This window comes from Capra hircus, chromosome 2, assembly GCF_001704415.2.
Source record: "Capra hircus breed San Clemente chromosome 2, ASM170441v1, whole genome shotgun sequence".
Taxonomy (NCBI): Eukaryota; Metazoa; Chordata; class Mammalia; order Artiodactyla; family Bovidae; genus Capra; species Capra hircus.
The window spans coordinates 68,419,483-69,572,915 of record NC_030809.1 but is presented as its reverse complement, the minus strand read 5'-3'; the positions used below and the strand labels follow the sequence as shown (position 1 = coordinate 69,572,915).

At 37.0% G+C, this 1,153,433-nt stretch overlaps 1 protein-coding gene across 2 annotated transcripts; it reads left to right on the top strand.

Annotated features, from left to right (window-relative positions):
• Positions 359,058-1,130,679, top strand: DPP10 (dipeptidyl peptidase like 10). 2 transcript variants are annotated; one of them, XM_005676208.3, is made up of 26 exons: positions 359,058-359,365; positions 544,289-544,403; positions 587,937-588,032; positions 750,086-750,180; positions 771,751-771,825; positions 964,464-964,516; positions 964,617-964,698; positions 1,000,269-1,000,389; positions 1,010,932-1,011,086; positions 1,018,180-1,018,277; positions 1,026,448-1,026,571; positions 1,041,474-1,041,512; positions 1,051,943-1,052,050; positions 1,073,022-1,073,113; positions 1,073,522-1,073,569; positions 1,077,094-1,077,215; positions 1,078,540-1,078,587; positions 1,088,176-1,088,274; positions 1,088,382-1,088,451; positions 1,106,786-1,106,980; positions 1,107,923-1,107,977; positions 1,123,368-1,123,467; positions 1,123,721-1,123,779; positions 1,123,888-1,123,960; positions 1,126,609-1,126,682; positions 1,128,557-1,130,679. In XM_005676208.3, the coding sequence occupies exons 1-26, from the start codon at positions 359,294-359,296 to the stop codon at positions 1,128,689-1,128,691; spliced, it is 2,403 nt and encodes an 800-aa protein (XP_005676265.1). In that variant the 5' UTR covers positions 359,058-359,293; the 3' UTR covers positions 1,128,692-1,130,679. The 2 variants fall into 2 exon arrangements, with proteins under 2 accessions (XP_005676265.1, XP_005676267.1); XM_005676210.2 differs by having other exon boundaries at positions 359,058-359,604.

Below are 1,153,433 nucleotides of genomic sequence, written 5' to 3'. Positions count from 1 at the left end.
AACCATATGGAAAAATATATCAAAAATATATCAAAATATATATCAACTGAATCATGTTGCTGTATAGCAGAAATTATTACAACACTGCAAATCAACTATGTTGTTGTTTGCTGGCTAAGTCCTGTCTGACTCTTTTGTGATTCCATAGCCCACCAGGCTGCTCTGTCCATGGGACTTCCCAGGCAAGAATACTGGAGTGAATTGCCATTGCTTTTTCCAGGGGATCTTTCAGAGCCAGAGATCAAACCCATGTCTCTTGTACTGCAGGCAGATTCTTTACCATTAAGCTACCTGGGAAGCTCATAAAAATCAACTAAACTTGAATAAAATTTAAAAAATATATAGCTAGGAGAAAATCTGTGGCCCCATCTCATCATAGTTTATAATCCTATCAGAGACAAAGAGAATAATATAGAGAATACTTTCTATATATCACAGAATATTGAATATAGTTCCCTGTGTTATATGCATAACTGAATCACTTTTCTGTATAGCAGTAATTAATACAACATTGTAAATCAACTATGCTTCAGTAGAAAATAAAAATAAGTAATAGAGAATACAAATAATTAGTACTCAATTGTCTGGTGAAAGCCTATAACCAGAAACCCCTTTATTTTAAATCTAGATAACTGAGAGGATCCTATTGTTGAGTGACAAGTAGTTTTATTCTCTTTCAACTTTTATCCCCTTTTCATGGCTGAAATGAAACAGATCTGTTATCAGTCACCTGTGGCTTTGGGTGATATCTTGGCTCTTTCCTGGAACACTCTCCTTCCAGCCCACCCCTAACTCTCTTTTAAGCCTCTGTAATTCCATGGAAGTCCACCCAAATTATTCTTGCTCTAATAGTTCCTGATTCCTTGCCTTGAAATGATCCCTTTCTCCTCTGCCTTCCATAGCACTTCAGGCTCTATTTGTGACACATGGTACATTCTGTATAGTTAATTCATAGTTATATTATAGTTCTCCAGTCATCCTTCTTGAGGGCAAGGTTCTTCTCTTATGCCCCATAACAGTTAGCAGAGACCTGGAGATAAGCAGTCAAAAAATATCGGTGAACCCATAAGCACATATCAAGAATCTGGACATTTCAATCTGGAATGTTAAATATTTTGACTCGACTTGTGGCATAAAAGTCTCAGTTTTCTATCAAAGGAAGTAAAGATCTCGAAAAACAAGTGGAGAAAATACAGGAGCAGCTAAGTAGCTATGCAAGATGAGAGTAATGAGAATTAGTCAAATGAGAGTAATCTACTCTACGGCAACAATAAACCATTAAACCTCATGGCAATTAATAGTATTTCTCACATGATCCACCACACATGTTATTGAAGGAGATAATTTTACCATTACATGTGTGCCATGTGCTTAGTTGTGTCCAGCTCTTTGAGACCTCATGGACTGTAGCCCACCAGGCTCCTCTGTCCATGGGATTGTCCAGGCAAGAATACTGGAGTGGGTTGCCATTCCCTTCTCCAGGGAATCTTCCCAGCCCAGAGATCCAACCCATGTCTCCTGCAATGGCATGTGGATTCTTTATCACTAACACACCTGGGAAACGTTTTTTTTTTTTTTTTAATACCATAAATAATGCTTATTTTCCTAATCTCTGATGCCAGTTTCCTCATCCCCCACTGAACAGCCCCTAAAACAGTGCCCCACTCAGTGTAGGTTTTGGGTACAATAGCAGCCCACTCAAGGTCAGTTCAGTTCAGTTGCTCAGTCGTATATGATTCTTTGAGACCACAGGAAGCATGCCAGGCTTCCCTGTCCATCACCAACTCCTGGAGTTTACTCAGACTCATGTTCATCGAGTCAGTGATGCCATCCAACCATCTCATCCTCTGTCGACCCCTTCTCTTCCTACCTTCAATCTTTCCCAGCATCAGGGTCTTTTCCAATGAATTGGCTCTTTGCATCAGGTGGCCGAAGTATTGGAATTTCACCTTCAGCAGCAGGCCTTCCAATGAATATTCAGGACTGATTTCCTTCAAGATTGGCTGGTTTGATCTCCTTGCAGTCCAAGGGACTCTCAAGAGTCTTCTCCAACACCACAGTTCAAAAGCATCAATTCTTCTGTGCTCAGCTTTTTTTATGGTCCAGCTGTCACATCCATACATGACTACTGGGAAAACATAGCTTTGACTAGATGGATTTTGGTGGCAAAGTAATGTCTCTGCATCTTAATATGCTGTCTAGATTGGTCAGCTTTTCTTCCAAAGAGCAAGCATCTTTTAATTTCACTGCTGCAGTCACCGTCTGCAGTGACTTTGGAGCCACAAAAAATAAAGTCTCTCACTGTTTCCATTGTTTCCCCATCTATTTGCCATAAAGTGATGGGACTGGATGCCATGATCTTAGTGTTCTGAATGTTGAATTTTAAACCAGTTTTTTCACTCCCCTTCACTTTCATCAAGAGGCTCCTCAGTTTCTCTTCACTTTCTGCCATAGGGTGATGTCATCTGAGTATCTGAGGTTATTGTTATTTCTCCTGGAAACCTTGATTCCAGCTTGTGCTTCCTCCAGCCCAGCATTTCTCATGATGTACTCTGCATGGTAAGTTAAATAAGCAGGGTGACAATATACAGCCTTGACATACTCCTTTCCCAGTTTGGAACCAGTCTCTTGTTCCATGTTTGGTTCTAACTGTTGCTTCTTGACTTACATACAGATTTCTCAGGAGGTAGGTAAGGTGGTCTGGTATTCCCATCTCTTGAAGAATTTTCCAGTCTGTTGCGATCCTCAAAGTCAAAGGCTTTGGCATAATCAATAAAGCAGAAGTAGATGTTTTTTCCGGAATTCTGTTGCTTTTTCTATGATCCTGCAGATGTTGGCAATTTGATCTCTGGTTCCTTTGCCTTTTCTAAATCCAGCTTGAACATCTGCAAGTTCACAGTTCACGTACTATTGAAGCCTGGCTATGAGAATTTTGGTCAATTTATGTTTTAAGGTCAATTTAGAATAAACAGTGCTGTGGTAACAAATGCTAAAATCTCACTGGCATAACAAGTTAAAGGATAAATTTTACTTATGTAAGTCCAATGTGAATGAGTCAATGGAGCTTCTTCTCTACCTTGTGGCTTCACCACCTGAAACATGTATGCTTAAGCTCTCCACACTGGAAATGAGACAGCAGAAAGACCATATGGGTACTTATAAGGCCAGACCTCTAAGTGGCCATAGCTCTCCCACCAAATTCTTTGGCATGCACTCAGTCACATGCATCCTGACTTCAAGGAAAGCAAAGAGATATTTGAAAACCTGCTGAGCAATAATAGCATTCACAACAAAATTCTATAATGACATTGAACTTCACCTATTTCCTAAGACAAGGCTGATATTTAAAATTACTGAAAGGTTCTCACAATGCCTTTCCAAGACCATGCCTTTTGTCAGTCCTGTAAATCCTAAAGGTGTATTTCAGGGATGACCATTCAGCATTCTTGTGTCTGATCCCAGCAGATTTCTTCTGGTTCCTGGAACCTTGTATAGTTCATTCACGCATTTTGCTCCACCCCTCTCCATATTATAGATCTCCCTGGGCTTGGGTTAACTCTTCCCTATCTGGTACATCCTTAGACTTTCCTTAGGTTCCTTTATATAGTTATAATTTTACATTTTATCAAATACTTTGAGGATATTTTTGTTATTGTTAATTATAGTTCATGTAATTAACCACATTTTAATATATAAAACTATACTCTGTTTTTTTCTAATATTATGATATATATTTTAATGATTTAATATGATCAACTCTGATAATAGAGTTTTGATAAGTATACTATTAAAAATCATCCTTATTAACAGAAATACTTCATCTCACTGAAATTTAAATTGTCACTTACCTTATCTTAGCAATTATATCTGGGATGGCAAAATTGTATAGTTTGTGTTGCCACATGGGGGATATCTAGATGAATGAAAATTAAATACATTGTATTAAAATACGATGTGGGAGAGATGAATTTAAGTTGGAAAATAGCTTCCTTGTGATCTTAGTTTTAACATTCCTCTCCACAGAATTCTATAATAGATCCCACAGAAAGTAATGTCTACTTAAGTGACTTTAGGTAAACACACACATATGTAGTATTTCCATGAGTTACTCTGTGTATCAAATTTTATTAGCACTCATCAACAAAAGTTGTTAGGACAGAAATATTATGGTTATTTGAAAAAGAATTATTGTTCATTCAGAGTGAGAATAGTACTATGAATAAAATGAACTCTGCCAATTTAGCATTTTATGTTAAGCAACCAAAGATTTACCCCTTATGTTTTTTTAAGGAAATTTTGATACTTATCAACTGTCATACATATTAACTTTCTTTTAAAGCTACTTTATTCTTCTTTCATCCTTTTCTTTCCACTCACCTTTATTCTCTTCTCTTTGTAAGTACCTAAATTGAGAGAAAATCAATTTCAGAACAGTGAAGCCAAAGGGGAGAAATTTTAAAGACTCAAAGTCCTTACTTTGAGTAAATATTTCAGAAACATGAAAAGTGTAAAATTCTGATCAATCTAAGAAGACTCAGAGAAGATACAGGATTTTAAAAATTATTTTTAATAGACTCTTCAATAACATTGCATATTCAAGACACATAATAGAAAAAAAAAAGAATTGGGGCAATTTTATGCATGACAAGAGAGATATGCTGGTCTGCACAGCATTTCAGGAAGTGTGGTTCACTCCATGTTTATGTAAAGCTAAATTCAGAGCAATCTCTCTCTCCTTACAGAAATTCACATTAACTCTATTAAACAGTAAAGCAATGTAAGTAAGTCAGTACTCAGTAGCAGTTTTGAGGAAATCTTTCAAAAATATTCATAAGACACACTTATCTTGTGAGCTGGCCCTCTAAGAGCAATTAGGGATTAACTGGATGGATGGAAGCTGTTTGTTTTGGTTTGGATTGATTTGGTTTTCCCAACAGAAGAGATTAGTAAGAACAATTTTTGAAAGGAGGGAGGAATACAATCTATAAAAAGAGAAGATTAAGGAAATCTATTCCTCAAAGAAGAGGCATGCATACAGAGGGCCAGAGGAGTTATGTTTGGCTAGTTACTAGGACAGATTGTAGAACTGAATTCATAGTTCTAGGAAGCAAATCCAAGGTTTTCTGATTCTGACCCATACTCATTTCACTACATTTCTCTGCAGCTAACTAAATAGATTTCAGATTTTAAAAGACATTCAAATCCCCCAAACATACTCCCTTTTCATCTTATTTAAAATAAGGAAACAAGTGAAAAGAAAATCTCCTTTAAAATTCCAATATTCAAAGTCTTCTGCTTAATGCATTTATTCAAAAAGAGTTGTCATCCTGTTTAGAGGTTGTCTGTTGTTTTTCATCCTCTAACTGTGTTTGATGCCAGAAGTCACAGAGTATTTATGCTCTGTGGTTGTTTTTTCTCTCACTAATCAACATAAGGGAAAGGAATTTTATTGTCACACTATTAAACAACTTCTTTGACAAGTTTGTGGTTTTAGTGTGATTTTTCATAAGTCTTGCATGTGACTCACTTAATTATGACTGGAATTCTGGGCAGATGGACTTTTCTGAGCCATATTTGCATCTGCGCCAAGGGCACATGAAATCAGCCTTACATATGCAAAATATATTAAACTAAACAAGTTATTCTAGCGAAGTGGAAGCTGCTAGGGATAGGGTATATGTCATGTTTATTTCTGTATCTCACACTGAGCCTAATCCAGGACCACAAAGTAGAGATTCAATAAAAAGTTTTGAATATATACTGTTTTTTTAAACCACATGGTATTTAAGTAACTGTTTATCATGAAACAATAACTATTAACTAGTTACCTATCAAGAAGGGAAAATGATCAAAATAATTGTGTAATTAAATTAAACTTGACATTTTCCGCCCTCATATTGGTTTGTAGATATATTATCAGGTTAAATATGATTGAAATTCAAGCAAACTTAACTTTGGCAAGTTGGATTATTGACCATGTAAAGTTGGTAGCCAAAATAATAGTAATAATAATAGATACCAAGTAAGACCAGGTAATCTAGGCAGTATAGTGGGGTTTGCTCCAGAGGTTTAGAGTTACCTTGTGACCCGAGGCAGACATCCATAGGACACAATCAATTTGAGCATGATCTAGTTAATGATTGCCTTCAGGAGACTGGATTCAGAAATTGATACTAATTTATTTCAAATGGAGGTTCAGTGTGAAAGTTAGGGATGAGGAATGGATTGAAATACAGCCAAGCTATGATTGGCATCTCTCCTGGGAAGATAAGTACTAGTTTGGGTTCAGAGTCAATTTCCAGGATTGAAGAAAAATTAGAATGTTAGATCATTTAACAGCTCTACCAAGGAACCAAGAATCAAAGTGAAAATTCAATCCTATTGAACCAGCACAGATTGTAAACATGGAAAGTCATGAATAGGAGGTACACGAAAATCTAGGAATTTGCTGCAGTGTGTCAGTGCAGGTTCTGTCAGAGGATAAAGGAATCTTGGATAAGTGGAGAAAATTAGAGAAGAATCCCAGCACAAGGTGAGGCACACCGAGGTAAAAGGAGTATGACATCACTCCAAGACTGACTCAGTGATGAGGGAAAAGACAGCTAACTGATTTCCATAAGCTTCACATAGGAACTGAACTAGAACTAGAATGATTATATAATCTATTTTCTATACCAATTTACCTTTGAGAGTAGCAGAAGCCACTGTAATGATTATTCTAGAACCACATATGAAAGCTTGAGTTTTCCTGGGCAGACCAGGACATAATGCCATTTTAAATACAATAGAGTGTATAGAAGATACTGGAAATTGCGTTTTACAGATTTTTCTGAGTGGAGGGAAGGATATATAAGAAATTGCATTATTTTGGCAACAATTATATCTTATCTAAAGGTAAGGATTCTTTAGTCTTCCTTTTCAGAAAGCACCAATGAGGAGATTGGATTCAGTGGAGCTAATGACACTCTAATGAGTCAAAACAAAAACAATACCCAGTTGTGCATGTGACTGGTGATAGAAGCAAGATCCGATGCTGTAAAGAGCAATACTGCATAGGAACCTGAAATGTCAGGTCCATGAATCAAAGCAAATTGGAAGTGGTCAAACAAGAGATGGCAAGGGTGAACGTCGACATTCTAGGAATCAGCAAACTAAAACGGAATGGAATGGGTGAATTTAACTCACATGACCATTATATCTACTACTGTGGGCAGGAATCCCTCAGAAGAAATGGATTAGCCATCATAGTCAACAAAAGAGTCTGAAATGCAGTACTTGGATGCAATCTCAAAAACGACAGAATGATCTCTGTTCATCTCCAAGGCAAACTATTCAATATCACAGTTATCCAAGTCTATGCCCCAACCAGTAATGCTGAAGAAGTTGAAGTCAAACGGTTTTAAAACACCTACAAGGCCTTTTAGAACTAACACCCAAAAAAGATGGCCTTTTCATTATAGGGGACTGGAATGCCAAAGTAGAAAGTCAAGAAACACCTGGAGTAACAGGCAAATTTGGCCTTGGAATGCGGAATGAAGCAGGGCAAAGGCTAATAGAGTTTTGCCAAGAAAACGCACTGGTCATAGCAAACATCCTCTTCCAACAACACAAGAGAAGACTCTACACATGGACATCACCAGATGGTCAACACCAAAATCAGATTGATTATATTCTTTGCAGCCAGAGATGGAGAAGCTCTATACAGTCAAAAAAAACAAGACCAGGAGCTGACTGTGGCTCCGATCATGAGCTCCTTATTGCCAAATTCAGACTTAAATAGAGGAAAGTAGGGAAAACCGCTAGACCATTCAGGTATGACCTAAATTAAACCCCTTATGATTATACAGTGGAAATGAGAAATAGATTTAAGGGCCTAGCTCTGATAGAGAGAGTGCCTGATGAACTATGGAATGAGGTTCTTGACATTGTACAGGAGACAGGGATCAAGACCATCCCCATGGAAAAGAAATGCATAAAAGTAAAATGGCTGTCGGGGGAGGACTTACAAATAGCTGTGAAAAGGAGAGAAGAGAAAAGCCAAGGAGAAAAGGAAAGAGATAAGCATCTGAATGCAGAGTTCCAAAGAATAGCAAGAAGAGATAAGAAAGCCTTCTTCAGTGATCAATGCAAAGAAATAGAGGAAAACAACAGAATGGAAAAGACTGGAGATCTGTTCAAGAAAGTTAGAGATACCAAGGGAACATTGCATGCAAAGATGGGCATGATAAAGGACAGATATGGTATGGGCCTAACAGAAGCAGAAGATATTAAGAAGAGATGGCAAGAATACACGGAAGATCTGTACAAGAAAGATCTTCATGATGCAGATAATTATGATGATGTGATCATTCATCTAGAACCAGACATCCTGGAATGTGAAGTCAAATGGGCCTTAGAAAGCATCACTATGAACAAAGCTAGTGGAGGTGATGGAATTCCAGTGGAGCTATTTCAAATCCTGAAAGATGATGTTGTGAAAGTGCTTCACTCAATATGCCAACAAATTTGGAAAACTCAGCAGTGGCCACAGGACTGAAAAAGGTCAGTTTTCATTCCAATCTCAAAGAAAGGCAACGCCAAAGAATGCTCAAACTACCGCACAATTGCACTCATCTCACATGCTAGTAAAGTAATGCTCAAAATTCTCCGAGCCAGGCTTCAGCAGTACGTGAACCGTGAACTCCCTGATGTTCAAGCTGGTTTTAGAAAAGGCAGAGGAACCAGAGATCAAATTGCCAACATCCGCTGGATCATGGAAAAAGCAAGAGAGTTCCAGAAAAACATCTATTTCTGCTTTATTGACTATGCCAAAGCCTTTGACTCTGTGGATCACAGTAAACTGTGGAAAATTCTGAAAGAGATGGGAATACCAGACCTCCTGACATGCCTCTTGAGAAACCTGTATGCAGGTCAGGAGGCAACAGTTAGACCTGGACCTGAAACAACAGACTGGTTCCAAATAGGAAAAGGAGTACATCAAGGCTGTATGTTGTCATGCTGCTTATTTAACTTATATGCAGAGTACATCATGAGAAACGCTGGGACTGGAAGAAAGCACAAGGCTGGAATCAAGATTGCCAGGAGAAATATCAATAACCTCAGATATGCAGATGACACCACCCTTATGACAGAAAGTGAAGAGGAGCTAAAAATCCTCTTGATGAAAATAAAAGAGAAGAGTGAAAAAGTTGGCTTCAAGCTCAACATTCAGAAAACTAAGATCATGGCATCCGGTCCCATCACTTCATGGGAAATAGATGGGAAAACAGTGGAAACAGTGTCAGACTTTATTTTTGTGGGCTGCAAAATCACTGCAGACAGTGACTGCAGCCATGAAATTAAAAGACGCTTACTCCTTGAAAGAAAAGTTATGACCAACTTAGACAGCATATTCAAAAGCAGAGACATTACTTTGTCGACTAAGGTCCATCTAGTCAAGGCTATGGTTTTTCCTGTGGTCTTGTATGGATGTGAGAGTTGGACTGTGAAGAAGGCTGAGCGCCAAAGAATTGATGCTTTTGAACTGTGGTGTTGGAGAAGACTCTTGAGAGTCCCTTGGACTGCAGGAGATCCAACCAGTCCATTCTGAAGGTGATCAGCCCTGGGATTTCTTTGGAGGGAATGATGCTGAAGCTGAAAGTCCAGTACTTTGGCCGCCTCATGCGAACAGTTGACTCATTGGAAAAGACTCTGATCCTGGGAGGGACTGGTGGCAGTAGGAGAAAGGGACGACTGAGGATGAGATGGCTGGATGGCATCATGGACTCGGTGGACATGAGTCTGAGTGAACTCTGAGAGATGGTGATTAACAGGGAGGCCTGGCGTGCTGTGATTCATAGGTCGCAAAGAGTCGGACACGACTGAGCGACTGAACTGAACTGAATGACATTCTGTCAGTGATGTCCTGGATGTTTGTAGTGAGCCCATAGAAGTAAAGCTGGCAGGAAACTCTTTATGTCCATATACTTTGGGGCTTCTGAATTAAAATGAATTAGATGGCCAGGAAATGAGTGAATGAGCCTATAAGAGAAGAAAGAGATTACTTAGGATGGAGAGGAATCACTCATGAAACCAATGTACACAGATCAGGATATGACAGATAAAGGTCTTTCCTTACCCAAGGAAGTCTCTGAAGTGACTGCGCAAGAAAAAAATTTTTTTTTCATGTCTTAAGGATGCACATTTAAGTCAATGGCATTTATGGAACTTTCTGTCACTGCTCACCAATCCTATAACTGGATAAAAGTATCAATTTTATTTTATTATTTATCTTATTTACTAAAAGATTCATAGAAACTCAGAAACTTACGTTTCCAGCAATATATTCAGTTCAGTTCAGTCACTCAGTCGTATCCGACTCTTTGTGACCCCATGAACTGCAGCACACCAGGCTTCCCTGTCCATCACCAACTCTTGGATCTTGCTCCAACTCATTGTTCAAGTCGGTGATGTCATCCAACTATCTCATCCTCTGTCATCCCCTTCTTCTCCTACTTTCAATGTTTCCCAGCTCAGGGTCTTTTCAAATGAGTCAGTTTATTGCATCAGGTGGCCAAAGTATTGGAGCTTCAGCTTCAGCATCAGCCCTTCCAATGAATATTCAGGACTGATTTCCTTTAGGAGGGACTGGTTGGATCTCCTGCCCAAAGGACTCTCAAGAGTCTTCTCTAACACCACAGTTCAAAGCATCGATTCTTTGGCTCTCAGATTTCTTTATAGTCCTACTCTCACATCCATACATGACTACTGGAAAAACCATAGCTTTGACTATATGGACCTTTGTCGATAAAGTAATGTCTCTGCTTTTTAATATACTGTCTAAGTTTGCCATAGCTTTGCTTCCAAGGAGCAAGCACCTTTAATTTCATGGCTTCAGTCACCATCTGCAGTGATTTTGAAGCCTAAGAAAATAAAGCAACATGGAAGGCTGCTTTAAAAAATAACTAGAAATGCTGAATAAAATATTACAAATGTTCTTTCAATGCAATTAAAAAGACAAAAGTAAAGAAATAAGTAAAGAAATAATTAAAAACCTGAGACACAGAATGACTGCTGACCAGACCTAGAGCTAGAGAAAGGAGAGACACTAGTAAAAATTAGAGGTACTCTGTAATAGGGTACAGTTGGCAAAATCTGCCCACTTAAGGAGAATAAGGATTTCTGGATGGGGATGAAAACAAAACTTTGGGCAGAAAGTTGTTTGAGGCTCATGCCATTGGTACTGAACCCAAGTCCATGCTCCTGATGCACAGAGAAGACAAAACGTTAAGAGTTTGGAGCAGAGAATGGGTTATTACAGGGCCAAGTAAGGAGATGGGTGACTCATGCTCAAAAAACCTGAGCTCTCTGATGGTTTTGGAGGGAAAGTTTTTATAGGTTTCCGAGAGGGCTGCAGGGTATGTGCTTTCTTCCTACTGAGGTCTCAGGAATGTGCTCCAGGAATCTTGTGCTCAGCCTGAAGTTGCCATCCTCCACCTGGGTGGTGGCCTCAGTTCCCAGAGAAGAACTCAAAGATATCATTATATGCAGTCCTTGAAGAGGAACCAGGACCGGGCCACAGGGTTGCACTATCGTTTTTTGACTGCTCCTCCCTTGCTTCCACATCTCCTCCTTTCCCTAATTAGCAACTGTTTGAATCTGCCGTTTGGAACTCAGGTAAGGTTGTGGAGGCTGAATGAAGCCTATTTCCTACAAGCAAGAAATGGAGGACACAGAAAAGATTTGAACCAGGGAGAGCCCCACAGATGCCTGCTTGGTGTCACCATGCATATGCCCTCACCACGTTTAGGCTTTTAATTTCCACTAGCTCCTTTTATGTTCTGAACTGCTCAAGATGATAGATGAATGTTAAAGTAATCCCAGGTTGGTAATACCCACATGTGCAACTATGTGTATTATAGCCCACCAGGCTCTGTCCATGGAATTCTCCAGGCAAGAACACTGGAGTGGGTTGCCATTTCCTTCTCCAGGGGATCTTCCCAACCCAGGGTTTGAACCCAGGTGTCTTGCATTGCAGGCGGAGCCTTTACTATATGAGCCATGAGGGAATACCCACTTGACACTTGGCATCACCGATGCAATCGGCATGAACTTGGGCAAACTTTGGGAGATGGTGAGGCACAGGGAGGCCTGGTGTGCTGCCATCCAGGGGATTGCAAAAGTTGGACACAACTAGGCAACTGAACAACAACATCATATATTCCTCATGTTAGTATCACTAATCTTCTGTAGAATAAATGTGCAGCCTCAGGAAGATTTTATAAATTGCTATTTTAATTCTGGTTTGAATCCTTGTTCTTTTTTTCACAATGATGAATAAGGTTTTTGACTCCATGCCTTCCTGTTCCATGATTGTTCAACAAAATAAAGATAATTTAGGAATGGACAGAGGATGCAGGGGTTTCCTGAACAAACACAAAGTCATTTTCTAGCCACTGCTTATTTTTAGAATGTGTCCTTAAATTTCAGTGTTTGCGATTATCATTGGGAAAGCTTATCTATATTGACCTTTACTATCCTTTTTAACATCTTAAAAGCTTCAATCATATCTCCGCTCTTCAATGCTTTTTCTTCAAGTATTGTAATCTCAGTTTTCTAGCTCTCCAAAGTAATATAACCTCCTTTCTCATTTGTCATTCTGCTCCAGTCAATCCTTTCTGCCTCCTCAATGTCTTTTCTGAAACATTATTCCTTTCCCTACAGAGGGAGATTGTCTCAAATGGTAAGTCACTGAGTGTATTTAATCAGCCACCATTACAGTGTCTGGCTTCCCAAGACATTTTTGTAGCCTATTTCATAAATTTATTGTTCTTAAAAGCAAACCTAATTTTGCAATGAAACTACCCAATCTCCTTTTCATCAAAAACCAGGATAAAATATGTCTTTGGTGTAAACAATGCTGTTCAGCTACTTTGATCTAATTGCGATTGGTTTACATTGTATGTTCTTTAAAATCATTCCTTTGTACTTCTTACAGCAGGTATCACTTTGATCCCCCTCTGCTCCCCCTTTTCCTCTATTTCTTATCTATTTTGTCATGCCTTTACTTGTTAGTGGCCACATTCCTGTAACTTGTAGTTGGCTGTTTCCCACTGCCCCTGATAAACTGCACATAATAATCTTTGTGCAGTGTTCATGTGTTTTATACTTGATTCTTAGTACAACTCTGTGAAGGAGGCAGCATGGCTACTATGCCCCTAAAGAAGAAGCTTCATCACGGGCTGAATGTTTTGCCCAAGAGCAGATAATAGGTTACACAAGAGCCAATATGAGAAGCCAGATGCCCCCATTCCCACTTTTCCCCACTAAACTAATAACTTGAAAACTAGAGATATTTTTGACATCTGAGTCTAGTAAGGGGATATTAATAGGTCCTTGGTAAGGCTGAGAGATTACCTTCTGGAGACTAAAGTATAGGGTAGCTTTGCATATATTTACATAATCATGTCAAAGGTCCCACTATTCATGTACATTTCAAGATTAAATGTAGTGAAGCTACTGAGGTGTATACAGTTCTCCCAAGAGCTGCCTTTGGCAGTCCCCAAGAATATTTCTCATTTTCTGAAACAAATGATTCTATTTCTACTTTTTCTATGATCCTCCTTTATCAACCTTCCTTTCTTTTTCCTCCAAGCTTCAGTGATACATGCTATCAATTTATATATTTATACATTCAAGTTGAATACTTACACAAGATAAAGTACATAAATTCCAGGAACAAAGTGGTATAAAATTAATATTGAGTAGAGCCAGGGGTTGGAGGGAGTAAAGGAGGAAGAGAGCATTACCTAAGTTACTCACCAAAGTCTGTTCTAGATGTATATCATCTGCTTTCTCAGCAAACCTATTCTCTTGTAACACTCCTCATGATGCAGTAATATTTAACTCATTTTACAAAAATCAAAAAGAAACTCTGAAGAGTAAATTGAGTAGTTAGTAAATTAAAGGAGAGGGATGTCTGATTCCAAAATCAATGCCATTCCCACCATATCAAACTCCATGGGATAAAGCATCTCCACATATGACATCATCTTAAGGGCCTTCTAGGCATCTGGAATAGTCAATCAAAGCATATTAGGTTCCTCCCATGGGTGGGATGCTGAGAAGACAACACAGAGTCTTCCTAATCAGAAAACCTACCAATTTTCTGACTAGGAAAACAAGGATAGCAGATACTAAATGATGAATAAACACTGCCTGACAACTTAACAATGTGCATACATGGGGACAGGAAATACACAAGATCTTCCGTTTTCTGTATATTCCACTCAATTTTGCTGTGAAATTAAACTGCTTTAAAAATAAAGTTTATTCATTTAAAAGAAAAACAATCAGGCAGAGCTGAGGATTCCTTGAAATTTTTATAGTTCCCAGAATACAGTCTTATTGGAATCACTAATCCAACCCAATGCATAGAAAACATCACTGTGAGGCAAAGAGAGCCACCAAGAACAGACCTGAGGTCTAAGCAATTTTTAATAGCAATTTAGTTGTTTTTCAGCAACTTTTGTGTCATTGGGTCCCCTCAGAGTGTTGCCTCACTCAGCTGGATGGTATATGAACCACAGAATGAATTGCAGCAGCTTGGCAGGTTGACATCTGCAAAAGGTGTGAAGAAATATCATTGGGTTGTCAAGAGGTGTGAAAAATCTAGCCATCAGAATATTGCCAATCACTTCTAAATGGACACTTTTTCAAGAAGCATGTTTCCTTTCTTGTTTCTCACTCTCTCTCATGGCAGGGCTAATGTCTAATAGTTTAAGGTGTCAGAAAAAGCAAACTCCATCTGAAACTGTTTATTTTCCTGGCTAAGACTTTGAAGAATAGACCATGAGGAGCCTGGGGAGATAACTGTTTGTTTTGTTTTTTTTTTTTATCATCACATCTTCCTTCTGACTCACTGCAGATATTTTTTTCCCATAGAAATACATTTTTATATATTGGATCTCACTGAGAATAAATTTAAGAAAAAGACAGCACTAACATAACCAAGCTAGGGGCCATCACAGCTCAATGTTTTATTATTAATTTCAGTATAAGAGATTATTGGCATCCTGTACCTCTAGTGGTATATTAATAAAATCAATCATTATTTTGCAAAAAATTCTTAATATACTTACCTTGAATTAGGGCAAAGAACCTGTCTCATTCCTATATTATATTAAAAAATCAAAATATCAAGCCTTGACATTCAAGTTGTTTTTATGAATTTAAATATGCTGATTAATTACTCAACAAATACAGTAGGAGAAGGTTGGGAGGATCTACTTGATTAGAAAGTATCAGAAATATGAATCTTGAAAAACATATTTTATTATTATTATTGTAACTTTATTCATTTTTATTTTTTGGCTTTGCCCTCAAGGCATGTGGGATCTTAGTTCCCACCAGGCATTGAACCTGTGCCCCCGCCATTGGAAGGCAGATTGTCAACCACTTGACCACTAGGGAAGTCTCAGCATCTTTAAAGAAACAAAAAAAAAATCATCTTTCAAATGCAAAAACATATCCAAAAGTCCACTACAGAACAATATGCAAGAAACTTAACTGTCTCCTTATCTCTTCTTTTGTGCAATTTAGAACCAAACTGATAAAGTGCAGTTTTACTGTTTGCTAAATATAAGCTCTACACTTGGATTCTGATTTTTCTGTTTTAAGCTCAAGATTCAACATGGCCTAAGTTTTTGTCTTCTGACTCCATCTCTGCAACCAGCTCAAACCTGACCATGGTTGAGACCTCATGAGCGCTGCCTGCTTTAATCAAGCCCCACATTCTCCATCCATAGACTGCAGTTTTAGAGCTGTCCATAAACACATGAAAGAGAAAAAAAAAAATCTTTGCGGAACACCCTCATGACTTCTGGCTAAATTGTCTTTAAATTGTGCTTGTTGGGGCGGTCAAGATGAAAAAAGGGACTTATAACAACTTGTGTTCATATCATCAGACATTTGCGTCTGATTGTCATCAGTTCAGTTCAGTTCAGTCACTCAGTCATGTCAGACTCTTTGTGACCCCATGGACTGCAGCCTGCCAGGCTTCCCTGTCCATCATCAACTTAATTCTTTCTAGAAAACAAAGTCTGATTGTACAATCCCTTGCCTAGTTTTTTTCATTAGCACTGCTACCCTTGCTTACTTTCTAGACCTTCGTATGGTATAGTCCTTTGTTACTTTCAGGAGCTTGCATCCTGCTGGACGCTATCTCAAACTCTGCTCCATGCATATTAATTTCTAACCACTCTGTGATCTATACTGGTAAGCCCAGTCCATTCTTGTCCATTTATGTTAAGTACCAATGCAGAAATGATGTCTGACTTTCTTAAGCTACGTCCATCTCCTTTCTCCTTGTGTTTCAATGGCTATCTTTGACCTCTGAATCCATAGCCATTTAGTTTGAAAATTTTTTAAGAAAAGGAACACACTCTTAGTTATCTCTGTGATTCCAGTACCTAGGACAGTGCCTAACAGCATTGAGGCAATGGATAAATATTTCCAGAAGGACTTACTTAGTAAATGAACAAGCAAAGAAGCAACTGATCTATAGAAAATAAATATCATGTGAGTGCAACCAGAGACACCCTTTTGCATAAGTGAAATAAGCAATTATCTCCTTTACTTACATTGTGTGATTTTTAACAGTCTTGGTAAAAATTCATCTGCATAAAAGTTGTCTCCTAATGGGCCTTGCCAGAATAATCACTCCTTTTTGTAAAGGTGTTGGTTTTAATAAATAAAATGCACAAAATAGATGGTAGGCCAATGCCATAGTTGTGGAAAGAATGCTGAACCATGATTCAGGTAACAGGGTTAACCAACATTGCCTATATCTACTAACATTAGTACCTAAAAATAATACTATAATAATAACACCACCACCTGTGATGCTGAAAGCTCGACTTCTGTGCATCAGTGCTGAATGGAACCTCAGAGATAATTTTTGATGAAGTAGAAAAGAATAGCTTTATTGTTTTGCAGACAAAGTGAGGCACAGTGGGCTCCTGCCCTTGAAAACTATTTGTCCTAACCCAGGAGGATTTGATGAGGAGTTTAAAAGTAACAGTTCAAGGGTGGAGTTTCTGATAAGATTAGGGTGCCCTGCAAGGCCTGTACTCATTGAACTCATCTAATCTGGTCTCAGGTAATCTTCTTGATGAGCTTCCCTGGTTCCTTTAATGGAGCCTCAGATGGTTTTTGGCTGTTTCTCCATTGCTTAGAACCATTTGGAAGTTAGGGAGGCTGGAGTCTGTTCCCTACAGAAAACAAGGAACAGAAGTGTTTCTGTCCCCAGGAACCCCACAGGATCCTGCTCCATACCACTAACAGCAACAGTAGCTGCATCTGAAAGAGTGTAAAGACAATGAGAGGGAAATTGATAGGTGTGATAAAGTCAGTCTCAAACTAGTTGACTTATGCTACCAGAAAGTGTCAGACCTAGGAAATAGTCTTATATGTCTAGAACATTAAAAAACCACTGAGAATCATGATACCTGATCTTGCATGCAGGAATGTTGGGGGGCAGCACCAATTTGGGATTTTCAAAGGATAGCCCAAGTCCATAGACCAGAACCTAGAGTAACTTGACCAAAAAATAGAAGATGACAAGTAAGCCTACCATCTATCCATTGTTCATGGACAATAAAATTTCCCATAAAAGTGAAATCTCTCAGTTGTGTCCAACTCTTTGTGACTCCATGGACTTTACAGTCCATGGTTCTCCAGGCCAGGATACTGGAGTGGATAGCCTTTACCTACTTCAATATTCTTGGGCTTCCCTGTTGGCTCAGCTGATAAAGAATCTGCCTGCAGTGCAGGAGACCTGGGTTCGATCCCTGGGTTGGTGAGATCCCCTTGAGAAGGAAAAGGCTCCCCACTCCAGTATTCTGGCCTGAAGAATTCCATGGACTGTATAGTCCATGGGGTTGCAAAGAGTCAGACATGACTGAATGGCTTTCAATTTGTGATTCAACAGGGAAAATATTCCCACAAGAAACTGAAAATCATTGTCAGAGACTGTGTGTGGAAATGAGGTCATATTTACTCTATACTAGTTAAAGCCAAGAATACAATATCAATAGGATCCAAAATTCATGAAGCCCTTCAGGTTCTAGCAAAGAAGTGTAAACTGTTCTGTAGAGACACTTTCACAATCCAGGACACATAGTACTCAAAGTGCAAATAAACCAACTCCAACCAAAAATGAGTTCCAGTAAAAATTACAGTCCCCTTGAGTAAATAAGTAACAATAAGGGAGAGTCAGAAGATAAGACAGATGGAAAAACGTTGCCCCAAGGACATTAAGGAACATTGTTATTTGACATTCCAAATTTTTGAGATTCAAGTACCTGGGGTCACATAGATATCACCAGGATCTTCACAGATGACCACCTTGGTGGGAAGTTGAAGAAAAAGTTCACGGTGATAAATATCATGCAACAATGACTACATAAGTCTAGTCTGCCTGTGTTTTGTTTATTGATTTGAGAGAATTGAGAAGATTTGTGTTTCAGGGAAAAGGAATTTAAAGATCAGGAAGGTTTTAGACCAAAAGTGACTACAAATTAATGACCTCAAAGATATTTTACAGGTTGACTTCAAAGATAGTAGCTACAGGACTCTGGACCCAGTGAAAGTCTCTTGGTGCCAATATTAAGTTGTCCAGTTGGCCTTGAATTGGTTGGGCTGTCTTTGGTCTGATTCCTCACATATACATTTACACAGACTACCAAGCTTTTATTGATTGACTCCCCAGGACCTCATTCTCTTTGAAATTATCACTCTGGATCTCTGTGTTTGCTTTGCTGTCTTCTGTCAGGTCTTATGCATGTGGGGTGGGGCAAGAGGATTTATGAACACTTTTACTTAAACTTACTTCTTTTTTTTAATTTTTATTTTTACTTTATTTTACTTTACAATACTATACTGGTTTTGCCTTACATTGACATGAATCCACCACGGGTGTACTTGAGTTCCTAAACATGAATCTCCCTCCCACCTCCTACCCCATATCATCTCTCTGGATCATCCCCGTGCACCAGCCCCAAGCATCCTGTATCCTGCATCAAACATAGACTGGTGATTCTTTTCTTACATGATAGTATACATGTTTCAATGCCATTCTCCCAAATCATCCCACCCTCTCCCTCTCCCAGAGTCCAAAAGTCCGCTCTACACATCTGTGTCTCTTCTGCTATCTCGCATACAGGGTTATCATTACCATCTTTCTAAATTCCATATATATGTGTCAGTATACTGTATTGGTGTTTTTCTTTCTGGCTTACTTCACTCTGTATAATCGGCTCCAGTTTCATCCATCTCATTAGAACTGATTCAAATGTATTCTTTTTAACGTCTAAGTAATACTCCATTGTGTATATGTACCACAGCTTTCTTATCCATTCATCTGCTGATGGACATCTAGGTTGTTTCCATGTCCTGGCTATTGTAAACAGTGCTGCGATGAACATTGTGGTACATGTGTCTCTTTCAATTCTAGTTAGAGATCTATGTTCCACAGAAAAGTGGATATCAAAACACAAATATTTTTCCTACTACCAGTAGCCAAAAGGTAGTTCAGGAACAACAATCTATGTAGTCACAATGTGCCCCAAATAATCTGGGTAACATAGAGTTTTTCTCTTACTATTCTTGGCCCTGATCCCAGGCACTTTTTACTTTTAGGGGGCCAGTTACCTTATTCTAACAGTCTTGAAAAAAATTATATCCATATTCACCTAAAAATAAAAGATGCAAAAAAGGCATTTAAAAGAACATTCTTTCTTTTAATGGAATAGAATTTCTTAATATGAATAATGAATATTAGGAATTAAAAATAACTGCTGATTCTTTTTTAAGTTGCATTGCTTAATACAAATAATTTTTTTAAATCATGATCAACGTGTCTTAATGAAAAGGCATTTTATTATTCCCAGTAATAATTCATTAATCTTATGTTGGTAAAAGTCTCAATTCAGATATCGGAGACTAGAGCTAGAAGACAGAGATGGAGAAAAAATTTGTGGAAGATGCTCACAATGTTTTTCCTCAATTTCTGCTTTCAGACTGAAAACTGGAATTCTATTTCTCTCAAACAATATTATGTTCAGAAGGAAAAAATATATAATCTTAAGGGCCCCCTTTCCCTAACATAACAATATTCAGAGACTCACATGCCAGATCCTTCATATTCTTGCTTATTGCATTTAGTCTTAAGGATTGTTTTCCCTGCACTGTGAGCAGAAATGTTATGTTAGTGTATTTTTTCCATTTTTTTAAAAATTTCTTTGGAAACCTTCCAGAGACTGTTTTGTTTAGAATGCTTTGTTAGAAAGAAATTTATACCATTTATAACACTTTGAATCAGAAATGTTTATGTGATGTGAGTGAATTCTCTAGACAGAATTTTATGTAACTGTTTCATTTTGATTTAGAACCTTGACTCATTTTTCCCTCATTATTTTTTTATTATAAAGAGGGTAAAAGGCAGGTGAAGGGAAGATCAAAAGCTAATTAAAAGTAATCAAAATTTTTTCTTTTGAACATTTCTTTCTGACAGCAATTTTAGCTCCTATCATTTGTAGTATTTTTAAAATCAATGTTTGGAAAATTATTACCCTGATCCTTATTCAACGTTTAATGATTTTCTTATAGATACTGTTAGATGGGAATTTGTGTGTTATTGAAGACAAGGCTAATACCATTAACAGCTACCATGTACTGAATACTTATTCTGCAGCATGAAGTACTGTGGAAGTGTGTTCAGCCTATAGTTTAACTTAACCCTCAGTGCAACACTGTGATTTTTAACATGCTCTGTCGACAGGAGCTATTTTTACACTGGGTTACTAATTTCATGAACTCAACAAGATGTTGAACACCAAATATGTGCCAGTCAAACAATGTGCTAAATTTTAGGAGTTTAAGTAAAAAGAGGTAAAAGTATTCTTATTCTTAACATTATCAGTTTATTGCCATTGCATAACAAACAATTTAAGTATTTTAAAATATCTATGTTGTTTGGTAAACAAAGATAGGTCTCAGTTATACAATAATTTACATAATTTGATATTTAGGCTCAAAACATACATTGCATGTGTGCATGCTAAGTCGCATCAGTCATGTCCGATTCTTTGCAAACCGATGAACTGTAGCCTGCCAGGCTCCTCTGGCCATGGGATTTTCCAGGCAAGAATACTGGAGTAAGTTGCCATGCCCTCCTACAGGGGATCTTTCTGGCCAAGGATCAAACCCCTATCTCTTATGTCTACTGCATTGGCAGGCGAGTTATTTACCACTAGTCCTACCTGGGAAGCCCAAACTTACACTCAGTTCAGTTCATTTCAGCTCAGTCGCTCAGTCGTGTCCGACTCTTTGTGACTCCATGAACCACATGCCAGGCCTCCCTGTCCATTAACAACACCCAGAGTTCACTCAGACTCACATCCATCCAGTCAGTGATGCCATCCAGCCATCTCATCCTCTGTCATCCCATTCTCCTCCTGCTCCCAATCCCTCCCAGCATCAGAGTTTTTTCCAGTGAGTCAACTCTTCCCATGAGGTGGACAAAGTACTGGAGTTTCAGCTTTAGCATCATTCCTTCCAAAGAAATCCCAGGGCTGATCTCCTTCAGAATGGACTGGTTGGATCTCCTTGCAGTCCAAGGGACTCTCAAGAGTCTTCTCCAACACCACAGTTCAAAAGCATCAATTCTTTGGTGCTCAGCTTTCTTTACAGTCCAACTCTCACATCCATACATGACCACTGGAAAAACCGTAGGCTTTACTAGATGGACCTTTGTTGGCAAAGTAAAGTCTCTGCTTTTGAATATGCTATCTAGGTTGGTCATAAATTTATTCCAAGGAGTAAGCGTCTTTTAATTTCATGGCTGCAGTCACCATCTGCAGTGATTTTGGAGCCTCCAAAACATAAAGTCTGACACTGTTTCCACTGTTTCCCCATCTATTTCCCATGGCATCCCATGGGACCGGATGCCATGATCTTCGTTTTCTGAATGTTGAGCTTTAAGCCAACCTTTTCACTCTCCACTTTCACTTTCATCAAGAGGCTTTTTAGCTCCTCTTCACTTTCTGCCATAAGGGTGGTGTCATCTGCATATCTGAGGTTATTGATATTTCTCCCAGCAATCTTGATTCCAACTTGTGCTTCTTCCAGCCTAGAGTTTCTCATGATGTACTCTGCATATAAGTTAAATAAGCAGGGTGACAATATACAGCCTTGACCCACTCCTTTTCCTATTTGGAACCAGTCTGTTGTTCCATGTCCAGGTCTAACTGTTGCTTCCTGACCTGCATACAGGTTTCTCAAGAGGCAGGTCAGGTGGTCTGGTATTCCCATCTCTTTCAGAATTTTCCACAGTTTATTGTGATCCACAGAGTCAAAGGTTTTGGCATAGTCAATAAAGCAATAATATATTTTTTTTTCTGGAACTCTCTTGCTTTTTCCATGATCCAGCAGATGTTGGCAATTTGATCCCTGGTTCCTCTGCCTTTTCAATAACCAGCTTGAATGTCTGGAAGTTTAAGTTCACGCATTGCTGAAGCCTGGCTTGGAGAATTTTGAGCATTACTTTACTAGCATGTGAGATGAGTGCAATTGTGTGGTAGTTTTAGCATTCTTTGGCATTGCCTTTCTTTGGGATAGGAATGAAAATTGACCTTTTCCAGTCCTGTGGCCACTGCTGAGTTTTCCAAGTTGCTGGCATATTGAGTGCAGCACTTTCACAGCATCATCTTTCAGGATTTGAAATAGCTCAATAGGAATTCCATCACCTCCACTAGCTTTGTTCATAGTGATGCTTTCAAAGGCCCACTTGACTTCACATTCCAGAATGTCTGGCTCTAGGTGAGTGATCACACCATCATGATTATCTTGGTCTTGAAGATCTTTTTTGTACAGTTCTCCTTTGTATTCTTGCCAACTCTTCTTAATATCTTCTGCTTCTCTTAGGTCCATACCATTTCTGTCCTTTATCGAGCCCATCTTTGCATGCAGTGTTCCCTTGGTATCTTTAATTTTCTTGAAGAGATCTCTAGTCTTTCCCATTCTGTTGTTTTCCTCTATTTCTTTGCATTGATCACTGAGGAAGGCTTTCTTATCTCTTCTTGCTATTCTTTGGAACTCTGCATTTAGATGCTTATCTCTTTCCTTTTCTCCTTTGCTTTTCTACTTCTCTTCCTTTTCACAGCTATTTGTAAGTCCTCCCCCGATCAGCCATTTTAGCTTTCTATGCATTTCTTTTCCATGGAGATGGTCTTGATCCCTGTCTCCTGTACAATGTCACGAACCTCATTCCATAGTTCATCAGGCACTCTATCTATCAGACCTAGCCCCTTAAATCTATTTCTCACTTCCACTGTATAATCATAAGGGATTTGATTTAGGTCATACCTGAATGGTCTATCAGTTTTCCCTACTTTCTTCTATTTAAGTCTGAATTTGGCAATAAGGAGCTCATGATCGGAGCCACAGTCAACTCCTGGTCTTGTTTTTGTTGACTGTATAGAGCTTCTCCATCTTTGGCTGCAAAGAATATAATCAATCTGATTTTGGTGTTGACCATCTGGTGATGTCCATGTGTAGAGTCTTCTCTTGTGTTGTTGGAAGAGGGTGTTTGCTATGACCAGTGCATTTTTTTGGCAAAATTCTATTAGTCTTTGCCCTGCTTCATTCTGTATTCCAAGGACAAACTTGCCTGTTACTCCAGGTGTTTCTTGACTTCCTACTTTGGCATTCCAGTCCCCTATAATGAAAAGGCCATCTTTTTTCGGTGTTAGTTCTAAAAGGTCTTCATAGAACCATTCAACTTCAGCTTCTTCAGCGTTACTGGTTAGGGCATAGACTTGGATAACTGTGATATTGAATGGTTTGCCTTGGAGACGAACAGAGATCATTCTGTCATTTTTGAGATTGCATCCAAGTACTGCATTTCGGACTCTTTTGTTAACCATGACAGCTACTCCATTTTTCCTAAGGGATATCTGTCCCCTGTAGTAGATATAATGGTCATCTGAGTAAAATTCACCCATTCCAGTCCATTTTAGTTCGCTGATTCCTAAAATGTCGATGTTCACTCTTGCTATCTCTTGTTTGACCACTTCTAATTTGCCTTGATTCATGGACCTGACATTCCAGGTTCCTATGCAATATTGCTCACAGCATCAGACCTTGCTTCTATCACCAGTGACATCCACAATTGGGTATTGTTTTTGCTTTGGCTCCATCCCTTCATTCTTTCTGGAGTTACTTCTCCACTGATCTCTAGTAGCATATTAGGCACCTACTGACCTGGGGAGTTCCTCTTTCAGTATCCTATCATTTTACCTTTTCATACTGTTCATGGGGTTCTCAAGGCAAGAATACTGAAGTGCTTTGCCATTCCCTTCTCCAGTGGACCACATTCTGTCAGACTTCTCCACCATGACCTGCCCGTCTTGGGTAGCCCCATGAGCATGGCTTGATTTCATTGAGTTAGACAAGGCTGTGATTAGTGTGATTAGATTGACTAGTTTTCTGTGATTATGGTTTCAGTGTGTCTGCCCTCTGGTGCCCTCTTGCCACACTTACCATCTTACTTGGGTTTCTCTTACCTTGGACGTCGGTATCTCTTCACGGTTGCTCCAGCAAAGTATAGCTGCTGCTCCTTACCTTGGAAGAGGGGTATCTCCTCACTGCTGTCTCTCCTGACCTTGAACGTGGAATAGCTCCTCTAGGCCCTCCTGCACCTGTGCAACCCCCGCTCCTTGGATGTGGGATTGCTCCTCCCGGCCGCTGCCCCTGGCCTCGGATGTGCCAGGAGGGCGATTAGTGTGGGTCAAGGTGAAAGAGCTTGAGAGCAGAATGCAGGGAATGATAAGGAAAGGCAGGCTGAGACACGGTGGAGTACAGGGCTGCCGCGTGGCCACAGGAAGGTGGAGGAGGAAAAAATTGGACAAACGCTTAGGATGACAAAACACCTGTCTGGAAGGAGAGGCGGTGAGCTGCCCGTCTCTGCTGCACTCCCTCTGGGTACATGGAAAGTTCATAGGTCCATGCTCGACAAAAGAAGCGAGCCTGCGGGCACTTTTCTGCAGGAAGATCCCCTTAGTTTTGCTCGACTGTTGGGGCTTTCGGAGCCCTTCGTTGCTCTTTCCCAGCGTGTGTCTGTTTTCAGTGAATCTGGGTGGTATTGGCGGTTTCGGATCGCGAGGCAGCCGGGCCCACAGCGTCCCCATACCCACGCGCCAGTGGTAGGAGAAACGGTCTTTAATGCAAAGGTTTTAAACCTATGTAGATGATAAACCTCAGCGCAGGAACAGTGCATCCATGTCCCTACAGTGCACATGGCTGTGACTAACACAATTGCACATACAATGTCAGGAGACTTGGGGACCTCTGCAATGCCATCTGGGTACTCTTACGGTTCTAGGGTGGCTGGAAAGAATTGCGAGACATCAGAGTTGTGCATGCACCCTCTCTCAAGGAAGCAACTGTATAAGCTTCAGGGACAGCTCTGCAGCACCTTTGCTCTTTTTTTTTGATGTGGACCATGTTTAACGTGTTTGTTGAATTTGTTACCATATTGCTTCTAGTTTTTGATGTTTTTTGGACATATGGGATCTTTTCTCCCCAACCAGGGATTGAACCTGCACACCCTGCATTGGATGGCAAAGACTTAGCCACTGGACTGCCAGGGAAGTCCTGCCTTTGCTCGTTTCTTTGCCCACTACTGGGGCCAGCCAGCATCCAGGTCATCATTATGGCTCATTTTCATCATCATTTACCTCTTTATTGGCCCTATTGCTCCCATTTTCTCCTTTTTCTATCTGAATATCTAAATTGCTACTGGAGTTATTTTCATGCAAATCTGATCTTGTCACCTCCTCTCTTAACACCTTTCAATGGCTCTAAATGACCAACAAGGTGAAATACAAGCTCCTAACTATGGTGTGCACAGGAATTTATGACCTGAACACCACTAACCCTTGCAGCTTCATTTTCCCCAATCATCATCCCATGCCTGCTGTCTCTCAAACATGCTATGCCTGTTTTTTCCTGAAAAACTTTATTGCTATTGCATCCTTTCTTTTAGTAAAACCCATCTCTATGTTGAACTCCTAGTTACTCATTTAGAGTCTCCAGAGCATCGTTCAACATCTCTTCTCTGGCCCTTCTTGAAGCTAGCTCTCGTGTTCTTGGTCTGCTTCTTTCCAAGAGAGTTCCTGTAATATTGTGGTTATGATCATCCCTGAATCAGTAAGCTGGCACTGCTTTTGGTTCCAAATTTTGCCTGCTGATGTTTCTATTCCAATCATGTCTTTCAGTACCTGATGCATTAATAGAACACAATAAATATTTGTATAATGAATCAATATAACCAAGGCTCTGTGTCTGAAAAAAAATCCAGGTGTTTACTTTAGCTCCCCAGTATGCTACTCTTCTTGTTACTTCTATAAAGTAACATTCAATCACTTAGAAAATTATATGTATATATATATACATGTTGATATATATATATATGCACATCCATACTGTGTGTGTGTGTGTATGTGTCTGTGTGATCTAAGGATTCCACACACTTGTATCAGTCACATTTTGATTAGGTGAACTTCTGTCTGGACTCAAGATAACTAACTATCCACTACACTTCCCAGGTGGCCCAGTGGTAGAGAATCTGCTTACCAGTGCAGGAGACACAAGAGATGCAGTTTCAATCTCTGGGTCAAGAAGATCCCCTGAAGTAGGAAATGGCAACCCACTCATGTATTCTTGCCTGGAAAATTCCATGAACAGTGAGCTACAGTTCACAGGGTTGCAAAGAGTCGGGCACGACTGAGTGACTGCACTCGCACACACACACTCTTAAAAGTAAGGTATACCTAACTAAAAACATCAGATAAATAAGCCTTCATAGTATGATTCTATGTAAATGAAGTTTATAAATAGGCAAAACTAACCTATGGTGATAAAGGTCAGAATAGTGGTTATTTTACTAGTTTAGTGGTGTCTGTTAAGGGGCATGAGATGCCTTCTGGGGTACTGGAAATGTTCTCTAATTTGATGTAGATGGTAGTTACCTAGATGTAAACATATGTGAAAATTCATCAAACTGCCAATGAAATACTGCTACTACTGTGACTACTAGTATTGATTTTAAAAGCAAGGCTGGCTTTAAGACTAGGTGAATCAGCTATATGTGTACATATATACCCTCCCTCTTGGATCTCCCCCTCACCTCTCCATCCAGCCCCTCTATGTCATCACAGAGCACCAAGCTGAGCTCCCTGCACTATGCTGCAGACTCCCACTAGCTCTCTATTTTACACATGGAGAGTGTGTTTTGCACATGGGAGTACGTACGTCAATCCCAATCTCCCAAATAATGCCTCCTCTGCCTCACTATGTTCACATGTTCATTCTCTTTGTCTGTGTTGTGATAGGTGGTAAAATAGGTTAAAACTATGTCCACATACCAAATGCTCTGATCTTCTACCACTCAAGAGTAGGGCCTAATTTCCCTCCATTTAAGTGTAGGTTGCCCTTAGTGACTTGCTTCTTTGAATAGAAAAAGCCAGTGAGAAATGATAACGTGCAATTTCAGAGTCTCAGTTATACTAAGGCAGTGAAGATTCTGTCTCATTACCTCCCTTTGGAATCACTTGCTGTGGACAAAGCCAGCTGCCTTATTGTGAAGGGCTCTCTGGAGAAGGTCTTCTTGGGAGGAGTAGAGACCTCCCTAGATCGTGCTGGGAAGTGAAGCAGTCTTCCGACCAGCACCTAAATGAGCTGAAACATAGATTCTGTAGCCCAGGGCAAGACATCAGATGTCTATAGTGAAAGTGAAGTTGCTCAGTCGTGTCCGACTCTTTGCGACCCCATGGACCAGGCAAGAATACTGGAGTGAGTTGCCATTTATAGCCTTTGCTAATATCTTACCTGAGACCTTCTCAGAGACCCTGAGCCAGGACCACCCATTTAAGCCACTCTTGGATTCCTGACACCAGGAACTCTATAAGATAATTAAACATTGTATTATTTTCGGCTACTACATTTTGAGATAGTTATTTATCATGAATTAATGATTCATTTTGAGATCATTAATTATGCAGCAATAGATAACCAAACGGGTTGCACAGAGTAGGAAATGACTGAAGCATCTTAGCTGCAGCAGATGACGAATATCTATTGGAAACTAAGGCCCAAAGTGTGGCTTGTATTCCTCACCCAGGGAGATTGTTCAACCAGAATTAAAACCTAGATTCCTCTCTGATGTTACCACATCCTGGAGCTGTTGTGATTCCTAGAAGAGAGATTTTTATACAGCATTTAAAACAATTTTGACACACAGTAAGTTGTCAACAATGTTAGCTTTTTAATTATTATCTCTCGCCGTCTATGGGGTCGCACAGAGTCAGACACGACTGAAGTGACTTAGCAGTAGCAGCAGCATTGACTTCTACTAGTTATAATCCAATATGAAATAAATGTTCGGAGTTTATATCTTCACTTAACTCAACTGCCATTAAATATTTTGCATAGAAAAATGGGTAAAGAGATCTTCCACCCACTGTGCACTGATTGAACGGGTACTAATGGAAAACATAAAGCACCTCTGGCAGAGAGTCCTGTTGATTCTCAAAAGCTTCGAGAAGCCTTTATAATCTCAGAGGAACAAGAACATGTGTCATAGTCAGAGGGCAGATATGACCTTGAGTGGCAAAGAAACAAGGTTTCGAGAAGCTCTCAACAAAGAAAAGCTTCCCCTCTCCTTTATTGTGGAAATAGTAAAGACTTCAAGGATAGGGCTCTTGAGTATTGCTCTTGAGTCATCAAAAAGTAGAATTAGGTATTGGTTTATGCACAGAGGTATCAGACATATGGCATCTTCATTTCTTTTATGCTCTTCAGTTCATCACTGAAAAACTCATATTTTGCCTTATTTAATTTGGGGAGCAAAAGTTTGGGATTGAGTATTTGATTATTTCACAATGGGAGAGTTTATACATGTATGCCTTTTTATAAACATTATCTAATCCACAAATAATTTGCAAAATTATTATTTTGCAAAAAATATTATTGTGTAAAAAGATCGTTTGTGTGAAATCACTGGTCTGCTTCTACTTCTTTAACTTTTCACAAAGAGGAGAAAATATGAATGGTATCTATTGATGTCACAATACAGCAAATTCCTTTTCTATTTCAGGTAGATCCAATTTGACACGGGATCAAGAAGAGAAAATGGCAGGGAGGAAAAGAAAAAGGAAGGAGGAAGAGAGGAAAAGGGAAAACTGGGAATAGAAGAAGGAAAGAAAGAAAGGAGAGAGAAAGTTACACAAGAATATTATAAAAAATTGGAGTAACACCGATCTCACTGTAGAACCTTTTTGAGAACACCATTTGACATAAGACAGGCACACATTTAAGAGATCTTTTTGGTATAATAGATGCTGTGTGAAGCTGTGAAGCTCGCTCAGTCATGTCCATCCAACTCTTTGCGACCCCATGGACTGTAGCCTACCATGCTCCTCCGTCCGTGGGATTCTCCAGGCAAGAATACTGGAGTGGGTTGTCATTTCCTTCTCCAGGAGATCTTCCCAACCCAGGGATCTAACCCGGGTCTCCCGCATTGTAGGCAGATGCTTTACCATCTGAACAACCAGGGAAGCTCATAATAGTTGTTACTGAAGTTGAAATCTTAGAACCTCCCCCGAACTTTATGTTTAAAACACAGAAACAAACAATAAAGAGGACAGGCACTTCTTAAAGGGGAATTAACTTATACATGTTTATTCAAGTTTAAATTTCTATTTTACAACTGTTTCTATACAGCCCCCTAGTGACAGTTTTGGAGAATGGCATGGCAACCCATTCCAGTACTCCTGCCTGGAGAATCCCATGGACAGAGGAGCCTGGTGGGCCACAGTCCATGGGGTCACAAAGAGCCTAACACTACTGAAGCAACTTAGCGCACACGCATGCAGTGATAGTTTGAATTGTTAAGTTTTATTTATTAAAACCTCAGATGTTGGAGTTTTTAAATGCCATTATCAAAAAGATAAGGGTTAACAAATGATGGTGAGGATGTGGAGGGAAAGGAGTCCTGTGTACTCTTGGTGGGATTATAAATTGATACTATTGAAAATCATATAAAGAATCCTTAAAAATTTAAAAATGTAACTACCATATGATCCAGCAATTCCATTTCTGGCAATGTATCCAAGGGAATGAAAACTAAACTCAAAAATATATCTGCACCTTCATGTTCATAGAAACATCATTTATAATAGCAAAGACATGGAAACAACCTAAATACCATTGCTGGATGAATGGATAAAGAAGTTGTTTTATATATAAATAAAACACATACAGTGGAATATTATTCAGCCATAAAAAATCCAAGGAAATTCCATCATTTACAACATGAATGGACCTATGCATTATGCTAAGTGAAATAAGTCAGAGAAAAACAAATATAGTCAGCACCTTGTAATGACAGATTTCCCATTCAGAGGAACAACTGTAAGGGACTAAATTATACTTGGATTTTGGTATCCATGAGGGTTAGGGAGGGCTTCCCAGATGGTGCACTTGGTAAGAAATCTTTATGCCAATGCAGGAGATGCAAGAGATGTGGGTTTGATCCCTGGATTGGGAAAATCCCCTGGAGAATGCCAGAGTCCAGCTCCAGCAGCCAGGGATTCAACCTGAAGAGATGGATGATGTCGGCGAGACAATAAGGCAGCCTCTTAGTTTTCTTGGACTGTCTATTTCAAGCTTAAGATTCTCCTTTATACTTTTACAAAAGCATTAGGTCAGAGGTTTGACATTTTTAGTCCCCACTGACCCAGATTTGTTGTCTCCATAAATCACTGTTGCCCTTCAAACAGAGTTCTTGCTTCAGCAATTCTGAATCAGCTTTACCATCTATTATCTACTTCCTCTTATGTGTCCTACAGTTAACTTCTGATTACTTTGTAACTCATGCTACATTCCTCAGTTTATTTCTTATCTTTCTAAATCCTGTTTGCCCCTAACATCCTGAGCGCACTATCTCTTAAAAAGGCTTCTAGCTATTAGTATCTCTAAAATTCCTAACCTCTATAAGCTATAGTAAAATATGCTAACATTACAACATTCCTTAAATCTTTAACTTCTAACTATTTTAATTATTTCTAAGCCCTAAATTCAGTAAACTCCTTTGCCATAAACATTTTCCTCACAAATAGGCTTCAGATAGCAATCCTTCCCATGGCCTCAAGCTGCAGCCTATGTGCTCATCCTGGAACATTCTTTTGTAAAAGTCCTTGAACAAACGTCAGTGATTAACTTTATGAATTATTTTCTGAGCACAGCTGCAGAAGGCTTTGTGCCTTCTCATGCTCCTCTCAAGAACAATAAGCACCTTAATATTCTTTCCAGTCAACTCAGCTGAGGAGAGGAAAAAACAAATTAGAATCACAAGGCCTAACTCTTTCATCCCGGGTCCATGCCTCTATTTTGTCAATAATGCCTAACGCGGCTCCTGACAGGAGAAGGAAATGGCAACCCACTCTGGTATTCTTGCCTGGAGAATCCCGTAGAAAGAGGAGTCTGGTAGGCTTCAGTCCATGGTATTGCAAAGAGTCAAACAAGACTTAGGATCAGGGAACCAGTCCCCTATGGATATGTACTGATTACACTTAAATGTGGAATCAAAAAAATAAAATAATAATAATAAAGGCAAAGTCACAGAAAAAAGGGATAAAATTGTGGTTACCAAAGTTCAGGGGGAGGGGTAAAGGAGTTGAAGATGGCCCAAAAGTACAAACTTCCATTTATAAGAAAAATAAATATTAAGGCTATAATGTGTAACATGATAGCTACAGTTAAATTGCTGTATATATATGAACACTGCTATATTTATAATGGTACGTACAAAAGTTATTAAAGAAGTAAATCCTACAAGCTCTATTCACAAGGAAATATTTTTTCTTTTCATTGTAACTAACTATATGAGATGATGGATGTTCACTAGACTTATTGTGGTCATCATTTCATGATGAAGAAGAGTCAAACCATTCTGATTTACAGATGAAGTTTCCACATGATATTGTCAATTATATCTCAACAAAACTGGGGGGGGGGGAGTTTAACTATTGATAGCCTATATATGAACACACCTTCCCTTACTGATAACAATGTTATAATTATATAAACATCACAATGTTTTTGTATTTCTTTCACATGGAGACCAAGGTGACCTTGTTATCTAGTGTGCATGTGCCATGCAAAGTTGAGTAGAGACAAATAGGGATTCCTGTACCAGCAAATCAGCATTCTAGACCATATAAATAATTTATGAGAAAATTTGTTAAGTCCCATAAGTCTATGAAATTTATGAATTCTATTTTTTGACAACTTTATTTTTTTAGTAGCTTATTTTAGTGCAGAATCCTGGATGGGATACTTGCTATCTTTGATCTGAAATAAATATACTCCAGACAATGTCTTGAATACTAGTGTTGCAAATTGTTTTTGACAAGGGTCACATTTTCAGGCATTCCTGCAGCTAGAAGAAATGTCACAGAACAAGCTATTAATATTTTATTTTAATTTTCAATTATTTGTATCCTAAATATATAAAATCTTCTACTGAAACAGCAAGAGAAAGGCAAAAAAAAAAAAAAAAAAATCCAGGAAAGAAGAAAACTAGGAAGAGGTTTGAATACTTCAACAGGCACTTTATATAAGAAAATATTGAAATGGCAAATGTATTAAAAGGAGCTCAACTTTATTAGTTATTAGTGAAATAAATTAATAAAGCCATAAGATATCACTGCATACTCACTAGACATGGTTAACTTCTTAAAACAGTTGAAAATAACAAGTGCTATTGAGGATTCTCCAAAGGCTCAGCACAAAAAGAATCCGTCTGCAATGCAGAAGACATAAAAGACATGGATTCGATTCCTGGGTCAGGGAAGATCCCCTGGAGTAAGAAGTGGCAACACACTCCAGCATTCTTGTCTGGAAACTCCCATGGGCAGAGGAGCCTGGCGAACTCTTGTCCATGGTATTGCAAAAAGTCAGACATGCCTGAACAACTGAGCACAAACAGGCAAAAACTGAGGATTCAGAGAAACAGGAACTCTCATAATATGTTGGTAAAAGGATTAATGGGAAGAAATTCCTTTAAAAGTTGTCTTGCAACATTTCCTAGAATCAAATACATGCATAATCTTGATCAGCTAATTTCATCCCTAAATTTGTGTAGATTAGGATGTGTAAATAATGTCATCAGACAAGTAGGAAGATTTTCAGAGAAGCATTGTTTGGAAATGGCTAAAACCTGGAACTACTTTAAATATTTATCAAAAGCATAAATACTCATTAAAATAAGATACTATTTAGTAATGAAAATGAATGAACCACTGCTATACACTACTTAGACCTCAGAAGTGTAATAATTTGTGAAGAAGCTAAAGTTTTTTAAAAACACACAGTTGCACAAATTTCTACATTGTAGAAATTTCAAATACATGCAAAATTAGTCTCTGGTATTAAAAATAAGAATTGTTATGACATCTGTATTGGCAGGGAGGATGCAGGAGAGTTGATTCTATTTTTATCCAGGTGGTGGTTATATGAATGTGTTCAGTGTGTGATAACGCACCTGGCTATTCACTTGTCATCTATACATTTTTTGTACTTCAAACTATAAAACTCAGTGGACAATGATAGTAATAACAGTAGTAATGACTACTATTTTTGAGTGCCTTATGCCTATCTATTATAATAAATATAACAGCAGTTAATTCTTACAAGTATTTTGCTAGATACATATTATTCCCTTTTGTAAGTAAAGGTACTGAGGGTCCTATAACGATCTTGAATTTTCTGTAGGTAGAAATTCACAGAAGCAGAATTTTAACCTAGGTTCATCTGAATCTAAAGCCTACAATTTTTCTTTCTATAGTGGCTGATGTTCAGTAAAGTTAATTTCTAATTCATCCAATAGGGCTTCTAGATTGATACAAGATCCACTTGTACATTATATAAAAATATCACATCCTTATCCTTAGCCTAGAAAAGAAAAATGCTCCTGGTTATTTTTGTTTGTTTATTGTGTGTGGGGGGGAAGGATACTACCTTTCCACCCCAATAAGAAAGTTTTGAGTCCATTTCCTTACTTGCTGGTTGGCCTATTGCACACTTGACCTTACTAATCAGCAGGAACCTCTATCCCCTGGAATTGCTTGGCATGTAGCTTTCCTGTATCCCTTGGCCCAGTCCCTGTGGATGAATGCTTAGGCAGCTTGCCAGCTGGGTTGTTTTTCTTCTGTTTCTTTTCCTTTTTGTCTTTCCATTTCTTGTCCTTCTTTTTTGGATGTTGGCTCAGGGCTTCCCTAGTTGCTCAGATGGTAAAGGGTCTGCCTGCAATGTGGGAGACCTGGATTCGATCCCTGGGTCAGGAAGATCCCCTGCAGAAGGGAATGGCAACCCACTCCAGTATTTTTGACCTAGAGATTCCCACTGGACAGAGGACCGTTTTGGGTTACAGTCCATGGGGTCACAAAGAGTTGGACATGACTCAGTGACTAACACACTTTCCAAGCTCTGGAGCTAATTTCTTTGCCTCCATACAACCATCCCAGGCCCTGGAATTCTTCCTTGGGCTTTTCCAGTAGGGAATTTTGGATAAAAATTAGTGGTAGTGCTCACATTATGAAGACTCACAGGTAAGAAGAAGAAGCTAGCTGGCAAAAAAATCATAAGATACCCAGCTGAGGTAAGTCCATAAAGAAACTTAGAGATGCCATTAGTTAAATCATCATTCACTGGGTAATTTGGTAACTTGGCTTGGTAACTCCTTCCTGAGCATTTGCAAGGCAGGAATGGGGTGGTGAGCAATACCCACCTCTTGTCCACAAGACCTTCAGAAAATTACTGGGTTTTTTGAACCTCAGTTTTCTCATATAAAAACTTGGGATATATACGTAAAACTCATAGCTCTATGACAACTTAATGAGGCAGTCTATGTAAATGTACTTTGCATTTACATAATTAGAAAACTCTGATAATTAGAAAACCTGGCTTCCCTAGTGGCTCAGAGGATAAAGAATCTGCCTGCAAGGCAGGAGACCCAGGATCAATCCCTGGATTGGGAAGATCCTCTGGAGGAGGAAATGGCAACCCATTCCCCTATTCTTGCCTGGAGAATTCCATGGATAGAGGAGCCAGGCAGGCTACCATCCATGGGATCACAAAGACTTGGACATGACTGAATGACTGACACACACATTTTGCATTTACATAATTAGACAACTGAAAATATAAGAGTTAAGTTAATATTATTATTTGGGGCTTCCTCTGTTGGCTCAGGAGTAAAGAATCCATCTGCTAAGCATGAGATGGGGATTTGAACATCCCTGGTTCAGGAAGATCTCCTGGAGAAGGAAATGGAAACCCTCTCCAGTATTCTTTCCTGGAAAAGTCTATGGACAGAGGAGCCTAGAGAGCTATGGTCCATGGGATCGCAAAAGAGCTGGACATGACTTCAGTTCAGTTCAGTCGCTCAGTCGTGTCTGACTCTTTGCAACCCCATGAACCGCAGCATGCCAGGCCTCCCTGTCCATCACCAACTACTGGAGTCTAACCAAACCCATGTCCATTGTGTTGGTAATGCCATCCAACCATCTCATCTTCTGTTGTCCCCTTTTCCTCCTGCCCTCAATTTTCCCCAGCATCAGGGTCTTTTCTTTTTTTTATTTTTTATTTTTAATTTACTTTACAGTACTGTATTGGTTTTGCCATACATTGACATGAATCCGCCATGGGTGTACATGAGTTCCCATTCCTGAACCCCCCTCCCACCTCCCACCCCATATCATCTCTCTGGATCATCCCCGTGCACCAGCCCCAAGCATCCTGTATCCTGTATCGAACATAGACTGGTGATTCATTTCTTACATGATATTATACATGTTTCAGTGCCATTCTCCCAAATCATCCCACCCTCTCCCTCTCCCTCAGAGTCCAAAAGTCGGTTCTATACATCTGTGTCTCTTTTGCTGCCTCGCATACAGGGTTATCAGGGTCTTTTCAAATGAGTCAGCTCTTTACATCAGGTGGCCAAAGTATTGGAGTTTCAGCTTCAGCATCAGTCCTTCCAAAGAACACCCAGGACTGATCTCCTTTAGGACGATTAACAAAAACAACAAATATTATTACTTAGTTTTTAAATCCAGCCTATCCCTGAAATTTTTCAAGTCCTATCCCTGAAATTCTAGGATATAATGATACATTTTAAGGACCTTTTGTATCCTCGTTTTCCTCTTTTATTATTTTTAAAAATAATCATTTGGAGTGTTTTGTGTTTCCAAGAGTTAATTCACCATAATCTGTCAAATGAAGTTGACTACATGATCTGTCCAATAGATTACTAATTAAATGTATATCAGTTGTATTAGGGTTGAGTATTTCCTTTAAAAAAGCTTGCAAAAATGGCAGTATCCTTTGTGTTTCACTTAGGCCAGTAATTGAAACTTGTTGTTGAAACTGCCTGTTGAAATTCTAAAAATGATCAGATTATTTTATTAGTGTTACAACTGAGTTCCAGCTAAGATTTTAATAAGATGTAAAATAATACTAGAATTATTATTGTACCTTCCACTCATAGGATAGTTATAATGGACTCTGTGGGTGCTATTTTTTTTTTATCAAAACAACCCCTCCAAGCTGCTATTTAATATCCCCATTTTACACAAGTGGAGAATTTTGGAAACCCACCCAAGGGAATTTAGAAAACTGGATAGCTTTTAAAAGGCAGAGTTCCGATTTATAGTGAGTTTGTGTGACTCCAGATTCTTTTCTCTTGTCCCCACATAGAGTCTAAGAAGCCCACCCTTTGTTCAAAATTTCAACAGGAATAGTATCTGAAGATGCAATTTATATTTGTACAATTTGTAATAACTGATTGATCAGTGAATTATTTAGTGAATCAGTAAGTTATTAAATGTATGTGACCACACCATGTTATTTTTTTTACAAATGTTATTATATATTTTACTTAATTGAAAGTAGGTTCAAATTTATATCCTAATAACCAATTTGTTTCAACAGATTATGCAAGAGAAGAAATAATCAAGCTAGTTATTTGATTTTAAAATAGCAATGATATATTTGATTTGAAATAGAACTATATTCTAAAACTTATACAGTACTTTTTTTGCAGAGCTCACATATGTGTGTGTGTGTGTGTGTGTGTGTGTGTGTGTGTCCCTGTGGTTTTCTTTGTCTGTTGTCTCTCTCATTATCCCTCTATCTACTTAACTAGACTCTCAGCCTCACAAGTGATTTGGGGCATTTTTCACTTCTCTTTCAGTTGTTTTGACATAACCTTATTGATTTTGAACTGAATTCCTGGCAAATATTTTGTTATCAGTTACCAAAATTTCAGGGGTAGTCTATACCAGGGCTTCTAAAACATTTTAGATATTGATACAATGAATCATCTGGGGATCTTGTTAAATGCAGCTTCTGAGTCAGTTTGCCTAGGTTGGGGTTTCCGCATATCTACAAAGACTCAATGTGATGCCTTTACAGGTGTCCTTGGACCACTCTGACAAGCAAGGGTCTGTGGAAACCACATTACATAACAGACTGATTCATTGGAAAGAACTTTTGAATTGGTTGTTAAGAATCCTCGCTTCTCATCCCATCCTTCATAGGAATTAGCTGCATGAGTTGATCAAGTCACAACTTCTCTAATGTGGCTGAATGACCCCATGATTGTCCCTACCTTGGTCAGCTTTCCTGCTCTGACATAAAATCATAGTATTAACTATTATAGTATTAACTATAATACCACTGCTAGTTACACCACCTTACTGGGTACCTGCCATATGCCAAACCTTGTGTTCCCAGCTATATGTATGCTATCTTACTTTTATTTTCATAAAAACACAACAGAATAAAGATTTCAAATTTTAACTTTGGCTATATAATAAAATGAGGAAGACAGGCTTTATTATTTAGTGAAAAAATGATTGAATATTATTATTTTCTTTTTACTTTAGCCTACTTTTCTATTTCTCACTATTGTTTTACTTCATTTATGGTAATGCAGCTTCATGATTCAAAATTCAAAGTGCATTAAATAGTATCTGATGAAAAGTATTCTTCTAGGTCCTTTCTCTGAGTCACTAGCTTCTCCTCCCTGGAGGCAACAAATATTTGACTTGTAAATTCTTCCTGAGATGTCTTATGTTTGTATAAACAGAGCTTTTTTTCTTAGTTTTTCTTATTAATTCATTGTATTTAAAATTTTCTACATGAGGAGATAGGAGTTAAACCCCTATGAATCAAAAGCCCATTGCTTTCAAACTGGACAACATACTGTCTTACTAGTGCACAATTTGAGTGTAAATATTTTATTGCAAAAGCAAAAGCTTCAAGTCCAAAGAGTATCCCTGACTTGAACTACATTACTACCTTAGATCCTGCATCACAGGGAATCACAGCCCTGCTGGAGCCAGAGGCAGGCTCCATTCCTCCCTTGTCAGCACACTTTTATTGACCAGATCCCCACATTCACATGTTACACAGAGCCTTCAAGAGCAGATGTTACCACACTCAAAGATGTAATTTCCCCACTATCATGTGATGGGGGTACCCAACTTTGGTATTTCATAACACTCAATAGTCCATAGTCAGTAGACCATACCATGAAGACTATGCCAAACACTTGGAAGTTCTTTTCTCACTAAAGTTAAGAATATGATTCCCAACTAATTGAAAAATACCAGTAATGTTTTCTAAACAAAACAACCAACTTTAAAAATTCAATTCAGTTTCCCAACAAATAAATACAAGGTTATTATAATGAGTGCTAATTTATTTTTTACTTACGTGTCAGAGACACTCAGTGAATAAGTTTAAACAAGATGACTCTTGAACTAAATCTAGCAACAGTGTTAATGCAGTAACCATGGAAACATGTGTCCGATAAGGTTGAATGAAAAAGCTGGTAGACTGGCTTGTCCAGCTAGTAGAGCTGCTGGCTTATTTACCCCATACTTTGGCAAGTTTGATACCCCTCAATAAGCAGGGTCTGCTTTTCACGGCTCTTAATTTTTCTAATGTAGACTATTCTACAAAAATAGCTAAGTAACTCTGGGCAAGTTTCTTAATGACCACCTTTCTGTGGTCCTTCTTTTTGTCATCTATTCAATATGATGTTTGAACCAGGTTGCTGTAGTTTGTTTTGAAGGTATACAAAGTTTTCTCTTTGATATGTAAAGATAGGACTTCCAAAACAAAACAAAACAAAAAAAGTAAAGATGAGTGTCCTTTACTAGGAAGTAAGGTATCCTGAAAGAATAGAGACTGTATTTTCCCTCAAAAGCAAAACAACTGGCTGATGATTTTTAAAATCAATTAGTACAAATAGTTTTACATGAATGTATGATAAAAACCAAAGGTTTGATTAATATTTCCTTCCAAGCCCAATGACCTTTGAGTCTATGAAAAATACCTGCAAATCGGAATTTCACTACTCATTTCAAAATTTCTTATCTCCATATAGTATCATTGTAGACAGTAGCACTGGATATACAGATTGCAAAGTCCAAAAAGAATAAATGTGAAACAAAATAGACTTTGAAAACTCTGCAGGTACAACTTCATTTGGAAAGTTATCACGTACAACTGAGTGAAAAGAAAAAAAATAAAAAAGGGCAAATAACTCCCTGCTCATGTAAGATAAAAAGTATCTCTTTCTCCACCATGAGATGATGGAATTGCATTTTGCTATTTTCCCCTGGATGTTAGAACAGTGTGATACCATATTGGCAATGTATATGCTAGCAGAGTGGAAAAACCTAAATCTTACACTCGGGAACCAGATGCTGGCAACATTTTTGGCAGATGGACTGTGATTTTCTCCCCTGTGAAATCAAACATTCCAGTTAATATGGTTCTCTGATTTGAGGGACAATTATAAAAAGAAAAAGAAGCTGCATGAGTTGCAGACAGAAAAGTGAAACCGAAAAAAAAAAAAAAAGGGAGAGGTAAAGACAGGTGAGAAAAAAATATATCAGAAATAAATGTGAAAGCTATAAAGCACGCACTCAGTTGGAAAGCAGAAAGGGAGAAATATAGGCGAAGATGATTGAACAGGAACAATGTAGAAGAATCAGTGATATTCAGCAAACATCAAGTGATGATGCATGAAGTTTATTTACTCTTTGTAATGAATCTCTCATAGCACTGGCTGCTTTAAACTCAACCATTTGGTAGTAATATAAATTGAGAATGTTTATTTTAGGACAAAAAAAAAAAACCCCTGGTTTTTATTTTATAGATTTGTTGTGTTCCCTCATTCAGCAAATAAGAATTAAACACCTCATATGTGCCAAAGAGACTGTGGTTGGATTTGTGGTAGGTAGATTTACCAGTGATCCTATGAGTATGTGTGCAGACATACACACACCGGTAAAGACATCTAAAAACCATCTCAAAATCTCAGTTTTCCAAGTTAACTAAAAGTTTTCAGTGTGTGATGTGTTCCCTTGAAACAGGTGTCCCTTACCTTCAGGACTGTGTTAAATCACTTCAATCATGTCTGACTCTTTGTGATCCTATGGATGGTAGCCCTCCAGGCTTTTCTGTGCATGGGATTCTCTAGGCAAGAATACTGGAGTGGGTTGCCATTTCCTTCTACAGGTAATCTTCCCAATCCAGGGACCAACTCTCAGTTTATCCATCTTCCTTGAAAAATGGCAAGGGATGGGTTAGCTAAAATCTGACTCCTCATGAGGGTGCTGGGTTCGGTTGTCATCTTGGTTATGCTGGGAACTACATTTCTGAAGTTTCCTTTCCTGTGTGGGTTCCTTTGGACTATCCTGGTGGCTCAGTGGTAAAGAATCCACCTGTGTTACAGGAGACACAGGTTTGATGGGTTTGATCCCTGGGTTGGGAAGATCCCCTGGAGGAAGAAATGGCAACCGACTCCAGTATTCTTGTTTGAAAAATTCCATGGACAGAGGAGCCTGGTGCGCTACAAAGTCCATGGGGTTGCAAAAGAGTCAGACATGACTTAGTGACTAAACAATAGCAATGATTTCCTTTATCTCAAGTGTTATAGTCAATTGAAAATAAATCTGCATGAAACTGGGGAGGTGATGTATAACAGCCATCAAGTTCTGAAGATCGCCTTTAGTTAGTGGTAGTGACAGGCAGGGAGGAGCTGGCTGTTTCTGGTTTATCTTTGCTCTTCCCTTATCCACTCCCAGCTATTTTTCTCCTTTACCATGCTGGCTGAACAGTCATGGATCTTAGTTCCAACACTAGATGCGTGGCTGAAAAACTCACAAAGCAACTAAACTCCTCATAAATTTCTCCAACAGTACCTTTCAAAATCCCAAGAATACTGAAAGCTCCGAATGACTTGTTAGACACTGTCAAGGCTGGTTATTGATTCTGCATCCTTATTTGGACTTTTACTTCCCCATCTCCTCCTACGATGGTATGAGATCTAAGTATTAAAATGCATAATTTCATAGGTGGATCTGCTTTCCCAAATTAACCCTGATGAATACAGACAGGGTGGCCTACATTGCTATATGATTTGAGACAGGACAAAATTGAATTGAAATTCAATTACTTTAGACACTGAAAGTCAATGGCCATGGTTGAGGACACAACAATGGCATTTCCATTTATTGGTTTCTAATTAAAAGGAGAAAATATTATTTTTTAGCAGTACAATCCTCCCTCCCATACCATTATCCTTGTGCCTGCCCTTTGCATGAGTAAGGGGAAAGTGTGGATGAACTGATAAACTGATAAAATCTAATAAACTGTTTGAGGGCAGGGGATGGATTTCTCAGTCACATTTGCCTTACGTAGCTTATTTCTCATCTAGAGAATGGCAGTTTAGTTAACTGAAGAATGTGTGTGTGTGCGTGTGTGTGTGTGTGTGTGTGCATTCAGGGGACAATTTAGGGACAGAGATAAAATGCTAAGACAGTAGAGGATACTGAAAATCCTGTTTTAGAAAAATAGACTAAACAGAAAGGAAGAGCTAATGCAAGAAGAAAAATATAAAGAAAGAACAGAAAGTCCAATAAAGATTTCCTTTCAGTTGCTTGCAGGATTCTATATCATATAAACTCTTTCATTTTCCTATGGAAGCCAATAAAATTGATGTGTCTCACTCTTGCACAGTATAGGTTTACTTTATCAATGTGACATCTGCAATGAACACAACAATGGTTAAACAGTTGCTGGATGCTTATTTTCCAGGCACTGCTCTAGCAGGGTGAATAGAATGCTGACCAAGAACCACATGCTTCAGTCATCAAAACTGAGGGTAGGGACACCATTAGCAACTCACAGTCCAGGCATAAAATGTGGGTTAGTAGAAGAAACAGTGAAGATTATCAAGACAGTGCACACAGCCTCACAAGTTCTTAAAGTCCCCTGGGATGTGTGCTTGAATTCCTCATGGCCAGACACCCAGATACTCCATGGATTGTGCTTCTGAAGAGGAAACTCATCCTTGTGCTACTTTACTTACTGATAGGGAGCTTGGGAAGAGTCAGGGAGCAGGCAGCCAACCTAAGGCGTAGGTACAGGAGACATGTGGCCTGGGAAACACCTTGCTGGGAGGAGCACTATCCAGGATTTGGACCTCCAGTTTGTGGAGGATGTGCCTACCCATGCAGTATTGGCTATGAGCCTTAAAGCTGCTGATCCAGCTTGTTGCTAAAAGAGAAAGATGTGGTCAGAGCGGAAATTCATTACAACGGACTTGCGCTCTTCTGTAGGTCTTTTCTAAGAAATTACTCACTTGAATCATTAGAGTATAGAAGTGAACTACTGCAGGCAACCAGAGAACTCATAAGATCATTGGATATTAGTTTATCCAACAGGATTCATAGAGTAAATTGAGTGAAATCAAGCCTAGGGCCCAAGTGGACATATCTTACTCTATTTTTAGCCCTTCAAATGTAAAAATCCAAAGACTGGGATAAAGATGTTAACACTAGCAGGAACTCTTGGAACAAATTCAAGGAGATTCACTCAAGTTAAATTTGGAGAGATAGTTTATGCTGTCCAACTTCACAGAGACCCTTCTACTAGATGATTAAACCCTCACTGGGGTTTAGCTTAGGCACCATCTAGACAAATGTCCTGGAGGAGGGCATGGCAACCCACTCCAGTATTCTTGCCTGGAGAATCCTATGGACAGAGAAACCTGGCTGGCAGGCTACAGTCCATAGGGTCACAAAGAGCAGGACACAACCAAAGTGTCTTAACACTCACACAGGCAAAGACAAGTGGCCTGAGAGGACATTTACAATTCAGTTCAATTCAGTTTACTTAGTCATGTCCAACTCTTTGTGACTCCATGAATTGCAGCATGCCAGGCCTCCCTGTCCATCACCAACTCTCATAGTCCACCCAAACCCATGTCCATTGAGTTGGTGATAACATCCAACCCTCTCCTCCTCTGTGATACCCTTCTCCTCCTACCCTCAATCTTTCCCAGCATCAGGGTCTTTTTCAGTGAGTCAGCTCTTTGCATCAGGTGGCCAAAGTATTGGAGTTTCAGCTTCAACATCAGTCCTTCCAATGAATAGCCGGGACTGATCTCCTTTAGGATGGACTGGTTGGATCTCCTTGCAGTCCAATGGACTCTCAAGAGTTTTCTCCAACACCACAGTTCAAAAGCATCAATTCTTACACTGCATATTCATTTTGCCAAAGTAAAAGTTATAGCAATATACCATTTTATGCAGATGTGTACCTCAAGTAAAACATACTGTAAATGAATGACTAAAATGCATTGAAAATTCCTGTTTAAGTGGCAAATACTTAGTACTTAATTTAAAATCCATTACCTTGGAGAAGCACTTTTCCGTGTCTCAAAATGAGATTATCAGTGTCGCATATTCTCTTTCTCTCTCTCTCACAGATACACATTTGAATAGCTTATTTATTAACCTTATTTATGCATTTTTTTTGCTCTGGTATATTGGGAAGCATCTGACCCACCTGATGGTGGTTTAGTCACTAAGTCGTGTCTGACTCTTTGCAACCCCATGGACTGTAGCCCAAAGGTTCCTTTGTCCCTGGGATTTCCCAGGCAAGGATACACTCCTTGAAGGGATCTTGCGAACCCAGGGATCGAAGCCATGTCTTCTGCATTGCAGGCAGATTCTTTACCACTGTGCCACCTAGGAAGCCCCTAACACACCTAATACATTTCATTTTTTAAAGTAAATTCCTTATGCATATCAATTGAAAATTAAAAGGCAGGTCTCTAAATTTGTTTTCCTATATGTGAACTCTTGCCCTAATTTTTAGAGAACATTTCTGGAAGTGTTTTCTTGGGAGGCAGCTGATCATCCTATGTGCAGAGTATTTTTTTTTTTCCTATAAAAAAGAAACATTTCTTTCTAGAGTGAAAGGTCATTCCTAGAAATAATAAAATCTGGAAAAATATACAAAGGACAATAATTCACCCTAGACTTGTGGAGTGGGTATAGAAACTTTTTCTACCTATTCTAATTGTAAGCAAAAGTTACTGAATATCTGATACTATGGAAACAATGACAGATGCTATTAAAGTTGTGCTGTGGTTATCAAATTATATTTTCATATCGAGGACCGTATACACCCCGGGAGAGTGCATTTTTGCTGCAGGAGTCTCAGAAGCAGGGTGAGCATTAAGCCCTGAATATCTTAGTTATCCATACTAATTGGTCTGAAAATGACAGTAATGTAAAAATCTCAGGGTCAAAGATCTGCATTATTTACTGTGGAACAAGGTTTCAATTCTTTAAGTAGAATGAAGGAATAAATATTTGCTGCGTGACTCTCTTGCAGAAAAGGTGAGATAAATTCATTAAAAAATCTGTTACAAAGACTGACTGAAAACTGATGGTCTGCTTTACACATTAGAACTTAAAATGCAGGACTCAATAATGGGAAAGGCATTCTTAATCTCTTCACTGTTATTTAATTTAACATGTTGAGCAACAAGTTCATTAATCATTTCATATTAATATTCAAGTGAGAAAGAAGATGCTGGAACACATTCTATTCCAAATAGCAACTCCATTTGGCTGGGTGTTGTCTTAGGCATGATGGGGAGGAAACAGGAAGGGAGATTAACTTTCTGATATACTTATTTCTGCTTCATTATTCTGAAGTCTCTTCTGAGCTATTAGGCAAACTTCACTGGTGTAAAGCCAATCTTGACATCTGCCCAGTTCTAATAAATAAAACCTCTTATTTCATAAGTTTACATTTGTTTATTCACTATATAATCACCCTTATAAATCATGGCAAAGGAAGAATAATCATTAATTCCATCCTTGATTTTCACTCACCTTTGGGGTAGCTCATGATAAAGGAAAAAGAAAATGATTTATTGAGATCTTGAGCTGGGCTTGGTACTTACTTTTTAATATTCTTTTCTAATAAGTTAGTGTACACATGAAAAATCCCCTATGTTCTATATACTCAATGCAAAGTAATTTTATGTAGAAAATGTAATATAAGAAAGGCACTATGTGATTTACAGTATTTAGGTTGCCTGTTGAAAGATTAAATAGATTGTGATTAGTAAATATGAGTTTTATGAAATATTAATGATAATGTGTTGAAAGCCTTAGAAACTCAGTCTAATTTAATTCTCACAGTGACCCTGGGAAGGAAATCATTTTATCCCCATTTAATAGTCAAGGCAGCTGAGATTTAGAAACGTTAAGTAACTTACCCAAGGTCACACAATGAAAAGCAAAATTGAAAGCCTGTATTTTTGTCAGACATGCCAGAAATGGAAGTGGCTTCTTCAGTATATTGATCACCCAGCATTTAGTAGCCTCTGACCTAAAGAAAGGAGAAAATCTGCACTGCTACAAGTCTAGGACTTTGCCTTGACCTCTGTGGTTATAAAGAGGAGCCTTGCATAAGTGCATATAGACTCAGTCAAGCTGAATGAATTAAGCTGAAGCTCTTGTACTTTGGCCACCTGATGCAAAGAGCCAACTCATTGGAAAAGAAGACCCTGATGCTGGAGAAGATTGAAGGCAAAAAAGAAGGGAGGCAGAGGATGAGATGGTTAGATAGTATCACTGACTTAATGGGCATGAATTTGAGAAAACTCTGGGAGATGGTGGAAGACATATGAGCCTTCTTTGCTGCAGTCCATGGGGTCACAAAGAGTCAAACATGACTGAGCAACTGAACAACAACAACAATAACAACATAGCTCAAACTTAATCGTACATATGCCAGCTTTATACTCTATCGGTTTATTAATTTCACTGGGTTAGGGGAGGTTGTCACTGGTTTTCTCCTTGACCTGACATGTAATTCAGTCATTTCCACAAGGCATCTTTTGTTCTGTATAAGGGGAAAAGACGTAGGAAATGAAATGCAGGGGCCCTTCAATTTCTTTCCTTTCTTCAAGGTCTTTTTTTACTTCTGACTGAAATCAAGATGACTTGTTTCTCCAGATCTTGGTGCCGTCTCCAAAACAAGCAGATTCTTGGGGTAGCTCAGCATATAATTAGAAATCTGGGATAGATGGTCTCTTTAGCTCCTTCCTGCTTCTCATGTCCATCACAGAAGATCCTCATCTTTTGAATGATCTCATTCAATACAGTTTGCATGGTGGGAACTGTTTAATTACCCTTTCTGGAACCCTTTGTTCCAAAACCTCTTTCTAGTTTCCAAAAGATAATGCAATCAAAACTGGACTTATTGGGTTTTAAACATCTTTCCGAATCCCTTCTTTTTAAGAACACAAATACCAGTTATGCTTTTTAGCTTCTTTTGCCCTCTGGGCAGAAAATGTCATCCAATTATGTTGCTACAAGTCTCCTTATGCCTCTTTCCTTATAAGTTAGAATCTCATTAGATTTTATGAAAAGTTTCAGTAATATGCAGCGTGTTGCAATTATGAGATTTGGCATCTGTCTTAATATGATCTTGCACAAACTTTGAGAGTATTTATTTATGGTGGTATGTCTCATTATACAGCTTGCTGTAACTGAAACCATTTTTATGCCTACACCATGTCAAGGAATGAAGGAAGGATCTCCTGACAGATTGCTCTTTTCTCTTCTGAAGAAGTTCAAGAGCACAGCAGGATGCTGCTCAAGGCATCCAAAGAAAAATGAGGTCAGGGGGTCACCAGTAAAGGCTTTTGCATCTGGTTATCTCAGGCTTCACATCTGACCTTCAGCTCCCCAAGCTCAGAAACTCAGTCTTCTTGGGAGTATCCTAGACTTGATTAGACCTAAAACAGTGATTCAAATTAACACATTGAATAAAATGATATTCAAAACAAGAACAGCCAGGTATGAAGCAGCAATTGCATGGATTACTGTCAGAGAAAATTGATCTCTTAGTCAATATGCTCTCGTTAAAGCCACATTATGGTCAAAAGTTGCTTAGTAGCAAGCAGTATTAGTTTGCTATGAAAAATATTCAAGAGCCTCAAGGTGTAATAGGCTGATATATTTACCTAAAGAACTATGTGCTAATCAGGCTGTACAGACTGAGTTTGACTAGGATCCCTTCTTCCAGGCACTGCTTGAATGGTGCCAGGATTTGACTCTGTCTCCTTACTATTCTCATGTTCATGAATTAACTAATTCATTTTTCTGACAGACACTTGATTTTTTTTTCTTTAAAAAAAAAAGAGCTTTGGATGTGGTCATAGATAAATATGGCTAACCTTCAGTTCAGTTCAGCTCAGTTCAGTTGCTCAGTTGTGTCTGACTCTTTGAGACCCCATGGAATGCAGCATGCCAGGCCTCCCTGTTCATCACCAACTCCCAGAGTTTACCCAAACTCATGTCAACTGAATCAGTGATGCCGTCCAACCATCTCATCCTCTGTCATCCCCTTCTTCTCCCACCTTCAGTCTTTCCCTCTTCAAACGAGTCAGTTCTTTGCATCAGGTGGCCAAAGTATTGGAGTTTCATCTTCAACGTCAGTCCTTCCAATGAACACTCAGGACTGACAAACTGATGGACTGGTTGGATCTCCCTTCAGTCCAAGGGACTCTCAAGAGTCTTCTCCAACACCACAGTTCAAAAGCTTCCATCTTCAGCACTCAGCTTTCTCTACAGTCCAACTCTAACCTTGAGACCTAATATTTTAAGAGATTTTTGTAAGAAGGACCATTATACCTTAGGGTGATTCTGACTTCATCCAAGGTACTGATTTGTAGTTTAATCCTTCCAGGGCAATCTTATTTTCTGCACTGAACTGCCTTCACCTTCAATTTAGTCCATGATGAAATACTGGAAATGGTCAGTTTATCATATACGAGTCATGTGACCAGCTTCAAGAGACCAGGAATAAGGCAAAGACTCATACATGCCATGGGCAGAAAATGACAGAGCATCTAGCTTCTTATTAAATTTAGCTGATTTCTAGAATCCGCGGTAGATCTGGGAGGTGACCACCCTAGAAAAACCCCCAAACCAAAAATTTCCTGGATCTTACAGGAAGTTTCAAGGCATTTGATTTAGGATTCAAAATAAACTTTAAAATAGATGTAAGCTGAAAGGGGTTGTTAAATGAATTTGAGCAGTGTTTATAATCATGAGTTTTAGAATCAGTGAGAGCTGGCCCTGAAACATTTTAGCTGTGTGAATTTGGTTAACAATATGTCTAAGAGTCTCTATTTCCTCACTTACAAAACTGCAGAAATAATATTGTTTACCTCACTCACTAGGAGGGCTAGGAGAGTTAAAGAAGATAGTTTGTGAAGAAATTTTATCAGTGTCTGCACCATAGAGAACACTAGGTAAATGAAAGCTTGGGTTATATTTACTAGATTTAGGTGTTGGTTTTATTTTATTTGAGAAGGATTGTCAATCGATGCCTTAAAATGAACACTATGCTTCATTTATAGAATACGTATATGCAATAGGGAATGAATGTGGGCATTTATTGGACTATGAGAAGCTATATGTAAAATCTATATTTAATTTAAAATCCAAGCATATTTTCTTAACTGATATGCAGTATTAGCTGTAACAAACATGTGTGCCTTAGAGATGAACCAGTTCAGAGTACAGGCACTGGAGACCAGACGCCTGGGTTTCATCCCGTCTTCTTTCCCCACCAGCTATCTAGACATAGTCATTTTGGGTACCATCCTTGTAAGCATAAAATAAGAATAATGGGGGCTTCCTTTTGTGCTCAGCTGGTAAAGAATCCACTGGCAATGTGGGAGACCTGGGTTCTATCCCTGGGTTGGGAAGATCACCTGGAGAAGGGAAAGGCTACCCACTCCAGTATTTTGGCCTGGAGAAGTCTATGGACTGTATGGTCCATGGGATTGCAAAGAGTTGGACCTAACCAAGCAACTTAAATATATATATATATATATAGGAATAATGATTCTAATTTTCTAACAGTGTGAGTATTGAATGAATTAGCTATAAAACACCACAAAGAATATCTGGACCATAATGAACACTCCATAACGGAGCTTATTATCATACAGTTGATCTTATTTAGCCAAGACAATATGTAGATACCAGTTTTTACTATAAATTGGTCTCCTATTATACCTTCTACTCTAAAGTCTCATTTTCTCTTCTATTCAAAGCACATTTACTCATCATATTTCTGCAGTTTCCTTGGAACTTTTCCAAGTTGGCTTTTCATATAAGACCGTATAGGCAGAGAAGCAGTCAAGTATGAACTCAGTCTCTAAGATGGAATCTCTAACATATCTTTGCCAGTATAAGGACCTACTTTTCTGTCTAAAGAGTAAAAAAGAAAGAAGGAGGAGTGAGAAAGAACAAGCAAACAAATGGAAAATCATCACAATCTAGGGCTGATAATTAGCTGTTAATATTTCTGTGGGTTCACTAGTTGGCAGCAGTGGGGGAAGATGCAGCAATATGCATGCTATTCATTCATTCAACAAAAATGTACTGATCACCTTCCAGAGCCTGTATTAGCTGTCTGGTGAATGATAGATAAAAGCTACTGTCTTACCCCCGGAGATGTTTCAAGCCCAGAGAGGGTCACCAATTGTGTTCATTTGCTAGGGCTGCCATAAGAAATTGCCACAAATTTTGAAGCTTCAAAATCAGAAATTTATCGTCTCACAATTCTAGATGATATAAGTCCAAGATTAAGGTGTCTGCAAGTTTAGGTTCTTCTGAGGCCTCTCTCCTTGATGTGTAGATGTCTGCTGATGTCTTCATATGGTCTTCTCTCTATACCTGTCTGTGTCCAAACTTCTCTTTCTTGTAAAGACACCAGCCATGTTGAATTAGGGCCCATTCTAATGATCTCATTTTAACTTGAAAGAAAATGAAAATGAAAGTCGCACACTCGTGTCCAAATCCTTGCAACCCTCCAAGGTCAGAATACTGGAGCGGGTAGCCTTTCCCTTCTCCAGGGGGTCTTCTCAACCCAGGGATCAAACCCAGGTCTCCGTTATTGCAGGTGGATTCTTTACCGGCTGAGCCACAGGGAAGCCCAAGAATACCGAGTGAGTTGCCTATCCCTTCTCCAGTGGATCTTCCCAACCCAGGAATCCAACCGGGGTCTCCTGCATTGCAGGTGGATTCTTTACCAACTGAGCTATGAGGGAAGACTCATTTTAACTTAATTGGCTCTTTAAACAACTTATCTCTCAATACAGTCATACTCTGAAGTACTCTGGGGTTCAGTTCAGTTCAGTCACTCAGTCGTGTCCAGCTCTTTGTGACCCCACGAACCACAGCACGCCATGCCTCCCTGTCCATCACCAACTCCCGGAGTTCACTCAAACTCATGTCCACTGAGTCGGTGATGCCATCCAGCCATCTCATCCTCTGCCGTCCCCTTCTCCTCCTGCCCCCAATCCCTCCCAGCATCAGAGTCTTTTCCAATGAGTCAACTCTTTGCATGAGGTGGCCAAAGTTCTGGAGCTTCAGCTTTAGCATCATTTCCTCCAAAGAACACCCAGGGCTGATCTCCTTCAGAATGGACTGGTTGGATCTCCTTGCAGTCCAGGGGACTCTCAAGAATCTTCTCCAACACCACAGTTCAAAAGCATCAATTCTTCATTGCTCAGCTTTCTTCGCAGTACTTCCATAAATGAATTTTTAGAGGATACAATTCAGTCTCTAATACTGACTAATATATAAGGAAGAGGGGTAGTGGAAACTGGGGAAGGAGAAGGTAGGGAAGGATAGAAACCCTAGAACCTTCTGCTAGCTCACTTTGAGGGGCACTTGCAGAGCCAAGGCGGTCCCCAGGTCACCACACAAGCCAGTCTCTCCTCCCACTTCCAGAACTTTCTTTTACAGGTTAAAAAGATTGACTGTCCTGACTCTCATCCTTCTTCACCTATTGCTTTTAGAGAGTGAGTTAGTCCTGGGTTTTTTCTAGCTGCAGAAAGGTAGTATGTTCTTATATATCTTCTCCCCAGTCATCAGAAGTAGGCACATGGCTGTTTGGAGGTTTTCAACCACAGAGAAAAAGACAGGTAGAAAGTCATAGTTACATAAAACAGCCAGAGTGTAATTCATTCTTGATGTTTGTAAAACTCAAATTTAAAGTTTCTTGGTTCTTCCTCTAATCTTGGACACATTTCTCAACCAAGAACACTGTCGCCCTGGACACATGATTTTTGTTCTTTGAAGTGTAAATGTAGCATAGTTTCTAACTTTGCTTCAGTATATCATTAGGTCCTATTAAATTTCTGATCATGAGCTGCTGCTGCTGCTAAGTCGCTTCAGTTGTGTCCAACTCTGTGCGACCCCATAGACGGCAGCCCATCAGGCTCCACCGTCCCTGGGATTCTCCAGGCAAGAACACTGGAGTGGGTTGCCATTTCCTTCTCCAATGCATGAAAGTGAAAAGTGAAAGTGAACTTGCTCAGTCGTGTCCAACTCTTAGCGACCCCATAGACTACAGCCTACCAGGATCCTCTGTCCATGGGACTTTCCACACAAGAGTACTGAAGCAGGGTGCCATTGCCTTCTCCACTTATCATGAGCAAACTTCTCAAAGCCTTAATTTACTTTTCAGTAGAATGGTTATCATAATATTTTATCTTTTTAGTTTCTTTGTAAGAAGTAAATTATATAATGCATGAAAAATACTGAATATAAAATTGAATCAGAAAAAAAGAATCAATTAATTCTCTTATTTTAGAACAGAACACACAAAAGTGATTATATACAAACAAGAATATTGGGAAAGTTTGTAGTTTAAAAATTTTACTCCATATAGTAACAGAACATTTTATTTTGGGGACAAAATTCTATTATTTGTGCAATAGAAGCTATAGAAAGTAGGAAAATATTTTAAAATTTATTTTTCTTTACTTTAATATATTGTGTTGGTTTCTGCCGTATATCACCATGAATCAGCCATAGGTATATATATGTCCCCTCCCTCTTTAACCTCCCTCTCACCTCCCACCCCATCCCACCTCTAAACTCTTGACTAAAGTAAGTATTCAAAAAGTTTATGAGACTTTAAGAGGTGAAGATGTCTTTGTAGGGGGTGAATGTTATAAAATCGCCAAAAAAAGTGATAATTATCATAACAGAGGATGGTTTTCATTTTTGCTAAAAATGGACTTCAAGGGTCAAGTAAAGAGAATGTTTAAGAATAATGAAACAGGTTTATAAATTTATGGAACTAATGCAAATTTCATTTTTTGTGCAGATGAAATGCCTGTTTTAAATACATTTTCTCTTACCACAGGACATCCGTGAGCATATTTTCCTGGATGTATAGCTGGGAACAGGGAGAAGAGAATGAGACATTTAGCACAGTTTAGTAGCTTAATAAGATTTGTTGTGGAACTTGTTGATCAAATGTGAACCTTCGGAGAACAGAGGCAACATTCTCATAGGATCATAAAGAAAACTAATGGAATTAAATCCACTCTCCTTTTCTATTCTTTTTTCTTTCTTCCTTTTTCTTTTTCTTTCTCTTCCCTTCCTTCCTTCCACTCTTCCACACCCACCTGCTTTTATTTGTCTTTCATGTATTGCCTTATGGAAGATGATAAATATATGGCTTCCCTAGTTGTGATCATTGATGTGCCTTAGAAGGAAGTTGGTGTTTATTGTCTAGCTTTCCATATTTGGATCATGTCAAATAATTACATCAGCATACCAAGCTCTTCACCTTCTCTGGAGAATTTGCTAACATTAGGCCCTTCAGAAAAAAAAAAAAAGATATTATCATTCCTTATAACAGGGAAAGAATATTGATGAAACAATGACAAAGAAACTCAAGATGTTGTGAAAACTCTAAACAGCCCCCATTTTTTTCCAATCAAAGTGTGCTATATACATCAGGAATAAGAGAGATTAAAGTTGATAGGAGCGTCCTAAGGAAGATTTAATTAAGGAAGCAGAGTTTACTTTGAACATTGAAAGATAAAGAAGTGAACCCATCATTGTTGTTGTTGTTGTTTCAGTCGCTAAGTCATCTCTGTGACCCCACGGACTGTAGCCTATCAGGCTCCTCTGTCCATGAGATTCTCCAGGCAAGGATACTGGAGTGGGTTACCATTTCCTTCTCCAAACCCATCATAAGTAACTCTTAAGAACTAACATTTACTAAGTTCTTACTATACGCCTAGAACTATACTCAGCACTAATTTTTAAATTTTGGAAATCACAGCAGCTCTCTGATACACATTCTATCACTACCAATATTTCACAGGTGAGGAAATGAAGCTTAGTACGATCAGCTAGTCCAGTGCCACACAGCTTGGAAATGGAGGAACAGGCTTTTAACTTGGACACTCTGACTCTGGAACGTCTATCACTAACCGCTCCTTTGTACTACTAGTGAGAAGGCAGGCGGTTTCTTTGCTATTCAGATATGCCAGATTAAACAGCCTCCAATACCACATCTTTATAAAATAAGATCCACAAGAACAAAAGCATTGAGACATAGTTAGCCTGTAGACAGTGTGTTAAGCCTTCCACGAGAGTATTGGTAGGGTGATTGTTTTATATAAATGGGGATTTTGTAGTTTGCTTTAATAAATACTAATTCTCAATGACTTTTAGTCAGAAAAAGTACTTGTCAAAGTTTTGAAGGGAGGAGGATGAGAGGAAGGGATAGTTAGGGAGTCTGAGATTAACATGTACACACTGCTATATTTAAAATCAGTAACCAATAAGGTCTTACTGTATAGCACAGGGAACTCTGGCCAATGTTATGTGGCAGTCTGAATGGGAGGGGAATTGGCAGGAAATGGATACATGTATGTATATGTCTGAGTTCCTCTGTTGTCTACCTGAAATTATCACAACAGTGTTAACCAGCTATATTCCAATATAAAATAAAAAAGTTTTTAAAAAGTTTTGGGAGTTATTTTTGCCAGTGATATGACGTTTTCCTTCAATACTCATTGATGTATTAGACATTTATTGTGACTCTCCATTGGGTGGGGCACTCATTCTAAAGAAAGGAGACAGAGATGGGTAAAACACAGATTCTACTTACAAAAGTAGAATCTTTTTACAAAAAAATCACAGCCTCTTTGGAGAGTAGATACATAAATGCATAAATCATTACATAGTATAGTGAAAGCCATAATGGAAGTTACTAGAATTTTTTTCTGACTTTAGCTTATTGCAGAACTAAAACTAATATCTTTGTTTTCGCTCTGACTTGGAATAAATCTTACTTTGCCTCCTGAGACTGTGAAAGCTCTGTTGAGAAACTAATAAATGTAGCCCAAATTCTCGGCAGTCTGCTAGATGAGAAATAACAAATTTTGAGAAAATGAAAAGGAGTAAGGTAGTGCAGCTTACTAGAACTTAATTCAAATATTCCAAGAAAAATTCAAGCTCTGGTTATCTAAATAAGCAGGCGAAGACAGTTAAGAAATTAGCATAAGTTAAATAATGAAACATTCATAATTGCACAATTGAATTATTAAAATCCTTGGCATAAACACATTTCTGTGTTTTATTATTGTTAGTAGTCATGTATAATTTAAAGGGATACTTTAATTAGAATATCAATTATTTTCAAATATATAGATATATAATAAAAAATAGACAAGGATACCTTTAAACCTATAAGTTTCAGCATCACTCTATGTCTAGTGAAATATGACATTTTAGAATGAGGTTTCAGAAGTTCCAATATACTTATATATTTAAAATTTTTATACAGTGGAGTGTCTTGGTCATTTTTTTTAGGCTTTTGACAGTATATTCAGTATTCTTGCAAACTACAGACAAAGTAAATGACTGTTCACATATTTGACAAGGAATTTATAAAGAAAAATATGAGTGATATAAAATACAGAATATAGTATAATGAAAAGGCACAGCAAATACTTTCTGTTTTATATACTCATCTTTCTCAATTTCTATAACTATCTTCCAAGGTATTATGTGATATTGGGAGACAGATGAATTGACAAGATATAGTGAAAGGGATTTTCATTACTGACATCACCAGCAAAGCAGGAAAATCCACAGATCAGAGTAGACAAGTCAGAAAACTCTTTGCTTTGTTCAACAGGCTTCCATGCACAAACTGCTCTGTGGTTTCTAGGTGAGCCTCATTCAGCCTGCAGCTTTCCTTTTATTATGGAAGTCAGTGTAGCAGTGGGGCAAACTCTCTTTGAACTCCAAGGGGTTTGGATTTTAACTGTGGTTCTGCCTTTTATTAGCCTTGAGATTTTTAACAATGTTTCATCCTTCTTTTATAAAATGTGAAAAAATGATATGCATTTCCTATCATGGTTGTAAGGGTTAAATTAGATGATACATGTCATCATAGGGTTTTTGTTCTACTTTGCCAGTTACGCAAGCCCCCAACTAGGTATCCTTGGACCCTCAACTTTGTTCAATGCTGTTAGTAATCCATTGGAAAGTCTAGTTAACTTTGCCTCCAGAACAAATCTTGAATTTCTTCACTTTTCTTCCTCTTCCCTTACATCCTCTAAATCAATTATTAACACTGGAAGTCGGGGTCTGCTGCATAATTTGCAGGGCCCTGTATAAAATGAAACTGTGGCGTCCCTTGTCCAAAATGTGTGAAAAATATGACACTATAAATATTAAAGTATAAAGCTTTTTCCCTGAAGTTTCTTTTTCTTTTTTTTTTTTGCCCTGGTGTTTATTTTCTATCTGATGTCTTTTTAGTAATGAAAATTAAAATATTAAATTATTAGTATAAATCTTGCCATTTGTCTTCATATTGCACAAAGCCATTTTTAAAGACAAAAAAAAGCATTTAACTCATCTGTAGAATTACCAAAATTATGTAATTAGTATTTTATAACTTGTGCGTGTGTATGTATTTTATTCTTACCAGGATAGTAGAAATGCCCATAACTAACAACTATTTTTATTTTACTTCCTCTTACTACTTGAATGTTCACATTCTAAATTAATTCTGATTAAGAAAGAAGAGAAAAAAAAGCAATCAATGATTGTATTTTTTATTTCACTATCCTTCAACATCATTATTTTCAGATACACAGTTGGCTAATACAGGGGAGTAACAGAAGTAAGAAGGGACAGATTTATAAGGATCCTTAGTTGCATAGAAAGAAATTGCCTTCCTTCTGCATTTAAAACAACTGGAAAGTGTGGTCACTGGAAATGGAAAGTGCGATCCCTGAGGCTTTCAGGCCCTGCTTTTTCAACTGTGTATATAACATAGGTTATTTTCTACTTACTTTGAGTCTCGCTGGAACTTCACAGATCATGGATCCATCATGTATCTGTGCTCATCAGATACAGCAAACCCTGTGTATGGATAGGCCAGTAGTGAATGTGGGACATCACTGAGCAAACTTCCTCTACTTAAGTGCATACTTTATTGTGTCAACAGATTTCACTCACAATTCATAAGTTCAAAGATAAAATTATTAAGAATTTCAAGACATTGACACCAGGGCAATAAATCTATTGTGGCTTCTTTCTCAGTATGGGTGGGTGGGATCCTCTGAGATTGCACAGGTCATAAGATAATGAAGTTAACCTTGTTAACACTGGATAGTTCCTTCTATGGGTGTTGCTGTATGCCTTGCAGGATGGTTGGTCCTGCATTGTTGGTCTCTACCCACTAGATGCTAATAACAACTTCCCCCTTCCCATTAAAACAACAACAACAACAACAATATATGGTTACCAGTGGGAAGGGTGGGGAGGAGGGATAGATTGGAAGTTTAGGATTGACATGTATACACTTCCATATTTAAAATGGGCTTCCCTAGTGGCTCAATGGTAAAGAATTCGCCTTCCAAGGCAGGAGATGAGGGCTCAATCCTTGGGTCCGAAAGATCCCCTGGAAAAGGAAATGGCAATCCATTCCAGTATTCTTGCTCAGGTAATCCCATGGACAGAGGAGCCTAATGAGCTACAGTTCATGGGGTCACAAAAGAGTTGGACAGAACTTAGTGACTAAGCAACAATAAATATTTAAAATAGATAACAAACAAGGGCCTACTAAATAGCCCAGGGAAAAGTCTGTAATAACCTAAATGGGAAAGGAACTTGAGAAAAGAATAGATACATGTGTTAGTATAACTGAATCACTTTACTGCACACCTGAAACGAACACAACATTGTTAATCAACTATACCCCTCTATAAGATAAATAATAATTAGATATTGCAAATGTCTCCTAAGGAAAGATACCTCTCTCTCCCATGGAAAACCACTGCTCTAGATCAAATCTTGTCTCTTGCTTAGTCAATAGTTGGACTCCCTAACCAGTCTTCCTGGCTCCCAAGATTTCCATCCCACATTTCATCCTCTACATGCCAGAATGATCTTTTAAAAGACCTTGTCATTCTTCTACTTAAAGCACTCCAGTGCCCGCTACTCCCCCACACACCTCCTCTCACATGCAGCATAGACACATACTTGCAAATGCAACCATCCCTACATATTTAGTAAAAATCCAATCTCCTTATTCTGTCTCAGAAAGTTCTTTGATGAACTTTCCCCAGGTACCTTTCCTTCTTCATGTACCTCTAATTCCATTTTCCCTGCTGCCCTCAGCCTTCTTTAGGTTTCTCAACATGCCAAACTTGTCCATACATCAGGATTTTTGTACCAGCCTGAGCCTATGCCAGAATGCTCTCTGCTGTTCTCTGTGTTGCTGACTCCTTCTTGTGTTTCTGAATTTAAAAATGACTCCCCTAGAGTGGCTTTTTTTTTTTCAATGTGTCCTACAGCATGTGGGATCTTAGTTCCCCAACCAGGGACTGAACCCACAACCCCTATATTGGAAGCACAGAGTCTCAACCATTGGGCCACCAAGGAAATCCTAATGTGAGCTTTCTTGACCATCAAAATAATGTAGCCATCCAGTCACATTCTATAATAACACTGCATTTCTATTTTCTGTACAACTCTTCTATTACTTTTTTTTGCTTTATTATTTATGTTTATTTATTTGCTTCATTGTTTATGTGAAAGAAATGGCAACCAATTGCAGTATTCTTGCCTGAAAAATTATTTGGGCAGAGGAGCCCATCAGGCTACAGTCCATGGGATTGCAAAGAGCTGGACACAACTGAGCTACTGAGCACATCTATTTGTTGTATTTTTCTTCATACTCCCTCAATGGGGACACAGAACAAGAGCTCAAGAAACTGTCGCTGGATGTCTGTGGAATGAGTACAAGGCCTGTAATTACTAGGTGTTGAAAATATGAAATATGCAAAGGTCATAGTATCTCTTTTCTCTCTTCTTCCACTACATGATTGAGGCTCACTGCTTTCAAATTGAAACACAAACATGTCCCAGAATCCTTTTCTATTCAACAGGCCATGACAGCCATTCCTTGTAGGTTTTATTAATCAGTCTGAAGGCTGCCTTATTTCACTTTTGTAGTACATATGTACGTATGTGTCTAACTCTTTGTGACCCCATGGACTGAAGCCCACCAGGCTCCTCTATCTATGCGATTTGCCAGGCAAGAATACTGGAGTGGGCTGCCATGACCTTCTCCAGGGGATCTTCCCAACCCAGAGATCAAACCCAGGTCTCCTGCTTTGTGGGTGGATCCTTTACCGTCTGAGTCCCTGGAGAAATCTGCACAGCTCAGGAGCAAGGAAGCTACTCTACTCTGTCCCCAATACTAAATTCAATACACCACTGAATACAACACAGGAAAATCAGCTAACATTTGTGTCATTAGAGACATTTTTGTTATTGGTGTGGCAAAGAAAGAATATGTGGCAGAGGGACAGGAAACTGGGGCTCAAATTCTAGGTTTTGCCATCTAATAACCATTATCATTTGTACCAGCTCACTCTCCAGCTTTCGCCTTTTCATCTTTAAACATGGGCTCAGTTCAGTTCAGTCACTCAGTAGCGTCCGACTCTTTGTGACCCCATGAACCACAGCACGCCAAGCCTTCCTGTCCATCAACAACTCCCAGAATTTACTCAAACTCATGTCCATTGAGTCGGTGATGCCATATAACCGTCTCATCTTCTGTCGTCCCTTTCTCCTCCTGCCTTCAATCTTTCCCAACATCAGAGTCTTTTCAAATGAGTCAGCTCTTTGCATCAGGTGGCCAAAATACTGGAATTTCAGCTTTAACATCAGTCCTTCCAATGAACACCCAGGACTGATTTCCCTTAGGATGGACTGTTTGGATCTCCTTGCAGTCCAAGGGACTCTCAAGAGTCTTTTCCAACACCACAGTTCAAAAGCATCAATTCTTCGGTGCTCAGCTTTCTTTATAGTCCAACTCTCACATCCATACATGACTACTGGAAAAACCATAGCCTTGACTAGATGGACCTTTATTGGCAAAGTAATGTCTCTGCTTTTAAATATGCTGTCTAGGTTGGTCATAACTTTCCTTCCAAGAAGTAAATATCTTTTAATTTCATGGCTGCAATCACCATCTGCGGTGACTTTGGAGCCCCCAAAAATAAATTCAGCCACTGTTTCCACTGTTTCCCCATCTATTTGTCATGTAGTGATGGGACCAGATGCCATGATCTTCGTTTTCTGAATGTTGAGCTTTAAGCCAACTTTTTCACTCTCTACTTTCACATTCATCAAGAGGTTCTTTAGTTCTTCTTCACTTTCTGCCATAAGGGTGGTGTCATCTGCATATCTGAGGTTATTGATATTTTTCCTGGAAATCTTGATTCCAACTTGTGCTTCTTCCAGCCCAGCGTTTCTTATGATGTACTCTGCATATAAGTTAAATAAGCAGGGTGACAATATACAGCCTTAACATACTCCTTTTCCTATTTGGAACCAACCTGTTGTTCCATGTTGAGTTATAACTGTTGCTTCTTGACCTGCATACAGGTTTCTCAAGAGGTGGGTCAGGTGGTCTGGTATTCCCATCTCTTTCAGAATTCTCCACCGTTTATTGTGATCCACACAGTCAAAGGCTTTGGCATAGTCAAAAAAGCAAAAGTAGATGTTTTTCTGGAACTCTTTTGCTTTCTCGATGATCCAGTGGATGTTGGCAATTTGATCTCTTGTTCCTATGCCTTTTCTAAAAACAGCTTGACAATCTGGAAGTTCACAGTTCATGTATTGCTAAAGCCTGGCCTGGATGATTTTGAGCATTACTTTACTAGTGTGTGAGATGAGTGCAACTATGTAATAGTTTGAGCATTCTTTGGCATGGCCTTTCTTTGGGATTGGAATGAAAACTGACCTTTTCCAGTCCTGTGGCCACTGCTGAGCTTTCCATATTTGCTTCCCTATTGAGGGCAGCACTTTCACAGCATTATCTTTTAGGATTTGAAGTAACTCAACTGTAATTCCATCACCTCCACTAACTAAATCTTTACAATTTTACAAGTTCAAAAATTTTATAAAATTTTATATGCTTATAAGGATTGTTTTAGAGTAAAAAAATTTACAAAAGTATCAAGAAGATGGTAAATAAAAAGAAATATTCTCCAGTAATATATTTGTTTTATAAAATTCACTAGAGCTGATACATAATCTTCTTTAAAAATTGAAACTTTGAGAACTTTGTCAAAGAACGTGTACCCCAAACTTAAACATTAAGTATACTACATCAGAGTTAAAGCAAATTAATCGACTTTAAAAACACCTCCTTTTTAATGGCCACATCCTTAAGAAAGACTACTTTGGAAAGGACTGGTCTTGCTAAAGTAAACTCTGAAAATTAGACAAATAAAAGTTTATCTCCAGTACAGTTTTTCCCAGTTTCTGTGTGTGGAGGGGAAGAGGGGTTTATATACAAATGGATTCCTTCAACCCTAATGAAGACAAGATGTAGTGCTTGCCCTTGGCAAAACTGTGGTTGACCATTTATCTTGGTGGCACTCTGTCAATTCTCCATCACCCCAATATACCTTCCACTCACCCACCATCAATTTCTGCTTTTCCGCTGAGGGAAAAGATTTATAATTGTCAAAAGCCAGGCAGCTTCTTCAAGGTGCTGCAGGGCCATAGCTATGATGTTAGTTGGGGCCAAGAAGGACAGGAAGTGGTTGGCATTATTTGGCAGTTTGCCTTTCTGGTCATCACACTCTCTCACCTCCTTACTTGATTGTACCTCTGGTTCTGTTTTGTTATCAACATCCTGCTGATATGAAAACCCTATAAAAGACTTTTGTTGAGTCCTCACAAATACCTATGATTATCTGTTGCAGATTCCCTCCCTTCTGCCTCCTTGGTCGTCGAGGTAACTGACTACTGTTTGTGGGTTATTGATGGGGCCAGCAATGCCCCCATTTGCTGTGCTTTCTATTTGCCAAGTTTCTTGTATATTTGTCATATTAGATTCATGACTTCAGAGCTGGACAGTAGTTTAGGGTTCATTTTTCCAAAGCCTGACCCACTGCAGAAATTCTCTCTTTTGTATTCAAAAGATAATCCATCTTAACAGCTTCTACTTGAAACACATTCAGTGAGAGTGAACTCACTAGTTTTTTCAGGCAGTTCATTCTACCGTTAGACACATCTAATTGACAGAAAGTAGCTTCTGATCCTGACTCACACTAAAACTCTGGCTTCTACTCACTGATTCCATTTCTAACACATCTGAAACAACACAGAATAACCACCCCCCGCCCCCTCCACCGGTGACAGATTAGCTGTCATATTCTCTTAAATCAGGGGTTCAAAACTTGTGTTGTGCAACCTGAATGAAGTTCATAATTATAGTTTGTTTGGCTTATACAATGATGTCCCTATTCTGTTTTAAATTTTAATTGACTTATTTTTATGTAGATATCATCTTATTGTGCTTCATATGTCAGTCATTTTTTTAAATGTTTTACAAATATTAACACATTTACTACTCATAATAGCCTTATGAGGTAAAGTTACACTTTTTTGTAATTGTATTATTATCCCCTTTTTAATAATGAAAAAACTGAGACACGGAATTCAAGGCAATAGTGGAGCTGGGATTCAAACCCAGGCAGCCTGGCATTAGAGTCCATGCTCTTCTTAGACAGGAAGCTATGCTGCACCCTTTAAAATATTAACATATTATGGAGTAATCTGTATTTCTGCCTTCTCTTGAAATGTGAAGTATTTTCATTATACTAAGTTCACAGTCCCATAGGCAAAAAAGCACAAGAAGTGAGATCCAGCCTCCACATTTACACGGGGAAAGAGATGTTCAATTTGCCTCAATTTTAAACTGTTCTCTTTTTTGTTTGTTTATTTTCTTGTGAGGTTTTTGGACAGTTAATTTTTTTTTATTTATTCATTCAAATTTTCTTAGGCTATAGTTGATTTACAATGCTGTGTTAGTTTCAAGTATACACCAAAGTGATTCAATTATGCATATATCCATTCTTTTTCAGGTTCTTTCCCATATAAGTTATTACAGAATATTGAGTAGAGTTCTCTGTACAGTAGATCCTTCTTAATTATCTGTTTTATATATAGTAGTGTGTATATGTTACTGTCAAGCTCCTAATTGATCTCTCCCCTACCTCATGTTTCTCCTTTGGTAATCATAAATTTGTTTCCAAAGTCTGTGAGTCTGTTTCTGTTTTCATTCAGATAATTTTAAATATTAGATTCTACATATGAGTGACATCATATGATATTTGTCTTTCTCTGACTTACTTCACCTAGAGCGGTAAACTCTAGTTGTGTCTAAATTGAATCCATGTGGCTGCAGATCACGTTATTTCGTTATTTTTATGGCTGAGTAATATTTCATTGCATGTATGTACTACATCTTTATTCATTCATCTGTTGATATCCACATAGGTTGTTTCCAGATCTTGGCTATTGTAAATAGCATTGCAGTGAACACTTGGAAACATGTTTCTTTTCAGATTTTGGGTTTGTCTAGTTATGTGTCCAGGAGTGGAACTGCTATACCTAATGATAGTTCTATTTTTGTTTTTAATTTTTTAAAGAACTTCCATATTGTTTTCCATCCTGATTGTTAAATTGTTTCTATATTCTCTAACCTACCCACTTGTCGATGCTTTCTATCTATTTTCTCAAATTACTTATGAGATTAGAGGCAAAATTTATCTTTCCTATATCATTTTTTTTCTTCAGTCATTTTTTGTGGGTTCAGAATTCAAGGTTCTTGGATGAAGAGAGACAGTAGAAAACTTCACTAGACAAGGATAGATTTGGGAAGCCCACTTGTACTTTCTTTTTGTGTGCTTATATGAGATGTCTTAAGGAGAAAAAAAAAAAAGCTGACCTGATAATATAATAGTTTATAAAGATCACGGTATGTGCAAGAATAAAACTGAAAATGTTTGAATGTATTTTAATAGTGTCAGTGATTTGAGAGCCTGTGGGGAACATGGCACTGTCAGTGTGAAAAAGATTACTGGCTAGACCTCCATCCCAGACAGGATCTATTCTTTTATGCTATTGAATACATGTCTTTGCCATTGAGAATAATGGAAAAAAGAGTGAAGTGTGCCTCTAGAAATATTAGATGAAGAAACGACTAAGTCACATGTAAAATCAGCAATCAAATATACGAATGACCACTGAATATTTACAAAATAACAGTGAACTAAAGGAGAAGGAGGATCAAAAATGTCTTTGTTTAAATATAGACAATTTTCAGAATAATATATTTTAAGAAAACTTTAACCATATGAGTACATTATGATTTTGCTTAAGTAATTCTATAAAAGAAACCAGATATTTATACATGATGGATTTATCTGTAAAACTTGCTTTCACATTTTCTTCTTCCTTTGATTCATATATTATAACATTTTACATAGGTAGAATATGCACCTTCATTTTCTTACGTATGTTTTGCTTTACCCTCTTTTTAAAAACTCATTTCCCTATGACCACGGTATTGCCATGAATACAGAGCAATCCAGCCATCTGAAGTCAGGCTCATGAAATTGTTCCAGGTCAAGGTTTCTTTCTGCTTTCCCTAAACTTCATAATAAATATAAATTTATTAATACCCTTCATTTCTCAAACATCTTTGGTTTAAATCTTTAATTCACTACTTTAGCTCATATAAATGAAAAGTCTGTATTTTGATTCTTTGCATTGGACACTCTTTTGATGTTCATATCAGATATTAAACCCAGATTGCAGTTTTTCTTAGCATCAAGACCCAAAGCCCAAGGCCTCAGTTTCAGTTTAACAAGGTATAGAACCTGTGTCTACTGCACTGGGAGGCAAATTCTTTACCACTGAACCACTGGGGAAGCCCACAGATCAGACAGCTTAAAAGAAAATCAAACAAGTTAAGTGATCTGACCATGATCAGTAATATGATGGAATATTTATGATTATAATTGTAGTACTTTAGTTTGGCTACAAGTAAGAGATAACTGAAAATTATAGTAACTTAAACATGAGAGAAATGTCCAGGGCTTCTTTGTTCTATAGTTAGGCACAGGATTAGGGAGCTGGATTCCTTCTGCCTTATGGTTCCATTATCCCTATACCCATTCCCAAAATTACTTCAGGGTCCCAGATGGCAACTGGAGCTCCAGCCATTTCATTTCTACTCTGGGCTTATAGAACAGAAGAATGAATCAAGAAAGTCATGCCTTCTCTACCTAATAGCTTTTCTGAAGCTTTGCAGTCATACTGAGTTTGAATCCTGGCTCCTTCAGCTATGTGCCCTCAGGTGAAATATTTAATCTTCGTGAGCCTTGCATTCCATACCTGTAAAATCAGGATACAGATTTACTGACTAATGGAAGTTTTATAACATTTAAATTAAATTGATCAATTTAAGGTATGTAAAATTAACTGTCTGACCCAGAAAATTATCATAATCATTGTTATTAATGAAATTACTGTTATAATTATGATTCTTCCTAAATGATTAACCTTATCTAATAATCTAAAATTGCCTTAAACCCCAAACTTTTTCTATTGTCATCTCTGTTCTTTGTATGTTACTTACCATGTATTTATGTGGTAAAGTATCTATACAGTACCTGCTAACAAGTTTTAAAAAATCAGATTAATTCTTTTCATATCTTTTAATGCCTAGGTTGTTCTTTTTTAAATATAAATTTATTATTTTAGCTGGAGGCTAATTACTTTACAATATTGTTTTGGTTTGGTCACCATGGGTGTACACGTGTTCCCCATCCTGAACCCCCCTCCTAACTCCCTCCCTGTACCATCCCTCTGGATCATCCCAGTGCACCAGCCCCAAGCATCCTGTATCCTGCCTCAAAACTGGACTGGCAATTCGTTTCTTATGTGATATTATACATGTTTCAATGCCATTCTCCCAAATCATCCCATCCTCTCCCTCTCCCACCGAGCCCAAAAGACTGTTCTATACATCTGTGTCTCTTTTCCTGTCTCTCATACAGGGTTATTGTTACCATCTTTCTAAATTCCATCTATATGCTTTAGTATAGCGTATTAGTGTTTTTCTTTCTGACTTACTTCACTCTGTATAATAGCCTACAGTTTCACCCACCTCATTAGAACTGATTCAAATGCATTCTTTTTAATGACTGAGTAATACTCCATTGTGTATATGTACCACAGCTTTCTTATCCATTCATCTGCTGATGAACATCTAAGTTGCTTCCATGTCCTGGCTATTATAAACACTGCTGTGATGAACATTGGGGTATATGTGTCTCTTTCAATTCTGGTTTCTTTGGTGTGTATGCCCAGAAGTGGGATTGCTGGGTCATAAGGCAGTTCTATTTCCAGTTTTTAAAGGAATCTGCACTGGAGAAGGCAATGGCACCCCACTCCAGTACTCTGGCCTGGAAAATCCCATGGATGGAGGAATGGGAGGCTGCAGTCCATGGGGTCGCTAAGAGTTGGACACGACTGAGCAACTTCACTTTCACTTTTCACTTTCATGCATTGGAGAAGGAAATGGCAACCCACTCCAGTGTTCTTGCCTGGAAAATCCCAGGGATGGGGGAGCCTGGTGGGCTGCCGGCTATGGGGTCACACAGAGTTGGACATGACTGAAGCGACTTAGCAGCAGCAGCAGCAGCTGCAAAGGAATCTCCACACTGTTCTCCATAGTGGCTGTACTAGTTTGCATTCCCACCAACAGTGTAAGAGGGTTCCCTTTTCTCTACACCCTCTCCAGCATTTATTGCTTGTAGACTTTTGGATCGCAGCCATTCTGACTGGCGTGAAATGGTACCTCATTGTGGTTTTGATTTGCATTTCTCTGATAATGAGTGATGTTGAGCATCTTTCATGTGTTTGTTAGCCAGCTGTATGTCTTCTTTGGAGAAAAGCTTGTTTAATTCTTTGGCCTGTTTTTGATTGGGTCATTTATTTTTCTGGAATTGAGCTACAGGAGCTGCTTGTATTTTTTTGAGATTAGTTGTGTGTCAGTTGCTTCATTTGCTATTATCTTCTCCCATTCCGAAGGCTGTCTTTTCACTTTGCTTATAGTTTCCTTTGTTGTGAAGAAGCTTTTAAGTTTAATTAGATCCCATTTGTTTATTTTTGCTTTTATTTCCAATATTCTGGGAGGTGGATCATAGAAGATCCTGCTGTGATGTATGTCGGAGAGTGTTTTGCCTATGTTCTCCTCTAGGAGTTTTATAGTTTCTGATCTTACATTTAGATCTTAAATCCATTTTGAGTTTATTTTGTGTATGATATTAGAAAGTGTTCTAGTTTCATTCTTTTACAAGTGGTTGACCAGTTATCCCAGCACCACTTGTTAAAGAGATTGTCTTTTCTCCATTGTATATTCTTGCCTCCATTGTCAAAGATAAGGTGACCATAGGTGTGTGGATTTATCTCTGAGCTTTCTATTTTGTTCCATTGATCTATATTTCTGTCTTTGAGCCAGTACCATACTGTCTTGATCGCTGTGGCTTTGTAGTAGAGCCTGAAGTCAGGCAGGTTGATTCCTCCAGTTCCATTCTTCTTTCTCAAGATTGCTTTGACTATCGAGGCTTTTTTGTATTTCCATACAAATTGTGAAATTATTTGTTCTAGCTCTGTGAAAAATACCGTTAGTGGCTTGATAGGGATTGCATTGAATCTTTAGATTGCTTTGGGTAGCATACTCATATTCACTATATTGATTCTTCCAATCCATGAACATGGTATATTTCTCCATCTGTTAGTCTCCTCTTTGATCTCTTTCACTAGTGTTTTATAGTTTTCTATATATAGGTCTTTAGTTTCTTTAGGTAGATATATTCCTAAGTATTTTATTCTTTTCGTTGCAATGGTGAATGGCATTGTTTCCTTAATTTCTTTTTCTACTTTCTCATTATTAGTGTATAGGAATGCAAGGGATTTCTGTGTGTTGATTTTATATCCTCCAACTTTACTATATTCATTGATTAGCTCCAGTAATTTTCTGGTGGAGTCTTTAGGGTTTTCTATGTAGAGGATTATGTCATCTGCAAACAGTGAGAGTTTTACTTCTTCTTTTCCAGTTTGGATTCCTTTTATTTCTTTTTCTGCTCTGATTGCTGTGACCAAAACTGCCAGAACTATGTTGAATAGTAGTGGTGAAAGTGGGCACCTTTGTCTTGTTCCTGACTTTAGAGGAAATGCTTTCAATTTTTCACCAGTGAGGATAATGTTTGCTGTGGGTTTGTCATATATAGCTTTTATTATGTTGAGGTATGTTCTTTCTATTCCTGCTTTCTGGAGAGGTTTTATCATAAATGGACGTTGGATTTTGTCAAAGGCTTTCTCTGCATCTATTGAGATGATCATATGGCTTTTATTTTTCAATTTGTTAATGTGGTGTATTACATTGATTGATTTGTGGGTATTGAAGAATCCTTGCATCCCTGGGATAAAGCCCACTTGGTCATGGTGTGTGATCTTTTTAAAGTGTTGTTGGATTCTGATTGCTAGAATTTTGTTAAGGATTTTTGCATCTGTGTTCCTCAGTGATATTGGCCTGTAGTTTTCTTTTTTTGTGGCATCTTTGTCAGGTTTTGGTATTAGGGTGATGGTGGCCTCATAGAATGAGTTTGGAAGTTTACCTTCCTCTGCAATTTTCTGGAAGAGTTTGAGTAGGATAGGTGTTAGCTCTTCTCTGAAAATCTAGAGTAAATGTTGGATTTTCAAAAATACAATATTAAAGAAAAGAAAAGGGAAAAAAAGTCACAAAAATTATTTAAATATATAGATATATAAAGTTTGCTTTAAAAAATAGGGTCTCTCTTTTTTTTTTTTTTTGCAAAGTAATAGTAGGTTACAAAAATGAGAATTAAAAGAGTAATAGAGGACTTAAACATTAAAAAAAAAGATAGTAAAAAATAGTAAAAATATATTTAGGACTTTCTCTGATGTTGTTGTGGGTATTGTGGGGTCAGTTCATTTTTGGATAGTTCCTTGGTCTGGCTTATATTTCTCAAGATCTATAGGCCCCTTCCTATGTAGTCAGTACTAACGACAGGGTTTTAATCTATTGCACCTGTCACTTTCAAGGTAGTTCCCTCCGTTTTAGCTTCTTCTGTTTGCTTGTCCCTTCAGTGTCTGATTTCTGCCCTTACACAAGGGGACGGTGGTGGACAGTTTTTTAGGCTCACTTGTGCAGTCGCATTGTGGGGATGGAGGGACGCTGCAAACAAATAACACTGCTGTGTGTTCGTGTGTTCGCAGTGTCTCGGCCACATTGGGCCTGCCCCTGCTTACAGTGCGTGTGCCCTCCCTTCCCACATTGCTCAGGCTCTAGGTTGCTCCGCTGGGAACCGTCCAAGGCCGGCCCTGGGCTGCATGAATCTCCCAGGTCTAAGCTGCTCAGGTTCAGGCACTTGGACAGTCCTCAGGGGCGCAGACTCAGTTGGCTCTGCGTTTTGTGCCCTTCCCAGGCCCAAGCAGCTCAGGTGATGGCGTGTTTGGCAGGCACGGTCGCTGTGACTTATCGCCTCCCCGTCCCTACTGCTCAGTTTCCTGGGTGTACAACCAGCGCACCTCAGGCGGATGGTGACCGTCCAGAACCCCAGCAAGTCTTGGTTAGCAAAGAAGCCTGCTTGCAGTTTGGTAGATAATCCCTCTCTGGGGCTGTGATTGCCCCCTTCTGGCTCTGGCTGCCTGTCATCAGAGGGGGATGGTCTGCAGCTGGCTAGCTCTGTTCTGTTCTTTGTTCTGTGAGCAGGCCTGGTGGTGTCTTAGGTTAGGGCTTTTCCCGTGGTAGCTATCCCACAGTCTGGTTTGCTAGCCCAAGTTAGTTCCCTCAGATTGCCCCCAGGGAATTCATGTCCGGTCCTTACTCTAAGCACTGCAGCCTGCGCCTCCCTGCCCAGCCCCCACTTGCTAGCAGCGGGTGCAGGCGTCTGCGTTACTTCTCTGCTGGGGGAGTTACCGTTGGACACATAGTCTGTGGCTTTTAATTATTTATTTATTTTTCCTCCTGATTATGTTGCCTTCTGTGGTTCCAAGGCTCACCACAAACTCAGCAGTGAGAGTGTTTCCTGGTGTTTGGAAACTTCTCTCTTTTTAAGACTCCCTTCCCTGGACAGAGCTCCATCCTTACCTCTTTTGTCTCTTTTTCTCTTTTATATTTTTTCCTACCTCCTTTCAAAGACAATGGGCTGCTTTTCTGGGTGCCTGATGTCCTCTGCTGGAGAAGGCAATGGTACCCCACTCCAGTACTCTTGCCTGGAAAATCCCATGGATTGAGGAGCCTGGTAGGCTGCAGTCCATCGGGTCGCTAAGAGTTGTACACAACTGAGCGACTTCCCTTTCGCTTTTCACTTTCATGCATTGGAGAAGGAAATGGCAACCGACTCCAGTGTTATTGCCTGGAGAATCCCAGGGACGGGGGAGCCTGGTAGGCTGCCGTCTATGGGGTCGCACAGAGTCAGACATGACTGAAGCGACTTAGCAGCAGCAGCAGCAGCAGATGTCCACTGCTGGCATTCAGAAATTGTTTTGTGGAATTTACTCAACGTTTAAATGTTCTTTTGATGAAGTGGTCTCCCTGTCCTATCCTATTCCTCTGCCATCTTAGGACTGCCCCCTCACCATTCATCCCTAGGTGTTTTTTTTTTTTTTTCCCTCCTTTTTTGGTATGTATTTGCAAGTATTATTGTCTCAACTGTCTCCCTATCTCTATTTGCTCACGTGTATCTTTGACCCAAGGTGAAAATTTAAAGAGAGAAGCATTACAACATCAATGTCTACTTATCCATATTTAATAGTGAATGATCTGGAAAGAGAAGATGGTTGATTGTTTGTATATCCCACCCACTTCATGCTTGTGCCCAGATGACAAAATAAAATGAAGATAACATTGCTAAGAAACTTTAAGGACAAGGAAAAAAAAGTAGATGTTTTCATAAATTAATCAATAGACTTCAGAACAGGAAACAGCTTTGAGATGATTTTCAAATGACTTAGGCAGACAATTTGCCAAGTGGGAAAAATATCACTCAACATGATTGATTAGAGAATCCACTTAAGACAAGTAAACTCATCTGTTTGTAGATAGAATCCAAATGATCCATTGTATATCCATTCCCATAAAGACAAAATATACTTGGCCAATTAGTCTTTCATTTGTATCATATAGCCCGGCATTTCTACTTGGAAGGAATGGAATTACCAGGAGGATGCATCATTCCATTTCCTAGGAATAAGTGGCAATTTGGCAAATAATGTTTTTGACTAGATTGTGAAAGTCATTCAGTTAGTTGTGTCTGACTCTTTGCGACCCCACGGACTATACAGAGAAGACTGTATGAGACAACACAAGAGAAGACTCTACTCATGGACATCACCAGATGGTCAATACCAAAATCAGGTTGATTGTATTCTTTGCAGCCAAAGATGGAGAAGCTCTATACAGTCAGCAAAAACAAGACTGGGAGTTGACTGTGGCTTAGATCATGAGCTGTTTATTGCCATATTCACTTAAATTGAAGAAAGTAGGGAAAACCACTAGACCATTCAGGTATGACCTAAATCAAATCCCTTACAATTATACAGTGGATGTGACAAATAGATTCAAGCGATTAGATATGATAGACAGAGTGCCTGAAGAACTATGGACAGAGGTTTGTGACATTGTATAGGAGATAGGAATCAAGACCATCCCCATGAAAAAGAAATGCAAAAAAGCAAAATGATTGTCTGAGGAGGCCTTATAAATAGCTGTGAAAAGAAGAGAAGCAAAAAGCGAAAGAGAAAAGAAACGATATACCCACTTGAATGCAAAGTTCCAAAGAATAGCAAGGAGAGATAAGAAAGCCTTCTTCAGTGATCAGTGCAAAGAAATAGAGAAAAACAATAGAATGGGAAAGACTAGAGATCTCTTCAAGAAAATTAGAGATACTAAGAGGACATTTCATGCAAAGATGGGCATGATAAAGGACGGAAATGGTATGGACCTAACAGAAGCAGAAGATATTAAGACTAGGTGGCAAGAATACACAGAACTGTACAAAAAATATCTTCACGACCAAGATAATCATGATGGTATGATCACTCACCTAGAGCCATACATGCTAGAATGCAAAGTCAAGTGGGCCTTAGGAAGCATCACTATCCACAAAGCTAGTGGAGGTGATGGAATTTCTGTTGAGCTATTTCAAATCCTAAAAGATGATGCTTTGAAAGTGCTGCACTCAATATGCCAGCAAATTTAGAAAACTCAGCAGTGGCCACAGGACTGGAAAAGGTCAGTTTTCATTCCAATCCCAAAGAAGTGCAATGTCAAAGAATGCTCAAGCTACCACAAAATTGCTCTTATCTCACACACTAGTAAAATAACATTCAAAATTCTCCAAGCTAGGCTTCTTCAGTACATGAACCGTGAACTTCCAGATGTTCAAGCTGGATTTAGAAAAGGCAGAGGAACCAGAGATCAAATTGTCAACATCCACTGGATCATCGAAAAAGCAAGACAGTTCGAGAAAAACATCTATTTCTGCTTTATTGACTATGCCAAAGCCTTTGACTGTGTGGGTCATAATAAACTGTGGAAAATTCTGAAAGAGATGGGGATACCAGACCACCCAACCTGCCTCTTGAGAAATCTGTATGCAGGTCAGGAAGCAACAGTTAGAACTGGACATGGAACAACAGACTGGTTCCAAATAGGAAAAGGAGTACGTCAAGGCTGTATATTGTCACCCTGCTTATTTAACTTATATGCAGAGTACATCATGAGAAACACTGGATTGGATGAAGCACAAGCTAGAACCAAGATTTCCAGGAGAAATAATAACCTCAGACATGCAGATGCTGCTGCTGCTGCTAAGTCACTTCAATCATGTCCGACTCTGTGCAACCTCATAGATGGCAGCCCACTAGGCTCCCCCATCCCTGGGATTCTCCAGGCAAGAACACTGGAGTGGGTTGCCATTTCCTTCTCCAATGGGTGAAAGTGAAAAGTGAAAGTGAAGTCACTCAGTCATGTCTGACTCGTAGCAGCCCTGTGGACTGCAGCCTACCAAGCTCCTCTGTCCATGGGATTTTTCTAGGCAAGAATACTGGAGTGGCTTGCCATTGCCTTCTCCGAGATATGCAGATGACACCACCCTTATGGCAGAAAATGAAGAATTATAGAACTTCTTGGTGAAAATGAAAGAGGAGAATGAAAAAGTTGGTTTAAAGCTCAACATTCAAAAAACTAAGATTGTGGCATCTGATCCCATCACTTCATGGCAAATAGGTGGAGAAACAGTGGAACCAGTGGCAGACTTTATTTTTGGGGCTCCAAAATCAGTGTAGATGGTGACTGCAGCCATGAGATTAAAAGATGCTTGCTCCTTGGAAGAAAAGTTATGACCAACCTAGACAGCATATTAAAAAGCAGAGACATTACTTTGCCAACAAAAGTCTGTCTAGTCAAAGCTATAGTTTTTCCAGTAGTCATGTATAGATGTGAGAATTGGACCGTGAAGAAAGCTGAGCGCAGAAGAATTGATGCTTTTGAACTGTGATGTTGGAAAAGACTCTTGAGAGTAACTTGGACTGCCAGGAGATCCAACCAGTCCATCCTAAAGGAAACCAATCCTGAATGTTTATTGGAAGGAATAATGCTGAAGCAGAAACTCCAATACTTTGGCCACCTAATGGGAGAATTGATTCATTTGAAAAGCCCCTGATACTGGGAAAGATTGGAGGCAGAAAAAGGGAACAACAGAGGATGGGATGGTTGGATGGCATCACTGACTCAATTGACATGGGTTTGAATAAACTCTGGGAGTTGGTGATGGACAGGGAAGCCTGGTGTGTTTCAGTCCATGGGGTGGCAAAGGGTTGGACATGACTGAGCGACTGAATGCTACTGAACTGGACTATGAAGTCCCCGGAATTTTCAAGCTAGGATACTGAAGTGGGTAGCTGTTCCCTTCTCCAGGGGATCTTCCCAACCCAGGGATTGAACACTGAATTACTTATATCCTTTGGGTTTGAAAGATGACTGGAATAGTAGATGAGTTTATAGGTAAATTGTTTTATCAATTGTTTCTATACTTGTCTCTTTCCCTACTTCTTCTCTGACCATCAAACTGAAGTCAAGATAAATTTTCTCACCATTAACCACCGTACAGGCAAGGCAGGGAGCTAAATGTTTTATAAGATAGAGTTCCTGCCCTCAAGGACTTTACTATCTAGAGATGATTAATGCTTTTGTTATTTCACTAGTTTTCTGCTCAATAAACTGTCTGCTCTTACTACTGTTCTTATTATCATCATCTCATGATTTCCTCCTTTCTGTTTAGCATTCCATTACAAACCTATCTGACCAACTTATCTAACTCTTAAAAGTATTTAGCCAGCAGTCTCTAAGGCAATATTAAGAGTGGGAAAAGTGAAAATGGCATCTTTATATTTGCAGTTTACCTTTTCTCTCAAATTATGCAAAGCCAGTTTGCATAATTCTCAGATGATTTCAAAGTAAAAATGGGAAAGCTGCAGTGTTAGTGGGAAAAAGAAATCAGACCTCATTTCATATGTTGTAACTCACAGCTTCCATAGGAGTGCATGGGTGAGAGGGTGCCTTTGTGATGATTGAACTATCTGACAGGAAAAAAGAAACAAAAACAGAAATTGGAGTTTGGAATTGATTCAAAAGGGTAAGTGACTCAAGAGGCCTTTCAAATAGTTTTTCTTAAAACGGTTAGTGGAGTAAAATGAGCATGTCCTGTCTTTGGCAGGAGGTTTGCCACCCTATGTGTTTCTCTGCTGGCTTTAGGACACAGGGATTTCTCTCTCCTTCTCTACATGCTTTTTCTTTCTTTTTCTTTCTTCTTCTTTTTTTTTTAATGTGGACAATTTATAAACCATTCATTGAGTATGTTACAATACTGCTTCTGTTTTGTCTTTTGGTTTTTTGGCCATGCCATGTGATATCTTAGCTCCCCAAACAGGGATTGAACCCTTGCTCCCTGCATTGAAAAGCAAAGTCTTAACCCCTGGACTGCCAGGGAAGTCGTGGAATATCTTGAAATAGGCAGAAGAGGCCATTCTCAGTAACTTAGAAAATTTGGCACTAATAAAGATGAAGATGATTGTATATAATAGGATTTCAGGATTTTAGCAACCCCAGTTTAGATAACAAATGCCATCGCATAAAGTGTTTTATGACATGCAATATAAGGGATTATACTTATTCCCCACGGAGCTTTTTCATCTCCATTTTACCTACTCTTAGGATCTGTACTGAATGACTGAAGTAGTTGGAGCTGTGAAATTTATTCCTTCCAAACACTAAGGGGAAAAAGTTGAATAAATCTGCATAAAAGACATCCATAACATAAAATTGAGGAGCTTAACTTACTTGTTAATCATTGCTTTGTGCTGTTTGCAAAACAACAACCAAATGTGACCCTAGACAAAATAAAGAATATTGCCTCATTAACAAATTTGGCAATACTATAGTGACAGTAATCACATTTTTATTCTACTTTCATATTCAAGACTTCAAAGAAGCTTAAAAAATGTTCATTAATGAAGCAGGTTGCTACATGCCAAGGAGCTGCATCAGCACTGTCATATATAATTTTGTGAGCATTATCTAGGAGGGCAGAGTTAATTTCAACTTCAGGAAATACACACACACACACACACACACACACACATGCCAGATGAGATTAATGAAAATGGTCTCTTAAAAATAAATAAGTTCCTCAATAAAAGGGGGAAAACATCCTACAGTGCAGTTTGTTGTTTGGATTTTAAGTGCTATGGTCAGTAATTAATGAGCAATAGTATTTAAATAACTTTCCAAAGACTGGATTTTTGCTGAATACAATTATATAAGATATCAAGAAAGTAATACCACATGGACTAAGTTTTTCAAACTTATTCAAAAAAATAAATGAGTAAAGTACCTCAAAGGGTTTACTTGTAAAAGATGAATGAGAGGGACAAATCAGTTTTAAAACCAAGGACGATGTTAATGTCGTAGAACTACAGGCATTAATATTGAAAAAGGGTACAAAAATGAGACAATCAGCAACTCTGGTTTCTTAAGATTTAAGCAAAGAATCAGACTGAAGAGACGTGTGCACTAGTAGCCTTCTGAAGTTCATTCCTTGCTTATCTTTGTGATGTTGGGGTGACTGCAATTCTGACACAGGATTTATTTACTTCATTAGCCTTAGTTTTACTTTACATTTGATCATCTTTTGTGTTGGAGATGGAGCTGGTATGACCTGTATAGGTTTCCTAGGTGGTGCTACTGGTAAAGAACCAATCTGCCAATGCAGGAGATGTAAGAGACTTGGGTTCAATCACTGGGTGAGGAAGATCCCCTGGTGGAGGACATGGCAACCCACTCCAGTATTCTTGCCTGGAGAATTCCACAGACAGAGGAGCCTGGCAGGCTACAGTGCATAGGGTCACAAAGAGTCTGTCACAACTGAAGTGACTTAGCACATTAGCATGCATGAACTGTATATTTTGTGGACTGTTTGTGTTTCTGTAATTATAGACATATATCCTAGAAAGTAATTTATTTTTACTTTAAAATTAAATTGGAAACCTCACTATAGAGGAGGAGAAGGAGTGGCTGCAATGCCATTGATGAGATGCTATTGCTTCCCTGGTGGCTCAGACAGTAAAGAATCCACATGAAATGCAGAAGACTGGGTTCAATCCCTGAGTCATGGCTAAATCAACTGATAGAGATTACAAAATCAGTCCTTTAGTCACTGGATATTAATTTTTCCATAAGATATTTCAGAAAAGCCCCAGTGATCTTTTTGGCCAACCCAGTATATCACGGGTCATTCAGGGAATATCACTTCTTCAGAAAAACTCAGAGATACCAGAGCACCTTCATAGTATGTTAATAGTCAATAGCACATAAACGGAGAACAAAAAATTGGGTTGGTATGTATAAATCCAAAGACTGACCACCATGATAGGTCATGGTGTCCAAAAACTATATCAGCCATATGGCCCAGTCTTGTCCCTGTAACAAGTATGTGTATTTATACGTTTGCTTTAAAAGTGTATTTACCATTTTTTTCCATTCAAAATTTAGAGTCATTTAGAAATAATATGTATAATAAAATGAAATTAATTCATATAAAGAGATGAAATAAGTAAAATAATATTAAAAGGAACATACATGAAAATCAAGATTAGGAAAATATGAATTATAGTAAAAAGCTAAGTAGAAGAAAGGAGAATATATAAAACTTATTCGAGTGTCAAACTCACACAGTTGCTAGAGCTTGCTTTCCTGATGGATGAAGCTAAAAGAAAGGAATAAGCCAATCTAAGTCTTCCCTTTAAGCATAAAAAGATGAAATAGCTATTGTTCCAGTTAATAAACTTTTAAATGTGCTGCTTAGTTCTAAAATGCTAAATTTTATTTTCACATACTCTTTGAGACAAGGAAGGAAAGTTCTTACTTCCCAAACTGTAAGTAAAAAAAAAAAAAAAAATGCAGGCGTAGAAAAAATGAGATGCCAAATTCAGAATCACACAATTACTTACAGAAAGTTTTGAATTTAAGACCAAGTTTACTGGCTTCTGATCAAGTATACTTTTCCCAACATCCTGGGTTCATTCCCTGCTTGAAGACTAGATGAAGAGCAGCTACACATTCTCTAGGATTGAAAGTGAAAGTGAAGTCGTGTCCGACTCTTTGTGACCCCGTGGACTGTAGGCCATCAGGCTCCTCAGTCCATGGGATTTCCCAGGCCAGAATACTGGAGTGGGTTGCCATTTCCTTCTCCAGGGGATCTTCCCGACCCAGGGATCGAACCCAGGTCTTCTGCATTGCAGGCAGATGCTTTAACCTCTGAGCCACCAGGAAAGCCCAGTTAGAAGAGACTAATTTTGTTTCCCAAGGGTCAAGGGATATGGAAACAAGTAAATATACAAAAACGTGTATTTGTATTTCTTATAGGCTACACTCACCATATCCCACGTAGTAAACAGAGGGTAATAGGTGCTCAAAAGTATTGGCTGATTAATTAAATGCAATTTCCCCCAGTAGCATCCATAATTTCCAATACAAATCAGTAGAGTTAATATTATGAAAGGGCATAACTGTTTCCATGAGTGACTAGAGTTTCATTCTAACTAGGAGTAAATATGAATAAACAGATTGCTATTTGTTTAAACACCCTCGTTTCAATTCCTCTGGGCATGGCCTGGCTTATTTTACTAAACTTCTTTCAATACAAAAGTCAAATCCTCCCTTATTTACTTGATCAATGACAGAGTATTCCTAAGATCAGTATTTTGCTGGAGAATGTAAAGTAGATATATATTAACAATGGCTTGGGATTATAAAGCAGCTGGCTTGGGAATATACCCTGGAAAAGGAAATGATAACCCACTCCAGTATTCTTGCCTGGGAAATCCTATGGACAGAGGAGCCCGATAGGGTGCAGTCGAAAGTGTCGCAAAGGGTCAGAAATGACTGAGCATGGGTGGGTCAACGGAACATCAAATGATGTCTGAAGATTTTCCAAAAGCCAGCCTGATCTCATCTGGCTGGAGACAAGGTCTCAGATGTCCTTATTCACATGTTTAGCATTTGGTTGGAATAATGGGAGCCACTGGAACTCCATGTTTCAAACATCTAATAGATTAGGATTCTTTACATGGCAATTGGATTCCAAAAATAATCTAGAGAGTAAAACTCAAAAAGTAAAACAGTTCCAAGTATTCTACAAGCCTCTGCATGGATAACATTTGGTAATAGGAGGAATTAGATTGATTGGGGCTCTTTCTTTTTGCAGCCTTCTGCAATATTAGCCTGGTTGCAGATTTTTCTATTTATCTTGTAAAATAGAAATGAGTTATCAAATTGACTTGGCTCTTTTTCCTGTTAGCATATTAGAGATATCTTATAAATCAGATGGATAAGATTGCATCCCTTTTAGGACACTGCACTAGGTGATTGTCATTGCTGTTGTTTGGTTGCTAAGTCATGTCTGATTCTTTTGCAACCCCATGGACTGTAGCCTGCCAGACTTCTCTATCCATGGGATTTCCCAGGCAAGAATACTGGAATGGATTGCCATTTTCTTCGCCATGGGATCTTCCCCACCCAGGGATTGAACCTACATCTCCTACATGGTAGATGGATTCTTTACCAGCGAGCCACCAGGAAAGCCCCGCAACTAGATGAGAAGAGAGTGTTAAAAAGGGGCCCTCCATGAGTCAATTAGTTTTGTATACATGGTGGTCTCCTTGACTAGATCATGAGATCGCTGTCAATGTTTTAAAATTTCTTTCCATCTGGGACAGATTTTGTAGAAGAGAATCTCTACTGTTGCTCACTCTTCTTTTAAACTGGAAGACCATTGTTCAGAGAAGAAGCAAAGCTACAGAAGGTTGGCAACCCAGTGCTGCAGCTAGACTAGTATAGATGCTGGGGTCAACAAGATGAGTGGTGGTCCCTTCACTCCTATTTTTAACGTTTATTAGGCATGAGAAGAAGTGATTTTCTATTTGAAAATCTTTACTTTTATTAAAATGTAAGGACTTATTGAGCATACTCAGTGTAAAATGACCTTTTAACTTATTTGAGTTTGCCTTCAGTTTATTCTTTCCATTGCTCATAAATTGCTATTATTCATCGCTGATGCTCTAGACAGTCTTGAGACACTTAAATCTTTTATAAAAAATCGAGGAGGTGTGAAAACACATTCAAAAGTATGTTCTAGATGAAGACCATAGAGGGTTATGGTTTAACATGTGGACTATGAAGCTGACTCCTTAGCTGTAGTCTAAGCTCTTCCACTTGCTATCTGTGCCACATAAGCAAGTTATTTAACATTTTTAAGCATCAGATTCCTCATGTGAAGAACAGGGATGGTAATTTTAACCTCAAATCACTGAAATAAGAATTGAAATAATATAAATAGTTCTTAACATATTCCCAGTACTCAATAAATTAGAGCTATTATATTTAGTGTTATTCATAATAATTACTGGGCATTATAAACTTACATTTCTTTAAGTATATAAGTCTAATGAAATGACTTTTGCTTGTGGACAAAAAATAGCACTGAGAGAATCTAATGATATTTGCATAAGAATGTGGCCATTTAAGGCTTCCCTGGTGGCTCACTGGTAAAAAATCTGCCTGCCATTGCAGGAGTCATGGGTTCAATCCCCAATCTGGGAAGATCTCACATGCCAGAAAACAATTAGGCCCATGAACCACAAATATTGAGCCTGTGGCCTAGAGCTTGGAGTCAAAACTACTGAGCCCACGTGCCACAACTATTAAAGTCTGCAAGCCCTAGAGGCTATGCTCTGCAATAAGAGAAATCACTGCGGTGAGAAGGCTGCATATGACTAGAGAGCAGCCCCACTTGCTGCAACTGTAGCAACGAAGACCCAACACAGCTATAAATAAATAAATTCATTAATTAATTTAATTAAATTTTTAAAAAAGAATGTGGCATTTATTTTTTAAATTCTATAAGAAAATATTCAGGAGCATTATTTGTAATACCTGAATAAATATATTTCTGAGGCTCTTTTGAAATACAGACGCCTGCCTTCAGTTTTTTGGTTTTTTTTTTTTACTCTTTGAAAGAGAAGTTCAGGAGTTCCCCAATGGCTTAGTGGTTAGCATTTTGGGCTTTCCCTGCCATGGTCTGGGTTCAGTCCCTGATTGGGGACATGAGATCCCACAAGCTGTACAGTGTGGCAAAAATAAATAAATAAATAAAATAAGATAAAGAGAAGAGAAGCTTCACATTTACAACAAAATTGGGAAGGAGGTAGAGAGATTTCCAATATAGCACCTGTCCATCACTCATCAGAAAGTTACTTTTTTTTTTTTTTTACCAAGAATAAATCTATATTAATACATCATAATCACCCAAAGCTCATAGTTTACCTTAGGGTTCACTGCTGAAGTTCTACATTCAGTGGATTTGGACAAATATATAATAACCTTTATCCACCATTATAATAGCATACAGAGCATTTTCATAGCCCTGAAAATCCAACAGTCATGCATGTACGTGAGAGCTGGACCATAAAGAAGGCTGAGAATCAAAGAAAGAATAGATGCTTTCAAATTGTGGTGCTGGAGAAGACTCTTGAGACTTGGACAGCAAGGAGATTAGACCAGTCAATCTTAAAGGAAATCAATCTGGAATATTCATTGAAAGGACTGATGCTGAAGCTGAAGCTCCAATACTTTGGCCAACCGATTCGAAGAGCTGACTCATTGGAAAAGACCCTGATGCTGAGAAAGATTGAAGGCAGGAGGAGAAGGGAATGACAGAGGATGAGATGGTTGGACAGCATTATTGGCTCAATGGACATGAGATTGAGCAAGCTTCAGGAGATGGCAAAGGACAGGGAAGCCTGGCGTGCTGAAGCTTATAGGGGCGCAAAGAGTCAGACATGGCTGAGTGACTGAACAACAACAAAAATCCTCCATGCTCTCCTTATTAATCCCTTTCCCTCTCATTCCTGGCAACCAGTAATCTTTTATATTGTCTCCATAGTTTTGCCTTTTCCAAAAGGTCATGTAGTTAACTTTATACAGTATATAGTCTTTTCAGATAAGTTTCTTTCACTTAGTAATATGCATTTAAGTTTTCTCCATGGCTTTGTATGGTTTGATAGCTTATTTCTTTTCAGAAAGTAAAAAGTGAAAGTGCTAGTCACTCAGTCGTGTCTGACTCTTTTTGACCCCATGGACTGTAGCTCACAAGGCCCCTCTGTTCATAATTCTCCAAGCAAGAATATTGGAGTGGGTAGCTATTCCCTTCTACCAGACAGTAGCCCATTTCTTTTCAGGGTTGAATACTATTCCATTGTTTGGATGCACCACTGTTTATCTATTCAGCTATTGAGGGACACCTTAAGTTGTTTCTGTTTTGGCAATCATGAGTAAAGCTACTATGAACATCCATGTGCAGGTTTTTTTGGAGGACCTAAGTTTTCAACTTCTTTGAATAAATAGAAAGGGAAATAAATGGTAAAACTATGTTTAGTTTTGTAAAAAAATTCCAATCTGTCTTCCAAAGTGGTTGTACCATTTTGCAGTCTAACCAGCAGTGAGAAATTTCCACATCCTCACAAGCATTTGATGTCAATGTTCTAAATCAAATTTTGGACATTCTAGTAGGTATGTGGTGGTATCTCACTGTTGTTTTGACTTACATTTCCTGATGATATATGATGAGCAACATATTTTCATGTGTTTATTTGCCATCTGTATATTTTCTTCAGTGAGATATTTGTCTCTTAAGGTGTTTGTCCCATTTTTTAATCAGATTGTTTTATTATTGTGGAGTTTAAAAGGTCTTTGTATATGTTGGATAGCAGTTGTCTATCAGATGTATCTTTTGCAAATATTTTCTTCCAGTATGGCTTCTCTTATTCTTATATTGTCTTTCACAGAACAGACATTTTAATTTTAATAAAGTCCATTTTATCAATTATTTCTTTCACGGATCATGTATCTTTCTTTCTTTCATGGATCTTTTGTGTTGCATCAAAAAAGGCATCACCATTCCCAAGGTCATCTAGGTTTTCCTTTCTGTCATCTTCTAGGAGTTTTGTAATTTGTGTTTCATATTTAAATTCTGATCCCTTTTGATTTAATTTTCAAGAAGGGTGTAGGTCTGTGTCTAGACATTTTTATCTTTTTATAGTGGATGCCCAGTTGTTCCAGTACCATTTGTTGAAGAGACTGTCTTTGTTCCATTGTATTACCTTTGCTTCTTTGTAAAAAATCAGTTGACTGTATTTATGTAGGTCTATTTCTGAGCTCTTGCTTCTGTTCCATTGATCTATTTGTCTATTCTTTCTCCAATACCACACTGTCACACTTCTTGATTACTGTAACCTTTTAGTGAGTCCTGAAGTCAGACCATGTCAGTCCACCAATTTTGTTCTTCTTCTTTAACCTCTCTTCAGTTTTAACTCTTTTTCATATTTCATGAGTAAAAAAAGCTATTCATCCTAGACATCCTTTTTATTTTTCAAATATAATACCAGGAGTAAAACATTTTTCTAAACTCTTGATACTTTATCCTACAAAAATTTGAAACTCAGGCTGTCATTGTAATCATGCCTACAAGTAGATTAACTTTCTTATGCAATCTATCTGCATAGTAGCTTATATTCTAAAAATTATAATCTATAAGTCAAGGTAATTTTGTCTGACGGTGATTGTAAAAAATATGTGTCTATTGAAGATATAGGCTTACTATTATATCTGCATTAGTATCTGTGGTTAACTTAAATTTTTACACATTATGTTATTTACACAAGTCATCAAAATTCTATATGTATATATTTTATCTACAGGTATAAAATGTCCTCCATGGATTCCTAGTGACTAAAATTTAGACTACTCAAATAAACTCAAGGGAAAGAGCTATAAACAATTAAAAGTATATTGTTCTAGTATTATACCCTTTTAAAACATGTTCACTTTATTTTCAGGGCACCATTCGAATGCTTTTTTTTTTTTCTAGTTATCCAGTTTTAAAACTATCCAATTATTGAATGATTTAAAACTCCTTAAGAGCAAGATTCATGTCTTATATTGAAAAGACCCTACAAGTCTTGGAGTTCATTTTATATCTTGTCTTTCAACATTTGTGCCATCCTAGATGGCACTTCCTCTAAAGGGGAAATTTTTCATCTTTAAAATGGTAATAATTATATGTACTTCAGAGAATCTTCAAAGGATCACAGCATCCAAATCAAGGGACTATCACAAATGTTATTGTTTTTCCTATATTACTGTTTGGAGGAAAATATTGCATATGACCCAGCAATCCCACTGCTGGGCATACACACCAGGGAAACCAGAATTGAAAGAGACACGTGTACCCCAATGTTCATCGCAGCACTGTTTATAATAGCCAGGACATGGAAACAACCTAGATGTCCATTGGCAGATGAATGGATAAGAAAGCTGTGGTATCTATACACAATGGAATATTACTCAATTATTAAAAAGAATGCATTTGAATCCATTCTAATGAGGTGGATGAAACTGGAGCTTATTATATAGAGTGAAGTAAGTCAGAAAGAAAAACACTGATATAACATATTAACACATACATATGGAATTTAGAAAGATGGTAATGATGACCCTATATGGAAGATAGCAAAAGAGACACAGATGTAAAGAACAGACTTTTGGACTCTGTAGGAGAAGGTGAGGGTGGGATGATTTGAGAGAATAGGGTTGAAATATGTATATTACCATATGTGCAACAGATTGCCAGTCCAGGTTTGATGCATGAGACAGGGAACTCAGGGCCGATGCACTGGGATGACCCTGAGGGATGGGATATGGGGAGTTGTGAGGGGGGTTCAAGATGGAGGACACATGTACACTCATGGCTGATTCATGTGAATGTATGCTAAAAACCATCACAAGTAATTAGCCTCCAATTGTAAAGTAATTAGCCTCCAATTAAAATAAATAAATTAATTTATAAAAAATAAAAAAGGAAAGCATAACTGTTAGTGTCATGGAAAACTTGAGTTTGAGTAATAGCTCATGTGACATACTAGTGACCTGACTTTGCATGTGTCACTTATACCATGTGTCTAGGCTTCTCATCTAAAAAAAATGAGTATCATAATAGTTATCTCTGTATTTGGTAAGACTTGATACCAGTGTTCAGCACAGAGTGGCATCCTCTAATTCTTCTTTCGAGCATAGTTTTCCAGAACAAAGTAGAACCCATCAAGTGTGTTAATTAATTGATCCTTATATCTTTGAATACATCATTAAAAAACACTAACTAAGCTGTTAGATTGTAGTAGATAAAAGAAGATACACTCACTGGAGATGTTGGCACAAAGTGACAGCCTCAAACTGTTCGCCGATCTGTATAATGATTAAAATCAAAGAAAATGTTACTTTGAAAACTAAGTTTGGTAACTATATTTAACGGAAAACAAAAGATGATCAAGGAAATTCTAGTTAACAAAAAGAATTTAAAGTTGAAATTAATTTGTAGCTAGAACATGAAATTCACTTTGAGAGTGATTTAAGATTGGATTGAGGTCCTCTAGATGGAACTTAAAGAGTTATTATTTCCCTGCTTATAAAAATTGTTACTCTTTTATATTAAAGCATTTCCTTCTGTAATGATGTACTGAGAAACTGAAAAGATCTTTCTTCTTTGCAGTAAAACTCACACAGGATCTCCATGTCTGTCTTCTCAATTCCTTCTTATAATAGAGGTGTAATCATGAGAAATTCCATTAGAGATAACTTTACCCAGAATCTTTTCATTTACATGGTAGGATGTACAATCAGCCCAACTTTGGGAAACTCTGCTTCTGGAATTATCTCATATCCTTGTTAGGGGCTGAATTGTGTCCCCCTAAAATTCTTATGTTTAAGCCTTAGTATCAATACTTTACAATGTGACATATTTGAAGATAAGGCCTTTAAAGAGGTAATATGAAGTCCCTTGGACTGCAAGGAGATCAGAACAGTCAATCCTAAAGGAAATCAACCCTGGATATTCATTGGAAGCTCCAATACTTTGGCCACCTGACGTGAAGGGCTGACTCATTGGAAAAGACCCTGATGCTGGAAAAGACTGAAGACAAAAGGAGAAGAGGGCAGCAGATGAGATGGTAGAAAGTATTACCAACTCAATGGACATGAGTTTGAGCAAACTCTGGGCAATAGTGTAGGACAGAAGAGTTTGGTGTGCTGCAGTCCATGGGGTCACAAACAGTTAGACATGACTTGGCAAATGAAAATCATGAAGTGATTAGAGTGGACTCTAATCCAATGTATTGGTGCTCTTATAAGAAGAGAAGATTGGGACACAAAGCATACACAAAGGGAGATTATGTGATGCTATCAGAGAAGGAAGTTCATCTACAAGTCAAGGAGAGAGGCCTCAGAAGAAATCAATCCTGCTGACCCCTTGATCTCAGACTTCCAGCTTTCAGGATTGTGATAAAATTAATTTTTGTTGTTTAATACCCCAGGGTGTGGTTTATAACTGTCCTAGTAAATTAATACATTCTTGATCATACTATTCCTGGTGCTGGATTTATAAAAATTCCCTTTATTATATAATTCCCTAATCTATTCAATCTGAAGAGTGATCTTCAGATCTGTATTTGCATGACTCTAAGTAAATTTTAACTTTTTTCACACATTTTTACTTATTTGTTGCTAATAATAAAATTGTGATTTGAACTTAGGACCACAGCAGTTATCAACTTTATTCATAATGTAAATTTCAGACTTCAATATACAAAAAAAAAGAAGAAAGTTTAATATACATTTAACATTGCAATCAGTTAAATTTGTAGGGCAGTTTTATAGGGATGTTCTTTTTATCTTCTTGCATAGCAATTGAGTTTTTATGGAAAGCCCAAAGAAAATTATTGTCGAAAAAAAATTGTTTTCTCAACTTGTCTCTATATAAATCCAAAATGTTCATGTTAAAACTGATCAGTGAAGTCATCATAACATTTCTTTCAGACATGTGGAAATTTGAGAGATGACTGTCAAAACTGTTCCACTTTTTATTCATGTTTTGCTTTCTAAAGTAAGAATGACTAATATTTTAATTGAAAGGCATTTGGCAAAAGAGAAATACACACTCTATATGTTTTATTGTGTCTTTTTCAATGTTCTTAAAGTCAGCATTCATTTGCAAAGGTCAAGTTCTCCATGCCCATCCTGAGAAGACTAAGGACACAATTTTACCAGAGCCTATTGGTCTGATGTTGCCACAGTCCCTTTGTCATCAGGTCCAGATATACACGTGAACATACCATGTCTTCATCACTCGATTTCATAGTCTAGTGGAGAGGCAAACATGCTCTAATATTATTTATTATCACACGTGTGAAGAAAGATATTTGCATATTGTTGATCTAGTTTGTTGATCAGAGCTGATCAGCTTCCAGCCTTCTCTGATAACTTTGCATAATCTCCCCTTTGTGTATATGTCCCAATCTTCTCTTTTTATAAGAACACCAATAACATTGAATTAGGGTCCACCCTAATCATTTCACTTTTTTGTTCAGTTGTTGTTGATCAGAGTTTGTCAACAAGCTAGAAGTGCTCTCAGGTCAACTTATGCATTAGCCGTCAAACAGATTGGAGGAATGGACACATTTTCCATGTGATTTTATGTGCTTACAAGGTAAAGAGAAAGCATGTTTTACAAGACATAAGATATAGGTGAGAAAAGGCGATTTGGTCATAAAAGGCACAAAAAGCAATACTGAGGGGAAAATAGAGATAGGAAATAGACTATGATGTACTCTTCCTCACCACCCACCCCCCCCAACACACATGAAAGTAGAGAGGAGGAGTCTTGGGAAGAGAGAGTTTAAAATGGAATGCCCACAAAGGACAAAAATTGGAGTTTGGTTCATATGCAGAATAGCCCTCAATATCTCCAAACCAATTTCTCAAAAAAAATTAAAAATGAACCACAATTATATTAGCTAGAGCAACCAGTGTTATAGCCAGCATTTGGATGTTTATCAACACCATTCATTCCTGAAACATTTATTGGATTCCTACTATGTTCCAAATTCAATGGCAAGTTAATCAAATTTGGAGCCAAGTAAGCTCTGACAATGCATATCAACTTAGAAATAGCAATATCTTAATTTCTCCTATTTAATGAGTATATTCTGTGTGTAGCACACTGTGGCAGGGAACAGTATGGACAAATGTTTTTATCCTGCTCAAGAGAACACAGCCAGTTATAGCTGGTACTTGTTTCCAACTGTCAGGAGTTTTGGAAAATCGCATCCCGATGAAAGATGCTATTGTGTAAAATCAAAATTAATATTTTTAAAAGAGACAGAGGGAAAAATAAGTCCTCAACAAATTCCAAGGCCTAAAGAACTACTCATTCCAACTAGTTCTGCATAAAGAATATCTGTCAAGAGTGGTTTGATGCCAAGTGTCCAAACATTGTGATAGTGACACAGCTGAGCGTGGAGAGAGCTGTGTCATGAGCAGGAGATATTCCAAGGATGTGTTAAAGGAGAAGCTCAAGGGGAAAAAAAAAAAAAGGCACTATAGGGTCTCAGAATAAGCTTTGTCATAAATTAGGTGACAAATGCTGTTTGCCACGTGTACTTAATATGCAATTAGAAACCTAATTCTGTTTCTCTTTACTTCTCAAGGCTATTACAAGTTTGATGTGGCACACAGGTGTTAAAGTACCTTAAAAATGTTAAACACCAGATAAAAGGCAAGGCTTATTATTAAAAATTAAGCTTAACTGCATTGAGAAATGCCACAAGTAGACAACCATGCAGAAGGGTTGTCTTCAAGTATGTGGCTATGGGGAATGAAGTAAAGATGGAACATTAGTCTGAATTGTGCTCACATCAAAGCCATTGCCACCAGCAGTGCTTTTATCAAAAAGGAGCATAATCAGTCATTAGCAAACAATTTCAAATCACGGCAAGAAAACCATGTGACCTTGCTAAAGAGTCATTTTGTGACTCCTTTAAATGCATTTTTTTTTTCCTGGTGGATGATTAAATAGGCTGTTAATCTCTTTTTAGCTGTGAGTGATTGAAGGACATTGAGTCAAAATGACAATTTAGACAAGAGGAAATCTGTACTTATCTTTCAATATCATATGATATGTTAAATGATGATTTATACTCCAGTCCTTCTTGGCAGGATGTACCTCCTGCTGAGAATGTCTTTCAGGCTATAAAAATAACATGCGCCTTTTTTTCTGGAGCTAGCATCAGCTCTACATGAAGCAAAATCCATACCCTCCTTTAAAACTAGAATCTACCATTTCACTGGGCTGGAAACTAAGTCCACTGAAATGGTCAGAGGTGGCTGGGAGACTTTCCCTACAATTAGTGTCTTAAAAATTTCATGTTCATTTAACAAATATTCATTAATCACAAACTTGCTTTGCTAAGTACCATGGACCACCCACCATGATAAACCTCAAGTTGATCAGATAGCGTAAGGAAAATAGCTCATGTATATCCGTTGTTGTTGTTGTTTAGTTGCTGAGTCATGTCTGACTCTTTTGCAACCTCATGGACTATATAGTCCATCAGGCCCCTCTTTCCATGGGATTTCCGAGGCAAGAATATTGGAGTGGGTTGCCATTTCCTTCTCCAGGGGATCTTTCCAACCCAGGGATCCAACCCACATTTCCTGCTTGACAGGCAGATTCTATACTACTGAGCCATCTGGGAACCCCTGTGAATATCAGTATATTTAGTTAATATTTGTGTTTAAGTTTCTGACCCTGCTACCCTGCCAATCTTCCCTTACCCTGCAACCAAGTTCTGACACACACATACCTTGAATGTAGCCAACCAGGCTTAACATACCAATTACCTCAGAGAGAAGTTCTCAGAGGAGAACAAAAGATAGAGTGAAATGCTCAATTGTTGAATTAAATGATATGATCCATGAAGTTATTAGACCAAAAAAAGGAAAAAAGTGTCTGTTCCAATGTCTAAACAAAACTAGACAAAGGATCTGGAGGCTGAGGGACAGAATGTTACCACAGATCATACATACCAGTATGGAGTCAATAAGGACAGCCTTTTGAGCTCTGGCTCCAGGAGCACAGTACAGAGAACCAAGGAGAAAACCTCATGTTTTCATGCAGATAAACTCTGTCCCTTTCTGGTGACAGTGAATCATATTAGTTGTCCTCTTCCTTGCCATTTGCTGAAGATCGCCAACCAACCACAGCAGATAGCCCCTCGGACGGTTTAGGCCCTCAACCCTTTCATTTTACCTTTCCCATGTAGACAAGCCTTCTTTCCAAACACCAGGACAGAGAATGGAGTCCTTTAAACCAAGAGAAACTAGGCGAGATGGGGTTTAGAGAGCAAACTAAAGGTCTTCCACTGAGCTGTAGCAACAGTAAAACCAATGTCCATTGGACATAAATATTTTAAGTGTATTCCATGAAATGCAGATGTGATAAAGCACCCTCATGATTGAAAATGATGAATTTTTTAGTTAAGCTTTCAAACACTTTATATTCTAAGTGCCCCCTTGAATGTCCCAGGACTCCAAGCAATGCTGACTAGGAAAACTGACAATTTTCAAAATTTAAATGATCATAACTTAAAAAAAAACAGCACGCTAATGCTTTACGTAATGCAGTTTGCAAAATACATACTCATCGTCATACCATGCATTATATGTACCTAAAATAATAAACTTGAGAACAATATGAACCTTAACAGAGATACCTATCAAATGGTACAGAGGTTTAAAGGAAACAAATCTCATTCCAACCAAGGTAGTTAGGAAAGGTGTCAGGAATGTGGGATTTAGACTTGGTCTTGAAAATCAGGCAGCTTTTCAACATTTGGAGGTATATGGGGGCACAGAGAAGTTATCCTAGGATGAGGAAAGAGCAACACAGTCACATCCATGGGAAAGAGAAACAGCAGGAGCAACAGTAAATCTCATCTTGGCTACAGAATGGTAAACTCAGAGTAACAGAAACATCAAGGTGGAAGAGGATGGTTGAGACCAAAATGGAGAATCGTGATTTCCAGAATAAGAAGTCGAGTAGAAAACCCACTCTAAGTTTATAAACAAATTAGTAACTCTTCTAAAAACTTAAACTTCATTTCAAAAAATTAACATATTAATGATAAAAAATATTCTCATATTATGTTCATATAATATAAAGCCAACACTGCAGTTAAAATTGTGGAACAAAACTGGAGCTATCTTTAGTACTGCCCTTTGCTCCTGCCCCACTCCAGTTTTCTTGCCTGGGAAATCCCACGGACAGAGAAGCCTGGCGGGCTACAGTCCATGGGGTCACAAGAGTCGGACATGACTGAGCGACTGAACCAACCATCCATTTGCTTCTGCTCTGTACAAGCACACCAGGGTCAACTCAGGGTGGCTCTGACCACCTACTCATTTGGCTCCCTGCCACATAAGAATCTACACTATCTCCTTACATTCCTCCACAAGTATCTCCCATTTTCCTCACCTCTCTCTGCTATTCTCAATACACCTCTCTACTTTTCGGTCATTCCACGTATTTTAAACAAAATCCCATGAGAGAAGACTGTCTAGCTGGTACATCTTACTTAATAATAACTGAGTTTTAGGTAATAAGTGCTGTTACTTGCCTTTTTTTTTTTTTCCGGCATAAGGTTTTGTTATTCTTAGAGGACCTCTTCATGAATATTTCCATTTTTCAGGAGAAAAAAGGAAAAAGTCAGAGTACTTTGTACAGTGTAATGTGGAGATTTCAACCAATACCTGCCAGATTACAAATGCTGTGCACACTTTTTAATATGCTGAGAATATTTTACATCTACCTCTCCAGAAACAGTGTTGTTTAATCCTTCAGTCACTCTAAAGAAAACAACAACAATAGAGTTTAAAGAAGGGTAAGGATATAAATTCAGCCTTGAAAAATCCAGAGGCTATCAAATATTGGCCTATTCCCTCCATGCAAAAGACCACTCTGCTAATAATAACTTTGGAATTGGCTAACTTTAAATCTACTTTATTGACCACTATCCACTGAAAAAGATTACATATTCTATTTTTTGTCAAAAGTATGTTTATGACAAGGGCTTCCCAAGTGGTGCTAGTGTTAAAGAACCTGACTGCTGATGTAAGAGATGTAAGAGACATGGGTTAGATCCCTGGGTCAGGAAGATCCCCTGGAGGAGGGCATGGCAACCCACTCCAGTATTCTTGCCTGGGAAATCTCATGGACAGAGGAGCCTGTTGGGCTATAGTCCACAGGGTTACAAAAAGTCATGCACCACTGAAGTGACTTAGCACAGCACAGCGTATATTTATGACATACCCCATACTAGAGCAACAGGATAGTAACTGCAGTAGTTGCTTTACAGTTACACTCAACACGCGTAATTTTTATTTTTATTTTTTAATTTTTTGATGTGGATCATTTTTAAAGTGTATTGAATTTTTTATATTATTGCTTGTCTTGTGTTTTGATTTTTTGCCACAATGCATGTGGGATCTTAGCTCCCTGACCAGGGGTTGAACCTGCATCCCCTGCATTGGAAGGTGAATTCTTAATCACCTGACTGTCAGGGAAGCCCCAGCACATATAATTTTTCTGACTGTTATTTAACAGATTTTTTTTTAGTAGCTGGCTTTATATGTTTATCAAAGTTTACTTAATAAGAAACAAAACAAGTCTAAAATCTACCACCAAATATTAGAATAAACTTACTAATAAATATTTTTACATATCAAATTATTTTTTAAAAGCCTGAGTTAGAACTGCATAGAAAGATATAAAAAGACAATAAATGATTAAGTAATAATATGTAAAAGATGGGAAAGTACATACTTTGTCACAAAGAGAGAATAAATATAGAAAAGAAATAGCATGATGCCAATTAAGTAAAAGAAAAAATTCAGTTGTTTCTTGCTGCACTTATTAGAAATATGACAACTAGGCAAGCTACTTAAACTCTGTAACTGTTTCTTAATCTATAAAAAGAGACAATAACGGTTCTTTATATATAGTTGTTGAGAAGTTAAAACTGTTTAATTGTAAAGGATGGAGGAAGTATTTAATATGCAGTACAAGCTACATAAGTATTGTCTACTGTCATTACTAAAAGACCTGAAAATGAGGGCTATGAATATTTAGCAAATTGTTTGAAAGTAAAATAATGAAGTATGAGTGCTAAAGTATTAAACATATGTAAAATTCACAATCAGTGGAGACTTTTGCAAATGTGACTGGCCATTTATGGTAATGAAGTCACTATGGTAATAAATAGGAACTCATCAACTCCCTCCCTCTTCTCCATGGGAACACAGAACATTTTTTCTCAACTCTACTGCAGTTGGGTGAAGCCGTGTGACTGACTTCCAGCCAATGGAATATGAACAAGTGATTTGTATGCTATTTCTAAATGTAAAATGTCAAACGTCCTAACAAAATTCTCTGTGCTTTTTCATTCTTCTTAAACCAGACAGATGCCAAATGATTGAGCTGAAGATTTTACTGACTTTGGAAAACTAAAGGAAGTCAGGATCCCGTAATGTAATGGAGTATATAGCTGCCATTCCTCAACTTGGCATCGAAAATAATGGATTGTATTATAAAACAGGAACATTTATTGTTTTAAGCCACTGAGAGGTTGAAGTTGTTTCCCAAAAGAATTTGCCTACTGAAACTGACACAGTGAGAAAAAATTATTCAAACAGGAGTTAGAACACTTGAGTCCAAACTATACTTCTAATATTTATTAGCTGTGTAACTTTGGGCAATTTATTTAAACTCTTTAATCTTTTAGTTGCGGCAAAACTCCCATTATAACAGTTATGAGTTAGCATGGAATTATAGAGCTTGGAAAAGTAGGGACCCTATAAATGATAGTTAAATCTAGATTTAACAGCAACTTAGTCAATATTTACACAGCACTGAGGTATCTATTGGAGAAGGAAACAGCAACCCACTCCAGTATTCTTGCCTGGAGAATCCCAGGGACAGAGGAGCCTAGTGGGCTGCCGTCTATGCGGTCGCACAGTCGGACACGACTGAAGCGACTTAGCAGCAGCAGCAGCAGATGTATCTATACTACATAGAACAATTGGTTAAATCACATTTTTTCTAATAATACATCTATTAAGTTGGTGGAAGCTTTTCTTTTCAATCTTATGTGTTGATTTCATATATATACAACTCTCAAATTGCTTTCTTCATATACATGGCATTAACATTTTGAAGAAAAGGCAGTATTTTCTTCCTGATGTCTCTGCACCAATTTGTCCAATCTCATCTCTAATAGAGTAGCCTGTATTTAATATGCACAACAACTGCAAGTCATTAATTCTCTAAGTCTCTTCTAAGTCAATTCTCTGGGTGCAGACTAGAATCTTAATGTAGTTTTGGTAGTCAGGAATCTCATCTAATTTATTAAATCAAGAGAGGTGTGACACACGAAAAATGTGTATTAACTGTTTAGATGAATATTCTTTTTCTTTCAGGGATAGATTTTCTTTTAAAAACCATCATAAACAAATAGGTACCCAAGGAAGGCTATGCATAGTAGTTTAATCAATATAGAAATTCTACATATGATTATACTTGTTATACATGCATACATTTTGCAGCTAGTTGTCGTCTATTTTCTAGAGTCAGCTAGATGGTGGTTAAAAGCAAGTTTAGTTTATTTTCCATTTTAAACTTTTTATTGAGAAATAAAATATACAACCAGAAAAAAATGCATTAAACATTGATGTAAAGCTTAATAGTTTGCTATTAAACAAGCTATTGTGAAACTACTGCGTAGAACAAGAAATACAATGGCACCTCAGATGACGTGCCCCTCCTCAATGAAAATCTTCCCTCTCCCCTAGATGAAATCAATCTCTTAACTTTCATGGTAATGAACTCTTCATTTTCAGTATACTTTTACCACCAAATTAAGCATCCTTAAACACCATAGTTTAATTTTTATAGATTTTTGAAGCTTATATTATGGAATCTTCACTATTAAGTTTTTCTGATTTTTATCTTTAACTCAAGAATATATTTATGAAATTAATCCATGTTAATAAATATGGACATATTTCAGGCATTTTTATTGCTGGAGAAGTCACAATTTTTATATCTGTTTTACTCTTGATGGACATTTGTTGTTGTTGTTCTTGTTCAGTCTCTTAAGTCATGTCCGACTCTTCACAATCCCTTGGGCTGCAGCATACCAGGCTTCCATGTCCCTGACCATCTCGAGTTTGCCCAAGTTCATGTCCATTGAATCAGTGATGCCATCCACCTGTCTCACCCTCTGTCACCCTCTTCTCTTTCTGCCTTCAATCTTTCCCAGCATCAGGGTTTTTTCCAATGAGGAAAGCTATGACAAACCTACACAGTGTGTTAAAAAAAGCAAAGACATCACTTTGCCAACAAAGGTCTGTATAGTCAAGGCTATGGTCTTTCCAGTAGTCGTGTATGGATGCACATTTTGGGTTGTTTCAATTTTTAGCTCTTGCAGTTCTGTTGCCGTTAATATTTTGTACATATCTCCTTGTGGCCATGTGTATGCCTTCTATTAGGTATATTCCTAGAAGTAGGATTTCTAGCTCAGAAGTCTGTAATTTATATCCCTACCAACAGATTATGAGAACTCCGATGGCTCCCCTTCCTAGCCAACACATGGTGTTATCAGTCTTTTTAATTTGGTAGTCCAGTGAGTATGTTGTGTCATCTTACTGTGCTTTTCATTATCACTTGACTGATTATTAATGAAATTGATCAGGTTTTCACATATGTATTAACAATTTGGAATTTCTCATTTGTGAAGGATCTATGCAAGTTTTTGCTTTTTTTCAATTAGGTGGCTGATCTTTCTCTTCATATATTTGTACCAGTGCTGTATCCATTCTGGATGTCATCTTTTGATCATTTATATGTTGAAAACATTTATTTCTCATTCTGTATAATTATCTTTTCATTCTTCCATGTTTAATTTGATCAAAAAATTCTCTTTTTTTTTTTTTTTTTTTTTTGGTCTCTACCACGTGGCTTACAGGATCTTAATCCTTGACCAGGGATTGAGCCCAGGCCGTAGCGAAAGCACCAAACCCTAACCACTAGACCACCAGGGAACTCCCAGAAGTCCTTCATTTTACTATATAATTTATCAACCTTTTTTTTTTAATGGCTGTTGCTTTTTGAGATCTGTTGAAGATGTCTTTTTCAGACGTGAAAGTAGAAAACTTGTTTTCCTATGTAATCTGGAAATTTTGTAGAAAAATGCCTTTTAAATTTAGGCCTATATTATTCTTAAAGTTGATTAATTATATGATGGGATGTAGTTGTCAAATTTAATTTTTGCAGATGGATAGCCAGTTATTCCTAAACCATTAATTGAAAAGGACTGTCTTCTTGCCACTGCTCTACAATGCCACCTTTGTCATAAATCAAGTGTGTCTACAATGAAATGATGTACTTCCAGAGTCTATAACTGTTCAGTAGTCTCTTTTCAGTCTTTGTACCAATACCACATTTGCTTGATCACCATTGCTTTAAAATAAATCTTGATATGAAGTTGAGAAACTCCTATGTTCTTTTTAAAAGAGTCTTTGCTATTATTGGCCCTTCATTTTCCTGTGAACTTCAAAATCAGCTTTGCTAAATTACACTCCATTTCCAGGGGAAAAAAGCATGCTTCTGTTTGAAATCAGTCTGCATAAATCTCTACATGAATTTGTGGAGAATTGTGATCTTCATATTAAGCCATCTAATCAATGAACATGTGTTATATACTGAATTGTGTCTCCTCAAAATTCTCATGTTGAAGCCCTAAGCTTCAATGTGACCATATTTGAAGATAGTCTTTAGATGATTATTGAGATTAAATTAGATCATAAGAGTGGGCCCTAGTTCAATGGGATCATGACCTTTTAAGAAGGAGAAAGCAATTTGTCTTCACCTACATGTACTGCAGAACAGCCATGTGAGAAGAAAACACTATGAGAAGAAAACCCTGTGAGAAGGTAGCCTTATGCAAGCCAAGACAAGAGGCTTCGGAATGAAATATACTTTGTTGGCAACTTGATCTTTGACCTCCCAGCTTCCAGAACTGTGAAGAATAAATTTCTCTTGTTTAAAGCAACCAATCTGTGATATATATATATGTGTGTGTGTGTGTGTGTGTGTGTGTGTGTGTGTATGCATGTCTGAGCTGAGTAAGGGCTTCCTTGGTGGTTCAGATGGTAAAGAATCTGCCTGCAATGAAGGAGACATAGGTTCAATCAAGAAGGTCAAGAAGATCCTTTGGAAAAGAGAGTGGCTACCCAATCCAATACTGGAGAATTCCATGGACAGAGGAGCCCAGTGGGCTACAGTCCATCGCATTGCAAAGAGTTAGACATGACTGAATGACTAACACTTTCACTTACAAGCTGACTAACAGACTTTGGTGCCAGAATTAGGATGCTGCTGTAACAAACATCTAAACATATGGAAGTGGCTTTGGAACTGAGTAATGGGTGGCAGCAGGAGGAGTTTTGAGGTGCATGCTAGAAATATGGATTTTAAAATCCGTTCTGATGGGATCTCAAATGGAAATGAGGAACACATTACTGGAGACTGGAAGAGAGGTACTGTTTGTTATAAAGTGGCAAAGAACTTGGATAAATTGTTTGAGTTCTAGTGTCTTGTGGAAGGTAGAACTTAAAAGCATTGAAAATGGCTTTTTAGCTGAGGAGATTTCTAAACAGAGTACTGAAGGAGCAGTTTGCTTTTCTTGGCTGCTTATAGTAAAATGCTAGGAGAGATTATTTGAAAAAGAAATTGTAACGCAGAATGGAATCAGAACTTGAAGATTTTAAAAATTCTCAGCCTATCTATATTGCAAAAAATGAGGAAGCTTGTTCTGAAGACATTAAAGGTATGTCTAGGTGATTATTTGCTCAGCTGTGTCAAACTCTTTGTGACCCCATAGACTATAGTATTCCAGGCTCCTCTATCCATGGGATTTTCTAGCAAGAATCTACCCCGCCAGAGTGGGGTGCTATTTCCTTCTCCAGGGGAACTTCTCAACCCAGGGCAGAACCCAGGTCTCCTGCATAGCAGGCATGGCTATACTATCATTCAATAAGGAATGTATTGGATTATATGAGCTGAAATACAGCCGTTTCAATTGAAAGGGATGGAGATCGGAGGACATGAGGGCAAAGTTAAACTCCTTTGAGTTGACAGGACTAGCTGATATAGCTATTTGATATGATGTGTGCATTCTTTAAGACGAGGGGAAGTGACCTCAGAGGTGATCAGATGTCATCAGGGCTATCCCCTCATTTTTAACAGACCAGATGAATTTTTCCTGGAGTCTTGGAGATCAGATTACCCAACAGAGTCAGAGGTTCCTATTCCCAGATATATGAAATCTTTATCTTGTTATATATGACATATGTAATGAAATCTTGGGGCTTTTCATGTGGTACAGTGGTAAAGAATCTACCTGATAATGCAGGAGGCACAAGAGACACAGGTTCAATCCCTGGGTAGGAAAGATCCCCTGGAGAAGGGAATGGCATCCCACTCCAGTATTCTTGCCTGGAGAATGCCATGGACAGAGGCTCCTGGTGGACTATAGTCCATGGGGTTGCAAAGAGTCAAACATGACTAAGTAATTGAGAACAAACAGTGAAATCTTATTTCTTATTGCTAGAATAGGGAACTGGAATATTTTGTTGACTTTATGTTCAGCAACCTTGCCCAACTCTCTTATTAATCATATAATTTATCTGAAGTTGTCTTATATTTTATACCCAGATAATTTGGTCATCTTATAATAGCAACTGGTTTCATTTTTCTTTCATTAAATTTTGAAAAAAAAAAAAGTAAGTAATGATAGATTTTCATTAAATATAAGACTTTAACATTTTCATTAAGCATGTTTCTTTTTGCAAAAACATGTATAAAGGCATTTTATATTTTTAAACAGCTTTATTGATATATAATTCACCTACTCTTTAATTCACACATTTAACATGTAAAATTTGATGTTTTATAATAGATTCATGGAATTAGAAACCTTCAAAATAATCTAATTTTAGAACAATTTTAAGATTCTCCAAGATATCCATTATCATTAGAAGTCATTTCCCTTTCCACCTTAAGGAACTATTTATCTAAATTCTATAACTACACATTTATTTTATTTATTTATTTATTTATTTATTATTTTTACTACAAAAATATTTATTTTCATATTGGTTATGAATATGGTTTCAATATGGTTATTTTCATATTGTATTGTTTATCTTAGCCTATAGGCATAATACTGTTTTAAATATTGATCTTGTGTCCTCCAACATCATTAAATTTGTTTATTATTAATAGCTCCAATAGGTTTTAGTGGATTTAGTAGGATTTTGTATTTATAAGATTATGGCATCTGCAGTACAGGACATTTCTTTTAAATAAAATCATATAATATTGTATTTTTTATGATTAGCTTTTCACTTAGCATAATATTTTCAATGCTTATCCATTTTGTAGCAAATATCACTACTTCATTTCTTTCATTTATTGCTGAATAATATTCAACTTCATGGATAGACCAAATTCATTTATACTTTTATCTATGGCAGGTGTCTGGGTTGATTTCATTCTGGCTAGTTTGATTTTTATTACTTTGAATATTTGTGTACAAGTTATTTATAAAGATACAGGTTTTCATTTTTCTTGGGTACATGCCAAAAGAACATATTTTGGGGGTCCTATAAGAGCTCTCCTGGAGAAGGAAATGGCAACTCACTCCAGTACTCTTGCCTGGAAAATCCCGTGGATGGAGGAGCCTGGTAGGCTACAGCTTATGGGGTTGCAAACAGCTAGACACAACTGAGCAACTTCACTTCACTTCACTTCACTTTATAAGAGCTCTATGATTTTGAAAAACTGCCAAGCCACCTTCCAAAGAAGCTGGACCAGTTTGCCTTCCCTCCAGTGTGCAAATTTTTCTACACTATCATCAACACTTGCTGTTCTCTGTCTTTTGTACTTTAAGTATCCTGGAAATTGTGAAAGTGTATGTTGCCATGATCTTGATACAAGATTTTCTAATGACTAATGATTTTGAGCATATATTGAGATATTGTATACCTTTGTTGGAGAAATGTCTATGAAAATACTTTGCACGTGGTATCACATCTTCACTTATTTGGTAGAAGTATACACATCTTTATTTTGGTTTATTTTGGTTCATTCCTAACTCTTTATTTTTTTGAAACTGTTTTAAAAATATTTATTTTCATATTTTATTGTTTATCTTAGCCTATAATACTGTTTTAAATATTGATCTTGTGTCCTCCAACATCATTAAATTTGTTTATTATTAATAGCTCCAATAGGTTTTAGTGGATTTAGTAGGATTTTGTATTTATAAGATTATGGCATCTGCAGTACAGCATATACTCCTTCCTTTCCTATTTCATTGCCTCTTATTTTGTTTTTTGCCATATTATTCTCATTAGATCCTCCAATACAATTTTGGAAAACAGTAGTGAAAAATGGGCATCTTTGTCTTGTTCTTGATATTGAAAAAGCAGTCACTCCTTCACCATTTAAGTATAATATATTAGCTAGGATTTTTTTTTAAGGCAACCTCAGATGGCTTTAAGTTCACTTCTATTTATAGGTAATTGATTATGTTTGTTAGGGAAAGGCGTTGAGTTTTGTCAGATTATTTTCTTCTACCTGTTGACACAATCATATGGTTTCAGTCCTTTAATTTATTAATATGTCATTATATTAACTGACTTTTGCCTGATTCCCTGGGGTAAATCCCACTTGTTGAAATTAGTCAAACAGTGATATTTTGCTCAGAATTTTGTGTCCACATTTGTAACTGAATTTGGTTAAATGATTCTTGTCATAGTTTAGTATTAAATTTATATTACCATCAAGTCTTTTCTTTTCTTTTTACAGTTTCTTGGATGATATTTGTGATTGCAGTATTATACCTTTTTTTTATTTTTGAAAGAATTCTCTAGTACTGTTATTTAGGCCTGAAGTTCTCTTGAAAAAAGCTTTTTTAATTAATTTACTTAGTTATCTTCAATAGTGTGCTCAGTTCAGTTCAGTTCAGTTCAGTCACTCAGTCATGTCCGACTCTTTGTAACCCCATGAATAGCAACATGCCAGGCCTCCCTGTCCATCATCATCTCCTGGAGTTCACTCAGATTCACGTCCATCGAGTCCGTGATGCCATCCAGCCATCTCATCCTCGGTCGTCCCCTTCTCCTCCTGCCCCCAATCCCTCCCAGCATCACAGTCTTTTCCAATGAGTCAACTCTTCGCATGAGGTGGCCAAAGTACTGGAGCTTCAGCTTTAGCATCATTCCTTCCAAAGAAATCCCAGGGTTGATCTCCTTCAGAATGGACTGGTTGGATCTCCTTGCAGTCCAAGGGACTCTCAAGAGTCTTCTCCAACACCACAGTTCAAAAGCATCAATCCTTCGGTGCTCAGCCTTCTTCACAGTCCAACTCTCACATCCATACATGACCACAGGAAAAACTATAGCCTTGACTAGATGGACCTTAGTCGGCAAAGTAATGTCTCTGCTTTTGAATATGCTATCTAGGTTGGTCATAACTTTTCTTCCAAGGAGTAAGCATCTTTTAATTTCATGGCTGCAGTCACCATCTGCAGTGATTCTGGAGCCCAAAAAAATAAAGTCTGACACTGTTTACACTGTTTCCCCATCTATTTCCCATGAAGTGATGGGACTGGATGCCATGATCTTAGCTTTCTGAATGTTGAGCTTTAAGCCAACTTTTTTGCCCTGCTCTTTTACTTTCATCAAGAGGCTTTTTAGTTCCTCTTCACTTTCTGCCATAAGGGTGGTGTCATCTGCATATCTGAGGTTATTGATATTTCTCCCGGCTACTCTTTACTATGCCCAGTTACATTTCTAGGAATAGGTCCAATCCACCTACATTGTCAAACTTACCTTTTAAATTTTAAAAATTTCTTAGTGTGAAGTTTTTTTCTTAGTGAAATATATTGTAGGAAAACAGACCTGTGTGAAAATCCGGTTTCAGTCACCAAGAGAACTTAGAAAATTTGATTTCTCTCTTTGGCCTTCAATTCCCTAATCACTAATGTGTGGAGAAGTAATAATACCTATCACATTTCTGGAGGAATGTTGTCTATCTAAAAAACCCCTAGTGATACAGATTATCTAAAATTCTAGAAAAATCTTAAATAATTCTTGAGCTGGAAGCAAAGTCAGAAAAATCCTCAAGCATTCTCAGACATCAGGAACAGAGAGCTAGCACTGATCTTGAGCATCCTGTGATGCAGGTGGTAAAGAATCCACCTGCCAGTGAAGGAGAAGTAAAAGATGCAGGTTCCATCCCTGGGTCAGGAAGATCCCTTGGAGGAAGAAATGACAATTCACTCCAGGATTTTTGCCTGGAAAATCCCAAGGACAGAGGAGCCTGGCAGGCTACAGTCCATAAGACTGCAAAGAGTCAGACATGACTTAGCAACTAAGTATAGCTATACAGACATAACCTAAGTACTGACCACTGACTTTAGAGAAAGTAAGACATATTAACTATGATTTGTTTCTATGAAAACTGAAACAATTTATTTTGCCTGGTATTCCTGAAGCCTTTTGTACGTCTATTGAAATTTCAGCATTTACAATGGACTTGAGTCATGTTATTTTTCTTGGCAGAGGTAGTTTAAATATATTTTTATTTGTTGCCTATTTGAGATGGTACAAGGCTCTGTTTTGCTTACAGCAACTCTTTAGATTTACTAAAAGCCTCTAAGTAAACTGCCCTTTATTCTGGAATTAATATTTTATTGTTATTCTTAGCAGAGAACATCTGCTTTGCATCTCTGCATTTTTTATCATTTTGTCAATTACTAAGTCTTCAAAGAGCGGTATTTTCTTTCCTTGAAAACTGGTAATTTCTTTAAAAGTTGAAAGTATTCATCAAATCCCTTGCTTTTGAGCATGCTCTTACCTATTTGCAGAATTTTAAATCTGGAAGAAACCTCACAAATCATGTGGTTTAGCCTTCTCATTTTACATCTGCTAAATGTGAATGATGAAGCCACTTCTTCAAGGTGACACAGTCTTTCAGGGGCATATCCAAAGTTAAAGCACTATTTCTCATTTCCAACTCAATATTTCTATTACATTCTTTTTTTTTTAACTGATCTGTTTGTTGTCATAAGTCACTTATTTTGTGTCTAAAGTTGTGCTGTGTGGTATAATGGGACACAAAAGAAAAGAAATAAATGATAAATAGGTGAAAGATAGTAGATAGAGAATAGATACATAGATTAAAGAACTATAGGAAATAGACACATAGATGATAGATAATAGATACATACATATATACATAGTAGATAGATAAAGAATGATAGATGACCCTTTGATTTGGAAATTCTAAAAAAGTTTGTGCCTAAGAAATCTCTACAAACAGACTTTAAATATTTATCCTTTAAAATATAATGGTTCAAAGTGAAAAAAAAATCTAATATTATACAGGACTTAAATGTTAGTAAGTTTATTCAACATAGTTTTGTTTACTAAGGTAATCTAGAAAAATCATTTCTTCTAACTTCTCTCCTTCATAGGCTTTAAGAAGTATATAGCTTTTTTGTTGCTGTCTGTAACATTCAAAAGTGGCTACTATGCAAACTGTAGATAAGAACTTTGCATTTTTGGATATGTATCTCATTCAGTAGATATTAAGCTCTTATAAATCAAAGAAGATCTTTAATATGTTCTCTCTTCTTTCAAGTGACTAGTATACGTCTAAGCACACATATGTCAAATAAATGTTTGAAATCATAGACTTACCTTTGACCTCCATTTATAGAAAATTCTCACCTTTGAGTTAAATTTCCTGATATTTGCATGTTCTCTATTTCACTTGAATTTATCTTTTAAAAAATTGTCTTGGATGTCCTCCCTGCATCAAGGTGACAAGTAATAACCTCCAAGAGGACATGCAGTCTGTTTTTGAATGATTTTCTGTGGATGACCCCAGTGAATTCATTCATCCGTCTATTCTATTATTCAGTAGAAATTTATGAAATACACACTCTCTGCCAGGTATGATGCTGAACACTAAGAATCAAACACTAAATAAGTCAAAAAAGATCTCTCTCCTCCTGGATCATAGTGGGAAAATAAATAGTAAGCAAATAACACACAGAACAACTGAACCATTATTGCGAAGTTTATAAACTGGGTATTTGATGCAAATTATAGGAGAATGGTAGCAGCAATTTTGGATAGGATGTTCTGGAATGTCCTCTCTAGGGCAATACCATTATCCTGTCGTCAAAATGAAGAGGAGAAGCCAGCCCTGCTAGAGTCTGCATGGGCAATCCCAGCAGAAGGGCTGCCAATGCCAATGGCACTGGGGAATAAGCCTAGTGGTCAAGAACTAAAAGAAGGTTAGCTCACACTGGACTCTGTGGGCTGTTAGAAGTAGGTTGTACTTATTCTTAATGCAATGGGCAGCCTCTGAAGTGTTTCAAGCAGTGAGTGACAGTGAGATTAATGTTCATATAAATCAAGCTTGCTGCTCTCTTTGGAGACTGGATGGGAGAAGACAACATGCAAGCAGGGAGATGACTTAGGAGGCTATGGGAGAAGCCTTAGTAAGGGATGGTGATAACTTCAAATAGGTATGGGCTGTAGGAAGAATATTTTGTGTTCCTGGATGTTGGGACTTTCTGATCAAGTTTTATTAAAACTTGGGAACTCACATTGAGGGGTGGGGGAAGAAAGTTTTAGAAGTTAAATTATATCAATATCTAATCACTCATAATTTATAAGATTTATAAGAATTGGAAGAAACAAAATGCAGTGCAGTTATTTCTATGAGCGTGTGTGATAAGTAACAACCAATCTGCCTGTGTTCTAGGAAACCTCATGTTTTCATTCAGGATAATATTAATAGGTATAGATATTTAAAAACTTAGCCCTAGGTTCACGGAGATCAAGAAAAATAGATGGACTGGAAATGTATCTTAAAGGAAAACCAGCATTCCTGATGATTAAATGAGGGTTGGAGAAGGAAAGGGAGGAGTCAAGGATGACTCCAAGTTTTATTAAAGTAACAGAATGATAAGTAGCATTTATTTATTGAGATGAGGACCAGTGAACAGGGCTAGGTTGTAGGCTAAGTAATAATTCTATTTGGGCCAGTTTACGTGTGAGATACCTAGAAGGCATAAAAAGTAGTTGTCAAATTATATAGTTGGACATGCACATATATGGCCAGGAAAAAATAACAGTATGTCGTAGTTTTAAGAAAATTTGAAATCTCACAGACATTCTCTAATCTAACAGAAGTCCTCAGTTATTCACAAGCAGGTTATTTTTCAAGAAACAGTTTAGTGATGACTTCAGCAGCTTCATGTGACCAGAGAGATCTGAAAGAATAAGCAGAATTCCCTAGATTAAACCACAGACTAGTGTTTTGCCTTTGAAGCTGCTAGATTATAAAAATTGGTGTCTTCTATAGTTCTGTAATTCTATCATTCTAATTAATTTTATGGATTTCTCATTACTGAATGCAGGTTGATAATTCCAGTTACAACTATATTTATAATCTTCCTATAAGGTGAGATCCAACCCATTCGACTTTCTTTTTAACAAGATTTAATACAGCCACATCTTGCAAAAATCATCAGCTATCATTAACTACTGCTTTAAATCAAACCAACCTAAAATTCTCTGTTTTTAGATAACTGTTACTAGACTTCTGCTGGTTGACTGGCATAGTGTGGTGGTTTGTATTTGATTCCTTGTGTAGTTGCAGTCAGATCTTTTTTGGGCTGGAATCACCTGATGACATCTTAAATCACATTTTCAGTGAGCTGGGATGGTGTGATATTGTGAGGTAAAGAAAAAATAAATATATATTTAGTCTTTGTCCCTGTTTTTGACAAAGAGCTCCTAAAACTCTTAGAATCCTCTGAGAAGTACAATCAAGGTATCTTTTGTTATGTTAATGATGAGATTTTAGGAAAGCACCTAAGGATGGGGGCTGGTTGCCTGAAGAACAAATCACAAGATTAGAGGGTTGACATTGTCAGTCCTAGTTCCCACCTCATCTTACCCAACCCCCACCTCTGGGGAGGGAAGAAGGACTGGAGGCTGAATCGGTCAGCAATGACCACTGATTTAATTAAACACGCATATGTATGTTGTTCAGTCACTCAGTCGTGTCCAGCTCTTTGTGAGCCCATGAACTGCAGCACACCAGGCGTGTGTATGAAACCTCCTCCATAAGAACCCAAAACTATTAGATTTGGATAGCTTCCAGATTGGTGAGCACGTGAAGATCAGGGCAGAGTGCTGTGCTCAGAGAGTATGGAAGTCCTTGCCCTTCCCCCATACTTTGCCTGATGCATCTATTTCACTTGGCATTTCCTGAGTTATATTCTTTCATAATAATAAACCAGTAGTGGGGGAAGTAAAATGTTTCTCTGAGTTAACCCTAACCCTAACCCTAACAAATTAATGCAGAGGTAATTGTTGGAAGTTCCAATCTGTAGCCAGTCAGTCAGTCAGAAGCATAGGTGAGGATCTGAGCTTGCATTTGGCATCTGAAGTTGAGAGAAAGGTAGTCTTGTAGGTTGTTGTTGTCCATTTGCTAAGTCGTGTTCAACTCTGCAACCCCATGGACTGCAGCAGGCCAGGCTTCCCTGTCCTTCACTATCTCCCAGAGTTTTCTCGAATTCAAGTCTAGTGAGTCGGTGATGCCATCAACCATCTCATCCTCTGTTGCCCCCTTCTCCTTTTGCCTTCAATCTTTCTTACCCTCAGGGTCTTTTCCAATGAGCTGGTTCTTCACATCAGGTGGCCAAAGTACTGGAGCTTTAGCTTCAGCATCAGTCCTTCCAATGAATATTCAGGGTTGATTTTCTTTAGGATTGACTGGTTTGACCTCCTTGGAGTCCAAGGGACTCTCAAGAGTCTTCTCCAGCACCACAATTCGAAAGCCTCAATTCTTTGGTGCTTAGGATTCTTTATGATCCAACTACCACACCTGTACCTTACCACTGGAAAAACCATAGCTTTGACTATATGAACCTTTGTCAGACGAGTGATTCTACCTCCAGATAGTGTCAAAATTGAGTTGAATCATAAGACACCCAACTAGTGTCAGAGAATGGCTTGAATGCACAAGGGAAAACCCCTCCCACATTGGGATTGGTGACCAGAATGTTAGAAGGCTAAAAGAGATGGTGCTGCTTAGGCATCTCTCCACATAGCCTTTTCATATCTTTATGATGGGCTTCCCAACAGCTTGGAAATATCAGGATAGGGACTTCATGGCAGCTAGCTTTTCTCAGAGTACATTGTTCAAAAGAACATGCGGGAGACGACTATGTTTCTTTCGATCTAATCACAGAAGTTACACTGTATTCATTTCACAATGTTTGATTGTTTGAAACAGTCATAGAACAGCCCAGATTCAAAGGACTGGATTAATTGACTCCATCTCTCTCAGTGGCAGAAAGGCTTGCTTACAGAAGTATTGGAGAGGATCCATAACATCTGTCTTAGCAACAATCCACCCCAGCATCTTGAGCACAGCCTGCTTTGAGTGGAGCATATGGTTGCTTACCAAATTTCAGATCTCAGTGAGGGATGCCAACAAGATTCAATAGTGAGCTGGTATTAATAATTAGAGCAGAGGTTCTAAAGTAAGTTTGTAATTCTTCTCCTCTCACTCACCTCTGACACATTGTCCTTACAAGTACCAAGAGGCACAATGGAATATAGCTCAGGTATCAAAAGGAACAAAATTGGCCATTTGTAGAGATATGGGTGGACCCAGAGACTGTCATACAGAGTGAAGTAAATCAGAAAGAAAAAAACAAATATCAATTATTAAGGCATATATGTGGAATCTAGAAAAATGGTACTGATAAACCTGTGTGCAGGGCAGAAACAGAAATGCAGGAATAGAGAACAGAGGTGTGGACACAAGGAGGGGAGGGGAGGGGAAGGTGAGACAAGTTGAGAGAGAAGCCCTGCCATATATATACTATCCTGTGTAATATAGACAGCTAGCGAGGAGCTACTGTGTAGTACAGGGAGCTCAGCTCGGTGCTCTGTGGTGACCTAGAGGGGTGGGGTGGAGGTGGGGGTGGAAGGGAGGCTCACGAGGGAGGGGATCTGTGTATGCATGTAGCTGATTCCCTTTGTCGTATAGCAGAAACTAAGACAATATTGTAAAGCAACTATACCCAATGTATTAAAACACACACACACACACACACACACACACACACACACACACAAAAAAAAACTAAGTACTAAGCTGCTAGCATATCTGATGGTTTTCTACTTTGGCTGTGCCTTCTCCCATCTTCGTGTATGCTATCTCACATGGTCACAAGAACTACAAACTACTACTACATATTTATATTTTTTTCCCTCACTCCATTTTATTTCCTCACATCTCAAAGCACATGGCACAGAAGCCCTCCTGTCTACTATAGAACAGTGATCTTTACATTGTGGTCTGTGTATTCATTCAGGAGCAGAAACCCATGATGACACAGGAAGACCTTTCTTTAGTGCGTCTGAACCAATAGTTTTAAGGAACTTCATGTCCATATCCTCAACTTTTAGATCTGATTTTTGTTAGAATTTATCAGCTTGAAAATAAATGAGCATTCAAAATATTTTTCTCCCAATTATCAAAAATAGAAAAACAAATAAACAATAAACAGGCAAATAAAACTTTTCACCCATATAGTAAACATGCCTGTGATGTTGTAAAATCATCCCTGGGTTGTAAAACTCACCAGGGTATGAAACAAAAGTGAAATTGAAATCCTGGCCAAGGAAAGTATATTTTAATATTTAATTTGGGCAACGTAAATTCATCAGGTTTCCTGTCTTTTCCCATCTTGAATATTTCCTAGAGGGAGGGATGAAGCTTGCTATTAGAGAAATATTTTGGCCTATTTGGGGATGCAAGTAAATCATAAAGCTGAAGCTGAAGTTAGTGAAGCAGATTCTTTGAAATGTAGTTGGAATGCTTTGAAGGACTATCACATTTTTCGAAGTACATAGTGTGAAACACAAGTAAAACTTCTTCAAAGGGCTTCCCGGTGGCTCAGACGGTACAGAATCTGCCTGCAATGTGGTCCTCTGGAGAAGGGAACGGCAACCCGCTCCAGTATTCTTGTCTGGGAAATTCCATGGACAGAGAAGCCTGCTGGGTTACAGTCCATGGGGTTGCAAAGAGTCAGACATGACCGAGTGACTAAACACACACAAAACTTCTACATAATATATTTCAGATTATGTGTTTAATTCAAAACATAGTTGAAATACATTTTATCACATTGTGAAAAAATTATCCATATGATTTTATTTTATAATACTTTCCAGCTGCTATTGATGATATATTAATTTAAATTCAGTTGAAAATATATAAATGTAAATTAAAAATGTGTAGGGACTTCATAGTTTAACAAAAGTTTTTAGGGATCATATGAGTAAAGTGAATTGATTACCTTTGCTTTATTCTCTATCATTTTCTTTATGAGGTGTTGTTGAACGATTTTCTATTAGTTTGACTTTGCCTCTGAAGTTTAGGGATCATGTATCTTTATCACACTGTATCCTACAGTGCTCCACATTTTGTACACATTCAGTTTCACTTTTCACTTTCACGCACTGGAGAAGGAAATGGCAACCCACTCCAGTGTTCTTGCCTGGAGAATCCCGGGGATGGGGGAGCCTGGTGGGCTGCCGTCTATGGGGTCGCACAGAGTTGGACATGACTGAAGCGACTTAGCAGCAGCATGAATGAATGGATAAATGAACCAAAGCACAGGTATGTATGATGCAGTGGCCTTTTTCTTATTTAATCTGATCCACACAGTCCAGGAGTTTTCTTTTACCTTATAATATCTTTATTTAATAGTAGAAGATAGGTTTTTTGTTTTATTTTATTTTATTTAACTTTTTATTTTATGTTGGAGTATAGCCAATTAACAATGTTGTCATAGTTTTAGCTGGACAGAACTCCAAGAAATTTTGAAATTTATGATAATGCTGTTATCCATTTTCCAAAGTGTTAGATGTAATAGCTGAACTGTGTGTATGCTACATGTTATTTGATTTACTATGTGATGTTTTAATAAAAGCTTTATTGAGATATGACTTACATAGAATAAGTTAGCCTTTTTAATTTTCAGTGTAAAATTCAGTGGTTTTTAATGTATTCATGGACTTGTGAGATTATTACAAACAATTTTATAATATTTCAGCACCCTAACAAGAAACCCCACACCCAGTAGCAGTCACTTCTCTCACCCTACATAAACACTAATGTATTTCTATACCTTTACCTATTTTGGACATTTTATATAAATGGTATCATACACTACGTCATCTTTTGTGATAGGCTTCCTACATTCAGCATAATATTTTCAAGATTCATTTTTTAAAAAATTTATTTCATTTTTTAAACATTGCTGTGTAATATCTTATTGAACAAGCATACTGCATTCTATTTATCCCTCCACTGATGGGGATTTGAATTGCTTCTACATTTTTGGCTATTATGAATAAGCTTATATGAGCATTTATGTACAAATTTAATATAGCTATATGTTTTTATTTCTCTTAGGCATATATATGGGGTCAGAATCATTTGGTCATATGGTAACTCTGTGCTTAACACCTGAACAGACTGCTAGCTGTTTTCCAAAATGGCTGTACTATTTTGCAATCCTGCTAGCAATGTATGAGGGTCCCACTTGTTCCATACCCTCACCAAAACTTGTTATCTTCCTCTTTGACTATGACAATCCTAGTGGATTTGTGGCTTTGATTTGTATTTCCCTAATTATTTGTTGGGGCTCCAAAATCACTGCAGATGGTGATTGCAGCCATGAAATTAAAAGATGCTTACTCCTTGGAAGAAAAGTTATGACCAACCTAGATAGCATATTGAAAGGCAGAGACATTACTTTGCCAACAAAGGTCTGTCTAGTGAAGGCTATGGTTTTTCCAGTGGTCACGTATGGATGTGAGAGTTGGACTCTGAAGAAAGCTGAGCACTGAAGAATCGATGCTTTTGAACTGTGGTGTTGGAGAAGACTCTTGAGAGTCCCTCGGACTGCAAGGAGATCCAACCAGTCCATTCTAAAGGAGATCAGTCCTGGGTATCCTTTGGAAGGAATGATGCTAAAGCTGAAACTCCAGTACTTTGGCGACCTCATGTGAAGAGTTGACTCATTGGAAAAGACTCTGATGCTGGGAAGGATTGGGGGCAGGAGGAGAAGGGGACGACAGAGGATGAGATGGCTGGATGGCATCACCGACTTGATGGATGAGAGTTTGAGTGAACTCCAAGAGATGGTGATGGACAGGCAGGCCTGGTGTGCTGCGATTCATGGGGTCGCCAAGAGTTGGACATGACTGAGCAACTGAACTGAACTGAATAATTAGTGATGCTGAGTATCCTTTCCTGTTCTTATTGTCCCTGTTGTTACCTTCTTCGGAGAAATAAGTGCCTAGTCAAATCCTTTATTAATTTTTACAATTTTTATTATATGACTTTATATTCAGGTATGACAGTCACTGGTTACAAGTCACTGATCAGTTGTATGATTTGTAAACATATTCTTCCATTCTTTGGAGTGTTTTTACTTTCTTAGTGGTTTAGTTTGTAGCATAATTTTTTTTTTAATTTGGATACAGTCCAAATTGGGCTTCCCAGGTGGGGCTAGTGGTAAAGAACACACCTGCCAATGCAGGAGAAATAAGAGATACAGTTTTGATATTTATGTCAGGAAGATCCCCTGGAGGAGGGCATGGCAACCCACTCTAGTATTCTTACCTGGAGGATCCCATGGACAGAGGAGCCTCGTGGGCTACAGTCCATAGGGTCTCCTAGAGTTGGACACAACTGAAGCGACTGAGCACATATTCACAGCCCAGGTTATCTATTTTCCTATCATCACTCATGCTTTTGGTGTCATATCTAAGAACATCATTTGATTTTTGATTAGCCTTGTTGAAAATCAATATAAATCACTGCTATCCTAATTCATTTGCTCTGTGTGGCTCTCTTCACTTATAATGTGAATCCTGTAGACTTCCCCAGACCTTTAGCTGGAACTGTGATGGGTTTGCTCTAAAACAAGCCCAAGTCTTTGACAGAGCTGGGCTATCCAGAATTCCCCTTCCCATTGTTCAATTGAGAAAAACTGTGCAAAAGAATTTTTGTTGAAAGAAAAGAAAGAGTAAGTGCAGAAGAGAGAAGAAGCAACTTAGAAGATAAAAACTAAGAGTCTCACCAAGTAAAGAATATTTAAGATAAAACCCAGGAACATTAGAGAGTATAATATTTGAGAAAAAGAAGCCAGGTTAGTCTGATGAAGGAGACACCAGCTACTTTGAGGGGTGGCATTCTCTCTTATTTTCTATCCATGGAGTGGGATGTTCAATTGACCAAATGCATTCCAACACCTCAGGAGAACCAAACACAAGACAACAACAACAAAATAAAGCAGCAGAAGTGAAATTAATTGTAATCATTTTGTAACTGAGCAGACCCTATGGCGCCTTCCCAGAACAGACCCTTCCCTCACATCCTTGCTTTAGTTCCTCTCCGAAGTACCTGAATAATAGTATCTAATGCACACTTCCTTACTGGTTTTACAGATGCTAAAACCCCTACCAAATGAAAGAAACTACTTAATGACCATGAACACAGAGCCCCCAGACCTACTGGCACCTAAGGATAGATGATGTTGACCACTGTGACACTGCCCTGTTACTTTCTCATCAGCCAGTCAGAAAATTGTGCAGAATTGATCTCCTATCTTGCGACCATCCCCCTCCCCCTCACCTGGTCTTTAAAAATGCTTTGTTGAAACCCATGGGGGAATTTAGGTTTTTGAGTACTGGCTATCCCAGGCCTCTTCTACAGTATCCTACAATTACTGCTACACTTTCCTTCACCATAGCCTGGTATCAGTAGATTAGCCTTACTGCTTGCAAGCAAGTGGACCTAAGTTTGTTTTGGTAGCATTTGGTTCTGAAAAGTTGTGCTTCTCAGACTTCAAAGTGTATAGGGTCACTTGTTAAATTTCCAGGTTCTGATTTAGCAGGTAGGGGCTTGAAAGCCTTCATTTTTAACAAGCTACACCTGATGTTGATGCTTCATGATCACACCTTGACTTTCAAGCTATAACAGGCAGAGGAGACAAAGAGTTAATTCACTTCTTCAGAAGGAAAGGAAGTTTCACTCTTCAATCAGGCTCTGTTTATCAAGATGCTTTTTTCTGCATGTGTTCAGATTTAAAGGTCAGATCTGTTTTCTTCTCAGCAGCTGCATGGGAATTGCTCATCTTGCAGTTCTTGTATGGGGTTTGATTACCTAAGTGGACCAAAAAGATGCAGAATAGCTTGGAGAAAAACTCTTTCAATAACGTCCAACACTCAAGGGTTCAAACTAACTCTTAAAGACAAGCTTGCAAAGGCAACTGTGGATGACATCTCTGGTCCACTTGAGAAATGAGAGGCTACAAACTCCTCAGGTGTGTGTGGGGGGGGGGGGAGTGAGTTTGTCTGTGTGTATGTGGGATGGTGGGTAGGTAGATTTTAGCCCCTACCACAAGTACTAAAGCTCTCTCAAGAGAGAAGGCTGTCCTCAAAGGTGTCACTGAAAGCATCCACAGGTAATCTAAAGCCCCACTGTAAAAATCAAAGAAGTCTGTGTTGCATAAATACTCAGGCAGACAGCTGAAAAACTGTCCTGAATGTCTAACACAGACTAAGCACACAGTTGATGTCCTGAGGACAGAGCTTAACAAGTTTATAGTCTCACAAGTACACAGCTTGGTGGGGAGACTGACAGTTATCTAGACAATTGCTACATGGTCATTAGGTAGTAAACAGAGTTACACAGATTGGAGAGATATCCAGCTCAGCCTCTGGAGACAGAAAGCTCAGGAATAATTTCTCAGATATGATGCTTGAGTTTGACCCTTCCTTTCTTACTTTCTTGCCAAGTGCCTTTATGCAGCTATGCAGCCCAAGAACTCTCCTACCAAGAAGAGAGGGCCTGAGGAAACTCTTTTACCTGGTATTATTGATAGGAGCATATCCTCTGATACTTGGTCTGATAACCTGCACTTCAAAAAAATTTTTTATTGCAACCTCTTAAAATTAAAGAATGAATTAATAATTATAACATCACCTGTTAGGAAGGGGGGATATTTAGGGTGAGAGGGTCTAAACTAGAATCCTTAAAATCACACCACTGGGAAGATTACTGACATTTATCAGAAGCCGGAACATTCTAGGAAAACCCTTCCCTGGAGCAAGAGGTCTCCTCCAGGTTGAGCTCATTTACCTGACCTGACTTTGGATTTTGGGTTAGAAACATGCATCAGGGAAATGTTAACAGTCTGCTACCCTGTCTGACTACAAAAGAACAATTGGAAGACGTGACAGATACTTTCCTCCTTGGGAGAAAAAGGTAAACTGTATGTTTCCTACATGGACTCCCTGGCAGATAATTTTATATGGAATTGTGCCCTGGAGGAGACAGGTGAACCCTTGATCACTAAGGTCAGGACTGAAAGATAAAGTGGTCTAGAAGCAAAGTCTGGTGGGTGCTTAAAGTGGCACCAAGTCATGGAATGATTTTCAACTTCAGCATCAGGAAGATTAATTTCTAAGTAGCATCCCAGGCTAAAGTGTGAATAGATGAATGCAATATGCCATGGGATACTGGATTAGCAGCCCTGAAAACTGAGGGTGTCCCCCTCGGGACTGGGAAGCTGGATAGCAGGAAAGGGAGTTTGAATGAAGTAGAAGAAATAGGGGCTATAATCAGATAGACTGAGTTTAGAAATCTGCTCCAGTTTTTGTTAAATCTGTGACTTGGGTAGTAACTTAACCTAGCTGCATGCCAGGGTCTCATGTGAAAAAAGAAAGTAGGATATTGAATATCCCAGTTACGGATATTCAGTAAAATACCAGACACCCAGTTCAATTTGAATTTCAAATAAATAACAAGTAATTATTTCAATATAAGTGTGTCTCCAACATTGCATGGGGGCATAGTTACACTAAAATCTATCTGTTGTTTGTCTGAAATTCATAAGAGCACTTTGTCATTTTATTTGTTAAATCTGAAAACCTGAGAATCAGTGAGAGTAGAAAGTCAATGCTACTTTCTCAATTTGAATCTTTGGTCATTAGTGATGAACTCAATTTCCAGCTTATCTTCCCTCCCAGGAGGTCAAGGATGGGACTAAAAGTTCCAACCTTTTAACCATGGGACTAGCTCCACTAACAACAAGCCCCCACTCTTAGAAGACCCAAGGCTTTTCAAAAATTACCTCATTAATATAGCAAAAGATGACTTGATCCTTCACTGCTGCTGCTGCTGCTAAGTCACTTCAGTCGTGTCCAACTCTGTGCGACCCCAGAGGTAACAGCCTACCAGGCTCTTCCGTCCCTGGGATTCTCCAGGCAAGAACACTGGAGTGGGTTGCCATTTCCTTCTCCATTGCATGAGAGTGAAAAGTGAAAGTGAAGTCACTCAGTCATGCCTGACTCTTCACAATCCCATGGACTGCAGCCCACCAGGCTCCTCCGTCCATGGGATTTTCCAGGCACTTTGGAAATTCCAAGGGCTTTTAGAAGCTATGTTCCAGAAAGGGAGCAAAGACCAAATATATACTTCTTATTATAAATCACAAAATCACAGCATGACACGCAAACCATTCTTACCCACCCTGGACAACACTTTAGCAGCTACATGTCTCCAAAAGCTCCGTTGATGGGAAATGAAGAGTACAACAGTCCAAGTCAGCATTTGCAGGTGAGTATTGAGAATCTAAACTGTATTATGAGCTGAACACAGAATTCAGAATAACTGGGCAGGTACAAGAAAGTCTAATAGGGCTTAACATTCCCTGCCAAAAAGGCACAAAATACAAGCAAATATTATGAAGAACTGACTAACCTGGCTGGAATGGAATGTATAGAAATGTGAAGGCAATCAAACAACAGCAACAACAAAAGTTATCAAAAGGTGAGGACGACACAACAGAAAAGAGCCAGGCATGCATTCTTGCTAAGCTGCTTCAGTGGTGTCTGACTCTTCGGTAACCTATGGACTGTAGCTTGCCAGGCTCCTCTGTTTATGGAATTTTCCAGGCAAGAATCCTGGAGTGGGTTGCAAGATTCACTATTTTTTCATAGAATTGTCTTTCCACATTAGTTCAGTTCAGTTCAGTTGCTCAGTCGTGTCTGATTCTTTGCGACCTTGTGAATCACAGCATGCCAGGCCTCCCTATCGATCACCAACTCCCGGAGTTCACTCAGACTCACATCCATCAAGTCAGTGATGCCATCCAGCCACCTCATCTTCTGTTGTCCCCTTCTTCTCCTGCCCCCAATCCCTCCCAGCATCAAAGTCTTTTCCAATGAGTCAACTCTTCGCATGAGGTGGCCAAAGTACTGGAGTTTCAGCTTCAGCATCATTCCTTCCAAAGAACACCCAGGGCTGATCTCCTTCAGAATGGACTGGTTGGATCTCCTTGTAGTCCAAGGGACTCTTAAGAGTCTTCTCCAACACTGCAGTTCAAAAGCATCAATTCTTCGGCGCTCAGCCTTCTTCACAGTCCAACTCTCACATCCATACATGACCACAGGGGAAACCATAGCCTTGACTTGAGGGACCTTAATTGGCAAAGTAATGTCTCTGCTTTTGAATATGCTATCTAGGTTGGTCACAACTTTTCTTCCAAGGCATAAGTGTCTTTTAATTTCATGGCTGCAGTCACCATCTGCAGTGATTTAGGAGCCCCAAAAAATAAAGTCTGACACTGTTTCCACTGTTTCCCCATCTATTTCCCATGAAGTGATGGGACCGGATGCCATGATCTTTGTTTTCTGAATGTTGAGCTTTAAGCCAACTTTTTCACTCTCCTCTTTCACTTTCATCAAGAGGCTTTTTATTTCCTCTTCACTTTCTGCCATAAGGGTGGTGTCATCTGCAGATCTGAGGTTATTGATATTTCTCCCGGCAATCTTGATTCCAGCTTGTGTTTCTTCCAGTCCAGCGTTTCTCATGATTAGTGTCACTTAAAGTTGAGAAATTCCTCACAAGCACTATAATTGGACTTTGATCCCCAACTGAAGAAATAGGCAAATTTAGTCATTTACAAATACTTTGTTGATCAGAAATAATTGTCTAAGTTATGTATGTGTGTGTTTTCAAGTCCAAACTCTAGACCAAGTATCTTAAAAATTTCCATATAATATGTGCTGGCATCTGTATTTTAAACAGTGAATCTCATGAAGTAGCAAATCTGAGATCCTCTGGGCTAGATATTAGAAGCATCTAGGGAGTTTATTTGAAAACACCAATATTTCAGAATCTATGAGGGTGAAGTTCTCCTGGCACAACTCTTTTCTAAAAACTCCATGAGTGTTTTCAATGGACAGTCAGGGCTGAGAACCACAATCAGTGAAAACAGGGAGATTGGCATAAAATCTGATCATGTATGTTTCCTCCAAAGGGAATGTGGGAAGAGGACTCAAAATTTATTGAGGTGATTTGCATGCAACTCAATCCTGATAATATAAGTAATAAATAATGATTTTTGAAAAATTAAAAAATACTTAAAAGTATAGAAAAGTAAAGTCACACAACAGGACAACATTTGTCCTACCCAATTTCCTCTCAGATAGACAGATAGAAAATCTTGCTCTATTGGATATTAGTAACAAAATTACTCTTTATATTTACATACTATTTTAATATATCTTTCTCTACTAATATAATGTATATATATTTGCATATTCTTATATTTTTCTAAAATGAAATTTTAAGGACTGTCAGTCAGACGCAGCTGAGCAACTGAGCATTCACTCACATCCACTAATGGATGTAAGAAATTATTAAGCTGAAATCTTTTGTTTCCATATGTGTTCTTAATATAAATTCACTTCAGTCGTTCAGTCAGGTCCAACTGTGACCCCATGGACTGCAGCATACCAGGCTTCCCTGTTCATCACCAACTCCCAGAGCTTGCTCAAACTCATGTCCACCTAGTCGGTGATGCCATCCAGCCATCTCATCCTCTGTCATCCCCTTCACCTCCTGCTTTCAATCTTTCCCAACATCAGGGTCTTTTCCAATGAATCAGTTCTTTGCATCAGGTGGCCAAAGTATTGGAGTTTCAGCTTCAGCATCAGTCCTTCCAATAAATATTCAGGACTGATTTCCTTTAGGATGGACTGATTTGATCTCCTTGCTATCCAAGGGACTCTCAAGAGTCTTCGCTAACACCACAGTCATAAGCATCAAATCTTCGACACTCAGCTTTCTTTATAGTCCAACTCTCACATCCATACAGGACTACTAGAAAAACCACAGCTTTGACTAGATGGGCTTTTGTCAGCAAAGTATAATATAAATTATGCCACCACAAATATTTTATACATAAACCTTTGCACACACCACTGATAATCTTCCAGTATTGAAAGAGCTTAACTTTTCTATATAGTATACGTAACCTCTTCTTCTATAACATGATAAAACATGTAAATTTTTCCCTCAGTAGCTGGAAATGTTTTCTGAGTTAAAGGGTGATCATAGGATTTTGAATTTCTCTTCAGAAATATAATAGCAACTTACCACAAATTGTCTGTGTCCATTGCTTTAATTAATATAATGATTTATAAATATATTTAACATCTGTACATAGTTGTTATAATTTGCATGGTTCAGAAATAATGACTTTGAAAGTCTTTTAGCCTAGTCATTCCTTTTGAGAAATTCCTATTTATACTTTGCCCCACATTTTTTTTGTGTGGTATTTTAACTAGATAATTTCTATGAGATCTTCATAATGGTAAATATTCAGCTTATCTTCCTTTTTTTAACTCTCATAATGTTTTTCCCTCTTATGCTTCTACATTTTTTTATGATTTAAGGTGAAAGATGTTATTTAGTCAAAGCTATCAATCATTTTTTTGAGATTCTTGACTTTGACATCATACTTATTATTCCCACTCCACATTCAAATAGTTATTAATTTATTTTTAAATTCTCTTGTGGCTTCACATATAGATTATGATTTTTCCATGCATGTCTGTGTGTATTCAAAATTAGATGTGGGTACATGTATGTGGATCTCTTAAATCTTGTAGAATATGTTGGAATAAACTAACGTGAAACCTTCTTGTTCATTTATAAAAATAATTATCCATTTCCCTAACTACCAATATAAAAATAATTTTAGTTATATTAATATGTGTACTACATTTATCATACACTGAATGTTTCTACACTTGTGTTTTCCTTCCATTTTATATTTTACGTAATTGCTCTGTCAGTCTATTCTGACATGCATTTCACACTGTTTAAATGATTTCAATTTCATAATGCATGTGAGTACCGTTAAGCACAAACTCTCTGCCCTATTTCTCTTTTATAATAAATTTAAGCAATTCATGGTAAACTTCAGATGCTACTTGCAAAAAAATAAATACATATGTATGGAATCTAGAAAAATTGTGTAGATGAACCTATTTCTAGGACAGGAATAGAGAGGCCGACATAGGGAAAGAACATGTGGACCTGGAGGTGAGAGAGACAATGCGAAGGTCAGAACAGAGATGTATACACTCCCATGTGTAAAGCAGATAGCTAGCCGGAGCCTGCTATAGCTCAGCTTGGTGCTCTGTGATGACCTAGATGTAGGGGGCGGGCAGGTGGTTGTTAGGAGGGAGGTGAGAGGGAGATCCAAGAGGGAGAGGATACATGTATACATATAGCTGATTCACTTCATTGTACAGCAGAAACTAGCACAACACTGTAAAGAAATTATACTCCAATTTAAAAGAAAATAAAAGGTGAATTCAATATAGATAAAATGCGCAAAAAATTTCAACTCATATCCAACAATATCTAACCTAATTCAGATTTTCCTTTTAATTCTCCTACTCACATTATATAAACACCTTGGAGCTTGTGTTTAGTTATCTGAGGATAAATTCTGTGATTTCATCCATTTTTCACCTTCTCTACTTAAGAGGTAACAGTTAACTTTACAAAATACTTTCTATCTACAGAACTATTAACCTAAAACAAATAGATTGCTAGTTATTTCCTCAGGGGAAAAAAAAAAGTTTATTCAGCATCAACAGATGTTTGTTATTAAGAGTCTGAAACTATAGTGAGTCAGGTGCAAGTCTCCACATGGTAATGGAAAAGAAATCTGGGAGGGCTTGAGTAAACAAGAGTCCTGATTCTGGGAAAGACTGAAGGCAGGAGGAGAAGGGGACGACAGAGGATGAGATGGCTGGATGGCATCACTGACTCAATGGACATGAGTCTGAGTAAACTCTGGGAGTTGGTGATGGACAGGGAGGCCTGGAGTGCTGCAATCCATGGGGTCACAGAGTCAGACACGACTGAGCAACCAAACTGTACTGAACTGAATGACTTTTCCTTGGCTGAGTTATCAGGAAAGAAGAGGAATCTTTCTTCTTCCTGTTGGACTCTGCTGTGGGCATGGGGTGTGAGAGCTCCCCCTTCTGGTGCTCCAATTCTCTTTAAAGTTTCTACTTAGTAATTTTTTACAACTCTCACTAGATATACAGCAGGCCTCCCAGGTGGTGCTTGTGATAAAGAATCCACCTGCCATTGCAAGAGACACAAGAGACATGAGATCAATCCCTGGCTTGAGAAGATCCCCTGGAGAAGAGAATGGCAACCCACTCCAGTATTCTCATCTGTAAAAACCCATGGACAGAGTGTTGGAGAAGACTCTTGAGAATCCCTTGGATAGCAAGGAGAACAAACCAGTCAATCCTAAAGGCAATCAACACTGAATATTCTTTGGAAGGACTGATGCTGAAGCTGAAGCTCCCATACTTTGGCCACCTGATGAGAAGAGCTGAATCACTGGAAAAGACTCTGAAGCTGGGAAAGATTGAAGGCAAAAGGAGGAGAGGGCAACTGACTCGATGGATGTGAATCTGAGCAAACTCCAGGAGACAGTGAAGTACAGGGAAGCCTGACGTGTTGCAATCCGTGGGGTCACAAAGAGTCAGACACGATTTGGTAACTGAACAACAAAGAGGTACATTAGTGGTCTCTGGTTGCCACTGCAAAATATCACAGACTGGACAGCTTAAAATAATAGCAATTTGTTTTGTCAATTTCTGGAGGCTGGAAGTCCAAGATGAGGCTGCCAAAATGGTTAGTTTCTGGTGAGAATTCTCTTCCTGGTTATGAAAATCCACCTTCCAGCTGGGCTTCACATGGTGTTTCCACAGTCGGTGTGCATGGAGAGACAGTGAGGAAGCTCTCCGGTATCTTTTCTTACAAGGAACTAACTCTATAATATCATTTCCCCAAATAATGATCTCATTTCTCATTGTTTCCTTGGAGGCCCCACCTCCAAACACAGCCACACTGGAGGTTCCGGACTCCATGTGGGAATGTAGGGGGAAGCACAAACTTTCAGGCCATAATGCCAGATAAGTCTTATGAAAATATGAAGTTAAAATAAATTTAAAATATAAATCAGTATTTTATTTTATATATAGTGTGTAATTCATAGCAAAGTTTTCCTGGAATGCATTGTTTCACAAATCAAAGCATGTGTGTCTATGGTGAATCATGTAATATATATACTCAAATATTCTCATTGACATCCACAGTAAAAGACTCACCAGTAGTCTCCTGGCATTTAATTACTCACCTCACTTATGTGTTCTGACAATTTACCTAAGCTTATTTTAATCCCTGGCATTTGGACAAACATTCATAACATAAATATAAACAGTTATTTCTGAAATGCTTTCCGTCTAGTAGCATGAATAAGCAAAAGGATGCACAATCTAATACTGTCCTCTAAGGATCAAGCCTGCAAATACTATACCGTGAAATTCTCAGAAATTGTTCTCTTCCACCAAAAAACTTAAACTGCTCTTTGGCACACAACTCTTTGGATAGTCTGACTATCTTGCAATGTTCCAGTTGATACAGTAATCAGAAGCTAGATACATGTTTTATTATAAGAGCGAACAGAGTACATCTGCTTTAGGGATCAGAGAGAGAAATATACAAGATTTGACAGCTGTAGCCTACTACAGACTGATGCAAAATGAAAATTTTTGTGAGAGAAGTTAGTGTTGTGGCAGTCAGTTTGCATCTAAATATCACAATTTCCACCAGGGAGCACTCTAAAAAAAAACGAGATTTTAATAAGATTCTTACATGTTTGCATTGGTTCAGCCAATAAGCAGCATAGCACACCCCAGATCAAGGTATGAAACTTTGTCTTTACCTTGTGTTCAAGGAATGTCAATTAGGTAGAAAAGAAATTAAAATGTCAGGCCTTGATAGTATAGCATTAAATGATAAACTGAACTGCCACGACAGCAAAGCCATTATGTTAACAGTATTGTACATTACTATGACTTGTGTTTACTTCTGTGCCACACACATTTTATTCTGCCTGTGCCTTCTAGTTTCTGGCCTCTTAACATGATTAAAAGCTGTAATTTTTCCTTAAATATATCTCCTAAGTCACTAATTATGTTCTCTAAACTCTTACATTCTTATTCATGTTACCATTGCTTGTATTTTACAATGGGACTATTGTCAACTCAACAATCTAGCTGTAATGCCCAGGCAAGGCCACACATTCTCAATGCTAAATCACATTACTAAATATTTTTTTCTTGGAACTTGTTTTATTGACCACTTGTAAAAGATTTAATTGCAAAGGTGCTAAATGAGAGTCAAAGAATGTGTTCCTTTTTCTTAAGCAAATTTGCAACTGCTTTGCTTTAAAGCAAGGAATGAAGCCTGTGGTGTGTGTGGTATCAAAGAATACCAAGAAACAACTCAAATCTCTATGGGCGGCAAATGTCTTACTAACAGTTCTGTTGTGAACTGTCCACTCTCAGGGTATTAGCTGAAAGGTTCAAATTTTCTTTAATGACTCATAGTTCCTGTTTCCTTCTGTCACAATTAGATATCACTCAGTTCTAAAATCTAATCAAACAGTTACCTGCAGTTCCCTTTCTGTGAGCTATTGCTTTTTATTCCATAAGTGAACCAGATGTTCCCAGGAAATTAGCTATTCATTGGTTACTGCAAGTTAGGAAACGGATTGTTTTCTAGATATTACAGTGCAGGGGATACACTAGTCATTAGCATAAAAATTATATTATTTAAAATGTCTACACTATTTCATGATTCTCTAGATAATTCTTGACCTTTGTATTATCGGGAGACCATGGTTCAGTGGTCCTAAGATTGCTGTGTTGTCTTGCAGCACATGCTACATTTTTTAGATTAAACCAATATTATGAAATCACACTCTTAGCAAGTGACAACCCCTGAAGGAGGAAATGGCAATCCACTCCAGTATTCTTGCCTGGAGAATCCCATGGACAGTGGATCCTAGTGGGCTACACCATGGGGTCACAAAGAGTCAGACATGACTAACCAACTAAGCTCAGAACAACAATTGAAAAAAGGCCGTCATTTGCTTTCCATCTATACCAATAATAGACTCAATATTGAAAGAGCACTTCCTTAGCTGCCATTAATTATTAGGCTTCCATTAATTATAATTATTAATGTAATTATATGCATTCATTCTGTCAGTCCTATGATGACTTCTATGAGGGGACTTGAGAAGTGTGAGACATGACAGAGTTTAAGACATACAAAAAGGCTTTGGGAACAAAATGGAGTCAAGATAGAGAAATGTAGTTTAGGTGAGCTTATTTCTGGACATTTTATCAGATCGAAGTTTATGATATTGCTACACCATTGTTAAATATTTTGACCAATTCAGTTGGCCAGTTTCATATGGGAAAGGAATTTGGAGAATTGGAACATGGAGAAATGTAACAAATATTTTAATTAAACTAATTAATTATATTTAAAAGTTGTTGCTTTGTTCATTGGTACACCTCTACAGTCACCTTAGGCTCTGCTGCTATGGTCAACTTTCTCTTTTATGCCCCAATCCCAGCATTATTTTTCACAAACATTTCTAAATTTTTATGAAGCTCATGCAGCTTCAACATCTATTCTTCTTGTAATCTCTCTTATTATAAAGTATTTGAGCATATTATATCCTGGTCTATGTATTATAAATTATATATGCTAAAGAACGAGGCTTTATGGGCATTGATTTTGAAACATCAAGTAAGTCATGTTTTCTAAAACTTAGGAAGATAATTGAATTAAATTGAAGTGATTATTTTCTTTCTTTGTTAAACTTTTTTTTTCCTGAATGCAATTTAAATCATGAATTTATTGAAAATATAGACAATCTGGAAAATATTTTAAAACTCAGTTATCACTCCAGAGAAAATCATTTCTAAGATATTCCTATATTTCTTTTCATCATTTTTTAAAAATTATTGAGACTATAATATGTAGAAAATTTTCTCACTACAGTAACATAAAACATTATATCACGAATATTTTCTCATGCTTTTAATATATTGCTTTCAATGTAAGATATAACTACACAATATTCCATTGTGTTAGTGTGCTATAGCTTATTTATTTATGTATTATCATGATATAGTTCTATAATAAGCATCTTAGGATAAAATAATTTGTATTAATTTCAGTTTCTGTGTAATACATTTTTGAACAGAATATTATGTATTTGTACAGTAAAAACATTCTTGGAAACAGAATGACACTTGCTTCCCCTGGGCTTATAAATTTAGGAAAAAGTATTTTTTTTGGTGTTATTGGCAATGTAATTTATAATTACTTTTCTCAACACTATACTATTAATATGTGATTCATTTTCACACTAGTATCATGATATGTCAGAGAAGGCAATGGCAACCCACTCTAGTATTCTTGCCTGGAAAATCCCATGGACGGAGGAGCCTGGTGGGCTGCAGTCCATGAGGTTGCTGAGAGTCGAACACGACTGAGTGACTTCACTTTCACTTTTCACTTTCATGCATTGGAGAAGGAAATGGCAACCCACTCCAGTGTTCTTGCCTGGAGAATCCAAGGGACGGGGGAGTCTGGTAGGCTGCCGTCTATGGGGTCACACAGAGTCGGACATGACTGAAGCAACTTAGTAGCAGCAGCAGCATGATATGTCCATGGGATTTTCCAGGCAAGAGTACTGGAGTGGGGTGCCATTGCCTTCTCCATGTATGTGATAGTGTATATGAATTCTAATTCCACTTCAAATTTTACCTGCTTTGGACAACTTGTCTAAGTTTAAAGGAGAATAATAGTATTCCTTTTCATAAGCATTTAATAAGACATCATTGAATTTGCTCCATGAAATTGTTTGTTAAACATTTATATCTCAGTTTTTAATCAATTATTATTTATACACTACTTTTAACCTACACTTTAAGCATTCCTTTCTCCACTAAGTCTTTTAATTTTTTACCCAGCTGACACAATACTTGTTACCAGGAATCATTTATCTCATTACCTGAAGCTTTCTTGAGCTTTAAGTCAGCACCAGTAGATGCTCCTCTTTCTACTGGAAAAATTTCATATATACTAACTACCACTGTAGAAGTAGTCAGTTTTTTTACCAGGCACTTTACACATACCATCTTGTTTAGGCTTCAACACTACACAATAAATGTTGATGCTCTAGGAAACTTAATAACTACTAAATATTTTCTTAGATTTCTTTTTTTTGGTAATATTCTTATCCAGTTTTCAAATCAAGGGTCTATTAATTTACTCAGATGAATTCAAGAATTTACCCCATTTGTATAGTTGTCTCCATACCATTAATAGAGTGAATTGACTTGATTGATATTTGAGTGTTAAACCAACTTTAAATTCCTGGAATAAACCAATGTTTTATTAAACTTTTCATATACTTATAGACTTAATTTGCTAATATTTGTTTGGGTGATTCACTTTATTTCATTTATATCTACATTAGCAAGATAAAGAGGATAAGTTTTTTCACTTTTTAAGGAATTTCATTTTTTCAGGACTTTGTTTTAGACTTTCTCTGGCCTTATCAACTGCGTTTGAAAATGTACCTTCCTCTTCCTTTTCCTTGCAGGATTATGTAGAATTGGTATTACTTCTTCCTTAGATGCTTAGAATAATTCTCCAATAAAGCCTTATGAATATATAATTTTCTTACTGAGAAGATGTTTAAACGTGAATCAGATTTCTTAAACAAATCTAATAATATTCAGGTTCTTTATTTCTTGTGCCAGTACATTTCATCTAAATATTCAAATATTGTGTAATGTGGTTTTTATCTGTTTAATCACTTTTTGAGAGTGTCAAAATATTCAAGTGAACTTTAAAAATACTTCTACTTTTACTTCACAAGTTGCTCTACATAGTGATCTGAATATATTTTCATTATTATTCTTCCTTTTTTGTTTATTTTTTCCAGCTTATTGAGAAATAAAACTAAAATGACTAAATAAAATTATTGAGAAATAATTGTCATATATCATCGTAAAAATTTAAAACATAGAGTATTAGGGTTTGATTTACATATATTGTGAAATGATTACCATAGTAGCTTCAGCTGACATTCATCTCATACAGACACAATAAAAAGAAAAGAAATTTTAAAAGAAATAAGGAAAAAATTCTTATGATGAAAACTCAAGATTTATTCTCTTAGTTGTTCTTTCAGTTCAGTTCAGTTCAGTCGCTGAGTCATGTCCGACTCTGCAACCCCATGAATCGCAACAGGCTAGGCCTCCCTGTCCATCACCATCTCCCGGTCTCCCAGAGTTCACTCAAACTCACGTCCATCAAGTCGGTGATGCCATCCAGCCATCTCATCCTCTGTCGTCCCCTTCTCCTCCTGCCCCCAATCCCTCCCAGCATCACAGTCTTTTCCAATGAGTCAGCTCTTCACATGAGGTGGTCAGAGTACTGGAGTTTCCACTTTGGCATCATTCCTTCCAAAGAACACCCAGGGCTGATCTCCTTTAGGATGGACTGGTTGGATTTCCTTGCAGTCCAAGGGACTCTCAAGAGTCTTCTCCAGCACCACAGTTCAAAAGCATCAATTCTTCAGTGCTCAGCTTTCTTCACAGTCCAACTCTCACATCCATACATGACCACTGGAAAAACCATAGCCTTGACTAGACAGACCTTTGTTGGCAAAGTAATGTCTCTGCTTTTGAATATGCTATCTAGGTTGGTCATAACTTTTCTTCCAAGGAGTAAGTGTCTTTTAATTTCATGGCTGCAGTCACCATCTGCAGTGATTTTGGAGCCCCCCAAAATAAAGTCTGACACTGTTTCCACTGTATCCCCATCTATTTCTTAATTGTCTCTTAATTGTTGTTTCTCTTTATTGCTTTCCATTGTAGCTATACCTATTTACATTCCTACCTACAATGCATAGGAATTTCCTTTTTTCCATATATATCTCCTGTCTATATATCTCCTGATGACAGCCATCTCAACAGGCATGAGATGATACATCATTGTGGTTTAATTTAGACTTCCCTAATGACAAACAATGTTGAGCATTTTTGTTATGTTCCCATTGACCTTTTGTATATTTTCTTTGGAGAAATGTCTATACAGGTCCTTTGCCCATTTTTCAATTGCATTATTTTGTTGTTGTTGTTGTTCGAATTGCATGAGATTTCATATATTTTGGACATTAACCCCATATCAGATAAATGCTATTTTTCCCCCATTTCATAATTATTTTCACTTTGTTGATTCTTTTGTTTTGCACAGAAATGTCTTACTTTGTTGTAGTCCTACTGTTTGTTTTTTTACTGTGTTGTTATACTTTAAGGTGTCACATCTAAAATATCATTACCAAGACCCATATTAAAGAGGTTTATTCTTATATTTTCTTATAGAAGTTTCATGATTTAAGGTCTAATATTTAAGTCTTTAATTGATTTGGAGGTAATTTTTGTGAGTGATGTGAGAAATGGGTCTAGTTTCATTCTTTTATATATAAATATTCAAATATCCCAGCACCATTTATAGAAAAGACTAACTTTTACCTATTGAATATTCTTGACTTCCTTGTAGAATACTAATATCAGTTGACCATATATGCTTTGGATTATTTCTGTGCTGTCAATTCCATTCCATTGGTCAGTTTTATTCTTGCTTTTAAATGCCAGTACCAAACTGCTTTGTATAGTACCAAACTGTTTTTATAGTATAGCTTGTAATCAGGAAGCATGATGCTTCTTGTATTCTTTTTTTTTCTCATGATTTCTTTGACTATTCAGAAACTTTGGTTCTATATAAATTGTAAAAGTTTCTCACACAGCTGTAAAAAAAAAAAAAAATGCCATTGGAGTCTTGGTAAGGCTTGCACGGAACCTACGGATGTCTTTTTATAGTGCTGACATTTTAATGATATTAATTCTTCCAATCCATGAACATTAGAGATCTTTCTATTTATTTATGTCTTTGATTTTGTTTGTCAATGAATTGTAGTTTTCAAAAAAAACTTTTGCCTCCTTATTTAAATTTGTTCTGAAAATTTTATTGTTTTTAATGTTTTTATAAATGAGATCAGTTTATTTCTTTTTCAGAAAAAATGATATTCATGTATAGAAAAGCTACAATGTTTATGTATTAATTTTGTATCCTGCAAATACTGAATTCATTGATTAGATCTAACAATTTTTTATAGAATCTTTAGGGTTTCTGTATAAAATCATGTTATCTTCAAATAGAGACAATTATTCTCTTTCTTTCCAGTTCTGATATCTATTGTTTTATTTTCTTGAGATTGCTCTAGCTAGAATTTCTAATGCTATGTTGAATATGAGTGGTGAAAGTGGGCATCCTTGTCTTATTGCTGATTGTAGAGGAAAAGCTTTCAAACTTTCACTATTGAGTATGATGTAAACTATGGGCTTGTCACATATAGACTTTATTATGTTGAGATATGTTCTTTATATGCCTAATTTATTGTTTTTTTATCATAAATGTATATTGGGTTTTGTTAATTGTTTTTTCCTGCATCTTTTGAGATGATCATATGACTCTTCTTCTATTCTATTAATGTGATATATTGCATTGATTGATTTCTGTATGTTGAACCATTCTTGCATTTCAGGGGTGAATTCCTATTGATTACGGTGTAATATCTTTATTTACATGCTATAAAATTTGGTTTACAAGTATTTTATTGAGATTTTTTTGCATCTATATTCATCAGAGATATCTGGCTATAGATTTACTTTCTAGCAGCTTTTTGTTCTTGTTTTGATATGAGGATAATGCTGCTATCATAAAATGAGTTCGGGATTACTCTTTTCTTTGATATTTTGCATAGTTTGAGAAGGATTGGTGTTAATTCTTCTTTAAATGTTTGGTAAAATTCACCAGTGAAGACATCTGCCCCTAGGCTTTTCTTCATGGAAGACTTCTAATTATTGATTCAATCTCCTTACTAGTGATTCACCTATTCAGCTTTTCTATTTCTTCCTGATTCAGTCTTAGTGAGTTGAATGTTTCTAAGAAGTTTTCCATTTCTTCTAGGTTGTCTAGTTTGATGGCATATGGTTGTTCATGTAATCTTATACCCCTTTGAATTTCTATGGTATCCTGTGTAAAGTGTTTCTGTGTAATGTCTCTTTTTACATTTATAATTTTGATTTGGATCTTTTCTCATTTTTCTTTGATTACGTAAATGTTTGTGAATTTTATCTTTTCAGAGAACTAATTCTTAGCTTTTGTTTTCCTTCATAAAAAGTTGATAACTTAAAATTATCTGCCATAATAATGACCTGATATAAATTTTTTCTCCAATTGATGTATCTCTTGGTGGTATTATTTCAGTGGATCTTTAATAAAATTTTCTGAGAGCCATTTTCGATATTTGTGAATTTGAATTTAAGTTCTATTATAATTGCATATTCATATTTATGTGAGTTTATTTATATTAATGTGAAGTGTACATTATGAATATGAATTATGCATATTCATATTTATGTACATTTATTTCAAGTATTATATTTTATATGCCATGCTATTATCTCATTTTTATATTTTGTTGATTAAAACAAATCTTCCTGTTTCAATTTACATATTTTGTTTTCATTATCCTGCTTTTTTTTCTCAGCTTTTACAGGCCCCCACACACATTTGTTTATTTTTCCTAATCTGTTTGTAAACATATCATTTATCTCATCTGTATATCTTTATCTACAGATAGAAGAAAATATCTGTCTATCTGTCTACTGTCTATCTTTCATCATTTTTTTTCCTCCAAATGAAAACAAGTTTTTGCATTTTTCACCATTTATTCTTCTGCCTGCCATTTTTATCCCCAAACAAGTCTTATTGGGTATCATCTTTTCATCATTGCTTTGATTAACATTAAAATTTCATAAATTATCTAATTTTTTCATATTCTCCATGTTTCTTTGCTTTTCACTGTTGTTATTTCTTTAAAAATTCTTTCAAAGAGGATTTTAATGAGATGAAGTTTCTGAGCTTGTGTTACTGAGAAAACTTTCTTATTCTTTAAAAATAATAATTCTGATAGACATACACTTTTGTTCAAAGCCTCTTCTTTTTGCTGACATGTACTTCTTTGTAGCTGTAATCTTTATTTCTCAGGAAGTTTTTAGAATTTTCTTTTGGCTTTGGATATTATTAAGTTTAATTTTGCATGTTTCCAAGTATTTTCCCCTCCAACCTCTTATCTTTTTGGTTGAGTATTATTAGAAAAGCAAAATTCAGCTGAGTAAATTATAAAGATCTTATTGGCTTTATTCAGTGATTCATGGGCAGCATTCTATCCAGCAGATAGAAAGGAGAGTTGAGGAGTTGTACAAGATGAATTATTTTAAAGACAGAGGAGAGCAAGGCAAGGAAGTTATAATAGCAAAAAGCAGATTTGTTGTGGCAAGGTCACTTTCCTTTAGAGGATGGCAGGGGTCTGTCAGCCAGATTACCTCACTAGTGACACCTGATTGACTGACTTAAGATTCCATTTCTATGAGAGGTCAAAACTATAATTAACTCTTGGTTTGGTGATGTGAATCTTAGCTAAAGTGACTCCATTTTGTATTATTTTGTCTTTTTTTTAACATATATTATGAACCCCTTTAGACTGATGTCTTAATCCTAATTTTTTTAAAATCAGTCATTATTTCTTCAAATATTATTCTTTTTAGTTTTTCTTTCATGCTGCTGCTGCTGCTAAGTCGCTTCAGTCATGTCCGGCTCTGTGTGACCCCATAGACAGCAGCCCACCAGGCTCCTCCGTCCCTGGGATTCTCCAGGCAAGAATACCGGAGTGGGTTGCCATTTCCTTCTCCAATGCATGAAAGTGAAAAGTGAAAGTGAAATCGCTCAGTCGTGTCCGACTCTTAGCAACCCCATGGACTGCAGCCCACCAGGCTCCTCCATCCATGGGATTTTCCAGGCAAGAGTACTGGAGTGGGGTGCCATTGCCTTCTCTAAGGATATGAATAGAAATGTTAATATTTATTTAATAAGATCTCATGAAAGAAACGGAGAAGGCAATGGCACCCCACTCCAGTACTCTTGCCTGGAAAATCCCATGAACGGAGGAGCCTGAAAGGCTGCAGTCCATGGGGTCGCTGAGGGTCGGACACAACTGAGCAACTTCACTTTCACTTTTCACTTTCATGCATTGGAGAAGGAAATAGCAACCCACTCCAGTGTTCTTGCCTGGAGAATCCCAGCGACTGGGGAGCCTGGTGGGCTGCCATCTATGAGGTCACACAGAGTCGGACACGACTGAAGCAACTTAGCAGCAGCAGCAGCAGCATTCATATCCTTCATATCTCTTACTTCACCTTTTCTCTCGTTATTTTTATTTCTTTATCCCTGACTTCTGGAAGAGTCCTTGGACATCTTTGTTCAGCTCGCTAGTTTGTTCTTTAGTTGAGTTCATCTGGTTACTTATGCTTTATTTTAGTAATTTTAGTATTTCTTTTCATATTTAATGCTTCTTTTTGCTTTTTCTTTAAAATTGTTTTATATTTCTAATACACTTCTAGTATTGCTTCTCTCTATGAGGATATTTATAATGCTTCTGGTGACTTTAGGAAGAGAGTTGAAACACTTCAAGACAGAGAAGTTGACATAGCAAAATGTGAGTTGAACTATTTACATTTTCCCCCCTCTACCCATTATAGACAGTTTTTTCCCTCTGGATTTTTTTTTTTTTTTAATTACACTATCAAGTACTGTTTTTCTTTCTCTAGAAAGAGAAAGTTTTGCCAGAGGCATGACTGGCATACCTATCGCTGTTGTTAATCACTTCCCACCCCAGGTAGGCTCTAGATTTTCTCAAACTGGAGTATTTATCAGACATACATGGTAGTTTTGTTAAAAATAAGTTATTGACACAACCCTCAGAGGTTTTGAGTCACAAAGGCCCAAGTTGTGGGGGCCTGTATGTTTGTATCTTAATGTCTTAACCCAAATTCTCAGGTTTGATTTGGGCTAGTCCTACTATTTTTATTTCTGTTTTGCTTTCTCTTTTTCAATCCTAATGATAGAGACATTGGTTCACTAAATACAGTGGTGAGCTGGGGATAGGGAGGAAATAATGTGAGAATTCTTCCCCATCCACAACTCTAGACCACTGGGTAATTTCTGCCGTGTTGATACTCAGCTATCTTTAATCTCCCCAAAGAGCTTTAAACAGTTTTAGTGTTACTGTCTGTGCATGCGTACTAAGTTGCTTCAGTTGAGTCCAACTCTCTGCCACCCCATGGATTGTAGCCTGCCAGGCTCTTCTGTCCATGAGAATCTCCAGCCAAGAATATTGGAGTATGTTGGCATACTCTCCTCCAGGGGATCTTCTTGACTTAGGGATAGAACCTGTGTCTCGTGTCTCCTGCACTGGCAGGTGGGCTCTTACCATTGGTGCCACCTGGGGAGCCCAATGATATTGTCCATGGTTCATAAAATTCCCTTTTTGTGTCTTCTTCCTTTCTAGAAGACTTCAGGATAGTGAGCCAGCAATGTATATTGGTTCATCGTCTTTTCAGAAATCTGACGGTTAACTGTGTTGTTGTTCAGTTGCCCAGTTGTGTCTGACTTTTTGTGACCTCATGGACTGTAGCTTACCTGTCCTTCACTAACTCCCAAAGTTTGCTCAAACTCATGTCCATTGAATCAGTGATGCCATCCAACCGTCTCATCCTCTGTTGTCCCCTTCTCCTACCTTCAATCTTTCCCAGCATCAGAGTCTTTTCCAATGAGTCTACTCTTCACATCAGACGGCCAAAGTATTGGCGCTTCAGCATCAGCATCAGTTCTTCCAATGAATATTCAAGGTTTGTCATAGCTTTTCTGCCAAGGAGCAAGTGTTTTTTAATTTCATGGCTATAGTCACCATATGCAGTGATTTGGGATCCCAAGAAAATTAAGTCTGTCACTGTTTCCATTGTTTCCTCCTCTATTTGCCATGAAGTGATGGGACCGGAAGCCATGATCTTCATTTTTGGAATGTTGAGCCTTAAACTAACTTTTTCACTCTCTTCTTTCACCTTCATCAAGGAATTCTTTAGTTCACTTTCTGCCAATAGGGTGGTGTCATCTGCATATCTGAAGTTATTGATATTTCTCCCTGCAATCTTGATTCCAGCTTAAGCTTCATCCAGCCTGGCATGTTGCATGATATAACTGCATTTAAGTTAAATAAGCAGGGTGACAATATATAGCCTTGACATTATTTTCCCAATTTTGAACCAGTCCATTGTTCCATATCCAGTTCTAACTGTTGTTTCTTGACCTGCATACAGGTTTCTCAGGAGGCAGTTAAGGTGGTCTGGTATTCCCATCTCTTTAAGAATTTTCTACAGTTTGTTGTGAGCCACACTATCAAAAGCTTTAATGTAGTCAATGAAGCAAACATAGATGTTTTTCTGGAATTCCCTTGCTCTTTCTATGATCCAGCAGCTGTTGGCAATGATCTCTGGTTTCTCTGCCTTTTCTAAACCCCTTGTATATCTGGAAGTTTTCGATTCGTGTACTGTTGAAGCCCAACTTGAAGGATTTTGAGTACTACCTTGCTAGCATGTGAAATGAGCACAGTTTTGTGGTAGTTTGAATATTCTTTGTCATTGTCTTCCTTTCAGATTGTAATGAAAACTGACCTTTTCCAATCCTGTGCCCACTGCTGAGTTTTCCAAGTTTGCTGCCATATTGAGTGCAGCACTTTAAGACATCACTTTTAGGATTTAAATAGCTCAGCTGAAATTCCATCACCTCCACTAGCTTTGTTCATAGTGATGTTTCCTAAGGCCCACTTGACTTCACACTGCATGATGTCTGACTCTAGATGAGTGATCACACCATTGTAGTTATCTGGGTCATTAAGAAAGTTAATGCAATATTTTAAAAATCCTGAAAAACTCATTGAACACTATGTTTATATATCCATATGCAATTCAGTCACTTTGATAACCACTTAAATTTAAAATAACCATTCTTAGCTGTCTATAGCTAACCTAATGTATCAGAAATTCAACTGTCTTGTCTCCATGAAACAATGTAGTTCAGTGATATTATTTCCTTCAAAGTCCTTAGAAGCCTTTTGTCATTAATCTCAAATTGCCACGAGAACTGTTTTATGTGAGCAGAGAAGTGATGTTTTGAATACAGTTCTTTGAATAATTTTTAGATTCTAACATATATGCTATTTAGAAAACCTCTGAGTTTTCTATTCATGCAATGTGCATAAAGCATCCCATTTATTTATTTAGTTTCTAAAGAGGCAACATTAACAAAAGAAAGGTATTTTTTTCCAGATCCTGAAAAACTTTGCCAAATGACAACCCTATTTTGTGATAGGGTTTCAAAAAAACTGTTGGTCTTTGCAAAGACTAGAAAACAAATGACATGGAAAAACAATATATGACAATGAGACAGATGTGAGCTTATATCTGGTAATGAAAGCCCATAGACTGCTTATTTGGTGGGTTGGACTAACATTTACATTTATGTCAATTCTATAGATTATAAGGAGAGCATCTCTTGTTGGGATGACAATGACAAGATACAATGCTAGAATGAAATCTAATTGTGATTAGCTATTGCACTGGAATGTCAATGAGGGGCTGCTTTGTTTGAAAGCTGGCATTGGCAAAGTTATCAAATTGGTTGGTTCATTAGGGAATACAGTGCATTAGTGAGCTATTCAGCCTTACTGATCATATATATTAAAAAGCATGCCTTTGTAATTTTCCAACACCATAAATCAAGGTAAGATTTAATATTCAACACTTACAGGAAGGGGCAATTGTTTATTTTACAAGATTTAGCTCAAGTAAGCTAACCCTCCAAATATATTTGGGCTAACTTTTTATTTTCATAATTTACTTTATACTATTATTATGTTTACTATGTTTGGTTCCTGCACAGAAAGTGTATAAGGAATGTGAACATGGTACAGTGATGAAAAAGGCAACCCCTGCAGATTTGAGTTTCCTGTGTGCTTAGTAAATAAACTATACTTTGTTGACTTTTAATTATATATGCTTAAAAAGTGATTGTAACCAGCCAAATTTGGCATTTATTTCCCAGGGTGTTTATTTGAGTAAATACTCTAGATTATTAGAAGTAAATCTAAATATTGTAAAATACCCCAAAACTAGAGTGAAAATGAAGCTTTTTAATAATGAAAGAACATAATTTTTTTAATAATAAAATAAAAATTTTATTTTCTTATACTATTCCAGCTCAAATATCTTCTTCTTTGATTGACTCTTCTTTGATCTTTCCTATCCGATTTAATATCACTCATTTAATTTTGTTTCTTTCCTTTACATTTGTTGGAGCTCTTAACTCATTTGGCTTATATCTAGACTTTTCCATATACTTGTCTCCTTTGCAGTTTTCCAGTTAAAAGTAGGAAGTATAGCATTCTCTCTCTCATAAGAGAATATTATCTTCTCTTTCCCCTCATTACATTTACAGACATTTAAAATCTCGATACACTTTGTAAGTAAATTAACATTTGCCAGTACTTAGTCGTTCAATCGTTTGACTTTTTGCCACCCAATGGACTGTAGCCCAGCGGGCTCCTCTGTCCCTGGGGATTCTCCAGGCAAGAGTAGTGGAGTGGGTTGCCATGCCCTCCTTCAGGAGATCTTCCCAACCTGAGATCGAATGGAGAGATCGAACCGAGGTCTCCCGTGTTACTGGTGGATTCTTAGTAATAATTTAAAACTGTATTCCTTAAATATTAAGTTACATAAGTCATTTATTATGATTAGAGATAAACTTATTAGTTAGCCAAACTAATATACTATCTACAAATATACATATATATACTTATATACTATATATTTTATATAATACTAATATATATACGAATATATACAATAAACTGTGGAAAATTCTGAAGGAGATGGGAATACCAGACTATGTGACCTGCCTCTTGAGAAACCTGTATGCAGGTCAGGAAGCAACAGTTAGAACTGGACATGGAACACCAGACAGGTTCCAAATAGGAAAAGGAGTATGTCAAGGCTGTATATTGTCACCCTGCTTATTTAACTTATATACAGAGTACATCATGAGAAACGCTGGGCTGGAGGAAGCACAAGCTGGAATCAAGATTGCCTGGAGAAATATCAATAACCTCAGATATGCAGATGATACCCTCCTTATGGCAGAAAGTGAAGAAGAACTAAAGAGCCTCTTGAAAGTGAATGAGGAGAGTGAAAAAGTTGGCTTAAAGCTCAACATTCAGAAAACTAAGATCATGGCATCCAGTCCCATCACTTCATGGCAAATAGATGGGGAAACAGTGGCTGAATTTATTTTTTAGGCTCCAAAATCACTGCAGATGGTGATTGCAGCCGTGAAATTAAAAGACGCTTATTCCTTGGAAGGAAAGTTATGACCAACCTAGACAGCATATTAAAAAACAGAGACATTACTTTGTTAACAAAGGTCCATCTAGCCAAAGCTACAGTTTTTCCAGTGGTCATATATGGATGTGAGAGTTGTACTATAAAGGAAGCTGAGCACAGAATAATTGATGCTTTTGAACTGTGGTATTGGAGAAGACTCTTGAGAGTCCCTTGGACTGCCAGGAGATCCAACCAGTCCATTCTAAAGGAGATCAGTCCTGGGTGTTCGTTGGAAAGACTGATGTTGAAGCCGAAACTCCAATACTTTGGCCACCTGATGCAAAGAGCTGACTCATTTGAAAAGACCCCGATGCTGGGAAAGATTGAGGGCAGGAGGAGAAGGGGATGACAGAGGATGAGATGGTTGGATGGCATCACCGACTCAATGGATATGAGTTTGAGTGAACTCCGGGAGTTGATGATGGACAGGGAGGCCTGGCGTGCTGCGATTCATGGGGTCTGAAAGAGTCGGACATGACTGAGCAACTGAACTGAACTGAACTGAACTGTGGTATTGGAGAAGACTCTTGAGAGTCCCTTGAACTGCAAGGAGAGCCAACCAGTCCATCCTAAAGGAAATCAATCCTGAACATTCACTGAAAGGACTGATGTTCAAGCTGAAGCTCCAATACCTTGGCCACATGATGCGAAGAGCTGATTCATTTGAAAAGACCCTGATGCTGGGAAAGAATGAAGGTGGGAGGGGAAGGGGATGACAGAGGATGAGATGATTGGATGGTATCACCGACATGATGGATATGAATTTGAGTAGACTCTGGGAGTTGGTAATAGACAGGGAAGCCTGGTGTGCTGCAGTCCATAGGGTCACAAGGAGTTGGATATGATAATTGACTGAACTGAACTGACCACAGTTTATTTTTCCACTTACCAGTTGATGGATATCTGAGGTTGTTTCCAATTTTTATGTTATAAATAACGGTACTATAAAATTTATGTGTAAGTTTTATTTTTATGTATGATTTCATTTCTCTTGGTTATATACATAAGAATTGCTGAGTCTTACGGGTACTTTGCATTTAGCATTTGAGGAATTGTTAACTGTTTTACAGACTGGCAGCTACATTATAGACATCCCCACTGACTATATATAAGGATTTCATTTTCTCCACATCTTATATCAACACATACTCTTCCATTTCTTTTTAGTAGTAGTAGTAGTAGTATAACAATTCCAAGGATTATGTGGTGGTGTGCCCTCATGGCTTTGACATGAATTTCTCTAATTACTGTGTTAGTTGCTTACATGTCTGACTCTTTGCAACCCCATCTTTGTAGCCCTCCAGGCTCCTCTATCCATGAAATTCTCCAGGCAAGAATGCTGGAGTGGGTAACCATTCCCTTCTCCAAGGGATCTTACTGACCCAGGGATCAAACCTGGGTCTCCTGCATTACAGGAGGATTCTTTACCATTTGAGCCATCAGGGAAGGCCCCCTAATAAATAATGATATCAAATAATTGTCTTGTGCTATTGGCCATTTTTTCATCTTCCTTAAAGAAATAACTATTCAGTTCTTTTGCTTATTTTGAAATCAGATGATTTATCTTTTTATTGTCGTGTTGCAAGACCATCATTGAGGGTTCTGCAGCCAATTTAAACCATGGTCATAATTTTGTATAACATACATATCCCATTTCTAATTAGTAATAATAATAATAAGCAGGCCTCTCCTGCTAAGAAATGTTCATCATCAATTGCTAATACTACTATTTGAAGATATACAAAACTCCACCTCCTATCAAACTGCCAGCTGATATTTTAGTGCCTTCCAAAGGGCAAGGTAATTATTGCTTATGAATTTTCATTCTAAAATAGAAGGAAATTGAAAACAAAGATGTTGCTACTATGGCTCTCATTAACAAGGCCTATTTCCAAAGAAATGTTTGCAATGGATGATAGAGGGGTATGCATTTAGTATACCTCCAGTGTCTTTGGCTGCGCAGAGTGCATTTTGTCCACATACTCTTTTGTCAGATGAGATATGACAAGTTATCTGTGGGTGTAACTGATCGAAAACTAAGATATTAGAATTTTCTTTACAAAGTTAATATTTTTTACAGTTGTTAATTTTACTCATTTAAGAAAATGCAAACAGTTTTATCATGGATTTATTCCAAATAAACAGCAGAACTATGAGAAACCTAAAATATTATTTTGCATTTTTACTGTAGCTTATACAGGTGGAATCACATTATCTAGCCTCAAGACCATTTAAATGAAAAACCAGTTGCAGTTAAAATAACACTCTGAACAGTGGTGCTGGGTTATATACCTAGAGTTTCTGCACCAGTGAAATCCCATCTTACAAAAATACTGTATGATATCGACTCACTGGACATTCATTGTAATGGAATATTGGTTGTATAACCAATGTGAGTTGTAATCTTCTGTCACATGGAAGCATGTTGAAGTCCTGATGACTTTGAGAAAGATTCTATATGTGATAGCTGATCAATGTACTGGCCATACATCTCAGATAAGTTCACTGGGTAGCAATGGTTGATATCTTATCAAAAATGACAAGAATAAATTATATTTAAAGTTTTGTCTAGATTTAAGCAGACAGTATAAAAATGCCAGAAAAAGGCCATTGCCAAGCAATGGCCTTCTATGTACTCTTATAACACCTTATCGAATGTAATCAGAATACTTACCACATTCTATTTGTATCTTTGTATTTTGTAGTATGTTTGTGTTTTGCTAAAACCTAAGAAATAATCAAGGGTATGGAATATATGGTTTATTTTCATTTTTCCAGGACCTACTGTCTGACATATAAAAGATACTCAATTCTAGTTCATGAATTGACTACTAAGCCTCCTATTTTTAGAGGGGCTGCTGCTGCTGCTAATGCTATTCCTACTACTTTAATAAAAGAGTATAATAATAATAAGGGGTTTCCAGGTGGCATAGTGGTAAAGAATGCATCTGACAATGCAGGAGACACAAGAGAAACTGGTTCAGCCCCTGGGTCAGGAAGATCCTGCTCCAGTATTCTTGCCTGGAAATTTCCATGGAGAGAGGAGACTGGTAGTCTACAATCCATGGGGTCATAAAGAGTCAGACACAACTGAGCGACTGAGCACATAATAATACTACTATCAATAATACTTTAATATTACTTTATTATTAAAGCAGTAATATTTAGTATTTAATAATTTTTGAGTGCTGATTTTGTGTTATGATCTTTGTACTTTATCTCATTTCATTCTCACATGTATGTATAATATCAATACTCTTGTTATCATAATTTTATCAATTAAAAAAAAGAGGGAGCCAGAAACAATAATGCTAGAAAGAGGTCAAATATTCTCTTCTCAAGGTAGATTTTTTTGTTAATTTTCATGTTTATTTATTGGTCTGTTCATGTGCTTTACATATACAGTTTATAATTTCTTCAGGAAATGTGGAGGTAAGGATTTAGGACCTAGTATATGTTCAAGGATAAGTTATAGTTAGTGAGACCTGACTACGTGGGGAATTACTCTATACCTCATGTGTCACTATAAAAAGGAGAAGGGGAATGCTAATTTTCACTCAAGTGTCTATAAAGAAAGATCATGACTTCTTTTATTTGCCTTTCTTCTCCAAAACCACATTACAAAGCTTGTCCAGAATGAATACTCACTAAATATTATTGATAGGCAGTTTACCTGCCACACATTGTCTTGTTAAGTGAATCATAATGAAAATGCTTTGGGTTATGATGTCTGCCCTTTGAGAGAAAGAGAATTTAAAGTAACCACAGCCAATCTAAGCCTGCTGGAGATATGAATCTCTTGGCACCTATTAGCATAATCTACTTATGGAAGAGACATAAACATGGACTGAAAGACCTATAGCATGATTTCCTGGGCAATATTGTTGAGCGCTAATTTAAATCAGTTGGGTTTCTCAAAATTATTATTTCAAAGCCTCAGCTGAATCCTTCTGATGCTGAATGTGTTTCATAGAGACAATATATTTCCATAACTTGCAAAATCTTTAATGTAAGATTTATATATCTTCCGTGAGATGGATGAGAATAATTACTTTGAGTCTTGTTAAGTTCCTTTGAGCAATCCTGTTACAAATTTGTATAATAGAAAGAATTAAAATGTCACAAGACACATTTCTGTGTAACAAACCTAGCATTTAAAAATATTCTTAAGCATGGTATTTTTTTGAATAAAATCTATGGATTATCTTTGCATATATCTACACATGAGGATAGTATAGTTTTCCTGAAATTGTTACTTGACATCTGGTAATATGGAGATCCAGATTTTAGGTTCATTTTAAGTGTGATTATTTTATATAGAGGCCAACATTTTACCACAGCCATGAGGACATTGTCATTTTAAACAAAGGTGAAATCATGCCATCCAGACAAACAGGAAATGATGCAATTTTCAGCATCTGGCAAAAGGAATGCAATTCAAAAAGCGTGCTCTATTAACTGTTAGTGAGATCACTTTTTCACTTGTAAAAGAGAAAGTTTTATATCAAAGAAGGGCTATTTTTAAGTGAGATCCTTCTCTAATCAAAATGCTTAGATTTACATGCCACGAAAGAGGTACAGGTTCCATAATACAGCATTTACATTGGGGAAAGCAACTAGAGACAGATGTCTTTTGGGTGCTTCACTGAATATATGGATACTGGCTGAGCTATTATCTTTAGAAATACATAATTCGTTATTCCTGATGTCAGTCTCACTTCACTTTAACGTCAAAGTTCATTCACTGGGTCCTTGCATAGTTATTATCTTAACCACTAGTGCCACCTGGGAAGTCCTATTAAGCACCTATCGTGTCTCAAACACTGATTGAGGTTCTGAGGGTGAAACAGCAACAACAACAAAAACAAAGATCCCTGCCCTCCTATTTTCTAGCAAGGGACTCAAGACAAACAGGTGAATCATGATCCAACATTTGGCCTTGCCTTCAAGTGATGTAAACAGACACTGACGAAGCACTTTGAACAGAGGAGTGATTCAATGTGACTTGATTCTAAAAGGGATTCTCCAACTGCTTTGTGGAATGCAGATGGAAGGAGAAACAAGGAGGCTACTGCAGTAATTCAGGTGAAGATAAAATGGTGCCTTCAACTGGGATGATAAAAGTGCAAGTGGTGAGAAACAAATCAGGTTACTCATGTACTTTGAAAGTAGAGATAATAAATCTCAGTGTGGATCAAGACCAATTATGCAAAGAATCAACGGAGAAATATGCTTGCATCATTTTTAACTTGCTTGATAGAGAACATTATATTTTTTCAGTATGTATTATTTGATCTAATAAGACAAATATCAAGCTATGCATTTCTACATGATAAGTGTCAGGTAGCCTGGAGGTATGTATGTTTTCATTTGCTGTCTTCAGCTTACAACTAACTGTTTCAGGTTGGCAGAACAAACATAACTTTGCATGTGGCTTCACAGATTACAGCCATTTTTGCTCATTAGCAGGATACTGTTTTGAGTCCTGAATAGAGAACATATATATTTTTAAAGCATAAGCATATTTTGGGAAAGCACATTTGTCTTTTCAAATTAAGGAAAAATGGCCAAGATTATTGTGCTGGTTAAGACTAGATTTGTTTCAGATTAGATTTCTTTGTGGTCTAAAGATTCTGCTGTAAGTATATGTAATGGGTTAGTGTACAAGATTGTTCAAGAACACTCAGGTAACTCACAGGTAACTCATGGTGCATACACAAAAAGAAAGACAAACTCAACATATTTCTGCCACTGCAGAGGTGAAACGGTGGGCATTTCATTACATAGTCCCCCTAAGGATAAGGATAAGGGCCCAGGAGCATGCAAGGTTAGATGATGAGCAGAAGAAGGAAAGGCTCCTCCAGATTTACTTTGACTCTTGACTCTTGACACTGGAGTTGTAAGAAAATGAGTGACTATTATTTAAATGATGTATCCAAACAGAAAGGATTTGTTTGCCCAGGATGGTGTAAAAGTAACAAAGTAGTAGCATCTCATATATTAACAAAGCATTTATGTCAAATGTCATTTTCATAAATTCATCCATTCATTCATTCTTCTGAAAGAACTAAAGAAAATAACTGTGGTTCAAAGCAGTAGTCTCATTAAAGAATAATTCAACTTTAGAACATGAATAAAATTTCATATGGCATTTATTATTTCAGTAGAATCAGGTTTATAATATAAAATAATTTATAATATTTTGTATTTTATAAAATATTTTATATTTATAATATAAACAGTTTATAAACTGTTTATAATGCAGTTGGATCACTCAGTGTTCAATCAGAGAAGCAGAACCATGAAGAATTTTGATCTTTACCTAATATATACACAATATATCCATACATATATATTACATATATGGATATATAAAGGGTGTATATGAAATACATATGGGTGTACATGCATTCCCAAACATGAACCCCCCTCCACGCATGTACACCCGTGGTGGATTCATGTCAATGTATGGCAAAACCAATACAGTATTGTTAAGAAAAAAGAGAAATGCATATGGAATCTATATTTGAAAACTTCATATGATGTGTATATACACACACCTGCAGAAGCTGGAGTCCTTTATGACAACCTAAGCTCACACTTTTTCTGGGAGTCCAGAAAATTAAAGAAAGATTCAGGAGAAAGTGGGGAAGTTGTGACACAATCTGGGACCTCTGAATCTTAGCTGCAGTGTTTGCATCTGGCAAGCAAGAGAATGCTAGGAAACTATAAGGGACCAAAAATAAGTGCATATGTGGGCAATTGGGGAAAATTATTAACAACAAATATGCAAAAAGACCAAAAACCCAACTACCATTTCTGAGGAGCTGGGAGCAAAAGAGAAATACTGTGAATGATCCCTGCAAACAGCACCGCTAAGCGGGTGGGCAGACCACCTAACCCATCCCTCTGGTCTGTGCCTGGGCCAGCTCCTTTGTTTTTTGCTGTTTGGTAGCTAAGTCCCGTCTGACTCTTTGCAAACCCATGGGCTGTAGCCTGCCAGGCTCCTCTGTCCATGGGATTTCCCAGGTAAGAATACTGGAGTGATTTGCTATTTCCTTCTCCAAGGGATCTTCCCCATCCAGGAATTGAACCCATCCCTCCTGCATTGGCAGGCATGTTCTTTTCCACTGTGCCACCTCGGAAGCCCAGTCCAGCCCCAGCCCTAACCCATATAAGGAACCAGCTTGCCACTCCCCTTCAGAGAATGAGCAAAGGAACCTGTTGTTTTCACTCCCTCCTGCTGCAGCACCAATCCCAATAAAGCCTCGTCTGAATTTCTAGTCTGGTCTCCTATCAATATATGTTGATTAAAAAGTCCAAGAACCAGGTCGCTGGCAGTTTCAGATCCAGTTGCTGCCTCCCGCCAAGGCGGTGAGCCACTGAGGTCAGCAACACCATACATGACCTGCAGTGTGGCTGCTCCTTCACTCCTGCTCCCCAGTCTCCACCAACATCTCTCAGGTGACCCCGTCTAACTGAAAATATATAAGAAAGAATTCTGGAAAACATAGTTCAGCCTCAGTTCAGTTCAGTTCAGTTCAGTTTCTCAGTCGTGTCCGACTCTTTGTGACCCCATGAATAGCAGCACGCCAGGCCTAGCCGCACATATACGGTGTTTGGGCTTGTAGGATCAAGAACAGAAAAATTAGGCTCCATCACAGCCCTGTCACTAAATGTAGAATTTGCCTAGAGTCATATAAACACTCTGTGCTTATTGCCATAATCTGTAAAATCTGGTTAATAATGCATAGTTGTGAAGACTAAAGTAGATGCTGTGTGTTAAGCACATTAAAATAGTGTCTGATTCTGACAAGCAGAAACACTGATTTTATTGATTCATTCCCTATTAAAAAGCGACTGACATAATTTATTGCTTGGTTAACTTTTTAATAGTAGAATAATGTTTTTTTCCAAACAGTGTATAAGTTGGAGTTAAAATATTCCTGTGACCTCTAAAATATCTCAGTTAAAAATGAGTTTTTTCTTAGTTAAAACATCAAATGAGAATTTTTCAAAGTATTAATAATATCCAAATAATTTTAGTAAATAGTTTTAAAATAACAGCCTAGAAGCCTTTGAAACAATTCAGATATATCATTTCTTTTGAAGAAAAAAGAAGAAAGATAATTTGTTGTGAGAAAAATGCCTAAGGAAAAAATTCAGAACCCCCAGATCCAATCATTAGCCTGAATATACAAGAAGAGAGGAAAAAAAAACAAACATTTATGAGACACGTGCAAGCAGAGATGTAAAATTTGTATGGGGCACTAAAACACCACATTATAGATTCCCTGGCTCCATAACCAGGCTGACGCTCTGTGCCAATGTAAATACTCTGTTATTAAAGCTCCTGATGCAATAAAAACCCTCCATCTCTCACCGTGGCTGGCTCAGCAGGAGTTGAGCTGAGCTTAAAAGTCTACAGGACTGACCTGAGGCTTTCAAAAAAGCAGTGAGGAGGTCACTTCACTCAGGCAGTCTGCTCACAAGGGGTTTCCTGAAGTTCAAACCCCAAGGACCCTGAAGAGCCCTAGAGATGTGTAAGTTGTAAAATAGAGACTCAGCATAGCTGGACCAGGCCAGAAGTTTTCAGAGGTAAAATCTGCAGATAGCTCTTTGTCTTAGTCTGTTCGGACTGCTATAACAAAATACGGCAGACTGGGTAGCGTACAAATAGCAAGAGATCTATTTCTCTTAATTCTGGAGGCTAAGAAGTCCAGGATCAAGGTGCTGACAGATTCTGTGCCTGGTGAAGACCTGCTTCCTGGTTCATAGATGGCTTTTTGCTGAGTTCCATGCTCAATGGAACAGAGAAAATGGAGTGTGAGAGAGAAAATGGGCCAGAACAGTATGCCTGCCAGACTGCACTGGGGACCCAGTGGAAGTTAGTACTGGTAAAGTTAAAGTACCCTCATCATAAGCATCACTGCTTTGTGCTTTTCTGAAATGCAGAAAACATATGGTCAGGGGACTGGGTTTAACCAAGAGTTTTTTTTTAATATCAAAAATAAGTACAATGATATATTCAATAATTTGTAATAACCTATAATGGAAAATAACCTAATGCATACATATATGTTGGAGAAGGAAATGGCAACCCAGTCCAGTATTCTTGCCTGGAGAATCCCCATGGACAGAGGAGCCTGGTGGGCTACAGTCCATGGGGTCACAAAGAGTCAGACATGACTGAGTGACTAAGCACATAAATATATGTATACATACATATATAATATATATGTAACTGAATCACTTTGATTTGTATCTGAAGCTAAAACAATATTGCAAATCAGCTATAAAAATTCAAAGTATCTAATTTACATGTAATTATGCATGCATGTAGTCCTTGGTATTAATTAGGAAATACACTTTGAACATTATAGCTCATATATTTGATTTAGCATTAATTTTCAATCATTCAACATATTTATGCTGTAATATAGTATGAGGATTAATAAAGTAACATTTGCAACGTAAAAGATAAAGTACAATGAAATTTGGGGTTGGGGGCAAGGCAGTGAGAGTATATGCAAAGGTGTGGTTATGACTACATGATAATCATTTAAGCAAGATTTTAAAAAATGAGAATTGAAAGGAGTGAGGGGTGAAAATAAAGGATAATGAAAAGCTGAAAATGTTATACACTGCTGTGAGATAGGATGCTTGTTTTCAAAGCTTCTAATTGGACCTATGATCCACTAGTCTTAGTTATTCCATCTGCCAAAACATCTTCAGCTTTTTATTGCCACTGTGTTATTCCAAGTTATCATTAGTATTCCTGGGCATTTTCCTTGCCTCTAATCTAGTAGTAATCAAGGGATTTCCTGAAGTTCAAATCCTGAGGATCCCACAGAGCCCTAGATCAGCAGGGCTCATAGACCAAGAGTATAAGCATCACTTGGAAGCTTAATAGACATGCAAATTCTTGGACCTTCTCTTAGGCACACTGACTAACCATCTTTAGGAGTGGGGCTCCCATGATTCTTTATACACATAACATGACTGCATATTGTTATCCTGTTATTTAACTTATATGAAGAGTAGATCATGAGAAATGCCAGGCTGGATGAAGCCCAAGCTGGAATCAAGATTGTCAGGAGAAATATCAATAACCTCAGATATGCAGATGACACTACTCTTATGGCAGAAAGCGAAGAAAAACTAAAGAGCTTCTTGAGGAAAGTGAAAGAGAAGAGTGAAAAAGTTGGCTTAAAACTCAACACTCATAAAACTAAGATCATGGCCGCTGGTCCCATTACTTCATGGCAAATAGATAGGGAAACAATGCAACCAGTGACAGACTTTATTTTGGGGGACTCCAAAACCACTGCAGATGGAGACTGTAGCCATGCAATTACAAGACACTTGCTCCTTGGAAGAAAAGCTATGACCAACCTAGACAGCCTATTAAAAAACAGAAACATTACTTTGCCAACAAAGGTCCATCTAGTCAAAGCTATGGCTTTTCCAGTAGTCATGTATGGATGTGAGAGTTGGACTATAAAGAAAGCTGAGTGCTGAAGAATTGATGCTTTTGAACTGTGTTATTTGTGAAGACTCTTGAGAGTCCTTCGGACTGCAAGGAGATGAAACCAGTAAATCCTAAAGAAAATCAGTCCTGAATATTCATTGGAAGGACAGATGCTGAAGCTGAAACTCCAATATTTTGGCCACTTGATCTGAAGAGCTGACTCATTTGAAAAGACTCTGATGCTGGGAAGGATTGAAGGTGGGGGGAGAAGGGATGACAGAGGATTAGATGGTTGGGTGGCATCACTGACTCTATGGACATGAGTTTGAGTAAACTCCGGGAATTGGTGATGGACAGGGAAGCCTGGAGTGCTGCAGTCCATGGGCTTGCAAACAGTTGGACATGACTGAGGGACTGAACTGACTGTCCTTTTAGCAAATCTGAGAGAGAGATTTTGCAGTGCTGCTTCCTTTCTACACCTTGACCCAAAATTCTCTGATCCATAAAGCATTACTGATCATAACAAAAAGTGAAATAATGAGAGAGAGAGAACAAGATGGTGGAGGAGTAGGTGGACATGGATTACATCTTTCTTGATGGATACATCAGCAATAATCACTCAGACAGAGAAGTGCATGCAGGATACCAGCTGAAGGCAGAAAGGAGTACCTGACCAGTGGAATTTTCCACAGTTTATTGTGATCCACAGAGTCAAAGGCTTTGGCATAGTCAATAAAGCAGAAATAGATGTTTTTCTGCAACTCTCTTACTTTTTCCATCATCCAGAGGATGTTGGCAATTTGATCTCTGGTTCCTCTGCCTTTTCTAAAACCAGCTTGAACATCAGGAAGTTCTCGGTTCACGTATTGCTGAAGCCTGGCTTGGAGAATTTTGAGCATTACTTTACTAGCATGTGAGACGAGTGCAATTGTGCAGTAGTTTGAGCATTCTTTGGCATTGCCTTTCTTTGGGATTGGAATGAAAATTGACCATTTCCACCCTTGGACTGCAAGGAGATCCAACCAGTCCATTCTGAAGGAGATAAGCCCTAGGATTTCTTTGGAAGGAATGATGCTAACGCTGAAACTTCAGTACTTTGGCCACCTCATGTGAAGAGTTGACTCATTGGAAAAGACTCTGATGCTGGGAGGGATTGGGGGCAGGAGAAGAAGGGAATGACAGAGGATGAGATGTTTGGATGGCATCACTGACTCAATGGACGTGAGTCTGAGTGAACTCCGGGAGATGGTGATGGACAGGGAGGCCTGGCATGCTGTGATTCATGGGGTCGCAAATAGTTGGACACGACTGAGTGACTGAACTGAACTGAACTGACCAGTGGAAAAGAATATATAGAACCATGCAAAACTCTGTAGGATGAAGGGACTAGGAGGAAAGACAGGAGTGTTAGTAGGAGTGAACCTTCCCTCAGCAGGTGGGAGAACTGAAGCAGGGGTCCAGTCCCCACATTGGGGCAATTATCTGAGTCAGAGGAGAAATATTTAAGGCTGAGAGTGAAACAGCTGATCTGTGGCAGCCTAAATGGAATGACAATCAGACAGTCCTTGCCGCAGCCATACATACCTCAGACAGGAACGCTGGTCCCCTGTAAGGCGCACTGACTGGGAGCTGAAGTTTAGATATTGTGGAGCCATCCCAGAGAGACAGATTGAGAGGATGTGAGAGAGAAGACTGTGGTGGGAAATGCCGGTAGAGGAAAGCCAGACAGCCATGGAAGCAAGGCGATACTGCTGAGTCACGTGTAGGGGGTGGAGCCATCACCATAGCTTCTCTCTCCCCACACAGCCAGCATTGGCAGCTGAACATTAGAGAGGCTGGCTCATCAAATGCCTGACACACTGAACTACAGAGTAGGACCCACCCGGGGTGCCCCTTTAAGTGCCTGACATGTGGATCTACAGAGTAGGATTCCAGCCAGGGGGTGCCCTCTATGTACCTGACACACCAAACCACAGATAAGGACCCAAGTCAAGGGAGCCCTTTAAGTCCCTGAATGGGTGGAGCTACAGAGAAAGACTGGTCAAAGAGGTCTTCTGACTGCCATCTACAGGAGCCTCAAAAGAAGACTCTGATAGGGCCATAACTCCTGCAGTGGAGGCAGTCTGTGTCCCTGCACACTTGGCACCACCAGGGTCCCAGCAAGCCAAGCAGCTGTGCCACCTTCACACTCAACTCTCACTGGGGCAGAGCTGCCACAGTCAAAAAAACTCTTGAGTCTGTCCATGTGGTCATGTCCAACTCTTTGTGACCCTGTGGACTGTAGCCTGCCAGGCTACTCTGTCAGGGAGTGGGGCTCTCCAGGCAAGAATACTGGAACATATTGGCCAATACTGGTTTCCATACCCTTCTAGAACACTATATTTCCTGCTGCTTTAGACACCAACTCCCTTGAGTAACTGGTGCTGCTGTGACCCAAGCAACTGCATCACCTCTGCACCTGGCCCTCACAGGGGCAAACCCATGTCCTCCAGGGAAGCCTCAGGAGCAAATCCCAGGGACACCCCCCATGTAGAGGTGGAAATAAAACCATAATTGAAACCCAGGGGCAGTGTAGCTAAGGAAGAAGACTCAAAATCTTTCCACCAGCTGTACAAGCTGCAGATTAAATGTACATGATCAACTAGGCAGACTGTTTTTATGGAATATATAAAAGGTCATTGAGTGCTCCCACAAAAGAAATGCACTAGTTCTGATAGCCGTGGACACTGGAGGCAAGAACACACAGGAGTAGGACAAGATAAGAATCTGAGCTGCCCCCACAGCTGATCCAAAGATTAGCACAGTGTTGGAGGACATCCTAAGGAGGTAAGGTGGACTGTGACTCGCAGCGAGGGAAATGACTCTAACAGCAGTGACTCAAGAAAACCATTTATTATTCTGATGTTTTGACTTGTTCTGTAGATTCTTTTGGATTTTTTTCTTTTTTTTTCCTCTTTATTGTAGTTGTTGATTTCATTGGCACTATGAAATTCAGTTAAGCTTTTAATCCTTTTTCCCCCCCTCAGTCACATTTTTTTTATTTTTGTTATAAACCTCTGCCTCTGTGTTGGGCTTTTGCAGTTCTGTGGAGTTTTCTCCCCCACCCCCACCCCCAGCTTTTTGAATTTTACCTTCTTTCTTTTTAAACATATAATTTTTGTACATTTATTCTTTTGTTTGCTTTTCCTCCTGTTCTTTTCCCATTGCAGTTAATCTTTAACATACATATATATGTTCTTCATCTACCTCTATTTAACTTTACATATTTATTCTTTTTTTCTTTCCTTTCTCTTCTTTCTTCTCAACACAATTGTTAGTTTTATTTTCACTGCTTTATTCTCCAATTGGCAGCTTGCTTTAGTTTTGTTTTCCAGTTTTTGCTTTAGTTAGTTTTGCTCTGGCAGATATAATTTTTCATTTCCTTTGTTAACCAAGTCAATTTATTGTACTTTATTTTTGTTGGGTTGTTTTGATTGTGCTTATGGGTGTATAGGTATATGTGTATATTCAGTCACAATTTTTATTGTTATAAACCTCTGCCTCTGTGTTGGGGCTTTTGCAATTCTGCATTTTCCTTTTTCTTTTTTCTTTCTTCTTCCATTTATTTTCTTTTCTCTTTTTTATAATTTTAATTTTTAATTTTTTTAAACCCATTATATTTTTTCTACATTTACTCCTTTTTAAAAATTTATTTATTTTAATTGGAGGTTAATTACTTTACACTATTGTATTGGTTTTGTCATAGTATCATATATGAAATGAATTGCCAGTCCAGGTTCAAGGCATGATACAGGATGCTTGGGGCTGGTGCACTGGGATGACCCAGAAGGATGGTACAGGGAGGCAAGTGGGAGGGGGGTTCAGGATGGGGAACACGTGTATACCTGTGGCGGATTCATTTACTCCTTTTTTTGCCTTTCCTACTGTTTTTTCCCCCTTGCAGTTAATCTTTCATGTATATAAATCTTCTTCATCTACCTCTGTTTAACTTTGCATATTTACTCTTTCTTTCTTTTCTTTCTTTCCTTTCCTCTCAATATATTTGCTAGTTTTGTTTTCATTGTTTTATTCTCGACTTGGCACCTTGCTTTAGTTTTGTTTTCCAGTTTGTGCTTTAGTTAGTCTTGTTCTTAAGTGGTAAATATAATTTTTTATATATTTGTTCTCTGGGTCAATCTACTGTACTTTATTTTTGTTGGACTATTTTCACTTTGCTCATGGGTATAGATGTATATGTGTATATTCTATTATTTTAATTATTATTTGCCTGATTTTGTAAGCTGCCATTTGTCTGTGGTTCATCTTTTGTTTCTCATTTTTGGATATTTGTTTTAATCTCACTTAATACCATAACACAGAGAAGGCAATGGCAAGCCACTCCAGTACTCATGCCTATAAAATCCCAAGGATGGAGGAGCCTGGTAGGCTGCAGTCCATGGGGTCGCTACGAGTCAAACGTGACTGAGTGACTTCACTTTCACTTTTTACTTTCATGCAATGGAGAAGGAAATGACAACCCACTCCATTGTTCTCGCCTGGAGAATCCTAGGGAGAGCCTGGTGGGCTGCCGTCTATGGGGTCACACAGAGTCGGACATGACTGAAGTGACTTAGCAGCAGCAGCAGCAATACCATAACAAACCACCTATGGAATCTTTGTTTCTGACCAGAGATCAAGCCCTGAGTCCTTGGAGTGGGAGCACTGACTCCAAGACCCTAGACCACCAGAGAACTACCCTAGGGAGTATCAAATAGTGAGAACTCATACAAATGAGACCACTTGAATACAAGACCTAGCATCACCCAACCACTAGTAGCACCCTGTGCAGGACTCCTTATATACACAACAAACAAAACCAAAGTACAAACCCAATCATCAGCAGACAGGATTACTACATCATTCAGCCTTGACCACCAACGGAAAAGCAAACAAACAAACAAACAAAAACCAAAAACTCAGCACAAATCCCACCCTATAAGAAGCTTACACAAGCCACTAGGCCAACCTTAGGAGGGCAGAAACCAAAAGGAATAAAGAATTCAACCTTCTTTCAAGGAAATAATTCAACTTTCCTTGAAGCCTGGGAAAAGAAGAACTCAAACACAGTAAGTTAGAAAAAATAATAATAATTAAAAGGCAGAGAAATACTACACAAATGAAGGAACAAACTAGAAACACAGAAGTCCAAATAAATGAAGTGGAAATAGGCAAGCTACCTGAAAAAGAATTCAGAATAATGATAGTAAAGATGGTCAAAAACCTTGAAAACAAATGGAGAAATGCAAGAATCAATTAACAAAGAATAAACATATAGAGACAAACAACACAATTAATGAAATTAAAAATACTCTAGAAGGAATCAATAGCAGAATATCTGAAGCAGAAGAATGAATCAGTGAGCTACAAGATAAAATGGTGGAAATAACTTCTGAAGAGCAGAATAAAGTAAAAAGAATTGAAGATAGTCTTAGTGACCCCTGAGACAATATCAAATGTACCAACATTTGAATTATAGGTGTCCCAGAATAAGAAAGACTTCCCTGGTGGCTCAGACAGTAAAGTGTCTGTCTACTATGTTGGAGACCCGGGTTTGATCCCTGGGTCGGGAAGATCCCCTGGAGAAGGAAATGGCAATCCACTCCAGTACTATTGCCTGGAAAGTCCCATGGACAAAGGAGCCTAGTAGGCTACAGTCCACCAGGTCGCAAAAGAGTTGGACACGACTGAGCAACTTCACTTCACTTCACTTCAGAATAAGAAAATAAAAAGAAAGGTTATGAGAAAATTTTTGAAGAGATTGTAGTTCAAAATTTCCCCAACGTGGAAAAGGAAATAGTCAATCAGGTCCAAGAGGCACAAAGAGTCCCAAACAGGGTAAATCCAAGGAGAAATATGCCAAGACACATACTAATCAAACTAACAAAGACTAAACACAAAGACTATTAAAAGTAGCAAGGGAGAAGCAACAAGTAACATAAAAGGGAAACCCCGTACACTTAACAGCTGATCTTTCAGCAAAAATTCTGCAGGCCAGAAGGGAATGGCAGGATATATTTAAAGTACTGAAAGGGAAAAAATCTACAACCAAGATTACTCTACCCAGCAAGAATCTCATTCAAAATTGATGGAAAAATAAGAAGCTTTTCAGACAAGCAAAAGTTAAGAGAATTCAGTACCACCAAATCAGCTTTATAACAAATGTTAAATGGACTTATATAGTCAAGAAATACAAGAAAAGCAAAAAGATCTACAAAATCAACCCCAAACAATTAAGAAAATGGCAAAAGGAACATATGTATCAATAATTACTTTAAATGTAAATGGATTAATGCTCCAAGCAAAAGACACAGACTGGCTGAATGGATACAAAAACAAGACCCATATATACGTTGGTCTACAAGAAACCTACTTCAGACCTAAAAACACATATAGACTGAAAGTGAGAGGATGGAAAATATATTCCATGAAAATGCAAAGCAAAGGAAAGCTTGAGTAGCAATCCACATATCAAACAAAATAGACCTTAAAATAAAGATTACAAGAGATAAGGAAGGACACTACATAATGGTCAAGGGATCAATCCAACAGGAAGACATAACAATTGTAAATATCTATGCACCCAACATAGGAGCACCTCAGTACATAAGACAAACACTAACAGACTTAAAAAGAGAAATTGACAGTAACACTTATAATACTAGGAAACATTAATGCTCCCCCCACCACACACCAATGGACAGATCATCAAAACAGAAAATTGATAAGGAAACACAAGTCTTAAATGATGCATTAGATAAGATGGATCTCATTGATATTTTCAGAACATTCCATCCAAATGCAGAAGAATACACCTTCTTTTCAAGTGCACATGGAACATTCTTCAGAATAGACCACATCTGGGGCACAAATAAAATCTCAGTAAATTTAAGAAGATTGAAATTATATCAAGCATCTTCTCCAACCACGATGCTATGAGACTAGATATCAATTACTACAAAAAAAAAAAAAAACTGCAAGAAACACAAAAACACGGAGATTAAACAACACATTTCTAAATAGCCAATAGGTTACCAAAGAAATCAAAAGAGAAGTCAAAAAAATTATAGAAACAAATGATGATGAAAACATGACAACTCAAAACCTATGGGATGCAGCAAAAGCAGCTCTAAGGGGGAAGGTTATAGCAATACAGTCCTACCTCAAGAATCAAGAAAAGATATTGGATAGACAACCTAACTATACAGTTAAAACAACTGGAAAAAGAAGAACCAAAAAAGCCCAAAATTAGTAGAAGGAAACAAATCATAAAGATTGAAGCAGAAATACATTTTTAAAATGAAAGAAACAATAGTAAAGATTAATAAAACTAAAAGCTGGTTTTATGAGAAGATAAAAATTGACAAACTTTTAGACAAACTCTTCAAGAAAAAAAGAGAGAAGAATCAAATCAACAAAATTAGAAATGAAAAAGGAGAGGTTACAACAGACAATGCAGAAATACAGAGGAGTATGACAGACTATTATGAACAACTATATGGCAATAAAATAAACAACCTGGAAGAAATGGACAGATTCTTAGAAAAGTTCAATCTTCCAAGACTGAACCAGGAAGAAATAGAAATTATGAACAACCCAATCACAAGCACAAAAAAATTGAAGCTGTGATCAAAATCTCCTAAAAAAAAAAAAAAAAAAAAAAAAGCCCAGGACCAGACGGCTTCACAGGAGAATTCTACCAAACATTTAGAGAAGAGCTAATGCCTATCCTTCTAAAACACTTTCAAAAAATTGCAGAGGAAGGAACACTTCCAAACTCATTCTACAGGGCCACCATTACCCTGATACCAAAACCAAACAAAGACAACACAAAAAAAGAAAACTACAGGCCAATATCACTGATGAACATAGATGCAAAAATTCTCATCAAAATTTTAGCAAACAGAATTCAGTAACACATCAAAAAGCTCATACACAATAATCTAGTTGGGTTTATTCCAGGGATGCAAGGATTCTTCAATATATGCAAAGCAATCAATGTGATACTCCATATTAACAAATCAAAAGATAAAACCCATATGATCATCTCAATAGATGCAGAAAATCCCTTTGACAAAATTCAGCACCCATTTATGATTAAAACTCTTCAAAAAATGGGCATGGAAGGAACCTACCTCAACATAGTTAAGGCCATATATGATAAGCTACAGCAAACATCATTCTCAATGGTGAAAAACTGAAAGCATTCCCCCTAAGATCAGGAACAAGACAAAGGTGTTCACTTTTGCCACTATTAACCAGCATAGTTCTGGAAATCCTAGCTACAGCAATCTGAGAAGAAAAATAAATAAAAGGAATCCAGATTGGAAAAGAAGAATTAAAGCTCTCATTGTCTGCAGATGACATGATTTTATACATAGAAAACCCTAAAGATAGTATCAGAAAATTACTAGAGCTAACCAGTGAATTTAGCAAAGTTTCAGGATACAAAATCAATACACAGAAATCACTTGCATTTCTATATATTAATAATGAAAAATCAGAAAGAGAAATTAAAGAATCAATCCCATTCACATTGCAACAAAAATAATTAAATATCTAGGAATAAAATTACCTAAGGAGACAAAAGAACTGTACACAGAAAATTATAAGACACTAATGAAAGAAATCAAAGGCAACATAAATAGATGGAGAGATATTCCATGTTCCTGGGTAGGAAGAATCAATATTGTGAAAATGACTATACTGCCAAATTCTGTTTATAGATTCAATGTGATTCTTATCAAATTATCAGTGGCATTTTTCACAGAACTAGAACAAAAAATTTTACAATTCATATGGAAACACAAAAGACCCCAAGTAGCCAAAGCTGTCTTGAGAGAGAAGAGTGGAGCTGGAGGAATCAACCTTCCTGACTTCAGATTATACTGCAAAGCTACAGTCATCAAGACAGTATGGTACTGGCACAAAAACAGAAATACAGACCAATGGAACAAGATAGAAAGCCAGGAAATAAACCCATGCACCTATGGGTACATTATTTTTGACAAAGGAGGCAAGAAAATACAATAGGCAAAGACAACCTGAAGAAGACCTAAAGAGCCTCTTGCTAAAAGTGAAAGATGAGAGTGGAAAAAGTTGGCTTAAAGCTCAATGTTCAGAAAACTAAGATTATGGTATCCAGTCCCATCACTTCATGGCAAATAGATGGGGAAATGGTTGAAACAGTGGCAGACTTTATTTTTGGGGGCTCCAAAATCACTGCAGATGGTGACTGTAGCCATGAAATTAAAAGACACTTACTCGTTGGAAGGAAAATTATGACCAAACTAGACAACATATTAAAAAGCAGAGACATTACTTTGTCAAAAAAGGTCTGCCTAGTCAAGGCTATGGTTTTTCCAGTAGTCATGTACGGATGTGAGAATTGGACTATAAAGAAAGTTGAGCACCAACGAATTGATGCTTTTGAACTGTGGTGTTGGAGTCACTTAGACTGCAAGGAGATCCAACCAGTCCATCCTAAAGGAGATCAGTCCTGGGTGTTCATTGGAAGGACTGATGTTGAAGCTAAAACTCCAATATTTTGGCCACCTGATGTGAAGATCTGACTCATTTGAAAAGACCCTGATGTTGGGAAAGATTGAAGGCAGGAAGAGAAGGGGACAACAGAGGATGAGATGGTTGGATGGCATCACTGACTCAGTGGACATGGGTTTGGGTATACTCTGGGAGTTGGTGATGGACAGGGAGGCCTGGCATGCTGAAGTCCATGGGGTTGCAATGAGTTGGACATGACTGAGTCAGGAAGCAACAGTTAGAACTGGACATGGAACAACAGACTGGTTCCAAATAGGAAAAGGAGTACGTCAAGGCTGTATATTGTCACCCTGATTATTTAACTTATATGCAGAGTACATCATGAGAAACGCTGGGCTGGAAGAAGCACAAGCTGGAATCAAGATTGCCAGGAGAAATATCAATAACCTCAGATCTGCAGATGACACCACCCTTATGGCAGAAAGTGAAGAGGAGCTAAAAAACCTCTTGAGGAAAGTGAAAGAGGAAAGCGAAAAAGTTGGCCTAAATCTCAACATTCAGAAAACGAATATCATGGCATCCGGTCCCATCACTTCATGGGAAATAGATGGGGAAACAGTGGAAACAGTATCAGACTTTATTTTGGGGGGCTTCAAAATCACTGCAGATGGTGACTGCAGCCATGAAATTAAAAGACGCTTACTCCTTGGAAGAAAAGTTATGACCAACCTGGATAGCATATTCAAAAGCAGAAACATTACTTTGCCAACAAAGGTCCATCTAGTCAAGGCTATGGTTTTTCCAATGGTCATGTATGGATGTGAGACTTGGACTGTGAAGAAAGCTGAGCACCAAAGAGTTGATGCTTTTGAACTGTGGTGTTGGAGAAGACTCCTGAGCATCCCTTGGACTGCAAGGAGATCCAACCAGTCCATTCTAAAAGAGATCAGCTCTGGATGTTCCTTGGAAGGAATGATGCTAAAGCTGAAGCTCCAGTACTTTGACCACCTCATGAGAAGAGTTGACTCATTGGAAAAGACTCTGATGCTGGGAGGGATTGGGGGCAGGAGGAAAAGGGGATGACAGAGGATGAGATGGCTGGATGTCATCACTGACTCGATGGATGTGAGTCTGAGTGAACTCCGGGAGTTGGTGAAGGACAGGGAGGCCTGGTGTGCTGCCATTCATGGGGTCACAAAGAGTCAGAAACGACTGAGCAACTGAACTTAACTGAACTGAACTGATTGACGGAAATGAACTGAAAGACAACGTCTTCAATAAATGGTCCTGGGAACACTGGACAGCTACGTGTAAATGAATGAAATTAGAACACTATGGGTTAAAGACTTAAATGTAAGACCAGAAATTATAAAACTCTTAAGGGAAAACATAGGCAGAACACTCGATGACATAAATCAAAGCAAGATCTTCTATGACCCACCTCCTTGAGTAATGGAGATAAAAAGAAAAGTAAACAAGTGGAACCTGATTAAAATTAAAAGCTTTTGCACAGCAAAGGAAACATAAGCAAGGTGAAAAGACAACCTTCAGAATGGGAGAAAATAATAGAAAATGAAACAACTGACAGGATTACTTTCCATCGTATACAAGCAGCTCATACAACTCAATACCAGAAAAACAAACAAGCCAATAAAAAAGTGGGGAAAAGACGTAAACAGACATTTCTCCTAAGAAGACATACAGATGGCTAGTAAACACATGAAAAGATGCTCAACATCACTCATTATTAGAGAAATGCAAATCAGAACTACAAAGAAATATCACTTCACACTGGTCAGGATGGCCATCGTCAAAAGGTCTACAAACAATAAATGCTGGAGAGGGTGTGGAGAAAAGGGAACACTCTTGCACTGTTGGTGGGAATGTAAATTGATACAGCCACTATGGATGATGGTATGGAGAGTCCTTTAAAAATTTGGAATGAAACCACCTCTGACCCAGCAATCTGACTCCTAGGCATATACCCTGAGGAAACCAAAATTGAAAAAGTTGCATGTATCCCCTTGTTCATTGCAACACTGTTTACAGTAGCTAGAACATGGAAGCGATCTAGATCTCCATGAACAGATGAGTGGATTAAGAAGGTGTGGTACATATACACAATGGAGTATTACTCAGCCATAAAAAGGAATGAATTTGAGTCAGTTCTAATGAGGTGGATGAACCTAGAACCTATTATATAGAGTGAAGTAAGTCAGAAAGAGAAAATATGCAATCTAGAAAATGGTACTGAACAATTTATTTACAGGATAGCAATGGAGAAACAGACATAGAGAATAGACTTATGGATGTGGGGAGAGGGGAGAAGAGGGTGAGATGTAAGGAAAAAGCAACAGGGAAACTTACATTACCATATGTAAAACAGATATCCAATGAGAATTTGCTTTATGGCTCAGGAAACTCAAACAGGGGCTTTGTAATCAACCTAGAGGGGTGGGATGGCAAGGGAAACAGGAGGGAGGGTTAAAAGGGAGGGGACATATGTATTCCTATGGCTGATTCATGTTGAGGTTTGACAGAAAACAGCAAAATTCTGTAAAGTGATTATCCTTCAACAGAAAATAAATTTTTTAAAAACTAATAAAAAGTGAAGTAGTGAGAAGAAAGTAAAAAAGTGAGGATCTTAGAATTTTTGGAATAATTGAATGTAGCATGATAAATTCAGCAGTTGTTTGAATCATTGCCTTGATAGGCAATGTTCTCCAATAAAAATCTCAATAATCAGTTCTATATCTTTACTCTCTAACATTGTAGCCACTAACAAAATGTGCCATTTAAGTACTTGAAATGTGACTAAAATAACTGAAGAGCCAAGTTATTCTATTTTATTTTAATTAATTTAAATCCAAATCTAAATGTCTTATGTGGCTAGTGTCTACCATATTGGAGGGTTCAGCTGAGGGTTCTCACATTTTAGAATGCGTTACAAATCTGCATGAATTCCTGGGCTCCAAAATCCGTGATTATTGTCCAGGAGATCTGGGATATGGCCAGTGATGCTGATGCTGCCAATTCAGGGTACCATACTTAGGAAAGCACTGCCTTAGATGACAAAGCTTTCTTTACAGATTGAGGACACATCATTCATAAAACTGTCGTAGGGAAAGTACCTGTTGGTATTGCATAGAGATTCTCAAGAAATTCTGAACATAGCATCTAGGAAAAGACAAAACCCTACTCTTTGTTCTTTACTCATAGAAAATAATCACCTTGACTGTTCCCCAGCTCTTTCAATTTTTACCTGGTGACCCATGATAACATAGTCTCAGTCTTCTGTATCCTGGTTTGAGTCTTAGAAGACTTTAAAATAAAGAACTGGGAAAAAAAAGAATTGAAAATAAAAATTTAAAACCTGGCATTAAGAACTGATGGAATCTATCATGTAGTTAAAAATTCCTAAATGAGACATCCAGAATAACTGCTCTCATCATCTTGATTCTTTCTCCCCATGTATATTGTTAACAATTTAATATAATTAAATAAAGGAATTTCCCACTTTACTTATTAATAATTGAAAAAAAAAGGATTTATATATATACAAATAAGCCAAAGAATTGATGTTTTTGAACTGTGGTGTTGGAGAAGACTCTTGAGACTCCCTTGGACTGCAAGGACATCCAACCAGTCCATTCTAAAGGAGATCAGCCCTGGGATTTCTTTGGAAGGAATGATGCTAAAGCTGAAACTCCAGTACTTTGGCCACTTCACGAGAAGAGTTGACTCATTGGAAAAGACCCTGATGCTGGGAGGGATTGGGGGCAGGAGGAAAAGTGGACGACAGAGGATGAGATGGCTGGATGGCATCACTGACTTGATGGGCGTGAGTTTGAGTGAACTCTGGGAGTTGGTGATGGACAGGGAGGCCTGGCATGCTGCAATTCATGGAGTCGCAAAGAGTCAGACTGAACTGAACAGAACCGAAATGATTCCTCCATGGTTTGTTACATCATTTTATCAATAATAAAAGGCAAATCTTTTGCAAATCGTGAATTTTTCATTTTGTACATTCCCATCATTATCAACAATGTAGAGACTTCCTTCCCTCACATCTACCCTTATAAACTGTTGACATTTCCATGTTGCTGGACCGTGTAATTCAGTATGGTTTATTTCACACAATTCAGGACATTTTGTCACATTCATACATGGAGAAATACATATCCCTGTATTTCCTAGATAAATAAAATTAATAGCATTTTATTCCACTGAATTAATCTTATCAGGTATTTTTATTGGTCCAACTAATTATCATTTTTCAAAAATTAGCTGCAGTTTGGAACCATTTTTCAGTCATGTTTTGCAAAGATATTCACTTCAGCTCTAATATTTAAGGTGAGAAATTCCTCTATCTGACTTTATTAAACTGCTAAAATGCACATGGGGAAAAAGTATCAAGATGATGACAGCAGTTATTCTGAATCTTTTCATTTAGGAATTTTTATTTTTAATTATGTAACAGATTCCATCAGTTCTTTCTGCCAGTTTTAACGTTTCTCAACACCTGAGTTCCCTGATGGCTCAGAGGGTAAGTAGTCTTCCTGCAAAGCAGGATACCTGGGTTCAATTCCTGGGTTGAGAAGATACCCTGGAGGAGGAAATGGCAACCCACTCCAGTATTCTTGCCTGGAGAATTCCCTGGACAGAGGAGCCAGGCGGGCTGCAGTCCATGGGATCACAAAGAGTCACACATGACTGAATGACTAAGACACACACAGCACCTGCATTATTATTATATTTCCTATGTTTGTTATTATTATATCTGAGTTTATTGTTTAGTAGGCTTTCGTTATTTTACTGATGGATTTGTACTCCATTATCTTACATTTCTATCGCTAGTTGAGTGAAGGTACTTTATATTTAGTGGTGATTACTTAGCATACTTAACAATCAGTTCAGTTCAGTTCAGTCACTCAGTCATGTCCAACTCTTTGTGACCCCATGGGCTGTAGCATGCCAGGCTTCCCTATCCATCACCAACTCCCAGAGCTTGCTCAAACTCATGTTGATTGAGTCAATGATGCCATCTGCCATCTCTTTCTCTGTCATCCCCTTCTCCTCCTGCCTTCAATATTTCCCAGCATCAGAGTATTTTCTAATGCATCAGTTCTTCATATCATGTGGCCAAAGGATTGGCATTTCAGCTTCAGCATCACTCCTTCCAGTGAATGTTCAGGACTGATTTCCTTTAGGATGGACTGGTTGGATCTCCTTGCAATCCAAGGGACTCTCAAGAGTCTTCTCCAACACCACGGTTCAAAATCAATTCTTCAGCACTCAGCTTTCTTTATAGTCCAACTCTCATATCCATACATGACTACTGGAAAAGCCATAGCTTTGACTAGATGGACATCTGTTGGCAGAGTAATGTCTCTGCTTTTTAATATGCTTCCTAGTTTGATCATAGCTTTTCTTCCAAGGAGTAAGCATCTTTTAATTTCATGGCTGCAGTCACCATCTGCAGTGATTTTGGAGCACTGCCCCCACCCCCCAAAAAAATAAAGTCTGTCACTGTTCCCACTGTTTTCCCATCTACTTGCCATGAAGTGATGAGACCAGATGCCATGATCTTAGTTTTCTGAATGGTGAGTTTTAAGCCAATTTTTTTCTCTCTCTTCTTTCACTTTCATCAAGAAGCTCTTTAGTTTTTCTTTGCTTTCTGCCATAAGGGTGGTATTATCTGCATATCTGAGGTTATTGGTGTTTCTCCAGGCAATCTTGTTTCCAGTTTGTGCTTCATCCAGCCTGGCATTTTGCATGATATACTCTGCATATAAGTTAAATAAGCAGGGTGACAATATACAGCCTTGACCTTGTCATTTCCCAATTTGGAACAGTCTGTTGTTCCATGTCTGATTCTAACTCTAGCTTCTTGACCTGCATACAGATTTCTCATTAGGCAGGTCAGGTAGTCTTGTATTCTACCTCTAAGAATTTTCCAGTTTGTTGTGATGCACACAGTCAAAGACCTTGGCATAGGCATTAAATCAGAACTAGCTGTTTTTTCTGGAACTCTCTTGCTTTTTCAATTATCCAATGAATGTTTGCGATTTTGTCTGTGTTTTTTCTGCCTTTTCTAAACTCAACTTGAGCATCTGGAAGCTCACTGTTTATGTACTGTTGAAGCCTGATTTGGAGAATTTTAAACATTATTTTGCTAGCATGTGAGATGAGTACAATTATGCAGTAATTTGAACATTCTTTGGCATTGCCTTTCTCTGGGATTAGAATGAAAACTGACCTTTTCCAGTCCTGTGGCCACTGCTGGTTTTTCCAAATTTGCTGGCATATTGAGTGCAACGCTTTCACAGCATCATCTTTTAGGATTTGAAATAGCTCAAATGGAATTCCATCACCTCCACTAGCTTTGTGTGTAGTGATGCTTCCTAAGGCCCACTTGACTTTGCATTCCAGGATGTCTGGATCTATGTAAGTGATCACACAATCATGGTTATCTGGATCATGAAGATCTTTTTTTTTTTAATTTTTTTAATTTTAAAATCTTTAATTCTTACATGCGTTCCCAAACATGAACCCCCCTCCCACCTCCCTCCCCATAACATCTCTCTGGGTCATCCCCATGCACCAGCCCCAAGCATGCTGTATCCTGCGTCAGACATAGACTGGCGATTCGATTCTTACATGATAGTATACATGTTAGAATGCCATTCTCCCAAATCATCCCACCCTCTCCCTCTCCCTCTGAGTCCAAAAGTCCGTTATACACATCTGTGTCTTTTTTGCTGTCTTGCATACAGGGTCGTCATTGCCATCTTTCTAAATTCCATATATATGTGTTAGTATACTGTATTGGTGTTTTTCTTTCTGGCTTACTTCACTCTGTATAATCGGCTCCAGTTTCATCCATCTCATCAGAACTGATTCAAATGAATTCTTTTTAATGGCTGAGTAATACTCCATTGTGTATATGTACCACAGCTTTCTTATCCATTCATCTGCTGATGGACATCTAGGTTGCTTCCATGTCCTGGCTATTATAAACAGTGCTGCGATGAACATTGGGGTACATGTGTCTCTTTCAATTCTGGTTTCCTTGGTGTGTATGCCCAACAGTGGGATTGCTGGGTCATAAGGTAGTTCTATTTGCAATTTTTTAAGGAATCTCCACACTGTTCTCCATAGTGGCTGTACTAGTTTGCATTCCCACCAACAGTGTAGGAGGGTTCCCTTTTCTCCACACCCTCTCCAGCATTTATTGCGTGCAGATTTTTGGATCGCAGCCATTCTGACTGGTGTGAAGTGGTACCTCATTGTGGTTTTGATTTGCATTTCTATAATAATGAGTGATGTTGAGCATCTTCTCATGTGTTTGTTAGCCATCCATATGTCTTCTTTGGAGAAATGTCTATTTAGTTCTTTGGCCCATTTTTTGATTGGGTTGTTTATTTTTCTGGAATTGAGCTGCATAAGTTGCTTGTATATTTTTGAGATTAGTTGTTTGTCAGTTGCTTCATTTGCTATTATTTTCTCCCATTCAGAAGGCTGTCTTTTCATCTTGCTTATGTTTTCCTTTGTTGTGCAGAAGCTTTTAATTTTAATTAGATCCCATTTGTTTATTTTTGCTTTTATTTCCAGAATTCTGGGAGGTGGATCATAGAGGATCCTGCTGTGATTTATGTTGGAGAGTGTTTTGCCTATGTTCTCCTCTAGGAGTTTTATAGTTTCTGGTCTTACATTTAGATCTTTAATCCATTTTGAGTTTATTTTTGTGTGCGGTGTTAGAAAGTGATCTAGTTTCATTCTTTTACAAGTGGTTGACCAGTTTTCCCAGCACCACTTGTTAAAGAGATTGTCTTTACTCCATTGTATATTCTTGCCTCCTTTGTCAAAGATAAGGTGTCCATAGGTGTGTGGATTTATCTCTGGGCTTTCTATTTTGTTCCATTGATCTATATGTCTGTCTTTGTGCCAGTACCATACTGTTTTGATGACTGTGGCTTTGTAGTAGAGCCTGAAGTCAGGCAAGTTGATTCCTCCAGTTCCATTCTTCTTTCTCAAGATAGCTTTGACTATCGAGGTTTTTTGTATTTCCATACAAATCTTGAAATTATTTGTTCTAGTTCTGTGAAAAATATGGCTGGTAGCTTGATAGGGATTGCATTGAATTTGTAAATTGCTTTGGGTAGTATACTCATTTCACTATATTGATTCTTCCGATCCATGAACATGGTATATTTCTCCATTTATTAGTGTCCTCTTTGATTTCTTTCATCAGTGTTTTATAGTTTTCTATGTATAGGTCTTTAGTTTCTTTAGGTAGATATATTCCTAAGTATTTTATTCTTTTCGTTGCAATGGTGAATGGAATTGTTTCCTTAATTTCTTTTTCTTCTTTCTCATTATTAGTGTATAGGAATGCAAGGGATTTCTGTGTGTTGATTTTATATCCTGCAACTTTACTATATTCATTGATGAGCTCTAGTAATTTTCTGGTGGAGTCTTTAGGGTTTTCCATGTAGAGGATCATGTCATCTGCAAACAGTGAAAGTTTTACTTCTTCTTTTCCAATTTGGATTCCTTTTATTTCTTTTTCTGCTCTGATTGCTGTGGCCAAAACTTCCAGAACTATGTTGAATAGTAGCGGTGAAAGTGGGCACCTTTGTCTTGTTCCTGACTTTAAGGGAAATGCTTTCAATTTTTCACCATTGAGGATAATGTTTGCTGTGGGTTTGTCATATATAGCTTTTATTATGTTGAGGTATGTTCCTTCTATCCCTGTTTTCTGGAGAGTTTTTATCATAAATGGATGTTGAATTTTGTCAAAGGCCTTCTCTGCATCTATTGAGATAATCATATGGTTTTTATTTTTCAATTTGTTAATGTGGTGAATTACATTGATTGATTTCGGATATTGAAGAATCCTTGCATCCCTGGGATAAAGCCTACTTGGTCATGGTGTATGATCTTTTTAATGTGTTGTTGGATTCTGATTGCTAGATTTTTGCATCTATGTTCATCAGTGATATTGGCCTGTAGTTTTCTTTTTTTGTGACATCTTTGTCAGGTTTTGGTATTAGGGTGATGGTGGCCTCATAGAATGAGTTTGGAAGTTTGCCTTCCTCTGCAATTTTCTGGAAGAGTTTGAGTAGGATAGGTGTTAGCTCTTCTCAAAATTTTTGGTAGAATTCAGCTGTGAAGCCGTCTGGACCTGGGCTTTTGTTTGCTGGAAGATTTCTGATTACAGTTTCAATTTCCGTGCTTGTGATGGGTCTGTTAAGATTTTCTATTTCTTCCTGGTTCAGTTTAGGAAAGTTGTACTTTTCTAAGAATTTGTCCACTTCTTCCACGTTGTCCTTTTTTTTTTTTTTTTTTTGAATATTTCTTCTGTGTATTCTTGCCACTTCTTAATATCTTCTGCTTCTTTAGGTCCATACAATTTCTGTCCTTTATTGTGCCCATCTTTGTGTGAAATTTCCTCTTGTTATCTCTAATTTTCTTGAAGAGATCTCTCGTTTTTGCCATTCTATTATTTTCCTCTATTTCTTTACAGTGATCATTGAGGAAGGCTTTCTTATCTCTCCTTGCTACTCTTTGGAACTCTGCACAAAATGGGTGTATCTTTCCTTTCCTCCTTTGCCTTTTATTTCTTTTCTCAGCTATTTGTAAGGCCTTCTCAGACAACTATTTTGCCTTTTTGCATTTCTTTTTCTTGGGGATGGTCTTGATCTTTGCCTCCAGTACAATGTCATGAATCTCCATCCATAGATCTTCAGGGACTCTGTCTATCAGATCTAATCCTTTGAATCTATTTATGCATTACTTAATAATGTATAATTATTATTGATACTTAACTTCATAATTTGAAATTTTTTTATTACCAAAAATGGGGAAGGCAATGGCAACCCACTCCAGTACTCTTGCCTGGAAAGTCCCATGGATGGAGAGCCTGGAAGGCTGCACTCCTTGGGATTGCAAAGAGTTGGAGACGACTGAGCAACTTCACTTTCACTTTTCACTTTTATGCGTTGGAGAAGGAAATGACAACCCACTCCAGTATTCTTGCGTGGAGAATCCCATGGGCGGGGGAGACTGGTGGGTTGCCATTTATGGGGTCTCACAGAGTCGGACACGATTGAAGTGACTTAGCAGCATCAGCAGGAGCAGTATTACCAAAAATATACTTTTAGCCCTGAAAGGAGTCATCAGGTGAGATTTAAGACTCATATTAAATTTTTGATGCATGAACTACTAAAAGGAATAAATGATAAATAATAAAAGTTTGTTAGCTACATTCATAAATATATTAGGTAATAGTGCAAAGGATCCCTTAAAACTTACAAAATACAATTTTAAATATATCAGCTTTGTATTTATATACATTTCTCTTACGATATAGGTGGGTACAATCAAACATTAATTTGTTGCCCTCTAGCACCAATGGTTTCTCCCCTAAAAAAATTTGTCAGCTTCTGTAGTCTTTTGTAATTTCTTTATACCATCTAATGAGTTTTTGTTTGTATGTGTTAAATCTTCATTAATGAACTATAATGAGATTATGTCATCTCCCTTAGAGTTTTTTGTTTGTTTTTTAAGTAACTTTATTTTCTTCCCTTCTATCATCTTTCTTGATACTTCAATCAAACCACCCATCTGAGGGCAGTGAGGTCAATGTGTGTCTGTATGTCTGTTTTATTGCTTTTCCCTCAGTGTCTAGGAAAGCACATGGAAACAAAATGGGAAGAATAACATTATATGAGTAATGTAATAATATTATAAATTTGATCTTAGTTATCTTTTAATAATTAATATGTTTATAAATTTTATGCTTTCTAGTAATATCTATAAATGATTCACAGTACATATTGAATATCACTGATAAATTACATTGGCACAGTTAAATTATACTGACACTGAAAATATGATTAAGAGACATTATTCCATAGTTACCAAGATTCCATAAATAAATATCTGGGACAAGTGATGAATTTGCAAAAATTATTTGTAACCTATGTAAAACACAAAAAAGAAAAAGCCACACTTCATAAGGAGCCCCTAGAATTTGAAAAGTACAGAAGAATGATATTAAAAAAATGAACACGAATAGGAAAATTTCTAAAACAGAAATTCAAAATGGCTCAAATTCAATAAATAAATCCAAGTCTTAACAGTGATGACATGGCAGTTTTTGACTAAGTTTGGCAAAATATTTAGTGTTTCAGAAAATATGAGCTTGACAGGCAGTATCATGTATTCCTGATAAGCGAGTAAATTGTCCCAATCATTTCAGAGAGTAAATTGTCTATATTTCTCAAAAGTTTAAATGCTCAAATTCATTAAATGATTAATTCTACTTCTAAGACTCAGTTTTATAAAAACCTTCACTGACACAAATATTTCATGCAAATGGCCCCTGAAACACTGTATGTAATAGTAAAATATGAGAAACAGCATCATCGTCATTCTTTGGTAATATACATTATATAAAATCAATAGAATGCATTACTTGCAGCCATTAAAAATAAGAAAATTTCTGTGAAAATTTATCTTTTACTGAGAAAAACAAGTTGAAACACAACAGATCTAGTTATAATTCTTTTTTTAACAGAAAAGATGTATTATATATACATATATATACATACACATAGATATATACATATAAACATTTATTTTTATAAGTGTAAGCTCTAAAATTCTTCACTTCAAATTGTCAACTGTGACAATATCAGAGAGGAAACTTTCCTTCTTCCCTTTCTGTTCTTTGGTTGGCTTGATAATCAAATTGACATAAAAGTGACTAACAAGAGAAAGAAAGTTACTTTTATGTGTACTAGAATCCTAAAGGTATGAAGTTCACAGACAGTCAAGCCGTTGAGACATATATGCCATCCTGAGCTAAGGTGAAGGGGAGAAAGACAATTCACGGGGAAGAATGTTATATGTTTGGTAAACAAATGTTTGACATGCCCTGCAAATAAGTCTTCCAAATGTAAAAAGTTCTCTCTGGTAATAGCTCTCTCCTACTACAGGCCCTCTGTGTAAATTATTTTAGGCAGTTAAGAGAGAAGTTAATAATCAACCTCTTCTTCAGTCTATTAGGCCTTGATTGCCTTCATCTCAAAATAACTCACATGCCAAAGTAGAATACTTTGGGGTCATATATTCTGCGCCTCCCAGATAACCTCTGGAAATTGGGACAGGTAGCTAAGTGAGAGACTTATTTACCATTTTCTGTTTATTCATTGACTTCTAGATTTACTTTTTAAAAATGAGCTTCTTTTATATTTGCAATTTTTAATTTAGCTTAATGCCAATACCATTTTATATTCATAACAGTGAAGTGAAAGTGCTGGTCACTCCAATTCTGTGAGACCCTATGGACTGTAGCCCACCAGGGTCCTTTATCCATGGGATTCTCCTGGCGAGAAGACTGGAATGGGTTACCGTTTCCTTCTCCAGGGGATCTTCCCGACCCGGGGATTGCATCTGGGTCTCCAGCACTGCAAGCAGGTTCTCTACTGTCTGAGCCACCAGGGAAGCCCATAGTGTAGAGAAATATATTATTCTTATTGTCCCTTATTTCAAGAAAAATTAAATAAATGCAATTTTTATCTAAACATGTAATGTCATTTTTTTGTTGTAACTGAATAACATCGGCAGTCAAATTGATTTTAGTTGTCATATTTAAAAAACTTTCAGTAATATGAAGCATGTTTTTCTTTGCAGGGGATGGTAATGTGTTAATGTAATTTATTATTGTTTCTTTAAGCATTGTAACTAAAATAAATTTTAATTAATGCCAGTGTAGACTATTAACATTTTCTATTGCTTATTTTGATCAGTTACAACAATGTATTTTAGATAATCTTCAACTTTTCTTCCTTAATATAAATTTATAATTATCTATAAAAATTTCATTGGCCCAGAACCAATAAATTGTGATAAAAAGCCTTTATTACTTTCCTCCAGTACTAATCTTGCACATTTTATTGTTGAAGCAGTAACAATGGTTGAAGTAAAACAATGATTAATTATAAGTATAAGCCCTTTTTAAAAATTAATGACGCTTTAGGAAAATAACAAAATATTAAAGAAGATCAAAATTATTTCTTTGCTTCAAATAGAATTTTTCAAATTACACTTTCAAATCTGAATGAGCATTTATATTACTCAAGCATTATTATCCTACTAAGATATGATTTCTATATATTAACTATCCTCTAGTGATTTTAGGTTTGATATCAAAACCTATTTTCTTTGAAACAATATTAATGGTGTTCATTAATATGTTCAGAGCTAATTGTGCATTATGAATTTGATTATTAATTTTGTGTTTGTCCTAAGTGAATGCAAAATTGGAAATGAAGAGAATGCCAGTGTTCTTCACTGTTGCAGAATTGTCCTTTCCAGGAATCAGAGTGGTTAGATGGTCCAATTTCTCCCTAGAAAGATTTAATTAGTTACAGTTTTTGAAAAGTTTGACGTACTCCCTAGAAGCTTTATATTTAAGACTATTTTATAATTAAATATCATTTTACAAAAGCTCTTCTTGCTTCTGAATTATTAATGGATATTGAATTAAAATCACAAAATAATACTAACTGGTGAATATTTCTTGAATCTTAACTTATAATAAGCAGTTGGCATATGCACATCCTCACTGAAACATAGGGCAATTTTACTGGTGAATACAATTTTCTATTTAAAAGTTTTTATGCTAATATAATATAATTGGTTCCATCAAGTCATTATTATATAAATTGCATTCCCCTATGGTCATTTTAACCTTTACACATGGTTAAAGGCTTTCATCAGCTTTATAAAATGGAGTGCTGTCCAAGAATTTTACTATTGGGTAGGGGACTGCCCAGTAGATTGAATAACTAAAAACGTGAAGAAAAAGCAAAAAATGCTAAAAACAGATAACTCTTATATTGAGTTCAGGTCAGTCATGTACTTTTAAAATTGTTTCATTTGTATTAAATCTTTTAATCCTCAACATAATCTAGGAGTTTGATCCTATTATTATACCCATATTAGAGTTAAAGAAACTGAGGCCCAGAGAAGTGGGGTAATTTACCCAATGCCATACAGATAGTAAGGAATAAACCTAGTATTTGAGCCCAGATAGTATAGGTCAGTAAGCCATACTCTGACTTAACCATTAAGCTACACGACCTCTCTAAAGCAGTGAGCTTTGGGTAACAGAAATAGGTACTTGGAAGCAAGCAACATAAAAAGCTGCTGACACAGACATAAGATTTCATAACTTTAATTTTCTACCATAAACCCATTTGCCAGTCCATGGAAGTTCTGGTATCTCTACTTCTTTCATAATTTAATAGTCCACACCAATAAATCTGAGCCTCATTTTTCTCATCTTTTTGCAAGAATATGTGTATTTCATTGAAATACAAACCCTGGGTTGTGGCATGGGGTAAGCCTGGTGCACATTTGGGTAGCTGCCTTTGGGTTCAAATAGTCAGATTGAATGAGGAAGAATATTACCTAAAGCAAGTACAGTTTGCAGCACATTTGAGCAAAAAGAGAAAAAAAAAAAAAAGGAAAAGAAATTGTCATAGTTGCAAGTCCATAGATCACGTCAATCCCACAGGCATGTTAAGAATGAAGTTAGGAAAATTGCTAGTAAAAAAACCCAAAAGTTCATAGATAAAAATATGTGTTAATTGTAAAAAAAGACATCCTAATGATCAGTAATACCAAATCCATTTTTAAAAGCTTTAGTGTCATCCAATGAATGTATTTTTCTGCTAATATTTTTTCAATGAATGATAGTGCTCAGTCGTTTTACTTGTGTCCAACTCTTTGTGACCCTATGCACCTTAGCCCATCAGGCTCCTCTGTCCATGGAATTTTCTTGGCAAGAATATTGGAGTGGGTTACCATTTCCTCCTCCAGAGGATCTTCCCAACGCAGGGAGTGAACCCTTGTCTTCTATGTCCCTGCATTGCAGGTGGATTCTTTACTGCTGAGCCACCAGGGAAACCCAAACAGAAAATAAAAGGGTGAAAAAGGGAAAAATCAAAACAAAAAACCATCAGGCACCATGGTTCTTGTCAGAAATCTAGCATCATCTTAGTTTCTTCTTTCCTTCATTTCCCTACTCTACCATCAGGACCATTTAGAGAGCCCTGAGTTTCACCATGAAAATAAAGCTAGAATGAAACCACTTTTCTCAATTTCCCTTCCTCTAGCCTCCTAGTTAGCAGTGGTGCCATCTTCTCTTACTTAGACCGCTGCCAATTATCTAAATTTCCAAGTTTCCATTGTAGCCCTCCCCCAAACCCTGCCCCATGACACACTCTGGAGGATTTTAAATTAGAAATGAGACCCTATCACTCTCCTGCTTACATCCTATTTTAGTGAGAAAAAAAAAAAAAAAAGAGTGTTTTTACATAACACTTAGAGTAAAAGCTAAATTTCTTTTCAAAGCTCAGTGACTAAATAATTTTGTCTTTCTTTAATCCCATATCATTTTTTCTTTCATCCTTTCCTCACCTCACCCTTAGTTATTTCCAGTTATACTGTTTTCCTATCAGACCCTACACTCTCTCGTCTCAGGGCTTGCCACATTTTCCCCTTTCTATCTGAAATATTCTTCCTAAGCTCTTTGAATGCCTGGCTGGGTGCCACTTGGATCTCCATTCAATATCACCTTCTCAGAGAAAACTTAGTTGTACAGCTGTTTACAAAAAAACGGACCTTAAATTACATATCACACCACTCCGTTTATTTTCGTCATTAGTAATTGTAAACAGTCTAAATTATCTTGCTTACTTATTTAATTATATACATGTTGTCTGTTCCATTAGACTGTAAACCTTACCAGAGAAGGGGGGTCATTCTGCCTCCTTTAGACTGTGCTGAATAACAAGCCTGGAATATAGTAGGCATGTGATAAGTTTCAACTGAATGAATGAAATTGATGGTGAATCAGGTCAAGGGAAAGAGCCAGGAATGAGACAATGGATGATGAACATGTTCTTTGTAGATTTGTTAGAATAGAAACACAGGCTGGAGGAAATCACATTGAAACTAGCCCCCTCAAATGTAGTAAATGAAAAGAACATAGCAAAAGAATGATTGCTATATATATATATATGACCTATATATATATATATATATATATATATATATATATATATATATATATGAGTTTCCCAGGTAGCTCAGCTGGTAAAGAATCTACCTGCAATGCAGGAGACCCTGATTCAATTCCTGGGTTGGGAAGTTTCCCTGGAGAAGGGATAGACTACCCACTCCAGTATTCTTGTGCTTCCCTGGTGGCTCATATGGTAAAGAATTTGCCTGCAATGTGGGAGTCCTGGGTTTTAGCCCTGGGTTGGGAAGTTTCCTGGACAAGGGCATGACAACCCACTCCAGTAATCATGGCTGGAGAATCCCCATGGACAGAGAAGCCTGGCAGGCTATAATCCATGGGGTAGCAATGTGTGTATATATACATATATATATATGTATATATATACACACATATATGTGTATATATATACATGCACACACATATATGTGTATATATATTTAAATAATATACACATATATATGTGTACATATATAAATAAAACAACATATGTATTAATATATATTTTATCCTTTCATGAAAATGCATTGTATTTAATAGTCTTCAAATTTAATCATAACATGGCAATAATTAAAATAGGAAAACAGATTTATAAAATTAGTTGAAAGATAAAGTAGAAAGATTAATACCTACACTCCTGAGTGTTCAGGATTTGAAAGTTTTAAATAGGATATTTTGATCCCCAGTGTCATATTAACTAAAGATATACTCTGTGATGGGGCTGTCAAATTACATAGCTAAGTAGCCTTTGTAATTGAAATGATGGCATGTAATTCATGTATCACTGTTTCAGATGATAAACCTGCAGAAGCATTTGAAATAATTTTGATTAAAAGTTATTTAGAGTTGAAGAAACTTAGGCCCAGAGAGGCTAGGTAATTTACCCAGTGCCATACAGATGACTGAGCCTAGATAGTATTGGTCAACAAGCCATTGTTGGTTTTGTCTTCCTGTCTTTTTGGAAGTTAAAATGATTGAATAGTAAACTCTTTATTTTCCTTTCATTTAAAGTCCAGTAAACCCATTCCAGGAATCCTTAAAGGCATCAAAATCTGTAATAAATTGCCATCAAAATCGCTATTATTTGTAAGTGTAGGTGTTCTTTTCAATTGGTTTGGGCCTTGAGTTTATGGTAATTACCACAAAACTTAATTAAGGCTTAGCAAGCTTTTAAGAAGGAGGTCATTGCATTCTTGTTCTTTCCAGAATTCTCAACAATATCATTTTCACCCCCTTCCCTGAGATTCCATCTCATAAACCGTTTCTGTATATAATTGTGTATGAGTGTAAGAATCTTTGCAAATTACTCCCAGAGCATGAGTGTGATTTTAACTGACACAACCAATCAGATCTAGAGAGCAAGTTATTTAATAAATACTAATTTGTAATAATAATGAAATTACCACTTATTTAATAGCAGAAATGTAAATAATACAAATAAATAGCATAATTAAGTAGTAAGAGGTAATGAGACTCTGGGCTTTTAAGAATATCTGCAAGTGTAAAGATTACTTTTACAAATGTGTTGCTGTAGGATAGATTTTCTAACTGTCATTAAGGGTTTTTTGAAAAAAATTACATGTCAAAAACTCATTGAAGTGTACACTTCTTTGGGTAAGTTTTGTGGTATGCAAATTATACTTCAGTAAACCTGCTAGAAAGGTTATCTACCAGAATATTTTTCTCTACTCCACATCTTTAATATTTTTCACTCCATGTCAGAGACACTCCTTTCTATACTCATCATACCTTTCACTTCCCAACCTTCTCCTGAACCCAAGTTTCCTCACTTGTTTCAAATAATTTTTCTGGAGCCTTTCACTTGATATAACCTCTCTACTAATGGAAAAGGTTTTCTAAACTGTAACTTTGTGTAACTTTATTTCCTTATTTCTCTTTTCTCTATTCTCTCTTTTCTTCTCCTTCTTCTTTCCATTTTCTGTTATTTTATTTTTTTTTTGGTATATAATTTATTCCTTTCCTAGGAATGCTATCCTTTTTAAAGTACATAAGTTGTGAAAGGCTGTACTTTGAAGTAGCCCTTACTTTGGAAATTAGAGTTAGTAAGCACTTTCTTATGCTGCGATTAGTAGGAATTGCCACTATTCTTACTCATGAATAAAGATCCAGGAATATCTTGAGTTTTATTGGATCTCACACTATTAGTCCAAAACTACTTTTCTTTTCACTTATCTTATTGTAGTATAGTTGACATAACTTTGTATTAAATTCTGCTGTTCAGCAAAGTGATTCAGTTATACATATACATATTCAGTTATACATGTATAACTTAAAAAAAAAAGATCTTTCTACTTATGTAGAAAGATCCACAAATATCTTGGACCTTATTGGGTTGTATCTCATACTACTAGTCCAAGAATATGTTTCATTTTTTTCACTTATTTTATTAAAATATAGTTGATTTACAATGTTGTGCTAATTTCTGCTGTACAGCAAATAACTGAATATCTATGTGTATAACTGAATATGAGCACTGAAGAATTGATGCTTTTGAGCTGTGGTATTAGAGAAGACTCTTGAGAGTCCCTTGGACTGAGAGATCAAACCAGTCAATCCTACAGGAAATAAGTCCTGAACATTCGTTGGAAGGACTGATGCTGAGGCTGAAACTCCATAATACTTTGGCCACCTGATGTTAAGAACTGACGCACTGGAAAAGACCCTGATGCTGGGAAAGACTGAAAGCAGAGGAGAAAGGAAGACAGAGGATGAGATGGTTGGATGGCATCATTGACTTGATGGACACGAGTTTGAACAGGCTCCAGGAGTTGGTATTGGACAGGGAAGCCTGGCAGGCTGCAGTCCATGGGTTCATAAGAGTTGGACATAACTGAGTGACTGAACTAAACTGATGTATATGTATATGTATATGCATTCTTTTTCACATTAATTTCCATTACTATTTATCACAGGATATTGACTATAGTTCACTGTGCTGCACAGTAGGACCTTGTTTACCTATTCTGTATATAGTAGTTTCCAAGGCTGTGTCTCTTGATTGTAGAGGCTGAGTCTTAATTATTTTCACAGCCACCTCCCATAATTGAATGTCTGAAGTGGTCCCCCAAATATTACTAACCAAATTTTATACACTGAACAGCTACAGAGCAGAGCAGTTTGTTTTTTTTATATAGTTGCAGATGTTCATAACCCTGTCTTTTATCCAGTTCTGTAGCTAAGGAGGCACCTGTGGTATCAAATGGCCCTTTTGTGTATAATATTAGTATCTTTGTCCCTTTACCAAGATGAGTAAATAAACTGAGTGTATATATGAAAGTGAAAGGAGATGTCAAAAGGTCAAGACTGTCTCTTCTTCTAGCACCTTAATTCCAAATACTTTAGGACCTTATATTACAAACTATCATTTTTTTTCTTCATAGGTGCTTATTTCTTCTAGGCAGGCATTCATACTCAAAACCTTGCTTGTTAATTAAAAAAGAAATCTTTCCTTTGCTTCTCACCCCATAATATAACTCTCTTTCTTTTATTTTATCAATAACATACCATCAATATTATATATTAGTACACTTGCTCATCTATCAGCTTTAATCTTTTTTTCTTCATCATTCTTATGAAACTTCTTATGAAAAGGTCACATTGACTTCCTAATGATTAAATTAATTGTATGATTTATAATTGTACATTATATCTACCAAAATTTTTCTCACCTTTTGTTTGAACTGAGTAAATACTTAGAATTTATAATAATTGAGATACAGCTAAAAACTGTGACATTTTCAGACATTTTTATTCTCAATGGCAAGCAAACTTCAGCCTGAGTTGTCAGTGAATTAGTCAATTCAAATCCAAAGATATTTATTAACCACCTGCTACATAAAAGATATAGTGGAAATAAAATAGTAAGCCAATAAGCCAAATAGTGTTTTCCCTAGAAAGATTATTATACAGTGGTAAAAACAAACATAAACTAAATTACATTACAAACCAAACTGTGATGATAGAAGGCAAGGTGTTTTTTGTTAGAGGGAAAGATTGTTGTGACTGGGAGGATTGAAGGCTGTTTTGTATTTATTTTTCTCCTTTTTCAAAAACATTATTGAGTTTTGAGCTAATCACATTTTCTTAGTTTATGAAACATTATTGGTATGGATCTGTGCAAAATGATCACACTGTATTCCTTGTAAATAAACTCTCCACTGAGGAAAATTTTATGAAAGAGATCATATATGACTTGGACCTGGGTGGATGGATTGAAGGTCCACAGTCAGAAGAAATATAGTATGCTCCAACAGAGAGAAGGAGAATGTGGGAGCTAAGAATTGAATCTATTAAGTCTTTGATTTCCTTAAGTTTGAGAAAGTGACGGTGAATGTGTCTGGAAAGATTATCATAGCAACATTGTAAAGGAATTAATATCTTCTGTTAAAACAACCAATAATACACTGTATTGGTGTTTTTCTTTCTGGCTTACTTCTCTCTGTATAATCGGCTCCAGTTTCATCCATCTCATTAGAACTGATTCAAATGTATTCTTTTTAATGGCTGAGTAATACTCCATTGTGCATATGTACCACAGCTTTCTTATCCATTCATCTGCTGATGGACATCTAGGTTGTTTCCATGTCCTGCTTATTATAAACAGTGCTGCGATGAACATTGGGGTACATGTGTCTCTTTCAATTCTGGTTTCCTCAGTGTGTATGCCCAGCAGTGGGATTGCTGGGTCATAAGGGAATGCATGTACACCCGTGGTGGATTCATGTCAATGTATGGCAAAACCAGTACAGTATTGTAAAGTAAAATAAAGTAAAAATAAAAATTAAAAAAAAAACAACCAATAACATCATCAAAGAATTTTGAGCAGATTAGTAAGTAGATCAGATCCTCATGAGGTCATTCTAGCAGAGATATAAAAAATCTATTTGAGAAACTGAGCTAGGGAAGTTAGTTTGTAGGTGATTCATTATTGCATTTATAGCCACCATTACAATCTAAGTGAAGCAGAGCTCTTCATGCAAGTAATCCTTTCTCGCATGCTGATCCTATAGGCTTTATATTTAAATTCTGTTAAAAGTCCTCATGGTTTCCCTATAAACATTTTCACTTTTGGAGTTTTTGGTTGCCTTCACAAATAGAAGAGCAAATTTACCTGTTTATTCATTCCTAGTGCTAATAATGACAGGTCAAGTTGCAGAGTGGAAAGTGCAACTTCCTGAACTTGCCATGTATCTTCTGTTACTTGTTTCCCTTCTTCCTCCTCCTGTCTCTCACCACCTTCTTCCTTCTCTTCCTCCTTGTCCCTTTTCACTTCATCATTCTCATCATCACTAGTAATGTGCTTCTCTGGTATTTGTTTTCTTGTAAATGGTATTCTTTATTTCTTTCTCTGAATTAGCTGCTATCAAGGTGACTAGTTAAACAAGCCTGCATTAATTATTAATACTCCTTGTACCAAAGCTAGTTTTCTTTTGTTGCACAATTGAAATAGACTGAAGTCTTATGAAAAGAAACAGCTTCTTTCATGAAAACTAACACATACATGGACATACAATCATAATTTGGATATATCAACAATGCAGTTTTCAACACAATCATATAAAGAAACTAAATCTTCTGTGCTGATATTCTATTAAAATTCAAATTGATAAGTAAGAAAAAAATCACTTGAATATACATGACTATCTTTATATTTATCTATCTACCTAACATCTGTTTCCACCCTCTATCTATCATTTCACTGCCTTCCTGACATTAAATTTGTTCGTGATTCTCCAATTTCCTTTTTTCTATTTGTTACATTTATTGACAGCTGAAATTTGGGGCTTGAATTTGCTCTGATTTCTTTATTATTCTAGATACAATATTTTTATGCCCAACAGTTACCCAGTAATCCCTTCCCCATTCAAGTATTTAAAGCAATATTCTTTTTACTTTTTCCTCTTGGCATTTTTCTATGAGAGAGTTTTGACTACTTTCAATTTGAGAATCTCTCTGGTCATAGTCCAGACACCACTTTGAAGCTAACATCTTTTTTTTTTTTTTTTCCTGAAGAGAGTTTCAAATTCTTCCTCATATTATTTGACCTCAGACCAGCTTTCAATAATGCATTAAGTTTTGCTTTTCCTTATACTACTTCTGCTGATACTCCACTGCTGTTTTTCTTGCTCTGTGGGGACTCAAACTTTTAGTTATTCTCAAAACAGTTTTAGTAGGCTTTTATTAGCAGTTAACATTTATAAACAACAAACAACTAAAGGCACTTCATGTACTAGATACTGAATGTTCTGTACATTGAAAAATACATTTATTAGAGGATAAACTTTTTAAAAATATTTGTCTGTTGTGCTGGATCTTAGTTGCAGCATGTGGGATCTAGTTCCCTAACCAGGGATCAAACCCAGAGCAAGTGTGGAGTCTTAGCTACTAGATGACCAGGGGAGTCCCTAAAGGATAAACTTTCACGATGTCTCTAATAAGTGCATATCAGTTAAGACCAAATCTTGGTTATACAAATTTATATTTAGAAATATTTAGATTATTTACATACTTTTCAGAATATTTGATATTTTTATCAGTAAGTGTAGACTTGGTTGTGCTGCAAAAAAAAATCAACCCCCAAATATGAATGTCATAATGCTAGAAAATGTTACTTCTCTCTCAAGTCTTCTGTAGACTTGGCCAATTGTCCAAGGTGGTGTGTTCTCAGCTATGGTTCAATAGTCGAAACTCTACGATCATCAAGAAAGGAGTGGAGAGTTCTAGGTACTCACAGCAATTATTTAAGTCATTAGCTTACAAATGACAAAAGTTACTTTCCTTGAAAAGCCATGAGCCAAAATCATTTACAGGTTTTCACTTAGTAAAATGTAAAAAAGAACAAGGAAGAATAATTTCCTGAATAGCCACAGAAACTAAGAATCAGATATGGGTGATGACTAGAAATTTCTACCACCTTACTCAATGGATCTCTTAGTGCTAACACTGTATTAGCTTTGTTTGACCCCATGGCTACAAACCTCAGGGGGTAGATTGAATTATTAGCAAGTATTAAGGGAAAAAGAGAGAAAATTTAGTATGGCTGAAGCACTGCAGACTTGATGAACTTAAATAAATGTTATGGGACTAGGAAAATAAAGAGGATGTACTAACTGTGGACAGAAATCATTTTGAGAGCTTTTCAGTGATAAGCCTGAGAAGAATAGAGAAAAAGGTAGCTGATGGGAGAAATTATATGGAGGCTTAGTAATAATTATTAAAAACACCAAAAGACAATATCTGAATAAGCTCGTCTTCAGGCAAGTCGAAAATGGGTAGGGACCTAGCCAGAGCAGAAACAAGGAGTGAACTTCAGAGGTATCCAGGAATAGACCGCCAGCACCTGTGTAGAGTGAAAACCAGGCCAGCTATAACAGTTATACCCAACCAAAATCAATGGTCAGAAAACTGAGTCAGGCTTCATAGGACTGTTGCAAAAGCTGAGGTAAATATCAAATTGTGGTTGAGGAAATACAGTGTCCAAGAGAAGGGGCTTTTTAAGGTCTTCCTAGGGGCACTGTGAGTGTCCAGAGTGAATATACATTCTTCTGCACATCTGCTTACAATTTAATTTGGCTTTTCTTGTTTATAGTCAATAGAAGTTTAGGCATCTGCCTGGTTCACAAAGATAGCCACCCCTGACTTCCTGTTAGAGCTCCCCAGTGGAAACTTGTTGAACCTGAGATACATTAATGTCAGCCTCCTACAGAGAACATCTACAAACTCCTTCTGCAGTGGCTTCTGGACCCGACCTAGATCCTGTCTTGCACCAGGCTGGTCTTTAACACTTACTCTCATTTATTACTTCCAATCAGTCCTTTGAGTTTATGTTAAACAGAAGGTGTCTTTGTTGCTTGCAACCAAAGAATATATTTAAGACTGCCCTCCAGGCCCCACAAATGAGTAAGGTTTCTGCACCCAGGTAACTGAGAAGCATCTAAAATAAATAGCAGGTTTCAGATTCTGGCCTAAATAGTAGATCCAAGAGACATTTATAGGATGTGTTCCCTGGTGGCTCAGACAGTAAGGAATCTGCCTGCAATTCAGAAACACAGGTTTAGTCCCTGGGTCCAGAAGATCCCCTAGAGAAGAAAATGGCAGCCCACTCCAGTATTCTTGCCTGGAGAATTCCATGGACAGAGAAGCCTGGCAAGCTATAGTCTATGGAGTGACAAAGAGTCAAACACGACTGAGAGACTACCCTTTCCACTGTCAGGACTGAACTGATTTCATGGGGTATGTGTGTGTGCACACGTGTGTGTGTGCTCAGTCATGTCCAACTCTTTGCAACCCCATGGACTATAGTCTTCCAGGTTCCTGTGTCCATGGATTTTCCAATCTAGAATACTAGAGTGGATTGCCATTTCCTCCTCCAGGGGATTGTCCTGGACCAGGGATTGAACTGGCTTCTGTGGCTTCTCCTGCATTGGCAGGTGGATTTTTTACCACTGAGTTACCAGGAAAGCCCAATTTTGTGGGGGATACAATTTAAAAACAAAAGTACTAAAAATAATTTTAAAATTGAGGGCATCAGAAGAATGTGATACCATCAATAACTACAGAGCCTTAGCCTGTGAACTACTTGTGGATAGTCCACAGCATCCACGCATGAATACTTTATTTACTGCATAAACTCAGGTCTTGAAAATTCCACAAAGTAAAAGGGATATCTGACTCCTTCCCCTTTCCTGTGGTTATTTTCCTTCTGGTCAGTATTCCAAGCACATTCAGCTGTTAACAGTTCTCCAGATATATCACACACTTTAATATGCAAGTATTTGTGCCCAAGCTATTTCTCTCTTCGAGTATCTTTTTCTCCCTTATTGGAATGTTTTTCTGTCTCTTGTTTGTACTTTACTTCTTAGGTCAGTTGTCACTCTGTTGTAACACAGTGAAATCTCAGAAATCAACACCAAGAACAACTGAAGAAATAATTGCTCTTCACTGTTTTCCTGCAGTTCCTGGAATCCTCTCCTAATATTCTATTTGTCAAATTGTAGTCTACCATTTAGTATGTCAGTTCTCTACTCCAGAGTGAGATCCTAGAAGCAGGGCTGTGACTTACTCTGCAATGCATCCATGGTACTTGTTACAAGTATTTGCTTCATACTTTTTTAAAAAAAATTGCTGTATGGATGACTGAATAAATCAATAAACTACCCTTGAGGTTTTTGTGATAACATGTACACAAATTCTTTTAAACCTTTAAAAAATCAAGTTTAAATAAAATCAGTAAACTGAAAATGGTACTGTCCTCTTAGATTTACGCTATAAATTCAGTGCAGATATTGGATGGTTTCTTATTGTGTATTTACATAATGTGATTAATCCTTTAACATGTATCCATTTATTTTTGAAAGTGAAAGTGTTATTCACTCAGTCATGTTTGACTCTTTGTGACACCATGGAGGAGCCCATCAGGGAGCGCACCAGGGGGCTTCTCCAGGCAACAACACTGGAGTAGGTTGCCCTTTCCTTCTCCAGGGGATCTTCCCAACACAGGGATTGAACCCAGGTGTCCTGCATTGCAGATGAATTCTTTACTGTCTGAGCCATCAGGGAAACAAAACTAAACTTTATCCTATGCTTATTATTTGCACAGAACAAATTTGCCAATCCTATGCAAATTTGCAAATAATTCATGTTATCTCTCTTTAATCTACTTGAAGGTTGTATGACTGTCTGCGTGCACGTGTTGAGTGTGTGCATATGTATGCATGTGGGTTTATATACGTGAGTGGATTTTAAGAACCGGTTGTGAAACATAGAGAACTCCAAATTGACTCTCCAAATGTTTCCATGACAATGAAACCATCAGTCTCATCATTTCCTCCTTGATGAGCCTTATCCTTCATGCCTCTCCTCTTAGGTATTACTCCATGTTCCTGATCCATACCTTTATTCCTTTGTCTCTCTGTTAAGTTTACTCTTAGTGGGACTAATTTAGCTTTTATTTTAGGATAGTGATTTTAATTTCATTAAGCCAAGCTAGAAAATCCAATTCTAAAGTTTTTTATTTTTGTTGTTAATTTATGTTTTGTTCCACTTTTGCATAATCTAGTGGTTAGCATATATGTGTGCAACATAAAAGGATGTTTGAAATGCGCTTGAAAAAGTGCATTAAAACTCTGGGTAGAAGGTGCATGGTACATGTAATTATTCTTTAGATCAGCATAGTAATCTCAATTACAGGAGAAAATTACCTAGGGAAAAATCCCTTGTATGTATTTTTAATTTAAAATGACCATGATCAGAACTAAATCTCATAAAAACTATGAAGCAGAATTTATATTAAACAATTTCATGGTTGCTTTTTTGCATCCATCCCTCCCCTTTCATGCAACTAATGCCCTCTGGGTATCTCACTCCTCCGCCCCTCCCTCTCTACTCTATCATAAACCTACTCTAAAGAGAATTACCCATCATGCAAATGGACATTTTGCAGGTGCATTCTTCAGAGTCTCGCTCCCAAATTCCTGTCTGAGATCCTCAACTGTCACTCTTTAGCACTTATGCTATCCTCGCCACCCATGTCTATACTTAATAAACTGTCATATGCTATTCCTATAGTTCCTTTTACACATTATGCTCTTTCCGGTTTCCACATATTCTGAATATCTGAAATGCCATTATCTTCCTTGGAGGCCTGACAAACGACCATTTGTCTTTAAATCTCTGATCCTCTGTAATTACCTGCTCCCGGAAGACTCTTCTAGTGACATGGTGGTTATACAAGTTGAATTACGTATATTTGTCTACCTTATTAATTCCGATACTCTACTTACCACAGTACATTTATTTCTGAATACAGTTTTTGTGTTAGATTGAAAAAGTGCTAGGTTGAAATGCATTATGCCTCTCTGTTTCCTTTTGCAATCTTACTTTGTAGTATCTGCTCAACAGATTTTGAGCTCTACCAGACAATCTACTCTGGCCAATGTAATTTAACAAATATAATGCAAGCGGATGCCTGAAATTCACTTGCACACTGAGGTTTACTATTGCCATGAGAATCTGCCCAGGCTAGTGTGTTGGAGGATGAAGGACACATGGAGCAGACTGAGGTTGTCCCAGTTATCTCAGCCATGGTCATTTCACACCAACTGATATCCAGCAGAACAGCAGATATGCTCCTTATACAACATTATTGTGGCAAACATAACCAATATGATTGCTTAGACTCTGCTCTAAATACTAGGGAGTGAGAGCACCATGCTTTGATTAATTCTGTTGCTTTCATATGCAGAGTAGTAACTGACCTAATATGTCTCAATTGTATTGAATTTGATAAAAGCTATCATTTTCCTTTTCTCAAAGGAAGTGCTGGCATATCTTATTTCTAATAAGTAAATTTAAAAAAACTTATGCAGATGACTAATTCACCTACCACTATAGTCAGTCTTAAGCTTGTCAAAGAGAGTACATATTTTTCCTGAGTGGTCTTCATATAATGTTCTGAATTTCTCTAAAAATGATTGTGGTTAGGGCAGGATGGGGAAACAAATTTTGGAAACGTGTTCCTTTTTCATCTTTCATCTAGTGAACATATTAGGCTTTGTCCATTTTCAATGTAAACTGCATGCATAAATTGTCTCTCCTGTTTCATGAACTAGATAAGATAGTTTTTCATAGTTAGAATAAAAAATTACTAGTAAATTTACAATTCTAGAAGGTTTAACCAAATAGGTAAATCTCTCACTTTCATATAAATAATAAAGACCATACCCTTAAAATATGAATGCAGAAAATTTAGGAATTCTAGGATTTAAACTCTTTGGAAAGATTGCTCTGACCCTCCACATGAAGGACTTCCCTTTCAAGCTTTGAAAGAATCAATCTATGTAAAGATATTTCTCTAAGCTGCTAGTGCAAAGGTAATAAACATCAAGCTTACAGATGGGTGTGGAAACTGAATGGCTTTGCTTTTCTTCTAGGGGTTTAATTTATTTTTAATATCACAGGTGACTTGAGGCAAGGTGTAATCATCTGTCACTCTTCAGTTAAATGATATCCCCTCACTTCTGAAATATTCTTTGATCTTCCTACCTGTAAATCATATTCTACTTTCTTTGCTGTAGAATGCAATGCATAGATATAATAATGACATTATAAGTTGCTCAAGAGGGTGGGGAGTATATTCATTTAAAAGATGATTGAGAGACAAAATACATGCAGACATCAACTCAGACATGCCCCCCCCCCGCCTTTTTTACACTTTTTCTTGTTTTCTGGCTTCAGTCACCAGAAAATAGAAACTATATGAAATACAGGCTGAAGACAATTTTAATTTAATTTAGAAGAGGTCACATATTATCTTTTTGGCTGGCTTTATATTTTAGGCAATACTGGCACCTCAAATCTATGATTTGAATCTACAGGTTTAAATATTCAGGTTATCAATTGGGCAGAAAAATTGAAGTTTTCTGGAAGTATATACTGCCTTAATAATAATTTTATTTGTAGTGATACATTTTAGTTCACAAAAAAATTCCTAAGAGAATCAATGGGTATAGTATACAATACTAGCTTATGTTAGGAAAAGAAATGGATGGAACAATAGTTTTTGTTACTCCGATGTAAATGGATACTTGTATTTCCCCTAGTCAATGTTAAATAGTTTATAAGAAATTTAAATACTGCCAAAAGATGTCAACTGTATTGGATAAAGGTGATGTATGGGGAAAATTTTGAGAAATATCCCCTTGCAAAAATTCTAACATTATGATTATAACAATACCCACATTTATAGGTATTTTACAAAGAACCAAGAACTGGTAAAACAACACACAAAGCAAGTCAATATGAAAACAGCCTTGGTTAAATAAATCATAAATTCTAGAAATGAGTATGGTGGAAAGGAAGGAAAGGCTTCTACTAACATGAAAGAGGAGAGATGAAGAGAAAAGGGAGAGTGATCTTCGTCTGCTTTCAGTCTTGAAGATAAAAGAATCTGGAATTAGGTATCACCTTGCTGAGTTATTTTAAATGACAGGGTTCCTTGTCATGTCAAACCTTGCTTCTTTTCTCTAATAGGAACAATAATCACTGACACAGAAAATTCTAAGTTTTGAATGGGTTCAGAACAACTCATTTATGAGAGTTTATCAGAAAGAACTGTAATGCTTATCCAAACGAAGCAGCTTTTTAATTTCCAATATTTGATACCATTAAGCTGAAATTGAGTTATCTATATACAATGAGCTAAAAAAATTCATCAGTTTGGTCAAGTTCTGCCTCAGGAAAGGAGCCACATCACATGGTTTTATCAAGTCCTTCCTTTGAGAATGACTATTTATTATTTATATGGCTGACTATGACTTAATTTGGAAACCAGAAATAGGACACAGTCTGGTATCTCCATTCCTCACATTATTTTATGGAATATATTTGAGAGTCTAGCAGGCAAAGACTGCCCCAACTGAGCAGAAATTCTTTAATACGAAAGCAGCATTATCACCAATCTAGAGATAACAGCTTCTGGTGCTCATATAAGTCAGTAGGCAGGTTCATAAAGCAAACCAAAATCTATTGTCTTTCATAGGTGTCTTATCTTAAAAATACCTAGCTTTCAGGTAATATTGTGTTTTGTTCTGTTTTTGTTTTGTTTTTTGAGCTTTTCAAGAACTTTACAAGGCAGTACTTAATGCATATAAAATTTATAAATATTTTACAGATGAGAAAACTAAGGCTGGGTAGTTGGTTGCCTTGACCAAGATAACAAGTTGTTCTCTAGTCTAACCCCAAGGCTCTATTAAATAACGGCCTTCCACTTCTGTTATCAGTATCTAATTAGACAGAACATTGAGAATATTGTTTGCCAAAATCTGTAATGGTAGATTGCAAGAGAGTCCTGAACTAATTGTCAGCAAAAGACACAGTTTCCAGTTCTTTTTCAAAACAGTACCCCTACAACATTTTATATGGAGAGTGGGCTAATTGCCAGGGCATACACTAGAATATAGTATATATTGTGCCCATTGGAGACATTCATGGTATTTTGGGGTTATTTTCTAATAAATATCTTTCTGGCATTTAAATTCTGCCTAATATTTATATTATAAGAATTTTAAAATGAATATATTAAAAGGCATAAAGTGAAAGTGAAGTTGCTCAGTCATATCCGATTCTTTGCGACCCCATGGACACCAGGCTCCTCCATCCATGGGATTTTCTAGGCAAGAGTACTGGAGTGGTTTGCCATTTCCTTCTCCAGGGAATCTTCCAAACCCAGGGATTGAACCCAGGTGTCCCGCATTGTAAACAGACACTTTACCATCTGAGCCACCAGGGAAGTCCAAAAGACATAAGACTTTCAAAATAACTTAATTTGTACTTTTGATGGCTTATTTCTCTGAATATTACCAACTCTATTTCCCTATTCTTCCCTTTTTGATACATTGCTTCAAACTCATCAAAAACATATTAGTCTCTGGGTTAAATGGAATCTCTTCCTGCACTGAGCATCATGCTTTTAGTCGCAAGCTTAAAAAAAAAAAAAAAAAAAGTGAAAGCTAATTAGTACTGCAGAGTACAGTAATACCCCGGGGAGATGAGACTACAGGTCCCTGCTGATCCCATTTTCCCTCCTACCCTCCTATCATCTTCCCATTCTGTCCATTGGCTGAAACCAGTCAGAAACCAGTGGACCAGAGGGCCTAACAATACATCTGTAAGTGTAGCTATCTAGGGTACAGAATTAAGGAGACAGGGTGAAAAGTGATTAAGAGGTACAAACAAGAAACTCAATAGATTATAGCTCATATGAATTTTTTGTATTTTTATTATTTTATATTTAGTTATACCCTCCAACAATTCTAAATAAGACAGGCACTCATTTTATAATTGGGTGGTAAACACTTTTTATTGATACTTATGCTGAATGAAACATAGGCACTCAGAGCAAGGCTGAGTTCCACACAATCTCCACATCTCACCAGCTCCCCAACCAAACCCATTCAACACATATATATCTCCTGGTAAAGAACCTGCCTGCCAATGCAGGAGACAGAAGAGACACAGATTCAATCTCTGGTTTGTGAAGATCCCCTGGAGGAGGGCATGGCAACCTACTCCAGTATTCTTGCCTGAAGAATACCATGGACAGAGGAGCCTCAGTTCAGTTCAGTTCAGTTCAGTTCAGTTCAGTTCAGTCGGTCAGTCGTGTCCGACTCTTTGCGACCTCATGAATCGCAGCACGCCAGGCCTCCCTGTCCATCACCGACTCCCGGAGTTCACTCAAACTCACATCCATCGAGTCAGTGATGCCATCCAGCCATCTCATCCTCTGTCTCCCCTTCTCCTCCTGCCCCCAATCCCTCCCAGCATCAGAGTCTTTTCCAATGAGTCAACTCTTTGCATGAGGTGGACAAAGTACTGGAGTTTCAGCTTTAGCATCATTCCTTCCAAAGATCACCCAGGGCTGATCTCCTTTAGAATGGACTGGTTGAATCTCCTTGCAGTCCAAGGGACTCTCAGGAGTCTTCTCCAACACCACAGTTCAAAAGCATCAGTTCTTTGGCACTCAGCTTTCTTCACAGTCCAACTCTCACATCCATACATGATCACTGGAAAAACCATGGCCTTGACTAGACGGACCTTTGTTGGCAAAATAATGTCTCTGCTTTTCAATATGCTATCTAGGTTGGTCATAACTTTTCTTCCAAGTCTGGCAGGTTACAATTCACAGGGTCACAAAGAGTCACACACAACTGAAGCAATTTAGCACACATCCATACATCTCTCATCTTTTTATCTCTTCTTACCGAACAACTTCTTTGCTTTACAGTAAACTTGAATTGTGGTCCCAGCTCTGCCAAATTGTTCAATGACCATGAGTAAGCACTTAGACTTCAATTTCCTCTTCTGTACGAAGAACAATCTTTTTTCAGTAAAAAGAAACCAGAGTTCACTGAAACCAGAATTCACTAGGTTTAAATCCTAGCTCAGTCTTTTTACTGCTTCATATGAACACAGTAGTGTAAATCACTGAGCCTCGGTTTCCTCATCTATTAAAAAAAGTTATTATCATCCTTGTTTGTTTCCTATTACTGCTGTAAAACAGTTCCCACAAAGTAAGTGACCAAAGCAATGCAAATGTTGTCAAAGGTCAGAAGTCCAGTGCATGTCTCAACAGGCTAAAATCCATGTGATGGCAAGAATTCTTCCCTTTATCGAGGCTCTAGGCGAGAAGCCACTTCCTATCCACTTGCAGTTCTTGGTGGGAATCCTTCCATGCAGTTGTAGAACTGATGTCTCTGTTCCCTTGCTATGTCACTTTGGAAGGCTCCTGGAGATCTCTCTCTGGTCCTAACACATAGCCCCCTATGTCTCAGAACCAGTAACAGAAATTCTGTTCAAGCTACCGTTTCTCAGACCTTTCTTCTATTGTCTCATCTGTCTCTTGGACTGCAACTGAGAAAAGTTCTCCACTTTTAAGGGTTCATGTGATTACTTTGGGTCCATCTGGATAACTCAGGATCATCCCATCATCTCAAAACCTTGAACTTTTGTTATGTAATATAGTAACTAATCTGGGGATCAGATATGCAGACACCTTTTTAGGAGTCATTTTTCTGGCTACTTCAGTTCTGAATTTATTACATTTTTTATAAGGATTAAATGAGATAATACATGTAAAGCATTCAACATAGTGCTTTGCAGAAAATAGATTTTTAATAAGTTGAAACTATGACGGTACATGTAATTTTGTGAGTAGGAAAGCAGTTAGTTACCTACACAATATAATTTCAAGAAGGTGAAGTGTTTTGTTTTATTTAGCTGTTTATCTGACACATCTCACCCTTTGTCCAGGGCTTGAAATGTCACCAAAAGTAATGTTTTCCTTTAGGTTCTGGAATAACTAAGCACTGAAGCATACATTTTGTAAAGTGTGAGAAATTCAGTTGTGCTGAAAGGATGCTACAGTCTGCATTAGAGCAGAGATCATTTTGCTTACTGCTATAACTTCAGTGTTTATAAAATTAGCATGACTTACATGGAAGCAACCTAAATGTCCATCCACAGAGGAATGGGAAAAGAAGATGTGGTACACATATGCAGTAGAATAATATTCAGCCATAAAAAGGAATAAAACTACCATTTGCAGAGATATGAATGGACCTAGAGGCTGTCATACAGAGTGAAGTAAGTCAGGAAGAGAAAAACAAGTATCACTTAACATCTCTTATATGCAGAATCTAGAAAAACAGTACAGATGAACTTATTTCCAAAGAAATAGAGACACAGACATAATGAACATATGGATAACAAGGTGGGAAGAGGAGGTGAAACAAATCGGGAAGTTAGGATCGAAATATAACACATATACCCTCCTTTTTTGGATCCCCTTCCCATTTAGGCCACCACAGAGCATTGGATACAGTTTTCTCTACTCAATGTAGGTTCTCACTATAAGAATCCAAAAATGGGGGTATATGTGTATGTATTGCTGATTCACTTTGCTGTATAGCAGAAACCGACACATTATAAAGCAACTATACTCAAATAAAAGATGTTTGAAAGGAGTGAAACAAATATTTATTGAAAAAAAATGAATGAATTTGTGTGTGAATGAATAAGTGGGAGAGCAACCTTGACAGAATGGATGTGCTGTTAGGAGAGAGAGTCGGGCTTCGACAATACAGGCACTGCTTCTTCTAGAAGCATTCATCTCTCTCCCAAATTACTTCCAAGAGTCTCTCTCAGTTCTTCTGAATTGAATTCCTTGCCAATCCATTCCTGATTTTACAACTGGAATGAAATGCCTTTAGTCAAAGCTCATTACTCACAAACCTGATTAAATTCCAAGTGGTGTTTCTTTTCTTCTGTTGAATAAAACCAAGTTCCTGCAACACCCTCAGAAAACTGGTCCCAGTCACCATCTTCCTCATGCTTCACTCAGCAGCTACCCCCAAAATCTACTCTTCCCTTGCTCACCTATGTAGGTTACATACTAAATAACCTGAGGCCTTTGTTCATATCAATTCCTCTGCTTTATAGACTCATATCTCCATCTCAAAATATCCATTTCTGACATCTTGTTTGGGCTTTAGTACTCAACACAGCTGCCAAATCCTCCACGTTCCCTCCCCCAATGATGTGGCTCCTTTTAGAAAGAAATACTATGCTAAAATCAGATTTTTGGGGCAATTTTTAAATTTTCTTATTTTTATGCAATTTTAAAGGTTATTTTCCATTTACAGTTATTACAAAATATTTACTCTATTCCTAGTGTTCTAAGATGTATCCTTGAGCCTGTCTGACATCCAATAGTTTGTTCCTCCCTTTACTCCACCCCAATATTGCCTCCCCTCCCCACCGGTAACCTCTAGTTTGTTATTTACATCCGTAAGTCTGCTATCTTGTTACAGTCACTAGTTTGTTGCATTTTTATTTGGGCTGTGTTGGCTCTTAGCTGAGTCATGCAGGATCTCATGGCAGCACATGCACTCTCTAGTTGTGGCACTTGGGTTCCAGAACGTGTGGGCTCAGTAGTCGCGTCACATGGGCTCAGCTGCTCCACAGCAAGCAAGATCTACGTTCCTCAATCAGGGACCCAACCTGCAACCTCGGGATTGCAAGGCGGATTCTTAACCACTGGACCACCAGGGAAGTCCCTAGTTTGTTTTACTTTTAGATTCCACATATACAGAGTGAAGTAAGTGAGAAAGACAATTATCATACATTAACGCATATATATGAAATCTAGAAAGAGTACTGACCATCCTACTTGCAAGGCAGCAAAGGAGACACAGGCATTTTGGGCACAGTGGGGGAAAGAGAGGGTGGGACGATACGAGAGAATAGCACTGAGACATGTACATTACCATACATGAAATAGATAGCCAGTGGGAGTTCAATATATGACACAGGGAACCCAAAGCCATTGCTCTGTTGCAACCTAGAGGAGTGGGAAGAGGAGAGGGGAGAGGGTTCAAGAGGGAGGGGACTATGTATACTTACTGATGATTCATGTTGATGTATGGCAAAAGCTATCACAATATTGTAAAGTAATTATCCTCTAACTAAAAAAAAATAAAATATTTTAAAAAATAGATTCCACATATAAGTGATTCATACAGTACTTATCCTTTTCTGTCTGAAATATTTCATTTAACATAATGCCCTGCAAGTCTGTCCATGTTTCTGCAGAGGATGAAATTTCTTTTTTTTTTTTTTTTTTTATGGCTGAGTAGTGTCAGACATGACTGAGCGACTTCATTTTCACTTTTGACTTTCATGCCTTGGAGAAGGAAATGGCAATCCACTCCAGCGTTCTTGCCTGGAGAATCCCAGGGACGGGGGAGCCTGGTGGGCTGCCATCTATGGGGTCGCACGACTGAAGTGACTTAGCAGCAGCAGTGTTGTATATAAGTACTTTATCTTCTTGATTCATTCATCTGTCAGTGGACATCTAAAGGTTGCTTCCATATCTTAGCAATTATAAATTATGCTGCTATGAACACTGGGGTGTGTATATCCTTTTGAATTAATAGTCTTTTTTTTTCCAGATTTTTTTTTCTATTTATCAACAAAGGTCCGTCTAGTCAAGGCTATGGTTTTTCCAGAGGGCATGTATGGATGTGAGAGTTGGAGTATAAAAAAAGCTGAGTGCTGAAGATTTGATGCTTTTGAACTGTGGTGTTGGGGAAGACTCTTGAGAGTCCCTTGGACTGCAAGGAGATCCAACCAATCCATCCTAAAGGAGATCAGTCCTTGGGGTTCATTGGAAGGACTGATGTTGAAGCTGAAACTCCATTGCTTTGGCTACCTGATGCAAAGAGCTGACTCATTTGAAAAGACCCTGATGCTGGGAAAGATTGAGGGAAGGAGGAGAAGGGGATGTCAGAGGATGAGATGGTTGGATGGCATCCCCGACTCAACGGACATGGGTTTGGGTGGACTCTGGGAGTTGGTGATGGACAGGGAGGCCTGGCGTGTTGTGGTTCATGGGGTCGCAAAGAGTTGAACACAACTGAGTGACTAAATTGATCAAATTGATTGAATGATCATTAAGTGTGTCTGAAAAAAAATTTAAGAGTTTAATCTTATCTGTCCATTGTTATGGTTTACAGGCAAGGTAAGGTTGACCTAAAACATTTGTTAGGTAACTTGGTCTAAAATGAACCATCTTCAAAAAGGATCAGAATAAAGGATGGGAATGAGTGTGGTTGGTGGTACCCAGTGAGTGGCATCAGAGTTCCCAGTCTGCTTTGCATGTGTTTCTACACAGAAATGGGACCAAAGGTGCCAGGACATGTCTCAGATTATAATCTCAAGAGCTTAGCCAAGAGCCACATCCTCCAGGAAGCTCCCCTAACACCTGAATTCCAATGTAGTTTTGGAATTCAGTTTTGGTGCTCCTCTAGCACCCTCTGTGTAGCTTTTCCCTATCTTAAAGAATGATGTATGTATTTACTTGGCCCTCTCTCCTATCAACTCCTTTCAGAGACAAATCTTTTGTTGTTGTTGTTGTTTTTCATATCCCCTTTGTTCCTTTGCACTGTCTAAAGAAAAAGTGAGCTAAAAATAACCAAGATACAGATATCCCACTTTGCATAAATAGACACTGAGAAAGACTGACATTAAAAGTATAAGAACTTAAAGGGCACATTTATTCTTTGAGATTACATACTGGTGTTCCAGTATGTAAAGATAGGACACTGAAAGATGAACTGCCCAGGTCGGTAGGTGCCCAATATGCTACTGGAGATCAATGGAATGAAGGGATGGAGCCAAAGCAAAAACAACACCCAGTTGTGGATGGGACTGGTGATAGAAGCAAGATTCAATGCTGTAAAGAGCAGTATTGCATGGGAACCTGGAATGTTAGGTCCATGAATCAGGGCAAATTGGAAGTGGTTAAACAGGATGGCAAGAGTGAACATCGACATTCTAGGAATTGGCGAACTAAGATGGACTGGAATGGGTGAATTTAACTCAGATGACCACTATATCTACTACTGTGGGCAGGAATCCCTTAGAAGAAATGGAGTAGCCATCATAGTCAACAAAAGAGTCCGAAATGCAGTACTTGGATGCAATCTCAAAACCGACAGAATGATCTCTGTTTGTTTCCAAGGCAAACCATTCAATATTGCAGTATTCCAAATCTATGCCCCAACCAGTAATGCTGAAGAAGCTGAAGTTGAATGGTTCTATGAACACCTACAAGACCTTCTAGAACTAACACTCCAAAAATATCCTTTTCATTATAGGGAACAGGAATGCAAAAGTAGGAAGTCAAGAGATATCTGGAGTAACAGGCAAATTTGGCCTTGGAGTACAAAATGAAGCAGGTCAAAGGCTAACAGAGTTTTGCAAAGAGAACACACTTGGCAAACACCCTCTTCCAACAACACAAGAGAATACTCTACACATGGACCTCACCAGATGATCAATGTCGAAATTAGATTGATTATATTCTTTGCAGCCAAAGATGGAAAAGCTCTATACAGTCAGCAAAAACAAGACCAGGAGCTGACTGTGGCTCAGATCATGAATTCCTTATTGCAAATTCACACTTAAATTGAAGAAAGTAGGGAAAACCACTAAACCATTCAGGTATGACCTAAATCAAATTTCTTATGACTGTATAGTGGAAGTGAGAAATAGATTTAAGGGACTAGATCTCGAGTACCTGATGAAGTATGGACAGATTTCTTGACATTGTACAGGAGATAGGAATCAAGACCATCCCCAAGAAAAAAGAAATGAAAAAAAATGCACAATGGCTGTCTGAGGAGGCCTTATAAATACCTGTGGAAATAAGAGAAGTGAAAAGAAAAGGAAAAAAGGAAATATATAATTTGAATATATAAAGGAAATATAATAATTTGAATGCAGAGTTCCAAAGAATAGCAAGGAGAGATAAGAAAGCCTTCCTTGGTGATCAAAGAAAGAGGAAAACAATAGAATGGGAAAGACTAGAGATCTCTTCAAGAAAATTAGAGATACCAAGGGAACATTTCATGCAAAGATGGTCTTGATAAAGGATAGAAATGGTATGGACCTAACAGAAGCAGAAGATATTAAGAAGAGGTGGCAAGAAGACACAGAAGAACTGTACAAAACAGATCTTCATGACCCTGATAATCATGATGGTGTAATCACTCACACTCACCTAGAGCCAGACATCCTGGAATGTGAAGTCAAGTGGGCCTTAGAAAGCATCACTATGCACAAAGCTAGTGGAGGTGATGGAATTTCTGTTGAGCTATTTCAAATCCTAAAAGATGATGCTGTGGAAGTGCTGTACTCAATATGTCAGCAAACTTGGAAAACTCAGCAGTGGCCACAGTACTGGAAAAGGTCAGTTTTCATTCCAATCTCAAAGAAAGGCAATGCCAAAGAATGCTCAAACTACCACACATTGCACTCATATCACATGCTAGTAAAGTAATGCTCAGAACTCGCCAAGCTGGGCTTCAACAATATGTGAACCATGAATTTCTGGATATTCAAGCTGGGTTTAGAAAAGGCAGAGGAACCAGAGATCAAATTGCCAACATCCACTGGAAAATTGAGGAACCAACAGAGTTCGAGAAAAATATTTACTTCTGCCTTACTGACTATGCCAAAGCATTTGACTGGGTGGATCACAATAAACTGTGGAAAATTCTGAGAGAGATGGGAATATCAGACCATCTGACCTGCCTCTTGAGAAACCTGTGTGCAGGTCAGGAAGCAACAGTTAGAACTGGACAGGGAAAAACAGACTGGTTCCAAATAGGAGAAGGAGTATGTCAAGGCTGTGTATTGTCACCCTGCTTGTTTAACTTATATGCAGAGTGTATCATGAGAAACGCTGGGCTGGAGAAAGCACAAGCTGGAATCAAGATTGCCAGGAGAAATATCAATAACCTCAGATATGCAGATGACACCACCCTTATGGCAGAAAGTGAAGAAGAACTAAAGAGCCTTTTATCACTTTCACTTGATGAAAGTAAAAGAGGAGAGTGAAAAAGTCGGGTTAAAGCTCAACATTCAGAAAACGAAGATCATGGCATCTGGTCCCATCACTTCATGGCAAATAGATGGGGAAACAGTGGAAACAGTGGCTGACTTTTCTTTTTTGGCTCCAAAATCACTGCAGATGGTAATTGCTGTCATGAAATTAAAAGATGCTTACTCCTTGGAAAGAAAGTTATGACCACCCTAGACAGCATATTCAAAAGCAGAGCCATTACTTTGCCAACAAAGGTCCTTCCAGTCAAGGCTATGGTTTTTCCAAAGGGCATGTATGGATGTGAGAGTTGGAGTATAAAGAAATCTGAGCGCCGAAGAATTGATGCTTTTGAACTGCAGTGTTGGAGAAGACTCTTGAGAGCCCCTTGGACTGCAAGGAGATCCAACCAGTCCATACTAATAGAGATCAGTCCTGGGTAGTCATTGTAAGGACTGATGTTGAAGCTGAATACTTTGGCTACCTGATGCAAAGAGCTGACTCATTTGAAAAGACCCCGATGCTGGGAAAGATTGAGGGCAGGAGGAGAAGGGGACGGCAGAGGATGAGATGGTTGGATGGCATCCCCGACTCAATGGACATGGGTTTGGGTGGACTCTGGGAGTTGGTAATGGACAGGGAGGCCTGGTGTGCTCTGATTCATGGGGTCGCAGAGAGTTGGACACGACTGAGCGACTGAACTGAACTGAACTGGTGTTCCCACCATAGAGGAGTGAAGAAAAAGTGACAAAGTTTATCTTCCCTGCATTGAAATTTTGTGAGACACCCACTAGCTGTGCTTAACCTCCAGCTTAAGAATTTACCTGAAATGTGGGAGACCTGGGTTAGATCTCTGGGTTGTGAAGATCCCCTGGAGAAGGGAAAGGCTACACACTCCAGTATTCTGGCCTGGAGACTTCCATGGACCCTATTTTCCATGGGGTTTCAAAGAGTCAGACACTAACTGAGTGACTTTCACTTTCACCCACTCCAGTATTCTTGCCTGGAGAATTCTATGGACAGAGGAAGCTTGTGGGCTCCAGTCCACGGCGTTGCAAAATCTTGGACATGACTGAGCAATTAACACACACACACACAAACCAGGGGAAGAAAGAGTCTAGTAAACAAATGCTTCTTCTCTCCTCTCTCCCAGGATTCAGCACTATTTCCACTGATGAGAAAACCCAGAAAGACTACTGTAAAATCAGCAAATTTGATAGCCAGCGTTAGGAGAGGAAACATTTTCTAAAAACATGATATGATCTAAGATTGTGAGATCCTTAAATGTTGATAATGATTCTTGTTCCTCTCTGTTGCCCCATGGCCTAATCTATGCCTGGTAAATATTCTGAGCTTAGGTATTCTCATTTACCAAATAACATTAATATCTAACTCACAGAATTGTGACAGGATTATATGAGATAACAACCAAGAAGTTTTATTTAAGTATTAGTTTTCATATGATATGCATGTAGCTCCTGAAATTTATTTTTAAGCTATAAATTCACAAATAAGTAAATGTAAATGCACAATTAATACATGAAATGATTCTTAAAACTACCAGCCAGAAAAATGTAAATTAACAACAAATATGAGATAATATTTCTGTCCTTCAGGTTGTCAAATTTTCTGAAGGTTGATATCATCTAGTCTGTTAAAAAGTTATATCCCAGCCATTATTTATTTCAGGTGGGAACAGTATTACAATATTTTTTAAAAGTAGGCAGGCCTTCCAAAATTTTCTTTGAAGATTTTGATACTTAACATTTTAAAATATATAAGAAATTATCATCATGAGAAGTCAGAATTGTGTTGGATTTTCTTACATATCTCTATTGTTAGTTTTATTTTCATTTAAATTACATATTTGGCAGTAAGGGAAATTATTAGATTTTCAATGCTTAAAGTCTAAGATTTTTTAGTTTTGGGTAAAATATTAGTTGCTATAACCTGGCACTATCAGTTATCATTGTAAAATGTTTATTTTCCCCTGAAATCCCAACTGAAAAACTATTTTATGGCAAAACAAGCCAAAATAAATCATTTTACATAAATTCATTTGCTGCAGTGTTGTTCAAAGACAAAAATCCAAAATCAGACATCTTTCGTCAATAATGAAAGGCTGATAAATTGAAGTAGGTACTTCTATTTTTTAAAATAAGAGAATACACGAGCATTAACCTGGAGAGTTGCCTATAGTATGCAAGTGAGGGAAATGGAAAAGTAAAAGAAAGATAAATTGCAGAGTAATATAAATGGTAAAAATCACATTTAAAGAAATACAAATTGTATCTATATGGTGAGTGTTTACATAAATACAGAGATAGGTCTGGAAATTATATACTATATCAAACTTCTAATTTGGATTACTTCAGTGGGTAAACCTACAACCAGAACATTAGAAATAATAACTTAAAAGTTCAATTATGTTATATTTTCCAATTTCAAAAGAGTATATAACTTTTGATTTAAAAAATCTAAGAAAGTTTAAAAATGAACTTTAAAATGTTAAAGCTTGCTATAGGTAGAAATATTGACTGAAATGCAGAATGAGAAAAATCTTGAGGGTGACATAAATGTTCTTTATCTTGATTGTGCTAGAAGTTACATGGCTTTATATATTTGGCAAAACTTATCAAATTGTACCTTTAAATGGGTGTATTTATTATATACACATATTATGCTTTAATAATTTTGAAAATGAAATGGTGAGGAGTTATAGGTCTTATTTTCTTTAATCCTCGACCTCTGTACTCACAAGTACTTCCAAGAGTGGTTGAAAGAGTTGTTCTCTTGGCTTTAAACTGTTTCTGTGCTGGAAATAGAATAAACCCAAGAATATAGCACTTTTATTACTCTTTTTATTAATTCAATCCAATTCCCTGAGGAAATGCTACATATGTACTTATATTTGCATGTATTTTTTCCTGTAATTATTTTAAACAATAAGTATTTTTGGAGTAACTTAGGCTCCTTTTTCTCCTTGATCATCCCCAAGCTCAGAATCAAATTTCCAGCTGAAACAAATTGAATCTAGTGTACGCTGTAGTCTTCACGCTTGTTTTTCCTCTTGTAACTTCTCCATCTCCTCTATTCAAGAACCTAATGTTGAGCCCCATTTATAATTTGGTTTCTCCTATTTCTACATATGTATTATTTATGTGCTTTCTGAAAAATAAATTGCCTAAAATAATTTGTAGAAAAATAAGTGTGTTCTCAGTCATCCAGCTCTGTGATCTCATGGACTGCAGCCAGCCAGGCTTTTCTGTCCATGGGCTTCTCCAGGCAGTAATACTGGAATGGTTGTCATTTCCTCCTCCAGAGGATCTTCCTGACCCAGGGATGGAACCTCATGTCTCCTGAGTCTCCTGAATTGGCAGGCAAGATTCTTTACCACTGAGCCACCTGGGAAAAGTAAGGGAACACAATTTAAAAATCAAATTTGTCAGGCTTTAATTTAGTGCTTGTTGTACACCTAGGACTGCTTGGACTTAGAAAGAAAGAAATAGGCACCCCCACACAAATTAGGAGACATAAATCCTAGAGCTGAGAATTTGTATTATCAACATTTTTTTCTTTTTCGAGAATTAACAACTCTGGGGCCGGGGAGGAGCATTTGAGTTGGGGGAGGGGGCGACTTCTAAAAGAAATGTATTCTGTAATATAGAAAAGAAAAATTAAAATACTTAATTCTTTCAGGAGATTTTTTAGTACATATAGTTAGGAATAGTTTGTATCTTTTATATTGGTTCCTTTTGTCATTACAGCAAATAGCCTCAGATGCTTATAGCCCACCCTGCTGCTCATAAAACTGGTTTATCTGTGTTTATCACTTGCTCTATGAGTAGTTCTTCATTTCTGTTTGTTGCTACCATGATCATAAAATATTCTACTATAACAGTTCTTAAATGCACACTAGCACTATAAAATAGTATCTTTGGTAGGTATTTAAACAATTTTAATGTTGAGGCAAAAATAAGTAAAATTCCCTCCTGTATGTTGAATATTCCTAAGAAACATTTAAAAAACTAAAACCCTCACATCTAAAAATATCCCCAGTTGTTCTGGCCTTATTCAGGCCTATGAGTTATCCCAAAACCACTCAAAGCATTGCCATTATATAAAGAGAAAATAATGCATAGTCACTATAGCAAGTATGCATAGTCCACTATACTTTGTTTTAGAGTTGAGAAAATTAATACACATTTCAGATCTTAGTTTTGTAACATATTTGACTTTGGAGGAGCAAAACAATAAGTGGAATCTATCAAACTTTGAGATCCATTAAGTTGTCATACTTGACCTCTCACATTTTCCTTAGAGCTAAGTTAACATTCTTTGTATTATCAATAAAAATGTTATTTCTATTTATATTCAAGATCTGACTTTCTTCATTTTCAATGCTATCAGCATTTAAATAAATCACATTAGATTTTGACTTATTCTGAAGAAGTTTTAAAGTGTCATTATGAAGTGAATTTTGTGAAAGCTTTAATTTGGAAGTTAAATATTTAATAGAATATGGAGAATTTTAGAACAATTACATCATTTATGTAATACGAGTAACTCACAAAAAAATTCAAAGCATATATAATTCTCAAAATAGGCACAAATTATTTTTTTAATAAATATTTTATATTCATATAGATATTATCAATACTTTCTTATTATTTAGGAATTAGTGAATAAATGTAGAATAAATTTTATAGCAATTACAGACCTTGTTAAAACCTGACCTGTTTTATTATTATAATGGTATTATATTATCAATATATCTTATTCATCTATTCATGAATTCAACAAATATTTGCTTTGTCCTTACTATGTGTATGGACCTGTGCTAAACGCTGATAGTATGATATTTAGCAAGGTTAGTTTTGGCTTTTTAATTTTAACGAAAAGAAAAATTTTATTTTAAAGAAGAGAAAAATTGTATATTAAAAACAAGAAAAATTCTATTTTAAAGAAAATAGAATTTTATTTAAAAAATAAAATAAAACTTGATTTTAAAGAAAAGAAAATAGAATTCTATTTTAAAGAAAGTAACATATACACTTAGGATGTACTATGATGTTTACTCAGATACTGAGTTATAGGTCTTTCAAAACTTTCCACTTTATCTATCTTCAGTTTACCCTATACTTGATTTGTTAAAATAAAATGTCTTTGACTATTTTTGTGTTTTCCTTGTTGATGTTGTCACTCGTGGCTGATTCTACAAGCGTATAACTTCATGACTTGCATAAATCCTATTTTAAAATTTCCATGTCCAACCAAGTAAAGGTAATTCTGAAACCTAAGCACCAAGCTTGTAATCGATGTGGTGACACACTGTGAAAATGTGTACACATGAATGTAACAACAGAATCAAGTTTTAATTTATTCCTGCTGGTAGATAATAATAGGAAGTCAAGCAGACTGATGTGCAATAGCTATTTATCCAGCCATGCATTGTTTGTGAGTAAGCACAATGCATGAGACCTTCTTTGTGCCTCATTAAATAAGTTAATTACACAAATCAGAGAAAATTTTTAGAGATTGCGGGTATAATTTTAAAGATAAATGATGCAGTTTTCATTGCTGAGAATAAAAACAGATGTGACCATGCCCAGGTGTCAGTCACGAAACATTACCATTCTTTAGTATCTAATGTGAATAACAATTAAAAGGTCAAATGGATAATATACTGCTATTTGTAGAACATGGTCACCAATATAAATGTCTGCCTTATTAAAATAAGTCTAAGGGGCTCCAATACCATGATAAGAATTAAAAATGAGATGCATATAATTTCTGTAAATTGCATTGAAAAACTTTTTCAACAGAAGCTCCCCAAATCCATCATTTAGTCAATGAAAAATCCATTAATACATTTAGCGTATTTATTTAGCCAAACTGGACGTGCATAAATCCTTTTATTTGTCCAGCTTCTCAGTGTTCCACATGCCTTCTACTATTATAAAGGATAGTAGCCAGACAAGAGAGGCAAAACCTGAAAAACCAACAGAGAGAAAGGATTAAATGGAGAGGAACATATAGAAATGGTCATTACAAGGTGCATCATTAAGGCAGTGTCTCTGGAGGCAAATATGGGCCTTAATTCATGAATGTTATTTTTTCACTTCCAATCAGTTCAAAATATTTTCAAATTTTCCTTCTGATTCCTTGTTCTATTAACAGATTATTTAGACATATATTATTTAGTTTCAAAGATTTAGGAATTTTTCTGCAAATATTGTTACTCATTTCTAATTTAATTCCATCAAGGTCAGAGAACATATATTGTATGTTGTTAAATAGATTTACTGAGATTTGGTTTGTGGTTCAGAATGTGGTCTATCTTGGTAAATGTTTTGTGTAGACTTGAAGAGAGTCCCTTGGACTACAAGGAGATCTAACCAGTCCATTCTGAAGGAGATCAGCCCTCAGATTTCTTTGGAAGGAATGATGCTAAAGCTGAAACTCCAGTACTCTGGCCACCTCATGCGAAGAGTTGACTCATTGGAAAAGACCCTGATGCTGGGAGGGATTGAGGGCAGGAGGAGAAGGGGACGACAGAGGATGAGATGGCTGGATGGCATCAGCGACTCGATGGACGTGAGTTTGAGTGAACTCCGGGAGATGGTGATGGACAGGGAGGCCTGGCGTGCTGCGATTCATGGGGTCACAAAGAGTCGGACACAACTGAGCAACTGAACTGAACTGAGCTGAAGAGAATGTGCATTCTGCTCTTGAACAGTATTCTACAAATGAAAATTAGGGCATTTTGATTGATAATGTTACTGACATCTTTTATATTCTTGCCATTTTTTTCTCTCTGTTCTGTTAACTATTGAAAGTCTTGAAATTTCTAACTTTTGAATGTGTTTTTGCTAATTCAATTTAAAGTTAACTGCATTTTACAGAAAATTAAATAATAAAAAGACTTTATATTTCCTTGCATAGTTTTTATCTTTTCTTTTTTTTTTTTTTTTTGGTGTTTTTTCATTCTTTTGTGCAGATCCAATTTTTCCACTGGTATCGTTTTCCTTCTGCCTGAGGGCTTCCTCTAGTATACCTTCTAGTATAAATCTATAGGTTATTAAATTTAGCTTTGGTATTTGTTCAAAATTCTTTTTATTTCACCTTAAAATATTAAAACATCTTTCACTGTATCTAGAACTCTTTTTCTCTTCTGTCAGTGTTTTAAAGGTATTACCCAGCTTCCCTCTGACTTTCATTGTTTCTGCTGAGAGGTTGGCTATTATTCTTAGCTTTGTTCCACAGTATCGTATTGTTTGATTGCTTTTATTTTTTGTAAATTTTTTAATTTTTTAAATTTTAAAATCTTTAATTCTTACATGAGTTCCCAAACATGAACCCCCCTCCCACCTCACTCCCCATAACATCTCTCTGGGTCATCCCCATGCACCAGCCCCAAGCATGCTGTATCCTGCGTCAGACATGGACTGGCGATTCGATTCTTACATGATAGTATACATGTTAGAATGCCATTCTCCCAAATCATCCCACCCTCTCCCTCTCCCTCTGAGTCCAAAAGTCCGTTATACACATCTGTGTCTTTTTTGCTGTCTTGCATACAGGGTCGTCATTGCCATCTTTCTAAATTCCATATATATGTGTTAGTATACTGTATTGGTGTTTTTCTTTCTGGCTTACTTCACTCTGCATAATCGGCTCCAGTTTTATCCATCTCATTAGAACTGATTAAATGTATTCTTTTTAATGGCTGAGTAATACTCCATTGTGTATATGTACAACAGCTTTCTTATCCGTTCATCTGCTGATGGACACCTAGGTTGTTTCCATGTCCTGGCTATTATAAACAGCTCTGCGATGAACATTGGGGTACATGTGTCTCTTTCAATTCTGGTTTCCTCGGTGTGTATGCCCAGCAGTGGGATTGCTGGGTCATAAGGTATGTTTGATTGCTTTTAAGATTTTATACTTTTCAATGGTTTTAAACAATTTCGTTACAACATGCCTTCATATAGTTTTATTCATACTTTTTCTTTTTGAAGTACTTTGAATCTTTTGGATTTGTGAGTTTACAGTTTTCATCAAATTTGGAAAATTTTTGGCCATTTATTTCTTTAAATGCTTTTTCTGTATCCACCCTTCTATCCATCAGAGATTTAAATTTATGTATATGTGGTTACTTTTTGTCACAGTTCACTGATTCTCTAATTCTTTTCCCTAATATTTTCCTCTCTGTATTTCATTTTGGATAGTCTCAATTTATTTGTCTTTATATTCACAGATCTATTTCTCTATAGTGTTAATCTGTTTCTAATGCTATCCAGTGTTTTTCATCTCAAATATTATTTTAATACCTTCACATGCTATTTTATCACTGTATCATTGCTGGGAATGTTTATACTAATTTTTTCCTCCTTATAAGTCATTATTTTCCTGCTTCTTTGAACGTCTCACACTTTTTATTAGATGTCAGAAATTGTGAATTTTATCTGTTCAGGGTGCTGGATATTTTTCATTCATGTAAATGTGATCAAGTTTTGTCCTGAGATGCAGTTAATCTTATTTGGAAGTCATTTAATCATTTTGACACTTGCTTTTAAGCTGTGTTTAACAGATGAGAACAGTTTATTCTAGATCTAAGTTTGCCCCATTATAGAAACAAAATCCTCTGAGTACTCAGTCAATGCCCTCTATATTATGAGGAGGATTTTTTGTTTCATTTTGTTTCCCTTAACTCAGTTTCTTCAGCTGAAAACTTCCCCTGAAGATCTCTGGAATGTTCTGTTTATACAACCCTCACCTTTTCAATACTTTGTCATTCAAACTCATGCAGCCTTGGCTTTTCCTGAATTTCAACAACTATCTTTATCAATTCACGGAGACCTCTGGGTTCCGCCCAATTTGTCTTCTTCGTGCCATGTCTTGTACTCTCTCTCAAAGGTAAGCTCAGGCAATCTTAGGACTTAATTTACATTTTTCCAAATCACTATTCTTGATTGCCTAGTATTTAATGTCCTAAAAAATGTTATTTCATAAAGATTGCTTGACTTCCTTTTGTGCTTTTTTCTGGTTTTGATTTTTGCTTTTAATTGTTTCAGGCATGATGGTAAATCTGCTTCCTGTAACTCAAACTTATCCTGAGGTGGATATCTGGATTCTTTGTAATTTCATATCTACATTAGTCTACATTTTAGTTCCTTGGGCAAGGTTTAGTTAAGAATATAATTTTCCAAAATGAGAGTCAATATATAATATAAGATTTATTCTCTAATATTTAATTAGAATAATTTTTCAGAATATGGCCTCACTATTTTGGGGATTCCATTATCAATAAAAATTTTTGACATGTAGTCCCTAACTGGAGACTGCTTAGGTGTAAAGAAACTGCTATTTTATTTTATTTTTTTCCACTTAGAAATTTCTTATGTGAGAACTGTATAAACACCGTGGACCGCACTACTTATACGGTCAAAAGTTCAAAATTTCTTTTTCTCCAGAAGAGTATATCCAAAGATCATTGACTTAGAAAAATCACTTCAGTTCAGTTCAGTTGCTCAGTCGTGTCCAACTCTGGACCCCATATACTGCAGCAAGCCAGGCTTCCCTGTCCATCACCAACTCCCGGCGCTTGCTCAAATTCACGTCCATCGAGTCGGTGATGCCATTCCACCATCTCATCCTCTGTCATCCCCTTCTCCTTCTGTCTTCAGTCTTTCCCAGCATCAGGGTCTTTTCAAATGAGTCAGTTCTTTGCATCAGCTTCAGCATCAGTCCTTCCAATGAAGATTCAAGACTGATTTCTTTTAGGATTGACTAGTTGGATCTCCTTGGAGTTCAAGGGACTCTCAAGAGTCTTCTCCAGCACTACAGTTCAAAAGCATCAATTCTTAAGCACTCAGTTTTCTTTATGGTTCAATTCTCACATCCATACATGACTACTGGAAAACCCATATTTTTGACAATACAGACCTTTGTTGGGAAAGTAATGTCTCTGCTTTTTAATATACTGTCTATGGTTTGTCACAGCTTTTCTTCCAAGGAGCAAGGTCTTTTAACTTCATGGCTGCATTCACCATCTGCAGTGATTTTGGAGCCCAAGAAAATAAAGGCTCACACTGTTTCCATTGTCTCCACATCTATTTTCCATGAAGTGATGGGATGAGATGCCATGATCTTCATTTTTTATATGCTGTTTTAAGCCAACTTTTTCACTCTTCTCTTTCACTTTCATCAAGATGCTCTTTGCTTCCTCCCATAAGGGTGGTATCATCAGCATATCTAAGGTTATTGATATTTCTCCCAGCGTATTAATTCCAACTTGTTCTTCATCCAGTCAGCATTTCACATGATGTACTCTGCATATAAGTTAAATAAGCAGGGGACAATATACAGCCTTGACATACTTCTTTCCCAATTTGGAATCAGTCTGTTGTTTCATGTCCAATTCTCTGTTGCTTCTTGACCTGGATACAGACTTCTCAACAGTCAGGTAAGATGGTCTGGTATTCCCATCTCAAGAATTTTCCACTCTTTGTTGTGATTCACACAGTCAAAGGCTTTGGCATAGCAAATAATTCAGAAGTAGATGATTTTTTGGAATTATCTAGCTTTTTGTATGAGCCAACGGATGTTGGTGATTAGATCTCTGGTTCTTCTGCCTTTTCTAAATCCAGCTTGAACATCTGTGGTTCTTGGTTCACATTACTGTTGAAGCCTCACTTGGAGAATTTTTAGCATTATTTTGCTAGTGCGTTGAGATAAGTGCAATTGTGCTGTAGTTTGAACATTCTTTGGTATTTCCTTTTTTGGGATTGGAATGAAAACTGATCTTTTCTAGTCCTGTGCCACTGCTGAGTTTTCCAAATTTGCTGGCATACTGAGTGCAGCTCTTTAATAGCATCATCTTTTAGGATTTGAACTAGCTCAGCTGGAATTCCATCATCTGCACTAGCTTTGTGGGTAACGATGCTTCCCAAGGCCTGCTTGAAAAGTCACTTAGGGAGAATGATTTCTCCTGCAATTTAATGTTTATTTGGAGAAAGGGAAAAATAGAAATAACAAACTCTGGACAGTATCTATGTGACATCATGGAACTGATTGCTCTATCTTTGTTAATACCTAATTCTTACAAGACGTTCGACTGGCTTTTCAGAGCACATGAAGAGATTGGTTGGCGTAATTGTGTCCAATCAGAATGCATTTTCCATCTAATTAATTAATATTTTTCTCACCTCTGTTGATGTGTAAGGAGTTAGACTAGGAGACTTTCTAGATCATTCATTCATTGCTTTCTCTAAACTGAGGCTGTTCTTCTGCATGCAGATTACATATTAAGTATATGCAGTTTTATAGATGACTAGAGTGCTAAGAAGGCAATGGCACCCCATTCCAGTACTCTTGGCTGGAAAATCTCATGGACGGAGGAGCCTGGAAGGCCGCAGTCCATGGGGTCGCTGAGGGTCGGACATGACTGAGAAACTCCACTTTCACTTTTCGCTTTCATGCATTGGAGAAGGAAATGGCAACCCACTCCATGTTTCTTGCCTGGAGAATCCCAGGGATGGGGGAGCCTGATGGGCTGCCATCTATGGGGTCACACAGAGTCAGACATGACTGAAGTGACTTAGCAGTAGCAGAGTACTAATAAAAGAAACAAATAGAAAAGGTAAGAATTTGTTGTTTATCCTTTTCTCCAATGATTTCATGGAATTGCAAACCTTTACAAAAGCTCTCAAAAGTACTTTAAGAACGGTTTCTTATAATGTGAACAATGCAGCTTTTTGCAGTTTAGTATTTCTAACCTTGCTATCTGACTTGAGGGAAGATCTTTTCTCTTTCTTTTTGTTAGGTTTCGCACCTGAAATATAGCCATAATATGCTTTGCTCTTCTGTAGACTACATAAGTTAGCTGTAAAATTCAATTTGAAAAACACTACCTATTACAATCATAATATACAACCTCAGTGACATGTGTCATTGCTGAATTATTCTCTTGTAAATGCTCACTGTAATGGTAAAATGCAAAGTTTGAGTCTATCTTAGATAATTTTATTATAAAGAGTCAAATAGAATAAATAACACTTTGATGTAGTCTGCATGAGAATGAGAATAATGTGGTTAAAAAATTAAATAAATTGGCAATATTAGCTAACAATAGAAGGGAAATATCTTGGAATCTATTTTTCTTAGCAAAGGGTGGAGGGCTTTTCAAATCATATTAGCTCTGAAAATTGCCTTTATTCCTGTTAAAATACCAAGAGTATCCACACAGCAAGGCAGAGATCACACAAAGCTGAGAAATCATTCCCAGGGTATATCATTGCATTTGGCATTTTGCAGAAGGATGAAGTAAAATCCTGAGATTTTAATATTATACATTTCTGTGTAGATATTAAACATTTATATGATTCTCTAAGTGTGTATATTGAACCATCGCATAGACAAAGACTAAAATATCTCTGAAACAGTATTTGTGATTGGTGTGATTCAGAATAAGAAGATATTTCCCTTAGCAACAAATAACTGTGTTAATATTCCATGAAAAGAAAGTGAAAGTGAAGTCGCTCAGTCGTGTCCGACTCTGCGACCCATGGACTGTAGCCCACCAAGCTCCTCTGTCCATGGGATTCTCCAGGCAAGAATACTGGAGTGGGTTGCCATTTCCTTCTCCAGGGAATCTTCCCGACCCAGGGGTTGAACCCAGGTCTCCCACATTGCAGGCAGACGCTTTAACCTCTGCACCACCAGGGAAGCCCATATTCCATAAATATGATATATGTCCATCCATCAATAGGTACTTATGTTGTTTTCATATTTTGTCAGTTGTAAATAATACTGCAATAAATAAAGAGGTGCATGTATCTTTCTGTATTAGCATTTTAGTATTCTTCAGCTAAATATCTAGAAATGAAGTAGTTGTTGGATCACCTGTGAATTCTATTCTTAATATTTGATGAATCCCTATACTGCTTCCCACAGGGAATGTACCAGTTTACACTCCTACCAAAAGTGTATGAGGGTTCTTTTTTTTTCCATATCCTTTTCCACATTTGTTGTTTTTTTGCCTTTTTTTTTACTTTATTTTACTTTATAATACTGTATTTTTTGCCTTTTTGATAATAGTTATTTTAATAGGTGTGAAGTAGTATCTTATCGTGGGTTTTGATTTGCATTTCCCTGACACTTAGTGTTGTTAAACATTTTTAGTGCCCGTTGGCTGTTTGTCGGAAAATGTCTTCTTTTAAAATTTGAGTTGTTTGGTTTTTTTGTTGTTGTTGAATTGTATGAGCTTTTTACATGCTTTGAATATTAACCCCTTATCAGATATGTGACTTGCAAATATATTGACCATTTGGTAAGTTGTCATTTCACTCTGCTGATGGTTTCCTTTGCTGTTCAAAAGCTCCTTAGTTTTATATAGTCCTATTTGGTAATTTTTGCCTTTGTTTCTCTGCATGAGAAGATATCTTCAGAAAGATATTACTAAGACCCATGTAAAAGGGCGTACTGTCTATGTTTTTTTCTTGAAGTTTTATAGTTTTATGTCTTACATTCAAGTTTTTAATCCATTTTGAGTTAATTTGTGTGTATGGTATAAGATATTGGTCTAGTTTTAATCCTTTGCATGTGGCTGTTCAGTTTTCTTAATTCCATCTATCTTTTCACTATTGTATGTTCTTCACTCCTTTTTATAAATTAATTATCCATATATGTGTGGGTTTATTTCTGGGTTCTCAATTCTGTTCCATTGATCTACATGTCTATATTTATGCCAGTACCATGCTATTTTGATTACTGTATCTTTGTAGTATAATTCGAAATCAGGGTAGTGATACTTCCAACTGTGTTCTTCTTTCTTAGGATTACTTTGAATATCTTGGGTCTTCTGAGGTTCCATACAAATTATAGGACTTTTTACTTATTTTATATTTTTAAAATCTCTGGGGATTTTGATAGGGATTACATTTAACGTATACATTGCTTTAAGTAATGTAATCATTTTGACAATATTAATCCTTCCAATCCATGAGCACACAAGGTGTTTCCATTTCTTTTATTCAATTTATTTCAACAATGCTATTGTTTTCAGTGTACAGGTCTTTTAGCTTTTTGGTTAAATTGCATTACAAATTCATTTTATTGCTATTTTAAATAAACTTGTTTTCTTAATTTCTTTTTTTTTAACTAGTTCACTGTTGGTTAATAGAAACAACTGATTTTGAAATCAATTTTTTGCATTATACAACTTTCTTTATTCATTTATTATTAGATTTTTTTTTGGTAAAGTCTTTAGGGTTTTCTATAAATAAAATCATGTCATCTGCAAATGGTGACAATTTTACTTCTCTTCCAATTTGGATGAGTTTTTTTCCTTACCTAGTTGTTTGGTCAGAACTTGTTGATTAAGAGTGATAAGAGTGGATATCTTTGTCTTATCCCTGATCTTAAGAGGTAGCTTTCAGTTTTCACCATTTAGCATCATGTTAGTTGTAGCTTTGTCATATATAACTTTTACTGTGTTGAGGTACATTCATTATATACCCAGTTTATTGAGAATTTTTATCATAAATAGTTAATTACAAATTTTCTTAATAGTTATACCTTATTATTTTGTTTTTACTTTTTGAATAAAATTTTTACTTCTACTGGATATGGAACAACAGACTGGTACTAAATAGGAAAAGGAATACATCAAGACTGTATATTGTCACCCTGCTTATTTAACTTATATGCAGAGTACATCATGAGAAACGCTGGACTGGAAGAAACACAAGCTGGAGTCAAGATTGTTGGGAGAAATATCAATAACCTCAGATATGCAGATGACACCACCCTTATGGCAGAAAGTGAAGAGGAACTAAAAAGCCTCTTGATGAAAGTGAAAGAGGAGAGTGAAAAAGTTGGCTTAAAGCTCAACATTCAGAAAACAAAGATCATAGCATCTGGTCCCATCATTTCATGGGAAATAGATGGGGAAACAGTAGAAACAGTGTCAGACTTTATTTTGGGGGGCTTAAAATCACTGCAGATGGTGATTGCAGCCATGAAATTAAAAGACACTTGCTCCTTGGAAGGAAAGTTATGACCAACCTAGATAGCATATTGAAAAGCAGAGACATTACTTTGCCAACAAAGGTCCATCTAGTGAAGGCTATGGTTTTTCCAGTGGTCATGTATGGATGTGAGAGTTGGACTGTCAAGAAAGCTGAGCGCCGAAGAATTGATGCTTTTGAAATGTGGTGTTGGAGACTCTTGAGAGTCCCTTGGACTACAAGGAGATCCAACCAGTCCATTCTGAAAGAGATCAGTCCTGGTTGTTCATTGGAAGGAATGATGCTGAAGCTGAAACTCCAGTACTTTGGCCACCTCATGCGAAGAGTTGACTCATTGGAAAAGACTCTGATGATGGGAGGGATGGGGGGCAGGAGGAGAAGGGGACGACAGAGGATGAGATGCCTGGATGGCATCACCGACTCAATGGACATGAGTTTGGGTGAACTCTGGCAGCTGGTGATGGATAGGGAGGCCTGGAGTGCTGCAATTCATGGGGTTACAAACAGTCAGACACGACTGAGCGACTGAACTGAACTGAATGAAAAACTAGAAGACAATTAAGGAAGGATATCATCATTCATCATCATCAAAATTTATCATGGAAAATCTTTGCAAACTCATGTATATTACATACATATGCATGTAACTTTTTTTGGCTTTTCATCCAGATTGTCAAATTTCAGATGAATTTCTGGCTTATCTATTCACTTTTATTCTTTGATTTACAAAATTAATATACATTTAATCACCACTAAGTTCCAGGGGATATTGTAAGCAAGAAAAATTAGTGGCAAATAAGACTGCCCTTAAGAGGTTTGTGTTTCTTGTTCTGTGATTTTTAAAGTGTAGTCCTCAGATCATCTACATGAGAAGTGTCTTGGATATTTGTTAACTCTGAATATATCTTCAGTTCAGTTCAATTCATTTCAGTTCAGTCCCTCAGTCATGTCCGACTCTTTGCGACCCCATGAATCACAGCATGCCAGGCCTCCCTGTCCATCACCAACTCCTGGAGTTCACTCACACTCATGTCCACCGAGTCAGTGATGCCATCCAGGTATCTTATCCTCTGTCATCTCCATCTCCTCCTACCCCCAATCCCTCCCAGCATCAGAGTCTTTTCCAATGGGTCCAACTCTCACATCCATACATGACCACTGGAAAAACCATAGCCTTGACTAGATGGACCCTAGTCGGCAAAGTAATGTCTCTGCTTTTCAATATGCTATCTAGGTTGGTCATAACTTTTCTTCCAAGGAGTAAGTGTCTTTTAATTTCATGGCTGCAGTCACCATCTGCAGTGATTTTGGAGCCCCAAAAAATAAAGTCGACACTGTTTCCACTGTTTCCCCATCTATTTTCCATGAAGTGATGGGACCGGATGCCATGATTTTCGTTTTCTGAATGTTGAGCTTTAAGCCAACTTTTTCACTCTCCTCTTTCACTTTCATCAAGAGGCTTTTTAGTTCCTCTTCACTTTCTGCCATAAGGGTGGTGTCATCTGCATATCTGAGGTTATTGATATTCCTCCCGGCAATCTTGATTCCAGCTTGTGTTTCTTCCAGTCCAGCGTTTCTCATGATGTACTCTGCACATAAGTTAAATAAGCAGGGTGACAATATACAGCTTTGACATACTCCTTTTCCTGTTTGGAACCAGTCTGTTGTTCCATGTCCAGTTCTAACTGTTGGTTCCGGACCTGCATACAGATTTCTCAATATTTTACATCACCCCGAATATTTCTGTGTATGGGTTTCCAAAATCTGTATTTTAAACTACATCCTCATTGATTATTTTGTTCTTTTTTTAAAATTTTTCTTTTATTTTAGTACAGTTTCTTTACATTACTGTATTAGTTTCTGCTCTGTAACAAAGTGAATCAGCCTTATGTGTATATATATCACCTCTTTTTTTATTTCCTTCACATTTAGGTCACCACAGAGTACCAAGTAGAGTTCCCTGTGCTATATAGTATGTTCTCATTAGCCATCTATTTTACACATAGTATAAAATATGTATATATTTAATTGTATGCATATAGATTATATGTAAATAAACAAATATATATATATATATGTCAGTTCCAATCTCCCAATTCATTCCACACCCCATTCCTGGTTTGTATCCATACATTTGTTCTTTACATCTATGTTGTTCTTTAAAATTTACACACTGAACTATTGCCTTTCAGCATTTCCCAGTTTTAGTATTTCCTATTCCCATATCTCCTGAGTCTGCATCTTGCCATCAAAGTCTTTTTCTACTTTAAAGTCTGAGAAGGATTGATGTGATCTACATGATTTCTGAAGCCAGTCTTTTTATGTAGGTATGTTATGTGACCAAATAGTGATGTAGGAGAGACCAATAAAAATGTCCTCTGGAACTTGAATTTTACTATTACCCATTATTCTATTTTTAACATTTCTTAGGTGAATCTATTTACTACACTTTGATTAGGTTTCTTTGTTTGTTAAGTTCCAATTGACACTGATATAAATAGTGATGTACCACTTGGGCTGATCAGTTACTCTCTGAATACTTGTTATCAGCCTGATGCAGGGGCATATGGACAATGAATATATTGGCTAGACTGAAGGTCTGCATTACAAAAGTAAGAGAAACCACAGATGTCAAATGTAGTACAACCTGTCTTCAATCATCCATTCATTTATATTAGTCAGCAAATGTTTATTAAACTTTTCCTATGAGCCAGGGATTAAATAGCATCTAAATTTTAAGAAGAACAAATATTTATAGAATTTCACCATGTATCATTGATTCTTTTTAACTGTCACATGTGTTATCAAATTTAATTGTCAAAATCCTATAATGGAGGAAATGTGATCTCTCATGTCTTACAAATCAAGAAACAGAAAGTAGAATAACTTGCTTGAAGTCACCCAGCTATAATAAATTTTACTGGAAACTTGATTCCATCTCTTTCCTTAGGGCCCTCCCTTTTTGACTGCTATGCTGTATTACTGAGTAAGATGCTAGGAATTAGCTCATGAAAGTGATTAGTTAGACAAAGAGTGGAAAAAAAAACCCCACAAGTTTGCTACATTTGAGGCATACTGGAGTTTCAGTGGAAGCACAGAGGAAGTGAGAATTCATCAGGGTAGGAGGAGAGAAAAAGATGTACTAAAATAAGCAATATTAACAGTGGTACTCAAAAAGAGCATTCAGACCTTGAAACTTGACAGTTTCTGAATATGGAATTGAAAGAGCTTCAAAATACAAAATAAACAATAAACAATTTATTGGGAAAAAAAAGCACAACAATTTATTGAGTCTACCTGTAGGAGTCAGAGAAGGCCAGGAGATGGTTCCCTTGTATAAACATAAAGATGGAGGAACAGACTTCTGGACATCAGTTCAATTCAGTTCAGTTGCTTAGTCATGTCCAACTCGTTGCGATCCCATGAACTGCAGCACACCAGGCCTCCCTGTCCATCAACAACTCCCAGAGTTTACTCAAACTCATATCCATTGACTCAGTGATGCCATCCAACCATCTCATTCTCTGTAATCCCCTTTTCCTCCCGCCTTCACTCTTTCCTAGCATCTGGGTCTTTTCCAATCAGTCAGTCTTTCACATCAGGTGGCCAAAGTATTGGAGTTTCAGCTTTAGCGTCAGTCCTTCCAGTGAACACCCAGGACTGATCTCCTTCAGAATGGACTGGTTGGATCTCCTTGGACTCCAAGGGACTCTCAAGAGTCTTCTCCAACACCAAAGCTCAAAAGAATCAATTCTTCTGGGCTCAGCTTTCTTTAGAGACCAACTCTCACATCCATACATAACTACTGGAAAAATCATAGATTTGACTAGACAGACCTTTGTTGGCAAAGTAATGCCTCTGGTTTTTAATATGCTGTCCAGGTTTATCATAACTTTTCTTCCAAGGAGCAAGCGTTGTTTAATTTCATGGCTGTAGTCACCATCTGCAGTGATTTTGGAGCCCCAGAAAATAATCTGTCACTGTTTCCACTGTTTCTCCATCTATTTTTTCCATGAAGTGATGGGATCAGATGCCATGATTTTTGTTTTCTGAATGTTGAGTTTTAAACCAACATTTTCATTCTCCTCTTTCACTTTCAAGAGGCTGTTTAGTTCTTCTTCGCTTTCTGCCATAAGAGTGGTGTCATCTGCATATCTGAGGTTATTGATATTTCTCCAGGCAATCTTGATTCCAGCTTGTGCTTCATCCAGCACAGCGTTTCTCATGATGTATTCTGCATATAAGTTAAATAAGCAGGGTGACGATATACAGTCTTGATGTAGTCCTTTCCCTATTTGGAACCAGTCTGTTTTTCCGTGTCCAATTTTAATTGTTACCGCCTGACCTGCATACAAATTTCTCAAGAGGTATTCCCATCTCTTCAAGAATTTTCCAAAGTTTGTTGTGATCCACACAGTCAAAGGCTGTGGCACAGTCAATAAAGCAGAAGTAGATGTTTTCCTGGAACTCTCTTGGTTCCTCAATTATCCAGCGGATGCTGGCAATTTGATCTCTGGTTCCTCTGCTTTTTCTAAATCCAGCTGGAACATCTGGAAGTTCATGGTTCACATACTGTTGAAGCCTGGCTTGGAGAATTTTGAGCATTACTTTGTTAGCGTGTGAGATGAGTGCAATTGTGCGGTAGTTTGAGCATTCTTTGGCATTGCCTTTCTTTGAGATTGGAATGAAAACTGACTTTTCCAGTCCTGTGGCCACAGCTGAGTTTTCCAAATTTGCTGACATATTGAGTGCAGCACTTTTACAGCTCAACTGAAATTCTATCATCTCCCCTAGCTTTGTGCATAGTGATGCTTCTTCCCACTTGACTTCACATTCCAGGATGACTAGCTCTAGGTGAGTGATCATACCATTGTGATTATCTGGGTCATGAAGATCTTTTAGTCTTCAGTGTATTCTTGCCACCTCTTCTTAATATATTCTGCTTAATATCTTCTTCTTAATATCTTCTGCTTCTGTTAGGTCCCTACCATTTCTGTCCTTTATTGTGCCTATCTTTTCATTAAACGTTCCCTTGGTATCTCTAATTTTCTTGAAGAGATCTCCAGTCTTTCCCATTCTATTGTTTTCCTCTATTTCTTTGCACTGATCGCTGAGGAAGTCTTTCTTATCTCTCCTTACTATTCTTTGGAACTCTGCATTCAAATGGGTATATCTTTCCTTTTCTCTTTTGCCTTTCACTCTTGACAACCATTTTGCCTTTTTGCATTTCTTTTCCTTGGGGACGGTCTTGATCCCCGCCTCCTGTACAATATCACGAACCTCCGTCCATAGTTGTTAAGGCACTCTAACGGATCTAATCCCTTGAATCTATTTGTCACTTCCACTGTATAATCATAAGGGATTTGATTTAGGTCATACCTGAATGCTCTAGTGGTTTTCCCTACTTTCTTCAATAGAAGTCTAAATTTGGCGATAAGGAGTCCATGATCTGAGCCACAGTCAGCTCCCAGTCTTATTTTTGCTGACTGTATAGAACTTCTCCATCTTTATCTGCAAAGAATACAATCAATCTGATTTCAGTATTGACCATCTGGTGATGTCCATGTGAAGAGTCTTCTCTTGTGTTGTTGGAAGAGGGTGTTTGTATGACCAATGTGTTCTCTTGGCAAAACTCTATTCGCTTTTGTCCTGCTTCATTCTGTACTCTAAGGCCAAATTTGCCTGTTACTGCAGATATTTCTTGGCTTCCTACTTTTGCATTCCCATCTCTATAATGAAAAGGACATATTTTTGGGGTGTTAGTTCTAGAAGGCCTTGTAAGTCTTCATATAACTGTTCAACTTCAGCTTCTTCAGCATTACTGGTTGGGGCATAGACTTAAGATTCCTGTGATATTGAATGGTTTGCCTTGCAAACAAATGGAGATCATTCTGTCATTTTTGAGACTGGCTCCAAATACTGCATCTTGGACTCTTTTGCTGACTATGATGGCTACTCCATTTCTTCTGCGGGATTCCTGCCCACATATTCTGGACATATGGGACAGTATGTTGTTTAGTTCCTCCGTCATGTCTGACTCTTTAGTGACCCCATGGAAAGTAGCCTGTCAGGCTGCTCTGTCCATGTGATTTCCCAGGCAAGAACACTTGTGGTGGTGGTTTAGTTGCTAAGTCATGTCCAACTCTTTCCACCCCATGTACTGTAGCTTGCCAAGCTCCTCTGTCCATGGGATTCCCCAGGCAAGAACACTGGAGTGGATTGCCATTTCCTTCTCCAGAGATCTTTTCGACTCAGGGATTAAACCCTTGTCTCTTGCATTGCAGACAGACTCTTTACCACTGAGTCACCAGGTAAATCTCATGGAACAGTACATACAACAGCACAAAACATTAGACAACACACCATGTTTAGGCAACTAAAAATCCCTCAGGTTTGCTGAAATGTAAGTTTTGAGGTAGAAGAGAAATGAGAAATGATGGACATAATAGGAAAGAGATATATACTGAAGATAAATATACGTCATGCCAAGAATTTCAGATTTATCCTAAAGAAGATACAAATCTATTGAATAGTTTTAAAACAGATAAATCATTATATTTTACTTCAGAGAAATTAATTTTTAAAGAGTGGTAATGAATGCTGTAATCTTTTAGATAATAATGAATCTAAGTATTTTGTTATTGCACTTTTTAGTCTTCTGGGAAATACATAAAAGGAACAGCAGTGTTGCTGAGAAGGCTGTAAGCATTCTGGCCCCAGGAAAAAGGTGAACATAACATGATTTCTTATACCAGAGGGCAAGACCTTCCCAGCAGAGTTTTGACCTGGTAAATTATGTGTGCACACTTTTTCCCCCCATGAGTTAGTGAATTGAGTTGTTATTCTTGTAGGTCAGGATCTTTAAAAACTATTTTGTGTTTACTTTCATGAGCATGATTACTTTATAGCCATCATTTTGGGGGATAATGCCTAGGTTGTTTGGTACTTTGGGATCTTAGAAGCTACATATTTTTGGACACAATAATTAATGGTGCAGGACTCTACTGAGGTACAAATGTATATATCGATCAGCAAATGTCTACAGGGCAATTTTCAATCAATGCCTTACTAACAATACTAATTTCTAGTCATAAAACTATCTGACAAAGCCATCTAACTAGCTATTCAAAGATCATACACATATCAATAGAGATTATGCTAGAATCCTATTTATTCATTAGGTTCATTCAAACCACACACACATAGACCTTCTTTCAGAAAAATACACACTTTTAAAGTGTTTCAACCTGTTTCAACCTGATTTAAAAATGGACTAACTTATAATTGACTAATTTTTTGTTTTAAATTGCATAAATTTGGTCACAATTTCCAGTATAAGCCAAGGTGAAAGGAGACAACTTTACCAATGGCCCTGGTCATAGCTATAGCAGATTGTCATTCTTTGTTTTTAGTATTCTGTGATCACCTGGCAAATGGAGTAAAATTACTAACTGATGCAATCCTTTCCACTAGGTAAATTTCAAGGAATACCACTTCTGCTCCCACTGATGTGATTTCCAGTATCTGGCACTTGTACCATGTATAACAAATAATCATTGGTTTTTTACTTTGAGCTTGGCCTGGCATTGACCCAAGAGTGAAAGGTTTTTCATCATTCTTCCTCACCATGAGATGTCGCTTATGTGATAGGATAAAGCAGAGACCATCTCTAGTTCATTGATATTTATGACCCATGACAGGTATGAACTTAGGGATCCCTGCTTTATGCATTATTAAGCCATACTCTTTATACATTTTTCATAGGAACAGTGCTGTTTTTTGTTTTCCTTGCTGTTTCCTTACTTCCCCTCTTTTTCCAACACAGTGGAACTCCATCACTCTATTTCTTCCAAACAGTATATCTTTCTAGGTCACACCCTTGCTGCCTCAAGAATTTTAACGAGAGTTATAAATCTATTTCACATACCTGGAAATCTCTTGCTGACCTTATCTTTCATCATTTTTGCATGAGGATCTGTTATGACTTTGAGTAATGGTGTGTTTTAAGAAAATACATATTATATAAATAGGTTGTGCCCTGTGTTACGCAATGAGGATGCCCTGAGCCTGCTGGCCTTCTGTCAACAGGCCATTCTCTTGCTTGCTGGTTTTCCATCAGTGAAGCTTCTGTTATGAATCTCCCACCTCCTGTTTTCATAATCAAGCTGTGCTTTTCTTGCTGTCACATTACTTCTCTTTCAATCAAGAACATATGATTTAGCTAAAAGAGCATTTATTTATTTTAGTGTGGCATTAGCTTTATTTTTTTAAATCTTTTCCATAAATTTTTATTTTATCAGAGTATAATTCCTTTACAATGTTATGTTAATTTCTGTTGTACAATGAAGTGAATCAGTTATATGTGTGTATATACATATCCCCTGCCTCCCACCCCATCCCCATCTCACCCTAATAGGTCATCACAGAGCACCAAGCTAAGCTTCCTGTACTTTATAGAAGGTTCCGACTAGTTATCTATATTACACATGGTAGTGCATGTGTCAGTCCTAAGAAAGAGACCCAAAAAACAAGCCCCCCAAATTAAGCAAATGGTAATAGGAGCATACATATCAATATTATCTTTAATGTAAATGGATTAAATGTTCCAACTGAAAGACACAAACCGGCTGAAAGAACATTTAAAATCAAGAAAAGGCAGATTTGAATTCTGGATTGGTCATCTACCCACAAAGTGATTCAACAGTCCCGATCTGTGAAATGGATAAAATAAAGCTAACTTCAGATGATTGCTGTAAGTTTTAAGTTATGTAATACAAGTAAAATTCTAATATTTTAGCTCTCCTAGTATAAATTCTCATACACACCTTGGGTTGTTGCTACTGTAATATTCTGAACACTATTTACTCTCGACTATTGATACCTGGAATGTGGAATTGAAGCATTTCTTTATTTTGAAACTCTTCTGACAGATAAGAAAAGTAAGGCATAGAAAGATGTTGCTCAAAGAGCACGGGGTAAAAATAGAATACTTAGAATTGATACTTCAATTCCAAATCATGCCAGAGTCTATTTTACTACATTTTCCCCATTAATACTTTCCTACCAATATTGTTCCTCTTCTCACATCATAGTATGTATTTGTAGATCACTTTTAATTTTAACCTAATAATCAAGGACTCTGTCTAGTTCACTAGAATCTAATGTTTCATGTGAAACCTTTGAAATTTGTGATATTTTTCATGCTAAACAATTTCATAATTCCAGTAGTTTATTTCAGTAATGACATACACAAAATTATTTCACCAAGGGAGTAGACAAAGCAAATTTCCCTGGCTCAATGCACTGGGATATATTTAAGCCTTGCTAGCCAAAATAATTAAAATATTTTGTTTAAGGCATTCTGAGTATCAACTACTTTTTGAGTCTCTGATGAGTACTTCATGACCTAATAGAGAAACAAAATATTGTGTTGATTTTTTCCTTTCCTCCTTAAAACATAAGGTTATGTTGCATGATTGGTAAGCCAATATAAATATTAGAAAAAGAGGTATAATCATTTGAATCTTGTAGAGATCACATTTACTTGAGAAATCAGTTGATTGTATTTAAATAAACTTACTTTCCAAAAAACCTGTATGCAGGTCAGGAAGCAACAGTTAGAACTGGACATGGAACAACAGACTTGTTCCAAATAGGAAAAGGAGTGCATCAAGGCTGTATATTGTCACCCTGCTTATTTAACTTATATGCAAAGTACATCATGAGAAATGCTCGACTGGAAGAAACACAAGCTGGAATCAAGATTGCTGGGAGAAATATCAATAACCTCAGATATGCAGATGACACCTTATGGCAGAAAGTGAAGATGAACTAAAAAGCCTCTTGGTGAAAGTGAAAGAGGAGAGTGAAAAAGCTGGCTTAAAGCTCAACATTCAGGAAACAAAGATCATGGCATCCAGTCCCATCACTTCATGGAAAATAAATGGGGAAACGATGGAAACAGAGGTTGACTTTATTTTGGGGGGCTCCAAAGTCCATGGCAGATGGTGACTACAGCCATGAAATTAAAAAATGCTTACTCTTTGGAAGGAAAGTTATGATCACCCTAGACAGCATATTAAAAAGCAGAGACATTACCTTGTCAACAAAGGTCCATCTAGTGAAGGCTATGGTTTTTCCAGTGGTCATGCATGGATGTGAGAGTTGGACTGTGAAGAAAGCTGAGCATCAAAGAATTGATGCTTTTGAACTCTGGTGTTGGTGAAGACTCATGAGAGTCACTTGGACTGCAAGGAGATCCAATCAGTCCATTCTAAAGGAGATCAGTGCTGAGTGTTTATTGGAAGGCCTGATGTTGAAGCTGAAACTCCAATACTTTGGCCACCTAATGCAGAGGGCTGACTCATTTGAAAAGACCCTGATGTTGGGAAAGATTGAGGGAAGGAGGAGAAGGGGATGACAGAGGATGAGATGGTTGGATGGCATCACTGAATCAATGCACACAGTTTTGGGTAGACTCTGGCAGTGGTGATGGACAGGGAGGCCTGGAGTACTGTGGTTCATGGGGTCGCAAAGAGTCGGACACGACTGAGCAACTGAATTGAACTGACTTTCCAAGATCACAAAATTTGAGAGACTTCACAGTTTTGTTGTTGTTCAGTTGCTAAGTCATGTGACTCTTTGTGACCCCATGGACTGCAGCACACCAGGCTTCTTTGTCCTTCACTATCTCTCAGAGTTTGCACAAACTCATGTCCATTGAGTCAGTGATGCCATCCAAACATCTCATTTTCTGTCACCTGCTTCTTTTGTTGACTTCTTTGACCTTTGTTGACAAAGCATAACTTTTCTTCAAAGGAGCAAGCATCTTTTTATTTTGTAGCTGCAGTCACCATCTGCAGTGATTTTGGAGCCCAAGAATATAAAATTTGCTACTGTTTCTACTTTTTACCCACCTATTTGCCATAAAGTGATGGGACCATGTGTCATGATCTTAATTTTTTGAAGGCCAGCTTTTTCACTCTCTTCTTTCACCCTCATCAAGATGTTCTTTAGTTCTTATTCAATTTTCACCATTAGAGTGGTATCATCTACATATCTGAGGTTGTTGATATTTCTCTTGACAAACCTGAATCCAGTTTGTGATTCATTCAGCCCAGCATTTCACATGATGTACTTTGTATAGAAGTTAAAAAAGCAGGGTTACTATATACAGCCTTGTCATACTCTTTTCCCAATTTTGAGCTAGTCAATTGTTTCATATCTGGTTCTAACTGCGGCTTACAGGTTTCTCAGGAGGCACGTGAAATGTTCTGATATTCCCATAAGTTTAAGAATTTTCCATGGTTTGTTGTGATCCATAAAATCAAAGGCTTTAGCATAGTTAATGAATCAAAAGTAAATATTTTCCTGGAATTCCCTTGCTTTTTCTATGATCCAACGGATATTGGCAATTTGATCCCTGGTTCCTCTGCCTTTTATAAATCCAGCTTGTACATCTGGAAGTTCTCAGTTCATGTACTGTTGAAGCCTAACTTGAAGGATTTTTATCATCACAGTTTTGATAAACTGTTGTTTGTTAGAATGCTTAACACAGTATGAAGACAAACAGATATTAACAAATTATGTAGCTATTCATTGAAAATGTCTTCTTCCATGGAAAGTACACCAAAGTTCATAGCTTTAAGTTTCTAATACTTATTATATGTGACTACAAAAGATAACACAGTGAATTCTTGATTATTCTGGGACTGACTTTGTATGTTAATCAGGTTCTTGATTTTCTCTTCTCTCTCCTTGCTGCATGCTCCATGGTCACATCAGTATTCACTAGCATCTCAATTAGAATGAAGGGAAAAAATTAAAGAAAACACAAATTTAAATAGTATCCTTTTACTATCTAATTATCCTTTTAATTTAAAATTATAGAGGAAACATCTAAAGCATCAGATTTCATTTAAAGTTTTTAGAATATCTATATGCTTAATATATCAAAACATTTCCTTTTCACTAGTTCTATGGTGTTCAAAGATATATTTTGGCCAGGTGAAAAATGGGTACAGATGATAATTTTGGTTTATCAATTCTGTTGTTTCATAAGGAATTTCTGTTTTGTTTCATTTTGTCTGTTTTACTAATTGGATGAATGATTTTCTCAAGTTTGTGTATACTCAGAAGAGACATTTAGCATTGAAAGACTGCAACTGTGTGTGTGTTTTTCTTAATGTTAAATAAATTTAAACTATTGGTTTGAATTGGCCAGTTATTTTCATGTAGAAGCAATAGGCATTTTTGGTAAGATTTAAAAAAAAAAAAAACAACTTAAGTTTCTAGAAATCAATCACAGGGTAGGAAATTTAAAATTGTCTCCATCTGTGAAACCATCATTTTCACAAGTGATAATGTTTTTAAACCACACATCTTTGGTTACAAAGTATATAGATTCTCATCTAGTGAAATAAAGGTAACTACTCCAAATCATGCCACTTGAATTCTCAGAAACTTTAAAGCTTAACTAGATTTCTACTCTTCACACCCCATGGGCGTTTTTAATAAGTCACATAATGTTATTCTAGGCTAGGGTGGGGAAATAAATTAGGAATCTCTCTCCAGAGGATGCTTATGTATATTACATATAATTAGGTTGTTTCTGTGAAATCATCCTAAATCATAGTGGGTGATACAGTTTGTAATTTTCAACTGCAGGATTCATCTTAGTTTGAAACTTAGTTTAGTTTGGAAGCATATAGTGTATAGGAGATATCCATCAAATACTTTGTAAACTGAAGACCAAAATATTCAGTTGTCAAAAATAGAAAATGGTATATACAGCTATAATTAATTTAAACAAACAATGACACTATATTAATAGAAACAAGATTATTACTTTTACCCTTCTTTTAATTTTTGCATAAATTTACTGTATATAAATTTTTATTACTTTTGTTTATACTTTGTTCCTATCTCATGTATTCTTTTTTTAAAAAAAATCAGAATTGCCATTTTAAAATATTATTACAGATTCAAATGCATGGCTCTATTTGTATTTTAATTTTGTTTTTGTTTTATAAGCTCTATCAGCAAAACGCCATCTGGTATGTTTTAAACATGAACCACATCCTCATTTAATCTGGTTGATGTTTAGAAGACAAAGCTGAAGAGATATCCCTCTACATTATCTTTTAATCATTTGTTATTTACTAGCATTGGAGAATTTATAATTTTAATATTAGTAACATGCGTGTATATCATTTCATTGAAAAATTAATCTTTGATTCAGAGAGCATGTTGAAAGCTTTATTAAATTATGAATATGCTGAATAGATAGGTGACTTTCATGTCAATGTTGTAAAAGTCAAATATTTTACCATTGTGATTCTTCTAAACAGTTATCTGATTTCTACTAATATATTTACACTATACCCTTTTAAATCCATTCATAATGTCACTGCTGCTCTTTGCCAGCAACATTGAGTGTTAATTAAAATTTCACTGTATCGATCATGATGATATTGTGATTGAAAAAATACTGTGTATTCAGTCTAATCTTAGTTTCTCAACTTCAGAAAATATTTGTCTATAATCGTATTTTCATTAGTAAGAATTATTTCCAACCAAATTTTAAATACTTCTCTTTCATTCTTTTAAGTCAGTAAAACTTTCATATTTTTCCTCCTTTCTTGTTTTTTAAATGTTGTAGAGTAACAATTATCGTGTGATGCGTACACACATGTTAAAATGTTAAAAATGGGCAGCAACCTTGACATCTGAGCAATAAATAATGAAAGAATGCTAGACATTAAAAGAAGCACTTATTTGTATCTTTCAAATAAGATAGGATAACAAATGAACACTTATTAAGGACAGTTTCTAAAATTAGAAAATCTCAAAGCAATACATATTATAGATACCAGAAACTAAAGAGAAGCTAAAATATTTCCTACTGAGCTTTGCTTACTACAAAGATCACCTACCAGGCCCCAATAAATTCCTGGGTTCTCCAGCTACTTCCCACCTGATCACCCAAATCTGACTTCTTGCTCACCAGATAAAATTTGGAAAATAGCAACATTGTCTTTACGAAAAATTAGTCCACAAAATAAGAATAAATAGAACTTGCTCATTTTGATAAAGGACATTTGTTGAAAACCCACAGCTAACTTCACACTAATGGTAAAAGATTGAAAGCTCTTACACTGACATCAGGAATAAGCCAAAGGTGTCTGCTCTTATCATTTTTTTCAAAATTTTCTGGAAACTCTACCCACAGAAATCAGGCAAGAGAAACAAATAAAAAGCATCGATCTTGAAAAATAAGAAGCAAAACTATCTCTATTCACAGATGACATGATCTTACATATAGAAAAAAAAAATAAAATCTCAAATAACCCAAAAATACCTATTGGAGCTAATAAATGAGTTCAGCAAAGATGCAGGACATAATATTAATATACAAAACCTCAGTTGTATTTCTATACATTTTGAATAAACAATTTAAAATGAACCTAAGAAAACAGTTTCATACATAATACCATCACAAAGAATAAAACACTCAAGAATAAATTTAACCAAGGAAGTGAAAACATATATCGTGAAAGTGAAAGTATTAGTCGCTCAGTCGTGTCCGACTCTTTGCAAACCCCTGTGGCCAGCCAAGCTCTTCTGTCCATGGAATTCTCCAGGCAAGAATACTGGAGTGGGTTGCCATTTCCTTCTCCAGGGGATCTTCCCAACCCAGAAATCGAACCCCGGTCTCATGCACTGCAGGCAGACTTTACTCTCTGAGCCACCAGGGCAGCATGGCATAAAAACAGATATATACATCAATGAGACTGAAATGAAAGTTCAGAATTAAATCCATATATCTATGGCTAATTGATTTTCAACAGGATGCCAAGACCACTGAGTGGGAAAAGAGTAATTTTTTTAATAAAGTGCTGAGACAACTCGATACCCACAAGATAAAGAAGAAGATGGCAATGACGACCCTGTATGCAAGACAGGAAAAAAGACACAGATGTGTATAACGGACTTTTGGACTCAGAGGGAGAGAGAGAGGGTGGGATCATTTGGGAGAATGGGAATTCTAACATGTATACTGTCATGTAAGAATTGAATCGCCAGTCCATGTCTGACGTAGGGTGCAGCATGCTTGGGGCTGGTGCATGGGGATGAACCAGAGAGATGTTGTGGGGAGGGAGGTGGGAGGGGGGTTCATGTTTGGGAACGCATGTAAGAATTAAAGACTTTAAAATTTAAAAAATAAAAAAGAATTACAAAAAAAAAAAGAAAAGCAGTGCCTTTTCAGCAAAAAAAAAAAAAAAAAAAAGAATGGGTTTAGATCCTTATCTCCTATCACAAGTAAAAATTAGCTCAAAATAGATCAAAGTCATAAATGTAAGACCTAAATCTATAAGATTTTGAGAAGGAAACAGCTGTAAATTTTAGTGTACTTTGCAGTGGTTTCTTAATTATGATACCAGAGCATAAGCAACAAATGAAAAAATAAACTAAACAAATTTAAAATATATATATTTCAAAGGACATTATCAAGAAAGTAAAAAAAAAACTCATAAGATGAGAGATAATATTTGCAAATAGTATATCTGATAAGAGTCTGGTATCCAGAATATATAAAGAACTCTCACAACTCAGCACCAAAAGATAAAATTGAAAAATTGGCAATTGATCTGAATAGATATTTCTCCAAAGAAGACATACAAATGACCAATAAACACATAAAAAGATGCTCAGCACCACAGTCATTGCTGCTGCTGCTGCTGCTGCTGCTGCTGCTAAGTCACTTCAGTCGTGTCCAACTCTGTGTGACCCCATAGATGGCAGCCCATGAGACTTTCCCGTCCCTGGAATTCTCCAGGCAAGAACACTGGAGTGGGTTGCCATTTCCTTCTCCAGTGCATGAAAGTGAAAAGGGAAATGCAAATCAAAACTGCAGTGAGATACTTCACATCCACTAGAATGACTGTAAGAAACAAAATGAGAAATAACAAATGTCACTAAAAAGTGAAGAAACAAGGATCCTTGTACATTGTTGTTAGTAGTGTAAAGTGATGCAACCACTGTGGAGAAGTTTGACAGTTCAACCAAAACAGACCCAGCTACTCCACTCTTAGGTATAACTAAGAGAATTGAAAATACATATTTGCACAAAAATTTGTAAATTAATGTTCATAGCAATGTTATTCACGACAGACAAAAGATGGAAACAACACAAAATTCCACTGACTAGAGAAGAGGATAGATAATATGTGATATATCTATGCAATGGAATATTATTTAGCTATTTAAAAAAAAACAGCACTCATATACTCATGAAACCTGAAACATTTTGCTAGGTGAGAGAAATCAGACACAAAAAGCTATATAAGATTCCATTAATATGAAATTTCCAGAATAAACAGACATTTATGTCATAAAGACAAATTATATTAAGAGTTACCAGGGCCTGGGGACTGAGGAGAATTGATGGTGACTGCTTAAAGATTATTGCTTTTCTTTGACGGGTGATGAAAATGTTCTAGAATTAGAGAGTGGTGATCACTGAACAACATTGTGATTTTACTGAACCTGACCTAATTGTTAAAATGGTAAATTTTATCTCATTTTTTTAAAAATTAAAAAGAATTTTTTATAGACATTTTCAAAATGAATACAAATATGGAAAATGGAATGTATCTCATGGCCTATTGAAAACATTTCAGTTTGGTTGAATGAAAACACCATTATTTTAGACTTTTTCTCTGAAATTTGTAGCATGTTATATTAGAGTTCTAATATGTGTTTGTAGAGGTTTCCCTGGTGGCTCAGACAGTAAAGAATCTGCCTGCAATGCAGGAGACCCAGGTTTGATCCCTGGGTTGGGAAGATCCCCTGGAGAACAGAATATCCTTGCTTGGAGAATTCCATGGACAGAGGAGCCTGGTGAGCTACAGTCCATGGGATTGAAAAGAGTTGGACACGACTAAGCAATGAACACTTTCACTTCCGTGTGTTTGTAGAGTATAGAAGAGTATGTTATCTTTCCTACTAGACTATATGCACCTTGAGGGCAGAAACTAATTTTTTGTTTAATTTAGTTTTACTGTTCACAGCTAACTTAGTTATAACTGATGTACATATCAATAAATAGTTGTTGAATGACTCAATCAATTAACATCCTGGCTTAGAAGAAGAAAATTAATGTATTATCAATGGTGATATATTGCCTAATCTTGCCTTTAGATCCAAGTATTTAAAAAAAAATGATTTCTCATCATAGCTGCAAATAGGATGGAGCAGCCATTATCACGTTAGTTTCATGGAGATCATTCAATTGATGAACAAAATACTGAAATGTGAGTTAATTTTCAGGCACATTACCATATATAAAATTGCAATTTTCTGAAAACTTATGTAATATGATCAGTTATTATCTTTGGTTTCAGTACTAAATGCTTTGTGGCCCTTCAAAGACCTGAAATAATGTAAAAGAAGATAGAGAAGTGATCCACTTTCTACTCACTGAGAATTTCAAGCCATTATCTAGTTGCCACTGATGAAAGTTATACTTGGCTCTTGCTTCCTAACTGCAATTTTTAAAAGAGTAAGTCTGTTGAACTCAAATCTAGTCTCAGTTACAAACATGGTGCTTCATTGAAAGCAACACACTGAACTGTGGCTTCAATAATATTCCTGGGGAAAAATGCATTATTAGGTTCATTTTTGTAGTTTCTTATAGCAACCTAAGTTAAACTAAAGTTTTAACTGAACAACCAAAGTTAAAATTCACTTTCTTAGTTTGCTGTTGGTCTATAATATTCTCTGGGCTTCCTAGGTGGCTCAGACAGTAAAGAATCTGCCTGTAATGCTGGAGACCCAGATTCAATCTCTGGGTCTGGAAGATCACCTGGAGAAGGGAATGTCTACCTATTCCAGTATTCTGGCCTGGAGAATTGCATGAATTGATGAGCCTTGTGGGTTACAGTTCATGGGGTCTTGAAAAGTCTGACATGACTGAGCAGCTAAAACACACACACACATCATACTTTCTATATATAATTTCTTTTGAAATATTTCATGTGTTTGGTTTCCACCTTTTACTGTATTTCTTTGTTATTCTATTTCGGCATTCTTTTTGAATTGCCCACTCTCCTTCAATAACAATGCTACTATTTATTTTTGTGGTGCTTGAAATAAAACTTTGCTATTGGTCTACCTCTTCTGCTGTTTCTTGGCCAGCTTGTCTTCTTTAAGTGAATATAGATTTTATTAAAATAAAATAGATGACACAAACTACTAATGTCTAGACTATTCCAAGACCCTGTACACTGTGCTTTCCATTGTTCTTTTGAATTCCCATGCTATTTGTTCTGGTTTGAATCTATTTTTTTATAAGTTGTTGTTCAGTCACTAAGTCATGTCTGACTCTTTGTGACCATAAACTGTAGCACACCAGGCTTCCCTGTCCTTCACCATCTCCCTGAGTTTGCTCAAACTCCTGTCATTTGAATCAGTGATGCCATCCAACCATCTTATCCTCTGTCACCCCCTTTTCCTCCTGCCTTCAAACTTCCCCAGCATCAGGTCTTTTCCCATGAGTCAGCTCTTCACATCAGGTGGCCAAGTATTGGAGCTTCAGCTTCAGCATCAGTCCTTACAATCAATATTCAGCGTTGATTTCCTTTAGGATTGACTGGTTTGATCCCCTTGCTCTTCAAGGGACTATCAAGGGACTTCTCCAACACCACAGTTCAGAAGCATCAATTCTTGGGCTTTCACCCTTCATTATGGTCTAACTCTCACATCCATATGTGCCTACTGGAAAATCAATAGCTCGACTACATAGACCTTTGTCAGCAAGTGATGTCTCTGCTTTTTAATATGCTGTCCAGGTATGTCATAAGTTTTCTTCCAAGGAACAAGCATCTTTTAATTTTGTGGCTGCAGTCATCATCCACAGTGATTTTGAAGCCCAAGAAAATAAAGTCTGTCACTGCTTCCATTTTTTCTTTTTTATAAGTTGTAGAGCCATGCAATTCAACATAGGAGGTGATATAAATAAAACTTGCTCCAAAACTACCACTTAATATTTTTGGTTGTTTTAAAACTTATTATAAGTGATAAATATAAGAGAATTACTAATAACTTATCAACGTAATGATCAGAAAAAAATGGCTTGTTTTGCAGTGGTGCTAGAACTCACTTTGACAAAACATTTGATACCAGCTAAACAACAAGCTGAGAACCACTTGAACAGGTAACTTTTAAAGAACTTTTCAAACTTGAAACAATATTAATCTCCTAAATTTATAATTTTTATACTAAATATAAAAAATAAAATGGGTATTTGATTAGCATACTATCCCCAAATGTTTATTTTCTGCCAGATGTCTGAGAGTAATTTGAAGGTGACTCTTTACAATTATTTTTAGAACTGGCATAACTTTTCTGCCACTAACTTCTAGAATGAACGATTGAGTGTATCTTGATTCACCCAAGCCAGTGTAAGGGAAATTTTACTCATAACTGAATATTTTAATTTTTTACTTTCATAAATATTTGCTTTTATTTGGGCCTTTCCTGTCATATAAAATGTAGGGATTTGTTGATATAGTACTAGAAATGTATATTAGACTCACTCTTTTAAGAAGTAATGTAGCATTTAATATATATAAAATTTATAAAACATAAAATGAATAGCCATATCCACTGCCCAGTTTACTAAATAAAAGATACAGTCCAGTTCAGTTCAGTTCAGTTGAGTCGCTCAGTAGTGTCCGACTCTTTGTGACCCTGTGAATCACAGCACGCCAGGCCTCCCTGTCCATCACCATCTCCTGGAGTTCACTCAAACTCATGTCCATCGGGTCAGTGATGCCATCCAGCCATCTCATCCTCTATAATCCCCTTCTCCTCCTGCCCTCAATCCCTCCCAGCACCAGAGTCTTTTCCAATGAGTTGACTCTTCTCATGAGGTGGCCAAAGTACTGGAGTTTCAGCTTTAGCATCAGTCCTTCCAGTGAACATCCAAGACTGATCTCCTTCAGAATGGACTGGTTGAATCTCCTTGCAGTTCAAGGGACTCTCAAGAGTCTTCTCCAACATCACAGTTCAAAAGCATCAATTCCTCGATGCTCAGCTTTCTTCACAGTCCAACTCTCACAGCCATACATGACCATTGGAAAAAGCATAGCCTTCACTAGATGGACTTTTATTGGCAAAGTAATGTCTCTGCTTTTGAATATGCTTTCTAGGTTGGTCATAACTTTCCTTCCAAAGAGTAAGCGTCTTTTAATTTCATGGCTGCAATCACCATCTGCACTGATTCTGAAGCCCAAAAAGATAAAGTCTGACACTGTTTCCCTATCTATTTCCCATGAAGTGATGGGACCAGAGGCCATGATCTTAGCTTTCTGAATGTTGAGCTTTAAGCCAACTTTTTCACTCTCCTCTTTCACTTTCATCAAGAGGCTTTTTAGTTCCTCTTCACTTTCTGCCATAAGGGTGGTGTCATCTGCATATCTGAGGTTATTGATATTTCTCCCAGCAATCTTATTCCAGCTTGTGTTTCTTCCAGTCCAGCATTTCTCATGATGTGCTCTGCATAGAAGTTAAAGAAGCAGGGTGACAATATACAGCCTTGACTTACTCCTTTTCCTATTTGGAACCAGTCTGTTGTTCCATGTCCAGTTCTAACTCTTGCTTTCTGACCTGCATACAGATTTCTTAAGAGGCAGGTCAGGTGGTCTGGTATTCCCATCTCTTTCAGAATTTTCCCCAGTTTATTGTGATCCACATAGTCAAGGCCTTGGCATAGTCAATAAAGCAGAAATAGATGTGTTTCTGGAACTCTCTTGTTTTTTCCATGATCCAGTGGATGTTGGCAATTTGATCTCTGGTTCCTCTGCCTTTTCTAAACCCAGCTTGAACATCTGGAAGTTCATGGTTCATGTAATGCTGAAGCCTGGCTTGGAGAATTTTGAGCATTACTTTACTAGCATGTGAGATGAGTGCAATTGTGCAGTAGTTTGAGCATTCTTTGGCATTGCCTTTCTTTGGGATTGGAATGAAATCTGACCTTTTGCAGACCTGTGGCCACTGCTGCGTTTTCCAAATTTGCTGGCATATTGAGTGCAGCACTTTCACAGCATCATCTTTCAGGATTTGAAATAGCTCAGCTGGATTCCATCATCTCCACTAGCTTTGTTCATAGTGGTGATTTCTAAGGCTCACCTGACTTCACATACCAGGATTTCTGGTTCTAGGTGAGTAATCACACCATCATGATTATCTGGCTCGTGAAAATCTTTTTGTACAGTTCTTCTGTGTATTCTTGCTACCTCTTCTTAATATCTTCTGCTTCTGTTAGGTCTATGCCATTTCTGTCCTTTATTGAGCCCATCTTTGCATGAAATGTTCCCTTGGTATCTCTACTTCTCTTGAAGAGATCTCTGGTCTTTCCCATTCTGTTATTTTCCTCTATTTCTCTGCATTGATCACTGAAGAAGGCTTTCTTATCTTTCCTTGCTATTCTTTGGAACTCTGCATTCAGATGCTTATATCTTTCCTTTTCTCCTTTGCTTTTCACTTCTCTTCTTTACACAGCTATTTGTAAGGCCTCCCTGGACAGCCATTTTGCTTGTTTGCATTTCTTTTCCATGGGGATGGTCTTGATCCCTGTCTCCTGCACAATGGCATGAACCTCTGTCCATAGTTCATCAGGCACTCTATCTATAAAATCTAGTCCCTTAAATCTACTTCTCACTTCGACTGTATAATCATAAAAGAGTTGATTTAGGTCATACCTGAATGGTCTAATGGTTTTCCCTAGTTTCTTTAATTTAAGCCTGAATTTGGCAATAAGGAGTTCATGATCTCAGCCACAGTCAGCTCCCAGTCTTGTTTTAGCTGACTGTATAGAGCTTCTCCATCTTTGGCTGCGAGGAATATAATCAATCTGATTTCAATGTTAACCATATGGTGATGTTCATGTGTAGAGTCTCCTCTTGTGTTGTTGGAAGAGGGTATTTGCTATAACAAGTGCATTCTCTTCAAATATTTTTGTTTCTTGCTTCCTGAGCATCTCTTTCAGAAGTAAATATGATTCTGTATATGACTGTCTTGAATTTCCCTAAGTTTACCATATATATATATATATATATACTTACCATACATATTTATTTACCATATGTGTATATATATATTCATGGACTTCCCTAGTGGCTCAGATAGTAAAGAATCTGCCTGCAGTGCAGAGACTTGGGTTTGATCCCTGGGTTGGGAAGATGCCCTGGAGAAGAAAATGGCTACCCACTCTAGTATTCTTGCCTAGAGAATCCCATGGACAGAGGAGCCTGGCAGTCTACAGTCCCTAGAGTCACAAAATGTCAGACATAACTGAGTGACTTTCACTTCATATATATACACACACAACAGCCTGGGTTTGGAGGGTGAGGCATATAGACTCAAATTTACAGAAAGAATGTATGTGTCAAGGGCACTATGGTGTGGAGCTCAGTATCAAAAGAATAGCTCTGGGTTTTTATCAATATACTGTTATGTCCAGATTCTGAAGAACATGAGTCATTGAGGAGCCCCGTGGTTCTCAGTTCCTCAGTTACTATGAACCATGACAATGTAAGTTCAATGCTGCATATCTTTTCTCTCTAAATAGCCCAGACTGGAGCAGAAGGAGTGGGACACCAAGACAGAAAGCAGTAAATGGGAGGAAAAGGTGGAGCACGGGGAACAGAATGAGGGTGTCTACTCATAGCCCGGCCTGCCTTTCCAACAGCCTTGCTCACTGAAAGTGTCCTTCACCTCTTTGCTCAGCAAAGTTACCTAAAACAATTTATAACTAAGAATAAGGGATATATTTTCCTTTCTTTACTTGCCACATAGCTAAAATTATGCATCCACAAATGAAACCAGATCGATAACAGAAACCACTTCATTCACAAGCTTCATTTTCTCAATGCAACTTTCAGAGAGCCACCCCCCAAAAAACAACAACAGCAATAAAATTTTATCTTCTTTAAATGTTTCCCATCAGATCTGGAAATTTGTTTTGTTTTGGTTTGGTTTGGGGTTTTTTGCTATTTTCTAATTTTAGAATGATTTTTATAACTCAAGGTACTGTTCCTCGACTGCACTAGACATGAGACAAAAGAAATACACCACCTTGTCCTAAAAGCAGTGCACCATGACACCCCACCACCCACTCTGTGTACCAATCTACTTCCTCTGCTGTTTGAGATGAGAGTAGAGTTTTCATTGCAAAATATCCCTTCTGCTTGTATTTATTATGATTGAGAATGGAGGAGGTATAAAAACAAAGCCTTTTTACATTGAACTAAGGTTTTATGAAAAGTGAAAGTCACTCAGTTGTGTCCAACTCTTTGCAATTCAATGGACTATACAGTCCATGGAATTCTCCAGACCAGAATACTGGAGTGGTTAGCCTTTCTCTTCTCCAGGGGATCTTCCCAACCCAGGGATCGAAACCAGGTCTCCTGAATTGCACATGGATTCTTTACCACCAGAGCCACAAGAGAAGCCCAAGAATACTGCTTTTTCACATTCAACATTCCAACTACAAAAATAGGCAGATGGACCAGACCCATTTATGAGATAAGATAACCAAGAGTGAGTGACTTCCTAGGACAGTGTAGACCTGCTGTTTTTACTAGGTGAAATAACCTTTCTGTGGAAGAAGACAGAAGAGGCAGTGTTTTACTTTGTTTATTTATTTTAGTTTCTTTTAAAAAATGTGCATGTGTGTGATTCAGCAGTGGTTTGATGGCTAAGACGCTGCACTCCCAATGCAGGGAACCTGGGTTCATTCCCTGACCAAGGAATCAGATCTCACATACCACAGCAAAGATTCTGTGTGCTACAACTAAGACTTAGCACAGCCAAATAAATATTTTTTTAAAAAAATAAAAATAAATTGAAAATGTGCATGTGATCTCAAAGAATAAAACAGCACAAATGCAACAATGTGTTAAATTATTCACTTTTGGACTTCCAAGAGTTTCTGTAGTCAACAACCTCATAGATCAATAGGTAATGGGCAAAAATAATAGTCATAGAATTTAGGAGCTGGACAGAGCTCCTCAGGTCATTCAGGAAAACCCCTTCCAAGGGATTATACTGGTTCCAATGGCTCTGAGAAAACGAGCCCTATGACAGACCTCCTAGTCTGATCTAGGTTTGAGTTTTGGTAAGAATTTTCATTTGAACTCAGGGAAAGCTTACTTTCTCTTTGGTTTATCTACAAAGCAGCTAATAAGCAGTGAGAAAACTATACAGGAGTTGGAATGGTTTGGGTCTTCAATTTCTTGCTGTGATCACGTTGGGATAATGGTCTCTTATCTGCACTTGCTCTAGAGGGCTTAGGAGATTCCTTCTTTTGTTCAGCCAGGCTTTCTATGGGCAGACTTATTCATGACCAAACACGAGAAATAACCCTGGCTCTTTGAGAACATTTCCTCAGGGGTATCACAGTGTTTTATCTGCCAGTTTGGGAAATGTAATTGTCAGCCTTTCTTCTGCAGCTTACTTGTTGAAATCAAGGCTGGGTATGCATCTGAAAGTGGAAAGAAACATACTCTTTAAAGACTTTCAACACCTACTGCTCTGTTAGCGGTCTTTTCGTTTCCTGGAGACAAGAAAGCCATCTCTTAAGTTTCCAGCTCTTTGTACTATGTTTTTAGTCTGAAGCTGCACAGAGAAAGTCAGCAATCTTTTCAGCAAGACAAACTTTCAAATACTTCCGTGAATTACCTCCCTTTCACAACTACTCCCAGGCTTGGCCTTCATCTTTGTTTTTCTAGCCCCAGATTCTTTTTTTAACCTTTTAGTTTGTATTGTGTCTAGCTGATCAACAATGTTGCAATAGTTTCAGGTGAACAGCAAAGTGACTCAGCCACACCTATCCATGTATACATTCTCCCTCAAACTCCCCTCCCATCCAGTCTAGCTCCCAAATTCTGACCTATCTCTTCCTAAAAGATAGATCCTTTTGGATTTGTGTGCTCTCATCAGAACATTCTCTACTGTGTCATATCCAGTTTTAAAATGTAGCATGTGTGCTAAATCACTTGAGTCTTGTCCGACTCTGTGCCACCCCATGGATTTTAGCCTGTGAGGCTCCTCCATCCATGGGATTTCTAGGCAAGAATACTGGAGTGGGTTGTCATGCCCTCCTTCAGGGGATCTTCCTTACCCAGGGATTGAATCTGTGTCTCTTTTGTCTCCTACATTGGCAGGAAGGTTTTTTACCATTAGCATCAGGTGGGAAGCCCTTCAAAATGTAAATCTCCTAGCAGATCCCAGCCCAGCCCCAGTCATTTGCCACTAGGGATTCATTCATATCTCTACTGTCAATCATCCGCTGATTGTCATTTAAAGTAAATGACATTTAAAGTAAATCAAAATCATTTAAATCAAATGATTAATTGTCATTTAATCATTTAAAGATGATAACAAAAGAGGGAAGGAGGAAAGGAAAGAAGGAAAGAAGTTAGGAAGAGAGGGAAAGATGGGGGAGAGAGAGAGAGAGAGAAGGAGGAAAGGCAGGGAGGCAAAGAAAAATAATCCACCACCCAAATAAGAAAAGGAGTCTGCAGTGCTCTGTTATATTCTTAAGTCATACAAGCTTTTAAAAATTCCCTTATTTTGTTTTTTAAGTTCTCACAAACTATTTGATAAATACTGCAGTTATAATATTTGTTGTTTGCCTGTATAATATCCATTCTCTTTTTTCTAATAAATGTGCCTTAATTTCTTAATGGATCTAGGCTCCCTCACTTCCAGAAAAAGTGGTTTGGGAGAGCTCTGTCTAGCGTGGACTTCAGTAGAGTATGTGAGATTCTGGCCTGAACAATCAAAGCACTCTAGTCCCATGACCACTGTTTCAGATATGGGCATTCGACCCATACAGGGCCAATCAGAGCTAACCTCAGAAGTTTTATGAAAAATACCAGAAAATAAATTATATTTCAACATAATTTGGGAAGAAAGCTTGGGGCTGCTAGAAGCTCCAGGAGGAAAAAGAAGCCAAGGCAAACAAACAAACAAACAAAAAAAAGAACCAGGAAATGGAAAGACCTTCCTGGTAACTTGGAAGTATAGGGCACACCACCATGCTACAAGTCAGTTATACTAGTGAACTTTTCAGTTACTGACACTTTTTGTCTAAACCATGTTCAGGTGGGTTCTTTTATTTGTCACAGAAAGAGACACGATGAATAACATCTATTTTCCAAAAGTAGATAAATAAATTTTACCAGAGTTTCCGAAAGCAATTATTTCTCATTAAAAGCATAAGAATCATGCGTGCATTTATTTTTAATTCTTACCCTTAATGTAATTTATTAATTATATAATTATTTATTTAGCAGCTCTTTCCTCTAATGTTATACACTACATGAGAGCAAGAAACATAGTATAAGGCAACCTATTTTTCTGGTACACACCATGCATTCAATTTCTATTAATGTACAGTAAATACTAAGATAAATGAGACATATAGGTAGAGATAGATGACAGACATTATTAAATGTATATTCTGTCAGCACCCCCATCCTCTGCAGTTCAGCATTTGGTGACATATGATTTGGGAACTCATTCACAACACTTTCTATTATTCTAACAGCTTTTCCTTTCCAATCACATGCCCTCTGAAAATCTTTTTCTCCCTTCTGACTTCACCCTTGTACTACCTAAAAAAATGTTCATCTTATGCTAGTAATAAGCTTATTCAGAGAGATGCCATTCACACTCTTTAAACCTAGAAAATGTTGCTGGTAATATAGACATGATGTTCATCTGATGTGGGAGAATAGATTTAGTATTTACACAACCATACATTTTTATCATACGTTTGAGGGTCCATGCTTCCTGCTGCATCTCAAGATGGATTAGAAATTCCTTGCGATGCCTTGGCTTCCCAGATGATGCTAGTGGTAAAGAATCTGCCTGCCAATTCAGAAGACAAAACAGAGGTGGGTTTGATCCCTGGGTCAAGAAGATCCCCTGGAGTAGGAAATGGCAACCCACTCCAGTATTCTTTCCTGGAAAATCCCATGGACAGAGGAACCTGGCAGTCTACAGTCCAAGATATCACAAAGAGTTGGACATGATTGAGCACACGTGCTTTTTTGGGATGGCTTACTCCGTTTCAAACAATCAGAATCTTTTTGGTTATGTTGGAGACCTTTTTAAGACTCTTAAATTTTCATTTGTCTCCTCCCTGGCCATTATAGATACAAGACTATGAATTAACCTCAATTAACAATATTGTTAAAGGCCAACAAACATTATCCAACCTCATAAAAATAACAGAAGTATAAACACAGAGACTTCCCTTCTATTTAGGTACTTATTTAAGAAGTATCTAACCTTTGCAAGAACTTCTGGAAAAGCTTTTATGTTTTATTTGTATTGAAAATTCATAAATAAATGTAGATGAAAATGGTTCGTTTACTTCTCAATTGTGCCCAAATTAGCCAATTGTCTTTTGAAGCTGATGACTTTGAGTTGTTTTGTGCCATGGACAAGTGGCTTCCACTTTATGAGGCTGGGGGAGAGCATTATAGCGGTAGCTAATAATGCAGTTTAGGCAACAATTTACACAAATAATGCATTGATTAACTTCTATATAAGAGATAAGCCATTTTCAATTTGTAACCATAGACTTACACTGATTTAAAACTTGAGAAATTTAAAAATTCATGCTAATTAAATAAAACACATAGTGTCCATAAAGAAAAACAAAACAATAATGATGATTATAGTAACGATGATAGCTAGATAGCACTTACATAATTGATTTTTAGATTTACAAGGGGCCCTTGTAAATGCCTTATACAAATTAATCCATTTAATCTTCTCAAATACCATTTGAGACAGGTAGTATGATTATCCTAGATGAGAACTGAGAACAACATTATGCAGATTAGGTGGGAAATATTAACTGCCAAGGGTCTCAGGTGAGACTGAATACAGCATGTTGGAGAACCCAAAAGAAGATCAGATGTTGATAATTAACTTTCACATAATATTTTATAATTTGTTTTCATTTTCTTTCTAGTACAGAGTTGTTATTAAGTATATAAAATTTCCAAGCAAGAGAATATTTGTTATTGTTATTGGTTTATTTTTGACTGTTCCTTTTTAACTTTACTTTCAAAATGTTTTGTTCAGGGAATGTGACCTTCCATTAAATAATTCGTTCTGATTGTATTTGTGAAAATTTTAAATATTCTTTCCTGGGTATTTGGAGAAAAAAATGTATTAAAAGTGCAGCATTCTCTCTCTGTGTGTACATATACAGTATATGTATACTATATATGCATAGATATTAAATTAAATTGTTAGTTTGAATTTTATAATTCCTCTTTATTTTGAATCTAGTATCATCATCAAAAATGTCTGGAATGAAGTATCTTAAAGGTTCTAACACTTAGGGATCAGTACATTTCTCCTTGTATTTCTGTCAGCTTAGTTTTGTATATGTAGCTTGATAATATATGTTAGGCATAGAAGGTTTCATGACTTTACTTAAACCAATAAGATATATTTTTAGCTTGTCCCATTCATCACTGTTTTCTGTTATTATAATTGGCTCCACAGTGCTGGTGCAATGTGTGACTTTTGTTATTAAAATTTGCCATATATGTTGATATATTTTCTATTATTTATTATCACACTTTATGTTATCATATTTTACCCTCACTCCTATATGGAATATAGCTAGATTTAGGATTGTGGTTGATTTGGTTTCTTTCTTTTGTCATTTATTTATTTATTTATTTTATTATTTCTTGACTGCCTGGCTGCCTGATGCTGAAGATTTTGTTTATAATAAGGAAATAAAACTTGTGTTTATTGTACTTACTAACTTAGCCTTCCTTAGGTTGGGGTCCCCAGAAAGGAGAGCCAGAGGCAGGGAGCACAGTAAAGTCAACTGGAAAGGAGAGTCAATAGAGAATATTTATGGAGCTGATGCTTGACCTTCAGAACCACCCTTCCAGAAAACGGTCTGCATCAGAACAGGATGCTCTCGGGAGAACACTGCTCACTACTCAAAATTCTGGCTGATAGGATGTTAATTCTTCCTTGCCCTGTATTCTGGCTGCACATGGATGGGAACTGATCAAAAATCCTTAGCTACCTGGACTTATCTGTGAAAGACAAAATGCTGGGAACAGGAGGCATGAATGAGGCATGAGGCAAGGGTGTTGACATGCAATGCAGCCGCACCTGAAGAGGTTGTTCTGTGTCTGGGAGAAGAGCAGGTGAATCTGAGAAGGTGAATAAGGTGCATAAGAGGTTTTTAGTATGGTCTTCAGCCTAATATCTATCTGTGTGTTGTTTTTTTTTAATTTCATTTTAATTCATCAAATTGTCTTTTCTCACTTTTTTCTAGTTTTTCTTTAATTTTATTTTTAAGATTTTATTAGAGTATAGTTGATTTACAATATTGTTAGTTTCAAGTACACAATAAAGTAAATCAGTTATATGTATACGTACATCCATTCTTTTTTAGATTCTTCTCCCATATAGGTAATTACAAAGTACTGAGTTCTCTGTGCTCTACAGTAGATCCTTATTAATTTATTTATAGTAGTGTGTACATGTCAATCCTAATCTCCCAATTTACCCATCCCCTCTTCCTCCCTGGTAACCATAAGTTTGTTTTCTACATCTGTGATTTTATTTATTTACGTTTTGTGAATTAGTTATTTGTACCATTTTTTTAAAATTCACACATAAGCAATAACATACTATATTTCTCGTTCTCTGTCTGACTTATCATTCAGTTTGACAATCTTTAGGTCCATCCATGTTGCTGCAAAGCATTGTATATCATATGCTTAATAGTTACAACTATTTAATAGTTATAACTGTTTAACATACACATTCATAGAATAATTTTTATTATCTATTTAGAAAAGTAACATAATATACTTTCACTCTCCTATGTGCTCCATCTCTACCAGTTATCCTGTGTTGACATTCTCAAAGTTTAATTAAATATTAATAAAGTTTTTGCAATATTTCTGCATTATTCCATGATAACAATTACATATTTGTTTTCTGCATTAATGGGGGAAAATCTATTTTTGAGTTCACTGTTTTCTTTTATAGCTATATCCATTTCTCAATTCAACCCATCAATTGAGTTTTCTATTTATTTTATTTCAATTGAAAATTAAAACCTTAAAGTAAACTGTTTTATTTTTTTTTTGCATTTATTTTTTTATTTTTATTTTTACTTTATTTTACTTTACAATACTGTATTGGTTTTGCCATACATTGACATGAATCCACCACGGGTGTACATGTGATCCCAAACATGAACCCCCCTCCCACCTCCCTCCCCACAACATCCCTCTGGGTCATCCCCGTGCACCAGCCCCAAGCATGCTGTATCCTGCATCGGACACAGTCTGGTGATTCGATTCTTACATGATAGTATACATGTTTCAATGCCATTCTCCCAAATCATCCCACCCTCTCCCTCTCCCTCTGAGTCCAAAAGTCCGCTATACACATCTGTGGTTTTTTTTGCTGTCTTGCATATAGGCTCATCATTGCCATCTTTCTAAATTCCATATATATGTGTTAGTATACTGTATTGGTGTTTTTCTTTCTGGCTTACTTCACTCTGTATAATTGGCTCCAGTTTCATCCATCTCAACAGAACTGATTCAAATGTATTCTTTTTAACAGCTGAGTAATACTCCATTGTGTATATGTACCACAGCTTTCTTATCCATTCATCTGCTGGTGGACATCTAGGTTGTTTCCATGTCCTGGCTATTATAAACAGTGCTGCAATGAACATTGGGGTACATGTGTCTCTTTCAATTCTGGTTTCCTCGGTGTGTATGCCCAGAAGTGGGATTGCTGGGTCATAAGGTAGTTCTATTTGCAATTTTTTAAGGAATCTCCACACTGTTTTCCATAGTGGCTGTACTAGTTTGCATTCCCACCAACAGTGTAGGAGGGTTCCCTTTTCTCCACACCCTCTCCAGCATTTATTGCTTGCAGATTTTTGGATCACAGACATTCTGACTGGTGTGAAGTGGTACCTCATTGTGGTTTTGATTTGCATTTCTCTAATAATGAGTGATGTTGAGCATCTTCTCATGTGTTTGTTAGCCATCCATATGTCTTCTTTGGAGAAATGTCTATTTAGTTCTTTGGCCCATTTTTTGATTGGGTCGTTTATTTTTCTGGAATTGAGCTGCATAAGTTGCTTGTATATTTTTGAGATTAGTTGTTTGTCAGTTGTTTCATTTGCTATTATTTTCTCCCATTCAGAAGGCTGTCTTTTCACCTTGCTTATATTTTCCTTTGTTGTGCAGAAGCTTTTAATTTTAATTAGATCCCATTTGTTTATTTTTGCTTTTATTTCCAGAATTCTGGGAGGTGGATCATAGAGGATCCTGCTGTGATTTATGTCAGAGAGTGTTTTGCCTATGTTCTCCTCTAGGAGAAAACCTTAAAATAAACTGTTTTAAATGGCAACTGCCTTGCATAAACTGAGAAGAGTTGAGATAGGAGTGGTCCATCTACTCTAATAATTATGGTGATGAATGGCTAGGTGACCTCTCCTGTGCTTATCGTCCATTGACTCTGATCATGGGGGTCCCCTAGAGTGCTACCATATTAGCACAGGATTGATACAGAAGTCTGGGGCTATGTTTTCTTAAGTTTGTTTTATTATCTTCGTAGTTCTTTCTAATCTCCTTTCTAAATTCCAAGGGTTCCTCAAAATATCTGGTTTGCTAGCAGCATTCTTCAGTTTTCGGTGCTCATTTGAAGATGTGCACACACATGCTCACGTGTGTGTGTTTGTGTTTGTAGTCTCTTTTCCCAGTGGTACCCTCTCCCTATCTCCTACCTCTTTCTCTCCTCCATTCTGCTTTTGCTCTCAGAATTTTTCTCATTATATAGAACTTTGAATAATAGAGGAGAACTGTATACTCAGTATATTCTGGTTCAATCTCCAGTACATTTTCTGATTAACTATATGCTTTTATTTTGTTACTCTTAGTTTTCATTAAAATGTAGTTTTTTATTTTTTATTTTTTTTTTTGACATTTTATTTTATTTTTAAATTTTTATTTTTACTATATTTTACTTTACAATACTATATTGGTTTTGCCATACGTTGACATGAATCTGCCACGGGTGTACATGAGTTCCCAATCCTGAACCCCCCTCCCACCTCCCACCCCATATCATCTCTCTGGATCATCCTTGTGCACCAGCCCCAAGCATCCCGTATCCTGTATCAAACATAGACTGGTGATTCGTTTCTTAAATTGATAGTATACTTGTTTCAATGCCATTCTCCCTAATCATCCCACCCTGTCCCTCTCCCTCAGAGTCCAAAAGTCCATTTTATACATCTGTGTCTCTTTTGCTGTCTCACATACAGGGTTATCCTTACCATCTTTCTAAATTCCATATATACATAGTTTTTTAAAAAGCAATCTGGATAATTGGGTTAGTATATCCGAGTGTATTTAGTAGATGAAGGTGTGTTAGTCATTCTGTTGTGTCCGACTCTTTGAGACCCCATGAACTGTAGCCTCTGTCCATGGAATTCTCCAGGCAAGCAGACTGGAGTGGGCAGTAGTAGTAGCAGTAGCAGTAGCAGTAGTTAAGTCACTAAGTTGTGTCCGACTCTTGTGACCCCATGTAGCCTGCCAGGCTCCTCTGTCCATGGAATTCTCCTGGCAAGAATACTGGAGTGGGTAGCCATTCCCTTCTCCAGGGGATCTTCCCAACCAAGGATCAAACCCAGGTCTCCCACATTACAGGCAAATTCTTTACCATCTGAGCCACTAGGCCAGCATGATTTAGTGGATAATCTTTTTAATTTTCAGCTGGTAAAGAATCCGCCTGCAATGTGGGAGACCTGGGTTTGATCTCTGGGTTGGGAAGATCCCCTAGAGAAGGAAAAGGCTACCCCCTCCAGTATTCTTGCCAGGAGATTTCCATGGACTGACTATACAGTCCATATGGGGTTGCAAAGAGTCAGACATGACTGAGTAACTTTCACTGTCACTTTTTAAATTTTAAACTATGTTAACCTTAGCCTTTGCCCAGATACTGACTGCCATCCTCCACTCTGCTCAGTTCCTGAATCAAAGTAATACTTCAGTGATACATTAATAAACAGCAAAGTATTTGGACTTACCATCATTTTAAATTCTGTGACTTGATAAATTGCATGTTACTGCTTAAGATAAACATTAAAACCATTTAACATTGTAAGTTAAAACTGTATTAGTCTAGTCTAGAAGCCACATCACAAGTGAATATGTAGTAATTTATAAATATAAACATCTCTGTCAATCATCTTACAGATTATACAATTAGATTTGAATACCAGTTGTAATTTTTGTCACACACAAAGCTTCATGTGTGCATACTTTATGTACTTACATATGTACACATTTATATCTCTACATTATTTCTTTACTAAGGGTAATTCATGCATTGGAGAAGGAAATGGCAACCCACTCCAATGGTCTTGCCTGAAGAATCCCAGGGACGGTGGAGCCTGGTGGGCTGCCATCTATGAAGTCGCACAGAGTCGGACACGACTGAAGTGACTTAGCAGCAGCAGCAAGGGTAATTCAAGGATATTCAAAATATGAGAGAAATACAATTAAAAATATGAAAGGAACTAATATTATTTGCACCATGTAAATATAGAAATAGAGCATGCTTTAGGGATCTTATGGGATCTTGGGATCCATTACATTCCACAGTGGTTCTGAAATTGTAATGTCTCTTAAATTTTGAAAGTTAGAAGTTACCTTCAACTTAAAGCAAATTATAATGACAAAATGTTACAATAACATATGGCACTAAGAATGGATTCTAAATGGCCACCTGTTCCTAATATCTATAATTGCAACAGATAATTATTGGGAACCTGCTGCTCAGCACTGTGTTAGCCACTAAGAGTCTGAAGATGATTAAAAGGACAAAATAACAACCCAGTAGGATTCTTATGTTGCCTTTCTCAAAAATGTTATCAAATTGAGGAGTAATAGTAGTGGTATTGTTATTTTGTTAAACATCAGACTTCCAAATCTAAGTAAAATAAGAAACTGTCAGGGAATTCCTTGGTGGTCCAGAGGTTAGGACTCTGAGTTCTCACTCCTGAGGTCCTAGGGTTCAGTCCCTGGTGGCCAAGACTGTAAAGAATCTGCCTGCAATTCAGGAGACCTGGGTTCATTCCCTGTGTTGGGAAGGTCCCCTGAGGAAGAGAATGGCAACCCACCCCAGTATTCTTGCCTGGAGAATTTCATGGACAGGGGAGCCTAGTGCTACAGTTCACGGGGTTGCAAAGAGTCGGACAAGACTGAGTGACACCACCCCCCCCCACCACACACACACAGAGGGAACTAAGATCCTGCGAGCCATGCATCATGGCCGAAAGAATATAAAAAAAGATTCCAACCAGGTCCAGGAATCTTAGGGATCTGTGAAAGTCGTAATGAGTATCCTCCAAACTATTCAGTCATTTCCTTACAAAAATCAGTGTTTTACTCTTAATATCTTTGATGAGATCACAAAGACTAAAGGATCAGTTCTTCCTTGCTTTTGTTGGAAATGAATGAACTCAGTCTTTACCCAATTTAGCACAGCAATAAAGTGGTAAATGAAACTGATGAGGTTTGATGACACAGATCCAGATTCTAATTCTTGTGTCTTATCACACCCTGGTGAATTTAGGCAAATTACCTCCTTGAAAAGGAGTACATCAAGGTTGTATATAGTCACCCTGCTTATTTAACTTATATGCAGAGTACATCATGAGAAACGCTGGGCTGGAAGAAGCACAAGTGGAAATCAAGATTGCCGGGAGAAATATCAATAACCTCAGATATGCAGATGACACCACCCTTATGGCAGAAAGTGAAGAGGAACTAAAAAGCCTCTTGATGAAAGTGAAAGAGGAGAGTGAAAAAGTTGGCTTAAAGCTCAACATTCAGAAAACGAAGATCATGGCATCTGGTCCCATCACATCATGGCAAATAGATGGGGAAACAGTCGAAACATTGTCAGACTTTATTTTTTGAGGCTCCAAAATCATTGCAGATGGTGATTACAACCATGAAATTAAAAGATGCTTACTGCTTGGAAGGAATGTTACGACCAACCTAGATAGCATATTGAAAAGCAGAGACATTACTTTGCCAACAAAGGTCCATCTATGGTTTTTCCAGTGGTCATGTATGGATGTGAGAGTTGAACTGTGAAGAAAGCTGAGCACCAAAGAACTGATGCTTTTGAACTGTGGTTTTGGAGAAGACTCTTGAGAGTCCCTTGGGCTGCAAAGAGATCCAACCAGTCCATTCTGAAGGAGATCAGTCCTGGGATTTCTTTGGAAGGAATGATGCTAAAGCTGAAACTCCAATACTTTGGCCACCTCATGTGAAGAGTTGACTCATTGGAAAAGACCCTGATGCTGGGAGGGATTGGGGGCAGGAGGAGAAGGGGATGATAGAGGATGAGATGGCTGGATGGCATCACCAACTCGAAGGACATGAGTTTGAGTAAACTCCGAGAGTTGGTGATGGACAGGGAGGCCTGGCATGCTGTGATTCATGGAGTCACAAAGAGTCGGACACGACTGAGCAATTGAACTGAACTGAACCTCTTTGAAAGCTTTTTTTTTTAATTTCTCATTTGGCAAATGAGCATAACAATCAGAGCAATTAATGATTATTTTGAGGAATGTATATTTATATACATATAAATATAGGGGAATATACATATATACAGAGAAAATGTATGCTATGTATAGTTATTTTATGCTGAATAACAAATATATTTGTATTTTTTTACCATAATATCATCATACTTACCTATGTGTGCAATGTGGTGATAGTTAATAAACCAACTGTGTGTGCCTGTATAGTGTTCAAATTTGAATAAAACAGGATTGAACTTAACACCCTGGTAAATAGATATGTATCATCATAATCTATTAATATGTGTAAGCTCTAAAATGAACAAATACAATGAAACCCCACAGGCTCATAAAGGTATAATAAGAAATATATTATGTGTTGATAAGTGATCATACATCATGCAAATGTGGTATTGCATATATCTTTGTGTTTAGGAATATGCTTGCCAGCTATGCCACACTAGTCATCACTTCTTAACATATTCTGGTCCTTAAATAGCACAAGGACCAGATAAAACTAAAAAGAATTAGTCTTATCTTTGATCAATGTTCAGAACAAATATATGGCAGAGAATTATTATACAGCACACTTTTTCCAGAGGGCAATAGATTATTCACTACCATGTCAAATCATATAATTCAGCTAATTTAGATATGATAGATTACAGTAAAAAAGCATGATTTTAATAATGAGTGTAAAATAGTGTTAACTCTAATCAATCAGACAATTGTTAGCATGCTAACAACCTGATTACTATAGTATTGGCTACCAAACAGGTAAGAGTATATGCTTATAAAAAGATAACAACATTGATTACAGTATATGAGTTCACTTATTCTAGGAACAATAAGTATAAAGATAAGTGTAGAAATAATAATTTGTTAATTAAATTTGTTTTAAAATCACAGTTGCTGACTCTTACCGGCTGCTTCTTTTCACCTTTTTATTTTAAATAAAAAGTGCCTTAAATAACTTACACTTTTCTGCAATTCATTTATCAGCGCACTTAGCCTTCACCTAATAAAAATGCATTATTTGGCTTCAGCATGAAATTTCCCAGATAGTCCAAGGCAAATCTGCCAAATCGATGCCAATACTTTTCTAAGTATTTTGAAAATTAATCTTTAGAAAGGATGAAAGGTTACTTTCTTAACTTTGCAATTAAATGAATATTTTCTCATCATAAACAGAACTTAATGAATCAATGTTTATGCAATTGTCTGTTTGCCAATTAAACACTTATCCTAGAACTCATAACTAACCTTGTTCATCAAGGAGTCAGCAATAGAAAATTCTTTCTTTTCTGTCTTTTTTTTTAGTAACCTTTCTTCTGCCAACTTTTCCCTTATTCTTCATCCTAACTGTTTTTGCTCATCCTCTTTGCTTTTTACTCCTTGCTTTTTCCATTTCTCCACCCTGCTCCACTTCCTTGGCAGTGAGGGAATAGTGATACCTCATAAAAAGCTAAGTGGGAAACAGCAGGTGAAGGTGTAGATCAGGCAGGAGAGGGAAGCCACGATCATAAAGCTTGATCGCCTCGGTTTAAAACATTTAGAAGCTGAGATGGAGGAATTTTCCTGGCCCAGAATCTGGGAACTCAAAAAAAAAAAAATTTCCATTAGACTTTTCTCAAATGAAGAGAAGATTACATGTTCAGATCGTTCAATGTCATTGGCAGTGATGCTGAGGAAAAGCCAGAGAGCGAAGAGCTAAAAAAAAAATAGGGGCAGCAAGGAGAAACTGTCTAGTTGTGCACAGGAGAGAAGTTGAGCCCAAAGCTGAGATAATGAGAGTGAATTTGAAAGAGACCATCGAAGGAATACAACATTAAAAGAATCCCTGGAGGATTCAGCAATCGGTTGCAGAAAGGACAGAAGTGAGTCACAGATTAGAAACGGAATGAATGCACATTTATGCGTTCTTTCCTAGCTCCTTTCCTGAAAAGCACATATATCACCGGATGGTTATCTGAACAAGAGTCCCGCTGAAGAGGGTGACAATCAGCTTAAGCCAAGCAGACAAGTAACTCTGCTACAGGGAACAGCCCTAGAAACAGGTTTTACGATTTAGCATAGATATGTCTTTTTTCTTAAAAGAAACAATCTCAGCTTATATTTTATTCATAGAAGCCATTCTTTACTCTATCGCCTTGAGTGATTTTGGCGGTGAGTAGATGTGAGAGTAGCAGCTTTAAATTCACCTGTGCCCTTGAAACAGCAGTGTGCAGTACATTCAGCATTGTTACCCTGCCGCTCTTCTGCCAGCTTTGTGGGTCTGTTATGAAACTCCTCTTTTCAGAAAATTGTATTCTGGTGCTATTATTGAATTAACATTTTACTTAAATGTACACACACACACACACACACATATCTCTGAGAGACCATGTAAATAATCCAAGGACAGCAAAAAGTCATACTCTCTAGGAAAAATTGTTTTAATGTCTAAAAACGCCCTGCTTACCTTAGTTTCAGGGGAGACACAAAGACCTACTAATGAGGCTTACCAGGTGACTCAGTGGTAGAGAATCCTCCTGCCACTGCAGGGGATGCATGTTCAGTCCCTGGGCTGGGAAGATCCCCGGAGGAGGAATGGCACCCCATTCCAATAGTCTTGCCTGGAAAATCCCATTGACAGAGGAGACAAAAGGGCTACAGTCCATGGGGTCTCAAAAGAGTCAGGCACAACTTACCGACTAAACAACAACCACCTTAGTTTCAAGGGAGAGCCAGGGACTTATTAATAATGAGTGGACATGTTATATACTAAATAGAAAGTCAAAGTATATATTTTCTTTCAGATAGAAACAGAAAGCATGATATTCCTGATTCTGCTTCCCACATTAAAGAATAATTATTTTCTGTATAAAACATAATGTTTATCTGTACACTGAATTTTAAAAGTTGTGATATATTTCTTAAAAAAAAAAAAGTATGTGAGCTGTGCATCCAAATGTTAGCTGCACATTGGAATCCTCTGGAGAATGTAAAAATATTGAAACCAGAATTCCACCCTGAGAAATTCTGATTTGTAAAATTCTCCCTAGTCAATCTCATACATAAAAGGTGGAAATCACTATATTAGAGCCTGCCTGTGGTTTAAAAAATAATTTCTCTCCTACCAACATAACAATAAAATAAGATGTTGGAGGAAAGTTCCTTCTGAACTTTGTATGTGAAATCAATCTCATTCGATTTACAATTCTGTCACTGGATGATCCTGGTAATGAGTTGACCTGAGTCATCCCTGCATTGAAAGAACACAGTGTAGAAAGAGGAACAAGAATACTGGAATTAGGGATTTCCATGGGTGTTGGCCCAGCCATTTGTTGAGCTGCTGAGATGCTTTGAAAATGACTAAATCTCTGTTAATGTCAGTTTCCCTACCAATAAAGTAGAAGTGATTAAAATATATACTTAACAGCCCAGAAGCTGTTTATTTTTTTCACTTATTTACCTTTCTATTTTTTGGTGAGAACTCTCTAAGCAAAACTGAATTATGCAATACAATACAATGCTATCAGCCCTTCATGGGTCACTAAATCAACCCTGAATATTCATTGGAAGGACTAATGCTGAAGCTGAAGCTCCAATACTTTGGCTACCTGATATGAAGAGCTGACTTGTTGGAAAAGACCCTGATGCTGGGAAAGATTGATGGCAGGAGGAAAAGAGGGCAGCAGAGGATAAGATGGCTGGAAGGCATCACTGATTCAATGGACATGAACTTGGGCAAACTCCAGGAGATGATGAGGGACAGGGAGGCCTAGCATATTGCAGTTCATGGGACTGCAAAGAGTTGCACCCAACTTGGCAACTGAACAACAACGTTGTTAACTCTAGTGACAATGCTATGCATTAGATCCTAAGATCTTACTGATCTTATACCTAAAATTTATACCCCTCCTTATTTCATCTACCCCTTGCCCCTGGCAACCATTTTCTAATCTCTGTTTCTATGAGTTTGTTATCTTTTTTACAAAAAATTTCTACATATAAGTGATACTATTCATTACTTGTCATCCTCTCTCTGACTTATTTCACTTAACATAATACCCTCAAGTTTCACCCAACGTTTTTTGTTTAATTCCACACAGAATTGTCAGATTTGTGTTTGGAAATTATGACATCATTGTTAAGTTTCACCCAACTTTTTGCAATTGGCAGGAGTATCTTCTTTTTCATGGTGCAACAATATTCCATCACATATATGTACCACATGTTTATCCATTTATCTGTGATGGACACTTAGATTGTTTCTATATCTTGGGTACTGTGAAAATAATGCTGCTATGAGCATGGGAGTACAGATACGAGAAGCTGTTTGAATTAAATGAAATAATATGTAAAAACTTGTCACATTAGAAATATTCAGCACGTAATTCCCTTTTCCTTTACTACTGAATTGTAACCTTTCATATTCTCTGGTGCTACTTTAGGATAAAATAGACAAAATCAAGTGAAGGTAATCAAAATCAAATCTGTCTGGTTATTGCCTCATCAACAACTCTGTAAAGACTGGTACAAGGTACTTTTAAGTTTTAAGGAAGAGAAATTATTTTTTTAATAACACACACAAAGCAGATATTTTTTTCTTAAGATATACTGTTTAACTTAAAATAGTTGGTTATGAGAACTACAAGGTTATTACAAAGACAATGCTGTTGATGCTAAAAATAAATTCATATGGGTATATGTGAAATTGTTTCTCGGAATTTAGGGCACATATGCAGGATGACAATATAATGCAATTACAGAGTCCCGGAAATGTGGACCTGGGACAACAAGCTAGTTTCCTAATTCCCTGGTTTACCTTTTAGTGGGCTTTTCAGGTGACGCTAGTGGTGAAGAACCCGCCTACCAATGCAGGAGACCTAACAGACATGGGTTCATCATTAGGTCGGGAAGACACCCTGGAGAAGGGCATGGCAACTCACGCTAGAATTTTTGCCTGGAAAACCCCATGGACAGAAGGGCTTGCCGGGCTATAGTCCATGGGGTCACAGAGAGTTGGACATGACTGAAGTGACTTAGCACACACATACCTTTTAGTGGAAAATATATTTTGATCAAGTAATTATATAAATAACTGGAGCAAGTAAAACATGCCAGATGCAGATGGGAAGGAAGCAAATGTGGACATGGCAAGTAATGGAGGTTATCCAGGTGAGAGAGAGGACAGACCCTGGACCAGCGTGGGTGATGGAAACAGAGAACAGATGGTTTGTATGAACTATTTGGAAGAGAAAACCAACAGGATCTACATACAAGGAGTATTTACCTCTAAACTACTTTAGCTATTTTTTTTTTAATTTTAGCTGTTCTGAGTCTTTGTTGCAGTGCACAAGCTTTCTCTAGGTGCAGCACGCAGGCTCAGTTGTTTTGCAGAATGTGGGGTTCCTGACCAGAGGTCCAACCTGCATCCCCTGCATTGGAAGGCAAAGTCTTAGTCACCAGAGGAGTCTCTATTTATGTACTATTTTAGAATTAAAATCAATAGGATTTGAAAGAGAAGTTTATGGGTGATAACTATATACCAGACTTAAGCAGTCACATAAATGATGCTACTATTTGATAAAATTGGGTAAACTGAACAAATCTCTCATTTGGGACGAAAGATCATATTCCAAACACTTTGTGCTTGAAATTTGTTTGAAGTATCCAAGATGAGATGCCAGGTTAACAGTTGGAAGATGTCTCAGACCCATAAAGCAGAGATATGGGAAGCAGATAGACACCTATGGGTCATCAATTTTAGATGGTAAGGCAGCAAATGAAGTGATGAGTGCGGGGGATGATACTGAGATAAAGCACCCGGTGAAAAGAGTGTGCAAGTTGGTGTTAAGGGCTTCCTGTGAGAACACTGACTGCCAGTCATGCTAGTGCTTCGTGTACAATAGTGTGCATGTGTGCTTAGTCGAGTCTGACTCTTCGTGGTCCCATGGATGGTTGTCTGCTCACCAGGCTTCTCTGTCTATGGAACTTTCCAGGCAAGAATATTGGAGTGGGTTGCCATTTCCTCCTCCAGCAGATCTTCCCAACTCAGGGATCCAACCCGAGTCTTCTGAGTCACCTGTATTGGCAGGCTGATTATTGTGCATAAGAGGGAAAGGGGGAAGCCCCTTATGTACAATAGCAGAATTTAACTCATAGGTCCTCTTTCTTAGAACTTGTCTGCAAGTGCAAACAAAGCTGCTCTTTAAGAAATGTTGCATATTCAGTTGACCTTGAACAACATGGGTTTGAACTGCACAAGTCCACTTATATTTGGATTTTTTGACAGTAGATAACACAGTACTACACGACCCAAGGTTGGTTCAATCCAAGAATTTGAAAGCATGAATACAGAAAAATCCTGGGTACAGAGGAACTGCACACATGGAGGGCCAACTATAAATTATATACAGACTTTGACTGCACGGGTTTGGTGCCCCACATTATTCAAAAGTCCACTGACTTAGAAGTCTTCAAAAGACAATCAAAATTTCCAAATGGCCCTTAGATACAGCCATTGTATAGAATAATCAAGTAAAAATCTCAGATTGAGAATTATAAAGATTGATTATTTCTATTTAGAAGCCTGTCCAGAATCCCAAGATTCTTTTTTCTGTTGTCAGTTGTTAAGTCATGTCTGACTCTTTGCGACCCTATGGACTGCAGCATGCCAGACTTCCCTGTCCTTCACTATCTCCTGGAGTTTGCTCAAATTCTTGTCCATTGAGTCAGTGATGCTATTTAACCATCTCATCCTCTGCTGCCTGCTTCTCCTTTTGCTCTCAATCTTTCCCAACAGCAGGGTCTTTTCCAATACGTAGCTCTTCACAGCAGGTGGCCAAAGTATTGGAGCTTCAGCTTTAGCATCAGTCCTTCCAATGAATATTCAGGGTTAGTTTCCTTTAGGAGTGACTGGTTTGATATTCTTGCAGTTCAAGGGACTCTCAAGAGTCTTCTCCAATACCACAGTTCAAAAGCATCAATTCTTTGGTGCTCAGCCTTCTTGATGGTCCAACTCTCACATTCATACATGAATACTGGAAAAACCATAGCTTTGACTATATGGACCTTTGTCAGCAAAGGATTGTCCCTGCTTTTTAATGTGTTGTCAAGATTGTCAGAGTCTTTTCTTCCAAGGAGCAAGTGTCTTTTAATTTCATGGCTGCAGTCACTGTCTGCAATGATTTTGGAGCCCAAGAAAATAAAATTTGTCACTACTTCTACTTTTTCCCCTTCTATTTGCTGTGAAGTGATGGGACCGATGTCTTGATCTTAGTTTTTTGAATGTTGACTTTTAAGCTAGCCTTTTCACTTTCCTTTTTTACCCTCATCAAGAGGCTCTTTAGTTTCTCTTTGCTTTCTAACATTAGGGTGCTATCATCTGCATATCTGAATTTCTTGATACTTCTCTTGGCAATTTTGATCAAGCCTGTGATTCATTCAGCCCAGAATTTTGCATGATGTAACTGCATAAAAGTTAAATAAACAGGCTGACAATATATAGCCTTGTCTTACTCCTTTCCCATTTTTGAACCAGTCAGTTCAAAATGTCCAGTTCTGTGTGTTGCTTCTTGACCTGCATACAAGTTTCTCAGGAGCCAGTAAGGTGGTCTAGTATTCTGATCTTTTTAAAAATTTTCCACAATTTGTTGTGATCCACACAAAGGCTTTCTTTTTAAGTCCCTGAAGAAATTGTTATCCATTGAGGTTGTGCCAAATAGTCTCTTTAAGAAAATTATTTTCATGGTCATCAGCTGTAGTCTGTGATCTAAAATTTAATTAGGAATTCTAAATCTCTCTTCAGTCTCTAGTAATCTTAGTGACTATAAAGATGTTTGCAGCTCACTAGTTCTGCCTACCTTACTACAGAGAAAAGAGAGAGAAAGCTACAATGAAGGATTTTTCCTGTGTTAGATAACTCCCTCCCTTCCATAATGTAGATAAAAAACCTATTTTTTAGTTAACATTCTATTTCTATCCACCTTAGGTGGAATGGTTGAATTCTATTTGAAAACAGTGACTAATTTAAAACTCTAACAAGTAAAATTTAGCCCACCTGTTCTTAAATGCAATCTCACCTTCCAGGGTCAGGCATGCTTTGATAATCTGAGTTCCTAACAGAGTGAAGGAAGCAATTAAGAGCTCTGCTTTTTGTAAATCATGTTTTGTATTCAGAATCAAAAGACCCAGATTTTCCTAGCCCGCCCCGTGCACAGGATGTACTGTGAACTGAATACAGTGGGAACAGAGAAATGTCTTCACTTCCCTAAATCCTCATCTTCCTTTATGAAAATTTTGTATTTTTTGTTGTTTCTGTTGTTATTGGAATTTTAATTTTATTGTGGACTATGTCAGGCATTCAAGTAAGAATGAAATGATATAGAAAAAGCATTAGAGTCAACATTAGGGGTCATTAGAGATTAAATTAGGAAATAATTGTTTCTGATTTTTTAAAGAAGCTGAACATTACAAACAAAGTTGAAGTTCCTTTTTGTCCTCTTCACCTGCATAATTTCATTCCCTTTCTCCTTCAGTTTCACTCTTCAAAAATCAGTGCTCTTAAAAGAAAGGTTTTTGTTTGTTGGTAATGACTAAAGGTCTCCTGGACCCTTACCAGGTTCTGTACAGAGAGGAAATCAGAGAATGTAGTAAATCTATAGAAACTGACCCTGTATATGTTAAAACCATAACAATTTTGATACATATTATAACTCTCATTAGATAGTTAGGTATTCGAAAACTTACATATGTGGTTTGCAGTTTTTGTTACCTTTTTGAATAGTATTATACTGCGTGTAAAATTATACACCTGCTCTTTTTTTTTTTTTACTGAAGTATAATTGTTTTACAATACATGTTAGTTTCTGCTGCACAACAAAGTGAATCAACTGTGTGCATATGTGTATCCCTTCCCTCTTAGACCTCCCCCTTCCCCCCTCCACCCCACCCATCTAGGTCCTCACAGAGCACCAAACTGAACTCCCAGTGTACACCTGGCTCTTAATATTTCATTTTTGAGTTTTATCTATGTTAGTAGCAGTAACTCTAATTAATATCAACTGGGGTTGGTACACACTACTCCAAAATATGACACCTTGGCATATTGAATATTTTAAGCTGAAGGAGTTTGAGAAAATAGCAGAGGCAAGAAGATCACTCTGACCTTCCCTCCTTTCCCTGAAACCTTCCGATACCTGGAGAAAAGGAGCATCTTTTTCTCCAAAGACAAGGTGTTGAGCAGAATCTGAACAAACTTTAAGGCTTTACTAAGTTTCCCCCCAGTTTACTCCACCTGCCTCATGTTTTTTGACCTACCATATTTCTCTATGACTGTCAACTCTTCATCAAGTATGCCATACTCACCGTTTCTTTGAGGCTTTGTTTCCTTACGTAGGTTCCTATGTCACATATGAAAACTATATTAAGCAAATATGTAAGCTTTACTCTTAGTCTGTCTTTATCAGTTTAATTTTCAGACCCAGCTAGGAACTCTAAGATGCTCAAGGAAAACTTTTAGCTCCCCTACAGTAATGTTCCATTTATAAATATACTCTAATGTATTCTTCCATGTTCCCATAGATGAATGTGAGGTTGTTTATAATTCTAGTATTATAAAAAAATGAATCACTGAGCATTATTGTTCTGGTACATACTTTCTTGTGTTTATATGTGAGAGTTTTACATATAAGATGTTTATTTTTTGTTACAGGTTATAACATTGTTAACTTTACGTCATATTGCTAAATTGTCCTCTGAAGAGGTTGTAAAAATATACACCCCCAGTAATAGTGGGAGGCCTCATTTCTTCATGTTTTGCTAATGCCTAGTATTTTATTTTTTGTGTGTTGGCTCAATTTTATCTCAGACTTCTGTGATTAAGTCCATGAAAAATCTGGGTACCGCCACCATTGTCATGGGTATCCTCTCGATAAACACTACCAGCTCCTTGATTTTTTCAGATGAACAATTCTTAAACAGTTATGATACAGTGAGCCAAATATTCTGTGAAGTTATTAGCTGTTGTAATCTAATATATAGCTATTCATAATCAAAACAACAGGAGTAAAATCTTCCATCTATTATATTCACCATATATTAGCTAAATAGTGACAATTAGAATAAATGTAATTCTGAGTTAATAACGAAAAGTAAGAGGATAACCCAGTCATTGATGAGACCACACCAGATTCATCATGAACTTCAAGTTGTTGTTGTTTAGAGTAAGATACTCAAAATTATGTTCCTGCTTCAGTCACATACATGGTATCTTACCCCACTGATAGACTAGGAAATTGGTCAAGGTACAAAATCCTTCTTTAGCTCCCTATATTCCCTATTTAAAATAAGTTTATTATGATTTTTAATTAAAAAGAATATATTAACAATTTTTCCAAGATCCTTAGTTAATCTTTCTAAAGGATTTTTCATATGTTGATGCCTTAATAAAGTCACATTACCTTTCACCTTTTTAACCTAACTTGGGCTTCCATGGTGGTTCAGACTGCAAAAAATCTGCCAGCCATGCAGGAGATCTGGGTTCAGTTCCTGAGTCAGGAAGATCCCCTGGAGAAAGGAATGGCTACCCATTCCAGTATCTTTGCCCAGAGAATTTCATGGACAGAGCAGCCTGGAGGGTTACAGTCTATGGGGTCGCAGAGTTGGACACAGCTGAGCAACTAACTCTTTCACTTTGTCATACTAGGATCCTATAGTTTGGTGACCTGCCCAAACACACTGACCACTGATCATGAAGAATAACCTAAATGATCAAGATTTTGTTGCCCCACTTGTTTATTCTACATCTCACCTACTTCTCTATTATTTCAGGACTTTACTCCTTGATAACAAATCTGGGAAACTAATTAACCAGTATCAACAGTGGGTTAATGTCCTAGAAAATATTTACCCTAGAGAGTAGTTTTCATCTAGTTTTTAAGTCTCTCAAAATATTACTCTGTAAGCCTCAAACTAAGCTTCTCAAATGTAGAAGGGGCACAAAAATAATATTAGACTCCAGTTTATTTTAACTCACTTAGGTACCCTTAAGAAAACTCCCATATGATCATCTACCTACTTCAATAAGGCCTGAGACAATCATACTCACCATTTAAATTCAAAGCTATAAGCATAGCATGCTAATGGAACCAAGGCAAATATGTAGGTAGCAGTTTATTTTTAATGGCTATTAAGTATTGTTAAATTGTAATGAAACATTTAAGAAAATATATGTGATATTCAAATGAACACCAAATGATTTCATTTCACACTAGTCAATATTAAATTAACTCATATTACATGAAAATGTTGTACTTTACTGAAATAAGCAATAAAAGAAAATTATGCTCTAACCCACAAACATGTTATGGTTAGAAATTTGTTATTGAAAAAGAATAGGGCTAATATTGTAGAACTATTTTAAAGTCATTTATGTTTTAAATAATTAAGGGAAAATAACATCACACCAGTAGTTCCATTATGTGTTTTAAATCAATGAACCAATGAAATGCACTAAAATGTTGGCAGGTATAAACAGATTGCTGTTGTACCATGCAAGACCCACTAAAAGTTATGTAAGTAGTATAACAAAAATCTAAAAAACATATAAGTTCTATAAATGCTAACATGTAACACTGAAAGTGAAATGAAAGTGTTCATAGCCATCCAGTCGTGTCTGACTCTTTGTGACCCCAGGCTCCTCAGTCCATGGAATTCTTCAGGCAAGAATACTGGAGTGGATAGCCATACCCTTCTCCAGGGATTCTTCTCGATGTTTCAAATTTGAAAGTAAAATAATTAACTAAAAGAATTAATAACCTAAACAGCCGTGAATGTGTAATATATAAAAACTGATATGAATATTTAATTATTCCAAATTATGGAGTTGAATAAAAAAGTTCCTTTTGCCTTTATACCCACTCCCATTATTTCCACATATTCATCCAAATTAAAGATGTGTTTAGGAACTTCCTTAGTGATCCAGTGGTAAGACTCTGTCTTCCAATGGAGGGGGTAAAGGTTTGATCCCTGGTTGGGGGGCTCAGATCCACATGACCCATAGCCAAAAAAAAAAAAACCAGAAACAACACTGTAACAAATTCAATACTTTTTAAAAATACTCTACATCAAAAAATCTTCAAAAAAGATGTGTTTAAATATTATAGATAAAATAATAAAGTCATAGTAAAATGCTCAGAGTAACAATAATAATTACTATACAATAATATTTTGATTAATTTAACTTCATGATAATCATACTCAAGAGATATTTATGGGTTGCTTGATTAATGGGTGATTTTAACTTAGATTTAATCTATGATAAACTGAAGGTGGTTTAGTTTGGGTGGGATTTTTTTATTGTTCCTATTATCATTGTTTTTGCTTCATACACCAATTCATTACACTCTCCGACATAAATCACAGCAGGATCCTCTATGATCCACCTCCCAGAATTCTGGAAATAAAAGCAAAAATAAACAAATGGGATCTAATTAAAATTAAAAGCTTCTGCACAACAAAGGAAAATATAAGCAAGGTGAAAAGACAGCCTTCTGAATGGGAGAAAATAATAGCAAATGAAGCAATCGACAAACAACTAATCTCAAAAATATACAAGCAACTTCTGCAGTTCAATTCCAGAAAAATAAACGACCCAATCAAAAAATGGGCCAAAGAACTAAATAGACATTTCTCCAAAGAAGACATACAGATGGCTAACAAACACATGAAAAGATGCTCAACATCACTCATTATTAGAGAAATGCAAATCAAAACCACAGTGAGGTGCCACTTCACACCAGTCAGAATGTCTGCGATCCAAAAATCTGCAAGCAATAAACGCTGGAGAGGGTGTGGAGAAAAGGGAACCCTCCTACACTGTTGGTGGGATTGCAAACTAATACAGCCACTTTGGAGAACAGTGTGGAGATTCCTTAAAAAATTGCAAATAGAACTACCTTATGACCCAGCAATCCCACTTCTGGGCATACACACCGAGGAAACCAGAATTGAAAGAGACACATGTACCCCAATGTTCATTGCAGCACTGTTTATAATAGCCAGGACATGGAAGCAACCTAGATGTCCATCAGCAGATGAATGGATAAGAAAGCTGTGGTACATATACACAAAACTCAGTCGTTAAAAAGAATTCATTTGAATCAGTTCTGATGAGATAGATGAATCTGGAGCTGATTATACAGAGTGAAGTAAGCCAGAAAGAAAAACACCAATACAGTATACTAACACATATACATGGAATTTAGAAAGATGGCAATGACAGCCCTGTATGCAAGACAGCAAAAAAGACACAGAGGTGTATAACGGATTTTGGACTCAGAGGGAGAGGGAGAGGGTGGGATGATTTGGGAGAATGGCATTGTAACATGTATACTATCATGTAAGAATCGAATCACCAGTCTATGTCTGACTCAGGATACAGCATGCTTGGGGCTGGTGCATGGGGATGACCCAGAGAGATGTTACGGGGAGGGAGGTGGGAGGGGGGTTCATGTTTGGGAACGCATGTACACCCGTGGTGGATTCATGTCAATGTATGGCAAAACCAATATAGTATTATAAAGTAAAATAAAGTAAAAATAAAAATTTAATTAAAAATAAATAAATTAATTAAATTAAAAAATTTTAAAAAAAAAGAATACATTTGAATCAGTTCTGATGAGATGGATGAAACTGGAGTCCATTATACAGAGTGAAGTAAGCCAGAAAGAAAAACACCAATACAGTATACTAACACATATATATGGAATTTAGAAAGATGGCAATGACGACCCTGTATGCAAGACAGCAAAAAAGACACAGATGTGTATAACGGACTTTTGGACTCAAAGGGAAAGGGAGAGGGTGGGATGGTTTGGGAGAATGGCATTGTAACATGTATACTATCATGTAAGAATCGAATCGCCAGTCTATGTCTGACGCAGGGTGCAGCATGCTTGGGGCTGGTGCATGGGGATGACCCAGAGAGATGTTGTGGTGAGGGAGGTGGGAGGGGGGTTCATGTTTGGGAACGCATGCACACCCGTGGTGGATTCATGTCAATGTATGGCAAAACCAATATAGTATTGTAAAGTAAAATAAAGTAATAATAAAAATTAAAAAAATAAATAAATAAAATAAAATACACACACACTTAATTGAGTGCCTACTCTACAATATGCTGGGACACAGAAATAAGAGATTCTCCAGGACATCACAGCTTCATGTGACAAGGAAGAATGTGCTGTGTGGCCTGCCTGCCGTGGCACATTAGCAAAACACTATGGGAGCTCAAAGGTGTGTGTATGTTGAATTCGGGGCACCATCATTTTGTGGAGGAAGCATTATCTGGGTTGAGAAAAGACTAGCATTTGCCAGCTACGCAAAGTGGGGATGAAGAGGGCAGTAAAAACAGCTTGAGTGATCACATAGAAGTAGCCAGAACATCATTGTCAGGAGACCATGGTCCTTAACTGAAGTGATGAGACAAGCTTAGACAGAGTGGGAGAAGTGGCTAAAGAGAATAATCAAACACTGAATCAACAGGGCCCTTGTGTCATTTTGAGGAACTGGAGCTTGATAACCAGACAGAGAGCATTCTGTGCTAAAGAATCTGCCTGTCAGTACATGAGATGCTGATTTGATCCCTAGGTCGGGAAGATCCCCTGGAGAAGGAAATGGCAACCAGCATTCTTAACTGAGAAATCCTATGGACAGAGGAGCCTGGCCAGCTGCAGTCCATGGGATCTTGAAAGAGTGGGACACTCTGCAACTAAACAACAACAGTCTAAGAAGTCCTTCAAAAACTTAAACAGGGAAATGGCCTTGTCAGATTTGCACTTCATATAGCTCACCCTAGTTGCCTCACTGTTGATGAATACTTCCTACAATTAGAAAAGTTAAGTGGACACAAAAAGAAACTGTGCAATAATCTCCCAGGGCTTTACCTGTGGCTGTGGAGGGAGGAGTCAGAGTCCCCACAAAACACGGAGTATTCCCTTATTATAGTTTGACTCATGTTAAACTACAACAGTAAGGAAAGGATGCAAATTTACTTAGTCCTTTGCTTCCTCCTCAGCTTGGAGATAAATTCAAAGAGCTCAGGAATAGAGGGGCAAGTTTACTTTGTTGTTCAATAGCTCAGTCATGTCTGACTTTGCAACACCATAGACTGCATCACACCAGGCTTCCCTGACCTTCACTGTCTCCCAAAGTTTGCTCCAACTTATGTCAATTGAGTTGGTGATGCCATTCAACCATCTCATCCTCTGTCATTCCCTTATTTAATTTAGGGATCAACAAACTATAGTCAACTTCCTATATCCAGCCCACTCTCTGTATCTATAAACAGAGTTTGATTGAAACTCAGTTACGTTCTCATTCTTTTATACATTATCTATGGTTACTTTTGCACCATAACACCAGGATACTCACAAAAGAGAGCGCAGAGTGTACAAAGCCTACAATATTTACACTCTGGACCATGTGTAGGAAAAAAAAATGCCAATCCCTGATTTCAGAGATCACTCAGTCCCCAACATGTATGTTTTCCACAGAGTTCTATCTTCTTTGCTCTTTATTCTTATACCTCAGACATGCCTGGAATCATTTTCCTTCTGCCTGAAGTCCAACTTTTAGATTTTTTTCTGTGAAAGTCTTCCATGCTGACTGTTCTTAGCCTTGTTTGATTGAAAACATCTTTTTTTGCCAACAGTCATGAAATGTTTTACACATTAAAGAGATGATTCTTCTATCATACTTGGTTGCTGTTAAGAAGTCAACTGTCAGTCTAACTATTGCTCCTTTGAAGATAATCTTTCTGTTTTGTTTGCCTCTGGCTTCTCTTAAGATTTTTCTCTTGGCCTTTTTTTTTTTTTTTTTTCTTCTGAAGTTTCAATGTAATGCAGTTAGTTGCAAGTTTCTCTTTAATTATCCTGTGCGGGATCTGCGGGATTCTTGAATCTGCAGATTACTGTCTTTCAGAATAAAAGAAAAAAAGAAAAAGTCAACCACCACTTCTTCAGTTATATTTGCTGTCACACTACCTCTTTATCTTTCTCTAGAACTCTGATGACATATCCAGACCTTGCTGTGTTCATCCATAGTTATGTCTCCTTTGGTCTTTGTGGATAGATCTCTAGATAATTCTTTTCAACTTGTCTTCATGTAGACCAAGTCTGTCTTCAGTTTTCCCTGTGTTTTTTTTTAAGTATCCTTACAGATAATTTAATTTCTAATATACGTTTTTTCTAGAAGTTTTATTTCTTTTAAAACCTGCTTTGTCACTCTTTACAGTACCAAGTCTTCTATGGATATCTTTAAATTGATTGTTCTTTTATTTAAATAAGGTCAGCATAAGTGTTTTATGGTGGTGGTGGTGGTTTAGTTGCTCAGTTGTGTCCAACTCTTTGCAACCTCATGAATGTAGCCTGCCAGGCTCCTCTGTCTGCGAGATTTTTTCAGGCAAAAATACTAGAATAAGCTGCCATTTCCATCTGCAGGGGATCATCCTGACCCAGGAACTGAACCCATGTCTCCTGCATTTCAGGTGGTCTCCTGCATTGCAGGTAGTTTCTTATGCTGAGCCACCAGAGAAGCCCCACAACTGTTTTATAGTTGGTGTCTAATTACCTTAGCATCTTATGTCTGCATTTTGCTGTGCTTCTGGTTTCTTTTTCTACCTTTTCTACATATCTTCATAGAGTCTAGCATGTATATGCATCTAGTGATCATTTTTGGTTGGATAAGCGTTTTATATGAAAAACTAGTTTAGGGCTAATTTAACAAACAACTTTTCAAAGATAAAGTCTGTCACTGCATCAGGTCAAGACTTGATCCAGGTAATTCAGTACATGACTATAAGTATTCCCAGAATCTGCCATTTCTCCTTTACCTTCAACTATTAGCCTAAGAGTAAATTCTTTAGGGTCTTGGCTTACCAAGAAGAAAGAGTCCTATTCAACTTCTCAGTTTAGTTGAATTCTAGCCTTTGATTTTAGTCCCATTCTCAGAAGGCAACTGCCAAGATGTTAGATACCTTCAGGGCAAAGTCAGTTTCTGTGCTGGCATAAATCTCTGGGTTTTCATTATTCCTTCATTTTGGTCTGGTAATTGCTTACTGTCCTGTTGTCTGTGTGATGCGCTTTTGTGATATTTTATCCAGCTTTTTTAGTTTTCAGCAGGAGGGTACACGCCAATAGCCTGGCCCTCCAATTACTAGGAACAAGAAGTCTTTTAAATTACATTTTGAAGGTGAGGATATTAGGTTAAATGAGACCTTAATTTTCTGCTAAAGGAGACCACTTACTCTGTTGCCTTGGTGAAGCAGGGGAAGTGTCTCATTTTTTTTTTTTTTAATACTCCATGGATTTAAAGGACTATAGAAGACTTTGTGCTCTTTTTTGCTCTGACATTATAAGAGGCTCATGTTAAAATAACTACTCGAGGTCATTTTTGTCCATAAAGGGCTGTGTCTCTGGCAGATATCCAGAATTCCAAGAATGTTTTGCTGGTGCCAATGGTAGACTGAGAAAAGGGCAGTTCACTGCAGCTTCTTCCATCAAGTGTGGAGTCTGCTTTTCTTCCTCTTGAATTTGAGCTGTTTTCCATCTTACTCTTGTAGGTACAATGCTACAGAAAGGATGTTCTCTGCGTTCTGAGCAGAGCTTTAATAATCTTTGAGTACATTCACTCTTGCTTCTGGAACCCTGTGAACTTCACGTGAGGAAGTCAATGACAGACTCCTGGAGGATTTGAGACCACATGGAAAGATGCCCCACTTATTCTAGCTGGGGGAACTCCCAGTTGACCACTGACCAATGAGCAAGCTCACCTGAGATCAGTCAGATCTGCCCCAGACTAAAAAAAATTCAACCGAACCCAGTCACCTTGCCAGCCCAGGGATTTATGAGTTGAATATCTGGTTGTTCTCTTAAGCTACTAAATCTAGAAGAGATTTTGTTTGTAGGAAAAGCAAACTCACATAGCTTTATAACTGATATATTACTTAATTAAAAGTATTCAATAGTCAAATCAATGAGCCTTTTTCTGTTCTTCTCTAACAAGACCATTTTAAAGCATCTAAGAATCTTGATTATTATTTTAAAATGTGTATTCTCTTTATTTCTGTGACACCATAACCTCTTGCTTCTACTAGAACTTCTATACTGTCCTTTCTTCATTTCTTTGATGAATTTTATTATTTTTGTTTTTCTGTTTTTGCTTTTTTCTACAAGTGTTAGCATTTACCAGGCTTCAGTCTTCTTTCTACTTCTCCACCCACAAATTCCCTTGTTGGCTCTCTTCAGTTTTTCCTTTCAATGACCATTGGAATGGTTATGGTAAACTGTATCTTCATTAAAAAAAAAAAAAAAAAAAAAAAAAACCTCCTCCTGCATTACAAATTTAGATATGTAATCTCACAGCTGACTGTGAGTTATATGTCCCCAGGCCCTAAGATTTAACATAACCCAAATTGTATAATCATGTTCTTTTCTTCTGTCTGATGATTGACTGGCTGGCTCTCCCTCATTTCAGATAGTGTCATCACCCAGCATCCAGCAAGCTGCTTGAGAAATCTCAGCATAATACTGAACTCTGCTAGACTCTGTCCTCCTCATTATATCTGTGTCCTCTACTCCTATCTCATTTCCCCAGTTCAAGCCCTCCTTTTCTCTCTCTTAAAATGCTAACGGCATCTTGATGAATCTTCCTAACTTTGTTCATCTCTCTTATAGCCATCTTAAACTCATCTGCCAAAATAAGTTATTAAAAACAAACAAACAAATACAAAATAACTTTTAGAGGCTTAGCATTTACTGTAAGAGATTTGGAAAATCATAAGCACGTATGTTACAACAATTATTCTCTCTGCCTCTGACAGTCATCACTATGTGATTTCTGCATTATTTTCATGTTATGCCTAGAATCCAACTTCACACAGATGGCCATTACTGTTGGATAAGAGATAGCTTTAAGGCTAAAATCTACTTGCCTTAGATTGTCAAAGATAAAACTGGATACTCGCCAGAGTGGTAAAAACAGATTTTGATTGGTGAAATATTACTGCAATAGATGGTGTTACAAGAGCTAAACTCAGTTTTTATTGTACAGAAGTAACTGGGCATTTTAAAGGAAAAGGAAGAAGTGAAATTAGAGGCTCAATAGAATTAGGGGAGTGAAAACTTAAAAAAAAGTGGTCATTGTAAATGCCAATTGAGCCAACTGTGTCTGTTAGATGGTAAATATGGAAGTTAGGATTTTATCCTCCCATGGAGACTGGGAGACTGAGGAAACATCACATTTTAAAGGAAAACCTTTCAAGTCCTTGAGAAAGATACTTTTGAATTGTAGCAGATACATGTATATCTCAAAGGGACAGAAGAAAGAGTAGAATCGGAAAGTCCTTTTCAGCAAATGCTCTAAGAAAGAGATTTTAGGGACTAATTTCACATGTTGTCTGGGGCCTTGAATTTAGTCCAGCAGGCACTTTAGGAGGCTAAAGTCATTCGAGGGATGAGGTATTGAGTTCTATGTTTAATGTAGGAGGAGGAGAGTGGACAAAAGCAATTTTGTTGAGAGTCTATAGATTTTATAGACCTAGTCTGAGGTCTAGTCACTAAGAGGGCTCAGAGGAGGCTGGCTAGAGTTTGGTCAAGGAGAGAATCTTTGTCAGGATTAACATCCATATGCCATAACTTATATTGTAAGAATAGGGTATTCATTCAGTAAAGACTTAATGATTGTTCCAGTTAATTATATTTTGTTGTTGTTTAGTCGAATGAAGGGATGGAGCCAAAGCAAAAACAATAACCGGCTGTGGATGTGACTGGTGATAGAAGCAAGGTCCGATGCTGTGAAGAGCAATATTGCATAGGAACCTGGAATGTCAGGTCCATGAATCAAGGCAAATTGGAAGTGGTCAAACAAGAGATGGCAAGAGTGAAAGTCGACATTCTAGGAATCAGCGAACTAAAATGGACTGAAATGGGTGAATTTAACTCAGATGACCATTGTATCTACTACTGCAGGCAAGAATCCCTCAGAAGAAATGGAGTAGCCATCATGGTCAACAAAAGAGTCCAAAATGCAGTACTTGGATGCAATTTCAGAAACGACAGAATGAACTCTGTTCATTACCAAGGCAAACCATTCAATATTACAGTAATCCAAGTCTATGCCCTAACCAGTAATGCTGAAGAAGCTGAAGTTGAATGGTTCTATGAACACCTACAAGACCTTTTAGAACTAACACCCAAAAAAGATGTCCTTTTCATTATGGGGGACTGGAATGCAAAAGTAGGAAGTCAAGAAACACCTGGAGTAACAGGCAAATTTGGCTTTGGGATGCAGAATGAAGCAGGGCAAAGACTCATAGAGTTTTGCCAAGAAAATGCACTGGTCTTAAAAAAGACCCTCTTCCAACAACACAAGAGAATACTCTACACATGGACATCACCAAATGGTCAACACCGAAATCAGATTGATTATATTCTTTGCAGCCAAAGATGGAGAAGCTCTAAACAGTCAACAAAAACAAGACCGGGAGCTGACTGTGGCTCAGATCATGAACTCCTTATTACCAAATTCAGACTTAAATTGAAGAAAGTAGGGAAAACCGCTAGACTATTCAGGTATGACCTGAATCAAGTCCCTTATGATTATACAGTGGAAGTGAGAAATAGATTTAAGGGCCTAGAGCTGATAGATAGAGTGCCTGATGAACTATGGGATGAGGTTCGTGACATTGTACAGGAGACAGGGATCAAGATCATCCCCATGGAAAAGAAATGCAAAAAAGCAAAATGGCTGTCTGGGGAGGCCTTACAAATAGCTGTGAAAAGAAGAGAGGTGAAAAACAAAGGAGAAAAGGAAAGATACAAGCATCTGAATGCAGAGTTCCAAAGAATAGCAAGAAGAGATAAGAAAGCCTTCTTCAGTGATCAATGCAGAGAAAAAGAGGAAAAGAACAGAATGGGAAAGACTAGAGAAAATTAGAGATACCAAGGGAACATTTCATGCAAAGATGGGCTCGATAAAGGACAGAAATGGTATGGACCTAACAGAAATAGAAGATATTAAGAAGAAGTGGCAAGAATACACATAAGAACTGTACAAAAAAGATCTTCACGACTCAGATAATCACGGTGGTGTGATCACTCATCTAGAGCCAGACATACTGGAATGTGAAGTCAAGTGGGCCTTAGAAAGCATCACTATGAACAAAACTAGTGGAGGTGATGGAATTCCAGTTGAGCTATTTCAAATCCTGAAAGATGATGCTGTCGAAGTGCTGCACTCAATATGTCAGCAAATTTGGAAAACTCAGCAGTGGCCACAGGACTGGAAAAGTCAGTTTTCATTCCAATCCTAAAGAAAGGCAATGCCAAAGAATGCTCAAAGTACCACACAATTGCACTCATCTCACATGCTAATAAAGAAATGCTCAAAATTCTCCAAGCCAGGTTTCAGCAATACATGAACCGAGAACTTCCTAATGTTCAAGCTGGTTTTAGAAAAGGCAGAGGCACCAGAGAGCAAATTGCCAATATCCACTGGATCATGGAAAAAGCAAGAGAGTTCCAGAAAAACATCTATTTCTGCTTTATTGACTATGCCAAAGCCTTTTACTGTGTGGATCACAATAAACTGTGGAAAATTCTGAGAGAGATGGGAATACCAGACCACCTGACCTGCCTCTTGAGAAATCTGTATGCAGGTCAGAAAGCAACAGTTAGAACTGGACATGGAACAAAAGACTGGTTTCAAATAGGAAAAGGTGTACGTTAAGGCCGTATATTGTCACCCTGCTTATTTAACTTCTATGCAGAGTACATCATGAGAAATGCTGGACTGAAAGAAACACAAGCTGGAATCAAGATTGCCAGGAGAAAAATCAATAATCTCAGATATGCAGATGACACCACCCTTATGGCAGAAAGTGAAGAGGAACTAAAAAGCCTCTTGATGCAAGTGAAAGAGGAAAGTGAAAAAGTTGGCTTAAATCTCAACATTCAGAAAACGAAGATCATGGCATCCTGTCCCATCACTTCATGGGAAATAGATGGGGAAACAGTGGAAACAGTGTCAGACTTTATTTGGGGGGCCTCCAGATTCACTGCAGATGGTGATTGCAGCCATGAAAGTAAAAGACGCTCACTCCTTGGAAGAAAAGCTATGACCAACCTAGATAATATATTCAAAAGCAGAGACATTATTTTGCCGACTAAGGTCCGTCTAGTCAAGGCTATGGTTTTTCCAGTGGTCATGTATGGCTGTGAGAGTTGGACTGTGAAGAAGGCTGAGCACCAAAGAATTGATGCTTTTGAAGTGTGGTGTTGGAGAAGACTCTTGAGAGTCCCTTGGACTGCAAGGAGATCCAACCTGTGCATTCTGAAGGAGATCAGTCCTGGGATTTCTTTGGAAGGAATGATGCTAAAGCTGAAACTCCAGTACTTTGGCCACCTCATGCGAAGAGTTGACTCATTGGAAAAGACTCTGATGCTGGGAAGGATTGGGGGCAGGAGGAGAAGAGGACAACAGAGGATGAGATGGCTGTATGGCATCACTGACTCGATGGACATGAGTCTGAGTGAACTCCGGGAGATGGTGATGGACAGGGAGGCCTGGCGTGCTGCGATTCATGGGGTCGCAAAGAGTTGGACACAACTGAACGACTGAACTGAAGTCGCTAAGTCATGTCTAACTCTTTTGCAACACAATGGACTGTAGCCTGCCAGGCTCCTCTGTCCATGGGATTTCCCAGGCAAGAATACTGTATTGGGTTGTGATTTCCTTCTCCAGAGGATCACCTGAGCCAGGTTTTGGACTTGCATCTATTGCTGCCTAGCAAATAACCCTTAAATGCAATGGCCCATAGCCACAGTAATAATTTACTTCACAGGGGCAGAGCTCAGAGGGAAGGACTCATCTCTACTCCATACACCAGTAGCCAAGGAAGCTCAACTGAGGCTAGAGGCTCTACTTCCAAAATGGGTCATTCACACGATTGGCAATATAGTGCTGACTGTGTAGTCTGGGAGCTCAGCAGTAGGCGAGGAGCTTGTATTTCTGTCTATTTGCGTCTCTACATTGGGCTGCTTGGGCTTCCTCGTAATGTGGCAGCTAGATTTTAAGAGTGAGGATTCTGAGAAAACCAGGCCATAAAACAAGTTGTACGACAAAATCTGGAAAGTCCTGGAAGGTCACTTTCATCATATTTTATTGGCCAAGTGTTAAGGCCACCCCTGATTCAAGAGGAAGGCATTCTACCTGTTGGTGAGAAGAATGTCAAAGAATGGGTGACTGTTTTTCTACTATACTGAGTGCTTGAATGAATGGAGTCAATGAAAGATTCTTTACTAGCTGTCCCCTGTCTATATCTTCTGGATTTTTTTTTTATTTCTGTTAAACATATTGTGTAAAAACAAGCAAAGAAAAATCTAAAAACTTACTGCCATTCTCTTAAATACTCCTTTCCTTTCCTGTGTGTCTCCATTGATGCTGTATCCTCAACAGAGAATGTCCTTTCATTCTCCTACTATTTGCTTCCTACATAACTACATCTCTTTCAATAGTCAACTAAATTTTCTTTCAGGTATTCTTTTATTAAAGCATTCTAGATTCTCTTCCTTTGTGATTATGTCAAACCCTATATGAATCCTTCTAAATATAACTGTATGCAGTTTCAAAGATTTTTTATAATGTATCCATTCATCTCATTAGAACTCTGAAGTCAAGTATTACATTTTAAATGTCTTTATATTTCTAATATTTAGCACATCTAACAATTGTAGCCACTCAGTGGTTTTTAAAGAAAGGACATTTAAAACAATGACCTCTCTAAACTCCAACAAAACTTGTGGACTCAAAACATCTGAGAATGGGTCATTCAGCTAGGAACTATGATTCCAAAATAACTAAGGGCTCTAGGCAACATTTTATCTTCCCTCTGAGAAATTCTCAAGGAGTCCTACTCTCTGAAGGCAAGTGTTGTTTGACAAGTTTGTGAAATCAAGTTCACTGCTCTCTCAAATTCTGCCTGGTACTATGATTACAGTGCCTTAGCAGCTTGAATTTCCTGGGCAAGAGTACACTACGCTGTAATAATTCAGAAGCTGTTTTTTGTTCTTGAAACATATGGTGCTAGCTCAGATTTATCTTGGGAAAAGCTGATCAGGAAGAGAAACTGCTGAAGAGCTGAAATCTCTCCCAACAGCTAAGGAAACGATGGAGTGACACTGGCGTACTTCCTTGGAGAGCTCAGGCTCTCTGCCAGTTTGTGGTCCATATCCTGAACCCAAGAGCTGCTTCAGTTCTAATAATGATTGCCTCGAGTTGCATAGGACTGATATTATCCCACAGGGCTCATAGTTTCAAGCACACTTAAATGAACTCAGCTAGAAAACAGAGCCTCAGAAAAATGGATTAGCACTTCTAAGAAAAGAGTATTTTTATTCTTCCTACTTACAAAGCTACAAGTTGACTTGTTCACAGAGAATTCTCTTTTTGCTCCACATTAATGTTCAGTTGGGTGCAACCGTTATTCTGGGAGAACACATAGCACAGAATGTGATAATGGAGACAATGCTGTTATTGGCTTATCTCTTATAGAGAGGTTTGCAATGGGGCTGAGACCACCTGAAATGAATAACATCCTGAATGCTCAATCTATACCATCCTGTGATTTATTACTTCATTATAATAGGCTGAATTTGAGTCAATAGTTAGCTCAGGAATTAGAAAAATATCTTACTTGATTTGTTTTGTGTGCTCTTTTGAAATATTTGCTTCATCTACTCAAGTAATCCTTTACCCCACTCTCCCTCCCCTAGCCTCTTCTCCTCTCCTTTTATTCTCTTTTTCTACATATATACATATATATGTATGTGTGTTTGTATAAATTAAATAAATACATATACATGTAAACATAATATACACTATTTGCATATATGCATATTCAGTGTTGTCTGGTTGAATGACTACAATAGAACTTATGATTTGAATATTGTACACAGATTCCTTCCAGACAGAAGAGTAAAGGTTAGTTTCCTAGCATTAAGAAGAGAAAGATAGGTTAGTAAACGTGTGGACACTATGTGCCCAGGGGGAAATGTTTTGAGAAAATAATGACACTAGTAAAAAGGCATAGAGAAAGCTGGAGAAAACACCAAATTAAAAAAAGGACAAAAAGTCTCTGCTAATTTTTTGTCTGGAGGAATAGTGTTCTATGAATCTTGCATCTTCAATAATAAGAATGGATTAGCAATGGAGAACAGTTGGAATAAGAAAATATTCTGATTAAATATTTAATATTTAAATAGTTTTATTCTAATAAGGTAGATTATATTTAACCAAAGAGGTCAACAAAGTAAAGACTAGTTTTTATACAATCATAACACTAATTTGTACTTGGCTTCTCAGGGGATGCATGTTCTACATGGAATACTCTGATTCTTCTCTAATACAGTTTTCCATGTGTGTGCGTGAGTGGGTGTGTGGGTGGGTGTGGGTGTTCATTCATTCTGTTATGATGACTGGAAGCCTGTCATTTGTTGGAACAGGTTAAACATTTTCCTATAAATATTGGTAGGTTTAGAAAAGTTTCTTTCAGAAAGAATAAAAGTGATCATTTCAGCTTAGTTTTTTCCAAATCATAATAAATTACTCTAATCTGAATAAATGAGTTTGTAGTACCATTTTAGTAAAAAAAAAAAAAAAAGTTATAAAGACACTTTCTAAAAAATAATACTTCACAAAAGCCAGATTTCAAATCGAAAAATCAGAAATAGATAAAATCTGAATATTTGGTCATCTGAATATTTATCATCAAGACATAGGTTAGGAAATCTCAAAGTTCCCCATCTACCCAACTCACCCCATCAAAAAAATGTGTTTCTCTAAAAAATTTGAATTAGCTTTCCTAGCCCTGGCTCATTATAATGCTTTATTTACATAAAATGTTTTATAAACAGTTAAAATCTCTGACTTTATCTCAGATAAATAAATGTATTGTTCACATGTTACACACAGTTACACCCTTCCCCCCACAGGCTGTCTTCCAAGCTATGCTTTCAACTCCAGAGAACAAGCACTGCAGGGTGTGTAGCCTGTTCTAATTCCAGTCACAGGACAAATGTTCTCAGCCAATAAGCACTTTGTGTTCCAAGTGGAGTGCATTCTTTATTTTGCTGCACTTTCTTGTGGTGCCTCCATTTATTTTATTTTATGGTAAACAGTTTTCATCCATAATGGTAAAGAGAAACAATCTGTCAAACAGAAACACCTAGTTGAATATGCTAGGTATTAAAAGAACGGTGTTATGATGGCTGTGTGTAACTACAAGGAATGGTTGAAGGAAGAGATGAATATCAAAGATTGGTAGAAACATTTTAATGCTTTTATGGGCATCAAAAAATATCCCTCAATCAATTACAAATCACAGTGGTCCTTGAATTCAAGCATGCATCAGAATTGCATAGTAGTCTGGTTAACTACAGATTGCTGGCCCCATCTTCAGAGGTTCTGTTCCCTAAGTCTAGGGTAGGGCTTGAGAAGGCTCATCTCTAACAAATTCCCAGGTGATTCTGATGCTATAAGTTGGAGAGCACACTTTGAGAACCATTCTTCTAGAGCAACTCGTAAAGGGTTCTTCAATCTGGATTTATCATAATTACTAAAATATTATTTGAGAATTGTTTGAAAAAAGAAAAAATGGTGCTACTTACACAACTTCCACAGAAAGAACAAAAAATAACTAGCTCTGTATATTGGAGAAGGCAATGGCAACCCACTCCAGTGTTCTTGCCTGGAGAATCCCAAGGGTCACACAGAGTCGGACACGACGGAAGTGACTTAGCAGCAGCAGCAGCAGCTCTCTCTATATAGTTATTTATAGTTGCTTTTATATAGCTGTTTTATATATATACAGTTGTTTATAGTTTTTTAATATATAATTGTTTTATTATAATAAAAATATAAATAAAATATAAAATACATATCATAAGCCCACTTGGACTTACCCAGTGCTCAGGGGTAAAGACTCCACCTGAAATGCAGGAGACACAAGTTTGATCCCTGGGTCAGCAAGATGTCCTGGAGGAGGGTACAGCAACCCCTTCAGTTGGAAAATCCCATGGACACAGGAGCCTGGTAGGCTACAGTCTATGGGGTCACAAAGAGTCAGACGCAACTGAAGCAACTGAGTACACATTTATGGTAAAGCTTATATTAACTCCACATTCCTTTTCTGCTAGGCAATTAGTGAAATATTGAGTAATACTTTAGCCGCATTTAACTAAGGGACAAACTTGGTTCTGGCATGATCTGAACCTTCAGACACAGTAGACTTCCACTTTTTTCCACTGCCTTCCCATTTTGGCTACTCACCCCCAGAGTAACATCCTGGAAAACTTTCATCATCCAAACTTACTTTATCTATTACATCTTAAATTCTATGTCACCCTCTTACAACATCCTCGAAGTTTACAAACTCTGATTGCCTCCTTTTGATTTTTTTTCCTCTTCTTTTCTCAGTTTCTCATTCTCTTCCTCCTTCTTTATCTCTGAACACATCTGTACCTCAAAACCAATCACCACAACCATGAAGAAATGGCCATTATTTTTCTACCATTGCTTTCTTTGCATTCTTCTCCGTGTGGCCAAAATAATCCTTCCCCTTTGCTTTGCCATTATTCATCATCATTAGACAAATTAAAGGTAAAACAACCTGTATGTTTGCAGCTGAAATTTTGTGAATGCCAGTGTTAGTTGGACAGCAGCCATACATGTCCCTATTAGTCCTCTCTGCTGTTTTCACAGTCTGTATTTCAGATTCTCATCACTGAAGTCCCTTTCTGACCATCTTCTCCATCACACTCTGGAAAAAAAAAAAAAAAAAAAAACTTTTCTTCCATATAATAATAATAATAGCCACAAGTCAGTTTTTCCCTGCGACTTCCTTCACCCTTCCCTATGCTGATGCTTGTGCCCTCGGTTATCTGTGCCTAATTCTTTGCTTTCCACTTCTGAGGAAAACAAGAGCAGAAGCAAGAGCCAGCACATGAGTCGTGTCAGATAAATAGCCTATTTCCCTTTATATTGAATATTTCTTACCACCAGCATGCATGTGTGCTCAATCATGACCAACTCTTTGTGACCCCACGGACTATGTAGCCCACCAGGCTCCTCTGTCCGTGGGATTTCCCAGGCAAGAATACTGGAGCAGGTTACCACTTCCTACTACAGGGGGTCTTTCAGACCCACAGATCAAACCCAGTTTTCTTGAGTCTCCTGCATTGGCAGGTGGGTTCTTTACCACTTGGAAGCCCTTCTTACCACCAGAACAATGCCTTAAATCTTCAGAAATAAAGCCTCTCTATCGTATGCTGCTCTTCCATTTATTTTTAAAAACAAAACCAATAACTCAGTCCATGGGGTCACAAAGAGTCGGACATGACTGAGCAACTAAACAACAACAACTGAGGGACACATTAGAAGTGTAAGCTGAAAATAATCACTGCTGTAATACTTTATAGACAAGGCTGTTATGTAGTCATCCTGACTCCAGCATCTTGGGACATTACTGCTATGGATACTGGGTGTGTAGTATGTTGAAGACATATGTCTTGCCAGGAACTCTGCTAGGGTCTCCTATAACATTGAAATCACTTAAGCAGCCCAGGGTGTGTCTGCTATACCCACAATTTTTTTTTAAATAAAGAAACTGAACTTCCGAAAGCTTAAATAATTTGCTCTATTTCATCACACTGCTAGGTGGGGGAAGCTCTCTGTTTAACTCCAGTCTTGTCTATATTCTTGAACGCTTTCCAAAATCATACCAAGTAACTCACTTTCCAAACAATATGTGTCCATTATCACGTGATTCACACATTATCACCTCATTAATTTGTTCATTTTATTGCTCATTTCCAGAATGGTATTGCTGCTTTTTTTAACATAAAACATCCCAGCCAGTCTTAAAGAGCCAATTTATAGCTTGACTTGCATCCTGTCCTTCCCCTGATTGTCCTAGTAGAAAGTAATATTTTTTTCTATTACACTCAGGTGTGTTTGTGTCTAACATTTGTTTTAATTGAAGTATAGTTGATTTGGAGAAGTAAATAGCAACCCACTCCAGTATTCTTGCCTGGGAAATCCCATGGACAGAGGAGCCTGGTGGGCTACAGTCCATGGGGTCGCAAAGAGTTGGATATGACTTAGCAACAAAACCAAAACCACCATAGTTGATTTACAATGTTCTGTTATTAATGATAGTTAATAGTTTCAGGTGTACAGTAAAGTGATTGTTTTCTATATATATATATAATTTTTCATATTCCTTGCCCTTATGAGTTATTACAATTTATTGAGTAGAGTTCTCCATTCTATATAGTAGGTCCTTTTTGATTATCTTTTTTGTGTATGGTAGTACTCTTGCCTGGAAAATCCCATGGACAGAGAAGCCTGGTAGGGTGCAGTCCATGGGGTCGTGAAGAGTCGGACACAACTGAGCGACTTCCCTTTCAATTTTCACTTTCATGCATTGGAGAAGGAAATGGCAACCCACTCAAGTGTTCTTGCCTGGAGAATCCCAGGGACAGGGGAGCCTGGTGGGCTGCCCTCTATGGGGTCGCACAGAGTCAGACACGACTGACGTGACTTAGCAGCAGCAGCAGTATGCATATGTGAATCCCAGACTCCTAATTTTTCCCTGCTTGTACCCTTCTGCTTTGGTAACCAAAAGTTTGTTTTCTATGGTTATACTGTTTTTGGTGAATCAATTCTTGTTAGAAATACAAGCATCACCTTAGATCTCAGAATTGTACTTTGTATTTCTCTCCCTATCTGGTATAAAACTATTTTATTTTTGTTTTCAATACTTGGTTTCGATAAATAGTGTGAAAAGTGGAGGTATAATCAAATGAAAAAATAATGTAGCAGTTATTATAAGAAGACTAAAGACTGAAATCCTAGCATTTATTAGCTGTGTAATATTAGAAATGTGACTGGGGCCCCTGGACCTTATTATTGTCATCAAGAAGAATGGTAGTAATGATAAAACCACATGTTTTACCTTTTGTTGAATTTTTAAGAGGGATTCACATGCAATAATAGATATGGAAGTGTTGCATAAATCATAGAATGCTGTGTAACGGCATTTTATTGTTGCTAATAAAAAACAGTTGATTGGTTATCTGATTGACTATTATGAAGGAATACAGTGGACAACAAAAAAAAAAAAAAAAGAAAAACAAAGAAAAAAAGCTGAGACTATGATCTTAAAATACAATTGTACAAATTGTTGATGCTGTACAATTGTCTTTCCTGTAGCTGAAGTTACCGGATTCTGCTTTGCTTTAGGGCTTTTTCACTATCCATTAAGATAAAAGACTAGAAGACAAATCCAGAAAAAAATACATAGCTAGGTAAAAGTCAGCTGGAACTCAACGAAGCAAACCAAGATAAGTAAAAGTCCTCCTTGAGGTGGGGTAGAAGATTTTTAATAATTGTTAGAGTGACTAACTACACAGAGAAACAGAGTTGCTTTCAGTTCAGTTCAGTTCAGTCACTTAGTCATGTCCAACTCTTTGCAACCCCATGATTCACAGCACGCCAGGCCTCCCTGTCCATCACCAACTCCCGGAGTTCACTCAGACTCACGTCCATCGAGTCAGTGATGTCATCCAACCATCTCATCTTCTGTCATCCCCTTCTCCTTCTGCCCCCAATCCCTCCCAGCATCAGAGTCTTTTCCAATGAGTCAACTCTTCGCATGAGGTGGCCAAAGTACTGGAGTTTCAGCTTTAGCATCATTCCTTCCAAAGAACACCCAGGGCTGATCTCCTTCAGAATGAACTGGTTGGATCTCCATGCAGTCCGAGGGACTCCCAAGAGTCTTCTCCAACACCACAGTTCAAAAGCATTAATTCTTTGGTGCTCAGCTTTCTTCACAGTCCAACTCTCATATCCATACATGACCACTGGAAAACCATAGCCTTGACTAGACAGACCTTTGTTGACAAAGTAATGTCTCTGCTTTTTAATATGCTGTCTGCTGCTGCTGCTGCTAAGTAGCTTCAGTCGTGTCCGACTTTGTGCAACCCCAGAGATGGCAGCCCACCAGGCTCCCCCATCTCTAGGATTCTCCAGGCAAGAACACTGGAGTGGGTTGCCATTTCCTTCTCCCTGTCTAGGGTGGTCATAATTTTCCTTCCAAGGAGTAAGCGTCTTTTAATTTCATGGCTGCAATCACCATCTGCAGTGATTTTGGAGCCCAGAAAAATAAAGTCAGCCACTGTTTCCACAGTTTCCCCATCTCTTTGCCATGAAGTGATGGGACCAGATGCCGTGATCTTTGTTTTCTGAATGTTGAGCTTTAAGCGAACTTTTTCACTCTCCTCTTTCACTCTCATCAAGAGGCTCTTTAGTTCTTCACTTTCTACCATAAGGGTGGTGTCATCTGCATATCTGAGGTTATTGATATTTCTCCCAGCAATTTGATTTCAGCTTGTGCCTCCTCCAGACCAGCATTTCTCATGATGTACTCTGCATATAAGTTAAATAAGCAGGGTGACAATATACAGCCTTGATGTACTCCTTTTCCTATTTCAAAGGAATGCATAAATGAAATATAAATGTGATATTCTATAAGTAAAATGAAAAGATCGTACTAAACTATATACTTCTTGTCTTACTAATATTTACATTCTGTGGACTTAGCATAACATCTCTTTTGAAACAGAAGCTCCTTGAGTATTTATTGAAGTTAACATAGTTTTATTATCTAAATTTAAATGTAGTTGAATTACAAAAGCAATTAATTTAGCAGTAGTTTTACTTAGCTAACAGTGACAAAGATAACATTAAAATGGGCAAACAAATAAGTATACAAGAGTTTTGCAAGCATTTTTTTGAAAAGATGAGGTAGTAAATATTTTGAGTTTAGGGTATCCAAAAGCAAAATTGAGGATATTATGTAGTATTTATATACTTATTTTAAAATGTCTATAAATACATTTAAAATATAAATATTGTATGTGAAAGTAAAAGTGAAGTGTCTCAGACATGTTCAGCTCTTTGCAACCTCCATGGACTGTAGCCCACCAGACTCCTCCATCCATGGATTTCTCCAGGCAAGAGTACTAGAGTGGGTTGCCATTTCCTTCTCCAGGGGATCTTTCTGACCCAGGAATTGAACCCAGGTCTCTGGCATTGTAGGCAGATACTTTACCATCTGAGCCACCAGGGAAATCCTAAATATTGTATGCACTATAATACAAAATAGAAATATAAAAACACATTCTTAACTCATAGACGATACAAAAAAAGGCACAGAGCATATTTGGTTCATGAGCTCTGGTGTGCTGATCCAGAAGGAGACCTTGTACAATAAATTTGAAGATTTTATTCACAAATTTGACCTAAATATTTCTGTAGATTTGGTCCATCATAATGGAGATATGTATACAAAATGGTAGTGTAGTGATAGATTGCAATCAATCTCTTATGAATTTGGATTCAACAGTTGTAGTGACTGGTTTAATTGTGTCTTTATTTTGCCACATATGTTAGCATGATGTGGGTAATAGGGCTTAGATAAGTATGGATATTCTACTGAGGATGACATCATCAGGAGAAAAATAATCAATGGGGTTTAAAGTACACCTTAGAAAAAGGATGTGTTTAGAGAAAGGGAAAATATTCTTCCTGGCAGTAGGAGGATGTTCACAAGCAAACAGGCTTTGGGAACTATGTGAGGCAGGGTTAGTTGTTTAGGGGCATGTCAGGCTGTTGTCCTTGAGATCTGCCTTTTGGCATAAGAACATCTGCATTGGAAATATTAGACACAAGTGCTATCTATTTATGAAACTGTGCTCTCCTTTGCCAGAAGGAATTCTACACCTCTAACATGATAAAACATGCAATCAAACACACATGTGTGATGGAAATTAAATTTAACCAATTAATTTCTCTACTTTAAACAAGATTTGACTGTGGTCCATTAGTGTTGCCTTTTTAAAGGAGCCATGAGTCATTTTCCAAACTGTAAATTATCTTACATGTAGCAACTTTGAACAGCATCATAGTAAAATTTAAAGAAAATCTGAACAATTATGAAGAAGGGCAAAGCTCTTAACCTTTCTGAGTCTGTGTCCTCATGCGTCAGGTGAAGAGATTTTACCTAATGAATGCTAATGATCTACTTTTAAAATGCCAGGAAGGCATGAATTTTCTAAATATCTAACATGCAAAATTACTCACTGAATCACACAAGGTACAAAAAGGCACACATATGAACTATTTTAACACCTAGACCATAGTTCCCAAACTGTGTGTCAGAGTGCCCTGGGACCCTACAGTGAACTCACAGAGACCTCTGTCAGGCACTATGCGAACTACTGGCTAGATATAGGTCAGTCTCTGCCGGAAGCCAGTGTGAGGAATCCCGCCCGTGACAAGGTCATGAGGAAGGAAGCTGACATACGCAAGGCGTGCTCAGACTTCAGGGACCCCTCTGGAAATTCCTAAGCATGTACCCCAACAAAAATCTGCCGGCTTTTGTGCTCTGCTTTTCCACTCTTCTGACATTTTCTGGAAAAAGTCAAGTCAGGGCTTTAGTCTTCTGCATTTGAAAGAGTGTTTCAATCCAAAAACCCCTCCGATGGCTTTCTAGCCTGCCTGCAGGACTCTGCAAGTGTGATTGTTTGAGGCCTCCTGACCGCAGGAGGCACAGGAAGCTTAAAACATCCTAGGAATGTAGGGGCTTCCGAAGAGTCAAAATCTTTAGAATAGGACTGATTAAAAGTTTCATTTGTTGAGTCAATGCTTGCTGCCAAATTTTCATATCCTTTATTTTTAGATATAGTTGGTATATAGAAAAACAAGTAGTAGACCTGGTATTAGCAACATTAGATCTTCGAGTTAAGTACCTTCTTTGTTATATCCCACTGCACCTTTGTTCTATAGAGATGTAACTTTAATGCTTTAAGGAGATGCAAATTAAAGAAAAACACTTCAGGGGAAACAAAATCAACATTCATTAAGGAAGAGAGCTAAAAAGTGTTAACAAGCTTCTTGGCCAGAAGATAATGTAAATCACCTGAGACCTTTTGTATACAAAATGATGTATAGAAAGAGTCTGGGCTGCGAACGCTACATAATTCTGTGTTACCCGTTGATCTCCATGTTTTATCAAAAGTATAAAAGGCCTTCTGAACAATAAAGGATCGGACCAGTTTCTCGAACTAGTCTCTCGGCCTGGTTTCTTGGGGCTCTGGCTCCCCCCATGTCTCTCTCTCTCCTCTTCTCTCCCCTTCCCTCTCTCTGCTCTTTACTTTAACTTCAGGCTGAATCTCCATCTGGGGCGCGGAGGCTCGCCAGGTCTACTTACTTGCCCCGGCTGTTAAGACCCGCACGAAAGGGAGCTTAAGGCGAGGCACCCTTAGATATTCAAGTGGGCGCCGGTGGCCCAACGTAGATGGTGCAAATTCCTTGTCTGGAATTTTATTGGCCTTCCGCGTAAACCAAGCTATTCAGCCCTCTTCCTCCACTTAATCTTCTTATTACACTATAGTTTCTTAATCTAATCTTACATTAATAAACAAACAAGTCTTTCCACGCCAACGCCGTCCACCCTTCGAATTCCCTGGATCCACCGGGGCTGGACCCCGGCAAGTCTCAACTCATTCTTTTAATCCTGTCACATCTTTCAGGAACTAACTTTATGGCAGTTGCTGTGACAAACATAGTTCCATGTGAAAATCAGTGTGAAACAGGAAATGAGAATGGTAGTGAACAGTCTAATTTCAAGGTTTGAGAAGTTTCACAGTGACCAACAGATTGAAAGCATATACACAATTATTCACATTTATTTTAGACATTTTAGGCTTCCCAAGGGGTACTAGTGGTAAAGAACTCACCTACCAGCTTAGGAGACATAACAGACACCAGTTCAATTTCTGGGTTTGTAAGATCCCCTGGAGGAGGGCATGGCAACCCACTCCAGTATTCTTGCCTGGAGGATCCAATGGATAGAGGAGCCTGGTGAGCTACAGTCCATAGGGTCATAAAAAGTCAAGATACCATTGAAGGACTTAGCACGCATGCACACTTGCACATAGTAAAAGAATGTTAGATATTTCATTTGTCCTAGAAGCATCATGAAAATATTACTAAGTGTGCTATGAACCAGGAAAGTTTGGAAACTGCTAAGATGATCTATAAATCATTTATGGGTCATGTTTTTCTAGAGCATTTGATTTTTCTAAAGCTAGTAATCTAAATATTGAGTATATCTGTCATACTAATTGTGATTCAAAAACTTGATCATACTCACTTTCAATCTATAGTGTTCCAACCACTATCCTACATTGACTTAAACTACTCCTCAGTTCAGTTCAGTTCAGTCACTCAGTCATGTCTGACTCTTTGCGACCCCATGAATCGCAGCACACCAGGCCTCCCTGTCCATCACCAACTCCCAGAGTTCACTCAGACTCACGTCCAATGAATCAGTGATGCCATCCAGTCATCTCATCCTCTGTCATCCCCTTCTCCTCCTGCCCCCAATCCCTCCCAGCATCAGTCTTTTCCAGTGAGTCAACTCTTCACATGAGGTGGCCAAAGTACTGGAGTTTCAGCTTTAGCATCATTCCTTCCAAAGAACACCCAGGGCTGATCTCCTTCAGAATGGACTGGTTGGATCTCCTTGCAGTCCAAGGGACTCTCAAGAGTCTTCTCCAACACCACAGTTCAAAAGCATCAATTCTTTGGTGCTCAGCCTTCTTCACAGTCCAACTCTCACATCCATACATGACCACAGGAAAAACCATAGCCTTGACTAGACAGACCTTAGTCGGCAAAGTAATGTCTCCACTTTTGAATGTACAATAACCCTTGAGAAATAAGGGTTCTCAGAGAAACGTGTGCATCCCTAAAACACAATTTTTACATAATATGATGGCAATAATGGGGTGGAAAGAGGAGGGAATTTTAATTATATTCAGGAGATTTTTACATTCTTAAAAATATTTTTAATATTGTGCCATATTTCCATGTTTTCCTATGAACTAATGAGAATTTAAATGTGATGAATCATGGGTAGAAAAAGAGTGTCGCATAGGGAAGTGAACAGACCCTCTACAGGAAACTGTTACAGAGAAGTCATATTAGTGAATATAATTCCTGGTCAGGAGGTCAGTAAAATGAGAAAACAGATGTGATCGGGGAGTAGATAGGCCTTTACATGAAGGTATGGGCAATCTTTTCAAGAAAAGGGAAATTTCAGATTTTGCTTAATGTTATTAAAGGCAAGACTGAGCTTCCAGCTGAAGGAAAAGTTAACATCATTAATCATTGTACCCGGTGTACAAGGGAAACGAAACTCAGCCTAAATTAAAACATGGACCAAAGTAACAAACATGAAAAACAAAAAGAGTCATTGCTTTTCTAAGTGGACATAGAAAATATTTTTTCAGCTCCATGATGAAATGCAATGGACAGGTGCAAAGAAACAGACCATAATAAGCCACAGAAACAGAGATAAATTAGGAGTCTTGGATGAGCAGATTTATATGCAAGTGTAACTGAATCACTTTGCTATACATCAGAAACTAACACAACATTATAAATCAACTATACTTCAATAAAGAAAAAGGAAAGAAAATGAAATCAACATGAGCAGAAAAGCTGGCGTTTTAAAAATTGACCTTAACTGTGTGCAGGAAGAGTCAGAGGAGCCCCACAGCAGGTAAATATCTAGGGCATTAATAAGAGTAAATGCAGTCCAGTGAGATCCCAGGAAATGTTAATATAAACAGAGCTCCCAAATTCAAATGCAAAATGAACAGGATGGGCAGCAAGAATAAATGGACATGAGTTGTGTGAAATGCAGTGGACTAGAGCATGTTACTTGGTCAATCTCCAGCTTTTTGGATGGTTGTCAAGTGGGAAAGAGGTACCATTATTGTCAGATCTTCTAACTTTATATAAGCCAGATATTAGATTTTTATGTGAAATATACTAATCTTAATATATCAACAGCAAATTAAAAATAAAAATTTAAAGAACATAGTGACCAAATAAACACATGAAGACCAAAGAGAAATTTTGGTTTTGCATTTCTTTTGCCAAAAGTCTTCACCAAAATGAATATGTAAAGATTCATGATTATTTGATACACAGGTTTTTTTATTACACAAAATACATTGTGTGTGTGTGTGTGTGTGTGTGTGTGTGTGTGTGTCTAGAGAGAGAGAGAATGACTTACCAGCTCATCATTAATACTTACTGTCTTAGTCTATTGGGGCGGCTATAACAAAATACCACAAACTGGGTAGTTTTTAAACAACAGAAATTTATGTCTCACAGTTTTGCAAGCTGTAAGTCCAAGATGAGGGTGCCAGCACAGTCAGCCTCTGACAGCGCCCCCTTCTGAGATGTATTCTGCCAACATTTTGCTCTGTCCTCGCATGATGGGAGTGCTTCCTAGGTGATGCAGTGGTAAAGAATTCACCTGCCAAAGTAGCAAACAAAAGACATGCAGGTTCAGTCCCTGGATCAGGAAGATCCACTCGAGGAGGGCATGGCAACCCACTCCAGTATTCTCGCCTGGAAAATTCCATGGACAGAGGAGCCTGGCAGGCTACAGTCCATGAGGTCGCAAAGAACTGGACACAACTGAGCACAAACGCACATGGTGAGAGGACTAAAGGAATCCATGGGGTCTTACTCATAAAGAATCCACCCCAATCATCTAGTCACCTCACAAATTCCTGTCTCCTAATACTATCACATTAGGCATTAGGATTTCAATATATGAATTTTGAGGGAGCATGGATTCCGACCATAGCACTTAGGAGGTTTTGGTTTTCAAAATGTCTTCCACATTTAGAAAGACATCAGTTTCATAGCTGACTGCAGACCTGGGCCAACTCTTGTGACTTAATTAAATCAAACTGCATTTAAACTGAATACTTTTCTAAAGACACTGCATATTTTTCCTTTAAACCCATTTCTAATATTATTTTAAATGTAATTTTTCAGAAAATTAGAAAGAGAAATAAAAATCTGAGGATATTACCAAGGAAACATAGAGTTTAGAAAGATCTATTTGATTGCTTGGTTTAGAAGCAACTTTTCCATACAACTATATTTATCAATAACCCCAAGGTGACTGATCTATTAGAGGCCTGCATAAATAACAGTGTGTGTGTGTGTTTGCATGTGAAATCGCTCAGTCATGTCCGACTCTTCGCGACCCCATGGACTGTAGCCTACCAGGCTCCTCCCTCCATGGGATTCTCCAGGCAAGAGTACTGGAGTGGGTTGCCATTTCCTTCTCCAGGAGATCTTCCCGACCCAGGGATCGAACCCAGGTCTCCCGCATTCCAGGCAGATGCTTTAACCTATGAGCCACCAGGGAAGTCCATAAATAACAGTAGAGAATAACAAAGCTATTAATCAATATGTTTAGTTATTATCAACATATTCTATATAGGAAGATAGGATAAAATTCCAGAGAGTAATGAAAGCTTTCTACCATACATATTTGTATAAGTTTTCATAGGTTTATACTTGAAGTGGTGGTAAGCCTTTTTATCTGGAATATTTCACTTCCTAAAATTGCCAGGTAATTTGCTACCAATATAATTGACAGTATATATGAAAGTAATACATTGCAAAAAAAAATGAATGGTCATAAATTCCACCAATTTTTATTTAATACCCCTTTCAACTGTGATTTCCTAATTTCCCCAAAGAAATACAGTCAAGTCCTACAATTCCCTAGGACTTGATTGTCTCATAACTTATTTTGATCATTATAATTTGATGACTGTGATATTCCAAATTTAGAACTCTGCTACCTTCCAGCTTCTGCTTTTGCTTTTTTAGAACACTGCCTTGACAGGACCTTAAGGAAAAAAAAAAAGGATGCTAGGAAATGGCAACCCACTCCAGTGTTCTTGCCTGGAGAATCCCAGGGACGGCGGAGCCTGGTGGGCTGCCGTCTATGGGGTCGCACAGAGTCGGACACAACTGAAGCAACTTAGCAGCAACAGCAGCAGCAGCCTTCTTAAGGATGAGAAACCAAATGGGAGAGGTTCTAGCCAAAGGTGAGCACTCAGAACTAACAAGGGGAGTGAGGCTTCCTTGGACCATCTATCCTCTTAGGAGCAACGAACTGACTGCTAGAATTAGAGATCTGAAGGAAGACCTGCAGAAGAGCTAACCAACAGGACCGAGCCCAGATTGCCATCTCTAGGGATTCGGAGCTAATAAATGACTATTTTTTCTATGAAGTTTCAGGATGATTAGTTACACAGCAGAAGATAAGTAAACAATGTGTACTAATCAGGGGTCAGCAAAATTTTCTGAAAAAAAAAAAAAACAAAAACCAGTAATATCTTTAGGCTTGTGAGTCATACAGTTCATTACATAACCACTCAACTCTGCTCTTATAAAACAAAAGCAGCCATAAACATGTAAACATATGAGCATGACTGTATTTTAATAAAACTTTATTTACAAAAAGAGGTGGCTATCACACAAGTACTTATACTTTGCCCAGCTCTGATATGTATGTATTTGTATGTGCACATTGAATAGGTGTGCTTATATGCTCTCAAGAGGTCCATGAATATATGAAGTCTTTCATGATTTGTGAATAAAGTAGAAGTGTAGAAAGGAGAGAAGGAAAACAATAGGCAGATTAGAGACAGTTTGGATCAAAAAGAATGAAGACCACTAGTCAAAGTAAATAGGTTAATAAGTTCATTGTATATATACTTATTGCATGTATACTGCTATCAGTTCAGTTCAGTTCAGTCACTCAGTCGTGTCTGACTCTTTGTGACCCCATGAATCGCAGCACACCAGCTCTCTCTGTCCATCACCAACTCCCGGAGTTTACCCAAACTCACGTCCAACCATCTCATCCTCTGTCGTCCCCTTCTCCTCCTGCCCTCAATCTTTTCCATAATCAGGGTCTTTCCAATAAGTCAGGTCTTTCCAATAAGTCAGGTGGTCAAAATATTGGAGCTTCAGCTTCAACATCAGTCCTTCCAAAGAACACCCAGGGCTGATCTTTAGGATGAACTTGTTGGAACTCCTTGCAGTCCAAGGGATTCTCAAGAGTCTTCTCCAACACCACAGTTCAAAAGCATCAATTCTTCAGTGCTCAGCTTTCTTCACAGTCAACTCTCACATCCATACATGACTACTGGAAAAACCATAGCCTCAACTAGATGGACCTTTGTTGGCAAAGTAATGTCTCTGCTTTTGAATATGCTATCTAGGTTGGTCATAACTTTCCTTCCAAAGAGGAAGCATCTTTTAATTTCATGGCTGCAATATATATTTATGGATTTATAAATATTATACAATATTTACATAAAATATAAAATGCAAAGTATTTATATGCATATTTTATCTATATGTATGATACATATTGTTATATATATTAAAATACATTTTTTATTTCTATATATGTGTATTTATAAATATATATATGTACATGTATCTAATAATATCATTTTCTCTAAGAAATATTGCTAGCAAATTCATTCTTCATCTGTGTCAATGGCTCATTTCAGATATGATAGATATCTAGCTTATATTACTCTGAAACTTGTGTTTTAGAAAATATATCAATGAATGTCCATTCTAAACCTATTTCTCAAGTTTAAACTCATTCCCTTGGTGCTATCTCTTAAATAGTAATAAAAGGTTTTGTTCAAGCTGAGCCTGCCTAATCTAGACATTACACTCTTGTGAAAATAACCATTTTGATAATGAAGAGATAACCAGACTGCTAGAGATTCAACCAGGACAGTTATGTAACTGTGTGGCTGATATTCAATCAGCCACGTTATTAAGACCCAAGATACTGTAACAAATTTTTAATACACTATAAGGTGATACTAGTAATACTCTATAGTGTGGTGAGAAAAGACTTTCAAAAAATCTTTTCCACTTAAATAAATGTTTTTCTAACTTCATGTTAAAGATCGTGTCTGTGATCCTAGTTAAGGATCAAATTTTTAAAATATAGGTACTTCAGATCTGTATTTGTATTGAATTTGAATGTGAAGATCTTTGCTAGAATGCTTCGAAAGAGATTAGAAATATTGATTCTCATTTAAGTACTCTTAGATCACCAAAATCTCACTAATGAAGAATTTCTTTAGATAATGACCCTTATTGGCTAGTTAACAAACTATCCCATGAACGTGTAATACATTAATCCCTCAAACATGGCCTGAAATCTCTAAATGAGATATTTTTTGGACAGGCACCGCAAGTGGCACCCCCTCTCAAAGCTGACGGTGGTTGTTTGGTGGTGGTGGTGGTTTAGTCGCTAAGTCATGTCCAACTCTTGCAACCCCATGGACTGTAGCCCACCAGTCTCCTCTGTCCATGGGATTCTTCAGGCAAGAATACTGGAGTGGGTTGACATTTCTTTCTCCAGGGGATCTCTAAGGGATCTGCCTGCAATGCAGGCAGCTCTTGCATTGCAGGCAGGTTCTTTACCGCTGAGCCACAAGAGCACCCCCTCCCACCACCCCACCCCACCCCCCAGCCCTCACCGTCTACACAAACATCATAATGCAAGCCTCAGCCTTGGCTCTTCAGCTTTCGCCATGCTGTCCGCCCTGGACCCCGCATCTGCCAAGTATATGACTAAGTTTATGCAAGTTTTGGCAATATAATCCTTTCAGAAACTTACTAGGCATATTATCTACTCTATCCCTGTCATGTTGTAACCACATGTAAAGTTTTTTGTAGACATGCTTCCTTTTTATCCTTTTTTTTCTTTTTTTTTTTTTTAATTGGAGGATAATTGCTTTAAAATGTTGTGTTGGTTTCTGCTGTATAACAACATGGCTTCTCTGGTGGCTCAGAGGGAAAAGCGTCTGCCCACAATGCGGGAGACCTAGATTCAATCCCTGGGTCGGGAAGGTCCCCTGAAGAAGGAAGTGGCAACCCACTCCAGTATTCTTGCCTGGAGAATCCCCTGGGCAGAGGAGCCTGGTAGACTACAGTCCACGGAGTCACAAAGAGTCAGACACGACTGAGCGACTTCACTTTCTTTTTTCTATCAACCATAGGTGTACATATATCCCCTCCCTCTTACTCCTCACCACCCCCACATGTTTCTTAAACCTGATTGATTTCTCTAATTGTTTGCCTTCATACATTATATCTCAGTTAACTGTGGTGATTTGGGGACTTTCTGGCATGACTGTTTTGAGTGAGATGGGCACAGCCTTAAGAGGATCTTTGCTTCAGGGCTGCATATGAATTGTCCTATATCATTCTATTTTTTTGTTTTTTCCTCTTAGCAGTTACTGTTAGTGGCCTAAACAAAAGCTTTGATAACCATTTGGCACTCTCAAATTTGAACTCTTTAATTTATTTTGATTTATTTTAGCAATTGTTTCCCAGAGAAACATTTTAGTATATTACTATCTCAATACATATAATTACTGTTATCTTTCAAACCATTTTATTGAGAGCTACAGGCTCAGGAGCCCTACTTCTCAGTCTGTCTACTTCCTAAATCACTATTGAGAACAATTTTACCTGATGGTTTACAACCGCATAACATGGGTCTTCATTCAAATTGCTTCCAATATCAGTGACTTCCTTGCTGCCCAACCACTAAGCCAGTGCAGCATATATAGTTATTGTGTATAGTGCTTAGCCACTCAGTCATGTCTGACTATTCGCCACCTCATGGACTGTAGCCCGCCAGGCTCCACTGTCCATGGTGTCCATGGGGTTTCTCCAGGAAACAATATTGGAGTGGGTTGCCATGCCCTTCTTTAGGGCATCTTCCCAACCCAGGGATCAAATCCAGATCTCCCACATTGCAGGTCGATTCTTTACCATCTGAGCCATCAGGGAAGCCCTTTAGATAAAACAGGGCCTTATTTTCTGATACCAAAATCTCACTATCAGAAATAAGTGAATTCACTATGAGTAAATAAGTACCTGACATTCAAAAAACTAAGATTATGGCATCTGGTCCCATCACTTCATGGCAACTAGATGAGGAAACAATGGAAACAGTGACAGACTTTATTTTCTTCGGCTCCAAAATCATGCAGATGGTAACTGCAGCCATGAAATTAAAAGACACTTGCTCCTTGGAAGAAAAGCTATGACCAACATAGACAGCATATTAAAAAGTAGAGACATTACTTTGCTGACAAATGTCCATCTAGTCAAAGCTATGATTTTTCCAATAGTCCATTTTTTCCAATGCTTTTGAACTGTGGTGTTAGAGAAGACTCTTGAGAGTCCCTTGGACTTCAAGGAGGTCAAACCAGTCAATCCTAAAGGAAATCCATTCTGAATATTTGTTGGAAGGACTGAGGCTCAAGCTGAAGCTCCAAAACTTCAGCCCCCTGATGCAAAGAACTGTCTCATTGGAAAAGACGCTGATGCTGGGAAAGATTGAAGGCAGGAGGAGACGGGGATGACAGAGGATGAGATGGCTGGATGGCATCACCAACTCGATGGACATGAGTTTGAGCAAGCTCTGGGAGTTGGTGATGGACAGGGAAGCCTGGCGTGCTGGGGTCACAAAGAGCTGGACACTACTGAGTGACTAAACTGAAATAAGTACTTTGTTTTGCTCTGTTTCCCAACCAAGACTGTTTCAAGGCTTAAATAAATGTCTTGCAAATGTTTTACATGATCATAGTATGAGATCTTGTAGCTGTGTATGTATGCACACATACATACAGTAGCCATCCTTTGAAACAATATATATGATCTTCTTGGGTCTTCACACTAAGTCTCATCAATGTGATTAAGAGGAAGTCTTTTTTTTTTTTTTAATTTCTTTGCCAATAACCCAGTGAGAGGCCAATGCTTTCCAATATTTTTACATAACATCAAAAATGTCTGATTAAGCAAAAATTTTATTTAATTTTATCTTTTGTTTAAAAAAAAGTCTATTTTATAAAATCATTATCCAAATTTCCATAATCATGAGGAAAGAATCTAATTTGCCAAAAATGACTCAGAATTAATTTTATATTTTACCATTTGTCCTTAGCATCCACTCAGGCCTATGTGTACCTCTCTACTGATTGTGCTTTCTTGTAATTTTTCTCTTAGAGAGCTACTTTGTGATTGTAAAAATCCACACAAGTCAACACACCAGAATAGTTACACATCATTAATTAGGCTCTATTAGTTAATTTCAATCCTCAAAAAACAAGAGTTTATATTTTCTAACAATGTATGTGCTGAAATTGAGGACAGTCATCTGGTGAATCATTCATTCTTTTGTTTGTCTTTTCTAACCTCACAAATTTTCAGTGATTATATTGAAAAATACTCAGGCAAAGATATCAAATAAATTAAAATTCTCAGAAGAGATATTATAAACAGATGGTAACATAAAGGTTAAAACCTTTGTGATTTAAAAAATCAATAATCAAGGTTTGTTTTTTATTGTGACTTAGACCTTTAAAGCACAGATTAGATTGATTACTGACATAATCCAGTTTTTCAAACTCCTTTTTTATATTCTAAAGACATGAGCATACATATATAATTTCAATCACCCAAAGCTATTTTGGCATCACTGTGATAGCCTACTGTACTTCTGCAAATTACTTTATCTCCTTTACTGCTGTGCGATTCTTCCTGTCAATGCCGTGTCTCTGATAATGTCGCTTCGAACAGTGATTGTGTGAATGCCTGGAATCACTGATAATTCCACAGACAGCATCCTGTAGTAAAGTAGTAAGGGAATGTTTCTCTATTCTGTGCAAGTGTCTTACAGTGACTGATTTCTTACAAGATGGCTTTCTTGGCATCCAATGCAAGGACTCTCATCCCAAGAGAGAACTGTGTGCACAAATTAGAAATGGATGAAAAAATGTCTTAAAATCAACTGCATTGGAAAAATGCATTCTCTCTTAACAAACTCCTGAACTTTTACAATCCCTAGTTAACAAAGATTATCATAATTCCAGACAGAGAATTTTTTGAAGTAATGAACATGTAAATGTCTTTCGTCTTGATAATTTTTATATTACTTCATTGATTATTATAGCTTGAAGAGAACAGAAATTTCTTTCCATATAAACTACTAGATGATCCATTGCCTAGTCTAATTGTTTACAAAGTTAAATTTCTCTAAAATATTAAAATTCTAAATTTAAAAATAAAATAGTAAAATAAAGGAGAAACAAGGAGGTTGATGGAACGTATAATAAGTAAAGAGCAATAAAAAGGATTTTGGACTGGTTACAGATTTTATTTACTTTGATTTCATTTTATTTCTAAGTGCTATATCAATCATATTTTATATGGTTAACTATGTCAGGTAGCTAGAAACCTTGTCTATATGTTTAAAACAAGGCCCATAATATTAGAAAGATACTGATTTAACAATGACTCAGATTAGCTAGACAGAGGGATAGATATATAGATAAATAGATCAATAGATAGGTAGATAGATAGATGATAGACAAACATTATATATATATGTGTGTATATATATACACATATATAAAACCAAAACAAACATCTTATATGTATATATAGAGTGCAGCATCTTTTTCGGTTTTAGTCAAATGCTCTTATGCATTACTATTTGATCATAAACAGAAAATGTACTCTAAAATGCTAATTTCTAGAAAATATAATGCCTGAGGCAATTCTATAGAACTTGTGATTTGTGTCATTACAGTCTTACTTATTATAATTTCAAAAGATTTATAGAATACTTCTAGTCAGTCATTTTAAGAAAACCTAAATATGCAAAATTTAACATAAGCACTCTCTTTTTAAAAGAGATGGGAATACCAGATCACTTGACCTGCCTCTTGAGAAACCTATATGCAGGTCAGCAACAGTTAGAACTGGACATGGAACAATAGACTGGTTCCAAATAGGAAAAGGAGTATGTCAAGGCTGTATATTGTCACCCTGCTTATTTAACTTATATGCAGAGTACATCATGAGAAACGCTGGGCTGGAAGAAGCACAAGCTGGAATCAAGATTTCCGGGAGAAAAATCAGTAACCTCAGATATGCAGATGACACCACCCTTATGGCAGAAAGTGAAGATGAACTAAAAAGCCTCTTGATGAAAGTGAAAGTGGAGAGTGAAAAAGTTGGCTTAAAGCTCAACATTCAGAATTTCCCATGATTTAATGGGAAATAGATGGGGAAACAGTGGAAACAGTGTCAGACTTTATTTTGAGGGGGCCCCAAAATCACTGCAGATGGTGATTGCAGCCATGAAATTAAAAGACACTTACTCCTTGAAAGGAAAATTATGACCAACCTAGATAGCATATTCAAAAGCGGAGACATTACTTTGCCAACAAAGGTCCATCTAGTCAAGGCTATGGTTTGTCCAGTAGTCATGTATGGATGTGAGAGTTGGACTGTGAAAAAAGCTGAGCACCGAAGAATTGATGCTTTTGAACTGTGGTGTTGGAGAAGACTCTTGAGAGTCCCTTGGACTGCAAGGAGATCCAACCAGTCCATTCTAAAGGAGATCAGCCCTGGGTGTTCATTGGAAGGAATGATGCTAAAGCTGAAACTCCAATACTTTGGCCACCTCATGCGAAGAGTTAACTCATTGGAAAAGACTCTGATGCTGGGAGGGATTGGGGGTAGGAGGAGAAGAGGACGACAGAGGATGAGATGGCTGGATGGCATCACCACGATGGACATGAGTTTGGGTGAACTCCGGGAGCTGGTGATGGACAGGGAGGCCTGGCGTGCTGCAATTCATGGGGTCGCAAAGAGCTGGACATGACTGAGAGACTTAACTATACTGAACTGAATCTGATCATCCACGATAACATTGATTTACCCATTGTTTTTCATGCTGCTAGTTTTCTCTTTCACCAAGTTGTTTCCCAGGGTGATACATAGGCCCTTTGTGAATATTATTTCTGGAAAAAATAATCTAACCACTCCCAATACATGTGTATCTTAGCTAATGCAGATAAAATATGCAGAAGGAAATTGCAGATTTCTGAACCTGGAGTAGGATCAATGGGTCATAGTACTTACAGACTAGAGTTTTTCAAACTTAGATATCAACAGAGTCTTGGAGAGTAATAAAAATGGATTGAACAGGTAGGTATAATCTCGTAGACTGTGATGAACATAGGAACCTATGTCCCCTCAAAAAGAGCCAATATCTACAAATGTCAAGCAATTGTTTCCTTGCTGAAATCTGGACTATATAGTACAGCATGGGAAAAAAGTCAGAAATTCATTTTTTGAATGTCAAGTTTCAATTCAGTGTAGTTATCTAATTCAAATTGTTGAACAATATACACATCAAACAAAACACATCTCTGAGGACTGTCAACAGTCAGTTTTAACAGTATGCATAGATCATTTGTCGAAATAAACTTGTTATAACAAAAAGAAGTACTCAACATTTTCAATTCAATTTTAATATTTTTTCAACACTAGTCAGTCATGACTCCTATCATTTCTTATTATCTCATAACTGTCAACTTTTAAAAGTTATTTGCTTTGAGACTATGAATACTGTTGATATATCTATCAAAATTCCTATGACAATATCTGTGTGACCACTCATCAGTGGAAAAGAGGGTGGGTGCATAGTTGGGATAGGAATGAAAAGTTTAGGAAATTGTTTTCCAGGTTGTAACAGGGAAGTTTCTTGGTGGCTCATATAGTAAAAAATCTGCCTGCAATGCAGGGGACCTAGGTTTATCCCTGGGTCAGGAAGATTTCTGAAAAGGAAGTGGCAACCCATCCCAGTATTCTTGCCATGGACAGAGGAGCCTGGCAAGCTACAGTCCATGGGGTTGCAAGAATCAGACATAACTTAGCAACTAAACCAGCACCACCACTATTGGGGAGCTGAGGCAATTTCTCTTCCTTATCAAGCATGGCACCTCTTTATCCATTCAGGCATCTCTAGCTACATGGGGGAAGAAAACATGAATTTATGTCTCTAAGGTGTTTTAAAATAGCAACAGAATTCTAACCTAAAATATTAGTCCCAGGAAATTAAAAAAAAAAAAAAAGAATTGAAGCCATGTCCAAAATTTACCTTGAGAATTTAAAAATGTTGAAGGTATTAAAGGCACAGAAAAGGCAAATGAAAAATTACTGTAAAATTATTGTAACAAGAATTCACCTACTGCTGGAACTATTTTTCCTTTCCCATTTCTCCCCAATTCACCTCTAACCCCACACAGGCTCTGCTCCTGGTTAACTTATGGAAAAAATTAAGATGGTTTCAGGATGAAAAAAAAACTACTCAGGTTAAATCCTGACATGGCTACAAAAGGTAAGCTCTCCACGGAAAATCATGTTCTGGCTTTCTATCTGTTCCACCTCTGCTCCCTTGAACTAAACATGTTAATGGTGAGCCATTTCTCAGCCACTGAGACTGTTCTTGGAGACAAGTTGGCTTCTCATATATCCAGATCTTTAGGAGGTAGTCCTAAGCAAAGGTTCTATACCTCAGGCAATGAATCTCATCACACTTGCTTCTTATTTAGAGTCACTCACTTCAGTAAATGATGCCCTAGCCATTTTAATACTCAGCTGGCATGTCAATTGTCCTATGCTGACAAATGCATAGATGTCAGTAATTGAGCAGCCTTTTTTTTTTGTCTGCCTCTGGCCCAAGGGCCTAAACAAACCCACTTAGAAGGCTGTGAATATTAGCAACTCTTAAAATCATTGAATAAAATGGCTTCACATTTTTATTCATTTATATATTTACAATGTATATTCCACATATACATTAGAATAGATACATAACTAGTGTTGTTTCTAGTTAAAATCATATTTTAGGTTAAGTGCAGCATTTTGATTCTGTTCTAAATGGCAGAGAGAGCAAGACGTTGGCATTCATTTTGTTGTTGTTGTTCATTTTGCTTATGCTATTCTGATGTTAATTAAAAACAAATCTGGATCTAGATGAAGAGAAACTTTATTTGAAAACATTGCTAAGGAACTCGGGGGATGGACTTTTGCAGCGGGAAGAAGGAGGTTAATGCAATAGGAAGAACATAACCATGAGATCTACCAGCTTCTCAATAGCTAGTGGGCAATATTCTTCTCTTTGTAAGGGTTAAACAAAGCTAACAAAAAACAGGGCTTGAGGAAGTGAATGTGCAAGGATGAGATAGAAGGACCATAAATCAGAGACTTTTATATTGCCATCTGACTATTCTCAAGATGGGAACTTAAGGAGGGGTTACATATAAGCTCGGGCTAAAGATGGATCAAAATGCAGAAGCCTGGGAGAAGCAGAGGAACTTAACCAGAGTTTGGTTACAAGCAATTTGTTTGGATTAATCAGTGGGGGCTCAACAGTTAATCTGATCACCTACAAGGCAAAGAATGAGAATGGAGAGGATCTGTCTCTGACCCTGTCAGAAGTAAAGAAGAACATCTATAGTCTTAACTGAGTCATATCAGTTCAGTTCAGTTCAGTCGCTCAGTCATATAGGGAGGGTTGATTCATTGCAACAATCCTCTTCCTCAAAACAAAGGCATGGAAAGATTGCTTAACCATTGCTACTTTCCAGAATCATAGGACTCAGATACAACTCAGCATTGACATTAAAAATTTCATAGTGAAGTACAAAGATAAAGTTGAAAATAATCTAATCTCAAGAAACTAGAATCTACTTTAATTCCTCTTAATGACTTAGTAATATTCCATTGTATATACGTACCAACATCTTCTTTATCCATTCATCTGTCAGTGGGCATTTAGGTTGCTTCCATGTCCTGCCTATTGTGAAATAAACATTGGGATGCATGTATCATTTCAAATTTTGGTTTCCTCCAGATATATGTCCAGGAGTGGGATTAATGGATTATATGGTAAATCTATTTTTAGTTTTGATTTTTTTTTAAGAACCCTTCATTCTGTTCTCCAAAGTGGCTGTATCAACTTACAATCCCACCAATAGTGCAAAAGGGTTCCCTTCTCTCCACACCCTCTCCAGCATTTATTATTTGCAGATTTTTTCATGATGGCCATTTAATACATTCTGATTATAGTTTATGATTTGCACTTCTTTAATAATTAATGTTGAGCATCTTTTCATGTGCCTCTTGGCCATCTGTATGTCACTGTAAACCAATTATACTCCAATAAGAAAAGAAATAAATGTTCTTGGAGGAATGTTCTGTCACATAGTTTAGGAAGATAATCCATACCTGAAGGGCAGTGGTTATCAGCTGGCATTTATCCCTTCATCCCCTTCCCCTGCAGACACCTGGAAATATTTTTGACTGTCCAAATGGAAGCATGGATGCTACTGGCATTCAGTGGGTAGAAGTCAGTTGTTGTTCTGGCTTCTGTTGGACTCAGTCATGTCCAGCACTTTACCACCCCATAGACTGCAGCACACCAGGCTTCCCTGTCCATCACCAATTACTGGAGTTTGCTCTAACTCATGTCCATTGTGTCGATGACGCCATTCAACCATCTCATCCTCTGTCATCCCCTTCTCCTCCCGCCCTCAATCTTTCCCAGTATCAGGGTCTTTTCTAATGAGTCAATTCTTCCCATCAGGTGGCCAAATTATTGGAGCTTCAGCTTCAGAGTGAGTCCTTCCAGTGAATATTCAAGGTTGATTTCTGCTAGGATTGACTGGTTTGATCCCCTTGAAATCTAAAGGACTCTCAAGAGTCTTCTCCAACACCACAGTTCAAAAGTATCAATTCTTTGGTGCTCAGCTTTCTTTATGGTCCAATTCTCACATCCGTACATGACTACTGGAAGAACCATATCTTTGAGTGTATGGACCTCTGTCAGCAAAGTAATGTCTCTGCTTTTTAATACGCTGTCTAGGTTTGTCATAGCTTTTCTTCCAAGAAACAAGCATCTTTTAATTTCGTGGCTGCAATTACCATCTGCAGTGATTTTGGAGGCCAAAAAATAAAGTCTGACACTGTTTCCACTGTTTCCCCATCTATTTGCCATGAAGTGATGAGACCAGATGCCATGATCTTAATTTTCTGAATGTTGAGTTTTAAGCCAACTTTTTCACTCTCCTCTTTCACTTTCATCAAGAAGCTCTTCAGTTCCTCTTTGCTTCCTGCCATATGGGTGGTGTCATCTGTGTATCTGATATCTGTGTATCTGATATATCTGTATATTGATATTTCTCCCAGCAATCTTGATTCTGGTTTGTGCTTCATCCAGTCCAACATTTCACATGACGTACTCTGCATATAAGTTAGATAAGCAGGGTGACAATATACAGCTTTGATGTAGTACTTTTCTGATTTGGAACCAGTCTGTTGTTCCACGTCCAGTTCTAACTGTTGCTTCTTGACCTGCATACAGATTTCTCAGGAGGCAGGCCAGGTGGGCTGGCATTCCCATCTCTTGAAGAGTTTTCCAGTTTGTTGTGATCCAGTCAAAGGATTTAGCATAGTCAATAAAGCAGAAGTGCATGTTTTTCTGAAATTCTCTTGCTTTTTCTATGATCCAATGGATGTTGGCAATTTGATCTCTGGCTCCTCTGCCTTTTCTAAATCCAGCTTGAACATTTGGAAGTTCATCATTCACAGACTGTTGAAGCCTCGCTTGGAGAATTTTGTGCATTAGTTTGCTAGCATGTGAGATGAGTGTAATTGTTTGGTAGTTTGAATATTCTTTGGCATGGTACCGAAGTTAGATTGATTATATTCTTTGCAGCCAAAGATGGAGAAGCTCTATACAGTCGGCAAAAACAAGACCAGGAGCTGACTGTGGCTCAGATCATGAACTCCTTATTGCAAAATTTAGACTTAAATTGAAGAAAGTGGGGAAAACCACCAGACCAATCAAGTATGACCTAAATCAAATCAAAACTGAATTTGGGTATTGGCCACCTGGTGTTATATATGTGTAGAGTCATCTCTTGTGTTGTTTGCTATGACGAGTGCGTTCTCTTGGCAAAACTCTGTTAGCCTTTGCCCTGCTTCATTTTGTACTCCAAGGCCAAACTTGCCTATCACTCCAGGTATCACTTGACTTCCTACTTCCTAGAAACCAGGGATGCTATTAAATATTCTATAGTACACAGGACAACTCCACAGGAAAGATTTATCTATACCAAGCTTTCAATACTGTTGAGGTTCAGAAATTCTGCTTAAGGAAAAAATAAAAAAAACTAAATTTAATAACTGTGTAATTCTCTGCCATTGTCTGGCTGTGTAGACTCTCAGAAGTCAGTTACCTAGTCTGAGCCGCAGTTTCCTTATAAGTTCCCTGGGAACAATGCTGTTTATTTCATAGGGATTGTTGGGAAGACCTGGGAAATACAAGTCAGATAGAAAATATTAATTACTTATTTCCCAATTGTCCTTTCTTATACTTTTGTCCATTTCTCACATTGGCTTCTCCAAACTAACTTTTGGTTATCACCCATGTCCCAGTGGTTGGACAGAGATGCTAACTCAAGAATCTGGGGTTGAAGTAACAGAGAACAGAACTCGAATACCACCAGGATTAGCTTTCTGAACATAGGCAAAGCAACAAATTTATTCCCTCTATGTTTTAGTTTCCTTAACTGTCAAAAGGATAAAAAGACATTTTCCCTTACCTGTCTTGGGGATGAAAATAAATAAGTTAATAGGGAAAGCAATCAGCTTGCCCAGAAGAAGTGATCAATAAATGATTTTTGCTTCAACAAGATGTGAAAGCACTTTCAGAAGTTATGAGCATTATCTAAATTGAGGGATTTAAGTGGCCATTAAAATTTATTTCACTATAATTTATTTACCAGTCTTTGGATCATAAGGGTGCTCTTTAATTTTTTAGTTTTATTTTAAATTAAATAACTATCTACAAAAAATCTAAATCTATATATGGATAAATCTCAAATTAAGAGTATAAAATTTCTCATATACTCAGATCTGTTTCTACTCTGGATAGTTCTTTTCATAATTTTTGAGTTTGATTTCTTTGGGTAGTTTCCTTTGTATTGTTGTTATTCAGTTGCTCAGTCATGTTTGACTCTTAGCAACCCATGGACTGCAGCAGACCAGGCTTTCCTATCCTTTATTATCTCCCAGAGTTTGCTCAAACTCATGTCCACTGGGTCAATGATGCTGTCCAACTATCTCATATTCTGTCATCCCCTTCTCCTTCAGCCCTCAATTTTTCCCAGCATCAGGCTATTTTCCAATGGATGGGCTCTTCGCATCAGGTGGTCAAAGTACTGGGGCTTCAGCTTCAGCATTAGTCCTTCCAGTGAATATTCAGGGTTAATTTCCTTTTGGATTGACTGGTTTGATTTCCTTGCTGTCCAAGGGACTCTCAGGAGTCTTCTCCCACACCATAGTTTTGAGAGCATCAATTCTTGGGCACTCAGCCTTCTTGGTCCAACTCTCATATCTGTACATGACTACTGGAAAAAATCATAGCTTTGACTACAGATATTTGTGGGCAAAGTGATATCTCTGTTTTTGAAAATGCTATCTAGGTTTGTCAAGGCTTTTCTTCCAAGGAGAAAATTTCTTTTAATATCATGGCTGCAGTCACCATCTTCAGTGATTAGAATAAATATTTTGATTTTTCATGATTTATTAATTTTAGACAGAATTATGTCATTCCACTCTTCAAAAGGTTAATCATATAGTGACTTACCTAACTACATATGTCTCTTTTCCTTCCTGTGCTAAAGTTTACTGTTTATGCTATTATTTTAATGTTTCAAAGTTTATAAACTTCACACTTGATATATAACTTATTGTGTTCTAGTTTTACTTTGGGTTGATTTCAAAAATTTAAGTGTGATAAAACAATATTTGCAGTTTTTAAATTATGTAACTATGTAACCCAAATACTGAAATAAAACCATAGAGAAGATGTAATCCTATGATTGTTTTTCAGTCACGAAATCGTGTCTGACTCTTGTGACCTCATATACCGATGTTTTATTGCTCAAAGGAGAATATCTCAGGTGAGGTTTAGTGAGGTTTCCTTAATTTTCTTCTGAGCTTACATTTTTTTACTTGCATTTTCAGTGACCAGTAATTTGTAATCACCTTATCATTCTCTTTCTTGAATGCTTTTTTAAAAAATATTTTGCTCTGTAGTTTCTGTTGCAGGTTGGTTCCTCAGGTAGCAGACTCTTAGGCAGAGACTTGTGTTTAGGAAATTGACTGAACCTTGCTCCTAAGGATTGACCTGCTGTGGAGTGAGAAGTGGGGTGGGTTACAAAAAAGAAACAGGATTGGGGAAAAGGAAAGGCTGGGCTGTGAAACATGACAAAGTCCTCAACTTATCCCAGGAGAAGCTCTAGAGCTAAGATGCCACTTTAGAATTGCCTCAACTGTGTCAACCCACATTGGTGTGGGTTACAGCAAGGAAGGGGCATGATGTTGGGTATGGTCGGTTGTTCCCATCAACAGGAAAGTTTGGGCGGTGGGTGGGGAGGGAATCAGCTGCCCACTGTCAGCCACCAGTAATTACAGCAGCTGCGGGGACTCAGGCTCCAGACCTGAAAGGGGTGAAAATGAGACAGGGAGGAATGTGGACAGCACAGAGTGGAATCCAAAACTGTCCCCAAGGAGCTATTTCTCATACAAGATCCTTGAACATTTGAAAATTTGGATTTGTCTTTTTCTTTATGCTTTCCTGGTAATTCGTCTGAGTAGATATTCTTTTCCTCAGGTTGTCTTTTTTATCATCTTCTTAGCACATAGTTTGGATAAGTAAGTCTGCCAACCAGATACTTACTATAAGCTGTATCTGTATCCTTTTTCTCTCTATGGAAGATTGAGGAATTTCTCTTCATCTTTGAAGTTCTGAAATCGCTCAGGATATGGATCCTCTTCAATTCTAGTCAGTGTTTCTGTCTATGATATGAGACTGTATCTTTTTCTTTAGCTAAGGAAAATATTTTTATTTACGTATTTTATTTTTTCTTTCCATTTGTAATCCCAGTTCTTTTCATTTGCAACACTTATTCAATAAGACCTAGAATCCTGGATCTACTATAGCAGGAATCAGTCCTCTGATTATACTTCGCTTTGCCTTTTGCTTTTTTCGTCTTCTGGGACATTTATTCAATTTTTACTTTTCAGATCATCAGCTAGAATCTGAGCTTTATTTATTTTGCTTTTCATTCCATATGATGACTTTAAAAATATCTAGGTAATTTCTTTGTCTGGTAATATTCCTTGTCTTTGGACAACAATCTCTTTTATAAATGAAATAAATGCTTGTTTTTCTCTGAATATGCTAAGTCTATTTTGTAGATGTTCCTTTCCTCTGTACATCATTTCTATTTCTGCCAATTTAGCTCTATGTTTCTTTACTCTGGTGTTTGCTTTAATATTTTGTTCACATATTTGGCAATTCATGGTTCATTGTTTCATGAATAAAAACAAACCTAATTTGACTAGTAAAGGTTGTTCTCATAGGTTTAATCTGACACATTTAAATCTGTCTCCCTAAGTGACTAAGTTATGCATGCATGGTGTGTGTGTATCACTGTGGACTAAATTTTATATATATATATATATATATATGAATGTATGTATATTTAATATGTAATTGTATGTGTCTGTAATAAATATATATAATAGTTTGCAAAAAGGAACTGGAGATCAGTGGAGAAATAACTCCAGAAAGAATGAAGGGATGGAGCCAAAGCAAAAGCAATAGCCAGCTGTGGATGTGACTGGTGATAGAAGCAAGGTCCAGTGCTGAAAAGAGCAATATTGCATAGGAACCTGGAATGGCAGGTCCATGAATCAAGGCAAATTGGAAGTGGTCAAACAAGAGATGGCAAGAGTGAACATCGACATTCTAGGAATCAGCTAACTAAAATGGACTGGAATGGGTGAATTTAACTCAGATGACCATTATATCTACTACTGCGGGCAAAAATCCCTCAGAAGAAATGGAGTAGCCATCATGGTCAACAAAAGAGTCTGAAATGCAGTACTTGAATGCAATCTCAAAAACAACAGAATGATCTCTGTTCATTTCCAAGGCAAACCATTCAATATTACAGTAATCCAAGTCTATGCCCCAACCAGTAATGCTGAAGAAGCTCAAGTTGAACGGTTCTATGAAGACCTACCAGACCTTTTAGAACTAACACACAAAAAAGATGTCCTTTTCATTATAGGGGACTGGAATGCCAAAGTAGGAAGTCAAGAAACACCTGGAGTAACTGACAAATTTAGCCTTGGAATATGGAATGAAGCAGGGCAAAGGCTAATAGAGTTTTTCCAAGAAAATGCACTGGTCATAGCAAACACCCTCTTCGAACAACACAAGAGAAGACTCTACACATGGACATCACCAGATGGTCAACACCAAAGTCAGATTGATTATATTCTTTGCAGCCAAAGATGGAGAAGCTCTATACAGTCAACAAAAACAAGACCAGGAGTTGTTGTGGCTCAGATCATGAACTTCTTATTGCCAAATTCAGACTTAAATTGAAGAAAGTAGGGAAAACCACTAGACCATTCAGGTATGACCTAAATCAAATCCCTTATGATTATACAGTGGAAGTGAGAAATAGATTTAAGGGCCTAGATCTGATAGATAGAGTGCCTGATGAACTATGGAATGAGGTTTGTGACATTGTACAGGAGACAGGGATCAAGACCATCTCCATGGAAAAGAAATATAAAAAAGCAAAATGGCTGTCTGAGGAGGCCTTACAAATAGCTGTGAAAATAAGAGAAGCAAAAAGCAAAGGAGAAAAGGAAAGATATAAGCATCTGAACGCAGAGTTCAAAGAACAGCAAGAAGAGATAAGAAAGCCTTACTCAGAGATCAATTCAAAGACATAGAGGAAAAGAACAGAATGGGAAAGACTAGAGATCTCTTCAAGAAAATTAGAGATACCAAGGGAACATTTCATGCAAAGATGGGCTCGATAAAGGGCAGAAATGGTATGGACCTAACAGAAGCAGAAGATATTAAGAAGAAGTGGCAAGAATACACAGAAGAACTGTACAAAAAAGTTCTTCAAGACCAAGATAATCACAATGGTGTGATCACTCACCTAGAGCCAAACATCCTGGAATGTGAAGTTAAGTGGGCCTTAAAAACATCACTACGAACAAAGCTAGTGGAGGTGATGGAATTCCAGTTGAGCTATTTCAAAACCTGAAAGATGATGCTGTGAAAGTGCTGCACTCAATATGCCAGCAAATTTGGAAAATTCAGCAGGGGCCACAGGACTGGAAATAGTCAGTTTTCATTCCAATCCTAAAGAAAGGCAGTGCCAAAGAATGCTCAAACTACCACACAATTGCACTCATCTCACACACTAGTAAAATAATGCTCAAAATTCTCCAAGCCAGGCTTCAGCAATACGTGAACCGTGAACTTCCAGATGTTCAAGCTGGTTTTAGAAAAGGCAGAGGAACCAGAGATCAAATTGCCAACATCCGCTGGATCATGGAAAAAGTAAGAGAGTTCCAGAAACACATCTATTTCTGCTTTATTGACTATGCCAAGGCCTTGACTATGTGGATCACAATAAACTGTGGAAAATTCTGAAAGAGATGCCTCTTGAGAAACCTATATGCAGGTCAGGAAGCAACAGTTAGAACTGGACATGGAACAACAGACTGGTTCCAAATAGGAAAAGGAGTACATCAAGGCTGTATATTGTCACCTTGCTTATTTAACGTATATACACAGTACATCATGAGAAACACTGGGCTGGAAGAAGCACAAGCTGGAATCAAGATTACTGGGAGAAAAATCAATAACCTCAGATATGCAGATGACACCACCCTGATGGCAGAAAGTGAAGAGGAACTAAAAAGCCTCTTGATGAAAATGAAAGAGGAGAGTGAAAAAGTTGGCTTAAATCTCAACATTCAGAAAATGAAGATCGTAACATCCAGTCCCATCACCTCATGGGAAATAGATGGGGAAACAGTGGAAATAGTGTCAGACTTTATTTTTCTGGGCTCCAAAATCACTGCAGATGGTGATTGCAGCCATGAAATTAAAAGACGCTTACTCCTTGGAAGAAAAGTTTTGACCAACCTAGATAGCATATTGAAAAGCAGAGACACTACTTTGCCATCAAAGGTCCATCTAGTCAAGGCTATAGTTTTTCCAGTGGTCATGTATGGATGTGAGAGTTGGACTGTGAAGAAAGAATTGATGCTTTTGAACTGTGGTGTTGGAGGAGACTCTTGAGAATCCCTTGGCCTGCAAGGAGATTCAACCAGTCCATTCTGAAGGAGATCAGCCCGGGGATTTCTTTGGAGGGAATGATGCTAAAGCTGAAACTCCAGTACTTTGGCCACCTCATGTGAAGACTTGACTCACTGGAAAAGACTCTGATGCTGGGATGGGTTGGGGGCAGGAGGAGAAGGGGATGACAGAGGATGAGATGGGTGGATGGCATCACTGACTGGATGGACATGAGTCTGAGTGAACTCCAGGAGTTGGTGATGGCAGGTAGGCGTGGCGTGCTGCGATTCATGGGGTCGGAAGAGTCGGACCCGACTGAGTGACTGAACTGAACTGAACTGATATATAAGTAATACATATATACACACTATGTATATATGTCCTTTTTTTATATAAACTGTAAGTGACCTGAATGCTTTTTGACCATAGACATCTCTATTAGCGTCAAATTCTCATTACTTTCGATATTTTCATAAGATATGTTTGGTCATATTTTCTGCTCTTTTCTTTCCATCAGCATCCTGGTTTTTACTCCTTAGCTCCAATCCCACACCTTCGTCCCAAGAAAATACATAAAATCTGATTAGTCAGCAGTCAAATGTAGTTACATCAGTCTCACTAACGTCGTGGTGGTTTAGCTGCTAAATCATGTCTGACTCTTGCAACCCCGTGAACTATAGCCTGCCAGGCTGTTAGTTCATGGGATCCTCCAGGCAAGAATACTGGAGTGGGTTGCCATTTCCTTCTCCAGAGATCTTCCTACCCAGGAATCAAACCTGTGTCTGTGAAATCTACCTACAGTGGCCGGCGGGTCCTTCACCACGAGTACCAGAGTGTGCACTGAATCACACACATCTACCTTCCCTGCCTCTGCATTTGTTCCACCTCATCTGTTTCTGAGGTGCTTTTGTATAGGTGAAAGAGCCACTGTGTGCCACAGTTTTCAGACCTGGCCATCTGATGCTCATCTTCTCTCTACTTCCTTTATCCATGTCATAGTCTGAGGGTAATAAGTTCTTAAGGTAGAGGCTTCTGAGAAACATATAAGGTCCCACATTTGTTGTTGTTCAGTTGCTCAGTCATGTCCCACTCTTTGCCACCACATGTACTGCAGCACTCCAGGCCTCCCTGTCCATCCCCAACTCCTGGAGTTTACTAAAACTCATGTCCATTGAGTTGGTGATGCCATCCAACCATCTAGTAGTCTGCCTTCCACTTCTCCTCTTGCCTTCAATCTTTCCCAGTATCAAGGTCTTTTCTAATGAGTCGTCTGTTTGCATCAGGTGGCCAAAGTATTGGAAAGTAAGAAGGTAAAGTCACTCAGTCGTTTCCGACTCTTTGCAAACCCATAGATTGTATACTACCAGACTCCTCCGTCCATGGGATTCTCCAGGCAAGAATACTGGAGTGGGTTGCCATCTCCTTCTCCAGGGGATCTTCCCAACCCAGGGAGCAAACCCAGGTCTCCTGCATTGTAGACAGACGCTTTACTGTCTGAGCCACCAGGGAAGCCATGTGGAGGTCCCACATAGGCTACTCCAAACTAGATGCTAGCAGAGTGGCTTATTAAGAAATCAGGCTTTCATGCAGTCCTTACAATTGTGTTTTGGTTTTCTATAGCTGTTATTATTCCTGTTGTATATTGTCCTATTGAAATCATAGGCAAAAAAGTATAAAGGGCAAGCATTTGATTTAATGAAAACTTTACCCTAAATCCTAACAGTACCCATTCATACATTCTCCTACATCTACATGAATCCATTTAAAATTATAAATATTTATGAAGTGTTTAGTTATTCAGTCATCTCCAACTCTTTGTGATCCTTTGGACTATAGCCACCAGGCTCCTCTGTCCATGGGATTTTTCAGGTAAGAATACTGTAGTAGGCTGCCATTTCCTAATCCAATTTATGAAGAATAAAACCTATCTATCAATCAGCATCCACCACTGATTTTTTTTCTCAGAAGATTATATTCACATGGGCCAACAGACCCCCGACCTTTGCTCCCCAACCTGCTCAGGAGACTGTTTTTTAATGGTAATTCCATTGACTTCACTCCAGCTAGGTAAAAATAAAAGAACATTTCAATACAAGTGAATATTTTTATACTGAGGACATTGATGAAAATCTAATATAAATAATAACATTTCCTTCACATAATTTTTGCATTTTATCTAACATTAGCAACTACAACTAGAATTAGTAACATTACTTTTGGCATGCCTCTCTCCTTGTTGGAGGAGGTCACTGAGAGGACATGACTGCTGGTTGACCCTTGGAGCTGGACTCGGGCAATGGGAAGAGCCTTTCCTCCTCTCTTGTCTTTAGAAAATACATTCTCCTTCTCTAGGAGCTACCTCAAAGATGCCAGCCCTGAGGGAGTCATCTGTTAATAAAATCATGACTGTATACATGACAACCCCATTAAAGCCTCTACATAAACTCTTAAAACTGTAGTAAGCAGATGTGGTGATCTATTTGTCTTGAGGTCACCCAAGACAGTAGCTCAATGGGTAAAGACTCCACCTGCAATTCAGGAGACACAGTAGGTGCAGGTTCAATTCCTGGGCTGGGTCGGGAAGAGCCCCTGGGGGAGGAAATGGTGCTCCAGTGTGCTTGCTAAAAAAATTCAATGGACAGAGAGCTTGGTGGGCTACAGTTCGTGGGTCACAAACAGTTGAACACGACTGAGAAAATAAGCAGATGTACACAAAACCAAGCCTCATGTAAATTCCCTTGCTTATAAAAGTTGCCACTAACCAGCCTGGAGTGGTCTGCCTCTTCTTTGGTCTCTCCTTGCTCACTGTGTATGGGGGTCAATATTGAATTTCACCTGGGGAATTCCTGAGATTTAGGAAATCACTTCTGATTATGACATACAAATGTGTTTCTACTTCTGTACTTAGGAGTGTAGTATTAATGCATTGGCATAGATTATTAATTCCTTGATTTAAGTAGAAAACTCAAATAAAGGAAGTGGGATATAAATGCTTTGTTAAGAGTGAAGAGGATCCAAAGCATTTCATTACCTGCAAAGTGTACACTTGCCTATGTGTATGATAGTATGTGTGAGCTGGGGATCTGCATGGAGGGAGATTTGAAGGAGATGGTATAGAAAATTGTCCTTTCTTTATAATTTTTTCAGGAGCTTTTGTTGCTCCCCAGAGGGACTGTGTTCAGAGATAGTGAAACTGTATCACATTGTTTGAGTAAATGACAGAGCTCTGAGAAAAGGGTAAATGACCGAAGACAGAAAGGTGTGAAGTGACTTGCTTGGGCTTCAGAGTCTGTCACTCTGTTGCTGAGGCAACCATTGCTAGCAGAGAAATCAGATCCACGGTTACCTTTCTGGTGGTGCTGAGTTGTTGGGGAAAATATTAGAAAAGAATTTGGATCATCTGTTCCCAGGAGATCCATTTGAATCATCGAAGCTTAGTGTCATTTGTCTGTATCTCTTTCAAGTATGCATTCCACATATCAATTTGCTTAAACGGTGGGTGCACATGCCAAATCTAATTATCCCTTATCTCACAGAGTCATTAATCATTTCTATCCATTATTCATTGTCTACCGATAGCTACTCCAATCTTTAGTACATGAAACTTCAATACGTATTAGAATACCATGTTTATAAGTGGCATTTTTCCCTGAAATGCACTACATGGCATTTCTCAGTTAGATGAAATATTTTTGGCATGAAAACTGGTGGTGTGTTTTATGTCTAATAATCTATAAAAATAATAAAATAAAAACAGGATGCTAGAGACAATTGTGAAGCTGCTAATAATTATTCATTATAATGTTAATTAACACAGGAAAGTGAAAATATTATACAATCTAAATAGTATCCAAGAATCTCAAAACACATTGAAAAGAAATTATAACTTATCAAAAGCATCATGGATGAATGATGTGATGAGGATATTTTCCTAGCTAAAATTTTAAAAGTATGTGAAGCTAGGGTTAGCTATGGGCTTCCCAGGTGGTACTAGTGGTAAAGAACATGCTTGCCAATGCAGGAGACATAGGAGACGCAGGTTCAGTCCCTGGGTTGGGAAGATCTCCTGGAGGAGGGCATGACAATCCACTCCAGTATTCTTGCCTGGAGAATCCCATGGGCAAAGGAGCCTGGTAAGCTATGGTCCATAGCTCAGGGTCACAAAGATTCAGACATGACTGAAGTGACTTAACATCCAGGATTAGCTATAGCATTCTCTAGCTATTGAGTATCTTCAATTGCTGCATACAATCAGTATTGCCCCATATGCATTTTGACTCTATTTTCCTCCAAAATATTTGAGTGGTACTGAAATAGATGTGAACAATGATCAACTTCAAAACTTTTTTTCAGACACTTAGTCTATTGCACAGCAGAGATTTAAACAGATTTCATGACTGCAACCATAGGTATTTCATTCATAGATTAAAAGGGATGTAGTCAAAATGTGTTCAGTGCCTCCTGCATAACCAGTTACTATATATAGTGCCAGTACATATTATTTTCACTATTGCGAAGGCTAATTGTTTATATATACTGTCTATATTTCCACCTGTAATATCTATCAGCTCTCTTTCTATCAACCTATCTATATCTATTTATTGTGAAGGAAATCAAAGTTCAACAAGGTTAAGTGCCCAAGTTTCCTAGATAACAAATGAATCTGCCAAGATTTGAATCCTAGTCTGTCATATTTAAATTGTAATTTGCATATTGTCAAACCCCTCTACCTTTTTTTTTTAGTTTCATATAATGCTGAGGAAGTAAAAAATAGCATTTACTTTATACTATAATGTTAACTTAATGTTAAATGTCAAAGATTTAAACTAGAGTAGCTTAATTCATCCAATTCACCTATTTTAAAAGTGTGAAAACGATGGTTCAACAAAGGTTACTGCTTTAGACATTTATACAATTATTGTTATTGTTTCCTAACTTGTTATCTTGTTAATATTTTTACTACATCTCACACTTTCTTCTTGAGCTGCTCATAACTGGAATATCGTGTCCTATTTTTCTTTTATTTCATTTTTTCTCTCTTCTAGCAAAGATCTACATATATCATAAGATTGAACTCAAAACCTTTGTCTTCCATAAATTCTTGGCAAATTTCTAACACATGAAATGTTTTCTGTTGGAACTAAGAGAGCATATATACAGTATAATTAAACTTTTCTTACTGTGGCTTATTATTTATCCCTCCTTGTAATCATCTTTTTGTTTCTTTCTTTTTAGCTGAGACAGAAAATTTTTATCACACGTGTTAATATTTATTTTTACTTGAAGAACAGAGTCACAGACAGAAAAACAAGCTGTTAGTAGGTATTAGTAGAGTTCAGTGATCTAGCATAACACCTGATACATAGTAGGTGATTCAGTGGGCTTGACAGGCGGCACAGTGGTAAAAAATCTGTCTGCCAATGCAGGAGGCGCAAGAGATGTGAATTCGATTGCTGAGTCAAAAAGATCCCCTAGAGGAGGAAATGGCAACCCATGCCAGTATTCTTGCCTGGAAATTCCATAGACAGAGGAGCCTGGCATGTTATAGTCCATGGGATCACAAAGAATCAGACATAATCGAACACATGCATATACAGGTGGTTCAAAAAGGACATGTCATTATCTTTCAAATGCCAACTTTTGGTACAGTAAACTATCAATCACTTTTTTATATAAATGTCTTGCATGGTTAATGGGGCTTCCCTGATGGCTCAGAAGGTTAAGAACGTGCCTGCTAATGCAGGAGATGTGAGTGTGATTTGCGGGTCAGGAAGATCCCCTGGAGAAGGGAATGGCAGCCTACTCCAGTGTTCTTACTTGGAGAAATCCATGGACAGAGGAGCTTGGTGGGCTATAGTCCATCAGGTCACAAAGAGCATCACAAAGTGGTCATGCTGTGACTGTGTCACAATCACACAACTGAGGGACTAAATCACTTGGATGGTTGCTATACTACATTTTTGTCGTTTAGGGACTATTTGTTTTTGTTTGGGTTTCTGGTTTGTTTTTTTTTTTTTTTTAGTTATCGTTAGAGGTTAGGTGATGGAGAAGGCAATGGCAACCCACTTCAGTACTCTTGCCTGGAAAATCCCATAGATGGAGGAGCCTGGTGGGCTGCAGTCCATGGGGTTGCTAAGAGTAGGGCACAACTGAGCGACTTCACTTTCACTTTTCACTTTCATGCATTGGAGAAGGAAATGGCAACCCACTCCAGTGTTCTTGCCTGGAGAATCCCAGGGACAGAGGAGCCTAGTGGGCTGCTATCTATGGGGTCACACAGAGTCGGACACAGTGACTGAAGTGACTTAGCAGCAGCAGCAGCAGCAGAGGTTAGGTGACACCTAACCACTTCCCTTCCCCCACAACAGAATACTATTCTTATTCAGTTCAGTTCAGTCGCTCAGTCATGTCCGACTCTTTGCGACCCCATGAATCGCAGCACGCCAGGCCTCCCTGTCCATCACCAACTCCCGGAGTTCACTCAGACTCACATCCATCAAGTCGGTGACGCCATCCAGCCATCTCATCCTCTATCGTCCCCTTCTCCTCCTGCTCCCAATCCTTCCCAGCATCAGAGTCTTTTCCAATGAGTCAGCTCTTCACATGAGGTGGCCAAAATGCTGGAGTTTCAGCTTTAGCATCAACCTTCCAAAGAAATCCCAGGGCTGATCTCCTTCAGAATGGACTGGTTGGATCTCCTTGCAGGCCAAGGGACTCTCAAGAGTCTTCTCCAACACCACAGTTCAAAAGCATCAATTCTTCGGCCCTCAGCCTTCTTCACAGTCCAACTCTCACATCCATACATGACCACAAGAAAAACCATAGCCTTGACTAGACAGACCTTAGTTGGCAAAGTAATGTCTCTGCTTTTGAATATACTATATAGGTTGGTCATAACTTTTCTTCCAAGGAATAAGCGTCTTTTAATTCCATGGCTGCAGTCACCATCTGCAGTGATTTTGGAGCCCCAAAAAATAAAGTCTGACACTGTTTCCACTGTTTCCCCATCTATTTGCCATGAAGTGATGGGACCGGATTTTTATCAGAAGTTCCTAATACAGGCGGTTCCAGAATGCAAAGTGTGATAGAACACATCTGGGAAGGTGAGAAATTGAAACCATAATTTGGAGGTAATATATTGCATCACTGTTATCCTTGCAGCCTTCAGGTCTTCTGTGCCACCCTCCGTTAAACCATTTAATGTGCAAGATCTTTATTTGCTTCACAATTTTTACCAGATTCTTCTGCTTTTATTAGATTCTCCAGCACCCAAAACCCTGGCTTCTTGTAGGCCTGAAGAAAAAAATAGAGAGAAAAGGGCAAGTGCAGGGATGGGGTAAGACAGGCACAGAGAGGGGCCACCAGGGGAGGAAAGAGGGAACTGTTTGACCAAACCATTCATCCTTTTAAAGACATGTTCATCTACTGACTCACCAGCTGGGCAAAGAGTGCTGTGAGAGAAACGTGTCCACTTTCTTGTAGCTCTTCGTGCTTTCCAGTGTATTAACTTTGCCAAGGTGGGCACTCAATCAGTCTTTGGTCATTGATTGATGTTTAGTCATGACAGAGGGCAAATTGTTTGGTCTAGTTCATTGAAAAGGTACAGCAAGTCAAACCATGTGAACTTTTATCATTGAAAAGGGAAAAGAGAATTATAGAAGTTGGAAATTCACTGCCCACTACCATGGAGGCAGGAAGTCAAAAAAAGCAGTTTTTCCCACCAGCTTTTCCCTTTGTGTGCTTCTAGGCCAATAAACTCAGCATTTTAACATGAATTGCCTAAAACTACCTGCAAGTGTCTATATTTCAAAATGTGTCTCTATTTTATCTTTGGAGTACTGACTTGTCGATCAATCCCTGAAAAACTTCTGTAAGATCAACATAGCTGAAGACTGACCTGATCATGTTGAAGACATTTGTGGACATATGCATAAAAAGGAATGAAACTGTGCCATTTGCAGAGATGTGGATAGACCTAGAGTCTATCAGAGTGAAGTAAGTCAGGAAAAGAAAGTGTAAAAGTATTAGTCAGTTGTGTCCAACTCTTTGTGATCCTGTGGACTGTAGCCTGCCAAACTTCTCTGTCCATGGGATTTCCCAGACAAGAATACTGCAATGGGTTTCCATTCCCTTCTTCAGGAGATCTTCACAATCCAGGGATGGAACCTGGATTTCCTACATTGCAGGGAAATTCTTTACTATCTGAGCCACCAGGGAATCTCCAAAAGAGAAAAACAAATATCACATAATAGCGCTTATTTATGGAATCTAGAAAAATGTTACAGATAAACTGCTTTGCAAAGCAGAAATAGAGACACAGATGTAGAGAACGAACTTATGGATATGAAGAAGGGAAAGGGAAAGTGGGATGAACTGGGAGATTGAGATTGACATATATGTATATATATACTACTGTGCATAAAATAGATAACTAATGAGAACCTACTGTATAGCACAGCAAACTCTATTCTGTGCTCCATGGTGACCTAAATGGGAAGGAAATCTATAAAAGAGGGAATATATGCATACATGTAACTGATTCACTTTGATGTACAGCAGAGACTAACATAACATTGTAAAATAAATACACTCCAATAAAATTTAAAAAAACACACATATAAAGACTGTCAAATAAATAAATATGTACGTAGAATTAGACAATCAAAATTAACAGAGGGAAAATACTTTAGATGCCCTGTTTTATTTGATCCTCTAGTTCATGTACTTATTGCCTCAAATGCCTTCAGAGTAACCATATGGGGGACAAAGTGGAAAAACATGGAGAGACAAAACACTGGAATATTCAGTAAACTTGATTCCCAATTAGGAATAATTTAGGGAAGCATTTCAGAGATGATTTTGCATGATAATAACTTTCACCTTAGCAAAGCTTTCTTCACTAGACTTGTTGCTTCTCTGGAATAGGTTGCTGTTTTGATAAATGGGTACCCCTTTACTCAAACCCCAAACCTGAATGGTACCTTTTATCATTTTCTGTCCCCCACCTACTACATCCATTCAACTACCAATTGTGGTTGATTCTGTCTTCTAAATAGTCCTTGACTTTTTCTACTTCTCTCCAATCTGCTACTATCACAATAGTCTGAACCAACAATATCTCTCACCTAGACAATTTACTTCTTCAAGCTAATTTCCATCCCTTTCCACAATTAAATAAAATACAGAAGTTAAGACTGCAAGTTTTCAAGTCAGACTGCACACTAATCAGCTTTGTGATGCTGGGCAAGTTGCTAAAGCTTTTTATAAAGTGGAAATGTTTTCCACCTCACTGAGTTGTTATGAATATTAATATCTGAATACATGTAACATCCCTAAAGAGATCTGGTGTATAGGAGGTTCTTAGTATTACACTCAGCAGATCTAGTGATATATAAAATGAATAGCCTTTTCCCCTTTTCCAGCTTAAAACCGTTTGATGACTTCACATTATTTTTAGAATAAAGTTCAAAATTCTTAATATGGCTTCAAATGAGTTTCCTTGACTCGGCCCTATACATATCTCTAGCCACATCTTTGCCATTCCTGTGTTCATTATTTCATCTTAACAGCACTGGTTTAATTCACATTTCTTAGACATTCAGGACTTATTTTGACCTAAACCTTCACACGCACAGCTTTCTTTTACCTTCCTTGAGCTGGATCTTCTCTCATTTTCCCTTAAATTCTGATGTTCTTTCAGAATCAAACTTAAATAACACTTCCTTGTAGACTTCCTTGGAGATGTGGGCTTCCCTGGTGGCTCAGCTGGTAAAGAATCCACCTGCAATGTGGAAGACCTGGGTTCGATACCTGGATTGGGAAGATCCCGTGGAGAAGGGAACGGCTACCCACACCCGTATTCTGGCCTGGAGAATTCCATAGACTGTATAGTCCATGGGGTTGCAAAGAGTCGAACACGACTGAGTGACTTTCATTTTCACTTTGGAAATATTTATTAAGTGACATTATTGTATGAGTACTCAAAACTAGATCAAATCCCCCTCTATATGCAATTTCATAATGTCTAGAGTTAAAACTAGCTACTTGTGTAGTTATATGTTTTGTTCTTTTCTATCATGTAAATTTGATTACATTAAGCTCGTAGTGAAACAGGCAATGTCTATTAACCAGTGTAGACACTATCACTGATCTAAAACAGTGCCTGTCTAGCTGTTTAGCAAATTCTTTAATAAATTCTTAATCGATCAGTCAATCAAAGGGTTAGAAGAATAACTGTAGAGTTACTCTAATTCTGTTCTTTGATTCTCTAGAGGCTTCATCCTGGATCTACTTATCAGAAGGAGAGCCAGAGATGCCTTAGATAATTCATCCTAATCTCCCATTTTATAGATAAACCCATCAATTCAATGAAGCAATATGAAAGGCTCTCTCCACTTTTCTCCTGTCGAAAGTTCAACTGCTTCCCTATCTACTGTCACTATCCCAAATATTAACCTGGACATTAGTAGAGATTAGTTGGCCAATTTATAAAGCTGTGCATTGTTGAGTCCAAAATTTAAATGGTAAACTAATGAGATAAGTAAAATACTGCAATAAAAAAAAATCCTGAGACCATAAACAAATAGCCCCCCCACCTCATCATAATGTCCTGTTTGAAATCATTCTTAAGCATAAAATATAAACTGTGATAGATATTGTTAAAGATTTCTTAAATTACTTCTATTAATAAACAGAAAAAGGCATGATGAAGGATAAAGACAGATGCCTTAAAATCTGACTGTTCTTATTCTTTCCGATGTGGAAAAAGAAACATATTTTCAATATGAAGGAACCCAAACATATAAAATACAAACTTGAAAATCAGAAAAATTAGAAGTCAGTTACAAGATTTAAAAATATGTTTTATTTCTCTGTTTCCTTAAATAGTGAGCCACTTAAGGGCAATGTATCCGTAATTTGACTTTTTAAAATATTTCTATTAGACTTGCAAAAAGTCATATTATTAGGATCAATAAAGGGTACTTATTTCACAACTGGAATTGCATCTACTTACAATGACCAGATACAAAGTTTTGTTGCAAGAGTTTCATTTGTTGAGCATGTCTGTTTTATATAATTTTATCTTAGTCTACAGCATCACTGCTATTGACTAAAATTATATAGCACTTCATACATTTCAAGTTATTTTGTGTTTTCTGTGCTCAGGCAATCTTGACTGAATATGAATTCTCTCTTTTTGTCAACCTGGAGTAGTTGAAGTATATTTATTTAAAGCAATACTAATGATATAAATAGATGGAAGAAAGGTATCACCTGAATAGGCATTTTCAGGTAAAAGAAATGTTTATATTTGAAGTGAAGGAGACACAGTATATATTTATGAGTTGTTTTTTACACTTAAATTTCAATGCTGTTTTAGTTCTTGTTCTTCAGATGCTCTCTCTCTTGTTCTTTTTCCTATGTCACAGACATTTATACTCCTCTTTTCTCAACATAACCTTTCCTTGATTACAGGCATTGTGCTAATTACTCACTGTGATTCCAACGTTCCACACAGCCAGCTTTGTTCTCACTTCTGCAGAGACACACAGCTGCATCCATATTCAGTAGGGAGTTCTTGAAAATAACCTAAGTGGCACTTGGGAATAGATCTTCCTCCAGTGAGTAAATACCTATTCAAATAAACAAAATATACATTCAGTTAGCATATTTATGAAATGTTACAACACTTTCCAAATGAGTCTTTTTACAATGAAAGATTCATCATATGCTAATACAGTTGTAAATATTGTGCCAGGTCATATCTAAAGATACAAAAGTCTAAATGCCCATTACCCTGGGTCTTCAAGATTTTTCTGCCAGAGACAATACATGATAGCAGTACTTTGTCACTGCAAAGAACCAGGAAGCTTTGTTACTGTAGCTTTGTTTTGTTTGGTGGAAGTATATCAGCAAAAGACACCAACTGAGAGTTCTGAATGTGTTTTGTTTCCCTAAATAGAATTCTGATTCTCTTGTTAAAATAATTTAATTAGTTCCTACTTAAAAAAAAAATCAGAAAATATTACATAAGTACTGGATTTCTGGTTTGTTTGTTTTTTTTTTAAACCATGAAGATTTTCCAACTCTGGGCCCCATCTCTGTCCCAAAGCAGTGATCACTGTCCAATAGCTCAGTTAGTAAAGAATCTGTCTGCAGCGCAAGAGACTCTGGTTCAATCCCTGGGTTAGAAAGTTCCTCTGGAGAAGGGCTAGGCTACCCATTCCCATATTCTTAGGTTTCCCTTGTGGCTCAGTCGGTAAAGAATCTACCTGCAATGTGACAGACCTGGGTTCAATTCCTGGGTTGGGGAGATCCCCTGGAGGAGGGCATGGCAACACACTCCAGTATTCTTGCCTGGAGAATCCCCATGGACAGAGAAACCTGGCGGGCTACAGTCCATGGGGTCACAAAGAGTCTGAAATGACTGAGCAACTAAGCACAGCTCAGCACACAGTGATCTTTCTATCCTCAGAGGGAGGAGGGTTCTATTGTTCTCCTAATGTTAGTTAAAAGATATTTTTTCTTATATCTTTTTCCATCAAGTGTGGTAAAATTAAAAGTGGACCAAGATTCTAGTATGTTTCAAATAAATGGAGAGCAGCATATGGAGCCAGTATATTTCTTCCTGGAAGCAACAAACATTCCATATATTTAATTTGTAGCAGTGTCTGCATGAAAGACTGCATCTTCAACATCTCACCAGTCTCCCCTCCTGCACACATTTATATTAACTTACTTGCCTCTTAGGAGTTGCATTTACAGCCACTATGACATAGTGTGAGCTGACTTTGTAAAATGAGTGTGTGAACATGTGTACACTTAGGAAAAATTGGCAAAAGATACTCCCAATGTCAACTGCACTATTTCTGGTCGATGGGGTTGTGAGTGATTTTGACTTTACTCTGCTTCCCTTTTTTTATATTTTCACTGTATACTTGTGTTATTTAAAAAAAAAAAAAAAACAGAAACAACAGTAATTCTTTCTTTCTTTTTTTTTTTTTTAATTAAAGAAATGGTTTGGTCAGAATGCTAAACACCCATTCCCTGTTTGTTCCCCTCTGGATGCAATTAACACATATTTCAGTCTTCATAGAACCCAACCCCAAATGCAAGGATCTTTATAATCAACCTTGCCAAATTGATTTTCACTCAATCAAAAACCTCGTCTCCAGGCATATTGATTTTCTCATTGTCGTCTAAACACACCTGAACCATGAACTGTTTTCTTCCTCTCCATTTTTATTTATTCTGTTAACCCTCTCAACTTGCATCCCAACCAAGAATATCTTATTTTGTCAATGCTCAAAATACTCGCATCATTCAATGCCAGCTCAAAATCCTCATTAATGCCTCCTTAGATTTCTGTAGTGATCTCCCTAATTGTAATTGTACTAAACCAATTATAGCAGACAGCTTAATTTTACAATAATATTCCCTTATTTGTCTTCTGAGGAATACTAAGCCCTTGAGATATTAACAATTTTTATGATATAAAAATCCAGTGGTTTAAAAACAAAACTGAATCTTTAGAAACTTTGGTTTCTTAAACAAAGTTAACCAGATTTCTTAACTACAGTGCTAAGAACCATTAAATTTAAAATAAGAGAACCATTAAAATAGGCATGCTCTCCTATTTATATTGAAGACAAGAAGTTTTAAGATATGATATTTTACAAACTCTTATCAGCATCAAGCTCCTTTTTATGGTCTATATTTTTTGTAGAATTTCATAGAAGAATTTCTGCAGAAGACAGTTTGGGTGGTGCTAGCTTATACTGTTTATACTAGTTTATACTGTTATGTTTATGCTTTTCTTCCAAATCAGCTAGAAAATCTCTAAAGACACTGAACTTGAATTTGAGCTCTTAACAATATTTTTGTGCCTCAGAGTTCTTGGACAGTTATGAGCATATGGTAGGTGCACAAAAACCACAGGGAAATGAGAATAGCCCTAAAGATGCATTGGCTATTAGCTGAGACAGTGGAGAAACAGCAAAAGGAAAGGAATGGGGCCAGGGGTGGGGCCATGCCTAAAAGTGTGTTAGCTAATCTCTGAACATCTAACTTTTTCTCTTCGTGACACTTATTCTTTGTGACTATTCTGTCTGGATTAAATACTTTCAAAACCATGCTTCATGTGACTCTCCACTGCAAAGAGGATAAAGGATAAAGAGATAGGGTCAGTTCCATTCAAGGTGCAGCCTCATTTTTCCCTCTCTTGTTGGCAAATTGACGGGAACTTGACACCTGACATATCTTCTTTTAAAAAGAATGTAGGGAAGGTGGATGATAATGTACTCGGGTTTTTTTTCAGTTTCAAAATGTATGGCATGGTGAAAATCCTTCATGAAGTCTCGATCTTAATAAATTAATTCAAAGAAATATTTGTGCTGTCTACCTATCATCTTTAACAGATTTTGACCATTTATTTCTGAGCATGTTTATTTCTGAAGTACTTACATGTCTATGAATTAATTAACATCCTTCTCGTTTATGTTATCTTGTACATCTGATAATATCCTTAAACTGCCCAAGACTGGATTTAACGAGTCTTGTTCCATGTTCTGCAAAGGAGAGGTATACGAATATTGAGCATTTAGTACGGTCTTAATGAATACATGAACTATTCATAAAAGGCGTTCCTATTGTTCCTCTTTACCGTGTTTAACCATCCCATTTCCTGTCTTTTGTCAAACTGTCTTTATTTTGCATATATTCTGATTACACCCAAAAACCCATTCTCCTCAGTCTTCGATTCTCTATGTCCTTATTTCTCAAATAGTCACAGAACTAGTAGCATTATCACCTGACAACTTGTTCAAAATACAGAATTTTAGGTCCAGTCCAGGCATAGTGAATCAGAATATTCATATAAACAAAATCTCTTGGTAATTCTTATGGCTGCTCCTGAACATTTGAGAAGCTACATTCTAAGTGTCTTCTGAATTCCTACTGTGGTCTCAGGTACTTAGCTTACTGACTCCTTTCTTTGTCACTTTCTGTTATTGCAGGAGATTTCACCAATTTTTCTTTCTCTCTCTCTCTTTTTTTTTTTTTTTTATAGCAAGTCAACTGGCTTAGGAATCTCTAAACCATCTTCACAGTCCATCTTCTATCTTTTCAAAACTCTCCTATCTGTACATCTTCCACTCTTACTCCAAAGATAAACATTTCATTGAACCTGCCTTCCTCATAGTTAATTGAGTCACATAGAATGTCCTTCTTCAAGATCCTCTGAAGAGGAAATCACTCCATTTTTGGGGCATTCTGCAGCCCATTGCCTGCTTTTCTGCTCCATAACTCTCCTTAAACTCCTTCAAGTCACAATCACATAAAATTTCTGAAGGTATGGAGCATTTCCCAAACTTCAATTGATGTCTTACTGCTCAAAACTTTCTTTTCCCTCAATTTCTGTGGCATAGTCCTTTCCTGATTCTGCAAAGACTCAGATCTCTCATTTTCCTACATCTGCTTTCTTAATAAATATACTGTCTACAGTCATCTCTCTTCAGTTTTGCTCATTTATCTCCCTACACAACTTCTGTAGAAGACATTTTCTACCCTCAAGGTTTGAACTACCAAATTCAGTGCCACTGACTCTTTGTATCTCTGGCCATGCCTTCTCCTGGGCTCCATGCCTTTCTTTGCCTGTTAGAGAGCTCTCCTTGTCCGTATGCCCCCAATTAAACTAATTTTCTCTTCCCTTTTTGCATTCTCTGTTCCTTAGCTGGGTTGGTAGAATTGAAATGCCCTTCTCAACTCCTCCTTTCCTTTACCCTCCATATCCAATCATCTCTTAGTTCTGTCATTTCCACTGTCGTAATCACTCTCAAATCTATCCTGTGTCTCTTATCACATTGTTACTGACTCAGTCCAACATTTCTTCATTATTCCTTCCTTACACCGTTATAACTGTCTCCTAATAGATTTTCTTGCTCCTCATCTGCTGAGCTCCTTCTAATTAATCTTTCTCATGTCCTCTAAAGTGAAAAAACTTCTTTCCTCAAACTGGCGTCAACTCAGTGTGTTTCTCTTTGTGCTTAGTTGCTCAGTCATGTCCAACTCTTTGCAAGACTTTGGACTGTAGCCTGTCAGGCTCCTCTGTCCATGGAGATTCTCCAGGCAGGAATACTAGAGTGGGTTGCCATCCCCTCCTTCAGAAGATCGTCCCAAGCCAGGGACTGAACCCAGGTCTTCCACATTGCAGGAGGACTCTTTACCATCTGAGCCACCAGGGAAGCCTGGGTTTCTTCTTGCATGTTCACAAAAAGCAAGTAAGGTCTCCTGAGGTCACAACAACCTGAAAGGGACAGGTAGGTAGATAAACAACCCAAGTGAGGTGTGGTTTCTTAGGCAACATTTCTTTCTAATAACTATGTATATGAAAATAAGGAAAAGGTTTAAATTGATTCTTCATCAAGAATATGATCACAAATTGTTTTTAAGACTTCTATCTTAGCCTTTAGTGAGTTGTTCTTAAGCCCCACTAATTTCCCATCCAATTTAGGTATGTTTCATACATGTGCATCATTTTCATTTATATCTTGGACTTACCTAAAAACACAGCTCAGGAATGACCTTCTCTCATTTCCAGATTCTTCACTCTCAATTTCCTTTTTCTTTTCCCCAAACTAACTCCTCTGAAAGGGAGACTGGAAATTCAAATCTTACGGTTTGAATTCATGGGCTAGGATCAGGGAAAAAAAGGAATTATTCCAGGGGTTTGTGAAAGATTCCAAAATCTGAACAGAGGAAAACCTCAAAAATCACCAATTTATGAACCAAAGATGGAGATGATAATTACTGAAAATACTGCTGCTGCTGCTGCTAAGTCACGTCATTTGTATCCGACTCTGTGCGACCCCATAGATGGCAGCTCACCAGGCTCTGCCGTCCCTGGGATTCTCCAGGTAAGAACACTGGAGTGGGTTGCCATTTCCTTCTCCAATTACTGAAAATATCATTCATGATATCAGCACCAAAGCTAAATTCTATGAAATGCACAATCCAAGATGGTGGAAGACAAGAGCGGGTACAGGGAGAAAAGTCTTTGGCAAATACTAGTAATTACTTTGAGACACTGTATGGAATGGGGACCACTGCCTGGGAATGGCATTGACATTCAAGTACTTAGTTGGTGCAGAAGTCAGCCTGCCATGTTTACAAGACAAAGACTTGATATACACTTTCCCTCAGAGCCTTGCTATGTGGAGGAAATGCCTTTCATTTCCACCATATGCCTTGTTCTGCATTAGAAATGTGAGAAAGCCTGATCTAAATGAGGATGACCAGAGAATCTCCAGATTAATAATAAGGATGATAGCAATTCCAGGCAGAGGGCCTGGAAGATTCCTGAAATGAGGAACTATCTTATTTAAATCTGTGTTCCCAGGATCTGTCATAGAGTAGACCCTCTAAATGCATTAATATGTGAGTCTGCAACTAGAAAATCACAAACTTAAGATAAATGCTGAAGCCAAACAAATGACGATGGAGTTGGAACAAATAGAACAAAACTGAAACTCACGTTAATTTGTCCATACGTACTGTTCTGGTATTCATTTGGTTGGCAGTGCTTCCATGGATCAAAAATACTCCTCAATTGGATGCCATTTAATAAACAGGAAAATTTCTAAATGCAACTGTGAACTACATGACCAACAGAAGATTAAGTAGCCAAACCTGAAGTTTCCTAGCTACTTGAACTATAATAGAAACTTTCCATCTATTCATACCATTTAATAATCAGATATTTTGAATCCACACCTATAAACCCTCCATGTGGGCATACTGGGGACATGTTCAAAACAGCATCAGAGTCAGAATTACTAGAAGTCTTCTTAAAGAGTCCCAGTATCATTTCAATAGAAACAAATGTGCAAGCATGCTACTTCCTGTGTATTCAAATACAGAAATTGACAAACCATTCATGCTTTATTTTGCTTCCCTCAATGCCAACACGTAAACGTTAAGTTCATATGTGAAAAGTGGTGTTAATGGATAATCCTTAAAACTACAGATTAACAAGGGACATTTCTCTTTAGGGACTTAAAGATCGGGGAACTGAATTAACATTGAGTTCTTACTGGATTCCAAGGCATTTAGATAGGTTTTTTTCATTTGATCTTCACAAAAACTCTAAGTAACTGTTATTGATAGGAGACAAATGAGAAAAAATGAGTGAAAATAGCAGCAACTTCAGTTCAGTTCAGTTCAGTTGCTCAGTTGTGTCCGACTCTTTGCGACCCCATGAATCGCAGCATGCCAGGCCTCCCTGTCCATCACCAACTCGGAGTTCACTCAAACTTACGTCCATTGAGTCAGTGATGCCATCTAGCCATCTCATCCTCTGTCGCCCCTTTCTCATCCTGCCCCCAATCCCTCCCAGCATCAGAGTCTTTTCCAATAAGTCAGCTCTTCACATGAGGTGGCCAAAGTACTGGAGTTTCAGCTTTAGCATCAGTCCTTCCAATGAACACCCAGGACTGATCTCCTTTAGAATGGAATGGTTGGATCTTCTTGCAGTCAAAGGGACTCCCAAATGTCTTCTCCAACACCACAGTTCAAAAGCATCAATTCTTTGGGGCTCAGCCTTCTTCAGAGTCCAACTCTCACATCCATACATGACCACTGGAAAAGCCATAGCCTTCACTAGATGGACCTTTGTTGGCAAAGAAACGTCTTTGCTTTGGAATATGCTATCTAGGTTGGTCATAACTTTCCTTCCAAGGAGTAAGCATCTTTTAATTTCATGGCTGCAATCACCATCTTCAGTGATTTTGGAGCCCCCCAAAATAAAGTCTGACACTGTTTCCGCTACTTAATGCCAAGAACTTTATTAGGCATGTGGGCATCTATTATCTAAAGCTCATTTTGGTGTTGAGGGATACTGCTGAGATGATTGGTGATTTGCTTACAGAAATGCTACTCTTAAGTGGTAAAGCGGGGCATATGAAGATTTGCTTACTAATTTCAAGGCTTGAGTTGCTTTTATTATAAACCCCTACAATCCTTAAAATAGGTTAAGGCCATTTGGGAAACAGTGAACTGAACTACTTACCTATCTGTCATTTAATCAAATCTGTCTGCTAAAATGTCTGCCTGATGTTTTGTATTTGTCCACAGTGCCTAGCATTGTGTTCTGCCATACTTGACAACCAATACATGCTTGCTGAATTGATGGATGATCTTTTGTGTTCTGTTAAAGAACACTCATCAAACTCCAGGAACTGTTTGTCTTCATGTTAATAAACAACTGGTTACGATGAACCTTTTAAAGAAAATTAAATTGTCCTCCTCCAAAAACACACACATTTAGTAAACATGAGAATTTTATTATTTGGGGATATGTTTTTGAGGGTATTGATTTTAAATTCAGTTAAATGGCTAGAAGAATGGGAATAGGATTATGAAAAAATTTTTCTTCATGAGCCATATCTAATAATAACTATTTGATATGTAGATTTAAATACAAATTCACAGAAATCCTTATCAAATAACTAATTTACTGTCTTCTGCTTGAGTGTACAATAAAATATCTCTTAATAGATCATTTATATATATGCTACACCTATATGTTAAGTATATACACTTACCCTAGGTATATGTAACAGTTTAAGCCTTATCCTCTAGACATGAAGAAAGGAGATGACACGTATTTTGTCTGCTCTCCATTTGGCAGCTGGCTGGATAGTAGGCATCCTTCCTAATACTGACGTTGAAAATAATCATATGAAACATATTATTGCATTTAGATAGAGAAACTACGTCAGGAAGACTTAGTTGCCCAACTCACACACATTATTTAGAGTTTAAACCTACCTGTCTGATTTCAAAGTCTTTGTCTATTCTACTTATGGCACACTAATCCCAATAATTAAAATACAAGGAAGACATAGTGATGCAAATAGAGCCTTCATCCAAAAGGATCAGAATGAAAGGGTAATGGATAATAAAATATTTACAATATCTGTAGGGTTAAAGATAAGTGCATTTTTGGAAAAAAATAAGAATGACTGGAAGGAAACACACCACAATGTGAACAGTGGTTTCATTGCATTACATTTTGTTATTTTAGTAATGGAAAAATTTAAACTCATAATAAGGCAGAATGAGGGCATTGTAGGACAAGACTTTACACCAAATTAAAGGAGAATTATGGGAGAGGAGCCTTGTGAAGCCATCTGGCAGCTTGGGCAGGGAGAAGGAAAGTTCCAAGCGTCTACTCTGAATAAACACAGACAAGAGCAGTTAGCGCTTCTTTGTGAAATTATGCTTTCATTTCAAACCCAGGATAAGAGCAGTAGTCATGGTTGGGTGAGAACGTTGAGGAAGAGAACAGTGATGAAGTCTTCTACTTATCACACAGGCAGGAAAGTGCCAGACTGACTAGACAGTCAGTATGCTAGATGCTGGAGACAGAAAGGTGAAGTCATGCCAGAAGGCCCAACGTGCTCTGTGGCAAATGATCCTACTCCTCAAGCTGTTGCAGGAAGAGGGACTCGTCCCAGGTCCTGAGAGTGGGCTCTTGTCTAACACTCAGAAATGAATTGTCTGAAGAGACACACATGCTGACAAAGCAAGAGGCTTTATTGGGAAGGGGTGCAAGGGGGAAGGCAGTAGGGTAAGGGAACCCAGAAGTACTGCTCTGCCACATGACTGGCAATCTCAGGTTTTATGGTGATGGGGTTAGTTTTCAATTGCCTCTGGCCAGTCACTCTGACTCAAGTTGTGATGGTGCACACATCACTCAGCCAAGATGGATTCCAGTGAGGTGGACTCTGGGAGGCTGGCAGGAGGACTGGAGTTTCCTCTCTCCTTTGACCTTTCCCCAGTTCTTCTGGTTGGTGGCAGCTTGTTGCTTCCACATTCCTTGCCAAGACCTCCTGTTTAAGATAACTGATGCAAGTAGTTACCATCAGGACTGGCCAGGGACGGCGGATTCAGTCAGTGGTTCCCCTACACAGTTCCTTTACAGCTCCCCTGAGAGGAGGTGTTTAGGCTGCCTCTCACTGTATTCATGCGTCTTTTCCCTATAGTGCTCCTGACGAAGCACTCTCGAGATTGTGGAGAGGAGAGTAGACTGGTAATGAGAGAAAATAGAAGTTTGTGGTTTTTATTCTTCCTTCTACACAGCTTTTACTGCTTCCTTTGCCCCTTCCTTCATTTCTCCCTTCCTTCCAAATATGTGCATCCTGCAAGAATTCCCACTTACCACCCCATATACTGGCCAGGTGTGGAGAATGTATTGACTTCGGCTTTCTTTAACAATAGTACAAAACTCATCTATTTTATTAAAAAGCAAAACAAAACGCAGGTCTTATATTTCATTTATAATGCCCCCAAAGAAAAGAAGTCATGAGCATCTTCAGAGTGCTGCTATATCAAATGGTGGTGGTGGTTTAGTCACTATGTCATGTCTGACTCTTACGACCCCATGGACAGTTGCCTGCCAGACTCTGTCCATGGGATTCTCCAGGCAAGAATACTGGAGTGGGTTGCCATTTCCTTCTCCAGCTACATCAAATAGCCTACCCCTCAAAACTTTATGATTTTAAAACTGAACATTTTAAAGCTAGGAGAAATCATTTCTGGTCCCCAGTCAATGAACTTTTCTCTCATCTCCTAAGGAGGCTGACCTGAACGTGCTAAATGAGGGTCCTTTTAGTTCTAGTTTATGTGAGTAGTGATACCGAACCACCAACCTAGCACAGAAGATAACTTCCTGTGAGTCTTTGAGGCTGAGTATTCAATCTTTCATGTTTTAAGCATAATCCCAGACCATTCTGCAAAAAGATTTCTTGACTTCCACTTCAAAAATCAAAGGCAAGCTTTCTCACGGTTGTTGATTTTTATGCCATAAATGAATGTACAGGAAAGTTGCAAACCTTTTCTCTTTACCTTGGGCAGTCAAGCTTGCTAATTTGACCTCCTACTGTCATTCAGAATCTTCTACCAGGAGAAGTTTTTTAAGGAGCAAGAAGCTGAGCACTTAGGCATGGAAGATTGTTTTAATTACTTATTTTTATGGGATGGAAAGAACTGAAAGAAAAAAAAAGAGGTATCTTGTGTCTTTGAGGAGTCTTTCATGGATGAGAAACTTTAGGGTACAAAACAACAGCTTTTCTCAGTTTATCCTGAAAATAAAAAAACAATGTGAACACAAATCACAATGCAGCAAAAACTCTGAGGTGAATTCTATACATGCCCAGATCCCTCTAAGCATACCTATGTGTGTTAGATTATCTCAGAGAGAAATTGTGTTGAGTTTATGACAGGAAAAGTGCACCTGTGTGAGTTCTGTCTTAACTATTTCTGTGATAATGTAGATATTCAATGAAGATATTTAGAACAAATGACAATGTTTTTCCAGCTTTTATGTATTCTCATAATATTTACAGAGACACATCAACTGGATAGAGTTGCAGCTATGAGCGAGAAAGTAAGGCCATAATATTTCACAAATTATTCCCCCTAAAAGCTCATGTATATATTCTCAAGAGATGTCCTCAGGCACTGAGTCAGAACCAATATATTTTTATGTTATGACCTATTCTACCATACATGGCTATCTCATGTCTCAGGTCTAAACAGATTAAAATAGAAAATGTTGCTAGCAATTGGCAAAGACAAAACATTCAGAGGGATAGATGGGAAAACCACAAAGTAGACACAGAGATTTACAGAGTCAAAAAATGAGGGATGCCTATTTTAGGAGAAAACAGCTACAATAATAATCTTTGGGAGCATGGCACAGAAATGTATGTCTGAATGTTGACTGAAGTCATATTTTAAATCCCCAGTATAAGTAGGGAACCATGTAATAATTCTAGAAATCTGTCCATCCAAAATTAACTTTTAAATATTTTCACTCAAAGAGATTTCCTTTACCAATGATAGAAGATACATTTGGTATGAGATTCAGTTAACTCAGTGTTTTTAGCATTAGGTGCAGGGGTTGGCTTCGCCCTTACATGGCCCAATTGACTTTATTTTCTTTTAAGACAGAGCCAGAGCAGTTAGCATGCATGCAATCCATGGGGTGGATGGGAAGAAGAGATACTTTGTGCTAATGGAAAATTAGCTCAATAACTCAAGAGCATATCTGGCATCACTTTTGTATGTGAGAGACATCTATTTGGGTTTTCATTTTCTGATAGGGAGTGATAGAATTACAACTAACACAATAAATAAATAGATCTTTAAGAGGTACAACAAAAACATCCCTACCCTGGCCAGTGATTTGATTTGCTCCAGCACATCTATTGACTGAGCCATCTGGCAGGGAACCAGGGTTTCCACACAGCCATGGGTGGAGCCATGAAGCAGGCAAGCCTCGTAGCAGAGAGGCTCTCGGGAAAGTGCAAGATGAGGCAGTGCTGTGACTGGCTGACTGCCCAGGCTGCAGAGGCTTTCAGCACAGGACAGGAAATGAGGGCTCCATACCATTTTGTCCAGACTGTTGGACCAGGCCAGGTGTGCAAGGGATCCGGGTCCATCATCAAGCAAGGAATATCAAACAGCAGGTGGGCCAGGCAAGGGAGGGAAGTCAGTCTCTAGTTCAAAAGACACCAACAAGCATTGTAGTTTTAGAAGAAGTTCATTCACAGTAAAAGGAATGGTGCACTAGATGAGGTGGAAAATTTCCCCAGTGGAAAAGATATTGATGGGACTCCAAGTAAGACGGCCAGTCAAGGGACTAGAATTCTAGTTAGATAAAATCTAGGTAGATAAAAGCAAGGTATAGAGAAGACTGTGATTTAGAAACTATACCAACTACATTCCAGGCACAATTGTGCTATTAGACTATTAGACAAAGAACCCATTCAAAGTTCTGCTTAACTATAGGACTTAGGCTGCCAACACTTTCCATAATATCACATGTGGCTAGGCTAGACTTACACTGAGAAATGAGGGTGACCAGTATAGAGGTTGGGATTCTCTGGTGGCTCAGATGATAAAGAATTTGCCTGCAATGCAGGAGACTACGGTTTGATCCCTGGGTGGGGAAGATTCCTTGAAGAAAGGAATGACTACCCACTCCAGTATTTTACCATGGACAGAGAAGCCTGACAGTCTACACTCCATGATGTTCAAAGTTTAAGAACAAAAATGTAGAGGATACAATGTGGGGACTGGCAGAGGCACTGGTGTGCACCACACTGTGCTCAGATGAACCTTACAAACCTGGACAAATAAAGGGTTTTTATTCTAATTTGCTTTTCAAAAAGTTATATACATAAATGGTTGCCTTGCTTCATTTCCCCTCTACATGGGAAGCTGGGGTGGCTATCTAGAGAAAAAAAAAGGCTTATCAAAAATTTTTTAGTACCCTATTGAACACATCACTGCATTTTAATCTGAGACAGCGGGTGGAAAATGGCATCTGGTTAATCAGATGTTTCTAGATTATCTGGTGATATAACTTAACTCTGTTGATGATGAAATGAAAAACTGTGTGTCTTCCCTTGAGCAGCATTATAAAGCATTCTGCTTGGTACTTAAAATTGATTGTGCATTATATTGGTTAAAGAGTGACATTTTGAAAATAAAATTAAGGCTGGTTTGCATTTGTGTCGAAAAAGTTGCACATCCATTTAACACGAATATTATTTTTCTTCTAGAACACATTTATAGTTTGCATTTATAATAACTCAATGTTTTTACTCAATATTGTTTTAAAAATAAGATGAATATAGATATAATCATTCATAAGGAAAATAACTCTTAGGAGTGAGTTTGGTTGCTATATATTTCCTTGGAAAAATAAAATGCAAATATATATTTTATTAATGAGACCACAAGAAATACCATAGTAAAAATACCAAAGTGGTTTAATTTTTTTAGCTAAAAGTCTTTATAAAGCAGTAGGAAGCATTATATATTATTACCTTTTACATCTAGAGTTACATCTAGAGATGCTATCGGAACCCTGGATCAATATCTGTTTATTATGATTTAAGCTCCATGACTTTGGTGCATTATGTTTAATTTGTGAGTATTTCCTTGATTCACAACCTACAGTAAATTCTTATTACTTAGATCTTGGCAAAATGTCTTTAAAATTATCCATAACTTCCAGGTAGTAGAAAAAAATGAATTTCATATTGATGGTAAAGGAAAACAAACTGCTACCCATGTGTGATGCACATAGATTTATTATCTAAATAAGTCTTTAATTCCTCCTTCAAATATGATTGGGAGTTATATTCTTTCTAGAAAATTTCATTTTCCAAAGGAGCGTTTGCAAAGATATCAGAGCAGCAATTAAAATAGCAAATAGCCCAGCAATTATAACAGAACTTGAAAACATATGTGGAAAAAAAAACTATCTTATTTAACTTAGAGTATATTACATGATATTTGAAAAGGGACTCAGGAGACTTAATTGCCAGTCCATGTCTGACGTAGGGTGCAGCATGCTTGGGGCTGGTGCATGGGAATGACCCAGAGAGATGTTGTGGGGAGGGAAGTGGGAGGGGGGTTCATGTTTGGGAATGCATGTAAGAATTAAAGATTTTAAAATTTAAAAAAAAAAAAAAAAAAAAAAATTTAAAAAAAAATAAAAAATAAAAAAATAAAAGGCCAGGCAAATACTGTACTAAAAGTCAGTGAGTGAAATATATAGTAAGCATCTGATTGTAAATCTAGCCATAATCATCTAGAAAGATACTTATAAAATGGACATTTTGGGCCGAGTATCAAAGATTTAATAAATTAAGCTTTGTCAAGCAAGAGAAGAAATTGAGTTTCAAAGCAGCCTAGAGGGGGAAAAGTAAGAATAGAAAGATACATCTAAGGATCTAACTGAGTAGTATTTAATTGAAAGACAAATCTGAGAAAACAATAAACAAGATATTGAGAGTATTTTGTTATAAAATAGAATGATGATTGTGTGGTAATGATGCATTAATCAATCTCTGACCAGCAAGACAGTGAGCTTGGCCAGTGAACTGGCTCTAATGTGAACTTCTTTGTCCCAAACAAATGGTTCTAGGCCAGAAAACCTAAGCTCAAGGACACTGGATCCCACTAGAGAGCTCAGAGCATTTGTACATCAAACTATGTATTTATTGTGTTAGTCCTTAGTCATGTCTGACTCTGAGATGCCATGGATTGTAGCCCACCAAGCTCCTTGGTCCATGGAATTCTCCAGGCAAGAATACTGCAGTGGGTAGCCATTCCGTTCTTCAGGGGATCTTTCTGACCCAGAGATCAAACCTGGGTCTTCTGCATTGCAGGCAGCTTCTTCACTGAGTTACCAGGGAAGCCTAATATGTATTTATCAAATGCTATGTGAGAAGCAGACCCTATGCTGGGTACCTAGGGCATGGGCATGAACAAAAGAGACAAAGGACTTAAGGGATGCTATTTTAGGGAAGTTAATCAGGAAAGATCTTTCCAGGATAGCAGCACTTGACAGAGACTTGAAGGAAATGGAAAGTGAGCATCATGGGTTTTAGAAGTGTGTTCCCTGTGAAGGAAACAGCAGAGAATCTCAGGTCCTGTTTAAGGACCAGAGCAGTGGTCAGTGAAGCTGCATGGGTAGAGCAGGGGAAGAATGATGGGAGAAGATAGATCGGAGGTAGTGACAGCAAAGGGGCCAGTTCAATGAGAGCCTTTGAGCCACTGTGAAATCTGGCTTTTGTTTCACTAAGGTCATTAAACAAATTTGAGTAGAATAGGCTGCTCTGAAGAAATTGAAGGGAAGCAAGGTTGTAGGAGGGATATGAGCAAGCTTTAACAATCATCTGAATAAAAGATTTTAATAGCTTGAACCAAGTTTCTAGCAGTAGGGGCACTAAGATGTGACTGAACCCAGGCTCACTCAGCAGGATTTGCTGCTGTAGTGGATATGGTGTGTGAGAGGAGAGAGATGTGAAGAGAGGAGTAATGGATGACTCCAGGTTTTCTAATAATCAGAAGGATGGACATGCCATTTACTGCAATGGTTTATATTATGAGAGGGAAATAAATCAGGAGTTTGGGGCATGACCATTTTGAGGTGTCTACTGGACATTCAAGCACAAAAGAGAAGTTGAAGTTTTATCTTTGAAAGTAAAATATGAATGGAGTAGAGGAATATTGTAATACTACCAGATAGCCCTAAGGATCCACCAGGGATTATGAATTTCCCCAAAGGATTCTAATGTTTAGTCAAGAATGAATACTGTTAAATAGGACAAGAAGGCATGGATATTCCATTAAGTTATTAAGGCTATCAAAATGCTTTGGCAATATATTGCACTCTGCACATTAGTTTCTGAGGATGGCAGTGGGGACTGGAAACTGAGTGGCTTGGAAAAGTTCCTTAACTGATTCCATAGATTGTTCTCAACATGGAAATCACTAACATAAATCAGAAGAAAATATTTTTTCTAGTTTCTTTCAGAAGCATTCTCAAACTAACATCTGTAAACTTGACATTTATGAAGGAGGCAAAGGAAAATTCCAGAAGGCAGGTTATGTCCCAAACACTGTATTTGCTGCTTTATGCATATTATCTTTTTTAATTAAAAATTTAATTGGAGTGTAATAGCTTTGCAATATTACTTTAGTTTCTGCTGTACAATACCGTAAGTCAGCTATATGTATACATCTATCCCTTCCTTCTTGAACCTCTGTACCATTCCCCTCATCCCACTCTTCTAGGTCATATTATATTAATTGATCCTTCGAGCACACTGTTGAGATAGAGACTCAATTTGTAGGGATGAGGAAAAAAGGTTAAGGTATTGCACCTAGATAACAGGGATAGAGGTAAGATTTTGCCTTCAGTTCAGTTTAGTCACTCAGTCATGTCGAACTCTTTGTGACCCCGTGGATTGCAGCATGCCAGGCTTCCCTGTCCATCACCAACCCCTGGAGCTTACTCAAACTCATGCCCATTAAGTCGGAGATGCCATCCAACCATCTCATCCTCTGTCCTCCCCTTCTCTTCCTGCCTTCAATCTTTACCAGCATCAGGGTCTTTTCCAATTAGTCAGTTCTTCACATGAGGTGGCCAAAGTATTGGAGTTTCAGCTTCAGCATCAGTCCTTCCAATGAATATTCAGAACTGATTTCCTTTAGGATTGACTGGTTGGATCTCCTTGCAGTCCAAGGGACACTCAAGAGTCTTCTCCAACACCACAGTTCAAAAGCATCAATTCTTTGGCACTCAGCTTTCTTTATAGTCCAGCTCTCACATCCATACATGACTACTGAAAAATCATAACTTTGACTAGATGGACCTTTGTTGGCAAAGTAATGTCTCTGCATTTTAATATGCTGTCTAGGTGTCATAGCTTTTCTTCCAAGCAGCAAGCGTCTTTTAATATCATGGCTGCAGTCACCATCTGCAGTGATTTTGAAGGCCAAAAAAAAATAAAGTCTGTCACTGTTTCCATTGTTTCCCATACTTCTCCTGGCAATCTTGATTTCAGCTTGTGGTCATCCAGCCTGGCATTTCGCTTGATGTACTCTGCATATGAGTTAAATAAGCAGGGTGACAATATACAGTCATTTCTACCTGAAGAAGTTGAAAGATGTTTCCAAGTGTTTGTTATAAGGTAGAGATTTAATAACTTGTTTAACAGCATACAGTGATGTCCTCAGTGGTAAAGAATCTATCTGCCAATGCAGGAGATTCAGGAAATGTGGGTTCAATCCCTGGGTTGGGAAGATCCCTTGAAAGAGGGAATGGCAACCTACTCCAGTATTCTTGCTTGGACAGAGGGTCCTGGTGGGCTACAGCCCATGCGGTCAGAAAGAATCAGACAGGGCTCAGTGACTGAGAACACACTCATACCTCTATACAGTAATATGTTAGATTCTGGAAACACTTAAGGACTGTAAGTGTCATGAAGATTGAGTGTGCTGGATGCAGGTGTGTTCTTGTATTCCTTTATTCATCCAACTTTTACTTAGATTTTATGATGGGTAAGGAGCTAAATAACACGTAGCTCTTGTTCTCAAGGATTTCTTATGCTATTAAGAAAGTCAGATAATGGTTCATTGTTTCTGCTTTAAAGGCTGTGCTCCTCTTGCTTGTTTAACATTCATCAATTGCCTATAATCCTAGGCGTTGCGGAAATCATTTACTGCTTTCTGCAGTGATCAGTTAATCAAGCAGGGTCACAAAGGGGATCAAGCAAGGGTGCTAGTAATCTAGATCCTGGAATTCAGTAAAAGTCTCTGCTAGCTAGAGCCCAAGGTTCTAAATACAAAATCAGAGGCTGGGGACAGAGCAGTGTGTATTGATAGGTCACCTGGACCTAGCAGATGAGCCACTAGGAGGGAGACCAGGTGGAAGCCAACACTACTGGTTTCAGTAAAGGCAGAACAAGGTTGGAAATTCCAGGTCAGAAGGTCAACTGTTTCAAAGAGAAGGGTATTGCTGAAACACATGAATGAAAAAGCAAAGTTCAGAATCTCTACCTCCATTATGGATCTGCTTAGGTATCAGACTTTTCGGAGTAGGCTTTTCAGCACTCAGGGAAAGAGGAATGAATGCTCCGTGGGTGTATTGACTGCCACCAGCAGGAAGAATCAAAGCTGCAACCCCCCAGGTCCCTAGCTACATGAGTTCCTTGAAAGTCCCTGGTCTACTTCAGTAGAAGAACAACAGGCAGAGGGCTGCATACTTATTAGGGCAGTCTTTTGCTGGGAAGATCCCCTGGAGAAGGAAACAGCTACCCACTTCAGTATTCTGGCCTGGAGAATTCCATGAGCAGAAGACCTTGGCAGACCACAGTCCATGGGGTCACAAAGAGTCGGAAATAACTGAGCAACTTTCATTTCACCTTGCTGGAAAAGGGAATAGCAACCTACTCTGATATTCTTGTCTGGAAAATACCATGGACAGAGAAACCTGGTGCGCTGCAGTCCAAGGGGTCACAAAGAGCTGGACATGACTCAGAGACTGAATTGAACTGAACTGAACTGAGCGACTAACACTTTTTCCTTTTTCGTTTTCTTTTGCTAGCACATAGCTGGGCAGATAAACTTAACTCCTTTCAGAAACTAGAGGTTGAGACGTTAATTTTGAAACTAAAGAATAAGGCAACTGGAAGAGGTGGTTTATTAAGATTATTAAACCAACAGCAGCAATGACACTCCCCAGCTTAAGTTGCTATTTAAGGCATTGTAAGATGCCTGCATAGACAGATTTGCTCAACAGACCTGAAAGAGTAATAAAATATGAGGTGAAGTAAAGGCAGAGAATGAATGGATTTGATCAGCGAACAGAGCACTATCCAAGTTACAGAATAATGTCCACAAGGTTACAAATTCTAAAGGCAGGGAATGTGCAATAGGTTTAAAATGCACTGGAATCCTAAATATGCCAAATGCATTGCAGAGTCCAATAGACTTGATCCTGCTGGGGACAGTCATACCTCAATAGGGTTTAGTCTTCTGAACTTCACATCACTCGTTTGATCTGAGGGCGTAAAAGTGTGTGGCATTGCAGAATAAGCACAATTTTCAACAATCTTCCCAGATACCCAAAGGTCCCAAGCACATTTTATTCTGTTCTTTTATCACAGAACAAGTAAAGGTCAGAAGACAGAGAGACTGTCAAATGCTTCCTCTGGCAATCCAGAAATTCCTTCAGCAGATCTTTACAAGTCTTTGCTTCTCCGTAGCCTGGTTCCAGATTCATTTCACAATTTACCAAGCAAAGCAGTGGAAAAAAAAACACAGAAAAATTTTAGGCTGAGACCCTCTCTGTTGCATGACACCCTGGCTGTGTACAACCTGGGATAGAATCACTTGGTGTATTTACTAACATTTAAAAGAGTACAAGTTTTTAATATAAAACTGATAGGTTCACTCAGTTATTGTAAGGAGATGAGTACCTCATTAAAATGCTGGCCAAACCCAACCACAATTCTGGGACCTGGGAACTCAAACATTTTCTTAAAAATACCAGTGTGAAGGAAATGAGCATTATTACCCTGGAAGCAGTGAACCCCACTCTGAGACAAGAATATCCAATTCTGACCCATACTTCTAGTTGTTGGGCAACCACTTTCCCTCTTTCTATGATTTTTCTTTACTATACATTACATGTTATTCTTTGACCATTCTCATATGGATGGACTATTCCCTTCCCATGCAAAAGTTAGGATTCAGAACAAGAAGTCACTTAGCTCTTGTTATGTAGAATGGTTAAGAGTCCACAACTCGGACTTTTAAAAACTTGAATTTTCAGCCTGGGTCAGCTCTCCTATCTGGGCTTTTTATTAAAAGCTTGGTGAATTTATATGTGATTTTTTTTAAAGCAAATTTTGACTCTATGTATAGAAGAAGAAAGAGAAACATGCAGTTGTTGAGTGCATGTTCCACAAATATTAAGTCAATGGCATCAATGAAAAAGATGCTATTTTTCAACTCATCTACATCTTTACTATTTTTTTTTTTTTTTGTCTAGTTCAATAAGTTGCTAAGAGAGGATTGGTAAAATCTTCAACTCGAATTTTATTTCTTCCTTAAATTCTTTCAAATTATGCTTCAGATATTTTGAAACATGAGACATTATTAGAGGTTGAATTGTGTTCCCTCAAAATTCATAGTTTAAAGTCTTAGCCCCTAGTATCTCAGAATGTGACTGTAGTTGGAGACAAGGCCTTTAAGGAGATCATCAATGTAAAATTAGGTCAGATGGGTGGTCTCTAATCCATTACTAGTATCCTCATAAGAAGAGGCGATATGAACAGGCACAGGCATAAGGAAGACCATAGGAAGATAAAGAGAGAAGGCTGCTATTTGCAGGCCAAGAAACAAGCCCTCCAAAGGAATCAAACCTGCAGTCACCTTGATCTTGGGCTTCTAGCCTTCAGAAATGTGAGAAATTTTTCCCCTTATGGTTTAAACCACCCAAGTAGCATAATTTTGTTACAGAGGCCCTTACAAATATAACCATATATGTTTATAATAGCTATGCCTTTGGTAAATTAAAACTCTATTAATATAAAATATGCCTCGACATCTCTGATAGTATATATTGTATTAAACTCTATTTTCAGTTCAGTCACTCAGTCATGTTGGATTCTTTGTGACCCCATGGACTACAGCATGCCAGGCTTCCCTGTCCATCATCAACTTGCGGAGCTTACACAAACTCATGTCCCTCAAGTCGGGGATGCCATCCAATCATCTCATCCTCTGTCCTCCCCTTCTCCTCCTGCCTTCAATCTTTACCAGCATCAGGGTCTTTTCCAATTAGTCAGATCTTCACATTAGGTGGTCAAAGTATTGGAGTTTCAGCTTCAGCATCAGTCCTTCCAATGAATATTCATGACTGATTTCCTTTAGGAAGGACTGGTTGGTTCTCCTTGTAGTCCAAGGGACTCTCAAGAGTCTACTCCAACACCACAGCTTGAAAGCATCAATTCTTTGGCACTCAGCTTTCTTTATAGTCCAACTCTCACATCCATACATGACTACTGAAAAACCATAGCTTTGACTAGACGAACCTTTGTTGGTAAAGTAATGTCTCTGCATTTTAATATGCTATCTAGGTTGGTCATAGCTTTTCTTGCAAGGAGTAAGTGTCTTTTAATATCATGGCTGCAGTCACAATTTGCAGTGATTTTGAAGGCCACAAAAATAAGTCTGTCACTGTTTCTATTGTTTCCCCATCCATTTGCCATGAAGTGATGTGACCGGATGCCATGATTGTCATTTTCTGAATGTTGAGTTTTAAGCCAATTTTTTCACTCTCCCTCTTTCACTTTCATCAAGAAGCTCTTTAGTTCTTCACTTTCTGTCACAAGGGTGGTGTCATCTGCGTATCTGAGGTTATTGATTTCTCCAAACAATCTTTATTCCAGCTTGTGCTTCATCCAGCCTGGTAGTTCACATGATATACTCTGCACATAAGTTAGATAAGCAGGGTGACAATATACAGCCTTGATGAACTCCTTTCCCAATTTGGAACCAGTCTGTTCCATGTCCAGTTCTAACTGTTGCTTCTTGACCTGCATACAGATTTCTCAAGACAGGTCAGGTGTTCTGGTATTCCCATCTCTTAAAGAATTTTCCACAGTTTCTTGTGATCCACAGAGTCAAAGTCTTTGGCATAGTCAATAAAGCAGAAGTAGATGTATTTCTAGAACTCTCTTGCTTTTTTGATGTTCCAATGAATGTTGGCAATTTGATCTCTGGTTCCTCTGCCTTTTCTAAATCCAGCTTGAACATCTGGAAGTTCATGGTTAATGTACTCTTGAAGTCTGGTTGGAGAATTTTCAGCATTGCTTTGCTAGCATATGAGATGAGTGTAATTGTATGGTAGTTTGAACATTCTTTGGCATTGCCTTTCTTTGGGATTGAGATAAAAACTGACCTTTTCCAGTCCTGTGGCCACTGCTGAGGTTTCCAAATTTGCTGGCGTATTGAGTGAAGCACTTTCACAGCATCATCTTTTAGCATTTGAAATAGCTCAACTGGAATTCCATCACCTCCACTAGCTTTGTTCTTAATGATGCTTCCTAAGGCCCACTTGACTTCACATTCCAGGATGTCTGCCTCTAGGTGAGTGATCACACCATCCTGGTTATCTGGGTCATTAAGATCTTTTTTGTACAGTTCTTCTGTGTATTCTTGCCACCTCTTCTGAATATCTTCTTCTTCTGTTAGGTGCACATCATGTCTGTCCTTTATTGTGCCCATCTTCTCTGAGACGTTCCCTTGGTACCTCTAATTTTCTTGAAGCAATTTTTAGTCTTTCCCATTCTATTGTTTTCCTTTATTTCTTTGCATTGATCACTGAATTCAACAGGAAGTGAACTCTATTTTATCTGATATTAATTCTGTCACTCCAATCTTCTTATGCTAACTGTTAACTTTCAACCTGTTTGTATCTTTATATTTAAAGTGTATCTTTAATAAACATAAAATAGTTAGGCATTTGTTTTGCTGAAGGTTTTCACTTTCAACTCAGGTTCAGAGGATTTGTTAACAAAAAAAAACCACTTGTTATATACAAATAAATAGTACAAACATTTATTAGAAAATTATCTAATTTACTTATACTAGCATAAAAGAGAAGAGAAATAGAGACAGCAGAGGATACATCACCAAACTGGGTTTTGACCAATATCCAGAATCTAACAGTGCTGGGAAGTTAGGTGACACAACACATTCGGAGTCCCAATTGGGAAAAGATTCCAGGCAGAGAGGCAGCTCCATGGGTTGACTTCAGAGACTTCAAAGATTGCAGTTTGGGGTTCCCATTTACAATCCCAGGAAGCAAACTGATATCATCATCAATCTGTGAGCAAATAGCACCTCTGGTTTCATGTTAATGTTGTTAGTTTTGTCTTGTAAAACTTGGAATGTTGTTAAGCCTGGGGCTACCCTTCAGGGATTCAACAGTCTCAGGACTATCTTATCTATGGTGCCAGCAAGTCTTGCACTTAAAGCAGGCAGTCACTCACAGTCAGTCATAGGCAGGGCAGTGTCCAGGCAGGTTAGAATCAAGGTCAGAGGCCTGTTCTGCTTTGTCTCTGAAGTCTAAACAAGACTATTTATTTAATTTCCCTAAAAGTATTTTAAAAATCCATTTTGACTATATCAGCCTTTTAAGCAAAAGGTTTAGTCCATTTACATCCACTGCAATTATTGACATAGTTATTTACCATTTTTGTTTATTCTCAAGATAACACTTTTTTTATTTCTGTTTCTTCTTATGGTAAGTAATTTATTCATTATATTCTAGAATTCTGGACATTATATAATGAAGACCCTGAAGTCTGTTTTGTTCCTCCAAAGAATTCTAATATCTTGTTTGTTTATGAAGCAGATAAGTTGATTGGACTCAAACTGCAAATTCTGTTTTTGTTTTTTTTTTGGTAGAAGCCCAAAATTCAGTTAAGTTCTTCAATTCTTAGGTCACCTATTTGGAGTATTCTCTAAATGTCTATAGTTCATGGGTCAGCCAGAAAATTAAGCAGCATCTTTAAATGCTGTTTTACCTGCTTTGCCAGGTACAAGCTGAAGTCTGCCCTCAGATCAGATGCTCTGAAATGAAAAACTCACTCAGTGCTGCTCCCTTCTTCCAAGTGTTGATTCCCTTTCAAAATGTGTCTTTTTCTCTTTTTTTTCCCCCAATTTCCTTCCTTTAGCTATGTTTTTAATAACTATTATTGCAGTGGTTATAGCTATTATTTTGGGGAAGAGTGGTCCAATGGAAGCTCATTTAAGAAGTAAGTTAAAATAAAGTTAGGAAAAGTGCGTGGGAGAAGGAAAGAAGAAAGAGGAAGAGGAAAAAGGAAAGAAGAGAGAGATTTCCAACAAACAGTGGGCAAATTGGAAAGACCTACAGGAAGGCACCTGAGATCCAGTCTATCAGATTAAATGACATGAAGAGACAGAATAACCATTTCATATGAACCTGAGAGAAAAGTGAGAAGAGCTAGTGGGAAAGGAAGAACCCCAGACACTAGTAAGAGTTATGTGAGAGACACACACAGAAATGACTTCTAACAATAAAGCTCGTATGTAGTATAGTGCCCTCCCCTTGAGTGTAAGGAAAACCCATGGCTTGTTTCTAACAGATGGAATATGGCAAAGGTGATGGGATCTCACTCCCTTATTTATGTTCCATGATATGAGATGCCTGGTGGACAAACCAGAGTGAGATGGAGAACCAGATGTTCTCCTCCTGACTGTGAAGAAGCTAACGGCAGTGCTGTAAACTGCCTATGTAGAGGGTCACATGGCAGAAAGTATATGTGAATGGCTTCTAGGAATTGAGAGCAGCCTTCAGACAAGAATCAGTTAGCAATGGATGTCCTTCTTCATATGTATTTTTGTTGTTATTGTTGTTCAGTTGCAAAGACTCTGCGACCCCATGGGCTGTAGCATGCCTAGCTTCCTTGTCCTCCACTATCTCCTGGAGTTTCCTCAGACTCATGTCCATTTAGTCTGTGATGCTATCTAAACATCTTATCCTCTGCCCTTCTTCAATCTTTCCTGCCATCAGGGATTTTTTTTTCCAGTGAGTCAGTTCTTTGCGTCAGGTAGTCAAAGTATTGGAGCGTCAGCTTCATACAGCTACAAGGAAATAAACTCGGCTGCAAAGTGACTGAGCTCAGAAGTAGATTGTTCTCCAGGCCCAGTTCTAGATAAGAACACAGTCCAGAAAAAAATCTTACTTTTTGCATTTCTAGATCCTAAGCTGAAGACCCAGCTAAATCATGCCATGATTCCGAATACATGGAAACTTGTGAGGTAATAGATAAGTTTGTAGTAATTTGTCAGCAACATAGAAAACTAATGCAGGTTCTAAGCCAAAAAGCACTGCTCTTCAAAGTTGAGTATCTCAAAGGAAATCAGAAAAATGGCTATCTGTTCAAGACATTCAGGAATAGGAGGAAGAGGGCACACATCAGAGGGACTAAGTAAAACTGACTCTGACTCAAGATTATAATGGCAAGTTACCAATGGAAACTCTCAAAGTGACTTCAGTCAGTGGTGATTGGGAAAATTCAGTGATAACAGGGAGTCAAGAATTAGAATAACTGAGCTCAGTCACCTTGAGGCCAACATGCTTATGCTGGCATGGATTAGAACTTTCAGGGGAAAATAATTATAATATATAAAATATAATTGGTAGGCTGCAGTCCATGGGGTCGCTAAAAGTCGGACACGACCGAACGACTTCCCTTTCACTTTTCACTTTCATGCATTGGAGAAGGCAATGGCACCCCACTCCAGTCCTCTTGCCTGAAAATCCCATGGACGGAGGAGCCTGGTAGCCTGCAGTCCATGGGGTCACACAGAGTCAGACATGACTGCAGTGACTTAGCAGCAGCAGCAAGAAAAGTATAAGGAAAAAAGTAGTTAAACTTCACTACAAGAAGCTCAAGACATTGACTACTACTACCTAAGAGCTGTGCTAATATTTGGAAGGACTATTGTATACTGGGACTTCCATGGTGACTCATATGGTAAAGACTCTACCTGCAATGCGGGAGACCCAGGTTCAATCCCTGGGTTGGGAAGACCCCCTGGAGAACAGCAACCCATTCCAGTATTCTTGCCTGGAGAATTCCATGGACAGAGGAACCTATTAGCCTACAGCACATGGGGTCTCAGAGATTAAGACTTTCACTTTTACTGGTATACTAGAAATTTTGCTGATTTCATAGATCAGTATTGACCAAGAGAAATATAATGTGAGCCATATATATAATTTTTAAAAATTTAGTAGGCGCACTGAAAAGTAAAAAGGAAGATGTGAAATTAATTTTAATAGTAGATTGTATTGTATCCAACATATTACTTCATTTAGTATTAAATATAAAATGTGTTAATGAGAATAAGATAGCTTCCTTTTTTTTTCTACTTAGTCTTCAAAATCTAGTTGTGTATTTTTCACCTAGAGCATTGTGTTCATTTGAAACAAGTGTTATTTTTTCAATGTCATATTTTCATATTTAAGCACTCAAATAACAACTACATTTTTGTCTGTTTCATTTTGCTTTGTAATTATTGATTTTATCTTTAAAAGCAGTTTTAAGATTACAGAAAAATTGAGTGAAAAGTACAGGGATTTCTCATACACCCCTCACCTGTCCCATATACACTGTTTCCTCATTATTAATATTTTACATTAATGTAGTATATTTGTTACAATTAATAGGCCAATATTCATATATTATTATCAACTAACTGCCATATTTGGCATTAGGGTGCTTTCTTTGTGTTGTATATATGCTGGACTTTGATAAAAGTATAATGACATATATCCACAGTTGCAATACGATACAGAATAGTTTTATTGTCTTAAAAATCCCTGTTGCCCACCTATTTGTTCCTCTGTCTGTCCTCCCCTGAACTCCTAACAGTCACTGACAGCTTTTGCCTTTTCCAGAATGTTACATAATTAAAATTATATGGTATATAGACTTTTCAGATTAGCCTATTTCACTTAGCAATGTGCATTTAAGTTTCCTCAATATGTTTTCATGGCTTGATAGGTCATTTCTTTTTATCATTGAATAATATTCCATTGTATGGATACACAAAGTTTATATCTATTTGCCTAATGAACGGCATGTTGGCTGTTTGCAAGTTTGGGCAATTATGTATAAAGCTTCTCTAAATATTTGGTGCAGGTTTATGTGTGGACAAAAGTGTTCAACTCATTTGGGTAAATAGCAAGACATGTGATTGATGGATCACATGGTAAGAGTATGTTTAGTTTTGTTAAGAAATTGTCAAGCCGACACCCAGAGTGGTTGTGCCGTTTTGTGTTCCTGCCAGCAATGAATGAGAGTTCCTATTGCTCCACATTCTCACCAGCATTTGGTGGTGTCAGTGTTTTGGATATTCGCTCTTCTAATACATATGTAGTGCTATCTCACTGTTTTAATTTGTAATTCTCTAATATCATATGATGTAAAGAACACCTACATTTTAACAACTGCTAATACCTCCACTACCACTACTTACTAACACTTATCACTTCCTATGTACTAGACCAAGCACTTTTCACGTAGTTTCTCACAACATCAGGAATCAGATCCTATTATTTTTAGGCATTTATGCAGACAAAACAAACTGAAGTTTAGAGAAGTTAAGTACATTCTAGTAAATGGTTTCTCTGACTCCAAATCTCATCTCTTAACTACTAGTATCTTTTTCTTCCTCTCTCGAAGTGTGATCCTAGAATCTCTCACTTCAGAATCAACTAGGATGTTGATAAAAACTCAAACTACCAAACACTCTCCTGACACTACCATGGAGGAAAAAATAGCAACCCACTCCTGTCTTCCTGCCTGGAAAATTCCATGGACAGAAGAGCCTGGAGGGCTACAGTCTGTGAGGTCACAGAGTTGGACACAACTGAGTGACTGAGCACATAGACATTACTCTATTATATCAAAATCTTCACAATGAGTATCTGGAGAGAGAGATTCTGATTTATATCCAAGATTGATAGTCACTACACACTACACTATCATATAAGGATTATTTAAAATCTAAGTAGAAGTTGTGATATTTTGTTGTACTTGATTCATGTATTTCTCTTTGAATCATATTTATAAAATATAATTATTTATGTAAAATAAAGTATACTGGAAACAGAGAGAGAATAACTTCAATGTACATCAATAAGTGGTTCACTGTGTCTCCTCATCAGAGAATACATAAACAGTTTTCCCCACGTATATCAAAGCTTGTATTGGAAAATATCTACCAAAGATTCTTATTATTAGTACATGCACTTGAGTGCAGATTATAAAATATAGGAGCTCTCACCTAGATACGGATTCTAAAATAATATATCTGAATGAGGAATAGAATAAAATTGATAGTTTTATAATAAGGAAAGTGAAAGTGAAGTTGCTCAGTCGTGTCCGACTCTTTGCGACCCCGTAGACTGTAACCTACCAGGCTCCTACATCCATGGGACTCTCCAGGCAAGAATACTGGAGTGGGTTGCCATTTCCCTCTCCAGGGGATCTTCCCAACCTAGGGACTGAACCCGAGTCTCCAACCTTGCAGGCAGACGATTTAACCTCTAGCTGTAATTCTAATAAGAGAAAAAAAAGTCCATTGAATAACTCTTAGGTATCCCTCTGTGCTAGATAAATTGGACAAAATCATACAAAATACTCCTAGTGTTATGATAGATTTGTCTAATTATATGTATGTATACTCTTTTTTATTGGGTATCTATCTATCTATCTATCTATATAATACATATAAATATGCATATATATGGGACTTCCATGGTTACTCACTAGTAAAGAATCCACATGTAAATACAGGAGATGCAAGCTCAGTCCCTGGGTTGGGAAGATCCCTTGGAGAAGGAAATGGCAACCCACTTCAGTATTCCTGCCTGGGAAATCCCATGGACAGAGGAGCATGGTGGACTACAGTCCATGGGGTTGCAAAAGGAGTCAGACATGACTTAGCAACTAAACAATAACAACAATGCATGTATATGTGTGTGTGTGTGTGTGTGTGTGTGTGTGTGTGTAAAGTTTATAGTATATTTTAAACATCAACTCAGGCCAGGCAAAAATCAACAAAACAGAAAGTCTATAAAAACTTATGAATTAAATTAAATAGATATGTATTCCTTTTGACTTTTGACCCAAGACATTATTAAGGATATTCTCAATAGGATTACCTGTATTCAAATCCTCGTTATGCCTCTAAATAGGTTTCGAACATTGGATATTGAAAGACTTGGTTTACATCATTCTAAATGGAGGTAGAGATATATCTACACTGTAGAGTTGTTGCATTAAAACCATTAGACAGTGCCTGAATCACATTAAGCAGTCAATAAATGTGAGTTATTATCTTAACTATTATTATTATTCACAGGAAAAATTCAAAAATGGGAAGGGACTTGACAGAGTAGTAGAGTGGAAAGATGCTAGAATGCCAGTGTGGTGGCTAATGGTATCAGGAAGTAAATGGTATGTGACGAATGCACAGTGTAGAAATTAAGCACTCTAGGAATGGAAGACAGAACTCACTTTTCACAGGGGTGGGCACGGATGGTTTCTTCAAGAAACCTAAATGAGTTTGCCGTTGTCTTTAGGTGGAGAAAATGTGCATTTGAAGGGAGTGTGCTTTCAGGGACATACAGATTCAGAGATTTTAGCACTTCTCCACAGATGGAAGAACCTCAGTTGAACCCTCAGACAGAGCCCACTGTGCCAAGATTTGGAACGTAAGCAGAGAGAGATTCAAGATAGGTGCTACATAAGAAAGAAGCTCGGCTCCAAGTGAGAAGCAGGCATCTTTCTAGCACTAACTGAACTCACCTCCAGTAGCAACTGCACAGCCATGTATAGCTAGAAAATTGCAGACAGGACAAAAGAACCCTTTAGAGAAGATGCCCCTGAAGACAGAAGAGAAGAGGCATAGCTACCTGAAGCCACACATCCTGCCAAGAAGAGCATTAACTGTTCTCTATACACAGCCTGCGTACTTCTGCAATCAATAACAAAGAGTGGGCTTGGACTGGGCCTCATTGTTTTACCAAGAAATCTGGAATTGAGCAATAGACTCAGTCTCCCATTTTCTACATGGTGTTAGACAGAAGCTCAGTTGACACAGCATTTAACAATATGCAAATTAGTTAATGGCCTTGAGTTAACGGTCTCTCAAGGAAGATCCCAAAAAGGATGCCCAGCAAAAGATAAAACTCCTTTCTCCTTACAACTTCTTTTGTCTATCTCCTTGTTGATCTCAGTGTTTGCTACCTTGAGGAGTTCTAAAAGCATAAGCAAGGTTAACTTTCCATTTTCAAAGCCATGAACCATTTTGGAAAGTCAGGAGCAATTCTGTAGCTGTACGTACATTGAAGAGAGAGCATGACAGTGAGCATAGAGCTTTACCATCACTCAAAACAACTTGGAAGATATTATTCTAAAATGCAATACCTATCTTTTATTTTTTATTTTTTTAATAGACACATTTTATTGTTTAGTAAGAGCCAAGAACTCTATTAAGCATTTTTAAACTGCTGTTTTAAAACAAAATACATACACATGAAATCACAGAAAATTATTATAAAGCAAATACTAAAATACTATTATTTTAACCGAGCTTCCCAGGTGGCACTAGTGGTAAAGAACCATCTATGAGTGCAGGAGATGTAAGAAGCCTGGGTTTGATCCCTGATTTGGGAAGATCCCCTGGAGAAAGGAATGGCTACCCTCTTCAGTATTCTTGCCTGGAGAATCCCATGGACAAAAGAACCTTTTGGGCTACAATCTATAGGGTCACAAAGAGTCAGACCCAACTGAAGTGATGTAGCATGCACACATTATTTTAACTACCACCTACATCAATGAATAAAACATTGTTAGATATCTAGAAACCTCTCCCTCGAAAAGAAGCTCTGTCTTCTCCTTCCAAAATTAAGGACTGTTCCAACTTTTACAGTAATCCTTTCCTTATGTTTCTTTACAGTTTATCCCTTACATGTGCATCCTAAGGCACTGTAACCTAGTCATCAGTTTTCAAGTTGATATGTTTTTTTTTTAACTCCATTTTAATCGTCATCCCTTTCTCCTCCCACCACCAATTGCCTCCTTTTCTCTTTTTTAAATGCTCTAGAGTAGAGTTGTTAATTGCATATTCATGATGCAGCTTCTCAGGTTTTCTTTTTTGTATTGTGAGAAACAGGACCTTTCTCAGACACAACTTTGCTGTTTTTGGCAAGACTATTGGTGGTGTGGTGTTCTTTTATCAGGAGACACAACAACAACGACTAAAGGCTTAACATATCAAAGACTGATGCTTAACACGTCAATCCATCCATAAATATCCAATAAAAATTAGGGATTCCAAAATGGTAACACTCTAATTCTATTCAATGGTTTTGTACATTAACCCTAATAGTTTTATGGATAAGGAGATGCTTCCTCTCATCTACAATTTGGTTACCCAGTGGTACAGTTCCAATAAAGGCAGAATTAATGTTTGATTCTTTTATTTCATCTAGTTTTCATGAGAACAAATTGGTTTCCTATTAACTTCAGAAGGGGACCAATTAAGATTTAAATGTATCTGGTGGATTCCCATCCACCGTAATTTCTATCCTTACCAAAGTTCAACATTTTCTTTGGCTCAGCAAAGGCATTTTAATGCTCCCTTTTAAATCCCCTTAACATTTTCACTTTGATGCATTGGAGAGGGAAATGGCAACCCACTCCAGTGTTCTTGCCTGGAGAATCCCAGAGATGGGGGAGCCTGGTGGGCTGCCATCTATGGGGTCGCACAGAGTGGGACACGACTAAAGTGACTTAGCAGCAGGAGCCCCAGCAGCAACATTATCCTAATAGTCTTTGAACGTTTTCATGCTGCTGCTGCTGCTGCTGCTAAGTCACTTCAGTCGTGTCCGACTCTGTGCAACCCCATAGATGGTAGCCCACCAGGCTCCCCTGTCCCTGGGATTCTCCCGGCAAGAATACTGGAGTGAGTTGTCATTTCCTTCTCCAATGCATGAAAGTGAAAGTAAATAGTCTTTGAACGTTTCCATGCTAGTTTATGTCAAAATGTTTCAGGTTTATCTGGCACATTGCTTATTCCAGATACAGTGCATCTATTTCTATAAAAATCCCTGGTTTCTTTTATGATGACAATCTGGCTGTAGGTGATAACTGTTGCTACTAGTGTTGCTAGATTTAGCAAATAAAAATAAAGGACACTATGTTACATTTCAATTTCAAATAAAGAACAAATACATTGTCCCAAAATCTACACAGGAAAACTTGTACTAAAAAGTATTTGTTGTTTATCTGAAATCAAATTTAAATGGACAGCCTATATTTTATCTGACAACTGATTACAACTAGGTAGGTCATCTCGAGACAGTATTAGTCCAGGTCCTCTGAGAAGCAGGTATGATTAGCTATGCAAGAGAGTTATGGGAGGAAATCATTATGAGGAAACAAAGCCAAGGGTTTGAAAAGACAGGGGAGCCCTCAGAGGGTGATGCAGGCTTGACTTCTGTGAAAGGCAGAGAGATGAAAGGAGAGTAAGAGAACCAGAGTCTCAAATTACAGTTCAGTTAAATAAATATAAATATTTATAAATATACACATATCCCTGGTTCACATGTTATTTTCTTAAATATCTTAAATGTGTAGATTTATTTTCCCCTTAAGATAAAGTATTGCTGTGGAAAAATCGAATGATAATATTAGTTAATTTTAAGTGGTTTTTTGCCTACATGCTCTTCCAACTTTCTTCCTTTAAAACCTCTTAATTTTACATGGTGTTGATTATCCTGTGTTAATAATCTCAGGCACATTATGTGATTTTTGAAAAAGTAGTTAAAAATTTTTTTTCAGTGTCATATTTTCTTAAATCATTGTTTCTAACATTTCTTCTCCCTCCCACCTTGATTTGTTTTCCCACTAAGGAACTCCCATAATCTGTATGTTGGATCTTCCTTTGTGTCTGCTGTATTTATGGCTTTCTTTTGGAGATGTTTATTTCTTTCTTCACTTCTTTTGGTTTTTTATCATTTTTCCCTTCCCACTTTGATTTTCCTTAGAAAGTAAATATTTTACTCTTTGCAGATCATTTATTCTCTGTCATAATACTTAACATTGTCAATGCACCTTGAAAATAATCATAAGTATATGTAAATGATCAAGTATGAAAAAGTTTTATATTCCAGTAACTTTATTTATAAAATAGGAAGTGAGCTGCAAACTATAGTTTGCCAATCCTTGGTCTATTGGGATATTATTCTCCTTCTTTCTTGCAGGAAGTTTGTTTTAAAGGGAAACGTTTAAGTGAACTTTTAGATTGTTAGAAGTTCAGACAGGTTTTCTAACTTCAAATAAATCTTTTTTGTTTTCCTGTAGTGCTTAAAAAACATAATAGCTTGTGCTCTTAGATTTCCCAGACCTGTTCACCTTTTGTCTATATTTTCTCTTTCCTTCATCTCTATTATTTTTATTCTGCTCAATTTTGATTCCACTTCTAGTAATTTTTCCTCAGTGTGGGGTCCTGTGTTGGAAAGAAACCTTGGAAGGTCAATTTCAAAAGTTCAAAGGATCTAGGCTGCTTTAGCTATCTTAGACTTTGACATTGGCTTGTTAAAAGCTATGAAGTTAAGAACTATGAAGCTGTGAAGTGTTTGAGATTTTTACAAGGCTTACAAGTTAACAAGTTAACCTACCAGTTTTATGGATATTTTCAAAAAGTATGAGACTCTTGAGTCAGAGACAAAGACTTTCACTACTTATAGCAAAGAGCATGAAAGTGAAAGTCGCTCAGTCCTGTCCAACTATTTGCAACCGCATGGACTATGCAGTCCATGGAATTCTCCAGACTAGAATACTGGCATAGGTAGCCATTTCCTTCTCCAGGGGATCTTCCCAACCCAGGGATTGAACCCAGGTTTCCCACATTTCAGGAGCATAAATATCATCATATTCTGTTTGTGTAAGCTCTCCTTGTCCCCAAGTCCCACGGAGGTGAGTGACTGGATCCAGATGAATGTTCGTTTATACAGTGGGTTACAGATGAGGAACCCTGAGCTTAAGAAAGTCAAACCTTTTTCAGTAAGAAGTAAGGCGGCTCTTTGCCTTTGTTCCAGAGGAAGACCGTGCTCCCTCTTTCCAGGATAATTGCTGTACAAATAACTTTAAAAGATACTCAAGAATAAAAAAACCATTTCTCGTTAGTAGGACCTGCAGGAATGGGAGAGATCAACTGGAAATTGACTCCCTGCAGAATCCCTTTCACTCACTGTTGAAATGCACAAAACCTCTCCCAGTTATTTTTATATTGATCCACGGTGCTTTCTCATGAATACCATCCACTGACTTTTTTTTTCCCTTGAATATTTTGGGATTGTAGGTATGTCATTTGCCCTACTGCTTCCCTCTGCTTTCTCTAGATACCACGGGCACTCAGGCTGCGTGGCTTTTGGTATTTACAAATTAGTAGAGGTGTTTTGTTGAACGGATTTGTTGTAAATGTTGTGCTTCTGGTTTTGATGTCTAGTTCTCATCTAGCCTAAACCCATGCTGACATCACTGCAGTCCATCTTCCCAAAATAACCCTATCTTTTTAAAGAAAGTATGCCAAGCTGATTTTCCTTTTTTTTTTTAATTCTCATTTTGAACACCAACTTTACTATGCTATGATATAGTTGTACTCTATGATCATACTGAGTTGCAGTGGGGTGTTTGACCTTTTCTCCCTCCTCCCGACACTAAATGGTACTAAGTTTTTCTATTAGTTTAACTGGAGGTCCAGTCTTTTTCTTTTCTATTTACAAGATTACAGATTACATATTTTCCCTTCTTGCTACTATTTATGCATCTCACCCTACAGTAATTCCTGTTGCCCTCTTTTTGAATATCTTACCCAAAGACTAGTAAATCAGACAAATAAACTTGTTTAAAATGTGTGCAGAGGTTGCAAAAGAAAAAGAAAAATGCTCAGAGTTTGGGTATAATTCTAGAAGATTCTGTTGACCTTGTGGTAGTTTTGGCATTATATGGACAGGCTATAGAAATTTAAACTATATGAAGATTATAAATCTTTGTATTCAATTCAATATTTCCTCATAAGTTTACTTAGTATGGCTCCTCCTTCCTCAAATTCAGTATAAGATTTATATACAAGGTGGGAAATAGATGTCCATAGGCGCTGCATTGCCAATATAACTCTTATCTCCAAATTCATTTTTTCCTATGAGTTCTCAGTACTAAGAGGTTCAGTATTTTACAGCACATACTATCTGCTCATGAGCAGTGGAAAATTCCAAGTTTACTTGGCTTTCACTTAATGTTTTGAAACGCAGCAGTATCTGGCAAGCCTTTACCCATATCCAGCCTCAGCAGATCAGAGGGTTATCAAGATTACATAATTCCTACATGTTAAATAGAAAAACATAAAATATTCTGAGACAATAGGAAGATAGAAAAGACATATTTTCTTTGGGTGATGCTGCTCAATAAATTATATAAAAAATAAGTTCATAGGAGATTATGAGAGAGCTTAATATTGAAATGGCAAGGATAAGAATAATTTTTTTTAAAGTTTATTTCATCCACGACCTCTTTTACTTAAGCAAGGAGACTGATACAGACCCTCACCCACAACCCCTGCACACACACAAATTGTACCTCTGTGCCCAGTAAGCTTTTCTGCCCCCCCATACAAATTACAGTTTAGTAGAAAAAGTAAAATGTCTTTTGTGACAATTAGAATGCTGAGCAAGCTAATATAGAATAAAGGCATAAATTGTGTAGCGAGGTATACACTAGAAGACATGTTAATGAAGAGTGTGTCTTTGAACTTGAGTTAGGAAAGGATGTGAGAGGAGCTTAGCCCTAATCAATCAATTACAGTTGAGAAGATGGACAAGTGAATGGATCACTTCTCCACAAGGAGGGGTAACGAACCACAAAAGAGACTGCTATCCATCCTATGATGCTATTTTGACGTTCTATCAATACGATTAAATGCTCATATGAATACTACTGACTCAAAAAAATGGCTAATTAATTGGTATTTCTCTAGTCATTGGTTTGTATAAACTGTGATATTTGTTAGTGATTTTCTCCACCTCCTCCACTGATGCATGTAGTCAATTTTTAAATGCAAAAATGATAAACTTTACAAGAAAATATAGATAATGATAGTAATTGAAAAATATCAAATATAACTCAACTAGAGAAGAATAAGGAGATTAAAATTTGGAGTATGCTTTCTAAAATTATATGAATACATACTATAGAACCAATGGCAGGTGCTATACTTAATACCTAACCAAAAGGATTTAAAGTATTTCACAATTCTTATGAAAACATTAATAAGAATATAAAAGACTTAATATACCTAGATATCCCTAATAGCGTTAGAATGCCTCTTTTGGTTTTCCCTCTTTCTTTTTCTTTTCTCAATTCTCCTTAATCTCTTCTTCATCTTTCTCCTTTTTTGATTTGAATAAAGATACATGAAGTTAGTAAATATTTAGAATCATAGGATAGATATCAAGTGACTCAGTTATCTTCCCAAATAGATTCAGATGACAGATAGGTAGATGAATACAAGGATATGAGAAGTAATCTACATCAATAGCAAACAACTCATCTAGGTTAATATGTTAAACAGAGTTAAACAGTGTTCAGTAATAAGAGATGTATTTTATGTGTCTCATCTCAATAGAGGTCACATCCCAAGATGCCCTGAACTATATTTGCAAAATCTAAACCTAGAACTCTGGGATGAAAGGACTGGCTGGGAGTCCAAAGACTTGGCCTCAATTTTCTTTGGAGATGGTAGAAGGAAAGTTGCCAGTGGTAGAAACTCAGTTGGTAGAGAAGAGTGCCAGGGGCCCTTTAATGCTAGTGGATGGTCTGGAGCTTCTTATCTGAATCTTAGACTAGACTATCTTTAGTTTTCAAGAGGAAAATTCATGAGGGAGTGTGAATCTAGCAGTAAATTCTTAAAAATACATTGAGCATGGTGAGATTGTTAAAAACAGAAAAGAAAAGAAAGTAGGAATTCTCTCTGAAATTAGTCAAGATCTCAAGTTTTATCTTTCAATTTATAAAAGATTTCTCTGAATGAGAAATGTTCTTTTTGCTGTTCTGGGAATTATATAAGGAAAGGAGTCAGGTAACCACTATAAAGTCTGAGTGTAGAATTAATAATTTACTTTCCAAGGACAAAGATAAAGAGGTTACTTTGAATCATTAGAAAATCTAATCCTGTTTAGGAAGTCAGAAATATCAGAAATAACACGTTCATAGAAATGTATCTATCATAGACACATTACTTGAAAAGAGCAAATAGTATGCCAATGTTTCTAAGTACTTTTCCACATCTGACAATCCTGTCATTTGTGGACAACATCTGATTCAGGAAACATGATTTCATTTCTGAAGAAATAGGAAGATGAGGAAATAATTATCATAGAAAGGAAGGGAAGGCAATTTTACATAATTACTCTTAAAAATCAAATAAATACAAATCCCTTGTAAAGCAAGGGTACTTAAGTGAGTAGCCATTCCCTTCTCAAGGGGATCTTCCTGACCCAGGGATCAAACCTGGGTCTCCAGCAGGCAGATTCTCTACTGTCTGAACCATCAGGGAAGTGTAAAGAATCTAGTAGGTAAAAATAACAGGTAATTCCCCCCACATTCTAGATGTTTCGGTGTTGTCATTCAGCTATACATTGGAGAGAAAACATTAAAGGGGAAAATCATGTTCACTGCTTTCCTGTCTTAATTCTCATAGATGTCACAGAAGGACCGTTGGGGATAAAAGTTTGAGGTGTGTTAATGTAGCAACCAAGAGGACTGTACAGTCCTGGTCTCAGTGCGAATGAGAAGTTTGTTAATATCTTCCTGTCTCCAGTGAGCAACAAGAATGACTCTCAGGATATTGCAACTCTGTCTGCTTCCACCAGAGATCATAATTGGGCTATGAATTTTTACAACAGGAAGGTCTCCCTATCATAGACAGAGACTAACAAGTTTAGTTAAATTAATGCCCACAGCGTCTCAGAACAGGATGAGCTCTGTACATGGTTATCACTCAAATATGTAGTGACACTACCTCTTTTTCTTTCTTTTTTTATTAAAACATCTTTGTGATGGTTTACTGGTTAGAGCTTCTGTTAATACTTTATATCTTATTTCTGAGGATTGCTCAGCATCCTGGTGTTCTGCCCAGTACCATGATATGTACTTCGGGGAATTCAAGAAGCCAATTGAGGTGAATAGAGGTGATTTATAAATCGAAAGCAAATGATAGTAGAAGATGTGAACCAAAGCTATTTCTTGATCTGCGAAAAGCTAATTGGGCACATTTCAGGCCAGGTTTCAAAGGCACAGCTCATGAACTCTGTCTTCCTGATGCTGTGCTCATTACAGACACTCAATAGAGAACTGGCTAATGCTAGAGAAATCCCCATCAAAGTGGCCTTAACATGACACTGCAGATTTACTTCTGGAAAGAGAAAGAAGCAAAAAGAAGGGAGAGATTCCAGGCAACCAGCCCTTACAGAGTCTTATTTGCCTTAAGTAATTGATCCGAAACTGAAGAGTTTGTCTCTAAAGGCTCTCTGGGCTTCACAAATCCTCAAGGGAATTTGTCTTCCTCTAACTTTTCAGGGTTTAGCCAGCCTTTAATTGTTACTGTTTGTTGTCAGAGGAAATGTGGGATTTTATAACCCTGGGTCTACCCTTCTATATGGAAGACTGAATATAGCACACATGATCTAAATATTCTGGAAAAACCCATTTTTGCCATTAATGCTTAGAAATGTTAATGATATTCTTCAATGAATTTAATTATCTAAATCTCATGGCCTATGCTCAGTTAGTCATGTTAATAATTCTAGGTGAAATGAAATGTATGAGTTGGTATCATACTTTTAAAGAATCAAATATCAAGGAAAGAAAGACATTGCAAATGTTCAAAATGTCATATGTGAGAAAATTTGGGAGTGACTTGGAAAATTTAAATCAATATATTGAGGAAGCAACTTAGTGAGTTATGTTTACGTGGGAACCTGAAACTAGGATTTGAGTCAGTAAAATTTTGCCAAAGGGAATAGAGGAGTCTGAATCCTAGAAATTTTCCTGAATAATATGGCCACATGTTGCAAAATTTGGATATTTATAACCCTAAATAGAAGGGATTTTGGCGGACAATCTCTTCAGGTTTTTTCAGTTTTAATACTCTGATTCCATTCCACAAAAACTATAGGAAAACTTCCTTTCTCATTGCCTAACTGTTATAAAATGAATGCTTGTCCATGAGCTAGCTTGTTAAAGATAATATATGAAAAAAGTACTGAGAAATACAGTATAAATCTCTACAAAACTCTCCTTTAATAAATCTTTGCTTTTTAGAAATGATACACTATAAAGAAATTAATTTTAATTTTATGAATTCTAAAAATAGTATCAAGACAAGAATTGTCAGTGTACACACATGTGTAACTAGAGAGCCAGGGTAAGTTTGGTGGAATTAAGGGTCTTTTGTGAAGTAATTTACTTACCTATTGATTTTTTGTGTTATTTTTGTAAGTATTTGTCTCACTAAGATTTAAAAGTATGTAATGTAAATATTTTAACTTTTCAATGATATGTGTTTTCTCCATAAAATTAATATATCATTATAGAAATTTATAGAGAAAGATGGGCTCTTAGTGGTCATGTACTCTGAAGATTTGAATTATAACAGGTAAGGAAGCAGATCCATAAGTGACTTTCAGTTCAGTCACTCAATCATGTCTGACTCTTTGCGACCCCATGGACTGCAGCACACCAGACTTCCCTGTCCATCACCAACTCCAAGAGCCTACTCAAACTCGTGTCCATTGTGTCGGTGATGCCATCCAACCATCTCATCCTCTGTCATCCCCTTCTCCTCCTGCCTTCAATCTTTCCCACCATCAGGGTCTTTTCCAATGAGTCAGTTTTTCGCATCAGGTAGTCAAAGCATTGGAGTTTCCCTTCCAATAAACATTCATGGCTGATTTCCTTTAGGATGAACTGGTTGGATCTCCTTGCTGAACAAGGGACTCTCAAGAGTCTTCTCCAACACCACAGTTCAAAAGCATCAATTCTTTGGCACTCAGCTTTCTTTATAGTCCAACTCTCACATCCATACATGACTCCTGGAAAAACCATAACTTTGACTAGACAGACCTTTGTTGGCAAAGTAATGTCTCTGCTTTTTAATAGGTTGTCTAGGTTGGAGAAGGAAACGGCAACCCACTTCAGTGTTTTTGCCTGGAGAATCCCAGGGACGGGGGAGCCTGGTGGGCTGCCATCTATGGGGTCGCACAGAGTCGGACACGACTGAAGTGACTTAGCAGCAGCAGCAGCAGCTAGGTTGGTCATAGCTTTTCTTCCAAGGAGCAAGCGTCTTTTAATATCATGGTTGCAGTCACCATCTACAGTGATTTTGAAGGCCAAAAAAAAAAAAAAAGCCTGTCACTGTTTCTATTGTTTCCTCATCTATTTGCCATGAAGTGATGGGACCAGATGCCATGATCTTCATTTTCTGAATGTTGAATTTTAAGCCAACTTTTTCACTCTCCTGTTTCACTTTCATCAAGAGGCTCTTTAATTCTTTGCTTTCTGTCATAAGGGTGGTGTCATCTGCATATCTGAGGTTATTGATATTTCTCCCAGCAATCTTGATTCCAGCTTGTGCTTCATCCAGCCTGGCATTTCACATGATGTGCTCTGCATGTAAGTTAAATAAACAGGGTGACAATATACAGTCTTGATGTACTTCTTTCCCAATTTGGAACCAGTCTGTTGTTCCATGTCCAGTTCTAACTGTTGCTTTCTTGACCTACATACAGATTTCTCAGGAGGCAGGTCAGGTGGTCTGGTATTCTCATCTCTTTAAGAATTACTTCTGCCCATACGTCTGTGCATGAACTAGGGCATGAGACTGGGGCAAGAACTACAATACGATCACACCTAGTCTGGTACAGGTCCTCTTGTCTGCATTGCACTAGCCTTATATCTAATTGAGTAGTTTTAAAACTTTGTAGATGTTTGATTGAAAATTAGTGTTTTATGTCTTTATACAATAACTTAATCTGAAACCACACAACACTCAGCTTCAGACATTCTCTCAGAATATGTTTGTTTTTTTTTTTTTTCTTGACCAGTGGAAATTTTTCTTCAATAAGGAATAAAGTAGAAAATCCTATGTTGTAATTCAAGGACATCACATTTCAAAAAATAGAGTTATTTAAATTGGAGACATTAGTTTACCTGTGCTGTGCTTAGTCAGGTCTTTTCAACTCCCTTGAGTGTAGCCTGCCAGTTTCCTCTATCGGTGGGGATTCTCTAGGCAAGAATATTGGAGTGGGTTGCCATGCCCTCCTTCAGGGGATCTTCCCAACCTAGGGGATCAAACCCAGGTCTCCTGCATTGCAGGCAAATTCTCTACTGTCTGAGCCACCAGGGAAGCCCAGTTTATCTGTGATTAAGTTTTAATTAATGCCCTTAACTTAGATCCCAACAGCTGTAAAATAATCCTCTTAGCTTAGACAAAATAAGGACCCACCAAAAAGACAAAGACTCAAATCAAAGAAGCTTTCTTTTAAAAAGTGATACATGCACACAAATATACATTATACACGAAACATACAACTTATGTCTTGAATTGTGACCTAAGTGTATTTATTTTATAGTGAATACTGATAATGGATGTAAATTGAACAGCTTAATTCAATCAAATAAGTAATCTTAAGTAGAATGAGGATAACTGCCTTGTCCTGTGTGGCAGAAATCTTTGTATATAACTAAATTCCTGCAAGTCAGTTGTTCAATATAGAAACAAATGCAAAGGATGAAACATTGAAATAACGAAGAGAAGAGCAAAATAAAAAGACAAAAACACTTTTTGGATAATAGAGCTCCCTTTCTCACAAAACATTATATGTAAGGGAAAATCTGTATTGTCAGATTTAATGGCTAAATTAAAGTGAAAGTGAAGTCGCTCAGTCATGTCCGACTCTTTGTGACCCCGCGGACTGTAGGCCATCAGGCTCCTCGTCCATGGGATTTCCCAGGCCAGAATACTGGAATGGGTTGCCATTTCCTTCTCCAGGCAATCTTCCTGACCCAAGGATAGAACCCAGGTTTTCTGCATTGCAGGCAAATGCTTTAACTGCTGAGCCACGGGGGAAGCCCCCAATAGCTATTTTACTACTGTTTCATTTAAAATTTTTGTTTTGCACGTTTACAACTAGCACAATTATTCCTATGAAAATGGTCCAACACACTATAATAGGTCACTCATGTGCTTCATTACCTGTTTTTTAAAAGCAAGTTTTCTCTCCATTCAAATACTACCTTTTTCTGTAGAGAAAGTCATTTTATTCTCTAATCTACTCAAATCTGGTGAATCCGGCTGTCTTAAAAAAAAGAAAAAGCATATCTTAAAGGCACTATTGTTACAATTAATGCTTAGGACAAGTGTGACAATGCATACCTTAGGAACTAACAAGGCAGGATAAAAACTTATTTTTTTTAAATCCTACAACATTCCGTCAGCTGCGTGTATGTCTGTGTGCTTGCGCGCTGAAGTGTTGACTATTTGCGACACCATGGACTATAGCCTGCAGGGCTGCTCTGTCCGTGGAATTTTCCAAGGAAGAATTCTGGAGCAGGTCACCATTTCCTACTCCAGAGGATCTCCCCCTACCAGGGATCAAACCCAGGGTCATCTTTTGAGTTTGCTAGGAGGTGGCTTGTTCTTGGACTAAGTAACTCAGAAAAGGATGGAGTTGGTCCTTAGCTAATAAAACATGACTCAAGGCGACTCCTCTCCCCTTCCCCATGCATTTCTTAGGTCCCTTCTGCCAAAACCTCACAACTTGAGTTCTGAATCCAGTAATACCGGATAGTTGATTCCTCCCTTCCAGTCTCTGGCAAGAAATCTCCAACAACCAGGGCTTGAGACACACGGGCTGCTTGTAGCCCATCTGCTCTGGGCCGGTCCTTTCTACCATCCCGGGAAATCCGCGTGCTAGCGCATTTGGACGAATCTGGAGGACTTTGTTTTCTTATACCCACAGGAATTTGGCTCCAAAAAGCTACATTGACTCATTGTTTTGTATCCATGCTGCAGGCTCCCAGAACTCACTAAAACGTAAACTTTGAAAGGGAGAGAGTTGTGTTGAGGAAGAGAACGGTGTAAAGGGACTTAAAATTTGAGGATTTTTCTTCGTGTCCAGAGAGAGAGAGATAAAAGTATGAGTACTAGAGTATCATTATTTATTCAACCTTTAGGAATTCCACTGGCATTATTAACCAACTAGCCGGGGAATCCAGGCTGGAGGCGAAAGGATCCCTGTCTATAGACTCAAATCAGAAGACCGGTCGTAATCAGTCTACGACAACCTCTTGGGTCCCGATAGGTGTTGGTGCCCGGGATGGGGCTCTCGACCGACAGTACCCCTCTGCCCCTGGCTTCTCGGAGCGCTGGAGCATGCCCAGTGACAGCGCAGGAGCCACCGAGGGCTTTGCAAGCGCGCACTCCGCTTCTCCGGGTTTTAGCAGGAGCCCGCGGGGGGCGGGAGGGGGTGAGGGGACCCGCGGAGCCGGGCAGCCTCCGCCGCGCGTGTGGGGAGCTCGCGCCAGGCGCAGTGCTCTCGCCCGCTTTGCAGTTGCTCCAGAGATGCTGGCGCGCGGCTCCCGGCTGCTCCACCGGGCGCGCTGAGCTTGGCGCGGGGAGCCCCCGGGGGCTGGCGGGGAGCGCAGACTGCGGTAGAAGGCGAGCCGGGCTCCTCCGGGACTGCGAGACAACGCTCCGGCACTGTCAGGTGCCGCTCTCCAGCCGCTCGCCGCTCCACTAACTTGTCACTTGGTGGTGTCCGCTCTCCAAGGCTGTCTACGCTTTGGGGCGGGGGGTGGTGGTGGGGGGGGGGCGGGGAGAGTGGGGAGTTAGAGGGTCTGCGGTGGCCAAAGGAGGGATCCTGCAAGGGGGAGCTTGCCTGGTGCCGCTCCTCTTCCCCTCCCCATCGCTCCCCTCCCCCCACCCCGTCGCTGCCTCTTTGCCTTCCGCCAATTCGGAGAGCACGGGAGCCTGTGACATGCGATCCCTGCCAAGTGACGGTCCCCGAGTCTGAAGTGCCCGCGAGGAAGTGAGCGCCAACACGGGCCGCGGGCGATGACAGCCATGAAGCAGGAGCAACAGCCCACCCCCGGGGCCAGGGCGAGCCAGGCGCAGCCGGCGGACCAGGTGAGAGTTGGCAGCTGCGGCCAGGCCCTCTCAGGAAGGCAGACTCCAACCCGCGCTCCCCCTGCCCCTCCTCCAGGGCTCAGCTCCCACGCCTCCTTCTCCCCACCCACCCCCGCCCCAGTTCCAGGCTCTCCTCAGCTCATCCATGGACTCTGCAGGAAGTTAGAGCCTCCGAGTGCGCTCCGGGGCCAGGCGAGAGGATGCGCAAGGTGGAGAGCCGCGGGGAAGGGGGCAGAGAGGTAAAGGAGGGGTGGCCTGGGCAACCCCTCGGGCGGGCCCCCGACGGAGGGAGAGGTGGCCGAGGCCAAGAAATGGGGACCTCTTGGCTCCTACTGAAGCACGTTGGAGGAATTGCTGCTCTCCTGGAGGCTTCCACTTGCTGGGTTCGAACCCTGTTTTCACGTAGCTGAGATCAGAGCTTAGCCGAGTAGGCAGATGACCTTTAGGCCATCAGAGTTCTTCCTTTCCTTTCTGTTTTCCTTTGAGGAGACTGGGACGGGGGTGGGGGTGGGCGACGCAAAATGGGGGAAGAGGGTGTACCACGCATCTGTTGTCTGCTGGGAACCGAGCTTGGAGCAAAAAGGCATGATTAGGTGGAACTGGGAAGAGACTGGCTTTAGTGATTTGTTGAGTCCAGATGTGTTGTTTCTGCGAGGTGCGCTGTGCTGGCTGAGGGTAATTTTAGTCCGTTTTCTGTCTTTCCTCTCTGGCCATCCCGTTTTGTTTCGGTCTTTAGGAATCTGTAGCATAGCCATACTGTGAATCTCCATCTCGTCTCTGTCCCTGGGTTGGGGTGACTCGTGAGTTCGGTGTCGCCTTTTCCCAAAGTTGGACGGTCGGGAGCGCCGAGGTGCCCTGGCCGAGAGGAGGGAGGCTGTGTGAGCCGGCAGGTGATGCTGTCACGTCTACTCATTTAGAGTCTGAACCAAGAGGGTTACACTTAGGTCTGCGGATAACCACGGAGCTGGAGGATGGAGGCTCCGGCGCCGGGGTCCAGAGGTGGGCTCTTTGCCCCGAGTGCACTATTGAAGGCCTCTCAAAGCATTTCTGGAGGAGACACTTCGAGCTCATTGCTAGAAGCGGATAAAGGGGGTGCAAACAGCGAGGCTACAGTAGGACTCAGCTCTTCGCATATTCTAAGCATTGAGGAGTTAGTGAAGGGGAGCTGCCCGCTCAGAGTGGCGGGAGGCAGAGGGGGCGACTCCTGGGCTGCCGTTATTAATATTCTAGTCCTGGCTGTCGCTCCTGGCTAGTGGCCTCTCTTTCGCCCTTCCCTCCCCTTCTCATTTTGCTCACATATGTTTCACATAGGTGGTGAGGATTACTCAAAGACTTAAAGCCCCCTCCCTTTACTGAGATGGGTGTTGCAGTTTTTATAAAGCAGCTGTTTTCGTAAACCATTCTTTTTGCTCCCTACCCTGAGAAAAGTAAGAAAACACTAAAACATGTATATAACTTGTCCTTTCTCCTTGTATCTCTTTTCGGTGCTCCCTTCAGCACACATCACAAGGTAGCAACCAGTTGGCTGATTATAAAAATAATTTCAGGAGAGGAGCATGGATTTAACATCCTCTTTCAGGCTGACAGCTCTTAAATTTTATTAACAAGCCACTGAGCCTCTCTACTGCTCTTGGAATGATACTACCAGTAAGAATGATTAGTCAGGTGAGAGTCTCCACATGAAATCTTTACTCACTAACCTGTGACACCAGCTGGTTACTTGAGGCTCTGCAAACAGTTCAGTGATGGTGGAGGCGGGGAGGAAGAAGCAGAGGATACAGAAGCTGACAATGTTTATGTAAATATTGGACAAGCTGTATATCCACAGCCTTTTGTCAGAACTAATCTGGTACTTAAAATTCACATGAAGACAGAGACTCAAGCTTGAATCCGTTGTTAGTGTGCATTTTTGCTTATGCTACTTTGAATAGTCAGGGAGTGGCCATTTGTAGAACTCTTGTTTTAATTGAGTTTTTTTAAGTGCCTTTCTGAGCACTGACATGATTTTACAATGTCAATGGTATGCATATTACACTTGAGTTAAAATGAAAGAGATTGATTTCTCAAGGGAAAGGAAAGGAAGACTGAAATATACATGGCAGCATCCCACTGGGAGTTTTCCAGGCAATCCCAGAAAACACCTATGTGTAGTCTATTCTTTGTCTAAAGCTTGACATACAAAATGATGAGCAGATGATGTGGACAATTGCTGTGATGGCTTAAACTATTTCTTTTAAGATTCTAGGCTTTTTATTAATAGTATTAGTCATTGTGATTTAATTCTGCGGTTGTTAGATAACTCTTATGTGGTCCCAGATATAATATAGACAAGGTCGATTGTTCAAGTTTCTGTGATATTTCTGGGAAAAAAAAAAAAGATTCACAAAATTATCTAAAAATGTAGCTTTATGAAATCCTACTTAATGGTTAAATAGGGGGCGTGTTCCACTAAGTCACTTGCTAGGTGTTGATTTTGAGTGATTTAAGCTTTTGAATATTGCCAGAAAGCTCTTTCACTTTTTGTGGTAGTGTTTATTATGAAATCTTCAAAGATGCCTTGTCCAGAGGCCATCAAACACCCATTTCCACGAACAGCATCATGAAGACCAGAGTCTTTCTTCTCTGTGAGATGGTTATGAACCACATAATTTGATTGTTGTTGTAGCCTTCTAGAGAGTTCGACATCCCTATTTCACCTATCTACTACTGTCTTCTAGCATAGGGTGCCATGACCAGAAGTAGCCCCTCCTCTGGGAGCAGCTGCAACAAGAGTAACAGGGACTGCATATTTTTATTACTGTTCTGAATCATTGGAGATATTTTCATCATCTCAGTAGTCTTGCCTTTAAAGCTTCATTGATTAAATAAATGTTTACAACAGTTACTTCTGTTGTTTTTATAACATTCCACATTTACAAAATGTCTAAAAATAAATACTTAGCTATGGGTAGAAGTGGTCATTCCCACTTAACGTAATCAATATCCATTTTACATCAGGGAATACATAATCTTGAGTGGCTAGTTGTAACTTACTATTAGATTTGGAAATCACTTCCTGTGTGCTTGCCATGTGCTGAGTACTGTCCCCTGGGTTGATAAGGTAACATTCACTGAATGCATTTTCCTACTTGATTCTCAAAGCTGACACTTTTTAAGTTAGGTCTTCTTATAATTCCTAGTTTAGGGATGAGAAAGCAGAATTCTGTCAAGTAACTGAACAATTTGATCAACCTTGTCTTCATAAGTGGTAGAGATAAGACATAGTCATAGTCTATGGTAGTTTAAAAAAATAAGCTCTTTTAAGTCTAAAGCTCCATCTTCTAACCTTTACACAATTACAGTTCAACAGCCTTCTACTGGCATAATGCAGAAGAATTGCAAATATTATGTATGCATGTGTACAAATTTACCTTGAATATAAAATGGGTTAAGATTTTGTTTAACTCTTCAACTGTAAATGTAAATAATAAATCTTGAAATTGAAAAATTAGGTTAGTGTCCCTTAAAATAATATAAAGCCAGATATATCCTGATAAGTACATAGGAACTTAAAAAAAATGTTTCTATCATTTGCCCTTGGTAGTGATAAGACTTTCAAGGCTTCTTAAACTTACATTTTATAGTTAGACATGGTTTAGAATTTGCTCATGTTGCCACCAGGTGGCACCCTTCTGCTGAGTCCAATGGGTAAAAATATTTCCTAAAATGTTTGACAGTTCTCTCAGCTCCAAAAAACCAAACCCAACAACAAAAAAGCAAACAAACAAACAAAAAAATTAAACAAGGAAAAAATGATAACCTTACTTTCTGAAGTATGACTAAAAAGTGTATTTTTATAAACAACTGTTTGGCTGCAGAGGCAGTATTAGTTATGCATAAAAAATCAACAACAACAGTAAAACTCATTCTGGTGGAAATCACTCTCTTACTCTCTTACATAACAGCCTATTAATGAAATAGTTCATGAACAAAATTGGGGTTAAATAGATAATACATAAAATGCCTTTTGTAAAATATTAGGGTACCTAAAGTTTTCACAAAGAAATTAGGATCCAGTATTGTTCTAGCAAACCTGATTAAAATTTTCAAATAAATACTTAATGAATTCATAAAAAAGTTATTCTTCTATGTTTCCCTAATACATAAACATGTCATAATTTAGTTTATATTGTTTTTAACACAGAACTTCAAAGAAAGCTTTTAGAAATCATGTTAAGAAACTTTAGTAGAAAATGTATTACTTCTCAACATTCAATATAAAATACATAGTACATTATTGGTGGAAGAATTCTATATCATTTGGTTATAAAAGACATTTGATACAGGTGCTATGTAGAAGTATTTATAACTTGTTGTTCAGTCACCAAGTTATATCTGACTCTCTGTGACCCCATGGACACTAGGCTCCTCTGTTCATGGGATTTTCTAGGCAAGAGTACTGGAGTGGTTTGCCATTTCCTTCTCCAGGGAATATTCCCGACCCAGGGATCAAACCCATGTCTCCTGCATTGTAGACAGACACTTTACCGTCTGAGCCACCAAGGAAGTCCTATCATACCTTAATTTCTTATTACATGTGTTATATATATATATGTCTTACTGCAAATATGTACGACATTTTATCTGCTGAGTTTAGAACACACCAAAAAACGTTCCTTGCTTATAAGTTTCTGATCTCTGTTTATTTCAAAGACTGAGCATATTGCACATCTAAGAAAGATTGAAGTATATAAAAATGAGTTAAAGAAAATTGTATTATTAAATATTAATGCTGCATTATCTTATGAAGAGCATTATATTGGAAACAAAACACTGGAACCAATTTCTCCAAGTCTAAGTAAAATTAAAATTATTTCCAAACTTTGGTTTCTTGAACCATTTATGATTATATTATGTTTTAGACTTTTAGTACTGGTAGGCATATTTTAAATTTATTTATAGGTCATCATGTAGCATGCATGGCATGCTAAGTTCCTTCAGCTGTGTCCAACTCTTTGCAACCCTATGGACTGACTATAGCCCTCTAGGCTCCTCTGTCCGTGGGACTCCCCAGGCAAGAATACTGGACTGGATTGCCATGCCCTCCTCCAGGGGATCTTCCCAACCCAGGGATCAAACCTACATTTTGTATCTCCTGCATTGTGGGTAGGTTCTTTACCATTAGCACTGCCACAAAGCTAGAATACTGCAACTAGGACTGTGAGTTTTTGTGCCATCAACCGGAGTATTTATTTACCACTATCTATATGTTATGCACTGGAAATCTCAGATTCAAATTTATATCTCAGCTCTGATAGTCATTACTGTGTTTTGGGGAGCAAGATAAAGTCATTTTCTGTATTTCATCTGTGACTGAAGGTGGTTATAGATCCTCTACCTGATTGTTGTAAGGACTGAATGAAATAATAAGTAAAAGCTTTTAAATAATGCTTATCTCATACAAAGTGCTTTCATTACATGTATAGTTTGGGAACAGGAACCCAGGGAGGAAGAAACTTAGAGGATCATTGAGTCACGTACAGCTGGTATATCATTTTAGCATTTTCCAGAATATTGCATTAATTAGTACACCTATGTATATGATTACATATGAGTTTTCACATGCATAAAAATATTTTAATGATGTAGTAAATATTATTGAGTTAGGCATTGAATTGGCAGAAATGCAGACTTTACAATATTCTGTAACATCCTTATTTCCACTCAATGAAAACTCGCTTCTCTACCCAAATTGAAAAAGATATATGTACCCAGATTTTCACTGCAGCTCTGTTAACAATACCTAGGACATGGAAGCAACCTAGATGTCTTTTGACTGATGAATGGATAAAGAAGCTATGGTACATATATACAATGGAATATTACTCAGCCATAAAAAGGAACACATCTGAGTCAGTCCTCAAATAATAATAGGCTCTATGTGGATGAACCTAGAGCCTATTATACAGAGTGAAGTAAGTCAGAAAGAGAAAAACAATTATTGTATATTAATGCATGTACATGGAATCTAGAAAGAGGGTACTGATGAACCTATTTACAAGGGAGCAGTGGAGACACAGACATTGAGAACAGACTTATGGACATGGCTTGGGTGGGGTGGAAGAAGGAGAGGGTAGGAGGTATATAGAGAGTTACATGGAAATGTATATTACCATGTGCATAATAGATAGCCAATGGGAATCTGCTGCATGACTCAGGAAACTCAAACCAGGACTCAGTAATAACCTAGAGAAGTGGGATGGGGAGGGAGATAGAAAGTATGTTCAAGTGGGCGGGGACATGGGTAAACCTATGGCTGATTCATGTTGATGTTTGGTAGAAACTAATGCAATACTGTAAGGCAGTTATCCTTCAAATAAAATTAAACAAAAATTTTAAAAAGCCTCACTTCTTTACTGTCCTACTCTATAAGAGGCCATGCTAAAAGTAAACATTGGTTAAGTCTCACTAACAGAGGAATTAGCTGCTGAACATGCATATTGTTTTCAGTGCACTTGTATTGGTAATAAGCATGGAGAAAGAGAAAAGAGAGGTGTGGCTTACAGAAATATCTCAGGAGATGAGATTTCAGTTTTGGAACAGGAGAATGTGCATCTCAAGTGGAGTCCCCTGGGGAGCCCAGGGTGGGTGTGCCTGCTATCATTGGGAGTGAGACTATCATTGGGCTCAGATAATTTGAAAGATTTTTACATACATTTTTTTTACAGCTATTCCTATGCAATATTTAAATATACACAACATTTTTGATGTCTGACTATTAAAATTACCTCCATGTATTTTCATACTTGCTGAGTGACTTTGTGGGTTCTAATCAAGTAAATATCTTACTGAAACATTTTAATGGGGATATGTACTAAAATATATGTCAACCAGGAAAGGGTGGAGCTCTCCCCACTTGAAGACCTCTTTAAGCTCCAAAAGAGCAAAAATAAATAGTGCAGGAAACATAAACTTCTTCATAAACACATCTTCATGTAAAGTTAGAAATACTTCAATGAAAAGTGTATGCTGCCTCTCTTTGAGAAGTCATATAGGTCAGTACTGATTATTCCCAGCTCAGTCTTGTGTCAAAATTTGTACTTGACCTGGTCCACAAGCTTTTTGGCAACAGCCAATCTCCATTTACTTTTCTCCATCTAGACAACATGTATTTTCCAAGGCTTTTAAAATGTGTACCTACCATTCCCCTACCTGGTAGATATTCTTATCATTTATTTTGTATTCACCAAAACAAGACATCATTTCCAGGATAAGAGAGGAAGCTGGGGAGTAGGCTCAGTGGGGAGAATGGGACATTTAAGAGAGACTTCATCTACTATTCATTCATTTTCCTTAAACTGCCCTAAATTTCCAAGGTTTCAGACATGCTCGTATGTGATGGTAAATATAACACCCAGCTGCCAGGCCAAATGCAGAAAACTGGCTCATATATGAAGCTGATAGAAAAAACATTTTATTTCAAACTGTAATTGATGTTAACAGCACTCTTGGTAATGTCTTCTACATAATAGAAAATGATTTTCTTTTTCCTTTCAAGTTTGTTCATCCCATGGTTATTTCAGAATTGTTAAAGCATTAATAATTTTAAAACCAATTTTCAGATAATATGCTTTTTCCCACTAACCAGAACAGCATCTTCTGCAATATATTTTGGAATTGCCAAATGATTCTCAGATTAATTATATTTTGGAGAAGAAGGTGGCATGATGTAGGGTTGAAAACAGAGTCCTACAGATTTCAGACTGAATCTTACTTTTGCCATTTGCTGTGCAATGTAGGGCAAATGATTTAACCCCTCTGAAACCTGTTCTTCTTCTTTAAAGGAAGGGGATGGGGAGAAAGTGGCAAGGATTAGAGACAATCCATATGAAGAGTCTTGTTTAACTTCTGTTCCAGGGTAAAACTTAGTGTGTATTGGGTTGGCCAGAAAGTTTGTTTAGATTTTCCAGTAACAGCTTATGGAAAAGCCTGAATGAACTTTGTTGGTCAACCCCATATTTTTATTCTTATTGCTACTATGTATCTAAATTATCTGAGAAGATTATTGTGTTTTTTTTGCAAGGGTAATTTTGCATTCACATTAATGAAAATACTAAACATGTGTGTGTGTGTTTGTATACATTACTATGGGCTTCCCAGGTGGCTCATGGGTAAAGAATCCATCTGCAGTACAGGAGGTGTGGGTTTGATTCCTGGGTAGGGAAGATCCCCTGAAGGAGGGAACGGCAACCCATTCTAGTATTCTTGACTGGAGAATCCCATGGACAGAAGAGCTTGATGGGCTCTATTCCATAGGGTCATACACACACTCATGATCTTAATATGCTAAATAATTATAGTTGGTTTATTATAAGGCATTTGGTAAAAATTTATAACAACCTGACTGATTTGTACTATTTTCAGTTGCTAAACTGTTTAGGATCTTCTTTGAAGTGATCATGGTTTAATATTCTCTTTCCAGAAGTTTGGTTTCCAGAAATGACTGAATTTCCTTAAAAATTCTTTGCATGTGGGAACTGATGATATGTTGAGTTGAAATTTAAGAAAAGTGCATAATCAAAACTGACTTCAAATCTGGGAGAGCCAAATCAAGTCATCTATATATTCTCCAGCCAAGTTGTATGTTATCTGACTTGAATATTATTGTAATTTATCATACTTATCGATTTTTCTCGTCAGTGCAAAAACCTATGTATCAGGTTACAAGATAGCAAATGAAGAAAAGTGAGGAAACAAGCCATTTTTATTATCTTTATCCCCAACCCCCTTTTAAGATCTAAATACAGATTCGATTATTTTCTTCTGTATGAAAGTCTCTGCTCTGGAAACCTAAATATGACAAATCTAAGGTATATTATTGAGAACCTGAATGGCAAGCTCTCCTGCAATTTATTTTCAAATAATGGGCCAGAAAGACCACTCAAAGTTGCATTAATAAGGCTTATACAAGGTGGAAACAGGCCTTTTCTGCTATTGATATGTGGTTTTACTTTTTGCAAGAGTAATGGAGTAAGTGAAAATTCTGATACTCAATGATTCCATTAATCACATCTCACCTCCAGGAAAGGTTTTAATATGTGCTAATGAATGCAAGACATGGATTTTTTTTTCCATTTCACATATTTTGAAACAAATGCTAGAACTTTCTTTTTTTTTTTTTTAACAAAACAACCCTTTAAATCAGTGTTTTATGAACTTGCATAATGATTCTTCTCACTTAGACACAGGATAGAGGATTAGGAATCAAGATACCTTTGGAATAGAGGTCAAAACTATCTTTTCACAAAGAAAAATCTGAAATTCATGAAGAATGTCTCAAATGTAGAAATAGGTCATTTGTTTGGCTAGGTTGGCATGTAATTTACATTTCCTGGGATTTATGAATTTATGAATAGATAATCTATCTACTCCATTAGCTTTTAGAGATTTTAAGGGAAAAGACTGTGCATTTCACTGTTTGTTTCTTCTTAGAATACTATAAAGAGTGTTTTTAAGATATAAAGAAAGCATATTTTGAAGGTATAGTCAGCATCTTCATAAAGTTGTTCCTTTTCCCTGATCCTATGAATTAAGTGGTTTTCATTTCTTGACAAGTCATGTTGGCATTCTTAGATAGGTGTGAATTGAACCTGGAGCTGGAATGAAGAGACCCACCCTCATACTTACTGCAAATGGGGTTTGCCCAGCGTTAGCGCCCGAGCGGCGTTATGGGTGGTTTCTTTTGCATCTGCCACTCCTCCCAAATGCCTGCTTGCGCACAGAATCAGCGCTTGTTGTGGTGCAGGATGGCCCCTTTGATTTCCTGTGCTTCCCTTTGCCTCTGTACCATCTCTAAATCCAAATCCGGTTTTCTCTGCCTTTCTATATTTCTGAGATCCAGTTTCTTTCCAAGACTGATTCCTTGAGTCTAGACAACTGCAATGTCCATAGTGACCTTGCTTTCCCAGATTCTTCTGTCAAATAGCCGTAAAGTCATCAACGATAACATTTTGAAAAACTCTTCTTGTCTTTGTTTTCAGATCAGGAGACAGTCAATGTAGAGGTGAGTGTCCTGTCTCAGATCACACCATTGGTTAGAAGCGGAAGCAATACTTGATTTGGGGTCTTTCACTTAGGCCCATTTTTCATGTGCCATGCCGCCAGAGTCAGCTATTGATATAGAGTCTCTGGTGATTTTTTGGTGGCACAGACACCTTCCTTAGCATTTGACATCAGAGTAAAATGTGTTTTTTAAATTAATGTTCTTAAAGGCTTTGAATCTGTAGGTAAAACTCGATATTTCTTGGTTTCTCCATTGTGACGTGCTGGTTCTAGGCCAGTGGTCTTTAGACTCTTGGCACCTGGCCACAAAACCATGGAGCCACGTAAGCATCTTCTCCAACTAGCTATGGCAAGAGAGCACCCCAGTGCCATAAAGCCATCATGAAAATAAGCTGTGAGGTGCACTGTTCCAAGGAAACGATAGCAACTTTCACCATACATGAAGACATGGGCATTCTTAGACCTCTCCTCTTCTCCTCAGCATAAAAGAGCACCCACTGATCTTTACACTCAGCACTTGAAATTGCAATTCAATGATGAATAGGCAAGTGATTGGATGAGTCCCTTCTTGTGAATGGAGGGATGCCCCTAGGTACTCTAGAAAGCATCAAGGTGAATTTTAGAGCTTTCTTTGGAAGTTAGTAGAAACAACAGGCTTCTGATTTGCTGGAGTTCTTGGAACACAGAACCATTTCCAGAGGATGTAGTAATTTTGTCAGTGTCCCAAGTTTCAGTCCTAGATCAGAGGAACTTTTTACTTTAAATATATAGGAAGTAGTTTTGACATGTGAACTACTTTGAACTAGTTTGACAAGTAGTTTTGTGTGAATTTTGAATTCACACAAAATTCTTGTTAGTGGAAAGAACAATGGCTTTCTATTCATTTGATGATGTCATGCATACTCATCTTTGTGACCCCCATAGACTATTAGCCCACCTGGCTCCTCTGTCCATGGGATTCTCCAGGCAGGAAAACTACAGCAGGTTGCCATTTCCTCCTCCAGGGGGTCTTCCCAACCCAGGGATAGAACCCACATCTCTCTTGCATTAGCAGGTGGGTTCTTTACCACAGAGCCACTTGGAAAGTCACAACCTCAGTTTAAACTCTACTTACTAGTTTGAGCAAGTTACCCAGTCTCTTTCTGAATTTAATATTTCATCTGAAAATGGTATGATGCTTGCCTTGCTGAATTGTTCTGAAGATTAGCAATAAGATAGGTTTATTAATCAGGGGATGATGAAAATCGCTGTGCTTTTATTGTTAATGTATATTGGGTGCTGGAGAAGACTATTGAGAGTCCCTTGAACAGCAAGGAGATCAAACCAGTCCATCCTAAAGGAAATCAGCTCTGAATATTCATTGGAAAGACTGATGCTGAAGCTCCAATACTTTGGCCACCTGATGTGAAGAGCCAACTCTTTGGAAAAGATCCTGATTCTGGAAAAGATTGAGGGCAGGAGGAGAATGGGGTGACAGAGGATGAGATGGTTGGATGGCATCATTGACTCAATGGACATGACTGAGAGCAAACTCCGGGAGACAGAGGAGGACAGGGAAGCCTGGTATGCTGCAGTTTATGGTGTCACAAAGATTGAGTGACACATGTTCAACACATGATTGAGTGTTGAACAACAACTACCAGAGAGAGGCAAAGGGATGGGGTGTCAGGCTTCCGATGGATTGGAGGCTCTGGCTTCATCTTTTTTCTCTGTTACTTTGACTAAACTTCAGAGCACATGTAATATTGAGATTTTTTGTTTTTGACATGGAGATTATATGGGTTCAACTTGGCTCCAAAGCAAAGATGGATTATGTGTTGGTTAGTAAAATATCCATATATTTTTTCTTTGTAAATGCAGAAAAATCAACAGACTTTGCATTCTGAAGGTGGAGAACTGAGTATGGATTTGCCTTTCCTGATTTTTTCCCCTCCATTCCATGGTTAAAAATCCTGCTCATGCTTACGATACATTCTACATTTGGAATGTTGTTTCATTCCTATTCAGAGCTAAGAGCTGTAATGGCGAATCTAAAAAAACTAATATAGAATCACAGATGGTGCAAATATTTGAAAATAGGTAAATACAATCTAGGATTAGCTGTTTGGGCTCAGAAATGTCAGCTTTGTATTGCTTATTGGTCACACAAGACAGTTTTAGTTAAGGGGAAATCTAGGACAAAAGCATCATGGTATAAAATTTCTGGTTTGGAGCTATGCAGTATAACAAGCCCATGGTTATTACATAAACTCCAGATTGAGTCTCTATGTAACTAGGAAAGGTGTTTCAGACAGGTCACAAAGTATCAAGAGGATTTATATATGATAAAAATTAAATAAATATGATAGCATGGAACTGCTGTCATTAATATCTGCTAAATTACATTTAAAGCCAATTTTTGAGGAGAAAATATCCATTCTTATAGAAATGCTGCAGTTTCATAGTACATGACCTGAGCATGGGAACTACTAGATTGCCAGCATAAAATCTGCAGATGGTAGTTATTAGTAGCAAGTGCTGTGTGTCCCTATTTCTGACTGAGAGTTTTAAACAATATAATTTGTTTTTCTTTCACTTTTTTCCCCTATTACAGATATTAAACAATATAATTTGTTTTTCTTTCAATTTTTTCCCCTATTACAGATGGATTCTTTTAAAAGGTTCTTAGAAATAACTATGGTGATTGTGTTACCTAATTTACTGACAAGACAACTGAGAATGATATAGGCTAACTTGTTCAAGGTTGTAACCACTGATGAATTTAGAAATCAGAGTAGTTTATTAATTAGAGGTCCTCGCTTTTGGTTTGGGAGTTGGTAGGAGACTCACTCAATCATGGGATCATAGAAGCCATGTCTGGTTGTCTGTGTTGTTGTCAGATGAAGTAAAAGTAGGTGAGAATTAACGGAAAACTTCCAGCTGGTTTAGGTTTTTTTCTTTTAATTTAATTTTTTTCTAGGCAGTAAGTTTAATAAGATTAAATCTGTTATATATTGATCCTATCTGGAAGCATCAAGGAGCAGGTGGACATGAGTGTAATGGTTGGGTGAAACCTCGATTTTCTGCTATTATTTACTTCTGCTATTTTTCCCGCAGAGAATGGGAAGATAGATAGTAGATTATATACGATCTGTAAAGCAGCACTGATCCCTATCAAGTAAGAAATCCTAGCTTCTCATATGAGTGTATAGGGAACATATGTCAAGGATTTAACATTAATAAAGAAACCATCAAATGGGAAAGCTAGTTTGAAAAGCATATAAGGAAGAGACTCAGGAAATAAATGGCATACAAAATCTGCAAACTTAGATCCAAAACTGGTTAATATCCAATAGGGCATTTAAATTATAACCTTGGTGGTTATCTTTTATAGCAGACAATTTTTTTGCCACTTACCTATCTTCTACAAGTAACATCTAATAAATACTTTGGATCTGTGTCGAGAGTAAATTTTAAGTCTAAGAAAGATACGTTCTCCTAGAGTTATATAATCCTTATGTGGGTTGATTAGAAATGCCTTGGTCTAACACTATAAAGATGGACACATTTCCAAGTTCTCTAAAATCTTAACATCCCCAACCTGACAAAAATGATGCAGTCCAGGTCTACAGTTGATGTTTCAACCAACTTCTTGAGCAATTTTATGATAGCTCTTTACAAGGCTTTTGGAGCTTGAATGTCAGACCTGATTCATCAACAGCAAAGTTCTGGAATGCAGCCAGTCAGCCAATGCTGTTTGTCAGGTTTGTCCCAACAAATTGGTCCAGGTGTTTTTGAAGGATGGGAGAGAACAGTTTGATAATTTCAAATAGCTCTCTGTGGATAAGATGAAGTATTTAATAGAATAATTGCACACAGGGGGATGAAAAGCCATTCTTGAGGATTTAGCAAAATAAAGTTCAGATCAAAATCCAAGAGACATGGGTTCAATCCCTGGGTTGGGAAAATCCCCTGGAAGAAGAAAATGGCAACCCACTCAAGGATTCTTGCCTGGGAAATCCCATGGACAGAGGAACCTGGTGGGCTACAGTCCATGGGGTCATGAGAATCAGACACAACTGAGTGACTAAACAACAAACAAACAAATAAAAAAAACAAGTTGCATAATAGTAGTGGTTCTTAGAAAATGGCTGCTTTCAGAGATGCCCTTTGGAGGTGAGGCATACCATAACCACTCCCACAGTCTGATTTAAGATGTATCCTAAGTTTTCCTTCTCTTGTCACTCACTTTCCTGACTGCCAGGCTGGGGGTAGCCCATCTCGTCTGTCTGCAGATATCTGACTGAATTCCACCATGATTCCCTTTGGCCTTTTAACTTTAAGACTGAGTAGACGGTGGTCATGACATATGTCTAACTGTATTGATTTGAAATTCCATGGTAACTTAGTATGCTCTTTCTTGAGAACTGATATTTGGGCCAAGAGGAAATGAGGCCTCTGTGAAACTGAAGCGGTAGGGGTGGGAGAAAATAAACATAGATATGGGATTGAGAATCTCAGGTGAGAAGGATCTTCACATGGGGCCAGACACTTCCCTTAACCAACCCTCAGTTTTCTTATCTGAGTGAAAAAAAAAAAAGATTTAAATTTAGATGAGTATTTTTGTATTATGTACAAAGAAGTTTGGTATCATATGCATATCTCAGGTTATTGATATTTATCCCAGCAGTCTTGATTCCAGACTGAATCTGTGCTTCATCCAGCCTGGCATTTTTCATGATGTACTCTGCATAGAAGTTAAATAAGCAAGGTGACACTATACATCCTTAACGTACTCCTTTCCCAGTTTGGAACCATTCCTTTGTTCCATATCTGGTTCTAACTGTTGCTTCCTGACTTGCATGTAGGTTTCTCAGGAGGCAGGTAAGGTGGTCTGATATTCCTATCTCTTTAAGAATTTTTCACAGTTTGTTGTGATCCACAGAGTCAAAGACTATAGTGTAGTCACTGATGCAGAAGTAGATGCTTTTCTGAAACTCTCTTGCTTTTTCAATGATCCAACATATGTTGGCAATTTGATCTCTGGTTCCTCTGCCTTTTCTAAATCCAGCTTGAACCTGGAAGTTCTCAGTTCACATACCGTTGAAGCCTAGCTTAGAGAATTTTGAACATTACTTTGTTAGTGTGTGAAATGAGTGCAATTGTGTGGTAGTTTGAACATTCTTTGGCATTGCCTATTTTTGGGATTGAAATGAAAACTGACCTTTTCCAGTCGTGTGGCCACTGCTGAGTTTTCCAAATTTGCTGGCATATTGAGCACAGCACTTGCACAGCATCATCTTTTAGAATTTGAAATAGCTCAGTTGAAATTCTATCACCTCCACTAGCTTTGTCTGTAGTGATATTTCCTAAGGCCTACTTGACTTTCCACTCCAGGATGTTTAGCTCTAGATGAGTGATCACACCGTCATGGTTATCTGGGTCATTAAGATCTCGTTTGTATAGTTCTTCTGTGTATTTTTGCCACTTCTTAATATCTTCTGCTTCTATTAGGGCCATACTATTTCTGTCCTTTATTGTGCCCATCTTTGTATGAAATGTTCCCATGGTGTCTCTAATTTTGGTTGCTCTTTCCTTCTCCAAGAGATCCCTAGTCTTTCCCATTCTATTGTTTTCCTCTGTTTCTTTGTATTGTTCACATAGGAAGTCTTTCTTATCTCTCCTTGTTATTCTTTGGAACTCTGCATTCAAATGGGTATATCTTTCTTTTTCTCCTTTGTCCTTTGCTTCTCTTTTCTCAGCTGCTTGTAAGGCCCCCTCCTACAACCATTTTGCCTTTTTGAATTTCTTTTTCTTGGGGATGGTCTTGATCATAGCCTCCTATACAGTGTTATGATCCTCCGTCCATAGTTCGTCAGGCACTATGTCTATCATATCTAATCCCTTGAATCTATTTGTCACTTCTTTATAATTGTAAGGGATTTGATTTAGGTCATACCTGAATTGCCTAGTGGTTTTCCCTACTTTCTTCAATTTAAGTCTGAATTTGGCAATAAGAAGTTCATGTTATAACAAAGTTACAAAGTAAATTTAGAATTATAAAAGGAAAATAGTTTTAGTAATAAAATTATTGGCATTTTTATTATCACTGACAGAGGCTAAAGTTTTGAGTACTATTCATAAATGCCATGCAGTGGTCAAGTGCCTGTATCTCATTTTATCCTCACTATAACTTTATGTGATAGGTATTACTTTTATTCCAGTTTTGCATATGAGAAGCTACGGTTTGGAGGGTGAAGAGATTTCCAAGGTAGCACAGCTAGTAATTAGGGAAGCTATCTTTTGGTCACATACAGTCATATATATTATAATAAGTATCAGATGTTTCCTTTATCAAAATGAGGCCATAATTTGCTGTGTGTGGTTGATCAGTACATCATATTTGATTCTTTTCCACAGAAAATAGTACTAGTAGTTTTACTAGTAGTTAACAGTAATAATCCCCTTTAGAACTCTGCAAGTTTGTACCATCATCCGTATGTTAAAAATGGGGAAATTGGGAGATCTAGTGGCAAAGTAGTTAGACTAGGGCCACATACCATAATTCTATGTCATAGATTCTGCTTTTATTCTAGTTTTGCAGATGAGAAGCTGCAGTTTGGAGGATTAGAAGATTTCAAAGAACCAGAGTGGCAGAACAGAAATCTGAATCCTAACTATCTGCCTCTGGAACCCTTGCTCTTGAGTCCTCTGCTACATAGTTCCTTAAGTGTTCAGTGCATACCTATTGTGTGTGAGGCAACGTGATAAGAGTTCCCGTCTTCTGTATGTTCCATGACAAATGAAGTTTACTTTGAAATTATTAACCATGAGTAACTTTGTTTACTCAAATATTTTAAGAAAGAAAAATGTTTCTCCCATGTCCAAATGTGTTCTTCAGTTTGTGTGATATATGAAGCCAGCTTTAAAATTAGACATAGCTAATTTTAGTGTCTTTTACATGGTATCTTATGTCTACATTTTAATTAGTGAAAAATGATGAGAACTAAAGGATATAGGGTATGTCTATAAACTTCATCATGTAGAAGAACATAAAATTGACTTCCCTGTGTCTCACAATAACCTTGAGCAACACATGGGCTTCACTATTTTAATGAATGAAAAGGTGAATGCTTTCACCCTAGTTATTCAGCAACCTAAGTGTCAGATTTAAGCCTTATTTTGCAGCATTCTCGTGTAATTTTGTTTAGTCTAATGACCAATATTAACTGAATCTTTTTATATTTCCTGACTTTAAATGCAACAATCTTCATTAATTTATGAATAACATAATCAGGTGGTTCAAACATCAAAATTGGTATACGTAGAGTGAGAAATCTCCCTCCTGCAGTTATTCCCCAGCTACTGAGTTTCGAATTCTATTATTTTCTAAATAGATGATCACTATTAATGTTTACATTTTTTTTCTTTCCTTTGTTTTGGAGACATTTGTTGTATGTAAAAGCTACTCAAATTCTTTTGCTACCTCCCTTTCTATATAAATGTTAGCATATGTTGATTTAAAATGTGTAATATTTTAATTGTTTGGGTAAATATCTGGATATTATTAAAATAGGTTAACAGTTGGCTTCTTTAACATATTTACTCTTTTATTCATTATGAATTAGAGCTCTTTGTGTCCACTAAACCAATAGCCAGTTTTGGTGTATGTGTGTGCTTGTGTACTTGTATGCATGTAGAAGAACTGTGCTCTTGGGACATTGCCTGAAATACAGTACATTCCCACTAAACACCTGAGAAATTGTCTAGTGGACCACACAGTAGCATAAACTCTAAAGGCAAATAGCCAGTATGCTTTTCTAATCAGCCACACATAGTAAGTCATTTACTATCACTTAGATCACTTGTGAGAATGTTAGTCTCTTAGTCATGTCTGACTCTTTTGTGGCCCCATGGACTGTAGCCTGCCAGGCTCCTCTGTCCATGGGATTCTCCAGGCAAGAATACTGGAGTGGGTTGCCATGCCCTCCTCCAGGAGATCTTCCCAACCGAGGAATTGAACCTGAGTATCCTGTATTGCAGGCAGATTCGTTACTGTCTGAAGCTTAATCTTATTTAAATATTTAATAAATCATTTAACCTCAATTTAATAAAGGAAAGCAGTTAATGGTTATTAGGATGTGTCTGACTGTATGTGACCAAAAAGATATTTTCTCTACTTACTAGCTGTAATACCTTGGGAATCTTAACCTCTCTGAACCTCAGCTTCTCATTTGTAAAACTGGAATTAAGGTACACAATTTGTTGACATTCACTTCACTGCTGTGTACATCTATGTATGTATATATTTTTATCTTTGTAACCTTTGTCTATATATGTTAATTAGATTATTCATGGGAAATAGATGGGGAAACAGAGGAAACAGTGTCAGACTTCATTTTATGGAGCTCCAAAATTAGTGCAGATGGTGACTGCAGCCATGAAATTAAGACGCTTATTCCTTGGAAGAAAAGTTATGACTAACCTAGATAGCATATTGAAAAGCAGAGATATTACTTTGCCCACAAAGGTCCGTCTAGTCAAGGCTATGGTTTTTCCAGTGGTCATGTATGGATGTGAGTGTTGGACTGTGAAGAAGGCTAAGCGCTGAAGAATTGATGCTTTTGAACTGTGGTGTTGGAGGAGACTCTTGAGAGTCCCTTGGCCTGCAAGGAGATCCAACCAGTCCATTCTGAAGGAGATCAGCCCTGGGATTTCTCTGGAGGGAATGATGCTAAAGCTGAAACTCCAATCCTTTGGCCACCTCATGCGAAGAGTTGACTCATTGGAAAAAACTCTGATGCTGGGAGGGATTGGAGGCAGGAGGAGAAAGGGACGACAGAGGATGAGATGGCTGGATGGCATCATTGACTTGATGGATGTGAGTCTGAGTGAACTCCGGGAGTTGGTGGTGGACAGGGAGGCCTGGCGTGCTGTGATTCATGGGACTGCAGAGTGTCAGACACGACTGAGAGACTGAACTGAACTGAATAAATTAAAAAGAGAATAGCATCCTTCCCATCTCAAGCATTAGACTAAGGAGTAAGTGCCAACTGTTGCATATTCTAAAACTTTGCAGGGAATTTTTGAGCATTTCCCAGTGGATAGATAAAAAGGAAAGGGACATCTACTGTCATTTATTAAAGACAGATTTATACTCAATGAGTTACTCAGGGTAAGGAAATAAGACAATCTTTAGAAATTTTAATATAGCGTTTTAAAAGTACCATGAGTTTTCTGTAACAATAAGAAAGATTTTATATCACTAGATGAATGAATGGTGTTGTGAAGCATAAAGTCTGCTTGTGGCCAGGACCCAACACTGAAAATATCATTTCCTGTAATTTTATTACATGGTATGGAGACTTTCAGTATGTGATGATGAATATATGTCATGCTTGCATTTATGTATATCATGGAAGGGTTAACCTAATTTTTAAAATGGGAAGCATCTCTTTAAGAGTCTACTATACTTCATTTTCATTAAAATGCTAAAATTATTTACTTAGCCTAAAAATGCTATATGTTGTTGTCAGCCACTGTTAACTTATTCTCCTAATGAAGAAGAAAGAATAACCATAGTTGAGGGAGAGATGGAAGACCTTGTCCTTTGCAGAATCCTTTTTTTAATTTTCAAGAAAAAATTACTAAAATAAATGATAAATTCTTATGTCCCTACAACCTTATATAGTGAAGAAGGTGAGAACCATTTCAAACCCACAAAATCTATTCAGTCAAAACATTCCCCTCTGTTCCACCAAGTAGTACTGAAAATTATTAACAAAAACACCAGGAAGAAAAATAGCAGTGATGAAATGTTTTATTGATCCATTAAGGATGACCAGGTCTCCAAGGCTGTAGTCACTTTCACAGGGGGATGTTTTAGTTAAACTATTCTTAACAATAGGGAAAGAAAAGTTTTAAAATTTTCTTTTAAGATCCATAAAGGTTACAGAGCTATTTAAAATCAAATAACTCCTTTTCTCAAAAAATTTTAAAGAAAAATCAATTTTTTACAATGCACTTCCTAAATTATGGTAGAGCATATTTGGTGGCAGGTAATCTTTAAACATTAGGTGAAAACATTTCATTTCTAATGATTCTGGGAAGTCAGGCTACTAAGTGGGAAGCAGTTATTAGAATCTGAGACGGGCAGTAATCCTTGATGTCCTGCTTGGGATATTAGGAGAAAGTGGGTACAATTTAAGAGGTACATTGATGGAAATAGAGGTTTTATAATTCATTTTTCTTGAACTCTAAATAACCTAATCAGAAAACATATATGAAGCAATACCAGAAGAATTCCTGATTTCATACTAAGTGAGTGAATATGACTTTAAATAAATCTTAATGTGTTAACTGCTACATTTTCATACACAAAGACTGGGTAGCAGTATCATTTGATTTTATCATGAGGAATCAACACTCTTGTGCATTTAATTCAGCATCTCTTAAGTTAGTCTATTGCTTTTCCAAATTAACCTGGAAATCTTAGGTCAGAATATTGGAGTGGATAGCCTTTCCCTTTTTAAAAAAATTTTAATTAAAAAAATTAATTTATTTTTATTGGAGGCTAATTACAATATTGTAGTAGTTTTTGCCATATATTGACATGAATCAGCCATGGGTGTACATGTGTTCCCCATCCTGAACCTCCCTTCACCTCCCTTCCCATCCCATCCCTCAAGGTCATCCCAGTGCACCAGCCCTGAGCACTCTGTCTCATGCGTTGAACCTGGACTGGCGATTTGTTTCACATATGATATTATACTTGCTTCAGTGCTGTTCTGTCAAATCATACCACCCTCGCCTTCTCTGACAGAGTCCAAAAGACTGTTCTTTACATCTGTGTCTCTTTTGCTGTCTTACATATAGGGTCATCATTACCATCTTTCTAAATTCCATATATATACATTAGTATACTGTAGATTGGTGTTTTTCTTTCTGACTTACTTCACTCTGTATAATAGGCTCCAGTTTCATCCACCTCATTAGAACTGACTCAAATGCATTCTTTTTAATGGCTGAGTAATACTCCATTGTGTATATGTGCCACACTTTCTTATCCATTCGTCTGCCAAGGGACATCTAGGTTGCTTCCATGTCCTGGCTGTTGTAAACAGAGCTGCGATGAACATTGAGGTACACGTGTCTCTTTCCATTCTGGTTTCCTCGGTGTGTATGCCCAGCAGTGGGGTTGCTGGGTCGTATGGCAGTTTTATTTCCAGTTTTTTGAGAAATCGCCACACTTTTCTCCATAGTGGCTGTTCTAGTTTGCATTCCCACCAACAGTGTAAGACGGCTCCCTTTTCTCCTCATGCTCTCCAGCATTTATTGTTTGTAGACTTTTTGATAGCAGGCATTCTGACTGGTGTGAGATGGTACCTCATTGTGGTTTTGATTTGCATTTCTCTGAGAATGAGTGATGTTGAGCATCTTTTCATGTGTTTGTTAGCCCTCTGTTTGTCTTCTTTGGAGAAATGTCTGTTTAGTTCTTTGTCCCGTTTTTTGATTGGGTCGCTTATTTTTCTGGAATTGAGCTGCACGAGCTGTTGTATATTTTTGAGATTAATTCTTTGTCAGTTGCTTCATTTGCTATTATTTTCTCCCATTCTGAAGGCAGTCTTTTCACCTTGCTTATATTTTCCTTCATTTTGCAAAAGCTTTTAAGTTTAATTAGGTCCCATTTGTTTATTTTTGCTTTTATTTCCATTACTCATAGAGGATCCTGCTGTGATTTATGTCAGAGAGTGTTTTGCCTATGTTTTCCTCTAGGAGTTCTGTAGTTTCTGGTCTTATGTTTAGATCTTTGATCCATTTTGAGTTTATTCTATATGGCATTAGAAAGTGTTCTAGTTTCATTCTCTTACAAGTGGTTGACCAGTTTTCCCAGCACCATTTGTTAAAGAGATTGTCTTTTCTCCATTGTATATTTTTGCCTCCTTTGTCAAAGATAAGGTGTCCTTAGGTGTGTAGATTTATCTCTGGGCTCTCTATTTTGTTCCATTGATCTCTATTTCTGTCTTTGTGCCAGTACCATACTGTCCAGATGACTGTCACTTTGTAGTAGAGCCTGAAGTCAGGCAGGTTGATGCCTCCATTTCCATTCTTCTTTCTTGAGATTGATTTGGCTATTCAAGGTTTTTTGTATTTCCATACAAATTGTGAACTTATTTGTTCTAGTTCTCTAAAAAATACTGTTGGTAGCTTGATAGGCACTACATTGAATCTATGGATTGCTTTGGGTTGTATAATTTTTTCACTATATTATTTCTTCTGATCCATGAACATCTATTTCTCCATCTATTTGTGTCATCTTTGATTTCTTTCATCAGTGTTTAATAGTTTTCTATATATAGATCTTTCAGTTCAGTTCAGTCACTCAGTCGTGTCTGACTGTTTGTGACCCCATGAATCGCAGCACACCAGTCCTCCCTGTCCATCACCAACTCCCGGAGTTCACTCAGACTCATGTCTATCAAGTCAGTGATGCCATCCAGCCATCTCATCCTCTGTCGTCCGCTTCTCTTCCTGCCCCCAATCCCTCCCAGCATCAGAGTCTTTTCCAATGAGTCAACTCTTCACATGAGGTGGCCAAAGTACTGGAGTTTCAGCTTCAGCATCATTCCTTCCAAAGAAATCCCAGGGCTGATCTCCTTCAGAATGGACTGTTTGGATCTCCTTGCAGTCCAAGGGACTCTCAGGAGTCTTCTCCAACACCACAGTTCAAAAGCATCAAGTCTTTGGTGCTCAGCCTTCTTCACAGTCCATCTCTCACATCCATACATGACCACAGGAAAAATCATAGCCTACACTAGACGGACCTTAGTTGGCAAAGTAATGTCTCTGCCTTTGAATATGCTATCTAGGTTGGTCATAACTTTTCTTCCAAGGAGTAAGCGTCTTTTAATTTCATGGCTGCAGTTAACATCTACAGTGATTTTGGAGCCCCCCAAAAATAACACTGTTTCCACTGTTTCCCCATCTATTTGCCATGATGTGATGGGACCAGATGCCATGATCTTCGTTTTCTGAATGTTGAGCTTTAAGCCAACTTTTTCACTCTCCACTTTCACTTTCATCAAGAGGCTTTTTAGTTCCTCTTCACTTTCTGCATAAGGGTGGTGTCATTAGGTCATACCTGAATGGTCTAGTGGTTTTCCCTACTTTCTTCAATTTAAGAGTGAATTTGGCAATAAGGAGTTGATGATCTGAGCTATAGTCAGCTCCTAGTCTTGTTTTTGTTGACTGTATAGAGCTTCTCCATCTTTGGCTGCAAAGAATATAGTCAATCTGATTTCGGTGTTGACCATCTGGTGATGTCCATATGTAGAGTCTTCTCTTGTGTTGTTGGAAGAGGGTGTTTGCTATGACCAGTGCATTTTCTTGGCAAAACTCTATTAGTCTTTGCCCTGATTCATTCCACATTCCAAGGCCAAATTTGCCTGTTACTCCAGGTGTTTCTTGACTTCCTACTTTTGCATTCCAGTCCCCTATAATGAAAAGGACGTCTTTTTTTGGTGTTAGTTTTAAAGGTCTTATAGGTCTTCGTAGAACCATTCAACTTCAGCTTCTTCAGTGTTACTGGTTGGGGCATAGACTTGGATTACTGTGATATTGAATGGTTTGCCTTGGAAACGAACAGAGATCATTCTGTCGTTTTTGAGATTGCATCCAAATATTTCATTTCGGACTCTTTTGTTTACCATGGTGGCTATTCCAATTCTTCTAAGGGATTCCTGTCTGCAGTAGTAGATATAATGGTCATCTGAGTTAAATTCACCCACTCCAGTCCATTTTAGTTTGCTGATTCCTAAAATATCCACGTTCACTCTTACAATCTCTTGTTTGACCACTTCCAATTTGTCTTGATTCGTGGACCTGCCATTCCAGGTTCCTAGGCAATATTGCTCTTTACAGCATTGGACCTTGCTTCTATCACTAGTCACATCCACAACTGGGTATTGTTTTTGCTTTGGCTCCATCCCTTCATTCTTTCTGGAGTCATTTCTCCACTGATCTCCAGTAGCATATTGGGCACCTACTGACCTGGGGAGTTCCTCTTTCAGTATCCTATCATTTTGCCTTTCCATACTGTTCATGGGGCTCTCAAGGCATGAATAATGAAGTGGTTTGCCATTCCCTTTTCCAGTGGGCCACATTCTGTCAGACCTCTCCACAAAATGACCTGCCCATCTTGGGTGGCCCCACAGGGCATGGCTTAGTTTCATTGAGTTAGACAAGGCTGTGGTCCTAGTGTGATTAGATTACTAGTTTTCTGTGATTATGGTTTTAGTGTGTCTGCCCTCTGATGCCCTCTGGCAACACCTACCGTCTTACTTGGGTTTCTCTTACCTTGGATGTGGGGTATCTCTTCATGGCTGCTCCAGCAAAGCACAGCCACTGCTCTTTACCTTAGATGAGGGGTATCTCCTCACTGCCGCCTCTACTGACCTTGAATGTGGAATAGCTCCTCTAGGCCCTCCTGCACCCATGCGGCCACCATTCCTTGGACATGGAGTTGCTCCTCCCTGCCGCTGCCCCTGGCCTTGGGCATGGGGTAGCTCCTCTCCGCTGCCACTCCTGACCTCGGACTGGGGCAGCTCCTCTTGGCCGCGTTATGTACGCAGGTCACAGCCTCCCGTATGCTGATAGCAAAATCATAAAATCATAAAAAATCATCAACTCCCTTATGATTATACAGTGGAAGTGAGAAATAGTTTAAGGGACTAGATCTGATATATAGACTGCCTGATGAAGTATGGACTGAGGTTTGTGACACTGTACAGAAGACAGAGATCAAGACCATCCCCGTGGAAAAGAAATGCAAAAATGCAAAATGGCTGTCTGAGGAGGCCTCACAAATAGCTGTGAAAAGAAGAAAAGTGAAAAGCAAAGGAGAAAAGGAACGATATAAGCATCTGAATGCAGAGTTCCAAAGAATAGCAAGGAGAGACAAGAAAGCCTTCCTCAGTGATGAATGCAAACAAATAGAGGAAAACAAAAGAATAGAAAGACTAGAGATCTCTTCTAGAAAATTAGAGATACCAAGGGAACATTTCATGCAAAGATGAGCTTGATAAAGGACAGAAATGGTATGGCTCTAACAGAAGCAGAAGATATTAAGATGAGGTGGCAAGAATACACAGAAGACCTGTACAAAAAAGATCTTCAAGACCAAGATAATCATGATGATGTGATCACTCACCTAGAGCCAGACATCTTGGAATGTGAAGTCAAGTGGACCTTAGAAAGCATCACTACGAACAAAGCTAGTGGAAATGATGGAATTCCAGGTGGGCTATTTCAATCCTGAAAGATGATGCTGTGAAAGTGCTACACTCAATATGCCAGCAAATTTGGAAAACTCAGCAGTGGTCACAGGACTGGAAAAGGTCAGTTTTCATTCCAATCCCAAAGAAAGGCAATGCCAAAGAATGCACAGACAATTGTACTGCACAATTGCACTCATCTCACATGCTAGTAAAGTAATGCACAAAATTCTCCAAGCCAGGCTTCAGCAATACATGAACTGTGAACTTCCTGATGTTCAAGCTGGTTTTAGAAAAGGCAGAGGAACCAGAGATCAAATTGCCAATAGCAGCTGGATCATCAAAAAAAGCAGGAGAGTTCCAGAAAAAAACATCTATTTCTGCTTTATTGACTATGCCAAAGCCTTTGACTGTATGGATCACAACAAACTGTGGAAAATTCTGAAAGAGATGGGAATACCAGACCTCCTGACCTGCCTCTTGAGAAACCTATATGCAGGCCAGGAAGCAACAGTTAGAACTGGACATGAACAACAGACTGGTTCCAAATTGGAAAAGGAGTATGTCAATGCTGTATGTTGTCACCCTGCTTCTTTAACTTCCATGCAGAGTACATCATGAGAAACGCTGGACTGGAAGAAGCTCAAGCTGGAGTCAAGATTGCCAGAAGAAATATCAATAACCTCAGATATGCAGATGACACCAACCTTATGGCCGAAAGTGAAGAGGAACTAAAAAGCCTCTTGATGAAAGTGAAAGTGGAGAGTGAAAAAGTTGCCTAAAGCTCAACATTCAGAGAACGAAGATCATGGCATCTGGTCCCATCACTTCATGGGAAATAGACGGGGAAACAGTGGAAACAGTGTCAGACTTTATTTTTTGGAGCTCCAAAATCACTGCAGATGGTGATTGCAGCCATGAAATTAAGACGCTTACTCCTTGGAAGAAAAGTTATGACCAACCTAGATAGCATATTGGAAAGCAGAGACATTAGTTTGCCCACAAAGGTCTGTCTAGTCAAGGCTATGATTTTTCCAGTGGTCATGTATGGATGTGAGAGATGGACTGTGAAGAAAACTGAGTGCTGAAGAATTGATACTTGTGAACTGTGGTGTTGGAGAAGACTCTTGAGAGTCCCTTGGCCTGCAAGGAGATCCAAACAGTCCATTCTGAAGGCGATCAGCCCTGGTATTTCTTTGGAAGGAATGATGCTAAAGCTGAAACTCCAGTACTCTGGCCACCTCATTCGAAGAGTTGACTCATTGGAAAAGACTCTGATGCTGGGAAGGATTGGAGGCAGGAGGAGAAGGGAACAACAGAGGATGAGATGGCTGGATGGCATCACTGACTCGATGGATGTGAGTCTGAGTGAACTCCGGGAGTTGGTGATGGACAGGGAGGCCTGGCGTGTTGCGATTCATCGGGTCGCAAAGAGTCGGATACGACTGAGCGACGGAACTGAAATGATATATAGGTCTTTTGTTTCTTTAAGTAGAAATATTCCTAAGTATTTTATTCTTTTCATTGCAATGGTGAATGAAATTGTTTCTTTAGTTTCTCTTTCTGTTTTCTCTTTGTTAGTGTGTAGGAATGCAAAGGGTTTCCGTATGTTAATTTTATATCCTGCAACTTTACTATATTCATTGTTTAGCTCTAGGAATTTTCTGGTGGAGTCTTTAGGGTTTTCTATGTAAGGATTATGTCATCTGCAACCGTGAGAGTTTTACTTCTTTTCCAATCTGTATTTCTTTTTCTTCTCTGGTTACTGTGGCTAAAACTTTCAAAAGCATGTTGAATAGTAGTGGTGAGAGTGGGCATCCTTTTCTTGTTCCTGACTTTAGGGACAGGAACAGTTTTTTACCCCTAAAGATAATGTTTGCTGTAGGTTTATCATATATGGCTTTTATTATATTGAGGTATGTTCCTTCTATACCTGCTTTCTGGAGGGTTTTTATCATAAATGGATGTTGGATTTTGTCAAAGGCTTTCTCTGCATCTATTGAGATAACCATGTGATTTTTATCTTTCAATTTGTTAATGTGGTGTATCACATTGATGGATTTGCAGATACTGAAGAATGCTTGTATCCCTGGGATAAAGCCCACTTGGTCATGATGTATGATGTTTTTAATATACTGTAGGATTCTGTTTGCTAGAATTTTGTTAAGGATTTTTGCATCTATGTTCAGCAATGATAGTGGCCTATAGTTTTCTTTTTTTGTGGCATCTTTGTCTGGTTTTGATATTAGGGTGATAGCCTTTGTCTTCTCCGGGGGATCTTCCCATCCCAGGGATTGAATCCAGGTCTCCTGAATTGCAGGTGGATTCTTTACCAGGTGAGCCACAAGGGAACCCCAATCTTAGATCAGATAATATAAGTACAGTGAGACAGAGCAGTGTATCAGGAGTCTCTTAATCCCAGGATATTAGTGTGTTAGGTGACACACCAAACCCTCTGTATACCTAACAACCAATAGAGTCTCAGGACATAACCTCATAGATGAATTTTAAGGTTTACTCCTGGAAAAATCTAACTTTATCATCCTATCAATAGAAATTCATATGTATATATACATCTAGACATCTAGGATTATGCTAAAAAAAAAAGCTGTTCTGAATGGGGGACTGTTTCTGCCTATTCTTTCAGCGCATGCGTGCGTGCTCAGTTGTGTCTGACTCTGTACAACATCATGGATTCTAGTCCACCAGGTTCCTCTGTCCATGGAATTTTCCAGACAAGAATTCTGGAGTGGGTTGTTGTTTCCTCCTCCAGAAGGTCTTCTTGACCCTCATCTCCTGTGTCTCCTGCATTGATAGGTATATTCTTTACCACTGAGCCGCGTGGGAATTAAGTGTTTACTTTGGAAGCACTGAGGGTAACCTCAGGCATTCTTCCTTAAAATAACCTACCTTCCTGCTTCTGCTTTTTCTCTTTTTTTCCTTCCTTCTTTTCATTCTTTTTAAACTAAAGAGACAGGAAGTAAAACAGAAGTAGATAACAGTCTATCACTTTATGGCAACCCACTCCAGTATTCTTGCCTGGAAAATCCCGTGGACAGAGGAGCCTGGCAAGCTACAGTCTACGGGGTCTCAAGAGTCAGACACAACTGAGCGACCAAAGACACACAGCACACAATGTATTTCTGGTAGAGAATGTCACTGTAGTTTTGAGTGTATGTGTGTGCAGGCACAGATAAATAATGGAAACATCTCATCTTTGTTTTGATTTGTGAATACAGAACATTTCAATGCTGTTTTCTAACATGAAACTGCTTTACATCAAGACCTTTGAGACACATCTGTTCTTTTTATCTTGGACCCTGAAAAATAATTTTTGGATAAGCATTTTGTTGCAGAATACTTGAAATGAGTAACTGTAATTTCTTCAAGTCACAAAGGACAGTCTGGTGAATTATGGTGCTAATCTGGTAGCTGCTTCGGGCCAGACAACCAACAGGGAGGGAACACAGCCCAACCCATCAGCAGAGAATAGGTTTAAAGCTTTACTGAGCATATACTGAGGATACACAGAAGAACTATACAAAAAAGATTCTCAGGACCCAGATAACCACGATGGTGTGATCACTCACCTAGAGCCAGACATCTTGGAATGTGAAGTCAAGTGGGCCTTAGGAAGCATCACTACAAACAAAGCTAGTGGAGGTAATTGAATTCCAGTTGAGCTATTTCAAATGCTAAAAGATGATGCTGTGGTAATGCTGCATTCAATATGCCAGCAAATTTGGAAACCTTAGCAGTGGCCACAGGACTGGAAAAGGTCAGTTTTCATCCCAATCCCACAGAAAGGCAATGCCAAAGAACGTTCAAACTACCACAGAGTTTCATTCATTTCACATGCTAGTAAAGTAATGCTCAAAATTCTCCAAGCCAGGCTTCAACAGTGCATGGACCATGAACTTCCAGATGTTCAGACTGGATTTAGAAAAGGCAGAAGAACAAGAGTTCAAATTGCCGACATCCATCAGATCATTGAGAAAGCAAGAGAGTTCCAGTAAAACATCTACTTCTGCTGTAATGACTATGCCAAAGCCTTTGACTGTGTGGATCACAGTAAACTGTGGAAAATTCTTTAAGAGATGGCAACACCAGGTCACCTGACCTGCCTCCTAAGAAATATATACGCAGGTCAAGAAGCAACAGTTAGAACTGGACATGGAACAACAGACCGGTTCCAAATTGCTAAAGGAATGTGTCAAGGCTGTATATTGTCACCCTGCTTGTTTAACTTATATGCAGAGTACATCATGAAAAATGCTGGACTGGATGAAGCACAAGCTGGAATATAGATTGCTGGGAGAAATATCAGTATCCTCAGATATGCAGATGACACCACCATTATGGAAGAAAGTGAAGAATAACTAAAGAGCCTCTTGATGAAAAGTGAAAGAGGAGAGTGAAAAAGTTGACTTAAAATTCAACATTCAGAAAACGAAGATCATGGCATCTGATCCATCACTTCATGGCAAATAGATTGTTTCCAGGGGAAAGAGTGCTACACTTTTTTTTTTTTTTTTTTTTTTTGGCCTCCAAAATAACTGCAGAGGTGACTGCAGCCATGAAATTAAAAGATGCTCACTCCTTGGAAGAAAAGCTATGACCAACCTAGATAGGATATTAAAAAGTAGAGACATTACTTTGCCAACAAAGGTCCATCTAGTCAAAGTTGTGTTTTCAGTAGTTATGTATGGATGTGGTAGTTGGACTACAAAGAAAGCTGAGCCCTGAAGCATTGATGCTTTTGAACTGTGATGTTGGAGAAGACTCTTGAGAGTCCCTTGGACTGCAAGGAGATCCAACCAGTCCATCCTAAAGGAAATCAGTCATGAATATTCATTGGAAGGACTGATGCTGAAGCTGAAGCTCCAATGCTTTGGCCACCTGCTGCGAAGAAGTGACTCACTAGAAAAGACCCTGATGCTGGGAAAGATTGAAGGCAGGAGGAGAAGGGAACGACAGAGGATGAGATGGTTGGAAGGCATCACTGATTCAATGGATATGAATTTGAGTAGGCCCAGGCTGTTGGTCATGGACACGGAAGCCCTGCATGCTTCAGACCATGGGGTCACAAAGAGTCAGACACGACTGAGTAACTGAACTAAACTGACTGAGCATAACTCTGCCCTCCAGGGCAAGACTCAGTTTTCCCCACAGTCAGTCCCTCCCATCAGGAAGCTTGCACAACCCTCTTGTCCTCATCCATCAGAGGGCAAACAGAAGAATCAAGAAGTACAGTCCTATGGCTTCCAGGATTAAAATCATATTCACAGAAACCTGACAAAAATGATCTCATGGATCACAGCTTTGTGTAACTCAGTGCAGCTATGAGTCATACCTTGCAGGGCCACCCAAAATGGATGGGTCATGGTGAAGAGTTCTGACAATACGTGGTCCACTGGAGAAGGGAATGGCAAACCACTTCAGTATTCTTGCCTCAAAAACTGGAATTATTCTGAAGTTGTCTTAGGCAGATTCTGTTATTTATTTTTATTTTTTTCCATAACCCATTGCTCAATCACTTGGTGGCTTAAAATAACAACTCCTTTATTGCTCATAATTTTGTTTGTTTATCCTTGCAGAAATGGGTGACAGCTCTCCGGTTTCCTGCAGTGTCACTAACTCCACTAGGAGCTAGGCTAGGTGAAAGGGCCAAGGAGGTGTCACTCGTGGGGCTGGTATCTTGGGACTTGTTCACATGGCCTGTATCTTTCACCACACAGATAGCTTGTCCTTTGTGCCATTAGTTGTCTTCCAAAAGGGAACATTTCAAGCAGTGAAGGCAGAAATTGCAGATCTCTTAATAATCAACCTTGGAAGTTATAGAGCTTCTCTTCTGCCACTTTGTATTGGTTAAAGCAAGATATAGGGTCAACACAAATAACAAAAAGGGAAAAATACTTTATTAGAGATGTGTAAAGAATTTGCAAGCACCTCAAAACTACCACAGACTCAAATAATGTTGGTAAAAACAGAACTATATCTGAGCATAAACACTATATGAGCATGTGAAGAATTTAAAGGTGTTTAAATGGTGAAAAATATTGTAAGAATGAAAGTGATCCCATGAAACACAGAGAACAAACTGGTTCCCTGGGATGGGAACAGGTGAGGGGAATAAGGAGGTAAAACTTTCCAGTAGGAAAATAAATGAGTCATGGGTATTAAATGTAAAATGTGGGGAAAATAGAGACATACTGTATTTTAGTTGTGCCTTTTTTTAAACTTTATTTTTTATGTAGGAGGAGTATAGTTGATTAACAATGTTGCAATAGTTTCAGGTGTTCAGCAAAAGGATTCAGTTATGCATATACGTTTATCTATTCTTTTTCAAGTTCTTTTCCCATTTAGGCTGTTACATTATGTTGAACAGAGTTTCCTGTGCTACACAGCAGGTCCTTGTTGGTTGTCTGTTTTAATGTAGCACTGTGTAACTGTCCATCCAAACTCCCTAACTATACCTTCCCCTCACTTTTCTCCCCTGGTTATCATAATTTCCTTCTCTAAATCTGTGAGTCTGTTTCTGTTTTGTAAGTCAGTTCACTCATATCATTTCCTTTTAGATTCCCTTTATTATCAGTATCATATGATATTCCTTTCTCTGTCTGGTTTACTTCATCAAGTATGACCGTCTCTGGGTTCATCCGTATAGCTGCAAATGACATTATTGCAGTCTCTTTAGTGGCTGAGTAATATCGCATTGCACATATGTACCACATCTCCAATACCCGTTTCTCTGTTGATGGACTTATAGGTTGCTTCTGTATCTTGGCTAAACAGTGCTGCAGTGAACATTGGGGTGCATGTATTCTTTCACAGTGTGTTTTTCTCTGGATATACGCCCAGGAATGGGATGGCAGGATCCTGTGATAGCTCAATTTTTAGTTTTTTAAGGCACCTCCATACTGTTCTCCATAATGACTGCACCAATTTACATTGCCACTGACAGTATAGGAGGGTTCCCTTCTCTCCACATCCTCTCCAGAATATATTGTTTGTGGACTTTTTTAATGATGGCCAGTTTGACTGGTGTGAGGTGACATCTCATTGTAGTTTTGATTTGCATTTTTTCAATAATTGGCATTGTTGAACATTTTTTCATGTGCCCCTTGTCCATTTGTACATCTTCTTTGGAGAAATGTCTATTTGGGTCTTCTGCCCATCTTTTGACTCAGTTGTTTGCAGTGTTCTTGTATGGTGGTGGTGACAGTTTAGTCACTAAGTCATGTCCAACTCTTGCGACCCTGTGGACAGTAGCCCTCCAGGCTTCTCTGTCCATGGGATTCTCCAGGCAAGGATACTGAAGTGGGTTGCCATTTCCTTCTCCATTTGTATGGTCACTTTTGGTAATCAGCTTTATCATGCTGATCATTTTGTAATGTATGAAAATATCAAATCACTAATGTACACCTGACTCTAATGTAAGTTGATTGTAGTTCAATTTAAAAAAAAATTCATAATACCACTTAATATTTAAGGGTTGCAGATCAGACTAGGAATTTGAAAAGAATCTTCAGTGTCAATCAGTTCAGTTCAGTTGCTCAGTCGTGTCCGACTCCTTGTGACCCGATGAATCGCAGCACGCCAGGCCTCCCTGTCCATCACCAACTCCCGGAGTTCACTCAGACTCACATCCATTGAGTCAGTGATGCCACCCAGCCATCTCATCCTCTGTCGTCCCCTTCTCCTCCTGCCCCAAATCCCTCCAAGCATCACAGTCTTTTCCAATGAGTCAACTCTTCACATGAGGTGACCAAAGTACTGGAGTTTCAGCCTCAGCATCATTCCTTCCAAAGAAATCCCAGGGCTGATCTCCTTCAGAATGGACTGGTTGGATCTCCTTGCAGGCCAAGGGACTCTCAAGAGTCTTCTCCAACACCACAGTTCAGAAGCATCAATTCTTCGGCACTCAGCCTTCTTCACAGCCCAACTCTCACATCCATACATGACCACTGGAAAAACCATAGCCTTGACTAGACGGACCTTAGGGTCAGTGTCAATGAAAATTTTTTAAAAAGTGATATCATGTTGTCAATGCTATATTTGGTCATAGTCTATACATGTGAGCCTCTTTAGAATGTGGAAGCAAGTTGTAGTTAATAGAAAATAATCCTTCAGATGCAGTGATGCTTAAAAAGACAAGAATTTATTATTTTCACTTAAACATAGAATTATATATAAAGTAATCACATGTATCGAGGTATAGTCAAGAAATATATTTATTTGGAAATAAATTTAATGTACTATTTTATTGAAAATATCATATGTTCTAAGTAAACTTTTAACTTCAGAGAAATTATGACCATCTGTAATAATTTGTTGCCAAAAAGTAAAATATGTATCTATGAGAAGGTGTACATTTTAAAGGATGGGACGACATTGTACATAGAAGTTGGTTGTTATGGCTGCAAGGATACTTTAATTCTGACATATAATTACTTCAATGAATTCTGCCACTGTGAAATATTTCATCTGGTTACATTTCATGCTAGAAGCAGCAGCTAACCTGGGATCGATGGAATTCCAAAGATTTCACACGAAGTGAGCTTTTTCAGATGGGGGAAAATGATCCAGGAACAAAATCTTTTGGGTTCTCAGGAATATCATTCTTTGTAAAATATTCTTAAAAATTATTTCTGTCACTCCTTAGACCTTAACAGTACATGAAAATTATCCTGTTCTCCATGGTATTGCCTAAAAATGGACTTCAGTGCTAGCGCAGATACCCCTCTCCATGGTGTACATCCCTACATATGGCCCCTTTCTCCTTTATTTACCCGTGGATCAAGCGAGAGCTATTTAACTAATGGAGAAGGTGGGAAGGCCATCTCAGAAGACCCTTATGTAATCTGAGTGATGGAAAGTTGTTTTTGTGTGCTCTCCACTCCTCCACACTACCTGTTCTACTTGGAATACTGCTTCCTATTTGCATCTTCCCTCACTTTTAGGGGAGATGGGAATGTAGAAACCAAGCGCGTCCTAGTAGTAAACTTACCACCTGAGAAGAGTAGTGTGGCTTACACCACAGGGATCACAGGCTGCCAAGAGTCCTTTTCGGAATGTGAAAAATTGTGTGTGCACACACACACCCAGTGAAGGAAAATGTGAAAATTTGCACACATGTGTGCACATGCACACACACACACACACATGCACACACACACCCAGTGAAGGAAAAGTAATAAGTTGCTTGGAGATTTCTCTTGGCACAATGACCTAAGTTGTGCAAAAGTAGCTCTGACCACATTTTAAGCAACTCTTTCTTACTCAGAGCAGACAAGAACATAGAATAATATTATCCACTGCTGTAATAAAATGTTTTGGTACCCCAAAATGGCACATAAAGATTTTTTTATTTCCTAGAGATGGGTACTTCCGTTTATACTCCAAACTCTATGAAAAAAGTCCTATTCTTTTTAGTTAAATAAACATTTATTGAGTATTTATTATATGTCAAGCATTATACTATTCCTAAACTTACAAAGTCAACCTTCTAGTGGAACTTTATGTAGACACAATGATGCTACTGATGATTATTGCAGTGAGGTGCCCATGGGAATGATGGAGATGAAGATCGAGCACAAATAGGAAATTACTAAGTATCCCTGAATATCTGTAGAGATTTGCTCTTCAAAGTTTCACCTCAAAAACTCTTTTTACTTTGATTTGCTACCCTTTTATGTTGACTCTGACTTGTGGTCCTCAGGAATAAAGCTATGTGTGGCATTTTAAGCATTCTATCTGATTGGTTTCAGCTAAGTGCTCTCCAGCTACAATCTTTTAGAATCTTTTGCTCCATCCTATTTTGTATTTACCTGTTTACTGGTCTCTCTCCAAATAGCCACATCTCTTAAGGGCAGAGACTGGGATTTGTTAATTTTGAATCATTAATGAGAAAGTTTCAAAAAAAATTGTTGTGAAATTTGCATTTGTGGCAGAAATGATTTGAAGAGAAAGAAGTTTGACATTTAGAAGAAGAGGTAATCTTTATTAAGCTGGTTAGTATTGATCATAGCTCCCAATTTGTGAATCACTTTAAGGGTACTAGGGCTGGTGAAGCCTTGGTGAACTTGTTTTGACAGAAGTGATGAACATTTAGCCTTTTGTTATATAATCTCACAGGAAAAGTGCAGAGTGAGATGAGGTACAGCAGAAGGACAAGAACTCCAAAAGCTTAGAAACTCCAAAGATTAAAAGAGTGTAAAAGAAACTTGGAAGAAAAAAGTCTGGGAGAAACATAATCCCAGATGGTATGGGGCTTGGAGGGGGTTGTGTTGGAAACTTTCTGTGTGACCAGGTGACCAAGAACACAAGCTAAACTGACAGGTGAGTTAATTACATTAGTTTGAACTTCAAATCCAATCAATATCTTGGGATTTGAAGTCCAGATAGGGGGAGGGAATAGGCAACTCAAATGACTTTCTGAATAAGCAATTGAAAGAGTCTATAAAACCTAATAGTAAGAATGGTGGCCCCAAGGGCAGGACCACTATTCCTGAGGAATGTCAAGAATCAAAAAGGGGACTTCACTGGTGGTCTAGTGGTTAAGACTTCACCTTCCAATATAAGGGGTGCAGGTTCGATCCCTAATTGGGGAACTAAGACTGCAAATATCTGGTGGCCAGAAAACCAAAAGATGAAACAGAAGAATATTGTAATAGATTTAACAAAGACAAAAAAAAAAATGGTCCACATCAAAAATAAGAAACAAACAAACAAAAAAAAAAACCCTTAAAAAAAAAGAGTGAAAAAGGAAGCAGTACTTTAAACTCATGTCCAATCATCAGAATGATGGTCTTTGGCTTTTATTATTTTTATGGTTATTATTACTACTATCATCATCATCGTTATTATTTTGCCATAACTTGGTATATCAGGAGGAATTCTTGTGCTTCCTGATAAGAATTAACTGTGCAGCTGAGCTGACTAGGCTGGGCTGCACTGGCTAGAGTAGAAGAAGATACTACAAAAATAAGGAGAAAGAGAAAAATGTGAACATCTGTGGATGATGTGTGTAAAGTTCTTCCATTTCTTGAACTTTATAAGATGATGGCAGCAGGAACTTGACAACAGTAACATTCTCTTTGGAGGTTGCCCTCCACGGATGCTCCCATTTATCACAACTTACAGAAGTAGTATGTGGGAGAGCTACTCTAGACAAAGACAACCCAGCTGTAAATAATGGCTCAGGCCAATGTTGGGTCTTTGCAACAGTTGACATCGAGTTGCCTGAAGTAGTTACAATGAAAGAGAATAATCTAGCGGAAGCTATTATCCTAAGTAATATATTTTCTACAAAACAGAGTTAAGGAAAATGAATAACAGTATTTAATAATGCACAATATGAAGTCAAAGATAATTTTGAAAACCTTAAAAAATGCTTTATTGCTAAGTTCCACCATTGCTCGAGAAAAATTAAATTTTATATAGTAGTCTTTTGTTGTATGTTAGTAAAATATTGAAATAAAGGAGGAAAATAATATTGCTTGATATTTTTATTTTTAGAATCGGATCAGGATTGTACAATGAGGTGTATCACAGCTTGTTTATAACTTTTGAATTCTGAACTGGTATAAACACTGTAACATTGTTTGAAAGTATCTGATGCTTAGAACTCACAGCAGGTTAACTGGCTTGTTCCTATGGCCTGCTTTTATAGATACATTTGTTGTTGTTTCTTTGTTTTTCAGCTTTTAGACTATAAGTATACAACGAATTGTGGGAACTTCTGACCTGCTTGAAAAGCTTTGGAAGCTAAACTGCATTGTATTAATGAGTGAGAAGTTAAAGCCAAGAATTTAAATTTTTAGCACTCATTAACATAAATGTAGAACATTTCACCAGAGAAATGAATGAAATGACAAAAGTTTTAAAGTCTTACAAGAGTCTGAACTAAAAAAGAACTCATGAAATATTAACTCACCATTTTACGAAATTCATTTTGCAGAATAATTATTGCTAGAGTCCTAAAAAATGATGGAGAGTCTCAAAAATAAAAAAAAAAGTATGTAAAAGTCAAGTTTTTAGTGAGAAATATTTTAAATTTATGTCAATTTATACTAAGCTTCAAATTTTTTTAATTTCTGAAGAAAATTACATTAAGAATGCATAGAATATTTTAGAGTTATGATTAACAAACCAAGAAGAAAATGACATAAATATAGCTATTTAATGTTATCTAATTGGGCATAGATGGATGTGACTCTAATTCAGTGTAGCAGAAACTCCAGGAAGCTATTTTAACAAGAAGATATAATCCAGACAATATTACATATGCAGGTCACCATATTTAGAGGTAATTACTGTAATTATAAACCTATTAGTATAGATTGTAATGCAAGTATGTTCATTATAGGAATTCTCCAGGAATTGGAGTTCTCCAGGAATTGAGTCTTCTCTGGTGAAAAATATTAAAATTACTTTCAAGAATAAAGCTGATTACAGTATAATGGAGCAACTCCCCACCACCTTTACCTCACAATAAATGCACCCCATATTATTGTATTAGTTATGAATTTCACAGAATTCTTTAATTGGTTGAATTTCCCAAAAGTCTATTGTATTAACTTAATTCCTTATAACTCTTTGGCAAGTAAGGAGAAAGTTTCTTTTATTTCTTCCTCTCTTCTCTCTCTCTTGCTGCTCAGTAATTCCGTTGTTTTTATTCTCTTCATTCCTGGTCTTAGTTCTTTTTTTGCTTGTAAACTTGGTTTTACATGGATATTTTTCTATGTGGAGAAAATAGAATGCTCTTTATATGCTTGGGGTACCAGATACACACAGATGAACCTTATACACCAGGAACTGTACTCATCACTAAATTCATGTATTTGGAGAAGATGATAGGGCTCTTAGAGCCTAAAGTGAAATAAAGGCAGAGACAGACAAGCACACAGTGGTTTGGTGAAGGTAACAGAGTGTGCAGTGAATGCTACAGGCATCTTCTAAGAGTTTTGCTCAGCTCATCCTTCAATGTGGTAGGGAGTCAAAGAAGACTTCCCAGAAAAGATGACCTTTGACCTGAGACTTGAAACATGAGCAAAGATAGGATAAGGAGGAGGGATGGTAATTAATTCAAGAAGGTGGTGTGATGCATGAATTGTATAGGTCCTAATCATTGTTGCTCATGGAGAAATTACAAGCAATTATGTATGACTGTCCGTTTTCAAGGAAGTGGTGTGTTATGAGGTTGGGGGATGGAGGAGGCTTGTCCTAGGAATCATTGTCTCTGTAGAGTATTCATTTGGGCTTCCCTGGTGGCTCAGCGGTAAAGAATCCACTTGCTATTGTTGGAGAAGTGGGTTCGATCAGAAAGATTCCCTGGAGAAGGAATGGTAGCCCACTGCAGTATTCTTGCCTGGGTAATCCCATAAACAGAGAAGCCTGTGGGCTACGGTGTACGGAGTCGCAAAGAGTTGGATACAACTTAGTGACTGCTGCTAAGTCACTTCAGTCGTGTCCGACTCTGTTAAGCAACAACAACAAATAGGATATTCATAGCAGCTTGGGCTATTCCCTAGCAAAGGAGGAGACTGTTGGAGGACTTCAAGCAGGTGACACTCAAGGCCAATTTTATATGTTTTATTTGATAGTTTTATATGTTTCATTTATATGTAGGATGGACTTAGAGTAGTAATACTCTCCAGTGAGCAGTCTATCAATAAGTGCAGATGAGATAAAGCACCTGGGCTAAAATTGTGGTTATAAGGAATGAACAGAGTGAAAAGTTTGAAAATATGGTTTCAGTTTATCAGGCCTTGGGAGTCAAGTAGGATAATGATACATCTTCAGGGATGTATATTTAAGTATGGAACCTCTTTGAGGGAATAGCATGAGTTCAGAACGCCTCCCAGGTTTTTCAGTTTGTTGGCTCAGGGACGTGGTGGGAAGAGTCTTAGAATATATAAGGAGAAACAAGTCAACTGAGAAGTTAGTTTTTGATATATGAAGTTTGAGATACTTTTGGACATTGTTGATCTGAGACTAAGCCTTAAAAAAGGAAAGTAGATACAAATTTAGAATTATATATATGTAATATATAATATATATGTAATATATAATGTATTGTATATATATATAAAATATTATATTTTTCTGAAATTCCTTGTTTCCTCTATAATCCAGCAAATGTTGGCAATTTGATCTCTAGTTCATCTTCCTTTTCTAGACCCAGCTTGGAAATCTGGAGGTTCTTGGTTCACATAATGCTGAAGCCTAGCATGCAAGATTTTAAGCATGACCTTACTAGCATGGGAGATGAATGCAGTTGTCCAATGGTTAGCACATTCTTTGGTACAACCCTTCTTGGGAATTGGAATGAGGACTGACCTTTTTTAGTCCACAGGAAAGGGTGGATCTTCCCTGTACCTCAGATAATAAAGGATCGGCCTGCAATGCAGGAGACCCAGGTTCGACCCCTGGGTTGGGAAGATCTCTGGAGAAGGAAATGGCAATCCACTCCAGTATTCTTTCCTGGAGAATCCCAGGAACAGAGGAGTCTGGCAGACTACAGTTCGTGGGGTCGCAAAGAGTTGGATATGACTGAGTGACTAACACTTCTAGTCCTGTGGCCGTTGTTGTGTCTCCAGATTTGCTGACATAATGAATGCAAAACCTTGATGGCATCATCCTGTAGGGATCTGAATAATTCTGCTGGAATTTCATCACATCCACTAGCTTTATTAACAGTAGTGCTTCTTAAGGCCCATTTGACTTCGCACTCCAGAATGTCTGGCTCTGGGTGCTTAATCACTCCATCATAGTAATCCGGTTCCTTAAGATCTTTTTCGTACAGTTCTTTCATGTTTTCTTTTCATCTCTTCCTTATCTCTTCAGCATCTACTAGGACTCTACCATTTCTATCCTGTATTGTGCCCATCTTTGGTCAGAATGCTCCCTTGATGTTTCCAATTTTCCTGAAGAGGTCTCTAGCGTTTCCCTTCTTGTTGTTTTCTTCTATTATTAAACTGTGTTCATTGGAGAAGGCCTTCTTGTCTCTTTCATTGACCACGCCAAAGCCTTTGACTGTGTGGATCATGACAAACTGTGGAAAGCTCTTGGAGAGATGGGAATACCAGACCATCTTATCAGTCTCCTGAAAAACCAGTGTGTTGGTCAAGAAGCAGCAGTTAGAACCATGAGGAAGAGCATGTGGGAAGTAAAACTTCAAAAGAGTTTTGCTGAGCGGGGAAGGAGTAAGACTAATAAGAGTCGAAGAATCATGGAATTCAGGAGGTTTTCTTGTTTATTAAGTTTTATTTTGTATCACTTATTTGATTTCTCTTCTTATTTTTTAGGACAGCAGGAACTGAAAAATGTTTATAGGCTGCAGGGAAAGAACCAGTTGAGACTAAGACTGAAACAATGGGAGAAAAGGGGATTATTAAGGAAGTGGTGTCTTGGGGATATGTCAGGTAACTGGATCTTTCTGTGTAAAGAAGAGCTTGGGCTAATATATATTGTGACTATTCAAATTTTATCGAATTTAACTAAAAAGAACTGTGACGAGTAATTTTAAGCCTACAGAGTTGCATTAAGATAACAGGCAGTACTTCAGAAAAGTCATGCCCATTTAGAAAATTCATAAAACAGGAAATCTGAGAAAGGTCAATGATAGAAAATGGGTAGAAAACAGAAATGCAAACACTTTCTTACTGTGCATAAAGAGGCTCATATTTTCTCCTAAAAAAGAAACTCAAATTGAAATTATACTGCAATACCAATTTTCCCCATTCTGATTGGCAGGAATACAAAAGTTTGGTAATATATACTGTTGTTGAGGCTCTCAGACTTGTTGGTAGAAATGCAAAATAGTACAATTTTATATGGAGACAAATTTGGCACTATTTAGTACAACTAGATGTACTTTTGCCCTTTGACTCAGCAATCACACTTTTAGAAATCAGTTTCAAAAGATATTGGCAAAATGTAGAAAACCAGAAAGTGTACACAAGGCAACTCACTGTAGGTCTATAATAGCCAAAGACTGGGAGCAACCCAAATTTCCTTGAATAGTATTATGATACATCCATACCAATGCAGTACTTTGCAGTTATAAAAATGATTGATATCTTTCTATTCACTATTACCATCATTATATATACGTTAAATATACACATGCATTAGAGAAAAACATATACACACTCACAATGTAGAGAGAAGTATGTATTATATACTCCCATTTTCCCAAGAGGATCAATATGCATATTTTTAGAGAAATGGTGCAAAATATAATTTATACACATTTGCACACTTATCTGTTTATACTTACAAATATAAACCTAGAAAGATAAACATAACCCTATAAATATTTTTCCCTGTTACAGGAAGAGGGCAATGATGTGACAGCGACAGGCGGAGAAGTACATTTTTCTTTGAATATACATTATCTTGTAGAAGTGTTTTTGAATCTCTGTAAATACATAGTTTAAATTATGATAAACTAAATTAACAAAAGCATCTCTAAGTATTAAAAATAAAACATACTAACATATCTAAATATGCATCCAGAAAGAAGCTATTCCATGTGACTTTAAAAAGCAATAATCTGAATGTTATATGCCTAGTGGAATATCCTTAAATTAAAAAATTGTCAGGAAAATAATTGTTTATAGTTGTCATATTTTTTGAGTATTGTTACTATTTTTCTGAGACTCATTGTGGATAATATAAGCAAGATATCATGATCTCTGATGTATGGATATAAAAACTGAGAAGTTCAGAGAAGTTTGTAAACTTATCAAATGTAACATGTTAGCCAAGCTGACCTTCGGGAGGTCTTGCTTTCTCATCAGGACATCCTATGCTCTTCCTTGCTGCTAATATAAGAGCCTGAAGTGATTTTCTTTCTCTTTTTCTTTCCCCCTAGGCATTTTTTTGAATATATGAATAAATATTACATTTTTTATTGGTATATAGTTGATTTTATGATATATTTTTTAGTTTCTGCTGTGTAGCAAAATGAATCAATTATACAAACATATATATCCAGTATTTATTTTTTTAGATTTTCTTCCCATATCGGTCATTACAGAGTGAGTATTGAATAGCATGTCCTGTGCTATTCAGTAGGTTCTTATCTATATTAACTATCTATATATCTTGTTAACTTTCTATATATAGTTGTGTGTATATGTCAGTTTCAAGCCATTGTTGCTTGCTCCCTTTACAATAGTCTGTGAACACTTTCTATAATCTAGATGGTAGGGGATAGAATGGGCATTGGTGTGTGAAGTTGAATACACTAATACAAGATGGCAAAACCAATACAGTATTGTAAAGCAAAATAAAGTAAAAAAAAAAAAAGATGTTCAGTACAATAGAAAGTTCTCAGTATTGTGCAGATGCAGTCTTCCAGGTCCCCTCAGGAAGACAAAAAAATAAAATAAAAGGGTACTTCCCCGATGGCTCTGGTGCAAGGGATGTGGGTTTGATCCCTGGTCGGGAGGATCACACATGCTGTGGGGCGGCTGAGCCTGTGTGCCACTGCTGTTGAGTCTGTGTTCCAGGGCCCATGCACCGCAAGGAAGAGTGGCCCGATTGCACTGCAACCGGAGAAGGGCTGTAACAGCGGTGAAGAGCCAGCATGGCCAAAAATACATAACTAAACAGAATTATTTAAAAAAAAAGTTTTTCTGAAGGAGCCTTTGCTGTACTCTGCATAGGAAAAGAATTGCATTGGTCAGACTCCTAGGGTTGCATTTTGCCTGTCTGATAAATCTATATTGGGACACTGTCTGATGCAGATTTGGGGGTATATTTTGGGCATTCAGCACATGTTAATCATTATCACTGACTGGGCAGACTTATTTGAAGAAACAACATGTGATTAGAAGATGAGGGGTGCTCTGTAATTCAAAAGTCTATTTTGCACTCATGAGACTTTGTTGGGGATACTAATTCTGACTCCTGGTGGCTTTCAAGGAAGATTTATCTTTAAGATCATATGATCATTGTCCCTCTCCTATTTTATCATTGTTGTGTACTCTTAAAGATGTTAGGATAAAATGTTTTCTATGTTCTAATATGAGGACAAAGGGGCTTTCCCAATGGCTCAGCAGGTGAGGAATCCGCCTGTAGTGAAGGAGATACAGGAGACATGGGTTTCTTCCCGGGTCAGGAAGATCACCTGGAGGAGCTCATGGCAAACCATGGCAGTATTCTTGCCTGGAGAATCCCATGGGTTTAGACGCCTCGTGGGCTATAGTCCAAAGGGTCGCAGAGTCAGACACAATTGAGCAACTAAGCATGCATGCATGATGAAAAAGACCTCTCCCCCCCCAAAATCACACACACCTGTAGAGATGAATATTCTGTTGCGTTTGCAACTCTGGAAGAAGAGAATTCTTTTTCTTGTTTGTCTCTTAAAAGTGTGAATATATTTCTAGATATTACTTTGAGCTTGTGCTTTAAAATCTACCCAGTTATTTACTTCTTCCCCCAAGGAGTCTGCACACATTCACATTCTCATGTCTACTTGTGTTAATGCCTTTATGCCATTGTTCTGTCGTAATAAATATTGCTTTGGCTACACATACCTGTTAATTATTATGATATATTTTGATACTGAGAGTTGGATAATGATTAAAACTTGTGGGACCTCAGCTTATTCATTTAGAAGTGGTAGAAGCTTTTATTGCTTTGTCAGAATTCTTAACAGTTGCCTCTCCCTTAGTTTTATCCCACAGTAATCCTTCCTTAATGGCTCTTGTGGGGTATTTTGTGGCATTTCATCCTTAACAAACAAGTGACTCTTCAGTGGGCACTCTAATTTTCTCTCACTTCTCTTCCACATTGACTGGTGTACCAACATACAGTATATTACTTACTTTATTACTTCCAGTTTGGTGAAAAAGTGGGTTTGACATGACAACCAAATATTTAATGGAACAGAAGTATAGAGGAAGAACACGTCTTAACAGAAATATAAGAAGCAGTATTTCATGTCAATCTGAGGTGTTTTCAGCGTTGAGGAAAAAAATATGTGCCATCGAAGTGCAATTTTTTCAGAGACCAGAGTTCATTTTATTTATTAATTGTGGACAATCCATAAAGCACAGCAGTATTTTCCCAGAGCTTTCCCTCTGTGGTTTTCTAATTTATTTGAGATGTAGAAAAGAAAAATTTCAGCTGGGGCAGAAGAATTAGAGTTCAACTTAAGTATATTTGATCACTGGAGCATATTCTTCCCTCAGATGACAAATGTTTAACAGAATATATTAACATCTGCCTTGCTTGAATCTTGAATCTGTGTGCTTCTCTTACTGGGGCTTATTATGCTGACAATGACCTACTAGATTCGGTTCAGGTCAGTTCAGTCGCTCAGTCGTGTCCGACTCTTTGCGACCCCATGAATCGCAGCACGCCAGGCCTCCCTGTCCATCACCAACTCCTGGAGTTCACTCAGACTCATGTCGATCGAGTCAGCGATGCCATCCAGCCATCTCATCCTCTGTCGTCCCCTTCTCCTCCTGCCCCCAATCCCTCCCAGCATCAGAGTCTTTTCCAATGAGTCAACTCTTCACATGAGGTGGCCAAAGTACTGGAGTTTCAGCTTTAGCATCATTCCTTCCAAAGAAATCCCAGGACTGATCTCCTTCAGAATGCACTGGTTGGATCTCCTTGCAGTCCAAGGGACTCTCAGGAGTCTTCTCCCACACCACAGTTCAAAAGCGTCACTTCTTCGGCGCTCAGCCTTCTTCACAGTCCAACTCTCACATCCATACATGACCACTGGAAAAACCATAGCCTTGAGTAGATGGCAAAGTAATGTCTCTGCTTTTGAATATGCCTACTAGATTAGTTATTTTCTATTTTGTGAAAGAATATTTTTTTAATTTATTACTATCAGCTTATATTTTTAGTAAATTGAGATTTCAGTTTTCTTTTTCAAAATATAATTTTGTTAGAGTTGTGTTAATCAATGATAGCTAAAACTGATGCTACATTAAAATGTATATATATGAATATGTGTATGTGTGCATGCTAAGTTGCTTCAATTGTGTCTGACTATTTGCAGTTCTATGGACTAAGCCTGTCAGGCTCCTCTGCCCATGGAATTCTCCAGGCAAGAATACTGGAGTGGGTTGTCATGCCCTCCCTCAGGGGATCTTCCCACCCCAGGGATTGAACCTGCTTCTCTTATGTCTCCTGCATTAGCTGGTTGTTCTTTACCACTAATGCCACCAGGGAAGCATACATATATGTAAGCTACCCTTTCAGTGGGTAGCTATCCCCAGGAAAGATAACTTTTCTAAAGGATCAACTTTAACATTTATTATTATATGAGCAAAATCATGGTCAGGACCGCTGACCATATCTTCTTGGGGACTCTTAAGGCATTCAAGAATCAGCACTGAGCTCTCTATTTGTACCTCTCACATTGCTAGAGCGTAAGAAAGTGTGAGTACGGTGTGTGTAGGGCAACTGTCCTGAAGGAGCTTATCAGAGAACAATTGGAGGACAGAGCACAATAAAATCAAAACATTAGGTTTAATATAACCACAAACTATGATGAAATATAGGAGCTGAAAAGAGAAGAGCTTCCTACTGGGAGTTGCTTTATTGTAATATCGGAAATTAAGTCACATCTTAAGATATGGATGGATAGGCTTAGTCCGGTCATGGTGAGATGATGGATGATACTAGTAAATAAGTATGACATGGGCAAATATTTAATCACAGAGTACTGGGGAAATAGAGGAGACTGGAATAAATGGAGTTGGCAAATATGCACTCATAAACTTACCTTCAGCAATTGTCAAGATACCACCAGTGCAAGCTGGTCAACTTCAGCATTTTGGCCACAGTAATTTAGTTCAGAATCCAGAATGTAGGGTAAGAGATCTTATTGGCTATATTCTTCAGAAGTTAACATCTCATTTTCTGTACTGCATTTAAAGCGCACTATAAACCCTAATAGAAGACTTGGTTCGTAGCCAAAATCTGGGATGTTGGTAAATCTTGGCCATAAAATTTAAGAGTTGGCTTATTTCACATCCTGTTTTAATGAAGCAGCAGGACATTGGGGTCTTGAATTATGCTTAATAAAATGAATATACTGTGGCATTTGTAGTTGGTATGATTCAGAATTCACTTGGGTAAACTGCATGTGTCTATACTCTTTAAGATCCTATTACTAACTTTTGTAGTAGTCTTCCAAGTGTGATTTTATTAATTTGTGCTATACCTGTAGTCATGATAAATGCTCTTAATTCCCCATGTTATGTACTAGGTTATATATTAATATACAGTGATTTTCACTTTGAAATGTTTGTTGAGATTTGCTAATTAATATAGTATAGTTCCTTTAAAACTCTTTCTGTATTTGTCATTCAGTGTAATTTCTCATTAAAATTTAGTGATCACATCAACCTTATTTTCTTGGAAATGATTAATATAATTGCATCAAGATTAATAAAAATAGATTTGTCCATCCTAAATGATTAGGCTAAGACTTAAATGAGTGATCCTTAGGTTAAAATCTTGCAAGTTTTCCTCATCTCGCTAAGAGTAAAAGCCAAAGTTCTTTCATGATTTACAAGCACCCATGTTCCCTGATGGCTCAGGTTGTAAAGGATCTGCCTGCAGTACAGGAGACCCTGGTTCTGTTCCTAGGTTGGGAAGATCCACTGGAGAAGGAATAGGCTACCCACTCCAGAATTCTTGGACTTCCCTTGTGGCTCAGATGGTAAAGAAGCCACCTGCAATGCGGGAGACCTAAGTTTAATCCCTGGGTTGGGCAGATCCCCTGGAGAAGGGAAAGGCTACCCAATCCAGTATTCTGGCCTACAGAATTCCATGGATTATAGTCCCTGGGGTTTCAGAGGGTCAGATACAACTGAGCGACTTTCAGTCATTGAGCACCTTGATACTTGTCTGAACTCATCTCCTCAAACTACCTCTTACTCATAACATTCAGCTTGATGGTGCTGCTGTGGATTATCGTGAGGGTACCAAATGAAATGTATGTGTGTGTAACTGTGTGTTCTCCCAACTGGTGGTTTTATCCCTTAGTGCAACTATCTGATTCTATATGTGCACCCTGAAATTTTTGTTGTCCCTCAGTCATGCCTTTGCCTATGCTGTTCCATTAGTCTAGAATTAGCTTCTCTAAAATATCTTCAGGGAAGATGTCCTCAATTTCTCAAAGACCTTGATCAAATTAGTTCTTAATGAATCTTTTCCTACAAGGATTTTTTAAAAGTTGCACCACTTTTCTTCTAAGCACTCTTTTTCTTCACAACACTGGCTACTTTCTAATATGCTATGTCATTTTTACTTACTCTTTTTGTTGTCTATATCCCTTCCTCACACATAGAACGTAAATTCAGAGAGAGTAAGGCATTTTTTGCTCTCTTTTGCTAGAGAATCTCCAGCACCTAATTCAGTCTGGTGTGGAGTGTCTAATAAATATGCATTAAATAAATGACTAGAATCTTCATCTAAATGCAAGTCTACCATTAGTATCACTTCTAAGAAATAGATCTTATAGTAGAAAAGGATGAAACAGTTCTTAGCTTTTCTTCTAATCAGAAGTCATTATCACACTTGAAACATTCAGTTCAGTTCAGTGGCTCAGTCGTGTCCGACTCTTTGCGACCCCATGAATCGCAGCACGCCAGGCCTCCCTGTCCATCACCAACTCCCGGAGTTCACTCAGACTCACATCCATCGAATCAGTGATGCCATCTAGCCATCTCATCCTCTGTCGTCCCCTTCTCCTCCTGCCCCCAATCCCTCCCAGCATCAGAGTCTTTTCCAATGAGTCAACTCTTCGCATGAGGTGGCCAAAGTACTGGAGTTTCAGCTTTAGCATCATTCCTTCCAAAGAAATCCCAGGGTTGATCTCCTTCAGAATGCACTGGTTGGATCTCCTTGCAGTCCAAGGGACCCTCAAGAGTCTTCTCCAACAGCACAGTTCAAAAGCATCAATTCTTCCACGCTCAGCCTTCTTCACAGTCCGATTCTCACATCCATACATGACCACTGGAAAAACCATAGCCTTGACCAGACGGACCTTAGTCGGCAAAGTAATGTCTCTGCTTTTGAATATACTATCTAGGTTAGTCATAACTTTTCTTCCAAGGAGTAAGCGTCTTTTAATTTCATGGCTGAAACATTAAATGGAATCAAATTTCTAGATTTCTTTCTATTTGCATCTCTAGACAACATTTACAATCTGTCTAGAAACATGCCAGAGACTAATTACGATGACATAGATAATATTATAGTAGTAATGGCACCCCACTCCAGTACTCTTGCCTGGAAAATCCCATGGACGGAGGAGCCTGGTAGGCTGCAGTCCATGGGGTCGCTAAGAGTCGGGCACGACTGAGCGACTTCACTTTCACTTTTCACTTTCATGCGTTGGAGAAGGAAATGGCAACCCACTCCAGTGTTCTTGCCTGGAGAATCCCAGGGATGGGGGAACCTGGTAGGCTGCCGTCTGTGGGGTCGCACAGAGTTGGACATGACTGAAGCGACTTAGCAGCAGCAGCAGCAGCAATAATGACAATAATCCTAGCTAACACTTTTTAAAAATATTAAATCTTAGGCATAATTTTTATTAATTTTCCCCCAATTTTATTATGATATTATTGGCATACAGTACTGTGTAAGTTTAAGGTGTACAGCATAATGATTTGACTTATATACATTATGAAATTATTGCCAAAATAAGTTATTTTTTATTTCTATTTATTAACTTTTTGTCTGTGCTCTGTGGCATGTGGAATCTTAGTTCCCTGACCAGGGATCGAACCCATGCCCTCTGCGTTGGAAGCGTGGAGTCTTAACTGCTGGACCACTAGGGAAGTCCCACTCAATACGTTTCCTGAACATTCATCATCTTGTATAGATACGAGATTGAAGAAATGGAAAAAAACTTTCCCCAGTGATAAGAACTCTTAGGATTTACTCTTTTAACAATTTTAATATACAACATACTGCAGATCAATTACATGTTGTAGTACTTATTTATCTCATGACACTAAATTTGTATCTTTTGACTGCCTTTATTCAGTTATTTCTTTCCCTACTCTCTGGCTCTGGGAACCAAAAATCTGATATGTTTTTCTTGGAGTTTGCTTGTTTTTGAAGTATAATTGACCTGCAATACTATATTAGTTTCTTTTATGCAGCATAGTGATTTGATATTGCTATATATTTCAAAATAATCCCCATGATGGCAAGTTACCATCTGTCACCAGAGATATTACAAAATTATTGACTATATTCCCCACATTGTACATTTTATAGTCGTGACTCACTTGTTTTTCAACTGGAAGTTTGTACCCCTTTTTCCCTCTCACCCATTTTTCTCCTTACCTCTCCCATCTGGTAACCTGTTGTTTCTTCTCTGTATCTATGATTCTGCTTCTGTGTTATTATGCTTGTTCATTTGTTTTGTTTTATATTTTTATTTTATTTTTCTTGGGGTTGATCTCACAGTCATGAGATGCAAATAAAAGATGGTGATTTTTGCTCATCATTGTTTTATTTAGATTCCACATGTAAGTGAGATCATACAGAATGTATTTTTCTCTGACTTATTTCATTTAACATAATACTCTCTAGGTCATCTATGTTTTCCTATAATGGAAGACTACATTAATATATGACTAATATTGAGTTGTGTGTGTGTATGTATATACACACACCGCATCTTTGTCTGTTCATCTATTAATAGGCACTTAGATTGCTTCCATGTCTTGGCTATTGTAAACAATACTTCAGTGAACATGTGAGTAAAGTTCTTCCCATGTGGTGCTAATCATAAAGAAATCTCCCGCCAATGCAGGAAACATAAGAGCCATGAGTTCAATCCCTGGGTCGGGAAGATTCCCTGGAGCAGGGCATGGCAACCCACTCCAGCATGGTTGTCTGGAAAATCCCAGGGACAAGGAGTCAAGCAGGCTACAGTCCATAGTGTCAGGAAAGAGTCAGAAACAAATGACTGCACACACTCACATGAACATGAGTGCATATATTCTTTTTGAATGAGTGTTTTCAAATCTTTGGGTAAATGCCCAGAAGTGGAATCACTGGATTTTATGGTAGTTCTATTTTTAATTTTTTGTGAAATCTCCCTACTGTTTTCCATAATGACTGCACCATTTAACATTCCCATCAATAGTGTGTGAGGGTTTTCTTTTCTCCACATCCTAGCTGACACTTGTCTTTTGAATAATAACCATTCTAACACGCGTGAGGTGATATCTTATTGTGGTTTTGATTTGCATTTGCCTGATGATTAGTGGTGTTGAGCTCCTTTTCATGTGCCTCTTGACCGTCTGTGTGTCTTCTTTGGGAAAATGTCTATTCAGATTGTCTGTTTTTTTGTCTGCCTATTTTTAAATCAGTTTTTTTTTTTCTTTTTTGATGTTGTATGAGTTCTTTCATTTGCTTTTCACATTCAGTAGGTTACATTTTCATTTTTTGGTCACTTCCTTTACTACGCAAAAATTTTTTAGTTTGATGTAGTCCCATTTGTTCATTTTTGCTTTTATTTCCCTTATCTGAGGAGACATATCCAAAAAATATCACTAATACTGATGTCAAAAAGTGTACTTTCTTATGTTTTTTTCTAGAAGTTTTATGGTTTGAGGTCTTATATTTAAGTTTTTAATCCATTTTGAGTTTATTTTTATGCATGATATAAGAAAGTAGTCCAGTTTAACAGTTTTTGGTGTTAGCTATCCAATTTTCTTAATAAACACCATTTATTGAAGAGGCTGTCTTTTCTGTCTTGTATATTCTTGCCTCCTTTGTTATAGGTTAATTGCCCATACAAATGTGGGTTCATTTCTAGGTATTAGATTTTGTTAAACTTTCAATATATATATATATTTAAATTTTGCTAAATTTTATATAGATTTTATTAAATTACCTAATAAAAGTGTTAAATTTTTAACAAACATTTTGATCGGCAATGCAGAGCAATATGATGCCTGCTTTAAATATGACGGAAATCAACCACAAAAACTTAAAGTAACTTGTCCAGGGTTAGACAGCGGGTAAGGAATAGATTTCAGATGCCAAACAGGGATCTGCCTCAGAGTCCATGCTTTAAGCAGTGTGCCAAAGACTGCTATTAACCATTACTCTGTTTCCTGAAGTCTAGCTGTGGGGGAGTACAGGACTCTTTAACCTCTTTTCTATTTTATTTGTTTATTTATTTATGCTTTTATTTATTTAGTTGGTAATTTGCATGTATATGTACATACTTTTTTTCTACTTGGAATTCACTGGGTATTTGTGTGTGGATTTTATGATAGCCATATCTAGTCTAGAGAATATGAGTCGGGTGAATTGTTTTATTTTCTAGGGGGCAATTTATTGGCTTCTAAACACAGGGAATCAAAAACTAATCTAAATAACTATAAGTTGTTTCCATTTGACTTTTCTGTTTTGTCTTGTTATATTAAGGGCGTCATCTTTATTAGTCATTTGAACTTTTAGGTCTTAGGTTTGAAAGTAGTAAGTACCTGAGAGAACATTTTTGTTCACACAGAGCCATGTAACTCTATCTTTATTTTAATATAATACTTTCCCCAAAAGTATTTGAGAGGAAATCTGTGCTTCATTTTGGTTTTGACATATCTTGGTTCTCGTATTTGTTTTCTTTTTTTTCACCTTTTTGTGTTCATACCCTCATTTATTCTTTATCTTTGTTCATAGCACTATGTAGTTTTAAATTCATATTTAGACTAAACAATGATTTTAAGAAGGTAGTCCTTGTGTCATAATTCCCTTTTCTTTCATCGTCTTCATGAGATAGCTTAATATATCTGGCTTTCATAAGGCATAGTTTATAGGCTATATATATGAGTTTGGATATATGTCAAATAGGATGCAAAGCTCTCTACTTGACACTTTTGGGGTCAAACACTATCATAACACCCAGTGTCTTAAAAAAAGGCAGGTGTTTGACCTCCAACATAGCTGATCTTTAATCAACAGGGAACATATAAAATGTCCCTAGTGTGGAATGATGGTATTTAGATTATACATAAATGATATCAACTCTCAGTCCACTTACTATTTCTGTGCATCAGTTATTGCATCTGAGAAGCAGAGTACTTTCTGTTCTCCTACAGTTCATCTAGTTTGAAGTAAGAACATTTAAGAGTGTAGGAAAACAAACTGCTTTTTGCAGCCGAACTCTGTCTTCTCTGACAGATGGTTTGGTTGGGCGTCTTTACCATTCAGAGAAGTGTTATATTTGAAGAATGAAAGCATTGAAAGAGGCCATTTGTTTTATAGAAGCACGGTTTCAAATAACCATTACCACTGCCAATCTCTACTGTAATTCTCGGTTTTTCACATAGGTGTACAAGAAGCCCTGGGGTGATATTAAACATTCAGGCAATGTGTGTGTGTGTGTGTGTGTGTGTTTTCTCCTTAAGTCATTAAGCACCCAGCATTTAATCTTTTCTATATGCAGATTAAAAATAAAGGTTGATTAAAGAGCAACAAAGGAAGATTCATTCAGAAAAAATTGCATGATTATTGTTGGTTTCTTTAGTGCAAATAACTAATTTATTATGCAGAAGAATAAGACTTTATAAGAGTATTATTTCCCCAAGCAGATATAGCACTTGTGAAGGTTATGGAGTATCTGTTTACTCTGCTAATCTAATTCTCTGCCCATGCCTCTTGTCAATTTCTTTTTTCCATTCTGGTATAGAACAATCCAAACCTAGGACTATCCTACTGATTATACTTCAGGCTCTAGATCCTTCCTAATACTGTTCTCATATATTGATATCATGACTTGATTATACTATCTACTTGAATCATTCCACCTAATGGGAACTTGCTTTTATAACAATTTAGAATATTATTGACTTACTTGCTGAATATATTTGCATTTTCCTAAGGATTATAGGTGCTTCCCAGGTGGCTCAGTGGTAGGGAATCTGCCTGCCAACGCAGGAGACCCAAGAGATGTGGTTTTTGATTCCTGTGTGGGAAAGATCCCCTTAAGTAGAAAATGGCAACCCATTCTGATATTCTTGCCTGGGAAATCTCATGGATAGAGGAAACTGGCGGGCTACAGTCCATGGGGTAGCAAAAAATCAGATACAACTTAGGAACTGAGCATGCATGCACACAATGACTATAAAGCCTTGTCCTAAAGAAATAATGCAAATAGAGAGGAAGCAGATGTGCTTGTCATTCATTAAGAAAAAGAGACAAGCAAGAAAATGATATTTGGGAACAAGAGATAATTCTTTGTTTCTCAATTCTCAGTACTTTTTTCTAGTTTAGGTTATCCTATGAGCCCCTTTAAGAAAGTAAATGGGAACTCAGTCACTATAAAATCTAAAAGATTAAAACAGCCCACCTACTTTGAAACCATAAGGTAAAGAATCTTCCTGCAATGCAGGAGACACAGAAGATGCAGGTTTGATCCCTGGGTTGGGAAGATCCTCAGGAAGAGGAAATGGCATCTCACTCCAGTATTCTTGCCTGTAAAATCCCATGGACAGAGGAGCATGGTGGGCTACAGTCCATGGGGTAGAGTCAGATATGACTGAGGGAGCAAAGAGTCAGACACGACTGATGGAGCACAATCAATCTTTATCCGAACACATCTCACAGTTTTTAGGATATGGAGCCATTTTGGTAGCCACTTTGGAGACAGTTCAGGTTTTAAATATCACTTTTAAGCTAATGCAGTCTTACACTGAAATCTACTAAGGAGCCCATGTTGTCCTTGAGGTGTATGGAAATCTTTCTTTAATATTTTTTCTTTGTATGTATATTTGTTTTAAAAAATTTGTTGTTGGAGTATAATTGCTTTACAATGTTGTAATAGTTTCTGCTGTACAGCAAAGTCAATCAGCTATAAGTATGTATACATCCCCTCCCTCATGGATTCTCCCAGCCCCCCGAGTCCCACCTCTCTAGGTCATCACAGAGCAGGGAGCTTGCTATGTAGCAGCTTCCCGCTAGTTGCATATTTTATGTATAGTAGTGTTTATGTGTCAGTGCTCTCAATCCGCCCCACCCTCCTTTTCCTCCACTTGTGTCCGCAAGTCCATTCTCTATGTCTGCATCTCTATTCCTGCCCAGCAAATAGCTTCATCTGTACCACTTTTCTAGATTCCATATATATAAGTTAATATATGATGTTTGTCTTCCCCTTTCTGACCTCCTTTACTCTGTATGGTGGGCTGTAGGTCCAGTCTTATTCTTTATTTTTTTAATCCCTACCCCTTCTGCTCTGGATCCAGTTTCAGCCCCACGTCCTAAACATTGGGCAATAAGAGGAAAGTGATGCCCTGTTGTATTTTCAGGAGCAATATTTCTGCATATTTAGAATTGTTACCCCATCAGTAAATCTTGAGGTTAAGAACCCTTATTTGAAAAATATTGGGGAATTATAGACTGAATATCTTTTACTTCCTCATATTAATGTTTTTCTTTAAAATGTAGTGCTCTTATGTCCTGGGATGTGGCTCCTGTATTCTGAAGGTTTCTAAGTTTTATGTTAAATTAGTGCTTGTGCTTTCTCAAAATGCTAATCACCAGGATTATTTCACATTTGATCAAAACTGAGCCACAGATACATAATTTCCATTATTTAATTAATTACAAATTCAAGAAATTAGCACTGCTGATTTGAAAGTCAAGCAATTTTCTGTGACCTAGCAACTTAAAGCACAAACTTCTCTGGTTTATCACTAAATGAAAAATACCTGCTAATTAGGAATGGGAAAATTGTAGTTTGGTGGAACTGAACTTATCTCAATTTCCTGACTAAATGCCCTTGGAATTTTAAGCTCATCTAATTCAGTTTCCTGATTTTTTTTTTTTAATTGCTTAGCTTTGGTTTAAATACTTCTAGTGGACCTATTTTCCTCTACTTATTTACTGGAAAGTCTATATATCTGACAGTTGTATTTCTTTGCGAGTACTTCATTATTTTAAGTCTAAACTGGATTCCTTATAATTTTACTTGCTTTCATATTTCTCAGAGCAAGACTTTTTTTTAAACATTAGAATGTTACTGTCTAATAATGCTTTCTGTGATGATGAAATATCATATTATGTCCAATATATAGATGTAGCTATAGACTTTGAAATGTATCTAATATGACTGAAAACCTGAATTTTTAATAGACTCTTAGCTAAATTAAATTAACATACCCATTTTTGGCTACTGGCTCTAATACTGGATATCAAGAAATATTGTTGTCACCAAGGGCACAGAGTAGAAAATCTCTTGTATACTGCCTCACAGGTAATACACCATGCACACAATTTTCTTTCACAAGCATTTGAGAAAGAATTTTTGGTGTTAATATTTATTTTGGCACAGAGATAAAGTCATAAGGAAAATCTCAGAATGTGGTCAACTCAAATTAAGAACATAGGTACACATGATAATCAGTCAAGGGTGAGATGGCCTGGGGAGGTATGGAAGCGGGCATAGAAAGGGCAGTAAGACAACCAAACAGTGGCAGTTACTCAACTGCGTCGTCCAAGTTCATCTTTCCTGTGAGAATAGATGAGTCTTCAGTATAAGAAATAGGGATGGCTTGCAGTCTATTCTTTAAGTTTTTTTTTCTTTGTATTTATCCTTCTTTTTTTCCCCAAGTTGTTGCCAGTGTGTGTTATTCCAAAGATCTTTGACATTTTTCAAATCTCTGCTGATGAGTCGACTCTGTTAAGTGTGAAAGAGCTATTAAGGTGAGGAGATGGAGAGTTATGTACATATATGCTTGTCTTTTATCTTTTGTACAGTTTTTCTCCATTCTTAATTTCAGGGTAAACAGATTGGAGAGAAAGATGCTGAGTTGCATCACATTGGGCAGAGCTGAACTGATCAGAGCTAAGGGTGGTGGCCTTCCAAATTATTAAATTAGTCTACTTTCAGCCTCATTCAACTAGTGTACTCATTTTCCTGCTCTTAAAAAATAAACACACACATACACACAACACCTTGAAGTTGGTATTTTTATCTTTTTTAACCTCTACTTTCTCTTTTTGAACCTCTTTGTGTCTTACCTTGATCTCCCTGTCCAAGCATAGTACTCTTTATATCATACAATATATTTTATTATGTTCATTTCTCATTAAATTTTCCCTTCTCTCTGCCTTACCTAAACTCTTTCCCTGTCTATAGAAGTTTACCTAATTATCATACTAAAGTAGTTCATACTCAGTTGTGAAGCAGTTCCTCAGGTTAGGAATAATATCATAGAGAAAGTCAGTTATTCAAATGAATGTTTAAATGATGGACTCCTACAGGGGTGAGTGACTCTGAGCTGAGAAGATTTCCCTTGCCTACTATGAGTTGTCTTTTGTCATCCTGATTTGAACTGATTTTAGGGTTTTTGTAAAGAAAAGGAAAGCTAATTAGTGAAATTGTATTCTGCAGTTAAAATTCCATTGTGCCTTGCCTCCCTGTCTCTGCCATAAAGCTATGTATACACTGGTGGCCTCTTAAAACACTAAGTGACCGCTTCTCATTAAGCAAGGTATAAAAACACAAGTAGCGAAGAGGGTGATTTAACTCACTCCAGGGAAATCTTCTCTTCACACACATCAAGAACTGGCCAAGAGTCAGACACTGGCCTCAGCATTTGTGGAATAAAAACAAAGCCTCTAGCCCCTTGGAGCTGACAGGAGCAATAGGTATGGTGAGGACTGCGTAGATCCAGTGTGTAATTGCAGCAAATTCTATGATAGTAATGGAGAAAAATCTATTGAGCCTTTAGGCAATATAAGCAGCCTAGTCACATAAATTCTAATCTGCCAACAACCCACAAAGCAGATGTTACCACCTGTGTATTTCAAATGAGGGTCCTGAGGCTCAGAGAAGTGGACCCTCTGGGTAAAACCTTTGGCCCTATCTCTGGCTGCATCCATGCTCACAGGGAAACAGGTCATGGGAGGAAAAGGAAGCAGCTCATTGGCTTTTGCCTGCCTTCCCTATCAGATAGTGGCAGCTTCTCCTCCGGGGCGCAGTGACTCACTTCAGTGACAGGAATTCAAAAAGGGAAGAAGCAGCTTCTTACTTGTGGAGGAGACTAGTGTACACATTTTCTTGAAAGTGTTAGTTGCTCAGTCGTGTCTGACTCTCAGTGACCCCATGGACTGTAGCCTGCCAGGCTCCTCTGTCCATGGGATTCTCCAGGCAAGAATACTGGAGTGGATCACCATTCCCTTCTCCAGAGTATCTTCCTGACCCAGGGATCAACCCGCCGTCTCCTGCACTGCAGGCAGATTCTTTACTGTCTGAGCCAAGAGGGAAACCCCATACATTTTCTTATGGGAACATAAAGTTGCAGAAATGTTTCTTTGTCACAGGTGACTAGGCTACTTTCCACATGTGTTAGTGAAGGAACTCTGTTCGTGTGAATAATGAAGTAGATAACCTTGAGAAACTGATTTCATTTTTAGAAGAATCTTTAAGACCTTAAGTCAGCATTTTCTGATGTGTCTTCCACATGTGTTCATTAGCATTCCCTGAACAAGAGTTTCTTGTACAAAGAGGTGGATGTTGTCCACACTTATGGTTCCATGTGGGAGACATTTCCTACCAAATCCTTCTTACTCAGTGCTCTGAGAAGTACTACAGTAGAGAAAATACTGAATTTTGTTTAAAACATTTCTTCCCACATTTGACATTGGAATCGTGTTGGTTTCTTTTTCCTCTTCCAAAGTCAATCTATTAACATTTCTGTAGAACACATTTGAAAAATATTTCATTAAATTGAAGGGATAAATGATGTGGAAATTTCAGGCATACTAGTGGGACTAGGGAAACATATTTTGCAGGGTGTGGGTTATAGACAACCTTTTTGTTATTCAACTAGGTTTACACTTCTGGTGGTACCTGGTACTAAGCAGATATCCTTATAGTTTTCTAGGGTAATATAACCCATTGGCTTGCATGGATTCTGTAAATGCTAACCAATGTTAAATAATAATGCTAAGATGAGGCATGTGCATCCTGTCTGCTCAGTCTGAGGCAGGATTGTTGTTGCTGTTTAGTTTCTAAATTATGTCCAACTCTTTGCAACACCATGGATTGTAGCCTGGCATACTCCTCTGTCCATGGGATTCTCCAGGTAAGAATACTGGAGTGGGTTGCCATTTCCTCCTCCAGGGGGTCTTTCTGACCCTGGGATTGAACCCACATCTCCTGCATTGGCAGGTGGATTCTTTACAGCTAAGCCACCAAGGAAGCCCAGATGCAGGATAGTCTCAAAGAATTATGTGATACAGTGGTGCTATCTCTTTAACAGTCTTCAAAGATGTGATCAGAAGATCTATAGAACTAGAAAGAAACCATGACTGAACAAATACGACTCTTGGAGATTTTTTTTCAACAGCCACCAAGTGTTTTGTTGACTTTTCCAGACTTTTAAAAGTGCTGTAACTTCAACATTCAAACCTCCTTTTTGTGTGCATAATAAACATTTCTGCTCTGTATAATTTTAACTAGACCAAATGATGCTTACACTTTCCAGATACCAGCTGTTGAAGCAGCAACTTTCAAATGATTTTGCAGATTGGCAAACACATTATATCTTTGTGTGTTTTGCAGCTGTCTCTTCAGTGAGCCTTGCTTTGCTTTTTGTGGAGTAACTCATGTACGGTGACAGAAGAGTATTTGTTTTCCTCCAACAGTCTTAGCAATTAGTACTTTTCAAGCTCCAGTTTTCCTTTCATGCAACAGGTACCCTGTATTGTGGACCATTTACAAACCAAGGTAATGATGTGTAGGGTTTTTAAGGGCAACTACTTTAAGGAAATAAAGGAGAAAGAAGGAATATGCTTTGTCCTGACATGAGTCATTTAAAATTATTTACTCAACAAATACTCAACACAGTGTCTTTGTGCTGAAGGCGATCTGCTAAGTATTTTACAGCAACTGAACAGTAAATGGTATGAATTAGTTGGATAATGTATAAAAGGGAAAGTTGTTCTAAGGAAAAACCAAATTTTAGAGGTGATAGTGCATCACTTTAGTGCAACAGAGGGAAACCCGATGAAGCTAGTGCAAAGAGTCCAAAATGAGAATATCTTAAAGTAAAACTTGGAAGGCAGCAGATAGATTGTGGAAGGCCATGTTACAGAGCTTGGAACTGATCCTGAGCTAATGGAAAGCCTGAGAAGGATTTTTAGCAGGGAGATACCAAGGTCAGATTTGTGTTTCTAGGCAAAGATGACTTGGTATCGGATGGAGAATAAATTGGAGAGACTCAAACTGGATGCAGAGAAAACCTAAGGATGTTATTGCCTAGTTATTTAATAATGATTGACAAGAAGGAGGCAGTAGAAATGGAGGATCCCAATAGTTTTCTTATACATGTCTATTAGCTGATATAGACAGTTGTGAGCTAGAGGATGATAGAATTTTATTTTATGTTTATGTTTTAAAATTGACTGTGGCCCAGATTCAGTTCAGTTCATTTCAGTCACTCAGTGGTGTCCGACTCTTTGCGACCCCATGAATTGCAGCACGCCAGGCCTCCCTGTCCATCACCAACTCCCGGAGTTCACCTAGACTCATGTCTATTGAGTCAGTGATGCCATCCAGACAGATTATGAACTGCTTATTGCCGAATTCAGATTTAAATTGAAGAAAGTGGGGAAAATCACTAGACCATTCAGGTATGAGCTAATCAAATCCCATAGGATTATACAGTGAAAGTAAAAATAGATTCAAGGGATTAGACCTGATAGAGTGCCTGAAGAACTGTAGACAGAGGTTCCTGACATTGTACAGGAGACAGGGATCAAGACCATCCCCAAGAAAAAGAAATGCAAAAAGGCAAAACGGTTGTCTGAGGAGGCCTTACAAATAGCTGAGGAAAGAAGAGAAGCTAAAGGTAAAGGAGAAAAGGAAAGATAAACTCATTTGAATGCAGAGTTCCAAAGAATAGCAAGGAAAGATAAGAAAGCCTTCCTTAGTGATCAATGCAAAGAAACAGAGCAAAACAAGAGAATGGGAAAGACTAGCGATCTCTTCAAGAACACTGGATATACAAAGGGAGCATTTCATGCAAAGATGGGCTCGATAAAGGACAGAAATGGTATGGACCTAATAGAAGCAGAAGATATTAAGAAGAGGTGGCAAGAATATACAGAAAAACTATACAAAAAAAAAATCATGATGCAGGTAACCATGATGGTATGATCACTTACCTAGAGCCAGACATCCTGGAATGCAAAATGAAATGGTCCTCAGGAACCAATACAATGAACAAAGCTAGTAGAGGCAATGGAATTCAAAGTGAACTATTTCAAATCCCAAAAGATGATTCTGTGAAAGTGCTGCACTCAATATATCAGCAAATTTGGAAAACTCAGCAGTGGCCAAAGGACTGGAAAAGGTCAGTTTTCATTCTACTCCCAAAGAAGGGCAATGTCGAAGAATGTTCAAACTACCGCACAATTGTACTCATCTCACACGCTAGCAAAATAATGCTCAAAATTCTCCAAGCCAGGCTTCAACAGTATGTGAACCGTGAACTTCCAGATGTTCAAGCTGGATTTAGAAAAGGCAGAGGAAGCAGAGACCAAATTGCCAACATGTGTTGGATCATCAAAACGGTGAGAGAGTTCCAGAAAATACCTACTTCTGCTTTATTGACTGTGCCAAAGCCTTTGACTGTGTGAATCACAACAAATGGTGGAAAATTCTTCAAGAGATGGGAATACTAGACCACCTGACCTGCCTCCTGAGAAATCTGTATGCAGGTCAAAAAGCAACAGTTAGACCTGGACATGGAACAATAGACTGGTTCCAAATAGGGAAAGGACTACGTCAAGGCTGCATATTGTCACCCTGCTTATTTAACTTATATGCAGTGTATACGAAATGCTGGACTGGATGAAGCACAAGCTGGAATCTAGATTGCTAGGAGAAATATCAATAACCTCAGATATGCAGATGACACCACCATTATGGCAGAAAGCAAAGACGATCTAAAGAGCCTCTTGATGAAAATGAAAGAGGAGAGGGGAAACGTTGGCTTAAAACTCAACATTCAGAAGACTAAAATCATGGTATCTGGTCCCATCACTTCATGGCAAACAGATGGGGAAACAATGGAAATACTGAGAGACTATATTTATTTATTTATTTAGGCTCCAAAATCACTGCCGATTGTGACTGCAGTCATGAAATTAAAAGGCGTTTGCTCCTTGGAAGAAAACTTATGACCAACCTAGACAGCATATTAAAAAGCAGAGAGATTACTTTGCCAACAAAAGTCAGTCTAATCAAAGCTCAAAGCTATGGTTTTCCTAGTAGTCATGTATGGATGTGTTAGTTCAACTATAAAGAAAGCTGAATGCTGAAGAATTGATGCTTTTGAACTGTGTTGTTGGAGAAAACTCTTGAGAGTCCCTTGGATTGCAAGGAGATCCAGCCAGTCAATCCTAAAGGAAATCAGTCCTGAATATTCATTGAAAGGACACTGAAACTCCAATATTTTGGCCACCTGATGCAACGAACTCTCTAGAAAAGACCCTGATGCTGGGAAAGATTGAAGGCGGGAGGAGAAGGGGATGACAGAGGGTAAGATGGTTGGATGTCATCACCGGCTCGATGGACATGAGTTTGAGTAGGCTCCAACTGTTGGTGATGGACAGAAAAGCCTGGTGTGCTGCAGTTCATGGGTTCACAAAGAGTTGGACATGACTGAGCAACTGAACTGAATTGAACTGATAGTTGATTTGCAGTATTATATTTAGTTTCAGGTGTATAGAATAATAATTCACTATTTTTACAGATTATATTCCATTGAAAGTTATTAGAAGATAATGGCTATCATTCCCTGTGCTATTTAATATAGTCTTGTTCCTTACCTATTTTATACAAAGTAGCTTGTTTTTTCTTTTTTTTTTTTAGTATTTTTATTTATTCATTTATTTGGCTGCACTGGGTGTTTGTTGTGGCATGAGGCAACTTTAACTGCAGCATGTGAATTCTTAGTTGCATCACACAGGATCTAGTTCCCTGACCCAGGATTGAACCAGGGCCCCCTGTGTTGGGGTCTTGTCACTGGACCAGGGAAGTCCCAGTAGTTTGTACTTCTTAATCCCTTACCCCAACCTCCTTCTGCCCTTTTGTAACCATAAGTTGGTTTTCTGTATCTGTGAGTCTGTTTCTGTTTTGCATAGACATTCATTTGTATTAACTTTTATATTCTACATACAAGTGATATCAGATATCATACAGTGTTTGTCTGATATTTCATTAAGAGGATGGTGGAATTTTAGATCTAGAAGATTCACTAATCTAAACCCTTGGTTTGAAATGTGAAAACTCAGTCTCAAAGCAATTAAGTCAGCTTGCTAAAACTTTTAAAGCTGGTTAGTAGCAAAGCCAGAATCAGAACCCATGTCTCTAGGGAAACTTGCTTTGTATCACCTCTCCATTTTTATTTTATTTTGTATTTTATGACTTTCATTTAGCCTTAACTGCATAGCAAGGAGTAAAAGAGTAATTTCTTTTAATAATATTGTGAAATGCTAAAATAAGGTCTTGTAGCCGAGGGGGAAGATTGAAGGTGGGAGGAGAAGGAGACGACAGAGGATGAGATGTTTGGATGGCATCACTGACTCAATGGACATGAGTCTGAGTAAACTCTGGGAGTTGGTGATGGACAGGGAGCCCTGGCATGCTGCAGTCCATGGGGTTGCAAAGAGTCAAACATAACTGAGCAACTGAACTGAGCAGAGGGGGGGCATTTAATGGCAGCTGTCTCTTCCTCTGCCTCTTGCTATTTGACTTTGAGCAATGCATCCATTTACTTCCAATATCTGGTTTATAAGTTTTGGCTCAACCAGTCTTACTTGTCTCCATCAGTCAGTAAACAAGTATTGATCACCACCCATGCTCCAGGGACTATAATAAGTGCTGCATGTATATTTTGAGGAAAGCTCTGTCCCTAAAGCTTTGCAGCATAAGGCGAATGCACAGGGCAGCAGGGCACCCAACCCTTTCCTGGGTTCACTCCGACTTTCTGGGAATGAAAGAGGGCAGTGCCAATATCACCGTTTCAGATTGCCTGAAGTGTCAATTTAACAGTAAATCGACAAAGCTGAAAAAAAAATACTGTTCATATTTCATTTTTGTACCTTACCCTTGTGATTGGTTGTAACATATGTATTCTGAAACCCTTTCTGGAATTGGCCTTGTGGACGTCAGATCAATTCTGATCTCAGAGTTGAGGCATTGTGAATGGGTACCACGTTAGATTACTTGGGTCGGCCCTCACGCTAGTGGTAATGACAGCAATGCTTACCTCAAAGGCCCTTCTTAATGAGCTTTGACATGCCCATCTTGATCCTAAGGAGACATCCTAACTTTTGAACACATCTCCCAACTTTAAACTGCAGCTCAATTATAAAAGTTAAACATTTTCATCTTAAGGAAAATGTCAGCGCCCTCATAAAAATCCACACTGTCCAAGAGGCCAAATATAACTCTGTATGGAACACAGGCATGTTGGCAGAAAAAGAAACTTTGTACAAAGCTTGTATTCTGTATTCATTTGCTCCTTAATTATTTTTATTGGACAGATTTGCTTAGCATTAGCAAAATTTAAGATATGCACACACACACACATTTGAAATAGTTTATGCTGCTGCTAAGTCGCATCAGTCGTGTCTGACTCTGTGCGACCCCGTAGATGGCAGCCCACCAGGCTCCCCCATCTCTGGGATTCTCCAAGCAAGAACACTGGAGTGGGTTGCCATTTCCTTGTCCAATGCATGAAAGTGAAAAGTGAAAGCGAAGTCGCTCATTGTGTCCGACTTTTCGCGACTGACCCCATGGACTGCAGCCCACTAGGCTCCTCCGTCCATGGGATTTTCCAGGCAAGAGTACTGGAGTGGGTTGCCATTGCCTTCTCTGGAAATAGTTTATAGTGAGGTTTAAAAGTTTTGGCGTGTGAGATTGTGATTCTCTTTTTCAGCTGCATTCTTCTGGGTTTTGTTTTTCTAGCATTTCTTGTTTCTTTGGTATTTTTCTTGTGGGACTTGTCTACTATGATTTTTTTTTTTTTTTTTTGGTCCAGTCTAACTTTCTTCTTTTATGCCTTGCTCTAGTCATCTTGCTTTGGCTCTTGTTCATTTCCTGAGTAGGCAAACAAACCTCTGGGAAATGTGGTCTCACAGCTCAGAACAGCAAAGAAAAAATAAATAACACAGTAACTCCAAGGAAGGAACTGTGTTTCCTGGAGATGAATTCGTGCCAAAGCAGATGCAAGAAACAGCAGCTCTGGCAGGAAAAGGGAAGAGCTACAGATGTGTCAAGGTTGTAATTCCCAGCTTTAGTGACACCAATAGCAATGTATACAGAAAGCACTGTGTTTCCACAATATAGTTATATAGATGCTAAAGATACAGAGAGGGAGATTGAATTAGTCTCAGCAGTACAAATAAGACACACTCAAGACATTTATATTTTAGTGCAGTTGGTTTATTTGGCAAACAAATTCACAACTATCTGAACTGTTGTATCACTGATTCCATTTTTGTGCTGTACTTTCAAGACTAAGGTGTAATGGTTTGAATAGAGCTGTTTATTAACTTTAGTATAATTTTGCTAAATTTATGAGTGCGTTTTGGAAAGCGAATCACCTTCTTAGTTTCTTTTGGTGATCTTTATGCATTTCACTGTGCTTTTATTTTAGACTATAGAATATTCTGTGAGAATATATTTTTGAAATGAGGATCTATCAGTGGGTCACAAAAAGCTTCAATTTGCCAACATATTAATTTTTTTTTTTTTACTAATAAGATCGCAGCTATTTTCTTATTCATTTGACGTGGAAAATATTTGACTTTCCCTAAAGCAACCTTTTTATTACGTCCCTTTTTAAAGAAGAACTCAACATTGTTTTTTACATTTGAGTAACATATGTTCAATTGAACAATATAAATGAAATCACAGTCAAATAATTAGACCCCATAAATCATTTTCTTTAGGTATTCTTATTTATTCTAAACTTTGAATGGTTATGATATGTCAGCCAGAAAGATCCAGTTTGAATAAGAACATAAATAAAAATTTTTTTTAATGGCTGTGTTCTGCAATTTGCCTGAACAGAGAAAAGCCTGATGTGGTGATTAAAAGGATGGGCTCTGAAATGTGCCAGCCAAGAGGTCTGAATGCTCCTTCCTGTATAACATTGGCTAAATAAGGATGATGATAACAGGCAAGTTGGCCTCCAGCTTCTTTGTAAAACAGCACAAATACCAGTGCCAACGTGAGAAGACAGTTTTGAGACAATGTAAGAAAATCCTGTAGCACAGTCAAGCCCTAGGAAGGACTGACTAAATTGCCCTTGGTTAATAGTATCATTGGGTCTTCCCAGGTGACGCTAGGTAAAGAATATGCCTGCAATGCAGGAGATGCGAGAGCCGTGGATTTGATGTAGGTTCCATCCCTGGGTTGGGAAGATCCTCTGGAGTAGGAAATGGCCACCTACTCCAATAGTCTTGTCTGGAAAATTCCACGGGCAGAGGAGCCTGGCAGGCTACAGTCCATGTGGTCACAAAGATGTGGACACGACTGAGCGCTCTGCAGTAGTATCATTACCATTTCTATAAGCTCCTCTAGCTCTGTTTATGAGGTTAGTCATACATCATCCATTGTCAATGTAGACAAATTTTAGATTTAATAACATTGGTTGATTTAGCCCATTGAATTATATTCAATACGTAATAGGAAATATATATATATATACACACACATATATATATATAATTCAAAGAATTCCTCTTTGTGTTTATTTTCCACCCTTGTGCCTTAGATTATTGACTCTTGAGGGCCTTTCACGCTATGTTGTTTCATTTAATATGGCAGTAATATACTAAGCATCAGTTGTGTATATCAGAAGCAGTAAAGCCAATATGACTTTAGTACATTCATATTTTGAAAAATTTTTCTTCATATATTGCTTAGAATCTCTTCAAGAAACAAATGATATCAATACTTGCATGAAATAGAGTGAGAAATGAGCTATTAGATATTTACTTTTATTTTATTTTTTTTTAGGGTTGATTGTAAGAGGCAGCAAATGCTTTGAGTTTTTGAAATGTTTTCCTATCTCATTTATTACTCTTTTCTTGATTAACAAGTAAGTGCTAGTTAAAGCTATTTGATGCTATGGCTGTTTAGCTTTTTACGCAAAAAATGGGTCAAAACCATTTGATTGTTAAGTGTGCATTCAGCATTATGCAAGAGCAATAACCCAGGATACATGGCTTAGATCTGACCTTCACCTGCAATTACTTCTCAATGAAGCTCTGCCCAGGCCTTTGTCAAGTACTTGTACATTATCCGCATTATCCACTAATTAGCTAATTTACAAGTTGAGAGGTTAGTCTTTATCTGTGTTACCTTTAAACTAAATACTTATTGTTCCCTTAAGCATGTTAGTACTTTAGAAAACAAGGAGTAAACCTTTTTGCCTGAATCTGTTAGGTCGTAACTCTTCATCACAGGCTCTTTTGAAGATATGAAGAGGCTTTATATGAAGATGATTAGAGAAGCCTGAATCAACCCTATGTGTATGACATGTACTAGTGTTTTCCCTCGCCAAACGGCATTCTCCAGTTATTCAGATCAGAGGTTGCCTTTCATTACTGTAGGCAAAATACTCCCCTTTGATTTGCATCTTCTTAGATTCAACATAAACTTTTACGGCACATATCTTTGAGAAGTCCTTATTGGCATGCAAGGGGTCACTGCATAGTGGAACGTTTAACATATGAAACAAAACAATATTAAAAAATACTTTATTTATTTATTTGGCTGCACCCAGACTTAGCTGTGGCACCTAAGATTTTCCGTCTTTAGTTGCTGCATGTGGGATCTTAGTTCCCTGGCCAGGGACTGAACCTCACCTCCTTCTTTGAGAGCAAGGAGTCCTAGACAATGGACCACCAGAGAAGTCTCAAAACAATATTTTTGTGTTTGGTAGAATGATAATCTATGCAACAATATTGTAAAAGCTAGTTTCCTTTAGTTGTTGCCTATCTGAAGCACACATATATACTAAACTGCCTTTTATTTGATATATTTTTATCATAACATATTAATGTATAAATACATATTTGGACATGTTTGTCCATAAATTCTTACAGTGACATGTTTATTATTGCATGTTCTGCCTGAAATGAGTTCATGAGTTCAGTACTTGAGAAATGCATGTTATTCGCATCAGGTTTATTATATATGGAATTGCATGAGTTTATTTTACTTCTCTTTAAAGACCATATAAACAATTCATCTATCTAAGTAGAAAACTGAGCCATTCACATGACTAGCCATGCCCACTAATATTTAGTTCATCACTCTGTTATCCTTTAATTGAGTTCTTAAACAGTTCTGTTGAACTATAGGCCCAGTAAGGCCTATAGCATATAGTTGAAGATCTGATCAGCAGCTATAGTGAGAATTTCCAAGAGGAAATTTGGGAAAGTCTTCACTGAGGACTCATTTCAGGTAGCTGGAGTATATATACTTTCCTGGACATAGAAGGATGCAGTGCATTTTTATTTCACATATTTTGTTTCAAAATCAGTAAGAGATACATTGGAGTAGGAAGTTGTGTTCCTGACAAGCATTAGTTTAGAAAAGACTGAGATTGTAAACTCAAACATATTATAGACCCATTTTGCCCATCTCTTGCTTATAAGAAACTCTCTGTGCTTTTACCCTGCTTCACTGACCCACAGTGTAAAGGGATCATAAGAGTAATCAATACTCATCCTTAAGGCTTCAGGGTTTGTTTTATATGAGGTCTCCATGGAAGGATCTGTGTTTACTTTATCTGTCTTCATCCTGACTGATCATATACCACTTACTTTTCCTCTTTTCAAACTAAAATCTTATTTTTCTTTCTTTCTTTTTTAAAAATTTGTTATTTAAAATGTCTCCTCTGATATTCTTGTTCTGATGTTATTGTTTGATGATTTTAGTAGGAAAGAATAAGGCCTACATTTTTGTTTGTGAACTCTTCCTGGTTATTCTTTGACATTGTTTTTAGTTGTATGGCTAATATTTATGTTTGCTAACATCCATGTACTTAATCGCAAGTGAATAATAATAATGCATTACAGTGTATAACATATCAAGATGATTAGCATATAACTGTTTCCTGTGTACTATAATGTTTAAGTGTAAGTCTATAACACTGAAACTACTATTATCTAGTACTTACTATGATAAGTAGATTTTAGGCATATTTAAGAGCTTAATAATCTGACTCAGGTCCCTAAAATAGTGTTTGTTATACTGAAATAAGGGCAGAATTTATAGATGGAAAAAATTCAGCAAAAATATTTTAAACAAAAATATTAGAGTAAAATAACTTTTGAAAAATAGCATTTAGAATTTGGACCTCCATTTTGCAGAGAAATTGTGTTTGAGAAGCAATCGTTCCCAACAGGAGTTGGGAAGCAGACTTGAGACCGTAACTTAATTTTCTGGCAAGTGTGGCCAGTGGGTTGTAGAGTGCCATGCAAACTGAGAATGGTTGTCGCTGTGGAATGAATGGAGGTTTGGTCTGGATGCCAAGTCAACGTAAGGAATGAAAGCTACGTCCCATGAAGATGGTTTCATGACAACCCTGGCTTTCAGCACGTTGATGAAAAGCTTGATTATTCCACTTCTGCTTCAGTTGCAGGCACCCTTTCGGGGATTAAGCTTACCCAAGAGTATTACCTCATTTCCAAGTCTAAGCATCAGGTCCTAATAGATGGTATGAAATCGTCAAACCCTGTGGATTTTCAATGGCATTTTAAAATCATCTGTATCAACAGAAATGATGTTAAGATACACTGAGTTCATTTTTAAATAATTTCTACTTCAGCCTACTTTGAGAAGGGGCAGATAGGGAAATATGAATCAGTATTGCCATGTGATGTGCAATTTCTATATGAAATAATTAATGTGGCACTAAACGTGTTTGTCTGGAAGTCTTATGAGTGTCCCAATCTGTCCTTCCTCCAGGCTTCCCCCTTATTCAAAAACACTGCATGGACCTACACTGGCCATAATTTGAGCTTGTCTCCTGTCTCTGGAGAGAGGTCGGAAGTTTGCCTGGTTTTCTGTATCAGCTCATCACTGGCACTGCCGTCCATTCCCTACCTGACTACATTGTTGCTTTCCTGACAGAATTGTGACCCCTGGCTTCCCTGTGCTCTCAGGTTTCCAATCCACTCAGTCTGACTGAGGGCACACAGTTTGTTTTCCCTGTACTCATCTTGTCTAACTGAGATCACTGTCCTGTTGTTAACTACTATCCGTGTTGTGGACATGACATAATTTGAAAAAGGTTAGGGCAAAAATTTTAACCTACTCCATTACCCAGTGGGTTTGGCTTTTAAAGTCTGTGTTTTTATTCCAGATGAGACAATTTATGTTATGATGTGGTAAGAATTTTGTGGATATTTTCACTGTTGGTTATCCAGAGTTGCCTCGGAACAAAGGTGTTGGTGTAATTCTCTAGGTCTGTCAATATATTATGCTAGTATTAATGTGATGTCAAAGAGTGACACGTTATAGCATTGCACCAAATAAAGGCACATCTTGTTCTGTGCTAATCTCAGGCCACCAATAACCAATGTTGTGGCTGGGCCGGCTCTTGTGGTTCTTATGATTGCAAGACACTCTTCAGCAGTAACATCAGGAAGCTGTGAAAAATAAAAGTTTATTGTTTATAGGACATAGAAATTACACAGGCCACACAGTGAGGTTGTGGGTAAAGAGAGAGAGGGACTATGCCTGCAGTTCAGCTCTTATTGGTGTTAATCGATGGTGGGGACCTAGGGTTTCCACAGGCTCACTCTTTATTGGAGAAGGAAATGGCAGCCCACTCCAGTGTTCTTGCCTGGAGAATCCTGTGGATGGAGAAGCCTGGTGGGCTGCTGTCCATGGGGTTGCACAGAGTCAGACAGGACTGAAGTGACTTAGCAGCAGCAGCATTTTTTATTGGTGAATTTAAAACACAAAAGTGGAAATGTAAAGCTGGAAGAGAAAAAACAAGTGGCTCCAATGTCAGTTATCAAAATCAACCTAAATTTGTAAAGCAAAGGAGACTTAGGGGAGATAGTCTGAATCTTTATCTAGTGTGTCTGGCAGTGTGCTTTTCTGAGATGACCCTGTTTGAACCAGGTGGCCCAGCAATCAAAGCTTAAGTCAGATACTTGCATTGAAAAAAGGAGAAAACCCAACTTTCAGGACTTTATTCCTATCTAACAAGAGATAACATGATTTCTTTTGACAGTGAAAACTTTAAGTTCCTTGACCAACGTGATGAACATTAAGTTACAATTTTAACTCTGAAAAGAGACTCTGTAAAAGATGCAATATGATTTTATAAATCTGCAGAGTTCATGAAAAAAAAACTTTCATTTTAAAATAGGCCAGATGCTATTGTAGCTGATAGATACATGCAAAAATTTAAATCCTCCAAGGTCTATGGAGAGACCACAAAACTAAAAATTTCAGTGATTGATTTTATAACTATACATCATCTGATTTAACATAATAAAAGCATGCATTATAATTTTTGAGTTTAATGGCAAGGTACCTTTAAAATTTATATGTGTAATCTGTTTGGATTTATTCCTTTATCTGTTCAATAAGTTTCTATTCATCCTCAGTACCTAGTTTACTGAGTAAACTTTACTACTCAGTAAATTTTTAGTAAAATTTAGTAATTTCCCATCTTCTCCCAGATGAGTTATTTTTACTTCAGGGTTTTTACCAAGATACTTCATAATTAGGAGCTAGAAAGAAGTCTCAAACAGCTTAGTTTTGATTCCTAGATCTCTCATTACCAGCTGTTTGACCTTAGAAAAATTGTTTAATAACTTTAAATCTTAATTTTTTCATCTGCAAAATGATACAAGTGTAGTTGTTTAATAACTGTAACTGGCCCTCCTTATATATGACATGACAATATGGTAAGCTGCATATACAGTGTTTATCATATAAGGTTAATTTAATATTAATTCTGTTTCTGTGATGGTTATTATTATTATTTATTTAGGGCTTTGACATTTCTGTTTAACTTTTTGCTCATTTGACTATTTACCATATTATACTGAGGACTCTTTCCAGACAGAAATGACTTGGTCTATTTTGCTCTTTCCTCAGTAGGTAACATGTGTCCTAAACATAATAGGTATTTAATTAATTTAGGGTGAATAAAGAAAAAAATGCCATTCCTCTACAAAGTGCTGCCAGAGGAACTTACTAGACACACATTTCATCTTTCATTCAGTGCTACCCATCACCCATCCTAAAGCATCTGATTTCCTATACATGAAAGCCAAACTCCTTTGCAAACATTACTGAGGTTGACTCTGGTTACTTTGCCCAGCACTATTCATACTAAACTATTTTGTCTGCTAAAACACACTACTGATTCACATGTCTTCTTGCCTTTGCCTATGATTACTTATGACTAGAACTGTCTCTGCCTTATTTACCTGTCTAACCTACTTACTCCAAGACTCAAATCAAGCATCCCCCTTTCTCAAACCTCTGCTATGTTTAGGTCCATCTTCTCCATCCTCTGCTTTACTTGCTTGTCAAATGTCGCTTAATCTTTCTGTTATTCTTTTTTTTTTTTTTCCTCTCTCAGTCATGTGATTATATTTTTTGTAAGGGCAGGCAAAGTTCCAGTCTTAATAATAAATGCTTTGCCTGAGAGTTAGTTTCTTAAAAGGGTTACTAAACATGTACTGAGCTGAACTGAATATGTTATATAGAGTTATACTTTCTCCATTCAGCTTTCTGACTTGCATTCAAAAGGATACCCTTTCTGTTTTTACATTTGCTGGTATAAAATGTTACTTGAAGCCCTTATCCCAGCTGTCAAATACAGGTAAAAAAATGAACTTAAGAGATAAGTATCTTTGAGGTTTTTGGGAAAGGAGAGAAAAAAAAGGATTTGGTTGTTCTTGAAGCATGATCTCTAGCCTTACATATCTTTCCTGTGACTCTAATCAGTGTGTAGCAAGAAAGTTCTGTTGGATACTTTTTTCTAGAAAAATTGCATTCCCTTATGGTCTGGACCTAACAGAAGCAGAAGATATTAAGAAGACGTGGCAAGAATACACAGAAGAACTGTACAAAAAGATCTTCATGACCCAGATAATCACGATGGAGTGATCACTCATCTAGAGCCAGACATCCTGGAATGTGAAGTCAAGTGGGCCTTAGAAAGCATCACTACGAACAAAGCTAGTGCAGGTGATGGAATTCCAGTAGAGCTGTTTCAAATCCTGAAAGATGATGCTGTGAAAGTGCTGCACTTAATATGCCAGCAAATTTGGAAATCTCAGCAGTGGCCACAGGACTGGAAAAGGTCAGTTTTCATTCCAATCCCAAAGAAAGGCCATGCCAAAGAATGCTCAAACTACTGCACAATTGCACTCATCTCACATGCTAGTAAAGTAATGCTCAAAATTCTCCAAGCCAGGCTTCAGCAATACGTGAACCGTGAACTTCCAGATGTTCAAGCTGGTTTTAGAAAAGGCAGAGGAACCAGAGATCAAACTGCCAACATCCTCTGGATCATGGAAAAAGCAAGAGAGTTCCAGAAAAACATCTATTTCTGCTTAATTGACTATGCCAAAGCCTTTGACTGTGTGGATCACAATAAACTGTGGAAAATTCTAAACAAGATGGGAATACCAGACCACCTGACCTGCCTCTTTAGAAATCTGTATGCAAGTCAGGAAGCAACAGTTAGAACTGGACATGGAACAGCAGACTGGTTCCAAATAGGAAAAGGAGTAAGTCAAGGCTGTATATTGTCACCCTGCTTATTTAACTTATATGCAGAGTACATCATGAAAAACGCTGGACTGGAAGAAACACAAGCTGGAATCAAGATTGCCAGGAGAAATATCAATAACCTTAGATATGCAGATGACATCACCCTTATGGCAGAAAGTGAAGACGAACTAAAAAGTCTTTTGATGAAAGTGAAAGAGGAGAGTGAAAAACTTGGCTTAAAGCTCAACATTCAGAAAATGAAGATCATGGCATCCGGTCCCATCACTTCATGGGAAATAGATGGGGAAACAGTGGAAACAGTGTCAGACTTTATTTTTTTGGGCTCCAAAATCACTGCAGATGGTGACTGCAGCCATGAAATTAAAAGACACGTACTCCTTGGAAGAAAAGTTATAACCAACCTAGATAGTATATTCAAAAGCAGAGACCTTACTTTGCCGACTAAGGTCTGTCTAGTCAAGGCTATGGTTTTTCCAGTGGTCATGTATGGATGTGAGAGTTGGACTGTGAAGAAAGCTGAGCACTGAAGAATTGATGCTTTTGAAATGTGGTGTTGGAGAAGACTCCTGAGAGTCCTTGGACTGCAAGGAGATCCAACCAGTCCATTCTGAAGGAGATCAGCCCTGGGATTTCTTTGGAAGGAATGATGCTAAAGCTGAAACTCCAGTACTTTGGCCACCTCACGCGAAGAGTTGACTCACTGGAAAAGACTCTGATGCTGGGAAGGATTGGGGGAAGGAGAAGGGGACAACAGAGGATGAGATGGCTGGATGGCATCACTGATTCAATGAACATGAGTCTGAGTGAACTCTGGGAGTTGGTGATGGACAGGGAGTCCTGGCATGCTGCAGTTCATGGGGTCGCAAAGAGACGGACACTATGGAGCAACTGAACTGAACTGACTCGTATTTAATCCTGGCTTCCTTAGAGCATGACATTTGAATGAAATATGTACCTTCTGAAAATTTATTTCCTTTACACTACATGGTTTCCAGCTATAGTACTAGCATATCTTATATTAAAAGCAGTGGTCATGTCTAATATTGTTAAAAAAGAAGGTGTCTTTTAATAAACTAAGAAATGCATTGATTTTTTAGAAGTTTTTCTTAAGCTCCTCTCACCGAAAAAACCCCCGAAAACAAGAGATAAAAATTCTGGTCTAGTTTTAGTATTTTATTTGGAGACAGTAAGATCTTATTCTGTTTCTGTCCATTTGAACCAGACTTTGTGTGTGTATGTATGTATGTGTGTGTGTGTGTGTGTTCACACGTGCATGCGCGTGTGCGAGCATGCTCAGTCATGTCTAACTCTTTGTAACTCTATGGACTGTAGCCCACCAGGCACCTCTGTCCATAGAATTTTCCAGGCAAGAATACTGGAGCAGGTTTCTATTTTCTTCTCCAGGGGATCTTCCTAACCCAGGGATCAAACCTGTGTCTCTTGAGTCTCTGCATGATAGGTGGATTGTTTACCACTCTACCACCTGGAAAGCCCTGAACCAGACTATATTTCATATAAACATTTTCTTTGAGGATGCTGTGAGTAAAATTTTTGACTTACTCTCCATGCCAAGGAGATCTTCTGTAGAGTAATATATACTGGAAATAATTATAATAAAATATGCTTCTGATTTCCCATGTCTAACATTTGAGTCTCTAATGTTTATGAAGTACAAATCAATTTTGTAGTGATTGTTTTTCTGACCATAATTTAAACAGAAAACACTGCTGAATTAAACTGTATTTTAATTGAGAGAAAAACAATTGTCGATTTATCTTTTTTTACTAAAGAAGGCCAATATCATATGTTCAAACTGAAGTTCATTTATTTATTGGTCTTAGAAGCATTATCATTACACAGTCTGATATACATGATCATTGCCCACCAAAGCACTAGGATCTGTGATTAGTGATAATATGTTGTGCTGTACTTAGTGGTCTATGACTCACCAGGCTCCTCTGTCCATGGGGATTTTACATTATTTCTTTTATCAGAGTATCTAGGGTACTATTATTATTCCCATTTTATGGATGATAAAAAAGGGCCCAGATAGCTTTAAAAAGCGGAAACAGGTGTTAATTATTCAGCCTAAGGTAATACACACTCATAAAACAGGCTTGTATTTACCTGTTTGTACTTGGTAAAAAGTAGAGTAATTTTGATTTCTAGACTGTGAAGTGAACTTGAAAATGAGCAACGTTATGTTGTATTTATGTCCCCACCATTTATTATGTAATAGGGATGCAGTCAGATTTTGTATCCTGGTCTTGCATATATGTTCATATTTACTTGGTTTAATATTTCCAGCTGTGGTTCTTAGTACTTTTCCATGTTCATTTCACTTCTGTTTCAAGCCACAAACCACCTGCCATACTTAGTACAGCTCTTTCTCTGTCCATGGTCCTGAAGTCAATAAACTATTCCATAAAGAATAATAACAATAAAAAGGTTCTCTATTCATCAACTATCAGATGATTGATGTTTATCATATGTATTACTGAGATATAACCCAGAGAAGTTTGTATTTCTTGAAATATTACCCTATATTCTCAGTTTAAAAGTTCTGAAAACTTAGTAACAGGAGAATAAAATGACCTCAAATGTCATTTGTCAAGCCCTGAGAAAGAGAAAGTTAAAGAAACTGACCAGCCCCACAGTTAGCTTGAAATTGAGCTTGGAAGAAAGCATAGCTATATTGTTTTATTTCCTTGCCCTTTAATGATGCTACACTGCCTTGTCTCTTACATTAATTAAGAGAAAATTTATCATAGAAAAATATGAATTGTTGGACTTTTCCCTCAGAATTTATCATCTGTGATTAACGACTAGAAATGTGTGAACCAGGTAGTCCACCTAACTGTGATAGAGTGATGGCAGAGATTATAATAAACACCACCAATGATTAGCATTTATTGAGTGTTCACTGTGATCTTTACAAGCACCATTCAATTTAATCTTCCCTTCAACCCCAAAAGAACTAAAATTTTCAGTGTGATGATGGAGATCCTAATACTCAGAGATTTAATTGCCCATTTCCCTTGGCATTGTTGCAGGGTAAGTGTTCGAAGCCAGGTTTTCTAATACCAAAGTCTCTATCCTTAATCACTATTTTATATTGCCTACTTTGTTTCATATACCATTGTATCTATTGGTAGTTGTTAACATTGCAGACATTACCACTGCCACAGACTCTTTTTATGAGCTTGTTTGCGACAGTGGTAAGAAAAAATATAGTGTATTTCCAGTTAGTTATCTTTTGTAGATTTCCCACGTGATCCTATGAAAGACACCTTGGGTTTAGCATTGTTCTAGGAAAAATGTATTCAGGAATAATGATGTTACAAAGTAATCTGTTTGCAAAAGATTATGTGTAGTCTAGACATAACCAATCTTTGATAGGGGAGCAGTATTTCACCAACATAAATGACCTTGAGAAATTTTTAGACCTGCCTTAACTTGAAGTTCATTTAATTTTTATTTCTGAAAACAAAACACACTATACCTTTGAAGAATCTTAACAAGTTCAACAGAGAAATATAACAGTACTTCACTATTCCTATAGCATGCACTCTGCTGTGTATTTAACATAATTCTAATTATCATATCCATTCTTCAGAATATGGATCTATTTTTATATATCTATTTCTTGAAGAATAGATATAATTGGAGGTAAATGTGAAATACATAGTGCAGTACCTGATTTAGATAGATATTGTGCATTGATTATCTATATCTATATGTATAGATATAGATGGCAGTATCACCTCCCTCAAAGTTCTAGTTATCAAGAATATCATCAAGCAGCAATGTAAGCTGTTATCAGAAAATGTCAGCAAAGCTTAAATTCAATTTTACATACTCTTCAAGAAAACAGCGTATATGCAAAACATCTTGTTGCTTAGAGTACTGCTGTCATTTGTCTCACTTGTAGATTTTGTTGTCATGATACATTGAACAGATTCTGGTAGTGGGTGGGTTAGAATGTCTAAGTATTATTTTCTATCCCAAAATGTTCAATATGTTCTTTTTGGTGCATTTTTATTAAGAAACTTAATTATTTAGAGTTCCAGCTATATATGTCTCATGAGTTGTACACATGGTGAATTGTGTGCCAAGCAGTTTTGTTGAATCTGACACATTTCTACAAAGACACTGTGAGAAAAAGAAGTCAATAAGATCTACTTGCATTTTGAGTTAGAAAACCTTCCATTTAGTCATCATGTGGTTCTATTCTTTATTTCCATGAAAATCATTTGAAACATAGCAAACCCATATTTTTGAATTTGATATCTATACTGTCAGTTATCCATAGAGCAAAATAAAACTTAACAAGCAGGAACAAGATCTTTGACTGCCATGTAATAATGTGTCAGGTAATCTTATTCAGCTATGAAATACTTAATACTTTTGAATGGTACTTTACTGAATATTTCTATCTAAAACAGAATTTATTTAAATGCTCATTTTGACTACTTATAACAAGGGGATCAATTCAGTATTTCCAATAGTGTTTAAAGAAAGCTAAATTTAATTAAATATCTGTGAGGAGGAAATTGATTTCAGAACAAAAGTCACTATTTCAAATTACTAATTTGGATTTCAGTTTTGCTTGTTAGTGGAGTTCTCTTTGTATAACCAATTATAGTAAGTTAAGCTTTTCTTTTTTAAAAAATATAAATTTATTTATTTTAATTGGAGGTTAATTACTTTACAATATTGTATTGGTTTTGCCATACATCAACATGAATCTGCCACAGGTATACACGTGTTCCCCATCCTGAAACCCTCTCTCTTCTCCCTCCCCATACTATCCCGCTGGGTCGTCTCTGCACCAGCCCCAAGCATCCAGTATCATGTATCGAACCTGGACTGGTGATTCATTTCATATATGATATTATACATGTTTCAATACCATTCTCCCAAATCATGCCACCCTCTCCCTCTCCCACAGAGTCCAAAGACTGTTCTATACATCTGTGTCTCTTTTGCTATCTCGCATACAGGGTTATCGTTACCATCTTTCTACATTCCATATATATGCATTAATATACTCTATTGGTGTTTTTCTTTCTGGCTTACTACACTCTGTATAATTGGCTCCAGTTTCATCCACCTCATTAGAACTGATTCAAATGTATTCTTTTTAATGGCTGAGTAATACTTCATTGTGTATATATACCACAGCTTTCTTATCCATTCATCTGCTGATGGACATCTAGGTTGCTTCCATGTCCTGGCTATTATTAACAGTGCTGTGATGAACATTGGGGTACACGTGTCTCTTTCAGTTCTCGTTTCCTCGGTGTGTATGCCCAGCAGTGGGATTGCTGGGTCATCAGTTTAGTTCAGTTCAGTTGCTCAGTTGTGTCCGACTCTTTGCTACCCCATGAATCGCAGCATGCCAGGCCTCCCTGTCCATCACCAACTCTCAGAGTTCACTCAGACTCACATCCATCGAGTCAGTGATGCCATCCAGCCATCTCATCCTCTGTCGTCCCCTTCTCCTCCCTCCCCCAATCCCTTCCAGCATCAGAGTCTTTTCCAATGAGTCAACTCTTTGCATGAGGTGTCCTAAGTACTGAAGTTTCAACTTTAGCATCATCCCTCTAAAGAAATCCCAGGGCTGATCTCCTTCAGAATGGACTGGTTGGATCTCCTTGCAGTCCAAGGGACTCTCATAAGGCAATTCTATTTCAGGTTTTTTAAGGAATCTCCACTCTGTTCTCCATAGTGGCTGTACTAGTTTGCATTCCCACCAACAGTGTAAAAGGGTTCCCTTTTCTCCACACCCTCTCCAGCATTTGTTGCTTGCAGATTTTTGGATCGCAGACATTCTGACTGGTGTGAAGTGGTACCTCATTGTGGTTTTGATTTGCATCTCTCTGATAATGAGTGATGTTGAGCATCTTTTCACGTGTTTCTTAGCCATCTGTATGTCTTCTTTGGAGAAATATCTATTTAGTTCCTTGGCCCATGTTTTGATTGGGTCATTTATTTTTCTGGAGTTGAGCTGCAGGAGTTGCTTGTATATTTTTGAGATTAGTTGTTTGTCAGTTGTTTCATTTGCTATTATTTTCTCCCATTCAGAAGGCTGTCTTTTCACCTTGCTTATAGTTTCTTTTGTTGTGCAGAAGCTTTTAAGTTTAATTAGGTCCCATTTGTTTATTTTTGCTTTTATTTCCAGTATTCTGAGAGGTGGGTCATAGAGGACCCTGCTGTGATGTATGTCAGAGAGTGTTTTGCCTATGTTCGCCTCTAGGAGTTTTATAGTTTCTAAGCTTTTCATTTATTATAAGGGATATGTTCCAGTCTGAAAAACTACAAATTTCAAGTAAATCAAAAGAAAGACAAACCATGGTACCAAGGGATTGACTGTAGACATTGAGGCACATTTCAAGTTTATACTGAAAGCTGGAAGCGCCATATAAATTGCCATGTTCCTAGGACATTCTTATAGTTCTGGATGCAGGCCGACACTACATCTTGCATTATTTTGACATCGACATTTGGATGGGTCGGATTGTCTCAAGATTCCATTTTAAATTGTTTGTAGTTTCTGAAGTACCCATATGCTTTCTTTTAGGTGACATAAAATAAAATGTTCTGAGTAGTCTGAATTATGTCAATATGTAAGATACTAGAGACTTCATGAAATATAGAAATTATATATTTCTGACCTGAGGTGGATGAAACTAAAGCCTGTTATACAGAGTGAAGAGAGTTAGAAAGAGAATAACAGATATCATATATTAATGCATATATATGGAATCGAGAAAAATGGCACTGATGAACCTATTTGCAGGGCAGGAATGGAGATGCAGATGTAGAGAATGGACTTGTGGGCACAGCAGAGGAAGGAGATGATTGAGAGAGTGGCACTGACATATATGCAGTACCATGTGTAAAACAGATAGCTAATGGGAAGTCGCTGTATAATACAGGGAACTCAGCCTGGTGCTCAGAGGTGACCTAGACGGGTAGGATGGTCGAGGGCGGGTGAGGATGGGAGGGAGGCGCTAGAAGAAGGGGACATAGGTATTCCTATGGATGATTCACACTGTTATATGGCAGAAACAAATGCACCATTATAAGCCAATTATTCTCCAATTAAAAATTTAAAATGTATTTTTCATTTTAGTGCAGACTGCTATTTTTAGCAATAAATAGTTTGTCAGAGTGAGGTCAGTTTTCAGAATACCTGAAATAATTTAGAAACATTTACCTTGCATTGGAGAAGGAAATGGCAACCCACTCCAGTGTTCTTGCCTGGAGAATCCCAGGGACAGGGGAGCCTGGTGGGCAGCCGTCTGTGGGGTCACACAGAGTCGGACACGACTGAAGCGACTTAGTAGCAGCAGCAGCAGCAGCCGCTCCAGTATTCTTTCCTGGAGAATTCCATGGACAGAAGGGCCTGGCAGGCTACAGTCCATGGGAGCTAAAGGGTCAGACACAGTGGAGCAACTGACACTTTACACTTTTCACAGAAATATAATGAATCCTTGAGTTGCAATTCATGCTTTTTTGTTCTCTTTCTTCCTTGGGTCAAATTTATTGAGATGTAATTTGCATACAGTATGATTCACTCTTTTTGGTAGTTTTGACAACTGTATGCAGTCATAAAACTGTTAGCACAATTAAGATACAGAAGTGTTCTCTCAAACTCTCTTTTGCCCTTAGTCACCCATCCTTGACTGTAAGTCCTTGCTAGGCACTGATACGTTTCTCATCTCTACAGTTTTGCATTTTGCAGATTTTCATAGAAATAAAGTGATACAAGCTGTAGTCTTTAGGGACTGGCTTCTTTGAGTTAATGTATTTGAGATTCTTTTCTGCTGTTGTGTGCCTTAGGACTCCATTTCCTTTTATTGCTGAATACCATCCCATTGTATAGAGATACCATAGAGTGTTTAGCCATTTTATTCTTTCTTTTTATTTTTCTAGGCAGGGTTTCTGCCATGAACACTTAGCATTCTGTTAGCACTTTGACTAATTATCATTTTATATATATTTATTTTCTTTTAGGATTTTTCAAATGAGCTTTCACAATTTTAGTTTTTGAAAAGCTGGAGCTTTTGCACTTAACTATATTATTTGTAATCATTTATACTTAAATAAGCCCTAAGGTAGGAAATGACTACCCAATTCAGGATTCTTGCTGGGATAATCCCATGAAACAGAGGAGTCTTGTGGACTGTGGTCCAAGGAATCACAAAGAGTTAGACATGACTGAGCAACTAAGCAGTGAGCAAATGCTTAAATAAGTATATATTGCATTTAATAAAAAATCGTATTATAAAGTATTATATTAAAACCTCAAGATCTGGTAATGATTCATGTTCATACTTTTTGGGGATGCCTTTTTGGTATCAAATTAATTGTGAAAAATCTGAACTACAGACACTTATAAAAGAATAAAAGGAGAAAAATCTATAGTGTGGTAACATTGCTTATAGTTTGCTGGAAAATAAATATAATTTTTCTTAATCTCTAATGTCTGTAACCTTACTCTCAAAAATTGAGAACTATTGATTTATACTTAAGTTGGAAGATTTAAAGTGAAACCAAAATTAGGTTATTTAGTTAACTTAGGGGAAGCAAGCTGAGTCCGTGAAATGTGGATAGGAAAAATACGTTAATGTTCAAAATGTTAAAAAAAAAAGAAAATTGTAATTTATTTTTTGAAATAACCTGTATTCTTCCAGGGAGTTCTCTACTATTATTAACCCACATATTTCAAGTAGAGTTAAAGCTCAGTTATTTTAAGTTCTGTAGGAGAAGGCAATAGCACCCTGCTCCAGTACCCTTGCCTGGAAAATCCCATGAGCAGAGGAGCCTGGTAGGCTGCAGTCCATGGGATCGCTAAGTGTCAGACATGACTGAGCAACTTCACTTTCACTTTCCACTTTCATGCATTGGAGAAGGAAATGGCAACCCACTCCATTGTTCTTGCCTGGAGAATCCCAGCGACGGGGGAACCTGGTGGGCTTCCGTCTATGGGGTCACACACAGAGTTGGACACGACTGAAGCGACTTAGCAGCAGCAGCAGCAGCAGCAGTAGAAAATAAGTAGTATAGAATTATGGATGGAAAAAATTGCTTACACATAATTAACAATCTAAGGTTATGAAGTATGGAAGAATAATTCTAACTTGAATATCGTGAGATAAGTATGTACATATTCTTTTACCTTTATCTCATTCTAAATACATGAAAATAAAATAACACGCATTCCTCTTATAAACATGTATGTTTATCCTATTGCATTGGGCTGGCTAAAAAGTCATTTGTGTTTTTCTATAAGATGTTACAGAAAAATCCAAATGAACATTTTGGCCAACCCAATACATATATTTGTAATCTTTTTTTGTTATTGATATATTCTTCATGTTTTTCTGTGATTTTTTAAGAGTTATTGAAATATACTTGATTTACAATGTTATATTATTACTGCTACACAGCAAAGTGAGTCAGTTATATACATATATTGGGTTGGTATAAAACTTCTTTTGGTTTTTAAGTAAAAATAAAGGGCACATTTTCATTTTCATCTAAGAACTTTATTGAACATCATATTCATCATTTATTTCATTCCTCTACCTTCTCCCATTTTTCAGGCAACTTTATAATTCCATTTCCCCAAAGCTTCTATTTCTTGAGAAAAGAATAGTTCCAAACTCCTTTTACAGTTCAGAGAACTGAAATTTTTTCCATTAAGAAAATTTTGTAAAGAAAAAGGCATCTGAAGATGCAATTTCTGGTGAGTACTGTGGGTGAATCATAACTTCCTAGCCAAGGTGTAACAGTTTTTGCCTGATCATCAAAGGAACGTACAGTCTTGTGTTATCCTGATAAAAAATTATGCATTTTTCTATTGACTAATTCTGGGCACTTTCCATTGAATGCTACTTTCAGTGTGTCTAATTGGGAACACTATTTGTTGAAATTAGTCATTTGATTTTCTGGAAGGAGCTCGTAATAGAGGACTACCTTCCAATCCCACTATGTACACAACATTACCTTCTTTGGAGGAAGACCAGCCTTTGGAGTGGTCCGTGGTGGTTCATTTAATTTACTTGCCCCACAGTCTCTTCCATTCCACATTATTGTACAGTATCTACTTTTCATCATTCCATAGTGTTTTCTTTACATTTCAGTAGAGAGTTGCATGTGGAAATATTGTGAAGAAGGTTTCTTTCACTTAAGCTATGTGGAACCAACATATCAAAGCGATTAACATAACCAAGCTGGTACAAATGATTTTCAACACTTGATTTGGCTATTTTGAGTATGTCGGCTCTCTCCTGCATGGTATAACATTGATTGTTGTCAGTGAATGTCTCTAATTGATCACATCAATCACAGAGCATACAGTGCACAAATCTTTGTTTATGTTTCAGTTGTGTTTTTATCTTTCTTGAAATAAAAAAGCATATTATGCTGAAAATGTTGCTTTTTACTTCCATTTTAATATGAAATTGGCTACGCACGAAAATCACCAATTTTGATGAGATTTTTTTAAATGTATGTTGCTATGACAGCTATCACAATACAATCTAACAAAGTTGTTTTGAATGAAGTTAAAGTGCTACTAGAGCATATTATGGGGGTGGGGTGGGTGAACAGACTTTTTGGCCAACCCAAGTATGTGTAATTTTTTGTATAATTTTATGTTATGGTTTATCCCGTGATATCAATTGATTATAGTCCCCTGTGCTACCTAGTAGGATATTCTTGTTTATCCAGCCTATATGTTCCAATCTGCATCTCGGACTCCCAGTCCACCCCTCTTCCACCTCCCCTCTCTCTTGGCAACCACCAGTGCATCCATGAAAATTTTTAAGTACCCATTTTACACTATGATTTATTTTAATGCTTGAATCTTTTATATGTTATACCTACATTTAAAATTGAAAGGGATTTAAATCATCTTAGTTGAGGCAGCTCATTTTTCTGGAGAAGAAACTAATCTCTTGAATGGTTAGTGAACAGAAAAGTTCCAAAAGGTATGAGAGCTCCGTGTCAGTTAAGGAGAGTCTCCCCTATTTTTCATTTCATAGTTAATGGGAAATGAATCCTATCAGAAACAATTTTCTATACTTCTGTTTGAGACAAACTCTAGGCCCCAACTCTTTTATTCAAGAATTAGAAACATGAAATAAATCTAATGCCGGAGTACACATTTTCCTGTGGCCCCTTCCTTTCTTCCTCCTCATACTCCTTCATTCCAGATCAGTTCCATGTCATCTCATGTCAGACCAGTGCTTCTCAAACTTTGGTGAGCATGAAAATCATCTGGAGAGTTAACAATGCACACAGTAGCCTAGCTTGTTCAAACTGGGCTCTAGATTTTCATTAAATTGTACATTTGACAGTTGACATTGTCAGTTGACATTGGTTCCTATTAGAGTTTAGAATCGCTGGTTTGGAGAGTCCTGCCTGCATTGCTGCAGAAGCGCTTTCTCTCTGTTTAAGTCCAGGGAACATACTTTACCTGGCACAAATGTTCTTAATGCAAGTCCATTTTTGTTGTTGTTGTTAAAAATCTATATCATTGGCACAAAACTGTATTTTCTGCTCTCAGTCTTGAATTAAATTCAGAGTTATTTCATATAGAACTTTATTGGGCCTCATCAGATGTTTTAGGAGAGTGAAAAACACCAAGGCTTTTTACGAGCTTTGAATATATTTCAATAACACTGAGCATAGAGAAGAAGGCACTCGGGTTACTAATAGATAAGCTAGTCCTTAAAATGCAGATTGTCCTCTTTCTAGTTTAATTATTTTGCTTACAGTGTTTCACCTGGCCCTCCCTTTTAAATTTGCTCATCAATCTGCAGATTGGATTTCACAGGCTCCAAGAAGCCTGCTGTTATTTCCCCAGTGTTTTGTGCTTTCTTCTTCCTCTGAACATGTATACAGTTGTCATGTAGCCACTGTTATGAAAGGTATTCTGACATGTATGAGTGTCAGTGTGCATTCTCATTATCGTCACACAAGGCAAAGGAACTAATTTTATTCCTTTTCATGATCACTCACATTACAATCTCCCTAAACTGTATATTTCATGGAGCGAATATACTCATTTTGAGCTCTTAATCTTATGGCATTAATATTTCCTAGTAATAATAGTAATAGCTGCTGTTTATTCCATAGGTAATATATGCCAGCCTTGCTAAGTGTTTTATGTATATTACCATCTTTAGATGTCCTTACAGCCATCACTCTGAGATGTAGGTAGGTTTGTTTATTCAATTTCCCATGTGGAGCAATGTGAGGTTCAGGAAACAAATAATTTAATATGTTGAATAGCAGGTAGGGACCATAGCTGCCTCTTAAATGTAAACAGTTGGCAGTTTCATTGATAGTGTTCATAACCATCTAATCTTGACTATATGTATTTATGTATGTGTGTGCTCAGTTGTGTCTGACTCTTTGCAACCCCAGGGACTATAGCCCACCAGCCTCCTCTGTCCATGGGATTTCCCATGCAAGAATACTGGAGTGGGTTGCCATTTCCTTCTCCAGGGGATCTTCCTCAACCCAGGGATCAAACTCATGTCTCCCGCATTGCAGGCGGATTCTTTACCACTGAGCCACCAGGGAAGTCTAATCTTGATTGTAGATTGTCTTTTTTCTTTTTTTTTTTAAATGGATTCAAAGTGGCAAAGTGAAATAGGTGACTGACTGTCTTGTTGTAATTTAAGGGCTTATAGGGACAGGATTTATTCTGTTATGCAGAATCAAAGAGGCTCTTTCAAGCAACTTAAAGTTTGCAATTATGTTGGAAGCAAGCATGCATGTGTTTGTATGATATTTGTTTTCGTGCAGTTCAAATGAGGCTAGATGAGTGGTATTATGTTCTCCAGTAACTGATACCACTGTGCTTTCTGAAAGAAGACAGTCTGATTGCCTATTTCAAACACTTTTTGTTATTTAGAGAATTTTATCTGCCTTAAAAAAAAAAAAAAAAACATGGTTCTTGAATATAGTCTAAAGTAGAGTACCATGGGCTTCCCTTGTGGCTCAGCTTGTAAAGAACCTACCTGCAGTGTGGGAGACCTGGGTTTGATCCCTGGGTTGGGAAGATCCCCTGGAGAAGGAGAAGGGTACCCGCTCCAGTTTCTGGCCTGGAGAATTCCATGGACTATAGTCCTTGGAGTCGAAAAGAGTGGGAAACGACTGAGCAACTTTCACTTTCAGAGTCCCATGTGTGATTGGGACTTCCCAGGTGGCGCTAGTGGTAAAGAACCCGCCTGCCAATGCAGGCGATGTAAGAGATGGGCGTTTGATCCTTGGGTCGGGAAGATCCCCTAGAAGAGGGTGCAGCAACTCACTTCTCTATTCTCTTGCCTGGAGAATCCCATGGACAGAGAGGCGACTGGCAGACTGCAGTCCATAAGGTTGTACAGAGTCCAACATGACTGAAGTGACTTAGCATTCACACACATTTGTGTGATTGTCCACCCTTCTCCCTGAAAGTGAAAGTGAAGTCGTTCAGTTGTGTCTGACACTTTGCCACCCCCTGGACTATAGCCCCACAGGCTCCTCTGTCCATGGGATTCTCCAGGCAAGAATACTGGAGCGGGTTGCCATTTCCTTCTCCAGGGGATCTTCCCGACCCAGGGATGGAACCCAGGTCTCCCGCATTGCAGGCAGATACCTTAATCTCTGAGCCACCAGGGAAGCCCATGAGATATAAACTAGTCCTCACATCAGTAGGAAGATGAACGAGGTAGGAGGGGAAATGCTTTTTAGGTCACTTCAATCTTAAAGAAAGGGGAGTGGATTCTCACAGGTGATAGGATGAATTTGAAGATGTTTTCTCTTAGATTCAGTTGTCCTCTGGTTTTATTATGAGAGTCAGTGTTTATCATTTTTAGGCTTTTAGGCTTGCCTGGTGGCTCAGTCAGTAAAGAATCCCCCTGCAATGTAGTAGACTCTCTGTAATACAGGAGACCCAGGTTTGATCCCTGGGTCAGGAAGATCCCCTGCTGAAGGAAATGGCAACCTACTCCAGTATTCTTGCCTGTGAAATCCCACGGACAGAGGAGCCTGCAGGACTACAGTTCATGGGATCACAAAGAGTTGGATATGACTTAATGGCTAAATCACCACCACCACCGCTTATCATTTTTACCTCCAGCCCACAATAAGAAATACATTTTGCTTCATAATCTAGTTTTCTTGTCTCTGTCTTCCTTTCTCCCTTTTTTTTCATACCAACACATACACAAACACATACACCCAAAATATATTTTAAAAATCCAGTACTTAGCTATACTATTAATGCAGGCCCTGCCCTATAATTTCTTCTTTTCAGTCCAATCAGTCTTCAGGACTTTTGTTTCATGGCCCACTAAACTGATTAGATAACCTTCAAATGGGTCAAGTCTCACAATTTATAAACACTACTGTAGAAGGTAAAGGGTAATAAACACGTTGCCCTTTTTCTCCTTGATACCACGGACTCTCAGATCAATAGCTAGACTTTCCTAAAATTGGCCTTGAAAATTTTAGAATCTTAATTCTCAACAGCAGTTTTCTCTGCTGTAATTCATACACTACTGGGGAACATTTGGAGACAAGGAAAAAAGCAGTCTCTATGTTGTGGCAACTGCTCATTGTGTACACTTTGACCAGAAGATAGATCTGTGTGCATGCACACACACTCATATTTATTAGACCAGTTTTGTTGTTTTCCTTGAATATGACAATAATACATGCTTGTTGTTTAAAAATATTCTGAAATACTTGTTAAATATTTCCTATTTTGTTTTTTTTTCTTGCTCCTGCAGAGTAACAACTATTTCAGATCATTTTCAGGCCCTACACAATACACATGCACTCCCATGCACACATATTTTAGTGATCTTTGCATTTCTGTCGGGGCTTTGCTTATTCTAGAAGTTGATCATCATAGGCAATGTGACCTTGGCATCAGAGTCAGCTTTTGTGCTGAAGTTTAAACTGGCACCTCCCTGTTGCCTGGAAGGGCAAATTTATGATCTCTCTGGGATGAGAACTTGATTTTTAGACTCTATTAGCTTTTCTTCAGCTTCTCTCTCATTTCCCATGAAAATGCTTAGGTTTTTCTTTTTAACATTTTTTTCCCTTAGCTTTTATTGCACACTTGCTAATTTTATTCTCAGTGTGACCTCTCAGCTATCTACAGGGAAAGGCAAATTGCTCTAGAAAACCTCCACTCAAAGAAGTTCAGAAAATAGACTTCTCTTTGTAAGACTAATATGGTCTGGGAATGGTTTACTGGGGTGCAAAACCACTTGCACATTCCAAGAGAGCAGGAGAGTAGAAATAATGATCTGGATGGTGAAAACAATAATGAAGACTGTGCCTCAATTACTTTTTTTTTTTAAAAGTATTTGTCTTCTAAAGCATTGGGGTATAAATATTTGGTTTCTAATTTATGGAAAATAAGAACTGTGGATAGAAGGATACAATTCGTGATATAAACTCATTTAAAACAATATCATTCTATTCTAAAATGAAGTTGTCTTACTTGGTGATTTCAAAGCTGAGTATGTGATGCTGTTTCCTGAAGTGCTCTAAATTATCCTAAAGTTGAAATTTGAGGCTATTACCCTAAGAAATGCATTTTGTGGGACAGGCTTTGTGCTTGAGTCTGCAGCCTGGGCAATTTCTCTCTAAAATGTTTCAACTGCTCTCTAAGCCCCAACCCTAGTTTCTTATCTCATGACTAAAATAGTTTTTTCTTGAATAAGGGTACAGGAAACAACCAAACCAAACAAAAATTATGTACATTCTCTTGCACACATACTTCAGAGTTCTGTTTCATTGTTCATGATGATGATTGTAACCCTTTATCTAGTATTTTTTGTGTTTGTACCTGGCACTCTCCTGAACATTGTCATTAAATCCTCAAAATGAAACTCTGAGGTAGGTACTATCAACTTTTGATAAAATGAAAAAAAAAAAATGCTCAAGAAGTTTCTTACTGATGTAGCATGCTGGTAGAGCTTTTAACCCATGTCCTCAAGAATATACTCTGGACATGGTTGTTAGGCAGATGTTCTCAAGAACAGTTGCTCTTAGGTATTTAATGGTAGAGTCTTTCCAGACATCTAGTGGGAATTCAGTGGATGTCTTGATTAGTGTGTTGGTGAAAGTATTAGTCACTCAGTCATGTCTGACTCTTTGCAACCCCATAGACTGTAGCCCGCCAGGCTCCTCTGTCCATGGAATTTTCCAGGCAGGAATCCTGGAGTGGGTAGCCATTCCCTTCTCTAGGGGATCTTCTTGACCCAGGGATCAAACCCAGTTCTTTACCATCTGAGCCACTAGGGAAGCCCAGGATGAAAATCAAGGTGATAAGTATTTTCTTTGGTCCTCTTATTACCAAAGAATCCTTTTATATTATTAATAAGTTTTTCAAAAAAACACCAGGGAGTCTCATGTGCTTTCTTTTTCAGTGGCAGACATTTTGAACTAATCACAGCATTCATCCTGGTGGAAAGGAACGAAGTTTGTCAGCAGGATCACTCACAAAACAGCATTCTAGCCAGCCACCATGGATCAGTCGTGATGGCATCAAAATACACACCATTGATTGGCATAAAAATTGTACTATTGTAGTCTTCTTCCTTCCTATGACCCACCTGTTCTGATGACTGAAAAGACAATTTTGAATTTTTAACTCAGATCCATAAGAGAGAGGTTGATTTGTAAGAGACGCTTCTTAGGTGCTATGCAAGTGAAGCTGAACTCATAGGATACACTCTGTTGTGGAGTTAAGTAAGTTGGCTTTCCTTATTAATGAAAACAATTTTAACATCTTGGTGTTTCAGTGAGTTAAAAATTTTAAGGAAAGGTTACATTTATACCCTAGATTTGGAATTTGACATGAACAATTTTCATTTAAGATAAGGATCTTAAAAACCATTGTTTTCCTTGCAGCCACTTAATGTACAGGAGCAGCAACAACAACCACAATAAAAATAAAACGTTTCTGGCTTCTTCCTGGGGCTTCTGTGGTGGCTCAGATGGTAGAGAATCTGCCTGCAATGGGAGAGACCAGGGCTTGATCCCTGGGTCTGGAAGATCCCCTGGAGAAGGGAATGGCAACCCACTTCACTATTCTTGCCTGAAGAACTCCGTGGACAGAGGAGCCTGGGTTGCAAAGAGTTGAGCCAAACTGAGTGACTAACACCTTCACTTCACTTTTCATTTTCTAGTTTCTTTCTGGAAACCTAAGCTCTGTGTTGGTAAGCCCTATATATTCAAATACAGTTTTTACAAAAAGCCTTGCAAAATGTTGTTCTACTTTTAAAACAGAATGGCACCCCACTTCCAGTACTGGAAAACCCCATGGACGGAGGAACCTGGTAGGCTGCAGTCCATGGGGTCGCTATGAGTCAGACACAACTGAGTGACTTCACTTTCACTTTCCACTTTCATGCATTGGAGAAGGAAATGGCAACCCACTCCAGTGTTCTTACCTGGAGAATCCCAGGGACGGGGGAGCCTGGTGGGTTGCCATCTATGGGGTCGCACAGAGTCGGACACCACTGAAGTGACTTAGCAGTAGCAAAACCAAAAATAACTGTGATTCATCTTTCAGTAACTTGCTCTTCAACAGCACAACTCATAACTGACAAATCCTACAGGGAATACCAGGTATGTCTCTCCATATCTAAATCTTGTGATCTAACGATGAACTGAATGATATCAGGGACTTGCCATGGTAAATATAAAAAATAAGTACTATTTCTATATCTCTAAGGCAACTTTTTTACAAACTTAATATTTAGATATTTTGCTAAAATTTAATATTTTGATTGGGTTTCCCAGGTGGCTCAAGGGTAAAGAATCTGCCTGTCAAGCAGGAGACATGGGTTTGATCCCTGGTTCAGAAAGATCCCCTGGAGAAGGGAGTAACCAAATCCAGTATTCTTGGCTAGGAAATCCTATGGACAGAGGAGGCTGGTGGACTATAATCCATTGGGTCTCAAAAGAGTCAGACACTATTTAGTGACTAAACAGCAGCGATATTTTGATTAGCCCTGGTAGCTGCAAGTTTCATAATTTTCTTTCTTTATTCTTTCTCTGAAATAACACAATATGCATCATTTCTAATATCATCAGACTCTTACCTGTGCACAGATTACTGATATAAACTAGTATTGGTATTACTCATAAAATATAGTATATCCTTAGATATTGTGATTTAAGTGAATCAGTAATAGTACATCGGTTCTCCTTCCCCTCTACACTGGTCTTAGTGATGTTTGTGCTGGGAATTCTTTAATTATGGCATCATAATGAAAGAGATATATAAGCTGAACTTGTACTGTCAATCAAGCCACTTCCAGTTCTCCTGGACTTTTCATGAGCTTTATTTTTGGCTTTGTGTAAGGCAAAAACACTTCATACTATGGAGTAGAACTGTACTGATGTGGGTTTAGTCTTCATCTTTGTTAATCATTTGACTTTGATGGAATCAGTCAATCCTTCTGTGCTTAAGAATTTTATCTTGAATATGTGGATAAATTTCAGTCATAAGGTTGTCAAAAAGATTGTCACATACTTATGAGAAATTCCTTGGAAATTGTGTGTTCACTGACTTCTATTACTGTTACAGCAGTTACTTTGAAGGTAACTGCTTCAAAGTAGGTAGCACTTGGATGTATAATTTTTAAATAGTTTAAAAAATGAGCCAAGATACAGTTGTAAATAAGCTTACGTGGAAATACTTGATAGAAAAATGAATATTAATGTCTATTATGTGAATTCTTAACAGTATTTGTTGATATCTCTACCATCTCACATGAACTTTCTTTACTTCTCAAATAAATTCAAATATTGGTTATATATAGACATATATGGGCTTCCCTGGTGGCTCAGCAGTAAAGACTCCACCTGCAGTGAAGGAGATGCAGGAGACATGGGTTTGATCCCTGGGTGGGGAAGATGCCCTGGAGGAGGGATTGGCAACCCACTCCAGTATTCTTGCCTGGAGAATTCCATGGACAGGGGAACCTGGCAGGCTACAGTCTGTGGGGTTGTAAAGAGTCAGATATGACTGAGCAAATATCTATCTGATGTATACACACGCACACTCATGCACATACACACACCATACTATGCCATATCGTGTCATGCTCAATTGTTTAATGAAAGTGAAAGAGGAGAGTGAAAAAGTTGGCTTAAAACTCAACATTCAGAACACTAAGATCATGGCATCCAGTCCCATCACTTCATGGCAAATAGATGGGGAAACAAAGGAAATAGTGAGAGACTTTATTTTGGGGGGCTCCAAAATCAATGCAAATGGTGACTGCAGCCATGAAGTTTTTAATTAAAAGACGCTTGCTCCTTGGAAGAAAAGCTATGACCAATCTAGACAGCATATTAAAAAGCGGAAACATTACTTTACCAAAAAAGGTCTGTCTAGTCAAAGCTGTAGTTTTCCCAGTAGTCATGTATGGATGTGAGCGTTGGACTGTAAAGAAAGCTGGCACCGAAGAACTGATGCTTTTGAACTGTGGTGTTGGAGAAGACCCTTGAGACTCCCTTGGACTGCAAGGAGATCCAACCAGTCCATCCTAAAGGAAATCAGTCATGAATATTCATTGGAAGGACTGATGTTGAAGCTGAAACTCCAATACTTTAGCTCCCTGATACGAAGAACCAACTCATTGGAAAAGACCCTGATGCTGAAGAATATTGAAGGCAGAAGGAGAAGGGGATGACAAAGGATGAGATGGTTGGATGGCATCACTGATTCGATGGACATGAGTTTGAGTAATCTCCGGCAGTTCGTGATGGACAGTGGAGTCTGGCATGCTGCAGTCCATGGGGTCACACGGAGTCAGACAAGAATGAGTGACTGAATTGAACTGAACTGATGAAATGTTGCTTGCCAGGCTTCTCTGTCCATGGAAATTTTTAAGCAGGAATGCTAGAGTGGATTGCCTTCCCTTCTCCAGGAGATCTTCCTGACCCAGGGATTTTACCTGGGTATCCTGCATTGCAGGTAGACTCTTTATCATCTAAGCCACCAGGAAAGCCCTGTATATATATGTGTATATATATATGTTCTTTGTATTCTACTGGGCTTACATTTTGCCTTCCAGTTTATTGTAGTATAAAAGTTTTGCCGAGTGTTTTGCTTTGGTATAATAAGAAAATTCATCTTGCCAGCCTCCAGTGTTTCTTGTTACCAGCTTCATGACTGGCAGTTACAACTGTTTTTATTTTAATTGTGGAAATATCCCACTTTTGGTACTGGTTTGGGTACAAGGTCAATTATGGTATGCACATTAACCGTAGAGACAACATCTCAGTGACTGAACACGTAAGAATGGAAGTTCTCTTAATGTCTAAAAGAAAATGATGCTTAGATTTACTATATATATGTGTTTATATACATTTACATTATATAGTATATAGTTATATATACACATATATATATGCAAAGAATATGGTTATTTTTCTGCTTTCATTTTTCACATTCTTAAATTATATATTATTTTGTAAGTATAATTATAAAGAGGCTTCCCCAGTGGTAAAGAATTTGCCTGCAGTGAGGAGCTGCAGGAGATGAGGGTTTGATCCCTAGGCAATTTGGATAACAGAGAACAGCAGAGTGGAAAGTTCACCATGATTTGACTTAATGACAGGTATGAAAGTCAAAGTCTTAGTTGCACAGTCATGTCCAACTCTTTGTGACCCCATGAACTGTAGCCTGTCAGGCCTCTTTGTCCATGGGATTTCCCAGGCAAGAACACTGGAGTGGGTTGCCGTTTCCTTCTCCAGGGGATATTACTGACCCAGGGATCAAACTTGGGTTTTCCACATTGCTTGCAGATTCTGTACTCTCTGAGCCACAAGGGAGGCCCTAGTTAATGACAGGTATGGAAAACAATTCATATAAATTAAAAGGCCATAACCTAGGCAACCACCAAGTATTTGATTTAGCCAAATCTGTATCATAATGTCCTCTGGCCCAGGATGGTGACTTCTTTTTTTCCCCTTCATGCTATTTTTCATTTGACCATTTCTCTCCTCATAGCCACCAGAGAATGCTTTTTGACCATTAAGAAATATATTAGTTAGTGGTTTCAAACTATGTCTATGCCTCTTTGAATGAGGATTTGTACAAAATGTACTTAAATGTATTGGCTGAAATGAATTTTATTTTACAGATAAAAATTGTATAGTAGTTAAAATGATATAATAATACATAATATAATAAATATAATTTATTAATAAATATGCATAACACATAATGTTATTAATTATATTATTAATATTATTGATATCATTATAATAATATAATAAATATAAAAATGCAAAAGAATATTAGAGTCTGGTAGACTACTTAGAGAATCTGTCTTATCATTATTTTGAAACCCCAAATTATTATTTTGTGTTGTCTGTCATCTTTTAAGATTGAAGTATTTTTGTGTGTTGGATATTTACTGTTATAGAGACAGTGACAACTTAAAGTAAGAATTTAAATGCTTATAATGATAAGTAAATCAAAAAACCTTTTGACATTAAAAAGAATTTTGTGATATTTATTTTTGTGTACATTAATATGAGAACTGAAAATAAATGCCTGACATTTCTATTAATATATAAATGACTGTAGTATATATACATACATACATGATACAGCACCCTTTTATTTTTATTTTTATTTATTTATTTATTTTTGATACAGCGCCCTTTTAAAGTTACTTCTACAATTGCTATAATTAAGCCATAGTCTTAGCAAAATATTTTCCAAGATGAAAGGAATATAAAAATGTTTCTGGCATTAAAAAATTGCAATAAAGAAGTTAGAAATCAAAGCCAAAATAAATAGCTTACATAGTGAAAACAGTGCTTTGTCTGTGGTAAATTATTTGGCTAGGATAATGTAAAATATTTTTTAATTCTTGAAAGTAATTATTGTGAATGCTGCATAAAATGATAGGGTAAGAGAGAATGCATTTTGTTTAAAAGCTGAAGATATGAATAGAAACATATTGCACAGTAGAGTATCTTAAAATTTTATAACAATTCTGAATAAATATTAATGGTAATAAAATAAAAATAAATTATGTCCATATATATATATAGTTTTCTCCAGTCTGTATCGCAAGGCTATGTCTATCTTTACCATTGCTTTCAGATTTATTTTGCAGAATTGTAAGCATTCTGTGAGACAACAGAAGAGTTGTCATCGTAATACGTGATAGGTTTTCTCTTCTAAAAGTCTGTCACGAAAGGAATGGATTCTTATGTCCTCCTTATAAGTTTCTTAGGGAGACTGACAATGAAATCACTGTATTAATTAATTGAATATTAGATCAAAAACTTTATGAACTAGTTCAGATAAAGTTGTAAGTTTTTAAATTTAATTTTGCATTGATGTACTTCTTATTAGAAAAACATAGTCATAGTAACTCTTGGATAAGCCTTGAAACAGTTAATGGATCTTTCCAAGTACTTGTCAGCAAAGAAAAATGGAGACACTGAAATGAGCTAAATGCAGTTGATGAGCAAGTAAAAGGACCTATAGAAGAAAAAAAATGTTAATGCCATAAGGTAAACACTGCATGGGAAATTAATAGGATGAAAACTGAAAAGAGGTGATTTATACTGCTGCAAAACAGCCAATGGTATCTGACTTTGAGTTCTTTAGTAGAGTGAAAGGATATGGAATCAGATTGCAGGAGTATGTGGAAATAAGGAGAAACTAAGGGAAGTGTAGTTTGTCCTTTCAAGAAGGTTCTTGATGAAGGAAGAAAGGAGTAGTGTTTGAGGAAAAAGCATAGTCCTTGTAAAGTCTGTATGCAAAGACAACAAGCCAAAGTACTGTTTGGTTGTTACCCTTGATCCTATTCTAACTAATGGGGCTTTGCAGCCTCCTTCTATGCCTCACCATTTAGTTCAGGTTCTTCCCAAGAAGGGTATTATGTGGCAAATTATTGTGAATAGCATGTCTTGCTTATTCCAGTTCAGGGGATTGTAATGATGTTCTGTACCATTGACTGCAACAAATGTAACAAAGATGTAAACGTGCCTTCCCCAAAGGTGTGGATGCCTGCTGAATGGGTGATGCCATTTCCACGAGGAGAAATTTCGGTATAATCCCACTGAAGTCAGTATTTAGATTTGCCTTGTACTTCCAGGCTCTGACAGATTTCTGTAAAACAGCCCTTAGTTTTTATATACTCTTTTATGCTTGAATGCAATTCCCTCTCTCTAGGACTCAGGTATGAGTCCCACAGGAGAAGGGCTGGCAGATGTGTGAAATGCCAGACCATGAGGTGTGGTCCATCATTCCTGCAGTCAGATGTGACTCATGGTTTTGAACTACACTTGTGTACTTTCACCCTCTTCTCCTTTATGATTAGATTTTTCAGTAGGGGCTTTTCTTACTCCACTTGCAGACTTCTCCTTTGTGGGTCAATCTACTTGTCCATCATGAATATGCAGGAATGAATGAATTAATGTGTATACAAATTAGGCTGCCAACTGGGGTGGGCTGCTGTGTTAGTTATTACAGAGCGAATGGTGAAGTGGGTGGAGTTGAAGTTGTTACTCTTGTTTGACAGTGAATAAGGGTGGGGAGGAGAAGGGGAAGGGAGCAAAGTCCTAATGATAATGAAAAGAGCAGTACTACCGTAATGAATATTTAAAGAGGAAGCACATATACAACCTTCTTTGTGTGAAAGCAAATGTGTAGATAATACGATGAATATTAATATCTTAAGTACAAGAGTACAAATCATACTTCTGTTCCTGCACCATGATCTGAGAGGATGGAAAGAAATATTAGATATATGTTTCAATAGCTAGAAGACCCAGTAGAAAATCATGATGATGGTCTGGGTGACACTTGGAGTGGGAGACTTTAAAATAGGTACATAAATATTTTTTGCTGCACATGAATATTATAAAAGACATAATTTGAAAGTAGAAATTCTTACAAATCATTTTGAAATTTTGGTAATATGTTAATATTTTATTGAGAATTGATCAATAATTTTTGATGTCTTTATATGCTAGGGATTAAACCTAGTAGCTTTTCAACATTTAATATATAAAATGGGCTTCACTTGTGGCTCAGAGGATAGAGAATCTATCTGCAATGCAGGAGACCCAAGTTCCATCCCTGGGTTGGGAAGATCCTTTGGAGAAGGGAGTGGATAAAATATCACAAATAGATGAATCTGATAACTTGTCTTTCCTGTTTAATGAATGTCTTAATATAAAATACACTATGAGAAATATTAAGTGTTGTAAAAAGTAAATTATTAAGGAAGTTCAAGTAGATTATGTCTATATGAAATGATTGGAGAATGTCTTATAAAAGATGACATTTTACCTGGACCTTAATAATAGGTAGGACTTAGAAATACAAGGGGAAATATGGCGCATTCCAAGTAGAGGAAGCTGCATAGACAAAATGAGAGAAGTCAGTGAGCAGTGAGCACCGGAAGTGGCTTAATTTAAAAATTTTCATTTTATACTAGAGTATAGATTTACAATATTTTGTTAGTTTCAGATATACAGCAAAGTGATTCTGTTATACATTTACATATTCCTCTTTTTTTCAATTTATTTTCCCATTTAGGTTATTACATAATATTGAATAAAGTTCCCTGTGCTATACAGTAAGTCCATGTTGGTTATCTATTTTAAATATAGTAGTGTGTATATGTCAATTTCAAACTACTGATTTATCCCTCACCACCACCTTTCCCCTTCAGAAAGCATAAGTTTGTTTTTGACATTTGTGAATCTGTTTTGTAAATAAATTATTTTTGTACCATTTTTTTATGTCCAGCATATAAGTGATATCATATAATATTTGTTTTTCTCTGACCGACTTCATTTAGTATGATCACCTAATAGGTCAAGTAGTTTATGAGAAATGAGATTGAAAGTGTAATTAGAGGATAAATCATTGCATACAATATTAAGAAAGAGTTGTTTCTTAGAGTATTTTAAGCTGAGTTGTTACATGATCTGCTTTGGAACTATAGAAATAAGTTCCTGAAAATATCAAGACTTTTGAGTTATATATATTTTAAAGCAACTTCTATTGAAGAAGGATATTTCAAGTCTGTGCACAAACCATCAAAGAAAAAGAAACTTTGCTTTTCTTTCTTAAAGAGCTAGTGGAAGTGAAAAAGGTGAACCTGGTTCCAAGAGAGGAACAATGAATCGCTGGGGTCAAGAATGCTGCTGTGGTTAATGAATAGCTTCATAATAAAGATCAAACAAAAAGTCCTTACTGTTTGTGCAGGGGTAAAGAATCCACCTGCCAAGTCAGGAGACACGAGAGACACAGGTTTGATTCCTGCATTGGGAAGATCTTCTGGGGTGGGAAATCGCAACCAACTCTAGTATTTTTGCCTAGAAAATTTCAGACAGGGGAGCCCTTCACCTAGAGTCGGACACAACCGAGCAACTGAACATGCATGCATAATTATCTTGTATTTATTTATTTATTTATTTATTTATTTATTTTAAGATTTAAAATGTTTTATTTTATTTTTTATTTTTTTTTAAATTTTAAAATCTTTAATTCTTACATGCGTTCCCAAACATGAACCCCCCTCCCACCTCCCTACCCATAACATCTCTCTGGGTCATCCCCATGTATTTATTTTTATAATGAGTTACCAGACAGTAAAGAATTCTGTACAGTAATTGATCAAATACTGAAGACACAGAAATATGATGCTTTTAGCTATTGAATTTACTATTTAAGTATTCCCCGAAGGTACTAAGTTTTTTGCTGCTTCTTACTCACTGGCTTCTCAGTTACTTATGTTAAAATATATTTCATGACCCAGATCTTTTCTTATTTACCTTTCTGGCAAGGTCTGAATGTATAGGCAAGAGCCCTTTCTTCATTCTTTTGTAAAATACATATGCAGGGAGAGACTACAATGTGATAGATTCCATACCCCAAATCAGTGAATCTACTGCATACCAACTAATGACACAGCCTCTCTATTGTGCATTTACCCAGGCACAGATCTTCCTCTTTAGTTGTAGAGGTTAAGATTGAAAGTTTGTGTAAGGAGAGAACGTCACTGATGAACACATTGGACCATGTAAAAGATAAAAACAGAAGAATCTAGAAGAAAGGGAGAAGAATGGACCAGAGATGTGTGGGTGATGAATGTAGGGAAGCAGGAGTCAGAGGATGAATATGGAAAATTATGAGGCCATGGGATATGGCGCAATGATAGCTTCAGCTCACAGGACATTTAATTACACACTCTATTTTTGTTCTTAAAGAAGCTTCCCAGAAGAAATTACTGTTGCTATGAAAGTCAACCTAATAACAGCTTATATTCAAAACTGTGTTTGTATACATAGTTACTCAGTTCAGTTCAATCGCTCAGTCATGTCCGACTCTTTGCGACCCCATGGATTGCTGCACGCCAGGCTTCCCTGTCCATCACCAATTCCTGGAGCTTGTGGAAACTAATGTCCATCAAGTCGGTGATGCCCATCCCCATCCTCTGTCATCCTCTTCTCCTCCTGCCTTCAGTTTTTCCGAGCATCAGGATCTTTTCCAATGAGTCAGTTCTTCATGTCAGGTGGCCAAAGTATTGGAACTTCAGCTTCTTCATCAGTCCTTCCAATGAATATTCATGACTGATTTCCTTTAGAATGGACTGGTTGGATCTCCTTGTAGTCCAAGGGACTCTCAAGAGTCTTCTCCAACACCACAGTTCAAAAGCAATTCTTTGGTGCTCAGTTTTCTTTATAGTCCAACTATCACATCCATACACGACTACTGGAAAAACCATAGCTTTGACTAGATGGACCTTTGTTGGCAAAGTGATGTCTCTGCTTTTCAATATGCTGTCTAGGTTGGTCGTAGCTTTTCATAGACAGTTAATGGAAACTAGCAAAAATCTTCACTTCTGACAAAGTGCTATGTGTTCCCACACTGATCTAGCAAAGTCTTCTTTTATAACTGACTTTTAGAATTACATTAATGAATAGTAATAACTTACTGGAGCTTCCCAGGTGGCTCAGTGGTAAAGAATACACCTGCCAATGCAAGAGACTCAAGAAACATGGGTTCATTCCCTGGGTTGGAAAGATCCCCTGAAGAAGGAAATAGTTTGACTTTCATCCTGTCCTTCCCCTGATTACCCGGCTGCTGCTGCTAAGTTGTTTCAGTGGTGTCCGACTCTGTGTGATCCCATAGACGGCAGCCCACCAGGCTCCCCCATCCCTGGGATTCTCCAGGCAAGAACACTGGAGTGGGTTGCCATTTCCTTCTCCAATGCATGAAAGTGAAAAGTGAAAGCGAAGTCGCTCAGTCGTGTCTGACTCATAGCAACCCCATGGACTGCAGCCTACCAGGCTCCTCCATCCATGGGATTTTCCAGGCAAGAGTACTGAAGTGGGGTGCCATTGCCTTCTCTGCCTGATTACCCTAGTAGAAAGTAATACTTCTTCTATTACACTCAGGTGTGTTTATGTCTAACCCTTACCTTTTTTCTTTTTTTTTAAATTGAAGTATAGTTGATTTGGAGAAGGAAATAGCAACCCACTCCAGTACTCTTGCCTCGAAAATCCCATGGACAGAGGAGCCTGGTGGGCTATAGTCCATGGGACGGCAGAGTTGGACACGACTTAGTGACTAAACAACAACAACAATAACTATTTCAAGCATAGTTTCTGTGGGGAAGTATGTATTGAACGTTAGTGAAATGCCAACATCAGTATGTCCAAATTGTAACTGTCTTGTATGCTACTGGGGCATGTTCCACAAACTGGGGTTGCCATCTCAGATGTAGGGAGGAGAATGAAAATAAGAGAGAGTCAGCAAGGATCTGGTCCATGAAAGTGTTTCATGACTTTTTCTCCTACTGAAGTTATTGTAAGGAGGACAGAAATAATAGCAACAGCAGCATCTACCCAGGGCAAGTTTGTGTACTATGGGAATCAAAGTACTTGTATCCACTCCTTTATCTTGCTTAGAATCCACAACAATTTGAAACACTTTTCTCCTGTTTCCAACAGCTTCACTAAGAAAAGCTCCACAGCTTTCTCTAAGAAGAGTTTTGAGAAGTAGGTGTGATTGGCCCAATTTTATTAATGATGGTTTTAAGGCATATTGAGATTGAGGCTGTCTCTGCTAAACGAAACACCTCTCTTCCCTAAACACAGTTCCTGGCATGTACACACATGTCTCACTCTTCTGCCACCTTTCTAGCTGCCTCCAATGTCTCTATCTATAAATTCAGTCACTAGGGAAGAGTGAGCCTAATAAAATCTTATTAGAAAGCTTTCACTTGAACCCCCAGCCCCAAAATATTAGCACTACATCTCTTTAACAAATATCCATGGCGGCTAATTGAAGTGCAAACATAGAAGGAAAAAAAAAAGAGAGAGAAATGGGAGAGTGATGTCTACCAAATGGCAGCATAAGTACTTCTAGTGTGCACTACCATTCTCCCTCAAACAAGAAAATACCTTCATAGGAGCTAAGGATTGCAAGTGAGGGATTGTAGCACATGGGTGAAGCATTTTTGTTCAGTTTGCTGTCATGTCTGACTGTTTGTGACCCCATGCACTGAAGCATACCAGCCTTCCCTGTACTTCACCATCTCCCCGAGTTTCTCAAACTAAAGACCTTATGTATGACCTGAAACCATGAAACTGCTAGAAAAAAACAAGGGGAAATTTTTGGCATTGTTATTGACTGTAATTTTCTGGATATGACACCACAAGCCCAAGGAACAGAAGCAAAAGTCAACAAGTGGGACTATACCCAAGTGTCCATTGAGTCACTGATGTTATCTAACCATATCATCCTCTGTCGTCCCCTTCTCCTCTTGCCATCAATCTTTTCCAGCATCAGGGTCTTTTCCAATGAGTTGACTCTTTGCATCTGGTGATCAAAGCTTCAGCATCGGTCCTTCCAATTAACATTCAGGGTTGATTTCCTTTAGGATTGACTGTTTTGATCTCCTTGCTGTTCAAGGGACTTTTACCAGTCTTCTCCAGCACTATAATTTGAAAGCATGAGTGAAGCATAGAAAGAACAAAAGGTGCATAAGAAGGGTAGGAAAGATTGATCTGCCTTGCTCCCATCACTTCTCCCCCAAGCCTGAGCAACCCAACCACAAAGACAGGTGTTGGCTAATTGTTATGGCCCTAATCAGCTCCCATGGCATCAGCAATCAGTGGATTCCTGCTAATGCAGGCTTCTGGCATATCTGAGTGGCAGCTAGCTGCCACAGCCCCAGGGTGCTCCTGGGGACACAGGCTCCCAATTTACCCTCAGGAACTCAGGCTCCCCTCCATGCCAACTACTACAGACCTAGGCTTTCAACCCATCTCAGCACCAAGCTAGGTCCCATAAACCCAGCATCTTGACCCAACCCAATAAGAGGCTAGCCCTCATGATTTCTATAAAGCAGATTGAATCCTACAGACACACCCTTCTGGCCCGCTGCATTGCCAGGCCAGTCTCCAGACTGAAATTGGAACCCTGTCTCACACCATTCACAAAATTTAGCTTTAGATGAATTAAAGACCTTATGTATGACCTGAAACCGTGAAACAACTGGAAGGAAGCAAGGGGAAACAAAGCTTCTTAACATTAGTCTTGACTGTAATTATCTGGATATGACACCACAAGTCCAAGCAACAGAAGCAAAAGTAAACAAGTGGGACTGTATTCAAACTGAAAATCTTCTGCACAAAAATAGGAACATTGAGCAAAATGAAAAGGCAGGTTGTGGAATGAGAGAATGTATTTGCAAATCATATATTTAATGAGGGAATAGTATCAAAAATTACATAAGTAACTCCAATGACCCAATGGTAAACAAACAGATAATGCAATTTCTAAACAATGGACAGAGGACTTGAATGGACTTGAATTTTCCCTCTCTAAAAAAATAACAAAGCATACAGATAGTGAACAAGTGCATGAAGAAATGCTCAACATCACTAATCATCAGGAGAATGAAAATCAAAACTACAATGAGATACCACTTCCCACCTGGCTATTATTAAACAAAGGAGAGATAGCAAGTATTGGTGAGGATGTAGAGAAAAGGGAACCATTGTGCACTGTTGGTGGGAATGTAAATAGTACAGCCACTATGGAAACAGGATGGAGGTTCTTCAAAAAGTTAAATATAGAACTACCATATGATGCAGTAATCCTACTTTTGAGTTTATGTTTGAAAAAAAAAATCACTGTCTTGAAGGATATCTTCATCTACATGTTCATTGTAGTATTATCTGTGATAGCCAAGACATGGAAATAACCAAAATGTACATTTATGGTTAAAAGGATAAAGAAATGTAGAAGTATATATATGGGTGTGGGTGTGTGTGTTTACATGCAATGGAACATTATTCTGCCATAAAAAGGAAAAGCTTTTCGACAACATGGATTGACCTTGAGAGAGTTGATCTAGGTGAAATAAATCTACACAGAAAGACAAGTGCTTTATGTTTTCACTTATATGTACAGTCGAATAACAGGAACTCATATAGCTAAAGAGCAGAGTAGTGGGACTGGAGAGTAGATGTAATGAGGAAACACTGGACAAAGAGCACGAACTTACAGTTATAAATAAGTTCTGGGGATCTAGTCTCTATAGCATAGTAACTATAATTCACCATTTAAATTATATATTTAGCATTTGTTAAGAGAGTATATCTTAAATTGGCAACCCACTCCACTATTGTTGCCTGGAGAATCCCATGGACAAAGGAGCCTGGTGGGCTACAGTCCGTGGGGTTGTAAAGAGATGGACACGCCTGAGCAGCTTCACTTTCTTTCTTTCTATAGTTCCTTTTGGAGAAGGAAATGGCAACCCACTCTAGTGTTCTTGCCTGGAGAATCCCATGGACAGAAGGGCCTGGTGGGGCTGCAGTCTATGGGGTTGCAAAGAGTCAAACACGACTAAGCAACTAACACACACACACACACACACACATCTTAAATATTACCACCACAAAAAGAAATAATAATTATGTCATATCACATAAGAGTTAATTAACTGACTGGGGTAAGAATCTTATAGTTTATATGAGTATAAAGTCAGTGTTGTACACCTTTAATTTATATATGCTATATGTCAATAATAAATATCCCAGTAAAGCTGGGGGAAAAAATATTTGAGGAATTAATGGCTGAATAATTCCCAACATGTTAGACAAAATAGAAATACATGAGTTTGTACTGAGAGAAAGAAAGGAAGGAGGGAGGGAAAGAAGGAGGGGAAAAAGGGAGGGATGGAAGAAAATGAGAAAGAAAAAAGAAAAGAAAGGGAAAGGAAGGGAGAAAAGAAAGAAAAAAGGAAAGAAAGTTTTTCTTTACTGTACAAGGAATGATATTTTTCAAAAACCTAGGGCTCAGACTGTTAGGAGAAAGCTTAATGAGGAATGGTTATTTACATAATTTCAAAGTATCTCCTTACAAAATACTTAATTACAAAGAAAACAAGGCAAACTTTACAGAGGATAAATCTGATGATAGACATCACTATAATCAAGTGATTAATGTTAACATCACCATAATTAGGATAAATGATATAGTCTGCCTTTTGACATAATGCACCAAGACTGATATAGCATCATGCACGTGGCATTCCTACCAAATATGTTTAATGTGAATCTAAACATGAAGAAATATTACCTGAATGTAGATTGAGAGCATTTCACAAAATAGCCAACCTGTGCTCTTCAAAAATGTCAAGGTCAAGAAAGAAAAAGAAAGATTGTGAGACTGTTTCGGAAATGAAAATGAAAAAGACAAAGGAGATATTACTAAGTTCTAAGCAAAATATAAATTTGCATCTTGAACAGGAAAAAATGACATGGTTGTTATTGGGAAATAGAGGAAATCTGAATTTTTACTGTGGATTAGGTGATAATTTATCTTTGACACATTTTCTGAATTTTACAAATATATTGTGGATTTTACTTATACTTCAGAAATATATTTAGAGATGAACAATGACGATGGTGAAAAATATTTACTAGGAAATGGGATAGCATGTGAAAATAATCTATGAAGATTTACATATTTTAAGTCAAGTTGTTTTTAATATCATTGTTTATCGAATATATATACGTACACATATATAGTACATATACACACATATACATATACATGTATACACACATATGTATGTATATATACATACATATATATGTGCATATACATATGTATATGTATGTATATATCTATCTATGTATGCATATATTTATATATGTATGTGTGTAAATATGTATATAATATGTATATGTATGTGTAAATATATACATACATTGAATATATATTGAATATATATATACACACATATATATGTATATGTGTGTATGTGTGTGTGTATGTATGTATGTATGTATATAGGCTTCCCTGCAGTTCAGGAGACTCAGGAGACACAGGTTTGCTCCTTGAGTCAGGAAGATCCCGTGGAGAAAGAAATAGGAGCTCACTGCAGTATTCTTGTCTGGGAAATCCCAAGGACAAAGGAGCCTGACAGGCTACAATACGTGGGATCACAAAAGAATTGGACATGACAGCATGCAAGCATGCATATACATGCATATATATGTATGTATGTATATGTGTGTGTGTACACATATATATGTATATATACGTGTGTGTGTGTGTGTGTGTATATACACACATATATAGCCCGTGCAGAACTCATGTGAAGTAGTGAGGGGTCATAAATATAATAGAAATAGTTCTTACATTTGAGATAATCACAAAGTGATGGACAAGTATATATTAGTAATATGTTAGAAGCTGTTTCTAAAGAATTAGAATTGAGAACATGGGAAAAGAACAGCTTTTTTTTTTTTTTAATTTTATTTTTTTAAGAACAGCTTTTGAAAAAGTTTTAGATTGTCTTTGGGTAGTCCCATCTTCCCAGTATCAGTAAGGAAGCCTATATGGAAAATTGGCATAAGATGATACACATTCTTGACCATATCTAAAAAAGAAATACCCATGCCTGTGAACTTTGTGTTGTATCACAAAATAATGATACCCTGAAGCAGACTCCAACAGAATTTCCTCAGACAGACCACATCACCCTATAGATGAAAGAATTAATATGTCTTAAGAAAGGCAACTTTCCATTTGATTCAGAATTATTATTTTTTAAAATATACTTAGACTAACAGATACTGTGGTCTGAATTTTGCTTATAATACTAATTTGTTCAGTAAAAGATTGATTAAAATATGTAGCATTTGGACATAATGGGTAACATTTACAGAAAATTTATTTTTCTCCCTGCAAAAGTCACTCCTCTCAATTATCTTAAGTAATTCCAATAAATGATTTTATTTAAATTATTTGGATAATTGCATCTGATCAAACTTGACCCCTCATGGGCTGTTGACCTATAGGCCCTGAGGATTATATCTGAAATAATTGTCAAGGTTATTGCTTAGTATAATGCTTAACTCAGAGATACATATGCCTCACTGTTAACTGTGTTCCAAACACTTCTCATCTGATTGATCATGATTTATTGAGAGCACCCTGTTTTCTCTTGTGTGTTTACTTCAGTTCACATAACCTAAAAGGGTATGTGTGTGCAGAGAGTTGGTGGCGGGGGCAGGGGGTCAGGCTCTGTTGGATTTGATGCTAACTGAGTTGTTGATCTTATACTTAATAAAGATTTTATTTTAAATTTGATCCAAAGAATAAAAAGTTCAGATTTTTCTTTATGGACTTGAGTGAAGTTTGCCTAAATTCTTTAAAACTGTTAACATCTCTAATTTACTTTTTGGATGGGTTTAATGCTTCTCTTTCCCAATTGCATTCCTTGAAATGAAAAATATCTCTTCTAACCCTCTAGCCATAGGGAGTTTGCCAAAGACAAAGATTTTAATTTCTGACCTATGATTTCAACCTTCTTTTCATCATAATATAGGTAATAGTAATATGAATTCAATATATCTTAATATAGCATTGTTATCTGTAAAGAGTGAAAAACTAAAGTAGAAACCCCATCATTTCAAACAGGTGTTTTCTCCTAATTTACATAAAATTACATAATTTTTTTCTAAGTTATATTGATCAGTTCCTATATGTGCACATATTTGCTTTAATGGTATAACTTGGGCTTTACATAAACCTCTACATGAGGTTTAAAATTATTTAATAGGATATTTTTAAGATAATATCATCAATGGAATGATTTTACAGTATGTGAACTACCATGTGTGAAATAGATAGCTAGTGGGAAGCTGCTGTATAGCACAGGGAACTCAGCTCGGTTCTCTGTGACAACCTAGAGAGGTGGAATGGGGTGGGGTGGGAGGGAGGTCCAAGAGGGAGGGGATTATATGTATGCATATAGCTGATTCCCTTCAATGTACAGCAGAGACCAACACAACATTGTAAAGCAATTATACTCAATAAAAATGAAATATAAAGTTATAGAGAGCTCTAGAAGAATTTTCTGTTCAGAGAAGGCAAAATGTGAAAAGAGTGAGAACCACATGGGATTTCTGTTGAAACTGAAAAATATGTAGCCTGACTTTTCTTTTTCTCTCTATTCTTATTATTATTTTGAATTCTTAAGTGGAAGTAGCTGTCATTAAAATTTGGGCCTGTTTCTTTTTAAAAAGTAAATTTGATTTATTGGTGCCAGAAACATCAATAAAACAAAAATACAGTTGACCTTTCTATACAACATGGCTTTGAACTTTTACATGGATTTTTTTCAACAAATATATAGTCCATGATCTGAGATTCATTGAATCTGCAGATGCAGAACCACTCTTGTAGAGGGCCAACTGTAAAGTTATATATGGATTTAAAACTGTACTGGTGAATCAAGGCCCCAATCTCCACGTTACTCAAGGGTCAATAGTACTTTCAAATTAATTTTATTATTGTCATGGTATACTGAAATAAGATTTATCCTAGTTTATGTATCTGAAATTACTGTATTATGCAAAAGGATTAGAAACAAGAAATTTAAGCAAGTCGACAGTGAAAATGCTGTCAGTAGCTTATATTATTTGAATACTCACTGGCTGCCAGCTGCATGCATTTTTATCTCAATTTTTATGGCAACCCACTGATGGCAAAATCATTCAGAGTTGAAATAACTGATTTGAAAACAAGAGAATAAAGACAAGAACTTAGGAATAAATCAAATTTTAAAAATCTTTAAACCTCGAAATTCAGTTTGGCAAATTAAATCTTCATAATATTTAACTAAATTAATGATATAATTAAATTAAATATAGAATGTTAATAATAAACATGTACTCAGCATTTTAAATAAGAAATATAAATTTCATTCTACAGAGAGAATATCTACTTTTACCCATGTACATCACCACTGAAGTTTATGATCAACTACATTTATCAGAACATAACAAATAACAGTAGTTTAAGTAAAGTTGATCCTTACTTCTCTCTCTTATAAAGAAAATCTAGAGGTTGGCATTCCCAGGCAGGTATAGGCAGCAGTTATTTCGTGCACCTTGCTTATCTTATTTCCTGCACTTAACCCTTATCTCCAACTTGCTGCTGGAATTTCAAGCACCATGCCTGCACTCCAGTTAGCAGAGAGAGGAAAGACTACAAAGGCAGTGTGCTTCAACTATACCTTTTAAAGAGCCTACTCAGAACTCATACAACTTTTCCTTACTGTTCACTGGTCAAAGATTTTATCATATGATCACACTTAGTCACAAGAGATTCTAGAAAATACTGATATATAGTCTGTACCTGGACATATTTCTACTCTAAGAATAATTCTTTTTTCATTTTTTTTAACATGTTAAACATATACAGTTTATTTAATGTAAAATATATTTCAGTAAAGATGTTTAGAAGGAAAAAGCAGGAGAATGCATCAAGCAGATATTAACAAGAGCAATAATGAAAAGATTACTTCTGGCTATATTACATGAAACAAAACAGATTCAAAGGCAAAAGTCATCACTAGTGATAAAAGTTAACTGTGTAATGATAAAAGTTCAATGCCTACCAGACATTGTAAGTCTAAGAATATAAACTTGCAAATATATATTGTTAGATATAAAGATATAAAGTTATACACACAGATAACATCAGAATATCTTTTAGTGCAAATTCCAAGGAATATTGAGAAATTCCTCATTACCGTGGAAATTTTCAATCTCTCTCAGTTACTGGCATGTTAAATACACATAAAATCAGTGAGGAATAATGAAATTAATATGGTTGATAAGTATTCTGGCCTGGAGAATTCCATGGACTGTATAGTTTATAGGGTCACAAACTGTTGGACACGATATAGAAACTTCCACTTCACTTTCAAGGATTGCTTATTTGTTTACTTTTTATCATTCCTGAGTCAAGAAACTTGGAGATCATATGAATGTACTTGCTTTTCAGTTAAGGGTCAGATGTTCAACAAGAAAGGTTGCTGCTGCTGCTAAGTCGCTTCAGTCATGTCTGACTCTGTGCGACCCATAGACAGCAGCCCACGGGCTCCCCCGTCCCTGGGATTCTCCAGGCAAGAATACTGGAGTGGGTTGCCATTTCCTTCTCCAATGCATGAAAGTGAAAAGTGAAAGTGAAGTCACTCAGTCGTGTTCGACTCTTAGCGACCCCACAGACGGCAACCTACCAGGCTCCTCTGCCCATGGGATTTTCCAGGCAAGAGTACTAGAGTGGGTTGCCATTGCCTTCTCCATAAGGAAGGTTCAGTTCATTTCAGTTCAGTCGCTCAGTCATGTCCGACACATGACTCGCAGCACGCCATAAAATCGCAGCACGCCAGGCCTCCCTGTCCATCACCAACTCCCAGAGTTCACTCAGACTCACGTCCATCGAGTCAGAGATGCCATCCAGCCATTTCATCATCTGTTGTCCCCTTCTCCTCCTGCCCCAATCCCTCCCAGCATCAAAGTCTTTTCCAATGAGTCAACTGTTCGCCAAAACTTTGCATGAGATGGCCAAAGTACTAGAGTTTCAACTTTAGCATCATTCCTTCCAAAGAAGACCCAGAGCTGATCTCCTTCAGAATGGACTGGTTGGATCTCCCTGCAGTCCAAGGGTCTCTCAAGAGTCCTCTCCAACACCACAGTTCAAAAGCATCAATTCTTCGGTGCTCAGCCTTCTTCATGGTTCAACTCTCACATCCATACATGACCACTGGGAAAACCATAGCCTTGACTAGACGGACCTTAGTCGGCAAAGTAATGTCTCTGCTTTTGAATATGCTATCTAGGTTGGTCATAATTTTTCTTCCAAGGAGTAAGCGTCTTTTAATTTCATGGCTGCAGTCACCATTGCGGTGATTTTGGAGCCCCAAAAAATAAAGTCTGACACTGTTTCTACTGTTTCCCCATCTATTTACCATGAAGTGATGGGACCAGAGGCCATGATCTTCGTTTTCTGAATGTTGAGCTGTAAGCTAGCTTTTTCACTCTCTACTTTCACTTTCATCAAGAGGCCTTTTAGTTCCTCTTCACTTTCTGCCATAAGGGTGGTGTCATCTGCATATCTGAGGTTATCGATATTTCTCCTGGCAATCTTGATTCCAGCTTGTGCCTCTTCCAGCCCAGCGTTTCTCATGATGTATTCTGCATATAAATTAAAGAAGCAGGGTGACAATATACAGCCTTGACTTACTCCTTTTCCTATTTCCTGTTTGGAACCAGTCTGTTGTTCCATGTCCAGTTCTAACTGTTGCTTCCTGACCTGCATACAGATTTCTCAAGAGGCAGGTCAGGTGGTCTGGTATTCCCATCTCTCTCAGAATTTTCCACAGTTTACTGTGATCCACACAGTCAAAGGCTTTGGCATAGTCAATAAAGCAGAAATAAATATTTTCTGAAACTCTCTTGCTTTTTCCATGATCCAGTGGATGTTGGTAATTTGATCTTTGGTTTCTCTGCCTTTTCTAAAACCAGCTTGAACATCAGGAAGTTCATGGTTCACGTGTTGCTGAAGCCTGGCTTGGAGAATTTTGAGCATTACTTTACTAGCATGTGAGATGAGTGCAATTTTGCGGTAGTTTGAGCATTTTTTGGCATTGCCTTTCTTTGGGATTGGAATGAAAACTGACCTTTTTCCTGTCCGGGATGAAGTAAATCAATGGGTTCTAAATGATTCCATAAATCCAACACACCAGCCTGGAAAAAAAGAGTATGTTTTTCTCAAAATCTCAGTAACAACTGCTATTGGCTCCTTGAGTGTAAGGTACTCTTATTCAAGAATGTTTCATAGTTTATAGAACTGTGCCTCAAATGTCTGTACTAATTCTTAATACTTAGTGTTTACTGAGTCAAAAGGGATAGATATATGATTTTTAAAGCCATGTTGTATAGCTGTTATTTAGAACTTTAAATTTTCTTAGTGTATTCTTCATAATTTGCCTAAATTGTAAATGTTCTTTTGAGAAGTAAAGCTAAAACTTGGGAAATGGAAATACTTTTAAAATCAGAGCCTCTCTTTGAGTTCTCTAGCTCATTAAATGAGAAATTAAAAGTAGAGGAAACTGACAAGGGAATTGAGGAATACTCTGGAATTACTTTCAAAAGCTAAACATGAAAGTAAAACTGTGTCAAAACCATAATTAGTATATGCCCTTGAATTGTCCTTGTTAACAGAAGTGGAACAGTGGAAAACACTGCATAGAAGCATTGGCTGGAAATAGTGCATTTCATAGCCAATAAATCTCAACCACTTTAGCAGAATATAATTAAGAGGAGGGTTTATAATCTCTTTTGCTTAAAAAAAAAAGCAGAGCACATCTTTTTTTACATTTCTAAATTCTGTCATGGAATCAGCTGAACCTGTGTCTTTCAAGATTTCATTGCTATCTACAATTAAAAGCTGTATTGGAATTTTTAAACTATTCTAGATAGCCCAGTTTTATTGAGTATAAAAGGCAGCAGATCATACTGTTATTTTGGGGGGTCATCTCTACTCTGGCTATTTCCAGTGGGAACCATAGGAGAATTAAAGGAAACCTCTGGTGAACAAGTAGGGCTAAGTGGATCAAGAGTTAAGAGATTTGCCTTGGAATCATGGTGAATTCTCGTTCAGCCTTGAGAATTTTCAAATTGGATAACTTTTCTGTCCCAACGCTTTCTATAATCCAGTTTATCTTTTAACTTTTTTTCTTGTTGAATGAAAATACATTTTTATTTTGTGTATTGAGTGCACATCTTGGAAAGGACTAGGCAGGGAGTTTACTTGTATGAATGCCAACATTTTGTGTCTGTTCTAAATTCATCAACAAATGTTTAAATGTTTAGAAAGTAGGTAATTCTCTTGTACTACAGTTCAGTTCAGTCACGCAGTGGTGTCTGACTCTTTGTGACCTCATGAATAATTGCAGCACGCCAGGCCTCCCTGTCCATCACCAGCTCCCAGAGTTCACTCAAACCCATGTCCATCGAGTAGTGATGCCATCCAGCCATCTCATTCTCTGTCATCCGCTTCTCCTCCTGCCCCCAATCCCTCCCAGCATCAGGGTCTTTTCCAATGAGTCAACTCTTTGCATGAGGTGGCCAAAGTACTGGAGTTTCAGCTTTAGCATCATTCTTTCCAAGGAAATCCCAGGGTTGATCTCCTTCAGAATGGACTGGTTGGATCTCCTTGCAGTCCAAGGGACTCTCAAGAGTCCTCTCCAATACCACTGTACAAAAGCATCAATTCTTTGGTGCTCAGCTTTCTTCACAGTCCAACTCTCACATCCATACATGACAACTGGAAAAACTATAGTCTTGACTAGACAGACCTTAGTTGGCAAAGTAATGTCTCTGCTTTTGAACATGCTATCTAGGTTGTTCATAAGTTTCCTTGCAAGGAGTAAGCGTCTTTTAATTTCATGGCTGCAGTCACCATCTGCAGTGACTTTGGAGCCCAAAAAATAAAGTCTGACACTGTTTCCACTGTTTCCCCATCTATTTACCATGAAGTGATGGGACCAGATGCCATGATCTTCGTTCTCTGAATGTTGAGCTTTAAGCTAACTTCTTCACTCTCCTCCTTCACTTTCCTCAAGAGGCTTTTTAGTTCCTCTTCACTTTCGGCCATAAGGGTGGTGTCATCTGCATATCTGAGGTTATTGATGTTTCTCCCAGCAATCTTGATTCCAGCTTGTTTTTCTTCCAGTCCAGCGTTTCTCATGAAGTACCCTGCATATAAATTAAAGAAGCAGGGTGACAATATACAGCCTTGGCGTACTCCTTTTCCTATTTGGAACCAGTCTGTTGTTCCATGTCCAGTTCTAACTGTTGATTTCTGGCTTGCATATAGGTTTCTCAAGAGGCAGGTCAGGTGGTCTGGTATTCCCATCTCTTTCAGAATTTTCCACAGTTTATTGTGATCCGCACAGTCAAAGGCTTTGGCTAGTCGATAAAGCAGAAGTAGTTGTCTTTCTGGAACTCTCTTGCTTTTTCGATGATCCAGCGGATGTTGGCAATTTGATCTCTGGTTCCTCTGCCTTTTCTAAAACCAGCTTGAACATCTGGAAGTTCACAGTTCACTTATTGCTGAAGCCTGGGTTGGAGAATTTTGAGCATTACTTTATTAGCATGTGAGATGAGTGCAACTGTGTGGTAGTTTGAGCATTCTTTGGCATTGTCTTTCTTTGGGATTGGAATGAAAACTGACCTTTTCCAGTCCTGTGACCACTGCTGAGTTTTCCAAATTTGCTGGCATATTGAGTGCAGCACTTTCACAGCATCATCTTTCAGGTTTTGAAATAGCTCAACTGGAATTTCATCACCTGCACTAGCTTTGTTCATAGTGATGCTTTCTAAGGCCCACTTGACTTTACATTCCAGGATGTTTGGCTCTAGGTGAGTGATCACACCATCATGATTATCTTGGTCATGAAGATCTTTTTTGTACAGTTCTTCTGTGTATTCTTGTCACCTCTTCTTAATATCTTCTGCTTCTGTTAGGTCCATACCATTTCTGTCCTTTATCGAGCCCATCTTTGCATGAAATGTTCCCTTGGTATCCCTAATTTTCTTGAAGAGATCTCTAATTTTTCCCATTCTGTTGTTTCCTCTATTTCTTTTCATTGATCACCGAGAAGGCTTTCTCATCTCTTCTTGCTATTCTTTGGAACTCTGCATTCAGATGCTTATATCTTTCCTTTTCTCCTTTGCTTTTCACTTCTCTTCTTTTTACAGCTATTTGTAAGGCCTCCCTGGACAGCCATTTTGCTTTTTTGCATTTCTTTTCCTTGGGAAAGGTCTTGATCCCTGTCTCCTGTACAATGTCACAAACCTCCGTCCATAGTTCATCAGGTACTCTATCTATCAGATGTAGTCCCTTAAATCTATTTCTCACTTCCACTGTGTAATCATAAGGGATTTGATTTAGGTCATACCTGAATGGTCTAGTGGCTTTCCCTACTTTCTTCAATTTGAGTCTGAATTTGGCAATAAGGAGTTCATGATCTGAGCCACAGTCAGCTCCCAGTCTTGTTTTTGCTGACCGTATAGAGCTTCTCCATCTTTGGCTGCAGAGAATATAATCAATCTGATTTCGGTTTTGACCATCTGGTGATGTCCATGTGTAGACTCTTCTCTTGTGTTGTTGGAAGAGGGTGTTTGCCATGACCAGTGTGTTCTCTTGGCAAAACTCTATTAGCCTTTGCCCTGCTTCATTCTGTAATCCAAGGCTAAATTTGCCTGTTACTCCAGGTGTTTCTTGACTTCCTACTTTGGCATTCCAGTCCCCTATAATGAAAAGGACATCTTTTATGGGTGTTAGTTTTAAAAGGTCATGTAGGTCTTCACAGAACCATTCAACTTCAGCTTCTTTAGCGTTACTGATTGGGGCATAGACTTGAATTACTGTGATATTGAATGCTTTGCCTTGGAAACGAACAGAGATCATTCTGTCATTTTTGAGATTGCATCCAAGTACTGCATTTTGGACTCTTGTTGACCATGATGGCTACTCCATTTCTTCTAAGGGATTCCTGCTCACAATAGTAGATATAATGGTCATGTGAGTTAAATTCACCCATTCCAGTCCATTTTAGTTAGCTGATTCCTAGAATGTCGGCGTTCACTCTTGCCATCTCCTGTTTGACCACTTTCAAATTTGCCTTGATTCATGGACCTAACATTCCAGGTTCCTATGCAATATTGCTCTTCACAGCATCGGACCTTGCTTCTATCATCAGTCACATGCACAACTGGGTATTATTTTTGCTTTGGCTCCATCCCTTCATTCTTTCTGGATTTATTTCTCCACTGATCTCCAGTAGCATATTGGGCACCCTACTGACCTGGGGAGTTCCTCTTTCAGTATCCTATCATTTTGCCTTTTCATACTGTTCATGGGGTTCTCAAGGCAAGAATACTGAAATGGTTTGCCATTCCCTACTCCAGTGGACGACATCCTGCAGACCTCTCCACCATGACCTGCCCCTCTTGGGTGGCCCCATGGGCATGGCTTAGTTTCATTGAGTTAGACAAGGCTGTGGTCCTTGTGTGATCAGATTGACTAGTTTTCTGTGATTATGGTTTCAGTGTGTCTGTCCTCTGATACCTTCTCACAACACCTACTGTCTTACTTGGGTTTCTCTTACCTTAGATGTGGGATATCTCTTCAGGGCTGCTCCAGCAAAGTGCAGCCACTGCTCCTTACCTTGGATGAGGGGTGTCTCCTCACTGCCACCCGTCCTGACCTTGAACGTGGAGTAGCTCCTCTCAGCCCTCCTGTGCCCACACAGCCACTGCTCCTTGGACCACCAGGGAAGTCCTCTTATACTACAGCCAGTGGTTATATAAAGTCTGTCTCATTTCTCTTTTTAACCTTTCCCACATTCTACTCATTATAAGGCATAGGTATTTTACTTATGTCTATATTGTCATGTGTTTTGCAGCATTTAGTTATATTATTGTAACTGTTCAGAGAAAACCCAGACATCCTCCCAGAACATTCTCTCATGAAGTTCTACTTATGTAAGTAGTGGCTATGTTAACTTGACCCCAGACAAACAGTGTCTTGAAGTGTCTTATCATTTTGGGATTTCAGCTATAGGCAATTGACAAAGGATTAGGGATGACCTGGCCAGCAGCCTGCAGAACTAACACTTGGGGAAATCGTCAGGAGAGCTTAAGTGCTGAAACTGAATGAAACAAAACTGTCTTACTGAAACATGGATCTGAAAATGCTGAGCAGTAAGGTAGAAACCAGGTGTGAGACAAAGGAACCAAAACAAACAAGTGGGATTGGAGTACAGATTAAGAAACCAGAGCCAGGGTACCTTCATTTTGGTTCCTAAATAACATGCATATGTTTTCTCAAATGGAGAAAGTAGATCTCAGGATCCTCAGTTGATTTCAGTCTTTTTTGAGTGGGGGGTGGGTTGTAACCTCAGGGGTATAACAGTATTCTCCTCTTTGAGCTTTCTTGGAAACTACCCAGAGCAAATCTAAATTTATGAAGCACTGTAGTAAGGGAGTAGATCATACTGATGCTCAATAGGGAGAACTCACAGGACTCTATCGAATTTAGGAAGTGTTCAAAGCCAGGAAGATATAAAGAGTTGATATTTTCCCCTTTATATTGGGAAAATGATGACCTTTTGGTCAGAGTTTCAGAGATTGGTGAAGCTGCATTCTTTATTATATTTACTTTTTATTTTTAGTTTTAATTGAAGAATAATTACAATATACTTATGTTTTCTGTCATACATTGACATGAATCAGCGTGGGCATACCCATGTCCCCTCCCTCGTAAACCTCCCTATCACCTCTTGCCCCATACTATCCATCTAGGTTGTCACAGAGCACTGGTTTGGGTTCCCTGCATCATATAGCAAATTCCCACTGATTATCTCTTTTACATATCATAATGTTTCACCCTACTTTCTCAAGTTTTCCACTCTCTCCATCACTTAACTGTGACTAAAAGTCTGTTCTTTATGTCTGTATCTCCTTTACTGCCCTGAAAATAGAATCATCAGTACCATCTTTCTAGAAGCCATATGGTGAAGTCCCTCAGTCGTGTCCGACTCTTTGCGACCCCATGGACTGTAACTTACTAGGCTTCTCCGTCCATGGGATTCTCCAGGCAAGAATACTGGAGTGGATTGCCATTTCCTTCTCCAAGGGATCTTCCTGACCCAGGGATCGAACTCGGGTCTCCCGCATTGCAGGCAGACGCTTTAACCCCTGAGCCACCAGGGAAGCCCCTAGAGGCCATATATATGTGTTAATATATGATAATTGTCTTTCTCTTTCTTACTTAACTTTGTATAATAGGCTTTAGGTTTATCCACCTCATTAGAACTGACTCAAATGCATTCCTTTTTATAGCTGAGTAATATTCCAATGTGTATATGTACAACAGTTTCTTTATCCATTCATCTGTCAACAGACATCTAGATTGCTTCCATGTCCTAGCTACTGTAAATAGTGCTGCAGTGAACATTGGGGTATATGTCTTTTTCAGTTATGGTTTCCTGAGGGTATATGCTCGGTAGTGGGATTGCTGGGTCATATGGTAGTTTTCATTGCTAGTTTTTTAAGGACTCTCCATACTTTTTTTCCACAGTGGCTATATCAATTTGCATCCCCACCAACAGTGCAAGAGAGTTCCTTTTCTTCACACCTTCCCCAGCATTTATTGTTTACAGACAGATTTATTGATGATACTCATTCTGACCAGTATGAGGTGATACTTCAGTTGTACCTGACACTTTGTAACCCCATGAGCTGTAGCCCTGGAGGCTCCTCTGGGATTCTCCAGGCAAGAATCCTGGAGTGGGTTGCCATTTCCTTCTCCAGGGGATATTCCTAACTCAGAGATTGAACCTGTATCTCCTGCATTGGCAGGTGGATTCTTTATCACTGAGCCACCGGGGAAACCCCATCCGTAATACTAGCCCTATAATAATTCTTATTCCAATATATGGGTCTGTACCTATGTTCTTTGCTCTGTTTTTCTATATTTATGTCTATATCTATAAAGTCACTATAACTTGTAAGACTATTTCCCGCCTTGTCTTATTTTTTTTTTGACTCAAATATAATTTGCTAATTCATTGTAATTTGCTCACCCATATGAATATCACAATGATATTTTTCAAATTAAAAAAGAAGTTTCTGAGATTTTGGTAGAAACTTGGTCAAGCTGGTGATAAATTATACAGCTTTCAATTTATTTAGACTAGGTTTAAAAGAACAGGTAAAGCATTATAATTTTATGAAAAATACTGTGCATTGTTTCAAATTTCTTTCTAAATATATGTATATATATATAGCATATATAAATATACAGATAATTGATATTATTATTTTTATTTTAAATTCAGTTATATACTTGTTTCATATTTGTAGAAGTCATTTTGTTTGTGTCTGCAGACCCAGGAACTGGTTAGAGACTCTGATAGATTTGAAAATTTCTGCTTTGTGTTTTTCTAAATATAAAGAATTTCATTTATAGATAGTGACAGTTTTATTTCTTACTTTATAATCCCCTTACATTTTGTTTCTTTTGCATCTGCTGTGCTGTGCTTAGTTGTTCAGTTGTGTCCGACTCTTTGCGACCCCATGGACTGTATGTAGCCTACCAGGTTCCTCTGTCCATGAGGATTCTCAAGGCAAGAATATTGGAGTCAGTTGTCATGCCCTCCTCCAAGGGTCTTCCTGACCCAGGAATTGAACCAAGGTCTCCTGCATTGCAGGTGGATTCTTTATCAGCTGAGCTACCAGGGAAGTCCCTTCTTTTGCTTATGTCTTATTATATAGAAGTGTCAGTAGCTCTCATTCTTATTTATTTCCTGGTCTTGAAGGAAATGAGTTAAGCATTTGCTTTAGGTATGTGATAGAAACCACTTATCATGTTAAAGTTCCAGGACTATTGTAACCAGTGCCCCTGACCCCAGAACAGGTCACTGTTGACTCACGCCTTTGCCGGAGATGACTGACACCCATGGGCAACTCTGGCTCAGTCTCTTGTGGAGTCACTGCTTCTTTTTCCCAGGTCCTGGTGCACACAAGGTTTTGTTTGTCCCCTTGAAAACTCTGTTTCTCCAGTCCTGTGGAAGTTCTGTAATCAAATTCCACTGGCTTTCAAAGTCATATTCCCTGGGGGTTCTCAATCCCTTTGCTAGATCCAAAGGTTGGGAAATAGGTTGTGGGCCCTAGAACTTTCACAACAGTGCAAGAACTTTTTTGCTATAATTGTTCCCTGGTTTGTGGGTTGTCTGCTTGGTGGCTCTATGGTGGGGCTCATACTCTGTGCCTCCCAGGTCTGCTGCAGCCAGAGCCCCTGTCACCATGGCAGGCCACTGCTGACGTGTGCCTCCGCAGGAAACACTCAAATTTGGAAAACTCAGCAGTGGCCACAGGACAGGAAAATGTCAGTTTTTCATTCCAATCCCAAAGAAAGGCAGTGACAAAGAATGTTCAAACTGCTGTACAATTGTACAGTAATCTCATCTCACACACTAATAAAATATTGCTCAAAATTCTCCAAGTGAGGCTTCAACAGTATGTGAACAGAGAACTTCCAGATGTTCAAGCTGGATTTAGAAAAGGCAGACGAACCAGAGATCAAATTGCCAACATCCATTGGATCATAGAAAAAGCAAGAGAATTCCAGAAAAACATCTGCTTCATTGAATATGCTAAAGCCTTTGACTGTGTGGATCACAGCAAACTGTAGAAAATTCTTAAAGAGATGGGACTACTAGACCAGCTTATCTGCCTCCTGAGAAATCTGTATGTAGGTCTGCTGCTGCTGCTGCCAAGTTGCCCCAGTCGTGTCTGACTCTGTGCGACCCCATAGACGGCTGCACACCAGGCTCCCCTATCCCTGGGATTCTCCAGTAAAGAACACTGGAGTGGGTTGCTATTTCCTTCTCCAGTGTGTGAAAGTGAAAAGTGCTCAGTCATGTCCGACTCCTGGCAACCCCATGGACTGCAGTCTACCAGGCTCCTCCGTCCATGGCATCCTCCAGGCAAGAGTACTGGAGTGATGTGCCGTTGCCTTCTCCATATGTAGGTCTAGAAGAAACAATGGAATAATGGACTGGTTCCAAATTGGGAAAGGAGTATGTCAAGGCCGTATATTGTCACTTTGCTTATTTAACTTCTGTTCAGAGTACATCATATGAAATGCCAGGCTGGATGAAGCACAAGCTAAAATCAAGATTCCCAGGAGAAATATCAATAACCTCAGATATGCAGATGACACACCTCTTATGGCAAAAAGTGAAGAGGAACTGAAGAGCCTCGTGGTGAAAGAGGAGAGTGAGAAGCTGGCTTAAAACTCAACATTCAGAAACAAAGATCCTGGCATCCAGTCCCATCACTTCATGGGAAATAGAGGGGGGAAAAATAGTGAGAGACTATTTTATCGGTCTCCAAAGTCACTGCATATGGTGACTGTAGCCATAAAATTAAAAGACACTTCTTCCTTGGAAGCAAAGCTATGAATGACTTAGATAGCATATTAAAAAGTAGAGACATTACTTTGCTGACAAAGGTCCACCTAGTCAAAGCTATGGTTTTTCCAGTAGTCATGTATGCATATGAGAGTTAGACCATAAAGAAAGCTGAGTGCTTTTGAAAGAACTGATGCTTTTGAACTGTGGTGTTAGAGAAGACTCTTGAGAGTCCCTCAGACTGCAAGGTGATCAAACCAGTCAATCCTAAAGGAAATCAGTCCTGAATATTCATTGCAAAGACTGATGCTGAAGCTGAAGCTTGAATATTTTAGTCACCTGATGCAAAGGGCTCACTCATTAGAAAAGGCCCTGATGTTGGGAAAGATTGAAGGCAAGAGGAGAAGGGGGTGACAGGGTATGAGATGGTTGGAATGCATCACCGACTCGATGGACATGAGTTTGGGTGAATTCTGGGAGTTGGTGATGGACAGGGAGGCCTGGCATGCTGCAATTCATGGGGTCGCAAAGAGTGAGACACGACTGAGTAACTGAACTAAACTGAATTGTTGATAGATATTTAGGTTGCTCCCATATCCTGGCTGTTGAAAATAGTGCTGCAGTAAACATTTGGGTGCATGTATCTGATTATGGTTTTCTTCAGATATATACCCAGGAGTGGGATTGCTGGATCATATAGTAGCTCTCTCTTTAGTTTTTCAAGAAACCTTCATAATGATTTCATAGGGACTATACCAATTTACTTTCCCATCAGCAATGTAGAATAGTTCCCTTCTCTCCTCACCCTCTCTAGCATTTATTGTTTGTAGACTTGATGATGGCCATTCTGACCAGTGTGAGGTGATTTGACATTGTAGTTTTGAGTGGTATTTCTCTCATAATTAGTGATATTGAGTATCTTTTCATGTGCTTCTTGTCTATCTGTATATCTTCTTTGGAGAAATGTCTTTTTAGATCTCCTGTGCTTTTTTGAAAAAAAATTTTTTTTTTTAATATTAAGCTGCATGAGCTGTTTGTATATTTTGGAGATTGATCCCTTGTCCTTTGCTTTGTTTACAAATATTTTATCCCATTCTGAGGGTTATCTGTCTGTCTTGTTTATTGTTTCTTTTGCTGTGCAGAAGTTTGTGAGTTTAATTAGGACCCATTTGTTATTTCTGTTGTTATTTTCATTACTGTAGGAGCTGGATCAAAAAGATCTTGCTATGATTTATATCAGAGAGTTTTCTATTTATGTTTTACTCTAAGAGTTTTATAGTGTCTGGCTTTACATTTAGGTCTTTGATACATTTTGAGTTTGTTTTTGTGCATGGTGGTAGAGTGTGTTCTAATTTCACTCTTTTAAATACAGTCATCCAGTTTTCCCAGCATCACTTATTCCAAGAGACTTTTTCTCCATTGTATATTCTTGCCTCCTTTGTTATAGGTTAGGTGTCCAGAGCTGCATGGGTTTATTTCTGAACTTTCTATCCTATTCCATTGATCTGTATTTTGTCTTTATGGCAAATACTGTCTTGATAGCTGTAGATTTGTAGTATAGTCTGAAGTCAGGGAGTCTGATTGCTCCAGCTCTGTTTTTCTTTCTCAAGATCATTTTGACTATTCAGGGTATATAGGTTGTTTGTGATTCCATGCAAATTGTAAAACTTCTTATTCTAATTCTGTAAAAAATGCCCTTGGTAATTTGTTAGGGATTGTATTGAGTCTGTAGATTTCTGTTAGTATAGTCACTTTCACAATATTGATTCTTCATATCCAAGAATATGGTATATCACAATATCTGTTTATGCTATCTCTTATTTCTGTCATCAATGTCATATTGTTTTCTGAGTATATATCTTTTTCTGCTTTAGGGAGGTTTATCCCTAGGCATTTTGTTATTTTTGATGTGATGCTAAATGGGATTGTTTACTTGGTTTTTCTTTCAGACGTTTCATTGTTAGTGCATAGGAATATGAAATGTATTAATTTTTATCCTGCAAATTTACTAAATTCCTTGACAAGCTCTAATAGTTTTCTGGTAGCATCTTTTCTATGTATAGTATCATATCATCTGTAAATAGTGATAATTTTACTGCTTCTTTAAAATTTGGATTCTTTTTATTTCCTTTTCTTCCCTAATTGCTGTGGCTAGGACTTCCAAAACTAGGTTGAATAGTAGTGACTAGAATGAGCATCCTTGTCTTGTTCGTGATCTTAGAGAAAATGCTTTCAATTTCTCTTGTTCCTGATCTTAGGTTTCAGTTATTCACAGTTTAGATACTTTCAGTTTTCACAGTTGAGAATAATGTTTGCTGTAGTTTTGTCATATATGGCCTTCATTATGATGAAGTAAGTTTCTCTCTATGCCCACTTTCTGGAGAGTTAAATAATAAATTTGAGTGTTGAATTCTGTCATAGGCTTTTCTTCCATCTATTAAGATGATCATTTTTTTAATTCAATTTGTTAATGTGGTGTATCACACTGATTGATTTATAGATTGAAAAATCCTTGCATCCCTGGAATAAATCCTACTTGACCATGGTGTCAGTTCAACTCAGTTCAGTCACTCAGTCATGTCCAGCTCTTTGTGACCCCATGGACTGCAGCACACCAGGCTTCCCTGTCCATCACCAACTCCCAGAGCCTACTAAAACTCATGTCCATTGATTCAGTGATGTCATCCAACCATCTCATCCTCTGTTGTCCCCTTCTCCTCCCACCTTCAATCTTTCCTAGCATCAGGGTCTTTTAAAAATGAGTCAGTTCTTCTCATCAGGTGGCCAAAGTATTGGAATTTCAGCTTCAGCATCAGTCCTTGCAATGAATATTTAGGACTGATTTCCTTTAGGATGGACTGGTTGGATCTCCTTGCTGTCCAAGGGACTCTCAAGAGTCTTCTCTAACACCATAGTTCAAAAGTATCAGTTCTTTGGCACTCAACTTTCTTTATAGTCCAACTCTCACATGCATACATGACTACTGGAAAAACCATAGCTTTGACTAGACGGACCTTTATCAGCAAAGTAATCTCTCTGCTGTTTAATAATATGCTATCTAGGTTGGTCATAGCTTTTCTTTTTTTTTTTTTAAGAAGTGACTTTTATTATTTTTTATTTATATTTTTTTGTAGGGGAAGTTACATTTTTTTTAATTTTTATTTTTACTTTATTTTACTCTACAATACTGTATTGGTTTTGCCTTACATTGACATGAATCCACCACAGGTGTACATGCGTTCCCAAACTTGAACCCCCCTCCCACCTCCCTCCCCATAACATCTCTCTCGGTCATCACCGTGCACCAGCCCCAAGCATGCTGTATCCTGCGTCAGACATAGACTGGCGATTCGATTCTTGCATGATAGTATACCTGTTAAAATGCCATTCTCCCAAATCATCCCACCCTCTCCCTGTCCCTCTGAGTCCAAAAGTCCGTTATACACATCTGTGTCTCCTTTGCTGTCCTGCATACAGGGTCGTCATTGCCATCTTTCTAAATTCCATATATATGTATTAGTATACTGTATTGGTGTTTTTCTTTCTGGCTTACTTCACTCTGTATAATCGGCTCCAGTTTCATCCATCTCATCAGAACTGATTCAAATGAATTCTTTTTAATGGCTGAGTAATACTCCATTGTGTATATGTACCTCAGCTTTCTTATCCATTCATCTGCTGATGGACATCTAGGTTGTTTCCATGTCCTGGCTATTATAAACAGTGCTGCGATGAACATTGGGGTACATGTGTCTCTTTCAATTCTGGTTTCCTTGGTGTGTATGCCCAGCAGTGGGATTGCTGGGTCATAAAGTAGTTCTATTTGCAATTTTTAAAGGACTCTCCACACTGTTTTCCATAGTGGCTGTACTAGTTTACATTCCCACCAACAGTGTAGGAGGGTTCCCTTTTCTCCACACCCTCTCCAGCATTTATTGCTTGCAGATTTTTGGATTGCAGCCATTCTGACTGGTGTGAAGTGATACCTCATTGTGGTTTTGATTTGCATTTTTCTAATAATGAGTGATGTTGAGCATCTTTTCATGTTTGTTAGCCATCCGTACGTCTTCTTTGGAGAAATGTCTATTTAGTTCTTTGGCCCATTTTTTGATTGGGTTGTTTATTTTTCTGGAATTAAGCTGCATAAGATGGGAGCAAGCACCTTTTAATTTCATGGCTGCAGTCACCATCTGCGGTGATTTTGGAGCCCAAGAAAATAAAGTCTCCCACTGTTTCCATTGTTTCCCCATCTATTTGCCATGAAGTTATGGGACCAGATGCCATGATCTTAGTTTTCTGAATGTTGAATTTTAAGCCAGCTTTTTCACTCTCCTCTTTCACTTTCATCAAGAGGCTCTTTAGATCTTCTTCACTTTCTGCCATAAGGGTGGTATCACCTGCATATCTGAGGTTACTGATAATTTTCCTGACAATCTTGATTCCAGCTTGTGCTTCATCCGGTCTGGCATTTTTCATGATGTACTCTGCATATAAGTTAAATAAGCAGGGTGACAATATATGGCCTTTACGTACTCCTTTTCTGGTTTGGAACCAGTGTTGTTCCGTGTTCAGTTCTAACTGTTGCTTCTTGACCTGCATACAGATTTCTCAGAAGGCAGGTCAGGTGGTGTGGTATTTCCATCTCTTGAAGAATTTTCCACAGTTTGTTGTGATCCACACAGTCAAAGGCTTTGGAGTAGTCAATAAAGCAGAAGAGATGTTTTTCTGGAACTCTTTTGCTTTTTCAATGATCCAACGAATGTTGGCAGTTTGATCTCTAGTTCCTCTGCCTTTTCTAAATCCAGCTTAGACATCTGGAAATTCACGATTCTCCAGGTCTGGCTTGGAGAATTTTGAGCATTACTTTACTAGTGTGTGAGATGTGCGCAATTGTGTGGTAGTTTTAGCATTCTTTGCCATTGCCTTTCTTTGGGATTGGCATGAAAACTGACCTCTTCCAGTCCTGTGGCCACTGCTGAGTTTTCCAAATTTGCTGGCATATTGAGTGCAACACTTGCGTAACATCATCTTTTAGGGTTTAAAATAGCTCAACTGTTATTCTATCACCTCCACTAGCTTTATTTGTAGTGATGCTTCCTAGAGCCCACTTGACTGCATTCCAGGATATCTGGTCACCTCACTCTAGGTGAGTGATCACACCATCGTGGTACCTGGGTCATGAAGATTTTTTTTGTATAGCTCTGTGTATTCTTGCCACCTCTTCTTAATATCTTGTGCTGCTGTTAGGCCTCTACCAGTTCTGTCCTTTATTGTGCCCAACTTTGCATGAAATATTCCCTTGGTATCTCTAATCATCTTGAAGAAATCTCTAGTCTTCCCCATTCTATTGTTTTCCTCTATTTCTTTGCATTGTTCACTGAGGAATGCTTTCTTATCTCTCCTTGCTATTCTTTGGAACTCTGCATTCAAATGGGTGTATCTTTAGTTTTCTCCTTTGCCTTTAGCTTCTCTTCTTTTCTCAACTATTTGTAAGGCCTCCTTAGGCAACCATTTTGCCTTTTTGCATTTCTTTTTCTTGGGGATGATCTTGATCACTGCTTCCTGTACGATGTCAAGAACATACATAGTTCTTTAGGCACTCTGATCATGGTGTATGAAACTTGTATTGTGTCTGGGTTTAGTTTGCTAGTATTTTTTGAGGATTATTATTATTTTTTTTAATCTATGTCCATTGCTGTTATTGGCCTGTAATTTTCTTTTTTGTGTGTGATGTTTTTGTCTGGTTTTGGTATCAGGGTGATGGTGGCTTTGTAGAATGAGTTTGGGAATGTTCCTTCCTTTGCAACTTTTTGGAAAAGTTTCAGAAGAGTAAGTGGTGGCTCTTTATCTGATAGAATTTGCCTGTGAAGCTGCATCTTTAGGTTATTTAGTAATGTACCATCTGTTTACCTAGGAATATTTATTACCTATAGGTCTTTTCTGTCTCATAGTATGTCTATATCAGTTTTATTTGTGTTATTTTCTTCTTGGTCATTCATGCTTTTTCTAACATTTTACTTTGGATAGTTTTCTTTTTGTTCTTAAGTTTTAGGAATGCCTTTTGAAAATGATTCTAATAATAAAAGCAATACTAATACATGAGTTTTTAAAATGTTTATTCAGTTTCTACTGTCCACCTACAAAAAGTCCCCTACAGTCCCCTCCAAAAAGACTCCTTAACTCCTGTGCTTATTCTCACTTTGAAATTCTCTCTTTAATTTTAGAATTATAAATTTTATTTCTTTGTAACACAATTAGGTATTTCTAAAATATCTAATGAATGAGCTAGCTCACATTTATATGTGTTTTAGCAGGAGAAGGGCAGGTATTATTTCAGTGTGTCAATTTGCCACTAATCAAAAACCCTGAACTATAATTTTTCAAATTCATTGTCATTATAGACCTGTTTGGCTTAGCACCTCATCTTTTGTCATGGATCTCTCTCATTTTCTTCCAGTCTTGTTCCAGATTTCATTCATGTCACTGTAATTACTTTGTGTCATCATTCCTTTACTCACCACTATTTTATTATTATATATTTTCTGAAAAACCTAAAAAGTCATGGATATAGCTCAGTATTTATTCATTTTGGTTATATGTTCAGAATATCACATAATTTGATTCAACTATTGATTACGATGTGTATATCTAAACATTTTAACAAAGCATTTGAAAAAAATACTTATGCTTCTTTCTGCCTCAAACATATGTCTTTGTCAGTAATTGATGTATTGAAAAATGCAATGCTTAAAAAAATTGCACTAATTAAAAGGCAGATAAATCAATCTTAATATTAAAAGCACTGATGATTCTTGGATAAGTTGTGCATTGATAAATTCACTCTAATAGGAGTGCCATATGCCATGCATTTTCTTTTTGCCATACTAGCATCTCTGTATCACTGCTCTCATTAGTTATTTTTTCCCCCAGACCCTTGTAAATAAGATAAACTCATTTTAATATATTGTGTATTAATTCCCAAATTTCATGTATTTCTACAAGGGGGAAATATAAGCCACAATCATGGTACATTTCTTTGGAGCCAGCAAAGTAATCCTGCACTTATATTTCATTCCCCTGTAAGTCACAGTGTGTAGCTTGAGCCTTCCACAGTAATGTTTAAAAGTGTCAATAAAATATTAGCATATATTGCCCTCATTCTGGAAATAATATCTGTATGCTAGATCAAATCATCTTATGTCCCTAGATGTAGTTTTTCATCCTACAAATATTGTATAGAGCTTATCTACAACAGAAGTCACACTTCCTTTATCTTAAGTACTGTGTCCATTTCAGTACATAGCCCAGCCTTTGGTCCTGGGCCCAGAATGATCTTTGCGGATATGTTTACCCATGGTAGCAATGATTCTTTATCTAATGAATGCTGAAGACTCTTCTTGTCCTGACTCCTAATCAAGAGTTGTCCTTTTTAAGTACTTGACAATGATATGTGATATTCTGTCTTTTGAAGATCTTCCCTGGGACAGACTTGGTGTCTTCAAAATGATTACTGGTTGTATTACTTTAATAGCTTTATCCTATTAATAACCACAATCTGTGAAAGTCTTATTCTTGTTTTTAAAAAGTACATTCCAAAGAGTCGTTAATAGAGAATAGAGTAGAGATACTCATTAATAAGCTAGGACTTGCTTCATTGGTTTGGCACTTATTTCCATATGCTTTCCTCATATACTTGTTATATAGGTTTTTTCCCCCTCTGAGACTATGTTCAAAACTTTAATTTTCCTTCAAAAAATAGTAGTGCAAAAATTCTATATGTGTTCACACATTCATGTGTGCACACACATACACACACACAAGCCCATTTATTAAATGCAGTAGCTGGCAGCCAATAAATCTATATCAATTTCCATATTTTGTTGGTTATTATATGTCTGAATTCAAGTAATTATGAATTGCAGTAAGTTGCATTTTAATTCATAATGAGAATGGGAAGTAGTTAAATTAAACTCCATACTAAAGATTCAGTATTTTTTTTAAATTTTACTTTATTTTAATTTACAGTACTCTATTGGTTTTGCTATACATCAACATGTATCCACTATGGGTATACACGTGTTCCCAATCCTGAACCCCTCTCCCACCTCCCTCCCCATACCATCTCTCTGGGTCATCCCAGTGCACCAGCCCCAAGCATCCTGTATCCTGCATCAAACCTAGACTGGCAACTCATTTCTTATATGATATTATACATGTTTCAATGCCATTCTCCCAAATCATCCACCCTCTCCCTCTCCCACTGAATCCAAAAGACTGTTCTATACATCTGTGTCTCTTTTGCTGTCTCGTATACAGGGTTATTGTTACCATCTTCCTAAATTCCATATATATGTGTTAGTATACTGTATTGGTGTTTTTCTTTCTGGCTTACTTCACTCTGTATAATCGGCTCCAGTTTCATCCACCTCATTAGAACTGATTCAAATGTACTCTTTTTTTTTTTTTTTAAATTTTTTATTTTTTTTTATTTTTTAAATTTTAAAATCTTTAATTCTTACATGCGTTCCCAAACATGAACCCCCCTCCCACCTCCCTCCCCACAACATCTCTCTGGGTCAACCCCATGTACCAGCCCCAAGCATGCTGCACCCTACGTCAGACATGGACTGGCGATTCAATTCTTACATGACAGTATACATGTTAGAATTCCCATTCTCCCAAATCATCCCACCCTCTTCCTCTCCCTCTGAGTCCAAAAGTCCGTTATACACATCTGTGTCTTTTTTTCCTGTCTTGCCTACAGGGTCGTCATTGCCATCTTCCTAAATTCCATATATATGTGTTAGTATACTGTATTGGTGTTAATCAGTTCTGATGAGATGGGTGAAACTGGAGCCAATTATACAGAGTGAAGTAAGCCAGAAAGAAAAACACCAAATGTACTCTTTTTAATGGCTGAGTAATACTCCATTGTGTATATGTACCATAGCTTTCTTATCCGTTCATCTGCTGATGGACATCTGGGTTGCTTCCATGTCCTGGCTATTATAAACAGTGCTGTGATGAACATTGGGGTACATGTGTCTCTTTCAATTCTGGTTTCCTCATTGTGTATGCCCAGCAGTGGGATTGCTGGGTCATAAGGCAGTTCTATTTCCAGTTTTTTAAGGAATCTCCACACTGTTCTCCTAATTATAAACAAAGAAGAGTATATGTACCAAGAAAATTATGTTGAAAAACTTAAATTATTGAGGCTGTTCAAGAGTGCTAATGGATCTTTTATGATATATTTTTAGGAATTTATGTTACATTATTAATATATTATGGTATTGAGTTATGAACTGTATTAGTTTTTTATTAAAATAATGCTCCATAACAAGCCATCAAAAATCTCAAAGCCTAACAACAAATTTTTCACTGAAATGACTGTGTATTGTCTGCTGTGGCTATGCTTCACACTACTGGTTAGGTTTGTGTCTCCATGCATCTCACATTCTGGGATTGATCCTTACTTGAGGAGTAATATTTGCATGGTTTAAGGCAGGATTGCATATACCAACCAAGTCCTACATGTATATCTAAAGCTTGGCTGAAAAGATTAATTATATTAGCACACATGCCAACAGTTCAGACAAGTCACTTGCTCAAGCTCCAAGTCAGTGAAGAGGACAGGTATACACACATTGTATATTCACCCCATTTTCAGATGGAGAAGGAAGAAAGAATTGTGAACAAATAATACTATGTGCCACGTGAAATATGCTTAGTAATATTTGGTAATATTTTGTAGACTTCATGTAACAAATTCAAACTATTCTTCATGAAATATAGCAATGAAGTCTTGTATTTTAGGATTATACTGTTTAGACAGACGGTGCTATTTCAGTTCTGTAAGCTATTTAATGTTCATTTATAGATCATGTATGTATGAAAATATCAAAATTTAATTTCATAATGTATGTGAAAAGTGGTTGCCAAATTCTGGGTTGTGTAATAAAACTATGCAGGAAATAGTCATGAGAAAATCATGAATTTAGAAAACTTCTATTTATGGTTTATATTAAAGGTCCCAGATGTTCAGTCTTACACAATGAGGAAAAGGGAGCTTTTCTTTCATATTGTTAGGTTCTACAACTTGCTGGTATTACAACCTGCTATAGAAGACACTTGAGTTTTTAGATGATTCAAAGATCCTCACTGAAGCATAGTAGTCTGTGTGCCACATAGTCTTATGCCAATTTGAGCCAACTCTAGGCTGCACTGCAAAAAAAATTTAACTAGCAATTTCACAATTCCTTTTTTTCTCATTCAGTACATATTTATTGGTGCTCCCAATGTCTCCATTCTGTTCTTTAGTTTTGGTTTCTCCTTGCGTGTTTTTTTATTTTCTCTGAATTTAATTCATCTTACTGTCCTAAAGTGACAAATACTTTCATTGTAAGCATTTATTTAATATAGAATTCTGTATTAGATACTCTATATGTAAATTAGTAGGGAACATGGTCTTCTAGGACTGCTGCTGCTGCTGCTAAATCGCTTTAGTCGTGTCCGATTCTGTGCGACCCCATAGATGGCAGCCCACCAGGCTCCCCTGTCCCTGGGATTCTCCAGGCAAGAACACTGGAGTGGGTTGCCATTTCCTTCTCCAATGCATGAAAGTAAAAAGTGAAAGTGAAGTTGCTCAGTCGTGTCCGACTTAGCGACCCCATGGACTGCAGCCTACCAGGTTCCTCCGTCCATGGGGTTTTCCAGGCAAGAGTACTGGAGTGGGGTGCCATTGCCTTCTCCATCTTCTAGGACAGTGGTTTTCAAATTAAAATAAATAAATAAATAAATTGGTCCTATAAGAGAAAAAATATTCATTACAACTCCCTAAACACATTCATCCACATACGTATATAAAACAAAAATTTTGTAGATAATAGTTACTCTTACTACATGTGATACATTCTGATGTATTCTATTTCACTGGGGTAGGTTCTTGTAGCAACTCACTAAATGTATGTTACTTCCTCTAATATGTTTCATTTCACTGTAAAATGCTACTTTAAAATTTTTAGGTCCAACTGGATGTTAGACTTAAGGACAGAGGAGGCGACACTTATGCATTCATACATTCTCTGGTATCTGTGTATGTGTATGCTTAGTTGATCAGTTGTGTTTGACTCCTTCTGACCCTATGGACTCTAGCCTGCCAGGCTCCTCTGTCCGTGGGATTCTCCAGGCAAGACTGGGTTGCCATGCCCTCCTCCAGGGGATCTTCCCAATCCAGGGATCAGACCCAGTTATCCCACATTGCAGGCAAATTCTTTACTGTCTGAGCTACCAGGGAGTGCATTCATACATTCTCTGGCATCATTAACTGCTAAATAAATGGTACAGATCATAAATATTAAAAGAGTTTGGTAAAGGAGGAAGCTAATCTAATTATAATAGTGATACCAGACTTCATCAAGGATGAAGAGGTGACACTTGGATTGCATATTGGTGTTTCAAAAGGATTAATGTGAAAAAATATTTTGTTACAGTGGCATGGTCATCAGCAGGACATATTTTGGGCAGTATGAATTAGATGAGATGGATTAGATGTAGGGGTTCATTTTGAGAATCTGAGAAATAAGCATGCAATGAAAGATTAATTCCAAATTATATCTTAATATGAATGTCATGCCAAGAATCTTAAAATTTATCCTTTGGGCAATAGGAAGTTTCTTTGAGTTTCTGATTTTGGAGGCTGGAATAATGTAAAAAGAATTTAAGAAGGTGAATTTGATGGGTGACATATAGCATCAACATTTTAGTGCTGTTGTATTTTTGCAGGTTTCTTTTTTAGAAAAAAATTCTTTGGTGTTGAAGTTGTTAATTGCTGAACAGGGTTAATCTCTTACACCTTTCTGGGACTTGTTGGCATTTTGACAGGAGCTAAATTGGATAGTGTTTTAACAGTTGTGAATGTTACTATTGAAAAAGTGTCCATGGGGATCAGATGCATTCACCTCTCATATATTCTATCCTGAGAATTTTATGTGTTCTTAAAAGTGTTCTTCTGAGTGTCCACTATGTGTTGAATCTGCTCACTACTCTCTAGAGTGGTTTTATGTTTATCAATGGTCTTAATTTTTTTGAGGACTGTGATAAGAAGCTTCACATTTCAGAATGATAATAATTTGATCAGTCTTTATGTTCTAAGAAGTTAATTATTAAGAGTACTTAGAAAGACTAAATAACATGAAATATTAGTGACCATATTAGTGAAACAGGTGGTTGTTTCCTCATAAGTTATTTTGCAAAGGGTACAAAGAAAGCCCTTATGATTTTTCTTTCTTTTTTTTTGCTGGGGGAATGGGGAATAAGACTAATTATATTATGTTTGTTTTATTATAGGCAGAAACACATTCTTCCTTTAATCTTCTGGTCACTGTCAATGCCAGAGAGCTATTGAGTTTTTCCACTTATCAACCCCTGTAAGGGCTTTCAAGGCTAAAATCATCTTAGATGCCATATGTTAGTTTGAAAACTTTGCTCTATAGTCTATAAAGATGCAAATATTTATACCATGAGAAAATCTAGGGTGTTTAGAGGATATATTCCTATACAGTTTAGATTATCATATTGGAAGCAAATTATATTTTCAGTGAGATGTCTTTTCATCCTTATATCAGAAAGGCATGTCTCTGTGCCTTGAGAGAGAATATTTAAAGACATTTCTAATTTCACAAATAGGAATACTTTGGAATAGCCTAGAGTTTTCTTTAGGGAGGAAATCTGCTACACATTTGCAAGCACTACTATATGTAAAGCTTCCCTGGTGGCTCAGATGGTAAAGAATCTGCCTACAAAGCAGAAGACCTGGATTCGACCCTAGGTTGGAAAGATCTCCTGGAGGAGGGCATGACAACCCACTCCAGCATTGTTGCTTGGATAATCCCGGTGGACAGAGGAGCTGGGTGGGCTACACAGTCCATGGGGTCGCAAAGAGTCAGATGCGACTGAGCGACTAAGCACATTATATGTAAAGGTGATGTCTCCTGCAAATAAGGGATCAAATTCTTGAAAAATCGGAGTACCTGCATTATCATGTAACTGAATTTCCAGTGTTTTTCACCAATCTGTGATGTACTCAAAGAAAACTGTTCTGTATCTCTCTGCTCTTTTCTCCTACCCTCTCTCTTTCACTACCTCTATCTGTCTTTTAATCTTATCACAGTTGCTTTTCCAGTACTTTCCATCCTCAGGATATTTGCTCATATAATTTCCTCTATCTCGCATACTTATTTTCTTCCTACTGGTGAATACAATTCCTAACCATAAAAATCAATCTCAAACCACAGAATCTTTAAGATGTTTCCCCAAACTTTCATCACATTTAATCTTATGTACCCATTTTCACTGTGACTTGTGTTTTAAAAATTATAGTTCACCTTCATTTTCTACTTAATAGTAATTTATGTATATCCACTCATTCTTTCCTTAATATTCTACTGTAGGTCCAGGGCTCACACACATCATAGTCATTGACATAGAAATTTGTAGAGTTGGCAATTAATAGATATTTAGGTGATTTAACATTATTTCTATGCTGTAAATACTTAAAATTATATTTTCTGTTTATCTTTCAATTTTCATACTATTGTGGCTTCATTAGATATAATCATAAGGGTAAGACTATTCATCTTCATACCTGCTTTACTTGAACATGTTGTTTTATATGACATAGATGCTTACTAAATGTTATTTGGGAGACAGCATGAGTTGCTTTAAAGCTCAATATCTTAAACTCAAGGTTGTAACTTGAAAAGTTAACAGCATTTTACAGTGAAGTAACTAATGTATTGAGTTCCTATTAAGTTATTATAGGATACCAGGAGTAAGAATATAGAGCAACTGTATTAGTTATCTATTGCTACATAACAAATTACCCCCAAACTTCTGGCTTAAAACAACAACTAACGTTTGTTATCTCACTCTTTCTTTGATTAGGAATCTAGAGCCTGATTTAAGTTTTCTCGTGAGGTTGCAGTAAAGCTGTTGACAAGGGCTGCATTCTCATCTGAAGAGTAGGGGAGACTTCCAAATTCACCATTGTAAGCCTCAGTTTCTTGCTGGCTGTGGCCAAGAGCCCATTCTTGGTTTTTTGGTTTGGTTGTTTGTCCTATAGATTACTCCACAAAACTGCCTCATGATATGACGTTGTTTTCCCCAGGTTGAGCAATCAGAGAGACAGAGACAGAGAGACAGACAGATACTGAGAGAGAGAGAGAGAGAGAGAAGATGGAAGACCAAGTCTTTTTATGATCTAAATTGGGAGTGACATTCCATCATTTCTGCTACATTTTATTGGTTTTAAGCAAGTTACAAAGTCCAGCCCACATTCAAGGGCATGTGAGACATAAATATAGAAGGGGGATTTTGGGGTCCCATCTTATAGGCTATCTACCACAATATTACCCTCTTTTTTCAAACTCAGTTCAGCATAATGAAAATGCCCAAACTCTTTCCCCTATAGTATAATGCTTTCATATCATTTTATTGCTGCTTAAAGGAATTTGCATTTTGCTATGTATAAAGTATCCACAAATTGGTGTTACAGGTACAGCCAATTTTTTTTCACTCCATAGAGGAAACTGATTTGCACAACATTAAGAGAGACATTAACCATATTCCATATCTATGAACTGTTACTGACAGTTTTAATACGACAGGGTATTTTTTAGCTGATAAGGTTTTAGAATAAGGAAATCTTGACAGAAGTTTTGAGTGGTATATTCTTTATGCTTTCATACTGTGAAAACTATGCACTTTCCTAAGAATAGATTTTAAAGTGACACAGGGGATCAGTCTGAAAATTAACTTCTAGAGTCTTTGCTCTGCTGGTTGTAGCATTTTTTTTTTTTTTTAAGTATAGAGCACTCTCTTTTTCATGTTTGTTTGGTTTTTTTTTCTTACTGCTTTAAGAAATGTAGTGGCAAGATCTAATTTTTCACAAAAAGAGTAAGCAACAGAGATACTAGGTACTTTTGAACAGCTGTGATGTCTTCTGAAAATATTTATACATGTGAACTAGAACTTCAAAATCTACCTGACAGCTGAAATATAAATTGTAAACAAAAGCAGGTTTAAATAAGCCATAGGTGGAAAGCATTTGAGTAGGAAAGTATGAAAAAAATAGTAAAAACTGCATGATAATTTGATATCTTCAGTAAATAATTAACATTAATAGTGTAGGTTCTTTTTATTAAAATTTGACAAATAATAACAAAAATCATTAGAAATGTTATTTTGCCAATAAAGGTCCATCTAGTCAAAGTTATGATTTTTCCAGTAACCATGTATGGATGTAACAGTTGGACTATAAAGAAAGCTGAGCACCGAAGAATTGATGCTTTTGAACTGTGGTGTTGGAGAAGACTCTTGAGAGTCCCTTGGACTGTAAGAAGATCAAATCAGTCAGTCCTAAAGGAAATCAGTCTGGAATATTCATTGGAAGGACTGATGTTGAAGCTGAAACTCCGATACTTTGGCCACCTGATGCGAAGGACTGACTCATTGGAAAAGACTCTGATGATGGGAAAGATTGAAGGCAAGAGAAGGGGATGACAGAGAATGAGATGATTGGATGGCATCACTGACTCGATGGACATGAGTTTGAGCAAACTCTGAAAGTTGGTGATGGATAGTGAAGCCTGGTTTGCTGCAGTCCATGGGGTCACAAAGAGTTGGACATAACTGAGCGACTGAACTGAACTGAACAAAAATCAAAAATTAAAAATTAGTATTGTAAAATATGAAGGTGATATAATTTTTTTTAAAATTCCATGATTTCCATTTGTGTTGAGAACACTTTTATTTAGTCAAATATATGTGAAAATGTTATCTTGATAGACTTTTAAGAGTTTTAATAAAAGATACAATCAGTGTAAGAATGCATATTCTATCTACTGATTCTATTCATATACTTTGGGAATAATCTGATAATGATGAAACATGGAAGTACTAACATAATAAAATTGAATAAAAAATCTTCTCAAATAGATTGATGTTACTGTTTCACGGACAGCTGGTATTGTTATAAATCATTCTACTTACATTATCGTAAGTGCTGTCTGTGAAATGAATCAGCTTCACCACGTAGAATATACAGTAGAAACTTGCTAACAGGTTGTTAGATGAAGAAGTGAACATTGGATTGTGTAGTAATTGACAGTTAGGCTGACAGACATTGTAATGCCTAAATGGGCCTCTTCAGTTTTTTTCTAGAAAAATAATCCAGCTCGTAAGGCTTGCAGAAATGTTGTAAATGAACAGAAAAACTTTCATTTTGAACTAGAATGTGTGAGTTTATTAAAGAATAAGTATGTCAAGTTTGTGCTAATTTTAACTATGCTTTACCTTGAGCCACTGAAGGGTAAAGAGATTAAAGATCATTATGGATGTGAAATGCTTCATGATTCAAATATTTATCTCAGATATGTACTCAAATAGTAATAGGAAACAAAAATACCTATCAGATTTGCACTGTGATAGTGAAATATCTAAAAGAGTGGGATTGCTTTGCTGTAATTTATCTTGCTGCTTAAGTTTATTTGGTAAAAATGAACAAACTTCTATTAAAAGCAATTGTTTTATACATACAAGGTGCCATTTTATGATAGATATTGATAGATACATAGGTAGTTAGATATTGATAGATACATAGTTAGATATGGCGAGACAGAGAGAAAACTCCCTTGTATGAAATTTAGCTTTTCCCTTGATTGTTTAGAAATTCGCTTGTTTCCCCATTTAATGTCAGTTGGATAGCCAAGAGTGGAGTGTATTTGTTTTCTAAAAGCACATTTTTTTTCCATCTTTATTTTTATTAGTTATTCACTCTAAATATCTGTTTGAGTTTACTCTTAATACTTTCCTGTCTAACCAAGATTATCTGTACTTTTTATTTTTCACATTTTGTCTGGAGAATTTGCTTTTCGTGAGGTCTCAGAAACAACTGACATTTATGACTACCTTGGGCTTCCCTAGTGATTCAGACAGTAAAGAATCTGTGATGCAGGAGATCTGGGTTCAATTCCTGGGTCAGGAAGATCCCCTGAGAAAGGAATGGCTACTCACTCCAGTATTCTTGTCTAGAGAATTCCATGGACAGGAGGAGCCTGGTGGGTTATAGTCCTTGGGATGGCAATGTCATATATGACTGAGCATTTTTTATTTCAAATAAAGTATTTCAGAATATTACTAGAGATTTGAAATAATGTTTTTAAAAATCATCAAAATAATTGGTGTTTTTTCTGAAGCTGAAGAGCAAACATTGATTGTAAAGATTGGATTTGGAACATAAGGCCAATTTGGTGGTTTCCCCAAACTGTTCTGAGTAGAAAACTAGCGTGGTGTTCTTTCATTAGGATTCCAAGGCCAAATAAATTTCAGAATTAGAATTAACGCATTGTAGCTGCTCTGTGAACTGTTTCAGCCTTCACTATGCTCAGATGCCTCATGCATCTGCTAGCATCTGGGAAAAGTAGTGTAATAAGGTGTGTCAGTTGTTTGCTTGGGCAAAGAACTCCCACCTCCCTCTGTGAAACACCTCAGGGAACCAGTTTTCTTGTGCATACACTTTGAATCCTCAGTTAAAAGTTATTATCTTAGTCAGTCTTACCTTTGGATGATAATCTTATTATATATAATTGTATAGTTATACTGCAAAATAATCTATCGATCTATTTTTAAAGGTGATTTTAAAGCTTTACTGTTATGAACTCTGCTACTTCATGTAGTAATTCTTTAACTCTAGAACCTACAAAATTAAGCCAACTCTGATGCTAAAGCCAACACTTCTTTGACCATCACTTTCCCTAATTCTTAAGTGAAATTTGAGATATGATTTGTGATTATTGCTATAGTGGTATGGCCAGAGTATTTTTATTTCTTTTTTCTTTTCATTTTTGTTTAATCTGCAGAGAAGTTCTGACACCCTCTGGAACTCTAATGGGAAGAACTGTAGAGTATATCCACTGCTGAAAGAACTAATAAAAAATTTACACACTGGAAGCCTTAGTTAAATGAATTATTCACCGACAACTGTCCATCAGTTTATGGCAATATGAGCTGTGGAAAATAAAAAAAAAATACCAATCATCAACTCTATAAATGGGAAAATCAGAAATTCAGATTGAATCTGAATATTAACTTATGCATATAGAAAGACACCATGCAAAATATTGAGTGACTTGCTAACTTTTTATACACCTTGTTATTTGATAAACATGTAATTGGCTGCCAATTCACAGTTGTAGACTCTTTCTTGTTTTTCTGTCCCTTCATCAAGCATAATATTAATAATAGTGGAGAAAAAGCATGTTCTGGTTTCTAGTGTTAACCTTCTTCTATTAAGATTGCTCGGCACTTCAAGCAGGCAAACTGTATTCCCAGAATAGAATCCTATTTTGGCTTTCTTTTGTATTAGAAACAGTCCATTGCATCTTGACAAGGTGTTTTGAACCAAAGGAAGAGGTCAATGATTTAAACAAGCTTTCTAAAAGTGTATATATAGAAAGCTGTTTCTTAGCTTTCCAAAATTAATTTTAACAACCACCTGTAATTGAAGGCACTTCATGCAGGGGCCTTCACAAAATAGACGTTCAAAAATTGCAAGTTGACCCGTACTGCAGTAGAGTCATTATGCCTTTGAAAAGTTCCCTGGGATAAATCACACAGTGTCTGTATTGAGTTCTCCGATTAAATAATAATCTCTCCCAGGCTTTTTCATCCCTCTCTAGCTAGTCATTCATCTATCTATCTATCTATATGTGCATGTGTGTGTGTGCTAAGTTGCTTCAGTCATGTCCAACTCTTTGCGACCCTATGAACTGTAGCCCTCCAGGATCATCTGTCCATGGGATGCTCCAGGTGAGAATACTGGAGTCGGTTTCCATGCCCATATACACACATTCAAATATATTTTATCAAATATATATTTATCTATTGATGTATATTAATCAGTAAATACTATGGATCCAGCAGTTGTTGAGGGCATGTGACTTAATATACACTTGCAAAAATTTATGAAGAAAATAGTTATTAGTATTTTATATATTCTAAGTCATGGCTCAAAGAATTTAAGGACTGTTTCCATGTTGACCTAGTAAAGGAAAAAGTTACTGTATATGTCACTTTAGTAGCAAATACCAGCCTTTCTCTTTTTTTCTAGATATTATGTAAAAAAATGTACAGACAAGTTTCTTCATAAACTCACACCATGAGAACAACTCCTTGGTTTCTATCATATTCTTGGGGACAGAAACATCTTTCTTAATCTCACTCAGAGATGACTTGCATGCTCATCTTTTTCTGATAGTGAATATGTGGGGACACCAACTACAGTTTTTCTTTTCTCTTGGCTTTTAGCATAGTTATTGATAATGAGAAAATATTCAAATGGCAATTTGCCAGTTGGAGAAGAGGGAACAAAAATTCATAGAACCTGGCCAATCCAAATTTGAGACAATCACCTTTTAAGAAATGGAGAGTTCACTGTGGTTGCTAATGAATGTTGTCACTTGTATCACTTAAGAGGATAATTTATAAATGGCTGGGGGAGAATCCCAGGCCCAAATATGCTCTCTTCTCTGAAAAGCAGGCAAACACATTTTGAGCTAATTTTATCTGCATTTCTGTCTAAGAAAAAGATGTTTCATAATTCTACAGACAGGTGATTTTGTTTTTTCTAAATATGGGCTATATCTAAGAATCTGAAATCGCTCATACTCAGGACAGAACAATCCTGAGCTGAGTGTCCAAGGGGAGACTGTCATGGGAGTTGGCACATTAGTGAGAAAGGAGACATTACTTCAGAGGCACTTAATGAGGCCTTTTTTTTTTTTTCTTTTTCTGGTGATCCAAGGTACAGCGCCCATTAGAGAGATGACTGGGAATTCTGTAAGATACTCAGTGATATACAGTCACCTTTACTGGTGACATTATGAAGCATGAGACATTTTAGCAAGATCATCTTTTTTTCAGGGACATGATTATCATTCTTCCTTGTTTCTCTTTCGTTAAGTCAGTGCTAATAAAGTTTCTGATTCACTGCTGTTTCACTCCCAGAACTGCACTAATGAAATTATTTTCATAAAACTCTTGACTTGGGCTTTCTTGGTGGCTCAGTGGTGAAGAATCTGTCTGCCAATGCAGGAGACTCAGGTTTGATCCTTGGTCTGGGAAGATCCCGCTTGCTACGGAGAACTAAAGCCCGTGTGCCACAACTAGTGAGCTAGTGTGCTAGAGCCCCGGAGCCACAACTCTTGCACACTAGAGCCTGTGTTCTGCAACAGGAGAAGCCACCACAATGAGAAGCCTGCACAGCACAAGTGGAGAGTAGCCCTCACTTGCTGCAACTAGCAAAAAGCCCGTGCAGCAAGGAAGACCCAGCATAGCCAAAAAAGAAAGTGACTAAAATGACCTGCTTTTCACCTATGTCCCTCTATTTCTGCGGTGATCCAAAAGATATTTCAGCACAGAAGTACATGCCTACAGAAGTTTAAAGTTCACAATTTCAATGTCCTGTTTATTTCTTACTTACCCCAAATTCTAAAATGAATTTCTTGAACAATTTCAATAAGATTGAAAATAAAAGCAGTAATATTAAGAAATACAAATTATGCTTTGTATAATTTCACTTATAAGTTAGATATTTTTTAAACAAGTCAAGAAGTAAAATCCTAAAGAAATAATATTTTCCATGTTTTTCCTGTCTCAGAATTGGTATAAACAACCACTGTAAAGTAAAATATAAAATATGTTCTCCATTGTCTACCAATAAGGGAATCTTGGAGTATCTACTCTGTGCTTCTTAAAGACCAGCAAAGCTGTGAGCGAGGCAGATAATAAAGTGCGGTGTAATGAATAACTTTATAAAACTTCTAGCCTTTAAGGGCAGTCAGTTTGGAATACTATGCTATCTTTTAGCACAGTGTACTTTTTGATGTTACTCTAGGGATCTGAGAGAATGAGACTGCTACTTAAATCTTGCCAGGTTTTTTTTTTTTTTTTTTCTTCTGTACTCAATAGCACTTTCCCTATATTCTATACATGACATTATGTTACAGGAGAAAATGTTTTATAGCAAAGTCATTTGTGCACTTCAGTCACTATGTTCCCTTGGATACTTATAAAGAATAACTAGTTTTATAATAAAAGCCATTCTAGTGATATATATATATATATATATATATATATATATATATACTTTTCTGGATTCCTCCTATTTTTCTTTTAGGAGTTGAAAGTTAGTGAAACTATAGCATTTCTTGAGAACAACTTATGTAACTATTTGTTGTTGTTTAGTGTCTAAGTCATGTCTGACTATTTTGTGACCCTATGAACTGTATAGCTTGCCAGGCTCCTCTGTTCACGGGATTTCCCAGTTAGGAATATTGGAGTGGGTAGCCATTTCCTTCTCTAGGGGATCTTGCTGACCCAGGGATTAAACCCACATCTCCTGCACTGGCAGGTGGATGCTTTACCACTGAGCCACCAGGGAAGCCCTTATGTAACAGTATTCCTTTTAAAATAAGTTTATATTTTCGTTATTCAACATATCACGTAAACCAAATTCTATGTGTTATGTATGAAGTACTGACTTTTAACTTTCTTAAAGTATATGTAATTGATATTGTAAGTTGTTACAAAGTCTTTTCTTCATATCGTCATAAAAAAACTAAGGTTGGCAGAGATGTCAGTCTTCCCTGTGGGCTCAGATGGTAAAGAATCTGCCTGCAGTGCAAGAGACCTCGGTTTGATCCCTGGGTAAGGAAGATGCCCTGGAGAAGGGAAGGACAACCCAGTCCAATAGCTCAGTTGGTAAAGAATCTGTCTGTAATGCAGGAGACCTGGGTTTGATTCCTGGGTCATGAAGATCCCCTGGAGAAGGGAATGGCAACCCAGTCCAGTATTCTTGCCTAAAGAACTCCATGGACAGAGGAGCTTGGTGGGCTGTAGTTCATGGGGTTGCAGAGTCAGACACGTCTGAGTGACTAACACTATCACACTTTCCAGTCAACCTCCATTAATGTTGTTGATCTATATTCACAATCAGATGTTTCATTGCTGTACAGTTTGATGAAGTGGTTAAGACCATAGCTTGGGAGACAGGCATGGATACCAATTCTGGTTCAAGCTTCTCTACTTAGGGATAACTTTGGACATGCCGCTTTTTCTTTCTGAGGCTCAGTTCCCTACTCTTAATGTAGAAATAACACTTTCTTCATATTGTGTAAGAATTCAACTAAATGTCATGATTGCTCCTATGATAAAGTCATTCAGAGCACAGGCTGCCCACTGCTTATGATGTGAAACTGTTTCTTTGTGCTCTGTCTAGAGCCTGAGCTCTTTATTTCTGGAACAGTTATTGATTGTACCACTTACTTGCCTATTAAATTCATTGTTATAGATGCCTTTTGAGTCTGGCTCATCAGAAGCTATTCTTTTTTTAACAGCTTTAGAGACAATCTATACACCACATAGTTAATTAGTTTAAAATATAGAATCCAATGTGTTTTACAGAGTCATGCTGCCATCACCGTATGAAACTATAGAAGCAGGGCACTGAAAGCTGGTGTGCTGGGACAACCCAGAGGGATGGGATGCAGAGGGAGGTGTGAGGGGGAATCAGGATGGTGGGGGCACATGTGCACTTATGACTGATTCATGTTGATGTATGGAGAAAAAAACCACCATAATATTGTAAATTAATTATCCTACAATTAAAATTAATTACTTTAAAAAAAACCTTAGAAGAAAACACCAGAGTAAATCCATACTTTGGGTTACACAGTGACTTTTTAGATTTGACATCAAAAGCACCAGTGGTAAAATTAAAAAAAAAAAAAACGATATAGGGAACCCGAAGCTGGTGCTCTGTGACAGTCTAGAGGGATAGGGTGGGGAGGAATGTGGGAGGGGACTCTAGGAAGAAGGAGACAGATGTATGCCAGTGACCGATTCATGCTGATGTATGGCAAAAACCATCACAATATTGTAAAGTAATTATTCTCCAATTAAAATACATAAATAAAAAATAGGTAAGTGGAATTTCATCACAATTAAAACCTTTCTGCTTCAGTAAACCCCACCAGATCAGAAGCCCTTCTTTAGCTATGTGACTGACCCACAGACTTACATGGTCTGGAAATGGACATTTAACCCATGGTAGTTTGACATAGATTTTCTCATGTAGGAAACTGAAGTAGATACAAGAAAATATCATGAAGGGAATCTCAGTGAATCTATTACTTGTAAACTTCAGAAAATTTCGTTCATTATGTTTTACTCACTATGTAAAATGGGAAGCCCGAAAGTCAGTTAAGAAAGAGAAGGAAAAGTGAAGAAATTTTGGTCTAGAATAATGCGCTCAAATTAAAAGATGCTTTCTCCTTGGAAGGAAAGTTATGACCAACTTAGATAGTATATTGAAAAGCAGAAACATTACTTTGACACAAAGGTTCGTCTAGTCAAGGCTATGGATTTTCCGGTGGTCATGTATGGATTGTGAGAGTTGGACTGTGAAGAAAGCTGAGCACTGAAGAATTGATGCTTTTGAACTGTGGTGTTGGAGAAGACTATTGAGAGTCCCCTGAACTTCAAGGAGGTCCAACCAGTCCATCCTAAAGGAGATCAGTCCTGGGTGTTCATTGGAGGGACTGATACTGAAGCTGAAACTCCAATATTTTGGCCACCTCATGCGAAGAGTTGACTCATTGGAAAAGACCCTGATGCTGGCACGGATTGGGGGCAGGAGGAGAAGGGGACAACAGAGGATAAGATGGCTGGATGGCATCACCAACTTGATAGACATGAGTTTGAGTGAACTCCGGGTGTTGGTGATGGACAGGGAGGTCTGGCGTGCTGTGATTCATGGGGTCGCAAAGAGTCAGACACGATTGAGTGATTGAACTGAACTGAACTGAATGCGCTCAAAATGTTGCCTTTGAATCAGTACCAGGCCAAACCTTATTACTGGTTTCTACATGATAAGGAGTGTGTGCAGGAATGTCACAGTTCAGTTGGCATTTGCATTTGGTAGCAAAAATTGCCCAATTAAAAGCAAATTACTTGTTATACATGTTTAAAATATTTATTTATTTATTTGACTGCACCTGGTCTTTGGTGCAGCCTGTGGGATTTTTAGTCCTGGCATGTGGGACCTGGTTATCTGACCAGGAAAGGGATATAGTCCCCATGCATTGGGAACATGGAGTCTTAGCCACAGGACTGCACCTTGATTACATTTCATACAATCTTATTAAGGGCCAGCTTTTTGTGTGACAGTCTTCTAGATTATTGGGTCATAAATCTTTTTGAAATTATTCCTTGTATCTTTCCTACAATTTTATATCCAGTGGTAGCAGATTGCTTGCCCTAATCATGCTTAATAAATACTGATTGAATTAGTTGTGGAAAAGTGAATCCAGTTGCAAGATCTTCAATTTGGAATTATATAATGTTTGAGATGGAAAAAAAAAATGACATGATGAAAGATGTATCTTTAGGATCAGCAGGCCTGTGTGGAAATGAACATTTTTATTAGCCTTGGAAATAATAAATAGTAATGAAGCTGTTATTTCTATTTTACTAAAATATGAACAAAAACTTAAAATCTATGTCTTTACTTTTAAGCATTGGTAAAAACAAAGAATAAACATTTATTTAATTAATTTATTAAATGGCAATTTTATTATATATGTCAGTCTGGAAGTCTTAAGTCTAAGGCATAAGAATGAAGGCTTTTCCCAGGAAAACTGTGACTTCTTGAGACATATTTTATAAACCAGCCCATGTTTCATTAGTCATCTTTTATGATTTCTCACACAGACTAACATTATGTTGATTAGACAGGCAGTCATAAAATATCAGTAGTTTCCATTGGGAAACTATTTAAATGCAAAGCAAGATGTCACATTTGTTATTATGTATTCCACATATGTTTGGAAATTATCTCTCGAAGATTTCTGTAATTAATCTTGGACAATTAGCCTTTGTTCTTTACTATGTTGAGATTATGTTCCCTCTTTGCCTACTTTCTGGAGAGTTTTTATTGTAAACAGGTATTGAATTTTGTCAAAAGATTTTTGTATCTTTTGAGATGATTATATGGTTTTCATCCTTCAGTTTGTTGTGGTGGTGTATCACATCGGTGGATCCTGAAAAACACAAAAGCCTTATTGCATCCCTGGTATGAATCCCGCTTGCTCATGGCATATGATCCTTTTAATATATTGTTGGATTCATTTTGTTGGTATTTTGTTGAAGACTTTTGTATCTATGTTCATCAGTAATATTGGCTTATAATTTTCTTTTTAGTGGTATCTTTGTCTGGTTTTGGTATCAGGGTGATGGCTTCATAGAATGAGCTCAGAAATGTTCCTTCCTTTACAATTTTTGGGAATAGTTTCAGAAGGATAAATATTAATTCATCTCTCAATATTTGGTAGAATCAGCCTGAGAAGCCATCTAGTCCTGGACTTTTGTTTGTTGTAATTTTCTAAATCACAGTTTCAATTATGGTACCTGTAATTGGTCTCTTCATATTTTCTGTTTTCCTCATTCAATCTTAGGAGACTGTATCTTTCTAAGACTTTGAATATTTCTTCTAGGTTGTCCATTTTATTAATACATGGCTACTTGTAGTGTTCAAGGTTTGAAAAACTATTTTCACCACTTAATATGTTATATTATAAATATTCTGCCTCTTGGATTTGTGAGGGAAAATTTCTATTTTACTCTTGTTTTTCTAGGAAAGGTCCTATGAAGGAGTATCTTGAATATCCTGACTCTATGGCTAATATATTTTTGTTTTCACCTGGTTTCTTTCATACTCCTTTAACCACAAGAATTCTATCTTATCTCCCACAAAAGCTATAATTGAAATAACTATGTCCATAAACAGTGGAAAAGTTAATCATATGGAGATGAAGCTGGAATTTAGCCCCTAAAAACAATATTATACACACTTTTTTTATGTTTGCTTTTTTGCAGCTAGACCATAAACATAGGTTTTAATTTTTTATTTTACTTTTTATGTAGTTGCTTCCAAACAGATTTTCACTACATCCCCTAAACTTGTTTTCTTTTACTGTTTTCACTCTTAGAATAATGTGAAGTTCTTGCGTTATTTCAATAGGAACTGGAAATACATGCTTTAATGAGGCAACTTCTGATTCTGTATCAGAACTGGGTGCAATGCGTTTTTTTCATTTCAGAAGTAAAGATAATCCCCCGTGCTTGCTGGTGTGTGTTTCAGAGACTTTTTTCTTTTGCTTGTTTGTTTCTACTAGTTAGAAATGAGACAGAATTCCTGTAGAGTAATTTTATCTGAGACACCACACACTTGAAAACTTCATAGAAAAGGAGGCTTCTTCCTCAGTGGAGCTCATTTGCTAATAAATTATCTTCCACATGATCAATGCTGGTTTGAAATGGAATAACCAGTGTATCTGTGCCTCTTGGTAAAATCACAAGTCCACCAGAAAAAGAATACACCTGTAGGAGAAATCCTAGCTTCTCATTTTTAAAAAGTACGTATGATCTTACAACTTTTATTGTCTTAATTGTTATTGAAATTAATGATATGCCTCTATCAGTGCCTAGCAAGAAATGGTATTCAACAAATGTTAGTTGAGTTAGTGAGTACTTTAGTCCACTTGGGGCTTCCCTTGTGCCTCAGCTGGTAAAGAATTTGCCTGCAATGTGGGAGACCTGGGTTCGATAGTTGGGTTGGGAACATCCCCTGGAGAAGGGAAAGGCTACCCCGTCCAGTATTCTGGTCTACATAATCCATGGGGTCACAAAGAGTCAAACACGCCTGAGTGACCTTCACTTTCACTTAGTCCATGCAGAATAAGTCATAGGATATAAATATATGTGATCATTTATCCTCTGATATATATACACTACTGACACTATGTATAAAATAGATAACTCATGAGAAACTATTGCATAGCACAGGGAACTCTACTCCATGCTCTGTGGTGACCTAAATGGGAAGGAAATCCAGAAAAGATATATGTGTAAACATATGGCTGATTCACTTTGCTGTACAGCAGAAACTTGTTAAAGTAACTAGATTCCAATAAAAATTAATAGCAAGTATACATGATCATTATTCCAATATCAAAAACACTGGATATCTTAAAATACTCAGCCATTAAAAAGAATACATTTGAATCCGTTCTAAGGTGGATGAAACTGGAGCCAATTAAACAGAGTGAAGTAAGCCAGAAAGAAAAACACCAATACAGTATACTAACACATATATATGGAATTTAGAAAGATGGTAATGATAACCCTGTATGCAAGACAGCAAAAGAGACACAGATGTAAAGAACAGTCTTTTGAACTCTGTGGGAGGGGGAGAAGGAGAGGGTGGGATGATTTGGGAGAATGGCATTGAAACATGTATAATATCATATAAGAAATGAATCACCAGTCCAGGTTCGATGCAGGATACAAAATGCTTGGAGCTGGTACACTGGGATGACCCAGAGGGATGGTGTGGGGAGGGAGGTGGGAGTGGGGTTCAGGATGGGGAACACGTGCACACTCGTGGCGGATTCATGTTGATGTATGGCAAAAACAATATAATATTGTAAAGTAACTAGCCTCCAATTAAAATAAGTACATTTAAATTAAAAAAAAGTAAAAAGTTAAATGTGGAAAATTTTAGCTGTGCTTTATGATTATGAAAGTAATATCCGTTCACAATAAAGTATTCAAAAATATAAAAATGTTTATAAGGTAAGAAGACATATCAAGAATTCTAGAATTCTAACCCAGGAATAATCTTTATCATTGATTTTATATTTTTTTGTTTAAAATTTAATATTGTTGTTATTATGTTTATAAAATGTATATTCTTTACTTTGAGTTGGCAGTGTGGAAGAAGAGAATCCATTTTTGTACTTTAATGCTAAAAAGTTTATATAAACAAGTGATAACCTAGATAACCTTAGTACTGTTAAAAAAGAGATATGAGCCCTGCCAACTTGTAGCATTATTTTTAATAAATGAATTTAGGACGATAAATATGCATCACAACAGAATTGCGTGACACAGTTATGGTTGGCTTTACTGATGTATTTCCATACAATAAAATCCACCAATTTAAATGCAGTTTGATTAGTTCTGACAAATGTGTAGAACTGTTGGCATAATATTGGCATAATAATATCATTTATAAAGCATTTCCATCACTCAAGGATTTCAGGTTTTCTTCTAAAAATTTTATAGTTTATCTATTATTTTTACATCCATAATGCTTCTCAGTTAATATTTTTACATGATATAAAGTCATGATTATGGATCATTACTTTGCATGTGGATAACCAGTTATGCCAGTATCATTTGTTGAAAAGATGATCCTTTTTTCCCTTAAATTCCTTTGGCACTTCTGTTGAAAATCAGTTTGTCATTTATGTGTGAGTTTATTTTTTTATAACATTCAGTTCCATTCCCTATGTATCTATCTTGACCTCAGTGCCATACTGTCTCAATTATTCTAGTTCTAGAACAAGGTAGAAATCAGGTAGTGCAAATTTTCCAGCTCTGTTCGCCCTTTTTCATATTAGTGTGACTATCTAGATCTTTTACATTTAAATATCAATTGTAGAATCAGTTTGCAGTATCTACACAAAAACCTCCTGATAATTTGATAGATATTGCATTGAATCTATAGATCGTTATGGGAAGAAATGGTATCTTAATAATATTGTCTTGCAATTGATAAACATGGCCTATATCTCATATATCTCCTTTATTTTGATCCCTATTAATTTATCTCAATGAAAAGTAGTTGTCAATTAATGTCTTGCACATATTTTATTAAATCTATCTCTAAATATTTTATATTTTTGATGCTATTGTAACTGGTAATATTTTTAACATATATATATATATATAATTAATATGTCTGTTATGTGTTGAGTCACTTCATTGTATCTGACTCTTTGTGATTCCATGGACTGTAGCCTGCCATGCTTCTCTGTCCGTGGGATTTTCCAGGCAAGAATACTGGAGTGGGTTGCCATTTCCTCCTCCAGGGGATCTTTCTGATCCAAGGATTGAATCTGCATCTCTTGCATCTCCTTTATTGACAGGGAAACCATATGTATATATAGATATAGATATAGATATATATACACACTTCACATACAATTGATTTTTAGATAAGTGAATATCTTTTTATTTTCCAACCTGCTTACTAGTTCTAGGACTTTTCCCTATATTCTCTGGGATTGATTTTCTGTGTAGACAATTGTGCCATTTGTAAATTCAGTTTTATATTTTCCTTCCTAATATCTGAATGGCTTGTATTTACTAATTTCCCCCCAGTGGCTGATATTTGCTTTTGGTTTCTGAAAGTACACTCAAAAACTATGAAGTCTTTTTCCCTGAATCCCACTCCAAAAAGTATTGCAGAGCTATATTTATTACATTTTATACTTATAGAGTCTTACCTATAAAAAAACTTATAGGCAAGGCACTTTCAAGAGACCAGTTCTTTCATTTTGTACTAAGAGCCTTGAGGGTTTGCATCACAGAGGATCTTATCTAGCAGGTAACCTTCATCAGCAAGTGTAGTATGTCACCAGCTAAGTTCCCTTGAAATATACCAGAACCTAGTTAAATATCAGAAGCTGGATATCCTGTGTTTAGAGATAAAAAAAAAATAATATGCAAATTTAAGTTCTGTTTTAAACTAGCAGCAGATATTGAGATGTTTTGGAGTGTAAGTCTCTTCAGTAAAATACCATTCCTGTCTTGTACCTTATTGCCCACTTCAACAGCAGAGCCTTAACTCATTCTTTACATATGGAAAAGCTTTTTGCTCCTCTCCTTGCTGGGATAAGGGTTATATCTATATGTGCATTTACAGTATGATTTGGACATTTGAATATTTTCTAACTTCCAGTAAACTCCATTCACTTGCCCTTCTTTAACTGGATCCTATAATCTGGCAATGATTTTCCTCTTATTTCCTAGTACTAGCTCACTCTTCTTAATTCGAATCTCACTTCTGGTCCTGGCCTCTTTCACAACTACAAAGATAGTATAGATATCTCTATACTAGGGCTGCCTTAGCTGATGCAAATCACTCAATTGCATTAGTGTAAATAAGGCGAGGGAATATTTCATGCAAAGATGGGCACAATAAAGGACAGAAATGGTATGGACCTAACAGAAGCAGATGATATTAAGAAGAGGTGGCAAGAATACACAGAAGAACTATACAAAAAAGATTTTCATGACCCAGATAACCACAATGGTGTGATTACTCACCTAGAGCCAGACATCCTGGAATGCAAAGTCAAGTGGGCCTTAGGAAGCATCACAAAGAACAAAGCTAGTAGAGGTGATGGAATTCCAGTTGAGCTATTTAAAATCCTGAAAGATGATGCTGTGAAAGTGCTGCACTCAATATGCCAGCAAATTTGGAAAATTCAGCTGTGGCCACAGGACTAGAAAAGGTCAGTTTTCATTCCAATCCCAAAGAAAGGCAATGTCAAAGAATGCTCGAACTACCACACAATTTCACTCATCTCACACATTAGCAAAGTAAGGCTCTAACTTCTCCAAGCCAGGTGTCAACAGAATGTGAACCATGAACTTCCAGATGTTCAAGCTGGATTTAGAAAAAACAAAGGAACCAGAGATCAAATCGCCAATATCTGTTGTATCATCAAAAAAGCAAGAGAGTTCCAGACAAACATCTACTTCTGATTTATTGACTATGCCGAAATCTTTGCGTGTATCACAACAAACTGTGGAAAATTCTTCAAGAGATGGGATACCAGACCACCTTACCTGACTCCTGAGAATTCTGTATGCAGGTCAAGAAAGCAACAGTTAGAACTGGACATGGAAAAACAGACAGGTTCCAAATCGGGAAAGGAGTATGTCAAGGCTATATACTATCACCCTGCTTATTTAACTTATATACAGAGTACATCATGAGAAATGCTTGACCAGATGAAGCATAAGCTGGAATCAAGATTGCTGGGAGAAATATCAATAAGCTCAGATATGCAGATGATACCACCCTTATGGCAGAAAGTGAAGAAGAACTAAAGAGCCTCTTGATGAAAGTGAAAGTGGAGAGTGAAAAAGTTAGCTTAAAACTCAACATTCAGAAAGTAAGATCATGGCATCCGATCCCATCACTTCATGGCAAATAGATGGGGAAACAATGGAAATAGTGAGACTTTATTTTTTTGGGCTCCAAAATGACTGCAGATGGAGACTGTAGCCATGAAATTAAAAGACACTTGCTCCTTGGAAGAAAAGTTATGACCAACTTAGACAGCATATTAAAAAGCAGAGGCATTACTTTGCCAACAAAGGTCCGTCTAGTCAAAGCTATGGTTTTTCCAGTAGTCATGGATGGATGTGAAAGTTGGACTATAAAGAAAGTTGAGCACTAAAAAATTGTTGCTTTTGAACTGTGGTGTTGGAGATTCCCTTGGACAGCAAGGAGATGCAACCAGTCCATCCTAAAGGAAATCAATCCTGAATATTCATTGGAAGGACTGACACTGAAGCTGAAACTACAATACTATGGTTACGTGATGCAAAGAACTGACTCATTGGAAAAGACCCTGATACTGGGAAAGATTGAAGGTGGGAGGAGAAGGGGCAACAGAGAATGAAATTGTTGGATGGCATCACCGACTAATGGATTTGAGTTTGCGTAAGATCCGGGAATTGGTGATGGACAGGAAGGCCTTGCGTGCTGGAGTCCATGGGATTGCAAAGAGTCGGACACAACTGAGCGACTAAACTGAACTAAACTAATAAACTTTATAACCAGACAAATTAGTGAATGACAAAATCTGTGATACAGAACATTACATTTTTGGATGGACAGTTTTGAAATTCTAGCAATGAGGAAGTGATAACTACCTGCTGAAATTTTATGTTGACTGACTCTCATGCTATTTTTGTTTTTATTTATTAATATGTCTGCATCAGTTTCTTAGTTGCCTCACATGGAATCTTCATTGCAGTATGCAGGCTCCAGAGTACATCGGCTCAGTAGTTTCAGTGTGAGGGTTTAGTTGCTTGGCAGCATGTGGGATCTTTGTTCCCTGACCAGGGATTGAGCCCATGTCCAATGCATTGGCAGGCAAATTCTTAACAACTGGACCACCAGGGAAGTCCGTTCATGCTAACTCTTTTAACCGTGTTTATTATTTACTGTTTTATGTTGGTCACATTGTTTTAAGTTCAAATAAGTAGTCACTCTTAATAACTCATGCTTGTTTATCTTAGGTGTGAAGTATATGGTACAATTTTATTAGAGATTTTGACTGATTAATCAATCTAGTTAAACACTAATCGAAGTTTAGTGTTTAAATTCTGTCTGAAGGTGCCATTGACTGGATCAGGGAAGGATCGAATATCCAGCCTTGATTTCTGATCAGTCTGACAATCTCTAAAAATAGAGATGCATACCCCGAGTGTATATGCATATGATACTGAGTTGTGGTTGTCTTTTAATTATGAGAAAAATTACTCTCATTTTCTCTTCAATATCAAAGTTTTCATCTATTTTGAGTAAAGAATTCACAGAAAGAAGGAGAATCTAGATCAATGTGCTGAAAATTTTTGCTTAGTTTCTGTGTAATCATGGCTGTTAACTACCTACCCTATTAATTTTTGGTGACACGTGAAAATTACTTTCACAATAAGCCTGTTCTTTATAACACCCACATTTGTTTAACATAGTTGTGTTTCTGTTAAACCGATTGAACAGAGAGAGCCTATCAATTTATCTTTAATGCATTATCTTTTGAAAGCACTGTGAATTCTTTGTTTGTATTCTCTGAGTGGCCTTAGTAAGTAAAAAAAATAAGACCTAATATTTTAACTTGTCAGACCTTTAGGCACCAAGTAATTTTTCCTGCACTGTTAATTAATGGTACATGGTATTATCTGTGCTGTAAATATGTTAATCAGTTATAATAAAATAGGTCATACCAGCGTTTGGCTCAGTGGGAAAGAGAAAGTAAATATATTTTTGTTGTTAGAATAAAACCATGTTACAGTGTTTCTATAGGAAATAGACACTTCTGAAATAGGTTCAAGGCAAGGGAGACCTACAAGTTAAAATGTATTTTTTATAAACCTGTACCTCTAATGTATGTTGACAGAAGAAAACCTAACATTTGAGAGTTAAGTTTATTTGGAGATCATACTGAAAATCATATTCCAGAGATGTCCTCTAAGATAGCCCTGAGGAACTCTTCCAGAGAGGTAAGGAATGACCCAGGTTATATAGGAGTTTTTTTCTGGGGAAAAAATGTAATTGGACATCAAAAGATTAATGCTGTTCACAAAGAACAGACATCTCAAGTTAATAATTTTAGTACTTTTCTTTGTATGAGAAAGATGCAAGAATTGGGGCTCATTGAAGTTGTTTCTTAGGTGTGCATCTCAGCTATCTAGGGCAAGTATCCAAAGCACAGAGTATTTCCTGTTTTTCTCCATCCTGAATTCGCCCAGCAGGTAGCTTTGATGGCCAGTTGTAGTGACTAATGATTTGATCCAGTATAGAAGTAGGATGTACTTTGGACTGTAGCCCGCCAGGCTCCTCTGCCCATGGAATCTTCTAGTCAAGTATACCAGAGAGGGTTGCTATTCCCTTCTCCAGAAGATCTTCCCAACCCAGGGATTGAACCTAGGTCTCCTGCACTGCAGGCAGATTCTTTACTGTCTGAGCCATATAGAGCTTTCCTAGAAGTGGGATGGTTTACTAGAATGGCAGGCAACAACATCCTTGTCCAGGGTACCGCACGAAGGAATAGGCTCCAGTGAGGGAGGACCAATGGGTTTAAATGTTCATGTCACATTCAGTTCAGTTCAGTTCAGTCACTCAGTTGTGTTCAACTTTTTGTGACTCCATGGACTGCAGCACGCCAGGCCTCCCTGTCCATCACCAACTCACAGAATTTACTCAAACTCATGTCCATTGAGTTGGTGATGCCTTCCAGTCATCAATGTCACGTTAATTTCTACTTTATCCTTTACATCACTTCTCTTTATTCTTATTTCCCTTAAAATGTAGTTTTTCTTCCAAACTGTAGCCATAGCCCATTGATATCAAATTCTTAGGTTCTCAGTGATGTTTCCTATTCATTGCGTTTTAACATCTGAAGTGTGGACTTGTAATTAATTATCACAATAGTTAACTTAAATGTATGTCCATAACATGCTTGGCTCTGTGCTTGGAGCTTAAAACTCATGACTCATTTAAACCCCACAGCAACACTCTGAAGGTGTGAATGGAGAGACCAAAGCTTCAGAAATTTAGCCATAACTTTAGATGAATAGCACAGCGAGTCCTGGGTGCATGTCTTTCTACAGTGACACCCAGTTTCTTAACCACTGCTCTTTCGCATATCACCTTATTCTTTAGTCACTAAGTCATGTCCAACTCTTTGCGACCCCATCAGTTCAGGTCAGTTCAGTTCAGTTCAGTCTCTCAGTCGTCTCTGATTCTTTGCGACCCCATGAATCGCAGCACGCCAGGCCTCCCTGTCCATCACCATCTCCCAGAGTTCACTCAGACTCACGTCCATTGAGTCGGTGATGCCATCCAGCCATCTCATCCTTGGTCTTCCCCTTCTCCTCCTGCCCCCAATCCCTCCCAGCATCAGAGTCTTTCCAATGCGTCAGCTCTTCACATGAGGTGGCCAAAGTACTGGAGTTTCAGCTTTAGCATCATTCCTTCCAAAGAAATCCCAGGGTTGATCTCCTTCAGAATGGACTGGTTGAATCTCCTTGCAGTCCAAGGGACTCTCAAGCATCTTCTCCAACACCACAGTTCAAAAGCATCAATTCTTCGGCGCTCAGCCTTCTTCACAGTCCAACTCTCACATCCATGCATGACCACAGGAAAAACCATAGCCTTGACTAGATGGACCTTAGTCGGCAAATAATGTCTCTGCTTTTGAATATACTATCTAGGTTGGTCATAACTTTTCTTCCAAGGAGTACGTGTCTTTTAATTTCATGGCTGCAATCACCATCTGCAGTGATTTTGGAGCCCCCAAAAATAAAGTCTGACGCTGTTTCCACTGTTTCCCCATCTATTTCCCATGAAGTGATGGGACCGGATGCCATGATCTTCATTTTCTGAATGTTGAGCTTTAAGCCAACTTTTTCGCTCTCCTCTTTCACTTTCATCAAGAGGCTTGTTAGCTCCTCTTCACTTTCTGCCATAAGGGTGGTGTCATCTGCATATCTGAGGTTATTGATATTTCTCCCGGAAATCTTGATTCCAGCTTGTGTTTCTTCCAGTCCAGCGTTTCTCATGATGTACTCTGCATGTAAGTTAAACAAGCAGGGTGACAGTTTACAGCCTTGACGTACTCCTTTTCCTATTTGGAACCAAGTCTGTTGTTCCATATCCAGTTCTAACTGTTGCTTCCTGACCTGCATACAGATTTCTCAAGAGGCAGGTTAGGTGGTCTGGTATTCCCATCTCTTTCAGAATTTTCCACAGTTTATTTTGATCCACACAGTCAAAGGCTTTGGCATAGTCAATAAAGCAGAAATAGATGTTTTTCTGGAACTCTCTTGCTTTTTCCATGATCCAGCGGATTTTGGCAATTTGATCTCTGGTTCTTCTGCCTTTTCTAAAACCAGCTTGAACATTGGGGACTGCAAGAAACCAGACTTATCTGTCCTTCACTGTCTCACAGAGTTTGCTCAGACTTGTGTCCATTTAGTCAGTGATGCTGTCTAACTGTGTCATCTTTTGTGCCCCCTTTTCCTTTTGCCTTCAGTCTTTTCCAGCATCAGGATTGTTTCCAGTGAGTCAGCTGTTGAAGCTTCAGCTTCAGAATCAGTCTTTCCAATGAATATTCAGGGTTGATTTCCTTTAGGATTGACTGGTTTGATCTCCTTGCAGTCTGAGAGACTCTCAAGAGTTTTCTTCAGTTTTCAGAAAGATAACTAACAGCCACTATTTCATAAGCTGAAAGGTACATTACCAATAATATTAGAATTGTGATATCCAGATGCAGGTATTCAGTTCAGTTCAGTTCAGTTCAGTTCAGTCGCTCAGTCGTGTCTGAGTCTTCGCGATCCCATGAATTGCAGCACGCCAGGCCTCCCTGTCCATCACCATCTCCCGGAGTTCACTCAGACTCATGTCTATCAAGTCCGTGATGCCATCCAGCCATCTCATCCTCGGTCGTCCCCTTCTCCTCCTGCCCCCAATCTCTCCCAGCATCAGAGTCTTTTCCAGTGAATCAACTCTTCCCATGAGGTGGCCAAAGTACTGGAGTTTCAGCTTTAGCATCATTGCTTCCAAAGATATCCCAGGGCTGATCTCCTTCAGAATGGACTGGTTGGATCTCCTTGCAGTCCAAGGGACTCTTGAGAGTCTTCTCCTACACCACAGTTCAAAAGCATCAATTCTTTGGCGCTTTACAGTCCAACTCTCACATCCATACATGACCACAGGAAAAACCATAGCCTTGACTAGACTATGCAAAAAAGCAAAATGGCTGTCTGGGGAGGCCTTACAAATGGATGCAGGTATTAGAGAACATATAATAGAGAATAAAAGTGAAGGTATAGTAAGAGGGATAATTATATATGTGTTGACTTATTTTTAAAATTCTCTGAAACGTGTGCAAGTACACTGGTGACCTTTCTGCATAGACCTCCAATGAGGAAAAGCATCCCATTGTTAGATGAAACCCTTTTCATTTCAAGCATGTAAGCAGTACCACAGTTGGTGGATTAGAGATCGATTGATCTCAGCAAGCAAAAAACATTGTCAAATTGGTCAGTCCTCCTTTCTGGCTCTCTGTTTTTTCTAGGAATGGAAAAAAGGGCCTTACTTTCTTCTGTCTCAGAGTCTTGTACCTAAAGCTATAATTGCTACAAATAAAACCCAAGAACAATTTGCTTTGTGGTTTCCATATGTAATTACATTATAACTGCTTCTCTTTGCCCTGTAGTCACAGTTGCAATTTGTGATTAAAATATAAATGGAAATAAAGTAATGACCCATTGTAGTTAATGAAGCATTTTCTTTATCTGTAGTTTCTTTATTGCCTTTATTTCTTTTTCACAAGTTAACATATGTATGTTAATTTTTATGCATGCTGTATGCTGAACTTACATTTCCATATATTATTTATGGAAACTTTTACATTAACTCTAATAAATAAACTGTTATGTTTTAAATCATAGTCTTTACTTATTTATTTGTATTTGCTCTTTTTTTCATTACTCCAGGAGAAAACAGCCCCAGTGCTTTATTTTTATAATAAAATTCTCTGAGAAAGAGTTATTATGGGTTCTAACACTGGTGTGAAAACATCATTAAAGTTTACAAAGCAATAACTTTTAATAATATTTGGAGAGATTTTTGGCTGATGCAATTTTTGTGCTATTATTTTTGCTTCTAAATAAGGGAAACAGGATTTAATTGTTCCTGAGATCTTGTTAGATTTACAGAAATTTAACTATATTTCCTTTTATGATATAAATGTAGAGTCACATCATTTTCACATTGAAGTTATTAAATATGATTTATTTTTCTGTTAGTGATCTGTGAAGTTTAAAGTGAAAAAATATATATGTATATAAGCAGAGGGCTGAACATTGAACCAGTATTGACTCATTCTTCACAATGGCAATTATAATAGAATTTAAGGAAAGGAATAGAGGGTTTGTGTGGAGGAAGGAGATGTGGGTATGGATTAGGGGTGATGAGAGTGAGCAAAGAGAGAAGGAGTATAGAGAAGGAGAGAATGAAGTTTATTTTTAAGCTCTATAAAAATGCTCATTATTTTGATGGTCATTTTCCTGTTGTTTTTACTATCCATGAAAAATGAATAAGATCACTGAAAAGGTAGCCAGTATCACTGTGATTCTGATAGCAACGGGCTTCCCTCATGGCTCAGCTGGTAAAGAATCCACCTGCAATGCAGGAGACCTGGGTTTGATCCCTGGGTTGGGAATATCCCCTGGAGAAGGGAAAGGCTACCCACTGTAGTATTGTGGCCTGGAGAATTCCATGGACTATATAGTCCATGGGATTGCCAAGAGTCGGACAAGACTGAGTGACTTTCATTTCTTTTTTGCCTTTCCTTTTCTGAGAGCAAAGGAATTATAGTGCCCACATCCTTTTGAAAAAATTTCCTGAAGTCAGAGGACACTGATTTGTTACAAACCAGATGGGCAATGGCAGTCTGTCAAATTTACATTTCCTGCTTCCATGTGTACAAGACCTCTCTATATGAGAGTTTGCTCAATTCTTACTGAAATACTCAGGAATACAAATTCAAGTATGTATTTTTGATCTTGGAGAAATGATGACATTTTTAATAATAGGGTTTCTTTACTCTGGAAAGGTGGAAAATATAGGACTATAAATTCAGCATTTATGAAATTATTAGGGATGTGTTTAAACAGAACAAGGAATTAGCAAGTCCCAGTGTGTTCATATGAGAAAATGGAGTAAGGGTAGGATCTGTGAAGATCTCAATGAAATTTAAAAGAGATAATTATCAAGGCAAATGAGAAGTACTGGTACTTGATTCATGTGAGATTTGTACATTTTACTCTATGTAAATTTCACCAAAAAAGTTAATTCCATAAAGAGCAAGTTAATAATTCTGAAATCTAGCTGCTGGGTATGTAGCTACTCACTTTTCATTTTCTCCAAATTTTTTATATGTTTAAAAATAGTAATAATAAAATATTGGGTAAGAAAGTAGAAGTTCCTAAGACAATGGTAAGAAAATCCAAATCTATTCTGGTAAGAATAGTTGAAAAATAAATTATTTTTTTAAAAAGCATTTTGATAATCATGACTTTTATAAACAGTGCTCTCTGAAGGCACAATATTCTTCTGACTTTGTTGGAATCCTGGACTTAATAACTGTGTGTGTGATCAAGAGTATCCAGTTTTGACATACTTTTGATATAAAACGAATTGTCATACACAAATATTTGGCAGAAAATTTCCTGAAGTCATATGATCTACTGTAATGCTTCTGGGCATACAGGATCTATATGTGAAGATTGGCTCAAATCTTACTAAACCATTCAAGAATATAGGTTGATCCATGTATCTGAGACCTAAACTAAAGCAGAGATGAGATCAAAGTTGAAAATAGCCTTGAGAAAGTTGAAAATAGCCTAAACCAAAAGATATCACTGATACAGGATTACAGTCTTTCTAAATTGATACAGTATATGTTTGGGGAAAGACATTTGTTTTTTCCTTAAGTCATAACACATTGATAATTACGTACATGCAGTAAGTTTGTCTCTGATTTCTCTAAGACACCCAAATTACTTGGGGTTCAGTTCAGTTCAGTCTCTCAGTCTTGTCTAACTCTTTGTGACCCCATGGACTGCAGCATGCCCGGTCTCTCTGTCCATCACCAACTCCTGGAGTTTACTCAGACTCATGTCCATTGAGTTGGTGATGCCATCCAACCATCTCATCCTCTGTCATCCCCTTCTCCTCCTGCCTTCAGTCTTTCCCAGCATTGGGGTCTTTTCAAATGAGTCAGTTCTTTGCATCAGGTGGCCAAAGTATTGGAGTTTCAGCTTCAACATCAGTCCTTCCAATGAACACCCAAGACTGATCTCCTTTAAATAGACTGGTTGGATCTCCTTGCAGTCCAAGGGACTCTCGAGAGTCTTCTCCAACACCACAGTTCAAAAGCATCAATTATTGGGTGCTCAGCTTTCTTTATAGTCCAGCTCTCACATCCATCCATGACTACTGGAAAAACCATAGCCTTGACTAGATGGACCTTTGTAGGCAAAGTAATGTCTTTGTTTTTTAATGTGCTGTCTAGGTTTTTTCATAGCTTTCCTTCTAAGGAGCAAGTGTCTTATAATTTCATGGCTGCAGTCACCATCCACAGTGATTTTGGAGCCCAAGAAAATAAAGTCTGACACTGTTTCCATTGTTTCCCCATCTGTTTGCATGAAGTGATGGGACTGGACGCCATGATCTTAGTTTTCTGAATGTTGAGTTTTAAGGAACTTTTTCACTCTCCTTTTTCACCCTCATCAAGCGGCTGTTTAGTTCCTCTTCACTTTCTGCAATTAGGGTGGTATCATCTATATATCTAAGGTTGTTGATATTTCTTCCGGAAATCTGGATTTCAGTTTGTGATTCATCCAGCCTGGTATTTCTGTATACACTGTACATATAATATATAGTGTAAACTGTTTTGATCTTATTTTAGAGCAGCATTTTTCAAACTTGCCTACTAAATAGTAACAAGGAAGGCTACAGACTGAATATGATAACTTCTTGAAATATCTTTGAGGTTTAAATTATCTGTCTTTAAAACATATCATATAGCTTTTGCTCTCCATGATAAATCTTACTTACTTTAAAACAGCATATCTTAATATATTCATTAGGTAAAAAACTTGTGCACATCAAATGTTCAGGTAGAATGGATTCTCTGTGAATGGATTTTCAATTTATTCTGCATCTTACCATATCTTTGTCATGCTGCTGGGATCTACAAAGTAATGTGTAGCAAAAATTGGGGAGCATAGTCTTAGTGGATTACAGGTATAATATATTTTTTGGTTATTGTTTTACCAAAAGATTGCTTGCTGTATCCGCTGAACATGTAGGTGTCAAATTTAAGCACTTTCTTTTACTGATGATCTGAACATTGTCATATGATATATATTAGGCTGGGATGTTGGTAAATACCTTACTGAGAAAGATAACTAAATCTATGATATATGTCTACTATGAAAGTTTGAAAGACAAGTGAACACCAAGTTGAACTGTCACCCAGTGAAATCAACTGGTTGATCTTCATTTCTCATAACATTCCTTTTATTTTGATGGATTCACCTAAAGACAAGATCTGCTACTCAGGTTTGGAGAATAGATATACTGATGCTTAAAATCATATTAAAATGCATCTACCTCTTGGGTGTGGATTCGTATTAAACAACAGCATAGTGACTGGCAAAGAAACCACATTGCTAAGGTATAAATTGATCTAGAAAAATGACCTTGCAGCATGTAGGACTTGGATCAGTTTGGTCAAGCCTTTCTGTCCTTATTGACAGACTTTTCAGGGAAGTTAAATGAACATCTAGAAGTTGCTTGGTGAACAAGAAACCAGAGCAAGGAAAATTGGTTTTAAATTTAAGATACTTGATAATCTTAGCCCAGTATTCTCTTATACATTCATTTCTTCAGTGGAATTTTTGTGTCTAGGGGATCACAGTTAATAACTAGAAGAGCACTGCTGCATATTACCTCTTTCTGTTTGCTGAACAACTTCTCTACCTATAACAATCTAGGCAGAATATAGGCGGTGTTGCTCTTCACAAACTGGGGCCAGTTCTGTTTTTATGATTCAACCACAAGAAAGCAGTATTTTTCTTTATTCCCTAAATTTACTGTGGTACCATTATGTTATACAGAAAGTCTTCTGGAAAGGGAAGAATAAAAGGAAATGTTGAGCTGCTCAGAAACTGTGCAACTTATAGCACAGACATCATTAGAGTAATGCATCTAGTAAGAGGAGAGAGGTCGAACGGAGATTTAGAAGTGATCTTTTAAAAGGAGAGAAAAAGAAGGTGAGGAGAAGGACAGTTATGCTGGATTCATATATCCTGATGAAAGTTCAGGTTTAATCATCGAGTCTGAATCAGTACAGACATCTGTAAATCTCTGTTTTTGATGAAGGAGCAAGCCCTGGCTTTGATCAAGTACTTTTTTTTTGATATCCTTTATCTTCCTTTTAACAGCCAAATTGAGCAAACCAGATAAGGAATTTTTTACCATGGAAAACTATAATAAAGAAAACATATTTTTCCTTGGGACAAATTATCTGCAAATCTTATATCTTATAAAGAATTAATATTCCAAATATGTAAGAAACTCATACAACTCTATAGCAAAACCAAAACCAAAACAAAAAAACACCCAAAATCTGATTGAGCAGTGGATAGTGGACCTGAATAGACAGTTTTTCAAAGGAAACATACAAATGGCTAACAGGTACAGGAAAACATGCTCAACATCCCTAATCATTAGGAGAACAGAAGTGAAAATCAGATTGAGATATTGTTTTACACCTATCAGTATGATATCAAAAAAGACAAGAGATAACAAGTGTTGATGAGGATGTACAGAAATGGGAACCCTTGTGCACTTTTGGTGGGAATAAATTAGTACAGCCACTATGGAAAACAGTATGGGGATTCATCAAAAAGTGTGAAACAGAAATATTGTAGGATTCAGCAATCCCACTTCTGGGAATATGTGAAAGAACATTAAATCAGGATCTCAAGCAGATATTCACTGAAGCATTAATCTCATTAGCTAAGATATGGATACAACCAGTGTCCGTCCATGGATGAATGGATAAAGACGATGGGTATAGTTATGTACATACAATGGAATATTTTTCAGCATTGAGAAAGGAGGAAATCCTGCCATTTTTGACAACATGGATAGACCTTGAGGGCTATGCTACGTGAGATAAGTCAGGGAGAGAAAGGCAAATAATATATGATATCACTTATATATGAAATCTAAACAAGTCAAACTTATAGAAATAAGAGTAGTTACCAGGGGGAGGGTGGAGGAAATGGAGCAATGGTGGTCAGAGAATAAACTTCCAGTTATAAGATGAATAACTTAGAGTTAACAATAATATATTGGACTTTAAAATTACTAAGAGAGTAGATTTTAAATGTTCTTACAAAAAAGAAATGTTAATTTTATGAGGTGACAAAAGTGTTAATCAGTGCTCCTGTGGCAATTGTTCACAATACATAAGTGTATCAAATTAGTGCTTGGTATACCTAAATTTTATACATTATGTGTCAATTATATTTCAGTAAATTTGGGGGAAAAGATATATGCATTTTCTGAAAAGGAAGACCCTCAAAACCACTAGTAGTGTGGATTCTAAGCAAATCATCCACCCTACCCCCATTCAATAAATATTTGTTGATTAAAGAAAATAGTCTAGTGGAAGAGACATTCATGTAAAACTAGACCATCAGATGCAATTTAATAAGTGCTACCATCAGGGTAAGCCAAAGTGCCAACATGGTAGGGGGCCTCATGCAAACCTGGGGCATCAATGGATCATTCTAGAGAGACCAACAAGGCCATCACTATGGGTGAGCATAAATCAACCAGGAGGATGATCTCTGGAAAAAAAAAAAACATGCTTCTAGTTTTAGAGATTTAATTGTTTATTTACCAAATATAGGTTGAAGTTTTACTGTGCATCGGGCTCTTAAGTTAGTGCTGTGGATACAGTGAAAAAAGAAACAAGATCCCTGGAGTTTGTATGCTAGTAGGTAAATTGTATATATTTTGGATTGTTGTTGCTGTTTAGTTGCTAAGTCATGTCTGACTCTCTTGGTTCCCATGGACTATAGCCCACTAGGATCCTCTGTCCATGGAATTTCCCAGGCAAGAATACTGGAGTGGGTCTCCATTTCCTTCTTCAGGGGATCATCCTGACCCAGGAATCAAACCTGTGTCTCCTGCATTGTCAGGCAGATTCTTTACCACTAAGCCACCAGGGAAGCCCATATATTTTGTATTAGGTTTTGCAAATTTAAATCTGGGAGAGTTATTTTCTCTGCCCTATCCCCATTAGTTTGTTGCTTTTTTGAGGAAGAGAGCCTCCAAAATGGTACTTAACAGCATTTCTTCTTTGAATAACTGTTCTTAAATTTATATTCAAAAATCTCTTATAAAAAACTTAACAAAATGAGCAATGACAATGGGTCTCTTTTGGTAAACTTATTACTTGTGACTAGAATAACTTATTACTAGTAACTTAGAATCCTTATGTCAACGTATTTTATGAGGAGAGAACTCAATATTTTATGATTGGTTTGAGACATCTATTAAGCACCCTCAAATTCCCAGAATGCTTTTTTTATGCTAATAAATATCACAAGAAATTGAGTTGATAATGTCTATCATGTGGCCAAAGCAGTGATGGTTTTCCAGAGGGACAGACAGGTAGTTGGTTATCTTTTCCTGGTAGGTGGGTTGTCACTGCCCATTTCTTCCCCAACACAGACTTAAAGCTGATTGAATTTGTGACCCCATGGACTGTAGACCATAGGGATCCTGTCCATGGAATTGTCCAGGCAAGAATACTGGGGTGAGTAGCCATTCCCTTCTCCGGGGGATCTTCCCAACCCAGGGATCAAACCTGGGTCTTCTGCATTGCAGGGAAATTTTTTTTATCACCTGAGCCACCAGGAAAAGCCCTGTATATCTCTTGGAAAATGAAAATATGATATGCAAAACTTAAAAAATATCAAATTTAGATTTAAACACTCCAGTAATTCTGGCAAAATGAACATTTAGAGCAAACTTCTTTTGAAAGAGATTGGGGGATGGTCAGTTTATAACTAGAGTACTGAGGGGACATTCTGTTGAAGGCTGCAGATACTGACTACTGTATTCACAGACCAGGGGAAAAAAAGACTCTCTTCAGCACATGAATAGAAACATTGACTGGCTTTGAGGCAAGTAATTGCCTTACTCATCCGCACACAAATTTCAGCCAGAGAAGTCCTCATTTAAGCAGAGCACAAATGATGCATGATGCATACTTATGTAGATGAAGTGTAATTTACCTTGGATTTATTTAATTATTCTTGCTCCACGGGGTTTCTGAAAAATATCCAGGATACCACATTACTGCAGATTTAACTAAAAGGTCCACATCTTTGTTAATTTCTTATTTCTTCATTGCATGATGTGTACGTAGAGTATATATGTGTTAGAATTGGTCATAACCATCACAGGGCAATAGAGAAGTTGAAATAAACACATATTCTTAACATTTCCATTTAAAAGAAGGACAAGAATGTTAACATAGTGAAAATATAATTTATTTCTTTCCTTTAAAAATACCTGTATGATACTTATTAACATTTTAATGGCAAAAGCAATAAAACTAATTAAAAGCACATTTAGTTCCTGTTCTGCTCTATTTCCCTGATTTCTGTTCTTTTATTCCAGAAAAAGTTGTAAAATTGGTGTTCTAGCTGTAACTGCCTTTTTATGATATTAAATTTCTATATGTGAAGGAAGAATTAGAAAGATTTTTTTCCTACACAAATTCTATGTTTCAGTTTGGGGGAAAAAAATGGCTATACCTCCATTCTTGCCATTTAAAGGGCAGAATTGAAAATTTTAACAATAAAATGCTTAATTTTCAAAGTTCATTACACTTTTTCAGGGTTAAAAATAATAGACAATAAATAAACGTGTGAAAAAATCAAGTTATGAGCAGTGTTGAATATGTCTGTATCTATTTCAACTATTCAATTATTTTCTACTGCTGAGAATCCTGCAGAGGTAAAGAATTCATCTGCCAATGCAGGAGACACAGAGATGTGAGTTCAATCCCTGAGCTGGAAACATCCTTTGTAGAATGAAATGGCAACCCACTCCAGTATTCTTGCCTGGAAAATCCTCTGGACAGAGGAATCTGGCAAGCTACAGTCCATGGGGTCGCAAAGAGTAGGACACGTCTGAGCACCAGAGCACACACATGAGGACCCCAAAGGTTTTTCTACTGAAAGAATTCTTCCTCGCCACTGACTCTCCCCCTTGTGTGCCTAACTGAGAAGTGACACTTGTTCCTGAGGAGGGCAGCGATTTCCTGATTCCACACAATGCAGACAGACTTACTGGGAAGATTTTTGGCTGGTAATTTGGTGCTAGTGATATAGAAGTCCAGCTCAAATAAGGAAATCTGGTGAATTGCCAGATTTGTCCCCAGATGCTCAGCAGCAGCTAAAGGTCAGCTGTGTTATATAGAGCAAATTAATAATGCTGGCTTTGAACTTGGCTTGTAGCTACAGCACCACTTGTTCTTTTCAAGCAGTCCAGCTTTGCCAGTGGTGCTATTTTCTTAACCTTTGTTTGGAATCTTATTTAACTCTTGGACAATAGCAACCTTTAACTAACCACTAGAAAAGGAAGCCGATTAAATACATCGTGTTCAACCCAAGAGTTAACAATGAATAGGTTCTCCCTCAGCCTGAGGTGAACTTTTTCTGTCTTTCACCTATAAGCTCCTCCTGATCCAAGTCTTCTTAAGCTAGGAAAGGGTCAAAATAGATTTGGTCTTTAGTATACCTAATATTTAACACCATTGCGGAGGCGGTCTCCTCTCTGGATTCCTATCAAGTTCAGCTTCTTACACTGCAGTATTAATTTTTTAAGAATATTTTGTGTTATTTTCTTCTATTATTTAATAATCTGTTGATCTCCCCAACTAGATTGGCAGATTGTCACTTATTTGAAGGTAATAAACTCATCTGAATTCCTCATAATCCTCCCTTCCTTCCTTCCTTTCTTTCTCTTTCCATCCATCATCCAATATAAGCTGACATCTGTCCTTGCAATAGACTGAAACTTCAAAAATGTATGTGCTCATTAAGACTTTACAAAAGTTTTATAAAACTGTCTGTTTCAAAGGAACTGCTTTTCCTGATTCAATGACAGTTAATACTCATGAACAATTACATACAATTTTAAAATTTAAATTAGAGGTGGTTACAAAATTTAATATAGCACAAACAGTTTATGAATAATTTTCACCTGCATGATTTCTTTCAAGGCTCTCAGATATCATAAGCAAATTGGTAATGTTACTTCTTTTGTATATGTGGCAAAGCAAAGCTGTTTTATCTAGGAGATGGAAAAATGGAGATGATTTGTGGGAAGTACTGGCTGCATTAGACAGTGTCCAGTGGCATTATTTAGACATAGGCTGCTATTTCTGTCTGATGTCTAAGAAAATGAAAGCTAAGCTAAGCTAAGCTAAGCATGAGTCACACAGGTAAAGTGGGTAGACCAGGTTCTAGATTTTACTCTTTTGTCTCTCTCTATGACAAATACTCCACATTAAACATGGATAATCTGTTGTTGTTAGTTTTATATCACACTTTGATATAAAAGTAGTTTTATATCTATTGATATAATAGGACTGAAAATTAAGATTTGAAACTCTGAAAGTAACTGCAAGATAAAGTAAAAGTATTGTCCCACATCCCCCAAATAGTTTCTTAGTCTATTACATTCATAATAGCAGTGAATGTGGGTAGGTCCACCATGTATCAAAAATTGTGCTGGGCATCACAGATACAATGATAAATGACTAGCTTTACTGCCATCCTCATATGCAAGAGGATAGTTTGCTAAAATATTGGAACTTTGGGAAAACTTAATAAAAGATGATGTTTGCAGCCTTCTCAGCTGAAATCACACTCAAAGATGATTGTCTGCCTTGTTAGCTACTCATGCTGACTAACGAACCCCAGAACTTTAGCACTGTTGATCCCAGTTTGTAGATCACTGAGATTCTTTTAGTGGTCTTTAAACCACAAACATACATTTCCTGAGATGAGCCAACAACTACTCTCCTGGGGTGTCTTTTCTCTTTAGATTACAGAGACAGATAGCTAGTTCATCTCCTAGTTCTCAAATGGCTGGGATGACTCCCTGGAGATTAAAGACCTTATTCTTTACTCTTAAAGCGTAAAACTGAGCATAGTCAGTCAGTTCAAATAGTTTGTGAACACTTACTATGTGCCATACCAGTAGGGGATGCAAAGATGAGTATGTAATGGTCTCACTTGCAGATGAGGTAGAACTCAATTGAGATTGAAACAAGATTTGGTAGGAAGAAGATAATAAAAGTGACCATTGTGTCTTAGGCACTATCTGTTGGATTCATAATTATAAAATATTATGTCAATCATATATGTTAATAGAACTTGTAATTATAGAATTGGAATTTAAAATCAAGATATACCGATGCCAAAGCTGCTAACCAATAATGTATTCACCAAATTTCACTGAGGTTGAGTTACATCATTTTAATAGTTTCAGAACTGTATTGCTAGGACTTAATCTTTATAGTTGAGATTCTCAGCCTTTACTGTGCATAAGAATCTTCTGGAAGCTGGTTAAAACAAAGATTATTCAGGAGCCATAAACTCAGTAAGTCTGTGATGGAGCCAAATAATTTGCATTTATACTATCTCAGAGAGACACTGCCATTCTTTGAGTAGCACTGAACTCAGGGATGTTTATCTAATTTTAGCAAACAGCAGAATCACTAGGACAGCTTTTTAAAAGACATTGTTGGACTGGGCCTTCCATGGAGATTCAGCAGGTCCAGAATTAGGCTAAATACTTTTTATCTCAGGCATGCTTTCAGATGATGTTCAGCAGCATCTAAAGGTCAACTTTAGACTCTGCTGGTTCATGGACTGCACTTAGGGCTAAGGAACTTTCTAACTAGGTAAATGTAAATAACCTAATAAGAAACTCAATTTTGAGAGATGTAAATCCTTTGATCAAAATCAGTATTTTACCTAACGTGGAATTCTCATGGGAAAAGTAGAAAAACAAGTTGTGTAAAACTGCATATGTGAATGGCATAAATGTGAGAAGCAGTAAGTCCTTCAAGTGACAAGTGATGGTGATACGTGTGAAAGTGAAAGTCACTCAGTTGTGTCCAACTCTTTGTGACTCCATGGACTAAACAGTCCATGGAATTCTCCAGGCTAGAATACTGGAGTGGGCAGCCTTTCCCTTTTCTAGGAGATCTTCCCAACCCAGGAGTCAAACTCAGGTCTCCTGCATTGCAGGTTGATTCTATACCAGCTGAGCCACAAGGGAAGCCCAAGAATGCTGGAGTGGGTAGCCTACCCCTTCTATAGTGAATCTTCCCAACCCAGGAATGGAACCACAATCTCCTGCACTGCAGGCGGATTCTTTACCAACTGAGCTATGAGGGAAGTAACAATGATACACAAAAAGATGTTATACATATAGAGGGCAAAGCTAGGCTGCTTGAAGGATATGTGATGCCTTTAGCTACATTTTTTCCTCGAGATCAATTTTTTAATAAGCTTGTCCATACATTCATTTTAAATATTTAATGTACAAAATTAAAAATCTTTGAATGGTATAAAATGCCATTAAATGCTTTTGCTAGAAATTGTGTTCATATAGCAGAAAAAAGCGGGCCTGAGCCAAGCCTGGGGGAGCTCCAGAGTTTAAAGTTAAGTCTAAGAAAAAACTAGTAAAGAAAATGGAGAAGTAGCTCGTGATGGAGGATAAAAAATTTGGAGAGTGTGGTGTCACAGGAAAGACTTTCCTGGGAGGATGTGTTGGTTAATGGTTTAGGTTGCTGCTGAGAATTTGTGTAAAATAATGGAAAAATTGACTGTCTGATTTGGCACCATAAAGACCATGAAGTCATCTCTTCTAGGTGTCATGTGAAGCCCCAGTTGGCCTTCTTACAGAAAGAAGGTATAATGAGAAATTGGGGTCAAAGTCTAAACAGTTTGTTGATATGTGTGTCCATGGATTTTTAAAAAATATTATTTTCATTAATGTTTCTATTCTTATAAGTTTTTTTATTAGTATAGGTTTATATTACATATAATATCCAGCATGCATCATGATTATTCTTTTTCTTTTTTTTTAAAGCAGTCTATCTTCAAATGATTGTTTTTCCAGACTAATTCACAGTAATTTTATCAGATCAAGGGAAGAGTTCTTTTAGAGTTTTGTTTTTCTGGGATTGCTTTAAATTTTTAGTTTAATCTAGTAAAATGAACATTTTTCTTTTTCCATATTGAATCTTGCTTACGAGCAATTCAGTGATTCCTACATCCTTCAAGTGATCTTAGATGCCCTACAGCAAAGTTATGTGGTTTTCTTTCTTTGGACACTAAAACTTTCTAAAGTCACTTAATATATCTGCTGTTATCATGTACATTTCTAAAACTGTGGCAAAATATGCATAACATAAACATAATTTTTAAGTGTACCGCTAGAATTTTTAAGTGTACTACTCTCAGTGGTAATAAGAGTGGTGCCCCTCTAACTGGTATTAAGTGCATTCATGCCATTGTGCAGCCTATATTAACATATATCTTTAGAACTTTCTTGTCTTCTCAAACTGAAACTCCATACCCATTAAACAATAACTTCCCAAATAGAGACAGATATCAAAATGACTCTTTTACAGTTCCATCTTTCCTACTTTACATAAATGATAACAATTACAAATTTATATTGCATGTCAATTAATGCAGACAATTTTTATGCTTTTGTTTTTCAAATTCTATGTGTGTGTGCGTTAGTCAGTCATGTCTAACTCTGCAACCCCATGCACTCTAGCCTGCCAGGCTTCTCTGTCCATGGGGATTCTCCAAGCAAGAATACTGGAGTGGGTTGCCATTTGCTTCTCCAGGGGATCTTCACAACCCAGGGATTGAACCTGGGTCTCCTGTATTGCAGGCAGATTGTTTACCATGTGATTGTGGTTTCAGTCTGTCTGCCCTCTGATGCCCTCTCTCAGTGCCTACCATCTTACTTGGTTTTCTCTTACCTTGAATGTGGGGTATCTCTTCATGGCTGATACAGCAAAATGTAGCCGCTGCTCCTTACCTTGGACGTGGGATATCTCCTCACAACTGTGCCTCTGTGCCATCATAGCCGCCTGCACTGTGGAGCCACCCAAGACAGACGGGTCATGGTGGAGAGGTCTGACACAATGTGGTCCACTGGAGAAGGGAATAGCAAACCACTTCAGTATCCTTGCCTTGAGAACCCCATGAACAATATGAAAAGGCAAAAAGATAGGACACTGAAAGATGAACTCCCCAGGTCAGTAGGTGCCCAATATGCTACTGGAGATCAGTGGAGAAATAAATCCAGAAAGAATGAAGGGATGGAGCCAAAGCAAAAACAACACCCAGTTGTGAATGGGACTGGTTATAGAAGCAAGGTTCAATGCTGTAAAGAGCAATATTACATAGGAACCTGGAATGTTAGGTCCATGAATCAAGGCAAATTGGAAGTGGTCAGATGACAAGAGTGAACATTGACATTTTAGGAATCAGTGAATGAAGATGGACTGGAATGGGTGAATTTAACTCAGATGACCATTATATCTACTACTGTGAGCAGGAATCCCTTAGAAGAAATGGAGTAGCCATCATGGTCAACAAAAGAGTCCAAAATGCAGTACTTGGATGCAATCTCAAAAATGAGAGAATAATCTCTGTTCATTTCCAAGGCAAACCATTCAGTATCATGGTAATCCAAGTCTATGTCCCGACCAGTAACGCTGAAGAAGCTGAAGTTGAATGGTTCTGTGAAGACCTACAAGACCTTTTAGAACTAACACCCAAAAAAGATGTCCTTTTCATTATAGGGGACTGTAATGTAAAAGTAGGAAGTCAAGAAATACCTGGAGTAACAGGCAAATTTGGCCTTGAAATATGGAATGAAGCAGGGCAAAGGCCAATAGAGTTCTGCCAAGAAAACACACTGGTCATGGCAAACACCCTCTTCCAACAACACAAGAGAAGAGTCTACACATGTACATCACCGGATGGTCGACATTGAAATCAGATTGGTTATATTCTTTGCAGCCAAAGATGGAGAAGCTCTATAGAGTCAGCAAAAACAAGACTGGGAGCTGACTGTGGCTCAGATCATGAGCTCCTTATTGCCAAATTCAGACTGAAATTGAAGAAAGTGGGGAAAACCACTAGACCATTCAGGTATGACCTAAATCAAATCCCTTATTACTATACAGTTGAAGTGAGGAATAGATTTAAGGGACTAGATCTGATAGACAGCCTGCCAGATGAACTATGGATGGAGGTTCGTGACATTGTACAGAAGACAGGGATCAAGACCTTTCCCAAGGAAAAGAAATGCAAAAAAGCAAAATGGCTGTCCAGGGAGGCCTTACAAATAGCTGTGAAAAAGAAGGGAAGCAAAAAGCAAAGAAGAAAAGGAAAGATATAAGCATCTGAATGCAGAGTTCCAAAGAATAGCAAGGAGAGATAAGAAAGCCTTCCTCAGCAATCAATGCAAACAAATAGAGGAAAACAATAGAATGGGAAAGACTAGAGCTGTGTTCAAGAAAATTAGAGATACCTAGGGAACATTTCATGCAAAGATGGGCTCAATAAAGGGCAGAAATTGTATGGACCTAACAGAAGCAGAAGATATTAAGAGAGGTGGCAAGAATACACAGAAGAACTGTACAGAAGAGATCTTCATGACCCAAATAATCACGGTGATGTGGTCCCTCTCCTAGAGCCAGACATTGTGGATGTGAAGTCAAGTGGGCCTTAGGAAGCATCACTATGAACAAAGCCAGTGGAGGTGATGGAATTCCAGTTGAGCTGTTTCAAATCCTGAAAGACAATGCTGTGAAAGTACTGCACTCAATATGCCAGCAAATTTGGAAAACTCAGCAGTGGCCACAGGACTGGAAAAAGTCAGTTTTCATTCCAATCCCAAAGAAAGGCAATGCCAAAGAATGCTCTAAATGCACAATTGCACTCATCTCACACACTAGTAAAGTAATGCGCAAAATTCTCCAAGCCAGGCTTCAGCAATATGTGACCCATGAAACTCTAGATGTTCAAACTGGTTTTAGAAAAGGCAGAGGAACCTGAGATCAAATTGCCAACATCCGCTGGATTGTCAAAAAGGCAAAAGAGTTACATAAAAACATCTATTTCTGCTTATTGACTATGCCAAAGCCTTTGACTGTGTGGATCACAATAAACTGTGGAAAATTAAAGAGATGGGAATACCAGACCACTTGACCTGCCCCTTGAGAAATCTGTATTCAGGTCAGGAAGTAACAGTTAGAACTGGACATGGAAAAACAGACTGGTTCCAAATAGGAAAAGGAGTACATTACATCAAGCCTGTATATTGTCACCCTACTTATTTAACTTATATGCAGAGTGCATCATGAGAAACACTGGACTGGAGGAAGCACAAGCTGGAATCAAGATTGCTGGGAGAAATATCAATAACCTCAGATACGCAGATGATGCCACCCTTATGCCAGAAAGTGAAGAAGAACTACAGAGCCTCTTGATGAACGTGAAAGAGGAGAGTGAAAAAGTTGGCGTAAAGCTCAACATCAGAAAACTAAGATCATGACATCCGGCCCCATCACTTCATTGAAATAGATGGGGAAACAGTGGAAACAGTGGCTGACTTTCTTTTTCTGGGTTCCAAAATCACTGTGGATGGTGACTGCAGACATGAAATAAAAGACACTTGCTCCTGGAAAGAAAGTTATGACCAATCTAGATAGCATATTGAAAAGCAGAGACATTACTTTGCCTACAAAGGTCTGTCTAGTCAAGGCTACGGTTTTTCCAGTGGTCAAGTATGGATGTGGGAGTTGGACTATAAAGAAAGCTGAGCACTGAAGATTTGATGCTTTTGAACTGTGGTGTTGGAGAAGACTCTTGAGAGTCCCTTGGACTGGAAGGAGATCTAACCAATCCATCCTAAAGGAAATCAGTCCTGGGTGTTCATTGGAAGGACTGATGTTGAAGCTGAAACTCCAATATTTAGCCACCTGATGTGAAGAGCTGACTCATTGGAAAAGACCCTGATACTGGGAAAGATTGAGGGCAAGAGGAGAAGGGGATGACAGAGGATGAGATGGCAGGATGGCATCACCGACTCAATGGACATGCGTTTGGGTGGACTCCTTGAGTTGGTGATGGACAGGGAGGCCTGGCATACTATGATTCATGGGGTCACAAAGAGTTGGACACAACTGAGTGACTGAACTGAACTGAACTGTTTACCATGAGTCTCCAGGGAAGTCTTCAAATTCTATAAAAAGGTAAAGTGTGGAATTAGTAGCCCAAATTACAGTAATACTATTTTTTGTGTTTGTCTTATTTACCCTTATGGGTTGCTTTGTGTTTTCATCTGACTTCAAATTATTATTCCTTTTGTTTCAGCTTCAGTGACTCCCTTTAGCCTTTCTTGTGGGGCAAGTCTAGAGGCACAGAAATCTTTCACCTTTTATTTATCTGGCGATGTCTTAATTTTACCCTCATTTTCAAAGAATGTTGTTGCTGGACATAGAACTTTCTGGTTGACAGCTTTTTCTTCTAGTGCTTTAAATATATTATCCCACTGTTTCTGGTCTGCAAATTTTCTGCTGAGGAAACCATTGCTATTGCTCATAGAGCATATTTCTAGTAGCTGTTTTAAAGTCTCTCTGTAGTAAGTCCAGAACTTGTTATTTTACAGTTAATTTCTAGAGATATATTTTGTTCTCTGACTGTACCATGTTTCCCTTTTTCTTTTTCTGTAAGCCTGTGTTCTTTTGTTTAAAACTGGGCATTTAAATAAATGGCCACTTCTTCCAGTCATTAGAGACTGGATTTTTGCAGAGGAAGATGTTTTCTAATCAGTTCAGCAGGAAACCTCAACATATTCTCAGGGTTCTTTTTTTGCATTTGTCTTCCCTAGACCTGTGTGTGCATGCCCCTACATTTTCCCTTCCCCACTTCCCACAGCTTCCCAGTATACATGGTTCTTTTAAAATGTCTTGATTTCTCTAAGGGTTTCACCATAGCTTTTTCTTAAGGTGTTGAGTATTATAGTTTATTTCTAAGCAGATAATCTCTTTTCCTCAAATTCTGTTTGTCTACAGACCTCCTGCAGTTTTCACTCACCATGGAAGCCTCTGTGGCCTTCCATGCCTTCAACATGATATCTAAGCTATTGCTGCTACTTCTGTCAGGCAAGACAGAAACCAGTCCCTCAGGTAGCACACAGATAGGCTGGAGCATTCAAACAACTCCCACTCATTTCTTCTATCTGAAGAAAGGAACTGGGAATTGAGTCCCTTCTTCCTGAGCATACTGTACTATGCTAGTGAAGGAAATAGGGCATTCAGACATGCCATGACATATCCTGCCGTTTTAAATATGGCTTTTTCATGGTGGGACATTCGCTTGGTTGCTACAGATCCTTAGCTGGTTTAGAGTTCCTATAATGCTATTTTCATCAGTCCGTTGTTGTTCACTTGGTGTTTCCATGAAGGCCTGGGGCATCCTAGTCTGCCATCTTGCTGATACAGATTTGTTTGTTTGCTTTTTTAATTGATGTTTTACAGTTTTACTTGTGGTTTTGAAGTCTAAACAGGTTTAGAATCTTAGAAGATGTGCTAAACCTATAAATCATGATATTGTGAAAATATTACTGAAAAATACATTGCTGATAGCTGTCATGTTTGTTTTGTTTCTAATTTAATGGTGATCCATGTAGAAGTGTGTCACAAATAAACATAATTGTCAGGGAGTGATAAATGCCGAATTACAATTGAGATAATTGCTACTTCTTTTATAAACAAATTAATGGTGAACAAATAAAACCAAATGAGAATGTTTTTAAAATAATAAAGCAAATAGCAATAAAGACTCTTGCCTTGTATTTCTAATATTTCCAGGTTATATTGATGCTGTGGTCTGTAGGTCACACTATGAGTAGCACTAGCTCAACACCACCTCATGTACACTGGAACACAAAGCTGTAAGATATATCATTTTGAAAAAATATATAACTTGTGGTCATTTACCAAAACTATGCACTTTACGTGACATAGAGTCTTTTAATTGGAGAAGAATGATAAATTAGAAACTTGTGAATGTCTACAAGCATAATGGGCAATTTTAAGAAGTGGTAAGTGTTATCAGTATTAAATTACAAATTAAGTATGAAAAATAATTTCTATGGTTATATTTTTATTACTAATATTCATTAATAATATTATCACCAACTCCTGGAGCCTACTCAAGCTCATGTCAGTGACATATTTATTATATATATTTATATTCTTTTGGGACTTCCCAGATGGATGAGTGGTAAATAATTTGCATGCTAATGCAGAAGATGCACGTTTGATCCCTATCAGAAAAATCACCTGGAGAAGGAAATAGCAATCCACTCTAGTATTCTTGCTTGGAAAACCAATGGACAGAAGAGTCTGGCAGGCTATTGTCCCTGGGGTAGTAAAGGGTCAGAAGCGACTTGGCAACTGAACATACCCACACATTTATATTCCTTTTTCTTAATTTTTAGAAAGTTGGCTTTGCTGGTTTAGCTTTTTTTCTTTGCTTTGCACAAAGAAATTATATATCAGTCAGTATAGTTGCTCAATCATGCCCAACTCTCAGTGACACCATGGACTGCAGCAAGCCAGGCCTCCCTGTCCATCACCAGCTCCCGGAGTTTACTCAAACTCATGTCCATCACATTGGTGATGCCATCCAACCATCTCATCCTCTGCCTTCCCCTTCTCCTCCAGACTTCAATCTTTCCCAGCATCAGGGTCTTTTCAAATGAGTCAGTTCTTCTCATCAGGTGGCTAATGTATTGGAGTTTCAGCTTCAGCATCAGTCCTTCCAATGAATATTCAGGACTGATTTCCTTTAAGATGGACTGGTTGGATCTCCTTGCAGCCCAAGGGACTCTCAAGAGTCTTCTCCAACTCTACAGATCAAAAGCATCAATTCTTAGGTGCTCAACTTTCCTTATAGTCCAATTAACACATCCATACATAACTACTGGGAAAACCGTAGCTTTGACTAGATGGACCTTTGTTGGCAAACTAATGTCTCTGTTCATTAATATGCTGTCTAGGTTGGTCATAACTTTTCTCCCAAGGAGCTAGCTAGCATCTTTTAATTTCATGGCTGCATTCACCATCTGTAGTGATTTTGGAGGCACCTCCCGCCCCCCCCGCCCCAAATAAAGTCTGTCACTGTTTCCATTATTTCCCCATCTATTTGCCATGAAATGATGGGACCTGATGCCATGATCTTAGTTTTCTGAATGTTGAACTTTCAGCCAACTTCTTCACCATCCTCTTTCACTTTCATCAAGAGGCTCTTTAGTTCTTCTTCACTTTCTGCCATAAGGATGGTGTCATCTGCGTGTCTGAGATTATTGATATTTCTCCCGACAGTCTTGATTCCAGCTTGTGCTTCATCCAGCCCTGCATTTTGCATGATGTATATAAATCTTCAATAATTTCTGCTTATGATTTCTAGTCTTTTTTCCTTTGTGCTTGAACAAGTTAAAAATGCATTTGGATTCAGATAACCTATGGACATCCGTATAAACTTAACTGTTCTCTAAAGGGTAAATTTGATTGGCAGTAAATACAACATAAATAGTTAGGTTATAGATCCAGTTTAGTTTGGCCTGCTGCTCAAAACCTCTCTAGACCATCACAACACTTAGTATTATTTGCATTGTTCACACATGTTCTAACTGACCCATCTATCCACTAGATGACTGAGTTACAGACGAACTCTAAATAGTGGGTTATTAAATATTTGTTCTTGTACTCTCAAACCTCTCCTGGGCATTTAATATCCTAAATATCCCAACATTGATTCTGTGGTGCTTCCAAAGCATCCAGATGACCATGCTGCAAGCACAGCTTGCTATCCATCACCATACCCGACCTGTGGGACTGGCATGGTGTTTTCAGGTATTGGCTGGTAGGAAGTCATTGAGACACAGAGCCAATTAGCACCACTTTTATCAATAGTAGAAATTATTGACATTGTAAAAGAAGAAGATAAACTGAAGAATGGTAACTATATTTTGGGATCAGGCATCAGATAAATGAAGCTAAAAATAATTGCAGTCAAATTTGTTGTAGCAAGTAGCTCCGTTTTATTAAAGTGCTGTTAATATGTATTTAATTTATGACCCTGTATCTATATGGGCTCCTCTGGTGGCTCAGATAGTAAAGAAATCTGCCTGCAATGTGGGAGATCCATGCTCAGTCCCTGGGTCAAAGAAGTTCACTGGGATGGGAAGATCCCCTGAAGAAGGGAATGGCAACCCTTTCCATTTGGTAGCTCTGTACCATTTCAGGAACCATTTACACCTCCTAACTAATTGAGCTACTGTTTTCTAAGCACCTACTAAGAGGACCAGAATTTTTAAGTGACCTAAGGAATAGAAATTTGTCTAAGATGTGATTCTTAATTTAAGGAGATAACTTTGACAAGGATATGATGAGTGTGTAACCATGACTTTAAGCATTACCATAAATACCATCACCACCATCATCATCCTTATTATCAGAACTGTTATCATTTAGCCATTCATTCATTTCTTATCTATGGCACACCTAATATGTGCTAAATGCTGTTCAAAATGCTAGGGATATAGTGAAAAACATGATGATCTAGGTTACTGACATCATGAAGCTTCTATTCTGGAGAGCTGAATAGACAGATAAAATAAACATTTAAATAGCTTAAATTATATTATAGATATATGATTTAATATAACTTGACCTACTATATATCCAAAAATGATAATACTAGGGAGAAAAATAAAGTTAATTGAGGAATAGAAGGAGATATAGAATGTTATTTTATAGAGTGTGATCAAGCAAGCCTTCTCAAAGGAAGGAGCGCTTGAGATTGAAAAAGAGAGAAAGAGTGATGTGCGCAAGTGTACAGAGTAAAAACATTCTAAGAAGTTCACTTAGTGTGAACTTACTGTACATTGAAGTAAGACCTTTGTTGGAATAATTTAATATCTGTTATGTGTAAAAATAATCATTATTGCAGTTATTACTATTTTTTTTAAATCTAAGGCTTCATAAAATGTTGAAGCAAATTTGCAAAATCAGAGCTATTAAGCAGCAGAGTTGGTCTCAAACCTTTTGGTACAATGTATTTTAGGAATTTTTTTTAAGAAGGAAAATTTTATCTGGCTTATGTAATTAAAAGAAATTTCCAAGAGAAGAGATGTTCGAGCAGGATGTTGAATGACTGACAGTGTCTGTAATTGGATACATATGAAAGGAATTGGATGGACAAAAACCTGGAGTGGGAAGGTAATAGGAAATTTGAAGTAACTGAGCATATGTTGGAAATGGTAACCTGAGCAGTTAGGGTAGTCTTTCTCAAAAAAGATCAAGTTGGATGAGAAGACTGGTGCTTGGCTTTCAGTTCAGTTCAGTTCAGTCACTCAGTCGTGTCCAACTGTTTGAGACCCCATAAATTGCAGCACACCAGGCCTCCCTGTCTATCACCAGAGTTCACTCCCGGAGTTCACTCAGACTCATGTACATCAAGTTGGTGATGCCATCCAGCCATCTCATCCTCTGTCGTCCCCTTCTCCTCCTGCCCCTAATCCCTCCCAGCATCAGGGTGTTTTCCAATGAGTCAACTCTTTGCATGAGGCAGCCAAAGTATTGGAGTTTCAGCTTTAGCATCAGTCCTTCCAGTGAACAGCCAGGACTGATCTCCTTTAGGATGGACTGCTTGGACCTCCTTGCAGTCCAAGGGACTCTCAATAGTCTTCTCCAATACCACAGTTCAAAAGCATCAATTCTTCAGCACTCAGCTTTCTTCACCGTCCAACTCTCACATCCATACATGACCACTGGAAAAACCATAGCCTTGACTAGATGGACCTTTGTTGGCAAAGTAATGTCTCTGCTTTTGAATATACTATCTAGGTTGGTCATAACTTTCTTTCCAAGGAGTGTCTTTTAATTTCATGGCTGCAGTCACCATCTGCAGTGATTTTGGAGCTCCAAAAAATAAAGTCAGCCCCTGTTTCCCCATCTTATTTCCCATGAATTGGTGGGACCAGATGCCATGATCTTTGTTTTCTGAATGTTGAGCTTTAAGCCAACTTTTTCACTCTCCACTTTCACTTTCATCAAGAGGCTTTTTAGTTCCTCTTCACTTTCTTCCATAAGGGTGGCATCATCTGCATATCTGAGGTTATTGATATTTCTCCTGGTAATCTTGATTCCAGCTTGTGCTTCTTCCTGCCCAGTGTTTCTCATGATGTACTCTGCATATAAGTTAAATAAGCAGGGTGACAATATACAGCCTTGACCCACTCCTTTTGCTATTTGAAACCAGTTTGTTGTTCCATGTCCAGTTCTCACTGTTGCTTCCTCACCTGCATATAGGTTTCTCAAGAGGCATGTCAGGTGGTCTGGTATTCCCATCTCTCTAGAATTTTCCACTGTTTGTTGTGATCCACACAGTCAAAGGCTTTGGCATAGTCAATAAAGCAGAAATAGATGTCTGTCTGGAACTCTCTTGCTTTTTCAATGATCCAGCGGATGTTGGCAATTTGATCTCTGGTTCTTCTGCCTTTTCTAAAACCAGCTTGAACATCTGGAAGTTCACGGTTCACGTACTGCTGAAGCATGGCTTGGAGAATTTTGAGCTTTACTTTACTAGCATGTGAGATGAATTGTGTGGTAGTTTGAGCATTCTTTGGCATTGCCTTTCTCTGGGATTGGGATGAAAACTGACCTTTTCCAGTCCTGTGTCCACTGCTGAGTTTTCCAAACTTGCTGGCATATTGAGTGCAGCACTTTCACAGCATCATCTTGGCTTTAGACAATTGTTATTCTAGACTGTCACTTTTGCACTTAATTCTTTAGATAACATAGAGACATTAAAAGGCTTTGTGGGATAAAGTGATGTAAATGAAACCAAGATTGAGAAATATTAGAGTGGTAATGAATTTAAGATGGATGAAAAGAGGGAATGAGAGTAAGAGTTCATTAAGTCTGCTTTCCTAAGCAGGGACTTTAAAATGCCTTAGGTAGTGATGGGTCATTTTTAGAGGAGCCTGACATTCTTATGTGTATCTCTTAAGAACACTAGATAAATATTTTTTTACTCAAATATGTTTTACCATTTTTAAAATGGTTTTTTTTTCTACTATATCATTAGGGAAAATATGAATTTATTTGAAAGCATTGCAGAATTCAGAAGAGTGTTCATAAAACTGTCAATTTTTCAAATATGTAGAGGCTCAAATTATTCTTTGATTTATTGGTTTATGGATTGATTCAAAAAATACTTACTTCTAGAACAGCATATTATTGGGTGAGCATGGTTTCTGAACTTAAACTTTTATGGGTTGGACCTTGAGATATTCTACTCATTAACAGTGAGTGTAATTGTTATTGATCTCTCTAAATCCCTTTTTTTGATGTGCAAATTTGTCAAAATAATAGTACTTTTGCTTATTTATTGTGAGGATTTTGTGAGATTGTGATTATAAAGTATCCAGTACAGTACCCAAACACATAAAATATCTATTGTTTCTGTTAGACTGTGTTTGGTAGACATTATAGTTATATCACGTTCTGAAACCAAAAAACTCACTCTGAAGTCATTTTTCTAGTTATTTGCCTTCAGTTTCAGTGAGTGAATCAAAATCAGAATCAGTAGATATAAAATTGCAATTTCTTCTTGATTTCTTTGAAAGTGAAAGTGAAGTCACTCATTCGTGTCTGACTCTTTGCAACCCCATGGACTGTAGCCTGCCAGGCTCCTCTGTCCATGGGATTTTCCAGGCAAGAGTACTGGAGTGGGTTGACATTTCCTTCTCAAGATTCCTTTATTGGACTGAACAGTCGGTTATAATTGCTTACAGTTACTGTCTTTCCCTTTTCCTACAAATCCCCTTGAGGTAATTAATGTGGCAGTGCTTGTGATTCTTGGCCAAGATACTCACTTCTTATTGTTTGTTGCCCCTTTTTTCATTGTCTTAGTTCCTGAGATGATTGTTTCACAACTTTTTGCCCATCTTAGCCTTCTATTCGGGGCTTCCCAGGTGATGCTAGTGGAAAAAACCTACTTGCCAATGCTGGAGAAGTAAGAGATGCAGGCTCGATCCCTGAGTTGGGCAGATCCCCTGGAGGAGAGTATGACAACCCACTCCAGTATTCTTGCTTGGAGATCCCATGGACAGAGCAGCGTGGCAGGCTACAGTCCATAGAGTTGCAAAGAGTCAGGGACTGAAGTGACTTAGCATGCATACATGCACTGCTGCTGCTGCTACTAAGTCACTTCAGTTGTGTCCGACTCTGTGTGACCCCATAGACGGGGGCCCACTGTCTCTGGGAGTCTCCAGGCAAGAACACTGGAGTGGGTTGCCATTTTCGTCTCCAATGCATGAAAGTGAAAAACAAACGTGAAGTCGCTCAGTCGTGCCCGACTCTTAGTGACCCCATGGACTGCAGACTACGAGGCTCCTGCGTCCATGGGATTTTACAGGAAAGAAAGAGTACTGGAGTGGGGTGCCATTGCCTTCTCCAGCATGCATGCACGGGTTCTATTAATATATAGAGCATTGCATCTCTGATCTGTCACTCTTACTTCTGAATAGTCTTAACTGACCTGTGCATTTGAGCTCAGTTGTGACACTCCTTGTAACCTCATGGACTGTGTAGCCCAGCAGGCTTCCCTGTCCAGGCAAGAATACTGGAGCGGGATACCATTTTCTAATCCAGAGGATCTTCCCAACCCAGGGATTGAACTTGTCTCTCCTGCATTGTCAGATGGATTCTTAACCACTAAGCCGCTTGGGAAGCCCTGTGAGTAGTCTCAAGTAGAACCTTCTTATGGAGAATAACTGTTCATCACATCACATAGATTCTAACAAAGAAATTGACCTATCAACCTTCAGTCACATTGCATTCCAGAAAAGTATTTCTTGTCTGGGACAACTATTACTTGTCTTTCTTTTTTTTTTTTTTAATTTATTTTTGGTTGTTCTGGGTCTTTCTTTGTTGCTGCACAGGTTTTTCTCTAGTTGTGGTGAGTGGGGACTGCTCTCTAGTTGTAATGCACAGGCTTCTCATTGCAGTGGCTTCTCTTGTTGTGGAGCACGGGCCCTAGAGACAGACTCAGAAGTGGTGCCACACCAGTTTAGTTGCTCCGTGGTATGTGGGACTTTCATGGACCAGGGATCAAACCTGTGTGTCCTCCGTTGGTAAGCAGATTCTTTACCACTGAGCAACCAGGGAAACTGTATTGTTTGTCTTAATGTTGCTGCTGCTGCTGCTAAGTCGCTTCAGTCGTGTCCAACTTTGTGCGACCCCATAGACGGCCTCCCACCAGGCTCCCCCGTCCCTGGGATTCTCCAGGCAAGAACACTGGAGTGGTTGCCTTTGCCTTCTCCAATGCATGAAAGTGAAAAGTGAAGGTGAAGTCGCTCAGTTGTGTCCGACTGTTAGCGACCTCATGGACTGCAGCCTACCAGGCTCCTCCACCCATGGGATTTTCCAGGCAAGAGTACTGGAGTGGGGTGCCATTGCCTTCTCTGCTCAATGTTGTTACTTTAATGCTAATAATTTGATAATCTACTGTCTCAGCGTATATGGAATAAGTTTATAAATGGAAATTCTAACCAAAATGTAGGAGGGATAGAGGTATTGAACAGTAAGCATTAATAAGCATGAAGAAGAGGTGTGGAGTAAGCCATTTTAGAAAAAAAGGAGTAAAATTGATTTCTGCTGGATTTGTTTCATCAGAATGAAAGATAAACCTAAATCTACTGATCTGAGAAGGGGAAAATGTTAAGAAAACACCCTCTATGCATGGTTTCTTCTAGCATTTATTTAGGACCTAGTTTTTAAGTCCAAAGAGTTTATGGCAGAATTGAGTGCCACTGCCACTATGTGAAAATTGGCTTCAGTGCTTTAAACTGTGAGTCACAATAACCCATTTATAGTTTATCAAGTGTTTACTATCATATTTTACTTATCTTTGTAAAAGAAAGACTAGTGCTTCTTGGATCATTTGTTGTATACATAGTGAACTTGAATCCTTTATGTTTTGTTTCATTTGTCCCCAAATCATTTGACTGCTTTTCAATAAAGAAGGTTTTGTTGGGAATGGAGTAAATGTGGATTGGGGTAGAGAAAGAAACAAGAAACTTAGTGTTTTATAAACTTTATTGTAAAGAAAATCTGGCATGTATTTCAAATCAAGGTGGTCTATGCTTTACTTTGGTGAATGATGCTCATATGTTTCTAGTCAACAGAATGGAACACAGATCTGAAAATTGAAAAACTTTACTATGCATACAGTAAAAGATGCTCAAGTTTCTCCTTCTGTATCGGTCATACCTCCTTGCCAATATCATGTATGCTGCCCGGGGAGAAGATGTTATCTATTGCTGTGGAAGCAATTGTTTAATCTAGTTACTACATCCTCTTGATTTTTATGAGTGGTGGGAGAACTGTTAAAAGAGGACTTTTTACATTGACTAATGTGCACTGCTCTGCACTGAGGGGGGATTTTGAATTATTTCCCCATCACTAATCTTTTTTCCCCTTTACCAGTTAAAAAAGTAGTCTATAGTGCTTCAGGAATATTAATATTTAAATCCTCATTGTAGGGTGCATTGTAGCAAGAAAAATGTAAATGGGCACACTTTATTTCCATATTATTTTGGCAATCATTCTAGTGTTTATAGTCAATGTATTTTAATGCCATCCACATTTTGGACAGCAGGTATAAAGCTCTGCTGGTTTATCTCTTGGAGAAGTAAGATTGCCCCTCATAAGATAGCCGTTTATAATATATGCACCTTGAATAATTAAATGAGCCACCGAAGAGGAAAAGGATTCTAATCAGTTTTCAAACTGTGATTCTTCCATGCACTGAATCATTCCTTTATGAATACATTTCTCTTGGAGCATGTATAATTATGAAACTTCTTTTTTTTCTCTCTCGGTAGGAACTGGGAAGTAACAGCCCTCCACAGAGAAACTGGAAGGGAATTGCTATTGCCCTGCTGGTGATTTTAGTTGTATGCTCACTCATCACTATGTCAGTCATCCTCTTAACCCCAGGTAATCTGTCTTTATTACTCTCTTATGGTGGTATTGTGGATGATAATTTCACATTGAAATATCTAAAGAGGGTAATCTTATATGGTATCTTAGGACACATTAACATTGGTTGGAATAAAAAAATGCATAACCAGACATTTTTCAAATGGCACAGTCATTTTGTGGTTTAAATATCATGCAAGATATTTTGGGGACATTGCAATATAAAATATATGTGTGTGTGTATATATATATATATATATATATGGAATGCTAAGGAGATCTTTGGTCTCTGTTGCTACTTAGAGACTTATTATGATTGTTACTTTAATAAATGTGGAGCATATTTGACTTTTATGGCAAATGGAGATGAGGGAGTAGAGTCTGGGAGTTTCCATATGTAGGAAATAGCCCAACTGTATTGATGGTGGGAAGGGAGGATTTGATGGACAAAGAGATTTGGATCAAAAGAAAATGAGCTAAGCCTCTAAGTATGATACCTCAAATTTCTTCCTCTCTTCTTTCTCTGTTGTTTTTACATTCCCAGTTTCTGTCTAAAGATACTCTCCAAACTGCTCTTGCAAACTCTTTAAATTTTGTTCTTTATATTAAATGGTTGAATTCTGTTATGTAAATTATCAGTATGTTTAATTCTTCACTGGGATTTATTTCAGTACTTGGAATTTTACTGCTCTTTGGTAGGTGCTATTACAGAAGGCAGAGAAAGGCTGTTCACATTTTAAACTCACAAACTGCCTTCCAGGAACAAAAAAAAATTGTCATGCTGCTACAACACACCCAACTAGCTTGCTCAAAGACTGGTCACTGTATAAGGCTCAGCATTATAAAAAATCATTTCTTATACCTATAACTAGTCCAAAATAGATACATCTAGTCCAAATTATGCAGTTACAGCCTGTTGTTAAAGACTATGTATTTATAACTTCACTTCCCATTCCAGTTTTGTTATTTACAAACCCTTTTAAAATGTTGAATTTATTTCCTCATGTACAATATTTGATTAATAAAATGACCTCTTTCACAGGGTCATTTAGTCAACTGATTATTGTGGTTAATTATACAAACTGCAATATCCATTGTTCCAAATGTATAGCTTTCCAAAAATTTAGTTCGTAGTTGTTATTTAACATATGAAGAGCCTGAGAAAAAATTTGAGGGAATCAGGAAAGAGGAAAGAGGAGGGAAAGAGAATTTTAAACAAAGATAGAAAAAAGCATTCCTGATAAGAACTGGCTTATCTCTCATTCTCCTTAGGAATTGTCTCTTACAGCCTCATTTGTGCATCTGCAAGACAGTGTAATGAGTGGTGTGATGGCTATGAGTTGTTGCCAGTTGCCAAGAATCTTTGTTAAAGGAAAATGAGCTTATGTTTGGTGCAGTGTTTCACTTAAACATAGAAATTTTGACATAATTATTAAAAACTGAATGACATACCTTAACTGCTTCTATTGGTGACTGTTAACCAGATGGCAGAAATTAGTTTCATAAAATGCCTCTGTGTTTCTCTTGAATTTTTTTCTGTTTGAGTCTAGTATCCTTTTCCCAGTTGTTGACTCTTTGAGGCCACAGTGATACTTTGGTGTCTTTGGGAGATTGGTATAACAAAGACCTATAGAGTTGGTTACTTACTCTGCATATCCCTTTCCAACTTGCCCCAGTAATAAAAATACAAGATAGTTGCATTCATTTTGTCATACATTTATTCATTTATTAAAGCAAGAGTTTACATAAGATACACTTTGGTTTGAATTCTGGATCTAACAGAACTAGTTTTGTGAAATTGGCTAATAGTTTAACCTTGTCTTTAACTTCACTCATCTGTATTATGGATGCAACTCATAACGGCAGCTTTACATTGTTGTTACTAACCAAGGTTCTTGACCTCATTAATCAATAGAAATTGATAAGAAGCCAGACAAAAAATTCAGGCAAGGCTTTACTGGGGCCCCTGCTATAGTAGAGAGGAGCAAAAACAAGCAACAGTTTCCCTTTCTTGCTCACTTGCTCCCCAAAGGGGACAAGCTGGTTCTTTATATGGGGTGACACTCTCAGGTCCAGGGCTTGGCTCAAAGGGGTGACTTAGGTGTTTTGCCCACCCCTTTGGTGGTACTGTGTGCAGGGGATATGCACAGTACCCTCCTCTTGCTCTTAGTTCTTCAGAAGTGGCAGTTGGAATTTTTTGATCTTTTTGTATTTTGTTGTTCCTGGTTTGTCTAGACTGGGCATGTACACAGTTATTTTCGGTCCCTTATAGTTTTTTTTGTATTTTGTTGCTTGAGAAGATGTTGGTCCATGTGTAAGCACTGCAGTAAAGGATATTGGGTCCCAGGTCTTAGCCTGTCTCAGTGTTACCTCTCAGGGATAAATGAGCTAATAAAATTGACATGTTTGGTATAGTGTGTAGAACTACTGCTACCATTTGTTTTATTATTTTATTGTTAAGTACTTATTGACCACCAGACACAATGCAAAACACATGAGGGAGACTGCTAAGAAAAAGCATAAAGTCTTTTAGGAGTATAGATCTTCTCTGATTTCAATGTTAAGTTTTGGCATGTGGAAAAATGCCAAATATTAAATCTGGAGTCAGTCTCTCAGTGTTCTGTTCATTCATTTATTCGTACATCAATAGATGATAATGGAGTTCTTACAACTTTCTAGGTACTATAGCAGTTGGTCTGTCTCCTGCTTTGTATCTTATCTTTATATCTTCTAATCTCCTTTTTCCACAACTACACATGAGCACAACAACCACACATCCCCAACTCAAAGAGTTAATTTCATATGAGATTAATTATACAAATGGAAGTGGCAATTATTTTTTACATTAATAATGTACTAAATTTGTTTTCCCGGGAGAAGGAAATGGCAGCCCACTCCAGTATTTTTGCCTGGAGAATTCCATGAACAGAGGAGCCTGGTGGGCTACAGTCCATGGGGTTGCAAAGAGTCAGACCCAAATGTGCTAATACACACACACACACACAAATTTGTTTACCACATGTTCGAATATGTTTGCATCGCACTGTTATTTTTGGCAGGGATGTTATGAAATGAAAAATAGAAGTCAGTATACTAGAGTGGAAAAAGTATTATTACAGAAACAACCTATGTTCTATACTCTCTATAAATTCAGTGTCACCAGAATTGGAGGATTATGCAAATTGATGAAGCAGATAAATGAAATCATGGTGGTTAGGAATTTTGCTTGAGTTGTGAGTAAGCAAATACTATCCTGGCTACATGACCATCGTGGTGGACTCACACCAAACAGCAGAGTGAAATATAAGGTCAGAAGATTTAATAGTTTGTGGCCTGAGTCCTAAGCCTGGAAGTACTCCCATAAGTTATCTAGTCTTGCCTCCCTCATTAGACAGGAAACAAACAGAAACCAAACAAAACTGAGTTTTTTTTTTAACCTCTGGTTCTGAGGGCTAGCATGTACATGGAGACCATTAGTGTGGACTTTTGATTTCACGCATATATGCTTGTGTTTATCTGTGATCAGACTAGTGCTCTGATTACACAGAACCTTCCTCTTTTTAACCTCAGCAGTGCTAAACCAGACCAGCAAGGGAAAACCTGTGACTGAGGGAATAATGTGCTACACTTCCCTCTAATCTTCACTTTGTTCACAAATATGTCCTGAAGGCTCAGCTTTCTAGGTAAAGTCAGTCAGACAGATGGTAACTTTCAACCAGGAAGAGGAATCCACTCAGGAGGGGAAGCTTCTGATTGTGAAATTATTCAGCAAGACACTTGACTTTTTAGAATAAAGGACTGACTCTAGAACAATCCATCCAGCAAGGGTGGAGGTCAGAAATCCATTTGCATTTTATAGCCCTATGACCTTGGGCAAGTCACTTACCTTCGTTTGTTAACTGGGAAGAACAAAATCTGACTCCATATTTAATCTGCTTCTTTTGCTTTAACTTTGACTTCTCTGGTGGCTCAGATGGTAAAGCATCTGTCTACAATGCGGGAGACCAGGGTTCAATCCCTGGGTTGGGAAGATCCCTTGGAGAAGGAAATGGCAATCCACTCCAGTACTACTGCCTGGAAAATCCCATGGACAGAGGAGCCTGGTAGGCTACAATCCATGGGGTCTCAAAGAGTCAGACACGAGAGCTACTTCACTTTGCTTTACATTACTTTTGTTACTAAAAGGATAATGTTTATACATAATATCATGCCTCAGGGAACCCTGCCTCTCTGCCTGAATTGTAAACTAAAGTGCCTTTGTTCAGGATCCTGTCCATATGTGGTTGTCCACAAGAAGGTAGAAATTAACACATACCCTCCCTGCAGTTACCATTCCAAGAGATATTTGCAACATTAATGGTGTTTTGACTTTACTTCCTCACATTCACCACCCCCTACCCTGTTCTATAAAAGAACCTGGTGTCCAGAACTTGATAAAATGGGGTTTTTTTGGGGGAGGGGGGAGTAACTAGTCTGTGATCCAGAGAAGGCAATGGCAACCCACTTCAGTACTCTTGCCTGGAAAATCCCATGGGTGGAGGAGCCTGGTAGGCTGCGGTCCATGGGGTCGCGAAGAGTCGCACACGGCTAAGCGATTTCACTTTCGCTTTTCACTTTAATGCAATGGAGAAGGCAATGGCAACAAACTCCAGTGTTCTTGCCTAGAGAATCCCAGGGATGGGGGAGGCTGGTGGGCTGCCATCTATGGGGTCACACAGAGTCAGACATGACTGAAGCAACTTAGCAGCAGCAGCAGCAGCAGCAGCAGTCTGCCATCCTCTCAGTTGGCCAGCCTTCCAAATAATGTCTTAATCCTTTCCTTAACATTTCATCCCTTGGTTAATTGACCTGTCATGTAGTGAGGAGAGCCAGATTGGACTTGGTGACACTGTGATATCAAGTGTTTTGTTGAAAAAAGGGGCATCTATGTTTTGCCAATATTTGAAGTTATTTCTTGAAGTTCATTACAGTTGTAGTATCTATGATCTAATAAAACAACTAATGATAGTGGCTTGCTTAGTAACAGACTAAATCTGGTAAACTTTCTCACTGTCCATTCCTACATTGGAAATATATTTAATTGTTTTGAGGGGTAGATGGAGAAGAAAACATACAAGGAATTATCTAGTCTAAGAAATGATTTAGAAACTGTTGTGCTCAAAATAGCATCACATTTTGCAGGTTAATGCTAAGACATGCAAGCCTATAACCAGAGAAACACATGTTCATTGTAATTTTGGTTTGATTGCAAATTTTATTACAGAAGTAATTCGACACAGGTGTCTTAATTTCCAAGATTGTCGGCAACTTCCCTGTCTTGTGAAAAGAAGTCCTAATTATTTTTGAAGAGTGGGTTAACCATTTAAGTGTTTCTTTAATAAGTAACTATTTCTGAAACCAAAACTTTTCATTTTTTTTCTGATTAAAGGGTATAATTACTTGGATATGTTGATTAAACCCACATATCTTTTTGTTTGCACTAAAGTCACTAATAAAAGAAAGAATACCCACATTTATTTTCAGAATAGGTAACAATAGATCAATAATTTGGCTTCTCAGGTGGTGCTAGTGATAAAGAACTTGCCTCCAGTGCGTGAGACTTAAGAGATGTGGGTTTGATCCCTAGGTCAGGAGGATCCCCCTCAAGGGGCATGACAACCCACTCCAGAGCTCCTAGAGAATCCCATGGACAGAAAGACCTGGAGGACTATGGTCCATAGGGTCGCAGAGAGTTAGACACGACTGAAGCGACTTAGCAAGCACACAAGATCAGTAATTATATTCCAAAATATATGGGTGCACGTTCATGCTTAAAGTCCTGTAAACCAGTTTTAGGTAGCTATACATTTACTCTAGTCTCATATTTATATTTAATATGCAGAATGACAGTGAACATGGTTAGGAAATGTTTCACACAGGAAATAATTACCCATTTTGACCTGTTTTGAAAAATAGAGAAATGTATTTTATGAATTAGAATGTATTTGGTAGAGAATATTCATCAAGCTCTTCAGTCTTGTTGCCATATTAAAATAACCACTATGGACAGAACTGTATTCCAGCAGTTCTTCAGTGGCACTGGCCTGTTGCCCTTTGATTAATGTCTGTAATCAGTCAGTGTCAAAACAGGGTCATCAGGTTAATTTACTCTCATGGTTGACTAAAGGAAACATATAAGGTACTGAAATTGTATCTTCATCATCAGCTCTAGCTCTCACTTTTAGGCAATTTTTTTCTCCCTTTAGTTCCTTCTCCAGGTGTGCACCTGGGTTGATCCTCACAGGTCTATCAGAGTGTAAAAGAAATCAAGCATTAAGGTGTAAGATATGAGAACGCTGCTTGATCTAACACAGTAACTTAATAAGGACTGTCAATTTCCATCATATACATTTATTTATTTTCCCTAAAAGGTATCTCTAATAGGAAGAATTTTGCCATAAATTTAGATTCCATTTTGGAGAAAATTTACAGAGGTTGAGATTGCCACTGTGATGCTGATGATAGGTAAATCTTTAATGCCAGATGAGGATTTGATCTATGAAGTTAGGCTCAAATAGTTCATTTGAGCCAAAATTTAGAACCAAGGAAGTAGAGACCACCCAAGAAATGTATACAAAGCTATTGTGAAAAATAAGCAAAAGAAAAAATTGAAGTTAGCCTTTAAGGATGAGTGCCTTTCTTTGAATAAATACCTACTTATGTATATTTTCCAAAGAGAGTGAACAATCATCTCATTTACTCATCACACACCAATTTAATGGAGTAGTTTTTTAGGTAATAAGTCCAAGGTCAGCAGAATGTGGATAAATTAGGTGCCTAGTTTACAGAAAATATGCAGCAGATAGACTGGTTAAATTGACCTTGATATCAGACTGACTTGAGTCCATCTTCTTGCCTTGATGTGCATGTTAGTTGCTCAGTTGTATCTGAGTCTCTGCAACCCCATGGACTGTAGCCCGCCAGACTCCTCTGTCCATGGGATTCTCCAGGCAAGAATACTAGACTAGGTTGCCATTCCTTTCTCCAAGGGATCTTCCCCACACTGGGATGAATGTGGGTTTCCCATATTGCAGGCAGATTCTTTACTGTCTGAGTCACCAGGGAAGTTCTTGCCTTGATATGTGCCTGCAAATATGGCTTTGTAGCAAAGAATTTGGTCTTTCTATTGTCTTAGACATTAAATTAAAAAAAAAATGATTTGACCCTTTGAAACGAAGCTTTAAAAAGATTAATCTGTCCCTCTTTATCAAGAAGATAATTTTCCAGAAAACAGTTGATAAAATTAAGTACGTTATTGGACTAATGACAGCTGATTTGTTATTGTTATGCAAAAACTCAAAATGAATTTATTCTGGTTACTATTATGTCCTATGAAAATAATAGCTGCTGGTTATAGTTAGTTAAAATGTCATGTTATATTATGTTGCAAGCAATCTCTTGGCAGCTGTAATTTAAAAGGTGTCATTTAAGCATCTGACCTGTGTTTTAAAATGTCAAAGCAACGATTAAAGTCTCCCATTATGCTTTTATGAGGGGGAAATAATATTTTACAGATTTTGAGATTTGCACTACTCACTTGTAAACATCAGCATCGACCAAGATGCAAATTGTTTATTTTATTTTGTTGAATTAAGAAGGGAGATATGTTGTATTGATAGGCATAAGCTAAATTGTCTTTGCTTGTTTTTCCAAGAACAGCACAGATGAACACATTTGAATATGGTATTAACCAGGCATAATCAGGCTGACAAAGAGAAAACAATGACAGATTTTAGCAGTTTCCCCCTAGATAACATGGATTGTGGTTGCTTTTCTAATAGATTTATCTCTTAGGTTAAATGGAAAACAATTTTCTCTGGCACTAATAAAGTCAGAGTAATGTTTTTTGTCTTTGCTTTATCATTGGATTTCTATTTTTAAGTCAAATTTGATTTCGTTATTTATTTTCATATTTTTGTGTTGTCCAATCAGATGAGTAATGGATTTAGTTCATATTTTAATATGTTGATTTTAACAAGAGTCAGAGGAGAATTTGTTTTAATAAGTAACATTTATTTATCTGCTTGCTACATGCCAGGTATTGTTTTTTTTTTTTTTTAATTTTAATTGGAGGCTAATTACTTCACAATATTGTGGTGGTTTTTGCTATACATTCACATGAATCAGCCATGGGTGTACATGTGTTCCTCATCCTGACCCTCCCTCCTACCTCCCTCCCAATCCCATCCCTCAGGGTCATCCCAGTGCACCAGCCCTGAGCACCCTGTCTCATGCATCAAACCTGGACTGGTGATCTGTTTCACATATGATAATATACATGGTTCAGTGCTGTCCTCTCTAATCATCCCACCCTCGCCTTCTCCACACAGAGTCCAAAAGACTGTTCTTTACATCTGTGTCTCTTTTGCTATCTCACATATAGAGTCATCATTACCATCTTTCTAAATTCCATATATATGCATTATTATACTGTATTGTTGTTTTTCTTTCTGACTTACTTCACTCTGTATAATCGGCTCCAGTTTCATCCACCCCATTAGAACTGATTCAAATGCATTCTTTTTAATAGCTGAGTAATATTCCATTGTGTATTGTACTACAGCTTTCTTATCCATTCGTCTGCCAGGGGACATCTAAGTTGCTTCCATGTCCTGGCTATTATAAACAGTGCTGTGATGAACACTGGGGTACATGTAGACTTTTTGATAGCAGCCATTCTGACTGGTGTGAGATGGTACCACATTGTGGTTTTGATTTGCATTTCTCTGAGAATGAGTGGTCTTGAGCATCTTTTCATGTGTTTGTTAGCCATCTGTATGTCTTCTTCTTTTTTTTTTTTTGCTTTTATTTTTTTTTTATTTTTTATTTTTTAAATTTTATTTATTTTTTTATTTTTTAAATTTTAAAATCTTTAATTCTTACATGCGTTCCCAAACATGAACCCCCCTCCCACCTCCCTCCCCATAACATCTCTCTGGGTCATCCCCATGCACCAGCTCCAAGCATGCTGTATCCTGCATCAGACATAGACTGGCGATTCAATTCTTACATGATAGTATACATGTTAGAATGTCATTCTCCCAAATCATCCCACCCTCTCCCTCCCTCTGAGTCCAAAAGTCCATTATACACATCTGTGTCTCTTTCCCTGTCTTGCATACAGGGTCGTCATTGCCATCTTCCTAAATTCCATATATATGTGTTAGTATACTGTATTGGTGTTTTTCTTTCTGGCTTACTTCACTCTGTATAATCGGCTCCAGTTTCGTCCATCTCATCAGAACTGATTCAAATGAATTCTTTTTAATGGCTGAGTAATACTCCATTGTGTATATGTACCACAGCTTTCTTATCCATTCATCTGCTGATGGACATCTAGGTTGTTTCCATGTCCTAGCTATTATACACAGTGCTGCGATGAACATTGGGGTACATGTGTCTCTTTCAATTCTGGTTTCCTCGGTGTGTATGCCCAGAAGTGGGATTGCTGGGTCATAAGGTAGTTCTATTTGCAATTTTTTAAGGAATCTCCACACTGTTCTCCATAGTGGCTGTACTAGTTTGCATTCCCACCAACAGTGTAGGAGGGTTCCCTTTTCTCCACACCCTCTCCAGCATTTATTGCTTGCAGATTTTTGGATCACAGCCATTCTGACTGGTGTGAAGTGGTACCTCATTGTGGTTTTGATTTGCATTTCTCTAATAATGAGTGATGTTGAGCATCTTTTCATGTGTTTGTTAGCCATCCGTATGTCTTCTTTGGAGAAATGTCTCTTTAGTTCCTTGGCCCATTTTTTGATTGGGTCTCTTATTTTTTCTGGAATTGAGCTGCAGGAGTTGCTTGTATATTTTGAGATTAATTCTTGTCAGTTGTTTCATTGCTGTTATTTTCTCCCATTCTGAAGGCAGTCCTTGCTTATAGTTTCCTTCGTTGTACAAAAACTTTAAAGTTTAATTGGTCCCCATTTGTTTATTTTTGCTTTTATTTCCTTTATTCTTTGAAGTGGGTCATAGAGGATCCTGCTATGATTTATATCAGAGAGTGTTTTGCCAATGTTTTCCTCTAGGAGTTTTATAGTTTCTGGTCTTACATTTAGATCTTTAATCCATTTTGAGTTTATTTTTGTGTATGATGTTAGAAAGTGTTCTAGTTTCATTCTTTTACAAGTGGTTGACCAATTTTCCCAGCACCACTTGTTAAAGAGATTGTCTTTAATCCATTGTATATTCTTGCCTCCTTTGTCAAAGATAAGGTGTCTATAGGTGCATAGATTTATCTCTGGGCTTTCTATTTTGTTCCCTTGATGTGTGTTTCTGTCTTTGTGCCAGTATCATACTGCCTTGATGACTGTAGTTTTTTAGTATAGCCTGAAGTCAAGCATGTTGATTCCTCCAGTTCCATTCTTCTTTCTTAAAATTGCTTTGGATATTCAAGGTTTTTTGTATTTCCATACAAATTGTAAAATTATTTGTTCTAGTTCTCTGAAAAATACCGTTGGTAGCTTGATAGGGATTGCTTTGAATCTATAGATTGCTTTGGGTAGTATTCTCATTTTCACTATATTGATTCTTTCGATCCATGAACATGGTATATTTCTCCAACTATTTGTGTCATCTTTGATTTCTTTCTTCAGTGTTTTATAGTTTTCTATATATAGATCTTTAGTTTCTTTAGGTAGATTTATTCACAAGTATTTTATTCTTTTCGTTGCAATGCTGAATGGAATTTTTTCCTTAATTTCTCTTTTTGTTTTCTCATTGTTAGTGTATAGGAATGCAAGGGATTTCTGTGTGTTAATTTTATATCCTGAAACTTTACTATATTCATTGATTAGCTCCAGTAATTATCTGATGGAGTCTTTAGGGTTTTCTATGTAGAAGATCATGTCATCTGCAAACAGTGAGAGTTTTACTTCTTCTTTTCCAATCTGGATTCCTTTTATTTCTTTTTCTTCTCTGAATGCTGTGGCTAAAACTTCCAAACCTATGTTGAATAGTAGTGGTGAGAAGGGACATCCTTGTCTTGTTCCTGACTTTAGGGGAAATGCTTTCAATTTTTTACCATTAAGGATAATGTTTGCTGTGGGTTTGCCATATATGGATTTTTATTATGTTTTATTATGTTCCTTCTATGCCTGCTTTCTGGAGGGTTTTTATCATAAATGGATGTTGAACTTTGTCAAAGACTTTCTCTGCAACTATTGAGATAATCATATGGTTTTTCTTTTTCAATTTGTTAATGTGGTATATCACATTGACTGATTTGCAGATATTGAAGAACACTTGCATACCTGGGATAAAGCCCACGTGGTCATGATGTATAATCTTATGTTGTTGGATTCTGTTTGCTAGAATTTTGTTAAAGATTTTTGCATCTATGTTCATCAGTGATATTGGCCTTTAGTTTTCTTTTTTTATAGCATCTGTGTCTGGTTTTGGTATTAGGGTGATGCTGGCCTCATACAATGTGTTTGGAAGTTTACCTTCCTCTACAATCTTCTGGAAGAGTTTGAGTAGGATAGGTGTTAGCTCTTCTCTAAACTTTTGGTAGAATTCAGGTGTGAAGCCATCTAGTTGTGGGTTTTTGTTTGCTGAAATATTTCTGATTACAGTTTCAATTTCTGTGCTTTGATGGGTCTGTTAAGATTTTCTATTTCTTTCTGGTTCAGCTTTGGAAAGTTATACTCTCTAAAGAATTTTTCTATTTCTTCCAAATTGTCCATTTTATGGCCATTTAGTTGCTGATAGTAGTCTCTTATGATCCTTTGTATTTTTGTGTTGTCGTTGTGATTTCTCCATTTTCATTTCTAATTTTGTTGATTTGATTCTTCACCCTTTTTTTCTTGATGAGTCTGGCTAATGGTTTGTCTTTTTCTTATCTTCTCAAAGAACCAGTTTTTAGCTTCGTTTATTTTGGCTATGGTATCCTTTGTTTCTTTTGCATTTATTTCTGCCCTAATTTTTATTATTTCTTTCCTTCTACTAAACCTGGGGTGCTTTATTTCATCTTTTACTTGTTGCTTTAAGTGTAGAGTTAGGTTACTTGATTTCTCTCCTGTTTCTTCAGGTAAGCTCATATTGCTATGACCCTTCCCCTTAGCACTGCTTTTACTGAATCCCATAGGTTTGGGGTTGTTGTGTTTTCACTTTCAGTCATTTCTATGCATATTTTTATTTCTTTTTTGATTTCTTCTCTGATTTGTTGGTTATTCAGAAGTGTGTTGTTTAGTCTCCATATGTTTTTATTTCTAATAGTTTTTTTTTTTCTTCCTGTAGTTGACATCTAATCCTACTGCATTGTGATCAGAAAAGATGCTTGAGGTGATTTCAGTGTTTTTGAATTTACCAAGGCTAAATTTATGGCCCAGAATGTGATCTATCCTGGGGAAGGTTCCGTTTGCACTTGAGAAAAAAGGTGAAATTCTTTATTTTGAGGTGAAATGTCCTATAGATATCAATTAGGTCTAAGTAATCCATTATATCATTTAAAATGTGTGTTTCCCTGCTAATTTTCTGTTTAGTTTGTCTGTTCATAGGTGTTTAGTGGGGGTAATAAGTCTCCCACTATCATTGTGTTACTGTTAATTTCCCCTTTCATACCTGTTCAGTTCATTTTAGTCACTCAGTCGTGTCCGACTCTTTGCGACCCAATGAAGCGCAGCATGCCAGGCCTCCCTATCCATCACCATCTCCCGGACTTCACCAAAACTCATTCGCATCGAGTCAGTGATGCCATCCAGCCATCTCATCCTCTGTCGTCCCCTTCTCCTCCTGCCCCCAATCCCTGCCAGCATCAGGGTCTTTTCCAATGAGTCAACACTTCGCATGAGGTGGCCAAAGTATTGGAGCCTCAGCTTCAGCAACAGTCCTTCCAATGAACACCCAGGACTGATCTCCTTTAGGATGGACTGGTTGGATCTCCTTGTAGTCCAAGAAACTCTCAAGAGTCTTCTCCAACACCACAGTTCAAAAACATCAATTCTTTAGTGCTCAGCTTTCTTCACAATCCAATTCTCACATCCATACATGACCACTGGAAAAACCATAGCCTTGACCAGATGACCTTTTTTGGCAAAGTAATGTCTCTATTTTTAATATGCTATCTAGAATCATCATAACTTTCCTTCCAAGGAATAAGTGTCTTTTAATTTCATGGCTGCAGTCACCATCTGCAGTGATTTTTGGAGCCCAGAAGCATAAAGTCTGACACTGTTTCCATTGTTTCCCCATCTTATTTCCCATGAAGATATGAGACCAGATGCCATGATCTTAGTTTTCTGAATGTGGAGCTTTAAGCCAACTTTTCCAGTCTCCTCTTTCACTCCCATCAGGAGGCTTTTTAGTTCCTCTTCACTTTCTGCCATAAGGGTGGTGTCATCTGCATATCAAGTTATTGATGTTTCTCCCGGCAATCTTGATTCCAGCTAGTGCTTCTTTCAGCCGAGCATTTCTCATAATGTATGCTGCATATAACTTAAATAAGCAGGGTGACAATATACAGCCTTGACATACTCTTTTTCCTTTTGAAACGAGTCTATTGTTCCATATCCAGTTCTAACTGTTGCTTCCTGACCTGCATATAGGTTTCTCAAGAGGCAGGTCAGGTGGTGTGGTATTCCCATTTGTTTCAGAATTTTCCACAGTTTATTGTGATCCAAACAGTCAAAGGCTTTGGCATAGTCAATAAAGTAGGCCCACTTGACTTCACATTCCAGGATGTCTGGCTCTAGATTAGTGATCATACCATCATGATTATCTGGGTCATGAAGATCTTTTTTGTACAGTTCTTCTGTATATTCTTGCCACCTCTTCTTAATATCTCCTGCTTCTGTTAAGTCCATGCCATTTCTGTCCTTTTACGAGCCCATCTTTGCATGAAATATTCCCTTGGTGTCTCTAATTTTCTTGAACACAGCTCTAGTCTTTGCCATTCTGTTGTTTTCCTCTATTTGTTTGCATTGATCGCTGAGGAAGTCTTTCTTGTCTCTTCTTGCTATTCTTTGGAAACCTGCATTCAGATGCTTATATCTTTCCTTTTCCCCTTTGCATTTTGCTTCTCTTCTTTTCACAGCTATTTGTAAGGCCTCTTCAGACAGCCATTTTGCTTTTTTGCATTTCTTTTCCATTGGGATGGTCTTGATCCCTGTTTCCTATACAATGTCATGAACCTCAGTCCATAGTTCATCAGGCACTTAGTCTATCAGATCTAGTCCCTTGAATCTATTTCTCATTTCCACTGTATAATCATAAGCGATTTGATTTAGGTCATACCTGAATGGTCTAGTGATTTTCCCTACTTTCTTCAATTTAAGTCTGAATTTAGCAGTAAGGAGTTCATGATCTGAGCCGCAGTCAGCTCCCAGTCTTGTTTTTGCTGACAGTATAGAGCTTCTCCATCTTTGGCTGCAAAGAATATAATCAATCTGATTTCGGTGTTGACCATCTGGTGATGTTCATGTGTAGAGTCTTCTCTTTTGCTGTTGGAAGAGAGCACGACCAGCTTCTTCTCTTGGAAGAACTCTATTCACCTTTGCCCTGCTTCATTCTGTACTCCAAGGCCAAATTTGCCTGTTACTCCGGGTGTTTCTTGACTTCCTACTTTTGCATTCCAGTCCCCTATAATGAAAGGACATCTTTTTTGTGTGTTAATTCTAAAATGTCTTGTAGGTCTTCAGAGAACCATTCAACTTCAGTTTCTTTAGTGTTACTGGTTGGGGCATAGGCTTGGATTACCGTGATTTTGAATGGTTTGCCTTGGAAACAAACAGAGATCATTCTGTCGTTTTTGAGATTTCATCCAAGTACTGCATTTCAGAGTCTTGTTGACCAGGATGGCTACTCCATTACAACTTTTTATTTATTTATTTATTTTTTACACAAGTTATTTGCTAATTTTAATCAACACTTAACATTTACAGAGTTAATTCTTCATGATTAAAGTACATTATTGTTTTACAAAATTGCTCAATTAATATTATTGCATTATTATTTTACTGTCTCTTTTTGTGTAATTTATTTTTTTTTTATTTTACTTTAATTTACTTTACAATACTGTATTGGTTTTGCCACACATCAACGTGAATCCGCCACGGGTGCTCCTAAGGGATTCCTGCCCACTGTAGTAGATATAATGGTTATCTGACTTAAATTCACCCATTCCAGTCCATTTTAGTTTGCTGATTCCTAGAATTTCAATGTTCACTCTTTCCATCTCTTGCCATCATACTTGTTAACATTTGCCTCATATATTGAAGTGCTCCTATGTTGGGTGCATATATATTTACAATCGTTATATATTCTTCTTGGATTTATCCTTTGATCTTTGTGTAGTGTCCTTCTTTGTCTCTCTTCATGACCTTTATTTCAAAGTCTATTTCATCTGATATGAATATTGCTATTCCTGATTTCTTTTCATCTCCATTTGAATGAAATATTTTTTTCCAGCCCTTCACTTTTAATCTGTATGTGTCCCTAGGTTTGAGGTGGGTCTCTGGCAGGCAGCATATATAGGGGTCTTGTTTTTGTATCCATTCAGCCAGTCTTTGTCTTTTGGTTGGGGTATTCAACCCATTTACATTTAAAATAATTATTGATAAATATGATCTCATTGCCTATTTTTTTTTTGTTTTGAGTTTGAATATATAACCCTTTTCTGTGTTTCTTGTCTAGAGAAAATCCTGTAGCATTAGTTGAAGAGCTGGTTTGGTGGTGCTGAATTCTGTCAGCTTTGGCTTGTCTGTAAAGCTTTTGATTTCTCCTTCATATTTAAATGAGATCCTTGCTGGGTACTGTAATCTGTGTTGTACGTTTTTCTCTTTAATCACTTTAAGTATGTCCTGCCATTCCCTTCTGGCTTGAATAGTTTCTATTGAAAGATCAGCTGTTATCCTTATCCCCTTGTGAGTTATTTTCTGTTTTTTCCCTTGCTACTTTTAATATTTGTTCTTTGTGTTTGATCTTCATTAATTTCATTAGTATGTGTCTTGGGGTGTTTCACCTTGGGTTTATGCTGTTTGGGACTCTCTGGGTTTCTTGGATTTGGGTGGCTATTTCCTTCCCCATTTTAGTGAAGTTTTCAACTATTATCTCCTCAAGTATTTTATCATGGCCTTTCTTTTTGTCATCTTCTTCTGGGACTCCTACGATTTGAATGTTGGGGCATTTGAATTTGAACATTGTCCCAGAGGTGTCTGAGGTTGTCTTAATTTCCTTTAATTCTTTTTTCTTTTTTCCTCTCTGCTTCATTTATTTCCACCATTCTATCTTCCAACTCACTTACCCTATCTTCTGCCTCAATTATTCTACTGTTGGTTCCCTCCAGAGTGCTTTTTATCTCATTTATTGCATCGGATTTCTTTGGAGGGAATGATGCTGAAGCTGAAACTACAGTACTTTGGCCACCTCATGCGGAGTTGACTCATTGGAAAAGACTCTGATGCTGGGAAGGATTGGAGGCAGGAGAAGGGAATGACAGAGGATGAGATGGCTGGATGGCATCACTGACTCGATGGACGTGAGTCTGAGTGAACTCTGGGATTTGGTGATGGACAGGGAGGCCTGGCGTGCTGTGATTCATGGGGTCACAAAAAGTCAGACACGACTGAGCGACTGAACTATTGCATTAGTCACTGACTCTTTTTTATTTGTTCTAGGTCCTTGTTAAACTTTTCTTGGACCTTTCAATCCTTGTCTCTAAATTATTTACCTTTAACTCCATTTTGTTTTCAAGATTTTGGATCATTTTACTATCATTATTCTGAGTTCTTTTTCAGGTAGACTCTACATCCTTCTCTTTTGTTTGGTTTGGTGCAGTTTTATCATGTTCCTATACCGCTGAATATTTCTCTCCCTTTTCATCTTGTTTAGAATGCTGTTTGGGGTGGCCTTTCTGCACGCTAGAAGTTTGTGGTTCTTGTTTATTGTGGAGGCTCCTCCCTGTGAGTGGGGTTGGGCGAGTGACTTGTTAAGGTTTTCTGGTTAGGGAAACTTGCTTCAGTGTTCTAGTGGGTAAAGCTGGGTCTCTTCTCTCTGGAGTGCAATGAAGTGTCCCACAGTTAGTTTAGAGGTTTCATTGGGTTTGGTGTGAGTTTTGGCCACCTGTATTTTCATGTTTGAGTATTATGTTCCTGCATTGTTTGAGTATTATTGGTATGTCTTGTTGAACTTGACATGTCTTTGGTATGTCTTGTGGAACTTGTTGGCTCTTGGGTGGAGCTTAGTTTCAGTATAGGTATGGAGGCTTTTGGATGAGCTCTTGTTGATTAATGTTCCTGGAGTCAGGAGTTTTCTGGTGTTCTCAAGTTTTGGATTTAAGCTTCCCTTCTCTGGCTTTCAGTCTTATTCTTACAGTAATCTCAAGATTTCTCCCTCCATAAAGCACTGATGATAAAACATCTAGGTTAATGGTGAAAAGATTCTCTACAGTGGGGGACACCCAGAGAGGTTTACAGAGTTACATGGAGGAGAGAAGAGGGAGGAGAGATAAAGAGGTGATCAGGCAGAGAAGCAGGGGAATCAAAAAAGGAGAGAACAGTCAAGCCAGTAATCAATTCCCTATTTGCTCTCCACAGTCTGTAACACTCAGAGAGGTTCACTGAGTCCCATAGAGAAGAGAAGAGGGAGGAAGGAAATAGAGGTGACCAGGAGGAGAGGAGGGGGAGTCGAAAGGAGAGAAACCAGTCTAGCCTGTGATCAGTTCCCTAAGTGTTCTCCACAGCCCAGGACACCCAAAGAGATTCACAGAGTTAAGTAGAGAAGAGAAGAGGGAGGGAGGAGGTGACCTGGGGGAGAAAAGGGAAAGTCAAAAGGGGAGAGAGCAATCAAAGCAGTAATCACACTCCTAAGTAGAAATGCGTAATGAAGATTGGATTCTTAAAGGTACAGTATTGATAACAAATACCAAAAAGCAAAGATTAAAAATCTAGAGTCGAGGTTAGACTCTCAAAAATACAATATCAAAAAAATAAAGCAAAATCGCAAAAGTTATAGAATATATATATATATGAAATTTGCTTTAAAAATAGGGTCTTTTTTTCAAGGTAATAGTAGGTTTTAAAAATGAAAATTAAAGGAATAATAAAGAATTAAAATAAAAAATATTTAAAAATGATAATAGTAAAATATATCTAGGAATTTCTCTGCAGCTGTTGAGGACAGTGTGGGGTCAGTTCAGTTTCAGATAATTCTTTGTTCCAGCTTATACTACTTCTCAAGGTTTATAGATCCCTTCCAATGTAGCCAGTGCTAACTACAAGGTTTTAATCTGTTGCTCCTGTCATTTCCAAAGTGGTTCCCTCTTCTTTGTTGGAAACCCACTCCAGTATTCCTGCCTGGAGAATCCCAGGGATGGAAGAGCCTGGTAGGCTACAGTCCATGGGATCGCAAAAAGTCGGACACAACTGAGCAACTTCACTTCACTTCTTTGTTTATTTTGGCTTCCTCTGTTTACAAGTCTTTTCAGAATCTAACTTCCCCCCTGACAGAAGGGGGTGAAGGTGATCATCTATTTAGGCTCACTTGTTCAATTGTTCTGTGGGTAGGGAGGAACACTGCAAAGAAATATCACTGGCATGTGTAGGGAGTGCTCCCAGTGTCTGGGCCACACTGGGTTTGCCCCTGCTTACAGTGTGTGTGCTTTCCAGGTCTACACTGCACAGGCTCCAGGTTGCTGTGCATGGGAACTGTCTAAGGCAGGCTCTGGGTTGCATGCACTTCCCAGGTCTAAGCCATGGAGGTTCAGGTTCTTGGGTACTACACAAAGGCACAGACTCAGTTAGGCCTGCATTTTGTGCCGTTTCCAGGTCTGAGCAGCTCAGGTGACCAGGTGATTGGTGAGCACACTCCCTAGGTGGGCGTGTATCTTATCACCTCCCTCCTTCCAGCTGCTTGGTTTCCTGGGTGCACAGTGGCAGCACAGCAGTCTCAACTATGCTGTGTATCTCCTCTGTGGAGCGTATGTATGGCTGCGACCCTCCTGGCGGATATCAACTGTCTAGGATCCCAGGAAGACTTGATTTGCAACTGGGAGCCTGCATGCAGTTTGGTAGAGGATCCAGTCTCTGGGATCGAGGTTGCCCCTCGCCTTCTGGCTCTGACTGTCGCCCTTCTGCCTCCCTGCCTCCCTGCCTGTGGCAGGGGTTGGGCCAGTCTGCCGCTGGCTAGCTCTCCTCTGGTATTTGCTCAGGCCTTCGTTCTGTGAGCAGGCCAGCAGTGCCTTAGGTTAGAGCTTTTCAGGGGAAAGTTCTCTCTCTCTCTCTCTCTCTCTCTCTCTCTCTTTCTCTCTTTTTTCCTCACTCTCTCTCTCTGGCTATCACACAGTTTGGGTTGCTATCTCATGTTAGCTCCCTCAGATTGCCCTCAGGGCATTCAGGCCCAGTCCTTACTCTAAGCAATGCAGCCCATGCCTCCCTGTTCAGGCCCTGCTTGCTGGTGGCCAGTGTGAACATCTGGGCTACTTCACTGCTGGGAGTTGCTGTTAGACGTGTAATCTGTGGTTTTATCTATTTATTTTTTCCTCCCAGGTATATTGCCCTCTGAGATTCCAAAACTCCCCACAGACCCGCCGGTGAGAGGGTTTCCTGGTGTTTGGAAACTCCTCCTCTTGTATGACTCCCTCCCCAGGATGGGTCTCCATCTCCAACTCTTTTGTCTCTCTTTTTATCTTTTTTATTTTGTCCTACCTCCTTTCGAAGACAATGGACTGCCTTTCTTGGTGCCTGGTGTCCTCTGCCAGTGTTCAGAAGTTGTTTTGTGGTATTTGCTTAGTGTTCAAATGATCTTTCGATGAATTTGTGGGGGAGAAAGTGGTCTCCCTGTCCTATTCCTCTGCCATCTTAGGACCACTCCCCCACCAGGGGTTTTCTTAAGTACTTTTAATGTACTAATTATTTATGCTCATACCTCTAACATGAAATAGATACTATTTATTTATTCTACATTATTTGACTGAGTCTTGCAAGTTACAGTAAATTGGCTGTCACACAATTAGAATGTGGGGAAGTCGGGTTGCTACTCCAGGTCTTTTTGGCTCTAGCACTTGTCTTAAACTTGAAATAAAAGTTAAAGTCTATACTGTATCTATGGACTGTATGGGCAAGGAACGTATCAGAAAAAAATAGAGAAATGAACTATGCTTTATTCTGAACCTTCATTATTTTTAATAATTTAATTAATTCTGTGTATTTCTATAAGGGAATACAAAGCAAAGAATGAATTAAGCTGAAAGTGGGACCAAAACTAGGTAGGGAAAATTAACAAGTGGTTGATTCAAAAATACACATGTATATTCTCTTTCAGCTGTTAATTTTTTTCTGAAATCTAAAATAGACATGATAAAATATAAGTGAACCTTTTCTTTCCTAAACTGCATTGTATAAAAAATATTTACATGTCACTGTATAACTTTAACTATGTTGTCATATTTTTATTTACTTGCTTCTAATACAAATATTTACTTTAGGGGTATAATAGCCTGACCTCTGAAAATGAGGGATCAAAATAGTGCTTATGAAGCAATTTCCTTATGAGAAGGAGTTGCATCCAGTTGCCCCTCCTCCTGGAAAAAATTAACATAAATTTTCCCCCTGTATTTGTAAAAGGGGATATTTTAATATGCAGTTATTTACCAGGGACTTCAGCATCCAGTCCTTTGGTTTGAAGTGTAACTGAAGCCACTTCGTTCCACAGTTCATTTATTGGGTATGAGACGATACAGTATCTGTTAAAAAAAAAAAAAAAAGCCCTTAAGTTAAATAGTGTTTTAAACTAAATCATATCATACTCTCTGCCTTCGCTCTGGAAAATGAAATTTTGGCTGGAAAAACTTCAGTGTTTGTTCATTGTTTTGGCTTATTTTTTCACACTCTTATTCCTGGTCTAAGATTGCTCAAATGAATCTAAGTTCCATCTAAGAAACCTTTCTAGAAAAAGTGGAATCAGTGAAACTGGACTTGGGAAACATTCTTACTTAAATGGAAAACTTTGCTGTATAAGTGAGCATAATAGTTTGACTTTTTCATGGAGTGTAGATCTCTGATCCTAGACTCACAGCCTACTTTGCTTTTTCTGGGATATCATCAGATGCTTACTCCTTGGAAAGAAAATTATGACCATCCTAATGGAAAGATATACCCATTTGAATGCAGAATTCCAAAGAATAACAAGGAGAGATAAGAAAGCCTTCCTCAGTGATCAATGCAAACAAATAGAGGAAAAAAAAATAGAATAGGAAAGACTAGAGATCTCGTCAAGAAAATTAGAGATACCAAGGGAACATTTCATGCAAAGATGGACTCAATAAAGGACAGAAATGGTATGGACCTAACAGAAGCAGAAGATATTAAGAAGAGGTGGCAAGATACACCGCAGAACTATACAAAAAAAAAAATCGTCATGACCCAGATAATCATGATGGTGTGATCACTCACCTAGAGCCAAACATCCTGGAATGTGAAGTCAGTGGGTCTTAGGAAGCGTCACTATGAACAAAGCTAGTGGAGGTGATAGAATTCCAGTTGAGCTATTTCAAATCCTAAAAGATGATGCTGTGAAAGTGCTGCACTCAATATGCCAGCAAATTTGGAAACCTCAGCAGGGGCCACAGGACTGGAAAAGGTCAGTTTTCATTCCAATCCCAAAGAAAGGCAATGCCAAAGAATGCTCAAGCCACCACAAAATTGCACTCATCTCACACTCTAGTAAAGTAATGCTCAAAATTCTAAAAGCCAGGCTTCAGCAATACGTGAATCATGAACTTCCAGATGTTAAAGCTGGTTTTAGAAAAGACAGAGGAACCAGAGATCAAATTGCCAACATCCGTTGGATCATCAAAAAAGCAAGAGAGTTCTAGAAAAACATCTATTTCTGCTTTATTGACTATGCCAAAGCCTTTGATTGTATGGATCACCACAAACTGTAGAAAATTCTGAAAGAGATGGGAATACCAGACCACCTGACCTGCTTGTTGAGAAACCTATATGCAGGTCAGGAAGCAACAGTGAGAACTGGCCATGGAACAACAGACTGGTTCCAAATAGGAAAAGGAATACGTCAAGGCTGTATATTGTCACCCTGCTTATTTAACTTATATGCAGAGTACATCATGAGAACTGCGGGGCTGGATGAAGCACAAGCTGGAATGAAGATTGCCGAGAGAAACATCAATAACCTCAGATATGCAGATGACATCACCCTTATGGCAGAAAGTGAAGAAGAACTAAAGAGCCTCTGATAAAAGTGAAAGAGGAGAGTGAAAAAATTGGCTTAAAGCTCAACATTCAGAAAACTAAGATCATGGCATCCGGTCCCATCACTTCATGGGAAATAGATGGGGAAACAGTGGAGACAGTGGCTGACTTTTTATTTTAGGGCTTCAAAATCACTGCAGATGGTTATTGCATCCATGAAATTAAAAGATGCTTAATCTTTGGAAAGAAAGTTATCACCAACCTAGACAGCATATTAAAAAGCAGAGACATTACTTTGTCTACAAAGGTCCATCTAGTCAAGGCTATGGTTTTTACATTAGTCACATATGGATGTGAGAGTTGATCTAAAAAGAAATCTGAGTGCCGAAGAATTAATGCTTTTGAACTGTCGTGTTGGAGAAGACTCTTGGGAGTCCTTTGGACTGCAAGGAGATCCAACCAGTCCATCCAAAAGGAAATGAGTCCTGGGTTTTCATTGGAAGGACTGATGTTGAAGCTGAAACTCCAATATTTTGGCCATCTCATGCGAAGATCTGACTCATTTGAAAAGCTGCTATGTTGGGAAAGACTTTAGGCAGGAGGAGAAGGGGACAATGGAGGATAAGATGGTTGAATGGCATCACTGACTTGATGCACATGAGTTTGGGTAAACTCTGGGAGTTGGTGATGGACAGGGAGGCCTGGTGTGCTGTGATTCACGGGGTCGCAAAGAGTCAGACATGACTGAGTGACTGAACTGACTGAACTGCAACAACATATTAAAAAGCAGAGGTGTTACTTTGCCAGCAAAGGTCCATCTAGTCAATGCTATGGTTTTTCCGGTAGTCATGTATGGATGTGAGATTTGGAGTATAAAGAAAGCTGAACGCGGGTGAATTGATGCTTTTGAACTATAGCTTTGGAGAAGACTCTTGAGAATCCCTTGGACTGAAAGGAGATCCAAGCAGTCCATGCTAAAGGAAATCAGCCTTTAGGGAGGCCTGGCGTGCTGTAGCCCATGGGGTTGCAAAGAGTCAGACACGACTGAGTACTGAACTGAACTGCACTGATCAGCAATTTTACAGTATTAGCAAACAAGGCCAATGATTTTACTTTTCCATATGAGTTATTCCATATACCATAATATTATCCACTTTCAAGTTAACAGTTTAATGGCATTTAGTATATTGACAATGTATGTAATCACCAAGTCTATTCCAAAATATGTTATCACCCAAAAGAAAGCCCAGTGCCCACTAATAAGTTACTCTTCATTTTCCAATTGTCCAGATCCTGACTATCACTGGTCTAGCAGTTTCTATCAGTTTACTTGTTCTGAATAGTTCATGTAAATGGGATCAAACTGTATATGTCCATTTTAGTTTGAGTTCTTTCATTTAACATAATATTTTAGAAGTCCATCCACATTGTCACATCTATTCATCCATCCACAGATGGAAATTTGGGATGTTTTCATCATTTGGCTCTTGGGAATGACCATGTGCTTACATGGATTTTTTTTTTCAATTTTTTTCATTTCAATAATTTGATGGGTATGCATCCAGGAATACAATTGTGAGATTATATGTTAATTCATTCATATTTAACTTTTTGAGAAACTACCAGATTATTTCCCACAGCAACCAAACCATCTACATTTCCAACAACAATATACATATGTTCTAGTTTCTCCACATACTCACTAACACTTGATATTTTCCATTTATTATGTGATCATCATCCAAGAGCTCTGAAGTTGCATCTCATGTGTTTTTAATTTGAATTTGCTGAATGATTAGTGATGTTGAGCATCTTCTCATATACTTATTGGCCATTTGTATATCTTCTTTCAAGAACTGCCTATTCAAATCTTTTGAACACGTTTTCATCACTTTTTGTGATTTGTTGATGAGTTGTAGTTACATATTCTAGATACTAATATCTAGCTAGATATATAATTTGCAAATATTTTCTTCTGTAGGTTATCTTTACTTTTGTGACAGTGTCCTTTGATGCACAAAGTTTCTAAATTTTTATGCAGTTCACTTTATTTTTCTTTTTTACTCATGATTTCGGTATCATACCTAAAAATCCATTACTAATACAGAGCCATAAAGATTTACCTGTTTTTTTTTTTGGAGGTTTCTGGTTTTCATGTCTATAATTAGAGCATTGATTGATTTTGAATTAATTTTTGTATATGGTGTGAGGTAGGGTACAATTTTATTTTTTACATGTGAACATACATTTCACCTAGAAACATTTGTTGTTTCTCTACCCACTGAATTTTTTTTTTCATCCTTGTTGATTATCATTCACTCTGGTTGATTATATTGGTTTATTTAAGGATTTGCAATTTTAATCAATTGGTCTGTTTCTAACCTTAACCAGTATCATCATGGTTTTGAGTACTTAGTGTTAAAATAACTTTTGAAATTAAAAGATATGAGTGTTCCAACTTTGTTTTCTCTTTTATTTTTTTCCCTATTTGGAGCCTTTTACAATTCCATATGAATCTGAGAATTGTCTTTTCCATTTTTACTACAACAACAACAACAAAGGCAGTTGTGATTCTGATGTTGATTTAATTGAATCTGTGGATCACATTGGGTAATATTGCCAACTGAGAAATATTCTTGCAATTATTAAGAACAGTTGTTTTTTCATTAATTTATATCTATAACTTCTTTCATCAGTGTTTTATAGTTTTAAATGTAAATTCTTTACATCCTTGGTTAAATTTATTCCTATGTATTTTATTTTTTTACATGTGATTTTAAGTATAATTGACTTCTTATTGCTGGCATAGAGATATACAACTGAATTTTGAGTGTTGGTAAACACAGATTTATTCATTAACTATAGAAGTTTGTTGTATATTATTTGGGTTTTCTATATATATAGTGGAGAGATATTTGTGTCATTTTTGTGACAGATATTGTGTCAAATATAATGACATTTATGAATAGACATAGTTTTGTGTCTTCATTTCCAATTTAGCTGTCTTTTATTTCTTCTTCCTGCCAGGCTAGAATTCTGGTTAGAATTTACAGTACAATTTTGAATAGCAGTGGTGATATTGGCAATCATTTTCTTGTTCCTGATCATGAGGGAAAGCTTTCAACATTGACTACTACTTTAGCTGTCGGTTTTTCATAAAGACCTTATTTCCTGTTGAAGTTTCCTTCCAGTCCCAGTTTTTGAAACATTTTTAAAAGAAAAAATAATTCAAATGCTTTTTATCATCAATTGAGATGATAATGCAATTTTCCTCCTTTTTTTCTATTAATGTAGTACATTGGTTGCTTTTTTTTTGATCAGGTTACCTTACATTTTGAAATAATTCTCTGTTAATAATTCATAATCCTCTTGATATGCTAAAGAGTATGGTTGGCAATTAAAAAAACAATTCTGCCATCTGATACTCGTATTTCATTGAAGGATTTGAATCTATTTTCTTAGGGAATGTTAATTTTTTTTCATGTGTTCTTTTTGGCTTAGGATCGGGATATTTCTAACCTTACAGTATAAGTTATTAAGTTTTCCTTCCTTTTTTATCTTTTGGAAGAGTTTGAGAATAATTGGAGCTAATTCTTTCTTAAATATTTGGTAGAATTTACAAATAAAGCCATCTGTTCCTGGATTTTTCATGTTGGGTTGTTTTTGGCTATGAATTCAGTCTTTTTATTAGAAATTGCTCTGTTCAGGTTTCTTATTTCTTCTTGAGTCAGTTTGGTAGTTTGGGTGTTTTTAGAAAAGTGTCCATTTTGTATAAGTTGTTTAATTTGTTAGCACACAATTGATCAAAGTACTTTCTCATTATCCTTTTAAATTCTATAAGATTTTAGTAATGCTCTAAGTTTCATAAGTGACTTATTACTTGTGTCTTCCTTCTTTTATATCTTAGTCAACCTAAGTAGAGTTTGATCAATTGTATTCTTTTCAAAGAACAAACTTTTGCTTTTATTGATTCTTTCTATTGATTTTTTATTCTCTAATTTCATTTATAATCACTCTAATATTTTATTACTGTCTTCTACTAGACTCTAGTTAATTTACTGTTCTTTATCTACTTCTTTACATGCAAAATTAGGTTATTGATTTGAGATCTTTCTTTTTTAATGGAGTTGTTTATCTCTTTTAGTAATACTTCACTGTTGTGAAATGTATTTTCATTTTCATTGTCCCAAAGTATTTCCTAATTTCGCTTGTGATTTTTTCTCTGAAATACTGCTTGTTAAAAGTGTCTTGCTTAATATCCTCATACAAGTGATTTTTCCAGTTTCCTTTATGCTATTGATTTTTACTTTTACTCTATCTCATTTTGAAAACATATTTTGAATAATTACAATATTTTTAAGTTTGTCGAAGCTTGTTTGGTGATCAAACATATGGTCTATTCTGAAGAATGTTCCATGTATTTGAAAAGAATGTATCCTGGTGTAGTTGGATGTAGTGATATATAGATTAATAGATCAAGAGATTGATGATGCTGATATACTGATTATTTTACTGATATTGAGGTATCAAATTGGGGAAGTCAGTATTCATTGTAATGAATAGTCTCTGAAGTCTCTATTCCTTTAGTTTATATACAGTTAATCTTTTTCAAATATTTCACTGAATGTTAGGAATCACGAAATTTGGGCAGGCAGGGGGAAAAAGAAAGAAAAAAAAATTTTTTTTTTTTTTTTAAAGAGGGGACAAAAATGCACTCTCATTCTTTTCAAATTAGTCCTGTGCTGGAATACTTTTTCAGATCATCTGAATTTTTACTTTAGCCTTCACTTCATGCTTGTACTGAGCCTAGAATTTAGCCAGAGGTGAAAACTTAGGGTCTTTTCAGATCTTTTTAGAGCATGCATATGGATGTTTTGAATTCATAATTCTCCAGAAAAAGTAGTTTTCCACCTTTCCCTCCCAGCTTTTGGTTCTCTGTGTTATATCTTAACTGTTTCTTTTTCCCCATGTAGCTATAGCCTGTTCATTTGCTTAAAGACATTTTTGAGGAATATTCACTTTGCTGCCCTGAATGTTCTGAATGAGATATAACAAAAATGAGTGCTTGTATTAGTTAAGACAGTTTAGAGCAGGCAAGCACAGTTCTTTGGGAATAAGAACTACTTTTCTCCTTCTAGAATCAGAACCATACTTCAAATGCAGGCACTTGACTCAAAGATTGCCACCAAGACCATGAGGGGATGGTGGTAATGGCCAATAAATATTCCACAAACTTTTATGTTATTTTTATTGATTCAGGGTTTCCTTGACTTTTATAAACATTTGACTGTTTTCTAGACTATTGACAAAGTTTATTTTGATAGCTTTGCTTAGATTTTTTTTTTTTAATGTTATGGTGGGGAAATTGTGTTTTTGAGCAGCCTACTTCTTTATGTGCATTGATCACTCTAATAACAAATTTTACTTATACAACTTATATGCAACTAGCCTCTGTCATTTTGGATCAACCCAAATTCCTTGTTATATTTGAAACCATCAAGCATAGGTTTTATATCTTTACTATTTGTACTGTTTCCTCCACTTATTTTATGATGCATAATAGTTTATACTATCAGTACAAATAGTTTACACTATCAGTATACTACCAATACAATATTTAGTTTCCACTAAATATTGGGTAGTGACAAATAAGGCACCCATTCACTCTTGTATTAAAAATTAGAGAATATCAGAGAAATAGTTCAGAGAAGTTCTTGATGCTGAACATAATAAATACTAATATAATATAGTATAATAATTAAATCTGATGTTGTTACCAAATCAAGAAGCTCTGTATCTGTAGAGACCTAGGATAATACTATAATCTTGTTGTTTTTTAGTCACTTAGTCATGTGACTCTTTGTGACCCCATGGGCTGCAGCACACTAGACTTTCCTATCCTTCACCATCTCCTGGAGCTTGCTCAGACTCACGTCCATTGAGTCAGTGATGCCATCCAACCATCTCATCCTCTGTTGTCTCCTTCTCCTCCTTCCTTCAATCTTTTCCAGCATCAGGGACTTTTCTGAGTTAGGTCTTCACATCATGTGGCCAAAATATTGGAGCTTCAGCTTCAGCATCAGTCCTTCCAGTGAATATTCAGGATTGATTTCCTTTAGGATTGACTGGTTTCATCTCCTTGCTGTCCAAGGGACTCTCAAGAGTCTTCTCCAACACCATACTTAAAAAGCATCAATTCTTCAGTGCTCAGCCTTCTTTATGGTACAACTCTTATATCCATACATGACTAGTGGAAAAGCCATAGTTTTGACTATATGGATCTTTGTTGGCAAAGTAATGTCTTTGCTTTTTAGTATGCTGTCTAGGTTCGCCATAGCTTTTCTTTCAAAGAGCAAGTATCTTTTAATTTCATGTCTGCAGTCACCATCTGCAGTGAATTTCTAATTAGTCAGGTCTTCATTGAGTCATAACCTTAGCAGTTTGAAATGATGATAAAATAAACTTAATAAAATACACAGAAAAGTACACATAGGAGAGCTTAGTACACAAAAATTCTTTTAGACATTTGAATTATACCTATATATATTATCTGAATTAGAAATAAAAAATAATTTATCAGAATTTTTATGAAATGTTAATTTATTTTAAATGGCAAAATAAGGCTATTACATGTAAATATACATAATATGTAATGAAAAATAGTTATATTTTCAAACATTGGTGAGAAGAATGTCATTATTTTATGTGTTTGCAAATATTTCATATCTGGCTCAATAGAATTCTGAGGATTCTCCTATGTACTCTTTTGTCAATTCTTTTGCAATAAGTTGCTTTAATTGAAGTAAATGAACAACTTCTGGCCTCATGAAGATATTTAGTTAGAACCTGAGAAATTTTTTAATAGCTTTTTCACATAATTGTAGATTCCTTTCCTTGATACTTCTTGAAAATGTGGTAGAGTCTAAAAAACTAAGTGATAAATTCTCAATGGTTAGTTACAGTGTGAAACGTGAAGCCATATCAACAAAATGTCAGTACTCTTTTAAAATCCATTGGTCCATCTAGCACCTTAAAAGGATCTTTTTCCTATGCATGGTTCTCTACCATTATGTATCAGTCACTTGAAAAATGTTAGTTCAGTGAGTTATACAGACCTTCCAAATGTTGGTAGAGTTTATTGCATAGTGTTAAGAAAACAGTGACTATCACTGATAGTATAACTGGAAAATTCTCACTGAGGGAGTATTGGGAAGTGGTCAAATTCAAGGTGGAGAAGACAAGTTTTACTTGAAAGCTTGAATTTTATAGTTTGTGGCAAATACAAACAGTTGTGTTTTTTAAGTGAGAGACTCATTTTGTTTATTTTGAAGAAAACATTTGCCTGATACTTAAATCTAAATAATTAAAATTTGTTTTCATTCTTCCCACTAGAAATGATGTTCTATGGAAAAAAGAAAAAAAAAAAGGAACAACACTTCAGTTCATAACTCAAGCAAATGCCCACATGCATTTCTTTGGAACAACTGTCATGTTGTTAGGCAGTGGATGTGTTTTGAGGGGGAAAGGGTAGGGGATATAACTCCATTTTCACCACACAAATATTAAAAGGATCTCAAGTGTTGAGATTGAATACAATGAATAATTTTTAGAACTGTATTTAGGAAATTCTTCATTGGAATAGAGTTTTTAAAGCAGTTTTTTGAGTATTTGTATAAAGAACAGGATGATGACAGTATAGTTTGATGCCATAGTGTTGACTCTCAGTGAGATACCTGTAGTTTGGTTTTGCTCCAGGCGTGTTCAACCCAATGTAAAAGAAAGATGTATCTTAGTATTATGAATGTAGTTTTGACTTTTGGGACTGCTGTCCACTAGTTGTCCATGGATTAAGTACTGCTAACTTCTCCTGTAGAGCCATGTAGATCTGGAACAAAAATTTGCTGATGGTGATACCACTGAACAAAGTATTCTTGAAGAAGCAACTTAAATTTGGTTATATAAGAGCTCAAAGGCCCAAAGTAGTGCCATATCACTCTAGGGTAAAAAGAAGACTTCATTCTAATGTGTGTGTGTACATACATGTTTGTGTATAAGTATGTGTGAGGTGTGTGTTATGTGTATATATGTATCAGTCTGTAATTTGCCTTTATTTCTCACTATGTGAAAGGCCTTTATGCAAGTACATTTTTCATATTTAGGTTTCCTATTCAAATTCAGGAGATTTAATTTGGGAAAAGTCTCAAAAAGAGGTTGGAGAATGATTAGCACTTTCCATAATTGACTAATTTGACTAATTAAACCTATGAGTAAATCCTAAAGTTCTTGATTTATTTATTCAAGAGATGATAAGTTTGAGGTGGAATTTAATAAATCCTTCAGAACCTAAAAGCCACACCTTATTTGATGAACACTTAGAGTCTCTGCTGAAAATAAGGAGAATTAGTACAAAATATAACAGAACATAGGACATCTTAGGGAGAAGGCAGTGGCACCCCACTCCAGTACTCCTGCCTGGAAAATCCCATGGATGGAGGAGGCTGGTAGGCTGCAGTCCATAGGGTTGCTAGGAGTCGGACATGACTGAGCGACTTCACTTTCACTTTTCACTTTTCACTTTCATGCATTGGAGAAGGAAATGGCAACCCACTCCAGTGTTCTTGCCTGGAGAATCCCAGGGACAGGGGAGCCTGGTGGGCTGCCGTCTATGGGGTCGCACAGAGTCAGCCACGACTGTAGCGACTTAGCAGCAGCAGCAGCAGCAGCAGGGCATCTTAGAGACGCAAGCTACTGTCTTTGCCACAGTGTGTATGTATGTGTGAGTGCATGTGTGTGTGTGCATGTGTGTGCACACCCACTTGTGCGTTTGGTATGTTCAATAAAACTATATGAAGAAACCAAATATGTTGATAGCACAGATATTCTAGTTGAGTTTTAACCATGTAATCCTCATCCAACCTTGTCCTTTCTCTGCCCTAAAAGAGTTTGTTAGAGTCTCTAGAACACAACTATCCATAGTGTAATTTAGTCCAACTCTTTCTCTTTCCAAATGAAGAAACTTCTGCCTGAATAGATGGAGTGATCTAGCCAAGGGCACATATACTAAGGGTTTAACTAGGATTAGAATATAACCACTTAGCTCTGATTACTGTTATTTCAGCATTAATTCTTGTCCCTATTTGAGTATAGAAAGTGGGAGCATAAGTTCAAAACTGTGTATTGGGAGACTTTGAGAAGATGAATTGATCATAGGAGGCGAATATCTTGTAATCCATTTTTTGATATTTTGTATTCAACATAAATTTCCTGTAACTTCTCCCCATGGGTGGTGAAAAGGGGCAGAATTGGGAGTGACAGCTAAGTAAATATTTAATACCTTCCTTGCCAGCTGTCCTCTTCATTCTATTCAGTATAGACCCAGCGTTAGTTACAATTTATAACTTTCCACATAGTTGAATTTTTAAATGACTTTTTATAATTAAAACATGGCTTTTTTACATGAAAGCTACATGCTGGAAATATGTGATACTTAAGAAGGAAAGACAATTCATTGAAAGATAGTCTGATTTAGGAAGTAAATTCTATTTGAAGAGGATATATAATTAGACTTTATAAGATACAGGGTTCATCTGAGTTAAAAGTGGTTCTAGATGATAGAATTGATGAGGATAATGTATTGACTGGCCTCTTTATTCAAGAAACTTTGCTAGTGCCACAACACAATATTAGAGTAGGAAAAGGCAAAAGAAAGAGATAAAGGAAACTCTTGGCATACCAAGAGGAACAAAGGTAATTATCTGGGACTATAAAACAGATGGCTTGCACTGCACTAATTCCCTTTGTTCTTTTGTTCAAATGGATGAATAGGTGTCCAGAATACTAAGTGACAAGCTGCTTCAAGTTTCCTTCATTGACATGACTGATAATACAATTTATTTGTGATCCATAATTTTGACCGTCCAGATTCAAAATAACCAAATATTCTTTTGCAAAACGAGACGCCTGGGACTTCACTGGTGGTTCAGTGGTTAAGAATCTGCCTTGTAATGTAGGGAACATTGGTTCAATCCCTGGTCTGGGAACTAAGATCCCATTTGCTGCAGAGCAACTATGTCCATGCTCTGCAGTTACTAAACCACAAGGAAGGTACCCACATGATTCACAAAGATCCCACATGATGCAACTAAGACCTGACTCATTCAAATAAATTTTTTAAAAAAAGAGACTTTTAAGTGAATTTTACATTTCACTAAATTTTTCACCTAAAAGGTACAACTCAATACTGTACTTTTGGTAGGTACTTAGAAAAACATATTGGTAATATTTGGGCTAAAGGAAACTATGAAAGAGACAAAAACTCAAGAGGGAGGAGAAACATTTTCTTTTTGTGACTTTGAAATCTCAAAATTCAAATTTGCTTTGTACTGACATATACCTTTTAACATTTTAATAATAATAATGACAGTGGCTAACATTAAATGAGCTGATTACCTTGCCTAATGATTTCCATATACCTCTTCATTTAGTAATAAAAAAACAAAGGAGATGTAGCTTGTACTGGAACATATCTTGTAATTTCTTCTGTTTCAATGGTACATACTTTTATTCCTCAAATTTACATTCTAAATGGTATATATAGCTAAAGATGATGCTGTGAAAGTGCTGAACTCAATATGCCAGCAAATTTGGAAACCTCAGCAGGGGCCACAGGACTGGAAAAGGTCAGTTTTCATTCCAATCCCAAAGAAAGGCAATGCCAAAGAATGTTCAAACTACCGCACAATTGCACTCATCTCACATGCTAGTAAAGTAATGCTCAAAATTCTAAAAGCCAGGCTTCAGCAATACATGAATCATGAACTTCCTGATGTTCAAGCTGGTTTTAGAAAAGGCAGAGGAACCAGAGATCAAATTGCCAACGGCCGCTGGATCATTGAAAAAGCAAGAGAATTCCAGAAAAACATCTATTTCTGCCTTATTGACTATGCCAAAGCCTTTGATTGTGTGGATCATAATAAACTGTGGAAAATTCTAAAAGAGATGGGAATACCAGACCACCTGACATGCCTCTTGAGAAATCTGTATGCAGGTCAGGAAGCAACAGTTAGAACTGGACATGAAACAACAGACTTGTTCCAAATAGGAAAAGGACTATGTCAAGGCTGTATAATGTCACCCTGCTTCTTTAACTTATATGCAGAGTACATCATGAGAAATGCTGGGCTGGAGGAAGCACAAGCTAGAATCAGGATTGCCAGGAGAAATATCAATAACCTCAGATATGCAGATGACACCACCCTTATGGCAGAAAGCGAAGAGGAACTAAAGAGCCTCTTGATAAAAGTGAAAGAGGAGAGTGAAAAAGTTGGCTTAAAGCTCAACATTCAGAAAATGAAGATCATGGCATCCGGTCCCATCACTTCATGGGAAATAGATTGGGAAACAGTGGAAACAGTGTCAGACTTTATTTTTTGCAGCTCCAAAGTCACTGCAGATGGTGATTGCAGCCATGAAATTAAAAGATTCTTACACCTTGGAAGGAAAGTTATGACCAACCTAGATAGCATATTCAGAAGCAGAGACATTACTTTGCCAACAAAGGTCCATCTAGTCAAGGCTATGGTTTTTCCAGTGGTCATGTATGAATGTGAGAGTTGGACAATAAAGAAAGCTGAGTGCCAAAAAATTGATGCTTTTGAACTGTGGTGTTGGAGAAGACTCTTGAGAGTCCCTTGGACTGTAAGGAGATACAACCAGTCCATTCTATAGGAGATCGGTCCTGGGTGTTCTTTGGAAGGAATGATGCTAAAGCTGAAACTCCAATACTTTGGTCACCTAATGTGAAGAGCTGACTCATTGGAAAAGACTCTGATGCTGGGAGGTATTGGGGGCAGGAGGAGAAGGGGACAACAGAGGATGAGATGGCTGGATGGCATCATCGACTCAATGGACTTGAGTTTGAGTGAACTCTGGGAGTTGATGATGAACTGGGAGGCCTGGGGTGCTGCTATTCATGGGGTCGCAAAGAGTCGGACACGACTGAGTGACTGAACTGAACTAGAAATGGTAATCCTTTGTTCATTTTCTTGGCAATAAATTAGTAAATATTAAAAAGAATTTGAAATATATATTTCAGGATCTCAAATAACATATGTTTTGACAATATTTAGTATTCTGAGTCACAGTTAAGCATCCTAGTGAAAGAACAGAATAGGAAAATGATGCAATATCAAAGGGGAATTAGTGCTTTAGTTGTTAAATAGTAAAATAAAACTTTTAAGGCTGACTAGGATATTCACAATTAGCAAATATTTTGAGAACATATGGAATTTGGTGTGACTGCTATCATTTGCATTCAGTATTTTCAACTAGTTATATAAGGAAGGGAGTGTTACCTTTTCCATGAACTTTAAACAATCAATAATGTTTAAAATGGAAATGCACTAGAAGATGCTCTAGTGATGTTAAAGATGGAATATGATAATAAGCTTTAAGAATAAAAAGAGATTTAAAGGTAGAATTGGGAAATAAAAGTGGTGGTGTACTGGACATCCAGAGAAAATAGAGAATGCCATAAGCAGAAAGAGGAATTCTGAAAAAGTACCTGATTAGACTTTTCTTTTTATTACTGTTTTAATATGATGTTATTTCAAATTTAAGATTTACATTAAAAGAAATATTTCTGAACCGCTAATATCAAGGGAAAACCTATTAAAATTAACACAATTTCAGTAGAGAAAACACGTACTAAAAGTCACAAATTAGTTTTTCTTCAGCTTAGTACTGAAGAACTTTCTTTTCTCTTCTAAGATTATACAGTTAACTTATTTCAAAAAGCCATTTAAAAACAAGATTGGATTTTTGGAAGAAAGCACAGAAATGCCAATAGAAGTCTATGATCATAAATGACAGACTGGTACAAAGAAAAGAACATGGAGTGAATTATTTAATGTCAATTCTGTTTCCTATTCTGTTGCCAAAGATTAATGTTTTAGTTAAGATTCTATATCTTGTAACAATTTAACAAGTAATTACTGTTTCCAGTTCGTTAAATACTTGTGACCATTGTTATATTGTGCATCTCTTTGGATCTTTGTGCTCCTATTCATAATTATAATCATAATCATAGGATTCTATTAATATTTGGTCAGCAAATATTTAACATTTTAATTGCAACTATCAACATATATTAGATTTTAAGACTTTTAATATGCACCCACACTCATATATATATATACACACACATGGCAGAAGTGTATTTAGTTACAGAATAACTAGAGATAAGATATGTTACCCACTACCTTACTAATGGAGGATTAGGTCTATGAAGAGAAGCGAAAGTTGCTCAGTCGTGTCTGACTCTTTGCAACCCTATGGATTAGTCCATGGAATTCTCCAGGCCGGAATGCTGGAGTGGGTAGCCTTTCTCTTCTCCAAGGGATCTTCCCAACCCAAGGCTCAAACCCAGGTCTCCCGCATTGCAGGCAGATTCTTTACCAGCTGAGCCACAAGGGAAGCCCAAGAATACTGGAGTGGGTAGCCTTTCCCTTCTCCAGGGGATCTTCTCAACCCAGGTATCGAACTGGGGTCTCCTGCATTGCAGGCTGATTCTTTTACCAACTGAGCTATGAGGGAAACCCCAAGGTCTATGAAGTGAATATTAAATTTAATTAATATATATTTTTTTATATTAGGAAACAGATACTGATATCATAATTTCTTCCTCTGAGGATTTCTAAGAAAGGAGTTGTGCACGAGGGATCATCTCTTAAAATTATTTACAGTCTAATACCAATTTCCTTCTAAGCTACCCTCTCAGTGTCTAATGTGAGTGATTGCAATGAGTGCAAGCCATGGAATGAATGCAAGCCAGGCTTCTCTGTTTGAGTGCAACAGTGGAGTTAAAATAGGGAGAACATTAATAAAATGTATCAAATAGGTTTCTCAAGTTGATTCCAACATAAATTATCTTAGTAATCAAGTTGCAATTGAGTTATACGTGTTTGCTGATGAGATGTAATAGGTGATGCTACTAATATTAGTACTAAATATCATGCAACAGTGAGCTGAGGGTAAATGTGGAGTTTCAAGCTGATATATTATGGACAGTTTCCTGAAGGAAACAAACGAAAGCTCCACTTTTTTGTGAATGCTCTGACACTGCTCTATGTGCGAAAATAGATGGGCACTTTCATGAGCAGGCTGGAACAGAATAGGATGCTAATAAGGTCTGGAGAGGTACACAGAGCAGTTGAATTTCAATTAGGAGAAAGGTTCTTTTAGCTATAAAGAAGTAAGGATATTCTCAAAGTTCTCTCCATAAAATTGTATATTTAAAAAATTTAATTAACACAATATTAAAGTGAATAAGGGGCCTCCCAGGTGGTGCTAGTGGTAAAGAACCTACTTGCCAATGCAAGAGGCATAAGAGATGCTTGTTTGATCTCTGGGTAGGGAAGATCCCCTGGAAGAGAGCATGGTAACCCACTCCAGTATTCTTGATTGTAGAATCCCATGGACAGAGGAGCCTGTCAGGCTAGAGTCCAGTAGGGTCGCAAAGAGTCAGACAAGATTGAAGCAACTTAGCAGGCACTCACACAATGATAATGAGGAAATAAAACTTATTTTGTGAGTCATTGTAGCTTAGTAAGTCAAAGAGATGTAGGCCCCAATTTCAGGCCTGCCTCTTACTGACCACGTGACCTTTGTCAAAATCTTTAACTTTGCAGAGCTTAAGTTTCTTCTCAGGTGAGGTTACTAATATCCAATAAGACTTGAGGGAGCATCTGGAAGAGAGATGATAGATTACAAAGGATGGAGACCCCAAAAGACTATGATGAGATGTGGAGATGAAAGGAGATAGGAGATAAAAGCCAGGCTCCAAGCTTATTAAAACAGAAGCTTAATTATTCATTATGTGTTGAAGGAAGAATTCTCTATTCTAGGACTGAAAAATTCAAGAGACTTCAGTGATAGTGCTTCACAGCTAAGGAAAAATTTAAAGAAATGAGCCAAGAATAGAAAAAACAGAAAATAAATGAAGTACAGAGCTCACTCAGTAATAAATGAAGACAAATAAATTAATCCTTAAGTTATATTTGAGTATTGTTTAAATTTTAGATTTCATCACAATAATTTGAATTACTTTGATAAATTGATTTTATAATAAGTTCCAGAGGCAATTGGAGTTAAAAAATCCTTACTATTAAAATTATTAAACTATTTCAGATTACCAAAATAAATGAAGTTTAAAATCCTTAATAAAATATTGAAGTGTTTAATGATCAGTACAGTAAAAATAAAAAAAAGATCATTAGTTTAATTCATTAAAAAATATAAACATTTAAATAAATATTTAACATTAATCTAGCAGTATAGAAGTAATAATAATTTTCCATGAGCAGTTGGATTTTGTTACAGAAATAATGGTGGTTGGAATAAGGAAATTTCTTTTAAACAATTTTTTATCAACACATTAAAGGAAAATATTTTTACATAATAGGCTGTAAGTGTATCATAACATAATTTCAAATAAAAACTCTAAATGTCATAGAAATAAAAACAAATTACTTAAGAATGATAGAGATTCCTTTCCGATAACCTAGAAAATATATTAAATAATGAAATATTAAAGATGCTGCCATAATAGAAGAAAACAACAGGATTGTTATTTTTATCATTATTATTCAACATTGCTTTGACAATGAAGCTAATAAAATGATTCACTAAAATGAAATAAACATCTTTTAATCAATGGTGCTGGAACAGTTAGTTGTCATGCAATATGCCAAAAAAATAAAGTATGAATCTCTAATTATTCCTCATATGATAGACAAAATATATCTCAAGATCATTCAGGGAGTTATATGTAGAATATAAAACTATGAATCTTTCAGGATAAAATAAAATCTTCAATGTTACTTGAAACATTCTAAGTATTGCCAGCAAAAGTGTGATTTATAAAATGATAAACTAGACTTCATCAAAACTGAAAAAACAAAAAATCTTTTCCTCTGCAAAAGTCCCTTTTAAGAGGAGGAAAAGAAGCGAGAGAGTTTGAGGAAATTTGAGTTGACATATCAACAAATGATTTGTATCAGAATATAAATACTCTCTAAACTCAACAGTTAACCAATCCCACAAACAAAACAATCCGATTAGAAAATGGGCAAATGACATTACCAGACGTTTCACTGAAGAGGATATAAATATCACAAATAAGCACATTAAAAGATGTTTATTAGCTGTCAGAGTAATGCAAGTTATAACCACAATGGCATTCATTATACGCATGTCAGAATAGCTTATTAAAAAAAAAAATCCTTGCAGGAATGCAGAAAAACTAGATTTTTTTTTCTTACAAAAAAAAAATATGTACCATATGACCCAACAATTGCCTATTTTGGCATTTATCCCAAGGAAAGGAACATTTATGTTCACATAAAAACCTATAAATAGTGGTCATAGCAACTTTATTGATAGTAGACCCAGACTACAAATGATAACCCAGATTTCCTTCAACAGATGAACAGTTCAACAAACTTGTACGTTCATGCCTTGGAATATCAGTAAACAGCAAAAAGAAATGGAGTTCTGATACACTCAACGACTAAAGTGGATTTCAAAACAATTATGCTGAGTGAAAAAGGCCAATCTCAAAATTTTACATAATGCATGTTTCCACAACACCCTTGAAATTGCAAAATTATAGAGATGAAAAAGTAGATTAGTGGTTGCCAGAGGTTTCAGAGAGAGGCTATGTGACAAAAGGGCAACACAGGAGATCCTGGTGACAGAACTGTTCTTTGTCTTTACTGATGCTCATCATATTTGATACAACTACATAGAAACAAATACAGCCACATATACACACATGTACACAAAGGAATACATGCAAAACTGGTGAAATCTGAATAAAGTTGATGGAGGATATCACTTTTCTTTTTGTGCTATTGATTATGCAGATATATGTGATTGATGGAAACTGGATGAAGGGTATAAAGGATCTGTCTTTTTGTATTTCTTACAACTGCATGTGATTTGTAACATCTGAAAATTTTGTATATCTTTTGTATATGCCTGTGTGTATATATTTTTCATATAAGTGTATGTGTATATATATAAACATATGTATATGTATGTGAAAGTGGAAAGTGTTAGTCACTCTGTCCAACTCTTTGACACCCCCATGGACTGTAGCTTGCCAGATTCCTCTGTCCACGGGATACTCCAGGTAGGAATACGAGACTGGGTAGCCATTCTCTCCAAAGGCTCTTCCTGAAACAAGAATTGAACCCCGGTCTCCTGCATTACAGGTTCTTTACCATCTGAGCCACCAGGGAAGCCCCTATATATGTATGTGCTGTGTGTATGTATGTGCTGTGCTTAGTCACTCAGTCATGTCTGACTCTGCACCCTGTGGGCTGTAGCTCACCAGGCTCCTCTGTCCATGGGGATTCTCCAGGTAGTAACACTGGAATAGGTTGCCAAGCCCTCCTCCAAGGAACCTTTCCGACCCAGGGATTGAACCCAGGTCTCTGGCATTGCAGGCAGATTCTTTTACCATCTGAGCCACTAAGGAAACCCATGTGTATATAAATATATGTACATACATATATGTATAAATTTAAACTTTATGAAAAGGAAAATTTATTTTCAGGTGATATAATTAAATAAGTAGAAAAAAAAGATTTCATTTCCATTGGCATTTTTAAGTGAATGTGAAATGGTAAATAATGTAATGATTAATTCTGTGTGTATATAAAGTTATTTAGATTAAGAATGGGAAATAGTGTGTTCATAGTAACAAAACATATATGTGAGAGAAAGTTGCTCAGTTCTGTCCGACTCTTTGCGACCCCATAGACTGTACAGTCCATGGAATTCTCCAGGCCAGAACACTGAAGTGGGTAGGCTTTCCCTTCTCCAGGAGATCTTCCCAACCCATGAATTGAACTCATGTCTCCTGCATTGCAGATGGATTCTTTACCAGCTGAGCCACAAGGGAAACCCAAGAATACTGGAGTGGGTAGCCTATCCCTTTTCAGCAGATCTTCCTGACCCAGGAATCCAACCGGGGTCTCCTGCATTGCAGGCAGATTCTTTACCAACTGAGCTATCAGGGAAACCCCACACAAAACATATATACTTACTAGTAAATACAATAGGAATGTAAAGGATCTATATGAAAAGTAGAAAATGAAACAATTAGTGTATATGAGTGAACTAAGTAATTCTGAAAGAAGAACCTTTATATTACAAAATGTTTAGAGTTTTTCAATTCACTGTGTATATGTTTTGCTATTTTAGTGAGATTTCTATTTCGGTGGGTTTTAATATGATTCAAGCTCATATGAAAGAATGCATGTTTGAGAAATACTATTTGAAAAACTATTAATACTTGAAAATAAAAATTATATGGTGTGGTGTAATTGCTTTAAAGATGTTTTTTGTGTATTTGTTTTATATCTTCCTAAAAGATGCAATAAATAAAATATGTGGAATTTACCTAAGAACAAAATTATAGTTAATTTTTCAATTCAGTTGATAAGGATCATTTTTAATAACTGTGTTAGAATAATCTACTCTCCCATTGAAAGTTAGATCCTACCTTCCACTCTTAGCTGTATAAATTTCCTTGGATCAGCAAAATAAATGCCTATCAAATAGAGATGATGAAATATAATGTAAAAATTGAAAGGATTGGATTGGACAAATTATGGTGCTTTTATATAATCTCAGGAAACTTTACATTGTGAAACTTATCTATAACAAAATTGGTCTTATTGAGATATCTCATTGAATAAATATATTTTATGAAATCCTAATAAAATTAGCTTATTTTATTAAAATCCCAAACTCCTATGACAGAAAATTAATTATAGAATCATGGCACTTTTTCTTTGTCAAACAAAAAGCACTCATCATTTTCGCTAAAATGTTCTCATTCCTTCATTTGTCCATGCCATTACCTTTCTCTGTATTCTGAAACCTGGAAGTAGTGTTAGTCACTTAGTCATGTCTAACTCTTTGTGACCCCACGAACTGTACCCTGCCAGGCTCCTTTGTCCATGGTATCCTCCAGGCAAGAATACTGGAGTGGATTGCCATTCCCTTCTCCAGAGGATTTTTCCTGACCCAGGGATCAAACCCAGGTCTCATGCATTGCAGGCAGATTCTTTATCATATGAGCTACAGGGAAGTTCCACAAAGGAAAGATCCAGAAATGAAACCTGAAAGGCCCAGGTCATTTAACTTTAACATAAAAATGAATACATTTTATTTTCAAGAGAAATTTTATGTTCATGGGAAAATTGAACAGAAGGTATAGAAATTTCCCTTTTACCTTCACCTGAGTAAAACCTTCTGCATTGTTATTATCCCACCCAAGATATGTTTGCTACAATTGATGGACTTATATTGATGTATCATTATCAGCCAAAGTCCATATTTTACTTTAGGGTTCACTCTTGCTTTTGTACATTCTATGAATTTGGACAAATGTATAATTACATGTATCTGGCATTATAACTTTTCATACTGTTTATGGTGTTCTCAAGACAAGAATGCTGAAGTGGTTTGCCTTTGCCATTCCCTTCTCTAGTGGACCATGTTTTGTCAGAACTCTCCACCACGACCTGTCTGTCTGTAGGGTGGCCCTACATGTTATGGCTCATAGTTTCATTGAGTTAGACAAGGATGTGATCCATGTGATCAGTTTGGTTAGTTTTCTGTGATATTTTTAGAGTCTTCAGTGTTTACATTTTTCAGTGTGTTAAGTAGTTGGAATCATACAATATGCAGTCTTCAGATTGGCCTCTTTCACTTAATAATTTAAGATTCTTCCATGATTTTCATGGTTGATAGCTCATTTCTTTTTATCACTGCATATCACAACATCTGGACCACAGTTTATCTGTTCACCTACTGAAGGACGTCTTGGTTGCTTCCAAGTTTTAGCAATTATGAATAAAGCTACCATCAACCTCCATGTGCAGATTTTTGTGTGGCTGTAAGTTTTCAACTCATTTGGGTAAATACCATAGAACACAATTGTTAGATTATATGTTTAGTTTTATAAGAAACCACCAAACTGTCTTCCATGGTATCTGTACCATTTTTCATTCCCACCAGCAATAGTTGATAGTTGTTCATTTTGTTTTTCACTGAAGTCTTTTCTGATTGTTTTTGCAAGGTATTTTCCTTCCTTTCTTTCTGTTTATACAGTACTCTATATCCTCATTCTGACATCTATCATATTCTTTCTTGCTTTGTGTGAAGCCCTTGGGACATGGAATAGATATGTCTCCTGCACCTTACATTACTTCACTTAACACCTTGAAAATTAAGAGCCCTAATATTTGTTGAATGAATAAGGTAATTTTAAATTTTGTCATATGAGACTGTCAAGTGGAGCATTTTGTTTTGTAGATAATTTTGTGCTAGGCTTGGATCACATGATTCTCACTAGTTCTACTTGTTATCTATTTTTCAGTTGTTTCTGAGCAATTATTTTGTAGGTTAATTGCATGCTTGACTCATGTTGAAGGAAATTGCCACTTAAAGTTATTGATTATTTGCCCCAGCTTTTCTACTGGAAGAAGCAAAACCTTGCTGCAATAAGTACTGAGCCTTTAAAAAACAATATCTAATGTTGTTAGCATATATTGCTGATACTTTATTTTCAATAAGAGTTAAGGTCACAGCTGAAAGGTCACAAAGATGGTTTTATACAGTAAATAAACAATTGTTTTACAAAGAAAATAAAATATCCCTAACTTGTTTATAGACTTTTTCATCTAAAAACTTGCTTGCTGTGTTTAATGTTGGTGCTTAAATTGTGTTCTTCTGTTTCTTAGATTTTGGAATTTAAGAGGGAAGTACACCTAGTTTATGTGTCAGGGACTAATATGAATGTATACTTTTCATTCATATTCTGGCATTGTATTACTTTTGCAATTTTTGCATTTGACTCCTAGACTCAGTATTTGTTGGATGGTAATTATCTGTTGAATTTTGGCATTTATTCTGTTTATTTGGTGAACTTCCTTTCAATTTGGGAAGATTTATTTATCATATTTGTTTATAACATTTACCTCTTCATTTAAAACAAAACTGTACATTTATCATTAGAGAGAATATGTTGAAGTTATTTTGGAAAATAGTGGGCTGGATTATGGTTAAACAGTGAAAAATGTATCCTTTGAGGCACAATTCACTGTTTTCGTATTATATATCACAACATAAAGTCATGGAACAAACTTCTAAAGCCAAAGAACATTAGCATTGCCATTTTATGTTGTTACCTTATTAACATGTTTTTGAAGCAAAATAGTCCAAATATTATAATTCATTCGTTTTTAAAAGTAACATGAGATAAGTGCCTAACCTAAAATTTATTTTATTTTAGATGAACTCACAAATTCATCAGAAACCAGATTGTCTTTAGAAGACCTCTTCAGGAAAGACTTTGTGCTTCATGATCCAGAAGCTCGGTGGATCAATGGTATGTATGTATGTTCTTATATATTATGTTTATTTCATATTCTGTATGGTGAAAATTAAATAATGAGATTTGTATTAATATTTTAATTGACATTATTCTTCAATGATTTCATATACCATTTAATCAGGAATGTATACCTTGGCTCTTATGAATAGAAACCTTTTCTTAAGTCTTCAATAAAATCATCCCCCAAACATTAGATTGACTGCTCTGTATCTGCTTTTCCCTCATAAGCATTAATTATGTGACTTCAAATGCATATTATATCTCTAGAATTTCTCTAGGTAATTCTCATTGGTGTAGAAGTATAGATATGGGGAGCCTATATGTAAGTGCTTCAAATTTGACAATCAAGTTAATTTTCTTTTCTCTGTAGGTTTTCTTTTTTAAGTTTAAATGCCACAAACTAAGGAGACTCTAACAAAGCTGAAATGAGAGAAAGAGCATGGGAACATATTGCATTTTGCCTTTTTCTGGCTTGGCTAAGAAACTGCCTCAGCTTTATTTAGGTTATTCCTTATTTTGTTATTTTAAAAAAATTTTAAAAGGCATTTAGGTTTTAAATTAATTAATTAACTCACATCTCTTAGTGGCTCCAGGGACTTCAGTTTGTCTTTATGGGAGTTTGTGGGGGGAATTTCTGTGTAATCCAGTCATAAGAAATGTGTTGGTGAAAAGTAAGTCGGGGGATTCCCTGGTGGTCCAGTGGTAGTGACTCCACGTTTCCACTGAAGTTTGCAGAGGCTCTATCCCTGGTTGGGGAACTAAGATCTCACATGCAGCATGATACAGCCAAAAATAAATAAAGAACTGAAAACTGTCTTTTAGAAAAGAAAGAAGGAAGCCACGTTTCCGTTCCTTGAGTTTTACAGTTTGCTTATCCATGCTAACCACTGTGGCTCTTGATGTGCTGTGTAGTCTCTACGTTAAGCAGGACTCTTTTGTGACTCCATGGGTGGCAGCCCTTCCAGGCTCCTGTCCATGGGATTTCACAGACAAGAATCTTGGAGTGGGTTGTCATTTCTTCTTCTGGGGGATCATCATGACCCAGGGATGAAACCCATGTCCTGTGTCTCTTGCATTGGCAGGTGGATTCTCTACCACTAGGACAACTGGGAAGCCCATCACTGTGGCTTGATAGCTGTTAATCTTTGCCCTTCACTTTATTTAGACATAATATGTATATATTTTTGCTTTATTTTCAAGGCCTAGAGTAGATTATTTCAAAGCATAGAGCTTTGCCTTTTTATCTAATAAGTACTGTCTCACAGTCCATCCTTTCTTCTCTAATATCCTAATTAAGTACATTTATGTTTGCAAATTGTGTTAATTTATGAAAACTATAAAAATAATTTAATTCACTAGGGCAGGGGCCTAATCATACTTGTTTACCTATCACAGATACAGTTTTTGGAGATCAGCAAACACTTCAGGTGATTTTTTTTTTCTTTGTATAAATAAATGAAAGCATTTAATTGAATTTCAGTTTTATTTTTCTATAAACTCGTTTCAGTTGAAATTGGTTGCAAGATAAATATTATCATGCTGATGATATTACAAATAGAGAAAACATGATAGCAATTTTATTAATCTATTTTTGTGTATTTTGATTCTGAATTCTTCATAAACTTGCCATATTGCTGCCTTTGCTTTATGATAATTTCAGATTTACTAAACTGTATGACGTATTTCAGATGAGTACTGTTACATTTTAAGAAGGGATATAATTTTCTGGTATTGTTCTAATAAGTGGCTCTCTCACAAACTGCTCTCCTGATGTGCTAATGTAATTTTGCAAGTCATCTTTTTACTTGCTCGCCAGTATTTTCTATTGAAGGAGATGACCAAAAAAAAAATGTGAGTCATTAAATTTGAAATGCTGAATATTCTATTTTCTTCACCATGATTTTGATCAAACTGTTAGAAATTTGTGTAGTCTTTTACTTTGGAAAGCAAGAAAAATCATGTGTCTCATCTCCCTTCTCAGGTTAGATTGGGCTATTTAAAAAGTCATTTACACCTGTGTGTACCTGCACTTCGGTATCGAAGTACCAAAGGACTGGAGGGATGTTTAAGCAATAAACTGCGTGCTAAATTAGGCCATATTTCAATATCTAGGGCACACATTCTACTCTAATGCTTTGCAAGATATCACAATAATATTATTTGGAGTAAGTCATTTTAATCACTTTTTCATAATTTCTTTACCAATCATTGGTAAACCTGATTTTGAGACTATATCCTTGGATAAAGCTGCAATGTTATTATTGTAGTCTAAGTAAAACCTAAAATCAATAATACTTATAAAAGAATTTGACATAAAACAACCCTTTAAACAGGATTAAACAAAATCTAAGCTCTTAGAGGCATGCCGTCTTCATAAATCCTACTGAAGGAATTGATTCACTGTCAGTAGATTGTGTGTGCTGGGTTGCGTTTCGAGCAGGGGAATAGATTTGTCTTCATTTGTTCCTCTTATGCAATCCAGATCACCTTTCTGGCAATCACTAGATACTTGGCCTATTTATGTATTCCTCACAAAGCCAGAAAATACAATGGAAACTATGAGTGCAATGTGTAACCCTGGCTTCATTGTCACAGATTATGTCTAGATATAAAATGTGAGCTTCTTTTTGCTAATAATGTTTCACCAGGATTCCAAAGTATATAAGTGGATTGAAGGAGTATAACATATGCTCATTTGGAAACTTTAGTTAATTGTTAGGGGTCACCATATAAGTGTTTAATACATTGCTAGTGAAGGAGACTGAAGGCTTATTTATAGATGACCCTGATATGTGTAGGCTGAAGTGCAGTAATGTCATTCATTATGCTCCTTCCCCGTTAATATATATGTGACAGTCAGTGCAGCCTTGGATGGGTGCTCATGTTCCTGGTTAGCAGAACATCCGCCTTCCCCTATACCTACTCCGATAGCTGAAATCTCCATTTTTATAGTGTCTTCTTCCTAGTTATGTCACCTTGACTCCTGAACATCTATCTTCTTTAATGTTATTCATCTCCCACATACATTTGAGGATCATTCCATCATCAAAGAAAAATCTAATATTGAGTGGCTTCTATGCTAGGCTTTGCGCTGTATCTTTATGGATGTATTTCATAGATAGCATGTAAGTTATAATGGTGAACTCCAGAAAACTGAGGCTAAAGCAAAAAATGTATCCAAAACACAGCTGGTAAGAGTTGGAGCCTGCTTTAATCAATATGTTCAAAGTATATAACCTATCTTCTTTCACTGTTTCACTGAGGTACCATTCCCAGTTTTTAACACATACAGTAATTACCTCCTTGACAGCCTCATGGCTACAGATGTTAGTGTGACTAATCCTTTCATGTTCAATATTGCAATCATGTCATTTCCCAGGTGTATCTATATAATGGTAACTTATGTGGTCACTAAGAAAAATGTATAAGCATATTTATTGATGTGTATGGCAGAAAGAGAAGAGGGCAACAGAGGATGAGATGGTTGGATGGCATCACCAATGCAATGGACATGAACTTGGGCAAACTCCAGGAGATGGTGAGGGACAGGGAATCTTGGCATGCTGCAGACCATGGGGTCCCAAAGAATAGGATAGGACTTGGCGACTAAAAACAATGTGGTATAAAAAGTGAGCAAAGATGTCTTTATTTTTTTTTATTTTTTATTTATTTATTTATTTTTTTTAATTTTAAAATCTTAAATTCTTACATGCGTTCCCAAACATGAACCCCCCTCCCACCTCCCTCCCCACAACATCTCTCTGGGTCATCCCCATGCACCTGCCCCAAGCAAGCTGCACCCTACGTCAGACATGGACTGGCGATTCAATTCTTACATGACAGTATACATGTTGGAATTCCCATTCTCCCAAATCATCCCACCCTCTCCCTCTCCCTCTGAGTCCAAAAGTCCGTTATACACATCTGTGTCTTTTTTCCTGTCTTGCATACAGGGTCGTCATTGCCATCTTCCTAAATTCCATATGTATGTGTTAGTATGCTGTATTGGTGTTTTTCTTTCTGGCTTACTTCACTCTGTATAATTGGCTCCAGTTTCATCCATCTCATCAGAACTGATTCAAATGAATTCTTTTTCACGGCTGAGTAATACTCCATTGTGTATATGTACCACAGCTTTCTTATCCATTCATCGGCTGATGGACATCTAGGTTGTTTCCATGTCCTGGCTATTATAAACAGTGCTGCGATGAACATTGGGGTACATGTGTCTCTTTCAATTCTGGTTTCCTCGGTGTGTATGCCCAGAAGTGGGATTGCTGGGTCATAAGGTAGATCTATTTGCAATTTTTTAAGGAATCTCCACACTGTTCTCCATAGTGGCTGTACTAGTTTGCATTCCCACCAACAGTGTAGGAGGGTTCCCTTTTCTCCACACCCTCTCCAGCATTTATTGCTTGCAGATTTTTGGATCACAGCCATTCTGACTGGTGTGAAGTGGTACCTCATTGTGGTTTTGATTTGCATTTCTCTGATAATGAGTGATGTTGAGCATCTTTTCATGTGTTTGTTAGCCATCCGTATGTCTTCTTTGGAGAAATGTCTATTTAGTTCTTTGGCCCATTTTTTGATTGGGTCGTTTATTTTTCTGGAATTGAGCTGCAGAAGTTGCTTGTATATTTTTGAGATTAGTTGTTTGTCAGTTGTTTCATTTGCTATTATTTTCTCCCATTCAGAAGGCTGTCTTTTCACCTTGCTTATATTTTCCTTTGTTGTACAGAAGCTTTTAATTTTAATTAGATCCCATTTGTTTATTTTTGCTTTTATTTCCAGAATTCTGGGAGGTGGATCATAGAGGATCCTGCTGTGATTTATGTCTGAGAGTGTTTTGCCTATGTTCTCCTCTAGGAGTTTTATAGTTTCTGATCTTACATTTAGATCTTTAATCCATTTTGAGTTTATTTTTGTGTACGGTGTTAGAAAGTGATCTAGTTTCATTCTTTTACAAGTGGTTGACCAGTTTTCCCAGCACCACTTGTTAAAGAGATTGTCTTTACTCCATTGTATATTCTTGCCTCCTTTGTCAAAGATAAGGTGTCCATATGTGTGTGGATTTATCTCTGGGCTTTCTATTTTGTTCCATTGATCTATATGTCCATTTATGATAAAAACTCTCCAGAAAGCAGGAATAGAAGGAACATACCTCAACATAATAAAAGCAATATATGACAAACCCACAGCAAACATTATCCTCAATGGTGAAAAATTGAAAGCATTCCCCCTAAAGTCAGGAACAAGACAAGGGTGTCCACTTTCACCGCTACTATTCAACATAGTTCTGGAAGTTTTGGCCACAGCAATCAGAGCAGAAAAAGAAATAAAAGGAATCCAAATTGGAAAAGAAGAAGTAAAACTCTCACTGTTTGCAGATGACATGATCCTCTACATGGAAAACCCTAAAGACTCCACCAGAAAATTACTAGACCTAATCAATGAATATAGTAAAGTTGCAGGATATAAAATCAACACACAGAAATCCCTTGCATTCCTATACACGAATAATGAGAAAGTAGAAAAAGAAATTAAGGAAACAATTCCATTCACCATTGCAACGAAAAGAATAAAATACTTAGGAATATATCTACCTAAAGAAACTAAAGACCTATATATAGAAAACTATAAAACACTGATGAAAGAAATCAAAGAGGACACTAATAGATGGAGAAATATACCATGTTCATGGATCGGAAGAATCAATATAGTGAAAATGAGTATACTACCCAAAGCAATTTACAAATTTAATGCAATCCCTGTCAAGCTACCAGCCACATTTTTCACAGAACTAGAACAAATAATTTCAAGATTTGTATGGAAACACAAAAAACCTCGAATAGCCAAAGCAGTCTTGAGAAAGAAGAATGGAACTGGAGGAATCAACTTGCCTGACTTCAGGCTCTACTACAAAGCCACAGTCATCAAGACAGTATGGTACTGGCACAAAGATGTCTTTAAAACAGAGTGGATAGTATATGGTTCACACTGTCTCTCCTCTATACCAGTGAATGTTTACAATGTATTTTGACCTGTATTTTTTCTTTATTGCTTACTCATTTTTTCAAAATTTAATTTGATGAATGTATACGTTTATGTGATTTTATAACTATTTTTATTTTTAAATTTTTAATTCAGTTTTTATTTTACATGTGAATTTTTATTTGCAAGTGAATTTGCAAGTAAAGTTGTGTTTGTCTTAAGTGTACAGCAAAGAGATTTAGTTATGCATATATATATATATATCCGTTCTTTTTCAGATTCTTTTCCTATATAGGTTATTACAGAATATAGAGTACAGTTCCCTGTGTATAGTAGGTCATTGTTGATTACCTGTTTTATATATAGAAGTGTGTATATGTTAATCACAAACTGCTTCATAAATAAGAAGTTTCATGGGTCTCTAGACCTCCAGCAGTCTCCTGGCAAATATAACTTTGTAAGGCTCAACTAAAAATTGTAAGCTTATTTCTCAAAAAAATCAAAAGGATCCCTTTGCCAGTTGAATAAATTTCAAAGTCTTCTCAGTGTATTCCAGGCCTCTCAGAATCAGGCTTGGCCTCTTTCCTACTCCTCTGCTGTACATTATGTTTCAGAGATATTGAACTACTTGATACTTTTCATAGGTCTCAAAAGCTCTTTTGACTTGGTACTTTTATCCACACAGTTTTCTCTACCTGGAATCCCTTCCCCAATCAGACAGCCTACATTTTTATCCCACTTGAAACCTGATTTCCAGGTGGAAAGACAGCGACAGTTCCTTTTCCTGCCAGCAGTAAGGGACATCATTTTCCTGTAAACCCCAGAGGCTGATTCTCTCATATAGAAATTTCTGCCTTGATTATAACATATTTAACCTACTCCAAGACAGTGCCTCTAAAACTATTATGAAAGACCACTATGTTAAAATTTAATAATTTGTTTTTATTTCTTATTTGGCATGAATCTATGTTTTTGAAAAATACAATAAAAAGTGAATTACTAGAAAACAAAGTGATAAATAGGCATTTCATATACAGTCTCCAAATTTATCTTATTATAATCAACCATTCAAAAATTACATTGCAAAAATATAAAAGTACCACAATAATAATGGGCTCCAAAAAAATTTTTCATATCCTGCTTTGAGAGAGGATATACAGGCAACTCATAGAAAGGATTGTTATTGGTAATTTTTTATAATTTCTAAATCAGAATTAAACAAATAGTGAGAGAAATAGTGATTATTCACTTTACATGCCAGATTTTGAACAGGAACTAGTGTGTCAACAGTATTCAAAGGTTTTAATGTAGGAAATGAACTACCTTCCTTCTTATTAACTAATCTAAGTTAGATTGACAACAGTAATCTCAGAGGATGATGTATATCTAGACTGTCTCTATTTTTTTTTTTTAATAACATTATTGGCGAGAAGAAATCAGTCTCTAAAATAAGGATTATAACAATGGCAGTAGAGATCTTATAGCAATTTTAGCAATTTTGGGATGTTCACTTTAAAGTTTTACACAAAATGAATCAAGTGATACTGTATTTTTAAACTCTATCTTCAACTCTTTACCACTAGCTAATTCCAAAATTTATTCTGTAGTTTATAAATCATTTATCCATCAAAAACAGATTTTGGATTTTAAGTACATCTGGAGTATAGTGAAAAGACTACGGTTAAGTCCATAACGCATGCTGGAGATGGGGAGACCCATGAAACTTTTTCATGGGAGAAAGCCAAGCTTCTGTTCAGGTATTAATAAATTAGTTCATTTATCATGCATTTGGATCTTGCAGCACTGTCAAATTGCTACCAAAGCATCTAAATGCTTATCCTCAGTTAAACTTACCCCATTGTGGACCAGTGGTCAACAAATCCCAGCTGGGTGCAGTCTAGCAATGTCACTCTAAGAGCAGCTCAGTTCTAAGAGACAATAAACCCCGAGAAATAGGACTTGTATCACATTGATGTAAAAGTCAACCCAGCAATTAGCACATTGCTGGGATCCAACTAGGATTCAAAATAGATCAGTTAGCACAGTGAGATACATTTCCTGATATATGAATGTGGGCCCATTTGATCCACAATCAGTATAAGTTTCTTTCTGGTTCTCTTTCTTATGGTATGCATAGATTTTTTTTTTTTTAATCTATATGAAGTTGTCTGCAAATGTCCATCCCATATATGAGACTTAGCAGTGTGGTTTTTTTTTTTTTAATGGCTACCTGGGATGAGTGATCATGTGTGAGGCTCTGGATATAATTGTAATTTTATTGAACTAAATGTTGGAGCCAGCTGAACTTATCTACCACATAATACTCAAACCTGTTATCTTCAAAATGATGTGTCAAAGTATGACATATTGAAAATATGAAAAGGTCCTTAAAAGGAGATTAACCAGATAAAAGAAGATGAAAAAAAATTCAGCTATTTTAAAAAGCCTCTCAAAGCTTGGTTTCTTTATCTATATTTGGGATAATATTTCCTATAGGTAAGAGCACAATGAAAACAAGCTACAGTTTGTAAAACACAAAGATAAAAGGTAAATGCAAAAAAATAAGAACACACTTATGAAAAGCAAAAATCTGGAACCTAATAAGTCTTCAAATGCTAGAGATCCTGATGATAGCTTTTAGAGATGCTCTGGGTAATTGATAATTCTTTAGTACCTCCAGCAGGCTTATGCTGATGAATTATATTCAAGATTTTTAATATAAAGTAAAAAGCCATTGTTGTAATCTTCATGAAAAATAAAACAAATTGCTGAAATAGTACCAATAATATTTACAGTAATAAGGGAACTCATAGGGAAATCAGACAAAATAATCAGATTTGTTTATTTGCTTCTTTGGCACTGTTTTAGCATGCACGGATTTTTGTCCCTCAGTTCAATTTTATTGTGTTGCATAAAATGTTGGATTTATTTGTGTGCAAGGAGCTAGTTACACTTCTGACCACATTATGACTCCCAGCCCTGACCTGAGTCAAAATTTTAACTCTTTTAACTTATTTTTAATTTTGCTCTCTTTTTTTAAATAACCATCAGCAAAACTGATATTTTTAAAAAGTAGAGTTGAATTTGTGACTATGAGTTTTTGAGGGTAATTTATATTTTTATTGAAACATAATTTAATTAGTTTATCATGCCTGGTATTTTTTAAAGTAAGGATGTCAAAGTATCTTACCTTACTATCAAGAGTAGATCACTTCCTGCCAAAATTAAAGTGTACATGATAATATGTCATTAAAGCATATTTACTTTTATACAGATTACCAAAAATGTTCTCTTTATTACTATGGGATTTATATGCTCCACATGCTTTTAGGAACATTTAAATTAATCTGTATTAAAAACATTAGAAATCAAAAATAAAATTAAAATATTTACAATAAAAATCAAAGTGTGGTAATTTTACATACCAGCTGCAAGTATTCATACTTTTGTTTGAAATTAAAATCTAGTGTTTTTAGGAAATATTTTAAAGATTCCAGCTTATGTTAAAGTGATAGTATTTATACTAAATGATTTACCCATAAAATCCAGTGTTAATATTTCAGGGGGGAAATATTAGGAAAATAAAATTTCTATGTTTTAATAACACATGGATTACTTAAGAGTATTTAAAGGGAGTTGAAAATATAAAGTGAACTTTAGATTTTGAGAACTAAACTTTCATGTTACAACCTAATTTTTATAGTGAAAGTGAAAGTGAAGTCGCTCTGCGGTGTCCGACTCTTTGTGACCCCATGGACAGTAGACTATTAGGCTCCTCCGTCCATGGCATTTTCCAGGCAAGAGTACTGGAGTGGGTTGCCATTTTTTTCTCTTCTACTTTTTATAGTAGAAAATTATATTTTGATTTTTTAAAGGGAACAAAAATGTCTGTGTGAGTGGTAAGAAACAGTTATGCTTATATTCATCAAGCATTATTGAATTCCAAAACTACATGCCCTGCACAGTTCTGTATATTGCAGGTGGAACCTGTTGACATTTAGAAGGTTTGCAATAAAACAGATTGTGTACTTACAGTGCATTCCACATACTCATGGTTCGTCTTGGCTTTTTGGCCCAGGAACTGGGTTTGTCAACACAAATGTAGATGAATAAACACTTTGACATTGACATCTATTTTTCCCTCATTTATCCATCTATCCTTTTATTTATTCAAGATATATTTACTGAGGATAGACAAAAATTCTTCTGGATACAGGATGTAAAAATGAATAAACAGTTTTTTTGCTCAGGGAAATTATGAATGCATTCCCTATTGTTTCATCTTTTCTGATATATAGAATGTGAAGAAGTAAAATTAGTAATCAAAAAGCTGTGATTGGAGTAGAGAGTAGAGATAATTGGAGAGCTGCCAGAAATGTTCATCCGTTTAGACTATGAGGTTTGGTTAACATTCTTTTCCCCAGAATCCAAACCATATCTCCATTTTCAACACTTCTGTCCCTAATATGAAACAGGACACACTCCAGCACATTTTGGTTTTGGAACTCTTATTCTCTTTGCTTCTCCTTTACTGATAACAGTTTACTCTTATATGTGATAGTAGTTATGGCTAATATATACATGAACCACTGACATGTTTAAAAGAAATAAAATATAATTATGGTACCCAGGGAACTCAGAAACTAGATGAAGATAACATACCTGAAATACTCAGACAACAATTTGATGATAAACTCCTGGGTCATTACTGAAGGGCGGGGGGCGGGGGGTGGCGGGAAAAGAACTGTAAGAGATCAATTTGACTTAATAATAACTAGAGTCATCTTTATGGAAAAGGTGAAGTTCAGCCTTAGTGTAGAAGTCAGATGAGCCCAAGAGAAGAAAGAGGATGTCCCCGGAACAACAAGGAAGTATTATGACAGGGTCATAGGGATTGGCATAGTGTGTAAGACTATCTGTAGTGTCGTATGCCTGTGTGGTTTTAAAATTAATGGTGAAAAAAGGCAATCAACTCAGATTGGTGTATACTTCGAATATCAATACTATCATTTTACTATACCTGTTATACTTTGGTCTACTTTAGCAGAATCATATTATTAGATTGTGATTTTAAAATAGAAGAATTTGAAGTTACTCGGATCATTACCAGCTATATCATTTTCCTCGGAACTAGGATAAGAATTTCACCTGCTATGTCTATGACACATTCCTGCTTACATTTACTCTTCCACTTTTCTGAGATGTTTCAATATGCCTTACATATTTGTGTTTCCATGAAAAACTGTTTGGAGGCAGAGTGGGCATTACTTTTGTGTTATGCATAAGTTGAGACACTGTGTTTTTTTCTTCACTTCTCTCCAATTCAAAATCAGCACTTAAGTCTGGCCAGAATCCAGGTTTTCCATGTTCAATGTTGGGCAGAATACATCACTATAGAGAAAACGTCTTCAGTGAACTATTTTTGTGTTTTCTTTAAACTAATTTTTAATACTGTTTCAGTTCAGTTCAGTTCAGTTCAGTTGCTCAGTTGTGTCCGACTCTTTGTGACCCCATGAATTGCAGCACGCCAGGCCTCCCTGTCCATCACCAACTCCCGGAGTTCACTCAGACTCACGTCCATCGAGTCAGTGATGCCATCCAGCCATCTCATCCTCTGTCATCCCCTTCTCCTCCTGCCCCTAGTCCCTCCCAGCATCAGGGTTTTTTCCAATGAGTCAACTCTTCGCATGAGGTGGCCAAAGTACTGGAGTTTCAGCTTCAGCATCATTACCTCCAAAGAAATCCTGTTTATAAACTATCAAAAACACATATCTGGCTTAAGGAGAGACATATTAAGAGAAAGATGAGTAATAATAAGAGAAGATTTCCTTTGACTCATATCTGACAGTTTGACCAGAATTTTTAGGTAAGTTTGAGAAAGTATAATCATTTTTGTATCATCAATTGTAACTGTAAAAAAAAAGTCTTGCAAAGAAAGTAAAACAGTGACATTTACACATTAAGGTTTTAATTCAACATGCTTTGCCTGAGTCATGTTTTGTGCTTGTGTGTATGGCGGGGGGCAGGGGAGAGTACATTTGTTTCTAAGGCTAATTTTACTTAATCATGTTAGTCATGTAGTCAGAGGGGATGAGGCCATTGAGACCATTGGGTAACACACAGTCAACTATTCTGCTATGTTATATTGGATAAACAAGTATTAAACACACAGGTATATTTCAGAAAGTCTTTAGTTAGAAGAATTGCTTGAGATAATTTTGTTTAACATTAAAAGGCTAAGATTCTCTATAGTAATTCATTTCAAGCATGAGCATTTAGTCAACTGAAATGTTCCATCCTGTTCACAGTGGTTTGGTTTCATGTATGCTCAAAGAGGCATATACAATAGTATATCTAGCATTTTACTTCTATTTCTTTTCAATATTTATCTTTTATTTTTGTTTTTGGTAAAAATTAAATACTATTTTTATATAGTCCTGTAGGGCTGCAAAAAGTTTGTAATATATTATTTCATAAATTTATTTTTAATGTCAATAATATGTTTTTTGGAGATTTATCTAATAGGAGCTAGTAACCATGCTTGCATTTTTAACTTAGCATACATGATGTTTATAGTTCTCTAATTTAAGTGAAGATATGTTCATTTTATCAGAGAAGGCAATGGCACCCCACTCCAGTACTCTTGCCTGGAAAATCCCATCGATGGAGGAGCCTGGTAGGCTGCAGTCCATGGAGTCCCAAGGGGTCGGACATGACTTAGCGACTTCACTTTCACTTTTCACTTTCATGCATTGGAGAAGGAAGTGGCAACACACTCCAGTGTTCTTGCCTGGAGAATTCCAGGGACAGCAGAGCCTGGTGGGCTGCTGTCTGTGGTGTCGCACAGAGTCGGACCCGACTAAAGCGACTTGGCAGCAGCAGCAGCAGCATGTTCATTTCATAAATCAGCAAACTGAAGTTTCAAGCAAATATGGCTTTATCAGGTCCACACAGCTAAAACGAGGCAGATTCAACCTTTAAGGTAATATATCCTACTATTAATTTCAGGCAACAATGAGCATAATAACTATAAACAAATTAAAGTTTTAGAAATATTAAGAAAAGATATAACATATAGAAAATAGTTTTTAGATGTAAGATTAAGCATAAACTATTTAATGTTGGAAAAGTGAAACTTCTGTAATCAATTTATACAAGAACTCTGAAATAAGATGTGTACAGAATTTAATGTGGAATTTAAAATTTAATGTGGATTGAAAATAGAGTATTACACTGGGATTCAGGAGCCTGGCTCAGTAGCTGAATATTTCTGTTGGGAAAACCTCGTCACCATCGCTGTGCTGGACCTCAGGTTCTTCTTGATCTGTGGGTTTGATTGAATAACACAGTCAATTAGATATCAATGAGATGGCACCAGTTTTCTTACTTGAGATCACCTAAATTTGTATGTGGTTGCACAATTGGCCTTAAAGTAATTGGCAATGTGACTACAATGCATACTTCTGAACTTTCTGTTACCTAGTTCAAGTGGAAGTTTTATTATTATTATCAGCAATAGTGTTAGACGAATTTTAAAATTCTCTGTTATCACTTTCAAAACTTGATTCTACTCCATATCAATTTCTAACAGACTTACCAAATGACACCAGTTAATCTGATGATGCAATTTATGCTGTCTTGTAAGATGCCAAGGTTTTAATCATATATAATGATAGTAGCTTAATGACCTGTGCATTTATTTATGAGTTAAAATATTAGTTGTGTCTTGTTTCAAATGAGCATTGAGAATTGGGGGCAGTGAAGAAGGTCTGAGAAGGGGATATTCTGATCATGCCATTTATTATACAATTTTTATAATTTAACTTTTTCCATTATATGTAAAAGTGAAAAAATAGTGTAATGAACCTCTAAGTAATTATGATCAATTTGTGAATGATTACCAAAATGCTATGGTAATTCTTCAGCCAAGGATACAAATATGAGTGAGAAATACAAAAGACTGGAAAAAGGAAAGGAATAAATCTAAATGAAGCAGAAAAGGAGAGTTGTTGTTGGAGATGTGCTAGAGGGAAGGATTGCATGCTGATCTGGAATGATCTGGAATGCTGATGGAATCATGATCTGGAATGATCTGCATGCTGATTCCATGGTTTCTGGAACTGTGCTAATTCTGAATGATATAACATACTTTAAAAATAAATATTTATTTATTTACTTTGGGCTGTGCTGGGTCTTCATTGCTGCACAGGCTTTTCTCTAGTTGTGGAGACCAAGAGCTACTCTCCAATTGTGGTATGTGGGCCTCTCTTGTTGTAGACCTTGGGCTCTAGAGTGCATGGGCTTCAGAAATTGTGGCACGTGGGGTCATTAGTTGCAGCTTCTGGGCTCTAGAGCACAGGGTCATAGTTACAGCACATGGACTTAGTTTGCTCCACAGCATGTGGGATCTTCCAAGATCGAGGATCCAACACGTGTCTCCTATGGGTTAGAACTCCAGTTAGATTCTTTATCACTGAGCCACCAGGGAAATGGATACATTTATCTTTAAGGATAAAGGCAAGGAGATTAAACAAGAAATATGAGTGTGAATTCTTGCAATATGATTGAAAAAAGTCAGACCTCGAGAAATAAGAAATTGGAGGTGCTATCAGAACCATTGTTGGATGCAAAAGGCAATCCTGTTAGGAGATTTCAGAGTTAACAAAAATGAAAGCCTGTGGGGATGGATGTCTGCTCAACTGCAATATGTTACATGTAACAAGCATAGTCTTCCATCTTTTGATGAGGCTAGTTTAAGTAAAAAATAGTGATTTCTCCAATCCTTATTAATGTTACAGAGAGGTTGTGTGATCATGTGATAAGGATGCCTTAGTAGGATTCATATAATTGATAGAAAATTGTAAAAGATCTCTGAGTGTAACTTCACTTCTGAGACTTCATAATTTTTTCTCCATGTCAACATAAAGTCATGGTATAAACCACTGTTTTAATAGTTCTTTGGTTTAGGAAACCAGTTGGTACTTTGGCCTAAAACCCTAAGGAACTGTGTCAGCCTTCACAGAAATTCCTCTGCTTCTTGTTTCCATACCAGAAACCTCCAGTATATGACATAACACTGTTTTCTCTTTGTTTTGACTGGCCATATGGAGTTTCTGAAACATAATTTAAAAGCTGATCTCATTTTGCACTTTCAGTTGATAACACCTTCACATACTTCTTTGTGCTGTCAATACTTGTGCCAGTTTTAATGAGCTTGAATATTCATTACAGAGTTGTGTACTCAAACCATTAACCTGTCACTTCTTTGTTCTTCCAAGTAGCATCTGAAAGCAGGTAGCTTGCACCTACCTGGTCCCTGATGATATTCAATTTGTAAGTGAAAAATTACACACATTAATTAGTTGTATGTGTATATGTTTCCCCCTTTTTCCTAGGAGTATGTATGTTCACTAGGTTTTCTGTCATTAACAGTTTTGCTAATTGTTTAATTTTTCTTTTGATGTGTCTAGTTTAAGTAAATAGTAATGATTTCTCCATTCCTTATTAATGTTACAGAGAGGTTGGGTGATCACATGATAAGGATGCCTTAGTAGGATTCATATAATGGATAGAAAATTGTAAAAGATCTCTGAGTGTAACTTTAGTTCTGAGACTTCATAATTTTTTTCTCCATGTCAACATAAAGTCATGGTATAAACCCATGACAAAATACTTTTTACATTGCCATCCTTGGGTTTTAATTCCACAAAGATGCTACTATGTTCAAAATATAAAAATTATAAACTCTCTTAATAAGAAAAGAGAGTAGCACCTCTTGTAGCACCAAGTACTGCATAATCTTTTCTGACTATTGATTTTAGATGACATGTTGACATAGATGACTATGTTGCTCTCTGAGGTCCTCCCAACCATTGAGGTGGAGAAGCAACCTGTCTATATGTCAGGGCAGAATGTTTGACAAAGGAAAGGTTAGGCCTCCAGCAACTGGAGCTTTACATCTGTCTCTGGTTGAGCTGGTAGGCAAGTCACTTGACTTCTTCAAGCAGCCAAGTCATTACTCATAAGACTGAGAGGATAATTTGTCTTTTACTTCCTCCTAGAGCCACTGTGAGCATCACCTGGGATGTAAGTTCTTTAAGAATGTTAAATCGTGTAAAAAGTTCTGTCTCTGTTCTTATTTACAGAGAACTGATATTCATTTCACTAGATAATATGGCCTTGGCCAAGTCAACCAATATGCTTGGCATTACTTTTATGAAAGTACCATAGTGAGAATCACAGCACCTAATTATTACTTGGGTGTTGAGTATGTGCCAGGAAATTGGTTGTTTGTAATGTTCGACTTTAATCCTCGCAACAATGCTCTGAATAGTTTTTATGATCTCCACTTCACTACTGAAGAAACCAAACCCAGAGACCTTAGAAACTATCCCAGGTTCCCATAGCTAGTAAGTAGTGGACCTGGGGAGAGATTCCTCAGGTTATAGGATGAGGAGAGATTAAGGATACAAAGTTTCAGTTATGCAAGATGAATACAGTCTGAGAATCTAAAGTACAGCAATGTGATGGCAATTAACACTATTGTATTGTTTTTCTAGATATCCGCTAAGACACAAAAGAAAATAAAAGAGAAATGTTAACTGTGAGGTGAAAAGTGAAACGGAAAGTTGTATCTGAATCTTTGCAACCCCATGGAATTCTCCAGGTCAGAATACTGGAGTGGGTAGCCATTCCCTTCTCCAGGGGATCTTCCCAACCCAGGGATCAAAGCCAGGACTCCCACATTGCAGGTAGATTTTTTAACCAGCTGAGTCACAAGGAAAGCCCCAAAATACTGGAGTGGGTAGTCTATCCCTTCTCCAGTGGATCTTCCCAACCCAGGAATCAAACTGGAGTCTCGTGCATTGCAGGCAGATTCTTTACCAGCTCAGCTACCAGGAAAGCCCTAACTGTGAGGTAATGGATGTTAATTAGTTTGATTGTATTGATTAATACATAGTATATATGCATATATAAACCAACTCATACATATGAGTTTGCGCAAGCTCCGGGAGTTAGTGATGAACAGGGAAACCTGGCATGCTGCAGTCCATGGGCTCATAAAGAGTTAGACATGACTGAGTGACTGAAATGATATGTAAACATCAACTTGTATACCTTAAATATATACAATTTGCATTTGCCAATCATGCCTCAATAAAGTTGGGAGAAAAAAATTTTAATTACTTAAAATTTAGTAAAAAAAACTGCCAAGATAAGAGTACAGAAGAAAAAGATCACAAAACATGCTACTTTAATTTAGGGTTTGTTGTGCTACTTTTTTTTTTTTTTTTTTTTTGCTTCATTTTACTTTACAATTCTGTATTGGTTTTGCCATACATTGACATGAATCCACCACAGGTGTACATGCGTTCACAAACATGAAACCCCCTCTCACCTCCCTCCCCATAACATCTCTCTGGGTCATCCCCGTGCACCAGCCCCAAGCATGCTGTATCCTGCATCGGACATAGACTGGCGATTCGATTCTTACATGATATTATACATGTTTCAATGCCATTCTCCCAAATCATCTCACCCTCTCCCTCTCCCTCTGAGTCCATAAGTCCGCTATACACATCTGTGTCTTTTTTGCTGTCTTGCATACAGGGTCATCATTGCCATCTTTCTAAATTCCGTATATATGTATTAGTATACTGTATTGGTGTTTTTCTTTCTGGCTTACTTCTCTCTGTATAATCGGCTCCAGTTTCATCCATCTCATCAGAACTGATTCAAATGTATTCTTTTTAATGGCTGAGTAATACTCCACTGTGTATATGTACCACAGCTTTCTTATCCAACTTATGCAGCTCAATTCCAGAAAAATAAACGACCCAATCAAAAAATGGGCCAAAGAACTAAATAGACATTTCTCCAAAGAAGACATATGGATGGCTAACAAACACATGAAAAGATGCACAACATCACTCAATATTAGAGAAATGCAAATCAAAACCACAATGAGGTACCACTTCACACCAGTCAGAATGGCTGCGATCCAAAAATCTGCAAGCAATAAATGCTGGAGAGGGTGTGGAGAAAAGGGAACCCTCCTACACTGTTGGTGGGAATGCAAACTAGTACAGCCACTATGGAGAACAGTGTGGAGATTCCTTAAAAAATTGCAAATAGAACTGCCTTATGACTCAGCAATCCCACCGCTGGGCATACACACCGAGGAAACCAGAATTGAAAGAGACACATGTACCCCAATGTTCATCGCAGCACTGTTTATAATAGCCAGGACATGGAAACAACCTAGATGTTTTGCTACTTTTGTTTTGTTCTGGCCAAATTTGCCAAACGTCCTGCTATCACTCCCTATCTGCTTTGAAATCCCACCTCTTGCTATCATATTTGAGGGCACATTTGTCAGTTCTTATTACTTATAGTTCCTGTTACTCATTGAATGAGCTGAAAAGCCATGGCATGTGCAACTCTTGCATAGTCCCCATGGACTACAGCCTGCCAGGCTCCTTTGTCTAATGGGATTTTCCAGGTAAGAATATTGGAGTGGGTTGCCATTTCCTCCTCCAAGGGATCTTCCTGACCCACGGATGACCTGCATCTCCTGTGGCTCCCGCATTGGCAGATTCTTTACTGCCGAGCTACCTGGGAAGCACCACCCCCCATCTCCAACCAACTGAGTGACTTCATGTTTATTAAGTTTATTTAAACCAAAATAAATATAAATATTAAACATAAATAAAATTGTTTATTTAAACAATAAAGTTCTTGTTTTTTAAAAATCCTATGATTCATTGAATGAGCTGAAAAGCCTTGGTTACACATGGCTGGTATTTGCTCTTACCAAACTACCACTTTCTCCTCTCCAAAACTTGCCATATCAAAGAATAGTGCTCAAACCATGGGAAAGGTACACACTGTTGCATGTTCCCCAGCTGAGTTTATGTCCTCAAACCTTTCTTTTCTATAGCAGAAGTAGAAGCTTCAGTTCTGCTTGAAATTCAACCCTGGCTTTCCTTGTCTTCTCTATATTTTGAGAAAGCCTCCTGGACTAGTTTATGCTCAGCTGTTTGAGACCTTCACTGGTAAAGTCAGTTTCCTCAAGCAGGACTATTAAATTTTGTCTGTATTTTCAGATTCAAAAAACAATGTCTGGCATGTAGTTATTTTCACAAATGAATTGATAATTAGGTGCCACACACAGACCCTCATTTTAATTTGAAAACAGACATAATTGTGAGGGTAGGCTTTAAAATGTTTCCTCACAGTTTTAGAAGCAATATATATAGTAGAGGACATTATTTCTTCTTTCAACAATCAAAGGAAGAAAAGCATTCAGTTTATTTAAAGCTTAACAAAGGAACTAAATTATCATGATCAACTATCATGACCATTCATAGTGTGGATTTTGATTACTGATGGGTAAACTCCCATATCAAGTTACAGGCAGTTATTGGCTCTTGAAGGCCTTAACTATATTTATTCTTCATATAATTGTATACTATTTGAATTTCCATTTTATTCTTTACCTTTTGTCTATGGTTATATTTGCAACACACTATCATATTTCATTTTAATTTACTAAACAGATTTTCAATTTATTTTAATTTCTTTTTAAGGAAAATATCTAGTCTTCCATAAACAGGTTAGTAACAGTCATTATCTCTCCCTCTCAGTCCCCAAGATTATATTCTGTAAATTTTTTACCATAAACATTGTGTTCCTGCTTATCTTTGAAGTAAAGACTGTCTGTCTAGACTCAGCATTTATTCCTATTGATTCTGCTGGGTCTTCCAACTATCCACATACAGAATAGGTGAAACTGTATCTGCTTTGATACTTTCTAGCATCTAAGCCGGAGAAGGCAATGGCATCCCACTCCAGTACTCTTGCCTGGAAAATCCCATGGATGGAGGAGCCTGGTAGGATGCAGTCCATGGGGCCACTGAGAGTTGGACACAACTCAGTGACTTCACTTTCACTTTTCACTTTCATGCATTGGAGAAGGAAATGGCAACCCACTCCAATGTTCTTGCCTGGAGAATCCCAGGGATGGTGGAGCCTGGTAGGCTGCTGTCTATGGGGTCGCACAGAGTCGGACACGACTGAAGCAACTTAGCAGCAGCAGCAGCAGCATCTAAGCAGACTTCAGCTTAGTGATATCTTATGAAAATGAATATTGCCTCTTTTCGCATCTCTTCAATTCTTGCCTCTCTAATATTTTGAAAGTGAAAGTCATTTGGTAGTATCTGACTCTTTGTGACCCTATGGACTGTAGCCTGCCAGGCTCCTCTGTTCATGGAATTCACCAGGCCAGAATACTGGAGTGGGTAGCCTTTCCCTTCTCCAGGGGATCTTCTTAACCCAGGGATTGAACCCAGGTCTCCTGCAGAGCAGGCGGATTCATTACCATTGGAACCACCAGGGAAGTCCTTTTCTGACTCTTTAAACAGTACTAGTGAAAAAAATCATGTTGCATTCCCAAGAATCCCCTTTTAGGAAGGTTCTTCTTGCTTGTATTCAGGTCTGCATCTCTTTAGTTATAGGACTACAGATTACAAAACATATGGGCTCCATCAATATTTTCCCTAGTCCTTCCTATTTCCCAAGTATTTTCTAAAAGCTGATATTCTAATGGATATTGTAAGAATGACACTGTAGGGGGGAGAGATTGAGAAAGTATGGTAAAGCATGTAGGATATTTTAAATAGCACCTAAGCAGCAGACTTAATTATCTGGTTAATACACTCACTTGAATTTTAGATCCAAGTGATGGACAATGGTAGCAAATGGGAGCAAAAGACTCATGTGTTTGTGGGTGTCTGTGTGCGTATGAGTGTGTGTGTGTGTGTGTGTGTGTGTTAGATATTCATTTATGACAACATAGCCTGGTAATCCAAATATTGGAGTTTTTAATCCAACTCTTAAGAAGATGATGGAAATTCTTCCCAGTATCGCAAAGGTTGATGGTTCTATTTTTTAGTGTAGTGTGATAATTGCTAAATACAACTGTATTTGTTAAAGTGTATAATTTGGTAGTTTCCTAGGCGGTGCATTGGTAAAGAAACTGCCTGCCAGTGCAAGAGACATAAGGGATGCGGGTTCAGTCTCTGGGTTTGGGAAGATCCCCTAGAGAAGGAAATGGCAACCCACTCCAGTATTCGTGCCTGGAGAATTCCATGGACAGAAGAGCCTAGTGGGCTACAGCCCCAGGGGTCACAAAGTTTCAGACATGACTGAGCACACACAGTACATAATTTGGTAGAATTTTGGGAGAACGTCTGGAAAGTCCTGCTAGTAAGATAACCATTTCATGTGAATAAACTTTGGACATTTTTTACTTTTTAAGTTCTGAATGACATTTATTCTGTTTTGACTTCTTTTAAGGTTGTTCAGATCACCAAAAAATTCCTTGTAATTTAAAGGAAATTTAGGATCAATAAATCTCTGAAAGTCTGATGAGACGCAGCATCAAGGCACTTCTATTCACTAGAAAGGAGTTACAATGACTAATTAATAAGCACTAATGAGCTTCTGCATCTTTACATGAGTTATATGCTTGATAATTTTTTATTTTGAAGTTTTAATGAAATTAAAATTCTACACAATAGCTAATAAAGGTAGCTTTAATATATAAAAACAGAAGATATTTGAGAGACATTTTAATAGAAAACTTGAAATTATCCCATGTCCTGGATTGGATTTTAAGATTTCCAATTGACATCTATTTAAGAATTAAAAAGAAAAAAAGAATACCCATGCCCTAGCTTTGGTTCCATTTCATGTGTAAATTTGGGAACATTCTTAATTTTAGGGATCTCACTTAGTTGAAGGCCTTTGGTGAGTTCAAAATACTGTTGCAGGGACCTCACAGTAAATTAGAGTTTGTGATAATTATTAAAGAACTCCCTGGACTTCTTACAGCTTTGGTTTTCCATCTCTTTTTGTCTTGAGACTTTGTTCTAACAAAAACACACATGAAAGGAGTGAGAGAGAAGAGAAAGATAATAACTCCTCTGAATAAAGTTTAAATCCTGCAGGAGGTCTGGAGTTTGCCAAATGTCTCTCCTTTTTTCCTGGCAGCCCCTGGAGGCCTTTGTGAAACCTTGAGGGCTTCAAGGAGCACAGGATGGAAACCACAACACACAGCATGTTTTTAAGATCAAAGGATATGTTCAGACACTTGTTGTAATATGCAATGTGTCCAAATATAATGTTCAGTATTATTTTACAAGTAATTTATTTCTTTGTAATGTATCCATCCATCATTTTTTCCAATTCATTACTTCTTTTAAAAATCTGAATTAGTATATGATACTTATTACTTTGTTAAATTAATTGGTATTAGAGTATAGCTGATTTATAATGTTATATTAATTTCTGCTGTATAGCAAAATGAATCAGTTATGCATATACATTTAGATTAATTTCTCATATAGGTCATTACAGAGTACTGAATAGAGTTCCCTGTGCAAAGAGTAGGTTATTATTAGTTATCTATTTTACATATAGTAGCGTGTATATGTTCAGTAAGTGTTATGGTAAATTAAGTCCCTAATTTGAATCAAATTTGATCAAGAGGGAAGAGAAGAAATATTAATCTTTAAAACTGTAATATCACAAGTTTAAAGTAGGGCAGTTTTAGTGCTTTATGTGATTTAATGCTATGTGGTGTTTTTAGTGGAGGTCTCTGTGTTATGCATTTGTATAGATATGAGTTGGTTAAAGGTTGTTTTTCTTTTTTCCTTGAAGCATTAAAAGTATTTGCTTTGAGTAAAATTTGAAATCACTGTGGAAATTTATGATGTTTACCAACTGCCTTTATATGCTCGTATTACTGTATGGTTAGTTTATATCTCATTATTTCTGTGATTGTCAGCTGGCCAAATATATACTTTTATTTGTTTTACTTGCTGATGAAACTGAACCATTTTCACTAATTATAACAGTTACTGCAAATAAGCATATTAGTCACTTAGTCATGTCCAGCTCTTTGCAGCCCCGTGGACTCCTGTCCATGGAATGGGCAGGGCAAGCCTGTCAGGCTCCTCTGTTTGTGGGATTTCCCAGGAAAGAATATTGGAGTAGGTTACTATTTCCTCCTCCAGGGGATCTTCCCGACTCAGGGATCAAAATTGCAAGCAGATTCTTTACTGTCTGAGTCACCAGGGAAGCCCATAATCAAATAAATAAAGGACATGATTGATGAAAAGGAAATGTTCTCAAAAGTATTTAAAAAATTGAGATTACTTTATAAACTGATCTATATTTTCACAATGAAGCAGAAAATTAAAACTATATTTTTGTGAATAGCAACAACAACAAAACACTTGCCTCAATATAATGTCATGAATTTCCTTTGCTTTTTAAAAAATTTTACACGAGTAAATTACTTCATTTTCTTCTGCAGTTTTGATTACTTAAATATATACTTACTGAGTTCCTATATGTGCCACACCTATATATGGTTTTGGAAATACAGATGAATGAGGATTTATATATTAATTCAAGGGTAAGTTAGAGATGTAGGCAAATAATTTCAGTAAAATGTTTGGGTATCATGTGAGGAGAGAAATATACTGAAGACAAAGTTTATAGCAGAAGAAATATTGACTTTCTGTGGAGGAGCTTTTACAAAAGAAATACAGCTTATGCAGGGGTTTCAAGAATGAATAGAAATTTCTAAATGAACAAAAATGGGTCAGAGAGTAGTACTGGGTGAGGGAAAAATGGTGTCTTTACATGCAGAGATGCAGCCCAAATGCTTTTCTGTTTAATATTTGAGAAATGTCTTTGTTTCCATGTTTCATTCATCAACTGGCTGATTGTTTTACCCAAGACAAATAAATGAAAAACACAAAACTTTCTGTTAGTGGTAATTTTTGTAAATCTATCTGTAATACATACAAAGGTATTTGGAGAATAAAATGTTTTAGATCAAAATTTTTAGATTTGACTGTGCAAAAGTTTGGGTTCCAAAAAACTGTCTATGAAACTATAGAAGCAGCAACGACATGAAAAGCTTTTCTGATGCTCTGCTTTAACCAGAATAGTTTCACCTTAAACTGGTTTTAATATTGAGGTTCTTCATTTAGGAAAGAAAAAAAAAAAAAACAGCATTCTATCACAAAAAGTAAATGCACAGGCAAGATACATTTAACGGAACTCCCTTATAGACTTAGACTTGTGGTCATTTTTTTCATTTCTTTTTTATATATTTTAGATGACAGGATAATTGAGAGCTTGTTTATAGACCTGGAAATACTCATCCCATGAAATCCATATTTTCAGGTCACTCATTTTTTCCCCTGATAATTTTAGAAAATGTCAGGGGAAAAAGGACACAGTGATTGATCATACTTGGATAGAGTTAATCCATGAAAAATTGAAAGCTTGATCTTAGAAACGGTAATGTATAACAATTTTCAGAGAAAAATAAAATAGTTAAAGGCATGGAGAAAGAAAATAAACATGGAGCAAAAGCTGTCTAGTGTCAAGTATGGACAAAAAAAAAAAACAAACATAGAAAGTTAAGGTTTAATTCCTGTGACAAACCTATACAGCATACTAAAAAGCAGGGACATGATTTTGCTGAAAAAATGTCCGTCTAGTCAAAGATACAGTTTTCCCAGTAGTCATGTACGGATGTGAGAGTTAGACCATAAAGAAGGCTGAGTGCTGAAGAATGGATGCTTTCAAACTGTTGTGCTGGAGAAGACTCTTGAGAGTCCCTTGGACAGCAAGGAGATCAAACCATCCAATCCTAAAGAAAATCAACCCTGAATATTCATGTGAAGGATTGATGCTGAAGCTGAAGCTCCAAAACTTTGGTCAGCTGATGTGAAGAGCCAACTCACTAAAAAAGACCCTGATGCTGGGAAAAATTGAAGGCAGGAGGAGAATGAGATAATGGAGGATCAGCTGGTTGGATGGCATCATCGACTCAATGGGCATGAGTTTGAGCAAACTCCCCAAGATAGTGAAGGACAGGGAAGCCTGGCATGCTGCAGTCCCTGGGGTCACTGAATCAGACATGACTGAGCAACTGAACAACAACCTGATTTTTAAATAAGCATTTTTAAACAAGAAGATAAATTTAAATAACAGTACGTGTCTTGGAGCCCTCCACCTGTTTGTATCACATAGTGTAGATAAATACGCTTAGGAAACATAAGATAAACCAAGTATAAGAGTGGGCTTCCCTGGTAGCTAGAACAGTAAACAGTCTGCCTGCAGTGCAGGAGACCCGAATTCTATCCCCAGGTTGAAAAGATCCCCTGGAACAGGGAATGGTACCCACTCCAGTATTCTTGCTTGGAGAATTCCATGGATAGAAGAGCCTGGCAAACTACAGTCCATGGGATTGCAATGAGTTGAACACAAATGAGTGACTAACATTTTTACTTTCAGAGTGCATCAGAATCACCTGGAACTGTTAGAATACAAATTGCTGGTCCTCATCCCCAGAGTTTCTGATTCAGAGGGTCTGGGTTAAGCCTGAAAATATGTAGGTGACACTGCTGGTCCCATGACCAACACTTAAAAGATAAACAGATCATATGAGTTTGAATTACTGAAATTCTGTCTTCTTCAGATAAGAAGAAAATAATGACCATATTTCTACCTACAGGGTTGTGGAGGTCTTCTTTATTAAACAAATTTCATAGTTTTGTTTTGGAAATTAAGTTTAGAAAGTTTGCCATAATGACTATAACAATATCCCTTACTGCTATTTTAACTCAATTTTTAGGTACATATAGCTTCTTCCTATTAATATTTTCCACAAAATTGATTTATGTTTAATTATAAACAAATTTAACTTACTCTGCATTTTTTTGCTTTTGTAGTATACTACTCTGTGAATTTAAAATTTTACATTTATATTTTCAAGATGAACTCAGTTGAACCTATGTATATCTCTCAAAAATTTTTTTCTATAATTTGCATAACTTGAAACCAGATGGCAGAAGTGATCTCTTATATAAACATATGATATTTGTAAATTCATCTTTTCAAAAACAGTCAGCCAAGACTTTACATTAAAAGATATGAACCTGAAGTCTTTAAGAAATACCATTTGAAGATTATTGATTTTTAAACCGTTTGCCTTATTAAATCTCTTTTTCTTTCCCTAAAGATTTCCAATACTATAAGTTGTTTTACCGTTTTCAACATCATTATGTAAAAGTATATTGTAAAAACATTATGTAAAAATACTTTATGAGTGTTACTTTTTCCTGAGTATCATTATTTGGGCACAGACCCAAACCTACTGATAATGCTGCCATCCTCACAGTGCAAGAGAAATATACTGAAGGGGGAATAATCTTGATATTCAAATATTTGAAGAAGTAACATTTGAAAGGGATATAGATTTTGGTTTAACATAGGGTCAGTGGAGGGAAGTTATAGGAAAACATATTTTATCCTAGTGTAAGAGAAAATATCTAAATAGAATGATTGGGCAATTAAATAATTTGCTAATACTCTCCATAAACGTCTTCAAATTATGAGTATGTGCTTGTAAGAAATCCTGCCCTATAGGTTCTAAACGAGTTTGAGTGTTAGTATGAATGCTGTCCTGATTTTTTTATGGTTCTTATAATTTAAGCTAGTTTCCCCCCACCCCGCAAAGCTCGTTTTCTTTGTTATTTTCTTAGCTTTTTAAGTCTTTTTGATATTCATGTAGGTAAGAGTTTAAAATTCCTTGGAGCCTTGCATTCTGAAGTTTTTTTTAATTAATACATGCAATTTTGTTGATCATTTTATTTAAACCATAGACATAAGTTGAAGAAATGCTAGTCTCAACATGAATTATGGAAGGAATATAACTGAAAAAAAAAGAAAGACCAAGGGGTGCATGTGAGGTCTTTTGGTTTTAAAAATAAGATAGTTTTTGAAAATTGCCATTCTTTGGTTATTTCTTTAGCTTCTAGGTGTCAGTCTACATGGTGAATGGAAAGGTAATCATTACCCTTCAGAGGTAAGAAAATCTCCACAGGTTTTATAGAACTTATTTGATTTCAATAAGCATTAAAAGGTTTTGTAATTTTTGCACTGTCCCACATTCAGTGTAAAGCCAGGATAGATTCTGCTCTGAGCTCAGCAGGATGAAACTCTTAGCAAGTATGAAACTCTCTTAATTGGCCCACATCCTTTCAGCAGGACTATTACTCAGTCAGAGGCCATTATTTGTGATAACCCACTATTGACTTGGCAACTAGACCGGGGAAAAAGGTTGTTAATAAACCCTGCTCAGAGACCAGATTAGTTGACCAGTCCTGGAGTTTATAATCCAGTATATGGAATAAACATATAACCATCACTGAAGTCAGACTAATTTAAGCACTCTACCTGAGGCAGTACAGTATATGAGGGCCGAGTGTAGCGCTAGGATCAAGCTTGTTTTAAAATCCTAGCTTAGATGTTTACATTATGAGACATTATGCTAATTATTTAACTCATTTTGGGCACTAGAAATATAAACACGATCAAGACATAGTATCTGCTTACTTTTAAGGAAATTATTACTGGCATATTTGTAAATGCAGTCAGCTATTGTTATTACACTTTGTAATATCCACTATGTATAATTGTAATGGACTTTGATAGTGCCACACTAAAGATGCTACATCTTGGAAGCCGCAGAAGGATTGCCTGACTACTTAAGGAGGTCAGGGCAAGTTTCCTGGAGGAAAGCCCAATTGAACTAAAACTAGTAGGAAAAGTAGAATTAATAGCTCTTTAGTAAATATTGTGTGTCTATTTATGTCAAACACATAATTTCCATAATAGTGGCTGAGCTCAAAGTCCAAAGTTAATGCTATCAACCTATTTGCAATATTGTGCAGTGTTAGACAAATAGAATAGTGAGTCTTCACTGTCTTACCTCAAAAAAAAAAAAAAAGGATTATATGGAAACTATGGAAACTTATTAGAATGCTAGTTGACAGTAGAATGAGGGTGGAGGATCTGAGCATTATGCCAGGGGACTCCTTCCCATAAAAAACTAGCTGGAGAAACTTGAAATGGGAATACTGTTTCAAAAAAGAATAGTTAGAAAGATAATATAAAATTATGATGGATTTAACACTTTGTATTTTACCAGTAGAGTTTGACTAAAGAAATTCATTAGGTTGTTGAGGGTAAAAGCTTGAAAACAGGCATTGGGGATGAATGTTGAAAGAGGGAGTAGACGAAGAGAGTGAAGCCCATTCTTGCGAGCCATGAACATGTAATGAACATTTGAAACAAACACACACATATATATAGTATATATATTTCAAACATATATATATATATTTAAAAAGACAAGTGCTTGTTTGTGCACACTAACTAGAGACTTTTAAAATAAATCACTTCTCTTTTTACTGATACACCATTTTGTTCTAAAATTGTGATAATCAGATGGAAGTGGGGGTAGGTTTCATTTTGAAGTGTAAATTCTAGGTGTGAACATCTTTAAGTATTTTAAAATTTGTCTTCACTGTTAGGAAAAGGTGTGATTTCACAATATTCTTTGCAAAGCGTAGAAAGACAAAATTTAGAATATTATCAAGGAAGTAGTCTATCACTTTTTTTTTCTTTCTCTTTAGCTCTGCTCTTCCAGACTGGCTTTCCAATCTTGAATTTCACTAATAAGCCCTACTGCTTCTAATGATTTCTTTCCAATGCTGTGTCTGTATTTAATTCTTATTATTAGGTCTGCTTTCTCATCTGAATTTGCTTTCAATGGAGAAGAGGCATCAAATATATGTAGGAATATTTCACGGTTAAGCAGAGCTTGACTTGAATGTAAATTTAAAAAATGCATAAACTGAAATAGTTTATGCTTCTGTCTATCTGCATTTATCCCCATCAACCCAATTATTATTTTAAAGGAGTCCATGAAAAATAATGGAAGAAATAAAAAGAATGAGGGAAAATATTGGGAAATAAATAATTTAAGTTTTCAGCTTGGGAAACTAGAAAAAGAAGAGCAAATTAAATCCCAGGAAAGTAAAAGCAATACTATGAATTAAAACAGAAATCAATGAATTACAAATGAGAGAAGAATAGAGAAAATCAGCAAACAGAAAACAAGTTCTTAAAATGATCAATAAAATAATAAGCCCCTAGCCAGGCTAACTAGCTAAAAAAAGAGAGAGGAAAATATTTACTAATAAAGGAAATAAAAGAGGGGTATCATTATGGACACTATGGACATTAAAAGGATAATAAATGGATACAATAACCAACTTTATACACAAAAACTTGATAACTTAGATGAGATGCACCAATTCCTTGTCTGTCAAAACTCACAGAAGAAATAGACAATCTGAATAGTTCTATTTAAAAAATTGAATTAATATCTAATAACCTTCCAAAATAGAAAGCACCAGGCTCAGATGGTGAATTCTACCTAATTTAAGGAAGAAATTACAGTAAACCAACTCTCTACAGTCTTTTCAGAGGATAAAAGCAGAGAGAATGTTCTAACTTACTCCGAGGCCCACATTACTCTTACACCAAAACCAGATAAAGAAAGAACAAAACCATAAAAATATAGATCCATATTTCTCAAGAATATAGATGCAAAAATCCTTAGCAAGCCACATCTAAAAAAGTAGAGAAATTAAACACTGTGACCAAGTGGTATCTATCCTCAGGTATGCAAAGTTGGTTCAACACTTGAAAATCAATAGGTGCAATCCATCACAGCAAGAGGCTAAAAAGAGAAAAACTACATGATCATATTAATAGATGCAGAAAAATGATTTGACAAAATCCAACACCCATTTAGTAAATCTTTAATCCAATTTTCTGTTGATGCGTAGAGCTGTGTTCCCTCCCTGCTATTTACCTGGGGCCAAACTATGGTGGAGGTAATGAAGATAATGGTGACCTCCTTCAAAAGATCCCATGCATGTACTGCTACACTCAGTGCCCCCAACCCTGCAGTAGGCAACCACTGACCCACGCCTCCTCTGGAGACTCCTGGACAGCAGAGACATTACTTTGCCAACAAAGGTCCATCTAGTCAAGGCTATGGTTTTTACAGTAGTCATGTATGGATGTGCACCTCATGCGAAGAATTGACTCATTGGAAAAAACTCTGATGCTGGGAGGGATTGGGGGCAGGAGGAGAAGGGGATGACAGAGGATGAGATGGCTGGATGGCATCACTGGCTCGATGGACGTGAGTCTGAGTGAACTCTGGGAGATGATGATGGACAGGGAGGCCTGGCGTGCTGCCATTCATGGGGTCGCAAAGAGTCAGACACGACTGAGCGAATGAACTGAACTGAACTGAACTGAACTGCAGTGTTGGAGAAGACTCTTGAGAGTCCCTTGAACTGCAAGGAGATCCAACCAGTCTATTTTAAAGGAAATCAGTCCTGAATATTAACTGGAAAGACTGATGTTGAAACTGAAACTCCAATAATTTGTCCACCTGATGCGAAAAACTAACTCATTTGAAAAGACCCTGATGCTGGCAAAGGTTGAGGGCAGGAGAAGGGGACGACAGAGGATGAGATGGTTGGATGGCATCACTGACTCAATGGACACGAGTTTGAGTAAACTCCAGGAGTTGGTGATGGACCGGGCGACCTGGTGTTCTGTGGTTCACGAGGTCACAAAGAGTCAGACTCGACTGAGCAACTAAACTGAACTGACTGAACACCCATTCATGGTAATACTCTCAGGAAACCAGGAATAAGAGAGAATTTTTTAACTAAGACTAAAGGATTGAATTTTAGGATTTATTAAATTTGTTTTTTAAATGTTTGTCATACTGTATGATAATTAATGGTTAGACAATTTATATACCTTATATTCATTACTTAAAAATCTCCTAGGAAATTAATTATACCAGGCAAACATTATTAAAGAGGCATGGATTGCTAAAATATTATTAATTAAAAGGATCAAATGAACATAATAAGACTTCTTTGTTTCTTCTGCTCCAAGTAAAAGTAGAAAATTCTATGTTATGGGATAAATTCATTTTTAATATATTTTTGTCAATCAGTAAATATTATTGGTTGCATGTTAAGTTCTCAAGAAAAAGCTATGAGAAAATATGAAAATATGAAAGGCATAGTTTAAAATTTTCAGCTTTAATTGTGAAATGTAGTATGTATGTGTATTTATACTTTTATATTCTTTTACGATATTGAAAGTTCCAAACATGCAAATCAGTAGAGAGAAGAGTAAAACAAAACTTCAGCAATTCCTGGGTCTGTTTATTTTTGTATGCATTCCACACTTTTGCCTGCTTACTTCTGTGTTCTTTGTAATGGGAAACAGACCCAGTGAGTTAGGATTTTCAACCTTCTCCTTCCTTCTCACCTGATTCTAGCAGTGGGAGACACAAGGAATGGGACTAGAGGTCCCCAACAGGTTTCTTCCTCTCCTTTCATACTTACTAGCTTCAAAGAACATGTTAACATGTTGCCTTAGTAACCTCATCAACGTTTTCCTTAATTTTAAATAAATAACCACCATTGTGCTGTTTTACCCATAAATACCTCAGTAATGCATCTGGAAAAATAAAAACATTGTCCTCATAACCAAACTATCATCATCACATGTAACAAAATTAGCAATAATTTCCATGCCATTTTTATAGCATTTTTAAATAATCTTAAATGTCCTTGGTCCTTTATATTTGAATTGTTTGAAACATACTTCAATGAAGAGCCCCACATTTTAGTATATCTCATACAATATTTGGGGCATATTTGTACCAAAAGAGTAATTTTCATTTATCTCAATTTCAAATTTAACTAAATGTTTTATGTTTTTATTTGGTAAATTTAGCAATTATACATCTAATTTGGTTATTATGTTTTTATAGGTTATGAGTCTTTGCCAAGTCTTGGTTCAGTTGCCAGTAGTAAATATAATGAGATAGTCAAGGTTATGTGGCACTTATATTATATAATTAAGGATGCTAATCAAGCAATAAACAATTGGATGAATAAGATCTTGACAAACACCATAAAAAAAAAAAAAGTGGTGAATGTGACTGGAAGATGGGGACAAATGCACTCTCAGGGAAAACTCCTCTTAGGAAATGACATTGACCTGACTGAAAAATTACAGAAGGCAGCCAGACAGGTGCAAATTCTAAGAAAATGTGTTTTTAGAATAGAAGATTGAAGACGTAAACTTCCTGATGTGGGAACAAATTTTATATATATATATAAAATATATGTGTATGTATATATATATGTATATGTATATATATATATGTATATGTATATATATATATATATATATATATATATACATATTTTCCTGAAGACTGCAATAAGGTATTTGTTTCTGGACTGTCTTGAATAAATTAGGAAAGGATTCTGAGATAAGAGTCGAAGAAGTAGAAAGGCACCATCAGGTAGAAAGACACCATGATATTTAGAGGATTTTTGTGTCATCAAATGGGCTTACCTGGTGGCTCTGATGGTTAAGAATCTGCTTGCAATGCAGGAGACCTGAGTTCTGTCCCTGGTCAGGAAGATCTCCTGGAGAAGGGAATGGCAACCCGCTCCAGTTCTTACCTGGAAAAGTCCATGGACAGAGGAGCCATGGAATAGCATTTTGGGCTCTATGCGTAAGTATAATGGGGAGATTTAAAGTAGGTGAACAAGAAGTTATTTTCTATGGGAAGATATAATTCTGGCTGCAGAGAACTGTTAGAGGCGAATGGTGGACTTTGGACTAGCTTGCAGGGGGTAATTATGGTAGACTAGCAGGAGATGGAATTGGTTCAGGCAAGAGTAGCAGTGGAAACAATAGAGGAGGTAGTCTGAAAACCATGGCCTTCCTGGATGATTCAACCAGCTGTACTTAACCTCTTTCCTTACACTTCTAATAGTCTCATGAGTAAAACACCCACTGTTACCACATCTAAAATGCTATATTGAAATTTCTGATTATGCTATGTTCTCCCTTCCCAGACCTATATACCTCTTTGGGACAGACTAAATGGTTTTTCATAGCATCTTGCTCATATTCAGTGCTCAAATCATATGTGGAGAGGAAATTATTTAATGGGAATTTGTTTCACATTCCATAAATACTTTTTAATGACTGGCTCCTGCAGTTCTATTAATTAAAAAGCCAATATATAAAATATATAACTATGGCTATTATATATGATATATATTATATACAACATTTATATAAAATATATTGCTATATATCAAGCATATGATATGTAATTAAGGCATTATAGAAACTTTAAAGCCAATTTGTTTTTTAACCCTTGAAAACTAAGTTTAGAAAAATATGTTTGTAAGCCACTTGGGATCATAACAAAAGTAATCAAATACACATTTTTAACCTCTTGAACAAAGCCAGATGTAATTTCCTCAATTTTCATGACTAAATTGTATGTCTGGTATTAGACCTCATCTTTTCTCCTTTTTCACTGAAGGCCAATCCTTGTTATTTTATAATCTGTTATATCTTCACACCTATCTACTTAATGAAATCACTTTTCAAAATGTCACAACTGCACTGTGATAAAAAAAAAAAAAAAAAAGGCACCCAACTGCAACATCCCCCCTGGCTGCAATTAGATGCCCTTACAGTAATATCTCACACACACACATTCTATTGGATTTCAGCGACATGAAATTTACCATAATTTCATGAAGCAATGTAATGTCCTGGTTCTTTTAAAATTATGATTAGTAATTAACCATTTGTGTCATAACTTTAATTTTTATTTACCTTTAAAACTCCTGGAAGGAATCATTTCTATTTTGTTAAATTTTCTTTGCCTCAGATGATCTTGAGGCTTGGAATTCGACAAGTTTATCATGAATAGGTAACTGACATAATGAACTAAATAGTAGCTTTCCTAAACCTAATGATACAAAGTCAACTGTGGTTACCTCCCTAAGGGTGTTGAGGGGGTAGGAGGATGAGAAGAGTTCTGGTTAGAGGTATACCCATAAATTAAAACACCCACTGCTAACAAAATTGCACTCACCATGTTCTAGGGAAGCTCAACATAATGAATGAGGACTTTGGGACTTTTTTGAGAACATTATTCATAAAAGTAGTATTTGATATACAATTATCTTATAGCCTCTGTGTGAATGCTTATTTGTTAAACATGTGAGATTTATAGAATTAGCTATCAAGGCTTCTCTGTAATTGACTAGTATTTCATTATTTAGCACAGCTCCTTTGTTGTAAGACAATGTTTAATCTATCCTGTAATTACGTTCTTATCAAATCAAAGCTGGTGTATACCTTATTCCCCACAGGCTATAGGAAAACTTGAGAATTCCTTTGTTATTAATGGATAAAATCCATCTATATTCAGCAAGATTCTTCTCAAAACCCAGTTCCTCATTTTGTTACATACTTTTGCCTCTCTAGTTCTTACTTCAGTGAATGGAAACTTTTAGATACTGAAAACTATTTGTTACATAAGTTGAAGGAGGAAAAATAACTTGAGTTGAAACTAGGACAAAAGCAACTTTTAAGAGTTTGTGTTTATGTCTCCATGGACTCTTGTTGAGTACACAAAAGCACCATGCTGGAGTATAATCACCCAAGGAAATAAAGCTAAGCTGAGACAATCCCCACAAAGGCTATTTTTAGTCAGTAATAATTATATGTTAACCAACTGGTATTTTCTGCCAAAGGGGAGATGACATTTCTGTTGATGATAAGTTCCATGTTCTTTAGCTGCATCTTCATAGCACAAAGGGCTTTCACTAAATTTCTCAGCAGTGTGGATTAACTATCAGATGATCTTGCTCTTCTTGTCACTGCTTTCTCTTTTATGCTCTGTTTGATATAAATAGGGGTATTGGACATTTCTCAAATGATCTTTATTGTATCTTTCCTTCCACATATCAGTTGCTCCCTTTAACACTCAAGTTTATTGTTGAAAGAGAAATAAACTGGGTCTCCTCTCCCCCATCCCTGTTTTTTTTTTTTTTTAATGTTTTGATGGTTGATCCACATGAGAGCACCATTTTTCCTTCAAATAACTTTATAGGATAATTGACGTGCTAAAATTTCACACACTGTACAAGGTGTATTTTGTTGTTGTTCAGTTGCTAAATCCTGTCTGACTCTTCCATGACCCCATGGACTATATATAGCCCACCAGGCTCCTAGTCCATGGGATTTCCCAGGTACGAATACTAGAGTGAGTTGCCATTTCCTTCTCCAGGGGATCAATAAACTGCATATCAAAATTATCTAGATCTCATAAAAACTAGAATTAAGTTTCTCATTTTAGTAAAGAAGTTGAAACTAGAGATTATATCATGTGTCTGCATGATACTAGAACCAAGTCGCAGGATTACTGACTGTATCCCAGAGTTCTTCTGTCTTCATAGTCAGTATCATCTTACATTAGTTATCTTTTCCCTCAAAAGGAACACACACATAAAATATTATGCTTTCTGTCATTGTTTGAAATCCCAGTATTGATTTCATGAGGACCATCAGACAAAAAATGTATAGTTAAAAGGGAAAATAGAGAAGAACATAGAAGAAGGAGAGCTGCTCAGAAGGCTGATGTATATGAGTTTTACAAATCCATGAGTGTATTAGTTTCTTTAGGAACCCAGAGTAGAAGTCAACATTTACTTAACATGTGACATATGGCACCATTATTTTTAATTATCCTGCCTGTTTTGGGAATATTTTACTGATCCAGAGTCTTTTAAAGCATGGATATAAAACGGCGAAATAATGATGAGCTACTAGGACCTCTCCCTGCTTATACTGAAAAAAAAAAAAAAAGCAATTTTTAATAACGCCAACAAATATAAGGCTTCCCTCATAGCTCAGTTGGTAAAGAATCTGCCTGCAGTGTAGGAGATGGTGGTTAGATTCCTGGATCGGGAAGATCTACTGGAGAAGGGATAGGCTACCCACTCTGGTATTCTTGGGCTTCCCTTGTGTCTCAGCTGGTAAAGAATCTGCCTGAAATGCGGGAGACCTGGGTTTGATCCCTAGGTTGGGAAGATCCCCTGGAGAAGGGAAAGGCTACTCACTTGAGTATTCTGGCCTGGAGAATTCTATGGACTACACAGTCAATGGGTCACAAAGAGTCAGACATGACTGAGCGACGTTCACGTTGACTTTCAATAAATATAAAGGCCTTGCAATTGAATACCTATCAGTTGACCAGTGTAACACCCTTATATGATCACGTTGATCTTGGAGAATGATTATGTTCTGAAATCATTCTATTTCATGACTGCTAGAATAGGCTGTATTCTAGGTACTATGAGAACATTCAGGGTGAATATTGACATCCAGAAGAAAAAGATTTTTGAAATAGTATATGAAATGGCTATGTTCATATGTCAGACAGATCTACCTATGAGACTTGAATCTTTAACTTTTCCCCCCAATCCATATACTTTTATTAGTAAATGACAGATCTAGCTCTGCTTTTGTATAATTGTTGATATTCATTTCTGGTCTGAACCTGAAGGAAAACATGAAAACCTCATGACTGCACCACAGGATGCACACAGGTTTGAATCCTCATCTTAATAAGTTTAGGAGCTTCATCAACTATTCTCTCTAAACTAGTTTTCAGATCTATACACGTGGGATACCAACATCTAAACTATGATATATACTGAAATATGTGTGAAACAATGTGACTTTAGCATATATAAATAGTAAGTAATATTTATCATAATTATAAACATATATTTGTAAATAATTAGTCCAATGTTTATAGCCTGCCAGGCTTCTCTGTCCATGTAATTCTCCAGGCAAGAATACTGGAGTGAGGTGCCATTGACTTCTTCAGGGAATCTTCCTGACACAGGGATTGAGCTCTCATCTTTTGAGTCTCCTGCACTGCAGGCAGATTCTTTACCATCTGAGCTAGCAGGGAGGCCAAATAACTTTTTATCATAATTATATATCTGTAAATAATTTAGCCCAATGTTCATTTTATTAAACTGAAGCCAAAATTAAAACAGAAAAAAAAAATTTTTTTCTCCTCCAAGTGAATGAGAGAAAAGTACAAAGGGAGTTGTAGGGGTGATAAACGAGGAAGTCACTGTATTTACAGTTGCTGTTTAGTCACTCAGTTGTGTTTGACTCTTTGCGACCCCATGGACTGCAGCACACCAGGCTTCCCTGTCCTTCACCATCTCCTGGAGCTTGCTCAAACTCATGTCCATTGAGTCAGTGATGCCATCCAACCATCTCATCCTCTGTTATTCACTTCTCCTCCTGCCTTCAATCTTTCCTAGCATCAGGGTCTTTTCTAATGAGATGGCTCTTCACGTCAGGTGGAACTTCAGCTTCAGCATCAGTCTTTTCAATGAATATTCAGGATTGATTTTCTTTAGGATTGACTGGTTGGATCTCCTTGCAGTCCAAGGGACTCTCAAGAGTCTTCTCCAACACCACAGTTGAAAAGCATCAATTCTTTGGTGCTCAGCCTTCTTTATGGTCCAATGTTCACATCCATACATGTCTACTGAAGACCATAGCTTTGTCTCCAAAGACCTTTGTCGGCAAAGTAATGCATCTGCTTTTTAATTTGCTGTCTAGGTTTGTCATTAGCTTTTCTTCCAAGGAGGAAGTGTCTTTTAATTTCACGTCTGCCCTCATCATCTGCAGTGATTTTGGAATCCAAGAAAGTAAAGTCTATCGCTGTTTGCATTTTTCCCTATCTATTTACCATGAAGTGATGGGACCAGATGCCATGTCTTTGTTTTTTGAATATTCAGTTTTAAGCCAGCTTTTTCACTCTCCTCTGTTACCTTCATCAAGATGCTCTTTAGTTTCTCTTTGCTTTCTGCCATAAGGGTGGTGTCATTGCATATATGAGGTTGTTGATATTTCACATGGCAATCTTGATTCCAGCTTGTGCTTCATCCAGCCCAGCATTTCACATGATGTATTCTGCATATAACTTAAATAAACAGGGTTACAATATACAGACTTGATGTAATCCTTTCCCAATTTGGAAGCAGTCCATGTTGCTTCTTGACTTGCATACAGGTTTTGCAGGAGACAGGTATGGTGGTTTGGTATCTACAGTACACCAGTTCAGTTCTTCATTTCAATGTAAGTAGATCTTAGTGAATTAATGAGCTAGACAAGAAGATTTTCTATTATCAGAACCTGAGTGTCTCAACAGAAATAGTATTGACCTAGAACACCGGGGACCTGTGTTTTCTCAGTACGTTCTCCCTGTATGACTCAGGACCACTCAGCTGGGTGTCCACCGTCTCACAGAGTGCACGTGTGTACTCATTCATGTCCTGCTGTTTGTGAACCCATGAACTATATAGCCTGCTAAGCTCCTCAGTCCATGGAATTTTCCAGGCAAGAATATTGGAGCAGGCTGTCAATTCCTTCTCTAGGGGATCTTCCTGACCCAAGGACTGAACTCCCTGTCTCTTGAGTCTCCTGCATTGACAGGCAGGTTCTTTACTACTGTTCCATCTGGGACTGAGTCCTGAAGATATTTCTAGACACAAATTTCCATGGTTCTGTGAAAATCCATATTCTCCACTTGTTAACATAAAAAAAAAATTTCCAGTTTGTGTTGTCAAATGGGAAATACATTCAAGGCCTCACATTTTAATATCATCTTGGATTATTTTGCTGTCTTTCCCCTCAAGCCTGGAATTACTGGCAAGCTGTAGCATCACTGAAACTTACTGAGGCTCTAATCTTCAATGACCTTTTGTTTTATAAGCTGTGCTGGTTTTATTTTCAATGACTACTTCCTTTTAAGGAGTGGTGGTCACTTTGATTTCATGTTAATAGAAAAGTCAAAAAATTGTCAGTCTTAAGGATTTATAAATTGTTGACCTGTGCTTTGTTATTTTCCCAGTTTCCCATTTTCAATTTTTATATTTCCCATACAAAGCTGTGTGCTTTCATTGAAAAAATACATAATTGCATTCATAACTGCAGAATATTACATATAGAGAAAATTTACTTCAGGTTACAGGTGAAAAAAATTCTATGCCTAGTGAATTTAAACATAAAGGACATTATTTTCAGGACTATCTATTAGATGAGCAAGCAAGTTACATATCAGACTATTTTAATATAATTTCCTTTCAGTGGTCATGATTTAAACTATAACAAATCCTAACATTTCCATACAGATATATTGTTTTATAGTTCCATTCTTTACATTTATAGTCTCCATTACATGAGATATTCAGCATAGTGAAAACAATAGCTACAACTCTAGAATTCTAGTTGCTGCTAGAGTTCCCATGGCAGGGTAAATTGGGACATGTGGAGAAAGGAGCACTTGAATTCATTATTGGTCAATTCAGTTTCTGGGCCTTTGTATGTCTTCAGTAAAAGAAAGAGATAGAGCTTTGGAACTTGTTATTTTTTTCAATTCACATGAGGCAGGCCTTTCTTTGGTCTGGCTTGGTTAAAGGACTTAATATAGTAACAGATCAGCCTCTCAGATGTGCTCTGTCTGGCCTGGTTTTTGAAGACAGCAAAGTCCAAGCTGAGATGCATGAATTGAAATAGTCCAGGCCAACTCAGTGAAGATAGTGTATTATGGCACTCAAGCCAATGAAACACCATATACTATGTGTAGGGCCATAGCAGAGAGAATATGATTTATTTTAGGACCTGAAAGAAGTTTGTAGTTAACGGTAGGTAGACATAAGTTAGTTAGATGTTAAAGTTGGGACTGACAGAGGGAAGTAGATGAGTTTAGACCATTATACAGAAACTGACTTCCTCAGAATTTCCTCAAATGTATAAAGAAATTCAGAATTCATTTTTAAAGCCATGCAGAGACACCTTAGTATTTTAAGTGAAAAGTGACATCATCAAATTTCCATTTTAAAAATTGGAATGTAAAATTATTAGAGTCTTCATATTTCAGAACTTCTGAAGCTGGAGGACAAAAAAATGGGGCAGGCACTTTAAGTAAGAATACAGTCCTTGCCTCAAAATCACAGTGTTCTTGAAACGTAAGTGGAAGGACTGATGAAACCCACCTGACTGCTCTTTAATTTACTCTTTTGGGAATGTGGAAGATGTTACAATTATTTTTTAAATAAAAGTATCATCTTATTATAGGCTGCTATGAGTAATATGCTTGTGCTTAGTCAATCAGTTGTGTTAGACTCTGCAACCTCATGGACTATAGCCCACCAGGTTCCTCTGTTCATGGAATTCTCCAGGTAACAATAGTGAAGTGGGTTGCCATGCCCTTCTCCAGGAGATCTCCCCAAACCAAGGATCGAACCCAGCTCTCTCACATTGCAGGTGGATTCTTTACATTCTGAGCCACCAGGGAAGCTCATGAGTAACAAACAAGAGAAAGAAAAAAAAATCCCCATTAAATGTTACCTCTCCATGAAACTAATGAAATGGTTGAATAATTTATTTGTAAGGCATTTATTCTAGCGAGATACAATTTTCTAATATGAGAGCAAGTTGGAGATTTAAAACAGCTATCAAAATAGTTCACATTGGGTGAAATCATTTTTCCTGAATTACGAGACCATTATAAAATAGGAGTATAATCAAAGGGATTATTTGAAGGTTAACCCTCTATCCAACCCAGGCTTCCTTGAACTCTAATCAAATAAACTGATAAGAAGCCAGAAGAGAATTTCAGACAAGGGTTTGTGTGTGTGTGTGTGTTTGTAGTTGATTTACAGTGTTGTGTTGATTACAACTGTACAGCAGTGATTTAGTTACACACATATATTAAGTATGCATATATACATTCTTTTTTTTCATATTGTTTCTCATTATGGTTTATCATAGAATATTGACTAGTCCTCTGAGCCATACAGTAAGACCTTTATTGGTGCTTCTGGAATAGTGCAGGGGAATAAACACAAGAAACAGATATCCTTGACTGCTTTTCCAGGAGCCAAGTTCAGATCTTAAATGGAGTGAGGGTTGAGCAGATCTGATGCGTTCGGCCAGAGGTGTGCTCTGGGCTGTCCTTTCTTCCTCTTTCTCTTCCTGGGTGCTCTGTGCAAGGATCAGTCACATCTCTTCAAACACCATGAACCAGCTCACTACTGCCACCCCAGGAAGATGGAATAGTGGTCAAAATTCCCCTTTTGAGCATGCCTGATGCTGGATGTTTTGAGCATGCATGATGCCAGTCTGGTCTAAGCTGCCTTTGTGGTCGCCACTTCCAGTTTCACCAGCTGGTCAGGTGCCTCCTGCTCTGAGTCAGTTTCCTGTTTGTTCAGGGAGACACTGTCCATGTGGTACTGTTTTGGCAGGTTCCAGCTTATTTCAGTATTAAGTGGGGCAAAACTCAACCCACTGCATGGTACAGTGATGCATAAAGTTTGCATTTGCTTGAGACCCCAAACTGAAGACAACTAAACAGCAATATTTCTACATTTATGCGACATGCCATTTTCTCAAATATACTAATCCAGGAAAACTTTCTGGCCCATAACCAGGGCTATCTCCACTGCAACTCCTGGATACTACTCTGCAGGGAAGGCCATGTGGAGAGCCTGGGTTTGGGGGATGGTCACTGGGGCGGAAGGCATGGCTCCTTCCTTTCTGCACATCTGGCCAGCAGAGGATCACATAACTTTACTGTCCCAGGAGCAGAGGAACTGGGTTAACTCCAATGGCGATCTCCAACTTCAATAGGGGATTGCCTCCTATTCTACCCACTGAGACCCCCCTCCCCAGACCCTGTCCGGGGCCTGATCATGCCATCCACTCTGGGGCCCTGCCTGCCTGCCACATCCTCCTTCAACAGTATGCAACTCCGAGCTTCCCCAAGGCTGCTTTCTCACTTCCAGAACCCACAGACCAGCTGCTGCTGCTGCTGCTGCTAAGTCGCTTCAGTCATGTCCGACTCTGTGCGACCCCATAAACGACAGCCCATCATGCTCCGCTGTCCCTGGGATTCTCCAGGCAAGAACACTGGAGAAGGCGGGTGATCCCAAAGACCCGCCGGTAACTCACTGGACCTCCAGCCCAGCTGTTTCACCTTTCACCTACTTAGGCGTGGGGTCCAGCCCGCCCTCCCTGAGGATGCGATCCACATGCTCATCTTCTTGCCCTCTTCTTCCATGTCGCTGGCAGCGGTCGCAGCTGCATGGCTCGCCCCAGGAGTGCAGCACTTCTTGTTGCAGCCACCTACTCGCCTGGCCTCTATGTCTCCAGCGCTGCTGCCTGACTGCAGTCTCTGCCCATTCATGGGTGTCTGCCCTTATATGCGCTTCCCGGTGGTCCCAGCACTTCCCTATGGAGGGTGGGCCCCGCCTTCATACCTACCATCTTTAGGATCAGACTGTCTCAACCTTACTCTAATTTGCTTAGGACAGCACACAGATTTTTTTTTTTTTTTCATGCATGTAGGATCTTAGTTCCCTGGCCAGGGATCTAACCTCTAACCCAAGATACCTGCAGTGGAAACTCTTGGGATCTTAACCACTGGACTTCCAGGGCAGAGATTTTATTCTCCACAGGTCAAATGACTATATACTCCTCCAAATATACTTTTTATAATGTATTTATCTTACTTGGCTGTGGGACTTCCATAGAATTACAGTTCTAATAATTATCTAGAATTTCCTGCTGGGGCTTCCCTAGTGGCTGCACCATAAAGAATCCACCGGTAATGCAGTAGATGCTGGTTGAATCCCTGGGTAGGGAAGGTCCCCTGGAGAAGGAAATGGGAACCCACTCTAGTATTCTTGCCTGGAAAATCCCATGGACAGGGGAGCCTGGCTGGCTACAGTCCATGGGGTTGCAAAGAGCTGGACATAACTCAGTGACTAAACAACAACAGAATTCCCTGCTTAGAGTAATGGTATCTGTGTTATCCAAAGTTGAGAGTGAGTGTCCCGAAAGAGTTAAAAATCAAGAATGATTCTTTTGACCATAGAGAAATGAATGATTTCTTCTTTCCATCCAATTGTTTGTCTTCTACTTGTGTAGAAAAAAAAAAAGTACTCTCATGTTCTCAAAACTATTCATGTATTACATGTATTCATGTATTACACTCTTCACCTCTGAATTAATTTGCTAGGGTTGCCACAATCTAATACTACAGACTGGGTGGCTTAATGAGAGATTATTATGTCCTCATGGTTTTGGAAGCTGAAAGACTTAAATCAGAGTGCTAGCTGACTTTGTTCCTTACGGACTCTCTCATAGGCTTACGGATGGCTGTCCTCTCCCTGTCCCTTTGCACGGTTGTGCCTCTGTGCGTATGCTCCTAGGGTCTCATTGTGTGTGTCCACTTCTCCCCTTCTTGTAAAAACACCAGACTAGGTTAAAGCTTACTCTAACAGCATCATTTTAACTTCTAATTTAAAGATCCTATACCAAAATTTAGTCACATTCTGAAATACCAAGTGTTAGAGCCTCAGTGTATGAATTATGGGGGGATATTTCAGTCCACAACAACTATCAAAAGTTGATAGTAAGGTATCACTGACACCTTACTATCAGTTTTTAAATGCCTCTGATTTTCCACCTAGGCCCTCCCCTATTGCTTTATTTTACTAATTAAAATATGCTAATTAAAGTTGCTAATTAAAAATACTGTTCAATAATTAAAGTGTCTTTGCATATCAAATTCATTATCCACTAAAGGTCTATACCTTTAGTTTCCAGTTCCCTACATCCTACCTAGTACTGACTTTATAACTCAGCTCAAAATTTTCACAAATTCTTTTGTAAGTAAAAATCTTTGCTGGAGATAAAATTCGTGGGTAACTGATAGACACTTTCCCCTTAATTTTGCATTATTTTGCATTGAATTCTGATTATTCCATATATTTCCATTGTCTGCTTGTCTAGATTTTAGTTGAGGATGAAAATGACATTTTATATTCACTTTATATCTTAATAATGTCCAGTAGAGTGTTGTATACATATTATATTCTCAAATGATCCTATTTGATTGAATTTCTGATTAGTGAAGTATGCAGCTACTTCAATCCATTTATTTTTAATGTTACCTTAATTGGCTTTGTGAATTCCCAGCACTTTCATTCAGCACTGATCATCTACAGTGCTTGAATGAGCTAATAATTGCATGCTTTGGGTAGCACTCTAGGCATGAGGGTTACCTCAATGCACTGTAATCCATTGTGTACCTCAGTGCACATCTATTGCCTCATAGACTGCCAAGCTTGATTTTACTGATGTGGATGGATGGTTCATTTTTCTTTGTGTGTCCTTTCAAGAAGATTAGCCTGCCTGAAAAACAATTATTTCTTTTTAACCAAGGTTATATCAGCATATATGGCTTTTTTGTGATAATCTTAAAAGTTATGGTCACATTTGAACCATGTTTGGTAAAAGATTCATATTGACTTCCATGAATTATCAATGTTTGTTTTCAGAACACTGGTGGAATAATGTTTAGGAATAAGTTGATACCTGAATTCAATATCCAGTAACCCAGGTCAGTTCCTTTTGTGATTTGTTAAAATGGTAATTCTTTAATCTAACTCTTTCACCTTGGAATAATATACAAAATATCAGTATGCATAAAGGGCTCTTGGAAGTCATTGCTTATTTATTGTTCCTCTTTATGTTTGTATAGTCATGCACCTAACGAAAGAAACAGCACACAATGTCAACAGCTCCTACTGTGTCAGTCTTTTACTGTCCCAACATATGCCCTAATATTTAAAGAGCAATAAAAGTCTGCTGCTTCCACAGCCATTCATTAGGTTTGGTTGTTGCAGTCAATCACCCATAGAAGTCAGAGTCTTATTAGTTTTTTTTCTTCTTCATTGAACAATCTAGCCATCATTCTCCTTTATCATTAAAGGAAAAATGAACTTAGGAGACTGCCCAGACACTAAAGTGCATTTGCAACAAGAGAAAACCCTCATCATTTTACTCGAGGAAAGGTACCTCTGTCATGTTGAAGGAACAGTAAAAATGAGGTTAATGTTATTGATTAATGCATTAGCCTATCTTCTTTAAAGTGGATTGATAGTTTCTAGTTTTAAAATACATGTTCATTCAAGAAAAGAATTATATGAGTAGTTTACTGAAATACTTAGATAATTTTGGATGATATTCACTCTGGTCTCAGTGATTTGATTACTTTTGCTTAATCATAATTAGTAATGCCAATAAGATTATTTCAAACCTGATATACCTGTAAATTCAAGAAGTTAAAGAAAGATATAAGTTGGTCATGTTTGAGCATCCTTGGTGGGTTATATAACCTTGAAATAATTTCAACTAGGTTAAGGAGAGTAATTAATTTTTTTAATAAGCTCATTATAGAGAAAAACTAGAAACATAGGCAATTTTATATTTACTTTATAAGATAAAAGTAAATACTATTTTAGTTTTATTTCATTTGAACTAAAACAATTTCATTGATAATAAATTTTGCATTTCTCCCATCATTCCAGAGTCATAATTATAAGTGAATAATGTTAAATTTTAATTCTTCTGATATTCAGATCAAATTTTTATATTTGTGTTAATATATATGAATTACAGAACATGAGTTTGGATGTGAGCATCTAAATATCATCATGAAAACTATACATAAGTACTCTTATTAAATATAAGTTGTAGCACTGCGTGATTCACTGACGAGGCAGGGAGCTAATGTGTTGTCACTCAGGCTCAGCTTCCTCGTTAATCTCTGACCAGTTGCTGGCCCAGAGTTTTTTTCCTATGCTTTTGGCCAGAATTTTTGATTATTCAGATTTCTTGTCCACCTCCTTTGAGGTAGGATTTTTAGAGTTAGTGTTTGCTAGGTCTCTCTATATTCCCCTCACATGTTTGTTTTCCTAACCAGTGGTCCTTGCTCCTGACCGCATGCCTCTCTGATCAGCTGCAGTTGTCACCTCAGCACATCGCTGGGTTATTAGTGTGAGTTGATCTCATAGAATAACATCACATAGAACAAATGTTCATGACTGTTTTGTAATTTGATAAAGTGATGAAATTTATGGATATGTCTCTCATAAAGATGTTCATCACACAAGCAGTTGCATAACATTTCAGGACTGATTGTTGAACTTGACCTTAGAACTCATGATGTAGAGGTGCCTCTGGATGCATTTCCTTGGATATTTTCCTTAAGTGTGTTTTTTTTCCTTCTTTTTTCCCTTGGTTTTATTAAGCTTCTTATTTATAGTAAGGGAAGCAGTGCTTAAAAACTAGATTATTTTTTTATGTAAGAATATGTGGCAAAATTTATTACAACTTATATGATTTATTAAACTAACTCAATCCTGAAGCAAATGCATTATTAAGTAGTTAAAAAATTCATGACATGTCCTTAACACAGTGAGAGTGCCTTGGAGGAGCTCATTCATCCGATAAATATGTGTTTAACAAACTGCTTGAAATGAATCTCTTTTATGGATTTTTGTAATTATTGTTCTTATTTAAGATTTATATATATGTGTGTATATATATGTGTGTGTGTGTGTATTTATGCTGTATGTGTGTATATATGCTGTATATATATCCACACACATACAGCATAAATAACAGAATCTGTTTTTCACAAAGGGTTATGGTTTGGTTTTGAATGCACATAGTCACACTCCTTTGTTTGTGAGTATGTAATAAAATGCTTTGTTGCTTCATTAAAGCTACTCAGTAGGCTGTGGTGTCCTAGACATATTCTCTACATGGCACATAGCTGCCTTTCTATTTTGAGATTTAAAGGAGCACTGCATTGAAAACTTTCTGTGTTTTCTTATTCTGTATAGGATGCTGAGCTCTAAGTTGCAAATGTGGATCTTAAATTTTAACTTTTCTGAATTTTCAGCCAGATATTTTCAAAACTAAAGGGCTATGCAAAAAAACAAAACAAAACAAACCCACATTTCCTGTGTCATCTTATAAAGAGGTGCTTCTGCTTAGGTCATATTCTGAGATATATGCAATCAGTGGCAAGCATCCTCAATAACAGATTGTAAATCTGTTATGACTACAGACACATAGAGAACACAACTGCCTAAGAACTGCAGTTTTCAATTCTTTTAGCACTTAATTATGTTTTAGTTTAGTTCACTATCTTGTGTTCTACTCTTTGTAACCCCGTGGACTACAGCACACCAGGCTTCCCTGTCCATCACCAACGCCCAGAGCTTGCTCAAACTCACGTGCATGGAATTGGTGGTGCCATCCAACCATCTCATCCTCTGTTGTCCCCTTCTCCTCCTGCCTTCAATCTTTCCCAGCATCAGGGTCTTTTCCAGTGAGTCAGCTCTTCACATCAGGTGGCCAAAGTATTGGAGTTTTAGCTTCAGCATCAGTCCTTCCAATGAATATTCAGGACTGATTTCCTTTACAATGGACTGGTTGGATCTCCTTGTAGCCCAAGGATTTCTCCAACGCCATAGTTCAAAAGCATCAGTTCTTCAGTTCTCAGCTTTCTTTATTGTCCAACTCTCACATTCATACATGACTACTGGATGGGTCTTTGTTGGCAAAGTAATGTCTCTGCTTTTTAATATGCTGCCTAAGTTGGTCACAGCTTTTCTTCCAAGGAGCAAGAGTCTTTTAATTTCATGGCTGCAGTCACCATCTGCAGTGATTTTGGAGCCTCCCCCCCCCCAAAAAAAAAAAAAAAAAAAACAAAGTCTGACACTGTTTCGATTGTTTCCTCATCTATTTGCCATGAAGTGATGGGACCAGATGTCTTGATCTTAGTTTTTTGAAGGTTGAGTTTTAAGCCAACTTTTTCACTCTTCTCTTTCACTTTCATCAAGAGACTCCAGTTTCTCTTCTCTTTCTGCCATAAGGGTAGTGTCTTCTGTGTATCTGAGGTTATTGATATTTTTCCCTGCAATCTTTATTCCAGCTTGTGCTTCATCCAGCCCGGCATTTCTCATGATACACTCTGCATATAAGTTAAATAAGCAAGGTGACAACATACAGCCATGACGTACTCCTTTCCCAATTTCTAATCAGTCTGTTGTTCCATGTCTGGTTCTAACTGTTGCTTCTTGATCTGCATACAGATTTCTCAGGAGGCAGGTCAAGTGGTCTGGTGTTCCCATCTTTTGAAGAATTTTCCACAGTTTGTTGTGATCCATACAGTCAAAGGCTTTGGGGTAATCAATAAAGAAGAAGTACATGTTTTTCTGGAATTCTCTTGCTTTTTCTGTGATCCAATGGATGTTGGCAGTTTGATCTCTGGTATCTCTGCCTTTTCTAAATCCAGCTTAAACACCTGGAAGTTCATGGTTCACATACTGTTGAGGCCTGGCTTGGAGAATTTTGAGCATTACTTTACTAGCGTGTGAGATGAGTGCGATTGTGCAATAGTTTTAACATTCTTTGTCATTGCTCTTCTTTGGAACTGAAATGAAAACTGACCCTTTCCAGTCCTGTGGCCACTGCTGAGTTTTCCAAGTTTGCTGGTATATTGAGTGTGGTAGTTTCACAGCATCATCTTTTGGGATTTAAACAGCTTAACTGGAATTCCATCACCTCCACTAGCTTTGTTCATAGTGATTCTTCCTAGGCCCACTTGACTTCAGATTCTAGGATGTCTGGCTCTAGGTGAGTGATCACACCATCGTGGTTATCTGGGTCATGAAGATATCTTTTGTATAGCTCTATGTATTCTTGCCACCTCTTAATATCTTCTGCTTCTATTAGGTCCAGACCATTTCTGTCCTTAGACTTGTGTTATTGCTAAAGCATCATATTTTTTGACTCTATACTGTGAATCAGTGTTTATTGGTATCACCTCTTACCTCATTATTGCTATTTCTACTAGTATCATCATCCCTAAATATGATAATTTTGTGAATGCTCCTACTCTGTCTGACATATAGAAAACCACTTTATTTTAATCATGTTGCACATGAAGAAACTGAGATCTAGTAATTTTTAAACAACATGCACAAAATCACACATACAAAAAATGTATTGGAAAGATAAATTTTTTTTCAGTAATCCACATATGTAAACCAAAGACCCAGAATAATAGTATCCTAAACTACTGCTCAGACTATTACCAGGCCCTTTAATTAAATAAACCATATTGTTTAGTTATGATTTATAACCTACCTAAACTGTTGGAATAATCTTATAATTATTCTGTTTTCCAGCTACATTATTTATTTGCCTGTGAAAGAATCTTGAAATTTTGCCTTAGAATCAATCCACATACTATATGCAGCAGTTTTATGCATTCATTTACCCTTTATTTTAGAAGTTTTGATATATTAACTTATATGCTTTTTATTTTTTAAAAATGTTATTGGATTATATTATGTTATTATAGCTGATTTTCAAAGTTTTGTTATCTTTAGGTGTACAGCAAAGTGGATCAGTTATGCTTAAAGGCCTGTTGATATATCTGAGTAAAAATATTACTTGAAGACAGGAAAAAAAAGTTTGTTTCATCATAATTCCACCCAACTCCTCTACAAAAAGTCTCAGATAAGTCTCTTGACTGACTGAATTTACCAAATAAATATGGATGAAAAGAAGTAAATGAATCCCATCCAATAAAGGAATTTCAGATTAATTATTTAAAGAACCTAGAAGTAAATACTCTTATTTAAATTACAATGGACTTTTGGTTATGGCAGCATGAAGATGTTGCCAAATTATCCCTCCTGTCCCACTCCCCAAATAAGTATAAAATTTAAAAAAAATATGTCAGAAACAACATTTGAAGGTACTGGATATCAAGCAAAAGCAGATGAAAGGTTAGGAAGAATTTACTCATAATTAATTCAAGAGCTATAGGCTTGAAGACAGAGTTATCTATGGCTTTTTTTGACTAAGTTACTTCCATCTTTACTTCACACCCCAATAGGGTCAACAAAAGCTATTGTTTTAACCATTGACATGAAGGCCACAAGCTCCAAAGTCATAGGGAACGGATTCAGTTTGGAGTTGTCAGTGAAAACCTATGGTTTTGGCAGCTAATGTGGGAATTTAATAGGACAAAATTGGGGAGGAGGAGAAATTTATATATTTGTTAGTCCAATGTGGTCATCCTGATTGGGTGAGCAATAGACCAGCCTGAAATTTAATTGCGAGATCCTAGAAATCGTCTCCGTAGAAAATCTGAGATAAGTTCTTCACTTATCACTGGCTGATGGAAAAGTCTGCACATTTGTCAGGGAAACCTGTGAAGGCTTGAGAAATATAAATGATGCAGACTTGAGAACTAGCTGCAATTCTGAATGTGTTTGCCAAACCACTCACTAATCAACCTGAAGAAGGTATGCACCTTATGGGAACAATGATTTAGAGCATATCTATCCAAATAATGAGATGACCAATAAACCATAAAGACACGGGGGAGATTAGCTTCCCTGGTGGCTCAGAAGGTAAAGTGTCTGCCTGCAATTCTGGAGACCTGGGTTTGATCCCTGGGTCGGGAAGATCCCCTGGAGAAGGAAATGGCAACACACTCCAGTATTCTTGCCTGCAAAATCCCATGGAGTGAGGAGCCTGGTAGGCTACAGACCATTGGGTCACAAAGAGTCAGATACAACTGAGCGACTTCATTTAAGCATAAACATAATGAGAATAATAATAATAATAATGAGAAAAATAAGTAAAGAATCACAGGCTGCTCATCATGGGGGTGACAGATTCTACAATAAGATTAGGAATTTAATTTAAAGAAATACAAAAACAACTCACAGGACTATAAAACTTATTTTAGACTTGTTATCGTATGTTCTCAAAAATGTTAAAATTTCACCCCCAAGTTATGAGAAATTCAAAGAAACATAAAGGACTGTATCGATGAAAGCTGATTGATAGGACCAGGTGTAAAATTTAACAGTACAGAAAAAAAAAAAAAAAACCTCAAAGCAGCTATTGTAAATATCTTGAAATTAAAGGAAACTGTATTAAAAAAAAATAGGAGATATAATGGCAGTGAATCCACAAATGAATACCAATAGAGAAATATAATTATAGTTTTGAAATGAAAATTTGAAAAGTGCAAATATAGTTTTATATTTGAAATAACTGAAATTAAAACGTGATCAATGTATATACTAGATCTAAAGTTACAGGAGGAATAATATTCAGAAATCAGATAATAGATAAATATGATTTTGAAATCTGAATAACAGTGAGAAAAAAATTGAAGAAAAGTAGAAACTCTGAAACAGGTGAGACAACATAAAACTATTAACGTCACAGTAGAGATTATTGGAAAAGCAAGTAGATGAGCAGAGACAATCAGTAACCAAAATTTGTTGTTTTTTAAAGGGAGAAATGGCAACGCGCTCCAGTACTCTTGCCTGGAAAATCCCATGGACGGGGGAGCCTGGGTCGGCTGCCGTCTATGGGGTCGCACAGTGGGTCGGCTGCCGTCTATGCGGTCGCACAGAGTCGGACACAACTGAGTGCTTTCACTTTCATTTTTCCCTTTCATGCATTGGAGAAGGAAATGGCACCCCACTCCTGTACTCTTGCCTGGAAAATCCCATGGGCGGAGGAGCCTGGTAGGCTGCAGTCCAGGGGGTCGCGAAGGTCGGACACGACTGAGTGACTTGTCTTTCACTTTTCACTTTCATGCATTGGAGAAGGCAATGGCAACTCACTCCAGTGTTCTTGCCTGGAGAATCCCAGGGACAGGGGAGCCTGGTAGGCTGCCGTCTATGGGGTCGCACAGAGTCGGACACGACTGAGGCGACTTAGCAACAACAGCAAAACAGATAAATTTTAATTAGACTGATTAATAAAGAAAGAGAAGAAAAAAACTACCTAATTCAGTAATAAAAAAGAGAACTCAGTATAAATTATTCAGAAATTACAAGAAAAACACTATAAGAATAGTATTTGACAATTATAAAAACCTAAGTAAAATGGATACATTTATGAAGGACTGAAATTACCAAAAGTAATTCCAAAGGTGGGGGCAAGGTGGGCAAATCAAGAGATTTAAGTCAAGTCCAAAAAAAAAAAAAGTTATTAAGTAGTACTCTTTCCTTAAAGAAAGCCTTTATGTAGATGTGGATTAATTCTATCAAGCATATACAGGAGAATACCTAGTAATGCTTTACAGACTATTTGAGAAAATAGAGAAGGAACACTTTTCAATTTATACTTTGAGGTGATTATCACCCTGACACCAAAACCTGACAAAGATGTTTCAAGAAAATAAAACTACAGAGAATATCCTTCGAGTATATAGAGAGCAAAATTTTTAACAACGGGCTGATAAACTGAATTTCACAACATGTAAAAAGGATTATACAACTTGACCAAGTGGGGTTTACGACAGGAATTCAAGATTAGTTCATCATTCAAAAAATCAATTATTATAGTCTTAATACAAGTGAGAATCAAATAAACAAGTGAGACGCTCAAATTTTTCTCAGTTGATACAGAAAAAAATTGATTAACTCTAACACTTATTCATGGTGAAAATTTATCAAGAAACTGTATAGAAGAGAATATCTTCAAATGAATAATGAACACTTATGAGAAAGCTATTCCTAGTATAAAAAGTGAAAGGACGAATAATTTCACTGTATGATTGGAAAAAATGTAAGAGTAGCTAAATTCATCGTTTTTACTCAATGTTGTTAAGGAGTTGTACCAATGCAATAAAATAAGAAGTAGAAATTAAATACATAAAGTTTAGAAAGGAGAAAGTAGAAAGGTTTTTATTTTTAGATGACATGATATTGTATGTAAAAACTCTAAAACATCTACAAAACAATCAGTAATATATAATAAGTTAATTTAGAAAAGTGGCAGAATTCAGTCAATATACAATAAATAGTTTTTTCCATACTAACAATATCTGATAATCTAAAATATGAAATAAAGAAAATCCTATCCACACTTTTAAGAAAAAGAAAATATTTATGAGTATATTTTTTAAGTAGTGTATGTTCTTTAGAATAAAAGTTGCAGAATGTTGTTGAAGATAATTAAAGAAGATCTAAATAGGTGAAGATATTTGCCAAGTTATTGAATTAGAAGATTCATTATGTTTCAGATGATGACTATCAGCAAGTTAATTTGTAGATTAAATGCAAATCTTATCAAAATCCCAGCAGGCTTTTTGTTGTGGAAATCAAATTACATGGAAATGCACAGGACATAGAATTAAACAAATAATTTTGGAAAAGGAGAACAAATGTAGAGGATTTATACAATTGATTTAAAAACTTATCGTAAAGTTACATAATACATGAGATACTAGCATAAAGTTATAGGTCATTGAGAAATTAAATAGGTGGTCTAGAAATAAAACTGAATATTTATGGTCAACTTAATTTTGACAAAATTGCCAAGATAATTCAATGGGGGAAAAGAAGATGTTTCAACATGTAGTACCAGAATAATTTTATGTCCTTGCTTTACATAAAAATTAACTTGAAGTGGATTATAGACCTAAATGTAAGAGCCAGAATTTCAAAACGTTCTGAAAGTGTCAGAAGAAACTGTGACTCCGGGAAAAGTGATTTTCATTTTTTTTTTGAAGAAATGGCACCAAAAGCCCAATCAAGAAATTATAAAATTAAAACTACTTCATAATATTAAAAACATTTGCATTTCAAAATACATTAAGAATATAAAAGGTAAGCAACTTACTGGAAATAGTATTTGCCAATCATATATCTAAGACTACCTTTATTCATAGAAAGTGAAAGTTGCTTATTGTGTCTGACTCTTTGCAACTCCATGGACTGTAGTCCATGCAATTCTCCAGGCCAGAATACTGAAATGGGTAGCCTTTTCCTTCTCCAGGGGATCTTTCTAACCTAGGGATTGAACCCAAGTCTCCCTCGTTGCAGGCAGAATCTTTACCAGCTGAGCCACAAGGGAAGCCCACCTTTATTCATAATATATAAGGAATTTTGACAAATTAATAATTTAGCCAAAATGTTAAAAATATATCACATTTTTTAAGTCACTTAAGATGATATATGAACAACAAATAAACACATAAAATATACTCCAACTTCTTAGTTATTAGGCAAGTACAAATTTTTATCCATATTTGATTTCACTTACCACTTAATGGAATGGATATAAACAATCAGAATGACAATGTGAAGAGATGGTGAAAATATGGAGAAAATGCAGCCCTCAAACACTTTTTGATGAAAGTGTAAGGACAATATAACCACTTAGGAAAACAGTGTAACAGTTTGTTAACATGTTAAACATTTGCTTACCACATGGCCCAGCATTTCCTCTCCTTACCATCTACCTAACAAAAGAGAAACAAATGCCCATTTAAAGATCTATATGTTCATATAGCAATACAGTACACATAATAACCCCAAACTGGAAACCAGTGGTCATCAACTGGTGAATGGCTAAACAAACCATTACATCAGAAAGTGGAAGGCTAATTATCAGTAAAAAGAAATAAACTATTTCAATATGCAACAACACATATGGACCAAAAACCATTTTTTAAGTGAAAGAAGCCTGTGTATTATCTGATTTAGTTTATATTAAATTTCTTTATAAGGCAAAATTATAGAGACAAATATCAGTGTTTCCAGAGGCTGTTTGTGGGATTGACTGGAAATTGATGTAATATTTTTAGTAATGAAAGTATTTTAAAACTGGTTCGGGATGATGGTTGGACAAAGGTATAAATTTACTAAAACTTCTCAAATTGTATAGTCAATTTTATATTATATAATTTATACCTCAGAAAAGGTCTTATATTTCAATTCATTTCCTTAAGATTTGTGCATGGCATGTTTGTTATAGCTTAATATAATTTTAGTGAAAAAGTAAATCTTATCTTCTTATTCATAAATACAAATAAGTATTTATATATTGTTATTTCTGTTGGGTGTCCGTTTTCTATGGAAATAAAATTATAAATGTTGGGTAATTTTTCAAATAACCTAACAGTTTTATTTTAGGTCATGATACCATTCATCCCAAGTTTTCTTACTTCCTGTTGGTTATAATTTTCCTAGTTTCTGTATTATTCCTCAAATATTTACTTTAAAAAAAAGCAATTGCAGAAACAGCATTGCTTTTCAAACATTAAATCACATCACACATTTACATGAGCATCTACTGTGAACCATGTGTGATGCTATGCTTTAGAGATAAAAACTGACTTAGGAAAAAAAAAAAAACTAAAACAGTATTTTGTTCCATATAAAACCTCATTTTAAGATCCAAATTAGATTGCTAAAAGCATATAAACTGAAAGACTTTGTCAGGGACTGGTAAGGGTTCAGAGGAAAGGGAAGGTTCTTCCTACTTGTATTCATATTGAATTGACTATTCAGAAACAGCTGCTGTCTACTTGATTAAATGACTACCTATAAAGATTTTGTTATTACATTGGAAAAAATTAAAAAGACTCATGCTATAATATTTGTATCACTTTAAATCACCCATTAATTACAGTGTAAATTCTAGATTTATGAATAGAACATCTTTAGACAGTTTGACTGAAAAAGGCAGACTCTGAAGAACAGCAACAACAAAACACCCTATAAATACAGGTCTGTACTTGTAGAGTCACTGAAATTTAAATTTCTTCTGAATTCTTCACCATGAAGGTTTAATTAGCATTTTCATTTGAATAATTAAAGCATTAATGGTACTGGGTTGACAGCAGTTGATTTTTGCAGTGATATGATCCTTTGTAGTGACTCTGGGTGACTATATTAGTTTTCCTTGACACAAGACTAAGCTCTTCTGATCTATTCATTGAAGTGCAAATACCTGAAATTATTCATCCTTTTGTAATCAATGTATTATTAAGCTTTTCTTCTCACTTACTATTTTTTAAGCTTATTGTTTGGGAGAAATAAAGATCTTTGACTTTTATAGAGAGAGATGAATTTTATAATCTCAGTATGTGACCACTTAATGTCAAAAAAATGTGTGCCTTCACTATATTATTTAGGGGGATTCAGAGAGTCCCTGTTGTACCAAGGCATGATAGGTATTCATGATTGTTGTACTTTTTAATATTAATACCTTAAATGTGTCTTAGTCGTGTCTGACTCTGCAATCCCATGGACTGTAGCCCACCAGGCTGCCCTGTCCATGGGATTTCCCAGGCAAGAATACATTAAGTAATTGCCTGTAAAATACGAATGCCATCAAGCATTCTGCCACATATAATTTCTCTTTTCTGGGATGTCTGTGTATGCCACAGCCAGATGCTGTTTTCTGAGGAGTGGTTCCCTATATAGGGGCCACCCCAGGGGCCACCCAGTGTTGTGCCATGGAGCTCTAGCATTTGAAACACAGCTCAGTGGACCAGTGAGGAGTATCTGAGGAAAAGGCAGTTTTCAGTAGATGAGCTAGAAGATCACACAGGAACCTGGCCCACAAAATCTGCTCCACATCTTTATCCTGCTGAGTAGTAATTGGCAGCTATTCAGCTACTTTTTCTTCTGCTGTGTGAAATGTAGGAGAAACAGAGGCAAGGAGAAACAGAAACAGGAAAAAGTAAGTAAACAGAGACCATGAGTCAGAAAATTCATAAAATAGAGTTAAGTAATTGTGAAAAAGCAGAAAATAGTGGCAGAGCCCCCACAATAGTGGGACACTAGAATAGGTTATCTCTTCACAGTGAGGTTTGAGTAAATTAGGTTTCTTTCTTTATATTTTCTCTGTTTTAGATAGCCTACAATAAGAGAATGCTGCTTTCATGATTAGAACAATATGTACAAATAGCATAAATGCATCTAAAATTTTGAAAAAAATTACTAGCTTGATTTAACTAGATTTTCCTTTGTTTATCATCATGACTCTGCAAAAGCTTCTGCATCTGTTCCTTTATGAATGAAATACTGATTGGGCAAACTGAAATATAGTTTGTTACATCTCATATTTAGGCTTCTGTAAAAAATGTAGTTTCTGAATAAAAGGCAGACATAGGTTTCTACCCTGTGTTTCAGTGCAGGGACAGTTTGTAGAGGATGAGGAGTTTCAGCATGTTAGTCATCAAGTTTAATTCTCCAGCTGTCATTTTAGCCATTTGGCTTTGTCTAAGGAAGATAATTCTACATTTCTCAGTGATTTTTTTTTTTTTTTCCCATTGAGATTTCTCAGTCACAGCGGATCTCTTCGACATTGTCACTGGAGCCAGAGGAACTTGATATACACGTCTGATTCAGAGGTCAACATGTCAGAGACACAGTTTTGTTTTGTTTTCTGAGGAGGAGTCATTAGTTTTTTTCCTTTCATTAGTATAAACTAGATTTATGCCAGGTTCATTCAGGTGCTACCAGATGATTAATAAGAGTATCTAATCACCATGTCCAAAACTCTATCAGTGTGACATGAGACCTCAGAATCTTGCTTCAAACCTAGACTTTAAAAATAATTTAATCTAACTCTGTTACTGTAGAGATGAGTCAGTGTTGTCCGAGACAAGTGAAGTGACTTGCCACAATCATACAAAAGCATATGATAGAGCAGATTCTAGATCTGAAGCCTCCTCTTTCTAGCCAGGTGCTTGTTCTGCCGTGCTGTAAGAGAGGTACATTACCTTCGTCTTTTGTCCCAGCATGTACTATATTTTTGATACAGAGTAGGTGCTCAATTAAAATCACTTATAGGTATCAGTGAATACTGAGTACATTCTATCACTTATCAGAGATATGCACAATTCATCTTTGGAGAAGCTTTTATTTCCACAGTATACATTGTTACAGCAATTTTTAAGACTGAGATATATTTAACATCAAATCGCCTTCATTAATATACATGGACTTGTGCCTGGCACTCTGCCTGCCCAAAGAAAATAATATAAAATTAGCCTTACCTTTCTAAATATTTAATCTCTCACATAGTCCAGAGAGAGAGAGAGACTTCAAAAAAGTGCTAAGCTCCTGAATGCCTAAGGCAAGGCAAGTATCAAAGACAAACATGCAGAGCCACTATTCCCCAAATCAACATCAAGACATAACGCTGTCTTCAGGAAGACCCTGAGAAGGAAAGCACTGCTAGTGACCCGAATTTTCCAGATTATCACTGATAAGCCATGTGAGTCAAGATGGGGACAGATTTTCTGAAGTGCTGTCACCAGTATCAACTTTGAGCCTTCCCGTGTCATCTGACAGCTTCACCATTATCTTAGATCTGGACTTTCCTTGTATCCTTTTCTATTCTTGAACTCTCACTTGTGTCTGGTGATCTCGGGTCTATATTTATTATTAGCCTGTCTGCCTAGTAAGAGAGATGTTTAATTCTGATCACATTTCTCCTCTTGCCTTCCTAACAGGAGTTACACTTTCTTTTCTCTTTGTCATTATTCTTTCAACATCTGTATGTCTAGCTGTACTTTGATCAATTTAAGGTACAGAGGCATAGATGCCAAAGATAGATACAGAAACAGCTGTTAAGATGGCGTCTTGGAATTTTTAGTAAAGCTAGGTCTTTTGGCATCTGTGCCCCTGTACATTATTATTCGTTCAACAGTTGTTTCTAAACGGTTGACTTCTAAAGTCCATCCTTATGTTGACCATCCTTTAACCAAGTTCACTGCTTAAAATTAAAATAGAAGGTAGCAGGGTCTATATTAATTTAAAGATCCTTTAAGGGATCAAGGCCAAAAGCTGGATAAATGAAATATTGCCAAGTGCACAGGCCCAGAGATAACTGCACCTTTCTTTAGCAAGAGTTGTACAGACTATCACACTCAAATATATGACTTTCCCTTAATTTTGTGCTAATATATAAACTGAGGGTCCTGCTTGTCTTTGTAATTACCATTTGCATGATATATATGCACATGCCATAGTGGGGTTTGTGTATATATATGTCAAGATAGGGATCCTGACTTTGTCAGTGGGAAATAAATCTGATTGTGTAGATGACCTTGCCTACATACTTGATATGTTTATGTAAATATATATACATTCATGTTTATTTTAATATCAGAATATTTGAAAATTACAGTGAGTTTTTAATATAGTAGCATTCTAATTCTAGGATTGTTGCTATTTCTCTGTACAGCTTCAAAAGTTATCAATACACATATCTGAAAACAAAATTGTCAATTTGAAGTCATTTATGTTTACTCTGTCTTCTGAGAATATCAGACTAATAGGATTGCTAGGTACCCCTCCAAAACTGAAATTATACTTTGCTGTTTGCAACTAGATTATATTACAAAATCTGCTGCCATAGAATGACTACTCCAGTAGCTATTGAGCAGGCATTTTTCTTAGCCAAGTCATAGAGTGAAGTAAAGAGGTAGGCATTATGTTGATTGAGTGCAAAAGCTAGTATCAGTTCAGTTCAGCCACTTAGTTGTGTCTGAGTCTTTGTGACCCCATGGACCGCAGCATGCCAGGCCTCCCTGTCCATCACCAACTCAAAGTCATCTCCATTGAGTCGGTGATACCATCCAACCATCTCATCCTCTGTTGTCCCCTTCTCCTCCTGCCTTCAATCTTTCCCAGCATCAGGGTCTTTTCTAATGAGTCAGCTCTTCGCATGAGGTGGCCAAAGGATTGGAGTTTCAGCTTCAACATCAGTCCTTCCAATGAATATTAAGGACTGATCTCCTTTAGGATGGACTGGTTGTATCTCCTTACAATCCAAGGGACTCTCAAGAGTCTTCTCCAACACCACAGTTCAAAAGCATCAATTCGTTGGCACTCAGCTTTCTTTATAGTAGGAGCCCCTGGCTGCTCACACAGTAAAGAGTCTGCCTGCAGTGCAGGAGACTTGGGTTTGATCACTGTGTTGGGAAGATCCCCTGAAGAAGGAAATGGCATCCCACTCCAGCATTCTTGCCTGGAGAATCCCATAGATGGAGGAGCCTAGCACTCACATTCATACATGACTACTAGAAAAACCATAGCTTTAACTAGACAGACCTTTGTTGGCAAAGTAATGTCTCTGCTTTTTAACATGCTGTCTAGGTTGGTCACAACTTTTCTTCCACGGAGTAAGTGTCTTTTAATTTCATGGTTGCAGTCACCATCTGCAGTGATTATGGAGCCCAGAAAAATAAAGTCAGCCATTGTTTCCACAGTTTCCCCATCTATTTGCCATGAAGTGATTGGACCAGATGTCATGATCTTAGTTTTCTGAATGTTGAGCTTTAAGACAACTTTTTCACCCTCCTTTTTCACTTTCATCAAGAGGCTCTTTAGTTCTTCTTTGCTTTCTGCAATGAGTGGTGTCATCTGCATATCTAAGGTTATTGATATTTCTCCCGGCAATCTTGATTCCAGCTTGTGCTTCTTCCAGCCCAGCGTTTCTCATGATGCACTCTGCATGTAAGTTAAATAAGTAAGGTGACAATATACAGCCTTGATGTACTCCTTTTCCTATTTGGAACCAGTCTGTTGTTCCATGTCCAGTTCTAACTGTTGCTTCCTGACTTGCATACAGAATTCTCAAGAGGCAGGTCAGGTGGTCTGGTATTCCCATCTCTTTCAGAATTTTTCACAGTTTGTGGTGATCCACACAGTCAAAGGCTTTGGCATAGTCAGTAAAGCAGAAATAGATGTTTTCCTGGAACTCTCTTGCTTTTTTGATGATCCAGCGGATGTTGGCAATTTGATCTCTGGTTCCTCTGCCTTTTCTAAAACCAGCTTGAACATCTGGAAGTTCACGGTTCATGTACTGCTGAAGCCTGGCTTGGAGAATTTTGAGCATTACTTTACTAGTGTGTGAGATGAGTGTAATTTTGCAGTAGTTTGAGCATTCTTTGGCATTGTCTTTCTTTGGGATTGGAATGAAAACTGACCTTTTGCAGACCTGTGGCCACTGCTGAGCTTTCCAAATTTCCTGGCATATTGAGTTCAGCACTTTCACAGCATTGTCTTTTAGGATTTGAAATAGCTCAACTGGAATTTCATCCCCTTCACTAGCTTTGTTTGTAGTGATGCTTCCTAAGGCCCACTTGCCTTCACGCTCCAGGATGTCTGGCTCTAGGTTAGTGATCACATCATTGTGGTTATCTGGGTCATGAAGATCTTCTTTGTATAGTTCTTCTGTGTGTTCTTGCCACCTCTTCTTAATATCTTCTGCTTCTGTTAAGTCCATACCATTTCTGTCCTTTACTGAGCCCAACTTTGCATGGAATGTTCCTTTGGTATCTCTAATTTTCTTGGAAAGATCTCTAGTCTTTTCCATTATTGTTTTGCTCTATTTCTTTGCCCTGATCACTGAGGATGGCTTTCTTATCTCTCCTTACTATGCTTTGGTACTCTGCATTCAAATGGGTATAGCTTTCCTTTTTTCCTTTGCCTCTCCCCTTCTCTTTTTTTCACAGCTATTTGTAAGGCCTCCTCAGACAATCATCTTGTTTTTTTGCATTTCTTTTTCTTGGAGATGGTCTTGATTCCTGTCTTCTGTGTAATTTCAAGAACCTCTGTCCATAGTTCATCATGCACTCTATCAGATCTAGTCCCTTAAATCTATTTCTCACTTCCACTATATAATCATAAGGGATTTGATTTAGGCCATACGTGAATGGTGGTGGTGTTCCCTTCTTGCTTCAATTTAAGTCTCAATTTAGCAATAAGAAACAGTATAGATTCCTGCTTCCCTGGTGTGCAGAGTGCACATTGAGATTTTGAAAATAGAACTAATTAGTGTGTTCCTCCCTTTATTCTCATAATTTGCCAGTATTGGTTCCATATCTATTTAGAGTAGAAGACAAATCATCTTTTAACTGGTAGCTTCCTCATTGTGTAGCTAACACATGTGGATAAGCAAAATTAAAATCATGGCTTAATCTAGCCAAAAGAGGTGCATGGAAAATTGATGGTACCTTCTAGATGATCTTGAACCGCACTACTCTGACCATTTTCTTACACTTAACATTTCTGTGTCAAGTACTTTACTAACTTAGGTGTATAGGTCATTTGTATGCCTTCCATGTTGCAAGTTGTTACTAATTCTGAGTTCTGGCTTTATATGTGATAAACATGATAAGCCATTTATGTATGTCCACTGAGGGCTCAAAGTCTTCCTTGTGAATTAGATTAATAAATGGACAATTATAAGGCTATGTTCCATTTTCATGAATAGAAGTTTACACAAGAAGATTGAAATCTATGAGAAAATTTATAGAATTTAGACATAGAGAGGATAGTTCAAAGCAAGGAACTACATCAGGTTGGGGGATGGCGGAGTGGGGTTCTTCACTCGTGTAACTGCTTCCTGGTAACATCCTACTGGTACTTTTATCTTAGATCATTTCAGAGACGTGTTCTGTAATATTTATACAGGGAGAAAATTCTGTTGTTGTCACTCATGCTTGCTATATAAGACTGATAAAATCTTGTGTCACCCTTTTCTATGGGGAATTGATGTTGTAAATTTAAGTGGACTCTGGTAAAAATATTTCAGAGCTCCACAACATAGATTCAAGTCTTTGAATATGAATTTGTTGGTACCGTGCATTATAGGTTGTCAAAGGTCCACTAGAAAAAAGATAAAGTCAGTGGATTCAAACTCCCAAATAATGGGAATATGTTGCCTTTTCTGGCTCTTAGGTAGTGGTGTCAACTTGTTTCCAATGTATGTGCCTGTATGTTGTGGGAATGGAGTCAATTTGGAGGATCTTGGGAAAGGATTTGTAGTTTGGAAAAGGAGTAACCTCATATAAATCTTTGTAATAGTTTACTTAAATATTAATAATAAATATCTTACCAATATACTTGATTTACCAAACTCTTCTATAACTAGTATTTCCAGTGCTCAATATATATTAATTCTTTTGATCATTGTAACAACTCTATGATGTACTTTTTATATCATCCCATTTTGTATATAAGAAAATAGAGGCAGAAAGAGGTCAGGATTGTCTAGGACCACAGCTACTAAGTGTCAGAGTCTGGTATTCTTTTCAGCATTGTACTTAATGCCTCTGAATTTATGATGCCCTGCTCTTTCTTTCATCTGGTGCTTGGTGTTTGTTGTACTTATGTTAATTTTTCAATTGAATCATCTGTGTTTTGTAGGTATTCAGTCATGCTTTCAATATAAATTATACCATTATCTAGAATTTTTCTCTATTTTTTTTGTTTTGCTTTGTTTTAATATAATTATGTTGACCAATACCTCCAGAATAATAGTTGTGATAGTAGGCATTTTGCCTAAATGGAATGCTGAGGTTGTTTCCCACTCTATCTATGATATAGGCTTTGAGTTCTAGCTAGCTAGATTTCATAAAATTAAGGTTCATGTGAGGAAGCAACTTCGGTAATCCAGGTGAAGAGAAGTATTGAGAGTTTGACTCATTCTGAAGGTAGAGTTGATTGCTTGATTATTGGGTTTGGATTTGGTATGCAGGGGGTCTTTCTAGGTGGCACAGTTGCTAAAGAACACGTCTGCAACACAGGAGACACAAGAGACATGGGTTTGATCCCTGGGTTGGAAAGATCCCCTGAAGGAGAAAATGGCAACCTATTCCAGTATTCTTGCCTGGAAAATTCCATGGATAGAGGAGCCCAGCAGGCTATTTAGTCCATGTGGTCATAAAGAGCTAATCAGAACTGAGCACACATGCAAGAAAATTAAACTATTGGTTATACCACTATAGAGATTATTATTGACCTTGACAAGAGCAGTTTCCATGGAGAAGTAAAGGCATAGCTTGACTGAAGTGAAACCAAGGAAGAATGAGAAGAGACATTAGAAAGAGTTCTTTCAAGCAATTCAAGTAAGGAACACCCAGAAGAGATGGTAGCTATCGATAAAAGAAGATGTAGGGTTAACTCACTGTTTTTAATAAAATACACTGTAGCATGCTATACATTGATAAGAATTATCTAGGAAAGAGGGAGAGATTGGTGCAACAAAGACAAATGTAATTGATAGAAGTTTGTCCTTCAGATGAAAAGGATATAATTTAGGTCTTGAAAGGAGGTATGATCAGAGAGTGGAACAAGGTAGTTAATCCCCTGTCACAGGGAAGACAGAACATAGGAACAGACAGATATGCGGACAGGATGCCAGGAAATAAGATAGCACTATTACGGTGGCTGATTTTCTCTGGTGAAGACGTGCCATCTGGTGAAAGTAAAGAGGTCTTCCCAGGTGGCTCAGTGTTAAAGAATCTGCCTGTCAATGCAAGGGATGAAGTTTAAATCCCTGGGTCGCAAAGATCCCGTGGAGTAAGAAATGGCAACCCACTCCAGTATTCTTGCCTGGAGAATCCCATGGACGAGGAGCTTGGTGGGCTACAGTCCACGGGGTCGCTAAGAATAGGACAGACTGAGACTGAGCACACTTGCATGAAAATGAAGAAGAGGGAAGAGGTATTTGTAGAAGAGAAAAATATGAATTGTCTAAGAGAGTGGTACATTTGTATAATCTAAAAACACCTATTCCTTCAAAATGATACTTTTCTGTCATCTTCCAGAAAATTGGTGAAATGCACTAATCAACAATGACTGTGAATGTATTATAAATGGTGCCCTCTATGGTTGGGCAGTGCCCCAGAAATGTATGTTAATGATAGTTTAAGGAAAATATAGTAAGAGATCATAGTAGTCATTTGCTGAGTGAATGAATATAAATATAATACTTGTCTTTAAAAGAAACTAATGAAATCCAAGATGGATGCCAAAGATTATACGTATATTTTGGTCTTTGAGATATATCAAAATTAGGAGTATAATTAAAAGATAAAGTCCACCATTAGCTTCATGATTTAATGTTTTGCCCAGTTTATCACTGTATCCAAATTATTAGAGTAAGTTTTCAAACATTTGCTTTAAAATAGACCATTCTTTTCTATTCTTTATGAATTAAATAGAGCCCATTTCCCTCAAAATATATGTACAGCTTGAATTCTATAGAAAAGAAAGAACTGAAATGCCTTTAAAAATACCTAAGGCCATTAAAACGTCCCCTGGTGATATTTAAAGTGAGAAATAGGGCACTACTTATTTAAGTAGTATATTAATAATGTGGAAATGGGTTCAATCTTCCCCTCTTGGGGTTCTCGAACTTTCCTCTTGCAGTTGTCTATATCCTTAGATGACATATATTGTTATTAACTGAGAGCTAAAGAATGTCTTACGAAAGTACTTTTTACTCAGGTTAACATACTTCATGTAAAATACCAAGTGTGAGTTATCAGAGGAAGAGGTGAGGTTTTGGTGTTTTTCCAGATTATTGTGGTCCAATTCATAGAAAACCCAAATCCTGTCCTGCCTATCATGAATCCTCCCCATGGAGTTCCTGTACATGGAGAATCTATATATTTAGGTATGAAAGTATCAACTTTAACAATAGCCTTGTACATGTTTCATCCTCCAGTGCAAATAGCTGGACTAAGAATGAATTGGCACAACTGACCTAGACTCAAGGCTTGAAGGAAAATTTTCTATTTTCCCTTCCCCTTTATAAGCATGCTTGTGGGAAAAAGAAATATGACTTTTTGCTTGCAGCAAAGAGAAATCTGAACCAAAAAGAATCCATTTATGTTGATGCCACAGAATAGAGTTGAAGTGGGACTGAAAGAGAAGGGATGGAATGAATCATGGATAGTTGATTACTAAGGCACTATTTTATTTTATCTTAATTTTTATTGGAATATAATTGCTTTACAATGTTGTGTTAGTTTCTGCTGTACAGTGAAGTGAATCAGTCATAAATTTACATATATCCCCTCCCTCTTGGACCTCCCTCTCACCTAACACTCTAGGTCATCAGAACACTGAGATGAGCTCTCTGTGCTTTATAGCAGCTTCCCGCTAGCTATCTATTTTATAGATGGTAGTGTATATATGTCAATCCCAATATTATTGCCCCAAATGCCTTATAGTCTCACCAGTGAGATTTACTACTCATCCTTCACAGAAAGATCTGGAATAAACTGTGTAGAGCTAGGATCACTTTGAGAAGTATACCAGAAGCCAAATGTAATGTTCTGAAGATGTTGAACCTCATCACATTTTGACCTCAATTGGTATTATTTGCAGAATGGCAATTACTTTGGAGGCCATTTATTTTAACTCACTGAAGGTATCAGTGAAGTAATGGAAATCCAGAGGGCTTAAATGTCTTGTCCAGAGTTTCAGATAAATTTAATAGAACCAGCACCAGAATTTGACTCTTCATTTGTGAATTTTTTGATTGATATAGTTCATAGATAAAATCTCTGACTGCTTTCATAGGATTCAGAAATGTCTGATCAATTGGTGGGAATACACCACTAACAGTCTGTTTCAAAGAAAATACTGAAATGTGTCCTGGGGGATAACTATGCCAAAGGTGACTTCTTTGTGGTTCCATCCAATAAGTAATACTGAGTTTAACAGACTCTTTTATAAAAGGGGATGGAGTGAGGTTGTGAGGTGGATTATTCAGGCAGCTGAATATCTGCGATCCCCACTTATTGCTCTGACACACCCAACATGTACTAGAGATCAAAGAACTAGAAACTATGGATAAAAGAGTGAAGAAACTGTTTTCACTATAGATAGTTTAAAATATAGGGATCACAAACTATATTCCTGGCTCTCTGTCAAACAGTTTGATGAAAACAGTAGGATTCTCTCCTCTTTGGCGTGAGACATCATGTTGCTTGGACATGTTGTGGGCTCCCCAAAATATAGTGAAGTCATAACTTTGGCTTATCAGGGATGAAGGATTAGAAGCTCTTGAAAGCAACACTGGGAGAAGTCCTCTGAAATAGAAACCTCATCTGAGATCCTAAAGATGGATGGTTCTAGCTCCTTTCCAGGTATCAATGGCAATAGTATTGATCCAGAAGCATCAGCAGGAAGCTCTGTGACAGCAGAGCTGGTGGGGAGATACCAGTAGAGGATCAGGGTAGAATAAGTGGGAAAGTTTCAGATACCTGAGAAAATATCAAATGACTAAGAGATGACTCAGAGAACCCTAGGATATCAAAACAGCATGTGCAAATAGAAGCCAAAAAGAAGTAACTGATTTTACAGTTAGTATGGCCCAATTTGGAACTTTTCTCTCTGTGTACATCTGAAACTGGAACTGGTGGCAAAAACATGGGTCCACAGCTACACCAACTTCAGAAGTCAACATTCATACTTTTATTCTATGATGCAACAGCCCATACCGAAAAGTGTTACTTCTTTTCTCTGTCTCTCTCTCTCTAACTGCATTTAATTTATCAATTATTTATTAAACCATGTTCTTGAAAGGCAGACATGACTCAGATGGTAAAAAATCCGCTTGCAATGTGGGAGACCTGGATTCGATCCCTGGGTCAGGGAGATCCTCTGGAGAAGGAAATGGCAACCCACTCCAATATTCTTGCCTGGAGAATTCAGTGGACAGAAGAGCCAGGTGGGCTACAGTCCATGGGGTTGCAAAGAGTGAGACAAGACTGAGCAGCTAACACTACCTGTTATCATTAATAGCTTTATACATATATATATATATATATATATATATATAAAATGTTAAACCTGAAAATCATCTTCAGCAATATCAGCTCATTTTATTAATCTGGTTCAGTTAGACAAATAGTAAATAATATAGGTGGGAATTCCATAAGGTGCTAAATTATATATACATTTACAATTATTAAATCTACTAAAATGTAAGGATATCAAGTTCAAGGGCTGCTTTCTATTTCAAAATTCCCTTCCAACTATAAACAACTTTATAACCCTCTCCCTCCAAAATCCCGTATAGATTAGGTGATATAAATAGGTTATTCAATTCACTAGGTTTTATTCCTGGAACACATGAGAAGTGACTGCTCTGTTGTGAGACTCTCTGGGAGATTCTTTAGCAAACTCAGCTGGATTTGAGGGAGAACATTGTTAATGCAAAGCTATATAATGAGCTATGTTACTTTGAGATGAGACCAGTCCTTTGAAGGATCATTCGTTTGAGAGGCAGAAAGAAAACTTCCTTAATATTATGAAGTGCTATATAGATATTTGATAGTAGAAGCATCATAGAGTACTCAAATTTGAGTCATTTCTTTTTTCTTCCTAACCAATACATTGGTATTATTTATTTGAAACAAGGGTATTTGAGAAAGATATTTCATTTTAGGAGATTTTCTTAGCCTGATGGTTTAGTTAAGAAATCTCTGTGACTATGCCAGTGGTATATTTTTTTTTTTGTGATAAGAAGGTGCATTATTTTGCTGAGCAAATGGCAAAATTAGTTACTCTAGATAAGCAAAACTTGCTGGAAGATCGAAATTGCAGATGATGAAAGTTGTACTGTCCATGGATCTTAATTTTCCATGACTTTCATTCTTTCCCTATGTATTAGACAGTATCTTGAAATTTTTTTGGCCAGTCAATTAAGTTCAGTGACTCAGTCATGTCCAACTCTTTGTGACCCCATGGACTGCAGCATGCCAGGCTTCCCTGTCCATGACCAACTCCCAGAGCTTGTTCAAACTCATGTCCATTGAGTCAATGATGCCATCCACCATTTCATCCTGTCGTCCCCTTCTTCACCCACCTTCAATCTTTTCCAGCATCACGGTCTTTTCAAATGAGTCAGTTTTTCACATCAGGTGGCCAAAGTGTTGGAGTTTCAGCTTCAGCATCAGTCCTTCCAATGAATATTCAGGACTGATTTCCTTTAGGAGGGACTGGTTGGACCTCCTTGCAGTCCAAGGGGCTCTCAAGAGTCTTCTCTAACACTACAGTTCAAAAGCATCAATTCTTTGGTGCTCAGCTTTCTTCATAGTCCAACTCTCACATCCATACATGACCACTGGAAAAACCATAGCCTTGACTAGACGGACCTTTGTCATCAATGTAATGTCTCTCCTTTTTAATATGCTATCTAGGTTGGTCATAGCTTTTCTTCCAAGGAGCAATCATCTTTTAATGTCATGGCTGCAGTCACCATCTTCAGTGATTTTGGACTCCAAGAAAATAAAATTTGTCACTGTTTCCATTGTTTCCCCATCTAATGCCATGAAGTGATGGAACAAGATGCCATGATCTTTGTTTTTTGAATTTTAAGTTTAAGCCAGCTTTTTCACACTCCTGTTTCACTTTCTTCAAGAGACTCTTTAGTTCCTCTTTGCTTTCTGCCATAAGGGGTAGAGTCATCTGCATATCTGAAGTTATTGATTTTTTTCTCCTGGCAATCTTGATTCCAGTTTCTACATCATCCAGCCCTGCATTTCACATGATGTACTCTTAACATAAGTTAAATAAGCAGGGTGACAATATACAGCCTTGATGTACTCCTTTCCCATTTTGGAACCAGCCTGTTGTTCCATGCCTGGTTCTGATTGTTGCTTCTTGACATGCATGCAGATTTCTCAGGAGGCAGGTGAGGTGGTCTGGTATTCCCATCTCTTTAAGAATTTTCCACAGTTTGTTATGATCCACACAGTCAAAGGCTTTGACGTAGTCAATAAAACAAAAGTGGATATTTTTCTGGAACTCTCTTGCTTTTTCTATGATCCAATGGATGTTGGCAATTTGATCTCTGGTTGCTCTGCCTTTTCTGAATCCAAATTGAACATCTAGAAGTTCTTGTTTCAAATACTGTTGAAGCCTAACTTGGAGAATTTTGAGCATTACTTTGCTAGCATGTGAGATGAGAGTGCAGTTGTGCAGTTATTTGACCATTCTTTGGCATTGTCTTACTTTGGGATTGGAATGAAAGCTGACCTTTTCCAGTCTTGTGGCCACTGCTGAGTTTTCCAAATTTGCAGGCCTCTGAGTGCAGCACTTTCATAGCATCATCTTTTAGGATTTGAAATAGCTCAGCTGGAATTCCATCACCTCCATTAGCTTTGTTCATAGTGATGCTTTCCAAGGCCGCTTGACTTTGGACTCCAGGATGTCTGGTTCTAGGTGAGTAATCACACCATCGTGTTTATCTGGGTCATGAAGATTTTTTTGTATATTTCTACTGTGTATTCTTACCACCTCTTCTTAATATCTTCTGCTTCTTGAAGATTTTTAGTAAATAATCACAATTCATATACCTTTCATTTTTAATGCTATGTAAACTTAAGTTGATAATAGAATAAATAATTTCTAGTGCTCTCAGTTCGGATAGTGGTTTAGTTCAGGTAAGAAACTAAAACTGTAAAAATGTGTTCATGTCCCTATGACATTCTCACTGTTGGGACCATTTGCTCAGATTCATTTATACATGTGAAAACTTTTTAATTATTTAGCATTGAGAGAGAAAATTATGTTCCTAGAAATACCATTTCCCATCTATGTGTTGCCACAGTCCTGAAAATATCCTGAGTTCTCCCTAGGATATTGCTATTCAGCTGAGCTATAACAGGAGATACAAATTCAAATAAGAAGTTTAAATTGTCTAGTTGTTGTTTAGTTGCTAAGTCACGTTTGACTCTGTTGTGATTCCATGAACTGTAGCCTGATAGGCTCCTGTGTCCATGGCAATTTCGCAGGCAAGAATACCGGAGTAGGCTGCCATTTCCTTCTCCAGGGGATTTTCTGTCCCAGGGATCAAACTTGCATCTCCTGTGTTGGCAGGCAGATTCTTTCCTGATGAGCCACCAGGGAAGCCCCAATTTGTCTAGTAGCCACACTGAATTTTAAAAAAAAAAGGTAAAATTAATTTTAATAAAGAATGCTACTCAATCCAATATAAGTTTAAGCATTTACATCATGTTACCAATATAAGAATTATTAATGATATATTTTAGACTCCTTTAAAACTGTGTTGTAATTTGTACTTATAGAATATTTCAACTCAGACTAACCATGTATGAAGCACTTGATAGTAAAATATGGTTAGAATGGCAACACTATTTGGAAAGAGAAACTTTAGGGTATGTTTTTTTATGGATATATAAAACTATTATTTTGAGGAAGCATCATAAGAATTATGAGTTTTAAAAATATTAATTAAAAATTCAAATGATACATGCTGTCTTTTGTATAATATCATGTAAGAAAAAAAAAATCAAAGTTTTTTTTTTTTTTCCCTGTTTTTTAATATGGATGTTTTGCTTGTATACATAGCTCCCCCTGTCTGTGGAAATTTTCTCCAGAAGAAAAGAATTGAAAGGAAAATAATCGTTTCGCCTAGAATAGTAGCAGAGAAAACTGCGGGAGAAAGAGGATGTTCTAGTGTTACTTAAAGCAAATTTTAGCTTAGGCATCAGTCATCATAACATATTAATGTAAGGAGCATTTACTGAGAGAAGTGCTATAATGTTACAACTGTGCAACTAAGTGGCAGTGCCTTGTAGAAATGCTATCTGAGACTAGTTGACAAACAATATTTGGGAAGTATGATTGCTTTATTATTTGATAACTATGCTCATCTACAAGGAAACTTTATATATTGCCTGTTATATTTGCTTAACATTGTTACATATTATATTTAACTCATATGAATTAATCTTTAACAAATAAAATGGAAGAGTAGGAGGTCTCAAAGCTTACATCTCCCACAAAAACAATAAAAAATAAACAACCTGAAACTAATGAAAGTAACTCAGGGAAACTCTAGACTACAAAAGCGTAGCAACAAATACCCTGTGATCTCAGACATGAGGATGATGGCAAAGGAAGGTATATCAAACAGTTTATCTACATCATCCCATCCTTCATGCGGGTGGTGCAGTGGTAAAGAATCCACCTGTAATGAAGGAGATGCGGAGACACAGATCCAGTCCCTGGCTCGCAAAGATCCCTTGGAGAAGGAAATGGCAACCCACTCAATTATTCTTGCTCAGAAAATTCCATGGACAGAGGAGCCTGATGGGCTGCAGTCCATGAGGTCGCAAAAGAGTTGGACACAACTGAGCGACTAAACAACAGCATCCTCCAGGCCAGAGCATCTTGGTGTCAGGAGAGAGACTCTTGGAGGAGTTTCACCCCATGTAATGGGAAAAAGGAGAGGGAGAACCCCAGCAAACCAGTGTGGACAATTGCAGCATGTGCTACTGAGGACTCCCACAGGCCCTGGACCAGAGTTGTCTCTGTAGTGAGACCTGCCTCCAGGGGCCCAAATGCCGAGCTCTTTAGGGTTGGGTTGCTGTGGTGCCTGGCCTTATCTGGGGCCAGAGCTGCCACTGCTCCATGCTCCTGCCAGGTTCCAGGTTCTTGCTTTGTCCTATCCATATTGGGGCAGCCACTACTGCTCTGACACCCCCATTTCCCCAAATCCAGGACGCAGATTATTGTGAAGATCCACCTGGCTGATTTTCCAGTTTTAGCAGCAGGACCTCTGGGTCCCAACACATGGCTTTACTAGGCCACTGCAGGGGACATGCTACTGCTGTTCTCTCACTGCCCTCTGGGGCCAGAGTGGGGACTTTGACTCACCATATCAGGCTGTGCCACTTTGCACCATGTATCCTAAGCCCAAGCCACCGGTGTACCCTGTCATCCTAGAGCTGCAGTCTGCACTGATGTTGACCCCAACCGATGAAGATGCATGACTACTGTGTGTTGTGTGCTCCTGGGAAATAAAGACATTGCACCCTTCCCAGATGACATCCTTCCAGCCACCTTCAGGACAGACTTTAAGTCTGTCCACACTGAAGCCAGTCTGAAAAGGCTGAATGAGATGACTCTTTCAAATATACAGATATCCATGCAAAATCATTAGATATGTGAGAAAATAAGGAAACATGACACCACAAAAGGGATGTGATCATTTTCTACTAACAAACCCCAAAGAATTGGTGATATGTGAGTTACCTAAAAAAAAAAAACCAAAAAAAACACTCAATGTGATTATTTTAGGGAAGTTCAGTGAGATTTAAGAGAATGGAGATAGACAGCTCAGTAAACTTTGAAAAACAATATATGAAAAAAAAAGTTAAGAAAAGAGTGATAAATCATATTAAAAATAAGGAAACAAATTCTAGAGCTGAATAATTCAATGAATTAAATTGACAATACAATAAAGAGTTTCAACAATAAACTTAAAGAGGCAGAAGAGAATCTGTGAACTTGAAGACAGATACCTTGATATTATCCAGTTGGAGGAGAAAAAAAATATTGGGATGCAAAACAGTGAGGAAAGCCTATGTGAATTATGGGACACCATCAGACAGAAAATATTCACATTATGGGAGTATTAAGGAGAAGAGAGACAGAAAGGGACAGAAAACTTCTTTAAAGAAATAATGTCTGAAACTTACCAGGTCAAGGAGAGACATGTCCTCAAAGAGAACTTAACCAAACTGATTCATCCAAAAAGAACTTAACCAAAACATATTATATTCATGCTGTTAACCATCTAAGACTAAGAATTTCGAAAGTATAAAAATGGCTCATCACACAGAAGGGGATTCTGTTAAGATTATTTTATTGATTTCTCAGTAGCAACCTTGCAGTCTAGGAGAGAGTAAAATGACATATTCAGAGTACCCAAATGGGGAAAAAATATACAAAAACTCAATCAGAAAACTTTGCTAGCCTAAGAAAAAAGAGAGATGGCTCAAATTAATAAAATTATAAATTATAAAGGAGACTATTTCATCACCCTGATACTGAAACCAGACAAGGCCATTATAAGACAAGAACATTACAAGCCAATATTCCTTATGAACATGATGTAAAACTCTCAACAAAATACTAAAATACCATTCAAGAATACACTGAGAGGATCATACAGTGTAATCAAGTGAGATTCATCCCTAGAATGCAAGAATGTGTCAATGTATAAAAGTCAGTTATTGTGATACAACACATTAACCATATTAAGGGCAAATATCATAGATCATTTCAATAGATGCAGAAAAAGCAGCTAGTAAAATTAAACATCTTTTCATGATAATACTCTCAACAGATTTGGTAGAAGCAATGTTCTTCAACACAGTAAAGACCATACATGACATGCCCACAGCTAACATAATGCTCAGCGGTGAAAAGCTAATAGCCTTCCTCTAAAATCAGGAACAAGATAAGATGCCTACTCATGCCATTTCTATTCCACCAAGTACTGGAAGTTCTGCTCATAGCAGTTAGTCAAGAAAAAGGGAAAAAAGGAATCCAGATCAAAAAGAAGTAAAATTATTTCCATTTGTCGATGACAGGATCTATTTAGAACCCTCTATAGACCACATACATACACTCACACACACACACACATAATGAAATACCTTTGAGGAATAAAACTCTGGAGGGCATTATGCTAAGTGAAATTAGCCAGATAGATTAAAAACGTATATTTTATGGTATTACTTATATGTGTTATTTTTTTTAAAGTCAATTTCAAAGGAACAAAGGACAATATTGTGGCTGCCAAAGGCTCGGGGAAGGGATAAAATGGGTTAAGTAGATCAAGAATAGGGGCTTCTCTGGTAGCTCAGATTGTAAAGAATCTGCCTGCAATGCAGAAGACCTGGGTTCAATCCCTGGGTCAGGCAGATGCTCTGAGAAAGGAATGGCAACCCATTGCAGTATTCTTGCCTGGAGAATCCCATGGCCAGGGGAGCCTAGTGGGCTATGTAGTCCATGGGGTTGCAAAGAGCCAGACACGACTAAGCAGTTAACACAAAAACAGGTTAAAGAGTATGAATTTTCAGTTATAAGAAAAATAAGTTCAGGGGATACAATACACATCATAGTGACTCTAGTTAATAGCATGGTATTATATACTTGAAAGCTGCTGAGAGAAGATCCTAAGCCTTTTGCCACACAGAAGAAAAGTTAACTATGTGAGCTGATGGATGTTTTAATTGTAATGTTCTTGGTAATCATTCCACAGTGTATTTATATATCAAATCATCACATTGTACAGTTTAAAAATGCACATTTATATCTGTCATTTAGTCCTCAATAAGTTTCAAAAAAGTCTATTGTTGTGTCTCTTAGAAGTCTGTTTCTTCAAATTATTCTTTTCTTGTCACTTTGTTACTTTTGCTTCAATATTACATATTGTTTTTTTCTAGTAGGATATGTTTTAAAATAACAAAAAATAAATATAATTAAAATTTAAAATAGTCCAGAAGAATATACAATATCTAATAATGTTTATGTATATATGTTAGAGATTCAAAAATGTATTTTAATGACAAAAATGAATTGGTGGTAGCTGATTTATACAGCTATCATTCCTTCTCTGCTAAAACTTCTGTAGAAGCTACATCATTTGCTCAAGATTATTTATTCTTGCCTCATAAAATACTGTTGCCTAAAGCTAAAGTTTCTCTGCCTTGCATTGTAGTTACTTTTATTTTTCCTAAAGTGTTGGCAAGAGAAGGATGGTGGTGAACGAGGCAGAGGATGCTTTTATCACCAGTGGCTTGCTACAGGCCACATTTTTTCCTGGGAGACTGACTAGGCTGAGCACTAAACATGAGAGGGACCTGAATATTTCATCCATACAATTTGAAGTGTTATAAAATTTTCAAAAAAGTGGAGCAGTTTAAGGCTGATTTATCCAATAGAGAGATCATGGATATCCATAGCAGAGTGTGTATACTAAAAATACTATTGGATACTCTTTGTAAAAGTATGATTTTCACTTCTTTTGAGGAGAGTAGATGACCTAACATTATACTTTCTAACATAATTTTAACATGCAAGCTTTTACCTAGCAATACCTCTCCTGCTGCTGCTGCTCCTAGTCACTTCAGTCGTATCCGACTCTGTGCGACCCCGTAGACGGCAGCCCACCAGGCTCCCCCATCCCTGGGATTCTCCAGGCAAGAACACTGGAGTGGGTTGCCATATACCTCTCCTGGGAATTTTCAAAATGATATTTCTTACAACATTATTTATAACAATGAAGCAAAACTAAAGTTCTACAGATAAGAAAGTGGCTAAAAACTTAAATAGTTCCTTAGAATATTTTGCTGCTTTTTAAAAAATGAACTACATGTATATAACAGATGAGATATAGTTCAACCCATTTATTTTTAAAGATATATGACTGCCTAATAGGTAGGAGAACTAAAGAGAAAGGTGTAAAGGATTAATGACTGTATAAAAGAAAGAAAGAAAAGATGCATGGAAAATAAATTAAGGAGATACATGTTAATCTTTAACTGTGGTTATTTTTGTGAATAAAATTATAATGAATGAAGGAAGAAATTTTTTCTTTATATATTTAAGGTTTTTTCTTTTCTTTTTTTTTAATTTTTTAAATTTTTTAAATTTTAAAATCTTTAATTCTTACATGCGTTCCCAAACATGAACCCCCCTCCCACCTCCCTCCCCACAACATCTCTCTGGGTCATCCCCATGCACCAGCCCCAAGCATGCTGCACCCTACGTCAGACATGGACTGGCGATTCAATTCTTACATGACAGTATACTTGTTAGAATTCCCATTCTCCCTCCAAACTCCTTATAATACTTTTGAAATATGTTATATAATAAAAACATGTGAATATGCTATTCTTACCTGGAGGCTATTATTGTGTTTAGAATGGAATTATATTTATTATATACCCCTCACTTTATTTGGAAAAAAAAAAAACCTTAAGCTTTATTTGAATACATAAAATTTAACAAATTAACATAAATATTGTGTTTGGGGGAAATAAATGATAATATAGGACATGATCATAAGATAGAGTAGTAATATGATCTAAAAATACATAGCATAATGTCTAATAATGTGGTCCCATGCTGTCTGGCATAGAAGAATAGTTCAAAAGAAAGATTTGTTTTATGTGCATAATTATAAAAGCCAACTGACATTTCTCAGACACAGTATCTGTAGTGTCTCCAGGATTTAAAAAACATGCATATTTTACAATTAGAATACACATTAAGTAAGAGACTGCCCACTCTCCCAGCATCAGATCTTGTCTGGCACCTTTGCTTGGTCCATTTTGTCTTAATACATAACCTTCTCCTAAGAAAAGCAAACAAACAATTAGGCTGAGGGCATTAACAGTGTATGGATGATAATGGAGCAGACATTTATTAACAGACATTTAGAATCTTGAATGATTCATGATTATCACACTCCACTCTAGTGAATAAGACATGCCAATTAGTACTATGTAAACTTCCCTGGTGGCTCAGATGGTAAAAGCCTCTGTCTAGAATGCGGGAGACCCAGGTTCAATCCCTGGGTCGGGAAGATCCCCTGGAGAAGGAAATGGCAGTCCACTCCAGTACTATTGCCTGGAAAATCCCATGGACAGAGGAGCCTGGTAGGCTACAGCCCATGGGGTCAAAAGAGTCAGACACGACTGAATGACTTCACTTTCAGTTTTAACCTTTTTTCATTTTTTGAATATGTATGTAAGCAGCCTAGGCCAGGTTCAGAGGAGTGCGTGATTGGAAAGGGAAAGGTAGTGTGTCTGACAAAGGATTGAAGGATAATCCGGTTCTGTTGGGGAGGTCTTTCAAAAAAATAGGGGTAGGGCACAAGAACTGTGTAATATCTATTTTCAAATACTTAGAAGGAAAATGCAAAGGGGGAAATGAATGAAATGAATAAATAAACCAGGACCTGAAGTTGGAGGTTAGAGGGCAGTAGATTTGAGTTTGACTTAAGAAAAGATTGTCTAAAATAGTGTATCTGCTCACTGGTGACATTAATTGTTTCAAAAAGTGATGTTTGCTAGTTCGCTTTGACTGAATTGTTACAAGACCAGGGCTCAAATATTGGAAAAGTTACTAAACTAGACCATTCTAAGATTTCTAAAATGTTTCCAGATCAGTAGTCAGTTCTTTTTTTTTTTTTTCTTATTTAGTTATTGAGTAATATGAAACTAACGTGAATCATTGTGAAACATTATGAAACATACCCCTAAAACAAAGCATAATATTTTTGTTTCTTAATGTAGCACAGGGAAAAATGAGATTATTTAACTTTGGAAGAATGAAAATAGTAGCATTGTGATTTCTCTTCATAGATTTTTAGTCTTTGCCAATCAAAGTTTTCAAGTACTTGTTGAATTCAGCTGTTTACCAGAAGTAGGATATTCCAAATAACAACAGGAACAAAGAAAGATTAATATATTCTAGGGAAAAAAAATTCCCATAGACGGAGGAGCCTGATTACTGTTCATGGGGTCGCAAAGATTGGACACGACTGAGCGACTTCACTTTCACTTTTTCAGGGAAAAAAATTAGTAAATAGTACTTCTTTTACAGCAGATATGAAGAAATAGCTAAATTGATAATCCCAGGTTTTGGTTTTCTATTGAATTTTCTAACTGAAAAGCCTCGGGCAATCCCTTTTCAAGAATGGGATTCTTTTCATATATAGTTTAATAAAGACAGTACAACGCCAAGATCCTTGAAATGGCAGATGAGCAAATTGCTGTGTGTTTTACTGCTCACTCAACTCCTGCATTGGTAGTATTTGACAAGTAGGACTTAAATGGGAGCACTTTTTAAAATTCATTCTTTTCTTTAGAGAGGGCGGTTACTCTGAAAACTTACTGAAGTAAGGTGGCATAAATTTCCCTCCTCATTTATTAGGATCCAATCTGCATGCAAACTCTGCCAGGCACGTTATACTAGGTTGGTTAAACAGATATGATACTAGCTCTTTAAGAGAATGAAAATCAGATGATATCAAAGTAGAGATACAAAGCTATTATTTATACCAACACACTGTCATTCTTCATGAACAAATATCTTGCAAAAGAAGAAGAATCTAGGGGTGCTGTAATAAATATTAGATGATCTATTCTGACCAGAAATCTAAGCAGTCAAGCTAAGCATGATAGACTTTTAGGAGCGTAGAGAACAAATCTATGAACCTCATTAGATCAAAGAGAAAGAGGCAAATACGTGCATCTAGGTGTGGTTTAAGGCAATAAGGAGTAAAGGACCCAGGATCAGGGAATATAATAGAGTCAGTGCCTACAATAGAGTCAGTGCCTTATGAACACATCATGGAATCAGAGTGTCAACAAAATTTTCCCTATATTAGTAGATAAGGATCTAGATTAGGTAACAAAATACAAGTGGACTGCAAAAATGAAGTTTGATTCTGAAGTTATGTAGAGATGGTGCTTACCAAAATCTATCTACCTAATGCCAGTGTTCTGTCAGTAAGAATCATGAAAAGCAAATGGCTCTTTACAGCTTTAGGACTGAGATTCTAAATATGATAGAGAAAAATCACAGGACGTTCCTTACTCCTCTGTGGGTCTTGACTTCACCATTGTGCTAATGATACTCACTTCTGGTCTCTGACACTTTGGTGGTCTAACCAGCTCGCTTTCCCTTATCTGTGACCCAACCAGCACAATGTGCATGCACTGGGTGTCAGCTCTCCAGCCCGGCATTTTCTCTGACTTCCTCGATTTGAATGTAAAAATAGGACAAGTGGGCACTTGTGTCTGCCTAAATATTCATGTGAACTACATTTTGAACACTAGCATTCTAAATCTCCGTTACTGTAGGATGTCTATAAGGTTGGATTTGGAATTTGATTAGAATAATAGCAAAATTATTGCTAATAAGGCAAATAAGCTGTTTTCAAAGCTGAACAGAAAGCCCATCTACTTTATCTGGGAAAAAATCATGTCAGTAAGCACAATAGTCAAAGCTGTATAAATTACACATGCTCTAAATAGAGAAGCGAACAAGGCACTCTTGACCAAAAAAGGGGATTTCAGATCATTTTTCCTTACTCAGTTTTATACTCTGAAATTCACTGCTACCTGTCAGTTGCCTTTCCTCAGCCAATGGCAAGCCTACAGACAAGTACACTTAATTATATTAGCTGGAATGTTCAGCTCCACGGCAGCCCTCATCAGTTCATTGCTCTTTTATTTAAGCTGTTACAGACTTTGTTATAATCTAAAGAAAAGGAGAGGCAATTTCTTCTAGGAAATAATGCCTGAAATAAAATACTTGATTTCCAAAAAGAAAGATATATGTAAATATAGAAAGAGTTGGTCTGCTGGTTTTGCTGCAGTCTGTCTGAGGGACTTTAACTTTCACCTCCAGGATGGGTCTTAGCTTTGTCATCTGTGACATGAGAGGATTAGATTTGCCCATGTGGAGGACCATTCCTTTCTTTTAGACTAGAGAATTCTTGATGAATAGACCAAATGATTGGCTGACCGGAGTTCAATTTTGTATGTTTGAAATAATTTGAATTATGTTTGAGGGGTCTTTGTTTAAAAGGCATATGCAAGTGAATGTGTCTGTATGTGTGTGTATCTTTTTGTCAGTACTTATCAACAGTGGGCAGTTGTGCCCTTCATTGGACACTGAACAATGTCTATAGACCATTTCAGAGACCCAGAAATGGCATATTGTGTCTTCTGGTTGGAGAAGCCACAAATACTGCTAAACATCTTATTGTGCACGGTACAGCCCTCCCACAACAAATGGTTTTACAGTCAAAAATATTAACAGTGACAAGGTTGAAAAATCCTGCAAGTAGTTATGGCCCAGGTTGACAGCATACCCCACATTTCTGGATATTGTAACAAGTCCAGTTGTGATTTGTCATACAGACTACACAAAGCCGGGTCTTTCCCTAACCCCATAAAGAAAGGATTTCTCAGTTTTGTCTTAAGTGCTAGGGATTAGAGGCCAGGTTTATTTTGGTGCTTAAGATTTCACCTTATTGTGAAATTAACAGTCATGATTCGAGAATTCTGTACATGTATTTCTTTTTGGGCTTCCCTTGTAGCTCAGTCGGTAAAGAATCTGCCTTCAGTGCAGGAGACCTGGGTTCGATCCCTGGGTTTGGAAGATCCCCTGGAGAAGGAAACAGCAACCCACTCCAGTATCCTTGCCTGGAAAATCTCATGGATAGTGGAGTCTGATGGTCTGCAGTCTATGGGGTCGCAAAGAGTTGGACACGACTGAGCAACTAATACTTACTTATTTCTTTTTGTTATTAGTTGATACATTATATCCTTCCTAATGTAGAATTTTTAAAAATATTTCAAGGTCTATGAAAGCAATATGTTATCCATTTTTATGTTGTAGCATTAGTATGTATTAATACAATTAATATTATGGGTTGACCTTTAGGTTTTCTATACATTTGAAGCCAACTGAAAACCAATAGATATTTTCATTGATTTCTATAATTTTAATGATTTTCTATATTTAGGTAGAATTAATTTGGCTATTTGTGTGTATGCTGAAATAAATATATGCAAAAGCACATCTATAAATAAAATAACTAAATTTTTATTTCTATGATATCATTACTTCCAATAGCATGATACTGTTTTGTTTTTTGTGTAACACAAATTTTTATCTAGCTAAGGTCTATATTTACTAACTTTTTAATATACTCTTGATTTCACTTTAAAAACAGACTATCAGGCTAACATATGGTTGTCCTTCACATTAGGTATATCTACAGGGCCTCAGAAAATGAATACATTTGGTATTTTGCTCCTATTTCTTTTATTAACTCCATTTATTTCTTTATTCCCTTTAACAAGAGGACTGGTATTTTCAAAGATGAAGTTATCTAAGTGAGCTTCTCACTAACTTTAATAAAGATTTGTCCTTCATGTACCATTCATCTATCATGACTAATATGCTCCTATCCAAATTCAAATTTTTACCTTATAAGATTTTGTAAGTTTCTAGTTACGTGAATCATAGCCTGTCTCTAACAGTCATTTTACATTTCTTTAGATAAATAACATCTATATACTGTGAATCAGTTTCTTCTTTAATAATCTGGTCACAGTTTTCTGCTCAATTTACCCCAGAAATGGTGGGTTAATTAAAAATAAAGCACTTTGAGAAATATCTGAGATGCAATAGATGTGGGTTCGATTCCTGGGTTGGGAAGATCCCCAAGAGGAGGGCATGGCAACCCAATCCAGGATTCTTGCCTGGAGAGTGGACAGAGGAGCCTGGCAGGCTACAGTCCATAGGGTCGCAAAGAGCTGGACATGACTGAAGCATTTTAGCACACATACACACACATACACACGGGTGATGTTGGTAGTATGTTTACATCAGATAGCAGTACCAGGAGCAACAAAAACATGAAATGACTGGGGCAAAGTAAACAAAAAAAAACTATGATATAAAAATGTTCCTGGGTAATTTTCCATTCAGATTATGATTCAGCTATAATTGGAAATTTGAATAATTCCTTCAAAAATCTCTGTCACCAAAGCTTCTGAAATACAAGCTCACTTCAAGGTCAAGTAAATTATGTCCTTTATTGTTAAAGTTGACCAAACACCTGCAATGTACCACACATTGAATTATGTCCTGGGAAATACCTGGATGAATCAAATTGGTTTCTTGTCCTCGAGAAGCATCCGGTTCAGGTGAAATGGAGTGACAGATGCAATAATAGTCATATACAGCGGGAGTGGAACACAAGGAAGCATGGGTCAACTCTTCTTGGTAGGAGGGCTCAATATCTGTCCAAACGTTTCCTCTACTGTGTCTTGTCTTTAGCCCTCCTGCCAAGAGGAGTTTACCTGTGCTTCCTTGTGTTCCACTCCTGCTGCATATGATAAATATTCGGGGATAATTTTTACTTCAAAGCCATGGCCGGTTTTGAAGCAAAGACCTTTGGTAAGTGGTGTAGAAACCATTAATGAAGACAGGTATGCTGTTGCTAGTGCTGACTAGACTCTAGAAGAGAGGCATCTACCAATGGTTTTTGGGCTGTGGGTAACCTATATCATCTTTGTGATCATGCACAGTTTGAAAAGCTGTACAAAAAAATCTTTAAACAGTTTCTTGGGATTAGAGATTATACATATGAAAAACAATGTAAATATTATCTTTATGTTTGATGCTAAATGGGTTATTTTTGTTTTCTAAAGGGATGTTTTATTTACCAAGAAAATAAGTTTCACTTTTATATGTGCAAGTGTGCACGCACATGTGCGCACACACACACACACTTTGGTAAGAGTAAATGTATACTCCATATTTCCAGGAAATATTTAGGAAATTTCAACTATTATTTTCTTTCCCTTTTAAAGTTATCAGTAATATGAACAGAAATGTAACACATTTTAACATTTAATGTTTTATTCGTTGTATTTGTTTCTGAACTGTTATGGTGTTTGGAAATGTGTGCCTTTTACAATTGCATGTTAAAATTCTTTTCCAAGTGCCTGAGTAAATTTGGTATCAACTTCAAAAATGCAAAGTATTTCTTTCTACTTTATCACATAAAGTGCATAAAATGATATTTTTAGCAGATAAAGACTATTTGAAGATAATTTAAACTGAGGAAACATACTCTGCAAGTATAATCTGAAATATTTGGGGCACTGTCTTATTCAGAGTCAAGAACATCAATTTGGTTTCAGATTGCAGTCTATTTCTACAGCAGTGAGACAGAGTGCTTAAGAGCTCAGCCTCTGACAGTCGATGGACCTAGGTTTTAATTCCTGCCACTATCCTGTGATTAACTGTGTGCTGGCATGGTGCTTAAACTTTCAGATCTTTAGCTGGTCCTTAAGTATTGTTAGGCTAAAAATAATACTTTTTAAAAGGGTTGCTGAGACAGTCTAACAAGACTGTGTGTGTTTATGAGCACATGCATGTACACTTTGCAGAGTGGTCAGTAAAGAAGAAGCATTTGATTTAAGGTTAACTTATTATTGTATTATTATTTCATTATTATTATTAATACAGTTTTGTGCTGAAATAAATCCCTGGTCCCTCAGATGGTAAAGAATCCAGCTGTAGTGTGGGAGACCCAGGTTCAATCCCTGAATTGGGAAGATCCCCTGGAGAAGGGAATGGCTACCTACTCCAGTATTTTTGCCTGGAGAATTCCATGGACAGAAGAGCCTGGCAGGCTACAGTCCATGGGTCATAAAAAGTTGGACATACCTCAATGACTTTCATATTCATATGCTAACATGCTAATACATTGTAAAGTGCTTCCCAGCTGGCTCAATGGTAAAAAATCCACCTGCCAAGTAGGAGACACAGGTTCGATCCCTGAGTTGGAAAGATCCCCTGGAGGAGAAAATGGCAACACACTCCTGTATCCTTGCCTGGGAAATCCCATGAAATGAGGAGCCTGGTGGGCTATCTTCCATGGGGTCGCAAAGAGTAGGACAGAACTTAGTGACTAAACGCATCAACAATGCACTGTAAATCAGGTTTCTTATTCTCTTTTCCAGATATGTACAGATGTCCCTTGTTTGACATGAATATCCAGGATATCCTTGAAGAGAAGGATATGACAAAACAAACATGAAATATGTCCACGGAGTGTGCAGGAAGGAAGAAGAGTAGTTGCCTCTATTTGAAAAAGTAGAGTCAACCTTTGTTCACATGACTTTCTGTGAGACAGCCTACTTCTTTTTAGCTACTTTCTAGGTGTTAATTGTTATGACTTTCCTCAGGGCCTTTTTGTTGATCAGCCCTCTTTTTAACCTTTCGTCCTCCTGCACCTTCCTTCTATCCTGAGCCTTGTAGAGTGACCACTCTTCCCTTGATCCTACAGTCTGCTATTCCTAGTGAAATACATGGCATATATTAGATGGTGATGTTTAACTGGAGTCTTAAGTATATACATGAGTTCAGTTCAGTCGCTCAGTCATGTCCAACTCTTTGCAACCCCATGAATTGCAGCACGCCAGGCCTCCCTGTCCATCACCAACTCTCAAAGTTCACCCAAACCCATGTCCATTGAGTCGGTGATGCCATCCAGCCATCTCATCCTTTGTCGCCCCCTTCTCCTCCTGCCCCTAATCCCTCCCAGCATCAGAGTCTTTTCCAATGAGTCTACTCTTCACATGAGGTGGCCAAAGTATTGGAGTTTCAGCTTTAGCATCAGTCCTTCCAATGAACACCCAGGATTGATCTCCTTCAGAATGGACTGGTTGGATCTCCTTGCAGTCCAAGGGACTCTCAAGAGTATTCTCCAACACCACAGTTTAAAAGCATCATTTCTTCGGCGCTCAGATTTCTTCACAGTCCAACTCTCACATCCATACATGACCACTGGAAAAACCATATTCCCTTAATAGGTTGTAAATCCTCCTTATATTATTTCTATATCCCATAAATCTAGTAGTTTTTAGGAATTTCATATAGTTTCTATGTGTGAATGAGTGTAACAGATTCTCTGTGTTGTAAGAGGATGAACAGAAGCTGTCTGATTGCTGTAGTATACAAAATATCCTTGGGTTAAAATGATTATCTATATTGGTATACTATTGAACTATTCCTGCAATCAGATAAATGATCAGAAAGTGTGTCATGATCACGTGCTATGAGCCCAGTGGTCTATTCGGTAATCTTAAAAATCCAATGACATAAATTCATGTGAATTAACTGTAATGAAATACTCCTCTGAAGAAAAAAACTGATCTTTCTGAGGAGGAATCCATGACAGTAATTTCAGTACCACAGACAGCAATTCAGGATCCCCTGTTCCATGGTCTTGCAGAGGGAATGGACATCTGTATGCTATGTTCAGCTAGAGAACATAGTCACTTCAGCATTTGCTTAGACTCCATGGAAATGGGATGTGGGTGGAAGCAGGAAAGGTAATTTTCTCAGTGAAAGCCTTAGGAATTCTCACGAATTTTGAAACTTAAAAATGAGTCAAGAAACCTAAGGATAGCCTCACAGAAGAAAAATGTGTATAGCAAGTTGATTTTGGCATTGAGAACAGGGTCATACAGAGTATCAAAAATAGAAAATTTGTTTTAGTCTGGTCTTCTCTTTTTTCCCACTGAGGACTCCCTGCCAATGATAGTCTTTTATCATCACTCCCATCTTTGTAGAAGTATAACTTTTTTATCTTTCTAAAGCTTACTCCTATCTATTATCATTTTTTTTGTTCTTTCATTCCCTCTAAGTATCCCTCCTCATTGTTTTTACATAAGCTTTTCTATTCTTAATCCCTTCTCTTCATTCCTTCTACATACTTAGAATAACCTGCACTTCTTTGACCCTTCTCTCAAGCTTTCCTGTTTCCCCACTGCTTTACCAAAACAATTATAAGCAGCTTATTTTACTATTTCAGTCCTCATTGATTGTCAAGGCTTGTGTACAAACCATCCAATTTATCCAAGTGATTTTCAAATCCCACTAATCATCAAAGACATTTAATCCTAAGAAGTTTTAGGCTACATTCATGGAGATTAGATTTTGACAGCTCTAAGTTTGTTTCCAAGAAAGTCTAACTTTATCAAACACATTTGATAATCAGGAAATATATATGCTATCTGTTTTGTAGTTAACCTCTGGCCTCATACCTAATACAGTTTAATTATATTTTGGCTCAATTATTTAATGTTTGTTGATCATTTCTTCTAAGATTTATTAGAAACCCCTTGAATATTAAGGCCATGTATTGTATCATTTTATCTAACTATAGATAATAATTAAAGCATTTTAAATTTAGCTAATTTTAAGGAAATAAGTCTCTCTCTCCATATATATATATATATATATATATATATATATATATTTACTGTTTACATCTTTAATGTAATGGAAGAAAAAGTGAATTTTAGCTTCTAGGGTGAGGCACCTAATGACAAGGGATTTTGGATTGTATAAATAAGAGAGAAGTGGCCTCACTGATGGGAGTATTGTATTAGCTAAAAAGACATGAGGCTGGGGAAGAAACATCTCTGAAGTTCTACTTCCAAAAGTCATACTTGCTAAGTAATCATCCTGGTATAAAATACAAAAAAATGTGCAAATATACAAATATATGCAAACAAACACACATCCACGAGAGTAGACTTCTTTTTGCAGATCTGCTATTATGAATTCCCTTTCCGTGATTTTGCTAAATATTAATAGCATCTGTCCTCCAACACTATGGTTCAAGTTTCAATTAGTATGGTATATTAGCAGTATGCAATTTGCAAAACATACATTTTACTGGTAGCTCAGTAGTCCAGAAATCACTATGTAAATAAGAGATTGCATCATGATTCATGACCAATTATGTCCTTTCTTAAGGTCTGTCTGTCTGGTCACTTAACATCTCTTATTTAGTTCACAGGCAGACAGCAAAGCATATTTTTATGTCACTTCCTTATCTCAAGTTGATAAGTCCATGTGACATTTTACAAAAATGAGTGAACAAAATAAGAAACTGGCCAGCAGAGATAAAAGTGCATCAAACAAAACTGATAATGCTGCGAGTGAAATTTGAATGGAATGCAAATGTAGTAGCTGATGTAAGGAAGTTAATACTGACAACATTCAAGAATACATAGAAAGCCAGAGGAACTTAGTGAAGGGCAAAGTGAAAGTGAATGTCACTCAGTCATGTCTGATTCTTTGTGATCCCATGGACAGTAACCTGCCAGGCTCCTCTGTCCATGGAAATCTCCAGGCCAGACTACTGGAGTGGGTAGCCGGTCCCTTTTCCAGGGGATCTTCCCAACCCAGAGATCGAACCCAGATCTCCCACATTGCAAGTGAATTCTTTACCATCGCAGCCACCAGGGAAGTCCAAGAATACTGGAGTGGGTAGGCTATTCCTTCTCCAGCAGACCTTCCTGACCCAGGAATCAAACTGGGATCTCCTGCACTACAGGTGGATTTTTTACCAACTGAGCTACCAGGGAAGCACAGTGAAAGGGAACCTGTGACCATGAATGAGGGGAGTGATTTTGAAAAAGTGGATGAAGATGTCACAGAGGAAGTGATATCCCCTGAAAAATTTCACACTAAAGGAACTCTCAGAGATATTTCATGACATCTCAGGCAAAAAACCAGAAAATGTTAGAAGCATATCTAAACATAAAAAGGAGTATTATAACTCACCATGTTGTTTAAAAGATACCTTATTATCATTAATTTATATAATGAGAAAAATACAAGCATAGTTCAAAATATTCAATAAATTTCAATATACCTAGTGTTTTAGATTACATCATACTAAATAAGTAGTAGTTTTACTACTTCTTTTCATTTCCCCATATAACCAATGATAAGAGTTTTTTTAAAAAAACATTTTGAAAACATTTATCAAGTGCCATGGAACAATCATAAGATCACTTTAAGATCCCATTAAGATCACTTTGCAAAATCAGTCAAAGCTTTCATGAACATTTTTGCAGTCACACGTACTATATACAGAAAAGACTGTGTGAATATTCTTTAAATGAATAATCTAACTTGCCACAAGGTAAAGAAAATCCTTTGGATTAGTGAAAAATGCATGTGTTTTTCAGAATATGTATGTTGGTGTGGATCCTAAAGTTTGAGCTTTTATGGGGCAAGAGCATTCTAGAAAAATGGAAAAATATGAAAAATATACCACAATACAATGGCTTGAACAAAGGGAATGTTACTGGGTTTGAAAAAAATGAAGTAAAATATGAAAGGAATGAGGTTCTGGGGCTTGTTTTGTCTATCAGATGAATGTAATTTTTCTTTAAGTGAAAGCATTTGGACCAATGTTATAGTGAGTGACAGTATCATTTTTTTTGTTGTTGTTGTTCTTTGAAACACCTTAGGTAACAGATTATGGCAATAAAGATAATTTTTTCAGACATATCAACAAAAATCTATTGTGATGCAAAAATAGCATGAATATATTGGGTGTGGAATGGTGATAAAATTCTGAAATCTTAGTTAATAAGTGACCACTCTACAGTGACATGTTGAACATATTTTATATGCCTACCTGTTTTTACTATTGCATATAAACAGTGGATAAAATTGATGGTATTTGGTTTAAATTTTTGTCTACAGATCTTGCTGTAATAGCTTAGACATTTGATATGATTGAATATTTAAAAAAAATTTTTTTTAACTTTACAATATTGTATTGGTTTTGCCATACATCAACATGAATCCGCCACAGGTGTACACGTGTTCCCCATCCTGAACCCCCCTCCCACCTCCCTCCCCATACCATCCCTCTGGGTCATCCCAGTGCACCAGCCCCAAGCATCCTGTATCCTGCGTCAAACCTAGACTGGCGATTCATTTCTTATACGATATTATACATGTTTCAATGCCATTCTCCCAAATCATCCCACCCTCCCCCTCTCCCACAGAGTCCAAAAGACTGTTCTATACATCTGTGTCTCTTTTGCTATCTCGCATACAGGGTTATCATTACCATCTTTCTAAATTCCATATATTTGTGTTACTATACTGTGTTGGTGTTTTTTGTTTCTGACTTACTTCACTGTGTATAATTGGCTCCAGTTTCATCCACCTCATTAGAACTGGTTCAAATGTATTTTTAATGGCTGAGTAATACTCCATTGTGTATATGTACAACAGCTTTCTTATCCATTCATCTGCTGATGGACATCTAGGTTGCTTCCATGTCCTGGCTGTTATAAACAGTGCTGCGATGAACACTGGGGTACCCATGTCTCTTTCAATTCTGGTTTCCTCGGTGTATATGCCCAGCAGTGCTAAATGCTAACGGATATTCTCTAGACAGGAAACACAAAAAGGGTGTATAAACTCGAACCCAAAACAATAAAGTAAATGGCAATGGGATCATACTTATCAATAATTACCTTAAACATAAATGAGTTGAATGCCCCAACCAAAAGACAAAGACTGGCTGAATGTATACAAAAACAAGACCCCTACATATGTTGTCTACAAGAGACCCACCTCAAAACAAGGGACACATACAGACTGAAAGTGAAAGCCTGGAAAAAGATATTCCATGCAAATAGAGACCAAAAGAAAGCAGGAGTAGCAATACTCATATCAGATAAAATAGAGTTTAAAACAAAGGCTGTGAAAAGAGACAAAGAAGGATACTACATAATGATCAAAGGATCAATCCAAGAAGAAGATATAGCAATTATAAATATATATGCACCCAACATAGGAGCACTGCAATATGTAAGACAAATGCTAATAAGTATGAAAGGGGAAATTAATAATAACACAATAATAGTGGGAGACTTTAATACCCCACTCACACCTATGGATAGATCAACTAAACAGAAAATTAACAGAGAAACACAAACTTTAAATGATACAATAGACCAGTTAGACCTAATTGATATCTATAGGACATTTCACCCCAAAACAATGAATTTCACCTTTTTCTCAAGGGCACACAGAACCTTCTCCAGGACAGATCACATCCTGGGCCATAAATCTAGCCTTGGTAAATTCAAAAAAATTGAAATCATTCCAGGCATCTTTTATGACCATAATGCAGTAAGACTAGATTTTAATTACAGAAAAAAAACTATTAAAAATTCCAACATATGGAGGTTGAAAAACATGCTTCTGAATAACCAACAAATCACAGAAGAAATCAAAAAAAGAAATCAAAATATGCATAGAAACAAATGAAAATGAAAACACAACAACCCAAAATCTTTTGGACACTCTAAAAGCAGTGCTAAGAGGAAAGTTCATAGCAATACAGGCATATCTCAAGAAACATGATTAAATGTTTTTGATCTTGAGACAAACTGTAAATTGAATATTTTAATTTATTGTTCTAAAATGACACTGAATATAACTTATATAAGCGTGTAATAGAATCCTTTGGTGATATAAGATTAAAGCACTGAATTAAGTGCTAGATTGTTGTTCTTACTTAGAAAATGCCTGTTTTAAGATAATCAATAGATTCCTGGCTGCACTCATCAATGCTCAAATATTAGATGTAGTCTATCAACCATTTTTAAACACCATTTATTAACGACCATTTAGAGCCTTGGATACAGCAGAGGACAGGGTGAGTAATAAAGAGACAATCATAAAAAATGGAAATGGCATGAACTAAGACTTGGAAGTTTTAAAAACAAAGAAAGTTAATTTATCTAATGCAAAATTTTCTTGATCTAGGTCTGAAACTTCATTCAATTTGTGTATATGACTATGTTTTGAAGAACATATTGGGATTTGTATGAAGCACTTTCAAAATAACCTATATTCAGTTTAATTAGTACTTTTGCTAACAAAATAATAATAATAATAATACATTATATTAATTACTGATACAAAATTTAGGGCTAATAATCTATAAAATGAAAGTGAAAAAGGAGAGTGAAAAAGTTGGCTTAAAACTCAACATTCAGAAAACTAAGATCATGGCATCTGGTTCCATCACTTCGTGGCAAATAGATGGGGAAACAGTGGAAACCATGAGAGACTATTTTTTTGGGCTCCAAATCACTACAGATGGTGACTGCAACCATGAAAGTAAAAGAAGCTTGCTCCTTGGAAGAAAAGCTATGACCAACTTAGCGTATTAAAAAGCAGAGACATTACTTTGCTAACAAAGGTCCATCTAGTCAAAGCTATGGTTTTCCCAGTGTTCATGGATGGGAAGTTGGACTATAAAGAAATCTGAGCACTGAAGAATTGATGCTTTTGAACCATGGTGTTGGAGAAGACTCTTGATAGTCCCTTGGACTGCAAGGAGTTCCAATGAGTCCATCCTAAAGGGAATCAATCCTGAATATTCATTGGAAGGACTGATGATGAAGCTGAAACTCCAATACTTTGGCCATATGATGCAAAGAACCAACTCATTTGAAAAGACCCTGGTGCTGGGAAAGATTGAAGGCAGAAGGAGAAGGGGACGACAGAGGATGAGACTGTTGGATGGTTTCACCGATGCTATAGACTTGAGTTTGAGTAGGCTCTGGGAGTTGGTAATGGACAAGGAAGCCTGGCGTGCTGTAGTCCATGGAGTCACAAAGAGTTGGACATGACTGAGTGACTGAACTGAACGGAACTGAAAATATGTTAATTTTATAAAGATATATAATAATTCACTAAAGGAAGCTTAGCATTTCATTGGTGATTAATCATGTGACTACATGAAGGTAAATCATAATACAATTTATGATAATTCAGTTCAGTTCAGTTCTGTCACTTTGTTGTGTCCAACTCTTTGTGACCCCATGAACCGCAGCATACCAGACTTCCCTGTCCATCACCAACTCCCAGAGTTTACCCAAGCTAATGTCTACTGAGTCAGTGATGCCATCCAACCATCTCATCCTCTGTCATCCCCTTCTTCTCCTGCCCTCAATCTTTCCCAGCATCAGGGTCTTTTCAAAAGAGTCAGCTCTTCACATCAGGTGGCCAAAATACTGGAATTTCAGCTTCAACATCAGTCCTTCCAATGAACACCCAGGACTCTTCTCCTTTAGGATGGACTGGTTGGATCTCCTTACAGTCCAAGGAACTCACAAGAGTCTTCTCCAACACCACAGTTCAAAAGCATCAATTCTTTGGTTCTCAGTTTTCTTTTTAGTCTAACTCTCACATCCATACATGACTACTGGAAAAACCATAGCCTTGACTAGACACAACTTTGTTGACAAGTAATGTCTCTGCTTTTGAATATGCTGTCTGGGTTGGTCATAACTTTCCTTCCAAGGAGTAAGTGTCTTTTAATTTCATGGCTGCAGTAACCATCAGCTGTGATTTTGGAGCCCCCCAAAATAAAGGCCGCCACTGTTTGCATTGTTTCCCCATCTATTTGCCATGATGTGATGGGACCAAATGCAATGATTTAGTTTTCTGAATGTTGAGCTTTAAGCCAACTTTTTCACTCTCCTCTTTCACTTTCATCAAGAGGCTTTTTAGTGCTTCTTCAATTTCTGCCATAAGCGTGGTGTCATCTGAATATCTGAGGTTATTGATATTTCTCCCGGCAATCTTGATTCCAGTTGTGCTTCATCCAGCCCAGCGTTTCTCATGATGTACTATGCATATAAGTTAAATAAGCAGGGTGACAGTCTACAGCCTTGATGTACTCATTTTCCTATTTGGAACCAGTCTGTTGTTCCATGTCCAGGTCTAACTGTTGCGTCCTGAGCTGCATACAGGTTTCTCAACAGGCAGATCAGGTGGTCTGGTATTCCCATTTTTTCAGAATTTTCCACAGTTTGTTGTGATCCACACAGTCAAAGGCTTTGGCATAGACAATAAAGCAGAAATAAATGTTTTTTCTGGAACTCCCTTTTTCTATGATCCAGCAGATGTTGGTAATTTGATCTCTAGTTCCTCTGCCTTTTCTAAAACCAGCTTGAACATCTGGAAGTTCATGGTTCACGTATTGCTGAAGCCTGGCTTGGAGAATTTTCAGCATTACTTTACTAGCGTGTGAGATGAGTGCAATTGTGTGGTAGTTTGAGCATTCTTTGGCATTGCCTCTCTTTGGTATTGGAATGAAAACTGACCTTTTCCAGTTCTGTGGCCACTGCTGAGTTTTCCAAATTTGCTAACATATTGAGTGCAGCACTTTCAAAGCATCATATTTCAGTATTTGAAATAGCTCAACTGGAATTCCATCACCTCTAGTAGCTTTGTTCATAGTGATGTTTTCTAAGGCCCACTTGACTTCACATTGCAGGATGTCTAGCTCTAGGTGTGATCACACCATGGTGATTATCTTGGTCGTGAAGATCTTTTTTGTACAGTTCTTCTATGTATTCTTGCCACCTCTTCTTAACATCTTCTGCTTCTGTTAGGTCCATACCATTTCTGTCCTTTATTGAGCCCATCTTTGCATGAAATGTTCCCTTGGTATCTCTAATCTTCTTGAAGAGATCTCTAGTCCTTCCCATTCTGTTGTTTTCCTCTATTTCTTTGCATTGATCGCTGAGGAAGGCTTTCTTATCTCTTCTTGGTATTCTTTGGAATTCTGCATTCAGACGCTTATATCTTCCCTTTTCTTCTTTGCTTTTCACTTCTCTTCTTTTCACATGCACATTACCAGATGGTCAACAATGAAATCAGATTGATTATATTCTTTGCAGCCAAAGATGGAGAAGCTCTATACAGTCAGTAAAAACAAGACCAGGAGCTGACTGTGGCTCAGATCATGAACTCCTTATTGCCAAATTCAGACTGAAATTGAAGAAAGTGGGGAAAACCACTAGACGATTCAGGTATGACCTAGTCACTTATGACTATATAGTGGAAGTGAGAAATAGGTATAAGGGACTAGATCTAATAGACAGAGTGCCTGAGGAACTATGGACGGAGGTTCATGACATTGTGCAGGAGACAGGGCTCAAGACCATCCCCAAGAAAAAGAAATGCAAAAAAGGCAAAATGGCTGTCTGAGTAGGACTTCCAAATATTGATAATTATGTTTCCTAAAATGCAAATATTTTTAGAATTGTAAGAGATGTCAAATATTATTTAATCTTGCCCCCTACATGATTCCATCTGATAAATAAGTTCTGTGGAAAAGATGTATTTGAATCGACCTCAAATGATGTTAAGACATTCTCTAACACTGATTGAGAATTTTTTCTGTGAATTATTTTTATCTAGTGTGAAGACCAAGTAGCAAACTTAACTCTCTGTTTACTGTGTAGCTCCTTTACAAGTCAACCACCCTTTGCTTTAACCACTAAGGAAGGGTTCAGCTTTAAAGAAGAAATATGTTTTATGAATTTTACACTTTTCTGGGCATGTTTAAATTGTGGCCCAGTTGTTTACCCACCTGTATCTCATGCCTACTTCCTTATGGAGCTGCTACTTATTTGTAATACAATATTTATTGGCCCAAATAGCTGGAATCTGTCTTAGGTCCCCTCTAGAGACTTCAATTCATGATATAGATTTAAAAAACTGTAGTCTATGAAGTCCAAGTGAAGTGAAAGTGATTAAAAGAGATACTTTCCCAGCCACATTATCTGTATAAGTGATATATGTTAACAGATCCTCAGATTGAATCTGAAAGAGCAGAGTTTCATTCCCCAAGTTTTAAGGTTGATAAGCACAGCTTTTGTATTGTTTAAGGTATTTTTTTCTACAACAATCTCAGATAAAGGTCTCCATGGTGCTTTTAAAAATGGAAAGTGACGCTGGATAGGAAAGCAGATGGCAGCTTAAATATTCATAATTTGGTGTTCCCTTACCTTAATCATGCAGTAAGCAACAGCTTGCACCACAGTGTGTGAAACATATTAAGAATATGACTAATATATTTAAGTTCACTCAGGAGGAAATTGGTGTGAATTTTGAAGGTGATAAATGACTCTCTTGGTGGTACTGTAAAAGCTGTCACTAAAAAATGAACAAGAATTGATAGAATGTTTTTGTTGTATCTCAGTCTTAATTCAAACAATTTAATTTTAATAACATGTATTTTAGTTTACTAAATGTATTCTAGGCATTTCATAGTGCCAAACAAGTGATATGCATGGACATTGAGAATATAAGTAATATTTATTTTATAGAATGTATTAAAATATTGTTAAGGCCATTTATATTACTAGGGTTTCAAACTGAAAGAGAGAAATTTTACTATGGATGAAATTTCAAATTAAACAATAACTATAATAAAAATAGTGGGATCAAGCACATGAAAAGATGTTACACAACACTACTAATAAAATGCAAATCGAACCACAGTGAAATATTACTTCTCATTAACTAGAATGACCATTATAGAAAATAAACAAAAAGCGGAAAGTAGCAAATGTTGTCAAGTATGTGGAGAAATTGGAACCTTTATGCTTTCCTGATGGGAATGTAAAATGGTATAGCCACTATAGTATACAGTATGATGAGAAAAGAAGAAGAAGAAGAAGGAGCATAAAATTACTGTAAGATCCAGAAATTCCTCTTCAGGTGTATACCCAAAATAATGGAAAGCAGGCACTCAGGATATATGTACACCAATATTCATAACAGCATTATTCACAGTAGCCAAAAAGAGGGATAACTCAAATGTCCATCAGTGGATAAATGGATAAACAAAGTGTGGTATACACATGAAATAAAAAAGTATTTAATCTTTAAAAGGAATGAAACTCTGATACATATAACAACATGAACACATTTTGAAAACCTTATGTTAAATATAAAGAAAGCTGAGCACCAAAGAATTGATGCTTTTGAACTGTGGTGTTGGAGAAGACTCCTGAGAGTCCCTTGGACTGCAAGGAGATCCAACCCGTCCATCCTACAGGAGATCAGTCTGAATATTCATCGGAAGGACTGATGCTGAAGCTGAAGCTCCAATATTTTGGCCACCTGATATGAAGAACTGATTCACTGGAAAAGTCCCTGATGCTGGGAAAGATTGAGAGTGGCAGGAGAAAAGGATGACAGAGGATGAGATGGTTGGATGGCATCACCGACTCAATGGACGAGTTTGAGTGAGCTCCTGGAGTTGGTGATGGACAGGGAAGACTGGATGCTGCAGTTCATGGGGTCGCAAAGAGTCGGACATGACTGAGTGACTGAACTTAATTGAACTGACCCACTACTGAATTATAGAGTTCCTGGCTTTGATTTTAATAGTAGTAATTGCGTACTATCCAAAAGACATAGTTTAGGTACTACTTATCCTAATTTTTCACCTTATGAATCAACAAATTCTTTTGATTATCATTTTTTTGTATTAGTAGTATTCCTATTAAATAAACCACTTGCCCTAGAGGAATTTGTACTTAAATTTAAAATGTGTATGTATTTCCATATATTATATGAAAAGTGAATTTTACTAATAAGAAATTTTCGCCTTTAAAGAAAAAATGTTACTTCATTAAAACTATAAGAATTATTAAACTGACATTGTTTTTCTTTTACATTGGTTTTCAGGAAGTTTGATGGCATATTCAACTATACAAGCCCTACAGAACTTCCTGTATTGGTTTTATTTTTTTCTCCTTTTTAAAAAAAGATATTTCTCATGTATCTGTATTTTCTTCTTTGTAATTTGGTGTTATGAATATTTTATTATTTGATAGTAGTTTTTTATTTCAACTCCAGCAAGATTTTGAGGGAACTGATAAACCCAAATTCAATAAAACAGAACAATAAAGCTAGTCACAAGAATAAAATTGGAAAATAAAGAAGATGTAGTGTTAATAACCAAAAGTGTAGTTGAATAATCATGCTGTGTGGATCCAGAGACAGGAACACACACTTCCAGCTGAGTTCTTCAGCATGCCATGATGTGTATGATTTAGGTTTAGCAACCTCATGTGGGACTTGAGAGATTTTATTACCTGAAGTCGTGAGGGATAAGTTGGGAAAGAATTTCGCATGTGACCAATATATGTCCATTAGCAATTCAAAGTCATATGAACTAATATCTCCTTTAGGAAACTTTTCTACCTCTCTCTGTTCATGCTTAGGATCTGTGATTACTATGGTTTTGAGGTTGAGCTATACATATGTTAGCAAGATTGCGTACCTATGTTATACTCTAGATCTGCTTTTTTTTTTTTTTTTTTTTTAGCAATACAGCAGCCGCTAGGCACATGTGGCTATTGAACACTTGAAATGTGACTGTTCCTTGGCTTTGAGTTTCTGAAATCACACATAGTATCAATTTAGACCTCAAATTTGTTCAAGAACCTAGACCTAATAATTTGATTTATCATGGGACACTTTATTTTTTTAAATCCCTCTTAGACCCAGATTAAAAAAAAAAAAACGTTCTTAGTTTCTTGCTCTGGTAAGTAGAGATTTTTTTTCTCCACTTGGCTTGCACTCCTGTGAAGTCATCTGTTTAATACAGTAATCTCAGTTCTGCCCTGTATGGACATCAAAATCCAATTCCTTTATCATAACTAGCCCAATGATCCCACTCCTACTTATCAGGGCTGTTACTAGTCAGACTGGCTGCCTAGTACTCTAGGTTTTCTTTTCTTTCTTTTTTTTTTTTTTCTTTAAATCTCATAGCTGTACTATGTCTGTGACTCCCGTGTGTGTGTGTGTGTGTGTGTGTGTGCGTGTGCACTGACCCCCCCCCCACCTCATATTTGATCCAATCATTCTTGGTTAATTTACAAGTGTTGCTGAGTTACCCTAATTCTTGATGTGTTTAATAGTGTGCAGTGTGCATTGCTTAAAATTTTTAAAACAGGATCAAACTGGTGTTTGAGGAAGATTAGTTTGGTTACTCACGTGTGAACATGTGAGTAGATTATAGAAAAGAAGACAGTAACTCACGAAGCCTTTTATTTAATGCCTTTGATGATTACTGAGATATATCAGTTTTAAATTGAACACAAATCTAGAGGAAACAAATTGATAAATGAAGTCTGTCTTTTGTGAATATAAATAGAGTAGTTCCCCTTTGCAACTATATTAAAAACTATTATCACAGACATATTTTTCCTAGAGATTTCATGAGTGAAAAAATACAACATGAAAAGATTGAGCAGTTAACAGCTGCAAAAATTATCAATATTTTGTCCTTCGTTTATAGAAGAACAGTTGTCTTGAACAGTTAAACTATGTGGCTTTAGTTTTATCTGAGAATACACAGTTAGAAAGTTAAGGAGAAAAACAACATTGTCTGAATAAGAAGGAATGTTTTAACAAGAATCAAGCCTATCCATATGGATGGTGAACTATTTTACTTATTTATCCATTTTTATTTTAAATTTTATATTTATGCTGACAAAAAGTCTTTTAAAAATTTAACATGTTCTATTAAATCTTTCCTTTGATTTGGGTTTAAGTTACAAAGCTTGCCAAGTGGCTCAGTGGTAAAGAATTTGCCTTCCAGTGCAAGAGGTGGAAGAGATATGGGTTCAGTCCCTGGGTCAAGAAGATCCCCTGAAGTAATAAAGGCGACCCACTCCTATATTCTTGCCTGGAAAATTCCATTGAGAGAAGGAGCCTGAGAGTCACAAAGAGTTGGAGATGACTGAGTGACTGAGTACATATATACACACTACTGAGATGCATGATTTTCATTCATACCAGTGGCTCACATACTATTTTGTATAATATTGTAGAATATTTAAAATTCTCCAGCATTTTGAATTCTGCAAGGCTTGAAACAATCTGATCACATGGACCACAGCCTTGTCTATCTCAATGAAACTTTTAGCCATGCAGTGTAGAGCCACCCAAGATGTATGGGTCATCATGGAGAGTTCTGACAAAACGTGGTCCACTGGAGAAGGGAATGGCAAACCACTTCAGTATTCTTGCCTTGAGAACCCCATGAACAGTATGAAAAGGCCAAAAGATAGGACACTGAAAGATGAACTCCCCAGGTTGGTTGGTGCCCAATATGCTACTGAAGATCAGTGGAGAAATAACTCCGGAAAGAATGAATAGACAGAGCCAACACAAGAGCAGCACCCAGTTGTGGATGTGACTGGTAATAGAAGTAAAGTCCAATGCTGCAAAGAGCAATATTGCATAGGAACCTGGAATGTAGGTCCATGAATGAAGGCAAATTGGAAGTGGTCAAACAGGAAATGGCAAGAGTGAATGTCAACGTTTTAGGAATCATCAATCTAAAGTGGACTGGAATGGGTGAATTTAACTAAGATGACCATTATATCTAATACTGTGAGCAAGAATCCCTTAGAGTAAATGGAGTAGCCATTATAGTCAACAAAACAGTCCAAAATGCAGTATTTGGATGCAATCTCAAAAATAATAGAATGATCTCTATTTGTTTCTAAGGCAAACCATTCAGTATCACAGTAATCCAAGCCTATGCCCTGACCAGTAATCTTGAAGAAGCTGAAGTTGAAATGTTCTATGAAGACCTACAAGACCTTCTAGAACTAACACCCAAAAAAGATGTCCTTTTCATTATAGGGGACTGGAATGCAAAAGTAGGAAGTCAAGAAACACCTGGAGTAACAGGCAAATTTGGCCTTGGAGTACAGAATGGAGCAGGGCAAAGGCTAATAGAGTTTTGCCAAGAGGACACACTGGTCATAGCAAACACCCTCTTCTAATGACAGAAGAGAAGACTCTACATATGGACATCACCAGATGGTCAACACCAAAATGATTATATTCTTTGCAGCCAAAGATGGAGAAGCTCAGCAAAAACAAGACCAAGAGATGACTGTGGCTCAGATCATGAACTCCTTATTGCCATATTCAGACTTAAATTGAGGAAAGTAAGGTAAACCACTAGGCCATTCAGGTATGACCTAAATTAATTAAAAAATACAATCAAGTGAAAAATAGGTTCAAGGGACTAGATGTGATTGACAGAGTGCCTGAAGAACAATGGACGGAGGTTGGTGACATTGTACAGGAGACAGGGATCAAGATCAAGACCATCACCAAGAAACATAAATGCAAAAAGGCAAAATGTTTCTCTGAGGAGGCCTTACAAATAGCTGTGAAAAGAAAAGAAGTGAAAGGCAAAGGAGAAAAGGAAAGATATACCCATTTGAATGCAGAGTTCCAAAGAATAGCAAGGAGAGATAAGAAAGCCTTCCTCAGTGATCAGTGCAAAGAAATAGAGGAAAACAATAAAATGGAAAGACTAGAAATCATTTCAAGAAAATTAGAGAGACCAAGGGAACTTTTCATGCAAAGATGAGCACAACAAAGGACAGAAATGGTATGGATCTAACAGAAACAGAAGATATTAAGAAGAGGTGGCAAGAATACACAGAAGAACTATTCAAAAAATATCTTCATGACCTAGATAATCACAATGGTATGATCACTCACACAGAGCCAGACATCCTGGAATGAAAGTCAAGTAGGCTCAGGAAGCATTACTATGAATGAAGCTAATGGAGGTGATAGAATTCCATTTGAGCTATTTCAAATCCTAAAAGATGATGCTGTGAATGTGCTGCACTCAATATGTCAGCAAACTTGGAAAGCTCAGCAGTGGCCACAAACTGGAAAAGGATCGCTTTCATTCCAATCCCAAAGAAAGGCAATGCAAAATACCGCTCAAACTACTGCACAATTGCACTCATCTCACACACTAGTAAAGTAATGCTGAAAATTCTCCAAGCCAGGCTTCAGCAGTACGTGAACCGAGAACTTGCAGATGTTCAAGCTGGATTTAGAAAAGGCAGAGGAATCAGAGATCAAATTGCCAACATCCGCTAGATCATTGAAAAAATAAGAGTTCAAAAAATGTCTACTTCTGCATTATTGACTATGCCAAAGCCTTTGACTGTGTGGATCACAGCAAATTATGGAGGATTATTAAAGAGATGGGTATACCAGACCACCTGACTTACCTCCTGAGAAACCTGTATGCAGGTCAGGAAGCAACACTAAGAACTGGACATGGAACAACAGACTGGTTCTAAATAGGAAAAGGAGTACATCAAGGCTGTAGACTGTCACCCTGCTTACTTAGCTTATATGCAGAGTACATCATGAGAAACACGGGGCTAGATAAAGCACAAGCTGGAATCAAGATTGCCGGGAGAAATATCAATAACCTCAGATATGCAGATGACTCCCTCCTTATGGTGGAAAGTGAAAAAAAACTAAAAGCCTCTTGATGAAAGTGAAAGAGGATAGTGAAAAACTTGGCTTAAAGCTAAACATTCAGAAGACTAAGATCATTGCATTTGGTCCCATAACTTCGTGGCAAATAGATGGGGAAACTGTGGAAACAGTGAGAGACTTCATTTGAGGGGGCTCCAAAATCACTGCAGACGGTGACTGCAGTCATGAAATTAAAAGACACTTGCTCCTTGGAAGAAAATTATGACCAACTTAGATAGCATATTCAAAAGCAGAGACATTACTTTGCCAACAAATGTCCATCTAGTCAAAACTACGGTTTTTCCAGTAGTCATGTATGGATGTGAGAGTTGGACTATAAAGAAAGCTGAGTGCAGAAGAATTAATGCTTTTGAACCATGATGTTGGAGAAGACTCTTGAGAGTCCCTTGGAATGTGAGGAGATCTAACCACTCCCTCCTAAAGGAATTCTGTCCTGAATATTCATTGGAGGGACTGAAGCTGAAGCTGAAACTCCAATACTTTGGCTACCTGATGCAAAGAGCTCCCTCATTTGAAAAGACCCTAATGCTGGGAAAGATTGAAGGTGGGAGGGAAGGGGAGGACAGAGAATGAGATGGTACACTGGATGACATCACTGAGTCAATGGACATGAGTTTAAGTGAATTCTTGGAGTTGATGATGGGCAGGAAGGCCTGGCATGGTGTAATCCATGGTGTCACAAAGATTTGATGGGACTGAGTGACTGAATTGAATTAAATTAGTTGGAACAGTTTCCGTAGCACTTTCAACCTTCAAAGGCAGAAAGTACACAATTGGTAGTAAAGGCTCCCCTCCCGGACTTTTATCTCTTAATGTGAAAAGTCTGTGATTAACAAACATTTTGTTGGTGTTCTGTAAAGAAAATAGGGTTCAAACTCTTAGACTTTGTAACTTTGCAGCAATGTTCTTAACACTTAAATTCAAGACATCTTTATTCACTACAAAGTTGAGTGCCTGTTGTGTGAATAAGCAGTAATGAACTAAACAGACACTGCCTTTGCTCTAATTGAGGTTAGAATTTGGAAGAGAAGATGGACATTACATTTGTGAATATAGCTATTCTATATCTTACCTAAGGAGAAGCGTAGGATTTTACAATCGGTGTTGTCAAAGTTGTTTAAGTGAAGATGGTGTTTCTCAAGGGGGTTCCCAGGTGGTGCTAGTAAACAACCCGCCTGCTAATTCAAGAGACGTGAGACTCGATTCCATCCCTTTGTCGGGAAGATCCCCTGGTGGGGGGCATGGCAACCCACTCTAGTATTCTTGCCCAGAGAATCTCATGGACACATGAGCCTGGTAGGCTACAGTCCGTAGCATTCCACAGAATTAAACTCTACTGAAGCGACTTATCACACACTGTTCCTCAATATGCAGTTCCAAGACAAGTAGTATTAGCAACACCAAGAAATTTGTAAGAAATGTAAATTCTAGGGCTGCACCTGAGACCTGCATGCAGGTTGTCACTTTAGTCGTGTCTGACTCAGTGTGACACTATGGACTTTAGCCGCCCAGGCTCATCTGTCCACGGAATCCTCCAGGCAAGGATAATGGAATAGGTTGCCATGCCCTCTTCCAGGGGATCTATGCAACCCAGGGGCCAAACCTACATCTCTTACCTCTCCTGCATTGGCAGGGGTTTTGTTTACCACTAGCACCACCTGGGAGAAGGCAGTGGTGACCCACTCCAGTACTCTTGTCTGGAAAATACCATGGGTGGAGGAGCCTGGTAGGCTGCAGTCCATGGGGTCTCAAAGAGTTGAACACAACTGAGCGACTTCACTTTGACTTTTCACTTTCATGCATTGGAGAAGGAAATGGCAACCCACTCTAGTGTTCTTGCCTGGAGAATCCCAGGGACGGGGGAGCCTGGTGGGCTGCCGTCCGTGGGGTCACACAGAGTTGGACACGACTGAAGCGACTTAGCAGCAGCAGCAGCAGCTGCAGCAGCACCACCACCACCTGGGAAGCCCCCATCTGAGACCTACTGAGTCAGAAACATTAGGGATAAGTCTAGCAGTTGTGGTTTTAACAAGTACTCCAGATGGTTCTAAAGTTTGAGAAGGACTGATCTAGGTCATGGTCTCTCAGTGTGGGCATGGCTGGTATTTGAGACAGATAATTCTGTGTTGTGTGGGCCTACCTTGTGCATTGCAGCCTGTTTATTAGCACCTCTGGCCTCTAACTAGTAGATGCCAGTAGCATTTCTCAGCCCTTCAACCAAAAATGTCACCAGATATTGTCACCAAGGGGCAAATTCTTGTTGCCAGTTCCCCCTCCTCGCATCTCTCCATCCACTCACATGTTAGATAAAGTTCAAATAACATGCTCAGCTCTTTATCTTGTGATCAAATAGTGTGCGGTTAAGTGCCCTGAAACAAATGAAATAGGGATTCTGCCACATTTATTCAACAAAGAATCCTAAATTAATTTAATCTTAAATCTAAACAGAGAGAATCTAAGTTTTGGTCATGCTGGTCTCTCCTTCGTCACTTGCTTTCAACTTTCTTATTTTTATTTTCAGTTCTTCCCTATTTTAACATCTGTATTTTTCTTATCCTTCTCTTTTTTAAAGTAAGGAGTGGATAAATACTGTTATAGATTAGTCCTGTTTTGACCTTAAATAGTAACTCATTCTGTTTCTTTTCTAAATTTAGCAATTTGATGAATCTCATGTAATTAAAATGAAGTTTATTTTCACAGAAATTAGACAAGCACCTGCTGTTTCCTAAGACTTTGAACATAAAGTAAAGAAAGTGAAGGGTGCAATTTTCATTTTATCTTAAATTAGCAAAAAATCAAAATATTCCCACTGTTGACTTATATTGTCTAGAATCCTCTATCAGTCATAGATTACTTGGGAATTCATTTATTTTCAGGTCCTTTTTTAAAAACAATTTACTCATCCATTTTATTGATATTTTAAAATTTTTCTTAAGCCCTGGTTTTTGGATAAGGTGTTCTAGTTTCTTATGACTTTGAAGCAAACTCCAAAGCCCTACCCTAATTTGAGGATAGGTTGTCAGAAGTCAGATAAATAAAAGTAGTTGCAATGAAAAAGCAGAGATCTCTCCCCATCCAGCAGTCATTCATTTTGAAAAGTTCATAAACATGTGCATACGTTCTGAAATTGTTAATAGACCCAGCCCAATTGCATGTTTCCACAAGTTAGTTATGCTAGCAGGCCCATAACAGGGCTTATAGGAGTTAATTCTCAGTAACATTTGGCTGATACTGATAAGGATCAGAGAGGGGTCAAGGATGTTTTATCTCCACTATTAACATTCTTGAGCAGGATGATAGTTAATAAGTTGTTTATCATAGGTGATGGGGATGATGATGGTGATCATAAATAATATGTATTAATAGCTGGAAAAATTTCAGACAGGTATGAATCAAACATAACATCATCTGGAAATTTTTTTTTTCTTGAGAGTTCTTTGTTGATGACAATGCAGTGTCATGAGGGGAGGATAGTAGCCCAGTGCTAGATAGCCCCAGTACCCTGGGGATCAGGTATACGTTATAGAAAGGGAATCATAAACACAGACGGGGAAGGTGGGGATTGAAGAAAGTGTGGTTGATTGGGGTAGGCCTCATCGTAACCTGAATTTTCGAGGATGCAGCTTGTAACAACCTTTGATGCCCTTAGGCTTACTCACAAAGATAAAATCTCATGTCCCCAGTGAATCCAGAATCAGAACACAGCTGGACGGTCAGGGACAGTCAGAAAAGAGACAGAATAAAATGGTGAGTTAAGAACAGGCAGAAATGAGGAATGGCAGGAAAGAGAGCCAGGATGTCTAGAAACAGCCAGGGAGGCCAGAAACCATCAGGAAACAGAGAGCTGGAGATGGTCAGGTACAGACAGCCAGGGCAAAGGGAGCCTGAGCCAGGAGAACTGAAAAAGTCTGCTGAAGCAGTGTTACCCATCTGACAGCATTCCCTGAGGGTCGATGTGGCCTCAACCGAGCAGAAGCTCTCACTCTGCTTGTAATATATTTATTTATGCATACTGATGTAAGTGCCTCTCATAAACCAGGAAAGAGATATATAACTACAGGAGGGGTCTGGGTTCACGGGGGGAGGCTTGGCGCAGAGCAGTGGAATATTTTCTGTGCAACAGGGAGGCAGTGTACCCAAACACCATCCCAAATATTAAAAATATTAATTTGCCTTGTAATAGATCCTTATAAGGATTTAAGCACAAGGAAAGGAGGATGGGGAAGCCAAAGACAAGATTTGGGGTGGGGGGATGGCGATGGAAGCTGACCTCATTGTCCCCAGGCCAGATAAAAACATGGAGGTCCTTTGTTTCATGGTAGGGAGTCCTCAGTTCTCTCCTCCTTTCTCTCCTTCTCCTCCTCTTCTCCTAATCTTTCTTCTGTGTGGCATTTGTTGTTTTGTGTCTAAAGAATTCACAGAATAAGAAGGGAGAGTGAGTTCAAGGGGTCAGAAGGCTGATTACTGCCAAGGCATTGGACTTTGTGGACACGGAGACTTCCACCTCTAGGCAGAGGAAGACAAATGAGCACAAACAAAGGGTTATCTGCAGAGATGGAATCAAAGAGGATTTGAACTTGACTGTGTTTCAAAATTGAAGCTATCAGGTTTGGAAGTGCATCTTGGCTGGTCTGGAAGAGCAAGGTGATGGTGGTAGGAGCATCTATTTGAAACCATCTTCCTTACTGGATACTGTCCCCCACAAACCTCTCAACTTTCACTCTAGAAAAGCCTTCACTTCTCCTCCTGAAATCTCCTCTCAGTTCCACTGCTGTGTTTCAACGAGAGCAGAGGTTGTGAGATGTGTTTGGTAGTGAAATAGATACAACATCACTCAGATTTTGGAGGGAAGAGTATAATCCACCCTGGATGGGGAACACTGAGAACACATCTTTGTGCTCAAACGTGTCCAACTTGTGTGATGCTATGAACTGCAGCCTTCCAGGCTTTTCTGTCCATGGAATTTTCCAGGCTGGAATACTGGAGCAGGTTGCCATTTCATACTCCAGAGGATCATCCCTGACCCAGAGATCGAACCCATGTCTTCTGTGTCTCCTGCATTGCAGGCAGATTCCCAGAGGATAGAGCATGTCTGCCATGTGATTAATCAAATGACTGGTTACTGGGAAGGCAGAGGATAATGACCTGCATTTTTAATGCACAGGACAAGGAGGAAAACGAGGGGAAAAACTTGAAAAATTCCATTCTTAGGAAGAAGTAAGCAGAATGAAAAGTGAAGCTTCCCCTTAAAGATTCAGGAGGGTAAGGAAAGAAAAAACAAGCTAAGAAGAATTGGCCCTCTGTGAATAAAATACCATTAAAGAACAAGATTTCAGATTAAAACAGGCCAATGACAACAAGAAAACAAGAACAGCAAGATAGGATCTGTATTAAAGAAACTACACAACTATACTTCAGTGTAGCATGAGGTACATGCAACTTTGCACTGAGGTATAATGAGCTACACTACCCCTTAAATGTTATCTGCTGTCATTCAGTTCAGTTCAGTTCAGTCACTCAGTCATGTCCGACTCTTTGCCACCCTATAAACTGCAGCACGCCAGGCCTCCCTGTCCATCACCAACTTCCAGAGTTCACCCAAACCCATGTCCATCGAGTCAGTGATGCCATCCAACCATCTCATCCTCTGTTGTCCCCTTGTCTTCCTGCCCTCAATGTTTCCCAGCATCAGGGTCTTTTCAAATGAGTCAGCTCAAAAAGCTAATTCAAGACATAACCCTGATCATAAAGAAACTAGGACCCAATATTCATAAAACTTACTGTGTGAAGAAAAGTATCACCTACTATTGCCAGACAAGAAAAATTCAAGATAAGAAATCATCATTAAAAAGGAACCCAATATTCACAAAAATTACTACATGAAGAAATGGTGCAGAATGAATATTTATTGAATGAATTCCTCAATTTTTGTTTTAATTCAGAAGCGCTCATGAAAATACATGGGTAAATTAAAAAATGCTGACTTCATTTCATTCAAGCTCTGCTGAACTGAGGCATCCACAGAGTTGCCTTCTCAGACCATACTTTCTCAAATAATTCTTCCCAATCACCCTCTTCATGGAAAATACCACTACCTGAGGTTTTACTCTATCATTCTTATTGGTATATTTTCTGTCTCTGCTACTAGATTAAAAATACCATGTGGTCAGCAAATTCATTTGCTTTATCTCTCATACCTAAGGTAGTGCTGGCCAAACAGAAGGCACTCAGTAAATAACTGTTGAATGAATACATGATGAATGAATCCACTAAGTATTTTTGAAGGGATCTGTATACAAAATAAAAATGAAATAGTGAAATTTTCAGCAACTTCAGATATTTGAGATGGGTCTAATTTATCTGCTTTGACATGCAAACTTATTGTGACTTTGTTTTAATACTGTAATTTTAACAGGAAAATATATTTCTAAATGAGTAAGCTAGTACATTTTGGAAAACAGTTGGTGCACTAAGTACTGGGAGAGAGCCATGGGATCAGGCCAATGGAACATTTATTTTACTGTTGGAGATTTTAATAAAACAGTGAGATTGTTGATGTTGCTTCTTATTAGGAAGAATTATCAGAGCAGCATATGCTGAGAGGATAAACAAAGATGAGAAGTATAAAGTCTGGTTGATCTTAGTAGTTGAGGTGGTTCTGTTAACATCTGAGAAGAAAAACAGTGTTCTTGTTGTAACATTCACTGCACTCTTATCATTGATGCTGAACCTGGCATTTCTTATATTTGACGTGGAGTGATAGTGGTTTGTCTTCGTTTTCCCTCTTGGCTAGGGCCAGTTGAATTTATTCCTGCATCTGACACATGAATGTCTAACACAACAGTGTTCTTTACTTTGCTACATTGAATATCACGTTTGGGGAAGTCCTGTGATGAACACATGCCAGTTTCTGTCTTAAATGTTAAAATCAGAATCACCTCTTTAATAGCCACTTGGCATTAAGCTCCAAGTGGTTGGAGCTTCAGCTCCAATCAGCTTCACTGCTGCTGCTACTGCTGCTGCTGCTAAGTCGCTTCAGCCGTGTCTGACTCTATGCGATCCCATAGACGGCAGCCCACCAGGCTCCTCTGTCCCTGGGATTCTTCAGGCAAGAATACTGTAGTGGATTGCCATTTCCTTCTCCAATCAGCTTCACTGATTCCATCGAATCAGTGGATTCAAACTCTTTCCCAAGCTGCTGCAAAGGTGTAAGTCATAGACCCTCCATCGATCCTCACTGTGTTTGTAATAGGAATTTATAACTGTGGATCATGAGGCAGTCATGGAAGTTACACGAAAATTATCTATATCTTCCCTGGTGATGCAAATGATAAAGAACATGCCTACCAATGCAGGAGATGCAAGAGACGTGTGTTCAATCGCTGGGTCAGGATGATCCCCTGGAGAAGGATATGGCAACCCACTCTATATTCTTGCTTGGGAAATCCTATAAACAGAGGAGCCTGGTGTGCTGCAGTCCATGGAGTACCCCCAAAATCTGAGTCTCAACACAACTGAACACACACATGCTTTAAAAACATGCAGGTGCTTATAGCCAAGAAATATGTATGGTAAAATTGATTAAAAAAGGGCACTTTAGGTCTGGAATTATCCTTTCATTTTTCAAAATAGAGTAAAATAAAAACCCAGAGGTGTGAATTTACTTTTCTCAAGCCTAAGAATTATTGATTAGCAGAATACAGACATAAATTGGGGCCTCTTGAATCCCAGTTCTTTCGTGCTTTCTAATAGGGCATTTAACGTGCAAAAAATCATCTGAAATCTGATTAAATAAATGTTTCAGCTACGTTTTGTTAGATAAAATTTTGATTTGTAAAAAACATTACAAAACAAAGAAATATTGAAATATAAGATATAAATATATAAGCCAGTACTTGAGATACAATAAAAAGAAAACTACCAAATAGATACCAAGGCCAGGATATAGTCAATGTTACTTTTTTTTGGTATCTTCTAGTACCTTGTTATTGAGATATCGAGACAGGCAAAAATGAGATCAAATATGACATTCACTTGTTCTACTTCATAGCTCTGAATATTTGTTGTTTAATTTGTAGCTTTTAGCTGGGAGTGGCTGCTAGCCATTTACTGTCTGTGTGTTTAGGAAATTGTGCTGAGCTCTGATGGCATAGTCATTCCCAAGTCATTCACTCCTATTTGTCTGTCTTTCTTTACTATACATCTGTATACATTTAGAGATTTTATTTGCTGTAATATTCAAAATGCAAGATAATAAAATATGAACATAGAATTCTCGAGTATATAAATGTTGTTCCTCACAGAATATAAAATCCTCTGTGATAGGGACCAGTGTTCTTATGGTTGTCTTATTCATATAGAAGCTGAAGCTTGTAGATTGTGGTTTGATACAAATGACAAACCCACTAAATGACAAAACATATAACAGGGATTTTTGACTCAGAAACTGGTGATTTTCCTACTGGAGCCCTCATACTCTGTGTGTGGGAATATTAAATAATGTAACATAATTTAACAGTTTCTTTAAAAGTTAAATATGTTTTTTAGGTAAACATAGTAAGTATGTGCCCAGACAAAAATGAGACATGTGTGTGTGTATCCTGTACGTACATATATATACATACACACACACTACAAACCTGTATGAAGATGCTCATTAGAACATTATTTGCATGGGCAAACACTGGAACCAATCTAAAAGTTTATCAACTGGTAAATGGATAAACAAAAGTTGTATATTTGTATAGTAGAATACAAATCAACAATAAAAACAACCAAAATGAATGAACCTTGAAAATATTATTGTATGAGTCCACTCTTAAGAAATATCCAGAAGAGACCAATTTACAGATACAAACTGAAGACTCTCTGGTGAGATTGCACCAAATGGGCTCCAGAGAATTTTTAGGGGATGATGGAAATGATCTAAAACTGAATTTTGGTAGTTACTGTCCAACTCTGCACATTTATTATGACATTTTGAATTTTGTACTTATAATAGGTATTTTCAAAATATACATTATACCAAACAAATGCAAAGTGGGTGGCAGTGGGGAGGAAGGGAGAGAGAGGCAGGGATACACTCAGAGACTGTTAGCAACAGGAGAAGGCATGGAGCCATTCTAGATGTAATCTAAGCTTCTCAACTTTACTAAAGGGGGTGTTGATTGGTTCACTGGGAGAACGTTTTAGGAACATGATTATTTTACTGGTGACAGAAACAAAACAATATATTATTTAGAGTTGAGGAAACACTTAACCCCTGATTCCTTTCATATAGTGTTGCTCTTTGTTGTTCAGTCACTCAGTCATGTTCAACTCTTTGTGACTAATGGACTGCAGCACACCAGGCTTCCCTGCCCTTCACTGTCTTCCAGAGTTTGCTCAAACTCATGTCCATTGAGTTGATGAGGCCATCCAACCATCTTATCCTCTGTCACCCCTTTGTCTTCTGCCCTCAATCTTTCCAGCATCAGGGTCTTTTCCAAAAGTTGGCTTTTCACATCAGGTGGCCAAATTACTGTAGTTTCAGCTTTAGCATCAGTCCTTCCACTGAATATTCAGGGTTGATTTCCTTTAGGACTAACTGGTTTGATCTCCTTGCAGTCCAAGGGAGTCTCAAGAGTCTTATTCAGCATCATAGCTCAAAAGCATCAGTTCTTCAGTGCTCAGCCTTCTTTATGGTTCAGCTCTCACATCCCTCATGACTACTGGAAAAACCATAGCTTTGACTATATGGACCTTTGTTGGTAAAATTGTGTCTCTGGTTTTGATTTGCATTTCTCTAATAATGAATGATGTTGAGCATCTTTTCATGTATTTATTAGCCATCTGTCAGTCCTCTTTGGAGAAATGTCTGTTTAGGTCTTTTGCCCACTTTTTGATTAGGTTGCTTGTTTTTCCGGTATTGAGCTGCTTGTATATTTTTGTGATTAATTCTCTGTCAGTTTTTTCATTTACTATTATTTTCTCCCATTCTGAGGGCTGTCTTTTCACTTTGCTTATAGTTGCCTTCATTGTGCAAAAGCTTTTAAGTTGAATTAGGTCACATTTGTTTTTGTTCGTTTGTTTGTTTTTATTTTCATTACTCTGGGAGGTCAGCCATAGAGGATCTTGCTTTGATTTACGTCAGAGAGTGTTCTACCTGTTTTCCTCTAAGAGTTTATAGTTTCTGGTATTACATTTTGGTCTTTAATCCATTTTGAGTTTATTTTTGTGTATGGTGTTAGAAAGTGTTCTCACTGTAGATGACATGATACTCTACATAGAAAACCCTAAAGATGCCACCAGAACTTTACTAGAGCTAATTAACAAATATAGTAAAGTTCGGGATATATAATTAATACACAAAAATCCCTTTCATTCCTATGTGCTAACAATGAGAAAACAGAAAGAGAAATTAAGGAAATAATAATATTCACCATTGCAATGAAAAGAACATACTTAGGAACAAATTTACCTAAAGTGACAAAAACCCTATATATAGAAAACTGTAAAACACTGATGAAAGAAATCAAAGATAATATAAATAATGGAGAAATATACCATGACCTTGGATTGGAAGAATCAATATAGTGAAAATGATTGTACTGTCCCAAACAGTCTGTAAATTAAACGCAGTCCCTATCAAACTACCCGTGATATTTTTCAAAGAACTAGAACAAATAATTTCACAATTTGTATGGAAATACAAAAGGCCTCAAATAGCCAAATCTATCTTGAGAAAAAAGAATGGAACTGGAGGAATCATCCTTCCCAGCTTCAGACTATTCTATAAAGCTATAGTCATCAAGACAGTATGGTACTGGCATAAAGACAGAAATATAGATCAGTGTAACAAAATGGAAAGTCTGGAGATAAATCCACAAACCTATAGACACCTTGACAAAGGAGGTAAAAATACACAGTGGAGAAAAGATAATCTCTTTATGTGATGCTGGGAAAACTCGTCAACTGCATGTAAAAGAATGATCTTGGTTTTTGAATGCTGAGTTTTAAGCCAGCTTTTTCACTCCTCTTTTACCTTCATCAGGAGGCTGTTAAGTTCCTGTTTGCTTTCTGCTATTAGGGTGGTGTCATCTGCATATCTGGAGTTACTGATGTTTCTGCCGGCAGTCTTGATTTTAGCTTGTGCTTTATCCAGACTGGTATTTATGTATTAAATTCATAGATAATTGTTCATGAGCTCTTTTGCTTGAAACAATGCATCTTAATTGTCTTTTTGAAAAAAAAATTAAAAATACGTGTAGAAAGCTTCATATAGTTGAATAACACCCTCAGCCATTTCATATATGCCTTCCACAACTCTTGAAAGGAAAGAACGTAAAACAAAAACTGCAATGAGAGAAGACATTTTATGCAGAAAATTATTTTACCTGGTATACTTGGTGTTCAATAAAGTCAAAACTTGTTCAATATTTTGTGTATATAATGTAATACATATATTCCTATATAATGATAATAAATATTAAACATGGTAATTTTCAAGTAACATTTTAAGAAATATATCATTGCTTAGTAGTTTTTACTCAAGTCAAAAGTATAATCTAATTTTTAAATAAATGCTTACTATATATGTTTGAGACGGATTATGATCTAATCAGAAAACTCAGCATCTACTGTCATTCCACTTACTTCCATAGTTAAATAATTTAATCAGAAAATTTGTTAAATCTGATGAGTTCTAGGGAAAAATAATGCATTTTAGTTTAATGACCAGTGAGGATCTACTGACTCCCTGTGGAGTCACATATTTTTCTAATTTTTAGCTTCACCATGGATTTCCTCACAGCAGCTGTGTTCATTCCAACAATAAGATCACATTCTTATATTTATAATGTTTTTAAACATTTAAGTTCTCTCTCACTAATTTCAACATCTCAATTTTAAAATTACCTAGGAAAGCAAAATTTTAAGAGTGCAACACTATGATTTTTTTAAGTTTTTTTTTTTTTGTCTTAGAAAGTGGAAATTAATATGTCCTCAAAGAAACACAGCATGCCAGTTTTGACCATTTCTAGAATGTTGAGACTTTTAGAGTTACCAGCCATGTTGAAATAAGCCATGATACATTGATGTTCAGTAGCTCAGTCATGTCTGACTCAGTACAACCCCATGGACTGCAGCATTCCAGGCCTCCCTATCCTTCACAATCTCCTAGAGCCTGTTCAGACTCATGTCCATTGAGTCCGTGATGCCATCCAACCATCTCATCCTCTGTTGTTCCTTTCTCCTCCTTCCTTCAATTTTTCCCAGCATAAGGGTCTTTTGCAGTGAGTTGGCTCTTCATATCAGGTGGCCAAAGTATTGGAGCTTCAGTTCAATTCAGTTCACTTCAGTCACTCAGTCGTGTCTGACTCTTTGCGACCCCATGAATTGCAGCATGCCAGGCCTCCCTGTCCATCACCAACTCCTGGAGTTCACCCAAACTCATGCATTGAGTTGGTGATGCGATCCAGCCATCTCATCCTCTGTCGTCCCCTTCTCCTCCTGCCCTCAATCCCTCCCAGCATCATGGTCTTTCCAGTGAGTCAACTCTTCACATGAGGTGGCCAAAGTATTGGAGTTTCAGCCTCAGCATCAGTGCTTCCAATGAACACCCAGGAATGGTCTCCTTTAGGATGGACTGGTTGCAGTCCAAAGGACTCTCAAGAGTCTTCTCCAACACCACAGTTCAAAAGCATCAATTCTTTGGTGCTCAGCTTTCTTCACAGTCCAACTCTCACATCCATACATGACCACTGGAAAAACCATAGCCTTGACTAGATGGACCTTTGTTGGCAAAGTAATGTCTCTGATTTTGAATATGCTATCTGGGTCGGTCATAACTTTCCTTCCAAGGAGTAAGCGTGTTTTAATTTCATGGCTGCAATCACCATCTGCAGTGATTTTGGAGCCCCCCAAAAGAAAGTCTGACACTATTTCCACTGTGAGCTTCAGCATCCTTCCAATGAATATTCAGGGTTGATATATAGGACTTATAAAAAGGAAAAAAGTAATTTTCTAAAATGAAAAAAAGATAAGATGTATTTGTACCATGCATACTTTATATACATGTAGCTAGTCTATATGGAGAAGGTAATGGCACCCCATTCCAGTACTCTTGCCTGGAAAATCCCATGGACGGAGGAGCCTGGTAGGCTGCAGTCCATGGGGTCGCTAAGAGTCGAACACGACTGAGTGACTTCACATTTCACTTTCATGCATTGGAAAAGGAAATGGCAACCCACTCCTGTGTTCTTGCCTGGAGAATCCCAGGGACAGGGGAGCCTGGTGTGCTGCCGTCTATGCGGTCGCACAGAGTTGGACATGACTGAAGCGACTTAGCAGCAGCTAGTGTATAAATCTATTAACATGCCTATTTTAATTGAATGTGTATCATATGAACCCTCTAGTAATGTTAAATATAAAATATTCATGCTAAAATGTATGCTCAATTTATATATTGCTGGGTTCTTCTCTAACCAATGGAATTTTTTACCTAATTTTCGCCTTGATTCTGAAAGCAGAGACAACTAAAGATAGAGCCTTCATGGAACATGGCCGAGGATCACAATTGACAACTGCCACTGCAAACAGTGTTGGTGGCCATCTGTGTTCATCTTTCTGAGGCCCCATTGGTGACTTAGGTGGATATATGGTAGATAGTTACTAAAGATCAGGATGTATGTGTATGCCCATTGCTTAGTTGTATCAGACTCTTTGTGGCCCCATGGACTGTAGATCACCAGGCCCCTCTGTCCATGGAATTTTCTAGGCAAGAATACTGGACTGGGTTGCCATTAGCATGTTAATTTTCCTGGAGTGTTCACCAGCTCTTCCAGTAACCAAGTACTCTCTAGGGATGAAAAAGACAGTTTGAAGAAAGGTGGGCCTCAAAGTACACTGGAAAGAAAAAAAAATTTTTTTTGAGGAACAAAAAATGCATGCAATATGAATCCAAATCTAAGGGTATATTTCCAAATAAATGTTACCAACTTCCAATAAATGAATAATTGGGATTATTTTTAACTTATTCAAGATTAATTTTAGTCCTACAACTAGAGTTTAAAGAAAAAAATTGGGAAGATATCCATACCATAAGGCCACCCTTAGGTATTATTAACTTGCAAAGCTTACATAAGGAAATACATACTAAACATCTTTGTTCAAATCATGGTCCTAGATGATGTGGATATAAAGCAGAGTGGAATACGGAATTTGTACTCAAGATAGAAAATCACGTTAAATTTTTTTCTCTCTTTCAGCATATAACCATAAATTAAGTGGTTTTCCTTTTTAAAATTAGTAACTGCAGTATTCATGTGAATATTCAGTGGTGATGAGAGATTAAAATTTTAGCTTTATAGGTACTTCCTAGTGACTGATACAATAGGTTTCAGAGGCCAGTTAACCCTACCTGGGGACCACATAAGTAATAAACACTCTGTTGTATGAATGGGTTACATTTTTCATAATGGCCTGAAAATATAAAACCTGTCTTTCTCTCCCAATTAGTTATTCTCTTTTGGCATATAAGTGGAAGAGACATAATAAAGTGCCAGGAGTTTTATCTGTTTGAGCTCAAGTAATACTTCCCAAGGTGACATTTCATGGCTAAAGAGGCAGTCTTCGTGGTTTTGTGTTTGAAAACACACTTATTTAGATTGAGATTTAAGATGGTATTTTTATTTCCACAGGAATTTGAAAATGCTTAGCAAACATACACTTGATCATTTCCTTTTACAAATATATTGAGGCTTCTGAAGTTCAATAATGAACCCTTCTTTTTGGCCAGTTGCCTGTATATTTATCTAGAAAATTAGTATCATTGTGACCAGGTTGTAGTTATATAATTGTGCCCTTACTGTTAGATTCTGGGTGTCTCTCATTCTGCCCTATCAGAATCCTGGGAAGTAGCAGAGAAGGTCACGGCAGGTTCCAGTGAACATCAATTTGACTTCACAACTGCTATGCTTTGTCAACTAGAAGGAAAAAAAAAAAAAGAGTTGGGCACTGTGAGTAATTGGAGCACCGTCAAATGAATTTGATCAGGAGATATTCCCTGGCTCAGTCAAAGGTTCTTTATACATGGGATTAGTCCCACATGAGAGTGGGGACCTTTCACATAATGAGGTGGGGAAGTGACCGTTTCTAATTAAATTTCAGAGTTATGGATGGGGGTGGGGGGGTTAATTATAGAGTACATTCTGACTACAGATCCAAAGGAAATATAAGATTAAATCCAAGAAAAATATATTCCTGAATGCAAATTTAATTGCTTAACCAATTTTTACTGGTTAGGGCCTCTGTCTTCTATAGTAGGAGCAGGATAAGCTGAACAAAAACAATATGTCCTTATGCCTTGTCATCTCAAAAACCACAACTATGCTGAAACATGGAAGTATTTATTTATTTGTTTGTTTTGTTTTCCAGTAAAACTTAAAACCTAGTGACTAAAAGGGGTCTTTCTGGAGTAGTTGAGATGTTCTGTATCTCAGTTGTGATGGTAGTTGGCTGTTGTTCAGCCGCTAAGTTGTGTCCAAAGTTTGTGACCCCATGGACTGCACTATACCAGGCTTCCCTATCCTTAACTGTCTCCCAGAATTTGTTCAGATTCATGTCCATTGAGTCAATGATGCCATCCAACCATCTTATTCTCTGTCACCACTTTCTTCTGCCCTCAATCCTTCCTAGCATTAGGGCCTTTTCCAATGAGTCAGCTCTTCACATCAGGTAGCCAAAGTATTAGAGCTTCAGCTTCAGCATCAGTCCTTCCAGTGAATATTCAGGGTTGATTTCTTTTAGTATTGACTAGTTTGGTCTCCTGGCAGTCCACGGGACTCAAGAGTCTTCCCCAGTACCACAATTTGAAACCATCAATTCTTCAACTCTCAGTCTTCTTTATAGTCCAACTCTCACATCCTCTATGTATACTGGAAAAACCATAGCTTTGACTTTGTGTACCTTTGACTGCAAAGTGATGTCTCTGCTTTTTAATATGCTGTCTAGGTTTGTCATAGTTTTTCTTCCAAGGATCAAGCATCTTTTTAATTTCATGGCTGCAGTCACTGTCAGAAGTAACTTTGGAGCCCAAGAAAATAAAGTTTGTCACTATTTGTACTTTTTATCCATCTTTTTGCCATGAAGTGAAGGGACCAGATAGCATGAACTTAGCTGTTTAAATATTGAATTTTAAGCCAGTTTTTTCACTCTCTTCTTTGACCTTCATCAGGAGGCTCTTTAGTTCCTGTCTGTATATCTGACATTGTTGATACTTATCCCAGTGATTCAATCCCAGCTTGTGAGTCATCCAGCCCAGCAGATTGCATGATGTACTCTGCATATAAGTTAAATACAGAGGGTGACAATATACAGCCTTGATGTACTCCTTTCCCAATTTTGAAACAGTCCATTTTCCCATGTCCATTTCTAACTGTTTCTTCTTGACCGGCATACAGGTTTTGCAGGAGGCAGGTAAGGTGGTCTGGTATTCTCATCTCTTCAAGAATTTTCCACAATTTATTGTGATCCAAACAGTCAAAGGCTTTAGCATACTCAGTGAAGCAGAAGTAAATTTTTTTTTTTTTCTGGAATTTCCTTGCTTATTCTATGAACCAACATACATTGGCAATTTGATCTCTGGTTCCTCTGCCTTTTCTAAAACCAGCTTGTACATCTGGAAGTTCTTGGTTCATAATATTGAAGTGTAGCTTGAAATATTTTGAGCCTTACCTTGTTAGCATGTGAAATGATGGTAGTCAGTCAGTCAGTTCAGTCGCTCAGTTGTGTCCAACTCTTTACAATCCCATGACCGCAGCACTCCAGGCCTCCCTGTCCATCACTTACTCCCGGAGTTTACCCAAACTCGTATTCATTGAGTTGGTGATGCCATTCAACCATCTTATCCTCTGTTGTCCCCTTCTCCTCCTGCCCTCACTCTTTCTCAGGATCAGGGTCTTTTCAAATGAGTCAGCCCTTTGCATCAGGTGGCCAAAGTATTGGAGTTTTAGCTTCAACATTAGTCCTTCCGATGTAGTACATACATACATAAATATATATATATATATATATATTTGTTAAAACTCATTGACATAGGCTGTTAAGGTCGGTGAATTTCATTATATATAAATTACTTCCAAAGAAAGCCTATTCTAATAATAGTAACTTACCTTTCTCTTTCTCACTGATGTGATAGAAATTATTTGTATTATTTTTTGAGTAGAAGTATTGCAATAAAGAATATGCAATGCTTCTTTGTGCACCAAGAGATTATGTTACTTTTGTCTTCATACTCTATAGACCATAGAGTCATTTTCAGTCTCACTCCATGAAATGAAAGTGTTAGTCACCCAGTCATGTCTACCTCTTTGCCCATGGACTATAGCCCACCATGCCCCTCTGTCCATGGAATCCTCCAGGCAAGAATACTGGAGGGGTTGCAATTCCCTTCTTGAGGTGATGTTCCCAACCCAGGAATCAAACTCAGGTCTCCTGCATTGCAGACAGATTTTTTACCATCTGGGCCACAGGAGAAGCCCTCCTTCTCAGCAAACCTCCCTCCCTCTTTCAACTACATAAACCAAAAATATACTTTGATAAAGAAATGCCCTTTCCTGTTGGCCTCTCAGACCCCATGGTACTTCAGGATTATTTTTTTAAGCATTATATCTTTCTAGTACTGGAGAAGAGAGGGAAATAGCTCCAATATGCTACTGGAGAAGAGAGGAAGAAATGGCCCCAGAAGAAATGAAGAAGCTGAAGCAAAATGGAAACCACACCCAACTATAGATGTGTCTGGTGGTAAAAGTAAAGTCCAATGCTATAAAGAACAATATTGCATAAGAACCTGCAGTGTTAGGCCCATGAATCAAGCTAAATTGGAATTGGTCAAACAGGGGATGGCAAGAGTGAACATCAACTTTTTAGGAATCAGTGAACTAAAATCACTGGAATCGACAAATTTAATTCACATGACCATTATATCTACTATTGTGGGCAAGAATCCCTTACAAGAAATGCAGTAGCCTTTGTAGTCAACAAGAGTCCAAAATGCAGTACTTGGGTACAATCTCAAAAATGACAGAATGATCTCTAGTCATTTCCAAGGCAAACCGTTCAATATCACAGTAGATCAAAACCATGCCCCAACTACTAATGCTGAGGAAGGTGAAATTGAATGGTTCTATGAAGACCTATAAAACTTTCTAGAACTAACACCAAAAAAAAAAAAAAAAAGATGTCCTTTTCATCATAAGGGACTGGAATGCAAAAGTAGGCAGTCAGGAGACCCCTGGAGTAACAGGCAAGTTTGGCCTTGCAGTACAAAATGAAACAGGACAAAGTCTAACATAATTTTGCCAAGTGAACACTCTGGCCATAGCAAACACCCTCTTCCAACAACACAAGAGATAACTCTAAACATGGATATCACCAGTGGTCAATTGCCAAATAAGATTGATTTTATTCTTTGCAGATCAAGATGGAAAGCTCTACACAGACAGCAAAAACAAGACTGGAAGTTGACTGTGGCTCAGATCATGAATTCCTTATTGCCAAATTCAGACTTAAATTAAGGAAGGTAGGGAAGACCACTAGGTCATTCAAGTATGACCTAAATCAAATCCCTTACACTTATACAGTCTAGTGACAAATAGATTCAAGGGATTAGATCTGATAGAGTCCCTGAAGAACTATGGATGGAGGTTCGTGACATTGTACAGGAGACAGAAATCAAGACCATCCCCAAGAAAAATAAATGCAAAAAGGCAAAATGGTAGTCCAAGGGGGCTTTACAAATAGCTGAGCAAAGAAGAAAAGCAAAAGAAAAAGGGAAAAAGGAAAGATATACCCATTTGAATGAAGAGTTCCAAAGAATAACAAAGAGATAAGAAAACCTTCCTCAATGATCAATGCAAAGAAATAGAGGAAAACATTAGAATGGGAAAGACTAGAAATCTCTTCAAGAAAATTAGATACCAAGGGAACATATCATGCAAAGATGGGCACAATAAAGGACAGAAATGAAATGGACCTAACAGGGGTGGAAGATATTAAGAAGAGGTGGAAAGAATACACAGAAGAGCTGTACAATAAAGATCTTACTGATGCAGATAACCACAATGGTGTGATCACTCACCGAGAGCAGACATCCTGGGGTATGAACAGTGGACCTTAGAAAGCATGGCTATGAACAAAGCTAGTGGAGGTGTGGAATTCCAGCTGAGCTACTTCAAGTCCTAAAAGATGATGCTCTTAAAGTGCTGCACTCAATATGCCAGCAAATATGGAAAACTCAGCAGTGGCCACTAGACTTGAAAAGGTCAGTTTACATGCTGATCCCAAAGAAGGGCAGTGTCAAAGATTGTTCAAACTACCTCAAAATTGCGTGCATTTCACCTGCTAGTAAAGTAATGCTTAAAATTCTCCAAGCCAGGCCTTAACAATATGTGAACTGAGGACTCCTAGACATTTAAGCTGGATTTAGAAAAGGCAGAGGAACCAGAGATCAAATTGCCAACATCCATTGGATCATAAAAAAAGCAAGAGAATTCCAGATTTATTTCTTGTTCATTGACTATGTTAAAACCTTTAACTTTGTGGATCACAACAAACTGTGGAAAGTTCTCAAGGAGGTGGGAATACCAGACTACCAACCAGCCTCCTGTGCAACCTGTATGTATGTTAAAAAGCAACAGTTAGAACCAGATATAGAATAACAGACTGGTTCAAAATTGGGAAAAGACTTCATCAAGGCTGTATATTGTCACCCTTTTTATTTAACTTATATGCAGAGTAAATCATGAGAAATGCCAGACTGGATGAAGCACAAGCTGGAATCAAGATTGCAGGCAGAAATATCAGTTACCTCAGTTATGCATATAACAACACCCTTATGGCAGAAAGCAAGGAGGAACTAAAAAGCCTCTTGATTTAGGTGAAAGAGGAGATGAAAAATCTGACTTAAAACTCAAACATTGAAAAAACAAAGATAATGGCATCTGGTCCCCTCACTTCATGGCAAATAGATGGGGAAACAATGAAACAGTGAGAGACTATTTTCTTGGGATCTAAAATCACTGAAGATTGTAACTGCACCATGAATTTAAAAGATGCTTCATCCTTGGAAGAAAAGCTATGACCAACCTAGACAGCATATTGAAAAGCAGAGATATCACTTTGCCGACAAACGTCCATCTAGTCAAAGCTGGGGTTTTTCTGGTAGGCATGTGCAGATATGACAGTTGGACCATTAAGAAGGCTAAGCACTGAAAAATTGATGTATTTCATCTGTGGTATTGGAGATAACTCTTGAGAATCCCTTAGACTGCAAGGAGATCAAACGAGTCAATTGTAAAGTAAATCCACCCTGAATATTCATTGGAAGGACTGATGCTGAAGCTGAAGCTCCAATATTTTGGCCACCTAACTTCTTAGAAAATACCCTGATGCCAGGAAAATTTGAAGGCAAGAGGAGAAGGGGACAACAGAAGATGAGATGGTTGGATGGTATCACCAACTCAATGGCCATGAGTTTGAGTAAGCTCTTGGAGATGGCGAAGGACAGGGAATCCTGGCATGCTGCAGTCCATGCAGTTACAAAATATAGGACACAACTGAGACTGAACAACATTATATCTTTCAGAAATTGAATAGTATTTGGAATTTATCACCTTGTTTTATTTTACTATTTTTCTACTAGAAAAATGAGATTTTTACCATCCAAAGAGACACCTCAAACAGCATGTTCAAAGTTAGATTCACTACTGTTCCTCACTAACTCTTTCTGCTGTTTTCCAGACTATAGCTGATACCATCACCTGCCCATCATATAGAACTCCTCCATGATTCCCTTTTTCTGATTCCTTTCTGCACATGGCATCCACTTTCAATCAGCTCTACCTCCTTACTACTTCTTTGTCTCATTCCCTATATAGTTATCCCCTTATTTCAACCTCAATTCAGACTTCATTCATTGTTTGCCTAGCCTACTGTTTTTTCTCCTTTAAGTCTTACCTCATCAGTCCATATACCTTGTGCCTATAAGTTCATGATGAACATATAAAATTATTCCTATCTTTTTCTGATTTAATCTTCTTCTCCTGACTTCTTGTTGCCTACCCCATTATAACCAAAATTTATTGGTATGACACACAAGGTCCTCCACGATAGAGGCTGTCCACCTCTTCAACACTGATTACAAAACCTTGCCGTGTTTAATAGTTTGGTCCTGGTATGGACTGAATATCCAGAATTCATATTTTGAAGTCCTAACCTCCAGTGCAATGGCATTAGGAAGTGAGATCTTTTGGTGTTATGTCATAAGGGTGGGGCCTCATGAATGTGATTAGTGCCCTTGTAGAAACAAACAGGAGAGCTTCTCTTTATGTTTCTGTTTTTTGCCATGTAAGGATAAACTAAGACAGCCATCTGCAAACTAGGAAGTGGCTTCTCACTATTGGTGATGGCATCTTGAGCATGGATTTCCCAACTTCCAGCACTGAAAAATGTTTTTTGTTTAAGTCATGCAGACTGTTGTAAAATGTTACAGCAGCTTTGCGATCTCAAAGCCATAGTAAGTTGTCTAGTTCACTTGTATTGTTCTTTAAACTATTTTATGAATGGCCTTCAAGGTATATTAATTCCAGGCAGGTGGAAATAGTTACAGTGTAGACCACATTTAGAAATTATTAATATTCCCCTGAAGGAGAATTTAATGTTTTCTTATGCTTTCAATAGCATCCTGTTCCTAGCTACCTTATCTTATAATTTCTTTGAAGACCCCATCTGTAACTTGTTCATCTCTGAGATTCATACACGTAGCTTGGCATCTGTTGCATAGTAAATATCAAACCTTGACAAAGTACTGATAGGTATTTGTATTTTATGTGATTTTCTTAGGCTAAAAGAACTATGATGCTTCAAGTGTTTGAATACTAGGCTTTAAGATCAATGAAACCCAAAAAAGATACTTGAAGAATCAGTTTTGAGGTTTTGAGAATGGAAGAACTTAGGTTAAGGATCATAAAACTTCTGGTAGCCACCTCTTTGAATAAATGAGTGATTTATCCAAGAAGAAATATTTATTTATGAGCAGTGATGTGGCAATCCAGGTCGCCCTCATTGCAGGCATATTTTTTTCAATCTGAGCCACCAGGGAAGCTCCTTAAGTAAACAGAGAAAATATAATTTTTCATTAGTTAATTTGGTTATCCTTATGAGTCATCATAAGTCAGGAAGCTATAGTTAGAACTGGACATGGTTCCAAATAGGAGAAGGAGTACGTCAAGGCTGTGTATTGCCACCCTGCTTATTTAACTTATATGCAAAGTACATCATGAGAAACACTGGGCTAGATGAAGCACAAGCATAAGATTGCTGCGAGAAATACCAATAACCTCAGATATGCAGATGACACCATCTTTATGGCAGAAAGTGAAGAAGAACTTAAGAGCCTCTTGATAAAAGTGAAAGAGGAAAGTGAAAAAGTTGGCTTAAAGCTCAACATATAGAAAACTAAGATCATGGCATCTGGTCCCATCACTTCATGGCAAATAGATGGGGAAACAGTGGAAATAGTGGCAGACTTTATTTTGGGGGGCTCCAAAAATCACTGCAGATGGTGATTGCAGCCATGAAATTAAAAGATGCTTACTCCTTGAAAGGAAAGTTATGACCAACTTAGATAGCATATTGAAAAGCAGAGACATTATTTTGCCAACAAAGGTCCATCTGGTCAAAGGTATGGTTTTTCCAGTGGTCATGTATGGATGTGAGAGTTGGACTGTGAAGAAAGCTGAGCGCCAAAGAATTGATGCTTTTGAACTGTGGTGTTGGAGAAGACTCTTGAGAGTCCCTTGGACTGCAAGGAGGTCCAAGCAGTCCAACCTAAAGGAGATCAGCCCTGGGTATTCACTTGAAGAACTGATGCTGAAGCTGAAACTCCAATACTTTGGCCACCTGATGCAAAGAGCTGACTCATTTGAAAAGACCCTGATGCTGGGAAATATTGAAGGCAGGAGAAGGGGACAACAGAGGATGAGATGGTTGGATGGCATCACCGACTCAATGGACATGAGCTTGAGTAAACTCTAGGAGTTGGTGTTGGACAGGGAGGCCTGACCTGCTGCAGTCCATGGGGTTGCAAAGAATGGGACATGACTGAGAGACTGAACTGAACTGAACTGATGAGTCATCATCTCCTGTGTAGTGCAACAACTTTCTTTATTTTGTTTCATTTGTATCTAATCTATTGCCTTACCGTATCATGTGCTAGATTCAGCTTCCCTTTAGGCAATGCTGACTCCCTTGGTTAAACAGGCTCAGTCTGTCAGCTAGGTCCCTCTTTGGACTCTTACCATAAAATGGTATCTAGGAAAGATCTGGTTTCCTAACCTCATGCTGCTGAAACAATATTCACACATTGTATTGCCCTGTGGCATCTCTGGACTCCAGTGCTTTTGTCCTGTTCCCTGTGGTTTGCTTTCTCTCTGTTGATATTAATGGTGAGCTGCTAAATTGGTGGAATCCAGACTGGCATCTCTCATTTGCATTGGATAGAAACTAGTGGTGCTCTCTTACCTACTTAGCCTGTGCTTGACTCATGAAGGTTCTACAGAGTCCCTGAATCATGACTTGAATCAGCCTCCATCAGGTCCTCACTGTTTAATCTCCAGGCTACTTTGCATGTCCAGTTCTATTCACGTTGCTCTCAAATGAGTCAAATGATACAGTGTGATCCTCTCATTAACCAGAATGATGTGATCAGAACAAGACCAATCATAATGTCTTTGGGGCCTGAGCAAGAATAGAAAGGGAAATGCTTTTTCACAATAAATATTTAATTCATAAGTCATGCTGATGGATTGTTAAATAAAATGTAGTCCAACCTGTTACCTTAACAAATATGTGGCCCTGACTATCTGGGAAGATACATTTGAATTAGAATTATATGACTCTGGCTCTTCTTGTGGCTCAACTGGTAAAGAATCCCCCTGCAATGTGAGAGACCTGGGTTCACATCCTGGGTTTGGAAGATCCCCTGGAGAAGGGACCGATTCCCCACTCCAGTATTCTGGCCTGAAGAATTCCAAGGGGTCACAAAGAGTTGGACATGAGTGAGCAATATTCACTTTTTGACTGTTTAGATTTCTGAATCAAAGCTGAGTGGCACAGGAGAATCAGAACCTGGCATCTGGCCAACCTATCATCTTAGTGACTTTAGGAGTCTCATACATGTGGATACCCCAGCCTGGATGGGGAAAACGTTCACACTCTTCTGCAAACAACTATTTGTCCCCTACTATTTGTGAGTCTCAGCAGCGTCCACCTAGATGGTTTAATCTATTCTAAAGGAGGAAAGACCCAAGCAATGAACTCTCCTAGGCTCTGGAACAAGGATCCAGTAAAACTTTCTTAGAGTCCTGGGCAGGTATGGACTCCAGATGGATATATTACCAATGGATAACTATGGTACACCCTTGGCCATGGAATCCTTGCCCCATGAGTAGGAGTGTGGCTAGAAGGGGCATAGAGTAGCCTAGAGAGTACAGGGGTTAAAGTGGCCCTCATCTATGTTCAGTGTTGATCCATGCACAGGAGTTTTCACAGTCTCAAGAGGAAGAGGTATGTGCTCCTGTGCACCACCTTTATTAAGTACTCTGTTGTCTTCTCTTTAACCATTCTGTGTTCTGGTTATCCTTTACTTATTCTCAAGAAGACAAGTCACCAATGTAATATGCCAGTGTAATCTACAATATGTTTTGGGCCCCATTTTAAAAGAGAAAAGATTCAAGGAATCTTAAACAAGGAAGAGGTATTATTTAATATTCACTGTACCTTTTTCCTGTCATGCATGTAAAAATTGAACTTGACTTTTTCTAGGTTGCAGTAACATACACTCATAAATTCAGCAATTAACTTCTTTAGCTTTGCCAATAGCTCTGTTGATTATTTATTTAAATAGTATGCTTATCTTATTGTGAAATGTGAACTTTGCAGTAAATTTATATGTTAAAATATGACTAAGAATGAGAACAGATAAAGGAAGTGGAAATGCCACATTTTGAAGGATCTAGTATATTTTTCACACCAAGGGGAACAAAAGTTATTGAAATCAATTGTCCTGTGGCAATATGTTATTACAGAATGTAAAGGTTAATGATAATAGTTGAATATTCTTGCTCAAGTATGGTAAACTATGTTTTAGGATTTGAGGAAATGCTAAATATATTGAAATGGGAAGTGAGAAATAATAAGCAGAACATTTTTATTATCTAGTTGATATATCTATAGGTTTTGAGTTTGCTTTGAACCAAACACTATGGTTCCCCCATTAGTTTACTTTCTTTGCTTTGCTTCTTAAGACATTTGATGCCAAATTCTGTTATTGCTAACCATGATTAACCTTACTTTTTAAAAATTCACCTTTACTATTTAAGTAAAGACTAATTTAAAAGTATTAAAAACATTGTTTGTGGTTCATATCAACAAACTGTTCATTTCTAAATCCCCAATTTAATTATTTTCTTCCTTTTTTAAAAAAAAGAATAGACCCATGCATTACAAACTGTGTGGAAATAACAGTCCACACAGATCTTTATTTATCAGGAAATTTTAAGTTTCTTTAAAATGCATTTTGTATTGTTTAAGATGGGAATTCTAATGTGATGTTCCTGTATACATTTTTAAAAATCATGAAACCCATAATTTGGAGCACCAGGTAACATTTTACAGAAGCTAGTATTCTTGAGAATAGAGACTGATATATGTTTGGTGGAAACTTTTTACAAACAACATATCTAGGAATATGAATAGTCCCCAAATGATATTAGAAACCTACTCTTAATTGACGTAACAATAATAACTTATTTCAGTTTTTGAAGATTGTTGTCAAACCTTCTTTCTTATGAAAGTGTCCTATAATAAACCTAATCTAGTCCTATCTATAGTGTTAATAATTTACAGTAAAATTAAAATTTGAGATAATAGAATAATATAAATAGTATTACATTTGTGAAAAACTGAAAAGGCTATCTATTAAAACTTTAGTTTTCTAAAATCTGACTTTTTAATTACTTGTATCATCAGTAATTTACATGGAGTCTTGAAACATTATGATACAGCACTAAAACATAGAGATTTTTGTCTAGATATTGAACTAGAAATCTAGTCCAGTGTTGGTTTCTTCACTAAGTATCAGTATGACTAGGGGCAGGTTATTGGATCTTTCCAGTTTCTTTTACTAATCAAGAAAATAGTGATAGCATTATCCTCCTAAAAATGGTTGTGATATTAAAAAAATGACATATATATGGAAAGTACCTGTCCCATAGTGGGAATATTGATTACAGTTAACCTCTCTTCTCCATACATTTTCTTAAATTTCAACTATTATCCTGAGGAAGTATCTAGCTTTCATATAAAAGGTTAAAATTTCCTCAGAAACTTGGAAAACCTAGGGGAAATTTAGTATGATGTTACAGAAGAAAAGCAGAAGTATAGACAGCATTGGTAGCAATGAAGAGAAAGCATACTTCATACATGCTCAGGCACACATGTGCATAATATGCCCACACAACACACAAACTAAATCCCACGTGAAATAACTCATTGAAAAATCAGCAGGGAATAGACTCTGAAACTTGCTATTATTTTAGGATATATTGAACTGAACTGCTGCATTTTCATATGGCAAACTGAGAGACAGATGACATTGTTAATGAAAAGTTTTATGTCAATATGAGAATAATGACATTTGAAATGTTGACTTTGGCTTCTTAGTAAGGATCATTATATAGAACAATTTGTACCCCAGCAGAGCCTTGTGAAACAGAAATTATAACCCTTAGCAGTCAGGAGAGATTACAAATATAAACTGAAATAACAGAGTCAGGGCCTTCTTTGAATGCTATGTTCCAGGTTTGCTAAATGGATGTTGGAAAAATTTGGGAAAAAAAGGAGAATCAATAAAATTATGTAAAGAAAAATGAAATATAAATTTATGTCTTTTAAAAAATAATTAGAAGACAGTAAGGACAGACTAACTGTACTTTCAAATTAAAATTATTCTAAAATGAGGTTTTTTTGTGCTTGTTTTTTTTAAAAAGAGCAATATCTAGGAGGCTTTTGTTTGTTTGTTTGTTTGTTTTAATTGTTTATCTAACAGAATAAAACCAGGCCTAGAAGTCCCCAAGGAAACGCTTAAACACTTCATTGCTGTTTGCCATTTGGTCCTTCATCTTCTAAGCTCCTACCATATTTCCTTTTAAAGATTTATAACGTTTGTTTCAATCACAAATGCAATCTAAGTGTGAATAAATAAGTGTATTATCTTTTAAGACCTCCCCGCTTCATGTTCCTTTAAAGAGAAGAGGTGCTAAATGTCTTTTCATGGCCTATTTGGCCGTAGTTGTCCCACCTGTGGTTTTAAAAATAGATCTGCAGTCCTTTCGTCATTTCATTAAAGAAATCCTGGGAAAGAAGTCCTATTGATACTGTTGATAGTCTCCAAAATGTAAAGATAGTAACTGGGCTGAAGGCAACTTGGATGGGCCTTCAGCTAACAGAGCACCATTAGGAAGTGGTGCAGGGGCAAATCTTGTCAACAAGATACCAGCTCCTTCCACTAAAGCCAGGAGAATGGCACCTATTGCTGCTGACACAACCATGGCTACTGGTAGCTTTCTTGCTGCCATCATGGTTCTTGTGAAAGCATCACTTTCACAAGTGGATGGAGTTCTAGGGATCTTCTTTCTCTCTGACTTGAACCATTATAATCAGTCATGGAAAGCAGACCTCTCCCAGCTGCAAAGCTGTCTCCAACTGCAGAGCCTGGATTTTAATAGCTGTCAAACTGCTTCCTAGTCTGTGGTTTACTCCCAGCAGAGAATTGTGAAACCCTTTGCTTACTTGAAGGATACCCCCATCTATGCATCTCATCTTGAAGCCCCCACTGCAGTCATCCATGATTCTCTAGGGGCAGGGCTGGCCCGCATACTCTTTTATCTTGACTTCATGGCTAAATAAGTTTTTAAATTCAGTTTAATCTAGGGGCATTGTTGATTAAATTTTAGATAACAGCTTGGTAACTGATTGAGATAATGAGAACACAAGACAGACTTACTGATCTCTATTTTGTACTGTGTGAATTTAGAGCATAGTTAATTTAAAGGTCTGCTAGTTAGAAAGCGCTGCCTCTATATTACTACAACTAAAACCTTTTGGACTTTAATTTTATCTTTGTTCAAAGAATTAACATCCTTTTAAAAGTTCTTCAATCACAGAATGGAATTATTTTTAAAGAAAAGCTAGCTCCTTTAGGTTTTACTTAAAAGACAGATTCTTAAACTCTTAGATATCAGTTAAGGTCTGTCCATTTTATTGAATATACATGCGTTGGATTAATTAAATTTAAAATGTGACAAATGTAGATTGAAGGGAAAGAAACCTCACTAAGTAGAATTGTTGCAACCTAGTGTGTACTTTAGGGCTTCCCTGGTGGCTCAGTGGTAAGAATCTGCCTGCCAATGCAGGAGACATGGGTTTGATTCCTGGGTCAGGAAGATCCCCTGGAAAAGGAAATGGCAAGCTACTCCAGTGTTCTTGCCTGGGACATCTCATGGACAGAGGAGCCTGTTGGGCTGCAGTCCATGGAGTTGCAGAAGAGTCAGATATGACTTAGTAACTAAACAACAACAAACAAGTGTGTACTTTAATTGGGAATTTTCAAAATATGAAACTTTTAATCACTGCAAGCAAACAGAATCCCTATTTATACAAGTCTTCTTTTCTAAAGAATTTTGAATTTGAATGTCTACTCACAAACAAAAAGAGAGGCTTTGTCTTTTGTCCTTTGATATAATGTGGTTATTAGATGTTTGATTTTAAAACTTTATAGAAGAATCTTTTGGAGGCAGACATGTTGGTAAATCTGTTTCTGTAGCCAAGAATATGAGTAAATCCCAAGCTCTCATCTTGGTGAACTTCATTTATCATCCTGTCCCTGCACCATCTTTTTACAGTTTCATCCTGGACCAAGATTTCATGGCACAGAATAATATTCTGGGCATCAAACCATAGCATATGAACAAGTGGATGGCCCAAATGTTTGTTTGAAAGCGTAAATGTGCCTCTCTCACTGGGCACTGGTTGAGAGGGTTGAAGCCCATTAGTTGTAATTGCAGTTCAGACTAGAAGAAACTGTGTCCAGATGAGAAAAAATTTAAATGTTTGTGTGGATTTGGATTTTAATAGCTTCTGTCACATTCCATCACTGTTTACTTGCGTATTTCCCCAATCTGCTCTTCCAGCACCGCATTTCTGCATGCTTCTTTACAGCACTCATTGTTTTCAAAATGTGGTATGCCATTCTCTCCTTTCCAGTCTCAGTAGTTATGTTTGCAATTTAATATTAATAAGTGGTCAGTAAAAATATAGATCACTACAAGCTTAAGTTCTGAAATAATATTGAGGATATAGTGTAATATTTGCTCTGTGATCCCATGGACTATAGCCAGTCAGGCTCCTCTGTCCATGGAATTCTCCAGGCAAGAATACTGGAGTAGCCGTTTCCTTCTCCAGGGGATCTTCCCAACCCACGGATTGAACTGGGGTCTCTTTCATTGCAGATAGATTCTTTACCATCTGAGCCACCAGAGAAGTCCAATATTTACTTACTTTTACATTTTATTTACTTCTAAATTTTTCTTTCCTTTTTGTTCTTACTGATCTGAAGGTGCATCTCAGTCTTAGTTAAAATTTTATTCTTTTCAGAATTAAATATTGGGAATTATCTGGCGACCCAGTGGTTATGACGCTGCACTTTCACTGCCATGGAGCTGGGTGTGATCCCTGGCTAGGGCTTCCCTTGTGGCTCACCTGGTAAAGGATCTGCCTGCAGTGCAGGAGACCTGGGTTTGATCCCTGGGTTGGGAAGATCCCCTGGAGAAGGGCAAGGCTACCCACTCAAGTATTCTGGCCTGGAGAATCCCATGGACTATATAGTCCATGGGGTCGCAAAGAGTCGGATACGACTGAGCGACTTTCACTTTCCACTTTTCCTCAGGGAACTAAGCCGTATGATGTAGCCCCAAAACAAACAAACAAAAAGCCCCTAATTAATGTTGATTGTGGTGTTTAATTTCTCAACCCAAAGGAGCCTAAAGTATAAAATTTTTGCGTAAAGAAAATACATGGAAGGAAGTTTGTAGTGTTGAGCCATGCTGCTGCTGCTGCTGCTGCTAAGTCGCTTCAGTCATGGCCGACTCTGCGCAACCCCATAGACGGCAGCCCACCAGGCTCCCCTGTCCCCGTGATTCTCCAGGCAAGAACACTGGAGTGGGTTGCTATTTCCTTCTCCAGTGTATGAAAGTGAAAAGGGAAAGTGAAGTCACTCAGTCGTGTCCGACTCTTAGCAACCCCATGGACTGCAGCCTACCAGGCTCCTCCATCCATGGGATTTTCCAGGCAGGAGTACTGGTTGAGCCATGAGTGAGTGATAAAGATGGTCTGTCAATGACACTGTTCAGAACGCTACTGTCATGGGAGGAAGAGCATGCCTTACATAAGGCAAAGCTGCTGGTCTTCCAGTGGTACATTCAACACTGAGATAGGGTGTATCAAAGAGGTAGAGTACAGCAGACTTGGAGAAGTATTTTAATAACACACTAGGGAGAAATATTTAGGGCAGGTACCAACTGTGATACTGGGATGTGCACTTTGGTGCTGTCCTTGAATGTTGGCACAGCTGTACTGTTTGTATATAGCTGTTTAAGACATTGAAGACAAACCAGTGAATCTTACTAGGGGAGGAAACAAAGGATGCAGATCAAAGTTTAAAAATTATTTCAGATATTATTGCTGGTTGCTTATAGTTATGGGTTATTCTATCACCAATTTAGAATATACTATACATATATATTTATTCATTTCATTTTTTATAATGTTGTATCAATATATTAGTCCACCAGAATTCCTCCCAGAACAGTCTCCTTTCTTACTACTTTATTTTTCTTATGACATATTGCTGCGACTGTTGTTAATTAATTAAACAAGGAAGTCCTTAGACTAAAGTGGCTCTAATGTTTTGGATGCCTACTAAGCAAACCAAAACCTAAGCCAGAATCAATGAACCAAAATCCAAAAAAACAAAACTAAAGAACAACTGATCACAAACTGCCTGCTAGGATTTTCCAAATAAGTCAACTGCTTAAGCTATAGCCAATCAAATAATATATTTGGTTTTCTTCTGTGTCTTCTCTATTAACATATTTTCCCTAACTTCTGTCAGCAGGGAGCTCCTAAGCATTTTTAGTTTGACATTGTCCAATTTGAATTGGACCTTAAATAGACCTTTGGAAAAAAAAATAATGTGCCTCAGTTTACCTTTTAACACTTCTTATATCTCTAAAACAAGAGGAACCTTTTTCTGAGAGCTTCCAACCTTTTCTCTTTCACCTGGAAGGTAGACCTCTCAGGTTGATTTTTGTTTTATAAATTACAAATGTCTTATGAGTGTTGGTGGCTATCCGATATTATAATGGAAACTGAGCATTGATATTTATTTTGGTTGGCATGTCCAATTTATGAAATTCAAAATTTATTTTCATAACCTGGCTTACAAAGGGTATATTAAGTGAATACAAGTTTTAGAGGCTTGTTGGCTTAGTAGACTCAATTAATAGAAAAGGACAACTGTCTAGCTATCAAAAGCTGTGAGAGTTTAGAGTGGGGAAGAAGAAAATATACCGAGTTTCTCCTTAAAAATTCTTTTATTAATACCTTAGTAATCTCCTACATGACATCACTTACTCCTATTTCATGTATTCTCTTTGTATATCTCCTTTGGCTTTCCTAAAACAATACAGTTAATTTTATAGAGGGAATACCTAATTTCAAGTCCCAAGATGGGCAGTGCCAAAGAATGTTTAAACGACCACAAATTGTACTCATTCACATGCTAGCAAAGTAATTCTCAAAGTTTTCCAACACTCAAAGTTTTCAAAGGCTTCAACATTGTGTGAAGTGAGAACTCCCAGATGTTCAAACTGGATTAGAAAAGGCAGAGGAACCAGAGATCAAATTGTCAACATCTGTTGGATCATAAAAAAAGCAAGAGAGTTCCAGAAAAATATCCACTTCTGCTTCATTGACTACGTTAAAGCCTTTGACTGAGTGGATCACAACAAATTGTGGAAAATTATTTAAGAAATGGGAACACTAGACCACCTTATCTGTCTCCTGAGAAATCTGTATGCAGGTCAAGAAACAACAGTTAGAACTGAACATGGAAAACTGGACTGGTTCAAAAATGGGAAAGGAGTATGCCAAGGCTGTGTATTGTCACCTTGCTTATTTAACTTATATGCAGAGTATGTCATGTAAAATGCCAGACTGGATGAAGCACAAGCCAGAATCAAGATTATAGAGGAAAATTTCAATAACATTAGATATGCAGATAATACCACCCTTATGGCAGAAAGCAAAGATGAACTATGCCCCTTGATTAAAGTGAAAGAGGAGAGTGAAAAAGTTGGCTTAAAACTCAACATTAAAGAAACAAAGATCATGGCATCCAGTCCCATCACTTCATGAAAAATAGATGGGGAAACAATGGAAACAGTGACAGACTTTATCTTCTTGGCTCCAAAATCAGTGCAGATGGTGACTGCGGCCATGAAATTAAAAGCCAGTTCCTCCTTGGAAGAAAAGGTATGACAAACCTAGACAACATATTAAAAAACAGAGACATTGCCAACAAAAGTCCATCTAGTCAAAGCTACAGTTTTTCCATTAGTCATGTATGGATGTGACAGTTGGACCATAAAGAAGGCGGAGTGCTGAAGAATTGATGCTTTTGAACTGTGGTGTTGGAGAAGGCTCTTGAGAGTCCCTTGGACTGCAAGGAGATCCAACCAGTCAATCCTAAAGGAGATCAGCCCTGACTATTCATTGGAAGGTCTGATGCTGAAGCTGAAGCTACAGTTCTTTGGCCACCTGATGCTTAGAGCCAACTCATTAGAAAAGACCCTAAAGCTGGGAAAGTTTGAAGGCAGGAAGGTAATAACAGAGGACAAAACGGTTGGATGGCATCACCAACTCAATGCACATGAATTTGAGCGAGCTCTGGGAGATTGTGAAGGACAGGGAAGCCTGGAGTGCTGCAGTCCATGGGTCTCAAAGAGGTGGACATGACTGAGTGACTGAACAACAACCTAATTTCATATGTTCTTTAGAATAGCATTGGGCAGTGCAATGAACTTGCTTTTCAGTGTTTCTTCCCACCACTGCTTTCAGGAAGTTTGCAATCTTACATCTTGAAAACCACTTTTAGTTCCTGCAATGGACTATGGCTAGTTCAAATTTTATGATTTTATTCATATTGTCTCTATTATCTTCCTATTACAGTGGGACAGTTTTCTGACATTCTTTGAAGCTCTAATGAAACCATTTTTTTTTCTTTCAAATTCTTCTTGGAGTTTACTTCTTTTGACCTGAGATATGTGCTCTTTTTATGTGCTTACTTAATGCTTATGTATTTAATAATAGTTGCCTTTTAAAGTTTTTTGGTTCAGTTACTTCTCCCAACAACCCTATTGAGTAAATAACCGTAATTATCAGCCTCTTCTTATACATAAGGAAACTGAAGCAAAACAAACAAACAAACAAACAAACAAAACCTGCAAAAACTAGTACTTGCCTAATGTCTTACAGGTAAGTGATAGAATGAGTTTTGAAGACAGAAGGTCTAGTATATATACCAGTGCTGTTCAACAAAAATCTGAGTACAAATGTGATTTAATTCATAAATTTTCTAAAGAACACATTGAAAAAGCTAACAGAAACTGGTGAAATTAATTGTATTAATTTATTTTGTTTAATACAATATATCCCAAGTAACATTTTGACATGGAATCAGTATAAAAATCAATATTAAAAACGAGGTATCTTATAATTTTTATACTGTCTTCAAAATGCAGTATATATTTTATAGTTAAAGTATATCTCAATTTGGCCTAGAGTTTTACATTAAATGTGGTTAATTGCTACCTTTTGTCAATACTGAACGGCTTTACTCTTAATCACTGTACTCTTTGTATTGAAATAGTTTTATTTGCCTATATCCCCCACTGAATTCTGAACTAAATGAGTGAGGATATTTTGTATCTTTAGTACATAGACTAGGTATTGCCTGATATGTAATAGAAACAATGCCCTTTTATTGAATTTTGTTGCTGAAGTACATTGTCAAGTTGAAATTTCAAGAGATTCAAAATACTTGATTAAATATATACATTTGCCATTTTTGAGCAGATCATGAGAGAAAATTGAGAAGATATCCAGGAAAATGGTAGTGTCAAGAACAACAGGATATACTTAAGATTCCATTTTAAGAATATTATTATATATAAGGATAATATAATATTATAATAATATTATTATTATATTATTTTATCTTGTTCGGTAAAATCATGAGTGGAATCATGCTGCATGCATTGTAGATGCCTAATAAATCATTTGTAATTTGATATTTTTTTCCTTGAGCCAGGGCTAGTAACCTCAACTCCTACAGGTGTTTATTATTTATTTGAAATCCTATCCAACTTGCCATTAGTTTGGACAAGCTGGGACAGTTTCTCAAAATGAACTCCATTATAGTGAAATCGTTCCATCTGTTTTCCCCAAATGAAGGCAGCTTCCCTTGATGCTAGTCAAAGAGTGAGGGCTCCTTGACTCAGAACCAGATGCAAGCTTAATACCAGCCTTCCATTTCAGCTCAATTACATTCTTGGCAGCCTATGAGACTCATGGGGTAAACTTTTTATAACAATTATCAATATCAGCCAATTTTTCAGAATGGGCAAGAATAAACTTCAATAGCTCCAAGATGAGTTTTCAGTGTTCCAAAGGTTCTGTCTGGCTGACTGCCATGGAGAATATTGGAGCATAAAGAGTGCAGTTTTATGCAACATTCTAGAAAACAGCTAACTTTATGTTTACTGAGATTCCGCTCTTTTTTTGGTACAGGTTTTTTTTTTGTGTGTGTGTGTGTGAGATAAGGAAAATGATTATTTTCCTGTGATATTTTATATATGGAACTGCACCTGTGTGTGTGTGTGTGTGTGTATGTGTGTGTGTGTGTGTGTGTATGAATATTTTCTAGCAATGCTTGGAGACTGGCCTATCATTGACTCTCTCATAAAACTATTGTGGAACAAAGAGAGAGAGAGCATTTTACTGATGGCCTATAGGCTCAAAAATAACCTGAAACTTTCAGATTCTCTGTAGACTGGTATGCGTTTATTGGGGTTGAAATTTTGTTAGCAGTAGAATTGGAATTCAGGCTAATTTGAAATATAAACTCCTTGAACAGAAGAATGGCTAAGTCCTGTCATTATTTAGTATTTTTTTGTCTTACAACATCAGATACATCATTATACAAGGAACTATTAATTATACTGAGTGTCCATAATCACGAAAGTTAAATTCTTTTTCTTTTTAAATTATAATAGGGCATCTAGATTTATCTCAGGGTTTAAGTGAAAACTTCCCTTTCCTCAGAAATCTAAATTTTAGCACCATGCTGCTCTAAAAACACAAGCAAATATTTTCTATAAAATAGAAGAGGGGAAGACATTATAATTGTCTTCTTGCCTCTGAGCAAGGCTCCAATGGGTTAAACACATGGAAGCAGGATTTTAAAAAAGCACCAGAGACCACCTGAACTTGGCTTCCTCAGAATTCAACCACAAAGACTCTGAAAGCATAAGAAATAGCAGTACTTCAGCAATGACTTTTGAACATAGTGACTTCTCACATGAGTAATTTTTAACTTGGTTTATACAACTCTGCATGCATGCATGCTCAGTCACTTAGTTGTGCTCAACTCTTTGTGACCCCATAGCCTATAGCCCACCAGGCTCCTCTCTCTTCATGGGATTTTCCAGGCAAGAATACTGGAGTGAGCTGCCATTTCCTTCAACTTCATATTGCATAAAAGAATATCTTATAGCCATTACAAAAGTGTAAAATTGTATTAAAGGATTTACAATAACCTTTTAATCAATAGGCTTATAATTGACATAAAAATTCATCAAGTCTGATTTAAAATATTTAATATAAAAAGATAGAGCTAGGTATATTGTCTACTTAAGTGTTTTCTAGAGAAACAAGGCCAATTATCTGTCTATTATCTATCTATCTATCTAGAGAGAAGAGAGAGGCAGGGAAATGGAGAGAGAGCAATAAGAGAACAAGGAATACTAGTGGGTGTCAGTCAGTCTCAGTCTGATGTGCCAAGAACCAGGAGGACTAATATCTGAGGGCAGGAAAAGAGACATCCCAACTCAAACAAAAAGAGCAAATCCACTCTTCTCTTGCCTTTTTGTTCTATTTAGACCCTCATTGGACTAGATACTACCCACCTACATTGGTGGTCTTTATTCAGTCTCTTTCAAATGCTGATGTCTTCCAGAGGCATGCTCACAGATATATGAAGAAATAATGTTCTACCACCTAGTTGAGAATCCCTTCACCCAGTCAAGCTAACACATAAAGTGAGCTATCTCAAGAATGCATAGCACTTTAATTTCCTTTTTAACATTTCCATTCACTTCTAAAATACATTGTGTTACTATTTAAGTCATAAATGCAGGATGAATAGAAAACACCAGGAGCTATCACCCTACCTAGATGATGATTGTATTGGCAAAATCTGTCTGATATAACTATTTTGAAACCTTGGAGTCTATCAAGGCTTGTAGCTTCCAGGGGGAGGTTTGGATAGCAAATTATAGAAGATATCAGTCAGTTTCAGCTCTTAGCGCAGTACCAGCTACCTGTCCCTCACACCTCAAGCTGGGGCAGAAAGCAGTGCATATATTCCAGGAGAATCTTACAGAAGCCAGAGTGAACAAAAAGGACCCTATCTTCTAACTATTAGCAATCAGTGTTCTTATTACTGATTGTTGCTTCTGATCATAGAGGTACAGACAAAGAAGTGGGATCTTTGTTATGCCTACCTCTAGTGTTGCAAGCTCCCCTTCTTTTGGCTAAAGTGACTTATTTCTAGTGATATTTAAAGGGCTAGCATCTTCCACCCTTGTCTTTTCTTTTCATTCTTTTCTTTTTTTTCCCCCTCCATTTTGGGAGCCAAACATTGAAGACTGACACCTTCATTCCCAGGGGAAAGCACAGAATCAGAAAAGATCTGAAAAACTCATAAGCTTATACATCAGTGATCTTCAGCTCAGCTAGCTTACAATAATCAAACACAAAACAAAACAAAAAAGACCCCAGCAAACTCTGGGGAAGGAGGATAATCTAGTTTCCAGAATTATTACACTACTACATTTAAATGAATAATTAATTACCAACAAAAAGTAAAAAGGCATAAAATGGGACAGGGAATTGTAACCTATTCAAAGGTAAATGAAAAGTGAACCTTCAATAACTGTCCCAACAAAGGGACCATAGTAACTGTTTCTGAAAAAGTCTGGTGGGAGATCAACTAGACAAAGATTTTTAAACAACAATTTTATACATACTCATACAGCTAACAGAAGACATGGAGAATGTGAAAAAGGTAATATATATACAAAATATAAATATCAATAAGAAGATAGAAAACATACAAAGAATCCAAAATGAGATTCTGGAGCTGAAAAGTAAAATAATAGAAGTGCAATTTTTTTCAATAATATTATCAGCAGATGTCTTACCAGATGAATTGGGGGCCAGAAGGCAGTAGGGTGATATATGCAAAGTGCCAAAACATTTTTTTAAAAAAGCTCAACCAAAAAGTCAATATCCAGAAAAACCATCCTTCAAAGGTGAGAGAGACATTAAGACATCCCCAGGTAAATAAAAGCTAAAGGAACACAATAGTGTTAAAATGTTCTGCAATAAATTCTAAAAGAGAGCTATACATGTTGAAATGAATGGACACTGGACTGTAACTCAAAGCTGTAAGAAGAAATAAAGATTTCAATAAAGGTAAATACATAGAAAATTATAAAATTTATAGTTATTGTAGCAATGGTTTGTAACTTCTTTTTTTTTTTTGGTTTTCTATATAATATAGTAGGTTAATACATTTAAAAATAATGTATTAGTCTAAAAGCTAATATTATTGTAAACTGGTTTGTAACTCCACATTTTATTTTCTATATATTTTAAGATACTAATGCATTAAAATAGTTTGTTTCTGGACACACAATATACAAATATATAATTTTGTGACATCAACAACTAAAAGGAGTAGGGAAGTAAAGCTATATAGAAGCAGCAATTTATATGTTATTGAAGTTAAGGTAGTATAAATTCATATTGACTGCTACAACTTTAAGGATGCTAAATGTACTCCCCACAGTAACTACAAAGAATTAGCTATAGAATATACACAAAAGGAAATGAGAAAGATATTTAAATATTTCACTATAAAATATCAACTATACACAAAAGATTAATGTAGGAAATGAAGAACAACAAAAATAATGAGCCTCATAGACCACAAATACACACAAAATGACAGGTATCTTTGCTTATCAGTAAAAATGTTTTATAATTTAAATTAGTGATTAAATATAAATCAATTAAACTCTGAAAGACAAGATTATCAAAATGGATAAAAGTGTATAATCAGTATATTCTATCTATAGGAGACTCACTTTCAATACAAACACAGAAGAAGTTAATGCCAAAAGATAGAAGATACTTCATGCAAATAGTAACCAAAAGAGAGCATCTGTGACTCTACTAATATTTAAAATATACTTTAAATCAAAAAAGTTTGCAAAAGACAACATTATGTATTAACAGATGGCTCAATTGAAGAAGATATAACAATTATAAACATTTATACATGTAATAAAAGACAATCAAAATATATGAAGCAAAAATTGACAGAATTAAAAGAAATTAGGTATCTCTGCAATAATACCTGGAAACTTAAACATTCTGCTCACAACAATGGATTGAAAAACCAGATAGAAGATAAAGAAAGAGATAGAATACTAGAACAACATAGTTACCCCCCTGCCTCTAACAGAGAGAATAATCTACCCAAAAATAAGAGAACAGATGTTCTATTCAAATGTAGATAGGGCATTTTTTAAAGTAGGCTATATGTTAGTTCACAAATTTAATCTCAATAGATTTTTAAATGTAGATGCCATACAAAATATGTTCTGTGATCACAATGGGATAAAGTTTAAAAATCAATAACAGAAGAAACACTTTAAAATTCACAAATCTGTGGAAATGAGACAGCACATTCTTTAAAAATTAATGGAACAAGGAAGAAATCACAAGGGAAAGTAAAATAAACTTAGATATAAATTAAAATGAGAATACCTCTAAAATATATTGGGGACAGTGAAAGCAGTGCTGGGGAGAAATTTATAAATGTCGGCAGTTACATTAAGAAAGAAGAAAGAATTTCAGATGAACAAACTGATTTTATAACTTAATAAACTAGAAAAAGAAGAAAAAAAACTAAACCCAGTGCTAGAAGAAGGAAGGAGATAATAAAAGAACAGAGATAAAATAGATATAAATCGTATAGTGCTGTAGGTAATCTCAAAATACCTCTAATTATTAGCACCACCTTAAAATTATAGTTGTAGATCCATCACTGGAACTATCAACATTTTAATAAAAATCACACATATCTATCACATAAAAAAATTGATTCTTCAAAAATATCAACAAAGTGGATAAATCTTTAAATATTGGACTGTTACAGAGAAATACAGAGAAAACATTCAAATCACTAAAATCAAAATGGAGGTGGGGACATTGCTAATGGTTCTATAGAAGTAGAAAAGGATTTAAGAGAATAGTGTGAACATCAACAGTTGAGAAGGGGAAGACAGAGGATGAGATGGCTGGATGGCATCAATGACTTGATGGACGAGAGTCTGAGTGAACTCCAGGAGTTGGTGATGGACAGGGAGGCCTGGTGTGGTGTGATTCATGGGGTCGCAAGGAGTCGGACACAACTGAGCGACTGAACTGAACTGAACTGACAAATTCCTAGAAAAATAAAACATACCATTAGTAAGTGATGAAGGAAAAAATAAACAAACCTGAATAGAGCTATCACCAGTAAGAGCAAGACTGTAACTGAAAATCTCCGAACAAAAAGAAGTCCTGAATCTCATTGTGTCAATGGTCAATTCTATCAAACTTTGAAGAAGAAATATCATGGAATCATAAAGAAATTAAAGAAAATATGAATAAATGGAAAGAGACACGACTGTGCGACTGAACTGAACTGAACTGAACCATATTTAGCAGTTAGAAAACTTGATATTGGTAAGATTTAAGTACTACCCAAAGGGATCTACAGATTCAATGAAATCCCTATGAAAATTCCAGCAATAACTTTTGCAGAATAGAAAACCCCATTTTAAACTTCATACGGAATCAAAGGGACTGTGCATAGGCAAAACGGTCCAGGAAAAGGAGAACGAATTTTGAGGACCCAGATTTCCTGATTTCAAAGCTTACTGTAAAGCTATTGTAGCCAAAACAGTGTGATACTGGCACAATGATAGACATACATTATAACAATGGGATAAAATAGAGAATCCAGAAATAAACCTTAACATACTGATCAAATGATTTTTGAAAAGAGTTCTAAGAATATTCATTGGAGAAAGAACTTTTTTTTTTTCCTTTGACAAACGATGCTGGGCAAATTGCATATCGCCACACAAAAATAGTGAAGTTGGAGATTTACCTAAAACCATATACAAAAATTAACTCAAAATGGAACCATGACCTAAATTGAAAACTTAACACTGAAAAATCTTAGAAGAAAACAGAGCAGAAAAGCTTCACAACATTGCATTTGGCAATGATTTATGTGTGTGTGTGCGCGAGTGTGTGTACGTATGTAAGACACCAATCACAGATAAACAAAAGGAAAAACAGAAAATTTGGGGCTCATTAAAAAAATGTTTACATCAAAAGACACAATCAATAGAGTAAACAGCAGTCCACAGAATTGGAGAAAACATTTGAAAATCATGTATCTGATAAGGGATATCCAGAATGTTTAAAGAACTCCTAAAACTCAACCACAAAAAAACCAAACAATATGCCATATACCTTTTTATTTTTATTTTACTGACTGAATTTTAGTTTTCATTTTCTTCCCTTCATATTTCCAAGAAACATGGTAAACACTTGACAAATAGTTGTTTGATTACTCTAACCATACTTTGAAAAACTGCATTTTTTTTGTTTTATCAGAATACTTTAATAAGGGCTCAAATAGTGATTGTTTTCTCTATTATATCTGCGTCTGTAAACATAGTCATCTACTAGCTTGTCGTATTTGTGCTTCCAGCTGTGTACCAGGGCAAAAGTTATGAGGATGAAATGCAGGTGATTTGGGGCAGGATTTGCAGATGGGGCTCTTACCTGGTTAATGATGTGAATAATGTCATGTTAGGAAGAGTACAGGAAGGTTCACCTTTTTGAAGCAGAAACATAATTTCCAATGCAAGGAATCTCATGTTTTCTAAAAGATCATGGGAGACAAAAAAGGTGATATAAAATGCTTATTTTATTTGTAAAATATTCTCTCTGATTCTTTCACTTTAATTTGGAGAAACAAAGCAAAGTGATAGCTAACTCTTGTGTTTTGTCAGGCCTAGATCTTTAGCTCTTGTATAAAAGTTAGCAAGCAAACTGCCATCTGTACAAACAGGTGGCTTGAATGATGCAGGGTATTAAAAACAAATCATTTTTGGAGTGATGACAAGGAATAGAAAATTTAAGAAAACCCAGAGTTCCTTTAATAAGATGAAAAATGTGAATCATTGATTGTGTCAGTGTTAGAAGATGAAGTGTGGAAATATTTGTTCAAGCAGTCTCTGCATGATACACATTTTCCTGTTGTGATTCTGTCATCAGTGTGCTCACCCCATGGAGCCAATGGAGCAGTTACCCTTGTGCCTTTACAAGAAACTTAACTGAGGCCATCTTGGAAACTATAGTAGGGAAGATGGCTTAATGCCACAACATAACTAAGGTATTGCTCACCCTTGACTTAATTATGACTTCATAGTGATTTTCCTGGCTTCATAATGAGCTTCTTCTTCAAAGTTCAACTTTGCTCTCAGGACTACTTTTATTTTTAAAAAAAATCTCAAAATTACTGATAAAGCAACTAAATACTCTCATAAATCTGTATGTTTAATGTTAAATATTCAGTTTATTCATGATCTACTATGTGTAGACCCTGTATTAATAGAAGTAAGGATAAGAAGGTTCAAAGTAAAGAAGATGATGAATTACAGATTATAACCATAACACAGAAACAAACCATTTTTGTTTTGAAGATGATGAAGAGTTTAGCTTTATTTTTGAATAGTTGGAACAAATATCAGGTAAATAGCACATATATTTCTTTTTTATTCCACCAGCAGTTTTACTTTTATAGCCAACATAAATCTAAAAATGTATTTTTTAAACTTTTTTAGCATCTCAGTCTTCTATTCTTTGTGGTCTTCTTTACCTTTCTTCTGATTTATTTGTTTTAATAAATCTATCAAGGTAAAATTCATATAGCATAAAGTTAACACCTTTAAAGTATACATTTCATTGTCTTTTAATATATTTATAGAATTATCCAACCATTGCCCCTATTTCTAAAATATTTTCACTGCTCCTGGTACTCATTAGTAGTTATTTCCTCTTCTCTTTTCCCTTTCATCCCTTGCTACCAGTAATCTGCTTTCTATTTCTATGCATTTTCCTGTTCAGACATTTCTTATACATCAGATTATACAATATGTGGGTCTTCTAGAAGAGCTTCTTTCAGTTAGATTGTTTCCAAGCTTCATCCCTCTTGTAGCATGTAGCGTGTAGCTTGTAGCATGTAGCATGTAGCATCGGCTCCCTTATTGACAATGTTCCATTGTATGAATATATCATGTTTTGTTTATCTTTTCATTAATTTATCACATTAAGTTGTTTCCACTCATCACTGGCTTTAGACCTTTAATATCCTTTTATAGCTTATATTATTCAGTGAGTAATTAACCCTTGTAACAATTTTATTCTTGCATAATCCTTATAGAATGTATATGATGATTATATAAATGTACAAAGTGGAAAGATTTAGACATTATTTCAGTGAGACACGTAAATACTAACTATATATTCAGTTCTATTCTAAGTAATGTGATAAATAAGAAAATATGAATATTTCCTTTTAGGAAGAGTATCTGTACTTTTTAATGATTCAGCAATATCTGAAAAGAATGGAATATAAGGCAAGTGGAGAATTTTTTTTAATGCTAGCTAAATCATCATAATTGGCTTTGGTACCTCCATCATCAACAAAGTCAGCATCACTTATTGGGCACATACTCACTACAAGATATTGCAATTTTTGGCGTATATCAGAGTATTTTATATGCAGACACCTAGTTGGGACTTTTTTTCTTATTTCTAATGATAAGAGTAAATTGCAGTAATATAACCAATCAAAAAATTAAATACTTGGGAAGTAAAAAAGTCAGTTTTTATCTTAAATCTCTAAACCATACTTCATAAATAAATGCATATATGCATGCCTAGAATATATGTGTGTGTGTGTGTGTGTATAATGGTTAGTTTAGTCACTCAGTTGTGTCTGCCAGGGTCCTCTGTCCATGGGATTTCCCAGGCAAGAATACTGGAGTGGGTTGCCATTCCCTTCTCCAGGGGATCTTCCTGACCCAGGGATCAAACCCATGTCTCCTGCACTGCAAGTGGATTTCTTACCACTGAGCCATCAGGGTAACCCATATGTATATAATATACACACATATATTTATATATTGATATTAATTTCATAGCTGAAGAAGATTGTTGGAGGGACAGACCTTGGTGTCAGACCAAGGTGGACAGACCACTTACCCATGGTGTTCAACATTCACATTTAGTTAATCATGCTCAGAGTTGGGGTTGAGGTCAGTAATTTAAGGAAAACAGTTACAGTGATAAAAAGCATCCTTACCACCTCAGTGGTGTTATACCATCAAATGATTGATTTTAAAGAGTATGTTTAGGTTTTATCCTTATTGGAAAGACTAATTTGTAATTCAGTCCATTGTTTAGCAAATCTGAAGTCTCTTAACAACTCAACATGAGACATAAAACTTTGATGGAGATTTATGATTCTTCCAGGACATACATCTACATCTCCTCTGCAGTCTTAGATCAGTCTGCTGCCAACATGTTTTCTTCCCCCTCAGTAAAGTGCCTCTCTGACTACACATCCAGGCAAACCAATTCAATCCTCCTGGCCAGCTTCCCCAGTGGGCCACAACAATCTTATGCTTTCAGGCAAAATCATTTTCCTCTAAGGCAAGTGTGACTTAGGAATATGGCAAAGTCCCAAGTAAATTGGAAAATATTCTCAGAATTTTAACAATTACTAAAAATATTTCCTTTTATGGGCCCATTCTTCTGCAACCAAGTGCCCATTTTACACACACACATACACACACACACACATACACATCACACTTATAATCAGCTGTGCTGCACTTTCCTGCATGATAAAATGTCATCTTATGGTAAGATTGGAGAAGCATTGTTTTTGTTGTAAATACCCTTCATAAATAAAATATTTACCTCAATTAATATACACTGTATCGTAGATCTGTTGTCTATTTTACTTATCCAGACTTGACCCTTTCCTGGCATCCACAAAACAATTTCTCCTTAAAAAAATTACATACCCAAACTTCAGCAGAAGTGAACATGAGATTTAGTCCTATGCTTGTTAATACATCACACACCCCTAACACCCAGGGCAAGAATGTTTCCCTGGTCCAATGAGGACCAAAGGGTAATGAATCTCTTATTGAGAATCCTAGAAGAAGAATCTTAATTTTTCCTGTTGGGCTTGAAAGTGAGAGGCAATAGATTTTACTGATATTTGGATCATGAAGGGAAAGCCTATTAGAATGAAGCCATCTGAAAAAGACAGAACAAAACTGTAGTTTACTACCCATGCCTGGATGATATCATTTGAGCCTCTGCAGCAATGGAAACCTTGAAGTCACAGACAATACAGTTGGTTTTTTTTTTTTTTTTTTTTTGAATTAAATCCATTAGGGTTGGGGCTTCCAATACTTGAAACTGAAATAAGCCTCTGCTTTTCTCCCAGTTCCTACCCTGATGTATAAAATGGTAACAATAACATATTTCTTTGTTCTTCTTATAAGAACATCTGTGTTCTGATGTCTTCTTATAAGAATATAAATTTGTATAAGAGCTGTTTGTAGTTAGGTAAATATCACATTTAGGCTTATTACAGAATATAATTAATTCCTTTACACAACTTAGACTCATCAGCATTTTTTGTTAATCAGTTGAGTTTTTCTAGTGAACTTTAACACTATTAAAAAAAAAAAACAACTAAATATGCTTAAGAAGTTACTTCAAATAAACTTAAAACCAGACTTATTGCCCAAGGTTATTGCCTCTTTTTATAAACCTATCCATAGAATTAATAACAGTTTTCTAATTGGAGAAGAAAATGGCAACCCACTCCAGTATTCTTGCCTGGAAAATCCCATGCACAGAGGAGCTTGGTAGGCTACAGTCCAGGGGGTCACAAAGAGTCGGACACGGCTGAGCGGCTTCCCTTCCCTTTACTCTAGTAAACGTCCTGTATTCCCAGAGTCTGATCGTCTGTCAGCAAGTGGATTGTAAGCAGTGTTCTAGTCACTTATTTCAGTGTTGTTCAAAGTTGTTTCTGTTAAAAGCAGTGCAATACGTCCATTTCACTTCACTAAATTAATTTCCTATTCAGTTAAGTCTTACCTTATGGTTCAATTATATACTTCTTTAGTGCAGTGATCAATTTTAATCTCTAGAGATTTAACTGAAAATGCAGAAATTGATAAAGGTATGTCATTATGCATTTGAAAAGTCTCAGCGTCTGTTGTTTAGATATATTAATTAGTCGTACAACAAAAATATTAATCAGTGCTCTTTTGTGAAACTATGGTCAGTGCTAAAATATCTACATTTACTTTATTGTATTTTTAAATGTTTTCACTTTTTCTTTTCTTTATTTCCAACTATGATGCCCTAATTTATTTTTTTATATATAATGTCCATTTGAACTGAAACTATTAAACATTTGCAATAGCCAGTGGAGAATTTTTAATGGTAACGTATAATGCCTAACTTATAATTTTAAGAGAAGTAAAAGGGATGTAAGCCCTGACTTATGTTGAGATATCAACTGCAAGTTTTGTAAGGAAACACACTAAAAGTTTCAGTTATTTTTCCTTGGTATGTTATCATTATACAAATTTTCTATAATGAGTAAATATTACTTTATAATCAGAAAAGAAGCAAAAAGTTACTGCCTTTAACATATATCTTTTTCTTTTGTTATCTTGAGGGTTTTAATAATAAACATGACTGGAAAAACATTTTCATACGGTGAAAATCTACCTGAGATAAGCTGGCACTAGATAGGGAAAGGTAACAAATTCATATGTCCATTCAACTGGAAGACCAATTTTAAGATACTGTATCTTGATAAGAAGGATATAACCTTATCAAATATAGTAGAGAGTAAGCATGTTTGTCAGTGGAACAATGTCAGTTGTTAATGGAAACTGACTAAAGTACCTGGACTGGTCACACAAGATCCAAGTAATTAATATATACATGTAGATACAGACACATAGATATAGAGAGATAGATTTTACATCTAAGTATAAATGGATATCTATCTATATCTAATCTATCTATCTATCTGTATATAAATACTGGATTTCAGAACTTTAAATGGCAGTCAGTGTTGTAAGATTCAAGCACAAATTGGATGTGTAGAGTTAATGTTTATTTTGAGTCTCTAATTTACAAGTTTGGTGTAAGATTATTTGATTTATTAAGTTAATTAAATGTCCCTATGCAATTTGAGACCATGTTTTTAGTGATGTTGAAATTAATATTAAAATTAAAACCTTGAGAGAAAAGGAGGAGATGTTTAGAAATGAGGAAGAATAACTTATAAAGGAGTAACTGAATTGTCTGAAATTTTTCTCTGCTTGTTAACTCACATATATGTATACATGAAGCCTATGGATCACAGACAAAGAGAGTTTATTAGTCATCAGTTCTGTTCAGTTTCTCAGTCGTGTCCGACTCTTTGTGACCCCATGAATTGCAGCATGCCAGGCCTCCCTGTCCATCAGCAACTCCCGGAGATCACTCAGACTCACATCCATCGAGTCAGTGATGCCATCCAGCCATCTCATCCTCTGTCGTCCCCTTCTCCTCCTGCCCCCAATCCCTCCCAGCATCAGGGTCTTTCCAATGAGTCAACTCTTCGCATGAGGTGGCCAAAGTACTGGAGCTTCAGCTTTAGCATCATTCCTTCCAAAGAATTCCCAGGGCTGATCTTCAGAATGGACTGGCTGGATCTCCTTGCAGTCCAAGGGACTGTCAAGAGTCTTCTCCAACACCACAGTTCAAAAGCATCAATTCTTTGGTGCTCAGCTTTCTTCAGAGTCCAACTCTCACATCCATACATGACCACTGGAAAAACCATAGCCTTGACTAGACGGACCTTTGTTGGCAAAGTAATGTCTCTGCTTTTGAATATGCTATCTAGGTTGGTCATAACTTTTCTTCCAAGGAGTAAGTGTCTTTTAATTTCATGGCTGCAGTCACCATCTGCAGTGATTTTGGAGCCCCCCAAAATAGAGTCTGACGCTGTTTCCACTGTTTCCCCATCTATTTCCCGTGAAGTGATGGGACCAGATGCCATGATCTTCGTTTTCTGAATGTTGAGCTTTAAGCCAACTTTTTCACTCTCCACTTTCACTGTCATCAAGAGGCTTTTTAGTTCCTCTGCACTTTCTGCTCTAAGGGTGGTGTCATCTGCATATCTGAGGTTATTGATATTTCTCCCGGCAATCTTGATTCCAGCTTGTGCTTCTTCCAGCCTAGAGTTTCTCATGATGTACTTTGCATATAAGTTAAACAAGCAGGGTGATAATATACAGCCTAGACGTACTCCTTTTCCTATTTGGAACCAGTCTGTTGTTCCATGTCCAGTTCTAACTGTTGCTTCCTGACCTGCATATAGGTTTCTCAAGAGGCAGGTCAGGTGGTCTGGTATTCCCATCTCTTTCAGAATTTTCCACAGTTTATTGTGATCCACACAGTCAAAGGCTTTGACATAGTCGATAAAGCAGAAATAGATGTTTTTCTGGAACTCTCTTGCTTTTTCGATGATCTATCAGATGTTGGCAATTTGATCTCTGGTTCCTCTGCCTTTTCTAAAACCAGCCTGAACATCTGGAAGTTCACAGTTCATGTATTGCTGAAGCCTGGCTTGGAGAATTTTGAGCATTACTTTACTAGCGTGTGAGATGAATGCAATTGTGTGGTAGTTTGAGCATTCTTTGGCATTGCCTTTCTTTGGGATTGGAATGAAAATTGACCTTTTGCAGTCCTGTGGTTATTAGTCATAGCCACAGACAAATCATCACAGGGCAATGTGTTGAGAGCCAGGTGGTACCTTCTCATACAGTGAGGTGCCTTACAGGAATGGAACCCTGTTATAAGAAGGCTTTTCTCTTGCATAGAATTGCTAGTGACTGCCCATCCACAAATGCACATTTGGAGGCTGTGGTCAGCCCAGTTTATTCTTTCTAGCATAAGGAAAAATTGAGAAAAGTTTTGTGCTCAGATGCTCAGTCATGTCTGACTCTTTGAGACCCCAGGGACTGTATCCTACTAGGTTCCTCTGTCCATGAGAATCTTCTGACAAGAATGCTAATCTAGGGTGCTGTTCCCTCCTTCAGGGCATCTTTCCAATCCAAGGATTGACCCATGTCTCTGATGTCTTGCTGCATAGGTAGGTGGATTCTTTACCACTAGCACCACCACCAGCCCAGGGGCTGACTAAAACAAAAACAAAATTAGAGAAGAGAGGAGTGATTTAAGCGTTTTCACAGTCTGTTATTTGTATCTTTATATTTTGCAGTTTACATGTTACCTTAGTATAAGCTCTATTCTTTGTATGTGTCATTGTAGTGTAGACTTCTAGACCTTTTGGATCCTAGCTGATATTTATATCTGTTTCACGTAAGATGCTTGGTGAAAGGAAGACATGAGTCTGTCTTCTTTCTGCCTTCAAACTTTGGTAGATTGGACCACTCAAGCAGAGATAGTTGAGTATATGTGTTTGACGTTAAAAAAGCTTTGGTAAAGCCCTTGCTATTTTTGAAAATTTTAACTAAAGAAAGTTAAAAAACACTTACAAGTGGTATTTATTTGCTACTGCTGTACAAACAGACCTTCTAGTAGGAAGAGGTATTTGAAATTCTGGAGAGTAGTATTTAAGTTTTCTCTTAGGTAACTATTTTGCAAATAATCTAAAAACTGAAATGATCATATAAGAAATGCTGCTATTCACATTTTTGCTACAGATCAAAATGAGATCATTTAGTTGAGTGGCCATCAACGGTTCCATCTAGTCTGTAAAGGGCTCTTTATCACAGGAAGTGTCATTCATAGGATTGACATTTCCATATGAATTAATGATGATTACTCAGAATTATGACAACATTTAAATTAAGATGGCCTTTATTCTGATTACCTTTTAGGAATATAACATTTATTTTTTACATCTGTCTTTATCCTATTTAACAGGAATTCAGATCCAATTTTAAGGTAAATATGCCTCTCATGGCAGATTGGAAAACAAAAATTCTTTCAAGTGTATAGTTATTTGGGGGATCCAAAAATAATTCTTCTAGTGACATTGCAATGATCAGGGACTAATCTAACATTTCTAAATATGGTAAGTAAAGTGAAAGATCTGTTCTTTGAATGAAACAAAAAACACAGAAATCATCAGATTTTTCGTTAAAGTTATCATAGACTAAATGTTTTAGGTTTTTTGAGTCATATACTGTGTGTTGCAGCTACTAAAATCTGCTATTGCAGTGCAAATACAGTTACAATATACAATAAATAATCATGTAAATGAGTAATCATGACTGTGGGAAAAATTTGGTGCCCCCAAATCTAGACCACATCAATTGCCAGAGTTTATATCAAACACTCAGCTAGCATACAGAGAAAATATCTCTGTCTGTATCTCTCTTTATAGTTTATATATATTTCAAATATTTTATTTAACATCTTAATTAAATCAGTATCATAGGACTTATATTGATTAATGTTGACTTAGTTTACTTGAGTTCAGTCACTCAGTCGTGTCTGACTCTTTTCGACCCCATGAACTGCAGCACGCCAGGCCTCCCTATCTATCACCAACCCTTGGAGTTCACACAAACTCAAGTGCATTGAGTCCGTGATGCCATCCAACCATCTCATCCTCTGTCGTCCCCTTCTCCTCCTGCCCTCAATCTTTCCCAGGATCAGGGTCTTTTCAAATGAGTCAGTCCTTAGCATCAGGTGGCCAGAGTATTGGATCATGAGTCTTGGCTCCTTATTGTCAAATTCAGACTTAAGTTGAAGAAAGTGGGGAAAACCACTAGACCATTCAGATATGACCTAAATCAAATCCCTTGTGATTATATAGTGGAAGTGAGAAATAGATTTAAGAGACTAGATCTGATAGACAGAGTGCCTGATGAACTATGGATGGAGGTTTGTAACACTCTATAGGAGACAGGGATAAAGACATCCCCAAGAAAAAGAAATGCAAAAAGTAAAAATGGCTGTCTGAGGAGGCCTTACAAATAGTTGTGAAAAGAAGAGAAGCAAAAAGCAAAGGAAAAGAGGAAAGATATAAGCATCTGAATGCAGAGTTCCAAAGAATATCAAGGAGAGATAAGAAAGCCTTCCTCAGCAATCAATGCAAACAAATAGAGGAAAAAAATAGAATGGGAAAGGCTAGAGCTGTGTTCAAGAAAATTAGAGATACCAAGGGAACATTTCATGAAAAGATGGGTTCAATAAAGGACAGAAATGGTATGGACCTAACAGAAGCAGAAGATATTAAGAAGAGGTGGGGAGAATACACAGAAGAACTATACAAAAAGATCTTCATGACCTAGATAATCACTGTGGTGTGATCATTCATCTAGAGCCAGACATCCTGGAATGTGAAGTCAAGTGGGCCTTAGGAAGCATCACTATGAACAAAGCTAGTGGAGGTGATGGAATTCCAGTTGATCTATTTCAAATGTTGACTTAATCAATATTAATTAGCTTATATCTATTTGTAATGTGTGCATGCTAAGTCACTTCAATTGTGCCTGCCTCTTTGTCACCCTGTGGACTGGAATCTTCCAGGCTCCTTTATCCATGGGATTCTCCAGGCAAGCATACTGGAGTGAGTTGCCATGCCCTCTTCCAAGGATCTTCTTGACCCAGGGATTGAACCCATGTCCTTTACCTCTCCTGAATTGGCAGGTGGGTTCTTTACCGCTAGCACCACCTGGGAAGCCCATCCATTTTCAATATATGCATGCAAAGAGTCTAATATGACTGAGTTTACTGGGCATGCATGCACACATATGCACACAGCATGTATGCATATCCATTTGTAATATATAATTCAAATTAAATATCATTATGAATATTTTGAAAGTAGGTTACCTAGATCAAGATTTATAAGAATATGTCAAAGAAAAATGATTTAGCCACTTGTTAAATAGCAAGGAAGATTCATTTATGACTATTATAATAGAGGAGAGGCTATTGCAATAGGGGGAAGTGACTTAAATCAACACTTAACAGCAAAGACACCTGGGGATTTAGAGCCATGAAGCAGAGTGTGAGGCACAGTAGATGGAAAATTACTAAGATGACAAATCAAGGGTAATGACTAAAGTGACTTAGCAGGATTCTTGCTAAAAGCAGTATAAGGTTAAGGTCTAGGAAGAAGAGGGGTCATAGAAGCCTAGCTAAATTTTGGTCAGAAAGAAATCTTTGTCAATAGTGCTAAATGATTTTCTAAATCCGATTATACACATGGACATCACCAGATGGTCAACACCACAATCAAAATGATTATATTCTTTGTAGCCAAAGATAGAGAAGCTCTATACAATCAGCAAAAACAAGACTGGGAGCTGAATATGGCTCAGATCATGAACTACAAATTGCCAGACTCAGACTTAAATTGAAGAAAGTGGGGAAAACCACTAGACCATTCAGGTATGACCTAGATCAAATCCCTTATGGCTATACAGTGGAAGTGAGAAATAGATTTAAGGAACTAGATCTGATAGACAGAGTGCCTGATGCACTATGGACAGAGGTTCATGACATTGTACAGGAGACAGGGCTCAAGACCATCCCCAAGAAAAAGAAATGCAAAAAAGTAAAATGGCTGTCTGAGGAGGCCTTACAAATAGCTGTGAAAAGAAGAGATGCAAAAAGCAAAGGAGAAAAGGAAAGATATGCCTGTTTGAATGCATAGTTCCAAAGAATAGCAAGGAGAGATAAGAAAGCCTTCCTCAGCGATCAATGCAAAGAAATAGAGGAATACAATAGAATGGGAAAGACTAGAGCTGTGTTCAAGAAAATTAGAGATACCAAGGGAACATTTCATGCAAAAATGGGCTCAATAAAGGACAGAAATGGTATGAACCTAACAGAAGCAGAAGATATTAAGAAAAGAGGGCAAGAATACATAGGAGAGCTGTACAAAAAAGATCTTCACAACACAGATAATGATGATGGTGTTATCACTCACACTCACCTAGAGCCAGACATCATGGAACGTGAAGTCAAGTTCATCACTATGAACAAAGCTAGTGGAGGTGATGGAATTCCAGTTGAGCTCTTTCAAATCCTGAAAGATGATGTTGTGAAAGTGCTGGACTCAATATGTCAGCAAATTTGGAAAACTCAGCAGTGGCCACAGGACTGGAAAATGTCAGTTTTCATTCCAATCCCAAAGAAAGGCAATGCCAAAGAATGACAAACTACTGCACAATTGCACTCACCTCACACACTAGTAAAGTAATACTCAAAATTCTCCAAGCCAGGCTTCTGCAAAACGTGAACCATGAACTTCCAGATGGTCAAGCTCATTTTAGAAAAGGCAGAGAAACCAGAAATCAAATTTGCCAACATCCACTGGAGCATTGAAAAATCAAGAGAGTTCCAGAAAACATCTATTTTTGCTTTATTGACTATGTCAAAGCCTTTGACTGTGTGGATCACAATAAACTGTGAAAAATCCTGAAAGAGATGGTAATACCAGACCACCTGACCTGCCTCTTGAGAAACCTATATGCAGGTCAGGAAGCAACAGTTAGAACTGGACATGGAACAACATGCTGGTTCCAAATAAGCAAAGGAGTATGACAGGGCTATAGACTGTCACCTGGCTTATTAACCTATATGCAGAGTACATCATGAGAAATGCTGGACTGGATGAACCACAAGCTGGAATCAAGATTGCCGGGAGAAATATCAATAACCTCAGATATGCAGATGATATCACCCTTATGGCAGAAAGTGAAGAAGAACTAAAGAGCCTCTTGATGACAGTGAAAGAGGAGTGTGAAAAAGCTGGCTTAAATCTCAACATTCAGAAAACTAAATCATGGCATCCCATCTCATCACTTCATGGCAAATAGATGGGGAAACAGTGAAAACAGTGGCTGACTTTATGTTTTGGGTCTCCAAAATCACTGTGGATGGTGATTGCAGCCATGAAATTAAAAGATGCTTACTCCTTGGAAGGAAAGTTATGACTAACCTAGACAGCATATTAAAAGGCAGAGACATTACTTTGCCAACAAAGATCTGTCTAGTCAAGGCTATGGTTTTTCCAGTGATCATGTATAGGTGTGACAGTTGGACTATAAAGAAAGCTAAGTGCCAAAGAATTGATGTTTTTCTACTGTGGTGTTGGAGAAAACTCTTGAGAGGCCTTTGGACTGCAAGGAGATCCAACCAGTCCATCCTAAAGAGATCAATCCTGAGTGTTCATTAGAAGGACTGATGCTGAAGCTGAAACTCCTATACTCTGGCCAATTGATGCGAAGAGCTGACTCGTTGGAAAATACCCTGATGCTGGGAAAGATTGACAACAGGGAGGAAAAGGGGATGACAGAGGATGAGATGGTTGGATGGCATCCCTGAGTCAATGGACATTGGTTTGGGTAGACTCTGAAATTTGGTGATAGACAGGAAGGCCTGGTGTGCTGTGGTTCATGGCGTCACAAAGTGTCGGACACGACTGAATGACTGAACTAAACCAAGTTGATAAATGGAAAAATAAATTAAATTGAGAATTATTAAAAAGAATATTGTAGTAAAGGGAAAAATTTACTAAGATCCTTCAATGGGATGGATGCCATATTATTCTACTCTACAGAAATTATAAACCGATGAATACTAGTTCTCCCAAATCACCATCAAAATAACCTTATATACATGAAGAAGCAGAGATGAGTTTGTTGCTTACTAGGTAAAGAAGATTACTTTCTTGCCCACTTGAGGGTGAGTAGCATATTCTCCAAAGGGAATGGCAAAGGAGAGGTGTTTTTTATGAGGTTTGGGGGGGATGTGGTTTTACAGGTCTTTCAATAAGTAGCATTGATTATTACTGATTGAAATTTTGTGTTGGAAATGTTGGGGACTAGTGAATTTTAGAAGGTGAGGGCTTGGGAGAAGATCTTGAATATTAAACAGTCATTTGGTTGAGTTATGTATTGTTCTGAGAAAGAAATGTTTACTTTAGTGAGCATTAGTTGAGTACTCTATTTTTCAAATAAATGGGTTTTCAGAAAGTTCCTAAAAAAATAAAATGATGAGGGTATTTGCAATCCCATCTTCCTGGCAAGAATGTTCTGAAATATTAAAGGCATATTAATGCAGACACTTGAAGAGTAAATTCATGTTAATATACACTGTGGAATATGTGTGTATGCATAGTTTCACTTCTGAAAGGAACAAGAGATAGAGTGTTTCTGGAATTCATAAAGTAACTGAAAACCCAAAATAAACACATTGAAATTGAATAAAAATAGACAGTAGAAATATTTGAAAGAAATTATATGATTGAATATTAAATGATTCATATAGGAGCGCAGAAAAGAGACATACAGAGTGAAGACGTTAGAAGTGCTGAGAATCTAACGATGTCTTGGGAAAGATGAAAATTCTGGACAGGACTTGGTCTTTGGATACTGGATATCATAAGCAAAATAGAGTGGGAGTGAAGAACGACTTGTTGATAACTCTCAACAATAGATGATCAGGGCTTTTTTCAAAAATAGAGATCAGGAGATAATAAATAGGGAAATATATGCTGAAGCCACTCAAGTGAGTAACCTGAGTGCAGTGATTGTTTTCCAACCATATGAGAGAATTCCAAGTGTTCTTTAGGATGTTATACTATGTTATGGGGATAAACTACAGGCATAAAGAACACTGAAAAAACGAAAACAATCCTCCAAATGAGAGGTCATAAGGCACAATATTAATATAGGAGTTGAAGAGAAAGAGAAGATGTAATGAACTTATATGTGTATGTATATATATGCATACACACACACACATATATATATATATATATATATATGTCTGCTATATTTTATGTATCTGCAAGACATATATGTTATCCAGCATAGAACTGGAAATATAAAGCCAACATACAGGAGAGGTCGGGCCTCAAAAGTTTAGAAAATCAATTTTGGAAGTTTTGAGGTTTCCCAAGTAGCTCAATGGTCAAGAATCTGCCTGCCAATTCAGGGGCTGTAGGAGACATGATCCCTGGGTCCAGAAAGTCCCCTGGAGGAGGAAACGGCAACCCACTCCGGTATTCTTGCCTGGGAAATCTCACGGACAGAGGAGCCTGGCCTGCTATGGGATTACATAGAATGGGATATAACTTAGTGACTGAGCACACACAAGTAGAAATGGCCACTCAGAGAATAGCAATTGGGAAAAAAAAGGGCTCAGAGTTGAGCTTTGCAGGGTGTCTTTGTTTAGACAACAACTGTTTGAGTAGAATGTGTAGACATTTTTAAAGAAAGGATTCCAGGCCAAGATAATGGTTCAAAGGCAAAAGAAGATTTCAGAATCCTCTGTCACACAATGCAAAGTTGAGTAAGGTGGGGATAAGCATGGGGGAAAAGCACATTGGATTTGGTTATCCCAGGTCAGTTTTGATGTTGGCAGCCTGTTATTTGAGGGGACTGAGATTTGAAACTGTGCTTCAGAGAGATACGAGAATTACATGTATGGTGGACACACAGGATAAGTCTGAAACCCCTTGTACAAAAGATTTATTGAGGCTTATTTTGAAAGAACAAAGGCCTCGAAAAGAGCAAAGAGCTGAATGCTAGTGATTATTATTATTAATTTCTAATATAGAGAAGAAATATATACACCATGAAAAATACAAGTAACTGGCAAGAAGTAGATATTAAAAGTATGGAGCATATTCAATTTGGTTGAAAAACAGTTTGTTTGTTCTTTTTTTGCTTTTCAAATAAGAAAGAGCATCTCTTTCTAGAAGTCTGGGGAAAGAAAATAATGTATATAATGATATTTTGAGGTAGACAAAAAGGACAATAAGCCATTTCTGATGGCCTCAATGTTTGCAGGTGAATATAGGAAGCCGGGGGTCCTTAAAAAGTGAGGAAAATTTCTACAGATATGAGCAGTGTTTTAAGAGAGATGATTTAGGGCCTATTGTGTTTCGATTATGATTCATTCAATAATCTAGGTTTACTATTGATAGCTTTAAATAATGATTAAATCTTATTTTGATATTTAACATATTCTTCCTGAAAAACATTTTCAGTGATTATTATTTCATTATTTTGTTTTACTGTTCTTTTTTCTATTTTTTTCAATTTGATTGAGTGTGAATTAAAAAAAAAAGATACCGTAGAATTTTTCTTTGAGATATGTTAAAAAATAGATTTTTAGGACAAAAATCGTATTTGGATTTAAATGTTTAAGCAATCAATTTGTCAAGATTTTTTCCACTTTTTGAAAATTCTCGGATGATGGATGATAGATTTATTTTTGAAACATTAAAAGCAAATTATCATGTTAAAATTAAATGCATAATTAAATTATCAATAATAACATTAAAAAAATAAGGTGACTTTATATAGATATTTAAGGAAAGTGAATTTTGTCAGCTGTCAACACCCAGAATAACCTGTTATGCAAAGCTGAGTTTATTACCTGTTTTAGTCAGGGAGGCAATATTTTGACTGTCTTAGTATGTCCAGAAGGAGGGATTGATAGGGTGGGATGGGATGGGGGTTATGTATAGGGCTGGAAATCTAGAAGTGAATTGTTAAGACAGCTCTTCCAGTGTGAGGGTCTGATTGAAGAGGTGTGCATTTCATGATGTAACGGCCTAGGTAGGTTGACACTGAGAGACAAATATCTTGAAGTGAATCTTAGGGAAACAGTTACTAGTAAGAATTATGGTTGTTGTTCAGTCACTAAATCGTGTCCGACTCTGTGCCTCCGTGAACTGCAACTGGCCAGACTTCTTTAGCTCTCGCTGTCTCCCAGAGTTTGCCCAAGTTCATATCCATTAAATCTGTGATGCCATCCAACCATCTCATCCTCTGTTGCTCTCTTCTCTTTCTGCCTTCAGTCTTTCCTGGTATCAGGGACTGAATTAACAGTTGATAATTTGCTCAGATTTGGGAGCTTATGGCACAGATAAATTACTTTTAAGAAAGTCTCTGAAACAAAATTAACTTTTGTACTAATTTACAGCCTTATCTTCACAGGCAAAAACTTGAAGCTCTAAAAGGAAAATCTTATGGATGTAGATCCTGACGGTTTGGGTGAATGCACAGACCTCAGTTCTCAATTTCAATAGCAATTTGATAATTGAACTATAATATGAACTGCATTACTACCTGCTTTGTGTGGACTAGGTATAAAATAAAAGCTTGCCTTTACCTGAAAGAACTTAAGTTTAGGATATAGTACTGTTTTTTCCTTTTACTACAAATTCTAGAAAAAGCAATTGGACAAAATGACAAGAATTTGGGGGTGGGCAGACACTAAAAACACATTCATATAGCTCAGGATGAAGAAGCTAGACAGTGATTCTATCTTGTCATATCTTTTCATTTAAAAAAAAAGCATGACTGAATTGAATGTGCGTTCAGGATAATTGACTCTTAACTTTCAATGAGCCAAAAAGGAAGAAAGATTATTTAATCAAAGTACTGTATAGACATGTCTAATACAGTGTTTTAAGAATTTTTCAAGCATGCTCACCTTGATCTTCTTGTGTTAAAGCACTTTACTCATTGATCTGATTCACTCATATTTCATTACTTAATATTAAAGAAAATATGAGGTGACAGTTGTAAAATATATTCTAGAAAGTAATTTGTTGATGCAATAATAAGAGTTTCAAAACTGGGAGTTTCCACTAGTGATTATAAATCAAATAGTAAAGTAGCATAAATATGACACCCAGAAGATCAGATTTTAAAGACCAGAAAAAAAATTAAAGAGAATTAATAAAGGCAGATGTTAGATGCTTTTAAGATAATTCATGCAGAAATCTGTATCAAATGTTAACCTAGAGAGTTATAGTTGAATTTTTAAAAAGAAAGTTTTCTCCCACTAATGCAACACTGAAAGTCCAACAGTAAAATTTGTAGGAGCGCAGATTCAAAGGCATTTATAAACACAAATCTCTACAGATGTTTTTCAGGTCTAAATAATTATCCAATGAAATTTACTTTAAAAATATTAAGTGTAGTCTTTATCTTCTCAAACAAGTTCCATTTACTTCTATTCTGATTCTAAGGGACATATTTTAAAAATGAATGTTTCTTCCCCCACCCCAATATAATCCATCACCTGCTAAGGGTTTCCTCTTACTATGAGAGACAATAATGACATGTATTACTTTGTCTCTTCCATTGAAGAAGAATCACTGTTCATGCTCTCTGGACTTTTATTTCTCTGTTAAGTTCACAGACCTCATACCTATTTAGAGTTCTGCACTGTGCTGGTTTCCTACATTTTTCTGTTTCCTACATTTATCTACATGGTACAGTAGAAGGGGGAGTCCTCTTTTAATTTATTGTGAAAATATTTTAAGGATGTTTGTTAAGGGACTCTATTTATGCTAAGCTATGATGGTAATCATGAGAAGAGTTGACTCATTGGAAAAGACTCTGATGCTGGGATGGATTGAGGGCAGGAGGAAAAGGGGATGACAGAGGATGAGATGGCTGGATGGCATCACGGACTCGATGGATGTGAGTTTGAGTGAACTCTGGGAGTTGGTGATGGACAGAGAGGCCTGGCGTGCTGCAATTCATGGGGTCACAAAGAATTGGACATGACTGAGCAACTGAACTTAACTGATTATGGTAATATTCATAATCCATAGGGAGAAGTGATTCGGAATTGAGAATATGAAGAAAAATAACAGAGGTGTTCACTGAGGTTGGACTATTGATTTAAGAAAGCATTAATTGAGAGCTATAAGATAGGAGACCAGAGTCGGCTGGCAAGACCGAATGAGTAACACAGGTGACCAGTGTTGCTGTTGAGCCTGTGATCATAACTATGAGATAGAAAGGAAAAGGAAGAGAGGGAACGAATATAAATATAAATAAATATTTATGTATGTAAAACCTGTTATTTGTTTTACATCACTAGAAAGTTCAGCAAGTAAAGTTCATAATGAAAAGAACCTAAATTTTTTGTAGGTGATGGAAGAAATTCAGAAGGTGATAGAAGACCTTATTTTAAAGATCTCATAGGTTTATCTTTCAGTACATCTAAGTACAATTCAGATAGTAACTTGGAAATCTTTGTCTCTTCTTCTTCTTTCTTAAAACACTTTGTCTTTTTCTGTGGCTCATGTCTTTCCATGTCTTTCCCTTTCTGTGTCTTTCCAACATGTCCCTGTCCCCATTTGATTGAAGTCAAGAAGAATCATTGACCTCTGTGTCATCCCTGACTCTAGTAGGAGAGTCATATTAGGCTCTTGATCTTCTAAATGAAATGCTGAAGAAAAACGAACTTTATTTTTGCTAGTATTAACTGCTTCTCATCATAACTTCTAGGTGTTATTATTTATAATATTGCAATAACTAGAGAACAGTCAGAAAACCTTGCTCTGTCAAAATGTCAGGCATTTGCACATAATCTTGACAATCCAACATGTAGTATTTATTTACCGCCAGTATGTGGATGATGACTATTGTGTTATATAAGTTGTATGTAACTTATATAACTTCACTTACTATGAATAATAGGTCCAATCCCTCTCAATATTGCTTTTTTTTTTTTTTTTCAAGAATGTACATAGGGTTAGGGAAGTGTAATACCATGGAGAAGTTTAGAACTGGGTAAAACTGAAAAGGAGGTTATACTTATGCAAAAAAAAGAAAAAGACACTTAAGACTACTTTTGTTTGGGTATCTTTCCTTTTATCTAATTACATATATATATGTAATATATATTATTTATATATCTTTTATGTGGATATAGATATCTTTCTTTTCTTAACTTCTGAGTAATCTTTCTGGCAATTTTTCTCAAGTTGATATTTTCAGGTGTAGAGATCTTAAAATGATTAAATTTCCTGGTTAATGTGGCTGAATTAAACTTAAAAATATATAAAATTAGCAGTTCTCCAAACTAAATGCAGTTATTTAAATTGAGGACATCATTCTCTTAAAGTTGACAAAGTGGATACAATGGTTGGCACTGTACCAGTCTCAGAGATTTTGACCTTTAATCAGACAACCCAGGCAAAATATCAGAGGCATAATTCGAAACCCAAGGGAAAAAGAGGTTGAGTAGAAATTGAGTGGTGGCAGTACTGGATACATGAAAATAATTGCTTGAATGTAGTTCATAATGATAGTCTCAGAAATGTGTCTAGTTATGTTTCAGGGGCAGCCTCGTTAAAGTTTAACTACATCACTAATTGGTAACAGCTTCAAAAATGGGAGGTGCTTCTCTTTGTCTCTTCTTTCTAAGCTCTGAATGGGCAGCAGGTTGCCCATATTTTAATTATTTTTCATTTGTTGAACCAAGAATCTCAGTGACTCTCTCACTAACCCTGTTTTCTTTGCACAATAGGCCATAGGCTAGACAGGCTTCCTGAACACTGAAGAGGATTAATATGAGCCAAGTGTAGAGATATGCTCAGGTTATTAAAGGCTAACAGTCATTGTTCCAATGAGCCTTTTTATTATGCACATTATCTCTTCTATAGCCATTATATTACCTAGTCAATGTGTTTGTCAATTGTTCATATCTTTGTTGTTTCAGATACAGATGTGGTGTATAAAAGCGAGAATGGACATGTCATTAAACTGAATATAGAAACAAATACTACCACATTATTATTGGAAAACACTACTTTTGTAAGTAATGAATAATTAATTACTTTAATCATTCCGTGTTGTTTAGAATGCTTTCAAAGTATACATAATGGTCTTTTGTTTTAGCTTCAGTATTTGCAAAACTTTTCAGGTGACAAGTTAGGGCTAGTATATTATGTAGAATCAGGAGATCTATTGATAGGAAATACCCATGTGACCATCTGCTTTGTTTCCTCCCCATTGATCCTTTCTAGTAAATGAATAAATATTTCTAAGAATATTATTTTTGAATGAATATTTATTCCAGTATTTTCTATGTCAGTTTAAACATAAAAAGACCATTTTTTAAAAAAAGTTAGTATAACCAAGATCATCATAACTTTTTCTCTCCCTTTATTTCTCATTCTTCCTGACTTGCTTTTAATTGTGATTTTCCAAATCAAGTAGAAGACAGGCTTTGTAAAACTGGCCTTTTTTTGAGGTTGATGTGTTTTACCTTTATAATTTTGCATTCTGTCAATATCATTTCTCTGCTCCTGAATCATTGTTTGGCCTAGCAATGATCAAATAAGTGAATGTATTTTGTTCTTATAAATGTATATGAACTTTGGGGTAAATTAAGACCTCTTATGTTTAGATTTGCATGGAAACCCACCCCAGTATTCTTACCTGAAGAATCCCCATGGACAGAGGAGCCTGGTGGGCTATAGTCCATGGGGTTGTGAAGAGTTGGACATAACATGACTGAGTGACTAAGCACACAGTCTTAAGGTTAGATTTAGCTGTGATTACCTAATGAGTAAGTGATAGTTAATTAACTGTTTCAAATGTTCAAAATCTAGCTATCATACATCACTGAAAAATAGTATACAGTTATTTGCTGTTTTAGATAAACAAAGGTTCAATGTATTTCCTATTAGATGTGTTAATATGGTATAGACATAGTACAAGGCCTCAGAACACCTTCTGTACAAGTTAAAGGAATAAGCAAATTATCACATACTTTTTGTATTTATTCCTACTGGTACATTTGCAATAAATATCTGTTCTTCACGTTTATAACAGAGTGGCCAGGTGGAAGAGATGAACTAAAATTTTTGTTGTTTGGTGTTTTTATTTAATAAGAGAAAAGTGGTTGTTGAAATCATGAAGTGATTGCATATGTATATATCTGTTAGACTAAATTAAACCAAACAGCTCATATACTTTAGCAATTAGGTTATTAACTAAATAACAACAGCATTTCTGTTTTTAAATGAATTAGTTATTTCACAGACATTAGAAGAATAGGTACTCTGAATGCAATGTGTAATAGCATTAATACTTGTGGAATGCCAAGGAAATATGAAGTGTATTTCTCACTTTCTAAAATACGGATTTCCTTGAGGGAGATAATGCTAAGGTTCCTGTAAAACCTTAATAAACAGCATAGAACAGTATCTACTATTTATTTTTCTATTTTAGTTAAGTAATATATTTATTTATGTTTTTTGGCTGTGCTGGGTCTTTGTTGCTGCTCACAGGCTTTCTCTAGTTGCAGCGAGCAGGGGCTACTCTCTGTTGTAGTGTATGAGCTTCTTATTGTGGTGGCTTCTCTTTTACCAGAGCGTGGGCTCCAGGGCAAAGGGCTTTAGTAGTTGCAGCAGTCAGGCTCTAGCGCCTGGCCTTAGTTATTGTGGTTGATACTTGAACTTAGTTTCTCCGTGGCCTGTGGGATCTTCCCAAATGTGCGTTCAAATCCATGTCCCCTGCATTGGCAGGTGAATTCTTAACCACTGGGCCACCAGGGAAGTCTCTATTATTTCTTATTTGGGTGTTCCTCTGGGATATTAGAGAAGAGGCTAGAGAAGAATCATTGAGAGATGTTTTAATCAATGGGAAAGAAGGCATCAGTAGGAGATAGGCCAGGCGGTAGAAAGCAGAATGATGGCAGCTAATGATTTACTGATTAAAGTCAATGCAACTTAATTTCAATAAGACTAGTTTGGAGAAGAAACTTAGATGCATTTTGTATTTTGTTTCCTTTATTATAAAGTAATATTTTTGATGAGAATGGGTATAGGCCTTTAGTGGCCAAGCATTTAAGTTAAGAATAGACTCTTAATACCCGAATATCTGGTGTGTGACTGTCCCATATTGATCATCCTCTTACACAGGTTAATGAGGTCTTCTAGTTAGGCAGGTAGGTAGTTTAGTCACTCAAACATGTCCAGCTGTTACAACCGCATGGACTGTAGCCCAGTAGGCTCCTCTGTCCATGGGATTTCCCAGGCAAGAATACTGACCTGGGTTGCCATTTCCTTCTCCAAACGAGGTCTAATACTGGTTGCTAATTATCTTTTTTTTTTTTTCCCCCAGCATTTATTGCTTGCTTTATCAGTCTCTTTGGTGCATCAAAAAAGAAACAAAACAAACAAACATTTTTGGTTATTGTTCCCTTCTGCTGTTGGTACTTCATATCAATCCCATCTCATTGTGGTTTTCTCCATGTGCTGGTTAATAACATTTTATCTTTATGCTTGTATGTTTAATCTTTTAAAAATCCTTTTGAGGTCTTTTTCTACTCTTTTTCTACTCTCATACTCTTTATGTTAGTTATGACTCTTAATTGCCACTAAGTAATATTTAACAAATATTCAAATTTACTGATCTTCTAAAATTCATAGGATCCCTAAAGACATTTATCTCACAGTATAGATACTTAAGCAATTTATAAGTCCTGGAAGTGTCAGAATTCAACAGAGGAGGGTGAGGGTAAAGATTGGAATGTGGCTTATATTTGCAACTAGTTAACTTAGATCTACAAACAAAAAATACCAATTACCATGATTCCAGATAAATTCAAAGGTACTCATTTAATCATTTCCTTCTCCTAACTCCAAGATAGCATTATTAAACACAGTTGTGTTTTAAAGTGCATACTAGGCTAAGTTCTAGCTATATTTTCTCTCTCAGGCTATTCTCTTGAGAAAAAATCTGTCGGAGCATAAATTTTTATTCATACTGCAGTTTCATTTTTTTCATTGAGCGATTAGTGATACTTTAATTACAGTTAATTGGATTAGATGTCTATAAAAATCTTTGTAATAAAAGTGTACCAGAGCAATTGAAAAAAAAATTACTTAAAATGTGAAAGCAGAATAGCCTTTTGTTTAATAAGATATATTTTTCAAAAATGTGACTGTCAATTTATTTTAAAAATTAAGATAACACCATATTGTCAGTTCCCTTATATATTTTTTAAATATGAATATGATTAGCTGTGTAATCATATAGAGCAGACAATATGATTAACAATAATATTGACCATGACTGTCAAAATAAAACAAAAGGAAATAATTTTCCTGAAATAGTTGTCTTAAGGCATTCTTTTGTTTTGAAGATAGGTGGATTTGTAATGAAAGAAGAAATTAAAGGGTATATAGCTTTTTGAAAAGGAGTTATGTGAAAGAAGTGATTTAGCCCCCAAACTGCTCTTAATCATTTCTAAGTGTTTGGAAATGTTATCTTATAAACCCAGAACTATTTCAAACAAAGCTAATTCACAGTGTCATAATTATGAAAATGTTTCATGAGTATTAGCTGGATTCTTTCTATTGTCAATAATTTGAATATTGCCAGTGGTCTTGGCAGAAAACACCAGTATTCATAAATAGTTCTATCAGATCTTTGTTTGACATTAGAAAGGAATTGGAAGCATGATTCCAAGCCATATGCTTAAGCATTATTAAGATTTCTTTTTTAAAGAGAGAGCTTATGTACTAATATTGGAAGAGACATGGAATATCTGTAAGATATCTGTAATCTTTTAAAAATATGCTATTAAATTAGTCTAAAGCAGAGAGGGGAAATTCATATATTTAAATGATTCCAAGGAATGTTACCTGCATATGTTTTGGTCCAACCTCAGCCTGCAGCAGCTTGAAGCAGGATTTGGTTTCCTGGCCAGAGATTGAAGTCTGAGTGTGGCAGTGAGAGTCCTGAATCCTAGCCACTAGACCACCAGGGACAATTGACAAGGCCTGGCCCACTGCTGTGTAGAATTGAATTTTCACATAGAGATGGAAAGCAGTGAAACAAGTAAAGTATGTATTCGAGGAAAAGAGTATATGTGGATAGACCTAGGGGGAGGCTCAGAGATAGTCACACCCTTGTGGTAGTTTGAATCACTTTAGTTCAGTTCAGTTCAGTCGCTCAGTCATGTCTGCTCTTTGTGACCCCATGGGAAGCAGCAAGCCAGGCTTCCCTGTCCATCATCAATTCCTGGAGCTTATTCAAACTCATGTCCATTGAGTCGGTGATGCTATCCAACCATCTCATCCTCTGTTGTCTCCTTTTCCTCCTGCCTTCAATCTTTCCCAACATCAGCAACTTTTCAAATGAGTCAGTTCTTTGCATCAGTACTAGAGTTTCAGCTTCAGCATCAGTCCTTCCAGTGAATATTCAGGACTGAATTCCTTTAGGATGGATTGGTTGGATCTCCTTGCAGTCCAAGGGACTCTCAAGAGTCTTCTCCAACACCACAGTTCAAAAGCATCAATTCTTTGGTACTCAGCTTTCTTTATAGTCCAACTCTCACATCCATACATGACTACTGGAAAAATCATAGCTTTGACTAGATGGATCTTTGTTGGCAAAATAATGTCTCTCTCTGCTTTTTAATATACTATCTTGGTTGGTCATAGCTTTTCTTCTAAGGAGCAAGCATCTTTTAATTTCAAGGGTGCAGTTACTACCTGCAGTGATTTTGGAATCCCAAAAAATAAAATCTGTCTCTGACAGACTTCCATTGTTTCCTCATCTATTTGCCATGAATTGATTGGACCGGATGTCGTGATCTTAGTTTTCTGAATGTTGAGCCTTAAGCCAAACTTTTCACTCTCCTCTTTCACTTTCATCAAGAGGCTCTTTAGTTCTTCTTCACTTTCTGCCATAAGGGTGGTGTCATCGGCATATCTGAGATCATTGATATTTCTCCCAGTAATCTTGATTCCAGCTTGTGCTTCATCCAGCCCGGCATTTTTCATGATGCACTCTGCTTATAAATTAAATAAGCAGGGTGACAGTACAGAGCCTTGATGTACTCCTTTCCTGATTTGGAACCAGTTTTTCTGTGTCCAGTTCTAACTGTTGCTTCTTGACCTGCATACAGATTTCTTAGGAGGCAGATCAGGTGGCCTGGTATTCCCATCTCTTTAAGAATTTTCCACAGTTTGTTGTGATCCAAACAGTCAAAGCTTTGGTGGTCAATAAAGCAGAAGTAGATATTTTTCTGGAACTCTCTTGCTTTTTTGATTAATCACTTACACGGCTCATTTCTTCCAGGTTACCTTTGACCAGTTATAGTCATCTTGCTTTGCCTAGTTCTGATTCTGTATTTGGTTGATCTGAGGGTCCTCCCATATGTGTGTGCATTTCTCCGCCAAGATGGACACTAGTGAAAAGTCAGTCACTTACAGTGGGGTGGCACCCCCTCCATTATGGTTCTTCAAGGAGCTGTTCTATACATGTTCTATGTAGTCAGGAATGTCTCTGCCTTTGGGAATGATGAATATGTCATCCTTTATCTCTTATCTGGGCTGGGCTTAGCCTCTCCTCCCTCCTGCTATTTTGGAGTATCTGTCCATAGGGGAGAAACTCCAGCTGCTCAGCCTGGGGCCCATCTATCTCCTGCCTCACAACTGTTTATTTATAGGTCATTATGAAATAGATTTGACTAGAACCAAGAGAAATTTTTGGACTTATCATGCATAGAGATAGCATCAGTTGATTTGCATACCACTGTAGTATTTTTGTTTAATATTCACTTATTCTGCCATTGAGCATTTGGGGTAGCAGATAGATACAAATCTTTTTACCACCAATAAATTAAGGAACTTATTTTCTATCCATGATAGAGTAAAGAGCTACGTGATGGAAAAACAAACAAACAAACAAACAATGTTACAAGCAAATAATTGTTGGATAAAAATAACCAAAATGTCACCTCTTAAGATTTGAAATAAAGTTTTCAGAAACTTCTGACCAGCCAGATGGTTTCACATACTGGCTATAATCATGGAAAACTTATTTGTTAAAAGTCTAGCCTCAGGTAAGGCATACAAAGATGGCAGAGTAGGAAAACCCTGAGCTCACCTTCTCTCATGGGCATATCAAAGTTACAACTATTTATTGAACAAGCACTAATGAGAGAGACCAGAATCTACTAGAAAAGATCTACAAGTAAGGATATAAAGAAGGAACCACAACAAGACAGGTAGGAGGGGCAGAGTTACAGTGTATATTCCAGACCCAGTCCTCCAGGAAAATGATCCAAAATGGGAGAATAATTACAAATGCAGAGATTCTTCCCAAAGAGAAAGGAATCTGAGTCCCACACTGGGCTCCCCAGCCTGGCAGTACTAAAGCAAAAAGTGGAGTCACCAAAATGTATGGCTTTATTTATACATTTATGCAAAACATATGTGTGAAATTCAGAGGTGCTTACTTTAGGAGATCCAGAGGACTGTGGAGCATAAGGACTTCACTCATAAAGTGCATACATAGACAAAATCTCACACATTGTGGGACCCAGGGAAGAAGCAGTAGTTTGAGGGGATCCTAGGTCAGATCCATCTGCTGATCTTTTGAGAGTCTCCTGGAGAGGCAAGAGGTAACTGGAGCTCACCCTGAGGATACAGGTACTGGCAACAGCCATTTTGGGGAGCTCCTTCTACCAGGTGGATACTGATGCTATCAAAGGACATCTTGGAAGCTTCCCTCTAGCTTATTAAAACAAGACCCTGGCTTGCCCCCACCTACCAGCCCATAGATACCAGTACTGGAACCCCTCAGGCCAAGCAACCAGCTGGGCAGTGAGGCAGTCCCACATACCAGCAGGCTGGCTGCCTTAAGACTCCCTGAGCCCATTCCAGCCCTGGACATGACCCTGTCCCCATAGGGCCCATGAAGATCACTCATACACCAGTACACAGGTAATAGATCAAGGACCCCCAGGAGCGCCCTGCAGCCAGAGACCATGGGACACTGCTTTATCCATCAGTGGGCAGGAATGGTCCCTGGAACCTTCTGGGCCCTGGGCCCTCCCAGCAGCCAGCCAGTTCTAGCTTTGTGATCAGCCTCATTCACTAGCAGTTCAACACCAACACCCTATGACCCAGCTCAGTCTGCCAGCAGATGGCACTAGCCCTTGGACCTGGCTTTACCCATGAAGCATGAGCGCTTTGTACTCCTCTGCCAGCTGCCCAACTCTCCAGTGATCAGTACCAGCTTTGGGATATCCTAGAACCTATAGCCAGTCATGTAAGTATCCAGCCTAACCCATCAGCAGACCAACACTAAATCCAAGAAAGCGAAAAGCCCAAAAGCCATCCGCCTAGAACTTAGCACTGCCCCGGAGTATGCCAGCACTAGCCCTGGAGTTCCACAGCCAGCCACCCTGTGACTGGGCCCCACAGTGGCTGTCAGCCTTTTTGTACAAGACAGGGCCTGGCAACCAATCATACTAGAGGCTAGCACACTTACCATACTGCCTAAAGTAGGCCACCACGAGAGAAGGACCCACTTAGCCCACATAGGGGCACCCCAAGAGCATAGAGCTCTAATGACCAGAGGGGAATGTGCTGCTGAGATGCAGGATGTCTACCTCCTACTTAGACCACTTCCAGGCCACTTTTCCAACTTTCCAAGGTCAGGAAACCTAACCAACAACTAGAAAGAGAAACAGCAAATTAAGCAAACTGAGCAAAGTAACAGAGGAACACATTCTAAACAAAAGAACAAGATAGAACCCAGAAGAACTGAGTGAAGTGGATAGAGATATACGATCTAACAGATAAAGAGTTCAAGATAATTAGAATACAGATAATCAACAAACTTGAGAGAAGAATTGATGAAGAATGAAAAGTTAGACGTTTTAACAGTGTAAGAAAATACTGGATTGGCCAGAAAGTTTGGGTTTTTTAGAAAAATGTTATGGGAAAACCCTAACAAACTTTCTGGGTAATACAATATAAAGAAGAACCAAATAGAGATGAAGAGTATGTACTGAAAAAAATACACTAAAAGGAATAAACCATAGGTTAAGTGATGCAGAAGAACAGATCAACAAGCGGGAAGACTGAGTAGTGGAAACCACTAAGGATATAAAGAAAAAAGAAAAGAGCTAAAAAAGAAATAAGGACAGCTTAAGAGACCTCTGGTACAATGTTAAGCATAGTACTATTGATGTTATAGGGGTCTTAAAGAAGAATTAGAGAAAAGGTCAAAGGACATGTCTGAGGACATGATAGATTAAAACTTCCCTAACCTAAGAAAGAAATCAGACACCCACATCCAGGAAACACAGTCTCAAACAGGATCAACCCAAAGAGAACCACATTAAGACACAGTGAAATTAAAATGGTGAAGATAAAGAGAGGAATATTAAAAACAGCAGAGGCAAAGAACAAGTTACGTGCATGGCAGCTCTTATTAGGCTATTAGTTATTTCAGCAGAAACTCTGCAGGTAGGAAGGGTGGCAGAATATATTTAAAGTAATAGAAGTGAAAAATCTACAACCAAGGAAACTACCCAGCAACAGTTTCATTCAAACTTGAAGGAGAGATCAAAAATTTTAGACAGCAGAAGTTAAAACTATAGAATCACCAAGCCAGCTTTGCAAAAAGTGTTAATGAGACTAATCTAAGGGAAAAAGGAAAGGTCCCAACGAGAAGCATGAACATTATGAAAGGAAAAACTTCCTTGGTAAAGACAAATATACAGTAAATATATTTTGGATATTAAGTCCTATCAGTCATGTCATTTGCAAATATTTTCACCCATTCAGTAGATTGCCTTTCATTTTGTTAGTGCTTTTATTTGCTGTCTGAAAGCTTTTAAGTTTAATGAGGTCCCGTTTGTTTATTTTTGCTTTTGTTTCCTTTGCCTGAGGAGAGAGAGTCCCTAAAAAATATTGTTATAATTTCCATCAAATAAATTATATATGTGCCTATATTTTCTTCCAGGTGGTTATGGGTCTTACATTGAGGTCTTTAATCCATCTTGAGTTTATTTTTGTATATGGTATGAGGAAATACTCTACTTTCATTCTTTCATATGTAACTGTTCAGTTTTCCCAGCAGCACTTATTGAAAAAACTGTCTATTCTCCATTGCATATTCTTGCCTCCTTTGTTGTTGATTAATTGACCATAAGTTTGTGGGTTTCTTTCTGGGCTGTGTATTCCATTCCATGGATGTGTGTGTCTACTTTTGTGCCAGCATATGTTATTTTCATTACTATAGCTTTGTAGTATAGTCTGAAATCAGGGAAACTGGTTATTGCAGCTTTGTATTTTTTTCTCAAGATTGCTTTGGCAATTTGAGGTCTTTGGAGTTCTATATAAATTATAGGATTATATATTTTAGTTCTGTGAGAAATGTCATGGATATTCTGATAGGGATTCCATTAAATCTGTAAATTGCTTTGGGTACTATGGGAATTTTAACAATATTAATTCTTCTGATCCTTGAACATTGGATATTTTTCCATTTCTTTGTATCATTTTCAGTTTTCTTCATCAGTGTTTTATACTTTTCACAGTATAGGTCTTTCAACTCATTGGTTAAGTTTTTTCCTCAGTATTGTATTCTCTTTGATGTGATTTTAAATGGGATTGCTTTCTTGCTTTCTGTTTCTTATAGTGCATATTCATGTATAGAAAAGCAACAGATTTCTGTATATTATTCTTATATCCTGCAGCCTTACTGAATTTATTTACTAGCTCTAAATTTTTTTGGTGAATATTTCAGGGTTTTCTATATACAGGCTCATGCCATCTGCAAATAGTGACAGTTTTATTCCTTCCATTCCAGTTTGGGTATTTTTTCTTGCCTGATTGCTGTGGCTAAGACTTCCAATACTATGTTAATTAGAAGTGGTGCATGTTGGCATCCTTATTTTATTCCTGATTTTAGAGGAAAAGCTTTCAAATTTTCACTGTTAAGTATGATGTGGGTTTGTCATAAATGTCCTTTTTTATGTTGAGATATGTTCCATTTGGACTTCTCAGGTGGAGCCAATGGTAAAGAATCTGCCTGCCAACGTAGGAGACTAAAAGATGTCAGTTCAACCCCTTGGTTGGGAATATCCCCTGGAGAAGGCCATGGCAACGTCCTCCAGTGTTCTCGCCTGGAGAATCCCATGGGTGGAGGAGCCTGGTGGGCTACAGTTCATAGGGTTCACAAAGAGTCTGAAGCAACAGGCGCGACTGAAGCAACTGAGCACATAAGCATGCACGTTCCATCTACATATTCTATTCTTACCAAAAGTAATAGTAAATTCAAATCCAGTTTATACAGAAAATCTTACATCTTTATATATATACATATATCTAGTCAAAAAAACAAAAAGGCAAACAAATTCACATTGTAAGTTCTATTTTTGGGGAACAAAGCATTTATTTTTACAGTCTCTCATTTAGTGTAATAATTTTTTTACAGTTATATGGCTTTCTTCTTGTTCTTTGTCTCATAATTTATATGTGTTCATTAAATATTAACAACTGATATTTTATAAAATTAGTATAATTAAGAATATGTTACTTTTAGTCTTCCTCATTGACATTTATAAGATGACATAGTGAAAACATGTTTGGAAAATATATACAGTATATTGGCTTATCCAATAAGACAGTCACTAGCCATATCTGACTATTTAAAATCTAATAAAGTTAAAAAATCTATTTTTTAGTTACAACAGTCACATTTCAAACATTCAATATCCAAGTGTAACCAGTGGCTACCAATTTGGATAATGCTCATATGGAGCCTTTCCATTATCATAGAAAGTTCTGATATTATTGCTGTTGTTCAGTTGCTCAGTCGTGTGGATTACAGCACGCCAGGCTTCCCTTGTCCTTTACCATCTCCTGGAGTTGGGTGAAATTCATGTCCATTGAGTCAATGATACCATTGAACCATCTCGCCCTCTGTCATCCCCTTCTTCACCTGCCTTCAATCTTTCCCAGCATCTAGGTCTTTTCTAATGAATCAGCTCTTCATTTCAGGTGGCCAAAGTATTGGCTTCAATTTCAGCATCAGTCCTTCCAACGAATATTCAGGATTGATTTCATTTAGGATTGATTGGTTTGATCTCCTTGCATTCCAAGGGACTCTCAAGCGTCTTCTCCAACACCACAGTTCAAAAGCATCAATTCTTCAGCACTCAGCTTTCTTTGTAGTTCAAGTCTCACATCCATACATGACTACTGTAAAAACCACGGCATTGACTAGATGGACCTTTGTTGGCAAAGTAATGTCTCTGCTTTTTAATATGCTGTCTAGGTTTGTCATAGCTTTTCTTCTGAAGAGCAAGCCTCTTTTAATTTAATGACTGCAGTAACCATCTGCAGTGATTCTGGAGCCCAAGAAAATAAGTCTCTCACTGTTTGCATTGTTTCCCCATTTATTTGCAATAAAGTGATGGGACCGAACGCCATGATCTTCATTTTTTGAAAGTTGAATTTTAAGCCAGCTTTTTCACTCTCCTCTTTTACTTTCATCAAGGTGCTCTTTAGTTCCTCTTTACTTTCTGCCATAAGTGGTGGTTTCATCTGCATATCTGAAGTTATTAATGTTTCTTCCTGCAATCTTGATTCCAGCTTGTGCTTTATCCAGCCTGGCATTTCACATGATGTACTCTGCATATAAGTTAAATAAGCGGGGTAACAATGCAGCCTTAATGTACTCCTTTCCCAATTTGGAACCAGTCTTTTTGTTCTATGTCTGGTTCTAACTGTTGCTTCTTGACCTGCATACAGGTTTTGCAGGAGGAAGGTAAGGTGGTTTGGTGTTCCCATACTTAATAAAGATAAAAATTTCCCTCAATATTACATTTTGAGTATAGCAATGTATGTATCTGTTCAGTTCAGTTCATGCTCTCTGTCCTGTTCTACTTTTTGCGATCCCATGGACTGCAGCACTCCAGGTTTCCCTGTCCATCACCAACTCCCAGAGCTTGCTCAAACTCTTGTCCATTGAATCGGTGATGCCATCCAAGATATTTGCACCCATCATAAATTTCTCCAGAAATATGTCTATGATCTGTACTTAAACAATATATGTCAAATATGTATATATTTATGTGTATAATTGTTTATTTCCACAGGATGGATGGTTACCTTTTTCATCCACTTAATAGTATAAATTGAAGATATTTTTTATGATGCCTTTTGTTTTTTTCTGATATGATTTAGTGAGTTCATAGAATTCCCTTGCATAATGTACTACCATATATTGATTTCCTATTATATTCTTATAAATATACTTGACAGTCATTTTTGAAGTATATTTGTAGGCTAAATTCATAGCAGTACATAAAAAGAAAAGTTCATTTGAAATTTAATAGACAGCATCAAATTGTGTTAAGCAAGTCCACCAGTGTTATATGTTACTGCCTGTTAATCTACTCTGGCCATCATTAAGTATTGCCAACATGTTAACCATTATCACTTTGGCTGTTGAAAAATAGTAATTAATTTTACACTGATTTGCAATTATTAAATTATGAGTGAGATTGAGCATTATTTTCTCATATGTGCATTGACAATTGATTCATTTTGTCTATGAATTCCTTTTCATAAGCTTTTAAAATTGGGACTTACAGGTTAAATCTCTTATGAACAACACTTAGTTAAGTGAAAGTGAAAGTCACTCAATGTATCCGACTCTTTGAGACCCTCTGGACTATACAGTCCATGAAAATCTCCAGGCCAGAATACTGGGGTGGGTAGCCTTTCCCTTCTCCAAGGGATCTTCCTAACCCAGGGATCAAACTCAGGTCTGACAGAAAAGTTATTAGTCTAATTCCATGCATTGAAAGTCTATTAAGATGAAAACAGCAAATTAATGTTATACTATTTATATATTATGATTTTATCAAAGATAGAAAATAAGAGAAAGTAGATATCAAACTTGATATTATTGAAGAATATACCAGAATACATTAAATCTCAACAAATAATTTTCTTTTTCATTACTAACCTATGTTCTCTTAGCTTCTTTGAAATTGCTTATGGCAATGCTAAACTAATGATATCATACCAACTTATGACCATGTCTCAAGAAAATTTAATCTTTACAGCATTAGTATTGTCCTATGTTTTCCTCATATTTAAAGATTTAGCCAGGTTAATTTTTTTATGAAGCAATATTGGTCTTTATATTTTCTTTTTAAAATGTAAAAATTGCAAAGTTCTCGATAACCATACCCTGGCCTATGCCAGATATGAAGTCATATCACTGACAAAAATACTTGAAATTCCTATATCATATTTTAAAATTCTAACTCTATTAACTAGAGTTTTCTCTCTAATATTTATCTAATGGAATATTAGCAAAAATTGTACTTAAGTAATTTTCTACTGGAGGAGTCTAATCAACCTATCTTATAAATATTATATTGAATAAATCATATTAGACCATGATTAGGAAAACTTATCCAGGAATCCTAATGTGATATATTATTAGGATTCCATAACATTTCTATCTACTGTATTCTTTAATACATTACAATTAGTATGTTATATTCTTTGCCTAAATGTAATAGCATCCATTTTAAAAATATGTTTGAAATATTGCGATTAGGAAACATTAAGACAAGAAGAATCAGAGTAGCACAGCTGACTTCAGAGAAATAATTTGCATAATTTTGTAATTTATAGTATCTCTATACTTTCCCCAGCTTAAACTTTTCTAATTTATTGTATTCTTGAGTGGAGGAATACTGACTTTTTTTTCAAAGTCACCTAGTTGTCCCTGTTTTAAGTTACTAATAGAACTCAGAGACCATTAGTCATCACCTTCTATTAAAGATAAAATATTGTTTTTTAAATGTTTTGGTGTATAGAATATGATCCAAATCAATAGAGTATTAGTTGGCTATTCATGGTTATTGAGCAATGAAGGTATATGTGAGGCATTTTACATGAGTTAGTAAGTACTGATTTAATAGTCTTAAGAGCTACCTACTGGTGTCATGGCATTTTCTTCATTGAGTATTTTAATAAACTATTCTAGTATCTATAAAATGCAAGTTTCCAAGAAAAAAAGAGTGGCCATATTTAATGTTTATACAAGATGAATGTCCTAGGTAGCACAAAGAAATATAATTCAAACACTCTTCTAAGTAATTGGGTAGCTAAGAAAAGACAACATTAAAAAATACAATAATGGTCTGGTTTTTTAAATCTTTGCATATAAACACAGTTATGGTGGTAACAAACAATCAAGTTTTTATTTAGATCTGCGAGATAGAAGGTAATCTCTTTGCCTCGTCCTTGTTCCTTTTATTTGAAGTTAGGCAGAGAAAGAGAGCCCATCTTTGGTATCACGTAATAAACTGCAATTTGGTTTGTATTCTTTTCTGCCTTCTCTCAGTCCTCTTTCCCTTTTTATCAATGATATAGTAACTATTTCTCTCCTGCCATTCACTTAAGTTCAACTGGCTTTTTGAAATCTTTCCTTATGATCATTTCACAATCACTTATAGACTGTGTTGCAAAAGAAACTTTTTCAAAACATTTGAAAATGTAATATTTTATTGTTTCTAGAATAAGAGATGACTTTTCAAAGCATTTTTGTCAGTTATTAAAATTACCAGTTTAAAATTAAATTAGACAATTAGGGACATTATAGCCAAATAATTTAACATGAGGAGTATTTGTGTTTATGTGTGTGCAGTCATTTTGGTTGGATGAGGTGAAGAGAGCAGAAAATAAAAAAAGACCATACGGTTCTCAAAGACCTGTTTTGTTTTCTTGTTTTCATCATTCTATGTTTGTTGAAAATATACTCTTTTACACGCTAAGACTTAGTAGATTCTCCAGCTAAAGTTTTTAGATCAGTATTTTTGTTGTTGTTAAATAGAGATGCCTATGCATATATTCGGACTTCCCAGGTGGTACTATTGGTTTAAGAACCCACTTGTCAATGCAGGAGAGACGTAAGAGACACAGGTTTGATCCCTAGGTTGGAAAGATCCCCTGGAGGAGGGCCTGGCAACCCACTCCAGTGCTCTTGCCTGGAGAATCCCATGAACAGAGGAGCCTGGCAGGCTACAGTCTATAGGATCACAAAAAGTCAGATACTACTGAAGCAAACTTAACACTCAGCATACATAAATATATTTATTTATTTATGTATTTATTTATTACTAGCATGTTACAAGATCTAGAATAATATTCACCTAAACTGTACAGTTCTTATGCATCTGACATTTCTCAATTTTAAAGTACCCAAGTTTTCTTACCAACTTTTGTTTTATTTTTAATTCAATCTCTGATTCTTCTTCTCTTGCTCAGTCTTTTCTCATCCTTAAGTCATACAAATGCATATTTTATATTTTCTGGCACTTCTGACATATAAGTTTGTGTTTAATGATTTCTTGCCATGATATTCAATATCTGACAACTTAGAATACCATCATTATCTATTTCTACCTCCAGTTATAATGTTTCTGACAAGAATGAATCATTGCAATGGAGCCTGTTAATAGGGGCATTACTGTGGCAATACATGTAAATTGAGATTCCAAACAACCCAGAAGAGCAATCAGAAACAGTGATCAATGATGAGATGGAGTGTACATATAATTATATACATGTGACTCAGATGAATCACTTATGCTGAAAAGGATAGAAAAGGCTTAAAGGGGGAGAATTAGAATGATCTTTGAGATAAATAGAACTCAAATAAGGAGTAGGGAGAGGTGATGCTGTTACAGCAGGTGGGACAGATTGAATAATAATACAATGATAAAGAAAACACATTCAAAGAATAAAAGTAATAGTAAACATTACTCAAAATAACTGTATTGTTTCTGCTCCACCCATGGTAGACCATGGTGTTTGAGAATTTTTTCCTTTTATTTGGGAATTAATTTGCATTGGATGTAACCTTTTATGTAATACTCCATAAAGTCCCAGATATTTCATTTAAATTTCAGGCTTTTGCATGAAAATCTTAAACATCCCCTATTAGGTTTCCACAGGGATTATAACCACAGCATTATCTAAAAATGATATGTCTAAAATTTTCCTCAAAATATGCCTTTTTTTTTTTTTTTTTTTTGCTTTTCCCCAACTGAGGTTGCAGTAACAGCATTAACCCATGGATTAAAAACATGAAAACCCATATTTGTTTTGTACAGTTTCTTTTCTTGGTTTTCAGATATAGTCATTAAATCATTTTGTTTTTATCAACCATCTCCCTTGCGTATGTCCCCTCGTTTCTATGCCCTTGGCTCTTTCTAAACTTCTTGACATTGCTCATCTGGATGACAATGAGAACCTCTTCCCAGATCTAATTGACCTCAAGATATCATTAGAACCAGCTCATTTTCTTTTCCACCCAATTGTCAGAGGAATTATTCTAAATTCGAATCTGACTTTATTGCTTCCTTGGCTTTAAATTTCACCATTCATGGATTAGCACTAATCCATGGGGCTGGCCACACCTCTTTTAAAGCTTTGTGTATATTTTTGAAGGTTGTTCTCATAATATAGTCTGCAATTTCATATAACTGGAAAACACTGGGTTATGAAGTTTTCACTGACTTTACCGCCAAGTATATGAAGTATATACCATTCTTTTCTGTAACTCTCCCAGGATTGCACTCCCGGACCCCCGCCTCACCTTTATCCTTATGGCAGTTATTGCTTTACCAAAAGTTAGCAAACTAGTAGTCCCTAGGCAGAATCTGGTAGCCATACATATTTCAAAATACTGAGCTATAATTTTAAAACCATGACGGTAAATTATATTAGAACTACTGTATATAATTTCTTAAATGATAATGGTTATTTGAAACCAAGGGGCTACTGCTCCTTTAGATAACCTAGCCTAGGGGATACTTGCCCACTAGTCCATTTGGCCTCAGTGCACTCAGACATCCCTTTTCTATCACTACAAACCCAGTCTTTTAAGTCGTTTGGATTTTGGACTCCTGCTCTATCATGGAAAAACACGGTTCTTGTCTTATCCTGCCCAGTTTGAGATGGGAAAATGTCCAATGACTTTGTTTTTCAACTTTGTAGCACCTTCAGTGGTTAGCATGATGCTCATCTTATTTTGAACGTTAAGTAAGTTAGTTTTGGTACAGTTGAGTGATATACAGAATGAGGTACTACAGAATCTTCCCAAGCCGCCTGAAAGCATGCATTTGTTTCTCAACTTGATCAGATGTCTTGTTTTCATTGTTGTTAAATTGACAACTGGCATATCTGTTTTTCTGTTTCTCTTACCTGATATGGCTTTAATTGAATGTTCCTAGATGGCAGAGTTCATGCATTTTAATGCTCTTTGTCCAAAAATGCATTAGTAAGCATCACTGCTGAAAATACCAATAAGCACATGTAGAAAATATCTCTGCATCCTTTTATTGCAATAGTAATGAAGTGATTAAATATATAGGTAACAAAATAGCATTATTGGCAATAATAAACTTCCCAAAATGCTAATTTGTGGCCTTATCAAGTTGAGAGTCAACTGGAACTATATTAACGTCTATAATTAGGGTCAATGTACACCAAAGGGTCTCTGGGCTCTGCTAGGAAGAATTAATCTCCCAGATGCAACAGATGATAATGTAAATGGCTTATGCTAAGAGGGATTTTTTCCTGAGATTTCTATGTCCCTTAGCTAAGCAGCAAGAATGTCTGTCTTATATGTGTATCATCAGCAAGTCTCTTTGCAGCACCACCTGTGCACAGCTCTCTAAATTTAGAGTAGTTTCTACAGCTTGGGCCTCTGAAAAGGTGTTTGGAATGTTTCCCAGGTTGTATGCTGCATAAACTTGGAGGCAGTATAGTGATAATTAATAAAGTGCCAGACTAGATAATTGTAGGAACTGTAAAAGATACTAAAATGTTGTTACCAGAGGCTCAGATGCACCTGTGAACATGTGAAGTTAATTTGTGTGAGCAACATCATATGAGAGTGGACGGGGACAAGGGAGATGAGATTTTCTTTAATTCAAACTTCAGACAGTGTAGCTCTATAAAAAAGGAGAGAAAGGAGGAAGGAGGGAAAGAAGGAGGAAGGAAGGAAAGAAGGAAAAAAGGGAGAGAGGGAGGGATGGAGGAAGGAAGGAAGGGAGGAAGGAGGGTGAGAGGAAGGAAAGAAAGGAGTGAAAACAAGAAAGAACCTCCTGTTGGCACAGGGCTTGTGAAAGGAGTTCCTCCTTCATTCTTTCTTGATGTATCCTTCTCTGTGACCTTGACAAAAATTTAAGAACAGTTATTATTAGAGTTTTCGAATTCCCATTGGACTGGAATGATAGGTATTGCCCTTTTAACCAATTTTTAAATAACACCGAACCTCCTCATCTGTGTAACAGTGCACCTCCTAATGCTGCATTCATGTGAGAGAGAGGACCTTGTGTTCTCTATGTGACTCTGAATTCCATACAGGCTAATATCCATTATTTCTACATACACTAAGTTAGTGAAAAAATTAGAATGAGGCTACCTACCTTACAGCTTACTCCTTGGAAGGAAAGTTATGACCAACCTAGATAGCATATTCAAAAGCAGAGACATTCCTTTGCCAACAAAGGTCCGTCTAGTCAAGGCTTTGGTTTTTCCAGTAGTCATGCATGGATATGAGAGTTGGACTGTGAAGAAAGCTGAGCACCAAGGAATTGATGCTTTTGAATTGTGGTGTTGGAGAAGACTCTTAAGAGTCCCATGGACTGCAAGGAGATCCAACCAGTCCATTCTAAAGGAGATCAGTCCTGGGTGTTCTTTGGAAGGAATGATGCTAAGGCTGAAACTCCAGTACTTTGGCCACCTCATGTGAAGAGTTGACTCATTGGAAAAGACTCATGCTGGGAGGGATTGGGGGCTGGAGGAACAGGGGACGACAGAGGATGAGATGGCTAGATGGGTTTGAGTGAACTCCGGGAGTTGGTGATGGACAGGGAGGCCTGGAGTGCTGCAAGTCATGGGGTCGCACAGAGTCGGACACGACTGAGCAACTGAACTGAACTGAACCTTACAGCTTTGTCATGAGAGGAGTGTTGAGAACTACAGAGTTCAAAGCAATTTCAGAGCTTATAATATGATACATGATAGCTCTACTAATTGTGATGGTAGCTCCGCTGTTGTGATTGTAGTTTGTTGTTATTTTCATTATTATTGAAATGGCTTTTTGAAAAAATGAAAAGCAAATTTCTTCAGATGAGTTATTACCAACAATTATTCCGTTCTTGTAAAGTGGCTGGTATAAGATGGATGAATATAAACAACGCCTCTTCTAAATTAACATTACCATGTAAAAGTATTTTCTCCTAGAGCACTCCATTCTCTTGCATATCTAGCTGAGAAATGAAAAAAAAAAAAGAAAACTATGTTATTTCAGCAATTCTCTGGGTGTGTGTGTAAGGGGGTGCTTTTCCATGGCTCAGAAGCTAAAGAATCAGCCTGCAGTGCAGGAGACAAAGAAGATATGGGCTGGATCCCTGGGTCAGGAAGATACCATGGAGGAGGAAATGGCAACCCACTCTAGTATTCTTGCCTGGAGAATCCCATGGGCAGAGGGGCCTGGCAGCCTACAGTCCAAAGTGTTGCAGAGTCAGACATCACTGAGTGACTAAGCACAGCACAGACTTACAATTCAATTCTTTCTGATACTAATTCCCCAGAGTTCGTGAAAAACCCACAGGTTAATGACACAGTGACTGCCCCCAATTTGATAATTTGATCGAATGATACAGAAAGAGCTATAGTTATGATCACTGGTTTATTATAAAGAATACAAATGGAAAGCCAGATGAAGAGGTAAATAGGGTAAATGAAGAAGGGTCCTAAGCACAGTCTCTCTCTCAGAGCTGATATGCATCCTCTCCTGCTATACCGATATGTTTATCATCAAGGAAGCTTCTACAAATCTCATCATTCAAGGCTTTCACTGAGATTTTGTTAGCTAGGACTGGTTGGTTAAGTTGCTGGCAATGTGATTAAACTTCATCTCCAGTGCCACCACCCTCCCTGACCTCCAAGTAGGGTCCAAAGTGCTACCCCTCTAATCAGGTGGCTGGTTCTTCTGGTAACCAGCCCCCATCCAGAAGCTATCTAGTCACTCTTCCATCACCCCTACTTCTGGAGTCATCTCAATAACTTTTATCAGATATGGTCAAAGTGGGCTAGTTATCAATGACAAAAGACCCTTCTATCACTCAAGAAATTCCAAGGATTTTATTGTTTAAATCATTTGTAACAGATTTCAATTATTTATTTATCTGGTGGTGCTGCAGGGTATATAAGTTCTTAGTTTTCCAAACAGATCAAACCCATGCCCACTGCAGAGGAAACCTGGAGTATCAACTATTGGGCCACCAGGGAAGTTCCCCCAAGCATTTTAGAAGCTCTGTGTCAGGAGCCAGGGAAAAGCCCAAATACATATTTCTATTATACCACAGAGAGTTTGCTAAATGTTGGTTAGTCGGAGCTTCCTATCCTTTCCAATATGTTTGAAAATTTATAAGTACTAAAACCTTGACTTCATCCTTTTTTGTTTTTTCTTGGAGAAGTGTTGTGGAAACTGCCCTGTGTACAATTATTTATACATGTATTTCTCTGCAAAAATCATTAAAAATTAGTTTGCTTAAAATCCATATAGAGTTCATTTTTTGGTTTGTATTGTGTAGGCTTTTGATGCGTCAACTCAATTTCCTTGCCTTCTCTAGATTTGAAGCTATGTATAAACTCTACTTCAAATAAAACAATTTCCCCACTCTCTATATCAGATCTATTCAATGGTAAAATGAAGGGCTCAAAATAGAACATCTGTAGCATAGTTGTTTATATACCATATAAACACATTTCAAGTTTGTATGAACTTGAAAGTGAAAGTCGCTCAGTTGTGTCCAACTCTGCGACTCCATGGACTGTAGCCCACCTGGCTCCTCTGTCCATTGAATTCTCCAGGTAAGAATACTGGAGTGGGTAGCCATTCCATTCTCCAAGGGATCTTCCCAATCCAGGGATTGAAGCCAGGTCTCCCACATCTAGGAGGATTCTTTACCGTCTAAGCCACCAGGGAAGCTGTATATGCCATATATATATAGTAATCAAGATAATTAAAACATTTACTCTGGGGGTTTTCTTTAAGGAGATTTTGTCTTTAATATATGTCTTTTAAAAAATATAAATGTATAACCAGTGGTAAAACTAAAATGCAAAGACAGAATATCATGACACCATAGAATTCCACTGTTTCTTTTCCTTTTGATTGATCCAGCATGCAAATGTAAAAGCATTTTGATTACTTTGAAGAAATTCAGTGGTGTTTTGTTTTTGTTTCTATAATGAAAATATTAGCCTAGTCTATAGTGTTAAAATGTAGAGGACATATGGGGCAAATATTTTTCTTAATGAAATGTCTAATATAGGCTCTTCCAAGTTTTTATGTCCATCTGTGTTCATGACTGTTTAGACTTAAAGTGTGAATGAGAATGCTTATTTTACAGTATTATGAGGATAATGGAGATATTTTTAATATTTACATATCTAAATGCTTATTAACCTTTCTGTTATTAAATGTTTTAAAATAATTGTTTCTTTTTACTTTCAGGTAACCTTCAAAGCATCAAGACATTCAGTTTCACCAGATTTAAAATATGTTCTTCTGGCATATGATGTCAAACAGGTAAAGGAATGAACTTCTTTGCAAAAATGTATTATTTGTAGTGCACTCAGGTAACAGTTCATAGTTTTTTGTGTCATCTACTCTAGAGAAAATTTGGCATGTCCAATAGCTACTGGTGATTATTGATAACTAAGATGGCACAAGAGAATTTTGGTGATACTGTCCTTTCTTTCATACCTAGCTAGTAAATTACTGGAGCAATCTGCAAGGTACTGGCTAGATACAAAGCCACGTCTTTTAGTGGGGAGTGTGGTAGAACTCAGCAAATCCAAAAAATAGGGGCTTTTGATATTCCCACATAAGGCTTAATATGTGGGAATTAACTGTCATATGTATATGTTGATTAAGGAATTTCCTAATAGCTGTTCCCTGAGCTGCAATGTGTATTGTTGGAGGGAACTGGTAAAAACATTAATTCAGTTTATGGTCAATGATTATTTGGTGGTGTTTGAGCATAACCCTATAGTTGTAGAAAATTCTGAAAGTGGAATAAGGCAAGGAATCAATTCTGAATAAATAAAATGTTCTAATTGCAATTAGCATTTCATTATTCCATGTCAGCTCTATAGCACAATTAGAGTAACATGCATGGTTGTGGAGTATCTTGTACTTAGATATAATTCGCACTGTTAAAAAGCAAAGTGAATGTTGAGAAGGCAGTTCAGCAGATTAGATTCTTTAGAAAATAAATGATTGGAAATTATTCAAGGAAGTTTTGTGTGGTTTAAGGCAGATAATAAAAATTTATAGACTTAAAGCAGAAAGGTTCATATAATGCATTGAAAGCCTTTGAGCACATGACATTTTACAGTTCAAAGAACCCTCTCCTTGATGGTTTTAGTCTTTTGAAATATACATATGCTATATTTTTGGACAAGTTTATGTTTCTTATTTAAAATAATTAATTTATACTACAAAAGACAAGGAGATTGTAATCAAAGACATTTTTTTTCTGTTATAAAATTTGACCCTTTTCCTTCACCTTTGTTTTGTGTTCTATTCATTGAGATTTTGAAAACTATGTAGGAAAAATGCTTGTTTCAGAAGCAAAAATAATACAATTTCCTTAAGGTTTTGAAATAATATTTATCTAAAGAGTTTTAATTAAAATGACATTATATAGCTTTCAGTAATAATTAAGACATATAGAACTAGCAGAAGGATAAACACACAGATCAATGAAACAGAAAATAGAACTCAAAAATATACACATCCAAATCTGCCTAACTGATTTTTGACAGAAGTGCAAAAGCAATTCAATGGCAGAAAGACAGTACTTTCAACAAGTGGTCCTGAAGCAATTGGACATCCATGGGCATATCAAGCAAGCAAAAGCCCCATAAATATACTGACTTAAGTTTCACATTATGTAAAATCTCAAAATGTATTATGGATTTAAATGTAATCAATAAAACTTATAGAAAATACATAGCAGAAAAGTATTTCATATCTATAGCTAGGAAAATTTTCTTAAAATGTATATCAACTGGGTCACACTTAGCATATTACACTCTGGAATGTAATATGCAAAATTAGGTTGATTTTGGATACTGGGGAAAAATATATCAGAATTATGTGAAAATATATATAACACCAAAATATACCTATAGATCAACCTTAATAACCCCCTTTTTTATTTTTGCTTAATTTCAGAAAGAATGAGATATTTTATTGACATAGTCTTTGGAAGTGAGAGGAAGCTCACTTTACATTAATAAGTAAAAAATGATCAAATGAAATTTAATAATCTTCTATACTGCATTCATATATTCTTATTTATTCATCATCTATTAAGTACAAACTCCTGGACTATAATTCTGCAGGGTGTGGTATGTGCACCTATAGGCACATACAAGATTGAAGCTCCTCCTTTAAGAAACATACAATCAGTTAGAGGTGATACCACTCAAACACTTATATTCACATAGAGCCTTGAAGGATGCGTTATAGGCATGGTGATATTAAACAACAGAAAAAATTCCATTCAAGATAATCATGATAGAAAGGGAAGCATGGGCTGGGCTCTGAGAGTCAAATAGGTAAGGATGAATAGAAAAACATTCCAGGTGGGCAGACTACATGAGGCTTCTTGGAAGCAACGTTAAGTCTTTGAGGTATAGCAGTCAATTCAGACAAGCCCAGAGATTGACAATTTAGTGAGAAAAAAAATAAATGTATAAATTTTGTTGAAACCCAATTAAAGACAATTTAATAGAAATGATGGTGTACCCTGAGATGGCAATTTGGGATAATTGGTTTTAAAGAAATTAAATGTTGTGATTAGCCGGTGTGTCTGTCAGTGTGTGTGTACACATAGATAAAGCTCATTAACAGAAACAGGGAAAAAGTTCATATAAATTCCAACCAACCCAAACACATCCACTCAAATTATTTTGGTGTGTTTTATTCCTTTTATCTCCCTATATATAAAAAAGTAGAGAAACAAGAATTATCATATATCAAGCATTGTTTTAGACAGTTTTGAAAATGTTTTTGAGTGTATCCCCCTTTTCTTTAATTAATATCTTATGGGATCCATTTTTATAAAAGGAGTTTATGAATGAAAAGATATAACAAAATTTGAACTGAACTGAAATTCACAATAGTTAACAAAATTAACTATATTAAAATGTACAATTCAGTGGTATTTAATATATTCACAATACTGTTCAAACACTCTATTTTGTTCTGAAACATTTTAATCATCCCAGAAGAAAAGCCTATTCCCATTAATCAGTAATTCCTCATTCTTCCCTGCTCTACACTCTCATAATCATGAATCTAATTTCTACCTACGAATTCACTTATTTTGGATATTTTACACGAATAGAATCATGGAGTATATGACCTTTCATCTTGTTTCCTCCACCTATTTTTTTAGGTTTATATGAATTATAATATATATTAATACTTCATTATTTTTTTATGGTTGAATACTATTTCATTATATGTTTGTACCATGTTTCTTTATCCATTCATCCATGGAAGTTTATTTGGCTTTCCTCCCGACTTTTTGACCATTATAAATAGTGCTGCTGTGAACATTTGTACACAAGAAGTTTTTTGATTACATATTTTTGTCTTTGGAGGTAAATATATTGAGGTGTAGAATCATTGGGTAATATGATAATTCTGTTTATCTTTTTGAGAAACCACTAAACAACTTTCTAAAATTGCTGCACCATTTTACATTCATACTGGCAACGTGTAAAATGTACCAGTTTGTCTGAATCCTCACCAGTTGTTATTTTCCATTCTTATCATAGCTATTCTAATTGGTATCTCATTGCGGCTTAGGTGTAAATCTCCATAATTAGGCTAATGATGTTAAGTGTATTTTAATACGCTTGTGTGCCTTTTGTGGTTTCTTCTTTGGAGAAATGCGTATTTATGTCTGTTACCTTTTTTTTGTTGTTATTGTAGTTGAGTTTGAGAGCTATTCAGACATTCCAGATAGCAGACCATTATCAAACATAAGGCTTGCAAATATTTTTTTCTACTCAGTATATTCTCTTTTCACTTTTTTGATAATGTCCTTTGGTGCATGCATTTAAAAAATTATGATGAAGTATGATTTATCTATTTTTCTCTTATTACACATGCTTTTTGTTGCTATACCTAAGAATACATTGCCAAATTCAAGGTCATGAAATTTTAACCTTAGGATTGCTTCTGAGAGTTTAATAGTTTTATTCCTTATATTTAAGTGGTTGATATATTTCAAATAATTATTTTTGATTGAAATAGGCATTCAGATAGAAAATATTTTAAGGGTCTTTTTATATATTGAAAAAATGTTTTCCAAATGGTTGTGTGATTTATACTGCCCTTCAGTTCAGTTCAGTTCAGTCACTCTCAGTAATGTTTACAGGCAATACATAATCTGCTATATTACCATCTTTACTAACAAAGAACTTTATCTTAAAGATGGACTAATTATTAAATCCATAGATTATATACAGCCTAACTACTAATTGGATACTTGCACCCACACATACACACACACATCACACATACATATACACCATCTGTATTAGTTTTAATTTACTATGCAATAAATTACCTGAAACTTAGTGACTTTGAAAAAAAAAAACTTTCTTCACAGTATGTGTGTATAAGGAACTGGGGATTGGCTTAGGTGGATGGTTCTTGCTTTGATGATGTTGCAATCAGGTATCAGCTGGGGCTGCAATCATATGATGGCTTGACTGAGGCTGGAAGATATACAGCCAAGGTAGAGCTTGGTTCACCCGTACTTGCTGATGGCACGAGGCCTCAGGTTCCTCTACATGAAACTTGCTTCAGCACAGCTTGAGTGTCCCCATGACGTGGTTCTAGGATTGTCCCCGGCTGAGTAGGCAGAAGATGAAGATGGAAATGTCTGTTACTTTCACTTTTTTGTGTGTCACATGAGTCAGGTCTAATTCAGTGTTGGAGAGGACTACCAGATGGTGAGGACCTGGGGAGACCAACTTAGAGGCTGGCTAACATAGTCCCCAAATATTTCATATTCATCCTACCTGAAGGAAAGTTACATGGCTCAAAATAGCCTGGACTTAAAACTCCCCTCCAGATCCTCCCCACCATTGAATGCAAAACAAAGAACTCTCTCACCTGAAGAAAAAAAATGGACATTTAGATTGATTACGCCCAGTTCCCAGCCAGTCCAGCCTCTGGCCCATCTCCAGAATCCCTTGCCCCAGCCTTTTAGGAGATAACTACTCTAAACAACCTTGAAGAAGAATAGGCCCCCTTAAGACAGTAGATTTCCACATATGTGCCTATATATGCTTACTCTTTTCTTGGGTTAGTGCGGCAGCTCACTAATCTGACTGCTGCCCCTTCTCGCCTCATTAAAGGTGAACTATCCCTGTAAAGTGCTGGTCTCATTCTTTTTACAAACCTTGCCTTCTCTAACTCCCTTACCCTACACTACACATGAAGTATACTCAGACCCCCAAATTTTATCCATTATGGTCTAGTATTTAATCAAGCATATCCATCTCCCTAGGCATGTTTCTTGTGACTGTAGTCTCTTGAGTATATTTATATAATCATATATAAAAGTAGGTGTACTCAATATATATCCATATAAACACTGCCAGTTCAGTTCAGTTGCTCAGTCGTGTCTGACTCTGTGCGACCCCATGAATTGCAGCACGCCAGGCCTCCCTGTCCATCACCATCTCCCGGAGTTCACTCAGACTCACGTCCATCAAGTCCGTGATGCCATCCAGCCATCTCATCCTCGGCTATCCCCTTCTCCTCCTGCCCCCAATCCCTCCCAGCATAAAACTCTTTCACAATGAGTCAGCTCTTCGCATGAGGTGGCCAAAGTACTGGAGCTTCAGCTTTAGCATCATTCCTTCCAAAGAAATCCCAGGGTTGATCTCCTTCAGAATGGACTGGTTGGATCTCCTTGCAGTCCAAGGGACTCTCAAGAGTCTTCTCCAACACCACAGTTCAAGAGCATCAATTCTTCGGCGCTCAGCCTTCTTCACAGTCTAACTCTCACATCCATACATGACAACAGGAAAAACTATAGCCTTGGCTAGACAGACCTTAGTCGGCAAAGTAATGTCTCTGCTTTTGAATATGCTATCTAGGTTGGTCATAACTTTTCTTCCAAGGAGTAAGCAACTTTTAATTTCATGACTGCTGTCACCATCTGCAGTGATTTTGGAGCCCCCCCCAAAAAAGTCTGACACTGTTTCCCCATCTATTTCCCGTGAAGTGATGGGACCAGATGCCATGATCTTTGTTTTCTGAACGTTGAGCTTTAAGCCAACTTTTTCACTGTCCACTTTCACTTTCATCAAGAGGCTTTTTAGCTACTCTTCACTTTCTGCCATAAGGGTGGTGTCATCTGCATATCTGAGGTTTTTGATATTTCTCCCAGGAATCTTGATTCCAGCTTATGTTATTTCCAGTCCAGCGATTCTCATGATGTACTCTGCATATAAGTTAAAGAAGCAGGATGACAATATACAGCCTTGACGTACTCCTTTTCCTATTTGGAACCAGTCTGTTGTTCCATGTCCAGTTCTAACTGTTGCTTCCTGACCTGCATACAGATTTCTCAAGAGGCAGGTCAGGTGGTCTGGTATTCCCATCACTTTCAGAATTTTCCACAGTTTATTGTGATCCACACAGTCAGAGGCTTTGGCATAGTCAATAAACCAGAAATAGATGTTTTTCTGGAACTCTCTTGCTTTTCCCATGATCCAGCAGATGTTGGCAATTTGATCTCTGGTTTCTCTGCCTTTTCTAAAACCAGCTTGAACATCAGGGATTTCGCAGTTCACGTATTGCTGAAGCCTGGCTTGGAGAGTTTTGAGCATTACTTTACTAGCATGTGAGATGAGTGCAATTGTGCAGTAGTTTGAGCATTCTTTTGCATTGCCTTTCCTTGGAATTGGAATGTACACATATATTTTAGTATGTATTTAAATAACAATTTATTATTTTCAGGGATTTTTCTTTAGTTTCATTGTGAATAATATTTTATTTATTCCATTTATCTTTTCTAGTCTTAGTATTGTTTAAACATCTGTGTGTGAAATTCAATTATTAATTTTATTACCATTTACTTAAATATATCACCAATTTTTTGGCTTTAATTATTTTTTTGGCTTGAAGAAATATTGAATTTTTTGATTAAATTTATTTTCACTATGTTATGTTGACTTTTTTTGTGTGCTTAGAGAACTGCTCAGCTATATGTTAAATATGTAATTATGTTTTTTCTCTTTGTATAAATTTAACGTGTAAACATTCATTCTGTTTTACTTGCTACTGTTTATGGTGACAAGTGATCAAAACCCTCTCCTTCTAATGATATTAATAATGGAAAGACCTATCTTTCTTATCAGTGAATGTAATCAAACCCAATCTTCCCAAAATGGAAAACTCCAGAGACGTTTTCAATGTATTATGAGAAAACCACCCAACACAATAAACTGTCAAGTGTGCCACACATGTCTTCAGTTTCACATGGCAATACAGAAGCAGGGGAAAATACGAAGACTTCTCAGTTCAGTTCAGTCACTCAGTTGTGTCTTACTCTTTGCGACCTCGTGGACTGCAGCACCCCCGGCTTCCCTGTCCATCACCAACACCCAGAGCTTACTCAAACTCATGTCCATTGAGTCAGTGATACCATCCAACCATCTCATCCTCTGTCGTCCCCTTCTCCTCTTGCCTTCAATCTTTCCCAGCATCAGGGTCTTTTCCAATTAGTCACTTCTTCACATCATGTGGCCAAATTTTTGGAGTTTCAGCTTCAGCATCATTCCTTCCAATGAATATTCAGGATTGATGTTGTTTAGGATAGACTGGTTGGATCTCTTTGCAGTCCAAGGGATTCTCAAGAGTCTTCTCCAGGACAACAGTTCAAAAGCATCAATTCTTTGGCACTCAGCTTTCTTTATAGTCCAACTCTCACATCCATACATGACTACTGGAAAAACCACAGCTCTGAATAGACGGACCTTTGTTGGCAAAGTAATGTCTTTGCTTTTTTAATTCTTCTCAAAGTTACTCAAATTTACTATCCTGAAAAATTTCCTGGTGTAGAGAAAAACCTCACATGTTGATAATCCTGACTCTAGGATTTTGTGAGAGAATTTCACTGTACGTACAGGATGTAGCATTGTTATTTTGGAGTCAGGGGGTCTTAATGGGGAGAGCTTGTTTAGTTTTCCTTCTCTACTGATGTCCTCAATTGGAGTCAAATGTCAATAATTGAATGTAGGCCAAATTTAGAAAGTATGTTCTTAGTCAACAACTGAGTTCTTCTGTGTGTCATCCATTGAAATACTAGGTTACTTGTAATGCTTTATTCAGAGCTTAAGTTGGCATCTAAACTATGAAGAGTATGATTCTTAGACTTTTTTTCATGTTAACTTGTACTATTTTAACAGACCATAATTATCCATAGTCACAAAGCAACTATGATTAATAATATAGGGTTATGGACATTTTTTAAAAAATCTGTATTGTGAGTTGCATAGTAAATAAATCATGTAAATGTAAACCAATAATTTTTTAGTCTTTGCAAAGAAGCCAAAATAATATTCATTTTTGTCTCAATGTCAGTTTTTATTGAACTTGGGCTAAATCTTTTCCCTTGAGATGCATGACTATTAATTAACTCAAATACGATAATATGAATTCTAGTTCCACCATTATTGGCTTGGCCAAGAAGTTTGTTTGGGTTTTTCCTAACATTTTATGGAAAAACTCGAACAAACTTTTGAGCCAACCCATTATTTGTCTTCCACAATATCAAAAAGGTAATTTCAACAAAGTAAGAAGTTGCTTTTTTTTTTTTTTCCTGACCAGATGAATGTTTCTCATGGTTTGGGCATGTAACATGGTTCCTAGGTCATTTATTCTGCACCATAAAATTTGAGAATGTTCTGTTCTCATTGTCTGTAGTAATCTGTAGGCACGTCAAGATGAATGCTGTTTGGCTGTAAGAATTTTACGGTGTGGTAGAGGCTCTAACAGAGAAGGCAATAGCACACCACTCCAGTACTCTTGCCTGGAAAATCCCATGGATGGAGGAGCCTGGAAGGCTACAGTCCATGGGGTTGCTGAGGGTCGGACACGACTGAGCGACTTCACTTTCACTTTTCACTTTTATGCATTGGAGAAGGAAATGACAACCCATTCTAGTGTTCTTCCTGGAGAATCTCAGGAATGGGGGAGCCTGGTGGGCTGCCATCTATGGGATCGCGCAGAGTTGGACACGACTCAAGTGACTTAGCAGCAGCAGCTGCAGAGGCTCTAAGATACATTATACCAATTCATGGAAAAAGAGGTACATAAGTGGGGGAAAGAAGATGAGTCTTACTGTAGGGAGGTAGAGACTGATTTTTTGAGAAGATTGCCCTCTGCACAGGCACATTGGGGTGATCTTATGATCCTTTAGAGTGTAAGGGTGATAGTTATTCCCTTTGCCCCTTTCCAAAGGAGAAGTCTACTGGTGATGGTAGAGCTTAAGCCTCAGTGTCCCTGCTGGAGTGCTTTAGTGATGGCAGGGAATCTTTCAGATTGTTTCATTTTTTTCTTTCCCAGACTGTTTGTCACAACTTGCAGGAACTATCTGACCCCTGTAGACATCACAGTTAATGACCCTATTTACATGTAAACAGACTCCAAAGCAAATCAAACTTATAAATCTTTAGGTAATATTCCTGAAATTCTGGAGAAAAGGGCATAGAATCAGATAATCTTTGACACTTTTTTCTTTTTTTTTTTGAAAAAGAAGATATTAAACTTGCATAATAAAAGGGAAAATAAAGCTAAAATAAGTTTTATCTCATATATTCAGATTATTGAATTTATCTGGTCCTATTTTTGGAATGCAGCAGTAGTTGAGATAAACGGTATATTTTCTGCATTATTAGACCAAAGAAAGAGAACTCACTAAATGCTTTTCTCCTTGGCTCATGGCAATCATTATGAACACTGATGACTCTACAGTAGCTCAGCAAGAGTTTTCCTGCCTGGTTTCTCACATCTGTGTCCTTGTCTGAAGGATGGGGTACAGAAGAATGAAGAGCCTGGAGAGAAAGACAAATATTGAAAGACAAATAGAGAAAGACAAATAGTATCACTTAAACGTAGAATTTAAATAATGCTCTCCTGTAAAAACAGAATACAATGATATTTACCAGGGAATGGCAGATGGGGGAGCAGGAAAGATGTTATTTTAGGAGATAACCTTACAAGGACTAGTAAGTAAACCCTAGAGATTAGAATGGACATATAAACAGTAATATTATATGATAATTATCAAACTTGCTAAGAGACTAAAACTTAATTATTCCAAGGACCAAAAAGAAAGTGTAATTATGTAATGTGATAGAGGTGCTAATTATTGCTACAGTGGCAGTCATATTGCAATATATAAATTAACATGTACTCATTAGACTTACACAATGATATATGGAATATATTTCAATTAAAAGAAATGGGTGAATAATATGCTTATGCTATCTCTTGTTGAAAGGAATGTCATAGCCTTAGCAGGTTTTCCTTCAATTACTCTTCTTCCTTGTTCTCCCCCCACCTATTTTTTTGGCCACGCCACGCTGCATGCAGGATCTCAGTTGCCCTGACCAGGGACTGACCCATTCTGTGTGTTGTGAAAGGATGGAGTCTTAACCAATGGACCATTAAGGAAGTCCTTTTTCTTTCTTTGAATTGATTTCCTACACTCAAGCTAAACTGACCCTAAAAGAAACAAAACAAAACAAAAAACCTGATTCCATTCTCTGTTTAAAATCTTCCTAAAGCTTTTGAGATAAAAAAGTCATAACATAGTGCACAAGGTCCTGCCTGCTGTTTTAACCTCATCCTCCACAACCTACCCACCCCCTACCCCTTGCTCTCAGTACTTCTGGATTTCCTTTAGTTCTTCAAATCACCATGCTCCCTCCCATCATGGAGCTTTCACTACTCTTCTGCCTGGAATAAGTTCCTGTCCCTTTTCTTCATATTGATAATTTTTACTGTTTCTTTAGATGCCCTCTCAAGCATGTATGCCTTAAACATACAGGCTGTTCCAGAACTTCTCTGACTTGATCAGTTCAGTTCAGTCACTCAGTTGTGTCCAACTGTTTGCAACCCCATGGACTACAGCATGCCAGGCTTCGCTGTCCATCACCAACTCCCAGACCTTACTCAAACTCATGTCCATTGAGTTGGTGATGCCATCAAACCATCTCATCCTCTTTCATCCCCTTCTCCTCCCACCTTCAATCTTTCCCAGCATCAGAATCTTTTCAAATGAGTCAGTTCTTCGCATCAGGTGGCCAAAGTATTGGAGTTTCAGCTTCAGCATCAGTCCTTCCAATGAATATTCAGGACTGATTTCTGTTAGGATGGACTGGTTGGATCTCCCTGCTGTCCAAGGGGCTCTCAAGAGTCTTCTCCAACACCACAGTTCAAAAGCATCAATTCTTTGGAGCTCAATTTTCTTTATAGTCCAACTTTTACATCCATACATGACTGCTGGAAAAACCACAGCTTTGACAAGATGGACCTTTGTTGGCAAACATGGCTCTGCTTTTTAACATGCTGTTTATGTTGGTCATAACTTTTCTTCCAAGGAGTGAGTGTCTTTTAATTTCATGGCTGCAGTCACCATCTGCAGTGATTTTGGAGCCCCCCCCCCAACCAAAAAAAAAATAAAGTCTGTCACTGTTTCCATTGTTTCCCCATCTTTTTGCCATGAAGTGATAGGACCATGATCTTAGTTTTCATGATACTCTTCCTCTCTTTTGTAGAATCTATCACAATTATAATTATGTCTAAGGGGTTTCCCAGGTGGTTCAGTGGTAAAGAATCTGCCTTCAATGCAGAAGACTCAGGTTTGACCCCTGGGTCAGGAAGATCCCCTGTAGAAGGAAATGGCAACCCATTCCAGTGTTCTTGCTTAGGAAATCTCATGGACAGGGGAGCCTGGTGGGCTACAGTCTATGGGGTCACAAAGGGTCAGACAGGACTGAGCGACTGAGAATTATAATTGTGTCTAACACAATGCCTGACACACAGTTACTCAAGAAAAAAAAAAAAAGAATGAATAGAAACATAATTTATGAATTAGTAAGCCAGAACCTCAAGTAAACTTTACCTTAAAGTGCTTGGCAAGGGTCAGCTGCACTTCTCTATGCCTTTATGGCATCTGGTATATACTCACATCTCAATATTTATGTCATTGCATTGAAGACATCCATTACGTGTATGTGCCCTTGACTAAACTATAAGACCCTTAAAGTCAAGAATTTTGCTTCATTCATTTTAATGTCCATAGAGTTTTCTGAAGTAAATGGCACATAGTAAACAGTCAAGTGTTTGTGAAACTAAAACCGTGATTTAGTTTGTCTTGGCTACATATCAGAATCATCTGGAGAGTTTTAAACATTATTGATGGTTAAGTTCTATCCTGCAGAACCCTGATTTAATTGTTTTGGCATAAAGCCCAAACACTGGGATTTTAAAACTCTTCAGAAGGTTGTCATGTCAGCCACCTTATAGACTACTGAATTTAAGTGAACTGGTGTCTTCCCCCTATTAAAGACTTTTCAGATTTCAAACAAAGGAAAGATAAGAAATAAAGATTAAAATACCTGCTATTTTGTACTGTGCCTACTCAGTGCCAAAGTCTCTGCCTATATATCTTCATTCCTTACCATTTCTCTACAATAGTTGATATTATTTTATTAATGAAAATACATACAGAAACAAAGGAAATTCCAAAATTTGCATAATATGACTCAAGATTCATTCCTTCCCCCCCCCCCCAGGAACAATAGTTCTCAATATATAGTCCCATAATAGCAGCACCAGAACCTCTTGAAAATTATTAGTAATGTAAATTATTGGGCTCTTCCCAGACCCACTGAAGCAGAAACTGTGGGTATTGGACCCAAGATCTTGGGGTAACAAGCCCTCCAGGTGATTCTGATAAAGCTCAAGATTCAGGGGGAACTGATTCCTTCAAATTCAAGAGCTCTACTTGGGAAAAGACTTAAGTAGCCAGAGCTTAACCATGTATATGGCAGTGATTTAGAGAAAATGTCATTTAAGAAAGATAATTTGCCATTTTCTCTTTAGTATTTCTAAATAATGTAATCCTGGATTTAATGTTCAGTTGTTCTTTTCTGATGTTGACCATTGTTCTGGCATCATTTACTCTTCAAGGTTGATGCTTAATGTTTATTCTGCCATATTATAATTAGGTATGGCTTAGTGGGGAATGCGTGGAATTTGGAGGAAAATAGGTGAGTTTATTGCCGGGGTCCAGCCCTGGTGGATCCACGCTGATTCGAAGGTGGGGACGGAGTCGGCGTCTTTGGAAAAATACATATTTAATCACAGATATAGAGAGATTAGAAATGGATAGTGTAGTAGGAAGATTAGTGGAGAAAAAGAGGCTGAATAACTTGGATTACGTGGAATAGCATCCATGCTCCAGATGCGAATTCAGCCAGAAAAACGGGAGCAAGAAAGAAGCGACATGGGGGAATCAGTCTTTCCGGAAACTGATCCGATTTCTTTATTTTTGGGTTTGCTTATATACCTTTTGTTACATATAGGGATGAATACAGAGTCACGCAGGAGTCAGCAGTCCTGACCTTTATCAAAATCAGGTGCTTCACATAAATGTATAAAAAAGGTATATCATCTTCTGGCCATGAGTGAGACCTGCTGACATTTTATGATCCTTTCTTTCTGATAACCAAAAAACTTATTTCTTCCAAGGGTGTTTTTTCTTAAACCAGGCACCACCCTCCAAATAAAGTTACATTCCTATAGGGTGAGGGTGTAGTGAGTTACAATCAAGAAAGGAATTTATTTAACCCAAGGTTAACAAGATTAATCTTAAAGGTTAATACTTATTTCTCCTATATGCTTAAAGGTTAATACTTATTTCTTCCTATATGCTAGTTATATTCATCATAAGGGTAGGGAACATGGAGATTTAGCAGCAAACATCAGCCCAACAAATGAAAATCCTTTCACCAATGCTCCCCTTAAGATCTGTTTAGTCTTAAGATATGATATTCTTACATAGCAAGGACACAGTGATTTATAACAAAGTACAGTAATCTATTACAAAAGAGAAAATCCATTAACTCAAAAAGTCTAGTATTGCTAACATCAAAAACTACTAATTTCCTTTGTTATATTCCAAATACATTGATTAATATATTCCCAGGTGCCTAAGGATATGGAGGCTTGGCGGCGATTATTGACTCAACAAGAAGAAAAAGTCCTGTGCTAATTAAGACTCTCAAAATACTCCAAAACTCTCTGTGCTGTTTATGGTTAAGAGGTAGTAAACAATCATGTGGCAGGAGTATGGATAATCCTGTCACACAAGCTAGTCTGTCAGCAGAGAGGTTTGACCTGAGACATCCTTGTCCCACCCAGAGCAGGGAATTAGCAGCAATTATTGACACAACAAATGAAAAACCCTTCACCAATATAATTCCTAACCAACCCACTATACTAATAATTTCCAACTCCCCAAAAGATTTTGCCTTTAGTAAGTCTAAAACATCTCGTGCCTCTCAGGTTGGGAGGCTGTAAACAATCACATGTGGCTGGACGAACCTATACAGGTGGGCTAGATAACCTTCAGAGGAGTCCCTAAGCTGAAACACTCTTGTCACGCCCAGGAATTCTTATTGCCTTGGAGCTGCATGTTTACTCCTTCTCCGAAAGAAATGGTTATGGGGGAGAGCCCCCCATAAAGTCAGAGGTGTAAGTGAGAACATAAAACAGACTCTGGTTTTGGGGTTAGATGCTCGGGAACAGGGGGTTTCCTGAGGTTTGATCATGCCTTTGCGTATGCCAAGCCTCCTTCCTCATGACCTTTGCCATGGGCGGAGTTCCTCACGCTGGCCCCCGGCAGTTTATATTCAAATAGAAAGTCAAAGCGTTAGTCCCTCATGTCCAGCTCTTTGTGACCCCATGGACTATAGCCCACCAAACTCCTTTGTCCATGGAACTCTCCAGGCAAGAGTACTGGAACGGGTTGCCATTTCCTTCTCCAGGGGATCTTCCTGACCCAGGGATCAAACTGGGGTCTCCTGCATTGCAGGCAGATTTTTACCTTCTGAGCCACCAGGTGAGTCCAGATTATTCATACTTATATTTTATGCATATATGGTGAGGATAGTCTGATGAAGTTTTACAGCTGAGCATATCTCTGTGACTATCACCCAGATCAAGAAGCAAAACAGTACTGTGTTCCTTTCCAGTCACCACACACCTCCAGTCAGAGTTCAAGCTGTTAACAACCTACATTATTTTAGTTCAATTTTATATATGTATTTATTTGTTTTCATACAGTGTATACTGTTTTGTGTATGTCTTCTTTTACTCACCAGTAGGTTTGTGCAATATAGCCATATTACTGAATACATCACTGTTTATACATTTGGACTATAAAAAATTTGTATCTGAACCATAGATTTTTGGTGTTGGATTATGTCTCTGATCACTCCCTCTACTATTTATTCCCTGCCTCTTTTTTAGCACCTATTTCAGAAGGGGATTTTAGTATATGGAACAAACTTTTGTTGAGTACTCAAATAGTGCCTCTTTTATGAGAAGTCTGTCAATTTAAACTTGTCAAAATCCTTGTTCCTTAGTCAGTGATATATTTTTCTAAGGTGGGAGACTTAGAGGTGCTAACGAACTTACTTAAATAAGGGTCCCTCTTCCCAGTTGCAGAGCTCACATTCAATCGCATCTTTCTAGCTCCAGAGCCCCTAGTCTTTTGATCATACTGCCACTTTGTGAAAGTTCTTACATATTTCCATAGGTTTATTCTATAATCTGTCATGATTATTTATCCATTCATTTGCAATTATATCTACTGTATTCTAATTAAGTAATTAGAAGACAAATGGAAATTGTATTGTGTATTAATTACTGGCAATACTTGGGTAGAATTTATTATATTTCTCCAGACTTACTGGCTATGCATTTTATTTTTGTATTTCCTTCTTAGAAATTGTTTCTCAAAAATAGTCAACCAGATAAATCTGGAATGCACTTGGATATCATTAATTTGAAAATATTCCTGAAGAAAAAAATTAGTGTTCCAAAATATAATTCAGTCTAGATTTTATAAAATCTTGATTATCATAAAATTTATGGTTAAGAATTATCAATTCATATATGACATGTCCCATGTCAGACAAAGTTATTTTTTCCTCTATTCCAAGTGATGCTAAATCATAAATAGTTTTAACTATTTAAATCCAGTTTTCTTTATATATTATTCCAAGACAAGTGAAAATATTAGTCCATTCATTATTTAACAATTGCATTTTAAGCTGTCTCTGAAAAGCCAGTAGTATAATACATATATAAATATATATTTAAGTAAAGCAATAAATAATGGAAACAAAACATTTAAAAACTGTTTAATATAGTTTTCTTACTGTTTGAATTAATCTCACACATTAAATAGACTAATAAATACCTAAATTAACTATTTCCTTTAATTACCAACATCCTTATTATGTCTTATGTTTGGGGTCAGAAACTTTAATTAAATTTACTTTCATTTAGGCATAATTAGAACTGTCCTTTATACATAATAGGAGATAAATCTTCATGAAAATAAGCTCTTTCTAAAAAGCAAAGCAAAACAAGAACAAAAAAGAACACATCTTTCAAACCATGTCTAACAGAAGGAACAAATCAGTTACACATGTGCTACAGAGACTGTTGACATCTGTCCTCCAAAGTCAGTGCTCTGCAGGCCAGTCTTGTATTTCTCTAGTGTTATATGCATTCACTTTAGTTTATGTTTCTACTAGTCTTGTAGACAAGACCTTCTTTATGATAAATATCTATTTTAACTAAGACGTAATTCACTGTACCATGAATTTGGCATGCACTACTCTCTGAAAAGTAACTCTTCTCTAGAGAATTATCTAATTAAATTCTGAGCCTTAATAATTCAGTGCTTTACAATTATAGACACATATTTAAGAAGTTTATGGGAACGTATGATCTGATCATGGAATTATCTAAGCTATTAATATTCATGCACTTGGGGGGGCACTAATATTTCAAATAATCCTATTAATAAGAAACACAGGGAAGTCACAGCCTAGGAAAGTGACAGTATTCAAATATATGGAACTTGGAATCCCATGTATTTGGACTCTGAGAGCCTCTGCCTTTCAGTGCCTGTAGAAAGTACATTCTTGGTTCCATTGTTGCTGCTGTTGCTAAACCGGCCTTTCTAATTAACCTCCTCCTTACTAAAGAGAGATAATAAAGCATGAAAAAATATTAACATCAATTTTGGATTTATTCCCTTGGTTAAAAAAGAAGAATCCTAAGAGCCAGGAAAAAAAAAAAAAAGGACGGAAGGCAGTGAGAGAGGGAGGGAAGGATGGAGGTAGGAAGGAAACCTAACTTTTGGAAGATAGCATTTATAAAACCTCTTTTTTATAGTAGCTATAAATGTATTTATCAGTGTATCATTAATTCAACCACAAAGCATTTATTTGATTTTGATTTTGAAAATAATGTATAGTATGTGTGTGCTTAGTCATGTCTGACTCTTTGTGACTTTTTAGACTGTAGCCTGCCAGGCTCCTCTGTCCATGGGATTTTCCAGGCAAGAATACTGGAACGAATTTCCATTTCCTTATCCAGGGGATCTTTCCCATCCAGGGATCAAAAGCCCTTAGCCTACATCTGCTGCATTGCAGGCAGCTTCTTTGCCACTGAGCCATTGGGGAAGCCCAATGTGTAATATAGAGAATATGAAACACTGAAATACATGTAGATGATTATAATGCTTGTTCAGATCAGTTCAGTCACTCAGTCATGTCCAACTCAAGGCAACCTCATGGACGCTAGGCTTCCAACCTCACGCTAGGCTTCCCTGTCCATCACCAACTCCCAGAGTTGACTCAAACTCATGTCCATTGAGTCAGTGATGCCATCAAACCATCTCATCCTCTGTCATCCCCTTCTCCTCCTGCCTTCAGTCTTTCCCAGTATTGGGGTCTTTTCAAATGAATCAGTTTTTCACATCAGGTGGCCAGAGTATTGGAATTTCAGCTTCAGCATCAGTCCTTCCAGTGAATGTACAGGACTAATTTCTGTTAGGATGGACTGGTTGGATCTCCTTGCTGTCCAAGGGACTCTCAAGAGTCTATTCCAATGCCACACATAGTTCAAAAGCATCAATTCTTTGGTGCTTAGCTTTCTTTATAGTCCAACTCGCACATCCATACATGACTACTGGAAAAGCAATAGCTTTAACTAGACAGACCATTTTGGCAAAGTAATGTCTCTGCTTTTCAATATGCTGTTTAGGTTGGTCATAACTTTTCTTCCAAGGAGGAAATGTCTTTTCATTTCATGGCCGTAGTCACCATCTGCAGTGATTTTGGAGCCCTCCAAAGTAAAGTCTATCACTGTTTCCACTGTTTCCCCATCTATTTGCCATGCAGTGATGGAACCAGATGCCATGATCTTAGTTTTCTGAACATTGAGTTTTAAGCCAATTTTTCTCCTCTCCTCTTTCATTTTTATCAAGAGCCTCTTTAGTTCCTCTTCACTTTCTGCCATAAGGATGGTGTCATCTTCATATCTGAGGTTATTGGTATTTCTCCTGGCAATCCTGATTCCAGCCTGTGCTTCATCCAGTCCAGTATTTCTCATGATGTACTCTGCATATAAGTTAGATAAGCAGGGTGATGATATACAGCCTTGATGTACTCCTTTCCTGATTTGGAACCAGTCTGTTGTTACATGTCCAGTTCTAACTGTTGCTTCCTCACCTGCATGCAGGTTTCTCAGGAGGCAGGTCAGGTTGTCTGGTATTCCCATCTCTTTAAGAATATTCCACAGTTTGTTGTGATCCGCACAGTCAAAGACTTTGGCATAGTCAATATAGCAGATATAGATGTTTTTATGGAACTCTCTTGCTTTTTCGATGATCCAGAGGATGTTGGCAATTTGATCTCAGGGCCTTTGCCTTTTCTAAATCCAGCTTGAACATCTGGAAGTTCATGGTTCATGTACTGTCGAAGCCTGGCTTGGAGAATTTTAAGCATTACTTTACTAGCGTGTGAGATGAGTGCAATTGTGTAGTAGTTTGAGCAGTATTTGGCATTGCCTTTCTTTGGGATTGGAATGAAACTGATCTTTTCCAGTCCCGTGGCCACTGCTGAGTTTTCCAAATTTGTAGGCATACTGAGTGCAGGACTTTTATAATCATCTTTTAGGATTTGAAATAGCTCAGCTGGAATTCCATCACCTCAACTAGCTTTGTTCATAGTGATACTTCCTAAGGCCCATTTGACTTCATATTCCAAGATGTCTGGCTCTAGGTGAGTGATCATACCATCGTGATTATCTGGGTCATGAAGATCTCTTTTGTATAGTTCTACTGTGTTCTTGCCACCTCTTCTTAATATCTTCTGTGTCTGTTAGGTCCATAGAATTTCTATCCTTTATTGTGCCCATCTGTGCATGAAAATTTCCTTTGGTATCTCTAATTTCCTTAATGATATCTCCAGTCTTTCCTATTCTATTGGTTTCCACTATTTCTTTGCATTGATCACTGAGGGTGGCTTTCTTTTCTCTCCTTGCTATTCTTTGGGACTCTGCACTGAAATAGGTATATCTTTCCTTTTCTCCTTTGCCTTTTTCTTCTCTTCTTCTCATAGCTATTTGTAGGACCTCCTCAGACAACCATTTTCCCTTTTTGCATTTCTTTTTCTTGGGGATAGTCTTGACCCCTGTCTCATGTACAATATAATGCCTGTATTTACCTCTTGTTAGAGAAAACCATTATTAATATATTTATTTATTTTCTTTTTGTCATGCATATATCTTTCTTTCATAAACACAATTATTAGAATACCTTGAGAGCTACTGTGTAGACAAAGTTTGTCATACTAAGCATCAAATTTTGTTCAAGTAACCTAAATTGTAATTTACTCCAAACCTTTGTGATATAAAACAGTTTTATCTTCATGGATTCTGTGTGTTCTGGAAGGGCTCAGCTATACTGTTTGTTCCCACATGCCTTCTCATATGTGATTGCTGCAGGCGTTGGTTTTGTTCCCAAATGCCTTCTCATATGTGATTGCTGTAGGTGTTGGTTGGGGCTGCAGTCAAGTGCAGAGCTGGCTGGGGATAGATGATCTGCTTCCAAGGTGGCTTACTCATGTGATTGAAAGTTAATACTCGCTGTTGACTGACGGCTTCAGTATTTTTCTATGTGGATCTCTCAATAGGGTTACATGCTATCTTCATGACGTGGTAGCTGAATGGGATATCCAAGGGAGCAAGGTGAAGTCTGCAGTGCTCTTTTGGATCTGGTCTTGGACCAAAAGAGCCTTCAATACCATTATGTTCTATTGGCCACACAGGGTCAGTTGTGATTTCAGGTGGAGGGAGAGTATACTAGGGCAAGAAAATCAGGAGATGAGAATCATTGTGTGTCACAGATTCTAAGATAAAGAAATTAAATTGCATGAAGGTTTTGGACAGTTTATCATGAAACCAGTGTAGCATTAATGGAGATAACATGATGAATGCTCTTGAAGTCAGGTGGCTTTGAAACTGCCTAACTACCAAAAGAGTTATGATTAGTTAGTATTATATGTGAGCATCTCTGTCAATATATCACAGGCCTATGTTATTCTTATTGTCCCTTCCTATTCATTATGATTAAAACAAGTTTTAAATAAATAAAAATGCTGATAAATGTTTAGAACGAGAGTTGATTTAGTGGACTACAAAATCTAGATTACAGATTCTCTTTATGTGAGAATGCTAACCCAAGGCAACACAGTTAAATTTGTTCATGGTTAGTGTGAATTTAAGCATGTATTTATTTAAAAATTTGATTCTTAAAATAAAGAATTTGGGATAGTAACTGGTATCCTAATTTGGGTACTTTTATTAATCTTAGACTCAGTGTGGACTTTGACTCTCACATGAACTCTAAAAACATCTATATATATTTTTTCTGGTTGAATTAATAAAATTAAACTGCCTAGAACTGTGCTGTCCTATATTGTAGCCACTGTCCACATGTGCTAAATGAGCACCTGAAATGCAGTTAGCCTAAGTTCAGGAGTGCTCTAAGCATAAATTATACATTCCAGATTTTGGAGGCTAAGTAAAAAAAAAAAAAAAAAAAAAGTAAAACATTAATAATATGTCATATTCAACATATATAAGATAACATTTTATATAGAAGTTAAATGCAACATATTCATGATTTGTAAACGTTTTGCTCTTTTATTAATAGAGTTACAAAAATTAAACATACTTGTGTAGTAGTTGCATTACAGTACTCTTGTTCAGTCCTGCACTGGAACACATGAAGTAAATATTGCAGTGTTCTAAGTGCCAGATGTTCACTTGGGAAGCTGGGCCCACCTGGAGATCATATGAAAGGGGATAGTCGTAATTCTCAAAGACTTAGAAACTGTTGATATAATGAAGGGATTAGATATGTAGCTATGAATAGAGAAAACCTGGCAAAATACAGGGAGAATAATATGCATCTTGGGTGTTGAAGGGCTGTCAGAGAGAATAGAAGCTAGATGTATTTCTTATTGTAAAACTGAGGCTGGTAATAAGAAATGTCATCAGGAAGGCAGATTTGGCTCAGCATAAAGAAGGCCACTCTAACAGTTCCATGTTCAGTGATACAAGGGCAGGAGTGGGAGGCAGAAAGCCTACTTTCTTTAGAAATTTTCAAATGGTGGATGGATAACTGGATTATAGTCACTATAGAAAGGAATCTTGCACAGATGAACTGTGTTGGAATAGTTACGTTTCAAAGTCTTTTTTATTCTTAGAAAAACAACAGCTTTTTCTCTGAAATACATCGTACCATAAACATAGGAAGAAAGAGTTGTGTGATTCTTCCACTAATATGTCAAGTTTGAAATCTTGCAGAATATACAGTCCTGGGATTTTATTTCCATAGATGTCAACCGAAAGCAGTAGACATTGCTTTATTTAGCCATATCTATTTTGAAAAAGATGAAACATAGAAAAACTTTTCAGAAAAAAAATAACAAAAATCATTCTTACATTTCAAAGTAGAAAATTTCAAGTAAGAAAAAAGAATATGTACACATGGAAAGATTCAGATATAGGGTTTTCTGTTTATACCAAGGGACAACAATGTTATGATTCCTAACTGGGATTTACACTAATTAACTTGCAATTGCTTTTATGTTGCCAATTTAAAAAGAAAAAAAAAAAACAGTTAAAATTGTGTGTAAGTAAATTAAGCAGCTCAAAGATAGTGCGTGGTATAAGGAGCCTCTTAACTAGCCAAACCGAAAGGACCTAAGCATTTACGGAATAAAGAGGGAGCAGAGAATGAAACTAGAGTAATGAGGCCATGCATTTCTAAAAGAACTTAGCCAGAAAATGACCAAGACTTACTGTCAACAAATTGAGACTTCTTTTTTAAGAGCATTTTTTTGTTTATATATAAGATTTAATTCCATGGACAGAGAAGCCTGGTGGGCTACAGTCCGTGGAGTCACAGAGTTGGATAGGACTGAGTGACTAACACACACACACACATACACACACACACACAATTCAGGGTACCTGAAACATAATGAAATGTTGCATAATCATACTTAATTTTACTTATTTGTATTTAGTTATGTTCAATATACATTTTCTCTTGTAACTTTGAGATCATTTAAGCCTCTACGGCTGCTGCTGCTAAGTCGCTTCAGTCATGATCGACTCTGTGCAACCCCGTAGACGGCAGCCCACCAGGCTCCACTGTCCCTGGGTTTCTCCAGGCAAGAACACTGGAGTGGGTTGCCATTTCCTTTTCCAGTGCATGAAAATAAAAAGTGAAAGTGAAGTCGCTCAGTCGGGTCCGGCTCTTCACGACCCCATGGATTGCAGCCTACCAGGCTCATCCGTCCATGGGATTTTCGGGTGCCATTGCCTTCTCTGTTTAAGCCTCTAACTAGACCTTAATTGGTGTGACATCCCCAACACCAAGTTCCATGCAGCTGAGCACCATTGTCATTTGTTTCTTGAACAAGTGGTTGACTCCATAGGAGGCGGACAAAAATTCACCTCCCAGGGGGAGACGACCTACTCTCTGGCTCTTCTGCTTAATAGCCTTCGGAGGCTCTCTATCAAAATAAGAGATACTTTACAAACATGATGAAAAGTCAGTGCTATTCATGTGAAATTTGATCTTCATAAAAGAGATAAATGAAATAATCAGAGTTCTTCACATCTAATTTTTCATCTTGAGCTAGTTTTTTCACCTATAATTTTACACTTGCATTTATGAATAGTAGCTGATTGACAATTATTTAATCATTTTTAAAATTTTTGAATAGAAAAATGGTTCTGGCTATAATACCAATGCAAAAACATTAATAGTTTTCAATATAGGTTATCACTTTGTCATTATTACTTTTCCCTGTATATGGAATCGAGGAGCAGATTTTTATCATTTATGTTTATCATTGTATTTTACTTAATATGGCGCCTATCATGCATAATAACACATTCTGTTGCCTTTATTTGCAAATTCAATCATACCATGAGACCAAAATAGTGATATGTATGTTCATTTAATCTCTCTTATAATTGACACAGAAAAGTATTTTTATGTTTATTGGTGTGATGCAGAATGGAGGCATATTTGATGCTGTTTTTAGTCATGATGTTAATAAGGAATAGAAATGTTAAAACTGACTATAATTGAACTATTGCACATTAGAGCTGTACCTATTAATTATTCATAATAGAAAACAAGGTCTTGGTTTTCAGAAAAATGCTCCAAATTACTGTAATTTTCATAAAAAACACAAAGCCTTTTTTCCTGTTGTTGGACATTTAGGTTATTTCAGACTTTCCATCTATCTAAATAATGTGTAATTATCATCCTTGTACTTAAAACTATGTCCACATTTCTAATAAATCACTGAATTGGATGGTATCAATTTTGTAAGGGTTATACTTGCTTCCAAGAAGCTCATCTCAAATAACACTTCTATTGCCTCTGAATTATCATGTGTTCTTTTAACTTAAACTTTTAGCATTATTAATATTGTTGATGAGAAATTTGAATAAATCATTTAAGAGATTTGATGAAGACCTACTAGATAGAAAATAGCAGAACATATCACAATGTAAGGATGTTTTTTCTCTAAATAAGACATTACAGTCATGCAACATAAATTTATTCAACACCTGTTTATAGAGAGCTTACTATGGGCCCAGCACTGTTCTATGCATCATGGATACAGCCCTGGACAAAACAGTGAGAATATCTTGTCCACATACTGAAAGAAAGAGAATAATGAAAATAAATGAGTAATTTATATATCACGTTAGATGGTGCTGAGTGGTAGGGGACTTTTTTTTAATTTTACTTTTATTTTTATTTACTTTTATTTTTAAGTATAGGTTCACCAGAAGTTACAACATAGCACAGAGTCGTGTCTGTACCCATCACCAAGCCTTCTCACTTGGCGATATCTTACATAACTATCATGCATTCTTAAAGCCAGGAATAGTGTATTTATAAAAAATCATATAATGATATTACTGAGAATTTACCATATTTTGCATACACTCATCTTTTGGCAAGTCCTTGTATGTATTTCTGTTGCATTTTCTCACTTATAACCAATGTCACTACCATAATTAAGATACACATCTGTCACCACAAAGGGAATCTCTTATGCTGCTTCTTTATGGTTATACCCCACCCCCCGACCCCTGCCTCTAATCTCTGGTGACCATTGTTCTCCATCTCTATAATTTTATTTTCTCCAGCATGGTATATAAATTGAATCATATAATATATAATATTTTAAGATTGACTTTTAGTTTCTTATTTTCAGTATAATGCTCTTAAGGTCCGTATAAATTGCTTTGTATTTGTTCCCTTTTATTGCCAAGTAGTACATAGAAATGTATGAAGCAGAAAAGATATATGAAGAAAAAAATGCCACAAGAAGTGTAAAGTTTTCAAGAATGGTTAGTACAGGCATTCCCAAGGAAATGACATCTAAGCATATGGTTAAGGATGTGAGCAAAGACTCTTGTGCTTATCTGAAGAAGAGCTTCTTAGATGGAGGGAATGTCAGGACCTTGGTCCTGAGTAAAAGTTTGGAAAAGCAAGGAAACTCAAAGTGGCTAGGGTGGTAGGAGAGAGATAGCAGCATGAAAAGATGACAGCAAGGCTAACAGGGGGAGATCTCTTAATTCTCTGCAGACTCTCCACAATTAATATAACTGCAATGACCGTATAACTTGAGTGATTATATAGCAGCTGTGACTCAACAGAAGGTATTTTTAAAAGTTGAAAAGAGTGAGAGTAAAAACCAGTGCTCTATCATTACGAAATACCTTTTTCTTTTAGAGTGTAATTTTATCTTTAAAAAGGATTAACTGAATTTTTTATTCCATTTGTGAAATGTTTGTGCTGATTTTATCAAATTGTTTAAGTGATTTTGTCATTAAGTGGAAGGAACATATATTCTCTTCTTTTCCTTATTCATGACTCACTGGTATCTGCAGACCTCATTCAGAGGGCAAAAATGTTTTAAGATGGCATCTCCTGTGATTCAAAGGGCATTCCATCAAAGTATGGTCTTCATTACAGCAAAATCTCTTGAAAGTCAGGGAAAATGAAGGTGAAGTCTTACCAGACACATTCTGCGGTTCTTTGTGGTCATCTCAGATGTCAAACACTCAGTGGACCCACCAGAAAAGCCAGTCCATTTGGAAAATTGTATGAGGTGAGCCAAGTGTTAGCTTTCACCCATTCAAAGAATAGGAGTCTACTTTGTCTCTTTGACAGTTCTCAAAAGCAGCTCGATAAATGAATAAACAAATTCTGAATTGAACTGGTATTGGGAAGAGCTGGCAATCCTAATCTTTCTTCACAAATATGTTGATAATAAACAATAAATTCTCAGGTAAAAACACAGCCACATACATAGTAGTTCATTCATTTCAGCTAAATACCAGCTTCTCCATGAAAACTTTCTCTCCTTCCTTCTGTACTATGCAGTTAGAAACTTACCTCCTCAGCATGTGATGCTGCATTTCCGCCATCAAATATAAGCTCCCTGAGGGCAGATACTATTTTTTCTTTCATTTATTTTTCCTACCATACCTAAAGTGGAGTAAAAACACTAGACACTCTGTAAAGAATGAATACATTTCTCTTACATCAAGGAACACAAGCTATGACTTGCAGGTGTGCTTGGAAATATGGCTACTGCTGTAAACAATTCTAGACATTCCTTTAATGAGCAGCGACATCTGATTACTATCCCTGCTATAAAATAAGGAATTAAGAGATGAAACCTAACTGCCAAGAACCAATAGGGGAAACTTTTCATTCTGTTTATTTGAGTGCCTGCTGTGCAAGTGACATATTAATATTAAATGTGTTTTTATTTAATAATCACATCATAAAAGGGGAAAGAATTAATTATTTGAAAAAAATTAAAAGCATTTACTACCCACTGTGTAGGTAAAGGAAAAAAAAAAGAAAAGAAAACTGAAGAAACAGTAGCTTTCACATGCTTATTTTCTCCCCAAAAGTGTGAGATGGTAAAACTGAGAAATAAAATGTGCTTTTAAGTATTTATAATATTGTGTCACGAAAACAGTAATAAAAATTCCTTTATGAGGTTTATTTATAGGATATTAAATAATCCTTAGAACATTGTCAATATAGTCAGCTTTCTGGGATTACAGTATTGGTTGTTCTTGTTTTAATTTCTTGTTTAACATTTAAACATCCTGGGCTACCTGCCACACAGGTGTTTATGATTGATATAATGGAAGATAAACAATTGCTATTTCTGCAGGTTTTTCAGCACTGAGATCAAGTTTTGCATTTACTTCATATTAATTCCTAGGCACTCACATCTTTAAACATTAGGAATGAAAGTGCAATCTCAAAAAAAGCAATAGGAAATACAAGACAACTTGGTCAAAGTTATAAACTTTATATAGGGAATTATTTGGTATCTGTCCCAGAATTCATTCTAGTGCAAAATTTAACCATACATCCAAAAACTATTTATTCAGCCCTTTTCTCCAATCAAGTATAGAGCTCTGATTAGAAGTTTTTCAGTCTGGCTCAGTTTAGGTCTGGTTCATTTTATGGATCAGAGCTAAATTAGGCCAAGTATATTCAGACAAGTTCCCACTTAAGGGCAATGTAACATAAGACATTAAAGCATATGCTGCCTTAAAATTGTAGCTCCACATATAAAGAGGTGCAAAATGTTCCTCACCTGCTGCCAGAGGTGAATTGAAATGGTGGAAATGGACCTAGTGATAGTTTGGGACTATTTCCATTTGCTTTATTTCATCTTATATTTTCTGTTTGGTAAATAGACCATCCACTTAAGTTTAGTCTTCAGCATTTGTTGCCCAAATTATTTCTTTTTTTTTCCAGGTTAAGAGAGGTGTTCTGGGACAGTTACCAACAAGTCACAGGATGTTTATGTTCGAAGGGACTTTAGAACACTCTGATTCATTACTGAGGAAATTGAGGCCCAGAAAAGTCAAATGACATAAGACCATATAGTGGCAGAGTTTGATCTAGATATTGGTTCTCTATATTCCAAGGATTTTTTCCATTATTTTTTAAAATATTCCATATAGTTAGGAGAGGGAAAACTTATATTCCCTCCAAAAATGTTTTAAAAAGACACAGGTATCTTAAGCCTTTCAAATACTAATTATATTATAGATTTCCCATACATCAACTCATTCATTTTCAAGTAATTAAATATAAAGAAATGTGCTAGGAATTAAGAATAAAACTAGTTAAATATAATTCCTGCTTTTTGTTTGAAGAGTTCATACTCTAGTGGGCAAATTTGTATAAATGGAAGAATTAAATGTGAATGAGGATTGATCTTTAAGAGCCAAGAAAGTTCAAAATTTCCTGAAAAGAACATCAAAACTCTATCTTCAAGATTGGGTAGGAGTTGTCTAGGATTAAGCAAATAAAGTGGAGAGATGCCTTGAGGCACAGACAGAACCAGAGTTATGAAAGGTCCCAGCATGTGTACAGAGCAGTGAGATGCTTGGTGTGGTAAAAATGTTGAAAAGTGAAATGGAGAAGTGATTCAGAAGAATTTTATCTGCTTGCTAATTATTGTCAGTCTCTGAATTTAGTGTGTGTGTGTGTGTGTGTGTGTGTGTGTGTGTACATCTTTAGTCATTTCAGCTGTGTCTGACTCTTTGAGATCCATGCACTATAACCCGCCAGGCTCCTCTGTCCATGGGATTTTACCAGCAAGAGTTCTGGAGTGGGCTACCATGCCCTTCTCCTGGGATCTTCCCGACCTAGGGATCGAATCCGTGTCTCCTGCATTGCAGGTGAATTTTTTTTTTTTTTTACCACTGAAAGGTTGCAGCTGTGAGCAGTGAATGACACTCGGATTTGGGGCCTCTGGAGGAAAGGAATTCAATCCAGGACCAGAGATGGGGCTTGATCACTCGGAGCTTTTGTGTAGCAGAGTTTTATTAAAATATCAAAGGGATAGAGAAAGCTTCTTACATAGACATCAGAAGGAGACAGAAAGAGTGCCCCCTTGCTAGTTTATAGCAAGGCATTTTATACCTGTTAGAATGCTGCTAGGAGATCCAACCAGTCCATCCTAAAGGAGATCAGTCCTGGGTGTTTGTTGGAAGGACTGATGTTGAAGTTGGAACTCCAATACTTTGGCCACCTGATGCAAAGAGCTGACTCATTGGAAAAGACCCTGATGCTGGGAAAGATTGAGGGCAGGAGGAGAAGGGGACGACAGAGGATGAGATGGTTGGATGACATCACTGACTCAATGGACATGGGTTTGGGTGGACTCCAAGACTTGGTGATAGACAGGGAAGCCTGGCGGTTCCTGAGGTCACAGAGTCGGACATGACTGAGTAACTGAGTTGAACTCAACTGAATCAGATAAAAGAAATACCTCAAGACTGAGTTGCACCAGGCTCTTCTCCTACAATATATATTTTGAGATAGAATCATCTCAAAGGGGATAGAATCTTCTCAAAGGGGATAGAATCATCTACAAGGGGAATCATCTCTGGCCAGAAAACAATTCTGGCCATAAAACAATTGACATGAATCTTGAAGAAAGGCAGATTTCCAAGCAAATACATCCTTTCATTGACATAGCTTAAGAAAATATTTCCACAAGAAAAACACATTGGTTAGCTCAAGGTTCAAGATAAAGTTCAGGCAGATCCAGGTGTCTTCATGATAACACAGGATTAGAAGAAAATAAAAAGAAAAAAAGCCTGCCACTTGCCGTTTATTTCCTCCTGCCACTTGAGAACCTCTGTCCTCCTTCCCAAGGCTGTTAACCCTCTCGCTAATGAGCCAATGGAGAAGTCACCTAAAGTCAGATGTGGTGAAATGAAAGCATGAATTCCCAAATCCTCAATTACTTACAGACTCCAAAGAGCGCAGAAGTTTTTGATATCAGGCAAAGCTGCCAATTTGTTATCAGAGAGTTTGCCTCTGTGTGGCATCTCTGAGCCTAATGAGCTGGGCAAGATCATAAGAAACTACAGGTTTTCTTTTCCCCTCTCTGACCTAAGATTAGCAGTGAAAGTTGCTATTTTAATCCCCTATCTTCCATGTCCTCATGCTTGGTACTCAGGACTTTTCTAATCCTTAACCTTATTAATAATCTCTTTATTTGAGAGAGGAAAAAGGGGGCAAACAGAAGCTCTGAGCAATCCCTAACTTTAGGAATGACCCTCTTAGACTTGCTTTGGGGCATGGTATAATTTTCTTTGGATTTTCTATTTCTGAAAGGCAGTGGCACTGATAGATTTCATTGTCTCCCTTCCCAACTGATCACTAGAATTTCTATCAGAGATAAAACAGTCGAGACCTACTTGACTGGATATTATCAGTCAGATGAACATTTCATTGATTAAAATTTAAATAAGAAAATTGAATGGCAAGTGCTATTCTAACCCAGTATTAAGTATGCATATTTTGTGTATATATGTATGTTGATATGTACTTTCATTCATGTAGGTAGACCATTCTGCAGTTATATTTATATTTGCAGGTGTACTCAATCTGGGTAAACTAAAATGTAAAATACATTCCTGGTTCCCTTGCAATGGGATAAGAGATGTATTTTCTTCCCTCTCATTCATTTGTGGTTATCCATATCATTTTTTTTTTCTTTTCAACATTCTTGCATGCATGCATGTTAAGTAAATTCAGTCATGTCCAACTCTTTGTGTTTATGGACTGTAGCCCACCAGTCTCTTCTATCCATGGGACTTTCCAGGCAAGAACATTGGAGTGAGTTGCCTTTCCTCCTCCAGGGGACCTTCCTAACTCAGGAATCAAACTCACATCTCTTATGTCTGCTTAATTGGCAGGTGGGTTCTTCACCACTAGCTCCAGCTGGGAAGCCCTCACTCCTTATTTATTTTGCATGGTGGCAGTGGTAACTAACAGGTTATCTACTCTCATTAAAATGAATTAAATAATCATGTTGTGATGAAATATAGATGTAGTTGTTACTATTCACTTGCTAAGTTGTGTCTGACTCTTTGCGACCCCAGGAATTGCAGCATGCTAGGCTTCCCTTCCCATCACTATCTCCCATAATTTGCTCAAACTCATGTCCATTGAGTCAGTGGTGCAGTCCAACCATCTCATCCTCTGTTGCCCCCTTCTCCTCCTGCCCTCAATGTCTCCCAGCATCAGGAACTTTTTCCAGTGAGTTGGCTCTTCCCATTATGTGGCCACAGTATTGGAGCTTCAGCATCATTTCTTCTAATGAATAGTCAGGGCTGATTTCCTTCAGTATTGACTGGTTTGATCTTGCTGTCCAAAGGGATTCTCAAATGTCTTCTTCAGTACAATTCAAAAATATCAGTTCTTTGGCACTCAGCTTTCTTTATGATCCAACTCTCACATCTGTACATGACTACTAGAAAAACCATAATGTTGACTATATGGACCTTTGTCACCAAAGTGATGTCTCTGCTTTTAATATGTCATCTAGGTTTGTCATAGGTTTAGGGATAGAATAAAAATGAAGACACTGATAACTGAGCCTCTTAAAGACTAATAATATTACTTGCATTTGACTCTTTTATTTGTAGATTATAAAGGGATTGGGAGTGTTTTTGAGGAACTGAATGTCTAAATCCTTTGGAAGAGCTGTCAAAGTGGGATAGTCTAGTTAATAGGAGGAAAACTTGGGGAAAGACAGACATTTTACCTATTTTATCGGGTAGGACTGCAGGGCTTTCCTAGCTCTTCTGTTTGCAGTGTTGCAGCTTCATCACATCTACATGCGATGAAGATTAATTATTAGATCTTACTGTTAGACCTACTATCTGATGAGCCTGATGGGAAATGATTATGAAATCCTTGGAAATTATGATCCTAGCCTTTGAGAACCTTGTAATTTGATATTCTTTCCTTGACTCATTTTTAGATCTGCGTTCTACCCTTTATTCCTGATACCAAATGTCACCTCATATCCATTTCCATCCTGATATTGCCTTACAGAAAAACTCTAAGCAAGACATGAATGATAACTTACTATAAAATTCCCAGTGAGGTCATTCTTCATCTTTCATTTTGTTAAATAATTGGAGAACTATTTTAAAAGCTGTCTGGCTGTAACATAAAGCCATTTTGGAAGGATGTTTTGCAGAGTTATAGCACTGAAATCATTTTTATTAGAACTTCAAGATCTTTGAAAAAGTTCCTTTGTACATGAGAATATTTAAGGCTTCTATGATATATTAGTAGCTTATATTAAAAAGAAAGCACAATGCCTTATCTCATTTGCTGTTTCTAAATCTGTTTCATAAGTCTACATCAGATATGCTTTTCTAAAAAGGCTTATAAATGATTTTATTAGGGAAAAATTTTAGAGGAACAGGAGTATTTCATATTTCTTTACATGTAAGAAAGGCACTCCCTTAATAGTCTTGAGTATAAATAGCCGTTTAACTTATTAGAATAAAATCTATTTCTTTTATGTTTCATTGTTCAAATGCATTTTACTTAATACTCCAATTAGACTTGAAAATAGTACTTGAATAAATAAGTCATTTTAACTTTTGCACAATAAAATCTTGATTAGCTAGAACAAAACTAACAAGAAATATCAATTTACCAGAATGAATTAAATTGTAAGGCAACTCAAAAGTACCTGGAATTTAGAAAACTATATTAGAAAATTTGAGGGGATTGTGCTAAAGGTTATAATCATCTAATCTGATTATTTTGCTTTTTATGGTTTTAAAATCACAGTAGATATTTAAGTCTTCTCAGATCATTAAAGCAAGTTTTCTTCTGTTTCTTAGGTTCTTCTTACAAACCAAGGAAGTGGAATAAAATTTTCATAGCATAATCAACAAAAAATGAAAGAAAATCTGATGATTTCTTAGTTAGCCAGGGTCAACATAGCTTCTTTGCTGGCATTGTGTTGAAAATACATACATGGAGAAGTTGATGAGGGGGTTTGTCAAATAGACAAATTAGGACACAAAAGTACAGAGAGACAAAGACTTAACATACAGGGAATGTTCTTTAACCTCAGTGTCAAAAAGTCAGTGATGTCATGAAGAGCTTTAGCTACTTCCTCAACAGATCTCTAAGCCCTTTTTTATTCAAACATTAGTGACTCTAAAGAAGACATTATTCCTGGCCTCTAGGAATTTACCATCTAATGACAGAAAGTGGAGGAAGCTAGTATCTGCATAAAGTGCCATATGCACCAAATTTAATTACAATTAGACACGTTTAAAATACTCATCAATAAATGACATAGCCATGGTGGATGTGTTTACAGTATAAACAAATCTGCTTTAAAGTAACTACTAATTGCTTGAAGATAGCTTTTATTTCCATCTCAGTTACAGTTAGTGTTGCTTGATTCTATGGAAGCAAGGCAATATATCTTGTAACTAACTTATAATAGTTATAAAATTATCCTTTTCTTTTACCAAAATAAAATATTCCCTCAGTTTTTCTGTTTCTGTTAACAGTATTATTACCCATCTAACTAGCAAACTTGAAGTTCCAGTTATCTTTGTATTCCTATCACCATCACTCATCCAGTTGTGTTTTGATGTCAACAAATCAGCCTAATGCTTCTGCATTTCCACTGCAGACTTCCTAAGGCCCCTTTTAATCCTTTCCTTTGCTATGGTTGTGGTTTAGTAGGTAAGTCATGTTCAACTCTTATAAAGTTTCCTTAGCTGGGACTCCAGAAATCACTTCCCTACTACTTCCAGATACATACAAATATTAAAGCATTGCTTTGTTTGGATAAATGGATTTCCTGAAAACCTTTTCCTGAAAATGGCCCGGTGCTTTCTGTTGAATAATGTACAAAGAAGTCAACCAGGCATCACGCCAATACCATAAACCCAGATCTGACTTTCTGACACCACTTTCTCTGTCTACATTAATGATCCCTTTGCGTCGTAAACATGCAGTTACACTTTGACCTGTCCCAAACGGTTCACCTTTTCCTTTCTTACTGCCTGTGCTCACAGGTGTTGCTCTCTCACCTCCATCACTGTTTATCATACTTTATCTATCCTTTACTCTTTAGTTCAAAGATGTAATCTCCCATGTGTTCTTTCCTTATCCCTTCATTTCAAGATAACCTTTTCTATCACTTAGATCTTACAAACTTATCCACTAGTCCTATGATACTTTATACATATTGAGTTCTGTAAGTCAAAGCATCTATGTGTCTCTTTGCCCTCATCTATTAATTACATTTCTAAAAAACCATACTCCTCAGAATGTCTATCATCTTTCACCTGGATTGCTACAGTAGACTTCTGATTGGTCTTCCTACTGCCATGGCCTGCTACTTCCTTTCTTGTTCATTCTCCACCCAGAAACAAGGATGATTTCTTAAACAAAACATAGATATGAGCATGTCAGTCACTAAAATTAGTGAATGACACCACATTAGGATAAATCCCAACCTTTTTGAAGGTTTACAGTGATTCATAAACTCTGGATTATGTCTGTATCTCTGGCTTTTCCTTTCTCCACTATCTTTCTTTACTATCTATGCACCAGGACATTTGATGAAATGTATTTTTGAGTATATTATACTCCTTCTTACTGCAGACTTTACATATACTAATCTCCCAACTGTAATGTCCTTTCCTACAACACAATCATCTTTTATTCAGGCATGGATGATGTTCAGTAGAGCATCCTTTATACATCCAGTGTCTAATACACTGCTTGATATTTGGAAAGCAAGTCCATCCATTCAGATTAGGTAGAACCAGTCCCAGTCATGAAATGTAAGTCATTTCAGTCATACAGAAGGTGGGAGAGAAAATTTTCTTAGGAAAAGTCCAAATGCTATTAAGAAAATGAAAGAAAGAATAGATTCTAGTTTGGCAACAGTGAAACTCCACTCTAGTCAGTAATGGCATGTAGGTATAACTGTACATAATTACAGAAACTCTTTACGCAGTTGTAAATTACAGCAATAGTTGGTTAGAGTATGAGATATGAATAAAAATAAATAAAACCTGTCATCATATATTATATGCATATCCATCCAACAGCTAAAGTTAGCTGACTTGATTCTTTGGCCCAGGTAGAACTTTTCATCCTCATAACATCAATTTCTTTAACATCATTATTGTCATTGCTCCTCAGAAACATTGCTCTGCTCTGACAGCTGTAATGAAATACACGATACATACAAAATGTTCTTGAAACCACACTCAAGGGAATATGCAGAGCACATATCTGAAACAGATGAACAGAGTTCCTAGTGCACTTTATATCAAGAAATATCTACTTCATTTTCTAACTGCTTTTCATGCAGAAACTGACTCCCATTTTTGTTTATCGTGAAGTTCTCACTAGCCATCTGCTTAGCCTATGACCTATTTTATTTCTCAAATTTTCAGTTGAAATGAAAATCAACTTTAAATCTTTTTTAAAGGAATGTGAAAAAGCTAAATATGGGGTTGCAGCTGGTTCAGACTTTCTGCTGAAATTATTACGGCCTGGTATAATTTAAGATCTATTTATGTAATTGTCTTTAACCAGGGAAAACAATTCAAAGAAAGCTGCATGTTACATCATTTTGTCACAGTCAAATATATTAAAAGAGACATTGTCCTTTTCCTCTTGTTTAAATAATTTCACTCCTAAATAATAATCTTGCTCACCCACGGATGTGTTAGGTTGACCCTCATGATACTGGTTGAAATACTGACTTAAAAAGTTCAAAAACAGATTAGTTGTCAGCATTTGAAATTGGGAAATTTTACATACAAATCCATATTATTTTCCTCTTAAAAACTTGGAAGATCTTTCAATATTGGCATATTGAGATGGGATTTCCATGGGCAAATGATGACCGGCCTTCATAGATACTTTATTCTTTTTTGGTTAACCTTGATACTCATAATTTGCCTGTTTGTTTGTTTTCCTTTATTGTGAAGTAAAAGTCGCTCAGTCGTGTCCAACTCTTTGCAATTCCATGGACTATACAGTCCATGGAATTCTCCAGGCCAGAATATTGGAGTGGATAATCTTCCCCTTCTCCAGGGGTCTTCCTAATCCAGGGATCGAACCAAGGTCTCCTGCATTGCAGGCAGATAATGTTGTCTTAATTTCAAGTGTACAGCAAAATGACTCAATTACACACACACACACACACACACACACACACACACACATATTATTTTTCAGATTTTTTTTCCTTATAAGCTATTGCAAGATATTTTGTATAGTTCCTTGTGCTATATAATAGGTTGATTATCTACTTTATATGTAGTAGTGTGTATATGTTAATCTCAGTCTCCTAATTTATTTGTAACCTCCCCCACCCCTCACCTCTATCCCCTTTGGTAACCACAGGTTTGTTTTCTTTCTTTTTTAGCTTTTTTTTTTTTTAATATATATTGGAGTATAGCTGATTAACAATGCTGTGATAGTTTTAGGTAGACAGCAAAGGAACTTGACCATACATGTACATGATTCCTTTCTCCTTCAGTTCTTGCATACTCCACTTATTTATACTATCTGTCAAGCTTTTATAGACATTTCAGAATATAACAATTACTTATCAGAATTAGAATCTGGGAAAGGAGTTGACCAAAATGAACAGCATATGGAGTTCAATATCAAATAAGATTGGGGCGTCTCTCTTAGCTCATTCAGTAAAGAATCTGCCTGCAATACAGAGGACCCAGGTGAGATCCCTGGTCAGGAAAATTCTGTGGAGAAGGAAATGGCAACGCATTCTAGAATTATTCCCTGGGAAATCCCTGTCTGTCACCTTGTTGTTATATCAATAGAATAGCAACTATAAGAACAGATATCCTATATCCACTCTAGGTAGAGAGGTGAAGGTAATAAATGTAAAGGGCTATATCAATTCTGTCTGCACCTTTTTACCTGTTAAACAAATTATGTCCATGAAATCTCAACTAGCTACCTTTAACTAAGGCAACATCTCTGTTCAAGAGAAAATAAATTATAATGATTCATTTATAAAAATCATAATTTATCCCCTTGGGATAACATAGGGTTTGCCCTCCCCAAGATTGTTACCTTAGCACAACATATTTTCTTTAGCACAACAAATGGAAATGAGGAGGAGACAGCTGTGTAGACATTGATCAAAATTTGTCACACAAGACTTCTATGCCCCCAATCAATTTCAAAGGACTTCACTATAAATTTTGTCTTGTACTTTAGAAAGGCTCCTTCCAAAATAACCATTGTCTCACACTAACAGAATTATTATCAAACCAATCAATATTTTCTGATAGATGAGGCCACTGAGTTGTTCATTCTGGAGACTTTTCATCTTTTATTCTGGGTTTCAGTTGACCTTGGCAAGTGATACGTATGTTGAGGGAGGTGGAAGATTTTCCAAGGCAGTATCATTTTAGGGTATAATAAATTCAGGGGGCCAAAAAAATTTTTAAAGCATCTTTGTTAGAAGTCCTTTGAAATTGATTGGGTGCATAGAAGTCTTGTGTGACAAATTTTGATCAATATCTACACAGCTGTCTCCTCCTCATTTCCATATTCTGTGCTGCATATTGAATAATCATTGATAAAGTATATTATTAGTTCACAATACTCAAGACTGTGTTTTCCAGACGGGGATGGTGTTAAAGAATGAATTAAGCAGAAAGACAAGATTGGGAAGAGATCAAAATTTCTTTATAACTTCTGTCTTTTTAAAACATTTCTTTTCCTTTGATTTTAGGCAAGATGAGATTATATAATATATGAAAAAAATGTACTTATACTTTAAATTCCTATATTTATGGCCTGAAATTTGAAACTAAGTTGACCCAGCTGTGATGAATCAAAAGATGGTAAAAAGAATAGAGGACTTAGATCAAAACCTTCATATAGTTATGGTTGTCTGGCTAAGGAATGAATGGATTTAAAGGGAATTCACTATTGCAAAAGTAATTCAGATAAATTTAATGTGAACATTTCCATGTGTACTTTTGAATTATTTATGTTATCCAGATTTTATCAATTTATAAAAAGTATATAGTCATTTGACTTTCAAAAGCATATCCTGTAGATAACATAGGCTTGATATACTTGATATAAATTATGAAATCACAGAATAACATTACCATGAATTTTTATATTCAAATGCAGACTATCTCTTTCCTCATAGCTCTTCTTCTTACTCATCTAAATAATATGAAGCCAATATAAATTATATTTGTAAGTTGGAATTATCACTGTTTCATGATTAAAAAGTACATAAACATTAATAAATTATTTTCAAATCTGTAATTGTATACACTTATATTTCTTCCTCAAAAAATTTCTTTTTCATTTTAACTTTGAATGTATAAATAGAATGGCATATTAACATAAAATATTTTGATTATTGAGTATCATACAAAAAGAAATGAAAGGATTCTAATTGTATGAGGACATTGATTGAATATATTATTGAGTAAATATTGAAGTTAGTATTTACAAAAGTTAGTATTTCACTTTGTACTATGAGCTTTCTAGCAAAATGATCTATTCTAACTCTTTCATATAGACCACCCCATAAGCACATGATTGGAACCGTGCTGGGAAGATGCCCTCTCAGATGCTCTTTTGGCTCAAAAATTTATGCTGCAGTGTGCTTTTCTTTAGATGATTTTTATTATACCATTCAAACAACTCCCTAAATAACATACTGTGAACTGAATTATTCAGTTTCAGGTGGAGTGAATAAAAAGAACCAGATCCAGATTAGTTTCTCTATTCTATCTTTTTATTTCTCTCTGTCTCACTCTCTCTCAGACACACACACGCAAACATGCATGCACATAACAAAAGAACAGCTCCTCCAGGTCTCTAAACATATTAACTGAAAAACTTTAGCTTAGTTTAAGGCCAGTGGTTATTTAGTGTTATTCTCTGCAACTTACTTTGCCCCCTACCTAAAATTTGGACGTGATCTTTGGCACAAATTAGGGAGTTAAAATTGCAGAAATTTTTATCAGACATGAGAAAATAGAATTTAAATCATAAACGTGCCCTCACATGAGTTCACCACAACGAAAGCAAATGGTAACAAGAGAATCAAGATTCATTACATTTTCAGTTGCATTATCATTTTGCACCACTAAGATAGTCATTTATTATTTATGAAAAGGACACCATCAAAGATGTCATTCCCTAGGTTTACAAGTATAGTAAAGACTTATATTTGTTCTTGGGCAATAGCAGTTTGAGCACCTACTATGTGATGGGAAGATGACATAAATATATTAAATACGTATGTTCCCAGCCCTCAATTACTACATGTATTGGTCAGAGTAGACTCCATCTATACTGCGTTCATAAATCAAACCTGATCTCAGATAGTTAAAGCAATCTCACACCCCAGAGAGAACTGTTACTAATGACTTCCCCAGTGGTTCAGTGGTAAAGAATCTACCTGCAGTGCAGGAGATGCAGGAGATGCAAGTTTGATCCCTGGGCAGGAAAATCCCCTGGAGGAAGAAATAGTAACCCACTCCAGTATTCTTGCTGGGGGAAACCGGGACAATTCCACGGACAGAAGAGCCTGGTGGGCTACAGTCCAGAGGGTCGCAAAACTGTCAGACACAACTGAATGACTGAGTATGCACAAGTGGTTCCTCATGAGTCTTTCCAATCTTCTCTCTTCATAGCAACATATACACTCAAGCGCATACAGAGTTTTATACAAAGGAACTAGTATCCTGGAAGCTGTTCTGTAGGAGGCGTTATTTATATTTAACCATTTTTATAACATATCTTTAAATGAAAAAAAAGCATAAATATAGCCTCCTTCTTTTGCATCAAATCATTAAAATCATTTCCTTGGTTTGTATTATGATCTCTGCCTCTTGTTCAAATTTACCTATTTTACTGTATAAATCACCCACTACCTATTGGATTGAACATTCTGTTGGAGTTCTTTCCAGAAACATTCATTTCTAATGCAGAGGTATCTCTATCTCTCCCTTCAACTCCTTATGAGTGCTATGAAAAAAAGTCTTAATTCTTGTGCAAATACGCAGATTTTCATGCCTCTGTAACAGAGAGAAGAAGGTGACTGTGACCGGACATCAGTATTCTCATTCCTACTGCCCTTATTTTGGTAACTGATGTTTGATACTAACATTAATGAGGGAATTTATACCCAAACTAAAAATCAGAGGCAGAAATAAGTCTTCTTTTCAAAGGCACTGCTTCCTGTCTTATGTTCTGTTCTCTAGAGATTGGGAACACATGATTATGTTCCTTTTTCTTATCTAAAAACCATACCCCCTAACTCATTCTTGATGTCATCCTACTTTCTTACATATTAACACTTAAGGAAATAGCTAAAATACTAATGTTTGTAAGCCTGATATGATGACATGTGTATGTCATTTTTGTCATGAGTGAATTTATTTGCAGGGGGTGTGGAGAGGGGATGGGGTTACCTGGAGAAGGTTTCTCTGTAGCTTCTACTTTCTTCAAATATATTGCCAGAGTATACACTTCTTTCTGTATGTATTTCCAAGACATCATCAGTAGCACGCACTAACTGGTTGTTGTTGTTCAGTTGCTAATTCATGCCCAACTCTTTGCAACCTTGTGAACTGCAGCATGCCAGGCTTTTCTTTCCTTCACTATATCCTGGAGTTTGCTCAAACTCAAACCATTCAATCATCTCATCCTCATTTTTTCCCCCATGGGAGTGTAATTGTGTTAGTTTCTGCTGCACATGAAGTGAATCATCTGTAGGTTTACATATATCCCTTCTCTCTTGAACCTTCCTCCCACCCCTCCTCACCGCACCTATCTAGGTCATCACAGGGCAACAAGCTGAGCTTTCTGTGCTTTATAGCAGGTTCCCACTAACTATTTTATACATGTAGGGTGTACATGTCACTTCTAATCCACTTGAGAACCTTCAGAATCTTTCTACATCTTTGAAACAGGAAGAGTTTTTTTGAGTACTAAAAGCATAACCTAAGTTAAAGATTAAGTTAAAAGGTTAACTTCTAGGTTGTTTCTTTAGTATAATCTTAATTCAGTCGCACAGAAGATAAGAAAACTTCGATTAATTGACTGGTACTCTTTAGAGCACTGATATGATCCTGGGAAAGATAAGAAAATTAGCTAGAAGGTGAGAAAAGAGGTGTCATTACATTTAAAAATGTGCCTCATTAACAGTGACTGCAATATCAAAATCCGAATTGTGCACCAAATAAAAGTGCTATCAGAATCTTTCTGCTCTTAAAAATGGGTTTAATTAGTGCTCACTTTCATGCATTCATTCTATATATTCTCATATTGTCTTAAAAAAATGTAATGTATCCCACAGTCATTTCTGCAAGGACATTCTGGCTAAATTAATTTAATCAAGGTGCTAAAATCTATTGTTTTCTCCTTCAAAGTAACAAAAGCACTTTAGAGCTACTTTCACTGCCTGGAATGGGTCAAAATTGATAGAACAGCTTTCTGTTTATACACTATGATGTGTATACATATCACTTGATATACCTTGATAAAGTTATAAAATGTACAGCTTACACAGTCTTGTGATAGAAACAATTTTATGCTGTTTTCAGATGAGCATAATAAAATGTGTCATTTGCCCAAGTTTACCATTTTACACTGGTAAACTCAAGATTCAAACAAATATCTTTTTCTGACTGCAATGATCATTTTATTTTCACCTTGCTTAGTAAACCATGAAAACTCATGGCTTTACAGTTGCAATTTGGAAGTACTCCAGAAATTCTGTAAACAATAAATTGTATTATATTATGAGTTAAACTTCACCATATTAAGCATATGTGTGTATTTATGTGCATATGTACTTAATTTCTTGATCTAATGAAATGCTGTCAAAAGAGTTCTAGTTACTTCACATTTTTTCAGCATGTCAGTCATGAAGAGGAAAAAAATGAGAGATTTCTGTATAAAGAAACTGAATCATCTTTTACAACATATCACCAAACCAGCTGCCATTTTGATTCTGTGTAAGACAATCATAGAATTATCCATCATTGAAGGTTTTTCCATTAAGAACTTTTCCTGTCACCTCTATAGAAATTACCAGGTGAAGGGCTGCCTCATTCAGAATCTTCCCTTTTGCTCTAAACCTGACTTCTAACAATTATCTTTCTAAATTCCATAATAACCTACTTTTCTTGGGGTATAATTTTTTATAATCTGTTGAACTGGATTTAAGATTTGTGCACATATTGTAGAAATACTCAGTGATATCTAGAATATTTTTCTAATTGTTCTAGAGGGCACAGATCCATCATGGATTATAAGAACTTTGGTGAAGAAAAATGAATCAAGGTCAGACTGAAAACAAAATGGCCTACTCCTATCTGTCACTGATTCTAAAATGCAGAGACTTATACTTAGGAAACCATTTTCAGGAGCTGAGAGGTCTCTTGAGATTTTATTTACTGTGAAGTTTTCAATTGTCATCTTAAATGCAGGATTAATGCTCCAAAAGAGGAAGCAATGTCTTCTAGTGAAAGAGAATGGATTTGGAGATTTAGAAGTCAGATATTATGGGGTTTGTTTTTAATCTCCATCACTTAGTACCTGGGGAATCTTGAACAAGTTTCTTAAAGGAAATGATATTATATGTACTTTATAAGACATCATTTTGTATACTTTATATATTTTTATATAGATCAATATATTATATTGTATGTGTGTGTATATACATGTGTGTGCCTTCAAGAAGCAGACCCAAGATGGAATTAGACATGCAAGAGATTTATTAAGGAAAAACTTGAAAAAGAAAAAAACATGAAAGATCAGAGGTACAGAGCTCAAATTTGACATTTGTGAAAGTAAAAGTGCAGGGAAGGAAGTGTCTCAGACTATATGGAGGACATAAGAAATTTTCAGACAGGACTATTTTAGCAATCTCTTAAGCCAAAGCTGCCCTTCAGAGAATTCTACCTCCTGTAGGAATAGACTTGCACTTGCACCTTCCTGAGCACAGCCCTCAGGAACATGTGAAAGTGAAAGTGTTAGTCACTCAGTCATGTCCAACTCTTTGCAACCCCATTGACTATAGGCCACCAGGCTCCTCTGTCCATGGAATTCTCAGGCAAGAATACGGGAGTGGGTAGCCATTCACTTCTCCAAGGGATCTTCCCAATCCAGGGATCTAACTTGGGTCTCCCGCATTATGTGCTGATTCTTTACTGTCTGAACCACCAGTGCAAACTTGATAGTGATTCCAGCAGACCAGCAGATGGGACTACTCTGCAGGGTCTCTTAAGGGAGATCTCAGTGAATCATTTCCTTGTACTGTGGCACGTGAACTAGAAGTTGCACAGATAATTTTGGGCAACGAGAGACAAAAGTTTTGTACATTATAAGAATGTCTGTTTTTATTGAATAGATTGTATGAGTAACTGTTATGAGAATTACCAGATTTTCAAGTTACATTCAGGGTTTGGCTAAAAATGGTGGTCCTAGTCTCAGGTATTATGATTTAGTAGATAGGTAATGAGGAATGTGCATTGGGGGTGTGTGTGTGTGTGTGTGTGTGTGTGTGTGTGTGTGTGTGCATGTGTGTTTTCAAACTTTATTTTGTATTTTTTCACAACCATTTTTATTTTTTACAATGTTATTGACTATATTCCCCATAATGTATATTTGATTCCTATGAATCATTTTCGTTGTAACTGGGAGTTTCTGTCCCTTAATCTCCCTCACATATTTCACTTATACCTCCACCTCCCTCCTAACTGGCAAACACCAGTTTCTCTTTTGTGTATTTGAGTCTGTTATTGATGTTATGTTTGTTTGTCTTGTTTTAGATTCCACATGTAAGTGAAACCATATGGTATTTGTCAATCACTGTCTGATTTATTTCTTTTAGTGTAATAAAGTCCATACATGTTGTTGCATGGGAAAGGAAATGGCAACCCACCCCAGTTTTCTTGCCTTGAGAATTCCATGGACAGAGGAACCTGGCAGGCTACAGTCCATGGGGTTGCAGAGTCAGACACAACTGAGCGACTCTCACTCACTCACTCATGTTGTAGCAAATGGCAAGATTTTATTCTTTCATATAACTCTAATAGTCCATATATATGTACATATACATATATAATATATATCATATTTTTATCATTCATCTGTCAAGAAAAACTTCAGTAGTTTCCATATCTTGGCTGTTTTAAACAATGCTGCAGTAAACATAAGAGTACATATATATTTTTTCCAATTAATGTCTTTGTTATCTTTGAATAAATATCCAGAAGTGGAATTGCTAAATCTTTGGTAGTTCTTTTTAATTTAATTTTTTGAGGAAACTCTATTGGCTGTACCAATTTATGTTTCATCAACAGTGTAAAAGTGATCCCCTCTTCACTGACAGTTGTTATTAGTTACCTTCTTTTTTTATATAACAGCAATTCTGATAGGTGTGAGGTGATATCTTATTGTGGTTTCAATTTGCATTTTCCTAAATTATTAGTGATATTGAGAATTTTTTCATGTATCAGTTGGCCATCTGTTAAAATTCTCAGTTCATTTTTTAATCTTTTTATTTTGGCATTGAGTTGTATGAGTTCTTTGCATATTTTGTATCATGTATTAACCTCTTACTGAATATACTGTTTGTAAAATAGATTTTCTCATTCAGCAGGCTACGTTTCAGTTTGTGATAGCTTTCCTTTCTATGCAAAAACTTTTAAATTAGATATAGTCCCATTTCTTTATTTTTGTTTTTTTTTCCCTTGCCTAAAGAGAGATATCTAAAGAAATATTGCTAAGGCAGATATCAGAGGTTCTTCTGCCTGTGTTTTCTTCTAGAAATTTTATAGTTTCATACCTGATGTGTAATCTTTAGTCTGTTTTGAATTTAGTTTTGTATATAGGATGAAAAAATCCAATGTGATTATTTTGTATGCAGATGTCCAGTTTTCTCAGCACTATCTATTAAAGAGTCTGCCTTTTCTCCACTGTATATTTGTGACTCCTTTCTTGTAAATTAATGGACCAATAAGTGAGGATTTATTTCTGGGCTTTATTCTGTTCCATTGATATGTATGACTGTTTTTGTGCCAGTACCATGTTGCTCTGGTTACTGTAGCTTTGTAGTATAGTTTTAAATCAGGAAATGAGATACCTTCACCTTGTTCTTCTTCCCAAGATTGTTTTGACTAGTAAGGGTCTTCTGTGTTTTCGTACTATTTTTAGAATATTTATTCTTATTCTGTGAAAAATTGCTATTGGTATCTTGATAGGGATTGTGCTAAATAGGTACTTATTCCAAACCATAAGAATGATGTATCTTTACATTTGTTTGCATTGTCTTCAATTTCTTTTTTCAGTACACTATGGTTTTCAGAGAAGAGGTCTTTTACTTGGTAATATTTATTTGTAGATATTTTGTTATTTTGTAATAGAATTATAAATGAAATTTCTTTTAAATTTCTTTTTCTGGCAGTTCATTGTTAGTATATATAAACACAGCAGATTTTGTAATTTTACTGAATTCATTTATTAGCCATAGTAGTTGTTTGGTGTCATCTTTGGAATTTTCTATACAGTATCACATCATCTGCAAACAGTCACAGTTTTCCTTTTCCCTTTTATTTCTTTTTATTATCCAATTATTGTATCTAGGATTTCCAGTTCTGTGTTACATAGAAATGGGTGAGAGTGGGCATCCTTGTCTTATTTTGACTTTAAGTTTCCAGTATTGAGTATACATGGTTTTTACTACGTTAAGGTAGGTTCCGTCTAAACCCACATTGTTCAGAGTTTTATAATAAATGAATATTGAATTTTGCCAAAGAATTATTTCAATTTATCATCATATTATTTTTATTCTTTATTGTTGTATATCACATGGGATGATTTGAAGATATTGAAGCATCCTTGTATTCCTGAGATAAATCCTAATTGATTATAAAGTATGCTCCATATAATGTTCTGTTAAATTCAGTTTGCTAGTATTTTGTTGAGGATTTGTTTGCATCTATGTTTACCTGCAATCTCTGTGCCTGCAATTTCCTTTTTTGAAATATCTTTGTCTGGTTTGGGTCAGGGTGAAACTGGTCTCAAAACATGAGTTCAGAAATATTCTAAGAACCCTGCAGTTGTATTCTTTACTACTATTTAACTTTTTGATGTATTTTACACCTTTTTATCTTATGTATGCCTTAACTACTTATTGTGGATATAGATTATTTTGCTTCTTTTATTTTTAAACTTTTCTACTGTCTTTATAAGTGGTTTATTCTACTTTTTCTGTATATTTACATTGGCTATTGTGAGTTTTTTTTTTTTAACTTGTATATTTCTAGTTGTGGTCTTTTCCTTCTTACTCAGAGAAGTCTGTTTAACATTTCTTGTTAGAGCTGGTTTAGTGATTCTCTACTCTTTTACTTATCTGTAAAATATTTATCATTCCTTCAAATGTGAATGATAATCTTGCCAGGTAGAGTATTTTTGACTATAGTTTTGTTTGTTTTTTTTTCATCAATTTCAATATATCTTGCCACTCCATTTTGGACTGCATAGTTTCTTCTGAAAAGTTGATTGACATATAGGAGTTCCCTTGTACTTGTTGCTTTTCTCTTGTTCTTAAGATTCTATCTTCATCTTTAATTTTTGCCATTCTAAATTACAGTATGTCTTGGTGTAGACCTCTTTGGGTTGATGCTGATGGGGACTCTTTGTGATTCCCAGATCTGGATATCAGGTTCCATTCCCAAGTTAAGGATATTTTTAGGTATTATTTCTTCCAGTAAGTTTTATGCTCCTTTCTCTTTGCCTTCCAGGACCACATAACACAAGTGTTCATATGCTTGATGTCATAACAGAGATCTCTTAAACTACGCTAATTTTAAAATTTTTTTCTCATTTTTTTTCCTATTCAGTTTGAATGATTTCCATTAACCCTGTATTCCAGTTCGCTGATCCATTTCCTCCATATCATCTGATTTTCTGTGGATTTCTTCTAGTATTCTTTATTTACATTATTGTGTTATAATTTGCTGCTGTTTGGTTCTGTATGTTTTCTAATTTTTTGTTAAAATTCTCACTGTGTCCATCCATTCTCCCCTAGAGTTTGTTGAGTATCTTTATGATCATTATCATGAACTTCTTATTGAGTAAATTGCTTAAATTTATGTCACCTATTTCTTCTTCTGGTGTTTTATTTTGTCCCTTCACTTGGAACATATTCCTCTGTAGCCTCATTTTCCCTTACCTCTCTGTTTTTATTTGTGTGTATTAGGTTTGGGGGCCTCTTAATCTTGGGGAAGTGGCCTTGTATAGGATACAGCCTATTGGTCCCAGCAGCACACTCTCATCTGGTCACCAGAACTATATGCTCTAGGAGAAGTTCCACAGTAGATTGTGTGGTCCTTTCTGTTGTGGCAGGACCAACTAATATAGGTGAGCTGGGAAGCAAGGCTTACCTTGATCTGCTTAGCTGCCAGGTCCTGCCTTATACAGTGGCTGCTAGGCCACTCGAGGGTGGGACTGGGCCCCAGCACAGCTGACCTCCAGTCCAGAGAGTCCCAGGGCTAGTGTTTGCTTACTGGTAGATGGTCATGGGTCCTGTGACAGCTGGCGATGGGGCTCTGGGGCTCCTGGGGCTATTTCTTACTGATTGGTGGGCCCATAAGCCCCTAGAACTAATGGACTAGTGAGAGGACTCCAAAATGAGAGGGTCCTTTCCAACATCAGTGTCCTTGTGCTAGAACAAGCTCCACAAAATGGCTGCCAACAACATCTATTTTTGCAGAGGTATGCTATTTACCTCCCATCTCTGAGAGACTCTCCTAAAGTGATGGGTGGGTATGATCTAGGATATTTACAATTTACTGTCTCTACACTAGATCTTAGAGAGTGTGAGTTTTTGCATTAACCCTTTAAGGTTGGCGCCTGTTTCCTACAACCTCCTGCCTCTCTTGTATGCAAGCCCTTCTGGCCTTAAAGCCAGATGTTCTAAGCGTTTGTATTCCTGGTGTAGGACTGCAGGTTGGGAGCCTGATTTGGAGCTCAGACCCCTCACTCCTTGAGGAGAATCTCTACAACTGTCATTATCATCCTGTTGGTTGGTTGGTCCTTGACTTTCTGGTATCTGCACTCCTCTAACCCATCTCATTGTGGTTCCTTCTTTATCTTTAGTTCTGGAAAACAAGAAAAATCTGCTAGTCTTTAGGTCATTCTTATCAAGAATTGCTCTGTAAAAATGTAATTTTGGTATGCTCGTGCGAGGATGTGAACACAGAGTCTTCTTACTCTGCCATCTTGGCCACCTCAATGATGTGTATTTTTAACAAATAACCAAGGGATTCTGAAGTTTATATGCCACAGCCTGAAAAACACTTACCTCCCTAAGTCATATGGAATATATAAAACTACAGTGATTATTAAATACCCTATTTAAAATTAGAAATGGTTTTCTATTTTAAAAATCTACTCTGGGGAATTATTTTCATTTATTCAAAAATTGTATTTTGTGTATGATATTATGCAACCAAGGCATAAATAGATTAATAATTCTTATGGAAGTTCACAAGGGAAGTAGAGACTAGCAGCCATTCAAAGAACTTCATTTTCCTTTCTCAGCTGCTATCTCTCAGCTACTCCAAATACCAATATCTACTTTAATCATAATGAATCACTGCTTTTGAGAATGATGGGTACTTAGTTATGCAAATGAATTGCCCACACTGAGCTAGTTTAGTTGATCAAGCTTTTCAGGTCAAGTAGGGCATTTCCCTAGGTAAGACTGAGAAATGATACTTCCCAAATCTCTTGGAAGATAAAGAGAAAATCATTAGAGCATATTATCTATTTGTAATTTCAAGTAGTATTTTTGTCCTTAAACTGTTCCCCAATTATTGGACAGATTCAATATAGACATTATTTCTTAGAATATTTATTATAATTCTTTATTGAACTCTATAATTTTCCTGCTGTTCAACTTCACAAAATGTACTCAAATGGGATAAGTATTCCAACAGAAATATGAACATTATATGAAAAATAAGCTCAGTATAAATGCAAATTGCTTCATAAAAGTATTGTGAAATACTCTAAAAGGGGCTAATTTAATGTGAACAAAACATTTTAAAGTGACTTTTAATGTTAATGCCTATAATTTTTCAATATACTGAAAATAGTAATTAGTGACAAAATTATAATTTTATGACAATACCCTGCTTAGTTTGAAAGCACTGAATAAGGTCATTCTTATTTATTTTACAGTTTTATTTCTAATTTACAAACTTGAATGAGACTGCCTTCTTGGTGCTTAAATTAATCTAGTGTAATATAAATGATGCTAAAATGATAGAATGGTACATTAGACTTCACTTTATTTTCCATTAAAGTTAAAATTATTAGTTTGTGGCTGATGTTTTTGTTTTTATAACTATGTGAAAAGAATTTCACTTTTATTTTCCAAATGATGTACAACCTAGTAGTAGAGAACCATGCCAACCGTACAGCTGCAGTGCTCAAACAGTATCTTGATTATTTTTTTCATATAACAAGATCAAATGAGCAGGATTGGCAAGCCACTTAACAAATATTTAAATTTGTTATAACACTTTAATTTCTTGTGGAAAACATTGTATCAAATTATTTCTAATGTTATTATGAGTTTCTGATGGTTCTCTGTTAGAGATGATGTCTGCAAAGGATACACTGTTTCATTGTTTGAGAATCCTGACTTTGATCTACTTTTGAGCAGGTATTCATGAATCTGAAAAGAAAAGTCTTTTCATATGTATGAACTGGCCATGACTGTCCACTTTAAATTTTTTCTCTCAGGCTTGAGGTCTCTGTTCAAAGAATGCATTGTTGCGGAAGAGTCAACAGTGTCTTCTTGCTTTTTAAAATAATAAGGCAAACTACCAACTTTCTTGTTGGAAATGTATTTATAGTCTTCAAGTTGGTGGTGTTGCTAAGTACCTAACAGTAGAGCCCTCAGAGAGCTAGCCAAGCCATCCAGATAATTCTCTTTAGAATAATATATTACCTAACCTCATCACAAATATACAGGTGGTGCGACCTGCTGAGACCTAGGATTATACCAAAAAAGATCAAGCAAGTTGGGACTGTAGCCCACCAGACTCCTCTGTCCATGGGATTTCCGAGGCAAGAATCCTAGAGTGGGTTTCCATTTCCTTCTCCACGGGATCTTCCCAATGCAGGGATCAAACCTGTGTCTCCTTCATTGGTAGGCAGATTCGTTCCTGAGCCACCAGAGAAGCCCATTAGGCAGGAGCATTTATAGAAACACATAAGAAATGAATATTTAAATCATCACTATTAAATTTGTCTTACCATGGCCATTATGACCATTTAATCTTCCATTCTAAAATGAATTGGAATGTATTTAAATGGATTATCAGGCCCTCTTTGAGTCAGTGATCTTGATATCTCATGCTATGGACACCTCTGTTCATTTAGGTATTATCCCACTCAATACTTCCCAGTGAAGAGAACAGAAGAAAGAGCAAGTTATCAATAGAGGCAGTTCTTTCTGCAACAGAGAACATATGAGTTCTTTTGTTCTTTTATAATAGGAGCCTTAAGGAAACTAGCCATTATTTATATTGAGCTGATAGAATTGCCTGCTGAAATCTTAGGGGTGAATGGAATAATCCACTGCCGAGTTAGCATGACAAAAAACAATGGTCATATTTACAAATGGATTTGAGGGAATTTAGGTAATTTTTTATGAAAAAGTCATTGTAGCATGTATAAGTAGTAAGTATTTAAATTATAGGATAAATTAGAAAAATAATTATTTTTTGTAAAATAAACCATTTTTAGAAATAAAATCATCAAATTACTTGAGATAAAAAAGAACAATTATCTAAAATTTGAGCATCAATTTTCCCAGTGAAAGAGATTATTCAAATACATACTAATGATCTCATTCTCACCTTTTGAAGTTTTGGGGGAAATAATTTGGAAAAAATAAATGTCTATATGTAGAATTTCTTACATTTGGGGTTTTAAATGCTCTGAATCAGTATTGCACTTATCAACTTTTGCCAAAAGAAATCAAAACTAAAGAAAACAAAAACTATTCTGTGGTATCTTTTAGAGTTACCTTTATCTGATTCTCAAAACTGTACTGGTCTTTAAGTGCTTTTCTGAATATATTATTCATTCTTCCTTTAGAAAATCTGACAGTTATTTGTTGAAATCACAATCCTTAAAGGCTCTGCAGGAAGCAATATTTTCTTCCATTCCTCCATGGGTTATAGAGCCAGGAAGCAGAATAGATATTGTATCAGCTCCTCATTACCACTTCAAAATAATTCCCCACTTTTCTTCTCTGAAAACCCAGATTTAAAACAAAGCAAGCAAGCAAGCAAACAAACAAAAAGCTCAAGGCATATAGCTCTACAAATCTCTTTCTTTCTCGTAGTCATTATCTAATAATAGTTAGTATGCTGATGCTGCAAAAGATTGAAGGCGGGAGGAGAAGGGGATGACAGAGGATGAGATGGTTGGATGACATCACAGACTCAATAGGCATGAGTTTGAGTAAACCCTGGGGACTGGTGATGGACAGGGAGGCCTGGCGTGCTGCTGTCCATGGGGTCGCAAAGAGTCAGATATGACTGAGCGACTGAACTGAACTGAACTAACTGTAACTAACTGTATTTGCAAATCACTGCCATTTATTTATGGCTTGAGATTCTGGCTCACTCTTTCTCTTCATCTCTACTATATTCTACATGACCTCAACATCAAAATGCCTCTAAAACTTTTATTTGCTTTTAAAATCTTTTCAGTTCAGTTCAATTCAGTTGCTCAGTCATGTCTGACTCTTTGTGACCCCATGGACAGCAGCACACCAGGCCTCCCTGTCCATCACCAACTCCCGGAGTTCACCCAAACTCATGTGCATCGAGTTGGTGATGCCATCCAACCATCTCATCCTCTATCGTCCCTTTCTCCTGCCCCCAATCCCTCCTAGCATCAGGGTCTTTTCCAATGAGTCAACTCTTCACATGAGGTGGCCAAAGTACTGGAGTTTCAGCTTCAACATCAGTCCTTCTAGTGAACACCCAGGACTGATATCCTTTAGGATGGACTGGTTGGATATCCTTTCAGTCCAAGGGACTCACAAGAGTCCTCTCTAGCACTACAGTTCAAAACCATCAATTCTTCCACACTCAAAATCTTTTACTCTATATTAAATTAACTGATCATTTCAAGGTTCAAACACTACATTTTTTCATTAGCATTACTCATCTCTGATCATTCATGATTCAAAGAATTCTACATCTTAACATTTTTTTAACCTTGTTAGATTATCCCCACTCTGTTAATTACCTCTATTGCTTTTCACTGTCCATCTTCTCCTTCTTTTTTTAATTAGCATAGATTTCAAAATCCAAAATAATATTTGCTTCCTTGCAAACAATCTCAGTTATTTTGTTCTCTGTTGCTGAGACATAATCATGTATCAGATCTGGGTTATAATCATTGTTTCATTTCAACCTTAAATAAAAAACCTCCCCAAATGCACACCTATCTCTTACAGATCTAATTCAGTTTCTCATTTCATACCTTCTATTTTCTATCAAGCTCTAAATTTTCTTTCTAAAATGACTTCTGATCTGAGTAGTCAAATAATTTTCATAGGCTATGAATTTCAACTCATTTGTACTTTTATCATCATCAGGAAGCTGAGTGATCAGAACTAAGGCAATACATTCTTCACAGTAATTAATGTATGAAGTCAGTTGACTATCTCTATTTCTTTCTGACAAATATTTATATGTAAATGCATGAAATATTCAACTACCTTTCCTTGAATATATGAGTACATATCAGGGCTAACTTACTTCAATAAACATTGTGAACAAAACATGAAAACATAAAACAGTCATCTCTTAAACATGTCAATCAGTTATCATACTCATATAAATTTTGACATTGTGATTGTTTCTGGAGCATGTACTATTTGTATTTCATTATTATGCCTCTCAGCATTTTTACTATTCCTAACTCATTGTAGATATCTTCAATATATTTATTTGAAATATATATTTTATTTTTCCATTAGGTCTTATAACTGTTAGTTTATGTCAGAGTTCTAAGATAACAAATCTATAAAAGCCTTATGTTTATTAAGTTATTTTAATATATATCTAAAATAAATAACACATCAAATGTCTTCTGATAGTACAAAGCAAAATCCCTCTCAAACCCCAAACAGAAGCTATACAATCACCTGAGAACATGGAAAGGCAAATAAAAAGAAAAGAGACTCATTTAAGCTTTAAGAACATTCAAAAACTCTAAGTGAAGGGATTAAAGAGATATTTCATGTGAATGGAAGCAAAGAGAGTCAGAGTGGCTATACTTACAACATACAAAATAGACTTAAAGTCAAAAGCTGTAAATAAAGACAAAAAAAGGGTATTATATAGTGATAAAATTATAAATTCATCAAGACTATATACAATTATAAATAGATATGTACTCAGTATTGGAGAACCTACATATATTAAAACATTTATTAACAGATATGTAAGCCAAAATAAATAGCAATGCAATAATGATAAGAAACTTTAATATCCCACTTCCAATAATGTATAGATCATTCAGACAATCAATAAGAAAAAAATTAAGAAAATAATGGACTTGAACTATGCTTTAGACCAAATGCACTTAACACATATATACAGGCCATTCCATCAAAAAACAGTGCAATACATGTTCTTTTCAAATGCACATGGAACATTCTCTAGTATAGATGACATGTACTAGAGGATACAAAACAAGAGGGAAAGAAAGTGAAGTCACTCAGTCATGTCCGATTCTTTGCTACCCCGTGGACTGTAGCCTACCAGGCTCCTCCATCCATGGGATTTTCCAGGCAAGAATACTGGAGTGGGTTACCATTTCCTTCTTCAGGAGAACTTCCTGTCCTAGGGTTTGAACCTGGGTCTCCTGCATTGTACACAGATGCTTTACCATCTGAGCCACCAGGGAAGTCTCTACAAAACAAATGTGAAAAAATTTAATAAGACTGAAGTCATACCAGGTATCTCTTCTGACCACAATGGTATGACACTAGAAATCAATAATATAAGGAAAGATGAAAAATTCACAAATATGTGGAAATTAAATAACAGTATGTATGAACAGCAAATGAGATAAGAAAGATATTAAAAGATAAATAAAAATATTGAGACAAATGGAAATGGAAACACAGCATACCAAGCAGACAATTCTAAGAAGTCTGCAAGATAAATGCCTGCATTAAGAAAAAAAGAAAGATTGCAAATAAACAAATTAATTTTATACCTGAAAGGACTAGAAAAAGAACAAACTTAGCCCAAGTTTAGAAGAAAGAAATAACAAAGATCAGGGCAGAAATAAATGAAATAAAGATTAAGAAACAATAGAAAAGATCAATGAAACTGAGAGCTATTTTATTTTTTAAAGATAGAAGTGACAAACCCTTAGCTAGATTAAAAAGAGAGGGGTCTCAATTAATGCAATTATAAATTATATAGAAGATATTACACCTGATATCAAAGAAATACAGTGGACTTTTTGCAACCCCATGGACTGCAGCACTCCAGACTTCCCTGTTGCTTGTCATCTCCTGGAGCTTGCTCAGACTGGACATGGACATGACTTACGTCCATTGAGTCAGTGATGCCATCCAACCATCTCATCCTCTGTCATCTTCTTCTCCTCCCTTCAATCTTTCCCAGCATCAGGGTCTTTTCCAATGAGTCAGTTCTCACATCAGTTAGACAAAGTATAGGAATTTCAGCTTCAGTATCAGTCCTTCCAGTGAATATTCAGGACTGATTTCTATTAGGATGGACTGGTTGGATCTCCTTGCTATCCAAGGGACTCTCAAGAGTCTTCTTCAATGCCACACACAGTTCAAAAGCATCAGTTCTTTGGTGCTCAGCTTTCTTTATAGTCCAACTGTAACATGCATACATGACTACGGATTTTTGTCGGCAAAGTAATGTTTCTGCTTTTTAATATGCTATCTAGGTTGATCATAGCTTTTCCTCCAAGGAGCAAGCGTCTTTTAATTTCATGGCTGAAGTCATCATCTGCAGTGATTTTGGAGCCCAAGAAAATAGAGTCTGTCACTGTTTTCATTGTTTCCCCTTCTGTTTGCCATGAAGTGATGGGACCAGATGGTAGAATCTTACTTTTTTGAATGTTGAGTTTTAAGCTAGCTTTTTCACTCTCCTCTTTCACGTTCATCAAGAGGTTCTTTGTTCTTCACTTTCTGCCATAAGAGTGGTGTCATCTGTGTATCTGTGGTTATTTATATTTCTCGCAGCATTCTGGATTCCAGCTTGTGCTTCATCTAGCCTGGCATTTTGCATGATGTACTCTGCATAGAAGTTAAATAATCGGGATGACAATATACAGCCTTGACATACTTTCCCAATTTGGAACCAGTCTGTTATTCCATGTCCAGTACTAACTGTTGCTTCTTGACCTGCATGTAGATTTCTCAGAAGGCAGATAAGGTGGTCTGATTTTCCCACCTCTTGAAGAATATTCCACAGTCTGTTGTGATCTACACAATCAAAGGCTTTGGCATAATCAATAAAGCAGAAGTTGATGCTTTTTCTGGAATTCTCTTGCTTTTTCTATGATCCAATGGATGTTGACAATTTGACCTCTGGTTCCTCTGCCTGTTCTCTTGTTTCCTTTCTGAACACTTATACACCAACAAATTTGATAACTAGAAGAAATGGATAAATTGCTAGAAACATACAACTTATCAAGACTGAATCATGAAATAATAATGAAATATGAACAGACAAATAACAGGGAAGAAAATAAATCAATAATCAAAAATCTCCCAATAAATAAAAACCTAGAACTGGATAGCTTCACTGGTGAATTTTACCAAATATTTAAATAAGAATTAATATCAGTCCTTCTCAAAAACTTACCAAAAAAATGAAGAGGAAAGATACCCTTCCAAACCCATCTTATGAGATATTGGATACTTTAATAAAATTGCAGGTCAGTATCCCTGATGAACATAAATGATGTCCTCAACAAAATACTTGCAAACTGAATTCACAAGCACATTAAAAGGATCATTAACCATAATTAGTTGAGATTAATCCCTGTGATTCAAGAATGTTTCAACATATGCACTCAATAGATGTGACATGCCATATTAATAGAATGAAGGATAAATAGCATATGATTATTTTAATAGATACAAAAACATTGTTTGACAAAATTTAATACTTTTCATGATAGCAACTCTCAACAAATTAGGTATAAAAGGAATGTGCCACACATAATAAAGGCCATTATATTCAATGGTGAAAAGTTAAAAACCTTTCTTCTAATATCAGTAACAAGACAAGAATGCCCACTGTCACCATTTCTATTCAGTACTGTACTAAAAGTCCCAACCAGAGCAATTAGGCAAGAAAAAAAATAATAAAAGGCATCAAATTAGAAGAATTGAAACTGTCTCTATTTGCAGATGTTGTTGTTGTTGTTGTTGTTTGTGTGCAGCCACTTAGTGGTGTCCAACTCTTTGTGACCCCAGGGATGCAAAGCCTGCTGGGCTTCTTCTATCCATGCAATTTCCCAGGCAATACTAGAGTGGGTTGTCATTTCCTCCTCCAGGAAATCATCCTGATTCAGAGATCAAACCCACATCTCCTGCTTGGCAGGCAGATACTTTACCACTCAGCTAAGCCTCATTTTCAGATGACATGATATTACATATGGAAAACCCTAAAGACTTAAAAAAAAGAAAAACCCTGTTCAAATTAATAAATAAATTCAGTAACTTTATGAGATACAAAATCAAGATGCACTATGAGTTTTATTTTTTCTTCATTTACAATGAACCATCTGAAAGATAAATTAAGAAAAGTTTCATTTTCAATAGCACCAAAAATAATAACGTACTTATAAATATTCGACCTGAATGCTGTAAACTATAAGACATTATTGAAAGAAATTGAAGACACAAATAAATGTAGACATCCTATGCTCTGGGATTGGAAGGAGGACTTTGTGAAAATATCCACAGTATATTAAGTGATCTACAAATTCAGTGTAATTCCTTTCAAAATCTCAATAACATTTTTCACAGAAGTAGAACTTAAAATTTATATAGTACTATTACAGAATAAATAGCCATAGCAATCTTGAGAAAGAAGATCAAAGCTGCAGGCATCATATTTTCTGGTTTCAAACTGAATTATAAAGCTGTAATAATCAAAACAATATTGTGCTGGAATAAAAGCAGGCACATAGACCAGTGAAACCAAATAGAGAGCCTAGATAGTATTACAGCATATATAGTACATGAGAGCATGTGTATTAAACTACTTTTTTGATAAAGTTGTCAAAAAATAAGGAAAGGATAGTTTCTTTAATAAATATTATTGGAAAACCTGAATATCCACATGCAAAAGGATATATTAGGATTGCTGTCCTACAGTGCTCACAAAAATAAATTAGAAATGATCAAATAATTAAATATAATACATGAAAACATAAACTCCTAGAAGGAGACAGTGAAAAAGACTTTGACAAAGGTCTTGGCAATATTTTCTTAGGTAAAGCACCAAAAGTCCAGACAATATAAACAATAGGGATTATATCACATTAAAGAAATTCTGCCCAGCAAAGAAAACAGTAAAATGAAAAGCCAAACTACAGAATAGAAGAAAATATTCACAAACTCGGGCTTCCCTGGTGCCTCAGATGGTAAAGAATGTGCCTGCAAGTGGCAGACCTGGTTTCAGTCCCTGGTTTGGGAAAATCCCCTGGAGAAGGGCATGGCAACCCACTCCAGTATTTTTGCCTGGAGAATTCCCATGGACAGAGGAGCCTGACGGGCTACGGTATATAGGGTTGCAAAGAGTTTGACACTACTGAGCGACTAAGCACAACACAATCTCCAAGTTATACAAAAACATCAGGCAATTCAATAGAAACATTTCAAATTATTATTTTTATGTAAAAATGGGTAAAGGACTTGAATAGACATTTTTCTTGAGAAGATATTCAGATGTCCAATAGCCATTTGCAAGTTGCTTAACATCATTAATCAACAGGAGAATGCTAATCAAAACTGCAATGAGATGCCACTTCACACCTGTTAGGATGGGTATAATAAAAAAACAAGTGAGAAGAAGAGGTGGCAGGATGTGGAAAAAAAGGGAACCCTTTTACACTGTTGGTGAGAATGTAAGTTAGTAGAGACATTATGACAAATTAAGTATTTTTTTCTCAAAATATAAAAATAGAACTACCCTATGATCCAGCAGTGCTTCTGGGCATATAAGAATCCCCCAGTTTTTCAAGGTTTATGCCATTTTGCTTTTATCAGAGACCTACATTAATATCTGCTTTTGTGAACCTGAAGAAATTAAAACAGGATTTTCACTTTTATGAGAGAAGGTGATAAGCACAAAAAGCCTTCAGAATTTCTTTTGCTGCTATCTGTTACAAAGGCATTGTACACTCTGAATAGTACAGCCTTGGTGGATTCATGTTGATGTATGGCAAAACCAATACAGTATTGTAAAGTAAAAAAAAGAAAAAGAAAAAAAAGAGTGCCAGTGCTAGTTTCCTTCCCCTGGGACTACACTCAGCATCAAGCCCTTTACCTCTGAACTGTGTCTCTAAGGTTAGTATGCCTGAGGCAGTGTGTGTGTGTGTGTGTGTGTGTGTGTGTGTGTGTGTGCGTGTGTGCGCGCGCGCGCGCGCGCATGCGCTCAGTTGTGTCCAACTCTTTGGGACCCCGTGGACTATAGCCTGGCAGGCTCCTCTGTCTATGGAATTTTCCAGGCAAGAATACTAGAGGGGGTTGCCATTTCCTACTGTGATTTATCTGGATTTATTGTGTGCGTCTCTTACCAAGATGTGTCCTAAAGTAATTGTTCCTTTGTTTAATGTGTTTTAGGCTTAGGAAAGTTTTCACAGGAACGCTACTTTTAGATGGTGGTGGCGTTGCGTTGTATATCCAAAGAAAACAAAATCACTCTCTTGAAAAGATATCTTCACAGCTATGTTTATTGCAGCATAATTCACAATAGCCAAGGTTTAAAAACAAGCTAAATGTCCTCTGAGAGATAAATGCATGAATAAGGAAACACGGTGCGTTTATACACACACACACAGTCTCTCTCTCTCTCGCTCACTGGAATGTTATTCAGCTGTAAGAAAGAAGAAAATACTGCCATTTACGATGCCATGATGGACCTTCAGATCATTAAAGTGAAATAAACTAGACAGAGGAAGACAAATACTGTGTGGTATCATTTACATGGGCTTCCTAGATGTCTCAGCAGTAAAGAATTCCCCTGCCAATGCAGGAGATACAGGAGACACGGGTTTGATCCCTGGGTTAAGAAGGTCCCCGGGAGTAAAAAATGGCAACAGCCCCAGTATTCTTGCCTGGAAAATCCCATGGATGGAAAACCCCATGGTGGGCTACAGTCTGTAGTGTCTCAAAGAGTCAGACACCACTGAGTGACTGAGGATGCATCACTTTCATGTTGACTCTAAAAAGCCAAACTCCTAGAAAGGGATAGTAGAACAATGGTTGGAGGACGCTGGGGGTAGTGGAAATGGCGAGATGTTGGTTAAAGGAAACAAACTTTCATTGCATTTAATATTTCTGAATTGTGTGCTTGAGAGTTGCTGAAGTGAAGTGAAGGGAAGTGAAGTCGCTCAGTCGTGTCTGACTCTTTGCGACCCCATGGGCTGTAGCCTACCAAGCTCCTCTGTCCGTGGGATTTTCCGGGCAATAGTCCTGGAGTGGATTGCCATTTCCTTCTCCAGGGGATCTTCCCAACCCAGGGATCAAGCCCGGGTCTCCCACATTGTAGACAGATGCTTTACCATCTGAGCCACCAGTTGCTGAGAGCAGATCTTAAGTAGTCTCACCAGGGAAAATAAATATGTGAGGTAATTCATATGTTAATTATCTTAATCTTGACATATGAGTATGAGATCATCATATTGTATACTTTAAACGCATATAATATGTGTCAATTATCTCTCAAAAATAGGAAAAAAAGTTGAAATAGTAAAAAAGAGGATATGATTCTATTTCAAGTATGAAGAGTGGTGTAGAAATATGCTGGGATTTTGGCTAGATGGTGGCTCAGATTTTGTGTCTACTACTTAATGCTTAACATTGTAAAAAACACCAAATCTTTCTGATAATAAAAAAGATGGAATTTTATATCTAGTAGGCACTTGGATCAAGTTTTTTTCTCTCACTTTTCCTACTTCTATCCCTTCGTTAAAAAAAATTTCTGAGGTAAAATCAAATTCAGAATTAAAATAATGAATTTCTTGAGACATTTTAGCAGAAAATAGCAAATTTCAGGAGACTGTAACAAATTATCTGAATTATATAAATGAGAGAGAATTTTGTGCCCTGTCTTCGTATCAGTGGGAGACTGGGAATGAGATTTTTTTTTATAAAATCAACTGGTCCAATCAGCAATTCTAAGATGATGAAATAAAGCTACTCTGCTATAGTCAAATTTTTATGTAAATAGTGTTTAACTTTCCAGTATTTGCTCTTTCTTCTTGACTTAACATCTTCTGCACCTCATTCTGGAAACTTCTTTTGGCTACTCTTTTGGAACATACATTGTATTTGTTTCAAATTAATACAGCTTCATTCATGGAAAAACCTTGGACAGGGTAAGTCTGTTTAAAAGAGATCTTTAATAATTTTTCACTCAAATTTTATCATATGGACATTTATGTGTGTGTTTTAATTGGCTTTTAAATGTTTTTCTTCTGATTTTGTTGAACTTTATGTTGAGGGAGAGAAAGATGACAGTAAAGCACATTTAAATGTAAACTATTAATAACTGTTAACATACTAAGAATGTTCTTTCAGAATATTTTCTGTATGCAAATACACTTTCACTTGAACAATCACACTTTATACTAACTTGTACCTAAATTATTTTTTATTTGTATATCCCAGAGAGGCTTCTATATAAATATACACATATATCATTGTTATTTTTTTCTAATGACCTTGTAGTACTCTAAGATATAAACTTACTGTGACTTATTTCACTAATATTCTTGGAAATTTAGAGAATGTACTGATTCAGTCAAATGAACTCTTAAGTCATAATGACTCTTTGAACACTTAACTCTGGCACTATCTAGTGTTTCTAATTGTTTTACTCAAAAGAAAATCTTTAGAAGCACATTGTATGGTAAAATGTCATTTTGAAACAGTGTTTCCCACAGTAAAATTATTGACTTCTTTATCTTTTGCAAATTTAGCTTCTAGTTTAAATAACATTTTTGTATTGATTTGTTTGTTTACTTACAGAAAGATTAAGTCTTTGTCATGCTAGAGTCAGAAGAACTGGAGTTCTAGAGGCAGATTCCAGGCTTAGACTCGGTCTGTGAGGCTTGATTTCGAGAAATTAAGTGTATCACCATTCTGTCTCAATGAATGATAACCTGAATTTCCTTACTTTGATACCAAATGACCTACTTATTTTCTATGATACTGTGAGGAAAACAATGGAAATACATTATAATGGAAGCATAAAGCAGAAACTTTTTCCTACCCCTTGAAAAGCATGAGGTAGCAAACTCAGAAACTTGTAGTTATATGGATGTATGCGTGCCCTGAAAAGACTTTTTTTATATATATATTTTAAAACTGTTGAATTTGAAATAATTTAAGATTAAAAAAATTACAAGATTATTTAAAGTAATATGGTAAACTCTTTACCAAGATTCTTTCTTTATATATGTATGTGCATATGCACTTTACACATAAACAGAGGTATTTTTTTCCTGAATCATTTGAGAATAAGTGATAATGCCCCTTTAGTCCTAAGTACATTAATTTTTCATTTTAGAAAAAAGATATTATTTCAGAAAGCAATAACATGATTATCAAATCAGGAAATTTATATAGGTACAGTATTATGAAACCTATTTAAATTTTGCCAGTTGTTCTACAAATGTATTTTTAGGGGGCAGGGGAGAGGGAATCTTGGCCTAGGATCCCATCCAGGATCATGCTTTATTTTTGTCTGTTTTGTCTTCTTTTATCTGGAATATTTCCTTAATCTTTGTGTCTTTTATGGACTTGGCATTTTTAAGGAGTACAAGTCAATTATTTTATAGATATTCCTTCATTTAGGTTTGTCTGAGATTTTCTTTTGATTAAGTTCAGATGATGGATTTTGGGCAATGACAGTAGGGAAGTGACTTTGTGTCCTTCATGGTGCAACAATTCAGGAACCACACACTGTCTATTTGTCATTTTAATGGCAGTGGTTACTTTAATCATTGGGTTCAGATAGTGTCACTTTGAAATTTGTAAGTATCAATCATTTTCCACAAGAGAATACTATGGCTTTGTATAAATGGCATGTTCTCTATCAAATTTCCCTAATGTCTTATCATCCATTGCCTTTCTTTCTTGAAACAATTATTACAGTGGCATTTCTAAAATTTCAGTGAATTTTTTTTCTTCTGTATGTTTCATCTACATTTGAATTCTACTCTAAGGAAACACTTCCCATTTATCCCCACTCATCTGTTTTATCTTATGGGTTATCCATTAGTATTTATTTTGGTGATCCAATTTTCCAGACTTTTCCAATAGAATCCACTTCAGGCTGGCTCTTGGCAAAATTTGTTATGATCAGTAGATTTGACGATAATGTTGTATCTATACTAATTTTCTGTATTGATTCAAAATATTTCCATAATTCTATAAACATTTGCTTACTTTTTGTTAGGTGTGTTATTCTAGGCTTATCTTGAATGTTTCCTTCTCCAAATAAGAATCAATCATTTATCTTATTTATTTCTTTATATTAAATAACAATATTTAGGAACCTAAACCTGGGCTTTAGGTGTGTTCATTATTACTATAACGACAAATAAACACACCTGCATACTATGATTATAGATACCTCACTATATCAATTTCCAGTATTTTATTAATATTCATTATTTCATATTGATATTCCAGTTAATATTACAGGGTTCATTTTAGCCTTCCCTTTTCCTGTGTTCTTATAGTCTTACATAGGGAGAAATTTGGAATCAATTATCCACAATATATTGAAAGATTTGCTATTTCCTCAGCCTTAGAGTGGGCTTCCCAGGTGGCCCAGTGGTAAAAAAATCTGCCTGCCCATGTAAAATACGCAAGTTCAAACCCTGGTTGGGAAGATGCTCCAGAGAAGGAAATGGCAACCCACTCCAGTATCTTTGTCTGAGAAATCCCATGGACAGAAGAGCCTGGAAGACTACATTACTTGGGGTCACAAAGAGTTTGACATGATTTAGTATGCAGCCTTAGAGTATGCATAAAACAGTTTTATATTGCTAAATAATGCCATTGTGGAAAGGAAAATAACTCACTACTCTCTCTCTCTCTCTCTGTCTTTTAGACTCCAGACTTCAATAACATGTTTTTTGTATTATTTTTTTTATTTATAGAAAAATTGAATCTTGATTGCATTAGAGCAGGAAGAGCTGGAATTCTAGAGGGAGATTCTGTACTTGAACTGTGACGCTTGATGTGAGAAATTGAGACTATTTCCATATCTTCATTCAGACAGATTAATATGAAAAACAACTATAAGCATATATGTCAGAATCTCAATTTCAGATATTATTTATAGTTTTTCTTTCAGAACATCTAGATTATTAAGATGAAGTGTGCTTTTTCCCACACTTGTAGATTTTATGTATCTTTTGTGTATCTTAATGTATATCCAACATTAAAATAATTCTTAAAGTTAAAATTGTACAAAGACATATACTTAAGGTGTTCTTACTTCCTCTGTTCCTTTCTATCTATCCTTCCCTAAGCCACCAAACTTCCTTCCAGGTGTAACTCATTTCTTATACATATACACATTAGTTTCTGGTTTATATCTTCAGTGCTGCTTTTTTCACAAAGCATAGATACAAGTACCTTACCTCTTCCCTTTTGCATGAAGCATAGTGTACCGTAGATACACTTTTGTATTTTTTTATCACTTTTGTACCTCTTGTATCTTTTCTGCTTCTTATCACTTAATGCAGTATCCTGAAGATCACTCCATATCACACTTCTTAAAATCTCGTTTTTTTTTAACTAAATAGTGAGGATGTATGCAAGTTTACCCACCTTCTCTAACATAGTGATGTTTGGCTTGTTTTCAATTTTATGCATAGGCATTGGGCTTGATTTCAATTTTTAGCAATTATAAAGACTGCTTCAAGGAGAATTTCTAGATGCTGACTTTCTTGGACAAAGATAAATGCCTGTGAAGTTCTATTAATTAAATGTTGCCAAATTTTCCCTTTCAAAGTCAGTATTGATTTGCATTCACAGTAGCGATGTTTGAGAGTACTCATTTCCCTTGAACTTCACCAAGAGAGTGCTAAAAATATGCTTATTTTTTTTTTTCCAGTAAGATTGGTTAAAAAACTATTTCAGTGTATTTACATTTGCATTCCCCTACCTGCACTTGAGACTGAATACTTTCCTTATGTTTAAGGGCTAATTTGGATCTGTTTATGCGCTGATTTTGACATTTGCTCAATTTTTATTATACAGTTCATTATTCCAAACCAATTTAGTTGGTTAGAGTGTGTGTGTATTCATGATATTATATTATTCAGTTCAGTTCAGTCACTCAGTCGTGTTTGACTCTTTGTGACCCCCTGAACCGCAGCATGCCAGGCCTCCCTGTCCATCACGAAATCCCGGAGTCCACCCAAACCCATGTCCATTGAGTCGGTGATGCCATCCAACCATCTTATCCTCTGTCGTCCCCTTGTCCTCCTGCCCTCAATCTTTCCCAGAATCAAGGCCTTTTCCAATGAGTTAGTTCTCACATCAGGTGGACAAAGTATTGGAGTTTCAGCTTGAACATCAGTCATTCCAATGTACACCCAGGACTGATCTCCTTTAGGATGGACTGGTTGGATCTCCTTGCAGTCCAAGGGACTCTCAAGAGTCTTCTCCAACTCCACAGTTCAAAAGCATCAATCCTTCAGCACTCAGCTTTCTTTATAGTCCAACTCTGACATCAATTATTACATGACCACTGCAAAAACCATAGCTTTGACCAGACCGACCTTTGTTGACAAAGTAATGTCTCTGCTTTTTAATATGCTGTCTAGGTTGGTCATAACCTTCCTTCCAAAGAGTAAGCGTCTTTTAATTACATGGCTGCAATCACCATCTGCAGTGATTTGGGAGCCCCCCAAAATAAAGTCTGACACTGTTTCCACTGTTTCCCCATCTATTTCCCATGCAGTAATGGGACCGGATGCCATGATCTTAGTTTTCTGAATGTTGAGATTTAAGCCAGATTTTCCACTCTCCTCTTTCACTTCCATCAAGAGGCTTTTTAGTTCTTCTTCACTTTCTGCCATGAGAATGGTGTCATCTGCATATCTGAGGTTATTGATATTTGTCCCGGCAATGTTGATTCCAGCTTGTGCTTCTCCAGCCCAGCATTTCTCAAGATGTATTCTGCATATAAGTTAAATAAGCAGGGTGACAACATACAGCCTTGACGTCCTCCTTTCTCTATGTGGAACCAGTCAGTTGTCCCATGTCCAGTTCTAACTGTTGCTTCCTGACCTACATACAGGTCTCAAGAGGCAGGTCAGGTGGTCTGGTATTCCCATCTCTTTCAGAATTTTCCACAGTTGATTGTGATCCACACAGTCAAAGGCTTTGGCCTAGTCAATAAAGCAGAATAGATGTTTTTCTGGAACTCTCTTGCCTTTTCAATGATCCAGAGGATGTTGGCAATTTGATCTCTGATTTCTCTGCCTTTTCTAAAACCAGCTTGAACATTTGGACGTTCACGGTTCACATACTGCTGAAGCCTGGCTTGGAGAATTTTAAGCATCACTTTACTAGCATGTGAGATAAGTGCAATTGTGCAGTAGTTTGAGCGTTTTTTGGCATTGCCTTTCTTTGGGACTGGAATGAAAACTGACTTTTTCCAATCCTGTGGCCACTGCTTAGTTTTCCAAATTTGCTGGCATATTGAGTGCAGCACTTTCACAGCATCTTCTTTTAGGATTTGAAATAGCTCAGCTGGAATTTCATCACCTCTACTAGCTTTGTTTGTAGTGAAGGCCCACTTGACTTCACAGTCCAGGTTGTCTGGCCATACGTGAGTGATCACACCATCGTGATTATCTGGGTTGTGAAGATCTTTTTTGAACAATTCTTTTGTTACAATAATAATAATAATAATGTAATATAATAAGACTTGTATTTTATGTATTTATAAATCTAACATGAAATATTAAATATGCGATATATCAATCATTTAGTAAGAGTGTGTATGACCTATGTATATTTAAAATACATAATAAATAAATTTATAATATGTAATATATCATCCATACTATATATATTTAAGATTTATATGATATAATACATTAAAAAATATATGTAAGATATATATTATACTGATCAATCAATTAGCAAGTATATTTATACATATAGTATATATCTATGATATATAAATATATAAAATATATATCTTATGTAATACTACTATAATATACTATAATTAGAATACTATATAAGATATATATATTTTACATATTAAATAATATAAATAATAATATATATATTATACAGTATACCAATCAATTCATATTATGCAATACATCAATCATTTTGTAAGAAGGTGTATATATATTTATACTATGTTGGGTTGCCCAAAACGTTCATTTGAGTTTCTCTCTAAGATGTGATGGAAAAACCCAAATTAACTTTTTATCCAATCCAATATTTTATATAAATAAATGAAATATATATGATATATATTTTTTGTATTTATGAGTATGTGATATATTGCATAATACAGAGCATATATGATATATATATAATATACCAATCAGTTGGTAACAAAGTGTGTATATATATCTATTTATTTATCATATCATGTACATGATCATATATATACTTATCATATATATGATCATATACATATTTATCATACACACATATAATGTGAATATATCTTGTATTCACATATATATAATATATACTATATTTCACATAAATATGTAATATATTCATATCTTTCATATAACATATAACTATAAGATATGTAAATATGTTGAATATATATGTACTAAACATATATTTATACTATAATATATAGATATTTTGTCTTCTGATATAATTTAAAAATATTTGCACTCAGTTTATCAGTTTGTCTTTGTGTTTATCTATCACATTTAATATATATATATTTTTTAATTTTTATTTTGACTTTATTTTACTTTACAAAACTGTATTGGTTTTGCCATACATTGACATGAATCCACCACAGGTGTACATGCGTTCCCAAACATGAACCCCCCTCCCACCTCCCTCCCCACAACATCTCTCTGGGTCATCCCCGTGCACCAGCCCCCAGCATGCTGTATCCTGCATCGGACATAGACTGGTGATTCGATTCTTACATGATAGTATACATGTTTCAATGCCATTCTCCCAAATCATCCCACCCTCTCCCTCTCCCTCTGAGTCCAAAAGGCTGCTATACACATCTGTGTCTTTTTTGCTGTCTTGCATACAGAGTCATCATTGCCATCTTTCTAAATTCCATATATATGTGTTAGTATACTGTATTGGTGTTTTTCTTTCTGGCTTACGTCACTCTGTATAATCGGCTCCAGTTTCATCCATCTCATCAGAACTGATTCAAATGTATTCTTTTTAATGGCTGAGTAATACTCCATTGTGTATATGTACCTCAGCTTTCTTATCCATTCATCTGCTGATGGACATCTAGGTTGTTTCCATGTCCTGGCTATTATAAACAGTGCTGCAATGAACATTGGGGTACATGTGTCTCTTTCAATTCTGGTTTCCTCACTGTGTATGCCCAGCAGTGGGATTGCTGGGTCATATGGCAGTTCTATTTGCAATTTTTTAAGGAATCTCCACACTGTTTCCCATAGTGGCTGTACTAGTTTGCATTCCCACCAATAGTGTAGGAGGGTTCCCTTTTCTCCACACCCTCTCCAGCATTTATTGCTTGCAGATTTTTGGATTGCAGACATTCTGACTGGTGTGAAGTGGTACCTCATTGTGGTTTTGATTTGCATTTCTCTAATACTCAGTGATGTTGAGCATCTTTTCATGTGTTTGTTAGCCATCTGTTTGTCTTCTTTGGAGAAATGTCTATTTAGTTCTTTGGCTCATTTTTTGATTGGGTCATTTATTTTTCTGGAATTGAGTTGCATAAGTTGCTTGTATATTTTTGAGATTAGTTGTTTGGCAGTTGTTTCATTTGCTATTATTTTCCCCCATTCAGAAGGCTGTCTTTTCACTTTGCTTATATTTTCCTTTGTTGTGCAGAAGCTTTTAATTTTAATTAGATCCCATTTGTTTATTTTTGCTTTTATTTCCAGAATTCTGGGAGGTGGATCATAGAGGATCCTGCTGTGATTTATGTCGGAGAGTGTTTTGCCTATGTTCTCCTCTAGGAGTTTTATAGTTTCTGGTCTTACATTTAGATCTTTAATCCATTTTGAGTTTATTTTCATGTGCGGTGTTAGAAAGTGATCTAGTTTCATTCTTTTGCAAGTGGTTGACCAGTTTTCCCAGCACCACTTGTTAAAGAGATTGTCTTTACTCCATTGTATATTCTTGCCTCCTTTGTCAAAGATAAGGTGTCCATATGTGTGTGGATTTATCTCTGGGCTTTCTATTTTGTTCCATTGATCTATATTTCTGTCTTTGTGCCAGTATCATACTGTCTTGATGACTGTGGCTTTGTAGTAGAGCCTGAAGTCAGGCAAGTTGATTCCTCCAGTTCCATTCTTCTTTCTCAAGATTGCTTTGGCTATTTGAGGTTTTTTGTATTTCCATACAAATCTTGAAATTATTTGTTCTAGTTCTGTGAAAAATGTGGCTGGTAGCTTGATAGGGATTGCATTGAATTTGTAAATTGCTTTGGGTAGTATACTCATTTTCACTATATTGATTCTTCCAATCCATGAACATCGTATATTTCTCCCTCTATTAGTGTCCTCTTTGATTTCTTTCATCAGTGTTTTATAGTTTTCTATATATAGGTCTTTAGTTTCTTTAGGTAGATATATTCCTAAGTATTTTATTCTTTTCATTGCAATGGTGAATGGAATTGTTTCCTTAATTTCTTTTTCTACTTTCTCATTATTAGTGTATAGGAATGCAAGGGATTTCTGTGTGTTGATTTTATATCCTGCAACTTTACTATATTCATTGATGAGCTCTAGTAATTTTCTGGTGGAGTCTTTAGGGTTTTCTATGTAGAGGATCATGTCATCTGCAAACAGTGAGTTTTACTTCTTTTCCAATTTGGATTCCTTTTATTTCTTTTTCTGCTCTGATTGCTGTGGCCAAAACTTCCAGAACTATGTTGAATAGTAGTGGTGAAAGTGGGCACCCTTGTCTTGTTCCTGACTTTAGGGGAAATGCTTTCAGTTTTTCACCATTGAGGATAATGTTTGCTGTGGGTTTGTCATAGATAGCTTTTATTATGTTGAGGTATGTTCCTTCTATTCCTGCTTTCTGGAGAGTTTTTATCATAAATGGATGTTGAATTTTGTCAAAGGCCTTCTCTGCATCTATTGAGATAATCATATGGCTTTTATTTTTCAATTTGTTAATGTGGTGAATTACATTGATTGATTTGCGGATATTGAAGAATCCTTGCATCCCTGGGATAAAGCCCACTTGGTCATGGTGTATGATCTTTTTAATGTGTTGCTGGATTCTGATTGCTAGAATTTTGTTGAGGATTTTTGCATCTATGTTCATCAGTGATATTGGCCTGTAGTTTCTTTTTTTGTATTATCTTTGTCAGGTTTTGGTATTAGGGTGATGGTGGCCTCATAGAATGAGTTTGGAAGTTTACCTTCCTCTGCAATTTTCTGGAAGAGTTTGAGTAGGATAGGTGTTAGCTCTTCTCGAAATTTTTGGTAGAATTCAGCTGTGAAGCCGTCTGGACCTGGGCTTTTGTTTGCTAGAAGATTTCTGATTACAGTTTCAATTTCCATGCTTGTGATGGGTCTGTTAATATTTTCTATTTCTTCCTGGTTCAGTTTTTGAATATTGTACTTTTCTAAGAATTTGTCCATTTCTTCCACGTTGTCCGTTTTATTGGCATACAACTGCTGTTAGTAGTCTCTTATGATCCTTTGTATTTCTGTGTTGTCTGTTGTCATCTCTCCATTTTCATTTCTAATTTTATTGATTTGATTTTTCTCTCTTTGCTTCTTGATGAGTCTGGCTAATGGTTTGTCAATTTTATTTATCCTTTCAAAGAACCAGCTTTTGGCTTTGTTAATTTTTACTATGGTCTCTTTTGTTTCTTTTGCATTTATTTCTGCCCTAATTTATAAGATTTCTTTCCTTCTACTAACTCTGGGGTTCTCCAATTCTTCCTTTTCTAGTTGCTTTAGGTGTAGAGTTAGGTTATTTATTTGACTTTTTTCTTGTTTCTTGAGGTATGCCTGTATTGCTATGAACTTTCCTCTTAGCACTGTTTTTATAGTGTCCCACAGGTTTTGGGTTGTTGTGTTTTCATTTTCATTAGTTTCTATGCATATTTTGATTTCTTTTTTGATTTCTTCTGTGATTTGTTGGTTATTCAAAAGTGTGTTGTTCAACCTCCACATGTTGGAATTTTTCATAGTTTTTCTTCTGTAATTGAGATCTAATCTTAATGTATTATGGTCAGAAAAGATGGTTGGAATGATTTCGATTTTTTTGAATTTATCAAGGTTAGATTTATGGCCCAGGATGTGATCTATCCTGGAGAAGGTTCCATGAGCACTTGAGAAAAAGGTGAAATTCATTGTTTTGGGGTGAAATGTCCTATAGATATCAATTAGGTCTAACTGATCTAATGTATCATTTAAAGTTTGTGTTTCTTTGTTAATTTTCTGTTTAGTTGATCTGTCTATAGGTGTGAGTGGGGTATTAAAGTCTCTCACTATTATTGTGTTATTGTTAATTTCCCCTTTCATACTTGTTAGCATTTGTCTTGCATATTGTGGTGCTCCTATATTGGGTGCATATATATTTATAATTGTTATATCTTCTTCTTGGATTGATCCTTTGATCATTATGTAGTGGCCTTCTTTATCTCTTTTCACAGCCTTTGTTTTAAAGTCTATTCTATCGGATATGAGTATTGCCACTCCTGCTTTCTTTTGGTCTCTATTTGCATGGAATATCTTTTTCCAGCCCTTCACTTTCAGTCTGTATGTGTCCCTTGTTTTGAGGTGGGTCTCTTGTAAGCAGCATATAGAGGGGTCTTGTTTTTGTATCCATGCAGCCAATCTTTGTCTTTTGGTTGGGGCATTCAACCCATTTACATTTAAGGTAATTATTGATAAGTATGATCCCATTACCATTTACTTTATTGTTTTGGGTTCGGGTTTATACACCCTTTTTGTGTTTCCTGTCTAGAGAATATCTTTTAGAATTTGTTGGAGAGCTGGTTTGGTGGTGCTGAATTCTCTCAGCTTTTGCTTGTCTGTAAAGCTTTTGATTTCTCCTTCGTATTTGAATGAGATCCTTGCTGGGTACAGTAATCTGGGCTGTAGGTTATTTTCTTTCATCAGTTTAAGTATGTCTGTTCTCAGTGTTTTATTGTTTCTGAACTTTGAACTATAGTTTCAAAACCCTTGTGTACAAACAGGACAAAAAGATTTTACAGAATTTGCATGTTTTCTTGTAATATGGTTTCATTTTTACATTTAAACCTTTAATTCATTAGAATTTAATTAGGTATATATTGTAAGATATGGATCTAATTTAATCCTTCTTGACACTTAGCTATTGTCAATTTATTAAACTTTATTAAAATGTTATCTTTGCCCAGTTATTTGAGATGTCCCCTTTACCATATACCAAATTTCCTATTTAGTATATATTTTGCTGCATGGGGTTTTTGTTTGTTTTACCTCTGCTCATTGTTGCCTTACTTTTTATGTTTTAGAGAAGTGGTGGCTCAGAGGTTAAAGCATCTGCCTGCAATGCGGGAGACCTGGGTTGGATCCCTGAGTCAGGAAGATCCCCTGGAGAAGGAAATGGCAACCCACTCCAGTATTGTTGCCTGGAGAATCCCATGGACAGAGGAGCCTGATGGGTCCATGGGTCGCAAAGAGTCGGATACGACTGAGCGACTTCACCTAATGCCTAGTTAACTTCTTTGAATAGTTTATCTTTTTCCTTGGCATCAATATTTAATACTGATACTTAGTATATATGTGTGTTAGTCGCTCAGTCATGTCCAACTCTTTCTAATCCTATGGACTGTAAAGCGCCAGGCTCCTCTGTCCATGGGATTCTCCAGGCAAGAATACTAGAGTGGGTTACCATGTCCTCTTCCACGGGATCTTTCCAACCCAGGGATAGAACCCAGGTCTCCTATACTGCAGGCAGATTCTTTACCTTCTGAACCATCAGGGAAGCCAGTGGATACTTAGTCTTCCTCAATTCTTTCTCCTGCTTATGCCTGAACAAAGGTCTTTAGTTTTGTAGATGTGCTCAAGAAATATCCTGTTCTCTGCACTATATTAGTTATACTGTACAGCAACTATATGAGTTTTGTACTTTCATTAAACCTTAGTTTACAAATGAAAAAAGAGAAATCAAGTTATAGAGAGTTGAAGTAATTGAGTTCATATAGCTAGCAATTTGTGCAACCTGGCTTTAGACTCAGGTTGCCTGCTTTCAGAGCCTGAACTCAAACCTAGTAATCTGTATGTTGCATGGAATGAATGAGCATTTTATTGATTTTGAAAATTCCAATAAATATAATCCAGTATCCTAAGCTTTAAAATGAGAAGAGTTGCCTAAAAATACAGTAGGTAAATGAGCTATCTGATTTTAACTAAAAAGGCAACAGTATGCTACAGTACAAATATAAAATATAATTCAGTAATATAAGATCTGTCTAGTCAAAATTATGATTTTTCCAGCAGTCATGTATGGATATGAGAGTTGGACTGTAAAGAAAGCTGATCGCCAAAGAATTGATGCTTTTGAACTGTAGTATTAGAGAAGACTCTTGAGAATCCCTTGGACTGCAAGGAGATTCAACCAGTCCACCCTAAAGGAAATCAGTCCTGAATATTCATTAGAAGGACCGATGCTGAAGCTGACACTCCAATACTTTGGCCACTTGATGTGAAGAACTGACACATTGGAAAAGACCCTGATTCTGGGAAGTACTGAGGTCAGGAGGAGTAGGGGTGACAGAGAATGAGATGGCTGGATGGAATCACCAACTCAATGGACAAGAATTTGAGTAAGCTCCGGGAGTTGGTAATAGACAGGGAAGCCTTGCATGCTGCAGTCCATGGGGTTGCAAAGAGTTGGACATGACTGAGTGACTGAACTGAATATCGGTGGTTTTGAACATTAATTTATGCTTAATGAGATATACCAAAATATTATCCTTCAAGAGGGAAAGGTAATCAATACAGAATTCATTAATAAGAGATTGAAATGATCTATTTTCAAATATACTTAAATCATGTATACATAACTGAGGAATATGTATATATTATCCAGGACTTGTATGATTCAATAAGAAATGATCAGTAGGAAAGTACACCTGATAAATTTACTTAACGAAAATCATTATGCTCAATATGGACCACTGCTAATATGTATTCACAGTCACACCCTTGTATAGACTGTGGACTGCATGAGCACCTGCACAGGCTCGGGGGCCCTTGCAAAGTCATCTGAGTCAGAAATCAGGCAGAACCTGAAAGATTCAGTTGACAGTGGGCATGATCAAAACCCTATTTATTATTATTAGCTAATTGTAATCACAAATATGAACTAAAATTAATTTAAAATAAAATGGCTCTATACCATGTAGAGGGCTTCCCTGGTGGCTCAGAGGTTAAAGCATCTGCCTGGAATGCGGGAGACCCGGGTTCATTCCCTGGGTCGGGAAGATCCCCTGGAGAAGGATTCTCTAGTACTCTTGCCTGGAAAATCCCATGGAGGGAGGAGCCTGGTGGGCTACAGTCCATGGGGTTGCAAAGAGTCAGACATGACTGAGCGATTTCAGTTCACGTCACTATACCATGTAGAAGAGAAAATTATTCAAAATTGATTAAAAGATAATCAGAAAATATATTTTCATATCATCAGATTTTATTTTAAGTGAGGTTCATTGAAAGTGAAATTACCTTAATCTTCTGTGTGAAAAAGAACCTGAGGTCTGTGGTCTGAGGAAAAAATTTTGCATAATGTTTATCTTCCATCATTGAAGTGTAGCTTTCTGAAGAGTCTGCAGAAAAATCAAGACAACCGGAAAACTGCTTTATCTCTTATTCCTGCTGTTTTCTAATTTTATGAAAGTGACACTCATCATAGGTTAGTTGATAGAAACTGAACAATAAATGACATTCTAAGACTATCTGCAGAAGCAAAATAATCAGGAGACCTTGAAATAATCCCATTAATTCAATATAGTCAAAACAGAGTAAAGGAGGAAAATCCTTAATCCATATTTACCTATATTGGTTCAACAGTTTCAGTGACATACTTGTAAAAAGTCATTCTTTTCTGTGCTAGAAATTTTCCTCATGTTTCATCAGGAGCAAAATACTTGATTAGAATGTCTAGCATTAAATGTTTTTGTATTTCAAATGAAGTCTACACTTCAGATCACATTAGAATGCCCACAGATTTCATGAGAACTTAAAATGTGTTGTGGGGATTTCCTTGTAAAGAAATCACCCCCTCCATCTGTCATCTTACTTGGTCATCTTCAAATGCATGCCAAATATATGTTCGGAGTTAGTGCTATGGCATAATTATTTTAACTTCCTAAGAGGAAAGTATTTGTTGCTCCATCAGTCTGACTCCTTGAGACCCCATGGACTGTAGCCTGCCAAGCGTCTCTGTCCATGGAATTCTCCAGGCAATACTGGAGTGGTTTGCCATTTCCTACTCCAAGGGATCGTCCCAACCCTGGGATCTAACCCAGATGTCCTTCATTGCAGGCAGATTCTTTACTGTCTGAGACACAAGAGAAGTCAATTAAAGGGGAAAAGCACCTGAAAATAAAGTTATTTTATTAAAAACCTAACTTCAGAAATACTTTTCTTTTAAATGTATTATTAATCAATCTGCTGAAATAGATACAGGCTTCCCAGGTGGTGTGTTTTGGTGAAGAACATGCCTGCCACTGCAGGAGGTGCAGGAGACCTGGGTTCGATTGGGTCAGGAAGATCCTCTGGAGGGGGCATGGCAACCCACTCTGGTATTTTTACCTGGAGAGTCCCATGGATGGAGGAGTCTGGCAGGCTACAGTCCATAGGGTCTCAAAGAGTCATACAGGACCAAAGCTACTAGCACACATCCTAGTGGATACAGAAATGGATACAGTAATTCTGCATGATCAAAGACTGTATATAATTTAAACAGATAATATTAATGTATAAAAGTAATGTGTGTGTTTAATCGCTAAATTGTGTCTGATTCTTTGCAATCCCATGGACTATAGCCCTCTGGGAAGAGTTACTGCTGAGCCACTGGGAATAAATGTAATAATACGAGACAATATTGTCCTTCAGGATATCTATGTCTCATGTACCACCCAGTGTCATTCTTTGCTGTTTGTTGACTCACTGACTCCCACCAGTTGAGAGGGATATTGGTGGGTGTCAGGCGCAGTGTAAATCAGAATGTGGAGATGTAGTCAGTCATTGGCCCCAGGCACCTGCACACCCACTAAAGGATCCAGGAAGCCAGGGCTAACTCCCCTGTGCTTGTTCTCAGCCCAGATCTTTTTACTTAACTCACTAAAATATAAAATAATTAGACCCACTGAGACCTAAATTATGGGTCAGTGAGATGCAAAAGCCATCGAAGCATTCAGTCACTTATATCACCTTGAATGTTGGCAGTATCTTTAATCAAATATGCAAAGTGCAGAAATATATTAGGGCAGCAGACTTAAGATGGACATTTTTACCATGTCACTCTGCTCCCCCTTAATCATGAGGACCCAGCATAAGGAAGTTTAGCTCTCTTTTGTTTCAAAACATCATGTATAGCTGTTTGTTGCTTTTCTTAATTTTAGAAGTAGTGTGTTCTCACTCTGGAGAACATAAAAATTAGAGAAGATTTAAAAAGAGGAAATTAAAAACCACTCATACCCAAAAAAGAACCTCCTGAACAATTTTTATGTATTTATCGCCAAAATCATTGTGTGTATCTGCATGTGTGCACATGTGTGTCTGTGTATCTTTTATAGAGAAAAACATGCATTCCCAAAAGAAATACAGAGTAAATCATTTTCACCTTTCTAAGCTAAATTGTGGGGAGAAGGCAATGGTACCCCACTCCAGTACTCTTGCCTGGAAAATCCCGTGGATGGAGGAGCCTGGTAGGCTGCAGTCCATGGGGTCGTGTAGAGTCAGACACGACTGAGCGACTTCACTTTCACTTTCCGCTTTCATGCATTGGAGAAGGAAATGGCAACCCACTCCAGTGTTCTTGCCTGGAGAATCCCAGGGACGGGGGAGCCTGGTGGGCTGCCGTCTATGGGGTCACACAGAGTCGAACACGACTGAAGCGACTTAGCAGCAGCAGCAGCAGCAGCAGCAGCAGCAGCAAGCTAAATTGTTAAAGGCCTTTCTTATATTGGAAAATCATATCACTCAATTAAAGTAGAAAGTATTTTACCCAGCTATCATCTGAACAAACCAGAGTTGTTTAATTACATTATTACATATTGTATTCTTTAAAAAGCTTAATGTATTTACAGAACAAAGCAGGTAGCATAACACCTGGGTTGCTATAGAGATGCCTAATTTTATCAAGATTTTAAAAATGTAACAGTAAATCCATTTGCTTTATAAGTATTCTAAAGACTTACCATAAACACTTCTTTTATCAAGTGCATATGACAAATACATGTACAAGATGTTTTATATGCTTTTTACTTAGCTCCATTTTCTACTCTTTTAGTTTTCTGTCTTTATTTCCTCACTTTAGAATTATCAGTGAAAAAGTTACATCCTTCAAACTTTTTAAACTTGGCCTGCCAACCTAATAATGTATGTATACATGTATATTAGGGTTCCTGATAGTTCAGCTGGTGAAGAATCTGCCTTCAATGCAGAAGACCCTGCTTTGATTCCTGGGTCGGGAAGATCCCCTGGAGAAGGGATAAGCTACGCAATCCAGCATTCTTGGGTTTCCTGGTGGCTCAGTCAGTAAAGAATCCGCCTGCAATGGAGGAGACCTGGATTCGATCCCTGGCTTGGGAAGAACTCCTGGAGGAGGGCATAGCAACCCACTCCAGTAGTCTTGCCTAGAGAATCCCCATGGACAGCATAACCTGGCTGGCTTCAGTCTATGGAGTTGCAAAGAGTTGGAAATGACTGAGCGACTAAGCACACACACACATATGTATATTATACATATATATACAGATACATATACACATGAGCTGTGTATGTATATGTATTTGTTCATTCATGTTGTTTAGTCGCTAAGTCACTTCTGATTCTCCCCATAAACTGCAGCATACAAAGCTTCCCTGTCCTTCACTATCTCCCTGAGTTTGCTTGAACTCATGTCCATTGAGTTGGTGATGCCATCCAACCATCTCATTCTCTGTCTCCCCCACCCCCTTCCTGCTCTCAATCTTTCCCAGCATTGGAGTCTTTCATATCTTTTTTTTTTCTTTATGTATGTGTGATATAACACTAGCATGAAGATTCTAAAATTGTTCATGGGACAGAATCAAGGTCATCTGATTACAAAGTCATTATTTAGATTCATTTTTTTAAATTGCATGAGAGTTTGAAGAGAATATTTCTTGGGACCTAAAATGTTAATATTGCAGTTGTTGATTTAACAGAATCTTTAGAAATCATCCAGTTATTAATGAAGACCAAAGCTTATTATTCTGTTTTTGAACTGTTTTTGAAAAGATGTGGGGAAACTTTGGTCCTTCCAGGAAGTAACTGACTTGGATAAATAATGACTATTTCACGGTGCCGCTTGAAGAAAAGTAGTGAAGAAGAAATTGTATCTGTAATAACAGAGTTCTGTAATAATAGAATTCCACCTGTAATAACAGCATTATTATAGAATTCTGTTATTACAGATACAGTTTCTTCTTCATTACTTTTCTTCAAGCGGCATCATGAAATAGTCATTATTTATCCAAGTCAGTTACTTCCTGGAAGCCTGCCAGGCTCCTCTGTCCATCTTACCTGGATTCTCCAGGTAACAATACTGGAGTGGGCGGCCATGCCTTCTTCCAACAGGCGATCTTTCCAACCCAGGAATTGAACCCAACTCTCCCACATTGCATGCAGACTCTTTGCTAGCTGAGTTACAAGGGGTAGGATAATCCATATATGATATGATTAGAGCCTTAGCACAGGCTTCTTGCCTTCCTGTATGGAATTTTCTGTGACTTGGTTCTCTCTACCTTTCTAGACTGTAACTCCTCCAACACTTCCTGCCCTATTGTCTCTGACTCAAATTCTTGCCCCATCTCTAATTGCTTGGTATCTCCACTTGCTCTTCAACACCTAACTGAACTATCATTGTCTCCCAGAAAAATTCTAACACACTCAGTGGTTAGACCCTCCTCTGAGCTTCCATAACTGTTCTACCTGTATGTAGCATTGTCCACTGAGTGAACAACGTAATTGTCTGGTTTTTTTTTTTTCACAAAGCTATAAGCTTATTGTTGCTGAGGACAACTGTTATTATACCCAAATCTAAAACAGCACCTGGAATATGCCAATGACCAATACAACTTTTCTCAATGTACTTTCCCTGGACCTTACAATCTCTTGGCTTTAAATGACCTTCTGGATCCTCTTCCTGCCCATAATAGCCATCTTCTCCATAGAAGGATTGACAGCATCAGCTTGTTTACCTCCTGTGCCAAACCCAGTTTGTGGCCAGCGCCAGGCCTCAGAGGAGCTTAGAAGGAAGCTCCTATAAATAGTTAGAATTCCTTAATGGTTTCCCTGGGAGCTGATTTTCTTAAAATCATCTTCCCATGCTCAGTTTTATCAACTTTACCTTGATTAATCATGCATCTAGAAGAAATCTTCAGTTTCTACTTTTTATCTTTATCCTGTGTTAAAAAAATTGCTCTTTTAGAAAGATGTGTTTTGATACTAACAGAAGGGGCTGTACAACCAGGGTAGAGGGTAATGAAACAACAGGCCTACATGGGATCAGACTGTATACTTGGACTTTACGGTAAACATAAATATTAATAATAAAACCTTGCTCTTGCTTCATTATATTTAGTTTTGATTTTTTTGAATGAAATCTATCTTGAAGCATCATCATAAGGAAATGAGAGTTTGGCACTGTTTTAGAACTTCAGCTTGAAAAGGATTTCAAGTGTGCAGATTCTGAGTCCTCTGGAGACATTTCATAGGCACCATCATTAGTAATAAGTGGAACATCCCTGTGGGCTCTTTTTCATTTATAGCCCTTGTTCCTGAAGGATGAAAAGTAGTTTTTCCTTGTACATACAGCAGCTCGAAGCTCACCACTTCCTAAGAAAGTGCCAGCTCTGTGGCTGAATTCAATTTGTGTTCAAAATTGCCTAAAGCAGAATTTCGGACTGTAGCAGTAAGACAGGATCATATCCTTATAATTATCCATGGTTAATGATTGTGATGGGCAGAATAATGGTCCCCTAAAATGTCCACATCCTTATCCCTGGGATTTGTAGATACATTGAATTATAAGGCAAAGGGAATTAAGGCTGGAAATCACTAAATCTTAAAACAGTAAGATTATACTGGATTATTCTGGTGAATCTAGTGTAATCATATAAGTCCTTTAAAGCAGAAGAAGAAGGAAGAAAAGTCACCCAAAACCCACAAAGATGGAGGGAGGGCATGAGCCAGAGAATGCAAGAAACCTAGAAGCCACTAGAAGCTGCTAAATACCCTCCACTGATAGCCAGCAACAGGGACCATACCTCTATAGTTGCAAAGAGCTCAATTCTGCAAAAATGTGAATAAGCAAGGAAATGGGTTCTTTCCTGGAGCATCCAGAAAGCCTCCCTTCTCACACTTTGATTCAATTCTAATGAAACATTTGTCAGACATTTGACCTACCAAACTGTAAGATAATACATTAGTGTTGTTTTAAGTCCCTATGTTTGTGACAATGTAATATAACAACATAGAAAACTAATACAGTGATCTATTAAACACTTATCCATGGCAGGGACAAAATGACTTTGAGAAGATTGCAGTTTAATTGTCAGTAAAGATATAAATACATGGGATTTTCCACAGTGATGAAAGAACAAGGCAATATTTTGAGACAGTAATTGTTTTAGTGGCATAAAACAGTGCTTGATAAATTGCCAAATGAATTCTGCTAAGTTTTAAGCAGAGTTTTAATGAAGAGGTCAAAAGAAATGAGGTTCAGGTTCATGGTCTCAAGTATGTTCCAAGAGGCTAAGCACAGCTTTGATAAATAACCTCACAAACATTTGTTTATTTAATGTGAACTGGCCTTATATCATTAAGTGGAACATTTTATGGCACTGAATGTAGGAATTCACAGTATTCAGTTGAAACTTTCAGGAAAATACTGAAAGGAGACTGAATAGGAACCAAACATGAATGTCTAAGTAGGATTCATTTAGAAAAGGAGAGGAGAGAGAGGCTTTCTAGAAGAGAACAAACTGAACAATATTTCAAAGTGCACAATATCTGCTTACCTTATGGGACAATTAAGAATAATGCACATTTGCTGAAAAACACCCACAAAATCTGATTGGTAACTCCAGTCCAGGTACACACACAATCACAAACACATGCCTCCCTCTCCCCTAGCAGTTGGCAATACACAGTTTCTGAAAATGAGACAGAATAAAGAGTAATCTCTCATGTGTTATCCACTAACCCAACTGAGATAGAGCATAAGTTGTAAGAAATTTAAGAAAAGAAGCCCCCAACATTTTGGTTTCTAATTCCTTTCAAGTTGGGACTCAGAAGGTCACTGAAGGTCAGGAGAAATCCTCAAATAATACCACCCTTCCAGCCAAAGTTGAGACTACTGAAGAACAGGAGATTTTTTTTTTTTTTTTGGTGGGGTTGGGGGGTAGGATGGATCAACACAGCTCTTGGATAAGCCGCAGTGTTCCCTCTGTCTCAACAAGGATGATAGCCTAGGCAGTGAGGGCCCCCAACCATCAGAAACTGTCCTAGCTGCTCACTGATTTCCAGGCCCAAAGAGGTCAGTCATTAGGCAGATACTGCATCTTCTGTCTCCTTGTACCTGGAGACCCATAGAGCCAAATCTTTCTGAAGCAGGAGGCCCAGGAAAGCCATGTAGAGAGAAGACGTGGGTGTAATTTGTGTCTTGATTACTGATTAATAATGGAACTTCAAGCCAATCAGCAAACTTCTCTAGGCTTTAGTTTCTTCATTTGTAAAATTGCACTGATGATATTAAAGTGCCCGTCTCAGAGTAGGCTTTTATGTCCTTTAGTGTGTGTGTGAATTTTAACCAGATCATACAAGTCTTTGAAAGTGCTATAAACTGTTAGTACTGTTGCAGTTATTATTGTATTAGTTCTCTCGGTCTGCCATGACCCAGCACTACAGACTGGGGACTTAAACAATAGGTATTTATTTTCACACAGTTCTGAAGGCTAGATGTCTACGATCAAAGCGTTGGTGGGGTTGGTATCTTCTCAGGCCTCTCTCCTTGGCTTGTAGATGGTCGCATTCTCCCTGTGTCTTCACATGTTCTGCCCTCTGTGCCTATACATATACAAATGTCCCCTCTATTATAATGACACACAGTCATACTGGCTTGGGATCTACTCTAATGACTTCATTTACTTCGTTAAAGATTCTGTTACCAAATACAGTCTTATTCTGAGGTACTGGGGGCTAGAGCTTCAACATAAGGGGACAGGAGGTAAAAAAGTCCAGGTGATAATAATTATTATTTGATGATTATGATTAAGGCCAGTTTAGTGGTTAAAATATGTTTTTTTTTATTTTTTGTCAGTTTTTTTGGTCAGTTTTTGTCAATTTTTGTCAGTTATGAACTTCGTCTGTAAAAATAGTGAACACCTCTGTTGGGTCCTTTGAGGCCTTAAAGTCACAAAGTCACTGCTTCTTAGGGGCAGCACAAGCTGGCAGCATGGCTCTGTACCTCCTCTTTGCTCAAATATTCATGCTCTGAATCCAGTGTCTAGGTCTCTGTGGGTTTTGTTACTTTTAACAGGAAGTGAAAGTGTTAATCACTCAGTCCTGTACAACTGTTTTGTGATCCCATGGAGGATTCCTCTGTCCATGGAATTCTTCAGGCAAAAATACTGAAGTGGATAACTATTCCCTTCTTCATAGGACCTTCCTAACCCAGGGATCAAACCCGGGTCCCCTTCAATGCAGACGATTCTTTACTGTCTGAGCCACCAGGGAAGCCCCCTTAACAGGAAAAACTCTCCTCACATTGTGGTCTCATAATGTGACCACGAATATGACTTCCATGCATCATGAAGGTATTCAGTCTAACAGTAGAAATTTACTCCAATGAAAAAATTAATGTGGAAACTAACAACTTTTCTTCAATAACTCTAAATTCCCTTCTGGAAAAAAAAATGTTGCTAAAATCATCATGCTTAATTGGCATTTCCTATTGGAGCTTTTCTCCACTAGGCGTAGAGACTGGACTGACTAATTCAGGGTAAAGAGCTATATTCCAGTGTATCCCAAACTCCCAGGGGCCTCGTTTATATCCATACCTCAGACAAGCAGAGATATGGGCAGTAGGCAACATTTATCCTGGGGAAACTGATCAAGGAAGAGAAGGCACCTGGAAAAAACAAACCAAGGAAACCCACCAACTCAACTATAATTTGAGATGCTAATCATTCCAGAAGCATATCTTATTGGTTCATTTAATTTGATTTGGGGAGAAATCTTCCACAAGGATCTGGGGATTTTTCAGACCTAAGATACTGACAGAAAAAGCAAAGTTTAATTTACTATATTCGTTGCCTCTGTGGAATCAACTTCATCAAAGCTCCTAATAACCAAAGCACTGGCTTTCAAACTTTAATGTCACTAAGAATTATCTAGAGCACTTGTTAAAATGCCACTGGCTCCAAAGATTCTGATTCATCCAGTCATATGGGGGGCCCAGAAATCTCTATTGTCTCAAGCCTTCCTTCTCAGAGACAATTTTTATTTCTCTAACAAATACTTACATAGTGTTTATTACATACCACATACTATTATAAACATTTTATAAATGTTAGCTTCTGATAAACAAGGCAGAGCACCAAAGAATTGATGCCTTCAAACTGTGATGCTGGAGAAAACTCTTGAGAGTCCCTTGGACAGCAAGGAGATCAAACCAGTCAATCCTATAGGAAATCAAGCCCGGATATTCTTTGGAAAGACCAATGCCAAAGCTGAAGCTCCAGTACTTTGACCATCTGATGTGAAGTACCAACTCATTGGAAAAGACCCTGATACTGGGAAAGATTGAATGCAGGAGTAGAAGAGGGCAACAGAGGATGAGATGATTGGATGGCATCACTGGCTCAATGGACATGAGTCTGAGCAAACTCCAGGAGATAATGAAGAACAGAGAAGGCTGGTGTGCTGCAGTCCATGGGAAATAGTCAGACAAGACTGAGCAACTGAAAAACAAAGCTTCTGATAAGTCACAAAACACTAATTTTTTTGTCTGCATTTTATAAGAGAGGGATGAAGGCAAGTTGTTTACCCAAGGACATAGTGCTAATAAGTGGAAGAGCTGGGATTTGAACCCAGGCAGTTTTGTTCAATAGCTATACTCTTGGCTACTATGCTATGCTGCCGCCTCATCTTGATGCGTATTTTCCAGCAGTCAGGTTATGAGGAATGCCACAGTAAAGACTATTCACTCAGATATAACAACTGATCCCATTAAGCAAATGATGTCTGTCAGTCATGTATACCTGTTTGGGGAAAAGCAAAACACAAGCATTTGTGGAGTGCCTACTCTGTCAGAAGCTCTGGTAGCCACACAAACTTTATAAGAGAAATGATTTAAAACATTTTAAATGAAAAAATTTTCAAGCCTGCTGTGTTTCTCTGAGTCCTAATGAATGATCAGGAAGCAACATAGAAGTTGTTTCCAGACGCCCAAACTGCTCCTGGATGCAATCTCAAGCTCTTCCAACATATAAATTAGGAATTTGCTGGTATTATTTCTTTTTTCTTTTAACAACAATTATTTGGAAGCAATCTCAATATGACAGAGATATTACAAGAATAAGCATTCTGCAAAGGATTATCCCTCATATATTCTTTACCCTGGATCTTTCATTATTAAAAATTTATATCATTAATTCCTTCATGTGTTCAGCTATTCTCTCCCTTTCCTCCCTCCTTGCCTTGGTGCCCTCCCATCTTCCAGCTCTGGAAGATGCACCTGAATGTGGAAGTCTTCAATAAATAGTTTTTTGGGGCAAATATCCATTGGACAGATAAGGAAAAGGAGGCCCAAAGCCGTTAAATCACTTGACCAAGGTCAAATTTCAGGAAAGTTACAAAGCAAGGATGTATTGTAGATTCCACATTCTTATATACTGTACATTTAATCATCTGTGAGAAATAAAAGGAGCATGACTGAGGCTCATATTTTGGAGTTTTCACTGATGGAGCTTCTGTGTTCTTAGTGGAAAGTTCTTTGATACTAGTCTTAGGAAATTTTTTTTGGATATATCTCCTCAAGCAAGGGATACAGCAGCAAAAATAATTAAATGGGATGACATCAGTCTAGAAAGGTTCACACATAAATGACTCTGTCTTTTTGTGATCACTGGGCTCAGCTCAATTGCAATTAATTTGACTCAAAAATAGTAAGTACTCAGTAGTAGTGTGAATAAAGTGCTTTTTTTTTTTTTTTTTGCAGATCTCTATATAATCGTCCTAGTATTGTCACCTGCCTTATGTCATTTTACTTCATAATAGGTCAGTGAATCAGGCTTATTACCCCCTTACTATGAATGAGGAAGTTGAAGCTCAAGGAGTTAGTGATTTCCTCAAGGTCATATAGCAAAAATGTGATTGAGAACTGGAGCCCAGGCTCCCAGTTTCAGACCTGATCTTTGTACTACCAAGCTTCTTACTCAGCCACACACAGTACTAAACTCTGTTATACAAAATAACCCTGCTAAGCCACCCGTCTCCAGTACTCTTGCTTGGAAAATCCCATGGACGGAGGAGCCTGGTAGGCTGCAGTCCATGGAGTCGCTAAGAGTCGGACACGACTGAGAAACTTCACTTTCACTTTTCACTTTCATGCATTGGAGAAGGAAATGGCAACCCACTCCAGTGTTCTTGCCTGGAGAATCCCAGGGACGGTGGAGCCTGATGGGCTGCCATCTATGGGGTCGCACAGAGTCGGACACGACTGAAGCTACGCAGCAGCAGCAGCAGCAGCAGCAAGCAGAATTAACAAACCACTGACCCATACAAAGTTGTAGGTATGAAAACAAGATTCTCAGTGGTACCTACAAATGACCATAATCCATGGAGTAAATGCTACTCAGAAGTGCTAAAAGACTCTAGGAAGTTGTGCAACTTCATCTTGTCCTTTGAGGATAGGCATTTAGTGGACCTGAATCTTATTGTGACCCCAGAAACTGGTTTCCTAAGTGAGTAAGGGAAATGGAATTCAAAACCTCTCTTTTTGTAGATGTCTCCATTGTGCTCACCACCTAGTACAAGGACTTGAGACAAGACATGGATCTAGAGATTTTCAGTCCAGGGAAACAGTAGACTGTCATCATCAGGACTTCCAAGATGGCACAAATGGTAAAGAATCCGCTTGCCAGTGCTGGAGACACAAGAGACATGGGTTTGCTCCCTGGGTCAGGAAGATCCCCTGGAGAAGGAAGTGGCAACCTGCTCCAGTATTCTTGCCTCGAAAACTCCATGGACAGAGGAGCCTTGCAAGCTATAGTCTGTTGAGTCACAAAGAATCGGACATGACTGAGTGACTGAGCACACACACACACTGACAAACAGCATCATCATCACCATTAGTGACCAACACAAGTGTTTCATATTTCCTAGCAGTTTTAACTTCATAAACTTTGTTAATAACAATTGGCATATTTGAATCTCAATATAAATAACACAGATCAGTAGATATGTAACAGTTGTCAAATTTCAGTGGAATTCTCAGCAATGTTAGTGATTCAACTAATATCTTGCAGTTAATTATACTCACTCTCTTGATGCTGAGTCTTTCCTCTTGTCACCAGTCAGCAAAGGGGAAGAAGAAAAAAATTGGTACATGCTTGCTATGCACTATGCACTCAGTTAAAATTCATCTTCTCATTCTGCTTGCTTTGTAATTATTTTATCATCTTGCATCTCTGTGAGATGATCAGATATTATAATCTCCATTTTTTTAATTTAAATTTATTTATTTTAATTGGAGGCTAATCTCCATTTTTATGAATGAGAAACTGAGGCTCAGAATGCTTTTCTAATTATTTCTAAATAGAAGTGAAATTTAAGTTCAAAAAGCAAAGAATGGGGAAAATGTACAGTGATTATTTTCTTTAGGTTTTACATATGTTCCAGGTCACATTCTAAACAAAGTGCTCCCTCTTAAATTTCTCTATTGTCAGGACTACTAGGAAAATAGTTCCTTTCTCACCTCTTTAGTTTGGAGAAGGCAGTGGCACCCTACTCCAGTACTCTTGCCTGGAAAATCCCATGGATGGAGGAGCCTGGTAGGCTGCAGTCCATGGGGTTGCTAAGAGTTGGACACGACTGAGCGACTTCACTTTGACTTTTCACTTTCATGCATTGGAGAAGGAAATGGCAACCCACTCTAGTGTTCTTGCCTGGAGAATCCCAGGGACGGAGGAGTCTGATGGGCTGGTGTCTATGGGGTTGCACAGAGTTGGACATAACTGAAGTGACTTAGCAGCAGCCTCTTTAGTATCATTTTACTCAGAATTATTTCACTCCATCCTAATTATGCATCGTTGTAGCATAAGCTCCAAAGTTACTAGAATAAAACAACAGGATTGCATTATACATTATGGTTACCTGGGTCAGGAATTTGGGTAAGGAGTTTGTTCTCTTCCCTTGGACATCAGCAGGGATCACTTGATAGTATTCAGCTGTAAATGTGCAGGCATGAAAGGCTGAAGGCGGCTTCTCTTTGGTATCTTGGAGATGATCTCTTAGAGAAGGAGGTGTCTTGCAGTAGATGCTGGGAGGCTGGGTCTAGCTGAAACTACTGACCATATGTCACATGGTCACATATTAACACATGAATTCTACAATATAATGGTCTCAGGGTATTTGAATTTCTTACTTGGCTGCTCAAGACTCCTATAAGGAGTGTCCCAAGAGACAGGAAGTATCTTCTGGCCTGAGAGCAAAATTATTAGCATCACTTCTACTATATTCTAGTACTCAAAGCAGTCACAGGGCCTGTCCAGATTCACAGGATAGTAGTATAAACATCATGTTTCAATGGAAAAAAAATATGATACAGACTTTGTGACCCTCTTTAATCTTTATATCTTGTAGATTTCTACTTCATGTAAATGAGCATGCTGGCATGTGACCTGGTCAGGCTATGCAGCATAAGAAAGGGGGCAGATGAAACGTGGAAAGTGATAAGCGTTAGAAAATGGTTCTTAATTTCTGCAGAGAAAGATTTCCCCAGGCAAAAATTGGAAAGTAAAGTCTGTCTTTACTATTCTCCTAATGTTTTTGCAATTAATCTTGCCTGTGGGGTGAATATTCTGGCAAATATATTAAATGATGAATTTTTTAAAATCAGCAGACAACCCCTGCCAGAGCCATGTCTATGGGATTTCCTAAGTCAGTGCTTCCAAATGATTGTAATTCTGCATCATGCTGACCATTTTTTAAACCATATGAGACTTCTTCTTGTAATATTTTTTAACTTTGAGTCTATTAAACAAAACACAAAACACTATTTACCATAATAAAGGTTTGATTTCAAGTCTGGAATTGGGCTAGAACATATATGAGTTGTAAGAACTACCTTTGTTCCTCTAGTATAAAACCAAGAACAGCATTTCTCAAGTTGCCATTTATCAAGAATTAGTGTTCAGCAACATGTTAATAAGTATTTTGGAAACAAACACAAAATGGAAAGTTTCTTAGTATTTGTGGAGTGGTTTGATTAACAACCATTTTGAAAATTCAGTGTCCATATTAATATATAAAAGTCACTGTGAAAAAACAGTTTTATTCAGTGTTTTGCAAACTGTTTGACCATAGGAACTCTTTACCATGGACCTCTCAGTCATTCAACAAATACTTCTTACATGCCTACATTGTACCATGTCCTGTGCTAGATTTGGGGGCTAGAGCAGTGAACAAAGCAGATGTCAGCATTCTTGCAAAGATTGTACAACATAGAGGGAGAGCCAACTGTTACACAGATAGCCATACAATCAAAATAAATATACTAAAAATGAAAATCTTAAGAAAACATATATACTCAATATGAGGGGTTTCCCTGGTGATCAGATGGTAAAGAATCTGCCTGCAATGCAGGAGACCTGAGTTTGTTCCCTGGGTTGGGAAGATCCTCTGGAGAAGGGAATCACAACCTGTATTCTTGCCTGGAGAATTCCATGGACAGAGGAACCTGGTGGGCTACAGTCCATGTGATCACAAAGAGTCAGACACAACTGAGCAGTTATCACACACACACATATAGTGCCCTTCAGAATGACACACACACATAGTATTTGGAGATCTAATTTAGTAGTAATCAACTAGATGAGAAACAACTTGCTGGTGTAACCCCCAGGCTATAAGTAGTTGTAAAATTAAGATGGAAATATTATTTTGGAAAAAATTGGGTTTCCTATGCTGTCTATTTCAGTAGTTGCTAGCCATATGTGGCTAAATAAATTAATTAGAATTAAATAATGTGCAAATTCAGTGCCTTCTTTGTACTCATCGCATTTCAAGTGCTCTATAGCCACTTGCCCCTATGGCTAGGATAGTACACGGAAAAAAAAAAAAAACCACTTTTATTTTCACAGAACTATTGATTAGACAACTTTGATCTAAAGCAAGTGCCAGTAAATTGTGAGCCATTGGTCAGTCAGGCTGTAGCCTGTCTTTGCATGACTCATTAAATAAAATATTGTGAACACTTTTAGAGAGTTTTAGAAATAAAGTGGGGAGAGAGAAAGAAGGAGAAGAGGAGAGGGGGGAAGAGCAGAAAGGAGAGAGGGAGGAGGAGGAGAGGGACTAGGAGAGGAAGGAGAGGAAAGAGGAGGGAGAAAGGGAGAGAAAAAGAGGGGGGCAAGGAAAGAAATGAACTTATATTACCTGCAGAACCTAAAATATTTACTCTCTGGCTCCTACAGAGAAAGTTTTCTACTCTGATCTAGAGCCCACAACTTTCTATTTTTCTCCTTCTAATGCGGTTTTTAAACATTTTAAATTCATTTTGCTACCTGGAGTCTTAGTTGAAGCATGCGGGATCTTTCATTGTGGCCCACAGACTTTTTTCTCTCTCTTTCTTCAAAGCAACGAAGATGCGTATTGTAGAGCAGCTCTCCCACAGTCAAGTGAGAAATCCTAACTTCCACTTCTGTCTTCCCCATTCTTTTCCTTCTCTCCCCCAGTTGGTTAACCTTTTAATTCATTTTCAGTTTATTTTTCTAGTTCAATTTGTTTTTAGCATAAGCAAATATATGCATGTAAATCCACCCATCAGTCCATGTCCTCACTTCCTTACCACAAGAAAACATCCTAAATATGGTTCTGCATATTGCTTCTTTTTTGTTACTTTTCTAATTAACAATATATCCTCCAGATTACTGTATAGCAATACACTAAAACAGTGGGTCTTAATTGTGCTTTCTTTTCTTAAAATTTTTTATTCATTTATTTAGCTATTTCTTTAATATTCCCAGGCTTCATTTTCTTTTGTTTTTAATTATTTTTTAAAATTTTACTTTACAATACTGTATTGGTTTTGCCATACATCAACATGAATCCACCACAGGTGTATAGGAGTTCCCAATCCTGAACCCCCCCCCATCTCCCTCCCCATACCATTTCTCTGGGTCATCCCAGTGCACCAGCCCCAAGCATCCTGTATCCTGTTAATTAATTGTTCTTTCTAATACACACACACAAATGGTAACTGTAAGGTGATAGATTAATAACTTGATTGTGCTAATGAGTTTATGATATGTTAAATTATCACATTGTATACATTAATATATACAATTTGTATTTGTTAATCTATCTCATAAAGGTTGGAGTATTTTTGTTAATACATTGTCTTTATTACTATTGCCTTACCGTAATTATTAGAACCAGTAATGTTACAGTTCAAATTTTGCTTTTGAAAAATCACTTTACCTGTCCTTGATAAGTTACATTTTCATAAAATTTTAGAATCACTTCTCAAATCTAAAAAATATCTATCAGAATTGTTTTGTTTGTAATAAATTTATAGATCAATTCGAGGAAACTGACATCCTGTGTACTTCATTTTCCAACCTGTAAACATGACGTATGTCTTTATTTAGTTTTTCTTTAATCTTTCAGCAATTTTATTTAGATTTCAGTGTTGATTTCTTGCTTATCTTTTGTTTAATTTATTTACATATATTATTTTTGATGTTCTGGTAGCTGAACAATTTTTGAATACTTTTCTGCTACTAGGATATAAAAAATGTTTTATATTAACCTTGTAGCCACTGACTTTGCTAAATTTACTAAAAATCAAAGTTGTTTTGGAGATTTCTGAGGATTTTCTATATTAATAATCATGTCATCTGAAAAAATAAATTTACATCTTTCATTTTTTGTGACTTTTTTCCCTTGCTTCATTACAGTGGCTAGAATTTTTAATATAATAACTAACAGAAATTTTAAGAATAGACACCATGCCTTGTTTCTGACCTCTAAATAAAAATCTTTACTATTTCATTATTAAATATAATTTTAGAAGTAGTGAAAGTGAAAATGAAGTTGCTCAGTCATATCCGACTCTTTGCGACCCCATGGACTATAGCCTACCATGCTCCTCCATCCATGGGATTTTCCAGGCAAGAATATTGGAGTGTATTGCCATTTTCTTCTCCAGGAGATCTTCCCCACCCAGGGATTGAACCCAGGTCTCCCACAATGTAGGCAGACGTTTTACCGTCTGAGCCACCAGGAAGTAGAGATATTCTTTTATAATGCTATTTCTCAGATTGTATGTTTTCTTCTATTAATAGTTTACTGAAAATTTCCATCATAATGTTCAATTTTGTTAAATATTTTACAACTTTTGAAAAGATCATGTGGATATTCTTATTAGTTTCATGAATATGAGGGATTGTGCTCATTCTCTTCAGTTGTTTCTGACTCTGTGTGGCCCTATGGACTGTAGCCTGCCAGACTCCTCTGTCCATGGGATTCTCCAAGGCAAGAATACTGGAGTGGGTTGCCATGCCCTCCTCCAGGGGATCTTCACAACCCTGGGATCGAACCCGTGGCATGTCCTGCATCTTCTGCATTGCAGTCGAATTCTTTACCCCTGAGCCAGCCGGGAAGCCCAAATCTGAGGGATTACAATGATTACTTTTTGGACAATGTCAGTGCATTCCTGAAAAAAATTTTCCAGGAATGATTTGTTAACCTGTTAAGAATATTTATATATATGTTCATGTACTATTTATATATACGTTCATGTACTATCAGGACTTCCCTGGTGGCTTAGACGGTAAAGCGTCTGTCTACAATGCGGGAGACCTGGGTTTGATCCCTGGGTCAGGAAGATCCCCTGCAGAAGGAAATGGCAATCCACTCCAGTACTATTGCCTGGAAAATCCCATGGACAGAGGAGCCTGGTAGGCTACAGTCCATGGGGTTGCAAAGAGGACATGACTGAGCGACTTCACTTTTACTTTCATGTCCTATTAGTTTCTTTGTGTATGTCAATGTTGTTATTATGTCTTTCTTTTTGTTAAATAGTATCAAAGTCTTAAGATGAGTTAAGAAGTATTCTGTATTTTATGCAAGAGTTTATGTATAATTGATTTATTTCTTTCTTGTTTGGCAGAATTTACTGAAGAAGCCATCTGAACCCGTAATTTTAAGGCATTTAACTAATAAAAAGTTCAACTTATATAATTAATATAGGACCATCCAGGTTATGTATTTTTTCCTTGAATGAGCTTTCATAGTTCAAAAGTTGCTTGTTATGTAATTTCATTATTCTTTTAACATCTGAAGGGTATTTCTGATACTGGTGATTTGTAACTTCTCTATTATTAGTTCAATATTTTAATCTAAGTGTTTTTCAGTGAACAAGATTTGGCATTATTTATTTTCTATACTGTTCACGTCTTTTCTATTTTGTTAACTTTTCTTTTAGCATTACTATGTCCTTTTTCTATTTACTTTGAGTTTGCATTGACCTTCTTCTGTATCCTTTAGATGGTATCTAAAGCTAGAAATTACCCCCAAGTTCCTGACTTTAGGCTTAGTCCATTTTTTAAAATCTCTTTTTTTTCCCCTCTCATTATTTTTTTGACTTAGTTAAATCTGTTAATAGGTCTTCAAGTGCACTGATTTTCTCTGCCATTTTTTTTCCTACTGTTAAGCTCATCTAGTGGTTTTATTTCAGATGTTTATTTCAGTTCTAACATTTCCTTTTATTTCTTTTTGTATTGTCTCTATCTTTGTTGAGATTTCCTATTTTCATTCATTATGAAGGCATATTCATTTACCTTTCAAAATATAGTAGCTGCTTAACCATCCCCATCTGATAATTCTAACTTTTGAGCCATCTGCTTGTCATCTGTTGATGATCTTTTATGTTAGAATTGAGTCACATTCTTGACTTTCATATGTCTAGATATTTTGGATTGTGTCCTGGACATTGTGACTGTTATGCTGTATAAGATTCCTGATTTTATTTTGTTTTATTTTCCTAAAGATTATATATATATATAGATACAGACATAGATATAATTTTAGCAGGCAGTTTATTTGTTAAGATCCAGATTGCAGTCCTTCACACCTGCATTGCTTAGTGACTCACGTTTTCCTTGTTTGGTAATTTTTATTTGTAATTTGCTTTAATTCTGTTCACCAGCCCCACTCCCCACATGAGTGATTCAGTAAGCAACTAGAAACTTGAGCTGACTTTGTGTATAAATTAATGTTTAATGTTTTCCCCCTCCAACTTGCTCCTTTTTACCCCCTACTATTTGGCAGCCCTTGTTACCTCAGAGTTTCTCCTAGTTCCTCTGACCAAAAATCTTTTTAGCTATCTCCTCCAAAACTGCATCTACCCTAAGGATAAAGCATCAATAAAATGGGGATCACTATGTGCTGGTCACTTTCTCAATGTTTTAACTTATTTCTTGGAAATTCCATTTTGTTCGGCTTCTAAAGCTCTCAATGAAATCTGTTTTTTGTATTTATCCAGAATATTAAACTCTTATTTATGTGAGAGGTTTGTTAGGGGCTTATTTCTCCAATTCAAAAGTATAAACTTCATGTTCAGTAAATTTTAATAACTAAAAGAAAGAAGAAGTGAATTTTCCCTCATGTGAAAGATGCAGATATTAACGCATTTCCTCAGATTCATTGACATACAGTTTGAAAAAGAACAGTAACAATGGTGTTTTTCTGAAATTTGTATTTATATATCAATCCCTTTAAATGCATTAGCTGATTTCAATATATGTATTGAAATGCACAGGACTGAAGTGTTCAGGTAATCTCTTCTTACACATCATTGGGGAAATGATTTCTGCTTGATTGCCTCTAAAGCAAGGTTCATTCACATTTAATTAGCATAAGAGTAGACCACTTATAACATTAATCCACAAAGCTGAATTTATAATTTGTAAGAGGTGGCAACTTTGAAGTTGACATTTCTTTTATATCAGTGAGATTGCAGCTGCAGATGAAGTACAAATGACGTATTATGCAAAATAAAAATTTAATTATGAGGGAAAACTTTGGTTGAATATTTCCGTTTGATTAATAATATAAGCAGATACCATCTAATTTAAATTTACACAAAAGCATAACTGCTGTTGATAAACTGCAATGTCAGTTTAACACTGACACCAATCTGAGTCTCTCCCTAATCTTTTTGTATAGGCAAAGCTAGTAGTCATTTGGGTCTGAAACAGTCTTTTTAGAATTAATGCCTAGAGAACAGAAAAAAATAAAATTTTATTTTAAGCCATTCTATTTCATGCTCATTCACTTATTTATCTTGTAAATGTCCATTTTTGGGGGGGTGCTTGTGGTACTGGACTATTTTTCAATTTAGCTCTAGTTGCCTACTTTTAAAAAACAAAAGCATTCATTCATTCAAATTCTTTGAGCTGATATTTATGGGAATTGTTCTAGTTTGCCAAAGACGCTCTTAATGTGCTGACTAGAATTGAACACAGAACTTACTCAGGTAAAATATGATATACTTCACTTTTATCATTATCTGGATTTCAGAATGCTATTAACTTATTATAAGATTTAATTAGTTGTTGGTTTGTTTTTGTTTTTGGCTTGATTTTAGCAGTCTTGCTCTTGTGACAGCAGCAATACAAACGACAAAGCTACCAAAGTATAAATTGATGACTAAATTCTAAAACTTTTTCACGTTAAATGCTGTTAAGTCTGCATTGTATATTATTTACCATTTGGCAGTTCTGTCTCACAAAACAGGAATCTATAGAGACAAATGAAAGAATCATTACTTGGGTTAATGAGCATTACATAGGGAGATAGAAAGTCTTTTTGTTTACTAATTGAACAACACTAATTGTATAACTTTGAAACCAGGTTCCCCTAAAACTGAATTCCCTTGCAGAATTTAGGATTACTCTCTATCTCTAAAATTGTATTCTCTTTCTTGTTCCACCCCTGTTGTCTTCAGGATTGAGGAGTATCCAAGGAAAGGGGAAGAGGTTGGGAAGAAAGAAGCAGGAGCTTGTGGGGCCCCTATAAGTTACAAATACCCTTTTGTGTCCCCTGTTTCTTTTGTAGAAAAAGGGTTTTAGTCTCCCAGGCCTTTTTCAAGTTCTAAAGAGCAGATTGAAGCAGTTAATGTTTAGAACTAGAGAGTTATAGGATTAAAGAGTAACAGTTTCTTCTGAAGGTTGTAGGTAGGAATCTAATGTACATATTTGAGTTGTTCTGCAGAAACTAAAACCCTTCCCAGTGGAGGATACTGACTACATGATGACCACAAGCATTCAAACCCAGACTGGTTGAAATCAGAAAGTTGATGATTGAAATACCCTAAATATTACCCTATTAGCTCACTACCAACTAATCAGAAAAAGATTCATGAGCTAAACAGGCATTCTATGACCCTCCTAACACTGTCTTTAAAAGCTTTGCCTAAAAGCCATTGAAGAGTTTGGGTCTTTTAAGCACAAACTACCCATTCTTCTTGCTTGGTGCACTGCAAATAAAGATTGCACTTTCCTCATCACAGCCAAATGTCAGTAGACTGACTTTGCTGCAAGTCAGGTGAGCAAACCCACATTTAATTTGGCAATAACTTTAGGCGAATCTTTCAACCTCCCAAATTCTCTGTTTCTTCAACTGCTAAATTAGATATATTTTGTATTAAATGATCTTTTAGTTTTGTGTTTCCCCCCAAATTAACATTTCTGTGAATAAATTCCTGAATACATAGAGGAAGTTAACAGTCTTTAGGTAAAAGTCTGTTTGTCAAAAGGATAGAAGGCTCAAAGCAATAATGTTTCTCATAATCTTCTCATTTGTATATTTTCTGAGGACTCAGAGATCTATTAGATATGGTATCTGTCTGAAGGAGCTGCCTATTTTTATGGAATGGCAGAGTTATATATAAGAAAACATAATGAATGTTTCAAAAAGTGCTGCAGGAATGTATGTTTCCAAAGTCAATGTATGTTTTTAACACAAAATCATATAAATTGCTTTGGGTAGTATACTCATTTTCACTATATTGATTCTTCCGATCCATGAACATGGTATATTTCTCCATCTATTAGTGTCCTCTTTGATTTCTTTCATCAGTGTTTTATAGTTTTCTATATATAGGTCTTTAGTTTCTTTAGGTAGATATATTCCTAAGTATTTTATTCTTTTCGTAATTTCAAGATTTGTATGGAAATACAAAAAACCTTGAATAGCCAAAGCAATCTTGAGAAAGAAGAATGGAACTGGAGGAAAGCCACAGTCATCAAGACAGTATGGTACTGGCACAAAGACAGACATATAGATCAATGGAAGAAAATAGAAAGCCCAGAGATAAATCCACACACATATGGACACCTTATCTTTGACAAAGGAGGCAAGAATATACAATGGAGTAAAGACAATCTCTTTAACAAGTGGTGCTGGGAGAACTGGTCAACCACTTGTAAAAGAATGAAACTAGATCACTTTCTAACACCATACACAAAAATAAACTCAAAATGGATTAAAGATCTAAATGTAAGACCAGAAACTATAAAACTCCTAGAGGAGAACATAGGCAAAACACTCTCCGACATAAATCACAGCAGGATCCTCTATGATCCACCTCCCAGAATTCTGGAAATAAAAGCAAAAATAAACAAATGGGATCTAATTAAAATTAAAAGCTTCTGCACAACAAAGGAAAATATAAGCAAGGTGAAAAGACAGCCTTCTGAATGGGAGAAAATAATAGCAAATGAAGCAACTGACAAACAACTAATCTCAAAAATATACAAACAACTTCTGCAGCTCAATTCCAGAAAAATAAACGACCCAATCAAAAAATGGGCCAAAGAACTAAATAGACATTTCTCCAAAGAAGACATACGGATGGCTAACAAACACATGAAAAGATGCTCAACATCACTCATTATTAGAGAAATGCAAATCAAAACCACAATGAGGTACCACTTCACACCAGTCAGAATGGCTGCGATCCAAAAATCTGCAAGCAATAAATGCTGGAGAGGGTGTGGAGAAAAGGGAACCCTCCTACACTGTTGGTGGGAATGCAAACTAGTACAGCCACTATGGAGAACAGTGTGGAGATTCCTTTAGAAATTGCAAATAGAACTACCTTATGACCCAGCAATCCCACTTCTGGGCATACACACCGAGGAAACCAGAATTGAAAGAGACACATGTACCCCAATGTTCATCGCAGCACTGTTTATAATAGCCAGGACATGGAAGCAACCTAGATGTCCATCAGCAGATGAATGGATAAGAAAGCTGTGGTACATATACACAATGGAGTATTACTCAGCCGTTAAAAAGAATTCATTTGAATCAGTTCTGATGAGATGGATGAAACTGGAGCCGATTATACAGAGTGAAGTAAGCCAGAAGGAAAAACACCAATACAGTATACTAACACATATATATGGAATTTAGGAAGATGGCAATGACGACCCTGTATGCAAGACAGGGAAAGAGACACAGATGTGTATAATGGACTTTTGGACTCAGAGGGAGAGGGAGAGGGTGGGATGATTTGGGAGAATGACATTCTAACATGTATACTATCATGTAAGAATTGAATCGCCTGTCTATGTCTGATGCAGGATACAGCATGCTTGGAGCTGGTGCATGGGGATGACCCAGAGAGATGTTATGGGGAGGGAGGTGGGAGGGGGGTTCATGTTTGGGAATGCATGTAAGAATTAAAGATTTTAAAATTTAAAAAACAACAACAACAACAACAACAACAACAAAAAATCATATAAAGGCCTTTTAATCAAATTTATACATCATTAAACAGTTAATTTCCGCCCCCTATTTTCCTGGCTATCTGTATTTCTGTTGTCTAGTGAAAGAGATTATCTCATTCAATATCTAAAAGCATTTCTTCAAAAATACTTTTTCTTTTTTTAGCTTTTCTATTTGCCCTTTTAAGCCATGTAGGTTTTGTCTTTATTTTTTCTTTCTACTTTTTCATGTGAAGTTGCTGATCTTGTGAGACTGGGATTTTTATGAAAGAAAAGGAAGATCTTCCTTGCAGGCAAATGATCTGTGTGAAAAAAATGCATGTGTTTGCAAGGTGAGAGTTCTTCAGGGGGGTCACTCACTGAGCAGCCATGGTCCACATAGATCATGGAATAATAGCTGTGGGCTGTGGGGAAGTCAGAACTTACTTTGTAAATTGCTCTAATTTTATCTTTCAGAGATTCATTCAGTATTCTGAAAAAACCACTTAATCACTGGCTATTTTTAATAATAGTGCAATGAATAGACATACACATTAAATTGATACATGCTGTCTTATTTCCTTGAAGTAATTTCTGTAATATATAATTATATAACAAAGTTAAGGTTAAAATAAGTAATTTAAGATAAATGATTACTATTAAGGTTCTTAATATACATTGATATACTATCTCCCAGGAAGTTGGTACATTTTCTGTTTTACCTGGAATGTTTTTGGGTTTTTTTCCCCTGTTTGTTTTGTTTTTTATTGAAATATAGTTGATTTATGGTATTGTGATTACCTGGAATATTTGAGTCATATCTACTTTCCTCCTTTCAACATTCTAGATATTATCACTTTAAAAAGTTTTAAAAAATCCATATAAATTTCCCATATGGTAATTGAGTATATTCTATGGGAAAATAAAAGACGAGTTTTGCAACAAAGTTTTCTAGTCAAAATATAGCCTGTCATTTTCTTGCACTTCGGTTGGTGACAAGGGTACCATCCTATCTGTGAACTGTGACTTAGAAAAAGGCACAAATAGGAGTCCAGTCTCAACCCTGCGAGTGGCAGTGATCAGGGAAATAGAAGATTTGTTTTCTCAGGTTTCTCTACTCTCCCCAGTATCTGAAGAGACAGGTAAGCTAGGGTGTGCGCTCTTGCTCTTATGTAACATTTGGGCATAGCAGAGTTTGCCTGAAAGAACTTCGCCTCCCTTCAGGTCTGTTTATCTTTGGTTTCTTGACAGTTATTAACCATGTCAGTCTAGCAGCAAAGAAAAGGAGAAAAAGTATCAGTCCTGCTATGTGCAATGCTGGCATATTTTTAAAGGTACACTGTGTGAAAATAAATCTTAACTATTTCAGAACAGTAATATTGTTTCATCAGAATTTGGATCAGTGAGTTTGATCCACTGTCCAAGAAGTGTGATAAACATAAGGCTGATTTTTTTCTGAAAGGGAAAATATCATGAAGTGACTTTTTAAAAATTGTCAAATACTTGTTAAGCAGCACTCTGCAGACTATGCTTGGTGCAGACTATGCAAGCTCAAACCAAGGTAAACATGTAGGGATTTACTTCTTAAGACAGAAGGTGCATTAGCAAATGAACGCTGAATAAGAACAGACATTTATAAAGACTTAGTTTATGAAGCAAAGAGGAAAATGTATCTTAGGTACAAGCTACAACTTGAATAAACCTTCCTTCAAGCTATTTTATTTGACAATAGCACCTTAGAAACAGTGCAATCTTTCAGGATATACAGATGACCTTTGAAATAAATTGATATTGAATGATAAGCCTGCTTGTTTTTGTTAAATGGTGTGACGACAGCTGATTCTCAAGGTTGTCCTTCCGCAGGGTAGCCTGGGACCCTATTTTCAGAATTTATCAATTTTCTAGTCTTCCCTGTATATCCTTCAGAAACTCCAGTCTCTTGGCATCGATCTTAAAATAATATATCTTATATAAGGACCTGTCCAACTTCTGATTTAAAATCAAGCTGCCTAAGTGTAATCCTCATACCTGTCATTTCTTCTCTGACCCCAGAGGAACTATCTCAACCTAGACTGCTCACCCACTCGTTGAAACATGACAATGCTCTGAGCCTGAACTGGTCACCCACAGTTTTTCTGTTCTATCAAGGTAATTGCTATCATGTTTCACAACCACTGTCTCTTTCACTCAAGGAAATGCCAGTCATATTTATCCTACTTCCTTCACCTTGAATATCACCACCTAAATCCAAGGCTTTTTCATTTTATGACCCTAAACCTGCAATGATCTCTTAACTATTATCTCACTTTCTTCCAATGTGCCAATACCAATATTATCATCCATGTGCTTTTTCATCTGTTCATTTGTTTTTTGAAAACATTAAATAAGCACCTCTTTCTCATCACATTATCAAAACGCCTTTATGAGACTGTTAGGGTCATTTATAGCTGAAACTCTTCAATTTTATCTCATTCTCATCACAAAAGTTTGGGGAAACATTAATTATCCAACAAATTTTAAAATGTTTGTTATAATTTAATAAATGACTTCATGCATACAGGCATATAAATCACTTCAGTCGTGTCCGACTTTTTGTGATGCTATAGACTGCAGCCCACCAGGCTCTCTGTCCATGAAATTCTCCAGGCAAGAGTACTGGAGTGGGTTGCCATGCTCTCCTCCAGGAGATCTTCCCTGACCCAGGGATCAAACCCGTGTCTCCCGCAGTTCCTGTGTTGCAGGCGTATTTTCTACTGCTTAACCCGTGGGGAAGCCCAAAATGACTTCATGACCCACTGCTAATTTTTTATAACGTATTGCTTAAAGATGAGTTCTAAAAAGTTTTCCATGATTTTACAACAGTGTATGTAAATGGATAGATGATAATGTGACAGAGAAAATTAATAACTAATATCCATCTGCTTTAAAGGACTAGGTCATGGCTAGAATTCTGGAAAATAAAGACATTTTGAAAGTGTGTTCTTGGGCAGATGATAATTAACAGGCATTTATTGGATATAGTCTGTGTCTGAGATACCACACATGTTATATCATTTAATGCTGATAAGAAAAATACTAGTTACACTACTTCTCCAATTTTGAGGTTGAGAAGATTGTGAGTTAGAGAGACTTTGTATTATCAACTAAAATATATTCACAACCTAGAAGTTGAGAGCTGTGTTTTATTTGGCAGACATACTGGGGACTTCAAGGCTAAGAGACATCATCTCAAACAACACTGAGAAAACTGCTCTGAGAATTCTAAAGAGGAGCCATGGTATATAGGAGTTTTGCAACAAAGAACAGTTAATAGGAACAAAAGATTACTGTTAATAAAAGAAAATTAGATATCTCAAGTTAAGGAATTTAGCACTTTTCTATGTATGGGAAGATACAAGACTTTGGGCTTACTGAAATCATCTATCTGGGGCCAGTTTCCTCTGTTTTGTATCCTGAGTTTCCTCAGCTACTAGATGGCAGGTATTCTATGTTTTTTTCCTGAGTTCCCTCAGGGCTTACCAGCTCACTATAGGCGGTGGCTGAAATCATTGTTAGCTTATTAATATGACAGACAATATTTTATTCCTCAGTAGGTATCATAGTTTTTCTAAGATGACACAATTTATGAGCTAAGGGGTCAAAAATTTAAATTTAAACTTTTCTATTACCCTATGCTATCTCCCTAAGTAGTGATGGTGAAAATTTTCAATAATGCCATTGCCTGTCTAATAAATTCAATTTCTACTTCCTAATCTGCCCAAATTCTCATTAATTTCCGACTCTTAGAATCTAAGACATTTCTACATTTGTCTCATGATAGCATTTAACAGTATAGTATATACTTCAGTATTTCAAAACTCATTAAGTCATAAGAAATAGTATGTAGTAGCACCTGGATAATTTTCTGCTGATGTTCTGGTGATGTTTCCAAACCAAAGAGTCAGTTATTTCTTGCATTTAAATTTTGTAATCTGAGAGAAAAAAACAAAGATGGAGGAAGAGGCAGAAGGGAAAAATGAGAGAAATAAAGAGAAAAGGCAGAGAAGAAAAGAAGAAGGACACGTATTTTAATGTCAGCACATAAGTAAAATTTTGGAATCTCTAGTATTAACACCATTCCACTCTTAAATAGCCAGAAGTAAGCAAGCACACAGGGTATCTGTGAAAGTAAATAACAATAACAGGGAATTCCCTGGCTATCCAGTAGTTAGTTAGGATTCAGCAATTTCACTATCATGGAACTGGGTTCAATCACTGGTCAGGGAGCTAAGATCCCACAAGCCATGCAGCATAGCCAGGAAAAAAACCAAAACAGAACAATAGAATAAACAACAACAACAAAAACTGCACGTGGCATTCAGTGTCATGTGTTCCATACTCCCGGAAGGAAGTCTCACATTTTATTTATTTTCTAAATATCTTCACAGAAATTGAAGTTGGCATGCATGTAATTGAAAATTATGGGAAAATACCTAATTTGATATATCAGTTTCTGAACATTTTTCTTGCCAAGAATCTTTATAAATGTTAGAGAATTTATAATGGATCTGTGACTCACACCTTGTGTCTAAGTCTGTCTCTTAATCCTTTTGCTTGTAGGAAATAGGTTGTATATTACTTGACTTGCCATTTACTGAACCCATGGGTTTTAAAAGACTTCTATCCATTTTAGTCATTTAGTGTGACTATGCTGCTGCTAAGTTGCTTCAGTCGTGTCCGACTCTGTGCGACCCCATAGACGGCCGCCCACCAGGCTTCCCCGTCCCTGGGATTCTCCAGGCAAGAACACTGGAGAGGGTTGCCATTTCCTTCTCCAAGTGAAGTCCTACAAAATCCAGTGACTTAACATACCTCACAGTAATTGAATAACCTTCCAAACTGTGAGTTAAACTTTTTGTTTTAACTGAAAACCTCAAATTCCAGTTTTCCTAGGTTATTCTTATTCTTTTTAATTTTAGTTAAGTATTTTCTCAATTTTACACTATTTCTGTTTTTCTTATATTCTGATTCTGTTCATGCTGAGCAGAAATGTATTTTCCTCTCAAATTTAAGTGACTTAACTTGGCACTTGTCCTCAGTTTTCATTTATGGAATTACTTGCAGATGAGAGAAACAAAATAATGAAGAGGGAGAGAAAGCCAACAAAAGAGCAGTTTCTACCTATTTTCAAATCATGTTAATGATCTAGCCATGAATATTCCCGTCTTGTGATCAAAACAACTAAAATTTACCCAAATAAATTATTTCAAAACCAGAAATGTCTGCCTCGCATGTTTTTTAAACTAAGATTAAATCTACATTTATGGAGTATCTACTATGTGATTATTCCCTGGTGGCTCAGAGGTTAAAGCATCTGCCTGCAATGCAGTAGACGTGGGTTTGATCCCTGGGTTGGGAAGATCCCCTGGAGAAGGAAATGGCAACCCACTCCAGTATTCTTACCTGGAGAATCCCATGGACGGAGGAGCCTGGCGGGCTACAGTCCACGAAGTCGCAAAGAGTTGGACACGACTGAGTGACCTCACTTCACTTTTACTATGTGATAGATCCATCCCCTCTTTCATCTTCCCAGCAATACTCTGAATGGCAATTTACTATGCATACTATGTAGACCAGGAACTAAGCTCTGAAGTTAACTGCCTGATTAAAAGTCACACAGATTCAAATCCAGATTTCATGATCGAAAAAAATCAATGTCTTTGATTTTTTATATATCTTTAGATGATATTGCATCTGTCAAATTCATGGTGTAAAGTTGGTAATACAGAGATGTCTAGTAAAATATAAAATTGACTTACAAGTTAATACAAATGATTCTTAATGAAAAATTTTGTTAAGCATTTTAGTTAACATATTCTTATTGTTATTAGTGGGCTTTCATTGTGTCTCAGTAGTAAGAATCTGCCTGCCAATGAAGGTGGCACAGGAGACATGGGTTAGATCCCTGGGTTGGGAAGATCTCCTGGAGTAGGAAATGGTAACCCACTCCAGTATTCTGGCCTGGAAAAATCCGTGGAAAGAGGAGCCTAGTGGGCTACAGTCCATGTAGTCTGAAAAAGTCAGACTTGACTGAGCAACTGAGAATGCATCCAAATATTGACATTAGCTCACAAAATTAAATTTTCATTGACTAAGAAATAATGATTTAATAGGTGTATTTTTAAGCACTGGTAATAATCTGAGATGCCAGTAAGTGAAAGTGGAAGTCACTCAGTTATGTCCGACTCTTTGTGACCCTATGGACTATACAATCCTTGGAATTCTCTAAACCAGAATACTGGAATGGGTAGCCTCTCCCTTATCCAGGAGATCTTCCCAACCCAGGGATCAAACCCGGGTCTCCTGCATTGTAGGTGGATTCTTTACCAGCTGAGCCACAAGGGAAGCCCAAGAATATTGGAGTGGGTAAACTATCACTTTTCCATGCCAACTGAACTATCAGGGAAGCCCCTGAGACACCAGTAACAATCTTAATTCCTGAAAGAAAAAAATACTTTTTAAGATTCTACAGGGGAATTTCAAACATTAGAGATTAATTACTCAATATGTATGTTTCTTAATATGCATGTTATTTTTGATAACTGTAAAAAATAATATAGTTAAATTTAAATATTTATATTTAAATACTTATATACATTTAAATAAATAAATATTTTAAAATATTTATGTGTATTAACATCTCAAGCGTTATTTTAGCTAAAAGAATAGATTCAAATTGAAACTGTAAGTCTAGAAGACAAAACCAAGCTAAAACAAATAATACTGCTTAAAAATATAAGTCAAATGTATTCTTATCTTTTCTTGTCTACTTCATCCTGTGTATCTTGTCACTGGTTACTGATTTATTTCCTTTGAATTGTTTCTCTCACTTTCTTCATAAGAGCTTGATTGCTGGATCTGACAGCAAATCAGATACTCATAAATAGTTGGCTGAAGGATTCTCAATCTGATAGTGGAGAACTTTGAGTTCAAATGAGCTTAGGATTTCCAAAGGAATATCCTAAAGCACTAAGGGACAAGGGTTCATCTCTGTTCATTAGACTCAGTCCTGCTGTGAAGCTATCACAAAAGTCAAAATTAAAAGCAAAGGATGTGAATGCCAGTGTTGATTTCCTGGGCTGATCCTTAAGGAGGTTTTTGGTTTGCACAGTAAGAGGTTGATATAATGTTTCTATTATAAAGATAGTAACTGTGTACCTTTTTTTTTTAATTCATAAAAACCCATGTTCTTTACCACTTTGGGAAATTAGTGATGAATAGCATATCAGGCAAAAATAAGGGAAAGAATGAAATCTTATAATCTCCTTCTTATAACTCAGTTGTTACTATTCAGTTGCTCAGTCTTGTCCGATTCTTTGCGACCCCATGAGCTGCAGCCTGCAGGTTTCCCTGTCCTTCACTATCCAACCATATCATCCTCTGTCACCCCCTTCTCCTCGTGCCTTCAATCTTTCCCAGCATAAGGGTTTTTCCCAATGAGTCGGCTCTTCACATCAGGTGGCCAAAGTATTGGAGCTTCCACTTCAGCATCAGTCCTTCCAAAGAATATTCAGAGTTGATTTCCTTTAGGATTGACTGGTTTGATCTCCTTGCTATCCAAGGGACTCTCAAGAGTCTTTTCCAGCACCACAGTTTGAAAGCATCAATCCTTTGGCACTCAGTTTTCTTTATACTCCATCTCTCACATCCATACATGACAACTGGAAAAACATAGCTTTGACTATGTGGACCTTTGTCAACAAAGTGATGTCTCTGCTTTTTAATACACTGTATAGGTTTGTCATAGTTATTCTTTCAAGGAGCAAGCATCTTTTAATTTTGTGGCTGCAGTTACTGTCTGCATTGATTTTGGAGCCCCCCCAAAATGAGATCTGACACCATTCCCACATTTGTCCCATTTATTTGCCATGAATTGACAGGACTGGATGTCATGATCTACATTTTTTGAATGTTGAGTTTTAAGCCAGCTTTTCCACTCTCCTCTTTCAATTTCATCTAGCAGCTCTTTAGTTCCACTTTACTTTCTGCCATTAAAGTGCTATCTCAATTCAGTTCAGTTCAGTTCAGTCGATCAGTCGTGTCCGACTCTTTGTGACCCCATGAATCGCAGCACGCCAGGCCTCCCTCTTCATCATCATCTCCCGGAGTTCACTCAGACTCACGTCCATCGAGTCAGTGATGCCATCCAGCCATCTCATCCTCTGTCATCTCCTTCTCCTCCTGCCCCCAATCCCTCCCAGCATCAGAGTCTTTTCCAATGAGTCAACTCTTCGCATGAGGTGGCCAAAGCACTGGAGTTTCGGCCATCTCAATTAAAACTTGTCAAATGCAGTCCAGTTCTTGACCATCTAAAATTGCCATGACTCTTGATTAGTCTGTGACTTTCCTAAAAGTTTGGAAGAAAGGAGTTTTAGGAAGGAAAACCAAAAATTCACAGAAAAGTTAGCAAAACTAAAGTCTAAAGTTGATTCATGAAATTATATTAGCCCAGATGGGCACTCATGGCTTTTCCATGAGCTCTTCCACCATCTTGTCAATTACTTGAATATTAATGTCAGAGAAGGTATACTTATCATATTTGTAGATATGGTAGACATGGCTGATATACTTAAAAATAACATAAATTCACTCAAATATATTTCAATAGTGAAAAAAATTATATTTTCTCACAAGAGGAAATTTAATGCAAATAGATATGAAAAGTCACATTTAGTAAAAACAAACAAATGAAAGTAAACATATTTAAAAAAATATACAGGGAGAGATGGTTTTTAACAACTGTTTATGTGAAAAAATATGCATAAGGATTTTAATGGATTATCTCTAGCACAACATGAGCCAATAGAATGAAGTGGCTGTTAAAAATATTGTCCCATCATTTTCTGTAGTATGTTTCTAAGCCATTTGTAAAAATAAAAACAGATAATTCTTCTATGGGCTTCCCTCATAGCTCAGTTGGTAAAGAATCTTCCTGCAATACAGGAGACCCTGGTTTGATTCCTGGGTTGGGAAGATCCCCTGGAGAAGGGACAGGCTACCCACTCCAGTATCCATGGCCTTCCCTTGTGGCTCAGCTGGTAAAAAATCTGCCTGCAGTGTGGAAGACTTGGGTTCAATCCCTTGGTTGGAAAAGATCCTGTGGAGAAGGAAAATTCTTGCCTGGAGAATTCTGTACAGTCCATGGAATTGCAAAGAGTTGGACACAACTGAGCACCTTTCACTTTCAATCCTTCTACTACATTGTCCCTTTTTTATGTCCTTCAGAATTTTTTTAAATTTATTTTTAATTGGAGCATAATTACTTTACCAACTCAATGGACATGAGTTTGAGCAAACTGTGGGAGACAGTGAAGGACAGGGAAGCCTGGCTTGCTGTAGCCCCTGGGGTCCCAAAGAATCAGACATGACTTAGGAACTGAACAATTGGTTTATAGTGCTGTGTTGGTTTCTGCCATTCAACAACATGAATCAGTCATAATTTAACACATGTTCCCTCCCTCTTAAAGCTCTCTCCCACCACCCATCCCATCCCACCCCTCTAGGTTGTCACAGAACAGTAGGTTGAGCTCCCTGTGTTATACAGCAACTTTCCATTAACTGTCAGTTTTATATATAGTAATGCATGTTTCAGTGCTACTCTCTCAATTCCTCCCACCCTCTACTTCCACCCTCCCACTGTGTCCACAAGTCTGTGTCTCTATTCCTGCCTGAAAGTAGGTTAATCAGTACCATTTTTCTAGTTTCCGTATATATGCATTTGCTTTTCTCTTTCTGACTTACTTAAGTCTGTATAACAGGCTTCTAGGTTCATTCACCTCACTAGAACTGACTCAAATTCATTCCTTTTTATGGCTGGGTAGTATTTCATTGTATATATGTATCACCCTTTATCATTTGTTATAACCTAATATTATTAAACCTGCTGCTGCTAAGTCGCTTCAGTCGTGTCTGACTCTGTGCAACCCAATAGACAGCAGCCCACCAGGCTCCCCCATCCCTGGGATTCTCCAGGCAAGAACACTGGAGTGGGTTGCCATTTCCTTCTCCAATGCATGAAAGTGAAACGTGAAAGTGAAGTTGCTCAGTTGTGTCCGACTCTTCGTGACCCCATTGACTGCAGCCTACCAGGCTCCTCCATCCATGGGATTTGCCAGGCAAGAGTACTGGAGTGGGTTGCCATTGCCTTCTCCCATTATTAAACCTAGATAGCATATTGAAAAGCAGAGACATTAGTTTGCCAGCAAGGTCTGTCTAGTCAAGGCTATGGTTTTTCCAGTAGTCATGTATGGATGTAAGAGTTGGACTGTGAAGAAAGCTGAGTGCTGAAGACTTGATGCTTTTGAACTGTGTTGTTGGAGAAGACTCTTGAGAGTCCCTTCGACTGCAAGGAGATCCTACCAGTCCATTCTGAAGGAGATCAGCCCTGGGTGTTCTTTGGAAGGAATGATGCTGAAGCTGAAACTCTGGTACTTTGGCCACCTAATGCGAAGAGTTGACTCATTGGAAAAGACTCTGATGCTGGGAGGGGTTGGGGGCAGGAGGAGAAGGGGACAACCAAGGATGAGATGGCTGGATGCCATCACCGACTCAATGTACGTGAGTTTGAGTAAACTCCAGGAGATGGTGATGGACAGGGAGGCCTAGCGTGCTGCGATTCATGGGGTCACAAAGAGTTGGACATGACTGAGCAACTGAACTGAACTGAACTGAATATTATTAAAATTCATTTATTTACATGTTTAATGTATATCTTTTTACTACCTTGTTAGCTCTCCATATCACATGTTTTATTCACTAACACATGTTTAAACTATGCCTAGTATAGCACTTGGCCCAACATATATTTTCCAAATGTCTGATATATGGTAAATGAGGAAACTGCAGTGAGGTGAATGAGGACATGTTCTATATTTTCTTCAGTCTAGCAAAGTTGGGGCCTCGAGTATATATGTCTTATATTGCAACCCAGGAAACAGGCTCAGACTCAAAGTGTAGATATCATGGACAGATTAATTTAAATTCAACATATTTTAAATATTCTAAAACTTAATGTTGAGGTTTGAAAGAAAACAGCAAAATTCTTTAAAGCAACTATCCTTCAATTAAAAAAATATTCTAAAACAGAGATATTCCAAAATGGTGTAGCCTAGACTTCTAAGTAAACATGGTAGAATAGAACTATTTGTTTCTTTGGCATTGGAGATGCCAAGTCAGGTAAGGGAACAAGTGCTTATCAAACAGGGAGAAAGAGATACTTAGTCTATATCCTGAATGATGGCACAGCTCCCACTCTTCTAAACCCTGCCCACTAATTCTCCCGTCTCCTGAAAGAATTTGGAGAGCTTTTCTCTGAAAATGGAGAATTCTAAGAGAAAAGATGCAGAGATATTGTTGAATAGTTATCACAAATGAGATGAATGTTTGGTTAGTCTACAGGAAGAATCACCAATCCTGAAGCTCTGTCTCTGATAATAATGTCCAATCATCCCTAGTGTCTTTTTTCTTAAATGTGAATGATTCAGTGATGATCAAATAATGGGCATAAGCTTCTAACTTGAAAGAAATTAGAGATATAAAATGAAAGCAACAGAGACATTGGGGGAAGTATAAAAACAAAAAACTACCGTTAATATCCGCAGAGAATTTGTTGTTGTTTTTTTGTTGTTGTTGTTAATGAGAGGATGCTGTATTAAAGAGTATTTGGAAAAGTAAAAACAAGTTTGAAAATTAAAAAATATATATATACCATGTTCTAAAACTTAATGCAAATTTCATTAAAGTTGAAGATGTTAACATATCTGTGATATATATATTATACAATATTATATATCTATGCTATATTTTATCATATATAATATAAAGATAAAATTAAAACAATTAGATGGCAGTCCAAAAAGACCAAGAAGAAAATAATTTAAAAAAACAACTGTTTTCAAAATATATATATATATATATATATTTTAAAGATATGTATTTCTAGACTGAGTACCAATGGTAATGGGTGAGGGGAAAAAAGATTCATTCAAAGACATATTAATATGAAATTGCAGAACACCAAAGTAAAGAAAAGTCCATAAAGTTTACAGAGAAGAAAATAGATTTGGAAATACAGAAGAAGACATAGCAGAAATATTCTTCTCAATGGCAAAGTTATACATTAGAATACACTGGGAAATACTTTCAAAACACAGGGAAAATTATGCGGCTTTATACCTAGTCCATAGAGCATGATGTTAGAATGAGGACATTTTCAGATTTACAGAATCTCAAAACAATGTCTTTCTCAGGAAACTACTAGACACTATGTTTCAGGAAAAAATATAAATCAGAAAAATGAAGACATGATATTGGTATTCACAAGTCACAGGATCACTCACAGGAGACATGAAAAGTGAATTATCAGGATGGTAATGGAAAGATACCCCAGGATGCCATTTTAACATCAAGAAAATGGTAAGCTCTTACACAGTGTGTCCAAATTAAAATTAAATAAAAGCAAGTAGATAAACATATAAAAGCAAACACTCAGGTAGAACACTAGAACCTACTGTAACATATACAATCTGGAGAGTTCAGGGTTAAATTCAGTTCAGTTCAGCTCAGTCTCTCAGTCCTGTGCGACTCTTTGCGACCCCATGAATCGCAGCACTCCAGGCCTCCCTGTCCATCACCAACTCCCAGAGTTCACTCAGGCTCATGTCCGTCGAGTCACTGATACCATCCAGCCATCTCATCCTCTGTCGTCCCCTTCTCCTCCTGCTCCCAATCCCTCTAGCTTTCATTATAAGGAATACTTTAAAAATTATTTTAAAGAGTGAATTATTTGCTTTAATGAAACCAAAATTGTTTCAAGTAAAAATAGCATGTAGGTAATGGCTCAGCTCTGGATAGTAGAAACAAGCTTAAAGAGAAAGAGAGAGAAAGAGAGAGAAGGAAAAGAATAGGAAAAAAGAAACAATAAACAATACTGGCCAGAATAAATTAATGTTAGAAAACATATCTTTTAATAGAACATTCATATTCCTGGGCATGTCAGGAAATTAAAATATGTCTTTTCCCCTACATATCTATACTGTATCAGATCAATGTAACTTGCATTTTCACAGCACAAAGCAAATAGAATTTTAACAAAAACTGGATTGTGTGACTAATACTCTTGAATTTTAGTGCATAAAAAACCTTCATGTAGGAAATGAAAGAGAAAAAAATAACCAAGTTCCTAACTTTTCAGTAGGGGAACCAAATATAAAATGATTATGGAAAATAGATCATTTTCAAATTAGTATTCTGTACTTCAGAGGAAGAACATATTTTTCTCCTGCATAAATTATGTGGCAACACATTTCAAAAACCCAATCTTAATCTAAGCAATGAACATTTCAGAAAGTAAATTAATATCTTCAAGGGAATGAAATACAGCATGTTAGGGAGCCAACTCCAGCGCCACAGTAATTATGGCTTTGCCAACATTTCTGCAAAAAGCCTGATTCTGAAACTGTATTTTCCCTACTTTCCCAGCCTTGTTGATGACAGAGTCTAGTGTTGATCCCAGGCTCTGAATACAAAGCTGACCTGTTTTTTTTTTTCTTCTTCAAGTGAAACTCATTTATAGCAATATGGGTTTCTAACTTCTTCCAGAGAAATATGTATGATTCCAGATTTCTCTCATTTGATCTATTGTAGCTTACAGATGGGAGAAGGAAATGGCAACCCACTCCAGTGTTCTTGCCTAGAGAATCCTGTGGACAGAGGAGCCTGGTAGGCTGCTGTCCATAGGATCACACAGAGTCGGACACAAAGAGCAACTTAGCATGCATACATGCATTGGAGAAGGAAATAGCAACCCACTCCAGTATTCTTGCTTGGAGAATCCCAGGGATGGAGGAGCCTGGTTGGCTGCTGTCTATGGGGTCGCGCAGAGTCGGACACGACTGAAGTGACACAGCAGTAGCAGAAGCAGCAGCAGCTTACAGGTATGAGAGTATCATCATATTGAAGAATCATTGAATTTTACAGCTGAACTTGGGGATCATGTTGCTGAAGCCATATCATAAGGGGTGAGGTGGGGGCAGGGTCAACTCATAAATGTTTAACAAATGCTAATCTTGAAGTCAACATACATACTACATTTTCTTTTTTTTCGTTTGTCCAGCAGTGGAAATTTAGGTTTTTCCATATCTTGGCTATTGTGAACTATGGGAGTATGGATAGTTCTTTGAGATCCTGATTGTTGTTATTTTGGGTAAATATTTAGAAGTGGATCCTATGTTAAAGAAAATGTAATTATTCAGAATACATTTCTAGGTTCAGTTCAGTCACTGAGTGACTCTTTGCAACCTCATGAACTGCAGCACGCTAGGCCTCCCTGTCCATCACCAACTCCCAGAGTTCACCCAAACCCATGTCCATTCAGTCGGTGATGCCATCCAACCATCTCATCCTCTGTCGTCCCCTTCTCCTCCTGCCCTCAATCTTTCCCAGCATCAGGGTCTTTTCCAATGAGTCAGCTCTTCGCATTAGGTGGCCAAAGTATTGGAGTTTCAGCTTCAACATCAGTCCTTCCAACGAACACCCAGGACTGATCTCCTTTAGGATGGACTGGTAGGATCTTCTTGCAGTCCAAGGGACTCTCAAGAGTCTTCTCCAACACCACAGTTCAAAAGCATCAATTCTTCAGTGCTCAGGTTTCCTATGGTCCCACTCTCACATCCATACATGACCACTGGAAAAACCATAGCCTTGACTACATGGACCTTTGTTGACAAAGTGATGTCTCTGCTTTTTAATATACTGTCTAGGTTGGTCATAAATTTCCTTCCAAGGTATATGAGATATATTACAATATGGAAAGGCAATGCACATTTGTGACACTTTCCAATGGGCCTGGATCAGAAAACTATATGAAGATGGTAAAAAGCATCTGTCCAAAATTCATATTTTCATATCTTCATCAGCTTCTCACTATTTGCTTGACTTGACTTCTTTTTAATATGACCAAATTAACATCTTTATGCAGCATAAAATATTCCAAACAATCTCATTTATAATCAATAAGACCCAGTATTATAAATATTTGGTGATACCTGTCATGATATTTTTCCCTGGACCAAAAGTGGAAGCCATTCTGGAAACCAAGAGCGTTTGATTAGAATATACCAGTGCTTTCATTTTCTGTGATGATTATTCTTATGAGTTTCCAGTTGGGAGTATTAGCAGAATTATTTTACAAATATAGTTTGACTAAATAACTCCTCATTACATACCTCTGTGAAACCTACTAGAACAGCATCATAATTTCATAACTGTAATTTCAGCTACTCATTTCTTCCACATGTATAATGAAGTAGAATGTATCTCTGTAGTTCCCACCAATTAGTTTCTATGATGATATCCTCTGCCCAACGGTAACAAGTGGGAAGAAAGTGCTTTGTAGGCAGAAAACCTGGGCTGTAATCTCATATCTGCAAAACACAGTTATAGTGATCCTGGGAAAGTTACTTAATGTCTCTGAGCCTCAGTTTCCTCCTTTGCAAAATGAGATTAATATACCATCTCTTCTAAGGCTATGTATTAATATATATTCTAACTATATATATATATATATGTAATTATACAAAATTATAAAATAGATACAGTGGTATCCCTAACACTGTCAGATGCATTAAAAATGCTGAACACATGAATTTTTTAATCCCTTTCATAACTTTCTGTTTAATCACAATAACAGTATTGTGACTGGTAATATTAGGAGTAATTTTACCACTAGACAGAGTTGATAAATCAACTGTGTAAAATGGGATATAAAGCAGAGAATGTGTTTCTTTGTTTAACAATTATAACCATGACTGCTACCTGACTTTCATATTTTATTGCTGAGAAGATGCCTATTTATCTAAGACCTAAAAGAAATACATTCTCAGAGTCTACTAAATACTCTGGTTATCGAGTGGCTTGTTTCTGTGACTTGATGCTGAAGGAATCTCTAGAAGAGCCACATATTTGGATGCTATATATATATGAAGTGAATCTCCATTTGTTGGAAGTTCTTGGCATTGGTATTCTCTCTTTTGTTAATTGGCCAGGTAAGAGTCTTAGTCATAAGTGAAGTTCAAGAAATCTGAATGCTTAATCAGTGTTCAATAAGCACTCAGAAAGTATGTGAATGCTAACATTGGAAAAATGTGTCTGTGGTTTTGGATTTATATGTGCTGATAGAATATCTTTTGGTCCTCAGGGTATAGAAACACTTGTGTTATTTTATCATCGGATTAGTTCTGTGTCTGAATGTTCAAAGTGCTTCCAACTTGCTTATCTGATATAGCTACTGCCTCTCCATGGTGTGGAATCTGCACTGTGATTCAGAGCCATCCTCTGCATAGAGCAGGCTCAATATTCCATTGTTCTTGTCCCTACTAACATAAGCCCCCATCTTCAGCGAATCCTTTCCTGACAGCTTGAATAAATACTGCTAAGACACACCTTTTCTCTGAACCTCTTTAATACTTAGAGCCAATAAATAGTTGTCTCAATTTGTATTCCCGCAAAGGCAGACTCAGGCATGGATTTGAGTAGAAGTAGATTATTGGGGAGATGATCTTAGGAAATCCCATGAGAAAGCAGGACAGTAAAGATATAACAAAGGGTACATTATCAAGTATTTTAGACTGTGGGCACCTGATTTTAAACCCTCTGAGGAGCTGTGCTTTGGGAAATGGTATTATAATTCATACATCAGAGATATTGCCATGCCTTTCCACAGGAGAGATAAGGGTGGACTCAACTCTTGACTTAAAAATGATCGTAGGGACACTTGCTACCAACCACTTCCATGGATGGCTGAAGGGGAGGCCCAAGAGATCCTTGGAGCAGAGCAACAAGAGTATTATGATATGGAATTCAGGGTACACACTAAAATGGTAAAGGCCAAAGGATATGGACAGAAAACTGAAAGATCTACCATCATCACCTTGAGAACTTTTCCCTTATTCAGTTTTAGAATTGGATAGAACTTTAGAGATCAGTTCTCAGCTTACGTCTCTCAAAAAAGTTGCGGATTGTGCTTTAGATGTGACAGTTCTTCAATGAATGGAGCCGTGTATGCACATGGCTGGACCTGCCCATCTAGTGCCATTCAGGCATCTAGTTACTCAGACTGTACGAATCAACCTTGCAGACTTCCAGGTGCCTTCTGACAGTAGTGTGTGTGCATGCTTAGTTGCTCAGTGGAGTCGGACTCTTGGCAACTCTATGGACTGTAGCCCGCCAGGCTCCTCTGCCCATGGAGTTTTCCAGGCATGAATACTGGAGTGGGTTGCCATTTCCTCCTCCAGGGGACCTTCCTGATCCCGGGATTGAGCCAGTGTCTCCTGGGTCTCCTGCATTGCAAGTGGAATCTTTACCACTGAGCCACTGGTAAGCCTGGACAGTAGCATGACTGTTGATTAAAAATTTCTCTGACTTCCACAATTCTACAGGGGTAGGAAATCTCTCTTGGAGAGGTTAAGTGACTTCCTTAAAGAGGCAACCTGAGTGCAGGTCTCCTGCAGTGAGGACAGAGATCATCTCTTAGAGTGAGACCATATCAGAGATTATTTTGATACATGGGTAACAGTGAACACATAAAAGTATAAAATAATATGTGAGTAGAAAACATATTAAATTATTATGTGTACTAGTCAAGTAGCCTTACATTTCCCTGTCTAAATTTTTCTACCTCTTTTCTTAAGTATAAATAATTATTATATATGCACAGAAAGACAGAGAAAAGAGATTATCTATTTAAAATTATTGCAATTCAGAACAAATATATATAGGCACATTAAAGAGCATATGTTTTGTTGGAACAACCTTGCTATTGTGACTGGTGAAGCTTACGTGATGCCTGCTGTAATCCCAGGATGCTAACACAAACAAGAGACTTGTTTACCTGAGTAGTTTCATGTCTAGCAGAACACTCTCCAAGAGCTCAGTGTTGTCCAGCTCACTGAGTGGGTAATTTCTTTTGCCATGGATTCTTAAGCAAATGGAATCTAGTTAAAAGAAGGTGAGATAATGAGAATGAGGGTATTTTAAAACAACATAGCTCTCTTCTTTTAGTATAGATTATATGTCCCTACTCCTGGGGCCTGTATTATCCATCTCTATTAGACAAGTGCTTCCAGACTCATCATTGGCTCTGAGAAGTGATAAGCTATTGGGTATGTATTTTTTTCTTCCCCCTTTTTTTTTAAAATAAAGTTGATTTACATTGTTATGTAAATTTCTGGTATATATCACAGTGATTCAGATATACATATTTATACATATTCTTTTTCATTGTCTTTTCCATTATGGCTTATTACAGGATATTGGATATAGTTCCCTGTGGTGTACAGTGGGACCTTGTTATTTATCTATTTTATATATAATAGTTTGTATCTGCTAATCCCAAACTCCTAACTTACTTCTCTTCTCCCTTCTTCCCATTTTTAAAAGTGGCTGGAGAAAACTAGAAATAAATATAATTTTAAAGGAGGAATTAAGAACATATCAGGATCAGAAATTTTAAAAATAAAATTAAATAACTGATGTTAAGCAAATGAGGAAAAATGAGAGTAAAAATTTCAGTTTTCCTTTTGTCTGTGAAAAGAAAGAAAATTAACATTGAAAAGAAATTAGCAGGTACTGAAATTTATAAAAACTGTCAGGGAAGCAATGAAGAAGTAAAGAAATATTTAATAGTAACATAGTTATAAAACTTTATATTTTTATTACATCTGAAAATTTGCTAGCCAATTACTGTATTAATTCAGTCCACTTAAAACATGTGCAATTACATATACACATACTTACACATGCACATTTATTTTTATCTCAGGCTATTTTACTTCTAAAATAGAAATATATGTTTTGAAAAATAAACATTACTTATTGTGTCTCATTGACTTATTATAAATTCTAGAATGGCATGGAGTTACAAGTTGCATCACAAGTGACTCCATAGAGTAGATGAATACAAATTCTAGTTACAAGATTACAGAATTACAAAGTAAATGAATTCTCAAATTGCTGTAGTTATGTATGAACATATTAGCTCAAGCAAAAGGGTAACTGTTAAAGGAAAGGGTAGAGCAACATATAATATTAAACAAAAATCTGGAAACCATTGCTTCTTGTTAGCAAAGCATATCTGCTTAAGCTTATTGCAATTATTTAGGGGGATTAAGAAAATTAATGCCAAACCTAATGATTTGAAAACATAGTCAATCATTTAATATGGAATGAGAAATTTTATCTGAATTTCTTTCCTTTCTCTTTCCAGAGAGAATCGAAATAATGATTATAGTAGAGAATTGAGTTTGACTGTACAATTAGAAAAAAGTAGCGCATGTCAATTAAATAGAAGTGAGAGATACAGGGAATTAATCTTCCTGTTCTAGGGTGTACTTTTTCCTACATTTCTATTACAATTTTCTACTGCTATATTTTATGCTATACCATAAAACTTCAAGTTTCTCTTCCTCTAATATTCTTTTTCCTCTCTGTAATGACTTTTTCTGATTAGCTCCATTCATTCTTTGGACTTTAACTCAGATATTACCTACATTAAATAGGTAGCCTTCCAAAGTCTAAGTATTTAATCTAGACTTTACTTTTTATTTTTTTTAAATCTAGGCATTTAATCTATACCTGTATGGCAACACTGTTCACTTGTCTGTCAATCTTTCATACCATTTATAGTTCTAAAATTCAGGTATGGACATACTAGTTCCCTGCTTAAAATATTTCGTTTGTCCCCAGTATCTATAATAAAAACTCAAATATTCTTAGCATGGCATTGCTTGTACTTCATATCTTCTCACAGTGCTCTCATCCTTTTCATAAAAGATCAATACTCAGTTACAGATTCACTGACAGTTTTCTGAATAGGTGCAGCAGTTTCTAACCTTCCTGCCACTGCCCCTGCTGATTCCTCTGTGTGATTCTCTGCTATTCTAGTCACCCGCTCTCCTCTCAAGGCTCACTCAACCGTCACACTGTGAGCTTTTGGCCCACGCAGGCATAGAACTGACTTTCTCAGTGTGCCCGTGTTACTGACCCTCCCAAGTTAGTCCCCAGAAAGAGTTCTTCTGCTCCATGAGGCACACACCAATAGAAGGAGACCAGATTCAGTTCAGAAGCAAATGAAAGCTTTATTCTTTGATCAAAAAATGGAGAGATGTGAGCTTGCTTTCTAGAGTACACATATTCTCCCTGAGAGACTGTGGGCAGATCTGCTTAGAAGGTTCTGTCAGTGGGGAGGGCAGGGGAGAGAGTTCCCATGAGGTAGGTGCATGTCCGTTGTTCATGCTTCGGATCATAGCATCTCTGTGAGGGCCCACTTCTGCCATCTTGAATTGCAGTGCTGTGCGCAGTACTTTGCCACATGACCCAGGAGCTGAGATGTCTCTTCATACTTGGAACTCCAGTCTGAAGCTCTGGGAGTGAGGCCTCTGCACGTGACCTCCTATGAGCAAGTGAAACAAAACTAAGCACAAGGGGGGGAAAAATAAAAGTTAGACTTTATTTTATAATCCAGATTCTATTTTTACTCCCGTGGAATTCTTAATGGGCTTTGTCAGTGACACCTGCTTTATTCTGTCTCAATGTCTATCAATGGAGAAGGAAATGGCAACCCACTCCAGTGTTCTTGCCTGGAGAATCCCAGGGACTGGGGAGCCTGGTGGGCTGCAGTCTATGGGGTCACACAGAGTTGGACACGACTGAAGTGACTTAGCAGTAGCAGTAGCAGTAATGTCTACCAAAACACCTGTTATCATTTAGTGAATCCAGTTATTTTCTAGTCTGTTTTTTCCAGCACACCTACTGAAGATAGGGCTTTGTTCTTTGATTTCCAACAACAGTTAGAGTGGATACCTGAGAGTTGGTTATTATGTGATTGAGTAGATAAATGACTCAATTGTAAAATGTGGAAAAGATACTGAAATTGGCTCCAGAGTTGAAACTATATTCTTAATGAACCTAAATTAAGGAAGAATTATTCTATGTGTTCAGTTTTTCCCTCCAAGTGAAATAGCTTCACATTCATCTATAGCATATTGGAATGTTCTGCCACTGCTGCTTTACAGACGGATGTTCTCATCTCCTGAAATCTTTGCTCACTACCATTGATTTATATCAGCTCTTCTCCAGGATAACAGCAGTACTACCTGAAAATCAAGCCCTTGCTTACCAAACAGAGCACAGGGCCAGGTTCAAATTGAAATGCAGTCACCAATTATGTGCTAAACTAATCTCCTTCCTGCTTTATCTCTTTCCTTTCTGCACACATTCACACATATTTTATATTCCAAAGAGTAATGTTAAGTTTCAGTTTAGTCAGTTCAGTCACTTAGTCATATCCAACTCTTTGCGAACCCATGGACTGCAGCACACTTTCCTGTCCATCACCAACTCCCAGAGCTTGCTCAAATTCATGTCCATCAAGTCAGTGATGCCATCCAACCATCTCATCCTCTGTCATCCCCTCCTCCTGCATTCAATCTTTCCCAGCATCAGGGTCTTTTCCAATTAGTCTGTTCTTCACATCAGGTGACCAAAGTATTAGAGTTTCAGCTTCAGCATCAGTCCTTCCAATGAATATTCAGGACTGATTTCCTTTAGGATGGACTGGTTGGATCTCCTTGCAGTCCAAGGGACTCTCAAGAGTTTTCTCCAATACCACAGCACAAAGCATCAATTCTTCAGCGCTCAGCTTTCTTTATAGTCCAACTCTCACATCCATACATGACCACTGGAAAAACCATAGCTTTGACTAAATGGACCTTTGCTGGCAAAGTAATATCTCTGCTTTTGAATATGCTGTCTAGGTTGGTCATAGATTTTCTTCCAAGGAGCAAGTGTCTTTTAATTTCATGGCTGCAGTTACCATCTGCAGTGATTTTGGAGACCAAAAAAATAAAATCTCTTACTGTTTCCAAAGAGTGGATAGCTGTTCCCTTCTCCAGGAGATCTTCCCAAACCCAGGGATTGAACCCAAGTCTCAAACATTGCAGGCAGGTTCTTTACCAGCTGAGCCACCAGGGAAGCCCAAGAATACTGGAGTAGGCAGACTATATGTTAAGTTTAGTTCTTAGCATACATAAGAATGTTTTAAAGAGGTATGATAGTCCTTGACATGGAGCATTTTTAAATATGAAAAAATGGAAGAAGAGCCCCATTAATTTAAGAAACATATTTTTCTTTGACTTGTTTATTTCTGAAGGGTGTAAGATTCATCGATGTTAAAACGGATATTAAACATGCAAGGATCATTTCTACAGTGGAATTCTATAATACAAAATCTACAATGCAAATTTCAGCATGGAAAAGATAATGGGCATATTCCTAATCTCAATATGGTTCCTTAAGTGAACTTAGCACCATATGGAGTGCTATATACTTAGAGTAGCCTGGTAAACACTAGAGATCCATTGACTCATTTTTTTCCCTGAATTGGCTCTTTAACAAACATTTTCCTCATATTCTTTTATACCTCTCATATGCATAGCCTTGGCCTTCTTTGGAAGAAAAGAGAATATAGTTTATTTGTTTTGAGATATTTTCCTTTATAAAGTTTATTCTAAAGAAAATAATCATTGCCAAAGATAATGAATACCTCTGACAATGAGTTATTTCTTTAAATGTTAGAATATTTTTTTTTGGTGGTGGGGGGGAAGCATTAAGGAGACTTTCATTACATTTCTTTCTTATCTCTATTAAGGGCAAATTAATTTTAACTTTCTTGGATGACCTTTCATGATTTTGCATTCCTCATCTGTGAGTTAAAACAGTACTTTTCAAAGTATAATACAAAAATAACTGACTCTCAAGGATTTCAAGGACAATCAAGTTTAGGAAATGTTAAGCGTGTTTTTATAATACCTTTTCGCATTCCCTGAAACTTGTGTAACACAGAACACTTTTTTTGAGAAATACGACTTAAAGGGACTAGGATCATTTTCAAAAATGTCTCACAAAGGGGAGCCCAATAAAGGAACCAAACATTTTCTTCTATCATTAACTGGAGGCATGAGGCTTTTAAAAAGCTGGTTATAGTCAAATGTAATGTGCTATAGGAAAATGGATTCATTCTTTTCCTGAATCCTTTATCTAATCAGTCCAGACTAACTTCCAGCAAACATATCCTGTTGATCATCAAATCAGCTGAAGGAAAATCCATTTTCACTACAGGAAAAAGTTTCCCAGCTAGTATTGAATATAAGAGTGTGTAGAATGTAGCATGATCTATTATTATCTAGTCAGTGTATAGTGATGACTTTTCTTGGCTTTAATCCTTGTGTTGTAATTGGCATCTGAAAAGGATAAGATGAATTCCCTAAACTGCATGCACATTGTATTTTTTATCTTGTTGTTAAAGAAGTTATAATAGTTTGGTAAAATGATTCTTAATACTGTAAGTAGACATAGGCCACTTTGGGAATCTGATTCATGCTAAGTCACCTTGGTTGTGTCCAATTCTTTGTGACCCTAGGGATCATAGCTTGGTAGGTTTCTCTGTCCATGGGATTCTCCAGACAAGAATACTGAAGTGATTGCCATGCCCTCCTCCAGGCGATCTTCATAACCCAGGGATCCATCTAGTGCTTCTTCCATTTCCTACATTGGCAGGCAGGTTCTTTACCACTAGCACCACCTGGGAAGCCCACAGACCCAACAAAATGCAAATAAGCAAGTAAACACTGATATTTGCATACAAATTTAGGGCTAACATCCCCTTTAGTTTATCCTTGGGTCAATGGTCTCCAGATTAAGACCCTTGCTACTATGAGGCTTGAGTCTCTTAAGAATTTTTACTTGGATTATGATTTTTAGTACACTTATTTTTAAGAGGGTAGGTTGCTCAGGAAATGTTTATGAAACACCAAACAAATGCCAGGCATCATTTTAGCAATGTGATTACAAAGATTACTATGACAGAAAACCTGTCTTTAGCAGCTCACAATCTAGATGTAATTAATAAGTATAAGTATGACTAAATATTACCATATAATTGAATTTCCTAGCCACGTTCAGATGTGTCTATAATTACTCTTAAATATATTTATTTTCTTCATATATGAGTAAACTCATATGGCCTCTCTGATGGCTCAGTGGTAAGGAACCCTCCGGCCAGTGCAGGAGATGTGGGTTCACTCTCTGGGTCAAGGAAATCCCCGAGGAGAAGGAAATGACAACCCACTCCAGTATTTTTGCCTGGGAATTCCATTGACAGAGGAGCCTGGTGGGCTACAGTCCATGAGATTGCAAAGAGTAGGACATGACTTAGTGACTAAAACAACAACAAAAACTCATATATCTTACTTCAAGGTTCACAGAAAAATAAACCTACAAGATGCAAAGACAAATGAACCAAAGCACATCTGACAAAACTGTCATAGCTATCATAATATTGGATATTAATATGGCACATTTTTTAGAGTTCACTCAGATCTTTCAAATGTATTTTGTGAGCTGGGTAGAATTTTATTATTTCATTTCATTTTTGCTGACTGAGGTTCAGATGGCAGTAGCCTCGTGCCAAAGTTTAGATGTTTTAATCAGCATAAGAATCGTTCTAATTCTAAAAAGCTCTGCACCTTTTACTTCCCTAATTTCAATGTATATTTTTTTAAGAATGATTAGTTCTGAAAGTGGCAAATCCTGGAGACTGCATCAATGAATTGATCAGTCAGAGTACATCATGCTTAGAATCTAGAGGTTAATCCAGAAAATCACAAGAAGGACCCAAAGAAGGAAGCATACAATAAGAATCAAAGGCAATGACTAACTGAGATTGCTTTATTGTCAAGAGTGAGGGAAGGTATTTCTTTGCATCCATATATTTTCCTGATTCTTTGCTGTCTAATCCACCAGGTGGGGCTAGTGGTAAGCAACCTGCTTGCCAGTGCAGGAGACTTGAGAGACACAGGTTTGATCCCTGGGTTGGGAAGATCCCCTGGAGTAGGAAATGGCACCCCACTCCAGTATTCTTGCCTGGAGAATTCCATAGGTAGAGGAGCCTGGCAGGCTACTGTCCATAGGGTGGCAAAGAGTCCCACATGACTAAAGTGACTTAGCACATTTTCCCTAATTCATGCCTGTGGATTGCCTGAAAAGTAAATCAAAATCTTTTCATGTTCATGCAAGTATGCATTCTCACAAAATACATGGATTCTGAAAGAGCATTCATAACTCAGATTTTGGCAAATTGAATGATTTCGCTAGTAAAAGGAAGCCATATGAATCACTTAGGATAGTGGTTGGAAATACTCTGCCACTTTTTAAAAAATGTGTTTTTAACAGTTTTATTTAGATATAATTTACATGCCATAAAGTTGACTCATTTGGGAGGGAGGTTCAAAAGGGAGGGGATATATGTATACCTATGGCTGCACGGGGGCAGGAGGGCCAAGAGGAGCTACTCCACATTCAAGGTCAGGAGGGGCAGCAGTGAGGAGATACCCCTCATCCAAGGTAAGGAGCAGCGGCTGCACTTTTCTAGAGCAGCCATGATGAGATATCCCACGTCCAAGGTAAGAGAAACCCAAGTAAGATGGTAGGTGTTGCGAGAGGGCATCAGAGGGCAGACACACTGAAACCATAATTGCAGAAAACTAGTCAATCAAATCACACTAGGACCACAGCCTTGTCTAACTCAATGAAACTAAGCCATGCCCTGTGGGTCCACCCAAGACGGGCAGGTCATGGTGGAGAGGTCTGACAGAATGTGGTCCAGTGGAGAAAGGAATGGCAAAACACTTTAATATTCTTCCCTTGAGAACCCCATGAACCATATGAAAAGGCAAAATGATAGGATACTGAAAGAGGAACTCCCCTGGTCAGTAGGTGCCCAATATGTTACTGGAGATAAGTGGAGAAATAACTCCAGAAAGAATGAAGGGATGGAGCCAAAACTAAAACAATACCCAGTTGTAGATGTGGCTGGTGATAGAAGCAAGGTCCAATGCTGTAAAGAGCAATATTGCATAGGAACCTGGAATGTTAGGTCCATGAATCAAGGCAAATTGGAAGTGGGCAAACAGGAGATGGCAAGAGTGAATGTTGACATTCTAGGAATCAGCGAACTAAAATGGACTGCAATGGGTGAACTTAACTCAGGACCAATATATCTACTACTGCAGGCAGGAATCCCTTAGAAGAAATGGAGTAACCACCATAGTCAACAAAATAGTCCAAAATGCGGTACTTGGATGCAGTCTCAAAAACAACAGAATGATCTCTGTTCATTTCCAAGGCAAACCATTCAATATCACAGTAATCCAAGTCTATGCCCCAAACAGTAACTCTGAAGAAGCTGAAGTTGAATGGTTCTATGAAGACCTACTAGATCTTTTAGGACTAACACCCAAAAGTAGGAAGTCAAGAAACACCTGGAGTAACAGACAAATTTGGCCTTGGTAAATGGAATGAAGCAAGGCAAATGGTAATAGAGTTTTGCCAACACAACACACTGGTCATAGCAAACACCATCATCCAACAACACAAGAGAAGACTCTACACATGGACATCACCAGATGGTCAACATCTAAATCAGATTGATTATATTCTCTGCAGCCAAAGATGGAGAAGCTCTATACAGTCAGCAAAAACAAGACTGGAAGCTGACTGTGGCTCAGATCATGAGCTCCTTATTGCCAAATTCAGAATGAAATTGAAGAAAGTAGGGAAAACCACTAAAGTATTCAGGTATGACCTAAATCAAATCCTTTATGATTATACAGTGGAAGTGAGAAATAGATTTATGGGACTAGATCTGATAGAGTACCTGATGAACTATGGACTGAGGTCTGTGACATTGTAAAGGAGACAGGGATTAAGACCATCCCCATGGAAAAGAAATGCAAAAAAGCAAAATGACTGTCTGGGGAGGCCTTACAAATAGCTGTGAAAAGAAGAGAAGTGAAAAGCAAAGGAGAAAAGGAAAGATATAAGCATTTGAATGCAGAGTTCCAAAGAATAGCAAGAAGAGATAAGAAAGCCTTCCTCAGCGATCAATGCAAAGAAATAGAAGAAAAGAACAGAATGGGAAAGACTAGAGATCTCTTCAAGAAAATTGGAGATACCAAGGGAACACTTCATGCAGATGGGCTCAATAAAGGACAGAAATGGTATAGACCTAAAGGAAGAAGAAGATATTAAGAAGAGATGTCAAGAATACACAGAAGAACTGTACAAAAAAGATTTTCACGACCAAGATAATCACAATGGTGTGATCACTCACCTAGAACCAGACATCCTGGAATGTGAAGTCAAGTGGGCCTTAGGAAGCATCACTACAAGCAAAACTAGTGGAGGTGATGGGACTCCAGTTGAGCTATTTCAAATCCTAAAAGATGATGCTGTGAAAGGGCAGCACTCAATATGCCAGCAAATTTGGAAAACTCAGCAGTGGCTGCAGGACTGGAAAAGATCAATTTTCATTCCAGTCCCAAAGAAAGGCAATGCCAAAGAATGCTCAAACTACTGCACAGATGCACTCATCTCACATGCTAGTAAAGTAATGCTCAAAACTGTCCAAGCCAGGCTACAGCAATATGTGAACCGTGAACTTCCAGATGTTCAAGCTGGTTTTAGAAAAGGCAGAGGAACCAGAGATCAAATTGCCAACATCCTCTAGATCATGGAAAAAGCAAGAGAGTTCCAGAAAAACATCTATTTCTGCTTTATTGACTAGGCCAAACCCTTTGACTGTGTGGATCACAATAAACTGTGGAAAATTCTGAAAGTGATGGGAATACCAGACCACTTGACCTGCCTCTTGAGAAACCTGTATGCAGGTCAGGAAGCAACAGTTAGAACTGGACATGGAACAACAGACTAGTTCCAAATAGGAAAAGAAGTACGTCAAGGCTGTATATTGTCACCCTGCTTATTTAACTTATATGCAGAATACATCATGCGAAATGCTGGGCTGGAAGAAGCACAAGTTTGAATCAAGATTGCCAGGAGAAACATCAATAACCTCAGATATGCAGATGACACCACCCTTATGGCAGAAAGTGAAGAGGAACTAAAGAGCCTCTTGATGAAAGTGAAAGAGGAGAGTGAAAAAGTTGGCTTAAAGCTCAACATTCAGAAAATGAAGATCATAGCATCTGGTCCCATCACTTCATGGGAAATAAATGGGGAAACAATGGAAACATTGTCAGACTTTATTTTTCTGGGCTCGAAAATCACTGCAGATGGTGACTACAGCCATGAAATTAAAAGACACTTACTCCTTGGAAGAAAAGTTATGACCAACCTAGATAGCATATTCAAAAGCAGAGACATTACTTTGCTGACTAAGGTCCGTCTAGTCAAGGGTATGGTTTTTCCAGTGGTCATGTATGGATGTGAGAGTTGGACTGTGAAGAAGGCAGAGCACTGAAGAATTGATGCTTTTGAACTGTGACGTTGGAGAAGACTCTTGAGAGTCCCTTGGACTGCAAGAAGTTCCAACAATTCCATTCTGTAGGAGATCAGCCCTGGGATTTCTTTGGAAGGAATGATGCTAAAGCTGAAACTCCAGTACTATGGCCACCTCATTGGAAGAGTTGACTCACTGGAAAGGACTCTGATGCTGGGAGGGATTACAGGCAGGAGGAAAAGGGGACGACAGCGGATGAGATGGCTGGATTGCATCACCGACTCAATGGATGTGAGTTTGAGTGAACTCCAGTAGTTGGTGATGCTAGGGAAGCCTGGCATGTTGTAATTCATGGGGTCGCAAAGAGTCGGACACTGCTGAGTGATTGAACTGAATTCAACTGATGGCTGATAAATGTTGAGGTTTGACAGAAAATAACAAAATTCTGTAAAGTAATCGTACTTCAGTAAAAAATTAATTAATAAGTTAATATATACAATGAGTTGATTTTCAGAGCAGGGGATCCATCACTATAAACTAATTTTAGAACATTTTCATCATTCCTCCAAAGTAGTCCTTAATACATTGGGAATCATTGCCCGTTTATTCCACTATTTACCCTTTGACCAGGCCCCATCTGTAGACAACTGCTCATCTTTTATATGTCTGTATATATTTGATTATTTTATATATTTCATATAAATGGCATTTTATATTATGTGAGCTTTTGTGTCTACTTCTTTCACTTGATATATTGCTTTTGAGATCTATATGTATTGTAAGATGTGTGAATACTTTATTCCTTTTTATTGTCTAATAATATTCCATTGCATGGATATACCACATTTATTTACCCATTCATCAGTTCATGTAAATTTGAGGTGTTTCTGCTTTTGACCATCAGTGCTACTGTTTATGAAAATGTTTTTCAATTTATTTTCTCATTTTGTATATACATTTCCATCACTCTTTTTAGAATTCTATTGCTGAGGCATATGGTAACTCTCTTTTTAAACTTCTGAGAAACTGCCAGATTATTTTCCAAAGTGGCTGCAACCATTTTACAATCCCCCTGCAACATATAAGGGTTCCAATATCTCCATATTGTTGTCAACACTTTTCCAGCTCTTTAAAATGTATTTTAAATGTATTTTAGTGTTCTCAAAAGTTACAATTATCTCTTATGCCTTTTTTTCTTTCTAATGTTTTCATTTTTTGAGCAATTTATGGCTGTATCAGTCTCAGAAATACTTTCATAATCTCCTTGAGAGATTTTTATCAAATCTCATAGAAATAATCCCCCAAAAGACATTTTTATGGATCCCTAATGATATTGAGTAACTCTGGTTGTTTGGATAAATAAAAATGTCTTGAAACATAACCACACTCATTCATTTAGTTTTATTTCCTATGGCTGTTTTTGCAGTATAGTGGCGAAGTTGAATAGTTGCAAGAGAATATATAATCTGCAAGGTCTAAAATATTTATATACAGACCTTTACTGAAGTTTGCCAACCTCTGCTATATGAAATAAAAAAATCACATCTGTAACTGTGTTTCATTTACATGAGAATTTCTATATATCAGTGTGCTTAATGATAGAGAAAAAAGTGTATCTAATTGTATATAGAGAGGAAGATTGAAATGACTGGATACACTTATGAACTTGTGGTTAATGTTAAGTTTCTATTTATTGCTTCACTCATAGTCGTTCAGTATGCTTATCAAATTTATTTCATATATTTTTCTTATATGTATTAAAGTCTTATTATATTCCTATAGATGCATTAGACTCTGGAGATATTGCAGGAAGGATGGCCAATAGCTCTGCTCTGATCAAGCTCACAATTTACGTAAAGACTGCCTTTTACAGAGTGAAAGTGAAGAAGAACAGTGGTGACAAGGGTCTGAGGGAAGATGGGACATGAGAGTGGGTAAAGATTAGTGGAAGGGACCGTTAGAACTGTATTTTCCAAAGTGTGAAAATACTTATTAATGTCGTGAGAGGAAAAAAAAAAGAATCTCTGATATATTATCTTTGTGTCTGAAGAACCAATTTCTTTTTCTATATAGTGTCTCAGAAACTTTAATATGTAAAATATGCATTGCAGATCTCTAGCTTTATTTCCCAGTTTCCCAAGATCACCTTTTAGTTTGACAGATAATTTTTATAGGAGTTAGACCTCCATGAAACATTTTCTGGAAAAAAAAAAAAAAACAAGAAACAAAAAACTTTGCTATTCAAGAATTGAGTTCAAGATGGAAAAGATTCATAAAAGCTTCTGGAAACAAAATGAGATCACACACTCATACCTTTGGTTTCTTAGTATGAGGTTACCTTTCAGATCTTGCAACTTTCCCTTGTGTAGATATTAGGCCTGTAAATTAGTTATGATAATGCCTCTTTCAAAGGGTCTTTGAAGTTTAGTTTTTTTCCTTTATTAAATACCTGTCTTTCATTTGAGTTTTCTAAAGCACTTTAAGATTACAGAGAAGAAAGTTCAAGGAAAGATAATATAATAGATTATTCTTCCTTGGGTTCTAACACTTTTGAAAGAATTATTTTTTACCTTTCTGTTAAATTGACTTAGATAAATTTTTCAAAATGAAGTGTTTGGTTCTCAAATGCTGCTGCTGCTGCTGCTGCTGCTGCTGCTAAGTCACTTCAGTCATGTCCGACTCTGTGTGACCTCATAGACGGCAGCCCGCCAGGCTCCCCCGTCCCTGGGATTCTCCAGGCAAGAATACTGGAGTGGGTTGCCATTTCCTTCTCCAATGCATGAAAGTGAAAAGTGAAAAGTGAAAGTGAAGTTGCTCAGTCGTGTCTGACTCTTAGCGACCCCATGGACTGCAGCCCACCAGGCTCCTCCATCCATGGGATTTTCCAGGCAAGAGTACTGGAGTGGGGTGCCATTGCCTTCTCCGTGTCAAATGCTAGCAATATCTTTTCATCCTTTATTTTTCTTTCTAATATTTTCCTTCTTTGACCAATTCATGGCTGGATAATTATCCAAAATACTGTCATAATCCCCTTGCCATTGTTTTTTTAAATCAAAACCTTCAGAAGCAAATTTCCAAAAAGCAAAAGCAAGCAGCATCCAGAATGTTCAGTTTATCAAGATTAGAAGTGCAGATAGCAAGCAACCTATGAGAACACCTAAACTTCTGCTATGTGCAGCCAGTAACAATTCTGAACCTTGTGAATCTCAAGCTCAGTTACACTGCCATTTAGCACGGTGTACTTGATATGATTAGCTACCTTCCCCCCAGTTTCCTCTTTTGTGTCATCAAGAGAGCTAAGGATACGTATCCCAGCTTATTGTGAGTTACAAGTAGACAGTTGGCATGCAGTACATATAACTGCCAATACAACAATTAGTATAAAAATGATGAAACATCTGTTAGAACATTTTTTTTTTATAATTTGGTGAAAACATTAGTGTCTTGAGGCAAAATTCATCTGCTATATTGTATCAGAGTTTGTGTAAAAGTTGTATCACTTTGTCACTGACTTGAAGCTGGAGGAGATTGATAATATGTTGGATAATTAAAGAATGACCATATGATATTGACAGAGGTATGATGCATCTTAATTTATGACATAATATTAGAAAATTAAGAAATTGGAAAAAGACCCTTATTTGCATCAAACGTAGTCTTACAAAAAGTCTATGAAATGAAAGGGGTGAGTGTAGAAAATACTCATGGGTTTAAAATTACTGTAAGGGCAAAATGAGTTAATGATACAAAAAGGAGACACATGTGCCCCAAACAGTCCAATGTAGTTACAATTTCCTCAAATAGATAAAGTATTTGCAGCAATAGAGATTTTCGCCCTTCTCAAATTTGGACTTGATTCTTAGAGTGCTGGATTCAGATGTAGTCACTCCACTCTGAGGGATAAAGATAAATGCTAATATATTCAAGAAAAGTAGTTGTTGGTGGCAGCTGTTAATAAAAAGATTAAGATATTAGGGGCAGTCATGTAATTTGAAAATCAAATACAAAATTATATAACTGGAAATAATAAAACCACTTTGCTCCTACAACCCCAGGTATGTGAATTTGCCTTAAAGAGAATCGTCCATTTGTGATAGTGATGTGTACTTAAGATTTTTAATTTGAGCATTAGTTGTAACTTTAAAAGACTAGAAGCATCCTAAGGTTATGGTTGAATAATTTATCTACAGCCACTCAGTGAAATAGTATTTTTCATGAAAAAAGATGAAGTAGTTTATGAACTGATGTGATTTCTAGGATACATGGTATAAAGAATGAGTAGAGAATATTATATAATATATTATGCAATATATATTTACATAAATGTATGTAATGTATAATATATATTATAATGTATAATACATAAATATATTATTATAGTAAATATAATATATTATGTAATGATATGTTACATAACTTCTATGTAATAGATAAGGGGAATTAAGAATAATTGATTTTCTCTTTCTTGAGATACCTGTATATCTAAATATCTGTCTATACTATTTTGGCAAAAAGAAGCAGAGGGACACTTAATAGAAGCTAATGAAAGTAGTTACCTATAAGGAGTAGATGAAAATGAAAGAGAGGAAATAGGAATAAGAGTGTGCCTTCTCTGAAGTTCCTTCTTTATATAGTTTGATGTTTGATCTATAAAAATATTTTGTATATCTAAAAAATAAAATAAAAAGAATAAAAATGTAATTTAACCAAATACAAATAAAGAAGCCTAACCAGCTATCCAGTTAATAAAACCACACTAAGAAAATAAATTAACTTACACTTAAAATTTAATTAATTTACTAATAAACATTGATTAAAATATTTATTTGTTGCAAGGTTAGTCATAAAACACGTACTTAGAACTAGAAGTATTGTGAAGTACAAAACCACTGTACAAATAGGATCTTTTTTGTAGGTTTGTTGTTGGTAGTTACATTGATGAGATAATTCTGAAACAATACTGTGACTGTAATGCAGGAAAAAATAAATGAGTATATATATAGATATTGTTGGGAGACAGAAGATATAAACATGGAACAAGATAATGTAGAAGAACACTGTAGTATAGGATTTTATTAAGAAGTCTTGGTTATAACCACATCAAATGCACACACACACACACACGCATACACACCACATACATATACTTGATATATCCTTCAAGCACAAGCCCTTATTTATCCATCTGGAATCTATCTAACTCTTCTACATTCTAATAATATACTTTCCTCTTGGGTAAAGACATCATGATATCATTTTGCGCACCTAATGCTGAGATCATGATTTCTAAAATCTGTTTACCACACGCATATTAAAAACTAGGAAACTTAAAGAAATGGTTTCAGGTCTGAACAGGAAAGAACAAAGTAAGTCTTGTACTCAAAGATTAAGAGGGTAAAAGAGGGTACAGATATGGTGTATAGGGCATTCGGACCTCCTAGGTGGCTCATTGGTAAAGAATCTGCCTGTCAATGCAGGAGATATAAGTTCGATCCCTGAGTCAGGAAGATTCCCTGGAGGAGGAAATGGAAACCCACTCCAGTATTCTTGCCTGGGAAATCCCTTGGACAGAAGAGCCTGGCAGGCTACAATCCATGGAATTGCCAAGATTCAGACATGGCTGAGTGACTGAGCATGGGCACCATATAGGGGATTTATTGATCTAATTTGTAATATATAATATCTATAAGAAAAATATAGAATGGCATATTAAACTGAAAAAAATTAATGCATGTGCCCGCAGTGATGCAAGAGATAAAGAAGAAAGCATAAAAGTAGGGGTCATCGTTCAGTCATTAAGTTGGACTTTTCAAAAGATTCAGTAGGAGAAGACTAGGAGAAGTCATTCATTTTAAATTAGAGAAGACTGAAATGGCATAACAGTCTAATACAATATATTAACCTTGTATCATGTATCAAATTATATGTATATATATCAAATTTTGTATACATATCCAATTATCTCTCTTTCTCTCTCTCTCTCTCTATATATATATATATCTCCATATATAAAGCTTCCCAGGTAGTGCTAGTGGTAAAGAACCTGCCTGCCAACACAGGAGATGTTAGAGACGCAGGTTTGATCTCTGGGTTGAAAGATCCCCTGGAGGAGGGCATGGCAACCCACTCCAGTATTCTTGCTTGGAGAATCCAATGGACAGAGGAGCCTGGCAGGTTATAGTCCTAAGTTCACAGAATTGGACATAGCTGAAGCAACTTAGTATATACATATAAAATATTTATATGACTACTGATGAAATTTGCATATAGGTTCTGTGTTTGATAATGTTAAGTTTGATTTTTCTCGGGCATGGTAATTGTGTTATGGTCACATGTTCCAGACAGACATGTTGAAATATCATACAATGTGCAATTTAATTTACATTGCTTGACAAAACAGATTGCGCAAGTGCGTGGGTATGTGCGGGTGTGTGTTGAGAAACAGATGAAGCAGATATGGCAAAATCTTGATAGTTTTTGAACATAAGGAGTATTTAGGTCTTTGTTTTACTATTCTTTTAATTTTCCTTCATGTGAAAATCTGAAAGTAAAAAATCATAATTAACCTACATTATACTGAAATGTGAAAACAGGTCAATTATTATCAAGAAATAACACAAAGAGGGAGACATATCTATTCCATTTCTATATAACATAATAAAACTGCAGAATTTGAAAGAAAATGGGATCTTGAAAGATTCTGAATCAATGACAAACTACAGAAGCTGGGTAATTTACTTAAATAGACATCTCACCAACAACCAATAAAACCCCAAAAGAGTGGAACAGCATCTTCAGTGAGCTGAGATAGGTTACAGTTCTGTACCCAGCAATATGTCTTTCATGGGCATGAGTGAAAAGAGATATTTTTAAGCATACAAGCTGAGTTACACCAAAATAAGTGACTCTTTAATAAAGAAATTCTAAATATATAATTTAGGCAGAAGGAAAATGGAAAGGCAGAGATGCGAGAAGAAATTATGAGCAATGATGTTAGTAAATATGTCATTAAAGCTAAACAAATGATGACTATATAAGACATTAATAATTTGAAATTTTGTGAAGAGAAAACAATCATCTTAGAAATTAAAAAACAAATAATAACCCTGATGACAAAATTGCCTACAGCTATATGAGTAAAGTGTAGTATAAAATCATCTTTGTATGGTGTGAAAGTGGATAACTTAATTATCCTTGTTAAGTTAAATTAGATTATCTACTGAAAGGATAGGCATAAAGCACAAACACTCAAAACCAGAGGGGAAAAACAGAAACAGAAAAAAAAAAAAAAAAACACCCTTGAGAAACATGAAGAAATGCAATGCCAATGATAAAGTTTGGGTAACAACGAGATTATAAACATTGGAGATTTTAGAAACCAATACAGTGTAATATTGGGAAAGGATATCTAACAGGTGAGGAAAAATAGCAATTCCCATTTGTGGATAAATATTACTTAATGAGAACTAAGACTGAAAATATTATTGGATTTACCGATGAGATCAGAAAAATAGCGTGTTTCATAGACATAAGACTGATTAAATTTCCGTTTTCTTGAGGGAAGGGGATGACTTATCTAAGCCAGGGATAGACAAAGGTCTCATCAACTGACAGCAAAGGTGATGCCAGCCAAATCAAACTTGTGTGAAGTCCAGTTAAGCCTGAGTATTGAAAGTCTTGTAACCACTTGTGCATATATGGCATTCAGTTGGTATAATTCAAATATGAGAGTGAAGACATCAAATTGTGTAAAGACAGTGGCATGTAGATTAATATCAAGGACTCTGATTCAGTGTTCCATTAAGTGTAGGGTATAGAAGAGAATCTGAAAGTTAATAACATCTTTGGAATTCTGAGATCATTTTTACACTGAGTAAGCCTTGTGAAAATCTCTGATATATGCAGTTTCATATGCATCTGTAATTTCTCCTATTTTTAATGGGTGCTGCTTTGTGATTCTTTGGAAAGGAAAAGTATCATGAGACTTTGAAATCTATCAGTTGATTGCATATTTCTTGTTCAGTCAAAACTGACTCAGAATTCTAAGTGTACTAACTCTGTGCTTGAAGGGTTGATAATGAGTGATTTAATTCTGTGAATGTTATATGTGATTACAGTCTGGAAGGCTGAACCCTTTTGGTGATGGTCAATGATGCAGTAAGAAGGTTAACACAATTTGCACTGGTAATTTCTCCCTCATCTGTACATTTCAATCAGCCTTGGCCTTTATCTCTAAGGGCAAATAGAAGTGCCTGTAAACAGAAGTCCAGAAGAGACAATCTGGCTTTTCCTCTTTTAATCCTTGAATTTTAGGGCAAAATGTCGGTTTCCCAGGTGTCTCAGTGGTAAAGAATCCACGTGCCAACCAGGAGACGTGGGTTTAATCCCTGGTTCAGGAAGATCCCCTGAAGAAGGAAATGGCAACCCACTACAGTATTCTTGCCTGGGAAATCCTATGGACAGAGGAGCCTGGTGGTCTACACTCCATGGAGATAAAAAAGAGTCGAACATGACTTAGCAACTAAACAGCCACAGCAGCAGGCCAAAATGCCAAGTAAAAGTTTTGTGACTACATCAATACTGATTTCTAGGAATAAACTAGTTTCTAGGAATAAAGGTAATGTGAATATATCAATATTGATTTCTAGGAATAAAATAGGAATGCCTGAAGGATTCTATGTATTTTTCCCTATAGTTCACACAAAATAACTGGGTATTCTGTTTTTAAAAAATGTGTAACGTTTCCATCATCCTACAGCATTTCCCTTTGATGTCCCCCTCTGGACTGTAAGGGCTTCCCTGATAGCTCAGTTGGTAAAGAATCTCCCGGAAATTCTTGGGCTTCCCTTATGGCTCAGCTGGTAAAGAATCCACCTGCAATGCAGGAGATCTGAGTTCGATCCCTGGCTTGGGAAGAAGTCCTGGAGAAGAAGTCTACCCACTATGTATTCTGGCCTGGAGAATTCCATGAACTGTATAGTCCATGGGGTCACAAGGAGTCGAACATGCCTGAGCAACTTTCACTTTCACTTTCTGGACTGTAAAATATGAAGGGTCTGGACTGCGAGTTGAGCTGATTTAATGTGTGTGTTCATCTCATTTCCATCAATAAAACAGAGCTGTTTAAATCACTGTGGGCATAGGGATTCATTCTAAGAATTATACTCTACATTAATATGGGAGCATCAGATGAGATGAAAGTCTTTAATGGAGAAACAGAAGATTAGAAAGAGAATCACTAACAGATTTGTCTAAAGCACTGCCCAGGTACACAGGTAAGACCTTGCAGTCGAATAGAAGAAACTGAACAAGTCTACCTCTAACCTTCTCTGGTGGTTTAGACTTTAAAAATCTGCCTGTAATGCAGGAGATGCAGATTCAGTCCCTGGGTCAGGTAAGTCCCCTGTAGAAGGGAATAGCTACCTACTCTATGGTAAGTGATACCTTACCACTATCCTAAGGTAACCTGAAAGTGGTGTTTTCTGTTTCTCTTCTACCTTTCATATCTAAGTGTTCTCTTCTGATCATCTCTAACTGGAACCATAAGAAAAAGAGTATTTTGCAAATGAAAGTACCCAGTATTAGCCTGAATAAACAACTCAATGATTGGGAGTATAAAACAGTAGACAAATAGAAATAAAGAAATCAATAATAGTTACAGGGAAATAAGCCAGTTGTTATGTGCAAGGAGAGCAGACAGGAAATAAGCGTCCAGGCAGATTTCTCTGACCTGATACTTTGTCATGCAAGTGTGTGCATGTGGCACACAGGTAAAGAATCCACCTGTCAGTGCAAGAGATGTGGGTTTAATCCTTGGGTCTCGAAGACCCCCTGGAGAAGGAAATGGCTATCTGTTCCAGTATTCTTGCCTGGAAAATTCCATGGACAATGGAGCCTGGTGGGCTATAGTCCATGGAGTCACAAAGAGTCGGACATGACTGAACACACACACACACACACACACATATACACACACACACACACATACACACACACACACACACACACACACACACGCAGCAGTGTGATCTTTTACAACAGTAGAAGATCAAGGAAAAGATTGGTTCCAAATCAGGAAAGGAGTCCGTCAAGGCTGTATATTGTCACCCTGCTTGTTTAACTTATATGCAGAGTACATCATGAGAAATGCCAGGGTGGATGAAGCACAAGCTGAAATCTAGATTACTAGGAGAAATATCAATAATCTCAGGTAGGCAGATGACACCACCTTATGGCAAAAAGAAAAGAAGAACTAAAGAACCTCTGGATGAAAGTGAAAGAAGAGAGTGAAAAAGGTGTCTTAAAACTCAGCATTCAGAAAACTAAGATCATGGCATCCAGTCCCATCACTTCATGGCAAATAGATGGGAAAACGATGGAAACAGTGACAGACTTTATTTTATTGGAATCCAAAATCACTGCAGATGGTGACTGCAGCCATGAAAGTAAAAGACGCTTACTCTTTGGAAAGAAAGTTATGACCAACCTAGACAGCATATTAAAAAGCAGAGACATTACTTTGTCAACAAAGGTCCATCTAGTAAAGGGTATGGTTTTTCCAGTAGTCATGTATGGATGTGAGAGTTGGACTGTGAAGAAAGCTGAGCACCAAAGAATTGATGCTTTTGAACTGTGGTGTTGGAGAAGACCCTTGAGTTCTTGGACAGCAAGGAGATCTAGCCAGTCAATCCTAAAGGAAATCAGTCCTGAATATTCATTGAAAGGACTGATGCTGAAGCTGAAACTCCAATACTTTGGCCACCTAATGCAAAGACCTGACTCATTAGAAAAGACCCTGATTCTGGGAAAGAGATGGTGGGAAGAGATGGGGATGACAGAGGATGAGATATTTGTATGGCATCACCGACTTGATGGACATGAGTTTGAGTAAGCTCCAGAAGTTGGTGATGGACAGGGAAGCCTGATGTGCTGCAGTCCATCAGGTCACTAAGTCAGACATGACAGAGTGACTGGACTGAACTGATTTATGCTAGGAGCCAAAGTGAAGTGAGACTTACCTCTGAGCTGATAAGTGCTCATAGATGAATGAATGTCAAATTTGCTGCAATTTCTTTTTCCTTTCAAATATAATTAACAGGAAATTAATTTCAGAAAATTTGTGGTACTTATTAAAAAATGTAGATTTCTAGAGCTTCCTTATAGACCTAGGAATCCAAATTCTCTGGGGTTTGGATTCAAGAATCTATGTTTTTAGCAGTATGCTTAGATGTTTCTTCTGCACAATGTAGTTTGGAAACTTACACTTGTGGAATGGCTAATTTATGCCAAGCATATGCCAAGTCCTTTAGAGGCACTGTTGTATTTCCTCACTATAACCAATGACTAAAACAGAGGCATAGAAAAATAAATTTTTAAGAAGCTAACAAATAGGAGAGATATTGCTATATTTTAGAGAAAAGAAATAATGAAGCTAGAGATGGCAAATAAATTAGTTGTCACATATCTTGAGTCTGTATCCAAATTTAGATCTTTTTGGCTCCAAAGTATGCCCTTGGGATGTTGAATATGGTAAAAAGGCCAAGCTCACTGAATCACATACCATCCTGATAAATAAGCGTGAGCAAGATTCCTCCAGGAAGGATGAATAATATTGTCCTTGCATTAAGTTATGTCTGTGTGGATTTCTAAAAAAAAAGTCCTAGAGGTTGAGATGCCTCATCCATTCCCCAAACAAGCAAGTAAGTAATAGACAAAGGAAGCGTTTGAGAAAAGATCTCCCAAGAAAAGGAGAATTTCCCCCTTGCCTTGTTTCCTGTTTCACCTCCTCCTCCCTTTCTAGCAACCTACCACACATGATGAAAAAGTCCTGCATGTGCCTTATGTCATCTTTGTGTGTCCTTAGCACTGGGGAGCATTCTCATTCTTCTCAGGAAAAAAAAAAAAAAACTACATTGTTTAAATGATATTTATTTTATAGTCAATAAACAAAACTGAGTCTCTTTACCTATCTTTTTAAAAGCAGTACTGTGGACTCCCTATGGCTGAATTATTTGTATTTTTGAAGGAAAAGGTGAGTGTGAGTGAGAAAGCTGTCATCAGATTTTAACCTTAGAGGTAAACCTAGCTGTTGCTGTTGAAATGTCACCTGCAATACCTGTATTCTGATATAGACTCTGTTATGAAGCATTACCAAGACAACTAAATTGCTGGGTACCTTTTCTATCAATCAGAGGTGGTCCAGTTGTTTTGAGTTGTCTTGGGCATTAGATAACTCTTCTCCATGAAAGATATTTTTGCAGGGGCTTGTCTTTGCATGGAGATGTAAGTTTCGGTCCCTCAACCTTTTTTTTTGTTGTTGTTCTATTACTATCATTCACCAAATGATGGTAAAGCTATCTTTCTTCCCATGTCTTGCTGAATTCCTGCTAAGACTGACAAGACAAAAATTTGTAAAATAGCTTTGAAGATATGTAGAATTATGTATATTTTATGGTGTGCGCACAGGAAAGCACTCTTCCATCAGCAGCAGTTTCATTGATTCCAATATCTCAAATCTGGATGCTTTTTACTATCTCTCCTAGCCCAAGCCATCATGGCTCATTGGCTCACTAATAGGATTCTAAATGGTCTCCTTTTGTCCTGCCTGCTTCAAGAGCCCATTACCTACCTATTCAGAGTAATTGAGATGCTATCCTTCCCTTGCATGAGAATGTATCAGTACAAATCTCACCATGGCTTCAAGGCCTTATGTGGTTTATCCTCAACTGTTTTTTCAGGTCATTTCTCCTACCAGTGTCCCTTTAGTTTTCTACGTTACAACATCACCAACTTGCTTTTGTATCTTCAAATGTGTCCAGCTCATGCCTACTTTCATCTTTGCTCCTCTCATTTTGTTCAAATATTACCTCTTCAGAGAAACTTTAAACTACCCTAAATCGATTAGCATAAACTCCTTCCCACTCCCATTGTCCTCCTTTATTGTCTTCATTGTACTTCAGTTCAGTTCAATCGCTCAGTTGTGTCTGACTCCTTGTGACCCCATAGACTGCAGCGCGCCAGGCTTCCCTGACCATCACCAACTACCAGAGCTTGCTCAAACTCATGTCTGTCAAGTCAGTGATATCATCCAACCATCTCATCCTCTGTCCTCCCCTTCTCCTTTTGCCTTTAATCTTTCGCAGAATCAGGGTCTTTTCAAGTGAGTCAGTTCTTCACATCAGGTGGCCAAAGTATTGGAGTTTCAGCTTCAACATCAGTGCTTCCAATGAATATTCAGGACTGATTACCTTTAGGATTGACTGATTTGATATTCTTGCAGTCCAAGGGACTCTGAAGAGTCTCCTCCAACACCAAAATTCAAAAGCATCAGTTCTTCAGTGCTCAGCTTTCTTTATAATCTAACTCTCACATCCATACATGACTACTGGAAACACCACTAGCTTTGACTAGACAGACCTTTGTTGGCAAAGTAATGTCTCTGCTTTTTAATATGCTGTCTAGGTTTGCCATAGTTTTTCTTCCAAGGAGCAAGTGTCTTTTAATTTCATGGCTGCAGTCACCATCTGCTGTGATTTTGGAGCCCCCCAAAATAATGTCTGTCACTGTTTCCACTTTTCTCTATCTATTTGCGATGAAGTGAAGGGATCAGATGCCATGATCTTAGTTTTCTGAATGCTGAGTTTTAAGCCAGCTTTTTCATGCTCCTCTTTCACTTTTATCAAGAGGCTCTTTAGTTCTTCTTCACTTTCTGCCATAAGGGTGGTGTCATCTGCATATCCGAGGTTATTGATATTTCTTCCCATAATCTTGATTGCAGCTTGTGCTTCATCCAGCCTGGTATTTCCCATGATGTACTCTGCATATAAATTAAGTAGTGCTTAACTTATGAATTTATGAACTTAAATTCATAGTACTTAACACTATCTAAATTTATTCACTTACCGCTTTCTATATTCATTATTAATTTCCTGCTGCTAAAGTATAAACACAATAAGAGTAACACCTTTTATCTGTATCCCTAGTTCCTAGAAGAGTGTCTGTCACATCCTGGGTTCAGTGCACAAGCTGAATAAGTCAATAAATCAATGGGAGAGACTTGCATGTGTTAAGCTCAGTGACTGGTCAGATTCAGGGAAATTATGGGGTGTGGGTGGCTCCAGTGTATACCCTTTTTTACGTCATTCCACGTATCATAGTTTCACAAAGCATCATGCTTTTCAGCCACAGAGTCTGAAATAATGAAACAGAGCATACTAGTTGGCTGTGGAACCGCTTCTCCCTTAGGGGCATGGGGTAATGAGCAGAAAGTTCATGCACAATTTAAGTTGATCACTTAAAAATAATCCTCTCCAGGACACAGACAAAGGATGAAAAGGGCACCAGTTTCTAAGTCATTGGCTTTGCAGTTGTTAGATAAAATGATTATAAATATGTTATTTGCAAGTTACATTTATTAAAACTCTAATAAAAATATATTTTCTGTTTTCAAGATAGACACAAACTTAAACAGAAATGAGGCGGTGCCTCTTAAGTACAATTTGATGATGTTTATTTAATACATAAGACACTGTGATATTTAGTTGTACAGGTTAATTTGACTGGGACATTGTGCCCAGAAACCTGGTCAAACATTCACATTATTGTGGATATTTCTGTGAAGATATATTTTGTTTTGTTTTGTTTTGTTTTTTGTTTTGGATGAGATTAATCAGTGAACTTTAAGAAGATAGAGTGTTCGCCATGATGTAGGTAGGCCTCATCCAATCTGTTAAAGCCCTGATGGAACAAAAACTGACCTCCTCTGAGCAGGAAATAATTCTGCACGCCAACTGCCTTTGGACTTCAAATGCGTCTCTTCCCCCAAACAGCCAGTTCATCAGATTCTGGACTTGCCAGGCCTCTACAATCATACGAGCCAATTCCTTAAAATAAATATGTCATTAATAGAATGTTGGAAAAATAAACACATTTTATTACCATCCTGCTGATTCTGTTTTTGTGAAGAACACTAACTAATACAGATATATTATGGTTATGTGTTTAAAATACACTTTTGAGGAAAGTTTATATAACCTGTCCAGATATTTATTTGGTTATTCATTCAGTTAAATATATAAGCTGTATCTGTAACTTCAGAAAGCTTATTATAACATTGCTATTAAGAATCAAAAGATGATATATAATATGAAATTGAAATATGAATCATTCAAATTATTTAACATAAATTAAAAGAAAATGAAGGAATAAACTCAACTTAATTCATTTCCTCTGATTCAGCAATTAAAGTCAGTCTTGGCCCTAGCAATAAAGTTATCTGAAGAAAAGGTAGAAAGAGCACATATGACATTAGTATTCAGTGTAAATGATGGCCATAGTAGGCTAAAATTATATAAGCTGTTATAATACGTAGAACTCATCACTCTGGTTCAAAGTTACGCTCAGCATAATTTTTCTTCTTAATTGCTCAAGACACTCCACTGTGACACTGGCTTCTTTGGCTGCATAGAGAATTTAAAGAATCAACTCATTGTACTTTATGGTTAACATGATTGCTAATAAAGAACAGTAATAGCATGAAAATTTGCAGAGAGATAGTAAAATGGAAAGTTCAAGGAGTCCATGTGTGCAGATTGTAAAATACATATTCTGCACAAAAAGTTAAAAAGGGAAATAAAGATAACATGATATGGTGACTTAATACGAAAGGTAACGTATCTGACTTAGAATATTGGACAATATTGGGGCATAGGACACATATGAAATTATATCAATAGAATTATTCTCTAAGGCCCTTTATAAGTTGCAAGAATTACTTGTAATTATTGATTTTGCTTGCAAATGTATCTATATTCAGCATACTTCTAGAAAGCTGATTCACAAGGTTTCATTGTTTTTCGTCCCCATGAAATATCTTAAGTCCTGTCCGCAGGTCTTCGTATTTGTTAAGGGAGGCTTTAACTTCGTAAATACTTGAGTCTTTATGAAAGTATAAATACTTGGTGCATATGAGTTCCTACGATGTGCCAGATACTGAGGGATCTAGTCAGTTATTTTGTCCATGTTCACAGTTAATTTTGGGCAAGGCAAGTCATCTTCTGAACACACTAGCTTGGAATATTTGGTGAAAAAATACTTTGGAAGTCTACTTAAAGCTTCTTCACATAGTTCTTGTGCTCATCTTTGTCAATATTCTTCTGTTCTTATCATAATCACTGATATAGTCAGCACCTAACTGGCCAAAAAGGTCAGTTGATTTTGATTCTCTGCAATATACTTAACATTTCTAAATCCAGTTCCACCCTGTAAACCAACTGTGGTTAACCATCCCATAAATCACAAAACGCTCCATGTCTTTTGTTGTTGTTGTTCATTCACCCAGTTGTGTCCAACTCTTTGCAACCCCATGGATTGTAGCACGCCAGGCCTCCCTGTCCCTCACCCTCTCTTGAAGTTTGCCCAATGCATGTCTATTGCGCTGGTGATGCCATCCAGCCATCTCATCGTCTGATGCCCTCTTCTCCTTCTGCCTTCAATTTTTCACAGCATCAGAGACTTTTTTAATGAGTAGGCTGTTTACATCAGAGGATCAAAATACTGGAGCTTCAATTTCAGTATCAGTCCTTCCAGTGAATATCCAGGATTGATTTCTCTTAAGATTGATTGATTTGATCTCCTTACTACCCAAGAGACTTTCAGGAGTCTTCTCTACCACCACAGTTCAAAGTCATCAATTCTTTGGCATTCTGCCTTTTTTACGGTCCAGCTCTCACAGCCATGCATGACCACTGTGAAGACCTTAGCTTTGACTATATGGACCTTTGTCAGCTGAGTAATGTCTCTAATTTTTAACACAGTGTCTAAGTTTGTCATTACTTTCCTGCCAAGAGGCAATCATCTGATTTCATGGCTGCAGTCATCATCCATATTGATTTTAGAGCCCAAGGAGAGGAAATCTATCACTACTTCCATATTTCCCCCTTCTATTTGCCATGAAGTAATGGGGCCGGATGCCATGATCTTAGTTGTTTTAATATTTAGTTTTATGCCAGCTCTAGGTTACCAAGTCTAACCTACAGGAAAACCATATTCTTGGTTGGCTATTTATTGAATAGGAGTGATTATGTGGGGTTGAGTTTGACAGCCAGCATAAGTCCTCTTAATTTAATGCAATTTATGTAATTATGTATATTTAAACACAAATGTGTCCAACAACACAGTTGGGTTCAGTATTTATTTATGATAGTGAACAAGTCAGATTTCAAAGGCAAACTGCAAAGGACTTTCAGAATTTGGGGGCTTTCAGCTTTGTCCCTCTTACTTTAAATGTTCACCTTGGTGTTGCTGTGAAAAATATCCTATAACAGAGTCAAATGGGAAGCCTAGATACAGGGTATTGAATCTAGAAGTGTCCTGAGGATTGATACTGCTTTGAAGTATTAAACTCTTTTATGAAAACCCACCTTTCAGATGTATTTTGCAACTAATTAGTTACCAACTAAATTGAAAATGGTAAGTTCTAAAAGAAAGATGATAATTTTCAATTTGTTTGGAAATTTAGTAGATCTGATAAACATTCTTCATAAGACACAGGGTGAGAATGTGTCTGTGTGTGGTTGTTATGTGTTCAAGTATTTAATATTCATTTAAATATTTCCTTTGCCTACCTCAACTGTTAAAAGAATATCATGTCAGTGGCTATAATGAAAAGATGTTCAAGCAGGATGTTGAATGACTGGCAGTGTCTGTAATTGGATACATATGAAAGGAATTGAATGGACAAAAACTGGGAGTGGGAAGGTGATAGGAAGTTTGAAGTAACTGAGCATATGTTGGAAATGGTAACCGGAGCAGTATAGGGTAGTCTTTCTCAAATAAAGATCAAGTTGAATGAGAAGACTGGTGCTTGGCTTTCAGTTCAGTTCAGTCACTCAGTCGTGTCTGACTCTTTGCCACCCCATGAATCACAGCACACCAGGCCTTCCTGTCCATCACCAACTCCCGGAATTCATTCGAACTCACGTACATTAAGTCGGTGATGCCATCCAGCCATCTCATCCTCTGTCGTCCTGTTCTTCTCCTGCCCCCAGTCATTCCCAGCATCAGGGTCTTTTCCAATGAGTCAACTCTTTGCATGAGGTGGCCAAAGTACTGGAGTTTCAACTTTAGCATCAGTCCTTCCAGTGAACACCCAGGACTGATCTCCTTTAGGATGGACTGCTTGGGCCTCCTTGCAGTCCAAGGGACTCTCAAGAGTCTTCTCCAACACCACAGTTCAAAACATCAGTTCTTCAGCACTCAGCTTTCTTCACAGTCCAACTCTCACTTCTATACATGACCACTGGAAAAACCACAGCCTTGACTAGACGGACCTTTGTTGGCAAAGTAATGTCTCTGCTTTTGAATATGCTATCTAGGTTGGTCATAACTTTCCTTCCAAGGAGTAAGTGTCTTTTAATTTCATGGCTGCAATCACCATCTGCAGTGATTTTGGAGCACAGAAAATAAAATCTGACACTGTTTCCACTGTTTCCCCATCGATTTGCCGTGAAGTGATGGGACCAGATGCCATGATCTTCATTTTCTGAATGTTGAGCTTTAAGCCAACTTTTTTACTCTCCTCCTTCACTTTCATCAAGAGGCTTTTTAGTCCATCTTCACTTTCTGCCGTAACAGTGGTGTCATCTGCATATCTGAGGTTATTGATATTTCTCCTGGCAATCTTGATTCCAGCTTGTGCTTCCTCCAGCCCAGCATTTCTCATGATGTACTCTGCTGCTGCTGCTAAGTCGCTTCAGTCATGTCCAACTCTGTGCGACCCTATTGATGGCAGCCCACCCAACTCCCCCATCCCTGGGATTCTCCAGGCAAGAACACTGCATATAAGTTTAAGCAGAGTGACAATATGCAGCCTTGACGTACTCCTTTTCCTATTTGGAACCAGTCTGTTGTTCCATGTCCAGTTCTAACTGTTGCTTCATCACCATAATACAGGTTTCTCAAGAGGCAGGTCAAGTGGTCTGGTATTCCCATCTCTTTTAGAATTTTCCACAGTTTATTGTGATCCACACAGTCAAAGGCTTTGGCATAGTCAATAAAGCAGACATAGATGTGTTTTTGGAACTCTCTTGCTTTTTCCATGATCCAGAGGATGTTGGCAATTTGATCTCTGGTTCCTCTGCCTTTTCTAAAACCAGGTTGAAAATCTGGAAATTCATGATTCACATATTGCTGAAGGCTGGCTTGGAGAATTTTGAGCATTACTTTACTAGTGTGTGAGATGAATACAATTGTGCGGTAGTTTGAGTATTCTTTGACATTGCTTTTCTTGACATTGCTTTTCTTCGTAACTTGGGTAAGGATGTGACTAAATACATCCAGTGAAAACTCTTATCATTTTCATCCTGTGGTAAGAAGGAAGAGCTTATTTTATGCTGTTACTTTGTATCAGCAGAGAATTAGCCAGGGAGCTCCTTCCCTGCAGTCTAGCTTACTTACCAAGAGAAATAAAAGGTTTCTCACTTAAGGGATCGTGAGAAAGATCCATCATAGGAGGCAGAATGGTGAGCCTTTATGATTCCTTTATTTAAAAGTAATCCATTAGAATTTTGGTCTTCCCACATGGCTCAGTGGTAAAGAATCCACGTGCCAACCAGTAGACGTAGGTTTGACCTGTGGGTCAGAAAGATCCTCTGGAGAAGGAAATGGCAACCCACTCCAATATTCTTTTCTGGGAAATTCCATGGAGAAAGGAGCCTGGCAGACTGCAATCCATGGGGTCACAAAAGTGTCAGACGTGACTTAGCAACTGAACAACAGCAGTAATTAGAACTTTGTGCGACCTAGACTGTCCTAATTAATTTACATTAGTTTTACCATGAGAGGGGAGAATATGTATGAGAACTTATTAAAGAGTGAGATGAGACTTCACAGGTTAATGGAGTAGAGATTCCAACCCAGTTGGAAAGCAAATAATAATTGAAATCATATGGAGGATCCTCACCATTCATCTTTGTTTCCTTAGCACCTACCAAGTGTAGAATGAGCCAAGTTTAAAAGATTAATGGCTTAGAGACACCAACCCAGTTGGAAAGCAAAGCAGTAATTAAGACCAGGCAGAGGGACTAGCAGAGAAGAGTTCATATTGTTATGATTATTCTCCTAAAAATGTATCTTTCCAGCACTGATGGTAAGAGAAGAGTAAAACCTAGAGAGAATTCAGTGGCATGGGGAGAGAAGAGAGGAAATGATACAACAGCAATAATAAGAATATTAATGGCAGGAAATAATGTATCTTCCCTTGGAATCATTAGTGAATTAAAGTTTAAAATGACCAGAGTGATTTGGTCAAATATTTAATATAAATGAGAGGAATTATTCTTATATTCCTTATTCTGAGTTCATTAACAACCAAAGGGATTTTAATAGACTTTGACAGAATTAAGTGACAACCAACAAAATAAGGTAAGAGTTCATCACAGAGAATATTATATTTTGTGGTAATATTAACTTTGCAAAAGATATTTTTGAAACTACAGCTTTAGAAAGATGGTAATGATGACCCTGTATGCGAGACAGCAAAAGAGACACAGATGTATAGAACAGTCTTTTGGACTCTGTGGGAGAGGGAGAGGGTGGGATGATTTGGGAGAATGGCAATGAAACATGTATAATATCACATAAGAAACAAATCACCAGTCTAGGTTTGATGCAGGGTGTAGGATGCTTGGGGCTGGTGCACTGGGATGACCTGGAGGGATGATGTGGGGACGGAGGTGGGAGGGGGGTTCAGGATTGGGAACACATGTACACCCGTGGCAGATTCATGCTGATGTGTGGCAAAACCAATACAACATTGTAAAGTAAAAAAAATTAATAATAATAAATTTAAAAAATAGAAACTACAGCTTAAAATTTTGTATGTTCATATGTTTTGGTTTTTAAATCTTTATTCCTTCTTCAAAATGGTCTACATATAGAAACATGATGGGCAGGGAGTCATTGATCAATGTCCTATAAATTTTTTCATCCTTTTATATTACCTTTTAAAATAAGATTATGATTCTTTTAGACTACTTTAAAATAAGATTATGATTCTTTTAGACTACTTTAAAATAATATTTGAGGTTAACAATGTTCTGCTTTCAATGGTAAAAAAAGGAGGGAATTCAATTAAGTTTTACATTCCCTCACCACATGGATTTTTAAGTCCTGTGTACTTACTTTATGTACTTCCTATGTTTTATGCTCTATACTATTTAATTTGAATGAAACTGTGCCTCATATTTTCAGAGTATATATTCTTTAGTTATTCATATTAGTTCAAATAGTGAGAAAATAAATATACCTACACTTTCTTCCTGCACATTGGCTTCTAACCAGCCACAGATTTTGTTTCCAGCCTTAATACTTACAAAAGAGCTGATTGCTATTAATGTTAGCTGGCAAATAACACATTTTCTCCAGTATGGAAAAACTAAAACATATTTTTGTTCTCAATATGTCAAATGTATAAATTCAGTGACTTTCTGATTTGTTGGCAGAAAGCAAGACTAAAAAGCAATGTGTGATATTTTCCTGTGGTCTCTACTAATTTGGCACAATTAGTTTCTATATTATAAATGATACTCAACTTCTTTGATGGCTTCACTTTGAGATTTTAAACCAAAAGATCTTAACCATATAGAATTTCAGTCACTGGGGTGTTTTTTTTCAGAGGTATTTGTTATGAGAAAGTACCTTTTATTCACTTCAGCTAGAATCTATGTACTGGATTTCCTATTAATGTTATTTATTTCAAGGAACATATTAACTGAGTAACTTTTTATGACATGACAACTTTAATCTCCTCATTCTTGAAAAATATGGGTCACAACAAAGGTACATGCTGGTGTGGGGTGGTGAGGGGTAAGGCACTTGACATTTTGTAAGGATAATTGTGTTTTTACAGTTTTTTAAATAAGTAAAGTGTTGATTTGTCAAGATTATGACTATAGTTTCTCTTTTTAATTCATTATACATATTGCTTCCAAAGTGATTGTTCTGTCTCATATATTCTGGCTGAAAAAAATATATACAGTATCTCTGTACTATTTTCAGTTTTTTGTTTTTGTTTTTCTTAGAAGAGTACACTTAGAAGAGTACCTTTGCATCATTGCCCCTGCTTGGCTCCCAGCCTCATCTGCTTTCCTCTCACCATGATGACTCCTGCTCTTAGCAATGGTGGTACAGAGTCATCCTCACAAACTCCCCTGATAGAAAGCCCTATTCCACCATCTATCGTACTGTGTCAACACCCAGAAAATTCATCCAGTTTTGTAAAGGATTTTCATGGTTTTCATTTATCTTACAGATGATTAGAAACTTGAGGGTAGGTCCTGAGTCTTGTCTATCTCTGTATCCCCCGTCACTTAGCAGTAAATAGGGATAAAACTTTTTTTTATTGAAATAAGCAATGAAGGGACAGCACAAGTTTATATAAACAAGAGAACAAAAGAAGCAAGCCAACAAAACAGTACTGATTCACTCAACCCTATTTGCATAATAGAAGTTGACATCTGAATTAGTCTTTTTAGTTGTTAAATTGGAAGAAAATTAATGATCCTGAAAATGAAAGGTAGGGTGTCACATTATCAGCATTCTTAGAATATAACTAGGAACTTTCGTTCCTTCTGTTGTCCTCTTTTCCTTTTCAGCTCTGAATTATCTTCTAAAACGGTTCACCCAAGTAGAAAGTTAATTAATTTTTATTAAGCAGTTAAAGGAATAAAAGTAATTTTCATTTTCCAGTCAAAGAATTGGAAAGAGAGAAACTGATTTCTTATAAATGACTATCGTAGAGGCCAAAAGTTTGCCTATATATAGCAAGGTCAAACAGAAAAGGCAGTGGCAACCCACTCCAGTACTCTTGCCTAGAAAATCCCATGGACAAAGAAGCCTGGTAGGCTGCAGTCCATGGGGTCACTAGGAGTTGGAAACGACTGAGCGACTTCACTTTGACTTTTCACTTTTATGCATTGGAGAAGGAAACAGCAACTCACTCCAGTGTTCTTGCCTGGAGAATCCCAGGAACAGGGGAGCCTGGTGGGCTTCCATCTCTGGGGTCACTCAGAGTCGAACATGACTGAAGCAACGTAGCAGCAGCAGCAGCAAGGTCAAAAGGATGAATATGATCGGAATATTACATGGGTAATGCAACGTGTCTGTCAATGTGGAGAGATATATCTCCACATCAACTTTGATCACATGATGCAGGGAATTTTTGTTGTTGTTTAGTTGCTAAGTTGTATCTGACTCTTATGACCCCATAGATTGTAGCCCATCAGGCTCCTCTGTCCATGAGATTTCCCAGGCAAAAATACTGAAATGGATTGCCATTTCCTGGGTCAGGGGTTCTTCCTAACCCAGGAATTGAACCCACAGATCCTGCCTCATCTCCTGCACTGCAGAAAGATTCTTTACCTCTGGGCCACTGGGGAAGCCCAAGGGATTAGTAGAGAGAGATGGCCTATTCTTTTAATCATATTCTCTAGCTTCCATTTTGCTGTAAAGAGAATGAGTAAATAAATTCCATGGTTGAACAGCTTTTTTTGTTTGTTTCTTATATTTATTTTAATTAGAGGATAATTGCTTTACAATATTGTGGTGGTTTCTTCTGTACATCCACATGAATCAGCCATAAGTATACAAATGTCTCCTCCCTCATGAACCTCCCTTCCACCACCTATCCTATCCCACCCCTCTAGGTTGTCACACAGCACTGGGTTTGAGCTCCCTGAGTCATACAGCAAATTCTCACTGCCTATCTGTTTTACATATGATACTGTATATGTTTTATGCTACTCTCTCAATTCATCCCACCCTCTCCTTACCCCACTGTGTCCACAAGTCTTGAACAGATTTTTAAATTTTGAAGATTTTTAATCTTTCTACAAACAAATAGTGGCATACTTTACTCTTCAAGCTAACAGAGTTAAACTGAATTGGATTTCACCATTTCACTAGCTATAACAAGTAATGGTCATTTCTTAAAGCATCTAAGGAGTACATCAATGACAGCTACAGCTTAAGAGCATGCCATAATACTCAGAAATACATAGATTCAAAATCTGGACCCCATAATTGGCTTGTTCCATGATGTTGGATAATTTAATTTTCATCTTTAAGGTCTGATTTTCTCAGTTATAAAATTGGAGTCTTTAGATGATATAATAAATGATAAAAATAACTAATATAAACTGAGTACTTAGTACATGCCAGTCATTTTTCTACGTGCTTTATACAAATTAATGTATTTAAACAATACTGATAATTTATTACTTATATACAATTATTATACCCATTTTACAGAAGAAGAAACTGAGAACCAAGTAAATGATAAATTATTTGGTATATTAAGTATATTGCACAGGGCCTGATACATAGTGAGCAACAAATAACTGGAAATGGATGCTGCTTATTTCTATTATTCATATGTCATTTATATTCATACATGTGAAGACAGGTAAGTAGATCGATATGAGAGAGAGAAGAGATTGAGAGAGACAGAGAGATTCATTGTAAGGAAATTATATTGACACTGAGGAGTCCAACAACTGCAGTCCCCAAGCTTAAGACCCAAGGGAGACTATCAGTTCAGTTCAGTTCAGTCGCTCAGCCGTGTCCGACTCTTTGCGACCCCATGAATCGCAGCACGCCAGGCCTCCCTGTCCATCACCAACTCCCAGAGTTCACTCAGACTCATGTCCATCGAGTCTGTGATGCCATCCAGCCATCTCATCCTCTGTCGTCCCCTTCTCCTCCTGCCCCCAATCCCTCTCAGCATCAGAGTCTTTTCCAATGAGTCAACTCTTCGCATGAGGTGGCCAAAGTACTGGAGTTTTAGCTTCAGCAACATTGCCTCCAAAGAAATCCCAGGGCTGATCTCCTTCAGAATGGACTGGTTGCATCTCCTTGCAGTCCAAGGGTCTCTCAAGAGTCTTCTCCAACACCACAGTTCAAAAGCATCAATTCTTCGGCACTCAGCTTTCTTCACAGTCCAACTCTCACATCCATACATGACCACTGGAAAAACCTTGACTAGACGGACCTTTGTTGGCAAAGTAATGTGTCTGCTTTTCAACATCCTGTCTAGGTTGATCATAACTTTTCTTCCAAGGAGTAAGCGTCTTTTAATTTCATGGCTGCAGTCACCGTCTTCAGTGATTTTGGAGCTCCAGAAAATAAAGTCTGACACTGTTTCCACTGTTTCCCCATCTATTTCACATGAAGTGATGGGACAAGATGCCATGATCTTCGTTTTCTGAATGTTGAGCTTTGAGCCAACTTTTTTACTCTTATAGTTCTAATCTGAATCCGAAGGTCTGAGCACTGGGAAAGTCAGTGGTTTTAGTCCTAACCTGAATCAAAAGGCAGGAGAAGAGCAGTGTCCCAGTTTGAGAATAGTCAGGCAGAAATATAAAATTCTTTCTTATTCTGCTTTTTGTTCTATTCAGGCCTTCAGTGGATTGGATAAGGTTCACCCACAGTGAAGCAGGCAATCTGCTTTACTCATTCTATTGATTCAAACTTTGATCTCTTCCAGAAACACCCTCACAGACACACTCAGACTGTTTAACCAAAGATCTGAGCACCTATGGGCCAGTCAAGTTGACACAAAAGATTGACCATCATGGTAAATTTCAAAGGAGGCAAATGTTTGTGGAATCACTTAAAAACGAATTCTTAAAGTGAAGGTTATAATTTCATTTTACAAATGGAAGCATAAATGAAGGTGGAGTCTGGTCCGCACTTCACACACAATAAACATTTTATTCAGTGAATGAATCTTCCCTTAGAGGTGGATATGCTAAATTTAGAACAGTGTTGCAAATAATTGAAAGAACAAAGTACAAAGGAAGGTCCAAATAGAAGATAATTTAGGAAAAGCAGAGCAAATGAAATGGTGGCAAAGGATATATCCACATATCTCAAGTAACTAAGGTATTTACATAGGTATTGGTGTTAGGAATTAGACAACTGGACAAAACATGAAGTAGAATTTGTCTAATTGAAGTTGAAAAAATATTTTAAAAATTATTCTTGGAGTAATGGTGACTATACAGAAAAAATATAAAAACATAGCTTCTTCTGTTGGGCCCTATATCAATCTATCCTCATTAGTACCAGTAGTTTACTTTTAAAACTGTAACTGTAATTCACATACTTAAAAATATCTTAGGGAATCCCTACTGTCTAAATGGAATTCAAACTCCTTTGTATACCATAGATTCTCCTAACATTTTGCCTAACTTTTCATTTGCAGACTCATTTCTTTCCACTGCTCCTTCTGATACACTAAATTCTATCTACAGTTAACTACTTATACTCCTTCTCTTGTCTAAATGACTCCATATCCCCTTTTTCAACTGATGAGCCCTGCTTCTTGAAAAGCGAGTTTATGACGGTAGCAACAATAATGGGAATGAAAATATAATGGGAAAGAAGAAGTAGGTGATGGAGATTTTGGCTCTCTTTTATTGATTATTTCTGACCAAGTCTTTTAAAGAACACCTTGACTGTGTTATTTCATTTAATTCTTACAACAAATCTTGGTTCAGTTATTCATAGATTATTGTTGTGGGAATTATAGTTTAGAGAGATTGAGGGCCTTGCTCAAGGTCATCCACTTAATAAGAATAGCTTTAATTTAGTCTGAACATCAAGCCCATACAGCAAAATATCAAAATGGCTTTTGTAAAAATCTTCTTATTAATAATAAAATTTTTAAATTCATAAAGTTCTCTAGTGTGTTGGTTTTTATATTGTATTTTTATAAGAATTATTTACACATCAGACTGCTCAGTTGATTTGATTTCTTTAAGCTGAGAAAGGAGTTCCGTCAGTCTGGTTGCCCCTTGCCTTGCACAGTGTTGGGTTCATCATAAGTAATTTATAATCTTTTATTAATAAAAACAAATATAAAAATTCTAAATATACCCAAATGAAGGCCTACAACCCCAATAGTAAAAATAAGAAATCAAAGCAAATTGCCTTTGCTAATTTAAATGTTAGGAGAGATAAAGTCTTATTAAAATTCCCCTCCACTGGGATGTCAACAGATAAACACACTGGATGAAAATAAGCACAAAGCTTAATTATTTCACTTAATTATTATTTGTGGAAGTTCTTTGGAAAGAGAAGTATAAAAGGATACAAAAAAAGGAAGATCAAGAAATATGCCAAATTGGCACTAATTTCCTAAGCAACAGAATAATCTATAAAAAAAATCATTGTTTGGGGGTAGGAGTTGTTCTTGTTTCAGTCACAAAAAAGCAAGTAAATTATAATTTGTTTTAAAATAATTCTGTCGTGGGGAACTCAATATGCTTCTTCCTATATTAAAAAAAAAATGAATTTCTTGTGCGGCTGCTCATTATGTGGAAGGATAATGATCTTTGTTGCTTATAGACTGATCAGTAGCTTTCAGTCCCAGTGTGCAACCTCTCTGTCACCATCAAGACAGCATAGGGCAAAAGAGATGCAATAAATGCTAGCACAGGCAAGATGAAGTAGCAGATAGACTCGCTAGAGTAATTATCAGGGATAGAGAATTCCATCTCCCAAAACGAATTCCTACAACTGTAACCTTTTGATTGGATTTCTTCATGGAATTCAGCCTGACTTATTATTTTAAAAAATTGTGCCTTTGTTTCTAGTTTTCCTTGTTTTTTACAGAATTTCTTTGTAAATATTCTCTATGAGTAAATATTTGGAGAGCAATTAGTGCATTTTTTCTTTTTTTTTTTTCATCTTCACCCTATGGTCAATTTGTAAATACATTCAGCAGTAGATAGATAAATGCTATTTATAAATTTCAAGTTCAAATTGAAATTTAAATCTCCTTATCCTTTTTACTAAAATATACGTTGTCATTGTGTAATATTTGTAGCATCCCACATACATAACTTCTGTACCATTTTTAATTATAAGCATTTGGCTAAATAAGCACAGTTATCATTGAGATTCTGGGATTCAAATTTGAAATGACTGAGTACACCCATAATGTGTACTCTTTGTGTGCTACTTGCTAAAAAGTACTTCTACATAGTGTACATGTATCAGAATGAAACAAAATTTTTGGTGTTAATTAGGGAATAGCAGGTCCTTTAGAAAACTTTTTGTAACAAATGATGCAAAAGTTAAATCATAGTAAATAAATTTTGAATCTGTGAAAGTCACAATTTGTGTTTACTCATCCATGATATTTATTTACATCTTGTCTACTCTATCCTCTGTTTCCTTCTAGATGACTCTACTGGGTGAGTGGTTCAGATACCTATTAAGTCATATGGATCTGTGACCTTTTTCTATAACTTTGCTTCTTTCGAATTCTTATCTTTACTTAAATCAATAACAAAATAAATGAATTTATAAACCATTAAGAGGTTGGTCATATAATTGTTCAACATCTTCCTACTGAGTTGATTCTATTTTTCAGAGAGTTAGTGCTTTCTTCAAGACAAATAAATTTTTCGGGGAAGACTGGGAGAGAAGACTGAAAGATAGAGTTGGTGACAGGTCTTAGTTACTATGGGAGGTTCAATAAGATTATAATGCATTCCCAGATACTATTCATATTTGAATTACTTTTCTAGTTAGGAATTAGTCTTCATTTGGTTTCATCTCAATATCATAAAAAATGCCTATTTATGATTAGAACTATTCATATTTAAAATTCAGATAATATAGAATAATATAAAGAAGAAATTATAAATTAATTGAAATGCCATGAGTTGAAGAAAATCACAGTATACTTGTCATATATTCTTCAAGAACATACATAAAATGTGTTAAAACATAACATCTTGACATGCTTATTATTTATCTTATAGAAATATAATCATCTATATAAAATTTATAAAATGTCTTCATATAATTTATTATGACTATGATGAAAATGGCAGAATTATCTTAAATTATAAAATTAAATTAACACTTTTGCTCCTGTCAGCATTGAAACATAATTATATATCAGAAATAAATTTAAGGTAAACCTCTTTCATTTGTTAAAATTAAAAATGTATAAACCTAAAAGTAGATATAGAATGATGGTAGCAATAAATTTCCTCAAAAGGTTATATGCAAACCTAATTAATTGATGATGAAATTAAAGAAATGTCTCATGACTTTAAAACCAGCCATTTCACAGTTGTGCAATCATGTGTCAAGTTCAGTGCTTATTGCAATATGTGGCTCAAAATAAGAGTTCAGTTCAGTTCAGTTCAGTCGCTCAGTCGTGTCCGACTCTGCGACCCCATGAATCGCAGCACACCAGGCCTCCCTGTCCATCACCAACTCCCAGAGTTCACTCAGACTCACGTCCATCGAGTCACTGACGCCATCCAGCCATCTCATCCTCTGTCGTCCCCTTCTCCCGCCCCCAATCCCTCCCAGCATCAGAGTCTTTTCCAATGAGTCAACTCTTCGCATGAGGAGGCCGAAATACTGGAGTTTCAGCCTTAGCATCATTCCTTCCAAAGAAATCCCAGGGCTGATCTCCTTCAGAATGGACTGGTTGGATCTCCTTGCAGTCCAAGAGACTCTCAAGAGTGTACTCCAACACCGCAGTTCAAAAGCATCAATTCTTCGGTGCTCAGCCTTCTTCACAGTCCGACTCTCACATCCATACATGACCACAGGAAAAACCATAGCCTTGACTAAACGGACCTTAGTCTTTATTACTCTCTCCTTTCTCTCAACCTGGTCCATTTGCTTGGCTTTTCTCCATTCTTTCTTGAATTCTCAGCAACCATGGTGTGGATTCCCATTAATGATTACTTTTAGAAGTTCTTAAGTGTTTAAAGCTGTTTTGGAGCACCCTGAATGCTTGGAAGTTATATAATCATAAGACTTAAAAAGCGATAGTTATATTTACATTTACGTAATGAAAATGAAATGCCCTTTCCACATTACTACTAGCAATAAACAGCATTTGAAATTCTCTCAGAGAATTTAAACATTTATGTCTAATGTGTTTGAAAAGGATTCTTGTTTAGTGGATCTCAGTAGAGCATATGTTCATGTTCCTCTTTTTTCTTTCAATATTTAAGGCATTATCTGTGATATCTAAATTAGATCCAAAATAATAACACTAATGACTTTTTTTCCCCAGCAATATAAAGTAGCACACATTTGTTATCTCACAGTTTACATGCATCAAGGATCCATGCATGGATTAGCTGGGTTATCTGCTCAGGGTCTCACCAGGGTGCAATCGAAGCATCAGTCAGAACTGAGCTGCAGTCTCATTTGCCATTTGGGGGTCCTATTCCAAGCTCACTGGTTATTGGCAGAATTTATTTTCTTAAGGCTATAAACTTCAGCTTTTAGCCCTAGTCTGCCTGCTTTTTAGTGTCTGTAGTCCATTCCTTGTCACATGATTCTCTATGCAAATGGAATTTTGCTTCTTCAAGGTCAATCGGAGAATTTAGTATCTGCTCCTACTACTCCTGTCTCTAAATTCTAGTCCCAGTTTTAAAGGGCTCACTTGACTAGGTCAAGCCACTCAAGGAAATCTCCCTTTGGATTAATTTGAAAGCAACTTAATAGAGATTTTAAGAGATTTAAGAGACCCCACAGAGACTGAGACAGAATGGTGTTTGAGTGTCTCCTGTGGAGGTATGGGTCAGCAGGTGACTGCCACAGGGGTTCTGGATGCAGCAGACCTGGGGAAGGCATTAAGTCCTCTTGGAGGAGATTGCCGTTAACCCCACCATTGAGCCACCTTAACCTACACAGCACTGGAAACGGACTCTTGACAGGCACAAACAGAACCTTGTATGCACCAGGACACAGGAGAAAGGAGCAGTGTCCCCACAAAGACTGACCTGGACTTGCCTGTAAGTGTCTGGGAGTCTCCAGTGGAGGCGTCGGTCACTGGTGGCCTGCTCCAGGGCTGGGGGCACTGAGTGTAGCAGTGCATGCGTGGGACTTTTTCAAGGAGGTAGCCATTATCTTTATTACCTCTACCATAGTTTGGCCCCAGGTAAATAACAAGGAGGGAACACAGCCCCATGCATCAACAAAAAATTGGATTAAAGATTAACTGATCATGGCCCCACCCATCAGAACAAGACCAATTTTCCCCTCAGTCAGTCTGTCCCATCAGGAAGCTTCCATAAGCCTCTTACTTCCATAATCCTCCTACTCCATCTGAGGGCAGACAGACTGAAAACCACAAGTACAGGAAACTTGTGTTTCCAAAGCCTTGTCTGACTCAATGAAACTATGAGCCATGCCATGTAGGGCCACCCAAGATGGATGGGTCATGGTGGAGAGTTCTGACAAAATGTGGTCAACTGGAGAAGGGAATGGCAAACCACTTCAGTATTCTTGCCTTGAGAACCTCATTAACAGTATGAAAAGGCAAAAAGATAAGACACTGAAATATGAACTCCCCAGGGTCATAAGTGCCCAATATGCTACTGGAGATCAGTGGAAAAATAACTCCAGAAAGAATGAAGAGACAGAGCCAAAGCAAAAACACCCAGCTGTGGAATGACTAGTGATAGAAGTAAAGTCCTATGCAATAAAGAACAATAATGCATAGGAACTTAGAATGTTAGGTCCAAGAATCAAGGCAAATTGGAAGTGGTCAAACAGGAGATGGCAAGAGTGAGCATTGACATACTAGGAATCAGCAAACTAAAATGGACAGCAATGGGTGAAATTAACTCAGATGACCATTATATCTACTACTGTGGGCAAGAATCCCTTAGAAGAAATGGAGTAGCCATCATAGTCAGCGAAACAGTCCAAAATGTAGTAAAGTGAAAGTGAGAGTTGCTCAGTCATGTCTGACTATTTGTGACTCCATGGTCTACACAGCCCATGGAATTCTCCAGGCCAGAATACTGGAGTGGGTAGGCTTTCCCTTCTCCCGGGGATCTTCCCAACCCAGGGATCAAACCCAGGTCTCCCTCATTGCAGGCAGATTCTTTACCAGCTGAGCCACCAGGGAAGCCAAAATGCAGTACGTGGGTGCAATCTCAAAAACGACAGAATGATCTCTGTTCATTTCCAAGACAAACCATGCAGTATCACAGTAATCCAACTCTATGCCCCAAACAGTAATGCTGAAGAAGCTGAAGTTGAATGGTTCTATGAAGACCTACAAGACCTTCTAGAACTAACACCCAAAAAAGATGTCCTTTTCATTATAGGAGGTTGGAATGCAAAGCAGGAAGTCAAGAGTACCTGGAGAAACAGGAAATTTGGCCTTGGAATACAAAATGAAGCAGAGCAAAGGCTAACAGAGTTTTGCCAAGAGAACACACTGGTCATAGCAAACACCCTCATCCAACAGCACAAGAGAAGACTCTACACATGGACATTACCAGATGGTCAATATCGAAATCAGATTGCTTATATTCCTTGCAGCCAAAGATTGAGAAGCTTTATACAGTCAGCAAAAACAAGACTGGGAGGTGACTGTGGCATGGACCACAGTCTGTGATTTGCCAAATTCAGACTTAAATTGAAGAACGTAGGGAAAACCACTAGACCATTCAGGTATGACCTAAATCAAATACCTTAAGATTATACAGTGGAAGTGACCAATGGATTCGAGGGATTAGATATGATACACACAGTGCCTGAAGATCTATGGACAAAACATTGTATAGGAGGCAGGGATCAAGACCACCCCCAAGGAAAAGAAATGCAAAAAGGCAAAATGGCTGTCTGAGGAGGACTTACAAATAGCTGTGAATAGAAGTGAAAGGAAAAGGAAAAAGGAAAGATATACTCATTTGAATGCAGAGATCCAAAGAATAGGAGGGAGAGATAAGGAAGCATTCTTCAGAGATCAATGCAAACAATTAGAGGAAAACAATAGAATGAGAATATCTAGAGATCTCGTCAAGAAAATTAGAGATACCAAAGGAACATTTCATGCAAAGATGGTCACCATAAAGGAAAGAAATGGTATGGACCTGATAGAATCAGAAGATATTAAGAGGTAGCAAGAATACACAGAAGAATTGTACAAAAAAGATCTTCACGACCCAGATAATCACGATGGTGTGGTCACTCACCTATAGCCAGACATCCTGGAATGCAAAGTCAAGTAGGCCTCAGGAAGCATCACTAAGAACAAAGCTGCTGCTGCTGCTGCTGCTAAGTCGCTTCAGTCATGTCCAACTCTGTGCAACCCCATAGATGGCAGCCAACCAGGCTCCTCTGTCCCTGGGATTCTCTAGGTAAGAACACTGGAGTGGGTTGCTATGTCCTTCTCCAATACATGAAAGTGAAGGGTGAAAGTGAAGTAGCTCAGTCGTGTCTGACTCTTAGCGACCCAATGGACCCCATGGACCCCATGGACTATCAGGCTCCTCCACCCATGGGATTTTCCAGGCAAGAGTACTGGAGTGGGTCACCATTGCCTTCTCCAAGGAACAAAGCTAGTGGAGGAGATGGAATTACAATTGAGCTCTTTCAAATCCTAAAAGATGATGCTTTGAAAGTGCTGCACTCAATATGCCAGCAAATTTGGAAAACTCAGCAGTGGCCACAGGACTGGAAAAGATGAATTTTCATTCCAATCCCAAAGAAAGGCAATGCCAAAGAATGCTCAAACTACTGCACAATTGTACTCATCTCACATGCTATAAAGTAATGCTCAAAATTCTCCAAGCCAGGCTTCAATAGTACATGAACCATGAACTTCCAGATGCTCAAACTGGATTTAGAAAACACAGAGGAACCAGAGATGGCATTGCCAACATCCATTGGATCATGGAAAAAGCAAGAGAGTTCCAGAAAAACATTTACTTCTGCTTTACTGACTATGCCAAAGCCTTTGACTGTGTGGACCACAACAAACTCTGGAAAATTCTTAAAGAATGGGAATACCAGACCACCTGACCTGCCTCTTGAGAAATCTGTATGCAGGTCAGGAAGCAACAGTTAGACCTGGACATGGAACAAGACACTGGTTTCAATTAGAGAAAGGAGTACGTCAAGGCTGTATATTGTCACCCTACTTATTTAACTTATATGCAGAGTACATCATGAGAAATGATGGGCTGAATGAGGCATAAGTTGGAATCAAGATTGCTGGGAGAAATATCAATAACCTCAGATATGCAGACAACACTACCCTTATGGCAGAAAGCGGAGAACTAAAGAACCACTTGATGAAAGTGAACCAGGAGAGTGGAAGAGCTGGCTTAAAACCCAACATTCAGAAAACTAAGATCATGACATCTGGTCCCATCACTTTATGGCAAATAGATGGGAAATAGTGGAAACAATGACAGACTTATGTTTCGGGGCTCCAAAATCACTGCAGATGGTGACTGCAGCCATGAAATTATAAGATGCTTACTCCTTGGAAGAAAAGTTATGACCAACCTAGTCAGCATGTTAAAAAGCAGAGACATTACTTTGCCAACAAAGGTCCATCTAGTCAAAGGTGTGGTTTTTCCAGTAGTCATATATGGATGTGAGAGTTGGACTATAAAGAAAGCTGAGCACCAAAGTATTGATGATTTTGAACTGTGGTGTTGGAGAAGACTCTTGGGAGTCCCTTGGACTTCAAGAAGATCCAACCAGTCCATCCTAAAGGAAATAAGTCCTTAATATTCATTATTGGAAGGACTGATGTTGAAGATGAAACTCCTGTACTTTGTCCACCTCATGCAAAGAGATGACTCATTGGAAAAGACCCAGATGCTGGGAAAGATTGAAGGCAGGAGGAGAAGGGGACGACAGAGGTTGAGATGGTTGGATGGTATCACCAGCTCAATGGACATGAGTTTGAGTAAACTGCGGGAGTTGGCCATGGACAGGGAGGCCTGGCATGCCACAGTCCACGGGGTCGCAAAGAGTCGGACACAACTGAGGGACTGAACTGCACTGAACTGACTGAATAGAGATTGTAGAACATCTGGAAAATCCCTACACTATGCCACCTACAGAGCACACTCACATACTCATGTGAAAAATGTTCAATTATATTTACAGGTCTTCACCATATTCAAGGGGAAAGGATTCTGTAGGGTTTATGTATTAAGGAGGTATATTAAAGTTCTTCATGACATAATTTTATGTTTTAAGAAAGTGATGGCTTTTTTAGTATAGTATTTACATGTAGGGATATTATGTTTTCAAGGGGCTGCTTATTTCCTCTTAGTTGGCTACCAATTATCATATAATATCAAATTAAAACCTTGGTCTTCTCATCCAACCATCTTGTCTATTGATACATAGTCTGAAAAAGAGTATGTACATGCTTTTAAAATCTAATTATGCTAAAAAATCAAACTAGCTTTTCAACATCAATTTTTATAAAAGTTACACATTTGCTTTTTTATTGTCTTTTTAAAATTGATGTTCAAAGGTTTATATTATGCATGTACAGTATAGTGACTCAAAATCCTTAAAACTTATCATTTCATTTATAGTTATTATAGGATATTAGTTATATTCTCTGTGTTGTACAATATATCCTTATATCTTATTTTGTACATAATAATTTGTACCACTTAATCTTCTACCCCTCCAATGCCTGCCTTTGCTCTCCCCACTAATTTGTTCTCTATATCTGTGAATCTGTTCTTTTTTTTGTTATATTCACTATTTTGTTTTATTTTTTAGATTCCACATATAAGTAGCAATGTAGAGCATTCCTCTTTGATCTATTTCACTTAGCATGATATCCTTCAAGTCCATCTGTGTTGTTATATATGAAGACATTTCATTCACTTGGATATATATCTATCTATGAATATGTAAATATATGTATTTCCATAATACAGCATATGCTTATTTCCTTTCTCTCATTTAATAGGTAATACATTATTTATAATATGTAAATTGTATTATTGAAAGGTAATAGAGCTAATGACATCTCATGAGGCTATGATTTGTTAATTTTTCAAGACATTGCAAAGACTATTCTATTTGGGAGGAATTTTCCAATTCTGAATTGTTGTGCTTTTGGAGAAGTACATATCCAGTTCAGTTCACATTAGTCACTCCATAGTGTCAGTTAAAGCAACAGACTGTTTCCAAACAGGAAAAGTACTACATCAAGGCTGTATATTGTCACCTTGCTTATTTAACTTATATGCAGAGTAAGTACATCATGAGAAATGCTGGGCTGGAAGAAGCACAAGCTGGAATCAAGATTGCCAGGAGAAATATCAATAACCTCAGATATGCAGATGACACCACCCTTATGGCAGAAAGTGAAGAGGAACTAAAAAGCCTCTTGATGAAAGTGAAAGAGGAGAGTGAAAAAGTTGGCTTGAAGCTCAACATTCAGAAAATAAAGATCATGGCATCTGGTCCCATCACTTCATGGCAAATAGATGGGGAAACAGTGTCAGACTTTATTTTTCTGGGCTCCAAAATCACTGCAGATGGTGACTGCAGCCATGAAATTAAAAAACACTTACTTCTTGGGAGAAAAATTATGACCAACCTAGACAGAATATTAAAAAGCAGAGATGTTACTTTGCCAACAAAAGTCAATCTAGTCAAGGCTGTGGTTTTCCCAGTAGTCATGTATGCATGTGAGAGTTGGACTATAAAGAAAGCAGAATGCCGAAGAATTGATGCCTTTGAACTGTGGTGTTGGAGAAGACTCTTGAGAGTCTCTTGGACTGCAGGGGGATCAAATCAGTCCATCCTATAAAAAATCAGTCCACAGTGTTCATTGGAAGTGTGATGTTGAAGCTGGAGCTCCAATATTTTGGCCACCTGATGCAAAAAGCTTACTCATTTGAAAAGACCCTGATGCTGAGACAGACTGAAGGCAGGAGGAGAAGAGGATGACAGAGGATGAGATGGTTGGATGGCATCACCGACTCAATGGACATGAGTTTGAGTAAACTCCGGAGTTGGACAGGGAGGCCTAGCGTGCTGCAGTCCATAGGATCACAAAGAGTCGGACACGACTGAGCAACTGAACTCAGCTGAACTGAATTGATTGTGCCCGTCTTTGCATGAAATGTTCCCTTGGTATCTCTAATTTTCTTGAAGAGATCTTTAGTTTTCCCATTCTATTATTTCCCTCTATTTCTTTGCATTGTTCTCTTAGGAATGCTTTCTTATCTCTTCTTACTATTCTTTGGAACTCTGCATTCAAATGGGTATATATTTCCTTTTCTCCTTTGCCTTTCACTTCTCTTCTTTTCTCAGCTATTTGTAAGGTCTCCTCAGAAAACCATTTTGCCTTTTTTACATTTCTTTTCCTTGGGAATGGTCTTGATCATTGCCTCCTGTACAATGTCAAGAACCTCCCTCCATATATAGGCACTCTGAGTATCATAGCTAATCCCTTGATTCTATTTGTCACTTCCACTGTATAATCATAAGGAATTTGATTTAGGTCATACCTGAATGGTCTCATGGTTTCCCCTACTTTCTTCAATGTAAGTCCAAATTTGGCAATAAGGAGTTCATGATCTGAGCCACAGTCAGCTCCCAGTCTTGTTTTCATTGACTGTATAGAGCTTCTCCATCTTTGGCTGCAAAGAATATAATCACTCTGATTTCAGTACGCTGGTGATGTCCATGTGTAGAGTCTTCTCTTGTGTTGTTGGTAGAGGGTGTTTGCTATGACCAGTATATTCACTTGGCAAAACTCTGTTTACCTTTGCCCTACTTTATTCTGTACTCCAAGGCAAATTTGCCTGTTACTCCAGGTATCTCTTGACTTCCTACTTTTGCATTCCAGTCCCCTACAATGAAAAGGATATCTTTTTGGGGTGTTAGTTCTAAAAGGTCTTGTACGTCTTCATAGAACCATTCAACATCAGCTTATTCAGCATTACTGGTTGTGGCATAGGCTTAGATTACTGTGATATTGAATGGTTTCTTGGAAAACGAATAGACATCATGGTCATTTTTGAGATTTTACCCAAGTACTGCATTTCAGACTCTTTTTTGACTATAAGGCTACTCCATTTCTTGTAAGGGATTCTTGCCTACAGTAGTAGATGTACTGGTCATCTGAGTTAAATTCGCCCATTTCAGTCTATTTTAGTTCACTGATCCCTAAAATGTCAATGTGGATATGAATACCTATCCAGATCCAGATCTAACATAACTCTATCCTTTAAGCTTATTTTTTTTTAATTTTTATTTTTACTTTATTTTACTTTACAATACTGTATTGGTTTTGCCATACATTGACATGAATCCACCACGGGTGTACATGCATTCCCAAACTGGTGCACGGTGATGACCCAGAGAGATGGTTCATATCCTTTAAGCTTAGTGAATACAGCTGCTGCTGCTGCTGCTGCTAAGTCACTTCAGTCGTGTCCGACTCTGTGTGACCCCATAGACAGCAGCCTAACAGGCTCCTCCGTCCATGGGGTTTTCCAGGCAAGAGTACTGGAGTGGGGTGCCATTGCCTTCTCCAGTAAATGCAGCAGGGGTATGTAAAAATAACTTGAGCTGCTTAAAAATAATGTAATTGATAGGCACTCTACAGAGGTTTCTTTCTATCATCCCATCCATATCTTTTTGGTAATACTGTGTAATGCCCTCAGATTTGACCCATTTACTTGTCCTTTCTGTGCACAAATTCTTTCCCTGTCATGCTTAGGTCTAGTTGACAACCTTTTCCTTGAGGATGATTTAGGCATCTTAACACCTCTCTCTCTTTTTTATGTTTATTTTTGTTTGTCAGCAAACATAGTTTTGACTTGCTGTATTTCACTCCTCAGAATGTTAATATCATCCATAAATTATGACCTATGGTAGGCTCTGGTTTTTATCAATCATCAGGGAGCAGTTGATGCTGATTGAATCAAATAAATGTGATGTTTGCCAAGTTATGTCCTTGTCAGTTAACTTGGGTGCCGCAAATCTTTTAGATCTATAGGAACGGAAAGTAAAAGATAACTGAAGAAGGCAAACTTCCATTAATTAAAATAATTGCTTTTGTCTTTAAATACTTTTTTTATTTATAACATGGGATAATCTAAAAGCTCTGCAAAAAAAATAAAAAGACACCCATTGTGAATCCCCCTCATGTGGAGTCACAGTGTAAAGGAAAATTGTTGGGAAAATTAAACATGAAAGAAAGCTTGCTGAACTTCCCATTTTCTAACTACACTATATAAGTGAGAAGGGCTTCCCTGGTGGGTCTGCTGGCAAAGAATCTGCCTGCAGTGCTGGAGATCTGAGTGCGATCCCTGGGTTGGGAAGTTCCTCTGGAGCAAGACAGGGCAACCCACTCCAGTATTCCTGCCTGGAGAATCCCCATGGACAAGAAGCCTGGCAGGGTACAAGCCATGGGGTCACAAAGAGTCAGGCATGACTAAGCGACTAAACACATATAAGTGTGAGAACAAGATAGGAGGAATTGTTCCAATTCATTCAGTGAGCTTTAGCAAACTTGAGACTAGAACTGTTTTCCTCACTGATTCCACATTCCATCTCCTGCAAAGTGATTTTTTCCTACACTGAAAGTGATTTTAAAAACATAATTTAGGATTAAATCTATTTCCAGTTAGCTTCAAAAATGCAAATAGAGTCCACTTTAATATACATCTCTAAAAAGCTGTAATTCAGATAAAGCCCTGAGGCTACATTCAAATATGAGAAGAAATAAAATTAACATGAATTGTGTTGATTTAGCCGCAAGTTGGTGATTTGTTTTAGCCACTTTTCCCCCCCAAAAAAATGACTGAATTTGAGACAGTATTTCCAGAACATGCACATAAGCTTTAGATAATGGCCTTAATAATAATATAATAATTATAAGGTAATTGTTTATATGTCTACTATACAGAGAAGTATCCAAGGATTTTAAGTGTTTGTCTGCTTGTTCCAAGAAATTCAGTTGGTAACTCTTGCAGGAAGAATTAATTCATTCTCAGTCATTTGTCAGTTGTATCAGTCCCAGGCAAATTTCTTTCTGTTTTGGCTTTCTATTAATCAACCATATCCTAAGTGCTAAAAGCAATGAGTCATCTCAAGAATTTATGTTTCATATGCCATCATTTCTAGTTTTGCCATTTTGTATTCACCAACAAGCCACAAATGGATTAGACATTGTATCATCTAAGGGTATAAATCCATGGCATGGAGATTAATTTAAGAAATAGGTTGTCCTAGAGTTTTATAATAACTTCATTTATTGAAGCCCTGCTATGTGGCATTCAGTGTGCTAGATGGTTTCCATTTATCATTACCAACTTGTAACTGGCAACTACTTAAGGATTATCTGGTGGAAATTCTTCCCTTTACACAATGAGAAATTGAAGCTCAACAAATTTGGGCATATTCCTAAAGGTTGGTGAATGAAATAGCTATCATTAATTCTTGGCCTCTGGATCCCAAATCTTTTGTTTTTACCCTTCATCATTCTGATTTTGTAGATCTGAGAATTTAGAGAGAGTCCTTTTGGCTCTTCAAATCACCACGCCTTGACAGAAACAATTGGATGGATGAAAACCATCTCAGGAGATACTCTGGTCATTCCTGAACATCAGGTTTCTTTGTTGTGCAAGTGTTTTGACACCAACACTGATTTTCTCTTCACATGGTTTGAAATGGAACTTATGTAAATCAATGCCTGAAGAAAATATAATGAGAGAAATGCACCAGAGTAAATAATACCAATAAAACCTAACTTGCAGTGTACTAGTTAGACCAGCTACATAAACTGTGGTGCCCAGGGCAAAATGAAAATGTGAGATCCCTCATTTCAGAAGCAGGAATAAAGTGCCATTAAACATATTAATACTAAAATGTTTTTCTATTTCCTCCATGGTCTCTGTCTCTTTCAGCTTGTTATGGTATTGAGATTTTATTATTATTATTATTGCAATTTAATCTCATTCTAAATAAAGAAAAAATTATTAGCATAAATTTTAACATTGGCACTTATATTGTGTGATGCCAATTGTAGGTGAAAATATTGGTTCTTATCTCATATGTGGGACTGAAGATACACAATACATATTCCTTTTTAGCTTGTATATGAAAAGGTCTTTCTTTCTTACTCGACAGTGGAAACACACTGAATTCAGCTGTTTTTATTTCACTTTTTGATTTGGATATATTCTGCTAACAATTTCTGTGTACTTGTGCTAAGTTGCTTTAGTCCTGTCCAACTCATTGAGACCCTATGGACTGTAGCCCACCAGATTCCTCTGTCCATGGGATTCTCCAGGTAAGATTACTGGAGTAGGTTGCCATGACTTCCTCCAGAGGATCTTCCTGACCCAGGGATCGAACCAAGTTTCTTACGTCTTCTGCACTGGCAGGCAGGTTCTTTACCACTAGCACCACCTGGTCTACATTTGGCTCTAAGATGTATAAGACAGAACATCAAAGGAAAGGAATTATTGGTTTTTCTCTTTCTGCTTCCTTCAATGACATCATTTTCAGCTTAAGCAATTGACTAACATAAGGAAGTAGCATGCATAAAAATAGTATGATGTGGTTTCTTTCTTCTTTTTTTTCTTTTAATTCAGACAAGTTCTGGTTTAAACAGAGAGGATTGCCTCTTGTGGCTGTTAAGCCTCCTTGCCTACTCAGTTGGAGGCTTGTCACAACTACACTCAGTTTGAGTATTGCTGACCTACCACACATTGTGAGTTTATCACAGTTTGGTGAATATGATCATCTTAGATAGTATCTATGAATGGGATAACAAGCAATGGCAGATATGTCTATTGTGCATATCTTCTTTGGTCACATGTATGCTCCGCTATCCCAAAAGGCTTTTGTTATAAAACACAAGTTCAAAGGCAAGCTGTTAAAATGTCAACGTGCTAAAAACCAAACACAGAGTCTTTCCGTGTCTGAGGCCCAGGTCACAGACTTAACTTGTAAAGGTGAAAACTTGCTGTGTCTAAAGAATATTTGTTATATAAAGAAGAATTAAAGAAAGACGTTTCGAAATATTTTACTTTTTAAACATAATATTGGAAGTCTTAGCCACAGCAGTCAGACAGAAATTGTTTGTTTGTTTATTTGTTTGCTTTCTTCCTTACAAGAATGCCCCTTTGAAGTTGGAGAAATTTTAAGAAGTCAGGAAACTACTAAGAGAATATCTGGGAAACAAGACATTGTGCAAATTTTAACTTTGTTTTGTTGGGTGGTCCCAATGCTTCTAAGCTGGATGGAATTTAGGCTATATTATTGTTGGGGAAAAAAACAAACAAGGGATTTAGAATCAGAAAACGTATACTTAGTAGATAGATAAAATATAAATAATTTATATAACTTGATCTGTAAAATGGGAATAATCATGCTCATCTCTAGGAGTTTTGCAAAAACACAACTCTGATAAACACAGGGGGGTCTAATAAAAGTTCCAAGATGAATATGGAATCTGACATAATAGATAATTTATAGATGATAAATATCTTTTTAAAAACAGAAATATCCTATGACACTTGAGGAAAAATCTTATTAATATGCTCTAAGGGTCAAAAATAATTTTGGAAGATAAAAATAAGACAGTATACATTGGAATCTTTGAAAGTATCATCAAAGATAAAAACAGTAAGTGACAAAATGACAAAAAACAAACAAACAAAAAAACTGAACTATCATGATGAGTTGTTCAACACCGCAAGAAAAGAATCAGACCAAAAGGAAGGCTATCCCAGAAAGAGAAGATTGTTTGAGGAGAAATGAAGAGTTGATTTTAGATTGCTGTTTGAAGGTTGATCCTGGAGAAAGAGTTCCATAAGGCCCTTTCTGATCTCTATGCCCTATATTAATCTTGTTTTTCTCTGAATCAGCACTATATCACTTAATTATGTACCTCTTAAATCATTCCCCACTCAGAATGTCTGTTTCTCATGTTCATCACTATTTTACAGATTTCTTGGTCATTAAAAACCAACTATGATAATTCACTTGTTTAAAAATTTTCTCGGTATATAGCACAATAAAGGTTAATTGTTTTTCAGGTGCTTACCTTATTTTTCACATTTCTATGACTGTTTCTATGGTCATTATAAAATAACTCAAATATTTGGATAAAAATGAGAGACTTAAGCTAAAGATTATTGAGTCATTATTGGGTTAAAATGTTTATTATATACATTCCTCTAGAAAACAGAAATTTCTTTAGTGAAAATAGATGATTTGAAGCCTAATAATTCAGTGTTTACATAATCCAATTTCCTTGGAAAACAATTCTGCTATATGTTTAAAGTCCAAGAGCTTAACTGCCATCTTATATGGGGTCCTATTGTACTTCTTGTTCTTATGTTTTCCTTCATTTTCTTCATTTGTTCTGTCTGCTTCTTTGTATCTTGTTTCAGATTTTATTTTTATAGTTGCATTGCATGGAGATGTATGTTTTATTCTATTCTGCTTTACTTTGCTTTAATTATGAGTCATTATTTGAAATTAATAAAATATTCCCCATAAATGACAACATTATTTTGTACCACATTTATAGACCAATTTCTTGGCTAATTATTTGGCCAACATGAGTTCTGAGACAGTTATTTAAAAACATGAGTGTTCTGTGTCATCATATGAAATTCAAGAATAATCATAAGAAATGTGTGCAATTAGTTGACAATTAATTTGCTATAGACTATGATTTTTACAAATCACTATAGATAAAGGGCCTGTATACAAAAGAAATAAAGAATTCATAATTAAACATTGACAATAACAATAACATAACAATCTCCTTACCCACTACTAATAATAAGACAATATTTCAAGATATATATTCAAGGAAAATATACAGATAGCAATTAATATGGACATGAAAAAAATTCAAGATGATAAGTCATTAGGAAAATTCAACACCACTACACACTTAAATAGAATGAGAATATAATAACAGTACCAATGAAAGTGAAAGAGGTGAGTAAAAAAGCTGGCTTAAAACTCAACATTCAGAAAACTAAGATAATGGCATCTGGTCCTATCACTTCATGGCAAATACATAAAATGTAAATCTATGTTCACATAAAAACCTGAATCTTGACATTTATACTATTCTTCAGATAATTATCAACAACTTGAACCCAACCAAATGTCCCTCAATTACAGAATGAATAAATTTTGGTGTATCAATATAGTCAAATACTATTCAGCAATAAAAAGGAAAAAACTCCTGACAGACACAATATGCATGAACCTCAAATACCTAATGCAAATGAAAAGAAAATAGGTTTAAAGGGCTACGTACCATATTAATCCATTTATATGACATTCTAAAACTTGTAAACTATGGAGATAGAAAACAAATCCATAGTTGTAATGTACTAGAATTAAAGAGAAAGATTGAATACAGAGTGATGTGGGGTAATTTTTTGGTGTAATGGCTCTATTCTATACCTTGATTGTAGTGGTGGTTCCATGACTATACAAAGTTGTTAAAGCTTACAGACCTGATCAGTAAAAAGATTGAGTTTTTAGTATTTAAATGGATAGTGAGCTATTTGTCTTTAGACATAAGGCGAGATACACAAGATGGATAAAGAGGGTATTTTAAGAAAGCTCTCAATCCATTAAGACACTATCAAGTATCAGTTCAGTTCAGTCACTCAGTTGTGTCCTAATCTTTGTGACCCCATGGACTACAACATGTCAGGCTTCTCTGTCCATCACCAACTCCTGGAGTTGACTAATCTCCATCACACTGGTGATGCCATCCAACCATCTCATCCTTTTCAGGAAAGTAATGTCTCTGCTTTTTAACATACTGTCTAGGTTGGTCATAGTTTTTCTTCCAAGGAGCAAGCATCTTTTAATTTCATGGCTGCAGTCATGATCTGCAGTGATTTTGGAGCCTCAAAAATGAAGTCTATCCAATGAATCTGTTGTTTCATGTCCAGTTCTCACTGTTGCTTCCTGACCTGCATACAGATTTCTCAAGAGGCAGGTCAGGTGGTCTGCATACGATTCTGTAAATGACGAAGAATTGGCTCTTTATTTTACCGTATTTTGATAAAGCTAAGATGTGCATTTTTTTTTCACATTTTATCATCCCTTAAATTAAGATGACTCTAAAACAAATGGAACATCATAACTGAATCACTTACTGGAACACAAAATAGTGCTATATCTTTCAGTTGATGATATCTCAGACTTGATGAAATTCAGTAATTATTCTCCTTTAGCTAGCAAGTTTGGGGAAGTATATCTTTGTCAAAAGGGTTAAAGGCTGAAACACTGTGACTGCTGCACTTTGCTGACCTTCATTCCACAAGACACTACTAATTACTTCACAGCAACTGCTAAATGGAAGAACACAATCAATATGATATTGAGACATTTAATGTGTCACTGGAGTATTTAAAGCAAGATTCCAGGGAACTGTAAATTAAAAAGGAAAATTAATTTCTAAGTGCTTAAGCCAGCATGGTCAATAGAGCCTCCAGAAATGATGGACATGTTCAGTCTGCACTGACCACAAGCCACTTGTGACTATAGAGTGCTTGAAATGTGACTACTGCAATTGAGAAACTAAACATATAACTTTCCATAATGTTAATTTAAATGCCAATGAAGCAAGTTTAACCTGACTGCGGCACAGAGAGTATTCCAGTATGGTCAGAGTATGCCCAGTGGGAAAGGAGAATCACAGGACAGTAGTCAGAGGCAGGCAAAGGCCAGTCCAGAAGGGCCTTGTGAACCCTAGGACTTTTTTTCTATGTGAAAAGGGTCACCCTGTGAGGGCTTTAAAAAGAGAGTGATCTGACAATTGCTCTTGAGAAATATGTATGCAGGTCAGGAAGCAACAGTTAGAACTGGACATGGAACAACATACTGGTTCCAAATAAGGAAAGGAGTACGTCAAGCCTATATATTGTCACCCTGCTTATTTAACTTATACGCAGAGTACATTATGAGAAATGCTGGACTGGATGAAGCACAAGCTGGAATCAAGATTGCCGGGAGAAATATCAATAACCTCAGATATGCAGATGACACCACCCTTATGGCAGAAAGCAAAGAACTGAAGAACCTCTTGATGAAAGTGAACCAGGAGAGTGAAAAAGTTGCCTTAAAGATCAACATTCAGAAAACTAAGATCATGGTATCTGGTCCCATCATTTAATGGCAAATAGATAGGGAAACAATGGAAACAGTCACAGACTTTATTTTTTGGGCTCTAAAATCACTGCAGATGGTGACTGCAGCCATGAAATTAAAAGATGCTTGCTTCTTGGAAGAAAAGCTATGACCAACCTAGACAGCATATTAAAAAGCAGGGACATTACTTTGCTAAAAAAGGTCCATCTAGTCAAAGCTATGGTTTTTCCAGTAGTCATGTATGGATGTGAAAGCTGGACTATGAAGAAAGCTGAGCACTGAAGAATTGATGCTCTTGACCTTGATATTGGAGAAGACTCTTAAGAGTCCCTTGGATTGCAAGGAGATCCAACCAATCCATCCTAAAGGAAATCAGTCCTGGGTTTTCATTGGAAGAACTGATGTTGAAGCTGAAACTCCAATACTTTTGCCAGCTTATGCAAAGAACTGACTCAGTGGAAAAGACCCTGATGCTTGGAAAGATTGCAGGTGGGAGGAGAAGGGGATGACAGAGGATAAGATGGTTGGATGCTATCACTGACTCAATGGACATGAGTTTGAGTAAACTCTGGGAGTTGGTGATGGACAGGGAGGCCTGGTGTATTGCAGTCCATGGGGTTGCAAAGAGTCAGACATGAATGAGCAACTGAACTGAACTGATCTGACAATTACCTATTAACACTACCAAGGCTTCTGCGTGGAGAAGGGGAAGGGAGAGAGATGGGTGGGGAGAGCATTTGGGAAGCTGTAGAAGGGTCCAGGTGAGAGCTTCTTGTGGTTTAACTAGGAGGGGCAAAAGTAAGCTACTCTCTAGTACTGGATGGTTCTGGGAAACTGCCAGAAACCTCTGAGGGGTGCCTGAGGGGTGGAACTTAGGAGTGTCGCTACTGGACCAAGATAGAGCCACTACTCATCCATTAATTTATTTAAAATATGTATAGATTGAGTGTCTGCTCTTTACCAGGAGCTGTGCTAGGAGTTGGGATTACAGCAATGAAAGGTACAGTCATGGTCCTGACCTCATGGAGATTATAGTCTGCGGGGTATTGAATAGAAGACAACCAATGAGCTTATTGCTGTTGAAATCAGTGCTCTGAAAAAAATCTAGATTTCCTCCTGTAAGCAATGGGGAGACATTGATGGACACTGATGCTTTAAACTTATTTTTTTTAACTGATGTATATCTTATAAATAGTAGATTGTCCAGATCTAAAATGCCCCTCGTTATGAATTATAACCACCACTCAGTCAAGATTCAGAATATTTCCAGTGTGTTAGTATTCAGTGAAAATTGTTCCACATGTAGATATATTTTTGATGTGTTAGTGGTGGGAGGTGAGTACCATTTCCTCCCACTTTATTATCCTGATCACTTCCAGCCATCGCAATATTGATTGCAATTGTTAGGAGTCAAAATGTGTCTAAGAATATCTAGATAATTGACTTATCTGAAAGTTGTATAATTAAAAAATGTAGTTTGCAATGATTAAGCTAATTATAAAAATCCTAATAATTAATCATATAAATATTTCAAACATGATATCCTCATAGTAACAGCAGTGGCAGCAGCAACAACATCAACAGTAATAATAATGTTTATTGAATACTTAAGATATACTAAGAACTTCACAAGCATTATCACAATTAATCTATACAGTAAGCCTATGAGGTAGGTTGTATTATCATTCTTATTTTCCTCATATGGGGCCTTAAACTCACTCTGTCCAAAATGTAGTTCACTGGAATTTAAATGTAGTAGGCTGCTGAGCATAAATTCTAATAGCACATCAGGTCCCTTAGCCAAGTCATTGAGAAAATTACATTTCTTTTGTCCAATTTTTTGTCATCTACTTATTCAATATCTTCTGATACTTTCTAAAATTCTGCATGCTATTTTCCTCCACAGTCTGAACTGTGGTTATTTTCTCATATATGGGTTCTTATAACTAATTCAGAAGTTCAAAGCCTCAATTAAGAATAATACTTAAGTTAAATAAAATGTATCATCTTCTTCAATGTTACCTAAAAGGGTAATTTTCCTTTACAACTCAGTGTGTAATACCTGCTGCCAAGTATATTACCCTCAGTCTAGCTGCTGTTTTCTTTGAACCAGGAAAGATATTTGATACCGATGTACTCCTAGATTCTGCCCATGATACTGCATTGGGAAATGATTTTAAAACTTTGTATATTTGCTTGTAAGAATAACTTCTTTAATGTACTCTAAACTGAACAGGATGATGAACTTAACATTAGGGAAGAACACTGACTCTGAAGCCCTTTTCTCATGTTTTATAATGAAATTTTTACAGCCCCTGGCTTTTCTGTTCATTCACCTTGCCTCTGAAAAATTGAAGTTCTCATAGAGTAGGATAGCATTTCCCAAACCTGCCTGACAAAAAGAATGACTGGAGTCACATTGTAAAATACAGATTTCAAGCTCTCTCCTAGGTGATTTCCTGTAATTCATAATTTTATAAAGTTCTTCTAATGATTTTATGATTCAGAAGAGTTGAACTCGGTGCTCTGTTGTGACCTAGATCGGTGGGATGAGGGTCGGAGCAAGATCCCAGAAGGAGGGGGTATATGTGTACATATAGCTGACTCACTTCATTGTACAGCAGAGCCCAACTAACCTTTGTAAAACAACCATGTGTGTGTATGTGCTCAGTCACTCAGTGGTGTCCAACTCAGCAACTCCATGGCCTATAGTCCACCAGGCTACTCTGTTCATGGGATTTTTCAAGCAAGAGCACTGGAGTAGGTTACCTTTCCTTCTCCTAAAGGGGATCTTCCAGATCCAGGGACTGAACCCATGTCTTCTGAGTCTCCTGCATTGGCATGTGGATTTTTACTGCTAAACGACTTATCAGTTCAGTTCACTTCAGTTGCTCAGTCGTGTCCGACTCTTTGCGACCCCATGAATTGCAGCACGCCAGGCCTCCTTGTCAATCACTAACTCCCGGAGTTCACTCAGACTCACATCCATCAAGTCAGTGATGCCATCCAGCCATCTCATCCTCTGTCGTCCTCTTCTCCTCCTGCCCCCAATCCCTCCCAGCATCAGAGTCTTTTCCAATGAGTCAACTCTTCGCATGAGGTGGCCAAAGTACTGGAGTTTCAGCTTCAGTATCATTCCCTCCAAAGAACACCCAGGACCGATCTCCTTCAGAATGGACTGGTTGGATCTCCTTGCAGTCCAAGGGACTCTCAAGAGTCTTGTCCAAAATCACAGTTCAAAAGCATTAATTCTTCAGTGCTCAGGCTTCTTCACAGTCCAACACTCACATCCATACATGACCACAGGAAAAACCATAGCCTGGACTAGATGGACCTTTGTTGGCAAAGTAATGTCTCTGCTTTTGAATATGCTATCTAGGTTGGTCATAACTTTTCTTCCAAGGAGTAAGCATTTTTTAATTTCATGGCTGCAATCACCATCTGCAGTGATTTTGGAGCCCCCCAAAATAAAGTCTGACTCTGTTTCCACTGTTTCCCCATCTATTTCCCACGAAATGATGGGACCGGATGGCATGATCTTCATTTTCTGAATGTTGAGTTTTAAGCCAACTTTTTCACTCTCCTCTTTCACTTTCATTAAGAGGCTTTTTAGTTCCTCTTCACTTTCTGCCATAAGGGTGGTGTCATCTGCATATCTGAGGTTATTGATATTTCTCCCAGCAATCTTGATTCCAGCTTGTGCTTCCTCCAGCCCAGCGTTTCTCATGATGTACTCTGCATAGAAGTTAAATAAGCAGGGTGACAATATACAGCCTTGACGTACTTCTTTTCCTATTTGGAACCAGTCTGTTGTTCCATGTCCAGTTCTAACTGTGGCTTCCTGACCTGCATATAGGTTTCTCAAAAGCCACCTATACCCCAATTAAAAAAAAATCTGAACATCAAAAGACATTTTTTAAAAAAGAGGGGAGGGGAAGGATAGTTTGGATTATAGTAAGTCTCCTACATATGTACAAGCCTTCAAAGATGTGAACATGCTACTATCCAGACTTCACTTCATCATTTGTTCAAGAGGGTAGATAGAATTAAATCCCTCAAGGAACCAGAACCTGTGTGGTTAACATTGGGTGTGAGTGAAATTGTAGCTTGCCTTCCATCTCCTGTTGCTGACAATCTTTCAGCTCTATCATCTCCCACTTCCTCTTCCTCCCGCAGTCACTAACTCTTCTTACCTGTTCACTCAGTGCCAGCCCCTGTATGCTGGCTGTTGTACTGAACTTTTCAAGGTCCTGTACTGTAAGATTTAAAATGTTTTCTTTATTATTCTGTGTTTTTTTTAATGTATTATTTTGTGTGAAAAGTATTATAAACATATTACAGTTCAGGACTATATACTCAGTTGGGTTGGTTGGGTACCAGGCTAACTTTTTTGGTTTTACGAAAAAGACTAATCCGACTCAAGAACATGCTCTTAGAATGGAGCTTGTAGGGGAGTTACTGTAGGAGACTTACCATGTTAAGATACTAATGAGTCCAAGTGCAGCACTGGAACTTGAGGGTCAACCAAATTGGTCACAGAAGTAAAGGAAACACACCCACGTACTTTAGCTTTTTACAATTTGCCCAGATCATCAGAATTTGGGTATAAGTCATATGTACTTGCAAGTAGTATAGTTCATACAATATATAGGTTTCTAAGAGGGAGAAAAGGTCTATTGTTGATCCTTCAGCTCTGATACCTGCTCTACCTGATGGTTTCTGAATGATCAATTTGTCATTTTGAAGGCTCAGTTGGTTCAATTGAGAAAGTCCTGCTTTTAGTAATAATCGAATTGGCATAGGCCACTTTTCCAGATGGATATACATGAAGTGATTGAGATTGAAAGTCAATTCTTTATATATTTGATTTTCACGTCATTAGAAATGTGCAAATAGAGGGATCAGAGGGATTTTATATTGAAAATCAGTAGAGCATTACCTTTGCTATGTGGGGTGACAACTTTCTTTAGATATTAATGTCACAATTTTGTCTCAAGTTCTGTTTTCTTTTGAAAAATAAATATTTCCTTATAGCTTTGAATTCAAGTCAATTTTATAAGCAGCATATAAAAGCACATTCATTTTTATGGATGTCTGCCTATATTTTTATTCCAGGGCTATTCTCAAATATTTTCAGCCTACAACATTTACCCTTTAGAGAGTTCTCTATTAACTCTTTCAGAAACTTCTTATCCTTAATTAAAAAAAAATTTATTGGAGTATAGTTGCTTAACAATATTGTGTTAGTCTTAGCTGTACAGAAAAGTGATTCAGCTATACATACACATATATACATTATTTTTCAGATACTTTAATCATATAGGTTATACAGAACATTGAGTAGAGTTTCCTGTGTTATACAGTAGGTCCTTATTGGTTATCTACTTTATATATAGTACTGTGTATATGTTAATCCCAAGATCCTTATTTATCCCTCCCTGCTATTTTTTCCCTTTTGTGACCATAAGTTTGTTTTCAAAATCTATGAGTCTATTTCTATTTTGTAAATAAGTTTAATTGTATCATTTTAAAATGTTAGATTCCACATATGTGATATCATATGAAATTTGTATTTATCTGACTTACTTCATGATTATCATTCATTATCATTGAATGATACTGATTATCATTCATCTAATATGATAATCTAGATCCATTCATGTGTTGCAAATGGCATCATTTTATTCTTTTTTATGGCTGAGTAGTATTCCATTGTAGATACATACACATCTTCTTTATCTATTCCTCTGTTGATGAACATTTAGGTTGCTTCCTTGTCTTGGCTATTTTAAGTAGTGCTTCAGTGAACACTGGGTTGCATGTATCTTTTTTGACTATGGTTTTCTATGGATATATGACCAGGAGGGGCTTTCCAGGTGATGCTAGTGGTAAAGAATCTGCTCATCAATGTAGGAGACATAAGAGATGTGGGTTTGATTTCTGGGTAGGGAAGATCCCCTGGAGAAGGAAATAACAACCCACTCAACTATTTTTGCCTGCAGAATCCCATGGACAGAGGAGCCTGGTGGGCCACAGTCCATGGGGTCACAAACAGACAGGACTAAAGCTGTTTAGCATGGACACAGATGCCCAAGAGTGGGACTGCTTTTAGGTTTTTAAGGAACCTCCATACCATTCTTCATAATAGTTGTATCAATTTAAATTTCCCCCAGCAGTGTGGGAGGGTTCCCTTTTCTCCACACCCTCTCCAGCATTTATTGTTTGTAGACTTCTTGATGATGGCCATTCTGATTGGTGTAAGGTGATACCTCATTGTAGTTTTGATTTGCGTTTTCTGATAATTACTGATGTCAAGCATCTTTTCTTTTGTTTTTGTTTTTTGGTCATTTGTATGTTTCCTTTGTAGAAATTTCTATTTATTTTGATCTTCCACCCATTTTTTTTGATTGAGTTGTTTGTTTGTTTGACAGTGATCTGCATAAATTGTCTAGATATTTTGGAGATTAAACCCTTGCAGTGAATATATTTACAAATATTTTATCCCATTATGAGGGTTGTCTTTTGCATTGTTTATGGGGTTTTTTTGGCTGTGCAAAGGCTTTTTAGTTTAATTAGGTCCCATTTGTTTATTTTGGTTTTTATTCTCATTTCTCTAGGTGAAGGATCCAAAAAGATAGTGCTGTGATTTATGTCAAAGAGTGTTCTACTTTTGTGCTTCTCTAAGAGTTTATAGTGCGTGACCTTTCATTTAGGTCTTTGTTTCATTTTGACTTTATTTTTGTGCACGGTAATAGAGAATGTTCTAATTTCATTCTCTTACATGTAGCTCTCCAGTTTTCCTAGCACCACTTATTAAAAGACTGTCTTTTCTCCATTGTATATTCATGCCTCCATTGTCATAGACTAATTGATCATTGTCATGAGGTTTATTTCTGGGCTTTCTATTCTGTATCTCATCCTTAAGAAAATCATTGATTCTTCTTGAAGATCTTTTTATCACTATGAAAAGACAAAGTTATGTCACTTGTTCAAGTTTTCACAGTAAATGTTGAAACAAACAATCTACACACTATTACACCCAATCCACAGTCTTCATATTATACTACTCTGCAAGCTTATGATGATAGAAGATATTAAATTAAAATGGTAATAAGTAAATTATGCTCATGACCAATAAAAGTATATTTTAAGAAATGGACTCAAGTTTTTTGAAAGTAAGAAACAATAACCTTTCATTTGACCACAATTAATCCTATTATTGGTTTAACTGGAATTTAATCAGCAGATTAAGACCTGCACTTAAATAGGTAAGATTTAGAGTGTATGTCAGAGAAGACAATGGCACCCCACTCCAGTACTCTTGTCTGGAAAATCCCATGAATGGAGGAGCCTGGTAGGCTCCAGTCCATGGGGTCGCTAAGAGTCGGGCACAACTGAGCGACTTCACTTTCACTTTTCACTTTCATGCATTGGAGAAGGAAATGGCAACTCACTCCAGTATTCTTGCCTGGAGAATCCCAGGGACAGAGGAGCCTAATGTGCTGGCATCTATGAAGTCGCACAGAGTCAGACACAACTGAAGTGACTTAGCAGCAGCAGCAGAGTGTATGTATGTCATAAAAAAAGTGAAATGAACTAACCTTCTCAGATGTTCAGTTCAGTTCAGTCACTCAGTTGTGTCCTACTCTTTGCGACCCCATGAATCACAGCACACCAGGCCTCCCTGTCCATCACCAACTCCCGGAGTTCACTCAAACTCATGTCCATCAAGTTGGTGATTCCATCCAGCCATCGCGTCCTCTGTCGTCCCCTTCTCCTCCTGCCCCCAATCCCTCCCAGCATCAGTCTTTTCCAATGAGTCAACTCTTCTCATGAGGTGGCCAAAGTATTGGAGATTCAGCTTCAGCATCAGTCCTTCCAAAGAATACCCAGGACTGATATTTAGGATGGACTGATTGTATCTCCTTGCAGTCCAAGGGACTCTCAAGAGTGTACTCCAACACCACAGTTCAAAAGCATCAATTCTTCAGTGCTCAGCTTTCTTCACAGTCCAATTCTCACATCCATATACGACTACTGGATAAACCGTAGCCTTGACTAGACGGACCTTTGTTGTTAAAATGTATTTTTATAATAGCTAGGACATGGAAACAACCTAGATGTCCATCAGCAGATGAATGGATAAGAAAGCTGTGGTACATATACACAATGGAGTATTACTCAGCCGTTAAAAAGAATTCATTTGAATCAGTGCTGATGAGATGGATGAAACTGGAGCCGATTATACAGAGTGAAGTAAGCCAGAAAGAAAAACACCAATACAGTATACTAACACATATATATGGAATTTAGGAAGATGGCAATGATGACCCTGTATGCAAGACAGGGAAAGAGACACAGATGTGTATAATGGACTTTTGGACTCAGAGGGAGAGGGAGAGGGTGGGATGATTTGGGAGAATGACATTCTAACATGTATACTATCATGTAAGAATTGAATCGCCAGTCTATGTCTGATGCAGGATACAGCATGCTTGGAGTTGGTGCATGGGGATGACCCAGAGAGATGTTATGGGGAGGGAGGTGGGAGGGGAGTTCATGTTTGGGAACGCATGTAAGAATTAAAGATTTTAAAATTAAAAAAAAAAAGAAAAAAAAAAGAAAAAAAATGTATTTTAAAGTTGAATTGTAGTGATCCTAGTCAGAAAAAAAAGATCAATTATAGAAGGGATTTAAGATGTACATTAAGTAAAAAGATAAATTACAAATCAGTTATACTGGAGAACAGCCTGGCTATTAGGGGAAGGAAAGCAACTGAATTTATACTTCACCCTCTAAACCAAAAATAATTTTAGGTGGATAGAAGATATCATGGATTTTAGAAGTACTAGAAAAATAACAGTTTAAAGTCTATAGTGTTGAGATAATGAAGCTTCTCTTGGGACATGACTAGAATCTGAAATAGTAAATAGTTTTTAGAAATAATCACACAGAGATTTAACATTTCTGTTTAGAAAATAACCAGGGCTTCCCTGGTGGCTCATATGGTAAAGCGTCTGCCCACAATGTGGGAGATCTGGGTTCAATCCCTGGGTCAGGAAGATCCCGTGGAGAAGGAAATGGCAACCCACTCCAGTATTCTTACCTGGAAAGTCACATAGACAGAGGATCCTGGTAGGCTACAGTCCATGGGTTAGCAAAGAGTCGAACACGACTGAGAGACTTCACTTCACTTCACTTAGAAAATACACATAGACAAAGAGAAAAGGCAAACTGTAGTTGGGTAAAATATTTATTGCATGTATGAAAATATATTTGCAATTTGTAATATAAAAAGAGCTTTTAGATATCAACAAGGTTAAGGCCAACAATCTCTTTGAAAAGACAATGACAGGTGAGTCACAAATGAATAAATATAAATCTTTAAGAAAAATACAAAGCAATATGACACACTAGTTAGACTTAATCATAATCTACCTGCAAGTTTAATAATGATGTTTGTTTTCATTTTTGCCATTCAAACAATCTAAATCAGCACAATGGGTAATATTATTTTATTGTGGTATTAAAGATAAGCTATTATACTTGTAAAGCACATAACATTATAAATTATTTCTAATCGTTCTAGAAAATGACTTGGTAATATGAAGCAAAATGTAAAATCTGCAAATCTTCTGACCTACAAATTTTACTCTGGGTCATATCCTAAGAATATGTGTAAATATCCAATGAAAATAATTTCAATATTTTGCTTATGTGAAAAATTTAATAATCTAAATAGCTGTTAACATGTAAACACTTGCATAAATTAAAATATATTCTTTAAAATTATGTTTTTAAATTTTTTTCTTATAGTTTAGCAATTCAAAACAAAAGAGCCAATCATTTATGGGGTTATGGCGTTATAAAAAGTAACTAGTATGAATTACATACAATTAATTTTATGGTTGTTTTCCTGTCCTGTTTGATAGTGAGAGGTTTCTTAAATTTTAAAATTTCAATTGCAATAATTTTGAGTTTTCCTGGTTTTGATGTGAGTTTTGATTTAGCCTCATGTGATAACTAAATTGATGGATGTGAGTCTGAGTGAACTCCACGAGTTGGTGATGGACAGGGAGGCCTGGGGTGCTGCGATTCATGGGGTCGCAAAGAGTTGGACACAACTGAGTGACTGAACTGAACTGATAACTAAATAGTTTCCTTATAATTTGTCATATATTCTTTAAAAGGAAACAGTTGGACATGTTTTGCTTTCTCCATTTTCCTAATGAATAAAGCAAAAAGTTTAAATAACTTGCTCAAGTAAATACAAGCTAGGACTTTATTCCATTGAAATAAAGAAAGGACCTTTTAATCAAGTTGCTGGGGAATTAAATTACTAATTGCTTACGCTGCATACTTGGTTCAGTCAACAAGGGACTGCAAATACCTCCAAGTATTGTTGAATCAATTATTTTGATCCTTGTTTTTCAAACAGCAGTACTAAATGGAAACAGCTTGAGATTTTTGTCTCTCGCATAGTTGTTGTTCAGTTGCCAAGTTGTGTCTGACTCTCTGTGACCCCATGGACTGCAGCACACCAGGCCTCCCTGAGTCCTGTTGCAATATATTTATTTCTTCATTGACATGCTTGAGAGAAATCTAGTGTATGGGTATTTAGATGATATTTAAGTTTTGCACTTTACAATACAATTTGAAAACCTGCTTACACTACTTGTCAGCAATTGACCCTTAAGTGCTATTCAGGTTATCAAACCAGATGTGTTTAATATTAGGACATAGGAAATAGTATAATGTCAGGTGGTTTGAAAGTAGTTTATTCACATGAATTAATATAGAAAGGTCTGGTATATGAAAATATTTTATTACAAAAGGTGGCACTGTCAATGAGGTTGGTACTTTAGTCAGCAGTATATTATGGTGAAAATTACCTGTTAAATATGAATAATTTAAAAACTGATGCCAGGGAGCTTCTTTGAAATGAAATTTTGTATTACAGACAACTTCTCATGAATAAAATTATAAGAGTAATTCTAGGACTTATTGTTATGATGAACAGTTAATGTTTTTAACAGGAAATATGTCAGAAAATGGTTTCTTTCTCTCACTCAGCAATCTTGTTGTATAATGAAATCTATTCTTTTCATGCTGGTTGCTGTTACTTTGCAAGCCATAGGTTTATATCCTGGGCACAACAGACCTATATGAAATTGAAAAATGATACCCAGGTCATTTTTTTAATCTGCTTTAAAGACTTGAGTCATTAGCCATCCATTTTCTCATATAAAATAAATATTTTAGATGAAATCATGTTTGAAAATGAAAGTCACTCATATGTCTGATTCTTTGCAACCCCATGGACGATAGCCTGCCAGGCTAATCTGTCCATGGGATACTCCAGGCAAGAATACTGGAGTATTAGCTATAGTTTTGCAGCTAGTTTACATTTGCTTCATGTGGAATATGAACTCTACCCTGGATAACTTTTACACATTTATTGTGTTCTGCATGTATGCGCGCTCAGTCACTTCAGTCTTATTCGACTCTTTCCAACCCTATGAACTATAACCCTCCAGGCTTCTTTGTCCTTGGTATTCTCCAGGCAAGACTATTGCCTGGGCAATACTCTTCAGGCAAGTGGGTTGCCATTCCCTTTTCCAGGAGATCACTCCAACCCAGGGATCCAACCTTGGTCTCCTGCATTGCAGGCAGATTCTTTACCATCTGAGCCACCAGAGAAAATTTAATTTACTCTTATTAATCAAATTAATTATATACATATTTTTATTAGGTTGTCCATTTTCATAATACACTGACAGTACTGTATTTCAACTTAGTGAACACACTATGAATACTAAAAAAATACCCAATGTCCTATCTTCTCCAAATGGGAAGCCTACTAGACTCAAATAAAACAAGAAAGAGTCAAAATATTGCTATATATTCTATGTGATGATATCATGATGCCTTTAGGCTAACAGAATGACTACATTGGGTTGTGAGAAATTGTCTTTTTTAATTAGCAAATTTATTTTCATTTATTTTATATAGGTTTTGCCAAAATTGATGCTGAATTTAAGCAGCATCTAAACTTCATCTTCTCTAGCATCATTTATGTTAGTCTCACCCTCTTGAATATTTTACTGTCTCCACTTACCGTAAAGGTGATACAATGAAAGAATCTTACATGGTTCTTTTATGTGATAACACTCTAAAACATGCTTGCCTGTGTGGAATGTATAAGATTTTGGTTCCAATCATGGTTTTACTTGCTGTTTATCTCAGAGGAGGAGAAGGTTTTTTTGTTCTTTTTCTTTTCTTTTTCTTGTATACAGGATTCTTTATATTTCTTAAAGGATAAAACATAGAAAAAAAAGTTGTTTTTCTTTTTTTGCATGTGCATGCTCAGTCATGTCCAACTCTTTGTGACCCCATGGAATGTAGCCCACCAGGCTCCTCTGTCCATATAATTCTCCAGGCAAGGATACTGGAGCTTGCCATTTCCTCTTCCAGGGAATCTACCTGACACAAGGATTGAACTTGCATTTTCTGCATTCACCAGTGGATTATTTAACCACTGAGCCACCTGTGAATCCCCGAAAACATTTTTATTCACTTTCAGATTGAGGATCAAGAGTAATGACATCAGTGAAAATCTCAAAGTAGGAAAATCTAGGATGTCCTCATCCCAAGAAGCACTGACATAGGTGGTAAAACCTGTCATTAATGATCTTATCAACACATTTAAGTTTTTTAAAATTAATTTTTATTGGCATATAGTTGATTTACAGTGTTGTTAGTTTCTGCTATACAGCAAAGTGAATCAGTTATGCATATACATATATCTACTCTTTTATAGAGTCTTCTTCCAATATAGGTCATTACAGATTATTGAGTAGAGTTCCCTGTGGTATATGGGCTTCCCTGGTTGCTCAGATGGTAAAGAATCTGCCAGTGATGAGGGAGGCCTGGATTCAATCCCTGCCTTTGGAACATCCCCTGGAGAAGAAAACTGGCTATCCACTCTAGTATTATGACCTGGAGAATTCCATGAACAGAGGAGCCTGGCAGGCTACAGTCCATGGGGTCACAAAGAGTGGGACACAACTGAGGAACTTTCACTTTCACACAGTGTTCATGTCAATCTTAAAGACTGAGTAAAGAAGACTAAAATATGACAAATGTTACTTATCCCTCTAATACCCTCCCATATTTATTTTCTCTTTCTACTAGTACTTGCTGTTCACAATGTTCACAAAGTTTGTTGTTGTTTTTTTTTAATACAGTGTCTTAAGAGAATTTTTGTAGAACTGCATCTTGTAATTTTGTGAACCCTGTTTACTGCACTAGAGTTTCCTACCTGATGGTCTGGTTTTTCATTGAATAATAAAGATAACATTTCCAACAACAGAGCCACTCCTTACTCATCACAAAAGGTATTATCCTAGAACAAACTTAGCATCATCATACCACTTATTTCCAAGAGAAACACACACTTTGTTGCCTACATTGTCTTTTCTCTCACTGCCATTTTTCACAAGTATTAATATTATTTATTCAGAGACCTACTTCCTCACACTTTAGTTTTCCTAACTGTCTGATTTAATGGAAAATCCATAGTCCTATTTTAAATATTCTCAAGGCCATGAAAATGCATGCTATTTATTCCAGTTCGGCAGTTTAACTGCGGTGCAGAGGTTTGGTACCTAGAGATTTAAGCCTCTGCTTAAGCATAAATTACTAAAGCACCCTGTTCTTTTTTCTTGTAAATGTAACTCTCTTTAACATGAATCTCCATAGATGTCTTAAGTAATAACTGATATTCCAAGAAAAAAGTCTTAAAAACAGCTAAAAGAGAAGGGGATTTACATTTTTAATCTGATGTATTAGATCATCTTTCAATGAAATCCCTGTTAGCTGTGATAATCACAATTAATTCATGCCTACTCTTGTCCATAAATCTTTGGGTGGTACCTTAAAAGGTCTTTCAGAAATAAATCTTTTGCAAAGCTGGAGTCATGCTTCCTGTCCCAGGTCCCTGAGAGAGTGTACAGAGAGATTAAGTCATAATATGGGTTGTAATCAGACAGATGTAGGTGCAAATTGTGGCTCTGTCTCTTACTTAAACTTTCAGTGCTTCCAGAGCCTGTCATATGAATTATGAATTACACTTTCTACTTCCTGAGGTTGATTTAAACATAAATAATACATGTACAGTGCTCAGCAGTGTCCAATATATAGTAAGTGCTCAATTCACTAATTATATTAGTCCCTTCTAGGCCTAACTCAGCCATTATCTTCTTTATGATTGCATCTTAAAACAGATTACTAATTACTAAAGCACCCTGTTCTTTTTTCTTGTAAATGTAACTCTCTTTAACATGAATCTCCATAGATGTCTTAAGTAATAACTGATATTCCAAGAAAAAAAATCTGAAAAGCTTATGGTTTATAATTTGCAAGTCCTAATTTAACCAAAACCTGCAACTAGATCCCCTTATGCTAATATGTTTCCTAACTTTGTCACCGCAAATGAATGAGTTGTGGGCAGGGATCATGTTTATTATAGTTTTTGCACTTGGCAAGGTACTTGACTTATGTGCTTGTATATAATTAGCATTCAACACATGTTTATAAACTGACAAATAAATATAGGAGTAAATAAAAATTGTCAACTAATATTCTTTTGTATTTCATTCTTTTTAAAAATGGCTTTTATCACCATAATCATTTTTTAAAATGCTACCAAGTGCAAAACTGTGTCAAAGAGATTGGGTGCTAGACATTTGATAACTGAATGGATGTAGCTAGTTTTCATTGCTTCATTTAGAGCATGAACACTACTCTGGATAATTTTTATACATTTATTGTGTTCTGCATGCATGAGTGCGCAGTCGCTTCAGTCATAGCTGACTCTTTGCACCCTTATGAACTAGAGCCCTCCACGCTTCTTTGTCCATAGTATTTTCCAGGCCAGGATATTGAAGTGGGTTGTCATTTCCTTCTCCAGGGCATCTTCCTAACTCAGGGATCAAACCCATGTCTCCTGCATTGTAGGCAGATTCTTCACCCATTGAGCCACCTGGGAAGCCCTTTTGTGTTCTGGCAGGCCTTAAATATGACTGCTATTTTTCCTTATTTCTTCCAGTAATATCTCATGCTATATCTATATTATGTGTATAGTTGGTCTTCTATATTTAAGGATTCTGGAATTGCAAATATGCCTTTTTTCGAAATTCAATTTGTAACTCCAGGATCCATACTTGCTGCACATTTTCAGTCATTCAAGACAAGTGCCGAACAGGAGAACGTTTGTGATTCCTGATGTGTTCTTGCTCAGGTGAGATCAAAGAAGATGATGCAATGCCTTCATTTTCCAGCTTTCATACTGTAAATTAGTGTCCTTTTGAGGGTCTTTTAGGGCTATTTTTTCATATGTTTTGTGTTGTTTTTTTTTTTTCATAATTTTGCTGTTTAAATGGCTCCCAAGGATAAAGCTCAAGTGCAGTCCAGTGTTACCAAGTGCCAGTAGGCTATGATGTTTTTTAAAGAGAAATTATATGAGTTAGGACGAAACAAAAAAGATCTTCATGACCCCAGATAATCACAATGGTGTGATCACTCACATAGAGCCAGATATCCTGGAATGTGAAGTCAAGTGGGCCTTAGGAAACATCACTATGAACAAAGCTGGTGGAGGTGATTGAATTGCAGTTGAGCTATTTCAAATCCTAAAAGATGATGCTGTGAAAGGGCAGCACTCAATATGCCAGCAAATTTGGAAAACTCAGCAGTGGCCACAGGACTGGAAAAGGTCAGTTTTCATTCCAATCCCAAAGAAAGGCAATGCCAAAGAATGTTCAAACTACTGCACAATTGCACTCATCTCACACGCTAGTAAAGTAATGCTCAAAATTCTGCAACCCAGGCTTCAACAATACATGAACCATGAACTTCCAGATGTTCAAGCTGGTTTTCGAAAAGGCAGAGGAACCAGAGATCAAATTGCCAACATCCTCTGGATCATCGAAAAAGCAAGAGAGTTCGAGAAAAACATCAAATAGTATTCTGCTTTATTGACTATGCCAGAGCCTCACTGTGTGGATCACAATAAAATGTGGAAAATTCTGAAAGAGATGGGAATACTAGAACACCTGACCTGCCTCTTGAGAGACCTGTATACAAGTTAGGAGGCAACAGTTAGAACTGGACATGGAACAACAGACTGGTTCCAAATAGGGAAAGGAGTACCTCAAGGCTGCATATTGTCACCCTGCTCATTTAACTTATATGCAGAGTACATCATGAGAAATGCTGGGCTGGATGAAGCACAAGCTGGAATCAAGATTGCCAAGAGAAATATCAATAACCTCAGACATGCAGATGATACCACCCTTACAGGAGAAAGTGAAGAAGAACTAAAGAGCTCTTGATGAAAGTGAAAGAGGAGAGTGAAAAAGTTGGCTTACAGCTCAACATTCAGAAAACTAAGATCATGGCATCTGGGTTCATCACTTCATGGCAAATAGATGGGGAAACAGTGGAAATAGCGTCAGACTTTATCTTTCTGGGCTCCCAAATCACTGTAGATGGTGACTGCAGCCATGAGATTAAAAGATGCTTGCTCCTTGGAAGAAAAGTTATGACCAACCTAGACAGCATATTAAAAAGCATAGACATTACTTTGCCAGCAAAGGTCCATCTAGCCAAGGCTATGGTTTTTCCAGTAGTCATATATGGATGAGGGTTGGACTATAAAGAAATCTGAGTGCCGAAGAATTCGAAATGCTTTTGAACTGTGGTGTTGGAGAAGACTCTTGAGAGTTCCTTGGACTGCAAGGATATCCAAATTCTAATGGAAATCAGTCCTGAATATTCATTGAAAGGACTAAAGTTGAAGCTGAAACTCCAATACTTTGGCCACCGGATGCAAAGAGCTGACTCATTGGAAAATACCCTGATACTGGGAAAGATTGCAGGTGGGAGGAGAAGGGGATGACAGAGTATGAAATGGTTGGATGGCATCACCTACTCAATGGAGATGAGTTTGGGTAAACTCAGGGAGTTGGTGGTGGACAGGGAGGCCTGGCATGCTGCAGTCCATGGGGTCGCAAAGCGTTGAACACGACTGAGTGATTGAACTGAACTGAACATGAGTTAGGTAAGCTTCATTCAGACCTGAGTTATAATACCATTGGCAATGAGCTCAATGCTAATGAATGAATGTGATTCAGTGTTCGATGCTGCTTTTTCAAGTTAAAAAGAAACACATAAAAATGTATTGATTGTTTGATCAAAATGTAACCAGAGGATCATAGGAATCTAATCCTGCATTTCTTCGGAGAAATCATTCAGTATTTTCTAATTCAATGTTCATGGCGACTTATAGATCATAACAGCAAATAATGATAATTAATTATACCATTCATGATGATTAACATTTAGTAATCTTGTATAAGTTCCTAGAGCAATGTAGAGATGATTGGAATCGGATTGGCTTGTGGGATCCTATGATACTTTCTGTACCTCCCAATACCTTTTGGTATCAGGAGATTGAATATCATGTCAGGTCCAGCTTCCAGGAGTATAAATTTGATCAAATTTTTACATACTATATCTCAGTTTTGCCCCATACCTACTACCTTTGCCATAACTATTCATACTCTGTAACAAGCAATGGAACATCATTTGCAGAGATGAGATGAATATATAATTTTTGACCATGAAATTTCTTTGTCCCCATGGATCTTATCAGATGTTCAACTTGGCCTTCATTTTACAGCAGCCAATGATTACAGTAAAAAGACTGTTTCTATCTTTTCATCATAAAACAAGACCTACATAACCAATGTAGAAGAGATATATATGATAAAAGGAAGTGTAGAATGTTAAAAATGAATAGAAGAAACTGGAAATAGAACTGCCATATGACCCAGCAATCTAACTGCTGGGCATACACTCTGAGGAAACCAGAATTGAAAGAGACACGTGTACCCCAATGTTCATCACAACACTGTTTACAATAGCTAGGACATGGAAGTAACCTAGATGTCCACTGGCAGATGAATGGATAAGAAAACTGGTACATATACACAATGGAATATTACTCAGCGATTAAAAAGAATGAATTTGAATCAGTTCTAATGAGGTGGATGAAACTGGAGCCTATTATACAGAGTGAAGTAAATCAGAAAGAAAAACACCAATACAGTATAATAACGGATATATATGAATTTTAGAAAGATGGTAACGATGATCCTATATGCGAGACAGCAAAAGAGACACAGATGTATAGAATAGTCTTTTGGACTGTGGGAGAAGCCGAGGGTGGGATGATTTGGAAGAATAGCACTGAAACATGTATATTACCATATGTGAAATAAATCACCAGTCCAGGTTCAATGCATGAGACAGGACACTCATGGCCGGTGCACTGGGATGACCCTGAGGGATGGGATGGGGACAGAGGTAAGAAGGGGGTTCAGGATGGGGAACACATGTACACCCATGGCTGAGTCCAATATTGTAAAGTAATTAGGCTCCAATTAAAATAAATATATTTTTTAAAAAAGGAATAGAAATGCCATTCAAGGAGAGAGAAGCAGATTAGCACAGACTGAATTTATTCCAATGTGCCTTAATGTAGATGTTCAATAAAACTAAGTTCATTTCTTCTTGAAAATTCCCCCTTTCAAAATCTCTGCAACACAATGCAAACAAACATAAAGAAATGTCTATCTCTAACCCTGTTCATCTCCTACTTTGTACTGTTTTATAATGTAATTTAGTTATGGGAAAATTATAAAACAAGAAGTATTTCAGATCTTCTGTGAGTACATGCACACACACATACACATACACATCAAGGATAGTGGATTTAGTGGAAAGAGTTCTAAGCCAGGAGAAAAGGGTTAGGATCTAATCACCTGTGAACTGCAAACTATTGGCTTTTTAGGGAACCTATAGTCACTCTCTATGATATGTTTGCTATGTGTTTGCAGGTTAGGTAGGGTTAACTTTTTTTTTTAATTAAAGTATAGTTGACTTGCAATATTATATTAGCTTCAGGTGTACAGGGCTTCCCTTGTGGCTCAGCTGATGAAGAATCCACCTGCAATGTGGGAGACTTGGGTTCAGTCCCTGGGTTGGCAGGATCCCCTGGAGAGGGAAAAGGCTACCCACTCCAGTATTTTGACCTGGAGAATTCCAGGGACTGTATAATCCATGCAGTTGTAAAGAGTCAGACATGACTGAGTGACTTTCACTTTCAGGTGTACAACATAGTGATTTAATATTTTTATAGTTTATGCATATACGATATTATTAACTATATTCTCTGTGGTATACATTATATCCTTGTGACTTATTTATTTCATAACTTGTTGTTTGTACCTTTTAATCCCTTTCACCTGTTTTCTTCATCCTCTGATCCTCCTTCCTCTGGCAAATGCGAGTTAGTTCTCTGCATCTGCGAGGGTTAAATTCTTTACTGTGATTTTCCATTTCAACACACCAGCTGAGAGAAACAAATGCTGTATCAGGCCAAGAACTACAAAGCAGAAAGTGAATTTATATATTTTTCTCCCTAAATCCCATCATTGGAAAGACATCTAAGTTCTTAGGATTCATACACTGAGAAGAGCCCGTAACCTCTATAGCTCTACATTATATAAATGTGAGAGAAAGAGACCAACATTCAACAATTATATTTATCCAGTTTTGTGTCACTGATTATTTTGGCTTGCTTTGACTAAAAGAGGAGTGAATAGGAACTCTTTGTCAAGAGGGATATGAACCTAGAATTCATAGGAGAGTGTGTTAGGTAGATTAACAGATGGAATGAATAGTTTGTTTCTACCCATAACATCATTGAAACATTTGTCTGATTTGAAGACCACCTAATGACTTGGCAGTTTACTTTGGCAACAGAACTTTCTGAGATGGGAAAATAAAATGTAAAAGTGGTCATAGTTCTCACCTCTTTATCAGCTATAGTAGTAAATTCAAGATTTAAAATTTGTAGTCAAATATGGAATTTTATAGAACACAATATGAATCCCAAAATAGACACCAGGAAAAATATTTTTCACCTCTATGACTCTATAGTAAAGGTGATCTCAGATTTAATAGTTATTCCAAAAGAAACGGAGGAAACAGTTCATTATGAAACACAATAATATAACAAATTGTGGGAGGATTGTCATTTCAATGAACAGAATGAACACTAGTATTTATTTACCAAATATGTGGCCAATCATGTTTAACTGAAGTTATTATTGCAGTGAGAAGAAATAATAATTTAACTTCTAAGGAGTTTTAATTGACAGTATTATATTTGTGCAATGTATATCGACTATAGGACAAGAGAAGTTTTTATAATTACGTGCTGAAAAATGAAAGTATCAATATAAGCTCTATGAATCATGTAAATAATAACATAACAATATAGTTAAGTGGAAAGAGTTTCCTCACTAGGTCCATATAGCTTAGAAAAATATAATTTCATTAAAATGTCACATACTTATCATCTCTCTCCCTAACCTATCTTTTATAATTTTCCTCATTTTCTCTATATTCCATTATTTCATCATCTCTAATTAGTAAGAACTAAAATTTAAGGATATCTTTGCATCATCCACTATGGTCCTTAATGTCACCTCAATACGGAAGTTGTGATCCTTTGGAGGATTCCCTTTAGAAAGAAACAGGACTCTTTATAAGATGATATAAGATGTTTTTTGAAGACACATACTTACAACCAATTATTTAACATATAATTTTCAGTTATTTCTATGAAGTGCTTGGGGTATTATCCCATTTTGTCTCCACAAGCACTTCCATTTGCAAGAGATTTTTCCCCTTCAGAATCATTATTCAACAAATATTGATTGCATGTTGCAGGCAAACATGATACTGTATAAGATAATATGGCAGATGCCAAGGGAATACACACCTGGACCTGATTCCAGTGGGAAAAGGAAACAAGCACTTAAAATCTTATCTAACTTGCGCTACAGGGTGTGAAATGTCCTAAGAGTCAAAAGTAAACTTTGAGAGAGAGAAATTCTCTAGATAGATAGGCTGTAATGGAAGGAGGAAAATTTTTATTCTAAGTGAAATTTGGATATCCTAAAAAAAATAAATTAAAAAAGAGATATTCAGAATATACAGAAGGAATTTATCTAATATAGCTGAAGTATAGACTAGCTGAAGAGAAGTAGTGGATGATAAGAGTGGAAAACCATGTAGAACACAAATACCAAATCACTGGAGTGTCAATGTTTCAATATTCAAACTTGAGTAAAGTTTGAACTTTATTTTATAGGTAATGAAGAATCACATTTTGAATTCTCTCTAAAACCAATTTTGCATTTCCAGAATTTAGTAAAAAACATATATATATTTATACTCATTAAAATAGAGCCTTTACTCCAAACTATAACTCTTCTTTTTGTTTCAGATTTTTCATTATTCGTATACTGCTTCATATGTGATCTACAATATACACACTAGGTAAGTTCTTTGGTCATCTGGTTTCCATGAGCAACTGTCCAACTGAACTGTAGGTGTAGGTGTCAATTTGTTCATGTAAAAATATTTACCTTTTTTCAAGGGAAGTTTGGGAGTTAAATCCTCCAGAAGTAGAGGATTCTGTCCTGCAGTACGCGGCCTGGGGTGTCCAAGGGCAGCAGCTGGTAAGTACAGGCATTAATATGCACCAAACACTGTCAGCCAGGGCCCTATGGAAAATGCTTACAGAAGCCACTGTCTCATAAAAGTTGTCCTATTTTATGGATGTTTTCCATTTACTTTATATATTTTATCTAATACTCCAATTTAAGAATATACCAAACAGTACCAACACTATGTTGTCAATTAATTAAATAGTAAAAATTTATAGATTAATGTGTGATTAAACTGCTAGTTGATAATGAAACCCAGAAGAAATCCAAGAATATGAAGGCCAGTTCTGCAAAATTCCGGTTACATAATGTTTTATTTATTCTTAAAGCATTGTTCAGAGCAAAAATTTAAGATAGAAGTCTACACTTGACAGTGTTCTCTTAAGAAAAGATTTTTTCATCATCATAATTTGAATTAATTTTGAAATTATCACAAGTTCAAAAAGAGAATGATTGATGTTAAAGCAGTTTGAGCTTCATGATATTCTTGTACATGTTTCATGCCGGCCTGGATATAGGCTTTAAGGGCAGACTGCTCAGAAAGTGGTATTGCTTGTTTGCATGGCTTGCACACGGTCAAAAGTAGTACAAATGGCCAAACTGATTTCTGTTTTGTGTGTGTGTTTATACGCCTACTAGCAACAATGTGAGAATTCCCATTGTTCCATATCCTCATCAATACCTAGTTTTTCCAGGCTGTCATATTTTTTGTTAATAATGACATTATTGCTTCTTCATTCCAATTTCTATACTTTTTATTTTATTAAAATCTTTTTGCACTAGCTAACCTACAGATGTGTCTAGTTATGGTGTGATAGTTTCTTTTTTGTGGAAAGATTTTTTTAAATTATTTTATTATGACTGTAAGATTAAGGTTTTGGTAATCTATGCAAATATAAAATCCCATTTCACCTAAATTTTCAAATGTTTATCATAATATATTTAAATTATCTGTTTTTTTAATCTTTACTTTTGTTTGTTTTGTTTCTGTATTTATTTTTTCATGTTTTCTAATATTATTTGTAGGTTCTGTCCTCTCTTTTTTCATGGTCAGCTTTGGTTGATATTTATAAATTTCACATTTGTCTTGTCAAAAAGCCAAATATTGAATTGATTTTATCCTTCCTAGTATAATGTTAGTGTTTCCTTTTTCTTTTATAATAAATAACCGAAGACTAGAATTTTCTCTAAATTTTGCTTAATATTCATTCAAGTTTGATAGTGATATTTTTATACTAATTTGGTTTGAATATGTAGAAAATGGATCACACGTTCTTACTTCTGATGGGTTATTTTGATGTTTGTTTTCAAATTTACAAAACTATGAACTTGGATTTGAAATTGATTTCTAAATTTCAAAAGCAGGTCTCTGTCATACTGACTTTTAAAATAATGAGAGTTGATTAATGGCTTAACATAAACTTTTACAGATGTTTTCCATGTGGGAGGTACAATGTTTTATATGTACCTATTCAGTTCAGTTCAGTTCAGTCGCTCAGTAGTGTCCGACTCTTTGCGACCCCGTGAGCCTATTAGGTCTATCTTAATGCATAATTAAGTTTTTAAGGCTTTTTAAAACAAAAGTTTGTCAATAACAATGAGAGAAATACATGCGAAGTTGCCAGACAGATTTGAAGCTGCTTAAGCATCTTTATGGTTGTATTTTATAAAGAAATCCTATGTAACAGTATATTCACTGTCATATCTACTCTAAATGGTTGATAAATTATTTTAAAGACAACAAGTAGTAATTTAAAAATGAAAAAAATACTGCTGTGATTCTGTCCTCCTCAACAGAAGGCAGAAGCTACACTAAAACAGGCCTTAATCCAGGCACCCGCTTTGAAGTTGCTAAACCTAGAGAAAGCATTCCATCTATATGTCCACAAGAAGGAAGGCATAGATTTGGGAATGTTAACTTAAAGGTTGGGACCTGAACCCCAGTCAGTGGCATACTTGTCTAAGAGGCTCCACCCAACCACCTGAGGCTGGCCTCCCTGCCTTCAAAACCTTGCAGTCATTGCAAAGCTGATAAAAGACGCCTTAAAACTTGGGGGCAAACTATTTTTATTAGACACCAAGTGAAACAACTCCTGAATGGGAGAGGTCGTTTATGGATGTCTGATCAAAAGATTTTCAGATACCAAGTAATGTTTAATAAAATCCTGCCTGTTTGAGCTACAAGTGGTCTGTCATTCCAGATCTTTTTAACAATGAAACAGAAGGCAGAAGACCATATTCATAACAACAAACTAGTTATAGTTACAGCTCGGTTACAGCTTACCTGGCAAGCAGGCAGGGGCAAAGGGCAGTGGCTTCCAAGATGCAAGTGCAGGTCAACCCCTAAAGCGGTCCTGATTCCTCTTGGCTTCCCTTTTTATGGTTTCTGTCTCCTCCCTGTGGAGCCTGGTGGGTTATATCCTATGAAAAATAGGTGGTGGTTCAAGTATTCACCAGATTGTTTATGCCCAGGACCAGAGGTTATCACTCAGGTCCTCGACTTCCTCTTTTGTGGGCACTCCCTGTTCTGCTATCTTGGACTCTTTATTTTTTTCTGTTCAACTACCTGACAATTCTAATACCACAGATAATAAGCAGTGTGTTTGTCTTTATCATGTGTCTATTTTAGAGACATTTAAAACAGTGTAGGACTGTCTCTAGATCCGTTCCATTATGATAGTCCTGAAAGCTGACAGCAGAATATGCTAGATATAAAGGTGCAGGTCTGCTCCAGAGAGGGCAAGAATCATTGTGTTCATGGGCAGTGGTGAAGTGGGCAGTCACTGTAGTCCTACTCACTTTCCTCTGCTGCTGAAAGAGAGCTGGTTCATAGGGCAGAGGCAGATTCTAAACACACAAAATGTCAGAACACAGAAACCCAAGATAAGCTCATGTTTGTGGCACTAGAGAGTCCTTGGGGAAAATCTATAAATGACTCTTGTTCTCCAAGTCTGAGAGGAGAAACATTCTGTGCCTAAGTTTATGACAAAATAACAGTTTCATACTCTCAGTGAAGTAGTATAAGTTGCATGCAGTTTCTCTAATGATTCATATTTGTTATTGATTCATTATTCTTTAACATATTTGAAACAATCATAAAAGTACTAAAAGTTTATAAAAAGCATAGATCTTCTCAAGGGAGTCATTTTGCAGGTGATTGAATCCTCATACATTTCTATCTTTGAGAATATTACTTAATCTCCATATGGCTTAGTCTCCTTATCTGTAAAGTACTGACAATAGGAGTGCTTTACTAATAATGCTATCACATTTAATGTATTAATACAAAGTATTTTGAAAAATATCAAGCATATAGGATTTTAGAGGTGTTGTTTTTAAAAGATAAACAAATAAAAAACTTTGTCACTTGAATTTTAACTTCTTTAGGACTTTTGATGTCACTAAATTTTTGAAGAAATGAGGTTAAGTTCTGTGTAATGACATTTTTCAAAGTCGTTTGGGAAAGTTTGCGACAAATACCACTCTTATTGAGGTTATGTTTTGTGCAAGTAAACATAAATTCAATGTATTATCATTAAACAGTTATCTCTACAAATGGCTAATGGTCCATTTCATGTGAATGACAGGCTTTGTCAATATTTGAAGCCATCAGCAAACTCTTCAATATGATTTATCAGAGATGACCCATTGCAATTGATTTAAATGAGTCTTATAGTGTTTATAAACTAAGGACAATTCCTTTTTCATCTTTAATTCTCAGTTTCTAATATTATTTGCTATAAAATAAACCCCTGCCTATAAAGAAGAAAGGTAAGGGGTTAGGCATAATTCATAAATAAAGAAAGTCTTAATTAGAATTTAAAGGATGTAGAATTTTTTAGTAGCACTAGGTGTAGGGGAAAACAACTTGGATGGGTCTAACTACATGAAGAAAGAATCTGACACAATACAACATGTATTATTTAGAAAAGGCAGTGAATACATTACTTTAGTTGTAGCAAATGTATTATAGAAATAAATAATAGATCTTGAAACAGGAAAAGGTATATTAGTCATTCATTTGAAAAAAATTCTAGTTTAAGAAGATATAGCCTATTTCTTTTCAAAATAGCTTCATCATATGAAAGTTAAAATCACTCATTGTAAAACATTTTGAAAATTCATATAGTTCCTATAATTATATGAATTCTTCTAAATTCATACATTGGAGAAGGAAATGGCAACCCACTCCAGTACTCTTGCCTGGAGAATCCCTTGGACAAAGGGGCCTGGTGGGCTATAGTCCATGGGGTCACAGAGTCGGACATGACTAAGTGACTGACACACACACACACAAATTCATATATAAAAATTAATTATACTTACCTATAATTCCACCATAATAATTGAAAGATTTTCAAAAGAAATGAAATTTGAGCATAAGAAGGAAAAAACATTTCACTGACTAAAACATGCTATCTAGAATTAGAAAAAATAAACTCAGTTCAAACTCAGATTCTCTGTTTTTTATTTTGTGACTTATGGAAGCTTGAAAGCTTTAAGCTTGCTTGTTTAAAAAATGAAAGAAAATCATAGCTATTCTCAGTTTAAATGAGATAGGTCATATTCACAAGTTGATTTCCAGAAAACAGTATTAATCATGTATATGTGTATGTATGTGTATATATCATATATATGTGTATGTGTATTTAGAGAGAGAGAAAAGAAACTTGACTCATACAATTATGGCAGCAATGTGGTCAGCTGGAAACTCTGATAAGTTTTAGTATCACAATCTTGAGCTGCACAACTGAGGCAGAAGTTCTCCTTCAGGAAGCCTGTTTTTGCTGTTAAGGTTTTCAACTGATTAGAAAGGACAAACCATATTATTTTTTAGTTAAAGTGAACTGATTATAAATGCTAATCATACCTTTTAATTACATTCACAACAGGAGTAGTGTTTGACCAAAGAGAGACCAAAGCTTAGTCAAATTTACATATAAAATTAGCCATCACAACATAGTAAGCACACAATCAGTTCAGTTCTGTTGCTCAGTCACGTCCGACTCTTTATGACCCCATGAATCACAGCAGGCCAGGCCTCCCTGTCCATCACCAACTCCTGGAGTTCACTCAGACTCACATCCATCGAATCAGTGATGCCATCCAGCCATCTCATTCTCTGTCGTCCCCTTCTGCTGCCCCCAATCCCTCCCAGCATCAGAGTCTTTTCCAATGAGTCAACTCTTCGCATAGGGTGGCCAAAGTACTGGAGTTTCAGCTTTAGCATTATTCCTTCCAAAGAAATCCCAGGGTTGATCTCCTTCAGAATGGATTGGTTGGATCTCCTTGCAGTCCAAGGGACTCTCAGGAGTCTTCTCCATCATGACAGTTCAAAAGCATGAAGTCTTCAGAGCTCAGCCTTCTTCACAGTCCAACTCTCACATCCATACATGACCACAGGAGAAGACATAGCCTTGACTAGACGGAACTTAGTTGGCAAAGTAATGTCTCTGCTTTTGAATATGCTATCTAGGATGGCCATAACTTTTCTTCCAAGGAGTAAGCATCTTTTAATTTCATGGCTGCAGTCACCATCTGCAGTGACTTTGGAGCCCCCCACAAAAAAAGTCTGACACTGTTTCCACTGTTTCCCCATCTATTTCCCGTGAAGTGATGGGACCAGATGCCATGATCTTCATTTTCTGAATGTTGAGCTTTAAGCCAACTTTTTCACTCTCCTCTTTCACTTTCATCAAGAGGCTTTTTAGTTCCTCTTCACTTTCTGCCATGAGGGTGGTGTCATCTGCATATCTGAGGTTACTGATATTTCTCCTGGCAATCTTGATTCCAGCTTGTGTTTCTTCCAGTCCAGTGTTTCTCATGATGTACTCTGCATATAAGTTAAATAAGCAGGGTGACAATATACAGCCTTGATGTACTCCTTTTCCTATTTGGAACCAGTCTGTTGTTCCATGTCCAGTTCTAACTGTTGCTTCCTGACCTGCATACAGATTTCTCAAGAGGCAGGTCAGGTGGTCTGGTATTCCCATCTGTTTCAGAATTTTCCACAGTTTATTGTGATCCACACAGTCAAAGGCTTTGGCATAGTCAATAAAGCAGAAGTAGATGTTTTTCTGGAACTCTCTTGCTTTTTCCATGATCCAGTGGATGTTGGCAATTTGATCTCTGGTTCCTCTGCCTTTTCTAAAACCAGCTTGAACATCAGGAAGTTCACGGTTCACGAATTGCTGAAGCCTGGCTTGGAGAATTTTGAGCATTACTTTACTAGCATGTGAGATGAGTGCAATTGTGTGGTAGTTTGAGCATTCTTTGGCATTGCCTTTCTTTGGGATAAGAATGAAAACTGACCTTTTCCAGTCCTGTGGCCACTGCTGAGTTTTCCAAATTTGCTGGCATATTGAGTGCAGCACTTCGACAGCATCATCTTTCAGGATTTGAAATAGCTCAACTGGAATTCCTTCACCTCCACTAGCTTTGTTCGTAGTGATGCTTTCTAAGGCCCACTTGACTTCACATTCCAGGATGTCTGCCTCTAGATGAGTGATCACACAATTGTGATTATCTGGGTCATGAAGATCTTTTTTGTACAGTTCTTCTGTGTATTCTTGCCACCTCTTAATATCTTCTGCTTCTGTTAGGTCCATACCATTTCTGTCCTTTTCGAGCCCATCTTTGCATGAAATGTTCCCTTGGTATCTCTAATTTTCTTGAAGAGCTCTCTAGTCTTTCCCATTCTGTTCTTGTCCTCTATTTCTTTGCATTGATCGCTGAAGAAGGCTTTCTTATCTCTTCTTGCTATTCTTTGGATCTCTGCATTCAGATGCTTATATCTTTCCTTTTCTCCTTGTCTTTCACCTCTCTTCTTATCACAGCTATTTGTAAGGCCTCCCCAGACAGCCATTTTGCTTTTTTGCATTTCTTTTCCATGGGGATGGTCTTGAACCCTGTCTCCTGTGCAATGTCATGAACCTCATTCCATAGTTTATCAGGCACTCTATCAGATCTAGGCCCTTAAATCTATTTCTCACTTCCACTGTATAATCATAAGGGATTTGATTTAGGTCATACCTGAATGGTCTAGCGGTTTTCCCTACCATCTTCAATTTGAGTCTGAATTTGGCAATAAGGAGTTCATGATCTGAGCCACAGTCAGCTCCTGGTCTTGTTTTTGTTGACTGTATAGAGCTTCTCCATCTTTGGCTGCAAAGAATATAATCAGTCTGATTTCGGTGTTGACCATCTGGTGATGTCCATGTGTACAGTCTTCTCTTGTGTTGTTGGAAGAGGGTGTTTGCTATGACCAGTGCATTTTCTTGCAAAACTCTATTAGTCTTTGCCCTGATTCATTCTGCATTCCAAGGCCAAATTTGCTTGTTACTCTAGGTGTTTCTTGACTTCCTACTTTTGCATTCCAGTCCCCTATAATGAAAGGACATCTTCTTTGGGTGTTTCTTCTAAAAGGTCTTGTTGGTGTTCATAGAACCGTTCAACTTCAGCTTCTTCAGCATTACTGGTTGGAGCATAATTACACAATAAATGATATTTATTCATTTGATTCTCACTTATCCTTTCATGTATTAACATAATTAGTGCAGAATTTCATCTCTTTCCCCTAAAACATTTTACAGCTTATTTTCTAATATCCCTTCTTCAGTGGCTAGCCACTCTAATTCACACCTGCAGAGATATGGTTAATAATGCAGATCCTTAACAGCTGCCACAAGCTTATGGAATGTCACTGAAGTGTCACAGAGTGCCACTGATGCGACTCACAGGCTGTGACTCAGGTGTCGCATCATCTGACTCCTGACACTCATCACAGCACACAGCACAGACTTTGCTCTGCCTGAACTAAACTCTATAATTTGCACAGGGTGACACAGGGCTGCTGTATGTTCTAAGACATTTCCCTTTCTATACCCAGCCATTGTTTTCTTTTCATCAGAACTCTTTGTCAAAGACTTTCCATCCTCTTTGACAATTTTTTCCACAATATGTCTACATCTAAGTGAATTGCTTACTCCTCAATAGTCTAACATTCTATATATAGGTCTTTAGTTTCTTTAGGCAGATATATTCCTAAGTATTTTATTCTTTTCATTGCAATGGTGAATGGAATTGTTTCCTTAATTTCTCTTTCTATTTTCTCGTTATTAGTGCATAGGAATGCAAGGGATTTCTGTGTGTTGATTTTATATCCTGCAACTTTACTATATTCATTGATTAGCTCTAGTAATTTTCTGGAGGAGGCTTTGGAGTTTTCTATGTAGAGGATCATGTCATTTGCAAACAGTGAGAGTTTTACTTCTTCCTTTCCAATTTGGATTCCTTTTATTTCTTTTTCTGCTCTGATTGCTGTGGCCAAAACTTCCAAAAGTGGCGGATTCATGTGGATGTATGGCAAAACCAATACAGTATTGTAAAGTAATTAACCTCCAATTAAAATAAATAAATCTATATTTAAAAAAAGAATAAGTATGGTTCTGGCACAACAGGCAAAAAAAAAAAATCTAACATTCTTGTTTTTTACCTCAAATTTTAAATATTTTATATTATTTATATACATTGCTATATTCCACCACTGAGCTATAGTCATTTCCAGGGCAGACGGAATAAAGAATATGCTAAATGTCTCTGACCTTGCTCTCTGTTCTGTTTTTCTCTCATCTTCCATCCCCTCTTCCTCCTTCATAAAAATTCATTTAGCACAAGGCAAAAGGCTTATTTAATAAGAAACTAATGAAAGATAACTGTTGTCTCCATGGATAATGGGATGCCAAAGAAGGTTTTGAGAATGGCATAATATCAAAAGATATCATACATGAAAAGATATCATACATGAAAAGACACGTTTGGCAGGAAAGTTTATAACAGTGTGTAGGTAACTAAAGGCAAAGAGCTAGATTTAGAGGCCATTAGTATAATCTAGCACTGATTTGATAAGAAACAATATATTTAAGAGATGAATAAATCAAGATTTAAACTGAGAAACTTTGCTTGCAGTTGAAAAATAAAAATATAAAGTATTTACTATATATAAATTATATGTGTATTTCTATACATTTTACAAATAAACTCATTTAGACTCCTAATTTATTTAAGCCACTTTACTGAATACAAATAAAAATTGATGCATGCTAAAGGCTGTACTTTGCATTGAATACATACAAAAGACTGTACATATTTAATGTATAAAACTTGATGAGATGAAAATAAGTAAACACCACGAAAGCATCACCACCGTCAACAACGTAAACATATCTGTCACCTCTAAAAGATTTTTACTGCTCTCTACTTTTTCATGTGATAAGAACACAACATAAGATAGATTCCTTGTTAGATACTGCTAGTATTTCTTTCAGTCTATTTAGGGTAAAATAAAATCACCATACCTGTTCTTTCAATGGCATAAAGCTTTAAACATATTCAGTGTGTTACTTAATTTATCACAACTTAGGTGTTGAAAGAAATCACATTTCTGCACGTTATTATCTATATTTCTGAAAAACATAATGTTAGGTAATTCTCCAAATATAAACTGTTGCTGTTGGTTAGTCACTGAGTGGTGTCTGATTCTTTGCAACCCCATGGACCGTAGCCTGCCAGGCTCCTATGTCCATGCGATTTCCCAGACAAGAATCCTAGAGTGGGTTGCCGTTTCCTTTTCCAGGGGCTCTTTCAGACCTGGGCAGGTAGATAGTTTACCACTGAGCCACCATGGAAGCCCTTCCAAATACGAATACAAAACTATCAAATTTTCTATCACCTGCATTTTTACCTACGAGATATTTACCTTAAAATTGTATTAAAATCTTAAGTGATTAGCAAGGGTTCTTTGCCTCTAGAACAGTTTCAATTTCTTTGGCGTAACTTGCTTACATTTTAATTAATAAACATTTTGAACTATTTTATTGACTTTACAGGTTGACCTTAATCCTTCTTGGTTTAAAGGCAGATGTGTAAGGTAGCATTTTTCAAACATGTCATTGAGATCTCATGTCCCCCACTATAAATCAACACGATTTTGCTTCATATATTGGTATCTCTTTTTTTCCAGTATAAAAGTGATCATTTTAAATATCATTAAGATATATTCAAGAGATATATGATAAGCATTTGCAAATGTAAGATATACATGTGCATACTCATAGGTACATTCACTCCCTGCTGCTGGTGTCATGTACATTTTGAAAAAAGGTCATGGTTTAGAGTCCCAGCATACCAGCATACCAGAGGGGACATAGAAATAAAGAAAAGCAACCACTGAGAGTCAAGTTCTGTGTGTGTGTGCTCTGTCACTTCACTGGTGTTGCTTCAGTGGTGTCTGAAGCTTTGCAACCCCATGGACTATAGCCTGCCAGTCTTCTCTGTCCATGGGATTCTCGAGGCAAGAATACTGGAGTGGATTGCATGCCCTTCTTCGGGGGATCTTCCCATCCCAAGGATCAAACCTACATCTCCTCTGTCTCCTGCATTGCAGGTGGATTCTTTACCCACTGAGCCATCTGGGAAGCTGAAACAACATCTATTTCAAGTTAATTTTTGCTGTGTTGTGTGTGGTATGGTGCTTTTTCCTAGTGAGTACTTTGGTGCAGGAAATCTTCCAGGAAATTTACACCATAACATCTTCAAGTGTTTGGAGTGATAAACTTTTCTCATATAAATGAAGCTGGACCTTTTTAAAAAACTGTATTTATTTTCACTAGTGGCAAGAAGTGAAAGCAAGATGACTTTTTCATTTCATCTGGAACAAAATTAGTTTGTATTTTTATTTCCATGAGATAATAAAAGCAGTGATTCTTACTACATGCTAGTACTAGATATACCTAAGGTCTATTGGGTCTCACTTCAAGTTTGGGATAAGAAAAATCAGTATCAAGAAGTATACTATTTTTCTATAATCAATATTTTGACTAGTAGTAACTGATGAATAATTGGGTCTTTAAAAAAATCACAACAAAAATACCCTTAAAATATCTCAAACATTTTGATTGATACTTTTGCATTGTATTCAAGTACATGTTTACATTAATGTATCATGTTGGCAGGGGTTCCCTGATGGCTCAGCAAGTAAAGAATCTGCCTGCAATCCAGGAGACATAGGAGATGTAGGTTCCATCCCTGGGTCAGGAAGACACCCTGAAGGAGGAAATGGCAATCCAATCCAGTATTCTTTCCTGAAAAATACCATGGACAGAGGATTCTTGCTGGCTACAGTCCATAGGGCCATAAGGAGTTGGACAGGATGGAGTGACTGAATGCATACTCCCACATACCTACATACATCATGTAGGCAAATGTGACAGGAAGTACATTCTCACATAAGTAAAATAATAGTGTAAGTGTATATGTGGAAAGCTATGTAATTACAATATATAATTTAAAGGAAAAGTAATTTCCACTACTATCCAATATAAATCTCTTAGTGTCTTCTAAATATTTAAGCAGCATATCTATGACTTTTCTACCAAATTAACAGATTTCCAAAAGAAATGGAAAATGAAATTCTTATGCTTTATGAGCACATATTTCAGATTATTTTCTTCCAGTTAAGTATTGCTTATTTCAGTGTAAGGAGAAAACTTAGCAACTCATGTACTGTTAGCTATACTTGTATTGCTTTTAAAAGGTTAACACTGGCCGTATTAGAAGCCGCTTGGTAAGTAAGAGGTGACTTGACTTTGATGACTGCCTTGGTCTATAAACAAACTCTTTGACTGCTTTGGTTTTTAAACAAATTCTCTGAAAGCAAGAGTTCAAATTCTGTAATTCTCATAGCATGTATAGTTGTATATTGAGCTATGGAGTTAGCAGCATGAATTTTCCATTGAAAATAATAAAAAAGAAACTGCTTAGAGAAGATGTTGTAACCTGTGCTAGTATGTGAAAAAGAAGATTGTTAGATACTGACAGTTATAAGTGAGGCCAGCCCTGACTTAGATTTAGAGAGTGACTAGAAATATTACCAAACTTATATCTAATAATAATAATATTAATAACTAAACACAAGAAAAGAACACCATCAGTTCATGGTATGCCATTTGAGAATACCATTTATGTATGCTGTATTTATTCAACATTTGGAAAAATCAAATGGAAGTCAATACCATATATATAAAGTGCCAATTTTAATGACAGAACATCTAAATTTTACTTATCTCTTCCAAGGGGAGGTGGTAGTCTTTATTCTGATTTAAAGTGCTTCATTTGGTTTAACCAGTATGAATTATAAAATTTTATAGAGCTTTTTACTAGGTCTTATGAACTTGTTACTTATTAGGTGTATAAATAGTATAATATCTATTCTAAAACTCAAAGGAAATAGACTTAAAGATGAGAATACTCACCTTTGGAAACACCTACAACAGGAAAATTGTAACATGGGCCTCACCTTGCAGGGGGAGTCCTCTCTGAGGTGACGGAGCAATTTCTTGGAGGCAGTAACCAACCACCTGAGTTTTGGAGTTATATACCAAGATTTAGACCATTACTTAAAGGCATCTTCTGGACTATAAGGAAGTTCTCAATTTGAAAAGAAATAGAGTAGACTGGTATGGAATCATGCTTGAATTATTTTGTTTATACTTTTAATAAAAGAAGCTCATAATTTATACATTATTTCCAAATATCTCATCTTTTGAAAAAAATAAACTATAAATATAAAATATGTCAGCAGACTTGAACTAGAATGAATAACCATAAAAATTCTCTGTAATAAAAACTATGTTTCCCTTAACTTACATTTAAACAATTTTGAGTTATTTAGTAATAATAAGATAAATGCAACAGCCATATCTTTTTCCCCTATTTGTTTGTTTTCCAACATATAGAACAATTTCTGTGGCACTTCTTGTCTCATGCTGCTCCTAATGTGGAATTAAATAATATATTATGGTGTTAGAGCTAGAAACATTCTAGGACTGCAGATTTTTAAACTAAAAATGTAGATCGTACATAATCCAATGAACTGACTACTTTGAACAGATCCTGCTAAGCAGACCATTTGAATGGAATAGCAACATAGATGATGATCAGTGAAGGTTTTTAAATATTAGACTCTTTCTGTTTCATTGCAGCTAAGGTCTTGTATATCTATTATTCTTACTTTTAACCATACAGGGTTATTCAACAGTGCTGCCAAGTCATACTCCCTTAACGAGTATGACTAAATAAAAATTTTAATAATAAGATTATAGTGGTGTTTATCGTAAGATATGAAGCCATCCTATACAAACCCTGAGGTATGAAGATTCCAATTAGGAAAAGTTCAGTATTCTAGTGATTTGCTGTTTTTTCATAAAGTGGCATGAAGAGAACTCTCTGAGCAAACTGGTCTACGTTGATGTCAAGATTCCTCATGTCAGAAATAATTCCAGGTATCCTTCTGTGATGTGGTAGAGGAACCCTCCCCTTGATCTCCTTCTTAAGAACAACAAAGATACTGAACATGTGAAAAGAAACTCTATATTTTATGATACTATGAATCGACCACATCCTAAACTATTGTCTCTAAGGAACATGAAGTAATGATTCTCCAGAGCCAGAAAAAAGTTGAAAGCAAATATACTCTTTAGCAGATTTCAGAAACTCAGAGAAAGAGTCAAATTGACAATTTTGGCTGGTAATTTCAATGCTTGTCTTATAAAAGATATAGTCTTATGGAAAATCCATATAGTTATATGGAAAATCAGTAAGGATATAAAAAATTTGATCAACACAATCAATCATGACACAGTACCCAACAATTACAGAATACAGGGCATTTTTAAATGCACTTAAAGTGGTCTTAGAACAAGTCTCAAAAAGTATAGAAATGGGATTCAAGAAAAGTATGTTCTTGGGCCATAAAAGAATTAAATTAGAAATCAAAAATAAACATAAACCACACACACACGTATACAAACACACATTTTTAATGGGCCATGAGTTTATCCAATAAGAAATATAGTATCTATCCATTCTAAATATAGAATTTATCTTGTGGATATATCATACCTATGTCTAAACATCAGAAAACTTACTGTAATATTATTTATAATTAAAAAAACAGTAAAAGAATAGAAACAACTTAAGTAAGTCATCATTATGAGACCAATAAAATAAATCAGGGTGCATGAAATATAAAATATTAAGAAGCCATTAAAATTAGTATGATCCTTCCACATGTGCCGATATTCAGTGCCATCCACTAGTAAAAGTTAATTAAATTCATAAATATGCTCATTATTGTAGTAAGTAAAACAACACTAATTATATATGTATATAAATTATATATATACAATTTAAATATATATATATATAACTTAACTATTTCTAGAATTCACAAGACATTCTTCAGAGTAGTTATGCCGTGAGAGTGAACTGGGGTTTGAGAGAGACTTTTAATATTATTTAATTTATTGTATTTTCTTGAACTTGTCTTATTTTAAAATAAAATACACTTTTATTGATATGCATAATAAAACAAAATTACATGTATATGTGTACTATATGTTAGGAATGGTTATATAAAATGAGATTTCACCTGTGTTACAGTATGAAACCTAATCAGGGACAAATGTATCAAGGAGATATATGTTAATAAAAAAATAACTCCTGATTTAGAGTAGAAGTATAATAGGTAATTTAGTCTTTAAAAATATTTGATGTTCTTATATTGTCTTAATGATTAGAAGAGAAATTAAAGTTTGAGAAAGAATGAAGGACATAAAAGATAAAAAGCCAAATGAAAAGCAACCATGGCATTCATCTTCAATTTGGCTTGTTAGAAAAAATGTTGCTGATATTGAAGATGAGTATTAAATGATTTTGGTCACTAACCGGCTAACCTACTATGAGGAAGTAGAGTGTTCCTGTGAAACCCCTATTAGGAGATGAATTGGCATAAATGAAGAAGCAGTTACCAGAGGACACATCTTGCTAATGGATTCACAAAGTTAATCAAGATAAAGCACAGTTGCTCATAGACTGGTCAGAGCTCTGATGGCTTGTCTCACATGGGTGTAGTTCCTGAGGGAGGTGCTAGGCGGCGCCACTCTCAATGATAGCTGTCTGCACTGCCTCTGTGATGCCCTCCCTGCAAAGCAAAGGCGGAACGCTATTCGAGCTTTTCTCTGTGTTTTGTTAAAACAGAAGTCCTCTGGGTTTCTTTCCATTAGTGAAAACAGGAACTAATGTAATAGGTCTTTCTAAAAGCGAAGTGGTATAACTTTTTTCAGAACCTGGATATTTCTGTCTTGTTTCTAAGGTACTCTAATATGAAAAGTAGAATAGAAGGTGAAAGTGAGAATGCAAGTCGCTCAGCGGTGTCCTACTCTTTGCGACCCCATGGACTATACTGGGGTCAGAATATGGCCAGAATACTGGAGTGGATAGCCTTTCTGTTTTCCAGAGGATCTTCCCAACCCAGGGATCAAACCTAGGTCTCCCGCTTTTCCGGTGGATTCTTACCAGCTGAGCCACAAAGGGGAAGAACAGAACGTAATTATATTAAAAATTGGTCCTCAAATCTCTATCCATTCAAAATTATTCTAATAATCATACTTATCTAATAAACTAGTTCACTTTTGACTTCTTTTTATGTTATCTAAATTGAATATTTTCCAAAGTAACTTTCCTTTGGAAAATTTATACTGTATTCTAACTAGTTTTAAATCTGTTTTTTTTTTTTTTTAAGTCCTTTCTTGTCCTTGGAGGCATAATGATGTATATCTATTAGTATATCAGATCTTTCATTCTTGGAACTAGAATTTTCCTTAAATTTAAACCACTATAACTTTAAAAATTATGTTACTTACCCAATACCAATGGATTCAATCTGAAAAAGAAACTATATTTATTATACCAGGAATATGATAAATTTTATACTGGAAAATTCCTTTCAGCCTCCATGTCCAGAGCATTCTCCATTTAAAGTTGAATAAGTGGTTTCTCAAACCTGATATGGAAGATTGCATTTTTATAGTCTTCATGCAAATTCAACTATAAACTCTGGATGAAACATTAAAAACAAAAAAGAAAACTATGCTGGAGCCTGAACAAAAGTGAGCAGGTTTTGGAAGGGAGCAAAAAATAATAGTAAAGTGACACTCAAGGTGCAAGCTCTTCATTTTGTATGTTTTCTTTAGGGTTCTACCCCAAAAGTAGCGATATTTGAGGCAGAGGTGGACATGTAGTGAGCTGAATCTTTGAAAGTAAACATCTCTGTCTTTTAGACAGGAGCAAGAGAAAGGACCCCTTGGTGACCAGGACTGTCAGAGACTAAGAAGGAAGAGAATTTTCAAGCAAGGTCCTTGAAGTTGCCTTCTGTGTTCCATGAGCATCTCAAAAATAAATGCATAAAGAATTGAAAAGATAGAATATATCAGCAAAGAAATACATATATATATAATATGCAAAACCTGTGTATCTCCATCTCCATTTATTTGTTTAGCTACCTATCATATATAAAATATTTTATACACATATATACAAAAATCTTTTAAAAAACTAAAATGGACATTTTTAGAATTACTAAACAACACTTAAAAAAAATTAACTGAATGAGATTTAAAGCCAAATAAAATGAGAGAGCAGTGACATACTGATTAGCACAAATCATTTAATCTGAAAAAATTGAGAACATTTTAAAAAATTAAAAATAGAGCCTCATAAACTAGTAATAAAATTGCAAAAAGTCAAATTTTATGGTAACCAATATTTTAAAAGGAGAAGAGAATGAGGCAGGAAAAATATTTGAGGAAGTGATAACCAGAAATTCCAAAATTTAATAAAAATTATAAATTCACATGTTCAAGAGGTTCAGTAACACCCCTCCCACCCCCAAGAAAAAAAGTAAATTCCAAAAGAACCATGTTGCTTTTGTTTAGTCGCTAAATCATGTCCAACTCTGTAATCGCATGGACTGTGGCTAACCAGGCTCCTCTGTCCATGGGATTTTCCAGGCAAAATACTGGAGTGAGTTGCTATGCACTTCTCCAGGGCAATCTTCCTGACCCAGGGATTGAACCCTCATCTCCTGAATTGGCAAGTGACTTCTTTACCACTGGGCCACCTGGGAAGCCCAAAAGGACCATCTTGGGAACAAATTAATCAAACTACTGAAAACGGAAGAAAAAGAGAAAATGTTGAAGGTGCCAGAGAAACACTGCAATATAAAACATACAAAGGGACAACAATTAGAGTGCCTTAAAAAAAAAAAAAAAAGAATTCCTACAGACTTTCTGTAAGAAACCATGGAAAATCAAGGTGAAAGGAAGGCAATTTCAGGTAAAAGAAAAATTTAAAAATTGATCACCAGATCTATGCTTAAGAAATTTCTTCAGTTTGAATAAAAAGGATACCAGAGGGAAACAGATCTTCAGGAATGAAAAGCAGAAGATTGGAAATGTTACACATATGAGTAAACACCAAGCACTAAATTATCTCTTAATTTCCTGTGTAAAACATACTACTGTTAAAAGCAAAAATGATGATATGCTTTGAGATCTTATAATGTATGTACATGTGAGACTGTTTAGTGATTAACAATAAAAGTGGTTGAGGGGTTAGAAAACTACATTTACAGCATTTCTATATTTGACATGAGCTTATGAATTTCCTCAATGGTAACTTACGCAAGGTACTTCAAGTTGTTGGTTGACTAATACAAATCAACTTATCAGTTAAATAATTTTAAAATGTGGAGGTATGTGATAGTCTGTTTACTCTCTTCAATCAAAATTAGTAGAATCATGCATTCATAAGAAAATGTTAATTTTATAAAACATGTTTGTTCCTATTACATTTTGTAAGTTGAAACCAGTTTTTTTGCAGGTGCCTTATAAGTGATTAACAATGTATAATTTTTTCAACTTCTTTCTAAATCACTGTAAGTTTTTCTGATTCTAGTTCTTATGGATTTTATTTCTAAAACCAGAGTATATTCTTTTGGTGGTTGATACAGTTTTAATTATATGGTTAATAAAATATGTATTAAGTAATTCAGTTAGCATGAATTCAGTTCTGATAGCATATATTACCCCCAAAGGTGAAGACCTTCAAGAAATAAGTTAGTAATATGTAGAAAACATTTCTTGTGTAAAAAAAAAAAAAAGCCACTAGACTTTTTAGAGAATAAGTAGCTTGTCTTTAGAATCTGCTATGTTAGTCACTAGAGAATCTAGTTAGAGTGAAATTACAGAATTGCTGAGACATTTAAAATCCAGAAGCAGAAGATGATAAATCAAGAAAACTATGGACAAATATGCAATAGTTATAGCACAATAACGTGCAGATAAGGCTAGTTGAATGCATGCATTTTTTTAAATGAGGGAAATAGTGAGTTTATTTCTTTGGAATCATGGTTGTTTTTCTTTTTCTTTTTTTGGAGGGGTAGGGGTTTGAAAATAATGTGCATTTATTCTCAAAATAAAAAGAGACTTTACAAAAGAAGAAAGTCATTTGAAACGACTTTGGGGGAAAATTTTAGATATTTGCTCTGGATGTTTGGATAATTGCATCATAGAATCTAAATGATGAAGAAAATCAAAATAAAGGACCTGATGGGACAGAAAAGGCTTGACTTAGTTTACCTGGAAAGCTATAGTGGTTAAATATTTGGTGTATTGTAAACCCTGTTTTTAAGAATAATATGAAAGTGTTGCTCTAAATCAGTTAATTCATTCCAATCAATTCGAGATGTTTAATTTCTCAAGATGAGTTTTATTACTGCTACTGAATTTTCCTGACAAAAATTTGACCTATAACTTGCAGAAGTGTTACTGCAGTTTGAAAACCGAAAATAATAGGTCTTTAAGGATACAAAAAATGATCACATACCAGTTAATTCTTATTTAAGATACAAGCCCCTTTTAAAAAAAATTTTAATATAAATTTATTTATTCAAATTGGGGGTTAATTACTTTACAATATTGTATTGATTTTGCCATACATCAACATGAATCTGCCACAGGTATACACATGTTCCCCATCCTGAACCCCTCTCCCTCCTCCCTCCCCATACCATCCCTCTGGGTTGTCTCAGTGCACCAGCCCCAAGCACATGTAAAAAAAGTTTTTCCTAGAATATTTTACCTGCTAAATGGTCTAATTTTTAAAAATCATGGTCAAATGTACTTAGGAAATGCTATATGGATCTCAGTGGATCTCAGTGTTTCACGATGAAATTAGCAAAAGCTTTGAAGAATCTTGAATAGAAAGGTAGAAAGACAGAAAGAAAGAAAGAGTGAGAGAAAGAAAGAAAAGAAGAAAGGATGGAGGAAGGAGGAAGAAAAAGAAGGAAAGAAGGCAGGATGGACAAAGGAAGGGAGGAAAGAAGAAACTGTTAATACAGTTCAATTCAATATTTCTTTGTTGTTTACCCCAAACGAAGGGTCAGCAAACAATTTTCTATGACAGGGCTGGATAATAAATATTTTTGGTTTAGCAGCATAAGAGGCAAAATCAAGAACATTATGTAAATTTTTATATAACAAGACAGAAAAGAAATTGCCAGAAAATTCTCCTGAAGTAATTTTAAAAAATTAGATACAATGTTTTATAATACTCATCTACTCTTGAGAAATCTGTATGCAGGTCAGGAAGCAACAGTTAGAACTGGACGTGGCACAACAAACTGGTTCCAAATAGGAAAAGGAGTACGTCAAGGCTGTATATTGTCACCCTGCTTATTTAACTCATCTGCAGAGTGCATCATGAGAAACGTTGGGCTGGATGAAGTGCAAGCTGGAATCAAGATTGCCAGGAGAAATATGAGTAACCTCAGATATGCAGATGACACCACCCTTATGGCAGAAAGTGAGGAAGAACTAAAAAGCCTCTTGATGAAAGTGAGAGAGGAGAGTGAAAAAGTTGGCTTAAAGCTCAACATTCAGAAAACTAAGATCATGGCATCTGGTCCCATCACTTCATGGCAAATAGATGGGGAAACATTGGCTGACTTTATTTTGGGGGGCTCCAAAATCACTGAATATTATGATTGCAGCCATGAAATTAAAAGACACTTACTCCTTGGAAGGAAAGTTATGACCAACCCAGGCAGCATATTCAAAAGCAGAGACATTACTTTGTCAACAGAGGTAAGCTATTTGGAGGTTAAGTTTTAGATATCCTCTACTTTAGTTAGGGGCTTCCCTGGTGGTGCAGAGGTTAAAGCATCTGCCTGCAATGTGGGAGACCTGGGTTCAATCCCTGGGTCGGGAAGATCCTCTGGAGAAGGAAATGGCAACCCACTCCAGTATTCTTGCCTGGAGAATCCCATGGACGGAGGAGTTTGGTGGGCTACTTTGAGATCTCATTCCATTTCTTGCTTTTCCAAGAATAGAGGGTAATTATTTAAATTGACTCAAATGAAAGAGTCTATGATCATTAAAAATTTTCCCAAAAAACTTTATCTGTCATTGTATCTCTACAAATGAACCAATATTATTCTAGTCAGTTTTTAGATGGAACTTCTTTTTAGAATGCTCATTCAAACTAAATGGTAATTGCTAAGAAAGATTACATTCTTATCTCCTTATGTTTGTCTCACTTCTCTCCAGCTCTCCAATAATTCATTATCTATAGTCTGGCTTCATTCACCCTCTAACACACATCTCATTGTCTTGTCATTTTCCTCCTTATCTTTCTACCTTTTTTCTATACACTGTGTTTTCAACATCTTAGCATTTAAACCCACCTTTGTTCATGTCACTTCCTCTAGTTGAATTTTCTTTTCCCTTTCTGTACCTAGGAAAATCCATTTGAACTTGTAAATTCAGCCAAAATGTCATGCATCATCTGAAGCCTTTTCTGACCTCCCTGTTCCTCAATTGGGCTTTCCATAGCTGAGTAGGTAAAGAATCTACCTGCAGTGCAGAAGACCCAGGTTTGATCCCTGGGTTGGGAAGATCCCCTGGAGAAGGAAATGGCGACCCACTCCAGTATCCTTGCCTGGAAAATCTCATGGACCGAGGAGCCGAGTTGGCTGCAGTCCATGGGGTCGCAAAGAGTCAGGCACAAATGAGCGACTAACACTTACTCTCACTTACCTACTATTCTTCAATTAGATTCAAACTGTCTTGTCTCTTTCATTCACATCCTAATAATAATTTGTGTAACAATATATCATATAAATGACATATACTTTGTTAACTAGTTTTTTTTTTCTTTCTAATTTTAAACTGTGAATATATCAGCAACAGGGACTAAGACTCAGTCAACATTGTCTCACAGACATGGTACACGGTAGGAGTATAGTGAAATTGCAAGGAAGTGAGTTACCTGTAAAAACTCATGCCATCATGTATACCCCATACACATAGCTTGCCATCATCTTTCATCTTTAAACTTTCTTCATTAAGAAACTTACAAATATTTCAAGTAGTAAATAAATATAATTATGTGTGTCTGTGTTAAGTTGCTTTAGTCATGTCTGATTGTGCAACCCTGTGGACTGTAGCCTGCCAGGGTCTTCTGTCCATGGGATTCTTCAAGCAAGAATACTAGAATGGGTTGCCATGCCCTCCTCCAGGGCATCAAGCCTGTGTCTCTTATGTCTCCTGCACTGGCACTCAGGAGGCCCCATATATAATTCTCTGTGTCTCTAATAAATATGAAATGTACATCATCTGGCATTCAGTTCAGTTCAGTTCAGTCACTCAGTTGTGTCCAGCTCTTTGCGACCCCATGAATCACAGCATGCCAGGCCTCCCTGTCCATCACCAACTCCTGGAGTTCACTCACACTCATGTCCATCGAGGTGGGGATGCCATCCAGCCATCTCATCCTCTGTGGTCCCCTTCTCCTCCTGCCCCCAATCCCTCCCAGCATCAGGATCTTTTCCAATGAGTCAGCTCTTCGCATGAGGTGGCCAAAGTATTGGAGTTTCAGCTTCAGCATCAGTCCTTCCAATGAACACCCAGGACTGATCTCCTTTAGGATGGACTGGTTGGATCTCTTTACAGTCCAAGGGACTTTCAAGAGTCTTCTCCAACACCACAGTTCAAAAGCATCAATTCTTTGGCACTCAGCTTTCTTCACAATCCAACTCTCACATCCATACATGACCACTCAAAAAACCATAGCCTTGACTAGACAGACCTTTGTTGGCAAAGTAATATCTCTGCTTTTCAATATGCTGTTTAGGTTGGTCATAACTTTCCTTCCAAGGAATAAGCGTCTTTTAATTTCATGACTTCAGTCACCATCTGCAGTGATTTTGGAGCCCCAAAAATAAAGTCTGACACTATTTCCACTGTTTCCCCATCTATTTGCCATGAAGTGATGGGACCAGATGCCATGATCTTTGTTTTCTGAATGTTGAGCTTTAAGCCAACTTTTTTACTCTCCTCTTTCACTTTCATCAAGAGGCTTTTTAGTCCCTCTTCACTTTCTGCCATAAGGGTGGTGTCATCTGCATATCTGAGGTTATTCATATTTCTCCTGGCAATCTTAATTTCAGCTTGTGCTTCTTCCAGCCCAGCGTTTCTCATGATGTACTCTGCATATAATTTAAATAAGCAGGGGGACAATATACAGCCTTGATGTACTCCTTTAGTATTTTTTAAAAGTGTTACTTCACAAGGAACCTAATGTTCATTTCAAGGTAGATTTTTCTGTATCATGTATCAGTGTCTTTTCAAGGAAGAAGAAAATGAAACAAATACAGACCAAAATTGTACTATGTGAAGGCAAATGAATGAAATTTACTAGGGGTAGAGATTGCCTTAGAAGTGGATTAGTGCATAAATCCTAAACAGTACAATTTGCTTAGAATTTTAATGTAATAATTTAACTTTTATTCTTTATGAAATGCTAAATAAAAAGAAAACTTTAATTGGACAAAATCACAGTCAAAGGAGTGACACAAAATGTTGTCCTGTCGTTTTATTGGATGGATGCAAGTAGGAGAACTGAAGGGAAGGAAGCAGAGAATAACCTACTGCAAACACTAAACATGCATTACTAAGTATCAGAAATGACTTTTTAAACATCTTCTTACATTGCTTCTTCCACAAAATAAAAAGATATTGGTGTATATTATGTTATAGTTACACATACATCTGAGATAAGGCTTAGTTATATTCTATTGTAGCAGACAAATAACTGAAACACAAGAAATAATCATTTCTGTAGAATTTCACAAGGGGAAAAAAAGAAAGAAACAGCAAGGAAATATTTCAGGTGATTTTTGTTCTTCATTCTATGTTATGCTTGAGTTTAAATGACCCTCATCCTCCGTTGATCATTAGCTCAATTAAATTTAAGTTTTTAGAAACATTATCTAGAATAAAATTAATTCTGGACACAGACATTCATTATCAGGTTGTATTTTAATGGTTATTTTATTGATATTTAGTATTCTGGAAGGATAGAGTAAAAAATGTTTGGATATTCTTGTATTGGAAAAAGAGCCTATATTTTTCATTTGTGATCAGGGATGCCTTGAAATTGCATGAAGTGGAATAAAGAGTCTAGAGCTGTGGGTAGAATGTGCATGGGAGATAGCCAAGGCTGGTTCCACCTTCTGCATTTTTCAATTTGTTTTCTTATCAACATGCCCATAAACTGGAAAGCATTAGGCGCAGACACATTGATAAGCATATGAGAATTACTCCCACTCTCCCTCAAACCTCTGTCATGGAATCTCTTTGAAATTTTGGAGTCTCCACTTGAAACACAAGGAGTTACAATAGAAATGTAAAATCAAGTTGTTTTAACATCAGTGATTAAAGTGTATATACAGCCTGCTTTTTTGTGAATCCTGGGGAGGATGAGAACTGGAAAGAAAGAGGGGTTAATTCAGCATGCTCTTAGCATAACGGACAGTGAAGGGCTTTCTTACTCACGAGGGCTTAACTGTTAAGCTGTCATGTGTTACCTGGAAATTAGGATTCCTGGAAGCAAGCAAGAGATGTGGACTCACATTCATTTCAACCCAAAATGAATTCATTAAATAGGTTTCTGAAAACTCTCAGAATCAATGAAAAAGCTGGAATTCCAGGAGGGGGAAATGAACAGAAGCCATGAGTGGTCAGTCATTGTTGAACATAGGATTTTTATAGGAAGATTTGTTTGCAATGCCACAGGAAAATATGATTATGATCCTGCAACTGGCAGTTACATCAGTCTTACAAAGAACCTACCAGGATTTGATCGCATGTCTCTCTGATAGAAATCCCATTTTCTACACTTTCCCTTTTATTTTTATTTTCCATTGACAGAGGAGCCTGATAGTCGAGTCGGACACGAATGAGTGATTTCACTTTCAAGTTCTACTGCCATGACACATATTAGGCAGTAGTGTTTCTCACTAAATTAATATCCTCATACATTTGGTTTTACTTTTCTTTACTAGCCACATCTACAATAATTTGTGTATGCTTGTATTGGAGTGGAACATTAGATCATAAGATCTTGCTTTTTGTCCTCAAAACTTAGCACAGTGTCTAGCATATAAACAATTCCAGATACATATTTGATATATGATGAAGGACTAGAATAAAGGTAATATGACAAGAAGATGGAATGGTGAAAGAACAATAAAAAAGAAACTGGAGTAGAGGAAGAAATGAATCCCCAATGACTAGACAATACAATTCTTTATCACTCTGATGCATATAAATCAGCACATTAAGAATTTTTTTAAATATTGTAATAATGTTGGCTGTCTTCAATGGATCCCAGTTTATTAAGTATTTTTAATTGATTTTTCAGCAGTTTCCAAAATGATCAAGTTATCATACAGCTTTTCTTACCTTAAATGAGTTTTAGGGACTGATATAGCCAAGAAATAGTCTTTTGTTACATATCATTGATGGAGGTGGTTTTCAGCTATAGTTTGTTAACCTTTATCTGGTATCCATTTTTCTCCTAAACACACCCCCCCCCAAAAAAAAAACCATGAATAAAAGTGCTTTGGAACTGAGGAATGACTTACCTAATTATGAATCAAGACAAAGGGATATATTTCACTTCTTTGAGAATGTGTAATATTCTGTAAAAGTTTTAAGAAATAAGAACTCTTTGAAAGGGCTTCCTCATGTGAATAATTGCAAATGTCAAGGGATGAGAGTTCTCTGATAGTGATTCTATCTCTAGAATGTCAGGTACTGGTACAAAAGTGACATGAATGATTTGAGTGAGTTATTCTATCCCAGAGATGCTCCTGCAGAGAAATGAAAGCAGTATTCCATAAGTGACAGACAGATTTATTCAAAGCCAAAATGTCAGAGGTAATCAAGCTTTAACTTGTGCTCATAGCTTTACTTTGCATTATATAAATGGGCACTCAGAATTTACTACATACTGGAAAATAAAAGAAACTGAATTTTTATAAAGTTGAATGATACTCTGTGGCTTTCAGTAAAATATTGATCATTTTTATGGTAGCATTTTCAATGAATAATGATTACTAATAAAAATTCCGCATTTTTTTTCTTCTTCTTTGTTTAACATACATGAAGCAAATATGCAAACTTGATTCTTGTGAACAATCCTATTTTCACAGTGCCCAGAGTAAAAACGGACATCATTCATATATCAGAAACCAAATTTTGCTCTTTGCTAGTGTTACCAAAGCAAATGTGTTTGCTGACCCACCACACAGCAAAGCCGATCTACTGACACTGAATTGTTGGGAAGGAAAGTATAGCATTTATTTATAAGATGCCAAGCAAATAGAATTGGCTGCCAATCCTCAAAAGACCAGAACTCCCTGATAGCTTTCAGGGAACAGGTTTTGAAGGCAATATTTGGGGTGAAGGTCTTACAGCTTGTGGACTTTCTTATGATTGGTTGTGTAAAGGTAACAGGGTGATCTTTCAAGAATCAGAGTCATCAACTTTCCAGTTCCAAGGATTCTGGGTTCTATGTGCTTGTGGTCAGCATATAGTCACCACCTTCCACCTGGGTAGAGCTCTTATCTTCTGTCCAGTACAGTTCAGTCACTCAGTCATGTCCGACTCTTTGCAACCCCATGGACTGCAGCACACCAGGCTTCCCTGTCCATCACCATCCCCCAGAACTTGCTCAAATTCATGTCCTTTGAGTGGTTGATGCCGTCCAGTCATCCATCTCATCCTCTGGTATCCCCTTTTCCTCCTGCCTTCAGTCTTTCCCAGCATCAGGTTCTCTTCCAAGAGTCAGCTGTTCACATGAGGTGGACAAAGTATAGTAGTTTCAGCTTCAGCATCAGTCCTTCCAATGAATATTCAGGACTGATTTCCTTTAGGATGCATTGGTTTGATCTCCTGCAGTCCAGGGGATTCCTGAGTCTTCTCCAACACCACAGTTCAAAAGCATCAATTCTTCAGCTCTCAACTTCTTTCTAGTCCAAATCTCACATCAATACATGACTACTGGAAAAAACATAGCTTTGACTAGATGGACTTTGTTGGCAAAGTAATGTCTCTGCTTTTAAATATGCTGTCTACATTGGTCATAGTTTTTCTTCCAAGGAGCAAGTGTCTTTTAATTTCATGGTTGCAGTCACTATCTGCAGTGATTTTGGAGCCCCCCAAAATAGTCTGTTACTGTCTCCACTGTTTCCCCATCTATTTGCCATGAAGTGATGGGACCAGATGCCATGATCTTAGTTTTCTGAATGTCGAGTTTTAAGCCATCTTTTTCACTCTCCTCTTTCACGTTCATCAAGAGGCTCTTTAGTTCCTCCTCTCTGCCATAAGGGTGTTGTAACCTGTGTATATGAGGTTATTGATATTTCTCCCAGCAATCTTGATTCCAGCTAGTGCTTCCTCCAGCCCAGCATTTCACATGATGTATGCTGCATATAAGTTAAGTAAGGACGGTGACAATATATAGCCTTGACATACTCCTTCCCCGTTTTGGAACCAGTCTGTTGTTCCATGTCCAGGTCTAACTGTTCCTTCTTGACCTGCATACAGATTTCTCAGGAGACAGGTCAGGTGTCCTGGTATTACCATCTCTTGAAGAATTTTCCAGTTTATTGTGATCCACATAGTCAAAGACTTTGATGTAGTCAATAAAGCAGAAGTAGATTTTTTTTCTGGAACTCTCTTGCTTTTTTGATGATTCAACGATGTTGGCAATTTGATCTATGATACCTCTGCCTTTTGTAAATCTAACTTCTTTGGTATAGCTCAAAGATATGTATGTGTTCAAGGTGGCTACTGATAAAAAGCAATATGTACATAATTATGTGATTTAATAGTGTCCCTATGACAAAAAATTTTTGTTTATTGAAAAATGATAACATCTGTCTCTAATAATGGCTTCATATCACTCAAAATATTTTTGTGTCATTTAATTCCAAAATAGCATTACATTAAACTCACTTTAGTAACACATATTTAATTTACTCCAATACAAATTATTTAAGAAACTGATAAACTTACATGTTTAAGAATCAAATCTATTCTTGACAAAGCAAAAGACAAAGATTCCACACAAGTTTTGGAGCTACCATTGGACCAGGAAATATAATCAATTTGGAGAATGGTTAATATGCCAGGAGCCAAAAGGAGCCAAGGATATGGTTTGGAACATGTTCACATTCTCTTGGGTCAGGGCAAAAGATAAAAATTGTCCATAATTTAAAGGGTATGAAACGTGTTAAAACCTTCAAGAATTGACTCTGGAAAGTGAAACATAATAGGATCCAAGTGAGACATACTAAATATGGGCAAATTCTAGTCAACAGAAGTTATCTGTTGACATTGTCATATGATGTCAATTTGTCATCAATTTGACAGTTACCATCCCTATTAAGCAGGATATTTGAATTGTCATCTACCATTTCCCCTTTACATTCTCTCATTTCCCCTTTATATTCTTTCACTGCCAACAATTATTTTCTTAAGTAGGGCTTCCAGGGTAATTCAGCTGGTAAAGAATCTGCCGGCCATGCAGGAGACCCTGTTTTGATTCCTGTGTTGGAAAGATCCCCTGGAGGAGGGCATGGCAACCCACTCCAGTATTCTTGCCGAGAGAATCCTCATGGACAGAGAAGCCTGGAAGGGTACAGTCCGTGGGGTCGCAAAGAGTCAAGATGACTGAACAGCTAAATACAGCACAGCATTTTCCTAAGTAACCTCCTAGTCACTCACCTGTTTATAAACAACTTAATGCTGTCAATTACCAAAAAAGGAGAGTTCAAACTTTGGTCTAGTATTCAAGTTGTTCTATGATTTGGCACCATCTTAACTCTTAGAGCAACCACAGTGTATAGAAATATATTTGAATCTTACAGAACTGTTCTCCTTCACATTTCCATAGTTGTCCAGTTTTGGCTTTAGCTCATTCTGTTCCCTCAGCCTGGAATTTCTTCCTCTCCACTTTCCCAATCCTGTGGAATCACTCTTTGTCCTTAATGACACAATTTAAACTCAGTAATCTTTAAAAGTCTGTTTGAGCCAATTCTGCCACACTGACTCCTGATGCTCATGGCTAAGCCCTGTAATACATGTTTTTCCTCCTTTGGGTTTTAGAAGTTTAGCTACCTGTGTCTCACATAAAACTGTAATCTCCTTGGAAACAAGGACTACACATTAAATTCTTTTTTTTTTTATAACTCAGGCATACTTAGCTAGAGTTCTTTCTAACAACAAATTACAAATTGGCTTTTAAGAGTTTGAGTAATTTATTTTACTTATACAGAACATATATATGTGTTATCTAGGATATTTTATTAATTCCAACATTTTTTCCAGAAAGCAAGCAACAGTAAAAGGCAACCCCCATCCTATCCCAGCTTGGCTATAACTATAAATTCTCTTAAACCATTACAACACGTGGGATTTTTTTGAATGATCTAGTATTCTCATTTAAAATTATCATAAAAACAATCAAAATCAGTGAAGGTGGGATATCTTTTCAATAATATTTCAGCTAAAATAGGTGTAACATCCAGTTATATTTGTTTTATTCTGATGATCTTTTTCAATTAAATTGACTGAAGGTTTGTAACAGTCTGCTCTTACAAGTTTGTAGTAGGCATTGTCTTGGATTAAATCAGCCACAGTAGGGTAATTTACATTGCAGTTGTTCTCAAATTCAAAATCTTAATGACTTTTAACTTCAAATGAACTTTAGATGTTCATTTCTTGCCGTATGTCCATCACAATTTGTCTGGGAAGGGGAAGGAATTTATTCCATACCTCTTCACCCAGAAATCCTGGCGTCTGGGGCAGCCATCACTGAAACATTACTGGGGTTGTGGCAGCGGGGAAGAGAAGGCAGAAAATTGAAAATCAGCTCTTAAAGACTCCTGCAGTACAGTGACACATATTGTGTTTAATCACTTGGTGATGAGTAATATCAATTCAATTAATGTATTGATTAGAATAGTTTCTTGGGTCACTTATTGCATACTTCTCATTTTGCCATGATTCCACACATAACATTTCAACTGTATTCCTGTTGCTTTTGTGGTGACTTTACCAGTTTTAAATTATTTTGTAAGTGTATTGAAACCACAGATTTTGAAGAACTTGACATCTGGCTTGCTCTATTAACTGAAAACTTAACTGGTCAAATAGACATCACTGACTCAATGGACGTGAGTCTGAGCAAACTCTTGGAGATGGGGAAGGGCAGGGAAACCTGGCATGCTGCAGTCCATGGGGTCATGGAGTCAGACACAACTGAGCGACTGAACAACAACTATTTAGCGGGCTTTTTGAAAAAATTGATCAAAGGCAATAAAACTATTATGATAATTTAATCAATAGTATTAGGATAAATGACATTACTGTTTGTCATATATTCAATGTGGTTTAAATCTAGTCACAGCCCTTGATGATTGTTTGGATCCAGTTTATTTTCATCAGTGGGCCCAAGTAGTACCTGGGAGAATTTGCAGCTCTCATATTGCTTAGATAGTGATGAGAGTTTGTGATTATTATATGAAACTAATATAATTCAAGGAAAAAACTTTGGCAATTTTAAAAAGTTTAGAATATTATTAAAGTACATTTTTATAAAGCCAGCCACTAATTTTTCTCCACAGATAAAACATATTAGGGACATCTCCTGGTATTGCAGCTTCTAGCAAATGGTATTAAAATTCTAATTCCATATTGCTTGTTCTTTTACATTGAAGCAGATGTCAATTTTATATGGATTTTGAATATCATCCAATCTGTTCTTCAAATATAAATGTAATTACTGGTCAATGGTTTTGGATAATTTATACATCTGCAGAAATCATGGAGTTTGTATTAATAATTTTGACTTAGAGTTTGTTCCCTTCAAAAAGCTGAGAATTGGAGCAATATTACATTGGGTTAAATCACCCTTAAGTTTAGTTCAGTTCAGTTCAGTACAGTCACTCAGTCATGTCTGACTCTTTGCAACCCCATTAATCACAGCACCCCAGGCCTCCCTGTCCATCACCAACTCCTGGAGTTCACTCAGACTCACATCCATCGAATCAGTGATGCCATCCAGCCATCTCATTCTCTGTCGTCCCCTTCTGCTGCCCCCAATCCCTCCCAGTATCAGAGTCTTTTCCAATGAGTCAACTCTTCGCATAGGGTGGCCAAAGTACTGGAGTTTCAGCTTTAGCATCATTCCTTCCAAAGAAATCCCAGGTTTGATCTCCTTCAGAATGGATTGGTTGGATCTCCTTGCAGTCCAAGGGACTCTCAAGAGTCTTCTCCAACACCACACTTCAAAAGCATCAATTCTTCGGTGCTCAGCTCTTCACAGTCCAACTCTCACATCCATATATGACCACAGGAAAAACCATAGCCTTGACTAGACGGACCTTAGTTGACAAAGTAATGTCTCTGCTTTGAATATATTATCTAGGTTGATCATAACTTTTCTTCCAAGGAGTAAGCGTCTTTTAATTTCATGGCTGCAATCACCATCTGCAGTGATTTTGGAGCCCAAAAAAATAAAGTCTGACACTGTTTCCACTGTTTCCCTATCTATTTCCTGTGAAGTGATGGGACCGGATGCCATGATCTTCATTTTCTGAATGTTGAGCTTTAAGCCAACTTTTTCACTCTCCTCTTTCACTTTCATCAAGAGGCTTTTTAGTTCCTCGTCACTTTCTGCCATAAGGGTGGTGTCATCTGAATATCTGAGGTTATTGATATTTCTCCCAGCAATCTTGATTCCAGCTTGTGTTTCTTCCAGTCCAGCATTTCTCATGATGTACTCTGCATGGAAGTTAAAGAAGCAGGGTGACAATATACTGCCTTGACGTACTCCTTTTCCTATTTAGAACCAGTCTGTTGTTCCATGTCCAGTTTTAACTGTTGCTTCCTGACCTGCATACAGATTTCTCAAGAGGCAGGTCAGGTGGTCTGGTATTCCCATCTCTTTCAGAATTTTCCACAGTTTATTGTGATCCACACAGTCAAAGGCTTTGGCATAGTCAATAAAGCAGAAATAGATGTTTTTCTGGAACTCTCTTGCTTTTTGCATGATCCAGTGGATGTTGGCAATTTGATCTCTGGTTCCTCTGCCTTTTCTAAAACCAGCTTGAACATCAGGGAGTTCATGGTTCACGTATTGCTGAAGCCTGGCATGGAGAATTTTAAGCATTACTTTACTAGCATGTGAGATGAGTGCAATTGTGCGGTAGTATGAGCATTCTTTGGCATTGCCTTTCTTTGGAATTGGAATGAAAACTGACCTTTTCCAGTCCTGTGGCCACTGCTGAGATTTCCAAATTTGCTGGCATATTGAGTGCAGCACTTTCACAGCATCATCTTTCAGGATTTGAAATAGCTCAACTGGAATTCCTTCACCTCCACTAGCTTTGTTCGTAGTGATGCTTTCTAAGGCCCACTTGACTTCACATTCCAAGATGCCTGGCTCTAGATGAGTGATCACATCATCATGATTATCTGGGTCATGAAGATCTCTTTTGTACAGTTCTTCCATGTATTGTTGCCACCTCTTCTTAATATCTTCTGCTCCTGTTAGGTCCATACCATTTCTGTCCTTTATCGAACCCATCTTAGCATGAAATGTTGCCTTGGTATCTCTAATTTTCTTGAAGAGATCTCTAGTCTTTCCCATTCTGTTCTTTTCCTCTATTTCTTTGCACTGATCGCTGAAGAAGGCTTTCTTATCTCTTCTTGCTATTCTTTGGAACTCCGCATTCAGATGCTTATATCTTTCCTTTTCTCCTTGGCTTTTTGCTTCTCTTCTTTTCACAGCTATTTGTAAGGCCTCCCCAGACAGCCATTTTGCTTTTTTGCATTTCTTTTCCATGGGGATGGTCTTGATCCCTGTCTCCTGTGCAATGTCACGAACCTCATTCCATAGTTCATCAGGCACTCTATCTATCAGATCTAGGCCCTTAAATCTATTTCTCACTTCCACTGTATAATCATAAGGGATTTGATTTAGGTCACACCTGAATGGTCTAGCGGTTTTCCCTACTTTCTTCAATTTGAGTCTGAATTTGGTAATAAGGAGTTCATGATCTGAGCCACAGTCAACTCCTGGTCTTGTTTTTGTGGACTGTATAGAGCTTCTCCATCTTTGGCTGCAAAGAATATAATCAATCTGATTTCGGTGTTGACCATCTGTTGGTGTTCATGTGTAGAGTCTTCTCTTGTGTTGTTGGAAGAGGGTGTTTGCTTGGCAAAACTCTGTTAGTCTTTGCCCTACTTCATTCTGCATTCCAAGGCCAAATTTGCCTGTTACTCTAGGTGTTTCTTGACTTCCTACTTTTGCATTCCAGTCCCCTATAATGAAAAGGACATCTTTTATGGGTGTTAGTTCTTAAAGGTCTTGTAGGTCTTCATAAAACCATTCAACTTCAGTTTCTTCAACATTATTGGTTGGGGCATAGACTTGGATAACTGTGATATTGAATGGTTTGCCTTGGAGATGAACAGAAATCATTCTGTCATTTTTGAGATTGCATCCAAGTACTGCATTTCGGACTCTTTTGTTGACCCTTACTTTTGATAATAGTCACATGTGCTGATATAGTCTGGGTGTGGATAATCTGAATTTCTATTTACTTATAAGTACTCATAGAAGATTCTAGAACAAAAAGAGGATTCCCTCCACCTAAAAATGATTTTGTGTGTCTATGTTACATACTGTTTGTGAAAGGCAAAGGGGGGTAGTGTGTGTTTATACAAAGATTAACTTTAGATGACTATTATAAAGTTAATGTTTTTTCTCAGTAATGAGATGTTGTTAAAGTCATAAAAAACAACTTCCATCCAGTTTTAAGTTACCTGAGATATAGTTCTCAAACTTTTGCCCAAGTGTGACCCATATACCTTGATAATAAGCTTATTTCTTTTATTCTTATCACTTGAAACTTTCTAAATGAAGTGAAAGCAGTGAATATCACTCTCTTGCTCTCCTCCTAATAGTACTGCCACTGCTGCTATAACTATTCGTAATACATAGTCAACATAATTATCCTAACAGTCAAAATTTTTGTTAATTTATTCATCAGCTGAAGCACAACCCTAAAGGTTTTAATTTGATTTAGAATCTGAAATACCTGCAAAAGTGTAAGATGTTGAAGCAAATCATCTTGGATAAAGTCAGTCTTGCTTCTAGAAATGGCTACGTGTGTTATATGTTCTACATTCATCTCGGTTCTTCTTCACATCAACTCTCTAAAGTAGGTGTGAGACATCCACATAGTATAAAAGAGAGGATTGAAATTTGGAAAGCTTAAGCAAATTATCAAAGTTATCTGGATTTTAAATTTAGGCTGCCTGATTATAAAACATATGTTTAAACATCTGTTCTTTCTGTCCCCCACCCCCCAACAATTCTTATTCTTATCTTGGCATACTCACCTGTAATATAAACAACAGGTAGTGATGGATTTAGTCTGAGCCACCAGGGAAGCCCTAACTAAATACTCTTACTGTTAAATGCTTGCTCAGCAGAATCAAAGTAGAATATCAATAAAACATTCTGGTTATTAAGATTGCCTTCATCATTGTGCACATCAAGTATTATTATTATTATTATTTTTAAGATTTAAAATGTTTTATTTTTTATTTTTCATTTTTTTTAAATTTTAAAATCTTTAATTCTTACATGCATTCCCAAACATGAACCCCTCTCCCACCTCCCTCCCCATAACACCTCTCTGGGTCATCCCCATGCACCAGCTCCAAGCATCACATCAAGTATTAAAATCTAGGATCTCTAGACAATTATTTCAGATGTCCTTTAGTTTGCCCTGTCTACAATCATGTAATGATCCTACAGCATGCTAGAACACATAGGGACTAGGCCGTCTTTCACCTTCTTAGAAGAATGTCGATCTAAATAGCAATTGACCTTTCACTGAAGAATATTCTATTCCCCCAAACATGTGGATGAAACATAGTTCTGTGACAGTTATATCATCACATAGACCAACAGTTTGAAATGTTTGGCATTAAAAATATATATTTTTTAATTTTTATTTTTACTTTATTTTGCTTTATAATACTGTATTGGTTTTGCCATACATTGACATAAACTGAATTATAGATAATTTTATCCTGAATTATCTCTAGTAAAGACATATATTTAAGTGTGGATAGATACTGTTTAATTTCTACTGATGTTCCTTTGTTGTGACTGCTGTTGTTGTTAATGATGATGTTGATATTATTGAAAGACTTCCAATGTTTTGGAAGAATCTGTAATGTATTCATATTAAAACTCTTTCCTGAATCCTCAAGCACAAGGTTATTATTACTACTGCCCTATTTAAAAAGGAATTACCAGGGAAGTTTGGGGCATAAGGAGGTGTGTTCCACTTTACAATTTGAAGGAATTTTGTCATTTTTTCCTTTCATCAGTGGATCTGTGAGTTGAACTGGATAGAATGAGAGAGATTTTCTAAATATTTCATTGATCACCAATTATTATTATTTTATTTTATTTTATTTTTTTGTAAAAGACCCCAACTTGAAGTTTTTCTCGAAGTTTGCTGTTACCAAAATTGTATCTAGTATAGTTATCTGTCTCTTGAAAAAGTGAAAGTCACTCAGTCATATCTGACTCTTTACGATGCCATGGACTGTAGCCTGCCAGGCTCCTCTGTCCCTGGAATTCTCCAGGCGAGAGTACTGGAGTGGGTTGCCATTTCCTTCTCCAGGATTAATCTCTTAAGTATGCAAAATAGTAGCTTCCCTAGTAGCTCAGTTGGTAAAGAATCTGCCTGCAATGCAGGTGACCCAGCTTCCATCCCTGGGTAGGGAAGATTCCCCTGGAGAAGGAAATGAAAACCCACTCCAGTACTCTTACCTAGAGAATTGCATGGACAGAGGAGCCTCGTGGGCTACAGTCGTTGGGATCATAAAGAATCGGACACTACTGTGTGATTAGTCTCTTAAGTATGCAAAATTTTACCTCAAACCTAAATCAATTTTGTGCTATGAGAAAAAGATTATTAAGCACATGAACATTGTGGTTGAAAATGTGGATTTAGAAGCTTCAATACCTAGTACCATGTAATTGCTAAATCATAACTGGGTATAGATATGATAGGAAAAGAAACAGCCATTAATAAGTGAAGGCAATGAAAAAAATGCATTAAATAAAAACAAATTAAAAGCAAATAAGTAATTAAATACTTAGTTATTCAGCTAATATTCTGCAATATGAAAGTGTAAAAAATAGTTACTAATATTTTTTACTTATTTGCATGTTTCCTTATACAGATTTACATTTTTGAAAATAATATCTACTATCAACCTGATATAAAGAGTAGTTCATTGCGACTGACATCTTCTGGAAAAGAAGGAATTATTTTTAATGGAATTGCTGACTGGTTATATGAAGGTGAGTTGAATAGATTTAGTTTCAAAAGCATACAAATGACATATTTTTATATAATCTTTAAGAAAAATGTTCATTCTGGAGCAATACTTAGATCACTATTCCTTCTCATTTCCTTTCAAAATTGCCTTCATGCTTTCATATCTTTGTATTGCTCATATTTTGACTGGTTATAATTTACATGATTCCATGTTTGAGACTTGGAATATATATACACACACACACACATGTTGTTCAGGTTAAATATATTTTATGCATGGTATTATTGAGGCATAAAATTTGAGAAAAAGGAAGTCACCAAGAACCAAGAGGCAGTAACCTTAAAAATAATCTGAGATTTCAATTATTTTTCCACTATTAAATGGGGAAACATACAGCTTTTCAAGTAATGAAGTGCCAAGATTAGATCTTCCTCATAAGTAGATCATTTTAGCTACTGTGTAAGGCTGGAATTGAATAGCAAAAAGAACCTCTGAACAACCAGAAGTCTTTTCCTATGTTCTATCAAAAGAGAATGAGCAATAGGACTAGGGTTAAAGCAGTAAAAAGGAAAGAAGATTCTGAAATTGATGAGGCAGTCAAATAGGTAGATCTTAATGTTTAAAAGGATGAAGTGAATTGAAGAAGTCAGGAATGATTCTTGGGCTTCTGGTTGGATCACTAGTAGATAAATAGTGGGAGCAGACACAGTGAGCAGACCAGCAGAAGAGGAATAATTTAGTGGGAACACTGGTGCTTCACAGTGTGATGGAATGCTCACTGGGTGACAAAGTAGGATCCTCTACACAGAAGAAATTTTGAATCAACTGGGATTAAACTTAATGTACAGTGTACTGACTTGACCATTGATCAAGATGATTCAGGCCTCTGTCTTTTAGGGAAAGCTTCATGAAGTTTATGGATTTACATATTTGAGGAAATTATAAGGGTATAAATCAAAGACCATTATTTGAGAAATAGAGTTACTTTCTTAATTAGAGAATAGAAATCTATATATTGGGGCTGAAACTGAAAAATGTGTTGGGTAAAGGCAAGACCAATGGGTAACAAAAACTTTCAAGACTACACAGTAGGTCTGACACTTTCCAAAACACAGGGAAATGGGAAAATTATGGTTTTTGCCATTCAAATTAAAGTTACACCTTTGATCATATGTTCTACATATACTAGAAAATTTCAGATATGCTGTGTGAGTTAATTCTTACAATCCTAGTGTATTTCTTACTGAAGAAACTAAGACTCAGGGAGGATAGGTTTCTTGGGCATGACCTCAGCTTCATGAGGGCAGAGCTGGGGCTTGAATGTGTGTCTTCAAAGCCAGTGCTTCATCCTGGGCTACTCTGCCTGTTACAGTGGAAGGCCTTTCACTGTTCTCTAAAGGATGATATGCATTATGGACATAAGGTTTTAGATTTCTCTGGTCTGTTTCATCAGCCAGACTCTGACTTACCTCAATTCTTGCTTCATTTCCAAGAGAAGGGACCCTACCAAGGGATTAAGGTATTAAGGTCTGACAGAGGGATTTAGGCAATTCAGATGTCATTGAGTTTTCCCTCAACATTTTGCCTGCTATCCCCAATCTATGCTTCAAGAGTCCCACATGGACCTTAATAATAATATAATATAACTTACTATTAGTCAGACACGACTGAGCGATTGAACTGAACTATCATTTTACTTGTCCAATGTGCCATCAGCTCCCAGAATCCAGACCTTCTCTTTTCCCTTCAATATACTCATGAAAAGACAGTACTTTCTGTTAGGAATGCATATGATCTTTAATGGGAGCTTCCCAGGTGGCTCAGTGGTAAAGAATCTGCCTGCAGTGCAGAAGACACTGGTTTGATCCCTGGGTTGAGAAGATCTCCTGGAGGAAGAAATGGCAACCCTCTCTAGTATTCTTGCCTGGAGAATTCCATGGACAGAGGAGCCTGGTGAGCTACAGTCCATGGGGTTGCAAATAGCCAGACACAACTGGCAACTGAGCACGTATGATTTTTGATAGTATGTGTGTGATACTCTAGTGTGGAAATTTCTTTTTTATTACTTTGCAGAAGTCAACTACAATATGAATTAAGGTGTGGGGGAAACCCAGGAAGTAACATGTATCATTTCCACTTACCTTTTTTTAAAATTGAAATGTACCTTCTGTAATTACAGGAAAAAATAGTTTTGAAGAGTCACATTAAAGATAATAAAATGTTTTAAGGCAAATTTTAAGTGCATTACTTTTTTAGGGCTTAATTTTTTAGGGCCAGGCCAATGTGTGAGTGTAGCTGTTGCCTCCAACCACCGTCACTAAAGTGGAGTCTTTAGAAGTCTTTTAAAAGTGCAATTGTTTCCCTGTCTAGTATTATTCAATTCCTAAGAAAAGTAAAAGCAAATAAAATATAATGTGTTTTTAAAAGTTGGTGAAGTTCAGAAGAAAAATAGAACTTTGTGCTAAAAGTGAAGCATTTTAAATATAATTTACACAAATCACCTCAAATCTTATTCATACAAATTGACATATTTAACTAAAATATTAGCTCAATGTTTTGTTTAAAAAGGTAGAATACACAGTTGCCAAGTTTACAAATTTGAAAGTTTCTATGAAGTATTGAATCTGTTAAATAGAAACAAAAAATGACTTAAGTTCTATTATTTGAACATTTAGAATAATGGAACTAATATGCATATATGATTTACAAATATATTTCATAATCTCATATTTTAAAGTAATCCTTCTTGAAATTCAGTTCAACAGTTATTGAGCACATATATCTGTCAGGCATTATCTGAGAGCAATATCATGAGGAATATGAGCTTCTTTGTTTTGGATATTTCCAACTTAGCGAAGTGAAAGACTGTAAACAGCTATTATATAATGAACCATCTGGAGCATGGTAAAATAGAAATAGAAATAGAACTATCATTATTCAGTCACTAAGTCACATCCAACTCTTTCTGACCCCATGGACTGCAGCACAGCAGGTCTCCCTGTCCCTCACTATGTCCCAGAGTTTGCCCAAGTTCGTGTCTATTAAATCAGTGATGCTCTCCAACCACCTCATCCTCTCCCTCCTTCTTCTTTTGCCTTCAGTCTTTCCCAGCATCAGGATCTTTTCCAGTGAGTCAGTTTTCTGTATTAGGTGGCCAAAGTATTGGAGCTTCAGCTTCAGCATCAGTCCTTTCAATGAATACTCAAGGTTGATTTCCTGAAGGACTAACTCGTTTGATCTCCTTGCTGTGCAAGGCACTCTCAAGAGTCTTCTCCAGCACCACAGTTCGAAAGCATCAATTCCTTGGCCTTCAGCCCTCTTTATGGTCCAACTCACATACATACATGACTGCTGAAAAGACTGTAGCTTTGACTATACAGACCTTTGTTGGCAAAGTGATGTCTTTGCTTTTTAATATGTTGTCTAGGTATATCACAGCTTTCCTTCCAAGAAGCAAGTGTCTTCTAATAGAACTACATGTCATCATATTAAATATATGCATAGTGAAGTCGCTCATTCGTGTCCAACTCTTTGCAACCCCATGGACTGTAGCCTACGAGGCTCCTCCGTCCATGGGATTTTCCAAGCAACAGTACTGGAGTGGATTGCCATAAGTAGAGTTAATTCTGATGGGTTGGGGGAATATAGAGGGGTTTTATAGAAGAAAGAGTTTTTGCATTGAACTCTAAGAATGACAAGAATAAAGAAATGAGATTTAAAAAATTTCAAGATAAACAATATCCTTGTCAACAAACTGGGATTTTTAATTTTTTGTTATTTGGTAAGAACAATGTGAAATGCCTGTATTCACTTTACTTGTGCCTTTTCATACACACAGGGAGTCACATTTACCCATTAATTGATTCAACAAATAGTTACTTGGTTTTTACTAAATCCCAGTAAAACTGAACTATGACAGATAAAAGGAATATAAATTAGAGATGCAGCCATGGAAGCTAGAGGAAGATAGGGTAAACAATGATGCTAAGTCCAAGGTCAAACAGCTAAGGATTCCAAAGTTGTTTTTGGATTTGCTATCAGAATTTGATAAGATCAAAATCAGTAAATTGGTGGTGCCATAAGCAAGATTTCAGTGGATGGAAGTGTAAATGGGAAGCAAGAGGTTTTGAACATAGACAGTACTTTCAAAAAGTTGACAGTAAGATACAAACAGTAGGGGAAAAGTCAACCACAAACCACAGGTCAGTAACATCCCAGGAAATCCTATGTAAATTGATAAACTCAAATGGATAAAATCAGCTTACTTTTCAGAAATGTTAATCTGAACACTGTGATCATATATGAGTTAGTTTTCAGTGAATGCTGTGTTTAGGCTATATTTTTAAGTGTTTGTGATATAAAACAACATGTGTTGAAAACTCCATCTGTTCTGCAGTGAGATTTTCTAAATCAGTATAATAGAGACAATGAAATGGAATGGGATGCAATTTGTGAAAATACATTGTTTGTAAATAGTATGATATAATTACAGGAGGTTTATATCCATGAGTGATAGTCCCTCTGAGTTGCAATTAAAGAACTGCCTTGTCCAAGAGGACTTTTTTTTTTTTTTTTTAATTTTAAAATCTTTAATTCTTACATGCGTTCCCTTGTGAGGGCGATCTGGTTGCGACATCTGTCACCCCATTGATCGCCAGGGTTGATTCGGCTGATCTGGCTGGCTAGGCTGGTGTCCCCTTCCTCCCTCACCGCTCCATGTGCGTCCCTCCCGAAGCTGCGTGCTCGGTCGAAGAGGACGACCATCCCCGATAGAGGAGGACCGGTCTTCGGTCAAGGGTATACGAGTAGCTGCGCTCCCCTGCTAGAACCTCCAAACAAGAGGACTTTTAAACAAATTCATATTAAAGATTTTTTTCATTTATCTCCTTTCTATTTGGTTAGCTTTATCTTTATACCTGAAGGAAGTCACATAACTCTTTGTACTACTTTGCTATTTTGGCATTTTTGTGAGGAAAAACTTTAGGCATAAGTCACTCTAAAATAAATAAGAGCAGATAGTGTCTAGTTTCTATTGAATAGCACTCTCAAATTGGAGACCTTCTTTTCTTGGAAAGTACTTGTGTATATATACTTAAGCATCCAGGACAGTACCTGTTTCTTAGAAACCCTGAGTGTTGATTTTGGGCAACACACTGTGATCTCTCTGTACCTACAATCTCATAAGACTTAAGGTTAAACACTCAATTGTCATTTAGCATGTTTTTTCTTCAGTGTGTTATGTGGATGACTCATGTCTCCTTATCTGAATTTTAACTTACTTGAGTAAATCAGTGTCAGGATCACTACTGGAAAAAAAAAAAAAAAGTCACTATCAAAATAGTATTCAGCTTTATCTGTGAAGGAGCCGCTTAAAAATGACAAAGAATATCCAACCTGTGACCAGTAGTAATTCAGCCATTAAAATCTGAAGAAGTGTGGCAGCTGTTACTAGGACCTAGAAGGAGGGAAATGTGTAATTTCATAGTTCTAGAGCAGTAAGCTTTGGTTGAGGAACAGAGCCACACCCACATGACTTCATGGGTGGGAACCAAAGAAATAAACGCCATGTACTAACTTCTTTTCTCTTTATTTGATTTGCCTGGTTTCATATTGGCCATGCTTAGACTAGACACCATGGGAATATTCTTTTCCAATGAAAAGTTTGTGGTGTCAAAATAGGAGCATACAAAGTCCCACCTGGTACTGTTTCATTGTACAGTAATATCAGTCCAATAATATTCCTGTATGAAATTGATAGCTACAGCCAAATACTTGTGTTATTCATAGAAGATTTGGGGGTGAATGCCCTTATTAAGAAAAAAAAAAACTTATCCTAAGACTTTGATTGATAATCAAAGCACCTTCAACTATTCATTATTTTTCCCCTTTATCTTCTGCCAGCATTTAGAATAGACAGGTTATTTACCTGGTGCATCAAACCAAGACTTTATTCCTGCTGAATCTTATTCCTTTGCTTCCTCTTCTTAATTAGGTTGCAACCATTTTAGTTTTCCATTAAAATGGAAATTGGAGTATGGAAATGTAGAATTGGAAAATTAGATGGAATTATATCAGAGAATACTTGTGAATCTGCTAAATTCCAAATAGATTCTCCCTTGTCCTCTTTTTTATAGTTAAGGCACATTATTTTCCTGGCAATGAGATTAATCATTGGACCCAGTACAGTGACTATTTTTTCTGTCAGTTTTTTTGCCCCCAGTCATACTAAGCCCAAAATGGTCAGAGAGAAATTTCAGTTTTCAATTCAGAGGAACAGAATTATGGCTTTGTGCCTTGTTGAGGTAATCCTCCCTTCAGCATGAGGATTTCTAAACCCACCAAGCCTATTATCATGAGAATAAGAAACAGAATGTGCCCAATGGATTACTGGTGTGATAGTGAAAGAGAACATTACACTTTTACCCCTTAACCTAGACCTATGCTTCCTAGTAATTCAGGAGGGACACAGAGCCTCCTCTGCTGTGGATGTACTCAGCTGGACATTAAGTAGGACACTGATATCTGTAGGATAACATCCCAACTTCAAGAATATTGTCAAACAAATAGTACCAAAATTGAGACAGAGCTGGCTGTTTTACTCTTCTTTCAAGCATGTATGTACAGCTAATGAGGGACATGATGAAATCAGTGCATCCCATTTGATCCCATTGCCCCTCTATTTGCTATAAATAGTTACTGTTTGGAGGTGACATAGTGTGAGTTATTGTGGTAATGGATGAGTTATTCTGTAAACCCATGAACAGCAGTACTGATAGGCCTAAAGGCAGCAAACGTACGACTATACCTAGACCACGTGTATGTCTCTGTAATAGCAACGCTACCCCTTCTTCATGGAAGAGCTTCCGTGTAGTCTACCTGTCATCAGATAGTCAGCTGGGTCTTCTGGTAAATAATGCCATGTGAAGAGTTTATTAATGATCACTATTATTGGCAGGTCATGGTGGCAAACGGACATGCACTTGGTGGCCATACTGTGATTGGATCATTAAGAACCTCCTCTGCTGTGGATATGCTCGGATTGACACTAAGCTGGACACTAATATCTTCAAATGTTTATATTTCTACACCTTCTGACAACTCCATACACTTCCTTTCCCTAGACTTCCTGTCACTAAATCTGTAATTTTACTTTTCTATATCCCTGACCAGGTGGACTCTATTAGTTCCTGTGCAGAAGTCTGGATGACCCCATGCTCCAATCCAAGTCTCCTTCCACAAGAAGTGGAAAATATATATCTTGTTTAAAAGCCTTCCAACTGGGGGAGTTTATGTTTGTTATAGTCTTTTAATATCACTCCTGAATCAGATTATAGTACAGTGAAGTGAAAGTTGCTCAGTAGTGTCCGACTCTTTGCAATGCCATACAGTCCATGGAATTCTCTGGAGTGGGGAGCCTTTCCCTTCTCCAGGAGATCTTCTGAACCCAGGGACCGAACCCAGGTCTCCTGCATTGCAGGCAAATTCTTTACCAGCTGCGCCACAAGGGAAGCAAAGCCTGTCCAACTCCAGTGTGCTGAAGTACATCACGCAAACCTGCCCATAAACCAGGCTTGCATGTATTCCTCCTCTGCCAGTTTATGTTAGAAAAAATACCCTGAAGCATAGATGTGAAATAAAAGAAAGAGGATAAAGTAGAGGATGCCTGTATGTAGAGTTCACCTATATGTTCGGGTCTAGTTCCATATAAACCTTTTCTGTCTTACAGTGGAATATAGCTGTATATGTTTAGTTTTGTGGTCACTGAATCAGATAAAAATCAGTTCATAACTGGCAGTTTGGTTGCATCGTCATTTGGCATCCCATGGTAAGGCTAATTATTTTTACCATAGCTCAATAGAGAGCTGCCTTTGAATTGGGGAATATTTACCAGCACAGGAGAAAATGACCTTTCTGTAAACCTTGTAATGCCTGTGGTTCAGCTGTCATATGGTAATTGTCAGGAGTTGCACACAAAATCAGTTTGCCATGGATGCTTATATCACCATCATATCTGCTGGGTCACAAAGTGAAGATGGTAGGGAAGGTTGTACCATGGCCCTGATATGCTACACAACCTTCTCCTGCTCAGGTTCTACTCAGAACTGGTGGCTTTACAGGTTTAAGTGAAGTGAAATTTGGTCAGTCTTGTCTGACTCTTTGTGACCCCATGGATTGTAGCTGCCAGGCTCCTCTGTCCATGAAGTTCTCCAGGGAAAAATACTGGAATGTATTGCCATTTCCTTCTCTGGGGACCTTCCTGAACCAGGGATTGAACCTGGGTCTCCTGCATTGCAGGCAGATTCTTTACCATCTGAGTCACCAGGGAACGTGGGAGCAAAACTGGCCAACAGGTGTGAATATGGTTTATGATGTTCTTCAAAATCCAGAGTCCAGGACCCCTATACATTTTTTTTAATTTTTAAAATTATGCAAATATGATGACACATTCACAGAAGACTTGGAAAATACAGAACAAGGTTATATAGTTCCACTATATGTAACAATTAATTTTAAGTTGATAAATTAAGATTTTTAGTTGGAGTTTCAATATCAAGTTCTCAAAAATTAATAGAATGAAAGACAGAAAAGTAGAAGGATATAATAGACGTGAAAAAGCACTGTGAACTAATTCAACGTACTTAAGATTTGTATTATTTTCACACAATAGCAGCATACAGAATCTATTCAAGTTCCCATAGACTAAGCCAAGGGACAGTGGAACATATCCAGGAACATAAAACAAGATGCAAAAATTTCATGGTCTAAAGATAATTGAAATCATACACGGTCTGTTCTCTTATCACTGTGGAATTATGTTAGAAATTAAGTATAGGCCCTCTAAACTTTTAAATAAATACAATCCCAATAAATTTTCTCTCACTTGATAAGAGATATCCTACTCTTCCCTAGGGATGCCAACTCATAAGCTTTACAGGAATTCATTTTATACTCTGCCTTTATGCAGAGCAGGTCTAGCTCCCTTGGATAGAGGTTGCCTCAGTCAGCAAGATTTGCGGAAATTTTGAGGTTCAAAATCTTCAGCCAATATTTCATTGTAAAGCTGGTTATTCATGAGACTGGTCCAAAAAGCATTAAGTGTGCTGCACACATCTACCTAAGCATTCTTAGACTGTGTCATCTCCAAACACTTCCCCAATACTGCTCTCAGCTTTAGAAAAACAAGTGGAGTTCAAACCATAGTTTGTGATTCAGCTCTGCAACACAACTTAGACCTCAGCCACATCTGCCCTTCCATCAGATGTGGGACCTCTCACCAAAGAAGAGAGGAACACCAAAGTTGTCATGGCTACCTTTTGAGTTCTCCTGATTTAGTGGTCATGATTTCAATTTCTGTTTATTTCTATGTAGTCCCTCTGAGGTCTTGTAAAAACTCACAGTCTTTACAGTTGCCCTTGTTGCAACAACTGAGTGTCACAACTACTTGTCCTTCCAACACTCTTCCTCTCTTGCTGCATTTCATCCTATGTCATCACCAGTGACAACTGATTATTTGTGATTCCATCCTTCGCTATGGATTATCTATGCTCCAGTTCCCCCAAGAAATGTTATCATCACATAAAAGATATACATATAGATAGACAGATATAGATTAAACATCAATATGTATATATATATGTAGATAGATACAGATACATCTCCAACCTAGTCTCAAAATCTAATTTTTAAGATCACTTTTCTGAGTCTTGAAAAAAGTTAGCATATTCAATAATTTGAAAGGGGTTTATTTACAAAAAGATAAATAGCAGAACTATAATCTAGACTAATAGCAGCCAGGCAATGACGACCGCTATGGTAACAGAAGTGAACCATTATCAGATACAAAAGGAGAAAATTGTGTAGATGAGGCTGCACTGATGGGAGAGTAGCATCATTTAACACACACAGCAAGTCTTGGGTGGCATTGCAGGACAGAGTCAAGGGAATACATGCTGCCATTTTACTCGTCTGCTTATAATCTCTTGCCAAAGCACCAGAATGGCCATACTCTAGAGTGCATGGGAGCCCTTTCGATAGAGTTCGTATGAGTTAATTTCTTGGGCCAGAAATCAGATATATAAAAGTGGATAGTGGATCTGGGGTCACACAAAAAGTTATGCGGTATATTTTTAATTTTATTTCCTTAGATTTTAAAATAGTTTAACGAATCTGCAGGGTATTTGACTAGTTTGATGATGAGAGGATGGAAATGTGACTGAATGCAAATATGAAAGGTGACACGGATATGGTTAATGTCATATTTCAGTTTCAACTACTCTTCTCCTCTTCTTATTCTTTTTACTTCCATTGTGCCTTCACCTCTGTTCAAATTGCTGGCAATCCACGAAATCCTAACTTCACTGCTTTATTCTTTCCTTCCTTTGCATCTGTTTTTCCTGGGACCGAAAGGGTAACCTGGAAATAGAGAATTCTCCATGAAATTGAATCAAATCCACCACACTGTGTAGAAAATATTTATGTACAATGGAGATTTCAAGGACAGACATTTGTGGGTCAATGAGCCCACATCTACAGTTGGTTTCAAACTAACACTCATTTATTCTAGAGGAACTTCTGCATTCTCACATCGCCCACTGGTGGTCACCAGATGGAGAAAGGCTCGCCTTCCTAATGATAAATGATTCCTTGGTGCCTAACATGGTTATTCCTCGGTTTACTGGAGCTTTGTATCCCAAAGGAAAGCAGTATCCATATCCTAAGGTAAGTCATGTGGAAATGCTAGATTGTTCCCCTTCTCTCTGCACCACTGAGTTATCAATAGTATTCTTGGTTCAGAAACAAGTTGTCTTCTGAGAATTAAAGAAACCCCCTTACTTGTCGACAGACTCACGATTTTAAGAGCATGCGATAGTCTATCCACTGTGCTTGCACAACACAGGTGAAGATGATTCAAGATTGCAGGAACTTCCACTTCATTTCTTTCCCTTTGATGCTCTCAGTCTTTATCTCTCACTTTCACAGTTAAAAAGAGAGTGAGAAAACATAAGTCAGCACTGATGCCAGAGCAAAGGTTTCTCTGAGGTATATTCTGTGAGTTGTTTATCACAGTCAAATAAGCTGGGAATTCTCGGTTAAAGAAAAATCTAGTTTTTTTCAGATGATTTCTCAGAGTAGTTAATATACTGTATGCTAATGTGTATTATAAATCTCCTATAAAAAGTAGACTAAGCATAAAGGATCTCAGTAAGGAATAGACTAAACATAAAGAATCTCACTAAAAAAAATAGACTAAACATAAAGAATCGCCAATAAAGAAGAGACTAAGCCTAGAGAATTTATTAGTGTTAATATTAACATCAGTATTCTTTTGGCAGAGCATACTCTGAACATACTTTATAAAATGCTAGGCAGAGCCATAGTCAGGCATAGCTGGAATAGCTGGAATTGTTTTATTGTGTGAAGTGAATATGGAACTCTTGCCCAGAGAGCAAAATTATTTTTTCTATGAGTAGCACAATTTCTCTTGTTCCTAATGCTAAGTCCACAGGCCCTGACTCCACCCAACCATTCTTGCCATATCCTCTAACAAACTGATAACAAACTGATACTGAAAAACAAATAATGGATATCTTTTTAAGGAGTGATAGTGAGTTCTTATGATGAAAATTTATTATAAGTATTTTTCCTCAAAAGTGTTTAAATATTTTAATGTGATGTGAAGGTGCTCAGTCGTGTCCGACTCCTTGTGACTCCATGGACTGTAGCCTACCAGGCTCCTCCATCCATGGGATTTTCCAGGCAAGAGTACTGGATTGGGTTGCCATTTCCATCTCCAACCTTTGCATCTCACATGAAACTAGAAAGAAGTCATATTCAGTATGGAGGTTTAGAAAAAACCCCCCACTTCTTTTGATACCCCTTGGTCAGCTCAGTAACAAGGTCATAAATCAATTTGCCTTTTGAGTCTCTTGGTATATTTTTATTCAGCAAAGCTACTTTTAAGTGTTGCGTAAGGCCTCTGAAAGCAGGCTGCAGAAACATCTGGAGTATATTGGTTTTTCTCTTATATGTCATTTTTAATTAATGTCATTCCTGCTTTAAAGCTCGTTTTCCCCATGTTTACAAAAAAAGAAAAAGTGAGGTAGCCCTAGACATTAGTCATGTAAAGAAGTCTTATAGAAAACTTCTCAATTCCAGTTTACACATTTTAACTCCTAAGGAGGTAAGAGGTGGCTGTGATTTTATTTAGAAGCTGTTTTTTAGCCATTTCTTCAGTGAGTTGTACATTGTGTTTGCAAAGTACAATAGACGGTATACCTTTAAATGTATGCATCACCTTAACTGCTATGCAGAGTACTGGAAAAATTATGCATCACATGCATTTTTTACTTCTGCAGTGAAGGTGTGGCCGGTGGGTGGGGGAGGTGACTTTGCTGATATTCCTGTTATCCACAAGACTCCTGGGGACAGGAGGAAGGAAAGGAGTGAATATTGAGAGGGATGAGGAGACTATTTGCTCATGGAGATTCTGTGCTTTCTCTTTCCCCATCCCATCTTCCTTCGGGTAGGCTGTAATATCAGTGTGATTGACTGGCAGCTATGGAAGGCAGCAGGATTGAGAAGAATCTGATTCCACCATTCTGAAATATCATTTTTAGGCCATTTTCTGGGCGTAGATCTGAAAACACATATACTCAACGCTCCTCAGGAAAATATGGCAGTTTGACCTAGCAACAAAATAATTATCTGAACTAGATTCTCATCCCATTGGATTTACTTATAATGAAAGTTCACCTGACCATGTAAACACAAAATGAATAACAGGTCTTTGTTGTGAAAACAGCAAGTCAATAGGCAGGACAGTCACTCAGGATGTTCAGTGTGTGCACCACATGAAGGGCTTAAAATCAAATCCAGGTAAGGGACCACTTTCTGTAATTAATTTCCCAAGAGAAGTGGGGATTTTAGGATTCACAGAAAAGCCATATGTCATAGCTGCATCTCCAAGTTGCCTTCTCTGTTACAGACTTGGTGCTTGAACTTGGACACTCCTAGGCCTTAAAATTTTATTGTCTGTGGCAAACAAATGGACATATAAAAAATATCTGAGAAAATCTAAATAAGTTAGCAGTAAATCAGAAGATTCTGGGTTGACAAACCTAGACAATGTATTGCCATTTATGTAATTATTTAATTAGTATAGTAAGTAGGCATAAAATAAAAATAACGTTTAGGTATTAACTGGGTAAATCATGTATGCTAATAATATACTATATATTTTCATAGAGACCTTTCACTTTTTTTCTTTATTTGGCCTTTTTCACAATTGCCTCTGGTTTACAAATGGGCAAAATAAGGCTCTAAAAGGCTATGTCCTTTTATAAAAGTCATAGTTATTTTGAGAACAGAGAAATAACTCAAATTTATTGATCCTGTCTCTCTCTCTCTGTAAAAGTACCGGAGGTTGACTTGTATCTCAGAAGATGTAGCTGGAATCAAAATATCTCCTTGTCAAGTTAACTAACAGATGTGGAGCTCTGGCGGCTCCATTAAGTACAAATGACTCAGCTCTGTATGAGTAACTTTCATAGCATCAAATATGTTACATGTTTACACTCAGTCTCTTTGGTTCTGTCTAACTCTATGTGACTCAGCGGACTGTAGCCCAACAGGCTCCTCTGCCCTTGGGATTCTACAGGCAAGAATACTGGAGTGGGTAGCCATACCCTCCTCCAAGGGGATCTTCCTGACCCAAGGATCAAATCCACATCTCCTGTCTTACAGTGGACTCTCTACCACTGAGCCACCAGAGAAGCCCCACACATGCTATATATATAATACATGATATACCTCCAGGGGATCCAACCTGTGCTTCTTGCGTCTCCTGCATTGGCAGGCAGATTCTTGACCACTAGCACCACCTGGGAAGCCTCATATCTAATACATGATGTGTGTTACATAGTAAAGGTCCTGAGTGTATTCATAACTACCATTAAGCAGTATTAAAAATAAAGACAAGACATATATTATAGTGGCCAAAGAGAAAGAATTCCAAGTCCTCAGGTGGTTGTCAGTAGAAATATCTGCAGATACTTAGGGCAACAGAGCTCGAAGAAACTAGTTTTAAGTTTTAATCCTGTTCTCAGAATAAACTTCAGTATCATTTTGAGTCTATTACTTGAATTTTCAAAATTTCTTTATTTTATACTCTGGTTTAAAAAAGACATGTTTGTTAACTTTTCCACTAACGAATATGTTACTTTGTTTTGCTCTTACTTATGCAATAAACTTTCAAAAAGTTGTCCTTCAGACTTTTCAGTAATGCATAGAATTCACACTAAATTGTGCTTCAAATTAAACTAGATTAAAATGAGTGCAGCAAATACCCAATGTGGTCAGATTTCTAATGAAATACTTACACTAAATAAATATATTTGTATTTTACTTAATTCAGCATGATTCAGAACTCATAAAATACACTATCATTAGCAATTCAGCACAAAAAAGATACACAGTTATATCTCAGTAACCTCAGGTTAATCTTCTTAATTAAAACATTATCTTGTTTAATGACAATTTGGTTGCCAGTAAAATAAGGTTAATTATTATTGAGGCTTGTGTTTCAGAATCATAGAGGGAGGATTCTGTGGATTTTCAGTCTTTGTAGCAAATTAACTATAAAAGCCCAATAGATGAACTCCTTTAATTTGCAAACTATTGAAGCAATTCAAATATTAAAAGATATAAGTGAATTTGCAATGTGCACTAAATTTCAAAACTCCATGGAAAGAACTCAAATTGAGATTATAGAATTCTAAACAGCTGAATTTTAGAAACAGCTTAATGTTTGATTTTGGCCACATGGAAACTAACTGGAATACCAGTTATCCTTACAGTCTTATAGATCAGAAAAAAAAAAAAAACCTGCCTTAATATATAGTAATAACCATGTATATTTTCAACAAAGTATGTCATAAAATTATGCATCATTGATAAGAGTTCACAAAAGCTGATTAGATTTAATGTAATATGTCATTTTCTTTAATCAGTTTACTGAAAGATTAAAAAATATAAACAGTAAAAAAAAAACTAGAAAAATCAATGTCTATCCATTATATTTAATTCATGAGTTAATTATTTAAGTAAATGTATACTATTTTGGGCACCTTTGTAAATCATCATTTTTGTTAGTCCATATAACAAAAGTATGAGATGGTTGTTTTCCACAGAAACAAAATCTATTTTCACTCAAAACTTCTGTGACATATTCTCAGAGTAACATTGTCTCATTTTTTATAATCAAATAAAATGATACTTTAGAATCTTTCTTGTCCTATCCAAGGTCCATATCCAGTAAATAACAGTCAAAATTTGAACCCAGACTTCTCTGATTTGTAAACTGAACCATTTCTCAAAATGTAGCCCTTTTACTAGCAGTATCAGCCACATCTGGGAAATTATTTGAAGTGCAAATTCTCATATCCCATCCAGACAGAAATGCTGCAGGTGGAGCTCAGCAATCATAGGTTTAATAAGCTTTCCAGGACCTCTGGATGATTTTCATGAAAGTTCACCTTTAATAACTGCTGAGCAGTAATATGCATCTATATGTAGATATATGCACATATTAATATATCAGTATTTTGTTAACATTTGCATACTAATTAAAATTTTCCAGGAATCTTGTTAAAGCCCAGGTTCTTTGATCCACACCCCAAGATTCTGATTCTGAGTATGAATATAGGTCCAGTTGGGGTCATGAATTTGTGTTTATAAAATTCTCATTTATTCTGCTGGCTAATAAATAGCATTTTGAATGACACTGCAAAATACTGTGTCCCCACCCTAAATTTTAGCATATTTGATCAAGCTAAAGAAATGATTACACTAAAAAAATACAGAGAAAGACCAATACTTTCAAGGTGGAACATGGCAGTTTAATTAAAACAAAAGTGATGTGAAAAACAGTTACTAAGAGAGGAAGAAAGGTATATTGCTCAAGACAGAGGAACCTAGGCACTGGAGAGTTTTAGAATGAAAAGCTTTACAAAATTTGACACCAGAGGCTTCTCTGTGAGGCAAGTTCATTGCTTATTTTCCAGGAAGCCCTTTATCATATGAACCATTTTCATAATCTCTGTTTATGGTCACCACATTTCTAAAATGAAAGCTTTTCCAGACTCCTTTCTTTGGATCAAACTCCTGACTTGTGTATGATACACTTCCACAGATGTACTAGTCAGTTTTTTTAAATGAAGACTTTCTTTTTTTCAGAGCAGTTTAAGATTCACAACAAACTTAAGGAGAAGGAAGATATTTGTACCATATATAACCCCTTTTGCCACTCAACATCCCCCCTAGAGTTGGGTTTAATACAGCTGATGAAGCTCCATTGACACATTGTAATCACCCAAAGTCCAGAGTTTGCATTATGGTTCAACCTTGGTTCATGTATTCTATGAATCTGGACAGATGTGTAATGAAAGATACAGAGTATTTTGCTCTGCTCTACAAACCCTCTGTTTCTTCATCTATTCATCCCCCCTCCCTTCCCTCCATGCTCCTTATTTTGAATAAGTTAACAAGATATTCTTGAGGAGCTATTACTGATTGTTGGAGGAACACATCATATTGCTTCTGGTCCTAATTTAACTCTGGATTTTGGATTTTTTTCACATTCCTTGAATGTGAATCTTCATTATCTTTAAATTAGTGCTATTATTCTCCTTTGATTTTTACCAGGTCTTTTAATTCAGCTCACTTTTAATTTCCTTGTCCTTTGTATATCTCACTGGTCTTCTCTTCACAAAGCAGCTAGACCACAATGATGATGATGTGTTTTTTAGAAACACATTGAGCTACAAGTAGTCAGTTGATTCTATTATTTATTCACACAAACATTCTGTCATCCATTCATCCAACATACTTGCGAAATGTTGATTTAAGTTCCCAGGTCTGCTCCCTAAAAGTTCACAGTATGTTTTAAAAATTTGGATGATAATTGCCTAGGAATGAACTGAAGCAAAACTAGAGCAGTTAAGAACATCCTGGGGTTAAATACTGGCTCCCTTAGTTATTGGATGCTTCACCTTGAACAATTTGCTTAGCTTCTCCATCTGGGAAATGGTTTTAAATAGGCCTTAGGACTGTAGAAGGAACATACAATAAGATAATTCACAAGGTGCTTTAACACATATGAGGAGCCAGAAACATACTAACTGCTATACAGCCTAGTTACTATTTCACGAATTTTGATTTAATAGACTCAAATTACAGTTTCTTACCACTGTCTTTCTAGTCTTCAAGCTAGGTGCATAGTGAAGGCAATCTGCTCCATACTACATCCTAAGGGAATTTATACCTCATTTTAGTATTCATTATAATTTAAAAAATACCTGTGATGACTAATGCATGGAGCAGATTAGGTATTGTGGAATTTTCAGCACCAGGATTTGGTATGTTTTCTTTTTCTTTCTTCTTCCTCTTCTTACTTTTAAATTAACCAAGCTCTCTTCCCTTTGCATTTCATATCCTATAGTGTGAATTGTTTTGTAAAGCCAGCCATTCTAGTGTCATTCTAGGGGAAGAACACAGTAGTACTGCCTAATGATTAAAGTCATCATGATTTTCTATCACCTTTAATTGTCTGACTAAAATGCTTGAGAAGCAGCAATCTACAAAAACAATTGAAAGCAATCAAGTTGTTGAATTTAAAATCATTTCTACTTCAGAGAAATTAAACGTTTTCCCTATTCTAACACAAAATTGCAAAAGAATCAAAATGCATTTTCTTTCTTTCTCAATATATTCTAATACTTAATATATTTGCATTGCAACTTTCATTTTCTCAAAGGCAGGTCAAGTGAACCCAACAATCAAATTATATGTTGTAAACCTATATGGACCAACTCATACTTTGGAACTCATGCCACCAGATAGCTTTAAATCAAGGTATGTAATTTCAATTTCACTTTTACCAGAAAATAGATCTATTAACTCCAATGATCATTTTGTTGCCATTTGGAGAGAGATGTGATCAGCTCAACAAATTCACTTGAAAATAAAACTGAGGTTGCCTCCATTAGTGTAAGAATGAACTCATTCTGGATCTCTTCTTGTCCCCGGGAAGAATTTAGAGTTTTAAGGTGATTACCAGCACCACAAAATGGCTAAATATACTGATAGCCAGAATTAGATCTTCAGCAGGAGACATGTGTGAGAGAGATGGGGGCAAAGGATAATTTTCTATTGAATTTTCTTCCTGAAAATAACTGCTCCATATTTTTAAATGGCTCTCTTTAAAAGAGTACCATCTTCCTAAAATGTGTATGATATTCCAACTTTTTCCCTGTTAACTTGGCAATGATTTCCTAGCTTTGTTCTCCAGGCAGAAAAATTCAATGAGATTTTGCTTTAAATATCCTACATAAAAAATCCTATTTATTTAAGCTCTAGTATGGAGAAGGCAATGGCAACCCACTCCAGTACTCTTGCCTGGAAAATCCCATGGATGGAGGAGCCTGGTGGGCTGCAGTCCATGGGGTCGTTAAGAGTCGGACACGACTGAACAACTTCACTTTCACTTTTCACTTTCATGCATTGGAGAAGGGAATGGCAACCCACTCCAGTGTTCTTGCCTGGAGAATCCCAGGGAGAGGGGAGCCTGGTGGGCTGCTGTCTATGGGATCATACAGAGTTGGACACGATGGAAGACTTAGCAGCAGCAGCAGCAGCAGGGACAAAAGAAATATATCATGTGGATCAAAAGCATCATTTTAATATTAGTAAAATTTCCAATAACTGAACAGCTAATAAAATAATCATGTGGATTGTGAAATCCACAGTGATCTCAAACTTGTAAATTGACTTTTCAAATTTTTTAACCTGGTGAAAATTTACAACATTTCTGGAGATTTTACACTATGAGTGAGTGAATTTGCTCAGTCATGTCCGACTGTTTGTGACCCCATGGACTGTAGCCTACCAGGCTCCTCCATCCATGGGATTTTCCAGGCAAGAGTACTGGAGTGGGTTGCCATTTTATTCTCCAGGGGATCTTCCTGACCATATATTTTACACTATATTGAATGATATAACTAAGCTTATAGTTTGTTTTTTTAATATCAAAATAGTTACAGGGTGACTGATTGAAGTTGAAATACCACTTGGTGTTCCATTGACACATTTTGGAAATTTTCATCATATTTAGGATTTTCACAGATAGTGCAGCCTCCAGTTTGTGGACATTTTTCCTCCTTGAAGAGTTGTTAAAAATATATGTTATGCTTACACTGGAAAGGCCTCCATTAACTATCTAATATCGACTTTTCCTATTATTGATGGAAAAGATGAAGTCCAAAGAAAAAGTATGCTTGACATAGAATCCTAAGATTAGTTGGCAGGAGAGATAGAAAGTAAAATAAAACATCTTTCAAGTTATAGAGTATTTTATCTAGATTGTGATAAAAGACTTTTATCACAAAATTGACATATAAAATACAGTATAGGTTGACCAAATCAGATGAAACTTCCACTTCTGAACTTGGTTTATCAGCAGTGAAAGTTTTACACACAAATGAAGCAATTATGAAAATTATTAATATTTTTTTGTTATCTGTCCTTTCTCTGATTTGTTTGGCACTCTGAACTAACAGAAAGGGCACTAGACTGGAGTGTTTGAGTTATATCTCTGTTGCCACTTTATTATATGACCTTGGATAAGTCACTTTATCTCTCTCTGGGCCTGAATGCCCTCATCTTAAAATAATAATTTCTAATTTTCATTAATTTTAAAAATCTTTAAAATGGAAGTCAATTTTATAATGTCCAGATTTCTTTCTTGATGCTATTACTTAAGAGCATCTCTAATGAATTCACCACATAGGACATAGTAGTGTCAGCAAATACAAAAATTTCTAAAGGTGGAATCAATTGTCATTATTAGAGTACTAGTTAAGCACATATCTCTTTAATATTTGAGGTAAAATATGATCAAGTTAGGTACCCATTGCAAAAAGATATTACATATCTTTAAATGTAGGAAATCTAATATATAGAAATATAGAATGATATACTAGATCTCTCTAAGAATGAAGAAGCATCCTGTGAAGAAAAAGTTCTTAAGTGTAATTCAGATATGTTGTTCTGGCAATGAATTTGATCTACATTTGGAACAGTCAGGTAATACCTTATCTACACAATGTATGTAGCATGTTAGCATGTTTTGTTTTTCTTCCATAATTATGTAACTTGGAGAAGGAAATGGCAACCTACTCCAGTATTCTTGCCTGGCAAATCCTATAGACAGAGGACCCTAGCAGGCTACAGACCATGGGGTCTCAAAGAGTTGGACACAACTTAATGACTAAACAACAACACAACAATTATACAGCTGCGATTTGTTACATGTGAAATGCACCAAAGTGTGATTTACTCTTTTTGTTGGAAAACTCAAGATCAAAGTTTACTTCAAAATGGTGTTTTCAAATGTTCCCCGTGCTTCAGTTTTCATGTTTCCTTACTCATTTCCTTATTCATTTATTCCTGATGAACACTTTAGTCCAATTTCCTATCACCTATATTTAGCCTCTCTAAGCACAGGTGTTAGTTTAATGGGTCTAAAAACACACAAGCATGAACAACATAGAAATATATCTACGGTGCAAATCAAAGAATGCTACATTTATCTGCACATCAAAGGGAAATTAATCTCATACTTTCTCTTGATTTTGTTTTAGGATTTTCAGTATCTATAATAGTTAATACTCAGTACTTTAGCCATATGGAAATTTGCTAGAAAACTATTGTGCCCTCCCCGATTATATACACATTTGAGATCTAAGAGTTATCATTTTTCATAATGTATTGGTCAGGGTTCTGAAAATTAAAAAGATGACACACTCAAGAGGGGCAATTGAAATGTATTAATTAAGGGACCTTTAGCAAAGATATGGGAAGGATTAAAAGGAAACTCACAAGGGATGGGAATGCAACAAAAGAGTCTGCAATAGCAGAAAGCTTTTACTACCCCAGGACTGAAGGAACAATGGGCAGGCTTCCTCAAAAAGCCTGAAAAGGCCTGTAGCAAAAGAACAGGATGGACCAGCAGGTAGAACAATCAGTCACTGCGAAACAAAACTGAATCCTCTCCTCTAAAGCTTTGAGTTCCTCCAGAGGTCTCTCTTGGGCTAGGGGACCTGTTGGTTGAGTTCAGGCTCTGGAAACGGTGGGAGCAAGGGGCAAATTCCAGACTAGATCTGGCAAATGGAGCATATTCAATGCAAATGATTTAAGGATAATGTTGACCTTAAGAAATTTATCTTGGTTATACTTTAGGGGGGGATTGGAAATGTCCACCAGTATACACAATAATTTTTCTGAAGCCATGTTGTGTCTGTTTCTGGTTCTGGTTCTGTCCCTATCTCTTTTTCTCTGTCTTTGTGTATGTATGGTGTGTGTATGTGTGTTTCAGTCTTTCTCTCTCTTTCTCTCTCTCCACACACACAAACACATACAGACACACACACAAGCCTATACATACATGATGATTTATCTTAGCATTATTTGCGCTTTTCCTGAAAACTTGCCATATTTTTCTCAAATGCATTATTGACTATATAACTGTTTCAACTGCATTAGTGTCTTTTGGACATGGAGTTTACCCTAGGTGATACTTTGTGCTGTGTGCTGAGTCGCTTAGGTCATGTCCAGCTCTTTGCAACCCCATGGACTGTAGCCTGCCAGGCTCCTCTGTTCCTGGGGATTCTCCAGGCAAGAATACTGGAGTGGGTTGCCTCCAGGGGATCTTCCCAACCCAGGGATCGTACCCAGGTCTCCTGCATTGCAAGTGCATTCTTTACCATCTGAGTCACCAGGGAAGCCCTTTGTGGTACTTTGCTGCTGCTGCTGATGCCAAGTCACTTCAGTCGTGTCCGACTCTGTGCGACCCCATAGATGGCAATCCACCAAGCTCCCCCGTCCCTGGGATTCTCCAGGCAAGAACACTGCAGTGGGTTGCCATTTCCTTCTCCAATGCATGAAAGTGAAAAGTGAAAGTGAAGTCGCTCAGTCGTGTCTGATTCTTAGCAACCCCATGGACTGCAGCCTACCAGGCAAGAGTACTGGAGGAGGGTGCCATTGCCTTCTCCTTTGTGGTACTTTAGGTATCCTTTATATACTTATTTTCCTTTATCTGTCTTCCCAATTTTATTTGCCATGGTATTCTTAAATCATTCAAAACTAACAAAAACTCTTTATTTTTGTAACTGTTAGATATATGAGTGTGTACTTAGTTGCTCAGTTTTGTCCAATTCTTTGCGACCCCATGGACTGTAGCTTGCCAGGCTCCTTTGTCTATGGGTTTTCTCCAGGCAAGGATACTGGAGTGGGTTGCTATGCCCAACTCCAGGGGATCTTCCCAACTCAGGGGTTGAACCCAGGTCTTCTGCACTGCAGGTGGATTCTTTACCATCTGAGCCCCAGGGAAGCCCCATGAGATATATAAATATACAAATTAGTTTATTGGTACCAACATTAGTAGCAATACTTCCATATTTATTAAGTGCAGTATTTCCATAGATGTTGGAGAATTTAGGTATGAACTTAAAAATATATAACTAACTTTTAGAGGAAATATTTTTATAACAATGAATCATGTAGATTTTTCTACAGGGTAGTGAATTGTCACACTGTTTTAAAGAAGTGATCATCTCCTGTGTTAATTCATCTCTAGGCTGAAGAATAAAAATAATGGTTTATTTTTAGATTCTCCTTACTCTCCATCTTTGACATTATTTTGTTTACCTGAAATCTTCCTTTTTTCATCCACCCTTTGTGACCCATTGTTTTCAGACTGTTTCATTCATGTGATGCTGTCAAACTGCCACTGTCACTCTGGGCTTAAAACTGCCATGCTTTTTCTTCCTATTTAATTGAAGCATGTCTAGTCTGCATCTCTTATTTTTCCAATGAATGTCTATGCCTTCCAAAAATATAATTAATAAATATATGTTTGTTAGGGAAATGACCCTTCTTATAAGTAATGCATATTTACTATTAATAACAGAGGTCTACAGAGGACCTAGCTGTGAGTTAGTCATGAATGTCATCACAATACACTAATGGGCAGAGATCTTGGATTATCTGGAAGCATGTGAGCATACTTGCACAAAGACTGTTGTGAACAAAGGGGAGTGATTGAACAGGAAGCCAGTGAAAACACAGGTGTGACTGCTGACTCACCTGTCTGCTGATGATGCTGGCACCTCCATTTCACACACCCTTGTGAACAATTAGATCTCCTGTACCAGACCACCCAGCTAGTAGAAAGTCTTTCTTGACTTGAGTGCAATCCCTCTAACCTGCTTGTCTCTGTCTCTGTGGCTCAAGAGGACCAGAGAGATCCTTGAGGGCTTCCTGGGTAATCCAGAGCCATGGAGACTAGGAACAAGCAGGAAAGCCAGTTAGAAGGAAGGGACAGCTTTGCTGGCCACTGGTTGTGGGACACCAGATCTAATGTGTTCATGAGATGAAGTTCCAGGAGGACAGCCACATTTGCAACAGGCAGGCCAAAGAGTGTGGCCTTTTCAGGTAAGGGCATGTCCTTACTTCCTCATTAAGAGCAACCCTAAATATTTATATGCAAACTGAAAAAGTCTTTATGAATCATAAGGAGATGTGCACCTAGGATCTTGAAACAAAGAAAGAAAGAATATGGGATTGATCGTCCCTACCTTCTTAGGTGTCAAGTTCCACTTATCTTTCATTTTGGGTATTTCCAACACTTTATCATAGAGATTTCAATGGTTTGAAATTATCCCAATGAACTTTACAAGTTTTATTTTATGGAGAACTCTAATCCTTATCAATATATGTACTAAAATGTCTCACATAAGACTAAATTTTGCTTATGAACATAAGATACATTATGCACAAATGCACAAAATAATATTATTTGATCAAAGAGAAAATATAAGTGGTATGACTATAAATAATAATTTTTAACTTAATTTTACACCTAAGTTAGTTTCTTTTTAAAAATCATTTATTCACCAGATTTGTACCAGTTGAATTTTCTTTTTAATTGAATTTTAATTGTTTTTATAAGTAAAAATTTTCTTTTAAGCCAAGATTTCCTGTCATAGGTAACAAATGTAATGTATCAATATCTGGGAAGACATTGCAAATATGTTCTTAAAACATTTCACTTGAGGACTATTTTGAAAGGAAAAACACTTAAAATGAATATTTAAATTTTATTTGTTGTTCCTGCTGTTATCTATTTTAAAAATTATTCATGTTCTCATTTGGCACAAAGTATACTACCACTCACTTTAGTTAATTGAGACAAATTTCTGATCATTTGTAAAATTCTTCTATGTGGCATTATTTTTCAATAAATATGGGCACTTTGATTTTGCAATCTATGATCAGTTGTTTATAACAATCAAATTTGTTTTCCTTCAGTTTTGCACTTTTACGCCAATTAATGATAAATATATATTATCTCAATTCAGCATTTTTTCCTGATTGATTATAGTATCCATTATCATTTTTCTCCATGCTAAAATGTCTAGGTATTTCTTAAAAGCTGATGCTTATAATTTTTCCTTTTTAGTATTCACACTGCCAAACATAATACACATAAAATAAATCAGTTTAAATAAAGCACAGTGAAAATGAATAAGATATAGATATATATATATAGATATATTTATTAAGAATTACAAGTTCCATTGATTTGGCCAAAGATTAATCCTAAATCAGTTGCATATTTTATTCGAAGTTGCTTTGTTAACTTTATTTAGGGAACTTTATTCTATGACTTCACTGAGTTTCCAGGCAATTTTCATGTGGGACTCAGCTGGTTGTGAAAGCTACTGGATGTCTTGAAGAGCTTGTTGAAGAAGATATGGCAAGATTCACTGTATAACAAGTTATGCTTGTCCTTCCACTGATGTTTTCTCTTTGATGGGCTAACACATTTTCTAGAGATAGTACTAACTACTCAATAATGTTAGCAATGTGAGATTCAGGTAGCTGAATGTCTAACCCAGATGTGTCTAAGGACAGAAGGTTTTTCTTTCATAAGTGTTTTTCTTCTAAGTCATATAAAAATCTGATGGATTAATTTTAACATAATATACATGGATGGCATTTTTCAAACCATTTCTAAAGCATTGCATATATTCTTAAACTGGGCAATTTTGTTAGATTTTTCTTATCATAAATTGAATTATGGATGAGTGCATTTGTTATGTGTGGATTGGGGGATTTTGTGACATATTATGTAAATTTCCAAACATAGACTCTATAATGAAAAAATATAAACTGTAAGGGAAAAATATAACTTTTCCCAGTCCACAGCCAGTCTGAGGACATCATAATCATCATAATTAGCATCCTCAGTATACCCAAAATTTGGTAGCCCTTCTCATTACTCTCCATTTGATTCTTTGTATGCTTTAAACTTTTTCAAGTGAATAAGCTAGAAAAGCAATATTGTAAGAAGTATTATGAATAAGATTGAGAGTAGCCCTTGTCCCACAAGCAAAAAGACCAAAACAAACTATTCATGACTCTGTATCTGAAGTCTTATTGGATAAAGTGAGATGACATGGAAGTCATACCTAAGAAATAATTATTAAATCAGCAATAAGATTTGCCTTTTAATTTATTATTGAATATTTTTGAAAAAGTAAAATAGAATATAGCTTAGAAAGTTTTTACTTACTTTGCACATATGTTAGTACTGTTAATAATCAACAAAAAATAAAAAATTACTTATAGAGGTATAGCATTTTGATTATTTTTATTTTTCTAAAAATATTCCTTCTGTGAAATCATTCACTTTTAACATTAGTCTCAGATTTTCTGTATATTTGTAAATGTGCACATGTTTACATATATATGTATACACATAATTTGTATTTGCATATGTCAATACTTGAAGAAGCACATGTATATGTGTATATACATATATATATATAGAGAGAGAGATTCATGTAATATGACATCCTTATAGTGTTTTCTTTATTCTGCATATAAAATAACAAGTATAATTTTTGGAACTATGCAGGTTCTCTGGCTCTTAATGTAAATTCTAATTTTGTTTCCAAACTAGAGAATACTATATCACTATGGTTAAATGGGTAAGCAACACCAAGACGGTGGTCAGATGGTTAAACCGACCTCAGAACATCTCCATCCTCACAGTCTGTGAGACCACTACTGGTGCTTGTAGCAGAGTGAGTATAATTTGCTTTCCTTCATGCTTAACATAAAATCATTTATGCTACCTCTCAAAGGAAAAGTAAACAGTCATTTGTGCAAAGACTTCACTATTTAACTCTGAAGGTAGTAGAATAGTCACTCTATTAGCATTGTATACTTTAATTCATATGTCTTACATACTTTTAAGTAAGAAATACAGATGATAAACCAAAGAGAATAAACTAGGCTTTAAAACAATGAATTCTTATATAATATGAAAGATAGTCCAAGCCTTGTTAGTTTCACTCTCGAGTATGAGCTTTCTCTCTACATTTTGACAGTGATTAACTTGAGAACATGGGATGTTTCTTTTCTGTCTTTTTTAAACATACTCTGAAAGATTCAGTGATTTTCTGTAGTCCAGATTAGTCGTCTAACAAATTGTCTCTGTCTTTACATTAATTGAAAGTAGTAAAAAAAAAAAAAAAGATTCTTGAATATCTTTTGAAAATATATTGTATTTAAATTCTATAATCATATTTATAAAATATTCAGTAGATTCTGTACATATAGTTTTTAAGATCCTTAATAAAGGAGATACTTGAATAAGTTTAAATTGTTATGATACATATTGGGTACTTGGTAAAGAATTTGCAATTATTTAACAACAAAATTTTCAGACTTATGCTTCTGGATATGATGGAGTAAATGTTGCCAGCCTAGTATCTCTACAGAAATCAATTCTAAAACTTTACAAACTACATTAAACAACTATAGTCAGATGATGGACAATAAGACAATTGAGACATGAAAGGTGAAATAAACCTGTAGTTTCTTCCTGTTGACACATTTGAGGCCACATTGTAAGGTAATAGCATCCAAGAAAAGCACAACTGATCCATTAAGACAGGGAGAATTAGTTTGAGGCTATTGTGGTGGCTGAAATTTGCAGGATAAGTACCACAGGATGGGAGCTATATAGAAAAGAACTTCAGAAAACTGTGTAAAGGATCTCTTAAGTCTTTATCTCAGTACTTAGCTGTGTAAGTACAGGGCCTATCTTAGAAAGAGAAGCAAATAGAAAATATGCAAGTTGCAGAATGCTTGGAGACTTTGGACCAATGAACAGCAAAAATAGAAATCTTTCAGTAAAAGCCCTGAGTTCAACTCAGAGCCCAGAAAGAAAAAGTATTAGGAATAAAACTGCTGTAAACTCCTTCTAATAAACCTTCAAATTAAACCTTGAAGAAATCGAGTTCATTTGCTTGTGAACTAGCTGCCTGACAGAACAAAGTCTACTCTTCAAAAAAAAATAAAAATGAATTCTCAAAACTTAGCATTCACAATATCAATCATACAATTAAAATATACCATATACCTAGAAACATAGAAAATATAACTCACCCACCTCCCCCAAAATAAGTAGCAGACTTACAAAGGATATAGATTTTGGAATTAAAAAACAGACTTAAAAAAAAAAAAAAGCTTTTACTTGTTTTTTTTTTTTTTATTTAGCAAGTTAAAGAGTGGCTATAATTAGTAAATAGATGAAAAATCTCAGTAGCTAAATAAAAACTATGAAAATAGAACAATGGAATTTCAGGGACTGAAAACTACAGTGTCTGAAATGAAAAATTGTTTGGATGAACTTACCAACATGTTAGAATCTGTTATAGTAGGGGAAATAGAAATAATTCAAACAAAATTCCTAAGGGAAAAAGGCTGGGAAAAAAATGAACAAAGCCTCAAATTTTGAGATATTGGGGTGGAAAATATGTAAGAAACACTGACTTAAATATCCCAAACCTGATGAAAAACCATTAATCCATATATCCAAGAAGTTAGCAAATCTCAAAATAAAGATAAAATATGTCACAACATACTACATAAATTATTTCGAACAAAAGATTGAGAAAAAAAAATAAGTATCCTGAGAGAAAAAGCATGTTACATATTGTGAAATATAATGATGAGTAATACTGCTTCTGTATTGGAAAGCAATGGAAAGACACAGTTAAAGGACTGAAGGAAAAAATGTATCAAACTAAAAGTCTATATTCTATGCAAATACCCTGCAAAAATGAAGACAAAAGATGATAGATTCAGATAAACAGGAACTGAGATAATTCATCAAAAGTAGATCTGCAGGAAAGAGATTTATTTAGGCTAAAACACCTGATATCAGATGAAAACTCAGATCAAAATTAGGGAAGTAAAGGTGCCAAATATGATAAATGTGGGAGTAAAATAAAATGTACTCTAGTTTTGAGGTTTTCAAAAAGGTATTAGAGAAATAAAAGTTTTAATATTAATAGAGTAATTTGATAATGATACAGTGTCAGTTGATTAGGAAGCTATAACAATTCTAAGTACCTATATATCTAATAATAAGGATTCTAAATACATAAGCAAAATTTATAATCAAGAGCTGACAAAGCTAAAGAAGAAATAGAAAGAAATATACTTAGGGACTTAAATATGATTTTCATTGTATTGGAAGAAATATGTAATCAAAAAGTCCATAAATATAATAAAGGATTCAGACAATACTAACAACTTAAGTGGATATTTAGGAAAATTTCATTCAATGACTATATAATCAATAGTCCTCTTGAGTATAAAGGAAATATTTACAAGTCTTAAAATGCAGAAGCTGAAATCAAGCAGAGTATATTGTTTGACTACAAGAGAATTAAATTAGAAATGGGTAACGAGTGTTAACTGGAGAAGAGTGTGGCAACCCACTCCACTATTCTTGGCTGAAGAATCCCACGGATAAAGGAGCCTGGAGGGCTACAGTCCACATGATCAAACAGAGTCAGACATGACCGAAGCAACCTAGCATGCCTGCAAATAAAGAATATTTGGAAAATATTTGAAAATTTTAAAAATGTTCCTAATAACTCATAAGTTAAAGGAAAATCACAAAATATTTTAGAATTCAAGTGCAATGAAAACATAACTTGTCAAACTATTATTATGTGGATGAATAAAATAATATATATTAAAATAGAGTTTATATCTTTAAATGCTTATATTAGAAAAGGAAGAAGGTATTCAATCAGTGATAAAGCTCTTATGTTATGAAGCTAGAGAAAGAAGTATAAATTTAGTTCAAAGCAATAAGAAAGAATGAAATATAAAAATAAAATCACAAATAACTATAAAACAATCTATAGAGAAAATCAGTGAAAGCAAAAATTATTTTTAAAACATGAAAACCTGATGAATACTTATGTGTACTGATGAAACAAGAAACACCCCACAAAGTGCCAGTTTCAAGGTGAAAGAGTCCCAATGGATACATTGAGGGCATTTTTCACAGAATTAGAACTAATTAACTTTGAAATTTGTGTGAAAACACAGAAGGCCTCAAGACAGCCAAAATAATCTTGAGAAAGAAGAACAGGGCTGGAAGCATCACACTTCCTTGACTTCAGATGATAAAGCAAAGCTACAGCAATCAAACCAGAATGGTATTGGCACACACCAGACATGATCAGTGGAATAGAATAGTTAGGCTGGAAAAAAAACCCACACACTTAAGGTCAAGTAATCCACAGCAAAAGAAGCAAGAATATACAGTGGAGAAAAGACAATCTCTTCAAAAAGTGGTGCTGGGGAAAGCAATATATAAAAGAGTGAGATTAGAACATTTCCTCACTTAGTATACAAAAATAAACTCAAAATGGATTAAAGACCTAAATATAAGGCCTGAAACTCTAAAACTCCTAAAAAAAAACATAGGCAGAATACTCTTCGACATAAATTGTGCCAATATTTTTTAAAAATGTATCCTAAGGTGAAAGAAATAAAAACAAAATTTTAAAAGTGAGATTTAATTCAACCTAAAATCTTTTGCACAGCAAAAGAAACCACTGACAAAATAAAAAGATTATCTGGTCCATGGGATAAAGTATTTGCAAATGTCATGCCTCACAAGGGATTAATATAGAAAATATACAAACAGCTCATAAAAGTCAATATATAAAATAAAGCCTGATTAAAAATTGGTCAGAAGGCCCCAATAGACAATTTCCAAAAGAAAACCTCCAGATGGCCAACAGACACATGAAAATATGTTCAACATTGCTAATCATCAGAGATATGCCAATCAAAACCACAATGAGATATCACCTCACACCTATCAGAATAGCTATTAAAAAAAAAAAAGGTTTAGGAGGATGTGGTGAAAAGCAAACACTTGTACACTGTTGGTAAGAATGTAAATTGATGTAGTCACTTGGAAAACAGTATGAGGTTCCTCAGAAAACTAAAAACAAAACTATGATATGAACCAGAAATATACTCTTGGGTGTATATATATCTATATGTAAAATCAAAACCCAAAATGCTAATTTGAATATATACATGCATTCCATTCTTCATAATAGCATTATTTACAATAGACAAGATAGGAAAGAAACCTGAGTTGCTTGATCAGAGTATATACACACAATGGAATTCTGCTCAGTCTTAAAAAAAAAAGGAATGATACCATTTGCAATAATGTTGATGGAACAGGAGGGTATTATACTTGGGAAAATAAATCCAACAGAGAAAGAAAATTGCTGTGTATTATGTCTTATACGGGGATCCTAAAACATAAAACGAATGAATATAACAAAACAGAAACAGACTCACAGATACAGAGAATAAACTAGTGGTTACCAGTGGAGACAGAGAACTAAGAGGTGCAAACTAACACTGTGTGTACTTGAAAACTAATTTTGTCAATCAACTGTCACCTCAATAAAAAAAGAAAGTAGATATCATATAGTGCATATATCATATTATATTTTGATATAATAAATGAGTTGTATGCCATACATTCTTGAAAGTATCATATGAAAAATATCATTCAAAAGGTAAAAATGACCCAAAATGACATATATGAAGAGGAAAAACATTGAAACATTTCCATATCAATTAGAGAAATTGAATTCCATGATCAGAAATCTTCCCACAACAAAAACTCCAGAAAACAGTGGCTTCTGTAATGGATTTCTTTAATGATTTAAGAAATAAAAGAAGTCACATGTGTCATCAAGATGGCAACATAGATCATTCCAGACTTTAGTCTCTCTCAGAAGACCAAAAGCAATATCCATATATAGGACACTGCTATGAAAACCCTAGGACATGGAGATGAGACTGAAGCACCCCCTGGGCCACAGAGACTGAAAAGAACCCATTAAAAAGATAAGAGTGGCTACACTCTGACCTCATAACTGCCCCCTCCACTCAGCCCACTATTGTGTGCCACACTGAGAGGTGTCTCTAGGCCTACAGTTTCTCCAGTGGAAAAAAGAGAGTCCAAGGTGGACATCTAGCTCCTCCAGAATTGTGATTTCTTCATGGAAGGCTCACTTGGGTCTTGCCTCAGGAGGATCAGGAAGAGGAATTTGGAGGATTATACCACTGGAGATTGTGATAGAAAAGGGTAGGGTGGAACTTATAGCCATCAGCTCTCAGATCTTGGCAGACATTTCATTTTCCCAGTGGTGCTCAAGTAGAAATTCAAAGCAGCATCTTTGCCATCTGTACAGCCAAGACAGTGATCCTATCCAGCCAGGGAACTAGGTTTGCAGTTTTATCCAATTCAGGATCCCAAATGGCAAGCACAGTCAACACTGGAGCCTGTTCTGTAGCCCTGCAGAAAGAAGCTATTTCATAGCTTTGTCTACTACTGAGTGCAGCTCAGGACTGTCTGATCAGGAAACCTATATAGCCCAGTGGCACCTGAGTAAGCAGTAAACACAGCCAGTGGTTTGCCCTTCTGCAGATCCAAAACCAATGCTTGTCTTGCCAGGGAGCTTGGTGCACAGTTTAGCATGATTCAGTCTTTAAACAGTAGCCTTGCCAATCTTGGGTCCTGGTCTGTGGACTCACCCAGGTAGAGAAGCTAATTCATACCTTCACTCAATGCTAAATACAACCACTAGCCCCACCCAACCGGTAAACCTAAACGGAGCACCCGGGATGCTGCATAACCCATCCTATATCCTCACTTACAGTGGTATTTGAACAGTACATCCCGCCAGTTCTATTCCCACCTACAGAACAAAATCACTGTCCCTGTCTTCTCAGGAAACTCATTGTTCAGATTTGCCTGATTTGGAGTCCCTTACAATGTGCTCTGCAGGCATTGGAGCCCATTCTCCAACCCTCCCTGGATAAGGAAGCTAATTTATAGCCTTGTCTACTATACTTCCCAATCCTGCTCATTAGGAAGTCTGATGGGAGCAATAGTAGAGCTCATCCCACAGTGAAGCTTATACAGAAAATCAAGCAAGTCCTATCTAATAACACATACACCTCAGAGTTTCAGAAGTGGTTTTGTCCCAAAATAGACCCCAATAGCAAGCTCCATCTTCCTGGACAGGATGATAACAGCTGACCTTTCTAGAATGCCATCCTATCTCAACAATGGATGTATCATTGAGGGAATAAAGGTAATAGTTGATTTTAATAGTGCTATAGAGCAAGTGGAGTTAATAGACACATATAGAACACTCCCATGCAACAGCATCAGAATACACATTCTTCTCAGGCATACATGGAACTTTTTATAGGATAGATTATATGTTATGCCACAAAACAAGTCTCAGCAAATTAAAGATTAAGATCATCCTTTTTTTTTCTTACCACAGTGATATGAAGCTAGAAATCAATGCAGGAGGAAAACTGGAGAAAACATAAATACGTGAAAAGTAAACAACACAGTCTTGAACAACCAGTGAACCAAATAAAAAATAAGGGGGGAAATAGGAAGGTATCTTGACTCAAACAGTAATGGAAACACAATATACCAAAACTTATGGGAATTATTTAAAGGCGGTCTAAGAAGAAAGTATATAGCTATTAACACACACATGAAGGAAACAGAAAGCTGTCCAAAAAATAGCATAACTTTTTATTTCAAATAACTAGAAAAAGAATAAATTTAGCCCCAAATTAGCAGCAGGAAGGAAAAATAAATATTATAGCACAAATAAATGAAATGGAGAGTTGGAAAACAATACAGTCAATTAATAAAACTAAGACCTGGTTCTTTGAAAATATAAACAATTTTGGCAAACCTTTAGCCAGATTGGCCAAAAAAAAAAAAAAAGATGACTAATATATATATATAAATGAAAGAGAAAACATAACAATTGACATAGATATTGCAGAAATATAGAAGTTCATAGAAGACAGCTATGAAAAATTACATGCCGATTTATTGGAAAACCAAGAGGAAATGGATACATTTCTAAAAACATTAAACCTATGAAGACTGAATCATGAAAAAATAGAAAACCTGAAAAGACCAGTTACTACTAAACAGATTGATCAGAAATAAAAATCTTCCCAACAAAGAAAAGCCCAGAACCAGATGATTTCACTGGTGAAAATTACCAAGTACTTAAAGAAGAATAAACACTAATCCTTTCAAACACTTCCCAAATGTCAAAGAGAAGGGGACACATTCAAACACATTTTATGTGGCATGCATTTCTCTGCTACTGAAGCCAGACAAAGATGCTGCAAGAAATAACAAATAAATGTAAAAGTTCTCAGCAAAATACAAGCAAATTCATTTCAGGAGAATATTAAAAGGATCATACACCATGATCAAGTGAAACTCATCCCTTAGATGCAAAGATGACTCAACATATACAAGTTAATAAGTGTGATACACAACATTAATAGAATGAAAGATAAAAATCATCTCAATAGATGAAATATGTTTAACAAAATTCAACAGCCATTCATGAAAAAAAATTCACAGCAAAGTGGATATAAAAGCAACATACCTCAACATAATGAAGTCCATATAACAAATGTATAGATAACTTCTGACTCAGTGGTGAAAAGCTAAAATAAAAGCTTTTACTCTAAGCTCAGGAAGATGAGGGTGCCCACTCTCACCACTCCTGTTTAACACAGTAAAGAAGATTTTCAGATAAGAAGAAGAAATAAAAGGCATCAGAACTGGACAGAAAAAAGTAAATTTGCATCTATTTGCAGTTGATTTTATACATAGAAAATACTGAAGACTTAATTTTAAAAAGTTAAATGTAATCAATAAATTCAGTAAAGTTGCAGGACACAAAATCAGCATACATAAATCAGTACTGTTTCTGCACAATAACAAACTATCAAAATAATAAAAGAAAATGATTCCATTTACAATAGAATGCATAAAATATAATATTTAAGAATGAATTTATCTTAGGAGGTAAAAGATACATCAAAAACTATAGGACATTGATGAAAAAATGGAGAAAGAAAAAAATGGAAAGATATCTTGTGTTCATAGATTGGAAAAAATTAATAGTGTTAAATGTTCACCTGTAGATTAAATGGTCTCTCAATCAGATTCCAAAGGCATTTTTAACAGAAACAGAAAACAAGATTATAAAATCTCTATGGAATCGCAAAACACCTTGAATAGCAGAGCAATCATGTGAAAGAAAATCAAAACTGGAGTCATCATGCTCCCAGGTTTCAAACTATGCTTAAAAGTTATGTTAATTAAAACAGTATGACAGTGGCATAAAAAGACACATAGACCCATGGATCAGAATAGAGAGCCCAGAAATAAACTGGTGCATATGTATTCAACTGCTGTTTGATAAAGGAGCCACGAACATGCAATGGGAAGAGGACAGTCTCTTCAAGAAATGGTGCTGAGAAAACTGTATAACCACTGCAGAAGGATGAAATTGGACCCTGGTTACACCACTCACAGAAAATAAATTCAAATGAATTAAAGACTTAAATGTGTGTGTGTGTGCTCAGCCATGTCGGACTCTTTGTGACCCCCATGGACTGTAGCCCACCAGACTTCTCTGTCCATAGAATTTTTCAGAGAAGAATACTGGAGTGGATTGCCATTTCCTACTCTAGGTGCTCATCCCAATCCAGGGATCGAACCTGGGTCTCTTGGGTCTCCTGAATAGACAGGCAGATTCTTTACCACTGCACCACCTGGGAAGCCTAAAGACTTAAGTAACAGACCTGAATCCATAGAAATCCTTGAAGAAAACAAAGGGGGAAACTTGACTTTGATCTCGGGATTGGATTGTTAGCTATGACATTGAAAGCACAGCAACTAAATAAATGTACAAATGTCAGATTAGAAAGCCTCTATACAGCAAAGAAGAAGTCAAAAAATGAAAAGCCAACCTAAAGAATGGGAGAAAATACCAGCAAATTGTATGTCTGATGCTGGGTTACTATTTAGAAATATATAAAGAACTCATACCTCAATAGCAAAAAGGTAATAATTCAGTTAAAATGAGCAAATGACCTAAAATAGATATTTTCCAAAGGATATAGTCAAATAGCCAAGTGCCCAGTATCTCTAATCATTAGGGAAATGAAAACCATAATGAGATATCACCTCTTACCTGTTAGAATAGTAATAATATATTTGAAAGTTGCTGAGAGAATCTTGAGTATTCTCATGACAAGGGGAAAATCTGTTAGCTATGTAAGTTGATGGATATTAACAAAACTTCTTTTACTGGTCATTTCATAATATATACATATATCACATCATTATGTTGTACACCTTAAACTTACACAATGTTAATTACATCTCATTAAAACTGGGGGAAAATGGATTTTTTTTTTTACCTTTCTTACATTTTCTATAAAGTGGGAAAGAAAGAGAATTTCTCAACTTTATTTTTATGAGAGAATATTGTCCTGTTATTAAAACTAGACAAAGACATTAAAAAAGAACATTTTAGACTGATATCTGTTGTGAATATGTATATAAAACATTTTTAGCATATTAATATATCATTCTGGCAAATATAAAGAATAATGCATCATGACTAAATAGGATTTTAGCCTGGAATTTAAGATTAGCTTATATTGAAAATCAATGTAATTCACTATTTTAACAGAAAAAAAAATAGAAAAGTAAGAAATTATCTTAGATGAAGAAAAAGCAACTAACAAAACTCAACATCCATTCATGATAACTTTCAACATAAATGAATAGAAAGTAATGTCTCCATTCTGGTGCAGGATACCCACAAAATAACCAACAAATACTATACTAAATGGTGAAACATTATCCATGTTCACCTTAAGATCAACAATAAAGTAAGGATAGACAGTCTAACTCTACACATTAAATAAATATTAGGGACTCTAGTCAGAGAAACTTTCATGGAATATCTATCATGATGATTGGTAAGGAAGAAGTAAAATTATCTTTATTTGTATAATATTATTGTATAAACAAAATGTAATAAATTTACCAAAAATACCAGAATAGGTCACAATTCATAAGAGAATTTCTCAGCTTATTTTTATACATCAGGGCATCAACTTCAATTTATTGTTCTGTTTCCTGATTATTATTCTTTTACTGTAAAAATCACTGCAGATGGTGACTGCAGCCATGAAATTAAAAGACGCTTACCCCTTGGAAGAAAAGTTATGACCAACCTAGATAGCATATTGAAAAGCAGAGATATTACTTTGCCAACAAAGGTCCGTCTAGTCAAGGCTATGTTTTTTCCAGTGGTCATGTATAGATGTGAGATTTGGACTGTAAAGAAAGCTGAGCGCCGAAGAACTGATGCTTTTGAACTGTGGTGTTGGAGAAGACTCCTGAGAGTCCCTTGGACTGCCAGGAGATCCAACCAGTCCATTCTAAAGGAGATCAACCCTGGGATTTCTTTGGAAGGAATGATGCTAAAGCTGAAACTCCAGTACTTTGGCCACCTCATGCGAAGAGCTGACTCATTGGAAAAGACTCTGATGCTGGGAGGGATTGGGGGCAGGAGGAGAAGGGGATGACAGAGTATGAGATGGCTGGATGGCATCACGGACTCGATGGACGTGAGTTTGAGTGAACTCCGGGAGTTGGTGATGAACAGGGAGGCCTGGTATACTGCGATTCATGGGGTTGCAAAAAGTCAAACACAACTGAGTGACTGAATTGAACTGAACTGAACTGTAAAAACATTTTATTAATAATATAGGATACCACAGTTTTCTTAAGAAATGCTCACTGAATTATTCTGGGATAAATGGATACAATACTATAAAATTGCCGTCAAATTGTCTAGAAAAAAATTAAATTTCTAATTGATTTTGGAAAAAAAGGTTTCTACTAGTCTCTCACATAGTTTAGAAACAATAGAGAGATATAATAATAAAACAAATGTAGCAAAATATAAATACATGAGGAATATGTCTAAGAGTATATGAAGATGCTTCTTGAACAGGTCTTTTAACTTGTCTGTAAGTTTACACTTATTTCAAAGAAAGATTTAAGAAGCAACAAAATTTATCTTTAAGACTGGTATCATTATGATAGATGGGGAAATAATGGAAATAGATAAGAAATAGATGGGGAAATGATAGAAACAGTGACAGAGTTTATTTTCTTGGGCTCCAAAATCACTGCAGAGGTTGATGGCGGCCATGAAATTAAAAGACGCTTACTCCTTGGAAGAAAAGCTATGACACACCTAGACAGCATGTTAAATAGCAGACATTACTTTGCTGACAAAGGTCTTTATAGTCAAAGCTATGGTTTTACTAGTAGACATGCATGGATGTAAGCGATGGACCATAAAGAAGGCTGAACGCCAAAGAATTGGTGCTTTTGAATTGTGGTATTGTAGAAAAATCTTGAGAGTCCCTTGGAAAGGGACTCCCTTGCAAGGAAATCAAACCAGTCAATCCTAAAGGAAATCAGTCCTGAATATTCATTGGAAGGACTGATGCTGAAGTGGAAACTCCAATACTTTGGCCGCCTGATACAAAGAACTGACTCATTGGAAAAGACCCTGATCCTGGGAAAGATTGAAGTCAGGAAGAGAAGGGGATGACAAGAGGATGAGATTGTTGGATGGCATCACCGACTCAATAGACATGAATTTGAGCAAGCTCTGGGAGTTGGTGTTGGACAGGGAAGCCTGGGTGCTGCAGTCCTTGGGGTCACAAAGAGTCAAACGTGACTGAAGGACTGAACTGAACTGACTGAATATTATGATAGAAAATAAAAATATTATTAAGATCTTTAAAACATTAAATGCATATAAATATATTTATCAAAGAGTGGCAAAATACTAATATTGAAAACTAAATCATTCCTGCAAGGCATTGGAAAAGACCTACATAAATAGAGGCTAAGCCACATACCTGTATTGAAAGACTTAATGTTGTAGATGTCAATTCTACTCAAATTGAACTGTAGTTTCAATACAATACCAATTAAAATCTCAGCATACTTTTATGGTAGAAATAGAAAGGATGGTTTTAAAATGCATTTGGAAATGCAAAATACCTGGCCAGTTAAATCAATCCAGTTAAAAAAGAAAGAAAATTTTGGAGGAGCTTTGCTACATAGTTTCAGGAATAACCAGAAAGCCAGAAACTGAGATTGTAGTGTAGAAAGAAAACACACACACAGATAGATCAATTGTACTGAATAGCCTTTCTAGAAGTAGATCCATATTTATATGATCAATCAATAATCAACATAGGTGACAAAACAATTCAATTGGGGGAAATGATGCTGGAACTATCAATAATTAGATGGAAAATACAAGGATGGTTGACATTTCTTACATTATATTCTAAAACTAATTTGAGACACATTGAAGTCTTAAATCTAAGAGCTAGTACCATCTTCTAGATGAAAAGATGGAATATAACTTCACTATTTGAATAGACAAAGTAATCATTTATTGTAAAAGAAAAAAATAAAGTATACATCATCAAAATTAAAAACTTTTGATGAACAAAACAAAGCATATCAATACAATGACATTCCAATCTGCAACTTGAATGGAATGCTGATATACGCAACAATATGAATGAATTGCAAAAACATGTGATGTGAAAGAAACCCACACAAAATAATATATAATATGTGATTCCAGTTATCTGAATTTCTAAAACAGGCAAAACTACCTATGGAAAAAGAGTTTGTAGGGGTAGCTTTCTTTTGGAACCTCTGTGAAGGGACTTGAGGGAATGTGTTTAAAAATGTAAAATTCTCATATCTTAATGGAAGGTAAATACATTTATCAAAACTCATCACATACAATTAAGACCTATACATTTCACTACATGCAAATTATACAAGTATTTTTAAACATTATTTTTAAATGGTCTGTAAAAGGTAGAACTAAAGAGGAAAAAAGTTATCTGTGATTGGAAAGATGAGCATAGATGTGACAACGAAGTACAGTAGATGGGCATCAGCCACTTACTCACTGGGTTTCACTGATTTTCTTTACATTTAGCTTGTGCTTATTAGAAAATTTGTTTTAATTATCTTCTTCCATCTGACCGGCTTATAGGCTGATCACAATCTCTATTTATTTGTTTAAGTGTTCTGGATGGTTTCCTAGTCAGGTGATTACAAAGTCATTTACAAATTGTTCATGCATATGTTCTAGTTTGAGAAAACCTGTCAATTGTCTACATAGGTAGGGATAATCTATATAGGCAAAACGCTTCAATAGAAAAGCTATAGGAACCCAATCACATTCTAGAATTGATACTTTATTGATATCCTATTATATTTCTATTTCATTATGGAGTTAGAAAGATTTTACTTTCTACTAGAATTGAAATAGTAAGACAAGTAATTACATGTGAAATTTTGGACCTTTGTGCATTGTAACAAAACTTAGTGACACTAATAAGCAGTGGCATTGATACATTTTTTTATTGAAGGATAATTGCTTTACAGAATTTTGCTGTTTTCTGTCAAACCTCAACATGAATCAGCCATAGGTATATATATATCCCCTCCCTTTTGAACCTCCCTCCCATCTTCCTCCCCATTGCACCCCTCTAGGTTGATACAGAGCCCCTGTTTGAGTTTCCTGAGCCATACAGCAAATTCCTGTTGGCTGTCTATTTTACATATGGGAGTGTAAGTTTCCATGTTACTCTTTCTATACATCTCACCCTCTCCTCCCCTCTCCCCATGTCATATCTGTGTTTTACAGATATCAAGGATGATTACTGTCAAAATATGAATAGGAAATCAAGGAATGATTCAGTTAGATGTTATTTTGATATAGGTATATAAATTAAGAAAAAATCTATTTGAAGGGAAATGCCCTGAAAAGGGGAAATGGTTAGTAGTTATGTAATAATAATATGTATTTAAAAGGGCAAATTGGTAAAAACAAACTATAAATAGATAATTATTATTACTTATAATTTGAAATGATATAATTTTGCATAGAGGTAAAATCTCTAATATATTCTGATTTAGTTTTCTCCATTTGAATACTTTTATTATAGAATCATTTTTCCAGAGAACCAAAAGATATAAGTTGCTGCATGTAAACAGCATTACTAAAATTTGCCTTATATACACATATTCAAATTGAGATTAGTCTAATTTTGCTTTTCGATATGTAATTTTATTCTGATCATGTGTGAAATTATTCTAAAGATACAAAAAGCTTTGTCATTTCGAATGGTTAATTATTTTACCTAAGGGGAAAGAGTGACTATGGTAAGACTGAATCGAATGACAGTATGTCCACTCTTAAATTTTATTCCTGGCTGTTTGCCCAGGTTTTTTGGAAGGTCTTAATCATTTTGTGTCCTGATGATGGCCAGAGGTGCAAAGAGACAGTGTCTAGTGACTCAAAACAGTTTGAATGATGTAATCAAACAGAACTGAAAAGTTATCTTCTATCTCTGGTGAAGCACAACTGAGAATCCTGAAGGGGTTCACCAAAGAAAAGATGTTGCAATTAAAATATCATTTCACTTCAGTTCTCTACTTATTCAGCTTAAATCAATAATGACAATGGGATCTCTCACGGTATTTCACTAGCTGCAAGGAGAGGAAAAGTGCCTGAAGGATAACACTGTTGGAAAAAAGTGAATCAATGCATGCGCATTCTGGTCTTTAGATACTTCATGGATTTAATTGTTCTGTTTCAGAAATATGAGATGACGTCAGATACGTGGCTGTCTAAACAGGTATGGTATAGATGGTCTCTTTATGTCACATTTTGTCATCATATCTACCCTATTCACTCTTTTGTTTTATATATAACTTTTTCTCAAAAGTTATTTCAGTTGTATGAGTTTAAGGCTCTGTTATTTTTGAATAAGTGAGTCTTTTTCGTTAAAATATATGACTTGGGTTTTATGACATCATTTGTGAAAAGATTACTTTGTTTTTTTCTTTGTTTTTAATAGAACACAAGTTGTTGAATTAGTACCAGGATCCAATTTCAGGACCATTCATAAAAGTAAATAGTTGTGTTGAAGAAAAAGGTGCAGCCCATATAAACTAGGAACCATCAGCACTGCTCAAGTTGCCCAGAAATCTGACCAAGTCTCCACATAAACTGCTACTCAGACGAACATTTCCTTAGACAGTTTCCAGCTTACACAGTGCTAGCTTGTGATATCAATGAAGCTAGAACCAGATGATCACAAATGTCTCCACAACGTGCTGTCTAACTGGATATTTCAGAAGGAAACACAAGATTATTCAAATGTAGATCAACCTATTTTACTACTAACTTCATCACTGCCTTTTGCAGAGGAAATGTTTGGCTTGGCTTATTTGGTTTTGATTTGTTTTGTTCTTTACAGTGCTCTTTTATTTCATATTCTCTCCCTGGGTGTCATATACATCTGTGGTTTCAATTGCTACCTCTGACTGTATAGCCCCAGGCAACTAAATTCTCTGAGTTCTGATATATATACAAACTCATGCTTGGCATCTTCTCCTAAATCTATAAAAGTAACAGCATACTCCTCAGGTTCAAACTAAATTCCATTCTCTTCCAGTAAGTCAGTATTCTTATCATAGAAGTCACAGAAGTATTTATCCACCCAGCTATCAAAATCATAAACCTACTGAGGATTATTGAACTTTTCGTATCCTTATCTGCATATGTTACTCATCACCAAGTTATTCTGATTTACTCGCAAAGACTTCAAGTCATTTACTTCTCTCCAATTTACAAACACTATAGAGGATCAAACTATCAGCACTGTGTTTCCTCCTTGACTGGTGAACTCTCAGTCCCTTAGGAAACTGCCAGTCTGTTCTCCACATCTCAGCCTGGCTGAGTGACCTTTTCAAAACACATCTCTAATTCTACTGCCCCAAACACTCTGATATTCTCTTACAACTGATAATTTTTATCTCCCCTTCATTCTACAGATAAAGACCAACATCTTAAAGGGTCTATAAGAGATTTATTTGAAAGCTTTTCCAGCTCTGTGTCATATCATCTTTTCTCTCATTTTCTCCATTAGCCCTCATATTCACCAGACCTTTATGTGAACTCTTCCTTCTGAACAGAATTTTCTCAATTGCTTTCTTACCTGAAAGTTGCTTATTTGTCAAACTTCAGCCTATATCACCTGCTTAAGAAGTCACCTCTTCAAACCACACTAATCAAATAACATCCCCCAATAAAACTTAAAGTCCAGTGCAATATTTATGTAAACGTACACAGTTAGTTCTGTGATTTTTTTTTTTACAAACTTCACAAGGGCAAGAATGTTGTTCATTTTTTATTATTCATTATGTAACAAATGCTTAAAATACAGTCTGGTTATAAGAAGAGTTCCATATGTACCTGTTGAATAAAAGAGTAAGAAAGATTGTGAATAGGCTGTAGATATATCTGTCTCCCTATCTGACTATCTGTCTATGTATCATCTATCTGTCATCTCTCTCTCCATAGATAACAATATAAACTATTTAATCATAGTCAATGTGCAAAATTAAACTGAGGGAAACCTGACTTTATTTAGCAAAAAAAAAAAAAATCAAAATTAAGTTAAATAATTGAAAATAATTAAAAATATATATGGATTTATTCTAAATTATCTGCATTATTAAACCTATTCTAATTGTCAGTGAAATTCATAATAGTCTAACATACAATAACACAATGTATGAATTTTTAGGATTATGTTACCTACATTTTAAGTCCCAAATTTATGAATATTTAATAGAAATTTAAAAAAAACACAGTTATCAAGTATTCAATAAGAAAATGTAGGAAGTAGTTTGTTGCAGTTGATTTTTTTCTCCAAAAGTTCTAAGGGAATTTCATGAAATACTTAAATAGAATTCAGTGAAATTAAAAGAATGAGAATGTGTAATGAGATGAAGCAACTTTCAAAGAAAATGAGAAATTTAATGTAATACTCATGCTTGTTTTCTGTTTGGTGAGAAGAGCAGAGAGAAGTGAGCATTTTTCTCCTAGCTTTCAAGAGACTTATAATTGGAATAACTGGTATAAAAAATGCTTGGTCAAGAGGTAAAGTGTGCTATCCTCAGTTCACTGGCTTGTGTGTCATAAACACTGCCTTGCTTAAGGTCATAAACATGGACAGTGAGATTGGCTTCATTCTTTATTTGATTGTAGGAAATGCTCTACATAGAGCTGTATAACTAGTTTCTGTCCAGTGGTGAAAGTTTTTAAACCCAGAAATGTATTAGTAATTATGAACCCCATCTATTCCTTAAAATGAACTATTTCCAAGGTATGAGAATTGGAAGAAGAGGGACTAACATAAAAAGGACAATGCTACGATTTAATTTTGGAGTAAAGCACAGGAGCAGAATCTTAAATAGGGAGGAGCCAATAGTTTGGAGTAAATGTAGTGGATAAAGTGATATATATAACAAATATTTTTGCCCATTGTACACACGCATTCATCTGTGCAGTTATACGTAGGTCACCTACTGTGTCCTAGAAAAAAAAAGATAAAATTACAAACTTAGTTTAATTATTACTTGCCTAGTGAAGGAAGTCAACCATATAATAGAGTGCTCTGAAAGTCAAGAGAGATGAATACAGAGTACTACTTAGAGTCTCCAGGGAGAGATTTCCTAAATAAAAGGGGCTTTCTAGCTACAGAAATTTAAAAATGGTTTCTGTTTTGAGTTTAAGTAAAAAATGAGGAAGATATAGCACAAAAAAGACGAGTGAAAGCTTACTCCAGACAGAAGAAATTCCATTGCAAAGGCAGAGAGACATTACATATAGGCAAGGGATAGAAAATACAGAATTCTTGACTCTATCATAGTTGCCAACATCCATTGGTTAATAGAAAAATCAAGAGAATTTGAGAAAATCATCTACTTCTGCTTCTACTCTGCTAAAGCCTTTGACTGTGTAGATCAAATCAAACTATGGAAAATTCTTCAAGTGATGGGAATAACAGATCACCGTACCTGCCTCCTGAGAAACCTATATGCACGACATGAAGCAACAGTTCAAACCAGACATAGAACAGTGGGCTGGTTCCAAATTGGGGAGGAGTACATCAAGGCTGCAGATTGTCACCCAGTCTAAGTTATATTTAAGTTATATGCACAGTACATCATGGGAAATGCTGGGCTGGATGAATCCTGGAATCAGGATTGCTGGGAGAAATATCAAGAACCTTGGATATGCAGATAACACCACCCTTATGGCAGAAAGTGAAGAGGAACTAAAGAGCCTCTTGATGAAGGTGAAAGAGGAGAGTACAAAAGCTGCAATAATACTCAACATTCAAAAAACGAAGATCATGGCATCTGCTCCCATCACTTCGTGGCAAATAGATGGGGAAACAATGGAAAGAGTGACAGACTTTCTTTTCTTGGGCTTCAAAATTACTGCAGATGGTGATTGCAGCCATGAAAATAAAAGACGCTTGCTCCTTGGAATAAAAGCTATGACAAGCCTAGACAGTTTATTAAAAAACAGAGACATTTCTTTGCCAACAAAGGTCCATCTAGTCAAAGCTATGGTTTTTCCAGTAGTCATGTATGGATGTGAGAGTTGGACTATAAAGAAACCTGAGAGCTGAAGAATTGATGCTTTTGAACTGTGGTGTTGGAGAAGACTCTTGAGAGTCCCTTGGACTGCAAGGAGATCAAACGAGTCAATCCTAAAGGAAATCAGTCCTGAATAGTCATTGGAAGGACTGATGTTGAAGCTGAAGCTCCAATACTTTGGCCAACTGATACAAAGAGCTGACTCACTAGAAAAGACCCTGATGCTGGGAAAGATTGAAGGCAGGAGAAGGGGATGACAGAGGATGAGATGGTTGAATGGCATCACTAACTCAATAGACATGAGTTTGAGCAAGCTCCAGGAGATGGTGAAGGACAGGGGAAGCCTGGCCTGCTGCATTCCATGGAGTAACAAAGAGTCAGACATGACTGAGAGACTGAACAACAAATCACAGTGCGGAATGTGATTCACTCAATCAAATACCTTGTCAGTATTTATTATCTGCCTTGCAAAGCATTTTTCCCACCCTTGTGTTATATTAGTTCAGACTTTCAAATTTATTACACATACCATTTACATTTTCATGAGTGTCCATAAAGTGTACAAGAAAAATAATATTTGTATTTTTTATATTTATTATATTTTCTATTAGTAATAATAGAGTAAAATAAATAAATAGAATAATTAAAAAGAATAAAAATATTTATTTTCTATTAGATAGAAATATTAGTAAGACATTTCTATTTTACTAATGAAACTAGAATCAGACTTGAGATTATTAAGTAGTTATTAATTTACTTATTCAACAAATGATTATTAAATACAACTTATGCAATAGTCACTGTCCTGGGTACCAAATGCAAAGCAGTGAAGAATACAAGGTTTTTGCCTCATGGAGCTTACATTCTAGAGGAACGCCTTCTACTTCCCATCTGCTTACCTACCTATATGCACACATACACACATCCATTCATATACAAACAAATGTACACATACATAAAATATAATATGTTGGATGGTACTAGGTGGTATGGACAAAAGAGATGATCGCTAAGAGGGTGATGGGAGATTCAAATACCGTTGGATGATCTAGTTTCCCCAATCACAATTTACATGGGATTACCAGAAAACACCTGCCTGCTAAGGTAGATTTAGAGCAGAGAAAGGATGAGATCAATGAAGATCTTTTTGCAGCAGCATGGATGGACCTAGAAATTGTCATACTAAGTGAAGTAACTCAGGGAAAGACAAATAACATATGTTATTGCTTAAATGTAGAACTTTTAAAAAATGGTACAAATGAGTTTATTTACAAAACAGAAATAGTCACGGATGCAGAAGACCAGCTTTGGTTACTGAGGGGGAAGGGAAGGGAGGGATAAATTGGGAGATTGGCATTGACATATGAACACTACTATCCCAAGTGGCTTAGTGGTAAAGAATCCACCTGCAATGCAGAAGACCCAGGAGACATGGGTTTGATACCAGGGTTAGGAAGATCCCTTGGAGAAGGAACTGGCAACCCACTCCAGCATTCTTGCCTGAAGAATCCCATGGACAGAGGAGCCTGGTGGGCTACAGCCAAGGGGTTGCAAAGAGTTGGGCACAACTGAGAGACTGAGCACACATGAATATAAACAAAATAGATAAATAAGAAGAACCTATTGCATAGCACTGGGAAATCTACTCAGTGCTCTGAAATGCCCTATATGGGAAAAAAATCTTAAAAAGTGGATATATATATTACTGATTCAGTTTGATGTATACCTAACACAACATTGTATATCAACATTATTCCAATAACAAAAATAAATAAGTTCCACCAACAAAGAGAGTGAACGAGAGAGTGAGGGCTGAGAAAGAGCCAGGCAAAGTGAGGGAAAAAAGTTAAAATGTGCAGACTCTGGAGCAGAAAAATGCAGGATGCAGAAGGAAGGAAGAATAGATGAGAAAGAGTAGAGGATCAGGTCATTTAATAGTGCTTGAGCCACTCTGAAGACCTGTTAAGGAAACCATATCAAAGCCTTGCTTTATACCATATGTATAGTCACTCTTCCCCTTCATGGATCACAGCCTTGTCTTGGAGAAGGGGCTTGTGTAACTCATTGAAGTTATGAGCCATGCTATGCAGGGTCATCCAAGACAGATGGGTCTTAATGAAGAGTTCTGACAAAACATGGTCCACTGGAGGAAAAAATAACAAATCACTTTAGTATTCTTGCTACAAAAACTCCATGAACGGTATGAAAAGCAAAAAGATATGACACCAGAGCATGAGCCTCCCAGGTTGGAAGGTGTCTAGTATGCTCCTAGGGAAGAGCAGAGTACAATCATCATTAGTTCAAAAAAGAGTGAAGTGGCTGGGCAAAAGCAGAAATGACACTCGGCTGTGGATGTGTCTGGTGGTGAAAGTCAAGTTGGATGCTGTTAAGAACAATATTGCATAGGAACCTGCAGTGTTAGGTTCATGAATCAAGGTAAATTGGACATGATTAAGCAGGAGAGGGCAAGATTGAATGAACATCAACATCTTAGGAAACAGTGAAGTAAACTGGACAGGAATGGGTGAATTTAATATAGATGACCATTATACCTACTACTGTGGGCAAGAATCCCTTAGAAGAATTGGAGTAACCCTCATAGTCAACCAAAGAGTCTGAAATGTGGTACTTGGGTGCAATGTCAAAAATGACAGAATGATCTTGGTTCCTTTCCAAGGCAAACCATTTAACATCACAGTAATCCAAGTCTATTCCCCAAACACTGATGGAAAACAAACTGAAGTTGACCACTCCTATGAAGACCTACAACATCTTATAGAACTAACACTAAAAAGAAGTCCTTTTTCATCATAGGGGATTAGAATGCAAAAGTAGAAAGTCAAGAAATATCCAGAATAACAGGCAAGTTTGGCTTCGGAGTACAAAATAGGCAGAGCAAAGTCTAACAGAGTTTGTCAAGAGAACAGGCTGGTCACAGTAAACACCCTTTTCCAAAAGCCAAAGAGATAGCTTCACAAATGGATATCACCAGCAAGTGAAAGTGAAAGTGAAGTCGCTCAGTCGTGTCCAACTCTTTGCGACCCCATGGACTGTAGCCCACCACGTTTCTCCATCCATGGGATTTTCCAGGCAAGAGTACTGGAGTGGGTTGCCATTTCCTTCTCCAGATGGTCAATATAAAAATCAGATTGATTATGTTCTTTGCAGCCAAAGATGGAGGAGCTCTATAGAGTCAGCAAAAGCAAAACCTGGAGCTGTCTGTGGCTCAGATCATGAGCACCTTACTACAAAGTTCAGGCTTAAATTTAAGAGAGTAGGGAAAACCACTAGGTGACCATTCAGGCTTAAATTTAAGGGAGTAGGGAAAGCTATTAAGTGAGGTGTGATGAAGTCACTCAGTCGTGTCCAACTCTTTGCAACCCCATATATCATATCCTACCAGGCTCCTCCGTCCATGGGATTTTCCAGGCAAGAGTACTGGAGTGGGTTGCCATTTCCTTCTCCAGAGGATCTTCCCAACCCAGGGATCAAACCCGGGTCTCCCACATTGTAGGCAGATGGTTTACTGTCTGAGCCACCAGGGAAGCCTAATGGCCTAATAAAACCATTCAGGTATGATCGAAATCAAATTCCTTATGATTAAACAGTGGCAGTGATCCGACTCTTTGCGACCTCGTGGACTGTAGCCTACCAGGCTCCTCTGTCCATGAGATTTTCCAGGCAAGAATACTGGAGTGGGTTGCCATTTCCTTCTCCAGGGGATCTTCCCAACCCAGGGATCGAACTCGGGTCTCCTGCATTGGAGTCAGACGCTTTAACCTCTGAGCCACCAGGGAAGCCCCAGTGATAAACAGATTAAGGGATTAGATCTGGTAGACAGAGTGCCTGAAGAACTATAGACTGAGGTTCAAAACAATGTATAGGAGGCAGTGGTCAAAACCATCCCAAACAAGAAGAGATTCAAGAAGGCAAAGGGGTTGTCTGAGGAGGCTTAAAAATTATTGAAGAAAGAAGAGAAGCAAAAGTCAAAGGAGAAATTTCAAGGTATACTGAATTCAGAGTTCTAGAGAAGAGCAAGGAGATATAAGAATGTCTTCTTAAATGAACAATGAAAAGAAATAGAGGGAAATAATAGAATGGGAAAGAATAGAGATCTCTTTAAGAAAATTGGAGATATCAAGAGAATATTTCTTGCAAAGATGGACATGATAAAGGACAGATAGTAATGACCTAAAATAAGCAATAGAGATTGATAAAAGGTGGCAAGAGAGAACTATGCAAAAAGGTCTTAATGTTAACTATGGATAATCCCTATGGTGTGATCACTCTCCTAGAGCCAGACATCCTGGAGTTTGAAGTCAAGTGGGCCTTAGAAAGCATTACTACTAATGAAGCTAGAGGAGGTGGATGAATTCCAGCTAAGCTATTTCAAATCCTAAAAAAGATGGTGCTGTTAAACTGCTGCACTCATTTTGTTAGCACTTTGGAAAACTCAGCAGTGACTCCAGGAGTGGAAGAGGTCAGTTTTTATTCCAATCCCAAAGAAGAGCAATGCCAAAGAATGTTCAAACTAGAGTACAGTTTCACTCATTTCACATGCTAGCGAGTTTATGCTCAAAATCCTTCAAGTTCAATTTCAACAGTATGTGACCTGTGAAATTCCAGATATACCAATTGGGTTTTAAAGAGACAGAGGGACAAGAAATAAAATTGCCAGCATCCATTGGATCATGGAAAAAGCAATGGAACTCCAGAAAAATATCTACCTCTGCTTCTTGAACTATTCTAAAGCCTTTGGGTGGATCAAAACGAACTATGGAAAATTCTTAAAGGGATGAAAATACCAGACCACCTTACCTTTCCTGTCTCCTGAGAAACCTGTATGTGGGTCAAGAAGCAACAGTTAGAAATGGACATGGAACAACTGACTGGTTCCAAATTGGGAAAGGAATAGAACAAGGCCAAATAATTGTCACCTTGCTTATTTATCTTATGATGCAGAATACATCATATGAAATGACAGGCTAGATGACTCACACGCTGGAATCAAGATTTCCAGGAGAGATATCAGTAATCACAGATATGTAGACAATACCATTCTAATGATGGAAAGTAAAGAGGAACTAAAGAGTCTCTTTAGATGAGGGTGAAAGAGGAGAGTAAAAAAGCTGGCATGAAACTCAACATTCAAAAAACTAAGATCATGGCATCTGGTGCCATCACTTCATAGCAAATAGAAGGGGGAAAAGTGGAAGCAATGTCAGATTTTATTTTCTTTGGCTCCAAAATCAATGCAGACAGTGACTGCAGCCTTAAAATTAGAAGACTCTATCTCCTTGGAAGGAAAGCTATAACAAACCTAGACAGTGTATTAAAAAGCAGAAACATTGGTTTGCTCACAGAGGTCTGTATAGACAAAGCTTTTTTTTCCCAGTAGTCATCTAGAGATGTGATAAAGAAGGTGGAGCTCTGAGAAATTATTGCTTTTGAATTATGGTGCTGGAGAAGACTCTTGAAAGTCCCTTTGACAGCACAGAAATCCAACCAGCCAAGCCTAAAGGAAATCAACCCTACTTCATTCAGGGATGGAATGATGCTGATGCTGAAGCTCCAATACTTTGTAACATGATGTGAAGAGCCAACTCATTGGAAAAGACCCTGTTGCTGGAAAAGAATGAAGGCAAAAGAAGAAGGAAGCAGCAGAGGATGAGATGGTTGGATAGCATCGCCAACTCAGTGGGCATTAATTTGAGCAAACTACAGGGAATTGTGGACAGAGGAGCCTGGCACACTGCAGTCCATGGGGTCGCAAAGAATTGGACAGGACTTAGGGAATGAACAACAACAACATAGTCACTCTCACTAATCCAAAAGAAAGAACTCAATTTTTTGTTATGTAAATCCAATTTCTTAATGTTTCCCCTTAAGCAAGAGAAAGCAGTCTATAAGTATAGCCTCCATCATTTAATTTTCAAAAACAATTGTATTGATTTAACATGCCACTGGAGTTTAATTAAAAAATCATCAAATGGACATCTATGTTTGTGTGTTTGTGAAAAAGTGAGCAGCGAGGATGGGAAATGTGAATTAAATCATTTTCAATTGATTGGTTCCAATTTTGCAGTCTTTTCATTTTTATATTTACAGTAAATTTATATACACATCATCAGAAATGTATCTTCAATAACTTCACTTGCTGAGTAAAAGATTTCAGGAAGATGTATTAAATATTGTACGTTATACAATTTTCCAAATTAAAAAAAGAGTTTGATAAACTATTAATAGCTGTTCATATTTTCTTAATTTTTGAAGGGTACATCTCTAAGCACAATCATATGTGAAGATATGAAAGCTATTTTCTGAACCAGTTTCAAAACTGTCGTTAGTCTAATTGTGAATCATTTCTATTCAATATGCAAGATACTTTTCCATTCATCTCACCTTTCAAAAACACATATATGCCCATGTGCCTAAGGCATCACTGAGTTCACTTTAAAAATATTATCATACTTGTATATTTTAAATAATAATTCAACCTTTTGCCAAAATAAACCAATTGTTTGTCTAATCCATGCATGTATTGGTAGTAGTTGGCAGCACAATTTTCAGATGCCCTTTTGAGATTGTTATACGTGCTTCTGTTTTTTAGAATGAGGAGCCCGTGTTTTCTAGAGATGGCAGCAAATTCTTCATGACAGTTCCTGTGAAGCAAGGGGGTCGTGGAGAGTTTCACCACATAGCTATGTTCCTGGTCCAGGTAAGTGCTGTGTTCCTCATGTGGTTTGTCTTCGTTGCCATCCACATGGCATTCTGCATTTATGGTTAATATCTGTGGCATCCAGTCATATATCCAACTCAGGGATATTTTAGGAAAAGGGTCCCCATCCATAGCCTTAATTCAAGCCACCCACAAAACATTTTCAGCATTCAATAAAACTTAGTGAGATACACATGTGTGGTATGAGTTGAGGGCCTTGGGATATAGAATTTAATAAATAGAAAGAACCAAACTCCTACTTTCAAAGATCTGAGGAAACTCGAGAGACAATTTCTCATTCAACAAATATATATCACCTATTTGGTACAAGTAATGTTTTCAAAATGTTATAAAATTTTACATACCTGAAGCAACCTGAATGTCCATCAAAAACTGAATAGTTAATACGTTATGGAACACTCACAGAAGGAAATGCAATGCAGATTCTAAAAACTAGGGTAAAATAGATTTCTTAAGTGTTGTCAAAGTCTCAAAGTCACAAAATCTGTGTTACATTTTTAGGGACTTTTTGATAAAAAGAGAATAAAGTGTTATTTTTCCTCTACATTTCAAGTGAATGTTAGTTAACCAGTTTATTCAGTTTTACTAATTATAAAATGAATCAGGGAATTCACAATAAATAATTAAAATATGGTAAGATTATGAGTCAATTTGAAACTAATTCCCAATAAAATATTCATGAGAAATAAAGTTTCCTTCAAAATCAAATAAACAGTCTAGTCACAGGTAAATGATGATTTATCAAGATAAAGCATTGTGGATAAATTGGAATCTTTCTTAAGAATGTTATAAACATACTAGCCAAGAATCAATTTCATACTTACTTTGTTGTTGTTCAGTTGCTCAGTCATGTCTGACTCTTTGTGACCCCATGAACTGTGGCACACCAGGTTTCCCTGTCTTTCACTATCTCCCAGAGTTTGCTCAAACTCATGTCCATTGAGTCAGTGATGTCATCCAACCCTGTTGCTTCCTTCTGCTTTTGATCTTTCCCAGCACCAGGGTCTTTTCCAATGAGTCAGCTCTTTGCATCAGGTGGCCACAGTATTGGAGCTTCAGCCTCGGTATAAATCCTTCCAATGACTATTCAGGTTTGATTTCCTTTAGGATTAACTGGTTCAATCTCCTTGCCGTCCAAGGGACTCTCAAGTGTCTTCTCCAACACCACAGTTCAAAAGCATCAGTTCTTCAGCACCACAATTCGAATGGGTGATTATCTTGTGGCACAGATGGTAAGGAATCTGCCTGAAATGCAAGAAAGAGACCCAGGTTCAATCCTTGAATCCGGAAGATTCCCTAGAGAAGGGAATGGCTAACCATTTTCAGTATTCTAGCCTGGAAAATTCCATGGAAAGAGAAGCCTGGCAAGTGACAGTCCATGGGGTCAAGAGTTGGACATGATTGAGCAACTTTCATGCTTACTAAGAATAGAATAAAAATAAATGTGGCAAAAGATTCCCTAAGCAACCGGAGTGCTTTTATGTTCTTAATATCTTCAAGTCTTGTGCATGTTCATAAAATTTTACCATTATCCATATACATATTTACATTGGGCAGCTCAGAAACTTGAATTCTTAAAGTCAATGTCAATAACTTAAAAGGCAGCACTTTTCCAAAGTCTGTACTATTAAAGTAATTGTCATGATTTTAACTTTAATTTTAAGCAAAGCTGAAATAAATAATTTGACCATACATAATTTCCACAGTGGAGAAGTAGATCATTTTTCAAGGTATATTATTAAATTAGAAAAATAGCTTATAGAGTAATATATGATGTGATCTCATTTATGTTTTTAAATAAATGAATGCATTTGTATATGAAAAAAATTGGAGGTGATTCTGCACTGAACTATTAAATGATTATAACAGACAGGTGATATTAATGGAATACTTTTTGATGTTTATGTGAACTGGAGGAAGCTTTACCAGCAAATTGCTGACTTGATTCACTTTTGCTTGTTAACCATAAATTTTGTTATCATAAATACTGGGGATATACTTGTGCCAAAATAATAAATCTTCCAAATCTTACAATTGCCTGTGGTAACATCTTATTAAAATTTTAATTATCTGCATTTTTATTCAGTAATCTGAATACAAACCCAAGTAGTCAAAATTATATACAAATTGTGAATATATTCATAAGATACAGAGAAAGGTAGAGAAAGATGTGTAATACATCTATAGATGAGTAAACGTAACATAAATGGACTTTCATTGGCTCAGCAGGTAAAGAATCTACCTGAAGTGCAGGAGACACAAGAGATGCGGGTTTGATCCTTGGGTGGGGAAGATCCCATGCAGGAGAAAATGGCAACCCACTCCACTATTCTTGTCTGAAAAATCCAAAGGACAAAGGAGCCTGGCAGGCTGAAGTCCAAAGGGTCGCAAGGAGTTGGACACGAGTGAGCAACTAAGCATATCTTAAGTGTTAGTCACACAATTGTGTTAACTCTTTGGGACCCCATGAACTGTAGCCCACCAGTCTCCACTGTCAGTGGGATTCTCCAGGCAATAATACTAGACTGGGTTGCCATTACCTTCTCCAGGAGATCTTCCAGGGGTCGAACTAGTGTCTCCTGTATTGGCAGGCAGATTCTTTACCTTCTGAGCCTCCAGGGAAGTCAACTAAGCATATACATATGGAGAAGGGAATGGCAATCCACTCGAGTATTCTTGCCTGGGGAATCCCATGGACAGAGGAGCCTTGCGGGCTATAGTCCATGGGGTTGCAGAGAGTCAGACAGGACTAAGAGACTTTATATATATATATATCTTAGAAGATAGTCTATCCAACAAAGTAGGAAGTGAAATGTCTTTTTGAAAGTGTGGAGTTGGCAGTCAGGGATGAACATGTTGGCATGTAAGAACTGAGGTATTTATATACCTAACAAAATTTTCTTTACAAGCCTTAGGAAGAAATACCTCCTGTCTCCCAATCAAACCAGTCTGAAATGCAGTCTAATTCATTATTTCTGAAATATTCAGAACAACTTCATAGAGCAGATGTGTTTACTTTGTTCCTCTTCCATATGGAGATTATAACAAAATTTCATTGAACTAGAAAACATTTTTATATATTCTGGTTGCAGTTCAGAGAACTTGTGGTTTGCCTCACTGAGAAATAAACATGGTTGCATGATTATTTGAAGATATTTTGGCAATGTGGCTAAAGATAACCTACTTTGTTAATGAATCAGAGGTCAGTGCCTAGCTAAATACAGTTTATTCTTAAGTTAATACATATATACACACAGAGAATTTTAGTAAATATTTTGAATCTCTTTGCCTCAATTTTAAAATAGCTAACAAAAAAGCTCTTTAATGAATTGTTTATAATTACCATATTGACATCTACATATATGCACACTATAAAAATTTGTAAAGTAATAACTGAATAAACTATATAAAGGTATATATAACATCAAATATGGTCTCATCACCCCACACTGGCACATTGCAAATCAGTTGTTGTATATGTTTTGAATTCCTTTTTACGTGAAAAATATGTCATTTTTCACCTAAAAACATGCAAAGCTATATATTTACTTGTAACATTTAAAGAGTGATTTATGAGTATTTTCTCACATCATTTAATTGCATTCCTAATATTTAATATTATTTTAAAATGTGATTTTAATAGCTACTCAACATTATGTCCAGTAAACATATCATACCATATTTAATTGAATTAATTTTAATCATCAAATTCATTTCTATTTTTGATACTAAAAAGTATTCAAAGGTAAACATTATTCCTATAAATATATATTTCTAGATATCAAAAGGTACCTAGGCAAAGTGTATGTGTACATATGTCTTTGCTTAGGTTTTGATATAGAATGTAAAATTGGCCCTCCACAAATAGTTTAATAATTTACTGTCTAAACAGTAATGCATGTCACCAGAGATGACTTTTTACCCCTTCTTCCTTCCTTTTATATGCCTGAGGATGCCACCTAAATTGATGTGCCCAGAGAGAGAGAAATGATAGGGACAGAGAGCTTAGCAGCCAATAGTCAGGAAGACTACTTTTGTAGTACTAGATGCTAAGCTACATTTGAGAGCTTCCCCATTGACTGAAAATAGATTTATCTGTTTGAACTGTCTTACCAAATGAAAGTAGTAAAATTTTGCAAACATTTGTCTCTCTTACACAGTTTGTAGGTAAACAAAAATACATTGGTTATACACCAGGCTACAAATTAGTGTTTAGGATATATTCATTGCATAAATGGACGATTTTCCTTACAAATATTTTAGTGTTTTTTCCCCTTCAGTTACAAAACTAATGCTTGTTAAAATAATTCCAAAATATAAAAGTAGAAAAAAATTATGACATTTTCCTCCAGTATTCTTTAAAGTATTATTATAATTTTACGTAAACTACAGCATTTTATCCTGATATTTTAATTTAGAAGCAAAATCGTCCCATAGTGGTAAACAATTTTGAGTGCAATTCTTTTGAATATTCATATTTAGTTGACTGGGTGTACCTTCCCAGGTGGCACTAGTGGTAACAGATATGCCTGCAATTCAGGAGACCTGTGTTCAATCCCTGGGTAGGGAAGTTCCTCTGGAGACGGGCATGGCAACCCCCTCCAGTATTCCTGCCTGGAAAATGCCATGGACAGAAGAGTCTGGCGGGATACAATCCATAGAGTTGTAAAGAGTCAGATGATTGAAGTGATAGCACTCACACACCTACTTAACCATGATTGTTCAATGTTTCAATTAGTGACAATTAGCTGTAGTTATAGATTTCACTATGTATAAAACTTACTTTATTATAAATTATTTATTTAATTTTAGTTAACAGAACTGGAATTCCTATATCAAAAGTAAAATATTGTTAAGCCCTATATATTTCTGGATACTTTATATATAAATATGAGAAAACACAATTTATGAATGAGGTTTCTCTGCTTTTATATATTCTGTTAAAGATAATAAAAATAAAAACTGAGTCTTCCAAAAATCTATATAGTTCAGTTCAGTTCAGTTCAGTCACTCTGTCGTGTCTGACTCTTTGCGAACCCATGAATTGCAGCATGCCAGGCCTCCCTGTCCGTCACCAACTCCCGGAGTTCACTCAAACTCATGTCCATCGAGTCAGTGATGCCATCCAGCCATCTCATCCTCTATTGTCCCCTTCTCCTCCTGCCCCCAATCCCTCCCAGCATCAGAGTCTTTTCCAATGAGTCAACTCTTCGCATGAGGTGGCCAAAGTATTGGAGTTTCAGCTTCAGCATCATTCCCTCCAAAGAAATCCCAGGGCTGATCTCCTTCAGAATGGACTGGTTGGATCTCCTTGCAGTCCAAGGGACTCCCAAGAGTCTTCTCCAACACCACAGTTCAAAAGCATCAATTCTTCGGCACTCAGCTTTCTTCAGAGTTCAACTCTCACATCCATACAGGACCACTGGATAAACCATAGACTTGACTAGATGGACCTGTGTTGGCAAAGTAATGTCTCTGCTTTTGAATATGCTATCTAGGTTGGTCATAACTTTCCTTCCAAGGAGTAAGTGTCTTTTAATTTCATGGCTGCAGTGATTTTGGAGCACCCCAGGATAAAGTCAGACACTGTTTCCACTGTTTCCCCATCTATTTCCCATGAAGTGATGGGATCAGATGCCATATCTTAGTTTTCTGAATGTTGAGCTTTAAGCCAACTTTTTCACTCTCCTCTTTCACTTTCATCAAGAGGCTTTTTAGTTCTTTTTCACTTTCTGCCATAAGAGTGGTGTCATCTGCATATCTGAGGTTATTGATATTTCTCCCAGCAATCTTGATTCCAGCTTGTGCTTCTTCTAGCCCAGCATTTCTCATGATGTACTCTGCATATAAGTTAAATAAGCAGAGTGACAATATACAGCCTGACGGACTACTTTTCCTATTTGGAACCAGTCTGTTGTTCCATGTCCAGTTCTAACTGTTGCTTCCTGACCTGCATATAGGTTTCTCAAGAGGCAGGTCAGGTGGTCTGGTATTCCCATCACTTTCAGAATTTTCCACAGTCTATTGTGATCCACACAGTCAAAGGCTTTGGCATAGTCAATACAGAAATAGATGTTTTCCTGGAACTCTCTTGCTTTTTTGATGATCCAGTGGATATTAGCAATTTGAAAATCTATATAAGCTGACATAAAATTCCTTCTGAGTAGAGTGTGCAATATGCAGTATTGGAAACAGTTTAATTCAAGCAACGATGCAAACTCTTTTTTTACAATAGACCACTTTAGATAGTTTCCTTTCACCTTCTCCCTATGGCATTCCTTATGTAGACTCTAATTTCTGAGGTCCCGTATTTGGAAGTATAATATCCTCTATCTTACAATGTAAGTTGCAGTTAAGAAACGGTTTTTGTCAAGGACATGGCTCCCTTTTTCCTCTCTAATATGGGATAAGCAGAGTTGCGGTCATGTTAAGTGGTTCAGATTTATAAGCATAAGCAATTGCCCAGTTATCTTCCAAAGCTGTGTTAAATGAAAAATTTTATATGTTGGTGAATTCATTCACTCTCTCTATTCAGCAGTACAGAGTTTTGCTCATGAGAGCTGACAATTTCACTTGGAATAATTTTAAATTATTCATTACAAATACTGTAGAAAATAGCATGCCCCCAACCCTCAATTCTATCACCTAATCAACCCAATACGATTTTTTTCATTACATTTCACTGTTGTATCTGATAAGGACATTGTCTGAAAACAATTCTCTTACCTCACATGTTGAATAGACAATAAATTAAAGCATGCTATTTTTAAGCACTGCAATATTTCCCATACTTAAAAGCTGCAAAAATTAAACAGAATTTATTATAAGAAATGAATTAACAGTGTATAATTAGGTGAAAAGCATGTGTGTCATTAAACTTTTACTGATACCAATGTTTTCCACTTGTGAATATAAATATCAGTATTGAACTGTCTGAGTAAGATAAACTATCTGCCAATTCAAGGAAAGGTGCCTGGTTTCTGATGTCCCAAATAAAAACATTTTATTTCCTAGATTTTCAGTTCTTTTAAAAATTAATGAAGTTACTAGTTTTATTGCTGCTCTTTGAAAATTAAAAGTGAAAAATGAGTTCAGTTTGAAGCATATTGCCATGTTGCCCTTGTCAAAATTCATAATCAGTGTTTCTATTCTACAAAGTTAATATAATAGAGATTGTGGTTTCACAGAAAGAAAGAATTATTTCTGTGAAGTAAAATAATTATTCTTTCCTACTTTGTTAAATTACCTTTCCTGTGATTATATTTCTACTGAAGGCGGATGGAAAATTAAGGTAAAGACACCCCCTCATAAAGACTAGCCAAGTCTCTTGTTATTTATTTTAAATTTACTGTATGGGCATCTACCATATTGTGATTGGTAATGGGATTATTTACCCAGAGTAGAGATCAAACTTAATATGCTCACTGTTATGATATAACTAGATACTATTATTGGAAAAATAGCTTATGAGTCTTATAACTATACAAGATAGTCTATGATATTACATGTGAATGAAGTGCCACTTATTCCCCAAGCCCACAGTGGCTGAGGCAGACATAAAATAAGCAAAGAAATTATAGGTGTTTGAATAAAGTGCAAAGGTTTGTGAGGTTGTTATTATGGCTACCAACAAGAGATATTTTGCTTCTACACTTAGAAGTATATTTTGATCCTAGATGCATCATTGAATGTGTAATTTTAATTTTCTGTACATTGTTTTCAAACAATTTTCATGTCATTGGATTTTTACTCATGATCACTTTTAATATGGTCACTCTTATTTCCTTAAAAGACACATAAACACACACCAAAATTCTCTGAAAATCAAAGTATAATCAATCTAGAAATCTGTGAAAAAAGCCTATCTCCAAACAAATATTGATCAGAATCTCTTTACTTTTTAATGTTTTGAGATTTTGTTCATCGAGAAATTGAGCACCAAAGATGCATTAAAACCTTGAGCTGTTAGTATTCTTTCTGTCCTTGGCTCACTCAAAACAGGAACAAAATGAGTAAGTAAGGCCATTCACTGGGTGGTTGTCCTGTGGAAATTTGACAATTAAATATGAGACTTCAGAACTCCACAACAAATTTTAGGCTGTGTCAAATCTCAGAAATTTGTTTTTATCTTTACATTTATACTTTTTTTCAACAAATGCTTATAAAGTGCTATAATTTATCAGACAGTATATGAAGAAGTTAAAATAAATTACATTCTTGTTGTTGACTTTGACCAGCTAGAACTCCCTTTAAGAATATGGAATAGTTGATTTAGGGAGATGTTTGAAATATCAATGTGTACAAAAAGTCACAAGTATTTTTTTTTTGAAAAAAGATTCTAATACCACCTGTACATAGTTAATTGACCATTTAATTTCTGCCTTAAGTAGTCTAAAAAAGTGTACATTTAATAAAACTTTCCCACTTCAAAATCTTAGATTCTTTATATATTTACACCAAACATGTTATTCATGTTTAACATGTTATTCAGCTAATAGCAACAATGGTAACTTTGTATTTAAAACATTTGAAAGTAAAGTATACTTTCTAAATTTATGGTGGGTTAAAGTATATATGTGGTTCCAAATAGGAAAAGGAGTACGTCAAGGCCGTATATTGTCACCCTCCTTATTTAACTTATATGCAGAGTACATCACCCACTCCAGTGTTCTTGCCTGGAGAATCCCAGGGATGGGGAAGCCTGGTGGGCTGCTGTCTATGGGGTCACACAGAGTCAGATACGACTGAAGCAACTTAGCAGCAGTGGAGTACATCATGAGAAATGCTGGGCTGGAAGAAGCGCAAGCTGGAATCAAGATTGCCAGGAGAAATATCAATAACCTCAGATATGCAGATGATACCACCCTTATGGCAGAAAGTGAAGAGGAACTAAAAAGCCTCTTGATGAAAGTGAAAGAGGAGAGTGAGAAAGTTGGCTTAAAGCTCAGCATTCAGAAAACTAAGATCATGGCATCTGGTCCCATCACTTCATGGCAAATGGATGGGGAAACAGTGGAAACAGTGTCCAACTTCATTTTGGGGGGCTCCAAAATCACTGCAGATGGTGATTGCAGCCATGAAATTAAAAGATGCTTACTTCTTGGAGGGAAAGTTATGACCAACCTAGATAGCATACTCAAAAGCAGAGACATTACTTTGCCAACAAAGGTCCATCTAGTCAAGGCTGTGGTTTTTCCAGTAGTTGTATATGGATGTGAGAGTTGGACTGTGAAGAAAGCTGAGTGCCAAAGAACTGATGCAATGAACACATGTAAGCATGTAAAAGTAAGGAAAGATCTTTAACAGAAGAATATCATTCAGTTGCTCAATCCTATTTCTTGGCAACCCCATGAACTGCAGCATACAGGCTTCCCTGTTCTTCGTCATCTCCAGGACCTTGCTCAAACTCATATCCATTGAGTTGGTGATGCCATCCAAACATCTCATCCTCTGCCATCGTCTTTTTCTCCTGCCTTCAACCTTTCCCAGTATCAAGGTCTTTTCTAATGAATCTTTTATTTGCATCAGGTGGCCAAAGTATTGGAGCTTCAGTTTCAACATCAGTCCTTCCAATGTATAGTCAGGACTGATTTCCTTTAGGTTTGACTTATTTGATCTTTTGCCATCCAAGACACTCTCAAGAGTCGTCTCCAACATCACAGTTTGAAAACATTAATTGTTTGGTACTCAGCTTTCTTTATGGTTCAACACTCACATCCGTACATGACTACTGGAAAAACCATAGCTTTGATTAAATGAAACTTTTTTGGCAAAGTAATGTCTCTGTTTTTTAATATGCTGTCTAGGTTTGTCATAGCTTTTATTCCAAGGAACAAGCATCTTTAAATTCCATGGCTGCAGTATCCATCTGCAGTGATTTTCAAGCAGAAGAAAAGAAATTCTGTCATTGTTTTCATTGTTTCCCCATCTATTTGCCATGAAGTGATGGGACCAGATGCCATGATCTTAGTTTTCTGAATGTTGAGTTTTAAGCCCGCTTTTTCACTCTCCTCTTTCACCTTCATCAAGAGGCTCTTTAGTTCCTCTTTGCTTCAGAAGAATACTATGTAATAAATATAGAAGGGCTGTTACAGTGAGAAAATCACTTTGAAATGATAATTTAATTAAGGAAAGGTCATGAATCATTGACAAAACTACTGAGCAGATAGTTCATTGAAGAAAACCTAGTTACATAAAGTGCATTATCATCACACTTTTAATTTCAAGGTGAAATGTATTTTTGCAAAAAGTGTACCTCCCAGTTACCCTGTAAGCAGCATTGTTAAAAGTGAGAAGATGAGTACCAGTGTGTTTCCTGATGTGAAGTATAAGTTCAGTTCAGTTCAGTTGCTCAGTCATGTCCGACTCTTTGCAACCCCATGGACTGCAACATGCCAGGCCTTCCTGCCCATCACCAACTCCTTGAGTTTACTCAAATTCATGTCCATTGAGTCAGTGATACCATCCAACCATCTCATCCTGTGTCATCCCTTTCTCCTCCTGCCTTCCATCTTTCCCAGCATCACGGTCTTTTCAAATGAGTCAGTCTTTGCATCTGTGGCTGAAGTATTGGAGTTTCAGCTTCAATATCAGTCCTCCCAATGAATATTCAGGGTTGATTTTCTTTACAATGGGCTGGTTGGATCTCCTTGCTGTCCAAGGGACTCTCAAGAGTCTTCTCCAACACCACAGTTCAAAAGCATCAATTCTTCCACACTCGGTGAAGTAAAAGAGGTATCCATTATCACCTCTATAATATCCTTGCCAAAAATGTTAGTCTAAATTTTATCATAAAAAACAGATAATCCAGAATGCTGGGCATTCTATAAGACTGCTGGACCAAGGGTCTTAAAAATGTTCAATGTTTTAGAAATCAAAAAATGATAGGATAGCATTTACCTTAAAAGAGACTAAAGAGGCAACAACCCAGTGCAATTATCAGATAGATGATAGAAAGATAGATAGATAGATATAGATATAGAGATATTTGGGTTACTTAGGGCAATGTGGATATTAGAATATAGACTATACATCTAGATGATATTAATGTTATTATTATTTGAACTGTGGTGTTGGAGAAGACTCATGAGAGTCTTTTGGACTGCAAGCAGATCCAACCAGTCAATCCTAAAGGAAATAGTCCTGAGTATTCAATGGAAGGACTGAGGCAGAAGCTGAAGCCTCAATACTTTGGCTACCTGATGTGAAAAAGTCACTCACTGGAAAAGACCTTGATGCTGGGAAAGATTGAGGGGAGGAGGATAAGGGCACAAGAGAGGATGAGATGGTTGAATGGCATCATCCAGTCAACGGACATGAGTTTGAGCAAGCTCCTGGAGTTGATGATAGACAAGGAAGCCTGGCATGCTGCAGTCCATGGGGTCACTAACAGTTAGACATGACTGAGCACTGAAATGAATGTTCTTATTTGGGGCTTCCCAGGTGGTGCTAGTGGTAAAGAATCTGCCTGCCAGTGCAGGAGATGCAAGAGATGTGGGTTCAATCCCTGGAGTAGGAAATGGCAACCTACTCCAATATTTTTGCCTGGAAAATTCCATGGGCAGAAGAGCCTGACAGGCTACAGTCAAATAGCTGGACATGACTGAGCAACTGAGCACATAGCACACACAATGTTATTTTCATAGGAGTGATATGCCATTTGCTTATATGAAAAAATATTCTTACTTTTGAGAAATGCATACTGAAATATTTAGAGCCAAAATAGTCCGATGTTTTCAACTTAGTTTCAAATGACTCAGCATACAAATAAAGGGGGAGGGTGAATATTTGAAATGTTGATGTTTGGTGAATCTCAGTAACACTCAAATAGATATTCATGTCCTTTTCATTAACCTTTCTACAACTTTGATAATTTTCTTAATGTAAAGGTGATGGGACATAAATGGGACATGCTGCTAAGCTGCTAAGTCACTTCAGTCATGTCCCACTCTGTGTGACACCATAGATGGCAGCCCACCAGGCTCCCCTGTCCCTGGGATTCTCCAGGCAAGAACACTGGAGTGGGTTGCCATTTTCTTCTCCAATGCAAGAAAGTGAAAAGTGAAAGTGAACTCACTCAGTCGTGTCCTGTCATGTACTGGAGTGGGTTGCCATTGCCTTCTGCCATTATGTGGGACATAATGGGATATAATTTCATACTTATTAATTTGACAGAAAAATTAGTCATGAAATTAACACTTGGTGAGGAAGTGGAGAAAATGTGGAGCAACAGAAACTGATACTGCTAGTAAATTATAAATTGGCACAGCTTTTGAAAATCATCTGTCACTATTGGCAGGCTCCCCAAGTGACTCAATGGTAAAGACTCCGTCTGCCAAGAAGGAGACTCAGGTTTGTTCCCTGGGTGGGGAAGATCTCCAGGAGAAGAAAATGGCAACCCACTCCAGTATTCCTGCCTGAGAAATCCCACAAACAGAAGATCCTGGTGGACTCAAGTCCATAAGGTCTCAAAAGAGTCTGACACAACTTAGCAACTAAACAAGATTGAGTTAGGTAGAAGATACATATCTTTTGACAAAACAATCCTACATATCAGTATTGTGGTTTTTTTTTTAAATTTTTTAATTGAAGGATAATTGCTCTACAGAATTTTGTGGTTTTCTGTCATGCTTCAAGAGTCAGCCATAGGTATACCCATGTCGCTTCCCTCTCAGACCTCCCTCCCTTTTCCTTTCCCACCCACCCTTCAGAGGAGCTCTTCTGCAGAGCCCCTGTTTGAGTTCCCTGAGTCTTACAGCAAATTCCCATTGGCTCTCTGTTTTACACATGGCATTGTAAATTTCTGTTACTCTCTATATACATCCCCCCTTCTCCCTCCTCTCCTGCCACCTTGTCTGTTGGTCTGTTCTCTATGTCTGTTTCTCCATTGCTGCCCTGAAAATAAATTCATCAGTGCCATTTCTTCAGATTCCATATATATGTGTCAGTGTACAGTATTTATATTTCTCTTTCTGACTTACTTCATTTTGTATAATGGACTCTAGTTTTGTCCACCTCATTAGAATGTATTCAAATGTGTTCCTTTTTTTTGGCTGAGTGATATTCCATTGTATATCTGTACCATAGCTTCTTTATCCATTCATCTATTGATGGACATCTAGGTAGTTTCCATGTTCTAGCTATTTTAAATAGAGCTGCAGTGAACACTGGGGTACATGTGTCTTTTTCAGTTTTGATTTCCTCAGGGTATATGCCTAGAAATGGAATTGCTGGGTCTTATGATGGTTTTATTCCTAGCTTTTTTAAGGAGTCTCCATACCATCTTCTATAGAGGCTGTATCAGTTTACATTCCCACCAGCAATGCAAGAGTGTTCCCTTTTTTCCACACCCTCTCCAGCATTTATTGTTTGTAGATTTTTGATGATGGCCATTCTGATTGGTGTGAGGTGGTATCTTATTATAGTTTTGATTTGCATTTATCTGATAATGAGATGTTGAGCATCTTTTCATGTGCTTGTTAGCCATGTGTATGTCTTCTTTGGAGACATGTCTCTTCAGGTCCCTTTCCCACTTTTTGATTGTGTTGTTTGCTTTTTTGGTATTGAGTCATATAAGCTGCTTGTATATTTTGGAAATTAATTCTTTATCAGTTGTTTCCCTTGTTATTATCTTTTCCATTCTGAGCGTTGTCTTTCACCTTGTTTGTAGTTTCCTTTGTTGTGAAAAAGCTTTTAAGTTTAATTAGGTCCCACTTGTTTATTTTTGTTTTTATTTTCATTACTCTAGGAGGTGGGTCATAGATCTTGCTTTGATCTATGTCATCAAGTGTTCTGCTTATGTTCTCTTTTAAGAGTTTAATAGTTTGTGGTCTTACATTTAGGTCTTAATCCATTCTGTGTTTATCTTTGTGTGTGGCATTAGGTAAGTGATCTAATTTCATTCTTTTTAGCTGTCCAATTTTCCCAGCATTGTACCACTTATTGAAGAGGTTGTCTTTGCCCCATTATATATTCTTGCCTCCTTTGTCAAAAAATAAGGTACCAGGTACCCATGGGTGCATGGGTTCATATCTGGCTTCTCTACCTTGTTCCATTCATCTATATTTCTGTTTTTGTGCCAGTACCATACTGTCTTGAGGAGTGTAGCTCTGGTGTATAGTCTGAAGTCAGGAAGGTTGATTCCTCCAGCTCCATTCTTCTTTCTCAAGACTGTTTTGTTGTTGTTGTTGTTGTTTTGCTATTTTGAGTCTTTTGTGTTTCCATATGAATTGTGAAATTTTTCATTCCAGTTTGGTGAAAAAAGCCATTGGTAATTTGATAGGGATCACATTGAATCTGTAGACTGCATTTGGTAGTATAGTCATTTTCACAATATTGATTCTTTCCACCCAGAAACATGGAATATCTGTCCATCTGTTTGTATCATCTTTGATTTCTTTCATCAGTGTCTTATAGTTTTCTGTAAACAGATCTTTTTTTTTTTTCTTAGGTAGTTTTATTCCTAAATATTTTAATCTTTTTGTTGAAATGGGAATGGTATTGATTCCTTATTTTCTCTTTCTGATTTTTCATTGTTAGTATATAGGAGTGGAAGTGATTTCTGAGTATTGACATTGTATCCTGTGACTGCTGAATTCACTGATTAGCTCTAGTAATTTTCTAATAGTATCTTTTGGGTTTTCTATGTATAGTATCACGTTATCTGCAAACAGTGAGAGTTTTACTTCTTTTCTGATCTGGATTCCTTTTATTTCTTTTTCTTCTCTAATTGTTATTGTTAGGACTTCCAAAACTATGTTGAAGAATAGTGGTGAGAGTGGACACCCTTGTCTGTTCCTGATCTTAGAGGGAAAGATTTTAATGTTTCACCATTGAGAATAATGTTTGCTGTGGGCTTTTCATATATGGCCTTTTCTATGTTGAAGTAGGTTTCTTCTATGCCCATTTTTGAAGTGTTTTTTTTTTTTTTATCATAAATGGATGCTGGATTTTATCAAAGGCTTTTTCTGCATCTATTGAGATGATCATGTGGTTTTTATTTTTCAATCTGTTGATATGGTGCATCAACACCATTCTATGGTTTGCTAGAATTTTGTTGAAAATTTCTGCATCTATGTTCATCAGCGATATTGGCCTATAATTTTCTTTTTTGTGTGTTGTCTTTTCTTGGCTTTGGTACTAGGGTGATTGTAGCCTTGTAGAATGAATTTGGAAGTTTTCCTTCCTCTGCAATATTTTCAAAGAGTTTCAGAAAAATAGGCATTAGCTCTTCTCTGAATGTTTGATAGAATTCCCCTGTGAAGCCATCTGGCTCTGGGCTTGTTTTGGGGGAGATTTTTGATCACCATTTCAATTTCAGTGTTTGTAATTGGGTTGTTCATAATTTTGATTTCTTCCTGATTCAGTTTTGGGAGGCTGATCTTTTCTAAGTATCTCTCCATTTCCTCTAGGTTGTCCATTTTATTAGCATATTGTTGCTCATAATATTCTCTTATGATCCTTTGTATTTCTGTTGTCTGTTGCAACCTCTCCTTATTAATTTCTAATTTTATTGGTCTGATTTTTCTCCCTTTTTTTCTTGATGAGTCTAGCTAGTGGTTTGTCAATTTTGTTAATTTTCTCAAAGAATCAGCTTTTAGTTTTATTAATCTTTGCTATTGTTTCTTTCATTTCTTTTTCATTTGTTTCTGCTCTGATTTTTATGATCTTCCTTCTGCTGATGTTGGGTGGTTTCTGTTCTTCTTTTTCCAGCTGCTTTAGATGTAGAGTTAGGCTGTCTATTTGATGCTTTTCTTTCTTCTTGACTTATGGTTGTATTGCTATAAACCTCCCTCTTAGAACTGCTTTTGCTAAGTCCCATAGGTTTGGGGTCATCGTGTTTTCATTGTCATCTGTTTCTAGGAATCTTTTGATTTCTTTTTTTATTTCTTCAGTAAACTCTTTGTTATTTAGTACTGTATTGTTTAATCTCCATGAGTTTGTGATTTTTGCTGTTTTTTCCTGTAGTTGATAGTTGTAGTCTCATAGCATTATAGTCAGAAGATTCTTGATACAATTTCAATTTTCTTAAATTTACTGAGGCTTGATTTGTGGTCCAAGATGTGGTCTATCCTTGAGAATGTTCCATGTGCACTTGAGAAGAAAGTGTATTCTTCTGTATTTGGATGGAAAGTTCTGAAGATATCAATTAGGTCCATTTGGTCTAATGTTTCATTTAAGATTGGTGTTTCCTTATTGATTCTCAGTTTTGATGATCTGTCCATTGATGACAGTTGGGTGTTAAAGTCCCCTACTATTATTGTGTTGCTGTTGATTTCTCCTCCTATGTCTATTAGTTTGCCTCATGTATTGTGGTTCTTCTATGTTGGGTGCATGGATATTTACAATTGCTATGTCTTCTTCTTGGATTGATCCCTAGATCATTATGTAGTGTCCTTCTTCTTCTCTTATGATATTCTTTATTTTAAAGTCTATTTTGTCTGAAATGAGGATTGTCACTCCAGCTTTCTTTTGGTTTCCATTCACATGGAATATCTTATTCCAGCCTTTTACTTTCAGTCTGTATGTGTCTGTAGGTCTGAAGTGGGTCTCCTGTAGGCAGCATATATATGGGTCTTGTTTTTATATCCATTCAGTCAGTCTGTATCTTTTGGTTGGTGCATTTAATCCATTTACATTTAAGGTAATTATTGATACATATGTTCCTATTGGCCATTTCTTTATTATTTTGGGTTTGTTTTTGTAAGTCTTTCCTTTCTCTTGTGTTTACTGGCTATGTAAGTCCCTTTAGTATATGTTGCAAGGCTGGTTTGTTGGTGCTGAATTCTCTTAATTTCTCCTTGTCTGTAAAGCTTTTGATTTCTCCATCAATTTTGAATGAGATCGTTGGTGGGTAGAGTAATTGTGGTTGTAGGATTTTCTCTCTCAGTAGTTTAAGTATATCCTGCCATTCCCTTCTGGCTGAAAGATCTGTTGTTAATCATATGGGTTTTCTCTTGTACATTACTTGTTGCTTTTCCCTTGCTGCTTTTAATATTCTTTCTTTGTGCTTAACCTTTGTCTTGATGTGTTTCTCCTTGGGTTCATCCTGTAGGAGACTCTCTGCGCTTCTTGGACTTGATTGACTATTTCCCATGTTAGGGAAGTTTTCAACTGTAATTTCTTCTAAAATTTTCTCAGTGTCTTTCTTTTTTTCTTCTTCCTCTGGGACCTCTATAACTCAAATATTGGTGTGTTTAATATTGTCCCAAAGGTCTCTGAGGCTTTCCTCAATTCTCTTCATTCCTTTCCCTTTATTATGCTCTTCAGCAGTTATTTCCACCACTCTATCCTCCAGCTTACTTATCCATTCCTCTGCCTGTTATTCTGCTATTGGTTGCTTGTAGTGTATTTTTAATTTCAGTAATAGTGTTATTCATCTCTGTTTGCTTTTTCTTTATTTCTTGTATGTCCTTGGTCATTGTATTAACTGTGTTAAATGCTTCTTGCATTTTCTCCATTCTATTTTCAAGTCTTGGGAGCATCTTTACTATCATTATTTTGAATTCTTTTTCAGGGAGCTTACTTATTTCCTCTTTATTTATTTAGTCTTTTGAATTTCTACCTTGCTCTTTCATTTGTGTTGTATTTCTCTGTCTTTTCATCATCATCTTTTTTTTTTTTTTTTTTTTTTTGGTAACTTGGTCCATTTGAAGTCTCCTTTTTCCGGGCTTTAGGGTTGTATTACTTCTTCCTTTTGATTTTTGCCCCTGGAGGGAAATGTTAATTGGGTGGTTTGTGTTGATTTCTTGTTGGGGTGACTTGTGCCTATGTTCTAGTGGGAGGAGATAAAGTAGGTAATTACAGAAATACTGGGACATATACATACAGTTCCACTATACAGTTATAACCAAAGCGTTCTAAAGATAAAAAGTACAGGAGATTGACTTGATGAGCCAGGGAAACCAGAGGTGATATCAACCAATTGGAAGAAGAGTTAACTAATTCTCAGTCTGATAATCTGAGTACAAGCAGAAGGCCAATTGGGGAATATAGCATAGAGAGCTCAACAACTTAACTTGGTGAAAGCAGAGTGAGGGAAAAAAAGGGAGAATAAAAAAAGAGAGGAAAAAGGAAATAGGAGAAGGGCGAGAAAAAAGAAAAAGAAGGGATGGAGAAGAGGACTAAAATATAAAAAGAGAAAGAGAGAAAGAAAAAATAGAAAACAAAGATGAATAGACATGTGTGGAAAAGATATATATATATATATTCAGGAATAGCTACAGCCAGTAAAGAACAGTAGGAAAAGCAGTTGAATATATCCAAAACAAAATCCAAAAACTCCTCAAGTAAAAAGAAAAGAAAAAAAAGTGAGGGGAAAAAAGAAAAAAAAACCTAAAATGAATTTTTTTCTTGCCTTTTTTTTTTTTTGACAAAAACACAAAGAGGAAAACTCTGCAGCACTGCAGAAGGCTAATATGGAGGTGGAAATACGTAGGGGGAATAAACCATGTGATTTGTAAGAAAAAAAGCAAACAAAATCTTGAAATTATTTTTTTTTTTTAACAAGGAAAACAAAGAGGAAAACTCCACAGCATCGCAAAAAGCTAATGTGATAGTGAAAATATGTTGGGGAATAAGCAGTGTGATTTATAAGAAGAACAAATCTTAAAATGTGTGTGTGTGGTTTTTTTATAACAAGATAAAAAAGAGGAAAACACAGCACCGCTAAATGCTAGTGTGAAGGTGGAGATATATTGGGGGAATAAATGGTGTGATTTATAAGAGAAAAAAAGAAAAAGTAAAAAATGAAAAAGGAAAAAAAAATTAAAAAGGGTTTTCAAGGTCGCAGTTCTTGGCTGTGGAGTCTGCCTCTGTGGATAGGGTTGGGTTAGTGTCCTGTGATGTTCTCCTGGTTGGTGCCTGTGTTCTGGTTGACGGAGCCGGATCTTGTCTTTCTCAAGGGCAGTGCCGTTTCCAGTAGTAGGTTTTGGAGTGTCTGTGGGTTAAGTATGCCTTTGGGCAGTCCTAGCTTTCGCAGTGTTAGGGGTGTCTGTTTTCACAGCTGCTTCAAAGTGTCTCTCTCAGCATATATGCAGTGCAGCCAGTCCACTGCTTACCCCTGGGATCATTGCTGGTGATTCAGTTCCCCTGTCCCACCCTTCGCTGCTGGCAGAAACTTCCTAGGTAGGTGCTTGTATGGATCCTTCTGCGTCGCCGCGACTTGTGTGGGACTCCTTCAGCCCCCTAAGCTCACCCTCTGTGTCTCAGGGCTGTGTGCACTTGACTCTCAGTTCCCGAGCTCCACCTTCTGCGTCGCGAGGTTTATGTGCACTTGTTTCGTCTCACTGCCTGCACTCTTTGTCGTGGGGGTGTTTGTTCTTCTTCCAGCTGTGCCGGGAGGGTTGTGTGCGCTGCCCAAGTTTGTATGCCTTCCCACTATGGGCACCCTAATCCCGCCCTTTGCACAAGCTGTGTTTGTCTGCCTGGTACCTGGGCCTGCCCTCTGTGCTACTTGCTAGCTAGGTTTATCTGCCACGTCACACTGGCTACCTGGGACTGTCCTCTGTGCTGCAAGGGTTGTGTGCACTGGCTGGGTTTGTATGCCGCGCCACTCTCGGTTCCCAAGCCTGCTGTCTGTTTAGGGCCACAGTCCATGAGCTGTTAACGAGCTGAGAAGTACGGCTTTCTCTGTTTACTGCCCTCCAAGTCCCTGATTTGGAGACAGCAGTGGGCACCCCACTCCAGTACTCTTGCCTGGAAAATCCCATCGACGCAGGAGCCTGGTGGGCTGTAGTCCATGGGGTGGCGAAGAGTCAGACACGACTAAGCGACTTCGCTTTCACTTTTCACTTTCATGCATTGGAGAAGAAAATGGCAACCCACTCCAGTGTTCTTGCCTGGAGAATCCCAGGGACGGCAGAGCCTGGTGGGCTGCCGTCTATGGGGTCACATAGAGTCGGACACGACTGAAGTGACTTAGCAGCAGCAGCAGCAGCAGAAGTCCCTGATTTTCCAAGACTTCCTAGCTCCTCTTTGGGCCTATCTGTGAGGGAGTTTCCCTGTGCATGCTCCCACCCTCCTCTGGGGCAAGAGTTCCTGCCCAGAAGTTCTTCCTCTTTTCCCTTTTTGCCTCCCTTCTCTCTACTACTTCATTTCAGGGAACTTAGCCTGTCCCCCTGGAGGCCTGGGGTCTTCTGCTGTCACCTAGAGGTTACTTTGTAGGAGTTGCTCCATATCTTGATGAGTTTTTTATGTATTTCGGGGGAGGCTGGTGATCTCGTCTTACTCCTCTGCCATGTTCTCTGTGGTCCCTCCAGGAGTTTTCTCACTTACCAGCGTTTGTCTCAAGAAAACCCTGCCACATGCACAAGGAGACATTAATAAAGTAGTTCACAGACAACTTGTTTTAAAGAGCAAAAATTCGGAAAAACTCAAATATCAAAAAATAAAATTTTCTGTATTCATGCATACAATAAAATACCATATAGCAGTGAAAATAAACTATGTCTACAAGTATCAACATGAATTAATCTCAGAAATAAAGTATTAAGTGAAAATAGCAAATCTATCAATATTATTCTCAATATACATGCTGCAAAGGTTAAAAGCATATAACACTTAAAATCTATTTGAAATGAAGTTTGTTCTAAAAGTTTTATTCAAAGCTATTCAAGCTGTTTAGCTGTCGATCATTTAGATTAACGCTATCAAAGTCCTATGTCTGTATTAAATGCCAAGATGACTTCCTATGTCAAGGTGATGCTACCCATGTAGTCCTATGTGGAGATGTTTTCTGAATGATTTTCCTACAGCATAGGAATAAAAGTACTGTCTTGCCTGTAACTATGGTTATGTGAATGTGTATTCATTCTTGAGATTAAAAACAAGAAACTCAATGTTAGCTGAGAACTAAAGAATTAAAAGTGACAGGGTCAGTTAGCACTTTGGTGTTGACCAGAGAGATGCTATTTAAATAAAAGGGAAATCAATGTTTTCTATTTATTTGCAGAGTAAAAGTGAGCAAATTACCGTGCGGCATCTGACATCAGGAAACTGGGAAGTGATAAAGATCCTGGCATATGATGAAACTACACAAAAAATGTGAGCGTTTTTGATTCTCTGATCAAGTTGGAAGTCAGTGTTGTTAAATGCAATCTTATCTGCCAGATTTATTTTTTGCTTACCATGGTCCTAATCCAAGTAGCCTGGCCATGTAAAAAACAATCTTTAAGACTCTCCCTCAGCTTCACCCAAAAAGATGCTTACACAGACACATGCACGCGCGCACACATACAGAGTCACACTCAGAGAGATTGTGAGAGAGCATAGAAAAAAAAGTATGACAACATTTTAAGAAAAGATGTTTCCCAGATGGATCAAATCCCTGCTGTTGAATAATAGAAAAGCTCTTGCCTATTCTTTGGCAGTTGGAAAATTCAAGTGAAAACTCAGTTTTGCAAAAACTGATTGGTGCCTGATGTTTGTGTTTTTTTTTTTTTTCATGGGCAGTTACTTTCTGAGCACCGAGTCATCTCCCAGAGGGAGGCAGCTGTACAGGTAAGCAGTGTGAGAGGACCTTCCTGCACAAGTTGATTACTCAGGGGCCATCCACACAGCATAATCATAGGATGGAAAGATCTGAAGTTGCATTTTTGGTATGACTAGGAGAGAGCCAACTCAGTATGATAAAACTTCATCTCTCGACCATTGTGAGCCTAAAGGTTTGCAACTGGAGTGGACACCATCTTATTCCTCCTTTATTTTTCTCTCACTTGTTTTTATCCTTTCAAAATATCTTTTTTTTTTTTTTGAGGCTTGCATCGCTGAATGACACATATCACTAGCATTTCCTTATTTCCCAAATAGCTTTTTGTTCTGCTATGCCTCATTTAAAGTTTTCAGTATATGAGGCCCTCCCTGATCAAACCAGTCAATCCTAAAGGAAATCACTCCTAAATATTCATTTATTCTGAAGCTGGAGCTCCAATACTTTGGCCACCTGATGTGAAAAACTGACTCATTTAGAAACTGACCCTGATGCTGGGAAAGATTGAAGTCAGGAGGAGAAGGGGATGACAGAGGATCAGATGGTTGGATGGCATCACCAACTCGATGGACATGAGTTTGAACAAGCTCTGGGAGTGATGGTGGACAAGGAAGATTGGCATGCTGCAGTCCATGGGATCAAAAAGAGTTGGACAGGACTGAGCAGCTGAACTGAACTGAATTGGTGTCTCAGATGGTAAAGAATCCACCTGCAATGCAGGATACCCGGGTTCAATCCCTGGGTTAGGAAGATCCCCTAGAAAAGGGAATGGCTACCCATTCTGTCTTCTTGCCTGGAGCATCCCATGGACAGAGGAGCCTGGTGGGCCACAGTCCACGGGGTTGCAAAGAGTCAGAACTGACTGAAAGACTAAGCACACATGCAATACTGTACACATGTGATTTATTACACACATAATTTATTCCAAATTAAAGCACTGTGGACATTTAGTAGAGTAGATCAAGTGGCAGTTTTTCTCTCCCCACTCTCAGAATGTGTAAAATCCATAGATTGTTATTTAAGCCAGGCATGGCCCTTGCTTACCGAAATAGAGCTGTGGATGGGGACTATTTTTATCTCTCCAATTTTCCCAGATGGAAAGCTATATTCATAAAAGGGTTTAAGGTCATACCTATTTAGTATTAAAAATGCCTCCTCACTCAGCAAGCTTTCACCAGGGCTTCCCAAGAATGACTTTCATTTTTGTCTGGCAAGCAACTTATTAATTCTAGACATCATATATCCTTTCTAATTTCTGTTTCACAGATCCATTTTTAAAGTGTCAAAACTGCCATGGCATATTCTCAGTGGAAATTCATCATGTTTGAAGCAGTGTCACCAGTGATTCTTACCAAGTAGCCTAGACTTTCCTTTGAGAGCAAAAATGGATGTTTCAAGTACCCTTACTCACTCTAGTTCATCCACACACTCTTATTTATGCATAAATCACTGTCATCTGAAGTGAGCCTCTCCTCGTTTTAATCACATATCACAGTATGTCATTTTTACATTCTTTGTTTTTTTTTCTCTTAGACTCTGGAACACATGTTCTCAATTCTAACGACTTCCAAAGGAAGAACAGCTATTTATTTAAAGAGACTGATTCTAATTTTAGCTTAGACGTCTTGATCAAAGTATTGGTCACTTTCTAGTTTTGGTTACCTAAAACTTATCTTTCTTAAAGCTTATATTGTGGTTAATATTGGCAGTCAAGAACAATCCTTTAGAGATCTAGAAATACTTGACTGATATTTTATTTCTCTCATTTTGTAAAACCCTTAAAGAAAAAATGAGTGTCAGAAAATTACATTTGGCTAAGTTCAGCTAATGGAGCTACTTCATTCTCTCCTTTTATTAGCCTAAAAATGTGATTTGAGTAACAAAGAGTTCTTAGATTTGTGTGCTTGTCCTATGGGCTTCTCAGACAGTAAAGAATCTACCTTGAATGCAGGAGATTTGGGATGGATTCCTGGGTCAAGAAGATCCCCTTTGAAGGAAACGGCAACCTCCTCCAGTATTCCTACCTGGAGAATTCCATGGACAGAGAAGCCTAGCAGGCTACAATCCATGGGGTCACAAAGAGTCAAACATGACTGAACGAGTAATAAGCTTGTGGGTTTCCGAGGTGGCACTAGTGGTACAGAACCTGCCTGCCAACGTAGGACATGTAAGAGACGGATTTGATCCCTGCGTTGGGAAGATCTCCCGGAGGAGGGCATGGCAACCTACTGCAGTATTCTTGCCTGGAGAATCCCCATGGAAAGAGAGCCTGGAGGGCTATAGTCTACAGGGTCACAAAAAGCTGTACACAACTGAAGCAAATGAGAACACACACGTGTCTCTAGTGACTGAGGCAAAGCAATACGACAGTCAATATATCTATGACCTGTACTACTGTAGAAGACTGGGTTATAACAAAAATGTACAACCAACAAATTTTTCTTTACATGGCTCGTCAAGTGCCAGTTGACTTGACTATAAGATACTGTTAGTGTTTAACCCAAAAAACGTAATCATTGCCTTGTCCAGGTCCATAAAAATATTAATTGGTTGGTTTAATCTATGGGATTAACAGAATCAGAATTGCTACCATATTCAGTGTCATAATTTTGTCTCAAAGTATGCTTTTCTTTATTTTTAATCATTTCATAATCTAAATAATGAGAAAATACCAATATAAATTTTTAGGGAACTTAGATCTGAAAAATTATATGACAGAGTAGAGAGAGAGAAAAGTTAAATTCTGTGTGTGACTGCCACACATTCATAGTGTCTCTGTGGCAATAGTTCTGCAATATTGTGACTGAAATTAACCATATACTTGAAAACTGGCTAAAATGGTGAATGTTGTTTTAACACAGTTTAAAAGAAAAAAAAAGGCTATGATTTATCATAAGGCTAAAACTAGCTAATGTGTTTAAGTGCCTATTATATTGATCACTTTGGGTGTAAAGGAAAATTTGAGTTTATAATGAACCCAAAATGTTTCAAGTGTGAAGTTGTGACTTTGTGAAGTATAGTATACTGTGTGTTTTATTCCAAAATAAAACAGAATATTTTGTGCAGCCAAGTTTTTAAAAATGTATCATTAGCAGTGTTTCTGTCTAGCAGCACAGATAATTTATGATTATTCATAATTTATTAGTTCTTTCAACTAATATTATTGCTAGTGACTATGCTTGTCTGTGTGGGTAATTTCCTTTTAGACTTTACAAAGAAATATCTATAAAAATATAACTAAGAATAAGTTATATTGAATCCTGGGAAAGTCAGTTTCTTTAAAGCGTGTATAACTATATACATGTTACATATGTATAGGTGTTCATAATTTTAATTTTTTTACTGAGAAGAAAAATGTGTATATCTTAACATTAGTAATGGAAATTGACTTTGCATTTTTATGATAACTAATAATTTATGAGGAACTTCAACATAAGTAATACTGTAACTTCTTTATGTTAATATTAAAATAATGATACCACACATCTAAGTACCTAGAATAGTAGTATTTCTCACTTTCTTTTTCTTTCCCCAGTGCTTCTACTGAAGGCTTATTGAATCGTCAATGCATTTCATGTAATTTTATGAAAGAACAATGCACATATTTTGATGCCAGTTTTAGTCCCATGAATCAACATTTCTTATTACTCTGTAAAGGTAATAGTTGATTTCTGTTAAAATTTATTTTATCAATTTTGTTTGATCAGTATCTATTACTATAAGTAGTAATGATTACCCTTAATATATGATTTTATATTCCTTGTTTACACAAGTTTTTGTTAAAAAGTAATAAATAAGGGTTTTTTTGTGATATAAATTGTATCCATTACTTTATTTAAAAGACAGAAATTAGAAGTAAGTCAGTATATAAACAGGCACATGATCAATAAGTGCTATTTTATATGAATCTTTTTAAAAAGTGATAAACATTTACATTAGCAAAGTCATCGTAGAAAAATAAACTAACTTACCTAGACTTTAGGAAAAGCAGTACTTTCCTTGTTGAAATAATGGCTTTGTTGTTAAGAAATTTAGGACCTACAAAAATTTAATTCTTTGGGTCTAGTCTCCTTAAATTTTGAGAAAGTGTGTTCACCCCAGTAATTTCTTCTATATGATAATAGTATGCTAAGTCTTACCTAGTGGTAAGTATGTCTAGGTTATACTAGTAGGAATCATTGTACCTTTAACAGGCTACTCTGATGAAATCAGAGATATCCTCTTATAACGCAATAAATTGAATGTTGCAGCTTTAGCTGGTATCTTGTGCAGTCCTGTTTTAAGATACCATGAGGAATAGACCAATACTTGCTCTTTGTCTTTATTTTTTTCTCTTGACACCTTAAATAATCAAAACAGAAATGTACTTGTTTGATGACACCAGAGAAAAACCATTGGCCTCCAAATAGAGTTCATTAGAGAAGTGAAGTTTCAAGATAACATCTTATAGTTACACTTGAATTGTCCAGTGTATTTGAAATAACTATTCCACATATTTTTAAATTAATATAAGATTAGCTCCAAAATTTAATTTGTCTTGTGGATGAAATATTTCTAATATGCATGCATTCTTTCTTTCTTGGCTGAGTGGTAAATAGAATTGAATCTTGGATGAGAGGGTAAAGGGTCACAGGTTTGGGAATCAACTGACAGATCAGTGACTATTCTATTAAAGACTAAAGAAAAAGACAGTAGGGTGCATTAGATTGGCTAAAACCATAGAAATATTGAAGTATGTGGCATTTTAGAGAAGGGAGGATCTTAGCAATAATCTTGTAAATAGTTTCTCTCCCCATATGTTTTTACTTTTCTGAATAAAATATGCATAGAAAGGAATGAAATCTAATAATCTGATTTCTATTTCATTATGTTTTAACTATGAAATGCTTACATGTGGAAAAAAGAATTCTGTCATCTAACCTTCTAATAATTATTATTTAGATGTTTTTAAAATGTTTCTACATATATTTATAAAATCCAGGTCCAGGGGTTCCAGTGGTCAGCCTACACAGCACAGACAATCCAGCAAGTAAGTACATGAACACAACAATGCAGAATAGTCATGATTGGCATCAGTCTTTGATATGATCTTATTCATTCTGAGTTTTGTACTCTATAGAACCTTCTTCAAAGGAGCCCTCAGACTGGGGAAATAGGCATAGGTACCAGCAATATGACCTTGTGTGTGTAAGAGAAATAGTAAAGCAAATGGGTCGGGCTGCCTTATAATTGGAGTTGGATCTTATCAATGTATTCCCAAAATAGGATATCTCCTGTATCTAGATTGACTGAGGAGTAATTGATGAAGTTCATTTAGGTACGTTTCAGTCTATTGGCCCATTAGGGCTCTGGTTTATTCTTTCTTGAACCTCATGTAGATTATTTCTCCAGATCAACACACTTATTTTATAAAAAATAAGAAAAATATATTGTTTCATATATTTTATATCTTACTTATTTTAGTTATCCATGACTAGTTTTACATATTCATTTATGCTTTTATATATTTATTAAGTTGTCCATTATCTATTGAGTGAAGACTCTATTAGGATATATGGCAGAAACTGGGTGTTCATTGCTAGTAAGATGTGGTCAATGTGTTTAAGAATTTTAACAGTAAAGAGTACAAGCACAAACATGATTGAGCTGATCTTAAAAATGAATAGCCAAATTACTTCCTGACTCTTTTTCCTTATTTTCATCTGTCCTTTTCTTTCTTTCATTAAAAAATTTTATTTAATCAATACCCTCATGCTGTAATGATTTATCATAGACTATTATAATCTATTGTGAAAGTCTCTCAGTCGTGTCCGATTCTTTGCAACCCCATGGGCTATACAGTCCATGGAATTCTCCAGGCCAGAATACTGGAGTGGGTAGCCTTTCCCTTCTCCAGGGGATCTTCCCAACCCAGGGATCAAACCCAGGTCTGCCACATTGCAGGCAAATTCTTTACCAGCTATGCCACAAGGGAAGCCTAAGAATACTGGAATGGCTGGCCTACCCATTCTCCAGCAGATCTTCCCAACCCAGCAATCAAACCTGGGTCTCCTGTGTTGCAGGTGGCTTCTTTACCACCTGAACTATTGATTATAGGGAAGCCCATAATCTATTGTAATTGAGGCTTACACTTATTAACACATTTACTCCTCAGAACACCCCTGATATTGTTAATTGTATCACCCACTTTAATAGATGAGGAAATTGAGTCCCAAAAAGGTTAAAAAACTTGGAGAGAGTCACTCTAATATAAGATAGCACAGGTGGGAATCAAATAAGACATTATGACTCCAGAATAAGGTTTATGATCACCACTGTAAAGTTTATTATATTGTTTTTGTCTCTCTCATGACATCAGTTTAGCTCAGTTTAGTCATTCAGTCGTGTCCGACTCTGCAATCCCATGAATCGCAGCGCTCCAGGCCTCCCCGTCCATCACCAGTTCCCAGAGTTCACTCAAACTCCTGTCCATTGAGGTAGTGATGCCATCCAGCCATCTCATCCTGTCATCCCCTTCTCCTCCTGCGCCCAATCCCTCCCAGCATCAGAGTCTTTTCCAATGAGTCAACTCTTTGCATGAGGTGGCCAAATATTGGAATTTCAGCATTAACATCAGTACTTAAGTAGGAGTTTTACTTAAATGCTTTGACTTAAAGGACAGATAGTATAAAAATGTAATGCTAAAGGACAAATACAATTTTTAGAGGACAGAGGAAGACCATTTACACTTTTCAAATACCGCCAAATGGAGACGTCCAGCCTCATAGAAGAAGATAAAACTTTTAAATAGTGAATGGAGTTTTGTGTGATTTTGGAAATCATTTAGCACATCTTCTGGTTTCTACTTATCAGTGTAAATCCTAAAAAGATTATGGTAAGCATATTAAATCTGTTGAATATCAACACTGAGAGCAACAATAATGATAATAAGGGTAGTATATTTGATAAAATGGAAAGAAGATTGAATTTCACAGATATAAAAATTAGCGTATAGAGTGAGTCTGTCACCTATCTTTTGTGGGTATAATCTCATAGAATCTATGTCCTTTAAAAAAATTAGCAAATGAATTTTCTGTGAGGATGAGCTATATTTGCAACATAGGAATTACTTGATAAACAACTATTTGTGTTACATTACATATTCTGCCAAAATGATAACTTTTTAAAAATTTCCAACCTGAATTTAATTAATTGTGTTTTATTGTTAAAAATGGATGTTGTTGTCTAATAACTTTTGTTACAAATTGCAACACACTTTTGTCTAAGTCAAATCTTTCATATTTTCTCATTTATAAGTAAATTCTGTTAGTCTCAAGATAAAGAAAATAAATGGACTGTAAACAGTGATCAGGTGCCTAATTTTATTTTTGAAAGACAACTATTTATTTATATAAAATTTAAATTTGATTGTAATTAAGTCTTTGGGTTAATGGATCTTCAGGTTAATCTTTATTAAACTAAGTGAAAAGTGTCAGTCACTCAGTTAAGTCTGACTCTTTGCAACCCCATGGACTGTAACTCACCAGGCTCCTCTGTTCATTCTCCAGGCAAGAATACTGAAGCAGGTAGCCATTCCCTTCTCCAAGGGATCTTCCCAACCCAGGGATGGAACCTAGGTCTCCTGTATTGCAGGCAGATTCTTTACCATCTGAGTCACCATGGAAGCCCTTGCTAAACGAATGAATTAGTCATAACTCATTTGGGGACCAAGTGAACTAGAATAAAGCATGAAAAGTATATTGAAAAAATGAAACTATAAAACAAATGTGAAAAACCTTTAAACTCACGAGTTATCCAAAAATGCAAAGTAAAACACTACCAAATATTTTCTCCTAACGAATTAATAATATCAAAAATTTACATTGTTAATGAGGCTCTTATAACTTGCTGGTAGAAATATAAATTACAGTAAGTCTTTTGGAAAAAAATAGCCATAAGCATTAAATCTTTTGTATCTATTTACCCTATATTTTCTTTTTTATTGGTTTATACTGAGGAGATAATTCTAAATAGAGAAAATTATAGATATACTACTAATAATAGTGGAAGAAAACACAAATAATGAAAGGTGGGATTTGTAAATAAACTTTAATGGAGTATTAATTTGTGCTCTGAATATCTTTCATTAGTCTTTTCAGAGCCACTCTTAACTGTTTTTTCACTCCCATGGTCTCTACCCAGAAGGATTTAGTTTTGATGACCTAAGTTCTGCAGCTATTTACTGCCAATTGGATTCAGTTAACACAAATCCTATCGGTGACTGAAGAGAGGCAGAAAAGTGCCTTTGGAGTCTGTATTTCTCCAGCATTATCCCTGTGAAGTCACCCAGGCTGCTGTGACTCTTGAGTGAAAGTCACTGTGGGTCTTTCATGCAACCATCTCCCAGTAACTGCTCTCTCTCTATGACCTACACACTAAACCACTGTCATGAGCCCTGGGTTGTGATACTATCCCTTATGATCCCTGTGCCATTTTCCTATATTTGTAAATGGTCCTTTATTAAAATTCTATCAAATTGTTCTAATAAAGTTGCCACTAGTTCCCCACTAGGATTAAAAATAAAAATATGTTTTTAAAAGTCAATTATTCAAAACTGTTTGTTATATTTCTAAATGATTGTGCAACTCAAATATTTATGCCTCTTTAAAAAAGTACTTAAAAATGTATATAAAAATTCTGGAAGACAACATTTGCAAGCAGTAAAAAGTCTTGCATTTATGTGGCAGCCTTTCAGGTGATTTTTTTGTTCTCTTTTCTTGAGTACTTTCCTAATTTTCTACAACGAACATATATTACCTTTAAAATGAAAAAGAAACCCTTCATTAAAATGTTCAGGGACTTGGAAAATGTATAAATATGCAACATTTTACTTAGTATTTCAAAAGTCCTTTGTCTTATATTTCTATGATTCTTTTCCTCTTTTGTATTTTCTTTTTTCCCCTTAATTATTCATTTATGCTTTATTTCTTTTACTTTAATTTACTTTTAGTCTCTTTCCTTTCTTCTTTTCTCTGCATTGTATATCTTTCTTCTCATCCCTCCTTATGCTTCCTTTCTACTTTGTTATCTCTTCCTCTTTTCCTTCTTTCCAATTTTCTGTTCTCACTTTATCCTCTTTTCTTCCTCAATCCCACAATTATATCCTGTCTTAATACTGTCTTCTCTTTATAAAGTTTCACAAAACTTTGTATGAAATATGTTTTCTGAATATATCATGAAAAAAATTCTTTGCTTTTGAAAATGACTTTATTATCTTTTGTATTTTTTTCCTTAAATAGAATTTTATTTCTCTATGACCATTGTTTGATTTTTTTCCCATAAGCAGATAAATATCCTTTGATTTAGAAGTAAAATTTTCAGCTACCTCTTATCTCATGTAATTTAATTTTTCCTGTTCATTTTTGGTAATAAAAAGAACCATGATAAATTATTCATATATTATACTCATATCAATACCTCTAACTCATTTAGTCAACTAGTCATTTTAATACAATAAACTATTTTTCACTTTGAAAATCTTTATCCAATAATATGACCTCTAGTTAAAGGCATAAAGGACACATTTATAAATTTTCTAAAAATTACTGCTTATGTAGTTAACAGATATCAGATAATTTCCTTTGAATCCAAAATGAACACTTTTTGCTATGATTAGGTTTATTAAGTGCATTTTTATGACAGGTCTTAAACATTATAAGTACTGAATCCTTAACAAAAGTATATAAAGTTGAAATGTTCACATTTTAAATTTTATAATTGAGTGTTTGGAATAGATTCCTTGAAAATATACTGTTATTTAATAATCAGAAATTTCTTATATTAAGTTGATAGAAGAAATCTCTGCAATCAGCTAATTTCCCAAATGTGTATTATAGAAAATGATACTTATTTACAGGAGATGTGGTTTGATGTGTCTGAAATTCACACAGAATTCTCAGTCCAAAGCAAGAATCAGAAAATGTAATGCTTGTAATAGAATATAATAATTTCTCTGGTAGAAGTGGGTACCTTTCCAAAAAAAGAGGGGGTAATCAGTGGAAAGTATTTCTGGAAGAAAGAATGTGAATGCACAATCATGACACATGAAACACTTACACTTGCAAGATAAAAGTTGTTCAGTGTGGCTGGAACAAAACATTTAAGATGAAAACAAAAGATAGAGGCTACAGGGCCGGCTGGAGCCAGATCATGAAAGCCTTATGTTTCATTCGAAGGAAATTGTGTTTTTAACAATAAAGTATCAATGATAAGCCATTGGCAATCAAAAATAAATATTCTTACCTGGCCACAGAGTACATGGAAGTAAACACGGCCTCTTAGCCAAAAGAAAGAAAGGGAAATAAACTAAAATAATTTTTTTTTAAAGCTGTGTAAAATACACGAAATAACATTTTTCAAACGTGGGGCAGTATTCATGATAGGGTCCTGATTCCTGAATGAAAGGAAACAAGTGAGATCAATGTGGCGGTTGCCCTGATTTTCTGGCCAGAATTATTTTCTGAAATCTAGTGTAATGAGGAAGAATGAAATAAGCGTGTGAGAGTACCTCAGAAACACAGTGGAGACAGAAATTGAACTCTGAAGGGTTGAAGCTTTTGGAATGTTGGGAGGGTAGATAACACTGGAAGAGAATCCCTGGAGACAGAGAAAGAACACCAGGAATCTGTATAGAGCTGTAGGGGATCATCTGTTGCTGAAAATGCCTAGCTGAGTATGCATAGGAAGATACTCTGAGCTTGGGGAAAGCCAGAACTCACACAGTGCTGAGGTATATTAAAGTTCCAACTAATCAGAACACTGGAATGTTTAGAAGAGATCCCAGAAGAGTCATGCCTTTTATAGTATATCTTAATAAGTCATAGAACAAGAGTCATTCAAACTCACACTAAATAAAATATTTTTAAAAGCTTTTAAATAATTAAGCTGACTTCCATGTAGCTTAAACATCTGCTATAACAAAGACTAACAATTTATTAAAGAACAGAACAATGTTTAGAACTCAACAATATAAATATCACAATGGTTAGAATGCAATAAAACATTACTGGTTATGTAAAGAAGCTAATAAATAGAACTAGCTAGAAAAAGAAAGCCAAAGAATTGAGACAGATTCAGATGTGATGAAAATTATGGAATCCCCTGATGAGGACAATAAATGGGCAATTATAAAAATATTGAATGATATTAAGAAAAAATGAATGTAGTGAGAAAATAAATAGAATATATTTTGTTTAAGTATATGAAATTAAAACTTTACAGAAAAATATTGCAAGCAAATTAAATACTGCAGAAGAAAATATTAGTGAATTTGAAACATTATCTATAGAAACTTCAAGACAGAGAAAAATAATGTAAGAAATGAACAGAGCCTAAATAACTTAAGCTAATATCCATATCTGTAATATTTTAAACTCAGAATGGAAAATATGTTTGATGAAATAACATCCAAATCCAAATCTGATGAAAAATATGAAATTTCTCAGCAAACCTCAAGCAGGATACAAAATTAAAAAGACATCCACACATTACATACATAGTAAGAAAGCCAAGAATGACTGCAGACATCTTATCAGAAAAAAGGAATACAGAAAAATCTTTTGAATACCAATGGAAAGCAAAACAAAACAAAACCAACCTAGAATAACAAACCTTGAAAATATCCCTCAGAAGTAAAGCCAAAATAAAGAATCAAGAATAGAAACCAAGAATCTTTTGTCATCAAGCTTGCATCTTTAAATAACACAAAGATCAAAGAAGAATTTACTTATTAGAAAGATAATTGGAAAATATTTGAACCAAATGAAAATGAAAACACAACTAATCTAAATTTAGGGATACTTAAAGTGCCCTGGATAAGGAAGTGGCCACCCACTCCAGTTTTCTTGCCTGGAAAATACCGTGGACAGAGGAGCCTAGCAGGCAAGAGTCTATACAAGTCACAGAGTTGGACACAACTAAAGAACAACAAAAACATCATGATTACAAACAGGTTTATGTCTCTAATTCTTATTTTATAAAAAAGGGAAATCTTTAAAATCAATCATCTAAGAGTCTGCCTTAAAAAACTAGAAAAAGAAGAGCAAAAGAATAGAAAGTAAGTTGAAGGAAGGAAATTATAAAGTCAGAGTGGAAATAAATGATATAGAAAATGGATTGACAGTAGACAAAAACATATAAAAAGCAAAAGGTTTCTTAGAAAGAATAAGTAAAATTGATAAAATTTTAGATAAAGCCATAAAAGGAAAAGTGCACTATCATTTTCGCTAATGAAATAGATGATGTTAATAACAGCTTCTATAGACATTTGATGTAGATGATAGTAATGGGATGTTATAAGTAGTTTTAATGATAGTAAATTTGACATCTTAGATAAAATGGGTAAATTTCTTAAAGAAAAATTGCTAACCACTCAAAGAAGAATATGTACAATATATAAATATCCCATTATCTATTAAAATTTTTAATTCACAGTTAGTACTCTTCCCATAGAGAAGGAAATGGCAACACTCCAATATTCTTACCTGGAGAATCCCATGGACAGAGAAGAAGACTGGCAGGCTACACAGGCCATGGGATCACAAGGGTTGGACACGACTGAGCAACTAAACCACCACTACCACTCTTCCTGAAAGGAAAATTCCAGTTCCAATATTTTCACTGGTACATTCTGAGCAATATTTAATAAACTAATACCAAGCTCACATAAACTCAGAAAATGTAAAACCAGCATTGACCAAGTTCCAAAGTCAGCATAGATATAACAAGGACAAAAAAATAAATTTTACTCAGAATATTGATGCAAAATTTCTTAACTAAATACAAGCAACACAAATCTAATAATTTATAAAAGGGTAATATATTATGACTATGGTGGTTTACCTGAGAAATCCATGACTGTTATAACATTTAATAATTAATGCAACTTACTATATTATTCTGTCGACAACTAAAATGATTTAGAAAAAAATTATAATGAAAACAATAATAATAATCTAATAATAATAACTGAAAAAGAAGAAATAAATGATTTAACTTAACGATTGTTATCTACAAAAATACCACAATTGATATCATATTAATACTTGATGTTGAAGACAATGCATTTCTCCCAAGACTGGGTAAAAGTAAAGAGTATTTGCTATCACTACCTCATTGTAACATTGTATTAGAAGACTTAATGAAATAAGGCAAGAAAAAGAAATATAGGTGAAAAACTTATCTTTATTTTCAGATGATATACTTGTAAACAAAACAGAAATCAAATAAAAAATATGGAATCCGCATATACTCATAATAATTTTAGAAATGAAGGGATTTATCATGATTATTATGAGTATAGGTTAATATACAAATATCACTTATTTTATATACTATAAGGCAATCCAAATGTAAAAATAGATCAAAATAACCATTTAAAATAATGTCAAGAACTATATACTATCCTATAATACATGTAATAAATGAGTGTCAGCCTCCTGAAATGAAAGTAAACATTTCCAAACGAAATTAAAAATTCAAATATGTATATATACACATATAGTTATTTATGGATTAAAGAGTTCACCATTTTTATATATAAAATATCCCCAATAAGTCAATATATTTAACATATCAATCAAAATTCCAGCAAATTACTGATGCTTCTTTCACTCCATGTTTTGCAAATTTTTGTCTCTTTTTCTGTTTTGGGTGTTTTATATTTTACATTGTCTATCACTATATTGTCAAATATAGTTAATTAATCTTTTCTTCAGCAGTATCTAATATCCTATTAATCCCATCCAGTATTTTTAAGTTTTAGATTTTATAATTTTTATGTGCCTCAAATTTTTCACCTTTTTAGTTTTAGAATTTTAACTTCTTTCTTTTTAAACTGTTTTTTTCATACTTCTCCCTAATATCCTCAGTTTTTTTTTTAACTTAACTGAACACACAGAATTTAATTAAAATATGCTTTAATGTCATTGTCTATTCATTATACGCATCTGTGGCATTTCTGGGTTCTTTCTATTGAATGAAATTTTGTACACATCGAGGGTGATGTTTTCCTAATTTTTGCATGCTTAGTAACTTTGTATTCAAATTCAGTCACAGTGAATTTAAGTTACTTAATGCTAGATAGTTCTGTATTATTTACAATATATTTTTAAGCAGAATAGTAGAATGATCAGATTTACATTTTGAAAATGTAAACACATTCCAAGTATAGGGCCACTGGAGACAATTTCACTAAAATAAGGAGGCCCAGTTAGAAATTATTACAGTAATCCAAGAGAAATTATGAGAGGTTAATGGGTGCCTAGGGCTTCCCTGATGGCTCAGATGGTAAGAAATCTGCCTCCAATGCAGGAGACTTGGGTTCAATCCCTGGTTTGGGACGATCCCCTTAAGAAGGGAATGGCAACCCACTCCAGTATTCTTGCTTACAGAATTCCATGGATAGAGGAGTCTGGTGGGCTATAGTTCATGGGTTCCCAAAAACTCAAACACAAATGAGTGACTAATATTTTCACAATTAGTGCCTAGCACGGTGCCTATTAAATGGTAAGGCTGGATAATTATTTGTGTTGCACTGATTCTTAATCTAATTATTTGCACTACCCTTTCTGATTTATAGAATATTTTGTTTTGGAAAACAATTCTATGCTGAAGGAAGCTATCCTGAAAAAGAAGATAGTAAAGTCAGAAATTAAAATGCTTCATATTGACGACTATGGTAAAGTTTTGTGCATGCTTCATCATTCAAGAACAGCTTTCTCTGTACCTTATAGTTTTACATGTAAATGACTCTCCATCTTTAATATTTTGCTCTTTCTTTAAAAGAACTTCCTTTACAGTTGTCCTTTCCAAAAGATTTTACGGACCGAAACCAGTATGCTCTTCTGTTAATAATGTAAGTATTTTATTTGTTTTTGGAATAAAGGAATCTAAAAAGTTTAGTATTTTTTTCTTTTATGTCCCACATGCCAATATTCTGATTAAAAACCAACAGAAGAAATCCCATGTGTGTAGTTAAGCAGGACAGCTGTCAGTTGTGTGAGTTCCTCAAGGACACCACCACTAAATAATATGGAAGTATAATTGTTTTTGCTTCTTACATCCCAAACTGAACTCAGTGTTACTCCTGGGAATAATGACTCATACATTTAGTTTATGGATGTCTGATTAGCAATTACTCAAGCTCTATCTTCTCTTTGTTTTTTTCTTTTTTATTTTTACTTTACAATATTGTATTGGTTTTGCCATACATTGACATGAATCCGCCACATTTGTACATGTGTTCCCCCTCCTGAACCTCCCTCTCTCCTCCCTCCCCATCCCATCCCTCTGGGTCATCCCAGCGCACCAGCCCCGAGCACCCTGTATCATGCATCGAACCTGGACTCACGATTCGTTTCACATATGATAATATACATGTTTCAGTGCCATTGTCCCATATCATTCCACCCTCTCCCACAGAGTCCAAAAGACTGTTCTATACATCTGCATCTCTTTTGCTGTCTCTCATACAGGGTTATCATTATCATCTTTCTAAATTCCACATATATGTGTTAATATACTGTATTGGTGTTTTTTCTTTCTGGCTTACTTCACTCTGTATAATAGGCTTCACCTTGGCTCAGACAGTAAAGTGTCTGCCTGCAGTGCGGGAGACCCGGGTTTGATTCCTGGGTCGGGAAGATCCCCTGGAGAAGGTAATGGCAATCCACTCCAGCACTCTTGCCTGGAAAATCCCATGGACGGAGGAACCTGATAGGCTACAGCCCATGGAGTCACAAAGAATCAGACACGACTGAGCGACTTCACTTCACTTCCACTTTATCCACCTTAATAGAACTGATTCAAATGTTTTTTTTTTTTTCTTAATAAATGATACTGGTCTATACTTTTTTTTTCTTTGTGATATATTTATCATATCAAAGTTATGCTAAATTTTAAAAGTCACTTAAAAAAAATGTGGTGAGAGCACTTAAAGTGAGATCTACTCCCTGAGCAAAATGTTAGGTATATAGTACAGTGTTGTTGACTATAGGCGCAACGTTGTACAACAGATCCCTAGAACTATTCCTCTTGCATGATTGAAACTCTGTGCTCATTAAACAGCTACTCCCCATTCCTCCCTCCCCTCTATCCCCATCCTGCTCTCAGCTTCTATGAATCTATTTTAGATGCCTCAGTCAAGTGGAATCATGCAATATTTACCCCCTTCTGTGATCAGTTATTTTAGTTAGCATAAAGGTACATCTGTGTTTTCACATCTAAGCCTTTTACTTTTTATCAGTTCTTTTGCAACATTGAGGAAGCATTTATTTCCACTGCCCAAACAATCAGTTAAATTTGAATCATTCTTATCAGTTTTCCTTCTTGGATTTAAGACCAGCAGGAAGCCCTTCCCATCCTTAGAAAAACCTGACTCAGGTTTTTCCAATCTGGAATTGACTATGGAATTGAAGTCATCCATACTTTCTGTGAGACTACATTGTGACTACATAGCATTGGGCACAGAGGCCTCTAACACCTATTGGTTAACCAACTTGATATTGATGCAGAATTGTTTTCCTGAGTGTAATTATTAATAGTTATTTTCTTTATTGAGAACCCAGCTAACACTGCTTTGACAGCACTTAAAAAAAAGTAGAAATGAAAATAACCTTACTTGTTATGACTACTGAATGTGGACAATAAGTCTATGTAATCAAACTGTCTGAGTTCAAATTCCAGTTTTGTCATTAACAGTGCATCCTTGAAAAAGTTGCTTAACCTTATTTAAGGCTCAGTTTATCCAAATATAAAATGAGAGTCATAGTTTATCTTATGTTTTAAGGCTGCTTTTTAGATTAAATGAAATAACATATAAAGTGTCTAGTACAGATGACTTTTATAACTATTGTGATTATAATTCACTATTTTATGCAGATTGCATTAATTCAGATATTTTGATACATATAAACAATGTATCATTTCATTTTAATAAATCAGATAATACAGAAAATGCAATAGTTAATGGTTTTACTTCCTCTATTGTTTATTCCTAACTCTAATACCATAACCTAACTTTCTCCTTTGTCATTTATGGCCCGAGGCCCTGAAAGTTCTTGGCATCTTCCTGAAGAAGTTGTTGTTTGCTCTTATGTTAACTCCTTCTTCTGTAACTTCTCTTTCATTTAGTTCTTTTTAGTTTTCTCTTTTTTTTATTGAAGTATAGTTGATTTACATTTCATGTATACAGCAAAGCTTTATGTATGTTCTTTTTCAGGTTTTTTTCCATTAGGGATTATTAGAAGATATTTACTGTAGTTCCCTATGTTCCTTGTTGCTTATCTATTTTATATACAGTGGTGTGTGTATGTTAATCCTAAACTCTTAATCTATGCTTCTTCCCAACCCTTTCCTCTTTGGTAACTATAAATTTGTTTTCTGTGAGTCTATTTCTCTTTTGTAAATAAAATCATTTGTATCATTTTTTTTTTAAGATTCCATGTATAAGTGATATCATCTGACATTTGTCTTTCTCTGGCTTATTTCATTTAGTATGATAATCTCTACTTGCATTCATGCTGCTACAAGTGGCATTATTTCATTCCTTTCTGTGGCTGAATATTCAGGTCTTATTTGAAGTATACGTGTGATTTATTGGGGAAAATATCTCAGGCACTAAAATGAGAACAAAATGGAAAAAAAATTCTCACCCTCATCTTCTGTTTCATTATACCTCCTTTTGGGAAAAGAAATTATTCTTTTTATTCACTGAGAAATAAGGCTTCTCAGGAAAAAGAACCCTAGTAGGCATCTTTCCTTGAAGCTTGACTTAACATATGCAGGGGGACATATTGACAGTTCTTCCCATTGGTATATCCTCTGGTTCCAAAGTATAACAACACTTTGGGGGAAAATGTAGACAAGAGTTCTAATTCCCTTTGTAGCTTTGAGTCAAAGAATCCAGCTAGCTTGTCCTACCATCAGATTTGTCCTTTGGTCTGAGTGATTTTTAGTTCATGAGAGGAATACGAAGAATAACCCAAGACTCAACTCTCTTATTAGAAAGCTTCAAGTCTTTTTTAGAGGCAGGAGAGTAAAGATAGTGGTTTAGGAATAAGATAGCTTTAGTTTCTAATCTGAGTTCAAAGATTTACCAGTGTATTGTTTAATTTTTTAAGCTTCAGTTTCCTTATAAATAAATTGAAGACAATAACATGGAATAATTTATATAAACGTGTCACCATAGTGTCTGAAAGAGCATAAACATTTGCACTTAGTGTTTAATAAATTTTAACCATAAATATAATTATTAGTAGTAGTAATAGTCATTTTAATATTTAAAATATCAATATAGACATTTAATACTATATTTTAGCATCCATAAAATTATTTAATAGACATTATTAAAGCAGATAAGATAGTTAGGCCTGTAGAGTTTACTTTGCTACTATTTTTGTTAATGAAGAAAATAAAAATGAGTATTAATTCATTATTTTTCATTTGTTTTCATATGCTGACTATACTAAATATTAATTTATTTTATCCAGACTCCTTGATTTTCAGAGGTAAATTCTCAGAAATTCTACGGAATATAACCTACAAAGCCCAACTGAGGAGTTTTTTATATTTAAAAAATGATCTATTGCTTTGAGCTACATGATCATTCCTAAAATATTTAAATTTGGAAATCCATATAGGTCAGAATGGTTTTAAGTGTTTTTTAAGTGTTATTAGATAAAGTGTTGGAGAGAAGGAAACGGCAACCCATTCCAGTATTCTTGCCTAGAGAATCCTGTGGACAGAAGAGCCTGGTGGCTGCCGTCTATTGGGTTGCAGAGTCGTACACGACTGAAGCAACTTAGCAGCAGCAGATAAAGTGTCTTTTACGTGTTAGATTGTTTATAATATATAAATTTATATAAATACATATGACTATATTATATATTTATATAAATATATAAAACATATAAAATATAATCTAAAATTAGATTGTTTATAATATAAGGTCATTTGTTCCCCTTAAGATTAAGTCTGTGTTCAGTGATAAGTAAACTCCCCACTCAAAAAAAGAAAATAATAATAATTTTTTTCCTTAAGTGGGAAATTTGACAGTCAAGAATAATAAAACAAGTAACTATTACTTAAATGAGGCTAAGAAATGATTTAGTGATTTTGGTATCACTACTTTATTGCTATTCTGTGCAGTGCATCTATTACCTGACAGACCCTGAATCACTTCCTCATCCATAGAGATGCATTTACATCCAGGAAATTCTATAATGAATGCATAATTGGAGACCAGCTGCAGCAATCTGAAGAGGTGAAGGAAAATTGGCCTTGAAGGAAGTAGCCTCTAGCCATTTGCAATCCTCTTTCTGCTAAGTCTTCATTATGGAACCTCAGAAGAAATGATCCTCTGATGACCTCTCTGTAGCCATATTTTCTGAAACTCAAACCTAATTTCATGATATTGAAAGTACAGGTGAATCAATGGCAACTGAATATTTTACCGTAATAGAAAATCTAAGAAGCATAGCCTTGACAAATGTTTCTCAGTAGCCTCTGTGTGGTCATGACCCTCTTTTCATTTCCTACTTCCCTATTGTCCTTCTGGAGGCCTTAATGTCTTTCTCTAGTTTTTCTCTGTTGTGTTATAATGAGTACTTAAGAACTCAGTAGTCTGTATTCATATTTATACCTATTCTATTTCCATCTAGTCTATAGTATATATGCTGTATTCATCCATATCCATTTCAGCATATATTGCTTTGAATTATTATTTCTTAGTGTGTGAAAGTGTTATTCAGCCAGTCATGTCTGACTCTTTGCAACCCCATGGGGGTGTAGCCACAACACTCCTCTATCCATGGAATTCTCTAGGCAAGGATATTGGAGTGAGCAGCCATTCCCTGTTCCAGTGGTCTTCCAAACCCAGGGATTAAAACAAGGCCTCTGCCTTGCAGGCAGATTCTTTACTGTCTGAACCACCTTCTGTTATTCTTATTCTAATCCTGTATGTGTAATTTAGTACAATACACATTTACTATGTTGCTTTTATGTGCAAGAAGCTGTGCTAATGGTTGAGAGGGGAAAAAAAAGGTTACAAGCACATTGAAATCTGTAATCATTTTTTAAGATCTTATCTCCACAATACCTAGCACACATAAAGTAACCTTATGAAAACTTACCGACTAAACTGTAATTATTTTAATAGTCCAAGGCTGAATATTACAGCTAAAGATGTTAAAGGTGTTTGATAAATAAATGAATATGAATGTAAACAGAGAAGGCAATGGCACCCTACTCCAGTACTCTTACCTGGAAAATCCCATGGATGGAGGAGCCTGGTAGGCTGCTGTCCATGGGATCGCAAAGAGTTGGACACGACTGAATGACTTCACTTTCACTTTTCACTTTCATGCTTTGGAGAAGGAAATGGTAACCCACTCCAGTGTTCTTGCCTGGAGAATCCCAGGGATGCGGGAGCCTGGTGGGCTGCCGTCTATGGGGTCACACAGAGTCAGACACGACTGAAGCAACTTAGCAGCAGCAGTAGCAGTAGCATGAATGTAAAGGCCTACAGCCTGGGAAGAAGCAGTGTAAACAGATGTACTATTTTATTAGAGAACATTTTTTTTTTTCTTTGTTTGCTGTGTTCCTGAAGACAAGTATAGCAAGCTAAGGAGTTTCATTCAGTACCAAGAAATCATCATGTCTTCCTATTTTATTTTTTTTTAATATATAATTGTTTTATGTTAACTTACAATGGGTTTATTGTGATTATTTTTATTTATGTCTTCCCATTTTCTACTTTTTCCTGTTCAGCTTATCCATGCCACCCTTGATAAAGGTCTAATGCAGGGAGACAGTGACTATTCAACAAATTACATTAATTTCCAGAATGTAACATACTCTCTCATGCTCTTATGACTTAGTTCCATCTCACTGAATTAATCTTCCTTGAAATTATAATGAATTCTTTTTCATCTATCATCTTATCTTCCTGAAGCTTTCTTTCACCATGCTCATCAGCCCATCTAACAATCTCGAGTCTATGCCTCCTCCTACAGTGACGGCCTTCTGTTCAAAGTCTTCACATATATCTTAAACAATGTTGATCCAGCAGTTACTTTTCCAACTCACCCTAATTTTATGAGGATATTTTTAACATACTATTTAGGGAATTTCTAACTCCCATTAGATTTTGCACCAATGTTTCTGAAGGAAAATCCACAATCTAGAAGTGAATATTCAAATAAATAATTTATAGAGTGAAATTATTATATCATGAAATATTAAGAAGAGAGTATGTTGATTTTTTATTTCACATACTCCGTATATGAAATGATGCCTTACTTATTTGTGTATTCCTCCTAGCAACCAGTTTTTGCATTGAATGAGTAGATAGATAATGTCCAGAAACCAGATGAACATGGTTATTACCCCATTGCCCCACTGTGTCATTTTAATTTGAGAGTACTACCCATTTTTATCTAGCATTTTTATCATTTAATCAATGTTATTCATATCAGAGTCCTGCAACTTTGTCATCTTAATGGAACTGAGTTTTTTGTCAGCTCTTTTGTATAGTTAATCTCTTAAAAAGCAGGATATAATTAATTGACACACTGGATAATCCAGCTACTCATCTCTAGTAGTCAAGATGATATCGCTACTTTTTTTCATACACACATTTTCCTTTCGATAAACAATACTGATATTGTTTAAAATGTTGAATACCAGAGATGCCTTGTTTTGAGTTTTGAACCTATGGGATCATCCAAGAGCCCACACTCTTCTTCAAGTCCCACACCAGGAAGATGGTATATCTGAATGAGTCAATTCTAATCTGCCACCCTGCTCTCTACCTATACTTCCTTTTCTGTGATTAAGTGCTATGTCATCTCCTAGTTTTTATTCCACTCTGATGCTGGTATGAATTTTCTGAGATCCATATCTGAAAATGTGGCTCTCCTGGGTAAAATACTCTCACTATTATTCTCCAGTTGATTCAAAGTTCATATTTCCTAACACAGCATACAAAAAAATCTTCACCTGATTTCCGCTTAACTCTTCATGTCATTCTGACTCCATCCACCCTCTAAAGAGAGATTCACTGCTCTAGATATTTTTGAAAACTGTTTTATTATGGGAAATACTAGCTTCTCAATCATTTCTCTGTATCTTTTCCCACAATCTTCCAGTACCTTTAGTTTCCTTTTCCAACTGGAAAAGTTCTATTAATATTTCAAGCAATACTTTTATATAATTCTATGTACACCTCTGTTGTAACATGAAACCACACTAGGTTACTATATTTGCTTTGCTGTCTCTTCTTTTAAACTATAAACTCATTCATGATAACAGCTCTTTTTGTATTGTCTTGCCTTAACACAGTGTTTGTAGCATTTATGTTCATAAGATATTGATTGAATGAATGAGTATATGAATGAAGGAACACATGAATTAGAATAAACAAAGAAATTAATCAACTCTAAAGTTAGTCATCAGGAATGACTGATGTCATTGTAGAGAAAAAGAAAAAAATGATCTGAGAGTTTATAATGTATTACAATTAGACTTTTGGTTACGTAAATTTCTCTGCAGTTTTAGTATCCCCCTCAGAAAAACATGAGGTGAGCTTCTCATTTCCCTTACAATCTTTCTGCATAAAGCTAAATAATTGGTTTCTGTACTATCTTTTCACTGTTTCTCTTTTGATTATTGAGATTATCTTCTTAAAGTAATAGGATTTAATAATAGCTAATATTTATTGCTTATTGTACAAGGGACATCATGCTAAGGATGTATAAATACCATCTTTAATCCTTATAGAAACCAAGTGAGATAAATATAATTGTCCTCAGTTTAACACAAGGAAATCATGAATTTATATAATATACAAATCCAAGATCATGAACAGGACAAAATTAGGGTTTGAACTCAAGGTGTTTTAAATTTTCTTTTCAGACCAGAAAGCTCTGCTTTGTCTATTACATAATAGTCTACCTAGATATCCTATTATATGATAATTATCACTGGAAGATTATCAAGAATGCTGTCCAGAATCAATAGAGACTTCTCTAAAACCAAAATCATATGACCTTTTGTTCCTTCCACTTAATAGTTTATAATAACCTCTGGAATGTAATATTTTCCACCTGTACCATGTTAATAGTTTAGTATAAAGTAAAAATTCCAAAAATCTTGAGTAAGTTCCTAGAAGGGCCACATGAAAGATCAAATGCTCAGTCTACATTATTTCATATAATTCCAAATTTTGATCAAAGAATTCACTTTATGGCACTTCTTTCATCTCTTTATTTATTATGTGGCTTCATAGACTTTTGAGCGGATGAGATTGTTTAGAAGTAAGCTTGTTTTACTTCCCAAGAAAAAGACATATATTTCAAAATTTCTATAATATTATTTAAATATGCACTTGTTCATGCCAAATACATACCTATTTCACTTAAAGATAGCACATTTACTGAAAGTATTTGGACAAGAAAGGTAGCTAGTACCTGTACTTGTCTCAAAAAGTCATTATTACTGCTTTGCTGTGTAGTGAAGTTGCTCAGTCGTGTCCGACACTTTGCGACCCCATGGACTGTAGCCTATCAGGCTCCTCCGTCCATGGGATTTTCCAGGCAAGAGTGCTAGAGTGGATTGCCATTTCCTTCTCCAGGGGATCTTCCCAACTCAGGAATCGAACCCGGATCTCCTGCATTGCAGGCAGACGCTTTACTGTGTAAGGAGAGTCAAATTTTAAGTTACTGCTTTTCTTCATTCTTGTTCATGTTCCTCATTTAAGTGGATGTAAAATGTACTCACATTATAATACCCATGAAATAATTAAGAGAAGTCAGTGGCATTTAATCTTGATAATGGAAATGGAGAAGGTGATCATTGCTTTTTATATTATTCTTGAACAGTTTAGACCTTGTTCCTCACAATCTTTGGATAATATGTTGTAATGTCAATATTAAATTCTAGAGTCAGTCAGTTAGTTTTCTCAGTCATGTCTGAATTGTTGCGACCTCATTTCTGCAGCATGCCAGGCCTCCCTATCCATCACCAACTGCCGGAGTTTACTCAAACTCATGTCCATTGAGTCGGTGATGTCATCCAGCCATCTCATCCTCTGTTGTCCCCTTCTCCTGCCTTCAATCTTTCCCACCATTAGGGTCTTTTCAAATGAGTCAGCTCTTCGCATCAGATGGCCAAAGCATTGGAGTTTCAGCTTCAACATCAGTCCTTCCAACAAATAGTCAGGACTGATTTCTTTTAGGATGGACTGATTGGATCTTCTTGCAGTCAGGGGACTCTCAAGAGTCTTCTCCAGTACCACAGTTCAAAAGTATCAGTTCTTCAGTGCTCAGCTTTCTTTACAGTCCAACTCTCACATACATACATGACTACTGGAAAAACCAAAGCTTTAACTAGATGGACCTTTGTTGGCAAAGTAATGTCTCTCCTTTTTAATATGCTCTCTAGGTTGGTTCTAACTTTTCTTCCAAGGAGTAAGCATCTTTTAATATCATGGCTGCAGTCAGAATCCCCAGTGATTTTGGAGCCCCCAAAAATAAAGTCTACCACTGTCTCCACTGGTTCCACATTTATTTTCTAGGAACTGTTGGGACCAGATGCCATGATCTTAGTTTTCTGAATGTTGAGCTTTAAGCCAACTTTTTCACTCTCCTCTTTCACTTTCATCAAGATGCTCTTTAGTTTGTCTTCACTTTCTACCATGAGGGTGGTGTCATCTAGATATCTGAATTTATTGATATTTCTCCCAGCAATATACTCACCACCGGAAACACAGGCTTTGAAACTGTAAGATGGAGTCTCGTCAGATACATAAATAAACTTGTCCATATCAAACACCTGGAGTAACAGGCAAATTTGGCCTCTGAGCAGAGAATGAAGCAGGGGAAAGGCTAATAGAGTTTTGCCAAGAGAACACACTGGTCATAGAAACATCATCTTCCAACAACACAAGAGAAGACTTGACACATGGGCCTCACCAGATGGTCAATACTGAAATCAAATTGGTTATATTCTTGGCAGCCAAAAATGGAAAAGCTCTATACGGTCTGCAAAAACAAAATTGGGAGCTGACTGTGGCTCAGATCATGAACTCCTTATTGCCAAATTCAACTTAAATTGAAGAAAGTAGGGAAAACCACTAGACCATTCAGATATGACCTAAATCAAATTCCTAACAATTATACAGTGGAAGTGAGAGTGAGATTTAAGGGACTAGATCTGATAGACAGAGTGCCTGATGAACTATGGACGGAGGTTCCTGAAATTGTACAGGAGACAGGAATCAAGACCATCCCCAAGGAAAAGAAATGCAAAAAAGCAAATGGCTCTCTGTGGAGGCCTTACAAATAGCTGTGAAAAGAAGAGAAGCGATCTCTTCAAGAAAATTAAAGATACCAAGGGAATATTTCATGCAAAAATGGGCTCAATAAAGGACAGAAATGGTATGAAACTAACAAGAGTAAAAGATACTAAGAAGTCTCAAGAATATACAGAAAGTTAAAGTGAAAGTGAAGTCGTTCAGTTGTGTCCCACTCTTTGCAACCCCATGGACACCAGGCTCCTCCGTCCATGGGATTTTCTAGGCAAGAGTACTGGAGTGGGTTGCTATATCCTTATCCAGGGACTTCCTGACCCAGGGATCAAACCCAGGTCTCCCACATTGTAGACAGACACTTTACCGTCTGAGCCACCAGGGAAGTCTAAGGAACTGTACAAAAAAGATCTTCACGGCCCAGATAATCACAATGGTGTGATCACTTACCTAGAGCCAGACATTCTGGAAAGTGAAGTCAAGTGGGCCTTAGGAAGAATCACTATGAACAAACCTAGCGGAGGTGATTGAATTCCAGTTGAGCTATTTCAAATCCTAAAAGATGATGCTGTGAAAGGGCAGCACTCAATATGCCAGCAAATTTGGAAAACTCAGCAGCGGCCACAGGACTGGAAAAGGTCAGTTTTCATTCCAATCCCAAAGAAAGGCAATGCCAAAGAATGTTCAAACTACTGCACAATTGCACTCATCTCACACGCTAGTAAAGTAATGCTCAAAATTCTGCAACCCAGGCTTCAACAATACATGAACCATGAACTTCCAGATGTTCAAGCTGATTTTAGAAAAGGCAGAGGAACCAGAAATCAAATTGCCAACATCTGCTGTATCATCAAAAAAGCAAAAGAGTTCCAGAAAAACATCTATTTCTGTTTTATGACTATGCCAAAGCCTTTGACTGTGTGGATTATAATAAATTCTGTGGAATTTGAAAGAGATGGGACTACCAGACCGCCTGACCTGCCTCTTGAGAAATCTGTATGCAGGTCAAGAAGCAACATTTAGAACTGGTCATAGAACAACAGACTGGTTCCAAATAGGAAAGGCGTATGTCAAGGCTGTGTATTGTCACCCTGCTTATTTAACTTATATGCAGAGCACATCATGAGAAATGCTGGGCTGGATGAAGCACAAGCTGGAATCAAGATTACTGGGAGAAATATCAATAATCTCAGTTATGCAGATGACACCACCCTAATGGCAGAAAATGAAGAAGAACTAAAAAGCCTCTTGATGAAAGTGAGAGAGGAGAGTGAAAAAGTTAGCTTAAAGCTCAACATTCAGAAAACTAAGACCATGGCATTTGGTCCCATCACTTCAAGGCAAATAAATAGAGAAACAGTGGAAACAGTGGTAGACTTTATTTTGGGGGGCTCCAAAACCACTGCTGATCGTGATTGCAGCCATGAAATTAAAAGATGCTTACTCCTTGGAAGAAAAGCTATGACCAATCTAGACAGCATATTAAAAAGCAGAGACATTACTTTGCCAACGAAGGTCTGTCTAGTCAGGGCGATGGTTTTTCCAGTAGTCATGTATGGATGTGAGTTTTGGACTATAAGGAAAGCTGAGCACTGAAGAGTTGATACTTTTGAACTGTGGTGTTGGAGAAGACTCTTGAGAGTCCTTTGGACTGTAAGGAGATCCAGCCAGTCCATCCTAAAGGAAATCAGTCCTGAATATTCATTCGAAGAACTGTTGCTGAAACTGAAACTCCAACACTTTGGCTACTTGATGTGAAGAGCTGACTCATTTGAAAATACCCTGATGTTGGTTAAGATTGGAGGTGGGAGGAGAGTGGGACGACAGAGGATGAGATATTTGGATGGCATCCCTGACTCAATCGACATGAGTTTGGGTTAAACTCCGGCAGTTGGTGATGGATAGGGAGGCCTGGCCTGCTGCAGTCTATGGGGTCGCAAAGAGTCGTACAGAACTGAGTACTGAACTGAACTGAACTGAATATCAAACACTTCCCTAGTTGTAACTCCATGGACATATAATTCAAGGCAAAATTATTTGTAAACAAAAAAGTGATCAGAAATATGAAGAAGATAGGAATGTGGACAAGAAACAGTCCTCTGACAGAAAAATATTTTTTCTTATATGATATAATGACTATAGTAGAAAAATAATTCTGCCAAACTGCATATTGGATACTCCTTCCATCCTAGGAAATCTATGGATGACAAAATGAGAAATAGAAGTAACTGACCAAGAAGCCCTTGACCAATGGGTGTATTTTAATGTTTATATTGCTTGAAAAAGTACAAATTTCATTAGCTTTTAGATATACTTACATTGCAACTGTATCACTGCAGACTATAAATTTCTATAACATAAATTTCAGATTAAGACAAGACAAAATTTTTCACTCTACTTTACTCCTATGTTAAACTCATGTTCTATTGTGCAATGAGTTCTCTCCCAAAGAACAAAATCAAAAGTCTTGAAAATTAATCTTTCCTGTGGAAAATTCTTCAAGAGATGGGAATACCAGACCACCTGACCTGCCTCTTGAGAAACCTATATGCAGGTCAGGAGGCAACAGTTAGACTGGACATTGAACAACAGACTGGTTCCAAATAGGGAAAGAAGTACGTCAAGGCTGTATACTGTCACCCTGCTTATTTAACTTCTATGCAGTGTACATCATGACAAACGGTGGGCTGGAGGACGTACAAGCTGGAATCAAGATTGCCAGGGGAAATATCAATAACCTTAGATATGCAGATGACACTACCCTCATGGCAAAAAATGGGAGGAACTAAAAAGCCTCTTGATGAAAGTAAAAGAGGAGAGTGAGAAAGTTGGCTTAAAGCTCAACATTCAGGAAACGAAGATCATGGCATCTGGTCCCATCACTTCATGGGAAATAGATGGGAAAACAGTGGAAACAGTGTCAGAGTTTATTTTGGGGGGCTCCAAAATCACTGCAGATGGTGGCTGCAGCAACAAAATTAAAAGATGCTTACTCCTTGGAAGAAAAGTTATGACCAACCTAGATAGCATATTGAAAAGCAGAGACATTACTTTGCCAACAAAAGTCCATCTAGTCAAGGCTGTGGTTTTTCCAGTGGTCATGTATGGATGTGAGAGTTGGACTGTGAAGAAGGTGGAGTGCCGGAGAATTGATACTTTTGAACTGTGGTGTTGGAGAAGACTCTTGAGAGTCCCTTGGACTGCAAGGAGATCCAACCAGTCCATTCTAAAGGAGATCAGCCCTGGCTGTTCTTTGGAAGGATGATGCTAAAGCTGAAACTCCAATACTTTGGCCCCCTCATGCAAAGAGTTGACTCATTGGAAAATACTCTGATGCTGGGAGGGATTGGGGGCAGGAGGAGAAGGGGGCAACAGAGGATGAGATGGCTAGATGGCATCACCGACTCGATGGAGGTGAGTTTGAATGAACTCCGGAAGTTGGTGATGGACAGGGAGGCCTGGCGTGCTGCGATTCATGGGGTCGCAAAGAGTCAGACACAACTGAGCGACTAAACTGAACTGAACTGAAGAATTTACTGTGACACATCACAGCATCAGTTTCCTTTCTCTTATCCTGTTCCGTTCTGTTCTTTACCCTTCTTTTCACACTTTTTTATTTTACTATATCTAAAATAAAAATGCAACCCAGCTCACAGTGAACCCACTCTGATCTAGCACTTATGCAGCTCAAGTGGATCTATTCTATGCCTAGAAAGAGAAAAGAACTAAGAAGACTACAAGCAATTTTCCCTGTGTTCCCTTCTTCCACGACCAAATAGATACAGATAAACAGATGTCGGTGTAGCAGTTTTGAAATTCTGTGGTGTAGGAAAAAAATTAATGAATTCTGCCATTCAATAGATCTCTTGTGGAAAGTGCTCTCACTGGTAAATATTTGCCTTTTATTTATTCTAGCCAAAGCTTTAGTGGGAAGGAAAAGGCTTTTTAAAATGTACTCTACATGATATTAACTATTTGCAAACCTGATGGCTCAGATGGTAAAGAGTCTGCTTCAAGTGTGGGAGACCCAGGTTCAATCCCTGGGTCGGGAAGATCTCCTGGAGAAGGAAATGGCAACCCACTCCAGTATTCCTTCCTGGAAAATCCCAAGGATGTAGGAGCCTGGCAGGCTACAGTCCATGGGGTCACAAACAGTTGGACATGACTAAGTGTCCTCACTTTCTTTCCTTCTATTCTATAATAAAAATAAACAAATAAAAAGAATATATAATTGCCAGGGTAACTGGTAACAAAGTCAGGACCAAAATATATCTCTTCTGAATATAAATTCTTCTCCTTTTCATGAATTCTAATAGCACCATGTGAACATGACAAACATGTGCTCTGAGCAAATCTTTTCACTTTATTTCAGTTTTTGATATAGATGATGTTTTGTTATGTTATAAAGAGGTGACTTGTTTTGCCATTTTAAAGATGTATTGAATTTTATGTGTTTTGCTTAGCTTTCTTATTATTTACTCATATTGTGTATTTTTCATCTAAACAGACACCACTGATTGATTGTTCAATGTATTAATATTAAAACAGATGCCAAAGTCTGCCTTTGAAGACCTTAACTTGTAAGAAAACTTTAATCTTAATTTGATTTTGCTTCCTATGTTAGGAAGTGAACACATTTAGTATTGCTATGGACTTTATGCTAGTTTAAACAGATTAAATTTTTCTTTTCATTAAACTTTCAACAAAAATGTGTGTCTCTATTCTCAACCTTGACGTGCTATTCTTTGTATGAGTCCCTGGGGATTTCTGAAACAGAAAGTAAAACCAAAGTGTCAGGAAAAAAGATGTGGCATACAGAAAAAAAGCAAAGAGGAAGCAAATAAAACTTACCAATTCTGTGTGGCCAACACAGTTGCAAGTTGTAGTACCCATTTATTATAGGATAGGTGATTTGGTCTATGGTACTTTCCTATGGTCATCCCTACCACCATGTATCTTGCTATTGCTGCCTCCTCAAATAAGTAATATTTTCTTGCCTTAATTTGTATTTTAAAAAATCTAGTATTTTCTGGTCACCACTTTGTGTAAAATTTTCCCTTCGCTCCTGCAAGCCTCTGACTCATTCCTTATACTGACAGTGCTTACCATCATTATCCATGTCCTTTTATAATTAATCTTGAAATAGATATACCTGTATTCTGCACCAAAAAAAGAAAGAACAACACACCCAGTTAGAGCAATATGTTAAAATTATTGAATGTAATGGATTGATAACATTTTGTGCTCAAACATTAAAAGCAGGTGAAGCAAGGTTGAAGTTAAAAATGGCAATTTAGAAAGCAGAGCAGAGGAAGAAACTGTATTTTCTTGATATTGCAAGCATGAGTAAGGAATTGAGTTTTTGCCTTGAAAAATCTTCAATCATTTGTTAATCATAAGTTTGGTAAATATTCAATAAATCACATAATAATTTTGTATTGCTTACTATATTTCACAAAGTATTTTTCAAGTACATTATGCCACTTAATGCTTAAAAATTCCTTGAGGAAAGCACAGCAGATTTTACCATTATTAAAGATAAGGAAACTAAGTCTTAGTGTTTTAGTATCTTTCCTATCTATGTTCAGAGTGAAGTTGGGACTTAAACTGTCATGTGTTTACTAAGCTTAAATGTTAAAGTTAATCCTTGTATCTTGTTCTCTGTGAATCATATTTTGCTTTCTAAAATTCTCAATAAATCTCCAAGCTTCAAAATGCAGGATTTATTAAGCTTTTCAAGGTCCTCTCACTTTAAACTTTAGACGAGTCTACTTCCCCTGAAAACATCTAGTTCAGCAAGCATTTTCTATGTTCTCCATGCACCAGAAAGTGTGCTACGCATGATGATTCATGCCATTTCTCAACTGGTAGACAAGTTAAATCAGTATCCTCTGGAAATGTGGAAAAAAAATACCAATTTTAGACTTCATTCTGAATTAGGCAATTGAATTTCTAGGGAAAAGAATGTGGAGATGTTTAGTCATAATTCCTAATAACCTGACCAAGAGCTAACTGTGCAAAAAATAAAATGAATTAAAATTTTTTATATTAAATTTTATAAAAGAGATAAAGATTATAAACATTGCAGAAAGACAAAACAGATCTAGATTTGGATCATGTAATCACTCTGAAATGTGTGATTTACAAAGGAATGGAGTAGGTCATAATTAAAACCCATCCATAGCACTTGTTATTTACAATGTAGGAATTAGAACACATGCAGTAAGTCCGCATTCAACAGACAGCTACCTCCCTAGAAAGGTTAAGTAACTTGGTAGTTATAGTAAGTTAAATAAAGGATCCTAAGTGCTTAGATCTCAAAGATCTTTGCATTAATTTACTAGGGCTGACATACAAAATACAAGACTGGGTATCTTAAACAACAGAAATTTATTTCGTCATAATTCTAGAGGCTAGACCTCCAAAAGCTAGGGTTCAGCAGGTTCTGTTTCTTCTGAGACCACTCATTGGCTTGCAGATGGCTGCTTTCTTGCACCTTCTTCTCATGTTCTTTTCCTTGTGCATGCCTGCATCTAGGGTCTGTGTGTGTCCTAATTTCCTGCTGCAAGGACACAGGTCAGATTAGATTAGGGTTCAGCCTAATAGCCTCATTTCAATTTAATCACTACTGTAAAAGCACTATCTCCAAATACATTCAGACTCTGAGGTGGTACACATTACAGATTCAACATACAGTTTTTGAGACACAGTTTATCCCGCAATAACATTCAATACATTTTCGTTGTCTGACATTTTGCCCTATTCCCTGTTTCCTCTTTAGGTCCCACTCAACCTCTGCATCTATTCAGTTCCACTTGCTGCTTAGAAGTTTTTTTCTTTAGCAAACCTGATAACCTCAGAGCTTGTTAATGAGGATTAGTTTGTGCATTGGTATATTTTAGTTCTTCTAAGCAATATATTTGCAGAGACTTGAAGGCAAGTTTGGTGTCTTTACAAGGGAGTGTGTAGGGTGAAATTTTCTGGTATGTAGCCTATGAATCCGCACTTCCTGCATTGCAGGCAGTTTCTTTACTTCTGAGCCATTGGACCACTGGAGAAGCCTTTGGACCTAGATAATCTGTGTGATTTTTATGAGAGTCTGCTTTTTTTTTTTTTTTTTCATCTTTCTGTATTCCAAAGAGAATAAGTTATAAATACCACAGTAATGTGACATTTTAAAATTGTATCACATTTTCCCTCTGGAGAGAATGTTCATGCTTTATAATCTGTGTGTCCTTCTTTACTTCTAGCTTTCAAATTTTTCAAACATATGTGACTCTGCTTCCTTTTCTTGCTGTCAGCTTCAGAGATGAGAAATATCTTTCTCACTCTTTGCTTAAATTCTTCTCAGTGAGAATTCTGTCACAAGAAACAATTCAGGAAATATTAATGCAGTGTTTCTTTTTAAATCTGATATGCTTTAGGATTGCACATCTCTTATTAAATTATTTTTAAGCCTCCACGACTGATCCTGCTTTCTATCAGATCTCTAACCCCTTATATACCCTCTGTAAGACATTTTGAAAACACTGTAAGAAATCCAATAAAGTAGGGCCTGTATGTCAACTTCATGATCATCCTTTAGAAATGTCTATGAAAGGTGTGTGTATTTTTCTTTGTTCTCTTTACAAAATGAATTAAAATAGTTTCTCATGAATAGTTTTAAGTTCTGTTTTATATTTTAATTTCATTCAAGAGTTTTCCATTCAAAAGCTTACAAAGGGAAATGACATTTATATTTTCAGGTTTAATATCAAGAATTAACTGAAATTTAAATAATCAACATGGGTCTTTTCCATAATTTTTAACTAATAAGTAAGAAAACTTATATTTCTATTGCATTATTAATTGCTCTTGTTTTGAGTCAATGTATCTGTATTTTCAGGGATGAAGAACCAGGAGGCCAGCTGGTAACAGATAAGTTCCATATTGACTGGGATTCAGTACTTGTCGACACGGATAACATCATCATTGCACGGTTTGATGGCAGAGGAAGTGGATTTCAGGGCCTGAAAATTTTGCAAGAGATTCATCGAAGGTTAGGCTCAGTGGAAGTAAAGGACCAAATAGCAGCTGTGAAGTAAGTAGGTGTACATCTTCTTATTGTTTGTCCTATGTGAATGCTAGGTATGTGATATATAATACTATTTATGCTAAGAGGTTTGTGTTTTAATGATTAGATAACTTTCTAGGTTAATTATATAGGCCAGTAGTCCCCAGTCTTTTTGATCCCAGGGACTGGTTTCATGAGAGACAATTTTTCCATGGACCAGAGAGAATCTGATGCCACCATGGCCTAACAGAAGGTGGAGCTCAGGCAGTAATGAGAGTGATGAGAGGATGACTGTAAATATAGATAAAAGTGCACTAACTCCCCTGTTTCTCACATCCTGCTGTGTGACCCACTTCCTAAGAGGTTATGGACCAGTACCAATCTGTGGCCTGGGCAAAGGGACCCCTGATATAAACTATTTTTTCAAGTATTTTTCACACTCATTGACATAATGAAAGAATTATCATACGTCCCCCTCTAGAATTAGAATTCACTTTGGATTTGTGAAATGGGAGAGAGCTTCATTAAACTACAGTATTATTTACTTAAAATAATCACAATGTCTATTATTTTCCCAGTTAATTACAGTTCTTGAGCTTTCATAAATACGTTTCCCACATGAATGAGAAAAGGTGAACTGAGAAAGCTAATAGGTTCTTTAACACAGCATATAGATATTACCTAGGATATTGTTAAAATGTAGATGCTAATTCAGTAGGCCTGTAGTGGACCCGAGATTCTGCATTTGTAACAAGCTAACAGGGGTGACACCCAAATTGCTCCACTACCCTGAGAAGCAAGATTTTGGTATACAGTACCGTTCTATATGAACAGAGTTCTAACCACTAAAGCAGTTCTTGTTTGACTTCTGTTTTTTTTTTTTTTTTTTTTTTCCCCTTATGGCTAAGAATGAATTTCTATGGTTCATTTAACTCAAGAAGATATAACTATAATTTTTTTTCATTTCAGATTTTTACTGAAACAGCCATACATTGACTCCAAAAGATTAAGCATTTTTGGAAAGGTAAACAGTAGGAATATGTGTACATACATTACCTGTTTCTATGTGTACTTGTATAATTACTCTCTTTGTATCACTTTGATTTTATTAATATTATATAAATTCAGTTATTTATTAATTCAGCAACTATGTACTGTGTATCTCTAATTGGAACCTGGTGTTAGAAATAGAGCAACAGTAGGACAAAAAAAAAAAAAAAAAAGGAATCTATTTTCATGAAGATTACCTTCTAGAGAGGAGAAAGAGAAAGTAAACAAGTAAATTAAAAGCATAGTTTCATCTGGTATTGTGTCTTTTAAGGAAAACAAAACAAGAAAAACTGATGGATGAAAGGACCAGTGTTGTTTGATTGAGTGGTCAAGTAAGGCCTCTCCAATTTAAGTGATATTTAGGTGGATACTTAAATAACAAGCAATAATCAGTCATGTAAATCTGTTGAAGGAGCCTGTTATCCAAACAAGGAACAAGCACCACAGACTTGGCAAAGACTACAGGGCTTAGAGACTAAAAAATGACCAGTATTTATAATTATGTTGCTGTGCTCTTGGATGCTATTTACTTCCCTTTAAAATAATTTTCTATTAAAGTATAGGTGGGACTAGTTATAAAGAACCCACCTGCCAATGCAGGAGAAAAAAATAGACGTGGGTTAGTTCCCTGGGTCTGGAAGATCCCCTGGAGGAGGGCATGACAGCCCACTCCAGTATTCTTGCCTGGAGAATCCCATGGACAGAGGAGCCTGGTGGACTACAGGCCATAGGGTTGCAAAGAGGCAGACATAAGTGATTATACAAGCACAATTATCTCATATAGATACAAAACTAAATAGGAAAAAAAATTTTTTTTCCTTGAAATGGGCACTCTTAGGATTTACTCTCTTGTTCTGTTGTTCAATCTCTGTCATGTCTAACTCTTTGCAACCCCACAGGCTGCAGCATGCTAGGCTTACCTGTCCTTCACCATCTTATGGAACTTGCTCAAACTAATGTCCATGGAGTCAGTGATGCCGTTCAAACATCTTATCCTCTGTCATCTCCTTCTCCTCCTGCCTTCAATCTTTCCCAACATCAGGGTGTTTTCCAGTTAGTCAGATCTTTGCGTGAGGTGGGCAAATTATCAGAGCTTCAGTTTTAGCATCAGTTCTTCCAATGAATATTCATCACTGATTTCCTTTAGGACTGACTGGTTTGATTTTGGGCTGAATTGGTTTGCAGTCCAAAGGACACTCAAGAGTATTTCTTCTCCAACACCACAGTTAAAAAGCACCAATTCTTCAGTGTTCAGCCTTCTTTATGGTCCAACTCTCACATCCATACATGACTACTGGAAAAACCATAACTTTGACTATATGGACCTTTGTCAGCAAAGTAGTATCTCTGCTTTATAATATGGAAAACTCAGCAGTAGCCACAGGACTGGAAAAAGGTCAGTTTTCATTCCAATCCCAAAGAAAGGCAATGCCAAAGAATGCTCAAACTACTACACAATTGTACTCATCTCACACGCTAATAAAATAATGCTCAAAATTCTCCAAGCCAGGCTTCAGCAATACATGAAATATGAACTTCCAGATGTTCAAGCTGGTTTTAGAAAAGGCAGAGGAACCAGAGATCAAATAGCCAACATCTTCTGGGTCATCAAAAAAGCAAGAGAGTTCCAGAAAAACATCTATTTCTGCTTTATTGACTATGCCAAAGCCATTGACTGTGTGGATCACAATAAACTGTGGAAAAAATTCTGATAGAGCTGGGAATATCAGACCACCTGACCTTCCTCTTGAGAAATCTGTATGCAGGTCAGGTAGCAACAGTTAGAACTGGACATGGAATAACAGACTGGTTCCAAATAGGAAAAGGAGTCAATACACAGTCAATGCTGTATATTGTCACCCTGCTTATTCAATTTATATGCAGAGTACATCATGAGAAATGCTGTGCTGGATGAAGCAAAATCTGGAATCAAGATTGCTGGAAGAAATATCAATAACCTCAGATATGCGGATGACACCACCCTTATGGCAGAAAATGAAGAAAAACTAAAGAACCTCTTGATGAAAGTGAGGGAAGAGAGTGGAAAAGTTGGCTTAAAGCTCAACATTCAGAAAACTAAGATCATGGCATCTGGTCCCATGACTTCATTGGAAATAGATGGGGAAACAGTGGAAACAGTGGCTGACTTTAATTTTTTTGGCTCCAAAATCACTGCACATGGTGACTGCAGCCATGAAATTAAAAGATGCTTGCTACTTAGAAGAAAAGTTATGACCAACCTAGACAGCATATTAAAAAGCAGAGACATTACTTTGCCAACAAAGGTCTGTCTAGTAAAGGCTATGGTTTTTCCAGTGGTCATGTATGGATGTGAGAGTTGGATTATAAAGAAAGCTGAGCACCAAAGAATTGATGCTTTTCAACTCTGGTGTTGGAGAAGACTCTTGAGCAGCCCTCAGACTGCAAGGAGATCCAACCAGTCCATCCTAAAGGAGATCAGTCCTGAGTGCTTATTGGAAGGACTGATGTTGAAGCTAAAACTCCAATACTTCGGCCACCTGATGGGAAGAGCTGACTCATTTGAAAAAACCCAAAGCTGAGAAGGATTGAGGGCAAGAGGAGAAGGGGACGACAGAGGATAAGATGTTTAGATGGCATCACTGACTCAATGGAGAGGAGTTTGGGTAAACTCGGGAGTTGGTGATGGACACGGAGGCCTGGCGTGCTGCAGTCAATGGAGTCGCAAAGAGTTGAACACAACTGAGCAACTGAACTGAACTGAATCTGCATACAGGTTTCTTGTGAGGCAGGTAAGAGGTTCTCATATTTCCATCTCTTTGAGTGTTTTCTACTATTTGTTATGATTCACACAGTCAAAGGCTTTAGCTTAGTCAATGAAACAGAGGTAGATATTTTTCTGGAATTCCCTTACTTTGTCTATGAACCAGCAAACATTGGCAATTTGATCTCTTGTTCTTCTGCCTTTTCTAAAACCAGCTTGAACATCTGGAAGTTCTTGGTTCACGTAATGCCAAAGCTTAGCTTAAAGGATTATGAGCATAACCTTACTAGCATGGGAGATGAGTGCAGTTGTTTGGTGGTTTGAATATTCTTTAGTACTGCCCTTCTTGGGAACTGAAATGAAACTTGACTTTTTCCAGAGTTATGGCCACTGCTGGATTTTCCAAATTTGCTGACATATTGAGTACAGCACTTCAATAGCATCATGTTTTAGGATTTTAAATAGCTCTGCTGGAGTTCCATCCCCTCCACTAGCTTTATTAGCAGCAGTGCTTCCTAAGGTTCACTTAACTTCACAATCCAGAATGTCTGGCTCTGAGTGAGAGACTACACCATAGTGGTTATCTGGGTCATTAAAATCTTTTTTGTACAGATATTCTGTTTATTATTTCCATCTCTTCTTGATCTGATCTGCTTTTATTAGATCTTTGCCATTTCTGTTCTTTATCATGCCCATCTTTGGATGAAATGTTCCTTTGGTATTTCCTATTTCCCTGAAGCGATCTCTAGTCTTAGCTTTCTGTTTGTTGTTTTCCTCTTTTCTTTGCATTGTTCATTGAGGAAGGCCTTCTTGTCTCTCCATGCTTTTCTCTGGAACTCTGCATTTAGTTGGGAGTACATGTCCCTTTCTCCCTTGCTTTTCTTCTTCTCTTTCCTCAGCTCTTTGTAAAGCCTCCTTAGACAACCACTGTGACTTCTTGCATTTTCTTTCTCTTCAGGATGTTTTGTTTGCTGCTTCCTGTACAATATTGTAGACCTATGTCCATAGTTCTTCAGGAACACTGTTTCCTTGATCTCATCCCTTGAATCTACCAATCACCTCCATTGTATATACATAGGGGATTTGATTTAAGTTGTACCTGGCTGGCCTAGTGGTTTTCCCCATTTTCTTTAGTTTAAGCTTGAGTTTGGCTATGAGGAGCTGATGATCTGAGTCAGCTCCAGGTCTTGTTTTGCTGACTGTATCCAGTTTCTCCATCTTTGGCTACAAAGAATGTAATCAATCTGATTTTGGTATTGACCATCTGGTGATGTCAATGTCTAAAATAATCTCTTGTGTTGTTGAGAAACGATGTTTGCTATTGACTGGTGCATTCTCTTGGCAGAATTATATTAGCCTTTGCCCTGCTTCATTTTGTACTCCAAGGCCCAAATTACATTTTACTCTAATTATCTCTTTTGATTTCCTACTTTTGCATTTTAATCCTCTATGATGAAAAGTATGTCTTTTTTGGTGTTCTAGGAGGTCTTCTAGGTCTTCATAAAACTGATCAACTTCAGCTTCTTTGACATCAGTAGTTGGAGAATAGACATGGATTACAGTGTTGTTGAATGGTTTGTCTTGGAAAATAACTGAGATCATTCTGTCATTTTTAGGTTGCAACCAAGTACCACATTTCAGACTCTTGTCGATTATGAGGGCTACAGCATTTCTTCTACGGGATTCTTGCCCACAGTAATAGATATAATGGTCATCTGAATTAAATTAACCATTTTTGTCTATTTTAGTTCACTGATACCTAAGATGTTCATGTTTACTCTTGCTGTCTTCTGCTTGACCATGTCCAATATACCTTGGTTCATGAACCTAACTTTCTAGGTTCTAATGCAATACTGTTCTTGACAGCATCAGATTTTACTTTCATCACTAGAAAAATCCACAAGTATTTCTGCTTTGGCCCAGTCACTTCTTTTCTTCTGGAACTACTAGAAGACCTCCTCCCTCTTCCCCTGTAGCATATTGGACACCTTCCAACCTCGGGTGGGGCTCTTCTTTTGGTGTCATATCTTTTTGTCTTTTTATACAGTTCATGGGGTTCTCACAGCTAGTGTACTGGAGTAGTGTTCCATTCCCTCCTCCAGTGGATCACGTTTTGTCAGAACTCTCCACTATGATCTATCGATCTTGGGTAGCCCTACACGGCATGGCTCATAGCTTCATTGAGATATGCAAACCCCTTCAGCATGACAAGACAGTGATCCACAAAGCAGCATATGTAACATACAGCAGTATTAACTACATTTATCATGTGGTATATTATATATACCTGGTACTTAATTATTATCTTATAACTAGATGTTTGTACCTTTTGAGTGCCTTCATCCAATTCCCCTACCTACCTCTACAATACTGTGTTAGTTCCCGTCTAGTGTCTGTTTTCACAACATAGTGATTTGATATTTCTTGGTGTTGCTGAGCCGGACTAAGTCATGTCTGACTCTTTGTGACCCCATGGACTGTAGCCTGCTAGGCTCCTTTGTTAAAGGGATTTCCCAGACAAGAAATACTGGAGTGGGTTGCCATTTGCTTCTCTAGGGCATCTTCCTGACTCGGATCAAACCTGCATCTGTTGCTTGGCAGGCAGATTCTTTACCTCTGAGCTACCAGGGAAACCGCACTAAATCAGAGGGAGCATATTATAATTACAAACCTGTTCTTCCCTTTTTTTCATCTTTTAAACTGAGATATAATTGACATACTAAAAATCACTGTTTATAATAATATTGTATCTAGAAATGAAATAGTAGAAGTTCTTCCGTCTTGTTCTTTTTCAGGGTTCTTTTATCTTATTTAGACATTGTATTTCTTTATAAATTTTAGAATCACCTTTTGTAATCTTTTTTTTTTTTTTTTACTACATCACATAGCATGTGGGATCTTAATTCAAGGACCAGGGGTTGACTTTATGCTCCTTGCATTGGAAGTACTGAGTCTTAAACAATGGACCATCAAAAAACAGACCACGGGGATTTTCTTGGGAATTCTACTGAATCTGTGGATCACTTAGGAAAAACTGACATCTAAGAAATATTGCCAGTTTCACTTTATTTTTTTTTAAATATGTTTTCTTTGAAGTTTTATAGCTTCTACAGTATGTGTATAGTTATGAATATCTTTTTATTCATCATATTTGGGGTTTGATGGGTTCTTTGAATATGTTTAATTGTCTTCCATTAATTCCATCAAAACTGGGATTTCATACTTAGAATTCTTTAAGGCTTATATTGCATTTGTATTTTTGTGTTTGCTTTGTTTTATTTTAATTATACTTACATGATACATTGGGTCAGCAAACACTAATGTTGACTTTGTCTCAAATTTTTAGTCAAGATTAGTTTTTTCATTGATTCAGTACAACTTCATGACAAGAATAAAAACAAAATTATTTCACCAATCCTTTTATGCAGCATAATTATCTCTTGTCATCTTTAGTGGTAGAGTTTTGTACAGTCTCTTTTTAGTTTGGAATCTATGCATTTTGTCTACATCATGCATTGAGTCATCATAGCAGAAGGCCAAAATCACTTGCATTGCAAAACAAATAAAGAAACAAGCAAGCGAAACTGGCTTTATGCTTGTTTACCTCTCAAGTTTACAGTTTTCAGTAATACCTGGCCTTTGTGAATTCATAACCTTTGTGCCAGCTCAATGTTGTATTCAAAATTACTTTTAGTTGTTTTAGTTCTTTATTCTTTTTTAATTAACACTTTTTATTTATTTATTTTTGTTTAGTTTTGGTTTTGTTTTCAGTTGAATCTATTAAGATGTCAGTTTCACCAAATGCTAGAAATGGTATTGCCACACTGAATGTTTTTACCATCAATGAGACTAAAGCAGTGTTCCCTTCTAAGATTCTAGGCTGAGTTAGAATTTATTGTGGAAAGTGTTATGATCCAAGTGAAACGTTCTAGAGGGCCAGGAATTTTAATTTCAATCGACAATCTTTAAGTGACTTATTTCCTTTAGCTATATAACTATTTGATTGAGTTTCTGGGTTTTTCTTCCCTTTGGTCTAAAGTTCTTTCTGTTTTTTATGGTCTATTATATGTATATATCTACATCTATATCACCCTCACTAAATAATTGATTTCATTCATTATAATTGACTTTGTAAGCAGAAATGAAATTTGCTTAGAAGTTTTCAGGTACATTTCATTGTTGGTCTCCATAAAGCTGAAATAGTGAACTCTAGGAAATTGGTCAATATATTTTATTTTATGTGTAATTTGTTCAGTTTAGTCTTTCAGAATTTGGAAAGCAATACTATTCTTTCTACCCTTGTAAACTGATTAAGGAATATAGAGTTTTTAGTATTTCTAAAAATGTGTTTTGTGTCAAATAATTTATAATTTTAGACAACATCCCTATCTATATTCTATTAATTGAAATAATAAGCCTGCAAATGCCAGGAAAGCACTGATTAAATAAATGCATTCTCTTCTAAATTATCACATGGATACTAGAGAAAAACTTCAGCCAACATAAAAGATAATGCTTGACTTTTTATATACAATTTCATTTTAATATTGCACACATATTCTATAGGTAAACAAAATTAACTAAAAAGTTTTAACTTTTACCTAACATAGATTTTAAGCTTATTCCGAGAGTTATTTATTGTTCCAAACGAATTTTCTTCAATATAGTTAAGCCAAAATTCTTACTGGTTATAAGTATTTCTTCTACCTTTTTACTTCACTGCTTTTGTTCATACCTTTTAATTTATTTCTAATAACAGCCTCAAGTCTGTACATGGGTTTTATAATTCTACTTCTTATTAAGTCTCATTCAGAGGTCCTTACCTCCATTAATTATTCACCAAATCTCTCCCACTGGAAATCATCATTCCCTCCTATGTATTGAAAGAACACTTCATCAGTCATTTCTTATATTCATTATATTATAATGTAGTGCATTATATTTGTGTTCTTATTTCATTTCTTATGTCAGACTGTAAGCCTTGTCAAGGTATTTATGTTTTATTTGATTTTCAGTTGCCAAAACATTTTAACTGAACTCATTTCATGTTCTTTCTCTCCTCTGGGATTTTCTCTTTCCTGCTAGATAGCCAACCTTTATCCTTTAGGGGAATACACTTGCTTTTTGGCTTTAGTGTTTTCATCAGATTTGGAGAATATCCAGTTATCATTACTTAAATTTTTATTTTTATTTTTTTTGCTGTTCCAATTTTCCAAAGTTTTAAAATAGGTATGTAATTAGGCCAGTTGAATTTTTCCCTAAGCTCACCAAAATGTTAATATTTGATATTTTTATATTTTTAAAAAACATTTGTCTCTGTGTGCTTCATTTTTCGATATATTATGCTGTTGCCCATCAACTATACTCTTGCAGGCAGGAAGCTGTAGCAATCCATGGAATTCTCCAGGCCAGAATACTGGAGAAGGTAGCCATTCCCTTCTCCTGGGGATCTTCTAAATCCAGGGATCAAACCCAGGTCGCCTGCATTGCAGGTGGATTCTTTACCAGATGAGCCACCAGGGAAGTTGCTCAGTTGCCTCCAATTCTTTGTGATGCCATGGACTGCAAACCCCCAGGCTCTGTCCTTGGAATTCTCCAGGCAAGAATACTAGAATGGGTTGCCATTTCTTTCTCCAAGAGATCTTCCCAACCAGGGTTCGAACCCGGGTCTCCTGCATTGTAGGCAGATTCTTTACCATCTAAGCCACCAGGAAAGCCTTGGTGGGTATAGTATGCTTAATAATAATTCATTTTAATATTTTAAATTATTTCCCAGTCTTTGTTCTTTTCTTTCAAGATACCTTTGACCTATTGCTCCTATTTTCTCCACTTTCTCAAATTCTCCCAAAACATTTGGCTATATTCTTTTAACTAAAATTTTATTTAAACAATATTTAATTTGAGAATAATTGAAATTTTCAAAAGATGCTGCTTTGACTGAATCACATAATACATCTCTTTTATTTAATCCTTTTTGTATTTTTCAATAGAATTTTTAGTTTTCTTTATGGATGTCAGTATCTTTCCTGCTTTGTTTATTTCTATGTATTGTTTATTAGTACATTTTAATGTTTATTGTGAGTAGTATGTTTTTGTCAGTGCTATTTTCTAACTTGTTTGTTAGATAAATGGAAAGCTTATACTATTAGCATATTTAGCCATTAACTGGCCATCTGTTACTCAATAATTATTCAAATGACATGATTAAAGATGTTGAACCGTTTTAGTTTGAAAAATTATCCTTATGACCTAATCAAGTTCATAAAATATAGTATAATAATACTAATGTTCTTTGTACCAAGTAATTATATTTGTGTTAAAAGTAAACAAAAAAAACCTACTGAAAGAAATTTTTCTGACTTTTTTTAAGATTGATGACACAAATTAAAAATAAGTGACAAAATTTAATACCCCATAAGCATCATACTGAGAACTTGTATTGCTGTGATTACCAGGCCAACATTAATGAAATTAAAATTTATTCATCCAACAAACATTTACTGAGTGTATACTATGTGCCTAGCACTTTTCAGTTGCTGGACATATAGAAGTCACCAACACAAACCAAAAGCAAAAATAAAGTCTATCTTTTTAAAAATTGTTAATGCAATGAAGAGAGATAAATGAAAAGCAAATAATTAGGAAAGTATATAAAATGTCAGATATGATATTGCAGTTCAGAAAAGTGAAGCAGAGAGACAGGAGATCAAGATTAACAATGAGTTAGCAATTTTCAATCATGAGACAAGAACTATTTCACTAGGAGATATTGATTGGTCTAAAATAGGGAAATTTGAGGAGACAGACAAGAGACCTTCTGGAAGGTAAAATAAATTTAAAAATGCAATAAGTATGGAAGTTTTTCAAGCAACCTATGGAGGTAATTATTTATTATTTATAATCTTATTAATAATAGTCTCAATTGGGGTAAGAGTTTGTTAGGGACACTGAGTCACTTCTAGGGTTTGAACTCTTGTGTATAAGATGAAGAAAAACAATCAAGACAGGAATATAAAAATTGTAATATAGTATATGTGATTACATTAAACAAATTTAACAGTTGTCATGCAAATTAATATAATAAATTTTATTATTCATAAAGTATTTATAGTATTTTGACTTCAAATCAATTCACTATATATTAGAAGTGATGTGATTCAGAGGGAATCATACAAGTCTAAAGCTGTAGGAAAACTTCTTTTTTTCAGGTCTGTTACTATATCTTTTTGATTACAACCATGAAACCTTTAGGGTTTCCCTGGTGGCTCAGAGGGTAAAGTGTCTGCCTGCAATGCAGGAGACCTGGGTTTGATCCCTGGGTTGGAAATGGCAACCCACTCCAGTTTTTTTCCTGGAGAATCCCATGGACAGAGAAGCCTGGTAGTCTACAGTCCATGGGGTTGCAGAGTCGGACATGACTGAGCAATTTCACTCACTCATGAAACACTTTTTACACAATGTGTCAAAAAAGTCACTTTATTATTTCAAGACATGAGGCCGATGAAAATGTAAGTCCTCAGTAAAATGATATTACAGATTTCCCCTCTCCCCTGCTCTTCTAATCCTTTTGTCTATCGGATTCAATTTTTTACAACAAGGGTAAAATATATTTTTTAAAGAAATAAAATTTTCTGTACTTTAAGTCCACAGAATGAACTTTTAAAAATCTAGATAAATTTGTTAAAATTTTACAAGTAATGCTAAAGATATTTTGCAAACGCACATGATGTAACAATTGTAATGAATGGAAAAATCTGATCACTGAGAATACCAGTGAGATGACAGCACAACTGAAGCATAGCAGCCTATACCAATTATTGACCATTATTGGTCTATATCACATTAATAAAAACATCTTCTCATTAACTACAGTCAATATGATGAACCCCAGTTTTTGGCATCTTCCTGATAGACATGAGTTGCTTTGAAAATTAAAGCACCATTCCATATCTGACTAGAACTTAAGATTCCTAACATCTTGTGGGATATTATTTTTCCAAGAACTTTTTCATGATCTATTCTTATTATTATTATATATTTTATTATTTTAATTAGGGGATAATTACTTTACAATATGGTGACTTTTTTTCCATACATCGAATCAGTATTAGGTGTATATAGGTGCCCTCCCTCTTGAACTTCCTCCCACCTCCTCCCCATCCCACTCTTCTAGGTTGTCACAGAGCACTGGCCTTGGGTTCCAAGCATCATACATGGACTCCCACTGGCTAACCATTTTACATACAGTAATGTGGTAAGAATGCAAACTGATACAGAGAACAGTATAGAGATTCCATAAAAAAACTAAGATAAAGCTACTATGATCTGTTCTTATATGCAGTAAATAAATATGAAATGATAGAGAAGGTAAGCAATTAAAATTTATTTTAATCCTGCCAGTATTGATTTTCTTTTAAAAATAGAGTTTATTAGCTGAAATAAATTAGATTAAAGCAGTATTTTGAATTAGATTTTTAAATGCTATAGAGAGAATTTTATTCAAAACCTTTCAATATTGTTAAGTTTTCAATTTACTTTCATTGATCCCAAATGCCAGATTTTTTTTTAAGAAAGCAGATACAATGTCTTATGCAAGCTGCAGTGATTTACAACAATACTTTCACTTAGAATCACATGGAGAACTCCACAGCCCATTCTACACATATTGATTCAATTGATTTTGAGGGCACTGGTACACATGTGTGCATGTGCGCGTGCGTGCGCACACACACACACACACACACACACACATCAAGTTCCACTAGTCTAGGGAATTCTGGCTGAAGTTAGAAAGATAGTCAGGTGGGAATCCTTATTACATTATTACACAATAAAAACTTTCTATTCAAAATATGGATCAGCAACATAAAGATCTTCTGGGAATTTGTTAAAAATGCAAAATCTTGGGCCCTATCCCAAATCTACTGGTTTAGAATATGAACTTAAAAAGACTCTCAAATAGAACTCAAAAAGAACTTTCGGGTATTTTTATGAGATCCCCCACTCCTGTGAAAGATACCTTTCTTACTTCCTGGAGTTAATCAAGCTCAATCCAGGAATCATGTGAAACTGAGATAAAAAACAATACAATCTATTAATTTATATTATTTAAATATGATATACAATTATTCTCAGGATAGTTATATTCAGTTATTCTCTCAAAGTAGTCAAGTTATATAAATAACAGAATCATAACCAGAAATCATAATCATAATCAGAAATTATGGTAGTTGTGGAATTAGAACCAGAAAAGTTTTCAGCTAAGATGCATTTTTCACTATGAGAATACTGTTGCTGCTTGGGAAATATTTGAAACCTCTTGGCTGCAACACAATCTTCATGATAGTGAACTAGAAACTTGAAAAGTTCCTTATAGGGAAAGAATTTTCAGTCTCTCAACACTTTTGCTCTATAATTGCTGTTTATTTGCATGCTTTGCATGACTCATTCATTTCTTCATACTTCTGAAGAGGAGCAGAATATGCCGTTCCAGAATATGTCTCTTTGGCAAAACAGTATTTTTTGAGATGATTGTTTTAAGAGACAGCATAAACAGGAGAAGCTTTACAAACAGAGTAGAAGTTACCCTTTTGCAAGGGACATTTACCTTTATAAAGAAAATCTCTGTTTATGTTTCCCTCTCTTTACAAGGAAGCGAATCTTGTTTTTCAGGCCCTAAGACATGTCCAGCTTTATGCCACTCCATGGACTGCAGCACACCAGACTTCCCTGTCCTTCACTATTTCCCAGAGTTTGCTCAAGCTCATATTCATTGAATCAGTGATGCCATCCAACCTTCTCATTCTCTGTTGTCCCCTTTTCCTTCTACCTTCACTCTCTCCCAGTATCAGGGTCTTTTCCAGTGAGTTGGCTCTTCATATCAGGTGGCCAAAGTACTGCAGTTTCAGCATCAGTTCTTCCAGTGAATATTCAGGGTTGATTTCCTTTAGGATTGACAAGTTTGATATCCTTGCTATCCAAGAGACTCTCAAGAGGCTTCTCCAGCACAGTTTGAAAGCAATAGTTCTTTGGTGCTCAGCCTTTTTTACTGTCCAGCTCCTCACATCCATTCATGACTACCGGAAAAACCATATCTTTGACTATACGGACCTTTATCAGCTAAGTAATATCTCCAATGTTTAATATGCTGTACTATTGTTTTTGACTACTCCTCCCTTTTCTCTGCATCCCCTCCCTTCCCTGATTAGCCACTGTTTGAACCTGCCCTTTGGAACTCGGGGAAGGCCATGAATGTTGGAATCTTATCTACTCCCTACAAAAAAGAAAAGGGGGACAGATAGTCTTCTGTGCCCAGGAGCCCCTCAGACCTGCTCAGTTTCAACAGGGAAAGGGAAGAGGGGATATAGGTATGTTAAGAGAGAGTAAATTATTTTGGGGCTTCCTTGATGGCTCAGATGGTAAAGACTCTGCCTGCATTGCAGGAGACCCAGGTTTAATCCCTGGGTGGGGTGAATCCCCTGGAGAAGGAAATGGCAACCCACTCTAGTATCCTTGCCTAGGAAATCCTCTGGACAGAGAAGCCTGGCAGGCTACAGTCCCTGGGGTTTCAAACAGTTGGACACAACGGGGTGACTAATGCTTTCACTTTCTTTTCAAGTTAGTGTTAGGAAACACTTGGGGCCTTAGAAGAATAGATGGGAGGCAAGGCTTGTGACACAGGGAGTCTGGGTGTCAATTTCTAGTCTCCTTTCCTGTGACAAGAATCAATCTTCCCTCAGTGATGAAACTTCCAGGCAGTGGCCCTTGAACAATTGATTTACTTTTGGAGAATCTGCCTTTAGGCAGATAAAGGCATTCAGAGAAAGAGAAAGCTTCTCTCTGCATTTGCTGTTTTTGCAAGTGCTTATAGCTTAAAATAATTAATATGCTAAGTGGCATACTTTTGGGTGGTATATTCTGCTACTCTTCACATATATTTGCTCAACCACTACAGTAATGTCTGATTACATTTTGGACTTTCCAGTACACATTTTTAAATGATGCTTTAGATAAGCATAATGACATTATTTTTCATCTCAAGAGTTATAGAGAAAATAACAGTTTCCTATAGCACCAAAACACACTAGAATCATCTGCAAATCTTTCACAAGTAGAGCTTATCATGAACCAGTTGCATTAGAATGTCTGGAATAAGGCTTGAATATTAATATCTTAATTAATAATACCTATCAGGATATGATAATACCTATCAGGATATGAAGAAGGCTGAGCGTCGAAGAATTGATGCTTTTGAACTGTGATGTTGGAGAAGACTCTTGAGAGTCCCTTGGACTGCAAGGAGATCCAACCAGTCCATTCTGAAGGAGATCAGCCCTGGGATTTCTTTGGAAGGAATGATGCTAAAGCTGAAACTCCAGTACTTTGGCCACCTCATGCGAAGAGTTGACTCATTGGAAAAGATTTTGATGCTGGGAGGGATTGGGGGCAGGAGAAGAAGGGAGGATGAGATGGCTGGATGGCATCATTGACTCGATGGACGTGAATCTGAGTGAACTCCGGGAGTTGGTGATGGACAGGGAGGCCTGGCGTGCTGCGATTCATGGAGTTGCAAAAAGTTGGACATGACTGAGTGACTGAACTGAACTGAACTGATCAGGATATTCCGATGTCTAGCAAAATGAAACACAACACCAAAAGCACAGCAAAAATTAATGCCTAAAATGCACTGACAACTTAGTAGGTTATCCCCTTTACCCAGCATTACTATAGTTATTAAAATCTCCTCTTGGAATTTTTCTAGTCAGAAAAGTGGTCTTCAAAAGAAAACTAGACACCTTGATTTATATATTTTTAAAATGTATAATTAGATTTGTTCAAAAGCATTTCAAGGTGGATATTTAAAAATTGAATTTAAAAATAATCCAGCACATCTAAGTAGCAAAAGTATTTATCATATATGAGTTCTTTCAAATGTTTAGTTGTGTGGATTGAAAACAGAATCTATACTTGTGATGATATATATTAAACATTTAATACTTCTTTCTTAATTCTTAATAATCATAATTTTAAATATTTTATTAAGTGAATATGCTGTTTTATTAAATATGTATGTCTAAAATGATATATGATTTAATCACTGGGCTTCCCAGGTGGTACTAGTGGTAAAGAACCTGCCTGCCAATGCAGATGGGGATTCAATCCCTGGGTCATAAAGATCCTCTGGAGAAGGGCATGGGAATACACTCCAGTATTCTTGCCTGGAGAATCCCATGGACAGAGGAGCCTGTTGGGCTATAGTCCATAGTCACAAAGAGTCAGACATGACTGAAGCAATTTAGCATGCAGGCACATATTACCCTGATTTCAAATTATTTGGATCTATTCCCAGATATCAGATCAAATATTTGACACTTGATAATAAATAAATTTTATATTTTACCTAAAGTTATTGAAGTAACATTATATAAAAATTTAAATAACTTTTCAAAATTTTTGTCTGTACATAACCATGTTTTGTGTATTCTTTGCTCAAATCTGGAGCATTATGAGACATTCTGATATGTATATTAACTAACAGTGACCAAAAGGTAAAACCTTAAAATGTCTCCAGGAATAATCAATAATCTTACATATATAAACATTTTTTTTTTTTTTGGCCAGGGCTATGGTGGCTATATTGCATCCATGATCTTAAAATCAGATGAAAAACTTTTTAAATGTGGATCTGTGATTGCACCCATTATAGACTTGAAGTTGTATGGTGAGTACTTCCTACAGACTGACCTAAAATAATGTATCGATTTATAGAAACAAAAGTCCTCATGTAGAGATGCTCAATCGAGGTCGTTTACCATGTACCTTCAGAGATGTTTTCAACAGTTTATCACCTCTCTGATTCAATCAGTTTTACTCGTGCATGACAATGAAATGTGAACAGTAGAAACTAAATAATGAAATGTGCTAGTCAAATGGGTTTTAGTGTATCCTTAAATTTCTGTTTTATTGGATCACAGCCTCAGCTTTCTCTGAAAGATATCTTGGTATGCCATCAAAAGACGAAAGCACATACCAGGTAACTAACTTAAAAACATTGAATAAAGAATAGTATTTTTATTCTAAAAATTCTGAATGCAAATATAGGTAAATCTCTATATACAGATTTCTGTGTTTTTATTTATAGGCATCTAGTGTGCTACATAATATTCATGGCTTGAAAGAAGAAAATATATTAATAATCCATGGGACTGCTGACAGTAAGTAGCTACTTAGTGACATTTGCTGCTACTGATTGAAGGAGTCTGATCTTGAACAAAGGGGCACCTCCAAGGATTTGCTTACAGGAGGGGCTATAACCTTCTGGGGAGGAGAGCAGAAGAGAATGGCACAAGCAATCTGATACCTGATAGAAAGTGGGCAGAGGACAGAAGGACATCAGGACTAAGAGTGGAGGAGGCAACGGGGCTTGATGGCAGCCACTGTGCAGTGAAACTCTGTGATGATGGAAATGTCTGTGCAGCTGAACACAGTAACCACTGGCCATGTGCACTTGACATGCTTAGTATGACTGAGAAACTGAATTTTTACATTTTATTTAATTGTAATTAACAAATATAAATAACCATGTGTGGTTAGTCACTACTAGGATCACGTTGTTCAGCATACTGCAAATGGACTCTAACCTGAAAAGCAACAGCATAGCAAAAGGTGCCAGCACTGAGATGAAATTCTGATGAGATTTCTCACTTAAGTTAAAACAAAAAACCAAAAAAAACACTTTTATATCATCTCCTTTTTTATTGTTTTATACATTGGAGATGGATGTGATTGATATGACTGGTAATAAATAATATCATTTTATATTCACCTGAAGTGTTTGTGGCTCAAAGAAATTATATCTTTTTTCACATTACTTTATGTGAAATTTTACAACAGAAGGCTGAGTATTTATAGCTCCACTCACAGATGAGAAAAATCAATTTCAAGGAGGAAACTGATTTATCCAAGGCTACCTGGCAAGTGAACAAAGAGAAGCAAAGCCTTGAAGCAATATTTCCTAAATCTTAAACTTGTTTTTGTCAGTCCACTCTGCCTTGCCTCAGTATTTTTATCCCATTTTACAGAGAATATTACTAACAAGGTCTTACAGTGAAGATAACACTAGCCTTCAAACTTGACTTTTAAGCATGTCAGGTCATAGTTAAAATAGTTAAATCAGAGCTCATATCAATACCGATATACAAGATGTATATTTTATGTATATAGTATATATGTGAATAAATAGGTAAATGAGGGAGAAGAGACAAATCTGCCTTAGGTAGATTTCCAAACCATTTTCGTAGGTGCCCCACCTCAAAGAGGCAAAGCTTAATCCTCCTCCCTTCACCCGTTTGATTTGCTTCAAAAGACAACTGACTGATGCGAGCGTGTGGAGTAGCACAGGGAACTGGCAGTGCTCTGTGCTATGCTTCACCCAGCTGATAAAATGTAAGCAGAACTTCAACACCAGTCACTTCAAAGGAAATGCGCCTATGTGTTTGCACACACACACACACACACAAATGTACTCACACACACACATTCACATATTCCATAGGGGACTGGTAGATTATAGGCAGTCAGTCAATAGTAATATAATACTACCATTGTTAGGATTATCTTTCAAAATTATCGTCAAATCAGGAAACTCAACCAACTAGACTTAATGCCTCTATTTAGTTTTAAGAAGGGATACATGGGAATTATCAACACGCTTTGCACTAGAAACTAAACAGGGAAAAAAAAAAACAACTGGAAAAGCCATTTGGACATTTATTTTCAGCTTTATCCATAAAGCTGAATGGTGGAGTCTCTTTCAGTTTGTTTTCTACAATAAACAAATACGGTATATAGAGTATCATTTTACCTCAGTCATTACCCTATTTATTAGCATTTCTGGTAGCTTACCTTTATGGAGCAATTTGCACAGTTATTTAGAAATGACAAGGTAATTTTCCCATTAAGTACAATAAGAGAATGTTGGGAAAGATTACGAGACTTTTAAAAGATGAAAATGATTATTTGGAGTCTTTTATTGTCTGCTCTGTGGCAGGATCAATCAGTGCCATAGCATTAGAGCCATGAAGTCTAAATTATTGGTAAGGCTGCCCTACTTTTACAAAGACAGTTGGAAAAAGTTAGCTTAAAAGTTATTTACAGAAATTTAAAGATTCACAGGTTAAGAATGTACAGCCAAGGCAGCCTATGAGCAAAATGCTCTACAGAATTATTGAAGTGCTTTGCCCCAGTCTTCACAGCTAGTTCAGGTCAATGTTGCTGCGCACACGCAGGCTGCTGTGCTACTTATTTCAGTTTTGTAACTGAGTTTCAGGGAGTAGCAAGTCAGAAGGAAAGAGGAGAAACCAATATGGTCCACATTAAATGTTAGCCCTGAGTAATGAGATATGCATGCTATTTTCTCAAGATGTGCTTTTCTTCCTAATTTGATATAAAGCAGAATGTCAGTGTTTGAGATTGACCCTAGTAATCCTCAGAAACGAAGAAGGCTGGTTTGCTGTATTACTATCCAGACAGGCATTCACTCTGTTAAAATTATTATCATGGTATAAAATACGTGAATAATTAGAAATAATAAATGACATTCAGTAAAGTAAATCTAACCACAATTCTGTAGAGTAAGTAGAGACTTAGTAGTAACTCCTGCTTTAATGTATTTTTTATAATGTGAAGCTCAAAGTTTTATTACCATTGTATGGACTGGCTTTCCAGATAAAGCTAGGTATCAGTCTTTTAAATGTGCACTGGATGTAACGTAAAATACTTAATTTCTTTGAAAAAATGTTATAGAAATGTTCTAACCCTGAAAAATGTATTTCCTTCAATATCATAATTTAATTTCTTGCAGCCAAAGTCCATTTCCAACATTCAGCAGAATTAATCAAACACCTAATAAAAGCTGGAGTGAACTATACTATGCAGGTAAGCCACTTTTTCAGAAGAATGTGTTGTTTTACCTTAGTTTCTTGTTGTGAGATACAGAACACAGTTTTTGTATGATTCCATCTCCCACCCTTTTATTTGTTGTTTTTTTTGTTCTTTTTTTTTTTTTTTACCAAATTGTCTTTACTTCCTTTTTACAGTGAGAATGTAGATCATCTTGTTTTACATGTGAATTGCATAAACTCTTTCAAAAATGCTTGTTTCTCAGACGTTTACTCATATCACTGATAAGAAATTCTTTTAAAATGATAAATTTTATTTCCCTTCTTGTCCCTTTGTCTTTCTGTCTGTCTCCATTACTCTTTGAGTAAATATCACAAGAAAAAAGGGAAAAGAGAAAACATCATTTCCATTTCTGCATTCAACCATACTTAGTAAATATTTATCAAGGACATAATTTACATGGGTCTCTATACTAAATGGATCAAGAAGACATAGTTTAAACATCAAAGAACTTTCAGTCTGATGGAGTAGTTAGAAAGGGAAATAAAGTTACTTTCATTCCTAAGCATTTGGAAGAACTAAAAGTGATTCAGCTTATCAAAAATATAGGTACCACGATTAGAATGATGAAAAATGAAGCTGTAGCAATAAACAGATGGAGGGTCATGGCACTGACGATAAGACTGTGAGGCTTTATTTACTCAGAGGGAAATGTGGCACTAGCTAAAAACTTTATACCCAGGAATTGATGTGACAATATTTTCACTTATATTTTAAAAAAAAATCACTGATGTTGTTGATATTGGAAAGGACACTGTCAAAGTAAAAATTTCATTGTGCAAAAGTAGACGAAAAAGGAAAATTTTGTTTGGGACTACTGTAATAAGGGAGGAAGACTAAACTCAACTTTTTTGAAACAAAGGGCTGGGGAGTTTTTAAGAGTCCGCATGGAGGGATTCATTGGTCCTGGTGTTTGGTAACAGGCCAAGGAAAAGTAAAGTAAGGAAAAGTAAGGAAAGGAAAGGAAAAGTAAACTTCCTTGTGCGTTTATGGTAAGAGATAGTTTTACAACTTGGAGACTGGGAAATGGGGATGCTCTCTCCTTCAGTGTTTACATTTCAAAGTGATGGTTTCCAGGACTTCCCTGGTGGTCCAGTGGTTAAGAGTCAGTGCTTCCAATGCAGGGGGTGCAGGTTTCATTTCTGGTCTGGGAACGAAGTTGCCACATGTTGTATGGTGCAGTCCCCCTGCCCCCCAAAATAACTAAAAGTAAAAAAAGAAGATAAAAAAGAAAGAGAGAGATGGTTCCCAAGTCCTTGAGAAAGATATTTCCTGGATTGTAAAACTGGCAAAAGTCTGAAAGAAGATTTATATAAATTTCAAAGGGGAAGAGAATGAACTTACAGTTGCCAGTTTTCTACATTAAATATTCTAAAGGGAGGTCAGAGGCCTATAGTCAGGATGAAACTGTCTAAAATGTAGCTAAATTGATATTAATACCATCTTGTTCAATGTGAACATAGACAGCTCTAACTTTTTGGAAAACAAATCCTAGTTTATTTACTTTATTTATTTATTTTTTGGCTTGCAGGATCTTAGTTCCCCAACCAGGGATTAAACTCCAGGCCCAAGGCAGCAAAAGGGCAGAATCCTAACCACTGGAACACCAGGGAATTCCCAACAAATCCTAATTTACAGACACAAAATTGCATTTTGTCTCAAGTGTCTTATTTTGATCTAATTAAAATAAAAATGAAACATTTAATATGAAAGACTCAGAACTGAATACCATGAGATTTTGGTTAAATATTGTTTTCCAGAGTTCCCTTGCCATGGAGCTGAAGTAATGAATTCTGAGAGAGAAGGCTTTCTTTGACAACTTTAAATCTCCTTTCCATTCAATATCTTAGGTCTACCCAGATGAAGGCCATAACGTATCTGAGAAGAGCAAGTATCATCTCTACAGCACAATTCTCAGATTCTTCAGCGATTGTTTAAAGGAAGAAATACCAGTGTTACCACAGGAACCAGAAGAAGATGAATAAAGGACCCTATTTATATAGAGCTGAAAGGGATATTGAGGCTCAGTGCAACCTAACCAAGAGACTGTAATATTGTAGATGCTCCAGAATTTCAAGGGCAGCTTAAGGAGATGACGCTGGAACAGCACACTCAGAGACAATGAACTAGAATTTGAGTACAGAGGTCCATGTCTACTGTGTTGCCAAGGGTGCAGAACCTGTTTCTTTGTGTAAGAAAAGTCAAAGGGTTGGTTTCCGGGGAGAAATTAGTTTTGCATTAAAGTAGGAGTAGTGCATGTTTTCTTCTGTTACCCCCCTATTTGTTCTGTAATTAATTGCTCTCATTTTAATTTCAGTGGCCACCACCATCTTTGCATATAATGCACCAACTTCTCAGTACTACAGTCCCTGATCCTTGATGGCCAAGCTGCAATCTAACACTTTACTGTACCTTTAAAATAAGTGCAATTCCTTCATTGTCTATTATGATGCTTAAGAAAAGAGTCAGTTAATAAAACCAGAGTATTTTATGTAACTTCTGTTTATAAAAAGACATTTTTAAATGGGTCACAGATCATGTAGAAATATGGGTTTCAGCACCTTCCAAAGTTCAGCCAGTTATCAGTAGATACAATATCTTTAAGTCAACACATGAGTGTATGTCTCACAATATGTATACACACGTGTGCATATGCAGTCAATAAATCTATCTTTACATGTTATTTATGCTACAAAGGATAAACTTGATGACTTAGAAGAGATGCTTATAGGCTGTAATGGATGCTTTGTTTAATGAGCCAAATATGATGAAATTTTTTTTCAATTCAAATTCTAGCTGTTGCTTTCCTATAAATGTTTGGGTTATGTTTGGTATTGTTTTTAGTGGTTAATAGTTTTCTAGTTGCAGTTTAATTTTTTGAATATGATACCTTGTCACATGTAAATTAGGTACTTAAATATTAAATTATAGTTTCTGATAAAGAAATTTTGTTAACAATACTATACCACTGAGTGCTATTTTGCTCTTTTGGTGGAAAACACTTTTTTAAAACACTTAATCCTTTTTCTTCTCTCAATGAAAAACCAATTCTCATTTTCATTGTAAAAGCAAAGAGCTGGATTATTTCATTTGCCAGTTCTTATTTAGTATCCCGTGCCTGCCCAATACATCTGTTACTGTTTAATTTAAATCCTTCTGGTGAGATTCAGAAATGAAATACTTTTTATTCATTGGCCAAAAAAGTTTACAAACAACAGTGTTTACTATTTAAGGCACAAAATGCATTAATTTCTGTGCTGTGTTGATTTGCAGGAGTGAGTAATTGAGAGTGTAAAATAAACTTGACTGTAATGAAGTCAATTTAAGTCATGAGAATATTAACTTTTCTGACAAAAGTCAAAAAATATCTTCTCATTTCACTGGAGGGATCTTCCAGAAGAGATGTCCAAAAGTCAAGCACAGAAGTTCAGATAAATCTAGGCAGAAGACTGGGTTTTTTTTGGTTTTAAAAAGTCCTTAGGACAGGCTAGATTATGATGACATCAGAATACCAGGAGGAAACTTAAAAATTTCATGGAATTGCTCAGTAACCCTCTTGTTTTATGAAGGCATCGACACCAAAATCTGGGTGTTTGGAAACACATAAGTCATTTTTTGGGCATTCTGCTTTTCTCTTGTATTCTTTGAAGCTGCATCTTCACTGCTGTGTTGGATTCCATTTAAAATGGGAAAAATTTTTGAAAGACCCATTTCAGGTCTTTTTCAAGACTAGGAAAACATATAAAAAAAAAAAGTATAATGTTTAAAAAAATAAGTGTAAAAGGAAAGTTTTGCCTATTTTATTAAGATGGAAATTTCTTTTTTAGGCTGATTTAGTCCAATTGAAGCTTTTTAATCAATATTTTAAATTTCAACAACTAGAGTTTTTATGATGCAAATAATTATGTTGTTTGAAAGATGTGGTGTTATTGTCTATTTGAGTAACATTTAAAAAGTATTTACCTTTTACTGTTCATCATTTCTCCTGTTTTATTATTATTATCAGTGTTTATTTTTCAATTAATTTAATACAGCTTCTAACATGAAAGATGTTAGTCTGGAACCCGCTTTCACCTTGAAGGTTAAATAGATATCCAGTGAAAACTACTGATTAGTAGGAAGGTGGAAAATTGTTTTTCTGTGATTATCTGGCTTTTCATAATTGGGCTATTTTGGATAAGGGAGATGCTCACTAAAACACACAGGCATCAAATATTAAAGGAATCATCTAACTGGATTTTGTCCTTTATACATTTGCCCTTGGTCATAGTCTCACTATTTCATATGTGTTCATAAATTCTAATAGTTTCCTAGAACTTTCCAAGTATTATTTCCAGGAGCAAGCTTTCAAAGTGCTGTTTTCCCCCTAAAGTTAAAAAAGAAAAAAATGACTCAAAATAAACTTCCATAAGTTTATGGAACTCAAAATAAGTTCCATAAAAGAAAGGTAAGCAGTATTCAGTCATCCACAGAGATGAGCATATAATATTTTGAAGCTATTTTAAAAAAAGAAAGCAATTTCTCATCTTAATTGTCTCCATTGAGGTTTCTAAGTCAACACTTGGGACTAAATAGGCTTTGTGGATTGTTTCAGTTTCTTGACAGAATTTAGGGCAGAGGACTCACTTCAAAACATGAATCTCAGGCCTCCCTGGTGGCTCAAGGGTAAAGAATTTGGCTGCCCATGCAGGAAACTGTTTCGATCCCTGGTCCCAGAAGATCCCTCCTGCCACAGAACAGCTAAGTCCATGTGCAACAACTACTGAGCCTGTGCTCTAAAGCTAGGGAAGTGAAACTACTAAAGTCCACGCACCCTAGAGCCTGTGCTTCACAACATGAGAAGCCACCAAAATGAGAAGCTCATATATCACAGCTAGAGAAAAGTCCCTGCAGCAATGGAGACCCAGCATGGTCAAAAATAAATAAATAAATAAATTTATGAAACAGACAAAAAAACATGAACCTCAGTTCACCTGGAGGATGTGTCTTCTTGATTGGATGTTTAGCACTGAAATCACCACTGAGGGTCTCACAGTGGTAGATCTACCAGAACGAGATGACAAACTTTTGTCTTTGCCATAAAGAAAATTACTTGAGCCATGGAGCTCAAAATGGGAGGCTTTGAAACAGAAGTATCTGGGACTGAATCGCTTTCAAATCTCAAGAGTCATTGAGGACACATGACTGCTATTAAGAATCATGTATGAAATGCCACTTGTCAACTAAAAATATAGTCTCTTAAAGTAGAGAGTTATTTTATTTGGTGAGAATGTTAAGGACTCTGAGCTTGGAAGATAGCATCCCAGTAGCTCTGAGAAAACTGCTCCAAGGAGGCAGGAGGGGGAGTCAGGCTATCTACAAGTTTGTAACAAATGGAGCAGGCAGTCTGAACAGCAAAGATTATTGTGAGGTAAGAAAAATCAGATATCAGGTTAAGGAATGTTGCATTCTATGTATGGGAAGATGCAAGGCTCTGGGCTCACTGAATGGACTCTTTTCATAACGCACCTCAGCTATCTGGGGCCAATCCTCTTTCATTGTTCACCTTAAGGAGTGGCAGATGGCTGCTTCTTGCATTCCCCCAGCTCCTCAGCAGTCATCAAGGGGAATGGCAGCATCTGCTGGATAGCAGTTTTGGAAGCCCTCATTCACATTTGGAGGCCAGAAATTTCTGATGGCTGTGACATTTCTTGTATATTGGTATGACAGGAGATATTTTCATTTCACACACTTCTGCCCTTCCTCACATGGTTTAATCACCTACACATCCTGCAGCAACCAGCATTGTAGTAAATAAACCCTGACACCTCAGCTGGGCTCTTTCTCACTTTCTCTTCTCTGCTGCTAATGTTGTCTATCTGCTAGAACCAACAGTCTCATCACTTACAAACTACAAACCTATATGACAATTTAATGGCTCCACAGAAATCCAATTAATGGAAGACAGAAGCAGCTGACTATATGTTCCCCTTTTCCTTCCCTTAAACATTCTACATGGTTCTTAAAGTCCCCATGAAACTCAACTGCCCACATCTATACATACTTCGATGTCCCTCTTCCCTATTTCTAGCTTCTCAGTCCTATTTTCTAGAATTACTTCCCAAAATAAACTACCTGTGCACCAATGTTGAAATCGGTTTTACTTTCTGTGGGAACACTTTCTTCCCACCAGAGCATATCACTGTGAATACGACAGGATGAAGAAATAGTATGAGAATAAAGAAGTGGTTTCTTTTCAGGTTGGAAACTGTTACTACCCAAAAGTTATTGTACTTTTACTGAATACCAAGCATGCAGCAAGGACTTTATATTATTTATCAAATTGAATCTTTTCAACATGCTCTGAAATAGGTATTATGATTCCTATTTTATGGATAAAGAAATTGAGTCTCAGATAAGTATGTAACTTGTCAAATTTGCATAATTAATGAATTGTTTTCATTCAGGTGCTAAGTCCTATCTCATTCTTTGCTGCCCCAAGAGCTGCAGCATGTCAGGCTTCCCTGTCCTTCACCATCTCCCAGACTTTGCTCTAACTCATATCCATTGAGTTGGTGATACCATTCAACCATCTCATCTTCTGTCACCCCCTTCTCCTCCTGCCCTCAATCTTTCCCAGCATCAGGGTCTTTTCCAGTGAGTCAGCTCTTCATACCAGGTAGCCAAACTATTGGAGCTTGAGCTTCAGTGTCAGTCCTTCCAATGAATATTCACAATTGATTTCCCTTAGTATTGACTGGTTTGCTCTTGCAGTCCAAAGGACTCTCAGTAGTCTTCTCCAGCATCACAGTTCAAAAGCAACAATTTTTCATTGCTCAGCCTTCTTTATGGTCCAAATCTCACTATATGTACCTTTGTCAGCAAAATGATGTCTCTACTTTTTAATATGCTTTCTAGGTTTGTCATAGCTTTCCTCCCAAGAAGCAAGTGTCTTTTAATTTTATGGCTGCAGTCACTATCCACAGTTACTTTGGAGCCCAAGAAAATAAAATCTGTCACTGTTTTCCACTTTCTCCACTTCTATTTACCATAAAGTGATGAGACTATTTGCCATGACCTTAGTTTTTTGAATATTGAGTTTTAAGTAAGCTTTCTCACTTTCCTCTTTCACTCTTAATCAAGAGGCTCTTTAGCTCCTCTTTGTTTTCTGCCTCCAGCTTGAGCTTCATCCAGCCAGACAATTTGCATGATGTACTCTGCATAAAAGTTAAATAAGTAGAGTGACAATATACAGCCTTGATGTACTTCTTTCCCAATTTTGAGCCTGTCTGTTCCATGTTGTTACAGGTTTCTCAGGAGACAGGTAAGGTGGTCTGGTATTCCTCTCTTTCAGAATTTTCCAGTTTTTTATGATCCACACAGTCAAAGAAAATTTGGTCTCTGGTTCCTCTAAATCTAGCCTTTTCTAAATCCAGCTTGTACATGTGGAAGTTCTCTGTCCATGTACTGTTGAAATCTAGCATGAAGAATTTTGAGCATGATCTAGCTAACATATGAAATGAGTGTAATTGTGCTGTAGTTTGGACATTCTTTGGCATTGCCCTTCTTTGAGATTGGAATGAAAACTGACATTTTCAGAACTGTGGTCACTGCTGAGTTTTCCAGATTTGCTGAGTGCAGCACTTTAATAACATCATTATTAATGAGTAAATACCATAAAACCCAGCTCAAGCCAACTTAGGAACCCATTCTGTTCTAAACTATTCCTGAAATGAGGAAAGTTTTAACTCATGTTCACCTCAACTGAGAATAGATTTTAAATATTTAAACATTTAGTTAGAGATATTGTTAGGATAATTTGATAGCAATAATGCTGAAAGGTAAATGATAGTCCAGTGTACAATATTGCCATGTTTGAAGTTACATGGTTTCCCTAAGGTCAAGAGTATATATGTAATATTAAAACGTTTTATTTTTCTGCTGGGGATATGTAACAGCTATCTCTATCCATTCAAACACTTGCTCAGAGAAATCATAACTTTATGCCTGGGAAATTGTAAGTAAATTCCCTTGCTCTGGCATTAACCTGCTGCTGCTGCTGCTAAGTTGCTTCAGTCGTGTCCGACTCTGTGCAACCCCATAAACGGCAGCCCATCAGGCTCCCCCGTCCCTGGGATTCTCCAGGCAAGAACACTGGAGTGGGTTGCCATTTCCTTCTCCAATGCATGAAAGTGAAAAGTGAAAGTGAAGTCGCTCAGTCGTGTCCGACCCTCAGCGACCCCATGGACTGCATCCCACCAGGCTCCTCTGTCCATGGGATTTTCCAGGCAAGAGTACTGGAGTGGGGTTCCATTGCCTTCTCCTAACCTAGGACATTCCAAATTCTCCAAGAGGTATTCAAAGCACTATGTTAATCAAAGCACCCAGGCTTATAAACATGAAGAAAAGAAGACCTTGTCTCATCATCAAACACTGCAAATTTAGATGTCATAGCTGGCATCCACCATCCAATTTGCAATCTGACTTAAAAATGCGTTATCTTCCACCTTTCTGTTATTAGAGGGAGTAGATTTTGCTTATACTGATCAGCTCTGCTAACATTGTATTCATTTCATTTAACAATATTCCAGCAATTCTGGAGGAGAGTGCCTGTGAATTTAAAAATTTACTCTTGGACTACCCTGATGGTTCAGTAGTTAATAATCTGCCTTGCAATGTGGGGACAAAGGATCAATCCCTAGTCTGGGAATATTCCACATGCTGTGGGGCAACTAACGCCATGCACCAAACATACTGAGCCCTCATCCAGCAACTATTGAAGCCTGTGTGCTAAGAGCCTGTGCTCTGCAATAAGAGAACCCACTGTGACTAGAAGCCTACAGCTAAAGACTGGCCCCCTCTTGCCCAAACTAGAGAAAGCCTGTACAGCAACAAAGACCCAGAACAGTAGTAAATAAATAAATAAAAATTTCACCAATGCAGACAGGTTTTAAAGAAGAAACCAGCCATATAAAAGTGCAACTTTACGTTTTTAAAAAAATTCCAATTAAGTTTAACATAGCCAGGTACAGGAATCACAAGATTTTGATAGAGCAGTTTAGTTAAAGAAAAGTCTCTGGATTGATTGTCACAATCTACATTTTTTCTATTAGGCTTAGCACCATTTAACTAAGCAATCTTAGGGATGAATGAACCTTAACAATACGAATTCCATGCCGCCAATAGCATCATAGAAAAAGAACTCACATTTGTTTAAGGTCTAGACTTTTTAATCGCATAATTTCAACTAATCTTCAAGCCAACTATATGAGATAGATGACATAGTTCTCTGAAGAAATCAAGATTCAGAGAGGTTAAATAATGTTTCAGTAGGGTGGCACTAGTGGTAAAGAATGCACCTGCCAATGCTGGAGATGCAAGAGATGCTGGTTCGATCTCCAGGTTGGAAAGATCTCCTGGAGAAGAAAATGGCAACCTAATCTAATATTCATGCCTGGAGAATCCCATGGACAGAGGACCCTGGCGGGCTATAGTCCATGGGTTTGCAAAGAGTCAGACACAACTGAAGCAACTTAGCATGCATGAGTCACACAGCGTGTAAGTGACAGAACCAGGATATGAACACAGATCATGATAACCTCAAAGTCCTCAACTGCCATAATCATATCTGTGCATTTTTAAACTAGTGAATTGCTAAGGTTTGTCATGCATATCTTTAGATTGGATTCAGCTTTCAAGTCTCTCTCTATTCAGGGTTGCCATTTAGTATACTTGTGGCTTCTAGTAACTGAATAGAAACTTAAAGTTGCCTAAATACTTGTGACTCAATATGTAAGAAGCTTGGACATCACCCTTGTTGGTTAGAAATGCAGACCCTCAGGCACTGCTTCAGCTTTCTAAATCAGAATCTAAATGTCACAAGGTCCCCAAGTGATTTGCACACTCAGTACAGTTTGAGAAGCACTGGCTTAAATGACAAGAAATATATTTTGTTTATTAATTATTGTTAAATTTATATTTAATTGGAACATAATGTTTTACAATGTTGTATTAATTTCTATTGTACAACAGTGTGAACCAGTTATATGTATACATATACACTCTCCTCTCTTGAGCCTCCCACCCACCCCATCACACTCCTCTAGGTTATCACAGAGTATCTAGCTGAGTTCCCTGGGGTGTGCAACAACTTTCGACTGGCTATCTATTTTACACATGGTAGTGTATATCTGTCAAAGCTGCTCTCTCAATTTGTCCCACCTTCTCCTTCCCTTGCTGTGTCCACAAGTCTGCTCTCTATGTCTGTGTCTCTATTCCTGCCCTGCAAATAGGTTCGTCAGTACCATTTTTCTAGATTCCATATATACGCATTAATAGACAATATTTGTTTTTCTTTTTCTACTTCATTCTGTATGACAGAGTCTAGGTTCGTCCATATCTCTACAAATGACCCAGTTTTGTTCCTTTTAATGACTAATATACCATTGTATATGTTGACTCACATCACAAGAGATGCTTGTTGGTGCTTCTAGGAGCAGTTTAATAGACCAAATTGGAAATCAAATTCCAGCCTCCCCGACCTTTCCCTTCTCCAGCTCCAGTGGGCTGCTCCTCTGCTTCATTGGCTGCAGCTGCTGAGAGCAGTACATTCTTTCATGGCAATGTCCAAGGATAGTTAGGCAAAGAGGGACTATTGCTTTTAATGAGGAAAGATAATTCCTTCAAGTCCCATTGTCCATGGTTTGGTTGCAAGCCTCCATCCTAGATATACAAGAACCTGGTAAGTTCTATATATGAAACTGCAATATCCTTGTTGAGGGTGCAACTGGTAAGAATGGTGCATGCATGCTAAGTCGCTTCAGTCATGTCCAATTCTTTGTGTCACTATGGACCATAGCCTTCTAGGCTCCTGTGTCCATGAAATTCTCAAGGCAAGAACACTGGAGTGGGTTGCCGTGCCCTCCTCCGGGGGATCTTCCCCCCAGGGATCGAACCCATGGCTCTTATGTCTCCTACATTTGCAGGCAGGTTTTTACCAATAGTGCCACCTGAGAAGCAGTAAGACTGGTAGGAGAACTGATGTAAAATAGGTGTCTAATGTATGTATTACCCAGAATAAGTAAGAACACCCTACTAATGATGATCCTTAGTCCTGGCATTTCAGCCAGAGGCATAGCTAAGGCATTGAACAGTGAGACTGGGTAAACACAGACCCTTCATTTGAAAGTGTCTCACAAGACCCTGAACTCCAGGCTTTGTTTCCAAGAGTTAGTACACCTTCCCTAACCAACATTTTCTCCTTTCTCTTCTGATCCTCGTCAGTGACACACTGTTACCTGCAGGAAGGCAGTTTTGAAATATGATTGCTGTGCTAACAGTCCCATTTTTCAGGCTTTATTTGCTTTAACACGACTTATGAAGACTTGATTATCTCTGTATAGAGATAATCATAAGGCATAGTTCAATGGGAAAATAAAAGTCCTGTCAAAGAAACACAGGTAACAGTCTCCCCATTCATATACATTTTTAGATTAAATTTTTATTTTTTGTACAATTTTAAAAGTTACTTTCTATTTATAGTTATCACAAAATATTGGCTACATTATACAATATGTCCTTGAGCCTATCTTACACGCATTAGCTTGTGCCTCCTACTTCCCAATCCCTATGTTGCCCTCACCCCCACTTGTAACCACTAGTTTGCTCTCTATATCTGTGAATCTACTTCTTTTTTGTTATATTTTTTAGATTCTCCATGTAAGGGATATCACATAGTATTTCGTTTTCTCTGACTTATGCACTTTTAGTGGTTGTCATTCTTATTACCTGACATCTCTTCATCCCTTTAGGATAGCAAGTGTGAATTTTAAAAATCTGTATGGTGTAAATGAATTTTGAGTAGCCTTTAGGAAGAACAAAATTGTTTTGCCCAGATATGTGGGAAATTTCAATTTCAACGTTGACTTCAAATCAAAATAAAGCTCAAAGATTTTTGTGCCAAAGTGAGATACTGTGCTGTTTGCTACAGCATTAGCATCTTATTTTACCATTGAATCTAACGAACATATCTAATGCATACATGGATATCTTAGCTCAAACGTTTTATAGTCATCATTTACTGAAAATATCAGCGTATCCAGTTCATGTTTTGATTTTCATTCTTTTATAATGATCCTCATATTACAAATGGTACTCCCTTGGACGGACCCATTCCAATTGAATAAATATTCCATAATGAATCAACTTGTTTTATTCAAGTTAAAAAACCTTCACATGTCCACTATCATACTGAAGAGCAGTTGCTCTGCATTCAGGTTTCCTTCTCACTCACAATTTTAAGGAAATTTATAGTAAAGCCCTTCCATTTTCTGGCAATTATTTTTCAATTCAAAACACTGAAGGACATAGATTTTAGAAAGAAAAATAATACTTTAGTTCTGTTTTCATTTGTATTGCATTAGGTTTTCTTACCTGAAGGAAATAATTCACATCCCTTGGAAAGATAAATATTTCTGGAGTATGAAAGTAGTAAACAAAACAACCTGCTTCCCCTGGCACACTGCTTGCTTTGGATCTCAGCTGAATCTCTGTCCACCTTGGACCCAAAACCAGTCTTTTTCTCTGAACGTCACTAACCTTCCAGTATGCTTCACTCATTTTCACAGTCCAGGAGATCATATTATTTGCATGTTTTTCTTTGTCTCCATGTAGATTGGTACTAGTGAAAAGAGTTCAAAGTTTTGGCATACAAAATTAATTTTTAAACTTCATCTGGACTCTGTATGATATTGGAGACTTTCTTTAGTTGATCCTTATTCACTTTTCTATCAAATTCTAATTTTTCTCTCTCAATTATTTTCAATTCACCCCAAACCCCAAATTCTTACTCATTATCTTATTTCACTGAATATAATGCTTGCTCACATACACTCTTTAATGTATGTAATTTAGATTATACACTTACCTGTAATTTGCTAGGGGAATAAAAATATAATAATAATCATCATCATAACAGTATTCATAAAAATAAAAATAGGTAACATTAGCTTGTTCCTTAATTTGTTCCAGTTCCTAGGATAAGCTCCTTAATACACATATTTATGTAATCTTTAAGATAGTTGCATGAATTAAGTATAATCAATATCCCAATTTTTACATAAGGAAACAGTAATTTACCAATACAATATTGTAAAGTAATTAGCATCCAATTAAAATAAATAAATTTATATTAAAAATAAAAGAAAAAACAACTAATTGAGTTACTGAAAGTCATTGGATTAATCACAGTAAGATATATGAATTAGTGCCATGAAATTTTAAAAAGTTAATTTCAGTATGTTAAGAACTTTTTAATATTTATTCTTATTTATTTATTCATTTGCTGTGTGAGGTCTTAGTTGCAGCACACAGGATCTTTGATCTTCATTGTGGTGTGTGGAATCTAGCTCCCTGACTAGCAGTTGAACTCAGACACCCTGCATTGGGAGCACAGAGTCTTAGCCACTGGGATCACCAAGAAAGTCTGAGTATGTTAAGTAAATAAATCTTTACTTCTCACATGATATCACACATGGGCAGGAGAGTCACTTTACATTCCCCTGGCATCTGAAACATGGACCTCCATGCTGTTATGTCAAAGGAAGAGAAGATTGAAGAAGACACATGATACCCTCTTACAATTGCCACCTTTCTGAAGTGACACCATTACATCTGCTTGGAGTTCATTTTTCAGGACAGCTCTCAGCATCTCACCCTAACCACAAAGAGACTGGAAAATGCGGAATGAATGGAGAATTTAGGGAGCACCACAGTCACTGACACAGTCCACCATTCTAGACATCAAACATTTCACTTGCTCCTTTGATTCCTCTATACAGAGTACAATCAATCCCACCACAAAGGACACAACCTCAGCCCTTTCCAGCTCAAGGTCCAGAACTGCTGAGTATTGTACCTTAGTCTATGTAAGAATCCTTTTGGTCTGAAGATATTTAAACTTTAAAATGATCAGTTTTCTTTCCCCCAGGCTCCTAATACACAAAAGCAACACAGGGATGGGATAACCAAAATAAATGGTCCCCTTTGAAATGGGAAAAAGCAAATCTGCATTAAGGGGTAATGCAACTTTCCTACTACCATCAAACATTTGGTATATGTAAGAAAAGCAAGACAAATGCCACGGTCTTACCCTTTATTAAAAAATTTTCAAAAAATGAAATGATTCCTTATTATTTTCCAAATTTACTGAGGAGGATTTTTATTTTTTCAAAATTTGTATAAACTTATGGGTAAAGAATCTACCTGCAATGTAGGTAGATCCTGCAATGTAGGATTCCTGGGTCATGCCCCTGGAGAAGTGAATGGCAACCCACTCCAGTATTCCTGCCTGGAGAATCTCATGAACAGAGCAGCCCTGCTGGGCTACAATCCATTTAGCAAGGAGTCAGACATGACTGAGCAAGTGACTAACACTTTCACTTCATGAATTTAAACATATTTTATACATACTGTGCTTAATCGCAGAGTTGTGCCTGACTCTTTGCGACCCCATGGACTGTAGCCCATCAGGCGCTTCTGTCCATGGTGATTCTCCAGGCAAGAATATCGAAGTGGGTTGCCATGCCCTCCTCCAGGGGATCTTCCAGACCCAGGAACTGAACCCAGGTTTCTGCATTGCAGGTGGTTTCTTTACTATGTGAGCCACCAGGGAAGTCCTTAAACCTGTAAATTGCAGGTATTATCCTAACTGATAGTTAGTGCATGCCTGCATTATACAATCTCAGCATATTTAAATTGGTTCTTGAGTCCTTTTGGCATTATCTGTGTAATTTGTGGAAGGCTCCAGGGATGTTTTAGTGGACAGGGCTAGAAAATACATTTTAAAAGTAATATACATCTTGAGTTTAACACTTTTAATGTCTTTTATCAAGTACTTTTTGTGTTTTAAATTTTTTTTAATTTTTTGGCCATGCAGTTTTTCTTGCAGCCCTACCAGGGACTGAACCCACGCCCCCAGCATTAGGAACACAGAGTCTTAACCGCTGAACCACCAGAAGAGGCTCTCATTTTATGTTAGTGAAACTAAACATTTATTTATTTATTTTAAACCATAATTCAATTTTACAGTGGCAGGGAAAATATGCCAACCTTACTGACAATTAAATTATACTATACATATTATTTGGGGCTTCCCTGGTGACTTAGACGGTAAAGTGTCTGCCTGCAGTGCAGGGGACCTGTGTTCTATCCCTGGGTCGTGAAGATACCTTGGAGAACTATGGAGATAAATTGTATTTAGAAACTACTTTGAGAAAAACAATTTTTCAGTATGATTATACTGTATACTCAATATAAAGTTATTGGTTTTATTTTCCCTTACATGTTTAAGATCTGTTTATTACACTCTATTTTGATGTAAAATAATCTAAAATATTTGCATGATTCCAAAATTAAATCTACAAAAGGAAATTTAAACAAGATTCAGTTCCTCTTCTCTCCACTCATTCTCTCCCAATACATATAGTACTTAAAATGTGGTTTATATATTCATTTGAAACTATGATTTGACAAAACATGCATATGTTGGCATTTACTTCTAGCTTCACAAATAAACAGTGCCATATTGAGACACATTTATCCACCTACATTTTTCACTTAAATTCTTATCTCTTTAGGAGTATCAGGATATAATCCTTGTGCTTTGTTATTACTGCATATTACAATGATATAATAGCAATAATGCCTGCTATTTGGGGCACTGTATTGAATTTATTAATTAACTTCAAGATTAGTAATATATTTATCATGCTGATCCTTCCTAAATAAGAACACAGCATGTATTTTGATTCATTCAGAAGTGTTTCAAAGTTAATATCATATGGATTTCCATTTCTTATTTTAACCTAGATATTTCCATTTTGTTATTATAATAATTAGGTTATTCTCTTATGACTATTTTTCTTTGTATACATGAAGGTTAATAATTAAAATTAAATTAGTTTTCAAGATAGACTTTCCTTGATTCCTTCAACAAATTATCATGTGTGTGTGTATATATATATCATATACCAATACAGATACTTCTAACTCTTCCTCTGTAATTCTTATACTAATTGTTTTTGCTAGTCTATGTTGACTGAAGATAGGATTTTCCCCTGATTTGTTCTTAATTTTAACGGTGAAGAATAAGTGTTTTGTCATTAAGAAAGAGGATAACTATTGGTTTAAGGTATTTATTTTATAGGGCTTCTCTGCTGGCTCAGACAGTAAAGAATCTACCTGCAATGCAGGAGACCCAAGTTCCATCCCTGGGCCAAGAAGATCCCCTGGAGAAGGGAATGCCTACCCTCTCTAGTATTCTTGCTGGGGAATTCCATGGACAGTGGAGCTTTTAGTAGGCTATAGTCCATGGGGTCACATAGAGTCAGACAGACTCAAGCAACTTAGCACACACATGCACAGTCTGCGTAGACTGTCATAAAAGGAGACCACAGACTAGATATGTTAAACAGAAGAAACTTACCTTCTCACAATTCTGGACTTGCAGGCAGGGCTGATTTTGTCTGAGGCCTCTCTTCCTGGCCTACAGATAAGTGACTTGACTTCTTACTGCATTTCATGTGGCTTTCCTTGTGAGTGTGTGTGTGCAGCGGGGGCGGGGGGTGAGGTGTGTCTGTGTATGCATGTGCACACATACATGCAAGAAGAAAAATCTGATAATCTCTCTCCTCTTATAAAGACACCCATCTTAATAACTACTGTGTCCTGGTTTCAGTCCCACTATGCCTACTTTTTTTTTCCTTTTTTCTTAAGAACCTCTTCCCTCCAATTTTTTTGTTTGTTTTGTTTCACAAAAGAATCACCACTTTATTTCTTTTTCACTTTGACTTCACAGCTTAAGGGAGTATAATGTTTAAAAGAAATTTCATCAGCTTTACAAAGTAAAATGCTAAGCAAATGTGAAAATTATTAGTATTTTAATAATCCTGATGAATGTTGATGTGGAAAATTGAGATAATTACATGAAAGAGTGGCCCCTGATATTTACAATATATATAATTTTTTGAATACTCTTTTTTTGGAAAGCTTTTATTTGAATTGAACTTTGTTTTTAAAAATAATAAACCATTTTCCTATTTTCATAATAGTTACTAAATTTGTACAACAAATTTTGAATAATTACCATGGGTCACACACAGTCCTAGGCACTGTGGAGTCAGCATTCAACAAAATACACACAAATCCTTGCCCTCATGGAGTTTGGTAAGAGGCAGGCAATAAATATAGATATGTTAAATATCTAGTATGGTGATATGTATAATCATGTTGGTAAGGAGATTTACGTGGGAGGAATTCCAGTTTAATCAAGCATGACAGTTGAGCAGAAAACCTAAATAAGATATAAGACAGCTATCTGAGGGGAAGTTCATCTCAGGCAATGGAAAAACACACCCAAAGACCTGAACTGAGACCATGTTTGTCAAGGAGCAAGGAGGTTATAGTGGCTGGAGGAGTATGATGAGGAGAAATGAGTAGAAAAGATTAGAAAGGCAGTTATGTGGGTTCTTATCTGTTGAGGGACTTGCCTTTCGCCTTCAGAGAGATGCAAGCAACTAAAGAGTTGAGTAAAACGGTAACATGGCTGACTCATGATTTTACAAATTTACTCTCGATGCTGTATTGAAAATGGACAGGAAGAAAGCAAGGAAATGTCTAATGTCTATTAGACCAGTAAAGATGCTACCTTGGGAAACAAGGGGAGAAATTATGGTGACTTGGATCAGAAACATGGAGATGGAGTCCGTATTGAGACATTGTTTGATTCTGAATATATTCTGAATATAGAGTTATGAGGATGTTAACATACTGGATGTAACTGATGGTAGGAAGAGAAGAGTTAAGAGTAACTCCAAGGGTTTTGTTTGCTTATGTGTTTGACAAGAAATGTAAAGAGGACTTGCCATTTACTGAGATGAAGTAGGTGTGAGACACCACATATGTTAGAAACAATTAGGATAATTATTATGCATGTATGTTTAGATGTTAAGTAGGTAGTTAGATATCTAATTCCAGGATTGAGAGGATGGGACATAAACATTTTGAGAGTTGTCAGTAAATAGATGATAGTTACATCTGCCACACAAGATATCACAAAGGGAGGGTAAATAATGTAAAATGAAATGAAAGTAAAATGTCAAAGGAAAAATTGGAGATTCTGATTAGATGCAATAACTTTTATAAAACTCTTATTAATTATCATTCTCTTACCAATTATTTATTCCAGTACTTCCAGGTTCTATTAATATATTACATACACACCAACTTATACAATGACTGAACATTTAGTTCCTTACATAAGAAATAAATTCTTATTTATGCATCAAAAATTCTGTGCTTTTTAAAAATATATATATATATATATTTATTTATGTATTTATTTATTTTACTGTGCTAGGTATAGTTGCAGCATATGGGTTCTAGTTCCCTGACCAAGGATCAAACCCAGACCCCCTCCATTGGGAGCGCAGAGTCTTAGCCACTAAACAACCAGGGAAGTCCCCAAAATTGTGTGCTTTAAGGCTAATTTGATTGTAATACATCTCCTGTTTCAGTCTTGGTAAATTTTTATATCATTCATTTCAGTTCAGTTCAGTTGCTCAGTCATGTCCGAACTCTTTGCGACCCCATGGACTGCAGCATGCTAGGCTTCCCTGTCCATCACCAACTCCTGGAGCCTGCTCAAACTCATGTCCATAGAGTCATTGATGCCATCCAACCATCTCATCCTCTGTCGACTTTTTATATCCTTAAGTTTATTTATTTTATGAACTTTCTGAAGTGTGATTATTTTGTGCTTTTTCAGCTTTTATTATTCCAGATTATTGTCTTTTTTCATTATTTTTGAGTATCATTTTGTGATAAGCAACACCCGTGGGGGATTCATGTTGAAGTATGGCAAAACCAATACAATATTGTAAAGTAGAAAAAAAAAAAAAATATATATATATATGTGAAGGGAGTCCATATTCTAATTTTCTGAAGCAAGAGCATCTCTCTTTATATCATCACAAAACTAGCAATAAGAGTGTTTGTCCATAATAGGAACAGAAATGTCCTTATTAAAAGAGGAGAAAAAGACATAAAGGAAGAGAGACTCCTTGAATAAATAAATAGAACTGCTAAGAGGTTTTTCCTAATTAGAATTATTTAGAAAAGAAGAGTCTTCAGTTCAGTTCAGTCGCTCAGTCATGTCCGACTCTTTGCAACCCCATGAATCGCAGCACGCCAGGCTTCCCTGTCCATCACCAACTCCCGGAGTTCACTCAGATTCACGTGCATCGAGTCAGTGATGCCATCCATCCATCTCATCCTCTGTCGTCCCCTTCCCCTCCTGCCCCCAATCCCTCCCACTTAATTTTAGTTGATATTTAAAGAAAACCCCTTTCTATTAGTATAATTGCATGAAAAAAGCTTGCATTATGGTAACATTATAAGTGCTTCTAATCAGGAGAATAACATATGTGGCCCTATATTTTCTTATGTCTATAGAGGTGAAGGTAAGGAGAAAATCTGGAACAGTTTTCTTCTGTTCAGGCTTTAGTCCAGTTCTCATTTGATGACAAAGTCTAGTCAACATCACACTTTACACTATACACATTATCCTGACAAATAAATGGAAATATTACTAAAATGCCTTGGATTCATTAACTAATTTTCCATCATATTTTTTATTGAGTGCCTTCTGTGTGCTCAACAACATTTTGGATGCTAAGAACTTAGCAGTGAATAAGACATACAGAATCCCTGTCCTCAAGAAATTTACATCTTGAGAAGGGAATTTGTGGAGAATGAATGCATGTATACATATGGCAGAGTTCCTTTGCTGTCCACCTGAAGCTATCACTAGATTGTTATTTGGCTATATCCCAATATAAAATTAAAAAGTTAAAAAAAAAAGGAATGGTAAATTGCATTGGAATAAAAGAAACTTTCATTTTAGCAACAAAGAAATATATGAATAAATATTTTAAGATATATTGTGTTTTAAAAATAAAATACAAAAGAATAAAGGGAGAAAGGTGGTGTCATGGTTAAGAATCCACCTGCTATTGCAGGAGATGCAAGAGACGAGGGTTCCATCCCTGGGTCAGGAAGAGCCTCTGGAGGAGGAAATGGCACCCTACTCCAGTATGCTTTCCTGGAGAATTCCATGGACAGAGGAGCCTGGCAAGTTACAGTCCCCAGAGTAGCAAAGTGTCAGACATGACTGAGCACAGCACATACATAAAGGCATAAAGAGTGACAGCCGTGGGTGACAGAGATCCAAAAAGCCCTCTAAGAAGATATTTGAATAACAGCTAATGATGAAAAAGACCTAGTGTACACACACACCATGGAGATTATTACAGAAAAAGGGAAGTGTTGCCATAAATAAGTAAGTGTTTCCTCATTCATTTAGGAAGCATTTACATAATAACTGCTAGATGCTGTAATTCAAATAATGCAGTAAATTCTTGAAGCTCTTACTGTGTTTTGGTCTAATGAGCATTCTTATGAAGCTTTAATATTACCAGCAGTACCAGGAGCTGCGAGTTGAGTTGGGAGCAGCAGTTTTTCTTCATTAAGAACAAGTCTCCTGCTCATTAGGAAGAGGTAGGTGGTTGCCTCTGTTCCACTCTTGTTTTTCTCTGTGTCTTTCTGCTGCTTGTCCTTATTATGCAAAGACTTATATGATCTTTGTGGAGATTTTTCTGTGTCCAATCACCTCACTGATGGGACACCTATGCCCTTTGCACTCTTTTCAGACCTTTTCCACCTCCTGCACATTTTGAATTGCATGAAGTTTCTACAATTTCAATACTCTTTCTTGTATACTTTCAGTTTCCTGTACCTCACTAACTTGTCTTTTCCTCAATGTCATCATCTGTTTTTGTGTTATGACCTATTTTTAAACAACCTTTTAATTTTAGAATAGTTTTAGATTGACAAAAAGTTGTGAAGGTAATAGAGTACTTATATAACCCACAACCATTTCCCTCATATAATTAACATATCGCATTGTTATTATAGGGGAACATTGATAATAATTAATGAACCTTTATTTATACATTGTTGTTAACTAAAATCCATGCTTTAATTACATTTTCTTAATTTTTACCTAGTACATAGTCTTTCTCAAATCCCACCCTGTATATCACATTGCTTTTAGTTGTCATGTCTCCTTAGGCACCTGTTGACTGTGACAGTTTCTCAAACTTCCTTTGTTTTAATGACCTTGACAAATTTGAGATGTACTGGTTAGATTTTCTGTAAAATGCTCCTCAGTTTGAGTTTATCTGATATTTTTCTCATGATTAAATTGTGTAGGGATTTTGAGAGGAGGATCACAGAGGTAAACTTCCTTTCACAATATATCAAGGGTACATACTACAAGGTGACTGACTTACCACTGCTGATGTTGACTTTGATCACCTGGCTGGAACAGTATATGTCCAGCCAGGTAAAGTATATACTTAAATTATTGGAAATTTCTGTGCACAGATTTGTCTCTATCTATCTGCCTATGTATCTATATTTTTCAATTGTTAATTTATGTTAATATGGACTATTGGATATTTGTTTTAATTATTTTGCTGCTCAAACTGTTAATTGTGTTTTATCATCTTGTCCCACTTCAAAAGCAAGGGAAAACTGCCTGCTTTTTTTTCTTTTCTAATTTTCCTCTTTTTTGTCAGAGGAAGCCAGACAAAGCCTGTCAGAGGAAGCCTATTTGGGGAAGTTACTTTGCATTTTGGGGTTTAGAGGCTGTTTTTGAACCATTTGTTCAACTTATGAAGAAGAAAGCCCTGCTAGTATTTTCTTTGGGGACCCCAAAAGACCCCAGGTTTTTTTTAATACATTGATGGCAATACTTCCCATCGTCTCATTGGTTCAGGAGAAGTAAAGAACTGAATCTGGGGCTTTCTGGTGGCACTAGTGGTAAAGAATCTGCGTGCCAATGCAAGACACGCAAGAGACATGGTTTCGATCCTTGGGTTGGGAAGATTCCCTGGAGTAGGAAATGACAACCCACACAAATATTCTTGCCTGAAAAATTCCAGGGACAAAGGAGTCTGGCGGGCTACAGTCCAAGGGGGTGCAAAGAGTTGGAAACAACTGAGCACGCACACACACAAAGAACTGAACTAAGAGGCACAGGAAAGCCAGAAGCAATGAGGTTCCCCGCCTGATGAATCCACCTTTATGGATGGGCCAAAGTTTCAAACCTGCAACTGTTTTGTTTTGTTTTTCCCTATCACATATTTAGAAAGTACTCTTCATTCTCATTTTACACATTTTTCATAATCTACTTTCTCTACAGTCTCTTGAAATCTCACGTCTATTCCATCATTTGTTGTTGTCACTCACATCCAACTCTTTGTGACCCTGGACACTGCAGCACATCATGCTTTCCTGTCCTTCACCATCTCCCAAGTTTGCTCAAACTCATGTCCATTGAGAGGGTGATGCCATCCAACCATCTCATCCTCTGTCATCCCCTTGTCCTCCCGCCCTCAATCTTTCCCAGCATCAAGGTCTTTTCTAATGAGTTGACTCTTTGCATCAGGTAGCCAAAGTATTGGAGCTTTAGTTTCAGCATCAATCCTTCCAATGAATATTTAGGACTGATATCCTTTAGGATTGACTGGTTAGATCTTGCCATCCAAGGGACTCTCAAGAGTCTTCTCCAGTGTCACATTTCAAAAACATCAATTCTTCAGTGCTCAGCCTTCTTTATGCTCCAACTTTGACATCCATACATGACCACTGCAAAAACCATAGCTTACAAGTTATATCTTGGCTTTTTAATATGTTGTCTAGGTTTACCGTAGCTTTTCTTCCAAGGAGGTCTTAATTTCATGGTTGCGGTTACCATCGGCAATGATTTTGGAGCCGCCCAAAATTAAGTCTCTGGCTGTTTCCATTCTTTCCCCTTCTATTTGCCATGAAGTGATGGGATTAGATACTGTGATCTTCATTTTTTGAATGTGGAGTTTTAAGCTAACTTTTTCACTCTCCTCTTTCACTTTCATCAACAGGCTCTTTAGTTCCTTTTCGCTTTCTGCCATAAGGGTTGTGTCATCTGCATATCTGACGTTATTGATATTTCTCCCGGCAATCTTGATTCCAGCTTGTGCTTCATCCAGCCCAGCATGATGTACTTTACTTATAAGTTAAATAAGTAGGGTGTCTATATACAGCCTTGACGTCCTCCTTCTCCAATTTGGAACCAGTCTGTTGGTCTGTCTGGTTCTAACTGTTGCTTCTTGACATGCATACAGGTTTTGCAGGAGGCAGGTCAGGTGGTCTGGTATTCCCATCTCTTGAAGAATTTTCCACAGTTATTTGTGACCCACACAGTCAAAGGCTTTGGCATAGACAATAAAGCAGAAACTGATGTTTTTCTGGAAATCTCTTGCTTTTTCTATTATCCAGTGGATTTTGGCCATTTGATCTCTGATTCCCCTGTCATTCCATCATTACTCTAGAACAGATTCTAAAAGTTTAATGATTTTTCCCATTATATTTTCAAAATTCCAACACTTTAGCAGCATTCATATAAATGGCCTAAGTCCTTGGTAAGCTTTGTTTTTACTGGTAAATCACTGTGTTCTTCATCAGAAATACTGATGAGAGATATATAAGGGGGCCCTCTATGAGTCTCTTGGGCTTAAATATAGTTTTCTTTGACACCATTTTGTATCAAAACAGACTCTTGGTAATCAAGATTAAATTGTGAGGACCCCTTTCTCTGTTTTGGTCCACTCCAAGTATTTCAGGTCAGGGGCATTATTAACTTCAAATGTAATGGAAATTTACCTTATTAATGCTGCTTAAAAGCCTACAAAGTTACAAATCAACAGGTGAAATATACTTCAAACTTTTAATTTCAAGAACATTTTATCTGAATTGGCTTTCACAGTTGTTAACATGTTACCTTGTATTTTAGGTATCTGAACAACTACCTTCTTTCCTTTAGTAACTGAGAAATTAATTAAAGCCCATTCTGCATTTTAAGTGATCTGGCATTCTTATCATGATATAAGAATTGATATGCATTATTTTAATAGGTAACTGAAATACATCACTTCCAGTTACCAGGTTTGTTAATAGTCTTAAGAAAATTTAATTCCTTCCTTTCTTCTTTCCTTACTTTATTTTCAGATAATATCCTGAATGAGATTATAGAACAGCAATAACAACAATGGGAACAAAAGGACACTAATAGGAGCTAAAGAAAGTTTGGACTTCATTTATTTATTTATTTTTAATTTTTTTTTTAATTTTTTACTTTAATTTACTTTACAATACTGTATTGGTTTTGCCATACATTGACATGAATCCGCCACGGGTGTACATCAGTTCCCAATTCTGAATCCCCCTCCCACCTCCCACCCCATATCATCTCTCTGGATCATCCCCGTGCACCGGCCCCAAGCATCCTGTATCCTGTATCAAACATAGACTGGCGATTTTTTTCTTACATGATGGTAAACATGTTTCAATGCCATTCTCCCAAATCAACCACCCTCTCCCTCTCCCTCAGAGTCCAAAAGTCTGTTCTATACATCTGTATCTCTTTTGCTGTCTCGCATACAGGTTATCCTTACCATCTTTCTAAATTCCATATATATGCATTAGTATACTGTATTGGTGTTTTTCTTTCTGGCTTACTTCACTCTGTATAACTGGCTCCAGTTTCATCCATCTCGTTAGAACTGATTCAAATGTATTCTTTATAATGGCTGAGTAATACTCCATTGTGTATATGTACCAGAGCTTTCTTATCCATTCATCTGCTGATGGACATCTAGGTTGTTTCCATGTCCTGGCTATTATAAACAGTGCTGCGATGAACATTGGGGCACATGTGTCTCTTTCAATTCTGGTTTCCTCAGTCTGTATGCCCAGCAGTGGGATTGCTGGGTCATATGGCAGTTCTATTTGCAATTTTTGAAGGAATCTCCACACTGTTCTCCATAGTGGCTGTACTAGTTTGCATTCCCACCAACAGTGTAGGAGGGTTCCCTTTTCTCCACACCCTCTCCAGCATTTATTGCTTGCCAACTTTTGGATCACAGCCATTCTGACTGGTGTGAAATGGTACCTAATTGTGGTCTTGATTTGCATTTCTCTGATACTTCATTTATTAATAATACCTCAATATTAGTTCATTAATGGTTACAAAGTTACCATAATAATATAAGCTATTAGTTAATAAAGAAACTGAGTGTGAGATGTATGGGACCTTTGTACCATCTTCAAAACTTTATTTTATGTAAATCTAAATCTTTCTAGAATGAAAACAAGTTTATTTTAAAAGTTTGTTAAAAGCCACTAGGTAGCTCCAACAGCATGCAGAATAATGGCTGCAGCCCTAGCAAGAACGATGTCAGAAAAAGACAGCTGTGGTAGCTAGGATCAGCACCAGGAAGACTTTGGGGCAGAGCAAGAGGGCATTCTAGAGACTGAACATATTGAAAGGGACTGATCAGACTCTTAGACACACATGGGTAACAGAAGCCATGTTTCTGCTCTGTTAGAGAAGTAAAGTGCAAAGATGGAGGCAGGAAACAATGAAGACTGTGATGAACAACTGGAATGAAGATGTGGGACAAACTTACTTTGAGGCATAATCTATGAAATTACTGATCTGCAATGTTTGAAAACATGAAGAATTCATGGAAATCAAGAAAAAGACTGAGAAATTATTCCCAATAAATAAAATGCAGCATGGGATTCTTTTGCTCTAAAGAATATGACAATTGACAATTATTGTTTCTACTCTTGCTAAGTCTTCAAAATAAAAAGAAAAACGTTCCACTTTTTAAAAGTTGTACCTTATACACACACTGCTTTTTTTTCTTATAATAGTCTAGAGAGAAATATTAGCTCAGACTACATAAGAAATTTAAAAATTATAAAATAAGTTTGATATCATATGTTCCAGATACATCTGACATTTTCCCCAGTCATTGTGAATTATTATCTGCATGCTTTCTCTAGTAATTCTTTATTTATTCTTTACAATCTTTCTGCCTTAGTTGAATATGCTTTTTTCTTGTTGCTCAAATAAATTGTTGACTTAAACTTGAACTCTAATCAGTTTCAAGATGGACAAGGTCACTTGAATTTCAATTAAAACTGATCTTGGCCTGTACTTGAGTTTAATATCTTCATAAATTCTATCTTTAGAAAATTTCTGTCATTTTTCTTAGAAGAACCAAACTAAAAGTAGAATGAAATAATCCTATGTCAGAAGATGTTTAAAAATTCTTTGTCTTCTTTCCATATTTCTTTTTTATTCTTTATGTATCTTTCTTTCCCTCTTCCTATATCTTCTTTGTTTCTTGCTTTCTTAAGAGCACAATCATTTCATTTGCGTACTTTCATGTAAGAGTACTGACATTTACAATTATAGAAAAGAAAATTACTTAAGCAAAACATTTAAAATTATTTTCTATGAACTTAGTCACAGGATTAAAGGTGGACACGAAAATCTCTAAGGAAACACTCCAACCAAAATATTTTGGAGTAGAGAACATAGAAATGATTTATGTTACTTGTCCAGAAAGACTGGCATCTTTGAAAATCAAGTAATACATTTTATGATACACGGATCACTCAGAAGAAAATAAAGGATAATTTATCGGGAAATTATTTATAATCGGGGCATTTTTAGAATATTGAGATTTTAACCAAAATGGTTTCATGATTTTTTTTGTAGAGCAGTTTAAGAGACTGAGC

Bases quoted from the DNA above. Each gene is read 5' to 3' on its own strand.
- DPP10 (XM_005676208.3), top strand. From the start codon at position 359,294: ATGACAGCCATGAAGCAGGAGCAACAGCCCACCCCCGGGGCCAGGGCG. The intron at 588,033-750,085 runs GTATGTATGTAT...TTGTTGTTTCAG, and splicing joins AGAAGCTCGGTGGATCAATG to ATACAGATGTGGTGTATAAA. The intron at 1,073,114-1,073,521 runs GTGAGCGTTTTT...TTTCATGGGCAG, and splicing joins GATGAAACTACACAAAAAAT to TTACTTTCTGAGCACCGAGT.